Source organism: Talaromyces rugulosus, chromosome I (assembly GCF_013368755.1).
Source record: "Talaromyces rugulosus chromosome I, complete sequence".
Taxonomy (NCBI): domain Eukaryota; kingdom Fungi; phylum Ascomycota; class Eurotiomycetes; order Eurotiales; family Trichocomaceae; genus Talaromyces; species Talaromyces rugulosus.
The window spans coordinates 3,839,537-4,654,116 of record NC_049561.1 but is presented as its reverse complement, the minus strand read 5'-3'; the positions used below and the strand labels follow the sequence as shown (position 1 = coordinate 4,654,116).

General features: G+C 47.2%; 299 protein-coding genes across 299 annotated transcripts; 149 read left to right on the top strand and 150 right to left on the bottom strand.

Annotated features, from left to right (window-relative positions):
- Positions 1 to 2,477: 2,477 nt before the first annotated feature.
- Positions 2,478 to 8,398, top strand: TRUGW13939_01577 (uncharacterized protein; the record flags this gene model as incomplete). Its single annotated transcript, XM_035484776.1, has 2 exons — positions 2,478 to 7,103; positions 7,163 to 8,398. 2 exons carry the CDS (start codon positions 2,478 to 2,480, stop codon positions 8,396 to 8,398), a joined length of 5,862 nt encoding a protein of 1,953 aa, XP_035340669.1.
- A 1,331-nt stretch (positions 8,399 to 9,729) lies between these two features.
- On the top strand, positions 9,730 to 10,827 carry TRUGW13939_01576 (uncharacterized protein; the record flags this gene model as incomplete). The annotated part of the gene is made up of 6 exons (XM_035484775.1): positions 9,730 to 9,789; positions 9,841 to 9,868; positions 9,988 to 10,037; positions 10,090 to 10,109; positions 10,166 to 10,717; positions 10,773 to 10,827. The coding sequence occupies 6 exons, from the start codon at positions 9,730 to 9,732 to the stop codon at positions 10,825 to 10,827; spliced, it is 765 nt and encodes a 254-aa protein (XP_035340668.1).
- Positions 10,828 to 13,945: 3,118 nt separating this feature from the next.
- Positions 13,946 to 14,360, bottom strand: TRUGW13939_01575 (uncharacterized protein; the record flags this gene model as incomplete). The annotated part of the gene is made up of 2 exons (XM_035484774.1): positions 13,946 to 14,249; positions 14,305 to 14,360. The coding sequence occupies 2 exons, from the start codon at positions 14,358 to 14,360 to the stop codon at positions 13,946 to 13,948; spliced, it is 360 nt and encodes a 119-aa protein (XP_035340667.1).
- A 2,185-nt stretch (positions 14,361 to 16,545) lies between these two features.
- Positions 16,546 to 17,287, top strand: TRUGW13939_01574 (uncharacterized protein; the record flags this gene model as incomplete). The annotated part of the gene is made up of 2 exons (XM_035484773.1): positions 16,546 to 16,819; positions 16,887 to 17,287. 2 exons carry the CDS (start codon positions 16,546 to 16,548, stop codon positions 17,285 to 17,287), a joined length of 675 nt encoding a protein of 224 aa, XP_035340666.1.
- Positions 17,288 to 18,369: 1,082 nt separating this feature from the next.
- TRUGW13939_01573 (uncharacterized protein) lies at positions 18,370 to 21,567 on the top strand (the record flags this gene model as incomplete). Its single annotated transcript, XM_035484772.1, has 3 exons — positions 18,370 to 19,351; positions 19,480 to 19,964; positions 20,299 to 21,567. 3 exons carry the CDS (start codon positions 18,370 to 18,372, stop codon positions 21,565 to 21,567), a joined length of 2,736 nt encoding a protein of 911 aa, XP_035340665.1.
- Positions 21,568 to 22,111: 544 nt separating this feature from the next.
- Positions 22,112 to 23,140, top strand: TRUGW13939_01572 (uncharacterized protein; the record flags this gene model as incomplete). Its single annotated transcript, XM_035484771.1, has 1 exon — positions 22,112 to 23,140. The coding sequence occupies one exon, from the start codon at positions 22,112 to 22,114 to the stop codon at positions 23,138 to 23,140; it is 1,029 nt and encodes a 342-aa protein (XP_035340664.1).
- A 2,953-nt stretch (positions 23,141 to 26,093) lies between these two features.
- Positions 26,094 to 27,650, bottom strand: TRUGW13939_01571 (uncharacterized protein; the record flags this gene model as incomplete). Its single annotated transcript, XM_035484770.1, has 2 exons — positions 26,094 to 26,387; positions 26,436 to 27,650. 2 exons carry the CDS (start codon positions 27,648 to 27,650, stop codon positions 26,094 to 26,096), a joined length of 1,509 nt encoding a protein of 502 aa, XP_035340663.1.
- A 1,453-nt stretch (positions 27,651 to 29,103) lies between these two features.
- On the bottom strand, positions 29,104 to 30,042 carry TRUGW13939_01570 (uncharacterized protein; the record flags this gene model as incomplete). Its single annotated transcript, XM_035484769.1, has 5 exons — positions 29,104 to 29,428; positions 29,489 to 29,764; positions 29,828 to 29,842; positions 29,902 to 29,947; positions 30,009 to 30,042. The coding sequence occupies 5 exons, from the start codon at positions 30,040 to 30,042 to the stop codon at positions 29,104 to 29,106; spliced, it is 696 nt and encodes a 231-aa protein (XP_035340662.1).
- A 518-nt stretch (positions 30,043 to 30,560) lies between these two features.
- TRUGW13939_01569 (uncharacterized protein) lies at positions 30,561 to 31,646 on the top strand (the record flags this gene model as incomplete). The annotated part of the gene is made up of 4 exons (XM_035484768.1): positions 30,561 to 30,703; positions 30,760 to 31,272; positions 31,320 to 31,445; positions 31,496 to 31,646. The coding sequence occupies 4 exons, from the start codon at positions 30,561 to 30,563 to the stop codon at positions 31,644 to 31,646; spliced, it is 933 nt and encodes a 310-aa protein (XP_035340661.1).
- A 238-nt stretch (positions 31,647 to 31,884) lies between these two features.
- Positions 31,885 to 32,992, bottom strand: TRUGW13939_01568 (uncharacterized protein; the record flags this gene model as incomplete). The annotated part of the gene is made up of 2 exons (XM_035484767.1): positions 31,885 to 32,755; positions 32,817 to 32,992. 2 exons carry the CDS (start codon positions 32,990 to 32,992, stop codon positions 31,885 to 31,887), a joined length of 1,047 nt encoding a protein of 348 aa, XP_035340660.1.
- A 414-nt stretch (positions 32,993 to 33,406) lies between these two features.
- Positions 33,407 to 34,796, top strand: TRUGW13939_01567 (uncharacterized protein; the record flags this gene model as incomplete). Its single annotated transcript, XM_035484766.1, has 4 exons — positions 33,407 to 33,637; positions 33,686 to 34,018; positions 34,063 to 34,580; positions 34,634 to 34,796. 4 exons carry the CDS (start codon positions 33,407 to 33,409, stop codon positions 34,794 to 34,796), a joined length of 1,245 nt encoding a protein of 414 aa, XP_035340659.1.
- A 3,154-nt stretch (positions 34,797 to 37,950) lies between these two features.
- On the top strand, positions 37,951 to 40,700 carry TRUGW13939_01566 (uncharacterized protein; the record flags this gene model as incomplete). The annotated part of the gene is made up of 5 exons (XM_035484765.1): positions 37,951 to 38,075; positions 38,131 to 39,090; positions 39,151 to 39,581; positions 39,628 to 39,863; positions 39,912 to 40,700. The coding sequence occupies 5 exons, from the start codon at positions 37,951 to 37,953 to the stop codon at positions 40,698 to 40,700; spliced, it is 2,541 nt and encodes an 846-aa protein (XP_035340658.1).
- A 794-nt stretch (positions 40,701 to 41,494) lies between these two features.
- TRUGW13939_01565 (uncharacterized protein) lies at positions 41,495 to 42,232 on the top strand (the record flags this gene model as incomplete). Its single annotated transcript, XM_035484764.1, has 2 exons — positions 41,495 to 41,660; positions 41,730 to 42,232. The coding sequence occupies 2 exons, from the start codon at positions 41,495 to 41,497 to the stop codon at positions 42,230 to 42,232; spliced, it is 669 nt and encodes a 222-aa protein (XP_035340657.1).
- A 252-nt stretch (positions 42,233 to 42,484) lies between these two features.
- Positions 42,485 to 43,798, bottom strand: TRUGW13939_01564 (uncharacterized protein; the record flags this gene model as incomplete). The annotated part of the gene is made up of 4 exons (XM_035484763.1): positions 42,485 to 42,497; positions 42,550 to 43,266; positions 43,327 to 43,624; positions 43,684 to 43,798. The coding sequence occupies 4 exons, from the start codon at positions 43,796 to 43,798 to the stop codon at positions 42,485 to 42,487; spliced, it is 1,143 nt and encodes a 380-aa protein (XP_035340656.1).
- Positions 43,799 to 45,713: 1,915 nt separating this feature from the next.
- TRUGW13939_01563 (uncharacterized protein) lies at positions 45,714 to 47,096 on the top strand (the record flags this gene model as incomplete). Its single annotated transcript, XM_035484762.1, has 3 exons — positions 45,714 to 45,932; positions 45,980 to 46,504; positions 46,566 to 47,096. 3 exons carry the CDS (start codon positions 45,714 to 45,716, stop codon positions 47,094 to 47,096), a joined length of 1,275 nt encoding a protein of 424 aa, XP_035340655.1.
- Positions 47,097 to 48,088: 992 nt separating this feature from the next.
- TRUGW13939_01562 (uncharacterized protein) lies at positions 48,089 to 49,735 on the bottom strand (the record flags this gene model as incomplete). Its single annotated transcript, XM_035484761.1, has 1 exon — positions 48,089 to 49,735. One exon carries the CDS (start codon positions 49,733 to 49,735, stop codon positions 48,089 to 48,091), a length of 1,647 nt encoding a protein of 548 aa, XP_035340654.1.
- A 1,935-nt stretch (positions 49,736 to 51,670) lies between these two features.
- Positions 51,671 to 54,322, bottom strand: TRUGW13939_01561 (uncharacterized protein; the record flags this gene model as incomplete). Its single annotated transcript, XM_035484760.1, has 4 exons — positions 51,671 to 51,962; positions 52,025 to 52,153; positions 52,225 to 52,464; positions 52,785 to 54,322. Coding segments are annotated over 4 exons (2,199 nt in total), but the record flags the coding sequence as incomplete, so codon positions are not given.
- Positions 54,323 to 55,290: 968 nt separating this feature from the next.
- Positions 55,291 to 57,101, bottom strand: TRUGW13939_01560 (uncharacterized protein; the record flags this gene model as incomplete). The annotated part of the gene is made up of 5 exons (XM_035484759.1): positions 55,291 to 55,611; positions 55,690 to 56,022; positions 56,085 to 56,241; positions 56,293 to 56,805; positions 56,866 to 57,101. 5 exons carry the CDS (start codon positions 57,099 to 57,101, stop codon positions 55,291 to 55,293), a joined length of 1,560 nt encoding a protein of 519 aa, XP_035340652.1.
- A 1,329-nt stretch (positions 57,102 to 58,430) lies between these two features.
- Positions 58,431 to 60,984, top strand: TRUGW13939_01559 (uncharacterized protein; the record flags this gene model as incomplete). Its single annotated transcript, XM_035484758.1, has 4 exons — positions 58,431 to 58,671; positions 58,743 to 59,580; positions 59,644 to 60,321; positions 60,387 to 60,984. 4 exons carry the CDS (start codon positions 58,431 to 58,433, stop codon positions 60,982 to 60,984), a joined length of 2,355 nt encoding a protein of 784 aa, XP_035340651.1.
- Positions 60,985 to 61,259: 275 nt separating this feature from the next.
- On the bottom strand, positions 61,260 to 62,282 carry TRUGW13939_01558 (uncharacterized protein; the record flags this gene model as incomplete). The annotated part of the gene is made up of 1 exon (XM_035484757.1): positions 61,260 to 62,282. The coding sequence occupies one exon, from the start codon at positions 62,280 to 62,282 to the stop codon at positions 61,260 to 61,262; it is 1,023 nt and encodes a 340-aa protein (XP_035340650.1).
- A 230-nt stretch (positions 62,283 to 62,512) lies between these two features.
- Positions 62,513 to 62,842, bottom strand: TRUGW13939_01557 (uncharacterized protein; the record flags this gene model as incomplete). The annotated part of the gene is made up of 1 exon (XM_035484756.1): positions 62,513 to 62,842. The coding sequence occupies one exon, from the start codon at positions 62,840 to 62,842 to the stop codon at positions 62,513 to 62,515; it is 330 nt and encodes a 109-aa protein (XP_035340649.1).
- Positions 62,843 to 66,342: 3,500 nt separating this feature from the next.
- On the top strand, positions 66,343 to 68,515 carry TRUGW13939_01555 (uncharacterized protein; the record flags this gene model as incomplete). The annotated part of the gene is made up of 2 exons (XM_035484755.1): positions 66,343 to 67,707; positions 67,763 to 68,515. 2 exons carry the CDS (start codon positions 66,343 to 66,345, stop codon positions 68,513 to 68,515), a joined length of 2,118 nt encoding a protein of 705 aa, XP_035340648.1.
- Positions 68,516 to 69,080: 565 nt separating this feature from the next.
- TRUGW13939_01554 (uncharacterized protein) lies at positions 69,081 to 69,722 on the bottom strand (the record flags this gene model as incomplete). The annotated part of the gene is made up of 1 exon (XM_035484754.1): positions 69,081 to 69,722. One exon carries the CDS (start codon positions 69,720 to 69,722, stop codon positions 69,081 to 69,083), a length of 642 nt encoding a protein of 213 aa, XP_035340647.1.
- Positions 69,723 to 70,467: 745 nt separating this feature from the next.
- On the top strand, positions 70,468 to 71,435 carry TRUGW13939_01553 (uncharacterized protein; the record flags this gene model as incomplete). The annotated part of the gene is made up of 2 exons (XM_035484753.1): positions 70,468 to 70,863; positions 70,935 to 71,435. 2 exons carry the CDS (start codon positions 70,468 to 70,470, stop codon positions 71,433 to 71,435), a joined length of 897 nt encoding a protein of 298 aa, XP_035340646.1.
- Positions 71,436 to 72,657: 1,222 nt separating this feature from the next.
- On the bottom strand, positions 72,658 to 75,085 carry TRUGW13939_01552 (uncharacterized protein; the record flags this gene model as incomplete). Its single annotated transcript, XM_035484752.1, has 9 exons — positions 72,658 to 72,781; positions 72,840 to 73,014; positions 73,093 to 73,268; positions 73,323 to 73,499; positions 73,553 to 73,693; positions 73,750 to 73,946; positions 74,000 to 74,552; positions 74,603 to 74,866; positions 74,931 to 75,085. Coding segments are annotated over 9 exons (1,962 nt in total), but the record flags the coding sequence as incomplete, so codon positions are not given.
- Positions 75,086 to 75,641: 556 nt separating this feature from the next.
- On the bottom strand, positions 75,642 to 77,168 carry TRUGW13939_01551 (uncharacterized protein; the record flags this gene model as incomplete). The annotated part of the gene is made up of 1 exon (XM_035484751.1): positions 75,642 to 77,168. One exon carries the CDS (start codon positions 77,166 to 77,168, stop codon positions 75,642 to 75,644), a length of 1,527 nt encoding a protein of 508 aa, XP_035340644.1.
- A 1,490-nt stretch (positions 77,169 to 78,658) lies between these two features.
- Positions 78,659 to 79,186, bottom strand: TRUGW13939_01550 (uncharacterized protein; the record flags this gene model as incomplete). Its single annotated transcript, XM_035484750.1, has 1 exon — positions 78,659 to 79,186. One exon carries the CDS (start codon positions 79,184 to 79,186, stop codon positions 78,659 to 78,661), a length of 528 nt encoding a protein of 175 aa, XP_035340643.1.
- A 2,567-nt stretch (positions 79,187 to 81,753) lies between these two features.
- Positions 81,754 to 83,427, top strand: TRUGW13939_01549 (uncharacterized protein; the record flags this gene model as incomplete). Its single annotated transcript, XM_035484749.1, has 4 exons — positions 81,754 to 81,774; positions 81,824 to 81,911; positions 81,984 to 83,253; positions 83,313 to 83,427. 4 exons carry the CDS (start codon positions 81,754 to 81,756, stop codon positions 83,425 to 83,427), a joined length of 1,494 nt encoding a protein of 497 aa, XP_035340642.1.
- Positions 83,428 to 84,897: 1,470 nt separating this feature from the next.
- On the top strand, positions 84,898 to 85,826 carry TRUGW13939_01548 (uncharacterized protein; the record flags this gene model as incomplete). The annotated part of the gene is made up of 2 exons (XM_035484748.1): positions 84,898 to 85,012; positions 85,093 to 85,826. 2 exons carry the CDS (start codon positions 84,898 to 84,900, stop codon positions 85,824 to 85,826), a joined length of 849 nt encoding a protein of 282 aa, XP_035340641.1.
- A 128-nt stretch (positions 85,827 to 85,954) lies between these two features.
- Positions 85,955 to 87,427, bottom strand: TRUGW13939_01547 (uncharacterized protein; the record flags this gene model as incomplete). The annotated part of the gene is made up of 5 exons (XM_035484747.1): positions 85,955 to 86,193; positions 86,242 to 86,864; positions 86,917 to 87,119; positions 87,168 to 87,232; positions 87,286 to 87,427. The coding sequence occupies 5 exons, from the start codon at positions 87,425 to 87,427 to the stop codon at positions 85,955 to 85,957; spliced, it is 1,272 nt and encodes a 423-aa protein (XP_035340640.1).
- A 225-nt stretch (positions 87,428 to 87,652) lies between these two features.
- Positions 87,653 to 89,772, top strand: TRUGW13939_01546 (uncharacterized protein; the record flags this gene model as incomplete). Its single annotated transcript, XM_035484746.1, has 3 exons — positions 87,653 to 87,674; positions 87,731 to 87,829; positions 87,887 to 89,772. 3 exons carry the CDS (start codon positions 87,653 to 87,655, stop codon positions 89,770 to 89,772), a joined length of 2,007 nt encoding a protein of 668 aa, XP_035340639.1.
- Positions 89,773 to 90,180: 408 nt separating this feature from the next.
- Positions 90,181 to 92,226, top strand: TRUGW13939_01545 (uncharacterized protein; the record flags this gene model as incomplete). The annotated part of the gene is made up of 1 exon (XM_035484745.1): positions 90,181 to 92,226. The coding sequence occupies one exon, from the start codon at positions 90,181 to 90,183 to the stop codon at positions 92,224 to 92,226; it is 2,046 nt and encodes a 681-aa protein (XP_035340638.1).
- A 758-nt stretch (positions 92,227 to 92,984) lies between these two features.
- TRUGW13939_01544 (uncharacterized protein) lies at positions 92,985 to 93,452 on the bottom strand (the record flags this gene model as incomplete). The annotated part of the gene is made up of 5 exons (XM_035484744.1): positions 92,985 to 93,074; positions 93,136 to 93,153; positions 93,203 to 93,289; positions 93,351 to 93,391; positions 93,443 to 93,452. The coding sequence occupies 5 exons, from the start codon at positions 93,450 to 93,452 to the stop codon at positions 92,985 to 92,987; spliced, it is 246 nt and encodes an 81-aa protein (XP_035340637.1).
- Positions 93,453 to 93,767: 315 nt separating this feature from the next.
- Positions 93,768 to 94,417, top strand: TRUGW13939_01543 (uncharacterized protein; the record flags this gene model as incomplete). Its single annotated transcript, XM_035484743.1, has 2 exons — positions 93,768 to 93,891; positions 94,089 to 94,417. 2 exons carry the CDS (start codon positions 93,768 to 93,770, stop codon positions 94,415 to 94,417), a joined length of 453 nt encoding a protein of 150 aa, XP_035340636.1.
- Positions 94,418 to 95,262: 845 nt separating this feature from the next.
- TRUGW13939_01542 (uncharacterized protein) lies at positions 95,263 to 96,201 on the bottom strand (the record flags this gene model as incomplete). The annotated part of the gene is made up of 1 exon (XM_035484742.1): positions 95,263 to 96,201. The coding sequence occupies one exon, from the start codon at positions 96,199 to 96,201 to the stop codon at positions 95,263 to 95,265; it is 939 nt and encodes a 312-aa protein (XP_035340635.1).
- A 709-nt stretch (positions 96,202 to 96,910) lies between these two features.
- Positions 96,911 to 100,934, bottom strand: TRUGW13939_01541 (uncharacterized protein; the record flags this gene model as incomplete). The annotated part of the gene is made up of 4 exons (XM_035484741.1): positions 96,911 to 99,580; positions 99,648 to 99,858; positions 99,909 to 99,946; positions 100,254 to 100,934. 4 exons carry the CDS (start codon positions 100,932 to 100,934, stop codon positions 96,911 to 96,913), a joined length of 3,600 nt encoding a protein of 1,199 aa, XP_035340634.1.
- Positions 100,935 to 101,427: 493 nt separating this feature from the next.
- TRUGW13939_01540 (uncharacterized protein) lies at positions 101,428 to 106,272 on the bottom strand (the record flags this gene model as incomplete). Its single annotated transcript, XM_035484740.1, has 3 exons — positions 101,428 to 103,239; positions 103,294 to 105,879; positions 105,937 to 106,272. 3 exons carry the CDS (start codon positions 106,270 to 106,272, stop codon positions 101,428 to 101,430), a joined length of 4,734 nt encoding a protein of 1,577 aa, XP_035340633.1.
- Positions 106,273 to 106,793: 521 nt separating this feature from the next.
- TRUGW13939_01539 (uncharacterized protein) lies at positions 106,794 to 108,201 on the top strand (the record flags this gene model as incomplete). Its single annotated transcript, XM_035484739.1, has 3 exons — positions 106,794 to 107,303; positions 107,354 to 107,554; positions 107,605 to 108,201. The coding sequence occupies 3 exons, from the start codon at positions 106,794 to 106,796 to the stop codon at positions 108,199 to 108,201; spliced, it is 1,308 nt and encodes a 435-aa protein (XP_035340632.1).
- A 165-nt stretch (positions 108,202 to 108,366) lies between these two features.
- TRUGW13939_01538 (uncharacterized protein) lies at positions 108,367 to 109,839 on the bottom strand (the record flags this gene model as incomplete). Its single annotated transcript, XM_035484738.1, has 2 exons — positions 108,367 to 109,529; positions 109,593 to 109,839. The coding sequence occupies 2 exons, from the start codon at positions 109,837 to 109,839 to the stop codon at positions 108,367 to 108,369; spliced, it is 1,410 nt and encodes a 469-aa protein (XP_035340631.1).
- Positions 109,840 to 111,163: 1,324 nt separating this feature from the next.
- TRUGW13939_01537 (uncharacterized protein) lies at positions 111,164 to 111,952 on the bottom strand (the record flags this gene model as incomplete). The annotated part of the gene is made up of 1 exon (XM_035484737.1): positions 111,164 to 111,952. The coding sequence occupies one exon, from the start codon at positions 111,950 to 111,952 to the stop codon at positions 111,164 to 111,166; it is 789 nt and encodes a 262-aa protein (XP_035340630.1).
- Positions 111,953 to 112,379: 427 nt separating this feature from the next.
- Positions 112,380 to 114,432, top strand: TRUGW13939_01536 (uncharacterized protein; the record flags this gene model as incomplete). The annotated part of the gene is made up of 4 exons (XM_035484736.1): positions 112,380 to 112,633; positions 112,699 to 113,459; positions 113,511 to 113,650; positions 113,701 to 114,432. The coding sequence occupies 4 exons, from the start codon at positions 112,380 to 112,382 to the stop codon at positions 114,430 to 114,432; spliced, it is 1,887 nt and encodes a 628-aa protein (XP_035340629.1).
- A 634-nt stretch (positions 114,433 to 115,066) lies between these two features.
- Positions 115,067 to 119,069, top strand: TRUGW13939_01535 (uncharacterized protein; the record flags this gene model as incomplete). Its single annotated transcript, XM_035484735.1, has 2 exons — positions 115,067 to 117,930; positions 117,986 to 119,069. The coding sequence occupies 2 exons, from the start codon at positions 115,067 to 115,069 to the stop codon at positions 119,067 to 119,069; spliced, it is 3,948 nt and encodes a 1,315-aa protein (XP_035340628.1).
- Positions 119,070 to 119,254: 185 nt separating this feature from the next.
- On the bottom strand, positions 119,255 to 120,355 carry TRUGW13939_01534 (uncharacterized protein; the record flags this gene model as incomplete). The annotated part of the gene is made up of 1 exon (XM_035484734.1): positions 119,255 to 120,355. The coding sequence occupies one exon, from the start codon at positions 120,353 to 120,355 to the stop codon at positions 119,255 to 119,257; it is 1,101 nt and encodes a 366-aa protein (XP_035340627.1).
- Positions 120,356 to 120,823: 468 nt separating this feature from the next.
- On the top strand, positions 120,824 to 121,679 carry TRUGW13939_01533 (uncharacterized protein; the record flags this gene model as incomplete). The annotated part of the gene is made up of 2 exons (XM_035484733.1): positions 120,824 to 121,337; positions 121,390 to 121,679. The coding sequence occupies 2 exons, from the start codon at positions 120,824 to 120,826 to the stop codon at positions 121,677 to 121,679; spliced, it is 804 nt and encodes a 267-aa protein (XP_035340626.1).
- Positions 121,680 to 122,229: 550 nt separating this feature from the next.
- Positions 122,230 to 124,204, bottom strand: TRUGW13939_01532 (uncharacterized protein; the record flags this gene model as incomplete). Its single annotated transcript, XM_035484732.1, has 7 exons — positions 122,230 to 123,063; positions 123,133 to 123,533; positions 123,593 to 123,675; positions 123,726 to 123,815; positions 123,875 to 123,898; positions 123,955 to 124,025; positions 124,088 to 124,204. The coding sequence occupies 7 exons, from the start codon at positions 124,202 to 124,204 to the stop codon at positions 122,230 to 122,232; spliced, it is 1,620 nt and encodes a 539-aa protein (XP_035340625.1).
- A 1,188-nt stretch (positions 124,205 to 125,392) lies between these two features.
- TRUGW13939_01531 (uncharacterized protein) lies at positions 125,393 to 129,093 on the bottom strand (the record flags this gene model as incomplete). Its single annotated transcript, XM_035484731.1, has 6 exons — positions 125,393 to 125,937; positions 126,015 to 126,096; positions 126,153 to 126,482; positions 126,553 to 126,724; positions 128,438 to 128,583; positions 128,671 to 129,093. The coding sequence occupies 6 exons, from the start codon at positions 129,091 to 129,093 to the stop codon at positions 125,393 to 125,395; spliced, it is 1,698 nt and encodes a 565-aa protein (XP_035340624.1).
- Positions 129,094 to 129,250: 157 nt separating this feature from the next.
- TRUGW13939_01530 (uncharacterized protein) lies at positions 129,251 to 132,601 on the top strand (the record flags this gene model as incomplete). The annotated part of the gene is made up of 3 exons (XM_035484730.1): positions 129,251 to 129,287; positions 129,347 to 129,379; positions 129,447 to 132,601. The coding sequence occupies 3 exons, from the start codon at positions 129,251 to 129,253 to the stop codon at positions 132,599 to 132,601; spliced, it is 3,225 nt and encodes a 1,074-aa protein (XP_035340623.1).
- Positions 132,602 to 133,275: 674 nt separating this feature from the next.
- TRUGW13939_01529 (uncharacterized protein) lies at positions 133,276 to 133,608 on the top strand (the record flags this gene model as incomplete). Its single annotated transcript, XM_035484729.1, has 1 exon — positions 133,276 to 133,608. A coding segment is annotated over one exon (333 nt), but the record flags the coding sequence as incomplete, so codon positions are not given.
- A 110-nt stretch (positions 133,609 to 133,718) lies between these two features.
- Positions 133,719 to 134,867, bottom strand: TRUGW13939_01528 (uncharacterized protein; the record flags this gene model as incomplete). Its single annotated transcript, XM_035484728.1, has 2 exons — positions 133,719 to 134,633; positions 134,685 to 134,867. 2 exons carry the CDS (start codon positions 134,865 to 134,867, stop codon positions 133,719 to 133,721), a joined length of 1,098 nt encoding a protein of 365 aa, XP_035340621.1.
- A 452-nt stretch (positions 134,868 to 135,319) lies between these two features.
- Positions 135,320 to 136,281, bottom strand: TRUGW13939_01527 (uncharacterized protein; the record flags this gene model as incomplete). The annotated part of the gene is made up of 2 exons (XM_035484727.1): positions 135,320 to 136,029; positions 136,113 to 136,281. The coding sequence occupies 2 exons, from the start codon at positions 136,279 to 136,281 to the stop codon at positions 135,320 to 135,322; spliced, it is 879 nt and encodes a 292-aa protein (XP_035340620.1).
- A 2,064-nt stretch (positions 136,282 to 138,345) lies between these two features.
- TRUGW13939_01526 (uncharacterized protein) lies at positions 138,346 to 140,393 on the bottom strand (the record flags this gene model as incomplete). Its single annotated transcript, XM_035484726.1, has 5 exons — positions 138,346 to 138,715; positions 138,805 to 139,019; positions 139,073 to 139,427; positions 139,483 to 139,952; positions 140,004 to 140,393. The coding sequence occupies 5 exons, from the start codon at positions 140,391 to 140,393 to the stop codon at positions 138,346 to 138,348; spliced, it is 1,800 nt and encodes a 599-aa protein (XP_035340619.1).
- A 2,414-nt stretch (positions 140,394 to 142,807) lies between these two features.
- Positions 142,808 to 143,332, top strand: TRUGW13939_01525 (uncharacterized protein; the record flags this gene model as incomplete). The annotated part of the gene is made up of 1 exon (XM_035484725.1): positions 142,808 to 143,332. The coding sequence occupies one exon, from the start codon at positions 142,808 to 142,810 to the stop codon at positions 143,330 to 143,332; it is 525 nt and encodes a 174-aa protein (XP_035340618.1).
- Positions 143,333 to 145,387: 2,055 nt separating this feature from the next.
- Positions 145,388 to 146,188, top strand: TRUGW13939_01524 (uncharacterized protein; the record flags this gene model as incomplete). Its single annotated transcript, XM_035484724.1, has 1 exon — positions 145,388 to 146,188. The coding sequence occupies one exon, from the start codon at positions 145,388 to 145,390 to the stop codon at positions 146,186 to 146,188; it is 801 nt and encodes a 266-aa protein (XP_035340617.1).
- A 376-nt stretch (positions 146,189 to 146,564) lies between these two features.
- On the bottom strand, positions 146,565 to 148,317 carry TRUGW13939_01523 (uncharacterized protein; the record flags this gene model as incomplete). Its single annotated transcript, XM_035484723.1, has 4 exons — positions 146,565 to 146,980; positions 147,033 to 147,794; positions 147,872 to 148,212; positions 148,277 to 148,317. 4 exons carry the CDS (start codon positions 148,315 to 148,317, stop codon positions 146,565 to 146,567), a joined length of 1,560 nt encoding a protein of 519 aa, XP_035340616.1.
- Positions 148,318 to 148,850: 533 nt separating this feature from the next.
- TRUGW13939_01522 (uncharacterized protein) lies at positions 148,851 to 150,703 on the bottom strand (the record flags this gene model as incomplete). Its single annotated transcript, XM_035484722.1, has 4 exons — positions 148,851 to 149,443; positions 149,496 to 149,669; positions 149,735 to 150,197; positions 150,281 to 150,703. 4 exons carry the CDS (start codon positions 150,701 to 150,703, stop codon positions 148,851 to 148,853), a joined length of 1,653 nt encoding a protein of 550 aa, XP_035340615.1.
- A 552-nt stretch (positions 150,704 to 151,255) lies between these two features.
- TRUGW13939_01521 (uncharacterized protein) lies at positions 151,256 to 152,302 on the bottom strand (the record flags this gene model as incomplete). Its single annotated transcript, XM_035484721.1, has 1 exon — positions 151,256 to 152,302. One exon carries the CDS (start codon positions 152,300 to 152,302, stop codon positions 151,256 to 151,258), a length of 1,047 nt encoding a protein of 348 aa, XP_035340614.1.
- A 328-nt stretch (positions 152,303 to 152,630) lies between these two features.
- TRUGW13939_01520 (uncharacterized protein) lies at positions 152,631 to 153,866 on the top strand (the record flags this gene model as incomplete). The annotated part of the gene is made up of 2 exons (XM_035484720.1): positions 152,631 to 153,125; positions 153,183 to 153,866. The coding sequence occupies 2 exons, from the start codon at positions 152,631 to 152,633 to the stop codon at positions 153,864 to 153,866; spliced, it is 1,179 nt and encodes a 392-aa protein (XP_035340613.1).
- Positions 153,867 to 154,444: 578 nt separating this feature from the next.
- On the bottom strand, positions 154,445 to 157,337 carry TRUGW13939_01519 (chitin synthase I; the record flags this gene model as incomplete). Its single annotated transcript, XM_035484719.1, has 4 exons — positions 154,445 to 154,459; positions 154,525 to 155,028; positions 155,082 to 157,145; positions 157,200 to 157,337. The coding sequence occupies 4 exons, from the start codon at positions 157,335 to 157,337 to the stop codon at positions 154,445 to 154,447; spliced, it is 2,721 nt and encodes a 906-aa protein (XP_035340612.1).
- Positions 157,338 to 159,002: 1,665 nt separating this feature from the next.
- TRUGW13939_01518 (uncharacterized protein) lies at positions 159,003 to 159,567 on the bottom strand (the record flags this gene model as incomplete). Its single annotated transcript, XM_035484718.1, has 3 exons — positions 159,003 to 159,224; positions 159,280 to 159,478; positions 159,536 to 159,567. 3 exons carry the CDS (start codon positions 159,565 to 159,567, stop codon positions 159,003 to 159,005), a joined length of 453 nt encoding a protein of 150 aa, XP_035340611.1.
- Positions 159,568 to 160,561: 994 nt separating this feature from the next.
- On the bottom strand, positions 160,562 to 161,198 carry TRUGW13939_01517 (uncharacterized protein; the record flags this gene model as incomplete). The annotated part of the gene is made up of 2 exons (XM_035484717.1): positions 160,562 to 161,079; positions 161,138 to 161,198. The coding sequence occupies 2 exons, from the start codon at positions 161,196 to 161,198 to the stop codon at positions 160,562 to 160,564; spliced, it is 579 nt and encodes a 192-aa protein (XP_035340610.1).
- Positions 161,199 to 161,754: 556 nt separating this feature from the next.
- On the top strand, positions 161,755 to 162,282 carry TRUGW13939_01516 (uncharacterized protein; the record flags this gene model as incomplete). The annotated part of the gene is made up of 1 exon (XM_035484716.1): positions 161,755 to 162,282. The coding sequence occupies one exon, from the start codon at positions 161,755 to 161,757 to the stop codon at positions 162,280 to 162,282; it is 528 nt and encodes a 175-aa protein (XP_035340609.1).
- A 370-nt stretch (positions 162,283 to 162,652) lies between these two features.
- On the bottom strand, positions 162,653 to 163,708 carry TRUGW13939_01515 (uncharacterized protein; the record flags this gene model as incomplete). Its single annotated transcript, XM_035484715.1, has 1 exon — positions 162,653 to 163,708. The coding sequence occupies one exon, from the start codon at positions 163,706 to 163,708 to the stop codon at positions 162,653 to 162,655; it is 1,056 nt and encodes a 351-aa protein (XP_035340608.1).
- Positions 163,709 to 164,525: 817 nt separating this feature from the next.
- On the bottom strand, positions 164,526 to 165,746 carry TRUGW13939_01514 (uncharacterized protein; the record flags this gene model as incomplete). The annotated part of the gene is made up of 1 exon (XM_035484714.1): positions 164,526 to 165,746. The coding sequence occupies one exon, from the start codon at positions 165,744 to 165,746 to the stop codon at positions 164,526 to 164,528; it is 1,221 nt and encodes a 406-aa protein (XP_035340607.1).
- An 805-nt stretch (positions 165,747 to 166,551) lies between these two features.
- Positions 166,552 to 167,529, top strand: TRUGW13939_01513 (uncharacterized protein; the record flags this gene model as incomplete). Its single annotated transcript, XM_035484713.1, has 1 exon — positions 166,552 to 167,529. One exon carries the CDS (start codon positions 166,552 to 166,554, stop codon positions 167,527 to 167,529), a length of 978 nt encoding a protein of 325 aa, XP_035340606.1.
- A 66-nt stretch (positions 167,530 to 167,595) lies between these two features.
- Positions 167,596 to 168,234, bottom strand: TRUGW13939_01512 (uncharacterized protein; the record flags this gene model as incomplete). Its single annotated transcript, XM_035484712.1, has 1 exon — positions 167,596 to 168,234. One exon carries the CDS (start codon positions 168,232 to 168,234, stop codon positions 167,596 to 167,598), a length of 639 nt encoding a protein of 212 aa, XP_035340605.1.
- A 523-nt stretch (positions 168,235 to 168,757) lies between these two features.
- On the bottom strand, positions 168,758 to 169,420 carry TRUGW13939_01511 (uncharacterized protein; the record flags this gene model as incomplete). Its single annotated transcript, XM_035484711.1, has 1 exon — positions 168,758 to 169,420. One exon carries the CDS (start codon positions 169,418 to 169,420, stop codon positions 168,758 to 168,760), a length of 663 nt encoding a protein of 220 aa, XP_035340604.1.
- Positions 169,421 to 172,613: 3,193 nt separating this feature from the next.
- Positions 172,614 to 173,440, top strand: TRUGW13939_01510 (uncharacterized protein; the record flags this gene model as incomplete). Its single annotated transcript, XM_035484710.1, has 2 exons — positions 172,614 to 173,000; positions 173,045 to 173,440. The coding sequence occupies 2 exons, from the start codon at positions 172,614 to 172,616 to the stop codon at positions 173,438 to 173,440; spliced, it is 783 nt and encodes a 260-aa protein (XP_035340603.1).
- Positions 173,441 to 173,676: 236 nt separating this feature from the next.
- On the top strand, positions 173,677 to 175,179 carry TRUGW13939_01509 (uncharacterized protein; the record flags this gene model as incomplete). The annotated part of the gene is made up of 1 exon (XM_035484709.1): positions 173,677 to 175,179. One exon carries the CDS (start codon positions 173,677 to 173,679, stop codon positions 175,177 to 175,179), a length of 1,503 nt encoding a protein of 500 aa, XP_035340602.1.
- A 577-nt stretch (positions 175,180 to 175,756) lies between these two features.
- On the top strand, positions 175,757 to 176,994 carry TRUGW13939_01508 (uncharacterized protein; the record flags this gene model as incomplete). The annotated part of the gene is made up of 3 exons (XM_035484708.1): positions 175,757 to 176,006; positions 176,104 to 176,156; positions 176,224 to 176,994. Coding segments are annotated over 3 exons (1,074 nt in total), but the record flags the coding sequence as incomplete, so codon positions are not given.
- Positions 176,995 to 177,110: 116 nt separating this feature from the next.
- On the bottom strand, positions 177,111 to 182,221 carry TRUGW13939_01507 (uncharacterized protein; the record flags this gene model as incomplete). Its single annotated transcript, XM_035484707.1, has 12 exons — positions 177,111 to 177,684; positions 177,762 to 177,917; positions 177,977 to 178,198; positions 178,256 to 178,388; positions 178,458 to 178,666; positions 178,715 to 179,698; positions 179,760 to 179,846; positions 180,466 to 181,041; positions 181,110 to 181,713; positions 181,773 to 181,949; positions 182,019 to 182,100; positions 182,180 to 182,221. The coding sequence occupies 12 exons, from the start codon at positions 182,219 to 182,221 to the stop codon at positions 177,111 to 177,113; spliced, it is 3,846 nt and encodes a 1,281-aa protein (XP_035340600.1).
- Positions 182,222 to 182,909: 688 nt separating this feature from the next.
- Positions 182,910 to 184,697, bottom strand: TRUGW13939_01506 (uncharacterized protein; the record flags this gene model as incomplete). Its single annotated transcript, XM_035484706.1, has 3 exons — positions 182,910 to 184,312; positions 184,364 to 184,458; positions 184,531 to 184,697. The coding sequence occupies 3 exons, from the start codon at positions 184,695 to 184,697 to the stop codon at positions 182,910 to 182,912; spliced, it is 1,665 nt and encodes a 554-aa protein (XP_035340599.1).
- A 577-nt stretch (positions 184,698 to 185,274) lies between these two features.
- On the top strand, positions 185,275 to 186,561 carry TRUGW13939_01505 (uncharacterized protein; the record flags this gene model as incomplete). Its single annotated transcript, XM_035484705.1, has 2 exons — positions 185,275 to 186,147; positions 186,229 to 186,561. 2 exons carry the CDS (start codon positions 185,275 to 185,277, stop codon positions 186,559 to 186,561), a joined length of 1,206 nt encoding a protein of 401 aa, XP_035340598.1.
- A 335-nt stretch (positions 186,562 to 186,896) lies between these two features.
- On the bottom strand, positions 186,897 to 189,116 carry TRUGW13939_01504 (uncharacterized protein; the record flags this gene model as incomplete). Its single annotated transcript, XM_035484704.1, has 3 exons — positions 186,897 to 187,598; positions 187,662 to 188,815; positions 188,870 to 189,116. 3 exons carry the CDS (start codon positions 189,114 to 189,116, stop codon positions 186,897 to 186,899), a joined length of 2,103 nt encoding a protein of 700 aa, XP_035340597.1.
- A 432-nt stretch (positions 189,117 to 189,548) lies between these two features.
- On the top strand, positions 189,549 to 192,178 carry TRUGW13939_01503 (uncharacterized protein; the record flags this gene model as incomplete). The annotated part of the gene is made up of 8 exons (XM_035484703.1): positions 189,549 to 189,808; positions 189,872 to 189,949; positions 190,008 to 190,331; positions 190,394 to 190,590; positions 191,037 to 191,129; positions 191,191 to 191,487; positions 191,547 to 191,927; positions 191,982 to 192,178. The coding sequence occupies 8 exons, from the start codon at positions 189,549 to 189,551 to the stop codon at positions 192,176 to 192,178; spliced, it is 1,827 nt and encodes a 608-aa protein (XP_035340596.1).
- Positions 192,179 to 192,755: 577 nt separating this feature from the next.
- On the top strand, positions 192,756 to 194,610 carry TRUGW13939_01502 (uncharacterized protein; the record flags this gene model as incomplete). Its single annotated transcript, XM_035484702.1, has 4 exons — positions 192,756 to 192,852; positions 192,908 to 193,461; positions 193,547 to 193,877; positions 193,946 to 194,610. 4 exons carry the CDS (start codon positions 192,756 to 192,758, stop codon positions 194,608 to 194,610), a joined length of 1,647 nt encoding a protein of 548 aa, XP_035340595.1.
- Positions 194,611 to 196,714: 2,104 nt separating this feature from the next.
- TRUGW13939_01501 (uncharacterized protein) lies at positions 196,715 to 197,587 on the top strand (the record flags this gene model as incomplete). The annotated part of the gene is made up of 1 exon (XM_035484701.1): positions 196,715 to 197,587. One exon carries the CDS (start codon positions 196,715 to 196,717, stop codon positions 197,585 to 197,587), a length of 873 nt encoding a protein of 290 aa, XP_035340594.1.
- Positions 197,588 to 197,672: 85 nt separating this feature from the next.
- TRUGW13939_01500 (uncharacterized protein) lies at positions 197,673 to 200,240 on the bottom strand (the record flags this gene model as incomplete). Its single annotated transcript, XM_035484700.1, has 2 exons — positions 197,673 to 198,871; positions 198,923 to 200,240. The coding sequence occupies 2 exons, from the start codon at positions 200,238 to 200,240 to the stop codon at positions 197,673 to 197,675; spliced, it is 2,517 nt and encodes an 838-aa protein (XP_035340593.1).
- A 334-nt stretch (positions 200,241 to 200,574) lies between these two features.
- TRUGW13939_01499 (uncharacterized protein) lies at positions 200,575 to 201,031 on the top strand (the record flags this gene model as incomplete). Its single annotated transcript, XM_035484699.1, has 2 exons — positions 200,575 to 200,601; positions 200,675 to 201,031. 2 exons carry the CDS (start codon positions 200,575 to 200,577, stop codon positions 201,029 to 201,031), a joined length of 384 nt encoding a protein of 127 aa, XP_035340592.1.
- A 389-nt stretch (positions 201,032 to 201,420) lies between these two features.
- TRUGW13939_01498 (uncharacterized protein) lies at positions 201,421 to 203,091 on the bottom strand (the record flags this gene model as incomplete). Its single annotated transcript, XM_035484698.1, has 1 exon — positions 201,421 to 203,091. The coding sequence occupies one exon, from the start codon at positions 203,089 to 203,091 to the stop codon at positions 201,421 to 201,423; it is 1,671 nt and encodes a 556-aa protein (XP_035340591.1).
- A 384-nt stretch (positions 203,092 to 203,475) lies between these two features.
- On the top strand, positions 203,476 to 206,582 carry TRUGW13939_01497 (uncharacterized protein; the record flags this gene model as incomplete). The annotated part of the gene is made up of 10 exons (XM_035484697.1): positions 203,476 to 203,533; positions 203,587 to 203,693; positions 203,743 to 203,915; positions 203,966 to 204,362; positions 204,415 to 204,739; positions 204,941 to 205,167; positions 205,219 to 205,237; positions 205,294 to 205,582; positions 205,661 to 205,934; positions 205,998 to 206,582. The coding sequence occupies 10 exons, from the start codon at positions 203,476 to 203,478 to the stop codon at positions 206,580 to 206,582; spliced, it is 2,454 nt and encodes an 817-aa protein (XP_035340590.1).
- A 162-nt stretch (positions 206,583 to 206,744) lies between these two features.
- Positions 206,745 to 209,439, bottom strand: TRUGW13939_01496 (uncharacterized protein; the record flags this gene model as incomplete). Its single annotated transcript, XM_035484696.1, has 9 exons — positions 206,745 to 207,682; positions 207,756 to 207,842; positions 207,909 to 207,918; positions 207,983 to 208,050; positions 208,122 to 208,309; positions 208,573 to 208,724; positions 208,810 to 209,036; positions 209,097 to 209,139; positions 209,194 to 209,439. 9 exons carry the CDS (start codon positions 209,437 to 209,439, stop codon positions 206,745 to 206,747), a joined length of 1,959 nt encoding a protein of 652 aa, XP_035340589.1.
- A 948-nt stretch (positions 209,440 to 210,387) lies between these two features.
- Positions 210,388 to 212,341, top strand: TRUGW13939_01495 (uncharacterized protein; the record flags this gene model as incomplete). The annotated part of the gene is made up of 3 exons (XM_035484695.1): positions 210,388 to 210,642; positions 210,709 to 212,231; positions 212,281 to 212,341. 3 exons carry the CDS (start codon positions 210,388 to 210,390, stop codon positions 212,339 to 212,341), a joined length of 1,839 nt encoding a protein of 612 aa, XP_035340588.1.
- A 2,082-nt stretch (positions 212,342 to 214,423) lies between these two features.
- TRUGW13939_01494 (uncharacterized protein) lies at positions 214,424 to 215,242 on the top strand (the record flags this gene model as incomplete). The annotated part of the gene is made up of 2 exons (XM_035484694.1): positions 214,424 to 214,920; positions 214,981 to 215,242. 2 exons carry the CDS (start codon positions 214,424 to 214,426, stop codon positions 215,240 to 215,242), a joined length of 759 nt encoding a protein of 252 aa, XP_035340587.1.
- Positions 215,243 to 216,331: 1,089 nt separating this feature from the next.
- On the bottom strand, positions 216,332 to 216,934 carry TRUGW13939_01493 (uncharacterized protein; the record flags this gene model as incomplete). Its single annotated transcript, XM_035484693.1, has 1 exon — positions 216,332 to 216,934. One exon carries the CDS (start codon positions 216,932 to 216,934, stop codon positions 216,332 to 216,334), a length of 603 nt encoding a protein of 200 aa, XP_035340586.1.
- A 1,392-nt stretch (positions 216,935 to 218,326) lies between these two features.
- TRUGW13939_01492 (uncharacterized protein) lies at positions 218,327 to 222,061 on the top strand (the record flags this gene model as incomplete). The annotated part of the gene is made up of 12 exons (XM_035484692.1): positions 218,327 to 218,765; positions 219,050 to 219,373; positions 219,429 to 219,550; positions 219,600 to 219,746; positions 219,796 to 219,916; positions 219,969 to 220,484; positions 220,553 to 220,643; positions 220,690 to 221,231; positions 221,293 to 221,381; positions 221,426 to 221,496; positions 221,547 to 221,639; positions 221,692 to 222,061. The coding sequence occupies 12 exons, from the start codon at positions 218,327 to 218,329 to the stop codon at positions 222,059 to 222,061; spliced, it is 2,925 nt and encodes a 974-aa protein (XP_035340585.1).
- A 74-nt stretch (positions 222,062 to 222,135) lies between these two features.
- TRUGW13939_01491 (uncharacterized protein) lies at positions 222,136 to 224,169 on the bottom strand (the record flags this gene model as incomplete). The annotated part of the gene is made up of 1 exon (XM_035484691.1): positions 222,136 to 224,169. The coding sequence occupies one exon, from the start codon at positions 224,167 to 224,169 to the stop codon at positions 222,136 to 222,138; it is 2,034 nt and encodes a 677-aa protein (XP_035340584.1).
- A 282-nt stretch (positions 224,170 to 224,451) lies between these two features.
- Positions 224,452 to 224,979, top strand: TRUGW13939_01490 (uncharacterized protein; the record flags this gene model as incomplete). Its single annotated transcript, XM_035484690.1, has 4 exons — positions 224,452 to 224,493; positions 224,552 to 224,666; positions 224,723 to 224,831; positions 224,895 to 224,979. The coding sequence occupies 4 exons, from the start codon at positions 224,452 to 224,454 to the stop codon at positions 224,977 to 224,979; spliced, it is 351 nt and encodes a 116-aa protein (XP_035340583.1).
- Positions 224,980 to 225,489: 510 nt separating this feature from the next.
- TRUGW13939_01489 (uncharacterized protein) lies at positions 225,490 to 227,476 on the bottom strand (the record flags this gene model as incomplete). The annotated part of the gene is made up of 9 exons (XM_035484689.1): positions 225,490 to 225,755; positions 225,808 to 225,877; positions 225,925 to 226,071; positions 226,131 to 226,385; positions 226,441 to 226,728; positions 226,780 to 226,961; positions 227,015 to 227,186; positions 227,241 to 227,339; positions 227,399 to 227,476. 9 exons carry the CDS (start codon positions 227,474 to 227,476, stop codon positions 225,490 to 225,492), a joined length of 1,557 nt encoding a protein of 518 aa, XP_035340582.1.
- An 899-nt stretch (positions 227,477 to 228,375) lies between these two features.
- On the bottom strand, positions 228,376 to 232,970 carry TRUGW13939_01488 (uncharacterized protein; the record flags this gene model as incomplete). Its single annotated transcript, XM_035484688.1, has 4 exons — positions 228,376 to 228,501; positions 228,552 to 228,629; positions 228,689 to 229,441; positions 229,497 to 232,970. 4 exons carry the CDS (start codon positions 232,968 to 232,970, stop codon positions 228,376 to 228,378), a joined length of 4,431 nt encoding a protein of 1,476 aa, XP_035340581.1.
- A 255-nt stretch (positions 232,971 to 233,225) lies between these two features.
- Positions 233,226 to 234,270, top strand: TRUGW13939_01487 (uncharacterized protein; the record flags this gene model as incomplete). The annotated part of the gene is made up of 3 exons (XM_035484687.1): positions 233,226 to 233,379; positions 233,436 to 233,665; positions 233,722 to 234,270. The coding sequence occupies 3 exons, from the start codon at positions 233,226 to 233,228 to the stop codon at positions 234,268 to 234,270; spliced, it is 933 nt and encodes a 310-aa protein (XP_035340580.1).
- A 2,210-nt stretch (positions 234,271 to 236,480) lies between these two features.
- TRUGW13939_01486 (uncharacterized protein) lies at positions 236,481 to 237,845 on the top strand (the record flags this gene model as incomplete). The annotated part of the gene is made up of 1 exon (XM_035484686.1): positions 236,481 to 237,845. A coding segment is annotated over one exon (1,365 nt), but the record flags the coding sequence as incomplete, so codon positions are not given.
- A 952-nt stretch (positions 237,846 to 238,797) lies between these two features.
- Positions 238,798 to 240,360, top strand: TRUGW13939_01485 (uncharacterized protein; the record flags this gene model as incomplete). The annotated part of the gene is made up of 3 exons (XM_035484685.1): positions 238,798 to 239,130; positions 239,188 to 239,637; positions 239,695 to 240,360. 3 exons carry the CDS (start codon positions 238,798 to 238,800, stop codon positions 240,358 to 240,360), a joined length of 1,449 nt encoding a protein of 482 aa, XP_035340578.1.
- Positions 240,361 to 241,452: 1,092 nt separating this feature from the next.
- Positions 241,453 to 245,086, top strand: TRUGW13939_01484 (uncharacterized protein; the record flags this gene model as incomplete). Its single annotated transcript, XM_035484684.1, has 2 exons — positions 241,453 to 244,571; positions 244,630 to 245,086. 2 exons carry the CDS (start codon positions 241,453 to 241,455, stop codon positions 245,084 to 245,086), a joined length of 3,576 nt encoding a protein of 1,191 aa, XP_035340577.1.
- A 412-nt stretch (positions 245,087 to 245,498) lies between these two features.
- On the bottom strand, positions 245,499 to 245,806 carry TRUGW13939_01483 (uncharacterized protein; the record flags this gene model as incomplete). Its single annotated transcript, XM_035484683.1, has 2 exons — positions 245,499 to 245,635; positions 245,692 to 245,806. The coding sequence occupies 2 exons, from the start codon at positions 245,804 to 245,806 to the stop codon at positions 245,499 to 245,501; spliced, it is 252 nt and encodes an 83-aa protein (XP_035340576.1).
- A 921-nt stretch (positions 245,807 to 246,727) lies between these two features.
- TRUGW13939_01482 (uncharacterized protein) lies at positions 246,728 to 248,493 on the bottom strand (the record flags this gene model as incomplete). Its single annotated transcript, XM_035484682.1, has 2 exons — positions 246,728 to 248,299; positions 248,356 to 248,493. The coding sequence occupies 2 exons, from the start codon at positions 248,491 to 248,493 to the stop codon at positions 246,728 to 246,730; spliced, it is 1,710 nt and encodes a 569-aa protein (XP_035340575.1).
- A 794-nt stretch (positions 248,494 to 249,287) lies between these two features.
- Positions 249,288 to 252,921, top strand: TRUGW13939_01481 (uncharacterized protein; the record flags this gene model as incomplete). Its single annotated transcript, XM_035484681.1, has 2 exons — positions 249,288 to 249,502; positions 249,570 to 252,921. The coding sequence occupies 2 exons, from the start codon at positions 249,288 to 249,290 to the stop codon at positions 252,919 to 252,921; spliced, it is 3,567 nt and encodes a 1,188-aa protein (XP_035340574.1).
- A 260-nt stretch (positions 252,922 to 253,181) lies between these two features.
- On the bottom strand, positions 253,182 to 254,476 carry TRUGW13939_01480 (uncharacterized protein; the record flags this gene model as incomplete). The annotated part of the gene is made up of 3 exons (XM_035484680.1): positions 253,182 to 254,254; positions 254,329 to 254,361; positions 254,437 to 254,476. 3 exons carry the CDS (start codon positions 254,474 to 254,476, stop codon positions 253,182 to 253,184), a joined length of 1,146 nt encoding a protein of 381 aa, XP_035340573.1.
- Positions 254,477 to 256,979: 2,503 nt separating this feature from the next.
- Positions 256,980 to 258,189, top strand: TRUGW13939_01479 (uncharacterized protein; the record flags this gene model as incomplete). The annotated part of the gene is made up of 2 exons (XM_035484679.1): positions 256,980 to 257,577; positions 257,666 to 258,189. 2 exons carry the CDS (start codon positions 256,980 to 256,982, stop codon positions 258,187 to 258,189), a joined length of 1,122 nt encoding a protein of 373 aa, XP_035340572.1.
- A 1,121-nt stretch (positions 258,190 to 259,310) lies between these two features.
- Positions 259,311 to 259,925, bottom strand: TRUGW13939_01478 (uncharacterized protein; the record flags this gene model as incomplete). Its single annotated transcript, XM_035484678.1, has 2 exons — positions 259,311 to 259,322; positions 259,374 to 259,925. The coding sequence occupies 2 exons, from the start codon at positions 259,923 to 259,925 to the stop codon at positions 259,311 to 259,313; spliced, it is 564 nt and encodes a 187-aa protein (XP_035340571.1).
- A 1,946-nt stretch (positions 259,926 to 261,871) lies between these two features.
- TRUGW13939_01477 (uncharacterized protein) lies at positions 261,872 to 263,997 on the top strand (the record flags this gene model as incomplete). Its single annotated transcript, XM_035484677.1, has 8 exons — positions 261,872 to 261,961; positions 262,019 to 262,035; positions 262,095 to 262,129; positions 262,195 to 262,573; positions 262,695 to 262,890; positions 262,954 to 263,152; positions 263,221 to 263,905; positions 263,964 to 263,997. 8 exons carry the CDS (start codon positions 261,872 to 261,874, stop codon positions 263,995 to 263,997), a joined length of 1,635 nt encoding a protein of 544 aa, XP_035340570.1.
- A 1,533-nt stretch (positions 263,998 to 265,530) lies between these two features.
- Positions 265,531 to 267,908, top strand: TRUGW13939_01476 (uncharacterized protein; the record flags this gene model as incomplete). The annotated part of the gene is made up of 2 exons (XM_035484676.1): positions 265,531 to 266,291; positions 266,684 to 267,908. The coding sequence occupies 2 exons, from the start codon at positions 265,531 to 265,533 to the stop codon at positions 267,906 to 267,908; spliced, it is 1,986 nt and encodes a 661-aa protein (XP_035340569.1).
- Positions 267,909 to 272,433: 4,525 nt separating this feature from the next.
- Positions 272,434 to 274,647, bottom strand: TRUGW13939_01475 (uncharacterized protein; the record flags this gene model as incomplete). Its single annotated transcript, XM_035484675.1, has 9 exons — positions 272,434 to 272,813; positions 272,881 to 273,022; positions 273,079 to 273,243; positions 273,305 to 273,371; positions 273,424 to 273,538; positions 273,599 to 273,691; positions 273,745 to 274,246; positions 274,306 to 274,392; positions 274,456 to 274,647. 9 exons carry the CDS (start codon positions 274,645 to 274,647, stop codon positions 272,434 to 272,436), a joined length of 1,743 nt encoding a protein of 580 aa, XP_035340568.1.
- Positions 274,648 to 275,579: 932 nt separating this feature from the next.
- TRUGW13939_01474 (uncharacterized protein) lies at positions 275,580 to 276,971 on the bottom strand (the record flags this gene model as incomplete). The annotated part of the gene is made up of 4 exons (XM_035484674.1): positions 275,580 to 276,158; positions 276,213 to 276,395; positions 276,466 to 276,593; positions 276,671 to 276,971. The coding sequence occupies 4 exons, from the start codon at positions 276,969 to 276,971 to the stop codon at positions 275,580 to 275,582; spliced, it is 1,191 nt and encodes a 396-aa protein (XP_035340567.1).
- Positions 276,972 to 278,521: 1,550 nt separating this feature from the next.
- TRUGW13939_01473 (uncharacterized protein) lies at positions 278,522 to 279,907 on the top strand (the record flags this gene model as incomplete). Its single annotated transcript, XM_035484673.1, has 6 exons — positions 278,522 to 278,689; positions 278,752 to 278,788; positions 278,855 to 278,925; positions 278,984 to 279,363; positions 279,422 to 279,483; positions 279,540 to 279,907. The coding sequence occupies 6 exons, from the start codon at positions 278,522 to 278,524 to the stop codon at positions 279,905 to 279,907; spliced, it is 1,086 nt and encodes a 361-aa protein (XP_035340566.1).
- A 1,702-nt stretch (positions 279,908 to 281,609) lies between these two features.
- TRUGW13939_01472 (uncharacterized protein) lies at positions 281,610 to 286,272 on the bottom strand (the record flags this gene model as incomplete). The annotated part of the gene is made up of 2 exons (XM_035484672.1): positions 281,610 to 282,099; positions 282,161 to 286,272. 2 exons carry the CDS (start codon positions 286,270 to 286,272, stop codon positions 281,610 to 281,612), a joined length of 4,602 nt encoding a protein of 1,533 aa, XP_035340565.1.
- A 1,418-nt stretch (positions 286,273 to 287,690) lies between these two features.
- On the bottom strand, positions 287,691 to 288,690 carry TRUGW13939_01471 (uncharacterized protein; the record flags this gene model as incomplete). Its single annotated transcript, XM_035484671.1, has 2 exons — positions 287,691 to 288,249; positions 288,317 to 288,690. 2 exons carry the CDS (start codon positions 288,688 to 288,690, stop codon positions 287,691 to 287,693), a joined length of 933 nt encoding a protein of 310 aa, XP_035340564.1.
- A 536-nt stretch (positions 288,691 to 289,226) lies between these two features.
- TRUGW13939_01470 (uncharacterized protein) lies at positions 289,227 to 290,474 on the bottom strand (the record flags this gene model as incomplete). The annotated part of the gene is made up of 1 exon (XM_035484670.1): positions 289,227 to 290,474. One exon carries the CDS (start codon positions 290,472 to 290,474, stop codon positions 289,227 to 289,229), a length of 1,248 nt encoding a protein of 415 aa, XP_035340563.1.
- Positions 290,475 to 290,964: 490 nt separating this feature from the next.
- On the bottom strand, positions 290,965 to 292,303 carry TRUGW13939_01469 (uncharacterized protein; the record flags this gene model as incomplete). The annotated part of the gene is made up of 3 exons (XM_035484669.1): positions 290,965 to 291,074; positions 291,131 to 291,197; positions 291,260 to 292,303. Coding segments are annotated over 3 exons (1,221 nt in total), but the record flags the coding sequence as incomplete, so codon positions are not given.
- Positions 292,304 to 295,154: 2,851 nt separating this feature from the next.
- TRUGW13939_01468 (uncharacterized protein) lies at positions 295,155 to 297,782 on the top strand (the record flags this gene model as incomplete). The annotated part of the gene is made up of 4 exons (XM_035484668.1): positions 295,155 to 295,455; positions 295,523 to 295,981; positions 296,050 to 297,235; positions 297,305 to 297,782. The coding sequence occupies 4 exons, from the start codon at positions 295,155 to 295,157 to the stop codon at positions 297,780 to 297,782; spliced, it is 2,424 nt and encodes an 807-aa protein (XP_035340561.1).
- Positions 297,783 to 299,215: 1,433 nt separating this feature from the next.
- Positions 299,216 to 299,758, top strand: TRUGW13939_01467 (uncharacterized protein; the record flags this gene model as incomplete). The annotated part of the gene is made up of 1 exon (XM_035484667.1): positions 299,216 to 299,758. One exon carries the CDS (start codon positions 299,216 to 299,218, stop codon positions 299,756 to 299,758), a length of 543 nt encoding a protein of 180 aa, XP_035340560.1.
- Positions 299,759 to 301,000: 1,242 nt separating this feature from the next.
- TRUGW13939_01466 (uncharacterized protein) lies at positions 301,001 to 301,272 on the top strand (the record flags this gene model as incomplete). Its single annotated transcript, XM_035484666.1, has 2 exons — positions 301,001 to 301,200; positions 301,260 to 301,272. 2 exons carry the CDS (start codon positions 301,001 to 301,003, stop codon positions 301,270 to 301,272), a joined length of 213 nt encoding a protein of 70 aa, XP_035340559.1.
- An 857-nt stretch (positions 301,273 to 302,129) lies between these two features.
- Positions 302,130 to 302,693, top strand: TRUGW13939_01465 (uncharacterized protein; the record flags this gene model as incomplete). The annotated part of the gene is made up of 1 exon (XM_035484665.1): positions 302,130 to 302,693. One exon carries the CDS (start codon positions 302,130 to 302,132, stop codon positions 302,691 to 302,693), a length of 564 nt encoding a protein of 187 aa, XP_035340558.1.
- An 831-nt stretch (positions 302,694 to 303,524) lies between these two features.
- On the top strand, positions 303,525 to 305,016 carry TRUGW13939_01464 (uncharacterized protein; the record flags this gene model as incomplete). The annotated part of the gene is made up of 2 exons (XM_035484664.1): positions 303,525 to 304,322; positions 304,375 to 305,016. Coding segments are annotated over 2 exons (1,440 nt in total), but the record flags the coding sequence as incomplete, so codon positions are not given.
- A 164-nt stretch (positions 305,017 to 305,180) lies between these two features.
- On the bottom strand, positions 305,181 to 305,981 carry TRUGW13939_01463 (uncharacterized protein; the record flags this gene model as incomplete). Its single annotated transcript, XM_035484663.1, has 1 exon — positions 305,181 to 305,981. One exon carries the CDS (start codon positions 305,979 to 305,981, stop codon positions 305,181 to 305,183), a length of 801 nt encoding a protein of 266 aa, XP_035340556.1.
- Positions 305,982 to 306,766: 785 nt separating this feature from the next.
- Positions 306,767 to 307,810, top strand: TRUGW13939_01462 (uncharacterized protein; the record flags this gene model as incomplete). The annotated part of the gene is made up of 3 exons (XM_035484662.1): positions 306,767 to 307,183; positions 307,250 to 307,648; positions 307,715 to 307,810. The coding sequence occupies 3 exons, from the start codon at positions 306,767 to 306,769 to the stop codon at positions 307,808 to 307,810; spliced, it is 912 nt and encodes a 303-aa protein (XP_035340555.1).
- A 443-nt stretch (positions 307,811 to 308,253) lies between these two features.
- Positions 308,254 to 309,812, bottom strand: TRUGW13939_01461 (uncharacterized protein; the record flags this gene model as incomplete). Its single annotated transcript, XM_035484661.1, has 3 exons — positions 308,254 to 308,874; positions 308,928 to 309,386; positions 309,468 to 309,812. 3 exons carry the CDS (start codon positions 309,810 to 309,812, stop codon positions 308,254 to 308,256), a joined length of 1,425 nt encoding a protein of 474 aa, XP_035340554.1.
- Positions 309,813 to 310,216: 404 nt separating this feature from the next.
- Positions 310,217 to 310,561, top strand: TRUGW13939_01460 (uncharacterized protein; the record flags this gene model as incomplete). Its single annotated transcript, XM_035484660.1, has 1 exon — positions 310,217 to 310,561. The coding sequence occupies one exon, from the start codon at positions 310,217 to 310,219 to the stop codon at positions 310,559 to 310,561; it is 345 nt and encodes a 114-aa protein (XP_035340553.1).
- A 3,911-nt stretch (positions 310,562 to 314,472) lies between these two features.
- Positions 314,473 to 315,969, bottom strand: TRUGW13939_01459 (uncharacterized protein; the record flags this gene model as incomplete). The annotated part of the gene is made up of 1 exon (XM_035484659.1): positions 314,473 to 315,969. The coding sequence occupies one exon, from the start codon at positions 315,967 to 315,969 to the stop codon at positions 314,473 to 314,475; it is 1,497 nt and encodes a 498-aa protein (XP_035340552.1).
- A 3,808-nt stretch (positions 315,970 to 319,777) lies between these two features.
- Positions 319,778 to 321,054, bottom strand: TRUGW13939_01458 (uncharacterized protein; the record flags this gene model as incomplete). Its single annotated transcript, XM_035484658.1, has 4 exons — positions 319,778 to 319,897; positions 319,972 to 320,807; positions 320,861 to 320,948; positions 321,025 to 321,054. The coding sequence occupies 4 exons, from the start codon at positions 321,052 to 321,054 to the stop codon at positions 319,778 to 319,780; spliced, it is 1,074 nt and encodes a 357-aa protein (XP_035340551.1).
- Positions 321,055 to 321,559: 505 nt separating this feature from the next.
- On the top strand, positions 321,560 to 322,719 carry TRUGW13939_01457 (uncharacterized protein; the record flags this gene model as incomplete). The annotated part of the gene is made up of 4 exons (XM_035484657.1): positions 321,560 to 321,644; positions 321,714 to 321,939; positions 322,008 to 322,271; positions 322,347 to 322,719. The coding sequence occupies 4 exons, from the start codon at positions 321,560 to 321,562 to the stop codon at positions 322,717 to 322,719; spliced, it is 948 nt and encodes a 315-aa protein (XP_035340550.1).
- Positions 322,720 to 323,477: 758 nt separating this feature from the next.
- On the top strand, positions 323,478 to 326,282 carry TRUGW13939_01456 (uncharacterized protein; the record flags this gene model as incomplete). The annotated part of the gene is made up of 4 exons (XM_035484656.1): positions 323,478 to 323,582; positions 323,641 to 324,057; positions 324,119 to 324,781; positions 324,831 to 326,282. 4 exons carry the CDS (start codon positions 323,478 to 323,480, stop codon positions 326,280 to 326,282), a joined length of 2,637 nt encoding a protein of 878 aa, XP_035340549.1.
- Positions 326,283 to 327,100: 818 nt separating this feature from the next.
- Positions 327,101 to 327,601, top strand: TRUGW13939_01455 (uncharacterized protein; the record flags this gene model as incomplete). Its single annotated transcript, XM_035484655.1, has 1 exon — positions 327,101 to 327,601. One exon carries the CDS (start codon positions 327,101 to 327,103, stop codon positions 327,599 to 327,601), a length of 501 nt encoding a protein of 166 aa, XP_035340548.1.
- Positions 327,602 to 328,287: 686 nt separating this feature from the next.
- On the top strand, positions 328,288 to 328,947 carry TRUGW13939_01454 (uncharacterized protein; the record flags this gene model as incomplete). Its single annotated transcript, XM_035484654.1, has 2 exons — positions 328,288 to 328,483; positions 328,778 to 328,947. Coding segments are annotated over 2 exons (366 nt in total), but the record flags the coding sequence as incomplete, so codon positions are not given.
- Positions 328,948 to 329,162: 215 nt separating this feature from the next.
- Positions 329,163 to 331,584, bottom strand: TRUGW13939_01453 (uncharacterized protein; the record flags this gene model as incomplete). Its single annotated transcript, XM_035484653.1, has 8 exons — positions 329,163 to 329,378; positions 329,432 to 330,069; positions 330,126 to 330,216; positions 330,268 to 330,385; positions 330,448 to 330,918; positions 330,979 to 331,242; positions 331,313 to 331,319; positions 331,377 to 331,584. 8 exons carry the CDS (start codon positions 331,582 to 331,584, stop codon positions 329,163 to 329,165), a joined length of 2,013 nt encoding a protein of 670 aa, XP_035340546.1.
- Positions 331,585 to 332,323: 739 nt separating this feature from the next.
- TRUGW13939_01452 (uncharacterized protein) lies at positions 332,324 to 333,893 on the top strand (the record flags this gene model as incomplete). The annotated part of the gene is made up of 2 exons (XM_035484652.1): positions 332,324 to 332,917; positions 332,979 to 333,893. The coding sequence occupies 2 exons, from the start codon at positions 332,324 to 332,326 to the stop codon at positions 333,891 to 333,893; spliced, it is 1,509 nt and encodes a 502-aa protein (XP_035340545.1).
- A 444-nt stretch (positions 333,894 to 334,337) lies between these two features.
- TRUGW13939_01451 (uncharacterized protein) lies at positions 334,338 to 336,316 on the bottom strand (the record flags this gene model as incomplete). Its single annotated transcript, XM_035484651.1, has 7 exons — positions 334,338 to 334,552; positions 334,611 to 334,721; positions 334,776 to 335,143; positions 335,211 to 335,386; positions 335,440 to 335,688; positions 335,746 to 335,855; positions 335,917 to 336,316. The coding sequence occupies 7 exons, from the start codon at positions 336,314 to 336,316 to the stop codon at positions 334,338 to 334,340; spliced, it is 1,629 nt and encodes a 542-aa protein (XP_035340544.1).
- A 470-nt stretch (positions 336,317 to 336,786) lies between these two features.
- TRUGW13939_01450 (uncharacterized protein) lies at positions 336,787 to 339,179 on the bottom strand (the record flags this gene model as incomplete). Its single annotated transcript, XM_035484650.1, has 7 exons — positions 336,787 to 337,093; positions 337,175 to 337,891; positions 337,975 to 338,064; positions 338,140 to 338,409; positions 338,486 to 338,609; positions 338,668 to 339,047; positions 339,097 to 339,179. The coding sequence occupies 7 exons, from the start codon at positions 339,177 to 339,179 to the stop codon at positions 336,787 to 336,789; spliced, it is 1,971 nt and encodes a 656-aa protein (XP_035340543.1).
- Positions 339,180 to 339,455: 276 nt separating this feature from the next.
- TRUGW13939_01449 (uncharacterized protein) lies at positions 339,456 to 341,467 on the top strand (the record flags this gene model as incomplete). Its single annotated transcript, XM_035484649.1, has 2 exons — positions 339,456 to 339,544; positions 339,628 to 341,467. 2 exons carry the CDS (start codon positions 339,456 to 339,458, stop codon positions 341,465 to 341,467), a joined length of 1,929 nt encoding a protein of 642 aa, XP_035340542.1.
- Positions 341,468 to 342,021: 554 nt separating this feature from the next.
- On the top strand, positions 342,022 to 342,949 carry TRUGW13939_01448 (uncharacterized protein; the record flags this gene model as incomplete). The annotated part of the gene is made up of 2 exons (XM_035484648.1): positions 342,022 to 342,579; positions 342,641 to 342,949. 2 exons carry the CDS (start codon positions 342,022 to 342,024, stop codon positions 342,947 to 342,949), a joined length of 867 nt encoding a protein of 288 aa, XP_035340541.1.
- Positions 342,950 to 343,499: 550 nt separating this feature from the next.
- Positions 343,500 to 346,562, top strand: TRUGW13939_01447 (uncharacterized protein; the record flags this gene model as incomplete). The annotated part of the gene is made up of 6 exons (XM_035484647.1): positions 343,500 to 343,797; positions 343,872 to 344,455; positions 344,517 to 344,658; positions 344,710 to 345,053; positions 345,103 to 345,541; positions 345,598 to 346,562. 6 exons carry the CDS (start codon positions 343,500 to 343,502, stop codon positions 346,560 to 346,562), a joined length of 2,772 nt encoding a protein of 923 aa, XP_035340540.1.
- Positions 346,563 to 346,859: 297 nt separating this feature from the next.
- Positions 346,860 to 348,195, bottom strand: TRUGW13939_01446 (uncharacterized protein; the record flags this gene model as incomplete). Its single annotated transcript, XM_035484646.1, has 3 exons — positions 346,860 to 347,554; positions 347,638 to 347,954; positions 348,062 to 348,195. The coding sequence occupies 3 exons, from the start codon at positions 348,193 to 348,195 to the stop codon at positions 346,860 to 346,862; spliced, it is 1,146 nt and encodes a 381-aa protein (XP_035340539.1).
- A 1,348-nt stretch (positions 348,196 to 349,543) lies between these two features.
- Positions 349,544 to 351,051, top strand: TRUGW13939_01445 (uncharacterized protein; the record flags this gene model as incomplete). The annotated part of the gene is made up of 6 exons (XM_035484645.1): positions 349,544 to 349,656; positions 349,733 to 349,800; positions 349,857 to 349,862; positions 349,931 to 350,148; positions 350,217 to 350,624; positions 350,677 to 351,051. 6 exons carry the CDS (start codon positions 349,544 to 349,546, stop codon positions 351,049 to 351,051), a joined length of 1,188 nt encoding a protein of 395 aa, XP_035340538.1.
- Positions 351,052 to 352,078: 1,027 nt separating this feature from the next.
- TRUGW13939_01444 (uncharacterized protein) lies at positions 352,079 to 353,672 on the top strand (the record flags this gene model as incomplete). The annotated part of the gene is made up of 3 exons (XM_035484644.1): positions 352,079 to 352,267; positions 352,325 to 352,643; positions 352,705 to 353,672. The coding sequence occupies 3 exons, from the start codon at positions 352,079 to 352,081 to the stop codon at positions 353,670 to 353,672; spliced, it is 1,476 nt and encodes a 491-aa protein (XP_035340537.1).
- Positions 353,673 to 353,871: 199 nt separating this feature from the next.
- On the bottom strand, positions 353,872 to 355,702 carry TRUGW13939_01443 (uncharacterized protein; the record flags this gene model as incomplete). Its single annotated transcript, XM_035484643.1, has 7 exons — positions 353,872 to 354,080; positions 354,132 to 354,275; positions 354,329 to 354,422; positions 354,476 to 354,532; positions 354,596 to 354,685; positions 354,744 to 355,321; positions 355,381 to 355,702. The coding sequence occupies 7 exons, from the start codon at positions 355,700 to 355,702 to the stop codon at positions 353,872 to 353,874; spliced, it is 1,494 nt and encodes a 497-aa protein (XP_035340536.1).
- Positions 355,703 to 356,317: 615 nt separating this feature from the next.
- TRUGW13939_01442 (uncharacterized protein) lies at positions 356,318 to 358,384 on the top strand (the record flags this gene model as incomplete). Its single annotated transcript, XM_035484642.1, has 4 exons — positions 356,318 to 356,388; positions 356,570 to 357,104; positions 357,159 to 357,350; positions 357,407 to 358,384. 4 exons carry the CDS (start codon positions 356,318 to 356,320, stop codon positions 358,382 to 358,384), a joined length of 1,776 nt encoding a protein of 591 aa, XP_035340535.1.
- A 105-nt stretch (positions 358,385 to 358,489) lies between these two features.
- Positions 358,490 to 360,237, bottom strand: TRUGW13939_01441 (uncharacterized protein; the record flags this gene model as incomplete). Its single annotated transcript, XM_035484641.1, has 2 exons — positions 358,490 to 360,068; positions 360,128 to 360,237. The coding sequence occupies 2 exons, from the start codon at positions 360,235 to 360,237 to the stop codon at positions 358,490 to 358,492; spliced, it is 1,689 nt and encodes a 562-aa protein (XP_035340534.1).
- Positions 360,238 to 360,849: 612 nt separating this feature from the next.
- Positions 360,850 to 361,716, top strand: TRUGW13939_01440 (uncharacterized protein; the record flags this gene model as incomplete). Its single annotated transcript, XM_035484640.1, has 1 exon — positions 360,850 to 361,716. One exon carries the CDS (start codon positions 360,850 to 360,852, stop codon positions 361,714 to 361,716), a length of 867 nt encoding a protein of 288 aa, XP_035340533.1.
- Positions 361,717 to 363,359: 1,643 nt separating this feature from the next.
- TRUGW13939_01439 (uncharacterized protein) lies at positions 363,360 to 365,353 on the bottom strand (the record flags this gene model as incomplete). The annotated part of the gene is made up of 6 exons (XM_035484639.1): positions 363,360 to 363,559; positions 363,615 to 364,021; positions 364,072 to 364,211; positions 364,265 to 364,599; positions 364,664 to 364,855; positions 364,921 to 365,353. The coding sequence occupies 6 exons, from the start codon at positions 365,351 to 365,353 to the stop codon at positions 363,360 to 363,362; spliced, it is 1,707 nt and encodes a 568-aa protein (XP_035340532.1).
- Positions 365,354 to 366,386: 1,033 nt separating this feature from the next.
- On the top strand, positions 366,387 to 367,776 carry TRUGW13939_01438 (uncharacterized protein; the record flags this gene model as incomplete). The annotated part of the gene is made up of 5 exons (XM_035484638.1): positions 366,387 to 366,533; positions 366,589 to 366,647; positions 366,707 to 366,752; positions 366,811 to 367,077; positions 367,141 to 367,776. 5 exons carry the CDS (start codon positions 366,387 to 366,389, stop codon positions 367,774 to 367,776), a joined length of 1,155 nt encoding a protein of 384 aa, XP_035340531.1.
- An 86-nt stretch (positions 367,777 to 367,862) lies between these two features.
- Positions 367,863 to 370,016, bottom strand: TRUGW13939_01437 (uncharacterized protein; the record flags this gene model as incomplete). The annotated part of the gene is made up of 3 exons (XM_035484637.1): positions 367,863 to 369,095; positions 369,155 to 369,917; positions 369,970 to 370,016. The coding sequence occupies 3 exons, from the start codon at positions 370,014 to 370,016 to the stop codon at positions 367,863 to 367,865; spliced, it is 2,043 nt and encodes a 680-aa protein (XP_035340530.1).
- Positions 370,017 to 370,322: 306 nt separating this feature from the next.
- On the top strand, positions 370,323 to 372,218 carry TRUGW13939_01436 (uncharacterized protein; the record flags this gene model as incomplete). Its single annotated transcript, XM_035484636.1, has 2 exons — positions 370,323 to 371,018; positions 371,073 to 372,218. The coding sequence occupies 2 exons, from the start codon at positions 370,323 to 370,325 to the stop codon at positions 372,216 to 372,218; spliced, it is 1,842 nt and encodes a 613-aa protein (XP_035340529.1).
- A 613-nt stretch (positions 372,219 to 372,831) lies between these two features.
- TRUGW13939_01435 (uncharacterized protein) lies at positions 372,832 to 373,923 on the bottom strand (the record flags this gene model as incomplete). Its single annotated transcript, XM_035484635.1, has 1 exon — positions 372,832 to 373,923. One exon carries the CDS (start codon positions 373,921 to 373,923, stop codon positions 372,832 to 372,834), a length of 1,092 nt encoding a protein of 363 aa, XP_035340528.1.
- A 2,540-nt stretch (positions 373,924 to 376,463) lies between these two features.
- TRUGW13939_01434 (uncharacterized protein) lies at positions 376,464 to 379,573 on the top strand (the record flags this gene model as incomplete). Its single annotated transcript, XM_035484634.1, has 5 exons — positions 376,464 to 377,527; positions 378,443 to 378,533; positions 378,592 to 378,678; positions 378,735 to 378,884; positions 378,941 to 379,573. 5 exons carry the CDS (start codon positions 376,464 to 376,466, stop codon positions 379,571 to 379,573), a joined length of 2,025 nt encoding a protein of 674 aa, XP_035340527.1.
- Positions 379,574 to 381,269: 1,696 nt separating this feature from the next.
- Positions 381,270 to 382,559, top strand: TRUGW13939_01433 (uncharacterized protein; the record flags this gene model as incomplete). The annotated part of the gene is made up of 1 exon (XM_035484633.1): positions 381,270 to 382,559. The coding sequence occupies one exon, from the start codon at positions 381,270 to 381,272 to the stop codon at positions 382,557 to 382,559; it is 1,290 nt and encodes a 429-aa protein (XP_035340526.1).
- Positions 382,560 to 383,469: 910 nt separating this feature from the next.
- Positions 383,470 to 384,185, bottom strand: TRUGW13939_01432 (uncharacterized protein; the record flags this gene model as incomplete). The annotated part of the gene is made up of 2 exons (XM_035484632.1): positions 383,470 to 384,050; positions 384,116 to 384,185. 2 exons carry the CDS (start codon positions 384,183 to 384,185, stop codon positions 383,470 to 383,472), a joined length of 651 nt encoding a protein of 216 aa, XP_035340525.1.
- Positions 384,186 to 385,940: 1,755 nt separating this feature from the next.
- On the bottom strand, positions 385,941 to 386,792 carry TRUGW13939_01431 (uncharacterized protein; the record flags this gene model as incomplete). Its single annotated transcript, XM_035484631.1, has 1 exon — positions 385,941 to 386,792. The coding sequence occupies one exon, from the start codon at positions 386,790 to 386,792 to the stop codon at positions 385,941 to 385,943; it is 852 nt and encodes a 283-aa protein (XP_035340524.1).
- Positions 386,793 to 388,674: 1,882 nt separating this feature from the next.
- On the top strand, positions 388,675 to 389,680 carry TRUGW13939_01430 (uncharacterized protein; the record flags this gene model as incomplete). Its single annotated transcript, XM_035484630.1, has 2 exons — positions 388,675 to 388,756; positions 388,815 to 389,680. The coding sequence occupies 2 exons, from the start codon at positions 388,675 to 388,677 to the stop codon at positions 389,678 to 389,680; spliced, it is 948 nt and encodes a 315-aa protein (XP_035340523.1).
- A 359-nt stretch (positions 389,681 to 390,039) lies between these two features.
- TRUGW13939_01429 (uncharacterized protein) lies at positions 390,040 to 391,386 on the bottom strand (the record flags this gene model as incomplete). Its single annotated transcript, XM_035484629.1, has 7 exons — positions 390,040 to 390,299; positions 390,369 to 390,559; positions 390,623 to 390,683; positions 390,739 to 390,882; positions 390,941 to 391,020; positions 391,079 to 391,215; positions 391,273 to 391,386. 7 exons carry the CDS (start codon positions 391,384 to 391,386, stop codon positions 390,040 to 390,042), a joined length of 987 nt encoding a protein of 328 aa, XP_035340522.1.
- Positions 391,387 to 393,157: 1,771 nt separating this feature from the next.
- TRUGW13939_01428 (uncharacterized protein) lies at positions 393,158 to 394,156 on the top strand (the record flags this gene model as incomplete). Its single annotated transcript, XM_035484628.1, has 1 exon — positions 393,158 to 394,156. One exon carries the CDS (start codon positions 393,158 to 393,160, stop codon positions 394,154 to 394,156), a length of 999 nt encoding a protein of 332 aa, XP_035340521.1.
- A 638-nt stretch (positions 394,157 to 394,794) lies between these two features.
- TRUGW13939_01427 (uncharacterized protein) lies at positions 394,795 to 396,297 on the top strand (the record flags this gene model as incomplete). The annotated part of the gene is made up of 8 exons (XM_035484627.1): positions 394,795 to 394,880; positions 394,936 to 395,003; positions 395,069 to 395,074; positions 395,127 to 395,238; positions 395,301 to 395,400; positions 395,464 to 395,614; positions 395,675 to 395,931; positions 395,992 to 396,297. Coding segments are annotated over 8 exons (1,086 nt in total), but the record flags the coding sequence as incomplete, so codon positions are not given.
- A 1,889-nt stretch (positions 396,298 to 398,186) lies between these two features.
- On the top strand, positions 398,187 to 399,771 carry TRUGW13939_01426 (uncharacterized protein; the record flags this gene model as incomplete). Its single annotated transcript, XM_035484626.1, has 5 exons — positions 398,187 to 398,385; positions 398,456 to 398,797; positions 398,852 to 399,197; positions 399,274 to 399,587; positions 399,653 to 399,771. 5 exons carry the CDS (start codon positions 398,187 to 398,189, stop codon positions 399,769 to 399,771), a joined length of 1,320 nt encoding a protein of 439 aa, XP_035340519.1.
- A 2,558-nt stretch (positions 399,772 to 402,329) lies between these two features.
- Positions 402,330 to 405,699, top strand: TRUGW13939_01425 (uncharacterized protein; the record flags this gene model as incomplete). Its single annotated transcript, XM_035484625.1, has 3 exons — positions 402,330 to 403,643; positions 404,812 to 405,187; positions 405,242 to 405,699. 3 exons carry the CDS (start codon positions 402,330 to 402,332, stop codon positions 405,697 to 405,699), a joined length of 2,148 nt encoding a protein of 715 aa, XP_035340518.1.
- Positions 405,700 to 405,846: 147 nt separating this feature from the next.
- Positions 405,847 to 407,390, bottom strand: TRUGW13939_01424 (uncharacterized protein; the record flags this gene model as incomplete). Its single annotated transcript, XM_035484624.1, has 3 exons — positions 405,847 to 405,945; positions 406,018 to 406,519; positions 406,582 to 407,390. The coding sequence occupies 3 exons, from the start codon at positions 407,388 to 407,390 to the stop codon at positions 405,847 to 405,849; spliced, it is 1,410 nt and encodes a 469-aa protein (XP_035340517.1).
- Positions 407,391 to 408,075: 685 nt separating this feature from the next.
- Positions 408,076 to 410,004, top strand: TRUGW13939_01423 (uncharacterized protein; the record flags this gene model as incomplete). Its single annotated transcript, XM_035484623.1, has 3 exons — positions 408,076 to 408,511; positions 408,579 to 408,870; positions 408,933 to 410,004. 3 exons carry the CDS (start codon positions 408,076 to 408,078, stop codon positions 410,002 to 410,004), a joined length of 1,800 nt encoding a protein of 599 aa, XP_035340516.1.
- Positions 410,005 to 410,446: 442 nt separating this feature from the next.
- Positions 410,447 to 411,075, bottom strand: TRUGW13939_01422 (uncharacterized protein; the record flags this gene model as incomplete). Its single annotated transcript, XM_035484622.1, has 2 exons — positions 410,447 to 410,779; positions 410,842 to 411,075. 2 exons carry the CDS (start codon positions 411,073 to 411,075, stop codon positions 410,447 to 410,449), a joined length of 567 nt encoding a protein of 188 aa, XP_035340515.1.
- Positions 411,076 to 411,808: 733 nt separating this feature from the next.
- TRUGW13939_01421 (uncharacterized protein) lies at positions 411,809 to 413,182 on the top strand (the record flags this gene model as incomplete). The annotated part of the gene is made up of 1 exon (XM_035484621.1): positions 411,809 to 413,182. The coding sequence occupies one exon, from the start codon at positions 411,809 to 411,811 to the stop codon at positions 413,180 to 413,182; it is 1,374 nt and encodes a 457-aa protein (XP_035340514.1).
- A 157-nt stretch (positions 413,183 to 413,339) lies between these two features.
- Positions 413,340 to 415,770, bottom strand: TRUGW13939_01420 (uncharacterized protein; the record flags this gene model as incomplete). The annotated part of the gene is made up of 3 exons (XM_035484620.1): positions 413,340 to 415,509; positions 415,562 to 415,616; positions 415,683 to 415,770. 3 exons carry the CDS (start codon positions 415,768 to 415,770, stop codon positions 413,340 to 413,342), a joined length of 2,313 nt encoding a protein of 770 aa, XP_035340513.1.
- Positions 415,771 to 416,456: 686 nt separating this feature from the next.
- Positions 416,457 to 418,455, top strand: TRUGW13939_01419 (uncharacterized protein; the record flags this gene model as incomplete). Its single annotated transcript, XM_035484619.1, has 8 exons — positions 416,457 to 416,874; positions 416,930 to 417,007; positions 417,064 to 417,498; positions 417,587 to 417,736; positions 417,798 to 418,106; positions 418,154 to 418,248; positions 418,300 to 418,377; positions 418,429 to 418,455. The coding sequence occupies 8 exons, from the start codon at positions 416,457 to 416,459 to the stop codon at positions 418,453 to 418,455; spliced, it is 1,590 nt and encodes a 529-aa protein (XP_035340512.1).
- Positions 418,456 to 418,645: 190 nt separating this feature from the next.
- On the bottom strand, positions 418,646 to 419,410 carry TRUGW13939_01418 (uncharacterized protein; the record flags this gene model as incomplete). The annotated part of the gene is made up of 1 exon (XM_035484618.1): positions 418,646 to 419,410. One exon carries the CDS (start codon positions 419,408 to 419,410, stop codon positions 418,646 to 418,648), a length of 765 nt encoding a protein of 254 aa, XP_035340511.1.
- Positions 419,411 to 420,235: 825 nt separating this feature from the next.
- TRUGW13939_01417 (uncharacterized protein) lies at positions 420,236 to 423,774 on the bottom strand (the record flags this gene model as incomplete). Its single annotated transcript, XM_035484617.1, has 6 exons — positions 420,236 to 421,564; positions 421,621 to 421,652; positions 421,706 to 421,934; positions 422,003 to 422,149; positions 423,360 to 423,590; positions 423,643 to 423,774. 6 exons carry the CDS (start codon positions 423,772 to 423,774, stop codon positions 420,236 to 420,238), a joined length of 2,100 nt encoding a protein of 699 aa, XP_035340510.1.
- Positions 423,775 to 426,508: 2,734 nt separating this feature from the next.
- On the bottom strand, positions 426,509 to 428,813 carry TRUGW13939_01416 (uncharacterized protein; the record flags this gene model as incomplete). Its single annotated transcript, XM_035484616.1, has 8 exons — positions 426,509 to 426,821; positions 426,883 to 427,013; positions 427,070 to 427,210; positions 427,276 to 427,461; positions 427,519 to 427,928; positions 427,988 to 428,172; positions 428,240 to 428,450; positions 428,507 to 428,813. The coding sequence occupies 8 exons, from the start codon at positions 428,811 to 428,813 to the stop codon at positions 426,509 to 426,511; spliced, it is 1,884 nt and encodes a 627-aa protein (XP_035340509.1).
- A 3,593-nt stretch (positions 428,814 to 432,406) lies between these two features.
- Positions 432,407 to 434,644, bottom strand: TRUGW13939_01415 (uncharacterized protein; the record flags this gene model as incomplete). Its single annotated transcript, XM_035484615.1, has 5 exons — positions 432,407 to 432,757; positions 432,835 to 433,505; positions 433,566 to 434,377; positions 434,457 to 434,528; positions 434,598 to 434,644. The coding sequence occupies 5 exons, from the start codon at positions 434,642 to 434,644 to the stop codon at positions 432,407 to 432,409; spliced, it is 1,953 nt and encodes a 650-aa protein (XP_035340508.1).
- Positions 434,645 to 437,448: 2,804 nt separating this feature from the next.
- On the top strand, positions 437,449 to 438,417 carry TRUGW13939_01414 (uncharacterized protein; the record flags this gene model as incomplete). The annotated part of the gene is made up of 1 exon (XM_035484614.1): positions 437,449 to 438,417. One exon carries the CDS (start codon positions 437,449 to 437,451, stop codon positions 438,415 to 438,417), a length of 969 nt encoding a protein of 322 aa, XP_035340507.1.
- Positions 438,418 to 438,576: 159 nt separating this feature from the next.
- TRUGW13939_01413 (uncharacterized protein) lies at positions 438,577 to 446,719 on the bottom strand (the record flags this gene model as incomplete). The annotated part of the gene is made up of 3 exons (XM_035484613.1): positions 438,577 to 438,993; positions 439,074 to 446,015; positions 446,075 to 446,719. 3 exons carry the CDS (start codon positions 446,717 to 446,719, stop codon positions 438,577 to 438,579), a joined length of 8,004 nt encoding a protein of 2,667 aa, XP_035340506.1.
- A 1,451-nt stretch (positions 446,720 to 448,170) lies between these two features.
- On the bottom strand, positions 448,171 to 449,453 carry TRUGW13939_01412 (uncharacterized protein; the record flags this gene model as incomplete). Its single annotated transcript, XM_035484612.1, has 3 exons — positions 448,171 to 448,583; positions 448,649 to 449,201; positions 449,283 to 449,453. The coding sequence occupies 3 exons, from the start codon at positions 449,451 to 449,453 to the stop codon at positions 448,171 to 448,173; spliced, it is 1,137 nt and encodes a 378-aa protein (XP_035340505.1).
- Positions 449,454 to 450,411: 958 nt separating this feature from the next.
- Positions 450,412 to 452,010, top strand: TRUGW13939_01411 (uncharacterized protein; the record flags this gene model as incomplete). Its single annotated transcript, XM_035484611.1, has 1 exon — positions 450,412 to 452,010. One exon carries the CDS (start codon positions 450,412 to 450,414, stop codon positions 452,008 to 452,010), a length of 1,599 nt encoding a protein of 532 aa, XP_035340504.1.
- Positions 452,011 to 452,903: 893 nt separating this feature from the next.
- Positions 452,904 to 454,778, top strand: TRUGW13939_01410 (uncharacterized protein; the record flags this gene model as incomplete). Its single annotated transcript, XM_035484610.1, has 1 exon — positions 452,904 to 454,778. The coding sequence occupies one exon, from the start codon at positions 452,904 to 452,906 to the stop codon at positions 454,776 to 454,778; it is 1,875 nt and encodes a 624-aa protein (XP_035340503.1).
- A 1,525-nt stretch (positions 454,779 to 456,303) lies between these two features.
- On the top strand, positions 456,304 to 458,200 carry TRUGW13939_01409 (uncharacterized protein; the record flags this gene model as incomplete). The annotated part of the gene is made up of 5 exons (XM_035484609.1): positions 456,304 to 456,594; positions 456,699 to 457,064; positions 457,138 to 457,355; positions 457,411 to 458,029; positions 458,096 to 458,200. 5 exons carry the CDS (start codon positions 456,304 to 456,306, stop codon positions 458,198 to 458,200), a joined length of 1,599 nt encoding a protein of 532 aa, XP_035340502.1.
- Positions 458,201 to 461,460: 3,260 nt separating this feature from the next.
- TRUGW13939_01408 (uncharacterized protein) lies at positions 461,461 to 462,624 on the bottom strand (the record flags this gene model as incomplete). The annotated part of the gene is made up of 1 exon (XM_035484608.1): positions 461,461 to 462,624. The coding sequence occupies one exon, from the start codon at positions 462,622 to 462,624 to the stop codon at positions 461,461 to 461,463; it is 1,164 nt and encodes a 387-aa protein (XP_035340501.1).
- Positions 462,625 to 466,178: 3,554 nt separating this feature from the next.
- On the top strand, positions 466,179 to 467,300 carry TRUGW13939_01407 (uncharacterized protein; the record flags this gene model as incomplete). The annotated part of the gene is made up of 1 exon (XM_035484607.1): positions 466,179 to 467,300. The coding sequence occupies one exon, from the start codon at positions 466,179 to 466,181 to the stop codon at positions 467,298 to 467,300; it is 1,122 nt and encodes a 373-aa protein (XP_035340500.1).
- A 1,509-nt stretch (positions 467,301 to 468,809) lies between these two features.
- Positions 468,810 to 470,882, bottom strand: TRUGW13939_01406 (uncharacterized protein; the record flags this gene model as incomplete). Its single annotated transcript, XM_035484606.1, has 6 exons — positions 468,810 to 468,905; positions 468,961 to 468,996; positions 469,053 to 469,509; positions 469,558 to 470,267; positions 470,318 to 470,418; positions 470,468 to 470,882. 6 exons carry the CDS (start codon positions 470,880 to 470,882, stop codon positions 468,810 to 468,812), a joined length of 1,815 nt encoding a protein of 604 aa, XP_035340499.1.
- A 363-nt stretch (positions 470,883 to 471,245) lies between these two features.
- Positions 471,246 to 472,908, bottom strand: TRUGW13939_01405 (uncharacterized protein; the record flags this gene model as incomplete). The annotated part of the gene is made up of 8 exons (XM_035484605.1): positions 471,246 to 471,411; positions 471,464 to 471,624; positions 471,683 to 471,793; positions 471,855 to 472,175; positions 472,225 to 472,316; positions 472,371 to 472,494; positions 472,563 to 472,810; positions 472,881 to 472,908. The coding sequence occupies 8 exons, from the start codon at positions 472,906 to 472,908 to the stop codon at positions 471,246 to 471,248; spliced, it is 1,251 nt and encodes a 416-aa protein (XP_035340498.1).
- A 2,065-nt stretch (positions 472,909 to 474,973) lies between these two features.
- TRUGW13939_01404 (uncharacterized protein) lies at positions 474,974 to 476,517 on the bottom strand (the record flags this gene model as incomplete). Its single annotated transcript, XM_035484604.1, has 2 exons — positions 474,974 to 476,107; positions 476,161 to 476,517. The coding sequence occupies 2 exons, from the start codon at positions 476,515 to 476,517 to the stop codon at positions 474,974 to 474,976; spliced, it is 1,491 nt and encodes a 496-aa protein (XP_035340497.1).
- An 870-nt stretch (positions 476,518 to 477,387) lies between these two features.
- Positions 477,388 to 478,914, bottom strand: TRUGW13939_01403 (uncharacterized protein; the record flags this gene model as incomplete). The annotated part of the gene is made up of 2 exons (XM_035484603.1): positions 477,388 to 478,527; positions 478,585 to 478,914. The coding sequence occupies 2 exons, from the start codon at positions 478,912 to 478,914 to the stop codon at positions 477,388 to 477,390; spliced, it is 1,470 nt and encodes a 489-aa protein (XP_035340496.1).
- Positions 478,915 to 479,580: 666 nt separating this feature from the next.
- Positions 479,581 to 481,800, bottom strand: TRUGW13939_01402 (uncharacterized protein; the record flags this gene model as incomplete). Its single annotated transcript, XM_035484602.1, has 9 exons — positions 479,581 to 480,361; positions 480,418 to 480,546; positions 480,600 to 480,622; positions 480,675 to 480,855; positions 480,918 to 481,256; positions 481,310 to 481,471; positions 481,521 to 481,613; positions 481,693 to 481,703; positions 481,756 to 481,800. The coding sequence occupies 9 exons, from the start codon at positions 481,798 to 481,800 to the stop codon at positions 479,581 to 479,583; spliced, it is 1,764 nt and encodes a 587-aa protein (XP_035340495.1).
- A 459-nt stretch (positions 481,801 to 482,259) lies between these two features.
- TRUGW13939_01401 (uncharacterized protein) lies at positions 482,260 to 484,081 on the bottom strand (the record flags this gene model as incomplete). The annotated part of the gene is made up of 4 exons (XM_035484601.1): positions 482,260 to 482,803; positions 482,851 to 483,189; positions 483,249 to 483,854; positions 484,071 to 484,081. 4 exons carry the CDS (start codon positions 484,079 to 484,081, stop codon positions 482,260 to 482,262), a joined length of 1,500 nt encoding a protein of 499 aa, XP_035340494.1.
- A 770-nt stretch (positions 484,082 to 484,851) lies between these two features.
- TRUGW13939_01400 (uncharacterized protein) lies at positions 484,852 to 486,408 on the top strand (the record flags this gene model as incomplete). Its single annotated transcript, XM_035484600.1, has 1 exon — positions 484,852 to 486,408. The coding sequence occupies one exon, from the start codon at positions 484,852 to 484,854 to the stop codon at positions 486,406 to 486,408; it is 1,557 nt and encodes a 518-aa protein (XP_035340493.1).
- A 1,155-nt stretch (positions 486,409 to 487,563) lies between these two features.
- Positions 487,564 to 488,190, top strand: TRUGW13939_01399 (uncharacterized protein; the record flags this gene model as incomplete). The annotated part of the gene is made up of 2 exons (XM_035484599.1): positions 487,564 to 488,014; positions 488,087 to 488,190. 2 exons carry the CDS (start codon positions 487,564 to 487,566, stop codon positions 488,188 to 488,190), a joined length of 555 nt encoding a protein of 184 aa, XP_035340492.1.
- Positions 488,191 to 491,875: 3,685 nt separating this feature from the next.
- Positions 491,876 to 493,423, bottom strand: TRUGW13939_01398 (uncharacterized protein; the record flags this gene model as incomplete). Its single annotated transcript, XM_035484598.1, has 4 exons — positions 491,876 to 491,907; positions 492,006 to 492,179; positions 492,230 to 493,270; positions 493,327 to 493,423. 4 exons carry the CDS (start codon positions 493,421 to 493,423, stop codon positions 491,876 to 491,878), a joined length of 1,344 nt encoding a protein of 447 aa, XP_035340491.1.
- Positions 493,424 to 493,911: 488 nt separating this feature from the next.
- On the bottom strand, positions 493,912 to 495,409 carry TRUGW13939_01397 (uncharacterized protein; the record flags this gene model as incomplete). Its single annotated transcript, XM_035484597.1, has 3 exons — positions 493,912 to 494,896; positions 494,950 to 495,186; positions 495,234 to 495,409. 3 exons carry the CDS (start codon positions 495,407 to 495,409, stop codon positions 493,912 to 493,914), a joined length of 1,398 nt encoding a protein of 465 aa, XP_035340490.1.
- A 506-nt stretch (positions 495,410 to 495,915) lies between these two features.
- Positions 495,916 to 497,489, top strand: TRUGW13939_01396 (uncharacterized protein; the record flags this gene model as incomplete). The annotated part of the gene is made up of 3 exons (XM_035484596.1): positions 495,916 to 496,260; positions 496,310 to 496,549; positions 496,602 to 497,489. The coding sequence occupies 3 exons, from the start codon at positions 495,916 to 495,918 to the stop codon at positions 497,487 to 497,489; spliced, it is 1,473 nt and encodes a 490-aa protein (XP_035340489.1).
- Positions 497,490 to 498,472: 983 nt separating this feature from the next.
- TRUGW13939_01395 (uncharacterized protein) lies at positions 498,473 to 501,546 on the top strand (the record flags this gene model as incomplete). The annotated part of the gene is made up of 6 exons (XM_035484595.1): positions 498,473 to 498,738; positions 498,790 to 498,823; positions 498,879 to 499,346; positions 500,005 to 500,706; positions 500,794 to 501,068; positions 501,132 to 501,546. The coding sequence occupies 6 exons, from the start codon at positions 498,473 to 498,475 to the stop codon at positions 501,544 to 501,546; spliced, it is 2,160 nt and encodes a 719-aa protein (XP_035340488.1).
- A 381-nt stretch (positions 501,547 to 501,927) lies between these two features.
- Positions 501,928 to 503,355, bottom strand: TRUGW13939_01394 (uncharacterized protein; the record flags this gene model as incomplete). The annotated part of the gene is made up of 2 exons (XM_035484594.1): positions 501,928 to 503,126; positions 503,196 to 503,355. 2 exons carry the CDS (start codon positions 503,353 to 503,355, stop codon positions 501,928 to 501,930), a joined length of 1,359 nt encoding a protein of 452 aa, XP_035340487.1.
- A 1,117-nt stretch (positions 503,356 to 504,472) lies between these two features.
- TRUGW13939_01393 (uncharacterized protein) lies at positions 504,473 to 506,170 on the top strand (the record flags this gene model as incomplete). The annotated part of the gene is made up of 1 exon (XM_035484593.1): positions 504,473 to 506,170. The coding sequence occupies one exon, from the start codon at positions 504,473 to 504,475 to the stop codon at positions 506,168 to 506,170; it is 1,698 nt and encodes a 565-aa protein (XP_035340486.1).
- Positions 506,171 to 506,896: 726 nt separating this feature from the next.
- On the bottom strand, positions 506,897 to 508,528 carry TRUGW13939_01392 (uncharacterized protein; the record flags this gene model as incomplete). Its single annotated transcript, XM_035484592.1, has 1 exon — positions 506,897 to 508,528. The coding sequence occupies one exon, from the start codon at positions 508,526 to 508,528 to the stop codon at positions 506,897 to 506,899; it is 1,632 nt and encodes a 543-aa protein (XP_035340485.1).
- A 2,077-nt stretch (positions 508,529 to 510,605) lies between these two features.
- On the bottom strand, positions 510,606 to 511,646 carry TRUGW13939_01391 (uncharacterized protein; the record flags this gene model as incomplete). Its single annotated transcript, XM_035484591.1, has 2 exons — positions 510,606 to 510,717; positions 510,766 to 511,646. 2 exons carry the CDS (start codon positions 511,644 to 511,646, stop codon positions 510,606 to 510,608), a joined length of 993 nt encoding a protein of 330 aa, XP_035340484.1.
- A 336-nt stretch (positions 511,647 to 511,982) lies between these two features.
- TRUGW13939_01390 (uncharacterized protein) lies at positions 511,983 to 514,523 on the top strand (the record flags this gene model as incomplete). The annotated part of the gene is made up of 3 exons (XM_035484590.1): positions 511,983 to 512,531; positions 512,599 to 513,875; positions 513,950 to 514,523. 3 exons carry the CDS (start codon positions 511,983 to 511,985, stop codon positions 514,521 to 514,523), a joined length of 2,400 nt encoding a protein of 799 aa, XP_035340483.1.
- Positions 514,524 to 514,966: 443 nt separating this feature from the next.
- Positions 514,967 to 515,293, bottom strand: TRUGW13939_01389 (uncharacterized protein; the record flags this gene model as incomplete). The annotated part of the gene is made up of 2 exons (XM_035484589.1): positions 514,967 to 515,080; positions 515,147 to 515,293. The coding sequence occupies 2 exons, from the start codon at positions 515,291 to 515,293 to the stop codon at positions 514,967 to 514,969; spliced, it is 261 nt and encodes an 86-aa protein (XP_035340482.1).
- A 441-nt stretch (positions 515,294 to 515,734) lies between these two features.
- Positions 515,735 to 516,187, bottom strand: TRUGW13939_01388 (uncharacterized protein; the record flags this gene model as incomplete). Its single annotated transcript, XM_035484588.1, has 1 exon — positions 515,735 to 516,187. One exon carries the CDS (start codon positions 516,185 to 516,187, stop codon positions 515,735 to 515,737), a length of 453 nt encoding a protein of 150 aa, XP_035340481.1.
- Positions 516,188 to 517,570: 1,383 nt separating this feature from the next.
- TRUGW13939_01387 (uncharacterized protein) lies at positions 517,571 to 518,563 on the top strand (the record flags this gene model as incomplete). Its single annotated transcript, XM_035484587.1, has 2 exons — positions 517,571 to 517,646; positions 517,725 to 518,563. The coding sequence occupies 2 exons, from the start codon at positions 517,571 to 517,573 to the stop codon at positions 518,561 to 518,563; spliced, it is 915 nt and encodes a 304-aa protein (XP_035340480.1).
- Positions 518,564 to 523,406: 4,843 nt separating this feature from the next.
- TRUGW13939_01385 (uncharacterized protein) lies at positions 523,407 to 525,039 on the bottom strand (the record flags this gene model as incomplete). Its single annotated transcript, XM_035484586.1, has 3 exons — positions 523,407 to 524,245; positions 524,303 to 524,733; positions 524,792 to 525,039. 3 exons carry the CDS (start codon positions 525,037 to 525,039, stop codon positions 523,407 to 523,409), a joined length of 1,518 nt encoding a protein of 505 aa, XP_035340479.1.
- Positions 525,040 to 525,303: 264 nt separating this feature from the next.
- On the top strand, positions 525,304 to 526,704 carry TRUGW13939_01384 (uncharacterized protein; the record flags this gene model as incomplete). Its single annotated transcript, XM_035484585.1, has 5 exons — positions 525,304 to 525,732; positions 525,790 to 525,908; positions 525,975 to 526,004; positions 526,061 to 526,520; positions 526,570 to 526,704. The coding sequence occupies 5 exons, from the start codon at positions 525,304 to 525,306 to the stop codon at positions 526,702 to 526,704; spliced, it is 1,173 nt and encodes a 390-aa protein (XP_035340478.1).
- A 590-nt stretch (positions 526,705 to 527,294) lies between these two features.
- Positions 527,295 to 528,994, bottom strand: TRUGW13939_01383 (uncharacterized protein; the record flags this gene model as incomplete). Its single annotated transcript, XM_035484584.1, has 3 exons — positions 527,295 to 527,665; positions 527,724 to 528,806; positions 528,856 to 528,994. 3 exons carry the CDS (start codon positions 528,992 to 528,994, stop codon positions 527,295 to 527,297), a joined length of 1,593 nt encoding a protein of 530 aa, XP_035340477.1.
- Positions 528,995 to 529,436: 442 nt separating this feature from the next.
- On the top strand, positions 529,437 to 531,553 carry TRUGW13939_01382 (uncharacterized protein; the record flags this gene model as incomplete). Its single annotated transcript, XM_035484583.1, has 6 exons — positions 529,437 to 529,491; positions 529,559 to 530,127; positions 530,177 to 530,227; positions 530,458 to 530,652; positions 530,700 to 530,994; positions 531,138 to 531,553. 6 exons carry the CDS (start codon positions 529,437 to 529,439, stop codon positions 531,551 to 531,553), a joined length of 1,581 nt encoding a protein of 526 aa, XP_035340476.1.
- Positions 531,554 to 531,707: 154 nt separating this feature from the next.
- Positions 531,708 to 533,874, bottom strand: TRUGW13939_01381 (uncharacterized protein; the record flags this gene model as incomplete). Its single annotated transcript, XM_035484582.1, has 13 exons — positions 531,708 to 531,790; positions 531,838 to 531,982; positions 532,044 to 532,080; positions 532,126 to 532,184; positions 532,233 to 532,245; positions 532,295 to 532,450; positions 532,504 to 532,541; positions 532,593 to 532,662; positions 532,727 to 532,892; positions 532,940 to 533,114; positions 533,164 to 533,301; positions 533,360 to 533,600; positions 533,663 to 533,874. The coding sequence occupies 13 exons, from the start codon at positions 533,872 to 533,874 to the stop codon at positions 531,708 to 531,710; spliced, it is 1,533 nt and encodes a 510-aa protein (XP_035340475.1).
- An 891-nt stretch (positions 533,875 to 534,765) lies between these two features.
- Positions 534,766 to 536,313, bottom strand: TRUGW13939_01380 (uncharacterized protein; the record flags this gene model as incomplete). Its single annotated transcript, XM_035484581.1, has 1 exon — positions 534,766 to 536,313. The coding sequence occupies one exon, from the start codon at positions 536,311 to 536,313 to the stop codon at positions 534,766 to 534,768; it is 1,548 nt and encodes a 515-aa protein (XP_035340474.1).
- A 2,387-nt stretch (positions 536,314 to 538,700) lies between these two features.
- Positions 538,701 to 540,044, bottom strand: TRUGW13939_01379 (uncharacterized protein; the record flags this gene model as incomplete). Its single annotated transcript, XM_035484580.1, has 4 exons — positions 538,701 to 538,968; positions 539,031 to 539,115; positions 539,179 to 539,731; positions 539,787 to 540,044. 4 exons carry the CDS (start codon positions 540,042 to 540,044, stop codon positions 538,701 to 538,703), a joined length of 1,164 nt encoding a protein of 387 aa, XP_035340473.1.
- A 1,393-nt stretch (positions 540,045 to 541,437) lies between these two features.
- TRUGW13939_01378 (uncharacterized protein) lies at positions 541,438 to 541,878 on the bottom strand (the record flags this gene model as incomplete). The annotated part of the gene is made up of 1 exon (XM_035484579.1): positions 541,438 to 541,878. The coding sequence occupies one exon, from the start codon at positions 541,876 to 541,878 to the stop codon at positions 541,438 to 541,440; it is 441 nt and encodes a 146-aa protein (XP_035340472.1).
- Positions 541,879 to 542,336: 458 nt separating this feature from the next.
- TRUGW13939_01377 (uncharacterized protein) lies at positions 542,337 to 543,701 on the bottom strand (the record flags this gene model as incomplete). Its single annotated transcript, XM_035484578.1, has 2 exons — positions 542,337 to 543,494; positions 543,549 to 543,701. The coding sequence occupies 2 exons, from the start codon at positions 543,699 to 543,701 to the stop codon at positions 542,337 to 542,339; spliced, it is 1,311 nt and encodes a 436-aa protein (XP_035340471.1).
- A 1,499-nt stretch (positions 543,702 to 545,200) lies between these two features.
- Positions 545,201 to 546,328, bottom strand: TRUGW13939_01376 (uncharacterized protein; the record flags this gene model as incomplete). Its single annotated transcript, XM_035484577.1, has 4 exons — positions 545,201 to 545,955; positions 546,012 to 546,147; positions 546,199 to 546,282; positions 546,326 to 546,328. 4 exons carry the CDS (start codon positions 546,326 to 546,328, stop codon positions 545,201 to 545,203), a joined length of 978 nt encoding a protein of 325 aa, XP_035340470.1.
- A 3,163-nt stretch (positions 546,329 to 549,491) lies between these two features.
- TRUGW13939_01375 (uncharacterized protein) lies at positions 549,492 to 550,867 on the top strand (the record flags this gene model as incomplete). Its single annotated transcript, XM_035484576.1, has 6 exons — positions 549,492 to 549,687; positions 549,782 to 549,889; positions 549,955 to 550,085; positions 550,145 to 550,222; positions 550,285 to 550,341; positions 550,418 to 550,867. 6 exons carry the CDS (start codon positions 549,492 to 549,494, stop codon positions 550,865 to 550,867), a joined length of 1,020 nt encoding a protein of 339 aa, XP_035340469.1.
- A 1,974-nt stretch (positions 550,868 to 552,841) lies between these two features.
- On the top strand, positions 552,842 to 554,763 carry TRUGW13939_01374 (uncharacterized protein; the record flags this gene model as incomplete). Its single annotated transcript, XM_035484575.1, has 5 exons — positions 552,842 to 553,060; positions 553,147 to 553,815; positions 553,895 to 554,294; positions 554,348 to 554,448; positions 554,536 to 554,763. The coding sequence occupies 5 exons, from the start codon at positions 552,842 to 552,844 to the stop codon at positions 554,761 to 554,763; spliced, it is 1,617 nt and encodes a 538-aa protein (XP_035340468.1).
- Positions 554,764 to 555,421: 658 nt separating this feature from the next.
- On the bottom strand, positions 555,422 to 557,400 carry TRUGW13939_01373 (uncharacterized protein; the record flags this gene model as incomplete). The annotated part of the gene is made up of 4 exons (XM_035484574.1): positions 555,422 to 556,353; positions 556,420 to 556,762; positions 556,826 to 557,096; positions 557,168 to 557,400. 4 exons carry the CDS (start codon positions 557,398 to 557,400, stop codon positions 555,422 to 555,424), a joined length of 1,779 nt encoding a protein of 592 aa, XP_035340467.1.
- Positions 557,401 to 558,729: 1,329 nt separating this feature from the next.
- On the bottom strand, positions 558,730 to 560,619 carry TRUGW13939_01372 (uncharacterized protein; the record flags this gene model as incomplete). Its single annotated transcript, XM_035484573.1, has 7 exons — positions 558,730 to 559,020; positions 559,128 to 559,349; positions 559,418 to 559,735; positions 559,796 to 559,947; positions 559,990 to 560,149; positions 560,196 to 560,268; positions 560,378 to 560,619. 7 exons carry the CDS (start codon positions 560,617 to 560,619, stop codon positions 558,730 to 558,732), a joined length of 1,458 nt encoding a protein of 485 aa, XP_035340466.1.
- Positions 560,620 to 561,603: 984 nt separating this feature from the next.
- On the top strand, positions 561,604 to 566,263 carry TRUGW13939_01371 (uncharacterized protein; the record flags this gene model as incomplete). The annotated part of the gene is made up of 11 exons (XM_035484572.1): positions 561,604 to 561,753; positions 561,811 to 562,072; positions 562,127 to 562,318; positions 562,362 to 562,765; positions 562,822 to 563,218; positions 563,934 to 564,383; positions 564,445 to 564,986; positions 565,034 to 565,307; positions 565,361 to 565,539; positions 565,592 to 565,775; positions 565,827 to 566,263. The coding sequence occupies 11 exons, from the start codon at positions 561,604 to 561,606 to the stop codon at positions 566,261 to 566,263; spliced, it is 3,471 nt and encodes a 1,156-aa protein (XP_035340465.1).
- Positions 566,264 to 566,302: 39 nt separating this feature from the next.
- On the bottom strand, positions 566,303 to 567,268 carry TRUGW13939_01370 (uncharacterized protein; the record flags this gene model as incomplete). Its single annotated transcript, XM_035484571.1, has 1 exon — positions 566,303 to 567,268. The coding sequence occupies one exon, from the start codon at positions 567,266 to 567,268 to the stop codon at positions 566,303 to 566,305; it is 966 nt and encodes a 321-aa protein (XP_035340464.1).
- Positions 567,269 to 569,073: 1,805 nt separating this feature from the next.
- TRUGW13939_01369 (uncharacterized protein) lies at positions 569,074 to 570,555 on the top strand (the record flags this gene model as incomplete). Its single annotated transcript, XM_035484570.1, has 2 exons — positions 569,074 to 569,696; positions 569,745 to 570,555. 2 exons carry the CDS (start codon positions 569,074 to 569,076, stop codon positions 570,553 to 570,555), a joined length of 1,434 nt encoding a protein of 477 aa, XP_035340463.1.
- A 360-nt stretch (positions 570,556 to 570,915) lies between these two features.
- On the top strand, positions 570,916 to 571,855 carry TRUGW13939_01368 (uncharacterized protein; the record flags this gene model as incomplete). Its single annotated transcript, XM_035484569.1, has 2 exons — positions 570,916 to 570,958; positions 571,008 to 571,855. The coding sequence occupies 2 exons, from the start codon at positions 570,916 to 570,918 to the stop codon at positions 571,853 to 571,855; spliced, it is 891 nt and encodes a 296-aa protein (XP_035340462.1).
- A 53-nt stretch (positions 571,856 to 571,908) lies between these two features.
- Positions 571,909 to 572,786, bottom strand: TRUGW13939_01367 (uncharacterized protein; the record flags this gene model as incomplete). The annotated part of the gene is made up of 3 exons (XM_035484568.1): positions 571,909 to 571,917; positions 571,998 to 572,604; positions 572,674 to 572,786. 3 exons carry the CDS (start codon positions 572,784 to 572,786, stop codon positions 571,909 to 571,911), a joined length of 729 nt encoding a protein of 242 aa, XP_035340461.1.
- Positions 572,787 to 573,051: 265 nt separating this feature from the next.
- Positions 573,052 to 576,652, top strand: TRUGW13939_01366 (uncharacterized protein; the record flags this gene model as incomplete). The annotated part of the gene is made up of 6 exons (XM_035484567.1): positions 573,052 to 573,180; positions 573,238 to 573,710; positions 573,766 to 574,715; positions 575,294 to 575,502; positions 575,567 to 575,883; positions 575,929 to 576,652. The coding sequence occupies 6 exons, from the start codon at positions 573,052 to 573,054 to the stop codon at positions 576,650 to 576,652; spliced, it is 2,802 nt and encodes a 933-aa protein (XP_035340460.1).
- Positions 576,653 to 577,305: 653 nt separating this feature from the next.
- On the top strand, positions 577,306 to 577,698 carry TRUGW13939_01365 (uncharacterized protein; the record flags this gene model as incomplete). The annotated part of the gene is made up of 1 exon (XM_035484566.1): positions 577,306 to 577,698. The coding sequence occupies one exon, from the start codon at positions 577,306 to 577,308 to the stop codon at positions 577,696 to 577,698; it is 393 nt and encodes a 130-aa protein (XP_035340459.1).
- Positions 577,699 to 578,186: 488 nt separating this feature from the next.
- Positions 578,187 to 580,003, bottom strand: TRUGW13939_01364 (uncharacterized protein; the record flags this gene model as incomplete). Its single annotated transcript, XM_035484565.1, has 3 exons — positions 578,187 to 579,466; positions 579,517 to 579,640; positions 579,698 to 580,003. The coding sequence occupies 3 exons, from the start codon at positions 580,001 to 580,003 to the stop codon at positions 578,187 to 578,189; spliced, it is 1,710 nt and encodes a 569-aa protein (XP_035340458.1).
- Positions 580,004 to 580,777: 774 nt separating this feature from the next.
- Positions 580,778 to 581,803, top strand: TRUGW13939_01363 (uncharacterized protein; the record flags this gene model as incomplete). Its single annotated transcript, XM_035484564.1, has 1 exon — positions 580,778 to 581,803. One exon carries the CDS (start codon positions 580,778 to 580,780, stop codon positions 581,801 to 581,803), a length of 1,026 nt encoding a protein of 341 aa, XP_035340457.1.
- A 2,993-nt stretch (positions 581,804 to 584,796) lies between these two features.
- On the bottom strand, positions 584,797 to 585,492 carry TRUGW13939_01362 (uncharacterized protein; the record flags this gene model as incomplete). The annotated part of the gene is made up of 3 exons (XM_035484563.1): positions 584,797 to 585,007; positions 585,073 to 585,275; positions 585,331 to 585,492. The coding sequence occupies 3 exons, from the start codon at positions 585,490 to 585,492 to the stop codon at positions 584,797 to 584,799; spliced, it is 576 nt and encodes a 191-aa protein (XP_035340456.1).
- A 767-nt stretch (positions 585,493 to 586,259) lies between these two features.
- TRUGW13939_01361 (uncharacterized protein) lies at positions 586,260 to 587,659 on the top strand (the record flags this gene model as incomplete). Its single annotated transcript, XM_035484562.1, has 2 exons — positions 586,260 to 586,319; positions 586,388 to 587,659. The coding sequence occupies 2 exons, from the start codon at positions 586,260 to 586,262 to the stop codon at positions 587,657 to 587,659; spliced, it is 1,332 nt and encodes a 443-aa protein (XP_035340455.1).
- A 539-nt stretch (positions 587,660 to 588,198) lies between these two features.
- TRUGW13939_01360 (uncharacterized protein) lies at positions 588,199 to 589,508 on the top strand (the record flags this gene model as incomplete). Its single annotated transcript, XM_035484561.1, has 5 exons — positions 588,199 to 588,462; positions 588,531 to 588,720; positions 588,792 to 588,967; positions 589,037 to 589,139; positions 589,207 to 589,508. The coding sequence occupies 5 exons, from the start codon at positions 588,199 to 588,201 to the stop codon at positions 589,506 to 589,508; spliced, it is 1,035 nt and encodes a 344-aa protein (XP_035340454.1).
- Positions 589,509 to 591,484: 1,976 nt separating this feature from the next.
- TRUGW13939_01359 (uncharacterized protein) lies at positions 591,485 to 593,242 on the top strand (the record flags this gene model as incomplete). The annotated part of the gene is made up of 5 exons (XM_035484560.1): positions 591,485 to 591,818; positions 591,871 to 592,200; positions 592,263 to 592,467; positions 592,533 to 592,894; positions 592,950 to 593,242. 5 exons carry the CDS (start codon positions 591,485 to 591,487, stop codon positions 593,240 to 593,242), a joined length of 1,524 nt encoding a protein of 507 aa, XP_035340453.1.
- A 352-nt stretch (positions 593,243 to 593,594) lies between these two features.
- Positions 593,595 to 594,572, bottom strand: TRUGW13939_01358 (uncharacterized protein; the record flags this gene model as incomplete). The annotated part of the gene is made up of 1 exon (XM_035484559.1): positions 593,595 to 594,572. One exon carries the CDS (start codon positions 594,570 to 594,572, stop codon positions 593,595 to 593,597), a length of 978 nt encoding a protein of 325 aa, XP_035340452.1.
- Positions 594,573 to 595,385: 813 nt separating this feature from the next.
- Positions 595,386 to 596,005, bottom strand: TRUGW13939_01357 (uncharacterized protein; the record flags this gene model as incomplete). The annotated part of the gene is made up of 2 exons (XM_035484558.1): positions 595,386 to 595,682; positions 595,739 to 596,005. 2 exons carry the CDS (start codon positions 596,003 to 596,005, stop codon positions 595,386 to 595,388), a joined length of 564 nt encoding a protein of 187 aa, XP_035340451.1.
- A 2,122-nt stretch (positions 596,006 to 598,127) lies between these two features.
- Positions 598,128 to 599,109, top strand: TRUGW13939_01356 (uncharacterized protein; the record flags this gene model as incomplete). Its single annotated transcript, XM_035484557.1, has 3 exons — positions 598,128 to 598,190; positions 598,263 to 598,328; positions 598,390 to 599,109. The coding sequence occupies 3 exons, from the start codon at positions 598,128 to 598,130 to the stop codon at positions 599,107 to 599,109; spliced, it is 849 nt and encodes a 282-aa protein (XP_035340450.1).
- Positions 599,110 to 599,693: 584 nt separating this feature from the next.
- On the bottom strand, positions 599,694 to 601,607 carry TRUGW13939_01355 (uncharacterized protein; the record flags this gene model as incomplete). Its single annotated transcript, XM_035484556.1, has 4 exons — positions 599,694 to 600,344; positions 600,401 to 600,833; positions 600,887 to 601,266; positions 601,326 to 601,607. The coding sequence occupies 4 exons, from the start codon at positions 601,605 to 601,607 to the stop codon at positions 599,694 to 599,696; spliced, it is 1,746 nt and encodes a 581-aa protein (XP_035340449.1).
- Positions 601,608 to 604,476: 2,869 nt separating this feature from the next.
- Positions 604,477 to 604,880, top strand: TRUGW13939_01354 (uncharacterized protein; the record flags this gene model as incomplete). The annotated part of the gene is made up of 2 exons (XM_035484555.1): positions 604,477 to 604,518; positions 604,614 to 604,880. 2 exons carry the CDS (start codon positions 604,477 to 604,479, stop codon positions 604,878 to 604,880), a joined length of 309 nt encoding a protein of 102 aa, XP_035340448.1.
- Positions 604,881 to 605,338: 458 nt separating this feature from the next.
- Positions 605,339 to 609,459, bottom strand: TRUGW13939_01353 (uncharacterized protein; the record flags this gene model as incomplete). Its single annotated transcript, XM_035484554.1, has 10 exons — positions 605,339 to 605,513; positions 605,582 to 605,723; positions 605,782 to 605,871; positions 605,976 to 606,116; positions 606,180 to 607,007; positions 607,064 to 607,089; positions 607,147 to 607,164; positions 607,309 to 607,412; positions 607,977 to 608,229; positions 608,294 to 609,459. The coding sequence occupies 10 exons, from the start codon at positions 609,457 to 609,459 to the stop codon at positions 605,339 to 605,341; spliced, it is 2,943 nt and encodes a 980-aa protein (XP_035340447.1).
- A 737-nt stretch (positions 609,460 to 610,196) lies between these two features.
- Positions 610,197 to 611,186, bottom strand: TRUGW13939_01352 (uncharacterized protein; the record flags this gene model as incomplete). The annotated part of the gene is made up of 1 exon (XM_035484553.1): positions 610,197 to 611,186. The coding sequence occupies one exon, from the start codon at positions 611,184 to 611,186 to the stop codon at positions 610,197 to 610,199; it is 990 nt and encodes a 329-aa protein (XP_035340446.1).
- Positions 611,187 to 611,960: 774 nt separating this feature from the next.
- On the bottom strand, positions 611,961 to 613,105 carry TRUGW13939_01351 (uncharacterized protein; the record flags this gene model as incomplete). Its single annotated transcript, XM_035484552.1, has 4 exons — positions 611,961 to 611,999; positions 612,054 to 612,146; positions 612,198 to 612,412; positions 612,469 to 613,105. The coding sequence occupies 4 exons, from the start codon at positions 613,103 to 613,105 to the stop codon at positions 611,961 to 611,963; spliced, it is 984 nt and encodes a 327-aa protein (XP_035340445.1).
- Positions 613,106 to 613,829: 724 nt separating this feature from the next.
- On the top strand, positions 613,830 to 614,883 carry TRUGW13939_01350 (uncharacterized protein; the record flags this gene model as incomplete). Its single annotated transcript, XM_035484551.1, has 3 exons — positions 613,830 to 613,936; positions 613,999 to 614,530; positions 614,593 to 614,883. The coding sequence occupies 3 exons, from the start codon at positions 613,830 to 613,832 to the stop codon at positions 614,881 to 614,883; spliced, it is 930 nt and encodes a 309-aa protein (XP_035340444.1).
- A 136-nt stretch (positions 614,884 to 615,019) lies between these two features.
- Positions 615,020 to 616,435, bottom strand: TRUGW13939_01349 (uncharacterized protein; the record flags this gene model as incomplete). The annotated part of the gene is made up of 2 exons (XM_035484550.1): positions 615,020 to 615,814; positions 615,875 to 616,435. 2 exons carry the CDS (start codon positions 616,433 to 616,435, stop codon positions 615,020 to 615,022), a joined length of 1,356 nt encoding a protein of 451 aa, XP_035340443.1.
- Positions 616,436 to 617,470: 1,035 nt separating this feature from the next.
- TRUGW13939_01348 (uncharacterized protein) lies at positions 617,471 to 618,953 on the bottom strand (the record flags this gene model as incomplete). The annotated part of the gene is made up of 4 exons (XM_035484549.1): positions 617,471 to 617,914; positions 617,968 to 618,416; positions 618,469 to 618,673; positions 618,744 to 618,953. The coding sequence occupies 4 exons, from the start codon at positions 618,951 to 618,953 to the stop codon at positions 617,471 to 617,473; spliced, it is 1,308 nt and encodes a 435-aa protein (XP_035340442.1).
- Positions 618,954 to 621,353: 2,400 nt separating this feature from the next.
- TRUGW13939_01347 (uncharacterized protein) lies at positions 621,354 to 622,605 on the top strand (the record flags this gene model as incomplete). Its single annotated transcript, XM_035484548.1, has 3 exons — positions 621,354 to 621,478; positions 621,544 to 621,926; positions 621,983 to 622,605. The coding sequence occupies 3 exons, from the start codon at positions 621,354 to 621,356 to the stop codon at positions 622,603 to 622,605; spliced, it is 1,131 nt and encodes a 376-aa protein (XP_035340441.1).
- Positions 622,606 to 623,414: 809 nt separating this feature from the next.
- Positions 623,415 to 631,789, bottom strand: TRUGW13939_01346 (uncharacterized protein; the record flags this gene model as incomplete). The annotated part of the gene is made up of 12 exons (XM_035484547.1): positions 623,415 to 624,266; positions 624,321 to 624,638; positions 624,692 to 628,282; positions 628,341 to 629,352; positions 629,413 to 629,572; positions 629,598 to 630,240; positions 630,296 to 630,452; positions 630,507 to 630,582; positions 630,639 to 631,002; positions 631,066 to 631,334; positions 631,387 to 631,531; positions 631,586 to 631,789. 12 exons carry the CDS (start codon positions 631,787 to 631,789, stop codon positions 623,415 to 623,417), a joined length of 7,791 nt encoding a protein of 2,596 aa, XP_035340440.1.
- Positions 631,790 to 632,925: 1,136 nt separating this feature from the next.
- Positions 632,926 to 633,831, top strand: TRUGW13939_01345 (uncharacterized protein; the record flags this gene model as incomplete). Its single annotated transcript, XM_035484546.1, has 4 exons — positions 632,926 to 632,982; positions 633,045 to 633,063; positions 633,137 to 633,214; positions 633,281 to 633,831. The coding sequence occupies 4 exons, from the start codon at positions 632,926 to 632,928 to the stop codon at positions 633,829 to 633,831; spliced, it is 705 nt and encodes a 234-aa protein (XP_035340439.1).
- A 341-nt stretch (positions 633,832 to 634,172) lies between these two features.
- TRUGW13939_01344 (uncharacterized protein) lies at positions 634,173 to 635,370 on the bottom strand (the record flags this gene model as incomplete). Its single annotated transcript, XM_035484545.1, has 3 exons — positions 634,173 to 634,554; positions 634,623 to 635,091; positions 635,154 to 635,370. 3 exons carry the CDS (start codon positions 635,368 to 635,370, stop codon positions 634,173 to 634,175), a joined length of 1,068 nt encoding a protein of 355 aa, XP_035340438.1.
- A 1,219-nt stretch (positions 635,371 to 636,589) lies between these two features.
- TRUGW13939_01343 (uncharacterized protein) lies at positions 636,590 to 638,680 on the top strand (the record flags this gene model as incomplete). Its single annotated transcript, XM_035484544.1, has 7 exons — positions 636,590 to 636,822; positions 636,871 to 637,004; positions 637,055 to 637,178; positions 637,232 to 637,438; positions 637,494 to 637,883; positions 637,936 to 638,312; positions 638,367 to 638,680. 7 exons carry the CDS (start codon positions 636,590 to 636,592, stop codon positions 638,678 to 638,680), a joined length of 1,779 nt encoding a protein of 592 aa, XP_035340437.1.
- Positions 638,681 to 640,168: 1,488 nt separating this feature from the next.
- TRUGW13939_01342 (uncharacterized protein) lies at positions 640,169 to 641,698 on the bottom strand (the record flags this gene model as incomplete). Its single annotated transcript, XM_035484543.1, has 3 exons — positions 640,169 to 640,938; positions 640,990 to 641,229; positions 641,284 to 641,698. 3 exons carry the CDS (start codon positions 641,696 to 641,698, stop codon positions 640,169 to 640,171), a joined length of 1,425 nt encoding a protein of 474 aa, XP_035340436.1.
- A 417-nt stretch (positions 641,699 to 642,115) lies between these two features.
- Positions 642,116 to 644,507, top strand: TRUGW13939_01341 (uncharacterized protein; the record flags this gene model as incomplete). The annotated part of the gene is made up of 2 exons (XM_035484542.1): positions 642,116 to 642,164; positions 642,220 to 644,507. 2 exons carry the CDS (start codon positions 642,116 to 642,118, stop codon positions 644,505 to 644,507), a joined length of 2,337 nt encoding a protein of 778 aa, XP_035340435.1.
- A 261-nt stretch (positions 644,508 to 644,768) lies between these two features.
- Positions 644,769 to 646,922, bottom strand: TRUGW13939_01340 (uncharacterized protein; the record flags this gene model as incomplete). Its single annotated transcript, XM_035484541.1, has 9 exons — positions 644,769 to 645,040; positions 645,094 to 645,102; positions 645,160 to 645,340; positions 645,388 to 645,546; positions 645,593 to 645,622; positions 645,676 to 646,003; positions 646,056 to 646,128; positions 646,178 to 646,403; positions 646,461 to 646,922. 9 exons carry the CDS (start codon positions 646,920 to 646,922, stop codon positions 644,769 to 644,771), a joined length of 1,740 nt encoding a protein of 579 aa, XP_035340434.1.
- A 462-nt stretch (positions 646,923 to 647,384) lies between these two features.
- TRUGW13939_01339 (uncharacterized protein) lies at positions 647,385 to 648,666 on the bottom strand (the record flags this gene model as incomplete). The annotated part of the gene is made up of 5 exons (XM_035484540.1): positions 647,385 to 647,519; positions 647,579 to 647,612; positions 647,682 to 647,979; positions 648,031 to 648,145; positions 648,199 to 648,666. 5 exons carry the CDS (start codon positions 648,664 to 648,666, stop codon positions 647,385 to 647,387), a joined length of 1,050 nt encoding a protein of 349 aa, XP_035340433.1.
- Positions 648,667 to 649,296: 630 nt separating this feature from the next.
- On the top strand, positions 649,297 to 650,312 carry TRUGW13939_01338 (uncharacterized protein; the record flags this gene model as incomplete). Its single annotated transcript, XM_035484539.1, has 3 exons — positions 649,297 to 649,473; positions 649,535 to 649,940; positions 650,002 to 650,312. The coding sequence occupies 3 exons, from the start codon at positions 649,297 to 649,299 to the stop codon at positions 650,310 to 650,312; spliced, it is 894 nt and encodes a 297-aa protein (XP_035340432.1).
- A 76-nt stretch (positions 650,313 to 650,388) lies between these two features.
- On the bottom strand, positions 650,389 to 651,608 carry TRUGW13939_01337 (uncharacterized protein; the record flags this gene model as incomplete). Its single annotated transcript, XM_035484538.1, has 4 exons — positions 650,389 to 650,415; positions 650,469 to 650,835; positions 650,886 to 651,287; positions 651,346 to 651,608. 4 exons carry the CDS (start codon positions 651,606 to 651,608, stop codon positions 650,389 to 650,391), a joined length of 1,059 nt encoding a protein of 352 aa, XP_035340431.1.
- A 651-nt stretch (positions 651,609 to 652,259) lies between these two features.
- Positions 652,260 to 654,701, bottom strand: TRUGW13939_01336 (uncharacterized protein; the record flags this gene model as incomplete). Its single annotated transcript, XM_035484537.1, has 3 exons — positions 652,260 to 653,513; positions 653,581 to 654,309; positions 654,366 to 654,701. The coding sequence occupies 3 exons, from the start codon at positions 654,699 to 654,701 to the stop codon at positions 652,260 to 652,262; spliced, it is 2,319 nt and encodes a 772-aa protein (XP_035340430.1).
- A 1,919-nt stretch (positions 654,702 to 656,620) lies between these two features.
- Positions 656,621 to 657,842, top strand: TRUGW13939_01335 (uncharacterized protein; the record flags this gene model as incomplete). Its single annotated transcript, XM_035484536.1, has 4 exons — positions 656,621 to 656,915; positions 656,973 to 657,025; positions 657,098 to 657,537; positions 657,596 to 657,842. The coding sequence occupies 4 exons, from the start codon at positions 656,621 to 656,623 to the stop codon at positions 657,840 to 657,842; spliced, it is 1,035 nt and encodes a 344-aa protein (XP_035340429.1).
- A 191-nt stretch (positions 657,843 to 658,033) lies between these two features.
- On the bottom strand, positions 658,034 to 662,047 carry TRUGW13939_01334 (uncharacterized protein; the record flags this gene model as incomplete). Its single annotated transcript, XM_035484535.1, has 4 exons — positions 658,034 to 658,382; positions 658,436 to 661,701; positions 661,754 to 661,939; positions 661,997 to 662,047. The coding sequence occupies 4 exons, from the start codon at positions 662,045 to 662,047 to the stop codon at positions 658,034 to 658,036; spliced, it is 3,852 nt and encodes a 1,283-aa protein (XP_035340428.1).
- Positions 662,048 to 665,755: 3,708 nt separating this feature from the next.
- Positions 665,756 to 666,565, top strand: TRUGW13939_01333 (uncharacterized protein; the record flags this gene model as incomplete). Its single annotated transcript, XM_035484534.1, has 1 exon — positions 665,756 to 666,565. The coding sequence occupies one exon, from the start codon at positions 665,756 to 665,758 to the stop codon at positions 666,563 to 666,565; it is 810 nt and encodes a 269-aa protein (XP_035340427.1).
- Positions 666,566 to 666,974: 409 nt separating this feature from the next.
- Positions 666,975 to 668,677, bottom strand: TRUGW13939_01332 (uncharacterized protein; the record flags this gene model as incomplete). The annotated part of the gene is made up of 5 exons (XM_035484533.1): positions 666,975 to 667,066; positions 667,114 to 667,287; positions 667,349 to 668,197; positions 668,279 to 668,524; positions 668,572 to 668,677. 5 exons carry the CDS (start codon positions 668,675 to 668,677, stop codon positions 666,975 to 666,977), a joined length of 1,467 nt encoding a protein of 488 aa, XP_035340426.1.
- Positions 668,678 to 669,744: 1,067 nt separating this feature from the next.
- Positions 669,745 to 670,820, bottom strand: TRUGW13939_01331 (uncharacterized protein; the record flags this gene model as incomplete). The annotated part of the gene is made up of 4 exons (XM_035484532.1): positions 669,745 to 669,776; positions 669,829 to 670,181; positions 670,243 to 670,662; positions 670,711 to 670,820. 4 exons carry the CDS (start codon positions 670,818 to 670,820, stop codon positions 669,745 to 669,747), a joined length of 915 nt encoding a protein of 304 aa, XP_035340425.1.
- Positions 670,821 to 672,103: 1,283 nt separating this feature from the next.
- Positions 672,104 to 673,581, top strand: TRUGW13939_01330 (uncharacterized protein; the record flags this gene model as incomplete). The annotated part of the gene is made up of 3 exons (XM_035484531.1): positions 672,104 to 672,841; positions 672,913 to 673,219; positions 673,286 to 673,581. The coding sequence occupies 3 exons, from the start codon at positions 672,104 to 672,106 to the stop codon at positions 673,579 to 673,581; spliced, it is 1,341 nt and encodes a 446-aa protein (XP_035340424.1).
- Positions 673,582 to 678,866: 5,285 nt separating this feature from the next.
- On the bottom strand, positions 678,867 to 685,320 carry TRUGW13939_01329 (uncharacterized protein; the record flags this gene model as incomplete). Its single annotated transcript, XM_035484530.1, has 7 exons — positions 678,867 to 680,423; positions 680,473 to 680,661; positions 681,567 to 682,508; positions 682,563 to 682,779; positions 684,360 to 684,890; positions 684,949 to 685,172; positions 685,240 to 685,320. The coding sequence occupies 7 exons, from the start codon at positions 685,318 to 685,320 to the stop codon at positions 678,867 to 678,869; spliced, it is 3,741 nt and encodes a 1,246-aa protein (XP_035340423.1).
- A 1,029-nt stretch (positions 685,321 to 686,349) lies between these two features.
- Positions 686,350 to 687,560, top strand: TRUGW13939_01328 (uncharacterized protein; the record flags this gene model as incomplete). Its single annotated transcript, XM_035484529.1, has 4 exons — positions 686,350 to 686,541; positions 686,600 to 686,698; positions 686,762 to 687,135; positions 687,203 to 687,560. The coding sequence occupies 4 exons, from the start codon at positions 686,350 to 686,352 to the stop codon at positions 687,558 to 687,560; spliced, it is 1,023 nt and encodes a 340-aa protein (XP_035340422.1).
- Positions 687,561 to 689,716: 2,156 nt separating this feature from the next.
- TRUGW13939_01327 (uncharacterized protein) lies at positions 689,717 to 691,291 on the bottom strand (the record flags this gene model as incomplete). Its single annotated transcript, XM_035484528.1, has 1 exon — positions 689,717 to 691,291. The coding sequence occupies one exon, from the start codon at positions 691,289 to 691,291 to the stop codon at positions 689,717 to 689,719; it is 1,575 nt and encodes a 524-aa protein (XP_035340421.1).
- Positions 691,292 to 692,112: 821 nt separating this feature from the next.
- Positions 692,113 to 694,067, top strand: TRUGW13939_01326 (uncharacterized protein; the record flags this gene model as incomplete). The annotated part of the gene is made up of 4 exons (XM_035484527.1): positions 692,113 to 692,330; positions 692,409 to 692,826; positions 692,882 to 693,521; positions 693,577 to 694,067. The coding sequence occupies 4 exons, from the start codon at positions 692,113 to 692,115 to the stop codon at positions 694,065 to 694,067; spliced, it is 1,767 nt and encodes a 588-aa protein (XP_035340420.1).
- Positions 694,068 to 694,183: 116 nt separating this feature from the next.
- Positions 694,184 to 695,533, bottom strand: TRUGW13939_01325 (uncharacterized protein; the record flags this gene model as incomplete). Its single annotated transcript, XM_035484526.1, has 1 exon — positions 694,184 to 695,533. One exon carries the CDS (start codon positions 695,531 to 695,533, stop codon positions 694,184 to 694,186), a length of 1,350 nt encoding a protein of 449 aa, XP_035340419.1.
- Positions 695,534 to 696,901: 1,368 nt separating this feature from the next.
- On the top strand, positions 696,902 to 697,854 carry TRUGW13939_01324 (uncharacterized protein; the record flags this gene model as incomplete). Its single annotated transcript, XM_035484525.1, has 2 exons — positions 696,902 to 697,062; positions 697,125 to 697,854. The coding sequence occupies 2 exons, from the start codon at positions 696,902 to 696,904 to the stop codon at positions 697,852 to 697,854; spliced, it is 891 nt and encodes a 296-aa protein (XP_035340418.1).
- Positions 697,855 to 698,248: 394 nt separating this feature from the next.
- On the bottom strand, positions 698,249 to 698,716 carry TRUGW13939_01323 (uncharacterized protein; the record flags this gene model as incomplete). The annotated part of the gene is made up of 1 exon (XM_035484524.1): positions 698,249 to 698,716. The coding sequence occupies one exon, from the start codon at positions 698,714 to 698,716 to the stop codon at positions 698,249 to 698,251; it is 468 nt and encodes a 155-aa protein (XP_035340417.1).
- Positions 698,717 to 699,981: 1,265 nt separating this feature from the next.
- TRUGW13939_01322 (uncharacterized protein) lies at positions 699,982 to 700,969 on the top strand (the record flags this gene model as incomplete). The annotated part of the gene is made up of 3 exons (XM_035484523.1): positions 699,982 to 700,051; positions 700,104 to 700,359; positions 700,417 to 700,969. The coding sequence occupies 3 exons, from the start codon at positions 699,982 to 699,984 to the stop codon at positions 700,967 to 700,969; spliced, it is 879 nt and encodes a 292-aa protein (XP_035340416.1).
- Positions 700,970 to 701,181: 212 nt separating this feature from the next.
- TRUGW13939_01321 (uncharacterized protein) lies at positions 701,182 to 701,847 on the top strand (the record flags this gene model as incomplete). Its single annotated transcript, XM_035484522.1, has 1 exon — positions 701,182 to 701,847. The coding sequence occupies one exon, from the start codon at positions 701,182 to 701,184 to the stop codon at positions 701,845 to 701,847; it is 666 nt and encodes a 221-aa protein (XP_035340415.1).
- A 111-nt stretch (positions 701,848 to 701,958) lies between these two features.
- On the bottom strand, positions 701,959 to 702,398 carry TRUGW13939_01320 (uncharacterized protein; the record flags this gene model as incomplete). Its single annotated transcript, XM_035484521.1, has 2 exons — positions 701,959 to 702,137; positions 702,212 to 702,398. The coding sequence occupies 2 exons, from the start codon at positions 702,396 to 702,398 to the stop codon at positions 701,959 to 701,961; spliced, it is 366 nt and encodes a 121-aa protein (XP_035340414.1).
- A 2,000-nt stretch (positions 702,399 to 704,398) lies between these two features.
- TRUGW13939_01319 (uncharacterized protein) lies at positions 704,399 to 705,238 on the top strand (the record flags this gene model as incomplete). The annotated part of the gene is made up of 1 exon (XM_035484520.1): positions 704,399 to 705,238. The coding sequence occupies one exon, from the start codon at positions 704,399 to 704,401 to the stop codon at positions 705,236 to 705,238; it is 840 nt and encodes a 279-aa protein (XP_035340413.1).
- Positions 705,239 to 705,632: 394 nt separating this feature from the next.
- On the top strand, positions 705,633 to 706,918 carry TRUGW13939_01318 (uncharacterized protein; the record flags this gene model as incomplete). Its single annotated transcript, XM_035484519.1, has 3 exons — positions 705,633 to 705,656; positions 705,719 to 706,306; positions 706,370 to 706,918. The coding sequence occupies 3 exons, from the start codon at positions 705,633 to 705,635 to the stop codon at positions 706,916 to 706,918; spliced, it is 1,161 nt and encodes a 386-aa protein (XP_035340412.1).
- Positions 706,919 to 707,191: 273 nt separating this feature from the next.
- On the bottom strand, positions 707,192 to 709,106 carry TRUGW13939_01317 (uncharacterized protein; the record flags this gene model as incomplete). Its single annotated transcript, XM_035484518.1, has 5 exons — positions 707,192 to 707,229; positions 707,334 to 707,677; positions 707,857 to 708,180; positions 708,240 to 708,917; positions 708,985 to 709,106. 5 exons carry the CDS (start codon positions 709,104 to 709,106, stop codon positions 707,192 to 707,194), a joined length of 1,506 nt encoding a protein of 501 aa, XP_035340411.1.
- A 416-nt stretch (positions 709,107 to 709,522) lies between these two features.
- On the top strand, positions 709,523 to 710,646 carry TRUGW13939_01316 (uncharacterized protein; the record flags this gene model as incomplete). Its single annotated transcript, XM_035484517.1, has 3 exons — positions 709,523 to 709,913; positions 709,989 to 710,466; positions 710,538 to 710,646. The coding sequence occupies 3 exons, from the start codon at positions 709,523 to 709,525 to the stop codon at positions 710,644 to 710,646; spliced, it is 978 nt and encodes a 325-aa protein (XP_035340410.1).
- A 2,247-nt stretch (positions 710,647 to 712,893) lies between these two features.
- Positions 712,894 to 713,814, top strand: TRUGW13939_01315 (uncharacterized protein; the record flags this gene model as incomplete). The annotated part of the gene is made up of 1 exon (XM_035484516.1): positions 712,894 to 713,814. One exon carries the CDS (start codon positions 712,894 to 712,896, stop codon positions 713,812 to 713,814), a length of 921 nt encoding a protein of 306 aa, XP_035340409.1.
- A 356-nt stretch (positions 713,815 to 714,170) lies between these two features.
- TRUGW13939_01314 (uncharacterized protein) lies at positions 714,171 to 715,724 on the bottom strand (the record flags this gene model as incomplete). The annotated part of the gene is made up of 1 exon (XM_035484515.1): positions 714,171 to 715,724. The coding sequence occupies one exon, from the start codon at positions 715,722 to 715,724 to the stop codon at positions 714,171 to 714,173; it is 1,554 nt and encodes a 517-aa protein (XP_035340408.1).
- Positions 715,725 to 716,894: 1,170 nt separating this feature from the next.
- Positions 716,895 to 719,925, bottom strand: TRUGW13939_01313 (uncharacterized protein; the record flags this gene model as incomplete). Its single annotated transcript, XM_035484514.1, has 4 exons — positions 716,895 to 717,085; positions 717,142 to 717,867; positions 718,131 to 718,174; positions 718,247 to 719,925. 4 exons carry the CDS (start codon positions 719,923 to 719,925, stop codon positions 716,895 to 716,897), a joined length of 2,640 nt encoding a protein of 879 aa, XP_035340407.1.
- An 810-nt stretch (positions 719,926 to 720,735) lies between these two features.
- On the top strand, positions 720,736 to 721,400 carry TRUGW13939_01312 (uncharacterized protein; the record flags this gene model as incomplete). The annotated part of the gene is made up of 3 exons (XM_035484513.1): positions 720,736 to 720,968; positions 721,028 to 721,098; positions 721,156 to 721,400. The coding sequence occupies 3 exons, from the start codon at positions 720,736 to 720,738 to the stop codon at positions 721,398 to 721,400; spliced, it is 549 nt and encodes a 182-aa protein (XP_035340406.1).
- A 229-nt stretch (positions 721,401 to 721,629) lies between these two features.
- TRUGW13939_01311 (uncharacterized protein) lies at positions 721,630 to 721,890 on the bottom strand (the record flags this gene model as incomplete). The annotated part of the gene is made up of 2 exons (XM_035484512.1): positions 721,630 to 721,658; positions 721,707 to 721,890. The coding sequence occupies 2 exons, from the start codon at positions 721,888 to 721,890 to the stop codon at positions 721,630 to 721,632; spliced, it is 213 nt and encodes a 70-aa protein (XP_035340405.1).
- A 419-nt stretch (positions 721,891 to 722,309) lies between these two features.
- Positions 722,310 to 724,657, top strand: TRUGW13939_01310 (uncharacterized protein; the record flags this gene model as incomplete). Its single annotated transcript, XM_035484511.1, has 4 exons — positions 722,310 to 723,369; positions 723,436 to 723,856; positions 723,915 to 724,206; positions 724,265 to 724,657. 4 exons carry the CDS (start codon positions 722,310 to 722,312, stop codon positions 724,655 to 724,657), a joined length of 2,166 nt encoding a protein of 721 aa, XP_035340404.1.
- Positions 724,658 to 727,349: 2,692 nt separating this feature from the next.
- On the top strand, positions 727,350 to 729,037 carry TRUGW13939_01309 (uncharacterized protein; the record flags this gene model as incomplete). The annotated part of the gene is made up of 2 exons (XM_035484510.1): positions 727,350 to 727,920; positions 727,974 to 729,037. The coding sequence occupies 2 exons, from the start codon at positions 727,350 to 727,352 to the stop codon at positions 729,035 to 729,037; spliced, it is 1,635 nt and encodes a 544-aa protein (XP_035340403.1).
- A 1,006-nt stretch (positions 729,038 to 730,043) lies between these two features.
- Positions 730,044 to 731,282, bottom strand: TRUGW13939_01308 (uncharacterized protein; the record flags this gene model as incomplete). The annotated part of the gene is made up of 3 exons (XM_035484509.1): positions 730,044 to 730,594; positions 730,662 to 731,170; positions 731,227 to 731,282. 3 exons carry the CDS (start codon positions 731,280 to 731,282, stop codon positions 730,044 to 730,046), a joined length of 1,116 nt encoding a protein of 371 aa, XP_035340402.1.
- A 1,962-nt stretch (positions 731,283 to 733,244) lies between these two features.
- Positions 733,245 to 734,564, top strand: TRUGW13939_01307 (uncharacterized protein; the record flags this gene model as incomplete). Its single annotated transcript, XM_035484508.1, has 2 exons — positions 733,245 to 733,513; positions 733,580 to 734,564. The coding sequence occupies 2 exons, from the start codon at positions 733,245 to 733,247 to the stop codon at positions 734,562 to 734,564; spliced, it is 1,254 nt and encodes a 417-aa protein (XP_035340401.1).
- Positions 734,565 to 735,221: 657 nt separating this feature from the next.
- On the top strand, positions 735,222 to 737,130 carry TRUGW13939_01306 (uncharacterized protein; the record flags this gene model as incomplete). The annotated part of the gene is made up of 4 exons (XM_035484507.1): positions 735,222 to 735,434; positions 735,524 to 735,969; positions 736,043 to 736,427; positions 736,516 to 737,130. The coding sequence occupies 4 exons, from the start codon at positions 735,222 to 735,224 to the stop codon at positions 737,128 to 737,130; spliced, it is 1,659 nt and encodes a 552-aa protein (XP_035340400.1).
- A 316-nt stretch (positions 737,131 to 737,446) lies between these two features.
- TRUGW13939_01305 (uncharacterized protein) lies at positions 737,447 to 738,379 on the bottom strand (the record flags this gene model as incomplete). The annotated part of the gene is made up of 1 exon (XM_035484506.1): positions 737,447 to 738,379. The coding sequence occupies one exon, from the start codon at positions 738,377 to 738,379 to the stop codon at positions 737,447 to 737,449; it is 933 nt and encodes a 310-aa protein (XP_035340399.1).
- A 548-nt stretch (positions 738,380 to 738,927) lies between these two features.
- On the bottom strand, positions 738,928 to 740,233 carry TRUGW13939_01304 (uncharacterized protein; the record flags this gene model as incomplete). Its single annotated transcript, XM_035484505.1, has 2 exons — positions 738,928 to 739,732; positions 739,821 to 740,233. 2 exons carry the CDS (start codon positions 740,231 to 740,233, stop codon positions 738,928 to 738,930), a joined length of 1,218 nt encoding a protein of 405 aa, XP_035340398.1.
- A 718-nt stretch (positions 740,234 to 740,951) lies between these two features.
- Positions 740,952 to 742,065, top strand: TRUGW13939_01303 (uncharacterized protein; the record flags this gene model as incomplete). The annotated part of the gene is made up of 3 exons (XM_035484504.1): positions 740,952 to 741,388; positions 741,469 to 741,581; positions 741,638 to 742,065. The coding sequence occupies 3 exons, from the start codon at positions 740,952 to 740,954 to the stop codon at positions 742,063 to 742,065; spliced, it is 978 nt and encodes a 325-aa protein (XP_035340397.1).
- Positions 742,066 to 742,427: 362 nt separating this feature from the next.
- Positions 742,428 to 743,420, bottom strand: TRUGW13939_01302 (uncharacterized protein; the record flags this gene model as incomplete). The annotated part of the gene is made up of 1 exon (XM_035484503.1): positions 742,428 to 743,420. The coding sequence occupies one exon, from the start codon at positions 743,418 to 743,420 to the stop codon at positions 742,428 to 742,430; it is 993 nt and encodes a 330-aa protein (XP_035340396.1).
- A 1,376-nt stretch (positions 743,421 to 744,796) lies between these two features.
- Positions 744,797 to 746,305, top strand: TRUGW13939_01301 (uncharacterized protein; the record flags this gene model as incomplete). The annotated part of the gene is made up of 6 exons (XM_035484502.1): positions 744,797 to 745,295; positions 745,417 to 745,511; positions 745,582 to 745,764; positions 745,832 to 745,945; positions 746,009 to 746,149; positions 746,210 to 746,305. 6 exons carry the CDS (start codon positions 744,797 to 744,799, stop codon positions 746,303 to 746,305), a joined length of 1,128 nt encoding a protein of 375 aa, XP_035340395.1.
- Positions 746,306 to 747,480: 1,175 nt separating this feature from the next.
- Positions 747,481 to 748,556, top strand: TRUGW13939_01300 (uncharacterized protein; the record flags this gene model as incomplete). The annotated part of the gene is made up of 2 exons (XM_035484501.1): positions 747,481 to 747,867; positions 747,993 to 748,556. 2 exons carry the CDS (start codon positions 747,481 to 747,483, stop codon positions 748,554 to 748,556), a joined length of 951 nt encoding a protein of 316 aa, XP_035340394.1.
- A 1,802-nt stretch (positions 748,557 to 750,358) lies between these two features.
- TRUGW13939_01299 (uncharacterized protein) lies at positions 750,359 to 751,527 on the top strand (the record flags this gene model as incomplete). The annotated part of the gene is made up of 2 exons (XM_035484500.1): positions 750,359 to 750,515; positions 750,791 to 751,527. The coding sequence occupies 2 exons, from the start codon at positions 750,359 to 750,361 to the stop codon at positions 751,525 to 751,527; spliced, it is 894 nt and encodes a 297-aa protein (XP_035340393.1).
- An 810-nt stretch (positions 751,528 to 752,337) lies between these two features.
- On the top strand, positions 752,338 to 753,676 carry TRUGW13939_01298 (uncharacterized protein; the record flags this gene model as incomplete). Its single annotated transcript, XM_035484499.1, has 4 exons — positions 752,338 to 752,467; positions 752,539 to 753,008; positions 753,063 to 753,355; positions 753,415 to 753,676. 4 exons carry the CDS (start codon positions 752,338 to 752,340, stop codon positions 753,674 to 753,676), a joined length of 1,155 nt encoding a protein of 384 aa, XP_035340392.1.
- A 2,301-nt stretch (positions 753,677 to 755,977) lies between these two features.
- TRUGW13939_01297 (uncharacterized protein) lies at positions 755,978 to 757,744 on the bottom strand (the record flags this gene model as incomplete). The annotated part of the gene is made up of 6 exons (XM_035484498.1): positions 755,978 to 756,538; positions 756,597 to 756,875; positions 756,933 to 756,989; positions 757,044 to 757,281; positions 757,348 to 757,504; positions 757,573 to 757,744. 6 exons carry the CDS (start codon positions 757,742 to 757,744, stop codon positions 755,978 to 755,980), a joined length of 1,464 nt encoding a protein of 487 aa, XP_035340391.1.
- Positions 757,745 to 758,407: 663 nt separating this feature from the next.
- TRUGW13939_01296 (uncharacterized protein) lies at positions 758,408 to 762,532 on the top strand (the record flags this gene model as incomplete). The annotated part of the gene is made up of 5 exons (XM_035484497.1): positions 758,408 to 759,102; positions 759,154 to 759,502; positions 759,569 to 759,860; positions 759,948 to 760,242; positions 760,666 to 762,532. 5 exons carry the CDS (start codon positions 758,408 to 758,410, stop codon positions 762,530 to 762,532), a joined length of 3,498 nt encoding a protein of 1,165 aa, XP_035340390.1.
- Positions 762,533 to 763,037: 505 nt separating this feature from the next.
- TRUGW13939_01295 (uncharacterized protein) lies at positions 763,038 to 764,611 on the top strand (the record flags this gene model as incomplete). The annotated part of the gene is made up of 3 exons (XM_035484496.1): positions 763,038 to 763,508; positions 763,605 to 764,276; positions 764,348 to 764,611. 3 exons carry the CDS (start codon positions 763,038 to 763,040, stop codon positions 764,609 to 764,611), a joined length of 1,407 nt encoding a protein of 468 aa, XP_035340389.1.
- Positions 764,612 to 765,485: 874 nt separating this feature from the next.
- TRUGW13939_01294 (uncharacterized protein) lies at positions 765,486 to 767,318 on the bottom strand (the record flags this gene model as incomplete). Its single annotated transcript, XM_035484495.1, has 3 exons — positions 765,486 to 766,445; positions 766,508 to 767,221; positions 767,313 to 767,318. 3 exons carry the CDS (start codon positions 767,316 to 767,318, stop codon positions 765,486 to 765,488), a joined length of 1,680 nt encoding a protein of 559 aa, XP_035340388.1.
- A 623-nt stretch (positions 767,319 to 767,941) lies between these two features.
- TRUGW13939_01293 (uncharacterized protein) lies at positions 767,942 to 768,772 on the top strand (the record flags this gene model as incomplete). The annotated part of the gene is made up of 1 exon (XM_035484494.1): positions 767,942 to 768,772. One exon carries the CDS (start codon positions 767,942 to 767,944, stop codon positions 768,770 to 768,772), a length of 831 nt encoding a protein of 276 aa, XP_035340387.1.
- Positions 768,773 to 769,172: 400 nt separating this feature from the next.
- On the bottom strand, positions 769,173 to 769,706 carry TRUGW13939_01292 (uncharacterized protein; the record flags this gene model as incomplete). Its single annotated transcript, XM_035484493.1, has 2 exons — positions 769,173 to 769,244; positions 769,293 to 769,706. 2 exons carry the CDS (start codon positions 769,704 to 769,706, stop codon positions 769,173 to 769,175), a joined length of 486 nt encoding a protein of 161 aa, XP_035340386.1.
- Positions 769,707 to 770,384: 678 nt separating this feature from the next.
- TRUGW13939_01291 (uncharacterized protein) lies at positions 770,385 to 771,853 on the top strand (the record flags this gene model as incomplete). Its single annotated transcript, XM_035484492.1, has 4 exons — positions 770,385 to 770,580; positions 770,639 to 770,786; positions 770,852 to 770,924; positions 771,029 to 771,853. The coding sequence occupies 4 exons, from the start codon at positions 770,385 to 770,387 to the stop codon at positions 771,851 to 771,853; spliced, it is 1,242 nt and encodes a 413-aa protein (XP_035340385.1).
- An 802-nt stretch (positions 771,854 to 772,655) lies between these two features.
- On the top strand, positions 772,656 to 773,766 carry TRUGW13939_01290 (uncharacterized protein; the record flags this gene model as incomplete). The annotated part of the gene is made up of 2 exons (XM_035484491.1): positions 772,656 to 773,195; positions 773,413 to 773,766. The coding sequence occupies 2 exons, from the start codon at positions 772,656 to 772,658 to the stop codon at positions 773,764 to 773,766; spliced, it is 894 nt and encodes a 297-aa protein (XP_035340384.1).
- Positions 773,767 to 775,344: 1,578 nt separating this feature from the next.
- TRUGW13939_01289 (uncharacterized protein) lies at positions 775,345 to 777,424 on the top strand (the record flags this gene model as incomplete). Its single annotated transcript, XM_035484490.1, has 5 exons — positions 775,345 to 775,883; positions 775,953 to 776,110; positions 776,193 to 776,419; positions 776,517 to 776,919; positions 776,985 to 777,424. The coding sequence occupies 5 exons, from the start codon at positions 775,345 to 775,347 to the stop codon at positions 777,422 to 777,424; spliced, it is 1,767 nt and encodes a 588-aa protein (XP_035340383.1).
- Positions 777,425 to 777,899: 475 nt separating this feature from the next.
- TRUGW13939_01288 (uncharacterized protein) lies at positions 777,900 to 785,658 on the bottom strand (the record flags this gene model as incomplete). The annotated part of the gene is made up of 4 exons (XM_035484489.1): positions 777,900 to 782,215; positions 782,266 to 783,733; positions 783,786 to 784,420; positions 784,902 to 785,658. 4 exons carry the CDS (start codon positions 785,656 to 785,658, stop codon positions 777,900 to 777,902), a joined length of 7,176 nt encoding a protein of 2,391 aa, XP_035340382.1.
- A 977-nt stretch (positions 785,659 to 786,635) lies between these two features.
- Positions 786,636 to 787,818, top strand: TRUGW13939_01287 (uncharacterized protein; the record flags this gene model as incomplete). The annotated part of the gene is made up of 4 exons (XM_035484488.1): positions 786,636 to 786,834; positions 786,882 to 786,943; positions 787,016 to 787,392; positions 787,443 to 787,818. 4 exons carry the CDS (start codon positions 786,636 to 786,638, stop codon positions 787,816 to 787,818), a joined length of 1,014 nt encoding a protein of 337 aa, XP_035340381.1.
- Positions 787,819 to 787,966: 148 nt separating this feature from the next.
- Positions 787,967 to 789,345, bottom strand: TRUGW13939_01286 (uncharacterized protein; the record flags this gene model as incomplete). The annotated part of the gene is made up of 3 exons (XM_035484487.1): positions 787,967 to 788,704; positions 788,756 to 789,029; positions 789,083 to 789,345. 3 exons carry the CDS (start codon positions 789,343 to 789,345, stop codon positions 787,967 to 787,969), a joined length of 1,275 nt encoding a protein of 424 aa, XP_035340380.1.
- Positions 789,346 to 790,038: 693 nt separating this feature from the next.
- On the top strand, positions 790,039 to 791,222 carry TRUGW13939_01285 (uncharacterized protein; the record flags this gene model as incomplete). Its single annotated transcript, XM_035484486.1, has 3 exons — positions 790,039 to 790,087; positions 790,138 to 790,322; positions 790,377 to 791,222. 3 exons carry the CDS (start codon positions 790,039 to 790,041, stop codon positions 791,220 to 791,222), a joined length of 1,080 nt encoding a protein of 359 aa, XP_035340379.1.
- A 234-nt stretch (positions 791,223 to 791,456) lies between these two features.
- TRUGW13939_01284 (uncharacterized protein) lies at positions 791,457 to 792,326 on the bottom strand (the record flags this gene model as incomplete). The annotated part of the gene is made up of 1 exon (XM_035484485.1): positions 791,457 to 792,326. The coding sequence occupies one exon, from the start codon at positions 792,324 to 792,326 to the stop codon at positions 791,457 to 791,459; it is 870 nt and encodes a 289-aa protein (XP_035340378.1).
- Positions 792,327 to 792,776: 450 nt separating this feature from the next.
- Positions 792,777 to 794,606, bottom strand: TRUGW13939_01283 (uncharacterized protein; the record flags this gene model as incomplete). The annotated part of the gene is made up of 1 exon (XM_035484484.1): positions 792,777 to 794,606. The coding sequence occupies one exon, from the start codon at positions 794,604 to 794,606 to the stop codon at positions 792,777 to 792,779; it is 1,830 nt and encodes a 609-aa protein (XP_035340377.1).
- A 532-nt stretch (positions 794,607 to 795,138) lies between these two features.
- TRUGW13939_01282 (uncharacterized protein) lies at positions 795,139 to 796,401 on the top strand (the record flags this gene model as incomplete). Its single annotated transcript, XM_035484483.1, has 1 exon — positions 795,139 to 796,401. One exon carries the CDS (start codon positions 795,139 to 795,141, stop codon positions 796,399 to 796,401), a length of 1,263 nt encoding a protein of 420 aa, XP_035340376.1.
- A 401-nt stretch (positions 796,402 to 796,802) lies between these two features.
- On the top strand, positions 796,803 to 798,020 carry TRUGW13939_01281 (uncharacterized protein; the record flags this gene model as incomplete). The annotated part of the gene is made up of 6 exons (XM_035484482.1): positions 796,803 to 796,860; positions 796,919 to 797,132; positions 797,181 to 797,268; positions 797,331 to 797,684; positions 797,748 to 797,854; positions 797,909 to 798,020. The coding sequence occupies 6 exons, from the start codon at positions 796,803 to 796,805 to the stop codon at positions 798,018 to 798,020; spliced, it is 933 nt and encodes a 310-aa protein (XP_035340375.1).
- A 4,953-nt stretch (positions 798,021 to 802,973) lies between these two features.
- TRUGW13939_01279 (uncharacterized protein) lies at positions 802,974 to 805,206 on the bottom strand (the record flags this gene model as incomplete). Its single annotated transcript, XM_035484481.1, has 4 exons — positions 802,974 to 803,387; positions 803,446 to 803,734; positions 803,798 to 804,218; positions 804,276 to 805,206. Coding segments are annotated over 4 exons (2,055 nt in total), but the record flags the coding sequence as incomplete, so codon positions are not given.
- A 3,730-nt stretch (positions 805,207 to 808,936) lies between these two features.
- On the top strand, positions 808,937 to 810,278 carry TRUGW13939_01278 (uncharacterized protein; the record flags this gene model as incomplete). The annotated part of the gene is made up of 2 exons (XM_035484480.1): positions 808,937 to 809,131; positions 809,190 to 810,278. 2 exons carry the CDS (start codon positions 808,937 to 808,939, stop codon positions 810,276 to 810,278), a joined length of 1,284 nt encoding a protein of 427 aa, XP_035340373.1.
- A 441-nt stretch (positions 810,279 to 810,719) lies between these two features.
- Positions 810,720 to 811,716, bottom strand: TRUGW13939_01277 (uncharacterized protein; the record flags this gene model as incomplete). Its single annotated transcript, XM_035484479.1, has 3 exons — positions 810,720 to 811,116; positions 811,177 to 811,390; positions 811,446 to 811,716. The coding sequence occupies 3 exons, from the start codon at positions 811,714 to 811,716 to the stop codon at positions 810,720 to 810,722; spliced, it is 882 nt and encodes a 293-aa protein (XP_035340372.1).
- Positions 811,717 to 812,489: 773 nt separating this feature from the next.
- On the top strand, positions 812,490 to 813,234 carry TRUGW13939_01276 (uncharacterized protein; the record flags this gene model as incomplete). The annotated part of the gene is made up of 2 exons (XM_035484478.1): positions 812,490 to 813,050; positions 813,103 to 813,234. 2 exons carry the CDS (start codon positions 812,490 to 812,492, stop codon positions 813,232 to 813,234), a joined length of 693 nt encoding a protein of 230 aa, XP_035340371.1.
- Between the last annotated feature and the right edge of the window lie 1,346 nt (positions 813,235 to 814,580).

Genomic DNA, 814,580 nt, shown 5'->3' with positions numbered 1-814,580 from the left:
ATCTTGTCCGGTGTGGAGCCAGGCTGTGCTAATGCATGCACTCGACTTTAGCATTTAGACGCATCTGAGATCGACAGGCTCTTTCTTGTTCAAGGTTCAATGTTGATCTGAAAGCCGAAAGTTTGAGGCAAATTGTCACTGGTGCCGCTTGCTGGTGGATGCTGTTGTGACTCGTAACATTAAATTTCCGTAACCAGCCAATCGACCCGCGGGATCCACGCCGATGTTTTACCTCTGTAAAAGTATAAAAAGTATCGCATCGAATCATGGATTGCAATTTGGTTCAATGTTGGCTTGCATCAATTGCTGGCTGACTGTGCAGCTGTACCTTGCAGCACTTGACGTCTGGAGGCTTGCAGCAAGTGGCGGCTGACATGATGTCGGTGATTTTATATATTTTATATATTTTATATAATCGACATCAGTGGCGCAAATGAGGATACGCCAACCCCCTTTGTTTGAGCTAGATGTTGGCAAATTAGTTTAATTTCTACTCAAAACGCACTACCTAGAGGTAATTGTTATTAATAATAGCTATCAATTGATGACTGTCCAGTGCCAATAAATTTCCTTGGCGTTGTGCGATGTTATTATGCCCCTGTCAGCATCGCCGGTGTGGTTGTACAGACAAAGAAAGCTCAGTGCACAGACACCACTCCGCTTATTCCTGCATTCATAGTTCTTGCCATTAATTTTGTCAAAAATCAGAAAATCAGAAATTATTACATGTATCCAGATTGATACGTAACGATTTCCTGCACTTGTCGGTGAAGATTGCAGTCCTATTGGAGCGTCTCCACTCTGGCCTCATTGCAAGTATTCGTCAGAGGTTGTGGTAAACCACCCTGTCGTTAGCGATCTGACACACCCGATGCCGCAACCCATAACCAGCATATGCCAAACATCACCAGGACCAACAGAAGAAGAAAAAGCCAGGATCTGGGGCTAGCGAGGCGCCAATGTAACAGGGATCAAGCCCGCTGACTGGCAGGGTCTTGGGCGGGCTATTGTTGATAGTGATGCTCATGTTTTGCTGAATCTTCACTCCTTGTTGCCCTGGCCGGGATAGAATGGCAGTTTCAGCATGGCTGTCCATGTAGCAGACAAAGCAGTGACAAAGAGGCACATAACGAGATTATCATTACAGTAATATTAATATTAACTATCTATCGTTGCATAGTTAATTATAGTGGGGCCTGCCCGGGCCTGGATCGCTGAGCTGCACCCGCTCGCTGTGTCGGCGCCTGAGGCAGCCGTTTGCAGTCAGGCACCGAGGCAGGCAGGCACCCGCTCCCATGGTCGTTCCTGCCCGCCCGGAATAAACACAACCATCAATCATCAGTCACCCATCATCATCATCACGACCATCACCGTCGCCACCCCTTCCTTGCAGCTCTCACATTGCTCCAGTCTCGAGTCTGCCTCTTCACCGCCAGCTGTTTCCTCGGATGAAACTACGAAAAAAAAAAAAGGGCTTCTACTGTCTACACTCTACGGGGTCTGCCCTGATTAGTACATGACGCTAATGCACTGTTGCCGGCTTCCCATAGGACCACGCCAGCCCAGTTCCAACGCAGCTTTGACACCGCGATCTGTCTCATCGTCTGCCGCCTGCTTGCTCCCGGTTTCTGCTCATTCGCTATTCGTTACTCCGTGTTGATATTATCGTCTGGCCTTGTCGTCCCCAGTCGTTGAGCTGGTCTGACCTGAACTTCGTCGCTCGTTTAGCGTCCCTTCTTTATCGACACGGCCACTGCTTCCGCCATCCCATCCATACCGCTTGCTTCGTCCGCAACAAAGAGCTTGCCTCAACCCACAAAGCCGCCTGCAACTCGTCCCTTTGCCCGCTAGTGCTAATTAAATCAATTACGTCAAACGCTCAATAATCAACTGTTTGAGGTGTGTGGGCAGGGAAAAGAAGAAGAAAAAAAAGGTGCGCCTTTCCATCTGCAGTTAACCCAGCGCGCTTTCCTCTAACGGGCAGTCGTTAGTGGTTACACCTGCAGAGCCACCATTACGGCTGCTCTCGACAAGTCAGACACATAATCAACCATTGTCTCGCTCCCCCATTCAACCGCCCTCTTGTCGGTCCCTCACCAGTCACAACCTGGCCCTCCCCCTCCTCGACCCCTGCAATAAGAATAATCTCCAGATAATCACATATCCCACCGCTTCTACGGCTAATTGCCGCCAAAAGTGGGGATTTTTTTCCAGAGACACCTGTGGCAAGACAAGGCTGCGAGGTGAGCTTCGATATGCCGGTAAACAGAGGCACCACCGACATGTCCGACCTGTAGCTAGCCTAGTCCAGTCCTGCGACGCTGCACCCGCTTGATTTCCTTTACTTCCCCCCCCAAGGGGTGTTGTTGGCCGTTTGCCTTGTGGACAACGCATCGACTGCCCAACTTCATCCGGTCCTGGTGGAACCTCGCGATCGCACGGTCATCTGAGTCCGCCCGCCGGGACCGTCGTGCAAGATGCCTGACGGAAACGACGAACATGATGCCGCCCTCCCCTCTGTTCAACCACATGTCCACGCCCACAGACCGCTCCAACGCCCATCCTCTCGTCCGTCGTCCTCCCCGAATCGCCTACCCCCCGATCATACTGTGCCGCTGACTTGTTCGTCTCCGCCCGCTTCGTTCCTGCCTGCAACCACATACGGCCCCGAATCCCCTGTCTCCCAACCTCAACCACCATATTTCTCGCCCAATGGTGCTGCCGACGAATCTCGCTTCGAACAAACCCCATCGCCCGATCCGAGTGAATTCTACCGTCCGTACGTGGTTGAGGATGCGCAAAAGAGTGCTGGCTTAGGTAGACTGCTGCCATCAGATATCGACCCCGGAATGACTTCAATCACATCCACTCCTCGCAATCTATCAGTCACTTCGAAACATCTCGACCCGCCCTTGTATAATCAGAGCTCGACCGCTCGTTCATATCAATTTCGCTCGGTGTCCGGCTCAAGTATATCGTCGGGAGACAGTGTGCCTCGCCAACCAACGAACTTTCGCAACCGGCAGACATCATTCAAGGATTTGATCCATCGCTTCAACCAAAACGCTGACCAAATTCCTCCCATACCGGTTCGATCTTCTTCTCGTGTGTCGTCCCGAGCCCCTAGCCCATCTCCAAACGCTAGCCGTGCTCGTCGGGATACTTCTACTCCTCAAGCGGCTCAACACCAGCGTACCGAGGAGCCTTTGTCGAGCCCATCGAGCTCAACACAGGACATAAGACACAAGCAACTCCCTCTTTACCCTCCTGCAACCCTTCCCATAGAAGCGTCCGGTATTGAAAGTGGTGAATCGCGGCGACCGCTCTTTGGAGAGCTCGTACCTATCGACACTGGGGCGCATACTGTCGGATATGGGATCGCGTCTCATCATCCTCGACGCAGAGGTTCTGACAGCAGTCTTCCTAGTCCAAACCCGCTTTTAATCGACCGACGAGCCGCTCTCGATCCTACCATTTCCCCCTCCTCTCCCACGGCGTGGTACCTCGCCTCTTCGCCATCTTTGGGAGGCTCACAATCCAACTCTGATACTCGACATCATCGTCGTTCGAGGAGTGACGCTTCGTGGAACAATCCAAACTTTCCTTCTCCAGACCCCCTAGCGGACCAGATGGCGGTCGCTTCATTCCGGGTTCCGGTTGCCGCAACCAGCCCGGTCAATAATCCACATTCCAAGTCTCGCATTCCCATCTCCTCCCGACGCACGAGTCATGCCTCCGAATCAGGAAGCAGTTCCTCCCCGTCCACGCGGCCTAGTTCAGCAATGGGCGTTCATACATCTCCAAGTCATGTACCCCTTGCTCCTAAGGGTAGCAGCCGTCTTCCGAAACCCCTCACCATATCAATGCCCGAGATTACAAGCCCCGATAGGCAAAATCGAACTTCTTCCAGTATCAAGTCTCCCAATCGCAGAGATATTGCTCACAGCCATGGAAGTCCTACCCAAATTCGTGACAAGGGCTCTCTCAAGGTATATGTCTCTGCACCTCCTCCGATGATGTCCCCGCCGCTTCGCAGTTCTCGACCACGGAAACAGGTATCAACTGCCAGCACTGCGGCCTCTCGTGCAAAAGTCGTTGATCGGCTCTCCCGTTTCCAATCATCTCCAGGTGAAGCCGACAATGAGGCGAGAAATTCTCGGCAAAGAACGCGGAAGTTGCCTGAATTAGGCAATGTTGATTTTGCCGCTCGACGCCAGAGAATTCAGCAGGCTTTCAATAGGTCAGTTGAGGAAAGTGTCAAAAAGGAAGAGGAAGCTGCCGAACGTCGACGAATTGCGCGGTATAGGAGAGATGAAGAGGTGCGCTCTATGCTTATCCGGGAGGGTGAGCTGCGCAAAATGGCTTCCATGGAATCTCCGTTGACACCTGTTCAACGGCCTCTGAATCATTCACACTCTTTCCGCCAAACAACAAACCCAATCGACGAAAATAGAGGCAGTTCTCCCCTGGCTTCCGAACCTACACCTTCACTTGCTCCGAGCTTGACCATTGATACCAGTGGGGGTTCTTTCAACCATCAGTCCGAGCCTAAACAAGAGAGATCCCACCTCGACTTGGATGACTCTCCAACCTTGGGAGTAACGACTACTCCAAATGCAAACCCACCAGATGCAAAATCCCCATCAATTGACGATTGCACATCTGATATCCCACCTTCCTCAGCAATCACGGCAGCCACTAACGGTAGTGACACGACAAATTTTGACCCGGAACCTCAAACACACTTAGACCATCAAGAGTCGCATCGGAATATCCTCAATCGTATCATGCAACTCCGTGAGTCGAGCTCCAGCAGCGAGTGTGATGAAGACGAAGAAGATGACGAGCCGTGTGATACCGACGAGAAGGAATCTATCCAGATCATGCTTGACCCGAACCGCGGCACATTTTTCTTCGATAGACGGGATAGCAATGAGACTGAAGATAGCAAAATTGACGATGAAACAGATGCGGCAAGTCACGACGACCAAGCTAATCGGTGGAGTATGGCGTCATGGGCTTCCTCAGCCAGAGATCAGCAATCGATACCAGAGTCACAAGGGGGTGCAGTTCCTCAAAATGAGGCTATTGATACAGTCGATCCAGTCGATCCAGTCGACGTTGTCCCCCAGCCGATGCCCCGCTGGGACGAGTCGGTAAAGGTATCCTATAACCAAGCGCCAAACGACTTTCTCCATAGCAAAGACACCATTGGTCCTATGACTCATAAACGACAACAGTCACACCCAGATAATCTAATCCGCCAGGGGCGCTGGGACTCTAAGCGTGTGACGCAGCTTTACCTGCAAGAGCTTGTACGAGGGCGATTTCGCCAGCCTCTTGATCGCCCCTGGGAAGTTCTTCAGCCAGAAGAAGCAGCTGAAGCTGAATCTAAAACGAACAGTTTGACAGATGAACCGGTAGTGGTTCCTCGCGTCCGAGATTTATCTTCTCGAGACCAAATTTCGCGCGCTAGTTTGAGTTTGAGAGATGATTGGGAAAGCGCTTCCCCATCGATTGCAGATTGGATGCAGGTAGCTGCTGGAGACGAAGCCTCAACTGCTCCGCCAAGGAGCAACCCCGATCACAACCTTGCCGATGACAATGCGAAGATGAAGGCTTCGATACATACGCACTCTCAAACCACGCAGCCGAAGGTCAATGATGCTTGGGATGCCTTGGGCCTTGCTATTGACGTTAAACCCCCCGTCGACAACGCCGCGGTTGTTCCTCCACCACAGCCTAACCATAGCCCGCCTCCAGTTCCCGCTGAGTCGGAGCATCTTAACGCCCCTGATCCACAGGTCGCCGTGCCCCAGACAGTACCATCGGGTGTCTACGCGAATCAGCCACCTTCTAGCATTCTTACAAATACTCTCTTTCCTTCGGCAGAGGAACCGTTGTTTAGACACAGTGAAGACTCATATTTGACACAAGGTACATTCACTCCCTCGCCACCGACCTTGGCCTCGTCTGCAACGTCCCAACTTGTTTCAGACATCACACAAAGTGGCTCGCCAACACCAGAGCAAAAGCAATTGAAACAGCGCCGGCATGTCATCAAGGAGCTTGTTGACACCGAATACACATATGGCCGCGATATGAAAGTGGTGGATGATATTTACAGAGGCACGTCAAGCTCATGTCTGGACCTTTCTGTCGATGACGTGCGGAACCTGTTTGCCAATTCCGATCAAATTGTTCAATTTTCGATGAACTTCCAAGATGCATTGAAGCAGGCTGCCAAGAGTGTGTATGTCATGCCAAAGTCTCAACGATGGAGCAGCAAACGAGGTACTCGGAGTACCCGGGGTGGCTCGCCCATCGAGCCGCAATACTCTGTAGCAGATTTAACCAGTATTGAACAAGATGAGCGCACTTTTATCGGCCACGCCTTCATGGAACATATGTCTCAGATGGAGAAGGTATACACCGATTATCTAAAGAACCATGAGGTAGCCAATAAGACGCTGCAAACTTTACAACGCAATCCGAAAGTGGAAATTTGGTTGAAAGAATGTCGTGACTGGGCCATGGATCTTACAGAAGCCTGGAACCTGGATGCATTGCTTGTTAAACCAGTGCAGCGTCTCGTCAAGTACCCTCTCCTGCTATCGCAACTTCTCAATGCGACCCCAGAAACGCATCCAGATCATGCTGCACTAGCGAAAGCGCTCGAAGCGGTCACCAATATATCGGTTCGCATAAATGATCTAAAGAAGCGTGCAGACGTGGTAGGTCAAGTAGTCAGCAGTCGAAAGCGCAAAGAATCCGACGTTCGATCGGGATTTACCAAAGCATTCGGCCGTCGCACTGAGAAGCTTAGACAGCAAGTTGGCCTCTCTGAGATGCACGAAGACCCAGACTATAACGCCCTATCGACGCTATTCAACGAAAATTTCTTCCAGCTTCAAGTCGTCATGCGCGATGTGGAAATGTACACCCGTGAGATCAAGACGGGCATGGATCAATTTAACGAATACATCCTTGCCATCCAAGGGTGCATTGACGTCGCCCAATCTAATCACACTGAGTTGGAAAGCAAGTGGAATCGACTCCGCATGTATGTACGGGAAATTATGAACATCGCTTTACCCGAACATGTGAGTGTTTTATTGTTTATTAAGTTCTTCTAAAAAGTGATTTGGCTAATCTGGCGTAGATCACGGCCGTGCGCAAGGGCGTAATCGATCCTATGCTTACTTTGCTGAAACTCTATGATGGTCCTCAAACCGTGATGACAAAGCGAACCAAGCGACTGCTCGACTATGCTAGATACAAAGCTGTGAAAGATCGAGGAGACAAACCCGACAAGAAAACGACTGAACAGGGAGAACAATTCTCTGTGTTGAATGACGCCTTGAAAGACGAGCTTCCTAAACTTTTTAATCTCACCGCGAAGCTAATGGAGGCTTGTCTCAAGAAATTTGTTGGCATTCAGCAGGAATGGTACCAGTTATTACAACAAAAGATCAGCCCCGTTCTTGACCGATTTCCAGCTGAGATTGCGGGCATTGTCAACGACTGGTCTGCGGACTTTTCATTTGTTGATGCACAGATTTTGTCACTCGCACTTTGCAACGGTGCTTTGCTTTCTGAGGCAAATAGCCTTGGCAACTTCAATGCACCTACTGCAGATGGAACGGCCTCGCCTCGACGACCTTCAACTGTGACCAACACAAGCTCTCGTACCGCATCGGTTGCAATTGAAAATTCTCCTAAAGTATCGTATGACCTTGGAAACGGTGGCACATCCATTCATTCACACGGCTTTGATGGACAGTCAGATCAAACCAACGCCTCGCAGCCATATTTGGCTGGAGCAAATCGTGTCCGAACCAATTCATCGATGTCTGGTCCAAATCGCCCTGGGGTTGCAGAAATTCCTAATGGATATGCTGGCACAGGCGCGCTGGCGAATGCTATGTCTCCTAGACCAAGTACCAGCTCCGTTGGGCGTCCTGGGGAACCATTCCCAGCGGCCCCCCAGCTAAGTCTCGACATGCCATTCATGCGGGAATCGCTCTTACACGAGACCAACACTTTTGAATCTACACCAGGCGACATGACGGCGTCTCCGGCTCGCTTTTCTGGATTCTTCTCATCTGCCTTGCCTATGTCAGATTCTCCCCGACCAGATGCCCACGCTACAACGACTGCAGCGCCGTCGATCAACAATTCCAATCCTAAGGTTTTATTTCTTGCGGCTAGTCTGTACGAGTTCAACATTGATAAATCAAGACGCGAAGCTGGTTACCCTTACCTCACTTACATCGAGGGCGAGGTCTTTGATGTGATAGCTGAGAAGGGTGAATTGTGGCTAGCACGAAACCAGGACGACCCGTCGGGCCAGGTGGGCTGGATCTGGACTCAACATTTTGCAAAGGTGCCCAGCTGAAGGCTCTTCCTTCCATAACAAGTTCGGCTATAGTAGCTCAGCTTTCACATTTAGTACAAACTCGGCGATTCGATTTTCGTGCATTTTTAAGGCGCTTTGCAGGTTTCATGATAAGCGAGATTAACGACAACTACTTCTTTTTCACGACCTTGTTTTTACTATCTCGACGAACGACTTTTCTTTTCGTTATTGTACTTTTTTTCTTTCCCATCAAGCGATGGAACAAGCGATATCTGTATCCTACATTTTTTTTTGTCTACTTCCCCTGCGCTGGCTTTACACAGTCTGCATACATTTCAAATGCGTCCCAAAGACGGTACATGATTGGGAGGCGTTGCTTGTACAGAAATGAATCTGTGATTATTTGCTTGATCTATTTGATACCTTTTTATTTCTTCTTTCATGTCTCACGAGCATATTTCGTGGATGGCACTGCCCCGGACTGTTCATACAATGATTGACGGTGGATTCATTTTTACTTGCTGTGCACTCTGTTGTAGAGGGGCGCTTTAATTATGTAGTGTAGATACCCAGAATACCACGCTTTGCACATGTTTCATAATTTCCAAAAGCGACGACTTCCGCCACAGCAGCTTATCTGGCGGCGATCTCAGCCACGCAGATCAGCCACCGCCGGTGACGTACTGACCCGCCGCCCACACCGAGGAAGGGAGTTGCAGAGTTGAAGTTGTGTTGTTCATGCATCTGATCTCCGTTTGTCTTGCATCTCGAACAGTCTGAATAACCAAGAGACTGGTTCCTTCTCCGCTGCATTTCTTGTACGACCTTTTTATCTTCGCTTTCGTAACACCCAATTTCTCCGATCGGGTACGCACGTCATTGTATACCGGTTTTCCAGTCTGCTGCTTCTTTGCGGTTACTGCGATCGCGTCCAGTCTCACAGAGCTCCTTTTTTTCTTTTTGATATCCATCGTTCTCTACCCGTTCTCTACACTCTACTGGTCTATCTTTTGTGCTCCGAAGACTCCACGATCATCTCCCTAAAAACCCCGGTCCCGCGGTTCCTGCGCATACTTTACTTTCCGCCTCACCAAGGTTGTCAAGAACGCGGGGTAACCGTTGACTTGTCCCATTGACTTGTCCGACTACACGGTGCGTTTTTTTTTTTTTTTTCACCTCCCGTTTGAATTGAAATTTAGAGCAATTGGCCTGTTTTGCGCGTTGGGTACTGATGAGTTGGTTGCCTTAACGTTAGACGACCAACCCCTTTTGCGCGACTGAGATCCGCGATTGTCAAGGCGCAACACTCTGAACGCCGGACTTTTTGAAATCGCAAACAACGTATTATACCTTGAATAGCAAGACACAAAATGCGCGAAGGCGGCCTGGGGAAACTGCACAAGAGGGTGATGGGGAGGTTTGGCGAGACTGTATGTGAAACTGGCTGCTTTTTTCTAGCACCGCTAACTGGTTCCTGGCAGTTACATCCGGATGACGCCTATTTGAGCTGTAAGTGACTATATTGATTTCTTGCCATGATATTAGCTAACGACTCTGGGGTTTAGATTATGATATACGATGTAATGTCAAGGAGCGCGTTCAAATAATCTCATACTGATCGGATGCAGTGATGCGGGAGGATATCCAGACACTGAAAAACGATTGGCTTACGGATAATGTAAACACGATCACAATCCTTTATGCGAAGTGAAAACTGACTGGGTAATTAGGTTATATCGTTTTGGGAAGAGTATGTGGAACTGCGCTTGGACGAGTGTGTTGCCAGTGTTGACTTCATTTGCCCAGGTATCTTGAGCGCGAGTTCTTATCGAAATACGAACAGTCTAATATAGTCCTCCTTCGCCCAAGCATGTCCTTTATGCTACTCCAAACGCCGGACCCCCGCACACTGCGCGATGCTCTTCCAGACTTTAGCAAAACGACCCATGTCTTCCTCCCGATAAACGATTGCCGGAACGTGTCCGAGGCTGAAGGGGGCACGCACTGGTCCCTGCTCCTAGTCTCGATAGTCGACTGCATCGCTTTCCACTACGATTCTCTGCCCCCGGGCAACAGGATGGAAGCATACACAATCACAATGAAGTTCAGCGCGCTGCTGAACCGACCCATCCGATTCGTGCATCTAGATGACTCACCGATGCAGGAAAACAGTAGCGATTGCGGCGTCTTTGTCTGCTTGAATATACGTCATTTACTGCTGGACCGTCTGTTACGTACGAATTCGCATCAAAAGGTCAGCATGAGCTTGGCTGGGAAACGCGTCGACGCCTCGTCGGGTCGGAGGGAGATGCTCAAGATCGTAGATGGGTTTCGGAAAGAGGGTGTTCGACGGAGATCGTGGGTTCTTCTTTCTTGAGAACAGCCTGTTCAATCACGCTAACTCGGTTTATAGGCATAGTTCCAGTCCATCAGAGCGTCATTCGCGGAGTCCTCCCCGGATTGATTGAGTACATTTTCTTCACTTTCATAGCTTTTTTCCCCGCAACTCAATTGAGTTATATACGAGTCCTTGTCATTAGCATGGTGTTTTTTGGTTTATTTGTTTATTTATTTTATGAGGAAAAGCGAACAGAGCATGAAGAAACGCTTGATATATACATTCAGAATAAAGGAAGTTGATACACATGAATGGCTCAGGAAGGTGACCTGGGGGAAATGACAATTGATGAATTGAGAAATCAAAATCTTTTATTACTTAGTGCTTTTGCTGTTTAGAGAGCTGCTGTCAACTAGTGTAGCCGATACATGTACAGGGAAATCCCTTATGGTGGTAAGCTGGTAAATTCAGTACGAAATTCAGCTTGAAGATGGCAGAAACTAACTTCAAATCGGGGTGTCTTCAAAATTTCAAGAGATGCTATTTTGAATTCTGACGGCGTACCGACCACTGCGTAGGTAGTAAATACGGTTTATCAAAACAAGTATACCAACCCATCTCCCCTGATGCCCAAAATCTCTCTAATATGCCTTTTGCCTTTAGTGGCACATTTGAACCCTCTCCATAACTCATCTGCGGAAGGCTTTTCATGATAAAAGCACGAATTTCCGCACCAGCATTTACCGCGTCAACACCTAACACCAACACTGGCCAGATCAGCTGCCCACCAAAATATGGGGAATTTAATGCCTTTTTTAAAAGATCGTATAATAACTGGCGACACTCAAAACGCTTTACGGTCAGTAAATGGCTCTGAGGTAGAACCAAAGCACTCTGTAGCGAGAAGATGTAGTATATCGTCACAGAAACTTGCATTATACGTGCTAAAAGAGCCCATGCCGCCTTTGATGGCCTGTTTTCTGCCCATGTGTCCGGCTGAAAAGCATCGATATGGCCAAGGACATCCCAAGCCTCTAGTGTGAGGCATCTGGACTCTGTTGATAGACACACCGAGCTTCGTGCGCGAAGGTAATTGGTCCTCGCAACCTCCAGGAAAAGTGGTGAAGGGAATGGCCAGAAAGAGTGGAGCAGATTTCCATAACTGATTGATATAGCGTCAACTTCGGCGAGTAGTTTAGATGTCATGACAACATCTGACACGGGCGATGACGTGTCCCCGGTAACTGCAATACTGTGGGATAAAGTTGTAAGAGAAAAAGTCTTTTTTAATTATTTCAAACACGTACCTAGCATAGCAAAGTAGAAGTGGCCCTACGTCTGGCCCCGTCATGCCATGTATACCGCCATGCAGCGCAATTAGCTGTTGAAAGCCACGGAGATGCCACCGCCAGTGTTCTGACTCTCCTTGGTGTGCCTTGCGCAGCAAAATAGTTCAGTGCGGGTTAATGACGGCCTTGGGCTCACAGATAGTTAGACTCACATCAGCGAGGACTAATGAAAGGATTCCGTTAAGAAGGATATTGAGGTTAGTTGAGAGTTTCTCAGAGCGAATTTCTTCATTCAGCGAACGGAGAATCAGACCTCTAAATCGGTAGTATGTGTTTCTTATCCTCAGTTCGGTTGATTCGATGATACAGCGCCATGCAGACCATATTAAGCCTGACGAAATCGGGATTGGAAATCCCCACTTTTATATGAGCTGGCTGGATCTTTAAAACGGACGGATTGTCTCCGAGTTCATTGAGGACTACCTTAAGTGGGTACATTGCGCTGTTATCTGAGCTATAAGTTAGTCTTGGTCCGGTTAAATCCTTGCCAGGCTGGTTTTCTAATAAGCGTACAGTATTCTATAGCCTGAAATATTGCGTCTTCATTTGCTTCCATTGGGAATGGAGGAACAACAAGATCTTTAGGGCTTTCGGGGTCGGATTGACTATTCGTATCGGGTTGCGAGTTCGTCTTCGCCTTGGTCCTCCACGTCCACGCTTCAGACTTTCCCGGCGTAAGCCACTTAAGCCTCTGAGGCTCCGTCTCGCTGTACCCAGGGCAAGGAATAGCCGTTGCAGAACACCGCTTGCATTTCGGCCGCGTGAAGTCGCAGACCAAGCCACGCCATCGACACTCCCAACAGTGACGTTTGTAGATCTCGCTCATCGTAAGCAGCCAGAAGGAAACTGGGGAGTATCGGAACTCGACCGAACGGGGTTCTATGCAGTATTAGCGGAAATATTTGCAGTCTTGAGAATATGGGGAACTTCGAAAATACTGACCTAGTTCTCTCTTGGTAGGGAATTTAACCTAAACGGGTAAGATAACGGATTAATTTGTTGGTGGGAAGTCTAAACTATTAAAACCATGAAATTCGCACCAAACTAGGAAGTATAATAGAATGGCCAACAAGAATATGAAGGAAATAGGAAAATTGAAATCATTTTATCTGTTCCTTTCTAGCCAGAAACTCTTATTGATGTGATTATTGTCTCTACAGTTTACAGTGTTGGGGCGATGAGGCGCAAATTCAACGCAAGTTCACGCGCAATTCACGCGCAAATTATTCAAGTCAATTCCACTGTGGAGCCTTGCATGTAGACTGATCCATACGTGTCTCGTTATTAGTTAAGTATTCGGCCCCCGCTAGGTTTGAGCTGTGGATAATTCTCGGGTACATGTAGGGATGGGGAAAGGAATGCTGAAGCGCAAAGGGAACGGAGAAAGTAGCGAAAGACTGTCGGAATATATTCCAAATAAAAACAGAAACACGTTTTTATATCAGGTGATGTCGTCTTTCTCTATGCTTTGCAAGTTTGTTGAACCTATACTATACAAATATTTCAGTGCTCAGAATGACAAATCATTAAAAGACAAAAGCCAACTATTCCTTCTTGTATTATGTCAAGTAGTGGATGTTGGTGGATTTTACAATATGCTAAGATAATCACGACTGCCTTCTTTAGATTATGTCAATTGATAAGTACTAGGTTTTAAAATATGTGCTTCTATTACGCTATGCAAAAAGACGGCTCAAAGAAAATCGAGTATGTACAGGAAGCTCGAAAAAGTGCCTATGGTTAACAAGAAAAGAGACTATTGGCGTAGTATGTAAAGAATTCAGATGCATAAACAATAAAAGGTATCTCCACGATGGCAATGTTACAGGCTAGATGAAAGCCCAACCGAAACTCAAATAATCCAAACACCGTCTGTATTGTATGGAAGTCACCTTAGCTTTACTGCTGAGAGGGGGTTCTCCCAGCCGCAGCTGACTTCTCATCGGGTCTGTTGGCGGGCATCGCACCCTGAACATATGGAGGTGGCGTTGATCCCTCGACGTTCATGGAGCGGTTTTGAGGCTGGCCATATTGGGGCTGACCATATTGCGGGTAGCCATTTTGAGGCTGGGGTTGTGGTTGTTGTTGATATTGCTGAGGACCACCCGTGTAGTTCATCTGTGGCTGATAACCCGGAGGATAGTAATAGTTCTGCTGCGGGGGAGGCGGAGGTGGAGTGGAATTTTGCTGATGGCCATGTTCCCTGTTATGTGTTAAAACTAGGTGCTGACAGGAAGAATGTGTGTCACAGAACTCACCTCTTGCCCATCTGGTAGCCGATAGCTCCAATGAGACCAGTTTTGAGAAGACCCATGTTGATTGTTGAGAATGAAGAATGGATAAATAGTATTCCAGAAGAGCAGATGGATGGGTATTAGGAAGTGTGAAAGCGTGGATGAGTTGTGATGAAGGATAGAAAGTCGAGGTAGGGGGAGTATTTATACCCCGACAAAGGGGGGACCAGTGTACGTAAATTTAGCTACATAGAACGGTAATAAATCTATTCTCGCGAATCGGAGAACTCGCATGTTCAACTGCCAGCATTGTACGTAAATTTGACTTTATGAATCTAGGTACGTAAATATTTACTTTGGCTAAAATTAGTGCGCAACGTTTTTGCGCGCGGGGATGATCCGCAGTGGGGCCGGCAATGGCTTTGTTCCGATGATCTTTTCCAATTTAGCCCTTTTTATTTGTACGTATTTATTTTTCTGGAAACTGAAAATTCAAGATTGTCAAGCTTTTTTTTACGTCAGAACCTAATTGTGTTAAGTATAAACATTGTTTATGTCCTTTGCCTTGGATGTTAAGCTTATTTGGCCACTATATCCCCTTTCGACTAGTTAAAATAGTATATTTAAACACTTGTCCTCAACTATGGTTGGTTTTCTTAATAACCTTGGAGAAAGTTAATGGTTACTTCTAGGGCTGGGTCATTATTGGTTGGTTATTCTGATGATAAGCTGGATTAATAATAGTAAAACGTTTCGCGTTGAAACAATCTGAAATTGAAATCGGGTGAGCATGCGTGCATTAACCTACATGAAGTTTATTTTAAGGGCAAAGCTAGCTTTTTTTAAAGGTAACATTGAAGAATTTATTTTCTCCAACTTAGCCTAGGTGTTTGATATGTTTTCCATGCCGAGCCTAGCCATCTAAATGCCCTGATGAAAAATCCCATGACAGTTTCGAAGCTACACTTACATAAATAAGGATTGCAGGGCGACCATTTGGAAGCTCTGATTGGCTGGAAGTGTAGATTTACAAACGATTGGTTTACTTTTTGCGTGACTGGCCAGCGGGTTTGGCTCATGCCACACAAGAAAATGTGACTTACGGCCTCATTCTGAAGACAAGCCATCTCACTTCTCTCACCTACAAGTATTCAATCTTTCAAAAAGCAACAAAGAAAAGTTCCTGGTTGTCTTGAAAATTGAAGCAATGGTGGCCTCTACAAGTCCTTCTCAGAATTCTCAGGGAATCTTGAAGCTCGAAAATGTATGTCTTTGATGTTACTCTGCGCGTATTATCGTGATACGAGAAACTAGTCCCAACAAAGACAGAGAAACGCGACTCTCTTCGAGCAATCGAGAAAAAATATCAAAAGGAATGGATCGAACATCGCTTATTTGAAGTTAACGCCCCGGGGCTCTCCTAGTACCCCGTCTCAGTCAGTCCTGCGGAGCTTCATTCTGCGATACCAAAGTTCTTTGGAACAATAGCTTACCCATACGTTAATGGAGTACCGCATCTTGGTCATGCGTTCACGGTTAGTTCTGAATCTTGGTTTTTTCGAGATGGACTTTTAACAAGGCTTTCGGGATGAGATTTTTGAAAACGAGATGAATTTGCTTACAAATGAGGCCATAAAGCACTACAATGAGTAAGCTACCCCTCTGATTACTGCTGGTGTTTACCTCTACTAACGGCTCCAGTACTTTCTACAAGTCTGCTCTGAAATGTGCATTCTATGATTTTACCACTGCTCATGATAACTATCGTGCGTCAGCAAGTGCCACCGGAATTGGTAGATAATTTCCAGAATTTGAAATATTCATGTAATCGCTAATATTTGAACGGTCGGAAATTAAAAGTGAATGAAGATAACCATCTTAAAGCAATGATTAATTACACATGAAGGTCTAAGGAGTAGCTGTTTTTTGCTTCTTTAGCTCAGAATGTGCCAAATAAATCGAAAATGGTATAATATTAAATTCTTGGTCAAATTTGTGTCAATAAGTAAATACGTATTATTATTTCAAAGCTTCTAGTAAACATAGAGAGTTCTCTCGGAACAATGTCCGGGGTGACCCCCACGTTTGGATATTAGTGGGTCCCGGCAGTTCCTATCTTGGAATGGCGGGAAGTACGGAAGCCTATTTCCACTGTAGCACAAGCAACCCCACCCCCTACCAACGCTACCAACAGCTTCAACTCCTTCGAATCACCCTGATATACAGCTTCACCTTCACTCTGTGCGCCTAGGTTGTTACTTGATCATGGGCTTCCTGCGAACGACAATCCTCACCGGCCTTTTAGGCACGACCGGAGCCGCCGCGTACCTCGCCGCCAAGAACCCCGTCATTTCGCCGCTTGCGGCAACGGATGCGATATGGTCTTCTCGGCTCTACAAACAGCACAATCCGTCCAGGAATCCTGCTACTCAGGACTACAGTGTGAAGCGCATTCCGCTGAGCAAGATCCGTCCTGAACTGCTACAAAAAGAGGGCGATCTTACTCTTGAATTCTGCCGTGGCTTGTGGAGTGGATGGGGTGGGTTTACACTTGCGCGAACACGCGAGTATGTTTTATTTGGAGCTATTAGCTAATTTCTAGCTAGGCTATGCCATTCAGCGAAAATATCTTGACTACAAATGGCGCGGTCCCGAAACAGCCAACCAGCTATGGACAAGCCAACAGCTCGCGACTAGCAATTACGACAAGGGCACCTTCATCACAGATCACTTTGAAGTCCTCGAGAAAACACCCAATGCCATCACCATCCGCTGTGGCGATTCCCCGCGCAATCAACCGTTGAGAGGCTCCGATGGTCTTTTCATCATCAGCACAAAAATCGACAGGGAGCGCGAGGAGGTTGAACTGCAACTCAAGAGCTGCTTATATTCGAGTCAGGGAACAGTCTCCGGTGTCAAGGGGCCGATGCCACCGTGGATGGAGGAGTTGCATCAGTGGTATGTGAGGATCTGGTCGGAGACTGCGTCGTGGAAGCTTTTGAAATAGTGGAATTTGTTACGAGAAAGCTCTTCCTTATACTTTTATTGCAGGCAAAGCGATAGCTTTGCACCACCACCGCCTTTCCAGAATCATTGCAACCGGCAGGGACAAAGGTATGCGCTAATGGATGACATGAAAATACTGTAAAGAGTGTCGCATGGAAAAAGCAGCTACCCACGAAAAAGTATCTCAAACGATACTCCAGGACGCCCTATTTTTTATATCATATTCAATATAATCAACCTTTACATACGGCTCACTTTGACCCTCCTTTCGTTTTGTGGAGTATTTCTTGGGAAGAGAAACCTTCCATGTTTTGAGCTTGCTGTTTTTCTCTGCCATAATGTGGTGTGTGCTAGTTTCACATGTTTAACCTTTTGAAACCAGTTGGACCACATAGCAGGCAACGAAGATGGTAAGACATGCACCTTCCAGACACAGGTGAAAAATCATGTTGTAAAAAGACTTGCCAGTTCAAGGTAGTGGAGAAAGAATCTGATAAGATTTTTCGTGGTAAAAAGACCGTGCACGAGGAGGAATTCCAATACTTGCAGTACAACGGTGACAACGATACCACAGCCGGCATTAAATTATGACATGTATATCCCTTTGTTCAAACTCCAAGTCAAACTCTTCAGGTTGTAAACAAACAAAGGACTTTATGCAACATTAAGCAACCTCCTCCTAGTTTGCCACATCCTGATGTCCGCCAGCTTTGTTATAAATGTATACAACACCGCTTGTTTTGTATGTTCCTTTGTTGACACACCTCTTCCCTAATGAGTCGACGCAGACGTTTGCAACTAACCGCATCTGAGAGTCTATTGATAATAAGCCATGGGGCCTCCCCATCTTTATACATGTTTTCTTTTCCTTCTTCCTTTCATATACTCTCCATTTATGGGGTGAGCTACTTATTTTTTATTCGCAACATCTGATTCGGGTTTCTTACGACGTCTACTTCTAGGTGTCGCCTACATAGCTTTTCAACACGCCTACTCAGCTTTCCATTTACGCCGCATCAATATCTTTTCCACCTCTGAAGTAACCAGTTGACTTCAAAGAAGGAGGGGGGAAAAGCGGCCACCATGCCTCCATATAGTCCATTCCCGGCAAGGCTAGTTCTACCCATCCTTCCCGGCCGCGAAGAAAACGTCCGTATCCAAAAGGCGCGCAACGAATACGAAGACGAGACACGCTTCACCACATTTCCAGAGTACATCGAGTACTGCCACGACTATCTATCCAAGACACCAGATATTGATACGTATAGAATACTGCAGCCGATCGCAATATCAGACGTGGAGCATCCGAAAAGAGATATGACTTTGTGTCAGACGTATCTACGGCCCTGGCGGGGGTTTGAGGAGATGCAGATATGGGTGTATAACGACGTTTTGGAGACGCTGGGTTCTAGGGAGGTGTTTACGCCGAGAAATGTCATAAAATCGGATGGGTGGCGGCTCTGCCGTGAGGCCTTGGTGTCAGAGGCACATTTATCATTTCATCTTGAATACGGCGTGGGGAAACCCGCCGAGAGGATAATGCCTGCCATGCAAGAGTCGGGGTTATCAAGATTTGATTTGAATGATAAGGGAGGGATCGTGTTTCAATACAGAGGTGACGGTAACGACGGATTACCACAGGCTTCTGCTGTACGGAACGACAGTAACAAGACCCTCCTCTTCTACATCCAAGAAAAGCATAAAATGACACCCGAGGATCTTCGCGTTGGGCTACGGCAGCCGGACTTTTGGAAAAAGGTCATTAGACGCAGCGAAGTTCCTGGAGACATGAGTGAGCAGCTCATGTATAATGCAGAGTATCTGGCGGGCACCGCGTTGGCTCAGGCATATGATACCATGGTGCATCGTGGCACGCCATACGGCGTCCTGGCAACTGGCAGCTGCCTAGTTTTCTTGCACGTCGGCGAGGACGACCCAGAAACGCTGTATTACTTTCTGTCGGAGCCAATTTTGGATGTACAAGCCATGCTCAACAGAGGAGACACTAATTGGATGAAGAAACCAGTCACGGCGGTGGGGCGTTTGCTTGCCCTCTCTCTAATGAGTACGTTAGAACCGACCCGGACTAAAGCTGGATAAGCAGCATAATGCCGCGTATGAACATACTGCCATACGATTTCACCTTTATCTTCACTCATATATCACGGGAGGAGTTGATGTATGCACCTCCAGCCTCCGGATATAACGCATCGGCAGTTCGCAGAGCGCCTTCACCAGAGCCCCCAACAAGGAGACATCGCGTTGCACCGACAGGGCTATCGCTCGAGTTCTGCACTGTGAAATGCTTGCTAGGATTACAACGAAAAGGCGAGCTTGACCAAAACTGCCCAAACGTGGGTTTTCACCAGTCAGGCGGCGATCTCACACTTTTCCACCAGATCGACAGTGCGGATATGGTGCGCTTGCTGAAGCTCCAATTAGATAGAGACTTGCAGCAATATTGCCACCTAATCGATACCCGAAGTCCAGAGGAAATCATGAAGGGGTGGGGAGCACTTTTCAAATTATCCCTCATGCCGTATGGATATACAGTGGCTGGTAAAGGAAGTGTGGAAGAGGGCTGGACGCACGGGCTGTGCAAGGAAGAAAAGATTTATCGACTATTACAGCCCGCCCAAGGTTCTGATATCAGAATGCACTGTGGAGCGAGGAGCGAGGTACACTCCAGATTATCGTAGTTGATTTGATAAAATTACAGATAGTTTGTGGAAAGTCATGACGTTTTGTGCTGTAGTACGTACTGCGTAGTCAGATAAGATCGGGGCCCACCAACGGCGCATTCCACGGATCTCCGTTCCACACGGCGCAAGATCGTGGCGCGCACTAAGACTGAGTAGTGTTGCACTAGTAGCACGTTTATTTTAACGACTGTGTAGGCTGTATTTGAGAAGTAGAGTACTTCCCTGTGTTGAGTGACCAGTGGAAGGCGTAGATATAATGAAAAAAGTAGGTCAACATGACGTCATGGATTCACACCGCTGAGACTCGCAGATGAATATCAATCAGAGAACGCTCGCTGGGATAGCAAGATGTCATGCACATGCGTTATCTCAGGCGTCAAACCGTTTCTGCCAAGGACCTAGTTGCTCACAGCAGGTACAGCGTGCATGGTACACTCGACACGGGCGACAGAACCGCATCCCTGCAGCATACTATCGCGGCGGCACATCGCGAGCGCTGCTATTCCAGCAGAAAGACCTGCCGGCAAACAAAGACGACTGGCAGTCAATATTCCTAGGGACGATCGGGTCACCCGACCCTAATGGTCGGCAGCTCGATGGAATGGGCGGTGGCATCTCCAGTCTGTCCAAGATCTGTGTTGTGAGTCCGTCGAAGCGGCCTGACGCGCAGGTCGAGTTCACGTTTGTGCAGGTCGGAGTCAAAAACGATGGTATCGATTATGCCGGCAATTGTGGCAATATGTCGAGTGCAATCGGTCCCTTTGCCGTCGATTCTGGGCTGATTCGGCCGACGGTTAGTCGTGAGGGCAAATCTGAGACGACAACAGTCAGCTTGTACAACACGAACACGCAAAAGATCATCCACGCCACATTCCCCGTTACCTCTGACGGATCTGAAACGGTGTATGACGGTGAATTTGCCATTGATGGTGTTGCAGGCACGGCAGCCAAGATCCAACTCGACTTTGTCGACCCGGGAGGGTCAAAGACGGGCAAATTGTTGCCGACGGGCAATGTAGTTGACAGGATTGATGAGATCGAGGTGACTTGTATCGACGCAGGCAACCCGTGTGTCTTTGTGAGGGCGGCTGATTTGGGTGTTGATGGCACGATGCTGCCTCAGGATACGGAGGCCCGCCCGGATCTTTTGGGCAGGCTAGAATTGCTTCGCGCCAAAGCAGCAGTGGCCATGGGAATGGCAACGACGGTCGAAGACGTACCTGCATCGATCCCCAAGATCTGTTTCGTTTCCAAACCAGTTGAGCACCAGCTGCTTTCGGGCGAGACGCTGGCGACAGACTCGGTGGACGTGGTTGTTCGCGCCATCTCGACAGGCCAGCCACACAAAGCGCTGCCCATCACCTGTGGACTGAGTGTGTCGGCAGCTGCCAGATTGAATGGCTCGCTGGTGCAGCAATGTCTCTCAGGTATTGCTGCTCAAAAGACTGAAGTCGTGGTCGGGCATCCAAGTGGCCAGCTAGTGGTGGACGCCTTCTTTGACCAAGCAGGCAAGCTGGTGCGCGTAACGGTCTATCGCACGGCGCGGCGGCTGATGGAAGGAGCTGTATTTTGGAAGTGAGCAGTCTACATCAATCTACAATGTACAATATCTTCTGCATTACCTCTACAATACCTCTACAATGTCCTGGCTACAGTCTCTTCTTCTCTCTCCCTAATCCGGGCGTGCTTCTCTCGCTCTTCTCTCGCTCTTTTCTCGCTCTCTGGCTTCTATCAGCATGTCGTCACTGTCGGCACAGCCCGTCTCTTTCCCATTCGGGCAGTTACTGACCTCCCTGCTTTCTCCGAGGGACCCTCTTTCGGCCGCTCTTTTCCCCTTTTCGGCCAGAACGGATCCTGCTTCCTCCGATGGGCCCTCTTTTCATCGCTGCGTTCCCCAATCAGGCCGTAGCGGTCGATCTGGCTCCACTGGCGATCTGGTGCTTTCCCCTTTCGGGACATGACAGGTTTGACAGCCGCCCGCCTCAGGCACAGATCTCTCACGTGCCTTCTATTATAAGAAGCGGGCCGCCGCCCGCCTCCCGCCCTCGTTCCTTTTCTTCCTTTCACACCTCCTTGGTTCTTCTTCTCTATCTGCTCTCTCTGACGTCATACTTTTTGCTTCAATGCCTCGCTACCCTCACATTCCCGGCATCCCCCTGATGGGCCCCGGCGGTCTGCGCGGGCTCACTCGCGCTTCTGAGTTTGTGACGATGCCTCGTGCTCCCGTCCACTTTCTCAAGAACGTCGGCCCCCGTCCCGTGGTCCCTTCTGCGATACCTCGTCCTCCTGCGCCGTTCGCACGCGCGCGCCCTCTTGTAGCTCCTGGAGCTCCTCGCCGCTTGGCCTTCCGTGACGCTCCTGTTGACCCTGTCTCATTCCCTCGTCTTGTTCCTGCTGCTCCCCCGACCCCTCCCCCCTCCCCTCTGCGGTTTACGTATTGGGAAACTCCCTCGCTGTCCAAGGAGGGAGTACGCCGTGCGTATATCAACCGCCGTCTGCCTTCATTTTCCCCTTCCCCTTCTAGCATTCCTGTCCCCAAGCGTTTCCTTCAGGGCGCTCCCCGCAAGCATGCTGCCTTTTCTGTATCTGCCTTCGCTCCATCCCTGGAAGACGCTCTCCGTGAGCCTGCTCCCCCTACTCCCTGTAAGCCCAAGAGTGTTCGCATTGCTGTTTCTGCCCCAACACCCCGTAGTGGTATGTGCTCGCGCCGGAGTGCCAGCTCTCTTCGCAGCATCCTCGTTCAGTCCCGACCAGCTGACGAGGTCAGAGTGAAGAAGAGTGTTCGGTTCGGCGACGTAGCTGTCCACGACGTTGACTACTGGATCGACCGCAAATCCAATGACGACCGGGGGCTTTGGAAGATGGGTAGAATGCAGGGGTGGCGTGTTATCCCCCTATCTGAGCCCGACGAGGATGGATTGTGGAATCGTTACATGAGTATGTGGGGGAACAGCGATCATCATAGCTCTTTGTATTATCATATTGGCATGCCGAAGTGTACAAATCCTGGCTGTCATTGGGAAGAAATTGCCCAAGTGTACAGGGCCTTTCTCCGCAAAGGCGTTAGTCTTTGGGACCGACACGACCTCATCCTGTATGCCTGGAGTGAGCTCCGCGAGAGGGAGAGGCAGAAGGGACGATGGTTGCTGTAGTCATTTCTGCGCCTTGCGGTGGTCTTTTTCTGTGTCTTGTTCTTTTGATTCCCCCCTTTTGTTTCTGGTTGTTTCCCCATTCCCTTTTGTTTCTGCTTTTTTCCCCTTCCCCTTCCCCTTCCCCTTCCCCTCACCAGTGGAAAACTTGAAACACCCAAAAAAAAATTGAAAACAGAAAATAATCATCAAAAAATATCTCTTTTGTTTGCTTTTGCCTTTTGGTTTTTGCACTGCCCCCTCATTTCTGTCCCTTTTGCCTTGGATTGTGACCTGTTCCTCTTGGACTTTCCATGGACTTCAACTCCCCGGAATTTCTGGGCCGTGGACCTTTGACCTCTCCTGGACTTTTCGACTTCCCGGATCTTTTGGACTTCCCTGGACTCTGGACCCTTGACCCTGGATACCTGGATACCTGGATACTTGGATACCTGACTTACCGAACTTGGACCTGGACCTGGACTACTAACCCCACAGGCTGTCTAACACTCGCTGGCTCTTCTCGCTGCTCGTCTTACTTTGCTCGTCTTCTTCTTCTTCTTCTTCTTCTTCTTCTTCTTCTGTCTTTCTTTTGTCATTTCCTTTGTTATCTCTTCGCATTTCCTTACTGCCATTTATCTGCCATTTATCTGCCATCTATCTGCCATATTTTGCCATTTCACCAAGCCTTTCGTATACGACGGACTTGGAGAAGTGAGCACTGTGGCTGTGTTTTGAAATATTTTAGGTGTTCCAACTCGTGTAAATCGTTCCGAGAGAACTCCCTACTTACTCAGAAAGCTTGCAAGAAGCTTTCAGGGTGGCCGCCAGCGAGACCTGTAAGTCAGTTAGATTATAGAGAGGGGTCGACAATATACTCAGGAAGCTACAAGTCAGTTCAAATGTTAGTAATACCATATAAAAAGAAGTTAATAACATAGTAAGAAAGCTAGCAAGAAGCTTACAGAATAGCCTCCAACAAGACCTGCAACTCTATTAGTGAGGTTATATAAAAGGGTTGACAATATATTTAGGAAGCTTGTAAGAAGTTTGTAGGGTGGCCTCCAGCGGGACTTGGAAGCTGGTTAGTGAGGTCATCAATTAATATTTGGGGAGGTTGACAATGGACTCCGGAACATTTAAAGCTTGCAGCAAGGCCTGTCTGCACACACTGATTAGTGAGTGAGGCCTTGGAGGGTTATATATATGTATATCTGAGGTGGTGTTGAGATATATATAAAGGTAGAGCGTGTATGTGGGTAAATATTGGTTTATTTACACATGTATGATTCCCATGTATTTAGGAAGGATTGTGTGTGAATATATCGAAAGAAAAAAAAACAAATAACCATTTGACATCTCAGCATCTAGCAAAGACCCGGGGGGGACAGAAGAAACAACAGAAGATGGTCTTAGGCGATTCGAGTGACAAGTAGGGTTAGGGTCCTGGTTGCCACCAGGGCGCTTCATCTTCTGGTCTAATTGAGCCAACAGACGAGAGAACTCCGGAAACCCCGCGTGAAAGGGATCAATGACCGAATCCGCAAGATCATGCTGCTCAGAAGGAATCTGAAGAACTAGTTAGAAAGCTATAGATGAAAATCTAAAGGCCTCACATACCGCGACGCATATGCTGCCCTTCTTTTTGACGATTCAGCGAGAGCAGTCCAAGACATCCTCCACTTTTAGGGCACGAATACAAACGCTGACAGGGATAGAGGTAGTCAATAGCAGAATTGTCACCAGCATCACAAGAACCATCACCACCTTCGATGGACTTGTGGGGGCTTTTCTCACACTTGTCACCACTCACGCCCACACCATCGGATATAAGACCAGGGGTCTTCAAGGGAGCATCCTCGGTAGCCCCAGTACTCTCCCCGTCGTCAATAAAGTTGTTTAGAGAATCATCTTCAGCAAGCTCCTCTTACCTTAATATATATCTCAACGCCACCTCAGATATATATACATATATATATATATAACCCCCCAAGGCCTCACTCACTAATCAGTGTATGCAGACAGGCCTTGCTGCAAGCTTTAAATGTTCCGGAGTCCATTGTCAACCTCCCCAAATATGGCCTCACTAACCAGCTTGCAGGCTCAGGAACAGGAGTGGGAACGTGTTCTTATGTATATAATAATAATAAGAAGAAGAAGAAGAATAACAAGAAAATCTATAGTATTGTAAAACTATGATAGTACATAAATACATGTAATACACGGTAGTAATTTCAGTGCTTATATTTTACGACGTTTTGAACACTTTTGAACATTTTTGAACATTTAATGAATTATTTACATATCTATAAAACTACAGTGGCGCATATATAGGTTTTGGGAAACATCTACAAATAAAATACGGCGTAACCCCCCCTTGAAACGTATCCTGGCGGGAACCCCAAATTTCCTCTATTGAGGCCGTTGGTGTTCAAGAAAACACCTGCCATTGTTTCATTTTCATGTTGATTGTTTCATCTCCAATCGCGGTGGAGAGATCATCATGTATATACACTACTCCTAATAGCCTACGTACCATGTACGACCCATGACATCAATTCAATGCTCATCTGATTATCCTTGACCCGTGACTTAAAATCCATATACAATCTGTGTAAATATGTATGTGTTGATTCAACCAGCTTCCTCTATAAAACAAACCCTCCACATCAATCAATCAATCAAATATACCAATACCAATACCAAATCAACCAATAAACCTTACTAAACAAATAATTCAATCAAGAAGCAGAAAGAAAGAAGCAAACACGCCAACGTACAGCCTCGAATAACTAACAAACAACAAGAAGTCCGCTTCGCCAGTATTGCATGCCGACAAGACAAGATAGTGAAAAAGCATGAACCCGTCCTTCTATTTGTGCAGTCCATATGATAAAAAAGAAAAAGAAAAAAATCCGAAGAGAGAAAACAGCAAGAGAAGATAAATACTATGTATTATGTGGAGCCAGCAAGGAGGCTAAGGAGGCGTGCGCATGTGGCTACTATAATCAGACTCGTCGCGGCGGTGTCCGTGTCTGTGGTGACGATGGTCATGGCCAGGGTATTCCATTTCCAGAGGGCGTGCTACACTTGCCGCTGCCATTGCGGCTTGTTGATGCTGCTGCTGGGCAACCACCTCGCGCGCGTAGAATTCCACCAGCATAGTCCCGTATGCGTCTAGCTCTTCGACGGTGATGGATAATCTAAAGTCGTTCAGAAGCAAAAATTGTAGCTCTAGGTGATTCAACTCGACTAGTGGGAGACCGCCAACCTATGACAGGTGAGTATCATGAGAAAGAAGGGAAAAAGAGGTGGTTACCTTGGCATATCGTGAATTCGTGTAGAAAACATCAGAAAAGAATTTGCTGGCACAAGTCACTCCGGCAATGACCAACCGATGAATGTTGAAACTATCGACAATGAAAAAGTTGGAAAATTCGTCTTCCTCATCGTCGTCCAGTTGTATAGACGATGAGATTGTCGATTCAGGCGACTTGGGGTCTTGGGCTGCTATTCCGCTCGATGAAGGGGGTGTGACGACGGTGAGGCGGTGTGTGGATGTATTCCGAGACTGCGACCGCGAGTCCAGTGCCATGGCCGAGGCCGAGTCGACTCGGTTCCGCCGGCGCTGGATCGGCCGCCGGTTGACCATTTCTGTCATGCGGTCAAAGTAGACTAGTAAACTGAGAAATACTTCGTACGTCGTAGGACAGTACTTGTGAATACGGGTGAGGTAGCTGAGGATGGTGATTGATGGCACGTTTTTCCCGTGAAAAGCAAGGACACTGCTCGCTTGCGGGCTCAGGTTGGCCGTGCCCTCCAGGGGAGGAATGTGGCGGTGGATATTTTCATGTTGCGAATCGTTTGTCGCCGTGATCTTGGTCAGTAAGCCCGCAACCATTTCGATGATGTCTGTGACCGGCATTGAACTGATTTCATATTGGCGGGCAACGTCGGTAGGCCCCCGTCCGGGCCGCCGTGAGCGTTGTGCTTGCTCTAGGAGCTCTTCGCTGGCAAAGCTTTGGATGTGTGAAAGATCGCGCACTTTAATTCTGCTCGGCGACGTCGCCGCAGAGCTTCCGAGAGATTTCGTTGACGCGCTTGTGGGTTGTAACCGAGGGGAGGAGGGAGACGGAATATGAGAAGCTGAAAAGCTTGCAGCCTGGGCTTCTGCCGAGTGATACATGGGATTCGCCGAGGCTAGCATTGGTTCAGAAGGAGGCATGCGGTGTGAGCTCGCCATCGTGGTTGGATATTCGTTGTTGTTCGAGTGTGACTGGACATATGCTGGCACATCATGCGAGGGCGACGAGTAGGAGGGAGCAACGGAGGACGAGATAGGCGTCGACGGCGCCCTAGAGCTTGCGCTATGGGTAGCAGAGAAATTGTGCGCGGATGCAGCCGGCGAAGATCGAAACGGCGATTCTGAAGAGTTCGTGGCGCGATTGATGGGGCCTCCTAGCATGGCGCTGGCGAACAGAGAGCGGTAGACCTGTTCTGACACCGCAGCAGGGCTGATCACGACGCCGCCCATGTCAGTCTTTGAGCAGAGATGGAAAGCAACGATAGAGCATGCGAAGGGGGATGCCGGTCAGTAGCTGGGGAGGCGAACGAAGGCGCGTGAAAGGCGGGGTGTCGAAAAACAGGAGGAGGTTCAGGCAAGGCAAGGCCCGGCAAGAACAGAGCAGGCGGCCCGAGCCATTACACGGTGGATGATGGTAAAAGAAATCGCAAAGACAGAGAAGCAGAGTGGACCAGAAGTAGGGCAGAAGTAGGGCAGAGCAGAGCACTCGAAGGTGGTTGCCGGATGGGGGATGGGGGATGGGGGGGTTAACTTACGACTAGGCTGAGGAGGGGAACTCGAGAGGCGGACACGAGGGGGCGACCTGCAACGTCACTCGAGCAGCAGCAGCAGCAGCAGGCTGTTCAGAGAGCCACCACGACGCTGCAGCTGAGAGCCGCTTGGTGCATTGTTAGATCCGGATCGATGCGAGTTATTATTGACGGCCGATAAGAGAGAGCGATCTAGAGAGATGGAGACAGGCACCAAGGAAGGCTTCTTGATCAGGCCGCTATCAGGCCCAACGAGTCACGACGTCACGAAGCACGAGGGTTTGCAGAGACAATTGGCGATCGCCGTCAATGGCTGACGGCGTGCTGGAAATAAGGAGAGCGTATATATGATTTTTGCGATCGTCCCTGCGATCTGGGGAATTGTCTAGTGCGAGTAGTCAAGATAGACAGCAGACAACGGCGCCACTTTCGTGTCGTTCCCTTGGTCGTGATACCTGGAACCAGAACCAGACCCAGCTGGTGAAGACGGGAGTAAACAGTGGCAATTGATGTAGATGATAATATTAATGTTGTCGAAATTATTCGTCGAAATTATTATTGTTGGATTGTCGAGACTTGTCCACTAGCCAGACCCGAGGGAGCGGTGAAAGCTATAGTAGTTAGACCGGGGGGGGCGTTTTATCGACTCGTTATCTGCAGGTCAATTGTGTTATCGGCGACAGACAGCAGACAGTACGCAACAAGAAAAGCCAATGCAGTCAGGACGACAACATATAGAAAAGAGGAGAGGAGATGGAATGATCAAGCCGCAAGATAGCAGGCGATCCAGAGTCTAGAGTTGTTGAAGAGAGAGCGAGCGAGCGAGAGAGAGAGAGAGCCTAGAAGCTCGACTAGCAGGGCTGGCCCGCCGGCGAATGACGGCGCGAGTGCGGCGCAGGTGCCGGCGCCGGACGTGCTGATTCCTTCAGCGCTTTTCTGGCGTTTGTAAATATTATAAATATTATATCTAAGACATATTTAGTATCCAATGCTTGTAGGTATCAGCTCTACTTCAAATCAATACGTCGGATTCGTGCATGATTCACCTACGTTCATCTACGTGGTCAACTAGCATGCTAGTACTTTTCAACAGTCATGACTTCGGTTTATTTTCTTGAAATAATATCACGCAACTACTGCTCGAGAGAATCCCTCTATCTGGCCGCGCCAGGGCCGCTGTATCCATTGTCTGGCAGATACAAATGTCGCACCGCTCCCTTGGCCGTCAACACCACCAGCCGGATCACACCGCCAGAGCTGCCATCCCACTTGATCGCCTCGGCCAGTGCGCTCTTGACAAAGCTGACGCCCTCTTCCTCGGTCATGCCCTCCTTCCAGTTTGCATCGCAGTATCCGTAAATGTACGTAGATCCCGACCCGCCGATGGAGTACGCCTGTTTGTGGAGGGAACCGCCGAGGGGGATCGAGTAGACCTGGCCGCCGTGTCGGCGGTCGTAGCCAGCAATAATAATGCCCGCGCTGTCGTAAAAACTATTAGACTGGACAATGATCAACCCGTGTCATCGGATGCCTGCCTACCTGAGCATGTCCTTGTTTTCGTAGCACAGTTCCTGGAAAAGAGCCGCCGCGGTATGTGTGCTGGGGGACTCGTCATTGACGATCCCGTACATGTTGAGGTGGTATGAGACAATGTCGGCCACAGCCTGGGTGTCCGCCGCCGACCCGGATCGGCAGCACCAGATGGTGTCGTGCACTTGCGTCAGCTTGTCCGTCACTCGGTTTGCAATGTAGGCGCCCGTAGTTGTCCGGCTGTCGGCGCCGAGGATGACTCCGTCTTTGAAATTGATTGCCATGCTGCATTTTGTTAAACAAGTCTCCGGGATGGGAAGGTGCGAGATGGCGAAAAGCAAAGCTTACATCGATGTACCCAGGCTAAGCGAGCAGTGTTGTCAGTGACAGTACAAGTAAATACAACCGGAGATGCAGCTTACTTCACTTCGCCCTTCTTCAGGTGGTTCAAGTCAACGTGGATGCCATCTAGTGAATTGTTCAGCTTCCGGTCCTGAGAAACGAAGCTCGACCGGTCGGAGCAGCTCACCTTCCCCCACCGTGCCAGTTGCATTTGAGATCATCTTGATGTCGGGTTATAACAGTGCGAATCGGACAAGTTCAGGCGTGGTACAGAGCAGAATGGTAGGATAAGAGGTGCAAATGACGAGAGTCCAGGGAAGTAAGAGGACGAAGCTGGTGACGAGCGGAGGCAGACAACTAACGCGTAGCTCCAGGGCGGTGAGCCCGCCGCAGCTCGTGATTGGGCCGGCAGAGCCCTACCGCAGGGTCCGCTTATCGTTCCCCTTAGCTTGGGCGTGGCTGACTCCATCAAACAGTCAGTGCCTTGTTGCTTGTCGGCTCCATTATTGCGATGCAACAGTGCACCCTCTTGACCCCCAACATCAGTCTGTGCATACTTCTAGGGCATCTCCGAATAGAAAACACACGCTGTCGTTAATTCACTCTCAATTTGCGACAGACCGCGCCTTGGAATCCCAAGATAACAACACATTGCGCATGCGACACCCCGCAATGCTTCGGGGCTTGTAAACAGGCGGATATTTGGCTCTGAATTACTACTACTATTATTATTCTCAGCATGTCGGACTCTCCTCCTCCCCCCTCGCCTCAATGGAGTTTCTCCTCCATGGCTGGAAACACCATGCAGTTCCTGCGTCTTCCCGTGCTGGCGTCTTCAGGCCTGGCGGTCATCGCCAGCAGCTTGTTATACTTTAAGCAAAAGTGAGTCTTATTCCCTATACTATGCATAAATACATGTCGCTAAGTTTCATTGCTAGTGAATTGATCTATCCACGCAATGTCCCTGCTGATGCTCGCACCCACGTCCCCAAACCTTCGGCGTTCGGCATCTCCGACTACGAGGATCTCCAGATCCCCACCTCGGATGGAGAGTCGCTGAACGCACTGTTCATCCGTCCGTCAAAGAAAGAGCGTGCCCAGGATATCACGATTCTCATGTTCCACGGAAACGCAGGCAACATTGGACATCGGGTCCCCATCGCCAAAGTCCTGACGCGGACGCTGAACTGCAACGTCCTTATGCTGGAATACCGCGGCTATGGGCTGTCGACTGGAACGCCAGACGAAAAGGGTATTAACATCGACGCTCAGACGGCGCTCGACTATATTCGCCATCGTGCAGAGACTAGGGATAACAAGATCATCGTCTACGGACAAAGTCTGGGCGGTGCTGTGGCCATCAACCTCGTCGCCAGGAATCAGCAAAAGGGCGTGATTTCGGGTCTTATATTGGAAAACACCTTCCTCTGCATTCGAAAACTTATACCGTCGTGAGTTTTACTGTGCTTGTCCTTTGAACGAAACTGATATTCAATAGTGTTTTCCCGCCTGCCCGATATCTGGCACGTCTCTGCCATCAATACTGGGGCAGCGAGGACGTGCTCCCCAAAATCCAAGACATTCCCATTCTCTTTCTCAGTGGGCTGATGGATGAGATAGTCCCGTCAGTTTCCACTTTATCCACTGTTGTTGATCACACTAACAACTATACAGCCCCTCACACATGTCCCAGTTATACGACTTGTGCAGGTCATCCACCAAAGTCTGGCGGGAGCTTCCCAGCGGCGGCCACAACGACAGTGTCGCCGAGCCGAGCTATTTCGATTACATCCAGTCTTTTGTGGTCGATCATGTTCTTGACTAGACTAGACTAAAGAGTCTTCACGTCTTCAACTTAAAAGATACCCCTTTAAAGAGCCGCGGAGCATACTCATGATGCGGCTCGTTTCTTTCATTCCTTCTTTTTCCTAACGTTCGCTGTACATATATATCTTATTAAATCTCGTTTTTCTTGTCAGCATCTGGAATAATTTACATGAACCTTCTTCTAAGCTGCTATACGCATCTATCATACACTGCCCCAACAATCTATATCTATACATTTAAGCAATCTTCCCCGTCTCCTCCACCAGATCCTCCACCTTGAACCCTTGCACATCCCCATTCGTAAACATACGCAACAACTCCCCCTTACGCCCACTGCCCTCTCCATCAAAATCATAAAACCGCTGCACACAGCTGACCAGCCAGCTGGCCTCTGCCACCGACACGCCCACATCCGGCATCACCTGTCCGAGCATCAACACAACCCCTTTTTCGTCGGCAAGATCGAGATGGTGCGTAATCGTCGTGTGCGGCTGCGCAAACGAGCCGTGCAGTTTGTACGACGCGAGTTGCGTAAACATGATTGTCGAGGCGTGTGTGTTTGCAGTCGACTCTAATGTTGGTGCCGGTGACGACGCAGGCGGATGGAATCCCCATTGCAAAAAGTGAATATCCGCGCCTCCTTCTTCCGCCACTGCCTCCCCTTCTCCTGGTGTTTGTGTAGCTGCTTGACGCGGCAAGGGTAGAATAAACTGCGGATTCGAGCGCGCCGCGGCCGTCATGCGCTGGTACGTGTCGAGCGGGATGACCGCGCAGATGGAGCGCGGGTTGTTGGCGTGGCGCAGGCGCCACAGCATTTCGATTTCTTTGACGGGGAGTGCGAGGATCTTTTCGACGTCGAGGTATGAGCTTAGTGGTTTGATGCCGGGGGGACCGGATGCTGCTTTTGCGGCGGCCGCTATGGGGGACTCTATCGAAGTCGTTGATGTCGTCGAGGCTGTCGAGGCTGTCGAGGATGACGGTGATGATGATGGTGAAGAAGAGTTTGTCTCTGGTTCAGGCGTTGCAATGGTCGACGCATTGCTGCGATACTCTGCGATTTTTTCCTTGTACGCTTCCTTTAGCGATTCCACCGACTCATGGCCTTCCCTATTAAATAACATCAGATCAGCAAGAAATCCTTTCATCAAAATGATCTAATCTGCCATACTCTTGTGCTTTCTGTTGTAGTTTGTTCTTGTACTTGTCCAGAATCTGCTGCGGATCGCGGTGCGTCGCCAGGAAGCGCACGTCGTGCACCTGCGCCCATCGCCGTTGCTGTGCCTGGAGCAGTCGCGAGTTATTTTTGAGAAGGGTGTGAAACCTGGGCAGCCGGAGCGAGGCCATTGTGTCGTATCAAAGCAATTCAAGTTGGTATGAGTTGTTGCAAAGATGGGCAGTGGAGAGGGTGGAGAAATAGAATTCCGATGCCAAGACCCGCAGCAAGCCGTCAAATCGTGCCAAGCCTATCTCCATTGCACATATTGAATGGCTTGAATGGCAATAACTTGAATGAAACTTGCATGTTTACATATGATGTGTTCTATTCCGATTAGGCTGGCTATGTATATGTAATTGCTCATGCTGGTTGTGATGCATATCTTACGGCCGATCTCGTGGCGCAGCATGAAACATCTAAAAATATACAACTCTCAGTTGATATATTACTCCCTGGGAAGGCGCCAGAAATATTTGGTCCTCACCGGTTGACCCAAACATTAAATCTTAAACTTTCTCATCTTGAAAGTATCTATATAGCAAATGTCTCAGAGCCGCATCGCCGAGCTGGCCAGCGCTGTGGCCCAGCACACCCAACGCGTCGACTGCTATCTCGCCGAAAACAACCTACCACACCCCTCATTTGACGCCGATAGCCCTGTTGAACTCGGCCTGCCCGCCGATATCGAAGGGTCGCGCATCGCAGCTCTTCAAGCAACCCAAGAGCTCAACGACTTGCTGCAGGGACCGCGGGGTTTGGTTTTCAATTTGCAGGTAGGCACATACCAACCGTATCAATCGAATGTGAACTAAAACGTGCAGCACAATGTGCTGGTGCCTCTGCAACTAATCTCACGTTTTGATATCGCCAACAAAGTCCCTGTGCACGGGGAGACCACATTCGAAGCGCTGGCAGCCAGTACCGGTGTCGACCATGGAGCACTGGGTACCATTCTACGCCACGGTATCGCGTATCGAATATTCAAAGAGCCCCGTCCTGGCGTGATTGCACACTCTGCAGCGTCGCGACAGATGGTCGAAGATCCTCGCTTTGCGAGCTGGATTGCAAGCAATGTGGACGACATGTGGCCAGCGGCAGAAAAGGTTGTAGACGCGTTGACGAAATGGCCGACTGCTGCAGAGCCAAATCAAACTGTATGTATGCACTGCAGAAATGGTCTTGGTACTAACATCCAAAGGCGTTCTCACTGGCAAACCGAACCGATCTTCCTTTCTACAGCGTGCTAGAGCAAAACCCAGAGCGAGCGCGCCGTTTCGGCGGTGCCATGAGCTTTTTCACCACAGGCGACGGGTATTCGCTTCGTCATCTCACCGATGGATATCCCTGGGAGAAAATCAGTTCTGGAACAGTCGTCGACCTAGGCGGATCTCACGGCGATGCAGCATTTGCTCTGGCTCGTAAATATCCTCACCTCAACCTGGTCGTCCAGGAACTGCCCCAGGTTGTTGCAAATGCCAAAGAAGAGGAGGGCCTGAATGTGAGGTTTATGGTGCACGACTTGTTTCAAGAGCAGCCCATCCACGGCGCTGACGCATATATCTATCGCTGGATTTTCCACAACTGGCCTGAAAAGTACTGTATCCAAGCTCTGAGGTCTTTGATCCCAGCGCTGAAACAGGGCTCACGGGTACTTGTCATGGAATTTTTGATGCCGCCCCCTGGCACGCTCCCTAACGATGTTGATAGAAAGCTGAGGTAGGTCTATCTCCACGGCAATGTGCCTGTATAACCACTAATAACCGACGCAGGTCGATGGATCTGACGATGTTGGAAATTGGAAATGCAAAGGAACGCGATCTTGGCGAGTGGAAGGCCTTGTTTGGGAAGGCGGATTCGAGGTTTGTCTTTAGAGGGGTAGAGCAGCCCCCGGGGTCTTCGCTGTCGATTATCGAGGTAACCTGGGATGATTGAGATAAACAATAGACACTTATATAACCTGGTCAACACGTGTTCTCCTAAAGGATGCCCTGCTTACTGATTTTGTTTCTTTGGCTCTGAGTAGGTGTTGGAAGACACAGACAAGAGAACAGACGTAGCACGTAGACAATCGATGGTAGTAATAATGGACGAGAAACAGACTATCCCCCATGTCACAGTAGCCTGAAACACCGACAATAGACAACGCGACAAGGCACAAAGACGGTGACAAGGCTTTATTCAGGAATTATGATGCGAGAGACAGATTTAGGATGGGCCACGTCAGGGAGAGGCGCTGGCTGGTCACTCAGGAAGGAGCCCTTCACCATCGCTCGTTTGACGCGCCAACGATGATTTTTCTTTGTTCTTTTTTTAGGTAGGAAGAATCGCACGGAGAGACTTCGCTGACTCTTTGCAAACAGAAATGCACATTTTCCTTCATACGCAAGAAGCTGAAGGCGCAGCGTCGCTTGCCAGCCATGTCCAGTCGTATCGAGCAGCCGTATCGACCAGCCTGTCATTCCGCTATCTCGATCATTCCTTGCCGGCGATTCACACACTACAGCACTGCCGCTACTATACTGAAGAGATCTGATGCTATTTGATTTGTTTACTTGGTTCTACGGCGGCTTCTCCTTCGAGTCGGCACCTGCGTTGGCTGTCGCGGCTGACCTGTGTCGTGATCGCACCACTACATCTACACATCATGATACTCTCCGTCTTCTATCTCAAAGCCCAGCCTGACACAAATACACAGCTTTGAGTCACTTGAATTAACGACCAACAGTCTCGTGCCCCCTGGTACCTCCTCGCTACGACGTCGACACCATCACGAGTAGAGTCACCCTACGTTGCTGTGTTGGGTTACGGAGGAGGTCAATACTGCCTTGTGCTATTGGAAATACACGTACGGTGATGGAGTCTACTTGGATATTCTGTATTATCTCGGTGGTTACTGTTTGAGTGATCACCACAAACGGGGGTATCTCCTAGGCGGCAACCGTAGAGGCGTGATGAACCAGCACCAACGTGTTCTCCCTCTACAGGATCATCGCTGCCATCGTACATCATATTTGTCGAATGTATCAATATAAACATATGGTGAAACATAAAACTTGTCCGTTCGATATGTAGTAGATCGGGATAGACATCCCCCTGAATCGACGCAGCACGCGTGATAATGAGGTCATCCAGATTCAGGAGACTTGGCCCACGAACCAGGTAGCCTCGCACTAATCCAAGATGTACCATGTTCCCTGCTGTACAAAGGTTTAGTAGAAGCCTGGAGCTAGTGTTGTTATGTGGAAGCAGTCGTGTCGATAGGGGGTCGTCTCATCGCTGTTGTTGTTGTTGTTGTTGTTGTTGTTGTTGTTGTCGTCGTCGTCGTCTCATATCTCGACCGGCGCGTTTTCAAAGGTCATCGTGTTGGAAGGGCATAAGGCTACTGGATATGAGATTACTCTGTTCACTAGACGCAGAAAGAGATGTTAGTCGATGGTATATCAGTGTTTTGCACTGTTTTCTGTGACGGGGGATGAGCTTTTGCCTGGTTGGATCCGACACTCTCGACGCTGTCGTCGCTCTGGTGGTCAAAGATCGACTGAATCTATCAACGAGCATCAGTAGCTGGATGAGTTTAAAAGAGCAAACTAAGAGAATAACAAAGATAAAGAATATCTGATGAAAGAAGCCGTCTGATGGCGAAACAAGACGTGGGGATGGCAGTCGCGACACGGCATCATGAGACGCTTCAGTACAGTAAACATCGATATAACAATACAACGATACAATAATACAAAATGCAGAATACAAAGAACCTACTTCTACGAGTCTACTAAAGGCACAAGAAAAGTAAAGTCCAGTGAAAATGATTTGTATTTGATTCTTTCTGTAGTGGAACGGCACTCCCCCATTCGGGCCAGGCACAAGCCTGTAGCCAAGGAAAACTTCCTCGTCGTCGACGAGGTAAAAACCATTGACTAGAGCGGTGGGTTGTCTACGATGTCTGCCGTGATGAAGTAGTAGTAGTAGTGAGTGTGCTCGGAACGCCCGATGGCAGCACTCTGTTGTGTCCTCCTGGGGATTAGCCGCAGGGGAGAAAAATGGTTGGGAGGAAGAAAGAAAAAGTCTGGCTGGCTACGAAGAGAGCACGGTATTTATACCGCCAGCGGTGCTACTTTCCCCTTTTGGGACGGATGGCCTCAGGCGCCTGTCGGGCACGTGAGCCTTCCTTCTTTTCTGTGACAACAGGTCTCTGTTTCGTCTTCTGGCAATGGTCTTGACAGACTGGCACCATTTATCGGTACAACGGTGATTCCAACAGTCGGTATACCAATTGGAATCATCAGCGTATGAAGTCATTACGCTGTGAGGGCTTTTTTGTCCAAGGTAGGCTGTTGAAGGCACTCTTGGCCAGCCAGATGCTAACCCTGAAGTCTTCCATTCCAGCCTTACCACAGATACACCCACTCGAGCAATGTCGAATGCGAATGTCGTTGATGCCCGTGTCAGCTCCTTATCGTTGCTAGCACAATCCTCTAGCAGTTGCCCTCTGCGCTGCAAGTGCAAGCTGTTCGACTGTGCAAGGACAAAGCCGTCGTGCATGTAGACGAACAAAACCGTCTATCAAACACTTTCAAGCTCGTGGATACTGCCCAATACCACTTGTTGGGGCTCTCAAATGCCAAGGCTGCATACATATTAGCCCTAACTTTCGATGTAAGCTTGGCTGTCGTCCTCGTCACATTTTCATTCCAGAGCCACCTAGACCGCTGACTCCAACATCTGTGTATAGCACAGAAACAAGCAAAATAAATTATATCTCTGCTACGACACGTAATCCACGACACGACAAGATTTGCGCACTTCAGGTACGGACCACATCCGTTCCCAATTGGGAAATGACCCCGCAATCAACCTGGGGAAGTGCATATAACCCCCTCTCCGCTGGAACAACACCTTGCGTATCACCAGGATAGCAATCCAATTAGGCTGATTCTGTGCCAAGCTCACTTTAGGCGACGGAAAAATGATCTCTCCACGACAAGTCTCCACATCTGCATGAGCCGTTCGCATATAAAGAGCTGCTTTCTCTCGTCGAGCGCTCTCATTCCAGTACAAAAAACAACTATACCAGGTCTGTGAGACAATGGCTCTCTTCCACACGCAATCGCTTCATTCCAACTGGGAGTTCAAACAAGCCGATGATTCAGAATGGCTATCAGTGCCGTCAATACCATCAGTTGTCCACCAGGATCTCTTGTCCCATAAAAAGTTGGTTGCAAAGGAACACACCATCAAATGATGTCATCACTAACGGTCAATTCAGAATCCCCGACCCTTTTATTGGGCTCAATGAGCTGCAGGCAGAATGGATTGGCGAGAAAACATGGGTGTATCGTACATCAATACCAAAGCCAACCCTCCCAGCTGGTGCGAGCGCTTTTCTGGTTTTTGACGGTCTCGACACATTTGCTACCGTGTATCTCGACGGTAAAGTGATTCTTGAGAGTGATAACATGTTCCTGTCCCATCGGGTAGACGTGACCAGTCACCTTCAGAACGACAGCCAAAACCACACCCTTGAGATTCATTTCGACTCTGCCTTGCTCAGAGCGCGCGAGATTCAGAAGAACTACCCAAACCACAAGTGGGTCGGATTCAATGGAGAAACGGCTAGACTAGGTGTCAGGAAATCCCAGTACCATTGGGGCTGGGACTGGGGCCCGGTCTTGATGACAGCCGGCATCTGGCGCGACGTACGTCTGGAGGTCTACAGCACGAGAATAGCTGACCTCTGGACTGAGTTGGAATTGTCGCATGACCACCAACATGCGCGAATTCAAGCGTTTGCAAAAGTTGAGTCCACTCAAAAGTTGACAGGACAAAATGCAACATTCTCCCTCGCACTAGCTGGTACGGAAATAAGGCAGGAAACCGCCACCATCAACCAGGACGGATCCGTCGCAGTCAAGTTCAAAGTAGACAAGCCAAAGCTTTGGTGGCCTAATGGATATGGAGAACAGACTCTTTATCAACTATCGGTCAAAGTGGCAGAGAATGACACGTCGGTACACCAACTATCAAAGAATATTGGAATCCGCACTGCAGAGGTTATCCAAAACCCTGACAAACATGGCAAGTCTTTCTTCTTCCGAATCAATGGCGTTGATATTTTTTGCGGCGGCTCGTGCTGGATTCCCGCGGATAATTTCCTGCCACGCATCAACGCGGAGAGATACCGAAATTGGATCAAATTGATGGTTGCAGGAAATCAAGTCATGGTCCGGTAGGTACCCGTGCCCTCTAAAATTTTGTGATTGAATTTGTCATTTACTAAGTGTCGCAGGGTCTGGGGCGGAGGAATCTACGAAGACAATGCTTTCTATGACGCATGCGACGAACTTGGGGTCATGGTCTGGCAAGACTTCATGTTTGGTTGCGGCAACTATCCGGCCTGGCCAGCTATGCTGGAATCAGTGAAACAGGAAGCAATTGACAATGTCACGCGACTCCGACATCACCCGTCCATTGTGCTATATGCTGGAAACAACGAGGATTACCAGGTCCAGGAGCAGTCAGGGTTGACCTATAACTACGAGGACAAGAATCGCGAGCATTGGCTCAAGACTGATTTCCCGGCTCGTTATATCTATGAACATATCTTGCCGTCCATTGTGAGAGACTATTCGCCCAGCGTCTTTTACCATCCAGGAAGCCCGTGGGGAGACGGAAAAATTACGTCTGACCCGACGGTAGGCGATCTCCACCAGTGGAATGGTAAGCAGCACTTTTTGTTCTTGGATTCAAAACTAACAGAGAATAGTATGGCACGGGACTCAAGAGAAATACCAAATATTTGGAACAATTGGCGGCCGATTCAACAGCGAATTTGGCATGGAAGCCTTTCCCCACCTTGAGACAATTGAGCACTTCGTTGAAGACAAGAAAGATCTATTTCCTCAGTCTCATGTGATTGATTTCCACAATAAAGCTGACGGCCACGAACGGCGGTTGGCCACTTATCTCGTGGAAAATCTGAGAACTGCAACTGATCTAGAGGTAAGCACAGATCCCGGCCTCTTTCAAGATAAGTGCTTATACAAATAGACCTACATCTACCTGACCCAAGTCGTCCAAGAAGAGACCATGATGTTTGGCTACCGCTCCTGGAGACGCCAATGGGGAGACGAGCGTCACTGCGGAGGTGCCTTGCTCTGGCAGCTCGATGATTGCTGGCCAACCATCTCATGGGCCATCGTCGACTACTTTCTGCGTCCCAAACCGGCCTACTACGCCATGGCACGCATCCTCGCCCCCGTCGCCGTTGGCGTCCAGCGCGAACACCACGATTGGAGCATCTCGCACGCGCGGCCCGCAAAAACCAGCAAGTACGAGCTATGGGCAGTTAGCAGCCTGCGCGAAGAAGCCACGGCGCTCGTCGAGCTTCGTTTCATCTCAGTCGACACCGGCACGGAAGTGCGCGACAGGATTGTGCACGAGAACGTGCGGCTTGTGCCGAACGGGACTACGAATGTCATTCTCGACGGGGTCATTGACCACACTGCCTACCGGGAGCCGCATGTTCTTGCGGCGCGTATATGGGTCGATGGACAACTCGTTGCGCGAGACGTCGACTGGCCGCAGCCGTTCAAATACCTGGATCTAAGTGACCGCGGGCTGGTTATCAGCGAACAAGACGCGTCTGCAGCTGGTGAACAGAGACTGCTAATCACCGCGCGAAAGCCGGTCAAATGTTTGGTCTTTGAGGAGCGAGAGGGTGTCACGATTAGCGACAGCGCAGTCGATATTGTCCCGGGCGACGATCAGGTCGTGACGATTAGCGGACTGAAGCCGGGGGATAAGCCGTTGAGATATAAGTTTTTGGGCAGTGATTGAGGGAGATCTAAAGATATACATCATTTAACGCGTAGGAAAGGGATGGATTGTTTTTTTTTTCCTAATTAGGAAATGCGAGACATCAGATTCGCCTTCACTATTATTTTGAGGGCGCATCTACCTGCCATCTAGAGTCAAATAAAGCGGCTCTATTTACTCAATTTCAGCCCTGATCTATATCCATCTATAGCAAGAATAGAAAAAAGTCAACAAACAGGAATATCGATTTGCGCCTCTAAACCGACATCTGGGGAGCCTTATTACGTAGTGGGCTTGACTAATCGGAATGAACAACGTGAGCATCCCTGTTTCACTTCTTTGAGGCTTTTTTTAAACATACTTGGCTGTGATAAGGCTGTCAGTTCAAATTTTGTACAACGTCATTGCCTAGGGGTCATCCGGTTAGACTGTTACCAGGGGATCAATCAGATCTAAATCCTGTTTTTGTTTTCAGGCAGCACAGTGTAACAGAAACATACCAGAGCTAATTTCGATCTTCAGTGTGTGGAGAGATACATACATTGCATGTGTCATACAACAACATGTACGTGTACTCGTGTACAAGAATGCAAGATCGGCGCCTCTTTTAGCCACATTCCAGAAACAACAGAAAAATAAGCAAATACCCTACGCGATAGTGGAACAAACATATTAAGCAGTCCTATCATCACATCTCGTTCTACTCTTCTCAATAATACATTTAGTTTGCTTTTTGTTTTTTCGTCCCTCTCACCAACCCGCATCTCCTTCCTTAACAGCTCTCGGTTCAGTCCATCCGTATCAGCCTCGAAAAGATGTCTCCCAACATGCTGCTCAAAGCCCTGACGGGCCTGATGATTGCCAGCGTCGCGTCTGCGCACATGGAACTGAGCTGGCCGTATCCTCTGCGCAGCAAGCTCGATCCCAACGCGGACGAGGGCAAGGTCGACTATTCCATGACGAACCCGCTCGCGTCGGACGGTAGATCCTCTCTCTTCTTACATATAAATATGTTATAGCCAAGCTAAGCTGAAGATATTTTCCTTCCAGGCAAAAACTTCCCCTGCAAAGGATATCACACAGACACCCCCTTCCGATCCACAGTCGAATGGTCCGCTGGCCAAAAATACAACATCTCACTCAAAGGCAGCGCAACCCACGGCGGCGGATCATGCCAGCTCGCGCTCAGCTACGACAACGGTACATCGTTTCACGCCATCCAGTCAATGGAAGGCGGCTGCCCGCTTGAAGATACGTACGATTTCACACTCCCAGAAGACGCGCCCGCCGGCGACGCGCTGTTCGCCTGGACTTGGTTCAATTTGCAAGGAAACCGCGAAATGTACATGAACTGCGCCGACGTGACGATCCAGGGTGGCTCCGGTTCCCCCGATGACTTTGAGAAGGCGTATCCGACCATGTTTGCGGCGAATGTGGGTAATGGATGTGAGACGGTTGAGGGTAAGCCGGTTGTGTTTGCGGATCCGGGCAAGCAAGTTGTCTTTGGTGAGGGTGTCTCTGAGGGGAGTGAGGTTTCGCCGGCTTGCTCTTGATGTATATAATCCATATTCACAACTTGAGGGTTGGACCTAATTTTTAATTAGTAATGATTCGTGAATAGTTGATCAATTGATGTCATCAAAATCAAAGGTTCGATGTCACTGCGAGTGTGGAATATGGATGGGTAAACAGCTGTCACAAAATGAGTGGTATAATATTGAATTATCTCGTTCGTATATATCATGTCCAAATACTATAAACAACAGCATTCTAAATACTTTTTATATAGCAATAACATTTTTTTCCTAAACGATAACGCTGGTGACGAGTTAGAATAGATGTATCAAAGGGATAGACAGAAGCGACTCACCTCCACGGATGTTCATCCACACCGTACTGAATATCCTCAATCCATTTCTTCGCCGTCTGCGCAAACTCGCCGATTTCCTGGCCCTCGCGCAGCCCGCAGTCGATCACGCCTCCATTCCAGCTGATCGACCGAATCGGGCTGACGACGAGCGCGGTGCCCGAGCCAAACACCTCGAGCAGACGGCCCTGTTCGGACGCGGCCTTGACCTCGTGCATAAACACTCGTCGCTCCGTGACTGTCCAGCCTTGCGGCACGAGGCGTTCGCGGGCTAGTGCCAGGATCGAGTCGCGCGTGATGCCTGGCAGGATGGTGCCGTCGAGCGGCGCGGTAAGCAGTTCCTTGGAGTTTGTGTCTGGGTTGATCCATGCCACGAACAAATTCATGGTGCCGCACTCGGTCATGTACTGCTCTTCCGGGACGGCCGGGTCGCCGAGCAGCCACAGGATCTGCTGCAGGCCTTGGTTGCTTGCTTGCTCAGTGGCGACAATCGTGGGCGCATAGTTGCCTCCGACTTTCTTGTCGCCGGCTCCCCCGGGCCATGCGCGCACGGGAGAGGATGATGCTTGCAGTGAAATTGCCTTGACTCCGCTGCTGCCAAAGTAATTTCCCACAGGGCTCGCAATGATATACAGTAAAGCCGACCCGGGGCGCGAGACGCTGAGATCCGGCGCTGTGCCGATCAGTGTTGGTCGGATATAGAGAGCAAAGCCACGGCCCCTGAGTTAGATAGTCAGACAGTTGTACCTAGGCAATCAGTCGGTTAATTGGGAAATATACTCAGGGACCCAACGGCTCTCGAGCTGGGTGTATTCGGACAGTAGCTTGAGAACCACATCTTCGTCAAAGGTCGGCAAGGCGACGCGGGCAGCCGAGTCGTTGAGTCTTTGGATGTTCTTTTCCGGCCGGAAGAGGCGCACTCTCCCCTCGGCGTCTTTGTACGCCTTCATGCCCTCGAAACAGCAAAAGGCATAGTGAAACACCGAGGCAGCCGGGTCAAGCGTCAACGCTTTGTACGGCTCAATCACGGGGGCAGCCCATCCTGTCTGGTTGTTCCATTCCGCCGTGAGAATGTGGTCTACAACATAGACAGTGAGCAGGCTGGTGTTAATCGCACAATCTCGGGAGTCGGCGTACCGGTAAACGAACGGCCAAACTGCAGCTTGTCGGACGGCAACAAAGGCTTGGGACTCTCAGTCTTGGTCGTGACGAGCCTGGAAAAATCCAGGTCCTGCGCGGTAGTGCTGCTCATGGTAGATAGCGATGCTAGTAGGGAGGATCATGGGACGACGAACATGACAGCTGGTGGTTTGCGGACTGATCGGCGGGCGGCGGCGGGGTTGACTAGGCCCAACGCTGTCATCGTGCTAGCGGAGACATGGGCTTGGGGCATCATACCAGTAGTAGTACGCGAGGTGCTAGTATTACTGGTCGTGGAGCTAGCAGTGGGATCGCCATGTTGGTGATAAGAGACGTTGGTCGGGGTGGTCACCAATCTCGGCGGTGACGGATGTTAGGTACCAAGTACGGGGTATACGCGTTCTTTTCGCGACGGGTATTTTATTTCACTGCCATAAACACGAAACTATTTTTAAATTTTGCCTGTCATTCCTATTCCCCAACCTCGCCCACGTATTTTCAAGGTTCGATGAGAATGATTGCGACATAGACGAGAAAAGGCCTTTCCCATGGTAGAGATCGGTTCCAAATGGTTTAGATCCAATACTGATGGGTTCTCTGGCCATCCTCGTCCTAGTGAATACTCTTCTTCCGCGGTCTCGGACGGGATCTTGATTGTGACTTGTCCTTCCACTTCCTATAAAGTAGGAAGTTCGGGGAGTTGGTCAAAAGCGTGACCATCCTGACTTTCATGCGGTAAGATTATCGACTCTTCGATGCGACTTTTCACAGTATGAAGTTCTCCATGGATAACGGTTGCTGCTTGCCTGATATTCCGCATACGAGTAGCATGCCTCTTTGCATCGTTTTTTCGGCGTCTTTATTCTCCTAATTATGGGCGTGAGATTGAGGAAATCTAGGGCTACTTCCAAAAAGTCAAAAGTCATCTCATTTTCATCGACGAAGGATTTCCACCCAAGCCACTAGTCGTTAAACGCCTCATCTAACTTTTTGTAGTCCAAGAGCGTGTCGTACCTGTTTTTTTTTTTTGGAATATTTGTTGTTGTTGTGCTTCTTGGATGTTGGACATGAAACGGTAGACGTCTCATAAGGACTTGCCGGGGGGAGAACGAGGGCCAGTCATGTTGGATAAACCATAGATTGACTGCCCAAGAGACCAAAGGTCTTTTGGTGCACCTGTCAACAAGTCATGTTTTCGATAGCAGAGAGAGGATTGTCGATGTAAGGAAGAAGCTTTGTCGAGGGTGCTGCCTGTTATGCTGACTGTCGGGACAATACCAAATCAATCCAATAGTGATATAGATATCTGAATAAAACATCTATTTTTAAATATTCAAAATAGTTTAAATAGAATAATAGTAGTAGTAAGCATCCCCACACTCAGTAATCGCATGGCAAGTTACATGGCAAGTGGAGAAAAGCTTAGCCATACTTTAGGCATCCAATATTAATAACTCTATTGTTCTATTATTATACACTATACGGAATTGTTTGGACATTTGAAACGATCAATTGTCTCAGCAAGCTCTATGGTTTACAAGCATTTCTCTCTTATGGGCCCAATGTCCATGTTCAATGCTTAATGGCTTAAATTAATGCTGCAGGCCATTGAAGATCATCTGCAACAGCGCAACTATCAACTGTAAATTTGCGATGATAATAAGAATAAAAACTAACTAGTTAGTGCTAGTCTAGTTGAACGAGCTCAAAATAGCACCTGGCATGATTGGCTGCAAACGTCGCTGCCTGACCCCACAGGCACTATCTAGTCATTCTAGTGCTGTGCAGCAGGTCGTGATTGGGCTGCTCGTCTACATCCAACATCAACAAAAAAACATCGCCAGCCCTGCCAAGCCAAGCGAGTTGCGACATGAGAACGATGCTGCCTGTCGCTAGCTTGGCTTGTACTTGCACTGCAGGAAGCATGGCTTCTATATCAATGCATGCACCCCGGCTCTTTCCTCACCACATCAACAACACCAAAAACATCCTTTCTCTTGCAGCTCAACACCTGACAGCCCATCATCATGGCGACTGCGACGACTACACTTGCAACAGCCACGTCGACGACGTCGGCCACGGCGACATGTGTGGACATAGCTCCCGGCAAGGATGGCTATCTGCCTCCAGAAGCCTGCGACAACCTTCTCTTGTACCGGCCATCCTATGTCGCCGCCATTATCTTCATCGCTCTCTTCGGCCTCACAACTGGAATTCATGTCGTACAAGGCTTTATGTACAAAATGGTACGCAACACACTCCCTTGTATTATTCCATGTCTAACAGACTGCAGAAATTCACCTGGGTCGTGATCATGGGCGGTGCATGGGAAATCGCCGCCATGGTGATGGCCGCCTTGCTGGCCAAAAAACAAAACTCAGACGCCTACGCCACCATGCACACCCTCCTCTTCCTCCTCGCTCCACTCTGGATCAACGCCTTTTTCTACATGACTCTCGGCCGGATGGTATGGTTCTTTGACGAACAGAAACGACTCGCCGGCCTCTCCGCCAAACGATTCGGCAGTCTTTTCGTTTGGCTCGACATTTTCTCTTTCCTGATCCAGGCCACAGGCGCAGTCTTGGCCTCGCAGACCGGCGTGTCTAGCAAATCCATCGAGTTGGGACTGCATATCTACATGGGCGGCATCGGCGCCCAGGAGTTTTTCATCCTCTGCTTCACCGTCATGCTGATCATGCTGCATCGTCGCTTGATTAAGCAGGAACAACGCGGCATCAAGCTCGAGCGGCTACACAACGGGAGTTTGCCGTGGCGATGGCTGTTCTACGGAATTTATTTTGCCTTGATCATGATTACCGTAAGTTCTGTTTCTGCTTTCGTTATATGTCCCACTTCAAAGGCTAATAATATCATTCTAGATCCGCATCATCTTCCGGATCTGCCAATACTCGAGCGGCAACGGCCCCGACAACTCATTGCTCACCGTGGAAGCATACGAATACGTGCTCGACGCGACCCCCATGTTCCTCGCTCTCCTCATACTCAACTTTACCCATCCTGGCCGCATCATCTCCGGCCCCGACGCCAGCTGGCCGCGTCCGAGCCGCAAAGAGAAGAAAGAACTAAAACGCCAACGAAAAGCCGAAAAGGCCGCACGCAAAGCGGGCATTTACTATCCCGGCACAGGTTCCAATTCCGACGAGGATTTGGCGCATAACAGGAATTCTGCAATGGCAGAGGAAACTCCCTTGAATTCGTTGAGATACCAGGAAGAAGGTGGCCAGCATCTTTACCCTGCTCCTGCTTCTCCTCCTGCTGCGGCTCTTGATCATGGCCATTATGATAATATCCCGCCTGTGACGGCGCATTACCCGGTCCATGAGCATGATTATCAACCTCCTTCGTCGCGCTGGGATGGATATTCTTCGTATGACCACGCCAGATCGTGATTTTGTTTTGGTGCACAGCACATTTAGCCTGTATGCAATAAACAAGTGCGACAATAGACGACCACAGTCGAAATCCCGCCGCCGCTTTTATGCATTATCCCGTGATTGATCACCTATGCTTGGTGCTCACTGATCATACGCTAAAGCGGATATCACGGCTCACTAGGCCACCAGGGTCACTCACTGAGCCGATGCCTGAGCGACCAAATGTTTTGCTCACCGAGCAGTTGCCACAGCGGATAGTTGGCCGGGGAGAGAGAGGGAAATTATCGACTTGGAACTTTAATATTGTACAAAAAGGGACCAGGTTGGTTTTGTATGAGTATATATTAATCCACAAAAAGTGATGCCCTCAACCCTTTAATAGTGGCTTCACCTGTACATAGAATAATGATGATTACTATGATTACAGTCTTACAGTCCAAAAATGCTAGTTGCTTGCAGCACTTTTCTGCCACTGGATCTTACTGGTAGTCATTGTTGATAAGTTCGATTATTAGGGTAGCTAGTCTACTTGGCCTGGAGTGCAGCAAATCCCGCTTCAGGAGTAGGTCACTTTGTCCATTTGAATTATTTTATGGTGAAAAGAGCCTAGTCCTAGTATATACTAATTTAATCAAGAAACAACATTCATCCAATGTCCATACCCTGGTTAAAGATGTATTCATCTTGAGAAATAACCATTTACATCCACTATTACATTATTTATATGAATGTTTCAATCAAATATCGACCGAAAGTAAAGTCTGACATTAATCAAGTATCAAAAAAGAAAAGGAAGAAAAAAACCACGCCAACCCCATCATCACATACATATACGTGTTCATGCAATCAAACCAGAAGCACCATGAAATGCAACCAAACTCATAACCAAAAAAAAAAAAAAAGAAAACATGCAAGTCAGCGCCACCAAAAATATTAAAAAAACCCCGAAATATCTGTCGTTTGTGTGTCATACAACTACATGCACCGAACCGAAGGAAACAAAAAAATTAGAAAAATACGACAACCTCGCCCCGGTCATTTCTTTTTAGTCGCAGAGTGCGCCACAGGTCCTTTTCTTCGTCGACCCGGACGTCTCGATCAGCCCGGCTGCTGCGTCCGCGGCCGCGACGGTCACGATCGTGCACGTCTTCTTCATGGTCCTGCAACGAGCCCGCGATAGATGGGTAGTCACGATGGAAGCGTTTCAGAGCCTTGTTGATCGAGCACCCGCGCTCGCTCTCCGGGCCTTTGGTGACCAGCGACAAAAAGTAACCGGCCTTTTCGCGCTCAGCTTCTTCCTCGGTGAGTCGCTCGTGGTGGTGGTACACGACCATCTTGCGGTTGTCGTCGCCGGGACTGTCTGAGCCTCCGCCGCCGTGGTATTCAATCGCCTTGAGACGGCGAGACGGTCGAGTCGAGTCATAGTGGTCGTTGCCGTAGCTCTGCTGGCTGATCTTGCGTTTGGTCTTGCGCGACTCTCCAGCCCGTACGTGTCGCACGTTTGCTGTCTTTTTCGACCGCCGGACCTGGACCAGCGCGCCATTGTGGTCACCATCGTCCGCGGACGGGCGTGTGCGGACGAGGGCTTTGGATGGTGGCTCGGCGCTTCCATGGCTGCTGCCAGACACATTGGATCCGCTGAACATGGACATGATGCGTCCGGCGCGCCCTTTGAGGGATATGCCCAGCCCGTTGTCTCCAGGGCCGGCCGGTTTGTCGCTGCGTCGTGTTCTTTTCAGCGGCGACTGGGGGTCTTGGTACCGCCGCGAGTCTCCCTCGTCGTCGGTGTAGTCTTCATAGTCTGGCGACAGAGATCTTTCTTCGCGCAGCATGCGATCCAAGCCTCCAGTCAATCCCGAGTGCTGAAGGTACGGCGTACCTGCGTGGTTGATCACGCTGGACGGAGCGTCTGTCATCGGCGTGTCCTCCTCCGGACGCCCATTCGCTGCCTCAACATCCAGCTCATCGACGTGTCCGCGCTTGCGCTTCTTGTCGCTGGTAGTTTTCGCCTCTGGGTCTGGCGAGTCGCGGCTGGCGCCTTTCTTGCGACTCTTCTTCTCTTTCTTCTTGGGCGCGGGTGTCATGAAGTCCATGGAAATGTTGGACACTTGGTTTTCGTACATTGAAGGCTTGATCGGGTCAGCGCCGTAGGAGAATCCATTCTCCTCATAGGCGACATCGTATTCTCGGTCTTCTTCTTCAACGTCCGTGTCGTACTGTGCCAACGCCTTGCTCGGCTCAAACACCGACGGGGCGTTGGAGATCATCGCCATTTGTTCCTTGGAACTCCCAGCCAGCGAGACTTTCGACGCAGCTGGTGTCTGGTCACCGACGAGAAAGTCAAAGACGTTGACGTCGTCTGGCTCGGCAGGAGCAGCCAGTTCTGTGGACTTTGCGGACTTGGGAGTGGGCTTTGAAGCGGCCTTGGTCGAGTCGCGCGGAGGACTCGGGGCTGGGGGAGGGGGCTTGTAATCAGGATCGTCTGCATCGGGAGCGTCTTCGACGTAAGGATGGCGAGGCTTTTTGGTATTGGCGGAGTTTCCGTTGGTGGTAGTCAAGGTTTTGGACTTGTCGGTCTGTTTTTTGCCTTGTTTGTTGCCCTTCTGGGGCTTCGCTTTATATAGGGCGCCTTCATATTTTTGCGCCTCGGTCATGCAGGACTGTGCGGTGAAAAAAAGGAAAACGTTCGTTAGTCTCGTCCAATAGAAGGCAGCATGTCTCCAGCGAGGGCATCATGTCAGGCACAGCGAGCACCACCGCCAATCGGGCAACAACAAGGTCAATGGGCATCACCAGTCGCCCTGAGCCGATGCGCCGCCGCCGGAAACCAATGCTAAAGCAAAAACAGAAAGCCGTACCGTATGCGCTCGATACTCGGTGCCCTGGAAGTGGACCATACAGTCTATACAACTGAACGAGGCGCCATGACACCGGCCGCGATGGGGATCGAGCTTCTTCTTGGTGAGGACATCCCCACAGCCCTGCGCAGCCGTTAGTTAGCACATCTGCGGTAGGGGTTTTTTTTTTGCCTCAATATTCCTACCTCGCATTGGAAAGAAACCATGGCTGTTTTCTAGTTCCTGTCTAAACCAACGGGTTCAGTGACGTGGTCTGCCGGTTGACCATTCGATGGCTGACTGGTGCCAAATCCAATCCTCCCAGAAAGCGGATTATGCCTGACGAGCGCAGTAGCCTTACAGCTGTTGAGTGTGGATTTGTCGACGCCCAGCTAGTGCCCGATCTTAGACTTAAAACTGGTTGCTGGGTGGAAAAGAATGAGGCGGTCAAAAGGCGATCGTACCAACCAGGAAAGAACCAAGGAATCAATTAAGTAGTATACAGTAGTAGTATATGAAGGCAACGAAGAACGAAGTGGGGGGAAGACGCTTGAAGCCCCTGCGTCTGGCGGAAAATAAGGAGCTGATCAACAACAACAAAGTCAACAAGGGTCGAAAGCGCGTGTTTTGCTCTGGTCGTTTTTTTCTTCTTAGCGGCCGGGGTGGTTTCGCGCTAGTCCTGTTTCGGAGGGGCCGCTGAACGGGGTGCAAACTGGTCAAACACGCGGGGACAAGAATTGTGCATTGCTCTTTCTGTTTGTTTGTCTCTGTCTGTCTTTCTCTCTCTTCGTCGCGCTCTCTCGTCTACTCGGCCAACGGTCATTCCTCGATCTCTCCGTTATATACATCGCACAGCAGACTCGACCCTTGGGGGCTGACCGGCCTCCGTGACTCGTTTCGCGCCTTGTCCGGCCAATCAGCGCCTATACTGGCCAGGGATGTCAGCAGACACGGCCGGCGCTGATGCACTCGTGCGGCAATCAGCCATGGACTGGGCCTCTCTATCGCAGTCTGCTTGCCGATCTCCGCCGGTATATTACTACTGATCTCCTTACTATAGGAACTAGCGATGTATCGCTCTGGGCCGATGACGTTGTGAGGTTGTGGAAGAGACTTGTAACCTGGTTACGGTGCAACAGGGGCGGACAAACTGTTTGTCCGCGGTTTCATCTGCTGTCTGTATAGAGCCAGAGATGTCCGCTACTTAGTATATATGTACAGGCATGCACAAGCATGTACCTGCCACTAGCCAGGCCGCACGACTATTTACATTTCCCTGGCGGTGTACATCTGCCGTTACCATGCACGCCGCCGCGTCCCGCTCCGGAAAACAAGCCGCTTCGCCAGCCAAGCGCCTCGATCTACAACAGCGGAGGTCATGCGCCTCATGGGTCGACATCCGAACGGCGCAGGTGGTGTGCCATCCAACATTGCTTTTAGTCCAACCATCTCGCGCTAAAACTGTCGCTTTCGCTTGAGCATGAGGGTGTGCGGATTCTCTGTGGCGCAATGGCAGTCAGAGCCGACTGTTGATAACCCTCCTTTGCCAGACCGCCCAATGGGATTATACCGGTATTTCCATCGCACGATTGTGCCATGACTCGGCCCACTGCTCAGTGGATGGGTCACACTTCAGTGTGTATCACAAGATCATCATCCGATGCTTCTGTGAGCTTGACTTAACCCCCGCGGGTGAGCCTAAAGCCAATGACGTTAGAGATTGTCACTTGTTTCTATCGATAACGATCTTGCTCACGATTCCTTGGTGATCTCCACGGCGGGGTTGGAGTCCGCGTCCACCTGTTCTTTTTTGGTGACCTTGGATAGCGTCTGTTCTCCGTCTGATGCGCCGGCTTCTTCCTCGTCCTTATCTTCGCATCCACAGTCGTAGTCATCGAGATTGTTGCAATCGTATTCCGGTTTTTCCAACATGGCGTTGACCTCGTTGTGGATAAAGCAACCCCAGCCTGCTGCAGCATCGCGAGAGGACACCTGCGGTGGGTACTTTTTGAGATGTTTCTGGAAATGAGCAGCGCATTCGCCACTACACCGTAAGAATTAGTTTCGCTTTGTTCTCGTCTCGCCCGAATAGGGAAGTTGTCCTACCAAGGGTATAGGCGGGCAAACAAGTAGACAAAGGAGCGCAATGCTTCCTGCTCCTCCTCCGCCGGCTTCTTGGGGTATCTCGCCATGACGGTGTGAAAATATTTCCAGGTCGCGCGACCAAGTTCGGCCCTTTTTTTTTTTTTTCAATGATCAGCATAAACCTCTCTTCAGTAGGAAAAGTAAAATAGAGAATAACGCACTTTGCAGTCTCATTACCCAATTTGGGCATGATCACCTGGCCCTTGAGCACATCCTCACCCAGCGCAACATTGTCCGAAACGCTACTCTTCACATCCATCAGATGACCCGGTGCTCGCTTCGCCGGACTGTCAGGCCCCTGGGGCTGCACAAACACGAAATAGAAAATGAAAATCAGCGCAAAGGTGCTAAGGAAAACGAGCCGAGTCGTCGGTCGAGCAGCCATTGTTTCGGTCAAGATGCTGGAATAAATGCAATATGAGAAATGTAAACAAGGATTGGACGCGAGAAGTACAAGAAATATGTACGGATGGATGATCGTGGTGTTTAGGTGGAAAAGGGTGAAGGTGTCACGAAATTACAGAGTAACATCCAACGTCCCCCTAATTTATCGGGACCCGTCATTTCCACGTGTTGGTCACGTGATCACGTTTCAAGATGGAAGTAGTCGACCATAAATTAAATAGTTATAAAAATATATAATAATACAAGTGGCAGATTCCTTCATGTCGTCCACCGCTCCATGGTCTGGGATTCTTGACCTGACATTTTCGTAAAAAACCTCGGGAAACTAATGCGATGATTCTGGCATATCCAACGTCCGGTAGTGCAAATATTTGAATCCGTGCTTATAGGAGGAGCATCATCATCATCATTATCCAGAGGGCTTCCACTACGTCGACAAGACTTCTCTTCAAAGGCCATATAATCCCCCACTAGCTTTGTGGCGAGAATACCATCGAATATACCTTCCCGGCGTGGATGAGTTTTCAGCAGCCGTAACGCCTGGTGTCGAATAGAGGGTTTGCGACAGTGCATTGCCGTGAACAGCAATGGCTCTGCAAGGACGACTGAAAGTGAAAATCCCAATTGTCCTCGTCCTTGGTCGTCCTTATTGCTACTCGCGATGACATTTCTAGCTCCAAGAATCTTCCCCGCTAGATTGACAATGGCCGTATATTGATCAATAAACTCGTCGTATCCAAGTTCGCCCTTATTTGGGTCGTTGAAAAGCGTGTTAGCAAATAAGTGGCGGATTTGAAGAATAGTAACCGAACTCTCTTCGATGGATTGAGAGGTTGTAGCTAGATAGCCTTTAAACCTTGCGTCCCACGCATTAAAGGCCTGAAATAGAAGTTCTTTCTGCTTCGAGATAGTAGAGTCAGGGTCTAGACCAATAGACTCTTCACTTGCGTGTAGTTGTATCAAATGATTGGTTAGCCTCTCCAAGTCAACATATGCCTGGAGACAGGTAGAAAAGGGTTCCGATGGGAAGAGCGGCAGTGTGATGCTGTATTTGTTCCATTGCTCGGCAGGGTCCAGCCCCAGGCGACGACGGATGTAAATGCCTTGGCTGTCCAACTGCGTGAACACCAGCAACAACATATCCATTGCAACTTGATTACCATCCTCGGAGCTCCCTCCCAATTCCCACTCACGGAGAAGTTTCATCCCATTGCTGATGTGCATAAAGGCCTGGTTCTGTCGTCCTTGCAATGAACACAGACAAGTAAACAAGACGCACGTCGTCAAAACAATGATTTTGTCGTGTTCGTTTAGCACGTTTTTAGACAGTATCTTCATCAAGTTCATGATCGACTTGTTGAACTGCAGTATTACAAACCGGACATGAGAATCGGTTTCCGGGTGCCAACAATAAGACCGAGAACTATCAGTGATGAGCTGATGATGCATGGCACCTAGAGCGATGGTAGCATGCCATAGAGCCGGATCCACATGCGAATATTGAAGCGTATCGCATGTCCAGAAGCCAAAGTCAAAGGGCCCGGCTAATTCAGAAGCCGTGATGGCACGAAAGAAATGGAAATGATGATTTTCCTGTTCATTCCCAGGAAGTAAATTTAGTCCTGGAAGGGCTGTCAATTTGCCCCTAGCCGTCTTGTATGACCCACTCTTGATTAAGGCTAACGTATTGGTTTTCTGATTCTTATTATTATTGTGCGTTCCACGACGGGCTTTGCTCATATCAGACTGAAATGAAGAAACAGTCTCTATTCGAAAGACCGTAGCATCTCGATAGCCTAGACATGGCTGGTTTTTTCTCAGACACTGGCCGCACTCTGGGCGCGTGAGATCGCACTGTTTAGCAATTTTAGTATTTTATGGACTATTCAGCAAACGGTCAGGGAGAGAGACTATTGCACCTTGATACGTCGTAGTCGACAACCATGACAGTCACGGCTCGGTCGACTGACGTTTGGCATCTTATGTAAATAGCGGTACAAGCATGGCAATGGCTAGAAGCGACAGCAATATCTTCTTTACAAGTCTTGACGCCAAGGCTTGGTTGTAGAATTAAATTGGGAGTCTTCTTCTTGTCGAGGGGCGAGATTTTCCGCTAGTACTAGTAAGACTAGTAAGAATCGGGTTGTTAACCCCACTTTATTGGTGAAAGTGAAGAAGTAGCAAGATACAAGGATCGTGGGGTTGCAGGAAAATATGGGGTTCACAATAATACCTGTCAAATTGATTACTCAAAGGAAGCATATTATTCTACGTTACATGACCCTCCCACCAATTTATATAGGAATCTCCTCGGTTATTAGTTGATCCAATCGGGTAATCGTCCATGATTCCAAATAATTTCAGGGGGATCATCAGCTTGTGCGGGGTGCGTGCCAGATTATATAGCATAATGGTCAGGTGATCTATGTTACATGGCATGACACGTCTAAAAACGTAAAAATTTATAATATTTCAGTATTATTATTAAAAACAATAAATTAAATAAATAGAAAGAATATTTAGTCTGTATTAATATTTTGGGGGTGGTTCTTTGGGAGAACCAGGCTTTTCCCGATTGGGAACCCCTTAACGGCGAGGTCATTATAGACTGTTGTCAGATCAATACCCCAAACCTAGGGCTTCGTGTTATCTAGTTTCCAGGCACTACAGCTGGTGCTAGCTGACATACCAGACTCGACTCGCTACTACGTTGTCAGTGCCTACTGAGTGCAAACGAAGGAAATTTGATTCATGGATTGGGATGTCTCCAGCACAAGGTCTAACTAAGAAAAAAATCTAGGCCGTAGCATTATAATAAAAACTCAGGTTTTGGTCTCAACCTCCACCTCATTAGGCGTGCCCAGTCCCTCTCCTTCGTCAGACGAATCCGTCTTATCTACATGTCCCTGCGTCCCCAGCTTCAGAAAAGGCACCAACAAGACACCCAACCCGGCCGACGCCGCAGCGAACCAGTACGTTGACAGATACGGTTTGATAGGGCTTGTAGATCCTTGGGTGCGGACGGAATTGTAAACGGCGGTGGTGATGCCGAGACTGATGTTGGCGCAGAATTTGGACGCGGTGTTGAAAATACCGCCGGCAAGCGACTGGTCGGAGGGTGGAAGACTCGACATGACGTACATCTATTGACCATTTCATCAGCAATCAAGAGACAGAAGAGACCGAAGAGACTGAAAGAGAAGAGAAGAAAAAATACTCACGTTGACCACATTGAACTCAATGTCAGCTCCAACAACCATCAGCAGCAGCGGCACAAAATACCAGCCCCAGTAGACGCCATCATCCGGTGTAAAACTAATAATAAGGAAAGCTACCATGTATGCCGTGGTGCCAATCATCATGAGAAGCTTGTTGTTGACTTTGTGCAAAATGAGGCCACACACGATGTTGACCAGCACTCCGTTGACGACCATCGGCAATAAACGAGCTGTGATTTCCAACGGACTGTAGTGTTTGATTTGTTGCATGTATAGCGCCATCCAGAATTGTCCGCCAATGAATCCCATGAAGCCTAGGGAGAGAGATCCCATCAACTAGTTGAGTTGGCATGGTTAGGAGGAAAAAGAAATTTATGATGAAGGTCAAGTTCACTCACTAGAGAAAAGTTGCGGTCCTTCCAGACGTAAAGAGGCATCAAAGGAGTCGAATATATCGATTGCCAGTAGAGGAAGGAAGCAATAAGAATAACTCCCAAAATAAGTAGCACAATAATATATGGTGTTTGCCAGCCTTTGGGTGCGTCTCCGGCCGTGCTATGTTTGTGTCAGCAATGCTATATTGATTTATAAGTAAAAGGAACTCACGAAAGTGCAGTCGAGAATAGAGCGATGCCAGAAATCGCCAACAGCATGCCAATAGGATCCAGTTTCTTCACTGATTGCCAGTTCAACGGAACGCTAGCCTTCGGGGGGTCTTTGGGGACCGTCCAGACAGTCAACAAAGTGAAGATAGCGTATATCACAGCCAATGACCAGAAAGCGACTCTCCAGCTGCCAACCTGAGACGCAATGCCAGAGACAATCATGCCTCCTACATATCCCAGTGGGTTTCCGGCACTGAAGCAGGCAAAGGCGCGATTTTTCCGCTGTGAAGGTTTCGTATACACCACTCCCAGCGATCCAACCGCAGGTGGTACTACAGAGGCGCAAAATATACCCATAACACCCGAGAACACATCCATGTAGATGGCCGTGTTGGCGAATCCGGCGACTACCAATGCGATTGTAAACGCCGCCATGCTGCCCATAAACATGATCCGACGGCCAAACATGTCAGCCACCTTTCCAAATGCCAACAGGAATGCACCGCTAGTCAGGCTGTTATATTTAATAGGTTAGATTCTACCTCATATCGACGTTCAAAAGGGCAAAACATACGAAACGCCAGCGGTAATCCATGTAATTTCGGCAGAATTCATGTTGAGATCTTCTCCGATGGAAGCAGAGACGACAACGACCAGTCCCTGAAAGAACGATGTTTGGGCAATGGCCATGGTTGTCGTCAAGACAAACAGGCATTCCTGCAAAGTACTGGAGAAGCATTCAGGGCGGTCATTGGGATTGCGCAGCTGCTCGTCCTGCGGGGGGCCCGATTCTTCCTGTGCCGCGGCCATTGTGTCCGTATACAACCGTTGGCGGCTGAAATGTCGACCTTGCTATGGCTGCACAAAGAAAACTTTTAAAAGCCAAAAGGAAAAAAGTCGGCAGGCTCGACGCTAATTTCTGACGCCACAAAATGCGAAACGGACCGTAATCTTATCAATCTATGTATGATCGCCGGAAGTTGTGTTGATTGTGGACCATGTGCTGGGCGCTCGACCAGCTCATTGCAAGTCCTGCGGGGTTAGTTTTTCCGCAACATGCTTCAATGTTAAGTATTGTTACACGTCTGATCGATGATAATTGCGGTGGAAGAAAAAAGATTATTAGTCAGGATAAGCAGAAAACGGGGGATTTCCGCCGTCTGCCCCACTGCGCATCTTTCCGCAACACTATCTGCAATCATGCTGAGAAATATATAAATACTGATATAAATATGTATTGCGAATAGTATCAATGATGCCATTGCATCAATGTTATGGTGATAGCGCTCGGAAACCAAATGGCACCCAGATTCCGAGATTTCGAAGTCGGCCCACGTGTTGCATTAAAGCTGTACATGTGGTGGAAGCGGGGCGTGATGGACAACAATTGATAACAACTATCGCGCCGAAATACTTCAATGTTAATTATTAGATCTCAAGCTCACTTGAACATGTCGAACTGGACGAAGCAGGTTAGATATTGAGGCTCTAGGGAGACGCATTAGACAGCTTTGCTTGATGGGAAATGACTGGATTGTTTGTGTAAGGATAAGGACAGGGTTTGTGTGTAGTTCGCTAATAAAAACTGTTTTGTTTGTTTGCTTCCACGTGACCGCAGATAGCCTGAGGCGCATATGTTGACACCAGAATAGTATGTATCGTGCTATTAAATTTCCGGTGTATAATTGATATATATATATGTACTGATATGTAGTACATGTATCATTGGATGTGCATTGTGTATACCTGTCAACTACATGTAGTATACTAGTGATGTAATTCAAATATTGAATCTTACACTTATTTCATGATATATTCTTTAGACTGCCAATAATAATTATATGCCTATGATCTTTGATAACAACATGAGGGGGAGATTAATACTGTCCGAAAGAGGAAAGGCGCCAATAAACACGCCGATAGCCAACGCTTATCGCGCCATTGGCCAATGGCAGCGCGTCCCCTGGGCCCCGCCTTCCTTAACGGGAAACATTCTTGGTTCTCCGCACTCAACCAACGATGTCACCTCGACTTCCTTCCTGCGAGATGTACCCTTAAAGATTGTTGCATTCTCGCCATGTCTTCTTCCTCCTGGACTCGTTCGTCCTTTGCCTACCCAAATCACGACAATCGCCCATCATGAGGGTAGCCAAGAGCTGGATGCTGGGTGTTTTCGCAGCCCATCGCGTTGCTGCTGAATTCGATCCTCTGACTCTCGTTGATCCCCTTATTGGGTCGACCAATGGTGGCAACGTCTTTTCTGGCGCCAGCTTGCCGTACGGCATGGCAAAGGCAGTGGCAGATGTTAATGGTCAGAATACTGGAGGCTTCGCGACCGACCTAAGCGGCATTACTGGCTTCTCGTCCATGCACGATTCGGGTGAGAATGACTCGCACTGCACGCGTACAAACAACATTGAAGCGTGTCGCTAACATGGATTTTACACACAGGCACCGGAGGCAACCCTTCACTGGGAAATTTCCCTATACTTCCCCAGCTTTGCCCGAACGATGTCATCGACGAGTGCAAGTTCCTCATAACCGACCGTCCCGTGAACTATAGCAACGAGTCTGTTGTTGCGACTCCTGGTTATTTTGCAGTCTCATTGGCAAACGGCATCCACGCGGAAATGACTGCGACAGAGCATGCAGCCCTCTACAAGTTCAACTTTTCAGCAGCAACGAGTGACACTGGGTCTAAACCATTCATGCTTTTGGATCTGACCGATCTGTGGCAAAGCAGACAAAATGCGTCAGTGAGCGTGAACGAGGCCAATGGCCAGATTCGTGCCAATGGTACTTTTCTGCCGAGTTTCGGCGCAGGATCCTACCAGTCCTTTGTGTGCGTGGACTTCGCGGGTAGCAAGGTTAATGATACTGGAATCTGGGTGAACAACCGAGCTGGCACTGAGGTCAAGGACCTTTTCGTCACCCGAGGCTTCAACCTCTGGTACACCCAAGCGGGTGGTTTCGCCACATTTGAGCCTCCTTCAAACGGCGTCATATATACCCGAGTCGGTGTCAGCCTGGTCAGCACCGAACAGGCCTGTCAGAATGCGGAGAAGGAGATCCCAGAGCCCTCGAAAGACTTTGGCCGAATTCAGACCGCTGCAGAACACGCTTGGAGGGAAAAACTTAGCCCGATTTCAGTCAAGGCCGACGGCGCGGGCAAAGGCCTTCAACAGACTTTCTGGAGTGGCGTTTACCGTACGATGATGTCGCCGCAAAACTATACAGGTGAAAACCCTCTGTGGAACAGCACAGAGCCTTATTTTGATTCTTATTACTGGTCAGCCGTTCACCCCAGCCCCTGCTGACATTCAAGAATTCTTTATATTAATATTGGATCCAGTCTTTGGGACGCCTTCCGTGCACAGCACCCGCTTCTGACAATCATCGACCCTGCTGCTCAGTCACAAATGGTCCGCAGCTTACTCGACACATACAAAAACGAAGGCTGGCTGCCAGACTGCCGGATGAGCCTGTGCAAGGGTTGGACCCAAGGTGGATCAAACGCCGATGTCTTGATTGCCGACGCGTACATCAAGAACCTGACGGGCATTGACTGGGATTTGGCGTACGATGCCATTGTAAACGACGCCGAGAACGAACCATTAGAATGGTCATATCAAGGGCGGGGTGGTTTGGACAGTTGGAAAAAGGTAAACTATATTCCTTATCTTGACTTTGACTGGAAAGGCTTTGGCACCAATTCTCGATCCATATCTCGCACACTGGAATATTCCTATAATGATTTCAATGTGGCTACTGTTGCCAAAGGCCTTGGAAAAGAGGATGACGCTACCAAGTATCTCTCGCGTTCAACAAACTGGCAGAACCTGTTCAAAAAAGACCAGAAATCTATCATCAACGGAACCGATACGGGATTCACCGGGTTTTTCCAGCCAAAGTATCACAATGGCACCTGGGGATACCAAGACCCCATCGCCTGCAGCTCCTTGGCTACTTTCTGTTCTCTGACGTCAAACCCGTCTGAGACGTTTGAGTCGAGTGTGTGGGAATACCAATTGTAAGTTCTTTATACCCCCGTCTCTGTTTTCTACCAAAACGGTACATACTGACGACGACGTATAGCTTTGTGCCTCACGATATGAGCAGCGCAGTTAAACTGCTCGGCGGAGCTGATGAATTTGTCGCACGCCTGGACTTCTTCCACGAGTCTGGACTGGCTGACATCGGCAACGAGCCCGTCTTCCTCACCGTGTACGACTACCATTACGCTGGTCGTCCAGGTCTGTCGACTAAACGGGTTCACTATTACATCCCGCATTCCTTCAACTCGACCGAGAGCGGACTTCCAGGAAACGACGACTCCGGCGCCATGGGCGCATTCACCGTGTTCTCCATGCTGGGACTCTTCCCCAATCCCGGCCAGAACGTCTACCTCATTTCCACACCGTTCTTCGAGTCCATCAGCATCAAGCATCCTGAAACCCAGAAGACATCCACCATCCGTGTCACCAACTTCGATCCTTCGTACAACAACATTTATATCCAGAACGCCACTCTGAACGGAAAGCCATACACTAAGAGCTGGATCGGTCATGAGTTCTTCGTTGACGGCATGACTCTGGAGTTGACGGTCGGTGACAACGAGACTGCTAGCACCTGGGGCAAGAGTGCAGACGACCTGCCCCCGAGTTCGTCAGTGTCGTCGATGCTGGCTATGTAAATACTGTAAAATAGTGTTGATACAGTGTAGAGTATACCGATACTGATTTTGCTAAACGAATACGTTTCACTCTCTAGTCTTCTAGAAACATAAATGTAATTGAAATTCAAAATATGAACACCTCCCATGCTTGGCGGGAATAAATTGATGCAAGGTATCTAAAAGAATAATCAAACGCTATGTATAAAAGGCAAATTGTCCGGCGCCATATAGAAGAATGCCGACATTTAAAAAAAAAAAACAGTACACGAAGAGAAAAATAACACATCACATCATTATACCTCAGTAGCAGCAGTACTAGCCCTATCAATTTCGTGCTCTTCCTTCTCTACCTGCTCTTCCCAACTATCCGCAAGATCCTCAGGGCCGGCCTTTTTTGACTTTGACGCACCGACTCCCGAACGAAGAACTAAAAGACCATCCTTTTTCTTCTTCTGCGATGCGGAAAAATCCGTACTCAAAGCAGTATACATGGACCCCCCACTGTTTTTCATCTGAGCTAGAGTAGGAGTACTCGTTCGCGTCACGTTGAAGAGCGGAGTACTGGTGCCGCTGCTTGTTCCGTCCGGTAGCTGTTTCCTGCGAGATGCTACCTGCGCCCATCCGCCACTGCCGTCGGCATCTGTGGTAGTTGAAGCCTTTGAGGCTTCGCGGAGGGCCTTGGCTTCTGCGGCGGCGAGGCGTCGTGCTTCGCGCTCTTTGTAGAGCTCGCGGTCGCGGATTCGGACGCACTCCCCAACGGTCATGCCTCGGATGCCAATACCGGATCCGAGACCGACCCCGGGAGAATTCCATTGCGTGGGCTTCAGGACGAAGACGTGGCGGTGTGGTTCCGGGTCAAAACTCTCAGATGCAAAGCCCCAGTCGGAGGCGAGAGCGTGTACAAACGCCCGAAGAGGTGCTTTGGCGGGCTGGAACCGGACAGAGCGCTGTGCGTTGCTCGTTGCGAGACTGTGCAAGGTTGCCTCGTAATCTTGAAGGGTTGATAGCGGGGAGGTAGAGGAGAGTTGAACGTAAATGTCGAGAGTTTCTTCGGCATAAGGCAGAAGTGCCACTGTGCCAGTCGCCGCGACCGAGTGCTGGTTGAGTGTGGTCGATGGGTCAATGTCAACCTTGAGAGCTGAGGCGAGGGTTCTATTCCGCTCAAGACGCGCACATTCGTCGTCACATTTGAGCTGTGCCACTGGTGGTGGTGGAGATTCCTGCCGCTGGGTTTGCCCTTTGCTGGAAGCTGCCCTATTCGCATTGCAACGTTTTTCCTTGCGTAGTCTACCACATGGACAAGTTATCATGACCATGGTAGGGCATGGTTCCTTTTCAGAGCAGGCAAATGGTGCATGACATTGTTCCGAACAAGAGTGACCACAGAGCTTCTTGGTTTTCCCACACAGCTGTTTGCATGGCTCAGACGCATCCTCGCATTCTCCCGGACGATGGCACTGTTTCTGGCACGTATGAGACCCGCATTTCAATGGCTCACCGCAGACCATCCCGCATCTCCCGTCATTCAGCCAGCATGGTTGGTTTTTCAGCAGCTTTTTGCCGCAAAGACAGGACTTTTCGGTGAGAAACGGGCATTTGGGACACTCTTCATCATCCGTGTGGCAGTTGTGAGGTGTTTGCGGATGATGACAAGGCTTTGGTCGTTCACAATCATATCGACATGGAGGTGGCCGAGTGCCACATGGCTGGGGCGGATATAGAACAGAGCGTCCGCAGTGACAAGGAATCTCTTCGAATATAGCTTCCCGACATGAATTGCACGGGCCTTTGTGGCAGAGTTCCGGGCAGGCGTGACGGCCACATTTGAGCATCCGGCCGCAGACGCGGGTGCAGATGTGCTCTGCCTCGATGTCATTGTCCGTAGAACGCCCTTGACTGGCGTTGAGTGATCGTAACTTGCGTTTCGTTGCCTGTCGTTCAATCGCGTGTCGTTCGCCAGGACAACAGTGTTCCATGCAGGTATGCCGTCCGCAGTTCATCGTCGCTTTACAGACCCGGAAACATTGCGGTGGCTCTTGGTTTCCTTGGTGACACATCGTGGAAAATGTGCCACGACCACATCGGCAGCTGATGGAGACTTTCAAAAGACAAGGCTGGCAAGCACCGGTATGACAGATCATGGGACAAGGGTGTCCGCAAGGCAGAGTCTTGCCACATGGCTCCGAGCAATTAGGTATAGGATCCTCACAAGAAGTTCTCTCGGTGAAGCCCTTAATTTTGGTCAGTGGTGTCTTCCCACACGGGCAACGCAACACCACATCCGGGGACTGTGGGCAATGAGGCCGGTTTGCGTCCTGCGGATGACACTCCTTTTTACAGAAGTGAACCCCACAATCAAAAGGCCGATTGCAGGTTTCACGACACCTGAAAGAACCCAGCCATGTTTCTGGTGTTTCGGGGGTCTCCGGAGATGCTGTGTCGGGAAGTTGGCTTGTAATCTCTTCTTCAGCCACGCTGCACAAAATATGTGTCTCCACTTTACCACAGTAACAACGGGCATCAACCTTTTCCTCACAAGCACCGCAGAACCCTTCGTGACACGGACGCGGACAGGTGTGTTTTCCACATGGGAGTAGATCACCGCACACCTCGCTGCAACTCCATCCACTGATATAGTTGGTCTCAGTACATCGTTTTGTTGATGAATTCTTTCCGCAAAAGCAGTCTTGAGTCGGTCCCATGGCCGTGCAGGGTGCACATGGGCCTGCATGACAAGTCGAATCGCAGGGATGTGGACAGCCTTTACGCATTCGAGAGCAAGTCTGTCCGCATGAATGTGGAGGTATGCCGGGAAGTGGCCGTGGGTCTATCTCCTTTTCGCACCAACAAGAGTAACTGGTTGGAAGAATATCCTGGGGCAGATTGCACCCAGGACAACGCCATTGTCGATGTATGTCGTTCTCTCCCTCAGGCTGCTCTTGGTTGCGGAAGGCGGAACCCTCGTTTTTCGACCACTTTTTCACGCAACCAATATGGAAGACCGTCCAGCAGAGATGACATGACCAAACACGGGACTTGGGACTTAGTTCATTGGTGCATATAGGACATTCGTATAGGCTGTTTGCGATGTCCTCATGTGTCCGGGTTGCTATGTCGTGAGCAGTGGACTTTGTCGTTACTTTGGGAACAGCGTCTTGCCGAGGACGAGATTTAGGTGTCTTGGGCACAGGTTTCGGATGCGCGTGTGAAGAGTATTGCTGATCTGGGTAGAATTCCGGGGCATCTGCACGTAGATTTTCGCCTTCGACCAAACTCTCCTGATCACCCCCAGTAGGCTCTGCGGCCTCGGCGTCATCTCTTGTCAATCGACCACCAAATGTCCGACCGCCAATTTGTGCTGAAGGTCCGCTCACTGGTCGAGTATCCGTTGTTCTACCACCATTGTTTTTTCCTCGTGACGCACGACCCCCGCGGTTTCCTCTCGAAGCCTGTCCTCGTGTCCGCTCGCGTGGTCGGTGTGTCTGTGTCTGTGAGTGTGGCTGAGGTTGAGGTCGAGATTGCGAAGAATCCTGTGGCGTATGTTCTGCCAGGGTGTGCCCTTCAGCTGAATCCGAGACAACCGGCTGGGATGCATCTACCGCTCCGCCTCGACCGCGACTTCGGCCTCGACCACGATAGAAGCCACGCCCTCGCCCTCGTCCATGTCCTCCAGATCGGCCCCGTCCTCTGGGTGTGTTTTCTGAATTTGTCGCCGCAGTGGGCATGCCATCGGTATTACTCATATCGATCGAAGTATTCAGCGCAAGAAGCGCCGCACGGAGGCCGTGAGACGATGTCGGAGAAATAATGATGTGCAAAGTGTGATCACTAACTATCAGATTGATTATCGGTTGACAAACGAATCGCCACTGGCTTAGCTTGAGCTGTCCGATTCCGAGCAGGTACACTTTTGAGGTAAACTCGGCGGGTATTTATGAGAGACCCAAAAGAAACGAGATGCAACAGAATAACAATCAAACAAGGCTGAGCGGACAAAGATGAGCAAAAATCCTTCTGAAGAGCTCTTTGTGGCGGGGACAATCGAGAAATATCAAAAAACCCGGCAGATTATCGTGTTCTGATTGGCGGATGCCAAAGCGGTGGCGAGATAGGGCCGAGGATCTCCGGCTGGAATAGGCTTAGCGCGATGAGTCACCTCGACTCATACAATGATCAATCATGAGTATTTGTCTGTCTATGCTCTTGTTTTTTTTTGTATTTCTTGGTCTGTTTTCCTTTGGACTAGTTATTGAATAAAATGAGATCTTAAATATTCATCTTATCTATGGGTTTTGAAATGAACGCAATACATAGATGTTGTAGAGCATCGAATGTAAACAGATTTCAAATAAATATGAATTAATATGAGTACCAACTGTATTATTTATTCGAATAATACACTAATATTTGTTAATTTTATTAGTTTTCGCAAGAGATAATTATTGAAACAGATTCCCCATGTGATTTTACACAGCCTTGCATGACGCCATCCAACATGATGGGAGAGTATAGACACTTATACTTACTGGTGAAACTCATTTCGGCAATGAGTCTTCATAATTTTGGGGTAATCTTGTCAGGAATTACTCGGTTGCTGTATCAAGTCTATTTTTCAACAAACTGCCATCTCCCATCCACGACCTAGACGTTATATTTCTGAACTAGATAGGCTAAAGATCCTTTTATTTTGCTTCCTCCGTATTGACGGTTAGAAACTGTAACTGTGCCCTGTACAAGTGTCAGACTCCTTCCCCATACTATACCACGTTCGGTGTCAAGCCCGTTTCGATCTCTGAGACTATCTACAACGAGGTCCTTAGAGGGTTGCTTATTCCAAAAAGCGTGGGTTATGAGATCAACCTTTAGGTTAACTAAGTTTCACAGATGTAGGTTAGAGCAATAATAAGGTGTACCTTTAGAGAAGCCAATGACTGATATTTATATTGGACCAATTGAGGAATGCCACGCATTGGCATGCGGGGTTGTAACCTAGTTTGTTACATGTAGACAGCCTTGCATAGCATAGCTAGGCTAACAAGGCTGTCGGCAATTTTACACGTAAATCACTCCTATCCCTCTAGAATTCTGTTTTCTCCAGACATAAATATTTGGAGGATTCCTTTTAAATGTTATTTATTTTAAATATTATTCAAAACGAGACTTGCTTGATAGTTGTTCATCATGCCTTTCGCTCAATTCTGGCGCTGTTGCAGATGCTATGTGCTGTGCCCGGTAGGACTCGACTATTGCAGCATATGTCAACATTTGCACTGCTCATTTTGTTTCCTGGAAGACTCTTCAAGCAGTGCATTTGATGATCGCAGCCAGGAGAACTATTGGACCTCCAGGTTAATCGAAGCTATCGGGAAAAATGATATGCGACCGGTCCAGGAACTGGTCGATAATGGTGCTGATGTGAATTCGGTCGCGAAAGACGGTAGGACAATCCTGAGTATGGCACTGGAAAGACGATCATTTAACTTGGTGGAGAGATTTCTTAAAGAGGGGGCAACTATTTTGGGGTCTTTAGAGTTTCTCTTCAAAGAGAGGGATTGGAATTCCCAAACCAATGTCTACCTTGATGTCCCGACTTGGGACGTGTTTGACTGGTTACAGACAGAAGTCTCTGGCATTAGAGATCTGCTGAAAATGGTAATTCTGACTGGGTTTTCGTACAAGGCACAAATGCAATCCTGCGAGGATTATATCCTACAAAGGTGGGGTCTCAGAGGGATTGAAAACCTGTCCAATCTCGTAGAAGAATTGAAAAATGGACCAGTGATATTTCCTAAATTCACGACCGGGACCTCTATATCTCGGGTTGAAAACGAACAGACGTGGAGCATAAAAGGTTCAAAGGAAAATGTAATTGATACGATCGAACAAATATGTTGGCTTCTCTGCGTGTTCAGGAATTCAGAACAGAGTCGAGGCCTCTCTGTCACATGTCCACGACTTCGACTGGCCAATAACTTGAACTCTAGTGGCTTCAGGTCCTCTGCTACACATTCAATCGAACTTTCACGGGAGACGTATTCTTTCGATGAAGGTGCCGAGGAAATATGCTGGTTAAAGCTATTACGAGGTGCCACTGTAGCTGTTGGGTTCCCAGTGCGTCCTCGCAAGGCAGGGATAGGCCTGGAAATCCCCTTTGCCTTGCTACTTCGTTTTGCTGAAATATCTATTTCAATGGAATTTGATGGCGGAGTTCTTTTGGTTGGCCCTTCAGCTGTCATTTTCCCCGTGCAAAAGGTGGAAGATGGCGTACAGTGGCATTTTGTCGAGGCATCCTCGGCGAGCGAAGCTATTAAAGAGATCGGTCTTGCAACAAAGTGGACTCGCGAATGTGACATGAATGAATTATCTCAAAAGAGAGCATATTTGGGATATTGTAGCCACGCAACGGTGCTGCTTGGGACTCGCAATCTTGTTCTATCCCAGACGGTTAAGCCTTCCGGCTGCTTACCCGAACCACAACTTCGAATACAAGCAGCTCGCGAGGGTACAACTAGCATAGGGCTTTCTATAAGTGGAATTTTTCATGCAACTATACAAGGCAAGTGGAAAGTAGACCGGGGTGTCCAAGTTTCACTGGCAGAGAACAGGGATATTGAGGACCGCCTTATGCGTGCTCGTCGGCGAGCTACGTTGATCTATGATCACAGCAAAGACCGCGGCTGGCACGTTTCAGAGCTCACCTTTATAGTCCATCTTGCTTTGTCTTATTTAAATCAGGAAGAAGTCCGCGAACGTTGGTTTTCTCATAGCCTTGAATGGGAGTCCTAATGACACGCAGGAGGCATATGATTTTATCAAACGATATTGGAGTGTAGAGCTTTATAAGAAGCTTGAGGATGGCCAAATGAAAACATTTGGGATGGTTATAAAAGATATTATGAGAGAACTCGAGTCGCTACAAACCGCGGACAACCTGAGAAAGGCCGCCATGAACCGTTCTTTTAGATTTTCACTGAGGTCTAATCGATCACTTCTCGGGTGGCATTTCTCAGATCTCGTTTCGAGGACTGAAACCGCAAATCAGCGAGAAGTAAGACTCGAAAAAAATATTCCAGCATGGGCAATGCTTGGAGACCTGGAAGACACATTGGTGATATTGGGTAGCGACTTCGGGGATTTGATTCAGCCCAACACAAAAGTACCGAGCGGCTGGGAGACCATTCCGCAGCAGGCCGGGCTGTTAGCAGCAACTAGCTCGAGCATTGCTCAGCTGCTACAGAGCAAATTCTTGACCTCTTTCACTGAAGAAGAAACCACACAGTGCGAAGGACTGGTCTGGTACCGTCCAACAACTCATCCTGACTGTAATCAATTCTGCAATGGGTCTTGCATGGTTATCCAGGAAATCATGAGGGAGAACGACAAGCCCTGTACGGAGAAAAAGACTCCTCGAAAATTGCAACAGGATGGGGCAGTGGTATTTGGCCGTGCAAGCCTCTATCACAAGTATTTGGAGCGGCAAGCCGTCAGACCTAGCCGTATGAAACAGTTTAAGAACGCATTTCTGGGAGATACCGAGCCAAATTGTTGATATGAACGCTCTGGTTTGCTTTATGATTTATTGAGTATGTGAAATAATCTTTGGGAGATCTGGAAATTTGTCTTTGACCGACCGTCGTTGTTTCAAATGTTCCTTTTTAGGTTGCGTCGAAACAGTTCAAATTGATTTAATATAAGGCATATAAAAGGATTAAGACCCATACCTAGGGCAGATCACGTGCCAACTCCTACTAGTGATTTATATAACTGAAACTACGTCTTTCAAAGTGAGGTTTATACTTTTCGTGTCTGCTCCAATTTAAAGTTTACTTGGAGATAAAATGGTGGATTCGCCCCATCCCTGCACCCCTCGGGACTTATGAATTTGGTAGTATCATAGGAGAAGTGGTAGGATAAAATCATAAAAGGCATGATATCTATATCTTTTCTGGTATATTCTTCCAGAGAGATTTACATGCATGTTATAGCTTCCAAGTGCAAATACTGCCAGTACTTTTTTCGTTTACTTAAGACGGAACTTATTGCTAGAATCTTGAAGTTGAAGCCCAGTGGGCTTATCCTGATCGAACCATCTATCGAGACACCCCTAGGATGATCTAGGTGGTTGGTATGAACTTTCTTATGACAGTGTCGGTCCATGCAACAGGGAGGCCTAGCGCTGTTGCTTCTTCGATGCCTCGGTTCATCCGTGGAATGTATTCAGCATTTGGTGCACCTTCTAGCGCAGATTCTTCGTCGACATACAGCAATACAGTCGCTGTGGCTGGGCCATCGACCCCCATAAACCACTTTCCAACCGTCGCCGGTACGTACCATTTCGCATAATCCCCTCGCCCTTGTTCTCGCGGCCTCATAGATCGACTGACCTGGCCTTGACCAGCAGTTGCCTGCTGGTCCACACCTTCATAACCATCAAGCAAGCACTCGTCTTTAGAGCTTAGATCGTATAGTATGCCATATACTACACCGTCTTCTGTCGAATGTCCCCACTCCTGTTCCATACGGCCAAATCGGTACTTAGCAGGTGGAATGACATTGGCGTAGCCTCGATTACAGATGATCCATTTCCAACCATCAAGTCTAGCGAGCGCTAGGGGAGTTGCCGAGTGATCAGGCGCGTGTGTACAACGCTGCCGCATTTGTGTGGCCGATAAGTTGGAGCCGTAGGCAAAGTACAGAGGACGCGCCTGTGTTTCTGGCTGTTGGTGCTCTCCTTCACGAGATTTCGTTGCGGTCATTTTTACATGGATAAAATGGTTTAATCGCTGTAGCGCAAGCTATCTTTCAGAACGACCTCGATGCCCGGTATGATTATCGAATGGCGTGAAAGTCTGTATGTGTCCTGACCATTGAAAAATACAATTAATATCACTTCGCTTTGTTATGATAAGCCCCTCACCCCGCATTTAGATGGATCTCGATCTTGGTTGTTTCGGTCATAGCGTGCATTGGTTCTTCTAGATCGATTGGCCCGATTGGGGCAGGCTGGATGGAAATGCGGGCAGAAAAGTGACCTATCTAGTAATTGTGGTTCACGGTAAATTGCAAAGCCGATTTCCGGCTTGTAACAACTGGGGATACAGATAATATCGTACGAGTTCTGCTTTGCAAGTTTTGCAAATTTTTGCAAACAATTGCAAATCTTGAATGGGTGGGTACCAGAGTCTCCACCCGATAACATGATTGGACAAAAGGAGGGGCATCCCGATTTCGGGCTAACCAAGACCCACTTATTTAGCTCGCAATTTCCCCACACCATTGGCTGGGCAGTATATAGTCTCCGGCGGAGAGTACGCCCCTGGAGCTCAGCACCGACCTTAAATATACTCCGTTCTCCTACAACTTCGCACTTCTCCTGTTACCACTTCTGCTACTACTACTTCTCCTACTACCACTTCTGCTACTACTACTACTACTTCTACTCCTACTACGTACTAAAGCCACCACGGAGTACCACCACTACATTAGCCTTCCCTTAGCAGGATGTACGATTACGAGTGCCTCACCTGTCCTGACGACTTCTGGTGCGAGGCTGATCGCGATGATCACATGGATGAGTACGGCCACTGGCCCGAGTGTGAGACCTGTACTCGTACCTTTCGGACCTGGCGTGCTTGTAACCAGCATATGAACAGCACCAATCACTGGGCCCCGCGATTCGACTGTGAGACTTGCACCAAGGACTTCACGTCTCAAAATGCCGCCAACCAGCATATGAATAGCACTGGTCACTGGGCACCTAAAATCGAGTGTGACACATGCTCTCAGAAATTCTACAGGCAGCAGGATGCCGACCAGCACATGAAAGCTAGGGGTCACTACCGGAACTATTGCAAGGACTGTGACCTGCACTTTATGAATGAAAACAACCTACGTATGGTAAGAGCACGATACACGTACAAGATATGGCTTTGTCTTGGATCGTTCACTAATCGCCCGTATTTTTTCAGCACCTCAACTCCAAAATCCACCGTGGAACTAGTCTGCCGTGTCCGTTCTGCAGCACCAAATTCACCTCAGCTAGTGGCTTGACACATCATTTAGAGCGAGGTTCCTGTCCCGGAGCACCCTCGCTGAACCGTGAAAAGATCCTAGCAATTGTTCGTAATCTTGACCCGTCTGGAAGAATTACCAACAAGCAAATTGAATGGCTAGAAGAGTGGTCGGTTGAATACAAGGCAAGCAACCAAGCCTTCAATGGTCAATCCTGGGAATGCTACCTTTGCCACAAAAACTTCAAAGCCATGATGGATTTGAATAAGCATCTCAATTCACCGACCCACAAAGAAAAGGTCTATCACTGTCCAAACTTTAAATGTGACAAACAATTCATCACCCTCGCTTCTCTTTTCAACCACTTGGAGAGCGAATCATGTGCGTTCATGAGATTTGCAAAGGTACAAACACAGGTCCATGGAATTGTCACTGGCCGCAAACTCATTTCGTTTTAACTCCATTCTTTTTCCCAATTGATTGTTTCTATGATCCAATAGGAAACTCCTTGGTGGATACGAGGCAGCACAGGCTTTTATCTTCGGCTCTATTATCAACAGATGGCCTGGCGTCGTCTCGATCATTGGGATAGACAACACTTATCTTTTCATTAGAAGGCAATATGTTTTGTATTCTTTTCACTTTTAATGTGTGATTATTTGTCAGTTCGAGGACTAAATTTCGGAATATTCACTTCTACCACTGGGTACTCAACCCGTAAACGTAGTTATTTACTCGGTTTTATGTCATCAATATACGTTTACTAGTCAAATCACAATTTATGCACGTCAGTTCGTGCTGGGAATAGCCGTCTATTCTAAGAAAAGTCCCAACAGCTTATAGCACAAATGTCCTCCGCATTCTTGGTCCATAATGATAGAGAAAAATCGGAATGGGCAAAGCCGCCATGCTGATAAAGGCAAAGATAGCGAGGGACCATGGAGCTCCAATCCGGTTGTGGATAGGCACCGAAAACTCAGCGATAATACCCGCGGCAATATAACGGAAAAACAAGACCACTGCCTGAGCACTTGCACAATACGACTCAAAGTTGTCCGCTACATACTGGTATGCAGAAACAATCACGCACGCAACGCCGAACGAAAAAAGGGCCGTTGCAGCAATGGGGGCGGCCGGGCTAATGGATTCTCGAGAAGTGAAAACCCATCCAAAAAAGCGATATTGGTATTGCCGGACCCCCTAAAATTGCCAAAAGCAGGCTCAGCGCCGGTTTCACTTGCGACCTTCCCTCGTTTACAGCATTTGCCATAGCCGTTTGCAGATATTGTTTATCTAGTACGAGCATGCTAGGGGGTACGGCTGGTTTAATGTTGGTATTTATATTGTTGAAGTGGAACTGCTCATGGGGTTGATATATTTGCTTATCTCTAAAGGTATCTAATAACTAGTGAAATGTAACAATCAATAGAGACTGGCAATTTTTCCGAAGCTATAGGAATCAGGTAGAACGTGTAAATTAATGGATGCGGGTCCGAGAGGATATCATCGAGAACAGAGCCTAGAGATGTCTAATCTCTTCCCAGAACAATCTCCGCACTAGATACACAATGTAATTAAATTAAGTAATAAATGAAAAAAGTATCAATGAAAAAAGTAGGATCTAAAATAAAAATTACCGTCGCTCTATGTCTGTCGAACCCAACTGATCATATTCAAATGTTAGAACCAAATTCTGTCCAGAAGCTCGTCACCCGCATCCCCATTAGAGTCTGCTCCTATGTTTACGAGCAGATCCAGCATCTTTGGATAGTTTGGTGTGCCTAGTCCTGTCACAGGATCCCATCTATTTCATTGGCCCTCGTTAGATATTAAATCATGTTAGCCGATTTCGGACAACTTACCCAGGAGCTGTACTAAATCCATCAGTGCCACAGCCAGGATTTGACCCGCTGGTTATATCGTTCAGCACTTGCGGATTTTCGTAAAGCACTGGATTGATAAACCCAAGCGGCGGCCTTCCCTTGGAAAGGCGCTCATCTACGATACGGTTGATCACGGCTGCAAAGATCGGAGCACCTGTAAAATTGAAACTGATTTAGCAAAGAAAGTCCTACGAAAGAGCCGGAAAATTGGCACAAGTTTCGGAGAACTCACTAGCACTTGTCCCACCAGACAAAACGTACTTTCCCTTGTTATAAATGGCAGTGTTGTCTCCATTTGCAGCGACATCGGGATACCCTCTGCCTAGACGATTATATCTACCGCCGTTTTCTCCAAAGCTGGAGTTGCCGTTGTAGTAAGGGTATGGTGGGTTATGGGAATCGAAGTACCTGAAGTAGATCAGTCATCCTTCATTAATTATGGTATTGACGGGAAAAACTTACTTTTTTACCGCCTCAGCTTGGTAATCAGGTGTCGGATAAATATTACTAAAGTCTCCTCCAGATGCGAATGCGTTTGTGAATGGATAGCCAGCATAGTCAACGACTGCGACCTCGGGGTCATGGACTGTTTTGCCAGGGGGTATCTTTGTTGCTCCGACGTTTGTGACATAGGGGCAGCTATAACTTCTGTCAGTTTATTAACAATCAAACATTGTATTAGGATGACTGACTTGTTTGGAAAACCTGGATTGAAGACGGTGGAGTTAGACCCGAGACAACCATGGTGATCATCGAAAATAGCTGGCCCTGCAACCCCATTGTCACCAGACGCAAAGAAGACTGAGACCCCGCGCATTCCGAGCTTCATGAATCTGTATCAGAAATGTAAATTGTACGGGCCGAAGAATCGAGTTAATATGAATCTTACTCGTTACATTGTCTCCGTTGATATTTTTCGGGAAAGTCGTGTTCTTGACCACCGTACGAAACGGAGATGACATTCGCCGCCTTGTACGTGCCACACATCAAGCTGCCATTATACCCTCCGGTGGTTTCGTCAGGATAGACAGGGTCGACGTTGAGATCACTACCACACAGGCCCTCATAGCAGGACGTGCAGTAAGACTGTAGATGAGTCAGAATACACGGCTATAATGAAGGATCTGAAACTTCCATACCCCATCAATGGCATCAAGGAATGTGTCTAGAAATCCGTTGGAATTCTTTTTCCCAGTAGCATAATTAGAGTCATCCGTCTGGAACAACGTAAGAGTTTGCGGGTAGATAATGGGATATGCGAGCTGCATGTCTAGGTCTGACTCGACTCCTGCCTTCGCTTTAGAAACTGGGGCACTACCGCCATCAATCGCGTTCAATATAGGTCGTGTCCCCTGAGGAATATTCGGTGACATGTTTTTGAAAAACAGATCCAAATCCTCGCCGGCGTAGTAATCTCCCTCCTCAAATAGGCCCATTGAGTTTCCATCTTGCGCTGAATTTGCCGGTGGGATTTGGTATAATGCCTGAATGCATTTTGGAGTTATGGCAATATCGCAGCTTGACAGATTTCCCATGTTAACTGGTTCTGCGAATGGGCGGGTCTTGGGTTCATGCACCGGTCCAAGTACTGTATCCTGTCTGGTGAATAGAGATCGACGATTGACCTTGGGGAGTCGGATTCCAGGGTTGATATAGTCGATGTGATTTTGTACATTGTCAGGAACATGATACCTAGAAAAGTTATCAGCAGGTTGCCCATTTAATAGAAAGGTGAAACACACTTCTCACAAGCCACCGCTTTTTGTCCTGTGATAGTGTTTTTATAATTATAGTATTGTGTTTTCAGAAGGTTTTCTACCTCGCTTCCTGTAGCTTCAAAAGCTAACCATCCCTTGTTTTCGGTATGCAAGATGCGTGACTTGTCGATACCAGCTCGAGCAAGCCAATCATGAACGCAGGATGCCGTTTCGTCAGACGGGGCAAATGCCTGGATGACTTGATCTTGTGTCCAGAATTTTCCGTAGTTAGGAGACTTTGGATGTGATCTGAGAGGATTATATTAACATATATCCATACCCATTGTCAACTAATTTTTTCAATAGTACTTACACATCCATCAGGTACTCGTGTGCCTTGTGGAGATCGCTCTGCTTCAATCCCACCCTGACAACTATTTTGGAATCAGGCTCGACTGGGCCGAGATTCAGCCACTGGGACGAAGTAGATTGCCTCTTCTCATGAAGAACGTGTCGTTGCGTTGACGGCGCTGCATAGCACACCCAATTCTAGCCGAAAGCGACCACGAAGAGGCCTGCAAGAATCTTCATGGTTATCTATTGACGACTTTGTAAAGTCGGATGCCGTGCAAGTGACATGGATAATTTTTCAGTGGAATTTGTTCTGTCATACGTTGAGTCATGCAAATGACCGTTTAGCGTTTGAGTCAATGTCATGGTCGTGCCGATCCCACCGATACTTTCCTAATTAGGATAACGACCACCCTTTTAGGCAATTATGATATTATCGGCAATTTAGCAACATTATGTAAAAGGATTGGTTCGCGACCGTCTTGTTTGAGGTCTGAAGGATCTACGCTTTCGTTGCTTGCCTACAACAACACTTGAGTCATCGACTACAGTCACGCGGGGCAGCGTGGAATATTTCGGTGAGTTGCAATAAATTCGAAAAATAAACGCGATAGAATTCAATATCCTTGCAAGTTCCTACACAATAAAAGCAATTTAGAAATTTCCCATAGAAGCCAAACATCGTCAAAATTCCCTGTCATAATATCCCAATGTTGCACCATGTGCATCTTTCTTAAGGCTCAATAAGAATGGTGGCCGCCTTGCTAGGTACACCGTTGATCAAAGCAAATAAGTACCAATACCCTGGTAGTAAGACACCAGGGTCCCGAGGTAGATTCAAGGTGAAAGTGGTTGCGTTGGCGGCCTGTGGCGACAGAACAACGCGGCGCTGATCAGTGTTGACGGTATGTGTCACGCTGCCCATACGGATCATGGAGAACTGCAACTCTTCGTGGGGAGCAGCCGGCTGCGAAAGGGATGCTACAATTGTGCCGCCGACGGAGAGCTTAGGGTTTTCCACATGGGTGATGTTAGGGCGAGTAGCAAGACTAACACCGTCGGCCGCGATAAGGTACGGAGGGTAAAAGGTGTTCGCGTTCAGGTGGTTGACATCACATTCGGATGGGCAAAGACCACCGCCACCAGTGAAAATGGTGCCCTCACCAAGTAGAATCGCAGTGGAATGATAGTTGCGAGGGATGGGCATGGCAGGGAGCTCGGTGAATTTCTTGGTCTTGGGATCCCAGAGCTCAGGAATCATGCTCGAGTTGGAATCAGTGAAGACCATAGGGTGCGTCTGGCCACCAACCACAAAGACTGTACCATCAGGAAGAATGACCGAGTTGGCAAAGGCACGAGCAGAGTGCATTGGCTCAAGGGTCTCAACCGTTACTGGGCCGCCAGCTTCGTTGATAGTGATAATGTGGGCATTTGCTGTTGCATCGCTATCATTGTAAGAAGGGGCACCGCCTAGACTTAGGATCTTGCCATGGTTGGCGTCGTACATGGCTACAGTGCCGGCCATAGCATCGCCATCGTTGTTGCGAGTACCAGCAAATGTAACAGACCCGTTACCACGGGTGTCGAACCAGTGCATTTTGGTGCTGGGTCCAGCCTGGAGTACGGAGCCATTGCTCCATGCGAAGAGCCAGGCGTGGTTGTCGGATCGATAGAGGCCACCCTCATCGTTTGTAAGAATTTGCTGGGCGGACACATTGGACAAAAGTGTCCATTCATTCTTGTCGCCGTCGTAAATCTCACCATGTTTACCTCCGATGCCACCACTGAACGAGCCACCGATGGTGAAGATTCGGCCGTCCGAAGTAGTAGCCGAAGAGTGATAGCCACGACCGATGTTCATGTCGGCAGCGGGTGTCCACCCGTTGCCGTCATAGATACTGGTCTTTTCCTCAGTGTCGCCACCAGTTACGACAATGCGGCCTTTGAAGTCAAGACTAATACCGGGACAGAACATGTCATGGTTGGTGTTGGAAACCGAGTAGTGCCTCACAGCGCAGCCAGTAGGACTGAAGACTGCGGTCTGGGTAACTCGGTCTCCATGAACAGCAAAAGAGCTGTTCTTTTCAGAAGCCCAGGTGACAAGTTCACCAGTAGTGGGATTCACGGCAGCAGCGACAGCGACAAGCGGCATGTCAATTATGTCACTCCATGGAGTCTCAAGAGTAGGCTTGCGGCCGTTAAGCCAGATGGCTTGGGCCTCGAGCGCGAAGGCGCCGAGAAGAATGGTGTTAACCCGCATTTTGAAAGGTAGTTGATAGAAAGCTATGGTGTGATGATGTGAAGGAGAGAGATACTTCGACGTGAGGAGGGGCGAAGTACTTAAGGTAACGTAGGCGGTCTTGTGATCGGCGGTGTGGTAGTACAATGCAAGATACCAGTGAGAGCAAGAATTTCAGATAAGTGTAATCAAGTGATCTTACACAAATGAGAAGAGGGGGAGAAAGTTGCTCAAAGATAGCGGTCAGATGTGGCGTTTATAACGCTGGCGGAGCAAGAAGTACTTTCCCTTTTTGGTAAAATGGAAGCAAGTGGTACATGTGTAGCCTGGCCGCAACCATGGTGGACAAACTCTACTAAACCAAAAGAGTTCCGGGCTGCCCTGAGTTATGCCATGGTTGCCTAAAACTTTCACTTGTGATTACCTGCTGCTTACGCATCAATCTCGATTTCTGAGGGTTGTGACGGAATCGTCCATGATACATGACGTAGTTGACAATCCTTCAATGTTTTGGTCGGGGATGCCCTGACCAATATACTGATGGTTCCCAAGCATCGCATCATGTGGCGAATAATGTGCTCGCAAGAGAACAATTAATTGATTTGTTCTTTGTTAACGTTCCTTTGATATTATCTATATAGGGGTTGCGGGTGTTGTCATTGTAGCAAACAAAAAAGTCTCCTTCCGAACTTAGCAAGTATATTGGTAATTAATAACCAGAGATCTATACGAAGTGATGGGGCGTGATTCTAATATATCTATATCTGGTTAGTCTCCAAGTCTTTGTAAAGTCGGTGCTGGTTTCTTCAAGTACTCAAACCGCACATGTCAACTGGTGGTGGCTTGCTTTGTTTTCTTGAATAAAGTAAATCATATTTTCAATATCAAGTAATCATGAAATTACAACAAAGAGTGAAAGGAAGTAGAAAATGTCCAAAGAAAGTGTAACCTGTTTTCTTTGACAAAGCAGCAGCAACCACAAAGCAAACTCGGAGTAATCCAAGTCCACATTTGCTGGCCCGCGCGAAACGAAGAATTGAATAAGGTAAAATATTACATGTGAAAATTAAACGAAAAGAAGTACGCCCTGCGCATGAATTTTTCCCTGTTTCGTCCTCAGAAAATACCCCGCCTGCTTGTCGGTGTACTCTTTCTTTGGTATCTGCCACTGGCAAACCATTTGTCGTTATCAGTGGCGTATTTTTGTTCAAATGAGCGGAAAGAGTGAGTAAATTAAAATAATCGTTGTAGAGTGGCTGCATCCTCGATGAAACGAACTCCCTGTAATAAGCAGCGAGGGTGATGGACTGCACTGATAGGCAATCGATCAAAATGAGTAGCAACGAAGCACGACAGCGAGATTGAAAAATTAAAGGGTCCGGCCCGTGAAGACATTGAGGGTAAAGATCTCGTTCCACTAGTCAAAAGATATTAGCAAAGGCCAGTCCTAGTTAGATACAAAACCTACCTTTCCCATGATCAAGGAACTTAGGTCCTTTAATATTCATGTACTAGAAGCACGGCATACCAGCGGCTTGACACCATTTGTTGCGCGCTTCAAGATCGTCGGTTGGTTCAGCCTCTGGGGCTGCTGGGGCCTCTTCGACTGCTGGGATCTCTTCTGTCTCTCTTTCCTTAAAGCACGGCATACCAGCGGCTTGACACCATTTGTTGCGCGCTTCAAGATCGTCGGTTGGTTCAGCCTCTGGGGCTGCTGGGGCCTCTTCGACTGCTGGGATCTCTTCTGTCTCTCTTTCCTTAAAGCACGGCATACCAGCGGCTTGACACCATTTGTTGCGTGCTTCAAGATCGTCGGTTGGTTCAGCATCTTCGACTGCTGGGGCCTCTTCCACTGCTGGGGCCTCTTCGATTGCTGGGGCATCTTCGGTCTCTCTCTCCTTGAAGCACGGCATACCGGCGGCCTGGCACCATTTGTTGCGAGCTTCGAGGGATTGCGAATTGGGAAGAGGAGCTGAAATAACTTGAATTGCAAGTAAAGCAAACACAATCTGGCTCGATATCACAAAGATGGACTTCATTTTGCTAGATGTTTTAACGATACAGAAGCTCCTGTGGGTGTAGACGTTTTGAAAGAGAGACTGGGAATCCTGAGGTATCTTTGTAGATAGATGAGCTTTGGCAATAGAAGAAGAAGGGAAATAGAGAATCATCTAGCAGTGACAAGCGATGCTCTTTAATAGACGACGAAGGATTTGGAGACGCATCTCTACCCCCAGGTGGCGTCAATAGCGACACATGATGGCCCAGAAATCTCACCATCTTGTTCGCGATAACCGAGCCAAATTCTATTCAGTATCAAAAAGGGGACAATGGGATCAAACAACGAGATTTTTGCGATGCGTCAATAAGACGTTTGCGAGACTTGGACTTTGCCGCTTTGGGGTGTCAATAGCCGCAGCCCTACTCTTACCGCAACAGGGCCTCAATAAGCCCACAACACGGGCTCGACAAATACATGTAGCAAAAGAATGTAGGTGTTGATTATTGTTTCTTTGGATTTAGAAACTTAATTCTTTCTGTTTGTGAACTCAAATTTCCGACATGCCCCTAGGATCCACGAGTTTACTAGGAATGGGGTATGTCTTTGCCTCTCTTCCTGATATCACTATCGGGAAATATCAAAGCCCCGTCAAACATGTTCCCCATTGTCTAGGCCAGGAGTGAAATGTCGCATTGTGAGGATAGTCAAATCGGATCGTGCGGAAGCAATCACAGCGATGTTTCCACTATCTTGCTCGCCAAAGCTATGGGCCTTTTCGAGCTGTCTAGAGTTCGGTTTGGAATGGTCGTGACCAACAAAGCATCTCCCATCTCGCTTGTCCTTTACCGATAGGTTCATTTGTGAGTTCTCGGTCCGAGACGATGAACCTTGTGTTTGCCTGTTTGTTACAAGTGGCATAGAGCCACTAGAAGGATTGACCACATTCTCTCATTTAGTCAATTCCTTCTAAAACAACAGAGACTATCACTTGTACTGACCATAGTCGTAAGCTCGGGTCATCCGTATAGCTGCTGCACCGGCCTGATACAGTATAGATGCAAAACAGCCCAATGTTCATACGCAGAACACAATGTCCCTTGTGAGAGCTAAAGCTTCCAAGTAAACAAATAACACAAGTGGGGAAGCAGCTAGCCTTCTGTCCCCAAGCTCCTGTCATTGTCCTCTGGGGACTGATGCGGCATACCATTGACCGAAGGGGTGTAAAACTACTATCCACTTCAGGAAATACGGCTATAGAGTTTCTCATACCTCATGGACAGTGACCGGGTCGGAACATTTAGTCCACAGGTGGTTGGTTCATGCTAGTTCCATGCGAGGAGCCTGTTCAAAGAAATTGGTGATACTCATCATCAGAAAGAAGGACCAGCTGACCCAGAATAATGCCTTTCGGGGTATTTTGATAAGGTGCCAAGCTCGAGCAATATCAAACTCAATTCTAGCCTATGTCTGTCCGGGCGGTCCTCCAGATTTGGCGTTAAGCTACGTCATATCGAAAGATAGTGGTGGTAGTAGTTGACCACTCGATGCTCATTTCATTTCAATTAGGCCTTTTCTATTATCCGACACAGCAATTGTGCGGGGTATATCTTTTGTCAATGCCGTTTTAACCGATCCGTAGAGTGGTAGGCTAGGGCATCTGATTCTAGCTGTTGCAAAGCTCAACCCTTCCATGAATCAACATAGGAGCTCAAGTCGTGATACCACAATTGTACATGAGAAATTGCTGTGGTATGAGATTATGGATGTTCACGATCCTGCTTGCCATCCAGGTACTTGACTCCGTACAAAAATTTCCAGGAATTTCACAGGCCATGTCATAAAACTCAATATTAATAGGATGTGAGGTTGAGACTTGGTCGAGTCGAGCTGGATTGATAGAGCTTCGGCAGTATTCATTGTGATTGGCTGAAAAAGCCGGAAGCTTAATTGCATTTATGATTGGCTGCAAACACCGAGAGAGATCTCTCAGCGGGACATATCGGGGCCGCAGCAATGGTAATGATTGGACAGCAAAAATAATTTTAGTACTTTGTCCGGCCTCGATTATTAATTTCTCATGATTGTGATACGGCACGGAGTACTTGTGGGCAGTTTTACTGTATAGAAGAGCTATGACGTGGGGCACGTGATGTGGGGATGACGTTCGGTGCCACGGAGCAAATCATCGCTGAGCCTGCTCGCCGCAGCTTCAACTCAGCGTCTCGCATGGCGCCAGCTTGATAAGACGTTGACGCCGCTGTTTTCCAGGGCCCTGGTTTGAGTTCTTTTGAAACCACTCGACTCCAGCCAACGCGCCTGTCGTCAACAAGTGCCAATTCGTCCCCCGCAAATAGGACATCGTTCCGAGCCTAGTCCGTCAAGTGCCGCAGTTGCCGCAGATACCCCGATACCCCTCACAGCGACATCTAACAGCAACTGGTCCTTGATATATAGCAGCATATAGCCGAGGTCCTTGCAATCCCGGTTTTTTTGCATAAAATGGAACGACTGGTCCGTCCTCTAGGTCGTCAGATAACAAGGCAAAGATTGCGATACCCTTGCTCGATACCCTCTGCTCCCGCCGTCCTGAGACTATACAGCAGTATGGGCCACACAGTCCCTCCGGTACGGACATCGTAACCCTGTTCTCACGAATCAGCTAACAAGGTTGAAGTTGAAAGACAAGTCGCTCTTCATTGAAAAGGCATTTGTCAATGGCGAGTGGGTAGGAGCACAGTCAGGCAAGACCTTTGACGTCCACGGTAAGGATCGTCGCGCCATCAATACTGCGGGGAGATCGACAGCTTGCTAATAGCAATCGTTTGTTGGTATAGACCCCTCCAATGGCAAAGTCATCGGTACTTGCCCAGAGTTCGATGGCGCAGACACCGACAAGGCCATTCAGGCCGCTGCCGCCGCCTTTCCTAGTTTCCGCAAGACTCTCGCCCGCGAGCGTGCCCGCATGCTACGACGATGGTACCAATTGATGGTCGATAACGCCGACGATTTGGCAACGCTAATTACATGGGAAAATGGCAAGCCTTTAGCTGATGCAAAGGGCGAAGTCAATTACGCCGCAACCTTCTTTGAGTGGTTCAGTGAAGAAGCCCCTCGCGTTTATGGAGACAACATCCCATCATCAGTGGCTGGCAACAGGATCATCACATTCAAGGAGCCCGTTGGTGTCTGTGGTCTTATTACCCCATGGAATTTCCCGGCCGCCATGGTTACCCGCAAAGCTGCGCCGGCATTGGCAGCAGGCTGCACGGTCGTTGTCAAGTCTCCTGGCGAGACCCCCTTCACAGCCAACGCACTAGCCGAGCTTTCTGTGCGTGCCGGATTCCCCAAGGGTGCTTTTAATGTCGTCACCACAGACAAGAATGTGGCTGAGGTTGGTGAGGCTCTGACAACTAACCCAAGTGTCCGTAAAGTCTCATTCACGGGCTCGACCAACGTTGGCAAACTGCTCATGAAGCAAGCCTCTTCGAGTATCAAGAAGGTATCTTGGGAGCTGGGTGGAAACGCCCCATTTATCGTTTTCGATGATACAAAGGATCTTGACGCCGCCGTCGCTGGTGCTATTACTTCCAAATTCCGCAGTTCCGGGCAAACATGCGTGTGTGCTAACCGCATCTATATCCAGAAGGGTATTTATGATGAATTTGCAAAGAAGTTCGCCGAAAAGGTCAGGGGTTTCACGCTTGGTGCTGGATTCCAGGAAGGCATCACTCACGGTCCTGTCATTCATTCTCGTGCTGTTTCAAAAGTCGACGAACACGTTCGTGATGCCGAGTCCAAGGGTGCCAAACTCGTCGTCGGTGGGAAACGAGCCTCGGAGCTTGGAGAAAACTTTTATCACCCCACTGTGTTGACACACATGACCAAGGATATGCAGATCGCGTCGGAAGAAACATTTGGTCCCGTCGCAGGGCTGTTCCCATTTGACACCGAAAAGGACGTCATCGAACTTGCCAATGCGGCTGACGTCGGTCTCGCCGCGTACTTCTTTTCCAGCGACGTCAAGCGCTGTTTCCGGGTTGCTGAAGCGTTAGAAGTTGGCATGGTTGGTGTCAACACCGGTCTTATTAGTGATGCTGCTTCACCGTAAGTTTATAATCCTTCTACTTTTTTGATGCAATTTTCGATACTAATTGGGAGAACAGATTTGGCGGCGTCAAGCAAAGTGGTTTTGGAAGGGAGGGCAGCAAGTACGGCATCGATGAGTTTGTCACTACAAAGGCTGTGACTTTTGGTGGTATTACTGAGCCAGGCATCTAAAAAAAAAAAGTTGTGATATTAGGAATTATATGTATACAGTTAGGTAGCACTAAGGGCTACAAATTTCATGCACTTGTTTTGAGGCTGAAAACCCTTATACATCGTTGATGTTGAATTCGATTGTTACATATCTTCTTAATCAATCCCGCACAATAAAAGCTTCAGGCCAACACCATCCACTGTCAATATTGAAAGGTTTTATCTACATATGTACCCTATAACGTAAATAGTTATAATCACTGCTATATATCATGTATAATCTTCTCACCGAATCACTATACTTCCCGGCTCAAGCCCATGCTCTCGCGCTACGCGTTCAAGCTCTATATCAATGCCCCCATCATCCAGATGTCGTTTGTATTATTCCTATTTTTATCAAGTTCAATGTCCCTTTCACTTGAAACCCAGGAGGGATGCATCAGCTTAATAACAGCGACTAAATGTGTATCCTGCGCACTGCGCAATGCAGTACGCCCCTATCCACCACCGTAACATCAGTAACGCCTAGCAGATGGCGAACTACATGCTCATTCCCGCCCTCGGCTGAATAGTGCAGTGGAGTCTTGTGCTTTTGAATAGTGGCTGCTATGTCAACTTGTGACGAGGGCAACGCATTTCTCGCCCAAGTTGTATATTCAACGCTTGCATCATTATCCATAAACCACTGTACGGGCTGCCCTTTAAAGTTCAGGAGGCCTTGGAGTCTCAAATATTGGGCCATTTTTCATCAAAATTGCTGCTAGTTGGAATTGGCGAGTCTTCATTACGGCTACCACTGGCGTCTCGTACATGATCTTGCGCAACTGATTTTCATCTTTGCCGATGGAAGGGAAGTCAATGAATTCTTTGCCCCCAGGGGTTCTATAAGTTGCATTGACGGCTGCACCATAGTCTAGCAGTAGGTTCATCACCTGAACGGTGGGGGTTATGTATGCCTATCAACCCAATTAAATATGAGGCTGTTGGGGCTATGTGTTCAATGTTAGTTGCAGTAGTCCAAGTCAACTGTAGGTATAAATAACGTCGACACCAAGTGATTGATAGAGATTACAACATTTGAAGTGCTAGTCTTGATATAATAAGTATATAATTTCAATATTGGATTAAGCAATCATCAATTGATATCAAGTGAACGTTTTAAAGGAAGAGGCGGAAGATGCTTAGTTTCACAATAGTACCAGCATTACGACTATAAAATGTCCCTCAGTAAATTCAACGGAATTGCTTATTTGAAATTCTGACATAAAATGCTACAATATCCAAAAAAAAAAAAAAAAAGCTACATGCAGCATACTCTAAATAGAAGATAGGCGAAAGGACTGATAACGAGTCCCACTATTATTTTGCAGATCAGTTTGATGACCACCCCACAACGAACCTTCGTCTGATTAAACACAGTCATTCCGCAGAAACGTCGTTCAACACGCCCCAGGACAGTAAACAACACTGCGGACACATGTTTACACACTGATGACTTCTTCCAAGGACCACCGGGTCAAGAAACCCACATCTCGTAGCTCATCGCGTTCTCGGTCCGGTCTCAAACTATCCAAACACCATCGCGAACGAGCTGCCAAAGAAGCCGGTTAGTCCAGAAACCTTTCCCAGTCTTTGGGAGAAAAAAAAACCCCCCCCTTCAAATATCGATTTCTAACATCCGCCCAGCTCAAAAACAAGCAACTGACCTCCCCCTCGTGGAGCGCACTAATGCACTATCCCTTGAAGACTTTCTAGCCCGTTACATCGACCCGACACACCTGCAGCTTCGTGCGCCACCGACTGCGTCTAGAGCAGACGGAAATGACCAAGACATACCACAATATCAAGTGCAAATACACACAGCCGACACAATCCCCGAGCCGGATTTCGAGAGCTGCTTTGCGCTGATCGAACAGACCTCCGTTGCCGACTACTCGACTTCGTCGACGGGATGGTCGCCGTCAAAGAAAAGAAAGGAAATGCGCCTGCCGGACATGCGATACATGGTTCTACGGTCAACTAGCGATTATGATACACCAGTCAATGGAACGGCAGAGAAACAGCAACAAGAGGACAAAGAAGGGCCCAAACAGCGAACCCCGCCCGTGGCAGGGTTCCTCTCTTTCATGACAACATATGAGGATGGGAAGGAAGTATTATATTGCTACGAGGTCCATGTGAATCCATCACTTCAGGGCTCTGGCCTTGGCGGCCAGCTGATGCGTCTGTTCGAGCAGATTGGCCGCCGGATCGGCCTGGAGAAGGGCATGTTGACCGTGTTCAGAGCCAATGCGGGTGCATTGAGGTTCTATGAGCGATTAGGCTACTCTATAGACGAATACTCGCCTGGACCGAGAAAGCTGAGGAATGGCACGGTCAAGGAGCCCGATTATTCGATTCTATCCAAGGCACTCAGGTAGACGAGTCCTTGGCTCTAGTCATGATGGCGTTCTGGCCGGGTGTAGATTAGAGACATAGAAATTTTGAAATACTTAGAATAGAAATAATTTTAATATTTTGGCTACAGATGATAAATTAACAAATGGTATTAAATTTGTCGGACTTCTTTGCCCTTCATGTCTGGATGATCTTCTTCCCACTCATCCCGGAGCGCAGCGAATATGTAATCGGCCACTAGAATTGTAAGACCAAGACTCCACACTAAGGTTATGGCATAGAAGAAGTTGGCATTTCCGGAACCTGCATAAACCCACAGGTAATAAAATGCCGGGCCTAGCAGAGTCGCATAGAGCATCGTGGCTGCTGCGAAAAATGTATAACGCGTCACTAATATAAGATTAGTAAACGATCACATGAGTAGTGAATGAAACTTACACGGTGAAAGATGTCGGTACAAGGGTAAAAGCGCCAGATACAATGAAACATCGGCAATGCTAGGATACGGCTTGAAAATAGCAAAAATACCGATCAAGGATGTGATGACGAACAAAGGCTGTCGTCTTAGTCGAATCGTCAGGCCTCCCACATAGCCGACCAGGTGTAGCCAGAATACACCGAGGAAGAACTCGCGGAACGAGTCAAAGATCTCGATAAAAAAGTACCACCACAGACCGGAATTCGGAGTAAGATCAGGGACGAGCAGGTGGGCGCCGTAGGTCGCTGAAACGAATTGCCATGAGAATCCAGTGACAACAAACGAGGCTACCAGAAGCACAGCTACGGAGGCCATGAATATTCCAAATCGCGCAAGCACAAAGCCTACTACCCCAGGCTCGGACTTCTTCGCAGCCACCAAGCGGTCATAGCAGAGCAGGACCAACGGCGGGAAGAGAAGTGCGGGATAGAGAGACAGGTAGGATGCAAATGCAAGAGCAATCATGGAATTGACATTGTTTCCATTGGCGGCATTCGAAATCGCGTATAGAATAGACGCATTTGTGAAAATCGTAGTCGATCGCGCGAGACAAGTGGAGATCACGAACGGGTTAAACAAGTACCTGTATGAAATCAACATGCTGCAAAACCAAGAGACCTGAAGGATTGCCCTACCATGCAGCAATAGCTACCCCATCCCATCTAATTGTCTTGCGCAGCGTGCTATGGAAGCGTCCCGTGATGGATTCGCTCGAGTCCGCAATGTGAACCAACGCGTTGGCGTTCAACAGGTCAATGGCGGCATAGAAAATATTGGTAACGAGAGGATACGAATTCGCACTAGGAAGTAATGATAGGATTGGGAGGAGAAGTGGCGCCTGTCAAGTAATTAGATAATGTTTCTGCAGTGGATATTATCGTAGTACCTGGTGGAAAACACCGCCATCGTATGGGGATACATTGCGAGTATATAGGAAAAGACCTTCTTGCACTAAAATAGTCAGCTACTGAAGAACTCTTCCCCACAAGCGACTGGCAACTCACGTCTTTTGAAGCTGCTAATTGGCGTCGACACCTCGACTCGCGATGTCAGGAGGTCTGGTAACGAGGGGAAGGTGACAATGAGCAACAGTCGCAGAGCAACAGCTCCGATGAAGACGGCCAATTTCCGACGGCCGACAGGCATAGTAGCTTTATTTCACGGGCTTGCGAGACATTGCAAAGAAAACGCAAGACACAGTCAGTTGAGGAGTTCCTATTGAGGCTCCAGCTGTCCTTGCCGCAGCCCGCTCCGACGCACGGACCACCCAGTCGGCCCTTCCGATAAAAAAAAAAGTTCGATAAGTTTTTCTCTTCACTCCGTTATCAGTTACCACAACACCGAACTTGTCGCATTGTGCAGCAATACAAAATGGGGAAAATTAAGAAGAAGGGTTCGTTTCACTGCGTCTGTGTCCATTGAACTAGACTAATATTGTATCGCTTGCAGGCGCCTCTGGTCAGGCCAAGAACTTTATCACGCGAACCCAGGCCGTGCGCAAACTCCAGATTTCTCTTCCGGATTTTCGAAGGCTATGCATTTTCAAGGGTAAGCTCCTTAGTTGCTCTGTATCCAAATCTAGTGTTTAACAGGCTCGCTCTTTAGGCATTTACCCTCGCGAACCCCGCAGCAAGAAGAAAGCTTCCAAGACTTCCACCCCCAATACCACTTTCTACTACACCAAGGACATCCAGTACCTCTTGCATGAGCCATTGCTGCGAAAATTTCGCGAACAAAAAGCACTTGCAAAGAAGATTGCCCGCTCTCTCGGCCGTGGTGAAGTTGGAGATGCCGCGCGATTGGAGAAGAACTTTGCTCCCAAGCTCTCGCTAGACCATGTTATCAAAGAGCGCTATCCGACATTCGTCGATGCGCTCAGGGATCTTGACGATTGCCTTTCGCTACTATTCCTTTTTGCAAGTCTGCCATCGACCAGTTCCGTACCACCCAAGACAATTGCGCGATGCCAGAGACTGTGCCATGAGTTCCAGCACTACTTGATCACTACCAACTCGCTGCGCAAATCTTTCCTCTCAATCAAGGGTATTTACTACCAGGCTACTATTCAGGGACAGGACATTCTCTGGCTTGTTCCTTACCGCTTTGTTCAAAAAGTGAATGGCGATGTCGATTACCGTATTATGGCAACCTTTGTTGAGTTCTACACAACTCTTCTTGGATTTGTGAACTTCCGCTTGTTCACTTCTATCGGCTTGGTTTATCCGCCACGATTTGATGCTGCAAGTGATGAAAAGGGCGCTGAATTGACTGCTTTCCGCCTGGAAGGCAAGAACATTGAACAGGTTAATGCCATTGAGCAGCCAGCAACCAATGGAAAAACGACCAACGGAGAGGTATCGCAAGAAGTTCAAGATAAGGTTGATAGCGTTGTGAAAAAGGCCGGCCTTGACAAGGTTTCTGAAGAGAAGGTTCCTGAAGACCAAACAACGAATGAATATACCATTGACAAGTTTGAACCTGCCGCCCCTGAAGCCGATACTCTTGCGCAACCCGAGGCAAATGCCGACGAAGCCGGAACATTGTTTTCTTCGTTTACGTTTTTCATTTCACGAGAGGCACCCAAGGGACCCTTGGAATTCCTTCTCCGCGCATTTGGGTGCAAGCGAATTGCATGGGACGAGATCGCCGGAGAGGGTGCATTTACCCACGACGAGAAGGATTCACGCATCACCCACCAAATAGTTGACCGTCCTCCTCTTCCCGAATCGGCACTCCCAACCGTCCCAGAGGGATCGAACGAGGGTCGAGCTGGTGGCCGCATTCCTGGCAGAACCTATATCCAGCCACAGTGGGTTTGGGACTCTATCAATGAGGGCAAATTGCTCCGGGCCGACCTCTATGCTCCTGGAGCTACTCTTCCGCCACACTTGAGCCCATGGGTGAAGCAATCCAGAGGCGAATATGATCCTCGCGCAAGCCTGGCTGCCCAGGAAGAAGAAGGAGAAGCTGAGCGTTCTGCCGAGGAAGACGAAAGCGAAGACGAGAATGTGGAAGAAGGCAAAAAGATGGAAGTCGACGGAGAAGAGGAAGAAAATGAGGACGAGGTAGACGCCCGCGGAATGGACGTGGATGGCGATGATTCCGAAGAAGCGGATGACAGCGAAGAGGAAGCAGAAGACGACTTTGGCGGCTTCAACGACGCCGAAAACGCCGTTTCAGAGTCTGAAGACGAAGAAGAAACCCTGCGCACTCAGCATCAAAAGGAACTCGAAGCCGAAGCCGCTGGTCTGCCATTCTCCGGCTCAGGAAGCGGTTCGTCTGCTGCCAAGACGTCCTCGAAAACGAAGAAATACCAGACGCAAAAACGAAAGGAGGAGGAAGAGCTCGAGAGGCAGAAAATGATGATGAGCCGGAAGAAGCGCAAGCTGTTGGACAAGATGATGTACTCGAACAAGAAGAAAGACGAAGAGGCGCAAAAGCTGCGCAGCAAGCGCAGAAGACTCGAGAATGCGGCCAAGTCACAGGAGTAAAAAGTTTAGTCGTTTTCGTTTATATCAGTTATGGATTGCCGGTGTTTAGAGAGTCTTTTGGAAATAGCTAATGCAGCACATGAATTTTAATTTTTGAGTCTACGTAAATGTACACTGTAGAACTCTATATTCCTTATTCCGTGCTATCTTGACACGTCCTTGTCAACATTAGGCTGTTACTTTCATCACAGCAACAGAACTCGCTAATACATCTATTTTTTTTTTTTATATATACATACTCTGCTAAGACTGAGTTCATCGTCTTTATAAAGTACTGCGGTGGACCCACATGACAGCGGAGCGGGTCCCGCCATCGCGCAACAATTCCGACTCGCCTCCAAAAACTTCTTGCGCGACGATATCTCCAGCCCATCGTGTGAAGGCAAAAGCGGCGCCTTACCTCCGCGAATGAAGGCTAAATCTGAGGACTCTGACTGGCAGGCACCATCAGGTATCGACGCACTAGCTTACGATCAGAATACCACCAATGTCTCGGATACCGACGATGTGAAGGAGTCCGCGCGCATCAAAATCGGCCACGGCGGCAGTACCAGCAGCAGTAAGGCGAGGAGGACAGAGAAAGTGGCGGCGACACATACCTATGAACGCTCGCAATCGCTGCCTCGACACCGACCGAATCGATGGAAAGGCTCAGACGAGAAATGGCGACGCTTAACACGGCCAGAGCGAGACCTGGTTGATCAACTGGACGAGCTCGAGAATCAGGACTGGGCCAAAGGCTTATACAGAGCGTATATTATCAAGGATAGGAGGCGAAGGCAGCTGGAAAATGATCAAGAGCTGAGGAGGCGCAATACACAGGCGGATTGGACAGCATGGCCGTTGTACCCAGAAGACATCACCCCGGCCGATGATCGCATAGAGTACAAGCTTCGAAAACAAAGAGACTCGAGTGCATCGCCCCGGCGATCACAAACACGGCCTGTGAAGGTTGCATATATTGATCCGCATGGGCAACAATACAATGCTGCTCCAGAAGGCAGCTCCTCGGATAGCTCCTCTGACGACGGTAGCCATTCCGATCCTCCCAGCATAGCCGACTTAACAGAGGCTGTTCCATCTTACAATCCTCACGTCTTCAAAGCGAAGCCTGATCTACGACCTAGTTCTTCATTGGAAGAGATTGTTATTGCGCAAATGATGAAAACCGGCAAAGAACGGTTTCGAGAACGTGCATCTCAGCCAGATTTTCAATCAGCAGGCTATACTATCTCGGCGGATGATGAGTTAATGACTACGAAGTTACGACCAATGGCGCGGAACGTTATTACTCAGTTTGACGGCCTTTTACTAAGTATGCACCAGCGCGCCGAAAGAGGTCGTCCTGGTGGTCGCCGTCGTGTGAGGGCGGATAGCGAGATAAGTTACGGCCACGGTACTTCAGGAAAATCATCCCGCAAGGGGTCAAAAGTGAAAAGCAAGGCTATTGACCGAACTGGATCAGGCAGTGGGAATTCCGACTCTGATAATGATATAAATACTGAATCTGCCTCCGAATTCCCCGGCGGGAATAGCAAAAGGACGGGATCTACGTCCACAAAAGGCAAGGGAAGAACCAGGTCCAAGGCAGGAAGCTCCTTTCGAAACGCGTCTTCAGAAACCCAAAATCGATATGTAACTCACTCACCCTCGAGGAAGAGAATGGCCAATAGGACTTGGGAGTCTGTCATGCTTGTGGCCTCCTTACAAGGCTGGCCTGAGGAGGTCCTCGACAAAACGAACCAGAGACTACAGGAAATATTCGGCAAGAGTGCCCCTCTCGCATCCCGGAGCAGAGATGTGCGGCTAGGTCCTTGGGACGATAGCTTGGTTTGTCCAGTACCAGAATGCCCACGCCATATGGAGCCATTTTCTGAAGAACCCGATCTGGACCGGCATATGCAGCTGATTCATGGTGGGATAAATTCACCGTACCCTTTCAGCTTGCCTGCGTCGCGTTCTCAATCACAGTCGCGCTCCAGAGCACATGGCACGCTTTCCGGTGCCGAAGACGAGGAAAATTCTCGTGAATGGCGGCGCGGCACAAAGGGAGACTATGTAAATGAGAACTTGGTTTGTCCAATTACAGATTGTCGACGACACAAACAGCCGTTCTCACGATTATGGAACCTAAAAGAGCACATGAGACTTCGCCATCCAGGTGTCGATCTACCAGAATCTATTCAGCCGCAGAGTAAAAAGAGATCCCAGTCACGGCCAAGAGCTCACAATAGGCACGGATCAACGTCATCTCGCAAATTCAAGTCTGAGGATGTGGTCGTGACTACCGATGAAGATCGAGAGAGCGGGCGTGAAGAGACCCGTGATAGCGAGAGGTTTTACTGTCCGATAAAAAGCTGCAAGCGTACCATAGACGGGTTCTCACGGAATTGGAATCTTCAGAAACATATACGGTCGATGCACCCATCGTGGAAGGCGAACAATGTTGGATAGAACATGGTTTAGTATTATCCGAGTGGAATACATTATTTCGGCTTTCAAATTTGTCGAACAAATAAAATGGTACGTAGGTACAATATAACGCCACCGAAGATGCCAGCTGCCACGGTCTACCTTGTCTTCAAGGTTGTAATCATCCCTCAGACGCAGGCGGTGCACGTCAATGAGTAGTTTATAAACATCCTCCACTAGGCGGTCATGCAGCCAGGTTTTGTCATAGAGCTTGTGAAAAGGCTTTTCGACCTTGAATCTCAGGGGGCTGGTGGGCTGGGTGCCAGCGTTGTTGCTATCGAAAGATCCTCTGGACTGAGAGCGATATCGACGCAGGGTTCCTTGTGTTCTGCCTTTTGGCAGTCGCGAGACCAGTACATGGCTGTTTTTCACCAAGGTCATTTCTGGCATTGGCCTTGTGGTGACGAGACGTTCTCGGCCATGATCATTGATGGTTTGAAAATGGGCTTCATGAAACTATGAAGGTCACAAATGTTCGATTATGAGGAAACATGAAAGCTGCACCGGTCTGTTGGGAAACTCCGTCGAGCGTGGCTTTTATTCAGTTCACCGTGGTCATCATGTCTGTGATATTAAACACTGCTAAAATAAAACTACTCCGGATTAATAACGTTCATTAGCTTGTTCAGCTCGTCTGAACATAGCTCCTCCACACGCAAAATCTCCCTCCGAAGTCTGCGCACCTCGGCTTGGTGCGTTCTAATTCGGGCAAGCCTCGCCCTGAACTCCTCCCGGAGCTCTTAGAGATAGGCCCGCGCGGCCAGACTCAGATGGGCATCATCATGTTTTGGTTTTTTACGAGGTTTTCCTTCCTCGACTTCGTCTTGGTACTATATTGGTTATATTAGTCAACTGCTTCATCGACTCTATTTGATTATATCGAGGTAATACCCGTTTTGCAGCCAGCAGCTACACTTAATGATTAGCTTATGCCTTAGAAACGAATTGATATGCTTACCTCTTTATACTCCTTGGCCGAAATTTCAACCGTCTGCTTCTCATTCTTCTCGTCTTCCTTGCTTATGTCCAAATTGGCATTCTTAGTCTATTGATTTTCAGTTATACATTCCATCCGTTGTATTACAGTATCCTTCATCACTACTTACATCGTCGAGAGAGGGGTCGTCCATGATCTTGGTGTCTCTAGCTACATTTAGTATTAGCGTTCAGTCTTTTTATTGTCGTGTAATCAACATACATTCGGCCATTTCGGCAAACAGGGGCGGCGTTCAGGACAGAAAAGGCATTAGGCTTTTGATCTTTTACTAATTAATTAGCCTCTATCACTGAATGAAAATTCTAGGATGAAGATCCTAGTGGAGATCCCAAGAGGCCAGCATCAAGATAATGGATAGGACTAGTTGCAGGTTGGATAGGAATATCACATACCGATGGGAAGAGCAAAGGTCGGTGCAATGGGGTGTACGACTGCATCGACGAGGAAGAAGAAGAAGGAGAGAAGAAGAAGAATTCCTAGGGCAAATAAAACCGCTACACGCCATATCCCCAAAACAGCGTGTCACATGATTACAATCATCACCAGCCACTCAGGGAAGGAGGGCGCGCGGTACGTTCCTTCCTTTTCGGGCAGGCGCGCCTTCTTCGCTTTTGGTCTCCGTGATGCTTCGACTGCGCATGCTGCCGCTCGTCTGCTTTGATCACTGGACAGTCTTTCTTTCGGGTGATAAGAGATCACTATATCCTATCAAAGATAGTTGTTCGGCGTCGAGAAGCCATTGGTCATAAGGGGTTCGTCTGCTATTCCATCCAAGCGCCTCTTGGATGAGGATCATCAATCTGGAGCGGAGCGATCTTTCCCCCTATTTCTCGACTCAATTACGAAGAGTCACTTCACCACTGGGATTCGAATACCCCTGGCTCTGACAAGCACAACACATCATTTGAAAACTCGTGCATTCTTGATGCTTCGCGTCGAACTCTCGCGGGTGAGGTTTCGTATTACACTGGCGATGATGAGCCTACAAGCCCTGTCGCGGCAAGAGTTTTGGGGAACGAGATCCCTGATTCTCAAGATGAGGGTAGTGAATCTGCAGGCGCAAAATATCCTGTCATGAGTGGTGAACCCTTGAATCCTCAAGATGGAATTGAAGACCACGACGATGATGATTATGGCTTCAACCAGAGCAAGTCCGATGATGCCGATTCCGATTAGAAAGACATGTTTGAGGGTTATGAGCTCCTTGGCAATTCTGATAGCAATGATGATGATCATGATTATGAAGGCTTTGTTGAAACCGCATATCCCGAATCACCACGAGATGCATGTGTCGTCTGGCGTCAAGGTCAGGTTCGTACATTTGACCAATTGCTACGCGATACTATTTGGGAGAAGAAGCGGAAGAAAAAAGGCCTGCGATCACTACAAGGATCCAAAAATAGAAGGAGCAAAGGCAGGCACAAAAGGATAGCTTTGCTATCATGCAAAGGTAGAGATGTTTCTTTACCCAGCTTGCCTCAAACAGTATCGCGTTAAAAAAGAGCTTCCTGTTGAAGCTGCTCTCAGAGCTCGCCTGGCCCGCAGAGAAGCGACAGACAAAAAGGGCCTGTGATGTGGAGGCGTGTTATATCAGTCAACGGGCACTGACAAATGGCTGGCAAAAGCAATATCCAGCAACTCCAATTATTACCATTAATTTTAGACTAGGGACCATATTATCAATATTATGGCACAATTAGCTAGATGGCATATCCAACTAGGATACGCGCTCACACCTTCACGCAGTATCTAGTGTTAATGTCCAATGAACAAACCAAGATGAGCTTAAAACAAATCATAATGGGAAGGAGCGTGTCACGCCTGCCTAACCCTAACCCTAACCCTGTCGTTTACACGTACGTAAGCATCAGCTAGGCGCCTTTGGAACTCCTCAAACTAAACATCAATTTATTATAATTATTCATTTAGCGTGACTATCACGCATACATATACATCCAGTCGTTGCTCATTTCAAACCCAATCTATTTCCATCAATCCCATCTACACGGGAAACCCCAAGTCTACAAGTTATTATAGACTTGGCCACAAGGCCCGGCAATATTTCCTGTGCTCCTAAAGGCTGGATTGGTATCGTTTGAATACGAAAGTCCAGTGAATGTACCAGCTGGGCAGACACTGCTGGTATCATGTCCGGAAGCAACATGCGGTATCGACGCGTTGGTGGCCTGTGACACCACACATCCCTCATACGAGTACCAGTATGCCTGGACACAGTTGGGCAGATCGAAATAGCAGGCATTGCAACATGCCTGGGCTGAGGCCCCGGCTGTGGAGTCGCCTTTGTTGTACAGTGTATTTTCGGTGGAAAGATTGCTCGGGATGCTTGCATTGCCATACGGGGACGTGGGCGTCAGGGTTGGGAATGGGCTAGCGCACGGCCAGACAGAGCTCGTCGATGCTGCCGGGGCCACAGTGGTGGATTTTGTGACCGTGCTGGTCTGGGTTACCGTTGTGGTGACTGGGGTCGTGGCCTTTGACCGATTTCCACCTGCGCCAGATACACCCAGACAAGAGCACAAGGCTGAGACGCCAGCAGATGGCTGGCCCGCGATCCACGAAGCAAAAGCAGTCGGCGTAGGGGAAGAGTCACCCGATGGCTGTCTCTTGTTGATGGGGTCGTCGGTCTGAGACGACGCGTGTGAGGTGCTCGTCGGCGGGTTACCCGAAAGGAATGTGTATACAGTTCTTGTCGACCCCGACGTGATGGTGTCTATCTTGGTTGACGTGACAACTGCGGTGATCGTACTGGCACTGGCACTCGCAGCCCCGCTGCTAACTGTAGCGGTTTTAAGATGTGATGAACACCAGTTGCTGGCATCACTGTGTTGCTGGTCGTTCAAGAGCAACCGGAGGGCAGAGCATTTGTCGTCAGGCGTGACTGGAGCAGCCAGGGCGACAGCAAAAGCACTGGCCCAGGTGAAGATAGCTTGAAGCTTCATTTTAACTTTCCGGTTTTATTGTTCCACACTTTTTTCAGGGTTATCTCTTGGGACACCGTGGTTGATGGTGAGGTTGACTTTTGAACTGTGGGCAGAGTTTGAGCGGAAGTGTAACATTAATGCTTTGGGATGAAAGCAAGACTGCAGAGAGAAGCTTAACCCTACGCTTTATATATGTTCGCCTATCGACCCAAACTCCGGTGCGCTGCAATTCCGGCGTTCCCCATATGGCATCATGGTGACTGATTAAATTTAGCATTGCAGATCCGAAACCGTCGTGTGTGGCTAGGAACTTGTCTCAAACACAAGACGAATCAGAAACCCCGTACCACGCGTCAGAGCCCTCTCGTTTAAGTTTCAAATGATCCTTTTGGTTATTATTATTTTTGTCTCATTTATTATTATGATTTACCAAACTAATTTCCCCCCCCAGCCCAAGCTGACGGATCGCAGCCCGGCGGGGCTAACACGTCATGGCGCGCAGATCCCTCGGCGTCCGCCTTGCCTGAACTGGTTGGTTTCGCTGGCGATACACTCAATGTCTCACTCCCGAGAGTCACGCTGCAAGGACGTGCCCAATAGCATCTACTGTTGGCGAGGTTATGCACGGCGCACTGTGTTACGGTCAAGCCAACGCCTCAAAAAGAATGCGGCTATTTGTGGTTAACTGACTCGTCAATTATGTGCTAGTACTACTGACTGCTGACTGCTAACTAATGAATACCTGCACTCGCACCTCGTTACTCCAGCCGGCATCCAATCCCAGAGCACTCCATGCCCGGAAAACATCTACCGCGAGGACCTTGTCTCTATCTTTCCAGACTGTTTGCCTGGGCACTGCAAGCCCGGAGACCATTACCATGACATGGTCGTCGATATCCTTGGTCTCAAGAGCAGAATGATAAATGCCAAGTACGCCCAGAGCCTTGAGGTTGATATCAAACTGCAGCCTTCCGCTTCCGACCACTCGCACATCCGAGTTCACGATGGCGGCCACACCGGTCATCTTTCCGAGCAAGCCCAGCACAGCAACATGCGTCATCAGTGACACCATTGAGGACGATGTTGAGCAGCCGCGGCTGCCTTCAAGAGTAAACGACCGAACCGGGTAGGCAGTAAGTATCTCCCAGCCTTTGGATTCGAGCGAGACTGAGACCATGGCATGAGGCCCCGACGATGGAGTCATAATATCACTGATAATTCCTGTCGAAAATGATCGGATGACATACCGATCATGGTCACCGCTGGGAGACGACGAGTCCACGCCCGGGAAAGCTATGAGTGGAACAATAGAGGCAGTGTCTGCAGGGCTAATGTTGAACAACCCGATAATGCCACTCCCGGTGCGAGCCCAGCCGCTGTATGTTCCAATACGCAGGATATTCCCCTCATTGTAGTTGTGGTAGACGTCCAATGTCCGGCCGACTACGCTGGGACGTAGAATAGTGGAGGTACCCCTGGTCGTAGGCGCGGTGATCTGATGAATCAGTTTAACATTGTGTTGACCGGGCTTATCGGTGATATAAATAGGTCCTCCAGAGACACAACGGGCGGCAGCATGAAACGACGCGTAAGGGTGATCGGTCTGGAACATGTCCCAGTCCGGAATCACATTCAGGTGAGAAGTCAACAAGGCATTGTGCGCATTGCAGAATATATGCCATGGGTGCGAGTCTGCCACATCAGGATAGAAATCATCCGAGTTTCTTAGCAGGATGCGGGGCTTAGTTGTTGGTATGTGCGAATGAAATATATGCTGCGGGGTCATTGACATGCATGAGATGGCCCGGGTGCCAAAGTACCGCAATGATGCTATTGTCCACGCGTCCTGGTAAGACAAGATAAACCGCCGTCGGTCTTCTGCATTGTCTAACGAGTCGAGGAAAAATTGTGCGTCCGTCTTGACAGCGTCGACGCCATTTGACGTCAAAAATGAGAAAAAGTCTTCGTAGAATCGTTGGATATCGTCTGGGTCGATTGCTAGCATGGTGTCCCCGACATGACGATCTTTTTTCCTCACTTCCTTGGTTTTGTATTTCTTCACCAAATCACCATCAGGGGAAATCCCACCCCAGTAGCCCATCAGCGCATGCCAAACTCCAATATGCTCTATGCTCGGATTCTCTTGTCGGATCCTGGCTGTTGTGCTGCCTAGTCCTGCTGGGAACCCTTCACCATTGGCCTCGAAGTCTTTCCAGCCGCGGCTCCATTGCTCTTCGCCTTGCTTGTCGAGGGACTGCCAGTTATCGTCAATTATCAAATTTGAAACACTGATTCCGTGGCTCTTTAATGAGTCAAGAGCGTGAAGGATTTTGTCCTCGGTCAATTTCGGGCCCAACCCGTTCCATGTACAATATGTAAGACCTTCGTACCAATCAGCCAGCCACTGTGTCCTTACATCCTTTTCCACCACGACGACATCGTCGCCGATAGGAGAATCTGGCTCCGGGGGCGTATCTGAAATTATTGGCAAAGCAACTTCGGTGGTGAAGCCGCGGGCAACTTTCCGGGCTTCATATATTAATGCCGATATGCAGACCTCAAAGTCCTCCCCAACAGAGGCAAGTACTTCGAATTTTGCTTCTTCACTATTATCATTTCTCGCGTCGACTATAATCTCGCCATTGTCGCCGGATCGGAATACCGTCAAGACGTTGCTGATCCCGGAGACACCCAGCAGAACTAAGTTGAGGCCGTCGGATCTGAGAAAGGAGCACAAAACGGCGTCTTCATTCGTTTGAAATTTGGCTTGGCCGTGTCTAGGACCAAGCCATGGAGTCCATACACGAACCAGACAGAAGTGGCGCAGATATAGTTTTGGAAGGCCAAGTGTCAAATTCTTCCTCCCTGAGGTCTCACCCTCTGCAGCTGGCACTTTTCCAGCAATGCTCCAAAGTAGTGAACCCGGTGCCTCACTTTTTCTTGCTTCGACGTCTATTTCGCTTGACAAGTTCTCTATGTATTCACTGATCTCGTCCCTTGGTGTCTTTTCAGATGTGGTCCCAGTTTCTGTTGAGTCCAGAGGAAGTGACAAAGGCTTCAAAATCCGGCCTTTTGGTCCCCATACCAACTCCCCGTCCTTGACATATCTTCGTTGACTAGCCCAGTGCCAATCGGCATCATTGCCCGTCTTGTATCGGATCGTAAAATTAGCCTTTCCTGCAGTCGGCGGAAGTTCGATCTCGGAAGAGAATGTGTAGTGATGGAATGCTCGCGAGATACGGTGCTCCCCGATTATGGTCGTGGTATTTTCCGGCTCGCATTTCACTAGAGGTAGAGCAACCCAGTTGGCATTGTCCAGGATGTTATGCCATATATCAACCTTCCAGTCTTGTTCTAGAAAAGATGTACTTGAAGAAAGCACAACGGTAAACCGGAGCTATTTCAAACTCGATAATGGTTATCAACAGGTTTGCGCAACTGGGACCATTGCCTTGGGAGCCAACCTTGTCTTGGTCTGGGCAAGTAGACGACTTGCGCGGTCTCTTGACACATGTCACCTCCGCCAGTGGCGGGTAAGAAACCAGGCGGGCAAAAAGGCTCATCTGCGATGGCCGAGCATACAGGGTTTTTGTCGTCGACTGTCGAGCGACTGGTGATGATGGGCGCGAGACTGCAACAATGTCGGAAACAGACATGGCGGGAAGTTTTTTTTTTCTTGTACAGGTCGTTGTAGAAGGACACCACATGTACAACTTCCAACTCACACTAGCGGCAGCTCATAGCGAACAAGCATGTCGAGGCCCTACTGTGAGCTATTGATGGATCCAAGACGAGGTTGAAGTTGCCTCTGATGATGCGTGATGAGCTGTGGTGGAGACCTCCTCACGCGGGCCGTGTTCCCATTGGTGGTGGCTTATCGGCGACTCCACCGCTACGATAAACGATCAACAATGGATCATCTCTATTATTGTTGTCTAACACTGTTCGGATATTTGGATACATCTCTCAGTTCTACTGTAATCTCTTCAATAATCCCTGATCTGTATAGCAGGGGTCAATACAGAAAAGTATTTCTGTACCGGACTTTCCTATCAACGGGAATTCTCCACCGTCATAATCAGCCCACTCCGAGTTGTATATTTCTCTCCGCTAATATCCTCTGGTAGCAGCGCAGCATCACCATTCGCCACCAACGCCTCTGCCAATGTACACCTTCCAGTCTCCTCAAACCCCAGTTTCTGGTACAGGCCCACCGTCGCATGATTGTCGGGCTTCACCATGAGCCTCACGCGCACCACAGACGGACGCTTGCGATACACCCGCAGATAATCCAGAGCTTCCTGGCAGAGTTTACGACCGAGCCCCTGACCACGGTGCTCTGGATGTGTGAAAAGACTGAGCATCTGCCATCGCTCTTCCTCGAACTCGCCTCTTCCGCTTGGCTTCTGCCCAGACTCTGCCGGCAAAGCAAATTCCTCGCTGCTTAGTGGCCCCCTGAGAGTCAATTGGGCAACCCACGTGGCTGGCGCAGTTGGCGTGGTCGTAAACTGCTGCTTCTCACCGTTTAGCACAGGTGTCGCGCTACATGCAAATGTCTCTGTTTTGTCGGATGTAAGGCGAGCTGCCCACTCGGTATTCAGTAGCGCTGATTCGATCTCCAAGGTTGATGAAAATGAGCCCGGTGCGATTTTGAGTGCTTGTAGGCGTAGATTTTTGTATTTCTCGACGGATGCTTTGAGGTTGCTGTCCTTGGAGATGCGAAAGAATGAATAGTGAAATTTTTGACCCATTTTGAAGTTCTGCTAGATAGCACTTGAGAACCAATGGTTGTCAAATCTTGATATATATAAAAAATGCTATCCTGAAGATTTATAAGTATGTCAATTGATCAATGGATGCCAACTTATGGGAACCCCGTTAGTTAAATAGAACACTTGCAACCCCCTCATTCATAAAAACGAATGACAAGGCCCAGATAAATGAGATAGTAATCAAAAAATACCAAAAAGGCAAGTTCATGCAAAGCACAGCCTCGGCCCCACTCTGAGTATGCCCAAATTATGAACATCAATTAGATTGATCAACATTGAAACTCATTGCATGTGAACAGAATACTACTGCTCACAAGATATCAATTGATGTATTTTCTATAGGGGTAGGTTCACATGTTGAGTTGAGATCTAAATGAGAGAGGACATGGTCTGATTTGCGAGTAGTCGAAGAAAGAACAATATTGACAACATTTAATTCAATGACACGAATGAATAATAAGCCTCACGATATCTACGAAAATATAACTTCCTCCAACGTTTTTCTCTCACCGCTTTCCTCCACCAACGACCGAAACACACCACCCTCAATCCCCATCAACTCTCTCGGGGCTCCAAACTCCACCACCTTGCCGGCATCCATGACCAAGATCCGATCGAAATCGGCAATTGTACTTAGCCTATGCGCGATAACTAGGAGAGTAGTTGCATTGCGACCAAACTCAGACCTAATCGAACGCTGAATAAGCGTGTCGGTATCCATGTCAACTGCCGACGTGGCCTCGTCGAGGACCATGATCTTGGGCCGTGAGACGATGGCGCGAGCAAGACAGAGAAGTTGGCGCTGGCCTTGGGACAGGTTTAGACCGCCCTCGGAGACCGGCGAATACAGGGATTCGAAAATGTTGGCATTTGTGTTGTCTTGAATTGCGGTTCCGCTGCTACTGCTGACTGGCGTGCTTGATCCTGTTGAAGAATCGCCTTCAGATGTCTCAGTTCTAGTCATCAGCTGCACCCTCTCTAAAGCTGTGTACAACTCATCATCAGAGTGTTCAGAAAACGGGTCCAAGTTGGAACGAATGGATCCCGAGAACAAGACTGGATCTTGAGGAATGATTGCCAACCGACTACGTAGATCATGTAGCTTTATTGTTGAGACATCAATACCGTCGATAATAATGCGTCCTTGGCGTGCTTCCAAGAACCGGAACAGAGCCAGGGTAAGAGAAGATTTTCCAGCGCCCGTTCGGCCGACAACACCGACTCGTTGGTTTTGTTCCACACGGAAATTGAGGCCTTTGAGTACCGGTGGCAGATCTGGTGCATATGCGACAACAAGATCCTCCACCTCAATGTTGCCCTCTGCGGGCCAAGCTGCAGGTGCATCCTTACCCTCTTGATCTTCTATCTCAATATTCGAGTATTCAACCACACGCTCGGCTGCATTCATTTCCAGCTCGAGATCTGCATAGTGGCGGAGAGTCCATTCAATAATGTCCGTGTATTGCAGAGCAAAGCTGAGCGCAAACCCAGCGAGGGACGCCGATATCCCGCCCATGGAAACAATTAGCATGGCACTGACCATAGAAAAGGTCGCACCAATGACATTCATGTGGAAACTTAACCAGTAGTTAAATAACCAGAGATGATACCAAGCTTGCATGTGGCGGTCGATGAGGTTGTGCATCCGATGAATATAGGTATCCTTCTTTGTAAATGCGCGAATAGTTCCTAGTCCTACTAGTGCAGAGCCGAATTGTTCGAGAATCGGGCTTTTGGCGTTGCTTTCTAAACGTTTAATCTCTCGAGCACCAGTGAGATATAGACTAGCAAAGTAAAGATAAGCTAAAAATAGCACAAAAGCGAAAATGATCAACCACGGCGAAACGAGAGCGCCAGCAACAACGATGCCACAGACTTCAAGGACATGGTTTGCGACGGAGCTGATACTGTAACCCAGACTGTTATCGAGTAGACGGAAATCAGATGTGAACCGATTCAAGATTCGACCAAGAGGAACTGTATCAAGCCAGCGTAATGGTGCTCGAAGGACGGCATAGGCCAACTGGTTAAAAAGGCTTCTCGACGCGCGAAGTGACGCATAGAAGACGCAAAAATACCGAAGCGAGCCGATGACACATGCAAGAACTGACAGAAGCACATAAATACTAAGATAAAACATAAGACTGTCATCTTGTACAGTGGTTGCAAGCTGGGATGTTGTGTTTGACGATATCACCTGCTGATGAATAGGCTGTTTAATGGTGATTGGGTATTGACTTTCCTGGGACTGAGAATGCGCAGTCCACATATTAAGCCACCAGGACTGATTCATCGTCAGCAATAAAAACATAAAAATAGGACTCTCTGAAAAACTAACCCTTCCAACAGTAATTACTTGGTAAGCAATGCAAACAGCGAAGCCTGCTAACCAGAGCGGGGTATTGCCTCCAGTCTTAAAGTATCTTGCGTAGATCTCTTTTTTGATAGATCCAGTGGAACGGCCTTCATCCTCCATAAACTTCTTAGGAATCGGCTTTCTGTCCATATCGTTGCCTGTATTGCCTGTAGGCTCGACTTGTGGGTGATGTGCTGAGAGCTTCCGTTTGGGCGCAGCCTCTTTTACAGGGGAAGAGCCATCCACCTCTATTACTGTTTCACTAGAGGGCTCTTCTCCCTCGTTATCCGACAGCAAGAGAGATGCCAATGAATCCGACTTTTTCAATTCCTCGATCGTTCCGCAACGAGCGCCATCCTCTTCCATGAAAACCGCATAATCCGTTCGTGGAAGGCATAGGCCCACATGATGAGTGACCAGAATACGGGTCCGACCTTGGCCAAGTTCTCCGGTCAGAGCCTGCTCAAAAAGATGCCTTCCAGTATGTGCGTCAACTGCACTGAATATGTCGTCCATCACCAGTATAGAAGCGCGCGAGTATAGCGCTCTGGCAAATGAAACCCTCCATTTCTGACCGCCACTCAAATTAATACCGTTGGCACCAATATCTGTCAAGTCACCATCGGTAAGCATATCCAGATCCTTTTTCAGGGCACAGGCGGAAAGAACCATATCGTATCTAGTGGCATCGTGAGGAAGATCAAAGAGAATATTCTGTCGAACGCTGGCATTTTCAATCCATGGCGTCTGCGAAACATACGCGATGGCAGAGTCAATGAGCCAATTAGAGCTGTTAGCTAGCTTGTCATGTCTTTCTTCAATTGGCGGAGGCTGTGGAACCCTGACAGTACCATCGAGAATGTCAGCTTCTCCGAGGATCGTAGCTAGTAACAAACTCTTGCCCGACCCTGTTTTGCCAGAGACCACTGTCAGGCCCTTGTCTGGAAAGCTCATGTTTAGGTTTCGCAGCATGAATCGCTCCTCGGTGGACGTTTCCTCGTCATCAACTGGCCATGCAACACTGGCCTTTTCAAAAGCTATCGTTTCGGATGGGACAGTGACTTGGCCTTTTTCTGGGGCGTCTAGGTGCTTGTCAATTCGACCCATACTAACCCAAGCTTCTACAAAATCGGATATAAGTTCCGGAAGAACAGCAAACGACACTTCAAGTGTCTCGAACACAGACATAGCGGTGAAAGCGACAGAGGCTGTGAGTTTCCCATTAATACTTGCGTAGACAGCAAGCGAAACAGCTGAAAGCATGATAGGACCTAATAACCAGATGGTTGTGAGGCCAATATCATAAGCAAGTACCCTCCACTGTGCACCTAGCTCTCGCTCTCGAACTTCTGACACTTTTTGCTGCCACGATGATTCCGCGGCCGAAAATTTGATCTGGCGAATTCCTTGCAGAACCTCGGTCAGAACAGCGACCTTCTGGTCGCGGTACTTCATCAAAGATGTCTGAGCGTTCGCAACCTTTTTGGCAGTGTAAACGTTGACTGGCAGAACGATCACGGCTATTGAGAGACCAGAAAATGTGGCCTTCCAGCCCAGAAGATTAACCAGAAAAGTGCAAGCAATGGCCAGCTCGAGCATGGAAGCCACCAGCAAATGGTTGTATTGGACTGCATCTGAAATAACATCGGCATCAACAACGACGAGGTTGATAATGCTTTGTCGAGTTTTCCCTAAACCTGTGTCATTTTCTTCATCCGAATCAGCTTCACTAGTGGCGTCGGTATCCGAATCTTTGTCAGTTGTATCATCTGGTGTGGAATTGGGCTTTTCCGCCCCTTTGACATCTTTCCGACGCATTGCCTTGGCAAATACAAATGCAGCAAGTTGTTGCTTTATTGGCATGGCGAGTTTTGTATAGACGACCCAGTAAAGATAACAATTAAGGGAGGAGGCGGTCATTTCAAAGACACCCAAACTAATGACCCACTGCCACGTCCTCCACTTGACTTCTTGCCCAAGTTCACGATCCTCAAGGGACTTTAATAGACCAAATAGTGCTATTTGAGGGCTAAACTGAGCAAAAGAGTAAATCAATGTCAGAAAGTATTGCAAGAGAATAGTCGGCCAGTATGCTTTGAGCAGTAGCTTCCACAGTGGCAACGACCCTCTACTGGCCTCGAAATTGGCGTGCAAGTCTTTTGACCTCAGAGTGGTATCGATAAAGTTCAAGTCATCGATTTCGAGGCCCCGGTTGCGGATGGCGAACTGTAGAAGCCGATCTGCCCACCCAAAGGTAACCCTGTGTAATAACGGACTGGAATATTGACGGTCCACCAGTTTGTCCTGGAAGAAGACATCTGGTCGACGTGGGACCAAAAGATAGACGATACTAAGAGCCAATCCCACAACTGACTGGGCTAGAAGTAGTCCGAGGTACGTGGAGTCAAAATATTGTTTCTTTTCGGATATCGTCAATACGAAGAAAAGCTCTAGGGCTGGGGTGGCCACGGTTGCAAAGGTGGCGAGGAATCCGAAGACAGAAAGCCCAAATGTGTTGAGGGGCGAGCACTCCAACAGCATTGCTATGGCATTGAGACCAAGAAGAGCCTAGACAGACTATATGTTAACATGTTTTCCCTCTCACTGGTAGGCATTCGATCTCACCCAAGCGGCAGCCCCTAACCAGCTTTCGATTCGAAGGTTCTGTGATCCCAGAGATCCAGAAGTACCGAGGACGGCGATTGACAGGGAGATTCCAATCCCAGCGACGGTCAGCAGCGTGGTCCCATACAACAACCACCGGAGGGTTGCCGTGTAGTCCTTGAGAGACTGCTTGGTTGCAACGCCATCTTCGTCTTCGTACAAGTCGTGCTGTGAGATCTGCGTGCGGTTCACATGTAGCAGGCGACGCCCAATGGACCCAATGGCTCTGGTGTTCAGTAGGGCCACAATAGCTAGCCCTGCCGAGGCGATGGCCAAGGAACTGGGAGGATCTAACATTTCTTCGTTGAATTTGTGAGTTGGCGGAAACGGGATAGAGCCGCCGAACGCACATCACGGCGATGGCATATTAATAACAATTGGCTTCGCAAGCTCGAGCCAAGCGCTACAAACAGGCTAGGCCACCCTAACTCAAGCGAAAATCAGCAGTGTCAATGGTCTTCGTCGTTCCGTTCATCCCGGAGGCTCTTGTCTCCATCAGCCGCTGCTTGAGCCAACGGGTAGCGACGATCCGGCCTGGCGCTAAGCCCGATCGAGACGCCGCGTTCCCCTCAAGACCAAATTGTTGTTGAATGAGTAATAATGATTAACATTAACATTGATGCTGCCTAGAGTTCGAGACTGCAGGATCCCAGCTTGCCGCTATAGAGTAATCTATACGGATTACTCGGAGTATTTGCACTGCTGACAAGCATTGCAACGGCGCAATTCGCTATTGCAGATTCTTCCTCCAGCTGGTTCTATGATTCATCCCTTTTACACCCCGGACAGCGTGGTTGCTACGTCTTCTCAGATTTGATATGAAACGGAGTCACTCATTCACGTCTGATGAGCCAAATGTGAGCGTTCCCATAAGCAGCCTCGCCAGCTTAAGTGCTCCGGTGTCTCCGCCGCGAAGAAGATTCGCCGATACTCGACGTGCGCAAACCCTCACCGAAAACAGTCACGACGGCGTGGAATCGCCGAGTCTTGCCGCCGTTGAAGCTGGGAAAATCGAGGTAGATGACCATGTGAAGCTGTTTTCAACAAGACTGGCCCAAGCCTCAAGACCAGAATCTCCTCTCGGCACATATCCCAGACTATCAGTCAAGGACTGGGTCGACCTATATTTGAGAAACCAGAATGCCAATGGCCACCACTTTGTGATCCACCAGCATGATCACCCCATTGCAGGGCCCCACTATGACCTGCGGCTTCAGTTCTCCGAATCGAGCTCATTGAGCTGGGCAATCATGTATGGTCTTCCTGGAGACCCAAACAGTCGACGGCTAAACCGCAATGCCACGGAGACAAGAGTCCATTGCCTTTGGGTACGTTTCTGTGTGTTCACGATGATTTCATCATCGCTGACCATCGCTAGAATCATCTGATCGAAACGGGGTCGACCAAGACAGGCAGTATGATTATCTGGGATACCGGGGAATATGAGGTATTGCCATACTATCCGGAAACGAACCCCCCTGAGACGGACGATTCAGCTTCAGATGCATCACAACTGTCATCTAACCCGGCTGTAGCTCCGCTGTCGGAAAGCGTGAAGCTCAAGGACGCCTTTCAAAATGTAATTTGCCCAAGAATACTGTAACCTGCATACATGCTGATATTGATGAGCGCAAAATCCGCTTGCGTTTACATGGGTCACGTCTACCAAAGAATTATACAATATCACTACGCCTCTCGTCGGAGAATGATAATGAAGCTCGGGCAAGACCTATTACAAAGAAACGAAGACGACGTACACAGCTCTCTCGCACAAAAGCAAACCGAACACCCTCTCCATCTCGTTCTCCATCTCCGGAGACTCAGGCTGCTCGGCCAATACCACACGTCTTGGCATCTGAAGAGAAAAACGAAGACGGTATAGACGAAGGACATTCAGCCTCCGCTCCAGACTCAGAGTCTGCCGATGCCAAAACAAGGCTGACCAATGCATATCCTGGGGCGACTAATTCGGTGGGATCAATCCATCAACGCAGATGGTTCGTATCTCTCGACCGCCTAAATAGTGGATTCGTTCAAGATAAGATGGAAAAGGCGTGGAAACGAGCGGATAACTCAGGAGATTTACTGGGCTTCGAAGCTTTCTACGTTCGAGGACCTGAGGCTGAGCGAAGCGTGGTTACCGGAAGAGCTGGACACGAAGTACTCGAAGATGAACATGCAACTGGCTTCGTACCAAGACGTGGATGGAGACCTATTCTCAACTAATCACGATACCAGTGGATATGTTTTGTACAGTTTTCTACTTTCTGGACCTCAATTTGAACATTCTTCACCAAGATATATATACGCTATTCATGTCTAAATATTTAACAATCAGAAACAGACGCGAAAACGCATTATTCCGAAGATGAAACATTACCAATGTCCCTGCTACTTAACTGGTACGCTCTGGGGGTTGTGAAAGACATCCTGAGGATCGACTGCGGCCTTGATCTGAATGAGCCGCTCAAGGTTACTGCCCCAGTATTCGTCTTGCGGGTTGGCCAACTCGGGATCGACATAGCCCGCGTAAGCACCATAGGGTGGGTTGGGCATCTTGGTTATGAAGATATCGTTGATATCGTTCAAGAAGGTTTTCGTTGTTGCGGAAACTGGGCCGAGAAGATCGATGGCATATGTTTGGATCCAGAACAAAGCATCACGGTGGAAGTAGGCTGATGAATCTACGGGTGGATCGCTGATTTTACCGCCCTCAAGATCGAGGAAGATCACCCATGTCAATGTGCCCTTGTCTGCGGTGTCTAGGTACTCAAAGAAGTCATCAACGACATCATCCGGTATGAGAGTTTTATTGGTGAAAGGCAACGATTTGGCATAGAAATGCACCGGAAGCCCACCGCCGACATCCTCCACGGCGTCGACGGCCCAATAACCAACCAGCCCAAGCCAGTCGTTGAATACAGTGGTGTTGAATCCTTGGTTGGCGGGAAACTTGCTCTCGAGCTGGAAGGCGTCGAATTCTGTTTTTGTGCCGAAGTAAGTGCCTTGGATAAGAAGAATTCCCTCTGTGAGAATCACGTTGCTGGCAAACTCTCTCGGCAAATCGGGATCGGATATCAATTTTTGCCATGCCTTGAAAGTATCGGCTCGCGAAGCTGTGTCCCCGAGGTTGAAAAGGAGCTGGTACTGAACTGCCTCTCCTGGTGCTGGTTGCGTACGGAAAGTGAAGTCAGTCACGATGCCGAAACTCGCACCCGCTCCTTGAATGGCAAAGAAGAGGTCCGAGTTTTCTGTAGCCGAAGCTGTCACGATGCTCGAATTTGCCAACACGACCTGGGCCGACTCAATCTGATCTAATGCTGATCCCCACATCCGCGATGCTGGACCAAGCCCCCCTATGGTCGCGTGACCCCCTATTCCGATTTGTGGACCGGTGCCGTGAGCCATTGCTCGACCGACTGAATCAAGTTTGTTAGTTACATCTGCGAGCAGAGTTCCGGCGCCGATTGTAGCGTAATGCGTCGTGGGATCGTACGAGAACTGCTGGAAGTTTTGCATGTCGACGACGATGGCGCCGTCTACGCCTCCAATCCCTAAACTTACGTATCAGCATTTGTCCATGCTGGAGGGGTTCCCGGATAACAAAAGAGATATACCGTAATTTGCATAGCTGTGACCACCGCTTCTGGCCTGGACCTTGATATCTGCTTCCGCAGCGCAACTAACAATATTGGCGATCTGTTGGATCGTTTCGGGAAACGTGACAGCAGCCGGAGTCACCGGATGATCCAGATTATACGGCTTCACGTCGAGTTGTTGGTATAAAAGTGTGGTTGGAAATGTGGCCAGCAAAATATTGCCGCCCACCGCATCTAGCAAGCACTGTTGGACGGCGAGACTCATAATTGCGTTTGCCGTTCAGGCTCCGTTGGGATGTCGAAACTCGGTCCTTTGGTCGGAGTTGCAGGCGAGAATAAACAGAGGGCGAACAAAAGTTTATGAGTGTGGAGTATGGGGGAAGATAAACTTTGACCAGGGTCGTACAAGCTCGTAATCACTGCTATGATGATGGTCACGCCGCACACAAAGTGTACTCATCACATTATTTCCCGAGTGCAACTGGCGTTTCCTATTTAGGCAATCTTCACTCTGCTAGCTGTGAACTAACACCACGTTTGGCGGGCCGAAGCTATTAGTCCCGGAGCTAATGGGTAGCAGATCGCATATCGCAGTACCGGAAATCAAACACAACTAGAACTGGCGTTCGTACTAGCTTGCACCGGTGGATCGGGCTGGCTGGGCTTTTATTGAACGCCGGCATTTGTCCAGGACTGTGCATTCCGCGGCTTTTGCTAGCTCCTCGCACAAGCTTACGAGCTGGTCTCGGTGCCCAATGATAAGATGCATGCTGGTACCCGAGTCAGCAAGCCTCGTGCAGGAGGATCCAGAGGGCATCCAATCCAGTGCCGATTTGGTGTGAAGAAAAATTCCAAAGAATGTGTCTGCTATCCAGTATCCACAGGTGAAGGACTGCCGGAATGCGCCTAGCGAAAGCCACAACGGAAAAAGACCGTCACCTGCGTCTTGAGACGCTGGCTGGATTCCTCGAGGGTTTGTTTGGTTCTTCTGACACGCCGAGTACCACGTTATGCATGCCTATCACAGTGATGGCCGCCGATCGGTCACACAGCAGGCGACCAGACCCAGCAATTATTGTTATATTATTATTAATGGTTATTAAATACTAACTACTGAAGTTGTTATAACTTGGACATTTTGTATTATTATTAGTAAACTCCCTGCCGGTATTTTTTTCTACACTTTTGGTCAGCGATGGCTGGGGTTTCGTCTGTATAGACAGGCCAATATCCTCAACACACGCTGTTTTTTTCGTTTCTTTTCTTTTAAAGTCAATTTTTGCGTCTAGGGTTGATGCACTTGCAACCCTGTTTGGATTGTGCATCGCAGTATACATGTACAGAGGCACGTGGACTTTGTCTCATGACTGGTAATCAATCGGGTTGGATGATCGGATAACTCTAACCCTAATTTGATATTTCCCGTATGAAACGGAGTCGTACGACTGGATATCACTCGGTCTAGTCAATGGATAGGATTAATATAACAATAAGAAGAAAGGAGAATCTGACGCGAAAGCTGTTCTACTAAAATACACGTATAACCTTATACAATGCCGGGCGTTTGTCCAGCTGCTAGACGATACTGGTCAAACCCGTTCAGTTATGTTGATGGCCGCCCGGCACCCAGAGCGAATTATGTTCACCAAAGGATCATAAGGCTTCGCCTCCTTTGCGTTGTTCTCGACGGCATGATCTAGATGCTCAAGCTCTTCGTCACGCGTCTTCCTGAGTAATGCTAGCAGGTCCTTGAGCTCATCATCGACTTCCTCGCCGCGCTGCTCGGCTTCCTTTAACCACCCAAGCATTGTACTAATCTGATCATTATAATGCGAGCCAATCTCCGTCTCGACCGCTTCTGTGCACGCCATTGCTGCCTCGCGCCCCATGACTGCCGTCGACCAACCAAGAAATGTAGCTGCCACTTCCCAGACCGGGTACATGGCCGTCGGACGAATCTGGTGCTTTGCCACTAGATGGTTGAAGTTTGCAAAGTGCTCCGCTTCCTGATCGTACATGTGTTTCATCAATGGTCGTAGATGGGGGTGTGACCGCACCACTGGTGATTTCTGCGCCGCATAGATCAGCGTCGCGGCTAGCTCGCCAGCTTGGTTGACGCGAAGCGCGCTGTCGAGGTATTCTCGTTGCTGTTTCGTGAGCACATATCGCGGTTTTGATGACTTGCTGTTGTGCTTTTGCTTTTCTTGCGTGGACGCATTGTTCTCGTCGGTCTCATTCTTGGACCTGGAAAAGAAGTTGCGGCGAGCAGGGCGGAGGGCGGATGGGGCTAGGAAGTCGAGGAAAAGCGGCGAGTCGAGTCTTCGGATGGCTTTGGATGATCTCGAGGCATGGCTGCGAATGGCACAAAACGCTGCCATAGTTGAGTTGGGCTACAATTAATCGTTCTGGTCAAAGACAAGACAAGACAAGAGTGAAGGTCGGCCATGCGCGCGCGCGGGCAAAGTCGCGGCACTAGCGGCTTGGCGGCCGGCGACGTTTCGGGGTCGCGGCGACATCGAGAACAACTTCTTCTTTCTCCCTGACATGTCGCAAACTCGACTCCCAACTCCAGCACAACCTCATACGGAATCTCATCAACATATACACGCCATCTAGTCTCTATTTGCTTTCTCGTATCTCTGACAGTTGGCTTTGTTTCCACCATCTGAATTCATTATCATCAGCACTGGCCCTAGAATCCTGACACCTTCGCCTTTCACTGCGACTTCCTCCGCGCGCACCTTCTGCGCTGCCGCTGTGTCTGGGGAAACCCCCGGCCTTCTATTTCTTTCTTAGCTGGAAACTATGGCCAGCCTGGACGATGACTTGCTGGCTTTGGCGGGAGACTCCTCTGACGAGGAGGGTGCTTCCTCCCCACAGCCCAAGCCCGCCTCTGTCTCGCCCCGACCCTCCTCTTCCTCTTCACGAGACATCAAAAAGTCCCCTCAGCAATCCAGCGACATGGCCCGCAAAGGTCTCGCCAAGGCCGTGAAGCAGGCAAAACCGGTTAAACGATTAAGAAAGGCAAAGAAAGAAGAGTCTGGCGATGAAGGCGAATTGTGAGCTATCTGGTGTCCCTCCTCCGTTGAGAAAATGATTCCTAACCCCCGTTGCTTAAATTCAGGTCAGCAGCCGACTCTCAGGCCTCTGATGCCTCTGCTGCTATGGAGGAGTCTGACACTGACGAACCCCTGCGAGTCGATGGAGATGGGCCGATCTTTCCGTACGATAAATTATATTACTCTTCGAAGGACAAGCAGGAGATCATGGCCCTCCCTGAAATCGAGCGCGAGCAAATTTTGTCTGAGCGTTCCCAGCAAGTCGATCGTCACAATCAAGACGTGGTGCTTCGTCGGCTGCTAGCCTCTCGTGAACGTGAACATGCTCGCTCCGAATCCAAAGCCAAACGCAAAGCTGGTGCTGCTGAACTGGAAGATGGCCATCGCAAAAGTTCTCGCCAGAAGACCACGTTGGGTGGACGCAAAGTCGGCGAAGCATCGGACGCCATCGAAGCCTACAAGCGCCAGCGTGAACAGAAAGGCAAGCGCGATGAGCAACGCCGTCGTGACGCTGATTCTCGACCTACTCGAGCCCGAAGTTCTTCTCACGAAGAGGGTGCATACTCCGATGTGGATGCTGAGGGTGACAGCGAACTGGAATATGACAACCGCGCCGACCGTAGCCCATCTGGCCCACCACCACCCAAAGATGACCCTCCTGCAGACTTCAAAGATATCCAACGAGCTCGCGTCGGCCGCAGCAATTTCGCCCAAGTCTGCTTTCACCCTACCTTTGCACAATCTCTTACTGGCTGCTTTTCGCGAGTCAACATTGGTCCCAATGAGGAGACGGGCCAAAACTCCTATCGCGTTTGTATCATCAAGAGTAAGCTCACTGTGCTTTGTCAATATCTACCGTTGTCTAATTTTCTTCCAGAATTCTCACAAGGACGGCCCTATACTATTGAAGGAGCCAATGGTCGTAGCTACGTCACAGATTCCTATGCCGTTCTAGCACACGGCCAGGCGGAAAAACCGTTTCCATTTATCCAGTGCTCTGACTCTCCTTTCACCGAGGTTTGTACTATTCTTCATGATGACCGAATTCATGCTTACTAGTGTACAAGGCCGAGTTCAACCGCTGGCGTCAGACCATGGCAGCGCAAGATTGCAAGATGCCAACCAAATCTATGTTGAACAACAAAGTCGGAGATATCAACCAACTAATCAACTACAAATTTAGCGCCGAGGAACTGGAAGAGAAGCTACGCAAACAGGGAACTGGCAATGCGAACGACAAGTTATTCAAACGTTATGAATTAGAACGACAATTGAATGAAGCCATCGCTCAAGGCAACGATGAAGAGATAAACCGTCTACAGGTCCAGCTTGCCAAAGAGTCTACTTCGAAGCCTGGGCTTCATAAACCTCGTCCAGAGAAACAAGAATCTCGGGAGCTACGCCTTGCTGACTTGAACCGCCGTAACCAACGACTCAACAGTGAGAATGTACGACGTGCGCAGCTGGAAGAGCGTCGGTTGAATCGCGAGAAAGCGGCGGCAGTTGCAAGGGGAGAAGCCACAGCAGATCCTTTTTCTCGCGTCAGAACTCTTGCCAAGACCCATCACGATGTCAATACACCAAGAGGTACGCCCAAGAAAGACGACGCTGTCAATGGTGCCAATGGTTCCGCGACCCCCGCAAAAGAAACACCGGTTGCTACCGTACGCAAGGACACGACTACCGTGACTCAGTCCAAACCTAAAGGCATTGCTGTCATTCGGCACAGGAATATGGATGACGATAATATCGCTGCCTTGGACTTGGACTTGGATGCTGATCTCGATCTTGGATTTTGAGCCTGTCTCGTTCGAATCGAAGTCAGGGCGGTGGTCAACACTTACTCGCTAAAGATTGTGCTACTCGTATCTTGTCAACACTCTTTAGATTTACTTACCTCGGCTTCGCTATTTCCCATTGTACCTCTCTAGTTGTTGCTGCCGTTGGTATTGATTCAAAAAATGGCCTTTGCATGGTGGGATAGGAGTTTCTAGGTGCTGGAAGTGACTCTGTAGCATATTTAATTATTTGTATGTAGTTTGGGATCCGAAGCGCCTGGGTCAATCTGAATAGAAACAATCGCATTTGGTGTTTCTTTTAAAAACAAATCAACACAGTACGTAGATGTAATTAATTTTAATTATTGAACGCGGTCTTATCTTATCTTATCGGCAGACGCCAAGTTTTCGCGCTGATAACACGCTGATAACACGCTGATAACATCAACGCGGTCCGCAACCGCGGCGCGTCGGCCGGCCCGCATAACTGGCGTAGCCATAGCAAGGAGAGAGAGAATTACCCACACCACAACTTGACATACTACTCACCGGCTTTCACACTCAACATGGCTTGAAGGCTGACGATGGGCTCTACTCTATACAATTGAATCTTTTTTCTTAAGTCTCCAAACGCTCTACGCCTTCCAGACACACAATGTCTGCCCCCTCGACTCCGCGCTCTACGCGCAACGCGTCGCCGGATCATGAGGCTACACAGGACTCGCCAGCAGGAATCTTGACGCCAGGTCAAAAGATCAAGGCTATGCTTGCACAATTCGATAGTGGCTCGGAATCTGACGATGCTGATTCATCCACTAAGCAACAGAAACAATACCTTTTGCTTTCGAAACCACACATCAGTCCAAACAAGGGGAAGAGTGTCATCCAAGATGAAGGAGAAGACGACGACGATGAAGAAGAAGACAATGTCATTTTTGCTCCTCGAGGTCGAATGGCTGCACGCATGCAAGGCCAACAAGACGGCAAGGCAGAGCCTGAAGCAGCGTCCCCTCAGAATGAAGAGAGTGCTTATGATAGGGTAGCCAAGAGGCTACGTGCTCCCTCACACGACTCGCAGTCTGAAGAAAATGCGAACCAACCTGCAGCAGTCGATCAGTCCTCTGATGAGGATCTCCCCTCAGCACCATTCAGAAAGCGACTATTGAACAGAAAGGCCACTAAATCGAACTCGCCAGAAATCAATGATGCCCCGAGCCCAAGCTCTGCCCGATCAGAATCCCCCCTCTTCGTTGGCGAGGAAAGTGACTCTGAACAACGCCCTCAAACCAACACAGACGAAGCTAAGAACGCACGGTTTCTTGCCCTTGTCGAACAAAAGCGCAAGCAGCGCGAAGAGGCGGAACGTGTCGAAGCCGAGAAAAAGGAAGCTAGGGCCGAAAAGGCCAAACAATTCAGCTCCGATATCTTGTCTGCTGAAGACAGTGACAATGATCCTGAATCTGCACGCAAAATGACCCAGCAATCTCGCCCAGCCCGGAAAGCTAGCAAGAAAGCTATCGAAGAAATGAATAAAGAAACCCAGCGAATGAGCAGAAACATGCAGCTCGCGCACCAGGCACGAACGAAACGAAAGCTCACCAAGGAAAGCTTCCTAGCTCGCTTTGCTGTCGGTAAACAGCAGGATACTCCACCGCAGAGCGGTGGTGACCCGCCGGCATCCTCAAGCTCTGCTCCGTCGTCAGATGGTGAAGTCAAAGAGAAAACAACGCCACCTACATCTCCGATTCCACTTCTTTTTGACGACGAAGGCAAAGACTCAACCACCTTGGAACAAGCTTTGGATAAAGATTACTGTTTTCCAACGCTCGATGAGCTGAGAAGCGAAGTTGACAGCCGTCCACAACCCGTCACCGTTGAGCAGGTCAGGATACCCCAAGTGCAGACCGAGCCCGAGGCTGTTACTGCGAAGCAGACAGCACAGCGGAAAGAACTCACAAAACCACTTGTTCGTGTTCGTGTGTCGAGGGAAAAGATAGCGCAATATCAAAAAGAGGCATCCGACGACGACGATCTCGATGTCATTACATCCCCGGGCCGCTGCCGCAAGCTCGCTGCGTTTGAGAACCTTCCAGTCCGGAACGCTCAGGAGGAAAAATCCATGCTCAAGCTCAGATTGCTCGCCCATTTGACATCGCCAACCAGACGCAGCAAATCAATGACTCCGGCCGAACTCGGAGCATCCTTGCGTATGCAGGCTCGACAGCAAGCTCTCCAAGAGAGACAGGCTCGAATCGAGGAACTAAGAGCGAAAGGTATTGTTATTGAAACTGCCGAGGAGCGTGAAGCCATGGAAGCAGATGTCGAAGATCTAGTTGAGAATGCCCGGAAAGAGGCGACTGAAATTGCTCGACGTGAAAAGGCTGCTCGCGGAGAGAACCCTGATGGCGACGATAATGAAGAAGATGAAGACTTCTATGATTTTTCGGGCTCAGAAGATGAGGAGGTGGAGAACGCTGGCGACGAAGATGATGAAGGCGATGAAGGAGATATCGAAGAAGAGGACGAGGAAGGGGAGAATGTCCCTGAAAACGAAAACGGTGCCAACAAGGAGACCAGCAACTTGCTCGAGAACGAGGCCAGCGAAGCGTCAGAGTCAGAGGGCGAGCAGTCAGAGGTTGCCTCCTTGGATGATGATAACGAGGTTCGCACGCAGGGCGACCGTAGGAGACGCCAAAGACGAATTGTCAGCGATGATGAGGATGAAGAAACCGAAAAGCCGCAAGAGGTGAAAACGCCTGCCAGATCGATTGCTCCGTCGATGGGATCCGCTCAACGACCACACTTTCCAGATATGGCAGAGACATCTTCCTTTAGCATGAGTTTGACCCAAGCGTTTGCCGGAACACTAGCGGAAGAACAATCCGACGACGAGGAGGATTCTTTCAGGATAATCAAGAGCCTGCCTGATCCCGGCCTAGCTGATACCCGAAGATTTGACATGCAGTCCCAGGTGATGGTTAAGGACAGCCAAGAAGAGCGCCGGCAGTCCATCGACTTGTTTGCCGGTTACACACAACAATCTAATATCCGTGTTTCTGAATCCCCTGCGCCGTCGCAATTCCCCGAGCCAACGCAGGATGCTGGATTTGTGCTTTCTCCTTTCGATCAGACAAAAAGATTCGCGGATCCACCTACATCGACTATCGACACCGTGCTCATCTCACAGAGCGAATCACCCATTGCGCAGAGAAAACGACTTCAACGGGGGAGACCGGTTGAGCTATCGGATGAGGAAGACGACGACTTTGAGATCAAGGCCAGTGCATTTAATGTGATGAAAAAAGCATCGAAGCGCAAATCCCCAGTCAAATTCGACAAGATGAAGAGTGATGCAAAGAACCATGTCGAAGAAGCAGCCGAGGAATCCGAAGATGAATACGCCGGTCTAGGAGGTGGTAGCGATGATGATGACGGGGGAGAGAATGAGTATGATCGGGAAATGATCAACGATAGCAGTGCTGAAGTGGTGGATGCGAAACAGTTGGCCGCTCTAAATGCGTAAGCAAACCTACTTCTGGTGAAATTTTTTTGATATATATTGACTCTTCCCTAGAAACCACCAGCGTGCTGTGGATGAAAAGCAGGTTTCGAAGCTGTTGAAAGACATTACCACTGGAGCTCTCCGTCGTCGACGCGGTGATGATGATGATCTTGACCTTGATGATTCCGACGACGAGCGTATAGCTCGGCGACGGGCTAAGCAACGGGACTTTGCCAAGATGCGTCAAGCATTGTTGGCCGACGATAAAGTAAATGAGATCGCCAACAACCCCAAGAAACTTGCCTTCTTCAAGGCTCTTGAGGACCGTGATGACGACGATGACATGGACCTGGAGTTTGACTACGGAGCCACCTCCCAAGGGGAGTCCTCGCAAGACGTCCAGGTCGAGGCTGAGCCTACCGAGCCTACTACACCTCAAGACTCCCGCCAGGCCAACAAACGAAAGCGACCTCTTGAACCTTCTACTGAAGACACAACAAACCGCCCTCCACCAAATCTGCGACGAACTGCAGCATCAGTGTCGCGCAAACCTGCTTCCTTGACTGAAATTCGGGAGACATTATCTTTCTTGACCGAAACACCAGAATATGATTCTTTCCGACAAGATGCGTCTATCGAAGAGGAAATTGTTTACAACACGGACAAGGAATCCGAGGATGAAAACACATCTGAAGAGAACAAAACATCCGAAGATGGCTTCGCAATCCCACCAAACCCTCGCCGTACCCGTGGTCGTGTCGTTGACCGTCTGGCTCTGCTCCGGGCCGCATCGTCAAATTCCGCCTCGAGTGGTACAAAATCTGCATTCATGTCAAACTCATCGTCTGATGCACTGCCTAAAATTGGCTTCCGTCCTCCGCCGTTGCTTCGACGATCAACTACCGCCTCATCTGGTACATCGATCGGCTCTTCATCAAGCGGTTCTTCCGGTCGAGTGACAGCTTCCGGCAACTCGGGGGCATCAGGTACAAAGAAGGGGGCTGTCAATTACTATGCCGCAGCTCGAGAACGAGAGCGAGAGCGAGAGTTGAGGGTGAGGGAACGAGTCGGTGCGTCTAGTACCGCATCTCTCTTGAAACAGAGGGCAATGACTAGCAGTTTGGGGTCATTAACTAAAAACCAATGGGAGGAATAATATATTGTACATTTGAGCGCTTTTTTCTGCTTTTCCGCTTACCCAGGCACCTTTTTGCGGGCGATGAGGTCCCATTTAGTAAAGGATTATGAGGAGTTTATTTATTTTCAGGGATCGTGGCGTTTGGTTTATCAGTAGGATAACTATTGAAATATTCATTGCGTATTATTATCATAGGTAGAGAATTAAATGACATCAGTATATGGAGACTTTAATAACCTCCCAAGAAGTACCACATCCTCTCCAAAGGGATGCCACCTGACATCTGTCAGCCTCGATGCAGGAATCGGGTATCCACTGGCATCGACACGCCTCTGTGGTGACACCACGACTCCTCCTTGACCTAACCACGTAGGGGCGATAGTCACAATGACAGAGTCGACAGCAGCACTGTATTCTGGTTCTGACAGGATGGAATTGATAATGGACCCGCCACCTTCGATCATGATACTCTGAATATTTTCCTGTGTTGCGAGAAGATGAAGGATATCATTCCAATTGAATCGAGGGTGGCCATTCTCACTGGGCACAGTCTCAATAGGGATAAATTTCCCGCCATGTTTCTCTAAAAGCTCTTTCTTATTCTGTGATGGAGTGCAATTCTTGGAAATAATGACAAAGGGGGCTTTTCCTTTGCTCTGCCTTACAAGCGAGAAAATTTTGGAGTTTTCATAAAACTCCCATCGAGCGTTGGGATCGATGACAATTGGTCGCGGCTGTTGAAGGATCCCTTGACTTCCTCTCACGCTCGCCAAAAGCTCTGTATCTTTCACTGCCTGGGCCTCATCGATATGGACTTGAAAGGCCTGTAGTTGCTCGGAAGTAGCTTGTCCCATGGCGACTGCTTTCATCAACTGTTTCAATTCCGGGTCTGACGAGTGTGCTTTTGTGGCGAGCGTCCGAATGACAGGATCAGGTTTCGGTGATTCGTCTCCAGTCTTTGGTTTATAGCCGTCCGTACCTGCAATACGACAATTCAGACCAGGATCGTCAGCATTGGCAGTCCCAACTCCGATAAGAATCGCCTGGTGCCGTGAGCGTAGATAGTGCGTCATCGCTTTCGACTGGGGCCCGGACAATGCAGTTCGAACGCCCGGTGCCAGTGAGAGAGCAGAATCGAGTGATGTGGCGAATGTGAGTGTGGTGAATGGTCGACTTCTCGCATTTTGCCTATCTATGTTTGCTGGTGTTGGCTCTTGCTGTGAAAGCGGGGGTAGATACGGTTCTAAAAAGGGTCGGGCAGAGGCCGGGAAATGTAGCGCATCTGGAGGCAAGGAGCCCGACATCTTGTGGCAGTAATATAAAGAATAAAGGAAGCTCGAGATATGCGGTTCAGTGGTTGTTTGCGCTATACTTCGCAACGGTTGGAAGTCAAAGTCGGCCGATCCATCTGAGCTTTCATCCGGCTAAATAAAAGATGTGCTGGCCACGGACCCACCAAAACCCCACCGTGTTATCAATGTCAATGGCATCATATTAATACTATATTAATTCTAAAACATTTGAAATAAAATGGAAGAAATGAAGACGGCTGAAAAATATCTAGTAGCTTCACTGTTTTGGGACGCCGCTTTGATCGTCGTCTATCTATGACTCACTTTTACGTGTCGCAATACGAGGCTATAGGCTACCATTAGTTCTAGTCGTAACTATAAATGGGTAACTCGGGGGCACTTTTATTTATTTCAAAACCACCTTGGTGAAATTCTAAGCAGAGGAAAACGTCGATTATAAATCGAAAAGTAAACATCATCATGCTCTTCCGCTTGCAAAGACAACAAACCTCAAAAGAAACCCAGCGTCTGACACCAGGTATAATTGGGTCAACAGCAGGTGCTACAGCTGATTCAACCTTCTATACTGAGCTTCTTCCGCCACTACAACAAAGAAAGACAACAAGAGACACCCGGGTACACATTGAAAATGGGGATAGTTTCACGGTAGCCCAGCTACTGGTAGCTAGTGGCCAGACAAAGGTGGCAGTGCTAAATATGGCCAGCGATCGAAACCCAGGCGGCGGATGGCTTCGAGGTGCTCTCGCACAAGAAGAAGCGTTGTGTTTACGGTCGACACTAGCAGCTACACTGAATGATTCGCACTATCCTACACCACCAATAGCCGCAACATGGAGCCCAGGAGTTGTCGTTTTCCGAGAGGAAGTAGTTAACGATTGCCAAATTCTGGAAAAGAGTGATCGATTTGTTGTTGGCGTTGTTAGTGTTGCCGGTTTAAGACGGCCGCCGCTGACTGGAGATGAGTTAGACTATCGTGAGTGCACTCTCCCAGAGGATATTTCAGTTTCTGACAACCTTTCGTACAGGATTCCCAAAAGACACTGAGTTAATGAAAAACAAAATCCGGCAAATCCTTCGTGTCATGGCAGTCAACGGAGTATCATGTTGTGTGCTCGGCGCCTTGGGCTGTGGTGCTTTTGGCAATCCTCCTAAACGAGTAGCCAGGTTGTTTCGCGATGTTATTTCAGAAATTGAATTTATCGGTCATTTTGATGAGATTGTCTTTGCAATCCTGGATCAAAAGAGGGAAGGCAATATTCAAGTTTTCGAGGACGTCATTGGCGATTTTGCTATTGAGAGAAACAATGAAGTTTGAGTAGAATCTCTACACAGGATATTGAAATGCCAATCAATATTATTTTACATCTTGTAAATGCCTCATTATTTAGAGTAGATGACTACAACATTGAAACTGGCCATCAACGTCAACTTGTAAAATATCAATGATACTCTGCCCCCGTACGAGGTGACAACATATTATTGATATATCCAATGAAGCTTCTAGATGTTGAATTTTTCTCAACATTTATTAAAAGATGTTCATAAATAATAGGTACATACAGTACAGTAACTATCTCTAAACATTATCATTCTTTAGTGTGTCTCTGTCGTCGCTTGCCCGATTCTTTCCCGAATAGGCAATTTCCGGGCTGTCTTCTAGCTTACACTTGTGAAAGAAGAATTGACAATCGTGAATAATACCAAAAATTAGTTATTAGCTGACTTAATGAATTGACTAGATTTAAATCATGGTATTAAATTCATGAGATGGTTATCGGAAATTGTTATACATACTCTAACGTTGCACATGTGCCTAGATATATAAGACGCTTTGAAACCTCAAGAATACAACTTTGAACAAACTTTTAGATCTCTACAATCGGCCCCTCATAAACATGTCGTGCTCGGACAAAATAGTACACGAAGCTCAAAAACATTGTTCCTACTGTCCCAACAGCACTGTAATTCATTGTCGAGGTAGTCACCTCGGCTGTCGGTGGCCAGAAGCTGAAAAACACAGTGATCATCATATATACAATGGCGAATACATTGATGACAATTCCAACAATTCCCTTGATATGAAACGGTCCCCAAATGAGGGTTGCGCCGACGGTGTTGACGATTTGTGCGTCGTCGGCCGCTGGACTGCTAACAGCCTCGGATTCGCTCGGGTCGATAATACCACCTGTGCAGCGACGATACAGCAGCAAAATACAGCAGACCATGTAGGACAAATAAAGACCAGACGTGGACATGGAAGTGAGGTCATTGAATGCCACAGGAGACCCAAGTGGAATCAAACCTAGCAGAACGGACACAGTAGCAGTAAATATGACGGCGTTCACCGGTACGCCAGAACGTGGTGACACTTGGCTCCAGAGTCGCCAGCCTGGGATACCACGATCCCGTGAGAAAGCCCAGAACATGCGCGACGCGGTCGCTAGCATTCCGGTTGTAGCACAAATAGCCATGACGCTGACAATGGAAGCCATCGTGGTTGCTCCTGCTACCGAACCGGTTCCCTGTAGGAAGATTGCCATGAACGGATATCCCGTAGGTGAATTAATATCCTCATCGAGGTTTCCGAGGCAGAATAGCGAGGCGATCAGCATGCTAAATCCGAGAACGCCATTCAGTACAACGCTGAACATGATAGAAATAGGGACGATCTTCGGCGCATTCTGTGTTTCTTCGGCCATCTAAATTGAAGAAAGAGAAAAGAGACGTTAGTGAATTGACCTAAGTGGTGGCATCCATGAGAATCTCACATGGACCGCAGCATCGCCACCTGCAAATGCAAAAACAACACCGATGAGTCCGACGAAAAACGAAACTCCCTGGGTTTCAAAGGCACCATCGTTAACCCAGATTGCAAACACATCTTTGGCACTGCCGTGATCGGACATGTAGACCAATGGAATAAGAACGGCAAAGAAACCGATCACATGTAGTACCAAGATGAGCCCTTCGAATTTAGCGAGGAGGCTTGATCCGCCGACAGTATTTATCACCAGTCCGAATGCGACGACGGACCAGTATAGGAGGGTCGAGTGCCATGGGTGAGGGACGTAGTTAGCGTTTGACAGGGCGATAAGGCCCTGGATGATAGTCCCTGACAGGTAGCACGCAGTGCTAAACGTAGCCTGCCAGCCGACTACAGTGAGCCAGCCTATATATCAAGTCATTAATAATCCGATATTTTGATCTTGCGTTCCTTCAGAGTCATACCCGTGACATAACTCGAAAACTTGCTCGCTCTAGGTGCTGCAAGCATGGAACACCAATGGTATTGGCCACCAGCAGTTGGAGCCCTACACCTATCAGTTTGTACCATGGCTCTTTTTTTATACGTGGCACTCACATAGAAACCATTTCGGACAGCATAGCGAAGATTGCAGCGGTGCCTGCCCAAACGAAGATATAGCCATAAACTGCGCCGGCAGGGCCGCCACTGTTTGTTGTTAGGGCCTGAAGACAAATACGTCCCACACGGACAGAGATATTGCTTACTTTTGCAGGGGCTGCAGAAATGTGCTAGAATACCATAATTAATTTCCCATTCAGAGTTCTTTGGTCGATATTTGACTAACGTGAAAAGGCCCTCCCAAGTAATCAATATGGTAGTGCTGAACCCCAGAACAGCTAAATAACCAAAGTTGCGCTGAGAGAAGTTAGAATCATGTGATATGATCAATAGACCTGAGATGAAGAATTTAATAATACCTTTAAAACGGAGCGCTTTCCCAAGCGGGCGAGGTTTGCCTCGTCGCGTCCTTTGCTCGAGAGAGAGCCCTCTACTTCTCTCGAGGCAAGACGGTTACTCATCTTATGAGACTCCATTTACTCGGTCGTGTACTGTTCAGACCCAATGCAAAAAGTTGAAATGGAAAAGATCGAAATCAAACTCGCAGGTGATGAGATGCGTAGGAGAAAAAAAACATTGGTTACACAACAGCTACCGTTGCATAAGAAAAGGCCAGCAACCACCGATCAGTACCTTGGCACTTATCCTCAAACAGTAACATGCAACTGTAATAGGCCCAGACTGGCTGCCCTTTGCTTCCACGCTATATTGTCCAAGGAAGCTCGGAAATTATAATTTCACTAAATCAACGAAGGCCTCGACTAAGTACTAGTAGTAAACCGTTAATCCACCAGAAAGCCTACGCTAGAAGGCCTGTATTTTTGAATCCTTGGGGTTTCGGCCGGGGCCGCGATCTCCATCTGCAGCATCATACTTGGCGTCAAGTGTAAACTTGTTATTACTGGCTAACTACTAGCAAGGGTCATAATGAGACATGCATTCTCGGCACGACGGCGCGCCGGAAGAATGCGAATCCCTGTCTTGTTAGCTGCATCTCGGTCAACAGACTCAATCGAGTATTTTGAATGCGGCGCAGATAGAGTGCCAGCTCTCAGTGGCTGCTCACCCAACACCCATAAATTGCATTGCTGGCAGCCACGCCAAGTGTTGCATGTAAAATGTCATATGTGCCTACTACGTAGAACATATGATCCGATTTCTAGCAATGTCGATCTCCGTGGATCGAGGTCCGATTTCTATTTTCTTTGCTCATGATCTGCAGCGGGACTTTGCTCCCGTTATCTAACCAGAGATTGACTGTCTGCTCGTCCAATAAAAAATCCCGTCTAAATAAATTGCTGTTGGCTTGCTTATACTTTACCTAGCAAAGTCCTTTAGGGTCTCGTTAGATAAAGTTTGGACGTGGCCAGGCCATGTGGATCCTACGAAATACGCGCGCATTCCGGATTTCCGTGAATGATATCGATAGCCAAATAATGTTACATAAGTTAGGCTTGTGTATTTTTGTATCGATTTACGGTAACTGGTATCTAAATAATACTCCTTTGCCGAGGTAGAAGTACACTAAAGAGAGTCAGAAGGAGAAACAGTTTGATAATTATCGCCAAGGCCATAGTATGGGTACATCACTTTTATATTATTCTAGATTAAGTAGTCCTCCCAGATTATTATATACAACATCAATAGAACCGTAGATGCCCGTATCAATTTACATCGTCAGGGTTAGACGGATGGCGAGGCTCTTCGGTCACAGTGAAGGTCCTTACTTCACGAATGATCCTAGACTCGCTCGTCGCACTAGCTGTATCCCAGTCGGGTGAAGGGTGTGAGGTAGATACATATGCCTCACTTTCTCCAAGATCTTTGCCTATGCTTGGACCTTTCCCCGTAAGATTTCGCAAGTTGATCGAGCGCCGTTTCGATGCAGTTTGTGAACCATAGCCGGCGTATCTGTCGTGGGAGGAATTGTGACCGTAATGCCGTTGTGATTTATAGTGATAACTGCCTGTCAGTGCATCGAGACGCATACCGCTGGACCGGAGGCTGTCGAGGAACGGCTTTAACTGCGCCGAGCAGGCAGTTATGATGCTCGAAGTTAAAATCAACTGGTCTGTAACCGACACAGACCACGTTGCATAGGTAACGTCTGGATCATCAAATGTTTTGTTGAGGACGACGATATGAGCGATTGTAGCAGCGACGACACTGGAAGAAGAAGTTCTATTAGCCAGAGGTATCGCGTTTGTAACTGGAATGACACTCACAACACCCGCAACCCAAAGACAAACCCAATTTTTAACTTTCGTTCAATTCTTGTCTGAATACGGGCAATGACTATTAGAGTATGTGATACAATAGCTACTTCCGTAGCTATATTCGATGCGCTGAAGAAATTCTGCCATGATTGCTAGTCTGCTATTAGTTTTTGGTTCGTTTTCTTCATCAAAAAAAAGAAAATCTTACCCTGTCGTAACATTTTCCACTCAAGTAATCCCAAGTAGGAAGAGGTTGGCATTGAAACGCAACAGTGATGACAGAAACGAGTCCCCATAGGGATAAACCGATGATAAAGATGAGTGCAATCATACGATCAGCTGGAACTACCGTGATGCTTCGGAGGAACATGACATAAGAAATTTTCGAGCTCGCCAGGGAGACAATGCTAAGAATCTGCGCCGCGTACTGGCCTTTCAGCATTGCTGTTAGCTGGCTCTCGCTCAGTGTTTTGATATGCTCTCCATAGCCGTATGCCGTGGCTACGGACGTTGCGATTACTTGGGCTATTTCGAATATCTATCATTTAGAATTTAGTTAATCGTTTTTTATTTCGTGTGTATACTGAACAAAAATTTCTATTACTTACAATAGAAAGAATAATCACATAATCATCGGGAGTGAACTTGCGATAAATCCATGCTTTTGTCCCCAATCGTACAATAATTCCTAATATCGCAACGACCATTAAAAACCAGCATGTAACGTTTATCGCGGGGGTCCAAGTATCGCCCTTGAATCGAGTCATTTCAGTCAAAAAACTGTACACTGATAAAATGAAGTTCTCTCATGTGCTGGGAGAGAACCGAGCCAGGTCCGAAATGTTATTTTATTCATCCAAGTGTCATGGTATTTCGAGACAGTTTACGCAACAATACAGCCACTGTATGAGTCTGTAATGTCTAAAACCGCACTCTGATTAGCATCTAGGCTAAGCTGCTATCTACGGCGTCGGCCCGCGTAAAGTTAAACGCAAGTTGGTTGTGCCACAATCTTGGTTCTAGTATTTTAATTATTACTACCGAATGTCCAATCTTATTTGCTGGGAGATTGATTTCCGGTCCGCATGTTGATTGTGTTGGTTTGGTGATGTTGGTTGACCATGATTGGCAGAAGCGACAATCGTCGTTCCAGGTCATTTCTTACCCCATTGATTCTACAATTGTCCTAGTATTAAATAGCACGCTTCATCCTATGAAAATTCTGCTCTGCTTCACCTCCAAAGGTGTAGGTGTTGAGGGGCATGTACGAGCCGTTTCGACATCTTAGATCAATATTTACATGTATTTACTTTTTTTAGCCCAAGGAAGACCCCCAACCCGAACCTTGTCATCCAATTTCTTTCTTCCTTAAGAGGCTTCCAGGTACCCTCCAGGGTTTCAAACTTTCAAACTTAAAGTTTAGACCTCTTTCCTTGAAAAGAAAGTGTTCAAGTAGCCTCTTGCAGCCAATGAGGTGATCGCTAGGAATAATGAGACAATTATTACCCTGTCAAGGCAAATTAAAAGTATCAGCGTGTAAGCGACAACCAATGAAATATTTCCTAGCGCCAACTCCTTATGACATATTTCCCCCCCTCTGTTTTCTTTTTTCCGACATTATTGGTTTCGCTTTCGACCATACTCAAACCATCCTAATTGGTTATTATTTCCATCCTTCATATCCTGATAACACTACTGGGAATATATACTTCCCTAATCGGGTAGTGGCATGGTGCAGTGCCCGCCGTGGATGGGTCTAATCATGGATAATCCTTGATTCTTTCTAGAAGCAGACAAGGCTCACCGATGCCCGAACCAACCAAATCACCGCTCAATACCCTTACATCAAACTAGTCACACTTAGTCTTAGTATGGGCGTACTGTTTAATACAAGAATACGAAATCCGGAAATCACCCATGTCGTATCAGCCACCAAGTTGCAATTTGCGTTGCAACTTGCACACGGCATATGCGGCGCAGACACTGAACTTTTCTTTTTCTTTATTCTTTTCGCTTCTAGGTTCCGTAATTCCACCTCTCGTATAAGCCCATTGCGAAAGATGACGCATCTATCGCCCAATTCAAGTCGAACATCTCGATTCCGGAGCAGTTCCGTTACGCTATTGTTTTCTTTGTTCTTTTTTTTTAGTCAGAACCAACTTGGGTCCACCAGGAAATGTGCTTAAACTGTACATACATGTGGCATATTTCTTATTTATCTAGGGGCCAGCGGGGCCTGGGCGGCAATGGCGGCACCCCATACAACCCATGGTTCCCTAACACTATCCGAGGGGAATGGATTCATGTCTACTTAGCCCATGGCGTAACAGTTTTTCCTATGATAAACTTTCCTGAAGCAGGCCGCCACATAACAGCATTTTCAAGGGGCAGCAGTATTTTTTTGTAGTGCTCCCACTCCCCTCTCTGCGCCTCTGTGTAGTGTTCCGGAATTTCGACTGTAACGTTGTTGGAACCATAGGTCAAAAAGCCAACCTTTTGGTATAGTGAGAACCCAAACTTAGATGCATCAAGCCAGGAATCGAGGCCCAGTTCATCGGCTTTTGCGAGGCCCCAGTCAAGGATAGATTTGCCGATCCCTCTTTGCTGGTGCTCGGGGAGAGTAAAAATAATGTTGAGATCTTGAAAAGCAGTATTGTCAGCTGTGAAAGGAAAAGAAGAGAAACAAGAAACAAAAGCAATTGTAGCAAGAGACAGCCGGGGCTAACTATACATGAATGCTCTTTCTGGCCCATTCTTGTCCTCGGCTCCTCAAAGGCATGCATCACCAAGGTTGCGAGATCCCTTCCGACGCCCTCGGGGTACCAAACAGCGACTTCATTTGAAGGGTCGTGGCTCTCGCCTGGTTTGGGTACAAAGGGGTTTCGTTGGTAAAAGTACCATTTGGCTCCTGCGACGATTTTGTTTGTCTTCTCGTCGGTCACCTTTAACCAGATGAGTTCTGGATAGGCCTCCTTGTACTCCTCTCGTTGGCCGTTGGTGGCAGTGAGTAAACTGGCTTCACGGTCATTGTCGAGGATGGGAAAGAAGACACGGAGAACGGGTTGGTAAGGATCTTCGAAACATTTCCATAAAATGCCCATAATCTCTGGCAGGTCCTCATCTTTCGCGATTTCGATTTTGTATGTCATTTTTGTGTCTTTATTTGTAGAGTTTTTCTTCTACTTTTCTTTTGTTTTTCTTTCTCTTTGTTGTTGTTTTTTGTGAATTTATTTTAAACTCAATTGTCTCTGGACTTCATTAATTGGCAGGGAAAAACAACCCCCAACTGACGCACCAGTGAGAGCTATGCAGGCGAGGTCTAGATCTACTCGGGATGGCTTCCGTGTGATCGAGGACGGGCCCTACGACCGACTCTAAGTCTAGTCGCATTGACCCCCAAAGGTGAGCACGGCATATCCGAGGCTGGGTGCTCTGGTACCTGGGGCGAGATTACACACTGCATACGGCGATCACAGAATTCATGACAAACCGTGTGACATAGTCATCAACTACGTCGCTGGTGTCACAGATGATATCAAATTCAATACAGCAATTCTGAAGTACACCGCTTCTGAAGATTCTCGTCAGCCACACGATTTAGTGATTACCATCCGCGAAGACAGCGATAGCACGACTTTAATCACTTTCAGCGCTCAGGAGTATCTGTATCATGCGCACGATGTTGACCTCCTAATCCATTTATATGTCCGGCTACTACTTATTTTAACCCAACAGTCAGAGCTGCTGTTGAAGAATTATAAATGCCTTGCTCCGTTGAGACCATATGTTGAAGAGAAGAACCTCGAAGAAGGCGATGGCTGGAAGGAGACGCTTACACAACGTATCGCAAGAATCGCCATCTCTTATGCAAGTTCAGTGGCTCTCAAAGATCAATTTGGAACGAGTCTCACGTATGAGGAGATGGAGATGCGTGTGCGTTGCATCTTAGGTATTCTCCTTCGGGCTGGGGTCAAATCTGGTCACTACGTAGTTGTGACGGCCGTTCCATCTATTGATAGTGTGTGCTCAATGCTGGCTATTTGGCGTATAGGAGCAATTTACGTTCCACTGGACCTTGAACATGGAGCTGAGCGGCTTGCGTTCATGATTCAGGACTGTCAACCCGCAACCCTCATTTGCCGAACAAAGGCCGGGCTTGAGCATCTGCTAGATACTGATGCTATTCAAGTTTTGGAAATGGACATTTGTATGTCCTCATCTATTGAAACACCAGTCAACGAATCTACCAGTGGACGGGTTCCGGCTGTTCTACTATACACTAGCGGCACAACAGGCGTTCCAAAAGGAGTCTTGCTGACCCAAGATAACCTCCGAACTCATTTCAATGCCATCGACGAAGTGTACCCTGTCAGTCAGCAGGTGGTACTACAGCAGAGCTCCCATAATTTCGACGGGTCTATCTTTCAAATTTTAGTGGCTTTGCTGCACGGAGGTACCCTAGTACTCACTACCAATCGAGGGGATCCTACGGAATTGGCGGAGTTGATGGTGAGAGAAAATGTCACGTTGACGCTAGCTGTGCCCTCGGAGTACGCACTATGGATTGGTGAAGGGGCCCAGATCCTGAGAAAATGCAATTCGTGGCGTTATGCATTTTGCGGCGGTGAGAAGATGGTGCATAGCACGCTTCAGGCATTTGCTAGTCTTCAATTAGACGATCTAAGACTGATCAATGCATATGGACCTTGTGAGGCTTCCATCGCTTGTACCCTTGGTGAGATCGACTTGCGAACAGTCTCTACCGAGCTAATCCCCATTGGTCTACCGTTGCCATCATATAGGATTTCCATCGTGGACAACCTATGGAATCCAGTCCCAACAGGATGGCCAGGTGAAATCTGCATCAGTGGTAGGGCGGTGTCGTCTGGATATTTGAATCGGGCAGACCAGACCAGCGCTCAGTTCCGCAAAGTAGATGATATCCAGTCTTATCGAACCGGAGATTATGGCAGGATTCTGCCGGACGGAACGCTCGAGTATCGAGGGCGAATTCAGGGAGACACCCAGATCAAGCTGCGTGGGATGCGTCTGGAGCTGGAAGAAATCTCTACTATCATAATTCAAGCCTCCCAGGGGGCGCTAACAGACTGCGTCGTTATTGCCAAGGGCCATACTGACCAGTACCTAGCAGCATTTGTTGTCGTCTCTGCCACTTTCTCAGCCAGTGACGTTGATCAGTATCTTGCCTTGCTTATCAAGACTTTGCCTCTTCCTCCTTATGCCAAGCCAGCCGTGGTGAATGCCGTGAATCGCATCCCACTGACTAAGAGCGGTAAAATTGATCGAAGGGAACTCGGCCGACTTCCAATCCATCAGACATTGACCTCAAACCCCCCTGCCGCCTTGGACATAGTGGAGAAGAAACTGAAGGATTTATGGGAGGACTGTCTTCCAGTGACTGGCCTGCCGATCACCAGAAAGTCCAATTTCTTCGAGCTGGGGGGCAACTCATTGCTGTTATTGAAGCTTCGGGCCCGGGTCCAGAGAATGACCCAAACGAAAATTCTTATTTCTGATATGTTCAACTCCCTGACGCTACGAGAAATGGCTTTCATGCTGGGCGCGACCACAAGCAGGCAACAGGTAGTCGATTGGAAAGCTGAAACGGCAATCCCTGCTCATTTTGACCAGGTACAGTACAGTCAATCACATTCAGAACTGCAAGAAGTTATTCTAACCGGGGCTACTGGATTCTTCGGCACATCCTTGCTGCGGGCGCTGATTGATAACCCATCCGTAACCCGGATCCATTGCATTTCTCTGCGCCCTAATCAAGACGGATCTCCGAGACAACTTGACGTACAATCTTCCAAAATCTGTCTCTATGGAGGCGACCTTGCCCACCCGAAACTAGGCCTCCAAGAAGATGAGGCATTGCTACTGACCCGCACGGTGGATTGCATAATTCACAATGGTGCCGACGTATCATTCTTAAAGCCATATACTAGTCTCCGGGCTCCGAATGTTCTGGCTACAAGGTATCTCACCGAGCTATCCTTACCGCGCCGCATCCCCTTTCACTATATTTCTACGGCGAGTGTGACTACACTCTCTGGACAGGAAACGTTCCCGGAGATATCTGTTTCGCCATTTGCGCCGCCAGCTGATACATTGCCTAGTCATATCACGGGCTACACAGCAAGCAAGTGGGCTAGCGAGGTTTTCCTCGAGAAAGTCAGTGTTAGGTACGGTATACCGGTCTATATCTACCGTCCAACTAGTATCATATGCCCGGGGATGCTAGCGAACAATGTCGTCGGTGCCGTCTTCGAGACAAGTAGGCGCATGAAGGTAGTTCCGTCAACTGGTGGTTGGACAGGATATATGGACCTAATCAGCGTAGAACAGGCAACTAAGCGGGTAATGAATTGGGTAGTTGCCCACAAAGTGCAGACACATGGGACGGGGGTTAGGTTCGTGCATGTTTGTGGCGAAACTCGGTTCAAGGTCTGTGAACTAAAGAAGTACATGGAGCAGTGTGAGAAGCAGGGTGTTCTCTATCAGCAGCTTAAATGGGCTGACTGGCTGGAAAGAGCCAGTTCGTATGGTATCAATGAAGGCATTAAGGCGTACTTGGAGGGGTTTCTAGAAAGTGGTGAGATAGGACGATTGCCGTTCTTGGATAGTTCGCCTTGAACCATTGAGTGCTCTTCGTATTCATCTGTCTAGGCATTGGCCTCAATGTCTGAAGCTATTGTAGTTGAAGTTCGGTGGAATGTGGAGAAATTGCTTAATATCATTAGCATTGCTCTATGGACCTGTGAAAAATTGTGTAGGCCAGTGGAGATCTCACCAATTTTAGCATGAGCTCTCTCAAATTTATAAGATAACATTGAAAGCTTTCCTTGAGAAGTAACCTTCGGTTCAGTCCATGACATAGCAATCCTTATAAGAGTGTAATTCTTAACTCCTATAAGCTGGACCATCGGCATCTCGAGACATAATGGCTGTCAGCAATGCCGCAGATTTGGAAAAGGCCGCGCTGGTACTATCTAATACTATCTAACCTTGAAATCTTGTGTTTGGAAATACCCTGCAACTAAGAGAAGTGAAAAGAAAAAAAAACGTTTAGTCTCATGTTAGTTACGTAGTATTTAGATTCCTAGCCCTAGTTATAGGGATTAAAAATCTAGCTGTAGATGCTTACTTGTCGACATGTTTACTCAACTTCCTATTTGGGTGTTTTTTTTTTTTTTTTGGTTTTCCAGTCCTTCACCTACTTACTGTAACCTCCGATTGCTATGACGCTTAAGGCATTGGAATAAAGGGGACGAGCCCGTCAATATTTTCGTTTCTCCATATCAATAATCATTCATCCAGAAATTCAATATAAAAAAACAACGGAAATTAGCAGGTTGTCCCATCTCGGGACCCTTTACGACGGAATTGAGACACAAATCGACCAAGCATTTAAAAACGTCGAGTTGGGTTATATCACAGCGAGTAGCGCTGGATGGTCGCAGGTTTATTTAATAACGTCTTATTATGTCGGGATAAATGGTAAAGTAATGCAGGTGATGGTCAGGAATTTCAAAAAATATTTGCCAGATCACGAACCTTTGTGGACCTGCATTGAGGTTGCTTGCTTAGCGAGGCCTAGCGTGAGAGTGGGAATTGAGGCCGTGGCACATATTCCTAATTGATGTTTCCGTACATGTGGCGATTCATGGTTCGGTTAATTTATATGGCCTTGTATTTTTCTATATCTAATAAATACACCGTGTACAATACACATACATATCAATCAACAAATTCAAATATGCTTCTCATTCACCAAGGTATAACGATACCTCGCCAGTCCGTTCTCCATGTCCAGAACGGCCTGGTTGACGTCGCTCATTGGCCGTTCTTGGATCCAGGGCTGCACGTTTTTCTCAACTGCTAACTGGAGCATCTCCTCAATCTGCGCGGGAGGTCCAATAAGACTTCCTGCAAGAGACCGACCCTTCATGATAAGATCAAATGCAATGATGTCTGGAAGTTTGTCCTCGGGAGCGCCGACTTGAATTAGCGTGCCATTTGAGTCCAACAGTCCTATGTAGTCGCGGAGTGGCATGTTCGGAGATGAAACAGTCGAGACAATCAAATCGAAGCTACCGGCGTGATTCTGTGCCCAGTTCTCTTGCTCCTCTGTGGCAATGTAATCATCGGCACCCAGCTTGAGGACGTCCGCACGCTTAGATTCCTTTCTGGAGATCCCGACCACGCGGTCAGCTCCAAGGGCCTTTGCCCAAAGAATTCCAAAGTGGCCCAGGCCGCCAACGCCAATAATGGCAACGCTTTTCCCAGGACCACATTGGTTGTTCTTGAGAGGAGCGTAGGTCGTGATACCGCCACAAAGCATCGGTGCTGCGACAGAAGAGGAAAGGCCGTCCGGAATTCTGACTACAAAGGCACCTGGTGTTCTGTTGTAGTCGGCATAACCACCATAAGACTTGCCACCATTCAGGTAGACGCTGTTGTAGGTATCGCAACGACCCTTTTTATTGCACAGGTTTTCTCGGCCTAACGTGCAATCTTTGCATTTGCCAGTCCGGTTGCGGCAGGAGTCTGATTGAGCACCAACACCGACTCGGTCTCCGACTTTGATATGCTTTACTTCAGAACCTACCCGGACAGCAGTTCCAACAATTTCGTGACCGACCACGCATGGGTACTTAGTTTCCCCCTATATATTACGTTAGTTGAAACACAAGCAAAGACAATAGACATGACGCACCCATCCACTACGTAGAGTGTGTAGATCAGAACCGCAGATCCCGCAGTGGGTGACCTTGATATCGACATCGGACTCCTCCCAGGGTTTTGGCTCATAGGTTTGCCATTTCAGATTGCCAATAGAGTCTTTATCCAGGCCCATCCAGCCTTGAAAGGCGTAATCGGTGCCGTTCAGTTGTGCCATGGTTTTTTGTTGCGGAAGATGCAAGATTGTTATCATAGGTTATGAGTCGTAATACTCTCTATAATCTATTGTCTCCTTTTTAAATAAGGCAGCTATTTATATTTGAATCAATGTTTATAAATCAAAAATCAAAAACATTCCACTTGATTCTGCGTTATGTGATTAGTGGATTAGTAACTCAAAGCTTGGTTTCTCCAAAACGACACTTGAATTTATGAAGAATAAAATGGTGATTAAACTGGGTTAGATTTCCCCTTTTGAACTAGATTCCGCAAAATTATGCAAGTGGGTTACGGTGGATCCAGATAGCATGTCACTTCGATCCATGGAACTGTGCCGGCGTTTGATTAAAGCCGCGCTTAGACGTGAGAATTTCTATTCTTCGGTCTGAAGATATCTGAGATAGGTCCTTATTACATCATTTGTTCATTTTTTTCAACTTTCTACAAGATTCAATGCACTTCGACTATCCTTTGCCACACCAGAGGAGCATCTCCTCGGCGTCGCCTCCATGTATTAGTCGACTGCAAGATTTCTAAGCACCCCTTCAGAGACCATCCCCACTTTCTAATAAAAGCTTCGCTTACTTCCCAATTATTCGGGTCCCATGGCTGTCCCCAAACAAGCAAGGTTGTTCCGACACTTTTATTGTCCCAGAATGCGGTCATATCATGACATAATTGCCCGTCGTCAAACGAATCACCAGCAAGAATCAGATTATCGCGCATACGGGGAAATGGGAAAAAATCCAGCCAAGGGTGATGCGGGACCTTACGCTGAATGACTGTAGGACGTAGGCTAAGTGGAATATCATCTTCGGTGAAGCCGGGCACCTGAAGGTTGAATATAGATATCGAATCATCATCGACCATCCAGCTGGCTGTCATTCCAATGGCGTCGATATTATCTCTCACCGCTCGGTGAACATTTAACCGGCTTAAACTGATTAAATGCTCTAGTTTCGGGGCGCCTTCCAAGTAGCTTTTGTAGGCTGCAGCTTCAATCCGGCGCCGCACTATGTTTGCCGCAGTGGAAGTACATATGACAGGTGCATCCCAATCTTTATGCACATCTACTTCGCTCTCCTGAGGGGAATTGTATTTTGGACTTGTTTGTTGGCTAAGCGCTTTGCGGCTTCGCGTGTCGTCTTTTCTCCTCAAGCCTATCAGCACGTCAATTAAGGATCTTTTTCTTTATCTTGATGTCCATTTTTTTTCTTTTTCAATAGGGGTTAGATTCCCTTACGATGTGCTCTCTGGTTCAATCGATTCTGCAACTTCTTCCGTGCCTCCCGATCGGTTACTCCGGTCCAGTCGTCTTGGGGCAGGCGAATCCCGGCCTGCTGGCGCATCTGCGTCAGCGGTATGGCAAGAGTTCCAGGTGCAGGTAATAGAGTCGCGTTGTGATCGGCCATTGCAACGTTCGAGCCAGGGCTGGATTGGTGAGCAGGATTGCCACAAGACTGCTGGGGTCATAAGTGTGAAATATGTATATGCGAGTAGCTGACAAAACGTCTCTTTATTGATCATTTGAATTCCAGTCTAGCAACTTTATTCAGCGCCCTGAGTGTATCGATTGGCTGCAGCTATAGCGCTAATGCAAGTCGCTTATTCCTGCCAAGACCACGTTGTGATCTTAACTCCGATGTTCATAGTAATTAAAATGGGTTGTTCCAAGCCGGCCTAATCACAGCCTTCACACCATTTAGAAAAATGTGTCCGTTATATCCGGTATCTGCGTTCGTTGAGTGAGAGCGCAAATTTCAAATTTGAGTCGCCACACTCGGCTCCAAATGTCGGGATTACTTTCAGCTAAGTTGCCGAGGATATTAGGCTAGGATGTCATTTCTATCCGTACCGCTTGCACGTGATTTACGATGCCCTCAGTGCTCTTTCATGCTCAAATTGATACATTAAAATCTATACATGTCGTTACATCTAGATATTGGTAACATAAATCAGCTGGCACAATACACATAAATACTTAACTTAATGGGGTAATGCTACATAACCTGTGAAACATTCTAAATTTGCGCCACCGCCGGGCAATTTGCAGGGCACAAAATATCAATATATCGCACGTTCAATCAATCGATGTTCATAACCTAATTCTAAACTTCAATTGATCAGTTTACGTAACAGTGAATTTTCAAACCAACATTGATATGTTGATCAATTGATGACACGCCTACTTTAAGCGGAATAAGTAGATGCCAGAATATAACCCGGTGCAAACATACATGTAGGCATGGCATCCTCCCACAAACTTTTAGTTAGGGCATTTTGTTGCTGTCATCAGCATCTGTAACCATAATAATAGCATATATAGCGGCTTACAAAGTATACGGTAAAGCTGATTGGCATCTTTGTGTTGTGCATTTAGTTATTTTGATTATGTGCTCCCAGCCGACCTCTCCAGGGCGTATATCCGACGTGAAGGCAATCCATTCTCCATCCGGCGACTACGTAGGCTCAAAGTACCCGTTGGACTGTGAGGGGTTAGCATTACAAGCGATACCGTCGATAAGCGTCGAATACGTTAAGTTCTTCAAAACGGTCCCGATCGGGTATCGCGCAGCGACCTATATAAACGCGAGTGCATCGCTCAACAACAGCGCCCCTTCTCCCATCACATTTTACTCAATCGCCACAGTCACAATCTCTTGACTTGGTGAAGTCCACCGCCCAACTAGAGCTAGAATATTGGACAATGGGCGTCTTCTCCCCACGTCACGGTCACATCACAGCCCACTGGCCGTCTAGTCAGCCAATTTCGCCGGTCTCACGCTCTTAGCCAACTTGCGATGCAAAAACCGGATCCATCTTAGGGCGAATGCGTTGGGGCTCCTATCTCAGATCCAGGAATTGATCTATCTTACGGTCTCATGACAACACCAGGGTGTATATTATTCCCTGATAGTCAAATGTTTGATCGACATTCACGTCGTTTGACTGAGAAAGGATAACGGGGTCCAACTGAAATGGGCGCCCCTAGCAGGGAAAAATCACACCCCATAATTTAAAGAACCCAGCTGCTGGATAGGCGCGCCATCAGCAGGGGAAGTGGATAATCGCAACAGACATGCCAGTTCTAGAGAAAGGTCCGGAGGAGTACTCAGATAAGAGATACACCGGCACAGAAGTCCTTCCTCTTTCAGTCATCCCAGTCTCGGATCGCAGCCAGACGGAGCATCTAGACGGTCTTGTTGGACGCAGGACGGGGTATGCGAAACAATCTCCATTGTCCATGATACCAGACTAGCCAATAGTGAAAATATCATACATCAAGACCTATTCATTTATTGCGTTGCTGTTTATTTTCTTGAATATTTGCAAATTTCTACTTGAGACGCATGATAGAATGTAAAGAGAAATACATCAATTCATTTCATTGCAGTCGTGATCTTGATGGGCATCGACTACATTTGTCTTTCGTTTCTTCTTGATCAGCCGCTGACGGAAATGACAGGCATTATCTGTCACTTCTTTGAGTCTTCTTTAAGCGACACAATCCTGTTCAGGACGATCGAACCAGCGGAGCTATCACGATCTAGACAGAAATATGCTACGCGCATCCCTTGGAATCGAACACAATCTGGAGATTTTTGTGAATCTTCCGACTCTTTCTCGCCTTCAGATTTTGGCCATGGCGCTGTACGCCTGACTTCGTGGAGGCCGATCTCGACCATAGCGCCCGGAAAGACCTCCTCGGAGCGAGGATTTACAACCGAAAGAAAACCAGATGGATGCGTATCTGGATTATCGCAAGTAAACAGAGGATTATGAATGCGGACCGATGCCTTGATAGGGCTGTTAAATGATGGACAGTCGGAGATCCAGTGGATGTAGCTAACAGCCAGGTTAGTAACAGTCGGTTGATTAACATCACTGGGTCTATTGAATGATGGAGAATGCTCACGCTTTGGGTTTTTTTTAACTTAGTGCCTTCTTCAGGCTTATCATATTTCGCATGTATCAATGTAACAAGTCCGCTATCTGAATCTTTCTCAAAACTAGTTGCAGTTATAGGAAAAGGGACTTTAAGCAAGCCAACTGATGTGCCAGGAGTGAGTCGGAAAAAGTCTTCGCTAGCCGTCTCGCGGAAATCGGCTCGATCAATGTAGACTGTTCCAGTGAATGGAACATGACGTGACTAAATAATTAGTTATTCATGGCTGGAATTAGTCTTGCTTCGGGTAGACGTACGCCGAATTTTGGGTCTTTTGAAAATGGAATTTCCACCATCTCTAAGTAATCATTCGGAAGACCATCAATAATGACGGGGATTGGATCAAGAACAACCATCAAGCGAGGTACAGTCAATTCCAGGTGTTGTCGAATAGACTGTTCGAACCTCTTGATACCAATAGTCGTCGTAGCTTTGGATACTCCCAGCCCACCAACAAATGAAAGGAGTGCTCCGGGTGGGATGCCTCGGCGTCGAAGAGCAATAAGCGTGTACAGGCGTGGGTCATCCCAATCTCGAACATGACCATTTTCAATAAGATTCATGATCTTTCGTTTCGACAAGACTGTACCAGAGAGGTTCAGCCGGCCATATCTTTAAATCAAAGTTAGTAACGAAGACATAGAGAGAGGTGCCAAGTACTACCCACTCTCTTTGCATTGGCCTATAGACTTCCAGCTTGTCACACAGCCAATTGTAGGAAGTTCTCGACTGCTCAAATTCAGTCGTGCAGAGAGAGTGCGTGATGCCTTCCAAACTATCCACCAAGCAATGAGTAAAGTCATATGTTGGATAAATTCTCCATTTGTCCCCAGTACGATAGTGGATTCCTGCCTTGCTGTCTGGGGTTTCCTCCTTGCTAGTATCCCCTCTCTTGGGTTGGATCACACGATAGGCAGTTAAATCCCACATTTGAGGGTTCTCGGATTCTAAATCTTGCTTCATTCTCAGTAAAGCTTCCTGAGGTCCATACTTTCCATCCTGCATCGCTCTAAACTCTGCCAGTGATTCCTCAATTGGTCGATTTCTATGACTGCAGGCAAAGCGAGGAGTGGCACCTTTACCACCACCACGTTGTAGGGCGATTTCGCTTTCTGAAGGTGAAAAAAGATTAACCAACTACAGCAACTAGAGACTTATTGAGGAAAACACACTTGAACAATAACAAACATATGCACCGTCTCGGCGGATCAGGTCCTCTGCGAGCTTATAGAGGCGGTTAAAATAATCACTCGAATATGTTACCTTCACAGGGGTGAAGCCTAGCCATTGAATGATATCTGAAATAGCCGTAAAATATTTCTCTTCCTCTTTGGCGGGGTTGGTATCGTCATAACGCAAATAGCAAATTCCACCATGGTGCTTTGCGAATCCGAAGTTGATGGCGATTGCTTTACTGTGTCCTAGGTGGAGAAATCCATTTGGTTCTGGTGGGAAACGGGTGATAATCTGGTCGACGCCAGGGGCGCCCAAAGGCTTCTCATTATTAACTTCTGAAAGGAATCCGTTCCGAAACATAAATTCCGCGTCATGAGAAGCACTTTCGTTGGAATTCGCCATTAATTTCACTTCTAGCGACGCACCTCCGTCAGCTTTCTTCTATTTGCTTATATTCACATGTCGTTAATCTAGTTACTTTGAGGAGATATCCTCGTATCAAAATGTGCGCGGGATATGTTAAAGTTGAACTCCGGGTCGGTTTGACTTTTTTGTCTGCTGCCCCGCACTTGCGGTTAAAAGAGGAATAACGCTTTACCCAAATTGATTATTTACTAAAATTATCACGTGTTTACAAGCCATTTGTTGGCTTTCTGGATCGTGGGCACGATTAATAAGCGTCAACAAGGAAAGTTATTGGTTGGATTTTGTATGGAACAGATTGATATTATTAGGATTTAGGAAGCACACTATTCTAAACTACATAGGGATTGAGGCAATTTATATAGGTAATCCCTCACTAGTCTGTTCCAGTAGGGTAATCCCCAATAATTCAGGGGGATCAGGAGGGAGCGAAGTGAAAAGGGCCCCCGAAAAATATGAGACTAGTAGACGGGCTGTCTGGAGTAATGAGGGTGACCCTTTAAAGGAAACTTATAGGCGAAAGAAAGAGTTTCGGGGAAGTGAGAATTAGTTGCTCTATTCAATTTCTGGTATCACTTTGATGACCAAAAAAGGAGTTTTTCCTTTCGAAATAAACTAAATATGGCATAAATGTAGTATTTACACGCAGCTAGCATCGAAGTATATCGTCTCAACTGCAAAACAGCTATGTTCTTTTTTTGGAGAACACTTCTAGTAGCTAGAGGTGAGAGCTTTCTATCAGTTAGCGCAGTTTCATACTGAAGCTTGAATTTCACCTTGATGCACTGGTTCACCATGGATACCTGCTAATTTATGTGTTGATTTTTTGTTTTAAGTACCGCTATGGATACTATCAAGTTTTTCCTCACGGCGGGGGCATTGCATTAGTGGATAATTGGATTTTGACTTTTTGAGTGACATACGTGGTTCCCGAAGACTTGACCAAAACCAGTACCCTATAATCTAAATTTCTTTCTTGAAATTTCAGCTCGTTATGATGTGCACGGTTTCGCATTGGGGTCACCTCTGTGACCACCTTCTATTTAAGGTAACATCTCTCTATAGGTCATATGAACGAAATGAAAAGCGAAAGAGGGTGCTAACATCAAATTTCATTGGTGAACTACCTTAGTTATTATTGCATGTAGGCGCTGAGTTTTGGCGACGTAGATGGGGCCAATTAAAATAAGCCTGGTGTCAGCACTTATGCAGGCAGACTGCAAGTGCCTCCAATAGAAATTTAACCAACAAACGCTACTTGTAGCCTCATACACTTATTTTTAAATCCCCGAACGTTATTCAAAGTTATTCATGTAGGTTGAAAATTATCTATCGACCTTCGCATACGTTTTCTTTTGGCCATAATATACGATACACATTAAAGGCCAGGAAGAAAGAAGCAGTCAAATCCGAAAGGTTCACGTAGAGCTAACATATATAGCCGACATCACTATGTTGGTCTTTTTGTACCTATCGGCACTGGGGCTATTTTATTTTATCTTCCTAGGGGGATGTGTCACATCCAATGATTGACCAGGATGGCATTGCCAGGCGCTATAAGCTTACATATGTACCAACCGGCGCTTATATGCATCATCATGCACAAGGCTACAGTAGACCCACCGGTTCAGCTGTGACTGGAAGAATCCATGTAATAATATAGAAAATATAACCCACAGACACTCAACAGTGCCGCCAGTATACCCTTCGACGTGTTCTCGGCTGATGCGTTCTACAGGAGCTCATAAGTTTGGTTTGTAAAGTTGAGAATTTTCTATACGCCAAAGAGACCTTCATTCTCAGTAACTCTATATAGTCATGTAGAACGCTCTAGCTGGGAAAACTTCGAGATTCTTGTTAAAATAATTCAAAGAAACTTCGTGACTCGGTCTAGCACCTTGTATGGCTTTAACTGGGGAGAAATCACCGGATTTCAATATTCGGGAGATATAGCAGTCACATATTCTGCTGTATTCTGTTTGACAGGCTATTTTAAGTATCTAACACTGCTTAGTTCCGCTATTCGTTGCCCGCAGTGACGCAAGCTCATCCATACACATACCCCGCTGCCTGTGCCGCCGGTTTCCTTTCCTCTTGCAGTAACAAGGTGTGTGCCTCGCTGCACAGTAATAGCCTCATCACCAACAAGTGGGCTTAATTTTTCAGCCCGGCGCCAGGGAAATGTTGTTGCCTTTGGGGATAAATATTGCAGCCCATGCCAAAGAAATAATCACTGCTATTCGAATTTTCTTTCACCATCTTCTCCTGTGACAAGGATTTTCACCGGTTGACTTACACGCTGGTAAGTTACTTTTTGAACCTTATCTTGCATTCGATGTTCAAGGTGAGCTTACTAACAGTACTTAACCTACAGCATCTCAATTGACCTCAACATGCCTGAACTTACCAGCCAACTTTCAGGCGCGGAGTGGGAGGCTGTCGGCCCTCAAACTCCAGCACAGCGATTTTTCAAGGCGTATGTCGACACCGTAGATTCTGCTGGGTTCAACCATGGCTCTGGACAGCGCTTTTACGCTAAAGACGCGATATTCCACAACCAGAACGGCGTTCATTATGTCGGAGGTGACGAGATGTGGGCATGGATGAAACAACTATTCAACCAGTTTGAGCGCTTGAAACACGACTACCTCAGGCTGTGCGAAATTCATGGCGACGATGGAACAAGCCAAATTTTCTCACAAAATGTGAGGAATATTTGGTTGCCGGGAAACAGCACCAATACGCCGTCTGTCAGCATTCCCATGAGTTTTGTCTGTCGCATTGGTGCTGCGGATATCCCCGACACTGTTGAAGGACTACAATTTAAAGAGGTTTGGCTGTACTGGGATACAAAGATGCTTGAGCCTCATTTGCAACGGGATGCCGTCGTCTTTCTGGGGGAAAAGGCTAGGCTGTAGGTGATAGGGTTTGTTAGGTGGATAATAGAGAGTACTTGGCACGACATACTCAATTTTAATGCAAAGTGTTTAGTTTGGATTGGCGACAATATACACTTGATCGATTCTCATTCGCCTTTAATTTGGAAACCACGTCTTGCAGCTATGTATATTTTCATGGTTGAAATGATGTGTTTTATATCGAAAAAAAATAAAAAATATAGAAGCATCTTCATCCGAGACGTTCCACGACCCAGGGCTCTCCAGCGAACCAGAATTATATGCCTGGCCATCAATATGCTTGGTCGTTTCATTGGCTCCACGTTTGCACAGCATTTCGATCGGCCTCATTCTCCGGTTACGCGCAGCCTTGTGTAAGGCGGTCTCATGAAGAAAGGCATCCCTTGCCACGATCAAGGCGCTAAAGCGTAACAGTAATGAAACGCCGTCTTGACAGCTACTATCTGCTTCTAGATGGAGAGGCGTAGCATCTTCTACCATTTCAGCATTGACATTTGCCCCGTGTTCCAGCAGGATGTTGGCTATTTCTCGTTGCCTTTTAATAACGGCAGCATGCAGTGGCGTTTTGTGACCATTTTTCTCCTCGCTCATCATGTCGCACGAAGCCTTGTGGTCGATGAATAGTTTCATAACAATTTTTGCGGCCGTTAACAGCCACGGCGTGCATAGCTGTCTAGAGAGTAATAATATCCTAATCCACACAAGCCCAGAATGGCGGCCATACACTTATCATTCCGAGACTTGTTGGGTTTGAACAAGGCAAGCTGAAGAATAGAGCCAAAAAACTCACGTAAAACGAGCTGGCATCTATCAATTAATATCAGCGTTATATTCAATCGGCAGCTTTGCAACTTCCAGGTGATTGTTCATTGTCGCGTCTAGCAAAGGGAATCGACCGACTGTTGATGTCCTGGCACGCAAAGCCGCATGAGTTGACATAAACCGCTCATCTTATTTATCAATCTCTACATGACAGCTAATTCTATTAATAATTTTTCTTCTAAATTGGTGGTTGATGGAGACTTCCAAGGGCTTTTATACCACTATTGATTTCTAACTTGAATTCACAACACCGCGTACAGCATTTTGATTTGTACAAAACCTATCGCAAGAAACTGGTCCCCAAAAAGACGGCATGAACCATTTCCTTTGTATAGATATCAATCTATAGTTTCTCACATTAACATTCTCAAAACACCTGTTTACTCTGTACGTGGCGAATATTTGGATAGGGAGAAACAAGGCTAGGTTTCACAGTAAATGACTAAGGCAGGTTCGGGCTTACCCGGGTCCAGAAATCTGGGGGCCAAAAATATACTGCGTAGTATGTACGGGCTAAACCAAATTCTAATAATAATGGAGTGTAAACCTTTCCAGTCCTCGGTAATAATCTTGTCCACCCGTGCTGACCCATGATAATAATCGCCGAGAACGTGATCATTGTGGATCTTTCGGTTGTCCGAGATAGATCTCTGATCTGGATGACAGGATCTCACTAGATCCTCTTTTGAGTTTAAGCATCCAATCCAGGAACACATTGCCAGGCACATCTTGTGAAAGCTTCCCGCTGGCTCTAGCAGCAAGTCACGCCGTCTGCCTAACGTTCCTGCTAACCCATTTTCGCCGATAACTTGTCACCAACCACCAAAGCTTAGGAGCGACTCCAAGTGAGGGCAGAATGCCACTAATGAGGTTACATTCAAAAGTACCATCGCCTAGAAAGGCAGGCCTAAGGAGTCAAGACCTGGAGAGCCCAGCCACCTACCTCATTCGGCGTTCACAAGGCTTCGGGTCGTTAGATAGTAATGGATACTACCTACCTTGTGGCTTGTCCTCCCTTAAGTTTAATCCTCTGAGTCTCAACTCTTAATTATCGGGTCGATAAAGTGACTAGATGGGGGCTAGCACTACACGTTAAATGAGCTTGGTCCGACTACATCTATAAAAGTAAGATCTACCCCCAAGCCTGACGAAGTAGGACAGTTACTCCCGCCAAACATTCCAACCTAGCTCAAATCACTTGTCTTGACCATTCCAGCACACATTCATTGCAAGATGGTATTCTCTGTCAAGAGCTTTGTTCCTCTGCTTCTCGCAGGCGCCACCGTGGCCAATCCGGTGGCCAAGCCAGCTGCCTCCAGGCTACGCCGTCATCCTAGCCCTGCCACGTTTACCAACAACACCGGAGCAGACACCACTGCTGAGACCATAGGCACCTACACCTTCCCTACCTGGTCTGGTGCATTTTTGGATACAACCGATGTCACTAGTGTCACTGGAACATTCACAGTACCCACCCCGTCCCTTCCCGATGGTGGTGACTCTTCCACCGCCTACTGTGGATGTGCTTGGGTTGGAATTGACGGTGTTACAAACTTTTGCTCCGGTGGTTTGATGCAAGCAGGAGTAAACTGGTGCATAGAAGACGGAGTTCCGAGCTATTCTGCTTGGTACGAGTGGTGGCCCGCCGAGGCTCAGCAAACCTACGACGATATCTCCGTCACTGCCGGTGACCAGATCACCGTTACCATCGATGCAACCAGCACTACTGGAGGTACTGCAACCCTCGAGAACCTGAGCAACGGTCAGAGCTCCACCTTCACCTGGACTGGAGAGTCTCCAGCTCTGTGCGAGGTCACCGCCGAGTGGATTGTTGAGGACTTCACCGTTGGCGATTCGCCTGCCCCCTTTGCAAACTACGGCTCTGTCACTTTCACCGGCAATAGTGCTGTTGTTGGTGGAAATACTGTTGATCTTTCAAACGCTTACCTTGCCAACATGGTTCCATCTGGCAGCTCCAGCGTCGTTAGCTTGGCCAGCGTCGACGGTGACGATATTACCTGCACTTACCAATAGAGAGCCTCCTTTACCATATTGGCCTGCTGCATTCTGTTAAAATCAAAGCGATTTAGCTTTGTGATATTAACAAGTTGGGACTTATGATTCTATGTGATTATTGTCTACATATGTACTAAACTGTAAATATAATGTTAGATGTAGCAAGTTCAAATGGTCATTCTTGAATGGTTTCATAGACGTATCTAGAAACTGTTCTAAGGTAGACTAGTGACTAGCATCATTTGCGATCCATACCGTTTTATAGTAGATTAATAGCTCAATCGTAGCAAACGGAGAGGATTATCGACATCAAACCAGTTTATTGTAAAATATCCATGTATATATCACACAATTGATAACTCGAGCGAGAAAATTTCCCACAAATATCCACCAGTTATGCGTTCTTAACCTCCGAATTCTCAATATGTGCCGAATCCGCCGGTTTGGCCCTATCTAGGACGACACCCTCATCATTTCCAGCGCCAACACCCAATTTATGCTCTGCCAACATGTTTTCGCCCTGGATCTTGTGATTCGTACCTCCGAACAACACGTCCATTTCTTCGAGGGGTACGTTCTTTGTCTCTGGAATGAAGAAGAATACGAAAACTGCAAGAACAAGATTAATCCCAGCAAAGAAATAGAACGCATAAAAGCCTTTGTGCTCCAAAAAGATTGGGAAAAATTGTTGGAAAATAGTATTTGCCACATTTTGCGTCTGCGATGCCATTCCTACGGCTTGGGCTCGAACGTTCATTGAGAATACTTCGGATGTCCAGATCCAGACCGTTGCGCCCCAGGAAGGTTTGTCTGTATCGAAGTTTAGTTATCTTCTTGTGAAAATGAAGGGAGCGAAACGTACAGAAAAAGATAAATAAGAAAAGTAAGAACACCAGTGAGATACCGACAGACTGGGTCTTGGCTCCATTGGCCAAATCCGGGGTCTCAGTTTCGACTGCTGCGACTATGATCATGCATATAGCCATTCCGATCCCACCTATTATCAGGAGGATTTTGCGGCCGAATCGATCTATAATCCAGATTGCGTTCAAAGTAAATAGGATGCCAAAAGTGGCATTCAGCGCGTTGATCAGTGCAATCTGGCTTGAAGAAGTAAAGACCTTTTCGTAAATAATGGTTGAATAAGAGTTCAAGGAACCCTGGCCAGTTAATTGTTGCCCAGCATTGATCACAAGCGCCAGTAACAGTCGATAGCGAATGGAGCGGTCCTTCCACAGGGCGCTATAGTTACTAGAAATAGCTTCTTTCTCGTACTCCAGTGCTCCTCGGATTTGATTTAACTCCTCTTCAACTTCCTCTTCACTTTCACGGACACGCCGGAGTGCTTTTCGGGCTTTGTCGACGTTATTTTGTCGCTGGATATACCAACGCGGTGTTCCAGGTATGGTTGGCAACAAGATGAGGATGATGACTGGGACCAGGAGCTGAAACAGAACAACCATCTTCCAATCCCACTCGCCGAGGTGGGCGGTATGTTTTGTGCATCCATAATTGACCCAGAAGCAGATGAAGGATCCTACAGAATAGAATGTTTGCCACAATGTCATGATTTTGCCCCGAATTTCAGGTGGTGATAGTTCGCCTATGTAAATAGGCCCGGAGGCTGTGAATTGATATCAATTGTCAATATATTGGATCCATTTTGTATATTGGTCGCACTATGGGGGTGAGAGTACTTACTCAACGCAATTCCCTGTCCGATACCTATAATGCATCTTCCAGCTAGGAAGCATCCAATGCTATGATACGGGGCAAAGGTCTGCATAAATGTGGCAATGATAACAAGGACGCATCCCAATGCCATGCCCATCTTTCGTCCGAGGTAGTCCGCAATGGGCCCTCCACAGAAGAAACCACCGAAAATTGCTCCGACTGTGTAAGCAGTGTTTACCGAACCAACCACATTAGAATCGGGGTTGTTGAACCATGCTTTCCAGTTGGAAGAGCCTTGCACTGAGTTGAAAACGGAGGCATCGTAACCGTATAAAACCATGCATGCTGCGGCAATGGTTGATATGTACCTGCGGAAATAAGACAATGAGCTTTTATTGCGCTATAGTGTGGTGAATAGCTGGTGATTCGTACCAATTGTACACTCGTTTCGAGCGAAAGAAGTTAGTAGTCATCTTTCGGTAGCTTTCCAGTTGCCAATGGAAAGAGAGATAACTTCTTCGATTCAATTGTTGACTGTTTGAGTATCCACGTTCACCACGAGCAGTTGACTCGACTGCCAAAGGGATGATCCCACAAAATGAACATACGGGGTATTTATTCACATGGCTGACGCGCAATATTTATTTTAATAGGCCATATTAACACTACTCTTTGAGCTAGGTTTAGGTGGTCTGGGTTGAATATTTCCACGAATCAGGGCCCCGGCCATCTAATTCATTTCTCCGCAAACCCTAACATTGCGGGGAATATCTAACAAACGCCACGGTTTAAGTATGAGAATCAGCTCTTATCGCGCTCTCTTTTGCCTAAAGTCTTTTTTATCCGATTATTTGTGACAGTTAATGACTCGTGCACATGTATACGCGGACGAAATCTCTACTCTGTTATTTACTAGTCTACCCCGGAAATTATTTGCTACGATTGTAATAGTACCATTCTAAAAAAATTCCGTACGCAACGATTTAGTCTAAGCTCAAAATTTATCTTAGCGCTTGGTGATGTTGGCATGATGAAAGTCTGCTGGCGTATGGCTCGGATGGTGCTCTCCGAATGCATACAAGCCCAGCATGACACCTGTAAACTGAGCGCCAATTGGCGGTGGTCGAGTCATCACATCATTGGCAACATCACCGATCCATACCATCTTCTCAACATGAGATTCCTGAAGATCATTGCTGTCCATGGTCTCTCTGAAGCTAAATTGATATCGATCTCCGCAAACGACTTGTAAAATGACATCGGACCTCAAACTCTCTAACCTCCGCTCAATTATTTCAGCGCCAGAGCCGGCTGGTGGAGAGAAACGGATTATTCTTTGGGGAGGCCCAGTAATGGACTCCTGAAGACGAATGCCGATAGTACCATGTGTGAAGTAATCCATCCATACAACGGTCCCAGCTTCTGTACTCTCAGAAAATGGGAAGAAAGATAAACGCGTTTCCCATGTGCAAAAGCGCTCGGTTTGTTTCTGTAGAAATAGTGTTGGACAAGAAGGGTCACGAAGTGTATAAGGTCCGCCAAATAGTCGAAGATAGCCTGGGCGGGCTGTCAAGGAGAAGTCTTGTTTTCGCGGTGTGTCTAGATTATTAATTAAATCATATCGTTATGATAAAGGGTACTAAGAGCTTACTTTTCCGATACCATCCCAACTGCAAATTCGGTTTTGAAAAGTCATCCTCCCAGATTACGGAACTCTGTTCTTGCCAATATGCCTGCGAACTGGATTGGAGTGAGATTTTTTGACCGTTATTCAACACAGGCCAATCATCCACCCAATCCACCGACACTAGGAATGTTTCACGACCTTGAAATAGGATCAGGTTGAAAGGTCTTCGCAGGGCCATTTCACAAAAGCTTAAAGGATCTTACCAAATACCGATAACTCCCATGTACCATCATTCTTGTTCACAGGGCGCACTCCCAGCAAAACTGCCCACCAATTGCCATCCAGATCCTCAACCAAATCCGCATGACCGACATTCTGCACATCGTCATTTGCTCCGTTGTGACAGAGGGGATTATCTGGGCCAGTCACCCAGGGCCCAAAAGGGCCCTCTTCACTTCGACTAACCCATTCGCTATGGCCACTTTCTGTTCCGCCCTCTGCGGTGAAGAGATAGTAGTACTTTCCTCGTTTGATAATATGAGATCCTTCAGATACGCCGGAAGATGAGTCTCTAATAAGCCGCGGCTCTAGTGTTGTTGAGGCTCCTGTCTCGAGATCAACAGTGCAGATATGAATAGCAAAGTCCTTCAGCTGGGCACCCGGCGTTCGATGTTGCTTTCGACGTGTTTGTGAGAGGTATACGGTTCCGTCATCGTCCCAGAAGAGCTGTAGTCACCAATATGGTTAGAATTTTAGAATTTTTACTTTTTTTGGTTTTTCCCGATTAAGAAAAACACGGACCCTCCTACATCTTGATCAAACCCGACTTCGTCGAAATACACAGGGTCAGACCATGACGTCGAGTCCCAAATATTATTCGTTTTCACGTAAAATCCAAGTGGCCAAACTCGGTCGTCATTCTGTGGACGATAATGTTCAAAGCTTGCAGCAACAACATAAAAAAAGCCATCGTGGAAACGAAGCGTCGCGGCCCAAACGCCACCACCAGGTTCCGGGGTATGAATTTGGAGCTGACTTGTTCGGGTGAGCGCGTGACCAATTAACTTCCAACTAACAAGGTCTGTGCTGTGATATATAGGCACTCCTGGGAAATATTCAAAACTTGAGGTGACTAGGAAAAAGTCACGATTCACGCGGATGATGGACGGATCAGCGTTGAAACCGGAGATGATAGGGTTCGTGTAGGATTTCGCCACATGATGAGGACCCATTTTTGGAGACCGTTGCAAGCTTAATGTGCATAGTTGATATGTAACTGGTATTTTCCATGCTGGTATTGAAATGTTCTTTTTATATACAGGTAGTGGCGTGACGGTGGGGTGTTGGATTGATTGGTGGATAAATCCATGTTTATTCCCCGCATTCAAACTGTCTAGTAGGCATTTTTGCCCGAGGAGTAGAAGAGGACTGGAAGAAGCCTGGAATTGATTGTGGGAACAGGGTAGCCATAATATCGTCGAAACTCAGCCACAACATTGACATGGATCAAACACAAATATCTAGGAAGCCCTAGACAAAATTGGCAAACCAACCTGGAGGCGAAGTATTTGCTCTCGGTCCCGGTAAACATGAGCTATTAGCAAGGATATAAATCTTAAATATGTAGTTGTATCAAGTCCGATCAGACCATTCTGCTGCCTCAAAACGGGACCTTCCAGGCTATGGTCAGACGGTATCGAGAATGGGGGTGAGTTGGACTGATATACATAAGCAACTCAGATGTATATCTAATGATTTAAAGTGACCCTGCCGCTTCACTAAACTCAGTCCTCGCTACTTTCACTGTCGGTAGACGAAAATCCCTGGTTAGAAATCTCTTCATCATCAGGGTCCGCACATCCATCGTCACCCCAATCCCAACCTACATCCTCAGAAATAAGCATTTTTGACCCAGAAATACAATCATACGTAATCATTTCGAGCCACGGGTGTTTGTGGCACAATATCCGCATAACTTTGAGTGTTGGAAATTGCTTTGCTATCTCAGTGGCGGCGGTTACCATATCATCAAATAGGTCCCATCCTCGTTTGGACTCTGTGCAATGTTGACTATACCCCCAACTAAATTGGTCGGACTCTTTGAGGCTGGTGTTGATAATAATACTCTCGATCTTTGCGAGAGGGATAGGGTCCTGCTGTTCTGCTTTTGACAGTGGCAATGTGTTTGAATGGCCATCTTGAGTAACGGCAGCCCGGAAAGTCAAAATCCTGGGACAAATTCTTTGCATTCGCAAACGTACAGATCGTAACGAAGGTATGCTAAGAGCAATTCCAGGACAAATATGGCCTTTTATCTCCGAGCCGCAAGTATCAATCACGAGGTGCAATAAGTTGGTGGCTTGGAACACGTCTACAAGTTTAGTTGGTGACCATAACGAAAGGTAATCATCACGGGGTATCAACGGGTTTGAGGGATCAAATTGTGTTTTAAGGCGTAGAGAAAAGGATTTTAGGCGATTGCATCGAGGTAGTAGCTCCGTGACATTTTCCAGCTGGTCGACCAATGCTTCGCTCCATTCTATACTCGTTATTGTTTGTCCTGGCGAGTTTTTATTACTCTGTTTCGCAAATTCATCTCGTGCTGCATATAAATCGAGCGTGAAGCTCTGCACATAACTTGTAAGTCTGTCGTGTGCTTCCTTGGGTAGTTTGATCAGCGCATCGGCAGATAGTACGATATCCTCCAGTGCAATCGGTTCTGCAATATTATACCACCATTTGCAAACAAGTATGTTTTTCAGGAGTTGTTGGGCTCCGACGAAGCGGAATATCATGCAAACGACCTCGGTTGGTAGGGCCTGCAGTGGCATTTCTGAGGAAATTGGTGTTGTGGCACAGAGCTTGTGGGAAGTGTTGGATGCCGTCCGCGGGGCAGACCAGCTAGCCTTTTCAGGAAAGACTGCTCTAATGAGATGGAATTGCAAGAAATTCCTAGTATTAAAAACTAATATAGAGTTTGTTTAGGCGCCAGCGGAGAACGCCTTGTAGTCTTGAAGGGCTTTTAGCGCCCTAAGTCAGCCTCACTAATTACTACTAATAACAACCCGATTTCTACTTCTTCTTTTTCTGCATGCATGTACTACATCAAATCTTCATATAGATTGCCCTTCGGTCTCTTTTCTGCTCATTTCATAAACGATGACTCCGGTTAATCAAAACTGGCCCTCTTTCCAACATCTCGGCCGCGAAAGCGACCATGTCAAGAAGATAGAGGAAGTGCTCGCAAAAGCCGATTTCGCATATCTCTGCTCCAAAGCGATAGAATATCGCGAAAACAAGGAAAACAAACCCTCCCTCCAATGCTCCGTGGATACTACGAGGTTCACCAGCGGTGCTTTTAATGTGGTGGTCGCTCTAGACTTTTCCGACTCTGTACAATGGATCGCGAGAATACTGTTGTCCCAAAGCACGGCGAATGACAGCGATGATGAGAGTTTATCAGCCTCCCTGCTAAGTGAGGTGGCAACTATGAAGTTGGTTCGAGAAAAAACAAAGATCCCAGTGCCTCTTGTTTTTGGGTATGAAGTGTCCAAAAATCCACTGGGCTACTCTTATGTTCTTATGGAAGCACTTCCGGGAAATGTGCTTCCCTCTCGCTTTGCTACCTCTGTGCCCAATGAGTACAAGAAAAAGGTTGCTACTTAGTTCGCAGAATGCTTCCATGAGCTAGATACATTACGTTTCAGCCAGATCGGCCGGATATCACACTCTGGGGAATCTGATCCGAACGATGTTGAATCCTTGAGGGTTTTTCCATTCCCAATGACAGGGTATCTGGCAAATGTCGGCCCCTTTTCTACCTCTTTAGAGTACTTTTATCACTTCCGAAAAGGCCAAACACGATCCCTTCTAGAGGAGCACCGAGGCGAAGCAGAATGGGAAGCAGCGCTGTGGCTGCTAGAGACAGCCGTTACGTCAATGGCCACCGAGGAATTTGTCAATGGCCCATTTCCTCTATGCCATCTAGACCTCCATTTTAACAACATGCTGTTTGATGACGAATTTAACCTTACCGGCATCATCGACTGGAGCTATGCGCAGACAGTGCCGGTAGAGCGGTTTGTGGTCAGTCCGGAATTCATTGCTCCTCCGGCGGCGCCTGCAGCGGTGAAGCAGTCCATATTCGACTTTCGCGGCATGTTCATTGACGCATGGCGGGCTATAGGCAACAATAAATCCTCCCAGCAAGACTTGACATTATACCCGAGCAAACTTGTCGCGTCGCCAGTCGCGGAGCTGGTTTACAGGTGTACGTGCAGTTATCCATGGAGAGCCATCTTCGATGCGCGGCTCTCGCTTCGTCTGCTGTATGGCGAGAATGCGAAGTGGGAGGAGTTTCAGAAGTTTAATGTTGAGAAATCTACTTGGAAGTAGTAGATACCTAAATAACGTCATGAGGTTTAAAAACAAGGTGTTGAAATAAGACTGATATACGTGCCCTTTTCAGCCAATCACTGACAAGCTGGACCATCTCTAACAACTCCTCCGCGGCCGGATTAAATCATTAAACACCCCTTCATCTTCATCACTATTGAATTCTCTCACCCTGCTTCAAAAAGGAGAGGAAAACACAATGGATACCGAAACACCTTCCGCCAAAGACGTTCCCTCTCAACTATCTGGGCATGGCGCTTGTTCTTGGGGGAATAGCGCTGTGCATGGAGTCAAAGAAGCACATATAGATTCTCTTAGAATAAAAAAATGATATTTATTGATTGATGAAATATCCACTAAATCATACATCTACTGCAGAACAACCCAACCAGTATAGGTATACAACAAACCCAAAATAAAAGAAGAAAGATGAAAGGCATCATTTTCATGGTATCATGTCGTAAACCCCGTCATACAAGTTTACTGCTGCTACTCAAAACACGGAGCAAGTCAAGGTTACACAACAAATGCACAATTTTCATCAAGAAACAAGAAAGAAAAAAAATTCATCGCCGAATTTAAACGCCGCGGAACTAGAAGGCTTGTGTCAGTATTGTTGTCGATTTTTTTTTGATAGTAGGGGAAAAAAAGGTCTTACCATGCGTACTACCAAGAACCACATCGCGCCAAAGAACTTGATCAACGACAGACCAGCAACACTCCACAAAATAACAGACATGTAGATGTTTGCCCGCTTGTTTTCGGTGTCACTAGAACTGGTGCTCGAGTCAAGGTTTTCCAACCCGGCCGTACTCAACACCACAGCACCGAGGGCAAAGTTGCAAAAGATCCACACCAACACGACTCCACTTCGGAATCCCTTGTAATAATCCTCCTGTTTTTCTGCCTCGGGAACAATGCGCACTTCCTTGGGTGGTTTGCTAGCAAAGGCGGTAAGTTCGAGCTCATACTGGGCGTTCAAATCGCTGCTATCTTGGGGAATGTTGACATCGACTTTGCCGCCGGGCTTGACGTTGGCAGAAGGCAGCTTTTCGGGTTTGTCGTCACCCTTTGTACCCCAGGTAACATCGTGAGTATTACAGAAGGCATAAACGTTGAGCACATTTGTGTAGGTCGGAGACAGAAGCAGGTATTGGAGGAGCTTCACCCGGGGGTCAGTACACAGTCAGATATGGGAGGGGAAAGGAAACATACGCAAGTCACCATGTGCCATGGATCGAAAAAGACCAAGGATGCAACAAACCACATCACATATGTCGAAGCAAGAGACACAATAATAGTAAAAAACTGCGAGTTGGTAAACAAATCACTAAATGTGAAACCATCCTTAGCGACGTCTGCCTGAATCGATTTGACAGTGACGAAGATTGCTGCAAACGTGAGGTATATCATGACAATCACCCAAAAGTAGACCATGGTCATGTACCACTTATTCGAACCCTGGGGTCGATTACCCAGTGATAAGATGAAACAGGCGACCAGCGTACAAAGATAGATCCACTCAAAGACAACACCCAAGACTTTACCGGCAGTTCCCAGAAGGTCGTCTGAACCCAGATATTCTGTCAGGATGTGGAAAACCAGGAAGAAATTGCCAATGGCGAACCAGGAAAAGAGCATGTTGACTGTCTGGAAGAAGAACTCAAAAGCAAGCATGAACTTTCTCATGAAACTGTGGCTACTCCTTCCGACTTCGTAAAAGTGGGCAATAGCATAGACCGCGGCGAAGAAACTTCCGTTCAGCCAACGACGACGCTGTAGAATGAACTCGGCCATACGGTCAGGCACATCCGTTTCGCCATTCGCAGACTTGACGTATGACAAAAGCCAGCGGCAATTTCTTTTGGTGACAATCTCAAAGCAAAGAATTCGATCTTCGGCCAGGTACATGTTGGCCGTGAAAATTCCGGCATTGGCACCGTGCATCTTTTCGCCAGCGAAATATTTCTCAAGCGGCCCCTGGCCAGTCTTGTCGTTTTGTAGCGCAACGTATCGGTAAGCCGAAAAGGCACCCGGCAGGACAGAAATGAAACCGAATGCTGATTCCAGTGGTTTATCCAGAATGTTGCTCATCTTGTATTCGAAGTTTTGAGCCGCGACCAGCGGGTTGATGAGCTTCTTTCCTTTGTCCAACATGACTTTGATTTCACCACAAGCTCCTCCACACATGGGCTCCAAGTCGAATGCTCGCCACAAATGGTAAACGGAATCCCGACCAGGCCGTGTACCGGCATCGAGCAAAACACAAATATTGGGATCGAGCACGCGACCAAAGGCCTGGAAAAACCAGCGGTGGGAATTGATTTTCTTCTGGTTCTTCTCCTTCAGACAGAATACCATCTGCACGGGAGTGGCAGATCGTCCTTTCACGGAAACTTGTGTACCCTTGAGTTGGAGCGCCAACTGCGTCGTGTACTCGTAAATATGGGCCGTCACGTCCTTGCCATTGACCTTTTGCTTGGCGATACCATCCTGGTACACACCTAGAGCAGCTAGTACAGCGCGTGTACGAGGGTTGATTTTGGCACGACCATCACTGATAACGCAAACCACGATCTTCTTCCATGCTTCCTTGCCCCATGTCTTGCTATTGCTTCTCGAGCACATGTACTCGATATTCTTGAACACACCGATCAAGGTACGCGCAAACAGAAACTCGTCCTCATTGTACATGGTAATGACGATGAAAAGTTCCGTGTGGCGCGGTTTCGCAAACAGGGTCTGTCGAAGCGTAAATTGCTCGTTGTAGAACTCGGCTGGATCGCACGTCGCGGCCGAGTATCGCATGTGTGTAAACTCATCACGCTCAGGTGGCTGGACATGGGGAACCTGGGTCAACAGCTTGGGTGGCACCGGGCAATCGAGAACCAAGTTTCCGCGAAACAACTGCACCTCCTTGACTGTTTTCCATCTTCGAAGAGGCGTCGGACTTGGAGACGGCGCAGCTTGCAACGGCGGATCATCTGTATACTCTCCAGGCTGCGGGTAAGCGGGGGGCTCGAATGGATTGGGGCCGTATGGGTTGTCGCTTTGCAAAATCGGGACCCGGTCATCCTGGTAAGGAGATGGGTGTTGTGCAGGGTAGTTTGCTAGATCATAGTCATCATGAGGCGATCCTGTCGGCTCGTATGGCTGGTTGTAGTAGGCGTCATGGTGGTCTTCTGGGCGTAACGTGTACTCGTGAGGGTAAGTCTGCGGGACGTGCTCCTCGAATCGTTCATTGTGACCATAGGAGTTGTTGATACCTTCCACCGAGTACTTTGGGTTAGGTTAGCCGGTGTTTTCTTTCTTGTAGTCAATTGCGACACATACCGTTGGCTGGTCCAAGAGGTGATCGGTCGAGGGCATCTGTAGAGGCTGAAACTCTGTTTCATGTTGGTAGGGGTGTAGCGATGGATTCAATGGCCGCGCAGGCGACGGGGTGCGATTGTCAGGATGATGAGGATTCATGATGGGCGAATGACTGCCGTCATCACCAAAAGGATCTATTGATTGTTTTCGTCAGCGCCCGTGTAGCAGGTGTGGTCAGGATGCGCGCAGGACGACAGAATTGCGACACGGCGAGCAGCAGCCAGCGCAACAAGCACACAATTAATGATTTCCAGATACGAAATATTTCGAAGGGACCAGGGGGGAGAAGGGGGCCTGAGCTAGGCTAGATAGTAGACAGACACCACGCAAGCTCCAAAGTTCAGCGTCAACCTAGTGCTTCTAGCACGACGGGGCTCCGCGTAAACAATGATGCAGCGCCGCGACAACAACGGGCAGGAGACAGCGTGAAAGAAGAGAAAAGACAGAAATACTGACCTAAACGGTTGTAGGACGACATGTCTGCAATCGAACTCGTGCTGAAACGAGAGCAGAGTACGTAGCAGGTGAGAGAAAGCGCTGCGCAGATCAATGGTCCTTGGGGGAAATTTGATCGTGTCGCTGTGTTGCTGGAAAGGCCTGTGATTCGGCGCCTACTCGTGGGAGGGCCCGAAGAGACGCCGCGCCAAGTTCAGCCGAGATTATTTATTAGTAGTAGTAGTAGTAGTAGTAGTATGAGATAGAAAGGTTCTTTTTTGGATGAAGGGGGAAGTAATAATGAGATTGTTCGGTTTTCGCTGGACATGGAAAGGACAGGATAGGATGCAAGTCACAAGTTAAAGAATGAGCACAGCCTTTCAGTCACTCGCAGCCGAGTCTGACTGGGCGCCTGGCTGCATACGTCATCGGCCGCTGCAACGCTTTAAGACATTTTAGTATTTACTACATAGGACTCTGTTTCCTATTCGTAAGCTTATTCTTATTCTTAGTATGATTGCAGTAGTCTACCAGACATGACAAAAAAAAATCAAAAATCAAAAAAAGATGCTATATTTAGAGCTGAAATGGTGCTGCCTTGAGCGAGCCATGGCTCATTGTCGGGCCAACCACATAACCACACCAGGGCCACCGCTGCGCCTCAGCATGGCGAATCGAGGCGGTGCAGGATATCTTTAATAGTAGATCGTTACTATGTTGACTGTACCAGTTGAAGGCAGGAGTTGCTGCATATTGCACGTAGGGCACATGTGGTATTTAGCGCCCCTTGCCGTCAACTGGTGTACATGGCATGTCAACTACACACATACATATATGTAACCATCTTGAAAAATTATCGCATGTTGTTTTTTCACTCACATATAAATTAATGTATAATCGGCGAAAAAAGAAAATTGTCTACGACTTACACAGGGTCTACAAGGTTTACAGTCTATACTTTCAGCCGCACTCCAACCATGGAGCAACATCTACAGTAGCCGTGGGAACCAGAACTATGGAACACGTAAGCCACAGGGACCAGAGGTCCGACGGCGTTTAATACCACACTGCACATGCAATCGCACAGCTGCAGGGGCGCAAGTCTGGAAACCAGCTCGCAGAATGCACGAAACGCACATTGGTCTGTTCGGTAATGATTCAATTGTCTAGAGCCTCAAGCTAATTCGATCGAATCATCGCCCAGCCACCACGCTGAAACGCCTTGCCTTTTTGTAGGCCATGAGTCGCAATGTCTTATCGCCCCAGCGATCTTGACATGCTTTGGGTATCTTGTTCTTTCCTCCACTTCCAAATGATTCAACGAAAAAATCATGCAACGAGCACGACGCGGCCACCGGCCTCTGTGATCTTTCGCTCGGCCTCCTTGCTGACGTATCGCGCCTTCACAACAACGGGAACATTAGGGAGACGGCCCTTGCCGAGGACCTTGGCGTAACCGAGGGGGAGGAGATCGATGACGGGGACGGTGTCTTGAGGAGCGTTTTCGGAGAGGTATTTGTCTTGGGTTTCCTGGGGAAGCAGGGTCCAAAGCTAGAAAGAATGAGCAAGTCACGCGAAAAAAAAGAGGATTGTAGCAACTACCGACCTTGTCTAGGTTGACAACAGGCTTCCACTCGTGGTTTCGCTGGACGTGAAAGTGGCGCATGCCCACCTTTCCGAAGTAACCAGGGTGGTACTTGTCAATGTTTGTGCGGTGGTGGTGTTGACCACCGGCCATACCACGACCACCGGGGTGCTTGCGGTGCTTTCCGACACGACCGTGACCGGCAGAGACATGGCCGCGGCTAGAGTTGTTGTCAGTATGAGGGGGGAAAGAGGTGGGCGTTGGTAGAGAGACTGACTGTTTTCTGGTCTTGCTCAAGTGGGTAGGCATTTTTGATTGATGGCGATAGTAGTGACTGTTGACGGAGAGAGAGATACGAGGAGCAGAGACAACTGAAGCAAAAAAAACAAATTCGCTGTTGTGCGATCACGTGCCCTTCCGAGCAAACGGGGCAAACGGTGCAAAGCAGCAAAACAGGCCGCTGCTGCCTGAGGCTCTGGCTGCCTGGGCGCACAGACCATGCCGGGCGGGCTATAAAAACAGCGAGCGCGCGCTCTGTTTTCTTCCTCCTTTTCTTTTCTTCTCCAGCTCTCTTTGCCATTCTGGCTTAGATCAAGTGTAGTATCTGTTCTTTTCAGTTTAATCTCTGAAAGTGTTCCACGGAACACAACATTGATTATCCTCATCTTTGGATCTCGCAGCAAGGCCCCCTGTGCTTGCACATGCCATGCTGTACAGTGTCCTCGGTCTGCCACTATCACCGAGCGACGCGAAGCCGTCTTTTCACTATTCTGTCGGTATACCGGCGGGCTGGAGAAGAGATAATTACTAGCATAGTATCTTGCCTTGTACTGTAACTAAGTAATCTGCGATGCAAGAAATATCATCCATCCTTGCCTTGGTAAATAACCTGTCTTCAGGGCTATGAATTGCTCTATTCGTTAACCTAGAATAATCCAACTTGTATATTTTTGAACGAATTGCATTTAGGCACTGGCACTGCTACATACGTCATTGCGAGCAGTCTCACATCAATTAATCAATCTATTACGCAAAAACTTTTTCTTTAGTAAATATATAATTGATTCATATCCAGATGTCGGGTTCTATATGTATCCCCTGCGTCAACATTTGACGTGTAAAACGTGAACTCACGCCATCCGCCTCAACACTTCCTATGAATAACTCATGTCTGTTCAATGTTGCGGATATGGGGTATCAAATCATGAACAAAGCGCGTCTATCTTCTAAATAAATCATCTTGACCAGTGGCTTGTAAAAGTTTGTCACCACTCAAACTACTTCCTAAAGCGCAATTCCTCTATTAATTCGCCGTTTCTGCACTCTTGTTTTCCAAATACGAGAGTAATCCCTTGGAGTAGTTTATTGCCTGCTCGTAAGCCATCTCAAACCCGTTGATCCCGCCATAATAAGGATCCTCAATCTCCTTGCCTCCACCGACACGTTTGTTCAGCGTGCCATCCGAGTTGAAGTCTCCAAACAATCGCACCACTGCAAGCTCTGTCTCTGTTGTTGTTGTTCCCTTGCTCCCTTTCTTCTGCGAAGCAAGCACACTATCGCGCAACCGCAGCAGGTCTCGCAGGTTATGTTGATCCATGGCAAGAATATAGTGAAACGTGCGGAAATCGTCCTTTGTCACTTTTCGCGCTGCGTGGTTGTAGTTTTTTATTCCGTGTGCTCGTAGCGTGCTCATTGTGCGGTCGTCTGGAGGATCATGGACATGATAGGCGCCCGTCCCCGCCGAGTCGATGTCGCCGATTAAAGATGTGCGGTGGGGGGCTGCGAGAGATCTAAAGACGCCTTCGGCCATCGTGGAACGACCTGGTTTTTGAGCAGTTAGTTTGAGGTCGATTGGTTGTATAGAGGCATAGTTGCATACAGATGTTGCCAAGACAGACGAAGAGCACCGATGCCGGTGCGGGGTTTGATGGCGTGGCCATGGTTGGAGTTGGATTTAAGCGAGGTAAATCGCGATAATTTTGCTAGACAAATAGCGGCGTAAAAGCAGCAGCAAGAAGCAGTGAGAATTGTTCACAGATCAAAGTTGATTGAGTTTGGTCCTTATCAATAATCAAGAGAGTGGGTCTTGCTGCCTGAGGCCGACTCCCCGCACCCCAAACAAGCAACAAGCAAACAGATGTTGACAATAATAGAACTACTACTCATCTTTCTCTGGACAAACCCGAAGATTATTAGTGAATTTGATTGAAAAAAATGTATTTTCTTCTAAAGTATCCTCCACTCAACTCTCAGAATATCATGACCTTACGGGTTATATATTTCTTCCGACCATGACACTCGAAAGTCATGACTAAATTATGATTCTTTCACTTCGCCTTTAGACCAACGTGGTCTACATGTAAGCTGCCTTCTACGGCTGCCTACAAGTATAGTTATCAGAGTAGTCCCATCTTTCTCATCACAACCTCACTCGCCAACCAGTACTGCTTTCGTCAACTTACTTCTCGTCACATTACTTCTCAATCACCGTTGACCATGGACGACACTTCAAATATCTTTGGTCTTATTTGGAACAGCCGTGTAATCTCCTTTGCCAACGACGAGCATGAAGAGGAAACCTGGACGACAGGCCAAAAAATCCGAGAGAGCTGCCGACCAACAATTTCAAGACCCTTGAGCTCTACCAACACTGTCCCTGAGGCATCCGCAACTTTTGAGTGCTTCAACCACACGCGCCAAACCAGCGGTAACCTCAAAGTCGTCATACAAATTCCGTATAATGGATCAGAGGGCGAGCCATGGCGGTCCCGAGGCGAACAAGCAACATCTGAACTATCCGACTCCCTTCGAGCCGAGCTTGAGTCTCTGATAAGACGTAAACACAAGTCTGGACCAGCTGCTCCCATGCTATTTCTTTGGAAGAAAGAGAAGCAAACATCAGCAATGCCAGTTCCTGGTGGATATGTTGTTTATATCTTAATTGGTCATATCAAGAAAGAAATACCACGGAACCAGCCGTACTGGAGTGGACTTTCATGTTTGTTTAGCTGCATTTCTCTTTGATACTCTTGAAACACCCGGCTAATCATCTCTAACGGGCAGGGTATCCTTTCATCGACATGAAATTTCGTCCAAGGCGAGGAAATAAAACATATGGTCACGATATGAGGCGTAACTCAAACAGTATATGTAAGTATATTTCCCTTGTACTCCACGGTTGTCTGCTACCTATGAATTTCATGTTAATGTCACTTTGTATTTTTAGCAAGCTCGCTGCCGCCTCGGAAAATTGCCCGAAGAGAATTGGATACCGATTTTCCATGGTTTAGAAATTAGGTTATTGCTAAAACATGTACTTTGCGTTACATGATATTTTTGATTTTTTTGCATAGGAAAATAGACAGGTTTGAGATTGCTTGCATTCATTCTGTGGTCATTCCGCTGAAGATTCAGTTACATCCCATAAGCGACCGTTAATAACATAGCCCTTGGCCCATTCCTGACACATTTCAATCTCGCTAGAATATACTTGTTCATAGTATTTGGGTACCGTGACAACAGTTGGAAATTCACGGTACCGCGACGTGTCTTTTTTGGCAACCTTGTTACGAATAGCAAAAATCGGATCCATTGTCACCCTGGATATATCTCGATATATCTTATCATAGTATCCATTATCTTCAGCGCTGTTGATGAATTTCAATTCCAGTTTCTGCGAAGGCCCCGGCAGCGCTGAAACATAACTCTCAGACTCTGATAACAAAAAGGAAATAGGTGCAGCTTGATCAATACCATCTGACCGCACCAAAATAACATTTTCTAGCCCCGGGCAGCTCCACAGCGCTCTCAGGAAATTTTCGCTTGAAATGTCAGGGTTATATAAAGCAAGGCGCCGCAGCTTGGGCCAACACATTGCCCATATAGGCGGTTGTCTTTCTGGTCTACCCGATGGCTCTAATCGTAAGAATAGTTCGTCTCGTATTGAAGAGAATTCTTCCAGGTTCGATAGTCCCTCGAATGCACGCCGAAGACTTGGTCGGATATTGTTGTAGTCTTCTTCCGCCCACATGGAACGAAGAGGCATGTCGATAGCCAACCGCGTCAAATGAGGCGCGAGAATGTCAAATAAATCTATTATTTGCTTTACGATTTCTGGCCGATCCAGGTCATCTCCAGGAAACGGGGCGAGGAAGAGGCCCAGTCCAGGGTTTGCAATGGCTTTTGCTAGGATCGAGGTCTTGGAACCGGTATTCAATGACCTGTCACTCAGAGTTCTCATAAGGCAGTTTAACCGCCAGTCCGAGTGAATATACAAGCACCGCGAGTAGAGTAACTGGGTGGCTCTGAGACACAAGGCACGGCATGTCAGAGCGAGGCTAAACAGTGTCGTTGTAACCGGATCATTCGCCGCGTATACAAGGTTTGTGCCTGGATTTTTCACAGTGCTATCCACGATCAAAAGAAGTATTTCGGTCGGTAAATGTGTCATCCTGCTCTCTGAGGTCTCTGGGAATAAAGTAAATGTATGGAGAGGCGATTTTTAACTTTGCTGACTGGGCTCGTATCAGAGCGTGTAGCAGGACTTGGTGGACCACCAATCAAAGCCACTGCAACTTTATTGAATCAAAATTGTGTTAATCGTTCGATTATTGTCTGAACTAAACAGTTCGTCAAGCCTTTCTCTTTAAATTAATAGAAGGAAGTGGCTGACAACACATCGATTCATCTTCATCTCCCCGGAAACACTAAAAATTTAGTGCAGCTTCTAGTCCTAAAATAGTAATACATTGGAATTAGCCTTGATAAAGGTTGATTGGTTTCAATAGTTTTTATACTGAGGAACAAAAGAAGGCACCTCATTTACACACTTCAATGATTTCGAATAGTGTGCTTTGAATGACTTCCAGAACGAGACAAGTTCGCCGACAATATAGTTAAATTCCTCAAAGATGAAGACATTGAGGGTGTCGATATTGACTAGGAATAGCCTGGTCCAACTGATCTACAATTATACATCGGATATTGAATAATTCCAAATTACTAAAACACAGGCCCTGATATCCCTGGCATTCGAGAACTTCGCACAAAATATACGTCTGGAGCACATGAAAAATAGATGACTTTACACTTTATACATCTTTATCTCTTTCTTTATTGAGACCAATTGATTGATTGGCTAATAAAAATGCGCTAAATTCATATCAACATCTATCAACTGCACCGTAGAGCTATTCCCATACAAAAAGCCTCATGCTCGAGTAGCGATAATCGTCATCCATTCATGACAAGCCTACCCTGGCAATTATTTAACCAGTCCCATAATTTTCAAGCACGTAGTCGACATCTTTGTCACCGCGACCCGAAAGATTAACCAGTATCCGTTCGGACGAAGGACGTTGCGATGCCAACTGGATTGCAAACGCCAAAGCATGGGCACTTTCTAGAGCAGGGATGATTCCCTCGAATTTTGCCATGCGGAAAAAGGTACTGATGACTTCTTCATCGGAAATTCTCGCGACGGAAATCCGGCCAGTTTCATGCAGCAGCGCCATCTCTGGGCCTATCCCAGGATAGACAAGTCCAGATGCCACGGATGAGACTTGGGCAGGCGTGCCATCATCTTCCTGTAGCACGACTGATCGGGCGCCATGCAACGTCCCCGGTCTACCGTACGATAACGTTGCTGCGTGCTGGCCAAGTTGATCGGATTTACCAAGCGGTTCCACTGCATGCAGGACAACTTCCGAATCATCAATGAAGCCGGAATACATACCCATCGCATTCGAACCCCCCGCGACACAGGCGACCACATGGTCCGGTAAGCTGCCATCGGTGATTGAAAGAAATTGCTCGCGGGCTTCTTGACCAACCACAGCCTGGAAATCTCGAACAATCATGGGGAAAGGATGTGGCCCAATAGCCGATCCAATTGCATACAGCGCGTGTTCATGTTGTTTGGCATATGAATCAAATGCAGAGTCGCTCGCTTCCTTCAGCGCAGACTGGCCAGCGGTTGCTGATACCACCTGTGCACCGAGAAGCTGCATGCGACCGACGTTTGAACTCTGCTTCCCAACATCGACTCCGCCCATATGAACTTCGCATTCAAGACCAAAATAGGCTGCTGCGGTTGCGAGCGCCACGCCATGTTGACCGGCTCCGGTCTCGGCAATCAGCTTGGTCTTGCCCATTTTCTTTGCAAGAAGTGCGAAACCAACGCAATGGTTGATTTTGTGTGCGCCTGTGTGGTTCAAATCTTCCCGTTTGACAAAAATCCGAGCGCCTCCGACTTGGTTCGAGATGTTCTCGAGATAGTGCACTGGGGTTGGCCGCCCTTGAAGTCCAATCCGCGCCTTGTCGAGAGCGTGCTGGAAATCTGGCGACTGACGCAGCTCCTCATAAGTGCTACGTAGTTCTTCCAGCGCCGGTCGAACCTCAGGTGGATAGTGATTACCGCCAAACTGGCCGAAATATCCATCCGTGTCTGGGTAGCTTTGGGAATGAGAAGGTTTGGGATCCGGCATCATGGCCAATCCTTAAGGATGAAGGTTAAAAAAAAGGAAGTCCTGATACAGATATTTAGAATAGGATTTGTGTCCTGCAGAACGCTGCAATCGCACGACGAAACAAAGGTTTTTATAAAGGTGTTATTTGACTTGTCCTGCTCTTTATTTAGCGAGTTGAACACTTCCACGTATCAACATCGAAATTATTGATCGCCGACGAGTTAAATCAAGCCCTGGTCTACTATCCGCTTCTGTTGGCGGGGCCTATTTACGCCCTATTCTAGGGCAACAGGGACCCGCCATCAGCTAGTTATTTGCTATATGATATAAAAATAGAGTATACAGAATATTCAAATACCGCAATAAGAGTGAATGTTATTCATAATCGCTGCTGTACAGGATATATCTGTAATGAAAAGTAGTCGTTGAATAGAGTACATGCGACACTTATGCTATACTTCGTGGGGATTCTTGGTATTGGTCATATTAGATAGTTGGTCCGCTCCCGCTTCCGCCTCCGCTTCCGGTTCTGTATTACACCTCGTTCATGTGACGGTCCTGGTAACCCTGACCCTAAGATTTTTAATAATATTCTGAGTTTTGATGAAACGGCTTATTGGATATTGTGACATACACCGAACTTATGAGGTGTAGGAGACTCACAGAGGCATCAATAACCTAGCGTATCGAGGTGTTGTATTGTATTACACAATCGTTACCTGAATACCGCTATTCCCAATAGAGCTAGCTTATGACAGCCACTGTTGGTGCGCTCAACATGAATACTTTTTATTACCGACGACAACGCTGAATCCGTTACAGAAGTATGCGCTCTCTTCCCAATAACTTCCGGCGCATGTCCGCTATCCAGAGTCCTAGAGGATGTGATAAGGCGCTGCTCATTACGTTCGATGCGTTTTCTACTCTCTTCCACCCGCGGCGACCTGTTCCAGAGCTATATGCTTCCATCGCCCACTCGTTTGGGCTGCCCAAATCCAAGGTGACCGATGAAAGGCTGAAAGCTGCTTTCAAGACCGCGTTCAAAGCTCAAAGCAAAGCATATCCAAACTATGGACGGGAAAAGGTGCTCCGTGGACGCTACCAAGGCCCACGACAGTGGTGGAGTGACTTGATCAAAATGACATTTGCAAAAGTACTCGATGACGAAATTAAAGACCTCCCGCACGGGATGGTCGAGAAGTTGCTTGATGTCTTTGCCAGTGACGAGGGCTACGCGCTATATGACGATGTTCGGCCTTTCTTTAGAGACCTCAAAACGTTCAAGATGGCCAAAGGTGCATTTGATCATGTTGTTACAGGAGTCATTTCCAATTCGGATGATCGTGTTCCCGCTATTCTCAAATCGTTTGGCTTGTCGATAGGTAATGTCCGTGCTGATAGGGACCGGTCGAGTATGGAACTCCCGGGATTTGAGCAGCTCGGCATTGACGATGGTCGAAACCCCATGCCCATGGAAAACGACATTGATATGATAATAACGAGCTACGAAGCCGGCCAGGAAAAGCCAAACCGTCTTATTTACGACGTTGCAGCGAGACAGGCCGAACAGTGTCTCCCCATGATAGATGTCTCTAGATTCCCCGGTGATAGTGTTGAATGGACTCGCATTCACGTAGGTGATGACGCACAAAAAGACTATACTGGTGCGATAGATGCAGGCTGGCATAGCCTTCTGATATCCCGTGAGGATACTACTTTGGATATACCGAAAGATGCAAAACACATTGGTTCATTACAAGAAGTGATGACCGAAATTGAAAGCATTCAGAAGCAACAAATCTAAAAAATAACAATACACTTGGGAACCAGAAATCGAAAAGGACCCCCAAGAGAAATTCTCAGCAAGTCTCTAATAGGGACTTTTCGCCGAATCCGCAAGCCTCGGCAGCCCAACGCCATGTCCAAGTTCTCTGCCTTCTTTTATCGTGATCTTCTCGCTCGACAGGATGACAAAGAACATTCTTGCCCAGCCGTTGTTTTCCTCGATAGGAGTGACGTTCTTCCACGCATGCGCTGTTCCTCGCTGGATCGAGACATCACCTTTTCTCATTATTCTCTTTTCGCCGGAATCAAGTTCCCATTCAATGGCGCCATCTAGTACGACTCCGTAGTCGAAACTGATAGTTCTATGCATCCGCCCTTCGTCCTCCGGGGGGATCTCGAATATGCGGCACAACGTGTGGCTAAGATTGGAGCCATCCGGGGGCGAAGGATGCTCAAGCTCATACAAATAAGCCTTGAGATCCCGATTGGCATTTTCTTCCGCTGTCACGTCCGATGGCGGTGATAGACCGCTTACAGGGAATGTATTGGTCGAGTATAGCCTGACATTCCGCGATGACTCGCTACCAGGCACAGAGCATGGTGAACATCCGATTGGGGGCTTTTCAGAGATATCACTGAAGACTGCACGACCAGTTGTAGAGTCATGGGTAGAAATGATGCGCGAGGATGGGGGGAATGGGTTTGTAGATGGCTGCTTGTCCATTGCTTAAGAGTTTTAGAAGCAGGTGTGGTTGGCCGGATAATTTTTTCCGGCTTTTAAAGGGATCTTTACGATGGGGACAAACTTGGAAATGAAGAAGACGACATAATTCCAGGTAGAATAGGCGACTTTCACATGTATCCAATACCGTTGACGTCATCTCCCGGCCTGGGAGGGATGCTTGATTTCCCTGATTGTTCCACCACGCCTGCTGCACCACCAGGTGTCTGTCTCTCTTTTTAAATGAGGATTTGCAGACACGCCGTTCGGTCAATTTTTGCTCCATTTCAAAACATTCCCGTCGCTATGGTTTACAGCCTAACAACTCCGGCAGCCATGTCGTCTTACTATAAGAAATATTATAAGCCGCTTCTTTTATTTAGGTATTCTTCTATTCAATACTAAATTTATTCCATCTTAATTGAAAATTATTTGACAGTATAGGATTAAATTAATATAAAATTTTAAGTTTGTGATGCAGATTTTAGCGATAGGACACTGGCCACAAGGCTAATAGAAGGCACACTCATATACGAAATTTTGGCGCTCGATACTTCTCCAGAACCGGTGCAAGAGCCTTCTTTCTTTCAGGATCACAAATCACCATCTTGACAACATCCTCCAGACCCTTGCTAAAAGCAAACCAGCCATCCGTTCCTTCTACAGCCTGGCCGCCTTCATTTTCCAATCCAAGCTCTAATAGACTCTCCTCACAACAAACAATCAGCACTCCATCCGTTTCCCATTCCTCCTTATCAAGAACAATGAAAGCATGTCTCAACAAATCATCCAGCTTCTTCCCCACGTCCGCCTCGCTCTTCTCATGCGCATCCACAGCTTTGACCAACTGTTCCTGAAAATCAACAATTTGCGCCAAGTCAACTTTCCTAAACCACTTTGTGTCAGGCATCATCGGCTGGCAGAAGAACCCATCCCAGACAGTGTCTACTTTTGGATGAAGGTCCCGCCTGGGATACCAGACTTTCCAAATTACATCATAGACGTCTTCTAGCTCATAGGGGCGTACCGCGAGAGTGTACAGGACTGTATCCTTCCGGTGGAAATAGCTAACAAATCGCTCCGGGAGTGATGAAATGGGGTTCGATATACGCGACCTGTCCCAACGACCGATAAGTGCTGGAGGGTCGAATGTGAGTCGGAGAGGCAAGAGGAAAGTTCTTGCGTTCATCTCGTATCGTGTAGCCTCAGACATAGCTGCAAAATATCAATGGAACAAAATGCGTAGACATTGGATGATCCTAAGATTGGTGTGAGTAAATATAGGTGGTTCAATTGACAAAAACTCAGAGGTGTAGGAAGAACTGCGCCTACGCCCGACTAAATCGAGCTTAACGACAAGTCAAAATTTCAAAAATTACTTATGATATCTTTGTTAAATACTTATTTTATAAAATTTATTGCCACGTGCTAATTATATTTTATTGTTTTATTATTAATATTATTTAGTCTTAGCTTTATATTGGGACTGCTTTTCGGAGTTGTTTTCGGAGTGGTTGGTGGTTATAAGGTTAGGATTATATAAGATAAAGTTAAAATCTAAAACTAAGAGCCTTGTAGTATGAATATATGTAGTGTCTAAGACAGTAAAAGCTAGTGGAATCAACCATTTATATAACCAAAACCTTGCCACAAGCAACAGGACACCATGTCAACATTGAAATCCCGTGCAAATTTGCATACAGAAAGGGAATAATTTACTAAAAATAATGTTTTCTTTAAAGGATTTAGTGGATTCTTCTCTGTTCTATGCCAGTCGGTATAATATATGTTGACATAAATATATATAGATATATACATCAATGGTATCTACAAACCACCATTACCTCTAGTGATTGATGTTACTAAGAATAAGGGAGGGGAAAAAGGTTATATAGCTCCTAAAAAGTAAATCTAATATTTAAAAAGGCTTGAAATATTACTTCTTATGAATCCGCTTTACCTAGCCACACCTGGGCATAAGCAAAACCTCTCTATAAGAAAATTGCTCCCCTGTTTTAACTAGTTGCTTTTAGAGGGGGTTTACTGTAGTGTAATAATCGGCTAGGCAATCGACCAACCATCAACTATCATATTGTTGGATTTGCAGCGGTAATTTTTACCCCAAAGTTAGTAGAATGGGGGCCATCCTCTATATTGAAGAATCCAAACCCCTCGTTATACTACGTGTTTCTCCTTTATTGGCTCCAGTGAATTGGGCAACTAGGAGCCGACTCGGCACCCCGTAACGTATTTTATAAGCACCGCGGGCCACATAAGCGTGCCGGGCCACCCTCTCAATTTCCTCCCAGTTTCAACCCAACATAATTTTGAAAATCGCGCCACCACACCAATATGTCTCAGAACGCTGCAAAAATCCCATCAAACAATGAAGGAAGAATTCAGCTTACTATAAACGCGTTAAAAAAAGAACAAATTACCAGTGTACACGAAGCAACACGTGCTTTTGGCGTACCAAGATCGACGCTTCAAGCCAGAGTCAAGGGTCGCTTACACCGCTCATATAAACGTCCAAACAACACCAAATTGTCAGAAACTGAAGAAATCGCGTTTTGCGAATAGATTCTTTCCATAGATAAGCGAGGCTGCCCTATCAGACCGTCGATAATTAAATAAATAGCCAATTACTTACTTACAAAACACAATTCTATTGCTTTACCACCTACCATTAGTAAATACTAAGTGACCAATTATTTAAAACATCAGCATAACCTCCAGACTCGCTACATTCACAAGTATAATTATGAGCGCGCTTTATACGAGGATCCAACGATAATTAATAGCTTTTTTAATGATCTTGAGCGTGTTTTTGCCGAGTACGGAATCCAGGAAGAAGATATTTAGAATTTTGACGAGACTGGGTTCTCTATAGATATCATATCTACTACAAAAGTTATATGCAGCTCTGATCGCAAAGAAAAACCTTATCTGCTATAGCCTAGAAATCAGGAATGGGTCACAGCTGTGGAATATATAAGTGCACATAGGATCGCGTTGCCTTTACTTATTATATTAAAGTTAGTCAACAAGCTGCTTAACTAGTATAATTTACCCTGCTTACCCCCTAATTAGTTAATTACTAAGTCTCCAAACGGTTAGACATCTGACGAACTCGGGATTGAATAGCTTTAAAAAATATTTGATCCTTATATAAGACTGTTTACAGTTAGAAGGTACCATGTTCTAGTTCTTGATAGATATAGCAGCCATCTTACACCCAAATTCAATCAGTACTGCACTATGAATAACATTATTCCTATATATATGCCGCCACACTCGTCGCACCTGCTTCAGCCACTTGATATAGGTATTTTCGCGGTTCTTAAGCGCTTATATAGGCGGACGGTTAAGAACCAAATGCGCTGCGGTATCAACCATATTAATAAAAACAATTTTCTCACAATATATTCAGAAATTCAGAATAAAGCCTATACCATACAAAATATTAAGAGCAGCTTTGCAGCAACTGACATTTCTCCATTTAACCAAGAACGTGTGCTATCTAAGCTTGACATTCAATTGCAAACACCTACCCCCCCAAGCACAAGTCATTCCTCTACAAATTAGTCACTAAAAACACCAAATAATATCAAAAACCTGACCCACCAAACAAAAATAATAGAGCGACTTATAAGACATCATTCAACTAATCCAAATTCGCCCACCAAGCGCGCGTTAGACCAGTTAATAAAAGATTACTCTTTAACAATAAATTCTACTACTATTCTTACACAAGAAAACCACAATCTACAAACAGCAAACAATCACTAGAAACAAAAGCGTACAACCCAGGGTAGGCCTATAAACAGACCTAAGATTTTAACAGTTTCCGAAAGCCGTAAGATTGCTGCAGCAGCATTAACAGCCCAGAAAGCTTTACAATTACCTAATCTAAAAGTCACTTTGGGGGCACGCAGGCACGCGCCACAGACCTGTTCTAATTATAACCAGGTTAGTCATATTCGCACATACTGTCCAAACAATTTAATATAGAAATTATATAGTAAATAGGATAAATCATTACATTTTGGTCAATGTAAGTCGATTTTATCGGAAGGGTGGCCCGGCACGCTTATGTGGCCCGCGGTGCTTATAAAATACGTTATCATCTAACACATATTATTAAAATTAATATAGCCTCATCATTCTAATGCACTCCTGGTACACCGACCACCGCTTCTATAATCTCTTTAGTAATAATGAAGACATCAAATGAAGAGTTCACCCCTTTTCTCTTGCTTCCCCGCGAAATTCGTAACCTTATCTGGTTATATACACTCCCTGGCCCTCGAACGCTCTTAATTACGCGGAACCCTCCTCCACGCCTAGCTCTCCGAGCGCCGGCTACAGCCAAACCTAACACCATGGGTAAGCTGGTCGCCAAATTTAGGCATGAACGGCCTCCAACCCCTCCACAGCGGCCACGACTTTTGTGCTCGTCGAAATATGTCGTGGCTCCGGTTTCTTACGGTGGTCGACATCCAATCATTCTCTCAATAAACCGCGAGTCCCGTGAAGAAGCACTCCGCCACCTCACCCCTCTGTTTAACGCATACTGGAATCTGGAGATCGATGCGCCTTATTTCGAATGGGATCCTGAAGAGGATATGTTGCTCACTAGGGAGATGAGACTAGCGGGTGAGTTGGATGTGTTCAAAAATCTCGCAATCGACTGGACAATTTGGTGTCTTGGTTTCATGGAAATCCCAGTAAGATGGTACAATAATGGCAAAGTGGAATTGGCTGCACCGGTATATGAGCATCCGTTAGTACCCCGTATCTTGAATTCGTGCAGGGACTTAACCAGAATAGAATTGCGACACTCAAAAATTTGCCCAACATCAAGTGTTGCACACTTGTACCTACCAATCGCACAATGCAACGGGATCTACTTGAGTCGGACGTGCCTTGGACTTTAGGTCCATTGTCCGCGGACACTATGTTAGACGATGGTTGGAAGAAGGTTGAAAATCGTGCCCTAACGGAGATTGAACATGCGAGAATGCGCTTGCTTGAGGGTAGACTTGCATTAGATCTTCACTTGATGACTATTCATGGTAGGAAGAGAGAGCCTTTGCCGCCGGGCAAGCCTAAAAAGTTGTTTGGACAGACAGCCCTGTCAGACTTGCAGTGGTACCCGCACGACGATGGCAGAGGCTGTACAGACGCTCCCGTGTTTTGGAAACAATAAACCCAAATATATATATACATATATTGGAAGTTCCACGCACTCATTGTATTTCGTGGCTCAAATTTCTCGGAGTTTGGGACTAAGTAGCCGCAGACTAGAAGTAGAACGAGATGACCATCAGAATTAGTTCGCCCTCTGTTCCTATTCTCGCCTGCGAGGAATAAGTTAGATATGACGAGGTTCTCGGACTTGCGCCGAGCCAAGCCGCTAGTGGGTCCTTGTTCGCCGATGCACCGATGGACTCAGTCTATCTCCACTTCCTCGACTCTGCAGTATCATTGTACAATTCACCCGAGATGCGATTGCTTGTATTGGTGCTTCTGATCGTGTCGGCGGCTAGTTCAAGTCCGCTCCAGAATGCAAACCATATCTTCAATGCCATCCACTCGTCGATGAGACAATGGGGGTCGTCATGGAACCACAATGGCATGTCCTTCTTCTTGGCGACTGTTCCCCAGCATACCGTCCTTTACCATGGCTCTCATTCCATCGAGCCTGAAACGGGGCCTAACTGGCTCGCATTTGAACCGGAGCATGCGTTGTGGTTTGCCAACATATGGATGAAGGGTCCGAGCGACTCGGCCCATGCTGCTACTACAGAGCGCCATTCAGGTTACAGCAACCAGGTCATTCTCAAGCCAGAAGAAGTACCTCGAGGCTGGTTACACACATATGAGGCAGCGAGGGACCTCCGCCTTCTTTATGTGGACGGCATATCTGCTGGGAAATCAGTAATGGGCACTCTGGACTCCCAAGACCGAATTTTATTCAACGATACAATAAAGGACTCCCACGATGATCAGGAGAGAGCAAGCACGGCTTGTAATATATTTCGAAATGACTGGGGCAGTCGAATAGATGGCCTACTACGAATGGAAACTGGATTCGAGGTCATTCTCTGCGACTTTGATCGCAACATGCATCGGATCAATGTTCTCAGGGGGAAACCACACCCAGAGAATGGAAATTTTGCCAAACCAGCAGGAGGTGAGATGTGGCGGCTATATAAGGTGATTGCCGAGCGATTTGGTGGTATAGGAGGCGGCCGTGTCCAGCTGAATTATGACCATTTTGTCACGGCATATAATTACCCAACTTTGGACCTTTTTAAGGAGTCGGCAGAAATTCCACGTCTCAAAAACCTATCATTGAAATTATTGGAGCCCATGAAGCGAGATCTGCATCGACTTGTCATGGACAATGACCCCGGTCAAATTTCTTACAACTGGCAGGATATCACCGACCTCATCATCACCCGCTATGCCAATGACCTCAGGTATTTTGTTTCGAGAAAGCTAGACACCAAAAATGCGCTACAGCTCGAGATTGAAAGAGTATTACTACCTTTTATCGACTTTGATAACAGAGATTTCAACGCAGAAATCAACCGGTGTGCTGCACAATTTCTAACAGCCAGCCAACCCGCCGGAACTCTTGCCAGTGTTGCAGTCAAATCAGTAACAACATCAATATGCACCACGCTCCGCTCCGCTCTAGACTTGAAGGAATATAATAACATTGTCGCATCCATTCAAGAACTGATCGATTATCTCGCATGGACGGTCTGGAGGGAGTGCCCTCAAAAATGTCAGAGTGACGAGGTATGTTTCATTCCAATATGGCCTGGAGGGACCGTCGAGGATCGAGAAAACCCTCAGTGTAAAGATCGAGCGAACAATAGTAGTGGTCCGCCGTACTGGGACAAGCGGCCTTTAGTGGAAACTACAAATTCACATTGATTGTGCAATACATATAGCTTCATACACTATAATTAGTTTGACGTTTTATTAGTATCTATAATTTCAATTGATTTAGAGGGGGGCGTAATTTATCTTTTAAAAATCATGCGTAGTATTCGGGAAGTTTTCCCGCCTACCCACGACTCATATTTGCGACCCATCATAATGGATCTTTGGAAGTTGTATCAAAAGGCAAAAGTATGGTGCTAGAATACTTTCTATTAAATTAATTTAAACGACTTTGTTCATTTTCCGTATCTAAGAGTGAGATCACAAAGGAGTTTTTGGCTGGAAATAGAGGTCCGTGTTATCGGGATTGCAATTCCAGCTCAACACTGTTCCATACCTGATCTCCGAATAAGTCAGTTCCTACACGCAAATGTAATTTGACCTGGCATTGGATTTCCTATTGGTTCATCATTGTATTCCCATAACAAGGATATGCCCATTGCGGCCTAGTGAAAATCCATACTTTCTATTTTCTTTTCTGTCTCTCTTTCCTTTTTTTTTCTCTTAAAAGAAAACAAAACTTTCCAAGAGAAAAGGTTCCAGCCATTGAAAGCGCCCTCAGGAACCAATGGCTGTCAACAATAAAACATATCACATTGCCTCCATACCAGGGGACGGGATAGGAGTGGAGGTCACTGAACAAGCAATCCGAGTCTTAAAGAGAATCGAAGAACTATTTGGCACCTTCACTCTGCAATTCAAGCACTTCGACTGGAGTTCAGAAAAATATCGACAAACGGGAGAATATATACCTGCTGGCGGTCTTGAGGCACTGAAAAGCTACGATGCTATACTTTTTGGTGCGGTGGGTTCACCAGGTAAGGCCCCGCGCAACTTTTGCAGTTATGGAAAAAGTAGAAGAAGTCTCATATAATTGAAATCTGGCTGACAATGTATTGAATTGTGGCGCGACAGATGTTCCTGATCATATATCGTTATGGGGTCTTATTCTTCCTATCCGCAAGCTGGTACTAATCAAGTTTGATATGTCCCATACAAATAACAAGGAATGAAAAAGTTAACACCTTAGATTAGCTGGGTCAATACGTCAACGTCCGCCCGATTCGTGTCCTACCAAGCCTTTCATCGCCACTCAAACAATGCGGCGCTGATGACCTTGATTGGGTAATAGTCCGCGAGAACAGCGAAGGGGAATATGCCGGACAGGGAGGCATAACACATGAAGATACCGAAGATACCATTGCAAACGAAGTTGCCGTATTTACCAAACGCGGAATTGAGCGTACAATGAGATTTGCCTTTGAAACGGCCGCATCTCGGCCACGAAAGAAATTGACCATGGTCACAAAGAGTAATGCACAGCGATATGGCATGGTCCTATGGGACACGGTTTTCAGCCAGCTCGCTACAGAATACCCGCAGGTGGAAACAGACAAAATGCTCGTTGACGCGATGACGGTTCGCATGGTATTGAAACCTCAAACCTTGGACACAATTGTCGCCACCAACTTACACGGAGACATTCTCTCTGACCTGGCTGCCGCACTCGCTGGAAGTATTGGAGTCGCCGCGTCGAGCAATTTGAATCCAACGAGGCGATTTCCGAGTATGTTTGAGCCCATCCACGGAAGCGCTCCCGATATTACGGGACTGGGCATTGCGAATCCTGTGGGAACTTTTTGGTCCGCGGCCGAAATGCTTCGATGGCTAGGTGAGCCACAAGCAGCAGATTCTTTAATGAAGGCTATCGAACGCGTGTCGGCTGCTGGGATAAAGACAAAAGATATTCAGGGCACAGCAAGTACTTTGGAGGTTACGGACGCAATAATCAGCGAGCTAGAGCAGGTAACAAGACATTGAAGATTGACCTTTTATTTTTACGTGGAGTAACGTTATGTGCAATTCCGCTATTTATACCTCGCTATAACCTCGGTCATTTATCATGTCATAGCCACATTTTGCTAGCTTTCAGAGTGCGAGATTCTGATTGCATAGGTGGAATTCGAGGCAATACTAGGCTCTGTCATATTGAAACTATCAGACACACGTGAACGCTTTGGCCCAGGAGCCCGTGACTGGGGTCTACTGTGCGAAGGTGTCATGACACGTTTCACTGAATGATATGCAGTAGCCCTTGTTTCCCATCGTCGCTGTAGGTCTGTAAGAAAGGCCTGTGCTCTCTTTGCACTCTCCCACGACAAACTAAATTCCTCCAAAGCTCGAAAACAGCCACTTAAAAATGTGACGAACTCGGACTTTTCTCCTTTGACATGGTTATCGGGGAGAGGCCTGGACATGGTTGCAAATATGAGCATTAAAGCCGCTGAACATGTTATAGACACTGCTTGAATGCCCATTCTTTTAAAAGTGTATTCCTTTTCGTAGAGTCTTAGAAGTTTTGAAATTGCCACAGCAGCATCAATACACATATTTCGAGCATGTATATAGCCATTCCCATGGGGCGGCTGGGGCTGAACATAGTGCTTGGACATCCAAGGTCGATGAATGTGAATGATAGCTTGATAATATTGCATGCTGTATTTGAATTGTGTTAGTAGATGACTACATACAATAGGTGAGAGGGAAGGTCTATTAAAAATTTAACAACGTACTGGAGCAAGAGAACATGAGGCAGAAACACAGCATTGGTCTCATCTAAATCGACTTGTAGGTATGGAGGAAGCTCATTCTTCCACTTTAAAAGTCTGTCGGTTGACCTCCTACTCAAACTTTGAAGTCTGTGCTTTGAGATATGTGACCATCCGTACCTATAAAAAAGAGGGTCAGATTCTATTGCTTGATAAAAGAAAACGAGTCAGGTACATACAGAGCGTGGCCTAGCGGCGCCATTATTTCACAAAGCTCCACCCGATATTGGCTCAACAGCTGCAGATGGTCTGTTAATGGTGCCGTGGTTGTGCAGGATTCCGTTAAGCCATAGGCACTCCATTTTCTGACACGGTCATTGATCAAGTGGCGGCCGGGTTTGTCGACGGTTACGTCTTCCATGTTGATTCTGAATGGTCGACCGAGAAAAAAACCCCAAAGACTTGCAAGCGAATTGATAATTAGCTATATGTTGCAGCAGTCCTGTGACATTACTTACTGATCTGTGGCATATGTTCCCCAAAACACTATACGACGAAGTTCGGCCTCGTCAGTGGTAATAGATCCCTCAGCTACATGTGGAGCCATGTCAATATGTAGCCCTAAGTCGAAGGAAAGTCGCATCGCCATTCCTATATTGATTTTATTTTTGATCAGCACAGATACAATAGAACCGATTAATGGCGTTAATCTGTACTTACCACTGTACAGCCAGCCTCGGGCATCTCTCTTGCAGCCAATATCATGCCCGCTAAGAACGACCATTGCTTGAATTGTCGCCACACAGGGCAAATCAAGTTCGATATCGATCAAGGCTTTTGCTCTATCGGCAAAGAAGTCCGAAACAGATTTGGGATATGTAACAAAATCTGGATGGTAGCGGGGCACGAATGCAGCTCCCAGACAGCACCTTTTCATGATTAACTAGGTTTTTGAATAAGAAAAAAAAGATACTTACATGGCATTTGTCAGAGCCTCGGAATAGTACATACTTTCTTCCCTATCGACACGCGATTTTTGCCTTTCTTGATAGTAAATTTCCCTGTCAACAACGTAAAACAGTGGATTATGCCACGCAAAAAATAAGCTGATTAAATGCTCTTCGAACTCTGGTGATACTTCTTTATCAATGCCCAAGCGAGTAAGCACGTTCTGTCCATCCTTTCGAACAGTTCGATGAACAGTCAGATTGTCTGGAGCTGGCATTTTTAGCAAGTTGAAATGAGATGTTGGTCCGTAAAACCGAACGCGGCCATCGGAGCCAACTTGTAAGCTTCCCATTCTATCGGATAACTGATTGACAAGTTCCTCGATCTCCTCAACCTCGCCGTTACCCGTATCGCCATTTTCTTCTGTGCGACCTGGGGTATGGCCTGGTATTTGATTCATGAATAAAGACGGCATTGATGGGTGAGGCAAGCTAGAACGATCATATTGCAGTTCAGTGTCGCTAATTAGGCCCCAGAGTTGATCCGGCGAGAGATCATGCTCTCGAGGGTCGCCAATATCTTCTTGTAAAGTGCAATCTAACCCTGCTACCTCTTCACTAAACGTCGGCAAGTATAGTTCATCAGAACTATACTGGAATGAGGGCGGGCTTATGTCTGGTTGGAGTTGTTCGTGTCCGTTAAAACCAGGAACGGGAAATGCCTGCAGGTCAGCTCCTGTCAGTGTCGAACCCCCGTATTCATCCTCAGGCAGCACCGGTTCTGCTGTGAAACTTTGCAACTCCTCCTGTGACAAAGGCAAGTTGGCAACATTTTGTTTCGGGCTTTTTATAATCACATTCAAATTTCCTAGGCCAACGGATTCCAATGCGTTGGTTAATGCGAGGTCGTCCTCTAAAGGTGCAAGTGGAAGCGAAAGGCCCTGATCGGCGATAAACTGCGACAATTGACCGACTCGACTAGCAAGGAGCTCAACGGCAAACCGAAGAGAAAGTCTGTATTTGATGTTAGCCCGCGTGGCTGAAAACGCCTGACGCTGGGATTATGCATGCAAACGTACTTTCGTTTGTCTCCCCCAACCTGATAATGGCAAATTCTGCCTTTATTATCACAATAGGAGCATGATGGAGTTCGCCCGTCACACTACTTCTATAGTTAGCTTCAATTTTATGGGAAGAATAAATTTCAATCATATCTCGGGGTTTGCGCCGACCTTCACTTTACTTTCTCGACAAGGGTTACAAGCCGTTGTAACATGTTTGCGTTGCTTCGACGAATGTTTAGATGAAGACATCGTGCAAAGTGTGTTTTGTCGCAAGTAAAAAGAGAGCAAAAGAAGAAAGAAAAGGAAAAGAGAAGAGTTATAAGTAAACTGGATTCCGGGGAATGGTAACCGGAAAAAGATGCGGGGCTGGCTCCGCACCTTGGCGAAAACCTACACCAATTCTGAATATTTAAGAATTTATCTTTCCAATGGTAAGCAGCACACTTTAGAAGGGAGGGGTAGACAATAGGGAAAAGTGAAACAATGTGACAATCGGAGGTTGAAGTAATGAGTTTGTAGTCTGTTATGGACAGAAAATGCCCGAACTAGTGTCGACATTCTGTGGAGTTAATCTATACAATTTCAAACTGTATTGGAGATCTTGAATGCATATATGTCTAGATTTATATAATAATCTACAGAAAGTCGCCATAACTCTGCTTGTCCTTCCTAGGAATTCATCATTCATATCATACGCAAAGAAGAACCGATCTTTACCAGTTGCTAAGAGTAATGCTCTTGGTAATCTGGTATTCTTGTAGCCCATAGAGGCTTCCTTCCTTGCCATATCCACTTTCTTTGACTCCGCCAAAAGGTGACTCAGCAGCACTGATTTTGCCAGTGTTGGCGCCGATGATACCGACTTGCAAACGGTGAGCAACACGCATCACCCGGCTGACATCTTGAGAGAAAAAGTATCCTGCCAAACCAAACTCCGAAGAATTGGCAAGACGAAGAACCTCTTCCTCAGTTTCAAATTCGATTACCGGAGCTAGAGGTCCAAATGTCTCCTCGCTGGTCACTAGCATGTTTGGTGTAATTCCAGATAGAACCGTAGGCTCATGGAAGAAGCCCGCAGACTGTGGTTTCGCACCTCCAGTTTCAATGCGAGCACCTTTGGACAATGCGTCTTCAATATGACGGGCAACCTTGTCAACACCGGCCCTGTTCACTAGGGGCCCTTGGGTTGTTGATGGGTCTAGACCGGGACCTGTCTTTAGGGCTGCAACTTTTGCAATCAACTTGGCAGTGAATTGCTTCGCGATACCTTTCTGGGCATAAATAAGGTTGGCACTATTGAAAGCGAGAATCAGTTAGACATGAAGATGTAAGAACACCAGAACGCGTGACACAAAACGTACCATACGCAAGTCTGACCAGAGCATCGGAATTTGGAAAACATGGCACCCTCAACAGCCGCATCAATATCGGCGTCGTCGAAGACAATGAATGGCGCATTGCCCCCCAGCTCAAGACTAACTTTCTTCACTGTACCAGCTGCTAGCTTGGCGAGGTATTTTCCCACACCAGTAGAACCTGTGAAGCTAATTTTATGAACCAACGGGTTTGTAGCCAGCTCGGTAGCAGCTTCCCGGTTCTTGGTCGGGCATACTTGGATCACTGCAGGGGGCAGGCCAGCTTCGACGGCCAGTTTGGTCAATGCCAAGCAGGTGTATGGGGTTTCACTGGGTGGTTTGATAACAACGCTGCATCCTGCGGCCAGGGCAGGGCCAACCTTTCTGGTGATCATGGCTGCAGGGAAGTTCCAAGGAGTAATAATGCCGCAGACACCCACGGGTTGGCGGGTGGTAAACACCGACGTGCGAGCATATGAAGACGGAATTGTCACACCGTAGGCCCTCGGGGCTTCTTCAGCAAACCAAGAAATAAAACTTGCTGCGTAGACGACTTCTCCTTCAGCTTCCGAGTATGTCTTTCCGTTTTCAAGACTCAAGATCGTTGCAACTATTCGTATCCATGCGTCAAAAATTGTGTCCTCATTAATCATTGGGGGAATTTCTTACGATCTTTCTTGTTCGCTATTATGAGATCGTACCATTTCCTCAAAAGTGCGCCACGCCCCGCAGCAGTGATACTCTCAAAGTATGCTGGTTGTGCCTTGTCTGCACTCTCAATAGCACGTTTGAAATCTTCGAGGTTGCAATCTGCCACTTGACCTAGGCTTGTGCCTGTTGATGGTTCTGTTTTGGGTTTCAAAATATGATCAGTATAGGAGCTTTTTTTTAGTGTAACTGTAAGAATTAACGAACCGTATACTACAAATTTAGACTCTTTGGATACCCATTTTCCATCAATAAAGGCATCTCCTAAAAACAAACTAGGATTTTGAAGCTATGCATGGAGTAAGCTTTCTCTTCTTTTTTTGTGCGTCACAATTTCCACAAATATAATTCGCATAGATAATTTTTACCTTTGAGAGAGCTTGTTCGTGATATGTAGACGCCGACGCCATGGTGTGTGATGAAACTGGTCTTACGGTTTTTGGGCGTTAAGGTCTTTGAAGAATTGGATATGCAATTCAATTAAACCAAGTTCAGAAAACCTTTATTATTACCTAAATTATATAAAATAACTGTCCTTTTAATCTGTTTTCTCATTACTCATGGCGTTGCTTTTCCATGAACCCAGCGTTAGGGTTTCCCCGCAATTCCAGAGTCCCGGAAATCGACCCCGAACCCACCCCCCGCATCGGAGCTGATTTCCAGGACTCGCAATTCCGTTCCCCAGCGTCGAGCTCTGTGTATGGAAATAATCACGATAGGTGGTCAATAATTGAAGAAGGAGATTCTATTGATACTGACATAAAAATAACAGGTTATGACTTATTAATTCGAACATATAGTGTATACATCTATCATCCAAGGAGCTTAAATTAATCATATTGCTAGATCAATAAACTCATTCGGTGCCTCTATTCTTCTAATTAAGAGCGTTCATATAATATCAATAAATGATAATTTATACGTCAGAAAGTTTCACATGGAATATAAAAGTGTTCAGATGTTTCATTGTAGTAGCAATTTTGACAAAAAAAAAACCCGAGGTGAAATAACAATTACATGATGACAAAACAATTCACCTCTATTACATATTTGAATCCCCCCATAGCTCTCCATGGGTATTCATGATGGTTAAAGAGATTACTGTACGAAATTCGTCAAGCTTTGAATGATACTTTGTGAACGGGAAGCCAGAACGGAAGGCTGGCTTAGTCCCAGCAAGATTCCAAGGCCAATAAAAGCCTTTGTCAACGAAGACAGTGTTCTGAACCAGCGACTCACGCGATAGAAAGGCCAGAATAAACTACCACCGCTCATGTTAAAGGCAGACCAATCCGGAAAGTACGTTGCAGCCCAGTAAGAGCGAGCAAGACCTGGCCAGGATGCTGCGTTGCGGCCAAAGTTGCCAATGTACCAGTTGGAGCAGTCACCAGCAAACACAGTGTCGGCAAGTTCCTTGTGAATGGCGTTTGTCGAGCGATCTTCGGCTGCTTGCTTGACTTCGATGATTGAAGCTCGACGATCTAGAAGGGGCTTGAAGAGGGACTTGATTGCGTAGTCAACCTGAGTTTCACAGGCAAACAAAGCGGAGTTGTTGGCAGGGAATGTGTTAGGACCAAACAAGATGGCTAGGTTGGGGAAATTATGGACGTGCGTGCCTAGGTAGGCTTGAGCACCGCGGCATTCGTTCCACTGTTCCTGCAAAGGTTTTCCATGCGCGCCAATAATGTGCATTGGCACAAGAAATTGGGCAACCTGGAATCCCGTAGCCAAAACAATGATATCAAAATCATTAGAAATACCCGAACTGCTTATAATGCCGGTTTCCGTGAACTCTTTGATGCCCTCGGGGATGAGCTCGACGTTTGGAAAGTTCAAAGACTCGAGATAGTCTGGGTCAAAGATGCGGCGCTTGCACCCAAGAGGAAACGTAGGAATTATTGAGTCCCAATACTTCTGGGGTGCCACGGATCGGATGTATTTTTTGGACTCTTCTTCTGTGGCCTTGCGTATTTTGAGGCCTTTGGGTGTCGGAAAGTAAGTGGTTGTCTCCTCGTCGGCATTAAGGAAGATACGCAGGCGGAGCAAACGCAGTCGCAGAGGTAGCCAGCGGAAAATGAACTTGTCAAACTCGCTGTATGGGCGATTGGGACGAGCGTGGAACCATTGGCCACTACGAGCGAACTGCGTGACAGAACCAGCATCTTTGGCAACAGCAGGGACAACTTGAGCTGCGCTGCATCCGTTTCCAATGACGGCAACACGTTTTCCTTTGTATTTCACTGAATGATCCCATCGTGCAGTGTGAAACATAGGACCCTGGAACTTTTCCATCTCTGGAAACTTGACATCACGAGGGAAGGAAATTGCTCCCACGGCGGAGACAAAAACCGATGCAAATCGAGAAAACTCCAATTTTGTCCCGAGATCCTTCAGGCGAACTTCCCATTTGCTTTTGTCGTTGTGCCATGTTGCGCCAACGCATTCGACCGACGAGTGGACGTGCTTGCGTAGATCGAATTTATCGACGGTGTCCTCCATGTCTATTTAGTGCGTTAAAGGTTGTTCCTTGCGTATGATTATTATACACTCACATTGAAGAATCTCGGGCTGTTCACAAAGCTCCTTCGACCAGTTGGGATTGAGATTGAAGCTGAAAGAATAAAGATGGGAAGGGAGATCGCAACCGCTGTTTCGAAACGAGGATAACAGTCAGCTCCCACTTGCTCTCAACAAAAGGTATATAGGCATGCTTTCTTACCAACCGGGATAGGTGTTAGCTCTCCAAGTTCCACCAACCCCATCCAGTTTCTCGTAGACAGTAAAGTCGTCAAACTTGAGGTCATGCTTCAGTCTGTATGCCATCGCAATACCGGCGGGACCAGCGCCGATAATGATGGCATTCAGCTCTTTGGCGTATTCGGACATTTTTGCAAATTAAAAGATTTTGACAAACAACTTAGGAATCGCGAAATGAAAAGGGTAGAATTAACAAATCAAACACAAGGGAGATTAAGAATGTTGACAGCTTCAATTTAGCAAAGGTGGTGTAAATAGTTCCCTCGCCAATAAAGCCCCGATACAACTTCCTAGAACAACGAAATTTGAAAGAATCAATGAATATAAACGATTCCTTTAAATTGAGAGCTTAGCTTCCTTGGGCTAATCTAGCCCTAGAAAATTAGTTCTGCATATATCGGATATACTTGCGAGTGGCCCCTGACCTCATTTTCCGGCAGAGCAGGCCAATTCCGAAGCGGTCCACCGTCCATTCGGAGGGCATTTCCCCATGTTTAGACGTTGGGCGCGACATCAAGAATTAATGCGAAAAAATTAGTATATTTTCCATAGAGTATTATTAGTTCCAGGAAATTGGATTTGTTAAAATTAGTACAAAACAATTTAGGTCATATTAATGCTCCCTGTTTGGTCTTTTTTGTAGTTGACTTCGAGGTTAAAAAGTCATATCGGAACAAAACATAGGTCTTTAAGACCAGTCATCATCATGTCTTCTGTAGCGCAAAGCGCTGGCCAATATCTTCATGGGCCTCACGACTTTCGCCTAGAATATAAGCCTCTACCGGAGCTCGGCGCTGACGAGGTGCAAGTCCTTCCTCGTTCAACAACCCTTTGTGGTTCCGATCTTCATTACTATCACCATTATCGAAACGGGAGCATTACAGTTCGGGAGCCTCTTTGTTTAGGACATGAATCATCTGGAGAGGTTGTCGCACTAGGGTCTGGCGTCTCCGCAGCAAATCCCACCATATCAGTTGGCGACCGAGTCGCGCTGGAAGTCGGGGTCCCCTGTGGACAATGTACTGATTGCCAGAATGGGCGTTACAATATTTGTCGAGAATTGAGGTTTCGGAGCTCTGGGTCAAAGTTCCCTCATTTTCAAGGCACTCTTCAATCGCGCATCAACCACCCGGTCAAATGGATTCATAAGCTCCCTGCAAGTTTGGATTACGAGATCGGAGCGCTTTTGGAACCCCTCGCAGTTGCAGTTCACGCAGTACGCAGGGCTAACGATATTCGTGCTCCGCTATCAAAGACGCCGTTAAACTGTTTAATATTTGGTGCGGGTGCTGTGGGATTGTTATGTGCTGTTGCAGCAAAGGCAGAGGGCTTCAAAAATGTTGTCATGGCAGATATCGACCAAGGCCGTTTACAGTTTGCCCTGAAATATGGCTTTGCTTCTACCATATTTACGGTTGAAATGAAACGAGGGCAGACTATAGAAGAAAAGCTTGATATAGCTAAAGGTACGGCAGCAGGAATTCAAGGGCTACAATGGTCCGATGGTAGCACTGTCGGACATGTTGACCGGGTCTTTGAATGCACGGGGGTAGAATCATGCTTACAGGGCTCTATATATGTGAGTTTAGTTTATAATTTCATTCTCCAGTTGTCTTTTGGAAGAATAATAACACTAATACACGATACATCCTGAATGTAGGCAAGCAAACCCGGCGGACGAGTCGTCTTGGTCGGCATGGGCACACCTAACCATACATTGCCTATTTCGGAAGTTTCTGCCAAAGAAATTGATCTGATTCCCACCTGGCGATACGCCGATGCGTATCCGAGAGCCATTGAGGTTGCCACTGAATCTGTCACTGGAAAAACATTACCAGATGTTGGTAAGCTCGTCACACACCGATATGTGGGACTCGAGTCAATACCAGAAGCTTTCCAGACCGCCGGCAAGACTCAGGACGAGAAGGGCGAACTGGTCGTCAAAACAATCGTCAACTTTCCGAGTTACAATACTTTGCAGTCTCAACTTTGAATACACCTGTAGTCTTTGGTGTTATTTATTCAAACGTTTATAGTTAAAGATAAATTTATCTCAATGTTGAATACATATGTAGGTGACTATTTCATAAAAGGTATTCTACTTTATCGTCTAGTACATACAGTATATAAAATACTTCTAGTTACTTCGAATTTTGTGATAAACATTTGAAATCTAGGTGCTAGGTAAATACTATCCATAAGATTTGAATAATCAGTAACATAAAAGCTTATCAGAATGGATTTTATCTTCAACATAATCTTCTTTAAATAATTTCTTTGGCCTAATTTCCATGTGCGCGAAACCAAAACAAGAGTAGTCTACAAAAATCACAATTGCCGCCATCCAGTCATACGTGCGTTGCTACCACCCAGGTCATGAAGATACTTCCGAACCCTTTTCTCGATTCCATTGGCATCCAAGCCAAATCTCTCATAGTTGCTAGGATTTGACGCGGAATATCCGTATCCAGTCATGCCAATACTAGCAGTGGTGTATCGGGCCCACGTTGTAGCTATATATTCCTCGACACTGACGACCGGCGTCCCATCCAAGGGGAATACCGTTGCTTGGTAGTCTCTGTGTTGCTGATCAAAATGGTCGAAGCTGGGGGCGCTCACAACACGCGTTGGAACTCCCGACGCAGACAGTCGTTGGGCTGCAGTTACAACGTAGTGCAAATTGGTGCCACAGCTGACCAGAGTAAGCTGAGCATCGGCTATATCGATTACTACATATGCACCCTTTGCAACCTTGAATCGATCTGTTCCGGGGATATCTCCAACGGGGTCTCGTGCCAGGGAGAGCATGGTGGGCTTCGATTTGTTACCCAGAGCAATAATCCAGGCACCAATTGTCTCTTCTGCATTCGCAGGGCGAATGTAATTCAAGTTTGGCATAGCTCTATAAAGAGAGTCTACCTCGACTGGCTGATGGGTAGGTCCATTCTGGCCCTCAGCGAAGGAGTCATGTGTTGCACAGTGAATGACGGGCAAATGGCTCAATGCACCCATTCGAACACCCGGCGCGGCCTGTTTTCGGTTGTTAGTCTACCTTGTTTTCCTTTCACCATAAAATATGAGTCCCAGACTTACGTAGATGTAGAAGATAAAAAAGGTGGCGGTCAAAGGCAAAAAAGTGCCTGGGTTGTACGCAGCAAGCCCGTTTGACACGGCCGCCATGGCATGTTCTCGGATTCCGTAACGAATGTAACGACCAGCAGAAGAACCGACTGACGAATGGAAGACATCGGATTCCACATACGGAAACTTGTTGGAATTTACCAAGTCGGCGCCGCCGCCGCAAAGAGCGGGATAAGCAGCCCACAGTTTGTCGATAATAGCCCCATTCACGTCTCGCGTGGCTGCCCCTTTAAACTGCGTCACATCAATGCCCTTGAGGATATCAAGCCATTCTGTTCCATAGCTCCCACTGCGCCTCTGGCTCAATTCTTCTCCTAGGGCAGGATATGTGGTAGTGTAGTTCTCAACTAGAGAATTCCAATCTTTCTGGATAGCCTCGCCGGACGCTTTTCGCTCTCGGAAGTAAGCCAGTTGAGCCGGGGGGATAACATGGGTGATTGCAGGATCTTGTCCAGCAAGGCGCTTCGATGCCTCGATGCTGGCGAGGTCAAAAGCACCGTGATGCGCCTTGTAGGTGCCTGCAACCTGGGTGCCGAGCCCAATGACAGTTCGAATGTTGATAAATACTGGTTTTCCTTTGATTGATTTGGCATATTCCAGGGCTATGACGATCGATGGTACGTCGTAAGAGCCATCTTCTATGTCCAAAACATGCCACCCAGAAGCCCTCATTTTGGCATTGACGTCTTCGGTGTTTATCCAGTCCAAGGGTCCATCGCAGGTTACTTGGTTATTATCATAGAGAAGCACCAAGTTGTCCAGCTGTAAACTTCCAGCCAAAGAGATAGCTTCGAGGGCAACGCCCTCCATTAAACAACCGTCTCCGGTCATACAGTATATGCGGGATTGAACAATATCATGGCCGGGTTTATTGAATTTTCCGGCCAAGTTCTTAGATGCAATGGCCAGTCCAACTGCATTAGCAATTCCCTGTCCGAGAGGACCGGTCGTCACTTCAACGCCGGGTACTTCGATCTCTGGGTGAGCATGGCAGATAGTTGTGAAGCCATTCAGCTTGGCGCTTCCATATCCTTTAATCTCGTCCATGCTGAAGTTGTCGAACCCCGTGAGGTGATTCAGTGCATACAGAAACATGGCCGTGTGGCCTATTGTAATTCGTTAGTGAGAGAAAACTCCATTGGAACTCATTTATCACCTACCATTTGAGAGGACGAATCGATCCCTGTCAAACCATTCGGGATCCGACGGGTTATAGCGCATCACATATTTGTAAAGAGCCACGCCGATGGCAGCCATACCGATAGCAGATCCTCCATGTCCTCCGCCATTTTGGTTGCAAATGTCAAAGATGAAGTTGCGCAATGCCAACACGGCGCTATCGTCTTCTGTCATCTTGGACTTTACTGAAATATCCCCGTTCAGAGAATTTGGTGCTAGATGAGGCATCTTGTTGTATTCAAAAGTATTTCAGACCTCACAGCAAGTAGGTTGGGGTGGAATTCAACCAGTAGGCCCTCATTACCTAAATATTTGGAATAATATTTGAAATAACGGTGGAGCATCGTCGGTCGAACAGGAAAACCCTCTCAGAAAGAACATTGTTTCTTCGTCAATTCCGAGTTCTCGATTTGGAAATACCATCATGGGATGGATATTCGGACGCGAAATCCGTCTGAGGCTTTTCTTGGTTCGGGTTTCCGTGTGCTGCCCCCCATTTACCCCTCCAAGAAAAGAATTTTCTGGGTCTTCAAGAAAGAAATGGAAAGCATATCAAATATTAATGTCCTGCTGGGATCCGGCGCTGTTCGCAAATTCATATTTTCACAGTGATTCAGGTCGTTTTGAATAACCCTTGTGCATCCCAGAAACTAGCAAAAAATGGCATCCAACAACGCCCAGACAGAAGTCAAGGATCGGCCTGATCCAGATCGCTTCTTGAAGCACTCGGTACACGATCTTCTTTCTCTCAAAGATCGCACAGTCGTGATCACTGGAGGTGCGCGGGGTCTTGGTTTGGCCTTTGGTTTTGCAGTCGCCGAAACCGGCGGCAATCTCGCCATCATTGATTTCCTCGATGAGCCACACGAGCACTTTTATAAGCTGCAGAAGGATTTTGGAGTGAAAGTAAAGCTTTACAAGTAAGATTTCTTGTGAGGCAATTACAACCTGGGATAACCTCTAAGCAACTTCGCTATCAACAGGAGCGATGTCACGAATTACGCCGCTTTGAAGACCACGTTTGACGAGATCGTGAGCGACTTTGGGCGCATCGATGGTTTGTAAGTTTTCCTTCAAAAAAGATATCCTTCCGTAATATTTTCTCATATATGAGTGCAGAGTGACCGCCGCTGGCATATGCCCAGACGAGCCTTTCCTCGAGCGCGACCCACAGTCTGTTGCTCGATGCTTCAATGTGAACACCTTGGGCACATACTATTCTGCGCAGCTTGCTGCTGCCCAAATGGACAAGCAGGAGCCAAACCCAAGAACGGGTGGCAAGGGCTCGATTGTTTTTATTGCTTCTATTGCGGCATATGTCGCCAGCAAAGGACAAACTACCAGCGACTACTGCTCTAGCAAAGGAGCCGTTGTATCTTTGGCCAAAGCACTGGGAGTTGAATTGGCGCCCAAGAAGATTCGCGTCAATAGCGTTTCGCCGGGGTAGGTCATAAAGTTTCTCGTTTTTTTTTTTTTAATCAGCCATTAATCTCTTTTTTTTTCAGATACATGGTGACCGACATGACGCTTGATCTATGTGACCGATACCCTCACCTCTCAGACATTATGAATAACGAGCCCCCGATGCGCCGCATGGGCGACCGTACTGATCTTAAGGTGCCTATTGTCTACCTTTTGTCAGATGCAAGTGCATACCATACATCCGACGACCTTCTTATCACGGGTGGCATTCACGCAGGGCGTGTGTTGTAGATGGTTTATCAGTTGATCGGAAGAGTCAACCGGAATTTATGATAATATAGTGTGGACATACAGTAACTACTATCTAAATAGCTATTTGCCTATTCTATTATAACATCTACAGATACGTTCAATTATCAACTAAGTAATTACATGACCAGGCCACACTGACAGTAGCCATTGCCCCTCTACGTCGGATATTGGGTAAATATCGGCATTCCACCTCATTGCCGAGAACCCGTTAAAAGAAGGGAAATAAAAGGCCAACAGGAAAAATGGAAACATTAATTAATTTCTAGAGGTCTCCATAATGATAATAGCGGAAGTAGTTTCTCTTAACGTAATGTGTCGGAATTCCTAAGCCGATACTTATTTGATGATCGAGTATGCTGCTGCTTGGGCGTCTCTAATAAAAGCAGTTCCCACCAAAGGTCTAACAAAAATAAGCCAAACACTCTTCACACAAATTCCTCAACATGACATCGCTACCCACGAAGTTTACTCTCAACACAGGAGCCGAAATTCCGGCACTTGGTTTAGGTTTGTTCAATTCGCTAAAGATACATAAGCCCAGAGCAATTAAGTAACCAGTGAATTGCAGGAACATGGCAATCCAAGCCAGGCGAAGTGCGCGCAGCCGTTGCATATGCCCTTAACAACGGGTACCGACACATTGATGCTGCTTACTGCTATGGAAACGAGGAAGAAGTGGGATTGGGACTGAAGGATGCATTCGAGGCTGGAAAGGTCAAGCGCGAAGATGTGTTTGTGACTACAAAACTGTGGTGTACCGATCACACCCGGGTTGAAGAAGGCCTTGACAAGAGTTTGAAGCTTCTTGGTCTCGAGTATGTGGACCTGTATCTGATGCACTGGCCGATTGCCATGAACCCGAATGGTACATTCTTTACTCCTCGCCCAAAAACAGAAAGAAAAAATCTGACTACTGTTAACCAGGAAACCATGAGAAATTCCCCACCCTGCCAGACGGATCCCGCGACTTGTACTTTGAAAGATCGCATGTGTCGACTTACAAAGACATGGAGAAGCTCCTCGATACCGGAAAAGCCAAGGCTATCGGGGTGGCCAACTACAGCGTGCGGTACCTGAAGCAACTTGTTCCTCAGGTATCGGTTACACCTGCGGTCAATCAAATCGAGAACCACATCTTGCTTCCCCAGCAGGAAATTGTGGATTTGTGCAAAGAGCTTGGCATACATGTGACGGCATACAGCCCTCTAGGAAGCAGTGGAAGCCCACTCATGCAATTACCGGTAATCAAGGCCATAGCACAGCGCCAAGGCACCTCAACAGCCACCGTTTTACTTTCCTGGCATGGTATGTCTTGGATCCTTCGGTGAGAGAAAGAGAAATATTTACTAACTTGCCCAGCTGCCTCCGGGCGATCCGTCCTCGCAAAGTCGGTCACGCCAAGTCGTATCTCAGAAAATAAGAATCTCGTCCCACTAGACTCAACCGATCTCCAAGAGATCAATGCATTCATTGCTGACACGGCGGCAAAGAAGGGCTTTACCCGATATGTGTATCCTGCATTTGGCGTCGACTTTGGGTTTCCGGATAAATCATGAGATAAACGTCTATATAGAATGATCTAACCCCATTGTTTCTTGCTAGAATTATCCTCAGACAGAATGAAAATGACCGGCATTTGAAAACAAGTCGTCTCCATATTTTGATTGCCGACGATTCCATCTGCTTCGAATGCCATGGATTTAGCATTTCTCCACGCCCAATCGTATCCATAGAAATTCTAGAAAGTAATCCTGTTTCGGCTTGCCGTCCGAGTTTATCGTCGGGAAACACCGTCCGAGTCTCCGGAATTTGGATCCCGACGGAGACTCCCCACGGGGCCGACACCTGGAGAACGCAGATGTCGGGGTAGGCCCGAGGGCCATGTCGATCATTACTATGTATTGCTACAATGGCCTGCAATGGCCTGCATGAGCTGACGAGGTCGGGACTAAACGGCCCTAATGTTCACGACAAGAGAATAATATTGGGGACGGTCCTCCTTTGCCTTCAATATATCGGGTTGTGTGCGTCATTTTGTGCGAAGCACTGTTGTACTTATAAAACACCCGAGCTTCAGGCTCTGTTGCTCATTTCTGCTCTCAATTTCTTTTGGAATTTACCTCCTAGATAGACATGGAGAACAAAATCTCACTGGGCGATGCCGTCCACCTGGAATCCAACTCACCCCCGGACAAAGTGCTGCAAGAAAGAAGACCATACGGCGAGCCTGGTATGTATACCGATCAGTTGATTTTTTTATCGTCAATTGATGCTGACCCTTTCAGGTTTCAAGGGCATCTTCTCCAACAAATATGTCACTGTCTGCGCCGCTTTCGCTACCGTGGGCGGCTCCTTGTTTGGGTACGACCAGGGTGTGATCTCAATCATCCTCACCATGGATCAATTCCAGCAACAGTTCCCTCAGGTTTCCACCTCGGCATCCGGGGGTGGCTTCCAAAAGGGCTTGCTGACAGCCATGATTGAGCTGGGTGCCTTCCTGGGCGCTATGAACCAGGGATGGCTTGCCGACAAGATCTCTCGCAAGTGGTCCATTTTTGTGGCGGCAATCATTTTCTTAATTGGCTCTGCTATCCAAACTGGTGCAAATGACTTTGGGATGCTTCTTGCTGGACGGTTTATCGGCGGCATAGGAGTCGGCATGCTGGCCATGGTGGCTCCGTTATACATTTCAGAAATTGCACCGCCCGAAATCAGGGGCACTTTGCTCGTTCTGCAGGAATTTTCCATCGTCACTGCTATCGTTGTGGCTTTCTATATCACCTATGGCACTCGCTACATTGCAGGCGAATGGTCGTGGCGTCTTCCATTTCTTATCCAGGTAAGCCATTCATCCATTTCAGACGAACTGGCTGAACAAACGGTTTTCTCCGGCCGGCTGGCTAATAAATGAAATTACTTTTAAGATGGTTCCGGCGTTGATTCTCGCAGCCGGTATCCCCTTTCTACCCTATTCGCCTCGCTGGCTTGCGGCGCGAGGTCATGACGAGCAATCCTTGGCCGCTCTAGCCAAGCTGCGCAATCTCCCACCCACCGACGAACGAGTGCTACACGAATGGTGCGACATACTGTCTGAGGCGGCCTATCGAAAGGAACTCAGTGCTGAGCGGTATCCAAAGCTGCAGAATGAGAGCTACTCGAGCCGCATCAAACTCTCTGCCCTCAACTACATCGACTGTTTCCGTAGAGGGTGCTGGAAACGGACACATGTCGGTATTGGTTTGATGTTTTTTCAACGTAAGTTTGTGACAGACTAAGAAGAAAAAGAGAATGAGAGGGAATGAATAAACACTGATGGTTTGCAGAATTCGTCGGTGTGAACGCGTTGATCTACTACTCCCCGTCCCTCTTCGAGGCCATGGGCTTGGATTACGAGCTTCAGCTCGACATGTCCGGAGTGCTCAACATCTGCCAGCTGGTCGCTTGCGTCTGGTCCCTCTGGGGCATGGATCGCTTTGGCCGGAGACCATTGCTGCTCGGAGGCACAGTATGCATGGCGGCTGCGCATTTGATCATTGCTGCCCTGATGGGTAAGTTTGAGCACAGCTGGCCCACACATAAAGCCGAGGCCTGGGGCTGCGTAGCAATGCTGTTCTTCTTCATGCTCGCATATGGCAGCACCTGGGGCCCCATTCCCTGGGCCATGCCTTCAGAAATCTTCCCGGGTTCGCTGCGAGCAAAAGGTGTAGCGTTTGCCACCATGTCGAACTGGCTCAACAACTTTATTATCGGTCTTATAACACCGCCTCTGATCCAGAATACGGGATATGGCACGTATGTTTTCTTTTGTGCGTTCTCCATTCTCGCGGCTGTGTGGGTTTGGTTTTTTGTTCCAGAGACAAACGGCCGCACTTTGGAAGAAATGGACCACGTTTTCCGTGACAACACTGCCGAAGATGAACAGGCTCGACGCAGCCGTATTGAAGCATCGATTGTGGCTCGTATCTGGGCCAATGACGGTCGGCCTTGAGGGCTTTTAAAAGATCCAATCGACCATTCATGCCGGTTAGCACCATGTATGTATTATATGCTGTTGTCATTGGCATCTGGATGTCAATTGATGTACATGTAGTATTGATAGCAATCGATGACAGCGTTGGCCTTCTTCGACATACCGGTTGACCCCTCATATATTAACATACATAGTGCCTATACTAGTGGTGTCTAATAAACCCGTACACTGAGAAACGTCGACCTGTAAATGAATATTGAATCTTTTGAATGCTCTCTGTCCACTCGTATAAATATGTGCTTTCAAATAAATACACATAATTAAATGTCGATGAACAAACCGTGTACACACCTCAATGGCCTTCCACAAAGATATCAACATATCCTCGAGTACTGTTCTTCTTTCTATGTGTGGGCCGTTGGGGGCCAACTATCTCTCTCACACACCAGCAATCAACCAAAAAGATTTCTGTCGACAAAAAAGTCGAAGAATCGGGTCACTTGAACGCGGTGCCCGTATAGGCACCGCTACGCACATAAAAAAAACTTTGCTTAACCGGATAGCTTCATGTTCTTAATTTATTCCTTGAACAATTCCATTATACGATTTCTGAAGCTCAACAACCTGCTTTAAGCAGTCAGAATGTCGACAATGTCACAGTATCACGTGCCACGCAAAGCACCAGCATATCAAATACTAGCCAGCGGCGGTTTCCGATGTCACAAAAAAACACCTCCTCCACTTGAAATTCACACTTTTCATTCAATAAATGTTAGCACCTGAGGGTATAAACCATTGATTGACTGCCCAAAAGAGTGAAAGTCATTTGGTGCAGCTGTCCTTATAAAAACAGTTTGATCATTCGGATTTCAGTGGTTTCAACGAAACGTATGAGCGCGAAGAGATTGAAGAATTTCAACACATCCCCTCCTTCCAAATTATAGAAGACTCCTGCCGAGGAGTTTTCTAGCGACACGGAATTCTTTGAGCATGTAACCGACTTCGACTTTATTCAAGCTGCTACTGGCCATCACGATCTTCGCTGCACAGGCATCGTCGAAGCCTAGACTATCACAACCTTGAGTCCCCTCAACAAACACTTTGAGGGTAGCTCTCTCGGTAAGCTTAACTCGTTGTTTTAAGATTGTATTGTGTAGGACTCATAGTTTTCTTTTGGTACACTTTACAATTCACTAGAAAACACCTTGAGAATTCGCATGATACCGACGGAAATACATGATTGCCATCAATAATGGACCTCTGAATCCCAGGATAAATGGTTGAGCAATGGCCTCCTCATAAGAGAGAAGAAAAAATATCTGAAAGCTCAGGTTGGCACAAGTAAGTGATATTTAGCTCTAATTTATGGTGGGTTACTTATTAACTCGATCATAATTGCAGCTACAAAGTTCGATGGAGGACCATTTCGACACAGCGAAAAGCAAACTGGTCTATTCATACGGCCTGGTACTACAATGTATCCCACAGTGGTAACCGAGTCAGGTTGGAGCGAGTCCTTTCCTGGACTTCGAAGCGACAAGAACCCGTAGCTCGTGGGATACGACGGAGCCTGTAAAGTTCTGATTCTAATCAAATGGACATGCACCCCCGGCTTCAATCTGGTCAAATGAGACATGGAGGTCTACGTCACAAACCGCGCTGGTATCCCTATCCTGCTGAAAGAGGATCTGCTCGACTGGATCATGATGGAATATCGGGTGTAGTACGGTCCTAATCGTTTCTCTAGATGCCTTCACAATGAAATTAAATGCTAGTCGACATTTAAATGCTACTGTGTGCTGGAAATAATCTTATAAAAGTTAATTGAGTAACCAAGTCTCTTCAAAATGAAGAGAATACAACTGCCATTGGACTAGCTAGATACATGCAAAAAGCCGAATTCCCTTATGAGATACTGAAAAGCCTTCTGTATGATATTCATTTTATCTCCCGGCATGATGCTTGTGATGGTTGATGCCAGGGCGGGTGTGGAGGAAAAGAAAAAGTGGGGCTATAAAGAAGAGGCAACTTCGTAGTAGTGACATCGGAGGAACTCATCATAACACCCAATAAACTCCTTTTTCGTCGACTATAAATCCATTTTACATCTTTAGCCAGACTCATGCGGCCCCATCGCCCAGCTCCTTCTCGGCGGAAATTCATTCTTGAGCGAGATCATGCTGCAAATACCCAAACGCCGGCATTTCGCCGTCCACCGCGTTATATCGTGTCTGGAAACTACACCCCATCAGCCACGGAAGAATCTCCAACTCGACGAGCAGGAGGTATCTCTCCAGAGACACGGGTTACAGGGAAACGACCAGCTTTTGTTTTACCTAGGTCGCCATCTCCGCCCAATCTAGACCATGCAAACCCAGGCAGTCCACCATTCTCACCAACATCCACCCACAGCCTCGGCCGCCGAGGACGGCCCAAATCCGCTGCTGCTGCTGTTGCAGGCTACGTACCAGGGGGCATGGCCGAGCAAGTCCGGAATTGGATATTGGAAATGGGAATGAAGCGTGAGCAGCAGCCTCACGGCTTGACTGATCCAGGCCGTTACTCGTTTACGGCGCGAGTTGAATCTTGCAGAAATGGGTATTTGGCGTCTTCGGGGCCTGTGATTACGGTGCATGCTACCCAGATACCAATTGAGACGAACGAGCGAAATCCAATATCACGGCCTGGCTTGCAGAAAAATTTACTGCTACTCGGCCAACCAACCTACTCACGACGGGATATGCAGCGAGACTCGTCTATGTCACAAACAAGTCTCACGAACGGCGACGTTATCGGGATACACTCCAGTCTGACTTGGGAGATCGAGCTAGACGATGACAAGCCTAATGCAGAGGTAGAACGCAAGGTCATCGCATCTTCTCAGTCCCCATTGAGCGAGGATGGTGATGATGATGTGATGGATACGGAGAGTTCAGTGCGCGGCTTGAAAAAATGGCAAGTTGCAGCTGAATGGGATTTATTAACGAAGTCATGACATTTACGCAATGATACCAATATACATAGATACATAGAAGTGGTGGTCAGATACGCCAAGCTATGCAATAGTAACAAAATACCATTTATTCCCCCGTCTGCACTCCTTTCAATGCATCCACCGCAACACCACAGCCCCATTTAACCAGCTTCCTGTCTTTGGAGGAAGCCACAATATCTGACTTCGCCACAACTTTGCGAACAAAATATATTAGCCCTTTCGCAATATGCGGCGCTGTATCGTGAATCTGCAAAAAGATGCGAGCGAGGGTCTTTTCATCTTTCTTCTGCCCCTCGTCCTTTTTCGTAGTTGAAGACTTCTTTTTCGCCTGCGATTGCTGGATGACTGTGATGATCAGAATCTCAACAAAAGTAGTCGTCTTTGGTTGCAGATAGGCGAAATTTAGGTTCTTCAAAATCGCCAGAGTCAGTGAGTTGTCTGTGATCAGATCGCCGTACATTTTGGCAAGATTGACGATTGCCTTCATGTTCAGTTTTGTCTCGTCGTCATCCTCGTCAAACCCATTGAATTCGTCCTCGTCGTCCTCGAAATCGCCCTTCTCGCCCATTCGCTTAAAGACGTCCCAAAGCGTGAACATAAATGACATCTTGAGGCGTCGTCCCATCTCGCTGCATATTCGGCGGGCTATGAGCGTGTAGTAAGGGTTATACGCCTCTTCTTCCGAGGCGCAGTGAACCAGGACACGCGGGATTTCGTACTCTTGATTCCGCTTCAAATGTAATTTTGTGAGCCGCACATGCGCATCCCGGTAATCGGTGGCGGACATGATGCCGACAAAGATGGAGCGCCGGACATCAGTATTCATACGGTGTGCTCTGGCAATGTTGACGAGATCCGGCTCTCCTTCGCTATCTTCGTCTGTTGCTGAGTGCTTCTCCTTGGTGCCGGTAGTGGAGAGTTCTCGCCGCGCAGCTTCCAATGGGTCGTCTTCTTTCCAGCTGGCTCCGACAAGCCACCATTTTCCTTTCTTCTCTGAGTTCTGGATGTCAGCTCGAGAAATGCGAATGGGTTCAGTGGCGCGGATGCCCCGGTTGTTCAAAGATCCCAGAATCTTGCGCATTTTGGTTATGTGCTCAGATGATATCGTGGAGGCTGCCACGCCGGTCTTCATGCGGTTGTTCTTGAGATCGGTGATTGTTTCAATCATGAATTTGGTGCGAACCGACAAGGACGATTCGCCGACGCGGGCGACAGCAGGCTGGATTAGCAGGACTATGTCTTTGAGGGAAGATGGATCGTCCTGTCGTAGCTGAGGGCCAGAGTCTAATGAATGGGTTAATAACATTCAAGAAAAGGACTAGAGAAAAAACTCACTTCTGATTATCTTCAGCAGCAACTCGGCATTTCCCTCTGTGATTTCTTCCAGAAAAAGTCGAATATAGTCAAATACCAGATTGCTCCCAACGACGTGAAAATTGTACAGTTGGGATAGCAAGGACATCAAGTTGAGGTGTTCCTTGCCCACAAAGGGGCCTCTTTCATCGGCGGATTTATCAAAGGTCTCGACCAAGTTTTGAATAATAAGGGCACCAAAGTCCATGCCAATGACCTTGTATAATGCGGCGATGAATCCTGCATGAAGAATAATAAATGTGTCTTGCAGCAATGTCCGATCTATAATCAGATTCAAAAGTAGAGAGGCGAACGTGGAAGTGACGCTTTGGCGTGGGTTTTCTCGGTACAGCTTCTCGGCGTCGTTAAGAATGGAAATGAGGTTGGCTTCCGACAGCTTGTTCAACAGTCCTTGGGCTTGTCGGCGCAGACGGACATCTTCATCAGTGCCTCCTGAGGCAGTTGCACGCAACGACGGAGGGATGTATTTTGTGGCTGGTGTTGTATTTGTGACCGGGGCAATATATGGGTTTTCTCGGATCTTTTTCGGTGTAGGTTCACTTGATGATTCCTCGTCTTCGTTTTCGTCCTCGTCGTCGAAGCCTGAAAAGTCGTCTTCTTCACCAGCCTCCTCATCCGTGTCCTCCTGGGATTCGTCCTCGTTCAATAAATCCAAATCATCGCCTGAATCGCCGGAACTACCGACAGAGTCCTCGCTTCCACTGCCGTCGTCGTCTGAGTCTGAGTCCAACCCCTGCGCCCTTCTTCTCTTCCTCTGAAGCCAATCATTGCCTTCTCGTTTTCGTTTCTTGCTGTCCTCTTGTTCCGAATCCTCGCCAAGATCACCAAGAATATCAGCAAGACCTTCTTCCTCAAAAGCCTTGGGAAGTTTCTTCCGTCCCTTTATACCAAGCCGTTTCTCCAACGCTTCAATCTCTTTATCGTCCTGCTCGAGTCTGTCGCGAACCACTCTGGACACTTTTGATCCTGTCTTGGACGTTTGATCGCTGGTATCGGTTGTCTTTGCTTTCTTTGCTTTGATCACCGGCTTCTCCTCCTCTTCGGAGCTGATGTCGTCGGCATCTTCGTCATCCTCACTGTCCGCTTGGTATCTAGAATTTTTCCTAGCGCCTTTGAATTGATTCGGGCGTCTCCTTTCTTGTCGTTCTTCCTTGCGCTCGTCCTTTCGCGACGTGGGACCGTTTTGGTTTCGTGCTTTGTCGCCGTAGCTGTCTCGTAAGCCCAGTTCTGCTCGCAACTCGCGGGGAATGCCTGTGGTGAAATGCCGTGGACGTGGCATTTTTTTTTTCCAATATTTTTTTCCCTTTCTTCCCCCAGTTGATTTTCCTTTTCGTTGGAAAAAAATTATTCACAGTCGCATTTTCTCTCGGTCTCTTTTTTTTTTTCCTGCGGAGGTTAGACTGACGGAGGGTCCAAGCTTCCGCACTTTCCTCGCTCCCCACTTGAGATCTTGTGCCTCCACACAACCTGAACAATTGACGACGACAACAACCAAGCGTTTAGAGGTATCTGCATTTCATCGCGCTGGATATTTTCAGGTCCGATTCTACCAAGAAAGCAACAATCCACATACTAAGCGTCGCCCTCGCCGTGGAGGATCTCCCCAAAAAAAAATGGCGCCGCACTCGACCAACGACGAGGTATGAACAACAAACTTATCCTTTTTTTCTTTCACAGACCTTTATGAGCAAATTTTGCTCACACAAAACCCAGTTCTTCGCCTCTCTCACCACCCTCCTCTCCACTACCTCTCAAAAAGCCAAAGGAAGCGTCTTCCTGACCCAAAAACGCCTATCCTTTGAAGACCCAACAATCGCCGAGGGCTCAATCCTCGTGCGCGCCACAGACGGCGGTACCCAAACCCCAAATACAAAGCCCAGCGACAAAGTGAAAAAGACCAAATCCGCACCCAAGGTGAAAATATCCACCATCGTTGCGCCGGCCGATCTCGAGTCTTTTTTTGTTAGATACGCAGATGTGTGCAAGGCCGGAATGGTGGGGATGAAGAAGAGGGATCGGAGCGCAAAGAAAAAGGGCAAGGCCAAGACGAAAGCAGCTACGAAGGCTTGATTTTACATCTGACGACTACGGAGAAGGGGCGACGAAGAAGAAGTTCTTTGCATGGGTTAGGCGTTAACATGTGGTGTTTTTGGGAATCATGATAGAAGTTGATATCCTTTGAATAAAAATATGATATCAGTTTGTTCTTGTATTTAGATATTTATAAATAAATCAGATATCTAATGCTCAAAAGACAAGACGCCTTGATTCATATAATATGCACGCTAAAACAAAAAGTCATCATGCTGTTGGCCAGCATTATGGAAAGATTACATGTGTAGCAATAAAACATTACAAAGCAGTAGTATCGCAAAGCAAGGCCCAGCCTTTTCTTTGCAGAAGAAAACACACCATGCCGAAGCAGCAAAATAATACAATAATACAAAGCCGAGCAGAACTCATTCGAGATCGGACAGGCTATCGGTGGGGTCCTCAAGACTCAACGAACGGCGAAAATGTCCTGGTGTTTTTGGCATCTCAAAATCACTGTCGTCATCCTCCCCGTCAGCGTCGGATTTGGTGGTGTCTTCCAAGGCTGTCTGCACGGTGTGACCGGCGGCAATCTGCGCCGCAATATGGATTAAAAGTACTAAAAGCTGAAGCGGTGGAACAAGAACCAAAGCGCATGTCTTGCGAAATATAGACGCCTTGAGATCTGATTCGGAAGTATCGGCCGGTATAGATACCAGGGTAGATGGAGAGGGCATCGGAGAAAGACTGCGCCGTTCAGATGACTGCGGCTGGCGAGATATCAAACTCGATCGATCTTTGATGTCGCGATTGACGAAATTGGATTGAAATCCGGTTGAAAAGGCGTCTGGAAGTCTAGGAAGACTGCGCTCTGGGGGAGGGGTGTCCGGAGAGGTGAAATTCAATGCAGGCCTGTCATTAGGTGTTGATTTATTAGGTATTGGCGTATTATCGGTTCCTAGAGAAAACGCTTCGGCGGTTACGGTGACTTCTGATACATCTCTAGTATGGCCATGAGCCCGTTGGCGTGAAACGGATAGATCTTGAAAGCTCGTATTAAAGCTTGTATTAAGCGGTGATTCCGGAGGACTTGCAAAGGCCGGAGATGAAGAAGATTCAAAATTCGGTGTCAATAAAGAATGAAAAGAATCTCCACTGGAAGACATCTTATCATCATCATCATCACCCTCGCTGTCGGACTCTGGAATAGGCTGGAACCTGGCAAGAATGTTGTGCATAGACTGCGGTGGTTCAGTCATTGACCGTTTGGCGTATGCTGATTTGTCGTCATGAACCTCACCAACCGAAGAAGAATCCTCTGCATCATTAGGCAAATATTCCGCTGGGAGCGCGCTAGTTGTCGTGGTCGAAGTGCTATCGTCCGTGGCATCCCCGTCTGATGTCCCCGCGCTACGGGGCCGTTGCGATACGTCCACGGCGTCACTCGGTCCCAGCCATTCGTTACTCACGCCCGAGACATCCGGAGCGCTTTCTCTGCGGTCCTTTGGACGCCAAGCCTTCTTCTTCTTCTTGGGTGCGTGAGCTTCTGCAGGCAAAGGCACGCTGAAGCCTCGCTGAAAGGGACAAGGTGTGACTTCATATCGAAGCACTTTCGGTAAAGCCTCCTTGAACTGTTCGATCAGTTTCTCTTCCTCCGGCACGTTGTTGGGGAGCTCGATTCGGTAGTAGGTGAGAGAGCGAATGCGCAAGACAAAAGTCGAGATTCCGTCCACACACCAACACTGCGAGTTTCTCAGAATCGCCTGTACCACGTTGCCACATTTGAGAAAAGGCGACAGTCCCGGGACCATTTCCAGCCTCAAACGTCCAACAGCGACAGTCCTTTCCGCCGGCGAGCGCCAGGGAAGGGTCTCGATAGTGTCGACAGGATAGTCTAAATCGGCTGACAGGGTCGTTTGCGCCGCGACAGGAGGCGCATCAGGGGCAAATTTGACGATTTTGGCAGAAGGATGGAAGAAGAGCGCGCCATCGGATGCTTGTCTAGAGGTCGGCGATTCGCCGGACTGCAGCTTTTGCTGCATCAGCCTCGTAGGCAGAGTCGCAGATCGCCGGATGGGCGAGGGAGCTCCGTCGGACATTCTGGACGACGCGGTGAAGCAAAGGGCCGCATGGATGAGAAGCGATGGCGGGTTTAGTAGAAGTAGAACATGTTATCGAAGGCTGCAGCTGCAGTGCAGGTGCAGGTGCAGGTGCAGGGTCAAAGAAACGCGTGTAGTGGTCGGTCACAGAGTGGAGGGTTATGATAGCGATTGATCAACGGACTGGAGGGGGGCTGTGTTGTGGCCTGATTTCTGAGGCAGCCATCGTCACTCGTGGCGCCCGCGCGCGTGACGTCGGCGCGCCCAAGCTCCAGCAGCCGAGCAGCCCTGTCTGTGGCTGGTGAAACATTGAAAAACATCTCTTCTCCCATTCACTCGCTCACTCACGTCGTTCGTTCTTTGCTGTTTGTTCTTCCCCCCAAAATGTCCAGCTTCGAGCCCAATGCCATTTTGCGGGGCGCCCAGCTTACAGTCGTGGGCAGTGAGTCGACTTTGCCCTTGATCGTCAGCCCTATACTGATGCCTAATACGTAGCTGTCCGGGCCCTCCGAAACCCTCGGTTGTTTAAGCATGAGCACTTTCGCCAAGCAGCTCTTGCTATTGTTGGAGGAATTGTCATTCAGCTGATAATTCAGATTCCGGTGCGTTTATTTGATATATTGAGGTCAGTTGTCTAGCTGACAAGTGCAGATCATCGCCATTAAACTGCTGGTTTGGATGGCATCATGGGTCAGCGACTTGGACCGGGCTTCCTGGGACGATGAGCTCATCGGAGGCTTAAACTTCTTATCCAACTCAATTCTTCAGGTGCCATTCCTACTGATGACCCTTATGCGATATATGACACCCACTCTGGATGATATGTACGGCAGCTCCCCGGTCAAAAATTTATACCTCGTACTAATTCTGGAAGATTCATGATGTCCCTAGAATGGGTTGACACGACTTATGTTGAGAAGCACGAGAGAGAAAATCCACAGACTCTGCGGGAGATGTATTACCCAAACATGGTGAAATATTCGGCGAAACACGGGTCCTCGAAATCGAAAAGGTCAACCAAAGAAGCCCTGTTTGCTTTTGCTCGGCGGTACGCTCGCAAGGTTGGCATGTGGCTGGGCATTTACGCCTTGTCACTGCTGCCGGTGGTCGGACGATTCGTGATGCCCGCGGCCAGTTTCTACACCGTGAGGAAGTCCATTGGAACAGTTCCTGCTGGCGTGATATTCGGGTCAGGCATTATTCTGCCAAAGCGATACATTACGCTATTTTTGCATACATATTTTGCATCACGAAGTCTGATGCGTGAACTAGTAAGCTTATTCTTCATGATTCTCTCTATCGATGCTAATTAGTCTCCACCAGCTGGATCCGTACTTTTCTCGCGTCCAGTTTGACAAAGACCAAAAGCGAAAATGGTTTCTCGATCGCGAGGGCGTCTTGTTTGGGTTTGCATTTGCTTTTACTGTCGTCCTGAAAACGCCTTTCATCGGCGTCCTCATGTACGGAATTGCGCAGGCATCAACGGCCTATCTCGTCACCAAGATCACCGACCCTCCGCCAGCGCCTGAGCAGAGCGAAGGGTTTGCGCAGAGCCAAGTGGCCTGGAAGAACAAACACGACTTTTTGCAGCTGTCTCTCGACAAGCTGGACAAGCACAACACGAACCCCAATGGCATGAACACCGGGGGTTCCAACGCAGAGTTGCGGCCGGCTCCAGGGAAGAAGTTTACATGATCGGCTGGCACAGCTTGATTCAAGCATAAAATTCAGTAGCTTGAGAATGAGATCGGAGTGTAGGGGAGCTAAATATGACTTGTCAAACAACAGCATTGCTTTGAAGTCTAAGATAAATTAAAATGACTAAGCTCGATAGAGTTATGCGGGGTAGATAAGGATATTGCCGGATTAGGAAGGACCATCCAGCGAGGTGAGGGGATAGAGTGCAACCTTATAAAGCGCGTTCTTTTCTCCAACTACTTGTCCTGTTGGAATAATTCCCTTCAAAATTACCAGCCTCCTCCAAGGTCAGCTATCTACATCATGGGCGTCAAGGGAATCCGCACAGCCGTCAAGTGTGACTTTGACAAGCCTGTCTCGGAGCAAGAAGGGTTTCATGTAGGCATATCTCTAGCTCTGTCTTAACTCAAGCTGACATGGTCATCTCAGAACCGGTGGCATCCAGACAGTACAGTCCCGCGACCCCTTCATGTATTGTTTCCACTTCTACTAAACTATCACTAGTCCCTAGCGTCGGCACCATTGCCAACGGCGAAGTCGTCAAGATCGAGTGCTTCGACTGGACCGGCGGCCAGATTGGCAACAACGACTCTGCAGACGACATCAGAGACGTCGACCTGACCAAAATCCACTATCTGTCGGGGCCGTTCCACATCGAGACCGCCGAGCCCGGCGATATTCTGATCGTGGAGATTCAGGACGTGCAGCCGTTCCAGGACCAGCCATGGGGATTCACGGGGGTATTTGACAAGAAGAACGGCGGCGGGTTTCTCGATGATTTGTATCCTGAGCCGTAAGCCTCTTTTCTTTCAGAAAAAAAAAGAAGAAAAAAACCTAACAAATAACCCGGCTAATACTTTTTTTTTTGTAGAGCAAAAGCCATCTGGGACTTTGAAGGCATCTTCTGCTCGTCCCGCCACATCCCTCACGTCCGCTTCCCCGGCCTCATTCATCCAGGTATCCTGGGCAATGCCCCGTCTGCAGCAGTCCTCGCCGAGTGGAATCGCCGCGAGGGCGAGCTCATCGCGGCCAACACGCTTGCTCGCGACGTCGCAAAGCCGCCGGAGCCGATGAACGCGCATGCCGGCGCTGCGAACAAGGACTTGAAGACCAAGATTGCGAGCGAGGGTGCGCGGACAATCCCTGTAAGTATTTTCTTGCTCCTTCTTTTTGGTCGTGTATGTCTAAGTTAACGGGGGGGAAAAAAGGGCCGCCCCGAACACGGTGGCAACTGCGATATCAAAAACCTCTCGCGCGGCTCCAAAGTATACTTGCCCGTCCACGTGCCCGGGGCCAAATTCTCCGTTGGCGACTTACACTTCTCCGAAGGCGATGGCGAAATCTCCTTCTGCGGCGCGATTGAAATGGCGGGTATAATCACCATCAAATTCAGCGTTCTCAAGGACGGCATGGCCCAAATGGGCACACAGTCACCCATCTACCTGCCAGGACCTGTAGAACCACACTACGGCCCCAGTCGATACCTCACTTTTGAAGGGTTCTCCGTCGACGAGCACGGGAAACAGCACTTTATGGATGCCACCGTGGCATACCGCCAAACGTGTCTGCGCGCAATCGAGTATCTGCGTCGCTACGGGTATAGCGATTACCAGAGCTATCTACTGCTCAGTGGGGCACCCGTGCAGGGCCATATTGCTGGCATTGTGGACATTCCGAATGCGTGTACGACGCTAGGGCTGCCAATGGATATCTTTGATTTTGATATGAGGCCAGAGGTAAAGCCGGAGAAGCTGGATATGGGGGCTTGTGCGTTTACGAGTGATAAGAAGTAGTTAGCTTTTTCATTACTGGTAGACAAGTATAGTTTGTACGCATGAGCTTGAATAGTAGTATCAAGGTCGATTTTTCGGTCTTGTTTGATCAAAGTGAACCGTATGAAGTTGATATAGCAATGCTAGTACTGAAACAAAAAAGAGAGAGAGAATGCAAACAAATCACGAGAAAAACTTCTTCATGGCTGCCTTTTCCTTCTTCTCAGCGTCCGAAATGATCTTCTTCACCCGGGCCAACTCGCTGTTGATACCGGCATCATTAGGCGCAAGCTTGAGCGCTGCTTCCAGGTCTTTGAGAGCATCGTCCTCCTCCTTGACCCCGACTTCCGCGACGGCGCGGCGATAGTAGGCTTTGGCGCGGTCAGCGTCCTTTGCCTTGGCCGCATCCGCGGTTTCCAGGGCGTATCCAGCCCAGGTTTTGCCGTCCTTGAAGCGTTTGTTTTTGTTTGCGAGCAGAGCAGAGTTGGAGTGCAGGGTGAATCGAAGAGCCTTGAGCTGGCCGTCGAGCTCCTTGGGGTCGTTGTCATCAGCATGCGGGAACTCGTTGAGGTATCGGAGCGCCTTTTGGTATTTTTCCAGCCCCAGATACGTGTTGCCGCTCTTGAAGGCTGTGTTTCCGAGATCCTTGAGCTTCGATGCGATCTCATAAACCAGAGACGCGGTCAACTCGCCGTCGTAGTCGGCCGGGTAGTCCTCAAACGCATCGCCAGTGACGTCGAGGACCTTTTTATCGGCGTTGTCATAGTCCTCGCCCGTCAATTCGCCGCAGTCGGCGATGACCACATCACTTTGGGGTTTGTCGGCCTGGGTGGGCAGGTTCTCGATCTTGCGAGCCAAGCTCTTCCCGTTGATGACCTGGCCGAACACGACGTGTTTGCCGTCGAGATGCGGCGTCTCGACAGTGGTGATGAAGAACTGACTGCCGTTGGTGGCCGGCCCCGAGTTGGCCATGGACAAAAGGAACGGGCGGTCGTGCTTGAGGTCAAAGTTCTCGTCCTCGAATTTCTCGCCATAGATGGATTCACCGCCGGTTCCGTTGAAGGCAGTAAAGTCACCTCCCTGGATCATGAATTGTTTGATAACGCGGTGGAAAATAGAGCCTGGTGAGCGTTTATGTCAAGTTAGCAGCTTATCACCTTTTTGGTCCTCAACCAAAATAGCAAAGCAACGCACCCTTGAAGCTCAAAAGTTTGCCCTGTTTTCCTACACCTTTATCGCCCGTGCACAGTGCACGAAAGTTTTCGGCCGTCTTGGGGACAACTATTTATCCTGTCAGGTCTGTGTCTATTCTTTCCTTTTTTTTGCAACCGGCGAGCAAGCTCTTACCATCGTTGAACTAGTAAAACAGCACGTCAGTAATCCAAAGTCGTTGACAAATGCATGAGGTTATAAAAGCATACCAGTTCAAGGGAAAGCCTTCCCTCTTTCCTACCTCCAATCTCGATATCGAGGTACACGCGCGACCGGCCTTTTGGATCGTCAGTTAATCATTACATTAGTTTCCGCCGAGGAAAAAAGTAATAAAAGAAAAAGACATACCTTTGTTAGCCATTGTGAGGGTTGTCAAGTAGAGTGAGGTGAGTGAGGCCGAGAGAGTAATGAGAGACAACACTTGAGTAGTGAGGAGAAGACGAAGAAAAGGGCTCAACTGGCTTTCAGGAAGCTTCCATGCGCTCTCTTTGGCCGTGAAGCCCCGCAGAATGCAGCAGCTCGCGGTACCCCTCGTCCTAGGCCGGATCGGGCTAGCCTGGTCTCTACTCTGATCTATCTTGTATTAATTGTATATATATTATTATTGTATGTATGTCTAATAAGCTAATCTACGTGTGTGTATTTCTATATGTCTGTTATGGACGAGAGGATAAAATATGGTGCGTTTTATTAGGTATGTACATCTATATCAATTGGTATCATCATCGTTACTATACAGCCAGATATCCAGTCTCGCAGTTTACCCCAAATCACTGTAAAAGATCATTCTAAAAGCGACTTGGGAAGCGTAAACTCGATCAGCCTTCGTCCTTCTGCGTCGACCTCTGTCTTGGGCTGGGCTTGTTTTCCTTTGTTTCCCTTGTCCTTGTCCTTGTCCTTGCTCTCCGACTTTTCCGACTTGGGAAGATCCGTGCAAATCTCAATCGTAACCTGTCTCTCTTGTCAGCCATCCAACTCTATTCCACGGGGAAGAAACCGACGAGACTCGGAAGACGAGCGCAAGAGTAATTCCTACCGCTCCATCCGCACTGCGGTAATCAACACCCACCGGTCCGTCGTTCTTCAGCTCGACTTCCATCATCGCCTGGAAGACGCCGTTTTTGACCCGCTCGGCTTTGTACAGGTCTTGGACTTTGGCGACGAATCGGTCGTAGAGACGTCGAGCTGTCTCGGCGTCGGCGGCGTTGTGGAAATCGGGTTTGTTGCCTTTTTTGATGTGTCCGTAGAGTGTGAATTGTGAAACTAGTCGAGTCAGTCGCCTTATTTTTCAATTTTTTTTTTTCAAAAAAACATATTGCGCACCACATAGGACTTCTCCTTCAATATCCTGAACATTCCTTTTCCACTAAACACATATTAGCTAAATGTTGCACGACATGGACGGTCACACGCAACTCACAGCGCTGTTCGTATTCGTCTCATCGGGCCACAATCTGGCCTTTAAAACTTTTGCAGCCATCGAATCGACATCCTTTTCCGTATCCTCTTTGCCCACGCCGGCAAACACCAGGATTCCGCGACCGATGGAGGAGATGAGCTGGTTATCGACGGTGACCGAGGCCGACTTGACGCGTTGCAGGACCGCTAAGAGGAGGGTGAGAAACCTGGCTGTATTGGGAGGATTTGGGGAGGATTTACCCTTCATTATACCGTATGCAACGATAAATCCCTATGCGATAGAGAAAAAAAAGGGTCAGCGGTCATTGTTCAGGGCGCAGAGTAGGTGGTTGGCTGATCGTCGTAAATACAAACCAGGTGGGTGGCAACAGATTCGCGGCTATTAACAGCCAGCAGTAGTCACGATCAAACAGAGGGCCAATTCATCGCAAGCAGTAGAGACTGTAACAATGCGATGCGACTTGGATTTTGAGTGTAGATGGAAGAATAGGATGAAGAAGAAGACAAGGAAGAGGAACGAAGGTCGAGGCAAGTACTATTCACTATTAATGCGGTAGGGCCATTATTATTATCGGCGGCGCTGCGATATTATTGGCGGTCGACGCCACCATTTGTCTGGATTTCAAGAGGCTCTTTGGGAAATATTAACTGAGAGTAGGTATAATTACGCTCATTAAGATTATTATATAATTTTTCCATTGGCTGATTCTGTCTATTGTTTGTTTGAGCATATCAAGACGGTGGTTTTCCAGCATGGCCCACTCGCGAATAAGCCCATCCACCGACGCCCGCCGATTCACCAGTAAACTCGACTAGACAAAGCACATAAAAGCCTGGTAACCTTTTCTTAAAAACATATTTTACACGATATTATTCCTGCTTTGTTGCCACCGCATATCCAGGTCGGACGAAAGCGCGACATGCGATTGGCCTGGATGCCGGCTCAGCCCCACCCTGGCATGCTCGGCCAGCAGACAGCGACAGCGACAGCACAACCTCACCAAGCAGCCCAAAGTCGCCAGCCGACCCCAGCAACACAGCAAAAAACGCCCATTGCCTGACCCCATACCTGCGACTACAAGGAGACACATCGCATACGATACTCTCAACACTCCCGCCCCCCTCCTTGAACCTCTCCCCCCTCTCAAAAACTCTCACCCAGTCGAGTCGGTGTTCATGATCGCATGCCGGCACAATGACATCGCGCAAGACGCAGCAAGAGATCGAAAAGACCTTCAAAAAGGTCGCCGAGGGCATTGCGAGCTTTGAAGGCATCTACGAGAAGATCAGGACCACGACGAATACCGCCCAGCGCGACAAGCTCGAGGAGAACCTGAAGCGGGAGATCAAGAAGCTGCAGCGCTTTCGAGATCAGATCAAATCGTGGGCCGCCGGCAATGAAGTCAAGGACAAGACGCCGTTGCTTGAGCAAAGAAAAGCCATTGAAACAGTACGATGCCTATAGGCCCTAGTTGAAACGAGACAGAAGCGCTAACCGGTTACTGAAAAATAATAGTGTATGGAACAGTTCAAAGCCGTGGAAAAGGAGATGAAGACAAAGGCATACTCGAAAGAGGGCCTCTCGAACGCCCGATTAGACCCCAAGGACAAGGAAAAAGTCGACGCTTGCGACTTTCTGTCCACCATGGTTGACGAGCTGCAGCAAAGGATCGAGGCGATGGAGGCCGAGGAAGAGACGATTTCGGCATCGGTGAAGAAGGGCAAGAAGGATCAAGTCAAGGCCAATCGGCTAGCCGACATCACGCACATCTCGGAGCGGCATAAGTGGCACGTCAACAAGCTGGAAATGCTGCTTCGGTCGCTCCAAAATGGCATGGTCGAAGTATCGCAGGTTACTGAATTGAAGGACAGCATCAAATACTACGTGGAAGACGGGCACAACATCGACTACTCGGGCGAGGACGAGACGCTCTACGATGATTTGGTCATTGGAGACGAGGAGGGCCAATTTGGCGGTGACAACGACCGAGTATCGTCACAGGATGCACTGTCGGTGCAAGACGACGACTCCGAACCACGACCCAAATCGAAGGTTGACCTGACCACGACACGACGCCCATCGACCCAGAAATCGCCTCTCCCGGTTCTTGCAGCCTTGCACCCGACCACAACGACATCGGCCACTTCGAATCCCATGAAGCCCGCTCCACCGCCAGCACGCGCACCAGGTGAGACGCTGAAATACGCATCGGCAGCGGCAGCTGCAGCAGCAAGCGATCGCGGTGTCGGGATAGCTCCTTTGCCTCCTCCACCGGGCGCCAGTCCGGCATCGACAGCGGCACTCCCGGTGTCCAAAGCCGGCTCAACGGCGTCTCCCAGTGTGACCTCTGTCCAGCTAGCGTCGCGGATACTCTCAACACCAGAGCCGACGGAAAGACCACTGCGTATGGGATCGCCGGCGCTCTCGCACGCTGCCAGCAAAGCCGCATCATCATCAACCCCGGCTCCGTCAACACCGGCTGTGGAGAAGGCAGCAGAAGTGGGCGGTGGTTCGAAAGCAACGCAGGCAACAAACGGATCTAGTAGTGCCAATAAAGAAGAGGAGGATTCATCACAGGAATCGATCTACCACCTCCCACCAGGGCTCCAAGACTTGATTCAATCGTTTGAAGTAACCAAGAGTCGAGGAGAAGCAGGCGTGTCATCGGCGTCGGTGCAAAGACTGCTTGCGGCTTCTCTCAACTCGTGTCCAGAGCCCGGTGACGCCGAAAAGCCGCGACATTACAAGCCACAGACGCCGTTCAACACGCCGCTGTATTACCCACAAGAACCGCTCCCGATCTTTGATGATCCGCGATTGTTCGACACGGGGCGGATAGACACGGACACGCTCTTCTACATCTTCTACTACCAACAAGGGACGTACCGGCAGTACCTGGCGGCCAAGTCGCTCAAGAACCAGAGCTGGCGGTTCCACAAGCAATTCCAAACGTGGTTCCAGCGACACGAAGAGCCCAAGACGATCACAGAAGAGTACGAGCAAGGGACGTATCGGTTTTTTGACTACGAAAGCACATGGTAAGTTTGGCTGGATATTTCACTTGACGCAATTCTAATTATCTTCTAGGATGAACCGTCGAAAAGCAGACTTCAAGTTTATCTACAAGTACCTAGAGGACGATCTTTGAACTACGTTGCATTGGACATGCGAGAGTGTGTCAGTATGATATTGGATTCACGTGTGCTATTAGTATTTTTTTTTTTTTTTTTTCGTTTCTTCTAAAACATTCGGATGGGATGGGCCGGTGCATCTGCTAGTGTAATGGTTGTAAAGCTAGAAGCATGTCCGAGTGAATGGAGAGATGAAAGCGAGACTGGTTTCTTACCACGTAGACTCGTAGCATGGCTTCAGGATGATGACGTCACCGTAGTGAGACGTCCCGATCGCGCCGTGTCTTTCTTGGCAGTCACGAGCCGAGCGAGCATCAGCTGACCTCGCGACAATCGTCGGGAAGCGGCTAGGCCAGAGTGCGGCATAAACGACGTATGTATGTCTGGTCGAGAGCCAGGCACGAGGCTGATTCGTGCTGACGATGACACTCGCCAACTCTTCTACACAACTCCAGCCAATGGCGCTACAAGCAGTGCGCTATTCGGCACGGTTCTGCCGACAGACGTCGCAGTCGTCGCAGTCGTCGCGGCTCTGCCAAGCGGGCTAGCAGAAAGTGCCTCAGGCCATTTGCTTGTTTTTGGTTGTGTCGTTTTCTTGATGGCTGAGCCCGCCTCACTTTGAAGGGAACTTGGGTTAGTTAAGTACGGGATGGTAGATAAAAAGCCTCATGCTATGTAGCCGCTGCGGGATTTTTTTTCTTTTTCTTTTTTTCTCTACCATCATCTACGACTACTCTGTATATCACGTACTAGTTCAGAATCACTCCCGCTTTCTTTGATTATTGATTACGTTTGCATGGTTTTCCGGGTGACGTATTATTGGAGAGTTTACCATAATCGGGCCGCATCAGCTGAGACTTCCAGAAGCACGCGCTAGAACAGGCTCAGGCACGCAATATAATTTTTTTTTTTTTTTTTTTTTTTCAGTTTGACCCAGAAATTGAGGTGGCTGGTTGTTTGTTTGTCTATTTGGCCCAATGGCATACGCGTAAATGTCGTTGTGTTGTCGTCGGTCAACAATAAGGTGTAATCATCCCATTGTGGCCCGGTGATCCTTTCAGTTCTGACATTATCGTCACGATCGGGGGATCGACGCTGGTCCACTTGGCGCCTCAACTGATGCCGTGCCAAGACTGAATAATTGTACTTTGTATGGTTCAAACCGCGGCCGCGGAAATACTTGTGCTACTGCTGCTGCTAGTCTGCTACCACTACCATAGTTACTACGTACCATACTACTACTACATACATACTGCCGCCCGTGTCGTGTCAATAACGGGGAAGCCTTAGTCCAAATCGGGACAAGATGAGGCTGCGTTGAAGCTCGGACTGCGTGATTTTTTTCCGATGTGTTTAAGCTGCGTCCGTGTGTGGTGTGTGCATCAGGGACGGCTCATTTGCATGACGATTACCCGATTACACCCCCTACACTGCATTCGGTGGCCGTTGTGGCGGAAGGGGTATTGGGCACAAAAAGCGTGCAAACGCACGCGAATACCCAATACACAATGAAAAGACAATAAGAGTGCAAGCGACGCGGTCGGCGACAGTTGGGGGAACCCGGGGGAAGGCTGGCCAGCCAATCACGCTTGATTACGTCAGCGGGGTGTTGGCCGAACCGGCGGAGGCGGCTCGGGATTCGTCGATCCGGGCGGGGCTGCGTGCCAATGCGCGCCGGTGGTTGGTTGGCTGGCCGGGAGTGGGGCTCCGGTGAGCTGCCTGTTGCTCAGCGCTTAGCGAGTTCCCACCAATAGCCAGCCCGCTCTACGCGCCCCACTACCTTCTAGCGCCCTTCGACGGCCGTTCTATCAGCACACTGTTTATCGGCTGCTGCTGCCGTCATCAATGCCCTCGGCGCTCCTCCCTCGCCTGCTTTTATAACCCGCCCTCCTCTTCCTCTCTCTCTCCTCTCTCTCTCTTCTTCTCTTCCTCTCTTACTCTTCTTCTTCCTCTTCTCCTAATCTCGCTCATTCTTCTTCATCTTTTGCTTATCTTACCTTACTCTCCCCTCATCTTACTTGTTTCTCTCCATCTTACTCCTTTCTCTCATTCTTACTCCTTCCTCTTCTCTCTCTCTCTCTCGGTCAGGATCACTCACAATGGTAGCTCTCCCAATCCCACTGATACTGCACTGCTCACTCGTCTTGCAACAGGTCTATTTCGTTCGTTACGACTTTGTCGATGGGCTCGAGAACCCGTCTTCCCTCAGATCGAACCAGCCGCAGTTCCTTGTAGCGCCAGTCCAGCAGCAGCCGGACTTTGAGCTGTACCCATCGAATGCCTACAGTCCAGGCGGCTACACCCCAGCCTACACCCCAGCCTACACCCCGGACTACACCCCAGACTACTGCCTCTCGCCATCCTACCCATCGCCCGCTTTGACAAACAATGTTTCCTTCTCGGCATCCCCCTACCAGTCGTTTGAGGGAGACTTTTCGATGGTGGCTCCCGCCGGACTGGCGGTAACGGGCGTCCCTATGGCAAGCCCAATTTCGTTCGCCTCGTCTCCTGTGCCCGTCACGCACGCGCTGCCGTCACCGAGTCCGCTCCAGCCGCCTCGCCAAATGCCACCTCCTGCGGCTACTTCACCTACAAAGTGTGTCCCCCCTGGTCGTGTCTGCTGTGCACGCATGAGCTAACCCCATTGTTTTGCCAGGCGCCGTGGTCGAAGCTACATTTGCCCTCAGTGCAATAGTAGCTTTACCCGCCCCGCTGACGTGAAGCGCCACAAAACTAGCGTGCACAATCCAAACCACATTGACTGTCCAGTCCCAGACTGCGGGCGCAAGGGAAATTCGGGGTTTCCTAGACAGGACCACCTGACCGAGCATCTACGCTCGCTTCACAATTGGGACATACCCAAGCGTGCCTTCACCGCCGGGACGAAGCGGGTGGTTAAGCGCCGGAAGTGCGACTAGTCGCATGGCATTCTATGCATGCCTAACGACTTGACGACTAGTCCATTTCATGGGAGGCGTTTTAATCATATACCCTATCGTGTCAATTAGTGTTTTTTTTTTTTTTTTCCATCTTCACGCCATGTCTGATGATACGCTGTAGGAGGAACAGAACACAGCCGCATTCTTCATGTTTTGTTTTATTTTTCTTCCATTCCGGTCTCTTCCTCTTGGGTGTCTTTTTAGGTGGCTATCTACATTCAAGATTGGGGCGGTCTATGTATTGGTTCTTGTTTTATCATTTTCCTGTACCACATATGCCGATGTATCATGAGGATTACAGATTTACGAGCTATCTGGAATAATAATCAATGAATATTTGTCAACATTTGCAGCATCCAGTAGCAGTACCCAACCACCTCGCTTGCGGTTTCTACTTTTTATCATCGGTGAGCTCGTTCAAAGTGAGGCTCTGCTCGGTTCGTGTCAATGGTCTTCCCCCGGCATGTGATTCCCGGGCTACCCCAGCCTCTTGGGTGGACAGCTTGCTCACCGAGAGAAGCTTATTTTTGTTATTACTGCATGTTATTTATTTATACGTGTCAAGGCATTTTGTAAAACTCTCGGCACATGGGGCTACAAGCCGACCGGCCCGGCTTATCGGCCTCACTATTTCAGCTCCGCCTCGTTATCTATGTACCATTGCAATTGTCAAAAAAAATAATTATGATGTTATATTATTGTGTTTACATCCGAAATGCGGGGAGCGGCGGCTTGGCTTATCTTATCGCATCGGCCAACTCCGTCTTTTTTTTTTATTTTTCAGCTGCATGACATCAGCGATTTGTTTAATCATGTGTAATTATTATTTTTTAAATGTAGTCAAGTCAACAGTTTGCCTTTGGTCCGACACGTGTACTACCCGGTCGTAGGCTACACTTGAAGGGTGAGAGCAAAATACATCCAGCGAATAGAGGCTGGCTACTTACATCAAACATCTCTTTACTTTTCGATATAGTCGAGATAGAAGAATCCATAGTTGAATAAAATATTATTATTATTATTATTATTATTTAAACCTTGCCCCAAAAATTCAGTATGAAGATCCACTCACACACGAACAGCATGATACTGCATGTCAGTCGTGATAAATTGAACAATGGGCGCAGAGTTCTGGTCTGCACCAGATTTGACCACAAGACTAGCGTACTCAGCATTGTCAGAATTGAAGCCCGGAAGCGGGTTACCTTTCGGATCGTGACAGACGTCTTGCGGGTCAACGTACTTGACCAACGTTGGAGCAGCGCCATCGCTATGCAAGGACTTGAGATGCGCAAATAGCTGTCCGTACAATTCAGGGTACATCACATTACCTTGATTCGGACCCGAAAAGTAGTTGACTTGAGCATAAATGTATGCCTTTTCATCATCGAGAATTGCCGGGTACGAGTTGTAATAACTCTCGATTTTGGCTTTGGCGTTGTTTACACTATTCCCTGTTGGAGTCATATGCGCAACAACGCACCCTCGCGCGCTGACTATAACCACACCAAAACATCCCTCAAATCCAGTTGATCCAATTATTGTGTCAACTCCTGGTTCAAAACGAAAGTACAAAGTCCGATTCGTGAGAACATTGTCAATTTTCGAGCTATGCAGCTGTTTGAAAGCCGCCAACTTTTGCATCGCCTCTTGGCGAGACATTGCGGACATTTTGTTGATTTCAGCAGCCTTAGTATCCCTAACTTTTAATATCATGACCAACGTTCAAATGTTGAGACCTTGTCCTGTAGCAGGAAAAAAAAAACCTCAATGCGAGTATGACTAGCTAGAAATATATATACTTGAAGTTATCCCAAGAATCAATTATCATCTTCGGTGTTTTCCAACATTGAACAAGGGTATGAACAATAATTGATATTTTTACCCTGGTTCTTTCGTCTCTTATAATGAAATATAACATTTGTTCTTAACAATTAATCAATGTGTTTTGCTTTATTTGCAGTCTATTATATTATCATCCTTGTTTGTGACGTGTTTTTTTCGTTTATTTGTCTAAGTCTTTACTGCATTATTGAAACATTGAATTTCCGCTCCGTTTCATAGACAATCATCGCTTTTATGTTTCCCGATTCGGCAACCGCTTCCGAATTAGGATATCCCAAAGGATATATGAGTCAAGTTGGAGTGCACTCTATGAATATTGGTACTTGTGAAACGGTCAGGGGGCGGCGGCTCTGTTTGTCAGATATGACTTGGTTGTGTGAGTATGAAATATAATTGGAAAAATAGGCAAGCAGCTCCATGTCGGATTTGGTAATACTATCAAATAGACAAACTACCAAAAATGGAAAGCTACCATACGGAAACTACATGTAGAATTTCGGCTCCGAATATTACCGTTTCACAAAAAGGGCTGGGGGGCTTTTGGTAGGGGTCAATTGATATACCAGTTGATAGTACAATCTAGGATTAAGCATATATTGGTCGCCATCGCAGCACTAGTTGCCGTGGTTGTGTTTGTACCATTGCTGAAACGACCGACCGCATTATTAAAGAAAATGATGTTTGTTTGTGTCATAGTTATAAACAAACATTGAAGACTTCCATGTAACTTTGTATCATGCATACGAACTCCAAAAGGCAATAACATGGATGGCCTAGCGCACAGCAGTCATGATAAAGGCAATCTATCTCGAAAGATACGCATTACAAGAGGATCTCTTCTAGCTTTTATTATGAGCTGCAAGAGTACTACACAAGCAAGCCGGATGTGACACGAAGTCGCATACATATGTTTGCAATTTCCGAGTCGATAGCTGCATAATTACTGATGAATTTCAATCAAGTAAGAATTAATTGTAAACAGCTCAAAGGCCTGGTGGTCTTCTTTAATTTGTCTTCTTTATTTTTTGTGTTTGTAGATGAATGACATCATCGCCCGCCCGTGATTGGCCAATTTGGACGCAATGCATGACTTTTGACTCTTTTTCTACTTCTCTTCACTTCTTTTCTCCTCCTTCTCCGTCTATCTTCAACATTTGGACACTCACCATGACCATTCCTCATCACATCTCCTAACGAGGTTACAACATCACCTACGCAATGGCATCGACCGCGGTAGCGACACAGCTGGCCTCTCCTCACAAGCCAGCCAAAACACCAAAACAACAACACGAACAACAACAGCAACAACAAACAGACCTCCTCCGCAAACCGCTCTCTCGCATCGCCACACATCCCACGCTGTCTCCCTTTCGCCGGCGCGTCTACCGCACACTGCTCTCTGTCCCCCGCGGCCGCTGGACCACATACTCTGCACTCGCTCGCCATCTCTCCTCAGGCCCACGCGCCATTGGAAGCGCAATGAAAAACAACCCGTTCGCGCCCGCCGTGCCGTGCCACCGCGTGCTGGCCACCGACCGCTCGCTGGGCGGCTACAAGGGCGCGTGGAACAACGGCGGCGAGTACTCGGTCGAGAAGCGCAAGCTGCTGGACGAGGAGGGCGTATTGTTTGATGAGACGGGCAAGGCTGGGGGGGTTTGTTTTGTGGATTTTGTGGAATTGAAATAATGTTACTTCTCTAGCGTCTCTCTTGATTATTAACTTTTTTTTTTTTCTTCTGTGCTTCGTTGTTTCCGGGGTAGAAATCGCCGACGCGTGTCGATCTCTCCGCTTTCCCCTCACACAACATGACTAGTAGCATTTCATAGCTTCACGACAGTTTGCTCCTAACTTCTTACTAGTTCCTGGCTGGTGTCCAATCGACCATGGAGACGCGGGGCAGCTGCAGTTCAAATGCCTCGTCTGGAATGTAACCTTGCACAGGTATATATAATCTGTGCTGCATCTCACGGCTACACCGGCATCATGAGACATCCCATGCCAAAATGCGCTCCCTGATCCTCACCGCACTGGGCAGTCTTGCCTCAGCAGCAGCAGCAGCAGCAGTAGACTACTCGCAGTATGTGAATGCCTTCATCGGCTCCGAAGGCCCAACGCCTGGTCAGGGCTTTGGCGGAGGCGATATCTTCGTTGGCGGCGCGCGTCCGTTTGGCGTCGTCAAGTTTGGCCTCGACAGCACCGCCGCCAACTGGGATCTCGCCGTGCTCAATGGCGGCTGGACGCCAGACGGCAATGTCACTGCCTTCAGTAACGTTCTCCCCCTCCTTGTATCAGATTCAGGAAATGCTAATAGAGTATGTAGCCATGATGCACGAGAGTGGCACTGGCGGCGAGCCCAAGTACGGCGTCGTCCCCCAGATGCCACTGACCTCGATCGATGCCCCTGTGAACATCCTCGACAACAGCACTTATGCCCAGCCGAGGGTATGATCTCTTTTTTCTTGTGTACTGGCAGACAGACTGACGGCTCAAGGTTGGCAATGACACGGCCACGGTCGGATATTTCAAGACGACCCTGCAAAGCGGCGTCGTGGCAGAGCTGTCGGCCTCGAGACACGCCGGTATCATCACATACTCGTTCCCCAGCGGCGAGAAATACGTCCTCGTCGATGTTTCTCATGTACGAGATGGCCTTCTCCTATACAATTTGCCCGGGCTAACTCCGGTAGTACCTCCCCGGCTCTCCAGGAAACCCCAGCTCGCAGTTCTACGTTGGCGGCGAGATCGAGATCAACGACGATGGCAAATCGTACCAGGGCTATGGCACCTACATTGGCGGATTCAATAATGGTTAGTCTAACGATAATGACCTGTAACTGGATATACACTGACAATTGACTAGGTGCCCCGTTTACCATTTACTTTTACGGCGAATTCTCCACAGACGCCAAATCTGCCCAGGTGTTCTCCGGTGCAAACACAGATCCGATCCCCCGGTACCATGTCCAGGCCAACGGCGACATTCCCCAGCCTATCTATGGCAATCAAACAACCAAGGCATCGTCAGGCCCTATGAATGACCGTGTTGGTGCTCTGTTCAGCTGGGACAGCGACGCGCTGGATGAGATTTCGTCTCGCATCGGAATCTCGTTTATCTCGACCGCCAAGGCAAAGGCCTACATTGCCTCGGAGATTCCCTCGTGGAAGGTCAACGACACCGTCTCTGACGCAGTCAAGGAATGGAACCAGGACGTCTTCAGCAAGATTCGGGTGCCCGTTGACGACTCGACCAACATGACCAACGTGCGACTCTTGTACAGCTCGTTATACTTTACGCATCTCATGCCGTCGGACAGGACGGGCGAGAACCCTCTGTGGGATTCATCGGTGCCGTCGTGGGACGACTTCTACACCATGTGTAAGTTTTTTTTTTTTTTTTTTTTTTGTGTCATGAACTATGCCTCTCCGTCTGACTTTGACCTATAGGGGATATTTTTCGCTGCACTGTGAGCTTGTACCACATCATCCAGCCGAAATACTACGAGTCCATGATCCGTGGCGTCGTCGACATTTACACGTGAGATCTGCTACTCCTTTTACCCTTCTTTAGCTAACTTTATCAGACACGAAGGCTTCATGCCCGACGGACGATCAGGCAACTGGAACGGACTGACACAGGGAGGCTCCGATGCCGACAATGTGCTTGCCGACGCCTACGTTAAAGGCCTGCGCGGTGATATAGACTGGTCCGAGGCGTACGCAGCTATGGTCAAGGACGCCGAAGTCATCCCATACAACACCTTTGACCCAACCGACCTGACAGGCAGCACAAAGGAGGGCCGCGGCGCCCTCGGCGACTGGCTCGAGCTCGGCTACATCTCCGTCGACCGCAACTCGCGCTCTCTCTCGCGCACAGTCGAGTACAGTCTGAATGATTTCGCGCTGAGCCAGGTTGCCGCAGGTGTGAAGCCCGAAGATCAGCTAAAGTATCTGAATAGGTCTGCTGGGTGGCAGCATATATGGGATCACGACGTTAGCAGTTTGAATTTTACGGGGTTCCTGGCACCAAAGTTTTCGAATGGCACCTTCAATTACACTGGCTATGACCCGTTATATTGCGGTAATTGCGAATGGAGTGCCATTACGTATGAAGGGATTCCATGGGGTGGGCTCCCCCTCCATATTTTTTGCTATTGATATTCGTATTGATGTTTATTCGACTGCAGAGTATTCCTTTGTCATCCCTCATGACATGAAAACGTTGATCGAGTTTATGGGCGGAAACTCGACCTTTGAGTCCAGACTAGACACTATGGTATTTCTTTGTCTCTCTCTTTCTGAAATTAGCTAACTGTTTAGTTTGTGCCTGGTCTTGCCAAGCAGAACCTCGGAGCCAACGGCGCCGGCATAACGACACTGATGAACATTGGGTGCGTCCAGTCTGTTCTGAATTATATGACAGCTGCTAATTGTGAAATAGAAACGAACCTGATTTCATGACCCCCTATCTGTACCACTACATCAACAAGCAGGCCAAGTCGGTGCAGCAGACACGCAACCTCAGCACTACATAGTAAGCCCGTCGTCAGTTGTCTACATCTACAGATCTATCTAACAGTCCCCAGCTTCAAAGACGCCGCATACGGTGTCCCCGGCAATAGCGACGCCGGAGCCATGAACTCATGGCTGCTCTGGCAGCTGATAGGCCTGTACCCCGTCGTCACGCAGCCAGTCTACCTCGTCGGTTCGCCTTCTTTTCCCGAAATCAATATGACAGTCAACTTTAACAAAACCCTGCACATCACCGCGTCCGGACTCGACCAGGGCTTCTACGTGCAGAGTCTCAAGGTGAATGGCAAAAAATGGAACAAGAACTGGTTTGAGCACGAGGACGTGTTTGTCAACGGCGGTAGTATCGAATTTGAGCTGGGCGAGGGGATGAAGAACTGGGAATCTGGCGATGTGCCGCCCTCGCCGGGCCATTTTACTGTGTAGACAAACTAGTATGGAGAGTAATTAATCGTCTACTCGTGTATTCGTTATCATTTATTTATCGTCTAGTATAGTAGTTATGAAGCAGGCATTGCCCGCGCCATCTTTTTTGCGTGCTGATCGCGCCGGCGATGATTCGCGCCTCGGCCTCGTCCTCCTCCACGTCCTCGACCTCCACGACCTAAACCATCACCACCACCACCTCGTCCTCTCCCTCTGCCTCTGCCTCGTGCACTTCCAGTAGCCCGGTCACCATCACTAGCATCCTCCTCATCACTGCCAATATCCTCCCTGGGCTTTCGATACGCTGTCGACGCAAGACCCGGCTGCCCTGCCGCTGCCGCCGCCGCTGCTCCTCCTGCTCCTGCTGCTACGCCCGCTCCAAGAGCAATTTTCGACTCCAAACGAGCCTCCTTCTTCGCATCGCGCTGCAGCATCACCGCCCACCCCTCAATCGCCTCATCCGTCATACCCATCTCGCGCTTCAGCGCCGCACGCGGCTGAGACCGACGCGTGTTCGAATCACGCGCAAACAGCGCGGGCGTGGCTTTCCAGGCGCGATACAGCACGGTATCTGTTTCCTCGGCGGAGCGGCCACGCTGCTTTTCTTCTGTGTCGGGAGCATCCACCGTGCCGCCCACGTCGGCCACGTCGTAGGTATCGTCGCGCTCGTCGTCGTCAGAGTCAAATGTGGCGAGAGCAGACAGGATGGCGGCTTTGTTGGTAGCGTGCTGACTGCGGTCGGCGAGGAGCGCGTCGGCGGTGGTTTCGCTGGTGGCGCGGCCAAAGTGAAGTTTCTTGTTTTGACCAGTGTCGGAGGAGGAGGAGAGTGCGGCTTGTATGAGGGGGTCGTTTTCTTTCAAGTCGATGTTGCGTGTGAATACCGGCTGTTCAGTCAGGTCGGGTGTGTGGTTATGCGGTTCTAGCACGTCATGTGCGATGGGTGTTTCTGGCAAAGGCTCAGACGTGTCCAGAGATTTGAGCTCTGTAGACATTGAGTCTTCGAGCAAATGTCCCATTATCGTCTCGACGCTGTCGTTGTAAAAGTCCAGTAGTCGAAGTACATATCCAGCGCCGAAGTCCGGGAAAAGGTCTTGTATTTGCGTAATTAAAGAGAGTTTGTGTGCATGCACATCTACAGCAGCCTTCCCCTTGTCTGTTCTCTTCTTGTGCCGTTGGTGCCGGTGGTGGAACTGTTTCATCTCTTGCTGATACGTTCGCAAAGAGCTGACCAGGTCCTGGCCGCGTTTCTGCGGCGCAGAGACGAGATAGCGCTCAATTCGAATCAGCATGTCCGTACTGCACACCAAGTCCGAAAGAAGTCCGGGTTTTTTACTGTCCTTTGTAGCGCTGCCTACCCCCGCGGCAACCTTGAGGGTAAACAGATGGTCGAGTAAAAGCGACAGGTTCGGTTTGACTGCTTTGAGCAGTGACGTCAGCCCTACATAGGCATTGGCAGCTAGAGCGCTTTTCAAGGCGGCACTGCTACTAGCTGGCTTGTAAGCGTCGTAAAGCGCGTCCAGATAGTCAGATCCGGTCATCAGCACATGGCCGACCTGGGGGAGCGTCGCGGCCAAGATGGTGAGTCTTCGGATATCAGTTATAATCTCTTCAGCTGTCTTCTTCTGCAGCTGCTGCATAATCTCGCTTTTGCCCTTTTGCAGACTGGCCGTGATCTGCGCACTATATCGATTCCACACTTCAGACAACAGCTCCCTCAGCGCCGCCGCGTGCGAATGATAGCACTCGCTGAAATCACCCAGCAGCCTCCAATCCAACAACCCGCCCTCTCCAGCACTGCTGCTCGTGTCGAGATAGTACCGCCTCGCCAGGCCAAACACGGACTTGCGCAACCGCTTCGTTTTCCGGCTGTCGTGCGCACCGCCATGCACCCTGGCATCACCATGCGCGGCAAAGTATGACGCCAGAAACGGCAGGCTGAAGCTGTGCGCGCTCGCGCATTTCTCGAATTCTTCTTGAGTTTGACTCGCTGTGTGCAGGCGCAGCTCGGTGAGCAGGATCCATGCATCCAGTATAGCTCCCCATGCTTCATTGGGGATGGCCGCCCGCACTGGCGGCGGGGGGACGGGGACTAGGAGGGGCAGGTCCATGGAGCTGTTGTTGTTGTCGTGGGGCTTGACAGTAGAGCGAGGTGCAACAGGTAGGTTATATACCTGTGCATGGTCATGAAAGACGACAAATGAGTAATTCTTAGTGATGGTCAACGGTCATTCATTATTGGTTGAGAGGGATGGATATGTCGCAGTGCTTAGTCATTGCCGTATCCGGACTAGCGCAATATAACCGAGCCGCCAAGACTTGCGAAAATAAAATAGCACTTTGCACACCACACGCCGTGATCAGGTCTTGATTGCAGTCGCATTCTACTCAAAATGTCTTTCCAGAAGCCAGAGAAGGATTTCGGTGAGGGACCGGTACGTCTTCACGATATTCGACTCGTCCAATTCATTCATGCATACTAATTCCAAGCAGAAGGTCCACAAGATCCGCATCACCCTCACCTCGCGCAAGGTCGCCTCGCTCGAGAAGGTCTGCCAGGAGCTCATTGATCGCGCCAAGACGAAGTCTCTCACCGTGAAGGGACCAGGTTAGTTCACACATTTTTGTGTCCTACGAACGACAAGCTGATTAGGTGTATAACAGTCCGTCTTCCCACCAAGACCCTGCAGATCTCCACCCGTAAGACCCCCAACGGAGAGGGTTCCAAGACCTGGGACAAGTACGAGATGCGCATCCACAAGCGTCTCATCGAGTGAGTCTTCCTTTTTCCGTCGTTTTATTTCGGTCATTGTGTACTAATGAATAAAAAAAAAAGTCTCCACGCCCCCACCGAGACCGTCAAGCAGATCATTATCAACATCGAGGCTGGTGTCGAGGTCGAGGTTACCATTGCTGCTTAAACGGGCTGCATTGTTTTTGGCGGTCGTTGGGTTTGACTACGAGCAGTACGAGCGCGTTTATGAGTATGTTCATGATCGGTTACGACGAGGGTCCGGTATATATTCAACGAGAATAGTCAAAATGAATAAAAATGGGAAAGACAAGACAATATTTGCTCCGTGTAGGGCATTAGCCATGGACTATTAGTCCTAACTTGGCACTCTGCTCATGACTCGCCTGTGGACGAGTCCAAAATTGCAAAGCCACCTGCGTAGTCTTGCTTGAGCCAGATCAGATCCATTGTACCTCGTCTAGCCGGCTCACCTCAGCTCGGGCTCGGCACCGAGCTTGACGCGGGCGAACAAGGCCCGTCCGGCACTATTCCGATGAGATGAGACTTAACACAAAACCCGATAATTATTGGTATTATTGATGATGACAAGAGGATTTTCACGGAGAAATGCATTGTATTGACTAAACGATTCTTAGATCTAGCAAGTATACTCTATGCTAACCCGTACATCCCTCAATTATGCCTCGACATCCTCGACATGAGTAGCAGAGACCTTGTTCGCATCAATCTGCTTGCCACTCGCAGCAACCCGGCGGGCTTCAGCCTCGATAGCCTCCAATGGCCGCGCAGTCGACTTGGAACTCTTGTCGCCAAATGGAATAATCGTCTTGTGGCCAGAGTCGCGGTCGAAATAGGCATCCAAATCCTCGAGTGTTCGATTGGCAGTCTCTGGATAGAGGAAGTAGACCACAGCGATGAATACAAGATTGAAACAGGCAAAGACTATATATAGCATTAGAAGTGAATATTCAAGTAGCAAAATATCTCAACGTACTGATGTAGAACCGATAACCGATGTTTTGGATGCCAGTCGGCGTGAACTGAGTGCAGACAAAGCCAAACAACTGAAAAATATTAGCAGATATCTCCGTAGTAAGCCAAAAGAACATACCCAGTTTGTCGCCGTCGCTGCTGCAGCTCCTTCTGTACGCATCGCTAGCGAGTTGATCTCAGCCTGGTACACCCAGGGCACCATGCCCCACGTGCAGCCAAAGACGGCGTAATAGAAGAAGAGGAAAGTAATAGCGACTGCACCCCACTATTAATTCACACGTTAGAATTTTTTGTCTGTTTTATACAAATGTTTTATGGGCGTACCTGGAGAGGTGCATGCGCAAGAAAGGCCACCGATATCGCCACCATCAAGTATGCAAAGCACTGCATAGTAAGACCGCTGAGCATCAAGGAGCGTCGACCAAACCGTTCAATCATCCAAAAACACATGCCCGACGAGATCATGTACGAAGTTGCGTTACAGCCTGTCAAAATCCGAGCCATCAGTTCCGTTTGTCCAATATTATCTGTCAATATAGTTGGAAAGTAGTAATTGAGTGCATTTATTCCGCCGAATTGCTATTCACTGTCAGAATAACTTTTTTTCCTTTCTTCTTAGAGCTACCCAACTAACCTGCATAAATTGCCCTCCGCATCCTAGTAGCAGTCGTTTTAAATGTCCAGAGCGGTCGTTGTTGGTAATGACTTCTCGGAAAGAGATGCGTGACTCCCTTTCAGTCCGAATTGCGCCGAGAATGGAAGCCAGTTCCTTTTGGACAGTGGGATCGTCTGAAGATAGCCCCTTTCCAAGGTATCGTCGCAACGAGTCGGTGCCTTCTTCTAGTTTGTCGTGCATGAGAAGCCACCGCGGACTCTCCGGGATGAAAGGTAATATGGAGACCATCACCATGCAAGGCACAATCTATTAATTGTCAGCCTTTTTGCCTTGAATTTTCAGAGAATGAAAATGCACCTGCAGGGATAGCGGAAGCCTCCACTGCCATCCTCCGCTTGCAAACGAGCATGCAAGAGTGAGCCAAGTTGCAGCACAGTAAAATACCACATTGTGCAGAACCACAATGACAGACAGTTTTCCTCGCCTATGTCCACGGCACGATTCAGCTTGGTAGATTCCGCAGGTTGAACTAGTCATTCCTAGACATAAAAGGTCAGAACCCATGCATCAGTTCCAGGCATTTCCGACTCACCATTTCCAACTCCATTGATAACACGGCCAACAATCAGTTGAGGAAAAGCTGTTGCTGCGAACTGCAAGATAGCTCCAATGCAACTTATCACGGCCCCAACCCTCAATGTGTTCTTCCGACCAAGTCTGTTACCCCAAGTAGCTGCTGCCAGGCAGCCAGCCAAGTTTCCTAGCTGGGGACAACCAGTCAGCATGCAATTTTGGCGAAATCAAGGCGACCAACTCACAGAAAAGCAACTCGCAGTTATACCCTGTATATTGGAGACTTTTGTCTGAGGAAAAGTGTCGATGAAATCCGGGCTGATCAAGACACCGCTGACAACACCCTATAACAGTAAGCCGAGTCCCTATACAATTACTATCATCTCGAAAGGTGTATACATACCTGATCATAGCCATACCACGCCTGCGCTGCCGAGTTGGCAGCGGTCAAGGCAATCTCCAAAGAATAACCTTCTAACATCGTGACTGTCAAAGAAAGATAATATGCTCACAGTCAGTGAAGCTGGCATGTCCAAAAAACTGGGTCACCAGCGCCTATTTATTGTTCGCATGGCATCACAGAAGTCGACTACTCTCCCCGGCGCGTAACAGTGGAGACCCCCGCAAAAACTACCCCAAAACCCAAGAGAAACAGTAGTGCTAGGAATCCCCACGGGGATGGCGCATTTCGAGTCATCCAACGAGCCGATCCCGTTGACTCGGCCATATCTCCGATGCACGAGACCAAGGAATGGGGATCCGCTATACGGGCCATGTTCCGTCCGGATCGCGTGCAAATTACTGCGCCAATGCCTGCTAACTCTCTCGACCGAGAAACTGGGAGCTTTGTTTCCAAAGCGCGCTCGGTATATGGCCCGCGGTGTGTGACGTATGTCCTCCTATACTGTCTCCATTGGCAGGGTTGTACAGCTGCTCGCGTAAAATAATGACTCAAGCAAACAGGCCTGTTGCCGGGGTCAGGAGATCTCAAAGGAGTGTCTAGCAATCATATCGAGGACTCTAGTTGGGTTCAAGTTACGGTCAATGCTCATTCAAGCTGAGTCTTGAGAATTGGGATAAGGTCCGAGCCCGGACACGGCGCGAGTCGGTGCCGGTTTCACATGGTTAAACAATGAGTAAATGAATGAATAATATTCAGAATAAAAGTTTGTATCTATTGCACCAAACAACCAGTTGATCAAACCCCAAAACTCCAGCCACGTTCAAGAATGCCTCAATATCAACATCACAGCCAGGCCCGCCAAAACTCAAAACGAGGCAGTCCGTCGTGATAAACCACCCTGCGGTTTGTAAACACAGAATCATAGACTTCATTCAATAATATATATATGCAAAGGTTGAAAAAAAGTTTCGTTCTCATCATGACTGCGTCATAGGGACTGTCGTTGTCGACCGCCCGGTGATGTAAGGAAGATTCTCCACCGCTACACTCTTGGTCATATGGTTGACTTTGTATACACCCACAAGGCGAGAAGCAAGTTCAAACTGTGACAAGTGTTAGACAGGCATTATGCGTAGTCAATTGATATACTTACCATGTTGTTGCGGAGGGAAATGACAATAAACTGGGCATTCTTGGTCCTCTCTTTAATGTATGCCGCAACGATCGAGACCTATTTTTAATTAGTATAATTTCCGGGGAAAAGCCAATTGTCAATGGATTTTGACTTACATTTCGGAAATCAAGAGCAGCGTCGATTTCGTCCATCACATAAAGAGGTGTGGGCTTGTAATGGTGGAGGGCAAACACCAGAGCCAGACTAGACAGCGTCTTTTCACCACCAGATAAATTGCTAATGTTCTTCCAGCTCTTCTTCGGGGGCATGACGGAGAACAGAATGCCTTCCGAAAACGGATCGAGAGAGTCGACAAGTTCCAATTCAGCGTTTCCGCCCATGGTGATCATCTGGTACATCTCCTTCAGGCGAAGGGAAATGGTGCTGAAGCCTTCCATGAAGCCCGTCAGACGAGACGATCGAAGACTATCCAAACGTGCCTTGGCGGCATCACGTCCAGCGAGTGCCTCGTTGAGGTCTGCTGATCGAGACTCGTACTCGGCCACTCGGCGACGATACTCTTCAACCACCGAGAGATCGACAGACGCATTCTGCGTCTTCTCCTCGAGTGCTGCAATGACTGCTTTGAGAGATTCCTTGTTCATGTCCTCGAGTTCATCCGCAGTGAATGTTTGTAACTCGGGAACTTCCTGTTCGTCTCCCAGGTCACTTACATTCTGTAGCGTCAGTTTACTCAGTTTCTCTTCCCAATACCGGCTGCGTTTATAGTTTTCGGCCAGGATCTTTTGATTCTCGTCCAGTTTATTGCGCATCTCGATCTCCTGAGCTCGGGTCTCGTTTAGCTCAGCAGTCTTCTCGTCGAGATCCTGTTTTAATGTTTTCAGCTCGCCACGTTTCGTCTCAAGCGCCTAAATACTGTCAGTAATTGTCTTCAAAGGTTATAGGTAGTTTGCAGGCACTGACCTCTTGAGCCTCCTCTGCTTTCTGTCTGGACCCTGAAGCGTCATCTGCCTGGTTCTTGACGTCTTCGTCAAGTTTCTCCATTTCCGTATCCAGTTGCTCGCTTTCCTTCTCTGCCTCCAGCCGCGCCTTTTCATGTTTCTTAATCAGCTTTTCGTTCTTCGACTTTGCAATCTCTGCATTAGAAATTTCCTCCGAAAGAAGATTGATCTGTTCCTTCAGGCCGTCGACCTTGGCTTTCTGGCTCCTCAGGCGTACACCGCCCACTTGCATAATCTTGGCCTGCAGCTCTTGGATCTCTTCCTCGATACCAGCCATATCGCCGCGGAAGTTATCAACTTCGTCTTGCAAAGAGGCCTTCTGCTCCTCCAGGGCTTGTACACGACTCTCATCAGACTTGGATGGCTTATGCTCAACACTCAACTCTTTGACACGGCGCTGGCCATCCGCAAGACTGCGCTTGCCACTCTCGATCTCAATTCCAATCTTCTGAATCTGAGTTTCAAGTCGAGGGATTTCATCAGACTTTTGTCGGATAGAAGACTCGAGTTGACGTTGCTTTTCCTGGAATGCTTTAAGCTTCTTCTCCATATCATCGCGGTCGTGCTCGAGTTTGTCCACTTGCTCTTTGGACGTCTCGGCCACTTGTTTGGAAGACATGCCGCCCTTTGCAACACGGGTTCCTCCACCGCTCATAGTACCAGACATGTCGATAAGTTGTCCGTCAAGTGTGACGACTCTCCACCGTCGAGCACCATATGCAATTCGGTTCGCTTGTTGTAGGTCGTTGGCAACCAACGTGTTTTGCAACACGCTGTAAAAGGCAGCAGCGAATCGGGGCTCCTTTGGCTTGATCAAGTCAAAGAGTCGTGGGACACTTTCAGGGGTGTAGATAGAAGACGTGTCTCGCTTCGGAAGACGGTCGAGAAGGATAAAGTTTGAGCGACCAAGATTGTTCTTTCGCAGGTAATCAATGCATTGTTGACCGACTTCTACAGTATCGACCACCATGTTCTCAAGAGCAGGACAGGCAGTGGATATGGCCACGTCGTATTTCTCGTCGATTGTTGCAAGGTTTCCCAGTCTGCCATGGAACCCATCAATACGACCGGATTCCTTGAGTCGCATTAGACCGGAAAGTACACTGCCACGGTTCTGTGTGCTAGCAAGGCTAGCGCGAGCCTCCTCTGCTTTTTGTCGAGCATTGGAAACGTGCGAGCGAAATTCGGGCTCTTTCTGGGACAGTTTCTTGTATTCCCCTTTGAGGGATTCGACTTCAGCCTCAAGTTCAGTCTTGTCTTGGCGTTTTTCCTCGAGATCTGCTTCCTTGCTGGCGAGGCTCTCTTCGATTGAAGCGATCCTAGCTTGGGCCTCCTCGAGGGCCTTGGCACCAGCATTGCTCTTCTCGTTGAGGATGTCGAGTTCACTCTGTGCTACAGCAATGGCTGAAAGCTTATCGTTGATTTTGGCGTTCCACGGTTCGAGAGACTTTTGTTTTATTGTGATTTGGTCTGAAAGCCCTTCCGTTTTGCCTTTGAGGCTTTCACGAATCGAAGCGAGTTCCTCTTCTTCAACTTTCATCTCATCCTCGAGCTGCGTAATCTCGGCGGACTTTTTCTCGATATCATACGCATGTTTTTCAACGAGACTGTTGCACTCTGAGGCTGCCAAGCGGCTAGTCTGCAAGGTCTTTTCGAGCTTCTTTTGTTTTCCAGCCAGGAACTTCCTCTTCTCGTCAAACTTGACAGTCTCTTTGTCGTATTTGGCCATTTCCTTGACCATCGCCTGTGTCGCTTTGTCCATTGACTCGTATTCTTTTACAGTGCGCTTGTAGACTTTTTCAAGTTCCTTAATCCCGGATTCGTTGCCTTCGTGCTTCTCGAGTTCCATGTTGAGCAACTCTTGCATCTGCATAATGGCTTCTTCTGTGACCCTGGTGTTGTTCTCGCATTCTGCCATGTAGATTTGATACAAAGCAGACTGCTTGACAGCCAGATCGTTCTCATCACGCATATAAGCGAGAGCTTTATTCTTCTTGTCTTCCAGACCAGTCTTTTCTTTCTCGACATGCTGGACACGGTTGTTTTTCTCCACACAAACGTCATTCAGCGTTTCGACCTCGGTTGCCGCTTCGTCAATTGGCGCCTTGTATTTGGATGTCCCGATAATGTCCTCGAGATACTCCAAGAGTCCGTCTTCATGATCATTGGCAGCCTTAGCCTTCATCTGCGCGATCGATTCGACTTCACCCTGCAAGATCAGGAATCGCTTGTGGTCCAAATCGATGCCGCGTTCTTTTAGGAATGTTGTGACTGTTGTGAAATTGGCCTCCTTGCTGTTCATGTAGTATTTACTGGAGTTGTTCTTGAAAGCTCGTCGCGTCACGACCAACTGCGATTCTGGGACAATCTTGTGAACGTCTCCCGGCATATCCATAACTTCTTGGAAATGAACTTCGACTTCACAGTAGGGCAAGTTTGGGAATTGGGCAGAGTTGTGAATCAGGGCGGATATCTTGCCTTGCCGCATTTTGCTGGCACGGAAACCAAACACAAACAGGAGCGAATCGATGACGTTGGATTTTCCGGATCCATTGGGGCCAACGACGGAAGAAAAGGATGCATGAAAGGGACCGACAATTTGTCTGCCAGCGTAACTCTTAAAATTTGTAAGGACAAGATGCGTAATTACCATGCGTTGGCGAGGGGCAGTGGGCTCCTCGGCGACGGGAACTCCCAATGTACGCGATTTGAGGACAATGTCCATTGGCTTTTCCAGATTGGTTGACATCGGGTTTATGATGGAAATCTGAGACTTCTGGTCATCATGTTCGGACTTGCTGGGCGCGGGAGACGACTTGTTCACAGCGGAGTGTGTGATGTCGGTGAGGGGGCTGTTGAATTCTCGGCGCGTTCGTGGGGATGCTTCGGGCGATGCTGAAGGAGAAGGAGTAGGAAGTGAGGACAGTTCTGCAGCAGGCGTCGCTGAATCACGGCTCTTACGGGAACTTGCTGCCCTCTTTCTCTTCTGAGCTGCCTGGACCTTCTCAGAGGGCGATTCAGGCTCTTCCTGTTCTGCCAAGACCGTGGGCTCCTCCTCTTCCTCCTCTTCCTCCTCCACGGTCTGGGCGATTTGTGACGGTTCCTGCTCTACTTCCGTTTCTGGTGCCGATTCTGGCTCCGGTTCTGGGGTCGGTTCTGGCTTCGCCGACCTGCCTCTCCGGCCGCCTCTAGCAGCGCGCTTTGGAGGCTGGACGGCTGGGACATCTGAAATTTTGCGGCGACCTCCTCGTCGCGGGAGCACCTTCTTCGGGACGGGTGTGTTGTCCTCTTCGTCCTCGTCGTCTTCACCGACGTTGGAGTGGGACGGCGTGGGTGTGATATTGCCGGCATCTTCTTCTTCGGAAATTTCATCGACAATCAGGCTCTTGCGAGCCGCTGAGCGTCGCGATGGCCGGCCTCTCGCGATAGAAGCCATGGTCGTGGTTGGGGGGGTGTGAGCGCTTGCGCTGTTGCGATGATGTCGAGAAGACGGTTCCCGGTGGTGCTGCTTGCTTTGTTTTGGGTGCGCTTTGTTTATTATGGGCTCAAAGGGGAAAGGCGCTCTTTTCTGCCGGCGCCTGGCGGGCTGGAGCTGTTCACCGCCTTTGCATCATCTCGCATTGTCACGAAACACCACAACAAATGAGCCAACAGACACACACAAAAACAGACGTCTTCCGATCTCGAAAAAATGGCGTCGTGGGAGTCCTTTGACGCCGTTTTCTACTTTGACCGAAATTATGCGCACGACAAGAAGACGCTCGACCGCATCGTCGCGAACCGTCGATCACTACAAAACCAATTGTTCATTGATCGGTTGCTCCAGCTGATGGGGGTCAAACCAGGTTCGAAGCAACGATCCGGGCACTTTCACTTGGCTTATTTGCTAAATAATGGGTAGTCCAGGAGTTATATCCACCAAAGACAAACCGCGACCTTCGAGCCCTTTACAAACAGATTCTCTCCTCGTCGTTTCCCGACCACCAAAAGCAGGCGGTGATCTATTACCTCCTCCGAGATTGTCGCGGATCCAATGAAGCCATATCGCATTTCACACGGGGCTGCTTTCTCCCAGATAAGTACCAGCTGTTTATTGACGGCACCTGGCACCTAGACCGCCTCGAGTTTCGGGTACGTTCTTGCAAGTGATATGTGTGTTTGGCCACCGACTAATGAAACAATCGCAGCGAGCTTTGGAGTATCTCACCGAGCCATCTCTCATCCCTACCTTTCCCGACGAAATCCTTTATGTCTTAACGCAGCAGAGTCTGCCAAAGCATGACGACGCCTTGGCCATTGCATATTACCTTACTGTCTCGCCGCCACTCGCCTCTGAAAAGGTGCAACAAGCGTACTTTGAAACCCTCTGCCGCGCAAACATTACGGAGGCATTTTACTTTACCCGAAATTACGACAATAATCTGCGCCGCCAATTTCTTGAACAACTCGTCATCTTTGTCCACAAGACTCCCGCCGGGCCTTCGAGGGGGACTCGTGCCATGGAACTCGTCAATCTCCCGTTTGAGGAGCAGGAGGAATCTTGGTTCGAGGCCTGCTTGCTGAGTGGGAAAGCTGCGGCCCTTACAAGTGCTAAAGACACGGTACTGATGCGACGACTTGCCACTGGTAAAATGCAGGGTCTGCCGGCCAGCGTAGAATCGTTAGGTGGGCCTAAAATCGACGGCATCAATTGGGATGATCTTCGCCAGAGCGTAGACAGGAAGGGTCTTGTTTGATCTGTGTATTATTAAACTTTTTTTTTCCCTTGTCTCTGGTTAATACTCGCATGGGCTCAATGGTGTTTGGAAAGGCGCTCAGGTATCCGGTGAATTTCAAAAATGTTGCAGATCAATTCAATGCTACATATGTACACATATTTCAGAACGTATGATATATAACTGTAGACCGGTGTTTTGTTTATTTGATTAAATTGGATGGTTTTGAAAATTCTTTCCATCAATCGATAGGACCTCAACTAATAACCTTAGGTCGGCATTGAGCTTAACACCTCGGCAACTAATTTGAATGAAAATAGATATTTCCGTACTGCCAGGGCTGAGATCATGTTTCGAAAGGCATGGTCATTCTTCTTCCGGCCATCAGCCTCCTTTCAAGTCCTTTCCGATCTTCATCTCGAGATCAACCAACAGTACTCATCCTTTGAATTCCCGCCGTGTGCGCCTTACCTCATCCTTGCGGGTGACATTGGGCGCTTGGTGGACTACGACGAATACCGCAAATTCTTACAAAGGCAGACTGAACGATTCAAACTGGTCTTTCTTGTTCTTGGGAATCATGAATTCTATAATAATGGCACTTTCACGTCGGGACTCGAAAAGGCTAGGGAACTCGAACAAGAACCATGTTTAAATGGGCAGCTCATTGTCCTTTGCCAGAGACGATACAATGTCCCTGGGTCACATATCACCATCCTAGGCTGCACGCTCTGGTCCAAGGTTCCTGATGATGCAAGAGAAGTTGTGTCGTCAAAGATCAAAGATTTTCAAAAAATCGACAACTGGACGGTTGATAACCATAACGCATCTCACGACGCATACCGGACTTGGCTACTCAACGAGATACAGTCGATTGATCTGGAGAATAAAAATACAGCAAAACAGAAAAAGACTATACTAGTCATCACACATCATGCACCGTCGTTGCAAAAGACATCCAGTCCGCAACACTCACAAAACGCCTGGACGTCAGCTTTTGGAACTGACCTCCTCTCGCAGCCGTTGAATGGAGTCAAAACCTGGATATTCGGGCACACGCACTATTCGACAGATTTCAAAGAAAAAGGGATTCGTGTTTTGAGCAATCAACGAGGGTATGTACTTCCTTGGAGCGATTCCAGGAACAAAGACGATAAATTTGACGTAAGAAAAGTTATACATGTCTAATTGTATCTGAATGCGTTCTTGGCTGTATTCTTCCAACGAGTAGTAAATTAGGTGGAATTTGATTATATAATTCTAATGCTTTTATAAATATCAATTGATAACTCCTCTATTTACATATATATACCATTAAACATAATTGATAAAGAAACAGGTTTCATTCTTTTATTACATATAGTGTTGGATATATATATTGTTGAGATCATGTAAATTTTAATATATAATGTTACATCAATTGATACTACTCCACTTGCAAATATCTTACTTAGCCCTGCTCAAAACGTCGTAGAAATTATCTACATAAGCACAAACACTACATCTCATTCAACATTGAACTATGTTGTAATTTAAAATACGATAAAACGCATAATTCTATGACGCTGGGGAGACGCTTTATCCTAGCCAATCAGACGGGCGCGGGACGACTCACTCTCCCGCGACGGGCAAATAATTGCATGTTGACGACTTCCATGTCCACACGCGATCTGCGCGCCGACCTTCACCGACCAAGGCTCGTGTTCCAGCAATTGAAATCGAGCCTGTGGTATTCTAGGAGACCATGCCGGCCGTCTGTTCATTCTTCCAACAAGGTCGCTGCCGATATGGAGGTAAGTGGGCTCACGCCGCCAAGCTCGAGGCTGGCCGCGACAATTTATCACTCGAGATGAAAAGAGTTTTGTTGACTTGACCAGACCGATGCCGATTCGAGCATCCAGGCCAGACAACTTCTGGCTCATCTACCAATCGGTTCAGCGCTTTGAGTTCTGCCGCCAGCACGCCATCAAATGCAGGCAAGTTCTTCCCGCGTTTCTTTGTGTGTTTCGAGCCGGTGCCATTGTCTTTCACGCTGTTCCCTCTTGGTTTTTATGCTTTGGTTTACTCTTGCTTATCTTCACTTGGATCAGTCTTCTTTTTGCATTCAAAATCCAAATGTCCCGTTTTAACTTGGCAATAGGACCAGCAGGACGCCCCGCGCAGCCACAAGACAAAAAGTAAGCACAGCATCCAGCAACAGTTCCCCATAATGTCCTTTAACAGTGTTTCATAGCTATCATGTAACACCCGAAGCCATTCAAGCCGACCTGACAGCCGGAAAGGACCTGCCATCATGGATCTTTTCAGCTTATGGACCAGGCAAGAACGCCCCGAAACAGCTCTTTGGAGGCCCGTTGCGCGAGCAGAGTTTTGAAGAGATGCGACTGCGCCACTATGAAGCCACTGCTGCAGGTAATATGAACCAGGCCGTTGAAGAGGCCCAGAAACTACACGAAGAGACGACGAACCAGATCCGCGTGATCTTGAACGACCTCAACGGCGCGGTCAAATATGTCCTGGCAGGAGAGAACGAACACCCAAACCGGATTGATATCGCCGAGGGAAAACCATCTACACAGCAACCCGCATTCGGTCAGCCAAGCGCTACGCCTACGCCTACGCCTACGTCTTCATCGACTCCGGCATTTGGCCAGCCTTCATTATCTGCGCCCGCTTTTGGACAACCGTCAAATCTAGGCGCACCAAAGCCAGCCTTTGGCCAGCCATCGGCATTTGGACAACCCTCTACGCTTGGGTCTGGTCTCGCAAAACCAGCTTTTGGACAGCCTTCTTTTAGCCAACCGGCATTTGGCCAACCATCAGCACCCAGAGCTCCAGGGTTTGGGCAACCCAGGGCCGGACCATCGCCATTCGCACAAACTACCCAAGCTAATCCGTTGGCACAGGGCGGAGCGGCGCCTTTTGGCCAGGCTCCTGCCCCTTCTCCATTCGGCCAGGCCGCTGGCCAGACGAGTATATCGCCATTTGCACAGATTAGTGGCCAGCAGAATGTATCGGCTGGTGGCGGATTTGGGCAATCATCAGCACTTGGTGGTGGTGAAGGTGGATTCGGCCAACCGTCTCAACCTGCGGCTTCACCGTTTGGTCAACCTCAGCAGCAGACTCAGGCGCCTTCACCGTTTGGACAAGCGCCCAGTGCAGCAGCGCCAGGTGGATTTGGCCAGCCAGCGGCTGCAGCCCAGCCAGCGAAACCTGGGGCCCCCAGAGCGCCGCTTGGCCCAAAACCAGTTATCAGAGTTGAGCAAGGCGAGCTCAACCCAATCCCCGATCTCGCAGGCGAGACCGTTCGAGACCGGATGACACAGAAGATCATTCAATGGAAAGGACGGCCGGTTGAGTACAAGGACGGCCAGCCGCGATATCTCCATCCTCAGGACAACAAGACGTGGGTGCGCATTTTCTTCCCCGATGGACCGCCCGAAGTTGCTACACTCGGCGACTGTGCCGGACCAGAAAACGAGTACACGCCGGCCGTCACGGAACAATATCAGTTTTTTGTACAGAATGGGTACTTTAAAGACGGGCGTTTCCCGTTTGTGCCGCCTAAAACAGAGTTTGTCTCGTTTGACTTTTGAGGGTTTGCATTAGACAGGGAAGGGATGGCGTTTATGGAGTTGCTGGACTTGGCTAATGTACTCGAGATGTTTATAGTACACAGTCTGGATAGCTGTAGTAGATTTATACTATTTTAAAAGATCGGGCGTTGAGGATACAACAACGGCTATGGCAAAACACAAATGAACAAGGATACCAGTAGTACTTCCACCCTGCCTACTGAGCCTATTCTACACTCTCCACAATTTCTAGAACTAAATCAAGCAATTGATAATAAAGTCACCGTGAGAAGCGGGGTTGGACCAGGGTCGCTCTTGGCGCGCGCCCGTCACTGGCCGCTCGCTTTGCCTGCGACTCTTGTTTTTGCCCTGCTTGGATGCGCCCTCTCAGTCTGATCTTGTGTTTCTGTTGCATCCCCCCGTTGATCGCCCTCGCCCTCGCCCCCTCCGTTCGTGCACTCACAGGCACTCACAGCAGTGCCAGCAGTCGAAGCCCGGCCGGCCGCCAACCCCCCAAACGGCTGCTAGTTTGAAACAAGGCATTAAGAGTCTAAGACATCAGCCAACATCGCACCTCCGAGGCTCTTCATTACTGGCGCCGTTCTCCAGGATGCCACTAGCGACACCCAAATAGGCTTCTGATTGTCCAGCCCCCAGCCTCTTCACACGTGCAGCCGCACGCGAGTGACCATGGCGTCTCGGTGGTACTACCAAGTGCTATAAGGGCCGAGGGAGTCAGCCTTGCGTCCCTCGCGTGCAGACTGCCTGTGAATCCGTCCTCAGTAGCCCGGTGGTTTTTTGCCGTCTGATGTGAGAAAGTGTTCTTTCTTCGTCTTCTTAACACCCTTATGTGTAGACTTGTTGGGCTTGCCTGGTCTGCTATGCCGGGTCGATGAGTGTGAAGAGACAGGCGACATTGGGCCTTTTTGTATAGTATACTGTGTCGCTACAGCTCATACTACACACATGTATCATGCCACACTTCACGCCATGGCAAATACTATTATTGGTGATCGCACCGTTGGTCTGGGCGATCACTATCGACATCAAAGACCCAGATTCCTTCAAAACGAGCGCGTCCACCGTGGCTAGCGACATGATGACATACTACGCCGACAGAGACAGCAAGGCGATCCCAGGCAAATTCGACGGCACCTGGTGGGAAGGCGGCGCGATGTTTATGGGTTTGATACAATACTGGCATTGGACCGGCGACACAACCTGGAACGACCAGGTCAATGCCGGCATGGTCTGGCAGGCTGGGTCGGCGGGGGATTTTTTCACAGCCAACTACAGTGATACTCTGGTGCGCAGGAGGTTTTTTTTTTTGCTGCTTGTTGTCGTCTGGCTCTAACGACTGTAGGGCAATGACGATCAAGCGTTTTGGGCACTGGCAGCCTTGACAGCGGCCGAGTTGAACTATCCCGAAGTCCCCAACGCGCCATCGTGGCTGACCATGGCACAAGGAGTATTTAACGACCAGGTAGGCCGATGGGACATGTCAAGTTGCAAGGGCGGATTGCGCTGGCAATTATATCCGTATCAATCAGGGTACAAAATCAAGAATGCCATCTCCAACGGCGGACTGTTCCAGATCGCGGCACGCCTGGCTCGATATACAGGGAACCACACGTACGCCGACTGGGCAGAGAAGATCTGGGACTGGAGCGCGACGACCCCGTTGCTAAATACGTCCACATGGTATATTGACGATACGGTGACAACCCACTCGGACTGCACAGGCCATGTAGACATTCAGTGGACGTACAACTATGGCACGTATCTGATGGGCGCTGCGTATTTGTACAACATGGTAAGAGAGCTCTCTCTTCCTTTGTTTCTAGGGACAAACAACTAACTTGAGCTCAAGACGAATGCCGGCTCCAAATGGAAAGCCGCGGTGGACGGGCTGCTGGACCGGACCTTTTCGACCTTCTTCCCCAGCAAATACGGCGGAAATGTCATGTCAGAGACGGCCTGCGAAACATTGCACACATGCGATCGCAATCAGATTTGCTTCAAGGGCTTCCTGGCAGCATGGCTGGCGACCACCAGCCAGCTTGTTCCGTACACGCAGGGCGAAATCATCCCGAAGCTGCAATACTCGGCGGTAGCAGCAGGCAAACAATGCACCGGGCTCCAAGACCATGAACACTGCGGAGTGCAATGGTTCAATTCGACGTGGGATGGCAGCACAGGCATTGAGCAGCAGATGGCCGTCCTTAGCCTCTTCGCCAGCAACCTGGTTGCATTTGACGAGAGGCAGAGTGGAAGCAACACCGGTAGTGGTAGTAGTGGTAGTAATGCCAACTACACATCCCCCGAGCAGCCAGCACCCATCACCGCGGGGACAGGAGGAAACAGCACAAGCGATCCCAATGCAGGCTCGCACAACGCGGGCGTCAGCAACCCCAACGCTGGGCTGTTGAATATTGGGACAGCAGACCGCGCCGGCGCCGGGGTTCTCACGGCGGCGTTTGTTAGCACTTGGGTTGGAATGCTGGTCTGGCTCGCATACGGGGCAACGAAAGAATAACGTTGGATTACAAGTACATATTTGCTTTGAGCATTGAACATTGAACTATGGATATAATATTTGTTGGCGTGAAAACGAGACCAAGACCTGCGATCTAATAATTTGCGTTCTGTGTTTGCCTACTGTAGGCGCAATATATTGTAGAGTTACCGCTAGACGACGAGCAGAGAACGTCGCCAACATGAATTGATATGTATGACATTGGAAAGACTCGATATTGGCTGACGGTTAGAATTATAATCTACACATGTAGATGATCTCAGAACCAATCCCATGGTAAACAATTGATGTATAGAATAGATTAATATCGAATGGCGGGACGGGATTGGCTAGCCGCATTGGGGCCCTCGCGGTTTCCACTAGACATGATCAGACTACTATTAACCCAGCATATTATCAGTATCTGTATACGTACTCTGCTGCACTAGTGCCCCGACGCGGAGCATAAGTCTCAAAGAGCGACGAACAAAGCCCTGAGTGCACACGTCAGCCCATGTACTCCGTATGCATGGAGGAGCGTCCACGGTCGTACAGCCGGGGCTCCGAACAGCCCGCAAACCGGCCTGCAGTCGGGGGGTACAAAAGGATAAACAATAATCGCAAAGCCATTCCAGTAACTGTCTGTTAATATTGTATATAATGCGAATAAGACGCAAACCAGCCCCGTTCCACGCTCTTCTAGGGCGGCAGCGCTAGTCCCAACGGGGTCTGGCGGCGCCCACAAATCCACCGCCAAGCCCCGGCTCGGCTGGGCTGGGCTGGGCTGAGCCAGTCTCGCAACTATTGATTCTTTTCCGTTTCCTCGAACCACTTCGACTCCTCTCACTCTCCCACCCACCCACTCACTCACTCTCTCTCATCTCACTCTCACTCTCACTCTCACTCTCATACAAACGCACTCTCTCGCTTTGGTTAATTCGGTCCCCTTGGTAGTGTATTTCCCCTTTTCCAGTCCGCCTTCTCTGGCTGGTCTGTTCGCTGTCCCTCCCCTCCCCAGCACATCCCTGGAAAACGCTTCCGCCTGGACATGAAATGAGTGTCTCGCCGATCCGCAACGAGACCGATCTCTTTGCCTAATTATCACATCCCAATATGCGCTGGAGGGTGCCCGGTCGATCGACGACGACGTCTCTGCCGGCCAGCGCCGCTCTCTTGCTCCTCCCGTCCCTCCTGCTCACAGCTCCGCAGCAGCTGTCCTACGCCCAGGAACAGAAACATCCCCAACATCACCATCAACAACAACAACAACACGATGCCGCAATCTCGTCCATCTACCCGGCCGCTGGCCCAACCGGCCACACCGGCATCGACGAATCGCCCCATACGTATTTCCGAGACACCCACCCCCACAAACAACCGGACGTGAAGAAGAATCCGGACAACGATGTGAGCGCCCTGGCGACTCTGGCTCTGGCAGGTTCCGATAGCCCTGCCGTGCGAGCCCCTCCTGCCCAGCCCGGCAGCCCAACGGCCGGCCTGGTGTCGCAGCTTCAAGCGCGGTCCCTGCAGGACTGGGAGGTTGAGGACTTTGTTCTACTGGCGACCGTCGATGGCACCATTCACGCGCGAGACCGCAAGACTGGCTCCCCCCGCTGGGCCCTCGAGGTCCCCGGCAGCCCCATGGTCGAGAGTATCTACCATAACCGCTCGTCTAGCAGCTTCGACGCAGAATCCTCAACCGGCGAGGACGATTTCCTCTGGATCATCGAGCCTAGCCGTGACGGCAGTCTATACATCTTCAGCCCCGGCCCTGAAGGCGGCCTTCAGCAACTGGGTCTCACCGTGAAAGATCTGGTCAACGAAACTCCATACTCGGGAACCGAGCCGCCCGTGACCTATACCGCTTTGAAGGAGACCACACTGTACACCGTCGACGCCCGCACAGGAAATGTGCTGCGTGTTTTCAGCTCTCGCGGACCTATTACCCCAGACCAGAGCTGCAAGATTGATAAGCCTGGTGTTGACGGCGACGGCGATTGTGATCCTCCAACCGGCACTTTGACCCTCGGCAGAATCCAGTACATCGTCCGCATTCAAAACACCGAGAATGGCGAAGAGATTTGCACCCTCAAATACTCCGAGTGGGCGCCAAACAACCGCGATGTCGACCTTCAAAGCCAGTACTACCAGACAATGGACCAGAGCCACATCTACAGCATGCACGACGGCGTTGTTCTCGGCTTCGACCACTCTCGCATGGAACGGCCTCGATACACACAGCGCTTCACCAGCCCAGTCGTTCGTGTCTTTGATGTGGCACGCCCGGTGAACTTCGACTTGCCGGATTCTCCTCTTCCACTCGTCTTGCTCTCCCAGCCGCTTGAACCGCCTGACCCAGACTACGCCACAACCCCCGATTCCGAGCACCGCGTGTTTATCGATTGCACCGAGGCAGGCGGATGGTTTGCCATGTCGGAATTGACCTACCCCCTTGTGACGGGCCGGGCCGACCTCGCACAATGCTACGACAAAGACTTTTTCCGCGACAGCCACTCACTGTTGAATCTCGATCTCCAACGTCAACGCAAAGCATTGGTGGGCGTGCACTCGCTCGGTATGTCATCTGGGCGCCACAGCCAGCGAGGAGGCATACACAGCGTTTCGGGCCCCTCTGCGATTGGCGGCGGCGGCCCTAATGGCACTCCCCGAAATATGCTTAGCTCTCCGTCGTACCTGGCTTCGCCCCCGGCTCTCCGACAAAGTGTCATTATTCGCACTGGCTGGGAAAACCGGACCGACATTGTTGTCTTGGTCATTCTTGCTTTCTTTGCATATTTCATCTATGTGAATTCGGCCCTTTTCCAGGAACAACTGAAACAGAAGCTTGACTTGAAGAATATCCTGGCCGGATACGAGCAACCGTTATCCTCGACACCTCCAACATCTCCGATAGCAACTACATTCCCCGAAGATTCAGGCCCACTTAGTGGCGTGCGGGCCGAATTAGCTACTCCCAAGAAGCCTCGTGTGCAGATTGATGAGCCCGAAGTCTTTGACAATAGAGAATCGACTCCACGAAGTTCCTCGCAGACTCCAGATCCGGAATCAACACCAAGAGTACGCATTCGCGAGCCGTCTCGAGGACCGGACGAAGAAGGAGATGAACTGAACCTGCAGGAGACTGGGGCAAAGAAGAAGAAACGCCAGCGAGGCCAGCGTGGGGGCAAAGCCCATAAGCGTAAACAAAAGCCAGGCTCGGAGGGCGACAAAGCTGAGACTCCGGTCATGGATCAGATCCAATCTCTTGCCCCGCCATCCGGTCTTGAGCCAGATGTTCCACTAACTCGTCAGGTATCGAATGAGATTTTCGAACTAGACGGAGCTGTTCGCATTGGCCAGCTCAAGGTATATACCGATACTGTTCTTGGCCACGGTAGTCATGGCACCATCGTATACAAGGGCTCCTTTGACGGCCGAGACGTCGCTGTCAAGCGTATGCTTGTCGAATTCTACGATATTGCGTCTCATGAAGTTGGTCTCCTACAAGAGAGTGACGACCACGCTAATGTCATCCGATACTACTGCCGTGAACAGGCTACCGGCTTTTTGTATATTGCCTTGGAACTGTGTCCTGCGTCGCTGCAAGATGTAGTCGAGAGATCTCAGGACTATCCTCAACTGGTCACTGGCGGCTTGGATGTGCCAGATGTGTTGCGGCAGATCACCTTTGGAGTACGCTATCTGCACTCACTCAAGATCGTGCATCGTGATTTGAAACCGCAGAACATCCTGGTTGCCACTCCCCGGGGACGCAGCACCGGCATGCACCCAGCGTTGCGACTGTTGATCTCCGATTTTGGTCTCTGCAAAAAGCTCGAAGACAACCAAAGCTCATTCCGGGCGACAACAGCACACGCAGCGGGCACGTCTGGATGGCGAGCGCCGGAGTTGTTAGTAGACGAGGACCAGCAGTCGGCCATGTTGATCAATGGTGGGCACTCGAATCATACCGAGTCGTCTGAGCCCGCTGTGGTTGATCCACAGACCAACCGACGTGCAACTCGAGCCATTGATATTTTCTCGCTGGGATGCGTCTTTTACTACGTACTCACACGTGGTGGCCATCCGTACGACAAGGATGGCAAGTTCATGCGCGAGGCCAACATTGTTAAAGGCAATTACAATTTGGATGACCTGCAACGGTTGGGGGACTATGCATTTGAAGCAGATGATCTCATTCGTAGCATGCTGAGTTTGAACCCTCGTCGACGGTATGCATTGTTTTATATATTATATTGATTTGAACTGTTTACTAATTTGACTGTATAGACCGGACGCTACTACAGTCCTGATGCACCCCTTTTTCTGGGGACCAGCCGAACGACTGAACTTTTTATGCGACGTCTCTGACCACTTTGAGTTTGAGCCTCGCGATCCGCCGTCTCCGGCACTCGAATACCTCGAGTCTGTGGCCGAGGACGTGATGGGACCGGACATGGACTTTTTGAAACTTCTCCCTAGGGACTTTAAAGACAGCCTAGGCAAGCAACGGAAATACACGGGGTCCCGCATGCTCGATCTGCTACGCGCACTCCGCAACAAACGCAACCACTACAACGACATGCCCGAGCATCTCAAATCACACATTGGCGGCCTGCCTGAGGGCTATTTGAGCTTCTGGACAATTAGATTCCCGTCACTGTTGATGAACTGCCATGCCGTGGTGGCGGATCTGGACTTGGGGCAGATTGAGCGCTTTCAACGGTATTTCACGCCGCCGGAATGATTATAAGAACCCTTTTCCTTTTGCTTTTGGGTTGGGATATGTATAACTGCATGATATATATATATATCGGTAATGAAATAATGATTGATGATATTGTTTACTATAATTTTCTTTACAATAGAGACCGTTTACTAAGAATAGCTGGATTGACTGTTCGGATTTAAAAAAAAAGATGAAGACGACTGATCTACAGGTCCGTGGACATCCATCTCACCCTGGCCCATCATCGAGACGTGCATACATGTATGTATGCATAGGGTGTGATGTAAACTGATACAAAAAAAAGAAAAAAGAAAAAAGAGACATAACATTCCGAGGCATGGGTGGATACCAAACTTCTAGAGTATCGAGCGAGGCCTGACTATCCAACAGGCTTATAACAGGCACAGCCCATGAAAAGAACGTTGCAAGGTTAAGGCCGCACTTTTCTCAGACACCTCATAACCATAAGACACGCATACGCGGTAGTGTAGGCGCCGGCAGTGCCGGTGATCCAGATTGGTCGATGGATGTTGAGTGAGGTGACGAGGATTTCTTTCTTTGATCGTTCTGTGGATTTGTCAGTCTTTATCGAACGGCTGATGTAGTATATAGGAAAGACGTACCAGTCTGCCAGAAACGGGTTCGCCAGCTCTGGCCAACCTGCTCGCGGGCTCGAGAGGGGATCTTGAAGATCTCACGCAGGACCTGGCCTGCCTGGGAGGCGAGGGCGGATGACATGATGACGGTGAGGATATGTTGTGGTTTTTCAAAGAGGAGATGAAGAGAAGATGGTCTGGGTCTGTTTGATGATGGAAATGATATTTGGTGATGAAGTCAAGAGTGGAGAGAGATAAGAGGTTGATGGCACACGCACAGGCACACTGTGGTATGGTGACCAGGAGAGGGCTGTGTGCGCCCCCTCCCTTATATACATAGCAGGGAGACCACCTGATGGAGGGGGGAAAGGGCGAGCCCAATCACGTGGCTGATGGGAGTTCATCAGAGGCAAGAAGCAAGAAAAGATGCGAGTCCAGATTGGGCGGCCGGGTGGGGCGGGGGCTAATAGAGACGGAGCTAGCAAACTGTCACACAATCCGGGGGTGGAGCCAATCCGGGGGTGGGCGCCCCACCCACCTCCTTCTTTCCTGCCCTCAGTCTGCGCCTTCCCGTTTCGGCACGGTCGCGTCGTCGCTCCTGTTTGCTTGTTTTGTCTGTCGAGCCTGCCTCACGCGTGCAGGAAAGAGAATGTCTTCTTCTTTTCATCCTTGGATAGACAAGACAGTCCATGCACAATCAGAACACGAATCATGCCCACCGCCTGATACATCCAAAACACACATTGGTCTGACTGCAAGCCAGCCCGACCGAGCACCCCGGCAATGCCTGCGCTCGACATGCCAATGATTGGCGGCACTCGACGCCCGCCTGCGTCACCGCTCGTCGTGTCGGTCTCGTCACTGGCTGGCCATGGCACACCTCTACACGAAACCATTCTTTGGTGCTGGCCCTCCCTTTCACAGATAGGCCGGCCCATTGCCACTACCACGGAATTGCGTCATGGACAAATCAAAGGAGGGAGGGGGCGGCAGGTGACTGGACTTCTCATTTCTCGATGCAACCGACTTATCGACTAATCGAACTATCGAAACCGTTTTGGCTCTACAGATCATCAAAGAACCGGCCAATCTGCTCTCCAATCCACTGCGACCGCCGCTGAATGTCAGAGACCCCCTTGATGCCTTCGTTCGTAATGTAAGCGTCGACCAGGCCGGGGGGTACCCATTCAAAGTAGATGTTCTTTACCTCGACCGCAACCGTTGCCGGACCGCGCCCCGCCGTCGCATCGACCACGTCGAGCCCTTTCAGCCTGCCCCCTGTCGCTGCCTCCCTCCACCCCCGCATTACCTCAGCTGGCTGGTTGCTTTCCTCTGAGTGGTCGTCCTGGTTGGCCACTTTGTCTACCTCGCTTAGGACGACTACTTTGGCCTGTGGGCTAACGTGTTTGGCCGCTAGTACTGCTGGGAGACTCCCCGTCTTGTTGCTCACTGCCCCGTCTGCTGCGAGCCGATCGGCGCCTAGTAGAAGAATATCAATATCGGTAGAGGCCAGGGCGGCCGATGCGTCTGTGTACAAGGTTACGTTGAGTTTGGGGCGGCCATCTTCATCGTGTCGGTTTTGATAAGGCGACAGAATTGAAGAAGCCAGGGTGACCCCTTCGAAAAGCGGTCGGGATTCCAACACGCGCAGATCAACGGTATGTATGCCTGTCGCTGTGCTGAGGAGATGGAGGATAGATTCCCGGATTGTTGAGCTTGATGACAGTGTTAGAATCCGCAACGTCGCGCCCTCCTCCTCGTCGTCTCCCCCTCGTTGATCCGTGAGCAGTTCGTGTTTGACATACGCCGCAAAGGCCTTGGAAAGTTCCGCCATCATTGCCTTTCGCTCGTCGACCAGAGAGTTCATGAGCTGCTCAACATACTCTGCATGGTATTGTCCGTCGCGCTGAAAATCCTCAAGTTCCGTGAGGGCAGTGATCAGGGCGCTCGCGATCGCCGCTCCCATGGACTCTCTGCCGTTTGTCCAAATATGCCATGCTGCCAGTCGTACCTTTCTCCACCACTCCCCCCAATTTGCTTCGCCCTCGTATGCCTCTAACGGCCGCATATCGACCAGCATATCTCTCAAGATGCCCAGTGCGATTGTAGCGAGCTCTCGGGCGCCGCTCGCATGATCATCTTGCAACTGCTGCAAACCGTCTCGCAACCTCTTTCCCGCCGTCGAGCCAAACTCATACTCGGGATATACCCGTATCAAGGAGTCGGCGATTCTCGGCACGAGCTTCTGCCCACTGACCGTTGCCTCTGCCCCATCCTCAAACAAGCGTTGCAGAACTTCCTCAGGGTCATACCAGTTGTGAAAGTTGTGCTCCCAGTCCAGCACAACCCCGTCGGTCTTGTTTACCGAAGTGTTCTCTTCGTCAACCTTGGTGTGTGAACATGGATACGACTTGAGCAAAAACGCAAAAGGGTAAATTGTCCACTCTCTGCCAACCTCGTAGTCCTGGAACGTAAACGGCCGCCCTTTGCGCCATAGTTTGACCGATGACGGTGTCAGAGACGTCTCTTCCCTGAATTCTCTCCACGCAGCGTCCAACGGAGTCGAGTCGACCTGCGCTTCGATACTACCCGATATCGGCGCGAGATGATGCCTTTTGTGGTTGTCCCTGTCAGTCTTTTCCCAACATATCTATCAGTCTCGCAGGGAACACGCAACTGGTATGTGTTGACCTTGTCGCTGCGCCGAAACAGTGCGACTTCGGCGGCCCGGGCGTGGATATCAGAGTACTTGAAGAGGAAGCTGGACACAACCGAGCGCTTCTGCAGGATGGCGTTGCTCCGCTCGGAATCAGCTTCTGTAGATGGCATTTTTACTGTCTGTCTAGCATTATTGACGCAGAGATGCGTGGTTGTCAGAGCCAACATCTATCTAGTTACTGACTGCACAGACAGATAGCAACAGCAGACCGGGTGACATCATGCGGGGCGCTTATCCGTTCCAGCCTCCCGCTTTTTATCTAATAATAATTTAAGCAGTTTTCGTGATAATTATTAGGGGCGACTGTGCCGGAATCTAGACCGTGGTCGTTCTCTTTGTTTGTGCTGGTAGTTACGTTACTCTACTGCGTGCCTCTAGATGGCTGCTGGGAATAGATCTACTTCGAGAAAGCAATTGCAAAGCTGAAAACACTACTGTATAGCAATTAATTGTGTATAATCATCTAACAGTACCCCATCAACAAAGATAAAATAATAATAATAATAATAAAAAGACCAATTAACACGCACGCGTCGACGCGGTGAGGGCAACCGCGCCTTTCCCGATCGGGCAAGCAGCAGGCGGTCTTCGAAAGATTTCCCTGACCGACGACCGCCCTGACTTGTTGACAGCCATCACCGTTTGCTCGCCCCGCCACTCTCTTTCTCTCCCCTCCCTGCGTGCGCTCGTTTCTTTTTTTGCTTCGTCTTTTCTTGTCGTCTGCAATCCGTCCTTTCCTCTCTTTTTTGTCTGTTCAGTCTTCTGCGAGCCCTCTGGCATAGCACGGAGATTGGCACTGATTGCTCTTGAGAGGAGAGAGAGAGAGCGCTACCATCGTGTCTGTCAAGTGTCTCTCGCCCATCTCGCTTCGCCTCGGCGCTCTGCACGACATGACCATTGCCCCATGGTTTTTCTACGCTTAACGGTCAAGGTCCTCCCCCGGGAGCGGCCCAGGCCTGCCTGGCAGCCAAACGGCGATACAGACAGTGCCTCAGCCAATGCGCCTACTGGGAAGACCATTGCCTTTCTCGTGCCAGTGCGAGACCCAGAAAACGTCTCGCTGGGTGCACTCGGTGGGCTGATTCAAGAGAAGTGGAAAAAGCTCAGACCACACGCAGAGTGAGTACCTTTTGTTTACAACCCGTATGTGTCTTACGTCCCATACTTATATGAAATAAAACAACAGACCCTTGGATATCAAGAAAATCCTCCACGAAGAACATCCCCACGAGAACCTCGATGTTGATCTCTCCGTCGCCGACGTATTCGTCCAGCATGGCCGTGCATATACAGATGGAGAAGACCAACGGGCCATTGCTATCGTCGCGCAAAACCCACTCGCACACCCCACCTTCACTCGAGAAGATTCTGTCGTTCAGGACTGGGCAAGTGCAGCCCGCTCGTTCTCCACAGCAGGGGGATCTCATTCTTTCCAGCGGCCCGCACCTACAATCCCTACCATCCAAGAAGACGAGCCGTCGTTGGACCATACCTCGCCTCACATCAACAACGAGCACATAGAAATAGAGTCTACTCAAAATGGCTCCAACAATTCTGGACCTAAATCACCGTCCTATGATATCCCCATGCAGTCTGTGGAGCGAGAACAGCCTGGTGATGACAGTGAAGTCCTGAAATCGCTAGAGTGGCAGCGGAACTCTAATGATGATGACCGTGAGATTGTCGAGAGCTCTCCTCAGCTTCCTCGCGAGGCTAGCGAAGAGCTTGGCGCTCCAGAACCCCGGAGAGCTTCACATACGTCTCATCTTGAACAAATTGACGAAGAACGCAGTGTAAACCGTTCTTCTAGAGGACGAAGTGGGTCATCTGCATCTAGTCGGAACCTAGAGAGGCAGCAATCTATCGTCAAAGATTCCCAGACTATACCCCCTTTGCAAGAAGTTCCAGGGTCTCCTCGTGAGAAGAGCCATGAACCTGAAGACCATGAGTTGCCCGGTCAGCAAGGAGATCTGACCGTACAGATGCAGCAATCTATCGTCAAAAATTCTCAGACTACATCCATTTTGCAGGAACTTCCAGGTTCTCGTGAAAAGAGCCCTCAGCTTGAAAGTCATGAGTTGCCCCATCAGCAGGCGGAGAAAAAGCCAGTCAAGGAACCAGAGGAATTTGAGCGTGATCAAAATGGTGACATTGACATGTCGGATCCAGACGATGTTCCAGAACCTGTTCCAGAACCACAGTACTCGGCCACTCGCGTCTCACGTACTTTTAGCACCGACAAACCTTTTAGCTTCAAAGACAAACTTCTTCAAGACACCGCGACTAAACGAAAGCGTCAAAGTCCTGACCAATTGCCCCCTCCGAAGGAGCCTCGACTGGAGCTTTCAACAGAGCCATCGACACCGCTTTCCCGCAAGAAGCAACACCTGCAGCCTAGTGATGCGGAAATGCATGGCCGGCCTCTCTCTTCCAGCCCCTCTCAGCCTCGCGTGCGACGATTGTCTTTCTCAAGCCCGCAAAGAGGTAACCTTTTCGCAGTGCGACCAGCATATGTACCCGAAGGCAGCCTAGGCTTTGGCATAACTGAAAGTCCAAGGCGAAACCGAAAACTGCCGGTGGCTGGGGTCGCCTCGACATCCACGGCCCCTAAAACACCCGTGCCTGCGGTAGAGATAAAGCTATCTTCAAGTCAATTGAGCAGCATGACGCCATCTCGATCAGAAAAGACTGATTCGGGATCCAAGCTTCGTTCTGCCTTGCGCAAGGATGGCCTGAGTGACCGGAGCCGGGTCCGCCGCTCCATTTCATTTGTCGATGACGAACCGAATGGCAATTTGCCAGCAAAGACAGCAGCACCAAAGGCGTCGTCCAAGCTTGCTCAGTCGCCAGAGAATGGAGATTCTTCTTCTGAAGAAAAGCTTCACTCAATTTCTCCAGAACCCAGACCTGCTCAGTCACATGGTAAAGGCACCCCCTTTTCTATTGGTTCAGAGGGAAAGCGTCGCTCTGTTCCCCCAGAGCCCAAGCCTGTTCACCCACAAAGCAAAGGCACTCCCTCTTCGGTCAACTCGGATGAAAAGCATCGTTCGGCTTCTACAACACCTAAAATAGTCTGGCCTTCTAACGTGTCACAAGAGACAATTAACAAATACAAAAAGGAAGCAGGGCAGAAGATTAACAGCGATAAAAAGAAAAAGAGAGCCACGGCAAATACCCAACATACAGAAAACAATCATGCTGGTGAGCTAGCTGAGAAACAAGCCACGCCTGGAAAACGAAGCAATGCCTCACAGTCTTCTACCAAGTCAGCAACCCCAGATGCAAAGAATGACAGCGTCAAAAACCATGCTGGTTCCGAGCAATCCAGCGGCGAGAAGTCCAAAGAATCAACCACGAAGAGAAAATCACATGTTCTGTCTGACTTTGAGCGGGTCGACGAATTCAATACCGGTTCTGATGGTGATCACGAACCTCAACTTTCGCCGTCAAAGAGTACTGGCGCGCAATCACCTGTGGCCGAAGACAGCAGCTTGCCTCCAGCAGAGAAGAAAATTCGGGATGAAATCAGCACTCTCCGCGTGGACAAAATCAGATCTACTCCAGACAAAGTCACTCCGAATGACGTCTCACCAAAGAAGAAAGCAGCAACACGCACAATTTCACAAATGAACATGGAGGAAATCTCTGGAGATGGCCATCGTCATGGAGGTTCTGTGCAGCGTGCTAGAACACCAGTGCAGCTTGCGGACTTTAGCTCCTCTCAATCTTCCATGGCCATGAAGCAGTTGCATTCGGAGTTGGAGTTGGCACACAATGAGTCTCCCTCTAAACATGGATCCTCACCTGCTCCCCAAATTCAACAAACTACAGAAAAAGCACCAGAGAGTTCCTCAGGATTGTCTGATTCCGATTCCGATTCCGATTCCGTCTCCGACTCTTCTGACTCTTCTGACTCGGATTCTGACTCTGAATCAGGTTCGAAATCGGAATCCCTAATCGAACCCAAAAAGGAACCAGAGGCTGAGGAGACCCAACCTGCTCCGGCCAAACTCAGTGCTGTCGTTAAGCCGGAGCCCAATTCTGGTCCTGATTCCGACTCTGACTCTGATTCCGATCTTTCACTCAACCTTGACTCGAGTTCGGATTCTGATAGCGATGATGACGACAGCGACGATGACTTATTTAAGCACATCAGAACAGAGAAACAACCAAAGACACTGGGCAAACCACAGGACAACATCTTGTCGCAGCACACCTTTGGCAGCAACAGCAGCTGGACTCCAGTCAACATGAACAAGCGGCACACCTTTTCATCGGTTCGAGCAGACATGCGCAGAGAACAAGAAGCTAGTAAAGCAGCAGCAGCGGCGGCGGCAATGGCTAAACCTGCGGCAAACGGCACTAGAAAGATTCGCAAAGACATGTTTGAATTCCCGTCAAGCAGCGACTCCGACGACATTGACGGCGATGATAGCGACAATGATGACCGCGGTGACATTCTGCCGACGGGCAAGGAGAAAGTCATGTCTAAAAGCAAGGTGAAGATGCCGTTCAGTAACGGTTTTGGGTCTCACTGAAATCCGTTGAGTTTCTCTAAAGCTTCTACCCGCGAAAGTGAATTGACACGTCGGATGGAGTTGTATGTAAACACATTCTTGTACTTTTTTTTTTTGCCCATCTATTCTGGACAGAGTAGCAGTCACCCTGTTAAACGTGATCCATGTCTAGAAGAAGGCTCCATTGCACAATGTAGAATTAATAATTCAGAATACCAATTGAAAATAAATCGAACAAATTCTCGTTTCTCTTGCAATCTACATAGACACAAAATTATCTTTCAAGGGACACTCGTCGCACTCCCATTCACGTCTCCAACACCGTCAACAAAGCCCTTTGGCGGTGCTGTAACCTCGAAATTCCAGGCAAACTTGTCCTCGACCGTGCCGTTCTGGATGCCCTTGAGCGTCTTCAGCAGCTGCTGGCACACCTCACCGCCGCTTTCATCGGCGCCCACGTCAAAGGCAAACTTGTCATTCTTCGACAGCGTCGTGATCGACTTGATGGGCACGAGTGCGGCGGCCGTACCAGCAGCAAACACCTCTGCAAACTCCGGGAGCTCCTCGTATGGGATGCGTCGCTTCTCGACCTTGTAGCCAAACACGTTGGCGGCGATCTCGCACACCGACGCTGCCGTGACTGACTCAATCACATTCTTGCTATCAGGCGTCACGAGTGTAACCGAGCCATCGGCTCCCTTGCGCACGCCGATAAATGCAGACGTCGAAAACTCGTCAATCTCGCTGCGCGTCTTGCTGTCCAGGTGCAATGTGATGTCGTACTTTTCAGCATGCGCCTTTTGCGAGTGACGCAAGACAGGCGCGTAATTGCCGCCCACTTTCGCCGACCCAGTGCCCTCTGGCGCAGCGCGATCAAAGTCCTCGAGAACGAGGGCGTCGACACCATGCACCCCGTGGTACACGCCCGTCGGCATGACAAACACCACAAAGGTATACTCATCGCCGGGGGTCAGGCCTAGTTGTGCACTGGACCCAAACACCAACGGCCGAATGTACATAGCAGCGCCGGTCTCGTGTGGCGGCACAAAGCCCGCGTTGGCTGCGACGGCCAGGTTGACGCATCGCAGGAAATGCTCCTCGGGGATATGCGGAATCGAGACAAAGTCTGCGGATCGCTGCATGCGTCCCGCGTTGCGGTTTGGTCTGAATATTGTGATTTTTGAGCCCTGCTGCGGAGGCATCCTGAAGGCTTTTATGCCTTCGTACGCTTGCTGACCGTAGTTGAGACCAGGCGCCATGCCGTGGATTTGCAGGTGAGGAGATGCGACGAACCTGGGTTCGGACCAGGTACCGCCGCCGGTGTAGCTAAAGTGCGATTCGACATGGCCGTTGACTGTTTGTTTCATAAAGACATGGCGATTAGTCTGGAGGAACTGCTGTGATGTCGAGGCAAGGGGTGGACGTTACCTTCGCGGACCTTGAAGCCGACGTTGTTCCAGTCTGCCAGGGAAGATGCCGAATATTAGACAACTGCACTGCTTTAAATTCCTGCGTAGATTGAATAAATAAACTCACCGATAGAATCCACAGGTGGTGGAGGGAAATCCGACGCCATTGTCTGTCGTCTCTTCTGTCGTGGTTCTTCAGCAGAAAAAAGTTCCCCGCAAAATAACGAAATGGGAAGTTTCTAGTTTCTAGTGTCCAGCAGGACTACCGGTAGTATTTATACAGGTGAATAATAGGAGCAATACCAGTCATAAAAGCCCGTGTTGGACTCTGATTCTGACTCATCGAGAAGAAAAATGCCGGAGTCGCGCATGCAAGAGACAATGTTGAAGGTTGGACTGACTGGGCGGCTCCGAAAGCGGAGAGGCCCGACTGCCGATCCCGCAGCTAGACCTATACCAGAATGACGCCATCGAACTGTATAGTTACTAATACAGTGTGTACATCCTTGTATCAGTACTCTCTGGTAGAAGAGCTCATGAAATCCCGAGGATGGTCAGCTGCTCTCTGCTGTCCAGGTCGAGCCTTGCAATCATCATGACCAACATCCCAAAAGAGTCCAAATTCATGCACCAATCACCTAGGTCATGATTCCGCCCTGTGCTGCGTGGTATGCCGGACTTGGAGTTTCTCAAGTGTCCAAGATTCAAAGGATGGCTGTTCTTTTTCTGGTTGAGGAATGACATGTATTCCTGCTGCCAAACCTTGTCGTTTTCCGACTCCCACAAGCCGCGAATGCAGGGCAATGGAACGGAATCAGACCCTTCACAGGCAGTGCGCGTCGGAGGGCCAATGTTGACATTGACAATCATCTCTATAGTTCCAAGAAGACAAACAACTCTTCAAACAGTCAGCAAATATTTATAGAGTTCGGCCATCATTCCGAGTTTCGAACCTTCCTATGCTCTCGTAGAATATCCATTCTGTTCGCGTTGAAAAAGTGGAGATATTCTTTCTTCTGGCGAGATAGTATTTTTGATAAAGCCTAGCACCCATTTCCTGGAGAGAAAAAGAAAAAATTCTTAGTAATCAGAAAATCTGTCTAGTAGAGGGGAGTTTACACCAGTCGACTGGAAAAAGAAGGTGACCAAGTCATTGTCAACGCTGGGTTCTAGAACCCGGAGGAGAACGTATATAGTTGCGGACTGAACCGCGGCAAGTAGGGTGTTCTCGTCGTACTCTCGGAACTACAATTTGACAAATGATTAGTAAATATCGTGCAAAATTCAAAAATCCGGATATATATATAGCTACATAGGATGCGTAACCTACCTCTTTATACAATCGCATATGCTCTGCATAAATAGTAGACCACACTAAATCGCTGCTTGTGGGCGTCTTGGAATAAAACATATGCACGAGGCTTACGCAATTTGCGAGGGGCTTTGAAAGGCATTCGTGACACCCATTGGTAACACAGCCAACTTTCAAGTCACCAACCATGCACCCGGCATGGATAAAAGGAGGCAAAATGCCGCCACTAATCAGCATTCGGGGGTACGACCTTATTTGGCCTAAAATAGACTTTGCCGTAAGACAGGAATCCAGACTGACTGCTTCCCGTAGTTGGGGGGTAGTTGTTGCACCTATTTCGGAGAACACCAAAGAAGAATTGTTCTGCATAGTTGGGCTGTCCAAAACGAAGCCCCGAGACATTGGCGTTAGGGCTTGTGTTGTTGGCTGTGAAGAAGCAAACATGCTTGCCGGAAGAATCTTTTGCAAACTGTTGTCTTGGGAGGAGGGTTCTTCAAAGTTGAGGGTATAATTCTATGATTATTTGATTAAAGTCTTGTTAAGTGATGGGGGGTTTAAGCTCACTATCTCGTCGAATCTGACATCTGGAGCTCCGGAAGTGCTGGACATGTCGACAGGTGAAGGTCCAGATAACATACAACTCACTTCAGTCAAGCCGGTATCCATTGCAGGAATATTACCCATAAACTCCTGGTCATATAGTCCAGTGTTCATAGCAATATCCTGGACTTCTGTTGCCGTAGATTTAGAACAATTTAGTGCTTCCGGGTAGCCGGCCTGGGAGAGTTCCGTTGTGCCCGACACAGGAGTATCAGAGACGCCATTGGTCCATCTTACAGTATTTTTAGAAGGTCTCTCTGTTGCTAATTGCCCTATGCTGATATTGTCGTACCTGCATGACAGTGCTCTTTGGGAACATCGAGAACACGACGGAAGATGGAGGTTACATCGCACCTTCGCGACTCTGCACTGGGTGCACGACTTTTTCCGGGACAAAGGCATTGCTAAAGCAATCTCCGCAGCGGCCCAATAATAGGAGAGCCGACTCGGTCAATTACAAAAGTCAGAAGAAGACAGGGAAGAGAAGTTGCAAGTAAGAAACGAGAACTCCAGATGCGGGCGATATGTCATCTTCTTTTTTAGGGTTAGCGCCGGAACTCAGGTGGGTCTCACCTGAGGCTTGGCGCAAGCTTACTTTCCCCCCCACCAATCGGAGTCGTGGTACCGTAGCGGAATTCCGCTGGGGAGAAGTATATAATTTATGTCAAAACACGTAGAATTATTCCTTGTAAATCATATCAGTATTGAAAAGAAAATTTCAAACTTGTCTTGCACAACCCAAATCCTCGTTTGACACCATGGCCCCAATCCGCGTGGGACTTATCGGCTTGTCCACCGCGGCATCTCCACAGAGACCAGGCGCCTGGGCAGTCCTTGCTCATCTTCCATCCATACTGAACTCACCCGACTATCAGCTAGTAGCTTTGGCAAATTCTACCGTTGAATCCGCGAAAAGATCAATCGAATTCCATAATCTGCCACCCGAGACGAGAGCGTATGGAAACGCCGTGGACCTGGCCCAAGACGATGAAGTCGACCTTGTGGTCGTGTCAGTCAATGTACAAAAGCGGCCAAATCTGGTGAAGCCTGCCATTTTGGCAGGAAAAGATGTATTCGTCGAGTGGCCTCTTGGCGCTAACAGCCAGGAAGCTCGCGAGTTTGCGAGTTTAGCTAAAGCCCATGGATCGAGGACCATTGTCGGTCTGCAAGCTCGGGCTGACCCTTTGGTACTCAAGACCAGGGAGGTTCTCGCCAGTGGAAAAATTGGCCGGGTAACTAGCTCGTCTGTCTTTGGGTGCTTGAGCCCTTTGTCAACTGATGTTTGGATTCCGGGCGCGGAATACTACCTGGACATGGAGAGTGGTGGAAATGCATTTACGATTTTCTTCGGACATTGTAAGTCTTGGCAACATCTCTTCTTCTTTTTTCCCTTCTCTCTCTTCTTTAAGATTCCTAGTCCATTTCAATTAGCTAATTCATCTAGTCCTGGATACCTTTGCCTCTGTTTTGGGCGATTTTACAAATATCCAGTCCATCCTCAAAACACAATACCCAACTACCAACATCGTCAATGATGAAGGAAAAGTTGTCCATGCCAACCATCCAAAGTCAGCTCCAGATCACATCTTTGTTCAAGGAGCCCTTGAAGGAGGTGCTGTTGCTTCTCTCAGCTTTCGCTCAGTCCCTTCTGCTGTCGACCGCACCGGCTTCCGGTGGTTGATCAGTGGGACCAAGGGTGAAATAGAAGTGACTGTACCGGAACTTGGATGGCAACTGCGTAGCTCCGAAGCAGCTTTGAAAGTGAGAGTTGGGAAGGAAGAAGATATTGAGACTGTGGATCTATCTACAGACCCAACCTCTACCAAAGTTCCGTTTCCAGGTTCCAATACAGCTGGATTGTATGATGCTTTTGCAAAAGGCGACAGTAGCAAATATGCAACATTTGAAGATGCGGTGAAAACGCATCACTTGCTGGACCGAATTATCCAGTCGTCCAAGCTGTCTTAGCCCCGGCTTTCGGGACTGGGACAACTCTCCGAGTGTTATACACAAGGGCATGAGTGATTACATCAACATAGTCTCAGGTATAAAATATGAGTTTAAGAATATTCTTCTAAAGACATATAACTCTATATAGTTATAACCAACTTATTCCTTGCTCCACATGTGGACCGGCTTGATATGGTCATAGCCACACCCTAACCACATAATGATTATCCACATGTCTACATGCAGTACAATAATGCCCAGGAACAAAGGCCTGGGCAAAAACCTCCCATATCTCAGGCTCACTGGATCGAAAACCTGAGCCACACCTACAAACGGTCGTTTGCTGATAGTCGACAGGCCTGGGAAATCTGTATTTATATTGCTGGGGAACTTTCCGGACTTTTAAACTCGTTTCGATAAGGGGCGTCATTGTAGTCGTAATTCTTGCAAGCGATTGAATAACTTGATGCCGAATGTGCGGGTCTTGTGGATTCAAGATCATACCTGGAGGAACGAAAGTGTTCTCGGAATCCACGATTTTGAGACACATTTGCTCCAGATTTGATGGTGTCGTGGTTAATATTTGTATCACCTTGTTGATATCAACCGTATATACGGGGTGATAATATGAGATTTTCGTTAATGTACCGTTCAATTTCATAAATAGTGGTATGAGCATGTGCAGGGCTTCTCCTTTCGAGCCAGAACCATTTGGACCACACAGATACGTGTGTTGTAAGAATTTAATTTGTTGCGGGGTGAAAGAGTAGTAGCAGGGCTGTACTCTCAGACTGACACACCCTATAGGGAGGTTCTGGTCGGACGGGAAGCAGAGTTCCGCAAGTGTATTCATAAAGTCACGAACAACGTTCACGTCACTCGGCGATTCGACTGGTTGATTACTAGTTGCATATACGAGAGGCCTGGGGGATGGGACCGGTACTGCGTCCGTTATGCTCCGAACTCGACCGCATGCGTCCCTGATGCTATCATACAGAGTTGTGCGTCTCTTGTGGCAGTCTTGAAAGTTGTGATTGACTGAATGGCTTGGATGGAAGCTATAGACCACGTATGTAGATTGTCCTGGTAATGTGACTATCTGCGAATAGTTGGATGAGATGAACCGTTCTGCCGACTTTTCAGATTGTTCCCTAGGGTTAGCCTTTGCTCGATGTTTCCAACGTTAAGTCTCAACTACTTACCTTTCCCATACAGAGTATGACTTCTGGCTGTTTTGCACGTATCGCAGCGAGAACTAGTCTGTCGTATGCCCTCATCTCATCTTCACAGGTCTTCTCTAGTTTTTCGTGTAGGCTCTTGTGTAGAAACGGCCATCTATCGATGACAGAAACGTTTTTGGTGATACATTGTTCACCACTCGAGACATTCAATACGGCTTCCCGTAATGCATCCAAAGATGGACAAGTCGAAATAACCTTGTCAAGGCCATCGGCCCAAGGGTGACTGGCGAGAGGCTCTTGCATTAGGACTAGCAATCCACCAGGGGTGAAAGGTCCAGCAAACGTGCGGGTGACCTTGATCTCGTTTTCGGGTAATATGCAGATATTATCATTGATGAATGTGATAATTTTGTCAAATGCGTATCGGTAATTGGACGTGGGTAGCTGGTAGCTTGGGTAATGATCTTCAGGGCTATTCTGAGAAACTGACAAGCCTTGAAAAGTGGCCGCAAGATCTTCAACGGACTTATAGACCGGAGAGCCTAAAAAAGAGGTTGTAGTTTGTAAATCCATCCTTTCGATTTCCTTCTTTTAAATTTGTATGTTGATGTGGTAGAATTCCTATAATGCCAGGCCCTGGTGCGTGCATCAGTTTATAAAGAATATGCGGCGGGGTCATTTGAATGGGCTCTAATAACTTCAAGTCTCATATATTACAACAGCCGCCACTTCTCAATTATTTAAACCTATCAGTGCTGAGATTTAACGAGGTTCAGAAAATTACAGGGGTGTATTGCGCTGAAAAGCCACCGTGCAAGGCTGGCGACCATAGACTGCCAGTAAAATGCAGCCACACAGCCCCTTTGGCTGTGCCGCATTGTTATACCGACGTAGAAAAACCAACTCCAGGGTATTGCTGCCTAGAGTAGATTCAGCCTACAGGATCAGCCTCGTAAGTGACTGAATATCGCGATATAGAGAGCCTACTGACTGGATATCTGAAGTTGTGAATCTTTTGGTCAAATTGAGTTGATTTTATCTATTATTTTTTTTTCATCTGTTTATCTTTTAAATGCTTGCATTTCAATGTTTATGAGCACTCAACAGGGTTCGTGAAACTTAAATTTTAGTTGATTGGAATTCTGGTTCTTTTTCAAATACCATCGGTGCACCGACGAGTTACGATGAATTTATTGAGTCTTAAGTTGTCCCAATCTAGTAATAACTGACGAGGAGTTCGTGAACCTAACGGAAGAAGCCTATGGTTCTACAAATAATAAATTCTTCTTAACTTGCACGAAACAATATATTTTGTAGTGTATAAATTTTGCATAATTAAATTAATCCGCAGGAGCATGCTTCCAGATGTCAGGTTGGTGCTTTACACTCCCAGCTGGGGTTGTCGAATGGCTTCGGTCTAAGCGTATCTCCCCGAGAATACAATCGCTCATACCGTTATTTAGTGCAGCAGTTAATTCTAGCTAGCGGGCTTTTTCAGGATTAGCCTGAATGGCCATATTATATCTGCCAGCTAGTAATTTGGAAATAGACATGACAGCGGGATGCATGACAGCATCACTGATATCGAGCCGGTCTCTGCTGGTGCGGGTTTGAGTGTCTCGGCATTTGGTACATAGAGTAAATATGGCTAATAAACATTTGAAAACAGTAAATGTAATTCAGTTGACGGTATTGACAATCGATATTGCCACATGTGATCTGTTGGATTTGTTCTGTGCTCGTCGGACCTATTAATACACGCTTCTCTGGAAACCATGTTAAGTTCAACGTAGATGCGAATAAATATTCACCAGGGGTGGCACCTTGCGAAATTTCTAATTTTGCATATAATAATACTATATAGGCTCTTAGTGACCACGACAAATTTCCGAATCAGGAAGCTACCGGAAACGGAAATCAGGAACCAGCCACGAATCTTATATCCTCTTCAATGTTTATTTATCGGTTTTTTTAAGCTCAACAAAATAAAGAAAGCCAACTCGAACAATATTAATAATACTAGGCACCAGTTTACTTGGATGACCCGGACCAAAGCCTCAGCCCGGCATCCAACAGCCCCCAGAAACGGCAGTACTCTCTCCGCACTCCGTGCCTGTCTCAATAACTGTCAAAGGGCAAATTTCGAGGCATTTGAAACACCAATCCCGGGCCATGAGTTGTAAACTTATAATTAACGAGTGACCGTAGGATCATTGCCAAGAGCCCGGACTCTTCGCTAATTGGGCCCGGACGCTGAGCAAATCCCGCAAACAAGAGGGACAAGCACGTTACCGGCGATCGATAAGCTGATAGTGTCACCTCGTCGCCCCCTTTAGTGGGCCAAATGCCCCATATCGATAAAGCGCGCCGGGGAGACTAACAGGCTTCGCGTTGGCGGCCGCCCCGTGCGATCATAACCCCCGCCCCTTTTCAGTTTTTGGTTTTAATTCTTCATCTTCTCTTGTTCGAGAGAGAAGGAAGAACAAACGACAACTCCGTCTGAATTGCTACACCTTGCCATGGAAAGTTCCGAGGCGAGGATAGAAAGTGATACACCCGGAGAACCGTTGATAGCACGCAACTCCGAAGACGCACAAGCCTCCGACCAAGTAAGCAGCCTGCAGGTCCTTTTCTCCCCGTGGCATCTTTGCTAACCCCGAGCGCAGCATTCTAGAACATTTCGGTACGATTATCTCCGCGACTTTGGTGACGAATTCAAAGCTCATTGACCATTTTCACCAGCCATCATAACGGATACAAATCGAGGCAACAACATCGTGAGTCCAGAAAAAAAAAAACAATGTGATATTATGGGCCGGGCTAAATTAGCCGTGCTTTCAAGGAGGTTTCTTTTCGCAAATCCGAGGCCTAGTGACCAACGCTGCCGATAATTCATATCAATATGTCTCGCCGGAAGAACAATATGAGCCCTCATTTCGGGATCAAAACCTGCAGCCGAGCCCGCGGCCCTTGAAATGGATCTTGCAAACGGTCGCTTCAAACATGAAACTGGTTCTATCGCTGACGATAGTCCCCGTCGCGCTGGTTATCGGCGTCATGAAAATCCACCCTGCTGCGGCGTTTTCTCTCAATTTGGCAGCTGTTATTCCTCTATCCGTAGCCTTGACAATAGCTACCGAATCTTTGGCGCGCGACTTGGGACCTACTGCCGGTGCGTTGCTGAATATCAGCTGCGGTAATCTGGCCGAGATCATCATCTTGTGAGTTTGCATCCTTATCAATTGATGGCTTGGTCTTTGCAAAATACTAATACAGTGTAGGATGTGAGTTCATTCCAATACAAGAGGAAAAATGTAAGAGAGCAAACCCTAATTATCGCAGGACTGCCCTATCAGAGGGACACGTGCGCATTGTCCAGGCATCTCTTCTTGGATCGCTTCTGGTCAATCTACTCTTGGTCCTCGGACTCTCGCTGGTCGTAGCCGGCCTGGCTTATAAGGAGCAAACTTACGACGACACATCAGCTCAATTATTCATCGGCCAATTAAATTTGACCGTCTTCAGTTTTATCCTGCCTGTGAGTTGACTTCCCGATGTCCCTCGGCTTTGGTGGATCTCGTCCGACTAATGACTCAAAAAGACTGCATTCTACGGTGCTATGAGCAAGGTCCATGATGCCGATAACGCGTCGCTTGCCTTTAGTCGCGCAGTCTCTGTGATTTTGTTGATCGTTTATGGGTTTTATTTGGTTATGCATTTAAAATCCCATGACTCCCGGCCCGATGATCTCCTAGAGAAAGGCGGAAATGACCAAGATGGGCTAGAACGGGCATCTGAAGGTGGGAAGCAATCGGCCTTGTTGGCATCCATGGTTGTTTTTGTCATGCTAATGAGAAAAAAACTAAAGATGGAGTCGAGCTACCGTCCCTATCCCGGTCCGGCCACCGCGTGAGATGGAAATCGAACAGTTACAGCGGCCCTGCGCCCTTCGACTACCGTCAAATGCTTGTTAAGCCGGCAGCATCGCCCTTTTCTCATGTCCGGCATAGTTTTGACCACGACCGTCAATGGGCACCCAATGCTAGCTACACGAATGATAACTTGGATAATAATAGCAATGAAGACGGAGAACAACTACCAGTTCACTCATCATCATGGTTGAGCCGCTCCTGCGCAATCGCAGTTCTATGCGCTTCTACCTTTGTTATCGGAATATGTGCGGACACAGTGGTAGCAAGCTTTCGCACACTGAACGAGCGTGGCACGTTGCGAGAGTCATTTGTCGGCCTGATCATTTTACCGGTTGCAGGAAATATCGCAGAAGTCATCACTTCGGCCATGGTAGCTTCAAAAGGCGAGATCGACCTCGCTATTAATGTTGCTGTTGGATCCGCTATTCAGATCGGTGTACTGGTCACTCCTCTCACAGTGCTTGCTGGGTGGGCCATGCGAAAGGATATGAGCCTTCATTTCAATGGCTTTGAGACAGTGGCGATTGTTGCGGCTTCCTTGATGGTGAGTTTCCTGCTTGTAAGAGGCAAAGCGAATCATTTTGAGGGAGTCGTCTTGATCGCTGCCTATGCGGCAGTATCGTAAGTTCCCCCAATAATTTTTTAACGTGTTGCTAGTCACTGACTTGCCCTGGGATAGAATCGGAGCGTTGCTGCTGCCAGACTCGCCATGATACAATCGTGCTGCAGGGAACCATTTGTGCCTCTAAAAAGTCCGAGTTTCAGAGCACTTTATCTGTGTCGAAGCTATTCTTCTCCACATTATTGTAAAACTGCTTGTACATATTGTGAACAACACGATTGCTCACGCTTTACTTTCACTAAACTTTTTTTCCTCCCTTTCTTCCCACTGTGAGAAACAAGTCAAATCTATAAGTCTTTCAGAGTGATGTAGCATGGCAACTGTGCTGCCTTAGACTGCTAAGGGTTTAGCTATATTGACATCTGGATGCACACAAAACCGTTCAAATGTTGGAACGTTGATAATTTTAATCCGTTCGATGTTTTAGACATCTGAATAATCTTCATGCTTATGAAACAGGCTGACATGGCTTAATATTAAACACTTCAGTATCGGCATATAGTAGGTGGTAATCAAATGTTGTCATGGGGCACTTTCCTAATACAGTGATGTTTTCAGATCCTCGTGGGAAAGAGACCTGCACTCAGGCCTTAGACCAACCAACATGACTAGCCGTTCCACTAGTTGACATTTTATTATATTAACACGAGGTTATGTCAATCAACTGTTACGTTGTGAACCATGTGGAAAGTATGTACTGACACAAAAATCGCTAAAAGTAAAATATACTAGTTAACACATGCTTCTAGAATAAAATCAATGTTAATGACGTACCAGTTGACGTTGAAGAATGCATCCAAAAATAGAATGTTTATCCAATCAAAATGAAACGAACCCACTACGGCTGCAACCGCTTACCACGCTTTGGCTTAGAAAGTTGACCAGTTTCCAAAAAGGAAAATGGAGAAGAAGTAGTGGGGGCTAGCTCTAGATACCAGAGAAAAAATGACCACTGCTCTTCAGAGCAGAGGGTGGCTTCAATTGCTTTTTTTTTTTCCCTTCCCTCTTTCTTTTTCTAAATGAAGAGGCAGTTTTCCTCCAGATAAAAAACATGGAAACCCAAGAGCCAGCAAACAGTGCTGAACGCTAGCCATACAATTCATCTGCATAGGACTCCATACTTTCACTCTTCAGCCATCTTGAGATTAACAACTAGCGCATTGTTTTAAAGTCTATCTCAATGGACCCCTCACTTTCACTCATCTGGCAGTTGCCCAGGGGGTTCACTGGGCTGGGTTTCTGTCATCCAATGATGGCTTCCATCGTAGCGCCTTTTTGAATAAATTGATTTTACGTCAAACGGGGCTATTCATAGTCAGCACGTAGAAAAGTAATTTTGACGTCGCCAAACGTACTAGAAAAGCCCATCTAGCATGTAGATCCTCGGTGCATTACAGTCTATTACGGTAATACGCACTGACGGCACTATGCAATGCTACGTCGCCGATAAATAGTTTGCTACTGAGGTAAATAATTTTATACTTTATCTCTAATACCAGAATGGTCTGCTTAGCCTACCTGTCCATGAGCTTATTTAAATACTGCTGGCCTCCCCGCTGGGAATCGGATCTATTCCCTACCCTCTAACAAATCTCAATAGGTGTTCACATTTATTTAGCCAAAAATGCATTTCCAAACTTCAACACTTCTGAAGCTTCTTCCCCTACTCCAACTAGGGTGGGCTTCCCCAACGCTGAAAACAAGAAATTCCTCCAGCTGTGCTCCGGGATATTATGTGCCCAACATCGGCAATTTCGACCTCCAGCTTCCAATTGGTAGCGATGGAAAACCCCAGACTGTATCCGGCTCTGACCTGACAGGCTGCGATGGATTCCAAGATCCAGATTGGTTCTACTGGGACGCCGACACAAAATCCATCGTCATGAAAGCACCGCCCAGCTCTTCTGACTGCGTCAAAACAACGAACAGCAAACATTGCCGCACAGAATTCCGCGAGACGAACCCCAAGAGCTGGTCTGCAAGCGGCACCAACAAGATGACCGTTTCGTTGACTGTAGTCACAGCCGATGATGGAAGCCATGGCACCGTTATTGGACAGGTCTTTTCGGCCGAGTACTCCAAACCGGTCGCTGAGCTTTACTATAGTCCCTCTGGTGATATCTACATCGGCGTCGAGCAGTCAACTGATGGCGGAGACAGCGATTTCACCCAAGTCGGAAATGTCCCTCAGGGAACCGCATTCACGTATGAGCTCAGTTATTCTGATGACAACTTGACCGTCTCCTTGAACGGGGGAGATGCCCAGAGCTTCGAGACAAGTCAGCTCGATAACCCAGACAGCTATTTCAAGTTTGGCGATTATAACCAAGGAGAGGATGTCGACAGCCAAGTAGACGTGACTTCGATTGATGTTGTACACAATTAGTGTGAGTGGGAAGGAAATTTCAAATTTCACTTTGTATATTCTTAAATGATACTACAGCATTTGAACAAACTATGTACAGTCAAACTATTGGTACTCATTATCCTAATAAAACGAGTCTTCGTTTTACCCAATTGTCTTTTCTTTGTTGGAGAGCCGGTGGCTGAAATATAACGTATAGACTGATGAAATGGGTATATAAATTATATATAGGTAGGGAATAAAATCAAATTCTACCTGAGGCTCCGGAAAAAGGCGGTTTATTGGTAGCGGGGCTATTCTATTGCCGAGGAGAGCCGACATCGACTCGATATGGTTGACCAACACATCATGTGAAAATGAGTCAATCTTAACATAAAATGAGAGAATAATATTTTTGTTTAATTTCTCCCAGCAACTATTTATCACCTAAAGAAGAAGCCATGACATACTCACAGCTACCGCTCCCCGAGGGTATTACCTCTCGCCAAATCGATCTTTCGTCATTTGGCCATCTCTCTTTCCATATCCTTGAAGCTGGATCCCCATCGAATCCTCTTATTTTATTGCTTCATGGATTTCCGATGCTAGCCTACTCATGGCGAAGAATTATGCTCCCACTGGCAAATGCTGGATACTATGTAGTCGCACCGGACCAACGAGGATATGGTCGGACAACCGGGTGGGATGTGCGGCCGTATACTGAAGTCGACTTGCACACCTTCTCAACAACTATATTTGTCCGAGACATGCTTGCTGTAGTTTCTGCTTTGGGCTTTACAAAGGTGAAATGTGTGGTGGGTATCGATGCAGGTGGTGTAACGGCCGGCGGTTGTGCAGTTATTCGGCCAGACGTATTTGAAAGTGTGATGTTGCTGACCCATCCATTCAACGGATCACCAACACTGCCCTTTGGTGTTGCGAATAGAGAGAAGCAGGTTGAGACCAATGACGCCGCTGCCGTTGGTCAGAAGACGGGCTCGCCATCAATCCACGAACAGCTTGCAGCGCTTGGTCGGAAGCATTATAAGTGGTACTATTCTACACCGGATGCAAACGCCGAGATGACAAGTCCAACAACTCCGGGAGGCTTAAATAGCTTCTTGCGTGGGTATTTCTATGTCAAATCCGCATCTTGGGCAGGCAATAGCCCTCATCCATTGGAAGGAGGATGGACGGCCTCCGAACTTGTCAAGCTCCCTTACTACTACATCATGCCTCTAGAAGCAACGATGCCGGAATCAATCCACAAGCTCATGGCAAATGAAGCAGAAGAAGCCGTGGAGTTATCAAAGGAATGGCTGTCAGACGAAGACATTGAGGTGTATGCATCCGAGTATAGCCGTACCACATTCGCGGGTGGCTTGAATTGGTATCGAGCATACACAGATGGAAAGTTTAAGCGAGGCATGGATGTTTTTGCTGGGCTGAAAATAAAGATCCCTTGTGCATTCATTGCTGGAGACAAAGATTGGGGCACATACCAGGAGCCAGGCACTATAGAAAAGATGCGTGATGGTACGTTTTGTGAAGATTTTCGATTCTTCAAGATGGTGAAAAATGCAGGGCACTGGATTCAGCAGGAAAAACCGAAAGAAGTCATTGAGGGCATTTTGAGTCTTGTGAAGAGTCTCGAATGATGTTTTTATCTCTCACTAAACACCGAGATTGCTCATTAACTAGGTTTACCTATTTTGCAGTTTATGTCCTTCGCTTTATATCAATCAATACTCGAGCCGATAGAGAATTATTATATTCGATGTTAACGCGTTCTCTCGATAAGACCTAGTAGAACTCTTGTATAATTCAAAACTGCCTCAACGCTCATTTTGCCACGTATAACGTCCCAATGAGAACAGATCAATGAGAAAGCGTCTAAAAGTCACTCTTTATAACGAGTCTTCATACTTTGAGTAGAAAACACCAAACTAATAACGATGATAAAAGGGTAACTCCAGCAAGGAAATAAGTAATCTATCATCTGATTTATTTTCGCTATTGAGTATTATGATCACTTGACCTAAGCGATAATATTATGACAAAGTCTGTGCCTTTCAGATGTTGAGTAAGGTGATAAATACGATTTTAGGTTAGCGTAATCTACGTTTTTATAATTCCATCTGATTTCCGTTTCCCTCTTTCTGAAAGCCAAAATTTACAGAATACTAACGACCAGGAACATGGAGTATTGCTTTTAAATCGTTACAAGATATGTTTGAACACTCCATATGCTGTTGATATGGTCTTAAATTAAGGATTTATTGGCGTAGAGAGGAAATATATAGCATACAAAACATAACAACAACAAATGAGATAATGGTATCAACTGCTATGAGAGCGATGTATAGCCCGAATACCGTTTGTACCCATCACCTCGACAACATGATCCGAAACATGAGTCACCTGGTAAGTGTCATACTGATAAGTTATTGTTTATAATAGAGATATACAGAGAAGGGAACATACCATAATATGACGCACTAGTCGTGACAGGGGTTCCTTGCAAAGTCCTTTGACGTTGTAGGGGCTTATATCTAGGGAGAATGAACTCATACGTCAATGAATACCCTAGAGCTTGTTCTGAGAGTCTTTTTTACCCGAAATGTAAACTCCCACTTTTTGTTTCATAGTTTTGGATCGCCTCCTCATACGAGGGGGGCGAGCCTCTGCGAAACAAGCGCATTTTTAACACGGCCTTGTCAAGTTTGTTCATGGTGGGTGATAGTTAGAAAGGAAAAGTTTTGAAACCGTAGTGGAAGATATCTGGTCTATTTCAATGAAATCTGAATGAGTCATACTTTGCTCGGATGAGGTTTGACGAGAATTGGGTTGTGAACAGACAAAAAAGGCACCGCATTGATCATCCGTTTGACACAGTCACCGATTAAGTTTGGTTTTCGGAAAAAGTCATAATGATTAGTGTGCGCATATTTTTGTGTTACTGTATTTTGTTGAGAATTATATTGAAAAGGTGACTGGACAGTTTGTTGGCCTGTAACATAGCACAAAAGTCTGCCTGACAGGGGTTTGTACCCATTCTCATCGGGTACAAACCTTTCACCACAGTCATGTTTGGCACAAGCTGCTCTCCTACTCTATCTTATTTCCACGAATAAAAGGTCAAGTTTGACAAACCCGCTTCTGCAGTGACAACTAGATTTGAGACGAAAGCAAATCTAGAGCGGGCCACCGGAATTCCCACATTTGCATATAGAAGCAAAACAGAGTTTTTTTATGTTCTTTCTTCTTTAGTATATCACTCTCAAGATGGAACGTTCCTTTTTCTCTCTCCTTTGCCTAGACTGATTTTAGGCCAATATTCCTTAGTGTTAGCGATTCGCTGTTTTAACATTTTGTTATTCACAGTGTTGTCATCTGAATATACGTCAACTCTCCAGGGGTCTTTGAAGTAATATAGGGAGGGATATCCATCAGTTTCCTAAATTTATTTCATATTTAAGTCTACGTGGCGTGCATAAGCTGTAATTAGTTAAATGGTGATTTAGCCAGTAGAGGATTGACTTCCTTTTGGCCGAAAACGAAGTCACACATACTTGTGTAATGCTGTGTGGGCAAAATCTCACTTGCCTTTCATGAACGTTATATTATTTGAAATTCAATATTTGAGGGAATTATTACTATTATTTTAAATTATTTCATTGGGTTCTGCCCTGGGAAGATCCGCAACATGTTATAAACACCATCTTAGTTGACCTTAGATAGTAAAATTAATTGATGTCGAGTATAAATTGCACGGAGAGCAAACGGTTGTACTTAAATATACATGTGGGGGATTTGAAACTATTTATTGCATTATTGATCCTATTTATTATCTCTCTGCTCTATAAAAGCACAGTCTCTAAACATAGTGATATGATTGTCTAGAATTAGGATTGATTGAAGTTGTGACACGTGTAGATGATACGCCAATTGATATAACTGACATCAAGAATATAAATTCAACCTATAGGTGGATATTTATGAGGAACTTTTATGCAGCTGCATGCATAGGCTATCAACTAATGCTTGATTTATAGAGCCTAATCTACTTGACCAGGATGTTACATGTGTGGAATGAAGTATTTATAGACATAGATATTAAGAGCGCCCAGGAGAGCATTTTCATAGACAAAACCGTAATATTGAAATTCATGAAGTGTATATCTTGATATCCTTGTCACTAAAACATTTGGATTTGTGGTAGACGTTTGGGCTGCTATATTCTTTATTCCAAATATGTCTGATATGGGATTCTATAGTAGTATGTAGATCTATACTTGCTATGTAGTAGGAAGTAATCTTATCGCTTCCTACCCGATATAACCGGAATGTTGTAGAATATGTAACAGATCGAGAAAACCGTTGATGGTGCCGATCAGTTTCTCCCTATATTCGATAACGATCTTCTCACTGAAGTAACGCAGATCTTATTATAATATATTGGTCCAATTATATATGTATAGATAGATCGATATAGATACATCACTAGTGCTGTAATATGAGTATATAACGCTGCAACTGTTATAGAGGAAATCGGCGATATACATATGTTTAGTCATCCCTCATTGATCATGTCTCAGATCACTAGAAGCCCCCTATCCTTAACATATCATGGATCGTTATATACCCCCTGCCGACACGACTTCTATGTAACTTCGTATTTCCCATACAAGCTAGGTGGACGGCGTGTTTCGGTTCCAACTGAGCACCGAAACCTTAAACTTGTGCTGGAACCAAGTATTCGACTTTTGAGTAACGTTAGTACTACAGTAAAACCTAGGATTAAGCATATAATTCTGACACTGAATTCTTATGTTTAATGTGAGGATATGCTTAAGGTCGGGTGTTTTATATATATATATATTTTCATATAGAAACCATGAAAACCACACCTACTGAGGTCAAATTAATTCAATATAAAACCACACAACCCATAAAAACCACCCAAATTGACGAGACTGCCGCCTGCAGGTCTTATATCAGTTTTTCCTTTTAATCTACCATGGCCACGATGGTGTAGTCAGTTAAGCCTGTGCGAATAACCTCATCTTTACCTCCAATTAATACGTTGTAATTCTGACTGGGATAAATGAGGCTTCAAGTGGTACTCTACGCGCAGAGCAGCTTTCTATACATTGGCAATGGTTTTTTGCTGCTTTTTATCGACTTTGTCGACTATCTTAACGTTCTAAAATTCCTTCCTTACATGCAAAAATTGACTTTGTATGCCCCTATATTAAGCATATTTGTATGGGAAATCAATTTTGACACGGTGTTCTTATGCTTAATGTAAGGTTATGCTTAATGTAAGGTTATGCTTAATCCAGGTAATGCTTAATCCTAGGTTTTACTGTACTGTATAGCTCTAGCTTAGACTCTTTTGTGGCCCTACTCAGGAAGTTCAATAATAAAAATTTCTCACGGCCAGGCTGACCAGAATTTGTAGTGTACACCGCATGAGGCTAGTCCAAACTCTAAAAGAAAATAGAAAATAAACAGGCACGGCTCAGCTTAGCAGAATATGCCTATGGTCTCGTGCAGTCTCCATAGCCGGGACCATGGAGCCATCGGGAAAGGCGCAGGACTATGGCCAGGCACTAGAATCCAGTTTTCTTCCAACATATTATTTTTAGCTTGCAAGGCTCAGGGTCTGGCGCCACGCTGGATGCTCCGGCCTCCGAAACCTTCAGCCATGGGTTCTTAGGTCGACAGAACAAGAAGGTCGTGGCTGAGGCCCACTTGGCTTTTAGTCGTTGCTTATTGCCAATAATATTGAAGTTAATAGCATTGGAGCCACTTTAAAAAAGCCGATTTTCTGACAGAGAAGTGGATCTACTCCGTAATCTCGCGATCGTACGGAGTTTCCCCGTGGCACGGACAATCCTTTCCGCAATAATGTCAGCGGCAAAGGGTTTGATCATGTACATAACTCTGTTGTATGCTAATAATAGTAATACGTAATAATGCCAAATACGAGACTAGTACGCCATTTCTCAGGTGTTGCTTTTTCTACAAACTCATCTAGGGTAGGGCCAACAGATCAGCCACTGGTATCCATAACTTATTCCTCAAAAAAGGTATTAAAAAGAAGGTATATATATAGCCTAATTAGTGAAAACAACTTATTATGTAGATTCTCCTTCCCTCTTGTCGATTCATTCATTACTACTCGTGCGTTTTCTCCGTCTCGTTAAATGCCTCTTGGCTAGCGCCTGTCCCAGACAACTTGGCTGCGACAACATTGTCGAGCTTTTCGTCAACCGGAACAGAGAACAGGGCAGCGATAACAGCGATGCCTCCAAATGCAATACTAGCCAGGAATACGGTCTGGAAAGACTGCGAGTAAGCCGTTTTGACCGCATCGGTCACGACAACAATGATATTGTCGGTAATGCCGGGGACAGAGCTCAGATCACCGCTGCTGACATTTTCAAGAAGATCAACCAGGGAGGATTTTGGTAGACCCGCATCAAGAGCTGCCGCCGAAACATCACGGGGTAGGTTAGTGGTGAGACGGTTCTGGAGAATAGCAATATAGATTGCGGCTGTGGGAAAGAATTATATGTTAGCATGGCTCCAACGCTTGAAGCGCGCTGAAAAGAAAGAACCTACTGGCAATAGTTCCGGCAACTTGCTTTGCCGATCCGAGGAATCCACTCGCAAGACCAATATCCTCCGGCTTGCAGTACAGAGGACACATGATCAACGTGATGAGTTCGAGGTAGCCCACACCAAAGCCGCCAATTGCCGTGAACTAGATCATATAAACGTTAGCACTATCTAGCCATGAAAACATTTGCAAGTCCATACCGCAATGCCGAGCGATTGCCGGTTTTGGTTTACTGCGGCCAAAGCCCCGGAAAAGGCGGTGATGATGACCGTCGAGGCGATGAGTTGGTATTTCGAGTGGCCTAGGGGCTTCATCAAGATACCGGCAGCAATTTCACCAACAATAACACCAGTACCAGTGGAGATCTGCGCATGCATGATTAGAGCTAGTGCCTTGTGGAGCGTATTCAGCGCTTTAGGTACATACCGAAAGCCAACCGGTTTTGATCGCATCAGTTGTGAATAAAGCTTGAATAGCTTCAGGCCATAGAAGACTAGATCAGTGTTAGATAAATCTGGCGCATATATGAGACAGGGACTGCGAACCTCATTGAAAAGTACACCATGTTACCGACCAAGGCGGAGCAGACGGTGGCGGTGTAACCACGGTTCTTGAGCAAGGACATTGGTAGGAGTGGTTGTTCAAGGGGGACAAAGATTTCTATACTCTATTAGTATGTGGTGATATCTTCAGCGCCAGATAATAACGGGGAACGCGTACCGTAAATCACAAATGCGATTAGCGAAACGAAACCGACAACCAAAACTCCAACGACGTGTCCAGAATTCCATGGATACGAAGAACCACCCCAAGCTTCGATATGCGTTAGCGCGACAATCTAGAGCTAAGAAGTAACGAATCCTTACAAAGACCAAGTAGGACCAGGATAAGACCAGCAGCATACAAAACAAATCCAAGATAGTCGAACTTCTTCAAGGCGTTTAACTTGGAGTCGCCCTTGTGCTTCACATTCCAGCCTGGAGGGAAATAGCAAAACGCAAACAAGATGACGGAGAGACCGCATGTGATGATGTTCAAGTAGTAGGTCCAGCGCCAGGATTTTTCGGTGTTAGCGATAAATTTTTGCGCGATAATACCACCGAACGCAGCGAAAGGGAACGTAGTGATAAAAATAGCTGCATTAACCAGAGGACGCGCTTTGTTAGGCACCAGTTCGGCGATAACGAAGGTGAAGGTCAACTGCACAGCTGCAGCGAGACCGCAAAGTGCGCTCCCACCGATCACAGTTGGGACATTCTTGGCCGTTGCGCAGACAATGGCTCCGATCAGGCCCAGGAATTGACCGCCAATCAAGAAGTATCTGCGGCCAAAGATGTCGCCAAAACGGCCAACCAGTAAGACCGCGACCTGGGAAAGATAACAACGTCAGTGTACATTAGCGACATTGTAAGGAAAGAAGCTCATACACCTGAAATGAGGGTAAACATAGTAGTAATCATGTTGTAACTGGGGTCTGGGCCAAGATCGGCATTGATGGCGGTCAAACTGTTAACCTATCAAGGGATCAGCTATCCTATCGCTTTTTTTGAACGCGTTCGAGGGATTGAATCAAGTACCGGCAAGACGAAGCCTAGGTACAAACTAATCGCCATAAGGCACACAGCGACTAGCGACCCAATGAAGTTTATGCTGCGATAGTACCCATCTGGCAGGTGGTCAAGATCCAGAGCCTGTGGCGAGGTAGACATCGTGGGACTGGGGGGAACTGGGCCGTCCTCGACTGTCCGTGACGATTTGAAGTCTGCCATAATGCGAGAAATGAGTGACAGGCCAGTCAGACTTGCAGTCGTGCGTGAACGAGTGAAGCATCAAACAGCCATGAGAGGGAATAATAAAGGGATGCAAATTCTCAACGCCTACCACGTTACGCCCATGTGGCTGGTACAGAAATGAGACTAAGGACTTGGCAATCAAGTTTCATACGTACCTTTCAATGTTTATGCAAGAAATGCCGGCTGGCGTGCCACGCGAGATCCCAAGTTTGGGAGGAACGAATGGCCACTTTCTACTGGGCACGCATGAATCATGCAGCCTAGTCCACTGCTGATTTGCGTGCCAGAGCCGAATGGTGGCGAGACAGCCGTCAATAATTACAAACTCATTTGGTAGCTTCTCCGATGTACCAGGTCGGAGCAGTCGGCAAGAATAGGACATGAAGTACGGAATACGTAGCAATAGTCGGCGGCCAACCCGAGCGGGGCAATGGGTCCTGCAGAGTTACATGCATGGCTGGCTGATTATTTAACATTTTTAGTTTTTTTACATTTCTAGCGCTGACCACTCAACGCCAGGGGCCACCTGCTCGGCTCAAGTCCGTCTCTCGAAGTTGGCTGGGTCGCCAATCAGCTGGGGTTGTACTTATTGCGATCGCTGCCCACTAAATTGATATCTGGAATCGTGGGTCTCTTAATCGACCCCCATAGAACGCGCTTGTGGAAAACATCCGGAAGTTTAATCACCATTGTAAAAATCAGTGGACACAACTCAAGTGCTCCTCTTGGATCAAGGCGCAAGGGAGGATGCATGTCGTTTAATAAGATTTATTATTGTTTCTGGACCTTAGAACCACCCAAGATATCATATGTTTCAATCCATGGGCAAGGATTGAGAGAACGCGTCAGGCAGATGCGGGAGGATATTAGGGTTAGGGTTAGGGCTACTATAATAAATTGCGAAACAGCTACGGAATGATCCTTGCCTTGCGGACCCGGTCAAATGCACCGTGCCATGATGTCGCCGTATCCATCTCCTCATAAAACCCTAGCGCCCTAGCGCGGCCGAGATCAAAAGGCCGGTCAAAGTCCATCAGGCGTAGAGTGCCCATTCTGGAGCCGGTGTTATGTGTGCTCCTGTAGATGATGTCCTCCTGGAGTCCCTTGCTGCGGCACAGGGCCTGGAATTCACCCCAATGGCGATCTATGTACTCGGTCGGGTGAATGCTAGAATCATTTGGCCCTACGCCTTCCAATCCAAAGTACGCAGCCAACGCTGGCCAACGCTGGGACCACGCAACTGGGGTTGCACTGTCAGCAATATTGAAGGCACAGGTGTGGACCTTGTCTCGTGGTTTCAACGACGCGAAGATGCAAAAGCGAGCAATGATATCCTGGTTCGAGTCGGTCGAAAGCAAACGCCACCCAGTTTCGTTTCCTGGAAACGAAACACGAGCGCCCTCTCCTTCAATAGCACGATACAGGCTCAAGTAGATGCCCATTGTTTGAGCCATGCAGTTTGCATTACCAAAGGGCGCGACGCCAACCTAGTAGGGAGGGTGAGAAAGATATGGTGAAGTGACACGCGTAGGGTGACATACGATGACATCGGGACGGACTTCACACCACGACCATGTCTTGCCTGCAGAGAGTTCATGCAGAAGATCTACCTGGTGATAGTAGAAGAGATCCTTGGCATATTCGGGGCCAACCCGAGGAAGGTCCTCTTTTAGTGGGACTTGTCCCCGGAAAGGGAATTTATCTAACAGGTAAACACCATATGCCTGAGATCATCCGAAGTACAGTTAGCGAAGTTCCGTATTCAACGGCGCATAAGGTACAGGGATTACCTACCTTGGTGCCTGTAATCAGAGTGACAAATGATAGTTTGGAGGAAAGAGTATCAAGGCTCTGCACAGCTGCCCGGAGCATTTCCTTATTAAGACGGCATTCTTCCGGGGCACTGTCGCTAGCCCGATATGCTGTTTATCATTTTGCGTTAATGATTGCCCCAACCTGGAAAACCGTGTGCGGAGAAGGATCGGTCTGGTGATCTTACCAGCGTAATATACATGACTGACAGTCTCAACGGAAGGAATCTTTTCAGTCAGTGTTCTTGCTAGGGACCCGTCGTCGCCGATCAAAAGATCGACCCCAGAAACGATATTCAGTCGATCGTCGGCGGGCCACTTAGCATCGTGGGGAGTGAATGGCCGATTCGCAACAGCGGTGATCGTTGTAAATGTTCTAGTTGAAGGATAGCCAGACAGTAACTGGTTGACGAGGGCCCATCCATTGATTCCTGAACAGCCAAAAACAACGGCATGATGCCCGCCTTGTTGGTTTGGGGTCTCTGCCATGGGGGAAGAGAATATCCAATAATATTGAAGCTCGGAAAGGGGCTGGTATGATTTGTGATTGTGAGTTATTCCCAAAATGATGAGGACTTGGTCTGTGTACTGTGTACGAGGTTGCAGGAGTGAAAAGAACCGTACTCTCTGCCATTCGGTTGGCGAAAAGATAGCGCTGTCATCCAAGTAAAACTTTTTTGTTTTCCCGGGGCAATCATAACCTGTTTTGTCTAAACGAATGATAGTGCACACTACAGACGCTGTGCTAGCGTGCCACTCTGATACTTCCTAGTCTCCTAAATTAAGGGCAATGCACTATTGCGTACTCAGTAGCGTACACTACTACACTCCATACATGGGGAGTGCTCGGAATTTTGGAGACCCCGTTGCCCACAGCATTCCGGATCCCTCGTTCAAAAACACGCCCGTATCGTAATAATAATACCAATCGGTTCGCTCACTATGATCATAAATGATAGCGAAATTTTTGAGATGGGTTCGCTTAGAATCAGAATCCACTCTATGATTTTCGTAGGCTGATCACCCATAGGGAGTCAACTCGCCGAAGCCTGAGACTAGAAATATTTAAGGAAGGTCCTGCGCTGATGACGGGGCTTCATCTAGGCCAATGGGTATCTCGATCTCTGGCCCAGTACGTAGTCCTCGTAACGAATCCACGATCTTACAGAGCAAGCTGTGCTCAAAAGTGGACTAAACCTCCTAAATGGCTGCCCTCGGTGGGTTTGTTGGGTTCCTGTGATAGGCTGGATCTGGCTCTGGCTCTGCCGTTTCCAGTCTTGTACTCAAAACGGAATTGAAGTTCAGCTGCTGCATGCAGCATTTATTAGCGAATTTAACTTCCGTAGCCTCCGAGGACCCGAAGGCTAGTAAGGACAGCCCAGCCAGAGCCAACAAAACTAAACTGCTAGCGTTCCCAAGTCTCACCCATTGTAGCGGTTCCACTAACTTTACGGAGTATGAAGTGCCTGCAGTGGGGTTGCTGCTGCCCCCTAACTTTTAAGATCCTAGTGACTTGGGATTCTTCCAGTTTAAACCCTGGAACAGAGTTTGCACTCTGCAGGCATGTTGTAATGAGTAAATGAAGGTTGTAGGCTGAGCTGCTCCATACGAAGACTGTAACCAACTTATTATTGGAACTTCTCCGCACTGTAAATCATGAACGAGCCAGCGAACAAGTTCCTGAATTTTTGATTTCCTGCACAACACGCTCATTTTGAAGGTCACTGGAGCGATCTATCACTGTTGATAGCACTGCAGGACCATTAACACGACATTTTTTCTATTAATATTTATCTCCCCCTCCTCTGCCTCTAGAATATGTTTATATAGGCTGAGGCCTAAAATGTCGTATGCGGGCTTCAATATTTGGTATACATTTTGCCTGAATACATCGGCTCTCTCTCTCTTACCTGCCTTTTTCAAAGCACCATTCGTTTTCATAAGGGGACATCAACCTTACTTGAGCTTCTTTATTCTCCTGATTCTGAAACCAAAAATCAAGACAACGGTGCGCCAGGGAGATTCTCCAGGAAAGGGCAATGGCCGAAACATCGGTGGACTTGCACGAGTCCAAAGTGCAAGCTATCATTGTGTGTAATACAATCCTTATTGTCATCAGCTCCTTAGGGTTGTTTGTACGGCTGTTTGTGCGAATTCGTTACCTCACTGGAATTGGACTCGACGATCTTTTTTGTCTAATCGCATGGGTATGATCTCAAAGTGGCATTTCTGTTTTGCGAAAGAGACTAACCTCGAGTTACGACAACAGATTTTCACTTTTGTCGAGTGCCTTGTGTGTATATTGAGTAAGTGATACCGCCTTCAATGGATTGTTTGCTTGGACCTCGCGCTGATACGTGATCGCTATCTAGTGACTAACTACGGCTATGGGAAACATATTGGAACCGTCACCGATCCTAATACTTTAGCGATGTTCCTCAAGGTATGGTTGAATTACCTACTATAAAAAGAGCCACGCTGATTATGCCGCCTTCGTACAGCTCGACTTCGTGACGGAACTTACCTACCTATGGGCTCTTGGTGCCATAAAAATCTCGTTTTGCCTATTCTACCTCAAAATCTTCCCTGGAAAAACATTCGGTATTGTTTGTTGGTGTGTTATGGGACTAGTCATTGCTGAGACGATCGAGGAGACGTTTGTGGTCATCTTCCAGTGCAGCCCGATTCACAAGGCATGGGATGCGACCAATACTGTTCCAGGGAAATGCCTTCAGCTACTTAGCTTCTACTATATTTCATTCGGCATCCGGCTGGCGACCGACATTGCTCTATTTGCTCTTCCTATTCCCAACTTGATCAGCCTGAAGATGTCACCCGGCAAGCGGGCAGGTCTGATTTTCATGTTCAGCTTGGGTGTTCTGTGAGTCTCCTAGTTCTTCTACCGTTGTACATGTATTCTGGGCTAATCCTTTTCCTAGTGTGGTGGTGACGAGTATAATTCGAGTGACATATCTGAACAACTTCTCTTTGGACCACACCTGTGAGTCGTGTCCCACACCTTTCCGGAACTGACATCAGGGTTAACAAAATGTATAGGGACTCTTGTCGACCCTCTCAATTGGTCATCTGTCGAACTCGGCGTTGCCGTTTTCATCGCATGCTTCCCGTCCTTCAAGTCACTTGTCGCATTCTGCTTCCCAGACTTGAAGCGGATGTTCGGCTTGTCCTCAAACCGCAGCTACCTGGCTCACTATGAAATGTACGGAGCCTCGGGTCGTACCGGAGACCATGCCCGTCGGTCTCATTACAACAATATGAGCCATACCAAGGGAAGCCAGGCCACATCGCGCACCAGAACCCGGATAGAGACTACGGGCAATGAATCGGACGAACATATTATCCCGACCTCGCCTGAAGGAATCCAAGTCCGAACAGACGTGACCGTGGATCGCTTACCGGTCTGATTTGTATGAACAAAGAAAAAAAAGGGTTTCCCCTTTACATAGGAGTTGGGATGCAATAATTTCCGATTGTTTGGGTTATAATTTTTTAATAGACTTTTTTTTCGGGGTTCTTTTTTGATACTCATGTATATATTATATTGTTCATGTTTTGATACACAGCCTCTTAGTGTGGGATTAATGTTGTGACGTTAGTGATGACACTTGGACTAGAATTGACGAAGTTCAACTCGGCATTTTTATATACCCATTGAAAAGTAATTTGTCAATTCTAGTACAGGAGTAACCCAACACCCCATTTTAGCACCTGTAATTTCCTAAAAATTGGAAATGATGCGGATTTTCAGGTTTCTTAACATGGAGTCATCGCTAGCCAACCCAGTTCAGTATCAGCTGGTATGCTCATTCCTGTAAACATTCCTATCAAAGGACATATTGTGATGACTAGGTCACCATCAATGGATATATATGCATAATTAGATCATTTTGACAGTTTCATTGCCCAATCTCATAGGTACGCATGTGCTTTATATCAATTGATATGTAATATTGGATACAAATAGAACAAATATATACCCCTAAATAACAGTATAGAATGTCCAATCCACCACGAGGAAGATGGGCCGCGGGCTGCTCGAGCCGTAGAACTTGAAACAGGCGATCACAATGCACGGGCTACTTATCAGAGCCCCGCAGGTAGAACTCTACATACTTCCCATGGAAAATACTGCCTCTGAATAGCTCAAATATGAGGCCTTCTGTATTTCTCGTCACGATTTGACCGGGAATCAGGTTATCCGCATGGTCCATGACAAGAGACACTGGAGGTCCGTGGCGGTATACCACTCGTAGGAGGAAGCGAGGATGACGCTGATTTACTGTAGTCAGCAATTTCAGATGCTTGATTTAATTCCCGAGGGTTCTGGTAACATTCGATGGTTTGCGTACAAAAATAACCGCTGAATGTTTCTGTGCCAACTCGAGAATCCAAATGGGGAACCAATCACTATATAAAGAATCCCCTGAATATCTGCACATGTCGCATTGTTATTTTCCAGTCAGTCTTGCAATGTGGATTTTAGAATGAGGATATCAGCATGAATCCCATTGTCTCCGATGTTTTGATAATCGGTTTGCAACATGGAGAAGCCGGCCGGAGACTCAACTTTCCATCTATCGTGGCACCATCGATCAACGGCATTTTATCACTGATATGAATATAGCACTGGCTATTGTCAAACATGAATATCGGGCGAGAGAAACAAGGTAGTACGTCTAGCTCTTATATTCTATCGATTTTATACACTGCTGATCTGAATCTCAGTCTCAGCTGGCTTATGGGATTGGTTGGATACGGTTCTCTACTCTATACTTCTCAAGGCTGGGTACACTCAAGCTCCTCGCCGCTTCCCCTAGGCAGCTGGAGGTGCTTGGGGTGTTTAGGCTTACTGTGATCGGCCTTGAGCTTTTAGGGCATGCCATTAAAGAGCCTTAAAAAACACATTTGGAACATCTAGGACTAGAGCAAAAGAAGAATGACAAACGCTTGTTGTAAATGCTATCTAGAGTGTTGTACCCTTTTATCTATGAATAAACCCAATTAAAAAAAAATAATATGCTACAGCGAAATCACACAAAATCGGAAAAACAAACAAACATAGAAAAAGCAGGACGAAAAAAAAAAAAAAAAACAAGAATTCACAATCTAAGCCTTCTCAGTCCCGGTCACAGGAGGCGTGGTTTCGCCAGGAGAAGAAGGACTAGAAGCCTGCTCCTCCACCTTGCGCCCGTTCTTCTTGGGGACACGCGCTAGCCAGTACAAAGCCAAGGCACCCACGACATTAAACGCGATGAAGGCCCAAATGATGCCGAAGTCGCGCCACATATCAGTTGCTTTAATCGATTCTGCTTCCAAGAACTTGTTGGTATCCAGAATGGAGCAGTAGGAGCAACTGTCGGTTGCATTGACGGTGCTAGCCTCAAGATACCCGCCAACTTGTTCGATATATGGCTCCATGAATTGATAACATGTTTGACCAGGTAGAGGAGTGAAGGCGTGGTATTCGTTCGCAGCGCAAGTGACAGTAGTGTCGCGAACTGAGGCCGAGAGCATCGCACCGATGAGATAGGTGAATGGCGAGACACGGTACATGAAAATCCAGAAACCCGGCAAGGCGTTTGGGCCGGCAAGAACACTGTTGGGGGAAAACAAGTTAGCAAGCGATAAACCGACAAAAATTCCAAGACAGAACTTACCCGCAAAAGATCAAAGTAATAGCAAAGAGTAAGTTGGCAATGTTACCCGCCGTCTCAGCCGTTTCAATACCAGCAACAATCATATGCGCAAAAGTCGAGGTGAACATCAAGAATTGGAAAACTAGCATCCACATCAAACCACCTCGTTCAGTGACACTGTTGGTTGGCTCCGCGTTGCGGTATATACCGATGGGGTAGTACCAAGAGAAGAAGAGAAGGGTTGCGCAAACAAAGTTCCAGGGGATTTCGGCGACAATGTTTGAAAGGATGAAAGCTTGCCATGAGAAAGCCTTAGAGGGGCGTTCACGAACTTCGTAGAGTGACCGCTGCGAGACAAAAACTGGCATGATCTGCTGGCACAATTGACCAAAGATAGTCATCAACATGAAGAGTCCGAACATCTGATTGGTAAGACCTTGTTGAGTATTTTCTGCGTGGAAGAAAGAGAATCCAATAAAAAGACCAGTGAAAACACAGAGAGCGATCTTGGAGTAGATGTAACTTGGTGTGCGCCAGTATTGCTCAAAGACACGCCTCTGCACTTGGAGATATTGCATGAAGAATGATGCAGCAAATTCCTGGTAGTCGGCCTTGTTTGTCTCAGACGTCTCGGCTGAGATTTTGGACCTTTCAGCCTTCATTTGATCCAGCGTAGCGATCACGTCATAATATTCGGGCGAGTTTCGCCATGTCTCAAACCAGTCAACTTCAGTGTGGGAGCCAGGAGCAGCGCCAATGACCTCGAGCATCCACTCTGCTGGATTGGCGCCGGCAGGACAGCTGTGTGCACCGTTTCTCTCAAAGTAATCAATCATTGTTCGCGAAGACTCTCCAACGGCGCCAAAGTAGACTGTTCGTCCGCCTCGAGCAAGGAAGAGAAGTCGGTCAAATCGTTGGAAAAGAATAGCGGAGGGCTGGTGGATGGTGCAAAGAATGGCCTGTCCGTTCTGCTTCAACTTCTCCAACAAACTGAGGATAGACCAAGATGTTTGTGAGTCCAGACCGGAGGTAGGTTCGTCAAGGAAAAGCAGGAGCTGGGGCTTGGCAGCAAGCTCAACACCAATTGTAAGACGTTTGCGTTGCTCGACGTTGAGACCTTCTCCGGGCACACCGACGACGGCATCTGCATATTGTTCCATTTCAAGCAGCTTGATGACCTCTTCCACATAATCGGCCTTTTCTTTTCGTGGCACATGAGCAGGTTGGCGCAAGATAGCACTAAACATCAGAGCCTCGCGCACTGTAGAAGTTGAAAGGTGGAGATCCTGCTGTTGGACATAGCCGGTCTTACGTTGGAATGAGCCATCACGCTGTTTACCATCAACCAAAATCTCGCCACCGATCACACCCATGGTCACACGCGTGGCAAGAACGTCAAGAAGAGTTGTTTTACCGGCACCACTGACACCCATAAGAGCAGTGAGGGTACCAGGCTTGATCCAGCCATCAACGTTGTCTAGAATGCGCCGGGGTTCGCCCTTGATCTTGATGTCGTAGCAAAGGTTGCGCCACTGGAAAATAGCAGTCTGGCGCTGGATGAAGTTGGTGGAGTCATGGTCGCTTGCCTCGTCCTTGCGTGGGCCGGGGTCGCGGATATTCAGATCTTCAGGATCATCGGTGAAACCCTTCTTCATTTCCTCGGGGATATGGCCGCGGCGGAAAACTAGCACCTCACCCTTGGACTTCTTGGCCTGGATGTACTCGGTGGTGAGAAGGTGGACGGCAAAGAAGAACACCATAAAGGCGCACAGAATACCAAAGTTTCTCCATCGGTGGGATGCGACGTAGTTGTAGGCAGACTTGAGGTAAACGTCACCGTCAACAAAGTTCTCACCGGGTGCAGCACCGACAGCATTGCAGAAACCGTGTTGAAATGATCCATAGGGGGGTGTGACGGTAGTGCAAGGGTAGGTACGCTTGGTGAATTCGTTTATCATGAGCGACTCGAAGCCATAAGCGACCGGATCAATGTAATTGATCCACCGGGACCAACCGAGCATGTACGTTGTTGGAATGGCAAACCCAGTATACATAACGAGGCCGAGAATGAACAAAGCGGCTGGCACCAGTGCTTGAGATAGGGTACGTGAAACCGAGGCCATGGTCCGGAAAATCATACTCATGGTGAGGGTGATGATGAAAGCGAACAAGAGGTAGAAGAAAAACGGACCAGGCTCGCGACGCAGGTTCGTCATGAAATAGAGAGGTAAATTAAAGGTAATCGTGTTGAGAATTTTGTAGGGCATGTCAGTCAATGCAGATGCAAAGGCTTCGGAAGAGGCATGGTAAAGGGCGTAGCGAGTGTGTTTTTCGACAATCGGCCGTTGGGCGTACATGATGAGAATTTCGAGGGCAGAACTGAAAGCACTCATCAAGGTAGCGTAGAAAAGAAGGGCACCACGGGAGAAGAAAGATTCGGCAGTGGTAGGAAGGTTGTAGAAGACGGAGGCAATAATCAACGCCATGCAGAAGTTACCAATAAGTGCTGATAATGTCAAGCTTGGGTCGGCGATCAATCGTTTGAAACCTCGCCACAGACAGAGAGAAACTTGTTCGCCATAAGAAAGGGTATAGGGAGAATGGAGGCGCTGGTGTTTGGATTGTTGCAACTTTCTTGATTGCTCAAAGGCCTGTAAATCGTTACCCCCGATTGGATGTTCTCGCTCGTATTGGTCAATCTCTTGCATGAGAGCCCTGTGCTCGTCACTGTTCTTCCAGGCGGTAGCAAATTCATCGGGAGTGCGTGGGACGATGTTTTCACAGCCCTGACGAACAATGCGCTCCTTGGGGTTGGTCATAGAGGTCAAGAAATCGGCATCTGTTTGACGGTCGGCACACTCAAAACCCAACTTGACGAAGTAATCCTTGGCCTTCTTGGCGTCTCCAAAGTAGATCTGGCGGCCTTCATACAGGACAGCGGCTTTATCGAAAACATCGTATGCAGCCTGTGGGGCCTGGTAGATGGCCACGGCGGCGGTTACCTTTGAGATTTCGGCTTCGAGACGGAGGGTCCTGCAGAATTCAATGGCATTTGCACTGTCGAGACCTCTAGTGGAGTTATCCCAGCATTGCAGGGGGGCGCCGCTGAGGCAAGCCTCGGCGATACTGACTCGCTTCCGTTCACCACCGGAAACACCTCGAATATAATCGTTACCGACTTGGGTGTTGATGGTGTGGCGAATGCCAAAGGTGGCCATGATCATGTCACGCATGTGTTCAGCATACTGCGTGGCAGTGACACCACCGGGGATGAACTTGGGGGCTCTGGCGCGGGCGGCGAAGTACAGGGTATCCCCGACGGTCAACTGCGGGAAATGCACATCCTGTTCGGCAGTGTATATGGCCTCGCCACGAAAGTGTTTGTGCATATCGCTGTAGGGGATCCCCTGGTAATTGACATGTGAGTCGGCGTCGATGGAGAAACCGGCGGTTTCTCCGGCGATTGTTTTCAAAAAAGTCGAGCAACCAGAACCGGGCGGGCCCAAAACAACGAGCATCTCGCCGGCATGGACCAAGCCATCAAAGTTCCGCAAAATGTCTATGCGACGCTGGCCAGTGCCGATAACCTTGCGAGCCAGGCCAACGATCTGCATACCCACGTTGCCGACAGTGTTCTGAAAGTCGGCGGCAGTACCGAAGCCATAGGCGCTCAGATTGCGGAAACACACGCCAGCGGTGCGGCCCATGAAGCGGTCGCTGTCCTCGTTGCGCAGTTTAAACATGGCTCGCATCCAGGCCCTCGCATTGAAGTTGTCCGAGGCCGGGTCGAGGGCGGAGCCAGGCTCTGCATTGAACGGGCTCTGGTCGGAGCTGGTGTGTACAGAGTGCTGGGTATACTGGCGGGCCAGAGCCTTGACGTTCTCCTCGTTCGTTTCTTCATCCGGGATGGCGTCGAGCCCCTCGACGGAGTGGGCATGGCTCAGGTCCGGGCTGCCGACCAAGGTCGACTGGTCTGCCTCGCGAAAAGTATGGCCAGATTCCGGCGACAGGGTGGCAGAGCTTGACAGGTCGCGGGGCAGGCGAGACGACGGCGCGTGGAACGAGCTGCGTGTGTTGGTGCCCGGACCGGCGGTCTCTTGGGTGAGGTCGTTGTTGAAGTTGGAGGCAAACATGGCTGCGGCAGTCACGTCGCGGAGGTCACGTTGTTGGGTCCTCGCATGCGACGGACGGAAAAGTAGTAACAGTAGGAAATCGGAGTCGTAGTGAAAGGACAGGAGGATGCAGATGCAGTCGGGGTGTATCAGTCAGCTCCCTAGGGTATATTAATGATTAAAGGACAGCCACAAAACCGACGAAACGAGGGGGAAGAATGCAGAGATATAAGGGATGCCGGCAGCGAAGGGATCCGGGTCCGAAACAGACAAGGAATGCGACGGGTCTTGGACGATGGCCGCGCTCTATCAGCCCTATTGCAGCTGGGCCGGCTCGGATGCAGCAGTATTAGCTTGGTAGCGGGCGATTTGGTCCGTGGCAGTCAGTGTTACTGAATAATACTGAATCATATCGTGCTGGAAAAGATCAAAGGCGACGGGCGCGTCCCGTTGGCTGCCGCGCTGTGGATGCCAAGATTCCAGCCTGTCGGAGTTATGCGCGCATAAAAAGCGGCATGGCTGTGTACGGCTATACGAATATACGTACTACTCTTGTACGTGTATCTGCAGAGAAACGGATCTGCCCATGCAATGTATGTATGCATTGGTCCATGTTCTAGAGCTTCTAGCGCCGACCCGGACGGCCAGTTCCCGGATCGAGAGCAGCACGTGACTGCGGGCGGGAAGGCTCCATTCCGGCAGCGCCACATTCGGCCTAGTCTCTCCCAATACGGCTAGCGCATTCGGCACCGGGTAGCCTGGCTGCCGGTGGCCCGGACTCTCATGCGTTCCGGCCGTGTTTCATCTGTTGTTATTGTTGATATCTGTACCCCAGACTGACTCCGCTTGCTTCCGGGCATTACTTATAGTCCGGATCACGGCCAGGGGAAGCCGATGAAACGTACAGTACATGTAATATATGCAAGTTAACCCCTAGCTATAGGCTGATCATAGTACGAGTAGTGTGCCCGTGATTGTTCTATTAGTCTAGCGTGCTTATCCTCACTGGAAATACATATAGCTCGCGTGTACTCTGTATATTTTTATACCAGAGAGTGTCAACAAATGAAAGTGGAGAGTAAACGCTGCGAAAAGTATGACCCACTTTTTAATTTTCATGGGTGCGCAGCTGGTCTCTATGGGCCACCCTTGCTAGCGCCCGTCAAGCGGCCCGATGAGATCCAAGCCCCGCTTTAACATTGCCAACATTTCTCTTGATGGCATTGGATTGTCATGGCTCCACCACTCTGGTGCTCTGGAAATATTCTTAATCCCGTCCTTTTTATTGGAAATGGGGAGAATTCTTTCCATTGCCAGTGTTCCTGTCTATCTCAAACCGCTGTATTTTCAACCTGATAGAAAGCGATTATCTATCGAGTCACTATCAACTACATCATGGCCGCACGAATAATATCCTCCATCATGAACATTCACTTCACCTACGACGGGAGCTCTGAAGACCTCCCCCGGATTCCCTCTCTCTCCTCGTCCGTCAAGGTGATGTTGAACATCTCTTTCAAAGCCTTGACGCGTTCTTCTTCTGTCCTGCAAGACAAGACAACAGACGTCTTACCGCCAAGGTTCCGTTTGACCTCGCCATTAACAAGCATCACCTTGCCATAAATCTCGTCGCTACCTGGGGTCCGCAAAAACCGAACAATCAACATGATATACGTCTGGAAACTGTCCGGGTGAGTACTGGCCCAGTAATTGACTGCATCAAACTCTGTCGGTGCCCATTCATTTTCTGCAAAGGCATAGAAGGAGTTCCACGGCTTGTCCGTGCTGTTTCGGTACTGGTAAATCCACACTTTTTGACCCTCCGTCAGATGCTCCGGCAGGGTGTCGTGCAACAGGCGAATCTCCTGGGACCCGAGGTTGGGAACTATATGTCCACTGACCAGGGGGAGAGGCTTCGTGGGCCCGTCACCCCCAAAGCCAACATCGCATGAATAGCGGCTGCCATCGGGGAAGGTGATAATGTTAACAATGTGGCGCCTACCGAAGAAATTAGTGAGGTTCCTTATTTTTATGACTTGAATTTGACACAGATTCGGTCATTTACCATCCACTATAAGGACCTTGAGGAACCCCATCTTTCCTCAACCGAATACGCGCCCCCGTCAGATATGCTCTAAACCCCAATGCGCGCAGAACGTAGTTGAATAAAATGCTGGTTTCCATGCAGTACCCGCCTCGTCCATTTTGAAGGAATTTCCGATGCAGGGCAAGTGCGTTGAGGTTGATGTTCACCTTCTGGGTATAATGAAGCGACAGGTTCTCGTAGGGAAACGCGGCAATGTGGTGGACATGCAGCGCCGTGAGAAAGGCAATATTGAGCTCGGGTTTCTGAGCTATCTTGAACTCCTGAGCTATTTCAATGTATTCCAGATATTGGTCGATGTGATCGGACGTCAATTTGTCTGCGTTCGTTGCCATGATGTGTCGTCCCTTTCCGATATTCCCGAGTAAATAATGGATGTCTTTACAAGAAAAATCAACTTCACAGGTGTAAACTTGGAAACCCTTATAACTGCGAATGTAATTGTTAAACACTGAGCAGTAATCAAAGTACACCTCAATTAATTCCCATGTTCTTTTGCCAGAAACCAGATTTGTGACCAGAGCTCTCACAGATTTAGCGCCGATTTATGGCCGCTTGATCAGAGTGAGTCATACTACTCGCAACTTACTCCTCGCAACCTACATGTACCCCTCGCAACTATGTAGAGCGAAATTGGGCTATTTAATTAACTAATAGTAAATTCTATCTCTTACAAAAGTTGTATTATTATTATTATTATTACTATTAGAAAATTGGTGGATTTCCCAAATGTTGTATTGTACAAAACTCCGAATTTGAGCGGCGAATCTATCTATACCAGTCCTAGTATACAGCGGCTATAATAACAAGTATCAATTATCTACAAGTACCACATCTTTTTATGAAATAAACATAAATAAATATGAGACCCTTAGAATATGAGCTTTCCACATTCCTCTCGCGATTTCAAACCAAAAGCTTTTTGCCCAGCCCCCCAGCTCATAGCAACCCATTTCCTAGAAAAGTCCCTCAGACCCGTCTCATACTCTGCAACAATATCCCGTGTGATATTTGCACTGCCGCCAGCCTGGAAAATCTTTCGAGCAAGATCTGCTGCATCACGCAATGCCGTGTTGACACCAGCACCGCCCGTTGGCGGAAGAGCATGGATGGCGTCGCCCAGCAAGGTAACTCTGCCTGTAGCCTCCCAATCTGGCATTTCCGGGTCAACCGAACTCATTCTCAGTGTCGATGTTTGTGTCCTGTCCTGGAGCTCAATGATAGCCCGGACGCGAGGATGCCATTTCTCCGTCAACGAAAGCGCGAGGTCTGATGACGCCTCGTTATCCAAGCGAAGAACCTCGGCGTCTGGAATCGGCATATGCTCTTTGCGAACCACCAGGACCCAGTAGATATAGTCGTCTGGCAGGGATATATGTGCCACAGCCTTACCCTGCGGAAACTTGATTGCCTCAAGAACTCCTGTTTTTGGTCCATTGTCCATAGAACCGTCGTCATACAACAGTGACATCCCGCTTTGTGCATTGTCGAGAAATTTGCTCTTGAGTTCTGTTGTCATGGGTGATTTTCCAAACAGCATTCTCATTTCGGTATCAAGATATGGGTAGTCTGGCAGCAACTGTCGACGAATGGTCGACTTCACCCCATCGGCACCAACGAGAAACGCGCCGGTCTCGGACGAGCCATCATTAAAATACACGGTCACCCCATCGGCAGATTCCTCATAACGGGTCACGACTTTTCCAAACTGCAACTCATCTTCAAGCCCCGTTAGAAGGACGTCGCGCATCGTCGTGCGGTCCACTGTGTAGGGCGTCATATTACCATGCGCGCCTGCTGGTGGTCCTCCACCGAGTGCACCCTGAGTCAGTGGCTCAGCAGTCAAGGTGTTGATGCGTGATCCTGGCCTCGATGCTTCAAATAAAGCCGCAGACTTTTCGAAAAGATCCCATATTTCGTCGTTCAAGGCATACTGAAGGGATAAGATGCCGAATTCGGATATGCGGAGACGATAACCCTGGGCTCGAAAGTTTTGTTTCAAGTCTCTTTCGAAGATTTTGAAGGGAATTGAATGTTTTTTTAGAGCTTGGGCGAGACACAGTCCACCGAGTCCAGCACCTGCGATAAGGACCGTGCTGTTCGTTGTATTGGTAGACATAGTAGATAGTTTAAAAGTGTTTTGCAATCTTGGAAAATAGCGAGATGAACTAGAGGTGATAGATTGGGGGTAGAAACTGTTGTTATGCAGATAGATTACTTGGGAATATTCCGTCCTTTATATTTTCTTGCAACACGGAGCGTCATGAAATCATGCCTCTGAATTTCTCCTTGGTTGTTGAGATTTCTCACGCTACTTCGTTTACTGCAAGTCGTCTAACTTGACGCGGAATGGCAGAGGGGCGTTTTGTCAGATTTCCGGCCACGGGCCTTCGTTACGGCCACCTCTCGGGACCGAAATATAGTATAGCATGCTAACCCAAATAAGATTGTGCGTGTATATTTTTAGATATATTTTGTGGCAATAGTAGCCTAGATGACCCAATTAACAGAGACATATTGTTTTTTTAAATTTTTTTTACGTGCCCCAGCTCTATACCGACAACTTTATTCTTAACAATAGGGTAAATTGTATCTCAACACAGACTGACCTAAGCCTGTATACTGCGGCCGTATGCTGTCGTCAGGCAAACTTTGAGTCCTCCCGGAACTTGATGACGTGAAAATAGTTTATAGTACTTGCCGATATTCTCAAACTCATCTTAATTTTATTCAGCGTTCAATATGCATACTTTGCAGATCATATGGTATACTCACCATCATGAGTAAACATCCATGAAGGGTCATATTTGGTTTGGACAAGTTCCAAGAGCTGGGGATAATACTACATGTATATATCAGTATAAGTACTTTGAAAACCCAACGGCCCCAGATGCCCCTAATTACCTTTTGAGCAGGCAAATAACCACCCCTGATCGTAATACCCTTTTGCATTACCATACCAATTGGGAAATCATTCGTGCCGTAAAAGAAATCCCCAATAAGAGCAACATGGCCACCTTTCCGGGTGGACTTGAGCACTGCATGGACTGTATCCCCGCTGTCTGTCTCTGCGCCTGTCGTCCGCATGGCCAAATGCTTGGTCGTGTTGATGCTCCGGAACCCACTGGCTTCAATACCGCAGTCCAGTCCATTGGGTTGCACCGAAAGGATATAGTCGGAAACATTAGAGTGAGGGACAAGGTCCACGGGTATCATGCCATGTGTCTCGGCGATTTTGAGCCTGTTGGGGTCTTTGTCGATGGCGTATACTTTACTCGCTCCGCGTATCATTGCGAGACGCTGGATTGAGAGCCCAACTGGGCCACATCCCCATACTCCGACAACGTCTCCCTTACCCACTTCAGCCAGTTCGCATCCGTGCCACGCTGCGGTTGTCACATCTACCAGACCTAGTAGTTTCTTTGGATCCATGTGAACTGGCACTTTTATGCAGGTTAAATCGGCATTGGGAACACGGCAGTACTCCGCTTGATCCCCCGGAAAGCCACCCATGACATCGGAAAAGCCAAAAGAGCCCGATATACGATACCCATATTGCCCCTCCATTTTCTTTGATGGGTTTGTATTATCACACAGAGAAAACTCCTTCCGTTCGCAATAGCTGCATTTCCCACACGCGATAATGGGTAGGATGATAACACGGTCGCCAATTTCTACTTGTTTCACATCGCTGCCTTTCTCGGCCACAAAGCCAATAGCTTCATGGCCCATAATCATGCCCTGTCGTGTGTAGTCTTTAAGCTCGCCCGCGTACAAGTGTAGGTCTGAGCCACATATGGTATTGTGCGTGATACGGACAATGGCATCGGCAGGCTCGGTGATGACTGGCTTGGCCACGTCTCTAAGTTCAATGTTCCACGGGTTCATCCATACGGCAGCCTTCATCATCTCGGTTGGATGGGGTTTGTACTGAGTGGTGCATACTGGCCTGTACAGCAATCATTACGTTAGCAGAGCATTGTGGTCTTCAATATAGAACGCACGGTGCGACTTCTGTCATCCTGAATTTGGTAAAAAAAATGTTGAAGGACGGCAGGTAGAAATTTCGATGATTTAGGTAGGTGAAAATAACCACAACATTGATAGTAATCTTCAGCACGTTTGAAGGCAGTAATCCAAACTTTCACTATTATTCATATTCCTATTCACGTCTATGGAAGAAAATCACCACTGTCGGGGCAAATATGTCATTATAGTGGCAAGCGGAACCAAATTCCGGTTCCGTTACTACATATGCATTGTAACGGACCAAGGCCATCAATCAATGGATAGCACTAAAGAAAAACTAGTCCCGTTTTCTATTCTACGGCTAAAATTGAGTATTTGAAGGATTATTGGAGGTATCAATCTCCTAATAACATGTCGATTTCTTCCATATGTCGTATCTCCGTCCCCAGCCGACAGAAACAAGACAACTTTACCTCGAAACCTGCAACTCTCGTGGCGATTCTCAGCCGCTGCTTTATGATTGGCGCCTTGGAGTGGCAATCCAGTCTGTCTCATGTGGCTCAGCATACATATGTAATGTCTGGTATCCTATGTCCACAGGACCAACATTTGAAATGAACCACCTGCAGGCAGCGCTTTACATACATATGTAGAGAGTATTTGCCGTACAAGATCCGTGAACATATATCGTCTTGTGGAGTGCTAAATAAGAAGACCCACGAATCCCAACTGCCTAGCTGGCTGATTGCCCGCGCACCAGCACCAGCATCCGAATACGGCTGTGGTTGCATGGGTATCATGAGTGCTTCAATGTTGGAGTTGTGAACATTGTGAATGAATAATTTAGTCTCTCGTCCCAATATATTTTCGACTGTCTTACTACATAGTACGTAGTTTCAAAAATGTTGAAGTTAACATGTAGAAGGAGTAGAATAGGACTCAAAATAAAGCCGTGATAAATATATCCAAAAAAAGCCCACCATACTTAGGAAACCCCAGTCAACCATATCCACTATTAAATAGTTTGTGGCGCAAGGCGAGGATCACCACTGGTCAACTGGTGGTGGCGGCCACGATCAGGCGCTCAGCGAACATCCTTGGGGCCTGTTCCAGGGCATACATTATGGATCCTTGGGCCCCATGATTTCTCGGAGCGCACGATCCGTGACTGATCCAAGGGAAAAAATAACTTACTGCAGGAAAACTCGTTTTTAAGTGAATATCGAGGGGAGAATACCCTACACTATGTGGAAAGGAACGCCGGACAAGCAGCCAAGATTTGCCTCGAAGCGATCATAGCTGTACTCCAGAGTTTTCGAATCAGTAAAAAAAATTCTCATTCCTTGTTCTACCAGTCTGTCCACCGGTAATCCTCCGATACCGAATAAACAGACATGTTGCAGCCTGTCATGTGGGGATGGATGGCGGTCATCTCCATGGTCAGCCGACGCCATTTGCCTATTTCTCACACTCTAGTGACTCGACTGTCTTCTCGGAGGGTTGTTTCATCTCTCGCCAAAGCGATGTTACTCTCTGTTGGAAAGGTGACGAATTTTTTTTGTCGTTGATAGGCCACCAAATGCTAATTAGGGTGGCCTAAGGCGACTAGTTTGCGCCATAGCAGAAGCCAGGAGAAAATAAAATAAGCACTCGGGGTACTAAATCTTTCGTTTACTAGTTAATTAACTGCGTTTGGGATCGGCAGGCCTAAAAGCGAGCCTAATTTTAACAGCCGATTACTGCTAATCGATGATGCGTACTCTAGCTTCCTGCATTATGCATTAGAAGCTAGTAGATACGAAGCCAGGCTGCGTAATCCCAATGCCCCGAGCGACCCTAGAGCCACGGGTCCTGTCGTTTGTGTTCCCAAAGAAGAAGAAAAAAAGATCACGCTCACACCAAAACGAGAATTTCGAACCATGTCATCTGCATACACCCTTTACCGCAAATCTATGGTAAGGAAATGGGGAAATGCGGGGGAAGAAGAAATCAAAAGCTAACAATCCAGGTCCGGAGATGATGCTTTTCTTGCCGGCCTATCAGGACGGAGTGGCTGCAATAGAGGCGTACTCTAGTCTCTAGACCAGTCCCTAGTTAGTGACCTCACCCAAATCTCGATGTGACTGTGCACGGAGGTAGTATGTAGTATGGTGCTTTCAAGTTGTTCATCTAGCAAGGGATTACAAACATTTATTGTTACTTCTCGATTGCCGGTTTTTTCTTTCTGTTGCGACATGTATGATACCCTGCGGGATTAAATGGCTTGTTCCGTAGTACCCCCTATTGGTTAGCTAGCTTAGCGTGCGTCGGTGTTATTTTTCTATTGTCTTCCTGGAATGTGTTAAAAATATTGATCTGTGGGACGCACATGATGATGCGCTATGGCGATTTTACACAAGTATTTAGTATTCATATAAGTATGGAAACGCCCCGATGTCACCATCCACGGGAATTCATCAGTCATGTCAGCTCTCTATGGGTTCAGACACCGTGCATAAGTTAGAAAAGGCCAAGCTTTTCATCAAAGTAGTAGTAGGACGATCTAGTTGCCCAGTGTCCGCCTAGTCTGCTGATACACATATTTTGCCAGTGGTTGCATACAAAAGGAATGCATCCCGCTAGGGAGTGTTGAGACCAGACGTAGAAGTCGACAGTGTGGTTTCTTGATTATCGCTCCTTTCTCTTCTCCTCAGGCAGGGGACACGTTTTCACATAAACGCGTGCCAAGATAACTATCTTGCGTCGTCGCGTTTCCCGTTGATTTATCGATCATTACTTTTCCTTTATTTCTCTCCTTGATCTCAAATCTTTTGGTAGCAAACACGGCAAAATGCGTTGGACAGCTCTCGCTTCGTCCCTTCTGCTTGCTCGCGCAAGCGCCGAGCAGTTTGCTATTCCGGAAGTGAAAAGTGTGGTAGACTCGGCTCTCGACACCTATTCCAAATATGTAGCCTATGCCGGCCCGACTGGGGCAGCTGCAGCTGAAGCGGCATCTGCCACTGGAGTATCGCACGCCGTCGAGGCGGCTGATTCATCATACTGGCTGGCCGATATCACTCACCAGGGACTCTCCCCTAACGCGGCTAGTGGTTATGTTGTCTTCCGAAATGTTAAGGACTATGGTGCTGCCGGTGAGTAACCTTTTCCGAGTCCTATGGGGGGAAATGAGAGATCATAAACTAAATGGATGGTCCCCAGGTGACGGCGTGACTGACGACACCGCGGCCATTAATGCGGCCATCAGCGATGGAGATCGCAGTGGCCCATCATCTGGTGTGACTACATCAACCACTCCGGCCATCGTCTACTTCCCAGCAGGAACCTACCTCGTCTCCACCTCTATTATCGATTACTACTTCACTCAGCTGATCGGTAACCCCAACTCGCCGGCCGTCATCAAAGCCAGTGCCGACTTCTCTGGTCTGGGGGTAATTGATGGTGATCAATATCAGAGCAGTGGGAACCAAGGCTGGACTTCCACCAACGTCTTCCTTCGCCAAATCCGGAACCTGGTTATTGACTTGACTGCTATTCCTGCAACCTCTGCTGCCACCGGTATTCACTGGCCCACAGCCCAAGCCACGAGCATTCAGAATGTTGAGATCCACATGAGCTCCGGTTCCGGTGCGCAGGGACAAGGTATCTTTATTGAAAATGGTAAGATTGTCCTCTAATCAGGGTTACGGTTATAACTTGAAAGATGCTCATACTGATTTTCATGCAAGGCTCTGCCGGATTCCTTACCGATGTGACTATCACTGGTGGTCTGTATGGCCTCAACGTTGGAAATCAGCAGTACACCATGCGCAATGTCAAAATTTCTGATTCTATCACCGCCATAAGCCAGATCTGGGACTGGGGCTGGACCTACAGTGGTCTCGATATCAGTAACTGTACCACGGCAATCTCGATTGCTCAGGGTGGCTCGTCTGCTTTGGTAGTTGGATCGGTCCTGGTGATCGACAGTACTATCAGCAACTGTGAAACATTCGTTGACACGGCCTGGACCACCAGCTCTTCACCTGCAGGAGCCGGTAGCTTGATAATTGAGAACGTCAAACTTGACAGCGTACCCACTGCCGTTCAAGGCAACACCACTGTTTACCTGGCCGGTGGCACAACCACAATCTCAGGCTTTGGCCAAGGACATCAATACACCCCGACTGGACCAGACACATTGCAGGGAACTTTCACACCCCCAGCCAGACCAAGCGGACTTGTAGCAAGCGGCTCATCCAACTACTACACCAAGAGCAAGCCCCAATATGAAACTGTCTCGTCTTCCGACGTTGTTAGCATACGAAGCTCTGGTGCCAAGGGTGATGGGAAAACTGATGACACGGCCGCTATTCAAAGCGCGCTCAACTCGGCAGCCTCTGCGGGTAAGATTTTGTTCTTTGACTTTGGTCTGTATGTCGTCACAGACACCATCTATATTCCACCTGGGTCCAAGGTTGTCGGAGAGGCGTACGCCACGATTCTCGCGAGCGGTAGCAAATTCACCAGCATCGATTCCCCTTACCCTGTAGTGCAAGTAGGCAAGAGTGGTGATACTGGCACAATCGAATGGTCAGACATGATCGTTAGTACTCAGGGTGCCACAGCTGGTGCTATCTTGATCGAGTACAATCTCGACGGTGATCAAGGATCCGGTCTTTGGGACGTTCACACTCGCATTGGCGGTTTCACTGGTTCGGATTTGCAGGTTGCTCAGTGCCCCACGTCAGCAGCAGTGTCTGCTAGCTGTGAGGCGGCCTACATGTCTCTGCACATCACAAGCTCTGCCAAGAACGTCTATTTCGAGAATAACTGGTTCTGGACCGCGGACCACGATGTCGACGATGCCAGCAACACTCAAATTTCCATCTACACGGGCCGTGGAGCCTTGATCGAAGGATCCGACATTATTCTGTAAGTGATCCAAAAATTTGGTGAATGTAAAAAAACCAGGCCACACAGAACTAACAAGGGCGAAAAAAGGTATTCTACCGGGGTCGAACACCACTCGCTCTACCAGTTCCAATTCTCTGGCGCTTCCAACGTTGTGGCCGGATTCATCCAGACCGAGTCGCCGTACTATCAACCTACCCCAGATGCGACGGCGGGTCCGTACAAAGCCGACTCATCCATCAATGACCCAGACTACAGCACCTGCCTGGCCGGTAACTGTGATGCTCTTGGCCTGCGCGTCTTGAACAGTGACAATATTTGGATCTACGGAGCCGGTCTTTACAGTTTCTTCAATGATTACAGCACTACCTGCTCCGACGCTGGTGACTCGGAGAACTGCCAAAGCGAGATCTTCCGCGTTGACGGAACAACATCCGGGCTGAGAGTATACAGTCTGAGTACCGTTGGTGTGACTAACATGATCACGGTGAACGGGACTAGCGAAGCTCTGTATTCGGATAACGTGAGCGTGTATCCGGATAGCCTGGTCTTGTTCACCTATAACTAGGGGAAGGACGTGCGTTGGTATCTATATCGATCATGCTATTATGATTGATCTGTAGATGAAACTCGTGTATAGCTTCTGTAGTCTTAGTCCTGTATGCGTATTAAAAGTCATGACATGATATCACAAGCAAAGCCATATTTAATCTTCCTAGGTTAGCCCTTCCTTCTCTATCATTGAATCCCGATTTGAGTTTTCTTATTATTTCGGCTTCTCAAGACGGGCTCCATGCATGAACAGATTTGCACTGTTCGACCAGTCTAGGCACTACCGTGGAGACAAGCAGGACGATCGATTCTCCATTGAATGAAGGCCCCCCGCTGGCAAAATGGTCAGACCGGTCTAGAGCATCGCTGTAGGGCGCTCTAGCGTTAGCCTTTCCCCATGCTCGGCCCCATTTCCACCCCAGTGGAAAATAACTAATCCCGCAAGGCGAGAAGACATCTCACTATCGGCATTGCACTGCCGTAGCTATACTGGGAGCCCCCAGTTAGGAATTTGGAACCGCGTCGCTGGCCACCCATGGAAGCAAAAGGGACAAAAGAACAGTAAAAACTCTGCCCTGAGTTGCCACTGGCCCAACAGTAAGAGTTGACGCAACTACCGGAAACCCGAGAACTGCCGGTATGGGAATCGGCCTTGCCCCGAGGTCCCCCGGCGAGTGGGCCGAGCGAAAACGGCGCTACGAATAACCTTATTTGCCAGGCCTCCTCAAATTGTGGGGAAGCCCGATCCACGTTTCTTGCCTTCGAGGTTCGAGAAGGCACCGTGGACCTTGGGTTCTCTCTTTTTTTTGTAATAATTTTCCATGGGTCAGAACGGCTGCACTGGCTCGTTATTTGACGTGCATCTATCCACTCGACTGGTCCAGACTGCCGGCCCATGGATCTGGTCTAGGCACAACGCCACGTATATTGCCGCAAAGGAAAAGATCCGAGGAAAGGATGCATGAGGGAATTCTGGATCTGGTACAGGAACAGGAGGGAGCCAACCAAATCCAGCATGTCCCTTTGCGAGCCTTTTTTTCTCATGTGGCAACTTCGGCGTGGTTCCTGATGGAAGATTCTTTTGCGCAGGAACAGGGGGGAGCAGCCAACCAAATTCAGCACGCCCCTTTGCGAACCTTTTTTTCTTATGTGGCGTTACCAAACTTCGGCGAGGTTCCTGATGGAAGATTCTTTCGGCGCAGGAACAAAATGGTAAGGAAAGGAACCCTTCGCGAAACTATATAAGGGTCGGTTTCGTCCTGCTTCATTCACTTTTCTTCAAACCAATCTATCATTCACTCACATACTCTCTCTCTTTTGAGTATTACTTTCATTTCACTCTTCTTTCGAAGAATACATTCATTGAACATATCCACCAATACCTCTTTAACAAGAGACATTCTTTCACTTTCTTTTTTTTAAAAGACAAATTCACTTCCCCAAGACACAATGATGTTCACCAAGGCTTTCGGTCTCCTCGCCTCCTTCGGCGCTATGGCTTCTGCCCTCCCAACCGCCTTCGAGACTCGTGACTCCAACTCCACTGGTGGTGTCGAGATCTTCAATAATATGGGCCAAGACATCTACCTCTGGTCCGTTGCCGACAGTGCCGACTCCAGCATGATCACCCTTGAATCCGGTGGCAAGTCATACACCGAGTCCTGGAAGCTCAACAGCGACGGCGGTGGTATCTCCATCAAGCTGTCCACTACCCCCGAGCAGTCTGATGTGCTGCAATACGAGTACACCCTGGTCTCGCCAACCATCTTCTGGGACCTTTCTTGCATCAACATGGGTAGTACCTCGCAGTTCTCCACTGCTGGCTTCGCTGTCACCTCCAGTGATGAAGGAAACTGCCCTCAAGCCACCTGCAAGCCTGGCGACAGTGCCTGCGCTGATGCTTACCTGTTCCCCACTGATGACCACGCCACTCACGGTTGCCCTGAGTCTGTCCAGATGACCCTCAACCTGGGTCCATCTTCTGCCGAGTAAATCGAACCATTTCTCTTGAATTTTTGCCGCCTATGCAGCTGGGCTTTGACTAGTTTCTAGTCGTTTTTTTCATTTTCTTGACGATTTATAAAGGATACCTCTACTACTTGTGGTACATTTACATGTATGATGGGGATATTAAAAAATGTGCTGTCAGACCTGGTGTCTACACTATAGCACGAAACTTGATGACCAATGATAGATGATATATAAAGGACTCGGCGTTATATTTATAAAGGATAGACTATGTACAATACTTTTTTATAGTGTTGAATTTCAATCTGCAGTCTAGTACTAGCGATTGAAAAAATACAAATTTGAAAAAAATCCAACCCAAACCATTTTTCCAAGTAATCAATCCTCTTAACATCCACCCAGCTAATGCGTAGAGTCGTGGACCGCTTAGTCACCGAACTGTGGTGGCAAGCCATGAGGGTTGTAACCCTAACAGTTTAGTTTTTTTGGCCACCGCGACATAAATGACGTCACATGTCGATTTCCTTTTTGATGTTTCATAGTACGTATTTGTAATTGAAAAGGAGAGAGAAAATATACCGATTTCTTCAAGGTAAACTCATGAGGTCTTGGCCTGGGCACTGTTACCTGGTGGATCCACCTCCTCGCATCCGCATTGAATAGTAACAAAAAGACCCTGATCTCAGCTGAAAATACTTCCAATAGCATCTGGATATTTAGCCATGCGGCTTCGAGACCAGTACACCCGTCCAAGCCGAAAACCGAAGCTGCCCGAGGCCAACCGAAAGATCCAGAGAGCTCCATAGGCCTCTCACAAGAATAAAGCAGGAAAATATTTTCTGGGGCAAAAAATAACGTAATGCACAGGCGACTTTGATGGCCAGACGGTCTGTTATGCACGGAGCGGCCAGCGGAGTAAAAAGCAAACGGGGGCGACTGCTGCAGGAACACTCGGAATCGGAATGGGACTCCGATGTTTTATTCCGCATTTAGCCTGGAAATGAGGCTGTCCGGAGTATACGGACATCGTCACCTGCATGTCGTGGATTTTTTTTAGCAATGAAAATTTTTTAAAAAGTGATCAACTTTGAGGCAGTGAGACTTGAAGATAGCCTATATAATGCAGGTCCACGACGCCTCAAGTGCTAGATTCTTATTTCATCAACATCCCATCTATCTCAAAGAAACATACATTTATACAAATCTCCACATAATCCTCACGAACCTACAATTGCTTCCGCATTACAACATCTAATCACGATCAATATGCCTTCCGAATTCCTCATTCACCGTCTCCTCCCATCTAACCTTGAGGTGGTGATGGCCAACCGACGTGCCGCAGCCAAGGGAAAGAAACCCCAAGACCGCGACGCCGAAAGCACTACCACTAGCACATCAAAATCCTCTTCCTCTTCTTCTGGCAGCCGAGCGGGAAGCGTCAAGGTTCCTATGGCAAGAACCAGCTTGTAGGTGGCCTTCGAAGCTATTAACTATTGCAGCATCTCACTAACAAAACCCCTTGTAGCGCACGATGTTAATCAATAAATCCACCCGAATGCGCATGAAAAATCCATCTTTCTTTTACTCCAGTTAATTACGCCATATTGATATCACTTGCATTTCGACACCATTTGGAGTTGAGATCGAAAAAGTCGAATTCGAAAAAAAGACAATGCGAAACAGTCCAATCTCTCTTTAATTTTTACACGTGAACACGACATGAACAGTTGCTATCGATATGGGCATAATACAAAAAGCATGTTAATTAATCATTGATACCCATTTGAAGATAGATATATATATAGAAAATAATTTACGTTGCTCGTGCCGAGTCTAGAAAAAGAACATTTTTTGAAAACGAAATGTGCACAAATGATCGTAGCAGGAGTCTTGTGAATAAAATTAGTCAACATTTACTCCTTTCTTCCTATAATGATAGGGAATTTCTTACATCAATTGATAGATGTCACATGTGGCAAAATCATACAAATTTTGTATCTAACCATTGCTGTCGCCACTCATCGCTATATCAGGATAGATACTTTTAAAGTGTAATGAACTACATAGGTACTTGTAGGAGCATATACGCAGAGTTTGAATTTCTTGCTTCTCCGTTTTTCAATTTTTGTATAGAAATCCAGCTAGACAATAGCTTATCTCTGAAAACGCTTTGGTTTTCCAAAATTTTTATTGTTGAGGCGCATCCCGGGACCGGCAACCTTGCGACGTGAGGTTATATAGATTGAGAGCGGAACCGGCTTTAACTCGCCGCTATATAATCACATGCGCACGAAGTCATTTACCAAGTGTTTGTGTGTTGTCTCTTTTACGCTCTTCTCATAACTCTGCATGAAGTTCTCGTTCTTGGTCTTACATCTAGGGTGAAATAAGCATAATGGGAAAAACAGTGCTGTTGGTCATGGACATCCAGAATGGCGTCCTGGAGCTCTTGGGAAATATGGAACCATACCTCAGCCGCCTGGCGCCAGTGATAAACTCTGCTCGCGAAGCAGGAATCCCGATAATCTACGTCGCCACTGGTTTCCGCCCTGGCTATCCCGAAGCATCTGCACGAAACTCCTCTACCGCCAAGGTCGCCGCTTGGGGTGCCTTTATCGAAGGCGACGAGTCCACCAAGATCCACCCGGCCGTTGCCCCTGCTGATGGAGATGTGGTAATTACCAAGCGACGGGTTTCTGCCTTCCATGGAACCGATCTCGATCTTATCCTGCGTAGTATGGATGCGGAAACCCTGGTTATTACCGGATTAATATCCAGTGGTGTCGTTCTTTCTACTATACGCCAGGGTGCCGATCTTGATTATCGACTTACTGTTTTGAAAGACCTTAGCATGGATCGTGAGCAAGAAACTCATGAGATGCTTGTCAATAAAGTCTTTGCAAAACAGGCTCAGATCCTCTCATCAGCAGAGTGGGTGGCGGGGCTCAAAAAGCCATGATCCCAGTCATAGTATGATATTGGAATAGCAACATTTATTCTGCAGCTTCAAATGGTAAACGTAGTTGGTGCGATCACTAAATTTTAATCATAAATAGACTCGTATTTTTGGAGAGTGGTAAAGGAATAAGTATGAAAAATAACATATGCTCTGTGGCATGAGTCTCGACGGTCATCATTCCAGGGAACCACGCACCCCTTGCATGGACCACCAGAAGTCCAATCAAACCGGGAATTTATGAAAACAAAACATTGCATATCACGTATTGTATTCATTTATTTACACATATTTTGCTTGTTTTTCGGATTCCGTTCACTAACAATACATGATCGGCAACTGTTAAAACTTTGTCGTGTAATCAACACAGTATCTCTCAACCTAGCATTCCAAAGTCTAAATAGACATGGGAATCTTTTACGGTACTACGGATAGGAGTATTTTCCAAAAACACAAAATTAATTTTTAAAACCATGTTTATGGCTGCCATACAATCACGACTACATCGTCTTTTACACCATGCGTTCTCGGGAATCATCATTCTCAATTCATTCCGAAAACGAAGCAGGAAGTTTAAGAGTCTCTAAGGAAAGTGCTAAGAGGCCTATTATAGTGCAACAACATCCTACAACTTCTCAAAGTCACCTCAGGCATCCTGCTCTCAGATACAGCGGGATAGAGCTTCAGCAACATACACATGAGTTCGGTCATGAACAAGGCGAATTGTGGACCACTGGAAAGTTAGAACTATGGATGGTTGGCTGTTTTTCAATCATGGCGATTATGGTATCATTGGATGGGCTTATAATGATTACATCTCTAAAGGTCTGCTGCATGTTGAATATCCCCAGACAAAAGGCATATTCTAACACTGAAAAGAACATATCCAGTATATACCATTCTAATTTCTCGCACAACGGTACCTGGCCTATTATCGTCTATTTCCTCGCAACTATCCCGATTCAAAGACTTGGCATAGAAGCCACAGAGGTTTTTGGCTATCGAAACGTTCTAATTGCAGGAGTCGCAATATTCAGCATCGGCGTCATTTTTCTTTCGGCTACACACACGTTGTTCCCAATGCTTCTTGTGGGTCGTGGGATCCAAGGGATTGGCGTCGGTGTTATAGTCTCTGTTGGCCCAGCAATTTTGGCAGAAATGGTTCCTCCTCAACGGCGGTCTAGGTACTACTGCGTGATACTCTTCTGCGCTGCCATTGGACTCGGTACAGGGCCTGCCGTTGGAGGCTTGTTGTTGGAAGACCCAGCCAACTGGAGATGGATTTATTACATATCTGCTCCGCTTTGTTTCTCCCTTCTAATATTGACTCCTGTGGCGATCCGACCAGTCGGCGAGACCCTGAGTTCGAAAATGGCCATATTGAATATTGACTGGACTGGTATTTGCCTATTTTCTGCTAGTTTTACGGTGCTTATTCTTGGAACTACATGGGCTGGCATTCCAAACCGTGCGGCAGATTGGCGCACTCTTTTTACCCTGGGTGTAGGCGCCATTGGGCTGATCGGAGCCGTCATGTATGAGCGGTCAGGCGCATCAAAACCTATAATTTCGCTCAAAACACTCAAAGCCTCTCCGTTGACCTTTGTGTGCATTCTCATACATAGTGTTGTGGTAAGTTGGGTTCAATTGTCATGAGGCGAGAGCGAGACTGATGATTATTCAGATGTTCACCGAGGTTTTCTATATCCCACAGTATATGCGAGGAGTATATGAATTATCCCCAAGCTATCTTGGCGCATTACTCATAGCTTTGACGGTACCGTCGCTGCTGGTTACTGCGGTAGTTGGAGTAATCACTGCTAGGTTCCGAGCATACCGATGGGCAGTGTGGAGTGGATGGGTTCTGACTACAGCTTCAGCCGGATGCATGACTGTGCCCGGCACAGATACCGGTATTTTCGTCTATGTCATTTTATTGATCGTCGCTGGCCTGGGCCACGGTTTAACCATGTCTGGGAGTCATACTGCAACCCGAAGATTAGCTAATGCATCGAATGAACGTGATGCATCGCTACTTGCCAACTTCATTCGCACCATTGGAATCTGTATAGCAATGTCCGCTGCCGGGGTTGTGTTCCAAACTAGAATCAAGACTCATTTGTTTCAATCAGACCTATCCAAACTGCTAGGGAACCTGGACTTCAACGAGGCCGTCTGGAACGCCTCGAAAATCACCGTCTCCCATGAAATTGCCGAGGGGCGGAAGGAAATATTTGTTCTAACCTTTCGTGAGATGATGTATGCGATTACTGTTCTAGCTGGTTTGGGTGGGGTGTTGTCTTTACGACTGGTCCGACGACCCAACAGGTAACAATGTTTGATGTTGCAACTCTCTTTAAAATACAAAGCATGTATTAGGATTTTTAATAAACTTCAACCCGGAGATCCAACATGGATTATCAATCTATTAAAAAAACATTGTGAGACCAAGTTTGGGAGATAAAACGTCTCACGAAAGCTTTCCGTATTCTATTCTTCCGGATATACCATTCTTTTCGTAACTCCCCCATCAACCACCATTTCCGTCCCGGTGACAAATTCTGCATCGGCGAGATATTCAACAGCAAGTAAGATATCCTCGACCTTGCCAACTCGGCCGGAGAAATGCCATCGATGGTCTTCCTCAGAGAGACCATCCTCCCACTTGGCGCCGTTTTCGTCCGCCTCTTTGCATTCGTTTGCAACATTAACCCACCCAGGTAAAATTGCATTAACAGAAATGTCATATTCCGCAAGGCTCGATGCCATAGAGTGTGTCAGACCGATGAGACCAGCCTTGGTGGCAGCGTATCCTTCAGAATTCGGCTCAGATTGATGTGCACGAGTCGAAGAGATGTGAATTATGGACCCGCCGCGTTGGCGATCATTTGATTTTTTCAACAAGAACAGACATCCTTGACTCATCAGCATGGAGCCAGTCAAATTCGTCTGAATGCTTTTATTCCATGTATCAAGACTCAGTTCCGCAAAGGGGGCGTTTCCGACTCCTCCAGTATAAGCAGCATTGTTTATGAGGACATCAAGAAGACCATTGAAGAATTTCCCAGCCCTTTCAATAGTAGACGATATTTCGTCAGGCTGGGTCAAATCGCATACGGCCTGACCATATTGGCTGGAAGAATATGTTTGAGACAATAGATGGCTTGTGTGTTCGAGTTCTGCCTTGTTGATGTCCACGAGGAACACGCGATGGCCCTTTTGTAACAACAGTCGGGACAATCCGCGGCCGATGCCTCGTCCAGCACCGGTAATAAGGAAATTCTTTCCCATGGTGGTCAATGATCATGAATTTGGCACGTGGTGTTAACAGGTGGGGGTGATGTCATCGATGAAACTCGCGTCAAAATGATAATCGACTAAACCCAATTAGGAAGCATCGCCTACAGTATAAGTTCGGACTTTCAACATTGCCTTGCATTATTATTATTGGGTAGCGTTACAATAATATTATTTAAAAAGAAAACTAGGAAATTGCATGGTTCTATTAAAAGTGGCGTAGATCTATTGATAGTGTCTTTAAGTGTTGACATTTCAGGGGTTATTGCATGTCAATTGTATGGGTAGTAAAGATTTTCGAGTATGTATAAGTAAAGTTGTAACGTTACAAGTTATTCGTAGTCCATGTTGTAGTATCGAGATGTCGACATTAATCTTTATTCTGTAATAATTATTAACCCGCCAACTATCTGAATGCTGTTCTCCGCCCGGTCCATTTTAGTCCGAAACTGTCATGGTGTTGATCCTGCAATTTTTGCGGGCAAATCAAATTTCGGTAAATTTGGCCTAGTTTAAGCTTCGTCGCGCTGGTATGTTTAAAAAGGTTAAACAATAATAAAGCTAACTTAATTTTCCCTGATGGCGTCGCGTATATGCAACGCAACCTAGGGGCCGATATGGGGTCCAGTCATCTCAGTGCCGGAAAGCTGAAATACATTTAATGTCGAGTATATAATTCTATGTGTATTCAATAGTAACAACAGTTTTGAATATATCCAGCAATAATATTCTTGCACAGGATACTCATGTCCCTTATAATTTGAAGAATCGAACCCACCATGAAGCTTACTCATCCACTTGCTTTCGGCGCTGTCTTGCAGCAAGTCTCAGCTATCGGGTTTTCAACCTACGCACAGATTGTCGAAGGCGGAGACAACTCCGGACAAATAACTTATTCAAAGCCAGATCGGTCAACTACCCTCTTTCTATATATCCAAATCACTCCAGACGGAGCGGACCACAGTGCAATAGTTAACGACTTCAACACTCTTGCCCAAAACTACGGAAGTCAAGGTGTTGCATTGATTCCTCGAGTCCGATACGGCTACTCGGATGGATCGGTTACAACGGAGCCAGATGAGAGCATATTGATGAATGATGTATCTACGTGGGCAGCCGCCTTTTCCAATATCACAGGCACTGTGGACATTCCGGTGATTCAGGCCGGTTTCCTTGGTGAATGGGGAGAGTGGCATGTAAGAATCCCCCTTGGATAAGCTATTAAAATTTAAACGTAAAGGCATCTGGACTAACTCGGTCAGGATGGGCAATACTGTCAGAATCATGGAACGGACGACACGGCAGCAGACCTCAAAGTCAAAGGAGATATCGTCAACGCTCTTCTCGACACAGGCCACAAGGTTGCTCTCCGCTATCCCCAGGATCACAAGGCTTTATTCAACGGAAATCGTTCGGTCACGATCCATGACGATTGCATTTTTGACGCCGGTTTCAACGGCACTGACGGAGGCACGTGGCCAACAGACGACTTCCAAACTTGGGTTGACTACACCAAGCAAGTGGCTTCCAACAACACTTTTGGAGGAGAAGGATGCAAGGATGCTGGCGATGCGACGTTCGACTGGTCTGATTACAGCGCTGTATGTGGAAGTGATGGTCTGGCTGCTTATATCAATTCGTTTCAAATTGCCTATCTTAACGTGAGTTACTGGTCACCTGGAATGGATGGAGATCTAGAGGCACAGATTGCTAACGGAAGTAAACAGGCTTACAACCCGACTGAATTCGAATCGTTGTTCAAGGACCCTAGTGAGAATGATTGCGTAGATACGATCATGGCTGCCCTTGAGCAATGGAGTTAGGAAACCTGGTAGTTAACACGTAAGGTGAATATAAACCCCTCGGCTGCAGTATAGCTCTCCTATCTTTTCAAAACGGGCTCTTATGTGTAATCGAGGAACAAATATCAGACAAAACTTCTTATTAAATGAGTTTTAATTCAATTCCGTAGGCCTTGTACGCTGTGGTATCCATAGTGTAGACGGATGAATGCCTATATACAATCTTATGAAAAACCCAAACTCCCAAACCAATCCGAGTACCCAAAGTAAGAATACAGAGTCAATGCCATCAGTAAATGTGACCTTACACATCAAAATGAAAGAGAAAACATGCTTACCAACACGAACGCGTATACAAGGGATATGAAAACACCCCAAAAAAAGAAGAAAAAAAAGGTGAAAAGTAATTTTGCATCGAAATGAAATAAACTAGGAACCAAAGACCCAGACAATAAAAACGCCAATCAAAACCCAAACTCGCCGTATGCGACCCATACCATCATGCCAATCCATGCTGTTGTAAAGACAATAGTGAGAATAGCGGCACCGGCACGGTCACCAGCATTCACTTTCTTCGGGGTGGGAAGACTTTGTTCACCGCCACGGCTCTGGCCTCCACTTGGGTCACTCGTACTATTACCACCAGTGTTCGAAGTCACGGGTGCAGGCTTGTTCGGGGGGGTGTAAGAGCCAGACTGGGCGCTCTGGTACAAGACGAGAGTGTTTGCAAAGGCGCTGAGTGCGGCCATTTCCTGCTCGATTCCGCTGCTTCCGTCCCAGGTAGCGTTGTGCCATACGATTCCGCATTCATTGTTGGGTCCGGAGCATTGTGTACCAGCAGCCTCAGCGGATGCCTTCAGCTTCGGCTCGATCTCGCCCAGTGTATAGGGGGCAAGTTGGGAGACTAGCGACAGCCAGTTGGTTATCAAGCCCTTGTAAATGATCTGATCTCGGTTGCAATCGTGGTAAGGCTCGCATGAGACTTCGGACAAGGTATTGCCGCCGAATTGCTCAGGGAAAAAGGTTTTGAAAAGTTGCGTCATTAAGCCATCAATTCCGGTCTTGTATTTGGCGCCTCCATTTGTCTAGACCAAATGTCAGTTCTTACCTAGGCAGAACGAAAGTAGACAGGACTCACTATGTTGTACATATAGGCTAGTCCAGCGATGTAGGAGCCATAGTTGTAACTCCACTGTTGGGGACTAGGGGCACCGCAGTCCTGGCTGATCTGGATCGAATCGTTCAGGAACCAGGTCTTATTGTCTAACAACGGAACGGACAGGGTCCAGTCATAGACAGTGTTGGCCCAGATGGTATACGAGTCGTTGTTCGTGTATCGGGCGAGACGTGCGGCCAACTGGAAGAAGTTGCCGTTGGAGATGGCGTTTTTCGAATTATAACCGGATCCTTGAATGGAGTTGACCTGCCACCGCAATCCTCCGCCACACTCGGCTTTATCCTGATTCCAGCGATCGACAAAGTCGTTGAACGCGCCTTGCGCCAGACTCAGCCAGGAGGGGTTGTTTGGGACGTCGGGGAATTTTTGCTCAATGGCAGTCGCTGCGGCCAGGGCCCAAAACTCTTGGTCGTCATTTCCCTATAGTCCCATTAATACATGGCCGATGAAAGTATTTTTTCCAGGAGCAAATTCTGGGGCAAGGAAGAGGAACGAGCATACCATATACAAACTCGCGTTGGACGGGTCAAAATCATTACTGTCTCCCTTCTGCCACAACATGCCTTTGTTGACGATGTCATTGTATTGGTCGTCCCCCGTCCAGTGCCAGTAGTTAATTAGAAAGGTAAAAAAGGCGCCGCCTTCCCACCAGGTGTTATAAAATTGACCGGGGATATTTCGCACCGACGGATCTCGATTGTTGTAGAAGTTGACGGCAGAGGCAGCGGCAGTCTGGGCGGCGCTTTTGAGTGAGTCGGCGCTGTCGGCGTCGACCTTCAAGCTGAGGGCCAGCGGCACGTTGACGAGCAGTTGGCCGAATAAAAGGAGCTGGCTCGAGAAGCGCATGTTGGGGCGATGGTGAGTGAGCAGTGAGTAGTGTCGATTTGGAGCAGATCTCTAGGGCAACACCGGCCCGTGAGTCGAAGATGCCCGGGTTCAGAAAGCAGCGGAGGGGGCGTTGGTTCTTCCAGACGCAGTGTGAACTGAAGCGATAGCAGCAGGGAGAATAGAGTGAGGATCGAGTGCAGACGAAATTCCAGGTGGGGGAGGAAGAAGAGCAAAGAGATCGTGAGACAAAAGTCTAGAGAAGAAGCCGAGTCCGGCGCTCCGGGCCAGGTAAGACTGAGACAGCAGATGTCACTAGCGTTTCATTCGCGCATGACTGAGGGCAGTGTGCGCTAGCCCGAATGAGCCAACGGTCGGCCTAAATGCGGCGTGGCGCACTCAGCTATCCAATCAGCTGCCGCAAAATGGGGCACCTTGAACCAATAGAGAGCCGCATTCAGCCCCACTTTGATGAGCGCCTTTCCGCCTTTGGCATAGTGCGGTCAGCTGGCACTGGTGCTTATTGGCGAACGGTGGGTGCTGTGGAGCGTGCACGCGCGCGACTGGGCTCAGTGGCTTGCCAAGACGGCGTCAAGAGACGAAAACATGCACTGCACTGTTATTTGCTGGGCGAGAGTGACACTCTGTACTTCGTAGAGCGTGCTGGAATGAAGTTCCTGATCACTGCGTCATTGCACGTCGGCAGGCCCCCGCCACTATCCGTACGCCTTTCCGCTTTGGGCTGGTTGAGTCATTTTTATGCGTTTTGATTGGTCTACAGTTTATAAAGAGTCGCTGATTCGACGGATATCCACGGATGGCCCCACTAGCATCGATGTATACAAACTTTAAATTCTATTATTACTATCTCAAACCTTTACGGGCGATGTACTCGTGTTTTTAATTGATAAGGCAGTCTTGGTTAACAAGTCCGAGAAATAAGCAAACATCAATATATTTCAGACATTTCAGAACAATGATCAACCAACCATGCAGTTCTTGTGATCAACCTCTTTAATGGTGTTGGACCATACTATCACCGTGATAATCTCAGTTCAGCATATTAGCACTTGCTAGCTCAGTATTCTACAGTGTTTCTAGAAAACAAAAATACGCAATGGGTTGGACGTTCGTAGATTGTGGCTGTGCCGCTCTCAAGCCACATCACTAGTAGCAATGCAGAAACGTCCCCTTGTTTACCATGGGCATTATTGTGAGAATATCGTCCTATCTGGTGTAATTTACAACATTGAACTCTCAAAATGTCCCTAACATCATCCTCAACGGCGGGGCAGCGGAGTCATTCTTTATCTCATCCAAGATTTTCCTCTGTTGGTGGTTCCCGTTGTTTCACTGAGTTCTCGCTAAGTCGCCTGGCAATAGATTATCGAAGACAACGACGCCCTTCAACTTCGAAAAGAACAAGAAGATGCGGTGCTTGGAAAGAGTCGGGAGTACTGGTATCACCTTGTGTCAATAGCTGATGCCTATCGGGAGAGTGGCCTGACAGTTAATTTGATAAATCCCCAGCACGTTCGTAAGATCCCGAAATTCCAACGTCGGCCCAAACCACTCTATGCTCGCCCTTTTGGAACTTCGCGAAACCTTGCATTATGCCTACAAGCCTCATCAACTTGGAGAATAACGGGACGTTCAGACTGCGGCGCAGTTATGAAAGAAACTACTAGTACTGCCGTTCTCCAGATTGGCACGAGTATCGCCATCCCCTACAATTTTCATGGAAATGTATTCAGTCATTGGATTGGCACGACAAAAGAGAAGTCTACTGGTTTAAACTATTTAGGAATCCTTATGATTGGTTGGCGTTACGTACTCTGCATATCTCGTTGAAATGCGGGGCGAGGGTGCTAGTATGAATTATACAACTTCCCAGGTCGATTCCTTTGATGGAGGCCTCTGCAATCCACCAGAGACTCATGTCATTGATGTTGGGGAAGCGGATGAAAGCGTGGTCCGGTGGTGGCCCGCGATACTAGCCCAACACGAAGGGTCAAAGCAACTGACATTAAAGAATTTGTCGCCCCTTGGATGGTGTCTCGCATATGCGAAACATCTTTTGTTATTGAACATAGGAGAGGTTCGTCAAATCTCATACAAGCACCTCTGCCCTCACGCAAATCTTTCGATGCTCTTTGCGACTTTGCACGTTTTCATAAATTGGGAAGCCAGTTTCCTATTGCTCTTGCGACAGCTATACGCTTTCCTCTGCATCGATATTAAAGGCCTAACTGCTCAGCTGCCGTTACCAAAAGCCCACGAGGCTAGAACGCCAGACACCCCCCTGCAGGCTAATTCAACACTGTGGACCAATTTATACGAGAAGCTGCCCTACTACATGACTTTAATTTGCAATCCAGAAGTCATGATATCAACTTTATGTGGATCATTCTGGGAAGCCAATGTTCCTTGCAACATGATCACTACATGGCTACATCCGGTCCTTGAAGAGATATTAGGAGATGAATCCACCATGAAAGACAGTGGGAAAGAACTACTTGCCTTGATTGGTGTCATTCGACGGCCAAATTTTAGTGCACTTTGGATTGGAGCAGTAATGTGCGGACTATCCTCCAAAATTATCCAAAAAATCAGGGGAGGCAGGCCACTTCTTGACCCCCTTGCTTCCCCTTGGACTGGTTGTCCTCAAAGTTTTATGGATGTTGCGGGTTCGGGTCGGTATACCGGGAAAGACCCTTAATACATCTCTAGGTCGGATGTGTGGCGTTTAATCAATCTCCCTCCAACCGAAGATGACGATTTGGGCTACAGGGTCAGACCCAGAACACCTTAAGAACCCTGCGGGTGGTCCTTAACAAAGGATTGTGCGCTTCGAGTTACTTCACATTTACACTGCTCTCGACACGAGTACCAATACAACCATTGGAACTGGGAACTCGAGAATGGGAAGATTATTCACGATACTGGGTTTTTGACAGTATGTCCATTACTTGTCAGTAAAGGCTCTTATCGATTCTCAGACAACAAGGAGGTCAGACATTTCAAAAAGAAAGAACTTGATCAAATGGCTTCTGAAGATGCTTCACTGGATATATTTCGGTGATTTTGCGTTGGTGGAGAGGGTCGACCCTGTGAGAATATCTACCACGATGATTGGCTCCGTCCAATCTGAGATTAGAATGACAGTGACGGGGAAGCCGATGAGGATGATGAACGGAGTCGACAGGGGCAATTTGGTAAATTTGATCGACTGAAGATTTGGTTAGATACAATCGCTTGACAAAATTCTAGTTGACCAAAAGATGCATAGAATAAAAACAAATGAAGTTGAGCAATATAGCCACGTTGCGCGAAAATATTCGACTAGACTCCAGATGTATGTATTCCTCGGATAATTCTGTCACCCTCGCCCAAATGTTCTCTTTAATAAAGTTATTCCTGTGTCGATCTCATAAAACTCCTCGTGACGGTAGAATATCGCTTGTTGTAACCCAATAATCTGGAATTCCACCGATATCACTCGGGGACTTTTGTCTAACTACGGGCTTTTGATCAGTCTCCAATACTTTTAAGCGTCGGGAACTTTATGTAAGAATCTCTTTCAACTTCTTCTGTCTGGCGGCGAACGGAACGTGATAGGGAACCACGAGTGTCCCATGTTTTGCTAGAGCGTCTCTCCATGCTAAGCCTGGGTGGTAAATTTAAGCACAAGAGAAGACGAAAGGACGGCCAATTGGCTAGCTATTCGCTCTAAGCGCCGAACTGATTGACCAGGCTGATATGGGTCAAATATTGGTGACTCGGCCCAAGTCCTAGCACTCACAATTTGATTGAGCTCGCTAAACCTCAAGTGCCCTTATTTGATGTGGCTCAGCCTCCACGTACATGAAGATGTGCTATTTGCGGGCCTATTCGGAGGGCCATGTCCATAGACCTAAGAGGTTAAATCAACATTAAAACAGTCACAATCTTCTAGTTGGAAAATAACCGGAAACCATACTTGAAAGTGACGTGTCAGCTGCTTGATATACATTATTACGACAAATGCGACTAGACTAGATGTTCACCTCTAGCTATGACGACAGGTAACAATATCAATTGATCACACTTCCTTTGTTTGTAACAAATTGAAATGCAAGCAACATAATGAGTAATAAAATTCATGTTTTTTTTTTAAGATTCTACCAGGTACTATTGTAATCAACAGTCACCACATGGTATTACTAGGTCAAGTGGTGCCAGCGCCATAGAAAGCAGAAGGAAGTCAATAATAAAAAGATTAATCATTATTTAACATTAAACTATATAGAGAGTGCATATATAGTTTATTATTATAGATTACTAACCTTTACGTATCCCTAGAAGAGTAATTCCTTGTTCAGATAAAATTTGAGAAACGAATTAGCTTGCATTTTCTTTTCTTTTTTTTGAAAAGTAACTGCAACTAATAATCACTTCACTTCAATGTTCGTTCCGCGGTGAAATACAATGTTGACATCTGGACGTGCCAGATCTCCGTCAACTAGTGTTCACTAGCGATATTTGATTTACATAATCTCACATAATTTACATAAAGCGTAATTCCTTAGATATTGAGACCAGCCTGCGCCAAGCACTTGAACTCGGCGTAGCAACTGGGATATCTGGCTTTGTTGTACAGTTAATATCCTGCAGGTGGAAGCTATGCACATATGTAGCTTTGTCACGAAGCTGGAATAGACAAAATCTCACTCCTCCAAAACCCTTCATGATTACCACCAGGTGCTCGCGAGTGACGATACCACAATTCTAGCTTAGAGTCTTCGTCTCGGATATCAGCAAACACGGAGTCAACGCGAGAAGACTCTGGAACCTTCTCTCCCGGCGTGATCCCTTCTGATTCAATTTCGATTAGTCTCTCTAGGACGGTGATCGTTCCTGATACCCACAAGTCTCCTTGGTCTCGTAATCCGCGTAATAAGAGCAGTATTTGATGTCGGATGAACCAATCTCGGCACTTGGATGCGCAGAATATGAGGGGAGGAATAATAGCGGTTTTAGCTGGGAAGGTCGGCGACGTTGACTTCTCAGTAGGCGCCGTCAGAAAGGTTTTTGCAAGAATGACTGCTCGCTGGAAACGGGACAGTAAGCCATCATATCTCATCTCCTGCGACCCCGGCTGGTTTCCTGCAGTCACCTTGATATAGATGACTTCGCTCCATAACGCAAATATAGTCAGTGCGTCGCGATCCTTGTGTGGAACATCGTTTCCGTGCACCATCACGGATCGTTTCAATTGTATCCTCCAAAGCCGAAGCATACTCAAAATTGAAGCCTCTCCGCTACGGATAAACGAGGTTGCTGGCCCAATGCTGAATCCTTTCCGATTGCTCTGCAACACGACCCATCCAAGAATAACAATGAAATGATTGACAGTCTCCGAGTTGTCAATGGACTTCCTGGGCCGCACTTGCTCAGGACATGGCGCTGAAAGTGATGGGTGTTCGTCTTCGACAAAAGTCTTTGGATCAGCACAAGTCGATCGATGTAAATAAAGATCGGAGAATGCCTGCAAAAAGGCCGGGCCGTTGGGATTTTGTTCAAAGTTGTCTTTTTGCCACTCCTGTAATAATCGATTGCCTGATTGAAAATGGTAATCGGCAGCATGGGCGTCTTCTTCCAAAAGAGCAAGGTACACTAAGACAACACAGGTGGCCAGCACCACCTCTTTCGGTGAGCGACCGGACTGCTCTTTCGATAGGTATTCCCGGAGGCACGTAATTGCTTTGTTGCACTGCTGGAGACTTAGGTAGCCTTCGTCAGCCGATGAGACTTGTCCTAATTCTAGTCGTTCGATTTGGGAATGGCGGGCACTCATGGCAATGACTGCATGTCGAACTGCCGGCTGGTCTTCGCTGAGTTGGTGTACTAATCGGTGCCAGAACTCGTCGTAGAAATATCCACCGCAACGAGGAGAGGTGATCCTTCGGAAATGGTCCAAATACCACCCTTCGGCAGGTGTAAGGTCTACCAAACTTCCTCGACCGAGAGAAGAAGACGCCTTTGAAATAGACAGGCTTCGAGAGCATTGCTGATTTGCTGTGGCTTTGGCAAGGATCGGAACGTGGACGACAGCTTGGCCGGGCCTCCGTGCAGCCCTCGTTCTTTTATCAGGGAGATTGCGATATCCCTCGCACTCGCGACCGGAACTGATACACATACGACATGACGGGTGACTCTCGTCACACTTTTTATGCCGGCGCCTACATATTCATGAGCATCTGCTCCATGCTGGCAAATCAGATAACTGGCGATAGGGGCAAATCAGGGGGTCGAATGAATTCAAATGTTTCAAGGTCTCTCAAGTCCAAGGTGATTGACATCAGGGGGTGGACCTACTTGCATGTCAGGCAACCTGTTCGAACCTTTGGGTGACTAGTTCTCAGCCTTCTTTCTGTTTTATATTCTTGCTCAATCATCATCGTGGTTCGTTAGGTCGGTGTGACTATGGGGATGGGTGGGTGTTGGAATGGTGCATAAACGGCCTCTAAATCTGGGCGAGGCTTTTCCCAAGGCGCAGAAAAGCCGCATCATAGTCTTTATATCTGGACGATGGCGATGAGCATATGCACCGCTCCACTTTTTTAGGTCCTTGACTAGTGTCTTTTTCACAACAGGGTTGAATTAACTTATCAGCCGGCGTTGCGCAACATCATTTTAACGTTGCGCGTATATGCGGCGAGGCCGTCCACGGCGTGGCCGAAGTCCCGTGTTGGGTCCTGTTGGTTTTCTATGCACGCTGGTGAGTCTTGGATAAGGGGCCACGTTTCGACATTCCTGGTTAGCTTTGTACGCGGTGGCCTATGAAAGCGAGAATCTAGATAGCAGATGTTAGGCCCTAGGCCCTAAAAGCCGGGAGGGGCCCGGGAGAGGTGGGGGGGTGCCATTAATGACAAATAGTACTAAGTATGCAGGGGCGCAAGAGAGTTGGGACTTGGGAGAGACGTGAGGCCGGACGATCAGGACGGAATTAATCACTGGGGATAAGCTTCTCTGGAGGGGCCTTGGCAGAAGCACTTTTTATACTGTTTTGGCTTAGAGTATACGACTAATGCGTTTTAGCTTCCAGAAAAAATGGGCCCGGAAAGCTAAATGTGTACAAGCGCCGCATCGACATAGCCGTCTTAAGTTAGACTGACTTGGCTTTAGGGTTCAGGGTCTCCGTTTAAAATAGAATGATTCCTGTAGTGACTCCACAGCGTTGGGTGGGTGACAACTACGTACGTATGAACTCCATAATTTGGAGACGACTTTGATATTAGTGGTCCCTAGGTCAGCAATAACGTTGGTTCTGGATTTTAGTGCCTTGAGGCATTCACCAGACACAGCTGGTTGCCCTTACGTTCGAACCCAGACAAACTCGAATAGTCTTCCATCCGGAATACATTTGGATAATTAAAACCGAGCTAAAGTTGTGGTGCATCACAGAAATGCAGCGCGGTGCATATCCGGTATTAAATTTCGTAGATAGACTCAGCCGACATGTCGAATGAAATCACCCCAGCCTGAAAGAGATTGAAAGGATCTATTATTACTACGGAGTATAACATGCCCCTGGGGATCTTCTCTTGGGAACAGTGATCATATGATTCATATCCAACTCGCTACAAATGTCGGCTAAATTTGCCATTGGACTGTTGGTTTAGACTTATAGAGCATAAACACTACACCAGCGAATTGGTCAGCTAAATTAGCCTATCGTGGTACGTGTTGTTTATCAAAGTTATCACTAGTGACAGCCTTCCTAAGGCTTCTAGAGACCACTACATACTTAAAATGGAATAAGCACTGCCCAAAACAGGTGATCCAACAGTCCTATTATTCAGGATGCGACTCCATTCACTAGTCTATCCCACTACTCCGTACTATTCACCTGAAGACTACCCCAAATTTCCATGCCGGCTACTCCGTAGACTATATTACGCTAACATATACTCAAACTGTTAGTGTTTATTTAGGGGCTAAAATATCCTTCTGTTGGTAAGTCTTTAGTACGGAATCTACGGATACTCCGTATGCATAAAAAAAGGATCCTTGGCCTACTGGGCTAGAAATTACTATGAATTCATGGAACTGCATCCTTATAAATGGATCACGGGCAAATTTAACTCTAAGGTAACTGCCGAAGTACTCCGTACGGAGGCCCCAGATGTCCGTATTGCGATAAATCCGAGGCAGGATTTTACATTAAAGTGCTGACTATTACTAACCGCCTCAGAAGGATGATTATACCGCATTTTATTTTCCATTACGGTCTAGCTCCAAGCCAGGCTAATGACAACATACTATGCTGAGGATAGTAGATAAAATAACAAAAGAAGGGCCTTGGGAAAATGACACCATTTGTCATGGCGCCTCATGTCGTCGTGACGAGTCATGGGGGCGACCTGATAATCACAGGAGCCACTCAAGCCAACATCGGGGTGAAACAACGCTACTAAGTGATAGACTCATACTCCTTCATAACGATAAATGCCAACTTTCCAACAGGAAATCAAGTTTCCGACAGTAAGATTATGGCCGCTAAACTCCTTTTCTCCATCGCTGTTCGGAGCATCTCAGTAGACCGATCAAGCTTGGATTTTGTTGGTCTAAAGTCTCCTAAAACTCGCATCATCGTGTTCTTTTATTATTAGAAACTAGGTTTATGTACAGAGTGGGTGATCTTACTTCTGCACAGACGTCATTATGCAACGGAAGAGCCATGGAAAGGGATGTACGTTACCATCAGAGAGTCGATCGATGTGGTTACGTTCTCCCAACAGCTATGATTGTTATAGCGATTTTATTGGCATTGTATGGGAGAAAGGGGCTAGTAAAATGCTGGAGCCTGCAAGAGTATTTCTCGTGATCAACGGATGATAGGGGTGTGCAGTGTGTACCCAACTCATAAGTATTATAGTAGTTTGTTTTAACAGTGACCGTCATTAATCTTAAGATACTCCTCTTAATGTCAGCTAACTTGGAGACGTTGTATATCAGACGAAAAACTCATTCCCTAGTCTATCAGAAGATGTGCTGCTGCCCCGTCATTTTCAAGCCATCATCCCACAACTTACGTGCGGCGTCATCCACAAGGGTGTTAAACATTCCCAGGGCTCAGCAATACAAGAGTTCCGTCACATAATATCATTTTCTGCTTGTCTTCCAGAAACATCCCTTTTTATCCTCTTCTGATTCCTTTGCTCCGTCAAGTTATGTGGTCTTCAGCTGGGTGTCGATATCGGAATTCGGAAAGAAAAACACCCGCCTGCTCCGACGACGTTCTTCGGCTAAGTTTGGGATGTCGATATACGGCTCCGCATGGAATCCATGGATGGGCTGCGAGCCTACAGGCTGCATGCTCTGATAAGAAAGACGGTGGAATTTGGGAGAGAGGGAAACATTGATTGTTTTAGACTACGAACATAGTTGGTGAGGATGAGATCTCTCAGAATCTTGTCAAGATGTCAATATGCCAAAAAGGCAATCATCACATCGAACCTCTAACTGCCGAAATACCCTTGTACAACACATGAAGAAGAAAGGGAACTCTAGAGTGATAACATAACAGAGATGACTAGTACATATTCGAGAGTTTCGGAGCAATAAAGTGACCAAGGAGACCGATTCCATCGTGCGTTCCAAATTCATCCTCTATTTCTCGAGTTACAATCTAACCCCTGAATATTATAAATTGTTAAGGATGACAACTTAGCCTACTGGTGTGCTTCCTAACTTACATGACAGACCCGAGCCTTCAATTTTCCTCCTGATATACAATGTCCACCAGCTCACCGCGTCGTGATCAACATGTCTTCGAATCTTAAATTCCTATGCGCCCTGCAAGTCATCGATGGCGAAATATAACCACGAGAGTCTTTGGTGGCTCTGGCTCCATTTAGGATTGATACTGCTAAGTGACATAACCTGTGCTCTACTCACCGAGAAAGGTGTAAATGGTGTTGGTCTATATTTGGGATGGAAATTCATTTGGACGAGGGAGCCTCAAGCGAGACATCAATGTTCAATTCATATGAGAATAAGTGAAAGTTTTTCAGGGTTATACTTCTACCACTAGCATCTCTTCGCCCCTGACTTGTCTCCATCTGTTTGTCGATGTGATCAAGTCACTACAACCCTCCAATAAAAGCCCCCATTTTTTCACAAATCCTTCACTAACCTCCCACCCATCTTCTGACCAGGGCTTGCCCCAAAGAATCATTCCTCGACCATCCAAATCACTTTGTCCTTCAACTTCGCCGCCGAGAAAATCAGAGCATAACTCATCCACATCGAGCTCATCCTGGAGTCTTATAATGTTATCGCGCAGCGCCGCGTAAGGAATAGGATCTATCCACGACTCATGTGGAATAGTTCGCTGAAGTTGTGTGAATTTCAGCGATTCAGGAGTCTGTGATGGTGGTATAGGCATGTCCTCGGTATAGAAATCTGCCCAGCCATCAAAAGGGCGGCCGACGAGACGTAATAAGATGGACATATTGGTCATCACCCCGGTAAGAGAGGTGTATTGTATTGACATAAATAGTTCGTGCTCGAGAGCTAATGAAGCTCCGAATACCAGCTTATGTTCGTATTGTGAGGCTATTTCCAGAAACTGGTTCAGAGAATGAATGGACACTAGGGTATCGGTATCATTTGACTGATCACCGCAGCCTTTTGAGTGTGAAGAGGTAGTCATCTTTAGCGGAAGAATGCGCGTGATGATGCTTTGCTTTCGTAAAGCTCTGAGCTCCGCCCAGTATGCTAGCGTGCCTTGGGATTGGCCTAACGTTTTTACGATTGACCAGAATACTTCCCGGCTTTGAGACCTCTCGAATGTGGTCATCATACGTTGACGGCCACTCACATGGTCATGGGCTAGCTGCAGAAGTGACAGAGTTGCGGTCCCACAAGGCTGCAGTGTCCTTGAATGGATGACTGTAGTTTGCTCTTCTTTACGAGCGGGTACATGTCCAGACTTCTGTGGAGAAGAACGGTCTTGTTGTCTACGCCGTCCTATATTTTGGACGGTTAGTGACTTAGCACGGCCTGGAATAGACCTAACTTACGCCAGGCCCTTTGATGCAACCGATTCTGGCGCCGCCTGCGTTCGACAGGATCTGCCTGGCTAGTCCAGTCGTCATCCAAAATGCGCACCTATCCAGACAGTCAGCTTTTCAGGTTCTGTAGTATCTTACGACTGCATCTAGCCCAAACGGTGGTGTGCTCTAACCTCCTTAAGCGCATACACGGCAGATGCCATTCTGAGACCTAGATCCGCAGGATAAGCAACGATGTTTGTGAAGAATCAGAATGGACAGTAGGAAACGGATGAAGCCCCAGATTAACTCCGGAGCTGCATGCACGCTAGTCCCGATTTAACGGAGAGCAAATTCGTTTAACTTGATTGGGAAATATCCGAGGCGGGACCTGCTTATCGTGCATATGCGCTAGGCTATATCCAGCCAGTGAGTTCCCGATCGAAGCCAATGGGCTGAAATGAGAAAGAAGATATGCATGGTAAGCTTCATCGAAGAGGATTGTATACTGAGATTGTGGGTTATTTTGGGCCGAGGAAACGGCATTAAGGTAACGCCGAAGATGGATACACAGTATATAAACCCTCATGTCCTCCGTGGAATTTTATTTTCACGACATTGAAGTTTGTAACTGCGACATTCGAAGAAAACTTGAAACTTATTTAAAAAATTATATTCTACTTTAACCCTCCCCCAAATTTGAAGACCTAATTCAATACACTTGACAACATGCCGAACCTTGAGCAATTTGTGGATTTCAATCCTGAGAAGGAAATCCCCCCTCTGGATGGAAAAGTGGTTTTCATAACTGGAGGTTGGTCTCAACCTCAGTGTTCAGAGTAACTTGTTTCATGAATGTAAAACTGACTAAGAGTTTTCACAGGCACTGCTGGACTAGGAAGAGCTACATTGATAGCTCTTGCCCAGCATGGCCCAGCCCATATCTATTTTACGGGCCGCAACAATGAAGCTGCAGAGTCCTTGATTTCTGAAGTCAAAAAGGATAGCCCTGGTGTCGCGATGACGTTCGTAAAAGTGGACATGACGTCCTTGGTATCAGTGAAAAAGGCCTGTGCAAAATTTATCCACGATCGTCTAGACGTACTGATGTGAGCTTAAAAGACTTGGCGTACCGAAAAAGGTTGGAGTAAGCTTAACTAACAGTTTCCCATCACAGATGCAATGCCGGTGTTATGTTTATTCCAGCAGGGGTTAGTGAAGACGGATTTGAGCTTCACTTCGCAATCAATCACTTGGCGCATGCGGTCATAGTCCAAGAGCTTCTCCCTGTTATGGAAACGACAGCTCAACAGCCGAAGTCAGATGTGCGTGTCTTGTTCTTGACCTCGACTGCCTGGGCGAGTCACCCGCGAAATGGTATCACTTTCGATACCCTGAAAACTGCACAGAAAGGATTCATGGGGTCCATGTTTAGATATGGGTATGCAAATTTCTATTTATTTATGAAAAGAATGAAAAAAGGAAAGACAAGTCCTGATAAAGACTATAATCACAGACAAAGCAAGCTCGCGAACATCGTCTATGCCGCCGAGCTCGCGCGGAGATACTCGACGACCGATATCAAATTCATTTCGGTCCACCCAGGACCAGTCAAGACTACGCTGGCGACATCAGTCTCCCTGTGGCATTCGTTATTCTTGAGTGTCTATTTCTGGTTCACCGGCGTCTCTATGATGGAAATAAGCCAGGGCCGTCTAAGCCAGCTCTGGGCGGCAGCGGGTGCCAAAGGGAATGACTTGGTTAACGGAGGGTTCTACATGCCCGTGGGTCGACTGAGCAATGACCGGCTCGACACGACGGCCAAGAGCTTGAAGCTAGCGACAGACCTATGGAATTATACCCAGGACGTTCTTGCTCGAGTTACGTGATAAATGGGGGGTTTCCTTTTGGTGTCAATAGTGGGATAGACTGAACAAGTGATTATTATTAATTCATGCTCTTTGTGGATACTGACTTATTTAGCTATAATACTTCGCCGTAGAGTCCTGAATACTGAATACTGAATACTGTATACAGTACAAAGAAAAGGATGTGGGGCGTCCGAGGGGTTTTTGACACCCAATGACTGCGGGGTCTCCAGAAAACCCTAAATGCTTTCGGCCGCTTTTATTCGCCGATTGCCGTAAAAGGCCCCGCTTGACAGCCACGTGGACAGGACCCGGTCCCCCAGCCTGCATTTTGCAGGTCTAGTGCTGCTCGCTCCGCTAGGTCACAAGTTCACCAGCCGCACGTCGTTCAGGAAGTATGCGACGTCACGGTTATGGCGATACTGCCCATAAAAATAGGTGTCGACCGCACTCGGCGTCAGCACATCCTGGTGCTAATGACGTATGCGGTTAATGCATGGAAGGATCGGGAGCCGTGCTAGCCGCTTTAGGACAAGTGCTTGATCTAGCTCCGTTCCGCGCCTTCGGTCGACGAAGGCGGGCGTTTCTTTCGCAACCTCCCTCATTGCTCTTTCTCCCTATCATGCGCGATTCTGCATCTTGGTCAGGCAGCGACGCAACAAGCTGGTATCTCCAGCCTCGTGCAGTTACTTGCGGCATACTTGTCGCCGCACTTCCTTGTCTTCAAATCGTCCTTTAGACTAGTACCGAGCTTCGTGCGACGGTGGCACCTCGCGACAATGTCGTCCAACTCGACCGCCGTGTCCTCACAGTCCGGCATTGTGGGTGGTAGTAACCCAGCTGTCTATGACTCCAAGAATCCAATCTTAGTATTTATTATTCAGGTATCCAGTGCCGAACTTCTGCTCTGCTCCCTGCTGCCCTAATCTGACCTATTGCTAGGCTGGCATAATCATCATCTTCTGCCGTCTTCTACACTGGCCACTGTCCAAAATCCGCCAACCTCGAGTGATTGCCGAAGTCATCGGTGGCATTCTCCTCGGCCCGTCTGTCTTCGGTCGTATCCCGGGTTTTACGGACACCATCTTTCCTTCCGCGTCGATTCCCACTTTGAACGTTACTGCCAACCTGGGCCTGGTACTGTTCCTATTCCTTGTCGGCCTAGAAACAGACTTGCGTTTTCTGATCAGCAATTGGCGCATCGCTGCCAGCGTTTCCGCCGCCGGTATGGCGTTGCCATTTGGGCTGGGATGCGCGGTATCTTATGGCCTGTACAACCAGTTTCGAAATGACCCGGGAACTGTCTACGTTGAATTTGGCACATATCTTCTCTTTGTTGGTATTGCCATGGCAATTACGGTAACTTGGAGCTTCTTCCTACAGACAGATCGAACTATGACAGCTGATGTATGGACTGCAGGCCTTTCCTGTTCTTTGCCGCATTCTAACCGAATTGAAATTGCTCAATACCAATGTCGGCGTTATCGTACTTTCGGCAGGTGTGGGTAACGATGTCACTGGTTGGATTTTGCTGGCGCTTTGCGTGGCCCTGGTAAACGCCGGCAGTGGGATCACAGCCTTGTGGGTCTTACTCGTCGCTGTTGGCTACGTCCTATTTCTTTCATTGTTTATACGCCCCGTTTTCATGTGGTATCTCCGCAAGACTGGGAGCCTGGAGAAAGGGCCAAGCCAGTCCGTTGTCACTGTGACCCTCCTATTAGCCCTAGCGTCGGCTTTCTTCACCCAAGCCATAGGTATTCATGCCATTTTCGGTGGCTTCCTTGTCGGATTGTTGTGCCCTCATGAAGGAGGCTTTGCGATCAAATTGACCGAAAAGATCGAGGATCTCGTCGCAGCCATTTTTCTTCCTTTGTATTTTGCCCTATCAGGTCTGCAGACAAACCTGGGCTTACTGGATTCCGGTGCTGTTTGGGGCTATGTTGTGGCGATTATCGCTATCGCATTTTTTGCGAAAGTAGCCGGCGGAACGCTTGCATCGAGACTCACCGGTCTCTTGTGGAGAGAGAGTTTTACTGTTGGTGTTCTGATGAGTTGCAAGGGTTTAGTAGAACTTATTGTGTTGGTACGTCAATCGTCCCTTCTTTTTATGATATTCTCTGACAGCATCTCAGAATATCGGTCTTCAAGCCAAAATTCTCAGCGAACGCACTTTCACCATGTTTGTTGTCATGGCCTTGATAGTAACCTTCCTCACAACGCCACTCACCTCTCTTCTGTACCCGAACTGGTATCAGGACAAGGTTACCCGATGGAGACGTGGGGAAATTGACTGGGATGGCAATGTCCTCAGCCAAACTCACACTCGGGACGATTCCTCGGTCCTACTAGAAAAACTTCGAGCGCGGCCTATTGAACGAATTGCAGTCTATCTTCGTCTGGACAGCTTGGCCAGTGTGTGCAGTTTTGTTGGCCTTCTCGGAACACGTGGGAAACTACAAGACAACGCTCCTCGTACGCATTATTCTAAACGAACTACGCCGGTCCGATCAGAGTCTTCAGCAGAGAGTCAGACTGACAACCCTGAATCCGAAGAGAGTACACTTCTGCATGCGCATGGAATTCGGCTGATGGAACTTACCGATCGTATATCCAGCACGATGCAGGTGTCCGAGATTCAAGAATATTCTACTTGGGACCCTGTTGTTAACGTCTTCCGATCTTTCGGCCAGATCAATAGTATTCCCTCGGAAGGTCGTGTCTCGGTCGTTCCGGAAAGCTCATATGCAGATGCAGTTACTGATATGGCTCGCGACACCTCATCTGACTTGCTCCTTGTGCCATGGAGTGCTAGCGGTAGTATGAGCGATCGCCAGAGTGTATGGAGTGTAGAAGATTCATCGACCCGTGTCAATGCTTCCTATCCTACTTTTGTTTATGATATCCTCAACCGTTCCTCAGTTGGAAATGTTGGTATCCTCATTGACAGGGCTCTGGAAATTCCGAACAAAGACCGCCCCAGTATGGAGCGGTCCACTAGTTCACGAACTGTCCCCAATATTCGCACCAACTTGGCTTCTTTGACAACTAGAAAGCGTGAGCAGCACATCCTTCTTCTGTACATTGGCGGCGCCGATGATCGTTTTGCACTGCGCCTCGTCCTTCAACTGGCCCAAAATGAAGACGTAACAGCGACTATTGTCCACATTGATGCCTCGAGCCTTCAGGAAGTTTCGACACCTGAAACTGCCGGTGCAAGCTCTTCTGCCGTTCCTTCTTTGTCCAAGACAGAAACGGAGTCTGATGCTGTATTTTTTGCTTCGCTTCGTGACTCTCTTCCAGCCGAATTATCTTCACGAGTCGTCTTCCGCAAAGAATCCTTAGCAAGCAATGCCGCCACTGTCGTTGGCTTCGCTGTTGGCATTGCTCAAAATGAGGCTAGCCAAGCCCATAGCGAGGCCAACCAGATGGTTATTGTCGGGCGCCGCAGTGTTGGCGGCGAAACTCTATCCGTTGATCCCAGTGGAGAGGCTGACACACAAAAGGCATTGGGAACGGTTGGCGACGCACTTGTTCGTAGGGGTGTCAAATCTAGTGTTTTGGTATTGCAAGGTGCGGCACAGTGATGCTTTGCTTAAACTTTTTTGGTTATAGTCGAGTTTATATTTCAAATGTTGATTTACTTGGAGTATAAATGTATATATAATGCTAGTGCACATGACAGCAATGTGTTGATGCATGTGTGGTAGTTGATTTTAAATCCACTGCTACCTGCCATTTTGCATGTTTTCATCTGATACCAGTTGATAGTTTCAAATATTATTTAAGCTGATATTGCATTTTACTGTGTATGCATTGGTCAGTTGACTACAAATATATTTCATATTCGATGAAACTAGGTACATACATATATCAGCTCAAGTGCTATCAATTGATATTGATATCGATGGATTTAACCTCGCAAATAACATTTGAAGCTATGTAGCTTTGAGAAATCAATATCAAAGATATTTTTAGGTTCTAAGAACAAAGACTTGAGATATAATGAATCGTGTCAACATTTTATCCTGAAACAAGCAACATCGATGCGGTTTCTATTTTGGTTTTCACAGTTTTCAAGACAAAGAGACTTCAAATGTTGAAACACATCCTATACCGAATTGGTGAAACATGTATGAAACTGAAGTCTAAAAATATCTTTTTTGCTTGTATCTAGGGTGAAAGCCGCAATCTCATTCCAAATGGAAAAACTTTTTTTTTCTTATAGCGTGAGTGCAGGTGCACAAAATTACTTAAGATTCTCTCGCCATCTGGTCGACTTCGAAATACCAAGAAAATAAAGACCTCTCTAGCTCTGGACACCTTTGACAAGGAATATCGCCGGTTACAACCCAAAATAAACCTTTTAGTTTAGGAAAGGAAAAGCAGACGCAAATTGCAGGAAATGCCTTGCAATCCATCCGCACGAGCATCCAAGCTGAGCATGCTTCAGGAGGGGAACATTATATCCGCGTCTAACAAAGCTCGAATAGCAGAGTACCAAAAGACTATTCGTTATCTACAAATGCAAATCGATTTTCTGGATCGGGAGAACAAGGTTTGGGATTTCTGTTCTATAGATGAAACGTCAATGTCAGGAGATGGTTACTATGCAGACATTGACAATTACGAGGAGTCCAAAGACAGCAAGGAGAAAACATTGAATGGGTTCCACGGAGATTCAAACCACCAGATTCATCAGCCTGAAGATATCTACACAGGAGTTTTCATGGGTATGGAGGAGGAGCCTTGTCCGACTGAAGAGGCATGCTCTGACAAGACCAGTTCATCTGGTAGCAAGGCTTTATCTAGTCAGCGGCCCTCAGGGAAATGGCATCGCTTGTTGATCAAACGACTGCTGAACCGGAAGGAAAAAGAGAACCCGGGGTCATTCTTTTATCGATAGAGTTCAACATTAGAACAGCCAAGACTGGACATCTGGAGAAGATGGGTCGTGATCCAAAAAGAAACAAGATTTTGGCAATTGCATGGAAAGACCTATATCAATAACATTGGAAGTCACTATTTATTATTATATGTAATAAATGGCATCGCTTGCCTAGCTTTAAATGAGCCAAAAAGATAATAGTGTGTCATTCAAATATTAGTTGAGTGTATTCTCTAAATAACAATTGATGACTGTATTTCGTCAATAATTATGACCACTAAAGTAGGAACTTGGGCAGAAGAAAGGGACTGGGATCTTGTTTAAACATTCATTGATGCAGCCAGCTCATTCTAAGGCTGCTTACGATGACCAAGCACGCAAAAGTGGTCCACGAGCTGATCTTATAATAATCTTAGTACGAACGTTGCAACACTCATTACTAGTATAGTTCAATTTTCGTTTCAGTTCTTGAGAAATTGATTACAAAATGCATGTGGTCCTTTTATTTTCATTTAATTAGTGTTTATTAATATTTCTTCGGAGGGGATGGCGGGGTGACTTGGAGTTCTCCATATATAAATGCATTTAACCTACATGTAATTCATAATTCTAAGAACTTAATTAAACTATTGACCCTCAATTAATCGGATTCCTGCTCAGTATCGTGTTTTCCAGTCGGTAAATCAAAATCTAAACCCGACACGATGGTCCTCAAACTTCAGAAACCCGATCTCTGCTTGTACGCGCCGCGGACTGGTCGTCTTGTACGAAAAAACAAGCCAACTTTGAGATTGTCCCAATCTACCTTGCTAAGGCCGAGCACGAGAGCCCAGGGTTTCTGGCACATCAGCTATTTGGCTAGTTGTGTCCGGAGGACGATGGATTTTTTCTCTATGGTATGTTAGTCCTTCAGTTTTCAGATCAAACCGAATGGAAGCACGTAGCTAATAACTATTATTGTAGAAAGCAGTGCTATTTCCGAGTACATTGCTGCAAAGCTAAGGAGCTGACTTTTATCCTGCTGATGGGGATCTAAAATAGCTTGCTCTTTTGCACCAGGTACTTTTGCCTTTCTTCTCTATTGAATATACGACTACGCTACTAATATACATGATTAATACAAGGGAGTCAGCATTTAAAAATCCAATTTCGACACCTTTCTATCCAAAATCGCATTCAAAAAGATTTTTAAAGATCGTCGTGGTCTTGGTGGCCCCGACGAAGCTCGCGTTGCTGAGAGCATCGCCGGTCTCGAGGGAAAACTTGCCGCCTACGAATCTCTTCTTTCCAAGCAAAAGTGCTTGACTGGCGACAGGATCTCTCTTAGAGACCTATCTCACTTTCCTTATGGGACACTTGTTGAGGGTCTGCGCTTGTCTGAGGTGTTTGCCAAGTACCCTGCCTTTTACACGTGGCTGAAAGAGCTGGAAGAAAGTCAATTCGTCTTAATAGAATTTCAATGTTGTAGTATAGACGGTGGTAAAAAGACACATAGAGAAGTCAAGAAGACCATTAGTCCTGTTATTTTCAGATATAGTTACATGCATAGATTTACATTATTGAGTGAACCAATGTCCATTTATGGGAGAGACAGCAGCAATTCCTTCAGCTTTGGGAAATCTGGAGTTCCGAGTCCAGTCACTGGATCCCAGCCCTCGACTGCTGAGAACCCGTCGCTATCACAGCCCAGGTTTGTACCATTTGTGATATCCTTCAGGACATGCGGATTGGCGTAAAGAACAGGGTTCAGGAACCCAACCGTGGACTTACCGGCTGCCAGTCGCTCTTCGTTGATCTATCAATTATTAGCATTAAAGCTTTTTTTAAAAAAGGGAAAGGCCGGAATACCAAAGTAACAACAGCTGCCCAAAGTGGCGTTGCTAAGCTAGTACCATAGAAATGCGTGAATTTGCCATCCAGAAACGAGGAGAAAAACGCGCCATTGGCGGATATGTCTGGAAAACCGCGGCCCAGCCTATTGTAAAGTCCCTTAGTCTTGTTGAAATCGACGAGACCTAGTTCTTCATAATATGGATACTGGGGATCGCCGATGCGGAAGTACTCTTCAACGGCCAATTTCTGATACCATGGGGTCTCGAAGTAGTTGGAGAAGCCACCGGCAGATGAGAAATTGGCTGCCGCGCCGCCCAGGTCCACTTGCATCACACTCTCCGGGTCGTTGACGTTTTGGTCGTTGTAAAGCATCGTGCCTCCGACAGAGGTCGCCCACGGACAACCCGAAGGGTATTGAGGATTGAAGATACGTGACTCGGGCCCCAAGCAGCCATTCTTATGCCCACTGTCGTCCGGAAGCGACGCTACACCGAAGTCACCAGAACAGAAGAGCAAGGTATGGCCCTGCATTGCAAGCTTCATGAACTCGTTGCATTGTCGTTCGACATACTTTGGCGGCAAATCGGCTTCAGCTTGACCATAAGATGCGGAAATCACGTTAGTCGGTTTGTAGACGCCACATTGCAGTTCACCTGTATAAATTATTGTTTAGATCTGCATAATAAATATGGAGACAGGAACATATTACCTTTATAGCCCCCCTCACGCTGGTCTGGATAAATCGGGTCGATGTCTGGGTCATTTCCGGTCTCACCATATGCACTGTAGGTGCAGTAGGACTGGTTGAATTAGTAGTTGTCCTTAAAAGAAGTTCGTTTTTGCCTGCTTACTCCGTCAAGTGCATCAAGGAAAGTATTGAACAAGTTGGTAGTAGCGACTTCAGCCGGCTCGTACAATTGATCATCAACCTGGTAGAGAATGACTTCTTGCGGATAAATGAGCGAGGTCCTATATTCACGCATTTCGGTCAGCTAACAATGCCATCAGCTCGTTTTTGGATGTTTGCATACGTCATCTGAATGTCGATATTGGATTCTCCTGTATTTAGAGAGCTATTTGCCGGAACAGAGTAATTGGCACCGTCAATTAGTTGTGGCTTGGGATATGTTCCTTGTGGGACCTCGGGATAGACATTCTTCCAGTAAAGGTCCAAGTCCTTCTTGGCAAAGTAGTCACCCTGCTCGTATAATCCCAGACCATTCTTGGGGTTTGGCTTGTTCGTCGGCAAGGGAATATCGTACAACGCCCGAATGCACGGTGGTGTCATGTTAAAACCGCAGCCAGCAAGCTCGGGGGACACGCCCTCCGGGGCGGACCACTTCTCGGGAAGACTCATTTCGGTCGTTGTATGCAGAGCCTGGCTGCTCCGTTTGGTCTTCCTCTTGGGAGTCCTCTTAATAGTACGTTTGACGGCTTGGGTCATCTTCACACCCGGCGTGATGTAGTCAATGTGTGGGGCGAGGTGCTCCGGGAGATGATAGCTGATCACAATTTTATCGTTTAGACAGCGTCACTTGACCAAAATGGGGATTTCGACTCACCCATCGCAGCCGACGCGGACCCGATCACTCTGTGCATGCTCATGCTCGTAGTACTCTGTCTGGAAGAGACGCTCGGCTTCCTCGGTCGTCGCATCAAATGCAAGCCAACCTTTGTTGTCCGAGTGCACCAGTCGAGACATGTTAATGCCAGACTCGTGCAGCCACTCCTTGATCGCATGGACATGGTCTTCAACAGGCGCAAACATGGAATGGACCTGCTCCATGGAGAAGTACTGCCCATAGTTTTCCGAGCGGGGGTCAGAGCTGTTTGGTGTCAGCGATTGGCGTACTATATCTCATCGTGCGTTCCGCAGCGAGTACTACTACTACTCACACATCCACTAACAGTCTCTCAGTCAATATAATAATCAATTATAGCTTGTCCGAGCGATACGTACTCAGGTAGTCGGGTCCCATGTGGAGGTCAGTCTGCGTCAGTCCAATCCGGATGGGCAGAACCGCAGAGCTCTCAATGCGCGCACCCTTGACCCAGTCGCCCGAGGGACGATGGCGTTTCTCGTGCAGAACATGCCTGGCTGGAGACGGTGCTGCTGTCACCGACAGCGCGGCCAGGACAGACACGGCGGCAACCTTCACGAAGATCATGGCGTGCGCGTGTGTCACTTATGAGAGGATGGAGAGGGGAAAAAAAAGGGCGACCACGGCTCTTTTTGACTCTTTGAGAGACTCGCGAGCCACGCGAGACAAAGCAGGCGTTAATCCGCCGCGTTGCCTAGGAGCGGATTGTATCGCCAGCAGCAGGCCTGCCATTGGCGGCCGTGCCTGGCGCAGGAGCGGGCTTTTAGCCTCATGTTACATGGCGCGCTTTGGGCAGGGCCCATCACTGTTTAATGTTATCAGCTGTTCCTGACGTGGTCTCCACCGATGTTGGTTGGCGGATGTTCTGGAAAATTGAAATCAATCAAGTTGAGGTACTCTGTGCCGGCTCGCGGCTGCTTCTTCGTCTCCTGCTGATCGCCCCCGCACTAAGCGACTTGCTCTCGACCTCGGACCACCATGTCAGCCCTGCGACTATTACTACGACTACGTACTACTAGTCAGTCCTAACAACAGTTATTTGCGATTATTTGCGCTTGTGGTTATCGTTCCAACATGGCTTGATTGATTTGGCTGGTTCATGCTGGACCCTCTGGCGACAACCCAGCAAATCAGCGCTCCCGCTTGCATTCAATGTAACATTAGCATGTGATGATATAGGGCTCCAACATGTACAGAGCGCCGATCCAAGTGGGATAAGTCTGTTGGTTTCCTGTTGTCAAACACTGCACATATCAGTTCGACTTGACCTGTTCTCTGAGCGGGTTCGCCCACGAGACACTCAGAAATGGCTTCTCCAGTTCCAGTCGCGCAGCAGATATCGCTGTCGCTCAGTGTCGAGAAAAACGCCATTGCGCCGGCAACGTCTGCCAGCGCATCGAGACTGGAGCGTGACCTAAAGACAATTCGCGAATATCTCGAGCCCATCGCCGCGCCAGCCGAATTGCCAATTCCAATCCACATGCGGTTGCCGCCCTTTAACATCTGCATCACCAGGGATTTTGCCCGCAAAGTCGAGTCGGTCCATCGCCTGCTCGACCGCGCGCTCGTCGACATCGTGGAGCGATGGTATACCGATGCCCAGGCTGATTTCCCCGCGCGAATGCCGCTGGAAGCACACGAGGAAGATCTGTTACGATGGATCGACACGCAAAGCAGTGACGACGACGCAGAGGAGAGAACCATACCGAGGTTTGGCGATAGATACGGCATGTGGAGGACGGATTTTTTAATCGAAAAGGGCCGCGAACCTGAAGTCAAAATCTGCGAAATAAATGCCCGTATACCCTACAACGGGTTCTTCGTTGCCGGCTTGCATGAGGAGTCGACTCGCCTGCTGGGGGGTGGACAACTGGGCTTTGAGGTTCCCAACGAATATGAGGTGGTTATCTTTCTCTTTCCCTAGTATATAGTTGATATGGGACTGATATGACTATACATAGGTCACGAAGAAAATTATCAGAGACTGCTTCGACGAGACGAAGCCCCTCTACCATATTCACAAGATGTGGCCCGGGGTAGATTCGCGCATCTTTACCCACGACTTCATGCAAACTACAGGCCAAGATGTTATACATGTTGAGCCAGCGGCGTTGCAGGTCGAGGAGGACGAGACCTCTCCCACGGGATGGGCTATTTATTTTAAGCCCCAAGACAGCGAGGACCAAAAACAAAAGATCGAACAGTGTACAATTGAGCTGTTCCAGGAAGAGTTGCGCGACATTGACGCTCGTATCCTTAGACAGCTGGCTACTTGTTGTATCAACGATTTCCGAAATATCTTGCTACTACATGATAAGCGCATCCTGGGAATTGTCCAGCAGGAACTTCCCAACCTTGTGGAAAGAAAGGTGTTAGGTACGGCAGAAGCACAGGTGCTTCGCAACGGGATTGCCGAGACGGTCATTCCAGGATCAGACGCCATGAAGAGCTTACTTGAGGAGTTAAGACAGGATCCTCTTCAAAGGCACAGATACATCATCAAGCCGGTACGAGGTGCTTCGTGCAATGGCATCCGACTTGGCAACCAGATTGACCAGGAGGAATGGGTCTCCCTATTGGAACGATTTACAAGCCATGCTCTACGACCGAGTGAAGAGGCATATGTTGTGCAGAAGCTCGTGGACCACCTATGGTGTGATATTGTCCGTCATGAAGTGCACTCTTCGCCAGAACCGGAACAATTTCACCTCATTGGGTCCTGCCATATGGTAAATTCGAAATTGTTTGTGTTTGGTCCGTGGAGGATCGGGCACACCGTCCACGTCGGCCTCTCAAAGGAAAGCATGGGGATTGTCATGAGCTGCGTGCTGCGCCCAGAGGACCTGGAGACGATGGACGGGAGGAAAGAAGAATGACTGTGGACGGCAGGCTGGAGGCCACGCCCAAGTAAGAGACGTGAAAAGAACGTTTATTCATACCACATTTCCGTAAGGGGACGCGTGTTCTAGAGACGCGCAATCAAACATAACCCTAACTTTTCAAAGTTTTAATGTCTAGACGAGTCTTCAAATGCTACTTGGATAACTATATAAACTACCCTTAAATGTTCTTTCCTATATCTAGTTTTGATAATTCTAGTGGACGCTACATCAGCTATTTCCAGCCCGCAAAAGCAATGCTTCATGGGATGGACTACATAGATAGCGAATGGGTATATAGAGTAGTTGATATTGTCATAAATACGTAAGTAATCATGATTTTAGTACATATGGTTAAAAATACATTATCTACTCCCGCCAATATATCAATTATATTTATCAGGTTAATATTGACATTTTCCATGTCGAACTCTGGCGTCATCATTGTTGTATAGAAGAACTGTCTATGTCTTCTACCTCGGTCATGTTCTCTACATTATCATTGCCCTTTTCGTTGATTCGAATGCCTTCAGCCGTTTGGCGATTGGCAACAATATTTTGCAGCTTCTTTCGGGAACCTGGCCCAATGAGCCAGGTAGGATTGGTCTCGAAAAGGACGTCGATGTCTTCTAGAGCCGCTTTGGATGTTTCGGGGACTGCATGTATTATTAGAAAAAATTATGTTGTATGTTCGAGGTGCGAGAAAGTACTTACTGAGGAAGTAGATCATGGGAATGAATGCCAGATTGGTACCACACCACAAAATGTACGTGCCGTATTTGATTTTGTCGATCAACACCGGCGAGATCATGACGACAAAGAAGTCTGTTCTCGTTAGGATAACTCAAATATCCAAATCTCCTCTTGTAAAATACATACTGCATAGCCAGAAACATCCCGTCGCGATAGCCACCGATTTGCCACGGGTTCTCAGTGGCGTCAGCTCGACAGGAAGCAAGAATGGAATACCGTCGAAGCCGATTCCGGCAAAGGTATTAAACGCAAACAAGCCCACGGCCGCAACATAACCGGCTGCTTTGTTGTCCGGGTACGCAATACACCCAGCCAGGACGGCCATGGTGATTGTTTGGCCGGTGGCGGCAAACAGCATGATACGTCGCCGACCAACGCGATCGATGATAGGGATAGGCACAAATGTGGCAAGCCAATACTCCAGACCATTGAAGCCTGAAACCAGCAAGCTGAGCTTTCGGGACATGCCGAGGGTGTTTTCAAAAATAACGGGCCTATTGATGATCAGTCATGTTTCTTGCTTGTTTCAAAGCATTATATCAAAGCATTGACGAGACTTACGCATAATAAGTAATCAAATTGAGACCGCTGATCTGCAGCATACAAAGTGCCATGGTCGCAAGGACTAGTCTTTGGAAGTAGCGAGATTCACCTTGGGTGAAAATTTCGTTCCAGCTGGAGGAATTCTGTTCGACTTCCTCTTCGAGCGTGCCTTCAATAAGAGAGAGGTGGACAGTCTGGTTTCACTATTAGAAAGAAATTATATACTCTGATATATTGGACAACGTACCGTGGTTTGGGCTCGCTTAACAGGATCTTCCTCCAGAGAGAGCATGTCAATCACATCTCGGGCATCTTCTATCCGACCCTGTCTAACAAGGGCACGTGGTGAGTCCGGCAGGAATAACGATAAGAGAATTGTAAGTAGTGAAAAGATGATCTGAAGTGACAACGGGAATCGCCATGACCAGTCCGTGTTGACTGTCAGCGAGGATTGGTTGACACCGTAGTCAACCCAGTAGGCCACAGCGATACCGAACTAAATAGTAGCACGTTAGCAACCTTGGACTCCTCTATAGCTACTATATAGACTTACAATGTTGATGTTCAACTGCCATAAAACAGCGCGTCCTCGATTAGATGATCGAGAGCACTCGCCATTCCAGGTCGGGAGAACGGCGACAGCCATTCCATTACCAACGCCAGCTGCATTTTTTGTTAGCCATCACGTCTTAGAGATGTCGTTTGTTAGATAGTCTCAACATACTGACAATCCGGCCCACTATAAGCTGTGCCAGACTGTATGAAGTGAACTGCAGCACCGATCCAACGATAAGAATCGTCTGACCCATCATCACAGTCACTCTACGACCGTATCGATCTCCGCCAAATATCACACTCAACGCACCAATCGCACACCCAATCTCGTATACAGCCACAGTGAAGCCCTGAAGTGTGGCGTTTCCTGCAGTACTAGAAATCGACGGAAACGTTTGCTCAAATGGGATGGAAGTGAGGAAGCCGCCCATGACTCCCTGGTCGTATCCAAATAGCATGTTGCCTATAGCGCAGGTTGCCGTTATAATGTATTCAATCCATGCCGACTTGCGCCCTCGCCCTCGTAGGCGGTCCGTCAGGACTGTGTATGGGGTGCTGAAAGGCTTCATTTTGACTTGTTTTGTGCTACCGGCTGCGCGAACTAGCAAAAGCAAAGGGAGTGCTTTGGTTGCTGAATCCTTGGAAGAAACGACATCGGAATGGCAAGAGAAAGAAGACTTGGGGTTTCTGACGTGTTTATAGTGTGTACCTGCTCTTGTGCACCCCAGCATCAAATGGTCTAGGTCGAGATCTGGGGAACATTTGTGGAGATGCCGTATTGGGCCTAGCGAGAATCGCTGCCCCGATTGTGTCTCGGCACGAGGCGCCATCCTCCACCCGAGCTTCCCGGAAGGCTCCCTAGGGAGGTATTTAGTTGAGATTTAATATTATTGTTTAGATTTAATTGACTATGCTGTGGAGGCAGAATTCAGAACCCGTAAACACGCTGTTAGCAGGGTGTGACATCATGGGAATTAATGTTAGTTGGTATCAATTTGCTAAGGGGCACTATGTACGAAGTATACGCTGATGTTATCAGCTAGATCCTCAGCAATGCGCCTCGAACATGTCTTCCTAACCGAGCGCGCCATATTCGGTTCTCATTGAGGATGAACATCTCGCCTCCCCGGCCGAAGCAGAAGTTGGCAGCACCTCCTTCGACCAGGATCCGCCCCAGCAAAATACCACCGGGGGACCACACATTTACCCCGTCGCCGCAGCCGCTATACACATTGCCCTCCATATCACACTTGATACCGTCCGGAATTCCTTGATCAGCAAAGGCAAATAGACGACGGTTTGTAAGGAAGGGCTCGCCGTGGATTGTAGATACATCGAATGCGTAGCTATGCAGTGTCAGTGCTTCGTCCATAACATCATTGATATATAACCCAAGGTGTCAACTGGTGGCCCAATGCATAACTCACATGGTAGAGGCCCTATCGTCGTGTAATGTTCCCCCACCATGTTCCCGGTCTGTATCCGTGACGTATAATGTCTTCTCATCCGGAGAAAAACATAGCCCATTTGGGTGTCCAAACCCATCAGCCATGGCGCGGGTACTCTTTGTCTGTGGGTCATAGCGGTACAGCTGCGAAGGGAGCTTCGGGGATGGGCGATACAGTTGTTCAGATCCATAGGTAGGATCGGTAAACCAGATGGACCCGTCGACCGAGTGCACAATCACATCGTTGACCGAGTTGAACGGCCGGCCGTAGAAGTCAGAAACCAACAGTTGCACTTTGTACGGTGCAGTAGTGCTCATTTCGTATAGCCCACTGGGTTGGTCGAGAAGTCCCTGGCCGCAAAGGAGGATCCCATCCTTGTAATTTACGCCGCCATTGCCCATGGGCACGCCGCTCGAGTCAATCTCCTCGTAGACGGTCTTTGATGGGTCATCGTTGAGCGTGACTTTGGATATTTGAACACGCTGTTCGTGAGGTGCGGCAGTCAAAGAGTCACCAAAACGATTGCTCGTGATGAATAGCTCATTCGTCGACTGTATGAACACGCCGGCCTCATGAGCAAACGGATACCGAGTGTTCTCTGCCAACATTTCCAGCACCGGGGAATCTCCGAGGAGGCTTTTGAAGCGCTCATCATGCGCCACAAAGGCTGAAATGTCGCTCATTTGGGCTATAGGGCTATAGTGCTATATTACGACACGACTCAAAATCAATAGTAACAAGGGGGATGGAAGTAAATGCTTTTTGTAATGCAGGCGCACCGCGTGGTTAAATTACCTTTTCCCAGCTCGGCGTTGGGCCGATGCGGGGAGGCACGTGGGGTACAAGCTCGCTCGGACAACTGGCCGATGCTATCTATATCGTTCAAGTAAACAAACAACAGCAACAACTCTAGCTAATTGACCTTGGAAGTGTATACACTCTACTATAAGCCCTGGCCGCTGCTTCCAATTATATCCATCCATCGCTCCGTCTCTTTCGTCAACACATCAATGCCTTCTTGCATGACTTGCGTCAAGGGCTTATGGATGTTTCCTTCAATGTGCTGCTGCCATGGCGCAAGGAGGAGCTTGTTGACGTTGATTTTCGAAACACCGGCTTTTATGCATTCTTTGGTCAGCTCTGGCGAGAAATCGTTCGTTCCGTGCAGCACAAGTCCGACGCGGCGGTTGATTTGGCTATAAACTTGCTGCAGTCTATTTGAGACACAATCAATCAGTATATACGCTTCTTCTTCTACACATTTACTCAGTGACATCCACATTTCCTTACCTTTCAAGGTGAAGCTGGGGTCCCTCGGGCCCGTAGTCCCCGTGGATGTTGCCCACACTCGGCGCGATAAGGTCGACGCCAGCAGAGATAAAATCCTCGACATCTTCGGCGCTGGTCAGAATGCCTATAGGCCGTAGTCAGATATCTATTCCGCTTCGTTCAAGTAGCAAGAGTAATTTTACCCGCCAGATCCCCCGTGTCCATAATCCCATCCTCTCCGCCCTCTATTCGGCCAGTCTCTGCTTCCACGGCGATCGTCCGGGAGTGGCAGTACTCCTTCAGCTCTTTCGTCTTTTGTATGTTTTCTAATCTCTCGTAGTGGCTCATGTCTACCATGATAGAGTCAAAAGGGTAGTTATCTGCCGCGTACTTTATCTGCGTGGCATCCTGAGCATGGTCAAGATGCACAGAAATCGGCACCTCGGCTGATCGCGCTGCAGCGGCTGCAGCGAAGACCAGCGACGGGGTCATTTCCAGGGCTGACGGGAATAGTTGGATGATCAAAGGCGATTTGCGACTGTTGGCTGCCTTTACAAAGGCAGTAATGTGCTCAACATTATACCTATCTTTTCTCAGCCAGTGTCATTGCATCAATATATATTTAGACCTACACAATGGCTGCAAGAACCCCATAGCCGCCTTCCTCGGCGGACTTGAGAATTTGCAGAGTCTTGTTTGTATATTTCCAGCTCATGTTCAAATGTTGTCTTTCTCTCGGTGTTTATTTCCCTATTCCACAACAATAATGACGTGGGGCCTGGTGTGCTTTATCCTTTGCTTGACAAAACCGGAATTGCTCCGAGCCCCGCTTGTGGCCTCGTCGCGAAGACGCTTCTTGCCCGCCCGGGCCGCTCTTCAATGTTCACACTCTCATCGTCTCTATCCATCCTAGGACCCGCCTGTCTTTTGCCGACCATCCTCGCAACGCGCCCCCATTGCAACTATTATCAATGATTACAATGCATCAGACATGACCGATGCAGGTGTAGTGGACAAGCTCCCCCGTCGTCGCAAGCCGCGCAAGTCGCGGGGCCGCGGTCTCCGCACAACAGCTGGCTGGTTAGTGCATCCTGTTCCCCCGCAGTCTCAATCTCACACACCACAATTTGCTTGCTATGCGTCGTGGTTGACAAGGAGAACAGTCTCATATGCAAGCAGCGCCATGTGAAATGCGACGAGGTGCGCCCGCAGTGTGGCCCTTGTCGAAAGGGCCGGCGGCCATGTGCATACGGTAGCAGCCACAGCGACACCAAGCCAGGTTCTGCAGATAATTCGTATTTCTTGGGAGAATCAGACAATTCGGCCGATGTCGATAATAATACTGAGGACGAGAATGTCAGTCCAAACGTGCAGGAACACGGCCATCTTGCGACTATCGTATCCCCAGCAATACCACACCACCCAACAACTGCCGCCATGGCCACGCTTCCTCTAGCATCGCCTATTTCATATCAAACCACTGCGGCCATATCTCCTGCTACAGAGAAATCATTCGGTGGACATGCGCCATACAGCTGGTTTGAGTTGCTCGCCACCGATGTCGCTAATACCGATAATACTTTTTTACTGTCACCCGCCGGCCAGGTTGACACTCCAGCAGAGGCTCCTCTATATCAGGAAAACCATAATTCTCCTTCCAGCGACCTTCTGATTCCCCGAAACCAGAGAGAACGACAGAGTTTTCGAGCAGCTGCATTCGGAGACATTCCCGGCAACAACAACATCGCCACATCAGCCATCCCGACAGCAGCATCACCTGCAGCGGTTTTGGATGACTCGAAAACGTCCTGGAACCTGGCTGCGCCGGTGAATTTGAGCTCTCAGGAACGATATATACTTTCCCACTTTATCCGCCATCTAAGTACCTGGCTGGACTTTTTCGATCCCCTCCGACATTTCGGGAGCCTTGTTCCACACCTTGCTCTCAATAATGTTGGCCTACTGAAGGCTTTGCTGGCCCTTTCAGCCCGCCATATTTCGATTTGCGAGAATGCCATGTCTCTTGGAGTGACGCAGCGGGAATCACCAGATGCCCACAGAAGCCATCCAACAGAAGCAAGTACCACTGACCGAGAAACGGCTGTTCAGTATTATTACGAAACCCTCCAGTACCTTCACAAGGCAATGCACTACAGGTCTTACACATGGAGCCGGGAACTGGTGGCCACCGCCATTCTAATCAGCACCTACGAGATGATTGATGGGTCAAATAAAGATTGGGAAAGACATCTCAAGGGAGTCTTCTGGATCCAGCGCTCACAGGACAATGACGGGGAATGCGGAGGTTTACGCCAGGCTGTATGGTGGACGTGGCTGCAGCAAGATATCTGGGTTGCATTGATGGAGCGGCGGCGCGTATTTAGCTTCTGGCGTCCCACACGACCGGTGGACTCGCTGAACGCCCCGGAGCTGGCATGCCGAGCCAGCTATCTGCTTGCACAATGCATAAACTATGCTTCATGCGAAGAGATACAAGGTCAGACGATAGACCAACGGCTTACTAGGGGCAACGAATTGTTTCAAATGATCGAGGACTGGAATCATAGTCTTCCTCCAGAATTCAACCCACTTCCCACCACCAGCCAATCCGGCGACAACAATATTATATTTCCTGAAATATGGATCTATCCACCATCATACGCTGCAGCAGTTCAGATGCACAATCTCTCGCGTATTCTTTTGCTTATGCATCGCCCGTTATGCGGTGGCCATCGTGAATACAGCATTATACAGCGAGCTATCAGACACGCGGTCGAAATCGTGTGCGGCATCGCAAGAACGGTCGAAAAGGGATGCATGCCTGCAAACTATGTGTCAATTCTATGCTTGTTCATGGCCGGTATAGCTCTCCATGTACCACATGAGCGTGCTGTGGTCCTTGGTCTGATCGAGTCGTGCGAGCAGCAGATGACCTGGTCGAAGAGGTCGTTGCGGATGGAGTTGGAGTTGGAATGGCGCAAAATTGACGCCGGCAATGCTTGATTACAAGGACATCTTTGTTATATATATGTAATACTATCAAAAGTTCCAGATTTTTCACCTTTGTGGGATTCCATATTGAAATGTTGGGTATTTGATTTTTGCCTATTTCGTCCCAGCATATACCAGTATATTTCCCATGCAGATCTACATCAATTGATATCTGCAAATTTCCAGGGACTGCCCCAGTCTGCTGTAGTCTTAGCGTAAGCAATAATAATTCATGTATTATTCATTATTATTTTGTCATCTTTCACGATTCCGCTTTGGGTAATTTTTCGTGGCCTCGGCACGAGGCACCCTGCTCGCATCCACGCATGATCAAGACAACCCCGCAACAAACACCATCGGAGTTCTGCCGAATACACTCATCTTCTCTCTTGATTTTCTTTCTCTTATATTTTACCATCGGTATAAAGCAGTGCCGGTGTCTTCTTAACTTATCTGCCGCTGTATCAGTTGCTCTCTCTATTGCAACTTGTCTCAACCAAATCTTTTACTCCATCCCTCATTGTATCCTTTACAGAAAAATTCGAAAAGCACATTAATCTTTCAAAATGCCTCCTGCAGCGACCGGCGGCGAATCTTCTGCCAATGCTGTCGCTCAGACAGTCGAAGCTCAGCCCTACTTGAGCACCATGCCCGCCTCGGACTTCTCATGGCAAATCACGCTCGCAGAAAAAGTCGTTGCCATTACCGGTGCCAACCGGGGTATCGGTCTGGGTATTGCAGAAGTCTGTCTCGCCAACTCTGCCAAAGTCGTCTTCTCGCTTGACATCACCGAGCCTGGCGAGGAATTCAAGGCGCTGGCACAGCGGTATCCCAAGCGATTCGAGTACGTCCAGACCAACGTCACCGACGAAGAGAGCGTTGAGAAATCGATAAACACCATTGTCGAGAAAACTGGCCGTATTGATGGCCTTGTTGCCAATGCGGGCATGACCAAGCATCAACCCGCACTCGATTTCCAAAGACCAGAGCTCCAGAAGCTGTTTGACCTGAATGTGTTTGGTGCCTACTTCTGCGCCAACATTGTCGCCCGCAAGTTTATCGAGCTGGGGATCAAGGGATCAATCGTCATGACGTCTAGTATGACTTCTTACCGACCAAACCGAGTGAGCTTCCTTCTTTCTCCATTCTTTCAGATGATATATAGCTAACAGTCACTGCCTGTAGGCTGCTCCTTCTGCTCCCTACGGCGCCACCAAGGCTGCCGTCCGAAACATGTGCCACACGCTCGCCATGGAATGGAGTAAACACGGAATCCGTGTTAACAGTATCTCTCCTGGGTTCGTAAAGACAGCCATGACATACTACGTCGAGAACGCGCCGGACTGGAACCAGAAGATGCAGTACTACGGCGGCATGCCCCGTCTGGCAGACCCTCGTGAACTGGGTGGTGCATATGTGTACTTGCTGAGTGATGCAGCGAGCTACACGACAGGAATTGACATTCCAATTGCAGGTGTTGTCGGTGCTTGGTAGTTGTCTTTCATTTTTCTGTTACTGCATTCGGCGCATGTATAGAATGAAGCTTTATTGTTATTTCACATATTAAGCAAACCATATTGAATGGTTTAATTTAAATTTAAAGGGACTTTTATAATTCATATCATTCGGAGTAAATTTTTTAAAAAAAATTTAAAGAATTTAATGTACATTAAAGCAAGATTGCATGTGTTTACGGCTACGTCATACCAAGTGCGCATTCACATACATGAACCACCGATGCTAGGCAGAGAAAGGGAAGCCGTACACTTGGAGAATAGAATAGTATTATCATTTATTTGATTTTAAGTTAATATATATACATATCGATATATATGAATATTCAGTGAAGACTGCGATCAAATAATGTCTCCACATCTACATACGTAGCCAACAGACCAATCAGAGGGCCTGCGACTTCTCCGCATGGCTCTTTCCCCCCGCGTTTCTGGGGAAGACCGATCGATCTTACGACAACCAGCAACTTGAACTCTCCTCTTCTTCACCTGCTCATGGATATCTCGTTGACTTTTATTTCTATACAACTATGCCGCAAGTGCCCTCCTATCTAGGTGACTTTGTCGATGTCGTCGACCGGTGGGCGGTGTCTGCGCGCGACATCTTGGGCCAGACATCGCTGCGTACCGTTGCCGGCATCTTCGGCCTTGTATCGTCTGCCGCCTCAAATGCTGGCTCTACGAGCTCACTTGGATGCGCTGGATACGCTGTGAAACATGTGGAAAGCACGGCGACGTCGCTGACCGCGACTTTACAGCTTGCTAAGCCGTGCAACGTCTACGGCCCAGATATTACCGACCTCAAGTTATTGGTCGAGTATCAAACTGGTGATTAGTAGCCCATGTCTCTTTCAACAGCTGATTCAACAGCTGAAATAGCTTTATTAATCCATGGATCACAGACAGTCGCCTACATGTCAAAATCTACGATTCCGCAGAGGACGTGTATCAAATCCCACGGGACGTGCTAGCCTTTCCAGAAGGCAGCAATGACACCAGCAGTAGCTTCTCATTGCTGACTTTCTCGTACACCGAAAACCCATTTTCATTTGCTGTGCAGCGCAGCGATACTCATGAGACGCTCTTCAACACATCTGGCGAGGCATTGATTTTTGAGGCTCAGTTTGTTCATCTTCGCACCTCAATGCCGACTGACCCGAACATCTACGGCCTGGGAGAGGATGTCGATTCATTCCGCCGACAGACTGATAACTATAAACGAACCATATACAATGTCGGGGACGCGTTTCTGCCTAAACAAGCAAATCTCTACAGCAGTCACCCCATATACATAGAAATGCGGGATGGCCAAGCTCACGGCGTGTTCCTTGCTAGTAGCAATGGTATGGACATCTTCATCGACAAGACGGAAACGGGTCAGCAGTACCTGGAATACAACGTCATTGGCGGCGTTCTCGATTTTTACTTTCTGGCCGGGCCGAGCCCAGCTGATGTGGGGAGGCAGTATGCCGAGGTGGTTGGTACAGTAAGTCTATCCTAGCTGTTACATCAGCCAATCTATATTCTGATGATCATGTGTTACACAGCCTGCTGAGCAAGCATACTGGACGTATGGCTTTCATCAGTGCAAATATGGATATATCGACGTCATGATGGTCGCAGAGGTTGTGACAAACTATTCCGAAGCCAATATTCCCGTAGAGACGGTTTGGTCTGATATTGATTATAGTAAGACCTGGCCAGTATTAATGCAGTTTTTGTTTATGCTAACCATAACAGTGAATCTTCGTCGCACGTGGACTCTTGACCCCGAAAGATTCCCTCTGCACAAGGTCCGTGAACTGGTCAATTATCTTCATGAGCACGACCAGCATTATGTGGTAATGGTAGACCCGCCGATCTCCGTCGATGATCCAGCCTCGTACGACAAACTCATTGAGAGCGAAGCGTATTTCCGAAACAATGATGGCTCCGTATTCCTGGCGGGGATGTGGTCGGGTGCTACTGCATTTGTCGATTGGTTCCATCCGAATGCTCAGGAGTACTGGAGTGGTCAGCTATTGTCCTTCTTTGACGAACAGACCGGCGTAGATGTTGACGCCATGTGGATTGACATGAATGAGGTTTGTCCATCACCCCTGGTAGTGGGATGTAAAAAGACTGACTATGTAGCCTGCCAACTTTTGCCCGCATCCTTGCGAGGACGCTATAGCGTGGGCAAAATCAGCTGGTGTTCCGCCTGCACCACCTCCGCTGCGAGACTCATGGCGTCCGCTACCGGACTTTCCAAATGATTTCCAACCTTCAGGTAGACAAGAATTGAGAAAGCGAGAGACAGATAGTGGCAAGCGTCTAGGTCTTCCAGATAGAGATCTGCTACACCCTCCATATTCTCTAGGGACAGTCGACGGGGTCATCTACCGTAACACAATCTTCACTGACAGATATCAGTATGGGGGCTATGCGTTTTATGACACCAAGAATTTGTTTGCGTCTAGTATGATGGAGGCAACGCGAAATGCTATGCTGGAACGTCGTCCTAACAAGCGGCCAATGATCATTTCGCGGTCTACGTTTGCTGGAGATGGGAAAAGATCTGGTCATTGGACTGGTATGCATAAAAAGGTCTCTTTTTTTCAAGTAAATATATCTGATTGTTATTTATAGGTGACAATATCTCGTCATGGGACCACTACCGAATCTCGATTCGTCAGAACATGGAATTTGCCGCGATCTTCCAGATGCCTACTATCGGCGCCGATGTCTGCGGCTTCAACTACGAGACATGGGAGACGCTCTGTCTCCGCTGGGTCGTCCTAGGTGCTTGGTATCCATTCTACCGCAACCATGCCGACATCGCCGCGCCATTCCAGGAATTCTACCTGTGGCCGGCAGTCGCTGACGCGGCGCGAGCGGCGATCAAGACTCGCTACCAGCTGCTTGACTATTTCTACACAGAATTCCACTACCAGACTGTCGATGGGACACCGACAACGATCCTGCCTCTTTTCTTCCTGTATCCGTCCGACCCAAACACATTGGACATTGAGCTCCAGTTCTTCTACGGATCAGCTCTACTCGTCTCACCAGTGACAGACGACGAGTCGACCTCGGTCACATTCTACCTCCCCGCAGATACATGGTACGACTTCTTCACCGGCGAGAAACATACAGTAACACAGGGCGAATGGGTAACTCGCACGGGGGTCGACTACCATGAAATCCTCGTGCACATCCGCGGCGGATCAATCGTACCAATGCGCATCGACGGAGCAAACACAACAACACAACTGCGCAGGCTCGATTTCGAGTTGATCGTAGCCCCTGGGACAAACGGGGATGCTCGCGGCCGCTTGTATCTCGACGACGGGGAGAGTCTCCACCAGGATGTCGACGAGACGAGCGAGATTTCGTTCGAGTATGACTCGCATACAAAGAAACTGCATGTGCGAGGTCGGTTTGGGTACCAGACTAATGTGAGAATTGTCCGGGTGAGGGTTTTGGGCGAGAGCGCTGCGATAGCAGCCGTTGGTGACCAAGGACATTCTCAAAAGCCCATCGGGCCAAAACGGGGGCGGACGATCGACATTGATCAGCCATTGACGGAGGGATTTAGTGTCCATCTTGGCTAGTTAAGGCTTGTTTTGCGGGTAGAGAATTGGGGACATCTGAGATAAATCTGTATTATTCTGTGTGGCTTCTGACTGAATGAATTAGTTGGATATACACGTATTGACGTGGAGTCTATATAGATTTGAATATGCAATATGTACAGTGGTGGGCGAGAAGAAAAAGAAGAGATCAGAACCAAACAATGGAGAATATGTATAAACCGCCTGCCGTACTCCGCTGGGTGAAAAAAAGACGTTCAAGTTAAAAAAAAAAAAAAAAATAGTAATGCCGACCGCATAAATGAAGCGAAACGAACATCAGATTACTACTTCTTCACCGGCCTTCAACGGCAATGTCGTATTCGTAGCGTTTACCATGGCAACATTGATATTCTCGTGAAACGTATCATGCAGCCGCAGAGCCATATAGCGCGATACGGTGTCACGCAGAGCATCGACGGCAAACTCCTTCCCAAGCCAGAAATGGCGCACGAATTCGCCGTGGCAGCCACTTTCAGCAGCTTTCTGCGGGTACCCATTGGCCTCAGTGCAGGATAGTTCGATGACTTCGGAGCCTCGCTGGTATTCGTAGCGCATGAAATTGCTGAATGCCGCCTGTTCGTGGCTCCATTCATACCGCCACTTGGAGCATTTGTCAAACTTGTCGTCGGTGACACAGTCCTCCCAGACGTTGAACATTTCGGTAGTGCGCGGGCTGGCTTGGGCGATGATGAAGCCGGTGTTAAGGTTGGTATTGCCGCGTTGGTCCTTGTTGAAGTCGGCATTTGGGTCCAGGGCCATGGCGACAAGGGTCTCCTCGGTGATGTTCCAGTAATTGAACAGCCACTCAAGCGGAAGGTGGGTGTGAGGGAAGACAGCGTCAGCGTCGACAAAGACAACGTAGTCGTATGTCTTGAGAGCTTCGCGGATCATAGGCACTTTGACCCAGGTTTGGTGACGATCAGTGTACGAGGGTGAGCGGACGAATTTGTAGTCGTAGCCGTGCACCATAGCTGTGGTAGATAGCAGTCAGTATGCGGGGGGTTCAAGTAAATCAAGAAGAGAACAAGACAAGTGAAAAATAAAATCGGCATACCGTAGAGATAGTGGTTCAGCATCCCGGCAGTATGGGGAGTCATCGTCTCGTACTGGATGGATTCACTCAACATGCCACCCTCTCCGTCGAGAGGACGAGTGTCGACGTCAAGCAGCAAGATCTTCTTGCCAAGCGACTGGGTGAAGCGTGGCGGGTTTTCTGGGAGCTCGTAGGTATCCCCATTGTCGCTAACGAATCTCGGGGCGTCGACGGAGTGCAGGAATGGCTTGTATAGCAGGGGGATGAGATGCTGGGTATCTGAGAGCCTTGATTCACTCGATTCACTCGAGGAAGACAGTTCCACGTGCGAGTAGCTCCTACAAGGACCGATTGTTAGTATAAAATGGCAAATTCCCAACACGTGGATGGTAACCGGCAAGCCCCTTGCGGCTTTGGCTTGGCTCCGGTGAGGGAGATGACCTACGCGATCACACTGGAATCGGCAGAGAAAGGCCTATTGTCATAAGCATAAAACAGCACGAAGAAAACGACGGTCACGGCTGCGACCGAGATGGGCCATGTGCAGCGCTGGCGGAAGTGTTTGCGATCAGAGCTCATTATTGCTCCTGCATTCTTTGCGGCGGCGATGAATATCAGATAAAAAGTCCGTGTGTGGCGGGCGAAGTGCGGTGTTGCGAAACAAGAACGAGAGAGAAAAAAATGATAGCAGGGCAGCAAGAAACGAATGTCAGGGCACTGCTAGTACCGCCGTAGGTAGTAGAAGTTGAATAATGATAATGCTGAGGAGAGAGTGAGAAGAGGCTGAGCCCGGTGCAGTGCAGGCCGCAGCGGGATTAATCTAGCGATAGGGAAGGAGCGGCGGCTCTGGCGAATTGCTTGCGCGCAGGCAAGAGCCAAGCGAGGCTGTTAGTCAGCCCGACGGGTCCACATTGGCCCCTTCGGCCCTTCCGCGCTAGTGTCCGATTGGGAAACGCTATCTGCACTAAAAATACATGGTTGCGCAAGCTGGCCAATGGGTGATGCAGGATGAGGTTGGTGGGCGCATTTAGAAAACAAGGCCAATTAGAGAGCCGCACGCTATGCCGTATTGGATGGGATACGGTGGGGTCCAGGGCTCCACAGCTACTCGTTTCTGACAATTCATCTGCGCTAATCCAAATGCATCTTAAAGGCGCACCACATCTGGCCAATTGGCGGTACACTAGCCCCCGTTAGTGGTGAATCCGGCAGGCAACAGACCAATCAGCGTGCGTAGCGGGCCTAGTGACCCTGATTTAGCCGCATGCAAAAACTTTGTCGCCGCAGACGGCTAGCGCCGATTAGTGCTGCAGTCGCAACGCCGACCAACCTCACTTTGTGATCCAGCCTCTTGTCTAACCTCCTCATTGTCACCAAACTGTTGAGTCTTACCCGGATCCAGCCTAGCCTTGCCTCCAACAGTCCAACAGCCTGCAGGCTGCAGCATTTTACTGCCACTATTCTCTCCGACGGCACCGCCGGAACTGGACATCCCTTCTGGCTTTGCTAGCAGGATGGATCTGAGACAGGACTAGTCAGGCATTTGACCATGCCTTTGTGCTGGGCCTTTCGGACGAGCATTATTCGCCAGCCCCTGTCGGCGTTCGTGGGCAGCCAACGACTCAGCCGCAGAAGCTTCACCATGCTCTGAGACCCCCCCTTTCTGACTTACTAGTGCTCTGTACTACTGTAAATAATAAAAAGTACGTACCTGGGTCTTGGGTTCGATCGTGGCTGGTTAGGCGCCAACTACGGGGCAGTGGCCGTGGGCTTTTAGCGCTGAAGCTTGTTACGCTGCGGTCATCGAGAATTTTATTATTGATTCATAATTATCTCGACCAGACTTCACCCTTGTTCGGTCGTGCGATTTCTTCACACAACACCCCGGCCACACAGGAAACCGCGAGAGCAAGAGGCCGTCCACACCATGACTGCCAGGGACGAAGAGGAGTCTGCTAGGCTCGATCCGACCCTGCCGACGGTCGAAAAGCCCCAGCCAGAGGAGCGAACAGGCCTACTACATCCAGTGTTCTTCATCCTGTCAGTACCGAAATTCTAGGTGGCTATGAGATGGACGACCATCAAATGGACGTATCGCTGACCCCAGTTGATATAGCGCCTGGATAGCCCTTAGCTCCGGCTTGATCTTATTCAACAAGCAAATTCTTGGCCATACTAGCTTTTGTAAGTGCCATGTCTCGCTCGTCTTTTCATAAGAGGCCATCACTAACAGCCACTAGCTTTCCGTATGCTTCCTCCTACCATGACTGGTGCTTCTTCTTCTTTTCTCTATCAGTCTAACCAACTCATCTAGCTATTTTCCTGACGACATGGCATCTCACCTTTGCGACCATCATGACCCAGATTTTGGCGCGCTTCACCGGCCTTCTTGACGGTCGTCGCAAGGTCAAGATGACCGGCCGTTTGTACCTACGCGCCATCGTTCCTATTGGAGTATTCTTTAGTTTGAGCTTGATCTGCGGCAACGTCACATATCTCTACTTGAGTGTGCCGTTTATTCAAATGCTCAAGGTCAGATAATACCCTTTCACCCACCCACGCCGTCCTGTTGGCATAGACACTGATGGAGCTGATCATAGGCCACTACCCCCGTCGTCATCCTCCTGCTTTCGTGGGCATTCCACCTCGAGCCCGTTAACCTGAGACAGTTCGCCAACGTGTGCATTATCGTCCTCGGTGTTATGATTTCGTGCTTCGGCGAAGTCGACTTTGTCCTCATCGGCGTTCTCTACCAAATCGGCGGCATCGTTTTCGAGGCAGTTCGATTAGTGATGGTCCAGCGTCTGTTGTCATCCGATGAATTCAACATGGACCCTTTGGTCTCGCTGTACTATTTCGCTCCCGTTTGCGCTCTCATGAACGGTGCCGTCGCCATGGCAGTGGAACTTCCAAGGTTGAAACTCGACGATATCTGGAATGTCGGCGTCGGGGTTCTGCTCGCCAATGCCACTGTCGCCTTCCTACTGAACATTTCCGTTGTCTTTCTCGTATGTCTTCTAGCGCACGTTTATGGTTATCCTATCACTAACAAGCCAGCAGATTAGCAGGACTTCGTCCTTAATGATGCGTCTCTGTGGTATCCTCAAGGACATCCTCATTGTCATATCATCGATGATCCTCTGGCACAGCCCCGTCACGTCCATGCAGGCTGGCGGTTACGGCATCTCCCTTCTCGGGCTAGTATATTACATGCTCGGATATGATCGCGTCGTCGGATATGCCTCACGGGCAGGAGGCGTCATAAACGCTTATCATGCGAAGAATCGAGTGCGGTCTGTGGCAGTACTCATCATGTCTGTCTTCGCGATCGTCCTTGTGATCACTGCAGTGCTGGCTGTGAATTACGCGCCCGAAAGGATCGATCAATTGAAAAGCTGGATTTATTACACGACTACTGGAGACGATACCTCTTGAAGGTATCCTTTTATTTTTGTTAAGTTTATTTTCTAGATGATACCAACATGTTTGCATTTTAATGGCGTTAGCGAATTACTGTATCAAAACAAATATCTTTCTATACTTTTGTCTCTTGCTAACGCACCGAAAGGGCTTATATATATTTTACGTTTTTCTGATTTCAAATTCCTCTCTTTCTATCAATCAATTGATCATGACACCCCAGAATGCCCCGATCAGGGCTAAATTCTATCAGACTATCATCGTCTGCGTCGCACTTGGCAGCACTACCTGCATGAACAATTGTGGCGTCGTACCAACCAATGTTGCATTCTTTTAACACGTACCTGAATACATTCAATCATCAAAAAACAAAAAAAGGGGTCCGATAATTAATCTCTTTGGACCGATTACGCAGATACTCCTGCCACGCCAAGACCAATTGATATGCCACCAAAATCAATTAAGAAGGCCAATCTATACACAACCACGTGGTCATGTAAAACGTTAGACTGCCTTAGTTGCACGAAGGTTTCCAGAAAGGCAGAGAAGCTCGTTTCCCGCAGTTGTGCGAGGTGAACTATTTCACGCCCCTTTTCAGCGAGGATAATCAGGCGCCGCCGCAGTTGAAGAAAGATTGGGAAACATGAAAGTTGGGAGCACCTCTTTTTGACGGAACAGAAGATAACATTACAATGTACTAATATCGAAGAATCCAGCCGCATTGGCACCCTGCTTGTGAGAATGGAGAGTATATTCTTTTTGTTCAATGAGCTGTAACGACATCCGAAACAAGGCCAGGGCCTAGAACAAGGCTGAATCAAAAATTATCATAGCTGCAACAGTTTTGATTGAGTTATTATGAAAAAAGTACACAAAGAAATGTGATTTGCCATTAGCCTGCCAATTAGATGCAAACCATTTCGAATGGGTGGTGTTTTCTTTGTCCTCGGCATGTCGCATGTACACAAGGCTGAGCACTTTGCCGGCCATGTACACTTCATTTCTACAAATACAGACCCAGCTCTAGAAGGCGTGGTATATAATGAAGCAGACATACTTTACGGCCCTATTGGCGATACTGCTAGCGACAAATGCTCTATCACTTTATAAACGTGATACGCCAGCGGTGGTAAAGCTGGATGTCCGACATGACCAAGCCCCGGATTCAGTGAAGAGAAACTACCAAAAAAGAAAAAGAGACGATACAGTAACCCAGGTGCTCCAGAATGCGGTATGTTATTTAACAAAAACTAGTGTTGATGTCGATATTGACTTCTTCATCCATTAGGGAACTATGTACTTGACCAATATGACCCTCGGAAGCCCTCCGCAACGAGTTCGATTGATTGTCGACACTGGAAGTAGCGACACATGGTGCAATACGAATTCGTCGGACCTGTGTTCACAAGAGCCTGGCATTTGCTATCAGCTCGGAACATACAACGCCAACTCTTCGTCTACATACAAATACTTGAACTCGGGTTTCGAACTCGCATACGTTGACGGGACTTCAGCCCAAGGGGATTATGTTTCGGACAATTTAACTATTGGGGGGAAGACTCTCCCCGGTTTTGAGTTTGGCGTGGCGTATACATCGTCATCAACAGGTTAGTTGGTACTGCTGGGGTATCTGTTGCCATGCTAATATTTTCCCACCCGTTCCAAAAGGTGTTCTTGGCCTTGGATATGTCGGAAGTGAAGCCACCAGGAAATCAAAACAGGGAAATTACCCAAATCTACCCCAGGCGATGGTTGACAACGGACTCATAACCTCAAACGCGTACAGTCTCTGGTTAGACGATCTAGACGCAGATACAGGCTCGATTCTCTTCGGAGGTGTTGACACAGAAAAGTACGTGGGAAAGTTGCAGACGGTTTCAATCTTGCAAATACCCGGAGAGAACCCCCAGTTCCGTATTAATATGAGCGGTCTTGCACTCAGCGTGAATGGGAGTATCGAAGCGACATACGGACACACATCGCTCCCAGCTCCGGCCGTTTTGGACTCTGGTACCAGTTTGACCGTCCTACCAGAGCCAATTGTAGCCAGTATCTTTCAGGATCTAAATGGCACCTACGTTACCCAAAACCCCGGTTTTATTCCGTGCAGCCTGATAAACGAGGATATTCGCTTAAATTTCACTTTCTCTACAGCATCGGTATCCGTGAGGATCAAGGAAATGATGACTAGCACACGGCCCGGAGCAACAATGAAAGATGGTACCCAAGGATGTGCACTCGGAATCGTTCCTACAAGTGGGCACAGTTCAGTGTTGGGGGACACGTTTCTGCGCAGCGCATACGTAGTCTATGACATGGACAACAACGAAATATCATTAGCCAACACAAATTTTAATGCGAGCAGCAGCGGTGATGGTGGTGGTGGTTCGGTCCTTGAGATTGGAGCTACAGTTCCGGGCGCCACTATGGTGAGTTCTTCTGTGACTACAGCTACATCTGCAGTGGAAACGTCTCCTAGCTCGGTCCAGAAAAGTACTTCGGCAGCTACAAGTACTGCAAGTGAGAGTTCGGCATCAAGTGCTGTCGTCTCACGTGGGATGCTGAGCAAGGAGCCATGCACTATTCTATTTGTTGTGTGTTTGGCGATCTTGGTGGAACTATTTGGTTTTCTTTAGCTGAAATGTAACGGGAAATGCTGCGGTATAAAACCCCATTGTTCAGGTAGATATCTATTCAAATGTCGTTATGATATAACATTGAAAGTGAAATAGCTTGTGAGATAGTCTAATTCTATAAGTCGTGCCATGATGATCAAGAACCTGGACACTATATTAAGTACGTCCATTTACTCCATATGGAGTGAGATTCAACAGATTATGCAAGATATCTGAAGCCAGCTGCTTGCTGGACGGGAGTAGGGCCGTTCTTTCCAAGATCCTCGCCGCGATCCAACTTAGCGTTCTGTCGTCGAAGATACATGTATGTCATTGCCGCAAATAAAATGGCCAGCCCGGCCATTGCCATGTTGAGGATGAAAGCGGCAAGATAGCGCGGCGCGCCAAAGTAAATGTACGATGTCCAGACTTGTGAAGAGGGTTAGCAGATGATGTAAAATGAGAGGCAAGAATGCATACTGTTTGGAGTATTACACACGGCGTTGATAAGAGCAATAGCTGCCGCACGCTTCGTGGCGGGTTGCGAGATGGACCCTGTGATCCAGGAGAGGATCACAGCGGTGGCTGAATAACACGAACCGGGCATGAGCATCATGGCAAAGTCTGGGAGGGCAATGTTAATAATCTGCGTGATTTCAAGGTAGATAGTTACGTACATCGAGCACCGGTGTTGAGAGAAGAAACGGCGACAATGTTGGCAACCACAGCCACTGCCAGTGGGACGGCTACATGCAGGAACCGCTCTTGTTTCTGAGAACAAGTGTTAGTAAATATGGAAAGAAGTTGGGTTCAAACTCATATACCTTGTCGGAGTGGAATCCATTGAGGAGCATGACGAAGCAACAAAGGATATAAGGTGGCTAACAAGAATGTTAATATTTTTTTCTCATATATCAAATGCACCAAGTCCACTAGAAACTTACAGCAGTAAGACCATAAGTTGTATTTCGATCATACCCGAGCGTAGCAACAACCGATGGGAACCAATTCACCACTGCTGCGGACACATATGTCTGTAAAGCTTGATTAGCACGTTTAGAAAAGGTATTAGATGGAAGATCAAAGACTAACCGCCCACAAAGTTGCCATAAGCAGCCATGTCTTGGGGTCTTGGACGGCAAGTTTCGCGCCAGCCCAGGCACTTGCTTCCTCTCTGTGGTCCTGTTGTCCAATATCTTTGGCATAGTTGTACCGCAGATATTCGCTTTCCAGTTCACTCGTTCCTCCGATTCCCTGCAGAGAACTCGGCATTATCACGGCAAATACGATTGCAAAGAAAACGGTGGCCACGCCCTCGATGATAAATAGCCACCGCCATCCACTGATTCCTTGCATGCCGTCCATTTCCAAGATCCCTATTGCCAACAAAGGTCCAAAGGCATTGCCAATTTGAGAGCCCGAGTAGAAGATAGCTGTGCGCAAGGTGATTTGCTGTCGGTTGTAGAAGAGCGAAATATAATACACAACACCAGGTAGGAAAGCAGCTTCGACAAATCCGAGGAAGAAACGAGCTGCTACCAGACCGGAAAAACTCTGAACTGCGGCGGTACAGGCGGAGATAATACCCCAGACGGCCATTGCTGCACAAAGATAGATCCCGGGATACTTGGTCTTGCTGGCGATCATGTTCGAGGGGACTTGCATCAAAACTATGAAGGAACAATATTAACACGTGACAGTATCACTAGAGCCAATGATTGAAACGTACTGTATCCAACAAATAGCAGACTGACGCAGGTTTGGAATTGGACACTGGTCATGTGTAGATCTTCCACGATATTTGCTAACTTCGCGCTGGCAATGTTCTGGCGATCCAGATAATTCAAAATGTACATGATCGAAACCGCGGGCATCACGCGCAGATCGAGCTTCCATACGGCACTCCTGCCAACCCGAGCATACTCCTCATCGCTGAGAGCAGCAAGGGCCGGGGGCATGGCCGACTCCGCGGAGAGTGGCAGGCCTTTCAAGGTGATGTCTACATCTTCGACAACTTCTTGCTGCGAGTCCACGCTTTTTCTGTCCGCCATAGTGTACCCGGACAAGAGCTTAATTGGCTGTCTGGCCGATTTATAAGTCGTTGTGACACCAGGTAGAAAGGGAAGACGGGGGAAGCACGGACAAAGGCTCCTGTTTATAGCCCTCGCTGCCAGGACTTCAGTGTGGTTCGACCCGCATAAAGAGCCACATCACCCCGCCTGGGAGGACAATCGTCCGTAAACTAATTCAAATCGTTGATAACATGAAGCAGCATCTCCTCCGCACCCCCACGCAGCGTGGGAGGCGGGGAATTTCCGGGGAGAGCCTGAATGCCGATTGGGTCGGGAGAAGTCCGATGGCCGGTCAAAGGTCATAGACTCATGCCGAGGTGCGCAGTTAGGATTCCTTTATCCCGGTCAGCCAGGTGCAGATGGGTGATGAGAGCACTTGCTGATTAACTATTGTAAGAATGGCTCAACCAGTCAAGCGAGGAGGAGTGATTTCTTGGCGGGAATTTCCCCTAGTCCGTTTTTGAACTAGCGTGTCGGTCACAGGTCTCCGTCGATAACCTCGAGAAGACTTGCTGATACAGAGTAACTTGCCGTCTGTTTTTATTTCAAACCAAACTCAACTAGAACAGATAAGTGTGTTGCAGCCCTCGCGTCATGCGCTGGAATTCTGACGCTGAGCGCCGTTCCTACCGGGCCAAGACTAAGTCGGGCTGTTTGACATGCAAGTAAGTCTTTCTGCACCTGTAGCGACTCAATGCGGTGCGCATTATTTACACCCTTATGTGGTGGTATTGTTGAATATGTCATGAGACTAATCGAGCTTTTGAGAGTCTAGGAGTGAGGATTACAGCCGTAACCCATAGCCTTGAACCCCGCTGATATATATCCCTCCGTTCGTACAGAAAGACGGATCAAATGCGACGAAGCCAGGCCAAACTGTTTAAGATGCTCTTCGACCGGACGCAAGTGTGATGGCTACGAGGAAACAGGTCTACAGTCTCGTCTCGGATATAATCGCCTGCAACTTCCATCCTGTCGGCCCCCGCTTTTCGGACTTTCAGAAGACGAACGAGAGACCCGGTCGTTTCAATACTTTTATGAGAGAACGGTCTCATCTCTAGCAGGCTATGGTGGCTCAGAGTTCTGGGACCACCTCGTCTTGCAAGTCAGCCAGCATGAAAAGTCCGTATGGCACGCCTTGGTCGCTCTAGGAGCGCTGCATGAGAAGTTTGAGAGCCGCCAGGAAATTGCATCCTTGGGGCTCCTTCAGAGTAGACAAGATAATTTCGCTATACAAGAATATGTGGCCGCAATAAGAGCTCTTCTGGCCTCCTCAACCCCATCTTTGCCCAACACTTATATACACACTTCTACGGAAACGACTAGCAACATAACCGTGGATGTGTGCTTGATCTCGTGTATTCTTTTTGTTTGCTTCGAGGTAAAACTCTCCGCACGAATAACTCAAAATCCACCCCGCTGATCAACTTGGCAGACCCTCTCCGGCCATTACGTGTCCGCTATCAATCATGTTCGCAGTGGCATGAGGATCCTGGGAGAAGTACGCCATGATCCTAGCTCTGGCACTTATCGCCATCCTGCCCTGAAACCGTCTACCGTGACCATGCTGGAAATGGAAACTCTACATAAAATGTTCACCCGTCTTCAAATTCAAATATTTGTTTTGGTAAATCGCTCTAGAGAGCGTTTCTTGTTGAGTGCAAAGTACTGACCGCTTAGTAGACCCGTGTAGACACAGATCACCCTACTTTTGAGATCATCGAAAGGAATCAGCCGTATAATATTCAAATAGAAGTCCCAGAAAAATTTAACTCTCTCGCAGAGGCGCGCGACTTTCTCGAACACAACAGTCGACTATGTTCAACTATATACGCCAAGGCTATCAAATCAGCGTCCCCGGACCAGGTACAAGGCGTGTCCACTTATCTAACGCAGCAGTATGCGTCGGTTTTTAACAAATGGAGGGCAGCTCTAGATCTGTTTGAGCAGTCCCGCGGGACGTACCTTACAGCTAAAGAACGTGTAGGTTTGAAAATCTTGCGCATACATCAATATGGTCTCGTTTTATTGTTAGCGAATGGTCAATCTGGAGGGAGTGACTCCTTTGATTGGGATGAATACAATCCCTTATTTGCAGAGATCTTATCACTGTCTGCGTCAGTCGCCCAGGTTACATTAGACAATGAGTCTCCGTCCGATTCCTCGCATATTCCGCAAATGCGAGATGAGAATGGTCCCAAGCCGACTTTCACCCTAGACAATTGCATTATTGGGCCACTTTACAATGTTGCCACTCTTTGCCGTGATCCAATCATTCGTCGCAAGGCTGTTCATGTTCTCCGTTCAGCATGTCGCCAGGAAGGTGTCTATAATAGCCACGTGACGGCAATCGCAGCTGAGAAGGTCATAGCGATAGAAGAAGCTGCTGCTGTCAAGCTTGGCCTCGATTATCGTGATGATGTCTCGTCTTTGACTTCAATTGTTACAGAAACGAGACAAGAGGGTGGCTATTCGATTGGGACATCCACAGAAGTACCCCAGAGTGTTCGTCTAACATATGCTTACCCGAAATTCGACACCACCAATCGGAAGATTTTCTTAACGATTGGGCAAGAAATGGAAAAGACGAAGATGCATCTGAATCTCCCATTTCCGGCGGTCACAGCCCTGGTAGACACGGAATTTGCTTCCATTTCATGATAATACTGATACATCTCAAAGGACTAAGGCTACTACTTGCTTGGTTTGCAGCAGAGGATGGTTTGATTTGAATCAACAAGAATGATTTACATGTTTCAAACGGGTCTACAGATCTAGGATCACAAGACTGGTGGCAGTTGCATTCAGTCCCTGGACCTCGAGGGCATTCCCAGACAATTTCCAATCAACAGAGCCCCATGGAGTCGACGAAATAGCAGCTGCATCAAAGGGTAGCTGGATGGATATTTCCGATGACGTCTCGGCGTAAGCCAGATTCACGACACTGACCAAGGCCTGGCTACCCACGATCCAATAAGCTACATCGAGAAGCTGGTGGCCTGGTATCGACAGGGCCTGCGGTTGTGTGCCGGTCAGCAAGTCAAGCACCGGCGACTTGGTAATGACCTTGGACTGCAGCGAATTTGCAGTCGCTAGATGATCGAGGGTGGGAAAGGTCCACATCATGATCGACTTGGCCCCGTGGTTCAGACTCAACTGATTCATAACCCATGTTTCGTCCTCCGTAGGGTTGCGGTCCCAGTATTGCTCGCCGTCAAAGGACTGCGGCACGGCCCATATAGGCTTCGGCGACTGTCCCAAGTATTCCTGATACCGGGCGAGGTCATCGATGCGGTTGGACACATCTTGAAGTTCACCGAGACAGTTATCGCAACCACAGTCTCCGTATGTCGTGTTGCATGGCGTGTCCCATTTCTTCGACCAGGTTGCATTAATTCCGATCGGGTATGCATCTTCCATCAAGAAGTCGGCGCCTTGGGAGTATTCGTCAAAGAAGTAGTTCTGGCAATTAAGAACGACGCCCACAGGGTGATATTTGTCGATTTTGGTAATGGTATCATACGCAAGAGACGTTGCATTGAACGGGTCTTGGTTTCCATCAGGCTCGTCGGCCGTGTACCAGGTTAAGAGCGTGCTGTAGTCTTTGGCCAGGTTAACTTCTTCCTCGACCGAGGTCAGGTTCTGATAGGTCCCTCGCATGTCGTATTGGAAGGGCAGATTCAGTTCATCGAAATAGTCCAGGATGACGGTTAGGTTGGGGGAGTACGACGACACGGGGTGGATGGCGCTGTAGCCTAGGTCGTAGTACTTTTTCACATTGTCCAGACTCAATTCGAGATATCCCCCATAGCTGGTGTAGAATCCAAATGCAATGAACGGGACGAACTCGTTGTTTGTCGCGTTGTTTCTAAACAACAAGCCGCCGTTCAAGTTGTCGATCTTGGTGACACTGCCGGTCGTCTTGTCGGGGAGGTAGAACAATTTGGTCGTTGCAGTAAATGTCTGGTTGCCATCAGCAGATGCGCCACTAAGCACAATCTCATAGGCATCCAGCTGCGGCTTCAGCGTGCTGATATCGAAGTCGAACAGGTTGTCGGTGCTGTTGACCGAGACGTTGTTTGTGACCAGCACCTGGTCGGTCGACTCCAGTAAGATGTTGAAATACAAATCGTTGAACGGCTGCACGTCTGGGTCGCCCAGCTGCTGGGTCGAATTGCGATACGGTTCGCCATGGTACTGCGAAAGCGCGGCGTCGACAATAAATGTAGCAGTCTTCTCGGACGAGACGTAGATGTTGTGTCGCGGCTCGACCTGGACGAAGAGCAAGGGAGTCGACGAGGGCTTGGGCGGCTCCAGCTGGCCTCCTGGGTTAATGTTGGGAGATCTGCGATTAATCGATTAATGAGTGCGACCATTATAGAGATTTTTTTTTTCGCAACGCACCCGCTCTCATACGGCTTTCCACACCAGCGCGGAATGGCCGTTGTTGTTGTTTGCGCGGTAACCCCTTGTGCGCCCAGCAGCGCCGCGATCGCAGGCCAGAATGTCCTCATCGTCGCGGTGTTATTGCCGTGTCGCTACATTCAGACGTTCGTGGCGGTACCTCTGTTGGTTTTAAACGAGCAATTGATGATCTGGAAGGAAGGTTGCATTGGCGATGATGACAAGGGGAACTTGAAGAAAATACGCAGCTCTTTGCCGCATGGGGAAAGAAGGTCGCATCACACATGCACGTGAGATTTCATTCAGGTACTAAAGCCTAAGTACAATAATTATTAACAATCTAAGATATGCATTTTCGGACCAGATCAATTGATATCTTTCATGTTTACTTGCTCAAAAGTCGAGGCGCATATAGTGGGAGTCTGATATCAATATATACATCTTCTGGTATATTTCACATGCAGTATACGCAACAATTGATCAATTGATACATAACTACTATCAACCCTATTTTTAGAAAGTGGCCTCGAAAAATGCATATATTGTAGTTTTGTATATACATATAAATTGATTCCAGTCATTATTTGATCTCGTAGAAATACATGGTAGCATGGTGATAGAGAGTATGACGTAGCGGGAAACGGTGCGGGGTCAACAACATCAACCTCCCTCCTTCACCATCACTATTAGTATTGTTCCTAACCTTAAAACACACATTAAACATGTCGGCTGTCTTTCGAAAGGGTGCAACAGCACTGATAACAGGCGGTGCCTCCGGAATCGGCCTCGCCGCCGCCAAATCCTGCTACGCCCATGGCATGAACGTTGTGCTGCTCGACAAGAGCCAAGACGCTTTGTCTGCTGCTGCTGCCCAGATGCAACCCTCTTCCAGCAATACGATATCCACTTACCATATAGACGTGTCCGCCCGAGACGCTTGGAAGACAGTCCAGCAAGATGTTCTCGCCAAGTATCCAGCCGGAATCGACTTTCTGATGCTCAATGCTGGCGCTAGCTTCAAGCCTGCCCAAGGCAAAACACCCTGGCAAGATCCCGAGTACTTTGAAAAGACAATCGCCACCAACACACTCGGCTATACAAATGGACTGGCCGCATTTATCGATAGTGTGACAAGTGAAAAGAAAGACCCCAGGGCGATTGTTCTCACGGGCTCCAAACAAGGGATCACGAACCCTCCGGGAAACCCAGCGTATAATGCCTCAAAAAGTGCGGTCAAAACGATCGCCGAGCAGCTGTCATTGGACCTCTATAACAACAATCCAAATATCAGTGTCCATTTGTTAGTTCCTGGCTGGACCTACACAGGGCTGACAGCTGGTAATTTCACTTCCAAACCAGACGGTGCATGGACATCGGAACAGGTCGTTGGCTTTATGAACGAAAAAATATCCAACGGCACATTCTACATAATTTGCCCCGACAATGAGGTAACCGAGGAGACGGACCGGAAGAGAATCGTTTGGGGTTCAGGGGATCTTGTCTACGGCCGGCCTCCGTTGTCACGCTGGAGAGAAGACTGGAAGGAAAAAGCCGCCAAAGGAATTGAAGCAATTGAGATTAGGAAGTAAGGATATAAGAAAAGTACATTTGTACGCTTTGGCAATAACTTGGCCAGATCATAATCTACACATTTCATGTCACAGAAAAAGCAAAAGTCGAGCGGTGCTGGTTTAGGATGTTCCCATAAATCCTGCACTGCGGTATCGGAATGCTTTGTTACACGGGGTTTTTATTTTGTTGAAGAATCTCGTCAGGACATGGAACTTGCCGGGGTGTCGTTTGTAGAGAAGGCGATAGGAATTACTATTTATTTTATTTCTTACCCCTCTTCTTCCTGTTTTCTTTTTCCAAATATACACGGCATACTTCTTTGATATTGAGGCTATTCCTCACATGATGGGTATCTGGTTATGCCTGACACGTCCATTTCCTCATCCATCAAGTTTCTTACCATGAGTGTCACATTTGCTCGTCATATGGAAAGATTCAAGCTATCAAGAAATTTTTTTTTTTCGGCCTTGTGAAAATGATTAGGTGTTGTGCCTTTTAGCCTTCACACCACCGTTTGAAACAACCATAACTACAACTGTCTTCTTAGGTTGTTTGGTCGTGTCGCCTGCGGAAAAATATCTTCTCCGCTGGTCTTTCAGGGGATCATTTTGACCAGTCATAGCGCATATTATATCTTCTAGTCTAAACCCCAAACAAGACACAAATGAGTGGGGTTACGCGTCGGATTTGGATGATGTTAACCATGCATGAGCAGGCGTCAACTCGCACAGATTGTATAGAATGGATGGATATGGCCTATACGTGGAGGACCGGTGCTATGCAAGTTTTGGAATATCTTAGATGCCCGTCGTTGCAGGGCATTTCTTGAGTGTATTTCTCTGCTTCGGTTTTTAAAACTCCACGAACTAGATGAAACGACATGTTCGTGTGTTGACAACAATGAGAGATGCCGTTGGACTCATCGCTCCCTACTTTCGCCTGCTTAATAAGCACAGTAACATGTCCATTGGCTGTCCCTATTCCCTCTTTTTGACTTGAATGAATCCGGACACTCTACAAACCGAAAACAAACCCTGACTGCCTCCACAAGAGAAGTTGTGACGATTCAAGAACCAAGCTCCAGGCTCCTGACCTCAATATTTTGCCACAGTCAATGGGTTTTTACAGACACTGTGTTTTTAGATAGTCTGGGTTGTCAAGCCCAGAAAATCTAGTAGTAGAAGTAAAATGTCAAATTAGTTAAGAATACATACGTGCCTGAATCTACATCTACGGTGCGTTGCCCTTCCATACCTATGTACTCAATGGCAATAAAACTTCTTTATCGCCATACCTATCCTTTTACATTATAATCCTGAATGAATTCTTGTTCTGTAGCCACGAAAATATGTAAAATATACCTTTTTGAGATAGTTCTTATATAAATAACATTCAAATGTTTGGAAATTAAACGCTCAAAACGGGATCGTCTACATGTATATATGAATGGAACAATATCATGATCAATCGATAAAGCCAGAAAATTAAACGGCCATATGTGTACTAGTTGCGCTTAAATCTTAAGGTCATACACGTACACACTTGAAATCAACAATATTGAATTGGGGACTGCAGTTATAAATAATTCACCTCAGACCTAGTTCGTGAATCGTGCTAGTCGGAAACCATCCTGCATCGCTTGTCATTCGCCAAAACACATCTAGATGTTGGATTTGGTCCTTGTCTGAAACTTCATTTGCAGTGGTGACACGGAAAAAGTGAATGTATCTTTTGCCCCTTGATCAAATGAAACACCATCCTCCCCTGGAGCGAGCGAAATATCGAAATTCAGCGCTACCAAGGAAATCGTCCAGCGGAGCTGCATAAGAGCAAGCTGCTTGCCTACACATCCATACGGGCCTAATACGCCCTGTTAACGTACTGACCAACTAGGCTGATGTTATAATCGACTCACCAATTTGAAATGGAAAAAAGGCTTGCTCGTGAAAGATCATAGCCTTCTTTTCTTCGGCAAGCCATCTTTCAGGCACATATTCTTCTCCTCTAGGGAAATTTCGCTCATCCCGCTGAATCACATACTGCGGAGTGATAACATTGATATCTCCAGGAATCCAGACATCGTCGATTTGCAAGCCATCCGGAGGGGTCACCCGTGGTTGGCCACTAGGTACAGCTGGCTTGAGACGCAGCGTTTCATTTATAACTGCATCAAGATACGGTATATCTCGGATTTTGTCATAGGTACATGAACTGTCGCCTACGGGGAAAATGCTATCGAGTTGGGTTTGAAGCTTTTTATACACCGGAGGATTTTTTATAAGGAAATATAACGCATTGGCAAGTGTCACCCCTGTTGTGTCACTGGAATATTGGTTAGAATAAGAAGTCCAAGAAGGACAGATAAAACATACCTTCCGGCAATGATGATAAGACGTCCATCTTCATCCAAAGCTCCATCTCCAGGAGGAGCAGATTGGTCGTTCTCATCCTTGGCCTTAAGAAGCCAGGAGATGACACTGGTGGGATTTTCATCACTCCCCGGTTGCCATTTCTAGATCTCACATGTCAGATATTGGTTTCTCTGGCCCACTAGGAAGTACACACGGCTTTTGCTTCCTCAACTTGCTTGGCACAATAGTCCATGAACAATGCGTAACTGCCCGTCAACCCGGGGATTGAGCCGAGAAACGATAGTAGCCACGGTAGCGGACTGAGCAGTCCGAGTACTGCCATTTGAGCATGGAGGCCGGCGATGGCACTGTGCTCTTTTGCCTCTTCCAATTGATGGAAATCTTTGTCAAATCCAATTTGGCCCATTACATCAAAACTCAAAAACATAGTCCACTCGGCGATATTAATTGGCTGGCCTAAGCGTGCTCGGAGTTGCGATACAAGCACATCAACCTTTGATCGAACTCGTGGCTCGTAGATAGATAGGGCTATGGTATTCCATGTGAGTTGAAACATGCCTACTTTGGTCTCACACTAGGAGGAACACGGTACCCTTGATGCTGAACCCCCGATCCCATGCTCGTTTTCTGCGACGGTGAACATCAGGGTTTCGAGTTGAATTCAGCGATATCTTGGTGACATCGTCCGAGACCTGACTATACCACGTCGACCGTAAGCAAGCCGACTTGGAGCCATGAATTGTTTGGACAGCAGACGGGCGAATGACGGAGATTTCGCGAGGTCCTGTATACAACGTTAATTAAGTACCGACTTTCAAGGAGCATTGATATCGCTTCCCAATCCCATACCTGTGCGGACAAAATCACCGTACTTCCGATGGAGCCCTTGCAACTCTAGGTGATACTGGAGGTTTTTAGACGCAAGCTTAACCGCATAAAACCGACTGAGCTTGGCGCCCAAGGGGCCAGGGAAGTTTCGTAGTCGATGGAAGAGCAGCCGATAAATGGTAATGCTCAAAGCAAGCCCAGTGTGAAAGCAGACCCCTGCAAACGACGCAATTCCAACGGCATGAAGCAAGCCGAGACCGAAGATAGTGTTATACGCTACTGCCAAGGAGGACCAACTGACCAGGTACAGCCCCAACAGTCGCCATAACCTATAGTCAACCTCAACCGTACGAATGCATAAGTGGAACGCAATCCCGAGAGATGTAAAAGCAAATGCTAGTTGCAGCGGCTCTGGTGTCAGCAGCCGAACGGCCGGATGTCCACTGAACTCCATTACAAATAGCTTCGCTGGCAGTCCTTCCCTCGCAATTGAAGACGAAGCTCCCCAAATACTTGGGGGAACCAGAACCAGGGTCTAACGAAGCCAGCATCAAGGAACCACCTGTTAGTCGTGTGCTCGCTAACTGCATGCCTGGTCTAGGTCTGTTTCTTTCTAGTCTACCCTTTAGCACGGGAGGTTTCCCGGTTTTCCTGAAAATTGGGATAATGTTACATATAACAAGTTCGCTTAAGCACTTAATACTATCACCACTATTACACTACTGAATCACCCCGAAACATCGCAAGACAACTCATTACCACTTTGGACTAGTGTAATGTGCATCGCTGACTCGCGCAGCCAAGCGGACACCTGCACCGAGCCTTTAACACGCTTAGCAACCGCTGTCAGACCCCCTGCTCCACAGCCCTAGGTCGAGACTGTCTGGTTCCGACTCATTTTTCTTTTTTTCCCTGTTGGTAGTAGTACTAGCCACCATATTGGAATATTTTATTCGGCAGGTGAGTGCGGGAAGAAGTAAGACAGGCGGAAGGACTACGTTGTTCGCCCCGGAAACGAGGCAGAAATCCTTTCTCATCTCGTCACTTTGCCCAGGGGAAAACAAGATGGCTTCTTCTAAGTAGGAGCTAGGGCAACGGTTAACATGCTTATTTCGAAAGCTCACAAATGGAAAAAGCTCGAACAGACCAGCAAGGCTCCACTTTATGGGGACCGTTGGTTGCGTGGCCCATCTCTTTAGTATACTCTTTGAAACGTGCGGAGAGCGGTACTTAAAAGCCTGCAGTAAATAGCTCGTCGATTGGTTTAATTTTGAATATTAATTATACATAGCTTTTTTCACGTTCCTTTTGGATGTTAGCCCCATTTTTCACGCTGTAGGTGTCAGGACGGGACGATCAGTCCTAATGTGCAGGGATGGTTCTAATACTTTTCTGCAGTGCGAGCCGTTTTTTTAAGAATCCAGTCATTCCTGTCTTCAAATGCTGTTGTGTTTAATTATCCAGTAAACTGTTGAGACACTGGCACAATGTTTGAGACACTCCAGCCTGCAGCCTACGGGGTTTCAACCGTATTCTGGACTCTGTCGACGACGAGTATCCTATTGCGAATTTATTCTCGCCGATATGTCATTAAGAGCTTTGGATGGGATGATATTTGTATGTCATCAATTCTGGTAAGCTGTACTTGAAAAATAACAAGTCTAAAAGTGGCTCTCTGACAGGACGAAGTTTTTCAATACTGCGCAAGAAGCCATTCTCTACATATTCCTGCATTATGGAGGTGGACTGTAAGATAAATCACTTTTACAATGTTTTGTCTTGATGTCCCTGAGCTGAAATGATTTAGTCATATCGCCGGCGTAGATACTGAGAATCTCTTGATCTTGACAAAGGTGATGACCTCAATTTAACAACGATGAAATAGCACTCGGTTGCTAACTAAAACCCCAGTGTTTGTTTGCAGAAGAGATCTATTACATATGGATGCATTTCATTATTAAGACGTGTTTTCTGCTCTTCTACCTTCGACTTTCAAACACTCAGCGTTTTACACAAAGCGTGTACGCAACCATGGCGCTCAACACCATATTCACAATCACAATCTGGCTGATATACTGCTTTCAATGCACGCCTCTTGCGGCCTTCTTCAACGCTGCTGCGTACCCAAATGCGAAGTGTCTATCCAAGGCTGTTTCTTATTACTTTGTCGCGTCACTGGTAAGTAACACCATTCTCGTCGCAATAAATATAGGCCTTCCAAGCTAAGGGATCCATCGATAGAGCATTACCACGGACGTCATAATATTGGTTCTACCGATTCCTACTCTGTGGAAGCTTCAAGCCAGCGTTCGACGTCGGATCACCCTCATCGCTGTCATCACCTTTGGCGGGTCTGCTGTTCTTGTATCTTTCCTTCGTCTAATTGTCCTTCATGAATTCGACGTCAACCCCGACTTTACCTATACTTTGGGGAAAATGGTGATCATTTCGGCGGTTGAGCTTGATGTTGCTATTATGGCGGCAAATGCCCCGTCTATGAAGGCTCTGTGGCTGAAGTACATTAGCAAGAAGCCATTTCAGAGTACTACCACTGGGGGCAACAGGTCTTCTTCTTATAGGAAAGAGAGCAGTGGCGACACGAATAATGAATTATCTACCATCCCAGCCAAAAGCAATCGCATTAAAAAGAGTGGCCACACACGAGTGACCTCCGCTGACTGCGGTACAACCCCAGGGGTCGGGGAGGAGCAAGACCAGCGCTGGCGAAATGATTCTAAAGAGGAGCTTTTCCAGGAAAGCAGCGGTGGTATTACCGTCACGTCCACAGTCGGTGTGCAAAGCAAACGTGACACGATTACGTCGCCAGAGCTTTTGAATCGGCAGTATTTTCAATTCCAAAAAAGCAGTGCTGTGTAGGATTATTAAAACTTTAGATAGCAGTAATATGGAGCGTGCACTACGAATTATATACCGAGATAATATAGATCCAAGAGATAAAAGCATTAAAGCTTCCCTTTGGTGGCCGGCTGCTGCACATGGGGTTTTTCCTTTTCGTTAAATTCCAGCAACAGATGACCTTCTGCAACGTCCATGCCTTGACTTTGCGAAGACTCCTCCATCTGGACGACCCATTTCACCACCCCAGGCCGATGGCTTCTAATTTCCAGCTCCATCTTCATTTGCTTGACATAAGCGACGACTTGATCCCTTGCAACCTCGTCTCCTTCCCCGACAAGTACCTCAGTCAGTCTCCCTGATAGCGGAAATAATAAGTGATTCGGATTAGACGAATCACCAGGACGGCTCGTCGATGAAGCAAGAGCTGACGCGGAGGCACTTGTCTCGGCTAAATGTAGTCGATATGGTATTGCCGGAGAAGATGAGGAAGAAACAGCGTATTCAACTTCTGCTGTTAGAGAAGAGGGAAATTCGTTGCGAAGAACTCTTGTGAGAAGGAGGTGGCTCTGTATACTGCTTTGAGATGGAGAAGCTTTCTGTTTATCAGACTGAGAAAGCGGCTCCAACGTCATGGACCAGGCGTCACCTTTGCGGAAAAGGACATTTGATGAAGAGGCTACTAGGTTTCCATGTGAAGACGTGGTCGAGTTCGAAGGACTACTTAAGGCTGTCTTTTCTGAAAGCTCATGGCCAGAATTCAGCAGATCAACTAGATTGCTTTCAAGCCATTGCGTATCAGGACTTCCTTGCATGAGATGGGCGTGATCCATGATTCCTCTCAGCAAATTTAAATTTGTCTTCACTCCAGAAACCATAGTGTCGGCTAGCACGCGCCGGCCTTTGCGGATAACTGCTTCCCAGTCACCAGCGGTGATTATAATTTTGGCTAGTAAATTGTCAAAATCGGACCCAACGAGTGTAGGTGATATCGAAGAGAAATGTGTATCAACTCGAACACCGTGCCCGCTAGGAACCACCAACTGGGACACATTGCCCACGCTCAGAGAAAAGTTTGATCCTGGGTCCTCTGCACAGAGCCGCAATTGAATAGATCGTTGTGTTGGCGTCAATTCTGGGTCATTCATTTTTCCAAGTCCCACGGTGTCTAGAGGTTGGCCTTGGGCTAGAAGGAGCTGCGTTTGTACTAAATCAACGCCAGAAATGCATTCAGTTATCGTATGTTCCACTTGTAGCCGAGGATTAATCTCGAGAAAATAAAATTCTTTTGTATTGCCATTGACGAGAAACTCGAATGTCCCCAGAGAGAAATATTGTGTCTATTTTTTGCAGTCAGCCATAACCAATTCCAACCGCCAACCGACGAAATTCAACTTACGGCACTAGCCATCTTGATAGCCGCATCGATAATGCTCTTGATAACTGAACGACTCAGACTGATAGCAGGTGCATACTCGACAATCTTTTGGAATCGCCTTTGCATACTGCAGTCTCTCTCCCAGAGGTGCCTCACTTGCCCTGTTCCGTCGCCGATGATTTGGACCTCGACGTGATGAAATCCACCTACCGCAGCCTTCTCCACAAAGACTGTTCTTGACGGAGATTCTCCCTGGGCTCGTTCAACTGCGCTGGAAAGCTGTTCTGGAGCGCCAACTAACCGGATCCCTCGCCCACCGCCCCCATCGACGGCCTTAATCATGATAGGATAGCCGACTCTATGGGCAAATTCACGAGCCTTATCCAGGGCTGCAGTCGAAATCTCTACTGTTGGTAAAACTGGAATATTACAACGTGCCGCTAACGCCTTGGCCTGCAGCTTGTCGCCCATCTGCTCAAGGATCTCCCAGCCGGGCCCTATAACAATAGTTCCTGCTTCTTCCCATAGTCGTTGGGAAAACTCGGCACTTTCGCTCAGGAACCCATATCCTGGATGAATGGCATCAATGGAATGGGTTTTAACTAGAGTGACAAGGTACGAGATGTCCATATATCTCCCCGGCGAGGAAAGCAAAATCTGGTGATCCGGGCGACCAACCTCGCAGTGTGTTTGGTCTCCTTCCGTATAAAGCGCAAAGGTCTCAATTGGGACACCTGATGGTAGTTCACGAGCAGCTTGAAGAATGCGAATAGCAATTTCTCCTCTGGAGAGTGTTAGTGTGATACTGGCTTAGCCGAGAATAGGACGTCTTTCACCTATTAGCAACCAGGAGCCGACGAATCGGCCTAGTTGGAGGCTTCATGTTGAGAACTTTTATTTTTGTTTTCTTAACTTATTCTCTCGCAGACCACCCTTTACCAGAATGAAGACGTTAAATATTAGATTAGAACTCCGAGCCATCAGGATTCCGCGACGCGTGATCGTTCGTCTCCACAGCAGCTGCGGAGAAAAGCCGAGGCTTCTCGGGCCAAGCCGCAAGTTCGTTGCTCACATCTTGCTGGAGTCTTTTGAGGGACGACGTATTATACTTATCTGCACAGTGTGCTGTTAGCTATAGGCAACTGAGTCACCGCTTCATAAGTTTAGCAGAGACTGCTTGTCAGACGTAATGAAGAAAGGCTCGGAACAGAAACCGACAGATGCCGCAAAAACAACTAACCAAGCTGCTCAGCGACTGAACCAAGTTACGGCGCACGTCGCCAAAGATGGACCCTCGCCCTCAGGAAAAGATTCGAAGGGGCCTGGCAGTAGCTCGAATTTGCCAGCAGACTACTCAGATATCCTCTCAACCATATCGACTCTGAGAGACGCAGCCACTACGCCCAACCTGAAGCATCGAGGCTACATCCGCCAGAAACAGGCTGGAAAACTCTGGGTGCGTGAAAGAATCGAACAACTACTTGACGACAGTACGTTCCGAGAAGTTGGCTCGGTGTCAGGAACTGTGAAATGGGAGACGACGAGTCCCACACAAGAACGAGTGGCCAGCTTCACTCCAAGTAACAATATCCAAGGCACCGGCAAATTGCAAGGGAGAGACGTGCTTCTGACAGCAGACGATTTCAGTATTCGCAGTGGCCATGCAGATGGGGCAAGCTCTGGGAAGACTGTTTATCTGGAAAAGATGGCTGTTGCGCTCAAGTTGCCCGTGATCAAACTCGTCGATGGGAGTTCTGGGGGAGGTAGCGTCACCACGATCAAGAAAGAGGGCTGGAGCTATCTGCCATCTCTTCCTCATTTTCGTCACGTTGTAGAACAGTTGAATATGGGGATTCCGAACTTGGGCGCAGTTCTCGGGCCAGCGGTGAGGCGTCATCTATTTTATAATACTGTCACTATTGTTTGCTGACCGACATAGATTGGTCTAGGAGCCGCGAGAGTAGTGGCATGCCATTTCAGCGTCATGGCTGCAGACGTTGGCACATTGTTCAATGCTGGACCGAAGGTAGTCGAGGGCGCCACTTTTGAAGAAGGGCTCAGCTTCCGGGACCTTGGCGGGCCAATGATGCATTGCACAAATGGCACCATAGACAATCTTGCTGCCGACGAAGCAGGATGTTTTGATCAGATCCGGACAGTTTTGGGGTATCTGCCCAATTCGGGCCTCGACGCACCACCGGTCGTTCCATGTACCGACCCCGAAACCCGAGAGGATCTCTCGTTACGGTCTATCATACCTCGGAAACAGACGCGGATGTATAATCCTAGATTCATCATAAAATCGGTAATTGACCATGGATCCTGGTTTGAGATCGGAGCTTTATGGGGCAAAACAGCTATCAGTGGACTAGCACGTCTAGCAGGTCATCCCGTTGGAGTGATTTCGCTAAATTGTGAAGTGAATGGAGGAGCGTTGGACGCTCAAGGCAGCCAGAAGCTGACAAGGTTTTTGAAACTCTGTGATGTGATGAATATTCCCGTTCTACAGTTTTTGGACATCCGTGAGTGGTCTCCTTTGCCGGGAAAAATGCCTCTACTCAAGATTAGTTTGATCAGAATACCAAATACTGACTTGCGTATGATAGCCGGATATGCCATTGGCACAATTGCAGAGAGAACATCGGTTATGCGCTGGGGAATCGAACTGACCAAGACCTATTTCTCCACCACAACGCCGATCTTCAATGTCATCACGCGGCGAGTCTTTGGTGTCGCTGGCGGTGTTATGATCGCAGCCCGTGATCCATCCATGCAAGTGGCCTGGCCATCCGGACAATGGGGCTCTTTGCCTCTTGAAGGAGGCATCGAGGTTGGCCACCGCCACGAGCTGCGTGAAGCTGAAAAAGTCGGACGCAAAGAGGAAATGTACGAAGCGCTGGACGCGGAATATAGGCGGCTTATGAACCCGGTCAGAACGGCCAATGCATTTGGCGTCGAGGAGATTATCGATCCCAAGGACACGCGCCAAGTGTGCTGTGCGTGGGTTCGCCATATGTATGGAGCTACCATGAGAGAGCGACTAGCCCATCGAGCGAGTGGAAAGATCCGGCCATCTTTTACATGAACATGCTTCAATTAGGAATTTTATATTCTAGCCCTATGCTTGGTGCTCACCGATTGGTCCTCACTTGTACCCATTAGGCTCTTTCATTGTCCTATATGTGATTTAAAAATTCTGTAATAACTCCTCGGCGAAGCTACCGGTTGGAACTTGTCTATTTCTCCTAATAACCTTCCATTCTGAGCGACTACGCACGGCACCGTGGCTAAGTAAACTGGTTAGATGAGCCATACAGGATATTTACCAGAATTTTCCACGTCAGGGTTATTGCATTAGTGCGTCCTATAATCGCTATAAAGGAAGTATTTTTAAGTGATCTAACCTGAACAAGCACGTTCAGTGGCTGAAAAAAGGTTTTTTTTTTTTTGGTATTATTACTATAGAGATGATGCAAGGCTGATAATGTGTTTACACCAGTGAAACACGTAATGTTTTAAACTGCTATGTACAAGGAAAAAAAAGGAATCAATGATAGAATGTGCCAGTCCAATACAACCAACGCACGCAAAGCAGAACTAGTCGCTGAACTTGAGGCCGCTGAGGGAGTAGAGGTCGTGATAGAGGTAGCCGTACTACTACTGCCTGAAGAAGAGGCAGTGGGACTTCCCGGGTGTAGCTATGCCAGAGTAATCTTCTGGGCCTTTGAGCCAGAGTGGTCAGCCAAACCGAAGAGACTGGTGTCGTCGATAGTCAAAAGACCGGCCCAGTTGCTAACGGCCGGGGAGAAGGTCAATTTGTTTCCCCAAGAGGAGCCACCGTCAGTGCTGGTCACGATTTTGGCTGCCTCGTTCTTCTGGTTCTGGCCAGAGAGATCTTCGTCGGTCTGGAAGCTGACAACAAGAGTGCCGCCAACGTTGGTGACCTGAGGAGCTTGTGCGTTGAAGCCGGACGGGGCGGCGTAGACGGTCTGACGGTTGCCCCAGGTGCTGCCATCGTCGGAGCTGGTGACTGAGTAGACGGAGAAAGTGCTGCCTGAGGGGATAGACTCAAACACGGCGATGAGGTTGTCGCCACTGACCTGGGTCACGCCCAACATACCATCGCGAGTGTTGTCGGTATCACCACCGGAAATGACAGTGGCAGAAGTCCAGGTAGCACCGCCGTCAGTCGATGTGCGCATCAAGCTGTCTTGGTCAATAGCCGAATTTTCGCGGGAGTAGTACAGTTGCAGAGTGCTGCCGTCGTTGGCTATGCGGAAGAAGGGCTCCCAGCTTCCATTCACACCGTTAGCAGGGTCTGATGCTGGGGTGCTCAGGTACGACCAGGTGGCACCATTGTCATCCGAGTAGCAGACAGTGATGCGGTAGAACGTGTACGTGGACGAGCCGTCGCTGTTCAGTGTTTTGTCATGGTTTCGCATAGCAACTAGAATGCGGCCCGAAGGCAGCTGGATGGGATAGGGGTTGTCCAGATCACGCGTATTCTTGTCTGCTGAAGCCACAGTGCCGACCTGGGTCCATGAGTTTCCGCCATCGGTCGACTGCACTACTACAATGTTCTTGGTGTCGCCGTCAGTCGCGCTGTATGTGCCGATGATGGTTCCGTCCTGCAAGAAGTTGGCGCGAGGGTATGTGCCACCGCCGATGACAATCGCGTCGCCAGATAGACTGGGCGTTGCAGCAGCTCGCTTGGCAATAGGAGATGCCAGTGACGAGGTGAAAAGGAGAGCTGCAGCAGAGAGCCGGGCGATGAAGCCGAGGCCAACCATGTTGGTGATGAGAGAGGGAGAGGACGTATAACGTAGTTGGTGTTCTAAACGAATGTGATTGGGTCCAATGTTGAATGACAGGGAGTAGATAAAGAATGGAAGAGAAAAGAAAAATAAGGATTTATTGTTGGTTAACAAACAAAACAATCAATGCCGATCACTCGGCAGATGCTGTCAACTTATATGCTCTCTCCATCACACATTAAATATAGAACGACACCCAGATGACACAGTCCCACGGTCAGCAGATGGGTCAACGCTGTATCGGGGGCCAATGGTACAATTCCGACTTGCCCAGATGCAGGATGAGCATGGTGAGATGATCAATACCCCTTGAAGTAGGAGACTAGCAAGGAACAACGTTCCGATCGGGCTTCCAGGCGATGTTACGTAGCCAGAGTAAGGTTAATTTTGAAGCAGGACTGCCGAATCCCGATTCGTTAGGGCTCAAGAAAGAATACGCAATAATAAGAATAACAAGAAACAACAACTGCTGAGTACACGGTGTCCAGTGTCCAAATATCACGGAGAAACAGGGCTGCAACTATAAATCCTCCGCCAGCCAATCAGATTGCGCGCTACAAATGTTCTCCTCATCATGGTACTATACAGAGTAGTAATAGTAATTGGTTCTGCGCATTCGCAAGACCTCAGCAATACGCGATACGGTCTGTAAAGCGCGTATGTGGCTACCAATCCCCGACTCTGCTAATTCCGGAACTATTTGCGCGCGTGGACGGCTGTGCAGAGTCCGTGATGCGATGCTGACCAGGATTAGTGCCCAAACGGGAAATGCTTCATTCGCGAAGTAGGATCGCCCAATAATAGCTGACATCAGGCATATTCAGGGTCTCAAAAAGTTCCAAACAAGCTGACGCGCTCGTCCTCAGCTGTTGGTCACTCATTTTAGGAGGTGTTTGTTTTGTTCTCTCAAATTAACGCGACCAACAACGTCGTAAGCTGTATTCGTAAGCTGTATCCGCAGCATTTTGTACTCGGCTTCAGCGATTTCAGCTTTTGCTTTCCCCGGAGCATGTACCTAATAATAATAATATGTAAAGTTGTAAATGTGCCTGCCTTTCAAGTTTCCTCCTTTTTAGGCCGTTTCATGTCGTTTTGAAAACGCATACCCCGTTTTTTAGGAGCCAAGGCGGGCTAAGCCCGTTAGTTGCTGCTATATTAGGCCGGATGCTACGTCAACTGTCAGGCTTCCCACATTAAATTTTAAGGGAATGTTCAAATTCCTCGCAATTCGGCAGTGAGAACAGTGAGAACTTAATGTATTGATATCCCTGCAAACCAGCTGGCCAATCGGGTCTTCTGGGCTGTGGTCTCAGGGCGAAGGTAGGATCAAATATCTACTACTTAACTCCGCGCCGATAATTGCGTTGACATGTTTTATAGCATATGCAACTTAATTGAGTACATCACTATGTATACTACATAGTCAGCTTGGTGTTTCGTATGGTTTCGCGTAAATCATAATTATTGTAATCAATGTGCCGTGTGATCTCGTTCTTCTTCTAGTACCCCGTAGGCCGTCAATAATGGTATTTCACGTCGATTATGATATTTGTCAAGCAATAATTCCAGAATTACGGATCCAGAGTTTTATGGGGGCTTTGTAAATGCTGTCTTCCCCCAAGGTATAGAGTTTTATAAACAACGAGAATCCATGTCCACACGGACGGGCCCATTTTTCTTCAATGTCGAGTCGCATACAATCTGGATGGAAACATTTGCATAACATGTTTTTCAAATACATTTGAAGTCGGTTAACTAGTCAACTAGTATCTAGCCAGTGAAGATTATCTACTAAATCACATAAAAAAATCGTCTCCGGCTTGCAAGACGGTATCACGTGTCCTCTACTATTGATAGTCATGTGTAGAAATACGACATCACTGGTATACTTATTATTCACTCTTGAATGTATGTAGAAAGATGAAGGAAAGCTCTGTCGTTTTTTTCTATGCTTCTACATCGTTCACGCTATACCTCTTCAGCCTCGTATCACTGTTCTTGGACTAGGGTCTCACCGGAGATACGCGGCGATAACATTTTTCTCCTCACTGTACGTCATTCGGTGCCTCTTCCTATGCGACTCCATTCCTACTTCGCTCAAAGCTACAATACGAGCTTTACCGGGGAAAATCTGTGATTTCTCTTTCAGTGTGCCTTAAAATGGCCAATTCCCAAAGCGCATCCCTGAACGACTACACCAATACTTTTATCCTCTCCCCCACGCCGAATTCGGAACAATCCCTCTTCAAGATTCCCAAAGCATGGAATTTTGATCCGGCGAGGCGACGAAGAGCCCATCAAAAATCTAGGACAGGATGTGAGAACTGCAGAAAGAGACGGGTCAAAGTTAGTTCACCCTTGTACCTCTGGTTATTGCTCGCCCGGAATTAATCAACGTGACTGGCTAATAGTGCGGCCAAGGAGTGCCATGTGCAAATTGTTCTCGCAGGGGAGAGCGCTGCAATCCCTCTACTAGAAGCAATTGGGCTCCCGTATTGACTTCGATGCCCCGTTCAATGCCAACCCAGCTCCTACCCAACCCGACATCAACGAATACAGCCGTGAACCTGGGACATCTCAAACTGTTCCACCACTTCCAGACATCCACGCAGCAAACCCTCTTGCTCGGCCCCGATGTTTGGTCATATACGATTCAGCTGTGCTTTCAGTTTGATTTCTTGATGGACGCCATCTTGTGTATCGCTGCTCGACACCTGGCCGTCTTGCAGCCACACGATCCGACATATCCAACAGCGGCGACCAGCCATCTGTGCCGTGCGTTATCCCAATTTCGCACCGCACTCTCTAAAGATTTGACCTCGACTCATATTGATACTTTCATCGCTACTTCGCTCCTGCTTCAATACGAACTATGGACTAATGCTGACATAACCTCGCCGCCAGAAGATGCTGGCGAGATCGCCTTTGATCAACCGCCAAGAGACCACCTATTCACGTTCTGTTCTAGTTTAAAGCAGGTCTTTTTAAAGGGCATATCTGTCAAGTCCGGTCAGCTCTCCGTCATTCTACCCCAGCTTCGACACGATCCAAAGGATGCTCTTGTGCAAGCTGCTCGGATCAGCTGTGACACCATTGATCAGTGTCAAAGCTTTTTCTCCTGGGATCGTCCAATTAGCCCGGATTTACTTGAAATATCGTTCCCATACCAACGAAGTCTGTATTCAGTCATTTCAAATGTATGGCAAAGTCACGTCCCTCGACTATCAGCGGACACGACTAATCCCGTTGAGGATGGATACGTGCCCGTCATCACTCAACTTTGCCTCATACTATCTTTTCTTCCTGAGACACGACCACCGGAATTGGTCAACGTAGATTCAAGTCTATTTTCAGCTCTGTCAAGGTTCATCCTTTCGTTTCCTATTGCTTGCCATGGCCCGTATATCTCGATGGTCCAGGAAAGCGACCCACACGCTCTAGTCTTGCTCTATCACTTCTATCGTGCTGTCAGAATCCTCATGCCCCTGGACAAATGCTGGTGGGCACATACACGTGCAGTAGCGTCTGAGCGAGCTTTAAAGGCGTGGTTGATCAGAGAGAGCGCTAAATATGTTGACACGTAAGCAGCTTGACTGTACAGCACCTATTATTCTTATATTATAGAACCAAAATTCATGTTAGAAGTTCTACCTTCTTCTAATATAGATTTACCAGAGGAAGAATGGCCTTACTACGTACAAGTCATCAAATATTAAATTAACAGAACAGATCAGTCCCCACCTTCTTCCTACACAGCATTGAATAAGCGTGGCTTAGTTACTCTGTAAAATGTTATTTTATCCCATTATATTATCACTAGCTCGACTCGATTTGAAGCCTCTAATAACCTATTCCAGCGGGGCAAGCCGGCCATCACCTTAGAATCGAAGCTTCTGCTTCCATGTCGTATCGCTCTATTCGGTATAGCACGAACCCCAAAAAGATAGGCACGTGCTGGCCTGTTCGCAATGGATTTAGTATGAGGGTCATCCGTTATGATAATTTTGTTAGCAGTCCGATTCTCCATAATCAACTTCGTATGTAAATATTTACGTGAAGATTTTACAGCTTCTCCCCTTGATTTTCCCACCTCACTGTATAAAAGGTGAGACTGTTGACATCAATTGATATAATTGTGATTGATACCAATGTATCATGAATCCTGAAGATATATATTGTATTTATTGATCCGTAAATTGATGTGACGTTACTCATATACCTATAGGCCTAAATAGCAAAAAAGCATCAAATATTGTTCAATATAGCTTGATAATAAAATATATCAATTATTGCCATGTTAACATGGTTGTTTCCATGTTCCACCCGACTGAGACCAACGGCCGCCGGAGCGTAACCCTCCGTTAATCGGCAAGTCGCGATAGCCGAGGGATTCATTGCTACATATATCTAGTCATTTGCGATTGTCGGTGTGACAGACATATATACATTATATTTGGAGCTCCTTGGGCAAACTTTAATCTCGCTAAGCTTGCAGCTTTTTCAAGGAGACAAAAAAAAATATAGCCAGTGCTGCACGTGGTACTTGGGAGTCTGTCGCAATGAGTACAGTAGCTCAAAAGGCTCGGGTAAGCAAGCATATATCGGGGCACTTCCAATGACCAAGACTAATTAGACGGTTAATAGCCTCAATATAAGGATAAAAAGACTATTCCGCCATGGGTATCTTTGTTGTCTGGGGCAACGGCTGGGGCTGTGGAAGCTACAATCACGGTAAGTTTCAAGAACAGCATCTACACAAGAAGCATGGAATTAATACCATGCTTTAGTATCCATTCGAATTCGCCAAAACTAGAGCTCAACTACGGTCGCAACAAGGCGCGATGGAGATGCCCAAAAATCCGTTCACGCTGATATATCAAGTTGCCAAACTTGAGGGCCCGGCGGCTTTGTACACTGGCTGCTCGACATTAGTTGTGGTAAGCTCCACCCTGTGTCTTTTATATGTGTGGATTTATGATTAGGGGAAATATAGGGAACGGCGGCAAAGGCTGGAGTTAGATTTTTGTCTTTTGACAGCATCAAAAACCTACTTTCGGACGAAGATGGCTCGCTGTCGACCGGCAGAGGCATTCTGGCAGGCATGTGTGCTGGTGCCACTGAGAGCGTTCTGGCAGTAACACCGACGGAGCGCATCAAAACGGCATTGATTGATGATGCCAAGTCGCCGAATAGGCGGTTTCGCTCGAGTTTGCACGCAACTAGGACGCTGATCCACGAGAATGGCCTGGCCGATATTTACAAAGGCTGCGTGTCAACGACCATGAAACAAATGGCTACATCGGCTGTACGGATGGGCTCTTACAATTTTCTCAAAGAGACAGTGAAAAAGTACGATATGCCCACAACAGCGACGACAACGTTCGCCATGGGCGCGCTCGCCGGTACGGTCACCGTCTATGCTACCCAGCCATTCGATGTCGTCAAAACAAGAAGCCAAAGTGTACAAGGCGCCCCCTTGGCAGAAGCCGTAGGCGGAATATTCCAGGATTTTGGAGTAAAGGGCTTCTGGAAGGGGAGTACGATGAGGCTGGGGCGCTTGATATTGAGTGGGGGTATCGTGTTTAGTGTGTATGAGCAGGTGGCATCTGTCTTGATGGGGACATAGTCTGATTTTGCGTCACTTGGCGTGTATATATGTACATAGACTAATCCATATATCTTTCTTGCCGTGGGTCGGGGAACACGTGCAGTCACGGGGCGTGGCTTACCCTAGATGAAGGCTCGTCTACCATGACCACTGCCCATTCAACACAGGCAGCTAAATCTTATCGAGTCTGTTGATTTCCTGTATACGACTCAATTCAATAACCATGTATTAGCATCCAATCAGCCTACGGATTGTCAGCTCGCTACATCTTCCAGAAGGATGAACTTCCGCATCCAGCTGACAGCGCGGATAAGTGATTACTAGTCCGCACCTGCTGCTCATACCCAACACGTTGGACCAGGAAGGAATCAAATTCCAATTTCCTTGTTGGTAATTATTGTCTCCGTGGACTCTGGAGTACATTCACCCGAAGTATGAAGAGTAAACTGGCTCATTGGGCCGTGCTCCGTCTCGGGAGTCAGTACGGAACGACGGCGAGTTCTGCGGAAATTCCACGGAGTCGGGCGTTGGCCTCGTAAATAATTATTCTGGATGCCCAGAATCTAAGATCCAATAACGACCCCTGCCGCCTGATCGGGAAAGGATTCGGCGCCATCTCATCGGCATTGCGAAGATGTCGCCGAAAGGAGCCGGGAGTTCTACAGGCAGCTTTCGTTCTGACAACAAATCGCTACATGCATACTCACGTATTTGAAACCTTCTAATGGCCAGGTGTAGCCATTTCGCAGAATCAAACAATCAAATAATACGTGTTCACATGTTTCTTCACCGCCACCACGTGGATCTCCAGCCGGAAAATAAGATGGGCTATACCCGATTGAACTGTTGGTAATAGGCCGATTGCACACGGAGCTGCGAGTAATCCGGGGTGTTTCTGTCTGGCTTAAGAGGGAATCCTGGGGGGTTGTTAGTATTGGCCGCTGGTTTACTCTGGGTTACAGCTGTTCAATGTATCTGTCTGACGATCTGACGTGATCTCCACATGAAGCGGTGTGTTGGGGGTGTAATAGGCTGCGCCGAGATTATTTGACGTTTTATTAATATAATAACAACAACAACAATAATTAATGGACGGTCTCAACTGCTCGTGGCTTGCTTTGTTGAGCGGTTGGTGCTTCGGCCTCTTCATTTAACATCAATAAAGTGGTTCCGAGTGTTTCTGGAAAGATTAACTCAACTGTCTGTAATAATGGTTCGGCCCCCCATCACCAACGAGTCAACGACAGACTCACACATGCCCTCAGTGCTGGCCTCAGATGGGCGAGAGCCGTGAAGTAGACAAGCGCTACAGTAGAAAATGGCAAAGTGCTTCCGCTAAACTTACCTAACGGGCACCCATTGGGTCGAGTGGGCGCCGGACCTAAGCACTATACAGCTTAGTATGCATTAGCAGCGCCTCTAGGCGGCGCGTGGTGCAGCTGTCATTGGACTGCGCAGCATGCCACTCTCTGGCTCCGGCCCTAGCCAAAAGTGGGCTGTAAACAGTGGGGAGAGTGAGGTGAGGGCTTCGCTCGGCGGAGTTTTCAGTCGGAGAATAGCAAACTGTGAGGCTTCTAGCAAAACGGTCCGAAAACAAAAAGAGGGCGGTGTTATATTTGGACACCTTGCCCAACTGAGGATCTTGGTGTGTTTTTTGATTCTTTTTGCTTTGATTTCCTTCTGCTGCTGCGTCTCCGAGTACGATATCCTGATCATGACCGACGTCGTCCCGGCCGTTCCCCGCAACGAAGCTCCTCAGCGCATCAAGTTACGGTCGGCGTGCGATCGATGTTCGCTGAACAAGATCAAATGCAGCCAGGACAAGCCTGAATGCCAGCGATGCAAGACTATCGGGGTGCCGTGCCACTACAGCCGGTCGATGCGAATGGGCAAGCCGCGCAAGTCGGCCAAGGCGAAGGCGATGGAGAACAACCGCAATAACGACAATAAAAGTCCCAATAGCAGCAGCAGCAACAGCCCGGAAGCGATCAAGACCGAAAATGCGACCGCCATGTGGCCCGGCGACTGGCATCTGGGCCATCCCTGGTCAGCCGACTGGAGTTTTGACAGCGTGCTGGCTGGCAGCGAGCCCAGCAGCAGCAGCCACGGTTCCAGCGACTTAATGCAACCTCTCTTCGCCGACTCGTCTGCTGCGTACAGCCAGCAGGCCGATGATTCGTTTCTCGCCGCCTCCACGTCGTCGCAATCGCAGTCGCCTGCGTCCTCCGGACCGAATGTCCTGATCAAAGACGACCCGGAAAACGTCTATCTCTCGCCCAGCAGTTACAATGCGCCCTCGTTCGACGCCGGAATGTTCTCGTCAGCGCCTTCAACCGGTGTGACTTCAGCGACAACCACAAATCCCAGCACTCCGCCCGATGGGCTCAGCCCAGCCATGCTGATGGTACCCCAGACCAAACCACACGATTGCACCCAACTTGCTCTCGAGTCGCTGGTCGCCTTGAGTCTGCCCTCAACAGTGCAGAAAACCACCCAAGGCCAGCCGCGTCCGACCATGGACCAGGTCCTCAAAGCCAACAGCGAAGCGATGAAGAACGTGTCCACCATGCTCGCGTGTAGCTGCCCCAAGGACTCGTCCTTTCCCATGCTCCTTGCTACTATCTTTTCTAAAACGCTGGCCTGGTACCAAGCAGCTGTCGACTTCAACGACGTCAGTTTGCTTGATAGTGCCACCAGCAATACGACGCTTTTCAACCACGTCGCCGAAGAAATCGTGCACCGGCCCATCTCCGTCGGCGGCTACGAGTTGGATGACGAGTCTTGTGGCTTGATGAAGATCCAGCTCGTTTTGAGCCGTCTGCGAATGATGTCCAAGCCGATTCAACAGTTCCTTGACACCTACGCTCTTTCAGGAAGCTACCCGTCGCCCTCTGATACCAAACCTGCCGTCAGCTCGATGCAAGTTTTTTCGACCATGGGCACATTTGTGCAGAATCGCCTGCAGTGCACCATCGATGAACTGCAGTCGAAGCTGTCTCCATAACCGTCTTATTTAAAGACTTAGTGTTTGGTATCCTTGAGCTGGCCTCTGGGGTTTCTTTTTCGTGCGTTTTTTTTTTGGTGTGGGTGAATTTTCAACAAAGCATAGCGAGGTGAAGGGTTCCGCGGTTTATTTACGCTCTCAACGACTAATGACTGGGTATGGCATTTTTTTACTTTTTTGATTCTTTTTTTTTCCGCGTGAGTATTGACCTCAACGTGAAACGTGCAAGATACATAATTCAACATGTAACCATAGTATGACTGCGTTATCGAATTGATATTACGTAGTCCAAGCTGAAGCGGTGGCTGAAGACTGCTACAAAACATTGAAACAAACATTTTTGACAACCGACACGGTTATCTGAAAATTGAATCTCCTCGTACAAACGTACCATCACTTTACATACCTTGTCACTAGGGCTGGGTAGATCAATCAAACATGTCAACCCGTACTGCAACCCGAGCTACCACGGGGGCACTGCCGTCGGAAGAACGGTAGCACTGGGAATGGGGATCATGCAATTCCCTAAAATGGTAGAAGCGGAATACGTTGGCTTATATAGTTCAACCACACGTTACTAAAGAGTTCTATTTTCTGTACTATTCATTATCTGAGTCGAAAGACCATACTGACATTAGTGTGGTGAAATTATGTGGGATTGTTTTACTGTGAAATCGACACTTTTCGAGCTACCGTCAGGCGAATTCCAGGCTACATAGTTATATTGTTCAAGGATATTAATTAATATGGTTTCAGCAATCCTGGAAATTTGTCATTTACTACCTGTAAGTACACTCTCCACACTCTCTCGGCTGTAACGTCCAAGGGTTTCAGTCTTTGTTACTTTGAATGATGTAAAGGTAAACACACAAAGACAGGGTAAAAAAAAAGAGAAATTTTTACAGATATTCTATTGTACATTCGCAATAACCGGCGTCTTTCCATCCCACTCCTCGCTACTTAGAGCCGCAACCATGAATTTGGCCACACTTGCCCTGGTGATACTTGGCATAAAGCTAGCCTCCTCCCCAGCTTCGCCGAGATATTCAATTTGCTTAGGTTCCCCATTCTTCAGCATTGCTGGTTTCACAATCACAGATTGAACTCCACTTGCTTTCTTAATAACTTCCTCGGCCTCTTTGTGATCAGCAAACTTCTTCCCTAGCGGAGTGGCACACACGGCACCCTTCATCATGAAGTTGAGGTTGGCATACGACTCCCCAACCCCAAATGCGCACAAATAAATGATCTTGCTTGTACCAAACTGCTCCATTACCTGCACGGTGTTTCGTGTTACATGTGCGATAAATGAGGATCCGTTTTCAAACGTTTCTTTGGCGGGTGTGAGTGTCACAATCACGGCATCTGGTAGGCGGCGCGCAAAGGATTTCTCGATATCGGCTTTGTTGACTGGTGTCCCCTGGACAAGGTCTAGGCCAACTTTGCTTGAAACAGCCGATGGGTTACGGACCAATGCCGTAACAGTATAACCTATTTTCCCCCCCCCATAATTAGCGACATATGTTGCTATTCGCGATGTCTAACAAGCGACATACCTTGTTCGATCAGATTTTCAATAACTAGACTGCCCGTTTGGCCACTGCCCCCCGCAATGAATACATGCATGTTGTTGATGTGAGAGTAGAATTTTGGATCACGGGGGAGTATTACTTGAATATAATTCAACTTTATCAATGTGAAGCACGATCAATTCAATGTTGGCGCAAGATAATAACGTTGTGGCCTAACTGTCTATTTGAATGTCTAGAATCTATGGCTATTTATGTAGAATGATCGCCTTTTTTTTTTTTTTCGTTCGGGCTATTCAACTGCTTGAAATCATCAAAACTACTGATAGCTCCGAATAATGACAAATGTATAATCGTCGAGATGATCTATGCTCGAAAAACGGGTTAGCGGGTTCAACTGCTAAAAGGGGAAAGGCGCATAGATTTGACCTTCTGTATTCGGAGTCATTGGCCGAGTCCGACCCTTACCTCCGACCAAGGCCGATTGTCCGCCCAGTATCTTCGGCCGAACTTTTGAATACCACTACCAATTAGTTATATTGGGGGTACACATACTTCTCATTAAGTCAAATTTAAAATGAAAAAAGTTCGAACTAGAATTGTAACATTCTCCATATTCTCCGTCGAGTTTAAGATTACTCAGATTACCAGTATTGAATGATTATCCAAGGCTTCAAAAGACATCTCGGGTATTAAGTCTATGCTACAAGTATTGACATATTCAAAGATTAGAATTGTGGTATATTCTTGTCTTGTCAGTTGTGATAAAAGCATAATCGCCACACCAGCTCTGTCTACCCCAGATACACATCCACCTCAATCTCCAAATTCTGCTCGGAAAACGGCAACGAATGCACGCCCAACATGGTCCAAGTAGGCGTATGATTCGGACACCACTCCTTAACATGTTGCACCATCAATTCAATAACCTGATCGCAAGTCTGCGGCAGATTAACGTGGTATGTTCGCAACTTTATGATCCTATCCCAGCCCGTTTTTGTTGTTTTCTGCGACGGCAGGATGACTAGCCTTTTCTAGAGCGTAGATAATCACTTCGTTGATGTTGGTGAACGCTTGGGCGACTTCTTCTTTGAGGGTAGGAGGCACTTTCATTGTGTCGGGGCTCATGCTAGCTATTTATTTAATTTCACTTGGTTAGTATATATCAACACCCGGAAAAGTGGGACGTTATTGAAGGCATAATAGAGTCTTTTAACTCAAGTTAAGAGGGGCTTTTTACTTTGCCCAGCTAGTTCCATCCTCTGATCAATGATAACGGCCTCGCTGAAGCCATATTTTTCTTGAAAATTCTGGCCTCGCCCCGGTCGAGAGTAGTATTTCTGCGACGTCATGGCTTATTCCAAACTCAGTCACGAGGGTTAATATCTAGGAGAAACACTAGAATGAATGTATGATCCCAGCAATGACTTCGAATTCTTAATTCAAAGGCACGTCAGTTGAATAGAAGCTAATAGGGAGGTTGTTGAACCAATTGCTTAACGGGAAACCGGAGCAATATTTTCTTTGTTTGGGAACAGAAACTGGTATATTTACCCCTGCCAACTGCGCACTAACACGGAACTATCTCCAACATGTTTCTTTGTCTGTCCGGATAAGCGGCACCCTGGTGCTTACCAACTGTGTCTTAAAGTATTAGCGGGTGATAGTTATGTAGTTCAATGTAGTCTAAGCAAGTAGCGAAGACACCGACCACATGCGAGCTTTTAGTATCGGCAAACTACGAGGGCACACTACTCAACTCTCCTCCGCCTGTTCAGCGCCGGCGAATCATTATTAATTATTGCAGTAGTCAAGCTAACATGGAAAACTTGATTATTGAGTATTAAAGAGGCTAATGCATTGTTCCGCGTCGCGCCACGACTACAATCCGAGGGATACAGAGCGCAGCGCCGCCCACACTTTCTTGATAGACTTCCCTAATGAGCCTATACAGATTTTCTGCCGCTTCCGTCTTACCAAGGCGCATCAGCGAGCCGGCAAATTCGTCCATGGTAAGCATATGTAGGTCGTTGAAGGCCCGCGTCATAGCTGGCCCCTCGCTGTAATGATGCAGCTGTGCATGCTGAAACCCCTCCGCCTCCAACATCTCCGGAAGGCTGAGGAGCCAGTCATGGCGGCCGGAGGAGTAAGACAAAGTACAAATCTCGTCGAGAGCTGGCGCTAACACGGACGGGTCGACCTTTTTGACGTGCATATTCATGCAATCTAGATCATCCCATTGCAGCGTGCCGCCAGGCTTGAGAAGCTGCAGCAAGCGGCGAAGAACGGGTTTGGCATCGAGCCCAGACAGGACCAACACGAGAAGCCGCACATGAACGAAGTCGTATTTTCCAATGAAACTCGGCGGTGGATCCTCAAAAATGTCCCACGATTGTAATGTGACATTTTGCGGCAGCCACGAAGCGTGCGGTGCTTTGGTAAAGTCAACTTCGGCCCCGTCTAGCTGTGCGGTAGGGATTTCACGCGCAACGTCAAGTATCCAGAGACATGTTCCAGCTGCAACATCGACGATAATCGGGTTACTGGCAGGAAGCTTGACGCCTGGATGGATGCTGAATTGGAAAACATTCCGAAATAGCATGTGTTGCAGGTTTAGCCGGCACGCCTCCAGATGGCTCTTGTCGAGGACGTAGCCATGGCCATCGGCCAGCTTGAAACTAACTGGAGTAGAATATTGCGCCATGGATTCTCAGAAATTACCAGTTGACACACGTATAGCTGCAACTAGTTGGTTTATATAGTAGCACTACTATATATAACAGAACCTCACCGCATGAGAGCATGTATTAATGGAGGAGAATACGCCGCAATAGAGACTACATGTAGGACACATGTAGGTAGTACTTGAGTGCTAGCGAGTATTTGTCATCACTCACTGGCAGGGATTTATCCCAGCTGTGTCGAGATCCCTGTCCTGCCCTCCGGGCCAATTGGTGAAGTGTTGCTGATAGGACTAATAGGCTTATGAAGACAACCTCCTGCATTTCAACATCGCATCGCGTTACAGAACCCAGATATCGTGGTGACAATAGTAATTACTACATATTGATGCGCTTAATATACTGTATTTCGACTAGCGGAATTCTATGTCTTGAGATGGACGACTGGATTTAGTCATTAAGATGTTTGTTGGCACGCGCAACGAACTTCGTGTGCGACTGCTGCCCATGCTGGTACTGTTTGATTGTGAGCTTTCCTGCGCCCTGCGACTAGAAGAGGACCAATATTTCGACATCAGTCCAGCAAATCCCTTGCTGATTGCGCATAACAGGTGTGCTTGGAAGGACACAAGCCGCAGTGTCGGCAGACAAGACGCGATCAATACGAGACCAGTCTCGATCATACTCCAATACAAGAGAATAGTTAACGTTGCCCCAAGTATTAGCTTGAACGTTCACTTTTTGGTGATCGAATTTGCAGGCTTACGGTCAACATCGGTATGACATCTGGAGCAGCTTAGCCGCCATTTGAAATCCACTGCACACTAAGGCGGTTAATTGCTGCTGCTAGAGATCTGGTGTTTCGTAAACACCGTATTTTTTTATAAATATATCTTGGGTCAATCGTCTTACACAGCGGCGTGAATCAGAATGGCAATGACACCAAGCTTCTGGGTGATTGGCATGCGCATCTGCTATACCTGCACAACAAAAATCAGCAACAATTCAAACACAGCCAATTGCTGAATAGCGAACTCACCACCGGGATTGGCATTAACCAGACCAGAATGTCGGTGATTGGGTCAGAGTCACGAGCCCATCTAGTCGAGTCTTCGTATTGCAGCTGGCGATCTCCTCAACGGGGCCCATGGGTAATCAAAGTGCCCCAGCGAGACGACTTGCGAGCCCCGAACTGCATACGCTCTGTACTCCAACTTCACCAGTAGTCTGCGTTTCGATGTTGCGGACCAAGTTGGAGACGTCTAATCCTCCAAATACAAAGACCTTTTGACAAGCATCCCAGTTTTGAATTCAGATATTGCCTAGGAAAAAGTGTCGAATCAGGATTATTGCAACGACACTTGAGGTGTTGGAGAGCGAGTTGGCGCTTGTGATACGACAGTGGCCACGCGAGTCGAGAGAACGTGGACTATGGTTCCTTCGATAGAACACGATGCAAATGGGTTTGTCAGATTGTGATTACAAAGACCTCGCAAACAATGCCTGGCCATTGGCTTCCAACATAATAATGTTCAAGTCCGACGCAACATGGCGAAAGCAAGATCCGTCTTCCACCCAGCGGCCAACCATGACGCTTGTTTTGCGACTAGACCCACTGACAATTGACAGCGCTGTTCGTGCTTGCTATTGGCTGGGTCGCAATTCTCGTTTTACCATTGGCTTAACTGGGCCATCGGTGGGGCCAACATGGCATCTATTGCCGTTTTGGGAATTTACTCTCCCTTCTGAGGGATGGGAGATGATTATCTGGTTTGACCTAATTTAGGAGAGAGTTCTCTATAAAAAGCTGGCTCAACTCCCCCGTCCAAATGTCTGTTTATAGCCCAAACTATTGCAAGTGATTGATTACTCGGCCGAAATCGAATCAGCTTGGGATTGGTAAATATGGGTCCAAGGGAGCAGGTCAGATGGTTCACAGAGAAAGACGTACCTGATCTCTCAGGCAAGGTCGTACTCGTAACTGGCGGTTTGTTTCTCCTGTCATGTCATTGGTCTGGAGACACTCGTGCTCACTACCACCTTAGGCAACCGAGGACTGGGAAAAGAAGTCGTGCTGGCAATTGCGAAGAAAAATCCCCAACAGATATTTATGACCGTACGCAACCTTAAACGGTCTCAAGCAGCAGTCGAAGATATCAAATCTCATGCTCCGGGAGCAAAAATCACCCTTCTGCAATGTGACTTGTCATCACTCGCTACGGTTCGAAAGGCAGCAGAAGAATTTCGCAGCCAAGCGTCTCGTTTAGATATTGTGATATGCAGTGCTGGAGTAATGACCGTACCTCCAAGCTTGTCAGAAGATGGGTACGAAATTCAATTCGGAACGAATCACCTTGGCCATGCACTGCTGGTCAAGTCGGTTTTGCCTGTCTTGCTGCATACTGCCAAACAGCCGGGAAGTGACGTGCGCTTTGTTGTATTCACCTCACAGGGTTACATGATGCATCCATCTGGTGGAATTTTATTTGACCAGCTTCGTACGAAACAAGACAACTTGTGGCTAGCTCGATACCAACTTTACGGTCAAAGCAAACTTGCCAACGTCCTTTACGCTGCACAACTCGCGGAAAGATATCCGCAGATAACTTCCGTGTCCGTTCATCCTGGTATTGTTGAAACAGAACTTATGACCGGTCAATCATTACCCGACAGAATGTTTCTCAGAGTTACGACCCTTGGTAAGACGATCACCCCCGAAGAAGGAGCCAAGAACGCGCTCTGGGCCGCGACTACGGACAAAGTCAACATAAAGAATGGGTCGTACTATGAGCCGGTGGGCAATCGGCAAGATGTTCAACGATGGGCGAAGGATCAGGACTTGGGACGGAAGCTATGGGAATGGACGGAGACAGAACTTGAGCCTTATGTGATCCAGGACAAATGGAGTTGACCGTGAATATGGTTTTCAGGTGTACTGTTTACGCTTTCTTCCTTTTTCTTTCTTTCCTTCGATTGCAACTGGTGAATGTTGTCGTGTGGCGAAACGGCCGATATGCTGTGTATTTGGCTTCGAGGAGTTTTGATATATTTAAATTCTCGTACGTTTAGGTAAATGGTATGTTAGTTAAAGGTACATCGCCTGCCATGCTGGGGTCCTTAATGACAAATAGTGATTTGGTGATGGGCTAGAAGATAAATTGTGATCTTTTCAATGTTGTCACTTTTTCCCATTCTGGGTTTGTTTCTTATACCAGCATTGAAGATCCGTTAGGCATACAATGGGGGTAAGAATAGGGCTGGCATATCTAATCAAGAGACATATTCTGTATCAACCCAGTCTGTGTAATCGCTTCCCAATATCGAAGAGATCTCAACTGGCGAAGTAAGCTCTGTCGCAAAACTAGCACGCGTTCCAGAAGCACCATCGCCACTGTTGTCGTACTCGCCAAGATACACGTCTGAGGTTCGTGGATCACTCGATGACCATTCTTCCCAGCCCGCGCTGTTTATCACGTCGGTCATGGACGTGTATTGAAAAACAACGCGAGCATATTCGCTCCATGGGCGACCTATTTTGAAGAAAAAATTAGTTTCTGGGCTTTACCATTTTGTTATTGTGTTTATAGACATAGGAGTACCTAGATAATAGGCGCCAGCAGATACAGAATTGTCATCTGCAGCAGCTATTGTCGATTCATTGATGACATAGAAAGACGCATCAGAGCTAGACGAACGCCCGTTGGCAGTGATAGTCCCCAGACTAGCACTAAGGACACGGATATCGCATTGGTCAAACCAGGCAGTAGCATGCTGGCCGAATATAAAGTCACTGGTGACCAGTTAATTTACCACAGAAGGAGTTTTCAAATGTTGTGAAAATGAACCAACTCACACTGCACCCTCGATGAGGCATTTGGCGTAAACTTGGTTGCCTGTTTCGGCGAGAACGGTATCTGGGACAGTTTTAACCGGACAAAGTCCGGCAGATTATAAGGTAAAACGACTAACCTTGGTAACCTGTAAACTGGCAAGCGTAGTATCCCTGGTTGTTCGCATAGGCACTCAACGCTAGAGCCTGCTCTCCTTCTCCGTAGGTATTGGCGACATTAATGTTGTAGACCTTGGAATTCTCCGCGTAATTTCGCAAGGTTGCTACATAGATTAGCCTGTGAAATTTAATACGAGGTAAAATCATTCTTGATTTGCATACCAGTTTCATCGTCATTGTCGACGCTGGAGAGGCCTATGTCATTCGCGATCGTGACGAGATTCGCTGAGTAGTCGCTCGTGCTGGGAATCCACTTAGAAACAAAAACTTGACTAGTGATTTTCTCGATGCGATGCTTACTCCTCAGTCTGTCCGTAAATGATGAGATTTCCGCCCAAACTAGGAATGTAGACTTGCTCGTTGTACGTGCCCTCTTCGATGAAAATAGTTTGATCCGAGGTAGTTGTCGTGCTGAGTGAGTCAACTGCATCACTTATCTGTGTTGAATCATGAGAAAACCGTCAAGACAATTGTAAACAAGTTGGGATGGATACAGTTTCATAGTCTCCTCCTGATTTTGCAACGATAATGGCGCCCGACGGGGCGGTCAAACGACTTGTCGCTGCGACAGAGAGGAAAAATAAGAACGAGGCATAGATATGCTTCATTATGGTGATTGACTAAGAAAAGGCTATGGTACTGCGTGTCATATTCTTGTAATGTGAAAAACATAGAAGGAATCAACGGCTTTTGTAGTTGCGTTTGAAGCTTACGTATTGTAGAGGCTACAATAGGAATCGTCGTGGTAGATTCATCAAACATAGGATAAATAGTTTAAACACAACAACTATTACTTTTTTCCGCCATTCAGATCGTTTTCAATATACTAGAAACGGCTCCAAGGTACTACTAGTATTGATTGGAGGACTAGTGGGGAAAATCCCGGACACAAACCATACTAATGGGAAAATCTATTTAATTTAATTTTATTAATACTTGGCTACCGGCATCCGATATAGATTCAGCGCATAAGGGCTCGCCCAGTATGTTAAGTGATCGGGTCAATCCCCATAAAGAGGCGTCTCCCCCGCCCACAATTAAGCATAAATGCCCCTTCTGAGTAATAGTGGCCGGGATCAAAACCCAAAGACCATACGAAGACGGAAATAGTGCTTGATATTTCCGCGAATGAGGAGCTCAAGAAGCGTGATTTTACGGGCTGTCTCTCCTGCTTATTGTGGGGAGCCAAGGTGGCTTCTACTTGCCTGTTTGGGTAAAACATGGGCCGCGGCGTGTTCCACTGGGGAAAATCGTTTCACGTTGATCGGTGTTAATGACATGAAACCTTTATTCTTCCACCTAAAAATGGTCGACAAATCTGTTTACTCCTGGTTCATTCTGTAAATCTAGGCAAGAGTATTTATTGTTCCGCCCGATTAGAGTGTTATGTGGGGCCACCAACTAGAGACATCTGGGTACTTGGCGTTATTTCCAAGATGAATTATTCATATCCCATCTTAGATAGCATTATGGCAGTGGTCTCGAGCGGGGGAAAGATACAACATTGGAAACTGGGCACGCTAATCGATGAGCTTTCCTATCACTGGGTTTACAATCTGACGGTTAGCGGGGTCTTATTAGTGACGGAACAGGCATCTACATATATCATTTTGGCAACTGGAAGCACGGTTGTACATATCTGATTGATGCATGGCAATAAATAATGACGGATTATTTTAGGGTGAACCTGGTGAAAGTAAGGAGCGAGGCCTATTATAGTGCCGATAGGGTGCTTATAAGGTCAACCTTAGTCCGGTACCAGCTCTTAAAATCATGACGCCAATCACTAGGTTCTTGATCGCCTTTCAAAGCAAGATTTCCCTCTCGTGAGGCTTTTTGTCTTTAAATTTGTTCGTTTTTTGGTTGTCCATACTGTACCAAGTATTTTTTCTTGGAGGCTTTAAAAAAGAAGAAAAGAAAAAGAAAATTTGCCATTCGCCCAAGTTACAAAATCAATAAAAGGGCCCAAAGCTCCGACATAGTAAGTAACATGTCTCTCGATCGCTACTTGCGGCCTAGTATATCCTGACTTGAAGTTCTAGGAAATTCGTGAGGAGAGAAATACCAACGGTAACAAAATAATGAAATCATTATGGTCGGAATTGTGGAGGTAAGATGCCCCGCAAGAGCAAGCTCCCCACAAACACCAGACCGGAAAAAACTTGGTATACTCAATCACCATAAGATTCCCCACACGCGGAGAAAGACGTATATAAGGGGGAGGGGCTTGTACAACATGAGTGCTCGCACTGTTCCTCTTGACTTTGAATTCCCTTCAGCCTAGATTCTACGATCATTTTCTTAGTAGCACCTTTTGCAAGCAATCGAAGAATCGATCAATTGATATCGCACGAGACGTCGGATGCCGCCACAATCACGATGGTTAGAGCTAAGCCAGTCTTGCACAGTATTCCCCCAATGAAGGATTTAACCACGGAAAACATCACAGAAAATGTGAACTTGCTCAACAGTCAATGCGATGACCCTCGTACTCGTTTTCTCGTTGAACGGCTGGTCGTCCACTTGCACGCATTCGCACGCGAAACCAGATTGTCCAGCAAAGAATGGCAAGCTGGGATTGACTTTTTGGTAGCAGTTGGGCAAATTAGCACAGATCTTCGTGCAGAAATGATTTTGCTATCAGATACGTTGGGGTTGAGCATGCTGGTTGACTCGATCGACCATCCACGGACATCACAGTTCACCGAGGGTACCGTACTCGGGCCATTTCACACACACGATGCCCCCGTCACCGATAATGGCTTCGTTTTGCATAGCGACCCAGACGCGACGAGGCTCTTTGTGCTATGTAGCATTACGGACTCCAAGGGGAGCCCGATTCGTGACGTAAAGTGCGACGTCTGGGAAGGCGATTCAAAGGGCTTCTACGACATTCAGAATCCGAATCGAATGGAGCCAGATGGACGCGCTGTTTTGCGCTCTAATGAAGATGGGATCTTCTTCTTCAATGCTGTTGTTCCAGTGCCATACCCGATTCCGGACGACGGACCCGTTGGTAAGATGCTGAAAGCCCTCAACCGCCATCCCAACCGCCCGGGCCATGTGCATTTCATGTTTGAGAAACTAGGGTACGATAAACTTATCACCGCGTTGTATCCACGTGGGGACCCTTATGAGACGTCCGATCCGGTTTTCGGCGTGAAGGAGTCATTGATTGTGGATCTGGGCGAAGTCGACGCGGTGATATCGCAAAAATATCAAGTTGCAATTGGCACCAAGCTGCTACAGTACAACTTCGTCCTCCCCTCTGAGAAAGAGGCTTTGGATATACGGGCATCTAAAGCGACAGAGGCACTAGACGGTTTGGGTGTGAAGGCGAAGATCATCAACGGGCTGCCAGTCCCCGACCTGGACTGACAAGTATGTGATGTCTCGGTAATTCTAAAAGAATATGTACGGCTGCCAAGATGGAGCCTTCGAATCTGGTAATAACGGCTATCTAGTGTTGAGAATCACGGGTAGAGAGATACATAGCCCCTTTGTAACAGCACTAGGCGTCATGATAATGGAGTGATGGAAGACTTCGGCTGACACAACGTAGCATCTTCAATACTAGTACCAATTGATAAGGTAATAGAGTAGGTTTCACCGTGAAACAGCAAAAAGCCCCTAATCGACAAGACAACCCTACCATGTACCCAACAGATCTATATTGCACTGCCTCAGGCCAGTTTGTCCTCGGATATTATATTCCTTGAACCCGGCAAAGACATAGCGAATCACAAATAGCGAAAGTAAGCACATCAATCCAAGTAGGGAATAACCCCGGCCGTAAGAAGCTTAGTGTACGACTTTTGGTTAGCGCAAAAGATGAATCAACTGTATAAGGCTATCGTCTCTCTGCTCGAGTTCCTATTAATTGTTGATGCCGCCGTCCAGCTCTGTCTGATTCTTCGCAAATTCTCGGTTTAAAACTCAAGTCACTCGTTTAGCTATTATATTTTATTCTGTTTTTACCCTTTTACACACTATTGTCTGCCTACAAATTGGAAAACATGTCTGCAACCGGTAAAACATCGGTATTACCAACATCGAACGCTGCGCAATCACAGTCTAACTTGCATCCGGCTTTCTTCATTGTGTATGTCTTGTAGTGGGTAGACCTAACATTATTTTCCCGTCTCATGATTTTTTAGAACATGGATTACCCTGAGCTCAGGAGTTATCATATTCAATAAGTGGATTCTTCATACTGCTGGCTTTGGTAGGTTTCTCACAACTGGCTAAATCTCGCAATGCACAAACTAATACTTTTACTTTCAACTGCAGCTTTCCGTAAGTTTAATGCTGCTACTAGTGTATATTCAGTACTAACCCTAGATACTAGCCTTGTTTCTTACAACATGGCACCTGGTTTTTGGGACTGTCATGACCCAGCTCATGGCACGATACACTACCATGCTTGACTCTCGTCATAATGTCCCTATGACAAGAGCTGTGTATTTGTTAGATAAGCTCCTATTATTTGATATTTTGTTCCACTGTTGCTAATCAAATCCAGCCGCGCAATTGTCCCTATCGGCGCCTTTTTCAGTCTCAGTCTTATCTGCGGCAACCTTGCTTACTTGCATTTGAGTGTTTCTTTTATCCAGATGTTAAAGGTCTGTTCGACTTTTACAGTTCATATTCAATTTTATATAGCATGCTAAGATACTAGGACTTAGGCAACGAACTCGGTTGCGACTTTGATCGCGACTTGGGTTTTAGGCGTCGCCCCCGTTCGTCTTGATGTATTAGCCAAGGTCTCCATCATAGTTGTCGGTGTGATTATCGCTTCTATCGGTGAGATCCAATTCAGTATTATCGGATTCCTCTGTGTGTTTTTTTCCGTTCGAAGACTAATTCAAAATGACATATTGCTGATTTACCAACTAGACCAATTCGGTGCCACGGTTTTCGAGTCAGTTCGGCTTGTTATGGTTCAACGCCTGCTTAGCTCTGCGGAGTTCAAGATGGACCCGTTGGTTTCGTTATATTACTTTGCTCCTGCCTGCATGGCTATGAACATTGCTGCGGCTCTTGTGGTAGAGATACCCAAGATGACGATGGCAGACGTCTATCAAATTGGCTTCGGCACCCTTCTGGCTAACGCGTCGGTGGCATTTGCACTCAATGTGGCAGTTGTGTTCTTGGTACATGTTGTCATTCTATTCATCTAAGACCTGCTGGCTAATGATTAATGCGCCTATTAGATTGGAAAAACGTCCGCTCTCGTAATGACACTATCTGGTGTTCTCAAGGACATTCTACTTGTTGTTGCATCACTAATCATTTTCCGAGACCCAGTCACGATGACGCAAGTTTTCGGATACGGCATCGCCCTTATGGGTTTGATATACTACAGACTTGGAGCCGAGGGTGTGAGTGACCTTTTAGCAGGATTATTCCAGTCATTTCGACGACGTATGATTCTATCAATTATTTTGCTGGCTGGTATTTTCGTCGTCTTTCTTCGGTATTTGGAGGTGTCATCAACATACGTCGTTGATCATCTACCAGTTAGTCATCGAAATACTTAGAATTAAGTCTACGATCACGTATCTTTCGAGTCCGTACGTGCTACTGCCGCTTGATAATGGGAACTCACCCACGGGTCAAAATGATTGAAGCCATAGTGAAGGTTAATGACTGTGTCTCAGACAAGGATTATTATAATCTTTTTGTTAATTATTACCCTTTGTAAGGATAGTTGATATACCTGTAGAAGCGGTCCTCAATTGAACCCGTGTTAATCAACCTTTCACGTAGTCCATACTACGTAATATTTAGACGTGTTAAAGCCCGGCCATGTATAATAAGAGGCTATATGACCAGTTCATTTGTCTGCTTAAAGTCCTTAATTTGAATATCCGTTCACAAAGCAACACATAGCAAGGTAGCGGCTAGGCCACATATACTAGTAATAAGCACTAGACGTTACGAATAACTATATGCTTGGTTGATGCCATCTCGGATTGAAGTACCGATTAGATACGAGATCTGCACGTCAAGGGACTCGTAGAATCTATCAAGCGGTGCTTCAGCTGGCAGGTATTTAGCCAGGTATCTGGAAAACCATCTGTCCAAATCATCGAAGCAATGGCGGACCCAACAGATCCGCGTATTCTGCAAAAGAGATCGAGAACCGCCAGGACCACGGTAATATGCTGCTGGCCCGACGGGGCCATCATGGCCATCTCACCTCATATAACGGCCGTACCGCATACGAATGCGACGAGGAGTTGGGCTATCACGATGTATCTAATGTGGGTACCCGGTTCGCGGAAGCATAGCAATAAAGCTTTAGCGAATATCATCAAGGGCATGGCAAAGTACATATTTAACCACTTGAAACGTCCGCTTTGCTAGATTGAAACCCTGACAACAGTGGTCCACAAACAAGGACCGACGTGGAAACGTACGAGGCATGCGTGTCACTAATATTACACGTTCTTTGGAGCATAGATGAAAAATACCTCTCAGGCAGTGGATTGGAAAAACATAAACGTCAATATCAACCCGCCGAAGAAAATAGTGCCATTGAGGAGGAGGATGGAAGGTATCAATACCGCCGGGGCAGAAAATTTCTCATACAGGTAATAAAAGGAACGAGGAGCAAGTCACCAAAAACGACCATGCAAATAATTAGAGGAGAATGCCACCGGTGTTCCTAGTATGGCAAGAGACTGAAAGGTAGTAGGGAAAGAGTCATTCCACCGGCCAGCAGGATAATTCCCAGAAGATCTATATCGATTACGTATTTCCAAACAGTTTGTTGATTTCACTTGATGGTCGAGTGCTGTATGAGTCCCCTCTGATGTGCAGTGGCCTGGCTCCAGAAAAGCAGAATGGTGCGACAGCAGTGGTAAATTAGTGCCAAGGACTCGGCAAAGAAAAATGTGACATTGCATTCATAATTTTCTTTTCTTCCGTGTCTTTTTTATCTTTCTTTTTATGTTTTTGTGGCCTTGTTGGAAATAGCGCGTTTCACCCCCACGAAGAGTGTAATTACCGTCATAAAATACTGTCTCGGTAAGGTATCACGCGCGGATCAGATAAGAATCGCACGGACCCGTTACAGCGATACAGCGGATCAGATAAACTCAAAGAAGCGGGGCGGCGGATCAGATAACGGCACGGCACTCCTCCATTGGCCCACAGCGAAATGACGGTGGGGCATGGAAACGCGCAACACGGCACCAGCACTTCCGAGGTATCCTCAAGCGACTCCGTGACCGGCGCTGCCCAAGCCAGCTTCGATATACTCTCCGTTGCCCTTTTCCCCGCATTAGCTTCACCACTGCCTCTGCACTAACTCTCAGCCTAAAATCGATACCATTTCTGCTTTTTTTCTTTTGTGCAGACAAACCCCGGTTTCTCATTGAGTGTTCAGTCTGATCGACCAACTATGCCCGTTGCACGCCTTGTGGAGCAGCCATCACGAGTACTCGTGAGCGGAGGCTCGTACGCCGGCCTATCGGTTGCGTTGAATCTTCTCGATCTCTGTAATGGCTTGCCGTCTCGCTTTACTGGAGAAAAAGCAGCTCCGGATACCTCCAAGCAAGTACCACTCGAAATTACAATAGTAGACGAGCGCGATGGGTTCTGTAAGTTGCGCCGGATTGTTAATATTAGTTGGGATGATCGAGCGAGCTGACATCAACTCCCCGTGGACAGACCACTTAATCGGCACTCCGCTGGCATTTGCATCTACGGAATACGCTACAAAGGCTTGGACGCTCTTCCAAGACATTCCCGCTCTCCAAACACCTGCTTTCAAGTTTGTCCGGGGCAGCATAACTGGCGTCGACAGTGAGAAAAAGTTCGCGACAATTGCTGAGCACGGCTCACAGCGAGATGTCCAAATTCCATACGACTACTTTGTCGCCGCCACTGGACTGCGACGAGAGGCACCAGCGGCACCGCAGACACTCTCCAAAAAGCAATACATTGTAGAGACGACGAATCATATACGAACCGCCCAGGCAGCGACGGAGGGGGTCATTGTTGTCGGTGCTGGTAAGTATACCCTGTCCAAAAGACCATACACTGGGCAACTGACTTATTTCTTAGGCGCCGTCGGCATTGAAATAGCCGCGGAGTTGAAACTTCTCATGCCTGATGTAAACGTCACTTTGATACACTCACGATCGAAACTACTCTCATCCGAGCCACTGCCCGATGAGTTCAAGGATCGTGCACTACAGCTGGTGCATGAGGCAGGAGTGAGAACAATCCTGGGTGTTCGGGTCGTTGATACGATAGAGAATAAGACCTCTGGGTCCGAGGTTCTACTTTCTGATGGCCGTCGGGTCAAAGCTGACTTGGTCATAAATGCTGTTTCTAAATTCCACCCAACCACTACATACCTCCCATCTACGGTTCTGGATGATGATGGCTACGTGAAGATTACACCGAGGTGAATGCATACCCACAAAGACTGCATTTTGGGTCCTTTTCCCTGGACATCCTACTAACGACAAAATAATTTGCAGTTTGCAATTCAACAGCGACATTCCAAATGCCTATTACCATCACGCCACTGGCGATATCGTATCCTGGTCTGGCATTAAACGTTGTGGTACTGCTATGCATCAAGGTCTATACACGGCCGCAAATATACACCAGAAGATGCTAGCAAATATTCGAAATATCACGCCAGTATACAAAGAATTAGCTTCCGACATACCGCCTATGATGGGGCTTGCAGTCGGCACGCAGGCCGCTTCGTATGGACCTCCTGATAACAGCGTTTCTTCAGGAGAGGATGTGATGCAAATGTTCTTTGGAAATGATCTTGGTTTTACCAGTAAGTCTATACATTGAAACACACCCCTCCAGATAGTTTACCCTTTTTGACCATCAATACTCTAGTCTGCTGGAACTATATGCACCTCGGAGATGCTCCCTTCAAGGTAGAACCTACATTTTTCGCCCCAGAAGAGGACTGTAGGTTGACCCAGTCTCTAGCCAGCGAGCCAATCTGCGCCTGATACCACGAATAGTCGCGTGGCTAGCTTGAGATTTCCCTTTCGCTTAACTTTTGCAGTCTTGAGCGAGACAGCTAAGAACTTGTTTACATTTGTCGCTTCGGCGCTGAGGATGTTTACGACGGCCTTTAAGTGATAGGAATCAACATAGGCTAATTGGAAGATGCGCATAGATTTTTTAACTGTTATTGTCTAATTCATTGCGGTTCTGTAACTAAATTAAACTATCCATATATTGATGATTCAATGAGGTGAAGTATCAAATTCCTATTAGTATGATGAAAAGAAGATCGCAGTTAAATATCACTAGCATTTAGTTTTCTAAATCCCTTAGGAGGTGACACCAGTAAGGAATACTCTGGGGGATATTTTCTATGATAGTCTGGTAGACATAAGCCAAGAATGGGACAGAGGGGATTATGTCCCTGCATTCATAAAGCGCAGAGGGGTGATGTAACATAACCGGGCGATTATTTAATCGTACTGAGCATGTGACATACGCATTATTTCAAGATAACTATTCCTCTTCGTACGTGGAAAAATGAATTTGACGAAAGCTGATCCAAATGGCATCATCGTTTGGATATCGAGATCGCAGGGTCTATGAACGAATGTTCCAATGTCGCTATCGATCAAGTACGTAGAAATATGTACCTTGAGACACTCGGAATTACCGTCGAGGCTATCAACTCCATTAAACTGGTGGCTTCTTACTCACTTGAACACCGCTGCAAGGGCCAATCAAGGAGGTTACCTTTCACAGTGCTTATTCCACATTATGGTTAGCGGTAGCCTACGCCATGGGTCATTTCCTTTACGCATTATCCTACTGGTGGAGCACAATGCAGATAATCACAGGAGTACCCTCAAACACAAATCTCCATTGTCTTGATGTCGTTACTGTCATTGCTCAGCTCTGGGCTACTATGTTTACCCTTGCACCTGACGTGTCACAAGCATATGCCGCGATGTATCGAATTGCGGAAATTTTGGCTGGAGACGAGCAAGAGTATCCACGCAGTGACCTACATTTCGGGGTTATGATATTGCGGCGGGCACTTCTGTTAACCCCCCATCGACTAACGATCCCCTAGGCGTTCGGGTCAATTTCTGGGATGTTTGGTTCTCATATACTGGCGGCTCTAAAGTCGAGTACTCAAATGGAATGAGCATAACTGTCAAACAAGGCCGGTTTACTACCTTAATTGGTCCTGGGGACGCTGGAAAGTCAACAATTTTATCCCTTGTGGAGAGTCAGATAGATGGGCTGGATATCACAAAAATCAGTGGGCACACTGTCGACTAGCTAATATCTATGATACAATAATGGCTATGCCCCAAGGGTATGATACTTCCATTGGACCAGATTGAGGCCAACTCTCGGGTGTACAGAAGCAGAGACTTGCGATTGCACGAGCTTTGGTACGCAAACCTCGTCTTCTCCTGTTAAACGAGTCGGCCAGTGCTCTAGACGCCGAGTGGGAACGGCTTTTTCAACAGAGTCTTGGTCGCATCACAGCGTGTGGCAACGTCACTGTAATTGCTATATGTATGCCATCGCCTGCATACTAGACAAAAAACAGACGTAATTATCTTGATCGATGAAGGTCGCTACGTGGATCGGGGCACGCATGGGAGTTGGTAGAGAGAAACGAGTCTTACCGCATCAACACTAACCACTAGGTGATTAATCATTAGATAAATCCAAGCATGCACATGGAGTCAAGATCATGTAATAGGGGAAGGGTGTACTGCATGTATTATTTGATGATTATGCAGTTTTGTTTGTGACTGTACGTCTACATACTTATCCTAGTAGATTTAAGCGAACCAATTGGTGCAAAGTGACACGTGACATAATATATATATTAATTAGCTACTACATCCATATGTACATGTAATCATCTCTTACTATTCTAAATGTTGACGTCAATGAAAATATTTGAAGACACATGCAGGGGTCAGAAAATACTGTTCCTATCTACACCGCTTTTCGACTTGTAGATCTTGCCAGCCCCTCCCAAGTCAGCATTTTTGAAGTATGCATGATTGCTGACAGACAAAGAGTAAGACGACCTCGGAAACATTTAATCCGCGGTTCATGCCGACAACCAGCCACCATCTTTCTACTAAATCAATAAAGCACGCAAGCGTTTCGTCAGCCAGTGCGTAATTTCGCATGTGCCGTATTGATATGTATGGTAAGTAAAATATTACGGTACAGCGGGTACTATTTCTTCGCCCGTCTCGCGCTACTTGCAGTGGAGAAACACGAAATAAATTTCTTTTTTGGCGAATGGTTCTACCAGAAAGACCTGATACATTGGAGTAGTACAATCGCCAAGAGTTGCATCGGATATGCACGGAGGAGAAAGGCCAATAATACTTCAGACAAGGATTCGTTAGCGAGAACACTGCCTCGCCTTTCATATGAGCTCCGAATGACCATTTTGGCCATTTTTTTAGCGTAAATTCCCCGCACGTGAAGTTGACTCGTTCTACCATGGTGGCGTAGCCTGTTTACTTTGAATGAGTGTCTGATGTGAAGATATTAAATCAAAATGTCGCGAAATATCATCAAGGATGGCTTGCCACTTGTTCGTCTTCCCGAACCGTGGAAAACTTGCTACGAATTGGAGATAATCTCTCACAAAGAAAGGAAGAACCGCCTTTTTCGTCTTGTACTCGCGCAGCGACAGGATGGAGGGGAGACTCCACCGCGACAGCTACATCATGAGACGGCCACCTTCACGGAGCCCATTGAAAGCAACTCTGCGCATACACTTTCGCAACATGATAATACGGTATGGGCGATCGCGCAGCGGGCTCCAATCGTACACCTGGCTTGGAGGGGTTCAGTGCCTCCCGATGTTGGCCAAGTGTGGGCGATTGTATACGCTATTGTCTCTTTACGACCCGAACTCGAGCTGTTCCGGCTATCTTTATCGGGACAGAAAGAGGTGCTGGTGGGCGAGGAACTACAAAGTGTCGGCCTTGCAGTAAATCATCCAGTGCCCTGTCCTCGACCCGGACTACCTACTCATGATGCCAAGTTAGGTAATGGACAATTGGTTGTGTCAAGAGCGACATTCTGGCAAGGCGCAGGCTCGCCCTTTGGATCACGACCGGCGTGGGTCGCGAGTCCGACACTGCATGGAGCACGCAGGGCACCTGTTTGTGAATTTCCAGTCCGACCTCTACAGCAGACGATGACAACGGGGTTCCCGGAAACCAGAGTCCATGCTCTTCATCCTGTTAGGCTGGCCAAGCCAGCGCCTGGAGCATTGATCTACAGCCGGTATATTCCTCACCTGGACGAGTTCTTTTCTATGGACCTACTCGACTATACCAATGATGAACATCTGAGACTGTTCAACAAATGGCAGAACGATCCCCGTGTGGCCAAGGGTTGGAATGAGACAGGGACACTGGACCAGCATCGCGAGTATCTGCGTCGAATCCACGAGGATCCCCACCAGATGGCAGTGCTGGCCAAGTTCAACGACATTTACTTTGCGTATTTTGAGATATACTGGGCAAAGGAAGACCATCTAGGAGCATACTATGACGCGGGCGACTACGATCGCGGTCGACACTCACTAGTTGGAGATGTACGGTTTCGTGGCGCTCATCGCGTCATGGCATGGTGGTCTAGCCTGATGCATTACATCTTTCTCGATGACCCGCGTACCGAGTATGTCGTTGGCGAGCCGAAGTATACCAACGCGACGGTACTCGCATATGACTTTGCTCACGGGTTTAACGTGGAGAAGTTGATTGACTTGCCTCACAAGCGATCAGCCTTTGTCAGGTGTCCCCGAGCCAAATTCTTCCAGATTTCGTCGTTTTCATTTTCGGCGGAAGATGAGAAGCTGGTGAGACAGGGAAACCCAGACCGGGCTGTGAAGCTGTGATAAAGCTCGTAATAAGATTGAGCAAACAGCATTTGAAATTATGGCAAGAATAAAAACAAGATAACACAAAATTATATATGCCTTCAGCAATTATGGAAAAAATAAAAATTTAATGTATTTGGATTGACCATACCTTTCCCCTCCTTGTATTACCTCCTAGTTGCTTAAAGATATACTCCCACCACGACCAAGCTCGAACTCTAAGAAACTGCACAGCACTTTTTAAGCTGCAAGCTTGCTGCGTTAGCTTGCATATATTTACTAGGAGCAACAGCTAGCTGGACTGCTCTGTGTAGCACAACGAAAAGATGCGTCGGAGAAGGAAAGGGAGTTGTCTCCACCCACTGGCTTATATTCGTATAGCTACCTGCTAAGGCCTAATAATACAACCTGAGATGCCTGTCCGTAATCGGAGTCAGCGTATTACCTAGTACGTATATTACCACGTTAATAAACGGTAACATCCCGCCACGGATCAGATAAGATTACAAGCCCCACCGTAAGCAATTAATGCATTTGTGACGAGCAAATCATGTAAATGCCCTCCATCAGATAAAAAATTTTCTTCTCTTCCTCTTCCTGCTTTGGTGTTAGTCGTGGCGCCACGTATTTCGATTTTCTAGACCGACCCTCACTGTCGCAATTTGCATGGAATGTTTGGAATGGCTCAAGGAGCGGTTATACCGCATGAAGAAACTCGCAAAGACAAAAGGGCAAAAGTGGACGTCGATCAGTTCTGGGCATTGGATCAATTATTGGGCTAATATTCAACCACAAAATTGGGGGGAGAGAAACACAGTAATAATGTCGTGCCGATTTGCCGCAGTAATGCGCAAGGGCCGAAGCACAAACAACATCACAATTAGCTATGTTTTTCTAGACCCTGACACATAATGATGCATTTATCTGCCTGACAAGCTTCAGGAATAATAATGGCAGTCCTAGAATTGAGCTTTGAATACCCACCCCAAAAGGTATCATGGACAAAACGAGACGCTCTCCTATTCGCGAATTCAATCGGTTGCAATTCATCTAGCCAGCTTCACTTTCTCTATGTTAGCAACATCCTCGTTTTCTTCCCTCGTGAGAATCCAGAAGCTTTAGACTGATACCATGATATATATGTTAGGAGGCTCATCCGCATTTTCAAATATTCCCAACATACCCTATTGTTTTGACGTTCAAGTATGACAGCGAAGATGTCGTTGACTTTCTAGAGCGCAATACGGACACACCTAACCCCCCTGGGTACCCCAAACTAGATTGGACACGAGCAGTAGATGGTCGAAGACGAATTAAAATTCTGAAGCAACTTCCTGTTTCTTCTGCTGGCAGATCTTGGGAGGTCCGTTCGCGAGTGGTCGGTATATACGATAAAGGGATTGGTAAAGGAACCGTAATGGAACGCGTGCACGATCTGGTAGACGCAGAAACTGGTCAAGTTTACACAAGCTCCTGGGAAAACTGCTTTTTCTTAGGAGCCGGAGGGTGGGGTGGTAATAGAGGTTTGTCTCCTAGGCCTAGCATAAGCAAAATTTCTAACTATTCATATATGGAAGGCCCAAGGATGAATGAATATCGGCCCCCCGCTGGTCGCAAACCAGATACTGTACAGATATTACAGACGACACTCGAAACGGCTCACCTCTACCGACTCAATGGGGACTATAATCCTCTCCATGCATCACCTGAGGCTGGAAAGACGCTCGGGTACGGCGGTATCATTATCCACGGTCTTTTCAGCTGGAATGTTGCTGCACAAGTAGTCTTGCAGCACTACGGACGTAGTAACGGGAAAGCTCTCCGTGATTTTGAGGCTCGATTCACATCACCTGTATGCCCGGGGAACACACTCAACATACAGTTGTGGGATATGGGGCCGGTTGAGGGATCGACTGGCATTGACGAGGATTGTTGTCTCAATGAAATTCGATTCAATATCAAAGTTGGTAACCGAACGGTTTTATCCAATGGGAGGGCTTTGTTGGAGACAAGGCAGAACAGTGCGAAACTATAGAAATTATATTTGCTTTTCAAAAATGATAGATGAGAAAATCAACGACACAATCTTGTTTTATCCCCATCAATCGATGGGGGAATAAATTGATATACGCCCACACCACTTAGGAAACGAACAACTCCATCTTCATACCGAAGACCGGTGTCACAGTCTAGCTCTGTTGATTGCTTTCCGACTAGCCATCAGGGAGTCCAGGATTTCATCTGCACGTACAGCAAGAATGGAAAGTAGACTATCACTGATCTGTAGGTGAAAGAGGAATTAGGATTAGCGAGCTCTCAGATGATCTACGATGAAGAATTGACTAAGACTCACCCCATGACTATTCTCGCATGATCCTTGAAGCCATACGCCGGCATCACGGACGACAGAACCCGGTTGGAACAGTACGCGATAGTTCCTTTGGACCAAATGGCCGTTGTTCCCTGGACCCGACAGCAAAAGTGGCTTCAATTCCTCTAGGATACTAAGGAAAGGATTTCTCCGATATCCAGTAGCGGCAACCACCATATCGAAAGCTTCACTGGTTGTGCTATTTGTTCCAGTAATAGTGTTCTTCAATTGAAGCTTTATTGCCTTTTGATCCGACTCCTGTATTCCGGTAACTTCAGTGTTGTGCATCAACGACAGAGCCCAATCGCGGGAATCCGGGTACAACAGTTTTTGTCTGTAAAGTTTTTCATATATTCCTTCGATCAGATGCATTCGAACGACACTATAATTCGTCGCTTTGTTTTTGGCCAAGCTTTCTTTGCGGTTCGCGGGATTGAGGGAGTAGAACTCGTCGACGCTGGCAGGATCAAAGATTTCATTCACACTATGAGAGGGATTTGACGATTAGAAGCTTGAATTAGCTCGGTATGGCAGTTAATTACTCACAAAGGGCTATCGTCGCTTGGCCTCAAAGCAGAGTCCCGGAAAATCAGAGCAACACGCGAGTTAGGGTATCTCGATTGTAGATCTTCGGAAATTTCCACCGCGCTTTGCCCACCTCCCACGACGGCAAAACGGTACTTAGCATTCTCATCTTTGAATTGTCGAGGTACTGTATGCAAGTACTGAGACGAATGGATTATCTGTCCATTGAACCGAGGGCTCCTTAATCCGTCTGGAACCGACATCTCACCACCATTCGCAACTATAACGTGTTTGGCGTAGAGGTGTCGAGTGCTACCAGATTTCACATCTCGTGCGGTCACATTGAAAGACTCGACTGCCTGGTTGGGAGCATTTGTTTTCACCGGGGCCACTTTTACCACCTCTTGGTTAAATTGAACCCAGTCTCCAAAATGCGACGCGCACCACTTCATGTAGTCATTGAACTCTTCTCTAAAAGGCGTATGAGTTGAAAGGTTGATGAAGTGGGCGAGGCGATCGTGTTTGTGCAAGTAGTTTGCAAAAGTGAAGTATGACTGCGGATTGCGCATTGTCGCCAGGTCTTTCATGAAGGAAATCTGCATCTTTGTTCCCGGCAGCAACATGCCTGTGTGCCAGCCGAATTCGGCCTGACGTTCGAGAAAGAGAATGTTTTTGTCCGCGAGTCCCCTCTCCCGAATAGCAATAGCAATTGCCAGTGCTGCTGGCCCGAAACCAATGCACAGAATGTCATATTGCTGGCTGTGGGGAGAGGATATGGATTTGCCTTCAAATGGGGATTCTGCTCCCTGAATGTTCTGGGATTGCTCCATGATGACTTGTTTCCTTCTGTTATCGTTTGTGTATGTGTGGATTGAACTGAACACAGAGTATGCCACAGCCTGAGATTGCAGATGAAAATGAAAATTCTGGTGGCTAGTCTCTTAAGATGCAACCTAGAGCTCTCGATGATCAAGCCGATCAAACGCCGATTCGGATTTTGTCTCGTGCGCCGATATCGATCCTGCAGCTATAGCACAAGAGCTAGCAACCCTGACTCGTAAGCTACCTTGAAGAGGGGCCGTTAGGAGCTATAGTTGGCTGATCACAAACGCCAATAAAGCTGGCGTTGCGGATCAGATAACTTTGAGCGGTGGAGCTGCTCGTATTGCGCTATTTTGGTGGGGTGGTCCTTGTTTTCCGTGAAATACCATGTTACGACGGCGTGACGTGACAGTATGTAAAACATGTTTATTGTCTTGCACGTGGAGCCACGATCGGTCCGCAAACAGCAGAAGGCCTGATTTCGGTAACCCATGAAACTTATACGTTAGCCTAGAAAAGAAAATATTTCATGCCAGGCAATCAAAAAAAGGACTGAAGTCCGAGTAAAATTCTTACCTCGGCTCCGCTGGAATGGGATCGCACCAAGCCAATTGAACATAAAGATTTTGAGAAGACTGGTATTTTCTCGCTCACTTTAAAACCCGTATAATAGCATCCAGCTTTTATTTCATCATGGTGGTGGGCGCTCAGTCGGATATCGCCCTTACGCGGCTTCAGCAAACACAAAACCACATCGCCCCGGAAGCTCCCCATCGTGAGGTTGAGAGACTGTCGATTGTTCACGGCCCTACAACCTCTCCTTTGTGGGAGCTGACTTTGAGCGAACTGCTCGAACTTCAGTGCCTACGGTATCGCGATTCCGAATGCCTCGTTGTGCCTTGGACAAGTATCCGGTGGACGTATGGACAACTCCAAGAGGAAAGCGAAAGGCTGTCTCGCGGTCTAATTGCCCGGGGCGTGCAGCATGGCGATCGTATAGGAATTATGGCGGGTAATTGTGAACAATACGCTTCTCTTTTCTTTGCAGCCGCTGCAGTCGGTGCTATTCTGGTAGTCATCAATAATACCTATACAAAAGCAGAGCTTCTGTACGCCTTGGAGCACACATGTAGGTTTGGCAATACAGGCAGTCCCTCTAAGCAATATATTATTATCAATTCTGATCTTTGCCACAGCTTGCAAGCTTCTCTTTATATCCCCTACCATTGGCCGCCATTCACTAGAGGATGCGATTGATCACCTCGACTCTCGAGATCGACAACATGTTTTTCCGGACCTCGACGTTGTCATCATCCGTGGTCAGTACAAGTCATTTAAAACATATCATGACATCATCTGCGAGGGAGAGGCCATACCCAGAAAAGCTGCTTATCGACATGCAAATGTAATAAGCCCGTATGATGTCTGTAATTTACAGTTCACAAGTGGCTCTACGGGAAATCCAAAGGCATCGATGTTGACACACCAGTAAGTCAGCTAAATATCAACAATTCGTTTTAGTAGGAATTGCTGACCCAGGTTCTCTCTAGTAATCTCGTTAATAACTCCCGATTTATCGGCGATCGCATGGACCTGACTTCGTCAGACATCCTCTGTTGCCCACCACCACTATTTCACTGTTTTGGTCTCGTTCTCGGTTTGCTCGCGTGTATTACTCATGGTGCAAAGATTGTCTATCCTAGTGAGACGTTTGAACCTGCTGCTGTTCTACAGGCTATTTCCAGCGAAAGATGCACAGCAGTGCATGGTGTCCCAACCATGTTTGAGTCCATCCTTAGCTTACCCCGACCAAAGGATTTTGACTGTTCTCAAGTACGAACCGGAATTATTGCTGGTTCTCCAGTCCCATACACTCTGATGCAGCGCTTAGTCAATGAATTGAACATGTCAGAATTCACTAGTAGCTATGGGCTGACCGAAGCATCACCGACATGCTTCAATGCCTTCACTTATGATACCATTGATCGCCGACTTACAACTGTCGGAAAGGTTATGCCACATGCTAGCTCCAAGATTATTAATCCTAAGACCGGTCACACTCTTCCAGTTGGGGAGCGTGGTGAACTTTGCATGAGTGGCTATCAAGTACATAGCGGATATTGGAAAAACCCACAAAAGACGTCAGACACACTTCTTAAAGATGAGGACGGCCGAGTTTGGCTCCGGACAGGAGATGAAGCAGTTTTTAGTGCGGATGGATATTGTACAATCACTGGTCGTTTCAAAGACATCATCATCCGTGGTGGCGAGAATATTTATCCCCTGGAGATTGAGGAGAGGCTGGTTACTCATCCCGCCATCTCTCGTGTTGCTGTGGTTGGTATACCCGATCAACACTATGGAGAGGTTGTCGGTGCGTTTCTAGAAATTCCAAAAGATGCCACTACCAGCGATACACTACGTGCCGAAGATCTCCGAAACTGGATGCGGGAGACATTGGGCCGCCACAAGGCTCCGAGATATTTCTTCGTCTGCGGATCGCATGCTTTGCTTCCTACCTCGCTCCCCCAAACTGGAAGCGGAAAGATTCAGAAACAAATCCTTCGAGAGCTAGGCTGGAAGTTGGTACAAGAAGGTGAAGTCAAGGTAACCCTTGACTAAGGGATTGTTGACAACATTGAAGGGAGGATCGTGTTCTCTTCGTTAAAGTCTAGCATTTTGAAAAGTATACATTGTATGTTAAAAAATGGAGATGGGTATTACGTATAGATACTTCCAATTCCCAAGCTAGAGGGAAGGTATTGATATGTATTAATAAATCGAATCTACTATCGACCGATAGTATTGAAGCTTCAAAGAATAACTATACAAGCGATACCAAAGAAGTAAACTATGTTTTGTTCATACAAACTAACATTTATGTGAGCACTGCCTGTTATAGTTCCATGTAACTGGTGATCGAGAGTAGTTAAAACTTTTCATGCTAAGTTATTAATTGATCCTTTGAAGTATTCCACATTATAATCAAACGGATACTATCAACCACTATAAAAAAAACTAGGGATGCCATTAAATTTATAATATACGGGAGCAAGCCCTCCATTCACTTAACAGCTTGGTCTCTATGAGGGCATTTTCGGAACATATCAGCCACCTGGTCAATGGGCGCAGTCACCAAGCAAAAAGCCGTCTCCAGTGGCGGTTTGCTTGGAGTTATTGGGTGAGATCGTGACGGAACAAAGGCCTTGGTTCTCACGAAAGAATTGGCAAGAGCATTGCTGTCCTTTTCGCTCAATGACTCCTCTAGTTTCATGAGATCGTTGGTTTCTTCGTCATCGATATACCGAGACACATCTACCATTAAGGCTTTGATTATGGGAATAAACTGCGGGTTAGATGGCTGCGTGTGTTGAAATGTCTTGAGCTGCGCTTTAATCTAAATTAAATACACAAGAGTTAATAATACACGTTGTATTCGCTCAAAAGGGATCATCTTACGCGTTGGTGCGCCTGGCGATCTTTTTCAGCTACCATAAGCCCTCCACGGACAGCCTTTTCAATAGCTGGATAAACGACAAGTTCTTCTGCAGCGACATTCCGTGCTAGCTCCCAGATGAAAAGGTTCTGAAATCGGATTATTTCATCGTGGTAATTTGCGTCCACAATGCGATGGTAGCATGCTATTATTTCCTTGTGATCTTGTTTTATCACGTCGCTGATTCGTTGCGTCATGGTGAAAGCCCTGGATTCTTTTAAATAGAAATACTAAAGCTAGTTGAGCATTTAGTCTATGTGCGCAACAGAAAGATCTGGGGTTGAACTGTTGTAAAGCCAGAATCACTTTGTCCTTGAGATATGTCATGATGAGCTAGCTGTACGCGGCAAATTTGACATCCAAATAATATTTGTGGCAATTTTCCGCCGCTTTCGGGGTGCGCACAGGGAGTTAAGTAATGACGCAACAAGACCTATTTGATCCCATTAGTTGTTCACGCGCATCTACACATTCCAGAACATAATTTTGAGGTGGAACTCACTCAATCCATCAAGAAACGGTGCACTCGCCACGAGAGATCCTTTTTTCCCTCCTTCTTAGGGCTGTATATTTGTGTGCGAATACTGGTCCACTACCTTCATATATTATACAATGCCATTCTAACCCTTTTTAAGAGCAAATTCTAAATGTTTAAACTATTCTGGCATACAACGGCCCGTTTATTTCTTCGAAATTCACGCGTCGATTCTGCCAGATCAAGCATAAAGGTCAACTAGGGCAGGCGTCTTTACGCAATAATCTAGTAGGAAAAATATATTTCCAGCAGCATCGACGACGCGATGCGATTGGCCCTGGGATACCTTTCTAGGGTATTAACGTGATCTGACGATCCGCTACCGGGAATGGGGAACGACATAATCGCAGAACTTACATCACTGGCTCGCCCAGAATATTATATCGTGCCCAAACATGGAAACCCTACAAAAATGCTCACAAAAGTCGGATTGTTTCCCTTTAGACATTCTAGGTCAGCAACCGCGCATTAATAGGTTGTATACGCAAATCACACTCTGCTTTGCACTTCCCGGTAGCGGCCCGGTCACGGAGCAAAAAACCATCAATATCCTAAGAAAAGGCATTAGAGTACTGTCATCTACTTTTCCATGGACAGCAGGAAGGGTCATCAAGGAAAATGACTGTTTCCAGATACGGCCTCTTGAGAGTTGCCCTGACATAGTTGTCAAGGATTGCAAACACGACGTCTCACTGCCGGACTGGGACACACTCCAAAAAGCCCAATTTCCATTCAGCATGTTGAAAGAGTCAGACATAGCACCGTACAATACTCTTGTATCCTCAGCTATAACAGACTTGGACCTACCGGTGTTTATTGTTCAGGCAAATTTCATTTCCGGGGGGCTCCTATTGACAATCAATGGCCAGCATGGTTCGATGGACATGGCGGGCCAGGGGCAGGTGATGCAGCTTCTCACCAAGGCCAGCCGTGGGGAGCAGTTTACCGCTGCTGAAGTACGTATTGGGAACATGAGTCGAAGGAGTGTCATTCCATTACTTGATTTCTACACGCCAGAGCCTGTTTCGGAGCCCCAAGTCGTCGATAACAATAGTCAGAACCAGCCTATTCAAAAAGAAGATAAAGAATCGCCAATCGTATGGGCATATTTCGTCTTCTCTAGCACATCTCTAGCCTGTCTAAAGTCGAGTGCGACTGAAACTGTACCAGGAAATGGTTTCGTCTCCACAGACGATGTGCTAAGTGTTTTTGTCTGGAAAGCAATGACCCGAGCACGTCTTCCGCGTTTTACGGCGCCAAATGTACTCAAGTCAACACTTTTTCGCAATGTTGATGTCCGACACCACCTTTCTATTCCTTCTTCATATCCAGGACTAGTGACAAACGCAACAATCCACACCTATGCGATGAACGCCGTCATGGATGAGCCTTTGGGTATCCTGGCAAACGACCTTCGCTCTGCGCTTGACCTAGAATCGTTAAAGTACAAGACCCGCATTTTGGCAACGCAAATCAGCACTGCTGAGAATGCACAGAAGCCAAGTTTTGTTTCTGGTAGTGTCCCTGAATTGGATGTTAGACTTAGTTCATGGGCCAAAGAGAAATTCTACGATCTTGACTTTGGATTTGGAAAGCCAACAGCGGTTAGAAGACCACAGTTCATCGTTGGGGCGAGAGAAGGGCTAGTCTATTTCCTACCGAAGAAGCCAGACGGTGAGATTGTGATCGGCATATGCTTACGAGAGGATGACATGGAGCGGTTGAAAGATGACAAGGGGTTCGCCAACTTTGGCCTATATATTGGATGAAATGGTAGAATTTTGGGAGAACAATCATTGATATATTCACCTACATGCAACTGCATTTGTAAGAAGTCAAAGCGAAATGTAAGTTTCTCCCAACGGCTGTTGCTAGGTCTATCGTACATAGCTCAAAAATTATAATTACCCAATAAGAGCATCATCATCAAGCTTCCAGGAGATCCGCGTATTCACTTAGTGATTGCCCGATCAAATCTGGCATTTCCCAAATATTGTCACCTCCAAACAGTCGTGACCACAGCCTAGTGACAATCGCACAAAGCCGCATGTTATTTTCTAGCAACCAGTTCCTGCTCGCTCCATGTTGGGTTTCTTGGACCATTTCTATGACAAAGTCGAGGATTTTGTGCTCATGCTCTGTTACTACAGGATACAACCCAGGTGTTGTGACTACCTCGAGCCATTTAGCGAGAAGAACTGCACTCTCCAAAGAACATAGTGCGTATTGGTTAGACCATAGTGCAACGTGCGTATGTGCAACATAGCTTATGCCAAGTTTTACCGGAATGCTCAATGCATGAGCACAATGAAGTGCCGCTCGAGTGAGCCGGTCACTTCGCTGGGCAGGTAGACTATTCCTCAATGATAATGCAATCTGATGTGGATCCCATGTATCAAGACGCCGGATAGAACCAGTAGCCATGTTTATTCGAATATAGGCTAGTCGCAAGAGCGACATTGACGTGAAAGATACAGGGCCGTGTGGGCTAAAGGGGTTCATGGAAGATTCCTGATTGTGTTCCCAACACTGGCACCACCGTTCCAGGACGCGTTCTAAGTTAGCAATATCAGGTGATATTACGCCGTCAGTTTGCGGATATGATAGTCGAGATGACTTCCGTACCAACCAAAGATGCTGGATGATTGCGTGGATCAAGACATACCCACCGAGCGTCGAAAAGCTATTCACATTCACACCTTTGGGGCGTGCGTCTGTATCGCCGTTAAAAAGAAAACCAAGGGCATCAGTGAGCTTCGGCTCTCCTTGACTCTGCTTTCTTGCCTCGAGCCAGGATGCCTGTCCAGTGGCTTGCCATTCCGTTTCAGTGCAAGGGAGCTCCATTGTGATCTCTTCAGCTAGAATGACAGGTGGGAGATCATAGACAATAGTGTGGAGGTTAAGAAAGCAAAATACGATAAGTTTTGTTCGCTTTGCAATTTCCCGCTTTGTACAGCTCCTCCACGAAGAGTCTTCTACCCGAGGTAAAGTGTTTAAACCACCCATCCTCAGCAGTGCCTCGATGGAACTTCGCATTGACAACGCTTCAAAATATGGAGGAGTATGTTCCGACCACCCACTCACTGCGATGAGAAACGTAAGCGATTGGATCATATCCAGCAAAACTTCATAATCGTCATTATTGTTAGCAATAAACCGCGACCCTTCCTCAACGTGAGGAGGGTTTTCTTTCAAGGAGGCTCGCATCCTGTGGCCTGCCGAGTTGGAATACCGTCGTATGCGCTCCATCGTCATAGCTTTGGAGATTTCATACAAATTCATGCTCATTTCAACTTCGTGGTAATAACGAGATCCGAGAGAGGCCATGGCGAGCAATGACTCGGCCGAGATCTCGTCGATATTCATAGTCGGCGGGTGAAGAAAAGGGTAATAGTCATGAAAGCCAGTGAAATACCCCGTTAAACATCGCGATAAAGCATGGCGAGACGGTAGCTTTGGATTGTCGAGGACGTTTCCATAGTGATTCAAGGAAGAAACCAATCGGTCACGGCAGTCAGTTGTGACAGTAATGCAGCCTTTAGGCGGACCCCAATGGGGAGGGTTGAGCCGATCCGGCTGAAGTGAGGGCAAATTTGAACCCAACCGAGGTAGAATTGTGTTGCCAGTAGAGGGAGGTATGGTTTCGGATAATGCCGTTCTGTCTGCTGTGTGATTTGGGACTAGAGAGTGCAAGTTGATTGCTGGGAAAAGGGGCAAAGGCTGGTACGTTGGTGAGTACGGATTGCTTGGAAGTGAGACACTATCCAAGAAGGAAGAAAAATCATTTCCGTCATATGGGGTCAAATCGGGCATTCGAAAATGAGGACTGAAGTTCTCTAACGGGGCATGGTCAGGGTTGGATACCGACCCCTGATAGGACATCAAATGATCTTCTCTAGGATGAATCGAAGACGGAGAAAGACGACTGGGACTCTGCCCTGCGAAAGCAGGGGTGATAGGGAGAGCATGGTCCTTAGAGATCGTGGAGGAAGGCGTATTCAGGGCCTGAAATGTCGAATTTGGAGACAATAATGCGGGTGATTCCTCTATAAGTGAGGTTGCATGTGCCAGCCGCTCATGACGCGCCAATAGGTCTCTACAGAGATAGATCAATACCCGGATGCAGCTAAAAACTAACCATCACTCACTTTCGGGTAAAAGACTTCTCACAGCGTTGGCAAGCAAAAGGCTTCTCCTTGGTATCTAATGAACATTAAGCAAGATTGGTCTATGCGATGCCATTGTCTGACAGAGGGATAATGGACTAACGTGATCGATCATGACGCTGCAAATGTTCTAATCTGGCAAACGATCTGGAACAACGTTGGCACTGGTATGTCCTAGCCACCTTGGGCATATCGTGATCTGATAGTAGGGCCTGATAGTGTTTACTATTTTATTACTACCGAAGCATCACGCATGGCCTTCTGTAACAAGTCTAGCCATCACCTTTTCGCTTTAGGTAAGAAGAAGAAGAGGCCGGAGACTCCGGAAACGGAAAGGCCCGGTTTTCACAGCAGAAAGTACTGACCGCCTTCCCTTTTTGGATTGTGAGTAAAAACTGCAGAAAAATGTTTAAGAGTAAATAATAATTAGTTAAGAATTATTATTATTATTATCTCTGTTATTATTATTATTGACTAAAACTTCTGTGAGACTCACGATGCGACGTGGAGATCCCCGAATTGGGGTTCCCTTGGCGACCCCACCTCCAAATTGGAGAAGCACTCAATTCTTCTGTCGATAAAGTCGCATATGCTGCGATTAATAATAATGCGCTGAGGAGATAACGAATCCTTTCTCCAATAATTCTACTCAATCAGGTTTGCATCTCGGCATCTCCGAAACGCCAAAAAAAAAAAAAAAAAAAAAAAAAAAAGGAAATGCGGCCTAAAATCTTCAAATACAACGATTTTCAACATGTTACACTCGAGACGATAAAAGATAACAAGACGTTGTAAAAAAGGATATCAAAATTTTACACGTGGTTATCTGCTGCAGAAGACAGATTTTATCGGAGGCGCCCCAATCTGCAGGTTCACGATGAGCCTAGAAACCGACAGTAGCGATGCTCAAAGCATCGAGTATCTCTATCTAGAGATGGACACTCCTTTACCAATACCTTCAGATATCGCAGCCCCCTCCATATTGAATCCAGGACCACAGCCAGAATGTCCTGATCTCAAAAAATACACTTCACCTTTCGCCTGGGCAAAATCGAGGAAATCCATGATGACTGCCACTGCCTGCTCCGTTACAGCTCTTGCGGGCTATGCGGCGGGTGAGATGGGACCTGCTGCTGCTGAGCTGACAGAGAAATGGGGCATTAGTAATGTTGTCTACCAGCTCAATATTACCCTTTTCTGTATTGGGTTTGCCGCGGCACCGATGGTCCTCGCTCCATTTTCCGAGATCAATGGAAGGAGGCCTATATTCATTGCCAGTGGCATTTTGTTTGTTGGTTAGTGTCCTGTTATCTCTGGTCTGAATGTTGACTCTAATAGAAATACTCATAGCAAGCTTGGTCGGCTGCGGAGGGACTGGGTCATTTGCCGGACTTCTCGTCGCCAGGGTGTTCGAGGGCATTGCTTCATGTATGTCGAAATGCCCCAGTATGAACGAATCAGCATTGGCTAATATACCGCCCTAGCAACTTTTTCAACCATGGTTGGCGGCGTTATCAGTGATATTTATCACGCTGATGATCGCAACACACCCATGTCCCTGTTTGCTGGGTCGGCTCTATTCGGGACCGGTTTGAGTCCGCTCATCTCCAGCATTATTCAGACTCGCATATCTTGGCGCTGGATCTATTATTCACACGCTATTGCAGCCGGCATCTTTACCGTCATAATCTATCTCTTTTTCGAGGAGACCAGAGGGAGTGTGCTTCTCAGCAGGAAAGCACGAGCATTAAACAAATACTACGAGGAGCGGGAGAAAACTGGGTATTTTGGGGTGATCATGTCAATGGACGAAAAGGGTGAGAGTAGAATTATCAAACGTATTCGATGGAGAGTAAAAAGCGATGAAGAGCGTGATTCTTTGGCAATGATGATAAGTATATCGGTTTATCGCCCATTTCGTAAGTTCTCAATCTCGTTCGGTCGTTGGCGGATACAAATAACTCATTTGGTCCACAAGTACGGGTTTTGCCACTAACACTGCCATAGATATGCTCCTGACAGAGCCTGTGGTCTTTTTCTTTTCACTTTGGGCCGCTTTCAGTTGGGCCATATTATACCTTCAATTTGGTTCTATCACACTCATCTTTAGCACCAACCACCACTTTGACACTGAGGAAACAGGAGCGGTATTCGCTGGTACGTATCTACTGCTTAAACAAGCAAACAACAAAAAAAATCGTGCTGAGTGTTTTTCCAGCTATATGTGTGGGAGCTATCCTTGGAACCGTTTTGAGCATTTGTCAAGATATACTTGCTTTCCGATTTGGCACCCGTGTGAGGACACCCGAAACTCGACTCCATTTTGCTTGTGTGATATCCACCCTGATGCCAGCCGGCCTTTTCTGGTTTGGATGGACTTCTTATTCATCGACACCGTGGATTGTCCCAACACTTGCCGTTGGCTGTGCCACAATTGGTATTTTATCCATCTATCTAGCAGTCTTCAACTACTTAGCCGATACATATCATCGTTATGCCAGTTCAGCTATTGCGGCACAATCATTTTGTAAGATGACTTCTCTCCCCGGCGTCTCATGTACTGACGCTGCATAGGTCGTAACATGCTCGGTGGCGTGTTTCCACTGGTGACACAAATTATGTTCAAAAATCTTGGATATCCTGGCGCCTCGAGTCTACTGGGCGGTATTGTAAGTTGCTACAAAACACCTACTTTCAGTTTCAATGCTGACCTGGCTTAGGGCGCTGCTCTGACCTTGGTCCCCTGGGTTCTGCTGTTCTTTGGCACTCGCATCCGTGCTAAATCAAAATTTGCCAGCGTGAGTAACCCTTTTTTAAACGTGACGTTTATCTACTAACCGTTTATTTAGCAATTATCGAAACAGTTAGAACATTGAAAACATGTTATTAGCCTCTATCAAGCGAATAAATGTATATAATATACACGGGAAAACAAACATCCTTGTCTCATGTCTGTCAGCCAAATACATGCAATAACCCCACAATATCAATATTGATACTTGAAAATTTTCTTCTCTATGTGTCGAGTGGCGTCGGTGCTATTTCAATTAATTACTGCATTGTATGCTATAGCAAAAGCTCTCCTCCATTTGTAGGAATGATGCTTCCTGTTGAATTCGTGTCCTTCATCAGATAAATATATGCTTCTGCTGCCTCTTCCACACTCCCTACCTTCCCCAAAGCAATCTTTTTACTAAGAGTGTCCTCTATTGAGGCGGGAGCAGGTCCCCAAATTTCCGTCTTTACTGCTCCAGGGCTGACAAGGTTGACCCGGATAGGTTTCAGATCAAGTGCGAGATTCCGCGTCATACCCTCAACTCCAGCCGCGTATGATGTGAGCACTGTATATTGCGGCATCGGTCTATCAGCGACTTTGCCCCCCGTCAAGGTTATGGAAGAGGTCCAGTGGTTCTTGAGAAACCGAGAGGTAAGTTTCCCGAGAAGTAATGGTGCCACGAATCGTACCATCCCGCTTCGCTGGATAAATTCCAAGTCGATATCGCTTGTTTCGCGATGCTGAAGTGAGTCGCCGGCGGTAAATACTATGTGATCGAGCGGCTGGTCATAAAATCCTTTTTTCGCATCGATAAGAAGCCTTTCCAACTGGGATTCCACGTCTGAATTGCTCAAGTCAACCGTGTATCCCGCAACCTTGATCGGTTCGGGTTGGGAAGCATCTTTCAATCTTTTGACAGCATTATCGACACGAGATTTATTCGATGAAGCAATCGCCACGCTGAGACCCTGTTGTAAGGCAAGTTGTGCGACCCCAAACCCTATTCCTGAGGAGCCGCCGATGACGAGGAGTGAATGACCTGAGATAGAAGGCATTTTGTAACGGTTTGTATTCATCAAGCAGAATAAGGATAAGAAAAGCATTGATGTCATGGTCATTTTATATTTCTTTTAAACTCCGACCCTCCGTCACTATTCATATGTGAAATGGACTCTCTAGTTCGATCTCGGACTTTAGAAGCAATTATCTCCCGACAACCGTACTAACAAAATAGCCAGTTTTGACTCGATAAACCTGTGATCGGCTTCAAAGACTTCCGCCGTTTTATCTTCCACACGCTCGTTGCTACCAGGCATCATTGATCCATTGATAAATTGATGTAATCACCACGAGATCTAAATTTCTGGTACTATAACGCATGCATGAGTGCAGTTGACACAAACAACATTGCGTCATATAGATGTACATATTATCATATTTTGTCTGGTATTTCTATAATGTGTATATTTTGATATCTTTACATATAACGCCCAATCGATAGCTGGTATGATCGAATCCCATTCGGTGCGACCAAGACTATTTATATTCACGTTCAAAACGCTGGAATGCATTCAGCGGTTAATTCCGATGTCGAAACAAGTGTTTTATGACAGATCCAACTCAGACTAGTCTTTATACTGCCTTATAATGTCGTCCATAGTAGATTGGCCGGTCCAGTCACCGAAGTCCCATAGGCCCTGGACTGACCATTAGCAAAATGAATGATAAATTCCAAGAGTACCAACCTGCATCTGATTCAATGTGTCACCACAGAGGAGTGGTAGTGAAAGAGACGGGTCACGACTTAAATCGGATCCGACTATGGAAGAATTTACGAATGAAGGTTGATTGCACGTCAGTGACTTAGGGTCTGAGGAGAGTTAGAATTTTCGTGGACGAGAGAAAGGTGTATACCAACCTATCGAGAAAAAGGCGGAATCGTTACTTGCTCCAGACACACCTCCTGACGGTGAATTTCCTGTTTGTAGCTGTGGCTCTGGTGCCCTTTTCAGGACAACTCGCAGCATTTGAGCAGCCTTTTGTGCGTCCCGTGACATATCACTCAATTCAATCCAGATAAAATAAGACTGTCTCAGAGCTTGAACTATTTTCTCTGGCATGTTTCCTTCGTATTGAGCTCGGATTGGGGTTTCTCGATGGCTATTGTCTAGGTCGGCACATAAAATCGTGGTCGCTAGGAGCCAGATATGTTTTATCAAGGAGTAATATTTCCACTTTTCATGATAAAGACGCCTTCCCTCCTGGGATTCTTCGTGTAAACTGAGCTGGATATGGAGAATTTCCAATGCAGATTCAATGCATGATTTCCGGGAGTATAGATAGCGGTCGTTTGATTGTGCTGCTAACATATACCCTCGATGCAGAATACAGCGAGACTTGTAGTAGGATAAAGCTAGGAATATCCTATTCACAACCACTTCAGGGGTATCTGTCAGGGATCTGCTCATCGGCCGCATGCGCAGGGGTACCGGCATCGTTTGAAATTGCTCTTCGAGTATCTTGTCCAGTTTCAAGATTTCGTCGTATGAAGCCACCTTCATCGGCGACCCAATGAGGTCTATGATCATGTTAAAGGTTGATACCAGCCTATTTTTCATCACCAGAAATTGAATGCTACTAGGCTCGAAACCGGTCCTAGGCGGGGGTAATTCAGACATATCACGATCGAGTGCGTCGTCGTTGACGTCTCTAGGCTCCCTTGTATCTGCTTGAGAGTCGTTAATCATTCGGGGAAGACCATACTGCCCTGCAGCAGCCGAATCAATTTGGAAGATAACGGCCCAGGCTCGGCGTCGCATCTCAGATTGAAATGGAGAAAGCCGTGGAGATTGGGATCCGTCGCGATGATAGCCCATTCGAACCGCCATGTGCACGATGATGCCCATCAAAATCCATGTACCAGTTTGGCTATCGGCAGCATTTAAATATTCTATAGACAAGTAGTGTAAGAGAGTCTCCACTGTATACGGCACGCATTTGGTATAGTCAGCCAAAGAAAGGCACTGGGCAGTTCGAACGCGGTAAGTCTGGATACTGTCTGACAGCTTCATGTCAAGAATATCAGATGTACTTGGGCCTGACAGTGACCTTTCTAACTTCTCGGTTGAGGCCCCCAAGCACATCACGGCAAATAAAAGACCGATCCACATGGTAGATGTCTTTTGTGGATATTCCCAAAATCGATGGTACTAGAATCATTCATTAGCGAACATTCATACTATAAAACAAAGTTGCTATATCCGACCTCTTCTAGAAAGGTTGGGCCGTGAATTAAGACTGTATTATTGGTGAGTTAAAGGGCTGTTATGTAGTCATACGAGATAACTGACGCGAGTTGATATTTTTCGAATTAAAGTATTTGGCCACCAGTATGTCTGCTGTTGGGCGTGGTGGAATAGTTGCTATTATACTCGGCCTATCAATAGGCTGGAAATGCCCTAGAATCAGTGCTGGTCCACTACCTTGAAAACTTGGCTCCATTCCCAGGCTATCACTGTCCACGGTGTCAACAGTCACGGGGACGTCGCTATCGTCAAAGTAATCCTTTAGCTCAGCAATCTGTTCATCGCAAACGAGGTAGGTTAGAGGCAATAAGCCGACAGCACATGAACTGGAAAGATCTTTACATTATCAAGGATAGCTGTCCAGTGTGATCCTTCAACATAAGTTGTCCCGGTGTTTTCCAGACTAATTCTTCCGAAACTCTGGGACAACTGCGAAACGCCTGCAACGGAATCTTGCGGCAGGTATCGTGCAGAAGACCCATGCTGGTGCTTTAATGACAATACTAGTTTCTCTAGCTTGGCGACTCTTTCGTGCATCGCAAGCGAAGGCTGTATGACCCTTTTTCCGCTCTGCAAATGGGCAGAGGGTTGGTATGCACACGACAATGAAAGACCGCGGCGTGCGCAAGAGTCGCACGGCAAGCCACGGTCGCATTTCAATCTGAGCAGGTAATCAGGGACTAGACTCAATAAACAAAGGGAAGCCTACTTCGCTTTCCTGCAACGAGTGCACGACAGCTGCGGCTTGTCTCTTCGCTGACTGAGGGGCGGAACAGGTTGCGCCGGCTCGGACGATACATTATGGCCCTGTGATAACGACATTCGGATGGTGCATTTACTGGCACTTCTCTGTGCAATCACCAGGGCTGAGGATTTTCCTGCTGCTATAAACGGGCGTCGGAGATAACAGAAAGCTTTCTCCGACCCTCCGACCATCCGATTAAGTAGACCAGCCTCTTAGTCTTTATTTGAACCCCCGCCAATAAAATAACCCTGTTGGCCAGTGGGGCGATAGCTACACTGTCTCATTTGGAAGTCATTACCCTGTGCTTTGTATGGTTTTCAGAGAGAGGAGGGAATTTTTGGGCTCGATTTTCAAAATGATGCTCTGGCGTGGCTGATTTGGACACGAAGTATTGTTTAGGGTTGGGGTTATGCACATGGATAATTAAACTGCTGGCAATAGATGTACCACACTTTTTCTTTAGTAGACAACTTGGGCATTATAGAAAGGCGAGATTCTTCACTAGGTCTACATTGTTTTAGACGGAAGGTGATCTTATTTGTGATGTCCATGTTGATATGGCATTTGAAGCTTGAGCCTTGGGCAATGATTGGTATTATATTAAAATCTATTCTGCGATGAGTGAAAACTCCACGATAATGGATACAAAAAACAAGAAAACAAAATTGCTTGAAAAAAAAAAAAACCATCCTAGCTATGCTTAGTTTTGCAGCGCCGGGTTCGGGGAAAGGAATAAACCAAGGCGTATCAGCTTGAGAGCCAAATTAAACTGCTGTTTGGGATAGTATAGGGAATATTGGAGTGTCATAAGTCGTGCGTGTGTCGAGACAAGGATCATACGACAGTAACTGTCTGGTTGAGGAACTCTATCAAGGGATAGGTACTGGCCTATATAAAACGAACAACTAGTTAGCACTCTTTATCACAAATCGAAAGAAAGGCAAGTGGATTTACCCCGACAAGCGAAAAGTGCGAGACGCCGAGCACGGCGAGGCCAGAAATCTCATCAGGAATCTCGACAGTAAAGTTCTGATACGGAGGTTGGACACCGTTATGGAACTCTGGGTCAAATCCTCCCTGGTACAAAACAGTACCCAGGCTGTCACTTGGGGAAGTGCATTTTCCATCTTTGCACGGCGAGATGCCGATCACAACCGCGATTTCGTTCGAGCCGGTCAACGTATCCTAACACTAGTGAGAACTGGAAACACCCGAAGCAGCACTGTGGGAGACTTACTGGGCGCTGGACTTGAACGGTTTCGTTTGACCCTGCTGTTAACTGGGCGCCCTTTTGGGGAAGACCAATTTTGGCAGACTGAGCTAGGGCCGTGGTGGCGAAAAGGCCGAGGGCGAATACGGATTTCATCATATTGAAAAATTTGGAACGAACGAGAGCAAAAGAGGATCGATCCTGTAAGCTTTGGAATTAAGTTGAATCTGTATGTCGGACAGTGTGCGTTGTGTATCAGTCTGAGTTGGAATCAAGGAGACTTTAATAGTCCAGCCAGGCAGTGGACCTGACTCAGAAGCACAATGACAGCAAAATTTAACAACTGCGCAGAACCCAACGAGTCACGGCAATCCCCGCCCAACGACTCCGCATTATTCACCGATCATCTTTCCGATCGAGAGTGGCTTTTTCTCCCGTCTAGCTGCGGATCAAAGACAATGATGCTGCGCCGTGAATCCCAATGACGTGGACGCCGCGAAGATCAACGAGCTAAGGCTGAGACATCGTCTCTTCTCCACGTGTAGATCACAAAATTGGTCCCTGGGTGGCGCTGGGGTTCTATAATTTTTTGGTGTTTGCGTTTGTTTATTTTCTTCTTGTTCTTCTACATTGCTGCAAGATTTCTACAAAAGGAAATCACTGACTATGCAGCCTCGGAGGGATTGGGACAAATGAGATGCCAAGCGAGGGGCTATTGAATTTAAATTACTAGGGGATCAATAATATGTTGCCCACCGCAATTAATAACAATCCGGCCTAAAAACACAAAAAAAGAAAGAAGAACCGTTGTGGATTACGAGAGCTAGCTCCTATTTTTTCTTCTTCGATCTCTCAAATCCAGTCGAAGTATCCTAGACGCTAAACAGAATTCCCTTGGCTATGGAGCACCATCGCATCGTCTTTGTCCCTTTAATGTTCCGGTCATAATTTCGGAAAGCGATGTGGTGCTCGAGCCACTATATGGGAAAAAGAAAAGACAAGATCTACGGCCGCAGTCGCTGGAGTGAAACCTGCTCCAGTAAAGAAAATGTAAAAATAGTGTCTTACCCTATGCCCTACGTGGACGAATCGAGTTGGCGCCTGTGTGTGGGTATTATTATGCAGCCGAGCATCCGGACCAGGTTTGGAATGTGGGCGAGCCAATGGCAATGAATAAAACGGATGATTTACACTCTCCCAGAGAAACAAGCAGCGAATAGTAATAATGGTAGCAATGCAAATGAAGAAAATACAGCTCGCGCGGCTTGGCCACCATGCGCCTTGTCGATAGGTCTCACTTCACTCACGAACATAGGGCAAATCGCCACCTCGCCCATCTGTGGAGTAAAAACAAATCAAATGGCGTGTATTTTGCAGGGATCGGTATGTCTCGTAAAATAATGCTAATTATAGGTAAGACAGTTTTATCTCACATTGTGTAAGCACGCCTTGGAGCTTACATACAAAAAAATAGGTAAGCTTTCCTTAATGGGAAAAGTTTGTGACGACATCAGGAAATTTAATGATATAATGTCGATGTATATTATCCCCTAGTATATTTGGTTCGACTATTTTGTTTGGGTGTTTGTTTTAGAAGGACCAAACCGGAACACTTCTCAACTGAAATAGATAGTATTCCCATCGAAATTGCACGTTCCTTTCGGTTCGCCACAGTAAATTAAGAATGTCTTCTGCTAAATTGACAAGGAAAATTGGTAGAGACGTAGAGGCTGCAGTCCTCGGTCAGACCGAGGTATTGGCTACCCCTGCCCCTGAGCTCTTGACAAGCATCTACCCAGGCTTCATATCAAGTAGCTGAAATCGAAAGTAAAGCACGCATTCACCTCTCTATCAATCATTTAGGCCTATATTTGTTTCTGTTATGCACTACATTTGCGTGTTTTTCATCGGGGGTTTTCATAACAGGAAATTAGAGACGAGCGGCCTTAAGAATAATTATAAAAGGTCTGTCTCTTCGAACATTTCGTTCTGCATACCTCAAGAGCTAGAAAAATCCCAAGCCAAAAGTCTTTTCTAAAATTCCAGCACACCAAATTCAGCGATATCGAACTATGTCCCTCCCTCTCCCAATTCCCGTTCTGCATTTCAGTAAGACCGAGGATGCTGGTGTTGCAGTGGTCGGACTATAAAGGTTTGTCTAGGTTTTCTTGATGCTATTCGAGCACTATTTTATGGTTATGTCTTTAGTTCCTTGAGGAGAAGCAGTTTTTGTTCCTGTTGGCGGTGCCGGAGGCGCGCCCGCTCGCTCAGTTGCTAAAGCTGCACAAAACGCTGTCGGCGCTATTAAAGGCGGCCATGCCGGATGGGCAGCCGCTGGTGGACAACAGGATGGCATCATCAACTATTACAAAGGCAATCGGAAGACTACCTGTGGCCCGGACAGTATGATCTACTCTACATGTAGCTGGCTACTCTCGAAATGTTTGAGTAACCTAGCAGCATGACGTGTCATGTTACCTGGGATTTTTGGTAGGCTATGCTTGAAATAACCCACACTAGCGAAGTCATAAAATCCCGAATAAATGAGACACTAGATGTTGATATTCACATACTCTTTTGCAATGGTGGCCGTATCTAGGAAAACAAGAATACTAAATTCTAAGATTAATAAAATCGGGAATATTATTCATATCATCTGAAACACTGAGGTATAAAATAAATCAGTCAGTAATAACAATAGAAACATGGAAAAGCACATCCACTAACGTTTCAATGTTTCAAAAAAGTGGCATTGCGAAATTCATAAAACTTCAATGTTGGGTTCCAATTACAGTACTTGCGTTATTTAGTAATATTTGTTTATTTGACGAGTTGAATAAACCGTCACGTTTTGTACAGGCCCTGTGTTGGTCTCCAAAATTCACGATAATCATCAGATACCGAGACTCCGAGCTGACACCGTAGAGTTTTGCCTGGCAGTAGCAGCATCGTACAGTGCTTGAATATCAGCTTTCCACTGCTTCTCATCTGTTCTCAGCACTCTACGGTCATAGGTTAAGAGACCATTGACCTCTCCTTCAACGTCTGTTGTTTGAGTCCACACGCCACCACTGCATGAAAATAGCTCGATTTGGTCTTTCAATTCGGAAAGAAGGTAGTGGCTTCGATAATTCCAACTGTCTATTGTCTCGTCGATTTCGTAGGTCTGGTTGATTGAATTAATGGCCGCCTGGTTGTTCCAAAGACTGATTGAGAGCAGTCAGTAAGCAAGGTCGCGCACTTCCATTCATTTCATGCTAAACTCACTGCTCAAGGGAGACATTGTTTCCGATCCCCCCAAATTCACCCTGGAATCCAATCCGCTTAGGGTCAAAAGGACTCGAGCTAATCGAGTAAAATGGCGTACCACATTGGGGGTTGGCGTAATGGTGGTTATCCTAAAGTGTTGGGGTTAGTAGATGTCTCAAGTGTTATCATCTTAACGAGTACTTACGCTGAAATCTCCAGCTCCGTGGTCATACCAACCAGTGGTGGAATCAACGAGTCGTGTTGGGTCAAGCTGCTTGACTAGATCGGTCAAGGCAAATTCAGGGTACCCCTCGATCAACTGGCCCCAACCCTCATTGTAGATAACCTAGATTAAGATGGTTCATTAGTAACAATATCGATCATAGTGAATTGATATGTTGATTCACTTACCCATGTTACAATACTTGGGTAGCTCTTGAGTTGGTTTACAAGAACCTCAAGTTGGCGCACGAATTCTTGTTGTTGCGCATCGTTGGGAAGAATGGACTGCAGGGGCCGAAGGGCTGGCATATCCTGGATGACCATCAAACCAAGCTCATCACATGCTCGGTAAAACAGTGCCGTTTCCACTTTGATCTATCGCGGTCGTTAGCTAGATTTTCTGTGTACCAACAAAAGATTCGGGAGACATACGTGCTTCCGAAGCATGTTGAAGCCCAGCTTCTTCAACGTTTGAATATCGTACACCATTGCCTCGCGATTCGGGGGGGTATAGAGACCATCCGGCCAATATCCTTGATCAAGTGTGCCAAACCAGAAGATAAATTCCCCGTTCAGGAGAGGTCGAACCACGCCGTCGACGGTTCCCTTGGAAACTGTCCGGAATCCCGTATAGCTTTGGATCTTATCTTTTCCGAAGGTGACGGTAACATTGTATAGAGTTGGCGAGTCTGGGGACCAGAGTTTGGGTGATGACACTGTAAAGTGGAATGGCTCATTGGAGAGACCTTGGTGAGAGGCTACAGACTTGCCAGACTTGGCATCAATGATAGCCACCTCAACCTTCTCTGCATTCTTCTGTGACGTGTAAACTGTGGTATTTACTACAAAATGTAAAAGTCAGTAGCCGTCCTATGTGAGACCTTGGATTTGCTCGCCATACCAACACCGTGCATATCAGCAGCTAGATCGAGCTGCACCACATGGTTGGCCGGAGCCGACTCAATCCAAACACTTTGCCAAATACCGCTGCAGGGGGTGTAAAAAATGTGAGAAGGATTTAGTGTCTGCTTCCCAATGGGAATCACGTAGTCGCCACTGTCGGTCGGATCGTGAACAAACACGAGGCTGACGATGAAAGCACCTTTTAGCGAAAGCTTTTTTTTAATGGTTCAATTATTCGAGTGACACTCACAGTTCGTTTTCCCCACTGGTGAGATACTTAGTCACATCCACAGTGAATTGAAAATAGCCGCCACGGTGAAAACTAGCATTGTGGCCGTTAACGAATACCGTGGCCTCGTAGTCAATTGCTCCGAAGTTGAGTAGAACGTTGTCGTCCCACTCGGACGGCACAGTAAAAGATGTGGAGAACCAGGAGTAAAGGGTGTTGTTCCCTTGGATTCCTATGGCCTTGTGTTAATAGCGCGCCATCACCAAGAGCGTGTTGTTTTGAACATACCAGATAAGGCACTCTCGAGACAGGACGGCACCAAGACCTCGTGTGACAGAGTCGAGTTGAAGGGCGGGTTGTTGGCAGCAGCCAAATCAGAGGCACTCTCATACCTCCAAATTCCATTCAAGTTTTTCCATTCGGAGCGCTCGAGCTGCGGCCGAGGATACTCTGGCCACGGATTAGTGCCAGCAGTATAGGTCCACTTCGTCGTCAGTGGAGGCTTCTGGACGGCATAGCTGGAATTCCCAGAGCCAGCGTTGCTAGCAACGGCGCGCGTTGCCAGCAGCAATAAAATGTTCGCGTTCAATTTCATGGCGAAGGCCTGCAAGATGCTAAAGCTGAGAGAAAACAAGGACCAACTCTGCCCAGTCGAAGGCGGCGGTCCCCGCAATTTATAATTTACAATTTATCAATGGATACGTCGAGACGAGGACCCTGAGCTGTGCACATGGCTTGCAGCTCGTTACCTCCCCCGCATCAGTATCCCCGCATTCGGCATGGCTCTGGAGAAGCATATCATATGGCGTGAGTCGGGAATTGCTCATCAATTTCCTTCTCGGGACTGTGGGGACACGTATGGTTACATCAAACGGCCCAGTAGTTAGCTAGGCATGGGCTAGTTACTAGCTGTCGACTGCTTCGAGGGACACAGGCCCATGGTGATCGGCATAGCCAGACTCCAGAAGAGCATGCGGGTAAATGTACCGTGAATACTCCGTGCACATGGCGGACACAAGGGGTGGGTTTAGAGACCCCAGATCTACTAATACAACGCAAGGGGTATCTACGTATCTCGTCTTCTTGCTTGTCGCGAAAAGATCGAATGGCGGTGTCAAGGGTTTCCTGTGGATAGACGCGCAAACCACCAACATTTGCGAACCTAGCAACCAATAGAATTTATGCTCCGAGCAGCCAAGTGCGATAATTTTGCAATGACTCCACAGATCCTGCCCAGAATGCCGAGATTCGAGTGAATCCTTTCGGCCTTTTCCGGTAGTATCTGTAATTAGAAAGTACTTGGTTAGTATCTACGGTGCGGCCTTGTGGCCTAATGCCGCTGTTGAAAGTAAGGGGCGTATTTTGGTTAAGCTTAGTTAGGCGAACAAAGTTCCCCTGTACCAGCATTCTTCGTGCGCCACGGCCAGCTAAAAATAATCCGAAGCCGATAAATTCTGAATCCAGCGGTCGAACGCCGGATTTATCAAACTTTTTGTGACTGTGTTACTTCGAGAGACTGCCGGCAGCCGCCGATTGGCAGAGGGCTTAGGGGGGCGCCTATCCTATTCCGTTACTTCGTACAATAATTTGTTCCCTCCACAGGGGAAAATATTATTAGTGATCAAGACGGGGAATATTAATTTCTGTCGTGTTTCTTTTTGCTGTCGACGCATTGAGTAGCCACTATAGAGATGGGTATGTATCATTCCCTCTACGCTTCAAGAGCCCATCGATGAAGACTTAAAAAATCACTGAAAAAGCTAATCAAAGGCTCAACATTGATCCTTCCAGTCGAAATGACGAATCGTGATATACAGTCAATCCCCTGAGCACCGTCTCCTTTGGCGCACAACGATGGGCACACCCCCAGTCCGGAGCGTCCACGAATTCTTTACTTTCCACTCTTGATCCGGGCATGCAAGCCCTACCTAGCGCAATAGATATTCCATAAGTATGCAGTAAATACGTAATAATGTAGCAGAGAAACAGACGTACATCAAATTCCATGAAAAAACTCGCCGCAGTTTTTGAAACCTCCATTACAGCGAGGTGCTGCCCGATGCACGTACGCGGCCCTGCACCAAACGACAGAACACTGTTCAGCATCTTCTTCCGACGTCTTTCAAGATTCTTTGCTGATTCTCCGGAATCTGGAAGCCAGCGTTCTGGTGTAAATTTGTCGCATTGCGGATCAAATAGCTGCTACGATTGATTGATAACCCATGGATTCATCCCAACTATAGTTTCCCCCGCCACGTAACCTCCGTCGGGTAAGTGAAACCCTTCATCTGGCACGGCTCGCTCTAGAGTTAGGGCAAATTCAGGATGTATTCGGATCGTTTCTCGGACGACGGCTTCCATATACTGTAGTTTCTTGGCAGCTTCCCAACTAACTGGAAGGGGATTGACTTGAGACTCGTCAAGTTCCCGACTTAGTCAGGAATACACCCAGGGACACCCCAGGGACCCTCAAAACATAGTAGACGATAGCTGTCAACGTTTAGGCTGTGGGGTGGCATCCAACAACGGTGTTGGTTAGCAAATCGCTCACCATCTGTCTGTCATCAATCAAGCCCGGCCTTGTTCTCTGCGCTTCATGGTGATTGTCCGAAAAGTCTCTCTTTTTATCCGACAGGTGTGGCTTTTGTAGCTTCCGCCCTTGGTAATAATCAAAGCTGAGCTTTAGTACCCCCCCTCCCGTTGGGGTGAGCGGAGTTTTATGTTTATGGGCTTAACCTCTAAAAGGTAATGAAGCTCTGGGGGCTGTGAACACTAGTAGCGTAACGAAGGTTCGAATCAGACGACGTTTATATCATCTATCATGGTGTACTAACCATCGAAAAATAATCAAAGTCCCGATCTGCGTCTGCAAGTAACTTTCCTGCGTTCTTGAAAGTGTCCTGGAGAAACCCAAGAAAAGTACCAAATGTGACATTAAACATGGCGTCCCGCAAAACTGTACATTATTTAGGAGGGGGGGGGATTAACCCTATAGAATTCAAGATTTCCCACCTACAACGTAGGAAATAGTCTGCGATATCACAGTGACGGCCCGTGTTGACAAATTCCTTCAATTCACTGATCAATATATCGATTGGATTGGCTAGATGGCTATCTAGACTGTTAATACCACCAGCTGAGAAATAGGGGCCAATTGGTTTCAAAACAATGCCGTGCCTTTTTTCATTAGACGAGGAAAAGAGATTGGGCAATCCTTTTCCACCTGGGGTTATTGAGTCTTCCAACTGATACATGCGACTCTATTGGGAACTTTCAGTAACCTCATCCTCTATTCTTTTTTTTTTTTTTTTAAAAAAAAAATAGGGATAATCCACCGACCTTTTCCAAGGATTACTAATATTATATACGGTTTTGATGAGCTCTGGGTCGACAAGGCCGAGCACATTTGGTCCTATCCTCGCCGTACTGCCGTACCTCTGATGAAGATTGGCCGGTATAACATGGGCAGATCCACCAGAGGTAATAAATATAACGTCAAAAAAAGGCGAATATTGTTTACAGCACTTGAGGGCGGTAAGGAAAAAAAGGAGCTCTAGATAGGATTAATCTTTATATCAAGAAGTAGAGTAGGGCGCATTGTTTTCCAAGCGACCCAGTGGAGTAAAATGCGAAAAAAAAAAAGTCGGACAAAGAACACTTGAACAAAGAGAAATGGTTCTATAACTTACTTTCAACAATCTATGTATGGTGTTTACGAAAATTGTGTTTGGGATTTTGATCCATGCTTACATGAGCTAAAAGGTCGTAAACTCGGTGGTCTCGCAAGCAGCATCTGTAGCAGAGTAAACATTAGTAGCACTAGACGCTGTTTATAGTTCATGGCTTGAACTGATATTGTACTATGTCGTCTATTTTAAATGTTACCCAAGGACATGTTATTGACAGCCTGGCTTGGCACAATAGGTCGAGATATTTGAAATATATACGAACTCGACTCAACATTGAACATTGAAGATCAAAATGTGTTGAATTTAAAGATTAAGTCTATCACAGACACTCTAGAGCTAAAAGGATAGCGACTATAGAAGCTGATTCCAACGGACAAACACATTGTACTACTACAAGTGCTAGCATTACCCACCAAAGACACGAACGATCTCCATAACAAAATCAGGCATCGGCTTAAAGCCAACGTCCATAAATCACCACATGCTAATTCAGACAGGTTTACTCAACCCTCTTATCATCAACCACCTCACCAGTGACGGTGCTAATCTCATTTCCTACCGAAAGGTCAAGGTTCTTATTCGCGAGAACCTCGTCAGTGTCCAAATCGTCGCGTGCTTGGACCTTATCCAAATGATAAAGTGGCTCGAGAACAGCATCGCGGCGACGGAAAATCCAGCGGTTAATGAAATAAGGCAGCGCCTGGGTCATTTGGTACCGCATGTGGGTGCGAGTAGGAACGGCGAAAATGTAATCAAGCTCCTCCAGAGTGCGTTGTTTGGTCTCGGGAACCCAGAAGAAGATCATGACCAAAGCAACCACGTTCGTACCAGCATAGAACCCGAACACACCCTTTGTAGGAGAAGTAAATATTAGTATATCTCGTAGGAATTCATTTGCACTCTTCAATGAGCGGGCGAGAAACTTACAACAGTCTGCATAGTGTTCAGCATCAGAGGAAGGAAGATAGAGAGGACAGCAGCCCAGAAGAGACAAGTGGCGACCGCCCAACCCATTCCAATCTCACGGTGCGACAAGGGGAATACTTCAGCCGAGTATGCAAATGGAACTGGGCCTTCTCCGGGTGAGTAGAAGATAGCGAAGATGTAAACGAACATTGCCACCAGCGCCAGATGGGCTGTCAGCTTTTCGCTAATCAATGAACAGAGCCCGGCAGTCAAGAGGGACCAGGCCATGTTAGGGAAAGTAAAGAGAAGTAAGGTCCGTCGTCCATAGGTATCGATTGTCCAAATGGCAGGGAAGGCAAACAGAAAGTTGATCAAACCAAAGCCCCACGAAGCCCACAGGGCCTGGAACGGGTTAAAGCCCGAGTTGGCGAAGATGGTCGAGGAGTAAAATGCGATGATGTTGATTCCGCACATCTGCTGGGCAATCATCACCGTGAACGAGGCAAGAGTGGCACGTCGAACACGAGGAATGGTGAATAGTTGGCTGAATCTGGAAAAGTAGTTGTTATTTCCAATAATCTCGGATTCCAGTTCGAGCTGACTGTGGATGGAGTACAGATCTCGCGCAGCCTGGATAGGTTCGAACCGAAGCCGGAGGAGAGACTGCATCGCTTGAGGGTATTTGTTCTTCTCTGTAAAGTTCGGGTCAGTATCAATAAAAGGACATGTTCAGATGCAGCAAGACGACATACTCATCAACCAACGTGGGGACTCGGGGCAGAAGTAAACACCAAAAAGCAGCGGAATAGCCGGGATCATAGCGGAGCCAAGCTGCAGCCTCCATGCAATCGTGCCGACGTGAGCAACGACCAAGTTAGCGGTATAGCCGAGAAAAATGCCAAAGGCTGTCCACAGCTGCCACGACATGACTAAAGCACCTCGAATGGTGGCTGGAGAGTTTTCGGCGGCAAAAATGGGGATTGTCGAGGCTTTGGCGCCCATGCCAATTCCCAGGAGAATACGGCAAGCAAAAAGCTGTCCCCATGTCTGGGTGAAGGCGGAACCGATGACAGGGAGGAGACAGAAGATGGCGGAGATGAAGATGGTACCACGACGACCAATATAGTTGTTCAGTGGATCGGAGACCCAACAGCCGATAAATGCCGTCCCAAGGTACGGCGCCGAATTGACTAGGCCAACTAGGAGCTGGTCGCGGTTGCTGTCTCCGCCGATACCAAAGACTTCAGGAAAGCTCAGGTTTGCACCGTTTGAGCCTGTTTGATCCCAGCCCTGGACAGCGGCACCAATTGAACAAAGGATGATGGTAAAGTACAGCATTCCAGGGTGACTCCATTTGTGCGTGACCTCTCGGCGCAGAACGTTGAGTTCGGTATCAGTCAAGGCGAACTCCCCGGAAATGGCCTCGTAGCTAGCAGGGTCTTGAGCCACCAAGGCACCCTTCTTCAGCAGATGGGTGTACTCGGTCAAGTTCTTTTCCACGGCAAATTTGTCGACATTGGACAAGAGCACAGAACGGGGAATGTGGGCGAGAGGGTTTTCGATTCTGTATCTCTGTCAGCAACACACACGGCTTTCTCTGTTGGGACGTAGTGAGACGCGGCTAAATCCAGGACTACACTCACTGTGCCGTAACGTTTGCGTTGAGGTTGACGTGCTGCACCTCATAGCCCTTTTCGGTCTCGTCGGGCACATTCCTAAGCAGATTGGGTCAGCATCAGTAGTCCAATCCAGAGGTGGGACAGAGGTGGGAGGGAAGCTCATACGCGCCAACGGACTCAACCGGGCTCGCGTCGACTTTAGATTGCGCCATCTTGTAACTGACGGGCTAGCAGAAGGTGAAGAAGGGTGAGAAGAAGAAGAAAATTGCAAAGCCAGAGCGAGTCGGCTTGGTTTTAAAGGGGCGACCACTGCTTTTTCTCCGGATTCGACCCCGGGGTGGCCGCACATCCCCAGGATCCACATGTGGTCAAGCTTTGGAGTGTTTTTGCCGGAGGGTTGCAAGGGCTAGCGCAAATTGGCCCCGTTTGGTGCCATTCAGCTCGCTTCTAGAACCAATACTCATTGGCGGGGCTGGCCTGCGGACGAGTATAGACTTATTGACTACTTACTATAGAGAGCCTTTGGTGGCGTCCAGGCTAATCAGCGGCCGCCGACGCCCAAAGCGGCACGCTCAGGCTCGCCCAGCCAATGGACACAGACGGAACAAGGGATTTTGGGTATTTTAGTACTATTATTTCTCGCCGGAGTACGAAGTGAGCATGCTGAGACCGGACTAGAGTATGCCGCCATGCATCGTAGCGCGGATTTGTTACATGGTCCTGCGGAAATCCGGTGGAGGGGGCGGAGCGACAGGTTCTTTGTGTGCGCGTTTTTTGATTGAGTGATTGATTTTATGTATAAAATGCGGCTTTCTTCTTTTCTCTTTTCGTTGTCCGGCCGGTCAGACGATTTGGAGAAATAGTGCCTCTTCAAGCGACAGGCGCGCACAGCCTTGGTAAGGTCTGCAAAGTGGACGTGTGGGCCCGCAAACCATGTGTTTGTCACCCTGAGGCTGGAGGGTGACAGCGCCTGTGCGACAGGCTCATGGTGATTCCTGCGACGAAGGATTCTGGCTAGTACCGGGTTATTTATTGTCGCGGCGACACAGATCTTAGATGCGTCACATGGGCGGAATCCTTAGACGCGTACGTTGACTCGTGTTATTATTGCCCTTTGTTCTGTCCTACCGCGCGGTGCCCAGCCCCCAGTGGCCTGAGAATCAATCTGGGAAAATAATGAGCGCGTGAGCATTGCGAGAGAGCCATGCTTGTCCGCATGCAGAAGCCATGTTGTGATGGCGTGGCTCACCGGCGGTGCGAGAGAGGAGAAACAAGGCAAGACTCTGGAGACCCCGGCCGGTCGGCCTTGGCGGGGGGCTTGGCCCTCCGGGGAGATATGCGCTAGCACTCTCTGGGCCTAGTCCCGCACTAGACCGTGTTGCCATTGGCTGGCTCGGCTGCCCATGTGACACATCACGTGTAAAGTGTAAACGCCGTTTCAGGCGCGTTTGCATGGTTTGCGGTTTGCATGGTTTGCATGGTTTGCACTCGGAGAAATAGTCGGAGAAACCAACTACGTACTCGTGACTCCGTACTTCGTATATTTTTATTTGTTCTGGAAGGATTGCCCAGTACAAGTCGGCTTTTGAACTTCCACACCTAGTCGAGATGGCGCCGCCACCAGATCACCATCGTAAAGAAAACTAGGCTAGATGGCGCCACCAGCCGGCTGAAATAAAGCTCGGCCAGCCACAGACGCGGGTGCGTGCTGACAATGCTGGCGAGTCCGTAGATGCAGTAGAAGTAGAGCAGATTGGCCTAGTCGATCACCGGCACCGACAACAAGAACAACGGCGTCGAAAAGTACCGAAAGTAAGCAACTCGGTGGTTCTCTTGGGTCTTGTGATGACCTCGTGTAGATGCATAGTAAACACCGATATCTTAGCATGTAGAACAAAATTTACAAACTATTTATAAGCTGAATTGCAACATATCTGGAACTATTTCACTCCGCAGTGGGTGCAATTTTGTTGCATGTCAGGTGCTGCTGGAAACTTTGGGGAAAACAAATAAACAGTGCAAATTAATCAACTTGATCAATGCATTTGTATAACCCTTGAATCGATATACTGATTTGTTGTTAACTTTCTACTTTTTATCCGTTTGCCGCATCCCTTCGGTTAGAATCCTAGTAGTCTGGCTTAGAGCAAGACGATTACAGATTTGTTCTGAATGGATTCGTGCCATTCATGAGCCCCGAATGTCTTGTTTACGATTCCCTTCACCTTGATCCTGCCCGAATCTGCTAGACGTTAGCCATGAATCACATCCTTCGTAAACCGACAGTGCTTACCAAGATATTCAGGCTAATCGGCCTTTTAAAGTGGATTTGATGACTGGTATTCTGGAGACTTTAAAGAGGTTGATGTGATGATATATATATCTACGGATGATGTTAGTATGTATATATATATATATGTAACATTGAACCCTCCAGATGTCTAGAAGAAATATGTTAGCACGTCTTAGGTGTTAATTTATTTTTTAGATCAATTTACAAAATCTATTTTTATTAACTTTCTATACAAATTATATCAATTGATAGTTGTAGAATGATTGTAAAGGTTTAAAATATATTAAGATTTTAATTTATTATAAAAACCCAGCAGAATCTGTAACATACGTGCTAACAATGACACCTGGAGTGTAAGATATATATATATCACGGAGTAATTTATAAGTGATTGTTTTAAGGCACTATTCTGCTTATAACTTTGGCAATATCATCCAGAGTCAAGTACGAAGTAGATAATAATACGTAAATAGGGGTACAGCTCTAGTAATGTACACTTGGTGGCTAGAATATTTGATCAAATGTTAAAATAACACAAAATAATACCGACTACCGACTTACCTAATACCACGCATGGAGGTCGGATTAGGGTTAGAGCGGACTACGGCGCCTTAGAGTGAATAGAATACATAATACCAGCTAGCCGCTCTGCCAGCTTTCTTCTATCAATCCCACCTTCCACCTTCAACAGAACAAATCCCCCATCCAATTCACTTATACGCTATGGCACTCAGATCGATGTTGACGCAGTACTGGCCTCCTGCACCAACCTTCACCGAAAAGGATGTCGACTCCCAGGCCAGTCGTGTCTTTATTGTTACTGGCGGTAATCAGGGCGTTGGACTCGAGCTTATCAAGATGCTCTACCCAACCGGTGCAGTGATTTACATGGCGAGCCGTTCCAGATCCCGCACTGAAGAAGCTATCCAGAGAGTTATCGCGACTGACCCATCTGGTGCCGCGCGTCTCAAGTTCCTTCATCTTGATCTCGATGATTTGGATATCGTCCGCAGCGCTGCCAAGACGTTTTCCGAGCAGGAGTCACGCCTGGACGTTCTGTGGAACAATGCCGCTATAGGTGCTGTGCCGGTCGGTTCCAAGACAAAGCAGGGCATTGAGGCACACATGGGAGTTAATGTAATCGCGCCACTTCTCCTGACTCAACTTCTTTTCCCTAGGCTGCAAGCAGCCGCTGCGATTTCCTCCAAGAATTCCGTGCGCGTTATTTGGTCTAGCTCCTGGTTGATGGAAAGCAAAGCTCCTGCGGGTGGCTACAAGCTAGAGGACATCGAGAAAGGGGGGACCAATGATTCACACGTCAACTACGCAACTTCCAAGGCAGCCAACTGGATATTGGCCGACGAGACGGCAAAGCGCTATGGCAAGCATGGCATTCTCAGCGTAGTCCAAAACCCTGGGAATCTGGATACGCGCATCTATGACACCCAGCCGAGATTAATGATGTTCTTTGTCCGAAACCTCATCCTTTATCCGCCCAAGTTGGGAGGCTATACTGAACTATATGCCGGCTTGAGCCCAGACATTACGGATAAAACCCCAGGTGCGCTTATCATTCCGTGGGGGAGAATCCAGGCACAGAATCCGAGGGAGGATATTTATGACGCAATTAAGAATGGGAAAGGGAAAGAGCTGTGGGATTGGTGCGAGAAACAGATTAAGGAACATGAGTAGAAGACGTCTTCTAATAAAGCGTTTTCATTCCCACTGACGATATTTGTGTCTTCGTTGAAGGCAAAAGAGTGATGGTTTTTACTTTTTTTATGTGGTATCCAGTTTTCAAAGATAATAAAAATATATGAAATATCATTTGCTCAGGTACAGCCAAAATTTTCACTTCAAAAAACCAGTGCGTTTCCAGTTTGATACATAATGCGCCAACGTTTCCGGATCAACTGGTATTGTTTCTCGTAGGGTGTGTGAGATAGTCTGTGTAAAGGTCGTGTCTAAAATGACACCACCACAGTCCATACGTATAAAATCCTTCTCAAAGAAGTCAAAGATTCGCTTAGCAGGGTTGGCGTCATCATTTTCCCCCTTTGTGTCAGGTACTCCCTGTACTCGATCTAACCAGTCGCGATACGGTATCGTTGTGCAAATACCAAGGAGGTTGGACAACTGCTCTATTAGTTTAACCCACGACTGGCGAATAGGGTTCTCCACATGGTAAACAAGACGAGGTGGTCGGGGGTCAAGCAACAGATCGCCAACTACCGCAGCTGCTACATCGACTGGTAGCCAAGCAGCTGTCTAAATAATGAATATAATGTTAACGCAGGAAAGCACATGAAAAAACTTAGATTAGAAGAAAACCAAGGGAAATTACGTACCCCATCAATCCAAGGCAACGCACCAACAGTTTGTGATGATCGAAGTAAAGCTGGAATGTGCTCCTCGGGATTCCAAACCCCGTTCATTCGAGATCCTGTCATTTGTCCAATGCGAGCGAATGTTGCCTCGATCCTGTCTGCCTCTGATTCTTCCAAATGGACATCTTGTATCATTTTTTCGCAAAGAATTTTTGCTTGTGCGTAACCCATTTCTAGACCAGAAGCACTTAAAACAGGCACCTCTGGTATAGCGTGGTTTTTTTCTATGGCAGAATGTTGTCCCACAGCCCCAACGGAGGAAACGAATAGAAGCCGAGGTCTCATAGAAAACCGTTCTTTTCTTTTTCGAATATCACGAGCAAACTGGATAAGATTTTCCAGAGTCTTGAACTGCGGTTCAAACGAGTTGAGCGGACGCCGAAAACTCATGGGCCAAGCATTATGGACTATATGCGTCACATCATCACACAAGGTGCTGTAAACCACATCATCCAGACCGAGCTTTGGACGCTCGGTTTTGCTTTCCATGATTTGAAGCCTAGACCAGTTTTGCGGGCTTATTTCAATATTGCGACTTTTCAATGCTTTGGCCTGTCGATAGACAGCATCTTGAGCGGTCAGGCGATTAAGACAAACCACACGACGGACATCTGAACGGCTGAGCAAATGTTGCAGTAAATGGCTTCCTAGGCTTCCTGTTGCACCGGTCAAAAGAACAACTCCACCCTTCTCAATGCTCAAAGGTGGACCTGGTGGTACAGAGACAGGTACGGGTACAGGAAGGACGCCTCGGATAGAATCGTGACCCAACCCTTCCGGCTCATTTTGCTGATTGATACCTTGTACGGCGGTCTGCTGCGTGGAAAATGATTTTTTTCGTGCGCCGGAAGGATTCACAGCAATAATTAAACGTAGAAGTTCCGATTCCTTGCAATCACCTCCCGTCCAATCGACATAATCATATCCCGCATTCATCAAACACTCTCTCCAAACAAACTCAGAAGCAAGAGCATGCCTTCGGCCGTCTTCAAACAACCACCAGCCTTCTAGCAAGCCAAAAACCAAATCAAACCAATGTAGATTTCGTGTTAGCTCCACTAAACAAAGAAGGCCACCGGGGACAAGTAGTTTGCGGATGTTTGTCGTCGTGGCGGTTAGGTTTCTCGTCGCATGAATACAGTTTGTCGAAATGACAATATCATACTCACCGATAAATTCCGGGCTTGGCTCTTGTTCAATGTCCATAACAGCGAATCCTGTCATTTCCTCGCAGAAAGCGAATTTCTGTTTTGCGGTAGCAACTAGTGAAGCTGATATATCGCTGAAAGTGTACTGGAAGGGAATGTTACAAGCCGCAAGAGCTGAAATCACCCCTTTCGTCGTTCCGCCAGTACCAGCACCGATTTCTAGTATCCGTATACATTTCTGTGGTTTTTCGCCGTTATTGTCACTGTTGTTGTTGATTTTAGGTAGCGTTGGTGTCAATAGACGTGTTAAAAAATTGAAAAGCAGCTTTGTGCCAGCTGCGAACATCGGAGCGTTGAGGTAAACATTTGCCAGTAACTCTTTGTTTTCTCGGCTACCAAATATCAGGCTGATAGCCTCCGTTTTCCCGCACAAACAATCTGCAAGTCGAGGTCCAGTTATTGAAAGAAGTCTGTGTTCGTCTGAGTGCCGGGGAAAGTCGTGTAAGATATTTTTAAGTAGGCTTTCGGAAGAGGAAAGGTCAATTGAATACCCAGTTCGTTTGTAAACACCGTCACCATATCGGGAAACGATACCAACAGCTTCTAAAATTTCGTAGAGTTGACGCACTATCTTTTTGTGTTTGTGAGTATGAGGAATGACCATTACAGGTTCGTCTCGAGGAATTTTGTTGAGAGAACAACCAAGTGTATCAAAAGCTTCCACAATGTAAGCTGTGACCAAGTTCGACTGTCTCGGATGAACGTTGGTATAAAACCCAGAAAGCCCAGTGCCAATGATCATTTCACCTTTGACAGTTGAGAACGCTTCGTGAATATCTTTAATAAAAATTGGTTTTTGACTCGGTTCTGTTTCAATAGCTGACCATAGAAGATCATGCGAACTCGTATTAGTGGAAAAGTCACTCTGAACGTTCTCCTTGTGGAAAGAGGCTGTTTTCGACGGATCTATTTCTTGGAATAGAGACGATGTAGAGACGCTTGAAAACTGGGTACCCTGAATAGAAACATCCGACGAAGGAACCGGATATCTAGCGGAATCTGAAGTGGAAGGCTCATCGGATCCGAGGAGACTTAACAAATCCGCTACTGACATTCCCCGAAACGCATCGGCAGGCACTTCTACACCGAATGCGCGCCGTATTTCTGATAAAACTTCCGTTTCCATGAGTGAGTCGATTCCAAGGGCTTCTGAAGTTTCATTTTCGTCAATTTCGTTCACAGGGATGTCTGTAAAACTGCTAAGAAGCTCTTTCAACTGTGTATGAAGTGAAGACAGCGTAGCCACATTGTTAGGATATGGTAAGTCTTTTCGCTCTTTTGCAATTTCAATAGCAACGGTGGAAGCCAACAGCTCTTCACTAGCCCGGTTTTTCATAGAGTGGGAAATCATGGGCTCATTTGACGCTGCAGATTTAGTAACTTCCGCAGTGGAATTAATGGCAGACAGAGTCTTCCCCAGTGAATTCATATTCACCCTCGAAAACCTGACACCTAAAAGTGTCACTGCTAGTGACTTCGTAGCTCCATTGAAGACTAGGATATCGCTTTCGAGATTCCTTTTCACATCGTCAAGGTCCTTCGTGTATCCATAGACATTCCAAGAGGGAGGGTCTTTTGCTGTTCCTCGTGATTTCAGGGTCTCATAAATCTGTATGTGTTTAATAGCAGTACATATATAAACATCATTTCGAAGAATATCTCGAAGGCAGTTGACGTGTAAACCTGCCACCTGAAGAAAGTTGTCCATGAGAAACGGTTCCAAGGTGTTATTAGCCAGGGGAGAGGTAGATTCTTCAAGCATGGAAACAACACCCGCAACCTCGGTGCCCTTTGAAGCAAGCCGCTGGATACCCTGGTAATAGCGCTTGTAGTTTACCACCCTGTCGAACACCCGGTATACAATCGATCCTTGCATGGATTCCGCTAGGCGATCCTCGAGCAACGTTAGGCAGCGATTATTACCCACAAAACGCTCGAGTGCACTGCGTTCAGCGCAGAGACGCACATCGTCTATGCCTTGAAGATGTATTATTCCTGATGCGTGGCAAGTACTCGTCTTGGGAGAAAACTGGTGATAGCTAGTCAAAGAAAATGTCCAGCCTCGACCACCAGTGTCGGCAGAAGGCGACAGTTCGATATGAATTGAATTCGAGGTATCCATACCCAAGGGAGCAAGGATTCGCAACTCGGTCACTTGGGGTAAAGAATTCGTAGCAGCTTCGGTTACGCGATGCTTGTCGTCACGGCTAGAGAGGTAACAAATCGACTGAGCGGCAAGCTCTACGTAGAGGGATGCGGGACAGAGACCCTTTCCCATGACCGCATGCCCGCTTACGGCTGTCTGAAAGTCTGAACACTGTGGATTAACCGCAAAGACTGCAGTATTCTTACTGTCAGGAGCATATCCAACGAATCGAAGTAGTCTATGAGTTTCATTGTCGGCGATAGTGGATTTGGTGTTTGGGTTACCACTGTCCTGTAATGAGTCTTTGTACTCCAACCAATACCGCGACATATCAAATTGATAAGGTGGTAGGTTAATGTACTTGTAGTAGGATCGTTGTCGGCGATGATACGGCCAGTACTGTACTCGCGTATAGCCTCCAATACCGCAAAGTCGGAGGGTGGTATTTAACAGCGAATCAAGCGACCGGTCGCTATTTGAGAGATCCACAGGCAGAAGCATTGACTCTTGTGGGTCACGACTGATGCATTTCGAAACCAAATGTATAATGGAAGACCTGGAGCCTGCTTCAAGCCAGATACAAGAAGCTCCTAGGCGTTGTTGGATCCTTTTTACAGCATCCCTGAAAAACACCGGTCGGCGAGAATGTGCGACGAGGTTGTCGGCAGTAAAGCTAGTCCAGCTATTGCCTTGGGTGCAGGTCTCAATATTGATATTAGGAGTCCTAAAAGTCAAGCTAGCGGCGAGTCGCGACAGATCAGGAAGTATGCCATCCATGAGACTTGAATGGAATGCTCGATCATTGTCTAGTGTCTTCACTTCAATATTTGACATCGCTTCCGCTGCGATTTTGAATGTTTCAACGGCCGACGTTGAGCCAGCTAAAACAAGGTCAGATGAACTGTTATAGCATGCTACCTCAAGGGACTCTGGCAAAATAGTCCTCATGAGTGCTGGTAAGATTCCATCAATATCTGGTGCTCTTGCGGTTATCATTGCGCCTGTTTCCAACTTCCATTTATTTGCAAAAAGAGATGCACGACCGGAGACATATCTCACAGCGTCATTTAAAGATAGCACCCCAGAAATGCAGAGCGCTGTGATCTGACCGAAGCTGTGGCCGATGACAGTTTTAACAGTCACTCCAGAATCAATCCAGGACATAGCGCAAGCGTACTGGATGGCAAATAAGGAACAATGTAAAGCCACGGGATTGGAAATAGGGTCCTTGCTGAATATATGAGGATAAATGGTAACACCGTCACCTTGCTCATTCAAAACCGTGTTGACCTCGTCAAGATGAAAACGGAAAAGTACAATGGTATCATAAACCAATTTATCCAAGCCAATGATATTACTGGACTGTCCACCGAAACATAAGACTATTGGCTTTGGCTGTCCAGGTGATTGTTGCGTCTGGAGGGCCTGCTGATCATGCTCGCCATCTCCCTTGTCCTCCCGCCAATCGCCGAGTAAAGAACGAAATTCTTCCATGGACTTTATAGCAGCGGTTCTCCGGTGCTTAGCGTTGAGGTCCTGTTTGTGTGAGAGATTAAAAGCATAGTCTGCTAAACTGAACTTTTCTTGGCTTGCAGAAAGTGTTTGTCGAAGTAACAAAGAGCAGTATGTCTCAAGGCTCCAACGGGAATGAGCAGTAATAGAAACGAGATGTTTTCTTGGAGCTGAGATTTTGGGTATTGTGGATGATGATGATAGGGAATCGGGCGTTTGGCACACAATAAGCGCACCATTCGTCCCCGACGCTCCATAGTTATTAACACAAATACCACGAAAGCCTGGATTCCATGGAACTGTTTGTGTGGCTATGGTCATATGGTCTAGGTCCGAAGTAGGAATTCGGGGGTTAATTGAGACAAAACTGGCTTGCTTCGGGATTTCGCCTTTTTGGATCATCAGGACGGACTTGATGAGTGCAGCAACCCCTGAGGCGGCTTCTAGATGGCCAATATTTCCTTTGACAGATCCGACATGCAATACTCTTTTAATATCAATCTCGTCGCTATTTATTTCTCGTTGAGGTCCCCCAAAGACAGCACGAATGCTTTGCCATTCGATCGGGTCACCTACGGGGGTCCCCGTGCCGTGGGCCTCGACATAGGTGATATCCGAGGGTTGTAAGTTTGATTGGGCTAAGACTTTGCGGTAAAGAGCACTCTGAGAGCCAGCGTGAGGAACCGTGATCGAGACACAGTTCTCACTCTGGTTGATTGCTGAACCGGCAATAACACCCAGAATTGGGTCTGACGCGGCTACTGCATCGGAGAGTTTCTTGAGCACGACAAGACCGCATCCTTCCCCTCGGCAGTATCCATCTGCAGCAGAATCGAAGGCCTTAGAAGCTCCCGTTGGGCTCAAAAACGACGCTGCTCCAAGGTTCTGATATAATGCCGGACTGGTAATTATATTCACTCCTCCAGCAAGCGCACCACTACACTCGCCCGCCAAGAGTGCTTTGCAAGCAGAATGTATTGCTACCAGAGATGATGAGCACGCAGTATCGTATGTAATTGACGGACCAGTCCACCCAAAATAATGGGCGATCCTCCCGCTTAGGAATGCCCTCAAAGACCCTACAGCCGAATATGCCGTAGGTTGATGGGAGTATATGTTATCATGATAGTCGACAGATCCCACCCCAAGATAGCATCCAAAATCTGTACTGTAATTATTTCCATGACTGAAATATTCGGCCGATTGCATTGCCTCAACAGCAACTTGAAGGACGAGTCTCTGCTGCGGGTCCATTGACGTTGCTTCTCGCGAGGAAATATTGAAGAATTTACGGTCAAACGAATCCATATCACCAATAAAATTCCCCCAGAAGCGGGTTCCTGTTTCTGAGCGACGTAATTCATCTGATTTGAATCGATCTCTCGGAACTTCGGTTAGTGTTGACTTCGCTTGTTGTAATAGCGTCCAGAATTCCTCTAATGTATCAGCTCCAGGAAAGCGGCCGGCCATGCCCACGATTGCAATAGAATTTTTTTCTTGGTTCAGTTCCGGAGGTGGGAGCCCCGAGCTAAGTGGTGGACTTGTCTGTAGGTTGCGAACTTCCTCTGAAAATTGGATATTATACCCACCCTGATCCCTGTTCAGTATTTCTCGTGGCAGACAATTTGTAAGCCCTATGACGAGTATGGATGGAAAGGGTTGGGGGACTGTATCCTTCAAAGTAGCATTAATAAGTGAATGCCAATCAACCTGCTCCGTTAGAAGTGACTTGATTGCTATTTCATGCAGCATCAGGTCTTGTTGACTGCAATCAACAATTTCGGCGTGGTAATTTGCTCGTAGTGGCCTCCTCAGTTTTGTCGTGGCGGGAAACTGGAATTCGATGGGCCTCAAATGGGCAAGTTGTATCACCTTCGCTACTGCATCGGCGTTTGATGAGTGGTGATAGCGACCTACCAGGCGAAGAGGGGTAACGTGTATACCCTCAGATAAAAGGATCTGTCTTATCGACGGGACAGACATCTGAGGGACCATCATTGTTGAGCTTTCATTGTCCTTTAGCACTGACATATATGCCTGCAAAAAGTTATTTTATGGTCTTTAAGGGAAGGCAACAGATACAAAGGAGAGCATACTTCTGGATAATTCGTCATGGTCTGAAAAAGCCGTGATCTTTGTATGTCTGTTTTCCAATGTACAACGATTGCTTGCATCTTCTCATTGGGATCGTCACAGCCACCGTTGAGGTCAACGAAAACGCCAATGCAGGCAGCCAAGTGCAACGCCACTGAAGCATACCCGCTGAACTCAACTGCATTATCCGATAAGGACGCAGCAATCGTAGTCAGAAAACCCGTACACATGCCTTGGAGTCCAAGTTCCTCTGGTAAGCGGCCATTCTCATTGCGTAGCCGGTACATTGATCCTTGTAACACGCACTTCACATAGTCTACGACATGAAGAATGACAGTCAATGGGGACCATAAGGCATTTGATGGCAGTCCCTCTGCTTCACACTCAAGAACACCGGTGTTAAGCCATGTTTGGAATGCCACAAAGGCTTGTAATCCGTGCGTCTCCCCACTTCGTAAACGAGGGTCGATTTCTACTATCGAAGGCCATAGGCTTGGTAGATTCCTCACGGCATCTGTGAAGCGGGCCAAGGCGGGTTCGTTGAGAAGGTCATATCGTAGATGAGAGAGACATTTTTGAGATGGCCATGTGCTAGTCTGCGGTCCGAAGACTACAAATAATGGCGAAGACACGCAGTCCATATTCATATGTCGATGGCTATAGACTATGCCATATACAGAGTAAAAGAAGATCGGTACTTAGGCCTATATATGCAAAAGACTCAGTACAATTGCTTGCTGAGTGGCTTTGAATTGGCAACCGACGGCTCTCTTCACCATATACATTTCTTCGGCGTGTAATAATTTAACTACTAATAGGAAATATTACTCATAAGGACTTGGATTAATATTAGGGATATCAAATTGACCATTGTTCCGAATGTTTATTTGGCCTAGTCGGTATTACTTTTACAACCATTTAGTACATGGCCAACAGGGATCGGCAGTTAAGACGCTTCGACCTCCAAACTGGGGCCTTAACCGCTCTGTGGGTGTCCCAAATGCAATAATTACCGTTCGTATGCAGTTCAATATGCACAGCCCCAGTGTTGTTAGATACTCCGTATTACATTCGAATTTCACATTCTAACGGAGCCTGTACATCAGTTATGCCAAGTTATATGCATGCTACCTCATATACTTCGGATTAGTGGCTTATAGTTGGTTGGTAATTATTGCTACTAGTAAGGATGCCAATCCTGATTTTGAAATTACTCAGGCGTACTTTTTAGTGTGTCAGTCATTGTAAGCCTGACACAGAGTGGGTCTGCATAAAATCCGGTATATAGGATAGTGGATATATACAGTTATAGCTAATACGGGTGATTCCTGGTCAATGGGATTGGCTATAGAGATTTTTGTATTTCCTTTAACCCTCTTGGGGTCTATGAGGTTTTTCAAATGTTGAGGAAAGACTTACAAGGTATTTGTACCTAATTCGAATTAATACCCGATCTTAAGATTATATATAGATTTATGAGTATTGTTAGTGTGAATCTCCTTAAATAAGGCCCGGGCCCGACTAGTGGAGGGTATGAGTCCAATGTAAATCTATGCGGCTTGTTAGCTGGTGGACTTTTGACGCACCTCGTGATGCGTTAAATCTGTCGAATACAAGGCGGCCAGGTGCGAGGAATTCTAATAGCTTTAAACTTTCTGATTCGGAATTGCCGGGGCTAGTAGAATCGTCCTCGTCGTGGGCCTAATGTTGCTATGGAATGGCAGTTTCTCGACGGCAAGAGCGCCCAGCACGCTGGTTTTCCTTTTACGTATACCCAGAGACATCCTGTATATCCTCAGAGGCATTATATTCTCCCTAGTCGTAGGAGCTCCTGATGTCGTCATCTCGGGAATAGCTTGCTTTACTAATGAGTTTATAATCAAAATTTTGAATGCCCCTTCCAGTCTACATAGGTGGAAGTATGTCATAAACCAATAGGCCATGTATGGACGTTAAACTTCATTTATAATTATCAATTGATAATAATAACAATACATAGATAGACATCACTGCAGGTTGCCTGAGTAACTTACACTAAAAATATAATATGAGAACACTTTAAACAACTCCTCAGAGGCTGAAAACCACTTTCTCCAGGCTATATCTGACCCTGCTGCACAAAGTATTCCTGTTTCACCTGAATGCCGTTACGGGGTGGCCCGTACGTTGACTGACTATTAGCAGCAACATGGGCAGAGGCAGTAACATCGTCATCCGAAGTCCTAGATCCGACAATATTGCCCGCGTAATTATTCAGCTCTATCTCATCACTACTCCGCTGTCGTCGGTACCCGGCGTTGTTATGTCCATATATTGAATTGTTTTTAGTCGTAATGGTGGTTTTTGTGGCATTGGTAGTGCTTTTGAGACTGGTCCCTGTGTCTTGGGTGCTGCTACCGCCAAAGAATCGCGGTATTCTCTTGACAAAAGGACCATATGTGACGAGGGAGCAACAGAGCAAACCAGTTACTGGCTCTGCTGCGGACCATAAACCAAGGTCTACAAAGTCGTCTGTGAATTGTTGCCAGGTTAGCAGCCGAGACATAAAATAGAAGAGACGCAGAAGAGATACTTACAAGTCAAGTCACTACCAGTAGAATATATTTTCTTCAGCCTGACTATACTGATAATGGTGACTAGAAATCCCAAAAGGAAAACTATCGTCACTCCAACCTTCTGGCCGCGATTGAGTTTGAGCGCCCATAGATCTTTTAGTGGCAGCACCAGAATGATGATATCAAAGAATATGGTAGGAGCTGCCTGGGCTACAAACACAGTGTCCATAGCGACACACTGCATTGATTGCTGCTGTGGCGTCCCTGTCCATGCGATGTCGACTGGATGACAACGAAAAATGAGTAAGAACTCAGTGGCAATCATCCACGCGACAACGGCAACACTAATAATGTAACTCCCTGTTCGAATTATACGAACGACTGAGAAGACACGGATATAAAATGCTAGCAGAGAGAGTTTGAAGAATGCTAGTCCCAGGTTGTAAAAAAGTAGCAAGATGTAAAAGTTTCTGCCGTAGTTCACGAGGGCTTCGGGTGATAGTGTGTCTGCGTGTTTGCCAAAGCCATATTTAACCTGGACAAAATCGAATATCATTGATAGAAGTGCGAAAGGCTGTATATAATAGCAATATTGTTAGCATTCTGTACTCCTTTTTGGCTCATACCAGTATATTTTCTTTGTATGAATACGTACCAGTCCGATGAGACAGAACCAGTCATCCCACCATAACTTAAGTCGCACCAAATGCCGCGCATATAATCGCAGCCCAGTTGTAACGAGAGAGACAATGATAAGAAGTACACAGACACCGATAACAACTGGCGCGCGATCTTGGTTTCGATCGCTTCCTTTATTGGCCGCCATCAGCGAATAACAAGTAATGTCTATCCACGGTTGAGTTAATGATAGACGGGAAGGTAGGCAAGAAGGTAGACAGCATATATAATAGAATCGAAAAATGTCATGAAAAGGATAAGTTCTGAATTGGAAAGAGCCGTGTTCTTTTTTGGTAAATTGGCCGATATGACTCCTGACGAGTCGGCGACGACTAGAAATTGGTAATAACGTCAGACGTCTCGAACACCACCAACAGGTGAGTAACGGATAATGGATAGATGGAACAAACGAGACGCAACCGCGTGACTATCCCTATAACCGGTTCACGTATTGTTTGAGGATGCCCCATGCCATTGTCGGCCTTAAGAATGGGAGTATTCATCAGGCCACAAACCCTAATTCCTGTTTTGATCTTTATAAGACTACGTTCCTCAAAAATTGACGTGTCCCATTGAGATCTAGTTGGACAAACCCGGCAAGAGAGTGGGCACCTTCACTCGCAAGTGTACTGCAGGGGCCAAATTTTCAAGCAATAACCCTGAAGTCGATGGAACACCGTTATGCAGCTACCTGCAGGTCATAGCAAGCTTAATTAGCGTGGGAGGGCGCAGTAGTATGGACATGTGACATTTTTTCATAAGTATGGTTGGTCTACCAGATAATTAAATACAGCAGCGTAATGCGCTATCTAGCTGTGACGGGCGTATGTAATGTATCGTACCGGAGAACAAGTGCCGACATTCGTATATTTATTCGGCGATTATTAAACTTGCGCAGATCAGACAAAGAAAAAAGGTATTAATAACAAATAATACAGGCCAAAAATTTAAACATAACATGGTGGGATAGAGAATACAAAAGCAGATGAGCCGTCCCAACATAGAGCATTAAAATCTATTCAAAGATTTTGCTGTCAACATTAATGACTTTGGATTGATTTTTCCAAGCCTTCTTACTCAATCTCGACAAACATAAAGCCACAAAGATGGAACAGAGCTACGACTATGTGATCTGCGGCGGTGGGCTCGTCGGCTGCGTCCTGGCTTCACGCCTGTCGCACGCCGGACACAGCGTCGTGCTCCTCGAAGCCGGTCCTGAGGACTATAGCGAGCAGGTCATGAGCCCCGTTGCGGCACCTCGGTTGCTCGGATCTCCCTTGCAGTATAACCTGCATACTACCAACCAGCCGAGATTTGCAAACCGCGCCGTTCATAACCATGTCGGCAAGCTGCTCTCTGGGTCAAGCGCAGTCAATTATGGGCTCTGGACTCGCGGCCATTCCGTCGACTACGATGCATGGGCATCAGCAGTTGGGAATGAGCGATGGAGCTACAAGAATATGCTGCCGTACTTCAAAAAATCGGAAACCCACTATGACCCAGAAGCTGGTTCGGACTTGCATGGCTTTTCTGGGCCAATTGCAACAACGGCTGGTGCTCGCATATACCCGCTGCGAGAGACTTTCAAAGCCGCATTTTTGTCCACAGGTCTTCAGTATAACGCCGACACGAACAGTGGCAATCCATTTGGATTCGGCAAATTTACTGAAAATTGGAAAAACGGCCAGCGGCAGCCAGCAGGAAAGGCTTATGACTTAACTCGCGCTACCGTTATCACCCAGAGCACTGTTGCATCCGTCATCTTCGAGGGGGGTGATCATATTGCGTCTGGGGTCACCTTAACCAACGGAGCTCGATACAAGGCCAAAAAGGAAGTGATAGTTACTTGCGGTGCACTGAAGACACCACAGCTGCTTATGCTATCGGGAATCGGCCCGGAAAAGCACTTGTCTCAACACGGCATTAAAACTATTGCCAATCTACCTGTCGGGGAGAATTTCCACGACCATATCTCCGCGGCTCTTTTTTGGAAAGTGAAGCATCCGGAGCAAGGCGTCACTGTGGGCTCACCCCTATTCAACAAGCCCGAGTTCCTTCACGGCAATCCCATGGAATGGATTGCAACTATATCGACACCGCGAGAAGAGCTGGTCAAGGCAGCCAGTATAGATAATATAGATCACGAAGATCCATATCTGAAGGAACCACGTGGTAACGCCGAAGTTTTTGTAGCTTACGCACCTATCGCAGGTGATAGCTCTCGCCCACCGGATGGCACTCTTATCTCAACCCCTGTCGTACTACTTTTGCCTACAAGTCGTGGAAGTCTATTGTTGGCCGATACCAACCCACTATCAGACCCAGTTCTAGACGGAAACTATCTTGCAACGGAAACTGATCGTGCAGCGATGCGTGCTGGAATACGACTTGCATTGCGTCTAATGGAGACGGGCCCTGCTCGTGAGGCAATCGACGCAGAGTATCTTCCAGAGGGTTGTCTACCGCTGAGCAGCGCTTCCAGTGACGCTGAGATCGATCAACGTATCAGTGTAGTCGCAAATAGTTTCTACCAGAACGCAGGAACTGCGGCCATGGGCACAGTTGTTGATAGCGAGTGTCGTGTCAAGGGTGTCAAAAATCTCCGAGTGTGCGATGCGAGTGTGGTGCCGCTTCCCATTGCTGGGCACTACCAGTCTCCAATGTATGCATTTGCCGAATCGGTTGCTGATTTACTTTTATATTAGTTGTATCACATTTCTCTCTCACATGCAACATTTGAATGTAATAAGGTGTGCCAATTGATATAGTTCTGAGTGGATATATCAAATAATTAAGTTGAAGTAGCTCTAACCCGTTCAAATGTTAGTTTGGATATTTCGGTTTCCATGATGTGTATTTTCAGTAGTTTAAAATGATTTATCTAGGAGCTCGTTTAAAATTCCTGAACGCACCAACTCAATTGATGCATTAAATCGTCAACTAATCACCGTCGCACTCCGTACTCCTCACAAGGTCTTTGGATATGTATATCCCTTCAATTTTGGTGTCTCAATTCCCACTAGTCCAATTGCACTCTAGGGTAGTCTGGATGGGCCAGAAAGCATCTGAAAGATTAAAGCGAGATTTGGAAATTTGTGTGGAGATGAAAGGGGATTGATATACGGCCACCTGGCTTCTGACCCACTTGGTCCTAGTAACGAAATCATATTTCTTAGTTAGTATATAACCGGCCTTATGGGGCCAAGCTATAGATATCTGAACAGCCCCCACATATATCACTTGCAGACGAGCTAATGATTTACCTGCTTAGGCATAGCCGGCGGGGAAACGTAAGCAATATGACAAGCCACTTAATATATACCAAGCGAACATTGAATCCTTTGAGAGGGAAAAGTAACTCAATGAAACTGCCTCGTGGGCTAGCATTTACGCACCATGTGGTCCATGCCATGTGGCGTCACATGACCCATTACGGGAGCTAATAGATCAATGGAGCGCATCCCTTTAAAACATGTGAAGTAGACTGCCATTCCCTCTTTTGCTTCACAAGCATTGTCCCTACCTCTCTTCATATTACTCCCTCTTTTTTACCTCTTCGGATTTTGTTTGTTTGTTATTTGAATAGACCTTAAGTGAAATGCGCTCTCACCTGTCACTTGGAGCCTTAGCGGTTCTAGCTACTGCGCTCCCATCATCAGCAACACCATCAGCAAATAACAAACGTTCCCACGAGTTACTTGGCTCTAACTTTGGTATTCCTACTTACAATCGCACCTTCGACTATATTGTCGTCGGCGGCGGCAATGCCGGTCTACCCCTCGCCTACCGTCTTGCACAGGATGGTAAGACTCAAGTTGCCGTGGTCGAAGCGGGTGGCTTCTACGAAATCAGCACAGGAAATACAAGCCAGATCCCCGGTAACGATATTTATTGGACGGGTACCAGTCTGACCGATGTCAATCCTCTTGTCGACTGGGGGTTTCACACTACTCCGCAGCCTGGCCTTGGTGGTGCCGTGGCACATTATGCTCGTGGCAAGACGTTAGGCGGTTGCACTGCTCGTAACTACATGGCTTACCAGCGTCCCTCAACGGAATCGATGCAGGTCTGGGCTGATCAAGTCGGAGATCAAAACTACACGTTTGAAAATATGTTGAAATGGTACAAGAAAAGCTTGAATTTCCAAGCGCCGGCACCGGGTCAGCGATTCGGCAACGCCACACCAGAGTATGACCGGTCTACCTTGGGCAGTGGAGGGCCCCTTGATTTGTCATTCCCAAACTATGCGCAAGCATTTTCTACTTGGATCAAAAACGCGTTCCATGAGCTTGGTTTTAAGTCTCTTAAAGCGTTCACCAGCGGCGAGCTTATAGGCGCGTCGTGGGATGTCACCACTATTAATAGCGAGAATGGTGAACGTGCTAGTAGTGAGGTCGCATTTTTGCGCCCTGTACTCGAAGCAGGCCAGACCAATCTCGTAGTCTACCCACAAACCCTCGCCAAGAAAGTTCTCTTTGAAGGCACCAAGGCCACAGGTGTCCTTGTAGATACTTCTGGGGCAGAATATGTACTCAGTGCGAGTAAAGAAGTTATCATTTCCGCCGGGACTTTCCAGTCACCGCAACTTCTAATGGTTTCTGGTGTTGGTCCTGCTACTACTCTGAAGAAGCACGATATTCCAGTTGTCAAAGATTCTCCAGGAGTAGGCCAGAACATGATCGATCAGTTATTATTTGGTCCTTCTTACCGAGTCAAGGTATCAACTGCCTCTTCTCTTGCTCCTAGCCTGCCCAGTTATTACAAAGCTATCAATGAGTTTTACACCAAGCAGGGGGGTCCTCTCTCTAGCCCCGGTGGGGATTTCCTTGGGTTCGAAAAGATTCCACAGTCACTCCGTTCGAGCTTTAGCAACGAGACATTGAAGTCGTTGGCAAAATTTCCTGCCGACTGGCCCGAGGTTGAATATCTCGCAGTGGCAGCGTATTTCGGAAATGCCAAAAACCTGGTTTTTGGCTCCCCAACTGATGGTAGCCAATATGCAACATTGGCGATCGGACTGGTGGCACCTACATCTAGAGGCAACATCAGTATCAGTTCTGCCGACATGTCCGACATGCCCCTGATCAACCCAAACTTTCTCGGCACAAAAACGGATCGTGAAGTTGCTATTGCCGCATTCCGCCGTGTCCGAGAGGTGTTCAACAGCAGCGCTATGGCGCCGATCGTCGACGGACAGGAGGCTTATCCTGGACCGAAGTACCAGACCGACGAGGAGATCCTAGAGTATATCAGCTCAAGTTTCAGCTTGCTTTTCCACGCGTCATCTACGTGCAAGATGGGATTGGCAAACGATTCCATGGCCGTCATTGATCCTACTGCCAAAGTATACGGTGTACAAAACCTACGCGTTGTCGACGCATCTTCATTTCCAATACTCCCCCCGGGGCATCCCATGTCGACCGTATATGCGCTGGCGGAGAAGATTGCCGCAGATATTATTTCAGGTAATTAATATTTTAACTAATACTTGAGTATAGTGATACATGTTGAGAGCTTCCCCCCCCCCCTTAGTACTTCCTTTTTGATACTCAATTTGTATATACTACTACTATTGACATGTCATCTTATGTATATAATATTTCCTTCATTTTTGTCAGAGAACGTCTGTGTTCGGCATGGCATTATACAGGAAACTCTACGTCACTCTTGTCAACTAGATAGAACAAGATGTCTTCGCTTTTACGGAGAAATGCTTAATCGCCATGCTAATATTGATATAACTCGGTTAATTTGTTGTTTATTAGAAGTAGTCTAGACCGGCTGTTATCATACCACATAGGCAGCATGATATCACCTCAGATTTTAGTAATCACACTAAGATCTATATGAGACCGTTCTACTGTAAGGCCGACTTGCAGCTGAATTCAGGCAAGCCACTAGCTCAAAACTTGGTCACCGCCAAGCCGCGGGGGAGGGTCAGCTATTGCCGAAATAGGCACTAGCAAGCCGAATACTTGAGTGTGCACGGTCTTGATGGTACTACTAAGTTCGGACATACTAATGGCCAAGGAGACTAGTTGCAGTTGAACGGCTCGACGGGAGTCTCGGATAGCTCGCGGGGACTAAAATTTAGTGGCCGGTGTTGCACCTCGCAGAAAAAAAACAAAAAATTACATTTTTTCTATCCGAGACACCCATTCGGGTAAGATGACTCAATTCTAAACTCAATTTTAATTTGTCTTTGTATTTTTATATATAAATTTGTATGTAAATTGACAAATGTCGATGTTTTGAGGGCGAGGCGATTTTTAGCGGTGCTAACTTTCATTGTACCCGCCTCGGCGCCTCATGAACTATAATAAAGTGCTAGTAATACACTATATGCCTAGTACTAAGTATAATACGATACAATCTTTTCTTGTAATTGATCGACAAATTGATCGACGATGGCTCTAATTACAGGTACGCACTTTCAGGCCCTCTCCATTTTAAACCCAATGCCCTCACTCACCTGACACCGACACCGCACATAACCCGATATTCTTAGTAGTAGCCTAGCTTCTGGTTGTGGCCAGGTTGCTACATATGTAAGGTTTCCCATCCATTATTTTAGTTTGTTTGAGACATCACTCGTTTTTGTACGGATATGTGTGCCTACCAGTGCAACAATTGATATAAAGTTAGCCACGATGTTACTTGACACTACAACATATGTAAGGATGACATGGCAGTGCACAACTGGACAATTTAACGGCGTGTGCAGGGTACAGTGGGGGGCCAAAGTGTACATTACCTATAGATACTAGCCTGAAATAAAACGAAGGATATAATACCAAGTGGAATGCTATGAAGAGGAATAAATAACACGTATACATATACTACTGAGAAAACTACAGAGTACATGTACACAAGTATAATTAGCTTTGTTAGTTATATGTGTGCATTACTCCTGGCATATGTACGTAGTTATGTGAACCTTGAAAAGAGACTCTTCTATCATATCTCAGACAGTAGCTCTGAAATTAATATACTGCATAATGTATACGACGCAAAATTTCATCGGCAGCACAATTGGCTTGCTCGTCGCATATGTGGTGTGGTGCCTTGTCTATGCGTACTGGAGACTCGCCCATATCCCTGGCCCGTTATTTGCAAGGCTCACAAACTTACAACGGATGAGCTGGGTGAAGTCAGGGCGGTCACACGAGATCCATCATGCTGCCCATCAAAAATATGGTGATGTGGTGCGATTTGGGCCAAACATGGTGTCTGTTGCGTATCCGGGCGCAATTCCAACTATTTATCCAATGAGACCAGGTTTTCCTAAGGTATGTCCTATATCCATAGCTCAGCATGAAGCAGAAGCGAATAAGTGTGGAAGAAGAGGAAAATCAGGAAATGGTATGAGGTAATGAGTTACTAACAAGCCTAGGGCGATTTCTATCGGACCCTGATGCCTTATACTGGTAAAGGCAAGTCGCTACCAGCAATATTCAATACCAGGGATGAAGCTCTACACAAAAAGATAAAAAGCCCTGTTGCACCATTATTCTCCTTGACAAATGTCCTGACCCTCGAACCCTTTGTTGAACGAGTTCTTCATGTCATGTTTGAACAGCTCGACGCTCGTTTCGCCGAATCACGGGATACATGTGATTTGGCTGCTTGGATAAAATATTTTGCGTTTGATGTAATGGGTACATTGACTCTATCAAAACGGTATGGATTTCTGGAAGAAGGAAAAGATGTCAATAATATGCTTGTTTCTATTTGGGATTATATGAAGGCTGCTGCTCCAGTAAGTTGCGTACGCTCACTTGAAATTCTGTTGTTTATATAGCCTTTGAAGGAGATATCTAAGTTCAATCCAGATGACCCAGATTCCATGGTTTGATGAGCTTTGGAATAAAAGCTCATGGACAAATATGTTTCGCGGCACCGGGGGATTCTTAATCTTGAAATTAGTGCGCGAATTCATAGAAGATCGAGAAAAAGAGAACACTGAAGCCTCGCAACAACATCTTACTGATCGGGACATGCTCTCTCGATTTTTGGAGATTCAAAAAGAAAACCCATCCATTCCGCCATGGTAAGTTTACGCTAAACAAATATATATATTGGCGAATATACTGACATAAGTGTAGGTCGACTACTGCATGGACATTTTCCAATGTTTTTGCTGGGTCAGATTCAACGTCAGTCGTTCTGTGCACCATCTGGTATAATCTTCTGGCGCATCAAGGCACAATGGGCCGATTGTATGCCGAGTTAATCGAAAGAGAGCAAAATCATTCTCTGACACGTCCATTTCCCAAATGGGACGAAGTGAGTGAGCTGCCCTACTTAGATGCTTGTATCAATGAAGCAGTGCGATTGCACCCGCCATTCTGCTTGCCATTTGAACGAGTCGTTCCACCTGGTGGGATCACCATCGGAACAGAAAGCGTTTACCTTCCAGAAGGAACTGTCGTCGGTATGAATCCATACGTAGCTAATCGACACAAACCGACCTTTGGCGAGGATGCCGATGAATGGAACCCCGATAGATGGCTAGGAAGAGACGAGCAACAGCGGAAGAAGATGGAGCAGAGTGTTCTGACGGTCAGCAGTTTTCCTTCAATTAATTTAATGGAAATTTCGACGCGACAGAATATACTGACGGTGGGCAATCAGTTCGGAGCAGGGAGACGTGTCTGTCTAGGGAAGCATGTCGCTATGCTAGAAATGAAAAAACTAGTCCCTGCTCTCCTTTTAAATTATGAGGTAAGCCTAGTCTTGAGATCATACTTCTAACGGCATCCAACTGATTATTCTCTTTAAAATCAACAGTTTCAGCTACTCGATCGATCCCGATTTCGAGTTGAGAACTTTTGGTTTTTCCAACAGCGGGACTTGGGTGTCAAGATTAAGAAGCGCGCATCTCTTTCAAGCTGAATAGTTTTTGATTGGGTTTAATGAATCATTGAGTTATTATTGAAACCTGGGTCTTCTTAGCTCTTGTAGGACATGAGCACTATTAGTCAAAGGCCATATAGCAAACGTACCTATCCATAGGAGCTTAGCGACAAACAACAAGAAATAAATCTCGTCCTGCTGAAAGCTGACTGCTGTTTGGGCTCGTATGTTTGTCCGAGAACGGGATGCTTATCCACGTTTGCCGGGAAATTCTAAGGGGTTAAAGATAGTCTAGATGGAGCGTGGTCTTGGAGGACAGGGCTGAGGCAGGCTTGCACGCGGCCGGCCCGACCGTCAAGCCCAAGACGAGAGAAATTCCTAGCGCGTATGATTCGCCGCTAGTAGTATCAAACTAGACAATTATGTCCCCAGTAGAACCTGTACAAGCCGCTGACGTAAGGAAAATGGCAAAGTCTAACAAGGTGACGATGGAGAGAATGTACCACTTCTTCAATGGAGAGAGGCTAATGGCATATGTGGTCACATTCACTCCATTTAATGACGATGGGATCTGAATTCTCCGGAGATCTTCAAGTATAGATAAAAATTTACTGCATCTAGAGACTTGCGAGGGTGGATCAGCGAGTCGAATTTTGTGGAGGTATCTTCTAAGTTGGGCGTAGCTTGTGTTTCGCTTTTTATTGATATTCATTCACGAGACATCCTCACTTACGCGGCTATCCTCGATTAATTGAGTCTTCTAATAGCCTTGGCTGGAAGTTGTGTGTCTGAGGCTGAATTGCTTCTGTGGTTGAATCCTGAGATACCACTCCACCATGTGTCTTTTGCAATGTCGATCGTGCAATTGCCGCTATCTCCAAGGAACTTGTCTTTAACTCCTGGCATTACTTGCTTATTAATTACCAACATATTGGTGGATCTTTGGTCATTATATCTGTACTAGAATGTCTTTTGCATAACTATTTGTACTTTAGGTCTTCCGTAACTCAATTACTGATCATGGTAAGTGGTCTATAACGATCCGGTCAAGCACTCTCTATATTGTAATCCACAGGAGATAAAATGTATTGTGCAGTACCTAATCATCTGTCATCAATCGGATCACTCTGTGTCAGATCCTTATCATTTTTGACTGTTTGACAAATCAGCAACTTTAATCCTCCTACTTTATTTCATTGCTTTACCCCAAAAATACGCATAAGCTGTTTACAAAATATTATTATGATGCATATTATTTATATAGCTAGATATTAAGAATTGCAGAGTATGTATAACGTGGTACTGTTCGTATTGTGTACCATTTGTTCTGGTGAATATGTAAAATTGTGTCACGCCCACAGCCGCCCACCACATTAGTAGGCGACATCTCACAATCTTGGAGTCCTCTTGCTTTTGCTCAGTTCGGTCAAACTTAGAGAGTCTGGATAGCCTCATCGAGATGGGTCTTACTGTTCTCATCCTGCGATTGTTTAATATAACTCAGCAGAATCTAGCACTATAAAGTAACGTAATGCATCCTTGAGTTGAAAAGTTTTGTCAAATTATAGATGCTTTTAAGCAATCTACCATATTATAGTATAATATTTTATCATAATATGTTTACGTTTAGCACGCTTATAGGGATTATATCCCCATGAAAATCATGATTTTAGCCTTCAATAATAATTAATAAGTCGGTTAAGTTATCCCCTGTTTATCACGTTCTGAGTACAGGCATGTTTATGGGTGCATGTCTCAATCGAGTGATAATCAAGTCTTCAGGATCTTTTTCAGGGTTGTACCATCATAAAAATAATCTAATTACAAAATAAGATTTCCTCAGTTTTCAATAATTTAGTATTATATACACACTTATATGAGCACTATAAGTAACTATTATATTTATATTAAAGCATCAATCTTAAAATGTTAAAAAGATGCGCCGCTTCGCATACACTAGTGATTTAACTTTTTTTTAATGGGTTCATAGTAAGCTAAAGTCTTCCTTTATCGTTTGAGGGGTTTTTTGTAGTTTTACAAAATGTACTGGTGTGTTAGTGCGATTTTCAAATTTGTGTAGAGTGAAAAGCGAGAGAAAATTGATAGGGTGGCCGATGGGGGTTATAAAATACGTTATCACGCCCAGGTGCCAAGAGAGCCAAGAGAGCGTCAGAATATTTCGGTGACTGGAAAGGTGAATACAGGAACCATTAGAATAATTCAGCTAGAGTCTCCTTGACTCGTGCAGCGATATTGTTTAGATCCTACAAGTAGTGTCATGGTCCAAAATTCTAAATAGTGACTGCTTCCAAAGCAAAATTAAAAATAGAACCGTTGGCAATTTCACCATCAAATAAGTTATATTTCATACGCCAGTCAAAAACGGATTTTAGAACTAAACTTCCAAACTTAAACGCGATAGTAAAATTATTAAGGTATAGGCCCTATGACAACAATCGATAGACGATAACCAATAGATGTACTAAAGACGTTACTTGTTAAGGACCCGAAGTGTTAAAAAATATCCGACTATACTTTGCTAGTTATTATTTATTAATAGGTATTCTACTACGCAACTTAAAATAGAACCAAAATATACTAAAATGAAACTTGTATATATAAAGTAACCAATTAAAAGTCAAATAAAAATATACTTTTTTTCAAATGTAATTAATATAGCTATTTTTGAACAATTAGCTATATTCGCGATATTCTGTATAGATTAATTCAATCTTATCTAGTCTTAGCATAGGCTTAGGTTGTTACATGATTATAGGGACAATCCTGACCTTTGTATAACTATTTATCAATTGATATAATATATTAGCACTTCACGTGTTTAGTAAGTAGCATCCCTGGCACATCTATTGGTCATAGTCTATCAATCCATGTGACAATTGACTGTATAAGACACTGAAAGGTTTTTGGGTTAACTGTCAATAGTTACTTTAGTGGGAAAAGAAAGCTATATTATATAAGAACAATCTGTTATGCCCGCCTGTAGCTTGCAACCCAAGTAACCCAAGCGACGTTAGGTTATTTAGTCTTATGCATACTCTTATATAGAGTAGAAGCCCTGAAAAGATAGAAAAGTATATCAATTGATAATTTTACACAATCTTATACAAACCGTGGGGCGGGGGGAGAATAGACAAACTAGGTTAGAGAAGCCTGGTTGGTAGTAATACTTATCATTACCTTGTAAACTTGTTTGAATGTCTCAAAGTTTTATTATTAACGATAGTATTGCTAAATCTGTACTACTTCCTACACTATAGATCTCAAATGAACCGGTCTAATTAATCTTGTATTATTTTTTTCTGTGGAAAGTCGAGCCAGGTTTGCCACTTGGGACCGAGATATTCCGTAATATTACGAATAATATACAGCCCGGAATCTCCTACCTGCCACAAATTTCTGCCATGGAACAGCAAAACAGCGTAGTATGCTAATAAGACAAGGGCTTCAGGCGTTTTCGCTGTCAAGAGATCTGTGAACTTCGGAGGCGCCAGCATCAGCCACGTATAAATCATGTAATGCTTATAGCCCTCCTCTAACTCTGTAGATACAGCATCAAAGCCAATCTGTAGGTACCGAATCATTTCCAGACAAGCCTTCTTATCTTCCTCCCGTAGGCTACTGCTAGACTCGACCAGTTTGCAAAGAATTTGACTGTCATCGCCGGTTGGCGTGCGCGATGTAAATCTTGAGCTAGATGAGATCATGGGCTCGAGTTCGGAGTTCACGAGGTATGGCCACGCGGCAATAGCGATGGAGTAGACACCGCGATGTATCTCAATGCACTGCACGTACTTCGCTACAAAAGCATCGAGACTACCTAATGCCCGCTCAGCGAGCGTGTCGGTGAGAAGGTGGAGACCGAGGACACCGGAAAATAAGAGGATGCTAACGCAGTTGGACTCATCGACATTAGTTCCCATAGAGTTGAACAGGGAAAGGGCTCGAGTCTGTAAAGTCGCCGCTTGGTGTTTGTACATGCTCGATTTATCGGACCGTACAAAGCCTAAATGAAGAGAAGAGAAAGCAAGACATTGATAAAGGAGATATGGAAATTGCAGCCCTTTCTTAAGCGCAACGGAAAGAGAAGGGCCGGTAGCAAAGCTGGGGTCGCCGAGGCCAAGGCTAAAAACGTCATGGTCAATGAATAGATGAATTATCAATTCCATATGATTGAAATTCACATTGTCATCTATCGACGACAATCCCGACTGATCCGGGTGGGTTGGGCGAATTTGGTTTTGTTTTTGGGATGAATCGAGGTTGGAGCCAACATCGGGGGACGATCGAGTGCCGTCATTTTGTAGGTTATTGGTGGTAAATGATTCACTGCTCGAGAATTTGGAGTGTTCTCGTTCGTGAAATTGCAAGTAAAACTCTGAAGGAGCGAGAGAAACAGGCGTGTCGCGATCTGACGCTCCATATATGCATTCCCGATGGGACATAGCGCAGAGAATACATGTTGGACGGCGTTCATCGCACTAGCGACGAGACCAATGGTTTAGTCAAAGTCATGAGGATAAATAGGAGAATGACAGATTAAATAAGGTATCTTACTTTGACGTGCCGTTGTCTGCTGCAGGGTTATCGGAGTTAGACGCATCTTGGTGGATACAATATGGCTATGGTTTGTTCTTACCTACCATGTAAGGCAGCCTCTCCGGGATTTCTTGTGGTGGCGGCGCAACATTTCGGGTTTAAAATACGTAAAGTACAAGAGATAAATTATACCGAAATTGTACGTACTGTTTCAAACAGGCGAGTTAGTGAAAGGTGCTGTGAAGGTGACAATATCAAATGCGGCTGTGTTTGGGTGAGACCGAACACGCGTGTTAGATAATAAATAAGCGGGTCTATTTTCTTAGTGCTTATTGGATTCCGATACATCTGGCTGTTGATTGGATGTTAGCCAAATACCCTTTGATTAGCTAACACGCGTGTTCCAAGACCAACATAAGTCTTGGGAGGTAATAAGAGGTTACTTTAGAAAAAGTAGATGGGAAAGGCAAGGTTATGTTTGTGCTGACTATTTGACTATCGGTGAAAATATTTATATTAATAGTTAATATATGGTTAGAGAGATTTAAAAGATGGCGTCTCCCGGCTGAAGCTATACTTCTAGGCATCATCTTTGATCAATCTGTCTCCGAGTTTCACAGTCAGTCCACGGCGCCTTTTTTTTTAATGTCATTTGACTTTAATACCTTGCATTGTACTTACTACAGGGAACAAATTTTGGTGTGCACAACTCTGCGTCTCTCCCACTACTACCATGCCTGCCCTCGAAACGTACGAGGGTACTTATCTATGGAAATATATTCCAAGTCTTCCGCTCGCTGCGGTTTTTGGAGGAATTTTCACCATAGCTACTGCATTTCACTGTGCTAAACTATGTGAAACCAGGCATTGGTTTTTAATCCCATTCTTGTTGGGTGGTTTTAGTAGGTCTCGGTTTATTCTACTTGTTCCTGATTGATACCAGTTGGCTTAAAATTCGGAGCGAAAATTATTTGAATTGATTTTAACTTGGTTTCATATTGCAGGCGAAATAATCGGATACATTAGTCGGGCAGTTTCGACATACAACACTGGTAACTTGGCAACTTACCTCATTCAAGACATATTTCTCGTCCTTCCTCCCCTCGGATTCGCAGCAACGCTCTACGCCACATATTCTCGAATTATAAGGGCTGTTAATTGCGAAATTTTATCGCCAGTACCAATCAGATGGGCCACCTGGATATTTGTTGTCGGTGATTTTACCTGCTTCTTGGTCCAGGGTAATGCGGCCGGGTTACTGGGCAATGCAGATCTCACCCTCACGGGTGACTATATTATCATCGCCGGTCTTGTTTTGCAGATAGTTGTTTTTGTGTTCTTTATAGCCTGCTGTGCGATCTTCAACAAAAGGATGAGAGCTCATCTGAAGAAAACAGATAGAGTTTTAGATCTCCCCTGGCAGTCTTGGATCACTATGCTCTACCTCACCTCTTCTGCGATATTGGTACGCAATATTTACCGCGTGGTAGAATTCATTACGCAAGTTATAAATCCAGATGGCTATATTCTTACGCGTGAATGGCCTCTGTACGTGTTTGACGCCGCGTTGATGCTGCTTGTTATGGCCACCCTTTACGTTTGGTATCCGAACAAACTTGGATCTCAAATAAGAGAGTCAATGACTGAACTACGATCAAACTCGACATAAAAGGGCACAGTTTTAGCACCGTTGGGTCTGATATCCGAGTATCTCCCATTCACCTACCCTCGAGAAGATGGCAAAATACCCTCAGAAGGCAAACTATTTGAATATCGCGTTCCGATAACTAGTATCGAAAGCGCAGCTAAGACGATAGATATAACTCTGTGCTGTCTAACTAGATGTTTGAATTCAAAACCAGGGAGGGATAAAATTAGAGCAGATCAATATTAGGAATAGGGTTATCATTCTGTTATTTTTTATATACTACTTGTGAAAAAAAGAGTATTAATAAAAATAAAAATTTTAAGTAATGCAGTGGTTCCCTACTGCATTGGACCCTCGGAAGGGTCGTTTCCCAGTTCGCGCGAGGCTTCTATAGTCTTCGGAGCGGCTCTTAATTTCTTTATGTATGAAAAGCACAGCGAAGAACAGCGACATTTTTTTTTCAGTGATTTAGAATTAACTTAAGATTATTATTTGAGATTCTATATACACCCTACCCGTTTACAAGTAAGTGACTATTCAAACAAACACGATAGGGGTTAGAAAGTTATTTAAAAAAAAGATTTCAATAATTTATATAAACCTAACATTTACATTAGACTAGCGCGCACCCAAAGTACGGCAGGTATGTGAGTGGCACGTGTTACTTACATAGCAGAGTACGTCGACGTCCAACCAACATATCCCATTTTTGAGTCTTCCGATTATTGCTCAATTAGGCCCAATAGAATACTTCCGCCAAGCCTTCGATATTACTAGCGATGTATCCACCCTTGCGTAAACTCTATAGATGCGTAGAAAAAATCTAGTGGAGAATAAGATGGCGACTGTTTTATTTCCCACGTTTATGCTATGGCTTGCCAATCTAATAAATCGGGGCTAGCTCAGGCATCTGCTGCTAATAGTAGCTGAAATGACCGGAGTTTAATCAGTCCTACTATTGTTTCTGAATATGGTCATTTGTGGCTGAAAATTCGCTGCTACGTGGCACAACACTATTTAAAATGACAGGTCCTTGGAATCAATTGATAAGCAGTCAGACTGGGTCCAAGTTTTGAAAGACCATCTAGTATACAAATACGATTTTCCTAGATTTGAACAGATTTTTGAAAATACTTCCAATATATATATATATATATTTTGCTTACTTGTAGTGTCAAACCCAAGTATTGATTAAGTTACTAACCACCTCGACGTGGTGGACGGGTACATGCCAGGTTGCTATCGCGGTATTTACTCTACGTAGCCCAGACAGCATGACTGCCCTATCATATACTTTCTATTGACAACCGTTACTGACTTTCCTTATTGCGATGTTCCTGGAGAATTACATGATGACTAGGTATAATGTTGAGAGTTGAGAGCGTTACAGAACCTCGCTAGTCATGGGACCTGTATAACCGAGGCCCAGAGGCGATGTCTAACCTATGGCTGATAAGATAAAGTAGGGCTAATGCCAATAAAGATAACTAATGAGGTAACATTGAATAATATACATTATTTGTCAACGAAGTTTAGAGCTAAATTTTCTACAATTTCACTAGTTAGTGGGGTACAAGTAGTTGGGTGGATAATGGATATATCCGATAGTTGAGGACTTGATATCTACTCTTAAGCATTGACTGATTGCTCTGAAATAGTAGAAGGGAGGAGATTCTGAGGACGAGCTTGCGGGGATCTCGTATTTCTTTTTCCCTTTTAGCCAGCGTGCTTCGCAGTCTTTCTTATTACTGACCGTCCTTTTCTTTTTCAAACGTTCTCAGGGCTTCAGTTAGACTTTCTTTACATATCACAATGAGGACTCAAGCTATTGCCGCCCTTTTTCTGTCTTTCGTGACTCTTGCAACTGCATGTTCCGACGCAACTGCATGTGTTAATGGTGGACACCAGAGAGTTAAGCGTGATGAGGGAATCATTGAGTACGCCGCTGTAACGTTGTTAGATACCGCTTGCGAGACTGAATTTCACCCCGATCAGCTTGATATTGCCTGGGTGGAGCTCATTGCCTCCAACACAATTCTGCGGGTGAACGTGACAAGTGGTGAGCAACAGCGGTTCCCGCTCAAGAATCCCGCCGGACTCCCCAGTGGCATGGAGTTCCTGCCCGATGGTTACCTGTGGTTATCCGAAGTAGCCGGCAACAGCATGGTAAGGTTGGATCCAGCGGATGGCAGCATGACTGAATATCCGTTCCCGTGGAGCAACATCACAGTCATCGACGATCTCCCTGTCGGTATTCGCGTAACCATTGATGTCTCCGGCAACCGTGACCGTGGAGCTTGGTTCACAGCCGTCGGTCTGAATGGTATTGGCCGCATTGATATTGACACCTTTGAATATGAGATTTTCCCGTTACCCAACCTTCTGTCGGCTCCACTCATTATCCAAGGTGGCCCGGGATCTACCATGGTGTTTTCGGAAATCTTGGGAAACAGGGTCGGCACCATTGACGTGAACACCAAAGAGATCAAAGAGTACGAAATCCCAACGCCGCTATCACTGCCACAAGGTGTAGCGACAGACCCCGACGGTCTCATTTGGTGGTCCGGTACCGGCAGTGGAAACATTGGTACCATCAATGTGACGACGGGCGAAGTGACTGAGATATCCATCGCCGAAATTCGGGCTAGTGGTAATTCTACTGTGGTGGGTGATCCCGGTAGCATTGGGTCCTCCGGTGCTCTGGCGCTACCAGGTCCAATCCGCGTCGGTGCTGATGGCAAGGTCTACTTTGTGGAAGGCAACTTGGTCTTTTTGGGCAATCGGGTTGGGCAATATGACCCAAAAACCAAGCAACTTGTGGAGTTCTTGACACCAACCAGTCTCAGCGGCCCGTGTGATATCAACAACCAACATCCGGACGCCATGTACTTCGCAGAGTTTACAGGTGCCCATCTTGGTCGACTCGACTACTGAGAGCCATCAAGACGGGTCTTTTTGGGATCCAGTAGCAGACTGGGATTGGGGTAAATATCGTCTAGGAAATGGAAGCGTTCGAAACTACATGTACATACCATTCATTTTTAATATATACATTTCCCTGGCCTCTTAAATGTTTTGTTGGAGTTGACTTGTATTTTAGGGTGTCGAAATTGTGGTTCTTTACGCATGGATATTTTAGAATTCGTAGTTCTTGACGGCCTTTATATATTGGATAGTATACGTGTATTCTTTAAGGACTGATTGGAGGGTAGAATTGGCTAAGAGTGGTTTGGTAGGGAATATAATTAGAGCTTTATACTGATATAATTTTGCTTAGTATAATACAAACTTTTTGCCGAGGAAAGTCTTATATTAAAATATAAGAGAGAGCCTTTATATAACAGGAATAAGAAAGGGGATATAACTGGAGGTAGGAAAGAAAAGAATCTTTCAATGTTATCTCTATATTATTTATATCTATATAGTGAAGGTACATTATGCAGGTTTCTGTCAACTGGTATTTCAATGTTAGCACTCCAAATCTAAGGCGATAAACAATATTAGATAGCAGCCTCGCTGGAGCGGCGTACCCACGGCCGGCCCTTGTTGGCTTACATGCCTGTATGAACAAATCAATCAATCAATAGTCAATCAATGTTGCAATCTCTTTACCATCCACCGAGTAGGCAGGATGCTAGTACTGCAGCGTATGACAGCCCTGAAGTTTGCGAACCACAGTACTTGTGTTAATATCGTGTGCTGATGAGAGACGTAGAAACAAAATGCTTGTTATCAGGGAGAACGACAAGAAGGAAGGGGATGGCTTCAGTTATACAGCTGACGGTTCCTGATTCGGTGTTCACATGCCGTACGATGGTGTCGCCGTTTAAAACTATCATAGTTCCTAGTTTCTTCATATCAGGAGAAAAAGCTATTTGGTGTACGCCGTCGAGATCGAGTGAGATTTGATGAACAAGGGCCTTTATTTCAGGTCCCAAACGATCGTTCTCCTTTGGGTGTCATAGTACACAAGTCGTTTCCCATCAGGTGAAAATGCCACAGCAGTATTTGAGCTGTGGGCACCAGTAGGACACTGTACAGGACCCATTCAACTTCATCATCATGAGGTGGCTCGTCTCTCGTGCCTATCTTGTCAAGAAGTGTATGGCTGTCGAGGTTCTCAGCGTTCAGGACCTTCGTGAAATCTCTAGCTGCTGCGCACATAGCTTTAGTGCAAAGAATTAAAAGTAAGAAAACTACTGAGGTTTTTTTCATTGCTATGGAGAGGATCCTGATCGGTGACGACATACTTACCTCTTGTGACGATTCTCACAGATTGATAACTCATATGAGAATTACCTACCAGATTGGCCATTACATAAGGGGAGGAATATAAGATCTAGTTTGGAAACTTTATTAACAAAAAATTCTAAGTTCGTAGCTAAGATTAGCCACATATCTCATGAGATATAAATAGCTCTGCGGTAAACATATAACTTGATGTCAAGTGTCGGTCATTTTCGATGCATGATCATCCAGAATTTTCTCCCACCTCGCAGAACCCATTAGAAGGGTGTTAGGTAGCGGTCGCTCGTCATGCTAACCATAAACACTATTAGTAATAGACAACCATAAACAAATTCACAAAATTTACCTTGGCGCTTCGTTGGTCTTGTGCATCACCATCATACTGTGACATGGCCAAAGAAGTCAGCACTGTCACACCAACCCCTTGGAGAAACTCACGTCATTAAAATGCTCGCTCATTCGCATCTTCAAAAAGCATTTAAATGGCATCGTATCCTGAAGAATAAAGTCATATAACTCCCTACCTCGCGAGTCCGTGTCCGGGTTCAGGACCGCAGAGAGCTCGTCCCTGATGATCGCCCATCCGTCATGGCGATCAAGTCCCAGCGCATATACAAGATTCCCAAGGTGGTTCTGGAAAATGGAGTGATGAATCTTACTCCAGATGTCCTCAAGATTCCTCGAGCATCCTGGGGAGGTCATACACAGTTTTATACCTAGTTCCTCTAGCGTGGGGACATGCACCTTGATTCCCTCGAAGTCTCGGACGACAAATCCAGCGATAATTTTGGTTCCACGACACACACGTACTAGGGTGTTTTGTCCATGAGCCTCCATACCGATGCCGTATCGGACCAGCGAAGGAAGGACAGCTCGTAGAAAACCTCCTACGTACCTATATGGATATTAGTCTCTTTAACTGTATCTACCGGAAAGAACTTACTCTTTGAGCCAATCATGTTTTTGATCGATAGTCTCCAGACCAAAAACAATCTCCGCATGTGTTCGATGGTCGTTCGCGGGTTGCTGAGCCAACGACCCAGCAATTATCAGGGCCTCATTGTTTGCGTTCGCTCTAGCTTCCAGATCCTCTCGCAGGATACAGCCAATATGACGCGCCTTATCTTCGTTTTCTTGCGTATCTCCCTGAGCCGTTTGGCTCCCAGAAACCGATGCAGTCTCTTTAAACCACCACAAATCCGGCGGGAAGAATTTGTGCAGCTGCCTACTCACCAACTGTCCGCCCAGGGTTTGGCAGGGTCGAATGGCCCTCACATCGGAGGTGATCTGGCACGCGATGGACAGTTTTATGTGGTAGGAGAAATTGAATTGTGAGCGCAGTGTGAGCGTTCGCATCGAAGCTTGCGTGTCCGCGCAGCTGGAAACCGTTTTGACCAGGACAGTACTGGGGAAGTAGCGATAGACACAGGGCAGTTGAAGATGGAGACAGGGGACAATGACCCTGTCAGAATTTTCAGGGGCAGGGACGTCTAGCTGGTCTAAGAGAGGCTGCAGTGACTCCTCGAAAGGGCCCGAGATGGATATCTCTGCCCGTAAGACGGATAAGAATGCTAGTGTCGGCGCGAGGAACTGAGGCAGATCTTTTGGCTCAACTGGAGCCAAGCCTTCCTGTGCATAGCATAGTCTATGGAACTGTTGGATGATTAAACCGAGCACACATTTCAAGGCAAACAACTACTTACCGGATGAGTCGGATGCCCCCAGATTAGCGCTCGTTCCCACATCACCGATGGCGAGTTGAGGTCCAGTGGCTCAGGGGAGGAGTGCAATTCCAGCCACTTCTCTGCTCATTTATTCAGCATCATCTGGGACATAGGAAATGCTACACCAACCTGTGTTTGCCCTACTATTCTCCAATCCCAACGTTATATTTTCCAATGTAGATGGTTCGACATGCTCCGTGAACAAGCTACTTGCGAACTGAAACAAAGCCCCCGAACGGAGTTCCTGTCGCTCAGACGTCCCATCCACGAGAATAACAGGCATTTGCAACATTTCCGGGCGCACCAGCGACACAATTTGGCCAGAACGAGCGAAAATGCCAGCGTGTGCGCTTCTCTGGAGTCCCACGCGAATGTATTTTTCTGGCTTTTCTGTGATGTAGCGGTTGCTGAACAAACACATGTACAGTCCTCCATACTCGACAGTCTTCAAAGTCCCGCTGACTAGACCTTCATTCAGAATCTGGCAGAGAAGACGTTTAGCTACCTCGAACGAGGCTCGCTCGCTTGTTGGTGGTATTGTCATGTTCGTATGATATTCAGTCACACTATTTTGACTAAGTGGGAGATATATCGAACAGCTCAATCAGACAAAACTTGCGACCACGGAAAAGGGAGGTTGCTCTACTGCTCAGTCGAGATTTCCGCTCATGCAGGGAGCTCCCGCTCCGTTAATCCCACCAAAGCAATACAGTAACACGATTACATACTAGCATTCTTCTTGCAGATGATGGATGCGCTAACAAGTTCTCGTACCCACAGGCGCTTGACCCCGGTCTGTGCCCTGGAAACGACTAGCGGTGTGGAAATACGTAAATGACAGTTGGTAATAAATATATTTCTGTTTTGTACTACGCCGTTTATGCAACACCAATTCCCCACGTGGCAATTATTCTTGCCACCGATCCGTGATGATTTTCACCTTGACGACCCCCTGGGTGATTGGTGCAAATTGGTCAATAATCTCCATGTCCGCGGCTGTTGTCTCGTGTAACTCCATCTCAAGGCGCGAAAAGAATACGGCGATAGACGCATACAACATCATATACGCCAAACTAAACTCCCTGATTAGCAACAATTTCCGATATATTGTGGGACAGACAGTACTTCATGCCGATGCATTGCCTTCTCCCCCTGCTGAATGCAATAGCCCATTTTTCCAGGCTTGAGCTGTTGTTGCCAAGCCAGCGCTCTGGAATGAATTTGTGCGGATTCGGGAAAATCTCTTCATGCAACTCGACGATGGGATGGATCATTGATATTTGCGTCTATTTGTCTCATGTCAGATTTTGGATATTTACTGGCGGACTGCGTCTTGCTTCTTACACCACCTGGAATGTGGTAGCCGCCGATATCCACCCCCGTGTCTGGAACCACCCTGGGTAAGAAGCCTGGCACGGTATTGCTCAGCCGCAAACACTCCTTCACCACTGCCGTCTAGAAGATTCTTAGATACGCTTTCACGAAAAAATAAGTAGAACCGGGTGACAGAACGTACCAGATAAGGCAGCGCCATGATCTTGCGGTGGTCAAATTCATCTCGAATAAAGGGGCTAGCATCCAGCAGCTCCGCCTCCAGCTTCGCTTTTGCCTCCGGGTTGTTGAGCAGGAAGTATGTCGCGAAGGACAGCACGTAGCTGGTGGCCTCCATGCCGGCGACAAGATAATTCAAGATATCATCGAAGAGTTGATCCGGGCGGAGAGGCTCGCCGGTCTTGCGTTTTGCGTCGGTCATGAGATCGAAGTAGGTTTTGCGGCCTTCGACAGTCTTTCCCGCATCGTGGGCGGCGACGGTCTCATTCAGCCATCCGTTGAATAGCTGAAAGGGGTCAGTGAGCAATGGGCTTAGGGATGCTGCCAAAACTGACCTCCTGCAGGTTTCTCAGACCTGGCTGGAGTCTCTCTACCACAAAAGCAGGAAAGGAATCGATGACCCAATTCAGAATCGGGTAGTAGAATCCTTCAAGATATAGTTAGTCACACCTCCGAGTTACAATAGACAATTTCGCATTACTAGGCCAGGTTATAGCAGTAAATCGGTCAATACTCAGCATAAACGAATGGTAGTGGTCCGCATCGTGTTGTGAGTCTATCAAACCTAGCGGCCGCTTGAACAGTAGATATGACACCATGTCTGCCTGTGACAATTTAGGGTTGGTCAGCGGAATTTCACCATGGCCAGGGATTCGAGGTCATGCTGTCTTACGACTATTGAACGATAGGTTCGTTGGATGACGGAGGGTTTCCCCTCTCTCCCCTGGCGTGCCATTGACTCGGCTGATCTATTTAACAGTGCGGCCATTGTCGGGGCGAGGTCATCGGCTGGTTTCTTGGAGAACAAGGAACCGACAATGCTGCGGTACTGTTTGTGCTCCTCCGGATCGGTAATGGTAAGGATCGATCCATCGATGCCGAGTAACTTGTAGACTCCCGGATCTTTGTGATAGTGTATACCTGAGTTATATATTCTGGCACTTGGATCAATAGACGTCCTACTTTTCTGGGGATTGGTGGATTGCCATACGTATGGTAGTAACTGGGATCTCCCACATGGACGCGATTGGTCCCAATACGAATGACGGGGGAGTCTGATATGATTAGCTAGGTTTCCAATGTTCAGGTGAAATACAAACTGTATCTTCTATGCAATTGAATGGTACGCTTGGACAGCCCTTGGCACAGTATGTTATAGTAAGCTTCGTAAAGATGAGTGGCGGCTGCCAGGCGAGGACCGGGAATAGCGCTCAACGGGTGAAAGTAGATCCGTTTGATGTACTTGTAGAAAAGGTAGAAAACTAATGATCCGAGAAGAAGTCCGGGACCTTGAATCAACAGACCATGAAAAGTATCTAGCCCGATGTCCCTCCAGTGGCCAGAAACCACCACAGTTGAGTTGAACTGTGTCATCATAAAATTTATCAGATGGGAATATCCTAAGAATGGTGTGTAAAAAATGGATATACGATCATTGAATGTTGCATAATATTGCGCAGGGAATTTGTGGCATGTGGAATACCGCACTTCTGTTCCACACTGAGAGTAGGAGGAGCAGTTCGGTCAGCTCCCGACCCGATTTTGACCTTCCAGGCTATGAGGTAACGACTTTGGGCTATAACTGACATGACTAGGACCCTCACAGCATGGACCCGAGCAAAAATGGTACTGTGGGGCATTCCCATCGGTACCATAATTTACACATGTACGGAGTACCATACATGACTGGAAGCACATCAGATATTACTAGTCCCTGAAACAGAACACTTGTATTTTACTGACAACAGCTCCATCCAATAACAACTCATTATGTCCCCATGCACGGTTCAGAGTTAAACTAATCATTCCATACAGAGGATATTGAGCACGAAATCTGCACGAGCTATTGCTTTCCACCATGTTTTTGTCCTGAAAACTCTATTTCCTTTTTCTGACAGTGCATTTGAATAGCCGACGTAATAATACTTTAAAACAGTAAAGAGAGAGAAACTTGGCATGGTATGATGTACAGGAAAACTATAGCCTTTAAGTGAAGTCCATTAATCCCTGCACATTAAATGTGGCCAGGTCGATGTTTGGAAATAGTAGACCCTATACAAATCCCTTAATGGAATCCTATCTCCTGATATGTATCTGTAAGGAGTACGGAGCATCAATACAAGGGCTTAAGTTACGGATATTTTCGTGACTTGTATTATGATTTAGCTAGTCTATCCACTAACCTGATCATGTGGAGCTATTGGGATGTGGACAGCTGAAAAATGCTGTGTTGGAATTTGGGACACGCCACCTTTACACCACGGAGCGAAGATCTTTTCATGGACGTCCATTTTTCTATTACTGCATAGAGTTAGTATTGTTTACTGATCTGCGAACCGGTGGTGAGCTGGAAATGGCACTCCGCTAGGAGGCTGTGGGTCCGTGGCTCCACTTGGTGAAAGTCAATACGCACTCCGAAGCTTTGTTCTCAATGCCATGGCTAGCTGACCCGGCGGTACGGCCCGTGATTCCGGAGCTCATATTTAGCGGTAATGGTGAATACACATATCTCATTGGCCTGCTGGTTTTGACCGCTTAAGTAGAAATAAGAAATGTCTATTCAGTATTGCTGGTAAAAGGCTGAATTTTGATCTAGGTCACATCGTAAAAATGCCTCATTCTGCAAGTACACGGTGTCTGGGTGATTACTCCCGTGATAGTTCATAGCTCCATGCAGACATCTCTGGTTTTCTGTGAGCTCAGGGGATAATCTTACAACATACCATACGTCGAGAAAGATAAAAGAGACTAGTTGAAAATTTCATTGTGCATTGTGTCTTACGTACTGTGTATAACTCCACGCCGCGATAGACATACTGACCTAAGCATTGTCCTAGTCTAAGCCGAAAGAATATTGAAATAATACCATCAAATCGTAGGCAATCCACATCATGCCTACTTATTTACCCTTACTCTTACGAATCTTGTTGTCAGAACAGGTCCTAGAATAGCGTTATCTCGTTTCCATTGTCGGGAGTTGCCGCCAGCTTTCGTTCCGTTCAGTTTACAGTGTTCATTCTCACGGCGACCCGTGGGTAGTAATTTGCCTTTTCGCAAAATTCAGGAATACCCATCAAGAACAGGCTACTTCATTGCCACCGAGGGGATTCTGAACCCTCCCTTGGAGTATGCAGAGAGTCGTCCATGCGTCACCCTCCAAGCACCGAGAGCTTTGTAATGACCGTTGAATGCGTAATAGAGACCAACAATGTTCATATCGCCGTGTGTTAAGTCAACTTGGTGCGAAAGACTGATGGCAGGTTGTCGGATAATACGTTGTATGATATACTGAAATTGGTGAGGGTAGAGTCGCGGATCTCGCATGTCAGCGAGTAGGCGTTCCCATTCATCAGTCAAAAGCTCGTCCCCGAACAGAATACCAACACTTTCCGCATCACGACATGGCTTGATAATGTACTCATTCTTTAGGACTGGGTCGTAGCGGCTTTGTGAGATCAACGATTTTAGTTCGGGAGAACCAGGAAGAACAGTGGGAACAATACCATCTCGCAAGATGCGTGCCTGTTCGGGGGTGATCACCTTGTAGTCATAGACCAGGGCATCAAGTTCCTGGAGGACAATCCCCAAGATCCGCTTGTCAGCTACTAGAAGAATTGTTCGAATATCATTCACACAGTGGAGTGCTATATGCTGGAGTACCTCCATGCTGAGACGGCGGAATTCGTCCTGGAAAAGGTACAGTCCAACCTGACGGACCGGCTCAAGGCCGTCAAGTGTAGTATTCTCATCGAGAGTTGTCCCAACATCGGACTTCGTGTAGACTGCGTACAGGCTGTACCCAGTAGGGGACGTGTCATCTGGGATAAGACGCAGATCAGAGGGACTGATGACTCTTGCTGAGACTCCCGCTCGCTCTTTGAAGAGCTTACTGATCGCCAATGCTAATTTTGGCCTACCCCAGCCAACAAGCAGGTGGAGAGACAAACTGGGATCAAAGAGACCGCAGAGACAATCAAGCAAATATTCTGGGTCAGCTGTAGGCTGTAACAAAGGGTGACCTGAAAGCATTCGGGAACAAGCTGTAAAAGCTTGCATCGAATACATGAGGGAGTTTTGGAAAAACCGCGCGTTGATTTCACATATGCGGAATGACAAAGCTCCATCCTCGGTGTTCGAAAGCAGGATATCGGGCCTCCAGTGCCCCATCCGCTCTTTATACGGTGCGATAACACCTTCTTTTGTTTTCTGATGTATCCACTGTCGCATGAGATGTCAGCAAAGTTGACGTACTCAGGTTCTATTACGCATACCCGAAGAAGAGTATCCTCATGGAACTGCATTGGCATACGCTGGGAAAGCGAATCATTCCCTCCCCCGGGCTCAGCCCACCGCTCCACGATGCTGGCCACCGCGATGGCGAGTGCCTCTTGCAGCTGCTTCGCGTTCTCGACGAAATATTCTGGAACTAGGATAGGGTACGGAGACACACGGTCTGCATCACTCCATTCTGTGCCAACCTGGGGGTGTGGCTTAGTGAAAGCAGACATAAACAAGTCTTCTTCATTCTGTTTTCTGTCGGAACATTCATCTGCCGTCACAATCTTCCCTTCCCGAGATGCTGCCACCGCAATCTGCTTTAACTGAGAGAACGAGCCTGAACTTCCCATATTGTGCGAATCTTCTCTGAGGATGAGGGGAAAGGGGATGAAAAGTAGCGAAAGTGAAGGAGAGAACAAAGTTGTTGAATTAAGAGCGAGTGCTTGCAGGTTAGATTGTTGGGGACTTTTAACTCGCAGTCTTATTCTCTCCGCATGAGTCAATTATTTACAAAATACGGTGTGGGGCATTCTTCTAGGAAGATCATTACTGAGAAGAGATTGATATATATATGCTCGATGTTCTATTTAAAAATGCAGGAACTATTCGGACGTAATAAAAGTCAAAACAAACCCCATCTGGGTCGAGGCAACGCCTGTAGAAATAGACACATTTAAAGACAATCACAATTGGCACTGGGTCAGCTTCAGCTGTAGAGAGGGGGAAAAGAGGGGTGAGCAGTGGGAGGCAACACAGCACATAGTGCAACCTAGCTAAAGCCTGCTCCCAACCAAACAGACTAAATGCATACAGCAGCCGGGATTTGCTAGTGATTACCGACCCACATAACTACCTACTGAGCGGTCGGTGTTTAGCCGACCTGCTGAGGCCCAATTTCCCGCACACTGTAATCGTATGTGCTCTAGCAAAAGTAATAAATATTAGTTTAAGTGAAAAAATAGTTGAAACTTAAGATTGTTCTTGTTTTGACAGCTAATATGCATGGCTTTGAGATTAAAATTCTGTGATGTCACTCAATGAACTTTTTATTAGGAAACATAACCTTGAAGCTGCCCGCTTAGAGTTCCTTGCCAGGAACTATATACAGATAATTGATTATTGTAGCCCATCAAGTTGGTGTTTTAGCAAGATTTAAGAAGGAAAAGAAAAGGAATATTAGAGTATTATTCCATTGGTTCCATAGTCGTTTCTATCAAGAGTTAACGAGGGACAACTGCCGGAATACTAAATGCACCGTGGAACCGGGAGCAAATCTCCTCGCTATCAGCTCTCCAAGCACCCAAACCGGCAAAGCAGCCACCAATGGCATGATATGTTCCCGTCATCCGGCATTGTTGTGGCTCACTATCATCAGATAACCTCAAGTCAAATAGTTCCTGCTCAATAAAAGGCTGTATAACGTATCTCCTGTCAGGAGGCAGAGATGAGTTCACCTGCTCCTCAAGGAGACCTTTGAACTCTTCCTGCCCAGTGCTTTTTCCAAGATATATTCCCATCCCGCGGTGTCCACGGGCGGGTTTAAGAAGATAGCGGTCCTTGGATATAGAGCCCTCACGAATCTGCCGTAAGAGTTGTACGATGTCCTGGGAGCCGGGCAGAATGGTATGTACAATCCCCTGTCGGACAATCTCGGCCTGGTCAGCGGTGAGGATATCATGCGTGTGCACGAGAGAGTCCAGCTCTTGTCGGATTATGCCGAGCATACGTTTATCGCTGACTAGGAAGATGTTGCGTAAGTCGCAGATTCCGTCTACCGCGAGCTGCTGCAGTATTTCAGAAGACAGGTCACTGTAATCACTGTGGGACATCTGGAGTCCGACTTGATAGATTCTCTCCAGAGGCTCCCCTGCCTCCGATACGATTCCCTGAAATTCTGCGGGTGTGGTGGAGCTAACGCAACACAAAATGTGACCCGTTGGGGATGAGGAATCCGGCGCGAGTCGTAGGTCGGTCGCACGGATTACGCACGGTCTGTTGCCTGTTCGCTTCTTGTAGATGGAACTGAACGCATCTATTGGGTCAGTTATCCCTTCGTGCCACACAACATGGAGAGGAAGATCCGGTTTGAATAGCGAAACCAGTCTATCCATCATCAGGTCTGCGCTTGAAGCAGGTTCCACCCCGTCGGGGAGGGCTGTTGTGCTTGTGGCCGCTGCCTGAAACATACAGATGCTCTTTATCATTGAGTTGAATGGTGAACGAGCGTTGATCTCGCAAATCTTGAAAGGTAGGTTGGTGTTTGAATGTCCGGCTGCTGGGAGAAGTACATCTGGCCTCCAGTGTAGCGGGCGCTCATTGTAATGCTGCATCAGGCCCTGTTTCGACCTTTCATGCACCCACTATATACATCGGTTATTGTTGAGATTTTTAGTATAGTATACATCGGAGATGCCCACCTTTAATACACTCTCCTCATGTGGTTCCAATGGCATGCGACAGGGAAAATTGGCTTCAGTATCTTCCCACCATCGATCCAGGATATTTGACACAGCAATAAACAAAAGATCTTGAAAATTTTCCACATCTTCAAGAAAGCCTCTCTTCATGAGAATGGGGTATGGTGATATCTTCTCCACATACATCGAGGAAAGATCCATGTCGTTGATGAAACGCAGCATTGCGGTGTCGTATGCATCACGCTCTGCAAGACGGTCATCGTGATCTGCGTCAATTGCAGGGATCGGTTCCGTAGCACTTTTCGTTGCCTTTGAGGAAATTTGTTGCATTTTAGAGGCTAGGGTCGTTCTTTGCAATTTATCAGTTCCAATGAAGCGCTCAGAAGTCGGTTTCACATGTTTCACATGGAATATTATATTCCTAGCTACGGGTTAAAAACGAGATGTTTGAAAATGCAGTACGTACCCTTGCATCAAAGCCCTCGTAGGCTGGACTGCATCTATGGGGTTTAGCGGATCGCCTCCCCCCGCGGACCGCGGTACCTGAATACGATACATTTCTTTCATGCGTTTGGTATGGTAATCGAAATATCTGACGCCGGTACCTTACAGGCTCTTCAATACAGCTTGTAAGTCTCTTTGAATAAATCAATGCTAGTAACAAATTAATTATTGGATATTGTTCTGAAAATAATGCCGACAGATGCATAATATTTTACAGGGATAAAGATGGGTCTATCTTCTACTAGACATGGTCTGTTTGGCGGTAATAATAAATACACTTTTCTCTTATGGCGTCATGGAACAGCCGTCTAGGCCTCGACAACATCCCTCGATTCAATCGGATTTTGGGAACAGGCCCACTGCGTCTTGGAGAGCCAGAAGGCTACTATCCACCGTTCTGTCAGGTAATACGTAGCAGTAATACGTAAGTCAAACTCCACCCACGCGCAATTGATGTCAATCTTGACTAACTTGGCGCAACTTTTGACATGGCTAATTATTGTATGGAACTTGCTTTTTCGTCTCAAAAATTGGCTGCAAATAGCGTGTCAAGTCTTGGACATCCTCCAGCTCGCCACTCCATCCTACATACTGGTCCGGGCGGACCAGCACCACCGCTCCATATTCGCCGATCCCAGCCTCCTCATAGTTTGTCTCCATGTCGCAATAGACTCGGTCGTAGTCTCGCCCCGTAGTCTCATCAACAGGAAAGAAAATTTCCGCCATGCTGGCAAGCTCAGTCGCTGTCTTACTGGCCCGGTGTACGGCAATAACATTGAACTTTACCATGATCTGGTTCTCGATTTGTTTCAGCGCAGTGCCAAAGGTATTGAACCTGTTTAGCTCATGTGGAATGGAGAGGTCTCCTGCAAAAACAACGACGTGAAACTTTCCTTCGCTTTTGAGCAGTGTTTGTATCGAGTAGACTTTCCCCGTGGCATGATTCGCCACGTTAAGTTGCGGGAAACGCTTCCCCAGCTCTATCAGGGCGCCAGGTCTGCGATTTATCCCAACAGCGGCAGTAAGGAGCGGGTCTAGGTAGTTGACAGCGAACCCTTGCATCGAAGGCTGCATAGCCTCCTCGCGCTCCAGCATCCAAGCCGGTTCTGAGCCTGTCGCGGTGACAGCATCAAAGAGCTGTAAATGGAAGCGATCCGTTTCAATTAGCTCTTCGGCAACAGGACGTCGCTCGGACTCGTAGGTTGATAAAATTGTGGAGTTCAATTCTGTTTTGAGCACGCCTGCAAGTTTCCATCCAAGGTTATACGAGTCTCTAGTTGTAACATCAGTATGGAAGTTGGAAGACATCAGGTTGAAAGAGGGGCATACTGCATGCTAATGTTCATGCCGAGACCGACCAAGGGTGAGTGGTTGTGTACAGCATCTCCAACAAGAAATATGCGATCGTACTTGGTCATACCATCACTGAGGTAGTGGGCTACGGTATAGGTTGACCACCTAGCAACAATTTAGTAGCAGTCGTGTATGTAATATATTGACTTTTAACTCACCATTCACAACGCTTGACACTCAACTTCAACCATAGTTATTAGTATGTTTTCAGAGCTTACTCGGAAGCCACTCACTGTATACGGCCTCAGCAGTTTCTGCAGTGTTTCAATGATAAGTTCTTGCGTAATTGAAGTAGCAGGCAATTCTTCATCGGCACGATTTAGCTGGACATAGAAACGGATCAGGCCGCGCTCTCGACGGAGAAAGAAGAGCCCTCCTTCACCGTAGCTATTGATCGTGGAGCATAACCGGATGCTGGAATATACATCAGTGGCCTCCTGCAAAGATATCTTCATTTGGACTTGCTGTCAACATACTCCGGAAAGTCGGACACGACGACCAGATCCGTCACTCCCCAGACGGACCGAGTCCGGGTTCCTTGCATTTCAAATCCCAATTGCTTCCTGGTCCACGAGCGTGCTCCATCAGCCCCAATGACATATTTCGCCCGTACGAGTTCATCGGATACCCCAGCACCGTCATCATGGCGTAAAGTAAGCACACACGGATGACTGTCCGGATCACCCAGCGAATCTTCCTTGATAACAAGGGAGATAGGTGTAGTTTCATAGTCGATCTGAACACAAGATTGTTCCAAGATATGCTGCTTGACGATCCGTTCAATGATGCCCTGTTGTAGAAGTCCCGGACCCCATCTTGCGCGTATCATGAGATATCCACTCTCGACATGTTTGAATATCAGACTTACCTGCAGCGCACTGGCGTAGGGTTCTCCATACGGGCGGATCTGGCGAGAGCGCCCTCTGCATTTCGACACCAAAGCGCCCACCCTGTGATGGGTTCCCATACCTGTGTGATCTCCTCATCGATGCCGAAACTCTCGAACATCTCCATTGACCGCGGGTGGATCCTATGCTTCGCTTTGAGCCGTGTTTTATGATAGTTGGGTATATACTTACCCGTCTGCACCGCCAACTCGAAGGTGATATGGCCGTTGCTCGACCAGGCGAGTGTTGATACCGCATTTTGACATCCACAGGGCGGCGACGAGGCTGCACATGTGGGGACCGTCAGTACTGATCTGACATGGCTTTGATGCTCCCATGAACAGGTTCCTACAGAGCGACTTACCCTGCCGGGCCCTAGAAAATGTAAGTATCCGTATATAAAATATCATCTATGGGGACGGCTTACCGCTCCTATAATCAATACATCCACTGCAGATTCTTTCCTGGTCATTTTGATGGCGATAATTTGGCTACAGTAGAGTTTAATGGGTAGGGTTTAATGAGTTTCGCAGCGCCTACCTAGAATCCAAGCCAGTAGATGCGGCAGACCGCGGTTTCGTTAATGCATGACACATGAGTCTACCCCTCGTATTCCGCAGCGGGTACAATCATTTCGGAGATCCACTGGTGGCGTGAAATGGGTCAAATTAGTATCGTGGCAGTACTTTGTATGTCCTTGCTTTCCAGATGAAATGGCTGCAGATGAACACGTCATTGCATTTCGACAGCTCCGCTACTAGTCTGGTATGACTCAATACGAGACTGGAATGATCAAAAATACGTACTCAAATTTACCTTACAAGTTAAGGACGACGTGTAATGTAACTAACATAAGTTACCCCCTAGTTACTAGTTACATATCATTCCTGAGACTAGCCTCCTAGTTCTACTTTAGTTCCAATTGTAATAATCAATTGATTTTCTCTCTCCTTTCTACCTCGCGTAGTCCTTGGTCCACGCGCTCTGATATGTCGCCATAATCCTCCAAACCAACGCTCAGGCGCACAATATGCTTCGGCACTCCATGCGACGCGGCCCAATCCAGTTCTTTCGCATGCGCTAGCGCCGAATACGGGATAGAAATCGAGAAATTCGTCCCAACGGTAGGCCCTTTCCACACATCCAATGTGTCATAGAAAAGCACAGCGCTTTCGGGCTGGTGGAAGATGACGCTGAGGAGAAATCCATATCCGCCTTCTGCGCGGCGGTATCGCTCGTACAGAGGTGCCGTAGCCACTGTGTTGGGATAGTTAACGGATTTGACCGATGGATGAGATCTGAGGAAATTGGCGATCTGCAGCGCGGTCTTGTTGCATTTATTTACGCGGGTTGCGAAGTCCGAGGAGTTGTGTGCAATTGTCTTTGCATCGAGAGGGAAGTAAAGGTCCTCGTAGGCTATATGTAGAAGGGAGGAGAGAGTGCTGTGGTGCTTGGAGTTGGGGTTAATCATGAGGCTGTAGCGGTTAACAGTTGCCTGTGCTCAACAGTTGGGGATACCTACCTCCCTCCCATGACATTCCCGGCACCGCTGAAGATCTTGGTCAAGCTGGTGATGATGACATCGACAAATGGCAGGATATCCACGTTGACGGACGTGCCTATCGTATCGTCACACGCCACGACGAAGCCAAATCGGTGGGCGAGATCTCGGATTCGATGCAAATCCGGCGTGGACAACTGAGGATTAGACGTGATCTCGCAAAATAGCACTGTGAATCGGACCCCCGAAACTAGTTTGGTCTCAAACGAATCGAGGTCCTCCTTCGAGCCGTGGCCGTACATGATGTAGCGCTTGAACCCACACCCTTGCACACAATGGGGAGTACCAGAGTACGGCCATCTTATCATTTCGTCAGTACTATACCTGGCGCACCATGATTTCATTAGAGTGCAACTCACCCGTACACCACGGCGCCAGAATCCTCCGATGACCGAGCTAGGGTGCGGGCAATGACACTGATTGCAGCCATTCCAGTTGAATAGAGGAGAACATCATCATCCCCAATCGGTTTCATGTCTGGATATGCTGACTTTGCTGAACTTGCAAGCCGAGACTTAACAGCCATCTTGGCAGATGTCGCAGTGTCAATCCAATCGGGAAGGGCCATTGCACTCAGACCATGGGAATGATGTCCTAGAGTCCTATATTCAGACCAATCTGAATCGGAATTTAGGAAGAGTAATTGGGATAAACAGAACTCCGCATGTCTGCTGGAGATACCGTCCCCAAACCATTCCCAAAACTCGAACGCCACTTCTTCGAGGCTTTCATGAAACAATACCACTGAGAACGCTGCCCATTTCGCCATCTCTGGAGCTGCGTCACAAGGAAGATGAAATCGCGCCGTATGTACAGGTAATTTAGGATCTGCTCTCCGAAGCCTTGAGACAAAACGCTCGACGGCTTCAGGGGAGGGAAACGCCCGGCAGATCGTCTGTGCCGGGTGTTTGAATCTAGCCAGAACGGCATCATGCAAATCTCTTATACGACTATGAATGTCGAATCTGTATAGCCATTGTTAGATATCAACATTTTTACCAGCCTACTGAGAAGGGATGCGGCAAAGGTACAACCTAGGATAACTTGTTTGTAGTTGGCTTATAGCCCAGTCTGCACCCGACATTACGGCAGTCACAGCCTCCCAGGTGGGCAAGGAGACACTTATAGCCTAAAATGTGTCAATAGGAGACAATTTAGCCATCGATGCTAGATTAACCTACATGAGGCTCATTTGGCGGTTGAGGTGCTCCGAGTGGCTGGGTGTAAGAATCAGAGCAAAGGGTTCTAGCACTACCGTGTTTAACTGATACAGGGCCGAGGTCGCCCATTATCAAAGCTATCTTTCCTGTATCCTGAGGTCGAGACTATTCGTGGTCAAGAAAGTGTTAAGGACGCAGGACAGATCCTTGAAGATCAGAAATGTTTTCAGAGGCACTCGAACGTCTTTCCGGAAGCAGTGATGAATGCGTTTTAGAACAATATGGATCATTTTCAGCGGTGCCTGGGGTTTCACGCATGCTCGCACAGACAAAAGCGGTGTCTTCATAAAACCATCTGTACTCTCGCTTGCGAGATTTCTTCCCACTTAGGCATGAGCTATCACGACGCCACTAACTTACCTGCCAATCAATACCCCATCCCAGTCGAAAATGACCACACATACCATCATGCATAACTACGGCCGCTGTGGGCCCTTTTAGTAAGGTCGTACAGGTAAGGTATGGTACTAACGTATTGGTACGGTACCGACACTATATGTATTGGTAGAAACCGAGAGCACCAACTTCACACGGGTTCAGCACCAATGAAAACCGGGTCTTAAGCATGTGCCATGGAAAAAGAAATACCATGCAGAAATCAAGATTCGCAATTTTGTCTACAAGTCTAAGTATGGGCAGTTTCCTTCTCTCTGACGGCCAACACAGGTAGACTGCAAACTGACATATCTTCCTCTAACAAATTTGGCAAACCTTCAAGAGACTGAAATCATAATTACGAACCATGAGAGACTATATTCCTCTTGTCAACCTCCAGCACTCAGCGGACTCCCTAGCCACTGTTGCCTTTTATAATACCGAGCAATACACTCAAAAGGCCTCGTCTGTGATCCAAGGATACTACCACCTCCCTTATACGGGAGCTGAGCACAGTAAAGGTGATGGCGCCGACGAAGCAGCCAAATATTCAAAAGCATTCGTCAAGGGCCACAAGCTAGCTGTGAAAGTTGCCAACCTCATTAATCATGGGGGATCTACTCTTCCAGTCCCGTTGAAAGTGACAGGCAGCGGGTTAGTCGGGGGATCACCCTGCGAAGGGCACGCCCGCCTGAGCGAAGGTATAACCTGGTTTGAGAAAACTCACTTCCATCATCATCCCCTCAAACCCGAAGGTAGCAATTTCACAGCCACCCATTATCTCCATTTCTCTACACCGTTGGCGCATATTATACCGGGAGCAGAAGGACGAACGCAGCCCATGGACCTTGTCCAAGAGATCACCCTTATATCCGGTATGTGCCTCTGGACCTCAAAGATCATCCAGGCCAGTATGCCACGTGGGCAACGGCTTGACGCGCAGAGGCTCTTATCTACAAAAATTACCTTGTACGAGGTTGAATATCTCTCTCGCGCCGTCCCGGTCATTGCCGATTTAGCTACGGCTATATCCGTGAATAATCCATCTAAGCCAACAGGACTAAACATCTGCCTCGACATCCCCAGCTTCCACTACTACCACTCCCTCGAGGAGCGTCTCCGCGACGGATGTTGTACCTTCTTCGAGGCACTTCGATGGATGCACGCCGTCGAGAAGCGCCACCGGCAGCTTTCCCAGGTGTTCTGCCGCCTCCTCGACCACGAGCTGTCCCGGCGGCGAGGCGTGCATTGTCGTTCCCGAAAACCGGGAGTGCAGATCTCGCCCTTAGCAAACCTAGTATACCAGTTTATTTGCGACTCTCTGGCCAACAACGTCTTCCCAGACGTAAATGATATACTGCGAATTCTTCAGTCGGAAGACCGTACATGGGCCCAGTTCTACGCACTAGTCCCTGTGAACGAGCAAGTTACGGACTTTCAGGGACTGAGCTATCTGTTCTACGTATACCAAGTCCTGAGGCCGGCGTTAGAGCGGGACCAAGTCAATGTTACACAGAGTAGTGATGCGAAAACAAGATTACTTATTAGTATCGACGACGCCTTCGAACGACGGATCTACTCTCGGAGCCAGAAATTTCTGAAGAAGTTGCGCGCGTCGCTGCCACCGTCTGCGGTTGTCCCCTATCTACTCGAAGTATATCTATGTCGGCGTATATTTATCAACCGCAATGAGCTAGGCTCGAATCTCTACTTAGATGATCCATCCCCTGAGCCCACCGTGTTACGATCCGTCCAAGGATTGGTTCCAGAAGGGAAGCAGCAACTTGTTCGAGCTCAGGATCGACAAAAAAGTTGGTCTGAGACGGTAGAGCTTGACGCACTCGATGTGGTAGAAGGGTTATATGGATCTCATATAGCTGATGTGCTCAAGAATTTCCTTGCAGAGGTGGGACTAGGGTATTGACTGAGGTTGTAGACTGTTATTCCTAATGGTATCTCGGGCAATATGCAGCAATATACAGTAGAATTGGGTATTTTCAAGTTGCAAGGCTTCTAAGTTTCCGTCTTTTCGGCTTTATTTAACCCCAAGGCATTTAATATATGAATATATCATGAACCCTTTCGGGACCTTCCCTCTACGGTTGAAAGCATTATTTACATAAGTGGATGTTGCAGTGAATGTAGAAAGAAGTCCTAGCTTTGTCATGAAAACAGATAATTGCTTCATTTGTGACAATCAATGCCTGCTCACATGTAGCTATATTGTGAAGCTGAACTGTAACATGAAGACAAACTGGGGCTTGACACAGAACCAAATCTTCATAAAGGTCAAGCCTAAAAGGTGCTAGCCAACTCTGAGGGCGTGTGTCGTGTAGAATCAACATCGGCGCGCTTATCTCTTGCACTGCACGTTTGTATAAGCAGGGGAATGTCAAAGCTACTGTGTAGCGTGAACGCTAAATAATCTTTCAGGTTTTCTAGACAGTAAACATTACATCTCCTCTTTGTGTACTATGCCATTAAACGATGTACATATGGCATATGACGATGTCCGAGTCGAAAATACAACAGCGTGGACATCTGGAAGTGGTCACTGGTGTATTTAATTTAGAGGTAAAGTTTCAATATTAAGTTACCGGCGAGGGAACTATTAGCACCGTCCCCTGTGACATTATTCTTCTTCGACTAGAACCTCAATGTTACAACAAGGATCTCATTGACCGTGAAGAGAACAATCTAGATATATTCAAATATATACATATATATATATACACATGTAATCGTTAAGATCGTTTTGATCCTCACGAGGAAGCTAATTTGATCTCTCTACATGTATTTATTAAAATAAGTAATAAGTAACAGATAGTAATATAAAAATTTTATTTAAAGTTGAGATATAGTTATAATAAATTTTAGTAGAAATACGTATATATAAAAAATATTTAGTACGTAATGGTAAGTAATTTAAAATATCTACGCGTATGATACAATCTAACTTAATTAGGCCTAGTACCTGTCGCTTTACTATATATGGAGAGACGGTCGCTCGCCTACATATGTACCGTCAGGCTTCTATGTTTGCGAACATTCTACCATAGGAGACAAAATATAAAAAGTCATGCCTCAGGTTAATCGTTCGTCTTCTATCCCTGACTACAAGGATCTGTACTTTGCCTACGGAAGCAACATGCACCTTCAACAGATGGCAAAGAGATGCCCTGACAGCACAATCTTCGGGATAGGAAGACTTCGAAGCTATAAATGGCAGGTCAACACTCGTGGTGGGGGGAACGTTGTAGAAGGGGACGCCGGGGACTCTGTGGAGGGTATCGTCTTCAAAGTTTCCTCAAATGACATCGAAAAATTAAGATTCTGTGAAGAAGTCGAAAAGCAATACTTTGTGGAGAAAAGGCTTGCCATTGACACGCAGTGCATCTTGAATCCGGAACTTAGGGATCAGAGGACTGTTGATGTTGTTGAAATTCTGGCACAAAACTCTGGCTCTGGCAAATGCACAATTTTAGACGAAGTGGAGCAAACGCACTTAAAAACAATGAATGAAGAAACAGGTTGGTTTTTTTCGTCTCTATGAAGCTTGGAAAAGAGTGTTCTAACTTGAAGATGTGCCGCTTTGCATAAAGATCAAATGGAACGACGTTTGTCTCTACCAAATCCAGACAAGACAGGCGAGCTTGAGGTTACAAGTTTAGGCAAGTTGGCTTACTGCTCGCCTACAACAATTTAGCATACTAATAAATGGGTTTTAGAAAATTGTCGTGAGGCTCTAGTATACATCAGCTATATGTACAGGTTGCCCGGTATCATTAGGGAAGAATACAGAGCAAGGATGCAATTGGCAATGGCAGATGCGAAACTGCTTGGTGTGTCTGAGAAATATCAAAAGCATTTGTGTGGCTTGATATGCCGCAACGGAACAAATGCTTAAATGTGCATCTCGATTGAAAGTACTTTCCTTCTAGAAACCGATGAGAAAGAAATTGAATACAATCTATACGGAGTAGAAACGGCGAATTCCCACTGGCAAGCTGCTGGTCCTCCCTTCAAGCAACCTATGCAGATGACTATATCACGTTATGTGGCTACTTTACCTATGAATCGAAGATATTCTAACATCAAAATATTGATGTTTTAGCCGAAATTTCAAACACGTTGCGTTTTTTTGAAATCAAAAATATTTGCCCCGTTTACAATGACTCCTTTCGATATTTGATAAGTGTTCTCGCACGGATTCTAGGAACATATATTAGACAAGGTCGATATCTAGAAAGTTCCTGAGATTTATGTAGTCTCTAGCTAACAATACACGGATTTTTTTATATTCGTCGAGTCTTTTCCGTCTATCTAGTACGAGAATTCTCAAAGAGATTTTGCTGTGTTCCGAGCCGCTTTTCCCAAACAACCTTCTAAGGCCGCCCTACCAATACAATAACCCTTTTCACAATCTCTGTATTGCGAAACATCCCTGCTTTTAGTTTCTTGCATGCACTTGAACAGAGCCTTTCTCTCCCTTTCGACAATCATCTTTAATTCAGCCTGACCTTCCTCCCCTAGAAACTCATCTGACGTTGCGACTGCCTCCTGAAGCCCCAAGAATGCCAGAGCCAGCCCCAAAAGGAGACCAAGGTTTTCGTCGGGGTGATTTGCCCATTGGAGCATGTTATAAGCCAATGTATCACTCTCCTCTCTTTGACCATAGCTTTTCGCCAGAAGCAACACATCTTTCAAACAGGAAAGGTTGACTCCATCGGTCCACTGGGCCCTTGACAATATTTCTAGACCAATTTCAACAAGACTGCGGCTAGATCGACACGTCATTTCAGATATGCTAGCCGGGATTTGTTCTTCAATGGAGAAGCCAGCCTGGGCTCGTAGAACCAGTAGGATATTTGAATAGAGCGAAATGGCAGTGTGAGATGGTACATTGATCATATTTTCCAAGAGACCAATGTGCACAAACCAGAGTGCTACCACATCTGGAAGTTGGCTTTTGCATGGTGTGTTCAGAGGTTGTTCTTGCCCTGGGAACCCTGCTTCAGAATAACAGTTTGGCATCTCCGCAACAGAGGGAACGATGGCGGTCCTGTCCACACTCCGGGTTGTTAGGACTGGATGATGGCAAGCCGGATCCTGGAGACTGCTCACGATATCTTTACAGGACACCGGCTCTCTATGTGTAAACCGATAATATAGCCAGGTGTTGTTTTCGGGGCCAAGAGAGTCAATCCAGGCGATAAGTGTATGAACCTCTTTGGCCGTGAAAGCCCCAAACATCCGTCCTCCCCAAAATAATTCTTGGACGAGTCTACTCTCGCTACCCGATCCTGGGCAAACCCATCGTTTTGCCCGAGAAAGCGCATCCAGAAGCTCCAGGTGTTTTTGATGATCATCGTGTTCCCATAAACGCGAATCAAGCCACTCGAACAACGACCTGCTTCCAATGCGCACCTTGCTCTGATAATGGTACTTCTGTGAAATGGATGATTTGTTTTTGAAGAGCTCAATGATCCGAAGAGTCAGCGGGTCAATAGGCATGTCTATCATTGCAGACCTCGACAGTTGCATGTCCGAATTTGGAATCTCTATTCCATCGCAAGGAGACACAGCCAAAGTTTGTGATAAGATATATCCAGCTTGGACACGTTTCCATTTTTCGTCAAAAGCACTCTGACACTCAGTTGCTTTTATCATTTCGAGATAATTGATGACATTCAGCAACGCCATCGCCGTGTGCCCAGTATCGGCATTGTCGATGCATATGTGGAGGAGGAAGTACGAAGGGTTGACGCCGATATCCATCAACTCACGCGCTGCAATCATTGCTTCTAGGCTGATAAGCTCGTAATGCATGTTGAAGCCGAGAATTTCAGGAAGAAATTCGTTAGGAAACAGGGAAATGAGAAGCTGAGCAACAGCAGATTTCCAAGAGCGCTGGTCACACATTTCCTCTAGATAACATGGCCTGATGAAGTCGCGGGATTGAGGATCTGGAAGTGGACATCCGATTTCTTCGAGAAGCTGCTGATAGACATAGACGTGGTTTTTGGAGGGATCTCCATCACCAAGCTCTTCTGACAAAACCTGAAAAGTATCCTTTGTCACCCCTCGCAGAGCAAATGGGGTGGTTATCTTGTGTATATGGCCCAGCCAGGCACCATCTACAAGTTTAGCCGGAGCCCGCTGAGCTAGCCACGTCCTAGCTTCTCCAATAGATCCGAATAGTGTGGGACTCCTTCCAAGTTGTCTCTGGTCGATATAATTTGCCCATTGCATCATGATATCTTCGTGCTCTTGGTGTATGAAAGCCCGGAGGTGTTCCGTATCGTAGGTATTGATTCGAAGGATGCTCTTTTGAGGATTTCTGAGAGCGATTGAAATACCATCGGATATCATGGCTAGGAGCTCATTGCGGGATGATTCCAGTATATTTGGATGTTTTTCAAGATTATGGAGCTGGTGGTACGTTTCATAGTACCAATGGATGGGCTTCGGAGCTCTTTGTCTCAAGCTCGGTGTTTCGCACCCTTTGTGGGTGGAATGGGAGAAACGCCTCGCTGGGGTGAAAGGCAGCACTTTCGAAGCTAGTCGATGGTTGCAGGCGATAATAATTAAACACAGGGCGAGCAAGACAGGCATGTAGCCATTGGTCATCACCAGATGTTGCGGAAAGTCCATGACAAAATCCATGCTGGTAAATGAGCTCTAACAAGAAAAGAAGGCACCGTAGACAATTCAGGCTATGGAATATAAAAAGGTTTGCTGGTAAAGGACTGGCTGGTAGCGCCTGACCGGGGTTACAGGTCATACAACCTAGCATACATCTTTGCATACCGCTAGTTTCTGTTATGGGTACTAGCAATACATAATTACATACACCCAGTGAAACAGCATCTGGACTGTCCCACCGAGCTAAATTAACAAACACGGGACGATCCGCTCCGAAAAGGGAGCCGGAGCGCCACCGTAAGCTGAACCACGGTCAATACAGCAGATGCACGCCACCTGAAACCCCTTGCGCCAGAAGTGACAGCTGGCGGAGCACGTTTCTCCCAATGACGCAGGTAGGACTGAAAAATCGTCTCATGGCCGATCCGACGCAGGACAACAAATGCCTTTAGCTAATGCCAAGGAAACAAGTGCATTGGATGGAATCCACTATGATCGCGGTTTCACTCGAGTATTGTCCGACTACTTACGGTACAGTAAATACGGCCGGTAAAATTTAAGTTGCTTACACTGCATCGGCTTCTAAACTAAGCGATGAAGCTGGGGTTGTTGTGGAGAATACTTACAGGAACGGGCCAGGCCTCCAAAGTACTGAGATGTCCTGTAGTTTGCTCATGAAGAATTCCTGACTTTGTGTCCCTTAGTCTACTTCTTTGTCTGCTCCAAGAACCTCGCTGTTTTCCTGTTTACCTGATCTCCTCTTTCTTCTCCTCACTTCCTACTAAAGAAGCACATCACCAAAATAGCAAGAATAGTCTGCAAAACGCCTGGATGGGATGAGAAAATTGCACACATTGCGTCGAGTGGATAACTTACTCCAAGCCCAACACATATAGGTATATCCAACGTATTCTTTGAGAAAACCGCCGACGATCGGGCCCAGAACTGTCCCAAGCGACGCAGCAACATCATCAAGAGAAAAAACACGGGACATGCCCCCTGCAGGTCCGAAAATCCCGGGCGAGTCCTCCTGATACGCCTTCACAACGGCTGTCAAGAGTTAATAGCGAACGTAAAGGTCCGTGTAAAAGATCACTCACCAGAAAGTTCGACAGTGCCGACGTTCGCCGTAAACGGCCGCGCTACACCGAGGGCGAGAATGCAGCCCGTGTACAACGCGCCGCCTCCGGTCTGAACACGAGTCCAAGGGAGAAAATCGGTACCAGCAAGGCCCAATAGTACAAATATTACTCCTTGAAAAATCGCAGATGCCATGGCAGGATACTTCACACCATATCGATCGCGCAACCATCCGGCCATTGGACTGACCAGGACCGTCGGCATAATGAGACAAGCGAACAAGGTTCCACTTTCCCTGGAGCCCCAATCAAATGTCTCTTGTATATGAATGGGAAGTGTCGCATGGAAACTTGTGCCAACTGTTGTTGTCGCAATAGCCATGACCAATGCTGTCAACGCTCTCTCATCAGTGAGGATGATGCGCCAGAAATTCCCTGCAGTAGAGCGAGTCTGAGGAGTCTCGCATGGGGATAGAAGAGGTTCAGTAACAGCACACGCGTTGGATTCAGTCGATTCTTGCCTGTTGGTTAAAACCTCCGCAGGTCGACTCTCCGTCATGACTAGACGTGCACAGAAATCTATAATAAGAAGCAAGAGCGGTAACGACCATGTCGACCAATAGCCCACGTATTCCAAGAGCAGACCCGACACAAGCGGTCCACCTATCAATCCAGAATATAGAAAAGACATCATTATGCCCTCGATCTTGCCCATATTATTTCCACCCACAGTATCAGCTACGGTCGCGAGGCCAACGATCCACACTGAGGACCCAGCAATACCCTGCATCACACGGCCAATAAAGAGCACAGCAAGCGAATTTGAGCCGGCAACCATGCCAGTACCGACTATGCACGCGACAAGGGAAAGTAATAGTGGGAGCTTGCGATTCGTAGTTTTATCCGCAAAGTGGCCGATGATGGGACCCGAAACAACCGAGACCATTCCATGTATGGCGAGCACGAGAGATGTCTGTTTCTGTATTTTGGCTCCACTCAGATGTAATCGCGATCGAAGCATGTATGGCAACATGGGCACAAGGAAACCATAGAGGAATGTTTCTATACATTGTCAGCCATTAACTGGGCCAGGAATATGGGGTATACAATATACGAACCAGCGAACAACGCGATCGCAATTGTCGACAGAATGAACCATGTAGAAGAGCGCCAACTGAGACCTGTAGCCTCACCATTGGAATGAAAATTCCACATGTCGAGTCAAATTGTTAACTAGGCAGTACGATGTGTTTAAGTGAGAAGACAGCTCGGGATAGGGAGACTATCTATACCAAACGAACACCCCCTACTCAAGCTAAAGGGGCAATGTCATTGGTCCGGCATTTGAGGGCTAATTTTCAGCCCAGATCCTGATGCAAGGATTAATGGATGATTGACACTGAGTGGGTCCGAATAGGACCTCGGAATCCGGTGTCTGTAGTTTCGGGGCAGAACGAAACGACAACGATGAGATCACTAATCGCTTTTATATTAATATTCACACAGAAATATTTACCATTGCTTTATAGAAACTATATCAATGACACATTCTTGATCAATGCAAACCCTTGATAGGCCAGATACGACATAATTTAAATAGTCTAACATTCCGAATTATCGGAGTAGGTGTTCAAAATCCGGGTGCCGTCTCCACTCAATAGTCCATGAAGTAATTCAATGTTCATTGACATGCTTTGGCTGATCTAGTCTAGAACTTTATTGATAAAATTGATCACTTTGCGCCCCGTGGTGCTTCTGACGAATCCTAAGTAGTCGGAAAGATAACGCAAATCAAACAGTTCTTCGTTGTTCTCGAAGACCCAGAAGAGTTTTCGTAGCTCGCGTGTCAACTCTTCCTTGCTAATCGTACCTGACTCATTGTGCCGGAGCACACGTACCTCGAGAACTATGCCAGGATTATTATCTTTCTCATCATACCTGCGGATGATCTGGTACTGCAATATACCCCATGCCTCGGTTCGCATCGCTTCTTGAATAGCCGGAAATTCGAAATACTCCCCATACCAATCAAAACTTACTCTCCGATCGCGTCCGTATATCCGCGCGACTTTGTAGTGACGTGCATCCTCTAGTGACAGCTCGGCTTTTATGGATTCTGGCAAGGGGTGGAGTGAGCCAACATCGCCACACACATAACGGATGAGCGGATGGCGCATTCTTTGCAGCGATGTTTGCACAAGTAGCCCTTTTTCTCCATCAGGAAGTGGCAAAGTATCAGAAGTGCATGTACTTGGTGAGCCTTCAATAGTGAAAGGGAATATTTCCAGATGCATCAAACGCTGATCGTACACAAAGTCGGCAAATTGTTCTGTCTTCGTGGCCTCTGTCATCTTGGGTGGTGAAACAGCCCAGGGCCCAGCCTCCGCACTACCAATAACTGAAGAGAGGGCTACATCGGGAAAGACAGAGCCTAAAAAGCTGCGTTGGGCCGGGGTCATCGGTTCCGACGTATATAGCACTTTGTTGATCAGCAGTTGCTTTCTCTTGTCCTCTGGGAGAGTAGAGATGTATCGTGAGATTTGCATAATTTGACCAGCGTCACCGGCGATGGCATTCACTCGATATTCAATCAGCGTCTCGATCATCTGGTCCTGTTCCATTTGGCTACCAGCACAAAGAACCGCCGCGCCGGAACCCTCCAAAGTCTCGGCCATGAGATCCAATGCCCTGCTCACTCTATTAACTAGTTTTCTCTCTACACGTCAACATTTAAATATTACCTGTAAAGGTGTCCTGAAACATGCATTGTCATAATCCAGTCTCCCGGTCCTGTGATCCCACAATGTCTCAAGAGAGACCCAATGGCTGCACGTTGTCGACGTGTCTCCTGTGAATCCGTTGCGAAGACCATTGGAAGGCCTTTACCAGACCCCCCGCCAGTTGTGCTGATATAAGTCTCCCGTCGATAGCCATTTTGAGGATTTCGATCGGTAGTCAGTCTAGCAATCTCTTTGTATCTGGCAATTTTAGCTACGCATGTCGAAATGAAAACGGGAAATCTTACAGTGATTCTTTCCACGTCAATGGGAATGATGATAGCTTCAGATCTTCACCTGACTCTCGGTGCTTTGCCAACAAAATGGGCAAATCTTCCTTCCTCGGTGGATATTGAGTAGCAGAGTAGAAAGGATGGGCGCTGGCGACAGCCAACACATCGTTCAAGTTAAAGCCATTCATCATGCTCACATAAAACATAGATACAGGAGAAATGAGTTAGGGACTCGGGTGTGGGCGCAGCTATGTACCTTTACTAGGGTTGTCCACGGACTTGTCATACATGGTCCTAGGAATATCTAGTTCAAGAAATCAGCGATCTGAAATATCAACGAACCGCGCTATTCCTTACGAGGTTTTCCAAGCAAGGCGGAGGCTTGTACGAAATACTATGTATGTACGACCTGTACTGTGACTGCCAATCGGGAAGACATGCCTGGCCATTCACTTGCTGCGTGGCACTAGTCGGAGCTAGAATAACACTCCCCACCCCGAATAGCCCGAACTGTGGGTATTCATTAGCCTCCATTAGCCTCCATTAGCCGTACCAAGCCCCACCCGATCGATACCGCCGTATTACCATCGCGACACTAAAAATGTGGATACATACAAAGGGTAACACATAAAGGAAATACAGTCTCCAGAGTCCCACGTCCGTTTAGAAATTCTTGGACACCACCCAGGGACCAACCATGAAGAAACCAATTAATCATTTTCGAAGCGTCTGCGTTCCCTCCAGTGGCGATTATTTCTGTCACCCGGCAGAAATCGACACTGAGGCTCGTTCTGTTTTGCTTGATAGATATCATCAAGAGCTCGAGAAGTGTAGTCCTCGGGAGACCTGGGTGGGCGATGCCCACCGTAAATCAGCACCTTATCCGGTTCTCGGCAGTGAAGCCCATCAACGCCAGCTATCAGAGCTGACCGAGGCGTTGGTTCTAGCAATTACCGATATCGTGGAGCGATGGTGGTCGGACACTGAGGCTCGCTTTCCGGAGCGGATGCCAATCGACCCAGTGGAGGAAAAGCTATTGCAAGTGAGTCATGGGTCCTTAGTAGAAGTGATACTTTTACTAAACAATCCAGTGGATGCAACAACAGGGAAAGGATGTGCTGAGGCCATTCAGCCACCACCAAGGCTCTTGGAGACCGGACTTTCTGCTTGAATCCTCCGATTACCCTGAAGATACCGAGAACTATCGAATTTGCGAGATTAATGCTCGTTTCTGGGTGCATGGATTCCTCTTTACTGCATTTGGCCAACAGGCCCTTCTCAAAATGGGTATCGAGGAGCAAGGCATTAAAGGGGCCACAGACCCGAAAAAGGTTTGATTCTCGCTTTCCTTTATACTAACTCAGGTATTCTAACAGATTTAAGGTTATTTCTGGTTTGAAAACCCATTTCAATTCTTCGCTCCCCTTGCATCTTGTCAAGGGAGAGGAATATGGATTCGACATCCACCTGTTCGTTCCGTATGCACAACGTCACCTGGGAATGGATGTTAAAATAATTTCGCCAAAGAGTCTCCGGTTGGAACCCGCTGCAGCTCCAGGGGGATACAAACTTTACTGCTTGACTGAGGCAGATACCAAGCAGGCGACAATATTAAACAATGCCGGCGAGCTTTTGGAAGAAGTTTTTCAAATAGGATTGGAGCTCTACCAGCATGAGTTGATGGCTATGAGCTTCGAGATGCTTCAACAAGTCAGCCTGAGATGTTTCAACGACCTACGTACTGTATTCCTTGTTCATGACAAGCGCATGTTAGGATTGGTTCTGGAAGAGCTAGATTCACTAGTCGAGCGAAACGTTCTCTCATCACGTCAAGCTGAGAGACTTAACAAGGGACTCGTCAACACCATGATCCCCGGGTCAGAAAGATTGGAAATTTTCACGTCTAACTGCCGGACCGACTTGTCGTTGAAGGACAAGTACTTGGTCAAGCCAGTCCGCAGTGGCAAGGGAGCCGGAATCCTATTCGGTGACCAGCTGACACAGGAAGACTGGGTTACAATTCTTCAAGGGATGCGAGACCCTTTTCTGAAGCGCGGCAAAACAACCTACGTCGTTCAAAAACTCATCGATCAACGAAGGTACGACGTTCTTCTTGATGAGAATGCTGACGTTGGGAAATTTCCTCTCATCGGCACGTTTCATATCGTAAATGGCACGTTACTTGGTCTTGGGCTGTGGCGAACCGGGCCTGGTCGAATTTGTGCTTTAAGTCGTGGAGGATCTTGGCTCTGTTCCGTAACCCAACAATAGCTGACAGTCATTTTCTCCCGGTGCAAATATTGCTCGAGGTATGCTGTTTCGCCATTGGGTCCAAATCCGCCCTCCATTAGAGATACTGTCATTTTGCTACCTCGATTTAGAGACAAACCTGAAAAGGTGATTAGGCTAAATCAAATGAGCTTATAGTATAACTATATCTAATTATAGCAATCCTTGAATGTTGGTTTCTTATTGCCGTGAGACTGGAGTCTTGTGATACGGGCTAAGTACATGGATAAAAAGTCGGCTCAAACTTCATCTGTAAGTATAAAGACCAGCAGTCGAGACGGGGAACGTCCCGGCCTATGCCGATCTCATCCGCAGAATGGTATCCTGAGTATTACCGTATTGATACAGGATACACGTAGTGGGCTCGCTCATCAAGTAAGTTTACATATGTAGTACACAACTTAAAGCCGGAACCGTGCAGCAAGGGGAAATACGAGACCCACTCCTGCCTAGGTAGAAAGGCTCCGAACAACCGTGGGGAACGATCCGCTTCTGCGCATCCGTGGGACAGGGCGGGGCCTAGAATGGGGTTCAAGATAAAGTAGACATTTCCTTAGCTAGCCACAGTCATTCCGAAACTAGCGGTGTGACCATTTTGTATGAACCTGAACCTGAATACAAGTTTTAGTTGACTATCACCTTCCCTTGGCTGATACCTCCACTTTTCCACAGAGGGTACGCAGTCAAGACGCCAATATGGCGCAATGTGGCTGCGGTACATCCGAAGCTGACCCCAAAGTACGGCGGTGATATCATTTAGCATGATATTTTGGACTTTCTCCAAAGATTCAATTGCACCAATTGCATTCTGGCGGAGCACTCGATACATCAGCCGAAGCGAGGCCAATAAGATTGAACCCAGAAAATAAATCATTGAGGATGGTTACGTAACAAAGTTCGAAAATTACTTTAACAACTCCTAGATCACAAGTAACATTTCATCCAAATTTTTGCGCGTGGCCATCATGAGCGACCAAAATCACACGAAAAATGTGGCATCTTTGGCCGTCATCGACTACGAGGCTCTTGTTAACAAGGATGCCGCCGAGATACAAAAGCTAGTTCATGCTGGCCAGGCAGTAGGCATGTTCTATCTCGATCTCCGAGGCGCTCGGACGAGAGCCATCTTTGAAGATATGCCAATCATCTTTAAAACTGGCAATGAGTTCTTCAACCTCCCGCCCGATTGCGTGGAAAAGACTGAGAGCCTTCGAACAGGCATGGAGCGAGGGTGAGGACTTACTTGCTTGTCATTCAATGTAACTAACATTATTTATCATAGATATCATCCTAGTAAAACCTTCGAGGCGTACGAAGTTTGTCTACCAAGTATTTCCTGATGATAACCGGTATCTAATCTAAACACACCAGATTCCCCGGGATGAATACGAATCTGGGAAATGGGTTCTACCTTCTACATTCGAACCCCAACAAGAACGCATCACGCGTACGATGAGAGCCTTCCATGAAGCAGTGCAAACAGTCCTTACCGAGCTTTGTGCAAGCGTAGGTGTAACCATCCCTGAGCTTGTCAATGACTTCACAATTCCAAGTGACACGGCCCTCAAGCTGGTATTCAAACCTCCAATTCATGACGCTGGAAAAGTGATTAATGGGGCCCACACTGATTTCGGTCTGGCCACGCTGCTTTGGTACGATGAAGAAACCACACAGATTCCCGTCTACGATGAGCAGGGCAAGCAAACAGATGTATGGCAAACAATTCCAGTGGTAGAGGGTTCTGTCCTCATCAATGTTGCCGATGAACTGGCCGCCAGATCCAATGGTCGTTTGCACTCAACTGTGCATCGTGTGGTGGCACCGCCTGGTGCGAAAAGGGTTAGAAACGGCATTCTCTATCTCATGCGGCCGTACAGTTGATTGACACCAGAGAACTGTGTTTTATTCCGCTGAGGGGATTCGATGTGTGGAACGGGGAGCTGAATACTCTACCTGGTCTGGGTTCTTCGTGCCCCACAATTAAATACGAATAAACATAGGGTTACACTAAGCTGCAATGCGCTGTTAGTGTTGAATTTAAGTTCTGAAGAAGTGTTTTTTATGTAATTTGTTTTTTCTTTCCAACTTGTTCCAAGTTGTTCAAACCTTCGTATGATTGTTGGTTGTGATCTATCATACTAGCTTACCACTAGCATAATTTCTGTAAGTCGGTGTTGAGTATTCTTCACGCCACGGTTTCCCCATCATCACACTAAAAGCCTTTCTTCTTTTTTTCCTGGTTAGTATCGGCAGGCCTTCTAGTTGTATTTTATCGGCACAATTCATAAACCTCTTCCTACCGGTACTATCCGTATAAAAATACGCAAACTCTCTACTCCTTCCCCTGCTATATTTCACAAGATTTGAGACGGCAAGCTCAAGACACACAACCTTTCTTTAAACCAGTTTCTGTGTCATGACTCGGACAAATGTAAGTTGACTTCGGCCGCATTATGATCGTACATGGGTCACAACATGCTGATTATCTGCGTTGTAGGGCGCTTCTGTGCCTGCCTCCTATGAAGGCGAACAGCTAGCTTTCGACGCCCGAGTCGTTTCGGTTCTAGCGTCGAAATTGCCAGAGCGACTTACTCTGGAGCTTAGGACCGATGAAGGGATCACAAAAGCCAATGTTGAATCCAAATCGCTCGATGAGACGACGTGGGAGAAGTTAAAAGGACTAAATCCCGAGTCCCTCGTCCATGTCACCGGTCGCATATCTTTGTTGGGTCCCAAGGTTGTATACGGTGACAACCATGCGACTGCGAAAAAAGAAACCGCCGCTACACTCACCGTGACCGACCTGACCATAGTCGCACAGGCATGTCCGAATCTGCCCTCACTTAATACAAACGAGCTTGATCTCGGAGAACGACTCAACAATCGCATCTTAGACTTACGGAATGCAGGAAATGGAGCCATAATAAAGCTTCTTTCGCAAACGTGTCAATTGATAGTCGAATTTCTTAGCTCCAATGGATTCCACTGGATTCACACGCCACGTATAATCAGTCACACAGTTACAGGAGATGAAGAATACTTTCACCTACCTTACTTTGGAGGCGATGCGTGGCTGGCACAGAACTCTCAGTATCAAAATCAGACGGTTCTTTCCATGGATATGCAACGTATTTTTGACATCGGCCCAGCGTTCCGAGCGGAAAAAAAGTCCCGTGCCTCCGGTAGACATTTGACCGAGGTAGGTTATCTTCATTCTTACTCGATTTTTGCGTTCGGTCACTATACACCTCCTTTATTACTGTCAGCTAACCAATCTACGCTGAAGTTTACTTGTCTAGGCACGGGTATGATGTTCCAAGAAGATTACCATGAGGTAATGGACATGATGGAATCCATGCTCCTTTTCGTGTTCAGAGGGCTCCAAGAACGCAAACAATGTCGAGACCTCATTGAATCTGTCAAAAAGTACTATCCTGCCGCAAGAGAGTTTCGTATTGGCCTCGACAAGCATGGGAAGGTGCCTCGTATCTCTTTCATGCAGGCAAAGCAGTTGCTACGAGAAGAGCTTGGCATGAACGCAGATGATAATCAAGATCTCTCGTACGTTGCAAACACTCCTCAGCCGTTGGTCATTGAATGCTAATGGATTATCCCTAAACTTAGTGAAGTAGAGGAAGCTGCCCTTGGCCGTCTTTTTCGCACGTCTCCTCATCTTGGACAGACAGACGTGTTCACGATTGACCAGTACCCAGCGTTCTGTCGCCCTTTCAACTCACACCCAAGTCCGGGTTCCACGGGGCTCACGAACGCCTGGGATACTATTGTGGGCGGGCGAGAGGTCTGCTCAGGGAGTCAGCGCATCAACAGATACGAGGAGGTTAGGAGTGCAATGGCTAACGCTAATATAAGCCCGGACAGCAAGGAGTGGGGGCCATATCTATCCGCTTTCAAGGCCGGCATGCCTCTTCATGGAGGATTGGGTCTCGGGGTCAATCGGCTGCTTCAGGGATTTCTTGGCCTAGATGACGTGCGTGAAGTCACGCTGTATCCAAGAGATGCGAATAGAACAGCACCATAGTATGTTGACTCTTAGTATATCAACATGTGGCCTTTCTGTTCCTGGCCCTGCCCCTGTGGCAACTTCATAACTGGATCTTGACGTCGGTTTTATCTTATCCAAAATATGTAATGGGTGATCGCGTTACATATGTACCCAATCGATTTTAGGGGTCGACTGTTTTTTACTAGTTAAATCTAGTTTTATTTTTGCGTTATCCTTTTTTTTCCCCATCATCCATTTAGGTTTTGTTATTTTCTATAGCTGGCAGTCGGACTTATAAGTACTGATCCATAGAGCCGCGTAAAGGTGTTGGCCCATCGGTGGGAGTGTAACATTAATTCCTCCATCCCAGAGTATACTGTCACTACAGTAACCATCTAGATCCTAGCAAAACAATGCCTATAGAAAGCGACCACTCTTACCCAGCCAGTCAGCCATGTAGTCGTAAGCCGTCTTGGTCGTGTCTCCATACTGGCCCGGGTACGTCTCGCATTCCGTACATGTGTCGATGGTGTGCTGAGCACCCTCGACGAAACAAATAGACGTGTCATTGCTGCCAGAGTTCAAGTAGATTTTCTCGGCATTGAGATACTCCCAGTGTCCAGTCATACCCATGGTGAGAAGGGGCACTGTGATGCCCGGGGCAGCCTGGATTGGCACCATATGGCTGGAATTCCACTGAACCCCGGTGAAATCGGTTGCGTTGTACGCAAAATCATCAGCGACACGAATCGCATATCCACTGAGGAACTTCTTGACGCTGGTTTTTGCTGCGCCGTCTGCGTAAGAAGCAGCAGTGTCCGGGCCAAAGTTGGTCGGCACTCGTACGCTGTGTACAATTTGCGTTGTGGTGGATCCATTCTTGTGCAGCAGCGGCCATGGGTGAACTGTGCGGGAGAGGAATCGCGTATCTTGGGAAAAGAACTTGTTGTTGTTAACTCCATACCCAGCATCGACGATTTGTAAGTCTTCGTCGTCCTCAAATGTTGCGTTGCCGGCATTGATGGCTGCTAGGCGGCCCTCGGCATATGCAACGAGCCCTTGCATACGGCGTGCAACTCCCGAGTGGAATTCCTTTGTGAATTGGTCTGTATAGTTGCTTACACCCGTGGAATTGAAGCCGTTGGCAGGGTTGTATACACTTAGACTGTAATTTGTGTTCAAGCCAGATCTTTCGTCAGTGACCTCAGCACCGAGACTCAACAACATCATAGTCGACAGCCCATAGTTAGCATCAACCAGAATCACCCCATCAGCTGCAGAAAGGTTTGCCAAAGCGGACGAACATGGGTAAAGCTTTTCTGACCCATTGCATGCCGAAAGGCCATTTTCCGCTATGTTCTGGTAGGCCGCCATCATGGCACCGCCACCGCTGTGTCCCCATAACACGATCTGGTCGACTTCCGTCATATTGCGAAGGTAGTCCACGCCTTCGGACACAGAGAGCATCATGCTTTCAAAGTCAACATCCGACGCACCCATCCATTTACTAGCTCCGTTTTGAGCGCAAAAGACCGTGTATCCTCGCTGAGCCAGCTGCACACAAACAGGAAAAGAAAGGTAGTCACTTTCAGCATGCATAACGAAAACGGCGATATCTTTTGAAATGTTACGGTTGTTGTCAGCTTTAATTATATATATGTTCGAAATAAGACTGATGTAATTACCTGCTCTCGGTCCGACATTATAAGGCCGGTACAGCCCCCCGACGACAGTCTCTGTTGAGGCTAAATTCACCATCAAAGGCACTGGCAAAGTTTCGTTGAGGGCATGAGATCCACCGAGGAGCGCCGCGGCGAAAATTGCGACATGCTTTACGCTGACCATAACCGCAGTTCTCTCCTGGGGTCGGCAGAGATTGCCTAGGGTTAAATAACAACAAAGATGTATCCAAATAGCAAAACAAACGGCTATATGACATTACTATTTTATTTTTATTTTTTTAAAAAAGAAGGGCCAACTTATACTACATAGCAGACGCGTATATGCCAACAAGGTCAATGGCGCCCTACGTATCTATCATAGATGATCTACGGTAAGGTGACATAAATACAGGGTATGTATAAATTGATATTCTACCCCGTTTTTTAGGAAAGTAAGCACTAGCAATACTACCTTTCTACTGCTAGCTATAAACTTACATAAACCTAATAAGCCGTATATCATTTGTCAAGGGCTCGGATCTAGCTTCCTTCTGGTTCTTTGAGGATATAACAAAATTTGAGGGGGAAAAATTGTTTGATCTTGGTAAACAATAACGTACTGATAAAAAAAAACTTTAAATGAAACAATTTCGATTTAGATTTAAAGAAATTGTAAGAATTTCCATCACTACCGAAGTGGCGCGTAATGCTGGTTTCGCAACATCTATCAACATCAACCAAGTTACCAGATATGTTTCGCGTTCACTGAACACGCTGACGTACACTGTCGCACTACTTGACGGAACTAGTTGGACGCCTGTTGTTGGAAGCGTGATTAAGTGGATTTATACGGAGAACTAGGATTGTACTAATATTGATTACGCGTCCTACGTAGGACTCGACGGATCTGCAAGCAACAGCAATAAATTGACTGAAGACAAAAACTTATTATCTTATCAGATCCCGGGCACTATAATGGGTTGAACTTGCGATGATGACGCAGGCCAATTCCACAATGGTTACAGGCCTTGTCGATCTTCCATTGTAATCGAGCTAAACACGACCTAGATTGCGAAAACACGGAACGATTTATGGGGGCTCCCGTTTCCTCATTTTTCGGGGAAGAAGATTTAGCCGGAGCTGCGTAGTTATAGATCTCTTTTGGTTAGACCATGTTCACCTTATTTTGGGGGAAAATTATACATTCATATATAAATTCTAACTACTATAATATTCGTAAAGATTAGGTTACTATTCATCTACTGTTTTTCATGGTTTTTCTGTCGCTAGACATTGGTATCATGGCGCAGAGATTGCTCTGGTATAGTCTCTTGGTGGGCGCTGCCCAAAGCCTGAGCTCGGTAGCAAGCTCGTCATCGTCCGCTACATCACCCGTGGTTACCATTCAACACTATGGAGTTCTTCAAGGCAATCGCTCGGAGTACATAGACTCTGTGTACAACTTTAAGGGCGTTCCTTATGGTGGCGCCCCGACTGGCACATTGAGATGGAGTCATCCACCGCACCCAACGCCTTGGACAGGTATTCGCGACGCCACGGCTTTCGGCCCAGCATGTCCACAGCCAGGCGTAGACGACTACGACGAAGACTGCCTTCACCTCAACGTCTGGACTCCGGACGATGCAACTTTGAACGATGTCACGAATAGCACAACTGGAGTTGGTGTTGTGCCTACTAAGACTAGCAGCAAATATCCAGTCTATGTGTGGATATATGGCGGACGCTTTGCAGGCGGCTCGGCCAGCGACGCACTCTATGACGGGGCTGGACTTGCAAAGAAGGGCGTCGTGGTTGTTTCTATCAACTACCGTCTGGGCGCTCTCGGGTTTCTGGCCCACCCCGAGTTGAGCAGTAATTCTTCGAGTGGGACTTCTGGCAATTACGGACTCGTCGACCAACAAGCCTCGCTGCATTGGACTTACGAGAACATTGCTGCATTTGGTGGCGATCCTTCGCGAATTACCATTGGAGGTCAATCGGCCGGCGCAGGGTCAGTCCTTGATCACTTAGTCAGTCCCCTTGCTGCAGGGTTATTCAACCAGGTCATCGCAGAGAGTGGTGCAATCTATCCATCCAATCCGCTCATTGGAAGTGTGGCACAGAGTTACCGTCACCTATCAAAAGCGGAAGAGCAAGGCGTCTCGTTTCTCGAAAGCCTGAATATTAGCTCCATTGAAGAAGCCCGAGCCGCGCCAGTCTCACTGCTCTTAGCTGGTAGTTCGCAGAGCGATGTCACATATGTAGGCACAGTATTCCAGAATGACTCGATCTACATGGAGCCACCGCTCTTTCGTCCGGTCCTCGATGGTTACGTCCTCCCTGCTACTTACCAAGAATTACTCCAGTCAGGAAACCATTCGATTGTTCCGGTCTTGACTGGTAACAATAAGGATGAAAATGGAGCTTCACCGGATCCTGGTCTTGGTGTTGCAAATTATACCACCATCAATTCACAGGAATTTGGAAGCGTTGATCTGGCCAGTGAATTCTTCAAGTTATACCCGGCTGGCGCCAACTCGACCACGGCCGATGACTCTAGTAACGCTTTCTTTCGAGACCAATCTCGTGTTTCAACTTGGCTCTGGGCCAACGAATACATAGCCGGCTCAGCCCGCAATACGTCTGGGAATGGCACGTACCAGACATATACTTACTATTGGACTCATGCACCCCCAGGCCAAGACAGAGGTGCATATCACATGAGCGAGATCAACTATGCCTTTAACAACCTGTATGCAACAGACAGTCCCTGGACGGCGAAGGATTACGAGATTGCCGACATCTTGTCCGATTATTGGGTCAATTACATTAGTAAGGGGAATCCTAACGGAAAAGGCCTTGCACACTGGCCACAAAACTCCAAAAGCAATCCTGTAACAATGGAGCTGGGCGACGCTTGGGCTACGATACCAGTAGTAGATGAACAGGGGAAGGTTGATTTTATAAAGGACTGGTTCTCTAAATGGCCTGTCTACTGAGAATGTACCTATCTATCACGGGACTATACCTTATTTAGGGATGGAAAACTAGTGACGGGAAAAGAATGCTACTTCAATACCAGTTTTTAGGAGAATGTGGATACCGTTCTACAACGCTACAAAAAATATACACATACCTTACCGTTACAAAAGTCACTACATAGATAATTTTATAAGTGAAGTGACTTTTAATATATCAGCAACATATATTTACAAGAGTCAAGCCCATTGGGCCTGAGGTAAGAGCGTCTAGACTTGCGTCTAGGTAGTTTTGTGGTTCCATCAATTCGAAAAACCCAATTTCATTTTTTGCGCATATAAATTATATAGTCACGGAATGATTACAAAGTTTAATACCTATCGAAATTGATTATATTGTGGTTTTCTATTACATATATAAAAATATTGACCCTAATAAATCAGCAACGCATCATTTATGTAATAGCAATGATACAATCTGTTTGCTTATATGACTGTTACCAAACCACTCAGCGTTACAGCAACGTTGCTGAACTAGTTAACGGTATCACCGTTCCCCAAACCCCGGCATGGTTCATATGCTTGCTAATTGACCACATACATGTAGCTGATAAATGATTTTCTTGGTTACGCTTTAATGATGCCTTAGATATTTATGGACAATGAGCGTAAACATCCATCTCATGATAAGAATGAATACCAGTTAGCCATGAAATTAGAGCTAAGGTGATCGTACAATTTGGCTGCCTAGAGCGGCACTCTGCTCAGGAAAAACTTATTCAACAAAGTGATGTGGTCCTGCGTGGCAACTGGAACCTGTGCATATCCCACGGGCAACCCATTTTTATTGATTGGCGCAGGTGGTGCAAGATGGAATGTAGTCGCTCTAGAACTCTCACTTGGGGCCCAGTGTGCCAATGTGCCGTTTCCACCATAGCTACCTCCAGTATTTGGATTCGAGGTCTTGACGAAATTCGCCCAGTAACTGCTAAGCGTCTCCGCGATTTCATAGTCGACCGACTGCCAGGGCAGATCAGTTCCGTAAAGGTTATTAAATACGTACGTGATCTCCGACATATGGTGCGCTCCCTGGTCCTGTCCGGGTGGCGCATGATCCCAGTAGTACGTGTAGAAGGGCGAGGAAGCAGATTGAGCCCAGTAGTTGCCAAAGTTCCAGGAACCCACCAGAGATATGTCCCGTGCGATGAGATTTGTGTTCATGGATGCCTGCGTGGAATTGTCCGCTGGGTATGTCTCTAGAAATTGGGTGGCGAAAGAGCCATATGTGGAATTGATGGTATCGATATAATCAGCCACCGTCACATTTGCGCCGTAAGCAGCGCCAGATTCGTCCTTTGTGTTGCCGGTGATAAAGGGCACGTCGTTGGCAGGTCCCTTTTTCAGTTCTTCCCAGTACGTTTCAACAAGGGCGTAACCATCCAAAGTGCCTCTCCAGTTTTGAAATGAAGTAAAACCACTATTAGAGTTGATAGTTTCCGCGGAAACCTGGCGGAGTTCCTCCAGTGTTGTCACGTTGAGGGTGGATTTCAATTCGGCGCCCAATGCCAAGGACGTCGACATGTTGTTGTATCCTTCTGCAAGCTCAGTGGCTGCAGGGTCATGAGGATCCCGTATCCCACTCTCCGCAATGGCGCCTACGATGAGCCCCTTGGCCAGAGGGCTGTTGACCGTGTGATATACAGCGGCGCTTCCGGCAGACTGTCCGACGGTGGTGATGCGATCGGGGTCGCCGCCAAAGTCTGCAATGTTCTCATGCACCCATTTCAACGCCGCAATCTGGTCCAAGATGCCGTAACTGCCTGTCGTGATGTTTCCGGATTCCTCCCACAGCTCCGGCAATGCCAGCCAGCCATATGGGCCGGTGCGATAATTGTAGGTGATAACCACAATGTCCTTGAGCGCCAATCCGCCCCCGTCAAACATACTCCATGCACTGTTGGCACCAGCAGGATAGCTCCAGATCATCACGGGCCGCTTCTCGGCCGTTGAGTTGGCCGCAGACCAGATGTTTAGATTCAGACAGTCTTCGTCGTAGACTGTATCAGCGGCACCAGTCGGCGCAGTGCCTGCTGGACACCCCGACCCAAAGGTATCAGCTATATATGTGGTATTCCATGGAGCACGGGGTTGTGGAGGCTTCCATCGGTTCTCGCCGCCGGTGGTTGCCGCGAAAGGAATCCCTCTCCATACAGTGACACTCTCGTAGCCAGGTAGGTATGAGCAGCAGGTATCATTAAGCGCTGGAACCCCCTTTACAGAGCCGTATTTGGTTACAATGGTGTCGTTGTACAGATAAGCATTGGCACAACCCAACACGGCCTGCACCGCCCCCAGTTTAGCGACAATAGAAAACTTCATGGGTACATTCAGCAAGGGGAAAGAAAAGATAGAAATGAATGCGATACAGGTGAAAGGAAGAAACTTTGGCGTCGAAGGAATTTATATTCTCTCATTATTGGTAAGTGCAGTATTGTGACTTACGCGTCCCATGACACGACATTATTGCGTACTCTACAACCCCGGAGGAGATCGCCAGGCACAAGTTACATTTGGGTTAATCGTTTAGCCGCCAGGGGAGACAATAATTATTCCAAAACAGAAACGACCCACGAAACCAATGTGCATGGCGCTAAAGAAGTGCTAAAGCATAAGATAAAATTAATGTTGTCATTATTATTGATTGGGTAAATAAATATGATTTTAAATGCATGATGTGGTGTATAGCTACCCAATCCAACAAATTAAGTGTAACTGGTTCTGGTAGCTATAACCAGTAATTTCTTTGTACGAATATAGGATACCAATGAAAAGTTTTCTAAGGCGAACACACTTTACTCAGTACTTGTGTCAACCTGTCTCACCTCACTCACCTACGGCTTCCGCTTTCTTTCGGTGCGAACCGTCTCAATACAAATGTCGCGAATTTTTATTTACTATGGGATTCCTATGTAAATTATAAAAATTGATTCTATTATATAGTGCTCCCAATTTTGAACTATCTATGATAGAATTAATATTTATATAGCTGGTTTCTGTGTTTCCGATACCGGGTATGACTTAAATATATAGATTAAGAAGCTTTACAGACTTTGTAGGCAGTTAAGCGCTAGTATCATAGATGTATTTTAGGTTTTTGTAGAGCTTATAGTCTAGTAGATAATAATTAATGCCTACTAATCAGTGCTGGTAGAAGTAACACTCTCCATGTATGTTAGAGCACGACTTCGGTGATAATATCTAGTGATGGGGACAAGCCCTGATAACTGCCCGTTATATGCACAAAAGATGTCACGGCAAGCGCTATGAGAATCCTACCAAACTAAGTAGGTTGTTGTGATAATGCTGAGTGGATGAGATGGACTGGTCGACACATTTACCCCAAGGGAGTTGATCCTTGTAAATATATATGTCAACCTCACCCTCAGAAATATTTATTTATATCCCCCCCCCCCCCCAAAAGCCTCACTAATCATTGCACGCAGGCAGGCCTCGCTGCAAGCTCCCTCAGTACGTCGCAATCCCCTTTATGAGGCCTCACTAGCCGCCTTGCAGGCTTCTCAGGCGCGTCAAATCGGTGCGCGCTGGCCTACAGGCCACCCTGCAAGCTTCCAGCTGAGTACGCTGTTATATTGGCCCTGCCGGCCTTGGTGCAGGCCTGATGGCGCTGCAGCTTTTCAATTTGTAATTAGAATACCAAAAATACATCTACTAGCTATTTCTATCAATTGATATAAATTGTAATTTGCAGCGTATCAAGAAATATAGGCGTATCAATTTTTTGCAATATACCGAATTTCTGGAATTTGTAAGTGGTTTGCAACTTATAAATAGTTTACAACTGTTTCACACCTTGAAATATCACCATATTTCCGATATGTCGCAGAAAGGCACTACGCTTAGAAAATTGGATACGTATCGACTTTTGCAATGATAAGGTATGTGTAGATAACAAATTGTTGTAACGTTGCAGGAAGGTATCCGCGTCCCCCCCGGTATTGAAGAGGCGAAAGAAAATATTTACATATAACCGTTCATTAAGTCCCACTAGAAACAGCATGATTAGGAGTTATAATAATTAGAAACGAAATATGTTGAAGGCTACACTAAGAGATGAAATTTCTCTTAGTCAATCTAGTAATTGACGATATATCGCAGGGACCAACAAAGTTTTGCAGGCAGACTGTTGTTGAAAGATGTCTCACTAATAGGGTACTAGCCAGAACAAGTTTACATGACTACGTTAAATGGAACACCATGCATGGATGTCGCTACCGGATGGGTAGGCTACCTGAGAGAACTTCAATTGCTAGGGGATTTCGTGGCAAAGGCGCGGAAGAGGAGTTTCCCTACTCGAAGAGGGCCCAATAAACAATATCTGTCTAGGAATTGTGATATAAGTTTATTGAATAGTGACAGAAATAATAAATGAAAACAGTTATTGGAGTTCGGCAGGAAGCGTTGTCAACTTGCGTAGTTCCACAATCGTCTCGTCCCACAGTTTCTTTTGGACTTCCTGGCCCTCTGGTGACTTGATGTACGTTCCTTTGCTGTGGAAAAAGTTAGAGATTGCACTCGAGACAGCTTATTCGACTTACTCGGTGATGGTCTTATCGATCAAGAACTTGCCATGTGTTTCTTGACCCACAACGAGGGCACTGTGCAGAACAATAGCACCACCGGTCTCCACAGACCGGGCCGCGATTGCTTTGACCACATTGATAAGTATGCGCAGATGAAACGGGAGTACATCGCTCATAGCAGTGTTCACCATTCCCGGACACAACATATTAATAATAATCTTCTTAGGATCTAGGCGCGGCGCCAAACTGTACATAAACAGCACGCAGAGCAGCTTCGTGTCACTATAGCGTTGGAAGGGGAGAAATGACTCCTCCTTATCCATGTACCCCAGGACGCCTTCATTTGCGCCGATAAAGGACTTCTTCTCGAGACTTGAGGACAAGTGTCGACGGCTGCCTACCCAGGTAATCCGTGCAGGGGAACCGGTCTTCTCCGCACCCGCTTCGAGATGTGGCAAGAGCTCGGCAATTAGCAGTACGTTGGAGTAGTAGTTCACCTGGGCAGTTCGCTCATGGCCGGTTGGGCTGCGTTCCAATTTTATCAAGCCAATACCGGCATTGAGGATGAGGAGATCGACCACAGGAGTCTCCTCGCGGAGTTTCTTTGCGAACTGCTGCACGCTATCGTATCGGTCCATGTCGACCTCCATCACCTTGATGACTGATTTGGGGTTTTGGGCTTGAATGCCACGGTCCTGACGGAGGGATTTGGCCAAGTCCTCGCCTTTGGCGACGTTGCGGACGGCGAGAATGACAGTTGAGGCGCGCAATTGCAGAAGCTGCTTGGTCACTTCCAAACCCATACCTGCGCTGGCGCCAGTGACGACCGCGGTCTTGCCGGTTAGGTCAATACCGGTAGGCAAGGGCTCGATTTTTGGTTGGATGAGAGCGACCATGATGGATATGAGAATGTGAGGTAGCTAGGTAAGACTGGCAATTGATATAGAGGATACAGAACAATTGAAAAACAGAGACAACAGAAGTCAACAGAAGGCATTCTTTATGTACATTCATCATTAAGCTCCTTACCGTTTTGGGAAACTAGGGCTTACAAATATTATCAATGGGTCCCTAATGACTCAGCATTCGGCCGAAGCAGGCTCCTAAAACGGAATAGCGTCGCCCGAGCCGCATCTGATTATCATTCCATCGACCTTGTGTACCACCGTGCCTGAAGGAGACTGACTATACACTGTTTATGTATAAATAAATTGATCTGGCTGAAGACAGAGATGCTTCCACTTGAGCCGCGCCCGATCAAAAGACCTCGATTATCGCTCAGCTGCATCGTCTGCCGCCGTCGCAAGGTCCGCTGCGGCCGCGAACAGCCAGAATGCACCAACTGTGTGCGGATGAAGGAAAATTGTGCCTACAAGGCCGTGGTACGCGATGGTTCTACCGTCCAGGTGCATCAAGTGTCTCCTGCGCCCCAGGACAGAAGCTCCCATGGGGCTAAACCCGATACCAAACACCTCACTTGGTCCCATTGGGCGCCTGGAGAACCTGACAATCAGATGGCTGCAGGCGATGAGCCTCCGCCTCCTACAGCTTGTTTCCCAAACCATCGACAGGATGATATTCCCTCGTGTGAAGAGGCTGTTCAGCGACCGGATGACCATGCTCGCGGAGTAAGAAGCGGCACGGCAAGCACCACCCAGGATTCCTCTGTACTAGGATCAACGTCCGCATCCACAAACCACCGAGATGGCTATCTCAGTCTGGGACGGGGCGCTCGAGCGCGATACATCGGTCCAGCCTTCTGGGGGTTTGTTGCCGGAAAGGTAAGTGAGGCGCGAAAATGTAACTGGAATGCTTGATATGTGCTAGAACGCTGATAGTTCCCTGTAGGAAAGTGAGAGTGACCATTTCTTTGACAAGAATCGCAGTCCCGCCTCTGGTCTTCCCCCCTCGCATATATCCGCTATTGGCATGTTTAATCTCTTACGGTTCCTGCCTACCAAGGGCGCAAGCGATGCTCTGCTCGAGGTCTTCTTATTCGCAGTGTGGCCTCTTTCCCCTCTTTTACATTGCCCTACTCTACGGGCAAATTACGAGGAGTTCTGGGACTATTGTAGGAATAACGATACTGTTCCGCCTTCAGAAAAATTTGTTGATGACCCGACCTTTATCTGCCTGCTCTTTGCTGTTTTATACTGTGGCGCATCCGCTGCACCAGCGGCCAGCTGGACGTGTTCCGACCTTCAGGATTTACAGAAGGAGACGACAGTTAACCGCCTCAAGTCGGCTTACACGACGAGTCTTTCTCTCTGTCAGTATCTAGATCATCCGACATTGAATACCCTAGTTTCGACGCTGTTGACCGGACCATTCTTGGACCGGTCTCGTGAACCAAAGTCCGAGTTGGTCTCCGTCAGCACAACAGTTCGACTTGCCCAGAGTATGGGGTTACATCAGGAGGGTACTCTGTGGTCTTCACTGAACCCTGTGGAACGAGAGACTCGCCGTCGGGCTTGGTGGTACATTGTCAGGCTCGATGTTCAGTCGAGCATCTCCACCGGGCTACCTCCCTGTTGTGGAAGCGAGGCGCTGGACACGGTGAGCATGATGGCTGACACACGCGATGAAGATATAGGCAACTTCCCTGTCTCCCTGTCTCTCAATCCAGACCCCTTGGCTTCGAAACAGTCTGTAGCCATCGTGTTCGCCATTGGGTGCTCAGAGACGGCTCGCCTGCAATCGAGGATTGTGTCACGCCTACAGAGTGGACGAGCTGTGACCCAGAATGGACTCAAAGAGCTTGTGACCGCCGCGAAAGCACTTCAAAATAATATTGACACCCTCATTGCCCGTATCCCTTCACAGGGGATCCCCGAAAAGGGGATCATTTCGTCCCGCGTAGCGAATGCATCCCCATACAGCCACCCAGAGCTTTACAAGGACGATGCGACTATGCCCACCGTTTTCGGGGCATGGGCCCGAATAATGTTGACTTTACTGAAATTCGACATAATCATATTACTACAAAAGCCATTATTGCCGCCCCCGGATAGTTCAGATGCCCAATCGTGCAAGGCATGGACCAGGTATGGATATTCCCCCCCCGATATAGTCCTGCGAACAAAACGCCAACCCGAGACTAAACTTCTAGCATGGCGAAGCTTTGCGTGAGTTACTGTCGTATGATACTGCAGGTATATCAAGTTCCCGCCTTCTCCCCATACAAGTGGTTCTGCTACAGCTATTACGGGCCTCTTCAATGTGTATACCTCTCCCTAATCTACATCCATTGTTTCAAGGACGGGAGGGAGATCCCGCTGGCCCGATATTGCGTTGACGAGATTATCGAGCACACCGTGTCCCATTATCAAGTCGCGCACCTTTCATTAGCAGGGGCTGGCCCCGACTCTGAATCCGAGATAGGGCTATCAAAGGGGCAGATGCCGCTGGCCATCCAGGTTCTTGTTGAACTTCACAGCCGCCTCGATTCGCATCTCGATTCCAATGACAATTCCCAACTTGCCATTAACGCTGCCGAGAATTCGATGTTCAACCAGCTCATTTCTACACCACCCTCTTCTATCTCATCGTCCTCGACCAAAACCTACCTCCACCGCAACCCCACAACTACTGCCCGTCCGCCAATGATCCATGTAAGCAAACCGGAACATCCAGGTAGCGAGTCCGTGACAGAGCATTACTCTGGTTTAGATTTGGATCGTGACTGTATTGCTGACATTGACTCGTTGTCATCGTCGTTGATTCTTGAATCCAACGATATCATTGTGCATCCTGCTCTGATAGCGCCGGACTAATTCCTTACTGCAGCTTTGTCTGAATGGCTAGAACCCTCTTTTCTTTTTACCTATTTCCATCTTAATACTGTAGAGCTAGACTAGCTTACATTGACTCCTGCTGCAGCCCGTACGAAGAAGTAACCAACCATCCACCCAATTCATCTTGATGCGTATTTCACTATTCGACGTATTCAACCAACATCGATGCTATACCTCACATATCTATCTTTAGTCTTTATTATTCATTACCTCCCTGTCCTGTATAAGGTAACTGGAATACGTTGCAGTACATTTGTCACTATCTGGCGTTAGCATCTACCGAAGTTTTGCGATGCTGAGCAATCAACTCATCTCTAAGCATTGCTAAGCAGAAATATAAGATAATCATATATAGAAATGAATCAAATCTTCTATAACTATCAATTGATAGCAGCCGAATCACTATATAAATTATTAGGGCATTAATTATTGCTGAGCTCTGTGGCCTGGCATAACCTGCCATCAGAAGCCACAGTCCAATAGTCACTTCCAACAAACCCAGGGCCGTACAGGACAACATCTGGATCGTATTTCTTCTTCACGGCCAGTAGTCGTTGATAATTCGTTCTATAGTAATCGCCCTTCTAGTAAGCCGGTCTAACCGTGGCCTCGTTGACATAAATACCGCTGTCAGGGGTTAAATTGCGAAGAACATCCTGGCCTGCAATTACCTCGGCATTGACCCGGTCCAAAACATCGACAGATACGGCCGAGTCAGGGTACGCGCTGATTATGAGCGAGTAGGCCATGGTACGCCAAGCTGGAAGAACGGCATTCTCAAGGCATGTGTGCGACAAAGACAGGTCGGCTGCGTTGCCACTGACCGTAAACTCGGTCGTGTTGCTGCCAACTATAGCGCGGATGGCGGCGACAAGGTGAGCGCGCTACTTTTTTGCCTCGACAACGGACAACTACACAACGGAATGAGCCGTCCACCTGCGAGGTTGTTCGTGGGAAAGTTCGGAGCTGATGTCAGCGCGAGGTAGTGGGGGTAGTAGGTGGATTTATGGGTGATTGTATTTGTGTAGGGAACGCTGAGCCGGTCTAGGTGGGCAAGAAAGGGCGTCAATGCGTCGGTAAGTGCAGTAATATTACCATCGAGAACGGTAATAAATGCCTGCGTCGACTACTGTGTTATGGAAAATACAGGCAGCGCCGGGGACGTGGTTCATGTCGGGCAGCAGGATATGCTAGGCGTCGATAGCATCCCAGTATGTTGCGTCGTCCGTTTTATTGAAATTCAATGTAGCTGCGGTCACAGGGCCATCGGAATGTGCCCGCGTCGTCTGCGACAAGATGACTGCATACGCACTGCCACCTCCACCGTTGAGAGCCCAGAAGAGATCGGCATTCTCTCTTGGAGAGGCTACCATGTATCCCTTCTCCGGGGTTACCACCTCAAACTCGAGAGAGTTGTCGGCTGCAAGGCCATGGAGCCCGATTAGCGGCCCGTGGCGTCCCGCAGTCACATATCCCCAAGCGAGCCCTACTGTTGGGCATAGTCCTCCTGTGACTCGCAGGCCTTGCGAGGCGACGGCCGAGTTGGCCTGGTAGGCTTGCACGCCGGCAGCAAGGCGGACTGCTGGCCCTGTGTAACCAGTACTGGTGAATTTGAGGAACGAGATGTCCTCAAGGTTGTGCATCCGAAGCGACAGAGAGTCCCTACCGGAGGATCGGCCCTAGTAATCATGGCCTGTGTTCTTTACTACTAACCGGATGTTGTAGTTCTTTGCGAACTGGACGCCGGCGACGACACCCTCGGCACTGCTCACGTTTACTGCGTAGTTAAGGAATGTTTCCTAGTTTGCAGAACGAGTATTTATCCCTTGTCCCGATTGAAATGAAGGGTGTGCATGAGTCATCGAGAAACTTTGGCGACATGACGGCTACGGGATCTGAAAAGCTAGACACAGGTTAGCTAGCTCCATACACTAAACAATAATACTCCCCGGGCAATAAACCAAAAAGGCTTAAAAGGAGATCGACACCCACTACTTATACTCTTCGGTCCAATTGTAAATTGGCCCGAAGCACGGCACATGCTGCATTGTCGGCCCGATCCCCGTAACAGACGCTGGCGAGTGGACTCCCCGCAAATGAGTCGTCCCCCGACTGACTGGTTCAAACTCTGCCATTGGCCCAGTGAGGGCCAACCAGCATCCTCTGGCAGATAGTGGCAACTTGCGTTGCTCACTGAGGGTGGGGAGGAGGTAGGCCAGTGGCTATTATCGGAATAGCGTCCAAGGCGGCCAAAAGTCGCCTGTACCCAAAATTTGGCATATTTCGGGCTCGTAGTGGATCTATCGAGGACAGCTAAACTATACGTTGGTTTTGGTAGGAGAAAGAGAAAGATGAAAACCCCATGATGAGAGATAGGGCCTTTGTACTATTGACAGAGACGTACAGGGTGTAGATGAGATCTCACGAGATGTTGGCCTCAACCGAAGTACTGTACTGCCTACGTTTGCGCCCTAAAATGTCACTGGATTGCAAAAAGTCTCTTTATTATCCCGGGGGGCGTGTCCGCTCGTTGTGGGCATTAGGACGGGGAATATGTAGTTGATAGGGTCCTTCCAACTAGTCCTTCCAACTACAGAATTGAGAAGATGCGCCAATTTGCTCTTGACAACAACCCTGTGTGAGGTCGATTGTTGCTAACGAGCACTCATCCATATCTATGCAGCTAGTCCATTGCATTATTTTACGAGGCCGTCAAGCCCACCAATTACGGGTAGAAGTTGCGCGTTGGAAATCATATGTTGGCCAGCTGAAAAAAAAAAAAACAAAAGGATGATGTAAGTAAGCAAGATCCTGGTTATAGATAAGCACTCGGAAATTGGCATATCCCAACATTGCGTAATTGTGTTATTACTACGTTGGCTACTGGGTGTTGTGTAAATGAGAGAGAGAGCACCGTTTATCTATATGGATTGCTGATCCCACAAGTAGGGTATTCTCTGATACATAGATCCAACCTGTCCATCCAGGAAATCAACTGCTAACACCGGTTCATCGTTCTTATCGCGATGCGAATGTCTTTCGGTCTTACAGGGCCAGAGCGCCGTCGCGAGCAAAATCGTCTAGCGCAGCGAAGGTTTCGCCGTTAGTAAGACCAGCCACTGGCGATAGACCTCGGCCATCTGAAGCAACTAAAACTGACTCAATTAAAATGGTATCTAGAGAGACATGATAGCCAACAAAGGTCCTCCGAAAGTCGTCCGCGTGTGTCAATTTCCAGTCTGGGTGTGCCATCTCATCGAGAGACAGACCATAAAGATATCGTGCGGCCAGAATCCACAGTGTCACTCCTTAGGAATAACAACACAGATCTCTCCGATGGCGCCCCTTACTGCGAGTTCTCTTGGCTTAACGAAGATACCGTTATTGATGGAATCAATTTTGAAAATGATTTTGGCAGGTCAGGACTAGAATCACTACAGGCACCAAACACTTGGATATCTCAACCCAAGGAAGACTTCTCGCAAACAGTGGACCCGATTCTCAAGTCCTTCTCACACGGCGCGCCTCATACCTCTTTTTATACCATTAGTAACGACACTAGAACTGTAGACTTTGTAAGCTCGGGAGCAAGTCCGCTTCACACCGCTGCGAAACGGGGTCATGTCAAAATCGTTCGTCTTTTGCTCGAACATGATGCATACTGCAATGTACAAGATGATGATGGTGCAACGCCGTTAATGCATGCTACAATCGGGGGGCATGAGGAAGCCGCATCTTTACTACTATCACACGGTGCCAGCATTCAATGCGTGGACTATCACAATCGATCAGCTCTCCATTGGGCCGTGATATGCCGACATGTTCACTTACTGAGGATGCTGTTAAATCATTGTATAGGGGACAAGTCCGTGATCGACGGTATTACTAGGGATGGGGGGACGCCGCTACACATCGCTGTTGAAACAAACTTTGAAGCCGCCGTGGAAGCATTGCTGAATTCCGGTGCAGATACGCAACACAAGGCTCGCAACAATGGAATTGTTCGTATATGTTCATAAGGAACATTGAAGAGATGACAGAGAATTTTAAAAGACCATCATACATATACATACATGACATTGACACTAAGTTTGACCTATATAATTGCTAGACAGATAGAATAACGTAGACTCGCTGCTATATCAATTGATGAGGTGGTAGGAATAAAAGGCCCTTTTGAGTATTTAATTTGACACTTTTAAACACGCAAAAAGATCCGTAGACAACACTATAGCCTGCTCCGAGAAATGCAAAGAGTAGACGAGGATATATGGTCAAGGAAAATGCAAAGCCTGATGTAGGGTACAGTTTTATAATATAACATTGAACAAAACACTCAGCATACTTGTTCAATGTTCAAATTGTATATATCTATAGATGTGGCTCTAGACTACCTATGTACGCGCACATATCGGTTAATTGACGTCTGGAACGAGCCGAGTATGATGTCTCCAAGCAACCCCGGACAATTCTTGGACCTATATTGGATGAAATTGGTCAATGTTCAATCCAGTAAAAACCGACCTAAGACACGTGTTAAAAGGGTCAACATAATTATAAGAATGGTGGTATCTACGTATATACCCAGGATCGGACACCATGGCAAAGTAATACTGCCCCAGATTTTGCACTCTGCAAAGCATGCTGCCACCCATCCTCGAAACGCCACCAACCTTCTATTAGTCCAAATATTATATCAGCCCGAAGCATTTGTGTTGTGAGTCCATGAAATATCAAAAATACATCTGACTACAACATTCTATGAGTCATGGCTAGTGCCACAGATATGTCACGAGTTGCGTGAATTACACCAGAGCCGAGGACGATATGTTGGGTATTTCGCAGCGATGTAACGGGCTCCTGTTCAATATCAACGACTTCAAACTTCACAGAATGGTACTGCTTGAAGATCGAGGCTGCTTCTGTAACAAAGAGAGAGCCGACATCGGTCATCGTGTATACAACGGGGTATATCCAGGCGAGCTAACGCGGGCAACAATCTGGACGTGCTACCACCAGTTCCGGCGCATATGTCTAATATCCGGAGAGGGCCCGCCTCGGTTGGCCAGTTGACTGCAATCTCCTCGACTAATGATTCTAGTTGCTGGAGGGTTGTTATAGCTTTCCAAGGAGTGTGCGACCTTCAGGTGCGGCAAATAGCAACTGAGTAGCGTCGGGTTTTCTAGAGAAGCATTTGGAAAAACTTGTACCAATTATTCCGATGAGTTTGACTTCAGCATCCCGTGCCTGTCTGTCGTGGAGAAGATTTTTCATCATTTCGTCGGTTTCTCTTGTGGGACATGCAACAGCGGAACGGGAGATTGGTCAAACCAGCTTTTTTTCTCTAATACATTGAATATGTAGTCCACAAGCTTTTCGTGTTTTGGGGCATGTTTGATGCGCTCAAGCTTCGTGCCAGGTGCTGCAGATCGAATGAAAACACCCGAGTTCTTCCGAAGCATTGCACAAAATGGCAACTGCGAGTTCATTAGATCTCGGTAGGAACTCGGCGTAGAAGGGTTGGAAGTTGTTATTGATAATAAGGTCATCCGTACGGCTTTTTATTTCGTTGAATGCCTCCAGGACAGTGTCCGAGTCTAGAATATAGTCCTTATTTGAAAGCATGACGGTAATTGTGCAGCGATCTATGATCAGCCATATCTTTAGACTGACGCTCTAGTCAATTGAATGGGAACTATTTTCGATCATTATATCTTTGGAAAGTGTTGACCTAATAGCAATCGATCCCTAGGGAGGGAGGTGTATACCCTGCATATAAGCACGGTCACTGTGTTGCTAATTCTTACATTTCTTACAATACATATTAGATGAAAGTCTCGAATGATGTACCTCGAGCCGCATACCCATATTGTTCTAGCCCCTTAATGCATGCATTGTCAGCAATAATATGTAAACAAAGAACTACAGCAACGTAACAAGTAAGCATGCGGGGCAGGGCTTACAATTATTAATCAAAAAACTGCGGTTAGGCTAGTTATTTGTATATAGATTACTAACAGTGTGAAATACAATTCACACCACAACCTAATGCCTCTCCGTCAAAAATCATCATGACCACTGATCCTACTACTGTTTTCATTACCGGTGCCAACCGGGGCATCGGAAAAGGACTTGTTGAGTTATATCTCGGAAAGCGAGATCACGTTGTCATTGCCGCAGTCCGCACTCTAAAGACTGCAGAACCGCTAGCCCAGATTCCCGTGGCCAAAGGCAGTCGATTAGTTGTGGTCAAACTCGACGCTACGGTTGAATTCGACGCCGCAGACGCCATCAAGGAACTATCAACCCAACACGCAATTAACCATCTGGACATCGTTCTCGCGAATGCAGGAGTTTGCTATATATGGCCCACGGTCGCTAACGTCAAGATTGATGACATGCTTGCGAGTTTGAGGCCTAATGTGTTTGGGCTTATATGGTTGTATCAGGCAACACGCCACTTGCTGAACAACGCTGTCGATCCGAAATGGGTCACCATCGGTTCAACTGCGGGAAGCATTGGGGTAAGTACTGAATTCACCCTGAGTTATCTTATGTTCGTCACCTACAAAAAACGAAAGCTAATCAAATTGTCTACTGTATAGTAAGAGCGTTTTTCCTTCCTGGAAGCATCCAAGATGTGGTTTCATCTCAGAAAGGTGTGAGACTAATGTTTCTCTAATAGGGGCCAATTACCAAATCCGAATGCCGCGTACGGGCCGACAAAATCGATGGCGCACTGGATCACCAAGCGCATCAACACTGAAGAGAAGAAAATTACGTCTTTCGTCATCCATCCTGGGTGGGTAGCCACCGATTTGGGTAATTTTGGTGCTACTAATATCGGCCTTAAAGAGGCGCCGGTGTCAGTTAAGGAGTCTACAGATGGAATAATCCAGATAGTTGACAAGGCTCGCAAGGATACACACGGAGGGACCTTCTGGGAGTACAATGGTCAGCCGTACCCCTGGTAGAATAGACTTCCAACCGTGTTAGGAACATTTTGGTCTTTTCCTAATAAATAATGTTACGTTGAAGCTTGAAGTTGTTCTGTTTCGCCAATTTGGACATATAGACACCATAATCTCCTATATAACATGCGTATAAAGACCTCGAAGAGTGCTTGATCGGGAAAAAGTATTTTCTGTCCAATTAGTCCATGATATACTGCTAGGGTGAAGAGTCTGACTGCTTATCAATGTTAAAGTTTCTTAGTGGCTAAGTTGGGAATACGTGCGTGTGGATGATTTTCATACATCGATCTACGCTAAAATCCAAGGATCCTGGAATCTCCACCATGCATCCGTGAAGCTGTTAAAACGGCCACCCGACCTTTTCACTATGCTCTCCAGCATTTGTGGTGTCGTGGGAAGAAATGGCCATGCCAACTACGCAGCAGCTAATACATTTCTTAATGCCTTTGCGAGCTGCCGACAATCTCAAGGCCTACGCGCCAACGCGGTTGACCTTGGGATGATTGTGGATGTCGGGTACATTGCTGAGGATGATAACGACCTATAGGATCGATTCGACAAAACTCACCAGGTTCCTGTCAATGAGAGCATGCTGCGGAGGGTGTTGACATACTCTATTTTGCAGCAAGGCGCTACCACACCACTCAACGCTGAGAGTACCGCTCAACTTATTACCGGTATTGCGTACCCGCTCCCAAAGGATGGCTCAGACATGGTGCAAGACTCTCGCTTCAGCTATCTTTATGCCGGTCTTAATGATAGTAAACAAGGTGGTTTAGACAGTATTGATAGCAGCGACAAGGGTAATCAAACGCTTCGTGCCTTGCAACTAATGATCAAGTCAGGTGCTGATTCGGCAGAATTGGTCAAAACATGTGTGGAAGTATTATCGACACAACTTTCCAAGATTTTACGGCTTGGGGACGAGGTAGAACCGGGTAAACCTCTCATGGCATATGGAATTGACTCGCTAGGAGGCGTGAAGTTGCAAAACTGGATCCGTCAGAAGATCGGGGTAGAGCTTTCGACCCTCGACATTGTCAATGGGGGTTCTCTTAATGCATTGTCTGAAAAGGTAGTTTGAAAGCTCCCAAAGTAGGGAAATAATTGAAACTAGCAATATGGAAAGGTGGCTAGAGCTCGGGGGGTTGTTACACGAAGCCTTCCCTAGTGAATGAGTAAAATCATTTCCTTTTCTTATTTATTTTTTCTTCATGTTAGTATCAGTAATAATCAAGGTAGATTGTGTTTGTAAAAGACAATACAGCATCGTGTCACTCATTGGAAAAGCTCGGCGTTGCTCCTTTCATTACGCTTGTCCGAACACGTCTTGTTTAGCGTAGAATGCTAACTTCGATATTTGCTATATAAAAAAGCTTTGGTCTGCTTTTGTAATGAATTCAGATCTCGTTAACACTTTTCACATCATCATGTATCATCCCCCCGCGAACAGCGCGTGCAATAATTACACCAGAATGAAGATCAAGCTTTCATCTAACACCGTGGACCTGCCAGGGTTCGTTTACTGTCGTACTATGAAAAGTCGTAATTCTTTCGGTCTCAGCAGTGTGATGATTCCCTCGTATGGCAATGAGTCGCCCAACAGATGGGCAAATGTCGACTTAGTCATTGTTATCCACCAAAGACTGTAAATCCGTATATCGCCCCGCCTTCTTTAAATTTTGAGTTTTGGCAATCATATTCTCTGATTCTATATCTGTATTCAGGGTGTTGATTGGCAGGTTGCGCTCTTCTAGAGGGAGAGAGTGCTCCAGCAAGTACCTTACCATCCACCCATCCAGCTTGTGTGACTCCGTGGAAAGAATGCAAAGGCTTTGAAACGACATCAAACGGTTAATCTAAAAGAGACAAGTCAGCGAGGGAGCAGTCATATTGGGACAGGATCGGCGTTCACCATCGCTTCCGTCGCGGGCCAGTAATTCTGAAGGTCTATTAGCGCCTCAAAGTTTGTCTTGAGCTCTTGACGGGCCGTGTGAAGATCTTCTGGTTCATCAAATAGAAGACTATGTACCAAAACAGAAGAGGACACAGCCGTCATGTGGGCAATCGTGGGGCAGTTTGCTCTACAGCCCTTCATCTGGCGAGACAAGTGAAGTAGGCTGCTAAAAGATGAAGCGTGATGTTTGCAAAGAGTGATGTACCCGGAACTGTCCGCCGATGAACACTGCCCACCCTCGAGGAAGCGAAAGTAGAGCAGAGTCGAGAAGTGGTGATATGTGAGATGCAGCGTAATGAAAGCTCCGCCAAAACCATTTTGCTCTTGTCTGATTACATTCTGAATCGACATCTGCATCTCTGGGGAGAGAAGGCGACTCCACGCCTCCAGTTGGTGCTTAAGGCTTTCCAACTCAAGGTCCATTTTGCTAGCATCCTTGACCCCGGTCGCAACGCGGCGGTTGAGGTCTTCAATTGGCACAAGATGATGAGAGAGCTTGACTAATTGGGCCCATATGCCGGGCTTCCATGTAAGTATCGAACCTTGCTCAATATCAGGGGGTAGAGAGCGGAATATAAGTTCATCCATAGGCAAGGTACAGTGGTTGTCAACATTCTCTATTCGACAACGGAGACCGAGGCCGGAGAAGCACAAACGGTCTGCAAAGTAGAGTGACCACCATATCTTGCGTGATATTTCCTGCTGAATTATTGGAGAATTGGTGTATGGCGAGTGGAGGCGTAGGATCTCGGCCATGCTACTAGCGATGCCTAACTGGGGTGAGAATGTGGTTCTCTCGTAGAGTGCTTACCAACAAGACTACTTACGAAGATAGAGCGCTTGAGATTGGATCCGACAATTGCCAGCACTTAAGCTTGCTAGTATCATACAGGTCTGTATATTTTCAACGCAGATATTCTCTAGATCGGCCTGTAGTAAGTGTTTCGCCACCTCTGTGAGACGCGCTTCAAGACCGGCCCTGTCGGGATCTGCACAGAATTTACTTCCCATGGCACAAAGGGCATACAGTAGCGCACTGCTTATATCGTCATTCTTTACTTTGGCCCTGAGTGTCGCCGCATGAAAAATACTCTGGGTTCGATCATGAATCTCCTCGATGTAAAGCTCAACAAGCTGTATTGCCAGATGCGGAGACAGCTCCGCCCCATCGCTGGAGGTGCGACGATGCGTCCGCCCCTGGTCATCGGAGTTCACGGAGTCTTGTCTGCTACCTTGTTCTAGGGTCGAAGACAGCCGTCTATCAGCTGGGCGGTTACTTGCCTCATGTGGTACTCCTTGTATAAGTCCAAGCCCACACTGTAGCTGCCTTTGCTGGCACGGGACACAGGGCTGGCAGGGCCCACGCCTGGAGCATTTGCGTTTTGATTGGCGGCATTGCCAACATGCCCTTGGAGCCTTCATCTCCGAGTCGCGGTCGTACAAAAACTGCGGTGTCAATAGAGAAGGGGATGGGAAAGCTGGGATGTGATGGCTCTAAGTAAAGGGTGGTGGAACCTCGACACGACTCACGGAAATGGCCGTGTTTAAGTGGCGGGCTGATCATCTTTCGGCCCCGTTTTGCACGCTAGTGGAATAACGCCCTTCCTATTGGGTAAATTCATTTATAGCAATCGGCCTCATCATGGTAGTTTCGAATCCGGTGCAATTGTTCTCCGCTTGCTTATTGAGCAAGGATTGATGGTGGGAGATTATATAAAGGCTGGACTTCATGCTTATAGTAGTGTCGATTCCACGAGAGATTTACAGTGGTCTCCTACAACATACTCCCATCCTCTATCCTTCTCGATCAATTTCTCTAGACTTCGATATGTCTAATCTCTTGGATCCCATTACCATCGGTGCCCGGTTTGACCTAAGAAATCGGGTCGTTATGGGCTCGATGACCCGCAACCGATGCGTGGACGACAATAAGCCAGGCCCGGCACAAATCAAACACTATGCTGACAGGGCAAAAGACGGAACGGGCCTCATTGTGTCCGAGGGCATTTTCATTGACTGGACTGGTTGTGATTGGCAATACACACCAGTAATGATAACAGACGACCACGCCGCCGCATGGAAAAGGGTGACTGACGCAGTTCACGAGGTTGGAGGCAAGATATTTATGCAGGCGTGGCATGCGGGGCGTTGTGCTCATGATGAGATGCCCATTGCCAAGGAGCACAGTGTCCAGGTTCTAGCTCCTTCTGCCATCAAGGCGAATGCAGGAGAGTATCATGACCTGCCTGGTCGACCTGTACGTACGAACCTCTTCCCTCCAGAGCACGATACTTACCTATTTTATATAATATAGGGACACACAGCCAATGTCCACGCCATCGAGGACCCGAAGACTATCATTGAGACATATCGACATGCTTGCACTCTGGCCAAGCGCGCTGGGTTTGATGGTGTTGAATTGTTAGCCCAAGGGTATATATTCTTTTTACATGTAGTCGTTAAGGGGAGAAGGTGCTGACCAATTCGCTCTCCACACAGTGGCTACTTGGCTCAACAATTTCTCAATTCGTAAGAAGTCTTTGTGCTAAAACTATCCATGTTAAATATGTTGACAGGTTAATTAGTCGCGCCAACAAGCGAAAAGACAGTTATGGCGGCACAGTCGAAAATAGGTGCCGTTTCATCCTCGAGACGATCGATGCTATTACCAAGATTTTTGAAGGTCCAGGGGCTATCTGCGTCAAGATTAGCCCTACCGATTACTTGAACGACTCCATGGTGGGCTTTGACGAGATGAAAGAGACGTACACCTACTTGATCAATGAAATGGTCAAACGTAGAGTGGGAATCATAACTCTGTGCCGTCGTGGGACATCTACTGGGGACCTACTTAACCGACCCAAGGAATTTTCCATTCCCGAGGGCTATGACCCTGTTTTAGATTTGGGAAAGCTTGTCAAGTTCCCGGGCAGCCCGTCTAGACTCATGGCCAACAACGACTACACAGTTGGGGAAGCTAACAGACTAATAAAGGAGGGAAAGATCGACATGATCACGTTCGGTCGGCCGTTCATTTATAACCCAGTAAGCAATCCATTCTCCCAAGACTCCCAATATAAACTAACATAGTCAGGACGTGATTCATCGCATCAGGCACGGAATTCCATTCGCTGTCAACAACCGGACCAACGCCGTTCTTTATGGCCCATACAAAATCCCCGATGAGAACTACAATGACTGGCCGGCTGCTGCTATTCTTGGTGTTTAGATACATTACCCTAGGAAGGACCAGTTAAGCTTGAACACTATTTTGGACAGGATATAAATTATCAGAGTGTGGTAATATCTATATATAAAGGGATGATAACCTATATAAAATTATATCTTTCTTCCGTTTGGCTATACACCTTTGTTGCCTTACTAGGGCCTGATTTGCAAGGCAGCCCGATGAAGTGAGTCATTTAATCCAGATTTAGGTTTACTGGCCTTCGATTTAAGCTGAGTTTGAAAGACTACATAATAGACCTGTTGGCGAGAAGGGAAAGTGAGATGCATTAATGTATAGCTGAATAGTTTAGTATTCACACTAGAAGTTTGTTAGCATATGATATACTAGCATACTACATGTAAGTAACTAAGCTCCCAATGTCCCTTTGAATTCACAACCCTGATTTCGCAAAGTCATATTCAATGTTGATACATATGTGAGGCTAGTATATATATGCGGCGGAAAGAGAAATTTTCCTGATATTCTATATTTCGTCAAGACTGGAATCTAATCCGTGAAGAAATGAATTAATAGCGTGGTCCCATCGTGCTGAGATTAAGAAAGGTGTCAATTATGTACAATTTTGGGTTTCAATCCTTGACAATATTATCTTCGAGTCTTTTCCCGTCGTCGCTAGTTTCAACACTCTCCACAACGTCTAGTCGGTTCGTGCGCTTGTACGCTGTGAACCATGGACCGTTGAAAAGCTCCTCTACTCGTTCAACGCTTATACCCGTCGTGTCAGGTACGACGAAGAACACGTATGTTAATACCAGGAAGCAAAACCCGGCAAAGAATAGAAATGCGCCCCAATTATTAGTTGAGTGAAGGAGCTCTGGTGTACTGTATGACATGGCGTAGATGAACAACCAGTGGAAGGTCTGTCCCAGTGCGCCACCAAGAGTGCGAAGGTGATTCGGCCACAATTCACCGCCAAATACGTATGGAAGAATAAACAGCCCTGTCATAGGATTAGTTAAAACAGATAAATTGAACGAGCTCGGTAGTGTGCGACTCACCCACAGAGTAACCAAATGCATGGATGAAGATGGCCGCGATAGCCGCTCGCGATGCACTTTTTGACACGGGTCCCTGTTGGATGTATTTTATGAAAACAGCAATGTAAATGTGTGAAACCATCTGTACCGTGATTCCAAGGAAAAGAGACCGTCGACGGCCAAGGCCGTCAACCAGAAAGAATGACGCAATGAGGATGAACCAGAGTTTGCTGAAGGAATACATTCCACTAAGAAACATGCTCTCCTCGTTGCCTCCCCCAACACCCAGCAACTTCATAATGGGGACAAAGTAAGATGTGATGGAATTGGCTCCAGAAAGCCGTGCTAAAGCGTAGGATATGAGGCACTGTTGCAGACGGCGCAGATTTGAACGCATTGTGAACATCTCCTTAAGCAGGGACAGGGTGTCACTAGATCTAGCACCGCCTTTTTCCAGTGATATTTCGATGTCGGAAAGTTCTGCCAATACACGGGAATTCTGGGCAGGCAAGCCGCGAAGTCGAACGAGGGCGACAATGGCCTCTTCTCGTCTATTAACCATGAGAAGCCACCGAGGGGACTCGCAGATGAAAAAGGTCGATATGGCACAGAGAAACATGAAGATGGCGGGAGCAAACCACACAATTTGGTACTGCATGTTGCTAGAGGGTAGGTGGACGTAGACACCATACACGCAGAAGATAGACGTGAAAGATGACAGGGCCATCGCAACCGCAAACCAGGAGGTGAGGAGGCCACGAATCTCACTCGGTGCAATCTCCACGAGAGTCATTGGTCCAATAACACTGAGCGAACCAAGACTCAGCCCCGATACTATACGTGACGCATACAAACCCGTTAAGCCAGGGGCGAGGGCGGCTGTTATTTGGCCAACGATCCATACGAGAATGTATAGGCGATAAGACCACAAGCGGCCGATGCGGTCGTTGATGAAGAAAGACAAGGCAGCACCGACAGCGTAGCCGACGTAGACAATGGACACAAATATCTTGATGTCACTCGATGCCGTACCTGAGCTAAGGCCGAAGTGGTGCTGGAAGCCAGGGAGAAGGGAGACGACGGACGACGAGCCCTGGTCCCATGCTAAAAAAAGTGTCAGTAAGTCCACTTAGGGAATATAACTGGAACTCACTCAGAGGAATAGCACTCATTGCAATGAGTAGGGAGGTGAAGATCAAGTTGCCATTGCAGATGACTTGTCGAAGGGCGGAGCGGATGGAGCGAACATATGCGGCCAGCGGTGACCGGTCGACGATGGTGTGGAAACCCATCTTTTAATTGATTCTCGATGGACACTGGGAAGGGCAGGGACATTTGGATGAAGTCCATGGTGACATATATACTGAACGTCGGGAAGTTGTTATCACCTACAGACCAGAACGTTCGTCTAAATTGTGGCCGGATTTGTCCGGTATCTCGGAATAATACGAGCAGCCAGTCGGAAGTTGTGTATTTTCCCCACCACGATACCCCAGATAACCCATCTTGAACTACATCCCTTGTTGCATCCCTTGACATCTTGCTCTTATACACTCAAATCCACGTCCCTAGCCACTAATGCAGCAGATAAGCGACATTAGGGACCGAGGACGGCAATATCGTCGGCGGGCTCTTCCCAGAACCCACCGTGCGTGTGTGAGCTGCAAAGAGAGGAAGCTCAAGGTATGGTCATGCGTTTCCGTGGGCTAGTATGTGGCTCGCTGATGAGACTACATGAAGTGTGACGATCAGACACCGGCGTGCGGAAATTGCTCTCGTCTATCTCTAAGTATGTTGTTCCAATTCTTGTTCTTTTTTGCCTCGTCTTGTTGCTCCGGTACTTACCAGGGCGTCAGCTTGTCTCTTCGAAGACCCGGAGACAAAAAAACGACGGCCACGCAATTACCTTGAGACACTTGAGGCACGTGTTGCTTTTCTTGAGGGTAGAAGTCAAGGTTCTACGGCGGCAGCTTCTCCATCTTCCCTTCGAACACCTGAAGTGCAGCAAGGGAGCAGCCGCCACGGCACATTCGTTTCCGATGAGGGAGACAGGACAACAGACCTCTCGCTCCAAACTGGACTTTTAGATGTTAGAAGCGCCCAACCAGAGCCACAATATCTAGGCCCTTCATCCACACTTTCATTTTCGCACATACTCAACTCATCTTTATCTCGACACCTACCCGAGAGGTCAAAGCCAGCACACAGTCTATTAAGCAGAGGAGCGTTTTCGCCGTCCATGCCATTTTTGTTAGATAACGATCTAGCGCTCTCACTTAGCAATGCCTACTTTGCAAATATTCAACCTCAATACCCATTTCTTCATGAGCCGACGTTTAGGTTATGGGAAAAGAGGCTCTCTACGCAGTCGCAGGAAGTGACCGATTTGACCCTCGATTCTGTTCCCCTATTCTTTGTAAACATGGTGGGTGGTTTTACCATCTATAGTTGGTGTATGCTAATAGCCTAGTCAGGTTTATTCGGTTGGAGCGCTTCTGCTCCCTAATCATCAATCTTTAGCCGAGGTGAGAATGAACGCGCCAATGAGATAAAAGTAACGCCGCTCATTAAGCTCAGCAATTTTATACATCGGCACAGCTGTATTCCGATGTACTCTGCCTGGATAATCTAGAGACAATACAGGCCCTCTTGTGTTGCGCCATGTACTCCCTGCGGTCCCCAATCGGGCCATCCCTGTGGCAAGTAACACATACACACCCCTTGTAGACAGTATAATCTAATATCTACTAGGAAGATAACTGGTCTCGCTTTGCGCCAATGCATAGAACTCGGTTACCACCGCAAAGGTAAGGGCTTTGGGCCAATAGAAGATGACCTCCACCTTCAAATACGAAGGCGAACGTTTTGGTGTGCCTACGGCATCGAGTGCACACTCTCCCTGTGGCTTGGTCGACCCCTGTCACTTCCCCTCCACAACATCAGTGCCGAGGTATACGCCCTTTCAGCCCATGAAATTTGTTATCTAACTTTGCCTAGTTCCCACGCGATATTGACGATTCGCCCATTGCCGACAGCCTCCAAGGCACCCCTAGGTCAACAAATACCCCTAAAGCAAATATGTCGAATGCCATACACGTTTTTCAACTCCGGTGCCTATGGGCCCGTATATATCACTTCCTATACTCCGAAGATGTACCTATCAGGGCCAATGATGGTACGTATAGGTCTCAAATAGAAGAGCTCCGTGTCGACCTCGACAAGTGGCTTGCCTCGGCTCCGCAAGTTGTACCGCGAACAGGCCAGACACTCTCTATTTTGCAACGAGAGCATGGTACGAACTCAACTACAGTTATACAATCCTCCATATCTACCAAACCCAATTGGCAGAAGACGGAGGTTCCACGAACTCCGTATTCTCGGACTGCATAAATGCAGCCAAGAACATCTGTACCCAGTACCGTCGCTTGTACGTAGGCACTCCCATCAAGCACACCTGGCAAACCCTCCGCTGTATATTCTTCGCGGCACTAGTATACCTACACTGCCTGTGGACTGCTCCAGGGGTCTGCGAAACAATTCAATACGACGACGTTAGCAGAACCTGTACCGACGCAACTATGGTGCTGGTGGTAATTGCTCAGGCGTGGGAGGAGGCGGCGCCATATAGAGATCTTTTTGAAATGCTTGCAAATCGTACAATGACCATTATTGTTAGTAGGAACAATGGAGCGCATGCTGTACCGACTCCTTGGGCTTCCACAGATTCCACAGAGCAGGAGACATGGACGCAGTGGATGGCAGATATTGCCAACACGGGTATGTCAGATGAAATGGAGGGCCTCTTGAGTGGCTTCATGGATGAGTTTATGGCTTATGATATGCCAGATTGAGATCTTGGAAATAGAGATGAATAATCAATTCTTTATACGGTTCAAATCTTGTCCCGAAGGATTCTGTGGACAGGTGTAGATTCAATTTCGGCAATATATTAACCCATCGATAGTTATAAGAGCCATTTAATACAATCGAGACAGGATTTCATCACTATAGCCGTGATTTTTTACTAGGGACGACCGTTGCTGCCGCATCGTCACTTCCACTGAACTTCTTCATCTGGAATTCACGACCTACGAATAATTAGCTAAGCAATTTGAAGGGCACACGAAATACTCACGATCGGCCATTTGAACCATCGACATCTCTCTAGGGCCTGTTTCACCTTCTAAAAGCCCGTTGTTTGACTTGTCTTCTTCCGCGACGCGCCATTTCCATGCTGTGGTGAACTGGTCGGGAACCCGCTCTAGCTGGTTCTTGACATGCTATTACGAGACGATCAAAATACTTATTCATAGTACGTACGTAGTGTCGGAAGATACTTACCCTGCCGAGAATGGGTAGGAATTTGAAAGCATGGCCACTGTACAGTTTAGCTTGTGCTTAAGGATGTGAGCGGAGTACTCACGAGCCTCCAGTGCAAATGAAGAGCGAATCGGAATAGTTGGGCACGTAGTCGATGACATACTAAAACATGTTAGTAAACTTGGGGATGGTGTTGCAAGCGGTATGTACATTATTGTCCGGGCTGTCAGTATACCAGCACAACTAAACTCCAAGTTAATACACAACCGCACATTATGCTGAAGTAAATTACCCGGCTGTCTGTGAATCCAAACTCTGCCAGCTCTGGAAATCCCTGGAGGATGACCTCCTTCATACGCGAGAGTCCATACAGTGGAACGGTGTCAATTGGGTTCTTGCTATACTTGGTTCGGGGGATAGAAATGCGACTGCACTGTTATCAACTTGTATCATAATTATAACAAAGATTCAAAAAACATACAGATTTTGCTGAGTAGGGTGGTCTTGGTAATTGGTGAACTTATCCACTATCAGTTTATGTCCTAGAAAGAGGGACTTTGTTCGACCTACCTTGCGCCCACGGAACCCAAACTTGAGCCGACCTTCTTTCGAGATTGGAAAGCCACCACCTTGGTAGTAGCTATTGATCATGAGAACCCATTTTAACCTTACTGAACAAGCTTCAGAAAAAAACAAAAACTCACTTTTCTCCCTCACCCCTGCGGTAAGACCAAACGGGGTAGTTATCTGAATGGAATTTCTTCCACAAATCTTGCCTCTCCTTCGGGATGTCAATGAACATGACCGTTCCTGCAGTCGCCTCCACTGTTAGATGGGCCTCGGGTATAATAGATGCAGACCAACTCCCGGCTATGAAGTGTCAGTAGACATTTCTACATCGGAACGGGAAGTCTGACCAGCAACAATGACCAGGTCGCCAAAGTGAAATAGGCCGTCGTATGTCTTAATACCCTTGACTCTTTTCTGCGCACCATTTTCTTCAATTATGAGGTTAGAAAGCTTTCCCTGGGGGTCTCCAAGGACAAATTTGATGCCGGCTTGTTCGCACAGGAACCTGGCATAGACACAGGCCTATACATATCAGTGAGTTGTTTTGTAAAGCATGGGAAAAGTTGCTAACCTTGTCTGCGATGGTAATTCCCCCCTGAATGTCAATAAACCCATTGGTGTTACCCTTGTTAATACCATCGATTATATGATATTTCTCCAGCCACTTTTCACTAATTTTCCTCAGTCGTTCTTCTTCTGCAGCGTTATCCTGTTGCGACGGTCAGCTCGTTAAGTTCGAAGGCTAACTGCGGTCTATCAACACTCACCTTGCCCACCTTTAGAAACTGCATCTTTCGAAACTCGGGCGCTGTTTTCTCCATCATCGCCAGACTTTCTTTGTAGTAGTCCGGGAGCACCGTCCCTTCACCGAGGAAATAACTTCCGCAGACATGTAGCAGCTTATCCTCCGGGGTGAGACCATCAGGAAGCTCGGCTGCCGAACTTCTCATGACTTTGTCGGTCCATTCTTGCCAGATATCTCTGGCTTCTATTGCCAGCTGTTGATATCTAGAGCAATTAGTTATCACACATATATATCTATCAGAAGTGACAGGGATATAGTATCATACTCGACGTTGTCCGCATAGGCCATACGAAACACCTTGTTTATGTCGGCGGAAGCACCATCACAACCATTAGAAGGATTGTAAAAGTTCTTATCGAATGGGCACCGATCATAAATTGTGATGTTCCTGTAGCCCGCGCGGGCCAGCCAGAGCGATGTGCTCAGTCCGAACACGCCACCACCGACAATGATGATCTCGGAGTCTTGACAGAGCATTGTGGAAGGCATCGAAAAATAGATTCGAATCTTAAGATTGATTGATACAGTCGAGAGAATTGCTGCTTAATATAATGCCTATGATAAAGACAGTTATTCATGGACGATTGGATCCTCGGATTCTTCCGACAGCCCGTGACATTATGCGGTGGAGATGCTCTGGAGTACCGTCGGTATTCTCCGATGTCAAAGAGTTGGTAATATGTTGTATTACTAGGCTTATCGATTTCTTTATTACCTTTTATAAATGCGGGAGGTGGGGGTGGCGCGGAACGTTGAAATTACATCAATGTATCTCTGAGATTGATGCGATATTTTTTCGATGTCAAATAATATATATAACTATAGGCGTTATGGATAATTCGATAACACGTGAGTATACATGTAGCATTTGAAATTACTTTATATAGGATTTTATTGCTACTACGTTCGAATGTTATCAACATTAAATACATGTAGTTGAATACATAAAATATGCTGGCGTGCACATAAGTACATGTCAAAGGGGCAAACATTGAGAACCATCGATAATTAAAACCACATGCAAATACAATTGGAAGCTGATTCCGTAAATATATACACCACATCCAACGCTGGTTGAACTTTTTGAACACATATGTATCCAAGAAGCCTAGATATCTAATTAATATAAGAGTTGTATCCCCAAAATTCCAAGACGCACTCTTTGTGACGGAAAAGCGATGGCGTTTGATCATCTGTTGATTTCAGAATCACAGCTCTGCAGGGAATCGTTCGCGGTTTAAATTTGCCCTCAACGGACCAGCTTCATGAATCTGATCCTACATTTAATATAACTCCGTTTGCGCAAGAATGCCCTCCAAGTGCACCGATATCCCTCAAAGGGGCCTCATTGTTTATATTTGACCATCCTCATTTACGGTGTATTCGAACAGTTGCCTTGACTGGTGTACTATTAGTCCCCTCGTGTGCCTCCGCACCTTTTCCATCAATACTAATCGTTTCGTTCTCGTCGAGTACAGCTCTCAGGTTGTGAAAACTTGAGTATGTGTCTGGGTGGTCATGGCCTCGCTTCTCCACATTTCGTTCTAGAGATTGTCGATATATCTCCTTGGCCTCGTCTTTCTTGCCTTGTATATCCAGGGTCACACCAAAGTTGTTGATGACCTGCAGTGTATAGGGATGCAAACGGCCGAAAACCTTATCACTGAGCTCTAGTGTTTGTCGATATTCTTCCTCCGCTTCCGCAAACTTTCCCTGGAGTCTAAGCACATTGGCTAGGTCGCCCGTGCTTATTAACGTGTATCGGTGTTCTGGGCCCAACACCCTGCTGTTGAGGTTTAATTCATGCCTATCCATATTTTCAGCCGCCTCATACTTGTGTTGGAGCATAAGCCCTTCACCAAGGGAAGGAGAGGGAGGATCAAGGCCTAGTGCCCTCTCTCTTAGAGACAAAAGCTGCCAGTACAACTCCTGACACTCCTGATATTTTTGCTGCATTTCAAGTACTAGGACAAGACGATACATGCTAGATAGCGTGTCTAGATGCTCAGGTCCTTGCACCTTATTTCTCCATTGCACTACTTGGCGGTGAATCTCCTCGGCTGCCGGATACTCGCCACGATATTCCATTTCCAGCGCCCTTTCTACCATCATGGAGATTTTCAATTCGTCATGCACCTCATCCGGACTTTGAGCAGCGTCACAAGGTAGTTTTTCGATAGTGGCCCCTTCATTTGGTCGAGAAACGAGTATTGCGTTGGTGGCAATGCTCGAAGCAGCTGGTGTTTCATTCGGCACCCTTGTCGACTCCAGCTCCGGTAACTGAGATTCGCGTCTAGTATCGTCAATCTCCACGGCGAATTGCAATCCTGAATATGTTTCGGTTTGCTGTGGTGGGTTGTTCGGTCGTCTTGATGAGGTATTACGGTTCGTTGATAATTCAGCCATCGCCGGGACAGGTGGTACACTCTGTACGAACTCTGGCATGGTTGGTAACTCAGGCTTTTCACTTGATTCCAAAGAATGAGGTATAATCGTGTTGTTCTCTATATTGTGGGCACCACGCCGTCTTAGATGATACAATAGGATGGCAATTAGAAGGACGCTGACAACGGCCGCACCAATTCCGATACCGGCTTTGGCGCCAGAAGATAACGTGGAGTCTGATGAACTTGGACTACTCGACGAACTGGATGTTGTTTGGACGCTACTCCCCACAGACGTGGTAGAAATAGGGATGGAGCTCGAGGTCGACGCCGTTGAAGTTGTATCTGACGTGGTTGTTACTGGTATGGAATACCCCGGGGGATACTGCAATCCAGTGGAAATTCCGCGTGATCCAGTATATATGGGAAAGGCGATAGGGTCTGTCATGCCAAGGTACGTTGATTCTATGTAAAGTGTGGCACCTGGGGTTTCAGAGCAAATGAAATCCTGATAATCCGTGCCGTAAGACATTGTTACGCAATATGGGGCGGTACTTGAGCTGTATAATTATTAGCGTTAATGAATAATTACACATTTGGACAGGAGAGGATAAAGAGATTACTTACCATTGCACAACACTGGAAGAGCAACCGGCACTGGCGCATGTCCAAGTGCTCAGTTGGGTATAATCAAGACATGCCGTTAATGGCTGATGGTCCCCAACATTTTTAGCATCACTATTCCAGAAACATGTTATTGACGGGTTTTCATACGACCACACATTGTCTAGTGATGATGCTCAAATCCATATATCAGCAATGCACCAGGAACCTACTTTCTCACACAGAGACCTACCGTAGCCTAAGCCTGAAAACCACCCACAAATGTTCACGGGAATAGAATCAGCTCTCTTTCTTATGCGCCGTTCTATAATTCTAGGTTTTTCGGTAGGACTAGGTGCTAAATTAGGTGTGATCGTGGTTGTAATTGACGTCGTCCTCTGGGCGAAGACATCGTGACGGAGAAAATCAGCGCCGACTAAGCTCAACCAAAAAAGAGGAAGCAGGTATAGCATCTTGGCGTCTCAACATGGGGACCAAACGTGTGCGCAAAATGTAATATGACTCTTCCAGTGATGCGGTGCTGTCTCTTAACATGAAAACTGTGATAATGTATACCTCTGAGGCTCCAACCCACCCTAAGGATCCTTCTAGTGTCTGTCATAATGGCATCCAACATGCCATGGAGCACTAGCTTCATCATTGGGCTTGGGTGGTGATCACCACCAAATTTGGTTAGGAATATGTTCTTGTCACGAGTCAGCGAATTCGGGGTGCAGTTCAGGCCACTTCTTGATGAGTCTCTATGATTGGCCTTCGCTTGGACACGGCTGGCAAATGGTTCGTGTGAGTCAGCCGATCATCATTGCAATAGGAGAACCTATACGGAGTATGCTGAGAAATTAAATCTTTGCCTTGTTTTCTAAAGGTCGTTGATTTCGAAAGAATTTTTTGACCGTACTCTGCTTCATGCTAATCAGCTGTTTTTCCGTGAGTATCAACAATGTCCCGTGACGGTAGGTTAATAAAGGTAGCCATCACAGCTTTGATATTAATAGCATTCCAAATACCTCAGCAATGGAAACGTCATTATGTCTCCCCTCGAAGAGATGGATCTAAAGAGCTTCTAGAGTGAGCGCTTGGGGGCATTATTATGGTGAGCCGTGAGTTGTGACGTGGCAGGGCTATGCAAATTAGATGTTTCAGCTAAGCTGGTTTTAGCCAAATAACAGACATGGTTGGCATCGCTTAGCATCCTTTTCGCTTTAGGTGTGTCCTAATATGAACCTATGAGTCTCCTGTGAAGTCAACCAGTGACCATCATTTACATCAATATGAATGTGTTAATTTGGGTTCTTAATAAAGGTTAACCGAGGTAACGAATTCAAATAAACGTGTGTTTATAGTAACTTGGCATGGAGAGTCATGAAGATGGTTTCCTTTGGCCCCTCTCGCAACAAAGTATTGTTATTTCTTGTCCTTGGGCCACCATTTACGATGGGCATTAGTAAACCTCGAAAAGGCTGCTTGAGAAATGAGTTTACAGTTTGCACCGAATGTCGCCAATTATGGGGTACATCCTAGCTGACCTCGTATTCATTTGCGCTAGCCTCCACTAGCCAAAAGCTGGAAAGACTAAATACGAGCTGAAAAAGGATTGTTCATTTGCGTTATCGCCTAAACTACCGCATGCTTTTAAGGATGGTTTACAACAGTACGGCTATGTTTTGAATATTGTTTGATATTCTTCTGTAGCAGCCGATCAAGTCGTACTATTCCAAAAATGCATAATTTCACGTGAGTCGAACATGGCAGAGGAGAATAATAGAAGAGAAAGTACAGTGGTTGAGGAAAAAGATTACGTGCACTTGCTGACTTGGCTCCTCGTATTCGGAGTTTGCGCAACAAAAGTAGTGGAAACTATTCCCTATTCCCGCAACGCGCAAGGCCTCTGAGAGAAATATACCAATTGAAGTTTCTATTATATACCTATATCTAAAATCAAGCATTTGAGTTAAAGGTACCTTTGTTGTTTCCTGTTTATTTTTTTAATCATTGGTAGTTTTAACAATGTTGTGTTCGTCGAAATTACCGTTAATTATCAAACGTTTCAAATCCATAAAAAGGCACGATTTCACAATATTATGGACTGGTAAATAAACATTGAAAGACATGTGTAACACTGCATGTGATTTATCCATCTAGTATATCGATTATACATATGTATACATGCTGTACATTGGTATATATAAACAAAAAATGCGGTAACGTCAATAGCTTTGAACGGTACAATGGGGTCATGTGATTCAATTAACTCATTGATATCGAGCTTTTAAAAATATTCGCTGATACGGTGACCTATGTAGAGCAGCTAACAACACTCGGAACATTCGTACAGTCACTATAATCCTCGCCTCCTGTGACGTCGACAGAATCCCATGTCCAGTCAGAACAGGCATCGCTACCACAGACAATGACAATGTTGTACCCGTCGGACGCTACCGCACCATCTCCAGAGATATTTTCAATTGTCAAATCGGTGATGGGAATTCCTGATGTTGGATCCCCGCCATTTAGGTCACCGCCATCATAGTTCTGCTCGATGAGAACTCCGTACCTGGCGCGACTAGCGTTAACATTCCCAGTATATCCAGCATAGGTATAAATAACACGGATTAGACAACGTACTTGGAGATGCTTTCAAGGGTGATTCCAGAGTATGTTACGCCGGTGATTGTGCCCGTATCACCTTCTGAAGCTTTGATGCGAATACCTAGAAAAATAGTCAGAGTGACTTCCGTAGCTACTACAGGTTGAAGTATTGGGTTTTCTTTACCATTGACGGAGTCTTTGACTTCGGAGTTTTCAAATGTGACAGTGTCAACAGTATTGTCGTCCCGGCCACCGACACTGCCAATAGAAAGTCCATGACCACCAGAGCAAACACCACCACTAAACGTAATATCGGTGCCAGAGTTTACCGCAACGCAGTCGTCCTGGTTATATACATTGGCGCCAATAATGGTGACATTGGAGCTGGAACCAATATCAAAGCCGTCGGTGTTATGACCACCTTCGCTATCACCAGCGCTATTATCAATAGTCATATCTGTAATAGTCAAACCATCACAACCGTTGATACTAACAGCCTGAACCGGTGTATTTTGGATCTGAAGATCGGTAATCGAGGATGAGGTAAGATCATGCGCATAGAAGAATTTTGGCTTTGTTTTGCCATCGTTACTACCTTCTCCATCCCACCAACGTGCTCCATCAGGGTTTAAAGAGGCACCTGAAGCACCCTGGACGGTGATACCGGTGCCTGAGATTTGGAGCAGAGGGCCATCCCATTCCTCATAACCCCAAGTTGTTTCGCCCTCGAAGATGACCTGCAAGTACTTATATGAGCTTTTGTTTTAAGTGCGAAAAGTCCTGGTCTCTCACTGTAGTATCGTCTTCAAGGTTACTTAGATCCAGTGTTGTGCCAGACGGAACCGCGACAGCTGACAAAACTATAGTAGAACATGACTTCTGAGAGGCACTAGCTGATGCCGCGCCGTCCGATCCTGAGAATGTGCAACTTGCTGCCCTTTTTTCCAACAAATTCGGTGCCGATGTGATAGCGGGCTGGGCTACTGGATTCGCAGTCGCGAGCTTTAAAACAACTGCGAGTACCAGGGAACCAAAGATAGTCTTTGCCATTGTGTTTGAGGTTCTCGTCATAGATATATCCTGTCCAACTTTGGGATTAATTCCTCAACATCATCGTGGTTATGGACGAGAAACGGTGTTTATATACCCCCGAGATATTCAATAGGAAATAATATCGATTGATTTATTGTCCAACGTTGTAAGTACGACATTCCCTGTCTCCGAAGTATGGGATATTTTCGATTGGTGGCATATATATCCCGCCAGAATACGTTCTAAATCAAAACGTTTTGATTAAGCCGCAGGGGGCCCTTTGAGTCTTATTTCTCCAGGACAATCCAGGGGTTAATAGAAATTGATGATTACTCAGTAATAACCTATCGATTCAACCTTTTAAAACAGCGATCCCCTTAAAGCTCGAAGGTTAGCTATCGACTCGTGGAAATAATAGGCGATAATAGTAGCCCTACTTTTTTTCCACCACTCACGTTGGATTGTAGATCGAGCTTTTGTAATGCAACGGATGTAACCGACTACCTAGCTCTGAATATGCGGGGTTGACATCCGCAACGTACACCTATGTGAACTCAAGACTTTAAGTGCTCATAGAATGTTTGTCATGGAAGGTAGCGACACTCCGCGTCTCTGAGTCTTTAGGTTTCGAGGGCATATTTACATGTCTCAATGTTACGCTAAGAGCCCAAGTTTCGGTCAATGGATACTTTGTACTCGGCAATTGAGATTAGATCGGTAGCTGATTTGTGAGGTTTAAGAAAAGTATCACACATCAGTGCAATTACAGAAGTTATGCTTTTAATAAGCTTGGATTGCCTGGACTGCTAGTATGACTTGTAACTAGACCTGATATCGATTAATTTACGGCCGAGATTTAAGTGGAACCGTAAAACTTCTCTTTGAAGCTATATTACATAACACTTGGGAAAAACACAATTGAACAAAAGACGTCAACTTAAGAAACCAATCTCCTTCCAAATGTGAATACATTTCCTCACAACTTCCTTGCTCACAGGCTCAACGGTAGATGGGGCCTCGGGGTACTCAACAGAATTCTTTGTATCTAGTACAAGCCCGCCATATGACATGCTCAGGTAGTTGCTGTCTAAAAATTTCGCGAGGATGGATGCCGTATTTTTTCGTCGTGGAACGGCACGAACACGTTGAACCCATTCTTGAAATGGGATTAGGTTTGGAATATTGAATGCATTTGCAAGGATAGTTTTGGTCTCCTGCCACGACTGTCCCACTGAGTTTTCGATATAATAGATTGGATATGGAGTACGACTTGATAGTGCTAGTTCAGAAAGACTTGCCGCTATATCGTTAATTGGGGCCAAGTAGACGGTTCTATCTACATGTGGAAGGTCATTTAATGTCTGCGACAACTTTATCAAGAAGCTAGCGTGCTCGTCTTGGAATCAGCAATCTATCCTAGACGAACGGCCATGGTGCGCAATTGATCAGGGTATCTGTGCAAGGTTTCATCCAACATTCTCTCGCATCCCCATTTTGCTTCTCCATATCCGATCGGCAGTACCGAGTCGATGTCGACCTTATCTTCAGGGACGATTTTTTTTTTCATTTGGCCACTTTCCACGCCATAGTTTCCGACTACACCAATGGAGGAAATTACTTGAAAGGTAAGCTGAAGTGTCCCAGGACGATAAGACACAGCGTCGCTAGCAAAGTCGATGAGGTTGCGCACGACTTGAAACTGCGACTCGAAGCCAGCCAAAGGCCGCTTTACGCTCATATGCCAGGCATTATGAATAAAGTGAGTAACAGAGCCAACAAGGTCTTCATATTTAGTCATTGGGAGACCCAACCTCGGCTCAGAACTGACCGTTCTGTCATTCACTATACGCATATGGAACAATATATCGTTTACTTAATCATTTTTGCCTATGAAACATCTTCGTACTATCTTTGGCATAAATTTAATGTGATATGATGGAAAAATTATTTAGATTAACATATTCAAATGTTGATGTAGACCGCTGGAAAGTTTATATTATTGACGTATTTCAGCCGATAGATCAATGAGGATATTCTTAGCATAATAAATTGCTAACCAAAACAGCCGAAGGCTTTTTGGTCAGTCCTTATTACTCTACAGATATACCTATACTGATACATGTAACACTTCAATGTTCAGGTATAAATTGATATGTACGATCCACGTGCCTTACTACTAATGTATGTCATCGGAGATCGGAAAAGATGGACACAATAGAAGAAACCCTCGAAGAATACTTAGGATCCGTGAATATACACAACAATGTCCTGCAGAATAATATTTGTGTAAATAGCAGCTCAGGCAGATCTTCACATCCTTGATTGATCACGCAATGGCACACTCGACCAGGCACCGCTTCGCACATAGTCCGGCGACCCTGCTTCCACACTGTCGATAGCCATGTTGCCTAGCTTTCTCCACATATCGCCCTTAATCATGAATCCGTCCTTGTCCTCGTATTTTTTGCAAACCTGTTCTCCATGTCCAAGGGCGCGAACAAGCTTGCAGGCATGTCCGTCGTCGTGGTAGGCCCTTACACGCTTAAATATCTCTTCCCACGATGAATCTTTCTTTGACTTGTAATTAGTGATTTCGTCGAGAAGGAGCTTCGCAGGGCGTGGCGATGCGTACATGTCCAAGTCGACGCGAATCTTCCATTCGAGGAGGCGGATCTTATTGGGCGTTGAAAGCCATGGCTGTCGTAGGAATGCACTGAAAAAGAGGCTGAGATTTACGGCGTGTATATTCCAAAAGTCGAATTTGACCTGGTGCGGCGGATGCTGTGCGGCACCGGTGAAGTATACTGTCAAGAGGTTAAAAACAAGTGCTGGCTGTAGTATTGGAGTTGAAAGCTCACCAGCTGCGTTAATCATTTCTGCCATTTTTTCTTCCAGTGTCTCTTCCGTGACATGCACCCGACTGGCGTATTTAGTTTGGTCCTTTGAAAACCACCTCGTGCCACCGTAAATTTCTTCTACAAGCTGGACTATTGTTGTATAGGATCGGGCATCTGGACTGTAGGCCATTGCCGCTTTCTCACTTTCGATCAAGTGTGACGCTTCCCTTTTGTCGTGGACAGCGGCTTGCGCCAAAGCCTCCGCAATAATTGCGGGTTGCTCGAACTCAACACCGAAGCCTAGATGGATGATCGGATGCAGGATGCCACCAAACATGCGCACGAGCATGTCGTCAGCCTGTTCATCCCCTTTGAACAAGTACTCGTTGAGCACCTCCTGCCAGCCCTTCTTGTCCATCTCTTCTTCAAAGAAGACCGAGAAGTTATGGTAGTGTCTTTCTCTGCCTAGGTAGGTCTTGTATTTTTTTGGGTCGTACATGTCGGCGACAATAGACCCCCTAAGAGGCACCGGTGATCTCTGGTAGGACACGTTGTCATTCCACCCTTGCAGAAGCTCAGCAGGCGTAGCATTGAGAGCAAAGAGGGAGAGCAGATGGTGGGCGATATGATTCTATTGTCAGATCAGCAACCATGCGTGTACGATTTTATACTGAAGACTGCGTACATGAAATCCAGCATAGTTGAAATAAATGTGATGCTTGTCATGGTTCTCCTGCAAAAGCTCGTTTGTCATATTGGCAGTGTCAGACGTAATTCCCGGCACGTAGAACACAGGTTGCTGCGACGACGACAGATGGACCTTCGAGGCGGTAGTCATTGTGCGAGTAGACCGTGGTGGAGGTGATCCCCAGATTTTCTGTGCTGGGTTCAACCTTGAATGCCCGTAGTTATAGGTAGATACACTGAGCACGCGAGTGTGTCTGGCTAACATTACCACTTAGCGTTACCCACCATCACAGTGCAAAAAAGACAATCAAGTGTGGGATTCCAGCAGTGCTAGGCCTGACAAAGTCACTATACCAGTATGCAGTAGGCAGTAGTGAATAGGATATCCATACCTAAATATGGTCTTGATATGTGGGAATAACGGCTTAGGGGGCGCTCTCAGATGAGGTTTTCATCGAGAGATCGGTTGTTGATACATTAGTAAACGCTAAGGCATACAAATGAAAGAAAAAAACAATGAAAAGTAACTTGTAATTCCTTTTTACGCCGTATTATTGTCCTGACAAACCCAACTCGGGCACCATCATCGGGGACACAATCGTCGGGGAAGATCCGGGGTAATCCGGAAGGGGACTCAATGTGGAAGCCACCAACACACCCATGAGGGGCCTAACATGTCCAAGGGTGCGACTACACAACGGATCTCGGCACTTCTATATGCGCGAGTCTAATTAGACTTCGAGGTAATTACTGAATGCTGCAAAGTATACCGAGTCGACATAGCTGTGGCCCTTTTGAATTCTATAAAAAGTATCCCGGAAAAGGCGGCCCGGTGTTAGAATGCCATGGCTGGATTGAGAAAGGCGAATAACCATATCGACTTTTTACTGAAAGATGGTTTCGCGTGGTCTGCATAAAGGGCACTGTTGTTGACGTTGGAGGTGGTAATGGTCGTCTGTCCAACAGCTTGGCGCAAGTGAGTATACCGACCAAGGGACTATTTCCGAAGGCTATATCTGATAATCTGAGATAATAAGCACTAGCGTCATCCCGAATTGCACTTTTTAGTGCAGGATTCAAACCCTGATCTGCTAGTCCAAAGTCGTGACTCGCTTTCTGATGATCTCCGCGACCGAGTCACTTTCATTGAACACAGGCAGTCCAGAATGCCTCTGCTTTCCTGATCCGGCAAGTCACGCATAACTGAGCTGACCAAGATGTAGTAAAAATTGTCAAGTGATTTGTTATTGGACTTTAGAATGCCGCTCCAAACACCCCGCTGCTCATCAACGATATCATAATTCCGGGTGCCTGGACTCGTCAGATTGCACGCTAGATAGATATTTGCATGCTGGTTATTTTGAGTCCCAGACAGCGCAACAAGGAATGATTTGAGGCATATCCGAAGGAAGCGAATTCCAGATACGACTAGAGATTGGCGAAATGTTTGATGACTGATCTCTGGGTCTCGTGTTATATTTAAAGCGACAGATCAATGTTCCGACGGCAGATGGTCATATGTAGATAATTAAAATATGTTTGAACATGTAAAGAAATTATCGGGTTGTATATTAGAGTGCTCGTTAATAGTTCATTATACAGCTTCAAACGGGCAATTATGAGGCCCATGTTAATCGCTAATTAGCTTCCTCAGTTGTTCACCTCCTTCAGCTTTGATCTCATGATATGAATGATTCGCGAATGCTCGGCCTTTAACCAAGTAGCGAGCTGTTGGTATAATCCATCAACACGGTCAAGGTTAGATTTATTGCTACTTATGATTGATTCGTCCTGGCGTAAAGTGAATCGATCAATTAGGAGATCTGCTCTTCTCATCTCCCCTAATAACAACTGAATCTTCAGTGCCGCCTGAACGCGTTCGTCGTCTACACTGAATCTCCCAACGGCTATGTTTGCCGGTGGAACCGAGGTCGGTATCGTAGTGGAGAAACGAGAAGCAACAGCTTGCATACATATTGTGGCTTGATGGTACCACAACAGGACTTTGGAAACCATTGAGGCCTTTAAAAACGCGAGGCTTGGGCATGGGGCACAAGAGCAGGCCTGGAGCTTGCTAAGCTGATCAATCGCTTCTCGACTCAGACACAGCATATGATCAAAAGGCACCTCGTCGACACTCAAACTTGTTCCTAATGATGGGTCGTCTAACATGGATAGCCTGCCTAGCATTTCGTAGGCCATGCGCCAACACTCGTGGTGCGGTAAGACTTCGTCAAGCGTCTGGAGCCTTGTAGGGGGGACTGCATGTGTTGCGAAGTTAGTGGCGTAAGATTGGGCCATATCCGGCAATGGACTGGTGGTGAATTGAGAGACAGTAGGCCATTCGACTAAGTCAAGCGTGGTGAAGGCCGATTGATCGCCAATGCCATCGCCTGCATTACCGGCTACGAGCACACGTTAGCGAGGGTAGGTAACGGCATACGACGCCGTCCAAACTCACTTTCTAGGGCACCCAACTGCTCAGGAGATGTCTGCGTTGGGCTTGAACGAGGCTTATGTCGCGGGGGCTTCCCCGTCTTACGCGAAACTCCATAGACACACGGAATGCCGTGAGAAACGCAGCGTCCACACCGGGGCTGGCCACGGTCACATCGCAGTTTAGCCGATCCACACTGGTCGCAGCTCACCCGGAGCTTTGGGTGTGCAGCTCTCGGTCTTGCCGCATTATATTCGGTCATCTTTCGGGGCAAGGCGGTTAGTTGTGGTGTGAACTGAGGTCGTTGTCCGAGCAAGTAAATTTCTACTGATACATACCATGCAGGTTTCGGTTGGTCAACGGCCCTCTAGACTATTAGACCGATGTTTATTCGCGCGCACCGCAGCTTGATAGGTGTTGTAAAATGCTGAAGATAGCTTGTTGGCAGATGGCATATCGCAAAATTTCCCGGCCTGCCAATCGGGTTATATGCTGATTAGGGCCATCGGTATATCTGTATCCACCATGTATACAGCGCCCAATCGGATCAAGTTACAGCCTTTACATTCTCTCGTCCACCAAACAGGAGTAAGCTTTGATCTCCGAGGCTAACTGTGTTTTACACATTCCCCCGATGCTGATCGACAGCTGTCATCACCCCCGTGCTGTGATTCGCGATACAAAGGGGCCGCCGTATTCTCCGTTACCCAAGATCTTACCCCGAACCATCAGGATGCTCGGGAACGTCATCGGCAAAGATTGGACAAACCATACTAAAGAGTATTTCCATGGGTAGTTGTAAAGATAATCTGCCCTGTCAAGTGTAGATGTGACCAGCACCCCACGTGGTTTATGTGGTCTTGCCGGATTTTGGCCAGTAGCTTGGCTAAATTAGTTCTTAAAATGAATAGGCCAATGAGTCAGGCACGAAGAGAGGTTAGCTAAGGAGAAGGCCAGTACGTAGAATGATCATGGTTGTCTGGTCTCCTGCATGATCCATTGAACCTACTTAGGTACTATTCTGTATTTCAAGCGACTTATTTTTAGAGTGTATAGAACCTGTTTTCCTTGTTTCATTTCATTCTATTTATCGTCATTCAGTCACTAGGCGACTTGCTGACCAGTTCAATCCAAGAATCAAATTGAAATAATCTGATCATGTAAAGGTTACACTATGGGGGCGTTTTACCTCCAGATGGCCTTATTATGAACAGGCTGTGGATACTCGTCTACAAGATAATGATTCTAAGTGCGGTATATTATCTTCATGCCTCAGGCACCATATAATCCACCCGCAGATAGCTTCCTCTAAATCAACACCACTTATCCCATCCAGACCACCAAGATATTATTGTATACAGAATACTAAAATATTTATTCATTCGATAATGAGAGTTGTTTATATACATGGAATCCCTGAGGCTGTCACGCGCTCTCCTGGACCTTGCTCTGGTGTTAGGTGGCTGGAGTTATGCCGTTATCTCCGTTGTTTCTCCGGTGTTATGTGAGAGTTATGCCGTTATCAGATATCTCCGTTGTTTGTCGGTTTAATATTTCATCTCCATCGTATGGTCCTGTAGCCCTTCGGCCATATTTTTGTCTGGTCCTTTCTTTGTAGGGAGATGTACGGAGATCTCGTATCTTTGGTGGTTTGGCTCTTCCGCACCATCAGTTCTAATGCTCACCTATAGGGTCTCATCTTCCGCGTGTCTGTTAGATTTTAGATAGGTCATCTTGACAAGGCCTTGTAGGCTTTTACTACTATTCGGACTAACAGTGCAAATAACGATATTATTATGAGAAAAAGTAGTGACATTTCGCAGTCAAGTGAAATGTACCGTACTATCAGCAAAAGTGCTTTCCAGCGTTCACTTCCGGTATCTCTCCGTGATCTTGGTGATCATATGCTGTTCTATAGTGATCGGATTGTCCTTACTCGACCCATATAGTGGAGACAACATTGTATTACCATTTGCATCAAAAAAGAACACGATACTATATCGGTCTCAACTCGCGATTGATGACGCGGTGCACACAGCTCTTATAATCGTTCTTGGTCCTGAAACTGAGCATGTCACCAATACTGACAACGTACAAGTCTGGATTCTGCGGAACGGGCTTCCACTCGCTGGTCCTGGAATCGGGGAGGTTTGTAAAATAAATCCTCAGGAAGCAAGGATATATCATGCCAGACATTCCTTCTCATTAGGAACCGCCGAGCCTGAACACGTGGGTCATCCACCGGCCGGCAACCCCTGTATAGAACCCTTCTTTGAGGTCAGGCAGGACACCATCTGCGTAAGACTACGAGGTCAGTACATCGTAGCCTCCAAAGGCCCACCTAGAGCGTTTATAGTCTCATAGAGGAGGCAGAAGAATTTTTTCGCCCCGGCAAACACCGCCGATTGCAGATCCTTGCTAATGCCATGGCCAGTTATCTAGAAAAGTCCCGTCGAGCGGCAGGTAGATCGCACGATAGGAACGATAGCCTTACCCTCGGGGGAGTCTGGGTCCGCCAAAATGGTCGAGATGTCCACAGTGGAGATCTCAAAGCTATGACCGGTGTCGATTCCAGTCGTCGCCTTGGTCGTGGGCTTACCGCAGGGTTAGGGGCCGTGGTATTTTTTTATTTCAACGACGATGACGCTGGGAGACATGACGATGAGTGGAGGCGGTTTTGGAAACAGTTAACTGAAAGTCCTTGAACGCAAATGAGAGTATCATTGTTTGAACGATTTGTCGACTACACCACGGGTATTTGTTGAGTCTTCCCTTGGAGGACAATGGACCCGCATATCGTAGGTGTATATACACGTCATCGGAAATATTTTCTTTTCAGGGACAAATTAAAGCCACAGAAAGCAAGCTATTATATGGTACTATAATTGAATCATTAAGAGCAAAAGACGATATCGCCGTTTGTCTATGATGTTGGAAGTCGAAAACCGAAATGCCTGATAACAACCAGGTATACCCAGGAATATTATTTTTAAACTACAAGAGGATGCAATCCATGCTACGTATCTACATAGGTGGGCCAGATTTTTATATCAAGCTCAAGAGATTCGTTCGATCCGATCGACCTGTGCACATAGTGAAAAGGTACGGAAACGTTGGGGAGCACAAGTAGAGAGCCTCGAGCGAGGAAACCCCTCTAGAGGCAGATCTAGAGTCCGAACTCCGAAGGCTGTATATATGTAAGTAAGGCAAGAGTAACATGTCCGACTCCTGCCCGCGTTTATTCTAACTCCTGGGTTTCCTCCGGCGGAAATAATAGTCATAAAACCGAGCCATCGCCGGGCACGCGTCTTGTCGACCAGCTCCCAGAATGATGTCCTTCAATCAGACTTGATATAAATAAGACAAGAGCTCAGAATGAAATTCACGTCGAGGACTTGATTAATCAATGGTGAGATCTCCATCCGACGATAACGACACACACACACACACACACACCGATACATAAGTTTAACCTCTCACAGTTTGATACTAAGCCCAGCAGCCATGACGCGGACCCTTCTTACCGGTGGAAGTGGCTTTATTGCCGCTCATATTCTCGAAGCGCTTCTTAAACGCGGGCATTCTGTCGTGACCACCGTCCGATCAAAGGAAAAGGCAGAGCAGATCAAAACATCCCACCCGGGTGTCTCAAAGGAGAATCTGGATTTTGTTATTGTTCCTGATCTTTCCGCGCCTAATGGTAGGCAGCCACATGTTTATTTATTCTTTTGGTTGATTTTTTCCCATTTAAAAGGCTCACGTGAACTAACCACTGAAATGTATATGATATCCAGCCTTCGACCAGGCGGTCGTTTCTGATCCACCTTTTGAGGCTGTGATTCATACAGCCAGCCCGTTCCATTTCCGGGTTCAGGATGTTAAGAAGGATCTCCTAGATCCATGTTTGTGCCCCAGATTTTCCAAAAATCCACCTAGAAGACTACTTGCTTATAAGACTGGTCTTCAGCTATCAATGGAACTGTTGGCCTCCTCGAGGCCGTCAAAAACAACGCTCCGTCAGTCAAGAGAGTGGTGGTCACATCTTCCGGCGCAGCAATCCTGGACTTTTCCAAGCCTCACACATATACTTTCACAGATGTAACGACTTTGTTCATCTCTTAAAACTTATATCCCTTGCCCATACTAACCTAACCTAGGCGGATTGGAACAACATGACCTGGGAAGAGGCTACTTCCAACCCCATTAATGCTTACCGCGCAAGCAAGGTATTCTCTGTAAGTTCAAAGTTTCAACGCCTAAGTTTGACCACCAGGCTGACCACTCCGTAATTAATTAGGAGAAAGCTGCATGGGACTTTGTGGAAAAGAACAAGCCCCACTATTCCCTCACAAGTGTAAGTTAGAGAAAGTCAACCATGACATTATCAAAAGGGTCCAAGTACTTAATACTCACGCATTATTACTTGTCAGATAAACCCACCCATGGTCTACGGTCCTATAGTTCATCATATCAAGGACCTTGATGGACTGAACACTTCCAACGAGCGCATTCGGGACATTGCCTTTGGTAAAGTAAAGGATAGCTGCCCATTCACTGGGATATTCCTGTGGGTGGATGTCCGTGACCTGGCATTAGCACATGTTCTGGCAATTGAGAAACTTGAGGCGGCTGGCCAGCGGTTCTTACTTTCTCCAGGACAGTATTCCAACAAGGACATTGTGGAATGTATCCGGGAAGCATTCCCTGAACTCCGAGACGGTTTGCCGACGGGAGACGCATTGAAGCCTGGTGATTTCCCTCCCACAGGATGGTATGGGTATGATAATACCAAGTCCAAGGAGGTCTTGGGCATCAGCTATCGACCACTGAAGGAGTGTATTGTTGACACAGTGAACAGTCTTAAGGTGTTTGTCAAATAAATCCCAAGGCAGAGAAGATAGCATTTGAAATATAACTAAGGTGAAGCTTGCTAGAGATTTCATTATAATTACCTCGTCAGTTGTCAGATTGATGGTGATTCGACACTATAAGATATGTTTACGCCAAGGGGACTCAATGTGCCTTGTCGTACTGTAGACGGAGCTCTCAATTAAGTAGCTTTCCACGATAGCCACAGCTAGCTGAGCAAACTTGTATTTCCTTTCGCTGCGGGTTGTGAAATGCGTACCATGCCATCAGGCGTCCCAACCGCTGTCTCAGGGTGGTGATGATGATGGAGGTACGGCTTCACAGAAACGAGGACAGTCGGTTGCCACTTCCACTCTTACAAAATTGAATACATAGTATACAGCTGTCAAAAACTCGGTTCCTCACAGAGAAAGAGTCCTACACACCGGGACCGGCATACGTCGTGTATGCCCTGAATGAATAGCCCTCCCCACCTCGTGCAGGGACAATATAGAATCCGAACTGAACTTTTGTGTAGCAGGAAAAGAGGGACAGCAAGAAATATCCGACTTGATCGACGGTTATCCGTTCAGGAATTACACAACTTATTGCATTTTCCTCGTCCATTTCTATTAAATTTCTCTCCAAAATATCAGAATCTACCCAGATGACCGTGAATTAACTTACACTACAAATCAGATGCAAGCTGGGAATATTTCACATCTCAAATGGGGTGTCACTTGCATTTACCATTTCCTATCTGCTTGAAAGCTATGTTTTTGAGGTAAGAACAATCAGTATTAAATTGTAGGACTATTCAATAATCGGGGACTCCGTCGCCATATGTAATACTCCAGATTAAGTCTTTCGATTTGATATCGCTGGTCAAATACACCTACCACTCCAGCAGGGAGGGAACCTAATTTCCATAGCCCTCTCTGTACCTTGATTATGCTGATTTGAGATAGGCATAGCACAACTCATGAGGTCTCTCAAACCATTACGCAATGCTCTTTTGCGCGCCTGTTATAGTGGATCCTCATGGGACTCGTTTCGTCAGCTATGATTGTGATACTGGTTCCAAGTGAACCAGGCCGGTCCATGCCACCATGGCACAATAATAAATACCATATTTTCATGATGATATGCCATGCTAGCTAGCTAGGGATGATGTACTTTATCTAATAATCTAGTGCCGAGTTACCTGATCTGGCTCAAATTGTTATACGTTATCGATATTCCAGCCCATTAACTCTAACACTTACTCGACCCCAATTGAAACCGTGTCAATCCAGCAACCTAATAAGAAATTCTTAGTATTACGATGACAAAATCCAGTTCTCAAAGCTACGCGAGGCGATTGCCGGTTGGATAAGCTGATGCACAGGCCTTTTTAGCTCGTGTCTACAGTGGTTCGTTGCGGGTCAATCGCTGGAGCTGGAGAAAATACCTCCGCGGAGCTAGCAACGAGTTGAGAATGTCTCCCATCTTGTACAAACACCAAAATAGAAGCACTGTGAATATCTAGTTTTCTATCGTTACTATTGTTTCCGACCGAGGAATATTCGCCGACTTCCTAGTATTAATACTATATCGCGACGCTCGTGGTCGCTCCCTCATAACTTCAATAATAACGATCACCCCGTTATTACGTTAAACCTGTTTTAGTGAACGTTTAGAGAAAATGTCGCAATTTATGTCCAATATATGTGATCATTCAACGTCATCTATGGACATCTAGACTGCCCAGCAGACTTTTCGCATGATAAATAACCTTTCCAGTATGGGCATAAATGTTCCTTCTTGACACATTGCATCATTTTATGTGCCGAGCACGTTTACATATTTTCAGCAGTATATTTTGTAGTTCTAATGGCTCTATATAAATAAGTACTAGGCAAACTCGTGTTTCACTGCTGCCGCTTTGTTCTAAGGTCCTAGAGAGAGCTTAATTCCTTCATCAGAGTATCTACATTGGCGACTGGCAAGTCTAGCCCACTTCAAAAATGTCGCAGGAGTCATTTTCTTCGGAATCTGTAAAGCAGGTAGCGGCTGTGACAGTTGTCGAACCGTCGTCAAAGAAACGGTATGAGGGAGGGTCCGGTACATTCGCCGCTGGGGGATCTCTGGACCTATATGAGCCGATCGCTCAGTACGAGGGCAAACATAGATATGATCCAGAGGCTAGCTGGACAGAAGCAGAAGAGAAGAAACTGGTTCGAAAGGTAAGAATTTGGAGCCACCGACTATAACCCAATGATCATATCAATCGTCACTTTCCATTGCTAATATCTATGGAATGTAACTGCAGCTTGATTACAAGATCTGTTCTTGGGTCTGCCTTATGTTTTTCGCGTTGCAGCTCGACCGCGGTAATATTTCGCAGGCTCTAAGCGATAACATGCTAAACGACCTTGGTTTGTCGACGAATCAGTACAACTACGGAATGACAATCTTTTATCTGTGTTTCCTATGCGCAGAGGTTCCTTCACAAATGATTTCAAAACGGTTAGGGCCAGACAGATGGATTCCCATTCAAATGGTCATTTGGAGCGTGATCGGGATATGCCAGGGCCTGGTCGTTGGACAGAAAAGCTTTTATGCCGTCCGTGCACTATTGGGGTTGGTAGAAGGAGGATTCATTCCTGATGCCTTGCTCTACTTATCGTACTTCTACACCAACAAGGAGCTGCCGATGCGCGTGAGCTTCTTCTACTGTGCGTCAAACGGTACTTTTATAGTTGCGGCCTTTCTGGCTTTTGGTATTCTTCACATGCGCGACATTGGAGGCTGGGAAGGATGGAGATGGCTTTTTGTACTTGAAGGTGCCTTGACTGCCATCGTGGGTGTTCTATCCTGGTTTTATTTGCCCCCAAGCCCGACTCAAACCGCCAGCTGGTTCCGAGGCAAGGACGGTTGGTTCACAGAGAGAGAGGAAACTATCATGGTGAATCGAGTTTTACGGGATGATCCTGCAAAGGTACGCTTGCTTTCATTGTCCTTCCATTTGACGACATACGTACGTGAGATAAAATAGCAGGGTTGCTGACTTGATAAAGGGCGGTATGCATAACCGACAAGGCCTGACTCTGAAACTACTATGGGACTCCCTTATGGACTATGACCTTTGGCCTCTCTACGTAATCAGTCTCACCCTTCTCATTCCGACGCAACCCGTGACCGCGTACCTCACCTTGAACCTTAAGGCACTTGGATTTGACACATTTGAGACCAATCTCTTAACCATTCCCGCATACGTTTTGTTCTTGATCCAACTCGTCTTTTGGGTTTGGGTTTCTGAAAAGATCAACAACCGACAGGCAATAGTCCTGTTTTATTCGTTCTGGTGTCTTGTGCTCCTCCTTGCACTAGAGCTATTGCCATCCACGGCTGGTCCCTGGGCATGGTATGCAGTCACAATGCTCATAGTCGGTTATCCATATATACATGCTATAAACGGTAAGCACATTTTCTATCTTTTGCGATACAATTGAAAACTAACTGTGTTATAGTTAGCTTGACATCACGGAATGCTGGTTCAGTGCGAACACGAACCGTGGGCAGCGCCATGTATAATATGATCTGCCAGGCAAGCACTATCATTGGTTCTAATGTAAGTCTTACATTTCATTGTACAACATGTGATTTTATTCGGTACGGAGATAAGAGTCAGTAATTCTGACATGGCTTGACGGTGCAGATCTACCGAGACGACGACAAACCCTATTATAGAAGAGGCAACAAGGTATTGCTGGCGCTTGTGGGATGGAATATTGTCATGACGATCTTCGTAAAACTTTACTACGTGCGACGTAACAAGACACGCGAGGAGATATGGAATACCATGAGCCTAGAAGAGAAAGATCATTATCTGAGGACCACCAAGGACCAAGGAAACAAGAGGTTAGACTTTCGCTTTGCGCACTAAAAACATTCCACTGCCGTTAACCCACGATTTGCCTGGAATAATGATACATAAGCACAGCGTTGACCGCTAATTTCCATTGTGTGGACATATCTCTGGGATCATCTGCCTGGTATTACATTTAGTCCAACACGATAAACGGTTTTCACATACGATATCTCCAACATTAGATATTTGATATAAAACAATGCTTTATTTACTTTTTATCAATTAGGGATACTCGAAATGTTCACTATTGCTCTTCTCACTTTCATGTTTAGTCAAAGGCCTCTTCGTATTTCCCGTACTACTTAAATTGTACGCGAAAATATTTTACTCTGGAATCATGATATCTTAGAAACGTCTACATCAAAATATTTTCTTGGCAGGTCTTCGGATGTTAAATTACAATGGTTCCGATCTAGTTTTCTGTGAAGTACTTAATATGAAGTACACATATAACAATATCTCTATGTGTGTCGAATACAGATGACACATGACTAAGGTTGTTCACAGTGACCGGAATTGGTTCCTGGGATGATGGGACTTATGCGAAATACCGTTCTCTCATTATTGTTAAAACTGTAGAGATAACCAAAGACACACAGACATCCCAGCACTCTTTTATATACAGTCTACTATAATTGCAATACAACTATGTTTGGCTTCCACATATAACTCTTTAAAACACATTACCCTTGGTTTGGGTCATATTCTTGACGTTCAGGTTCTTCATGATGCTAACCCAAATGAACCCCAAGACCATGAATGCCGTACCAGCAATAATCATCCTGGGCTGAGCATAGCCGTAGGCCTTCACAATGGCATCGCGCGTGGGGCTTCCAACTGGGTAGCTGAGTTGTTCAGGGAGACTTTCATAGATCATATATAAATTCGACATGGAATTTTCCGGTAGTTCCTTCTTCAGTTTCGGCAAAAAGGTGTTTGTCCAAATAGCTCCACAGATTGCGCTTCCCACGGCGTCGCCGATACTACCCATGACAAATAACAAGGAAAGCACAGCGGCGACGTGTTGGTGGTCAGTTGAAGCAAGAACGGCTAGCTGTACGCAGAGAATGAAAATACTGCCAGCAACGGAGAAGAAAATCTCACACATGACAATATAGCCAATGTATCCCCTAGGCTGACGAAAGTGAATCATAAGACCCAACCCGAAGATATAAAGTGGAACACAGATCCACAGAATCCATTTAAAGCGACCGGTCACACGAATAAGCCAGCCAGCGACAAATAAGAAGACGAACGACACCACGCTAAAGGTGTTGCCCACGTATCCCGCTGTTGCAACGTCTAAATCGTATACCACTTGTAAAAAGGACGTGAGATAGGAGGCGTAACAGAAGTAAGAGATTTGATATGTCATGTCCAGAAGGCATGCCCCTAGAATCGTCCTGTCCGTGAGGAATTTGTAGTTTAAGAACGGGACTGGTGCTAAATATGTCTCATAGAAGCCAAAGAGTATGATGAGAATTAGGCCAACTGCGGTCATCGCAATGATATAGCCGGATTGCCAACCATGGGGCGCTGTAGTAGCTAGAGTAAATGGGAGAAGGAATATAACAAAGCCCCCAGCGAAGAGAACGACTCCTAGCACTGTAATAATAGAACGATGTGAGCATTTCATAATTGTTTGGAGGAAGAGTTGCCGCTGTTACTTACGATCGAATTCTTTTACCATCCACCAGACATGTAAGCTCAATTTTGTATTTGTACTTTCTCTAGCAAAGTTCCCTTGCTTCTCGGCCTTGTGCAAGTTGTAGGCTAGCATGAAATAAATGGGCAGGCCGAAAGCCGGCAGGGTTACTGCCCATATTCCATAGCCCCATCGCCAGTTGACGTTGTCTAAAAAGACTGCAGCCGCTTTGGACCCACCAAATGCTGATATTAAAGCCGGGGACGAGGTGAATGCAAATGCCAGGCCACGGTTTCGCAGATCCGTCACGTCGGCTGCAAGCACATCCCAGCTGTAGGAAAGTCCTCCGAAGCCTACTTGGTAAAATACCTATACTAGATTTAGTCGCGAGAAGTTGAGCTTGCCTAGCCATGACCGCTTTCACCCTCTTACCTGTCCAGCGCAATAGGTAACTAGGTTGTGGGATGTTGCCAAAAGGACCAATCCGAGAATGCAGAAAACAATCATCAAGAGGAACCCCTCTGCACGGCCCCAGAGGTCCAATGCCTTTGCCATTGGAATATAGACTGCGGCTGACATTGCATTTGCCACGATGGTTATAACAGTTATGAGTGAATGGCCTTGGAAAGAACTCGTGGCGTAAGGGCTCAAGCTATACACCATAGCGCTTTTAAAATTGTTGACCAAGGTGAGGAACCATATTCTATTTTCGAGAGCAAATATCAGCAGTCAGACATCTATCCTAAAATTTGAAATTATGTCTGATAAATGTACAATACCAAGATTGTGAACATCGATCTCCGACTCCATGTGGCAGTCACGGCCTCGATTTTCTTTACACCTGCCTGAAAGTCATCGTTCCTGATCGTTTCATTGACATAACCATTTATTCCATCTTTTTCATCCGCCACTGTTGACAGCGCATTTTCTCCTTTACCCGGGGCACATTCAGTGTCCGTGTCAAACTTGGGGCCAATAGTTGTATGGGATCTGTTTATAGTTTCCATTTTCGTTTCGCAGGTAAAATATAGACACGTTATGAACAACAAACGGGCGATACACCATCAGTGGATTAAACACTAGGTCTGCGGTTAAATGAAGTTTTTTGCGGACGAGTGTCGGAGTTGTTACGAAAAATGCGGAGGAGGTCGATAATAAAAATAAACAAGCCGTCAATTTTAATGACACAAGACTAGAATTGCCCAGCCCCGACGCTAATGATTAAAACATGCCGTGGCGTGCAAACTTTTAAAATGCTATGGATAATACACCTTGCTCTTCTTTTACAGGTAGAATCATTGTTGGTCTTCCATATTAATAGTGCATATATATGAACGCTGTTCTTGATATCCCTCAATGTACATAACCCGCTTAGAACATACGCTCCCAAACTCGATGGTGTATGGGGACTTATGAGTGAGTATATTGGGACTAAATTGGTGTGGTTGCGATGCAACCCTATTCTAATTCATCTGATAAGCTTAGAGCATCGTTAGTGCGATCTGATAACCCAGCCTGACTCGGAACTATATCCGACATCGGCCAACATGTCGCAAAAGAATCGGCATATTCCGGAGACTCTCTTTAGTGAGGAAACTTGCAGCGAAATCCATCTACCGTATAGCTTCGTCAATAAACTTGCACCCTTCGATATATAAACAATCAATGGTTTTCCCGACAATGAGTTCCCATCCAGCACTGAAAATATAAACTACTGGCAGGCAGAATTTAATTGAAAAGCGACCAGATTTATGTGCCAATCCAACCATGAGTACCCGGCGGGATCGTCAACATTTGAACGGTGTTACTAGCTTTGTTTGGTTAGAAGTTTTTAAACTCGCTTAAATGAGTTGAAACATTTGAAACCTTTCCCCTTCTTCAGATAAGGACTGTGAATACTCATTACCGGAGCAACAGTGCCAAAAATCTCCTACTCTTAATAGCAACATTTATTCATCACATAGAATCAGTCGGTGGATATTTCTTTCCCTTGAAGGATACGAGCAATAATCTGCACTAGTCGTACGATCCATAATTTTAAACTATTCCAGGAATGATCCATGGATAACTACGTAGTCAGATGTCAAGTCTACAAGTCCTTGACTGTGTACATCTATTTACTAGCTAAATATACCAATCGTTTAGATATCGTCGTCGCCATCAATCTTCTACGATACTAATAGGTAACGATTACATAGCATTTATAGAACCATTTGAAGATAGTCATCCATTTTCTAGAAGGGTCTCGTAACTGACCTACCCGTTTGTTGCTCAACAAGAATCCCGTCCATATATTCGTCGTTTGTGATTACTATGGACTAGGGTTTACTTGGAGTCTACATAGTTGCCACTCGACAGAGACGTCCATGCTCGACCTCTTGCCAAGCTTCGCTTCCCACGGATTTGAGGCCGTAGAACATGTCATCAGGGTCATATTTTCGCTTGATACCACGCAAGCAAGCGTATTTGGGTTCATAAAACACCTTCAGCCAACTTAGTTCATTCGGATCACCTTTATTCAAACACGCTGCGCCTTCAGGGACCAACTTTGCAATTTCAGGAGTAAGCTCGTTCGTGATCAATGCTTGATCTGCCACATTTTTATCCCAGTCGGAATGACTCCACAGCTTATAGGAATTGATTAGCATTCGCAAAGAAGTGAATTTTCCGGTTGGCATGATACGTACGTTCCTAATACTAAATCAAATAGTGCATCTCGCCACTAGGGATGTACGGAATTTTCCGGTTTATCCATGCTCTTACGAGACACGTTAAGAATAAACGCGGAGATAAGACCCCCCTTTCGATGGACTTGTCGATATGCCTGAGTTAAAGAGGGGTTATTGTTTTGCACGAGAGACCGTGGGATCAAGCGGCCCCCTATTTGAACCGTTGAGATATTTTGGTGACCATTCATATCCTTGTATGCACCTAGATACGTTGAAAATGACATCGACTGGAAGCCTACGCGAAAATAGATTGTGTTAGTGAATGTCACAAGACAAGCAAAGCAATTCAACTTACTGTACTTGATCTTGAGTTTTCTAACTTGGACAGAATGGGCTTAAATAGGCCTTCAAGCTGTTCTCCTGTCAGTCCTGGTGCCATCACCGGACTGAGTTTCGAAAAATTTCCGCCTGTGATATAAAGGGCAGTGATTTCAGTATCAACGAGAGCGGGGAGATGGGCATGAAACATTTCAATGGCATGATAATAGTCATCATCTGAGAGACCTGCATTAGTGAAAACGAGTTGGGCGCCTGCGGTATGTGTGTCTGGATAAGCCTTGCTTATCATGGAGACGACAACTCCATAGGTTCCTCCGCCACCTCCAGACAATTCCTAATACAAGTCGGCATTTTGTGTTGGAGATGCAACCAAGTGGTCGCTACTAGCAGTCACAGCTTCCCATTCAAGGACCTGGTCAGATCCTAGTCTATACTTGGATGCTGCTGGTCCTTTTCCGCCGCCTTGACTGTATCTTCCTGCGTAACCCACACTGTCGCTATCGCCTCCGACTAGTAGGAGCCCGTTGGCATGAGCTATCTCGTATGCTTCGATTGTTTAGACTCCGGCACCGACTTTAATTACTTTACCCGTGTAAGTCGGCGACTCATAATCAAGGATTTCGATTCTTTTCATATGGTGCGTCCAGATAGACAGTGAACCGGCCCCTGTCGCTCTACCGTAATAATCATGCCCAGTGTTGCGAATTGTCAAATGAACGTTGTGGTCCTTTGCATATTGAAGTGCTTTCTGAAAGTATGTTGCATCAGTCGCGTTGATAGTGTATTGAACTTACGTTCCTTGAACGCAGGGCAAGCCACCAGGGAAAAAAGGGTCGCAACTTCGGTTTGCGAAGAACTGAGCCAGAACTGAAATTAGATCGTTCGAGTGAGTGTCGGGAGAGCCCCAGTTGTTTCGCAAGTCAGCACATCTCTCCGCGTCGTATACACCGAAGGTATTGCTTTCCTCGTCACACACTAGCGAGAGGCTTTGGAGAAAATGAGCTTGCCTCCAAGGCTCTGATTGAACTTGTCCCACTCCTCGATCGACGGCCAGCATGAATCTGACGGCATACAGCGACATGTTGGAATATCCTCAGTGTTGTCAATTAGGGACTGAAAATTTGCCGCTGCCCTTTGCCCCATGCGCCCTACCTGCTGTAGCAAGCCACCAGGGGCCAAGGACACAAACGCATCGTAGCCGACGTTCCGCAACGACATTGTGTGTATGTGTGTGTGTGTGTGTGTGTGTGTGTTTTTAAAGCAAAAGAGCGCACCTTTGTGGCTCTTTAAGTACTTGCGCCGGTGATCATCGCGGTGAAAACAAAGAAACAAAGAAATACAGAAAATACCGCTGCTAAATTGTATCAAGCAGTATACCTCGTTGAAAATTGCAGATCGAGCGGCGACGTATCAGGCATCCGGGTCAGCTCAGCCTCGTCAATACACCTGGCTGTTGATAACGTGCGCTCATTAGTGCAGCTAAATACCTTAGGATTATGATTTTGGTACCTGGCAAGATACAATGGCATCCGGAGCCATATCTGACAATTTTAGTAGCTATAGACGTCCAGAATTTAACATTAAAGTAGGCAACTTTCCGAGTCTCGACTACATGTACACGAAATATATGGATGACAATAAATATATAGTACATCATCGATACTAATCAATTAATAGACTGGTCCTCCCAAGACGTTACACATATCGTTGTAGAGTAACACACATATTATTACCATCAATTGATACTTGTAGGTGTAATTAGGGTGGACTTCTAACGGCGATTTCACATGACGAATATAATTTTGATGCTACCTATTTCTTTTTAAATGTAACTTAATGGAACCTTTTACGTATATAAACATATCTTCGCCTCAAAGACCACACGGAAGCCATTCCGACTTCATCTGCCGATCAAGTTAACCTTTGTAACCTTTTCCCCAGATACGGCAAGCTTCCCGCCCTACTCCTTGTTTTGCCCCATACGACTATATCCACATTCCTAGCAAGATTTGATATACCACTTTAAATCACAGGAATGTTGCTTATCGATCCGCTAGGGTGAAAACAGCGACGCAATGAACGTTCGTGGCGATCACTTCTTTCCGACCGACTTGAAGTTACATCCAAATTGGACACTACTTAAATTGTTCTACTACCTTCGTCTAATCTTGATGTTATCAATTGATACCAAATCCAACCACCATGTCCAACTCAAAAACCTCCATTTCTAAAGACGAAGCGAAGGACCTAGCTCAGCTTCCGTCACAGCTAGGTGAAGGCGAGATCCGCCAGGAGTTCACTCACGATGCAGTCTTTGGTGAAATCACAGAAGGAGGCCCCAATTACCGCAATGTATGCATCTCACCTTCAAACCCATGGTTCGAGAAGTATTATTGAGACATTTGCTAGGTTGGGTGGCTTGGGACATCGGCTCTAATGATGAAGACCCAAATCGGTCTCGGTGTCCTGTCCATTCCTGCCGCCTTCGATAGCTTGGGCATCCTTCCTGGTGTCATCTGTCTATGCATGATCGCAGCCATCAGTACATGGTCTGATTACATGGTTGGTGTTTTCAAAATACGTCACCCCACGGTCTACGGTCTCGAAGACGCTGGTGGTTTAATGTTTGGCCCCATTGGCGGCAACTTCCTGGCATGCGCATTCTACCTTTGTGAGTTCTAATATGCATCTCCCTCTCCGGAGCCCAGTGACTGACAATCCATAGATTGGGTGTTTGTCGGAGGCTCTGGAATGCTCGGAATCTCAATAGCATTGAATGCCCTTTCCACTCACGGGGCATGTACTGCCGTTTTTGTGGCCATAGCGGCCATTGTAGCCTTTTCGCTTTCCAGTATACGGACTCTCGGTCGCCTCACATTTATAGTATGGATTGGGTTGGCGTGCATACTAATTGCAAGTGAGTCTTTCCATTCTCAATTCTCTTTAGGACCATGATTGAGAGTTCTTGAAAGTCTTCACTGTAACCATCGCTGTTGGTGTGGAAGATCGTCCTACTGCCGCGCCACAAGATGGTGTTTGGGTCTCGGATTACAAAATCGTGAACAGCCCGACATTCACTGACGGTATTTCTGCGGTGTCATCCCTTGTTTTTGCCTATGCTGGGACACCTGCATTCTTCTCCATTGTGTCAGAGATGCGAGACCCGCGCCATTATACTCGCGCGCTGCTAATCTGCCAGGGGGTAGTTACAGCTACTTATCTCTCTATCGGATGCGTGGTGTACTACTATTGTGGCTCATATGTCGCTTCACCGGCACTCGGGTCTGCTGGCCAGACCGTGAAGAAAGTGAGCTATGGGTTCGCTCTGCCGGGGTTGATAGTCACCACAACCCTCGTCACGCATGTGAGGGATACCTTCAAACTCACCAGTACACCATTGGCTAATGCTTGCTCGTATAGGTGCCGGCCAAATCGATCTTCATCCGCATATTACGAGGAAGCAAGCATTTGACTTCTAACACCTTCACACATTGGATTACCTGGCTTGGCTCCACCTTTGGAGTCGCGCTGACAGCCTACATCATCGCCAGTGCTATCCCTGTGTTTGGTGGTCTGGTATCTCTTATAGGGGCTTTACTCGGCACTCTCATGTCGTTTCAGCCAATGGGTTGCATGTGGCTATACGACAATTGGACCAAGGACAAAAACGAGCGAACGATACAATGGAAATTGATGGTTTGTTGGAGCATTTTCGTCATTGCGATCGGGACCTTTTTAATGGTCGCTGGCACTTACGGATCGGTCGTTGGAATTGTTGACTTGTACAAAGTCTCTGGTGGCTCGGCAGCCTGGTCCTGTGCAGACAACTCAAATTCGACTTAATGCTGGCTAGAACTTGTTCTATGCTAAGTGTACAAAGTCGCTAAAGTGAAACTTGGAATAACAATAGGAGGGTGTACTTTCTTGTGAAAATCCCCTCGGATAGACTTGAGTACTATTGATGCTTTGGATTTGGTTGATTTGATGATTGGCAACCATTTCCATTGTATAGAAAAAAATAAATTCAAGCAAGAGGTATACGACATGGCTGAAAGTAAAAGCCCATGAGAACGACAATGTCATTAAAACCGGGCAATTTACTAGTTAACGACTCGATATGCGAAAACAAAGGTTGATTTTGGCGCCAGAATTTACACTTCGCGGAAAGTAGAACTCCGGAGTCATCGGTAGATAAGCCGAGTGCTTGATATCTCTGGCCGGCAGCGATCCCGGCCATTGTCATCAAGAGCGGGTGCTGCCAGATGGCTATAGATAGAGCTAGATGCAAATAGGAAATGGTTACCAGGTGTCTAGCGCTTCTCCACCTCCATCAGGGCCGTATCTTCCCCGCATTTTGTAACGAACAGAGAGGCAATATAATGACCTGCATGTCTCCTATCCAGACCGAACACCTCTCTGTTGAGAATGAATATGTCAACTAGACAAGCAGGAATTAGGAGGCGGTCAACAAATGCGTTTGTCAACTATTGCATGGCCTCAGTCTTGTTACTGACCTGAGTGGTATTTGCCAGCTGTCAACGGTGCCGAAAGCAAAAGATCAAATGTTCCGGATTTCAACCTTGCAACACGTGCCACAAACGAAACTTGGCATGTACATTTGATGATCGTGATCAAAAAATTCTTGTTACTCGGGGGTAAAGTTAACGCCCGTACTCCTATGTTTACGCTGCTGACACGACTCCTTAGATTCATAGAAGACCTCCAGAGAAGGGTCGCAGCGTTAGAACATGAGGATGATGAAATATCTAGTGTCAATAGCTATGTTGACCAAAACAGAGCTAGGCCCAACAATAGTATGGTATCTCAGATGTTTCTTGGCCTATATCTAACCACCACAGCCGAGGAAAATGTTCCCATGGCCGAAGCCGGGTTGGATCAAACCATTGAAGACGATGCAGACCTAACGAATCCACTTTCTACTGGTCCTTCAGCCTTCACAGTGGCAGGAACTGGTCGTACTTGTGAGTTATTTCTCGCCGTTGCTTGGTTTGTCAACCGAAGAGGCTTAATAACGATGAATAGTCTACCTGGGAACGTCATCCAACTGGTCTTTTGTTCGGAGGGTCTTGAGTATGACCCATGAAGCCCTTTATAAGTCTCCACTCCCTCCCGACAGTTTGCTCTTTGAGGGCTCCACATATGATTTGGGGTGGGACGGGTCGAGAATTTCAGTAGATCCCACACCTCTGATTGTTCCAACCCTCGACCACTCCATTTATCTCATCAACGCTGTCAAGTTCCATGCAGGCCAACTATTCCATCTTTTTGACGAAGGGACGTTCATGGATGGCCTGTATGCTTTCTATGAGAACCCCCAACAGGAGACTACAACACCTAGCTTGTGGTATATTCATTACTTGGTCGTTATTGCCTTTGGGAAAGCACTTTCTGTGAACTGGAACCGAGGTGGCCGACCGCCAGGTTGTGAATTTTTTACCAAAGCCCTGCAATTACTCCCAGACTCTACGCTTCTGTCCAGAGATGCGGTAATTGCCACTGAGATTCTGTGTTGTATAGCACTGTACCTACAGTCTCTGGATTTTCGGAATTCGGCACATAACTTCGTATGGCAGGCGCCCCAAATTTAGAGCGACCATGGCTGATTTTATAGATTGGACAAGCCTTACGCCTCGCTCTGGCAGACGGTATGCATACGGATATGCCAGTACATCACCTTGGAGAGTCTCTCGTGGAGAGATATCGCAAAATCTGGTGGACAGTATACATTCTTGACCGGCTAATGACTTCTCTGATGGGATTGCCTCAATCGATTCATGACAGTCAAATTCATCACCAGCTTCCTACCTTTCAAGGCTCGCCCCAAAAAGTAATTGCGTTAGGCATGCAGATCCGCATGTGCCAGATAATCGCAGAAATAAATACCAGTAAGTGGTTCATCCTTTAATAATTGTCTATTTTTAATTGGCTCATGGCATAGCTGTCTACGGACCGGACGGACGACTGAATCGAAAATTCCTGGTCAGAACAAAAGCTGCACTTGCTAGCACGACAGATCTAGCAAACGACCTTCAAAGATCCTTCGACTTGCAGTTGGACAGGTCCACAATAAGTGGTGTTTCCCGGCTATCGGCCCATTTACACTTACTCTATCATCAGGTGATTGCCGGAATTATTCCTCGTTATGTGGCAAGCTTTTAACGGTATTTAGTGTATTGTTCTAGCTACGCGTCCCTTGTTGCTATGCTTCTTGAAGATCAGGTTGCAACCTGCCGACGTCTGTCTCAAAGCTCTTAATTCGTCAGCAAATATTCTTAGGTTAATTCAGCTTTGCATTGACTCGGCGCAACAACAACTCAACATCCTGAATTGCTTATATGAGCAAAGTCTTCTGGGTAGGTATCCATGCCTTATCAAGTGTATATGCGACTCACAGATATATACAGATAGTTTTCTTCCGTTTGATCTCGAGGCTGTATTCGTCTCCGGCGTGGTCATTCTGATGGCCCCAATAATTGATTCTAGTTTATTGGAAAGTCTTGCGCCGTGGCTTCAAAAAAGCTACATTATATTAGATGACATGATTTCTCGTGGGAATATAATTGCAAGCTTTCGAAAATCCGAACTTGAGCGACTGGGCGAGTTATTGAGCCAGCTATCGACAGATCACCTAACTCATATCAACGATCGAATGCAAAGGGACCACCCAAATGGAATGTTATCCCAGCTATCAGCACCCACTTCACCTGTCAATTGTCCTCATGAGCTTCTTAATTTAAATGACGGGCTGACAACGGCCGAGATTATGGCCGTGGCTGAGTCGATTGATACGGGAGACGTAGATTGGGTTGTACAGGCAGTTACTGAGAATCACATTTGGTAACCGTATTTCGAACATATCTACTCATCTGTGGTTATTATCTCACAGTGTATCGTCAATCGCTGAAATTTCCGCCATAACTTTCCTCACATTCGCCTTGATTGCTTCCCCCGGCTCTTCATACGGCGTCCTGGGTCGAAACTTATCTTCTGGGTCCTCAACTCCCGCCCTAGTGGCCGATGATATTGCAGCAGCAAACTTGGTTGCTGCAATTCCATCCTTACAAGGACTCTCCACCAACGCTGCCTTCCGGTGCAAGGTCAATGCTTCCTCAACTTTCCCTTCTTTATAAAGCCGATAAATCTGCGATATAGTCTTGGGCGCAATATTTGCGAAGGCAGCAATACACCCTGCTGATCCAACGGACAAGCCACCAATCAAGAAGTCGGATTGACCCCCAAATACCGCAAACTCATCTGGTCCAAATGCCGCGGTGAGCCGGGTAATCTTCCCGACCTGGGCGCAGGTGAGTTTAACTCCCACAACGTTGCTCCTGCCGTTGGGGGAGGCTGCTGCAGAAGCCTGTACGATTGCCTCGATGGTGTCTGAGTCGATGTCTACCCCATTCGTCACACCGGGGAAGTTGTAGACGACCACGGGCAAGGATGCTTTAGCGGCCACGTCGGCGAAGAAGCGTTTGACTGTTGACGGAGTCGTAGCCTTGTCGAAATATGCCGGGGGAAGAACAAGCAGATAGTTTGCCCCTGCTTTCGCGGCGTCCTCAGAAAGTTCTAGCACTTGCTTTGTTGAGTGTGCTCCCACACCAGCCATGATGGGGTAAGTTGGGCCTACAGCCTCGCGAGCAGCGCGGATGGCCTGGGCACGCTCATCACGCGTGAGTAAAAATGCCTCTGCATTGGTTCCCAGGATAACTAGGCCGGTTAAATATTTGGACAAGTAGGCGCAGTACTTTTTGTGTGCGTCTATGTCGATAGTATCGGATTGGTGGTTGAATGCTGTTACAACAGGAACCCAGACTCCTGCTGGTGGCACATGAGGAGTGGACATGGTTGATTTTTTCAAGTTCTCTGTTATTCTGATATTACTTGGTAGCCTTCTTTCAAGAAGTCATGGCACCTATTATAAAGGCCTTTGTCGGTACGTTAGCCGAAACCAAATATTAATCTATCCAACTTGTAGAGCATATCGGGCCCGCTCCCGAAACACTAGATCCTTATTACTACCGTTTCAACTAGATACATGAACCTGCAGTGATTTTCTCAACAAGTTATCATATTTACTAGATCATCATGCTTACTGCTGTGCAGGAGCTAGAATATTCTTGGCGCAGTTCAACACATGCGAAGTCGGCGAGCGCTATAAGAAATTTTCTATCCTCTCGCATCAACTATTGTTTACATGAAATGATGTTTGGTCATTCATAAATTATTTCACGACCTACTTGATGTACATCATATGCATCTACATATGTACAAGCAGTATATATTTATATATAATCCACACATACGTATCATTGATGTAGGACTTCAACATCGTTGAGAGTAAGTTGATGGAATTTCAGGTCATATGACTATAACATTATTCTCTGGAATAGTATTGCTTATAATTTATTAAGTTACAGCCGGGGTGACAGGCTCCTCAGACGCTTCACACCTATATGTCATTTAATAAGGGTGCAAATACCAACACCGGGAGAGATTGTTATTATTCTCCAGGCTGTGTTGGCTAAAGGATATTTTAATATTCACAACGAGTGTTTAATAGAGGAGCTGATTTCAGTGATCGATAAAAATAACAGTTGCATCTCTCAAAAAGAAAGGGTATTGATTAATCCTAGACACTAATAAAAGAGTTATTTGAATACATTTCTTTTGTAAGATCTTAGTTATGAAAGTATTTATCTGCGTATAGTGAAACTTTCTCTATTTATAAATTTCAGCGAGATACAAAACGTTATTTACACCCTCGACTTGAATAGTAATTGACTTTGCGCTGGCGATCTGGTTCGGAAACGGCTCCGTTCGACGCCAAAACATGCGTCGCTCGCTTGGGGTGATGGGAGATAGTGTGGAACAAGATCCATGACCACCCGTGGAAATAAATTAGATAAAAAATAAGTTATATGCATAGGATTAGGCCCGGAAGCTACCCCTAGACAGTTCCGGATGTACCACCGATATTTTTCGAGGTTATACTAGTCTGCAGGAATAACTAAACATTCGCACCCATTACAGCCTAACCTAGCCTACCTGCAGCCCTGAGTATGGACCCTTATTCCATTACCGGATAGTATTTCCATATTGTACGTGAACTTATTTCATACTCTACAAGGCTAAACAAAAACGCAAGAGAAGTGATGTCTATGCACTAGGGTCTGCGACAGCCTAACTGGACAAATCCAACACAAGTTAACGCTCATAATAAACATATTAGAGTAGATTTTCGAGATTATTAGAGCATGATCAATATATGACGTGAAGAATCAGGCCTTCCACTCCGTCACTGCTCTGGTCAACAGATGACTCTCCCGAACTAGACCGAAGTAGGAAAAACGACCCGGATTTCCTCTATGAGTATGTCTTGTGACATGAAAAGCTTATAGATTGGCTCGGGAGGTGTTCCGAATTATAGATAACCGTTGGGTATCTATCGGTTCTAATAGCGATGATACAGCATATGCTCCCCATGATATGTGACCCCGCACAGAGATAGAAGTATCGTCGGGAAGTTCTACCGAGATCTCTTAGTAGCAAATAATGCTTCACATAAACCATATTTCACTATTATAACAATAAACTGCCGCACCAAATGAATGAACTCTAGCAATATACATGGTCTATACCAAACACAAAATGGCTCTCTTTTCTACCAGCAAAGCATCAATTGCCACCAAACTGGCCACTGTTACCCCACGATCCGGAGGATCACTTCATAAAATCACATGCGGCTTGCAACCACGGTTCAATTCAACTTCAGTGTTGACTGGGTTGAAAAGTAAACCTGAAGCCAAGGCCGCTCTCCCACCTCTGTCAGGTCTACCCGCCAGCGTGCTGCTTAGATCACTCCTCATTTCTGCCATCTCTTCCAAACCATATCTACTTCGTCCTTCTCTGTCGATATTATCCTTCCTTTGTAAGCCTCACAGAAATCTCCTTTTTGATGTGGATAAAAATGTGGCGCTGCATTGGATTATGAAATCGGTATTCTACAAACAATTCTGTGCCGGGGAAACTCATAACGAGGTGAAATCCACGATCCGCCACTTCAAAGATATGGGATTTCAGGGTACAATCATGACGTACGCCAAAGAGACGGTATTTGATCATCGGACAAATGCACAACAGGGTCTAGGCATTACGCAGAAGGTGGGAGAGAATGTCTCTGGAAGTACATTTTGTCCTCATATCGAAGCCTGGAGAAAGGGAACGGTCGATACAGTCGAGCTACTTGGTGAAGGTGATTACCTGGCTGTCAAGTTAGCTTTCACTCTCCACTGTAATATGAAACCATGCTAACTTGTTAGGTTGACTGGAGCTGGCCCGACTGTCACTAATGCCTTTGCCGCAAAGGAACTGCCGCCATCCCAGATGATTGATGCACTGGATGAGATTTCTATAAAATGCAAGGAGCGAGGCGTTCGCATATTGGTAGACGCCGAGTCTCAGCATTTCCAATGGGGTATTCTCCGCCTCACCATGGAACTGATGAAAAAATACAATGGCGACGGATATGCATTGATTTACAACACATACCAGGCATATCTAAAGAGCACTCCCGATACTTTATCCAAGCACCTCGCTGTGGCCAACGAAGAAGGTTTCACCCTGGGGTTGAAATTGGTACGCGGAGCATATATCGCTACTGACGAGAGATCTTTAATCCACGATACTAAGCAACATACCGATGATGCCTACAATACTATTTCCCAAGGTGCACTGAGAAAAGAAATAGGAGAATTTGGACGCAAGGGAGGTCGTGCCTTTCCCTCTATCAATTTGTTTTTAGCCAGTCACAACAAAGCTAGTGTACTCGCTTGCCACCAGCTACACCAACAACGGCTGAAAGCCAAATTGCCTACAGTGCCAGTGGGCTATGCACAGTTGCACGGCATGTCCGACGAAGTAAGTTTTAGTTTGCTACAATTAAAGGGCCCAGATGGGGATCCGAAAGTATACAAGTGCTCTACGTGGGGAGGACTGGGAGAGTGTCAAGCCTATCTACTTCGGCGGGCGATTGAGAATCGGGATGCGGTCTTGAGGACAGGGGATGAATATCGGGCACTTAAGGCAGAAGCTGGGAGAAGGCTGAAGTCGGCTGTTACTTTTTCTACGTAAATAACGAATGACATGGTCGTGGGACGTCGGATGATATCTATCTGAATTGATCAATCTGAACGTCGCTTTAGTAATTATGTTCTGTTTTCCTCAAGCACTGAGGATAGTTTCAACATATTAGAAAAGATCGTGAAGCATGAATATCGGACGCATTCCCGGCCTATACTCTGCTCTAGACTTCTGTTGCGGGGTACATGCCTATCAACAACCTGATCTCAGTTCCCCTCATCGCTCGGATGCCTTTCCGACTCCGTAGATAAGATCCACCAAGGAACTGTCAAGTAGCCAACTCATCAGGTCTGCCGTTGATTGATCCTCTCTTGGATCAACTGAAAAATTGCCATAATTCATTGTGTTACAATGGCCGAAGTAAAAAACAGCACAGTCTGCATCTTAGGCTGCGGTTTGTTATCATCCCTATGCACACGAGACGCCTAGCTGACCCACGCTAGGAAATTTGGGAACTGCAATCCTCCAAAGCTTACTCACCGCTCCTGAAGGGACAATACCGTTCGGTCGATACATTGCGTGTGTTCAGAGTAATGAGTCAGAGCAGCGACTCACCAAGGCGTTTTCCCAATATGGAGAAACACTCACCGTTGCTGTCGGCGACAACGTGAAAGCTGTGAATGAAGCTAGTGTGGTTATTATGGCACTGGACCCCAGCATTATTGAGACGGCATTGAAACAGCCTGGCCTGGGCGCTGCCTCGATGAATAAACTGATCATTAGTGTCGCTGCGGGTTGGACTCGTCAGCAAATCGAGGACACGCTATACGGTAGCAATACCATAGAAGGGCAGGCTTGTGTTATCCGCACATTACCCAACATAGCTGCTCTTGTATCCCAGTCTCTCACAGCGATTGAGATTGAGCCAGGGCATACAATCCCGGGAAAATATTTGCAACTTACGGACGCAATTTTCTCCCGAGTAGGCAAGACGGTCCATATCCCCCCGAATTTGATGGATGCGACAACGGCTGTGGCAGGATCAACTCCAGCAATGTTTTCTGTCATTGTAGATGCAATGATTGACGCTGCGGTGGCGGTCGGGATGCCTAGGAACCTGGCGCATACAATTATTTTCCAGGCGATGCAGGGAACAGCTACGATGCTTCAGAGCGGGGTGAGTCCGGCGCAGTTGAAGGACCAGGGCACGTCACCTGAGGGATGCACCATTGGAGGACTGATGACTATGGAGGAAGCCGGAGTACGGGGTCACATTGGCAGAGCGTTGCGCGAGGCTGTTACAATTGCCAGGCTCATGGATGGGACAAGACATGTTAATGACACGAAGTAACTAAAGCACTAAAGGTTAAATTCAATTGCTTCATACATCATAAATATGAAGAATCAGTGCACCTATGAAAAAGAGATCTCAATCCCATGTTCGTAAGACAACCGAATCCAAATGCTGGGATAATTCTAATACACCGGATTACCGTTGCTGATGGTAGATCTCTCCAGACTACGTTGAGCCTGCTTTTCAAGGGCACTCCATTCGGACGGTTGTACAAATCAATGCTTAGCAAATGCAGCGGTGTTGCAACGAGCTGGGATAAAACTGGTACTACCATCTGCGTGATGATAGTTTTGGAATACGGGTGACTAGCTACACTGTCGGGAATAATGACTGAACAGCGCTGTGCGAGCTGAAACGATCCGTAAATGGTGATTGCGTCCCTTGTGAGAAGCGTCGCTGTTATGGCCAGTGAGCCTGTATTTCTTGGGACAGGTAGGCCTTGGGCAGTATTGAGCTTATTTGAAATGCCAAAGAGCTGTGCGAATCGCACGTCTTTCAAGACGCCGAGTGGGACGTTGACGAGAAATGTAGAGAGGAACGTTACTCCCTCAGAGATCGAGGGGTGTGTTTTCTTGGTTATTGTCTCAGTTGTGTTGGCCACACAATATGTCGCGGCGTATAATGTAAAGACTTGGCCATGGGCACGGGAACAGATAAATTTCCTCGGATGTTTGAGGGCATCGCGAGCGTGGGAGCGTAGGCTTCGAAGCAGAGGCTTGTGGTGGGAGGCTTTCTCGACTAAGGCTCTGTTACGTGTCAGCAAGTTCTGTGTCATTACAAGTATCATTATTATAATTATTTTTGTTAATCCATACCTGTCGATTATTGTAACCCCTGGAGATATTAACACCGTTGAGAGAGCGGCTGCAGTCAGATCCCCTCCAAGTTTCTGCAACAAGCCATTGCGTTCTCCGGTCATCACCTCCATAGCTTTTTGGATATACGATGATAACCTTTGCAATCTAGGACACCGACATGGATTTACCAAAGGCACTGCAAGCCAAACTGACCTAGGCCAGGCCGGTCCATTCCATGAGGGGTATACAATTCCCCATCGGCTTCGTTCCCGCACTGTAGTAAGGCGATGGTCCAGATCGGGTACGTTCCCGATCGGTGTGGAAGATAAAGTGCTCGGTCGCAACTTGGAGATACAAGCTCTCTTAGAAGCTTTACTATTTTCCATCTCATTGATCATGGCTTCGCGAACGCTCCTTCGATCAAGGTTGGCTGCCCCTGGCCGCCTGCGTCCTGTCTCTCTCAACCAAACTCGGTACAAAGCGACTGTACCATTTAGACTCCCGGATGCTAGGAACGAGCCTAATGTGGGTGATTTTGCGAATATATTGGAGCTACAAACACTAATTCATCTTTGGAAACAGCCGCTCTACACACGAGGGTCCCAAGAGCGTCTTCAGTTAGAAGCTGCACTGGCCGATCTCCGTTCTCAACTACCAGCAGAGAGCAACATCTATTTCAATGGCAAGGTGCAACCAGCAGTAAAGTCATTAGATCAGCCACTCCCAGCCGAACATGGAACCTCCTTCACAAATTTCCCTCTCGCAACCAAGGAGCAGGTCTCGACCGCCATCGAGTCTGCCCTGAAGGCCAAAAAGGGCTGGGAGAACACGCCGTTTGTAGACCGCGCGGCCATCTTTCTCAAGGCCGCAGAGCTCATTACGACCAAGTATCGCTACGAACTTATTGCGGCGACGATGCTGGGCCAAGGAAAAAACATCTGGCAGGCTGAGATTGATGCAGCAGCTGAACTAGCTGACTTTTTCCGACTTAACTGCAACTTTGCGGCGGAATTGTTAGAGCGACAGCCTACTCGGGGAACCGATGGAATGTGGAGGTAAGATCTTTGTCGCGCAAAAACTTTCGAGTAAATGAGAATGCTGATTTTGTAGCCGAATGGATTACCGGCCGTTGGAAGGATTCGTCTACGCGATTTCACCATTTAACTTCACTGCACTGGGAGGTAGTCTGCTATCTGGTCCCGCTTTGATGGGAAACGTCGTTCTGTGGAAGCCATCGCCATTGAATATCTACGCGAGTACTTTGGTTTACAAGATCCTTCTTGAGGCCGGTCTGCCACCTGATGTTGTCCAATTCGTCCCGGGTGACGCGGAGGAGGTTACAGATGTGGTTCTTCGTCATTGGGACTTTGCTGGCCTCAACTTTATCGGTTCTTCAGATGTGTTCAGGTCTATCTATGCGAGAATCGGGGATGGTATCGGCAAGAAGGCGTACCGTGAGTTCCCTCGAATTGTGGGTGAAACCAGTGGAAAGAACTTCCACCTAATCCATAACTCGGCCGATATTCCATCGGCCGTCAACCATACAATTCGCGGTGCATTCGAGTATCAAGGGCAGAAATGTTCGGCAACCTCGCGCGTGTATATTCCTGAATCTCGCGCAGAGGAGTTTTTCTCCCTGCTGAAAGCCGGTGTCGAAGGAATTACTATCGGTAGCCCCGACAAGGACTTGGAAGCTTACATGGGTCCGGTTATTGGCCGCAATTCCTTCAACAAGATCAAGGGTGTTATTGATGCGAGCAATGCGGATCCGTCCTTGGAGTTGGTTGCTGGTGGTACATACGATGACTCCGTTGGTTTCTTTGTAAATCCAACCGTCTACAAAGCGCGATCTCCGGACCACCCCTTGTTCAACGAAGAAATTTTCGGACCTGTTGTAGCAGTCAATGTCTACCCGGATGCCGAATGGAGTTCTGTGTTGAAAAATGTCGACAAAGCCGGTGGCGGTTTGGCACTGACAGGTGCAGTTTTCGCCAAGGACCGCGAGGTTATTCGTGAAGCGGAGGATGCACTTCGCTATGCTGCTGGAAATTTTTACATCAGTATGTTTTGTGTTGCTCTTTTTGTGAATTTTAAATCTAACATGAACTAGACTGCAAGACGACTGCCGCTCTGATCGGACAACAATCATTTGGTGGTGCCCGTGCTAGCGGTACTAATGACAAGGCTGGTAGCTCTGATATTCTGCGGCGTTTCACCAGTCCGAGAATGATCAAGGAGGAATTCTTGCCTCTAAATGGTTATAAATACCCAAGTAACCACTAGAGCAGGCTATCGTGTACAGAATATAGTGATATTAGATATTAAAATTGAAACCACATGCATCTTGCTTTCATCTAATCCTAATGAAGTAGTTGATCTTGTTATAACTGTTTTTGATTATCGGTGTGTCTCTGCAATCGAGAAGAACTAGTTTTAATTCATTCACTCCACTGCATGCACTGACACGTAGTCACACCCCTCATCGGGTGGGCTTCCGATGCTATCGCATGATTTTTTATCGTGCATCCCCGCATCGCTGCCGGGAAGCCTCCCGAGCCACTCGATGTTGGCCAACGGTGCATATATCTGTTTCACTTTCCTGCAGTCGAGGTTACTATCGTATCACAAATCGAAACAGCCATGATCTCCAAAGGTGGTAGAATCGTTATTGTTGGCGGAGGCGCCTTTGGCCTCTCTACGGCGCTGCATCTTGTCCAAAACGGATACAATAACGTCACTATTTTTGAGCAGGATGACCAAATACCCCCCGGTCACTCGGCCGCCAATGATTTGAACAAGATTGTTCGGGCTGAATACGAGGACAACTTCTACACGGACTTAACAATTGTATGTTTACGTTGCAACAAAAACTAGGTCAATGGATAAAAATTTGCTAATGGAATGTTTGTAGGAAGCTATAGAGGCCTGGAAAACACCCCTCTTCGCCCCACACTTTCACCAAACCGGTTTTCTGCATTGTGTCTCAGGGGACGCTCCCGATAAGGCAATCGAGACGTTGAAGAGGTTCGAGACCGCTGCTACCAGTCACCCTCGTATCGACCCGCATGTCATACCGGTGAACGGGAAAGACGACATCCGACGTTGGTTCTGGCAGGCTGAGGGCCGGTTCCCGGGGTGGAAAGGATACATAAACAAGTTTGACGGGTACGCTCATTCGGCGAATGCACTGGTAGCCGTATATAGGGAGACACAAGCTTCCGGTGTAAGGTATTTCTTGGGCAAACACGGGGCCGTGTCGAAAATTGTCTATAGGGACGGCAAGAGCATTGGTATTAGAACTGTTAATGGCCAATTCCATCCTGCAGAGCTGGTAATTGTGGCCGCCGGTGCAGCAGCCTCCAAGCTTGTCCCCGAGGTTGGGAACCAGGTCGTTGCAAAGTCCTGGTCTGTCGCACATGTACACCTCACAGATGAGGAAACATCCGAGTTGCGAGGGATCCCTGTTACCTACGCGAGGGATTTGGGGTTCTTCTTCGAACCCGATCCTAAGACAAACCTACTAAAGCTGTGTCCTATGGGTGGTGGGTATATTAACACCGACACAACGACAGGAGTGTCCCATGCCCCTCAGTCGCTAGAGACCAGTACATTTATACCACAGGAGGATGAATCCCAATTGCGTCGTTTGCTGGCGCAAACGCTGCCCAGGTTAGCAAATCGGCCTCTTGTGCGTAGGTCCCTGTGTTGGTTTGCAGACACGAAAGACTCGGACTTCATTATTGACTATGTGCCAAATACTGCGTCGTCGGTAGTGATCCTGTCTGGCGACTCGGGGCATGGGTTCAAGATGTTTCCGATTGTGGGGAGGTGGGTAAAAGATCTGATTGAGGCGTCCGATAGCAAACAGGCGGTTAGAAGGTGGCGGTGGAAGGAGTCCAATACACAGATAGGGGAAAACTGGGGTGAGGATGTTAGTTGGAGGCTTGGACAATCGAGGGAGTTGAAAGATATTCTCCCAGGCAGGGTGAAGTTGTGATGTCAGATGGTCTTTATGTTCTCTATTGCCTTTAAATTGTGACTTTTGTTCCATTATTTCTTTTTCCAATAACCCACATAGTGGAGCGTCGCTCCACGATTATTTAGATTGTCCACCTACAAACCCGGCATCTTAAGGAAATCATCAACTGAAACTCGCTTTTTGGCTAACTCACTACGGAATGTTGCGCGATCAACCGAGTCACGTCCCTACAACATACTAGCCTCTGAAATGGATTACACTTGCAGGACTTGGCTAGATTTAGACAAATGTATTTGGTTGGACGCCGAACTGTAGACTTGGTGGTATCAACATTGATATGTTAGTGGTCTACCACCTAAACATTTGGAGACAATTTTCGGAGAGACTATGGCCAAAAAGACCAGGTCGATTGGTGTTCTGAGGTGACCGCCAATTAAATCATTCATCAAATTGATTACTCCGAGTCACATCGGCAAGAGTTGACGGGCCTGAGCTGAAAGTTCCCCACTAAACATGCTCAGCTACTTCTCCCTCGTACTCTCTTTCTTTTCCTTTCGTCTTCTAATACTTTACAATCACCTACAAATCTCAAATTTAGCATTTATGAAACCTATTCTCACCAGAGCCTATTAAACGGGCAACGAGTAGTGCGCTATCTACCCGGAATCAGCATGCCTAGCGCTGACGTTGATCCCCGGATCCATTTATGGAGGAACCTCCTAGGCAACAATAAAAAGACCTGGGTCCTCTTTGAACACGGAACGTGCTTGATCCTGATGCAACCAGAATCCGACTTGGGCAAACAAGCACGTGAAATCATGTCGACCGACGGTCCTGTTCGCGTTGGCAGCGCTATGGGTGATTTTTCCGCCCGACAACCGATTGATCCTTTTACTGGATGGATCGTAACCGGCCATCATCCAGATATGGTCAATTATATTGCACCCGAGGACGATAGGCTGAATGGCGAAGAAAGTGGGTTTATAGTGGGCATGTTGGGTAGAACCAATCGCGATGAGGATTCGAAGTCCTTGAATATTGTCCATATAGAAGACAATAGGTGATGGGGCTGCTTACATGTATTACCTAGTTCATCTTGCTTCACAAACAATGTTTATTTGCTATGGAAAGCTAGGCACTTAGTTGTGGTATTAATGAAGAAAAAGCCATTTATCTCATTCAACCCAAACATACAGACTCGTAAACTATAATGAATCATAATGATCTTATGATTATCAACATTTGAAATTAAAAACCCCTCAGATAATTGCGTGGTACATTTTAATATCAGATATGAAATGAATACCGTGCACCAGTTGGCGTCAACTGGTCTCATGCTCACACTAGAGCGCTAGATAGACGTAAATATACATACATACATAATATCCCCTTGGCTACACCTGAGTAGATTTTCAAGTGTACTATCATGCAACCATAGCTAATTATCATCCTGGAAAGATATACCCTAGAAGTCGAATTGTGCTGAGTAAAACGATTGCAAGCCTGACGACCCTCTGATATCTTAGAAAATTAATCTTTTCTACTAACTAATCTATTGATAGATGCGCCTGACGAAAGGCAGGATAATCTTACTTCCATTGAAAATTGTGTTCTTCCCTCCAAAGCGATCCATTGTACGGTCGAAGCCCTGGTGCTTCATCACGTCGAGTAAAGTTTCACTGTCTCGACTACCTAGCTCTATCTGGATTTTGTGACCCTTCTCAAATACCATACTTGTTGCCTGTATGGGAACTTTGATCTGGTATCGTGTATCTGGTTCCACTGGTGCTGAGCTTTGGTGGCTAAGAATCACAAGATGCTCCGTGGATCGCTGTTCATCCAGCTCGCGATGCGACAATCGTAGATATCCACGAGTTACTGCAACGGATGGTTCGCCGTGATTACCCTCCAGCTGAACCAAATCCCCGCTCGGTTCCATGTTTGTCATTGTTATGAACAGGTCCATGTCTTTGGCAGTCGTTGCGACGTCGAGAACCATGTAGGGAAATCCCAACAGCTCGAAGTTCTCGCCTAGAGGCTTGGTAGAGAATACCTTTGAACTATTGAGACCTGTGTACTCAACTATTATCTCATTGCTGTTACCCGGATATTCATCCAAGAGTTGCCCGTCAGAAGTCAAGAAGTACTCTTGATACTCAGTATCGTACGGAGGGAAGTCTTGCTCGGCACGCCGATAAGTTCTTGCACCTTTTCTGACGAGCAGATCAACGTTCGGAATTCCCTGTAGAGATTTGCCATCGTCCTTCAGGAAGTGGTCCAAAAAGCATCGTTGTCGATCTATTCCATCTCGACTGTAGAAGGCGTGAAGATGATCCCCCGTGTGTGTCTCTAGGTATTTTGTCTGTGATGTGCCCCACATATAACCTAGAATATTTCCAGGAGCATGAACCTCAGTGTCCATATAGTTGGCAGAGGAATAGAACGGAATTTTTATGTTATCGAACCTCCTGAGGCGGTCTAGAATCGGGAATGAGCCATCGCTACGAAATTCCCAACTGCGGCATTTCAAAAAGTCCACTCGATGACTTTGAAGCTCGTCCTCTGATACACCTTCCAAACGGCCATGTTGGTATGGAAGCACACAGTTCTTCCACCAATGCGCTAAGAAGTTGGAATTAGAGAGTCCCCCAGGTCGAAATAAGGAATACAGCAAATCACTTCCAGCTTCCCATGGCACTACTGCTTTAAGAGATGGCGGGTTCTGTTGCGCTGCCCACCAGCAAGCCATTCCGAGATAGCTGATACCACTCATTCCCACCTTTCCGTTGCACCATGATTGACGTGCAGCCCACTCGATGGCATCATAGAGGTCTGCTCTACGTTAGTAAAGATATTTATAAGTGGACAGCAAGAGTGCCTACCATTTCCCTCTGCGTCCTGGCCCGACTTGAGTGTTCTCTGGAGTCCAAAAGGATCAAGCATTCCTGGAGTTCCGCCCACGCCCCGGCAATCGATTCTTATCAAAGCGTATCCAAATTCTGTGGTCTGCCATTTGTCAGGCTTTCGTTATATATGCACGGTTCACGCTTGATAAGTACGCACCCAGATTAGTGGATCGAGGGCCTCAAACCCAGCGTCGGGACCTAGAGGTTCGATTTTGGCATTCATCTTAGCGTAAATGTCCGTCTGTGGCAATCCCCATTCAAGGGCATGGACATCTTTGCCATAGGGACACATGGATAAGAGGACCGGGACTTTCTCATATTGTTCGACACTCAAGGGTAGAAAGATATCAGCGCAAAGCTCACTGCCATCTCGAGTTGGTATGTAGACGTCCTTCAACCTCAAGTAGAGGCTGTCCAACTTGGACTGAGTGGTCTCCCTTTTTGGCAATGGCAGAAGAGGCATTATCGATGTCGTGGTAAAAAGTGTTATTGAATATCAATTGATGTCTATAACTGTTAGGACAATAAAGACAAGGTCATGTATGATTATATAGTTTTTCACCGCAACGTGGCACTAATATGAAGCACCTACATAACTCTCAGTACCGCCTACTGTTTACTAAGCTATTTTTTTGCTAATGGCTACTATCTCTTTAGGCGGAATTTTGGCATCTTGTTGACATTATGTCGGCATACATTGTGATTGACCATCTGCTGTCAAAGTCAAGCGGGCTTGATTGTTCATGCAATACCACATCTAACTCCTAAGTTGGCTCGGAAGTTCGCTTCATATGTTGATTGGCTCACAGGGTAACAGGGCCACTTTTCTTACGTCAGCGACATCATTTCGAGTTTCTAACTTCGCGTGTTCGCATCTTCGCATCTTCGCATCTTCGGTGCGAGGTTGAGGTTGACTTTTGCGAGTCAAAGAAGAAGAAATCAAGCCTCCGGTGAATTTGACCGGTTTTTCTGTCACAGCGAAGGCAAGTATGCTCAGAAAGTCCCACTCAGGTTGTCGCGATTGCAGACGGCGCAAGGTGAAGGTACTATACCCCAACCAAAGCCTTTGCTGCCGAGTGCTCATTGGTCATAGTGTGATGAAACAAAGCCCATTTGTTCAAATTGTCGCCGAAGATATATCGGCATGCAACGTTGTGATTGGAGCACCGAAACACATCAAAAAGGTGTACACATCGCAGCGAGTGCTCCTCAAAAGCAAATACGCGGAAACTTGACAATGAAACGTGTCACATCATATTATGGTGATCCTTCTCCTTTATCTTTGCCCCTTCATGCGAGGCTAGATGGGAGCGATGGTCAGTGGCGAGCATTAGAGCTCTGTTTAATGCACCACTACACTACGTTGGTCTGCCTCACAATGCCACACAGCGTAACTGCCAACACACAGATGTGGCAGCAGACCATACCACAGTTGTCATTCCAGTCGGAAACCGTCTTGAACCCGATGCTTGCACTCTCTGCGCTTCACCGACACATGTATTTTCCAAAAGATGCTTTCGCGGCAAAAGCATTGCAGAGGTACCTCGATCGGGCACTTGTGCACCATCACCTAGAATTGTCATCCCGTAATGATCTTTCACCCCAACTTTGGCTTTCTGCTATTATGCTCTCTCATATCTACTGGCTAATCTCTCACCGACAGCACGAGAATGAGGTGTACGATATCCCTATACAGGTTTTTAAGATGTTAGAAGCTACGAATCGCCTTTTTGCAAGCAAGAAAGAGGTGCTCAAACAACTAGGCTATGGCTGGATAGGGAACGGAGCTACGCCTGAGACTGTCTTAGAGGAATGGTTACCTGTCGCCGCCCAAGAGCAATTACGAGAAATTAAAATGGAACTCACGCAGCTTTTGGATGCATTCAATATCATTGAGATGCAGCATGATGAAAGAAGCATTTTAATGCAAGCTAAAGACTATGTGTTTAAATGCTATCAAGCTTACTACTCCGGCGCAACTGTAGCAGCCCTGCGGCCTTTTGTTGGTTTCATGCCTGTCAATTGCTCCTCTGAGTATCTTGAGATGCTTAGAAGACACGATCCACTGGCAATGGCGCTGATGAGTAGGGCACTAGTCCTGTTGAAAGAACTTGATCATGTTTGGTGGTTGAATGGATTTGGTGCATTTGAGGTTGTGCAACAAGACGTGCGAGGCATTCGCCATCTCATGCCAGAAAATTTGCGGTGGACCATGGATTGGCCATGTAAGGTCTTAGATGGAGAAGTGGTCCTAAAGGTTTAGATCATATCTTGGGGCACCCTTTTTCCTAGCACACGCTTATCCTTGGATAACTCCTTCCATCGTCGGGGCAAGGAACAACAATTTTACTTGCATTTCGCCGTTGTTGCGCGGCAATATCCCGTTCTGAATAACCTTGTTAATGGAGTTATTCATTGGATGGGCGTAGACGAAGAAACCTTTGTACGCTTCTGTCAATTTGCTTACACTAGTTATTATGAAATGATTCCCCCGACACTTCTCAGTACAACATCCGAAGACGAAGTCAACCCATTATCCATCAATATGGATGTTTTTTGGGTCACCGACCAAAGTAAAATCAAATCCAATGAATTTCGGTCGTACCGAGATACCCAACAACATAAAGCGCGACCGACGTTGACTTGATTTCCCAAAGGAACGCAAATATAAGCAGGGCATAACAGGGTGATTCAAAATATTATCCTACAGTAAATTTTTGTCAAAAATATCCCAGGCTAGTTATATACCACTTGTGAATAAAATACTAAAATTTTACATGTATTACTTGCTTAATATATAAAGCGATTAGGAGAGCTTACTCCCGTCCCGGTGGCCACCCTACTAATTATATAAATTTAAATAATTTGAAGTAATCTAGAGAGATTATTGATTTATGTCTTCTGGCAGGATAAGCTGTATAGATTGGTACTGGAGGCCGAATTGGAATGTTAGTAAGCACCCTGTCGTCGGTTGGCACCGCCCCACCAGCGGCTGAGTTAATTCTCCTACTCACATCTACATATGGTGTACTGATTGTTCCACCGTCCCCAGTGATGATCTACGTGAAATGGTTGGCGTAGCAGGACGCTCAAAAGGTTGTGCCAATTGTCGGCGACGCCGAATAAAATGCGGTATTAGTGGGCACCCCCTCCTGGCTTGTAATTAATAATAACGAAATTCAACAGATCTCGGTCAGCCCGCGTGTCGCAGGTGTATTAAAGCCGATCTAAAATGCGGTGGGAGTCGTGACATTACATTTGTCCATTATGAACAACAAAATCCGAATGGTGTAATCTCCCGGCCTGGCGGTTCCTCACGGCAGGGCTCTTCTCTCGTCTTGGCTGGGACGCAATCACGTAGCCTTCTAGGCCCTATGCTCACCATACCACAAAACGAACTTTTTCTAAACTATACACGTACCAATTTATTCCAAGATTTGGTGGCGGATGATACGAAAGCACATTCGATACCAGGAATCGACCACCGCCTCGGTGACGCATCATTTCTGGCCCTTGCCACAATCTTTTTCGGCACAGAGCACCGGGACACGGCTGTGGTCCGACGTGGGTTGCGGGAATATAGCTGCTTAATACAAGAGATAAACGCTGCTCTGGCGGATGGTTTGAAGTGTCAATCCTCTGATGTATTCGATGCCATAGTAACCATGGTTTTACTCGAGGTGGGTCGATATTACCGGGAATTCCGTTGGGAAAATTTGCATTTATACTCAATTTTTCTTTAGTTTCATATCTTGGAAAGAGATCGGGGTTGGGTTTCCCATGCATGTGGACTGGAACGACTGATGGAACTTAGAGGGCCAGCCACATTTATGTCTCTCCCGGACTTAATCCTTCTGGAGCAAGCTCGACTACCGGTTATATTTGCAGCATTAACGCTCCGACAGCCGACGATCCTTTCAAATCCACAGTGGAAATATATCCCCTGGACCCATTTCCCTGACAGGAAAACATCCATGCAAAAATTACTTGACATTTTTGCTGACTGTCCAGCACTTCTTGCCACTAGCACGGCAATTGCATCAAATGACTCGGAAAGTAGAGTTTTCGAAACACTTCGGGGATTGACAATTGCAACTAAGAGGGTTTTACAAGACCTTGACGAGTTTGAAGAAGCTTGGACCTCTACCAATATGGCTTACATTTGGGAAATTCCATCTCCGGGTCTTACTCCACCCATTATCAACGCACAAGGAGAGGAAGTCACGCTTTGGTCGACAGTCTTCTATTACCAGTCTCTCGGTCATGCTAATATAGCTATGATGGGCAGTGCTATACGCATACTTCTCTTGATAATATATCGCGACATACCCTGTAGTATGTCAAATATAGACCGGGCTGAAGTCTCGGCCCAACTTACGACGGCTATAATGACAATATGTCGAGGTGTCGACTATCAATTTCAAGAGATCAAGAAGGGTTCCAGCATTCACAGCCTATTTTATCCCATAAAGATGGCCTTAAAAGGGTCATTTGGTGACAATCCGGCCCTTGGAAACTGGTTGAAGGGTATCATGGATCAGCTTTCGAGCGGTTTTGCGGGAAAATGGAATATGGCAGGGATGAATCCGCGATAATTTTGTTTGCAAGGCTATTTCCAGATCCCCTACACTATTAAGCGTGTATCCCACGTGCGCTAAAAGCATTTTAATACCCAAGATGCGCTAGTTACTTTTGTAATAATAATATTATCATATTTCCTACTGAGACGCCAAAATGCCGGTGATTGCGCCTCCTTCAAATCTCAATGTAGAACGCCATGCTCAAACCCAATCTATAAAGCACAATCACTAGGGCCATAATATCTTGCGATGCCCTTTGATGGTGTCGAGTGGATATAATGGGATGCGAATTGTGATCTTGCACATTAATACGACCGTATATAGTCAACAACAATATACTCCATCTTCCTCACTTTCTTGAGTGCCTCCTTCTCTTGTTCAGCGAGCTCCTCTTGAGTCACCTCGCCTTCAACAAACTTTCTCCGCTGTTTAATGTTCTCCTTCTCCTGTTTAGCCATGGTGTGCGCCACCAACTTTGCGCTTATTTTATCCAGGGTCTTTTCTTGTGGCTCCATGGGCGGCACCTCAAGCGATAAAGGAGCCACATATGGCTCGAGCACGTGCATGCGGCGATCTCTTAAACACGGAGGGGAAGTGTATCTGTCAACAGGGCTAGTTTTTCAAACGAGCTTTCAGCTAAGACAATTGTGGGACGCTAAGGTAACTGGATTGGTACTCACGCAAGCTTCGGCCAGCTTGGTGGACAGCCGACCAAGGCCGAGAGATCATCATCTTTGCATAATAATACATTTAATCCTCTTGGGTTGAAATACTCGCGGTTGACAATCTCAAGGTATTGCCCTGTCCGTTTCTTCGTGATGATTTTCGATCCAGCGGTAGCGGAAGCGTTCATCGCAAGGCCAACTGCGAGTGCCCAATGCCACGGTCTAGTCCAGTTGTAAAGTCAGTATATACAAAACACTATTTTTAACTTTACAGCGCGCAGTCTCACATAAAGCCAATTCCCGTTCCAACAATATTCAGAGCCTGCAAAAGTGCCGGCTCCGTCTGCACCACGGCCAGGTTATCAATAAATGCCACGAAATCCTCGGCGCTGACATTTAGGTGCTGTAGCACAGGAGCATATGCCCTCAAAAATGGCAGCGGAGAGGACATCATGCTATGAACTGCTAGTCTCGGTATTACGACTGGTTTCTATTTTATCGTTAGTGGGATATTGATTTCAACACGACTCTAGCATTTGCCTTACCTCTAAAAAGGCTTGTTCCGACGCTCGAGACTCTAACCGATCTCTCTGGATCCATTGTGTTCTTCGCTGTATGAAATTATGCTCGATCTGCGTTTGATCCAAACAATCTTCTTGACTGTATGGTGGTGGTGGCAATTGCTGCTTTTCGTGGTAATAGGACATGTTTTCTTGGTGTGAATTAAAGGCAGAATCCATCTTGCTTCGTTCTTTTTAACAAGGGAAAGACTTGTGACCTATGAAAAAGGGGTATTTGTTGAAAAAGAGAAAAAAGATTTGCGCGTTAGAAGATGCCTATAATTCGATAGATTTTATAGTTATCACTACCAGATCAACGTTTTTCTTATATACCGAAAGGTCACTTCCCGATGCCCATCTACCGCATCATCACTTTCCTATGACACCGCCACCAAGTCCCAACATAGCACATTCCACGAAAGTAGATGTAACCCTACCCCATACCTCAGGCTCCAGTGTTTCACCAACGTTCAGCCTCGGAGGATTATCTTCATATAGTTTATTTTGCGAATCTACAGCGCCCCCTAAGTCAGCTAGATTTTTTGCATGTCACGGCTGATATACTACTGCGGAGAAACTAGTCCTAATATGGCACATTCCACGAACACAGGTGGGTCCATTCAATGTGTTGGGCCACCCAGAAGACGATGTCGATCAGCCCCGGGGCTAGTCCCAATAGGGTACTTTTCACGAATGTTTGTAGAAAGCAAAATGCTCTATGTTAACATTGAAATGTCTGTAAAGCAAAAATGAACAGGGGTAATCAATTACCTAGCCTGAAAGGCAATCCTTTCCAGGAAACAGGGATTAAACGTCTCTAGGGCTAAACTATATAAAACATCGCAACCTTGGCCACATCAACCAACAGTCTTCAATTCAAACAATCATTTATAGAAAAATAACACTTGGCAAAAATGATGAAATTGCAATTCCTTTACCCTGTGTTGCTTCTGAGCTCACTTTGCTCCTCCTTGGTAAGCTCAGTTACATATCTAACTTAATGTGAACACATGGGGTGGCTAACACGGAATTACAATGCTAGGCCATGCCCGGTCAATCGAGCACCAGACGTCTGTATGACAAGCGAAATAATGATACTGAAACAGATCCCATGTATCAGTTGAGCAAAGATTCCGATTTTCACTTCGAAATCCTTCGTGTCCTCGGGTTTGCGCCATATGAAGGTTCTGATATAGGAGAGGTTCTTATTGCAGCGAACCAAATAATGCCGGGGGACATGGAAAGTTTTCATGATGCATTCCATTCTATCGCTACTATTGTTGATGCCCAATCCATGGCAATTGACGAAACAAAAAACCCGACGTCCGCAAGAAACGCCTTTTTCCGTGCTTCTACCTACTTCCGCTCAGCTGATTTCTTTCTTCACGGCAACTGGAGTGACCCTCGAATCTATTCGCTATGGGATAAACAGCTTGCTGCTTTTACTTCTGCCATTTCCCTTCTTCCTGTTCCTGGGGAAAGGGTTGTTCTGAAGGGTGACGGATTTGATATCCCGGCTATTTTCTATAGCAGCGGGCTTCCTGGACCACGTCCTACCATAATAATGTGCAATGGCTATGACGGGTCACAGGAAGAGATGTATCACTTTATCGGGAAAGCTGTAAATGAACGTGGATGGAATGCCATCACCTACGAAGGCCCCGGTCAGCCAACCGTACGCCGCGAACAGAATCTCGGGTTTATTCCGCAATGGGAGAAAGTTGTCACACCAGTTGTTGATTACGCCTTGACACGGCCAGAAGTTGATCCTTTGGCCATCGGCTCAATTGGAATCTCGTTTGGCGGGTGGCTCGCCCCCCGTGCCGCAGCATTTGAACATCGACTTGTGGCAACCATGGCCCTCGACGGAGTATACGACTTTGGACCGTTCATACTAAGCAAGTTTGGCTCTTATCTAGAGTCCCTCTTTCACTCCGGCAATGCAACCGCATTTAATTCCTATATCGACGAGGCTGTTCAAGATCCTAACACCACGACTTCCATACGCTGGGCTATACAGCAAGGGCTATGGGCATTCAATGCAAAGACTCCCTTTGAGTGGATTAGCGAAATTCAACCTTACACTCTGAGTGGATTGACTCAAAATATTTCCATGCCTGTCTTTATTGGAGACTCCCAGAACGACATCTTTTTCCCGGGCCAAGCTAAAGCGCTTGCAGAGCATCTCGGAGATATCTCCACCTATCATCGCTTCACAAATATGGAAGGTGCAGGTGAGCATTGCAGTACTGGAGCCGGTGTCAGGCAGAGCCAGGTTGTCCTTGACTGGTTTCAGAATATTATTCAGACCTAATTACCTACTATCATCATGATTTCTGTTATAAAGTGTAACCTAGTCAAAACTATAATATCAATTTAATGATTCTCGAAATACCTGCTGCAGACTCTCTATATAGATCTTTTTACCAGCCACTTGGCCTTCTGCGTCAAGTCTTAACCAGCTGATGATCTTTGCTTCTTATTTTTCAGCTCTAAAGGAGCCGTACAAGGCGGCGACCGAGAAAGACAAAACAAGTCAGCGAGGAGACGAACGCTACTGACGGAATAATTTATGTCAAGTTGCTTCCTTGCGCTTTGTATGGTACTACATAGCTAGGTATCAAGCCCCACTTGATATACGAGCGAGCCAATCACACATAACGTTAGCCGCGTTCTTTATCCATGTACTATCCATGTACATCAATTGATAACAATGAAGATAATAATTCTCTTTCCCAGAGAAATCATTTTCTTCTTTTTTATCCCACTCGCTAGTCAAATGTGAACTGAGGATACAGGGTTAAGAACCTCTTCGAAAATCAAATACTTTTATAGCCAATCCATTTCGATACCATGTCGTCACAGCGGTTAATCTCCCCAGGGGGCACTATCCTGGTTACTGGCGCCAATGGATACATTGCGTCTCATGTCATTGACAGGCTTCTGTCGGACGGTTACAAGGTGCGCGGAACTGTGCGTGCTGAAAAGCCCTGGCTCGATGAACACTTTACCTCTCAATACGGGAAGGATAGTTACGAGAGCGTCGTGGTGCCGACATTGGAAGATGAAACTGTATTGGACAAGGCCTTTAAAGGCATCGAAGGGGTAGTCCATGTGGTATGTATGGAGTGAAAATAACTCTGACGTCAATTTTGCAATTCCAGTTCTGACAGTTCGCTTAACAGGCATCCACAATGTCATGGAGTCCGGATCCACACGCTGTTATCACCCCAACGGTCGCTATGATGTTGAATGTGCTAAACGCAGCTTCTCGATCGAACTCGGTCAATCGAGTCGTTGCCACATCGTCGGTGGTTGCGACATATCCCCGAAACTTTGATCGGCCCGTAGACGGGGATTTCGAAGTAGATACAGGTCAGTGGTTGGCCAGCGCAATTCCTATCCAGGCATGCAAAAGTGCCTATTAAATACTAATCGCTTTAAAGAGTCCTGGAACGAAACTGCAGTAAAGATTGCATGGGATTCGACAATCTCGGAAACAAGTGTGAAGTCGCCCAATGTATACGCTGCATCCAAGGTCGAATCAGAGAAGGCTGCATGGAAATGGGTTGAGGAAAATCAGCCAAGTTTTACCTTCAATACAGTCCTACCAAATATGAATGTGGGTTTTTGCTTTTGCTAAAATGAATTAAATGCCCTTGATTCATACTCACTAACATCTGAATCATAGATCGGCAAGATTCTGTTTCCCAAATACCAGGGGGGTTCTATGGCAGTGACACGACTGCTTCTGTCCGGCAACGACATTATGACCAAGATTGTCCCTGCTGCACGTATGTTGAAATTTCTTGTCATATATTTGTATTGGTGCATTATTAACTAGTGAGAATTTTGATATAGAATGGTGGATTGGTGTGGAGGACGACGCTCGGCTCCATGCTATCGCACTTCTAGACCCAGACGTGCAGTCGGAGAGAATTTTTGCATGCGCCGCACCATTTACTTGGACTCAAATATACCAGATATTCAAGGAGCTTCGGCCGGACAACGACAAAATACCAAATCCTCCGGAAAATGAAGGCCCAACCTTACTCAAGGTCAAACCATCGAACAGAGCAGAGCAACTGCTCAAAACATTCTACGGACAGGCTGGATGGACATCTTTGAAGGACAATCTTGCCGCCGGTATTGCTGATATTTAAATTAATATCAGGCGGTAAATTTTTGCACCCGATTTAGGGAAGGATACGCTTCGTAATATGCGCTGGATCCGTGTTCTACGAGTCTCAAAAAGGTTGCCATTTATAACAGAAAGAGTCGTATAGCTTCCTTAATGTCATTAAATCTTGCACGTCCTTCTGGTCATCTCTGTTTCCGTGGTTCTCAATATGTTTCATAGCACATTGTAAATTGTAACCCCCACAAAGGGGAAATGTGTCGTTAAAGTGTGGTATACCGTGGTCAACATGATCGTATGAAGTGTCGGCCATTATTTGCGTTGCTGTGTTCAAGGCGTCATAGGAAGGTTGAGGATCCACGAATTTACTTGATGAGAAACTTGGTTCTTGCATCAGAATATACTGATGGAGTAAAAAAACGGATCTGAATTCATATTAATGCCAGAGGTACCCCATATCGAAGAAGACATACCGAATAGCGATTGCAAGTGCACTACAGGAAGCCCCCCAGGCCCACCCATTTTCTCCAAGCCCAGCAGATAGAAAGTCCTGAAGTTTAGTACCAACTGCTATCAAGTGTGAGACCTTTGATTCAATCCCATCGGCGGCTTTTATAATCACCAGCACCTGATCAAGCAAGAAACTTGCTTCAAGCTGGTGTTTGAAGTTTTCAACGGTTTGCCTGTCCTGTTGTGAAGAATGTTGATATTTTCCATGTTCTTCGTGGGAAGATAACCCAGTTTCCTCGCGTGGGTATTCCATGGCAGTATGTCCGCAAAGATTGCCCCATTCACATAGTATTAATCTAATATCTAGTAAGCCAAAGTTTGTGTCATATGCAAATACAGATGTACTCGCCTTTCTAATATGAAGATGGCCCAGTGGACGTTACTGTGAAGGAGGGATCGACGTCCAAGATGTAAACCATTATTTTCGCGTTGAGTGTCTTCGCTGCGCAAAACAAATGCTATTCTCACACATGTCCCTATGGAGAGATGAGCAGCAATTGGCCGTCCACAAGCATACTCATATGCAGCGATGAGAAGACCGGCATGAATCAGGTGAACTGAAGTAGGCTGGATTGCTTGTACGCTCCCGTAAAACATTTTGACAGTCGTGTAGAAGGTTTCCCTAGCCATGGGCTTAGATGAATCAACTGATGGCTGACACAGTGTCAATAGGCAGATTGAAAGAATGACTAGTGAGAGCTCTGCCGGGGGGACGCTGCCCTGACACACTGAAGAATATATGTGGAAGAAATCTCCCTCTAGGGTGGGAAGCACCTTATGAAAGCCGCGAAAAAATTCACTGCCCAGTTGGGGAATAGACATGCTATTAAGATACAACGTCTGGCTCACTTGATCGTGGATCACCCAGTCAATGGGGGTTGTATGGCGAGATCGCAAAATATGCTGTACACCCAGTGGAGAAGGCTGCAGAGAGGATATTCTATTAGGAACTCCACCTATACTATCCTGCTGAGTACTGGATAGTGCTTCGTACGTGCAAGAGAGACCTCTGCTCTTGCAGTAGGTGCATTTCGGTAGCAGCTTGTCGCACGCCTTTTTGCGGGTTTTGCATGTAGCGCAGACCCACTGTGCCTTTTGTTGATTCATAGGAGAATTATATTTGGCAAGCTGGTGCTGTCAAAGTTACCGATGAGCTGTTTTCAGACCTCTTGTCCGGTGACTGAAGAGTGAAATGCAGGAGACGAAGATGCTGCCTGTGATCTCAGACAACACGCCCGGCTGACGCGATTCGCCTGTGTCGGCCGCCGCTAGTCCATAATAGGTAGCTAACGGCCGATCTGAGAAGAATTACCGAAATAGGAAATTAATTATGGACCTTGGTAGCTACAATTCAGCAGGGATTATTAGGGATTATTACCAGCATGACACCAGGTCTCTGTATAAATATCTCCGATTTTACCTAGGTTTTTATCGAAATATTCAAGTACCTAAATACCTACTAGAGCATCACAAGTGCTTTAAGATCGCAAAATGGCTACATCTCACTGCTTAGAGAACCCCAATCAACTTGCAAACAGTGAGACTTCATTGCAGCTTAATGATGCGGTACATCGTTCTTTACCAGATGAGGCAGCCACAGATACCTGCAAGTCCCAGTGGATAGTACAATTCGAAGACGGCGATCAAAGTAACCCGAAACATTTCAAGCCGATATGGAAAGCTTTCCTCACTTTTCAGATGAGCCTTTTGGCTCTTACCGGGTCAATGGGGTCCTCAATTATGGCTCCTGCTCAGTCAAAAATTGCGTCGGAAATGCACATAGCACTGGAGGCGACGACCTTGACAGTGGCTTTGTTTGTTCTCGGTGGGTAGCACCCCTCGTCGGATATGGAAAGAAGAAACTAACGTATTGAAAGGTTGGGCGTTGGGCCCCATGATATGGGCACCAATTAGTGAGTTCTGGGGTCGACGCTGGGGTATTCTTCCTGGTGTATTCATTTTCGGGCTCTTTACCATTGGCAGTGCAACAAGCAAAAGTCCTGCTAGTCTTTTCATAACACGTTTTTTTGGCGGTATTTTTGCTTCGGCCCCTATCAGCAATGTACCAGCAGCCCTCGGTGATATATACGAACCCCGAAGTCGTGGTATAGCAATGGCATTTGTGTCGCTGTGCATTGTGGGTGGCCCAACGGTAGGGCCAGTTATTGGCGCTGCTCTCACAGTAAGCTCACAACTCGGATGGCGCTGTATGTGCACTCCCTATTATAGTCATGCCATCGGATGAATCAATTCACTAAATATATTACAGGGACAGGATACATTGAAGCTATCTTTATCTTCAGCGTGTTTGCTCTCAGCTGTTTTACTCTGCCTGAGACGTATCCGCCAGTGCTGCTAAAAAGAAAGGCTCGCCTTTTGAGAAAGTCCACTGGTGATACAAGACATTGGCATCCTCTGGAAGAAGAGCGAATTGATAGGAGTACTCTACATAAATATGTTAGCCGACCGATTCGGTAAGTTTAATTGATACCGTGAAATGGACGTATATGCAAATTGCATTCAACTAAGAAAGTCAAAGTATGTTTTTCACGGAGCCAATGCTACTTTTCGTCGCTATTTACGCTTCATTCACCTATTCTCTCGTCTACCTTACCTTGGAAGTATTTCCCATCGTCTTTAATGAGCAACGAAAATATCCTCTGGTGGTTTCGATGCTGCCGTTTTTCGGAATTCTTGTGGGCGTCATTTGTGCTTTGATCATCAATTTTATGAACCAGCCACGATATGCTAGGGCTGTGAAGAAAAACAATGGCAAAGCCGTACCAGAAGCACGGCTACCACCAATGATTATAGGCGGCGTATCGCTTTCTGCAGGCTTATTCTGGTTTGGTTGGACGGCCGATCCGAAGTACACGTGGGCATTACCAACTGTGGCATCAGGTCTGATGTTCTGCTCCATATCTGAATTTCTATTTAAAACTAATGTTGGTTATAGCTTTCATTGGCGCCGGCTTCAATATCGTATTTCAACAGTGTCTTAACTTCTTGGTAGACACTTATGGGTTGTATGCGGCCAGTGCGGTCTCAGCCAACACGATGCTACGGTCATTGTTTGCATTTGGCCTTCCTATGGCAGCAAGACCAATGTTTCAAAATCTAGGAGTCGGTCCCGCAGCAAGCTTGCTAGGCGGGATTTCTTGTCTTGCTCTGCCCGTGCCATTTGCTCTATTAAGGTATGGTGCTATTCTGAGGAAACGTTCAGAGTTTGTACCAGGAACAAAAGCATAAAATGTGAGTACGGATGGGGTTCATTTATTTTGGGCTACCTCAATTCACATGCAGCTGGACTCCGCATTATCTTATCTATCTGCTCCAGATGTTTTGATGTTGTCTATATATCAATTGATTCCTCGGCCCAGGTATACGGTGGGCTCTTTTGATGTCGGCTCTGCGCGCGACTTTTTATTGTCAATTAATAACCTTTATCTATTAAAGTTGCAAAATTCATAGAGTTTTTATATCTAGGTAAGTTAAAATACATCTATAGTACAGTAAGATGAGTGTTCTCTATAAGGTGACCAAAAACATGAATGTACTAGACCGCACAAATTTTGTTGAAATCCATTCGCCTTCGGTTATATCAATCTGTCAAAACTACCACCTTTCCCTGTGCGGCCCCTTCGTCCATGCATCGATGCGCTTCGACAATCTGGTCAATATGAAAGACCTTTCCTATCTTGACCTTAAGACTCCCTGCCTCGATTTGAGAAATGAGGCTATTCAGTGGTGTGCTCATAAACTCTTCTGTAAATCCGCCATACGTTGTCAATTTTGTTCCGTATGGGATATCTCTCAAAATATCCAGCTCTTTAATGACCCATGAATTGCCAACTCTTCCCGCGATGCTGACCGTTGCATTCTTTTTGAGGCATTTTAAAGTATCTTTCAAAGTGACAGGTCCTACCAGCTCGAGTGCTTTGTCAAATTTCTGGCTCTCATCGGTAATATGCTCCGCAATCTTGCCATTGTCGAGAAGAAACTCATCCGCCCCGTATTCGCAGATTATTTCCTCGCGATCCGCACGACGACTTGTTGCAGTGACGTGGGCTCCGAGACAGGCCGTTGCAATTGATGCAGCTGTAAGACCGATGGAGGTTGTTCCGCCCCGAATCAAGAGTCTTTCTCCTTTCTTGACATCGAGGGATCGAGTAAGAACGCCGTATGCCACCTGCAACATCTCCGGTAGGGCCCCAAGCACATCCCAACCCAGTTTCGTGGGTACAGTTATGGCCTGCACCTGATTTACAGGCACAACAGTGTACTGCGCATACCCACCATCACACCCTCGGCCCATATCACCCATGGCTGTCATCACGACCTGGCCTTTTGCGAACTCGCCACCGGGAGCAGCCTCCACGATTCCGGTTGCCTCCAGTCCCAATATTCGTGGGAAAGTCAGGTTAGGCGAGAAGCCCTGCCGACTGTACATTTCTGCACGATTCAGACCAAATGATTTGACGCGGATGAGGACCTGTCCAGCCTCTGCCTGGGGAACGGCACGCTGTTCGAGTTTGAGGACTTCGGGTCCCCCGGTTTCGTGAATCACAACGGCCTTCATTGTGTCTGGAGCCATCGATGACAATTTCCGGCCACTACTTACCCTGCAGATTGAGTTTTGTAAATTATTATATCGTGTGAATGAAACCAAAGATGGTGGACAAACTCCGCGAGTAGAGGTGCGGAGGAACATAGAAGTGTTTTTAGGTTAAAATATTCCTCAAGTATATGGAAAGATTTTTGAAATCGTAAAACCTTTTTTTTCTCTACATCTTTAAAGCTAAACGTCTTGCTCATGCAGTATTGATACAAACAGCCCTGCGGGTCTTCAAACAAATCAAACATGAGTTGATCCAATAGACAGTGAGCGCCGATCCTGACGGCGTCCGCAGGATGCAGTAAGACGCCGATTCAAACATGCCAAACACAACAAAGTTACCTCGTCTGGACGACCACGGAGTAGGTACTTATGCATGGATTAAAAGTTTAGAACTAATAGTGAAGGATTATGAGTGGAACACTTGAGTCTCCTGGCCGCTGACATTTTCGTAACCCACCAGGCAAGCTGGCGATATACGAACCATGAGCACCAGCCTATCTGTACCTCGGTCGGTTTATTGTTTCATTATCATCCTTATTTTTTCCGAGTGTACTTGGTTAAAAGAAATTCTTTCTTTCTTTCTTTCTTTTTCCATAGTAACTAATATGCCTAGCCTTTTATCCAAGGCTGCGTCAATGTTGCCCTTCGCTAACAACTTGAAAATAAAAGGACCTCGTTGCGCCCATATTAATCCCCCGGTTTATTAATGATGGCACGATAGACTACACTGATATTTGTTCAACGTTCCTCAACACCAAGCAATCGATTCAAATACTACCTATTCGTCTGCTTTGCCAAATCTGCCTCGGCGGCACCTAATAGCCGGAACGACTCCTCATGATTTCCGTCTGCCGGGCCTTGATTCCCATCCACACAGATATGCAGCGTGGCTAAGAAGGGGAGGCTGCGTAAGAGGCAAGGTGCAAATGCCACCCATGTGAGAATCATGAACTGGGCACCACCAGTTGCAGATATATCGTAAATATCGCCGTGATGATTAAGAAGACGAACAAGGCCGGTGGCAAGAAATGTCCCCAGTGATGATGTTATAATCATCATCACAAAACTTGACTATTTTTCCTCCTGTTAGACCCGGCGGCTTTGGTTTAGATGCAGTGGAAGCCTACCAAGAAGAAGGATCGAATGATATAAGGGTAATTGAAATCGGCTCGCGTAAACATGACTCCATCCATCAATACAACGAGCCCCATTGTCACAATGTTCAAAACAGCTAAAACAGAGACAAACTTGGTGGTCGTCGCAATCCAAGAAAAATCCTCAATAACTGCGGTTGGCCAATCGATATTTGTCTGGTCCAAACCTTGGGCAGTGAGGTCACCAAGTAGTATAGCACCCAGGTCAAAAGCGAATGGAACAGTGGTTGTAGTGCACATTGTTGTATTTCGGTTTCCGTTCGAGTCATAATACCCTGCGCAGTAGGTGAGGACGTGAGTTGTATAGAAATCATACAGTCCGAGATCTGCAGCGAGCGGGCCTTTTCCGGACTCATCTCCTGGATGCTCTCAATCTAGATACATCAAGCTATAGAAAAGGCGGAAGAAAATTGTCAAACTTGATCAGATATTTGCTGAGTTTTATTTACCAGTATACTGAAGACATTATCCAAAGCTCCACCACATTAGGAGCCTGCAAAGATGACTATGAGAGTCAAGACAAAGGAAACTAACAAGAGTAACCGACTGAGTCCCATCGATAAGGTTCATCGTTAATTTACACGCACTAGATTTTTACAGGGCAAATAACATGCCAGTGAAAATATTATTGAAGGTATCTCAAGAAGCTATGCCAATTGGATGATCTGTTCTCAGTCCCGATGAATGTTTTGTACCTAGCTGGGAAGAACTATTGCCTAATTGCCATTTTATGATAGGCTAAGAACACAAATAAAGTTCCCGATGTATCATCCTTCCAATATGGGCATAATCGTTCCTATGGTTGATCCATTCTTCAGTGTCTCTTCAACAATGGTGCCTTTGGGAAAGAGTTGTGTCCGTTTAATTTGTGTCCGTCTAGTAACAGTCCCCTATGGAGTAAAATTAAAATGAAAACGCAGTTTTATAGTATGAAAGGCTAATAATTCAGCAACGAAACTTTTGTACATCCATGAAACGATTGTGTATGGCACCGGCTCTGAAGGTATCGTTACCAGTTTGCGCGTAGATGAGCATATTTAGATTTACCCAATTGGATAAAATTGTGGATAGAATCGCCTTGGCACTTGAGAATACGTCCACAGTGATCGGAATGCTGCAAGTATGTCTGATATACCGCGGGAATGGGCCATGGTATGATGATCGTGTCAACCATAAATATAGGGCCACATTTTTAGATATATGTGACCTTGTTTCTGTAGTTAAAACTACGTACTCACAAAATCTAACATCGCGTCTCTAAGCCTCTTCAAAAGGATTTTGCGTGCGTATTTCTTGTGGCCGGATGGAATCCCTGGAGTCGCGTAATCAAAAAGGAAACTAGCATTGGTATAATGCTAAATACGAAGAGTTTAGCTTCTATTTGGCTATTTACCGTAAGAAAAAAAAATTTCGTCGAATAATTATAATATTGAAGTGGTGCTTCTTGTTGGTTTCATTTTTCTTTTCGCCCTGAATATATATAAGGGGCAATAAGACTGGGGTTAACTGGTAGCTTTTCATTGGTCTTTCGACGCGCCACAGGGGCATTTATCCACTAACTATCGATTTACCCTTATATTAGCCAAAACATTGCGTTGGTATCTGCCATTCGGCAGAAAAGATAGACGGTGTTAACTCCGGTTATCTTTGCGAAGGATGCCATGATCCACCCTGCCGAAAAGCTCATCTCCTACAAACCTGGTTCACCATCCTAAAATGTTATATATCAATTGATATTAATCTCCAAGATGTAAAATAGTTGGCGCCGGTGGTTTATTGATTTATCACTTGTTGATTTAACGAATAAGTTCTATGTCTTATATCCAAGATAGTATTTGCTAGGATTCCTAGCATCTTCTGAACTTTGAAGTTTGGACTGTTGCTTAAATATATAAGCTTTCGTTAAGTTTCATAATTTAACCATCACAACTACAACTAGAAGTCAATTAAAACATTCCTAGTGAATCGACGGGTAATAGTAGCGTTTTAGGCTCAAGATGCGCCTGTCAGCAAACAGCAGCTGCAGCACTAGTTTCTAGGCGACGTGCGCCGGTGTCAGACGTTAATTAATTCGATTATTATCGGGCATCCTGGTCCAAGCTTCTGCATAGAAAGGCTTGTCCTGAAACCGCCACTATCATTCACTGGATTGGAGGAAAATTGAGAAATAAAACATGAAAGTAAGATTGCCAACTCGGAGGAATAGGATATAAGGTGAGGAACTCACCCCCCAATATGTACCTCAGTGTTCAGGTCACCCATCTTCTTCACTCATTTTTGACTACAAAGGGCAATCCCCTTCCTTCCATTCGTTTATATTTATTTTCGTTGCATTTAATTGGATTCTCAACGCTGGTTAGAAATGAAGCTGGTCTTTCTTTCATTCGGTGCGCTGGCATCAGCCGCCTCCCTCGCCACAACCACTGTAAGCAGCTCTTGATCCATCTACTAATCGTTTGACAACCCTTTTGAACATTAAACTGATAAATCGATACAGCGTTACTATGATGGACAAGAAGGAGCTTGTGGATGCGGTACCAGCTCTGGCGCAGACGCATGGCAGGTAAGTGGGCGACTTCTAGAACACTTGACCACAGTTCTATTTCTAATGCCGTGTCATACAGCTTGGAATTAGTGACAACGTCTATACTGCTGCCGGATCTCAAGCCCTTTTCGACACGAGCGGCTCCTCCTGGTGCGGTGCCGGATGTGGTACATGCTACAACCTAACTTCAACGGGCTCTTCAGCATGCGATGGGTGTGGAACTGGAGGAGTTGCTGGCGACAGCATTATTGTGATGGTCACCAATTTATGCCCATACAATGGGAACCAGCAATGGTGTCCGCAGCCGGGGTCCACCAACGAGTATGGCTACGGTTACCACTTTGATATTAATGCTGAGAGCGAAGTGTTTGGCGACAACGTCGTTGTCCAGTTTGAGCAGGTTACATGCCCGGGGCAGGCTACTACTGATTGGGAGACTTGCCTGTGCTACGATCAAACCTCCACGGATACCACATCTGCAAGCTTGGCCTCGGCTACTTCTGCCTCTCCTCAGGGAGAATCGGAGTCTTCTACTACAAGTACAGAACCGACAGTTACAGCTCCCAATTCTGCGGCTGAGACCACTGTTGTCGTCACCAGTGCAACACCGACTTCAACGCCTTCCTCTTGCACTGGTGACGCAACCCCAAGCGATACTTCGGCGTCTACGGGCTCTACGCAGACATTGTATGGACAGTGCGGTGGCGCAAACTGGACCGGCGCGACCGCCTGTGAATCAGGATCGACATGCAAAGTACAGAACCCTTACTATTCACAGTGTGTGAGCAGTTCGGATTAAAGTCATGTGCGAATTTGCATTTTATTAGGTCTGGGATCTTGCCGAAATCTATTTGCTAAAATCTATTGCTGGCTGGAATGTGTAATAGATCAAAATTGTTCTTCTACTTCGTTTGTTTTGTGCCTCTGGGGGATGATGCTATGGAACGTACATCCGAAGGCACATACTCGTACATGTATTTTACATTAATTGATACATTGACCGTTTCAACGAATATCTTAGATTTCTTTCGTTTGACTTGAGTTCATTACAACCACGAGTCCGTTTTCATCTTGCTATACAATTAAATATTCAATTTTCGAGACATATATCAGTAAAAGTAATGATATTTACCGAGCACTCCTTTGGTATGTAGCGTTGGGGCGGTCCAACATTTTCATGTTGAAATAATTGAGATGTTATCCTATGAAACGATTAATGGTAATGGTCTAAATAATTATTAAAATATAACTATGCAAAACGTTCTTTCATTATTATTCTATGATTATGCGTATTAAGTCTATAGTCTAAGAGGGGAAATATCCGTATATTACAACCGAGTGGAGAAAAACAAACAACAGGTTTGCTCTCAAGGTGCAAAAGGATCACGCAGGCGCCATCTCGATCTTTTTGCCTTTGACTGACTTCCACTCGATGCACAAGGCACCAATAATGGTGATACAAGCCGTTCCAGCAGAAACGTAGAATGCTTGCGTGAGTGCGCCGTTGTATGCAGACAGAACAGCGGGCAAAAACTTTTCGGGGAAAACGTTTTTCAATTCCGTGGCACCTGTAGCCAAGACCGCGGCTGGGTTCAAGCCTTCAATATTGGCTGCCGCGACGTTGGAGACCAACTGGTTTGTGAATATGTTCTGTGCTACGGCAATGAAAAGCGCGCCACCAAGGGTCTGTGAAAACACGATGATGGCCGTGCCAATGGCAACGTCGGGGCCTTCCAGACAGGCCTGAACAGCGACCATGGTCTGTTGCATACCGAACCCAATTCCGGCGCCGAACATGAATTGATATCCGATCCACTTTGCGTGGCCAGTGTCCACCTCGAAAGTGGTCAAAAGACCGGCACCAATACTAGCCAACACAGACGACGCAATCATGAAGGGGGTGTAGTAGCCGATTACGGTGACGAGACCACCAGCCGACATGGAGATGATGACGAGACCGAGAATCATTGGCAGATTCATAATACCCGACTTGACAGCCGAGACACCTTTGATCGCCTGGAACCAAATGGGGATCTGTGGAGCTGGTCAGCACGAGTTCATTATAGGGAATTCAACCAGTCAAGACATACGTAATAAACCATCACAAAGAAGGCAGCTCCCAGAGCTGCAGCAAAAAGGGCAGAGCCCCAGACATTTCGATTCTTGAAAATTCGCGGGGGGACGGTAGCACGCTCTTGCTTCCAAATTTGAACGGCGATAAAGCCAATGATCAAAACAGCGAAGAGGACAAACAAGGCAATGATACGGCCATTGCTCCAGGCGTAGGTAGTACCACCCCACTGAAGTGCAAGCAAGAGGCAAATAACTCCTGGGATGAACAAGCCGGTTCCTTCGAGATCCATCATTTTTAGCTGCTCCCAAAATGTCAAAGACGAGCTTAGGTTTTTCTTGTTAGGAAGCTGGAAGAAGATGATGATGAAGATTGCGGTGACAGCGCCAAAGGGCAAATTGATATAAAAGCACCAGCGCCAGCTGACGTGGTCGGTAAAGGCGCCACCCATGCTACAAGCAGTCAGTAACGCGAAAGGGGAATGGATCAAACGAGGAATACTAACAGAGGTCCAGCAACGGAGGCAATACCGTACATGCCACCAATTAGGCCCATGTACGCTGGGCGCTGGTGCAAAGGAACGGTTCGTGAGATAATCAAAAGGGCGCCAGAGAAGACACCCGCGGCACCCATGCCAGCGACGGCTCTGCCCAAGATCAAACCAGTTGAGTTGGGGGTAATGCCGCAGACGAAGGAGCCGACTTCGAACACGAAGAGGGCAGCCAAATAGGTCCACTTGATCGAGTAAAATGTGTACAGCTTTCCGAAGACGAGTTGCAGAGAACAGGTGGTTAGCAGATAAGCGGCACCGTACCAACCGACATCGTCAACAGCATGGAACTGATCGGTGATTCGTGGAATGGCCGTTGCAATGATCGTGTTATCCTGGTGACCAGCAAATTAGCTTTCTTCCTTTCTGCAACTCTATTCATCCCTAGACTCACCAGAGCCATGCAAAACACAGACAGGCACAGCGCAATGGTAATTAATGCAAGTCGCCATTTTGCGGGGTATGCTTCTTCATCATCCTCTGCTGCCACCTCTCCTGCGTCCTCCACGGCATGTTGTTTCTCTGCAGTGGACTCGATGGGCACCTCGTTGTTGTTGTTGTTGTTGTTGCTGGGTGTAGAGAGCCTCGTTCCCTCGGGGCCCAGATCGGCCTTTCTCACGCTGGCCGAGTCGGCGCGAGAGACATCCGTCGAGCCTTCTAGGGTATCGTTCGCCATTATCTTCTCAGCTGTCATTTGAGTGGTGTTTAGGGCGATAACGTGGAATCTCGGGGTGTCAAAAACCGTCAAGGGGGCGTAATAAAGTTGGCGACCAGTAATGAAGGGACGGACAAGGGTCAAGACCGGGGGCTCGATGGCCTACTTATCAGCTCGGACATGGTGGTATTCGTATTCGTGCTTTTGCAGCAAAATTCTGTATGTACGTACTGCCAAACGAAGCCTTCAGCCCGGACGAAGCCCGGAGGAGCCTCTTTCGCGGCCCCGGCCGAAACAAGGAAAAAGAAGCGCTGCCGAGATCCACTTCGACTGGAATCTGCTAACCGAGCCAATCACGGTATATGCCAAGACTGGCGGAAGAATTGGTATGCGGTCCGTTTAGTCCGTCCCACGTGCGTCTCTCCGGTACCTTGTGGGTCTGGTTTCAGCCAATCATATCCTTTCTTTTACTCGTAACAGTGTTTCCCGTGGTAATTACAGGTACAGCAGGAAGTTATATAAAGGCATCAAGATTGAATGCGAGGAAAGAATATCAGTTCTTAATGAATGGGTAGCATGGAAAACTATAACTTTCGAACAATAATGCAATATTTGCATACATCCTTCGTGCTGAGTTTGACATTAGCTAACACTGCTAAGTGCAGGTTACACTTGTACCCAGAGGATCCGCCCTTGTAAATAATTATTATTAGCATCTATTAGTTATTGACGATCCATCAATTTCTTCAATGTACTTTCGTCCGACCGGACGTACATTAAAACGGCCTAGCCCCTGCTGAAACCAGCCCTAAAGATGCAGCTAACAAGATAGACCGTCTCGCATACTATGTCCATATAGTAGCTGGTCCTTAATCTATCAGCATTAAATGAGTCACCGGCTCAAACTAAGGACCAAACACAACGTGCCTTGGTTACTCAGTCCGTTTAGATCTTTCAAATGTTACTACGACTTTATCTGAAGCTGGAGTCCTTGTGAAATTTGCTATGTATTTTATTTTATCTTGTTAAACTTTCGCGTAAATATGTTAAAGTTATTCAGGCCAGCACCCCACAACCTAAAAATAAATATGGAGTTCTAGATATGCCCACGTAGTCTCTGTTTGCTGCATCCATTATTTACTGCAGTTTGTCTTTAAATAGGCTGCCAACTGGAACATTCGAATAAGACAGTTGTACCTTAAGATTATATATTTTTAGCTGCTCCTTAGCCAGTTACACTAATTGGCCTTATAAATTATCTTCAGCTTTCGAGAACAATGTCAACTGGGTTATCTTTTTGATTTGCTTGTGGCCTATGGCCGGAATGTCGACGATACGATCATCAATTGATGTATTCTATTTACGCGCATCAAGAATGTCAATTTCGCGTCTGGAAAACCAACGCGACAATGGATGTTTCATCAATTGATGGTTTTCCCTATTAATATGACTTTAACATGTGGGAAATCATTTATATATATACATGTACATGTAACATTGGAATGGCTTTCTGCAAAGCTGGGGATTTTTCCAGGGCGTGTACTGATTTCGCTCTATACAAAGGCATGTTTATATGTATATTCCAAGGAGAAAATAATAATAATATAGGCAAGACACTGTACAAGAATAGTTTCTACCCATTATGAGTATACATGTCGTCATCAAGACGTAAAAATTGAGGCAATATTACCGATAACGTATTGAGAGACGCCACGGCATCCGGAGCGTTTAGTACATACATCAATATGTCAATTGATATCCAAAACCCAAGGGATTGTTTTTATAACTTCAATAGTCGCAAGAAGTAATAGACTACGAAAGTGCGTTGCTTTGAAGTAATATTCTTCATACTCGGATAGGCCACTAATCCAATTTTGGCCATCCACTAGATAAATGTCACGCGCATAATTCAAGGAAGATATCGGAAGGTAGGCTTTTTTTTTTAAAGAAAGTTTTTGGAGAAGCCTTACCTTTTACAAGTTTTCGTCCCACGACGCATGTGAGATCCCAGTGCGTTCGCAGACTTGAAAATTTATTTTTGCATGGACAAGGCGTCAACTGATCACGGAATTTTAATATACGAATTTTCTACCATTATGTAAACTTTCGGTGGTTATAGACGAATGGAGCATAACAGATTTTTCTGGCACACCGACTGGTAGTTATACAATGTGATCAGTGTTCTTGGATGTGGGGTGGAAAAATAAAAAGATTCGAAAATCCTGCTTTTTTACCCGTAAGTGCAGCGGCCATGGTTCATTCGTAAACGTCATTGGCCCCAGTTGCATATTGTGGCTCATCGAGCGTTCTGTTTTTTTTTTGGAGGAAGCATTGACTAAGTATGGACTAGTCCACGATGCGATTCTGCACCTAATTGTTCGGAGAACTTTTCCAGAGGGTGAATGGACGAACGGGGAAGATGCATCCCCCAGCTTGGGGATGGTCTAACGGCCCTAGCTCGCTGCTAATGTATGTCCTTTGATTTCTTGTCATGGAGGATCTAGGCACGAGCGAATCATGCCAAAAGCATGAAACTACGGGGTTATTTTCCGACGTGTGTTGGCAAATCACCTACCAGTCTATCGGTCTTGTCGATTCTTGGAACCTTTCGAGGCATCCTTTCCTTCCTTCTTATTGGGAATTAAGATAGATGGCCCACACATCAATGCGCTCGCCTTTCTGGGCTGCTAAAATTGCCAATGCTTGGGCACCGCCGGATCGAGTGACTTGCTGGTGGAGGGGAAACAAACTTTTTTTTAAACTCAGCGAGGAGATTCTCTCACCGGCAACAATCGCTATCTTTTTCTCCTCTGGCTCTTGTTCGTCTCAGAGTGGCAATCAATCAATCTTGACGAGTGGAAGATTTTAAAAAACTATTCTGCCTTTCACCATGACAGGATCAATGGAGGCTAGAGGGAACATCTATTTAACGGTATGTCTCTGCAGTGTTACAGACAAGCACGGACGAGAAAGCAAAGATGGGAAGAAGGTGGCCGAGTCTGACTATTTTCCTCACCAATTAAATAGTCCCAGGATCAAAAGCAAAGCGACAATCCGAAACAAGAAGACAACGTCTCGATGACCGGCACAAGCGATGGCACCGCTCGCTCAGCCCAAGACATGGCTCTTTTTAAAGATTTATTGAGCGCAATTCGAAACAGCCAAGACAAGGAAACCTGGGAGTTGCTACGATTCATACAGGCTGGGGCTCGTCCGGATGAAATCCGACAGCATATGGAGGATCGAGGCTTGGTTTACGCAGACGAACGTGACAACAAAGTTAAGAAACAATGACCTCACGAGAGAGAACTTCGCAAACTAAGCGAATTAAAGTATAGTTAAACTCCATAGGTTTGGCTCAGCCAACGATGCAAGTTGTTTTTTTTCTCTCGCTTAGTTAAGCTAATGTTTGTTTTAGGAAATTAAACACTCTTGAAATTTTTTTTTTTTTTTGATTACTGGTATGGACTAACAAGAACAGTCCTGTTAAAACCAAGATTTTGAAGACATCAGTGTGAAACGGAGGCCCGGCTTTGCAATTATCTACTTGATGTATCTTTGACTGGTTTGGCCGTTGAACAAACTCAAACTGTTGAATGTGGCACCGGTAACCAACCCTAGTCACGACTATGTTTGTATACTATTGGGAGATTTTGGAACCAAATACATTCAACCCCTGAGGACCCCGATATAGCGCATTATAGTTGTAATGTACATTATTATTGCAACCAACCAACCGATTACATTTGATACTACCTTGGCACGTCTTCGACATGATCCTTTGTTGCGTCCGACTTCCGGCCATTCGTCTTATAATTGGCCACGTCTTTCTCTGCACGTAAAAATTGTGTGTCGATGTGCTCGGTAAACGCAAGGTCATCGCCAAACAGCTCGGCAATTTCTTCGAGCGTTTTGCCTCGCGTTTCTCTTTTGACTTTGTTAGCGGGGGTAGTTCTTTAAGAGGGTACTAAAAGCCAAAGGATTGAAAACCATACGGATAGAACATAAAGAAACAAAAGGCGGCGACGATATCGCAGGCCACAAAGATTGCGTAATATCTCCAGCTGATAGCGGCAAAAGCTTTGGGAGAGAGCTGGTTAAAGAGAAGACCGACACCGGTGCCCATAAAGGCACAAACTGTGAAGACATGATTAATCTCAATATCACACATATCACAAATACTCTTAGGTCTTACTTGCTGTAGCGCGTGACCGCAGAGCAGTGGGGAATATTTCTGCGATGTAGACCAGTTGAATGGCGTTGAATCCACGACAATCAGTCCTGACTGCGAACACACGACATATACGAAGTAAACTCACCCCAAAGAAAAAATGAAGGAAAACGCAAAGATCCATGCAATTGTGAATCCCTGTCCGACCCTGTTATTACCCCCCGGAAAGTACTTTGAAAATACCATAATGAGAGTCATGTCGATCACCAACGCAACCGACGTCCAGACTAGAGGGAGCTTTCGGCCGACCTTGTCGATGAACGACAGGCAAATCGCGTTGGCAATAGGGCCCATCATTCCTGCATGAGCAAAAAAGACGAATGTCAGTCGAGTATCTTACACCTCTCATCTGTTTGACCCACCATATCCAGCCGAAACCCACAGCACGTTTCTTCCGGTGATGCCAACATCAGAAAAGAGCGTGGTTTGATAGTAGTTAACCACGTTAACCCCTGTTGTTTGCAAAAATACTTGTAGCCCGATACCCAAGAACAACCGGCGCCGATTTGACGCTTTGGTAAAAAGCGCCCACCAAGACTTGATGGTGACTTCGCGCTCAAAATCGATTTGCTGTTTGATCTGCTCAAACTCGCGATGGCAAAAGTTTGCATCGACACCAATGTCAGAGTTCAATCTTTCAATGACGGCTTTGGCTTGGCCGTATTTTTCTTTCTGTATCAGCCACCGAGGGCTTTCGGGAAGCCAGAAGAGACCCAGAATCAAAATTATAGCAGGGACGCATTGCATGCCCAACGGAATTCTCCAGGCAGCGTTGCCAGTGGCAAAACTACCAAACACGCCAATCCAGTTTGACAAAGCATACCCAATTGAAATCAGCTGCGTCTGCAGTCCGACAGTTACTCCTCTAATCTTGGGCGGGGCGATCTCCGCGTTGTAAATCGAGCTCACTGCATAAACCAGCCCAATTGCAAACCCGGCAATGATCCGGCCGACGATGAACATGATGATATTAACAGCAGCAGTCTGTAGGATAGCCCCGATTAATGCCAAAATCGATGCAAGCCATATCGTCTTCTTGCGGCCAAGTGAGTCTCCGAGCCATCCACCGAGGAGATTGCCAATTCCTTGGCCGCCACTGTATGTCGAGACTATGGCACCGATGACATTGTCGGAGGGGTTATGGAAGTACGAGGGGAAGGTTTCTTGGCCGAGTGTGGTGCTGATAATCCCTGGTTGGTGTTTTATTAGTAGCCGGCCTTCATGTGAGAGCCGCAAAGGGCCTCACCGGAGTCATATCCGTAGATCAGAGAGCTTTAGCTATCGATTAGCATGGCCAGTTCCACTACGCCTGGAACACGAGAGCCTTACCCAGTTGTGGCAAATATACTAGACAGCGTGGTGGTTAGCAATTATATCTCCGGATCTATGCGGCTGTCACAATCCAGACGCGTTGCGGGACCACTCACGAGCACCATAATGTATACGACTTCCCCATCTTTACCGTATATCACACTGCCTGCCTCTATGGACGCTGTTGAGATAGGAGTTGCACAGAGCGCAGTTAGCCAGGGCAGTCCCGGGGTTTGCAATTCTTTTAATCCCGTGCTACCATTGTTCACCGGATCCGTGCAGGGCTATAATACATCATGTATATATCTCTATTCGTACTCTAACGGAAATGTCAACGGGCAGGGAAACCAATTAAAACCAGAGGCTCCGATGCGAGACCCCGCTTAGAGGAGGGGATAGAATTAGACCCTGCATATTTAAAGGTGGATCCTGGGGTCACTGCTTGACAACCAGTAAAATTATGCATCCTACATTATTGCCACAAAATGCAATCTTGTTCGATTCAGCCCGGCAAATATATTATGCGGGGTAACTCAAAATGCGTAGGGAAACCTAGCCGAGAGGGTCTGAGGGCGAACAAAGGCTGGGCTTTCTTTTTTCTGAACATTGAAAAGACTCTAAAGTTATGGTATAGGTATGGCTTCTTATAAGTTGACCGTATCTAGAAGTATCGAAGGGTATTATCAAAGAACATATATTCATGATGAAGAAAACAAAACATTTCAATGTTCGCTGCCAAATAGTCCGAAACCTTAAAGTTCGGATCCAAAAAATGAGATAATCCTCCTCAGTTTTGCCTCCCGTTGTCATGTGAATAATCATAGACAAACGGCCCTAGGCGAAACAACCTCGGATTTGTATGCCGGCTGCCCGAATTTCCAAACCTGGTCAATTGTTAGCCGGGACTGGCCACCATCTGTACCTGTGGTGGACTCGTCCAAGATCACAAAATCGGCATCGGCCCCTGCCGTAAGAGTTCCCTTCTTGTCGGCCATTCCTAGGGCTGCAGCTGGATTGGCAGTTACAGTCTGCAGAGCTTCATGCACCGATGCTCCCGTCCAGCTGAGAAAGTTGTTGATACAATCCAGGATGGGTGTGGCACTACTTCACGTCAGCAATTGATCAACTCCTAGGAAATAGAAAGAGATTCATCGTTTTCACTTACCTGCCGGCAATGGTTTCCTGGCCCTCTAGCTGAAGTAGGGGACCTTTCTTGACGATCTTTTGTCCGTTGGTCCACTCGTGTACCCCATCTGGGCATCCCATTAACATGACTGCATCCGTCACAAGAATCAACCCTTGGGGATGGACATTCCATGCCACTCGTACACTTGTAGGATGAAGGTGTACACCGTCGGCAATTAGGCCATAATACGGTCGTCCGTCATCTAGCAGGTCTGGTCGATCCGCGAGACGTTGGCTTTTCGGAGTAGCGATGAGCCCAAGTAGACCTGGCTCGCGATGGTGCAGCGCATTCATAGCGTTAAACAGGTGAGTAATGACCCCAGCGCCAGCCGAGACGGCAGCCTGTGCCTCTTGATATGTTGCTGAAGTGTGGCCAATGCTAGCGATCACTCCCATCTGAGACAGTTCACGAATAGCATCCAAGGCATCATCCCGCTCGGGGGCGAGGGTAACCATCTTGACGTACGATCGGAGGTTTTGCTCGCCATAGACTTTCTTGACTAGCTCTGGCGAGGTCTGATTTTTCAAGGGAAAGATCGCCCCCTTGCTATGGCATCCTGTCCGACTATGCGCGAAGAACGGTCCTTCCAAGTGTGCACCGAGGGACTCAGCACCCAGTTGAGGGTCCCTAGTAGCCCCGGTGGGACGTAGTAGGGGCACTATTTTGTGATAGACGTTTGAAAGTTGACTGGTCATAGTCGGGAGGTAGCTCGTTGTCCCGGTAGAGATCAAGCGCCGGTTGGTCTCATGAAGGCCTTTCTTGAATTCAGGCACTGGCATGTTTGGGTCGAGACCCGAAAAGTCAAACCCGAATGCTCCATTTAGCTGAATATCAATAAACCCAGGGGACAGAATTTTTCCTTGCAAATCTACTACTTCTGTCACTTCGGGGGAAGGGAAGTTAGTGGTAGGAGCTATAATCTGTCCCTTTTGACAATCAACCCAAAGCTCGTCGTTGGTGGTGAGCTTGTTGTCGCGGAAAACGCGACCGTTCACGAATTTAGTGTAGCGAGCCATTCTATGGGGATTTTGAAGATGAGTGAGGTTTGTATAGATGAGTGGGCTGTCGAAGTGTGTAGAGATGGTCGAGGTGAGTGATGAGCTATAATCCTTTTCTGCTTTGTGGAAGTTGGGTGCGTTTGTCATTTCTAGACGAGGGTATGGGACTTATTTCATTGCACGGAGACACCGGTTAAAAGTGGAAAAATCTTTTATTTTGGTGATTGTTGCAACTAAGGAGCGACGTGTCCCGAATTTTCTGACAAAAACCATAGAGTTGTAGCTCGGGGCGTTGAGGTTGTATCAAAGTATTTTGATGTTGCGGCGGTTGGCGGGACGAGTACAATGGTGGAGGACTGCACTGTTGATGATTCGACCCAAATTGCTGTAGTTAATTTTTCTGAGAGTTGAATAAGATTTTATTTTTCCCTTTGTCAATGCCATGGAAGATTCAAATAATCATTATAAGTTTTTTACAGGTTTGCTGAATAATAGAACTAAAGACCGTTGACGCATATAGGTATTGCAGGATTAATTAAAGTATTTTCCTCTTAGAGACAAGGGAGATGAAATTTGTGGTACCAAGTCTGTATTGAACGATTTTGTCACAAAACCTTACGAGCCGCGTCCTAGACGCTGTTCGGGGCTTCTTTACTTTCGTTTTACCGACTTCGGCCGTGGTGAGTCCCCAAATGAGGGACAAATTCGATAAATTAAATCTATTAGAGACTTCGGACGCATTTTTTTCTGAAAATTGAACAGTATTGGCTTACACTTAACTACGTTTGTCTTTTTAATTTGGCATAGATCATCTCTTAATTTCAAATGTATCGATTGTAAACACTAAACTTCAGAAGAACAAACATTGACATGTTCACCTTCGCTCAATTAGCCAAGGAAATGAAGTTGTTAAAGTTGTCCAATATAGCTTCTTCTTCGATGCCCTTCCATAGTTCATCCAACTTCTGAGCGCTCTCCTCTTTCAGCGGCCCCTTTTTCAACCCTTCGATGGTGCTGGTCAATTGACTGCCGTAGCGAGAGCCAATGATAATCGCATCTCCACTCTCGGCGCTCAACTGTGAGTGATAGGTCACCCATCGATAAGCGAGTTCTGCTTGTGGAATGCCTTCACTGCTAGCAACTTTGCCAAACTCGACCAGAAAGTTGAGCATGGCAGGTTTATTGTAAAGGCTGTTGTACATATTTCCAAAGAAACTGCCCTTTTCGAATCGGCCTTTTCCATGAACGTTGATGTCGTCGGGAGTTTTGGTCAAAAAGCCACCAGCAATGGGAGAATACGCATAAAACGCGATGTTGTGTTGCCGGAGAATAGGGAATAAATCGGTATCTGGACGACGACCAGCAGCATTGTAGTTTCCCTGGAAGACTGAAGGGAGGACAAAGTTGTTCTCCTTGGCGACGCGCACAACCTCTTCTACCTCTTCGGGCCTGAAGTTGGACAACCCAAAGCGTCGAAATTTGCCAGCCTTGTATAACTCGTTGATGCCTTCGAGGGTGTCCTGGATCGGGACCTTGCGGTCTGGAGCATGAATGTAGTAAACATCAACCTGATCCGTGTCAAGTTTTTTGAGGCTCTCCTCGCCGGCTTTGATGACGGTCTCCTTGGTGGTGTGAACAGTGGGCCACAAGCCACCAGCTACTTTGGTGTCGAGTGTGAAGCCTCGCGAGGCAGCCTTGGCTGCCCCAATGAGCTCCTCGCTATCCCCGTAGGCTTGACCAGTATCGAGTGTGACAATACCCTCCTTTTTCAAGAACTCCAGCACATCACCAATGTCTTTTGCAGTCGCGCCATAGCCGCTGTTGAAAGAAGCACCGCCATACACGATTTTGAGATTGTTCGTTGTAAGCGTCATTTTCAAATACAGGCCGTAGGCGACGCTGTAGTCAAAGGAATGATGGTATAATTATCCAAGACTGAGACATAGCTATCCCCAGGTAGAAGCTGCCTTATATACCTTTCTTCTTGACTAGTTGACATCATGTCGGTCGCACTACAATACGCCCAAAGCTTGGAATTAACAATGGATCAAAGAGTGCGAGTATGAAAACGAAAACCAATCGGAGAAATGTCCATTCGCCGGCCAATGAGCATTTTCAATCGGCCCTAGAACATTGTCGAAACACCATCTTAATAATGCATGGGTACGTATTTTGTGTCACAACTGAATGTAAGGTATCATTGTGGTGTGCTCTCCGGGAATGGTTTCGCGATTAATAAGAGCCCGGGGAATAATGGGGAATTGCCGCTGCGCTGTTAATGACCGTTGGGTCCGTTATTTCCGATGGGTCCCAACCTGTTCTCCAGTAGGCTGACTGCATTTTACTAATTTTAAGCATATGTATGGTATGGTCTTGCTGTCTTTGTTGGTTACAGTGGCTTTGTGAATGAGATATGAATTCTTCCGGTCGCCGGTGGCGTTGAAATCTTGTTAACGCCGGGAACTCTATTCACCCGAAGACAATTTTTCTACATATCTACATATTTCAACTGGTTGCAAATTTATACCATCATGATGCAATCACCACATATGTAGAGCTTAAATAACAATACGCATAGAAATATTATCGTGACTATTATGGAAATTTCATATCCAAAAGCACACAGGGCGCGCCTCTGTTTAGACTAATTAAACACCGTCTCCGAATTCGTAATACTTGGTCCATCTCTACAAGTACATACAGTGTCAGCTAATGTGGTTTTAACTCTGGACTTTACATACCGCATCATATGGTTTCGCCTCGTTGACAAACCTCAGGTCCGTCGCTAGACGGATTACATTATCCGGATCGTTGTTCACGGTAGATGCATGTATCTAAGGTGCATATTAGTAGGAGAAGTACCGTCGTAGGATTTCTCTTCATACCGCGTGCGGCTTGTGGAGGACGACATCGCCGGCGTCATAGGAAGAGACCAGCCATCGCCGGTTGTATTGCTTCGCAAACTCGGCCGGGTTTTCTGACAGCAGTCCTGTCGACATCATGTTCTGGTTGAAAGCGTTCCTGGCTTCGTCCTCGGTGAGTCCACATTCGCGGGCCTTTTTGTTAAAATTTTCTTCGAATTCTTGGCCGACACTATCGCCTGCGAGGTGTCAGTAATAAACCCGGCACAGCAAACACGGGCACTTTGTCACAAACCGCCTTCAAGATATATCAATCCTCCCCCTGTGAGACTGACGTCGCCCATCGGTACCCAAGCTGTCACGCTCGTGGGTTCTCCATATCGGAGAAAGATTTGGTCGTAGTGCACGCCAATGGGCTTTGTATGCGGCACGTTATTCCTCAACAGCGACCTCTTCAGTCCCAAGGTGTTCTCCTTCCATCCGGTAAACTTGGCGACAAACCCCAGCAGTGCGGAATGCTTGCACAGATCCTTGGTGTACCAGTCCTTGTAATGGGCCTGGATGGCCAAGTCGACAAACGCCTGGGCGTTGTCCCCTCCTGGCCGTCCGTTCATCCCCACCGCACCGGCACCGATACCGGGGAAATCGTCGGGAGAATTGTTCGGGTTGAAGATACCCTGCACGGGAGTAGTGTCATCTTTGAGGACACCAGTAGGAGACATCATTTCAAAATACTTTGCGCGGGCCTGTAGCACATCCTCGCGCGGAATAAGGCCTTTGAGGAGGAGCATGCCATCCTCGTCGTAACGGGCGCGCAGGACGTCAAGCGGTTCGTCGGGATACGATGGTTGCAGCTGAAGGATATCGTTCGCAGTCAGGGGACCATCGCTCACGGCGACAGTTGCGGTTTTGTCAAGTTCAATTCCAGGCATTTTGGAGATGAACAGTGGACGAGTACGTATAAGACAGAAAGGTTTGTAGCAAAGGTTATTATACCTTGGATCGGCTACTGAGCCACGGTGAATAAGAGATTGCTAGCATTTGCACCGAACAACTAAGCAGAGCAATCAAGCAATCACAGAGCCCTGATATCCTCTTCTGTCATCAGAAGCCCTGGGGCAGCGTGCGGAGATGTCTCGCATCCCACTTTTCCCCGCACGAGGCGTTCATGTCGATCGCAGGCCGGTAATTGAAATCGAATAAACAAATAGAACAAAACGATAAGGAAAGAAAATTCCGAGAACGCCAACCGAAAGAGAACATTGGGAGAACTGATCGATAACTACTGCACGAGTGCGGGATACCCTAACCCTAACCCTAGCGCTGCGTATGGAAGGGGAAGGAAGGACCTCCTCCCTCGGCTCAGCTTCTTTCTTTCTTTCTTCTTGCAAACACGCCCAAAAACACGCTGAAAGCGCTGTTGCACCCCCTCCAGACTCGCAGATGGTGATGACTGCGACGCTGGCTGCAGGTTGTACAGTGCACACTGCAGGCTGCATCCACCAACCAGCACGCCAGGCAGTGACGCTTGACAGGGATGTTGCAGTAGTAGCCCGCGCGCATGTGCAACCGATCAGGACCGAGGAAACAGCATAAAGGCGCCTTCGTCTACAAACGCATCACCAGAGTCGATTAACAGACTGTTTACATGTCGCCATGGCACGCCAAACGAGCTCGTTTGCCCAGGCGACGCAGGTGACGCCGGTCGCAGGCAGCGACAACGAGTTCGACGCGAACGTTCCTTGGGATTGGTGCGGCGGACTGTCAGTCTTCTCTCTCCTCTTCAACAATGATAGGCATCGCAGCTGACTGTAAAGGCCTCAAGGCACGCTCATGGAGGCTACACCGTCAGCCTGATCTTCGCCACTGCGCGCGCGTATTCCGCTGCCAAATACCCTGATCGCCCTCAGCCCGACCCGATCAACGTCCACGTCCAGTTCGTGCAGCCAGCCCCGCGCGGCCGCGTCGTCCTCAGTGTCGTCGAGCTCAGCCATGCAAGGCGATATTCGACCGTCGAAGTCAAACTGCGCGATCCTGCTGGCAAGCTGTGCACCGCCGCCACGCTGATCCAAGGCAACCTGGCCACCGAGGAGGGCGCGTCCATCGCCGTGCCGCCGACGTCTGTCCCGCGCGACGAGCTGCCACACCGCGAGCGCGACTGCGACGTGTTTGAGCATGGTCCGCTACTCACCAAGATCATGCCGGTCACGACCAAGATGCGCGTGCTCAAGCGCAAGGGCGCGCGCACCCAGTTCCTCAGTCGCAACGGGATGCTGAACGTGAAGGAGAAATGGGTCAGATGGACAGACCCGAACCAGAATCTGGATGTGATCAGCCTGGGGAGCGTTTGCGACAACGTTGGTTTCTACCTTGCTAACAAAAAAACCACCTGTCTTCCGAGCTAATCGATTGCGTACAGTTTCTCCCCGCCCCCCTAAACTTCGATCCCACCATGGCCGACGCCAGCAAATACGTGTTTCCGACGCTGTGCATGTCGATCGAAATCAAGAAAAACCCCAACAACGCCGAGTGGCTGTTTCTCGAGATCCTGTGCCACAGCATTCACAATGGACGCTTCGATACCGACGTGCGTGTGCTGGACGAGAATGGCGACCTGGTCGCGCTGAGCAAGCATGTTTCCGCCATGTCGGATATGACCCGAACAAAGACGAGCAAGATGACCATTGGGGAAGACTATTCAAAATTATGATGACAAACCCTTTTTTTTAATACTTATCTACATGCACTTGATGCATTGCTTACTTGGGTAGATTACCAGCTTGAGATGAATCAATTCAATTAGCTTCGGAACGTATAAGCAGTTCCAAGTTAACTATAAAACCTTTTCAAAAAGGGGTCGCACTCGGCAAGGCAGTGGGGGTACCATTGCGCGGCGTTGTCTGGATCAAATGGTCAAAAGAAGCAGCCTTCTCAACACGCGGGGTAAACGGCTCAAAGTCCCACAGATAACCCAGAGTGCGAAGAAGAGAGCTGGCTGAGTAAGAGACCGTGTCGCCATCTGTGTTGGTGCCCTTTTGCTCGACAGAGCCTTCACCAACCCAGTCGGATATGAGCAAAGTCGGAATCCGGCCACCCAGACGGTTAAAGGTAAAAGTGTAGTTCTCGCCGGTCGGGGTGGCAGCGGTGTATGTCAAGTTATCAGGACGAGGGGCGAGCGGCGGGGGGACATGGTCGTGGAAGCCACCGGTCTCGTCAAATGTGATCACGAACAGTGTGTTTTTCCACTGAGGGCCGGCGCGGGCAGCGTCGTATACACGACGGATCAGGGCCTCGCCATCCGAGACGAGGCCGGTAGGGTGCATGGAGTTGGTCCCAACGCCGCAGCAAGAGGGGTTGATGTAGGAAAACTCGGGCAGCGTGCCGGCAGCAGCGTCGGTGTAGAAGTTTTCCAAGTCGACGATCTTGTCCTGGTTGCCGGTGTTGTAGGTCCAGTTGAAGTATCCGGCATCAGGGCCGGTTCCGCCGTCAGTGTCCCAGTAGTTGAGCCACGTAGTACCGGTCTTATTCAGGGCCTCCCAGATGGAAATCTGTGGGAAGCCATGTTCACCGAAAGTGGCATCGTTGGTGCCGTGGCCATACGTGGTGCCGGAGACGAGAGCAGCGCGGTTCGGATTAGTGGGCTGTTCAACACATGTAAGTCTCATATTTATCTACCAATGGGTTAGAGAGCAACGGCTTACCCCAGGCACATCCGAGTGCCAGTGATTGAAGGTCAGGAAGTTCTGCACCAGAGTGGTGATTACCGGGACCTGATCCTCGGTGTAGTAGTTCATCACTTGCGTGGCCAGCTCGGTGCGGTTAGCATCAGAACTATACAGCCGGAGTTGCTCATGGACAAAGCCACTCTGACTTGGGGTCAGTTTGCTGCTCTGGATGAGCGACTCGTCCGGCAAAAAGGTTCCGTAGAACTCGAAGTTGTTTCCATAAACTGCATGGTCCGGGTCGTCGGCGATAGAGTCGTAGTCCTTGGCTGCGCTGCAGACGCTGCCTTCGGACGAGTCGCTCACGTTGTATGGATTGCAGTACGGTCCACTGTTGATCGGATTCTCCAGGCCCTTGGTTGTCTGGCCGCCGAGGAGGTTGTCAAATGAACGGTTCTCCATCACCAGCACCACCACATTCTTGATTTTGTCTTTGAAGTTTTGAATCGAAGCAGTTGAGCCGGGCTGCTTCCGCTTGGTGGGAACCGCAGAGGCTGCAGCAGCAAAGGCCAAAAGACCTACGAGAGCAGAGGACTTCATTGCGATTATTTCCTATTTAGGTATGATATCTTGAGCTTTGTCAACTACAACAAGAATTGTCAATAGAACCCGAGCATTCTATTTATACAGAATTTCTGTACTTTCTCCTCCCGCTTTCTCTCACTCTCTCATTTTAATTCTCGTGTGAACCCCGCACCAGAGATCAACTAATACAAGTATTGTCCGGCATGCAGCTCGTGTTGTACACGCAACTACCTTCTGGAATTGCAAGATGAGGGCTCCATCTCCAATGAAATACGCCAGGTCATGCACGAGAGGCCAGTCTCGAGCTCAGCGAGCGACGATCATCATCAAAAACAACGTAGTCAACATGTCTCACATACAATGTACGGAGTAGAAAGCAGCATCCAGCGAACCACAAATATAAAATTAACCCCTACTGACCCACCTAGTCAAAATCCGGCCAGTTGCATGCGACCGATTAATTAAGGGCAGCTACGACTGGATCGGCCTACTATTCGGGCTTCGTCCCGAGTAGCTGTAGGCGATCTCGTGCTGTTTGTTAGCATCTCTATTGGCCTTCAGTTCAGTCTAGGTCTGTCTAAATCTTCGTGTGCACATACATTATTTAAGCTGCGTCTCCACTATAACCATTAGTGCTGCAACGCTGGCACTTGTCAACCGCAAAAAAAGGCCGATTTAGTAAGATCATCTCGTAATTAATGTGTCTACCGGGCTTACCGACAGATCAATTTCCAATCTATTTGTTTTACACATAAATTGTTTAGATTCTCGGGGAGAAAGAAAATTTTCGAAGCCGGAGCGATGGCTAGTTTGCTTTACGGAGTTTTCTCTTTACATGGCGATAGTCATGTCATTAAAATGCCAAAGTAATGCTAAGATATCTAGAAAGCAATAACTGGTCTCGTAATGCCCAACAAACTATTCCCACACATGTTGCATGGTGTATACAGACAGTTTGATAAGGCCCCAGACTATGGGTATTCGGGAATAGCGGCCATCTTATGAATGCATCCGAAACCTTTCAATCATAATGTTGTTGCCGTCAGTCTACTACAGCAAGCTCGCCTTGAACCTCTCCAGTCCCTCTTTGAGCACATCGTCTGGCAAAGCAATCGTAATCATGATCATGGCTTGCCCCGGTTGCAAAAATGCTTCAAACCCGTTTGCTGCGCCAACTATGGCGCCCTTTTTCTTCCCATTGGCAATAATATCTTGCACTTTCTCGTCTGCTTTCAAAGTGACCAGGGCGAGAGCCCACAGACCTGCACTTGTCGAAAGAAGCTCGATTCTTCCGGATAACTCCGGGGCAGAGAGAACTTGACGGTAGACTTTGTACGATGTAGCTAACTGGGAGCGCACCGAAGACAAAAGAGCGGGCGTAGATGGCGATGTGAGTAAGGAAGATGTGAAATGAGCGGTTAGAGTAGAGACCTGCCATGGAGAAGCAAATGAAACCCCGGCACGAACCAGAGGATGATATGAAAGGACACAGCCCTAAGACTTATTAGAAAAATGATTTCAAGGTTGGGCTTTTCAAAGAAACATACCGATCGAACACCACAAGCCCCAAAGTCTTTGGTAGTACTCCACACAACATGCACCCTGCTCGGCTCGATGATGCTCTTCCCTTCGTCACTATCTTCCGTATCGGGATTCTTCAGTAGCGAGAGAGCAGACACGAATTGTTCCGCATCGGGATCAAAAACGGTGTTGGCAAACACTTCATCAGAGATGTAGTGCAGATTGCGCTGTTGGCAAAAGTCCATCATTTGCCGCACGACGTCCTTGGGCCAGCATTTCATTAGGGGATTGTTTGGGTTTGACGTGATCACGGCTTTGATTCGTGTAGGGTCCGGGGCTGAGTTGTATGCCTCTTCAAGGGCAGGGATAATAGCAGACGAAAGGCTATCCGTCGGCCACGATGGTGATGATGGCTTGACCAGAGCAGGGATTAAGTTTGCTTCTGCATGGAATCGAGAGTATGGACCGTAGCCCCCTGCCATAAATCAACATTGTAGTCATGGTAGTAGAAGATTAAAAAAACATACACCATCCCGGCACCGGACAGAGAATACTATCTCCAGAATCGCATAACGTAAAGAACAGCGCATCTAGAGCAGTTCCAGAACCAGCTGTGGGGACGATATGATCCGCCGTGACTGGAATCGTCGGATGGAAATAGGTTGTGAAATACTGCGCCAGCGCCTCTTTCATAGGCTCGTCGCCGACGAAACCTATCGGGTTTGCGAATGTCTGTAAATTAGCATCTAAGCATGACTACTTTTCAATCCGTTTTAGATGTTTATTTGTCAGAGTTGCTCACATCTTCTGTTATGCTTTGGTTCATGGCATCTCTGCACAGATCAACCATTTTCGTCTTCATCAGACTATTTTCGCCATCGCTCAGGTTTATATCGCCCGGATTTATCTTGCCTCGAGAAGCGAGAGCAGCGGCAATGGGGAGAAATATCTTGACAGTTGTGCCCATGCGTTTGGACAGCTCGCCAGGAGGAGGTGGCGGAGGAGTCGCCATTTTCAGTCTCTGTTTGCGTATGTACCCGTTGTTTCAATGTTTTTTCTACATGTATAAGACCCGAAAGAGCAGTATTTGTCCAATCGGCCTCATCAACGCCAAGCACGCGACCAATTGATAGTTCTGCGCAAGCGTTATGATTCACAATTATCCCTGGCCCCGCGCTTATTACTACTACCTCAGTTCCTCAGACCGCTTCCCCGATGCAGGATTCTGCCGGTAAACCATACAAAAATGGCTTTTTTTTTTTTTTTTTTTTTTTTTCGAAGCAGATTTTATCATTAATTATAAGCAAAACTGACATTCTTCTTCTTGAAATAGGGAAAGCCCTTTAAAATCATATAAAAATTTTTATAATAATCTATTTTCAAGTGTAAAGTATCAGGTTAGAAAATGGTAGTAGGTAATAGTTTATATTTACTTGATAATTACTAAAAGAAATTGATTTTTGTTCAAAATTATTAAGGTATAATAATAATACAATAAAATAATGCTTGAAGAAACCACAACTTTAAGATAAGGCGTTCCTATGCATGAAACGTATGCGTGCAAGGCCCACCATCTGCCCCTCTAAAGATCGGTCCATCCGGAACAATACAAGCGATATCGAGATTCTTTAAAGTTTCTTTGTGGACCAGAGCGGGCATTTCAGTATCGGCCAAGGTACGTATATGCGAGAGACTGTTCGATGTTACTGTGCAATGGAATTTAATCAGTGAATGGGTTTCTTTCCGTTCTGTTGACCTGGATTGTATGATTCGCGGCAATTCGATGGCTAGAGCCACATAACATCTTAAATAATAGCTGGGTACACAGGAGATGGCATCAGCAAACTATGAAAAGCTTCAAATAGTACAATAATAAACTTAGCACGTGCCCATAAGATCTTCGCAAGACCTTTCTGATCCTTCGCGATTAACCTTGTTTCGTAATGCTTCGTATATCGTCGACAAACTCCGTACTTTAAAACACTGCACGTGTGGGGTGTCAGACTATTGTATACCGATGCAACATCTCATGCAACTTCGTACAATACCTCCGATTTATTTCCGAGCGCGATGTCCTTGGTGAAAGATGATTCCAATCCTGTTCCAACGCACGCTCTGCAGAACAGTGATAGTGCCAGTAATAATATCAATCTGTGAAGCTACACCTCTAGTGCTACTCTGTGTATGTCGTACGAATAGCTTCAAGTAGACTCGTCGGGGAATCACCGGCAATGCTTGGTCTTGGTACTCTAGACTAAACACGCATACAAAGCTGATACAAGTAACGAAAAAAAGTGATTAGGATCACGAATCACCAAGGCGAAGCTTTTGTCGCTCAAACTCAATCGTTCGATCAGCAGGTCTAACCTTTAACCCTATGTTTGGCCCTCTTGATCGTCTAAAATATCAATGTTAATTCCTACAATTCGTACCCATAATTATGAATAGTATCGGCAGTAAATCACCTCAAATATACAAGTAGCAGTAGTTCACTCAACACTGAGTTAATACTCTCCGACTCGGTACTCGGCAGTCGCGCCTCAGAGACCAAACTTGAATAAGGAAACCTATTCGTATGGCCCAGTACTCCGTTAAATGGGTCGGCACAAGCTCACTAGTATGTGTTAGTCGTTCTTAGTGCATACTGTAAGTCTCCGATCAGTCACAATCTGTACAACCTCAGCCCAGAGCTGTCGTAGTGTCAATTTTAGATTTAAACATCGATTCGCATGACTATCCGGTTTCGGAAATATACTGTCAGCGTCGTATTTTCGCCCAAATGTGTATAAGGTCCTCACGTGGTTTGTATTTAAGTCTCCGTATAGAGGCTGAGCCAGGTTTGGTGTAACCTACACGGTCCGTATTTTATTTATTTCTCTCTCTGTCTCCTTTTCTTCTTTTTCTTCTTTCTTTTTTGCTTTTTTTATTTTTATTTATTTTTTGTGACGGACCAGGTTTTGATAAGTGGAAAACTTACGACAATTCTCATCTAGAATCAGTCAGAATCTCACGTAATAACTGTTCCGGCTTAAAAGGTACGTCGTGCCAGGGGCCGACTTGATGAAAGCCTAATTATTTTTAGTTCGGTTTTGTTTTGTGATCAGCCGTAGTCTAAAAGCTGGAGCACTACCATTAGTCGATGACTAGCCACACGAATGGCTTTCCATATTTTTAATAGTACTACATTTGGATTCAGGCCGGACAGGCTGCATGACACTGGACTGCTAGCTGATGACCGATTTTTGGCGCTCTGTTTCGGCCATGACCATACATATTTAGAGACGGACTAATGACCGTTTAGTCCTACCCCAAATGTATATAAGAAGGTTGCCGCCCTAATTCTAGCTGTAAACATTGTACTCTCTGGATTTAAGCCAACTCCATCTCAAAACTACTAGAGAACTTCCTCATCATGCGGTCGACCTTGAAGCAAGCAGGGCTCGCCCTTCTAGCTCCCAGCCTCGTTGCTGCCAGCCCTGTCGCCAAGATGGCAAAGCGCGATGCTTCTGATTACACGGACAATGCCATCTGTGCTGCGTGCGTGTTAACCCGACTCCCTCGAAGTGAGATAATATGAAGCTAACAAGATTGTATCTTTACAGTGATGCCCTGATGGCGTACTACCAATCCGGAGACACCGGTCTCTGGGGGAAAGATCTCTGGTGGCAATCGGGCAATTTCTTGAGCGCGCTGGCGACTCTGACTTCTCTCAACTCCGACTACTATTCTGAGCATAACGACGTCTTTAGCAACACCTTGAACACTGCTACCGGATACGGAAACTATGCCAACTTTTTAAACGACTACTATGACGATGAGGGTTGGTGGGGAAACGCCTGGCTGGACGTGTACGATGTCACTCAGGACCAGACATACCTGAACGCCGCCATCACCATTTACAATGATATAGTTGGGGGACTCGGCACTCCTTGTGGAGGTATCTGGTGGAGCAAGGATCAGACCTACGTGGCCGCTATCTCCAACGGTAAGTTCAGTCTGTCTTGGGGTTTGAACCTTGACTAATCCAATCCTAACGTTTAGGGCTCTACATCGAGTTGGCTGCTGGTATCGCTGCCCGCGTGGGTTCGGACCAGGCCGGGGATTATCTCGCCCACGCACAGCAGGGTTGGGACTGGTTCTTCAGCGTCGGTCTTGTTGGCAGTGACAACATGGTCTCTGACGGTGTCGACAAGGACAACAACTGTGCTCCAACTGGCGCCAAATTCACCTACAACCAGGGTGTTATCCTCGGCGCCGCCGCCGAGCTGTACAAGGCAACTGGCAACCAGACCATCTTGGAACAAGCTGCTGCGCTTGCCAATGCTTCGAGCACCGCCGGCTCGTCAGTCACCGACTCCAACGGAATCCTGCACGATGGATGCGACACCAGCGACAGCTGTGATGACACCGCTGCCATGTTCAAGGGACCGTACGTTCGCGGACTCCGCAAGCTGCAGTTGGCCTACCCCCAGGACAACTGGAAGAACTTCCTCCTCACCAACGCCCAGAGCATCTGGAACAATGACCTTGACTTTACGCAGTCCGACTCTGGTTCATCTTGCCTCCTTGGCGAGGACTGGGCTGGCCCCTACGACACTGCCGATGCCGTCACGCAGGGCGCAGCTTTGGATGCTCTGAACGCTGCCTTGGCTATTTCTCAATAGTTTCAATTACGCATCTAGTTGTATATAGTATTAAAAAAAATAGTGTGCGTATATAGAGTATCACTGGTACATATACTTATTTCAAGTTTTCTACCACCTTCATACCGATATCTGTTGGTGATGTGTATTGTCGTCACACTAATGACATGGCTCATACCTTATCCCGAGCTTATTTTTCCTTATCCATACCAGTTCCTGAAAATCAGACGCGATCGGACCTATTATTATTAGGTGATCGTACCGATGTAACGGTGAAACCAAGGCTGGACACCTGAAAGTGGCTAGCTAGTCTATAATAAGCATTATCTCTTAGCCTCTTTTGGGGACTTCAGCAGTCAGCACCACACTAGGCCGATTGAGGAAACACGCAGCGACCAGTATAGAGAGTATGACAGAAATAAACGTCAATTCGAGAGGCTTATGGAAACTAAACTAAGATGAAAGAGAAGCGCACCGTTGCCAGCAACATTGAAAGTTGTAATCAAACGTTGGCCAACATACAAGTATACTCTGTGTCAGTACCAGTTGACATGTAACATTCTGGACCGGTATGTATTCTGCGCTATCAATGCATTACCTTGCTTACCGTTTTATTCAATGTTATATCTATAATTATAATTGATACTGTTTGTAAGCTCGGTTTATGTACTAACTGCAGGTCGGTTTCCGTGCTTCATCCAATGTTGCTACCAGCGACATATCCCGTCGGATAACCCGTTGACAACCATGTAGTATGTACATGTAGCCTTGTCTACGTGGACATGACTTAACCCAAATATTTAATTAATATTCAATTAGAAACAATAGTGCTATGATGAATCTTTGCTCTTCCGTAGTTCACTCAGCATGGCAATTCTAGTCCCCAACCCCATAAAACTCTCCCCTCCCATAATATCAAAAGCTGTGACCTGCGCACGGAATTCTTTCGAATACCAGTTCCTCAACTCGACCGCCACGAGAGAATCCACGCCATATGTCAACATGGGCTTCCATATCTCCGCCTTTTCCATATTGGGTAGGATGCTTTGCAGTTTACGAATGGTCGCTTGCGCCACGACCTCACCGGCTTCCACCTCGGTTTGAGCTTGGATAAATTTAGACTGAAAGTCAAGGGCTACCTGGGCCGAAGCAGTGGCTGATGAGTTGATATCCGATACTCCGTGATTGTTCCACATCGCGCTGAAAAGAGGAGGAGCGAGAACACCATTGGAATAAGTCTTGAATTCGCCCGAAGAGAGGTGTGCCGGTCTAGTGAGACCGAAAAGCACTTGTGCATCGTATTGTGCATTAGGACGGCAGAGATTACCCAACAATGCAAATAGATCGTTTCGGTAAAGCGGCGTGTAATATCCTGGAGAAAAAATTCGCTCAGCCACCTCCTCATTTTCTGATATGTAGCCATCCGAAAACATGCCCCCGAGGTCTACTGATACCGCGCTTAGGCCACGGGCACGACGATATCGTGCCAATGCATCTTGATACGTATTTCCAGAGGCATAGTTGGACTGTCCAGAAAATCCTACAATGCCTCCCAGGGAGGAAAGGAGGATGAAAAAGTCGAGGTTATCAGGAAGAAGCGAATGCAAATTCCAGGACCCGTTGACTTTCGGCTTCACGGCCGTCTTCCAATCATCGTGTGACATTTTCTCAAACAAAGAGTCCTAAACACAACATTAGCACGAGTAATGGCTGCTTTTTATTGACCGAGTACTCACTTTCAGAACCATTGCAGCCTGGATACAGCCAGCGATTGGAGGCAATGAACTCTTGACAGTCTCAAGGACAGATTGAAGAGATTCGGAACTTGCAATATCACATGCTGGAGTGTTGACAGTCACTCCACGTGCTTGCAATTCTTGAACAAAGCGTTTAGCTGCAAGGTTAGACAGCCCAGAGCGTGAAATCAAGACAAGATATCGTGCTCCATGTTCAACCATCCAGCGTGCAATACTTCGGCCAACTCCTCCCAAGCCACCTGCTATGACATAACTCTTGTCGGATGATAACAAGCCACTTTCGGTTTGTAGCATTACCTATGCGGTCACAAATTAGTATAAAAAAGATACAAAGACAGAACTCAACTTACAGGAAGTGACGGGCTGGGCTCCTTCACCAGAACCACCTTGCCAACACTTCTACCACTTAACATGTGATGAACGGCTTCCCCAAATTTTGAAAATCCAAACGTCTTCAGAGGGTTTATTGGATGCAAGTGTTGGTCTGCCAGTAACTTGGAGATTTCTTCCAGGGAATTCGCTAATAATCGAGGGCGTTCCTTGACCATAGCCTGGATGTCAACCGCACTATAAGAAACATTTCTCAGAAATGGCTGCATTGGAAGGCTGTTATTATCGATAATGTCACGCTTTCCAAGTTCAATAAATCTTCCGTACGGTGCCATGCAGTTCCATGATGCCAGCAATCCTTGGCCAGACAAGGAGTTGAGAACAACATCTACGCCGTCTTCGGTCATTCTCGCAATCTCGTCTGCGAATGAGGTTACCCTGCTGTTGAATATATGATCCGCTGGAATACCATAAGTATTCATCAAATACTCTTTCTTTGCTTCGGTGCTGACAGACGCAAAAATTTCAGTTACGCCCAAGTGTCTTGCAACCTGGATAGCAGCCTGTCCAGTGCCACCGGCGGCTGAATGAATCAACAAACTTTCTCCAGGGCATATCCGAGCCATCCTCGATAAAGAATGATACGCAGTGATGAATGAAATCGGAATAGAAGCAGCCTCGGTAAAAGACAGATTTCTAGGTATTTCACTAGCGCAATACCGATTGAACCGGGCAAAGCTCTTGATGGTGCCATCAGCCATTCCATAAACTCGCTGACCGGGGATAAACCCAGATTGAGCACCGGCTCTTGTAACAACACCCGCGCATTCGAGCCCAAAATTTGTAAGAGGGATTTTCCCGCTCGCCATGAGACAGTCACGGAAAATTACACCACTTGCTTCCACCCGAATTTCGAGCTCATCCTCCTTGAGCGGAGTGGCGCATATGGTGTCATTGGTGAAATGGAGGCTATCTAGAGCACCTGGTGTTTTAATTTTAACCTCCAAGGCTAGAGAAGATCCAGGTTCCACTGCACCATCAGGCCCTGTTGTTTCAACCAGTGTGTGACTGGCAACTGCATCACTCAACTGCTTATTGACTTTTACTCTCCCTATGTGCATTTTACCATCGCGTTCAAAATAATCACCATCGTATGATATCTCTTGTTGGTCAAAGTCGGTTCGTTTCATAATTTGGCAGAGTTTATTTATCTGAGATCTCGAGAGATCTCTTGATGGCGTGTCGAATGCAACGGTGAGAAACGTGGTTTTGCTATTTTCTCTCCGAATGGTGCGCGCCAGACCCTCGACCATCTGGTAGCTGGGACAAGCATCGGACCCGGAGCGAGTAATCCAAACAACACCGTTGGCATAGCTAAATATTTTCTTCAGAGCATGAAAGCTCTCAGGCGAGATTGAAGAGATAAAACTATCGTCCAGTTCAAGCATGAAGATAAAAATAGCAGAACTAGGGATTTCTTTTTCAGACACTTTGTCGAGAGGTAGTATGTCGTGTATTTCAAAGCTAGCAGACTCCTCCACTTGGAGTTTGAAATCGCCATGACAAAAATTATACAGTGACTGATCATTCGGGAGAACAACAACAAGAGGTGGATGCCCAGGCTTGCACGACTCTTTCGGTGTACAATGTACGGCCGTTGAAATAAGAACTGACATTTCATGACAGTCTGTTTGTTCCGAATCACGAAAGACCATGTCCGTTCCAGAGAAGCCACTTCGGATAAGTCTTTCATGCCACTCATTTTCAGTGATAAGTGGTCCCCACTCACGATTGTCGTCGGCACCGAGCCACCACCCTTGCAAAAGCCCAAAGACAAATCCGGTCCTCGCAAGTTCCGGTCGCACCATTTCGACCAAAACGAGCTTTCCCCCGTCTTTCAGAAGGGATCTAACACGGCTTAAAGTTTCATCCAATGATTTTGTTGCGTGTAAAACGTTGGCAGCAATAATGACATCGTAAGTTCCCAACTCGAAGCCTTGTTCACCAGGGGGTTGCTCGACATCAAGGACTTTGAAATTCATCGCATGTAGATGGCCAAACTCGGCACGAGCCTTTTCAAAAAATGACGGTGAAATATCAGTAAAGTCATAACTTTTATAATGGGCGTTGTTATCCTGGTTCCCAGGAGGGTGCAATTTATCCAGGATTATCCGAGTCGTAGCTCCAGTACCAGCTCCAATTTCAAGCATGTTGATAGATGGGTTCTGATGGGTGAGCAGGGTGAGGTACTGCGAAAGAGCATGAAAGCTTATATCATTGTTCATTTCTTGATAGAATTGGGACACGAGATCGTCTTGGAATAGCAGAGATAGCGGATCCAACTCTCCGCTTAGCAATGATGGCAAACTTTTTGAGACTAGCCCGTAGAGTTTGCCTCGGTGGGAGGTTTCTTCGACCTCTCTGCGATAGCTTAGCAGCTGGGTTGAATCATGGAGATCCTGGTTTTTAATGCTGTCTGGGCAGTAAAGTTTGAGTTGACGCTTGGCCCACTTGGCATATTTTTGAATAGTAGTGGGGACATTTGGAAAGCAGCTATTTTCATCCCAGTCTCGAAGTGTTTCGGCCCATGAGAGATAGATTAAGTGATCAATTTTGTGACATTCCTGTGCTTGATTGACGGCTTCTAGCGGTGTTTCACGCCTGCAAAGGATGCTAATCTCATCATTGGCGAGCAGGGTCACGTCAGGCTGCCGATCAATTCGTCGACACAAGTCAGAACGGGATTCCACATTATCACCGCCGCTACTGCCGCTGGAAACAGCAGTAAAACGAAGGCCATCCAGATTCAACAATATCTGATCTTGAGATTGGTCGAGGACAGTAACCGTGGCTTTAGACCATGAAAACGACGATGTAGTGACTTGAGCTACTGCATTGAGGAAGTCTTTGCCGTCCCCTGGTGATGAATATTGTACAGAGCTAGACACTCGCAAACGATCGATTTGTGTTGGCACCATTGTCGGAATTGACTCTGAGCCGCCTTTCGTCAGAGAAGCAAGCACTACTTGCATTACACCGTCAAGAGTAATCGGGTGTATCGTGTAGGAATTGTAATTTCCGTGTGCATGTGGTTCGCTGTGTACCTTGACGTCTGCAATGGCCTGATTTTCTGCAACTTTCATGTTTTCAAGAACTTGAAAAGCTGGACCATACGCAAACCCATGATGGTTGAGAAAGCGATACAATTGGCGCGTACCTGCCGGTTCACCATCGAAATTATTTACCGTTTGAGTCAGATTTTGATTACCTCGGACGGGATATTCGGCCCTGCCAATTTCCAAAGGGTGATCATGTTCATATTGAAGGGCAATATTCCCTCGACAGTGCTCCGTCCAATGACCATTCATGAACGAAAATAGTCTAAACTCGAACGAGGACTCATCTCTTGAATATATGTCGTTCTGTTGTCTGGGTCGAATCGATAACTGACTCTCGACTGTTTCGGTAGAATGTACCACTAAGGCAGCAAGAAATTTTATGTCGCTTAGTTCAAATGCAATGATGTGACGGTCTTCACTCGCTAGTTGTTTTGTGGCTTCGATCGCCATGATTAGCATGCCTGCACCGGGCATCAAGACCTGGTTTTGGACCTTCTTCAATTAGTTTTTGACTATATATTTTGACCAAGCAAGGAAATAAATAGATTACCTTGTGATCTTCCAGCCAAGGCACATCGGCCGTGTTCAAAAACCGGCGCCACCGTGCATCGAGAGGATTCCAGTCCGCCACTGGTTTACCAAGCAGCTCATGTTTTCCGTGTGTTGCAAAGCGAGTACTACTGCTGAGCCGGCTTTCATGCCAATACACTCGGTTGTGGTTAAACGGGTATTGGGGCAAACCACTGAACAACGAAAGGTTCTTTTTCTCCGTCAATCGATTCACTTGAGCGAGATCAATGGGGTATCCGACACAGAAAAGCTTCCCAGCAGCACTCAGTACAGTGGATAAACCATTGCGATTCCGTTGTAGAACTGAAATGTACTCGGAGGTAGTGTTGCTACAAGCTTGGAGAACACTGCGGATCGGGCTCTGAAGTGCCGAGTGTGGTCCTACTTCGACGAGAAAGTCGACAGAGCAATTTTTGCGATGACTCATGTCCAATTTGAGGACACGATTGTTTGCCACTGGCGGCTTGCATAATTGAGATATAGCCTGTTGAAACTTAACTGGTGAGACAAGATTGCGAACCCAATATTTCGGATCAAATAGCTCATCAGCAGTCACCAGGGTGCCTGTGAGAGTAGACACCATGAGAGTTGAGCAATTTTCTTTGTTGTCAGTCGAGCCCTCAATGCCACTTATGAGAGAAAGAAATTCGTCGGAAATGGTGGTCATATGGGTGGAATGATATGCAACATCAACTTTCAATCGGTGCCATCGGTGCCCAGCTTCGGTCAAGAAGGATTGTAAAGTATCGATATGGCATTCGTCACCTGAGATGGTGAGATTTTCCTGACTATTGTAACATGCAATCTGAAGACCACTGCCACTATGGATTTTTTCTACCGCTTCCAAATACGGTAAAATTTTAGCTTCGGAAAGTAACACGGCAAGCATTGCTCCACGTGGACGACCGGCTTCGTGCATTTTTGCTGATAAAAGCCCTCGGTAGTAGGCTATTTTCCAGGCGGACTCTTTTGAAATTGCACCAGAACAGTAACTAAAGTTGTTAGAAACGTATTCCGTCTTGATGGGAAACAAGTTCAATATGGGTACTCACGCGGCTGCTATCTCTCCTGAAGAATGGCCGACAACTGCTGCTGGCTTTATTCCAAAGCTGTGTAGTAAATCAATCAAGGCTATTTGGATAACTGTGCTTAAAGGTTGACTATATTCTGAACGGTAAACGTTTGACTCTTCCGGATCCTTGAAAAGCTCGTCTACAACGTGTAAGTATTGCACAACCATGAAGAGTATTGCACTTGCCTGTGAGTTTCCAAGTGCAATTCAAAATTTGGAGATATTGTTCTGCTTCTTTGAGAGAACGTAAAAAGGACGAGTAAACACAGAGTTCCTGGGCCACTTTAGGCCAGATGGCGCCCTGGCCAGTAAAGACAAATCCAATACGGGGGCTGTCCGGGGATGTATTCACAGGAGTTGATATCTGGGTCTCGAGATTTTCCAAATCGGCTATCGACGTGACAACTGCAAAGGACCTATGTCTTAGCAGGCTCCTTCTATGGTTAAGGGTGTACGCCAGGTTGGACATCAACTCTTGCTGACAATGTGTAAGACTCTTAGCGTATTGTGCGAATTGCTGAGCGATACGGCTGATGCCAGACTCGTCACCTGATGACCAGATCAAAACAACTTGGCCGTTCGTTGTGTGCTTGTTATTAGTTCCAGTGCCTGGCGGGGCGACAAGATTTGTGGCATTGTGCATATTAGGTTGTACTTTAGTGTTGGTGTTTCCAGTCAAGCCATGTGTCTCGAGAAAGTGATACGCGTCATCGAGAACAACATGAGCATTGCTGCCACCGACACCGAAAGAATTTACCGATGCTCTTCGAAGGCCTTGGGTCGGCCACTGTGTGGGTTCTCTAAGAATCTGATGTATTTTAGTGCGAGGTAGTTGGGCCAGCTTTGATGAGGAAACCGCTTACTTTGATCCTGAGATACGACTCATTTGCCCTAATATTGATCTTTTCAAACCCCGCTACAGGGGGTATAATCCCGTTCTCGAGAACGAGAACTGTTTTGATGATTCCAGCTAGCCCACTGGCTCCTTCCAGATGGCCTATATTGGGTTTGACACATCCGCTATTAGCTAAAGTTAGTTATACTGTAGAAGAATAAATGCAGAACTTGACATACACATGTAGAGGGTCGTCTGAGGATGGTCGTGAGGAGCGAAATGTCCGACCAATGGACTTTAGTTCGACAGCGTCGCCTAGAAACAAAAAATCAGCGCACTGTCTTACACGTGTATGCAGCGAGTTTGCAGACCAAACTTGGTTCCAGTTGCATGTGCCTCGACATATTGAGTCAGACCCATGTCTATACCTGCTTTTGCATACGTTGCCCGCACCAAGGACTCCTGTGCCGCCTGACTGGTCTGAGTAATGCCAGATGGGGTATGGCCGTTTTGGTTCGAGCCTGTAGAACGGATAACAGCGCGAATGGTATCATTGTCTCGGAGGGCATCTGACAGTCGTTTGACGATTATAGTAGCAAACCCTTCGCCTCGTCCATAGCCGTTGGCACGACTGTCGAAACTTTGAGATATCCCGTCTGGCGACAAGACATTGATGCCGTCCAGCAAGAGCCATAAATCTGGGGAAAACATCAAATTACACCCGGCTACCACTGTCTATACATTGTCAGGAGATATTAAAAATGGACTATTCTGAATTACGTGATACAAATTACGCACCATATCTGATTCCCCAGCAAGCAGGCCCTGACATGCAAGGTCGAGTGCTATCAAACTGCTGGAGCAAGCGGTGTCGAGTGTCACGCTGTTGCCTGTGAAATTGTAAAACCAACTGAGCCTATTTGCGAGCATAGAGTCAAGGACTCCGGTGGTGGCGTATTGGGCGAGGCGTTCTGGGTCTTTGCTATTCAGGGTCTTATAGTCGTCCGACAAACAACCGACAAAGACGGAGGTATTAGAGCCAGCCACATCTTCGATTTTCATGCCCGCTTGTGTCACATCAGCGTGATAGTGCTGCATGTCTTGTGATACACAACTTACCAGACTCCAAAGCTCTATATGTTGTCTCTAGCAGCCCTCTTTGTAGAGGATCGGCGGCAGTAGCCTCAGCAGTTGACATTGAGAAGAATCCCGCGTCAAAGGCAGCAATATCTTCTTTCAGAAAATATCCGGCACGGACGCCGAGCTGTCCAGGAACACGTTAGCAGATAAGCTCATCTCGGCGGGATAAGTTTCGTACAGTATCATATCCATTCTGTTTCCGTCCATGAAACGCGTCAATATTCAGGCGATCCTTGGGTATTTCGGTCTGGGCCATGCGGCCCTTGAGAAGCATATCCCAAAAGCCTTCTTCCGACACCGCATCTTGGGGGAACTTGATCGAGAAGCCCACGATGGCCAATGGCTCTCGCTTGGGGTCGTGGGTGCCTTGGATGTGAGGCATTCTCCACTAGGAGCTCTGCGCAAGCTTCAATGAAGCCTTGAAGCGGTGACTGGTCGTCCCTTGTAATAGTTCGCGAAATGACAGCTAAAAACCCTGCTGACAATGCAGCTTAGGGTTAGGACCTTGGTTGCAGCTGGCGATCGTCGACAAGCCCACCCAGCAGCGAATAATTGTAATAGCAGGCGGTGATATTGCTGCATCCTGTGGAGCCAGCTGTCAGTGCCAGTGCATGGACGCAGGCAATAGTACAGGGAGGCGCACGTGCGGCGCACCAATCAATCAAGGTTGACGATCTGAGATCCAACGATAGTAACCTGGGGGGGCGCTAAACCAGCACGCCATGTTGTGGTAGACAAAGCAAGACGAGTGTGCGCAGTGCGCCGTGCGTTCTGGAGGATACCAACCGATAACGACCGATTCGTGCGTGGTATCCGTATTTTGCTTGTGGCTGGCTTTCGGCACAGTCGAGTGGAGTCGCAATCCATTAGGGCGGGCCATTTGGAATCAAGAATCAATGGTGCGTGTGGAATGGCGTGGACTGCCGATTCAACGGTTTAGCAGACGCCAGAAGGCGCAGGATAACCGGAGACCACACCGATAGCAAGTAATATTATTGCCGCCCAACTCAGGGGTTAGGGCGTATAGAGTTCGAAGACGAAGAGTCATGCTGCTGGTACTCCGTATAGCGCAATTGATAATAATAGAAGTGGCACAGTCCATCGTGGGGGCTGGACGCTGTAGACAGGGCGCAGATCGTCGCCGACAGCGTTTGGCGCACGGCGCCTCGTCCATGATTTGGCATATTAGCGCTCTCTTTGTTCCGCTGCAGCGCGAGTGAGCGCTATCACACCGCAGGGGCGGGCGAAGAGTCTAAGCTGGTGCCACTGAGTAGTGAGTGGTGGGTGGTGAGGAGAGAGTAGTGAGAGTCGTAGTTGTTGAGTAGTTGTTTCGTTTCCGGGGCCCCGTTTGGGAAGGAGCGCGACTGGCATTATCACCATTGCCGGTGCCTTCCTGCCGTCTGTACTTATAACGGACGCGGCTATCACTTGCCTTCCTCCCTCCCTTCCTTCCTTCCCTGGCACACATCCACCGCTTTATACTGTTACTCCATACTATTGTTACTCTATACTACCACGATGGCTGCCCCCAAGATCAGAGTGCTGTGTCTGCACGGCCACGGCTCCAACTCTCAGGTATGCAGGAGCTTCTCTGTCTGTTGCACACATGTATGTTCAGCGCGCTGACTTGTTGCCAGGCTTTTGAGGCCGAAACCGGTATGTTGCGACGACTATCTACGGATGACGATGAAGATGAAGAGAGAGACATAAACGCTAACCACACAAATAGCGGCCCTGCGCCACGAGCTGGGCGACGAGTTTGAATGGATCTTTGCTCAGGCCCCAGTGCCCATGCAGCCCGGCCAGTGTGAGTAGAGATATCTCTATATCCCTCCCAGTGCCGCCTCGTCGATGCTAATAATTCAAAATCTAGGGTCGACCGCCGCTCTGCTGGACGAAGAGATCATGCGCCAGCCTGGCAAGTTCTACTCGCCCTTTGATGTCAACGACAGCGCCAGTCTGCTCCAGGCGCAGGAGCGCTTGGAGGAGTTTGTCCGCCAGGAGGGTGACTTCCCGCTCGTGGTCTGCGAGAGCATCTCCGCCAGCATTGTGGCCTCGTTGCTGCAGCGTCGCGCCGAGGAGAAGCCTGATGCGCCGCCGCTGTTCAAGGGCGCCGTCTTCCTCGCCGGATACAGCCCGCTCGACCGCGATGCCATCCTGAACGCCGGCTTCGACATTCTCGAGAACCGCGCACAGTCCAACATCCAGTCGCTTCCTATCCCGACCGCCAACATCTGGGGCTCCAAGGACGCGCGCCACGTCGACCGCAGCCCGCTCTTGGCCCAGCTGTGCAACCCGGCCATGAACGTCAACTTTGTCCACAACGCCGATTCCATGATCCCTGGTGCCGCCGACGAGGAGGCCGTGGTTGGCGCAGCCCACGCCATCCAGCAGACCGTCGACCGCGCCATGTGCGTGTGCTAGTGTTTTGGGTTTTTTTTTTGGCTTGGTGTTGTTGACTCTATACCTGCGGGATGTTTTTATTGTTTTCTCTGGATGACATGAAATTTTTTTTTTTTCTTGAAATTTCAGCTGGCTGGTTGAGGGAGAATTTGTTCAATAATACTAAATATTAAATTGGAATCTCATCTCAACACATTTCATACAAAAAAATTAGTCTAGTTACATAAGAGTACGTAAGTCCGTATCGTGATTTCATTGGGTATTAGAGTAAACGCCCCGAGAACGAATCAAAAAAACGCCGGGACACCAATCAACAAAAAGATGACATGCACGCGCGCACACACCAAACACCAACCACATGCTTATTTCGACGTCGTGAAATGCAGACCGTTTACCATTTCAATATCTCCACCGCTATTGTTTCTGTCTAGAAGCAGTTCTGTTCCGGCCACGCTGCTAGGGTGTGAGCCTTCGCCAGTCGCGGCGGAGGTCTTGCTGCCCGTGCCACGACCCGGCGAGCTGGTGCCGCGGTTTCCGTACGTGTTGGAGCGGAGACTTTGGATGAGCGAGGAGTCGGCAATGCGCTCGATGAGCGGGCGCAGGATTAGGAGGCACGCGGAGATGAGGTAGCAGCCTACTTCAAGTTCGGACCAGACCAGGAGCTCGGCCGAGACGTAGGTCTGGTCGTCCGAGTTGTTGATACTGTAGGTGACCCAGAAGCGAAGGGCGGAGAAGACGAGGCCGCTATAGGTGGAATTTGGAATTAGAAATACGCTCATATATTCAAAGGGAGAATGGAGGGGGAGACGTACAGACTACCCATCAAAAAGGTCATGGCAATGCCCAGCCTCACACTCATGCGCACCCGCAGTCCAAAGGCGACCGGCATGGGCACCAGCAGGATGAGCACGTCGGTCACAATGTTGGGAACCGAGGTGTAGATCTGCATGGCGTCCATGTCGATGCACTGCTTCGCGGCTTTTGGATCCTCGCTATAAAAGGCGTCGACGTGGCGGCCGCAGGCGAAGATCGAAAGGAATACGGAAACGATAGTGTACAGCACCAGCACGGCCATCAGGATGCGCGTCACCCAGATGATCCCACGGCGCACGGAGAAGATGCGGTGGTACAGCACGAGCACGGCCAGCTTGGGCACGTTGAGGAAGGTGTAGTAGATGATTTGCAGCGCAAAGACGTCGACCAGGAAGCGCTGCACTTTTTCCGGGTGGTTGAAGAGCAGATAGTCCATGTGGTAGCCCGATCCTCCGTTGACTCCCAGGTCTGCGATACATACACTGTCAGGCGAAGTCCATGCATCGCGAATTGATACAAGAGAAACATACCTATACAAATGGCGGCCAGGGCAATCTGGCCCACGGCCGCAAAGGCAATCAGGACATCGTCAAAGCCCCAATTCGCCCTGCTCGTGTGGCGACAGTAAAAGCGCAATGCGACAAACAGCAACACAAAAGGGAGGAACACGGCACTGAAGGCGATGGGCAGCGAGTTGACCGAGTCGGCATTGAAGGCATCCGCCGGCACGGTCTCGGATGAAGGCATTGCTTATATCGTGCTAGTCTCTTGTTCTTTTTCGGCCGTTGTCCAGGAAAGGAGTTTCTGATGCGGCGTAGAGGACGACAATTGGTTTGGAGGGCGACACTAGAGGGACAGGGCTGGCCCCATTATCCAGAGCCTGGTCGACGAGAGAATTCACAGTCTGTCCTTGGGAAAAGACGTAGACACAAGAGTCTAGATGTCCCTCCGTCCCTCTCACAGCGTCTTAATGTTAAAGCATAAAGTGGTGTTGTTCAAACTTCCGAGACGATACTAAATCCAATTCGTGCGTATGCTGCGCAGCCGGCCCCTTGACTGGGGAGGGGCGGCGATCAGCCCGCGCTAGCCTCGCTGGGCGACTTCCTCCTCCACTGACTCTCTCTCTCTCTTTCTCATTATTATTACTACGTATGTACAGTGTACACGACTTTCTCGGCGCCCTTGCGTGCCACGCGCTCCATTCAGCCATCGACCGCCCTCAGCTCGACAATCATCAAGGCTCTGGTCCACGGTCCGGCACGTGGTACCTGGCGAACTCATCGACAATGGGTGGTTCTGGCTATCGAGGGCGACTCCACCGGCCCCGTCGTTGACTCGTTGGCCCATGGATCGGAGCGATTGCTACTACCACCTCGTCCCAGCAACCGTGGAATAATCACGTCGCTTTCCTATTGGCTTCGTACAGCTTCTCGGGAAAATCATCCAAAGTGCGGATTCGTGCAATTAACTACCTCCTGCGGAAACCGCAATGCTGCCACGCGGAATGTAACACCCTGCCCTGTGTCTGTGGTACTTCGTACCGACGTCCACTGCAAACCGAAGAGCTAGAGGCGTCGGGCGTACCCGAAAAAAAAGTGATCGTCCAGCTGCCCCACCGCTGAAATGAGTTCAGAACTTCAGTTTCCTGTTCCAGCGCCTGTTAGCTGCTTGGCGTACGCATCCAGTAGGGCGCGCGCATTCAGTGGCTTGCTCGATCACACGCGCCGTTGGCTGTCGATCACGCTCCTCCGGCGCTCGTTATCTCGCACTGGCCGCCCAGCCTGCAAGACAATGCTGGAAAGGTTAAAATCAAAAAGGGTACTGATCAGTGATCATTTGAGTCTTCTGGGTATGTTGGGGGCCGGGCTGGATTCTTTGATAGCGTCCATACCGGGTCTTTTTACAAAGTCAACTGCGTGGAACTGCGTGCGACCCTGTTCACAGACTGGTCTGTTCAACCGTCATCATGCCAAACGGAGGAGTTGCGTTGGGTCCTAGCGATGAGATCTCGCGGCCCTCCAGTCCAGCCAAGCTCGTCCCGTCGAACAACGGGTCCGATGCGGCTCTGATACAACCGCCAACAATCAAGGACGAGATCTCGTCTTCTGCTGCTGCTGTATCCGACGATGAAGCGGCCCCATCACCAAAACCAGAGATTACCTATCTCCATGGAACGAGATTCTACCTTCTCACGCTGGTGTATGTCCAAGTTTCCGAACTACAGAAATCATTCTGACCATGCTGCAGCTTGTGGATATGCATATTTTTTGCCAACATTGAAAGCTCCATCGTGAGCACCTCGCTGGTGACCATCACCAATGGCTTCAACGGCTTTTCGCAGGCCGACTGGATTGTCTCGGCTTATCAGATCACCTATACATGTAAGTAAACTTAAGCAAAGATTGAGTAAAAGGCCATGCTAACCGTCCAGGCTTTTTGGTCATCTGGGCCAAAATTGGCGACATCTTCGGACGCAAGCGTGCTCTTTTGGGCGCTTTGGTCCTTTTTGCTGTGTTTTCTGGAGGCTGCGGTGCCGCGCAGACAATGAATCAGCTGTATGACCTCCTTTGTACGTCGATATAGTTTGTGATATGCTAACAGTCGACAGAATCATATTGCGCTCCTTCCAGGGCCTCGGGGCGTCTGGAGCGTTTTCTGTGTCCAGCGTCATGCTATACGAGATGGTTCCCAAAGAGAAACTGCCCATGTACGGCGCACTCGCCTTTACCATTGTTGCACTGGCGACTGTCATCGGGCCGCTCATGGGCGGCGCTATCGATAACAATACCACGTGGAGGTGGATATTTTTGATCAAGTATGACAGCCTTTCTTTTCTTTTTTTTTTCGATATCCTATTGACGCTAGTGTAGTGTCCCTAGTCTTGTTGTTGCCATAATCCTGGCTTATATTGTTATGCCCGCCAATTTTCCTCACCATGGGAAACCAGTCTCATTGGAATTAAACTCCAGACCCATGAATCCCCCCTCGCCAAGCCCATTTTTCTCCTTGGCCAAAAAGATTGATGTCATTGGCGCAGTTTTCTTGCTTGCCGGTGCATTTCTACTCCTGACCGCGTTGCTGGAAGCATCGGTCAATTTTCGCTGGTCTTCTGCGACTATCATCACCCTGCTTGTCATTTCCGGGGTCGCATGGATTGCATTCTTTGCATGGGAGTGGTATCTCAGCCGCTCCAGCCTCGCTCAAGAGCCGATTTTTTCCTGGCGGTTTGTCCAAAATCCCATTTGGATGGGAATGCTTGTGTACTATCCCCTTTCTACGTCGATATTGTGATGTCGCTAATCTTTGCTATAGGAGCGCCTTTTGTCTCGGCGTGCCAATGGCTACATTGAGCATCATTCTCCCCCAGCGTTTCCAAGCCGTCAATGGCGACTCACCTCTAGAAGCCGGCATCCATTTCCTGCCGCTGACCATTGCGCTCCCCGTGGGCTCTTTTGTTGGTAACATCATCTTCGCCGTGCTTCCCAAGGTCCCACCTAGCGTTTTCCTTTTGGCAGGCTCGGCTGTGGAGCTCATTGGAGCTGGACTCTTGATCACCCTCCCATCATCTGCATCAGACTCTTTGCCCCATTCCTTATATGGTTTCCAGATCCTAACCGGGTTCGGCGCGGGAATTGTTTTCAGCATCCTAATGATGGTTACACCGCGATGCGTCGAAGTGCGCGATCTCGGTTCGTATCCTTTCTCTCCCCTTTTTTTGCATACATGTCTAACCATGATAATAGCCACCGCCTCAAGCTGTATAGTCATGTTCCGCATGATCGGCGGCGCCATTGGCGTCGCTGTTTCTGGTAGCGTTGTCAACGGCCGCATCACTGCTTCTGCTATTAGTTCTGCGCTGTCTCCAGACCAAGTGCATCGGCTGCTGGAGGACATTTCTCAAATATCTACTCTGTCGCCAGCGCAACAGGTGATTGTCCGCACTGCGCTGGCGCAGGCGTTTCATACTTGTCTTATTTTTGTGGCGGTTCTAGCTTGCGTGCAGCTGGTATCGATGTGCTCGATTTGGAGACTGCCGTCTGCGGCCAAGACGAAATGATTATGATTACTTTTTTCCCTCCTTTTTCATGATGTCGTATCTTTTGAATTCTCTTATATACCCTCTTACACTATATGCTCTTTCCATACAACGTTTCGATTAGTACAAAATTGATGTTACATCTTCGTCGACCAGCAGTATCACATCTAAGCATTGATAAAACCTCACTTTCAGTAACCTGCACACTGTGCAAAGCAATCAACGTAAGTCGTACAAATACAACGTCCTCCGCTTTGGCTAATATCAGTCCGCAAAAAAATCGAGTCAACTCGAGAAAAGACGAGACCAACTTCTAAAGAACTCGTAAACGGAATACTTCAATATTCAATACTATCATTAATGTATCTCCTAATAAATTCTTGTTATTAATGAAGAACCCACTAGTCATCCATCACTATATCGTAGTATACAATATGAGTGGACATCAGTGTTACTCATCAATATCTACAGTCATAGCTGTTTCTTCTACTTATCATCATATATGACTACAAATGTGACTCTATTCCTATAGATTGAATACAGTCACTGCAATAGCCAGGAATGACTCAAATATGCTTCATCAAGTAAAAAAATCCACTTCCTTTCCAAACAAAAATTTCTCAAATTTCATTTCACTTCTGACTTGGCTTGACTTGGCTACTCAAACCTATTGGCAAAATGACTACTAGAGCATACTGCTTCCTCGAGCTGAAAACGTCAGACGACTCATATTCTACTAAAGTTCTCGATAATCGCCATCCAAGCCCTATGGCTGTGCCAATCGGTAAATACCACCTTCGTCTGAAAATTGAGATTATCCCCAGCGAACTGGAGATCAGAAAATATAAACTCTTCTTGGACGGAGAGAAAGATCAGACTATGCTCAAAATTGAAATTTTATCGGATTCATATGAAAGAACCTCATTCAAAATCCTTCCCGCTAACATCAATCGCTCGATATGGGGCGGAAACAGTGGGGGTGTGAATCACATAGACATAATGTATGATTTCGAGGTTACCGCAGGTGTGAAGGAGAACTCGATTCATATTGGACCATTTGAGTGTCAGGTTTGGTGGTTAGATCGAGTGGGTTCTCCCTTCCAAGTTTACGTGAAGCCAATCGATATTATATTCCCCATTGATGGCATTCACCAAACAGTGATGTCGTTTTCCTAGATGCCGCAGGTTGTAGGTGCATTGGCTGTGGTTATCCATAAATGCCACTTGCATGCCCAACCTTGCTGTCAAGTCGACAAATACTGGTATAGGGGAACGCTTTCCCGGATTCCCTTCCTCCATTCTCCTTCTTCTTCTTCTTTGCTGGATACAAGGGAAAATCAGCTGCGACCAAGGTTTTAAATTCCCTAGGACTTGATGTTGACTAAACTTTCCTGTATCTACCAGTTTACATACTCTTTTTAATTCAACACATTCCACCATAATACCTTGACCAAGAGAAATTCCTGGGCTCCCTCTTCACAAAACTGAAAATTCAATCCATCTCCAACACTAGGCATCGTAATTAACACCAGGAAGCTGAATGTACAATCCGGTTATCTCCTCAATATCACTTATCACAGCCGGCATTGACGTAACATAGGCTGGGCCCCCATCCAAATGTCCGCCAAATATCATGCCCACTGCATTTGCCGAGCCACGCTCCAACACGAGTGCCCCTGAGTCACCACTATGCGCAAAGCTTTCATACTCCTCGTCTGGGATGACACACCATTCGGCCGTTACTATGCGATTACCGTCAACATCGTAGCTGGCAACATAACTCCGGAACGGGTTTATCACGCCGGTTGTTGTGGCGGTGGCAGAGCCTTGTTTGTACACGCCAACATTGGAACGAGGCCTATCAGCATGCAAAATTCGGCGTGTGTGCATGTGTGAATATTGCGGGTTGCTGTTTTCTACCTTGTTCACATGTCTTGAGGGAAACCCTTGGCTGATCTCCACGAGTGCCCAGTCGAGTCGACGGTTATGGGGGGAGAGTCTGTATCCAGAAGCTGCAAAAAGACGCCCGATAATCCAGCCTTTGTTTATTTCTCTCGTGCCTGCTCCCTGTATAGAAGACTTTTTCTTTTCGAGCTCTCGCAGTTCTTCCTGTGTCATAATCTCGGCGGCACTGTTTTTGCAGACAAGAATCTCGGCAGCGAGCTGCACCATTGCGTTTCGATAGTTGGAGATTATTTCTGAACGACGTGGGTGGCTTGGGCTCGTGCAGTAGATTGGCCTTTGCTTTTTAGCTTGCTTTTTGCGGTGGCAGTATGATCCTAAGAGAGATGTATAAGTACCTGGTTAACACTCTTAAGCAACCTACTTACCCATGTTCTCCGCTGCTGGACGAGGCATCTCTTCCGCGTCGATGGTGACATACGGCCGCACAACATGATCGGACACAAGAGCACATTGGGCAACAAGGTCTCCATTCTTTTTTATCAGGTTGACAAAGCCTCCAATTGTCCCATTTGCTTCGTTGTTTTTGAAGACGCCAAAACTAGCGCCGACACGAGGAAAAGAGAGAGTGCTGACTCGACCTTGACGAACTTCGACTGCCAGTCCACCTAAAGGAAATTGGATTAGGTCTTGCCTCGAATGTAAATATTCAGATGAGTCACCTGTTCGATGATGGATTTTGTCCAGCATTTTTACCAATCGTGGCGTGATTTCTGGCAAAATTCTCACTGTGATAACAATTGTGTGATCATCATTGCTCAAGTCTGCATACCTCTGGCGACGACATACACAGTCAATCGCGTCAAAGGTGATTTCATGTCTATCCAACAAGGCAACAATTGTCGGTGCTACCTTCTTCCAGATCTTTGCCACCTGATGAGATGGTTCTGCAGGGGAAAATCGGATTGGCAAAAGCTTTGCGTCGTTCTGTGCGGACCAAAACAAGTGATCCCCATCCGCAGCATATCTGTGAAAGTCATGGGGATAGAAAATCGAATTGTGAGATTTTGAGACTGTCGGTGCCATTCTAGGCAGAGCTAGCGCTGGGGCTCTCTGCATTGGAGTAAAGTATGCCATGGTGAGTGTTACAAAGAATTGTTTGTAAGATTTGTCTTGTTCGAGTATCTGGTTTTCTTTGTCTGGATCTGCCTAGCAACGAGTATCTATGAACTCAAGCCTCTCTGTCCGCAAGCCTATTTTCTTTTTTTTAATTATATCAATCCTTCTGGTACTCTAAAAATAACTTGATAATCACAAATTCCTTCAATGTAGTAAATAAACAGCTTTCGTTTGCATTTACCTTCACCTTCCCTTTTCGGTAATCAAACGCTTTGTTGGCAGAAAAGCCACACACCGCGTTCCCCTCTTCTCTTCTTTCACTTTTCCTTCCGTTGTTTATGAGCCACATATTCAAACACCCTCACGTCTGCTGTCAACCAGTTCTTGAACGGCCAGTGTAAATAGACATCATATTATTTCCCTCCTCCGATGATGATGCACTCAAAAGACGACATCTCTGGGTCAGGTAAACCCTCAGACCCAGGTATGTTCAGATTCATTAATTTCAGTTCAAGACCAAGCTCACTTTCAAGTTATAGACTACACCAACCCCGAGTTCTTCAAAACCACATCAGGAGATGAGTTCCATTGTACGCGTGAACAGAATACGCTCGACTGGGTCTTCAACCATCCAGAGCTGCTCGTATTCTGCAAAAGCAAGAATAACGAGATCATGTGTTTAGAGGGAGACCCTGGGTGTGGAAAGTCTGTCTGCACCAAATCCCTCGTCAGTGAGCACGTCTTCGATGCTGAAGATCGACTTGTATGCGCTTGTTTCATCACCAAAAATTGCCCAGAGGAACAAACAGCTGCAAGGGCCCTGCAATCCCTGCTGTACCAAATTTTCACAGCACATCCAGCACTACTGTCTATCCACGCGAGTGATAAGATTAAAAATGTTGGACGCTCGATTTTGAGTTGTAAGGAATCCTTGTGGGATATTCTCATCTCGGTAATATCGGATCCGGCGATAGGCAAACAAATCGTGCTGCTTATAGATGGCGTCGACGAATCTGATGACCCTTCGTGGTTTTTTTCCAAGATCGAAAGCCTCTGGGTTGGCATCAAGACGGAGAAAGATGCCAGGGTGAAGCTGTTTTACACGGCCACCCTGGCATCACTAAACATCAAGCAACTCCGTGTTATACAAAGTCAAGACTATGTTAACAATATTAGTTTTGACTTGGAGGCGCTTTCTAATTCATATTTGCAGAGTTGCAATTTCTCGACCACCAATAACCTCAACATCTCCCAAGCGTTCGCCATGCTCCGTCAACAAAACTCAAACTATCTGGCCTTCAACCTATTTCGACCCGAGATAGAAAAGCAAATAGTCGACAAACCAAGACCGCACCAAGTCAAGTTTCTGTCTTCGATGCCCAAAACCCTGGACCAGGTATACAACCGCCTGGTCAAAGAGTACGATAGCGATGACTTGTTCCGAGTGCTTTGTATTGTGTTTGGAGCTGCGGAGCCTCTTATACTTGAAGAGTTCAGTGTGGCGTTCGCCGTTAGCTCTGGTATGGGCTACCACGGGGATATCCGGCAAAAGCAACCTCGCCAGTTCGACCAGTTCCTCGCCAAGACGTGTGGTCCCCTTGTCAAAGTCGTGGGTAACAAGGTGTACCTCACCCACGACAGTCTTAGGGACTACCTGCTTTGTGTCCGGAAGCATGGACGGCCTGCGAAGTTCACCAACGTCAAAAAGGAGTGCCACAACGTCCTATCTGCCGCATGTGTTGCCTTTTTAAATCTCAAGGATGTTAAATCAAACTGTGGGTATACCGGTAAAAGCCTACCGACTTCGAAAAAAAGGAAACTCACAGGTTCCACCACCCCTGTCGATTCCATGTTCTTTTGCTTCTTCAAGTACACAGCACGATACTGGCTTCAGCACTTCAGACATGCAACAAAACATACTTCAAAAGACAACGAGATTCTACAAGACCTGTGTACACCTCAGAAAGTTGGTGAGATTCCGCATCTGCTGCAGATGTGCCCGCCCCATAACCGTGAAATCACCAAGTTGGCAGCCGAAATCAAGAATCTCATTCCCCAAAACTGTCTGACAGAGGAAAGCAAAACCATTCTCTCCTTGTATATTGCCGCATGGCTTGGTCTGGACGCTGTTCTCAAACATATGCTGCCGACACGATGGGGTCAGAAGATTCCTCCAGCACCGGGGACAAATCTCGCTCAGACGTACATTAACCGTGCCCCTCGCAAGGGATATCTCCCACCATTGGGTATAGCAACAAAAAACCGCCATTTTGCCTCAGTTGAATTGTTGCTCAAGGGAGAAACAGTGCCTCTCGAGTATGATATGGCTCCACATTTCTCACTACAACTCTCTGTGGACCTTGACTGGACAAGTCTTTTCCAGTACGCCTTTCAACTTCCTGACAAAGAAGGAGGAAAGGCATCCTCTCGTATTGAGAAGCAGTATGCAGATCAGTTGAAGGCTGCAGCAGCAAGTGGGAAGCTTGAATACATTGAAGGGCTACTCTCCAAAGGACCTAAACGCGATGAATTCAACCTCCAATCGGTCTACAGCTCGACTCTCTACGCCGCCTTCGATGCCGATGAGCCAAATATCGGTATCGTGGAGCAGCTCCTCGACCATGGTGCTGATGCTAATTACAGGGCAAAAAATCAAGAGACGATTCTCGAGGCTGCTGCACAGCATGAGGAGCCAAAATTGGTCATTGCGCTGCTCCGTGCTGGAGCTTCTCCTAATATTCATTCAAACTGTGGGAAGCGCTGGTATGAGTATGATGGTATGGAGGATGCTGCGAAAGAGGCGGGGTTTGATATCGTCATGGATTAAGTTTTTTCATAGGCGTGCAGTGAATGGGTGTATAGGTCTTAGTTTATCAGGTAATTTTGAATGGAGTAGACCAGAACAGTTATCTACAGGCAATCCTTCTCGTGAACGTGTTCCACAAGAGCTATACTGTCGAAAACCAGTCATCATCAGAATTGAATTACAGCTTCATAGTTATATAGTAAACCTAGAAAATATACACCCAACTCCAGACAATATGCTCCCATAGTAAATCAAGAAAAGACAAACTTTTGGTCAGTACAATCAGTCATCACGCTTCCGCTTGAAGCGGGCCGCCTGTTTGGGCTGGCTACCGTATGCTCTCCTTGTTGGCGCCTTCTTGTCCCTGCTCATGCTGGCTCCGAGTGTGATATCAACTCTGGGTGGTGTAGAGAATCCGAAGCTCCTTGCAACCTTGACAAGATCCAGTCTGTTGACGTCGAATACCGAACGCAGAGAGTGTGATGCGTATGCGTTGAGGTACGAGCGATAGCCTTCTTTGGCGGATTTGTTGAGATAATAATTCTGGGAGATAACTGTGAAGATGTTAGTTCGTTTGTCATGTACGCTACAAGATTTATGTTCTCACGTTTTTCAACTATTAAGCAGACACATGTTAGTCACTGTTATCACAAAATATAGTCAGGCAACTTACGTTGGGATTGAACGTTGATAATCTTCTTCTGCGGGAACTCGAATTCGACGACCGGTACTTTTGCTTCTTTCAAATGCGTGAGGAATCCCATTTCGGACGGTTGCAAAAACATCAGACTGCGACCCTTTGCTTTGGCGCCACGAGCAGTACGACCGACTCGGTGGATGTAGTCGCGTGGGTCCTAAATAATGTCAATAATGTTTTTTGAGGGACAGTGATGAAACCTACATCAGGAGGATCATATTGGACAACATAATCAATCTCGGGAATATCAAGACCTCGTGCAGCCACATCAGTGCAGATAAGGATACCTCTCTCGCTGTTAACAAACTCAAAAAAGGTGGATGTGCGTTTTTGCTGTTTCTGTTTGCCATGAATCGACAAGACCTAGGAGAGTCAGTGGGAACCAATAGCCGCCTAGGGTTAATCATACCGGAAGATCTATATAGTTGAGGAGCTCGGACTATGGAAATTAGCTGCGTCAAACAAGAGTTGGTAAACCATTCAAGTACTTACGTAGTAATTGACCGAGTTGCAACTCGAGAAGAAGACAAGGACCTTCTTTTTCAGGTTCCTCTTCAGGAAAGAGAATAGCAAAAGGAATCGCTTGTCCGGTTCACACATTACGTAGCCCTGTTCGAGTCGGTCGACAGTGGCGTTTTCAAGACGTGGCACGACGTTAATATACAACGGGCCTTGTCTGAGCGAGATGCGGGCCAGATCTTCGACTTTGGTCGTCTGTGTGGCCGAGAAGAGGGATGTCTGTCGTTCTCCGTTGCCGAGGATTTTGATAATTTGTTTCATTTCGTCTTCGAAACCGATTTCCAAAATACGATCCGCTTCACTGTAGGGTGTTAGTTGATCATGTCCAGAAATTTGGGAAATGATTGGCTCACTCTATAACAAGTTGGCGCAGATTCTTAAATACGAATCCCTTTGTATTTTGCAAGTGATCGAGTAGGCGTCCGGCTATGAAGTGTTAGTCGTGAGATAAAAAAAGTTATTGTCACTAACGTACGGGTTGCGACCATCAAATTGACACCCTTCTCAATTTTCTCAGCTTCTGCTCTTCTGTTGGCTCCTCCCATCACAATTCCATGTGTTTGGGTGTGTTTGTCCAGCAATTGTCGAGCGACACCCCAAATCTGCAGCGCAAGCTCTCTGGTCGGCGACAGGATAAGCACACCGGTACCGTTTCTAGGCTTGAACTTCAGGCTGTGTAGCAATTCAATGGCAGGGATCAACTATTGGAACAATTTCTGTTAGTGCAGTCCAGAGAACAACCAAGGCAAGGTCCTTACGAAAGCCAACGTCTTCCCCGATCCGGTCTTTGCAGCTCCGAGCACATCGCGACCAGCCATCAAAGGCGGAATGGCCCTTTGCTGAATTTCAGTCATGGTCTCGAATCCCATTTCCTTGATAGCTTCCATCGTCTTTTCCGACAGCGTCAGGTCGGTAAATTTGACCGGCATGGACTCGCCGGTCTGGGGCAGCGAAACGGCATTGGCAGATGGGAGGTCCGCAAGATTGTCCTGTTCAGCACTTTCGTCGGTTTTCTCATATTCGACTTCTTGGTCCAATTCGGTGGGATCTTCAACGGGATCATCTTGAGTCTCTTCGGGGACGGTCTTTTGCTTCTTGGGCTTGTCTTGCTTTTCGCTTGATCGGTGCTTGGACGATTTGCTCCCGTCTTCGGAAGTGTCGTGACGGCGCTTCACTTTTTTCGAGTGTTCCTTTGAAGACGCCATTTTGTCTTTGGACATTGTGTGTGGGGTGTCCAGAAGTTGGTGGATTGTTGAGTCTTCAAGAGATTGCGGCAACTTTTTTTTTTTTTTTCTCCGCCGCGATAGCGATTCTGCAGTCACGTGGCTCATCGCTCTGGGCCAATGAAAGAGGATTTCCACTCACCGCCTAGACGATCTATATTATCAGATTCATTTTCACATTCGGTTGGCATTTATCTAAAAGTCAATGCTGGAGAAATTGTGCTGAATAAGCTGCTAGATGATATATCTTAACGAGAATACACATTTGGAGCTGCACGTTTATGAATACCGTCAACTGGCGGATAATTTCAATATTGATACTAATGATCCGATGAAACAAATTAATATGTGAATAATAGATATACATGTATAGGCTTTCCAAAATTGCCTCTCGAGAAGAGTCATTTCAAGAGTCTTGGGAAGAGATTTAAATCGAAACCATTCAATCCAAGCCCAAAACTAAGACCAACCCCAGCTTCCACCACCACCCTGGAGCCCCCTCTTCTCGGCCTTTGACATTTTGGTGAGATCGTAGTGTGTGCCACCGATTGTCTTACCGCCGTTCGGGGCATGCCGTTTTGTATAGGCCTTGAACTGCATTTTTCGGGCAGGGTTAGTCTCGTTATATGCTTTGGATCGATTTGGGGACATACTTCTTCTTTCCATCCCTTGACTGAATAATCATCACTATATTCGATGTCATAATCAATGGGGTCAGGGTTGCGAACTTTCTTCATCTGTTCCACGGGCTCGAACTAATCTTCCGTGCGCTCCTGAAACTTGTACGGCCCCTTGATGACAATGCCGTTGTCCTTGGCCAGCTTCTCAAGCTTGGACACCCACGCAGTCTCTCCGTAATGGTCGCCACCAATGTCGTCCCACGACTGGATAAAATCAACGAATAAAGCCAAAACAAGTGAAATGTTCTTGGGTCCACCATTCTCAGGCAGATAGGGATTGGATAACTTGTGATTCTTTAGCAGGTAGAGTCCGGTCAGGAGAGCCTTGCCAACCATGGAAATCGTTACAGCGAATCCGTGACAGTCATCGCCCTCTAGAGAGATGGGTTAGTATACCGTGAGATACGGAGATACGATGAACTTACGAAACCAGATATCAACATAGTCCAGCTGTAAAAACATGGAGAGACCTTCAAGGTGGGCCCATGTAGCACACGGAGACACTTTTCTCCTTGAAACTTCTTTGTTGAAGTCTTTCAACTGTGACAAATTAGCAGCTATTTTGCAAGACTATTCCCATGAATGTAACCTACCCAGTTGTCAACTACCTCGCTGACGCCGTAGGAAGTGAAATTGCTGTAAATGTACAGCCCATGCTCATCCTGATCACGATTGGCAGCCTGCTTCTCCAGGTAGGTGTACTTGGCCAAGCCTTCCTCTGATATATACCAAACCCAGTCAGGGAGACCATCGTCTTGTGCGGAGTCGGTGGCAAACGTATCTTGCTCGTCGTCACCCTCATCATCACTCTCGTCCTCGTCTTCGCCCTCCTTTTCAGTCCCGTCTTTAGGCTCGTTTCGTTTATCCCATTTTTCTTTTTGGACATCCCAAATAGGTCGGGGCAAACGAATAAACTTTGGTTCCGCGACAGCGTTCTCGTCTCCTTCAGTGGTTTTCGCTGAGCCTGGGCTAGCGTTTGCTTTCTCTTTGGGGGATTTTTGGGGCATTGAAGATTCACAATTAGGATCGGCATCCGCCAAAGGGCGTTTTCTTTCAGACATGGTGTTTACTGTACGGATAATAAATAAATAGGAAATAAATTCATGTGTTGACAGTAATGGAGCACTTGATCGTATGGTAGTATGGTTTTAAGTGTTGTTTGGAGCGCGAGCGCGTCTGCGCACAGGCTTGCCGTTTGTAGAAAAAAAGAAAACATAGAATGAGATCGACAGGAGACGGCAACTTTGAAACAATTAGACGTGTAAACAAAAAAATCGAATATTCTCTAGTATGCGCAGTAATACCCCTTTTAACTATCAGTTTATGTAGAAGTTTCCTCAATTTTCAATGTTATGTTTAAATGTTCCGCATCAATTGATGTGATATGGATTATATACATCGATTGATAATACGACATCTGGAATTGATTTATATATTCTCACTACAAGCTTCAATTAACAGGTATGAATGGCAAAATTTAAAACAAATACATCGAAATATTCCATACAACAACATTAATTGGTCAATTGTACCCAGCATATTCCCAATTTGTCCACGTGGGCAGGAAATCATTGATCAATTGCTCAATCCATGTCCCCCACCCCAACAAACTTATCCCTTCCAACCCCCAATTAAATATATTGACCACCAGTTGACTCCAATTTTGATCTCCAAAACAAAACCGACCAAAAATGCACCCCCTTTTCTCGCTCCAAGGTCGAACGGCAATCGTCTCGGGCGTCGCAAACGCAGGGATAGGCTTTGCCATAGCACAAATCCTCGCCGAAGCCGGAGCCAGCGTCGCCATTCTATACAATCGAAACAAATCAGCCATTGACGCTGCCGAGACCATATCCAAGAGCCATGGAGTTCGTTGTATGTAATTTCGACTCATTCTCATTTGCAGTTTGTCCACTGAAGCACGCTAAGAGAGAGCGAGAGAGAGAGATAGGCAGCGCATACCAAGTCGACGTGGCCAAGCAAGCAGACATTGAAGCGGTGATTGCACAAATCGTGCGCGATTACAATGGACGACTGGATATTTTCGTCGCTAATAGCGGTATTGCATGGGACGAGGTTGGCGTGATTGACAGCAGTGTCGCGCATTACCACCAGGTCATGTCTACGAACCTGGACGGCGTGTACTATTGCGCGCGAGCTGCTGGATGGCATTTCCGGCGACAGGCAGCAGAGAAAACTACAATTACTGGAGAAGTTCTGAATGATTTTAGATCGGGCAGTTTCGTGGCGACGGCGAGTATGAGTGGGCATATTGTCAATGTGCCGCATTTGCAGGCTGCGTATAATACATCCAAAGCCGGGGTGATTCATCTCTGTGAGGAGGAATCTTTTTTCCTGCTTCGCGTAACGAAAACTTCTAATAGCCTCCTACATAGGCAAGTCTCTGGCCGTGGAATGGGCAGGGTTCGCCCGCGCAAACACGGTGTCGCCGGGGTTCATCGATAGTGGGTTGACCGGAGAGTGCTCAGACGAGGTCAAAGACTCGCTCAGCGCAAAGACTCCTATGCGGTTTGTGCAAACCGAGCATATAACGAGAGAGTTGAGTTGCGTTCCTGACATCCATGCTACTAGTCGTATAGGACATCCGGACGAGTTGAAGGGTGCGTATCTTTATCTGGCATCGGATGCTTCGAGCTTTACGACCGGAGCTGATATTGTGGTGGATGGGGGATATTGCTTGCCATGATCGACTATTGGTTAAAAAAAAGTCTTATTTGGAAGATAGCAGTTGAAGGTGTATATACTACAGTTACTACTTGACCCTACTGACCAAACTCAAACTCCACCATCTAACCTTTATCAGCAAATCCCTCAATGTCCGTTTTTGTATCAACTGACTCACCTCAATAAAAGTCCTCCTATCTCTTGAGACCGCAACCACCGCTCTCCCATCCCCCACAAAAGCGACTTTCCACACTGCCTGGCCATCCCGACCCAATCTTCCAAGAACCTGGCCAGTTTCGGTGTCACTCAGTTTGACAGCGCCATCTGCGCCGCCGCTGATGATGATTCTCTGTGATTTATCGACGTCGAAGCTTGTCACGCTGTTGTCGTGCGTTTGCGTCGAGTATATCAGATTGTGTGGTGCGGCTAGAGACCACGCGTGGATGGCGCCGGTAGAGTCTGAGCTGATAATAATGTGGCGGTCTTGCAGGATTTGGATTCTGCTGATGAGGGATTTGTGGCCGTGTAGCTCAGCTGAGCATTTTCTATACGCTTATTAGTTGTAGAGATAAACACAAGAAAAAGGGAAGCTCACCCCGTCCGAACATCCCACACTCGCAAAATAGCGTCTACTCCTCCGGTCAGTGCCACCTCGCCATCATAAGCCATGCAAACAGTGTAAATTCCGCCTTCATGGCCACCAGATAGAGATTGGAGACATTCGACTTTGCCGTTTTCTGGTGAAGTAGCCGCCCAAACACAGGCCTTGCCGTCATAGCCACCAGAGACAAAGACATCATCATCACTCTTCGAAGAAGCAGCGAGAGAACGAATAGTTGCGGTATGATGGCTGTCTAGGACCTGTTTGCATTCACCGGTTTGTACATCCCATATCCGAATAGACGCATCCCTCGAGCCGGAAACGAGAGTCGCGGTTTCAAGAAACAAGAGAGATCGAACGGTAGATGTATGGCCAGCCAGGACATGTACCTGATTCCTACAACCCCGTTACTTAGAAAAAAAGTAAGAGATATTATTAAAAACGAAAAGCATACCCCGTCAAAAGATCCCATACCCGAATCGTCGTATCTGCCCCTCCCGCGCAAAGCAAATCTCCGCGCATGGCAATAGTCCATACTACTCCCTGACAGCCGTTCAGGACGTGTTTCCTGCTTCCGTCATGGCCAAAGACGTGGATTTCAGAGTTGTCTAGTGCAATCGCGACGTACTCGCCCAGGACTTGCAGAGCCGTGACCACCACACTTGTTGAACCCGTGGAGACGGGCTCGGCGAGGATGGAGGTTGTTTTGATATGCATTGCTGTATCAAGTAACCTTTTTTATCTGTTTCTGCCTTCTACACGTGTAAAACGACAGAAGAAAGGAAGCGAGGCTGGATTAGTTTTGATTTCATGCGGCTGAATCGGACGATCGATTCCCCCGCAGCTAGGCAGACGCCTCATACATACTACGTACTACATCTACAATGACCCAGTATGTAATTAAAGTGAAATGTAAAATGTAAAATAGGCACTGTTAATTGGAAACGTTATCTGAATCCGTAATAACACTGACCTCTGGTTTAATCCTATAATCCAATACCGAGCGTCACTCCTCTCGCCTCATAAATGCCAGAATAAAATACGTAACAAAGACAACATTTTAAATATTATGAGCAGAAGAAAGAGAAAAAAAAGGAGAGAAAGATGAAGAGAAGCTGATCAAGGAAGAAAGTCTTGAGAATGTCTCGATAAAGTTTTGAAAATGATTGTCAGAACAAAAAGGTTGCTCAGAAAATGCCCGGTAACTCCAGAAAGATTGAAAAAACAAAGTAGTGTTACATGCACAAACGTATGGCACATATTTGAAAAGTCTCGATCAAACGTCAAAAGGCCATCATGGCTTGTCCCCGGTGATCTGGAACGAGGTGAGGCGATAATAAAATATATATTCATAAGGTCATCGTACAATTAGAAGAAGAAAGAGTAGACAAAGACCACAATGGTCCAGGCTGTAGCCACCGTGTACTCGAGCTCGAACCAGGCGGCTTGTCCGCCAAAGGCGATGCGCTTGCTCTTACTTGTGGGGTGGGCAACGCCGGTCTTGGAGTCGCGTTTCAACAGGTCCTCCCGGTCTGGCATCGATGGGGGGTCGATGGCATACGAGACAGGAATCCAAAGCGAGGTGCAAATAAACAGGAAAGTGCACGGCGGCCAGAATGCATGCGTCATGAGACAAATAAACACGTCCTTGAAGCCAGACTGCTGGAAGAAGCAGCGATACGACGACAAAATGACAGCTGCCACAGTCACGTATACAAACGATAGGTGAAAGATAGCCATGTAGTTGAACAGGATCGTCGTCAAACGAACAAACATGTTCTTTCTGCGTTTGGGGTCACGTTCCTCGAGAGCTGAGCTCAGCGAACCAGTCGGCTTGAAGGCTTGGGCTTGACCGCCGAGCCATGTAGGCAGGATAAAGGCGCGGACAATGCACAAGGCGATATAAGGGGCCATCCAAAGCTGGTAGCGAGATCCACGCTGTCCGGTGTGGTAACCGGCAGGGATGAAGAGCACAAACTCGCAAAGACGGTTGGACAGGGTGGCAGCAAAGCAGGCACGCATGAGCCATCGGAGCTGCTCGTCATTGGCATAGGCCACAAGAGGCTTACCCCACAAGAGAATAATGGGAATGGCAAACATGGAGGCAGTGAGCAAGATGGTGTAGACACTCAGCGTAGCATAGAGGAAACCGGAAAAGCGCTGGGCGACGCTCATTTGGCGCACAGCCTCGCCAAAGAGAGAAAACTTGAGCTTGACAGCAGTATCAACGGTTCCAATGGCCCAACGAGTACGCTGTTTCAAGTGGGAGCCGTAGTCATCGGGGACAGTACCAAACTGGAGCGGCTCGTGAACGTATGCGGTGTGCCATCCCTTGCCGAGCATGAGAGTCGAGGTTGCGACATCTTCAGCAAGAGAGCCGAGCGGGAAGTTGCCAATTTCGTCGAGAGCGTCACGGCGAACAATATAACCAGAACCAGTGCACCAGGCGACACCCATTGCGTCCTTGATTGGCTCGATGACGTGGACGAAAAAGTCCAAGCTCTGGGCAAGAGGATCCGAAGGCGGGGTGTTATAAAACAGCTGCGGAGGGCATGCAAGGGCCATCTTAGGGTCGATGAGTAGGTGGGGAAGAACGGCGCGGAGCCATTCCTGCTCTGGAATCTGCAAGGGGGAAGACGTGTCAGTTTGCTACTGTAAATTAACGACAAGAGATTGTGTTGTTACTCACCATGTCAGCGTCGAGAGCAGCCATGAATTGGCCAGCGCCTCCTGGCAGCAGACGAGTCTGGTCAAGACCGTAGTTGAGGTTACCGGCCTTGAAGTGGTGGGGGACACCGGGGATCTTCTTCCGGGCCATGTAAAAGACATTGGGATGGGTCTGTCCGAGTTGGTTGACAGCATCTTCCAGACTGGCAGACGCACCATCGTCGAGCAAGATGACACGGAAGCGGTCGCGAGGGTAGTCCTGGTCCAGGGCGCCACGGAAGGTGTCCATGACAACGTCGTCTTCCTCACCGCAGCAGGTGATGAAGACATCAACGGTGGGGACTTCGTCACCAGTCAGCCTCAGCTTGGCACGGGATCTCTTCTTCATGGCCATCATGGTCCAGCAGTTGTGCATCAGCGAGGGAATAGACACGGCGATTTCAATGGCAATAAAAACCCAGGCACCGGGGAAGGCCATGTGGTTGACATTCTGGGCGAAGATCACGCAGGCAATGCGGAGAGCCAGGTAGGCGATGTACAGGCCCATGTTGGCAAAGGTCAGGATGGGCACGAGATGGAACAGCCATCGCTTCCAGCCCTTCCAGATATCGGCATCGTCGCGGTCATGCAGGCGGGCAATAGAGCCGGGCTGCACCCAGTCTTTGGCGAGCACGGGGGATGAGGGCTGGCTCACGAGCTCAGTCAAGCTGGCGTGGCTCTGAAAGTGATGATTCTGGTACTTTAGGGTGGCCTGTTAGGGGGAAAATGTGAGGAAAAAGGTGGGAAGGGGAGTGGATAGGTGCATACCAGAGACGGGGTGGCGGACCGCGAGTCGCCGGGGCTGGTGACGAAGGACTCGGCCATGGACCTCCTATACGGGCTGTAGGGGGTGTAGGGGCCGTTGTAGTCGGTGCTGGCGACGGCGGTGGTGGTGGTGCTGATGTTGTTGCTGCTGTAGTTGCTGTTGTTCAGGGCGAGGCCCGGCCGGACGGGTTTGACGGCGGCTCTCGGAGCGACTCGGTCGTAGCTCTCGGAACGCTGGTGCTGCTGCTGCTGGTCGCGCTCGTCCATCTCGACCATCTCCTCGCCGTACCATTGATTGCCCTGGCCGTGGGCATACGGGTTGTTCCCGTATCCGCTCATGGCGACGAGGAAGACAGGTGGTAGGCTGGGCGGCTACCACCAGAGAAGGGGATGTGTATTAACGAGTGACAGTGGACAAGGCTATTTTCCGTCCAGGGCTGGCTGGTTGTTGGGGGCGTGGACGATCCGATCGGTTTGGGCAGCCCGAACGAATTAGTGACAGGATGATGGCCAGCGGTCGTCAGAGCCAAAGTCAAAAACAGAGTCAAAAACGAGTGTGGTGAGCAAGCAAGCAGTGGTAGTACAAAAGGCAACTCTGTTCAGTGGCCGATGTGCAATGAATGACGAGAGACGAGAGACGAGAGACGAGGCGGCTCGGGGGGGGGGATGTGAAGGTTGGTTGTGGTTGTGGTTGTGGTGTGGTGTGCGAAAAAGACTTTCTGCTTATCTGGGCCAGCGCAAAGAGGCTATTGCTATTAGGCTTGATGCAGGCGATCGCACGGCGGCGGCCAATCGGACGTGGCCGCAGGGGACAGTGGGTCGCTGGCAGCCAATCAGCATGCAGTGATACGCGACGGACAGGGGTGTCGTGGCCCCAGCTGCCCCCATGCAGCGCTGTTTGCAGCTAGCATGCATGTGATTGGTCCTGTCTTGGACTTAGGTTGGCGGTGGGGCGCCCTATCGCCACGCCGATTGGCGGCCGGCCGCTAGAGTCTTTCCTGATCGATCTACAGCGTGCAATTGCGTGGCCCGATGTGGTCTAGCGCTTCCAAATATAGCGTGGCGTCAGTGGGGAGGCATATCCCCATTGGGACTAGAGTCCCCGTCGTGCGTCGGTAGCGCCAACCAGGCAAGGGCCTCGCAGCCCCACCAGGCAGTGCTGTGGATTCTAGGCCTGTTCCTCTCTGTATCGCCGGGAAGCAGAATTTGCGCGGTGTCCACCACAGCTGCCGCCTTGGGACTAGTGCCGGCTGCGAACAGGGAGTGGGTCTTTTAACCAGTGCGATCATGTTGCTTCAGCCTTGTCCTCGCCGGCAAGGGGAATGAATATTAGAGACGCTGCTTTTTTTATTACTGCTCGTGCCTGGGGCCCGTTTATCATCTGATGCGTCGTGTCAGGGATACTCACCGCCCTGTCGGATGACGGTCATTGTACCACTGTTAATTTTACCACCTCAGCCACTGTCGCGTTTCAGTGTGCCACCGTAACCCTTAACTGCCCCATTATTAGTATGATTACAGAGAGCTGCAACATGCACGTCTGTACTACCACTACTCACTTGACGCCTTGATGTCGTGCAACTCGTAGATGGTCTTGTTACTGCAAGTCGCGAAGTGACTCGCCGATCCGGCCATCCCGACTCGACCCAATGCTAAACATCAACTCGACGATACGCCGGCTGGCCAAATATGCGACTCCAGGGCTCGCTCCTCCAGGGCTGCTCCAGTGCTCCACCAGCATAGTCATCCTACGTTTCACCAGGCCCAGAGATGACGATGAATCCAAATTCCTGTATAATTATAATACCTCTGCTCCCGGCAATACGTTACATATACGCGACTCATGGCCGCGTCAAGCCGGTGGGGCGCGCTAGTGGCAATAAGCTCGGGGCGCGGGGCGCCTAATTGGCTGCCAGCAAAAGCTTCCCTTCCACTAGTCCCGATATGGCAGCCAACGCCAAGCCCGGCCCAAAAAACAAAACTCTGCCAGTGCCTGACTGCAGTTTGTGCCCTGCCCCTGCACGTGACCGCGCCGCCCAAACGGGCAAGTGCGTCCAGGGGCCGGGCTTTGCTCACCTTAACTCTACTGGTCGTGTTTCTCGATCGCGGCTGATAAGCCTTTTTCACTCTACTCGACTTCCACCGCGATCCGACTGTCCCACTTGGTTTCTCTTCACCACGCTCGCTCTGTTACTCTCATTGTCCTCGCCTGGTTCTGTCTGGTTCTGCTCTCTTTCTCGTCTACTTGTTCTATCGGCATGGCATTTCGGTGGATTGTCAACGCCGGCCTGTTGGCCATCCCGATCGGGACCACCATTGGAGTCCTGGTGGGCATCGACGCTCAGCGGCAAGCATCTGGCCAACAACCTCTGTTTTCCGGTGGTGATAATGGTAGCAGTACCGGCGGCAACGGCGGACTAGGCGGCGGAGGCAGCACTGGTGGTGATGGTGGAAATGGCGGCGGCTCCTCGGACGATAATGGCATCTCGTGGATCGAGAACTGCAACCTGACCTACGGTATTGAGCCGCCGACGAAGGGACAGGAATATATTCGTGAGTCGCTTCTTGTACAAGTTATGCTATGCTCGTTAGTCTAACCTCAAACAACAGTGAACCCCAATCAATGGGGTGTGCTCGACGGAACCTCGGGAATGTGCATGAATGTACGCCCAATCCAGCCCCACGGAGAGATGCTATGCTGTCTTGATTTACTAATCGCACTGCTCTGTCAATAGGTAACCGCCTTTAACAACGGCAGCTACGCCACCAACTCCACTGGCCCCGAGTTTGCCGTCACTTGGAGCTATAAGCCAGGTAGCAGTGACCAGCCCGTGCACGCCTTTCCCAATATCATGATCGAAGGCGACACTTTGCCCGTTGCCCTATCCGACCTGAAAACAATCCACATGGACGTCGAATGGACGTATGGCTTGGGAAACGACCCCAGCGCCACGACTGATGATGCTACTCTCAAGGCCGAGGACCTGAATGCCAACGTCGCCATTGATATGTTCTTGGACAGCGACAAGACCGTTGCATCCAACAGCAGCCAGGCCAAGTACGAAATCATGATCTGGTTTGCTCAATATGGTCCCTCTACAGATCCCATCGGCTACGACGGAACCTTGGATGACAAAGGCATAATAACGAACAGGACTGTCAATGGCACCTTATTGTTTGTCTCTCTTTTCCGTTCGTTTCTCTCTCCCAATACTAACAAGCATATTTTTTAGCCACCTTTATTCCGGCAAAAACGGCCAAGGTCAGAATGTACTCACGTATATCACTGATACGACAACAGAAAGCTTTAGCGGTAATCTCCAAGAGCTACTCACGCTGCCGGAGTCGGGTATCACCGCCAGTAACTTCCCTGCAGACACCGACTATCTGGGCCACTTCAGTTTCGGCTCCGAGGCGTTTTATTCCCTGAAAAATGTCACGTTTCATGTGCCCACTTTTGCGATAGATATACGGACGTAATGGATTGGGGGTTGAATAATAATCATGTAAAATAATGGCCCTGGAGTTCTGGTTTGATACTTATGATTTTAATGTTACGCATTACATTTAATTAGATGGCTTTATTTTGTGCATGGTAGTGGTGCATGTAATGTAGTTCTGTCAACTTCAATTATGTGCCTGATTGAAAAAAATGAATAGGTATAAACGAACTACCCCAGATTCTGCAAATTCACCAGCTCATAGTACCTCCCCTTTTTCCGCAGCAGCTCAGCATGCGATCCAACCTCGGCAATGCGTCCGCTGTCCAGCACGTATATGACATCGGCGCGCTGGATCGTGCTCAGCCGATGCGCCACGGCAATCGTCGTGCGGCCTCGAGCAGCCGTGTCCAGGGCTGATTGCACGATTTTCTCAGACTCCGAGTCGAGCGCCGAGGTGGCTTCGTCGAGGAGCAGGATTCGCGGGTTTCGTAGGAGAGCGCGCGCGATGGCGATGCGCTGCTTTTGGCCGCCGGAGAGCATGCGTCCTTTGTTTCCGACTTCGGTGTCAAAGCCTTGTCTGTGGAATGTCAGCTGACTGCTGTTAAAAGAAAGAGAAAAGGGGGAGCTCACGGGGAAGACAGGATGAAATCGTATATGTTTGCGTCCTGGGCCGCGGCGATTAGGGCTTCTTCCGAGATTTCGCTTGGGTCACAGCCCAGAAGAATGTTTTCACGAATCGTGCCCTCGAAAAGCGCTGCCTCTTGGCCAACGTATGCCAGATTCTTTCTGTACGAGCCAATGCCCAGCTGCGTGATATCCATGCCGTCGACGTGCACTGCTCCGGCCAGCGGATCGTAAAAGCGTTCGAGTAGCGCTATACATGTGCTCTTCCCACAGCCACTGGCGCCTACCAGGGCCACATACTGTCCGGGCCGGATCGTAAGATTCAGACCCTGAAGAACCGGGGTGTTCATTCTGCTGGGGTACTTGAAATGCACGTTCCGAAATTCAATAGCGCCTTGGATGTTCAAAGCAGTTTGCTGCTTCTTCTCCTCGGAGCTGATGCGCGGCTTGCTATCGTACAGCAACTTCAATTCTGCCGCGGCGTTTTTGGCTTTGCTCATGCCCGGCGCATACGAAAAGATTCTGCCCGCGGCCTGCGCGCCGAAAATCACCTCGCTGAAGCAGACATAAAACTTGAAAATGGAGTACTCGTGGTGACCGACCAGCGTGCCGCCGTACCAAAACCCGAGAGCCATGCAGAAGAACTGCACTGCCTCGGAGCTGGCATACAGAAACGCCGACTTGACAATGGACGGGACATTCTCGCGCAGCTGAGTCTCCAGCTTGCTCGCGTACGCGTCCAGCATGACCGTCTCCATCGTGAACGAGGCAACAGTGCGAATCGCCGACGCGGCTTCACTCGCAAAGCTGGCGGAGCTCTGGTACACCTTTTTGGAGCGCGATTGGAACTTGTTGAGAACCCAGATGCGCAGAAATCCGCTGAGGATGAGCACTGGCACGGCCGAGATGCAGACGAGCGCGAGCTTCCAGCCGAGAATGAGGGCGACGACGAGAGCGCCGAGCAAGTTGACGATCATGATTAGTAGCGTCCCCAGAGTTGCGCCGCTGATGCCGGACAGGCTCTTGGTGTCGGTGGTGAGAATCGACGTGAGAGCGCCGGTGGCGTTTTCTTCTTTGTCGAAAAAGGTTATGTCTTGGTTCAGCAAGACCCGGAAAGTCTTGCTTCGTGCGCGACGGAGTAGCTTCTCCGAGCTCAATGCAAAGATGATTCCTTGCACGCCATACAGCAGAAAAGTGACCAGCCCCAACATGAGAAACATGAGACACCAGAAATCGGTATCATGGCGCAGCTTGTCGAATTCGGATTCCGGGAGCGTGATTGTACTGACGCACTTGGCCATCATAACAGCCTGCGAGGGCTGGACTGCCCCAGCGAGCACCGACAGGAGAAGACCCAATACCATAATATGACGCTCGGGGTAGTTAAACCCGGCAATAAACTTGATGAGCGAAAAGACAGAGTAGCGAGAGGTTGATTGAGTCAGTTCGGATTGAAACGCATTGGTCATGTCTCTGCTCATTGGCTTTGGTTTGAATAGTTGTACATCGCTGTCAAAAGGCCCTGGGATTCGTGTGTCGTCGGACACTGATAAGAGATCAAGATCGTCGTCCTCGGCCGCATCGTCGTCGTGTCTGTCCTCGTTGATATGCTGGGCCTGTACGAGATTGAAATAGGTTCCGTGCTGCTCTGTGAGCTCTTTGTGTGTTCCCTGTTCGGCAATCTTTCCGTCCACCAGAACGACAATATTGTGCGCGTTCTTGATCGTCGATAGACGGTGAGCAATGATTATAGTCGTTCGCCCTTCGGCCGCCTTGTCCAAAGCCACCTGCACATGGGCTTCGGACTTGGTATCGAGGGCCGACGTGGCCTCGTCAAGCAGTAAAATCTTGGGCTCCTTGACCACAGCACGAGCAATAGAAATACGCTGTTTCTGGCCACCAGAGAGCGAAAACGAAGCAATATGCGTCTCGTATCCGTCTGGCAGGGCCATGATAAAGTCATGGGCATTGGCCAGCTTGGCGGCATGCACAACGCGCTGTTGGATTTTGTTCTTGGGCTCGTCCTCATACTCGGATCCCGTCAGACCGTAGCGGATGTTTTCAAAAATGGTGGCCGAGAACAGCTGTGGCTCCTGCGAAACAAGCGATATCTGCTGGCGTAGCGAATGTAGATTCAGCGTCTGGATATCGTGTTCATCGACCAGGATGCGGCCTCCGATCGGGGTATAAAACCGCTCTATCAGCCCGATAATCGTGCTCTTTCCAGACCCAGAAGGTCCGACAAAGGCAGTTGTTCGCCCTGCTGGGATGGTGATGTTGAAGGAATCCAAAACCGTTACTTCTTGCCTTGAAGGATAGATGTGCTTCACGTCTTGAAACTCGATATTACCGTTCAGAGAACGCAGCTTCGTGCCTTCGGTGGACCATGGATTCAACGGCGAAACGCGATCAATGGCACTAAACACTTTGGACGCTGCGGCGACTGCATCGGAAAATGCCTGCAGATTCGGAGCGACGTTTCCAAGACTATACGACCCGAGAATAATCGCCATCATGATTGTGAGAATGTCCCCCGGAGCGAGACTCGAGTCGGCATCGACGATAAACCGAGATCCCATCCAGAAGCCGAGTCCATAGTTGAGATACATGATGCAGAGTAGTGCACCAATGACTAGCGCAAACGAAATCTGAAGAACTCGACCAAAGCGCTCTCCCTCTCGCATGTACTTGTCGTACTTTGCTGCCAGAGTGTCATGCGCCCCGAATGCCACCACTGTGCGAATCGATTCAAATGCATTGTCTGCCAGATTTCCACCCTGTCCGTACTTTTCGAGTGCTCGTTTGCCGTAAATGACCGAGACGATGGAGCCGCTGCCCATGACCAGCAGCAGCGTGGCGAGAGTAGCCGTGCAGATGAGAGCCAGCTTCCAGTATTTCACATACGCGATGATAAACGCAGTGACAAAACTGGCCACGCCGGCGAGCACCAGACTGAGTTTCTCCGAGATGCCGTCCTGGATGAGATGCATGTCCCCGGTGATGCGAGTTGTGATTTCGCCCGTGCCCAGGACATCGAAAAAGGCAATGTTTTGCTGCAGTATCGCCTTGAAGTATTGCACGCGAATCTTCTGCGTCACCGAGTTGCCCGTGTATACGAGACCGAGAGTCGCAAGGAAACTCACGACGAATTCGCCTATGCCGAGGTATGTGAAATAGAGCACGTTCTTGGTCAGCTCGTGGTAAAAGTGATCGTACGAGATGCTGCCAATCGCAACATCTTTGAGCGAGGTGGTCACTTGTCCGAAGAAAACCTAGGTTGCGCCATCAGCCTACTATTTCAAAGCATTTGTCTTCTATCCTCACGGTAAATAAAGGTAATGCTGCGCCTTGCAGGATGGCGCAAATCGTGCTCGCGGCGAGAATGGCCAGGTCGCTGCCACTTGCAAACTTGTAGATCTGGAAATAGCCAACTTTGGGTTTGTCGACGCGAATCTGGTCGTCCAGGATCGTTTTCTGCGCTTCGGATATGTTTTGGGGAGTGGACGTGATCTAGACAAAAAGTCAACAACAAATCAGCCCATCGCACGAGTCAAACTGATGGCGTACCTCTGGCCGGGATTCCAATGGAATCCCTTCCAGGTCCCTCATGTTTGCCATGACCCTTTTTTTCTCAATGCGCTATTGCTATTGCTCATCGCGATCGCATTTGGCAATTCTGTTGGACGTGTCGCCGGCGTTCGTAGACAGGCATGTTTGGTTTTCCAGACGAGACCATGCAATGATGAAATCGCAACCAGAGAGAGCGCAAGGGGGTTATTTTAACTAGTGGAAACGAGGATCTGCATTGACTTTTTGGTTTCAAACTTCAAGGTCCCAAAGGAACACACAGTGGGTACATGTTCCTAAATCTTCAGCTGCAAATGGCTACTACTAGTTCTGCCTCCTCCACGCGGGGTTGTGTCGCAATCGCACTGCTATTACACCGATTACTACACATTTATGCAAGCGAAAAAGCCCTTTTCTCAGTTTTTGCTGAACATTCTTCTCGCCGAGTCGTCCTCAGCAGTCTCGTGTCATTGAAAGCAATTGCAGTCACGCTAATGTTAGCCTAGAGATTGACGCAACTGTGGCCCACAGATTAGGGCCACAAAGCCAGTCAATGGATGCAATCCTGCGCTAGAACAGTGGGACAGTGGAAACCAGCAGAGATTGGCACAGGAACGAACCATGTGAACGCTCTGGCCTCGGTCGAGCTTGTCGTTCCGAGCTATACATCTGAACATGGCTTTGTTACTTCAAGTTCCGATCGGAATATTTGATCTCTCCGGCTCATAAATAAATGATAGATAAATAGATTTATTCGGTTATTATCCGGAGCCAGAAGCGAAAATAAATAAGTGTTTTGTTGTTCGTCATTCCAATTGACCCGATGATGTACATATATATTATTGTGTAGTTCCTCGGTACATGTATGTATTATTCAATTATTCAATTAATACTGATTGTATATACACATTATTCACATGTCCAATAGTAATAATATTGCCGACCACGAATACATGTATTCATGGCAAAGATTGGACTACTTTCGATGGACAAGACTGCCTTGATTAAAAAGACTGCTTTTATCGTGAATTACAACAGTTACTGGCAATTATTCTATGCAGTTGTTTAGCCCAGCACTGGTAGCCTCTATTTTAATCAAGATGTTTAAATGTTCAATTTCGCAAAGAGTGATACTCTCCGGCGACAGTTGACGGCACGATAAGTTCATGTGGGTATAAGATTGACTCGAGACTGACTATTCTGCTATGTTACAATTCAAGTATTTATTCTCTTGCATTAGCATTAAAACTAGGCTATCTACACGGGCTTTAAATCCCAAGAAAAATTAGTAGATTATTATTCCAAATTTTATCTACAGATCATATCTTATCAACTTGCCGTTTTAAGCACCTGAGGGGCCATCAAGGCTGACACTACGCACCTATGCAGCGAGCTTTGCGGACTTGCTCAGCCAAGCTATGCTAGAACGAACTTATAACAACCAGGCAAAAAAGAATTCATGTGAGCGCAGCATACTGTCTCAGCCTCGGCCTCTTATGAGGAATCATTCTAGTTCGTCCACAACATTGAGATTGGTTTGTATATTTGCCATTTCCATTGACCGCATGAGGATCAACACATAAACTAAAACTTGCATTTCATACAGGAGTATTAAATCGACATTTGAGTCTAACTGCAAATTCACGCTATACTCGCGCCACCCAAAGCCGAGTGAGTACGTGGAAACTAATTATTGACAAAGGTACCTGCCATTTTGGGTACTTGGTACATGTACTTGTATACAAGCTTCATTTGGGGTGACATTCGTACATCATTTCAAAGCTAAAGTGGTACCAAATCTTCCCACACGGCTAAAAGGATGATACCTCTTCGGCCGAGAATGGTAGTCGGTCAATTGCATCTACATATACACACATCCGATGAAGGTGGCATAAATAGCTTTGCAGGACGACCTTTCCGAAAGATGCATGAAGCAGGATCACCCAAACAGACAGGAACATGAGACCCGTGGCCCTGTCCGACGCCTGTGGCAAGCCAAAATTTGAATGAATATTGACTTTTATGCAGGTTACTGTGGATTTCTATGATTGATGTATAATAGATTTAGGCTTTGCTAGCGCATCAGCATGATTCAGTCTTTCCAATTCTGGAAGCCAACCGAGCATACTACAAATTGTTATATTTATTAAAGATCGATATTCGCAAGTGCTCGGTATCAAAAGCTCGATTGGCTGAATGCACCGACGGCCCCATTTAGCCAGAGTATAAATAACACGCAGCATACTAACTAAATCTATGAGATCGTGGATACTGCTGGCGCGCCGCGACGGCTCCTTCAGCCACGTCGTCACGACTCCTCTTATTCCGATGTCCTATCCTTTACGGAGTACCCTGTAGTCTACATGTATATGACCATTAACGCGCGTCAGCACACTAAAAGCTTAGAAATGGCAGACACATCCTTTGTCGCCCCTCGTTTCTACTTTGGGAAAGCAACTCGCCAAGTACGGACCAAGGCTTGATGCTCCGGCAGCCAAACCGGATGAAACGCAATCAAAACGCGCGCGGCTCTTCACGGAATAGACCCTTGTTAGGTAGGTGATTGATTATGCTGCTTTGCATCCTAGAGGTTTATTATGAGAGGGGCTATGGTGGCTGACACCGGCGCAGGCTAAGTTTGGGGCGATGCAACTCCATAATCAGAGCTAAAATCATTGTCAACTTTCACGAGAGTTGCTACTAGTACCTACTGAGGGAAGTAGATATGGAAAAGACGCCGATTGTCTCGGGGTAATGCTATGACCGAATTCAAAGTGGTGACGATGGTCGAGTTCTCGTTATTATTTGCACGTCAGGAAGTCCATGCGAAGTTGATGTTTACTCAGCCTGTACGGCTGAGTCGAGCCTCCAACCGGAAATCAAGACTAATAATAGAACGTTGGAAGTCAGTCATCTTTCAAGAGTAGTACGAGAGTCCTTGCGCGTACCAGATGCTAAAGGCATGATAATTGTCCGGATTATTCAGTTCAGTCACAAGACTCACATCGGCAACACAGTTGTGCGACAGCATTATTGTCAAAATAATGCAAACTACATAACATTCAGGCTCTGGGGTTACAAGCTTAAAAGCGCCCACGAGAATAGAAATTTGAGGGGTACGAATCGCCCCGTTCAGCCTATACTACGAACAGGCAAGCCAATGTAGATCGTCGGGCTTAGCTCTATCTTAGGGTGAAGTAACTGAAGTTGCCTTTAGCACGATACTCCACCAGGCTCCGGCACGCCAATTGCAGCAGTCAACAAAAGATCCGTGAGAATCAGAGAATCATCACACAGAGTACATGTACACGAATCATACGCAACGTGATCGTGGCTTGCAGCCTTGCGCAGCTGCAAATGAGGATGGTGGAGTAGTGTTGTGTATTCGGAGTGTTTAGCAGTAGATCAACACTTGTTCCTGAAATAATCAGTCTTCATTCGATGTTGCTGCGCAATCACACCCCCCTAAAATAAGGTATGTTCATAGTGCAGTTCCTATTTCTAGACACTCTAAATGGGGTCGCTTCTAGTCACTTCTTATTCTCAACCAAGCGGTCTGAGATCAGGTCAAGTCGTCGGCCGCCTAATCTCCAGCCCTTGGTTTCTAGATCTCCCGATGTCACCTTGTAAAACACACGGCGGTTGGGGTCCGAATGTGTATATAAGGAGTCAACCTCCCTGTCCCGTCAAGGCCCGGAGACCAAGTATCTGCCTCTTTTTTTTTATACCTCTCCTACAAGTCTATCCCATTCCGTCAAGATGAAGGTCTCCGCTGTCGCAGGATCCCTGCTCCTCTCCGGCGCTGCCATGGCAGTTCCTCTGTCCGAGGCAAACCTGGCTCGTCGTGAAGCCAACCGCGAGGACCGTGCTTCGCACATGAACATGCGCATTGAGAAGCCCAACTCCCAAAAGAGCGCCTTCACTGCCGATGAGTCCTACTCCACCAACTGGGCCGGTGCCGTCTTGATCGGTGATGGCTACACCACCGTCTCCGGAACCTTCGTCGTCCCCTCGGTCAGCGTGCCCAGCGGTGGTGATGACAGCACCCAGTACTGCGCTGCTGCCTGGGTGGGCATTGACGGTGACACCTGCAGCTCTGCTATCCTCCAGACCGGTGTCAACATTTGCATCCAGAACGGCGAGATCACCAACACTGCCTGGTACGAATGGATCCCCGCCGCCCAGTCGTACTGGACCACCGGTATCACCATCAACACCGGTGACACTATCACCGCCTCTGTCACTGCCGACAGCACCACCAGCGGCACTGCCACTGTCACCAACGAGTCCAGCGGCGAGTCCGTCAGCTTCGACTTCACCGACCAGCCATCCACCCTTTGCCAGACCAACGCCGAGTGGATCATGGAGGACCTTACTGGCGGCGGTGGCCTGTTGCCATTTGCCAACTTTGGCTCTGACTTTGCTTTCTCCGGCGCCTCTGCTGTCACTGGCGGAAACACTGTCGACACCACCGGTGCTACCATCATGGACATCAGCCAGAACAACGTCGTCCTCACCTCGACCACTGCTTCCGGCGGTGATGTTGCCGTCTCCTACATTGGCGCATAAATTCGAAAAGTTACTCTATCGACAATTGAGATGTGATGACGAGTGGCTGGGGCCAATAACTGTGGTTCTTGGGCAGTTCCTTTCAATCTGTACATAGCTTCCTTGTAGATATCTACACAAGTTTATATTGAATTATGCCAAGAAGTTTTTGATGATCATTCATTCCTGGGCCCATCAAGTCTCGAGTCTAAACAGTAGTGGCTTGGTCCAGGTAGTGATTACGGAGACAATAACTAGCACAGGTAAGACTTCGATCTAGCCTTTAATGTCATGTAGCTTCGGAGGTAGCCGTCGATTGGTTACGGCCACGGAGCCCGAGGCCTAAGTTTCATCTTATTATGTTTTTAAAAGGGCCCAGGCCTTTAGGGGGTCACTGTAGATTCCTTTATTTCCTTTTTAACATCATTTATTATGAAGAAAAGTAAAGCATAATGCGCCGACCACGACGCATATTGTTGCTATTACCGATAGTCAGCTCAAAATCTCGCTTTAGCAACAAAGCTAGATGCCCCATTGGGGTGGGGGGGGGGGGGGGTGGTTCAACGCACCAAACGTAAAGTTCATATAATAGTATCCAACCGTCTGGGTGAGTGAACCCGAGAGGACCGGGCCGACCAACATGCCCGCTGTCCAGCTCAGATTTGTCAGGGAATAACCTCTAGAGAATCCTCCGTTAGGCCCGAAGATTCCAGGGCTCTTGGCTTGCAGATCTCGTATAACAGCTAAACAGAGTGGTTAGTAGTTGTCGAAGAGGTGAAAAAGTGGCGGATCAGGAGAACTGACTTGTCATTTCCAGTATACCAGAGCCAGTGGTCAGCGACCTCGAAAGACCCAACCCCAACAGCGAAGCTGCGTATATAAGCTGACCGCGCTCTCCGATTCCAGCAAAGGAGAATCCATCCTTGCCAGGCACGCCGAGAAGCCACATCATGAGTCCCGAGCCTACAAATCCCACGCCGGTAGGCACTTTGCTACCAACCCGATCTTTCAACCAGCCGGTAAACGGGCCGAGGATAAGGAATGGAATCTGGACGAGGAGAAACATCAAGCTGATGCGAGCGGTGTCCCAGTCAAATTCTCGCATCACATGTAATGGTAGCGTGGTGTCTAGACTGGTCAGGACTAGACCCGCGGTCATATGGCAAGCCATGCCCGTCAGTGCTTGCGGATTGGTGAGTAAAACCCTGTAAAAGTTGTCGGAAGATGCTGTCTGCGACGATTCACTAGAAGGCGAAGCGAGAAGCCCTGTTGTTTCATCTGCTGAGCCATTGTGGTTGGCTTCCCGTACACTCGATTCGACATCACCATTCGATGTAGTGCTCCCATTCTGTTTCATTCCTTGGTTTTTCTTTTTTTCAAGAGGGTTCTCGATCATGAGTATTCGCATCAACATATCGACTGTCAGCACTGCGATGGCTGTGCCCCAAGTTGGCCAGTACCCTACCAGGGGGAGCAGCGTCCCCGACACGATCGGCCCAACGAGCATGCCCGACATGTAAAACATGGAGACCGTTGATAGAGTTCGGGATGTGTTGTCTGACCCGACTGTATCGGCAATGGTGGCGAGGCCAATGATCCATGTCGCATTTCCACCGATGGCCTGGACGACGCGCCCGACAATGAGAACAGGAACTGCAGTAGGCAACAAAAGTATAAGTCTTCATATTTCACCAAAGCAACTTTGGCTGTTAGGACGACAGAAAAGTCACATACGCGAGGTCGCAACTGCACAGAGCACTGTGCCAAACAACTCGGCTCCCAGCACTATCAGCAGCGGAGCTTTGCGAGATGAAATCCTATCTGATATTTGTCCGGTCAATGGGGAAGTGATCGCACACACAAAGGCATGCACGAAGAGCACCGTTGTTGTAGTTGATTGGGCCTTGGAATCGTCGATGTGCAGGCGGTCTCGGAGCATTACTTGTAAAATAGGGACGATGAAGCTGTACAGGAACGTCTCTAGCTGCCCGATCAGCTCGTGGATAAATCAACGAGAGAGAACCGACTTCGACACGTACCTGTAAATAAGGCGAATGTGATACAGGTTACGATGAAGACCCTGGACGAGCGCCATCGGTGCCCCAATCCCGACGTTTCACGGCCAACCGACATTTTTGGGGATACGGAAGTAAGTAGGCCTGGTTCTGGTCCCTGCACGCTACAAAGTACTGCAGATCTTTCTGTTCAGGTAAATAAAAAGAAGATAAGGTGGGAGACAGCATTTTATGAGTCTGTGACTCACTTCGGAGGGTTCGGCTCTCATGAAATTTATTAGTTGACACTAGAATTTGCTAGTCCTGGCCAAGCTATCGACTCGATCGGCCTGCATGAACCTAATGAAGATCTCCACTTTGGCACCAACAGCAAATCGATGGTCTGGGATCTGATGGGCTGAGGTTTTCCGGATGCGAGGCGCCATTCATAACAATGCTGCGTTGCTGGGTGTGGCCAATGATAACCTTAGCAGTTATAATTGCTCCGAGCAGCAAGCAAGGTTGAGATTCACGTCAGCTGCGCCACGCGAGGGTGAAAAGAAAACAAGAATATGTCGATACGCGTCAGCTCAATGGTGCAAAATGATCGACATCAGTCGATACATATGCATCATGCAGCACATCGCCAAGTCTGATGTTCTTTCTGATCTACAAACCAGCGTCCGGGTCTCATGCGACCGTGGCTCGAATGCCAATATTATTAACCCTGACGGCAATTTTTGCCGGTATATTCATTTCTTTTCCTCTGGTATTTTTCTTGTGATTATGTAGCAATAAAACCATCGCAATTTATGGTAAACGTTGCAACATGCAATGTGTATTTTGACGGAGCGGAATGCGCGAAATCTCGGGAGAAATATAAAAGGCCGTTTTCAGTATTCGATTATTCTCATTTAATGCGGTATCCTGCATGTGAAATTACATGTAGTATGACATCATTTGTTTCGAAGACTCTAAACATGGTATCTATACTCCGTAGCGTGCACCTGAGATAGAATTCGACTAGAAGAGCTTACATATGTAGTTTCAAGAATGAAGAAAAAGGCTGGGATTAGTAGAACTAGTTTCATGATGAGAACAGGAGATGAATATTTAGAAATAAAGAAGCCAATTAAAGTGAACAAAAGGATCGTCTATTTCTATCTCTATATATGTCCACTTAAACATATTCACACATTGGATCATTTACTTGGAGATCTCAACCCCATTTGTGGCACCTAAGAGACAAAGTTAGCTTTCGCCATATAATCAGAAAGTAAGTAGACTTACCCAGAGCCTTCTTGATATCGCCATAGATGGCGAACTGTCCAGCAGTAAGGCCTCCAATCATAAACAGACGAGTAGGAAGACCAGTGAAGGAACCACGAAGACCAAGTTCGCCAGCAATCTTGATGAGGCGGGAAACGGTGCTCTCGCCCGGTAAGCCCTTGGTCTTGTTAATCTTGGAGAGCATGGTATCAGCGGGTTGGGAGACGATGGCAGCAGCGAAACCAGCAAGGAGGCCAGATCCCAAGTTGACACCAGTCTGGGCACCAGCTGACAGCTGAGACTTGTCAAAGCGAGCGAAAAATGCTTCAGCAATTTTCTCAAAAGCGACAAATTTGGTCACGGTGTAAGGAACCCTATATGTTCATGTCAGATTTTCTCTCTTTACTTTGTTAACTTTGTCTGCAGACAACGTACTGCTTTAAGAGAATAGGGCCAAAGCCACTGTAGAAAGCACCGACGCCTTCGTTCTTGAGAATCTTGCCAAAGCCGCTAATCAGCCCGGTTGCGAAGCCAGGTTGAGAAACGAGGCGAATACGAGTAGCCTCAAGAGGGCAGAGAGCAATACTGGCGAAGAATTCAGCGCTAGCAGCAGAGACGGAGTATACCGCAGCACGGTTTTGGCGGGCCTTTTCGAGACCGAGAGCGTTGATTGATTGCTGCTTGAAAAACTCATATCCGCCAAATTTAAATGCCCCCTGCATGAAGTAACCAGCAAAGGTTGGGCCAGCGCCTGTCAAGAGAGCCCCGGCGCCCTCTTTTTGGATCACTTGACGGAATCCGCCGATCATACCACGATTATAGGTAACAGGGTCAAGCTGGATCCTAGTCTTGACGCTATGGGGTGTCAGTAGCTAGATAACGTTTCTAATAGTGATAACATACACATCGACTGGGGTGAAGGCGCCATGAGTGGCGGAACAGCAGACGGCACCTGCAAAGGCGAACCGAGAGTAGAGATTAAGGCCATCGGGCTTCTGCGTCAAATCAGTCATTGCGATGGTGATTAGTTGCTAGAAAATAAAACATCGAAGTTGTGAAAGAAAGATGAGAAAGAAAATCCGACATGCTGCGGCTATGAAATCTTCGGTTCGGAAATCGGTATTTATCGAAGACCTAATTCCGCCATGTGTGTTCCAAATATTTGTATCCCTCGAATACGTCCGACACCCCATGGTGTCAAAGTGGAATATCTGGGAACTTTTACCATTTTCCCCAGAGGACCTGCGGCTTTGAATTTGGGTCGTTCCCAATTGCATCCCCCAATCTGCAGGGTGCTTTGAAAAAACCGGTCTCGCTACAGAAATAAATCGCTGCTCCTGTACCGCGAGTAGTAATAGATGATAGTTTAATTTGTCAACTATGATTTGTTCCAAATCTAAATACAATTCATAATATCAACAACTGAAAACACAAAACTTTGCATTGGGTGAGTTTGAATTCAATCAGTAACATGTCCAACGGAATATCGCACTTTTTCCACGCAGCGAGGCCTTGATATCCCAGCTAACACTCGGCCTTCGGTGTTTCATCTTCTAGACTATACATTCTATCCTACTTTGCACCCTTTGCGGCAGCGGTTCACATATCTACTTTCAAAAAGCTCACTAGTCGACATATCGATCCCTTACCATTTTCCCAATCACGGCGTACAATACATTACCATAAGGTGAACCGGTAATATTAGGATCGGTGCCTCTATCTAAGAGCAATTCAACTACATCACAATTATAATAAAAAGCCGTAGCTTGTAGGGCACTTAAAAAGTGACATTTCTCATAACCATATCTATTAGCATATAGCTGTACAAAGCAACTTGCGCGTTAACGTCAACACCCATATTCAGAATACGCCTTATCATATCAAGACTATTAGTGGCTGTTACCACCTATTGCCGACTCACTTTAACGTTACCGCTTGGGCAGGCAGTCGCCCGGAGAGATGTCGACGGTGTTCGAAATCTTCTAAGCCAAGACGCCCAAGGTTCGTGTGTGAAAGATAAGGTAACAATTTAATTCATATGATGGCAAAGTCAACAGTTCCGGATCGTGCCCAGGCTCGACATAATTAGACTGAGAATCTTAATGCTACCCGAGAAATAATCAAAGTCTTGTTAGAGCATGGGGTGAACATAGAGGCCAAAAATGACTCTGGCTTAACGCCACTCCTTGCGACGGTGTCTAGACTGATTGAACTCACCTATGATGATGTGGATGAGACCCAGATACCTTGGTTGGAAGGATGTGTCATAATCGCGCTGATAGAGGCCGGCGCAAACATGACCATCGACTGGGGCGGCCCATATCCTTATCTGGATCTATGGATCTCTAATGCCAACGAAGGCCTTTGTCATCCCGAAACATACTGTGACGTGATCCTGTGTATCACACAAAGAGTCAAGGACCTCGATTTCTCTGCATTGGTACATAAAGCTATAAGAGGCAGCTTGGGTTACACCTCGGAAAGGGCTGTTCACTTCCTGCTGTCCGACCTCCATCCTAGGCCAGCCAACGTCAATGCTCTGAACGATGATGGACATACACCTCTCTTAGCTGTCTTGCAGTCGCTTTGCAAAGGGCGGAAATTGTCTTCCGAGTCTCCCCATAGCACCCTTGAATCGATCATTAGCAAGGCATCTACTTTACTCAGAGCGGGCGCACAACTGGACTTCATTTCATCTTCGGGCAACACGTCCATTCTCTCGCCTGTCAGTAATCACCGAAGTAGATGGCGGTCAGATGATGAAGACGTGCGATTGATGGAGTCTCTTCTGAACTTCAACAACTCTATTGATGCTGGTTCGGAGCCGAGCCACTGGAAGTTAGTCGACATTACGCCGACGATCGCACTAACACGCGCTGCATTCATGGGGCGGACGAAAACAGTGAAGTTTCATCTAGACCATGGAATGCACAATCGCTTAGGCGAGCTGGTGAGATTTGAGTACATCCATGATCGGATCTTTTCTGGTTCACTCTTAGATATTGCCTTTTTCGGTGCTCAGCAAACTCGAAGGGTTAGTCATGGACGATTTAAGTATGTCGCCACATTTCTTTATGCCGTGAAGCTAATTCGGCGAACGGGCAGGAATACATCCAACTCGTTGACCCCGAAAGTCATCCAGAACCTTACAAAGAGGATTCAAACAACAGCATAGAAGGTTGGGCCTACTTCCGGCTTTCCGAGACCTACACGTATCAGGACAGCGACACAGCAAAGAACATCGGTGAAGCTCGATATCGAGGGCACAGCGAGATCGTACAACTCCTCCAAAGCCACGGCGTTAAACGTACCCGCCCGGAAGAGCCCGAGAACGAGCCGACATATTTCAAAGCCGTCACCATGCCTAGGACCAGTTTTTTCAACTTGGACGCTGTATCAGATCTCACAACTGGTCTGTAGGAAGGGGAGATACCACGTGACGAAGATTGGAAATTTTTATACGAGCTCGAGATTCTAGTTGAGGAGTGGGATAAAACCGCTCTCGACGAGCTTGTCTTCGACTACACGAGGCTCAGGGCCTGGCCCCGACCTGCAGTTCTGGACCGCTGGCCATCACTTCAAGGAAAGCTTCCGTTTGCAGAGAGTCAGGTCAGGAAGGAGTTCTTTCTCAATGCTTGGCACCCTTCGCGCCCAAGTGGCTTTAGTAGTCAGGATTCCTCAGAGACCATAGACAGTAATGACTCTGGTAAGGATGAGCTGTATGAGGACAGTGATGATACTTTGGAGTCTATAGATTCAGACATATCCTCCTAGCTAACAGTGCGTCAAGAGTCTACAAGTGCCAAGGAATTCGTTCACGACTCAGTCAAGATCGATCCTACGGTTTGGGTGTTTACGGCGGTCTAAGAATCATATTTCACTAATAATCGTTTTGCGCACATCTCGGCTTTTATTTCCATATTAATCGATCACTCTGTATTCCAAGTTTCCGGAAACTATCTATTAGACCTGTAGATCAAGTAAGGCTTTGGATTAGTTATAAAGTCTCTATAAGGTCTCTGATTTAAGTGAATGCCAGGTACTTCTCTATAAAGAGACCAAATCCAACCGCAATTTCAGCTATCCTCAAAGTCGATATCCATCACTATGGGATTCCTTCACGGCTTATTGGTATGTTTCCTTACGTAACTTCCAATTATCGAAATGGCCATGAAATACCGACAAGTTCCATATAGGTGTTACCGCTAGGTTGAAATACATAATGGTTCTAGACTAGACTATTCCTAGTCATGAAAAGCCTCCATCGAGTCAACCTAGATGTTACATTTATCTCTGACTGGAAGAGACAATGAATCCTGCGTCTCTCTGCGTGGTATAAAAATTAAATACACTAGAATTTATTTTATCTATAATAGCTTGAGGGAAATCAGTGATTTTGCGTCATTTTTCGTCTGCTGCTAAGAGTTATTGGCAGTTATTCTCTCTGACGGTGTAAGGCTCTACCTACCAACTTGGAATAGTTAATGGACCACTTTAAATATGCGCTGCAGGCATCCGATTAATTCAACGCTGGCTGGATATTTCAATGTTCAAATGACATATTTCTAAATCTCATGTTGGTTCCAACAAACATTCAATGTTGAAACAAACCCATAGATATCAACGGCTGTTCCAGACTTCAAACTCCTCTAGGTGTGATATAGTAGAGCTCAATGAGAAGAAATAAACCAAATTACATAATTTTTAATCACCATTAATCTAAAGAACCCTAATCAATTACATGTACTGATGAACATTCGGAGTCAAAGCGGACAAAGTCTGAACAACATTGAATTTTCAGTCTAGTTGCCCAAGACTAATTCATGATGAGAATGCAACTAAATATAGATTTGACTCAGGAGAGAGAGAAAAGACGTAGGGCGCTGCATACTCCCCGAACGGGGATATGTATCACATCCCTTTTGTGGGGGTGGATGGATCATCCTGTACGAGCACCACAATTTAGCCTCTAAGTAGTAGTCACATTTGACCGATCAACTACTCCATGCGGCGTAAAGTCTTATCTATCATGAGTAGCTTCAATAATTATTTGACCCCAACGGCTGACTCTGCCCTCCGATCCTTCTATGAACGTTGATCAAGAATTAAGAGACCATCTTTTGATGTAGTTTCCCGTTTGTTTCCCACCATGGAGAGCGTGTGTCTTCTATATCTAATCAAAATAATAATTAAAATAATTAAAAATAAAGAGACGACGCCAATGCACCACAAAAGTTAGCGGCGCGACTTCCGGTTGAAACCAGGGTAGTAGTAAATCATTTAGCGTCGCCGCATTTTCCCCTTTATGTATGGACAACAATAAGCTTCTGTCAACTTCCTACCTTATTCGTTAATCAGATGACAAGCTTTCCCGGAGAAAAGGGCCACAAGGAGCAGATAATATTGTGATCGTCGGCCAATGATCGTGACAGCGGGCCAATTTTGACCTAAACAGACTAATCAGTTGAGAAGCTGACGATGGGTATCAATTGCAAGTTCCTTACTAGCACTGAATGGGAATTCAGAATGTAAGACTGTGGTCAATGAAGTTTGAAAATCCACATTTATTTGTTGTCTGCTTCGTCGTGTCTTTTCTCCAATTTGTTGGCTCATATCATATCAGTGCTGACAGGGGCGACCAAAGGATTATCTCAAGCATCTCTCATCGGAGGGGGCGAAATGTTCCAGATGTCAGCTCTACATGTACAGAGTGCGGACTGCATAATGCCGCATGTATACATGTAGTTATGTATATAAATTGTTCTCTCAACCTCCAAATACCCTCTCTTTTTTTCCTCCAACACATAAACACACTCATTCACATACGCTCTCCAATCCTCCTCTGCCCATTATAAGCAGATTACTTGACTTGCCCTAAAGTGTATGTATCCCTTTGTAAAAGTCTCAACACAGGAAGCTAACAACCTACAGCCCTCCAAATAATACAAAATGCGTTCTTTCATCCTCATCGGTGCCTTTATCGCTACTATGGCAATGGCTGCTCCAGCTGCGTCCGTGCTGGATGCGCGTGATGATTTATGCGATGAATTCACTCCTTGCAATGATGCTGGAGAAATGTGTGTTCTTGTTTGCTGTTCGACTAATCCGGATGCGGATACTACTGGTTGCGACTGCTATGCGGCTACTCCTTTCGGTTGTTAAACGGATATCGTCAACACCTGCTTGCAAATTTCATTACAATTTTGATTCTAAGTTGGGAAAGAACACCTCGAACCTATGTCTAGGCATCGAGATACTGCAGGGTGGGGGGTTGGACTTTAAGAAAGTCTTGATATGGGTTTCCCCTATTTTAGCGTGCAAATGCAGAGACTATGAAATGGGTTTCCTCGTGATTGCTTGAAAGTGTAATTATTTGAATCGTTATATCCATACATATGCATAATATATATACATATCACCATCATATTTAGAACTATGTATACCGTCGAATACAAACAAGTCTTCAAATGTTGAGCTAGGAAGAGCATTACTATAGCGCTTTGGTACATATTCATGTAACACCTAGTCAGACATTTAAAGCAGGGTGACTGGTAGAGAACATAAACTGATTAAATATAGTTTACTCCGCGATTAATAACTAATATCAATAGTCATTCTATATTCTTTCAATAACATGCCTCAGGGAGCTACAGACTTGGTTAGCAGCCTTCAAACTATATCTATGTAGCTACTGGAGGTATGTTTAATTGCTCAAGTTGATTCTCATTTGGGCTGGTATAGAGGCAAAATCCAACGCGGGTACCGCCTGTAAAAAAATCAGAACCATAATAGCCAACATTAGTACACTATTGAAGAAATAAATTATCCACTCAGACGAAAGGGGATAGGCTAAAAAGTCAATCGCATATTTAATAGCTCAAAATATTGACCAGACAATTATCCACGCAATAACCGCAAAAAGTATGTACAGGCTGCCCTGGGAGGGCAATTCGAGCCCTACTGCATGGTGGCACAGACATCTTCTAATCATAACTGTACGGTATTTACATCTTGTCAAAGCCAAAAGAATGAATATTTACAAATAAACTAATTGATTGATAGGGAAATATCCACCCATTTGATGAATTTGTAATTAATAATTAGATAAGATGTCAATCTATCTGTTGCCCGGACTAATCAATTGATGAATTGATGAATTGATGAATTGATATAAATATAAAATCAATCCGGGGTCATCACTTCAATGTTTATATATATATATATATAATTTAATATTTCACTTGAGTATCCCCTATCGGTTAAAATGTCTCTAAGTTGCTATGTATATATCAATTGAATTAGCTTTTAAGTTATAAATACTATGGTGGAAAGTATCAATTGATATCGACTTGAAAACCCGCCTTGGATTTTGAACAGCTAATTTCAGGCCAACGTTAAATAAAGGTATGAGAAAACGGGAAAGAATTTACAAGTTGGATCACATATGTAGACTGGTTATTGAATCGATGGGATATATTAGCAAGCAAAATCCATAGAAAATCTATAAAACTTACAGTTTAAACCATCTCGGATTATTAATTGCTAACAAATCGAAAGTTACTCTCTGTAAGAGATAGACATCGAATCATCCTAGTTACATTGATATTTAGGGATCTACCGAATGAGATTGAAAAACTTGGTTTATGAACTTATGTGTATTTAGTTACGCTATCCAGTCTTTAGGGTACTGGGGATCTGGTAGCTATAGTATGATATATTAAAGAGACCAATCTTTCCATTCATTAATGCTTCACTACAGTATTTTAGGCTGCTGTTTTTTGGAAATAGTATTTTTGTGTTCCTAGAAAACAGTGTGATGTCCGTATGAATCACCAGGTGGACAATTAATTTCAAGCTAATACTAAAACGTCCATGAAAAAAAACAAACCAAACAGTCTAGATGAGAGGCTTTTAATTCTTTGTTTGGAGACCTGTGGCATACAGAAAGCTGTTGATAGCTCGTAGTAAACAAGTGTCTCGTCGTATAGATCTATTGATTGAGAAATGCTTTAGTAGAAAATATTTCAAGCAAATAAATAATACTAAATGCGTAATTTACTACATAGAGCTCGTCTATTTAGTTTCAAGACGAATAAACGAACTTTGAAGCATACAATTAATTGGTAAGATGCATTGCATCAACGTCGTTTGGGATAGAGCTCTCTGATTTCAATAATACATACTGATCGATCTATGAAATATTTACAATACGACATCACAGTATAGAACCAGCTTCTTTGAGCCCACGAAAGAAAGCCAAGATAGATGCGATTAGAGGGAGGCCTAACAGGCAATACCTGTACCGCATATACAGTACGGCGACGCCGCCATGGCCACCAACCATCGACGTAAGGCAAACACCAGGATTATCGCCGACTCCTACACTTGGCGATGATGTAACATAGGAATGATCAGGTGCGCCAAGTCAGGAGTACGAACCAATTAAGGTAATTTCGCGAGTCAGTTACATCCTACGCCCCTATTTTCCACTAACGAAGTAAAAAACAATAATAACGAAATTGAATTTTATTTTGAAAGCTGAAGAATCTATCGCATTTCAGGTATGTATAACCGCGCGGCGGGCTGGAATGCTAACAGCATTTCTAACAGCAACGTCATTTGGCTCTTAGGCCTGTGCGGTCAGCTCCAGGACACGATCTATAATTATCGGGCAAGCCGTCAAACTAGACGAAGAACTGCGGTCAGTGCACATTAATACACGTATGGAGTAGGGGGCTGTTATTAGATAAGTTACAAGTGGGAAATTAAGCGCTGCCAAAAAAAGTCAAAAAAAACATTAACGTTCTGTCAAAATGGCGTAATGGATTAATTGTGTAATAATTAATAATATGGGTAGATTGTTGTTTTATTTACGTAAAGTAGACGCTCCGACCTCTCAGTCTCAACGGGGAAAATATCTGTTTAGACTGTATCCTATGATCAGGACTGGCTACCATGGTCTACTATATGAATTGAACACTTGTGTGGTAATGAATATTCATCAATTAAAGTAAATACAAAGAATACGGTACTATGAGTGAGAATTGAAAAGAGTCGTTTCACCTCGACCGGAACTGAACCTGTGGTCCATCGTGAGAGCTAGTGAAGACATCTCGAACTTGAAACTCGCTCTCTCTGTCACGCCCCCATGACGGTTCCCAGAAGTTTCCCTGCCACCATTTCCCACCTTCACCGGCGTGTGTTCCTGGCGAGACACGCATGTCATACAGCCAGAAAAGACGAGCAATGATAATGCCCATCTCCTGATATGCAAGATACTTGCCAACGCAACTCGTACGTCCAGCGCCAAAGGGGGCGTATGCGGTTGTTCCGCTGTTATTGTTACCTGTGCTGATTTCTTCTGCTTTCTCCTCGGCACCTTTTTGGTTGAGCCATCGCTCAGGGCGGAACGAATGTGCTTCGGGCCAGTACTTTTCTGTATGATGCAGAGCATAAGTTGGGACGCCAACATCGGTGCCTGCGGGGATATGGTATTTGCCAGCATCGATGGCGAGACCACCTGGAAGAACCTCACGAGGAAGCATAGCGCCTACGGGAGGGCACAGGCGCATGGCTTCCTCAATACAAGCATACAGGTACACGCAGCTAGCGAGTGCCGAGCCAATACAAATGCAGTCAACACCATCGGTTCGAGGGAATGCTGCATCAACTTCAGCACGAACCCGTTCGTAGGCCTCTGGTGAGTGCAGTAGGTAGAACAGTGTTGCCGTAGTTGCGGTAGCAGTAGTGTCCGCTCCTGCAATGATCAGGATGCCAGCTTCTGCAATCAGGTCCCGTTCGGAGTATCCCTTCCCGGTATCCGGATCCCGGGCATCCAGCAGGGCAGCGAAAAGATCCCGGTTAGGAAGGCTAGCGGAATCCTGAGCAAGACGCCAGGAGGATTGAGTTTCTGACAAGCGAAAGAAATCCTGCACGCCCTTTGTCAGGGTGGGGAAGAAAATTTTGTCGAGATTCAATTTGAGTACAGTTGGGATATGCCCAGCAAGATTAATGCCACATGTTCCAAGCGACATCAGGTCAAGAATGTAGCGGTTGGTGGTACTGGCTTGAATATCCCAGTTTTTCGAGAACGTGACATCTCCCATGATGTCGGACAGCAAGTACTGAATTGACTTGGACATGTCCTTTGGCGCGCTCCATTCTTCTGTAGTCTTTTCGCCTGGCTGGTTGTTTTTCAACGAGGCACAGAAAACGTGCACGTTCTTGAGGATCAAATCCTGCAGGCCATTGACGGCTCCCGTGCTCAGTGCTCGACTGGTCACTCGACGCTTGAAGGAGTGCACTTTGCGATCAATAGTAGTCAAGCTGGCCGGTACAGTAAAAAAGTGAGAAAAGGCGCTGTACACTTGGGACTTTTGCGTGTTGGCGCGCACACCGTAGATATCTTGCAGTGCACGGTCGACGCAAAAGGAAACCCTATTGGGGCCAAATCTGACAGCTGGGCCATATTTCTCATGTAGACGGAGAAAGTCAATATGACGGTCGCCTGTTAGACAGTGGTAGACATTATACCAGTCTGTAGCAGCAGCAAGCCATGGGCCGGGATAACTTCTCAATGGATGAAGAGTCAACCGATAAACGAAAACCGCGACAATCTGGTTTTTATTAGGGACAATATAACGATAAAATCGGCTGCACACATACGGCGTCTATTAAAGATACTCCAAGAGCCGTGAATAAGGACAAATTCCCTTGTAGCCTACAGACGACAGCGTAGGATGCGAGACCGACGCCCAGACCGAGCAGCCCGACCGTAGCGCCGAGGGCTTCATTCGTAGGTGTCTTCATTTTTTCACAAGAAGTGAAAGAATTGAATATAACCCCAAGTAAGAGCTGTGAGGTGGCAGAAGCACTTGAGTAAGAGGCGCAATTTTCCCATGGTCGCCTTGGTGACACTTGAAGTTGCGAACTGGGCGACATGTGCAGGTTTACGCGTAAGACCAAAAAAGACAATACATCATAGGGAGCTGGTATTAATTACATGGGAACTCGCGACGAGGCGATACAGTAGTACGGAGTACAATGATACATACGTATTGTAATATACGTATTATTACAGGACTAGATAGCGGACAACTTGATATAACGAGCGACAGCCACTATCGATTGTGCCGTGGCAAAGTAATCAAAGATTTTACAATATGCCGGGGTAGATCAGGCAGACTATCGAAATGTCGATGTGATAAATATATTGGCAGCTGAATAAAGGTTTGGAAGGATGATTGACGTTTGTCGGCGGGTTTTTTTCTGGTCCTTGCGGTCATACCGATAGCGTGGCAGGCGAGCCGTGCACATGGGGGATTAGGCTGGCGCTGTTTGCTCAAGCCCTGTAACGGTATGGATGTATGTTACATTACAGTGGGGGGGGGGGCAGCGCTTGGACTATTGGATATAAATAAAACTTGCGGGTGATCGGTGGGTCGCTGCGGGGCGGCCCCCATTAAACTCTTTAGGTTAGCGCCACATGCGACTGCCGACACTAGCGCCGAGTCAAAGCTTGGAACAGATCGGATCGACGTACGAGGGTGTGAATCAGCAATATTACAATGATATAAGAGAGGCATTTGAGAAGAATAAATAAAAAGTGGTATTGTGAATGGTATAAAACTGTAAACATGCTAGAATTCCAAAAGCTTCCGCCACGTGTAAACAAATCATATGCGGAGTTTGCCGCAACGTTGCACTGCACCTTGTGCGCAGTACCGAAAAAGAAAGGAAGAGAAGGATGGGGGCTAGACTAAGTCTGGAAGCATTCCGGATGTCAGAACATCATTGCCCCATCGAGAAAAAACTTCGGGATTTTTATACAGCGGAAGCAGATAGACGAGAATCAGCCAGACACACCAAATTTTGTAGGTGGCTTCGTCGGCGGAGACGCTCCGGTACGTCAACGTGCAGTAGGTAACCACAACGCCGGGAATGACAAGTAACAGGTATCCGCCCACGTTCACAGACCAGAAGGCGGGGCAGATGAAAGACCAGGCCATAACACCGACAGCCACGGAGATGCGTGCCGCCATGCCACCGTAAACCAGAGGGAAGGTTTTGCGTCCTCGAGCAGCGTCACCTTCCATGTCTGGGATGTCTTGCACTTGCATAGTCGTCAGGATAATGCTTCCTATGATAGCGAGCCAGTAGGGCGCCGTGCCATTGAGTTCGTAAAGCCCGTAGCCAGCTGCAATGGCTGTCGAGCCAGAAGCGTGAGAAATGAAGCCACCGGCGTTGATAAGATTGCGGACAGAATAGTGGACGTCGCCGCCACCGAGGTCATTGTACATCCAGGTGAGGACTATCATAGCAATGGTCTCGTTGAATCCGCCAATGAAATATGAGAGAATTATACCAACAGGAAGGAGAAACAGCAGTAGTGATCGAGCCTCATCAGGCGAGATGCGGTGGGAAGGAATAGGCCTCCAGGGCTTGTTTAGGTTGTCTTCTAGGATTGAGTTTTGTAGTCGTTGGTTGGCGAGGTTGAATGTCAGGAGGTTGAACCAGTTCCAAAAGGCAACCAGCGGTAACCTTGATAAAATAAACATGAAATCTGGCGTATCATTTGTAGTCAAGAGGCCACCGGCCAGTGCTTGGAAAATGCCAACGGCAGTCTGTGGGTAGAGAATGACTTTGAAATCATTGCATGTAAAGATGTATAGCGTTTTCAGGTGGTAGAAAATTGATCTCTTCTGTAATCTTGTCAGTGTGTCTGCATATGGCCGCCCGAGATATAGGATTCGTACGTTTGGGATGTCGAGCACTGGCTTCTCCGATAATAGGTCGCCTTGGAAAGCCATGATGGTTGTAGCAGTGATATCCAAATAAAAAGAAGGAAGAAAATTAAATAATAGAGAGGGGAGACAGTAATTGTCAAAATGCCAAAAGAATGATGGCACAGTAAAGTGGTATGATGATGTTGAGATATTGGATGGGGTTGTAGAGGATAGACGGACGATATTTCTTCAGATGACGGCTCGGACACTTCTTATCATCTTAACGGGCGGTGCCAGCAGGCTGGGACGAAAACGTCTGGCCCTTTGCCGTCCGCCGGCAGACGTAAGATGAAGAGACCCTCCCTCATGACATGGCTGATCCATCCGATACTGGCGGGTTACCGCTGGTATGGGAGTGTCCACTAGGATTGTTGCCAGGATCCACCCCATGGCACAATCAACTATTATTAAATTATTTCTTACCATACTCCGCATGACATGACTAATGTTAGCTTTTGGCCTTTTTGCGAAGCCCACGTATAACGTACATTTCGAATAACAGTAATGACCTGAAATTCACAAATTACAGCTTAGCCGCCCCCAAAAACACACGCTATGCATGCTATGCGTGCTATGTGTGCGCGTGTATTAGTGGACGATCGAGCAAGTGTGTGTGCCAATGTGTGGTTCGCCGTTTTGGGGGTCTGCAGTAATCAGCAAGACTAAGGTCGATAGTTAGCTTGCTAGGCATGATGAGCAACACTATTAAGGAATTCGCTAATGTAACTATAAACGGACTGCTATAGCAGTAACCTCATAATTAGGATACCACTACGGATGTAGTGGTTCCCAAAGCGTATTTGCTATTAGTGTAAACCTTAGAAAACATGTGCCGAACCCTAAGTCTATCCATTTGCACAAGGTTCCAAAAAAGAAGGCGGACATATCCATAATGGTGCCAAGCTAGTTGTTTGAGTGCCTGTCGGAGTGGTCTTTTTCGGCTGAAAACATCCCGATAAGCGCTATGAATTTTATGCCATATTTTATGGGCGAGAAAATACACGAAACCGGCACGTGCGTGACGAGTAGGAAGAGAGGTTGATACTCAAAAAAACTATCGTTATTGCTCTTCTTCGGCCGGCAAGGCCGCCATATGCATGATGCAAATCTTAGCCACAGGCACGACAAAAGTCATATTATACCGGAGGTTTGACTTTCCAAATTGGTACTTAGTTACAACTTAAGCCATCTGCGTCATGCACCCCCTCACGAGTAAATTTGACATTGGCTAGTGCACTATATCCACCTTGTTGTAGGCGTGCTTTATCTCCAAGCAAGCTTTTGGCGGGGCTTTGAGTATCATCTTGTGAGAAATACTAACTGGCCTAGCCTGTCGATCACGAATAGAGTCAGTTGATCGTCGTGGGAATGCAACTCGGGGCTACTCGCTCATAGACTTAGTAGTACTATTACTTATCTCCCGGTGGGAATCAGCGGAATATACTTTGCACAGACGGTTATTCATAATTCTTAATTAGTTCAAATAATGATCGGCCACCGAGGTTCCGTGGAATCCATTAATAATTTAATACTAGTGTGCTGGCCTGTACCACAAAATCAACACCTGCAATGAGTGGGGCTCTCTAGATACTTATTTTCAATATGATCTACAGAGTACACGATATGTATTGATTATTATTGGTATATAAATCCATTAATCGGTATGCGAGCTAGGGCCTCATTGGCCAATATTCTATCTGCTCTTTCCCCTTTCTTGAGTCCATGGTGGTTTAATCAAAATTGGTTGCCGACGTAATGCTCTCCCACTCGTCGCAAATCTTAAGTTTGGCTTCGCAGTTATCGCGGACGGCCTTGAACCCATCTGGGCCCAGTGGGAGCCGAGCCGGCAGTTCCTTGCCGGCAGCACGTCCCTCACCCCGGACAGCTTCGACCACCAGAGCAGCAGCCTTGTTAGGGTCACCGGGCTGGTTGCCGTCGGCAGCATTGCAGCCAGCCTGGATGAGCTTGTTCAACTCGGCATATTCCGGGAGGGCATTGGGAGCCCGGTACAAGATGTTGCCGGGGGTCATGACCTTGGTGCGGAAGTACCCTGGAGTGAGCAGGCAAGTCCGGATACCAAACGCCTGGAGTTCCAGAGTCAAGTTCGGGATGAGACCCTCCAGCAGTCCCTTGGATCCAGCATAGGCGCTGGCACCGGGGGCACCATAGTAGGCACCCACCGAGGACATGAACAGAACCGTCCCCGATTTGCGGCTACGCATGTAAGGCAGGAACGCCCGTGTAAGGTTCAGTGGACCAAGCACATTGTTGCGCAGCGCGTTGACCAGGAAGGCTTCACTAGAGTTGGAGTCAACATGTGAATCATTCTGAAGGGAGGTTTTTCTTTTTTACTTACTCGATCTCTTCGAGAATACCCGCATCAATGTACGCGGCATTGTTGACTAATACGTCAATCTGGCCGTAGATAGACCAGGCCTCCTTTGCTTTGGCATTGAGTTCCTCCGCGGGGGCTTTCACGTCTATCTCCAACACCGCAGCACCAACTGCTTTGAGCGGGGCAAGACGCTCTTCGGCGCTTTTGTCCGCTGTTGATCGCGCGGTGGCAATCACCTTGTCACCCTAGATTGCGCGGTCGTCAGTTAATCCCAAGTCTAGCCACATAATGGATGGAGATTAGGAAATTTACTGCTGCGAGAATGGACTTGACCAAAGCCTCTCCCATGCCGGAGGAGCAGCCGGTAACGAGCCATGTGAGTTGTCCAGTCATTGTGATGTGTTTTTTTTTCTTCTTCCCGGTTTCTTGCCGTGGATGTTGCGATTGAACGGTGGGTGATATAATTTGAGGAATAAAAGAGATGTTCGTAGTCGATTTGTCAACGAGAAAAATACGGTGACCGTTTGGATTCCACGTTCTTCACCTTTTCTAGTTGCGAAAAAAGGGGGATGGTCTCAAAAATCAGATGGCAGCGTTCTTTCTGGTTTAGGATATATAAGAATTGAGGACATTGGACGTGATTGGGAGGAATCTACAGCTGTTAACAATAATAATTAATGGATGGCGGGGTTGTCAGTCTTGGCGGGGTGCAGCCACAAATATCTGTACTGCAGCGTACTATCGTATGGTAACAATGGTAATGGGGCCGTATCGTGACATCCCGATACCCCCTGCAAGTTTAGTTAAAACGGTACGGCGGGCCTCACCCAGGATCATGAGCAACCCAGCGTTGATCCCATGCAAGCCATCTTACGCCCCCATGATTCTCTTAGTCTGCTAACTTAAACCTTAACTTGTGTGAAGCCCCTCGTCGGGCGCTACAGTGGAGCGCTTTCCCAATGCGGAAAATTTCTATGCACTCTCAAATTGGGCCTCATTCCTGGCCCCTTTTATCCCCCATCGGCATGAGGATACGTCTGTCGCTGATGGGGCACGCTACGTAGCGATTGCAATGGCTATTAACTATTGATTGTTAGTGGGAAACTGCCTAACTAGCTATCGTTCGTGCGTCGGGGCCATCTTTTCACGGTGAGACGGACCATGTGGGATGATTGAATACGGAGCCATCATCCAGCCTCTTGTTTTCTCTCCTTCTCATTCTTCTTGCGAACCTATACATGTACCGGGGTTAAGCTTGTTTCTGCCCTGTTAGTTGTTGGCTCATTATTATTATTATTTTTGTTATTGTTTCGTCATTATCCCTCCTTCGTTGATCGACTTCTATCCGTTTTCACTCCCGTCTTCACAGCCAATTGATCAGTACCGGAGAGAAAACCAGGACGAAGGAACACTCGAGCCACCATGTCGACCCCAACTCCGGCCGAGATTGCCTACATGGAGGCTCATCCAGATGATTCCAAAATCGCCAACCTTGTTGCCTGTGGTGCCGTCACGTTAGGCATCGCTTACATCGCCGTCATCCTCCGGATCGTAGCCCGGACCAAGACGGCATTCCGAATGGGCGCAGACGACTATATGATTATTCTCTCATTGGTGAGATCGGCCCAAGAACAACTGAGTGGACAATCTGAACTGACTCGCTCCGTCGCAGCCGATATTTACAGTTTTTTTTGCTTTCTTGTGTATGACTTGTCACTATGGCATGGGAAAGCACATTATCTTCGTCACCGACACCAAAGGCTTGTTAGTTGTACGTATCCCCGCTTACCCTCTTCCTGGTCCAACTCTCTAACATGACCCAAAAAAAAAACAGAGCATGACCGTTGTCGAAGTACTATACAATGTGGTCATCCTATGGATCAAAGCTTCTATTTTGCTCCTCTACTTGCGCATCTTCCCCGTTCGCGAGTTCAAAAAGTGGACTTGGGTCATGATGGGCGTCAACGTCGCATACAACATCACCTTTATGGTTTGCTCCATTGCTCAGTGTGTACCAATCAACTCTCGGTGGGACCCGAGTATTTCTAGCGTCTGCCTCAACTACTACGCCGTCGTGGTCGCCAGTGGTGTAGTCAACATCGTCACCGACGTCATCATCCTGGCCATGCCTATTCCTCTGATTCACCAGCTCCATATCCCTGGCCGCAAGAAGCACATGTTGTCTGCTGTGTTTGCTACCGGTGCTGTGTAAGTTTGCGGTTCTTTTTTTTTTGAACGCCTATGTACATCAACATACTAACGGATGGTTAAATAGTGCTTGCTTCATCTCAATTGCTCGTTGCGTGGAGGCGTCCGCCCTAGGCTCAGCAGACTCAACCTGGGACCAGGTTAGCGCCCTGTATGTTACGTCTCTCGAAATCAGCGTCGGTATTGTGTCCGCCTGTGTGCCCACCTACCGACCTCTCATCAGCCGGGTGTCGGAAAAGATTATGCGAACCACCCCCGGCACGAACAGGGCCACGGATCACTATCAGCTCTCGGCTACTAGCAAGAATGCTGGAAGCCGCTATGGCTGGAACAAGACCGAAACCAGCAGCCAAAGCAATCTGCGCGACGACTCATCTGCCAAAGGCATCACTATTTCGAGAGACTACCAGGTCATCTCGGAATAAACTATCTTTTCACTACTCGGGGGTGTTTTCTCTTGTATAATCTTAAAACATCGTCCCATTTTCTTACTATTTTACATTCGGTGTTTGATGAGTTTTAAGTTTATGATACTTTCAAAATATGGCTTCTCGGTTGGCCCGTTCCGATACAGTCCTCGGACGTTTTTGTCTTGTTCTATTCCTCTTCTCCTCTACTTCTTGATACCCTTTGAGGGAACAGATTGGCTTCCGGATCTGCTGAACCATTCAGCAATTATAATAATATGATCACGAGATAAATGAAATAAATCAAATTTGTATACTCTACATATAGTAAATTATGGACTGGCCGTATCTTACCACTTTAAGCGTATTTAGAACAATCATAATTAGAATTGGTTCCAATGTTGTGAGGCTTATAAAATGAGGAGCGACCTTGTACATATGTGTTCAAATTGGATACTCATGACGGATTCTTACTCTGATATCAATTTATATCAATTGATATCAACAACCGTGTTTTCAACATTGAATGTTAAACACCAATTCAATGTTGATATATCAAACATAGTCCAATGTTGAGAATCGCATAGAAAATTATATATATATTTCAAATCTCGAGATGTCAACTGCTATATCAATTAATGCAACTGAGATCAGCATCAACCAGCGTCACATCAATGTAACACTGAAATATTTACTCTTGCACTCTAGGCATCGCCATTTAAGGAAAATTCCTCCTTGCAAAGAGAAAAACTACTTACGTAATGTGCGTAAGCAGTGGAAGCTCATGACCGATGCTACGTTGCACCAAAGCTTGGCATGAGGGCCTGACTTGGCGAAGGACACCCACGCAGTGACTACCAGTCTATCTATCACATATGCATATAATACGGGGTCTAGAGCCCTAGAATGGAGCATGTCAGTGGGGAGCGGCCGGCAATAGCCTGAGGATGTAACTGGATAGTAGTATTGCTGGTAAACCACTAAGTACTCTGCTGCTTGTGTACATAAGAATCTATATAGGGGCGCGTCCGGAAGGACGCGCAGAGTTCCCAAAGACACTAAACCCCTTTGGGAAACCCCTTCCTTATTGGCTGCAGGATCCGACTCGGTGCCGAGTCGGCTTGCTGATCTATCCACACATGGATTTACAGGCGTTTTCTGACAGAATAATGTAGTATTTTTTTTTTAAATTAATTTTTTTTAAAAATTTAGTGCATTATTCAAAGTATCACTTATTCTTCCGGAAATGGAACCACAGTGTCCAAAACAGGCCAGGTATACATGTACGTTCTTTTAAAAAGTTTTTAAAGTAATAATAGTAGATCGATCAACCCATTAGTTGCATCCGATTATACATGTTGGTGTTGGAGACTTGGCGTTGGTTTATTGTTGGATCAGCGACCACACGGCCTGGTCACGTTCTTTTTTATTGACCAGGATTGTAGCGTATTTTATAACCCCTGTCGGCCACCTAAGCCAGCCTGGCCACCCGTAATCCCATACAAAAGGCCATTTTTTATGATTATAAATCTCAGTATTTTTATTAAAGTACTGTATTTAAAAATTTAATATATTATTCTATATATAAAACTAAATAAGGATACTAATTTTCATAGAGTTATTATTATTTTTAAGAAAGTTATAGTTGTATATAGTGTATTTTATTATATTTTATTAATATAGGTGTAATTTCCCTTAATATTCTTTTGTAGAATTTTAGAACTTAAAAAGCAGTTATTTATAATGTATTTTATATAATTTCTAGTATAGATAGAGGTTTTCTTAATAGATTGTTGCGACTCTAAATCCAAAAAATGGCCATTTTATATGGGATTACAGGTGGTCGGGCTGGCTTGGGTGGCCGACGGGGGTTATAAAATACGTTAAATATTAACTGCGTCTTATTAGCGCCGGTTACAGTCCGATCATAGTTGCAGCTGTTTAAGATGACAGGGATAATAATAATCAAATGCACGATTGCCAAGAATTGTTTTGGTTCTTTAATATCGTTGTCGATATTAGCTAACTATGAACATGGCAACATCGAGGCCGCTGAATATACACATGACCGGCTGCACACGGGGAATATGAAAAGCAGGATAAAGGAGGTAATATAAGTGGGTAAAAAAAAAGATTGACCTGAATCACGAAGAAATAAAGAAAAAGGAGTCAAATCAAATGTGCACCGCCTTCACCTTGACTCGCACTCCCTGGCTGTCCAGCTTTGCCTGGGGAATCATCCAATCACGCTTGAAATCGACGTCGTCAATATCAGTCTCGAACAGCTCCAGCTCGACGCGTGTAGCAACCGCAGCAACCATTAGACGCAGCTCGGCCATGCCCAAGTTGTAGCCGAGGCAGTTTCGGGTACCACGACCAAACGAGACGAGGTGTTTCTTCAGATCGGTGTTGAGGATTTCCTTGTCGGTGTCTTCGTCACGGATGAGCCATCTCTCGGGGATGAACTTGCGGGGCTCTGGGAATGTGTCGGTGTTGAGGTGCTGGAAAGCGGACATGCAGCTGATAGGTGTGCGGGGAGGGATGGTGTAGTCCTTGTATTGCATCGGGTTCGGCGACAGACGCGGCGAGCGACCGACAATGCCACCGTGCAACCGCAATCCTTCATGGATGACAGCAGATAGGTACGGCAGCTTTTCGAGCACTGAGATAGATGGAAGCGGTGCTTTGGGGTCCGCGTATACCGTGGCCAACTCAGCCCGGAGACGAGCCAGCTTGGCTGGGTTGTCCAAGAGATGGAACCATGTAATCGTATGTGTTTTGGCGGGGGCTTCGCTGCCAGCAATCATCAGGATGGATGCTTCTTCAGACAGGCGCACCAAGGTCTTTTCCTGGGCGGGCAGTTTCTCGCTGTCGCGCATTTCTTCAATAACCGTTCTCTTTTCACGGTCCTTCTTCGCATACACACCCTTGAAGGCAAGCACGTCGGCAACCTGCTGGCGAATGCGCTGCTTCCAGCCGACAAGCACGGCGAGATCGGGTAGCAGCTTGGCCCCGAGCGATTCGGGGACCCAGGTCATGATGTGAATGAGCTGTGGGAAGTTGCGCACATAGGGGAGCGCTTTCATAATGTGGATGACGCTGTCACGCCAGCGAAATGCCAGGGTCTCGTCGTCCAACAGACCAAAGGGTTCGCCAAAGCTATAGCTCGTCACAACATCCATGGTGGTGGCAATCGAGCCGGCCGTCATACTGTACGGCTCCCCTGTCTTGAGGTATTCGGCCATCTTGGCTACAAACTTGTCGACGCAGGCACGTACGTTGTCCTCTAGGTTGACTGTATTGCGCATGCTGAAGAACGGAGAGAGGGCATCGCGGCGGATGCGGTGAAGGTCATGCACGGTGGTGAACCCGGTGGCATTGTTGCAATCTGGCGCCTGCGTCCACTTCACGTACTTGTCGCGGCGTTGCGGTAACGAGGCGTAGATGGTGTCGTAAAAGGCCGGGTCGCTGCAGTGAAGCTCGTCGGGACTCACTCGCACGATAGGGCCGTATTTCTGGTGCATCTTCTCGACTTCCCAGATATACGTGCCCTGCTTGACGACGTCATAGTAGAACTCAGGCCAGGTGGTCAAGGCGACCAGTCTGGGGCCTGGAAATTTGGCCAGCGGGCTGAGATACAGCCGGTAGATGGCGCCGTAGACGGTGTAGGACAGCAGGATAGCACCTACCGCGAGGGCCCAGGAAATTTCCGTGTCAGTCAGCATCGTCACTATGCTGTCTCTGGCCATGAAAACATGAATAGAAGTAATGTCGAGGTAAAAGAGACTGCAGAAAACACTGTGTGAGTGTGAATAGACGAGCTGAGCTGCAGCTAACAAAAAGACAAAGCTTAGTAGCTTAATAGATAGATATTGATAGGCAGGCTTTCACTCAGCAGTGGACGACTACTGTGGTATAGGCTGGCATCAGACTGACTCGTGAACGCAATAATAACAGCTGTGATAACAATAGCAGCAGCAACAATAATGATCGATAGTTGACACGGGCCAGCTCATGATCCTGTATATTATCAGCTCAATTCCAAATTAGGAAGGATGCTTGGCCGGATTCGGCAGCTGGTTTGAGGTTCCCTTTTGTCGGGACGGATGGGCAGGGTGGGTCCACGCCGTGGGGGCCACGTGTATTGTACTGACAGTACTTACCGTAATACCGATATTACAGTGATACTCTGCTGAAAGCGGTAGCGAGAATGCCGATTGAGACGACCCAGAATTGGGGGCGAGATAATCGCATGTTTGTGCCCTGATCGCCGGCTAAGACTGGGTATCTAGTACGTACATACTCCGTACGTACTGGGTACCATGGTGGCCGGCAGTCGTTTGCTGACACGATAGCTGAGCTCGGTCCTCTACATGGTGTGGAATCGTGGTTATTGTGAAGAAATGAGGGGTTGTATGCAGAATGGCGCTGGCAATCTGACATGTGAAGTTTTGTAAAAAGTCAAATCAACTCCAAGCACTCGTTGATTCGGTCAAGACGTAACACGCGCCCTTTATTGCATGCAGCCGAGACCGGTGCTTTGCGCAAGACAAAAGACATTGATTGCAACATGGCCGAAGTAAAGCTTCATGTTGTCGGGCCTGACGGAGATCGCAGCAAACGTCCTATCCACGCAGAGCGCACAATCCGCATCGCATGCATTGGTGCTGGGCAGGCTGGCCTGTGCTTTGCATACAAGCTGCAGCGCTCTTTTCAGAATTTCGAGCTGGTCGTGTACGAGAAGAATGAGGGTGTTGGCGGAGTGTGGTATGAGAACAAGTACCCAGGGTAAGCTTCCGATCAGTGGGTTTTGTAGTATTTCGTATTTGGTGGCAAGTATAATGTCAATTGACAAGGATGATATAGCCTAGCATGCGATTTCCCCGGACACAACTACGTCTACTCGTTTGAGCCATGCGCAACCTTTGAAAGCGAATACGCGCCGCGCAATGCCATTCTCGAGTACTTCTCCAACTTTGCGCAAAAGCATGGCCTGCATAAATACATCCGAACGCGCACGAGGCTGAGCCAGGCAGAGTGGGATGACGCCAATGGCAAGTGGAAGCTGCAACTAGAGGATTTGGCCGACGGCAATAAGTCGTTTGATGACACGGCCGATATCGTGATCAATGCCTCGGGCCATCTGAACCGATGGAAATGGCCTGCTGTGCCGGGCCTGCACGGCTTCCAAGGGCATCTCGCCCATAGTGCCAATTGGGATGAGACCTTTTCTCTGGAAGGAAAACGGGTTGCTGTGCTTGGAAATGGGCAAGTGGTCATTCAAGTATATCCCTGTGCGCATATCGACTAACGTGTGATATAGATCGAGCGGCCAACAGGTCCTTACTGCAATCCAGCCAAATGTACAAAAGCTAGTCCATTTCATCCGACAGCCCAACTGGACTACAGGTCCATTCTGTGACCCCCAGCGCGACTACAGCCCCGAAGAAGTCGAAGCGTTTCAGAACGAGCCAGGCAAGCTGCAGACCAAGCGCAAAAAGGACGAGACCATCCTCAATACCTTCTATTCGGCCTTTTTACACGATAGTCTCCTGCAGACCGGATTGCATGGATATGCTGCGCAGGCGATGAAGGCACAAGGCCTGCCGGACGAGTTGATTCCGTCTTTCAAGCCGGGTTGTCGCCGTCCGACGCCCGGAATTGGATATATTGATGCTCTGAATGCGTCAAACACAGAAGTTGTTCTGGGCGAGATCCAGCGAGTGACTCCCAGGGGAATCGTAGACCATACTGGCCGCGAGCACGAGCTGGACGCAATTTTCTGCGCGACGGGCTTCGACACCACCTATGTGCCTGATTTCGAGATCCGGGGTCTTGGGGGCAAGGCACTGAAAGACCTTTGGGCTGAGGACATCACCGACTCGTACATGGCCACGACTGTACCGCATATGCCCAATTTCCTGCTTTTTGGCGGCCCTTTCTTCCCACACGTCAGCGGCAGTGCAGTTCACAATTCTGGTATGAAAGCCCTCTCGTACTCCAGTTTGCTTGACTCTATGCTGACAAGATGTAGAAATGCAAGCGGACTATATGCTCCAACTAATCGACCGCTATCAGACCGAGGCGATCCACTCCTTCACCCCATCACAAGCAGCAAGCCGCGGCTTTACCGCATACTGTCGACGTGTGCTACTCAACACTGTCTGGAGTGACGGGTGCCGGTCGCACTTCAAGGCTGGCACGGCTAATCAAGGAAGTCTTTCCATGTGGCCTGGTAGTAGTATGCATTTTGGCGAGGCTCTGCGCGAGGTCCACGCTGAGGACTACGACTGGGTGTGGAGCGGCCAGACGGCCGACGAGCAAGCAGCAAACCGGTTTGCATGGTTGGGTAATGGGTTCTCGGCCACAGGCGCAGATCCAACCAGCGATCTGGCCTGGTACATCACTGAGCAGGACGAGGGACCGTTGATGAGTCGCGGTGCGCGACGGCGGCAGTTCACCAAGAGTGGGACTTGTCCGGGGAGGAATGAGATGCTGGCGCCTTTGGGGCGAGTCGCTGATTAGGCTTTTCTTCTTCTAGTTATGTAGATGTCCAATTGTAATATAAATGTCATGTATTTGTTGGTTGGTGTCTATTATTGCACAAGATGTCTAGCTAGATCCATTGATATACGGGTAAATTATTCAATCAATTCCTTCACGATGGTGGCCTTCCATTCTCCCAAAATCTGTTCTACAAAGGCGCGGTCGTAAAACGCCTCGTTATAATGGTGCGCAATAGTCAATTCACCATTGCGTGTCCACAGATACGACTGCAACAATTTGTTGATGACCTCCACACCTAGCCACCAATCTTGAAGCTCCACCGTGTTGGCCGCACCAACGTACTGGTGCTTTAACCACTTGTCCAGGTCTCCCAGGGAGCTTAGCTCGGGATGTGCGCCACCAGGGGCCTGCAGCGCCAGCTCAAGAGGCGCGGCCAGCATAGCGCCAATCTTTGGCACGTAGTCCGCCATATAGTCGAACAGGGGCTGCAAGTCTCGCTTGTAATCGGAGGTGAGAAACTTGGCAATTTCATCGTATGTCTTGTTCGCGCCGAACTCGACACTGCATGCCCTGCCCGTGTGGTACACTGTACCGGCGGCGGCACTACCGTTCCATGGAGCCGGTAGACGATCACGGATATTGTATGTCGTAAAGCATATAAGGCGCCCATCAGCTGGAGTCGCGTGTTTGAGCATCACGGTCAACAACGCCGCATGCACTGCAACCGTCACCGTCAGACCGCGCGCCTTGCTGGCAGCGATGACCTTCTGGCTCTCTTCTCGCGACAGATGCGTGCCTATGCGCCGGGATTCGCTCGGCAAGCTATTGGGCAGCTCAGCATCAAAAGCAGCAGGAGCCGACCCGGTAAACAGGGCAGCAAGCTGTGCATCGGCGCCCTGAGAAATTTCCGGGGTGACCTCCAGGTTGATCGACGCCGCCGAGTCCATGGTTGCAGGAAACCGTGATGGTTCGGAACCGTCAAATACGAGATCCTTGGCGGATGAGCCCTCGGCGAGCAGGGTGAAGAAGGAATCCTGGAGCAGGATCAGGCCTACCCCGTCAGACCGCCAGTGAGGGGTGCGAAACAGTAGCTCTCTGGACGCTGGGAGATAATGCGCCGTGAGTACAGGGCAAGGAGACAAGGCAACATCGAGTTCTTCGGCCGAACGGGTGTCGCTCTCCGGGTATACAATCAACGTCTTCTGTACCCAGGCGTCAAAGTTTTCCGGGGAGAGCACCGTGTAGGTCAGATTCGAGCCGGACTCGTCTGCGACGGTCGCCTGCTGCGGATGTTTGTGAATGAGGGCCTTCCAGGCCTGGCGCAAGTCTTCTACCGACACCGCATCTTTGAATTGCACGGTGCTGGAGATCAAGTATTGCTCCCTATTGAGGTGGGCGCCTGACGCAGCAATGCCGCGGTAGAAACGCTCGATGGTGTCGAAGGGGCGAGCATAGACGCCCGGCGCTGTTTGCTGCCACGACATGCTTCTGAGTGTCTGTCTGGTGTGTAGCGGATACTTTGCGCTTGTTTCTAGAAGAGTGTGCGTGTTCTGCAGCAGGATCTGTTTCCAAGCTCCGAATAAAGCAAGATCAGGAGTATGGTGAGGGGATGAAGGGATAGTTGCAGTAGTTGCGATAGACCGTGCGGAGAACAAGCAGCAGGTACAAATACAATACGCGTATTGTCACGCCGCCGTACCGTACGAGTAACGGCGCTAGCAACGAGTGCCTGACAATTCGGGCGATCGACATACGAGTCAACTTTCAAGCACCGACTATGTGCGCTATTGTCTTTTATACGCTGTTAGTATTAACTTTACTGAGTCTATTGACGATGCTTATTTACCATAAAGTAGTAAATTATGTGCCCCAAATTCAAGGACGCACTATTGCCCGCCGCCGGTAAATCCACAGCCTAGTGATGCTTGTCATGCGGTCTGCAGGCAGCTCCACGTACAAGGATTATGCATAGATAGCAATTTACTCCGAACATGAGGTCCATATATCCCTGCTAGCGCTATGCATGGTTACTTAAAAGTGGTGTGATTGAGTATGCTTACAGCAAGTGATCTTCGCGGCCGCCGTTTCACTGATAAGCCGATCACCATCAATGCGTCTGTTCAGGAATTAGGATCTGTACCCCTGATGGTGAACAAGGTGCAGTGGAGGATCCTACAGGGGGGTTGTACAAACCATGCTGGATTGTGGAGTTGGACTATAGGGGAACGGACTGTGGACATGTCGCACAAACGACCTCATCATGGGGGCATGAATGCCAAACTAGGCCGATGTAACATGCTTAATATGTGCTATCAAGTTTTTGTGGTGCGTGGCACTGATGGCTTTTCGATGATAATATTGCATGGTAAGTTATAGTTTTGCTAGACAAAGCCCACTACTGCAGGTTCGTCATTTGTATTTGCAAAGAATGTAGTATTGAAAATACATGTTATAGGTAGACACACTATTACTACGAAGTATACTGAGCAAATTACACAATTATAGTACTTCACAGTTCTACAAAGTGCCCGAATCAGGCGTCGACATCAGATCTGTATAGACATATATACATAAAATGGCGGTGGTAAAAGCTTGTGCGGGGTTGCCGAGCACTACAGTACACAGTTTCAAAGTGTTGAATCTGTCAACATCGGACGACTCCATGTCTATACAATTTCGACTCCATAGATTATGAATTTGGTTTATAGTCACCGCATTATTATACGACATTCTAACACTGGCTGGCTTGCGACAGCATCAAACAAGGGATTTCAATTCGCATTTGAGCGCAAGATTTTTTTCGCCACAATTCTCAAAAGCACACTCGCAATAGAGAGACAGAACGTTCCACCATGAAGCCCGGAGATCCCTTCCAATCAGTGCTTGTGTCTCCTGCAGAGCTTCACCTCGCCCTTTCTCATTCTACAGCTTCGCCTCGTCGCATCATTCCCGTGGCAGTTGGTCGGCAGTCGACTCTTGGCTCTTACCAGGGGAATCATATTCCAGGATCCATGTATACAGCAACCAAGGCAAGCGCAAAAAAGAATGGACATTTTGGACTGATAAATAACGTAGATTCTTCAATATGGATCAAATCAGGGACACTACGTCAAAATACCCAGTAATGCTACCTGATCCCGTCCACTTTGCTACTTGCATGACGGATCTGGGTGTTCGACCAGACGATATCCTTGTTGTTTACGATACGCTCGAGGTAGGATTTTACTCTGCGCCTCGAGTAGCGTGGACATGCCGATATTTTGGGCACGCTGATGTCCACGTCTTGAATAATTTCTCTAGCTATGTTGCTGGTGGCTTTGATGTTTCTTCCGGAGAATTACCTCAACTTCCGAACGTTCAGGTGGATAGATATCCTATCTGTCAGCCTTTAAGTTCGGATGCTGTGATTGACTACAAGGAGTTGCGCGATCTGTTACTGTCAAAGAATACCGCGGAAGGTTTTCAAGTTCTCGATGCGAGACCACACGATCGATTTTTTGGAAAAGATAAAAGCGACCCAACTACTCCAGGGCACATGCCATCTGCAATAAACATTCCTCTCGCTTCAATTTTAGGGCCTGCCAGAACCCTCCTCAAAGCCAACGAGTTACGTCAACTTTTTGCCAGAGCTGGCGTGCATGGAACACTGCCCGTCATTCTCACCTGCAACTCGGGCGTGACGGCTGCGGCTTTGGATCTGGCATTGGAGGTTAGTGGATATGGGATGGAGAGGCGGATTTATGATGGCAGCTGGACAGAATGGACAGACCGGGAGACGGACAAGGAGCTGATCGTTTTGGATTGATAGAGATTGCAAATAGATCACTACATGTAGCTTGTACTTGCAATTATATAATTATAGAGAAAATATTTGAACAGTAAAGGTTTCACATGTGTTTTCACAACATTGAAACATTCAACTTTTAGACTATTTTTTAAATCAATTGATATGCAGGTTGAATTTTTCTTGCACATGTGAAACCGAGACACGATAATATTACATGTAGGAATTGAAATACAATTATCAAAAGGTATTTCTTTTCTTGATAGATTGGTGGAGCTTTTCAACATTTGGACATTATTCACTAGGCGGATAAACATGAAGATAAATAAGATAAATTTTGTATATAATACAGATCATTAACTAATACAAGATGTAGTGCAGAAAAAAAAAATAACTCAACTAAACAAACTTTATATCAACCGGGCATTTCTGCCATATATTTGCTAGCTCTAGCTTGAGTATTGTCCAGCTCTAACGGATAGACGTATCGAGAATCAGAGTGAAGCTCATATGGCTGCTTTGCCCCACTGGTGCTGATGTTGCAAAGATATTGCTGTTTTCTGGATGGAGTCTCCGTGATGCCAGGATTATCAGGTTTGTTTCTTCGGCGTCTCCAGAACCACCAGAAAGCCATGGTAGCAATAAATAATGCTATAACACCGGCACCGATGCCAATGCCAGCAATTAGAAACCGTGCTGGGCCCATGTTTAGTGGCCGAATCCGGTTCAGATGTCGCCGTAGCGCTCTGGGAAACCGGAAAGGATGTTTGCGACGTAGAGTGAGAGACGGCTTTAGAAATGGTCGTAGATGCCGACGTGGTTTTCGCAGGCTCAGATGTAGAGTCTGAATCTCGATGTAAGATTGTGATTGTTGAGCCCACATGAGAATAGGTTCTGTGATTTGGGTCGACCCTTTCCTTGGGGGCGGCAGTGGGCACGGTCGTAGAACTTGATGATGCGAACATACTTGTACATCCGGCGAATGATACTGTTACAGAGTGGCTGTCGATCTGGGCCGAGGTGGTGTAAGAGAAATCACTGTAGAAAGATTAACATGTTTTCTGTCCTTTTCCCCGACTTTCCAGTGGGGAAAGAATAGAATATACTCACGAGTAACAGCAGGTGGCCGTGGTAGTTCCACTGTCTACAGTGGCGTCCACAGAAGTATATCCAGCCGGACAGTAGCCAGGACTGTAGATGACGCTGGCCGACAGTCTCCCGCTGTTTGCGAAGCCAGACGGAAAACATGAGCTAACGACCGAGCCACAGTTTTGCATCAAAATTCCCGGGTACTAGTTGTTATACTTGAACGGCTCGAAAGCCCAGGACGATACGCAATCTGGGGGCTGTGTGAAAATAAATGTCATGGCTATTGTCGTCGTCACAATGGGAGACGAGCCCATTCGTACCGTCGTTGAGGGAGCGGTCGCCATAGCTCAAAAGATCAGAATTGACTCGATAATAAAACACTGACGCTTCAATTAATGATTTCAACAACGCTAGATCACAACTCAATGTTGTCGCAGATGCAGAGGCCGTTTAGGTGGGCAGCCGTACCCGGCCGTGACATTTCAATGTTGGACAGCAGCCTCATTGTGCAGTTGCCATGAACTAAATACTACTGCATCAGGTCCAGTTGTCTTTTAATAGACTGCATCTACAAACCAAAGGTTTGGGCGCCTATAAGTGCATATTGTGCGAACGTGATTGGTCAATATGGTGTTGGAAACTACAATCCAATACGAGACGGGTATTGGCCCCACCTGACCAAGCAGCCGCCGCAGAGTAAAAATAGCAGTCAATCAGCAGCTGTTATCCGCTATCCCCTTGCCGCCCAATATGCACGTTGGACAATTGTAATCTTTCTGAAACAGTGATGGCGGCCAACCAGCGCTCAAAATGGCAGAGACCCTAAGATCAGGTCTCTGGGCTGCCGCTAGTCTTGATGGTTGGTCCGGATCACTGCCGCCATAAGGGTAGCATCCAAGGGATCGATTGTCTGTCAAGGTGGGATGCAAATAAAGTCCCAAGTTGATAAACTGCTTTGGCAGCTTTCTTCCTTTTAGATACCTTGAATCTGCAATATTTTAAATGCGCTGGCAGCATTTCCGAGCGACCCTTAACAAGGGCTGCACTCCAAACATGCCGATGCCTGTGCTGCGACTGACACTCGCTGTGCTTGGAATCCTTTGCCTTTTAAATTTGTTCTCCAACTATCGTATGTTTGATTCTTGTGTCTATTCAACTGTGTCGAGCTAAACTCATTGCAGCGGGTGTCGATAAAAGTCGTGGATACAACCCCGATGAGCGGAGAATCGGCAAAGTCACCATGATCTATGGAGACAATAAGTCGATCTATGAGCGGGCCTTGAGCACACATAGAGAGCATAGTCGCCGAATGGGGTATCCTTTATCTGTCCTGCGAAGACCCATCCTCGACGGCACATGGAATAAAAACGCCATTCTTCTGTCGCTGCTTCTTCAAGAACTGGAAAAGCCACTGGACCAACGACTCGAGTGGCTATTGTGAGTGTGCTCATGTCTTGCTCTTCTAGATAATACTACTGACAAAAAATCTAATAGTTGGTTCGACAGCGATACGGTGCTGATGAACCCAAACATGCCGCTAGAGACTTTCTTACCACCGTCTGGCACTCTAGACGTGCATATGTTGCTAACATATGACTGGAATGGAATGAACAATGGGGCTTTTCTCCTGCGAGTGCACCCATGGTCGGTCGAATTACTTTCGGCTGCCATTGCATACCCTATTACCAGTCGGGAGCATCAACCGGATGGTTTGACGAGCGACCAGACTGTGCTAGGATATCTCCTAGACGAGAACAAATATTTCTCCCGGTCAGTGGAGTATTGTCCGATGCGGTGGTTCAACGCATACATGTCGCTTCCCAACGGAGAGATCAACGCGGACTCGCCGGAGTATCGCCAGGTTCATCCCGGTGATCTCCTCGTTCACTTCCCGGGCACATCGCGTGAAAGTTTGAGTCGCACCATGGAGCCCTACCTGGAAATAGCAGAAGCACATCGATCAGAATGGGAGCTGCGCCTGGAGCATACTGGCTACGCCAAAGAGACACGGGCTTTCTGGAACAGCGTGCGACCACCAAAGGCATGATGAAAACCGGCGTCGAAGGCTGTTTGTTTATTTGGTTGTAATATTCCATTTATCAGACAACAGCAAAACGTTGAATAGACCGTCCGAACAAAAGGTTGAGATGAGAACGACCGTGGGCCAATTAATAGTTTGACCCCGCGCTAAGATAAGGTGCGCCGCAGAAAATGATCATCACCAACAGCAGGACATAGGAACTAATATCGACTGCAAGCATGTTCCATATCTTTTCTGCTCTTCCAGCCGAACTCCGCTTATACATTTGGCGCCTTTCTTTGGTCCATGTAGAGCCTGTCGTCGGCATCTCGTGCGTGCGCGGGGTGCATCCCACCTCTCGCCGCTTTGCGCGTCTTTTTCGCGCCAGTCGCGAGAATCCTCCACAACTGCGCGTCAGCTGCGAAGCCCGGAATGAAGCATTGCGTGTGTACTCGCCCTACTTTGCCACAGAGTATGTGCCGAACTCGCGCATTTATTTGGCTCCGGACCGTGACATCGTCCGTCTGCCAGACTCTCTCCTCGGATATCTCGGTCCTGCCGAGCTGACGGCCATTCGCCGCCTGACTGTGCAGATCAACGATTACATGTTCTTCGGGGCATACTGGATGGAGGTGATGTGGAAACTGAGCAATCTGATCGAACTTGAATTGGTGGTTGTTTTGAACTTGCCAGTGTATACCATCTCGGACGACCTGTTGCAGGCAACGGGGTTGGATGATACCGAGACGCACTCACTAGCAAAACTCAAACAAGCCTTTGTCGAAAGTGCCCGGACGAATCCAGAGTGGAAGCTTCCTAGGATCATGGTAACATCGGACAGTGGCAAAGCAATAGGCGAGGTCACGGTTCTTCCTGAAGACATAGAGCAACCGGATGGGCAATGATTTGAGCGCCCCTAGGAAGGATAACATAGCAAACGTATCTATAACCCTCCTGTGCTATTGAGCTATTGCTACAAATTTGCCCGAGACGGAAAGCCCTCTAACCTGCACCCTTCATCTACCACCGTGACTTGCGAAATTCAGTCGAATCCGAAATTTACTTTTCTTTTCAACCGACTGCTCTAGCTGCACTTGACCGATCTTCAACCTCGCCTCATACCTGGAAATCAACGCCGGCCGATGGTATTTATTAAATTTCTTCGTGGCATCTTTACCGGCAACGCCTTGGAGGACTTTTTGTCTTATTGTTAATATTTGTTATACTAAATCTTCTGATTTGACCCGAGCATTTCGAGACAATACGTACTTTTTCCCCCGCCTGGATGCTCGCTCACAAAATTTGTAAGATCGTACACATTGCCATCGATTATGACCCAGATATCATCTAATCGGTTGTGCTGGGCGATTTCACTGAGCGCATATATCTTGGTCGGGGGTTCTTGCAATGGAGGGGACTCTAGAGACTTGTCTTTTGGGGATGTTGCGTATTCCATCATTAAACATTGGGCTCATGAAACCATTGCAAAAATTGATCTTGTTGGATATCAACATTTACTTAACCCTGTGCTTCGGATAGCAGCCGGGCGGGGAATCGATATAGCAAACCGAGGTTTGGACGAATCCTTCTGAGCCTACCAATTAATTCCCAATGCGAACTACAAAATTTGTAAACTAACTAAAAGCGGATTACTCTAATATTGCCGAACCGAAATAGCTTCCACGAAAAATTAAATTCAAAGTTGACGCCGATGTATACATTGATTGCTGTTACTGGTCCCAGAGACCTGCGGGGTAAGGAGGAGGCGTCCGAGGTTGGCCAAACACTCTTTTAACTGGGCAATTTTTCAGCCGAAATAATTAATGTACTAATATCTGTCATTGGTAGACCAAAGATTGTAATGTGTGTGCTGTTTGATAGACAAAGGTTGCATGAATAGCTGCCATGTGACAAGTGTCAAAAGCAATATCGATGAGCAGCCTGATCCGTGACTCATGCATTCGTTCATCTTCAGTGATTTAATTGGGACTAAAATCTGCATACTGTTAAAAAAATGAATTTCCGGCCATGATTAGACATAGTCGCTGTAGCAATGTTGCTCTATCGCCACCCTTGTGGACCTTTGGAGTTTATCAATATACCTGAATAGCCACAATGAAGGTCTACTGATTGTCACCTATTAGCTAATAGAGTAAAATAGAGGCTCGAAAGCTCAGAGCTATCCCATCAAAACGAGCAGTTCAAACCCAAGAACGAATAAATGCTGTGAAAAGGCCAACAAAATGTACATTAGTGCCTAGCGTAGCTGGCCTTTGGTGAGTAGCCAGTACATATGCGGATAAATGAGACACGTCGGGTACTCGTGCAGTTTTTACGGCCCTGTGTTGGAATTTCCCGCATCATGGGAATGATAGATGGCTTGGCTGCGTGCTGTAGACCCCGCATGGTTGCTCTCAGCCTCGCCGTAGCAATTTTTAAATGGCATCATTGTCAGTTCCCAGGAAAATCAAATGAATGATCGAATGTGGCATTGTGACAGACAGATAACAACCAGCTGCAATTTAGACCGCTTTTAAATAATGTAACATCTATAGAATATAGATTTCTCGTACGTGGAATGGGCTAGATCTACTCGGTCATTCTCAGCCTTGTTCCGGATTTCCTATTAGGGCAGTCCACTAGTAATGCACATAACGCTGTCAGTGCGATGGAAGTAGATGGAATGAGGAGTATGAAGCACATGGCCACTTTTAGCGTACTTGTTTACAAGGACAGCTTGAAATAAACCTAAGCCCATCCCCGAAGATGGAACAAAAGTGATGTATAAAACTTGACAGCCCCAATAGGCTCCATAATTTCATTGCATCTCTTTTCATAACTAAAACACAAAAATTTGCTGCCATGGTGTTATTTATCACTGGGGGCCTTGAGAGCTTGCCTATTCAATTAGGAAAATACGCCAAAAGCCTGTACAGGTTCCACCGCAACGTACGGTATGCCGGAGCAGATATCGATATGCTGAGGAAAGAAGTCAATGCTTGCCGCTATCTCGCACTGATGTTCAATGAAAGCACCAAGGAAATTGAGGGCCAAGCTAAAGAAAAGGCCCGCCAAAGCGGAATCGACCAAATCATTGTGGAACAATCAACCGATGCTTACAGTAGGATCGAAAGGTTGCTCAAGCGACTCGAGCCGTTGCAGAAGAGTGCCAGTTCAAATCCAATGGAAAAATTATTGGCCATAATTAGATGGAATATTTACAGGCAGGAGATCCAAGTTCCGATAGTAACCCTTGGGAGCGTCAAATCGAGCCTTCAGTTGCTAGGAACCATCTTACTGCTGGACAAAAATGTTTCAAAAATACGCTTCGACTCTTCATTGAGCCAGACTGAAAGAAAATCGCTTTCATCAACCATGTGAGATTTAGTACCCTTCATTGCGGTGATTGACCTTTGTGTTTTTAGATGTTATACTAACAACCGTATTGTAAGAAAAATGCTGCGGCAAGAGATTCGACGCTATGAGCGCACTTTGGAGAAAACAAAGCAAACGCTGGAACGGCAGCATGACCAAAATGAAGATTATCATCGATCTTGTGTAAAGAAACTATCGCAAATAATCGATATAATACAAGAAGTAAAACGTGAGCCTATTTCGGAGGCGAGAAAGTTACAAAGTGCTTCGTCGCTCTCTTCGCCGGTCTCTACATCGTCACGTCAGCAGCGGGAATCATCATCTCATGGACAGCGCAGAGATCAGAGGCACTCGATTACACCCATTCGATCAAATGTCTCCAACCGTCATCCAAATTCACGGAATCCAAAAAATAATGAAAGACTTGTGGGAGACTTCCGGCGGCCTGTGCATGCCCATCCTTCAGTTAATTCGAGTCCCGACTCAGAGACTTCCAGAAGTATCTCCAACTCTCGCGCATTGATATTGAGGAGTCGCCATATGGGCCAGGAACATAACTCCAACTCCGGTGACGCAAATATACACGAAGAATTCGAAATCCAGCCAAATGCCCTAGTATTGAGAACAGGGGCCAGATCCCAAAACCGCCGAACGAGCACAAGTCAGGCTGGATGTGAGGAAATCGGCCAAAACTATCCAGTATATCATGAATATGAGGATAATTCGCGAGAAATGTATTACCTGAGCCGTGCTCCAAGCTATGTACGAGGCAGTGAAAGTGGATCGGATTCCGCTGCACCTAGTGAAAACCAGTTCTCTTCAAAAACTTACATTCCCATGCCCCCGTTTGCTAAAGCAGACCTGAATGAGCTTAGCAGAAGACAAACCAAGAGAACGCAAGGACAAGAGGAGCATGAATAGTGTTTAAATGTTATCCGACAGCGGTGAATTTGTATTCTTGTCGGCTTTATTTTACACTGGTATGAAATATATGGAACTTTACGTTCAAGAATATAATCCTGACATGTAGTAGCGAAATATCTTATTAGTCGAGCATATTGTTCACAAATGATGCTCAAGTGAAACTATTTTTTATACATCGAAGATGATCATTGGATAAAGGGATGATTTGTAATATCGATTACGTATATCATAACATCACAGAGCCAGTCAGCCTCGGTATTCCATGTTGGGACTAGCGTTGTGTATCACAGATCGGCCTCACTTCGTAGGATCGTCAACTTGCAACTCAAGCACTGTGATTCTTACACACGCTGGCGATATTATTTGAAGTAAAGTGACATACCTGGATACCATGGCTGACATTACCCCGTTCAAAGTATGTTTTATTAACAACATCCAAGCAGTATACAACATCCGATTCTCTAACTCGTTGAGCAGATTAATATAGCTTCATCCGAAGTGGACCTGCTTGCAGCAAAGCTCAAGCTTGCTAGGCTTCCTCAGCATGATTTTGCATGGAACGAAGAAAACGGCTTGACGACGAATCAAGTATCAGAAGTCGTTCGCTTTTGGCAGACAAAGTACTCATGGCGAGACGAAGAGGCGCGAATAAACGCGGCTCTCCCACAGTTCACTACCAAAGTCCCGGTGTCGGATGGCTTTGGTCCCTTGGACGTACATTTTGTATACAAACGATCGACAGCGAGAGGGAATAGCAAGAGCGGTATCCCACTACTATTTGTACATGGCTGGCCGGGCTCTTTTCTCGAGATCGAAAAAGGACTTGGGCCGCTGACCGATGCGGGGTTTGATGTGGTCGCGCCGTCGCTACCCGGCTACGGGTTCTCGGAGTATACCAAGAAGAGAGGATTTGATCTCAGGAAACATGCCGAGACTTTTCATAATCTCATGTGTAAGCTGGGATACGAAAATTATGTCGTCCAAGGAGGTGATTGGGGTAGTTGGGTGGTTAGGGCCATCGCCCTGATGTATCCGCAGAACATACGGGCATTGCACTTGAACATGGTATTTCCTCAGAGCCCGTGAAAAACGTACCTGAAAGTTGATAGTACTCACTCACGATAATAGTTCAAAACATATAAGCCGGCCTTTCCTGACGGCAGGGAACCCGAGTATACTGAATACGAGAAACACTCTCTTGACCGTTTTCACAATTGGTTTCTGAAAACCAACCTCGACTACGGCGCCATTCAAGGGGCTCGGCCACAAACACTAGGCTATTCCATGCATGACAGCCCCGTTGGTCTGCTCGTATGGATTTGGGACAAGCTTCGCTTGTGGTCCGACAATTACCCCTGGACACCAACGGAGCTCATCACCTGGACACTGATGCATTACTGGCCAGGCCCAACTACAGGCTTCGTCATGTATATGGAGAATAATCCTCCCGCAATGATGATCCAGGGAAGTTGGGCAGACAACTATCTCGAAATGCCATGTGGGTTCAGCGCATTTCCTAACGAGTTGGGTATCTTGCCTAGGAGCTGGGCGGAGAAAGTTGCCAATGTCAAATTCTGGAAAGAGCACCCCGCTGGTGGACATTTTGCAATGCATGAAAGACCAGAAGAACTAGTTGCAGATTTAGTGACATTTTATCGGAGCGTTTGGGTAGACTGAAACTGACCTTCAAGGAAATCGTGGCATAGTGAATATACATAGCCCAGCAATAGTTTGCGACTTGACTGAACCGGATGCTTGAATGAAAGTTACCCCCTTGAACCTTTTCTTCAGATAAACTCTGTTATGAAAACTGAAAACCAAGTCTACATATGTATAAATTCTATATTAGAATAATGCAGTGACCTAGTTTGATAAATTGATAGAAGGGGATGGGATGATGAAACGTCTTGTCATAGAAAATGATACTTGGTTGAAAATATTCGCTAACTTCTAACTTGGAATAGAATCTAAAGATTCTAGGAATTCATCTGTTTATGATCAGGTTAGCAAAATCATCGGGAGGCAAAGAGTACCCAGGAAACAGCAAAGAATGATATCAGGCTAAAACACGAGGGAAAGAGGTTATACGCACGAGAAATTTGCCATCGCATGGTCTGCTTCTCCAAGATGTATCTCAACATATTCACTTGCGTTTCGAAGGCAGGGGATGCGTTCCGAGCATCCGTTATGGGGTCAACAATGGTTTGATATGCAAGCCGCTTGCGCTCTCGCATCTCAAGGACGAGTTGGTAAATTGTATCTACCGTGTACGGAAATATTTCACCCAGCATCCATTCGTTACTGCCGCCCTTTTTCTTAGCGACTTCATCAGTGGAGATATCTGTCAAAACATTGAGTATTGTTTCAATAGCCTGAGACGATTCAATTTTGTCTTGTTTGGTGGAAATGAAAGAGTCGTTCGAGTTGAATCGCCATCTGTGAAGATGAAAAAAAGCACTGGAATTTTAAAATCGTAAGTAGCTATATTAAAAGTTTCAATGTTGCTTCCAATTGACAGAGCCTGCGGGGGATACCCGAATTAGGTGGGTGGGAGGGACGGCAGTCTGGGGTATTGGTACGAAGACACAATGAACTATAAATAAAATCAAACTTACTTCAACCCAATAGCAATAGCCTCACAACAAGTACCCATCCCCAGCTGGACCAAAAGTCTCAAGAATATAAGCAACCCTCGATCCAAATTTTGAAGACGAATGCGCCCTTCTGGAGTTGCCGTGCCGGGACTTCGTATCACGTCCAAAACGCGATCAAGCCAGATCGCAGCCCTTGCCTGAAGATAAAAACAAGGGTAGTGACTGTCGATGTTAATTTGAGGTATAATAGACCGGAGCTTCTCTTCCAGTGATTCGTTCTCCATCGAGTCGGGACTGTAAAACGCCAGAGGTTTGATATATATGCCGCTTTTCAAACTAATCATTCTATGAGAGCGCACATGGTTGTTAGATTGCTTCTAATTTCATCGGAGAAAAATGCAAACCTTTCATGAATCATAATCCCCCACCATGTCTGTAGCCCCTCATCCTGGGGTTTCAACGTCCCCAGTTGCGGAAGCGGCGGAGGCTGCACGGCGCAGAGTCCGAGGATTTGTGCCATACCCACACAGGCGGATATTGTAATATAAGATGCGTTCAACAGGCCTTGTCCATATTCATACACAGAAAGCAGCAGACCTGCTTGGACAAGACAGAGCGTAGGCTGTGCAAGAGGCACCATCTCCCAAAAAAGCTTCTTCACCGTCGCATACATGGTCAGCCGCAACGCGTCAGGAGCGCTTCCGTCCAAGAACGGCCGGGATACCATTCCCATACTGACAAGTAGGGCAAAATAGTCATGAGAAATTTCAAACCGTATCGTGTTGCAGCGTTCTCGAAACATGTCGGGGTGGACGATATGTACCCATCTCTGACAAGAGGAAAGAAAGACATCTGCCAGATCGACGAGCTGTCCTTTGTGCTTGATGAAAATTTCGTTCATCCGAGCCAAATCAGGGAAGCTTTCGTGTTGCAGAATGTCAAAGTCTTGTTTTAGCACTTGCTCACGACTAGCTTCGGGTTTGTTAGGTGACGCGAGTGATCCGCCGTTGGAGTCTCTATTGAGCTCGTTCGGTGGCTGTCTTGACAAGGCTGGCGCAGGATAGTCGCATTTCAACAGAAGCCTATCATTGTATCGTGTAAATATGCATAGTAGGTGATACAAAATGTGATAAGCGAGATGCCACTTACCTTTTGCAACGGGAGCAACTCGGCAATGATTTGTCACATTTTTGCTTGCGCGATTTGCATGAAGTGCATACTACTGGCGCTAGCGACCCTGTCGCAATGGAACGGGGGTCTCCAACGGCCATTATTAATGATCAAGAGGATAAAATAATCATTAATGGGATAGAGCGAGGTCAGAGAAGCGGCTGTTTGCCCGGACCAATGAAGCCCGTTGCCGACCCCTGCTATTTTAGCGCGTCCGACCCCTGTCACTTTTTTACTGGTAACGATTACAACTGGCTCGGATGTACCAAGACCCCACTGGGCCCCAGACGCTAAAACTCTAAAAGCCGGGCAGGTACCCACTCAGGTCCATAGCGAGCATATCGCATCTATACTGCTGAGAAATCAAAATGGCCTTTTAGCGTGTGAAAAGTAGTATAAATAGCATTGCAAGATGCGACAGGAGTATTGGACTTTTGTCTTATTAATTCAGTTTGTTTGATCGTTTTTCCTGCGCACAACTGGTAGGTGTATCTTTCCTTCAAGTCACATATACACTATGGGACAACCACGTATACCCCCCACCCCGACAGCAACAAGCCTTAAGGGCAAGACGGTCATAGTCACGGGAGCAAACTCTGGTATGGGCCGTGAAGCTGCTCGCCAATTTCTGACTCTGAACGCTGCGAGGGTAATCATTACCGCACGGGATGATCGCAAAGGTTATGAAGCTGTTGATGCACTTCGTCGCGACCCGGAAGTCCTGAAGTCAAACCCCGATGCAACAATCGAATTATTTCACTTGGACCTCGACGACTACCAATCAGGGTTGGAATTCTGTAAGCGAGTTGAAAGAGAGGTACCGAATTTGGATGTCCTTGTATGTAATGCAGGCATGAGCATTATGAATTATGAGTTGAGTAAGGCTGGCCATGAGAGGATCATGCAAGGTATGTTAGCCTCTACGTACCCCTGAGCAAGGCGAAAGCTGCCTCTTTTCTGGAAGAAGCTAACGATATTCACAGTCAACTGCTACACCCATTTCTTCATCGTGCTTAAGCTCCTCCCTCTACTCCGAAAAACAGCACTAAATCGCAACACCCCTTCTCGGGTAAGCTTCGTTGGTTCGGAAATGCAAAAAATGCACGGGTTTTCAAGTGTTCCTCTATCGGCCGACGAGAACATATTAGAACACTTGGATGACAAGAAGCTGTACAAATCGATTAATAGGTACGGTGACAGTAAGCTAGTCATGAACGCTTTTGTCCGTCACTTGGCTACATTGGTCCCTGACACGGACGTCATTATCAACAACTTTTGCCCTGGGCTTGTGGCCACAGAGTTCGATCGACATGCTCCAGCGTTAATACGAGGCGTAATGTATGTTTACAGAAAGTTTGCTGCCCGAACTGTTGAGGAAGGTAGTCGCACTATTATCTATGCATCTGTGGTCTCTGGACAAGAAACCCATGGGAAGTTTCTGGCGAGCAATTTGGTCAATGCGTGAGTTCATGAGATTGGAATCTGGTCGTTTCAACATTAATCTAATACTAATCATGCGTACCTTATTACAGTGGACCTCCATTTTGGAAAGAACAAACTAACAAACGCTTTCCCGAACGACTCTATGGAGATCTCTTGGCGGACTTTATCCATGTCGACTCCAGCCTACAGAGTGTTTGATGTTAAAGGCTTTTTTTCTTCGGTCGTTTATTTCATTTATTTATTTACTTATTTTTTGCAAAATATTATTGATCAATTTGTGGTTGTGGTTACATCAGACGTTAGCATTATCTAGCTACTAGCTTCTATCTATTCCTTAATTTTGAGTTATTCTTTGATATCAAATGGCGTATTACTTAGAAAGCAATACTATTAGCGATATTGAAGTAGTACAGTGCAAGTCAATAATATACCTTTGCCGCCATTGGGCATTCTAACGAGTGAGCTACAGATTTTCTTACTCGTTCATCATTGAGCGAAACTCTACTATTACAAGCAAGGCTTGCAAATAAAGGAAGTCGGTGGCTGAGGTTGAGTTGAGCTAGGCCGAAACGGTGGCCCAGGACTGGAATAGCCTCATGCACTAGCGATAAGGACAAGTTGTGGGTCAATGTTTGCGCAGGAACATCGTGGCACAAGCACGAGGTCTCCTGTCTAATTTAATATGCGCTAACCCGCACCTACGTACTTCCTGACAAGCTCGACTGAGTTGAGTTGGGCTGCGCTAATTGTCGACAAGCGTTACTGCCGACCGACCACTCTAACCAGATTAATGCTGAAAATTTTAAAGTCTATATTTTTGGTTAGCTCCCTTGCGGTTTGTAAAGTCTAAAGCTTATTTGCAACCATTAAAAATTGGAAATTTTCTTTTTCCGGCTTAGGGCTGAAGCCACAGCGGGAAAACAGGAAGTCTATTATTTGCAGATGTAGCCTGGGCTAGGAGAAAATGAAAAGACAATCTCGTATTGTGTTGCATTGTTAGTACCTCAGTGCTATTATGCCACCCCACAGAACGAGTCACCGTGACTCGTTCTGTGGGTCTTTTATAAAAAAAGGGGGGGGCGTCGCTCCACTCGTACTTTGGCGTTTATGCGCCACAGTAAAATGCTAGTATGACTATGCTCTGAGAGAGAGAGGGAGAGAGCAGAAAAAAGGAAAGAAGGAAAAAAGAGAAAAACAGAAAAAAGATAAATTCATGCAATGTCATCTAGTCACTTTAGCACAAGGCCAGAACATAGGCATAGAAAGCACTGGAAAGTGATGGAAATTGCAGCTTGAGCCTCACTTCTTGCAAACCGGGCCTGGAACGACCGGGATACTGCATGATTGCTGCCTGAATAAGAGTAGGCTGTACGACAAGAGGTGTGCAGAATTTCTTAATTTGGCCTTAGCGCGAAATCGGTGCCATTGCGATTGCTGTCCGGATGACGCAGTATAGAGCTTTTTGTTTGCACGGATCTGCAATCAGAGACGCCGAATTGGCTTCTAGCCATTAAGGCCCAACCCTGAAGATTGACCACTGACGAGAAACACAGCCTTGATGAAAGAAGTACCCGTTTGCTGGAAGGGTTTTCTTTGGGTGTAACAAGCAGTGGCTGTTCTTCACATGATCTTCAGCGTCAGAAAACGATGAGGCGGTGGGGATACTTACAGGGAAATTCTACTAGTAGCAGGCAGTTCTTTTTGCTAAAACATGATCCTTGACATAGCTGCAGCGGTAACTACGTGGATAGTAGAAGGACAAGAAATGGCCCTTCTGATCGGCCGGAATTTACAGAATGAGAACCCCGAAAGAAGCAATATGTAGAACAGGACCGGGGTGACAAACAACAACGAATACTCCAATATGATATATCAGCTTACGGACAGCTCCGACATGTCTGCAAGCCAAGTGAAGCAAGCAATCACGAAATACAAAAAGGACTGGCCGTTCATGTTCGTCCTCTTTTCCGTATACTTCCCATTCTCCTCCCTGGGTACCAGAACACATTGAAATTTTGATTTTTGCGTACCAAACCCACGACGACCATGGCCACCAACGCTAAGGTCACAAAACATCACAAAAAGAACCATGATACGAAAAAATATCCAGAATAAGTCCGCCACGTCTTCTCGATCCCGGCTGGTTATCCTGTTATCGACGTGTACGAGAGAAACCAGGACGACCTGGTGCGACTTGTCTTATCACAGCTAGGACAACCATGTTTTCAGCGATGTCGCCCTTTGATCTCCATGGGCCTTTTCCTGGCCGAATTGCGTCGTTCGAAAAAGAAAAAGACCAAACGGCGCCATTCAAAAAAGAAAAAGGCTAGATCGCGCCCTAAGAAAAAGACCAAACCGCGGCCTTCTCCGGCCATCGTTATTTGCCTCAGGTGTAAAGACGAAGGCGTCGACTGGCGTAAGCTGGACTGGGACATAAGGGAAATTATGAACGTCCCTCTCGTGATATTGAAGACTGGACTGATGACTCCGCCGCCCCAAAAACACCCCGGGATGCCTCTGACCCTGGCTGCGAGAGGAAGGCCTAAGATGGGGTCGTCCATTGGCATAGATAAAGATGTCAACGGAGATCGGGAGTCTTTTGCTACTGGCACGTTAGGAGGCTATGTGCGACTCGTGGGTAAACAGGTCTACCAAGGGTTTCTGACGTGTTGCCACGTTGTAACAGACAAATCAGCCGGCGACAACAAGGCTTTCATGACGTATCCATCGATAGAGAACTTGAAAATTCAGCGTGAGGAGAGCGAGGAGGATACGAAAGACTTTCCGGACTCAGTGTATTGCGCAAAACTTGGAAAAGTCCTCGCCAAGCAGAAGGCAGCCGATCAAGACGGATTCCTTGTGGACTGTGCGTTCGTCGAACTGCAAGGTTCTTCGGTGGATTATTTCCTTCCTAACGAAGTTCCTATCATCGACGACATTAAACATGTCCTCCCATATGATCGGAGTGCGCGAGCTAGGCGGCCGGGGCAAGTAACCGGCCTTGGAAATCTTGTCGGCGGACGGTGGTACTTCAAGGCCGGATTCATGTCCGGCATTACTTCCGGCACTTGCAACGGCGCGTCTATGCAGGTTTTTGATGGATACGAGGATACATATTACAAAACCAAATGTATTTTGCCATTCAACAAAATGTCAACCACTGATCTAAAAGTCATGGTTGAAGGAGATTCGGGATCCCTAGTGATCGACGGGGATGGCAAGGTTTGCGGGATTTTGTTCGCAGGGCTTCACAATATTGGGTGTGTTTCGCCCATGAGTAGTGTTCGAGTGGCACTAGAAAAGGGGCTGAACCAGCACGAAGACGGAAGTTCCGGTACGGGGACACGTATAGAACTGCCTACATAGCTTACTACCGAAAACAGATACAGATGTATTTGAACATGTTGAATTATTCATTTCTAGATTCGTTAAATTTTCCATCCAAGGAAATAATGTCCTAAACGCTAATATATCCAGCTTTTGGACTTGTGCGTATATGTCTTTCTATACCAGATACACTTGCCACTCATTCCATTCCCAGCACGCACAACGGCTATCATGGTCCTTTGAAATGCCATTTATTCACCATAACATTAGAGCATTACTACCTCGGTAGTTAGAACCTTTTTGAGTTCTAGGTTATGGATAAATGGCAAAAGCAAGGCTAAATAAGAGACTTTCATTGAAATGTATATATTACCATCAATATAATAAAAATTGTTCTACTTCGATTCAAGGGGCACACAAACGGAGCAAGTTTGGGATGACCCATCTCCTTGAAAATTTAGACTGACAACGATATCTTGACGCGCGCGCTCAGCAATAGAAGGCAAGATGTGATCAACGCTAGATACCAGTCCCATAGTCCTAAAGAAACGTGTATTATCCCTACACCTCTCAGGCAACATAATTCCGACCGTACCGCGTAGCAAGCCGCAAAATCGCCTGTGTCCGTCGATTACCCATGATCCGGCGTCTCCAAGCCAGCTAAAATCTACCTGGTGCCATTGGCTCCTCTCGGATGTGGTGTATGTTCTCGACTTGGCCCCAGCAAACATAATGAAATCCTCAAAAAATCGTTTATCCGTTGAGACAATTCGATTTCCATGCATGTCGTAGCGAACATTTTCGGTTCTCAGGGGTCCAATTGCTGTGACCCCATTACAAATTCCGTCGGTGGACATGGTTTTGTTTCCACTTTTGAAATACCATTGTCCGAGCTCCATTTTACCAAAACCCGACAGTTGTGAACCGTTCTCAAAATGTGTGTCTTGGCGAGATCTAGTGTATCTGATAGTAGGTAGCTCTTGAGCAGCCGGTTTTAGAATATTTTGGCGTGAAAGAGGCATGGAAAGCTCTTGTTCTGACATTTCAATAAATGCCCAATCTTGAATGTGTTTGTCTCGTAAAACTCGGCCTGAAGCCAAAAGTAGACGTGCTGGGGGTGGCATATCCTTCTCTATGACTTGTGGAGGGCTATTAAACAAATCGTCAATCCGTCGATGTCGTCTATGACTTAGGAGCATAGGAGAACGAATGTTACGTGTTATTTCGTATAAAAAACGCTTTTCCCAATCTTTCAATAGCCACATAAGCCGTGTTCTTAGCGGTGACAGAAACTGAGGTGTATCGGATAATGTAGAGACTGGAAACCCGTGTCTGTTTATCTTACTTTTTTCCGGTGGTTTCTTCTGTAGGGCAGTGTGAGATGTAAGATAGCCCCAGTGTGTCTTATTACCTATTTGGAGGCCAACTACCCCGCCACCTGTACATTCGATTTCTTCGCCTTTCTTGGAAGAAATTGGCCAAAACATTTCCCCATCTCGGCCAGAAGGCTTTCCCAAGTGAATGTGTTCGCGATACAAATCGCCACATAAGACTTCCTCACTTTTAGGTGTAGTTAATGATTCATCATATGCACCGGAGAGGAAAAGAATTCGTAAATGTTTGGCTGGAGGATGCAATGCTTTTCTGAGGCAGTTTTCAAGCTCTCTCCAATTGCATTGGTATTCCGATTGCACCATTATCACAAGGCAAGGTTCGGGTTTAAAGGGCCCGCTTGGTTCCAAGCTCGCGCGGAAGATTGACACCAACAGCCAGTTTGACCCAAGTTGGTCAATCAATATATGTATCAAATCCTCACGGCAGCCATTGTATGCTTCAACATCAGGATGGTCTGGCTTAATCGGGAATAGACCACCCCAAATAGAAAATCGAAAGGGACTATCCTCGTCCTCGTCCTCTTTGGCACCATGTGTGTCTATGTGACCGTTCATTGTGATAGAATATGACTGTTATTACCGGTTCGATGATTTTAAGAATAGTTTCTCTAATGTACAATCTTGCAGGCCACCATCTTAAATAACACGGAATACCTCTTGAGACCGATACCAAAATGAGTGAATTGGCTTTAATAATTAGTTTATTCCATTATCACTCAAATTTGGTCGTCTGACCCTTTGTCGAACTCGTGTTACAGGTCTTTCTTCTTGGGAGTTATGTGGTTATATTCTGCGACACGGTATATTTCTATTGCTACACTAGCTTTCAATTTTTCCCCCTTTTTTTCTTTTTTCCCGAGAGGGTTTAGCTAGTTGATACAGTCCACCCAGCAGATGCTAGACAACGAGCGCCATTTAAAGTATACACGGAAACCGGAGGCTATCTAAATAGCTGAAAGAATAACAACCCAGACCTATTCACGCTAAGAAAGTGACGGTTTTGTTTAATGTCTCATGTTTTTTTTGGGGTTATTTTGTTTCAGTCGAGGAAGTTCTTTATCATAGCTCAAAACTAGACTGATCGAAAGATAATTCGCCCTTGATACCGAGTGAGTTTGTGGGTGCTTAATTTGTCAGGCTTCAGCTACCACAAGGCGAGTGACCGGACGGCAAACGCAAACCCACACACTCATACCAACAACCTTCATACTTTTCATCGTGAGACTTCATCATAACCTCATTTGCCTCGGGCTTTAGCGAAAACAAGCCTACCAAGTCGGCCGAAAAAAACTTCACTAGTATCGCGGCACTCGATATTCATTAGTACTATTTCTAGGGCTCAAGGACGGACAGATGGTGAATTTTCGCTTTGTTGTGGAGATAATCAGCTACAAAACATTTCTTTTGATGACTATATACGATATTGCATTCCGCCTGAGAATATCAGTTGATAAAACCGACATACCAGCAATACAAACGAGTCTTTGGTCATTCCACTGACAGCGGCGCAGTGTATATCGACGTGGAGATGATCGGGTTTGATGGAAAGGAAGACCACCATGCCCAAAAGCCCGTGACTGGGCCCTGAATAGTCCTCGCTATTCTGGTATTGGCCGTGCAACTAGGAATCTAATTATTCGACGGTTATTTTCCAATCCGCGCAAGCCTGTTGATGCACGCAAAAATACCGGCGCTCCTTCATTCGTAGCCCGGCTGTTGTGCTGGCTACTGGTCCAGGGTGGTCCTCGCCTCAAACTTCAAAAGATCGCCTTTAACAATATCATCTTTCTTCGCTAGCAGCTCATCCGGATCCCACGTCGCGCAGACCAGCCTCCCACTCAGCCACTGGAACCTGGCCGGGGCCTGTGTCAGCCAGACACAGAATGCTCCACAAAGCTCCGGGTCGTCTGTCAAGTCTGCAAAAAGTCAGTCAGCTTCGTCAACCATGTAGCCTACACAAAGGACAGCTTACATTTCATAAACTGCTCCGGTGCATTGTCAATTGCATTTTGGCTCTTGACCGCTCCTGGGTGGACGCTCACAGCAAACAAGCCCTCCTCTTTAAACTGTTCTGCCACACACTCCACGAGGCGCGCCTGGGTCAACTTGCTAACGCAGTATTTGGTATTCGCAATGATTCCCTTTGTGATACATGCGGCTACAGAGCCAACGACCATGAAGCTTTTGGTCTGCGATTTCAACAGCAACGGCACAAAGTAGTGCGCGACGTGATACGTGCCCAGCGCGTTAGTACCAAATACCTGGGCCCAGGCGCCGTCTGCTGGAGATCCGTCGGTGATGCGCAGCTCGATAGCGCCAGATATGCCGCTGACCAGGACAACGGCGTCGAGAACAGGCAGATTGGAGGATATATACTCGGTCAGCGTACGCACCGAGTCGGCATTGGCGATGTCGCAGTGCTGGATATGCATTCTCGGGGCTGGGGAGACGGCCACGGCAAGCGACTGGGCATTGGTCTTCAATGTCTCGATATCTCTTGCGGCGAGTATTATATCACTGCACCCGGCACGTGCGTACGATTTGGCGACTCCATGGCCAATGGCGCCCGAGGCTCCGATGATGCAGACGCTAAAGGGTCGCTGGAAGCGGTTTGCGGACGGGTCGAGAATGGGTGAGATGGCCGAATGGGTGGTCGCCGTGAAGTGGTCCATGTTGCGGACTCGGGGGTCTCCCATGGCTGCTTACTGAAGTAATAGTTATCTATATAACTACCATGTGTGCTCCTGAGCATTCCATGTTCATTGTCGTACACAGGGCGGATGTGTGTGCTCTTGAAATATCTACGCGAACCCTCGGGATCTAAAATGAGTCATAATGAGACCCGATGTATGCAATGTTCGGCCACCACTGATTGACGCTTCATCGCCCCGTCTATCTGTCAAGTGTCATTATTTCTCGGTGATGTCGCGATAGTGGTGTTGGTTTTTTTTTCCCTCCTACATGGCCAGATGTGACCAGAAAATCCAGACCGGTGTTGTTCAACACTAGTGACACGTCCAACGGCATTTCCCATTATCGTCAATAAGGAGTATGGCTCAAACACATCAACATCAAACTATTTAACATCACGGCGCTCTGGGCTAAGCACTCCTAAAGATATTGGCCTCCCCTGCAACGAATACACAGATCTTCCACGAAATGCCACTCCGTCATACCTCACTGTTGACTTTCCAACCGCATGTAGAATATCATCAACCGTGGAAACATCCTTATTGTCTCTGGTGAAACGAGGAGATGAATTGTGATTATCAAGCTGCGTTGACGTCGCCAGCGCGCCAAACGAGTTTGCTACTTCGACTGGGCTCAAGCTTACCACACAATGTCGGAGCCGCCACCATCCCCAAAGCTGCAATATCACGCAGCCCAAGGCAAGAGACATGAGAGCCAGAGCTGCCGCTAAGAAGCCGTAGTTGGATTGGTAGGTGAGTATATCGGCTGTCCGGTTGACGCTGAACGTCTGATGGACCCCGTCATCGTCGTCGGTGCTGTTGCGTGCGCTGGTGATGGCTGCACGGAAGAGAAAATCCTGCATCGCGTCGAGAACATACAGCGTCGGATCAGACCATTGGAGACCACATTTATGGAGAATTGCCTGGTCATAGGCCGATTCGTCTGTTTGGAAGAAAATGTCACCGATGAACCGTCCCGTATGTCGGACGCGGTTGTCAGTATTGACCAGCGAGACGTTGGTCGTTAAAGTGTCGTAGACAAACCCATGGATTCCTTGAAGAGGACCAGCACCTTGACCGACTGTAGCTGTTGGCATGTCTCCCTTGGATACATATTTTTCGACCACAACTGGAGGGTCGAGCCGAGTCCTGTCCAGTGCAACAGTGCTGTTTTCGATCACTATCGGGTACTCCACGATGGCGGCTTCGATACTGCAATTTCGCAAATTCAGCGTTGCCGTGCACTCCCCGTCAACTGCTGAAGAGTAGAGGACTAGCAAGTCCACAAACGGCGTGTTCGTTGCCGAGTTATACGAGAGCGTGGTGTTGATTGAAAATATGTACGTGCCCCCGTTGTGCCCTGCCGTCAGGTCCAGACTCCTACTGGTAGAAGTACACTCATAGCTAATCCCCATGCCCTTTACACTTCCGCGGCATGTACCGTCGCAGTGAGAGCCAGAGCGATTCCCTGCAGCTGTCTGTGGGATGGTTGAGATCGTCTTATTCATCCACCAGTCTTGAATGGCAGAAAGCGAACCACGCGAGCCAACCATACTCGATGGATCATAAACAGCGCCCATCCAGCCGTCGGGAATCTGCGTCTGCACATCCAAAGTCATATTGTCAAAAAAGGACGCCTGGCTAAGCGTGGTTTGGGTCGCCCGTTGCAGCAGAGAGTTGTGTGCCATTTGCGAAATGATGACTATCCACGCAACCAGAACGACTCTGCGCACCACAGCGCTCGATCGAAGAGCAGATAGATGCCATAGGGAAAGCCCGCGCTTCCAGATGCAGTGCAGGGTTTCTAGCGTCGCGCCTTCACAGGCACTCCGCCACCAGGTGATTGTAGTGCTCATCGTCAGAACAAAGGCAAGCATACCGCTCCAAATTGACGAGAGTAATGCCAGTATCACCGCCGGACTGACGCGCCATGAATCAACTGCCTGGCCGTCGGATACAACTATGATCACCGCCACCGCCGTCTTACAGACCATCATCAGGACTATCATGATCAAGGTTGGCCATGGTGTGCGCTGGCGCTTTCGTCCTTCGAGTGAAGCGTACATGTTGACAGCGTAGTTGATTCCCAGCCCTTCTAAACCCGTATTCCATTATGAAACTGGGCCTGCCTTGTGGGGGTTAAATTATCTAGGTTGCTGAGCACATTAAAAAGGAACAGAAGAGCCGCATAACATTTGACGAAGTCCCTGTCGGTAGGATTGAGGGGGGGCCAAGGAATAACGTATTCTTTCTTTTACGAAATATTTTCAGCCACACACAACGTGGTGGAGGGGAGCCACGCGGTTTTACTGCTCTATTTTGAGTCAGCCGCATTTTCAGCTACAATATTAACGAGATTCTCAGACCTCCACTTTACCCCGGACGGGAATGGCACGCGCGAGATAGTCCAGCCTTTCTTGTCTGTTTCAAGGCATGACGAGGCCGTTGGTAGGCTGGTAGCAGTTGGCCAAGGGAGAATACGAGGATCTGCATCTTGTCCCGTCCCATTGGCGAAACTAGAAGAGACCGCGCCTTGGCTGGATTCAAACGGCAAAGATCGCCCGGGCACTTGGGCGCGATGGGCCGAAGCGAGATAACACAGGGGCAAGAATTGGCTTGTAATCACCAGTGGCAGTACAGAGTATAAGCCTCGTCCTTTTGTTGTCCTTGGCCAAGGCAGCCGACGCGTAAATGTGTGTACTTCTGACTTCAGCTCAAGCCGCTTCTTAAGTTGAACCTCTTAAGGCTACCTGGTTGCAACTTGGCGTGCAGCCCTGTCTCGTGTCTGCCATTAATTTGGGGATATATCTGGACAATGCTGACCTCGTTGTTCGTCGTGTGAGTCAACTGTCTCACGTCCGTAAAACATCATTATTATGTACGCTGCAGAGTTTCTCGTTGCCGGCCTCGCGGGGGCCTGTATCGCCAACGCCGCATCGGATTTCGACAGGCGGGACGAGACGTGCTCTATTATAAGCCCCGATGGGTCGAAAAAGACACACTGTCGCTCCTGTCCAGGTCTCAGCTGCGAAGTTGTCACCTCTGTGTCGGTTGGAGACAAGGTAACCTTCAGCGGCTATGCGAGCGGAGACTGCTACGAGAATAACTGGTGAGTGCAAAAAAATACGTTTGTCTGCCTTTAATGAGCGTCGCTAAGGGGTTTCATAGTACCTGGGACTTTTCTCCTAAACACAAGTGTTACGTGAATGGGTATTATACCAGTAGCAACTGCAACCACGGTAAGCAGTTTCAATCCCGGGGTTGCCCCCGATATTTCCAGCTCTAATACCTTATAGAGCTCTTGTCTTCAATAATCATCTCTGCACCAAGCGCAGGACCAACAAGCCCAGCACCAACAAACTCTGGAGTAGACACTAGCTTTGGGCCGACGACAACATTCAACCCAGCAGCCACCGCGACGTCGGCCGCACCGGTGCAAAGCACGCCCACTTCAGGATCGTCGAAAGGACTTGATGTTGGGGAGTCGACTGGCTTGCGGTTTTTATTACCCGCCGCTCTTTCTTTTATTTGGTATCATTGATGTTTGGTCGTGGCAGGATCTGCCATGACTGAAAATGTTCATGTACCGACCAAAGAACTAAACATACAAAGATCAAGTCTGACTCCGGAAGAGAAAGAAACCGCGCCAATCATTAAATAGTGCATGTGCACCCAGTCTATGTAAATAAAAACAGTCATTAATGAAGTAATACACAAATCCCTGACCCAGTACTCCATTGAATATCGTAAAACTGTAAGACTGCGTGCGGCTACTGCTTCGGCGCGATATGTTTCATTGCTATAGGAATCAGTAACGGGACACTGATATACCTCGATAGAGACTTACCAGCTATCATTGACCGGAACATCGATTTTTCATGGGGCACGTCTCTTAGCGTCTCCGCGTCGCTCTGGAATGATGCGGCCGAGCTGGTGACTTTGGCTTCATTCTTCTTGATCCGAGAGTTGAGCACCATCGTTCTCTGGTCTAGCTCCGGAGAGGAGCGGAAGTTTGTGAACCCGTTGGGCATTGTTCAAAGATGCTTGCTGGTTTTATTGTTTTGAAGGAGAATTTTTATAAAAGAAGTAGTTTTCAAGGAGGAAGTTTCGGGGTGTAAGAACACAGGCGATGACTCAGTCTTGGTTCCGGACCGGGAGCAAGATCAGATATGAGGTGAAAAGAGATCCCATCTTTATATGCCGACGTCTGCCTAGGGTACTCCGACAGATCAAAGAACCCACTCCTAACAAACAAAGGCATCAAAGTGTACGTATACAGCCAGTCCGATGTATACACCCTCCAGGCCAATCACCAGCCGAGAATCGCCGGAGTGGGCCTACTCCGACCGGTTTGTCATCGACTTCTTACTCCGTCGGAGTTCTGTATCCTGACTTATTCATCAATCATGATTGTCATGACATTCGGAGTGCGTAGTGTTATGCGCCGAACATGTCGTCAGCAGTCCGTCGGAATGGCCTGCTCAGCTCGTGCGAGCCCTGTCGAAAGTCCAAACTCCGGTGTGATCATGCGCTTCCGTGCAGCCGCTGTAGACGCAGGCGCAAGCCAGCTTTGTGCGTTTACCACCCAGCGCCCATGACCAGATTGCTGGACAATGATGCAGCAGAAGACCATCCGAGCTGTTCAAGCCTCAGTGAAGTGAAATCCAGCGGTAGCACCGATTTTACTTCTCCTCCAAGTCGCTCGTGGACCGGCCCTCTACAAAACCAGAACCAGAACAAGAGCCAGCACGGCGAGCAGCCTGTGGGCGCAGCTGCAAGCGGCCCCCTCAGGGACAGATACATTGCCGACTGGAGCAAACGCGCAGCATTATTCCCCAATGCCGGAGTACTTGGTCCGACTAGCTATTCTGCTGTCTTTAGCGAAAGCGATGATGTCGCGCGTTCTTCTAATGTGACTGGCTCTCTCCGCGACCTATCCAAGTCGCTCCGGAACAATCTACATGCCATCGATGACGGCCAGATTCAGCTTGGGGCGGAGTTGCTGCTTATTTTGTACGATGATTTTACCCTGTATGCACAGATGGCGACGACCAACTTTGACCAGTGTGAGGGGTATATTTTTGCTGCCCCGGTGCTCAAGCCGATTTTCGACTCCGTGTGGCGTATGCTAGAGGATGCCATTGAGGACCGTTCCGATCCTCTCCCCAGCCTTCGGAAACTTTCCAAGAGCATCTTTGAGAACTCCTCGCAGCCGGTCGGTGTGGATTCGCAAACGACCCCGGAAGAGTTCTTCGGGTCAATGCCGCGGAAATGGGAGATCATCGGCCTGATGTTCTCGGTCGTTGGCTCCAGCGCATGTCTCTTACCGCAGTCGGACCTGGCTGAACATGGTGCTGCCTCTCTAGATCGTAGAGGACTAGGTGTTGTATGTGTGTCGGCGGGCGACATATGCTTGAGATTCTGCGACAACTCCGGGGTCATATCGGAGCAACTCGCTTGGGTTCTCCTGGCGCATACTTCGCTCCTTACCTTTTTGTATGGAGATCATGGTAGTATCCCTACTTCCTTTCATCTGCGTGTGATTCTCTGCTCAAATGGCTAATTCGATTATACAGACTACCGCCCGTGGAAAACGCTCGGCGATCTCGGCACCGTCGTGTTTGCTCTTGGCTTCCACCAGCAGGAAGCATTCGCACGACTCCCGCTGTTCCTCTCTGAACATCGCAAACGCCTCGTCGTTGGGTCGTATGCTCTTGATAAAGAGCTGGCTACATTCCTGGGGAGGCCACCTCGCCTAAGCTGGCGCCACCTGGACATTGAACCTCCTCTCGATGTAGACTTTTGCGACATCATGGCCGCACCGCATGTACGAGAAGCAGCACTAGCCAAAGTTGACAGCGAGGGCTGGAATACCGAAGCAACCATATCCAATATTACGTACGCCAGAGTCATTCACAAAATGGGCCCGGTGCGAGAATTAGTGCTAGAGGTATCACTGAATCCTAGGATTTATAATGATCTGGAACAGAGAATTTCGTCAGTTAAATTGTTCATTGCGACTATCTGTAATCACCATACTAATATTTAGATACAGAGAGATATCTGCCATGTCCAAGCAAATACGCAACCAATTACCGCCGACGTTATGCTGGGATCGTGAACACTTGGAAGGGCTGGACCAGGATAGAGAAAAGGGCTATGTCACACTTGGCACGCACTTGAACTTTTTACACTGCGAATTCACTTTACAGAGAACACTTGTCAAGCGCAAGGGCAGCGGGTCTGAGGCTTTGCTGAATATCGCGCATGAAATGCTCAGCGTCTTGCTGATTGCCATTTCCAACCGATCCCGCGACGGAAGGGATAATAACACCATGGCCTGGACGGTATATCCTCTCTTTCTTTTATTTATTTGTTTAGGATAATAATAACTAACCCTATTAGATGTCCATATTCGGCCTCCCATCCGCCGGCGTGCTAGCCATTGAGCTTCTCCGGCAATCCCAAACCCCCGACCCAAACCCGTTGTTCCCTCGATCCGAGGTGATTCAGAACCTGAGCCGGTTTGCTGCAGACTTGGAATACGTGATATGGCCGCACGCGGGCAACTACGAGATCTGTCAACAGGCGCGCAAAGTGCTCCGGCATATTCTGGACCGCGTGCTGTCGGCACCGCCGGCCGTACCGGCTGCCGCGTCGTCCAGCTCGGCCGCAGAAATCGATTTTGCGCCGATGGACTGGCTGACGAGTGACGATGCAAGTACTTGGTTCAATCAGGACTCGGATTTTATGAAGTGGGTGGATAGTTTTGACTGGGGGCAGGAGTTGGGGAGATGACTGCACCGTAGTTGAATATAAATAATAGTCGCTAACGTTATGTACATGTATAATTACTAACAATCGATTGATATAACAAGTTGAGATGTGCACCAGACATGCATGTACAAGAACATACAATACTGTATATTGACAAACAAGAATCTACTATATGATCGGCAGTCGTCTGTGTCTAATAGGCCCTAACTATGCCGTTGGGCCGGATACGAACCGCATAACCCGAGCAGGGATGATCGCCCTCGAATTGCGGGCTTCATCTGCCGATTGGTTGTATGGCTTACGAAGGTTCTGTTGTTCCACTTCTGCAATTAATATTAATGATGCCCTTGTTGGAAAGATAGATTTCGACTTTTTGTGGAGTTTCGGGTTTCAATGTTAGGGTTAGGTACTACGAGATTACCGAAATAAATAAAATATTCACTAAAAAACACATTAAACATGCATATCAACAAGCTAGAAGATCAACATAATGTAAAGTTATAGATTGTAGTAATACATCCCATTTGGCGTATGTGGAAGCGAGGGTAGCTCCCTGATTTTTGTGACCTGCTTCGGAGTACCTTAACAGTGAGCAAGATTGCTTACTCGATCAGCACATAGTTTACCAGATTGGAGGGTGAGCAACACCGGGATGTAATTAACCGTGGCTCGAGTAATTGGCTATGAGTTGAAAGCCAAGACCTTTGCAAATGATAATATATTCTAGTCCGGTTTTTGTGGGTCGATACGATTTCTTTTCATGTGATTGTATGCAGACTCTCGAAGAATTTTCTTAGTGGCGTTGCATGTAGATTGAAAGCTCAAAAATCACCTGAATAAATTGATATGAGGAGACCCTAAAAATGCAGGTGAGCATGCAAGGTTATCAAGCTTCTAGCGGCGTCTCTTGGCGAGAAATATAGTAATAAATCTTTGGTATACTCTAACATATCACCTGCACGTGCAACTACAAAGAATCATCTTATTAAAGTAATATTAAAACTATCACAATTTGAACGTGGAATTACCAATATTAGCGGAATAAGTAGTTTATAATATTCGAATGTTTATTTGCCGATTCCAACTAGGTCATCGCAATATGTGCAAACCATTACACAACCACAACCCCAACGCAAACTTCGGGCCGCTACTCGGATCCATAGAAAGGTGGTAACAGTTATACCTTCCTGTTATGGTCATAAGAGGCGGAAGCGCTCGGAGTGCTGTAGAAGATGTGACCGGGATGCGTGCTGCTAGCTGGCGAGCATCGACATTGCTAACCCTCTGGCTTCATGATACCAAATGAAGCAGTATGCCAGACATGATGATCGTCGACACCATCTGAAGTAAGTTGGCCTTGAAGAAAGGTCTTTTTGAAAAAATTTCCGTTGCTTATATCAACATTGGCCTATCAGACTGCTACTAAAGACCGGGATTGTCGACTGCCCAGAAAAAAAGGTCCCACCACCGGACAACTCACCATCGCACATGTCACGATGAAGGAAGGTTAAATTTTATTGGCCTCATGCGAGATATGCACGTCGATAAACACATACATCGAATTTTTGGTGTCGGCAAGTCAAGTCGATGTAACAACGTCGCATGCAGTCGTCCATGCAAGACTCCCTATTAGAAAGTATGAAAATTTGGCAAAATTCAAAAGCAACGAGAACGAATATTCTCACTTTTGTCTTTCTACGTAAGAAACCTTCTTCTGTTGTCATTTATACCAAATAGGCATGTAATGCCGGCAAGACTGACACCGATTCTCGCCGGGTGGACAGATCGGCAGGGTGATCGACACCCGCAACGGCTTTAGTGCCTAGCTCGGATTATCGGGCTACGAGACCGACTGGTGTGAGGGCGGAGTGGGATGTAAAGGCTGATAGTTGCGATATGGGTGAGACGGCTTCGGTTCTATATTGGGACACAGGGGGTCCGTGGGTTAGCAAGACGATCCTCACGCTGCATGGCCCGATTTTCCCATTGGCCGGTGCCTTAGCACAATGATCATCAAACGATGTAGATTTAGTGTGGATTCATCCTGTCGATCATCTGGACCTGGAAATAAACCAGTAGATTTCTGGAGGCATCGTCGACACAGCGGCCATTCGCCATGTTCGGAGAGACAGTTCAGACGCAGGGACACAGAGACGCGTGGCTGGCCTCTACACTGCCACCGACATATGAGCTCAGAGGATAGACGCCCTTTTTTCTCATTTCAATCAGCCAGAACCACTACGGCGCCACCCATGAGTCCTAAAATTTCGACCCGTGGTCTTATCGGGCCTTGGCACGGCAATGAGCGTCGTATCAGGACTTTTCCATGCCGGTCCTGTCCTTGGGATGGTGCATGTCAGCCACCTGCGGTTTTGAATACTCCCCAATAGTGCGTCTGGCCAAAGGGGCACGTCCTGCACGACAGGGGATGCTCGCTAATACCGGATTTACGTGCCCACATACCACAATCAGAAACACTTTTCTTCATGTCGCAATGATTAGGCAGCCACTCGCAGCGACACGTTAAGTTTAACACATTTATATTGGACAATTCTTATCTGTGCATGCCAAGAGCTAGGGAGTACTGGAAACGCTTTTATCAGGACGCATCCACGGCAGCTGAGTCGATTATGGCTTGTTGAATATACCTTTTCTCTGTCAAGCTCCCCCTCTGGATTCGTTTATCGACTCTTGTCAACTTCGTCGACATATGATGGATACTTCTCTAGGGTCGCAAGATACCAGAACTGGGACAAGTTCTCCTTCTTCTGGGTGGTCGACAGTTAAATTGCCAACTGCAGTTGGGACCGAAGTCACTGAATCAAGACCATCGTCAAGCCCGGTCGAGTCGCCAGCAAACGATTCTAAGCCCTCAGAGAATATCCCATTTCATATCCTTCATAAGAAACAAAAATGGCTACTTGTCTACCTTGTCTCACTAGCTGCCATGTTTTCGCCACTGTCCTCCAACATCTACTTCCCGGCCATTGACACCATTGCTACCGACCTTCACACCAACACGTCCCTCGTTGCTTTGACTGTTACCGTCTACATGGTTGTCCAAGGAATTGCCCCATCATTTTGGGGCCCGTGGTCAGACCTGTACGGTCGTCGTGTCATCTTTATCAGCACAGTGGCTGTATACGTTGCTGCCAACCTGGCACTTGCTTTTACCGTCAACTACCCCATGCTGCTTGTTCTCCGAGGCGTGCAAGCTGCGGGAAGTGCCGCTACCATAAGTATTGGCACAGGTGTTATTTCCGATATTGCCGAACCCAGTGAGAGTATGAATGCCCCATCCATTCCAACTAACCATCAAGCATACTGACAACACTAGGAGGCGGTTTTGTCGGAACGAATAGCGGTATCCGGATGATTGGTCAGGCCCTAGGACCTGTTCTCGGCGGTATATTGAATGGTATATGGGGATTCCGAAGCATATTTTGGTTTCTATTCGCGTTGAGCGTTCTTGTTATGGCGATATTGCTAGCTTGTTTACCGGAAACACATCGCCAGATAGCCGGTAATGGAAGTATTCCCTTACAGGGAGTCCACAAGCCTTTCATGTACTGGTTGATACCAACCCCGAAGGAATGGACTGGAAATCCCGCACCACCAGCTGCGCGAAAACCGTCGTCGGCGTCCTTCAAGTCTGTCCTCACACCGTTCAAACAACTTTTGGAAAAGGATATACTGGCTCTACTTGCATGGGGGGCGTTGGTATATGCCGTTTGGAGCATGGTCACATCCTCAACAACCACAGTTCTCAAACGGGAATTCCCTAGTCTTACAGATGTAGAATTGGGTCTCTGTTTCCTTCCGAATGGATTTGGTTGCGTCCTAGGCTCGATTCTCACAGGCAAACTCATGGACCACAATTTTAGAATAGTGGAAAAGCACTATCGGCGGAAATACCAAATACCGGACGATGTCAAAATCAAGGGCGATCAATGTTTTCCATACGAGCGGGCCCGCCTGTCACCCATGCCTTACCTCTCCGGGGTGTTCATTACCGTGACAGCCCTGTACGGGGCAAGCTACGAGCTAAACGACGTAAACAGGAAGGCAGTGGCCAATCTGATCATCTCGCTAGTGCTCCAGTTTATGGTCGCGTTCACGGCAACAGCCATCTTCAGTATCAATTCAGCTATGATGGTGGATTGCTTCCCATCAAAAGGGGCCGGAGCGACGGCGGTCAACAACCTAGCAAGATGCAGCCTTGGCGCGGTGGGTGTGAGTGTTGTGCAACCGATGATCAATGCAATCCGGATTCGCAATACCTTTGTTATTCTCGCGGCTATTGTTGCGCTGTGTAGCCCCCTGGTATGGGTGGAGTGGAGGTGGGGAGAGAAGTGGAGGACTGATAGGGAGAAGAGAAAGGAGAAGAGCATGGAGCTTTAGACTAGGGAATACCTTGTATGCAAGGAGAGGATCCGTAGTGATCTCACTACTGTTTCACCCTCTGATACGATTACGGAATATAGACATAGAGATAGAATTGGTTAAATCAAAATAGAATGGGACTTTTGTATATTTTCATCAGACACGAAACTATTGCATTTCCTTGAATGGACATGTTACATGATACCGAGAGGGCTAGTGCCAAATGGTCGTACAAACATCAATTGATACACCGTTTCGCATCAAAGACGCGAGTATGTTTCCTAAAAAGGCCGCATGGAGCCACTATGATACACAAGCCTCTATGATCTGTAGCTAGTCGCAATTTTAACTTTTACGTTTAAATATAGAATATTAACATACTCGGTGCATATACAGAACAGATGACAAATAACAGGAATCGAGTACAGGGAACCAAATATAATCCCCCTTTGGTTTAAGACTGGCCGATAGATCAACCTCGCGTAGTAAGCGCCTTGCAAGGAGATACGTAGTACGATCAGATCATCATAGGATTCCTTGAATTGCTCAATCTCATTTTTAGCCAATTCATCCGGCCTCTTCAGGGGCGGCGCGCGTGTTGTGGTTGATAGATCCATATTTCAAGGTTTAGGCAGCAGCATTTCCAACCTTATGTAACATTTTCAAAAGCGACGAAATTGGAGCGTGGAGCGAAGAGTGTCTGTGCGATTATCAGGGTCTGTGTTTAATTCGACCGGGTTACATTGCAGACTGCATTGCCGGCTCAGGCTACCTGCTCAGCGCTTATCAAGAGGGATTGTCACCATGTGCTAGTCGTGCATGGCGTGACCGTTCTGGATACCAGAGATGATGTGCTTAGATTGTGACAAAATCCAGTTATGTTGTTTCCTAGTTTCCATGACTTGTTGAAATCACAGCTCTCTCTAAATTTTAGTGTACAATTACTAGCATAGCTATTATTGTTCTCCAGAAAATTTATGCACCGTTCCTATCCACCCCTGAAATGCTTCATATTCTACTCCCCTCACCGTAATTGGCGTCGGCTGCTACCGGTCTCGCTTCTGTGGAGGTTGTTCATCTCTATCGCGTTCTGCTGAGCCGTATATTGAACATTATAAGCGCCGTGTTCTAGGTCGCCTTCACTGAAAATTTCATCGTTTCCAGCCCGCACATAGCTCAAATGACCAACAGATATCCCAAAGGCTCTATCTGCACTCCTCGGCGCCCATGACCGTCCACCGCCGCGGGTTATGGGTAGGTGATACCATCGAAAGCCAAAATACCCACAGACTGACCCTGTTATGGAACTGATGATCACGTCAAAGCCATGGTGTTTTCCGTCAGAGAATCGTGTGGAAGCAATGTATATGGCCGCTCCGAAGGGGATCAATACCAAGGCAACGAGATACAGAGGAGCAGCCGCATTCTGCTTTCGAATTCCTTCGGTTTCGTCAAAAGGAACCCCGTGCTCATGGGTATTATTTCGACGTGATGGTGCCGATGTGAGAAAGGGAATTCCAACGGAAAACTTCGTGGCTAAGAAAAGGGTCAAGTACAGGAGTCCTGAAAAGGCGACTGTATAGGGTTAGACATAAACTCATTAAAATACTGTGGATAAGAGTTCACTTGCTGTTGCAGTGACCACTGGGGAAGCTCCGAAAGCCATCTTCAAACTCCTTGATCCCGAAACCACCCCCATCCTTGGATTGGCATATCTCCCAGCTCACAAGAACAGATCCTGCAGGGTCAAAGCCCTCCGTGGCGTACTTGGTTTGGCTGTTGCTATCGGGATTGCACCGTGCTAGAAAGTCGGGACGAGGCTTTCCAATCAGGTTTTTCACCGCTTGGGCGAAGAAGAATGCTGCCACAACTGAAAGCCCAAGTCCTAGCCACCCAGAAAACCAATCCCATAGTTCACGTCTCCAGATTTGACGACGGAGGTGTGCTGAAGCACGCTGGACACGCCATGCGCCGATGGCACAACATACAAACGCAATGATCGCTGCTGGGAGCACCACACACACGATTCCGGCAAGTGTGATGGAGATTGTGTCGTTTTTGTACGGCAATGATATTGACAAGTCTGAAAGAGAAAAAGGTGGCTTCTGAGGCTTCACAGAGTTGAGGCCGGCTGAAATTGCAGCAAACACTCTAATACACACGACGTGATTAGCTCGATCGTAACGACGAAATAAATTGAGTCTTACAATATAGCGACCCAGTCCAATATATAAGAAAACAGGATTCGCTTAGAAATAGCCATGGTGCCAAGGAGTTGACCTTTTACTAGATAGAACCTATTATACCACTTAAAGCAAAACGCTTTTGTACTGATGAACAGTTGGGATCCTTGGGGAAGAAAGAAAAATCTCCACCGAGGCGAATCATATATAAGCGAAAATGACACTGTACCGAGCCACTCGTTTTATTAGTTCCATGGGCTTATTTGGGAGTAGATGGCCCTCTTGGGTTTAATTACGCTCTTTGTTATGCCCCGAGTGCTTTGTCTACCGAGCTTACAGACACTTGTGGAGAATTTCATTCTCTTTCGGCAGATACTAGCCTGAAACTCTGCACGTACTTACCGGGTTTCGCTTTTAATTTTTTACATCACGTTTCATATGTTCAACCAATCCAAAGGGTCGTTCATTGTAATCAGAATACCGAAGCGCTCTTGCCGACCGTGCTTTCACCTCCACAGCCACTATCGGCTAATGGATGTACAGGACGAATTTAGTGCGACTCGGCGCGGCATACCGTGATGGGATGAGCGCTGCGGTAAGACCTCGGGGCTGGTGGATCAAATATCGTGGACTGCAGCTGCTGGACGTGGAATTCGACTGGCTAATTAGTAATATTAGAAGGAGTAGACATGTGAGGTCTTAGGGTATGTACCAATTTTGACGATCCATTGAATCGATTGATGTTTGCGCATTTACGCATTTACGCGTTTGAAGGTTGCTATATTAGCACCATATTTAGGTTAGGGTTAGACTCTGTCCTTCTACATGCAATTCAGAATAGTTTGAGGTTATCTGTTTTTTGACATTTGGACTACTTACCAAGACATTGCACTCCGTATTGTATCCTAGATTGAAGTCAGATGAGCTTTGGTGCATAAAGACCATGTCTCTATCACTTTCCACCAGCGGACAGTATAACATGTGTAATACTAGCCTCAATGATTCAGTATAAATCCTGAGCCTAATTACTTATGACTCGCCTCGCTTATCACCCACTCCACAAGTGCTAATATTGAAAAACTAAGCCTGTTTGTTGGTGGGGCCATCTGATTCTGTCTGTCCTCGTACTCCTCGTACGGAGTAGTCATCTAAGGCACGCAATTACTGCTTTTGGTCTCACGAAGGGTCTTTGACTGCGAAATGTAGTTTTTCTTTCTTTTTTTCTCCTTTTTTTCAAAAAAATTTCCACTTCAAATGTTCTTTTATTAACGCGTCGGCTCGTTCATATCCCTACAATTTAGGCTTTATCTAAATATAAGTTTTAGGGTTCACGGATACCGCTCCACAGCGAGATCTGAATCTTTCAATCCGTGCATCAATAACTTCTCCTAGAAGGCTACGTTGGCGAAACAATAATTACACACAATGTGTACAATCTGCTCTACTCGCATTCCTAAATCATCTTTTCTCAAAATCCCTTTGATTATAATACGGGTCCGATCACTAGATGGGAAGAGGGAAATATTGCTGCCTAATTTGCTTTCCAAAATACCTCCCCACATGAGTATATGACTGCGTATAACTACCAATCAAGGGGGCTGAATATGTATGTAGCAATAGACAATGCTGTAGCCCCTATCGCCATTCCAGCCGCCGCTCATCCTGACTCCAATGACGAGGCATCTTGGCGAAGTGTGACTGTCCGAAGATCTAATACCGTACATGGCACGGATCTCATTGGTATTTTAAGGAAGATGGGTACGTCAACACAAGCCTCGAATCTGACGTGGCTTTCTGACGATCCTTGTGTTTGTTCAGTGAACATCGACCAATAGCACAGCCGAGGATGATTCTAAGCTTAATGAAAGAAAACCGCTCCAGTTGGGAAACTTCTTTTAGCGTATGGCTGGAAACGACGTGGGCCATCAAAAGTTTGCACCCATTTCAACGTTAAATATCTCACAAGACTATTCTAATGATTACCATTTACGTTTCTCCTTTCTCATTATCAGGAAAGAATATCGATATCGAGTTTGAAAGTCATGTCTTCTGATCAAGAGGTTGTCCTCCAAACCATAACGGAACCAAACCTGGGTGACGAGGGCCATGATTGCGAGAGCCTGCTCGTCAATATTAATGACTCATACGAATGCACGACTAAAAAGCAGAAATATACGCTGGCTGCTTGGCTGGAGTGGATTGTTTCTACATGGAAAGAACAACCTGAGAATTGCAATACTTGGCCTTTGTCTCACACCAGGGTAGTCTTTCAAGGCTTGAAACGCGCATTATGGGGGCTGGTGATTGTACTGTGAGTATGCAGTGGTTCTAATTGCTCCTATCACTTGATCAGCACTAACTAGGGCCGTATAATTAGAGGAGTACTCAATGCGGCCTCCCTTTGTTGGCGTGAAGTTGTCCTTCTCTTTCCTGACGATTTCGACTACCGTCTCGATGCTTGGGACTCTTCTAATTCACGCCTTTCCATTTTCTCGCACTGGACTACGGATGGAACTCCCATCAGTAAATGTCATTCACACAATGACTATTGGCGGAAAGTCCCTCTATACTCTGCTCTTCGCGCAGGGTGTATTAGCGTTGGAGTAGATCTGTGGCTTGCCAATGGGGACCTCGTTGTTAGCCACAATCCGCCAGGCAGTGAACACAAAGTTACTCTAGACACCCTCTACCTGAAGCCGTTGCTATGGATGCTCCAACAGCACAACACTGGCTCTGGACAACCTGACAAGCGTGGTCAAGATGAAATCCCAGTATCTGGGGTATTTTCCAACGACCCATCTCAAACCATGAGCTTGGTCCTCGATTTCAAGTCTAATGGTGATGAATTGTTGCCATATGTCATGAGCCATTTGCAACCCTTGCGAGACGCGGGTTACCTTACTTATTTTAATGGGCGAAACGTTACCCAGAGACCGATAACTGTCGTTGTCTCCGGGAATATAAAGCTCCACAAAATCACTTCCAATCTTACTTATCGGGACATATTTTTCGACGCTCCTCTAGATAAGTTGGATACTATATTGTCAACTGATCAGCAGACATCCATTCATTACAACACTTCTGATAGTTACTACGCCTCAGTAGACTTCAGCAAAACTGTGGGTAAGCTCCGGCGCAATCAGTTTTCGCAAAGGCAATTGGCCTTGATTCGCGACCAAATAGGAACTGCTCATAAGCATGGCCTCAAAGCAAGATACACGGGAACACCCACCTGGCCCCGAGGTTTAAGAAATCATGTGTGGCATATTCTAGTGCGGGAAGGGGTGGATATCATTGACGTGGAAGACTTGAGAGAGGGGACAAGACAGGATTGGCGTAAACATCAAAGCTGGCTCCTTTGACATGGCCAATATATCAATCGGAATGCTTTTCGGTAGCACTTTAGGCGCTCCTGAGTTAGTTTTAACTGCTCATGTGGTATTCCTTATTCCCTTTTGACACAGTGTTGTGAGCTACGATACATGTAATATAAGTTGATGTAAGAATTCAGTTTGCATATTCTCAATCCCTGTGTCTTTTCGCCCCAATTTTTGAATGATTTTAAATTTTAAAATGTTGGGAACATCTACCAGTTTGCATGTGAATGCTCTTGATGATATAATCAGAAATCCCATGAACTACCCCCGCACCCAACTGTCTTCCCCCACAGATCATATCCCCATCCCGGACGGCGATCCCCCAACCATATCTCCTCTAACACGTGAAAATACTCGATTACACCCCAAACCACAGACAGAAAATCATTCTCGCCTAGGCTATGGTTTACTAGCACGTGAATTACTTCCCCCACCCCTTTCCAGGCAGAATGGCAAACTGCAATTCATACGAACATTTAACAGCTGTGCTAAAAATCAGTCGACGTTTGGAAGTCCTGATATCCAAACATATATCTCGAAACAGCACACACCCTGATAGTTGCATATTGTCAGCTAAACTGACTATCTGCCTATTGGTCACGTCTTCTGAGTCCCCAATTCAAGCTATCTCTAAAAACTAAAATGACCCTGGTCTGGATTGAAGAGGTCGCAGTGGCCAATCTGGCTGCTCTAGCGGCTGGTAGCTTTCTTGCATACGCTGGCGTATTTCCAAATATTGACTACAGAATGGTTCTGCTGGGAGCTATGGGAATCGCATTTATATTGCAGATGGTGTACGATTTTGTCATTTTCCCATATATGCTCAGCTCAATGAAGCATCTCCCGAAAGTCAAAGTATGTTTTACTTGTCTTAATTTCCATTTATTTATGCCGTTTTCCCATTTGATTAAAGATAAAGTTTAACGGAGGTGGTGAAAATGTAGGGTCGCCTTAACGTGGTAAAAACACTTTTCGAAACTCCTCGGGGAAAGTCAGCGCTTCACTGGCTTCGCACAGTTCCCAATGACGGCCTGATCGCCTTTGACTACTTGCCCAAACAGACATATCTTATGGCTACAAATCATCAAGCTCTGTTAGATATCATGAGCACTCGGACATATGACTTTGAGAAGCCTTGGCGATTCAGGGACTTCCTAGCTCGCATAATTGGCTTCGGTCTAATTTTGTCTGAAGGAGATCCACACAAAGCCCAAAGAAAGGCAGTAAATCCTTCCTTCAATGTCAAGAATATCCGAGGCTTATACGGCTTGATGTGGGAAAAGACTGGCATCTTTCTCGACCAGCTAGAAACGGAAATTCGTAATAATCCAGTGAAGACTATTCATGGAAAGGGTGAAATGGGCAGGGTTGAAATGACCGTGTGGGCTAGGTATGAAAGCTCTCAAAATATCCACGTGTTGCTTCAAGTAATCTTTGCTGATACAAGTACTTTTCATCCACAGCCGTCTTACGCTTGATATAATCGGCCCAACAGCCATGGGTCGCGACTTCCAATCGCTAACGAGCGAGGAGAACCGAGTGGCTGATATATTCCTCAATATTTTGGAACCCACGTGGGAAAAGCTTTTTTTCCTATCAGTCAATTTTCTACTGCCTCAGTGGTTTACAACTAAAATTCCGTGGCATCTAAACAAGATGATCAACGATGATGTTGGCTACTTGCGATCGCTATGTCACGAAATTGTACAAGAGAAACGATTCTCCTTCAAAGGCAAGAATATCGAAAAGAGCCCACTAGAGACGGATATTCTCGGCACGATGATTGTTCGAGGGGAGTTTAGCGATAGCGAACTCGTTGATCAAATGCTTACATTTTTAGCAGCCGGCGTGGGTACCCCTTTTAATGCATACCGTCACTTTTAGCAAACTTTTGTTTTACTGAAGCTAACATATAGTTATCCATTTTCCTATCTAGCATGAAACAACAGCGGGAGCTTTGACAATGGCCTGCTGGATGCTATGTCTACACCCACATGTTCAAACACGACTTCGAGAGGAGATTCGATTGCATATTCCCTCTGCCGACAGCTCCATTACTTGGGCAGACCTAGAATCCCTTCCAATTCTTAACGGAGTATGCCAAGAAATTCTTCGATTATGGCCCACTGTCCCGGTCACTATCCGTGAAGCTATGCGCGAGACAGAGGTTGCCGGAACCAGAATCCACAGAGGCACGCGAATTATCCTCTGTCCATATGCCATTAATCGTAGTCCAGATTTCTGGGGTGAAACGGCCAATGAATTTATACCGGAACGCTGGATCGATGTCGACGAAAGTGGAAAGCAAACTGTCAACCATCATGGGGGTGCCTCGACGAATTTTGCTCAAATAACTTTTTTGCATGGCCAGCGTTCTTGTATCGGAAAGGACTTTTCTCGTGCAGAGCTTCGATGTGCTGTTGCTGGTGTTATAGGACGTTTTGCTATGGAAATGCAAGATCCTACAGGTGATATTACGCTTTCTGGTGCTGTGACTGTGAAGCCCATTGAAGGCTTGCACTTGAAGATGACCCGGGTGAGTGGGTGGTAAACAAAGACTCGTGTTCTCTGACCTTCAAATGTTAGGTTGAACTTTTTGATTTGTAGCATGCATGACTTGTTCTCTCGTTAAGTATATTTTGGGTATCCAATGTTAGAATTTCCTGTAAATCACATATGTAATGACTACATCATGAAATTCATCGACAACTTGTTTCTATCAAGGGTACAATAAATGTTTCACTGAAAACTTCCAAGGTTATCAATGATACTCGTAATATCTATACTACCATAGTTTGCCAAATAAGTAACATCGCAGCTAAGTACATGTATGAGTGCTAGTAATTTCCTCCCAGTCACTGTACCATCTACTGCATTCCTTGTGGGTAGTTTTTAGCAACAAATTCCTCAAAGGTAGTCAGCTTTCCCTTGGCCACCTTGGTCGTCCAGTCCACCTTCTCCCGCGTGTCAGCTCCAAAATAGCCAAAATCTTGGATATACAGCAGCATCTCAGCCAAGTTCTCAGCAGCAGCGGGCGGCAAGAATCTCTTGAACACATCTGGTGGTATTTGGTTATAGTTGACTGTCTTGCCTGTGACATCGCTAATGATTTTCACCAATTCGTTGGTTGTGTATAGCCCAGTTGCCGCAGAGAGAGTTTTCCCTTCAAACTTTTCTGGTTCAGCCAAAATTGCAGCAACGAACTTTCCAGTTTCTGTGATGTCGATCATCGACCACGTCGTCTCCGGCGACACAATGTTTACCAGCGCGTATGTGCCGTCACCAGCAGGGCGAGGGGACATGTCGCCGGTAAAATTCTGCATAAAGGTTCCGGGTGCAAAGAATGCGCTTTTGATCGGCAGAGTGCGAATATACTGCTCGACTTCGTACTTGGAGTCAAAATGGACTGCGTTTTTGTACTTTCCCTGGGACACCAGAGCAGGAGAGGAAAGAGTACTGTAGATCAGGTACTGAACGCCGGCCGCGACAGCTGCATCGGCAACAGTGCGCCCCTGGCGTACCTCTCGTTCCTTCGTCTGATCATCGTACGTAGTGGTCGTGACGGCGAAGACAGTGTGGGCACCTGCAAAGGCCTTCTTCAGAGAATCGACGTCATCTACGTCCGCTGCGACAACTTCCATGCCCTTGGACGCCAGCTTTTCAGATTCAGGCTTCTTCGGATCCCGGGTCAAGGCTCGCACAGAGTACTCCTTGGAAAGCACTGGGTCATTGACAACAAAGTTGGCGACAGAACCGCCCTGGTTCCCGGTTGCGCCGAGGACAGCAAGTATTTTGCTCATCTTGTAGTGGCTTGAACAACGTGTGGTATATTTGAGCTTATGAGGGAAAGTTATGAAACGAAGAGTTATTCTTCCATCTTGCAACAAACATGGTAGGATCTATCCTTATATAGTTTTTCACATCGCCAGCTTGTTGCCGCTACAAAGCGGAGCTTTAGGTGGCGGACATGTAAAGCCGTGCCGTAAAGGCGAAGCTTAAGCCGGCTGCGAGCCGGAACAGGCGCCCAGCCGGCCTCTCCAATCAGCGTGCAGAGATATGTTGGGTTTTTACTGCAAACGTATGTTAGTGATCCAATAAAATTACATTATTTATGCTAGAATTATTTTGAACTTCGTAGAGCGACAATAATGATAAGAAAATGCGGTACGGACTGAATGACGTCATCAACATGTGTGCCCTAATCCGGGCACTAGTCAGGGTATTAATTCCGTTTGTATTCTCGTTATTGGATCATTATACTTGAAAAAATTGCTTTTACGTCGTATTGATGATTAAAGTGTTACTATCTTCAATTTATGCCTTTAAACATCCTACCGAAGCAGCATGATCAACCAGAAGCGCCAGACACACAGGTCACTCCCAAACTTGGAGTATTCGCACATTGTACCTCCCCTTCACCAGTTGGTGCAACCACCGTATAACTCGATACCGTGATATCACAGGTTCCGTCTGACCCACAGTCTAGATTTCCAGTCACAGGTTCATACGCACTACTCGTAGTACCGCTGAAACTATCGAATACAATACTCGTCAGGACGGCATCATTGTTGTATTCTTCACAATAGCTGGCATCTTCACCATAGCAACTTTGTATTTGAATCGCGTAGTCGCAGTTCTCCACGGTGAATCCGGTAAATGTCACATTTTTAACAGTGGAAAGCCCATGACTACCACCAGTTGGGTAAGTTTTAATACCGGCTGCTTTCGTTGAGTTTACCATAGTCGCATCCTTTACATAGACATTCTGCACAGTATCACTGCTAGATTTCCCCAGTGATCCCACAGATATACCGTGAGAGCCAATGCAGGTGATCGTATCAATCGTAACGTAGTTGGAACTGGGTTTAAAAGCCACGCAGTCGTCATCGTTTGTGACTTTGACATTGCTGATAGAGACATAAATACTTTCGCCAATGTCGAATCCGTCTGTGTTTTTTGGTAGATTATCCGAGTTTGACTTGGCATCCATTTCCAAGTCGGAGAAGTCCACGTTGGTCGTACCCCCTTTTATAGAGTTGAAAACATTAGGGGGGTTCTTCTGGCGAAAACCGCTGATAGTAATATCACTTCCTCCTGTTATGTACAGAAGAGTGGGTCGTGCGTAGCTACTGTCTGAAGCAAATAGATCCCATCTATAAAACATTGTCAGTGGTGTCCTCTCGCCGAGTCTCCTACATAAAACTACCAGCGTAAGTGAAACAAGGGAAGATGGTGACTTACGCATCCTGTCCATTGCCATCAATCACGCCAGATCCAGTCAATGAGCGTATTTGAAGACCATCGATATCCTCAACATTGATCATGGCTGTCTTTCCTTCCCAGTAATCAGTGTCACTAGAAAATTTAAGAAGGCCTTCGACTTGAAAATCGCATCCGGAGCAGCCGCTGAAGTCTAGGTATGTGTTCAAGTAGTAGGTTGTATCGGCAGGAATGACGATCGTTCCTCCGTTGCCACATGACGATATAGCAGAGGCAATTGCCGGGGTGTCATCAATAGATGAGCTTCCTCCAGCAGTAGGGGTACACGCTGCCCTCGGCTCCAGAGCTGGACTGGGACCTTGTAGGACGTTGGATGGGAGAGCACAGCTCATTCCCAAGATAGTTAGTAAGGAAGCATATTTTAACATCGTCATTTTTATTTTTCACGGTGAGAAATAATTCCATGAAAAATTTTATTCCAATATTGTCCTCATAGGTCGGTATCATTGTATAGTGAGTGCATCTACATCCACTTTGATAGGAGAATGGCATTTTGAGTGCACGTTAAGGTTTTATAATACAAGACTCATAATTTGGTGACGGGTATATTGATCCACGATTCACCGGGAAAATTGCTGTCATTAGCCAGCTGTTCGGGCTCTGAAACATGTGTATCAGCCAGCTATTCGTGGATATTTACCTCCGTTAGTGTTCGAGGTAAGTGGATCAGACATGTTCCTTTAATCTTCAATCGCGGGGTCGCTCAATTTAAGCAATCATGTGTACAATTATTTATTACAGGGTAGTATTGTTGTTATCGAGAAATCTTGGTTTGCGGATCGTCGTTGAAGACTGGTGGAAAACTCCACGAGAATGATATATCTTTTACGCTAGTGCGAGCTTACTCCGCGATAAAATAGAACGAGGCATTTTATTTGCTTGCGAATGAATCTAATGGATAATTTTTTTAGGCAGTTTCATGTGAAAAAAGCGAAACCTCGAGGAAACTATTCACAATGAATATACCCATTTTTCCATCGAGCTAAGACTTGGATGAACTGTAAAAACACCCTCCGGGCCCCCATATAATCTATTCCAATCCGGAAATAAAGCAGCAGTCAGGTACCAAAGTTCTGGTGCAGAAAAATTTCCATGTCGTTCCGTTTGGCATGTTTTCTTGGTCTCGTGGCAACAGCCACTTGCATCCCAACTATCAATGTCCAAAAAAGAACAACTAGAACGAGTGCCCCCTCGGGTTGTCTTACTGTCGGTACCAGTGGTACTTATAGTACTATTAGTGATGCACTGACAGAACTTGCTTCTTCCACATCCACTGCATGCATTTACATTTCCGCGGGGACTTATGAAGAACAACTAACCATTGACTACGGAGGATCATTGACTCTCTACGGCGAGACCACCAACACTGGAACATACAAGGAAAACACCGTGACTATTACCCATACTATATCGTCATCTGAAGCGGGGTCGCTAGACTTGAGTTCTACTATCAATGTCGTATCTGATGGATTCAGAATGTACAACATCAACGTAGTCAATGGGTACGGAGAGGGGGCTCAGGCTGTCGCGTAAGTTTTATGCCCATACTTTATAAGAGAAAACATTAATATAAGTGCATTTTCAGCTGATTTCTCATTACAACGTGTAGATTGACCGCCAATGCAAATGAGCTTGGCTTCTACGCATGTCAAATCTCAGGCTACCAGGATACTCTTTATGCGAAAGCGGGATACCAATACTACTCAAATTGCATGATGGAGGGTATGACGATGACTAGTCTTTTGTTGTTTGGGATTTATCTCGCTAACAAATGCAAGGTGCCGATGACTACATCTTCGGCGATGCGTCAGCATGGTTCGGCGAATGTGACATAGTTTCTAATGGGAGTGGCTCAATCACCGCAAACTCACGTGAAAGTTCTAGTGACACATCATGGTACTGCTTCGACAATTGCAGTGTCGATGCAGCCAGTGGTGTCTCTCTAGATGGCGATGTATATCTCGGTCGACCATGGCGTGTCCTTGCTAGGGTAGTCTACCAGAACTCGGTACTTTCGGATATAGTTAACGCGGAGGGATGGATCACGATGGCCGATGGAGCTACGCCGTTGTATTACGAGTACAATAATTCTGGGGCAGGGTCTGACACTTCTGAACGATTGTATGAGTCGTCTATTTCGGCGGCTGTGGCGAAAACGACTGTTCTGGGTAGTAATTGGGGTGACTGGATTGACAGCAGTTATTAACTTGATATGTATTTCTAGTTTTGTTTGAATTCTGGGGATTGGTATTAGCCATTCGAGATGGGCGCGCCCGAAAAGCTTCCTTCATTTCATTTGTAGCTATGGCGGATATACATCTCGCAGTATGTCTCAGGCATTATTTAGCACTGCTATTGTGACATGTTATAATGAATTGGTGAAAGCTGTACTAAAAAGCTATATGTACTTTAGTAGTCAATTTATGGTACAGGAGCCGGCATGAATTTATGGAAATATTAACAATAACCTGCACTTATTTTCAAAACACTCCTTTTCTATTTATTTGAAAGTACGTACAGACTTGTTCAATTTTAAACATGCTAAAATAGACAATCACCCTCTCCGTACTATTCAATATAAACCTTCTTAATCTCAAGGTGTTCGGAATTCAGTTTCGGAATACTGACGATAAGAATTCCGTCTTCCATCCTAGCAGTAATGCCGTCGACCTGAATCTGGTTTCGATCGATACGATTTCCTAGGTACAATTTATGCTCGAATTCCCCCTTGTCATTCTGTCCCAATTCCTTGGAAGATGACCTATTTCCGCGTCGCTGTATTGCTCCTTTAATGTTGAGTTCGCATTTTCTCAGGTCCAAATCCACTTTGAGCCCCGCTTTGTTTGCACCGAACAGGGAAATGCAGACAAGAAACCTCATGGGTGTCTCAAATATGTTGAATTCAGGTTCGGTTTCGTCCTTTGCAGCATTATCATCGTGTCCAAAGTAGTTAGTGGCCCCAAATTGACCCCAGGGTCCCATGCTATTATTCATAGGTCCGAAGCTGCCTGTAAACATTGGGTTTCCCCAGGATGGCAGTCTACCCCAGGGGCCAAAGTTACTCCAAGGACCTAAGGTACCCCACGGTCTAAATCCTATTGAGGATCCAAAGTTTCCCCATGGCCCAGACCAATTAGTCGGTCCAATTCCATACTGGCTACGCTGGCCAGGGTAGAATCCTCTTCCGCCGCGGTTATGATATCCGCCATACGCTCCTGCCCAAGGATTTGGGTGTTCGAAGAAGGGAGGCGCTTGTACAAAAGGTGTCGTTCGTGGTTCGTTTTTATTCTGATTCGTCTTTGATTCTCGCTCTGCCGCAGTTGTTTTTCCGTCGGATTCTAGTTCTCGTTTATTATGTTGTGGACATAAGTAGGCTTTGCGGGGGAACGGACCACCGAATGAAAACCCAGGGTACTGGTAGTCGCCATCATTGGTGTCGTTTCGATCACGGTCGTTGCAGTCAACAAACGAAGGATCAAAAGGGCCGGGTGCGGCCATGTTGCATGTAGGTGTAAAGTCCCAAAAGCCTCCGGCTTGATTGTTGAGTCGTGCATGTGCCATGGCACTGTTATACCAAGTTGAACATTTGTATCGAATCCACAGCGAATTGTAGTGCAAGAAGTTGTAGTGAACTACCTTTAGGTGAAGTAAATGTCTATTTTTTTTTCAAGACCACAAACCTACCTAGGAAATTTATTTCCTTAAAAGATAGCTAACACGGAATATCTGAAATTCCGAATTGTAACACTCGATCATCGGGGTTTATTAAATCACGAACAAAATAACCGAGTTAGGAGGTACCGCTGTGATTTTATTTAAGAAATTAGTTATAAAATGGTATCTCATATGCTTTCGGGGAATATAAGATCCCGCTACCTTTTTGTTCGGGCTCTGCTAGAAGTCCGAGGGTTGGCGCACCCAACAGCCGCCCGACAACATGGTGGCCATTATTTGAAAAGGAGTCATGACTAGAATAAAATATATAAACAAAGGTCTTATCTTTTACATAAGGTGCAATTTTTATCTAATGAGTATAGAGTGACCGTTGAACCATGCCTTCTAATATATCACGTATTAGTCAACTCTTACGGTCTAGAAGTGCAATTTCCAGGAAGCTCAAAGAGTCTCATGTAATGAAGGGTCTGATCTAATCTGACTCGTAACTGTATTTTACCTGACATCAGACGACACTGGTAGGGTTGGTAGCATAAACTGGGTGAAATGCATATTTATACTATGAGTATTTCACATGCTATTATAGAAGCGCGGTTATTGGTCCGATGGCCCCACTCTACAGTGGGGGCTGGATCCGCTCAGCCTTGATACCAAATTTAGCTGTGGCCAATGGGAGGCGGGCGGAGCTGATACCCCATACAAAATACGGCTGATGATTGGCTGGCTGGCTCCGTGGCGTCCGATTACAGGCGCCGCATCCCAAATGACGTGTTGCCCAGCCTTCTCAGATCTATAGTGGCTTGCAATATCAGATTCGACAAAATGTGCAATTGATTGCCAGGGATGGTCTCGCAGGGCATTCGCTGTGCTGCATGTTTCGGCGTGTTAAGGCCCGACGCGCCTCGAGCGTGTTCACTGTTGGCTGTGTTCAAATGGACGAATCCGCAGGCAATGCCCCCACTGCAATTTCATGTTCAGCGGGAGATCGTCGTCGTAATCCTCTCTCGTTTGTTGCTCTCCTGCAAACAGCGGAACACTAAATGGGCTACTAAATGGGCTACTGCATGTGGTCTAGCTGTCGCAGTCACATGATGCATCGCGATTCATTGTTTGAGGTGACGGTGTCCTCCGCCCCCGAGTCTGCGATTTCATCCCCATGTGCTGCGTCTGGAAATCGCAACTCATGCCAGGCACGTCCGTGGCCATCTAATCTTCCTGTTCATGCGTGGACGGTGGATTGATTGCCTGTCGTTTCCCTAACAATGGCCCTGGTCTCACCGAAGGTCCTGCGTGCGGCCACAATTGCGATTTGTTTGCTTCTTGTTGTTACGCTATGGCACTTTCAAAGCAGCACTCTGCAACAACTGCCTCGCTTTAGCTATGGCAGCAGTACCGGTATCGCGTCTGGATCCTCCTCTTCGACTTCGACCGTCACCTCTGAAAACAGCAATAAAATTACCGACGACAACAACAATGCGGCCTCGGCGTCGCTCACGGCCGCGGCTGCTGGCACAGTCGACTGGTCCCGCTACGCATACGTCCAATATGTCACAAACACCGCCTATCTGTGCAATTCAGTCATGCTCTTCGAAATCCTCCACCGATTGCAAAGCAAACCCGATCGGTTGCTGATGTACCCGTCCGATTTCTCGGTAGATACCGAAGACGACTCGACCGAGAGCTACCTTCTTCGCAAAGCTCGCGATGAATATCAAGCGAAACTCATGCCTATAGAGGTCCAGAGTCGCATCTCCGGCGATCGTGAGTAGCCTTTCCTGGGTGTTTTCCCCCTTCTTCCTTTTTTTTTTTTTTTTTTTTTTTGTTGTTCTTGGCATGTTCTATTGTTGTATTCTTCGGAACGTGGAACACTGACAGTGCGCAGCCACATGGGCGGAAAGTTACACAAAACTCCTTGCATTCAACCAAACTCAGTACGACCGAGTGCTGAGCTTGGATTCCGACTCGACTATTCTACAGGTGTGTACAGATACACTGCTCGTGGCACAAAACCTGCCGTCGTAAAACCATCTAACAAAACCCTTTGTAGCCAATGGACGAATTATTTTTGCTTCCATCGGCCCCAGTCGGGATGCCTCGCGCGTACTGGCTGGATTTTAACGATCGTGTGCTCAGTTCGCAGCTGGTTCTCATCGAGCCATCGGAGTTTGAATTCAATCGCATTTCGGCTTCCATCGCCTCAGCCGGCTCGACCGAATATGATATGGAAATCGTCAATACCCTATAAAGACAGCTCATTCATTCTACCTCATCGACCTTACAATCTGGTCACGGGGGAGTTTCGATCGAAGAAGCATGCCGATTATCTGGGCAATTCAGAGGAAGCATGGGACCCTGAAAAAGTCCTAAACGAGGCAAAATTTTTGCACTTCTCGGACTGGCCTGTTCCCAAGGTATGCTTTTTGCTTCGCTGATTACTCTTTTGATGTTTACTAATGGATTTTGCTACCGTACAGCCATGGATAGCTGCAAGTCCCTCTGTTATTCAAGAAAAGCAACCCACGTGCGACTTGAACCCGGCAACTGGGCAAGAAGACGATTGTCGAGCACGTGATATCTGGCTGGGAGTCTACGAAGACTTTGCGAAGCGACGAAAGGTATGTCCAATGTCTGGCTTTTTACAAGCGACAGGCCGAGGTGACTAACACAGAGTGCAGAATGTGTGCGATCTGTCTGTCGAGCGAAAGGTAAAACGAAGTAGTCCTACGAACGATTCGCCTGAACAACCTAGTCGCTATGAATATATAGTTTGATTTTATTTTCCGGGAAATTTGGGTAGATATGCCATGTTTATTGTTCATAGAATATCTCAACTCTTTCTAGATTGGGATTCATTTGACGCGCTATCGGGCAGGAGTGAACAACATGTTTGTTGTTTTGTATATTTAGCAGCGATTTTGCATGTTTAAACGACATCTATATACCACCATGTATTGTAAATAGAAATCATGTCAACTACATCACCTACAGCACAGGCGTGTGTTAAAATCTAGCATACGACTGGGCCGCTTCCGGTCCACTTTCAGGTCGAAAGGAGGTCGATCTCTAACCACATCCCTCGTGCATAATAATAGATAGGATCAATCCCCATTTGACAGCTTCGGTTGTCTTCCTCCACAGTACTTACCAAGAGTTTAATGCATCGGACGCAAGTCGGAGACTTGGAGGCTAGAGTTGGATCGGCCCCCATCAGTGTGGATTATCATGGGCCGTGACAACAATGTTGGTCAACACAATTGGCGGGCCTCCGGAAGGATCTACTACAATTCTCCCCGATGAGGGTTTAAGCCTTTCAGGGGCTTACTTTCAGGGATCCAGGACCGGCTGCAACTAGACTCGTGCTACGGCAACATGCGGCTGATAGCCTGATACCTCATATTCAGCCCCCTCGATCAATCAGGCCTACCATCCTATGATACCACACCAGTACTACGGAGGAGAGATGGTCGAGATAAATGATTCGAGCATCGCGGTTCTTACCTTACGGGTGCCTTTGGATGTTCTCTCTCGGCACGCAATACACATTGGCACCTGAGGCTGGTGAGTAAGTAGGATCAGGCAAGCCCTCAGAAGGCTTGGATGACAGCAGGCTCAGCACGCTTAGAAGTCTAGGTCTAGAAATAGATGGTCATCATCCACTTGACTTGCATTACTATTCGCAAGAGCTAGGTCAAACTTTGCCAATCACCAAGCATACAATACTCCGACAAGTCCAAGACAAAGTAATGATCATCAATGGATGTCACCCAGCTGGCATCTCCTGGGCCTAGTGCCACAAATGGCCCCAACCTATCGGCGCTTGTTCTCGGCCGTACTTCGTAGGGTAGTTATATAAGGTATCGATCGCTGTTAAGGCTAGAAACCTAGTTGGTATTCACTTCTTAACGTTATTGTATAAACACTATCACAAGGAGAAAAGAAAAACGAAATGTTTTCCAAATCTCTAAACATTCTCGCTGCCACTTTGGCATGCAGTTCTCTCTGCCAACCGGCCCTCTCCTTGCCAACCGTGGAGAAACGCGACAATGCTGCGACCCCGAGAAATGTCCTTTATGTCCAAACCTTTACCGACTCTAACAACAACTTTTATAACCTGACAGATCTGGTCACCCAGTCAACCGGAATCACGCATGTTATCCTGGCATCCCTTCATCTGGACTCCCCAACCGAGCTTCACTTGAACGACAATGATATCACTTCGTCGTACTGGGACCCCTTGTGGCCGATGGTCTCATCCCTGCAATCCTCGGGCGTTAAAGTCATGCTCATGATGGGTGGTGCTGCTGCAGGCAGCTGGGCTAACATTGCCAGTGACGTGAGCAACCCCTCTATGTTTCCTGTTCCTAGTTTTCTTTTCTCTTTTTTTTTTTTTTTTTTGTTTGTGGTGAAACTTGATCAAATTACTGGATTTACATACTAATTTGTTTCCCTTTTTAATAGTTTGACTCTTACTACCCCCCAATCTTGAAGGTCCTCCAGGACCACAGCCTTGATGGCTTTGACTTTGATGTCGAGGAGGACGTCTCTCAGGACGCTCTCGTCCAGCTCGCCCAACAACTCGACTCCGATCTTGGTACCGACTTCATCATCACCGGCGCCCCGGTTGCATCCGCCATGTCCGGTGGAGGTAACTTGGACAACGTTGACTGGGCTTCTCTCGATGCTGCTGCTACGAGCTCCAACCGTCCCAACGGCAAGCTCTTCAACTGGTACAACACTCAGTTCTACGATGGCTGGGGTGATGCCAGCTCCACCGGCTCCTACGATTCTATTATCAGCGCTGGATGGGATGCTAGCCGTATTGTCTTGGGTGTTCTTACTTCCGGTGGTGAGGGCAGTGGTTACGATGATCTGTCGACACTGTCGAGCACAATCTCCAGCCTGAAGTCCTCTTACTCTAACTTTGGTGGTATCTCGGGCTGGGAATATGGCGGTGCTGGCTCCAGTGACAGCGATGACCCCAACCAGTGGGTTGCTGCCATAAGCGCTGCTTTGTCCTCCTAGGTAACTACCTCACATATGACTGGACAATTTTCCCACAGCTATATATAGTGTTATATTTTGGTATGGCACCAATTGACGGTTCATGTATATATTCCGTATACTTTGTCAATAAAATTATCCATAAATTGACATTTTTTGATCTATGATTTTTTTGATGATTAAATTTCTCCGTAAGAACTATATTCCTTATTTGGTGAGCATAATTACTTTGTAGTTGGCGCTGAGTGCCCGCTTCGAATTTCCATTTTTCGTATAACCTTGCATACTATTCATGACTTGTGGAGAGATGGTCTCTATTCTAATTGATTCCTTGTAAGACATAGACCTTAAGCATTTGTCGACCGCATCTGTCGACCGCATCTTTGACGAGTAGAATGGTTTTCTTCGATATCATTGTCGCTGAATTGCTTCTAGTTGATAGTTTATTTGTTAACGGAAAGTTGAAACCTCCAAAAGCCATGCAGGCTGGAGGAGTGAAATAAATGTATAAGTTTTCAAGGGTAATTATAATTGTTGACTAATTGTTTTAGTTTCGTTAGGTATTAGCAATATATGCGGCTGTGGGAGGAATAATTTATCTTGCCATGATCCGAGGTGTTCAAAATGTTTTTGAGGCACTGTCAATTGTTTTAATAATACTCATTGGTAGGGGAACTAGCTCAGAAATGACCTACGGCCATATAACTAACTAGTCGAATTATCCCAGTCCCTAGGAGATAAAGAAACATGATAGTGACTTCCAACCCATATTCCAAAAACATTTGAAATCTTAAGGACCATGAGGTGAGCCTTTTTAATAATAATGCCTCAGAGTATGCTCTTGTGGACAGGTGAGAATAAAAGTCCGAAAGGAATATTGCAAAAGTGAATCCTAAAACCAAAGGCATAGCCAGCCGGCATTTTGGGCATCACCTTTACTTTAGAATCTATTGGCCCACAATATTAATGAGATAAACGAACATAATAGACCTCCTAATCCATGTCGGCACCAGGGAGTGAATAGTCCATTATTGATTTATATGGCAACTCTTGATAATAAAAGAAACAAGCCAGACAAAATTATTTGTATATTAACAGTAGCCTCTAATAAAATTGTAATAGGTCTCGATATAAACTGTTAAGTATCAATAAATGAAAGCAGACTGCTGAGGCTACCTAATATTATTGCCATGGTGACGGCTGCAATCATGAACAACTTTGGACGATGTGCCACATCACCATCACAGCACCCAACGGTGTGTCATATTCCTAGGAACAATGAAACTTCCACACCTCGACAACTAAAAGCGAAATTTCCTTAACCATCTGGACAAAATCTTCGTCTGTGGTTTCTTTTTGCTGCTCACGTCTTGACTAGACCAGGAGAAATCCACTCCCAGGCTGTTTCATATTTTGTTTGTGGAATATATTTCTGAGTTCGAGACTCTCGTTGGTTTTGTCATCTGCTAACCCTTTTTTATTTGAGCATAGTATACGAGATTCTTCAGGTTAGAACTATAGTCTGCCCGACTTCAGCCTTATATCTATTGATCACCATGCCACCCCGTTCCCAACCAAATACAGGCAGGGCTGTTCATGGCCCTGGATGTACAATACGATACATACATAGACACTCATCCTCACTGCAGCATGACGAGTTTGACTCCACTTACACAGCCCCTGTCCCCCCTGACAGCCCGATGATAGCCTTGTGGTCCACTCTAGCGCCACGTATAATTGGAAAGCTGAACTCAAGTCTAATTAACTGGGCATCGGTAGAATGCTTTTAACGCCTCCACAAAGATACACATGGTTCTGGTCTCATGGGGACGACTACTGTCATCATCACAGTTCGCGACATGCCGTCCAACCCGAGACAAATAGCCGATATGGCGGGAGAGATCTGTCGAATGATTGACTGCCGTGTAGAACTTCAGTTCTGCAGCCTCAAGCTGGTAGACCCCGCACAACAGACAGAGAGTACTCTTTAGCATCCCAGAGGTATGATATCCTCCCGTGGGTAGTAAGGTGTCTCTCAGTACAGGTCTTGAAAATCCACTGAGACAACAGTGGGAGGAATACTACGCCTTGTGGGAAAGGACAACAAAACGGATGGATATTTCGCCTTGACTTGCGCCCATAATATACCTGAATTTAAAGTCCATGATACCAATGATATGGATTTAGAACCTGGCAAGAAACCACAGCCGTTGGAGTTGTCTTGAGATTGAATACTAATTGACCTCCCATCATAGGAAATCCTCGCAAGCTAGTGAACACATATCAATCTGTTAGATGTGCATTCCCAAGCCAAATATTACAGGATGAGTTCCTTTCCGACATTGCATCCGATATTCATCGCACGAATTCGAAAATCCAACACCTGGAAATAGAATCCAAACAAACCGAAAACCGCAAAGAACTTGGACATTGGAAACACAGGCTTCTCCGCCTGAAGGAAAAGCGGTCCTCTATCCACAACATGGATTCGCACATTGGTTTCGTCGCTGTAACTTCAGGACTGCCCGTCCACAATGGACATCATTTGGACTGGGCATCGATCACCCTTAGCGGACTTGAAAAACCACTACGGTCGGTAAACATGATCCCTAACATACAGGAACGATCTCAAACCCCAGTCCCACTATCAAATTGGCCCGGAAAGCTCGAAGGAGGTGCCAAGGTCTGCAAAATGGGATCGTCAGGTGTGACCGAAGAAGTGGTAAATACGGTGCCCAGCTACATGCGGTTCGGGGAAACCGAACACACTATCCCTATCGCAATAGAATGGGCAGTCATTCCAACCATGAAATACAAAAATTTCAGTGAGCCAGGAGATTCTGGAGCATGGGTAGTTGATCGTCTTGGAAATCATCTAGTGGGGATGGTCTTGGGCCGTAACAGTTGCCTTGGAGTCTCCTATGTGACACCTATCCGTGAAGTTATCGAAGACATTGAAAACCTCACGAACAAAACCGTTATTCTATCCTAATTTGGAAGAATATACGGAGCTTTTTCTAAAAAAACAACCCTTTCCCGGCCCTTCATGGCAAGAAATTCACATCGAGAATTGCTTTGGTCTTGTGCTGGGACTTGTGTACTTAGTTCGAGATAGGACTAATAAACATCAAGTGAATCTTTGACTATTAGACGATATTAACTTCAACTTGGCTGATACTGCGGTGCTTGTCTACTATATTAATACATGGGTTATCTATCATTGTTGCCGTGTTTACTTGTCCCTATTGTATTTGTTTATGTTTCTACCTAACAGTACAAAACACACCCCGCTGAGTTGTCCGGGCTCCGCTCGTGGTATGGGGCGCTGTAAGGATTTCTTTGGTGGTGTTTTGAATGAATGACATCGGCTAACGTTGATATTTTGCTGGGTGGCCCGATTAGGGCATGAAATCGTGTCGGTACCCGATTTGGAAATAACCTCCCAATGCGGTTAGATTGAACACAAACGCGCATCAATTGATGGTGGTTCAATGTGATTAGGCAAAAATACACAAGTACGCACTTCGATCTGAGATCTATCGTTATTCTGTCGATACTTTAAACTATCATGGGGCTAATTAAACGCCAGATTCCGTGGCCTCTCAGGATGAGCAGGACAACAACGTGGCGTCACGGGCGGATAATGGTGAATTTAATTGCCCGCCACCAAAAAGCTTGCTGCCGATGTAACATGTCGCACGTGCAATTCTGTGGACCTCAGTCACAAAAACTATTAATACAGCTACATGCTCAAAAAATCATACAGGCCACCATTGTTGCATTTGGTCAGCTGGTTATAAACATGCGCTCCGTCGTGTTTGGATTCATTTGCGGCACCTGCGCCTCAGCATTGTCGATTCCGAAGCCCCTTCGCTTCACTGATAATGGAACATTTCAGATTTCTTTGTTCTCGGACCTGCATTATGGTGAAGGTACGCTATAGATTTTGTTGATAAATATTGGTGTCAAGACTGGTCGCTGTTGACTTATCGCTCCTTGCTAGCCGAGGATTTGGATTGGGGCCCCCAGCAGGATATTAACTCAACACGCGTTATGAACACGATCTTAGACGTCGAAGATCCACAACTAGTCGTGCTCAATGGGGACTTGATCACCGGAGAAAACACATTTCAGCATAATTCTACCAGCTATGTTGATATTATCGTAAAGCCTTTGGTTGCCCGCGGTTTATCATGGGCTTCGACATATGGAAATCATGATAGCCAGTTCAACTTGTCCAGACAAGGAATCTTTGAGCGCGAAAAGCTGTATTCGAATAGTTTGACTGGGCGCATGGTCTGGACGCACGACTCGGGAGTCTCAAATTATTTTTTGCCGGTGTACTCTTCCGACGAAACAGACTTGGTTCCACAAGCCATCTTGTGGTTTTTCGACAGCCGTGGCGGGGGTGAGTATCAGAGGGAAGATGCGCAAGGGAATGGGGTCCCTATTTCCGATTATGTGAGCCATTCGGTAAGTAAATATTTGTTTTAATGGTAGATTTTAGGATATATTGACAAAAGTTAGGTTGTAAACTGGTTCAAGGACACAAATAAGGCACTTACTCGGCTCCATGGCCGAACTATCCCGTCTCTTGCATTTGTACACATTCCTACAACGGCCATGCTGGCATTTCAACAAGGCCCTGGAGTAGACAAGAATAGAGAGCCAGGAATAAATGACGACAATCCCTTGGCTGCGCAAGGCCCTTCGGACGGATCTCTCAACTACACTGGGCAAGACAAACCTTTTATGAGGGCGTTGGTAGAAACTCCTGGGTTGCTTGCCGTCTTCAGCGGTCATGACCACGGTGATGATTGGTCAGTATTCACATCTCATAGGTTTTGTTCTGTCTTCTGATGAGATATTCGAAACCTAGGTGTTTTAAATGGGATTCGAGTCTTCCAGGAATGGACATTTCGGGCAATGGAATAGATCTATGCTTTGATCGACATAGTGGATACGGAGGGTACGGCACCTGGACCCGTGGTTCTCGTCAGATTTTGCTGGATCAACATGCAGTAGAATCACACACAAGAACTTGGGTTCGACTTGAGGATGAGTCGGTTTCTAGTGCTGTAGTACTGAATTCGACGTATGGACGAGATGAATATCCTGCAGTGCTTGATACGGATACATGATAGCAAAAAAGCATAACATCGAACATCCATAGTGACTAGGGTGACCGTCCGGTGAAGAGAAAAATCTGTTCTTTTGTTTTTCTCCTTTATTGGTCGCTTTTGTGTTTTGATTTCCTCCCTAAAGATACTTAAGTTACTCCAAAAGTAGTTCCTTTCACTCTGTCGACGGATATCATTTTCTCGTATAGACTGGGCTATTGTTTTGATGTCGACCAGTATGTCTCTGACAATGACTGAACTCTCCAGGTCGTAACCCACGACACGTGAAAGTGCTATGTTGACGTTTTCGATTATGGATTGCGCTGGCGAATGAGACAGCAAAAGGGTTTGACGTTAGCGTGTATTGATTTAGGCGATTATTGCTGTAGCGCGCTTGTAAAATCATCACATCATGACCAGGCTTCATCTAGCGTCCACAAATTCGGGTGGGTGGTCGGCGATAATGAGGGTATGATTAAGTATATGTTCACATAATTAGAGCATATGACAACACGAACCACCTTTCTATGTGGTTTTTACTACTGTTAATGATTGAAAATACTTTAATAAAGCAATAATAGTTCACCGGTATTGTTAGTATAACTCCTCGCCTCCGATTGTGGGACCCTTAGGGACACCTCGGTATGTATGGAGTACCGTCGGTCATTTCCCCCACCAGCTCGGCGACAGCAGAGGTATTTTCGGGGGGGGGGGGGGGGGGGGGGTTAAAATTATTGGGGCGTGATCTGTTACTCCCAAGAAGCACGTTTTATGGTGGATCGAATGGTTTCACAGATAGCTTGCTTTGTGTACTGAGGTGGCAGTTGTATGACAGTGAAAATGTCTAACCAAAGCCCTGTTTTATCATGAACTTGAAAAATAAATAGATCGTTTTAAAAACAATTTAATTGTATTAAGATAACTGTAGAGTAGAGAAATCTACCGAGGTAAAGATGTATTTGAAAATGACGTTTCTTTATACACCAGGTTGACGAAGAAGGGGGCCAACGATCTGTAACGACGAGTAGACATGCTAACTGTCGCTAATCGATACTGTAAACGGATGGTATTCTGTATAATAAGAAATTTCATTTGAGATGATATTTCGGACGTCGGCTACCATGTGGAAGAAGCTTATATATATTTGTCGGTTGGGCATCGGAAGAATATACGCAGTACTCGCCGATTCCCATATGTACGCCTCATTGGATTTTTCTACCAATAACTACCGAAAGTCACGTTGTACCGGTGGGCTCTTTTGCATCCAAATGTCGACACAAGAGGCATTAACATGGGCGTCACATATATTTTAACTATAAATCATTATTTCCTTGTATCGATGTACCATAGTCAGGCTTTTAAATGATAGCGTTTTTGCACGTTGGAAATTACACGCTGAGGTTACGGTGAACCTCAGAAGTGTAACTAATTAATTTGAGAATGACCATCCTTATATGTCACGCCAATGAGCACAGTGCTGTCATGAATGGTGTCAGCGTTTCTATATTCCTAGATGTCTCATACTCGGCCACTCAACTGTAGGTTGTTCCGTCGTAGATATAGTGGATTCGAATTCAGTTACATCTCTTCCTGCACTTATCGACCTGACTGTCAACTATTTGATCTCTCTACGAGGTGATGGGCGATTAAAGACCTACATAATAACCGAACTACCGACTTTTTACACCCCTGTTCCAGTTGACCCCTACTAAGGTTACCTCAAAGTATTACTCTGTACAGTGCTTACATAGGTGTGCTTCGGAGAGTTTTCAATGGGCGAAAATAATACGCAATTCCACCGACGACTCACGACACCAAGCCTTGGCAACTGAAGAAGGGGGTCTGGAGATCTGAAACCAATTACTAGATTTGTATATTTTTAGGCAATATAAACGACTCAGAACACCCTTCTAGCAAGTATTTTTGCTGCCATAGAGCTTTCTGCCACCGATCTGTCCTTTAGGTTCCTGCCCTGTAATTGTATAGTTGCCATGCTTTCACCATCAAGGACCAACTTAGATAAGTTAGAAGAATTAATTCCATATAGTAACTTGGAAATCATTAAACTGGAGTTGGACAGTATGTAGATTTTGATGATGGAGGTTGAAGTTTTGAAATGATCCATATCAATTGATGCTATCCTCTTCTATTCAGGGGATAAATATCTGGCATTGCATTCACAAAGTGATTCAGTATATTGTAACCTTTTCTATATAAAGTCTGATATTAATAACATTTGACGTAATAATCTATTAATTTCTTGCCACTAGATGATATAACATGTCTCTCGTCTCCAGTTGTGCGAATTCCGGGAAAACAACGTTACACGGCATACCGGAAATCGGGATTTTTTTCCATGCCTACAACCGGGCCAATCTCTCCTCTTTCAAGTTTCTTGTTTAAACCGACGTAAACCTGTCTCATGGCGAGCAGGCCAACCAAAAGAAGACCCTGGCATATAGCGACTGCAATCAGTGCCGGCTTGTAGACTGGCTGATACTCATCGCGAAACAGTGCACTTGACAGAATTCCACCGATATTCTGTCCACCGATGAATAGACCCAATGCAACTGCCCTGGCAGATGCGCTAGTGAGATTGCTGCTCATCCATAGCGGCATCAGAAGCTCGGGCATGTATGTACCAAAGGTAATCAGATACGTGATAAAGTAGCCAACACGGGTGTGGTGGACGAGATCAAGGGTAGCAAGCAAGATGAATCCAATCATGGATACAACCAGTGTACAGAACGAGACGAGCGCCCGTTGCTGGTATCGATCGGATATCCAACATGAAACGATTTGCACAGCGGCAGCGACCAGGTTAGGTCCCACCGTATACAAATTTGCCTTGGGTGTTGATGTTGCGATTCGTTTTACCATAGTCTATGGAATGTGTTAGATACTGCAACATCACCAAAAACATTTTGTAGTAGATGCATACCGGGAGGAAATTAGAAGAACTCGCTACCCCGACGCCGCATAGGAATGCCATGGCTGCGAAAGCCCAGACGTGCCAATTGCCAAACACAGCGAGCCCGGCCTTCCAGGAGATTTTGCCAACACCTTCATCGGTCGATTCCTTGAGCAGTCTCAATTCAGCTACTCGACGCTCCTCTGGAGTAAACCACCGCGAGTTGGTGTCTCGAGGAAGGACAAAAAAGACGAGCACTGAAAGCCCGACTGTCATGCCGCCTTCTATGAGGAAGAGATATTGCCAGCCCTGTTCTATGTTAGTTTTCTAGCTTCGTGCTTTTTTGTCCGCTGAATTTGGCCTTACACTTAAAGATCGGTGCCATTGCGACACATCCCACGCAATAAGACCACTGGTTGCACCCTATTCCATGTTAACATTGTTGCACAATCCTATTCAGTAATCGTTGGACCTTACAGCAATGAAACCAGTAAACCCCCACGCTGCTGTCCTCAATGCAAGTTCCTTTCGTGTGTAAAATAAGGAGTAGTAAAGGTATACGCAAGGCATATAGCTTGCTTCCACGATCCCGATGACGATGCGAACCCCAAGTAACCCGCCAAAGTTCTTGGTAGAAGCAGTGATCATAGAAAGGGCGCCCCATGTCAACATCATCAGAGGAATGACACGCGCTGGATTGAAGCGTTTAGCTAAACTGTGGCATAATCAGCAGGCGCTCTCCCAGCAATTTTTTCTTTTTTTTTTTTTCGATGGTGCATACAGAGCTGCTGGGATATTGCAAATCCCATAAGGTATGTAAAATAAAATCAGAACCAGTGAGAACTCGTTGTTGACAAGACCGAGGTCTGTTTGAATGCCCATAGTCTTCGCATTACCCAAATTCGCTCGGTCAAGGGTGTGAGTGTAGTAAACCAGAGCTGAGCACATTAATTAATATCATTGCCTTTTTTATCTCAAACAAAAATCATATCAATTTTAAACGTACCGCACATCGGAAGTATGAAAAGATCAAACTTGCGGACCAGAGACCTCTCGATCTTTGGATCAATATACTCGTCTGCGGGGTTATTGCTGCCAGCCGTCACATTGGCATCTTTCTCCGGATCCGATGGCACAGATTGCACACTGGGGGTGCCTGTGGTTTTCACCTCGGCCATTATGAATAAACACGGAAACAAGTCCCAATGTAGATAGGTGAGAGGAAAGCTATCATGTATGCATCAATTCAATGCTGATACAGGCTAATTTTTTTTTATCTGCATAACGGGTTAGATAGATCGAAATATAAATACATTCAATTGATAGCCAGACATTGTTGACATATCGTTAGATTTCATCAAATTTGGTGTCGCGCAATCAATTGAACGATGTCGCAATTCGCCACAGGGAACATTTTCCATCTAGAAACCCCGAAACTTGACTCATTTAACGCGGTGGCCCAGAAATATTTGACGCCTACCGCGTGAAAACTCGAGAGAGGAGTCGTGTGGGGATATCCTGGCTCGGCGACTCGGCGACTCGGGTCTATAATAGACTAGCCATTGTCAGGTCACTTTGGCCAGTCCGCTAATTATCACCAGGAACATGACTCGTTCAGCACAATGAATTAATTTACAATCATCATGGCGTGATAGGGTGTCCATACTTTGGCAATGGCTATTATCGCACCAACTGTCATATACTATTATTCTACGGCTTTGCCCACCTCGTTATTGATGGCGAGGGTTGAATCGACGAATTAATACTCTATCCAGCTTATTGACGTCTTGGACGGAGAAATAATACGCGTTAAAAGCTATTGTTGACCAGTTGACAAAATCATGGCCAACATGATTCGCTCCTTCGAGGAAATAGAAGCCTCACTATTTAACATTACAACCACGGGTCTTTTACGCTACCTCCAAGGGATCGCCGTTGTCATTGCAGCATTCGCCCTCATAAACGAATTATATCGCTGGTCCGTTCGCATTAATGGCATCCCAGGCCCTAGAGGCATTCCATTAGTCGGAAATCTTCGCCAAATCAAAAACACATCCCCTCCAGAGCAGTACCGTCTATGGTCTCTTAAATACGGGCCACTTTTCCAGATCCAGCTCGGAAATGTGCCTATTCTCGTCATAAACACCGCTGAAGTTGCGAAAAATTTGCTCATCCGTGAGAGTGCAGCTTTCAACTCTAGACCGTTGTTTTATGTCTTTCACAAGTTTGTCAGCAAAGAAATTGCCAGCATAGGCACCAGTCCGTGGGATGAGAGCTGCAAGAAGAGGCGAAAAGCAGCAGCATCTGCACTGAATGTTATTCAGGTGGATTCATATGCGCCGGTCCGTATTACACCCTTTTTTAACCTACGGGTTACTAACCTTTTTCTTACTCGGCAGATATTGAGACTCGAGTCTAGTGAGTTTATAGAAGAATTAAAACAAGCATGCAATAATGGCAAAACGGCAATCAATTTCCTTCCGTTTGCTCGTCGATTTTCGATGAACTTGTCTTTGACATTAAATTACGGCACTCGGTAAGTTTTCAATCGATCTATATATGCAAAGAAGGCTAACATGTCATACAGAGCATCCAATCAGAAAAATTTCGATGGAAACCCGCTGATCAACGAAATCAACGCGGTTGAGTCTGAAGTTGGCAAATATCGCTCGACATCCAGCAACATTAAGAATTACGTGCCTCTTTTCCGCCTACTAGATCCGTTAATATTGATGCTACCGGGAAATTCTTTGCAGAAGGCATTGGATATCGGTAGGCGGCGGCTACGGTACCATGCGGCATTGTTAGACACGCTCAAATCAGAGATCAGCAACGATGAAGACAAGCCGTGCATTCAAGGGAATATGCTTAAGAACCCGGAGACAAAGAATTTAACTGATATGGAGCGGTTAAGCGTTAGCCTCAGTATCATGGCAGTGAGTCCCCCTGTTTCTACCGGTGTGTATCAAGTCATAGGAAAGCAGACTCTAAAAACAAATTAGGGAGCCGACAGCAACACGCCAACGGTGGCGTGGGGAATCACATTCCTTGCCCATAACCCTGCCATCCAGGAGAAGGCATTTCAGGAAATTAAGAAATCTCGCGTTCTTGAATCCGACCCGTTCGGGAATGGCAAAGTTCCATATGTTGACGCAGTCACAAAGGAGCTAAGCAGGTACTACAGCATTCTTCGTCTGGCAATGCCAAAGGAGGTCACCGAACCTGTGGTCTATAATGGGGTTACTATACCGAAAGGGACCATGGTCATGCTGAATTCTTGGGCGTGTAATCGGGGTAACTATAACTACCACCCTTGTCGATTCAAATGCGCACAAGAAACACAAATTCAGGTACTGGGAGCTAATTCAATATAATGTTTAGATGACGCTCTTTTTGACGAGCCTTTCTCTTTCATTCCCGAGCGCTGGCTCCAGAATGAAGACTCCCAAGCGCATCAGTTTGCCTTCGGCATGGGGTCACGAATGTGCGTCGCATCGCACCTAGCCCATAAAGCTTTATATCTCGCCTTTTTACATTTAATCGCGCACTTTGAGATCCTACCTTCGACCTCTAGCGAGCCCTCAAGCATTGCGGACCCTATTGACGGTGCCCACGACGGTGCAACTGTTTCCACGTCCCCGAAGAATGAACACGCAAGATTTGTGGCCCGTAAGGAGTTTTCAATTTGATTGTCCGTTTTGAGCATTATCTCAGCATTATCAATGGATATCATAATTCAAAAAAGCAGACCATGGTTCACTATGACAGCTAAACCTAGAATTGTCAATTATTACCGAATGCGGTAATTAACGGTGTCGGGCGACTCGCCGAACCGCCGCACGCTATGCGCGACTCCAATGGCGTGATAGTGTCTTATCTGTTCCCCTCAATCATCTTAAATCGATGAGGACGGGGGGGAAATATTTATTGATATACTACTCCATACTAGAAACACATATACGTTGTAACGCCGAATCGGGCATTTCCATCCTTTGCTCGCGAAATATTAATCCAATAATGCTGCTATGCCGCCGTACTTTCGGGATAAGCCGAGACAGCCTCGCCCCGCGGCGCTCGCATGCACCGAATGCCGCCGTAGACACCTCAAGTGCGATGCCCGTATACCGATTTGCGCGCGGTGTATGGAGTCGGGCTATCACTGTTCTTATTTGAAATCTCGACGAGGTGGGAAACGAAAATACTCGGCTGTGACAATCGACGTCTCCAACGCGGAAGAAAATGATGATGACGACGAGCTTCACGGAGTCCTGACTCCCCCTTCAGGGGATTTGCAGACAAATGTGTCACCAGCGACCACGTTGCCACACCCAGGTCGCCCATGGATAAGCGACAGCGACCTTCGCAATAATAGTGCTATTGTTGCTAGCTCTCCAGCAGCCATTACACAGCATCAACCCATCTCATCTCCGCAGTCTCTTCCATCACTGCAAGTGTCCCGCGTTTTACCCAACAATGCGACAACCCGGAGTCCAGCAGAAGATACCCTCTTCGAACTATACTACGAAAATTTCCACCGGACTCACCCAATACTTTTGCCAAAACGAGTATATGACAGCGGCCGACAATATCCTCGCTATCTGAGTTCAGTGGTGCAGTATATCGGTAGCCATTATTCGGTCATGTCGAGCTCGGCTTTGCGGGCCCTTGCCGTCACAGAACTGGTCCAAATATCGGGGAACAATCATTCGTTACCCGTCGTGCAGGCAAAACTACTGTTTGCAATCGTTCTTTACAGCGATGGGGATGTTGACGAGGCTCGGAAGTGGCTATCAGAAGCCATACACGTGGCTGTCAGCTTGGGAATGAATAAAAAATCCTTTGCGGATTTCTACCACGTCCAGCAAGGAGCAGAGCTCGAGGCGGAAAGTGCGAGGAGAACATGGTGGGAATTATACGTCTTAGATGGACTAATTTCAGCACTTGATCACAGGGGCGTGTCAAATTTTAGCATGAGCATTATCTCATGTGATGTTGAGATGCCCTGTGAGGAAGCTATATATGCAGAAGGCAAACCTATTCCTCCTCCCTCATCACGGCAAGAACTCGAGTCCCGCATCTTTAACTGGGAAGACGACGAAGAACATGACAGTGACGGATATACAAGTATACACAAAAGTAGGGTTTTATCATCATTCACCTACCGCGTCGATGCCATAGATCTTCTGGCACAGGTCTTGGCCGTGAGAGATCCAAATCGTGCACGTCGCGATAAAACACAAGCAGTTGACAATACTCTCGCAAGCTGGGCGCATTATCTTCCCACTAGCAAAGCTGTTATTGTTAATGCCTATGGAGAAATTGATGAGATGTTGTTGCAAGCACATATGATGGTACAGCTTGCTGTTATTCTCCTTCACTTTCCGCGGAGTAACCTTGCCCTGGATTGTTCTTCACTCCATGGGGGCAATGTTGATATTGGCCTACTTTACGGTCCCCTGTCTCAAAAGCTTCCACCTTCATCCACGAGGCACATTCATGGAATAAAGGCAACAGAGGCTTCAAAGCGCCTATCAAATCTTTTCTCTCTTTGCACATCGATGCAAAAACACAGCCCCCTGTTTATGTTCAGCCTTGCTCTTTGCGGCGTTGTTCAGCTCGCAACATATTGTGTCCATGCCCGTCTTGATGGAGGTGTAAGCTGCCTAGATCAACATCGAGCCCGAATACGACTTATTGTTGGACTTTTGAAATCTTCCAACGACACGTGGCCGCTCTCCAAAACTATTCAACGGAGGCTTAGAAAAGTCGCTGCGAATACTTTTCACGCGAAGAAGTCGGATGTTTTACACACAGCCGTAGCACAATCATCCTCCACTGAGGCAGGCGTCATCTTACAGACAAACCCCCAACAGGAAATGATGTTTCACTTGGGAAACGAAAATGTATGGATGCCGATAGACGGCCAGTACGATCTGCCTGAATTGGCACCTTGGGTGTGGGGCTAAACATAAACACTACGTTCTTCAATGTTACTATACGCCAATTTGTAAATAATTATATGAACTACATTGGTAGTAGTAGTAGTAGGTTTCAATTACCGTCTGGTGTAGCTTCCCCTTTGTTGCGACGCTATGCAGACTCCAACAGGTTAAATACACGAATCTTGCCTCCTTATATTTTCCTGAGCCCCTACAGCTTCCGTGATTACTATATCCAACATATATACTATCCGTTGACTGCCGACGTTCTTTACTACACCCAATTGAAGAAAAGAAGCAATCCACAGCCGTGAATCGAGATGGACACAATCACGCCTTAAGACCCCGAGACACCGGTTCGCCGACGGGCCTGCATGTGCCGCGGACATAGACCGAGCATTTGCGATAAGATAAGAGATTCTATGAGGGGATGGAGCACTTGCTGTGACTTTTTACTTCAATCATAAAAATTTTACTGTAAAGCATCAGGACAGGTAGCTCCGGCTCTGAAGATTGGCCTACATCCAGGAAAATGGCCACAATCGACTCTGCTGTGAATAACGCTGCTTCGGATGTCCTTGGGGGTTCTGTTACCAATCAAGCAGTAGTTTTAGCCAGAGGACCGACATCGACATCTCGAAGAGGATGGCTCTGGGGGCTTGGTACCCTTGGAGTAATTCTTGCGAGTTCAGTTTTCAATCCTTTCAGGAGCACTCAAGAAGCTGCCATTCAGATTGATCCTACGGATTATGCTGCCCGAACCAAGCATGTGCTCAGTACGACTCCTCTTATCGATGGACATAACGACCTCCCATACCTCATTCGCTCGGAGCTAAAACATCAAATTTATAACGACAAGTTCACGTTTAACACGGGTCTTCTGAGCAACACGGATCGCAAAAAGCTCCGTGATGGAATGGTTGGTGGACAATTCTGGTCTGCATACATTCATTGTCCCAAGGACTCTTTAACCAAGAAGGATGTTCCTATAGAGGACCCTACGGTAAGCTCTCCTTGACAAATAGCTTCTATTACTGGTTGCTGTTTATTTAAAATAAAATCTTAAATTGGCAAGCGGAAACTAAAAATATTTTCGTAGTGGACACTCCGTGACACTCTCGAGCAAATAGACATTACGAAACGTTTTGTCGAGGAGTACTCTGATCTTTTTCAATACTGCACCAATTCTACCTGCGCACGCGAGGCATTTTCCAATGGTAAAATTGGAAGCTTCATTGGTATTGAAGGTGGTCATCAAATTGGTAATTCTCTTGCATCGCTCCGACAGTTCTACGATCTGGGAGCGCGGTATATCACAACGACCCACAACTGTGACAACGTATTCGGAACCGCGGCTAGCACAGTCACTGCTGGTGGCGAGGACAAAGGTCTTACTCCATTTGGAGAAGAATATGTTGACGAAATGAATCGTCTGGGTATGATGATTGATTTGTCGCACGTGTCGCATGAAACTATGCGTGATACACTACGGCTTAGCAAGGCGCCTGTGATTTTCTCACACACAGGTGCTTATGCTCTGTCGAAGGTGCTCAGATTCGCACCAGATGATGTCCTACGCGAGACTGCGGAGAAAGGGGGTGTGATTATGATAACTTTCATCAATCGCTTTCTACGTCCGGATGACCCCGATGCCGCCACCATACACGATGTTGTTGATCACATTTGGCATATTGCTCAGGTAGCCGGATGGGATCATGTTGGTGTAGGATCTGATTTTGATGGAACGCCTGTAACTCCTAGAGGACTTGAGGTACGTGCCCCTTTATCCGGATAACACTTTTAGTGATTGACCTCTTTCTGAAACTAAATTGTCGAATATAGGACGTCTCCAAGTACCCGCGCTTAGTTGAGCTTTTAATGGAACGAGGGGCCACAGACGATCAAGTTCGCAAGTTTGCCGGCGAGAACATCCTTCGTGCTTGGTCTGAAGTCGAAAAGGTCTCCGCGGCTATTCAGTCTGCTGGTAAGAAGCCAAATGAAGCGTTTTGGAATGGAAGGACATGGGTAAGGAGCGAAATGAGCCCTCCAATTATGTTCCGAGATAGCATTGGCAAACGAATTCCTAGCTATCTGGGCGACCCTTGATGGAACGAAGTTAGCCACGATAACTTGTGACATTTTCAAGCGCCAATTGAGAGCCTATTAAATACCCATCGACGAAGTTTATATTGACTGGAGCATGTTTCGAATTAACGAACTCGGAGAATATCGATTGACATTTACATGTATTTGTAATCCAGAATAAATTGGTGTGAGAAATGAAATCTTGCATCATAAAAGGGACCTCGTTTTCAACTTCACTTCTTACATTCTGTATAATGAAAATTCACACCCCATGAACTGATTTTTCCTAATGTTCACCGTTGGCAAGTGTCCACTTTCAAGTTCGAGCATCACCCGGCTAATGGCCACCATGACTTTGTAGCCATCGACACCACTGCACGGAGGCCTGTTAGCAATCATTCGATAGATTCAAAGCTGGGAGAGCACTTGGGAGAGCACTCACCATAGGGTTGAATATATACACGGGAGTACGATGCAAGAATACTCCACTAGTACATGTAAACGCAGCAAGAATCCCCATTGCAGTTGCAATATGTTTAGCCGGCCATGCTTAGTTGTATTCCAGCACGGTATTGTATATCAACAATGTCCCGACAGAACAGTCGAGTACGACCGAGGCTACTGGCGTGGTATACAAATACCAGGGAGCTAAATGCCTCGAGTATATGAAACGAAGTCATGAATACCGTTTGTAACGTATTTTCAGTCACTGTGAAAATGGGTGAAAGCATTTCAAGGTAGCTATTTTTGGTCCTTAAGTGTTCCGAAATGGCGTTGATGTCTAGCTCATCTCCCATTGCCTCATCCAGGTATGATTGGACTTCTGCGTCAGACACCACTTGCATTACGCCGAAGTTGTCGGTTATTATAATTTGGCCATTGAGATAAGTTCAATCTACTGGCTGCGAGTTATCGATTCTTCTGACATCAGACTGAAGATGTCCAAAAGATATTGTGGCTCGTCGAAAGTCCATTCAGCCAGATAGTCCATGTCTAATTGGGATCTCTCGTCTGGGGGCAGTTCCGACATATTTAATTGACTCAGGAGGGCCATGTTGGGACACAGACTCAATGGGAACGGAAACAGTTCGAGAGCGTATTGATTCATGATGCTTGGTTTCCAAGCCGAGGAGACTCCTGTTGTTTGCACCGAGATGCTGCCTGGTGGAACGCTGGAGGCTTCTAGACATTCCACTTCTCTAGTCAGCTTGCTTATATTCCTAGACACTGTCGTCGCGCCACCAAATCTTGTCTGGAGCTGCTTAATGACAGAACGAATTATATCCAATTCTTCGTGCCGGATGTCAGTCCCCGGGCCGTGCGACGGCCGATGGTAAATCTGAGGCACTGCCGATACCATGCAATAAAACGCGTCTATTGGCAACAGAAAATGAACGTGCCCGTGATAGTATATTTGCTCGTACAAGCGGGCGATGCATGATGATGCAATTATGGACAATCCTGCCGTCGACCATTCTTTACCCGAGCGGGCTTCTGACGCTTGTAACAAGATCAGTGCTGAGAAATAGATTATATGGACCTCTAATACATGCAGCCTGTATGGATTGCGTATTCCTGAGCTGTCAAACAAACGGAGGTCTTCTGGAAGCTCACGTAGCCAGGCACAAAGTGACTGAGTCAGTTTTGCCATGCCATCTTGCTTTGGCGTTAGTTTCTCTGTGCTATAGTCCGCAATTTTACCCAATATGATACATAACTGGGTAATGTGGATAAATACTCTCGAGTGGGTGTCATGCACTCCAAAATCATCTAGAGAAATGGGAGGAATGTCGCAATCTGTTGATTTAATGTTTGCTGGTCGACAAAAACAAGCGCATTGAAGTTTATCGCCAACCTATTTTTTTTTCTTATCGTTAGATGTATACACTTTCTGATAGAATATCAATCAGAACCTACAAATAAAAGCCACCAGATCCGTCGACGACAGGCGACATCGGGCTTTTTTGAATAAGATGACTTCCTATGCATCCCCATTTGAATGGCGAGTCGGATGGCTTGGCCGGTCCAGTGCCATGGACTATCCAGGGAGAGCGATTCGGACGGATTCGGACTCCATGTAGACAGGAGACACATTGCCTTCAGAACCTTCATGCTGTCCGGCTCGTGGCGGAGGTGGATGAGGGTCTTGACCTTTTCATAGAGCGACTGCGTCAGCGAGATCCCGCTGGAATCCCAGTGTCGCATTTGACTGCCGGACATACAGACAGCCTGTATCAACAGTACAGAAGCGTCCGGTCCCGAGAGCTCCTGGCGCTCAACCAAGGGAAATCGATAATAGAGATGGTCGAAAAAGGAGTCAATCAACGCTTCGCGCAATGCCGGCTTTGGTAAAACATCCGCCTCAGTCACCTTGAGAATAGCTTCTGTCGCAGGCATAATGCGATTCTGAAGGTGATCAGCTAAAGGCGTCGTCGAGGACGGCTCTTGCGGCAGAAGCATGGAATAATCTCCATAATAGCCAGCCTCTTCATCGCTTCGTGGTCCGGAATCGGCTGGAGTAAGTTCTCTCTGTGCGGACGGTATAGCCGATAGTTGTGGTGATATGGGAACGCTATTTCTGTCATCAACCAAGGCTGGCGTTGGTAGATTTCGTTGCCCATCCCTCCGAAACTGATATTTGCGAAGTATGCGCGCTCCATGCCGGGGTCTCCCCGCTTATCAGCTTTGGACCGCGATATAGGGGTTGGAAGTCTAAACATACATGCATTGCTGACCGGAGCGACTGCAGTTCTTGCAGACCCCGTCGTGACTGTCCTGGAGGTCACAGCGAACCTTTCGTTGGTGACACACAATACAGACCCTCCTTGCACGTTCCCGCAGCGGCTCTGTCATTCCTTCGATTTGGGTTGTGTTTGTCGTAAAGGTACGTCGCCTAGCCAAAGCTGCAGTCACAGTCGAGGCAGCACGCCAGAGATACGCCAAATTCCGAGGTTGTGTCTAAGTAACTCGGTCAAGGATCGCAAATCTCGGTCATGTGGAGTAGTAGGAGTCAACCTGGGGTAGTATAAGACTAATTTCATTCGGGATGTGTGCATACAGTAGAGTTAGAGTGGGTTCATATTATTATTGGCTGAGAGAAAATCCGAAATCCGAAAGAAATCCTTTCCGGGCGATTAGTCTTCCCGATTGTGGTCGCGAAATAATGTTAAAAGGAGTGACTTTTCCTATGCATTTACAGAACAAATCTCGCTGGAAAACCATTTTATTTATTTATTTAACCCTAATCCGCCTACTAGCATGGCCTCTTCTGACAAAGCGATATCAGTTCCCAAGGAGGGACTGGTTCGCCTCACATTTCTTTCAACTGGATCAGTGCGAATCCGACCAAGCATGTTATCTCAACCCGCCGACAAATGGGCCATATTGCGTCGCTTGCGTTCATTGAGTGATCGGGGTTGGACTCAATCATTGCCTGTCGGGGTTTTCATTATTCACCACCCAGAAGGAATCTTCTTATTTGACACGGGCCAGTCGCCCTGTTGCAATGACGCGGGGCATGCACCATGGGCTTCGTTCCTCAGTAATTTCTTGGCCGAATTCACCATCAGCGAGGAGGACTCTATCGTCAAGCTTCTCGCAAAACAAGGAATAAAACCATCTGACTTTAAAGCTATTGTCCTAAGCCATCTCCACGATGATCACGCTGGTGGCCTTGAAGATCTCGTTTCCGAGGCCCCAGATGTCCCCATATACGTCAGCCAAGAGCATTGGAAAGCCTTTGGTGAGAATCCACTGCTTGCTAGTTTTCAGGGTGCGTCACCCAATCACTGGCCGAAAGACTTTTCACCTCGAATCATCAACTTCGAGGATAAAGCCATTGGTCCGTGGAAACAGTCTTATTCGCTGACCGCCGATGGAGGCATTGTAGTCGTGGACACATCTGGACATGTCCCCGGCCACATCTCCATCATTATCAAAGGGCAAACTGCAGAGCATAAACCTGCCACTTACTTTTTGCCTGGAGATGCAACCTACGGGATTACCCCGTTAAGTAAAGAGGAGCCAGATGGCATCAATGATGACCCCCTGCGTGCACTGCAGAGTTTGAAGTTGATCAAAGAGTATGCTCGTCAAACTGATGTTGTGATTCTTCCTAGTCATGACCCAGACACTCCAAGGCTGCTCGCAGAATCTGTGGTATTCCGCGAGGCTCGACCCTAATCGTGGTTGGGTTTTATTCCTCTTCACTACCATATAATATAATGATCAAATGGAGATAATTTCACCATTGTTGTATTTAGTATCTTGACGCCAACTCAAGGTGTTCTATACCTACTATTTTACTGTATATAATGTTAGTAATTAGCGGAAAAGGCGTTGTTTCTGGACATCTCAGCAGCTTTCTGGAAACTGGAGTTTTTGGATGTTGATCGTTTGATTTGTTCGTTATCTCTAGCGCTGTGGTTTTTGATCACTCTTTCCTTTTATTCCCGTACTTGACTATTCTTTACATATTTCATTTCATGCAAAACACGTGGTTGGCTATTGTTTGACAAATACAATTCATTCAGCAAATAATACCATTCCTGCTATCGTCCTCCGTTACATCAGATTGCCATAACTACAGATTTGAAGAAATCTTCTTAGTATCAACCTTTTCCCATACCAACACACCGACTGTTTTGGTCCCGTCCTAGTACAGAGTCAATGAATTACTCAATGTTTTTAAACTCCGACTCACCGGAAGCGAAAACTCCTGCACCGGTTTCAAGATCAACTTGTTGTTACTGATGACCTCCCATCGTCTCACTTGTGGCTTTCCGATCCAGTTCGGGTCCAACGCAATTTCGACTTGGGTCTCCAGAAAATCTTCCTTGCCTTTGGTATACAGCTTAAATGGGCCGGAGTACGTCGTCAATATGCGCGCCGCATTCAGGACCTCATTGTCGTTCGCCTGTTGCCATGTGGCGGACTCAATCGGCTCTGAGGCAATGCGAGAGGTGAGTGTGCAAGCCATGTAATTCTCAGTAAACAAAATGCGCCCGACGGGATTCTCGCCTAGTGGCTGATAGATGGGGTCATCGTTAGGAGCTGAGGCAAGGAAGAGATCGAATGACTTGAGCGCCCAAGCACCAGTTAGAATAGAGCTCTCCATTTTGTCTGTGTTTCTTTGGTCGATGATGCTGCAGGGTATAGCTGTGAACACTGAAAGTTGCGGGACGATTTAGGACTGGGGGATTAAAAATCGCAGAGGATATTAATACCACAACCACCTTTCACATACATACGGGAATACGGAGACGAATAGCAGGAAATCATCCTATGGTTGGCCTCGGCAGTCGGGCAAATTACCGAGTAACAGTTGCTTGGTCGGAATAATGTCATGGAAAGAAGTACATGTATGCGGCCAGCTGCTAGTGTCTGGCGCATATCATTGGTAATAAATATGGGACGACAACTACCAAATCATGGAGCTCTTATGTCGTGCGCATTGTAACAGAATTATTATCAGTATAGGAGCATACGTCGGCAGTCGGCAGTATGAAATGTGATACAGACCGAATTATGCATAAGGTGAACGTTCGGCTTTCAGGCCCCCAACACAGTCGCAACGTTAATTTATTACGTTTTACTGTAATACTAGTAATTTATTAATTTTTGTTATCTTCCTTTTTCTTTTTCTTTTTCTTTTCCCCTCGTTGGCATTACGTAGGCGTAAATTACTTAAAGGTACTTTCATTACTGCTAGGTGGTTTGTTTTGCGAAGTCTCCTACAGAGCAGCACAAAAGAAAGGTGGTTTTATAGATCATACCGTAAATCTTCATTGCAATAATGGTGACCAAAGCAGATCGCACTCATGAAGTGCTCCTTTGGGGAGCTACTGGATACACGGGAAAGATCACTGCCGAGTACATTAACAAAAACTTGCCCCTGGATCTAAATTGGGCTATTGCTGGACGAGACCGTAAAAAGCTGGAAAGCCTCAACGAACATTTGAAGACCCTGAATCCAACCCGACCACTTCCTGGTTCGTCGCATTTGCTATCAGGCTTGAATAGTTTGCAATACTGACACTCATTCTCTAGCAATTGAAATTTTCCGTCTGAAGGAGGAGGACCTAAATATTTTGACGAGGAAAACCCAGCTCGTGATCTCGACTGTAGGCCCCTTCCAGTTGTATGGGAGTGATCTTTTTCGTCTTTGTGCTCAAAATGGCACACATTACGTGGATAGGTGAATATATGAAGATCTTTTTTGTTATTATCATCATTTAATTTGCTGATCCATCATCGGTATAGCACTGGAGAGTCTCCATTCGTCGGGGACATGATTAAAGCGAACGACGATTTGGCACGGAAGAATGGGAGCATTGTGAGTTATCATCATTTCCATATTCTTTTCCTAATGTTTTTTGTTTGCGGCAGATAATTCCCTGCTGTGGTTTCGATTGCGTTCCATCAGACATCTCGACGTAGGTTGCCGTCAGTCACAATCGCCGTATCTTTGATGCACCGACTAGGCGCGTCGATGTCAGTATACACAGTCTTAAGGGAAGTGTTAGCGGAGGCACATTGTCGTCTTTCATAAATGCATTTAATCGCTATAGCTTCGCCCAGTTATACGCAATCCATGCGCCGTACTCCTTCTCGCCCAAGAAGCCAACCCCCACAGAGCCTATTAAGTCGAGCAGCCTGTGGATCAAACTCTTCGGCCTGCTCTATATCCGCAACTTGGGCTGGTTGGGCTACCAGTCACAGAGTCCAATCGACCGCGCCATTGTACATAGCACTTGGGGACTCCTCGACGGTACGTCGGAGCGGTACGGTGATAGCTTTGACTGGCATGCCTGGGTGCGCTTGTGGGGACCAATTGCCGCCATTTTCTGGCATTTTACCTTGTGGTCTCTGACAGCCCTGTTTTCGCTCCGCCCAGTCAGATGGCTCCTGTCTAAGATTTGGTACAAGCCTGGAAACGGCGTTGCGGCAGACAAAATCCAAAAGAACTGGCTCGAATACCGCACGGTTGCAAATGTGGATGACGGCCCTACACAAAAGCCTGCCAAAAAACGCAAATCTGTGGCCAGGTTGCGTTTTGACAGTGACCCCTACTTCTTCACTGGAGTCACACTAGCCGAGGCAGCCAAAATTATTGTTCGCCGTAACGATACCCAAGCACACCAACTCGGTGGCGGTGTGTTGACGCCTGCCACCCTCGGCGATTCATACGTGGCGGCTCTCAAGGAAGGGGGTGTGACAATCGAGGTCAAATCAGCAGAAGGAAAGGAGACGGTGAAGTGGTAAGGTGGAGGAGCTTATGGTTAGGGTTAAGCATAGCATACGTGAGATATCCTAACACTAGGTTGTAAGTAGGGCTAAGGGACGAAGTTATACTGTATCTACGCGTAAAAGAGCTCAAGGTATAGGCCAGAATACTAGCTATGAATTATGAAAACTACTACCTCCAAGTTATATCTAGGATCCACAATCGAGACTTCTCCTTGGTGTTTATTAAGCGTTAAAGAGGGTCTCCGCGAAGTCGTGCTTAGGTGCTCATAATTGTCAGGGCTCGAAAGGTGTGGTAAAGGAACATGCAAACGTTCTATCTGTGGAATAAAGAATAAGAAATCAAAGAGAACCAGGGCTAATATGGATATGATGAAATGATTTGACTCAAATATGCAGCCTCATAGTGACAGTACCGGCCCTTCATAGCTGCTCCATATATTCAAATGTTACTATACGCAATTGACAGTCCCATGCAGTGCTGAAGGCAGGAAACCGAGGTTATTACCCCGCCATGTACCGAAAAATCATGACATAAACATATTTGACGATCGGTAGTCGGCAGTTACTAATGTACTAAAGACACTCATTCAAAGGCACATGAGCAGGGTCCAGTGCGGTGAATTTCTCCTCCCGGCCTCATCTAAATCACGGGGATTGTGAATTTTGGTCGAATCGGTCATTGGAACTTTTACTTATATATAAAAACATAAACTAAAGGAATGATTGATGGACGATATCTACTTTCAAATGTTCCTGAGTTCGATCACGCTGAACACCATAACTTCAATGTTCTTTCACTACATAATCTAGTGACAACATGAGCAAATTAATCGTTGTTTTGGGAGCCACTGGTGGCCAGGGCGGCTCTGTCATCGACACCTTCCTTAAACTTGAGGGATGGGGCGTTCGTGGCCTCACTCGCAACGCTCAGAGTGAAAAGGCCAAAGCCCTAGTTGCAAAGGGCGTGGAGGTGGTCGAGGCTAATAGTGACGACCAACCCAGTCTCGAGAAGGCCTTCCAGGGTGCCACTGTCATCTTTGCCTTTACCAACTACTACGACTTTTTTTACGACGTGGGGCCTGAAGAGTCCATTGCTCGTGAAACCCAGCAAGGATCAAACCTGGCACGAGCTGCAGCAACAATCCCAACCCTCGAGCGATACATCTGGAGCACCTTGCCCAATACCGCCGCTATCACCCAGGGCAAGTCCATTGTGCCTCACTTTCAAGGAAAGGCCAATGTGGATGTGTACATCAAGGAAACCCTACCCCAGCTTTGCGAAAAGACGACTTTCGCAATCTACACTATCTTCGCTGCCAATTTAAATCTCTATCAAATCTTCAAGCCAATTTACTTGGTAAGTGGCCGCCCTCGCTCGGTCGGAAAAACATTTGATCTAAAAATGAAAATGAAAATGAAAAAAAAAGATGTGTGATCTAACGCTTTTTGACTTATGACAGCCATCCGCCAAAAAACGGATACAGTTTTACCCTGCTCCTCCTGATACCTCGTACCCAACAATTAGTGATCATCGTGCCAACAGCGGCGTCTTTGTAAGGTGAATTGTTGAAAAGGCCCCTGCACCTGGCACTTACGTCTACTGCAATGTTGAAGACCTGACCCTTGGCTCCTTCTTGGCCGCCTGGGGTCGTGCTAGCAGCATTAGCCCCGAACCATATTCAATCAAGGTCATCCAGATTTCTATCGAGCAATACGTCGAGCTTTGGGGCAACATGGGTGAAGAACAAGCCAGCCAGTGGCGATTTTTCGCCTACCTCAAGGCGGCTCAGATAAACCCCTACACTGCCCAAGGCCTGGAGATTATCCAGGGTAAAGACCTTTTGTCAGACGAACTCAAAGGTCAGCTGGTTCCTGCTGAAGAGGGCCTGAGGGCTCTGGATTGGTCTGGTTATGAAGTCCCGGTATAGTGTAAGGCCTAGATCTTCTAGAGCGCTATCCTACCAACCTTGATTGCGGTATTTAGCTGCATACAAACATCCAACATATATTACGGATTCGTAACATTTCACGTTTGGACGCATTGTACATCTACTTTCGCGGCCGATTATTATGTAGTCGGAAGAGGGCCTGTGTTTATTCAACGGAATACGGGACAAGGGCAAAACGATATTACGGAAAGCGTCAATTCTAGTCTACTAGCCATTACCATGGATTCGCTAGGCCATCAGTCCATTTCTCCATCTAGCAAACAGAATAGTAAGTCGATTCATTTATAGCATATTAATATGTTACGCCTTTCCAAATTATGAGAAAAATATGCCCGATACCGACTAGCTACACTAGACTCCTGATATTTGCCCTTTCCACAACTGTTGCATCGTTTACAAAAATAAAATGATAGATTTATACTACTTAACATAGCTTATGAAGAGAGAAGAAGTTGTATGTTCGAGTTAGCTACTCTCGTCGCAAAATTGCCGAGTTTTCGTAGCCGTTGATCCGGGCGAGGGAATACAGGTATTACTTTAGACTAAAGTTTAGGTTTAACAACTTCAGAAGAAGGAAAATTTATGCAGGGGCAAAGACGCCTGAAATGTGGAAATAAAACACGCCGATTCCGAGATATTTACAGAACTGCCGCGGGGTTCGGGGGAATAAGATGGCTCATGAATCCTAAAAGAGTGGGGAGAACCTGACTCAGCTGAACCGAGATCTCGGCACTCGGTCCAAGTTTGCCGAAGTATGTAAGTACGTACCTACTCTAGTTCACTGCTTGGGACCCTAACCCTAAATAACCCTAGATTGCATGACGTGGCTAAATTTGAAGACAAGAAGCCAAGACTACAGTATAGATTTGGATAGGATTATGGGTGTGCTAGAGAGCCTAATAAAGTACAAGTGTCCAATTTTGACTAAGAGGCAGCATTTTATAGCGTCGTATATATATGAATAACATCCACTCCTTGTAAACTCGTGAAGAGAAATTTAGATAAAATTGATCCAGATACATGAGGTATCCGAAAAAGATTGAAGATATTAATCCGCATCGAAACACCCCAGTTGGCCAAGATGTGTGTTGATATGGGGACTCCAAAACTAGACGAGTCACCTTGACACGGGAACATGTATTAATATTTTTGGAAGGACTATTGTTCATGATATACGATTACATATTTACTACCTCAGCACTCAAATATCCAGGACCTCACACGATGCCAACAGGAGAAGAGAAACGCATACTGATTACTGTCTGCCAGAACGATGTTGATCAGGTAATACCAACTAGGCGCAGCGTCTGACAAGGAAACCGAGACCGGCTCGGCTTTATACAGAGTATAAATGGCTGCGCTGACAGGCGAGTAACGCTATAGATAAACTGGGAAATTTCAGGCCACGCAGGAGTCGGCTTTCGGCCCTTGGCAATCCTACTGTTTCTCAGAATAGTGTGGTTATTGTCTCCATATTAACTATAAAATAGAATAAATCTGGGGGTTGGAACTGCTATTTTTCTGGAGAACTACCAAAAGAAATAACCCCAGAAGACCATGGCACAAACGCGCCTATCGCAACTTACATCACATCTTCATGCTGAAAATATGAAAAGCCAAACCAAAGCTACTAACTACGCCATTACCGAACAACCTCTTGGAACACCTCGACAAATACGCATTATCTGTATCGGCGCTGGCGCAAGCGGTATCAACCTCATTCGCACCCTGCGGCTTCATCTTACCAACTACGAACTGGTCGTGTACGAGAAAAACTCCAGCGTCGGCGGTACCTGGTACGAGAATCGCTACCCGGGATGCAAATGCGATATTCCATCTCACAACTACCAGTTTTCTTGGCGGCCCAATCAGACCTGGAAAAGCTTTTTTTCTCCCGCAAACGAAATCGAGGAATACTTGTGTCGCGTGTGCGAGGAGGAGAACCTCGAGGGCCCGATTCGCACGAAACATCAAGTCATCCATGCCGAATGGCATGAAGAAGATGGCCAGTGGTGGGTGAAAATCAAGAATCTTGTTACCAGAGAAGTTTTCGATGACAGGGCCCATTTCTTGCTTGATGCACATGGCATCTTAAAGTGGGTGTTCCCACCTACGTGGTCTCAACGCTTTGGCACAATTTTTTACTAATTTAAATGCCTACTTAGCTCTTGGAAATGGCCTGATATTCCAGGCCTGCACGATTTCAAGGGCGAGCTCGTCCATAGTGCGGACTGGCCTAAAGACTTTGACTATTCTAACAAGACCGTCGCCGTTATTGGAAATGGATCCTCGGGCATTCAGATCGTTCCTGCCATCGAACCAGGTAAAGCAGATGAGCCTTTCTTTATTTCTTCTTCTCCTCCTGTCTGTCTTTTTTTTCGAATAGGCACTAATAATGCATGTAGAGGTAAAACAGTTGGTCCACTTTATCCGTTCCCCGACTTGGATTGCTCCACCTAGAATCCAGACCCTACAAATGAGCGATGCCAGCGATATATTATCACAGATCGAGCTTGACGAGAATAATGAAGACTTTACTACCGCCCAAAAAGAAAAATTCGTTAAAGATCATGCATTCTATAAGAAGTTTGTGAAGGCAGTGGAGAAACAAGTGAATGGAAATTTCCCTATTGTGAGTTTATAATAATAACCAGAACAACATAACAACATATCAAAATCCAACTATACATTCTTTATGTGTGGAACTAACAACTAAAACTTTCATATAGATGATCAAAGATGGCAAGGAGGCCCAATTTACCAAGGAGCCTTTGCGGATGTATATGGAAGAGGCACTTGGAAATGATGAGCGGCTTTGTAAGGCCTTGATTCCAACTTTTCCCGTTGGTTGCCGTCGACTCACCCCGGGCACGGGATACCTAGAGGCACTTCGGAAGCCTGGCGTTCGTGTGGTTACTCAAGCTATTAAGCGCATTGTTCCTGAGGGAGTCGAAACGGTAGAAGGCGAGCTCATCAAGCTCGACTCCATCGTGTGTGCTACGGGTTTCGACGTGTCGTTCACTCCACAGTTCCCCATTATCGGCCGCGATGGAAATCTCCAGGACATATGGCAGGCAGAAAGACCGCGTGCTTATATGTCATGTGCTGTTCCTGGAATACCCAACTACTTTGGTTAGATTTGTCCAATGTTTTTTTATGCGGCAGAAAATAAGCTAACCGTCCATTTTTAAAAAAAGTATTTCTTGGCCCCAGTGCCCCTATAGGCCATGGAAGTGTATTCACCATCACGGAACACGTCGCCAAGTACCTGACGCGCATAATCCGCAAATGCCAATATGAAGGAATCAAATCCATCTCTCCTAATGCAGCCGCAGTTGAAGAGTTCTACGAGCATATCGATACCTTTATGCCACGGACCGCTTGGGCCGGTCGCTGTCGGTCGTGGTTTAAAAACGGTCAGGAGAATGGACCTGTGATCGCCCTGCATCCGGGCAGCCGCATTCACTTTTTCCACATGCTCGAGCAATTCCGTGGCGAAGACTGGGACTATGTGTATGAAAATAAACATGGTTGTCGAGAAAACCGGTTTGCATATCTCGGCAATGGGTTCTCGACAAAGGAATTGGACCCGGCCTACGACTCTACGTGGTACCTGAATGAGCCAGATGCTTTTTAGAAATTTTTACAGATGTAGTTTACATACATAGTTGCTGATTGTTCGAACACGTATTTTTTGAAAGGATACCAAATTACACCGGGTTACCAAATTGTATATACTCTCTGCATTAGCCGGGCGTACACCTGGGTTTATCATTTAAGGGTTAGGGCTATTTTATCAGCCTCAACTATTCCCAACACGATCGAGCTAACTAGTTTCGAAGATAACGTTAGTATTATGGGGAGGGTTATAACTTACAACTTAGCCTTATTTACTAATTTACTATAACCTTACGTGCTGACACAAGTGATATAGCGTACGTTAGGCAAATTCAGGCCACCAGAAGCCCAGCTTCAGCCCTCTTCCGGCGAATAGCACACTTCTACCATTTCAAAAATAATATAAACGTTATTGCTTCTATCTAACAGTCGACTTATCAAGAAATATTTTGTAATTGTAACATAAACCTCGCTTATAACTCCAATACAGAAAATCAAGCACTCAAACTAGTTGGAAATCCCGCAATAAGACGAATAGTGCGTGCTTCAGGGTCCTCTCCATCCGTCCAATCTACTGCTTGAAACCCAGCCCGGAGCATGTGTTCTTTCCACAGCTCCTCTGGCGTCACCGCATGCTCGCGGCCGTCTTCGAATAGCCACCATCCTTCAAACAGTCCCACGGCAATGTCTAGCCAGAACATATTTTGCGTAATCTCGACTAGAGTGAGAACGCCGTCGTCGCGGAGTAGTTTGTGCAGCGACGTGAGCGATACGGTCAAATTTCTTGTCGCGTGGATGCAATTCGTTGAGATTATAAAGTGAAACGACCCGACCCACGAGGCCTGGGGTTCTTTTTCAATATCCAATGTCGCAAATTCCATCTCAGGGCAGTCCTTGAATGTTCGCTTGGCGGCTGCGACTAATGACGGAGACAGGTCTGTAAAGACATACTCAAAGGGTACGCCCAGCTTTTGCAAGTGGCGGACAATATACTTGGTCGTGCCACCTGTGCCAGCGCCGACTTCAAGTATGCGGAATACCCCCGGTTTATCCGGATTTATCATGGAATTCTCGAGGAATTCACCTAGTGCGAGTGTACCGGATCGCACAAGGGGCCAGTTTTCATAGAGGTCATCAAGGGTCTTCTTGTTCTCCTTGTTTCCGAAGACGATCTGAAGACCATCCTTCTCACCGGTCAAACACTCTGCCAGTTCCAACCCAACAGCTTGCACAATTTTATGAACACTAGCATGCAGCGGGAATTCAGGAATGATCTGTTCGTAGATGGTCGAGGCAGGAGTAGGGTCGACTGGCTGTGCCGTGCGAATAAATTGGCCCTCATCGTTGACCACAAGCTTAGCATCTTCAAGCACACGGTAAAGCTGGCGCACAAGTTGCTTGTGCCTAGGCAAGTGGGAAATCATGGGCGCAGTATCTCCAACTTTGAGAGCGGCCATGTTACAGCCTAATTTAGCAAATGCCTCGACGACGTGGGCGAGCACGAGTGAAGCTTGACTAGGATAGCACTTTTCCCAGAACCCAACAGCTTTGGTATCGATAGCAGCCCTTGTATAGGCATCTCTAGAATCTGCAAAAACCTTTTGCGCCCGGTGTAAAGATGGCCTTGACTCCGTATCAGGAGAGTTGGCTGGGATGGTTTGAACAGCAGCGGCGTTTACTTTTGCTTCCGGCAAGGCAGCGGACCCAGGGTCTGTGCTCGCGTCGACTCCCAAAGCTGCGTCGATATGATCACAGACAGCCTTGACGTTGGGGAAAAATAAGAATGTGTTGAGATCAATCTCAAGGCCAAAGACCGTCTGTATCTCATTCAAAACCTCCGTCACTAAGAGAGAGTCGATGCCAAGGTCCTCGAGTGTCGAATTTGGGGTAATCTCATCAATTGGAACATCCGTCACATTGTGCAATACTTCCAGCACTTTGGATGCTTTGCTGGATTGCGGTTCTGCCGAAGTCTTGCTGACTGCTACCGGTGCTGGGGCTGGTGTTGGGACTGCTCCTCGAGGTGCTGGTGTAGGATTAGCACCAGCTCCGCCAGAATTAACACTCCGCAGTGATCGCTGCAACACAGATACTGATGTCCGCGTGAATACGAATCCAATGAATGCAATCACAACTTGCTGCGACTTTTTGTCAAAGATGTAAACATCGCTGACAGTGCGCTCGTTGTTGTCTTCGGTCAAGAGCGAATAAGCAATCCACTCTTTAGCAGTAATATCAAACGCACCCCCAGTGACAACACGGTTAATACCCTGACAGAGCAAAACATCTTTCCCACTGGGGTGTGCAAAATAGTTAACAAGAACACCAGCGAATTGCATCATGCCGTCAATAGTAGGAGTGTCATATAGCGCCTCACTGGGAGGAAGCTTCGGATCCAACTCGGCTGCGACCTTTCCTGCAGCTTCGTGACCCTGGTACGAGATACTCTTGATCCCGTGGTACATCTCATCGAAGAAAATTAATCTCTGAAGCGCTTGATAGATGTGTCTACCTTGCATCTTCTCTCCATCTTCGCAAGCCATGATGGATAGGCATCTTTTATACCCTATCAAAGCGCTCCACTGGTGAATAGTCTCAGCCAAGACAGGGTCATCCCGTCTACTGAGTCCTGCTTTTCCAGTAACATGAATCTGAGCGTCATCGCCACCTTGTTTTAACTTGCTAGAAAATTCAAAGTCCCAGTTGTCGCTGCCTGGCGCAATACGTGTAAGTTTGATGTAGATATTTTTCTTCGCGTCGAGACCAATGGGTGCACCCTTCATTTGCATGGAGCTCATATTTAGAACGTGCGTGTCGTAGCTCGCGTCCTTTGTCAGGAGCATTGTAGCGCGAGAAAGAAGTTCAACGTACAGCGAGGCGGGTGCAAGAGCTTGGTTGGATGCAATGTGGCCGTTCAAGAGGTACATGTAGCGCTCACTCTCGGGGTCAACGAGGAAAATGGCCTCTTTCTCGCTTGAGTCCGAAAATTGCAAGAACGAGATAAATTCATGTGTGGGAGTAACCTGGGCTGCAGGAGCAATCTCTGTGGCGGGCTCAGGTGTAGCTTTATCGATAAAAGGAAGCCAGTGCTTGGTCTTTTCAAATTGGTATGGAGGAAGGCTTTTATACTCAAAATTACCCCGTGCACTTCGGTGATATGGCCAGAATTGAACATGGATACCAGCCTTCCACAGCTCTACGACAGTCTCGGCCACAGATGAAACTGCATTGGGGCCGTTCAAAAAGGATGGACAGTAGAGTTGTTGTCCCTGCCCACTAAGGCAGCTCTTGACCAAGGACATGACAGAAGACCCCTGACCGGCTTCCACCCAAACACAAGATTGGAACTTTTCAGCAACTCTCTGAACAGCCGAGGAAAAGTAGACGGGGTTTCGCATGTGGTGTGGAATCAGCCACGCGCCCGGTTCCCTGTCGATATGCTCTTCCGTTGCCAGCTCGATGGGAATTTCCGGCTTGTTCCATTGCAAACTGTTCGCAAGTGACTCAAGTCCTGGTAGAATTTGCTCGGTCAAGGCGGAATGGAAGCCATGCGTAACACTCAATTTTTTGGTACGAACACTTTGCCATCTATCATCGCTGGAAATGTGGCTTTCCAAGGCGCTGACAGCGTTAGCTGTACCAACGACAACATGGTTTTTTGGGTTGTTGAAGCAGGCAATTTCTAGCTTGTCGGGACCTTCGGCGTTGACAATATCGAGGATGCTTTTGACAACGGCGCGATCAGACTGAACAGAAATCATGGATCCCCGCTCTTTGCCCCAGGAGCTGACAATCAACTCCGCTCGACCAACGACTAGCCTCATGGTATCTTTGAGAGACAGACATCCAGAGATACACAATGCCGTTAGCTGGCCAAAGCTATGTCCAACAATAGAGTCAATACGCATTCCGCTGTCAATCCAAGCCTTGGCAGATGCATACTGCGCTGCAAAGAGAACTGCATGGAGAGTTGACAGGTCCTGGATACTGTCACGTTGATAGATGGCTGGGTATATGCTTCCATACCCAAGAGATTGTAACTCAGAATCACATTCATCCAGGTGAGATTGCAATAGTGGTGAATTGTCTACGGCCTCCTTGAAGACCCCAATAAAATCATTCTCCTGGCCACCAAAGGCCATGATTATTGGACGCGCGCTGGAGCTGTCATCTTTCAGGATGGTTTCAGATCCCGCGATAATACTCTTGAGAGTCTTCTCAAAGTCATTCAAGTCAATGACGGATTTCGCCACCGAATACGTCAATGTGTGGTTAGTCCTGTCTGTCAGGTTGAAGAGAACGTCGGAAAGTAGGTGGTCAGTGTTTACCGAAGATGCTCGCTGGCCTGCTACATACGCCAGGAGCTTTCTAGCATACGAAATCAAACTTCCCTCTGATGAAGCCGATATAAAAAGAGGTTGTTTCGCTCTAATAGTCGGCCGCTTGATAGTCGTGGAAGCCGGAATTGCCTCGCGAATGGCAACGACGGCGTTACTTCCGGCTGCACCATAGCTGTTGACGCAGGCAAGTTTTGAAGATGTCTTCCAGGGCTGAGACTTTTTGGGGATAGCCATCATGTCGGGTTCGAGTGCAGGAATTTTAGGGTTGAGGTTGCTATAGCTTGCTTGACCGAGTATAGTGTTGTGTTGCATCATGAGAACAGTTTTTATCAGGCCAGCCACACCGGCCGATGCCTCTGTGTGCCCAATGTTCCCTTTGACGGATCCAAAATGCAGTATCTCTTTACGGTGGGCACCTCCAAAGGCATCGCGGATACTCTGGCATTCAATTGGGTCTCCTACTTGTGTTCCTAAAAAGTGTTAGCGCTTTAGAAATGGAAATGCAGGATTTTGTATTTACCAGTGCCGTGAGCTTCAACATAGGTCACGCTAGATGAATGTGCATTAGCCATGCCAAGGACCTTGTTGTAAACGGTTGTCTGCGACGAAGAGCAGGGGACAGTGATATGGGCATCATTATAATTTTGATTGACTGCAGATCCAACAATGACACCTAGAATATTGTCACCCTCTTCAATGGCAGTCGAAAGAGATTTGAGTACAACAGCTGCAACACCTTCTCCACGGCAGTAGCCGTCGGCAGAGACATCAAATGGCTTGCAGCCGCCAGATGGACTCAAAAATCCAGCTGCAGCCAGGTTCTGGTAGTCAAAGGGGCTGGTAAAGATATTGGTTCCGCCCGCAACTGCGCGCGAACATTCTCCGGATTGAATGGCTCGGCAGGCAGTATTAATTGCAACCAGGGATGACGAGCATGCAGTGTCGATGGTCATTGCAGGGCCGGTGAATCCAAATTGGTGGGAAATTCGGCCGCTGAAAAAGGCTCGCGAAGTGCCTAGCATGGAGTATGCATTAGGTGGGTGACAGGCAACGTTGTCGTAGTAGTTATTTCCAACAGCGCCAATGTAGCAACCATAATCGTTTGAGTGGCCTTTGCCTGCTGGCCCGAAATGGCCAGCAGACTCCAAGGCTTCATAGACCACTTCTAGCAGCATTCGTTTTTCGGGGTCCCACGAGACTGCCTCACGAGAAGACTTCTTGAAAAAGCGGTGATCAAAACTTTCAGGGTCATCGATGAAATTTCCCCAAAACTTGGTGTCTCCATAACCTGCCAGACGATGGTTCTTCAGGTTGAATCGATCCGAGGGAGCCTCGCGAACCATTGACACGCCCGACTCTAAAAGATCCCAGAAGGCGTTAACGTCGGCAGCACCGGGGAAACGACACGCCATGCCAACCAGGGCTACTGAATGTGGGGGATATTTTGCTTCCAGATTGACGTCGATGTTGTTGACATCGTTGACACCGTTAATACCATTGACGCCATTAACGCCGTTCACTCTGTTGACTCCGTTAGTATCATCAGTAGTATCACTCCTTTGCGAGAGACTAAGGGGCAAGACGCCCTTTTCAAAAGCAAGAGTGGTCACCGTAGGATGATCAGCCGGAAAAGCATCCAAGGTTTTCCGCACAGTTGTATACCAGTCGGCTGTGTGGAGAAGGATGCTGTCGATTGCAATATCCGTGACTGAGACGTCTCCTGTAATAAGGTCCCCCGTGTCATTCCTTCGAAGCGGGACCTGGAGTTGTGCCGCTGCCGGGTATTGAAGACCCTTGACGGAATTGGTGAAGGCCTTGAGATTTTCAGCTGCCTCGGCGTGGGCAGCAGCAGAGTGGAAGCGGCCATTGATACTGATGGTCTTGGCACGGAGGCCAGCCTCTCTGAATGCCTCGGTCAGTGACTGCTCATCACTGACCTGGGCGGTGATGGTGACGCAGGTGGAGTCGGTGATGCATGCAATATAGGCCTATATAGGAAGTAAGTAGTGTAACCGAGAAAGACAAGGTGCTGACTCTCACATGTGGATAACTGGCCAGCAGGCCCTCGACTTGGGATCTGGAGAATTCTCCTTCCCGCCATCGCACAGACAAGGTACAGGCTGAATTGGCGGGCTCGGCGTAGAGAGCGTTTTGGTCGATATAGGCGCCAATGCACACAGCCAGGCGTAAGCTCGTCACGGTGTATTCAGCGAGCTGTTCCTCGTTCTTAGAAAAGCCAATGGCGGCAGCAGTGAGAAACCCAGTGCAGAATCCCTGCACGCCGTACTGCTGCAGCGACTGGACAGTCTGGCTGTAGTCGGAAGCATCATCCTTGTCGAGATGCTGCAAGAACAGGGCGGCTTGCAGCAGAACAGCAAACGGCAGCGCAACGACGTTGGGCAGGGTGTCGACAGGCAGTGATACCGTCCCATGCTCGATCCATTGCAGGAGAAAGTCGACAGAGGAAGCTGAGACGCGGTGCAGAGAAGCATCAAAGGCGGCGAGCAGGCGCAGCAGGGAAGGCAGGGCACGCGCCCCGGAGGAAAGCGCGGTGCACAGGCTGGTCCGGCGCAGCAGGAGCCGATGCAACTCGCTCTGTTCAGAGGGAAGGCACGACTGAGGACCGCACAGGAGCAATTGCGTCATGCTCATGGCTGATATGGCATGGTTTTGGTCTTTATTACTATGTGTTTTTTTCAGTTGATTTTTTTCAACTGATATTTCAATGCTACAGAGTACAGAGCGAGTTCAAGTAGTCAATTGATTATTATTAGCTAATCACCAACTAATTCTTAGACCTTGTATGGAGTGTGTTGTAGGTCTGGCAGCCCCTCTTATCAAGCTCACGCTTGCGGTTGTTAAGCTCTTAAGCTGCATGCAGTAGTAGTAGCTGCACATGCGCATGGGCCTTTTTGCATATATGTTATTTTTTTTATTTTTTGGTGTTATTTCAACTTTGCATATGTGGACATTATATTTCATGCATTATGCTTTATAATCATTTCTTCTTCCTTCATTCGATCAATCAAAACGCCTCCCGGCTTTATGCCATCATTAATAATATTATCTCCGGAAAGTCGACACGCAATTATTCTACTACGTATTTATTATTCTAAATCGATACCCCCGTCTCCTTCGCCAGAGCCACTATCGCACCGGCCACTGCAGCCACGTCGGCCGGTTGGATCACAACGCGATGATCGCCATTCCACTCCACCACGCGAGTCGTGCCCGGCTGGCAAAAGTCGGCAAGCAGCCGCCGGTGGTTTGCCAGCCCCGGGTCTTTGGTGCCATGGACGTGCAACGTTGGTAGGCTCAGGAGGTGGTCCGACCCCTGGAGAAACGCGGAGCCCGTTACTTGCGCAAACGCGCCTGTCGTGAGCTCGTCGGCATCCGCCAGCGCGAGCGAGTCAGTCAAGCCCGGATGCAGCGCGACTAGCGGTGCGCGGCCGGCGAGAATCACCCCGAATTTGAAGTTGGTGTTACTATCATTATTATTTTCAAAATCTGCAAGCTTTTCGGCGCGCAGCCGCTGGCGCAACAATAAACTTGCGGCGACTTTGGCGCCCTGGCTGAAGCCCATCAAAGCCACCCAGTCGCCCGTGGCCCCCAAGGCGCTATCGCTCGTCATGGCATCTTTCAGCGCGTGGTCAATGTCGCGACAAATGGCTTCGGGCCCTGGGTTAGGCTGATCGACTTGCCAGCGCAACCAGCGCCGAAAGGGCTGGAGCTCCGCGTAGGTGGCCATGATGCCAGGATCGGCGGGCGACAGGTACGGTGCATCCACAAACACGAACCTAAACGAGGCCTCGAGGGCACGGCACAGCCCGCGGCACTGCAGGCGAAATACTTGCGCGTTGACACCCCCACCGTGCAGGCAGAGGATGCGCGGTAGATGCAGGTTGTCGCCCATCGCGTGTTGTTGGGGCCGAATTTATGGTCTATCCGACTTTATCGACGGACATGTCCTGTCTGGGGCAAGCAAGCCTATATAACATGATTGGTATTGTGCTCAGAGGAGTCGGAGTGCGTGCGCAGGCTAACAAGGGCCTAGGGATAGGGTCTCCACCGGCAGATGCACATGGCCTGCAGGCTGCAGCTGCCAGTTGGGGCCAAAACGATAATGCAACCTGCACTAGAGCCAACCCTAGAAAGAAGCCTTTCTTTTGATTGTCCAGCCTTTACGCCGCACAGGAATCCGAGCTTGTCGCTGCCAATAATAACTCTATCATCGTGTATGCCGTACGTACGGAGTCAGAATATGCCGGATGATGTAAGCTTAAATCCCTGTCCGGAACGCCGATCGCCCCGTCCCGTCCGTCCGTCCCGGGCACCCAAAGCTTGTTTCTCTGTTCTATATGTTCGGCGAATACAATAATAAAAATAGACATCACATTACGGAGTACTATTAAATGCACGGATTAGTCCCTATTGCGCATCATGTCCGTTATAGCCATCGCGCAAACACGCCGTAGTATTAAGTTATCGGCTCCATTCTTCAAGGTTGAATACGACGTAGCTATCTTACCAACGTGGTGCGATTGGCGGTCTGTCCCGAAAATGCCCAGCGGGGTAAATTGTCCGGATGGATGAACCTGAAGCACTGGTCTAACTACTCTTACTCATTAGTAGTTTAAGCACTCTTTTTATTTCGGGTCTACGTAGCACCAATGACTTTTTTAGCCTTTTTTTAGTATCCTTTTAGCCTTGGCACGTTGCCACACGACTCGTGGCTAATGGTGGGACATGCTGACACGGACACGAGCAAATAAGCACATTCCAGCCTCCACTCTTTTTCTGCACTGTCTGCATCGTCTTTTCTTCAGATCCTCCCCCTCCCCTGCTGAGCGTTGGACAACCTACCGCCAATGCGATCGATTCGCATTCACCATGGGGTTGGAAATATCCCATAGCCACCTACAGGAGACATGCTTTATCCTGGCTATTGTGGGTGCGGTGCTGGCCATCACGGCCACCGCGCTGCGCTTTCTCTCGGTGCGGCTGACAAACCGCAAGCCTAGCTGGGATGACTGGTTTAGCGTTCTGGCGACGTTTTTCTTCATCCTATATGTGATTCCGCTGCTATACCGTGAGTTTCTTGTTTCTCCCAGTGGTGATGTTAGTTAACAGCTGTAGTCTTGTCCGTGATGAACGGCAAGGACAAGTGGACCGCAGAAGAAGTCGTCCGAATAAAAAAGGTACATCGCAAATCCTATATACATACCAAATATTGTTTTTTTTTTTTTTCAACCCGTCTAATTCATGTCCAGGCCGGATACTCGATGGGCCCACAGTTTTGCATGCAGCAGCTCTTCGCCAAACTCAGCATCCTATGGCTATACTACCGCCTGTTCCACGTCAACGAAGCCTTTTTATACTGCGTCTGGGGCCTCGGCATCACCCAAACCGCCTGGTCCGTTGCGACCTACCTCGTGCACTGGCTCGAATGCATTCCGACTGCGAAGCTATGGGATCCGACGCTCGACGGCCACTGCATCAAGAGCCCGGTCTTTTTGGCTGCCGGAGAGACGCCCAATTCGCTTGTTGATTTCGCCATGATTGCACTTGCCATTTGGATGGTACAGTCGCTGCGCATCAAGACAGCTGTCAAAATTAAGCTGTTTGTTATTTTCATCATGGGTGGTTTGTACGTACTCCTTCACCATCCATCCAGGAACATCTCTAATCAGCCACAAGAGCCGGCGTGATCGGCTTCGTCAAAATAGGCTACGGCTTCAGCGCCACCAGCAAATCCAAGGTCGAAGTGCTCGACCCGATCTGGGCCACCGTGCAACAAACCTGCAGCGTCATCTGCTGCTGCGCGCCCTTCTACAAACCCTTGATCCCAGAAATCGGGTTTTTCGGCAAACTGCAGTCGCTCACAAGCTCCGTGCTTTCACGCAGCAAGATGAGCAAGTCCAGGTCGCGCTCGAATACGCATGATAAATCGTCGAGCTCGGATCCGAGTTCGGCGCCGGGGAACAGCAGGTGGAATCCACCGAATACCTGGTTGGAACTCGATGATCGCAGTTCGCGAAAGGGATCGACGACGGAGATCTTGCCTGCGGTATAGTTTTTTGTTTTTTTCAATAATTTTTTGGGCTGAAATGATAGCGTTGTCTCTGTAAATCTAGGATTAGCGAGCGATAGTAATGAACTGTAATGATAATTTTTTTAAACCCATTATTTAGATGTATTAAATGTATATCCAGATGTGTAGCTCAAAACTCCCTACTCTCGCCAATATCGCAAATATCAAAAAGACCACTCTCAGCAAGCCCGCTCTTAGCCAGCGCCTTCTTAAGCAACTGCGGCGGCTCCAGCACATTCTCCTCAGCCACCGCCCATGTCCCCCAATGCATCGCCATGGCCTTTTTGCACTGCGTATCCTTGAAGATCTCAACAGAGTCATACGGATTCGAATGCACAGGACTCAATACATGCCGCGGCATATATGCTCCAATAGGAATCAGCCCAAGATCAAACGGGCCCCGGAACTGGCCAATCTGTTTAAAAGCAGGGCAAACGGGCAGATGGGCGAGATCGGCACCCCAGTCGTCGACCCCCTTGGGTACCCGGGGAACTGCACGGTAGCCTGTGTCGCCGGCAAAGTAGACGGATTTTCCGCCGGAGGAAACGGACCATGAAGCCCATAGGGTGCTGGCCTTATCAAAGGGGGTGCGTGCTGATGTGTGTTGGCAGGGGAGGCAGGAGATTCTTGCTGTCATGTTGTTACTGTCGGAGGATGGTGATTCCGGCTTGTTGTCGGCTGGCAGTTTGGATAGTGTGAGGTCGGCGTCTTCCCACCAGTCGAGCTCGACGGCGTTGATAATGCCGCACTCTGTAAACCATTTCTTCAGGCCTTTGGGGACAAAGAACTGGACCGCGGGGTGATGTTTTTGGATTTCCACGACACTAGGGTGAGAGAGATGGTCGTAATGGGAGTGGCTGATGACAACCTATCATTATATTAGTCTCAAGAAGCAAATAAAACAGAGAAAACCACTTACGCAGTCAATAATTGGAATATCAGAAATGTTGCACGGCGTAGGAGTGAATCTTTTATGGCCGAACCAGGAAACCGGAGAACAGCGGTCTTCAAACACAGGATCAAATAGAACGCGTATGCCACTGGGAAACTCGATGTAGTAACACGCATGTCCCAGCCATATCGCACGCATAGCCTGAGAGCCCGTCCTCGATGGGAGGAACTCGGGCTTGGTGACCGTGACAGTCGGAGGCGTGGTATCCGGCCTATTGCTATTTCCAGAAAGGAACTTGTGGCTATTGCATGTCAGCTTCTCAAACCTGCTTTTTAAAGATTGGAATGCACTCACTGCATCATCGCCTTGAATATTTCCGGGAAAGAAAAATCATGAGCGCTCTCCCACGGATTCACAAACCCCTTGGGTTCGCCTGTGCCCCCATCTCGCACCCAGTGACTCTTTTCCTCGGCCGTCTCGGGCACCGCACCTAAAGCAGCAGGCGCACTGACGGTCACGGTGTAGCCTCCATTACCCCCGGAACTCATGGCTCTATATCGCGGTGTACGGACACGTGAGCGGTGGCTGGAGATGAGTGGCCGGAGGATGTTCCGCATAAGATGCAGGCTGAAGCTCACAGAGGCAGAGTTATATATGTAGTAAGACTTCGCTATGTCGAAAAACTCCTTGGATATTTTAGATGTCCAAGTTTATTGCCTAACTGCCGCGGTCGTATACTGCCGTTGTCTCGGAGCATAACGGCCCCTCCTTGGCGCGCGTAGCGTGATCTGCGTGTCAAAGCTTGTCTAAATCTTTTTTCCCCAAGTATTTTATGGAGCAATCTTATAGATAAACTGTAAATTTTAATTTGATTTAATTTTGGTATTTCCATCGATTATACGAAAGTTTATTCTAGTGTCAATGTTAACTTTATTTTCAATAATACCAGACCAGGCTGGCATGTCAATACATGTAGCACGTGAGGAAACATCCTTGAGCACAAACTTGATATATATCCGTGGTCAACTGATCCATCAAGGTTGGCATTGAAACACTTGAACTTCCCTGAATTACTTTTTTTATGTCATTAAACCAGTCGACAGCGTTTCCTTTGTCTACGATCATAATATAAAGTAACTAAGTTATGGAGTTAAGCGGAGGTAATGCGGTGGCTGGCAGCGGTGGGGCCGAGCTATCCGTCCCGTCGTTCCTTCCCCTTTCGCTTTCACATTCGTACCTGGACAGAGTCAACTATCTTGAGCTTCAACCCTTTCAGAGCCTGCAGTCCAGTGCGACAGAACACATCCAAAATGGCGGAATCGACGCCCCTGTTGGACAAGAAGAGGGAAACTCCCCTGCGTATGCCTCGTGCCACCATTCCTTCTTTCCCCGGGCTGACAGCGGCAAAGCTACCTTTACCTTTGCTAAGGATACCCCGCACGGCAAACGCCCCCAAGCCATCGCCCATCGAGGCTACAAAGCTACGCACCCGGAAAACACCATGGGCGCGTTCAAAGCAGCAGTTGATCTTGGCGTCGATGCTCTCGAGGTCGATCTCCACATGTCCAAGGACGGTGTGGTGGTTCTTTCCCATGTAGGAAAAAGGGGCCCAACAAGGCTCATTCAAACAAAGCTCATTCCAATATAGGACCCTACTCTCAAGCGCTGCTTTGGAAAGGATGATAGGATTGTCGACTGCAACTGGGAGTATCTCCAGACGCTGCGCACTTTGAAGAGCCCGCAGCCAATGCCAAGGCTGCACGATCTTTTGGAGTATTTAACCACGCCAGGTCTTGAAGACATTTGGATCTTGCTTGATATCAAGCTACTGCTGCCGAGTCTGACAGACGCTATGCTGGGAACTAAAACTGCCAAGAAGCTCGACGACTACGCCGAGGATCTTTTCCGGGCGATTGCAGCAACCTTGGCAGATGCCAAGCCGTCATCACGTCCATGGAACGAACGTATATTGTTGGGATGCTGGGCAGTGAGTCTATATGTCTACCTACGTCTTCTCAACCCTAATCTTCGTTTAAAGGCAAAATATCTCCCTCTGTGTACAAAATATCTTCCCGAGTATCCGATCACTCACATCGGATTCAGCGTGGATTATGCGCGCCAGTTCCTCAAGGTTCCTCGCGTTGGTCTCAATTTGTTCCAGAAACTTATAGTCGGACCTCGTGGAGCATCGTTGATTCGAGAAGTGAAGCAACAAAAGGCTGAGCGCACGCTGCTCTTTTGGACCGTGAATGAAGAATACTGGATGAAATGGAGTATCCGGCAAGAGGTTGATGGCGTCATCACGGATGATCCTGAGAAATACCTAGAGGTTCGCAAAACTTATGACAAAGACGAGGCGTTACGCCAGTCTTGGGCGTCCTGGAAGGGTATTCTTGGATGGCACTGGCACTTTGTAAAATACGGGTTCTCTTTCAGAGTCAAGCATGGTTTCTGGGTCAATGTGCAAAAGGTTAGGAAGCATTTAGAGGGCTGAAGTATGGATGGCCTTTGAAAATTAGCAAACCACACTATTCCTTCCTCAACAGTCATCAATAGCTGGCTCATAATACTGCATATTTTGAGTGGAATCTTTAAAGAATCAACCTCACGTGGAAAAATTTGTAGATACTTCTACAGACATCATTCCAAGATTTAATTTGGAAAAACTATCAAGCTATGCAGACAGACCATAAAAAGTTAACATCTAATATCTAACTTCATGGATTGCTCAATTATTATCAATATCACCACTGACCCTCGACGGCTCCTCTGGAGAGTTCACGTACGAGTCTGGCCGGTTGTTCTCTTCGTTCGTCTTGGCCACGTTATACTTTTTAAACGCTTCTTCGACCAACAAGCCGACCTCCTTTCTGTTCCGGCCAATAATGCCCACGCTCAACAGCGACTCGGTCTCCTCGATCCAATCCTGGATCTTGCGAAAGCCGATCTGATCCTTCTTGATGCGATCTGGCAAGCCCTGGCCACTAATGAGCGCGAGCATCCCCGCAATCACCGTGTTGAAAGCGCCTAAAAACGTGATTATTGTCGTGTGATCACTAGCCAACGGACCCAGCGCGGTGAGCGCAGCTCCGACAATAATCTGACCAAAATGACAGAGTAAAGTGAATGTGCTCAGAAAGTAAAACTGTCGCGCCTTGGATTTTTTGGCCGAAATCACTGCGCGGTAGATTCCGACGGCCTTTTTGCGGCCTTCTTCCATCGTTCCCGGGTCAGTGGCTGCCAGATGGTAGTTGATGCCAACGGCGCGCCGGAAGATGATCAACCGCTCGTCGTTGTCTTCACGAGGCGGTAGGCCGGCTGGTGTAGGCCAGGATTGCTGCGGTGGCTTTTGCGATCCATTTGTGGGCTGCTGGTCATTCGAGGCTGGTTGCGATGGGGTGACTTCGATCGGAGGGCCGACTGATTTTACTTGGTCATCTTGTGCCGGAGCAGGCGGCGGTGGTGATGCTGGCTGTTTCTTGGAGTTTGCTTTTTTGTCCGAGTTTTTATCGGACTTTGGCAGCAGAGGCGATGACTCTGTTGGGTCTTCCTGCTCCTCTTCCTCTTCCTCGTGATGATCTTCCGGCTTAGGCGGCATATTGAAAAAAAAGGTACAGAACAGCAACAACAAAAAAATTCTAGACAGGGAAAAAAGGAGATAAGTACAAAATGAATCAAATTCAAAAACAAAGATACATCGGAGGACAAGCCTCAACTTAAATATACGCCCGATTAGCGTGAGGCCGGCTGACCCTGCAGCATGGCGTTCCCAACACTCGTGATTGGCGCCGATAAGGCATCACCTGGCTAGTTCATGCAGGCGCAAGTATCGTGCGCACTATTGGTGATACAAGGTTGCACGCTGGCAAGCGGTGAGCCAGTTGCTATTTATTTGAGTTCCGAGGTGCAGATCTACATACAATTCGCACTCGGTAGTACGAACTGGTGGTACTCTCCGCCGTGCCCTAATGCGGGTTGACTCGTGTAAGTTGTGATTTCGCGATTGACTTTTTACGAAGCCCATTAATTAAATTAGCTTTTTAATAAATTACAGCAGCGTATAGTTACCGCTACTGTCCATTCCCAGATCCTGTTGCTGCATCGCGTCCTGCACGAGAAACTGCTCCAGATCGAATTCCCTCAAACTGGGCATGTCGGAGATGAGATCCTCAAGCCACGAGAACTCGACCGAATCTGTCGCCGGTTGTCGGAAGTCCCCCACGCCAACAAACTGCATCGTCGAGTCGTCGGCGGTCGTCACAGCTGGCGCCGTCGAGTGCATTCCGAGAACGTTGCGTAGCGTCTTTGCGTCTTCTTCTTTACGCCGCTGATGCAGGAGAATGAACAGATAGGCAGTGTTGTAGGCCTCGCGCATGACAGCACTGTTCCATGCATTTGTCACTTCTTGCAGCACGTTCATTGCATCTGGGAGCAAGGCGAGCGAAGCTCGACTATCAATAGCAAGCAGTAGACAGACCACCTGGAACGGCACGTTGGCGGAATGATGCCAGGGACTGTTGCTGGCAACCATATTCTCGGCCGCCCGCAGACCTTTCATGGCCAATTCCAGTATACGCTCCATGCGCATGTTGATCATGTTGGATTTTTCAGCCCGCAGCCGCCGGAAAATACAGAGCATGAGGTTGACCTGCGCCATGACGACGGGCGGTGCCTCGAGCACATCGTCTAGCACACGCTTCATGTCAGCCTCCAACTCCTCGACCGATCTAGACTTATTGGGGTGGAGAGGCTCTGTCAGAGGGATGAACCCCAACAGCTGGGATGTGTAGTCGCCCGCTTTAGGGGAAACTGGTTTGGTGGTTGCTCCGGGAAGAGTGATCTTGGTCCGGCCAAGGTCGAACGAGGCCCAAATATTAAGATGCTGGGCCATACCCCAGAGCCGCCGGCGGATATCAAGGTCGATCACCTCGGACGACCCGTCAAAGACCGTATGCGAGGGAGCTTCAAGATGAATGTTTGCGGATTCGGCAACGTGCATTAATGAGCAGCTAGCCAGCCAGGCGGCGTGAGGCAACGAGGTCATTCGTAGGTACGCAACGCGCAGCACCCATCCGGTGACTATATTGATAGACGGCGGTGTCACCAAGGAGCCTTGCTCAAGCAGCGTTTTTGCCGTCTCGACCAGATCAGGTTCGTACACAGGAGGCACTCGCTGGGAGAAATGCAGGCCGAGAGCTGCAACCCCGCACAGAACGCAGTCGTACGAGTCTGGCATTTCAGGGGTCTGCCATCTTGTGCCTAGGCGCTCGAAGAAGACATCGCGGTCGATGAACCCGTATCCAATGGCCACTTTCTCAAAGAAGACCAATGCCAGACTCCGCATCTGGGCTTGGGGAAGTATCGTAGTCACTCGGCTTGCTATTCCAGGCGCACATCCTGCCAGTCGCTCTCCGGCATTCCAAGCAAACAGATGCAGCTGCGGCGCATTATATGGATCGATCTTCAAGCCCAGCCGTCTCACGAACGCGGCACCAGAGTTGGCCTCTAGCGACTGCATATGGGTCCGGGCATTGGCCGCAGATGATCCATAGGCTTTCTCTGTTGCAGTTTCTTGGCTATCCTGATTGTCATTTCTGCCAGTGGGAGCACCAGTGGCGGCAGCAGCGCCAGCTAATGGAGCAGGCTCACTGCTGACAGGAGAGCCTGCAAGTTGGGACTCTTGCTGCTGGGCTACGCCTGGAGCACTCTTGGCTTTCGACTTGAGCGGCGCATAGTAGCACTCGTACTCGAATTCCACACACGTATAGCATGGCTGTCGGCTGTCGCACTTGCGCTTACGCAGGCGACATGGCTCGCACGCGACCCTAGCACGACGTCGCTTGCGCGGGGCCGCTTCATTCGAATGTGACTGGTCCATTATTACCTGCGTCGAGCTGTTTCTCTAATTGTTTCTTTCGATGCTACTTTGTCGGTGTGAGAAAATTCGGGATTCTCGGTAACGGCGGGAAAGGCGGGGTCGTCCTTCCACTTATATAATAGGTGATAAAAGGCGGAAATGGCCCTCGGGATTGCTTTTTACATATTTTTTTGTCTAATTATGATTTGTGTTTAAATCACTATTTTCTATTACTGAAATGCTGATTTCTTTTCATGGTTTGCATGTGTCTACGGTTCACATGCATGCCAACTCTCGGCCAACACTCGTGAGAATCTGGTATCGACGGGAACAGCGGCATATGCGGGTTCCTCGGTTCTTTGCTTCTCGGCTCAGAAAAAAATGAGTCACAAAAAAACAACATCTCGACCGAGAAAATGATGGAGATAAATTGCTGATATTGCTTTCTCGAAAATTTGGGTGTGTTTCAAGAACCACTTGGTTCTTCCAACTATTTAAGCCCAGACCACTCACTGCAATTGACCTCGGAATGTTACAATCAAAGACCACCACGATGCAATCGGACGCAGAATCTCACCATGATGATGACCAGGCCGTGGAGCCGACAAAATTGCCTACACCTCCAGACGGCGGGACCAGGGCCTGGCTTCACGTCTTCTTCTGCCATATGGTCTTCTTCAATACCTGGGGAGTCACTAATAGCTACGGTGTCTTCCAACAGTACTACACACAGACCCTAGGCCATCCTCCCAGCGACATTGGATGGATCGGCGGTGTTCAGATGTTCCTACTCTTCGGCATTGGCGTGTTTTCCGGACGAGCGAGCGACGCTGGGTATTTCCGCCATTGCTTCGTCGCCGGTGTCATCTTACAGGTTCTCGGAATGTGTCTGACTTCCTTGGGAACGCGATACTATCAGATTTTCCTGAGCCAAGCAGTCTGCGTCGGATTGGGCAATGGCCTTATCTTCACTCCGGGTCTGTCTGTCATGAGCTCGTATTTTCAGAAAAGACGCATTGTTGCTGTCGGGCTGTCGGCCGCTGGTGCAGCAACGGGTGGCATTGTATACCCGGCCACTGTGAATGCATTGCTCTATCACTCCTCTGTGGGATACCCCTGGACGATGCGTATCTTGGGGCTCATTATGCTTATCACGCATATTCCACCAATCGTGGGCTACCGCCCATATCTTCCGCCTCGCTCCATCGGACCCGTCGTCGAATGGCAGGCGTTTCGCGAGAAGCCCTTTGTGTTTTTTGTGGCTGGCATGTTCTTCAACTTCTGGGGACTATATATGGCATTTTTCTATCTAGGAATTTTCGCCCGCGAAACAATCCATGTGACTGACTCGCTGAATCTGCTCATCTTGCTGAATGGCGTTGGTGTCCTTGGTCGCACAGTCCCCAATTTCCTTGGCGAGCGGTTCGTCGGGATCCTGAACATGACCATCATCGTCTCCATCATCTCGGCGACATGCGTATATTGCTGGGCCGCCATACACAATTCGACGGGTCTCTATGGCTGGGCTGTCATCTACGGAATCGCCGGTGGTGGTGCTCAGGCACTTTTCCCTGCCATGGCCACGCGCCAGACATCCGAGCTCGACAAGGTCGGCACGAGGACGGGGATGGTTCTGAGTATTGTCAGTCTGGCCTGTCTGACCTCTCCGGCTATCCAGGGCGCGCTGATTGAGCGTGACGGAGGCAAGTATTTAGCCGCACAGCTGTTTTCGGCGTCTTCGATCATCGTGGGTGCTGGATTTTTAATGTTGAGTCGATGGAGCAGGGTGGGGATGATGCTGAAAGTGAAGATTTGATCTATTTCACTTTTAGTACAACTATTTTATGACAGTGACGACATAGATTTAGAAATAATGGAATGCACTGTTAGTCTTTTCTCGAGATTCCAAAATAGGAAAGGCGTGTATGCAGGTGCTAAATCGTGTATGACCCACTTCTGACTTTCTGTTGTTTTCATTGGATTACAGCTGTAAACTCTATGCACGATGCGGCCCCGCCCGCGGCTTAACTCCGAGCTGTCGTTGTGATTGGCTGCAGCCGGTATACTGACTGGAGATAGAATGGAATTAATGATTATATGCACAGCTTTTTACGTGAAGTACGCAATCTAACAAAAGACATATAAAACCCCAATCTCTTCGTTCTGACAGTCCATCTTCTATGGGCTTGAAATCAATAGAATAAGGCCGACTTCAAAATGCCCTTCTCCGAGTCTGATATTGTCGACCTAACTGGGAAGGTGGTCATCGTCACTGGTAAAGCATTTCTACCTCTTCGAAGTCTATTTATATACTAAGAAACTGTTCTCTATAGGCGGAAACTCCGGCTTGGGTCTGCAAACCGTCAAAGTCCTCGCTTCCAAAAACGCACGTGTATATCTCGCCTGTCGCTCTGTTGAAAAGTTTGAACAGGCTATCACAGAAATCGAAGATGCATGCAGCAGTTCTGTCGTGAAGAATATTTCTTTTCTGCAACTAGACCTCGCTAGTGCCGCAACTGCCAGCGCGGCGGCTGATGAATTCAACACGTGAATCCCTCAACCCTAAGAAACAGGATGACATGCTAACCAAAGTAGGAAAGAAGATAAACTACACATTCTGTACAACAACGCTGGAGTAATGGGTACACCTAAGGGAAAGATATCAGATGATGGATACGAATATGTGATTGCCACTTTTCTCTGCCCTAAGACAACTCTCTGCTAACACTATTCTCCCCACCTAAGCAATTCGCTGTAAACACATTCGCCCTCTTCGTATTCACATATCATCTCTTACCCACCCTTCAATCAACCGCTGTATCGTCGTCTCCGAGGTCCGTTCGCATCATCAACACTGCATCAAGCGGTGCAAAACAAGCTGGCCGTGAGGGGATCCCACTCGACTCTTCACCAACTGTTGGCGCTGAATACTTACCCTCGCAGTGCTATGGGCATTCAAAGATTGGTGTTGTTTTGCTAACCCGGCAATTTGCTAAACGGTACCCAAGTATACTCAGCTTTGCGCCGCATCCGGGCCCGGTCCAGAGTAATTTGACGCGGGAGTTGGGCATCCCGGCCTGGGTGATGGCGATTCTCAACGTAGGGTTCCTTTTTTCCCTCTCTTTTTCTCTCCATTCTCTGAAATCAGCTAATAGCAAACAGAAAATTGTATTTAAACCTGTCGAGCATGGGGCCCTAACGCAGCTATTTGCTGGAACAAGCCTAACTCTTACTACTAAAGAGAACGGAGCGTACTTAGTCCCTCTTGCGTATGTCTCTACATTACTCTTTCAAATTTATGCTACACGCTAATGCAAAAACAGAAAGGTCGAGCCCAAGCTCCCCCATCAACAATGTTACGACGATGTTTTTGGCGAGAAGCTTTGGGACTGGTGTATGACTGCCATGCGAAAATTGGAGGATAATACTAGATAAAGAGCAATAATAATCAATTTTTCTCAGTTATAATAAACTTTTTGTGCACAAAGGTATTTCCCTTATATTTCAGATCCCTATCACTTGTGAATATTCAATAAAAAATGGTACAGACTCAATAACTTACAAGTCACAAATCATTACCAAACTTCAAATGCTGCTTCCATGCTGTCCCTTGGCTCTTCTCAGTTTAGTTTACTTAGGCTCGAGGCCATTTTCTTCCAATTGTGATTGAGCCTTTCTCAGTACTTCCAGTGTCAAATTCCGGTCCGGTAGATAGAAAACGGGAAAGGCTTCATAGCATTCCCTATCAGCATAGTTTTCGGAGTACGAAAGCGGAGTCATGCCGTAGATGTCCTCCTGGTTCATAAGCAAATCGAGATGTTCCCGAACCATGTCCATTTTTTCTTCATTCACAAAACCGTGCATTGCTCCGTGGTGAAGTATGTTTCTATTGCGACTGTCTTTTGCGGTCATATCAACCCCATGAGCTTTTAATATTCCAAGGATTTCACGGTTTGTCCCATGCGCATAGACGCATGGGCAAGATTTTTCCCAGAATGGCTTTTCCAGTTTAGATCTACCCCTCGTTTTAAGAGAAGTTTGCATATGGCCACCCTTCTGTCGTAATTTTGGGGCAAAGAGTAACGTTGTGACTGGAGAAATATATTGAGCGGACAGTTCCCATCTTTGTCAACGCTGTTTATATTTGCTCCATAGTCAAGAAACTTTTCCACCGTTTTAGTGAGGCAGAGGCCAGGTTCAAGATAGCATTTAGTGGCGTTCTACCTTTCAAGTCCGCTTGGTCCCATTTGTTCGAATTTCCTTTCTCGATGTAGTTGAAAAGCGTCCCTATTATTGATTCATTTTGAGTGCGGGAGGCATAGAATAATGGTGTTTGTTCTTCTAAGTCTTGGGCCTCGATAGCGCAAAAGCTCACATCAAGCATCATGCGAGTTGCTTCAATGTTTCCTTCGAGACATGAAAGGTGCAATGGTGTCTGCCCTTTGTCGTTGGCTGTAAATATGCTTTGAGACTTTGTCATTGTTTTGCAGAGAATGTCACCTGAGTTTTCCTCGTCGTAATGAATCAAGTGTAAAGGCGATTCTTGTTTTGTATTGCGTATGTCAACATTTATGTCGCCTTCTTCCAACAGGGTTTCAACGAGGAGTACCCTTCGTTCTGCGTTTATTTTCTTTGAGTATGGGCTTCTAAATGATCAGTTGTTCTTCCACGTACCTGTAAATAACCCGCATATTTTGGAACAGACCATCTGTCTATTTCTCCTGATAGTCCGTTAAAGGGGTCCAATATAGATCTACGAAGGGCGAGATGCAATGGGGTGTCTCCATTGCCGTCACGTACGTTGATACCTGCTCCTCTCGATAGGAGAAATTTTGTCATCGTCTTATTACCTATAAGGGCTGCGAAATGTAGTGGGGTGAGGCCATTGCTATCCGCAAGTGGTGGGGGAGGTATGTCGAGAGGCATATAGATCGCTGCCCCGCTGTCTAATTCTTTATATTTTTTTCTCTCAATCCCAGCGTTAACATCAACTCCGTGAGTGATTAGTAAATCCGTAGCTCCCTGTCTTCCCCTTTCCACGGCCCAGAGTAGCGGTGTCATATTATGCACGTCGCAGAAGTCCAGAGCGTTGACATCACATTGTGAGTCTGACAAAAACAATTCCATCATCTCTCCATTGCCGGACACGGCTACGCAATGTAGAGCATTGTAGTTTGAGTTGTCTACAGCATTAATGTTCGCTCTTAAGTTCAAGAGCTCCCGCATGGAGTCGCTCTTCACATGATAAGCGGCTCTCAGAAGCGGCGTCCGACCGCATCCATCTAGATGCTCAATATCCGCCCCGTGTTCCACTAATAACGGGATCAAGCTTTTTTGCCCATTTCTGACAGCAACATGTAATGATGTTTAACCATCCACGTTGGTCGCATTGACCTTCCAGTTATGTCAAAGAAGAAGTTTGACCGTATTTATTTGATCCTCATAGGTTGTCTATAACACCGCAGCTCTATCGCTATCGCCCACCTTTTTAAATAGAGAATCATGACTATCTTTATCAAGTTTGTGTTTAAAAAGATCCGTGATATATTCGTCTAAGCCATACAAAGCTGCGAAATTGATAGGGAGAGGACGGAGCCTCGAATAATCTCTTGTTAACAGTGCGAGTGCATATTCGTTTTGAAAAATTTTTCCGACCAATTCCAAAAAATTCCCGATCAGTTCCTTCGTTTTAGGGTACGCTTTTCTTGCGTGATAGCCCCAGTTCGTATCTGCATAAGGAAAGAAAGTGAGTCCCGAATGCACCAAGGGATTTATATCGGGTACATCATAATGTATACACAGGAAAGGAGGAACTTTCCGGCAAATATCAGTTGACAGGTATGAGATGCAGGTAGCTGTAATTTTATATTCTGCATCAGGAAATAATTGCGGCTGGTTTTTCTCGAAGTATTCTTGCGTGGTGTAATGCTCCAGTCGGATTACATTAGTTTCCTCATCAACAGCAACTAGGCCTGCGCATAACGAGACAAGATCGTCTAGACAAGTGATGTTTGTCTCGTCAAATTTGGATTCACCAGGTTCCACAGCAACCGCAAGCTGTAGCTCGAGGGGTATCAGTGATGTTTTCGAAAACCAAATCCAGGTCAAGACCTTCATTGCCTGATCGACATCACTAGGTGCCTGGTTTTGAATTCGTTCCACGGTCTCCTTGTAAGCTTCATCTAACCCAGGGGGTAGATTTTTCAATCTAGTGCGAACTTCTTTCTCCGACATCTTTTCTTCGATGAAGTTGAGATACAGCTTAGCAAGAAGGAACCTTTATTGTTGTTAGCTTCTACTCTATCGCGATACTGCAAACTTGTACTTACATTTCATCCGCCGCTTCTATAATAGTGCAGAATATTTCTTTTTGTAATTCTGGGTTCTGTTAGACACAACGTAGGAGGACTTTTGTCCTACTTTCCAAGAGTTTCTTCACATCTACATCGTGAGCCCTAATCTCCACTGAAGGGTTTTCCTTAAATATAAACATAGCGTCGGTGTTTTTTCGTACACTGACTAGAACGCCCAGGGAATGATCTTGTTGCAAATCAAAAAGTTCGCTAAACAGTGTATGCTGTTCTTCCATGGGTATTCGGCATTCATCAAGTGCGTCAATCATGATGAAAACCCTTGAAAAGCTCGAAATTGCCGATTTCAAGATATTTATAGCTTCCTTGGTACTGAGATGAGTACCTTTCGTCTTGTGTCGTCTACATTAAGAGATTATTTCGGGTGTTGGTGGTTTCTTCAGCAACAGCTGCTTCAAGAAATTCGAAAGAATTTCCTCGGTAGTTATTGTTGTATCGCGGTAGTGGCAATAGAAAAACACAAGGCCAATCATGTCATCATCTTGTGACTGGCGGCGTATTTCATCAATCACATTTGACATCAGAATAGTCTTGCCAGCTCCTTGGGCGCCATAACAGTGGAGTGTGCGAGCAAACACGTCGGTGTTTTCATCTTGTTTGAACCATGTCTGGAACTCGTCTGTTTCGAGGAACCACTTTCCTGTTCCTCCTTTCCGATTTTCGAAACATCCGCTTGTTTTGCCGCGCTGTTAATCGGCGATAGTTAATTCACTATATCTTGTACCTCTCCTTCGTCATGGTTCTTTTGTAACTTTTCGACTCCTTTTTTGGTCATAGCCAGCGCAGCGCTTGTTTTGTGGCTTTCGCATCTATTTCACTTTAAAATTTCCACTTCTGATCAGGCAGGTAAATTTTTACCTATTCTCATAGATCAAGCACAATTTCAGCTCCGCGATTAGGTTATTGATTTTTTCCGCAAGTTGTGTTATTTTTTTTCTCATTGAACGTCAGTCGATGCCAAGCTCCTTTTGCTCTTCCCTTAAATCCCTTTGGCTTATTCGTTATCTCTTGGTACTTTTCAATCTGTTGTGACACGTCTTTCAGTTGTTCCAGGCACCTTTGGAGGGAGCCATTAAGAGGGTTTTCGGACTCGTCGTTTAGTCTTGTGTGCAACTCTTGGTCCTGGATTTGCTATAACACCATTGACAGACTTTCGGTTCTATTATTGTTTTAATATAGATCCACTAGCTAATCAATTGGGTTTCGTAACTCACCTCTCTGAAACGGCTTTGAATTGCCATGGAGCGTTTTGAAATTTTTTCCTTAGATTGTTCGCAACATTGAGAACATCCAGAATGGTAGGTACGCCCGGGGTGGAATTCATTTTGTTTGATTCGACTTTTCTTGGTACTGAGATTGATGGTTTGAAAATCTCGAGTGAAAATTGGGGGGATGTTAAGAAAAGGGGGGGTAGTTACACACAGTGAAACTTCAAGTCGGACAAGGCTCGGCTTTGGGCAGAGAGAGAAAAAGATAGAATATGTTAGATTCCAGGCACTCGAATCTATTTAGATAAGCTCATTTTATTTTTATCAAGGAGAGTGGTACCCATGTTGACGGCCCACAAATATACATAGCTCATAGATCAATTGGCATATATGTTGACATCGCCTGAGGAATTAGGGTTACCAATTATGACCACTTCCCAAAATGTATCAATTAATACTGTTAGTATATGTTACTCAAGCCAATCTACGTCACATGCAACCTGGAAGTGAACAGACAAATCAGTTTTTATCAGCGATCCCCCCACAAATCCTGTATTTATCCGTACACAGTCTATTAAGTTAGTTTCCCAAACTATGAGGCCATTACCCAATCCAGAGGCTTTTCCACACGCCCTGACGTCTAAACTGGCAACCCATACTACTATCGTATTAATTCTTAATTTGATAATTCTTTCCTCTCTACATGTGCTACAAACATATAAGATATATTTCAAATAAACAGCTAATACAATATCTATTCCAACCTCCTATCATAATTTCATAAACAACGATAATATATAATCGACTCCTCAAACCAACCACTGATCAAACATCATCCTAAAATCCACCGACTCCAACAAACTCTCATTCCCCATAAAATTCATAAAATTCTCATTCTCATCAAACACCGAATTGACAACCGGCGTTTCCATATTATTATTATTATTATTTGTCTTATTCGGCGGCTTATCATCCTGATCCACCCTCAGCCGTGCTTCGAGAATCTCGTCAATCATGCTCGAAAACATTTTGGACGCGCGGCTGAATAAAACATAATTCCCGTTTCCAGGACGTTCCATCGATTCGATGTGGGAGATGAACACGCTTAGATTGCGAATGAGTTCGGCGCGAGAGCCCAAGTATTCGAATTTTGTGCCGTGGCGGGCTTCGGATTGGAGGGCTCTGGTCAGGACGCTGACGGCGGGAAAGCCGTACAATATAATCTATACAGAAAAGAATTTTTAGGAGATATTCATGTCGTATGGGGAGGGAAAAACTTACAACCCATACCAAGTCCCTATGTATATGACGCATATGTTCGCGCTGTGTGCCCAGGAAAAGCACGGTAGAGAGAATTTCAGAGCTGACAGAAAGCAGTTCAATATTCGGGGCTTGGTATTTCCCGACTAGAAGCTTCTGGATGATGAGGTCGTTGTCCAGGTACGCGAGATATGCGGTGACGAGCATTAGGGACACCGCCACCGGGGCGTCATCGTTCCAGATATGAGGGACCATGCGGAGATGGGCAGGGTAGGATTCCCATTTTTCCTTGCACCGGCGTGAAATGTCACTATTTTTTTCAAGTCTTTTAGCATACTATAAACCTCTGGAAAATCGAAGCGAGAGAACAAACTTCAATTGAGCCGCAGCCTCTGGGCTTGGGGTTCGGACAGCCATCTCAAGGATTTCTTCCCGGAATGTAGAGTTGATATACCGTGCTCGTATCCAATCAGAAGTCTGATATACAGGCTTTAAACTCCAACCATCTTGGTCAACGTTCTCGCATGCCTGGTCAAAGGCCGCGCTCGAGGCACCATATACATCATCACTAATAGCCAAGGGGAGCCCACAATCCGAATGTCTAAAGGACAATCTCGGTGGCCGGTCCAAAGAGGTCGCAATATTTTTATCTAATCGGTACGAAGAGGCAAAGAGGCGTTTTCGGGTCTCGATGATGAATCTCGGGAGGCCTGACGACGGCTTGACCTCTCTGTGGGCGCCAAGCGTAAAGATGTTCGTGGATAGGTCTCCCAGTCGGTGCCATTTAACCTCGCCTACATAAAAATTGGTTTAGAACTTTTACACCTTGAAAACTTAACAAGAGTACCCACTTGAATCACCATGGATCATGCTTGATAACAGCATATTTTCATATAGCAGCCAAACAAGCAGATCATTATTAGGGGTGAGCATTTTACACAATTGCAATGTTATATCGCTGGCCAGGAACATCTTCTGGGCAAACTGTGCCCGACTGCGAGGCTCGTCATGGTTCAGGAATAAGCCGGACCCCAGTCCGAAATAGGTGCTCCGGCCGGCTAGAGAGAATATGATACCTAAGATTTCCAGACGGGTATTGTCGCCAGTATACAATCGATGAAAGTCACAGCCTTCTGTTGACGAAGGAATGTGGAATGACCTAGCAGTATTCTCAACAATCTTTGAAGCCAAGCGCTGGAGTTGGATGTCTGATCGTCTTTTTAGGAGATACTCATCGGCAAGTTTCCGAATCGGTTTGAAAGCATTGCCCACAAACGGACTGGGAATCATTGCGGCCTGGCTCATATCATTAAGTTCCCGAGCCAATACCTCTAAAATTGAAAAATCTTCCAAAAGTGCAAGGACGTTCAATACTTTCTTGAACCAGTACGGTGGTAAATGCCTCGAGCTTTCCACTCTAGCAGACGAGTCATCGCCCAGTTCACCGGCAGACTCGTTGACAGAGAGGAACTCTGCCACGACGCTGGTAGGACCGAGGTAGCCCATTCGCAATGAGAAAGATGTTTCCGGGCTTTGAAACGGCTGCAGCTCGACATCGCCAGGCGATGTTTCGACAAACCGGGATGGCCCCGGACTGCTATCGGTCAGAGGGGACGGCAAGGGAGGCCTGGCACGGGTCAAAGGCGCCGGGTGGTAGAAGCATGTATTAGCAATTCGACGCTGTTTACAGCGAGTGCAGACAGGAAGCTTGTGGTCACAGCGGACCTTGTCTCGTCGACACGGCTCGCAGCTTGCGGGCTTGCCATTACGACGGCGTGAGCTCCTGCTGGTGGTCAGGCGGGGTCAGGATGTACAAATCAAGCGAAAGCCTACATAGTCGATGAAATATTGAATATATCTCGATCCACAAGGATATTTTAGCTGCTGGCTATTGGTCCCGGGATCTGCTCGTCCTCACGGCGTTCAATGCCGGCGGCACTCTTCGGAATTCGAGGGGAGACCAGATTCTAGAAGGTCAGTGGCAAATGGAAGACATTGAGCTATGTTTTTGCAAAGACAGAACAACAAATACTTGTTTGTGTGCACAAGACGTGTTATCTATTTTGCTTTCGGAGTTGGAACGCCGTTGAACGCCGAAAATGTTAGTCGATATCCGACGTGCTCCGGCGACAACTCCGTAGACTAAAAGTTATAAATAGTCCCTATTTACTGTAATTGCCAGGTTCAAATGTTGCTGCCTCTAGATTATTGATCACTGCATGCTTTTTTATTGTTGTTATTATTATTGCAAATAAATGTCGACAGTAAGTCGGTGGGATAAGGTCACCTGACCGCGCTTCTCCTGAAGAAGCACCGCTTGCGCACAAAAGAAATTTCCCCCCAGATAGCTTCAAGTCTTCTAAGTAAATTCAATCATAATATTCGTTCCTATTCTGAAGCTTTATGCAACCTCTGGTCTGTCATTATCGACAATAATCAACTGTCGTATTTATTCTTACAATTCAGGACCAATTGTAAATTTACACAGAAAAAATTGACAACAATATGTTGGAACAGTAATTTTAGAACTGTCTAATTATGCAACATGCGAACCCATGCAATGTTACAGCCTTACAACCCACGATACAGTTAATAATATCAATATGTGCTGGTTTATAACGTAATCGGACACCCACCCGATCAGGACACCCACCCGATCACCCGCTCCGAACGCGTCTTACTACATTGATTTCAAATCTCAATTTCTGACCCAAATAAGAATTATATATAAAAAACTAATTTATACTAAGATTAGGGCATTGAGACCTTCTATGCCCGAGAGTATTACACTCACTACACCGAAATTGGCGGCGTACGAGTGCTTGCGAGGCTGGCAGCTCAGGCTCGACCGGAGCAGTAATATCAATTTGAGATGCCTCAATCTGACCCTGTATAAGCACCTGAGCTTCTTCTCTAGTAATTCCTTGCTTATAAGATATCTGCTTTTTAGATTTTCTTTGTTTCTGCTTCTCCTTCTCATGTGTAGCCTGTAAATCATGGACTTCTTTCCCTAATAATAAAAAACTATTTACAGTCATCTTATATACTTTAGACATCTGATTAATCACCTCATTAACTGAACCCAATGGACTTCCTATACGCTGGTTTATACGCTTCTTGATTATACTTAATTGACGCTTAAATTAACATGGATTTTGAGGTGTTTATAAGCAAGATGATTGTGAATTGCTTAATCAACTTGGAGAAGGGATTGGCGTTCTTAATTGTATAGTAAGCTGTTGATAAACTTGATCTGGATTAAATGGCACTAATCCAGTTGCTATAAAGCCATTCTGAATAGTCTCAGCTTTATATGCTGTTGTATGCGTTTTCAGAAATGCAGTAAGAAAGTCGATTTTATCAATATGATTGAATCCAAGCCTCATCTGCTGTTCAACAAGCTGTCTATATTATTGTTTTAAAACAGCAAAACAACTGACATCAAGAGGCTGCAAAAGATGAGAGGAATGTAGAGACATGCAGATTAGGATAATATGATTCTCAGTGCATGTACAGTCAAATTCAGCAGTTAAATGACTTCTATAGCCATCAAGAATCAGCATGCAATATCTTCCAATTATATGGCCATTTATATGAGGAATGAAGTGATTAATAAGCTAATCTATACCAATTTTATCTGTCATCCATCCATTATCACTAATATTAATTCTCCAATTATCTGGAAAAGTCTCAAACCAGCCTTCTTGCGAGTATTTTGTTGCTTTGAAAATCATATATAAGGATAAAGCCCATCTAGTAGAGTTGACTGCCTCGATTGCAGTTACCCATTCTCGATTACCAGGTTGTAATAGATATGGCCTGTTATATTGATTGCTTTCTATTATAACTTTTACAGTCGCACAAAGTCCCATAGTGAAGCTAGTCTTATTAAAGTTATAGATATCTTCCGGTAAGATGCTATATTTCAATATAGCCTCTTGTACGCGGTCAAAATACTCTTGAATTATCTTTGGATCTTTGTATTTAGCACGCTTGTAATTATATCTTCGAGAAAATCTTAATTTAAGATCTGGGCGATGTTGAATAAATCGATATATCCATTTCTTACTGATCTCTTGATTGCCATGTTGAGAAAGCAGAATATTTGCCATATCTTGTACTATAGATGGTTAGGGAGGTAATCCTCGCTTATCTAGGTCCAATATCCATTTGACAAGCAATTCCTCTTCAAATTCAGTCAATTTATGATTGTTGGCGCGTTTTTTTTGTTTGAATTGGATGCCATGATATCGATCGTACAAAGTTGAGTACGGTATATTATAAATTCGCGTAGCTTCATGAATACTTGAGATTTTTTGACTTTTTAAATCGGAAATTGCTAATAAGATTCGTCCTTCTTGCTCAGCTGAATTTTTTGGATTTTTATTGCGAATTGGTGGCATGGTGACGCGTCAAAATTGAACGTTGATAATATTTGAAGAAGTTCGGAGCGGGTGATCGGGTGGGTGTCCTGATCGGGTGGGTGTCCGATTACGTTAGTCAGCCAGAGTGCAACTTTGTAAGCAACAGAATGAAAAATGACCGCAGCGACCAGAACAGGAATAGCGCGGAAGAAAGGGGAAGTGGGCCGGCACAGCCACAAGAGAGCCACAGCCGAGGCAAGCCCGCCGCCCCACAGTGCGTGGAAGCAATAGAGTGTTGTTATTCTTGTACTAGCACACAACTTACAATCATCAGACTGCAGTGCGCAGGGGCAGGGGCAGGCAAAATCTCAATCATGGCCTTTGCGCACCCATGGATGCATCCAGAGCCTGGACTCGACGCCTTGAGGTGGGCCAGCACAGCCGTGGCTCGCCGGATCGAATCATTGCATGTTGCGTTTGTTGGTATCATGATTGAACAAGGTATTTTTAGCCCGTATTTTCCCCGGAAGCGCAGGAGACTGAAAAGTCGAGACCAGGCAAGGGGCGGTTCACGTGACTCGACCAGACAACAATCAGGGCTGGATCCTCGGTACCAGGTCGCACGCAACACTGGAACGGCGCAATAATCGGAGCGTGCTCCCCTGGTGCCTTGTAACTTACCCGCCCTTTGTCTGTTTTCATATTTTCTTTTCTTCAACATATCGAATGATGATGCTTTCGATGTTCCTGGTGAAACATTCGGGCGTGTCTCAGCGGCCAACGCAAGCGGCCTTTCCTGTTTCGGGTTAGTGGTGCTACGTAGCCCAATAGGGGCGCCTTATTCTGGGATGACGTGGTAAGATGGACCCATAGACCCACCGTGGCGCCCGCGGCCGGCGCTGATTGGGCCGTGCCCCGTGGCCCCTGGGCCCAGATTCGCCTGTGCCAAGGTCCGCCCGATCGCTCTTTCCTTCTCTCGCGATTCTTCTTAATGTTTGGTCTGGTTGCTCGGTTCCAACCTTTTCATCACCACTCTCGCTCAACCACTTCCTTCTTTTTTCCTTTTCGTCCTTCTTTCTACTCGTTGATTTTTTCACTCTTTTGACTTTTCTTCGACACTCGTTAACAACCGGCTTGGTATATTCACCATGCAGCTCACACACGCACTCGCTTTGGCTCTGTCTTTATCGCCCGCCGCGGCCGTGACCAAGGGCTTCAACTACGGCTCAACCCACGGCGATGGCTCCTTCAAATCGCAACAGGACTTCTTGGATGAGTTCAAGACTGCCAAAGCCCTTGTTGGCGCCAAGGACTTCAACAGCGCCCGTCTGTACACCATGATCGTGAGTATTTCTCGCCTATTTTGATAGGTATCAAGACACTGACAGACTGGCTTTACAGCAAGGTGGTACTACCAACACTCCCATCACTGCCATTGACGCCGCTATCCAGGAAGAGACCACTCTTCTTCTCGGTCTCTGGGCCTCTGGTGATACCTTTGACGACGAGATTGCTGCCCTGAAGTCTGCCATCTCCACCTACGGAGACAAGTTCACCAAACTGGTTGTCGGTATCTCTGTCGGCAGTGAGGATCTGTACCGTGACTCGCCCACTGGCATTGCCGCCGAGGCTGGCATTGGCAAGGGCCCGGACACCATTCTCGAATACATCAAGACCGTCCGCTCCACCGTCTCTGGAACTAGCTTGAAGGATGCACCCATCGGCCACGTCGACACCTGGACTGCCTGGGCCAACACCACCAACCAGCCTGTCATTGATGCCTGCGACTGGCTCGGCATTGATGCCTACCCCTACTTCCAGAACACCGACGACAACGACGTCTCGAACGGCAAGTCTCTGCTCCAGGAAGCCATGAACAACGTCAAGAAGAACTCTGGTGACAAGCCCATCTGGATCACTGAGACCGGCTGGCCAGTCAGCGGTAAGACCGAGGGCAAGGGTGTTGCTTCGATTAAGAACGCCAAGACCTACTGGGACGACGTCGGCTGCAACTTCCTCTTCGACAAGGTCAACACCTGGTGGTACATTCTCCAGGATGCTGATGGCACCACCCCCAACCCCAGCTTCGGTCTCGTCGGTACCTCTTTGACCACCAAGCCTTTGTACGACCTGACCTGCCCCACTGTCACCAGCACCACCACTTCTCCCCACACCTCGACCACTTCCAAGGCTACCGGTACATCTGGTGCTGGCACAACCACTGGCGGTGCTTCGACCTTCACCACCAGCCCCGGCACTGCAGGCGCCTCTACCGGAACCCCTACTCCCGGGTCCAACACCCTTGGCGCTGAGACCACTCCTGGTGCCACTCCCACTCCTACCCCTGGCAGCTCTGGCACTCCTGGCACTGGCGGTGCTAGCGGCACTGCCTCTTCCACCAGCCCCGTCAACACCGGTGCTGCCAGCAGCGTTTCCACCTCGGCCGCCGGCATTGTTGCCGCTCTGTTTGCCTTTGTCGTTGCTTTCTAAGCTATCTAGCTATGTAACTCGATTCCGACTGGAATGTATGTGGACAAGGTGTTTTAATCGCAGGCTTTGTATTGAATCTTTTGGCTTTTGTGTTTCTTTTAGATTATAATTCATAGACAAGCCGTTATCTTTGTTGTTTTATAAGTCTTAAATTGTATTCAACTGTTGTATAATCCACATTCTTTATGCTATTCATATCAACTTCGCACGCCCTCTACGTATTATATGCGAGGCATCATAACAAAACAATCTCATCCTGTACAGTAGTGATGAACCCATTGGGTGTAATGGCCATCTAGTTGTGAGCAAAGTTGTGTTTAGTCAATGAAGCTAACTACATTTATTCGCCTTACAGGCTACTCATACTCCACTTGAATAAATTCTGAACATGTACATGCGTAGCTAATATATACAAGTATTGATTTTTAAATACTGCATCAACTAATCGATCGCGCGGTCCAACGGTAAACTCTTCACCACATTACCGATTTTCACCTTGACGCTGCTAAAAACTATATCCAGCGATTCCTCCAGCGGCGTCAAATCAATGCCCGAGATCCGGGTCTGGTCGTCTATACTCGGAGCTGTCAAAGACCAGGCCAGTGAAATATGAAACCGGTCTGAAAAGTCTTTGTATGCACTACTACTACTACTACTACTGTTGCTAAAAGTAGTAGTATAAAGACAAGGCTGGCCGAATATAGTTAGCGTTTGGTTTGATATTCGAAGTAAAGTATTGAGTTGGTCATGTGGAGGTTTCTTGATCCGCATGACGAGGAACCATCGCGTCTTTTCGGCATTTGATACCCAGTCTAGACTTTCCGGGATAGCGTTGAATCTGGTTCTCAGTCATCAGATATTTGCGCTCTACTTTAAAGAAAATTTGGGAAATACATACGCTTTGGCACTAGACTCTTGCACCGCACGCTCAAAGGCGTCGGCAAACGGCTGCTTCTGATCAGTTTCCAGCACGACCGGCCGCGAGAGGGAAATGTGCAGTGGCAGCTGGACGTCCAAGTCGCTACGTAGCAGAGTATGGACTTTCTTTTTTTCAGTTCCGCATTTGGTCAAAATGTCATTCAAAACGTCTAGTTCGTTGCGCTGTGGATACCCTGGGGTTACGGGGGTTAGTTCCCTATCAGAAGGAAATTTTGAGGGGCTACGCACATTCGAGGTAGAGATGGGTAGGCCAGTTTCCCTCAACATGCGGAATCACCCGTTTTCGACCGCCGTGCAGACTTGGATCATCTCGGACGCTTACGCGCGTGGTTGAGGCGTATAGGTCGTGGAATGCGGTGGGCAGAGGGGGGAGGAGGGCGGGTTTTGTGGTGGTGTTGTCACTTTGTCGCAGTTTCTTGCGCGGTGGAATGTCAAGGGTGGTATCGGTGGTAGTAGGGTCAGAGTCTGATTCAGAGTCTGAGTAGCTGACGAGGGCCATTGATGGTTGTGCTTTAATCGAGACCAGTTGCGGCGAGGTCGTCTTGTAGTTTTGGAGTGGGGAGGCTGGATCGGGGATAGCGGAATGCCAAGATATGGATTCACAATCCAGACTCAGTCCTTTGTACATACGGAGTTGTACTATCTATACCATTAGAATTGATGTAATTCGCTAGTAGATACAGGCCCTTTGAGAAATGAGCTGAACTAGATATTACGATCAAACAGTCCCTATTTAACAATAGTTTAGTCGAGAGATGCTACAATATCATGCTACTATCACTAGAAAAAGGAAAACCCGATTAGCCGACATTCCCATCGATACATGTAGTATCCGTCGACTGGTATATACTACTTACTCGACTACAAATCCTGCTATATACAGTTGTATAAAAAAAAATAGTTCTGCCTGAGGCCAGTCTAGAACAGCAGGCTTGGCAGAAGCGGGGCACATCAACACCGCCAGCCAATCATAATACATGTCACCGGCCGCTTGCGGAAGCCCTAGTCCCTAAATGGCGATAGGGCGGGGCACCGTGAGGTCATAGCGAAGATTCGGAGAGGGACGCATCAGGCATCCACGTCATGGGCAAGGGCAGTGCCGGAAGAAGAGTCCTCGTGACTTTTTTTTTTCTTTACTTCCTCCGTGCCCGCAGTTTTGAAACCGATCAGGAATCCTACATATTCTACATACATACCACTGCTCCCGGGCTTCTATCGAGATAACGAAAAAAAAAAAAAACGAATTTGTATAGTACTGTGCAATCATCCGATATGGACAGTCCGGCCACACGCGCGTTCCCCGAGGACAAGAACCCCTTCCGCAATCGAATGAGCTCTCTCGGATCGTCGCTTGAACGCCACCGGTCCAACTCGTTGCCCGCATCGTCCATCGAGCAGAGCCGGAATGAGATTCGGGATACCTTGAGGCAGCAGCAGAACGTGCAGCGACGAAAGACGCAGGCGCATCGCCACGGTGGTGGTGGAAGTAGTCGGTATCGCAAGAACCGGGTCAATCCAGACATTATCGACCAGTTGGACAATGCCAGCATCCTGCAGTACCACCACGAAGGCCCGTATGATGCCGTGTATCCGGAACGCAATGTGTACAGCCAACGCAGTCCGCTTGAGGCAGTCAAGGATTCAAATGAAGAGGCGCTGAGGGCGACGCCCATGTACAAGATCATGGATAGCGTGTATCGACATCGTCCACTGGACGGAGTGGCGTTTTACCCGCCGGGCATGACAGACCCAGAGGGACAGACGTATTCATATGCCGAAGGAGATAATATGATGAGTAAAACGCATGGGCTGTTTCCAAAACCATTTGGCGAGGTGAGTCTTTTTTCGTTTCTTGATATTTGTGTCAGAGTTAACATGGCAGTAGAAATTCACGGATGAAGACTTTAAAAACGATCCCTTTTATCAGCAAGACAATCAGCATGCCCCACGACGAATGGGCAGCTTGCGCAAGGCACTGTCGACATTGAAAGGTCGTTCTCGCAAGAACACAGCTTGAGTTGAGAAACTAAAGTATAGATCAAGGTCACGATCAGGCCACTCACTTATCGTTGTATTATAGCTTGGGTTAGACTGGTTCTTATTAGACGGCGGGTCCTAGATATCGATTGACTAGCACCGATTATCGGTCTCGTTCACGGGAGGGACGCAACAGGTCAACTTTTTATTCCTAAGGAGTACCGGTACGCTTCTGGGTTTTGGGTACGGAGTAAATAACATGAATATTACTATCCGATCGGTTATTGCAATTTGATACTGACTGTAATAACAACATGGTAATATCTTTACTCTATTACATGTACGGAGTAATCTGCAGATCGACTGACTCGACATGAGACAAGCAACACGGATAATTTGTTGCCCGAAGGATGTTTCATTTCATCCTCTTCTCCACTGATCTACCCGCCACCTACAACGTCGCTAACGTGGTACGACTTTCTTTTCCTTTCCATCGCGATTGAGCGGCAAAATGAGAACGTTGCAATTGGCCGGATTGTGGGTTTCTGATTGATTGAGTCGGATTTTATCCCGAGTCGTAGGTTTTGACGATCTTCACTACCGTGTGGTTTCCACTTTCTATATGTAGAAGTTGGTCCGGCCTGTTTATACGTGAAATAAAATGGAGTAATGAAATTTATGTGTAATTTAAGTGCGTATTTTGAGTGAGCAATAGATATGGCTGGGGGTTACGAGATCGAGACTTATTTGTCGTGATTTCGTCGTTGGTTTCAATGTTACAGATGCATTTAGATTTTGTGCTGACTACTGGATAGTGTGACAGTATACTAAGGAAATACACAGTTTTATATACTCTGTATCTATGTCTGGTGCTGAATTGTAAATTGTAACATGTTTTGCGGCCACGTGTTTACTTGTGTAAATAGGGCATGGAGTGTTTTCGGTTTGGACTGGGAGTAAAGAACCCAAATAGATGTAGACATGTGGATGTATAATTTTAATAAATCTTAATGCAAATCGTCGAACTTACCCATACCAATTGGTCTAAATCGAGTTGAAGGTGAAAATGTGGCTGTTTGGAACGGCAGGTAATACGATATATATAGTGGTGCATGTAGCTTGTACTGCTCAGCATTGAACATTTGAAAATTTGGCGGTACATGTAAGATTGATGCAAAGTAACATTTGAAGAATCAAATATGTCTAGATGTCATATAGTAGTAGTAAATTTCAATTACCGTCTGGTGTAGCTTCCCCTTTGTTGCGACGCTATGTAGACCCCAACGGGTTAAATACATGAATCTTGCCTCTTTATATTTTCTTGAGTCCCTACGGTCTCCTTGATTATACCCCTTGATTATACCATATTCCTTGGGCATCCTGGTA